The sequence below is a fragment of the Arvicola amphibius genome, chromosome 12 (genome assembly GCF_903992535.2).
Source record: "Arvicola amphibius chromosome 12, mArvAmp1.2, whole genome shotgun sequence".
NCBI lineage: Eukaryota > Metazoa > Chordata > Mammalia > Rodentia > Cricetidae > Arvicola > Arvicola amphibius.
Window position 1 is genome coordinate 60,471,708 of NC_052058.2, and position 1,117,543 is coordinate 61,589,250.

General features: G+C 39.6%; 7 protein-coding genes, 1 long non-coding RNA gene, 1 other non-coding gene and 2 pseudogenes across 17 annotated transcripts; 6 read left to right on the forward strand and 5 right to left on the reverse strand.

The window, feature by feature from the left end:
* Nucleotides 1–469: 469 nt before the first annotated feature.
* On the reverse strand, nucleotides 470–81,236 carry Rc3h1 (ring finger and CCCH-type domains 1). Its single transcript, XM_038348963.2, has 20 exons — nucleotides 80,979–81,236; nucleotides 58,329–58,738; nucleotides 49,963–50,083; nucleotides 48,310–48,549; nucleotides 47,552–47,727; nucleotides 42,165–42,365; nucleotides 38,630–38,762; nucleotides 32,657–32,775; nucleotides 29,234–29,346; nucleotides 28,647–28,928; nucleotides 27,952–28,166; nucleotides 24,726–25,093; nucleotides 22,920–23,084; nucleotides 18,600–18,752; nucleotides 14,708–14,921; nucleotides 13,655–13,745; nucleotides 12,885–13,017; nucleotides 11,044–11,214; nucleotides 10,027–10,142; nucleotides 470–7,778 (listed from the first exon to the last, which is right to left on the reverse strand). Exons 2-20 carry the CDS (start codon nucleotides 58,557–58,559, stop codon nucleotides 7,628–7,630), a joined length of 3,393 nt encoding a protein of 1,130 aa, XP_038204891.1. The 5' UTR covers nucleotides 58,560–58,738; nucleotides 80,979–81,236; the 3' UTR covers nucleotides 470–7,627.
* Nucleotides 81,237–90,731: 9,495 nt separating this feature from the next.
* Nucleotides 90,732–114,165, reverse strand: LOC121676945 (annotated as a pseudogene).
* Nucleotides 114,166–117,992: 3,827 nt separating this feature from the next.
* Nucleotides 117,993–119,292, reverse strand: LOC119827195. The gene is made up of 3 exons (XR_005287562.1): nucleotides 119,237–119,292; nucleotides 118,771–118,918; nucleotides 117,993–118,161 (listed from the first exon to the last, which is right to left on the reverse strand). It is a non-coding gene; the product is annotated as an uncharacterized LOC119827195 (long non-coding RNA).
* A 63,705-nt stretch (nucleotides 119,293–182,997) lies between these two features.
* On the forward strand, nucleotides 182,998–822,607 carry Rabgap1l (RAB GTPase activating protein 1 like). Of its 6 annotated transcripts, XM_038349609.1 has the most exons (27): nucleotides 182,998–183,207; nucleotides 239,555–239,734; nucleotides 241,142–241,334; nucleotides 242,679–242,889; nucleotides 244,862–245,036; nucleotides 253,377–253,534; nucleotides 255,497–255,607; nucleotide 257,733; nucleotides 278,365–278,430; nucleotides 297,157–297,259; nucleotides 301,564–301,730; nucleotides 312,677–312,818; nucleotides 346,002–346,095; nucleotides 362,810–362,960; nucleotides 541,594–541,707; nucleotides 576,908–576,982; nucleotides 591,654–591,779; nucleotides 593,049–593,192; nucleotides 650,049–650,090; nucleotides 690,674–690,802; nucleotides 787,901–787,993; nucleotides 799,567–799,677; nucleotides 805,513–805,617; nucleotides 807,606–807,689; nucleotides 810,432–810,503; nucleotides 814,508–814,705; nucleotides 817,341–822,607. In XM_038349609.1, the coding sequence occupies exons 2-27, from the start codon at nucleotides 239,597–239,599 to the stop codon at nucleotides 817,491–817,493; spliced, it is 3,156 nt and encodes a 1,051-aa protein (XP_038205537.1). In that variant the 5' UTR covers nucleotides 182,998–183,207; nucleotides 239,555–239,596; the 3' UTR covers nucleotides 817,494–822,607. The 6 variants fall into 6 exon arrangements, with proteins under 6 accessions (XP_038205537.1, XP_038205531.1, XP_038205532.1 ...); XM_038349603.1 differs by lacking the exons at nucleotides 182,998–183,207; nucleotides 239,555–239,734; nucleotides 241,142–241,334; ... (1 more) ...; nucleotides 244,862–245,036; nucleotide 257,733 and having other exon boundaries at nucleotides 253,515–253,534; XM_038349604.1 differs by lacking the exons at nucleotides 182,998–183,207; nucleotides 239,555–239,734; nucleotides 241,142–241,334; ... (7 more) ...; nucleotides 814,508–814,705; nucleotides 817,341–822,607 and adding an exon at nucleotides 788,170–788,453 and having other exon boundaries at nucleotides 253,515–253,534.
* Nucleotides 413,400–417,797, forward strand: Gpr52 (G protein-coupled receptor 52). Its single transcript, XM_038349611.1, has 2 exons — nucleotides 413,400–414,354; nucleotides 415,432–417,797. Exon 2 carries the CDS (start codon nucleotides 415,643–415,645, stop codon nucleotides 416,726–416,728), a length of 1,086 nt encoding a protein of 361 aa, XP_038205539.1. The 5' UTR covers nucleotides 413,400–414,354; nucleotides 415,432–415,642; the 3' UTR covers nucleotides 416,729–417,797.
* On the forward strand, nucleotides 477,717–478,095 carry LOC119827753 (annotated as a pseudogene).
* Nucleotides 603,619–603,780, forward strand: LOC119799623. The gene has a single exon (XR_005282903.1). It is a non-coding gene; the product is annotated as a U1 spliceosomal RNA (small nuclear RNA).
* Nucleotides 822,608–830,647: 8,040 nt separating the features above from the next.
* On the forward strand, nucleotides 830,648–841,415 carry LOC119828125 (calcyclin binding protein). Its single transcript, XM_038350198.2, has 6 exons — nucleotides 830,648–830,828; nucleotides 835,147–835,363; nucleotides 837,169–837,265; nucleotides 837,670–837,769; nucleotides 839,663–839,760; nucleotides 841,083–841,415. Exons 1-6 carry the CDS (start codon nucleotides 830,808–830,810, stop codon nucleotides 841,237–841,239), a joined length of 690 nt encoding a protein of 229 aa, XP_038206126.1. The 5' UTR covers nucleotides 830,648–830,807; the 3' UTR covers nucleotides 841,240–841,415.
* A 2,825-nt stretch (nucleotides 841,416–844,240) lies between these two features.
* Nucleotides 844,241–849,671, reverse strand: Mrps14 (mitochondrial ribosomal protein S14). The gene is made up of 3 exons (XM_038349421.1): nucleotides 849,564–849,671; nucleotides 847,722–847,880; nucleotides 844,241–844,678 (listed from the first exon to the last, which is right to left on the reverse strand). Exons 1-3 carry the CDS (start codon nucleotides 849,606–849,608, stop codon nucleotides 844,496–844,498), a joined length of 387 nt encoding a protein of 128 aa, XP_038205349.1. The 5' UTR covers nucleotides 849,609–849,671; the 3' UTR covers nucleotides 844,241–844,495.
* A 57,133-nt stretch (nucleotides 849,672–906,804) lies between these two features.
* Nucleotides 906,805–968,301, forward strand: Tnn (tenascin N). 2 transcript variants are annotated; one of them, XM_038349967.1, is made up of 21 exons: nucleotides 906,805–907,210; nucleotides 908,681–909,055; nucleotides 909,812–910,075; nucleotides 914,169–914,354; nucleotides 915,765–915,854; nucleotides 924,567–924,830; nucleotides 928,097–928,360; nucleotides 929,105–929,368; nucleotides 932,397–932,660; nucleotides 934,354–934,617; nucleotides 938,947–939,210; nucleotides 942,006–942,269; nucleotides 943,353–943,616; nucleotides 945,580–945,843; nucleotides 949,563–949,693; nucleotides 951,293–951,425; nucleotides 951,832–951,983; nucleotides 958,047–958,143; nucleotides 959,231–959,398; nucleotides 965,246–965,409; nucleotides 968,161–968,301. In XM_038349967.1, exons 1-21 carry the CDS (start codon nucleotides 906,805–906,807, stop codon nucleotides 968,299–968,301), a joined length of 4,683 nt encoding a protein of 1,560 aa, XP_038205895.1. The 2 variants fall into 2 exon arrangements, with proteins under 2 accessions (XP_038205895.1, XP_038205896.1); XM_038349968.1 differs by lacking the exons at nucleotides 932,397–932,660; nucleotides 942,006–942,269 and having other exon boundaries at nucleotides 934,354–934,444; nucleotides 939,038–939,210.
* Nucleotides 968,302–977,279: 8,978 nt separating this feature from the next.
* On the reverse strand, nucleotides 977,280–1,010,492 carry Kiaa0040 (KIAA0040 ortholog). 3 transcript variants are annotated; one of them, XM_038350164.2, is made up of 4 exons: nucleotides 1,010,179–1,010,492; nucleotides 997,712–997,783; nucleotides 982,609–982,796; nucleotides 977,280–980,760 (listed from the first exon to the last, which is right to left on the reverse strand). In XM_038350164.2, exon 4 carries the CDS (start codon nucleotides 980,635–980,637, stop codon nucleotides 980,338–980,340), a length of 300 nt encoding a protein of 99 aa, XP_038206092.1. In that variant the 5' UTR covers nucleotides 980,638–980,760; nucleotides 982,609–982,796; nucleotides 997,712–997,783; nucleotides 1,010,179–1,010,492; the 3' UTR covers nucleotides 977,280–980,337. The 3 variants fall into 3 exon arrangements, with proteins under 3 accessions (XP_038206092.1, XP_038206091.1, XP_038206093.1); XM_038350163.2 differs by lacking the exon at nucleotides 982,609–982,796; XM_038350165.2 differs by lacking the exons at nucleotides 982,609–982,796; nucleotides 997,712–997,783.
* Nucleotides 1,010,493–1,117,543: the final 107,051 nt, after the last annotated feature.

Below are 1,117,543 nucleotides of genomic sequence, written 5' to 3' on the forward strand. Positions count from 1 at the left end.
AAATTCTGGTCCTCTGGAAGAGCAGGCAGCACATTCAACTCCTGAGCCATCTCCCTTCATGCCACCCAACTGTTAACTAGTGCACGGTCTGTAACAGACCATATAAACTTATATCTGTCAGGAGTGACCAACAACACTTCAGCATGACTGGGAGTCAGTAAGTAAAGAGACAAATATTTTGTCTGAGAAAGACCATTTTGCTTGGGCAGAAAGCTGTTCTTGGTTTGATGAGAAGCCATAAAATCAAGCTGTGACGACTTGCTGAATACTGGCCCTAGCAATCTCAGAATCAACCCTCTCCGAACCACCGCATACTGAAGTGTGCACTGATTCCCACGCTAGAGAAAGCTAGTGATCCCCAGTTCGTATACTTGCACGAATTAGTTCTTTAAATCTTTCATCAGCAATCCCCAAGATGAGAGTTAGATGACAGAGACCCCTTTACAAGAAAAAGACTACACATTGTTCCTCCTCATTAATTTATCATTTAATATAAATGCTGACAGAAAGCAGATAAAGACCTTGTAGACACTTTCATATATTTACAATCCAAAAGGTGAATCACCTCCTTCTGTTTGTTAAAATGAATCCTTTTATCTGCAACTCACAAGAGCCTTAAACCCTAATTAGGAGCAACAAGAGGCTGAGTCAGTTCCCAAGGTAATAAAGGAAATAGCATTTTAACAAAATGTGGCATCTTTAATATAAACAACATGCACACAAATAATGCGAGATTGAGAAAGAAGGCCTACAGCTTCTCAAAAATGTGCAGCAGTGGAACATGTACTTATTCAGATCAGTTTTGTAGCTCTGAACACATTCCTATTTCTTTTCTTTCACCTCATTTGTTTTGAAGGCTGTTTTAAAAATGGAAATAACAAACAGATTAAGTAAGAAAGGGAATGTTCCATTTCAGGCAAGGTCCTTTTTACTTATTTAAAAAGAACTTGCAGAAAATAATGCCTCCAGATAAAATCTCAGCGTTGGCCAGATGCTAAGTAGTCAGTCACGGGTTAGTGAATTTCAACCCATCCTTTGTTCTCAATTGGAAACATATGGAAAACGTAAAATTTCCCAAAATTCATTAATTTAAAAGTCAATTGTTATTTTAATGCTCAATTGAAAAAAATCTGAGCAGGTGGGCATAGAATGACATAAAAATAGGGAGCTGAGGCCATGGGAAAATATAGGAATGTAAAAATCTTTAAAAATAGGTATTTATGTAGCACTGATTCTGAGAAGGGAATTCACATTATCCAAAACTGCAATTTCATAAAGTCACTTCTATTCTGACTCAAATCTCATGGGCTCCTTTATTAACTTAGATTACTTTTGTTAAGTATACCTCTGCAGGGCACAATCACATACAATCAATACGATTGGTAAATTACACAAGCTCTATCCCAAGCAAATATGAATCAATGTTAAAGTTATTTTTTTTAAAAAAAATAAAAGAACAAAGTAAATAAAATGCACCCAAAAAGGTGATAACGACTGCAGAATGTCTCAGGAGACTGGTATGAGCCAAGAGACCAATTGACCATAGTCAGGGAAGGTTGGCAGGGGGCAGAAAGGAAGGACCACACACGAAGAGGAACCTCACAACTGGAAAATGTTTAGGTGGGTGAAAGGTCTGTTCACAGCCTCAGCTCACGTTCTGCATTTCTCCTGGAAAGTCACAGATGCATTGCAAAGGAAGACACTGAGGCCCATGACCAGGAAAGGCAATTTTTTCTTTCAGTTCTTTTACATCCAGAAGGTGGGAAAACAAAGGATAAGTGGAAAGTTAGGCAAAATACATAAGGGGGAAATCTCTCAGGGAATGCAGAGCTGAAAAGCAAAAGCTTTAAAGGCCTTTTAAGTAGAGAAATAAAAATTTATGGGGTGGTTTAGATATTACTATGAAATGCCAGCCAACCAGAGACAGGCTACACTAATAAATTACAGAAATAACTTTTTAAAGGAGACCAAAAACAAATAAAAAATCCAGACCATCAACCACCCAGGAATTGTTTGCATTCATTTTTGACCTTTCATGCCCTTATTAGAGTGGGACCACCTGACAGTTTCCAGTTCTAAGATGACTCTGCACAATCTAACATGGGAGCCAAAGACTTGTGATCTGTCTACTCAGCATTAAAAGACAAAACACAGTCACCAGAAAGTGAGTCTTCTATACAAAATAAAGTCATCTTTTCTACTAAATAACATACATCAGGATAACAAACTCCACAGGGTTTCATTTTTCTAAATACACATTTTTTTTCTGACACAGTACTGTCTTCAGGTTTAAGTTTTCCACCTTGAGTTAATGTGAAAAGAAAAGCTATTTTGCTAAAGGATAAGTTCAGGGAGATTCAGTGTCTGAGACCCAGAGGCTCTGAGAGCAATCCTAGTGCTAAGGGACAAAGGGGTTTCAAGGGCTCTTCCCCCAGTTTATTCAGTGTGGTACCTACCAACAGAGAACATACCCATTAGAAGGCGTTACTTACTCCTGGGGGTGCCAGCTTCCTCTTTATTAATGTAACTAGTATTACTAATTAATTAGAATAGGTTACCTATGAAAACACCTTTAACAGTTACAGAAATAGAATCTTAAAATTTCAAGTAACAAAAAGGTTTTATTTGAAATTATACCTTTTGAAAAAAGCAAAACAAAACCAGCTCTTTTTCTTAAGTGGCTCAGAAAAGGTGACTGAGAGCTAAAAATTTACCAAAACTCCCAGCAAGTCATTTCAGCAACTAATTTTCAAAAGCTGAGCTGAAAAAATAAATATAAAAGCTGTAGCTGTCCAAGATAGACGTGGACGTGTTTCTGCAAAACAAGCGTGCAGATAAACAGTAGTAGACTACTTGTGTTCAACTCTATGGAGAGTAAACTGTCTCAGTGAAGTCACTTAATCTGAGCTCTATTTTCAGATGAGATCCCTTTGCAACACTATAAACATGTATTAACAAGATTTTAACACACTTGAACGTTTTATAGGGTAAGGGTGTAATAGTGTAAATAAACTGTAGTTATTATGCAAGGTCATTAATTCCTCCTTAAAACTAATTAGGCCATATCTTTTAATAAAATATACATCATTACAGATGATTTTTACACAAGATTTTACATACTGAACTCTTTACTTGATTTTTAAAAGCCCAAATGGAGAATATGGTGAAATTTCATTTTATCACCATTTGTACATATAAATAATAGCACATGAATCCCATTTAGTAAAAGTAAGATGACCCTGAACATAGCTGAACAGGTATTAACTACAGTTAACTATTTCTCACAAGCCTCAAGCTCAGGAAAAATTCCTAGCCCCATGACTTGACCATAGTGAAATACATTGTCCTGTAGGCACAGGTGAGAGTACAGAAAAACACAGAAGATACTATTCCATCAAGATAATCCCCAGAAGGGAGAGTGAGTTGCTTAAACAAATATTGTCAAGGATGATATTTACTGGTTTAGAGAAACTGATGAATTTTCATTACTTTTACATTTGATAAGGCCAGCTAACCTTACAGTTAACTTTAGACATCTACACAGTACAATCAACTTACAAATACTACCAGGTTTCATAATCAAAATGGCTACTATTTCCCCTAAAACCAAAACAGAGTAAAGCACAAGTCTTTGGCGCTCCTTAAAGAAATAGCAGGTTATCATTTTTTACCAGACCTTTGCTTGCCTGCCAGTAGGGCAAATACCACATCTGTGCATCACTGAGTAATAACGCCATTAGAAAAGGCAACTTCACAGAAGTCATTGGCTAAGCGAATTCATTTGAATGCTCTGTTTAGAGGCAGCAAACTGTCACTGTTACAGATTGGGTAAGTCAAGGGGAAACTGCAGAATGGCAAGGGGTCAGGAAGAAAAGAAAAAAAAATCATGGGAAACTTAGAAACTAAATTTCAAGCTCCCACAATGAAGCTCATGGGAGTCCGATGGGACCATGTATCCGAGTAGCAAGTGAAAATCACATCAATCTCTTGCTTTTAGGCAAAAGAATAAATAAATGGGAAAAAAAAAAAAAACAGAAGGGAAGGAAAATGAGAGAAGGGAATAACACACATTAATCCCGTACCAAATGAGTTCTTACACATTCGGAGTAGTTGAATATTTCTAATTAACATTAATAATAGTGTCTTGTCACTTGAACATTACTATTAGAAACTTAGGTGACAAGTTCTGTTTAATTAGATTAAGTAGGAAAGAATGGCTCTTTGGTCACATCAGACTGTATAAGTTATCCTTCAGAAGAGGGTAGCTATTAGACTTGTGGCTATAAATTAGGAAAGTGAGTCTAGATATTTCATTCTCATTTTTATCATTTTCCAAAGACTCACTGAAAACAGAATGAGCCCAAATACTTTTATATATTCACTATGATAATACACTGGCTTTTTGTTTCTGAACAAGTATGAATGTAAGGCTCCTAACCCTTCCAGAATTGTCTATGTTTATCTTAGATGATTCTTGGTCTTAAGTACAGTAAAAAGCAAATAGTCATCCTCAGAAGAAACCATTTAAGTGAAAAAACCATACATATTGCTGAGCACAGTGGCAAATGCCTGAAATCACAGCGCTCAGAGGCTGAAGGATCCTGAGTTCAGAACCAGCCGGGGCTGCATGGTAAACTCTGTCTCACAAAGGGCTGCTGCTGTAAAAGTTTACTTTCTATTTGATGAGGGTTGTTTCTTAATGTCTCTAAAGACAAAAATAAAAATCAATGCTTTTCAGATTCTGACAAAAACAGCAGTTAAGAGTCATGAAGTTATGCTTCAGTTTATTGTTGCCTCATAACACAAAATCTGTTAAAGGGAAAAAACATCCTCGAGGTTGTGGGGTTTATTGAATCGCCACATCTGCCAGTGGGCACAAACAAACAACCACTCCCCCAGCACATAAAACACACCTAAGAATTTGTAAGGGAAGATAACCAATTTCTAAAACAGAGAAATTGTAGGTACACCATCTTCTACTTTCCACCCCAGCCAGACGGGCTAGAGGCTGGGCTTGGGGAACTCAACCCACCATCTAAGAGGCTAATTTTCTCCCTAAGTGAGAATAACAGCTGGAGGGATGCTAGTGCACCTCAGCAGAGTGCATTCCGGGGGTTTCATACTAGTGCACTGCAGCAGAGTGCATTCCGGGGGTTTCATATGCACCACAAGGAAAATTTACTTTTATTCTTAACTCCAATAAAACCAATATGCAGATTTCCCCCCTAGTCATTGCAATTTCTAAAACAAACCTCCTGCTTCTCAGACTTAGGAATTATCGGACATGTCCAAAGGAAATAAGTCCTGCCCAAATCTGTTTACTAAAGGCAAGAGGCCAATAATGTGGCATTTTACAGATGTGCATAAAAACAAAAATCTTGTCAGACATAACATTTCTTTCCTTCTCTCAATAAATAATGAGTATTTAAAGTATAAATGTAAAAGATGTTTTATCTTTAAAAAAAGGCCAAGAAAGCAGATGTATAAACGTATATTTCAAATGAAAAGAAAAATGTATGTATCAACTGAAAATGCCTCACTGTCATTCAGTGCTTCTACCTCCCAATCGGTCATTTTATTGCAACAGCTGCGCTCATGCGAAGAAATCTTTAAAACATACCCAATATATATACAGATATAGCAATGTATATATGTATATATATAATATATATAAATTTTTATTTAAATAAAAAAGAAAGCTCGAATCCCAAGCCAATATGTGTATATCAAATCCTTGACCAGCCAGGTCTGTAGGGCATAATCAAATTCAATGTGAAATAGTATATAAACACGGTGCCTTGACTGGGCAAATTAAATAATCGCTACTCAAATGAGTGTTCTGTTTGGATTTCCTACTGGTAGGCAATGGCAGGACTATTTTACCCTTCCCACCCCACCCCCACCCAATTGTTTCCATTAACAACATGACAGACACAGAGCAGACTGAGGTGGTTCTGACCTCAGCAGGAGTTAACGGGTAGGAATATAAGAAATAAGAAAAATATAAACTTTTGCTTTTACCCAACCAAAGCAATGCAGTAACTTATTACATAACCAGTGCTTTCTTGTTTAGTAGTAGTATCTAGAAAGGGAAACTGAATGTCAGGCAGTCAGAGGGATGGAGTGACTGTGGAATAGTCCCCCAATGAACTCATTTTACAGGGGCTTAGTGAATTAAGCATACAGTGGTAGCATTAGAATATGTGCAGCAGAACTAAGTAAAAATCCTTCCTTACTCTTTAATAATGTTTTCATAAACATTTTTAATGTCAGAAAGAAAGTCTAAAAATCCACTTCAAGTTATTTAGTTAAGCTAGTAATTTCTGAGCAGCACAAGTAATCAATACATAAACTATCTTCAAGACTCAGTTTTTATCTGCCAAATCTTTTATACTTTTGAAAGAAAAATAAAAATTCCATTGAAATGTGTCCTCGTTTATTTAAGTTCACATCAAATGTAAAACTTATGTATTTTATGTGTGTGTATGTACACGCACCCATGTGTGTCTGGTGCCCACAAAGTCAGAAGAGGGTGTGAGATCCTTTGGAACTACTGGCAGTTGTGAGCCATCTTGTGGGTGCTAGGAAGAACCTGGGTCCTCTGGAAGAGCAACCAGTACTGGTGAGCCATCTCTCCAAGTTTTAGAACATGGTTATTGTTGTGATTTTTTTTGAGCATTTGAGCACAGCTCCAATTTACATTATGAGCTCAACATAGGAGGACAGGAACTGTGTTTCCACCATTAACAAGTTGAAGCTCATTTATTTTCTTCTTTTTTCTCCTGCCTCAGCATCTTGAGTCCTGGGATTACCAAAATGAGCCACCATGTCCTGTTATGAGTTCAAAGATAATCTTCATTTAAATCTAATTAAGTAATGTAAACACCAAACAGGCTTTCAGATTTTATGGAGAGAATGCAAGGAATCCTTAGCATGGGAAAGTGCAGCTCTAACAATCAACAGCCTGTTGAAATCTCTAAAAAGATGAAACTAAAAGCCTACCCTACCCAAATGAAGTTTTAATGTTGTAAGAAAAGTCAGGAAGCTAGTGATCTTGAAACAGGGTGGGTGTGGGTGCACTGTAGGGCGCTGAAGAATAGCTCTAAAAACCTTAGTTTGCTGCACAGCTTCTAATAAGCCAATCTAATTATCACAGAATTCTTGGAAACAGTGCTTTTAGTTTACACGGTTGTGGAGTTGCAAAGGACTGGGAGAAAGGAATTTTACACTGGGTATGTAATAATACCAAAATACAAGAAAAACCTACTTCATTAAGATCATACAATTAATCAAACAGAGTATATATATAATATCTTCTTTTTTTTAAAGCCCTGGATCCAAGGCGTCCAAAGTTATTAAAATAAAGTTCATTCACAGAACAAAAACAAATTTAATCTGAATTGCTTGCAGATACTGCTAATTTTCTTTTTCTTTAAATTAAAAAAAATGCATTAATGTGAACTATGTGCAGGGTTTGTTTAGTAGTGGTGTTGGTGCACATTGCCTCCGGTGCTTTTCCTGGATTTCGCTGACCACTCAGAGAAAAAGTTTAGAAGTTATCCATTCTTCTATCCTTATGTCCTATGAATTGATTAGGAGCAGAAGGTAGAAGCAGGGCACCCGTATTCTAGGGAGCAGAACTGGAAGTAACTCCTGATCTCTGGGAATCTTTGTTATCTCCTCCTCCCTCAGAGTCTTCTGACAGGTTCAAAGAGCTGGTCTTGTTTGATAGGAGGCTGAGATTCTCCTGTGTCAAAGCTGATCCATTCGGCACATCACTGTTAATTACATGAAAAAGGTTGGAATTTTTAAAAAGAGAAAAGCAAATACTCTGAATAAAATCCAGTCAACAGGGCTTATCATTTAGTATTGTACAAAAAATGTGAGTAAGGAAACTTTAGGCTAGCTTGGTTCCAGGTCAACTCAGGCTACACATTGAGACTCTGTTTCAACCCCAAAGAAAAAAAAAAACTATAAATAACTTCCAAAATTTGATTATAACTCCTCATCCACATTGTAGCAAACAAACTTACCGTTTTAGAAATACAGCTTTTATCAGAATACAACCTGCCTAATTGTTTATTTATCTATTGTCACTTATACATCACAAGACTGAGCTACAAGTTACAACAGACAAGTTGTAGTGGTACCCAGCACTTGGTAGGCAGGGGTAGGTGGCGAGAGATGCCCCTCCACACTGCCTCCAGCCCCCAACATCAGGACCCATACTTTAAAATAGTTGCTGCCTGGCATTTAAAAATAAAACAACAAAAAATAAAAAACAGCTAACCTTTGATTTACCAAGTTTATTTGCATGGTAATTTATTTTTAAACTAGGACAGCATATAGATTTAAAATGGTTAAAAGTCAAGAAGAGAGCAACAAGGCAATTAGAAATTCTTGGTGTTTATTTGTTTTTTTGGTTTGTTTTTGAGACAAGGTCTTTCTACATAGCCCTGGCTATCTTGGAACTTACTACGTAGAACAGACGGGCCTCAAACTCATAGTGAGTACCAGGATTAAAGGTATGCACTACCTTAATTCATGGATAGGTCACGAGGAAGGTGACGAAGGACTATGCATTCAAATGCCTCAAAGATGCCAAAGAAAGTAAATGAGGATAAAAAATAAATTACGTACCATGTTATGAGAGATCAATTTAAAGATGTGGCTGAGAATGGCCTAGAGATGGTAGTGCATGCCTTTGATCCTACCTTTTCTCAAAAGACCAACAAAAAAACCCCCCAAACTACCTAGAACACTAAGCAAGGCTTAATGCTAAATGCCATTAAAAGACAGGCAAGATAACAATGGGATGTAGAATTATGGGTGCTTTAAAATTTGTATCTTTTTGTTGGGCTATGGTGGTGCATGCCTTTAATCCCAGCACTTGGGAGGCAGAGATAGGTAGATCTGTTAGTTCAAGGCCAGCTTGGTCTATAGAGTGAGTTCTAGGACTGGCTCCAAAGCTATAGAGAAACAATGTCTTGAAAAAGAAAAATCGTATTTTAAAAAAATTCTATCACCCATGGCTTATTTTTTTATAATACAACTGAAATGGGGGAGGAATCATGGAATACAGTTTAGTGGTAGAATGTGCTTAGAATTTGTGAGGCTCTGAGTTCAACACCCAGCATGAAAACAAAATAAAGTGGGAGACAGGTGGGCTTTTAATCATTTTTTAAATTTCAGTTTCTACAGTAGCCTTGTTTTTTAATTAAAAAGCTATACTTAGCCGGGCGGTGGTGGCGCACGCCTTTAATCCCAGCACTCGGGAGGCAGAGGCAGGCGGATCTCTGAGTTCGAGGCCAGCCTGGTCTACAAGAGCTAGTTCCAGGACAGGCTCTAGAAACTATAGGGAAACCCTGTCTCGAAAAACCAAAAAGCTATACTTAAACAATGAGAAGAAAATGTAACAAGAAAATATATTTGTTAGGGGTTAACAGATAATTCAATCCTGTTTAAATCCTAAATTCTCTATGTGCATATGTTGAGACAGTCTCACTTTGTAGCCCAGACTGGCCTCAAATTCCTGTATTCCTATCTCAGCCTCTCTAGTGTCCATAGTTATATTCCACCCCAATTCCTGAGTATTATAATTTCTAGATTTAGCGAAAACATATTCTTTTCTCCTGCTGGGCAGTAGTGGTGCACACCTTTAATCCCAGTACTCATGAGGTGGATCTCTGTGAGTTGGAGGTCAGGCTTGTCTACAGAATGAGTTCTAAGATAGTCAGGGCCTCACAGAGAAACCAATATATTCATATTCTTTTCTCACTATACAAAAAAAATAGTTCTTTTAAAAATCATAGGGTATGGCAGGTGGTGGTGATGCACATCTTTAATCCCAGCACTTGGAAAGCAGAGGCAGGTGGAGCTCTGTGAGTTTGAGGCCAGCTTGGTCTACATAATGAGTTTCCTGTCTTGGAGAAAAAAAAAATCATACAGTACTTTGGGTATGGCTAGATAATACAATTATTTCTCTTTTGTACATGGTTAAATACAACTATAGAAGTATCCCTTTACCTGAATGTCAATGCAAGGTCTTCAGCTGGGACTTTGTTTTGTGGCTCTGGCTGTCCATTTTCTGCTTGCTTACTTGTACCCAGTTTGTTTTTCATGTCCATAGGACACTGGTTCTCCTTTAAAAGAGGAAATAAAGTCAGTAACCTGTGCTGTAATGGAATAGAGCAAATGCAAACAACACAATGATGAAAAGAGAATCATTCCAGGTTTATTAAGAATTAACAAAAACAAATAGGCAGATGACAGAGAGTATACACAAAAGCATAACAGTACAACTGCCTACTATGTTAGAAAAATGAAAAACACTGAAAAAAACAACACAGAGAACAGTGTATAAGCTATATAACTCCTTTATAAAATCTCTCTCTCTCTCTTTGGTTTTTCCAGACAAGGTTTTTCTATATAGCCCTATATGCCTTGGAACTTGCTCTATAGTAGATGAAACTAGCCTCGAAATCAGAGATACACTTCCCTGTGCCTCCCAAGTGCTGGGATTAAAGGCCTGCACCACCACCGCCCAGCTGTATCTTATTAATATCTTAATATTACACAAAAGTGCAAAAGATTAAACATCACCCCATCTGTTTCTCTAATGTGTATGTGAAACAGAAACTTTAGGATTTTCAATTAATTGCCTTCTTCTCCCCAAATGTGACTAAATCAAGTCTATGACAAAGGACAAACTCAAAACAACAGGAACTAAGAGAAGACTGATACAACCAGGTGACAACTAATCTTTATACAAATCACTCTAAATATTAGTCTGATGTGGGATGTCCTGTATATGTGTTGCATTTATTGGTTGATGAATAAAGCTGTTTTGGCCAATGGCCTAGCACAGTAAAGTTAGGTAGGAAATCCAAACAGAGATATATAGAGAGAGTAGTTGGAGTCAGGCAGACGCCAGCCAGCCAGTTACCAAGGAAACAAGACATGTAGAAAATGAGGTAACGCCACAAGTACGTGGCAATATATAAACTAAAAGAAACTAGTCCCTTTTCCAACATCAGCACTTACCATACTCAATTCCCGCGTTCTCTTGCCAATTTCCCTTTCAACCTGATGTAGTTCCAAGCTTAGTTGCTCACTTGAGATCATTCCAGGCCATTTTGGAGGCAGTGGAGGGGGCTGTGGCTGGCCTGCCAGGGTGTTCACCTCCCTCTGTACCACCAGTCGGTTATTAACAGCCTAGTGCACAAAGTCAAGCACACACAAGTCAGCACACTTCACACTATATAGAGAGCACCCCATCCCAAGTATCCACACTAAATAGCCATGTTTGCAATGAAAATGATCCAATAATAAACACAATATCTTTTTAGTAGCATGAGTAAAAATGCTTTTATTTTTAAGAGATGTATTTTATTTTTAGAAAATGTTTGTGTTTGTGTGTGTGTGCACGTGTGCACATTCCTAAGTGTAGGTACCTATGGATACCCAAAGAGGAACTGGAGTTATAGGCAGTTGTGAAACAGGAACCAAACTTGCAAAAATAGCAGCCATTGCTGGGTGCTTTAGTGGACACCTTTAATCCCAGCATTTGGGAGGCAGAGGCAAGTGAATTTCTTTGAGTTTGAGGTCAGTCTGGTCTACAAAGCAAGTTCCAAGGGAGCCTGGGCTGTTACACAGAGGAACCCTGTCTCAAAAACCTCAAAATAACAGTAGCCATCTCTCAAGGACCAAAAATGCAGTTTTTTTTCTTATTTCAAAGAGAAATCAATTATAAATGTTTATCTTTTTGTTATTTTCCCTGACATAAATCTTATAATTTTTTTATTAAAACTCAATGATGGAGGCTGGAGAGATAACTCAAAGGTTAAGAGCACTAGCTGATGTTCTAGAGGACCCAGATTCAATTTCCAGCACCCACATGGCAGCTCAAACTGTAACTTGCCAGGTGGTGCTGGTGTACATCTTTAACCCCAGCACTTGGGAGGAAGAGACAAGTGGATCTCTGTGAGGTCAAGACCAGCCTAGTCTACAGAGTGAGTTCCAGGATAGGCTCCAAAGCTACAAAGAGATCCTGTCTTTAAAAACCAAAACAACAACAACAACAAAGAGAGAGAGAGAGAGAGAGAGAGAGAGAGAATGAATGAAAGCACCCGTCCTAGGGGAATCTGACAACCTCACACAGACATACATACAGGCAAAACACCAATGCACATAAAATAAACAGACAAACAAACAAAAACCCTCCATGATGGCAAGGATTGTTTTTTCTTTTCCCCCTAGTACTAGTCTCAGATACTTAGTCTGTTTCTTTAGCTATGGAGCTATTCCTGGAGCGTTCTCTGCAGATCAGGCTGGCCTTGAACTTACAGAGCTCTGCCTGCCTCTGTCTCCCGAGTGCTTGGATTAAAGGTATGTGCTACCACCACCCAGCTAATTATTCTTTTTTCTATTAGTCAAGAATTAAATCTAGTTTGAAATCTCTGTTAATGGTTATTTATACTAACTCTCAGACAATGGCTTTAAAATTCTATCCTTACTGTACCTCAAAAACTACCATTTAAGGGGACTGGAGAAGTGATTTGGTGGTTAAGATCACATACTGCTCTTGTTGAGGATCTGAGTTTTTTTCCTTGTACCCATGTGGATGCCCACACTTGCCTATAGCTCTAATCTTCATCCAGCACATGCACTCATATGCACATACCACCCCACCAAACACATATAAATCCAATTTAAAATCCTTGGAAACCCTTTGAAACTGAAGCAGAAAGAGTTGCAGTGCTGAACACCTGTAGTTTCACCTTAAGTACTAAGGGTGGACAACACAGGAAGATCAAGGTCAGTTGGGCTGCAGAGTGATACTTGACATCAAAACTCCCAACACAAAAGTATCTGTAGGCCTGTACCTCTAGTCCACGTAGCTGGGTCTGCTGGCTAATCTGATGGTTCAGTTGCTGCAATTCTAACCGTAGTTGTTCTCTTTCAGCAGACAGAAGGGTTTTTCCATGACTGGTCACTTCTGCCATGGATATTTTCTCCCTTTGGTAAAAAAGAAATCAGTAAAATTTAAGTTATTTTGTGAAATCATTACTGATTAAAAAAACAAAATAAGGGCCAGGTAGTAGTGGTGCACGCCTTTAATCCTAGCACTCTGGAGGCAGAGGTGATGTGGGGTAATTAAATTTTTCATTCGTATTGGTTTAATAAAACACCGATTGGCCAGTAGCCAGGCAGGAAGTATAGGTGGGGCAACCAGACCAGGAGAATTCTGGGAAGAGGAAAGACAGTCACCAGCGAGACACAGAGGAAGCAAGATGAGAAAAGGTACCAAGCCATGTGGTTAAGCACAGACAAGAATTATGGATGAATTTAAGTTGTAAGATCTACTTAGTAATAAATCCAATAGGCCAGTTTATAATTAATATAAGCCTCTGTGCATTTATTTGGGACTGAATGGCTATGGAACTGGGCAGAACAGAAACTTCAAGCGGATCTCTTTGAGTTTGAGGCCAGCCTGGTCTATATAGCTAGTTCTAAGACAGCCAAGGCTATTACACAAAGAAACCCTGTCTTGAAAAACAACAAGAATAAAACAAAACAAACAAACAAAAAGGTAAAGAAAAGCTGCATGCTTTTAAGTGTTTAAACAGGGTAAAAAAAAAAAAAATGATTGTACCTCTCAATGAAGTGTCCCTGAGGAGGTATGTTTGGATGAGGTGAATATGGAGAATCTCCCCAGCCACCATGAGCTCCATATGAACTGTAATCTGTAAGGGAACAATATATTGTGGTAGGATGTAATTCATAGATTTGAATCATTTTCTATGGTACTATAACCAAAAAAGCAAAAGCACATATATCTGTCTAGAAAATTATATTCCAAAATGATCATGTCGTTTCTTCCCCCACGGAACCTAGTTTTTATATATTTTCTTCTTAGTGTGTACACGAGTGCTTGAATGTAGAAGTGATGCTTGATGTCAGGTTACCTTCCCAAAGCATTGGAATTATAGACATGTGCCCACATAAATCTGAATTTTATGTGGGTACTAGGGATACAAACTTAGATCTTTATCCAATCAGTCACCTCCTCGTACTCCAAGAATCTATTTTAGTAAAGCAATGAAGTCATTTAAAGATAAAAACCATAGGCAATTTGTTTTTTTGAAACAGGGCTTCTAGCTCAGAATAGCCTCAAAATCATTATATACCCAAGGATAAACTTGAACCTTCTGATTCTCTGCCTCCATTTTCCCAGTGCTGGGATTATTGGCATGTGCCATAACACCTGGTTTATGTGATTCTGGTTTCATTTATATTAGACAGACTCTTATCAACTGTGCTACATTTCAGCTCCTCGGGTAATCTTAATATATAGACAGTTAACTTTAGTTTACCCTCCTAAAATTTCCTGAGGTGTGATTGCTTTCTTAATAGGAAGTTAAAAAAATCATTGCCTTGAAGATTCTTTTTTTTAAAATATTTATTTATTTATTATGTATACAATATTCTGTTGTGTGTCTGCCTGCAGGCCAGAAGAGGGCACCAGACCCCATTACAAATGGTTGTGAGCCACCATGTGGTTGCTGGGAATTGAACTCAGGACCTTTGGAAGAGCAGGCAATGCTCTTAACCTCTGAGCCATCTCTCCAGCCCGCCTTGAAGGTTCTTAAAAGCGCTGGTAGAATTATACTGAGAGCCATGACTACTAACTACTCTGGGTTCTTACCTGAAATGCTGATAGGTTTTGTGGGTGCTCCCTGAGGTGCTATAGCCTGCATTGGGCCAGCACCCTGATACAGTGTTTTGGATGTTCGAGAGATGGCACCGAACCGAGATACTGTTGGTCGGTCTCCAAACGGGATGAGGTCATCATCACTAGTTTCCACTGCTCTCCTCTGGAGTTCCAATCTCTGGTCTCTCATTCCTTTACTTTCTACATTCTGACGAAAAGCAAAAAATGAGATGCTGTTTGGCTTAATTTCCACTAGCTCTGTAGAGAGGTTAATAGAAGTATGATGTTGTTATATAAGCCTTTAGTTGTCTTTGGTTGTCATAAAGCACTGCTTTTAGATTACAGTAGGAAATACATGACAGATGGTAGGAAAAGATAGATTCACCTATTCCTAAGTACTATATACAAACATTAACTTGTCAGGCAAGCACTTTACCACTGAGCTAAGCATGAGACGTACTGTTATGACTTTTTTCGTGTATTTGGGAAAACTTTTAACGGCATCTATACTAAGTTAGTAATTTTATTACTGTCTACTGATGAAGTAGTACTACTGTTACTTCAGTGTGATAGTCCCCTGGAAACACCTTACATAACTATTCTGCTTAAGTTCATTCCAGTAAAGTCTTCTGTGGTGCAGAAGCATATGCTTAGCTAATCGTAGCCCACACTGAAAAAAGTCTTGCTTAAATTTAACTCCATCCTATTTGGGGCTGGGGACTGAGCGCAGGGCCTAGCTGTGCCACTCTCCCAGTCCCCTTGCAGCTTGTTTTTAATTATTATTATTATTTCTCTCTCTGGTCTGTCATCAATTGGTAAATATTATCTATGAAAATCTACACAAATCATTAGGGAACCATTTTAGAATTAACAAGGAATACTTTTTTTTTTTTAATAGACTGGGTCTTACTATGTTACCCTGGATAGACTTGAACTCACTTATGGAGACCAAGTTAGCCTTTGGCTCAGAGATTGACCCATCTCTGCCTGCCCCAGTTCTGGGATAAAAGGTATGCAACACTATCTAGCCTTTTTTTTTTTTTTTTTTTTAAAAGAAAATATAGTTCATGTTGGCTCTGACCTTGCCTGCCTCAGTCTCAGTGTTGGAATTATAGACATGAGTTATCTGTCCAGGAATACCATGTCTAAGCGTAAGTTTCATAGGTGTGCACAAGGGAATTCTAGAAAGTGTCTATTAACATTATACACAAGGGGCTGGAGAGACAGCTCAGCAGTTAAGAGCACTTGCTCTTGCAGAGGACCCTAGTTTGGATCCTAGTAACCACAAGGCAGCTCACATCCACCCCTAACTCTAGTTTTAGCGTATCTAATGTCCTTTGACCTCTGAGGATACCAGGCACACTAGTGAAACACTGATATACATGTGAGCAAAACACATATGCATAAATATTAACAAATCTAAAAAACTTTTTAAAATATGAAAAGCTAAAAATTATCTACAATAGTAAAAGATCAGGTAACAAAGAGCTATAATTGTAGCTATTAGGAAGGAAAGAGTCTGAAATTAGCTTGTGCACAAATGAGTTCCAAGCTAACCTGAAAACTCAGATTCTGACTCAAAAAGAAAGAAGTAGTAGCTGAGCATAGTGACTCAGAAGACAGACACAAGAGGATACTTTAGGTAAGGTCATCCTGAGCAATACAGGAAAACCAGGGATTTGTTTTGTTTTATTTTAATTAAAAAAGGGCCAGGCAGTGGTGGCGCATGCCTTTAATCCCAGCACTCAGGAGGCAGGCAGATTTCTATGAGTTTGAGGCCAGCCTGGTCTACAAAGTGAGTTCCAGGACAGTCAGGGCTGTTACACAGAGAAATCCTGTCCAAAAAAAAAAAAAAAAAAACCACCAAACCAAAAACAAAACAAACAAATGGTGTGTATATAAAAAAACTAAGCATTAAAGTCAGAGTAATAGGTTATTTACTGTTAGGGAACAATAAAAGAGAAATGAGATCACTGCAAAGTTTTATTTCTGCTAAGGGGAAGGGGCAATTAATATGTAAAATACTAATATATAAAGAACAGCTACATTAAACCTTGGCTTACTAGCTACACAGCTATATGTTTCTTATTTTTTTAAAAAAATACAAAAACCTAAATACTGAGAATTTCAGGGTTTTATAAACTCATAGCAACTATTATAAGCCAAGCAACCATTCTGATTCAATTGCAATTTTCTTTTTAACCACAAAAATGTTTTCACACATAAATCAAGGAATTCCTGACTATGTATAGTCCTAAAAAGGAAAAATTAAAATCTGTTTAAAAACCATTTATTTGGAAAAAAAACATTTGTTGGCTTATATATTTATTTTATTTATTGTGCGGATGCATATACCCTCCCGCCATAGTAGATATGCACTGTGCATGCCAAAAGACAATTTGCATGTGTTTGTTCTCTCCTTCCACAGTGTGGGTTCTGAGGACAGCACTGAGACAGCTCTCTAGCCCTCAATGTGCTTCTTAGATTTTATTTTAGAAACAGGGAGAGATTTGTATTCAGGTCAATATTTCTGCTATTCCTCTTCAACTGATTTTTGAAGGGAGTGTCTTTCACTGAACCTAAGGTTACTGACTATCAAGCAAGTCCCTGGGATCTTCTTGTCTCTGTTCCCCAGTGCCAGGATGCAAGACACCCACCATCACCCCCAGCTTTTTATTTGGGTTCTGAAGGCTCTCATGTTTGCATGGCAGGCACTTTAACCACCAGACCTTTCGAAGTACATTCTGCTAAGTGACACCGTAAATCAAGATTTTTTATTTTTTATTTTTATTCATTCATTCATTCATTCATTCATTCATTTATTTTGGTGAGAATAGTATTTACTGAAACAAGAAACTAGGGACACACCAGCTCAAGCTGGTAATCTCAATGACTAAGGAAGATTGAAAGTCCAAGGCCTGCCTGGGTTACAGAGAAGTGAGAACCCCAAATAATTGTATTTTCAAGAAATTTAAAACAATCACTCTTAGAAACTGACACTACTACAGGCAATCTCTCAGTGTTAAAAAGTTCAGCGTACCTTACCACATTGTCATTCACATTTATGGGGTCTTTGAAAGAAATGCTCCAGACATTTCAAGTATACTAGTCCCTTACTCCCACAATCTTTAAACCTGACACAATTTTTTTGTTTAAAGACATAATGACGGTGACAGTAATATATGTCATGGTCATGTGTGAGCTCCAAGGCTTTTGTAGTACCCCATATAGGAAGAAAATAAGTTTTTAAACGGTAAAAGAGTTTAACCTTACTTTCTAACCCAATCAACACTTGTTTTCTTGATTCAAGTTAGTTGTTTAAATTATAGACTTGTAAAAAGAAAGTTTTAACTTATTTGGTAAATAAACCTAAAATCTTGAAAAAATTTCCTATTATTGTTTGTTCATTTTTGAGATAGAATCTCTTTATACAACCCTGTCAGCCTCTGGCGCCCAGGTGCTGAGAATAAATTCTTGCAATACCATGGCTGGCAAATTTTTAATTGTCTTTGCACATCTGTGTGTGGGTTTGTACGCCAAGAGGCCAGAGTTACAGGTGGTTGTGAACGGCCCAGCAAGGGAGCTGGGAACAAAGCTCAGGTCCTCTACAACAACAATATGATCTCTTAACCACTGAATCATCTCTCCACCCGAAATCTAGGATCTTGATTAAATGCCTAAAATTATTTAACATGGGTTTTGAACAATTACTGGGAAATTGATACCTAAAATGATATACAATAGATACTTCTTTGTCAAGATAATAAAATACTTAATTTATACTTAGATGAAACAAAGCAAAACTAAATTATTTGTCCCTGGCCTTGATAGATAAACATTTCTACATCTCGATTTGTATCAATTATGGCCTAGTCATTACACATACCATCATTTCCACACTCCCTGCTGCCACAACATCTTTGGGTTTTGCATCTTTGGTTCCAATGTAGGAGCCGATGGTATCACATGACCAAGGAGAATATTGGCTATAATCATTTGCTTTATATTTCCCAGCTATCTTGAATTCTTCATCCAAAAACTATAAATGAAAAAAGGGGAAAAAGAAAATAGGAAATGATCTATAAGTTAACAAAACAGGGAAAATAGGGAACTTCTTAGAACACCAAATTGAAGCAATATAATGTATAGTTATTTGACTAAATGTCAGAATAGATTTATATAGACTGAAAAATGTGAAGATTATTTTAGCCTTTATATTTGTTATTAGCAGTTAAATATCCTTCAGTGAATCCAGCTAGAATCTTAAGAAGTTTATTCAGGACTTTATCCACCATCTTAGATGAAGTCACAGTAAATATATACCATGCCACACATTTACTAGATTGTTCCCAATGAGCCTTAGTAACACTTCGGGTAAATGAGAAATTCTAAGCCCCGTGGTTGATTAAGTAAAAGGGTAAGATGCCTCATTTTTACCTTTTTTGACTCAAGGGTTGTGGTTATCCAATAACAATACCCATTCCAAGCCCAATGTATTTTTTTTATTGAATTGTGCAGAATTTACACTTCTATAATGCTGAAGCTTTTTGAAGTCCTTTCATATACTATCTCATAACTCATATAGAAAAGATAATTTTAAAACATATCACCACCTAACAAGTATGCTCTTCTACCTGAATGTTATAAATCATGCGGCTACAAAAAAATGAGATAAATGCACATCAATATGGACATCCAAGTTAAACAAAAGGGGGAAAAAACCCACATAAACAAATACTAAATGTGTTTATGTGCATAAAAAAGTTGAAATGCATAACAAAACTGTCAGGAAATGAGATCTAAAAGTATTCTTTCTATATCATGTAGTTCTATAATGTATGAATTTAGTACAACAATATATAGGCGGCTTATAATCTGAATGGAAGTTTAAATATAGAGCTGGCCAGGCATAGTAATGCACGCCTTAATTAACCCCAGCACTCTGGAGAGACAGTGTTACTATGAACTTCTACTTAGATTACCTTCATACATTAAAGAAATTACTATTGGTTGTGTACAAAAACCTTCACTTTATGGTTTTATAAAGAATGGAATCCAGTGTTCTTGAACTCATGGTGATTCTTCTGCTCCAACTTCCTGAGTAGAAAGATTACAGGCATGTACCACCATGCCCAGCTTTTACTTTCTAATTTCCATTATTTGTTATGCATAGTTTGTCGGCTGGCAATATTGTTTAGACTCATAACTCTGCATATAAAGAACATAAAATATATTCTTTATTTGTTTGTTTTTCGAGACAGGGTTTCTCTTTTAGCAACCCTCACTGCCCTGAAATCCCTTTGTAGGGCAGGCTGCCCTTAAAGTCGCTGCCTCTGCCTTCTGAGCACTGGGATTAAAGGTGTGTGTTACCACATCTGGTGTAAAACATATCTTTACACATATTATTTGACATGAAAAAGAAATCTGTACTCCATTAGATTCATTATGTGTAACATAACATATTCATTATAATTATGCTATGAAACAAGGTTTCATGTATCCCAGGCTGGCTTCAAACTTGTTATGTAGACAAGAATAACCTAGAATTTTTGATCCTCTTGCTTCCTTGTCCAATTTACAAGGTGTTATAGATCGAAGCCAGAGATCTGGGTATGCTGGGCAAATACTCAATTTAGATACATTCTCAGTTCAAGTTACCTAATTAAAAGACATAAAATTGACAAATTCCTAGCAAGACTAACCAATGGAAAAATATTAATATCAGAAATGAAAAAATGAAGACAACACACATTCATGACAGCTATAAGCAATGTTTTGCTGGGCAGAACTAAGCCTAGCACTTAGATGGTTGAGGCTGTAGACCCATTAAGGCCAGCTTGAGCTACAACATAAGTTTAAGGTGAACCCAGGCTATACAGTATGAGATTCTGTTTGAAAAAAATCGCCAAACTAAACAAATCTATTAGCACTATTTTATAGAAACATAAATGTAATGGTTAAAATTATGACATTATGGTACATAAACCAAGCATCCCCTCAAGTTTTGCAGTGTATTCTCATCTGCACATCTTTCCTGTTTTTGTTTTTAAGACCACACTGCTGGTTTATTACCAAATTAAAATACATCTTAATTTATGTCTAAATTATTTTAACCTTATGAAAATAAAACAGAGACTTTCTCAGACTTGCTGTGTAGACTAGGCTGGCCTTGAATTCACAGAGATCCACCTGTCTCTGCCTCCCAAGTGCTGGGATTAAAGGTGTGTACCACTACCGCCCTGCCTGGTGTTATTTTTAAATCAAAAACACAAATGTAAAACCATAGTGATGAATCATCAGAAGCTTTCTTTACACAAAGACCAAAGCTGAGTCAAAAATACCTAGCACCACTCTTATTCAACATCATACTATAGAGCAACAAGGTAAGAAAATGTGTAATTCTGAAAAGAAAAAAAAAGATATAACAAATACTAGAATTAGGAAGGAAATTTAGCAAACCTGTTGAAAAGTCAATCAATAAAAATCTAATTCTTTAAAAAATGTAATTACATTCTTTGTGTATGATTCCTAACAATTGTTCTCTGACCTCTAGACACACCCCTGGCCCCCCAAAATAAATACAGAGAATTTTTAAAAATAACTACATTTAAAGTAGTTTTTAAAAGTATATGGCCAGAAGGTGGTGGTGCAGGTCTTTAGTCTGAGCACTTGGGAGACAGAGGCAGGAGAGCTCTGTGAATCTGAGGCCAGCTTGGTCTACAGAGTGAGTTACAGGACAGGCTCCAACACTACAAAGAAATACCGTCTTGAAAAAGCAAACAAAAAATAAGTTAGTTATGCAAATATACATCATGCTGATGGAAAGGTGTCATTTCTCTGAATACTTATGTAGAGCAACACTGTCCAACAGAAGTTGAATGTGGTCCATATATGTAATCATGAATTTTAATCTATCACATCCAAAATATTAAAAACATAAACAAAGGCCAGGTTTGGTCATGCTGTTAATCCAAGCACTCAGGAGACAGAGGTAGGTGGATCTCTGTAAATTCTGGCCAGTGTGGTCTATATAAGTGAGTTCCGGGCCAGCCAGGGACTGTGTAGTGAGACCCTATCTCAGAAAGCAAAATAAAACAAAAAAAATTAACGCAAGATTTTAGTTTTGGGTACCGAATCTTTAGCTCTAGTGTATACTTTATGTTTATAGAGAGTGTATAATTTATGTCTACAGCATGTCACATCTGAATTTAAACCAGCCACTAAAGCAGGTGTTTTTTATGGAATCAACATGCTGATTCTTTTGTGGGTTTCTGTTTTGCTTTAGAGGTGCTGGGAACTGAACCCAAGGCCTCATACATGCTGGTCAAATGACATTAATATTGAACTTACTCCCCAACTACCAACATGTTTACTTACTTTTGAATTTAATACTGAAAATCCTATACCAATAAGTCAAGACTTAAGTAAAAGTACATCATTAGACTGAGAGGTCAGCCAGATGAAGTGTGTATTGTGCACATCTGATGACCCAAGTTTGGATCTTTTGAACCATCTTCTCACCTTCACACATTACTGTGCCAGCCCCCCAACACACACAAATGAATGAATAAATAAATGCAGTACTGGCCTAAGGACAGAAATAGATCAATGAAACAGGGCCTCTCTCTATGTAAACCAGGCTAGCCTCAAACAAATAACCCTTCTGCTTCAGTAGCCTACTGTGCCTGAATGACAGATATTTGCCATCATGCTCACCCTAAAGTAATCATGACAAAGCTGACTGCAGGACACTGAAAAAAACAACACTCAACTCATTAAATGGTATAGGGCCAATGAACTATCTCTATAGAAGAAAAATGAACTTTGATTCAAATATTTCACATAATAATTCAATTCCAAATAGGTTATGGATCTAAATGTAAAATAAAACAATAAATCTCTGAAAGAAAAAAGAAAATTAGGCTTATGATTTTGAAACTTGATAAACATCTCCTCGGGAACATAATCTATTTCTTCCTTTTTCTTTTAAAGACAGGATTTCTCTGTGTAGTCCTGGCGTCCTGGAATTCACTCTGTAGCTCAGGTTGGCCTCAAAGGCAGAGATATGCCTGCCTCTACCTCCTGGTATTAAAGGTGTGTACCACCACCAATCACCCTGCTCTCATAATTTCTTAAACAGGTTATATTACCATCAAAAATGATAACGGTTAAGATTAATAGGAAGGATTAAAAATGACATGCTTACTTCTTCTTGATGGAATGCAGGAGGCAATGTTGGTGAAGGTGCAAAAGGAGGTGGAGAGATAACCTTTCTTTCCTCGAGCTGGGCCATTATTTCCTTCCGTCTGCGATGTAGCTCATCCAGGCTAGGATGGGGTTGCGGGGGAGGAAGTCGATTATAAGAAGGATCCTGAAATTAAAAGATTATTTTAAATTGACAAAAAAATTCCAGCACATATTAATTAAGCATATATATATATACTTAAATGAGAAGCAGAATATATACCCATCTTAACATTCAGAAATATCAATACTAAAGAGAAGAAAGAAAAAAAGGAAGGAAGGAAGGAAAGAAGGAAGGAAGAAAGGAAGGAAAAAAGAAAAAAAAAAGCTAGCCCAAACTCTCAAGATCTTCCAAATTTCCTAGCTGATGTAGACTTAGTACACAAACTAACTATATTGGTGAAGCTTCCATTTATGTTTTAGGACCAGGGAGATGGCCCAAAAGCACTAGTTGTTCAAGCCTAACAATCCATGTCTGAGCTCTAGAACCCCTGAGTCAGATGTATCAGGGCACACATGTAATCCCAGTCTAAATGGTCATACGGGAGGAATAGACAGAAGAATCAGTTGGAAGCTATCAGACAAGCTTACCTAGAGTATGCTGAGCAGCAGCAAGAACAAGAAAAACCTTACCAAACAAGAACTACTTTCAAGCCTTGTTCTCTGACCCAAATGTGTGGTGACACACACGCATCTGTGTTCTCATATACACACCAATTATATATACATACACAAAAAACAAAAAGTTTTTTAAAAGGTCCCAGATTTCAATTACTAGCAATACAAGATGGCTCATATAACCATCTGTAAAATCTGGTGCCCTCTTCTGGCCTGCAGGATGAATACTTGATGGAGGAGGGTCATCTGTCTATGTGTTACTTTCATTGGTTAATAAAGAAACTGCTTTGGCCCTTTAATAGGACAGAAAATTAGGTAGGCAGAGTAGACAAAAGAGAATTGTGGGAGAAAGAAAGCAGTCAGGCAGATGCCTCAGGCAGATGCCATAGCTCTCCTCTCCGAGATGGACGCAGGCTAAGATCCTTCCTGGTAAGATACCACCTCATGGTGCTACACAGATTACTAAATATGGGTTAAAGCAAGATATGAGAATTAGCCAATAAGAGGCTGAAACTAATGGGCCAGGCAGTGTTTAAATGAATACAGTTTCCGTGTAATTATTTCGGGTGTAAAGCTAACTGGGTGGCGGGAAGCAGGCCTGCCCACAACTCCTTCCACAAAAACTAAACACAGTGCTGTGGGACAATGGTCTGTGCCCTATCACTTGTATTTTAAATAAATGCTGATTGGCCAGTAGCCAGTCAGGAAGTAGAGGTGGGGCAATGAGAACAGGAGAATTCTGGGAGAAAAAAGAGTCAGTATGCAGTCATCACCCAGAGACAGAAGAAGCCAGACACAGAGCAAACAAGAAGTGACTGCCTTGCTGAAAAAGGTACCAAGCTATGTGGTTAACATGGACAAGAATTATGGGCTAATATAAGTTAGAAGAGTTAATAAGAAGCCTGAGCTAATAGGCCAATCAGTTTATAATTAATGTAGACCTCTGTTTGTTTTTTTGGGGTAAACTACTGTGAGACCAGGCAGGACAGAAACCTTAGTCAACATACATAATAAATAAATCTTTTTTAAAAAAAAAGAAATAATGTTTTCGTGCAAAAAGAATCAATTGAGAGGGTTATTACCATAGCAAATAAAAATACTCATAAATATAAATTAAGTTTAAGTAATAAGTTAAAAAAAAATAGCATACCCTGGGGTATGAAGGTCTGATCTGAGCTGGATGAGGGGCCACTGGATAGTAACCCTCTACCTGTTGGTATCGTTCTCTGGACTCGGGCACATAGGATGGTACTGCTGCAGATGGAATCTCAATGGGTATTGGGCTTTCCCGGAAAATCTCCTCTCTTGCGTAAGACTGAGCAGGGTACACACGGCGACCATCATAGTGAGATGGGTACATAGGAGGGTACTGTTGTGGTTGTGTGCCATACTGAGAGTTTATGACACGATCTTGGAGGTAGGGTGGATAATGATCCAAGTATGGAGGACCAGGTTCAGGAGCAGATGGTGGAGGTCGGACAAAGCGGGACACACATGGTGGTGGAGTATAGTACATACCTGTATAATACAAAAGAGGAACACAAAACAATAATAAGCATGCCTGCTTTTTTATATAAGCTTTGTTTCTCCTTTTAAAACATTCAAACAATTAAATGTTATAATCTATTCATTTCTTTATAAGCTTTCACAACACTTGTATAGTTAGGTTAGCTTTATGAAAATTAGCGAGCAAATACTATCCTTAGGGCCAGGAACGTAGCTTAGTGGTAGTGTTTGCTTGGAACTGGTAAATTCAATCCCAGAGAAACCTCCCCTTCCAAATAACAAGTAATTATTGAAATAAATAGAAAAGGTCAGTCTACATATAGTCTAAAATAGTAAGTTTATCCTTTCTTCTGGTTTGTCCTAATGGAACAGAGTCACTGGGAATCTTTCACCAGCATCTGTGATACTTGGGATCTACTTTAGTTTCTCCTCTGTGCCTTTTCTATTCAAGAATGCATTCATACTGATCAAGTATTTCATTATCGAGCAATCTTCTTAGTCCTTTTTAAATATTTCATTTTGAGGCAGGATCTTCTGGTTGCCCAGATTAGCACTGAACTCACTTTGTAGCCCAGGCACACCTAGAACTTGAGATCCTCCTGCCTCAGACTCCTCAGTAGCTGCTCTACCAGGCCCTGCTACTGTAGAGTTTCAACTTTAAAACTATTAGTGCTAGATGTAACATGCCATAGTCCACTTTTCATAAAACAGCATGCATAAGACCTGAACAGGCTCCAGCCAGTCCAAGGATAGAGGGGAGGTGAATATGTAAGCCACCACTAGATGAGGAACTATTAGCATTTGACAGTTGAGAGGGAAACATTTTTTCTGGTAGGCTGACTACTACCGAGCAGGTCCCACTCCCAAGATTATCTGAACTTGATGGAGAAAGAAAAGAAACAACAACACAGAGGCAACCTCAATGTTGGGTAGGAAATGGGATACAGATGTGAGAGGGTAAAAGGGTGGATTACTGAATCTACTCTGAAAAGAAAAAAGGGAGGATATAGATATAATATAAAAGGGTAATTATTGAATCTACTTTTAAAAAGTAGTTTTAAATGTTTTACATTGGACTGGACTTTTGTATATTGTATACAAATTTTGGATATTGATATAAATTTGAGACTAATTTTGTTAGAACATACTGTACATACATTTCCACTCTTGTTCAAGATATTGTACCATACAGTTCAATTAACAATGTAATAATACAAATCTAGTCCTTGAAAGTTATTATCAACAACTATTTTGGGTAATAAGAAAATGCAGGTTAGTAATTAGTCACCTATTACAACTTATAGTCATATTAGGTATGATTTCAAGGTCAAATAAAAATACATTTTAGATAAACAGGTCATTTTAAAACACTTCAGAGATCTACAGACTATCACATTTAAGATGTTTTAATACCATAGGTGGTGGTTCTTCTTCTTCTTTTTTTTTTTAATGACAGTGAGACATGTCTGCTACTGGCAGCATCAATCTACTTCAGAAGATGATGGACATCAAAGAAACTCCACACAGAATTTACTTTTTTTGTGGCAAAAGTAAGACACTGGGCAAGAAAGTGCCCTTGCTTTGACTGCTGACAGTATGCTGTCCTAACTGGATAAGCAGAATGCAAAAAAAAAAAAAATAAAAAATAAAAAGTGACTGCCAAACCTTATCAAGACGAGGCAGGACAGTCTTTCAAAATTCTTGCTTCGGGCTGGAGAGATGGCTCAGCGGTTAAGAGCATTGCCTGCTCTTCCAAAGGTCCTGAGTTCAATTCCCAGCAACCACATGGTGGCTCACAACCATCTGTAATGGGGACTGGTGCCTTCTTCTGGCCCTCAGGCATACACACAGACAGAATATTGTATATGTAATAAATAAATAAATATAAAAAAATTCTTGCTTCATAGAAAAGTCTGTCAAATATTCTATGTCTTTAGGCTAGAGACAGATGCTAAATGCTGCAGATGAACTTTGGGTGACTGTCAAGGCAGCCAGCTGTTTCTGTCATTTCTCACATTTTTTGCTTGCACTTCCTGCTTACTCAGTTAATGTTATTTCCTTCTCAGGTACTGAGAGACTTAAAGATTAGATAGTTACAGTTTTCCTTGTTTACCTGATGCAGAGAAGAAACTCATTAAAGAAGTGTAAAGTGTATAAGGTTGAGAGACATCAAAAGATAGTTTTGGATGGTAAAACAAGTTACAATAGAGAATAAATTAGGTACAAGACTTTGGACTCACCAAGATAGGATATGGAATATTTTCTCTGAATTTGTCAAATGCAAATGGACTAGACGTTGTATATAGTTGTTGTACTTACTGTATATAGTTTTTATTAAATTAGTTATAGCCTTTTTTATTTTAGACAAAAAAAGGAAACACAGTGATATTTTGTTTGTAATCTAACAAATAGAGCTTGCCTGAAGATCAGAATGTGGAGCTAAGTCAATACGTAGTTAGCCTTAGAAGCCAGGCAGTGGTGGTACACACATTTAATCCCAGCAGACTAGGAAGCCACTGAGAGCAAGCCAGAGTAAGAAGCAGCTCTCCATGGCTTCTGCATTAGCTCCTGCTTCCAAGGTCCTGCCCCATTTGAGTTCCTGCCTGACTTCCTTCAATGATGAACAGCAATGCTGAAGTTTAAGTCAAACAAATCCTTTCCTCCCCACCTTGTTTTTAGGTCATTGTGTTTGGTTGTAGCAATAGTAACCCTAACTAGGACAGAAATCATACTGTAAATTTAGTTTGTAGCCACTACACACTTTTTTTTCCAGTCTTGGTCAGCTAAATGTTAATCCAGTCTATAAATTTGATAGATTTTATCCTTTTTGCCTATATGATAAATCTGGGTGACTAAAGGAAATATATTACCCTGCTGATAAGGAGGTGGCTCAAATGCTGGGGCAGTTCCTCGAGGATCCTGGTAATAAACATCCGCTTGTTGTGCTGGATATAACTGAGAACCTCGAGGTACCATCTGAATTGGTTTGGTGACAGACATGGGAGGCAGATCTGCTGGCCCCCTTGGAGGTACAGGATGTGGATTCACAGGTAAGGCAGAAATACTCTTAGGAGCAGATTCCAGCCTAAGAAAGCAAAATTATACAAGACAAATGTAAAGTCTCTAAAATATACTTTTAATGCACATTAAATGTTTCAAATAAAAAACTGCTAGTATTTAGAAAACTGATATATTCGAATGTTGATCTCTTCAAGTTTAAAAAAAAATTAACTGTCCTTAAAAAAAATTATTAGTGCAGAAAAAAGAAGTAAAAGGCAACAACACAAAGGCATAAAATTTATTTTGGGGGGTCAGGTTGCAGCTCAGTTGTTGGGTTCAGACCCCAGCACAACATACATAGCTGGGCATGCCTGCAATCCCAGTACCTGGGAGCTGAGGTAAGAGAACCAGATTTTCATGGTTATCTTTGGCCACAAAGTGAGTTTAAGGGCAGACTTTGACTTAAAGCATAAGAAAAACAGCAACACCTAGTAAACACTGGCTTTAAAATCAAACATTTCTTTTCCCTCTACTTAGTTTACAAGGAAGAAATGTGAAGACGTACAGGTCAGGAGGGGACCCAGGAGCACTGCTGCTCAGGTGGTCTAGCTTTCCTGGCTTCAGACTAGAATCAAAGCTGGGGTCTGTCCCACGTGGAATCAGCTGTGTCACTGTGCTCCCTGCCGATACAATTCCATTTGGAAGTGCAGGAGGTTTCCTGCTCGACAAATCCACTGCACTTTCATCAGGAAGCATAGGTGCTGAAGGCAGGCCCACCTCATTAAGTTGACCCAAAGAGGCACTCAGGGGTCTTCTGGGAACCAGACGTTTGTTCATTTTACGAAATCTATATGAAAAGCAAATATTTCAACTAAAAATATACTACGCAATAAGTAAATATCAGTTAAAATTGTTAAAAAGTACTAGAACTTTGTGTAAAAATGACTCATTTTGTTAACTAGTTAATGATAAAATATAGTTTCATATTTATAGAAACAATGCAATAAAAATGAAAAATACTTTTAAGAAATGTACTTAATTCATAAAGATTTCTTATGTATTGAAGAGAATTCAATGATTCTTTTTGTATTTTTTAAAGGCAACAAATTATTTCTTATCCAAAAGTCCGTGTCTCATGGTTTTCATACTTACTTTTCCAGTTCTTCTTGTGAGTGTGCAAAGGTACAGCTGGCCCCACGAGGGCATCCTCCCCTCTGCTTCATATCTCGACACATGTATGTTTTGTATTTGCTATGCTGTGGAGGCTAAGACCAAGACCAAACATTAGACATAAAACAAAACACACAATAACAAATGTAATTTTTATGTTAACAGTTTAGGATTCTGATAGATATCTGATATCTGATAGATAAATTTAAGCTAATTCCCATATATTTAAACTATCCAGAACAAAAGTATTATAGGGGGTGGAAATCCCAGAGTTCAAAATCAAATTCTTTTAAAGGTTTATTTATTAATTTATACAGCATCTGCCTACATGTATCCCTGAAGGCCAGAGGAGGGCACCAGATCTTATTATAGATGGCTGTGAGCCACCATGTGGTTGCTGGGAATTGAACTCAGGACCTCTGGAAGAACAGTAAGTGTTCTTCACCCCTGAGCCATCTCTCAGCCCCCAAAATTACATTTTTAAATTTTATTATGTGTGTGTGTGTGTGTGTGTGTGTGTGTGTGTGTGTATAGAGGTAGACAATGGAGGACCAAGAACAATTTTGTGGAGTTGGTTCCTTCTTTATACTTTTTTTTTGATTTTTAGAGACAGGGTTTCTCTGTGGCTTTGGAGCTTGTCCTGGAACTAGCTCTTGTAGACCAGGCTGGCCTCGAACTCACAGAGATGCACCTGCCTCTGCCTCCCGAGTGCTGGGATTAAAGGCGTGCGCCACCACCGCCCGGCTTTCTTTATACTTTTACCTGGGTTCCAGGTATTGAACTTAGTTGCATAAAAGCCTATGTTTGCTTTTTTAGTTGCATAAAAGCCTTTGCCTGCTGAGAGATCTTTTCAAGTCCAAAATTAAAATTTAATAGTAGTACAGGAGGCTCAGAGTTAGGGCTGTTCTTCCGGAGGACCTGAGTTCAATTACCCACATGGCAGCTCACAATCATGTAGAACTCCAGTTCCAGGAAATTAGGCACCCTCTTCTGGCCTCCATTTGCACTAAGCACATATATGTACATGCAGACAAAACACTCATTCATAAATATTGAAAATAAAAGTGCTTCTACTAAAACAACACAGCCTGAGTGTTGGAGCAATCATGAAGTGGGGTTAGTGCAGCTCTCAGACTGTGTCAGAGATGTTTCTCTGTGCAGTGGATGAGGTTAACAAACTCACAATTACTCATAGTGCAAAGAATAGGTGACTACGGAGGGCTCAACTAAAAATGAGACATGTTTATGTCGCTTGTTCTTATATGTACACACATACACACACACACACCCCCCAAGGCTTAAGAGTTCAACATGAATGAGGAGTCTGGCAGAAAGACTGCCACACCAGTGCACTCACAAACGTCAGCAATTGTGATCACCCGCATAAAGTAGAGTCAATCAAGATTCTAGCATGGAATGGGAAGAGGCTCATGAGCCCCTGAACTAACTGAGAAGCTTTGAACAGTGATAACTCATGAAGGAGGACGATTCGAAGTATGTTGACCATGCTCTAGGGCTGCTCTTACATTCAGAAGTATATAGATAGTATAAATTGCAGTTGGTAGGCTATGAAATTTAAATTTTAAAAAAGAGGACATTAAGTTGGAGGTACAGGTGAGTCTGAGCTCAGGAGTTAATGGGAGGAGCTGGGGAATGAGCATAATCATCACTATATAAACTTCTCAAAGAAAATGAAAAAAAAAAGTTCTAACATGCTGATATTCTCAAATACATGTGGTACCAAAACTATTAATTTAATTATTAATAATCTAGATATGATTCATTGGTTAAGAGCATTTTTGTAGAGTACTGGGGGGGTTCAGTTTAGTTCCCTGCACCCAAGTGGAGACTTACAGGCATCTGTAACTTGAGTTCAAGGGGATCCAATGCCCTCTTCTGACTTATGAGGGCACCAGGCCAAACATGTTGCAAATATATACACAGAAAAAAACCATACATATACATAAAATATTGAACTTTTTTTCTTTCAATAAATTTCAAGGTTCTCTTTCCATATTTTAAAGAGTTTAAGACTTTAACAGCAGTCTCAGCATCTAGAGGTTGAGGAAGGAAGATCAAGCAGTTCAAAGTCTTTCTTAACTATACAGTGAGCTTATGGTAGGGGAACAATGGACCAGCCTGACTCTATCTTGTTATAAGGTCAAAATAAGTTCATTCCTGTTTCCTGTAAAACTTGGGTTCGACCATGTCTTGACCCAATTTTCGGAATTTGGTATGTTCCACAACCTATAGCCTAATCTTCACCCTGATAAGTAAGATGTTCTAACAAATAATTTTTGAGATGTTGGGCCAAGTTCCTATGTAACCAAAAACCCAACCCTCTAGTCTTGTAGGGGCTAATATAAACCCCATTTTAGGGAGATAGCTCTGCCTAACAAAGCTTGCATAATTTGGCCAAAGAATTTAGTCTTTATACTTGTTCAGTGGGATTAAGAGTGGGCTATGTGAGACACTGTCTCACAAAAAATAAAACAAAAAGACTTTCAAAATTTAACCTCTTTTAACATTTGTGTAGTTATCATATAACACATAACTGTGCATTAAAAAAAAGCCCCACAAAATCTGGGCCAGCAAGATGGTTCAGTGGGTGATGCTGCCAAGCCTATCAACCCAAGTTTGATCTTTAGAACCCACAAGGTCTTCTCACCAAAACGTGTATGCCCACACATAAACAGAAATAAGTGTAAAAAATATTTTTTAAAATTATAAGATGACTCTGCACACTAGTGAACATAAACATTATTAATGAAATTCCTGAAAATACCAACAGATTAAAAAAAATCTACAAATATGATAGGTACTAGTGATACAGCATTGGTGACATTATTATACTGAAATGTAATACAAAGTGTAGAGAGTAATCATTTTAAAATGGAATAAGCTTTACCACAGAATCAAATTTTATCCATCAAATGTTGCCATAACTGATGTAAAATGACCCCAAAACAATGAGCAATAAGAATTACTGTCAAATAAAATTACTTAAGCAACACAAACACACTAACTGCTAACCATGTTAACTTATAATTTCTACAGTTTTTTCTTTGAAAAACAACTTTAAAAATTATTTTATATGTATGGGTGTTTTGCCTACATTTTGTCTGTGCACCAGTGCATGCCTGGTACCCACAGAGGCTAGAACAGGGAATCTGATTCCCTTGAAACTGGAGTTACAGGAGGTTGTGAACCACCATGTGGGTGCTGAAACTTGAACCTGGGTTCTTTGGAAAAGCAGCCAGTACTCTTAACCACAGAAACTTTCTTCAGCCCCTATAGTCAGAAACTTAAAATATATCATAAATTTCTGTTTTGTATCTCTACCTATACTGGCCAGTTTCTAGGTATACCTAGAATGACTTATCATTTCAAACAGCAACCTCTTACCTGCTGTTGGTCTGCTCCTTTTTTGCTGTGGTTCTGAATATAATCGACCAGTCCATGTACTACTGTACGTACAGCAACCAGGCCATTTTCTAACTGTTCCCATGTTGGAGGAGGAGCATCTATAAAATTAAAAATTAAACAAAATCTATAATCTTATGCAATATTTTATCTAATATTAAACCAATCAAAGAATTATATCAGCACTTTGATGCAATCAAGTTGATCATTACAGACAGAGCTTTCAGACTCTTACTCATCTGTGATGATTAGTGGTATCAAATGAAAAGGACCTAGGATCACCTGAGATGGGTCTCTGCGTTTGCCTGTGAGGGATTCTCTTGATAATGTTAACATATACAAAAGACTATCCCCTAGGCAGAAGATTATGGATTGTATAAAATGGAGAAAGCAAGCTAAGCAATAGTTACATTCATCCCTCTCTGTTTCCTGACAGTGGATATGATGTGAGCACCTGCCTCAAGCTCACGTTGCCTTGACTTCTCTGCCATGATAGACAATACCTTGAGCTGAGAGCTAAAATAAACCCTCTCTTAAACTGCCTCCACAACACACACATTAACACATAGTTACATAGAATAAAGTGAGAAGACATTTTCTCTCTCTCTCTCTCTCTCTCTCTCTCTCTCTCTCTCTCTCTCTCTCTCTCTCTCTCTCTCTCTCTCTACCTACGTACCTACCTACCTACCTACCTATCTATTTTTGTTTTTTTTCGAGACAGGGTTTCTCTATAGATTTGGAGCTTGTCCTGGAACTAGCTCTGTAGACCAGGCTGGCCTCAAACTCAGAGATCTGCCTGCATCTGCCTCCCAAGTGCTAGGATTAAAGGCGTGCGCCACCACTGCCCAGCCGAGAAGACATTTTCATAGATTAATTCTATATAAGACTACTGTTGAACTGGGTTTTAAAACACAAATGGCATTTTAACACTGGGAGGGAGAATCAGGTTTGAAAATACAGGAAAAACACACAAAAGACCACTAGCCCTTCCTGAGATACATACACACTATATATATATATTCATTCTTTCTTTCAAGTCCATTCAAAATCCAGTGGCCTTCCCTTCTATAAGCCTGATCTCTCCATGTAGATTATGAACTAACTGCCTCTTTCTAATGGGATTTGAGTTCTTCATGCTGCTACTTCTGTGCTCAGAAATTCTACTGTGTATTTCCATACTCAGAATAAAGGTTAAAGTTTTTTCTGCAATGTAAGGTGATCTAAGATGATCTCTTATCATGGTCTTCTCTTCCATTACCTCTGTCTAAGCTTGCCGCCACTATGGAAAACGTCAGTCATACTTCTATACCAAGGTCTTTACACTTGCTCTTCTCTCTGAATAATGTTTCTCCCTTAATACTTTACTGACCATGGTTAAACCTTTCTTTTGGGTCTTTAACCATATTTAACTTTGTTTCTCTCTTTTTGTTTTATTTTTAAGCCTCCAGGTGTAGAAACCAAGACCTTGGAGCATGTTAGGCAACACTGTATTACATCCCCCCACCCTCATTATCAAGGAGACCATCTCTGTCTAAAGTTTACAAATACTTGTTCCACTTTCTTTGCTCTGTTTTTTCAATTCTTCATTATCTAAGTACTCTTACATTTTTATCATTTGTCTTATTGTCTAGATCTTTACCTTGAATATAGTGGGGGAATTTATTTTGATTATTAATTACTTCTGCAGCAACTAGAATAATAATAATGTCTGTTGCTTGCATTGTTTCTGTTGAAGCATTGCACTGCCATGCTTTTCACCATAAAGATAAATAATGGATGAAACTTCTCAAACTATAAACCAGCCCCAATTAAATGTCATACACACGCACACACACATACACACCAATGAATCATATATACATTATGAGAAAAAGAAGAGTGGGGGTTCTCTAAAGATTCTGGACCAACAAATGGAAGAATTGAGCAGTCAATAGGAGGACAGGGATTAAGGTCCCACATTTGGACAGATGAACTCTGAAATGTTTACAAGACATTCAAAAGGACTGTTAGATGGATACACACATAACAACACAGTGCTAGGGGAAAGGGTCTGAACCTAAAGGACCATTAATTAACACATGCCATTATATTTTCTGCCACCAAAAGGTGAGGGGGGAGATTAATTTATACCACTGAATGAAGTACAAATTTACTTAAGTTTTAGAAAAATGAACTTAAAAAAACAAACAAACTGGCAAACAAAAAAATCCAACAACATGATAGTCCACAACCATTTTTAACTCCAATTGCATGGAGTTAAAATCTGACATCCTCTTTTGATCTCCAAATATACCAGGCATGAAGACAGTCACACACATGCAAGCAAAACCTTGATACACAGAAAATAAATCTAAAAACAACTTTTTTTTTCTCTTTCTTTCTTCCTTCCTTCTATTCTTTTTTAGTTTTTTTGAGACAGGGTTTCTCTGCAGCTTTGGGGACTGTCCTAGAACTAGCTCTTGTAGACCAGGTTGGCTTCAAACTCTCAGAGATCTGCCTGCCTCTGCCTCCCGAGTGCTGGGATTAAAGATGTGTGCAACCACCCATCCTAAAAACAACTATTAAAAAGATTTAAAAAGTAATTAAAATGTGGGCAAATCTATTCAAAAATGATAAAGATATTATCTTTCTTGGGAATGAGTATAAATTGACATTCAAAAAGTAAAGTCAGAGATTATGGAAATGTAAAATAAGCAGATGGCAATGACAAATGAAACTGACAGAACAGGGTGATTTAGAATTCAAGAAAATTGATTCAATGACAATGACAAGCCATGCTGAGGGTTGGGGGACTAGAGAGACAGTCAGCAATCAAAAATGAGTCTGTTCTTACAGAAGACCCAGGTTCAGTTGCCACCATGCACACATGGTAGTTCACAAACAACAGCAACTCTAGCTCCAGGGGATCCAGTGCTTTCTACTGGCCTCAAGGGACTTACCAAAGAAGAACAGATAAACTATGTCTCAAAGGGTATGTAGAACAAGTGAAAGAACATTCGGACGAAAAAAATAAACACAACTAGAAGAGTAGGCATCAAAGATGAACTCACTTTGAAACAAATCATGGTGCACATCAGGAAGCATTTGGGAAATGTGTCTGGAGTGATGATACTAGCATTGACAGAGCTCTTTGGAAATCTATTTTATACAGAGGTAACTCTTGATACTAAGAATGCTGAGGAAATAGCTCCAAGGGCACAGACACTACTTCTGTGGATGGGGGTAGAGTGGGGTGGGTGATGTGATGTGGGAGTCTCCTCGGTGTACTGTGATTACCTTTAATGAATAAAGAAACTGTTTGGGATCTATAGCAAGGCAGAACTTAGGTAGGCAAGGAAAGCTAGGCTGAAGCTGGGAGGAAGAAGGGCAGAGTCAGAGAAACACTATGGAGACGCTGCCAGAGTCAGACATGCCGAAACTTTTGCCAGTAAGCCACTGTCACGTGGGATAAATTAAGATATAAGATTTAGCCAATAAGAAGCTAGAGCTAACGGGCCAAGCAGTGTTTTAAATAAGCTAAATCAGCATGTATATTGTAAGGCATCATGACTTCCAAATTTGGGTCTAAGGATATGTTGCTTTGGAAAAGATGTTCTTCTCCTATTTCCACAGAGGATAAGAACCTGTGGATTACTTCCAGACTGGTGTGGTTGGATGGACCAAGGCTACCCTGAAAGGTCGCTGTGAACACCCTAAAAATACCCTCAAAAACTTACTTTACCCAATAAGCAGCAGGAAGCAGTTTGGAGAGAAATAACTATGCCCATATTCCCAAATATTGTTTATAAATGTTTATATTTAAAGGGGGATATGATATAGATAATTTGCACTGGTATGGACCTTGGTTTATTGATACAAATTTAAGGTCAACTTTGTTATAAGTATAATTGTGCTCTTGATTAAGGTATTGTGTTTGTACAGCTCATTTAAAAATATAATGTATAATTAAGAAATATAGCTTAATAGAGTCATCTATAATAGACAAAATTGTAGTTATGTTAGTTAGATTTTTCTACATGTAGAGATGTATTTTAGATGGATAGGTATTCTTCAAATCTTTCAGAGAACTATGGAATATGGCATTTAAAATATTTTAATAACTTAGAACTTTTCATGACAATGAGACAAAACTGCTTCTGGCAGTACCAATTACTTTAAGAGGAAGATAGGCGTCTAAGAGGCTCCTTATGGAGTTTGCTAGCCATTTGGGCAAGAAACTGCTCTTGCCTGGACTGCTTAACTGGAAATGCAGGACCCACAGAGAAATAACTGCTGAACTTGCCTAAAGGTGAGATTGTCCTTCAGGGTTCCTGCTTCAGGAAAGAGTCTGCCAGATATTCTGTAGAAGAAAGTGACTAACAAACTGCCAATAAAGGCAGACCTGTCTTTGAAATTTCCTGCTTCATGGAAGTCTGCTGGATGCTATGGGCTCTGAAGATGGATACCCCAAAGGTACAGAAGAATTTTGGTTGACTGTCCAGGCAGCAAGAAGTCTATGTCAATTCTAGGGTTTTGGAAGTTGCTTACAATGCATTTCCAGTTTACTTAGGTCTTTGATGGAGTTGTAGAATTTATAGTAATAGCTTTCCTTAGTTGTGATAAAAGATAAAGTAGAGGGGCTGGAGAGATGGCTCAGAGGTTAAGAGCATTGCTTGCTCTTCCAAAGGTCCTGAGTTCAATTCCCAGCAACTACATGGTGGCTCACAGCCATCTGTAATGGGGTCTGGTGCCCTCTTCTGGTGTGCAGGCATACACACAGACAGAATATTGTATACATAATAATAATAAATAAATAAATAAATAAATAAATAAATAAATTTTTTTTAAAGAAAGATAAAGTACAGGACAGGCTCTAAAGCCACAGGGAAACCCTGTCTCGAAAAACCAAAAAAAAAAAAAAAGATAAAGTAGATGTAAATATTTTAACTATTTCTTGCTTGATACCTGTTTTATATGTAATTTTGCTACATTAAAGTTTTCCTTTATGTTTAAACAGAAAAGGGGAAATGGTCCTTCTGTCTATGTGTTGTATTTATTGGTTAATGAATAAAGAAACTGCCTTGGCCTGTTAATAGGGCAGAACTTAGGTAGGCAAGAAAAACTAAATGGCATGTTGGGAGAAAGGAGGCAGAGTCAGTGAGAAGCCATGGAGCCGCCGGAGACAGATGCTGGGAACTTTAGCTAGTAGGCCATGACCTCGTTATGATGCACAGATTAATAGAAATGGATTAAATTAAGATATAAGAGTTAGCCAATAAGAAGCTAGAGCTAATGGGCCAAGCAGTGATTTAATTAATAGTTTCTGTGTGGTTATTTAGGTTCTAGGCTGCTGGGACGAACAAGTGGGCCCTCCTCAAACAGTGATGCATATTAAAAATAAAGCAGCAGAAGCTTTTCTGTACAAAGAGGCAGCCAATATTAATAAGTGCTGAAAATATAGGAAGTAGCTTAAGAGTTCGACATCATCTCCAGAAGTAGTAACTAGGAAACTGTAGTAGCTGTATGGAGCGCTACCTCTGCTTAGAAGGAAACCTTGAGAAGACAGCAGCTAAAATATTGTTCAGCTAACAAGTCACTGGGTATATTTTCAGGTCAAGGAGGGGTGAGAAAGAAATGCCCAAGTACTATTAATGGAACAATATATGTGAAGATGGGGTAACAAGAAGGCACTAAAGGAAACCTGAGAAAACAAGTAGTGGCACATATGTGAAAAGAGTAAAATGCAGGTGTTTTCTTAGTGAGCAAGGCAGTACAATATAAAGTACTGAATGAATTTTAGTTGAGGTGAACTAATGAGATAAAGAGGACATTATCTCTGGCAAAACCTAAAATACTGCTGAAAATATCTGGGGAACTACTTTGGAAAACTTTAGAGGAATGTACAAAACGTAATTGAAGAATCACCAAGCAGTACTGAGGTACATATAATAGTTCATTAATTTCTCTTGGCTTTACCTGGACTAGGGTCAATGTTTGCTAGTAGCTCCAAGTGGGGTCTTAGTCGGTTCAAGTTTGCTGGGTCTCCAGTTCGCTGGAGAGCAATTGTTAGCTCCTGAACACTTTGTGCAAAGGAGGCAGGGGTCTGCAACTTAAAAAGAAAAGGTCAGCATTAATTTGTCATTTAAAACATTAAAACCCTTTTTAAAAACACAGTTTATTTACACCTTCATTTTTGCAATTTATTAATTTTAGTTTGTATCTATCAACCTAACCTATACTTTGGCCAGACTGAATGAATTTCTTGCTGGCTAAACAAGATCTCTCTAACCACAGCTTGGTACATTATGTACAATGCTAAGCTTCCTCGGCTATAATAGACTTGAAATGCAAGGCCTTTCTTCTGATACCATCTTTTAGTTGGGCTATTGGTAGTCTTGTTATGGTTTTGGCCCCTGGTCCCTTTAAGAGACAAGCCACGCCCACTCCCTCCCCCATCGGCTGAGGCAGGCTGATCTTCAGCTTCCTTCCGGCCTGAGCTCGCTCTCTTTCCCATCTTCCTCTCAGGGAGGCAATTCGCTTCTGCCTCTTCCCCACCCACCCCATCTCTCTCCTTTTCTCCTCCCCCCCCTCTCTCTCTCTCTCTCTCTCTCTCTCTCTCTCTCTCTCCCCCCCCCTTCTCCCTTCATAACCCCCTGAATAAATATTCAACCTCACTCTGTATGTCGTGTCTATCCATGTCTCAGTCTCCTACCCGCCCGTCATGTGTCTTCCTGCCTGGGACCAGTCAGTGATGGGGGCCAGCAGCCGTCTCTGCCTGGGACTGGCTGCTCCCAGGGCCCGCTGCCACCATTTGAGACCTACAGCATTTCTACTGCCGCGGGGATCTTGCAGCATTTTTTTTAAAAAAATTATAAAAAGTCTTTCCAAATATAACAAATTTGAAGGTATAAAACCTAGAAAATGAGATGATTGAATAATGCCACTGAGTATATATTGAATGAGTTCAAGTTCTTAAGACCAAAGATCATGACACTAAATAAACTGCACAAATAAATTTCACTTATTAAATAGTCTAAATAATTTTTGAAAGTCTAGGACACTGATGGCTGCTGGAGAAGAAACAGTTACTCTTCTTTAAGGTGTGGACCCTGGTAGGGTGTCCCTGTTCCTGTGGATGACCCTGTATTCATGTGCATGCAGGTATCACTAACTAGACTCAGTGGGATAGTGTGAGGGGAAAAAAAGGAGAATATGAAAGTAGGAAGACATCATCTTGAGTAAGATGGGGTACTGAAAATGAGAATGGGCAGCTGGAGTAGATATGATCAAGATGAAATTGTCAAAAAAATAGTGTAAAAATATTCTTAAAGGTTTGTTTCTTAAAGGTTTGATTCTTAAAGGTATGTTTCTGTAAGACTTCTGATACATGTTCTCACACAAACTCCCCTCTGCTGACAATGCATTTAATTCTTTTGGCCCTTTAAGGGGCAAGCCACGCCCACTCCCGGTGACCCCTGACCTCTCGCTACCATCTTAAATCTCTCTCTTCCTGTCCCTTCTTGGTGTGCACGCATGCCCGTCTCTCTCTCTCCCCTCTAAGTAATAAATGTCCAGTTCTATGCCTGCCTACTGTATCTATGTGCCTTTTACCCGCCTCATGTCCACACCCGCCCGCTTGGGTGGCTCACCCAAACCCGCTACGAGCTGTCTCTCCCCGCTTGCCACAAGGCGGGACCAGCTCACCCAGGATGACTCACAGCTCATGACCCACCCATGGCCCCTGGGGATCTTGCAGCGACCCACAGTCGTCTCTGCCTTGGGACTGACTGCTCCCAGAGTCCACTGCCTGCCTACAGCTGCAGCCTGGGACTTTATAGCATTTTTTAAAGAACAACAATGCATTCATGATTTCCAGCTGGGAAAATGCTGATTTTTCTCGTAACAGTAACTACGAGTTCTCACTCGAAAACATTTAGCTCTTTTGGCAGCTAGTTGCTCTCTCAAAAGTTCATTCTTGGGGTTGGGGATTTAGCTCAGTGGTACAGCGCTTGCTTTTTTCTAGCAAGCACAAGGCCCTGGGTTCGGTCCTCAGCTTCAGGAAAAAAAAAAAAAGAAAAAAAAAGTTCATTCTTTAAAAGGTTATTTCAAAAACATACATTAAAAAAAAATTAACACACATACCGTTAGAATCCTGGGATGTCTTTATGTTTTAAAATACACATAATTTTTTTGTTTTTTTTTTTTTTTTTTTTTTTTTTGAGACAAGGTTTCTCTGTAGCTTTGGAGCCCTGTCATGGAACTAGCTCTTGTAGACCAGGCTGGCCTCAAACCCACAGAGATCTGCTTGCTTCTGCCTCCTGAGAGCTGGAATTAAAGGCGTGCAACACCACCGCCGAGCTATACATATAATTAAAAAATAAAACTCAATCAGTAACACTTGGTGGCACATGCCTTTAACCCCAACACTCAGGAGTCAGAGGCAGCAGATCTCTTTGAGTTCCAGGCTAGCCAACCATAAACAAACTCAGTTTATGTATCTTAAATCACTGTTTAGATGTGAAATCTTGATCTTCCTACAAACAAGTCATGTATCACCATGCCCAAATATTTAGATGTATACTCTAGGGTCAAATTTTTTCCAAGATCTTGATATGCTAAACGCATCTTCTTTGTGAATTGCTAGCTCACGTTTCTTTCTCCAAGTACCCATGATTAATACTTTTGTTTGGTTTTTGAGACAAGGTTTCTCCACATTACTTTAGAGTGTGGAGGTCCAAAGAGGCCAAAGGTCAGAGTTTGGGACTTGCTTTTAGTTCATTCAAGGTTATTGTGTTTCTACTCAAACAAAGGTCCCACTCTCTCAAGAATATCTTCAACAGGTGTGGTAGTTGCCAGACATTGTGCTCCTGAAATAGGGAAGTAGTTGGTTCCTACCTAAAGTCTAAGGATCCAACTAAGTTCTAGTTCCCTTTATGGAAATAACTAGGGAATCCACCTAGGGAGTGGTTTGCCTACAGAGTGTTTGATATAGGGCGTGAGCAATGAATGTACCCCATGACTTTCAATTTGTATGTAAATAACAGTCCTTTTGTTCTACTCCTAACTTCTGAAGTCAGGGGTATATTAAGCTGTTGGAAAATAAAACATGGGTGAATTTTCAGTACTGATTGAAATTCCCTCCCGATACCATCCTGTTTCTGCGTTTTATTATTTTCATTCGTATCTTTGTATTCTTTACTGTATGTAAACAGTAATACACATAAAATAAATAAATAAACCTAGAAATATGCTGTAACTATCATGGTAATACAAATTCAAAGAGAATAATAAAGGAAGAGCAGCGATGACAAGGAATGTGGACGAAGACCAGCTGAACCACTGCAACACTAACTAAATGTCATTCTGATGGACTACTGTGATCTAATTCTCAGCCACATTTACAGAAATCTGACATATACTATCATATTAATATTCATTGGTTAAAATAATTACAAAATAATATATCAAGACTCCAAAATTATTCATGAGGTAAGGAACAAAAAGAACCTACCTTGTCAATAATGGACTGCATATGAGATTTGTGAGACTGGTCTCCATAAAGCAAAGAGGACCACTGGTCTGGTGCAATTCTTAAGCCTGCTTCCATAGCAATCTGCACTATCTGGGAGTCATGTTCTCGTCGCAGAGCTTCGTAAGTCCTAAATTCTTCTTTCAGCTGCATCAAAGAAGAGTCTTCATCACGTTTGGTGACCTAAGAAACACACACACACACAAAAAAAAAATCTAATAACACAAGTCTCATATTTTATATAAACACATGTAGACAAAAAGATGTAACTTTTGCATGTCTTAGTTTGATGTGTGTGAGCACTGCATGTGGCAGGCATATAGGAACAACTCCCAGGAATCAGTTCTCTTCTTTATGTGGGTTCCAAGACTATCATTGTGCCATTGTCCCAACAAAAAATTTCAAAATAGTAACTTCCTTTTAGCAGCAATAGCAAGATACACCATTCTGCCTTCAATACATCTCCTGTTATAGATGTCAAAATCTTACACTTTTTTTTTTTTTGACACAGGTTTTCACTATGTAGTTCTGGCTGACCTGGAACTCAAAGATCTGCCTGCTTCTGCACCCCCAAGTGATGGGATTAAAGACTTCCAACACCATACCCAGCCACAGATGTCAAAATCTTCTCATAGAAACAATACAGTTTACTATACTTGTACACAGGCATTTAAAAAAATATGTAATGAGTGTAAAAAAAAAAACCTTCTTCATAATGTAGATTACAAATCTAGGGCTTACCTAATATTAAGTTATCTGATACTAATAACAGAACTTCCAATGTGTGTAATTTTAAATGTGACTAATTTGAACTATCTTAATATTTCCATTGAGTTTTGTGAAATGGGCCATAGCCAAAAAGTATAGAGCATGAGATGCTGGAAGAGATTAATTTTTAGTAATAAAACTTGTAGCTGGATGTGGTAGTACTCACTTGCAATCTTAATACTTGGGGTTGAGGCAGGACCATCAGGAGTTCAAGGTCAGCCTTATCTATTTAACAAGTTCAAGATCAGGAAGGGCTACAGAACACTGTTGCAAAAACAAACAAAAAACAACCTATTTTATGCGGGTCCCAAGACTATCATTGTGCCATTGTCCCAACAAAAAATTTCAAAATAGTAACTTCCTTTTAGCAGCAATAGCAAGATATTTTAAAACCTATTTGAAAAAATGAAAAGGCAGGAAGGGAGCTGGAGAGATGGCTCAGATGGTAAAGTGTTTACTTGCTTCAGATCTCCAGTACTAACAATTGGGGGAGGGGAGACCCACGTCTATAAAGAGCACTGAAGAGACACAGACCTCCTTAGGCTTGTACCCAGCTATTTCAATCAATAAGCCAGGTTCAATGAGACCACCCACATAAAAATTAAAGTAGAGAGCAACTGGGGAAGATATCTGATGCTGGCCTCCAGCCTCTGCATACATCTGCACTCCACATATTTACATAAATATGGTTTTCCTATGCAGGATTTCTCTGTGTAGCCCCGGAACTCACTCTGTAGACCAGGTTAGGCCCAAACTTGGAGGTCTACCTGCCTCTGTCTCCTGAGCACTGAGATTAAAGGCATGTGCCATCACTGCTTGGCTCAAAAATATTCTTTAAAAAAGCTACCTTGGTATGTGCTAGTCGGTATGTTAAATTACCTAATGAAACCATTATAATGCTGTATTAACTCACTTGTAGCATGTCTTATCCCAGTAACTTATACTTACAAGTCAGGGGGATTTAGGCCAAAGGCTTAAAAACTTAAAATAATTCTAACCTAGACTCACCAATTCCTTAACACATTTTAAAAGGTATTTGAGGGTTGGAGCTGTAGCTTGTGGCAGAGTGGTTTTCCCCATATTGCCAAAAGTAAAAATCTTATTGTATTAACCTTTTATTCCCATAAGGACCCATGCTATTAATGTAGAAAATTTCCATTTTTTTAAACTTTTTACCTAAAAACACTATAGACTACAATAGTCAGAAATTATAAATCACACTTAAAAGATTTTAAAATGTACTCATATTTTTTTTCTAAATCAATACTGGGTTTTATGAAGTAAAAAGTACAGTCTCAGAGAAAGATTCAAGTATGGGTGTTAAAAGAAACAACACAACTTCATCCTTATAACAAAGTAAGGTCTAACTAAAGTTTTCATTAGGAAGTCAAGTGAAGAAACATAAAAGTACTGTAGTCAGAAAAACTTAACTACACTTTGCCATTTTCCAAAGACAAAAGCCCCCCAAAACATATACATGTATGAAAATAATTCCTCAACATAGGCTAACCCTCTTTAAAAGGTAGAATAAGCTTTCTACATGACACAGTGGTTCCCTGAGCATTTTATTTGGGTTGTGAGTGCGGAGGATTGAACCCAGAGCCTTGGATATTCCATAAACACTATCACTGAACTATATTCCCAACACCTTCATCATTCTAAAAATAATCAAGAACTGGTCATGCAGGACAGCAAGATGCTCTATACTTGGCATAAGCCTAACAACCTGAGCTCAATCCCTAGAAACCACACAAAAGTGGAAGGAGAAAACTAAGTCACAAAACTGTCCCATGCCATGGCATGGGAGCGCCTGCACACGCACACACACTTATGCGTGCGCACATGCACAAACACAAACACTTTATTTTACTTTTTATTTTTTGGTTTTGAGACAGAGCTTCTTTGTAGCTTTGTAGACCAGGACAGCCTCAAACTCAAAGAGATCCCCCTGCTTCTTCCTCCCAAGTGCTGGAACTAAAGGTATGCACCACCATGCCCAACTCTCAATAATTTTTTTATATTTTAATTATTTTTTAAAGGTCAGGAACTGGAGAAATGGTTCAGAGGTTAAGAGCAGTTGCTAGTTTTTTTTTTAAAGAATCCAAGTTTGGTTCCCAGCATCATTTTCTTGTCAAGTGGCTCACAAACACCTGCAACTTCCAGCTTCAGGAAATCTGATTCATGTATGGCACACACTCACACATATACATACACATTAAAATAATAACTAAGCCGGACGGTGGTGGCGCACGCCATTAATCCCAGCACTCGGGAGGAAGAGGCAGGCGGATCTCTGAGTTTGAGGCCAGCCTGGTCTACAAAGCAAGTTCCAGGACAGCCATTGTTGTTACACAGAGAAACCCTGTCTCGAACTGCACCCCACCCCCAAAGTAATAACTAAATAACCTAAATAACATTAGAATTTAAAATTTCCTAGAGCCAACAATATGGCAAAGTGGGTAAAGATACCTGCTGCCAAATCTGATGACTTGTTGATTTACTGACCTGATGATAGATAGACCTGACGACAATTCCTGAAATCCATATGGTGAAAAGAGAACCAACATTCACACGCTATCCTCTATCTCTATATGCACACAGTTATACATGCACACCTAACCACTCCCGATCCCCCACATTATACAAAATAATTTAGTATACATATAATTTTTAAAATTTTGTATCTACATACAGTGGCATACACCTATAATTCTGAGGTAGAAAGATCACTGAGTTATCTAAGCCAACCAAACTACACAATGATTTTGTCCCAAAAAACAATAGGAACAACAAAATACTATTTAAATACTTGCTAATGCTTCATTAATTGATTATGATACTAGCTCATCCAGGGTATCATACATACTAGGAAAGGACTTCACCTAAGAAACTTCTTATAATTTGTTTCTGTCTGTTAGTATTCAGGCATCTGTACTGGTCTGCCCTTGAGGTCCTGACAAGATACATTCTCAGCTGCAGCCAGCCACTAAGAGGATCTCTGTGTGTGTTTGCTATGTTTCCTTTTAAAAGGTGGGCCTTGTCCACCTCCTGTCTCTTCCTTTTTCTATTTCTGGTTCTCTGTCTCTCTGCCTTTGCCTCTCTTCTACCACACCTGTCCTCAAGGCTGGTCTTTCCTCCTCCCCTCGTCCACCTCCCACTTTCCCATTCACATCCCCCCCAAAAACCTTCTCCATCTGAGCTCTGTTGCAAGCAGTCTTTTCTCTCACGTGCCGCTTTTTTAAAAATTATAACAGAATAATAACATGGAAAGCATAGACATTCTCAAATATATTCTAAATTATATTCACTGAAGCATTACATTATTCTTTTTAACCATTACAATAAATGTAAAATACTGTATTTAGAAACAATCTGGACTGAAGAGGGTAATTGTGGTTATAAGTCCATACAAAAAACTGAGACCCCATTCAGTGGAGTATCAGTTAAAGAATTATGGTGATTTCAGAAATTTTCTTATAGTTAGCAAGCTAATAAAGTATTAGTTGTAGGTTTTAGCAGAAGAAAGCTTTTAAGAAGATAGGAAAATGAAACAGTATGAACAATAAGAGACACATGATGGCTATCAATGTTTGAGATAGTGAAGATTTAACCTGGAATACAAGAAAATATGTCCAGCATTATCTTTTATACTAAAGCCAAATGGTAACTGGATGTCTGGAACTGTACAAGCACAATTACATAAGGAACAGCCCCTCCCCCACTTGTTTTTGTTTTTGAGACAGGGTTTCACTCTGTAGCCCTGAAACTCATTTTGTGGACCAGGATGGCCTTGAATTCACAGAGATCACCCTGCCTCTCCCTCCTGAGTGCTGAGATTAAAGGTGTGTGCTACCACAGCCTGGGTAGGAACAATCTTACAGTCTTGGTAGGTATGCTGGTCAGTTTTTATGTCAACTAGACAGTCGTTTGGGAAGATAGAACTTCAACTGAAAAAAAAAATGCTCCCACTAGACTGGTGTGTAGGCAGGTCTGTGGTGTATTCTTTTCATCAATGATTGCTGTGAGCAGGCCCAACTCACTGTGAGCAATGTCTCTCCTGGGCTGGTTGGTGGTCTTGGGTGCTATAAGGTAGCAGGCTGAGTAAGCAGCACTCCTTCACAGACTCTGCTTAATTCCTGTCTTGAATTCCTTCACTGATGGACTATAGTGTCGAAGTATATGAAAAATAAACTCTTTCCTTCCTAAGTCTGGTCATGGTGTTTTCTCACTGCAATAGAAACCCTAACTAAGTAGAAATCAATCCTAAGACAGTGGGAAATAACAGGTGATTAGTCTCTTCATTTAAGTCTAAGAATTTGAGGCTATACTTCAGCAATAGAGTACTTGACTAACATATGGAAGGCTCTGGATTCAATTCCCACCAGTGCAGACAAACCAAAAACAAAACCAAACAAATGAAACACAACAATACAATAGGACTTAACTAGAATATAATACAATCTGCCTTCTTTAAAAAAGAAAAAAAATGCTGATTATTTTTAGAAAAGCACTGAAAATTGTATTAAAGTACAAGGTCAATATTTAAAGTCTGGAGAGAAAGCAATGTTCCAGCCTGAACTCGAGTTTAGTTAGATCCATACCTTGAAGCAGGAGGCTCTGTAAAGGAGCTGAACAACATGCCCAATGCTGGTTTTAGAGGCTTGAGGAAAACGTGGTTCCAGTCTTTGCACCACAAAGAGAACCAACACTTTCCGTGACAAAGCAGAACCATCTTCCAAGGCCAGCAAGACAAGCTTCAGTGCTTCCTCCTGCATTGCTAGAAAAAAATAGTACAAATCAAAGTGTATCATGAACAAAGATGACATAAATCCATTATCTGAAGAGCAACATAATACCATGCAATTAACAAGCAATACAATGAGCTGGCATAGTTGTGCACATCTTCCATCCCAGCACTCTCTGGGCTCCTGGTGAGCCAAATCTACAGACTGAATTCTAGGACAGTCAGGACTATACAGCAAAACCTTGGCTCAAACAAAAATAAAAACAAAACAAAACAAAAAAAGCCCCAAGCAATACAATGTATTTAAAATTACATTTTAAAGCCATGCTTGTGGGCAATTCTGTCCTTTTATGTATTTTATTAAGTAGATAAGTCATTGATATAGAAAAAAATTTCAAAATGTATAAACTTTTGTTAAGAGAAAAATCAGTGAATTCTCTGAAAAATTAACATCAAATCAAAATTATCAATGGGATAGTACTTGATAAGAGAATTTAACAAAAAATGAGGAATTTGTACATTACTTAAGGGGTTTGTTTTATCCTATACTTTTAGAATACCTTGTAAGAGTGGGACTGGGCAGTCAACAGTAACAACCAAACTTTAATTACATACCTGGTCCAAGGAACTGGCAGCCCCTAGCTCTGACTGCTGCCCAGAGATTAGAGGAGAGCTGCTGAGGATTTTGGTGCTGGAGAATGAGCTCTGTAACTGTGCGTTCACCTAAAGATCGAGCAGCCCTCATAGCACGGATCCTTCCTTCTTCTTCCACTAGCTGGCAGTGGACTAGAGTCACAAGCTTCCTCTGCATTGGGCGACTCAGAACACTCTGAGTAGTGCTATTCAGACCCACTCCTGCAGACGAGAACAAAGAAGCTATTTCTAGGCTTACTGGGCAATTTTGTGATCCAAGAGGACTTCCTCTAAAGTGGCTGATTTGTGGATATGTGACTAGTTCTCGGTCCTCTTAGAGTATTTAAAGTAAACAATAAGTCAACAGTTTGGTTTCCCACGTCTTTAATTCCAGCACTTGAGAAACAGAGACAGGCAGATCTCTCTAAATTCGAGGCCAGGACAGACAGAGCTACCTACACAGAGAAACCCTGTCTTGAAAAAAGTAAAAAATAAATGAATAACTATACAAGACTATCACTTAAAAGTAAAACAAATGAATGTATGTAGGCATCATTCATTATGACTTTCAAAATACTATTTATCACTCATTTATTTATTAATCTCAGCACTGGGAGGTATAAACAGGAGGATCAGATGTAGTTCAAAGTCATCCTTGGCTACAAGGCAACTTTAAAGCCAACCTGGGCTAGACCTTGTCTCCAAGGGAAAAGAAGGGGCTGTCAACTGATGCAAAGCCCTTCTAAATCACTATTATATGCAGTCATTTCTACAGCCATTCATATTTCCAACATCACTTAAACTCTGGATTTAGTACTACTTTATTTGCTGTGATTTATATTATTATTTAGCATGAAGTAGTATAGCATGATTAATAAAAATCCAGAGACAGATATTGGGGTTCAACCTGAAGGTCAGAAAAGCATAACAGCTAGCCACTGGCTCGTACCTCTACCTCAGTCTGAAATGACAATCCTTGCCTCCTCTCAGAATGAGACTGTGTCTGACAACTGTCACTTCCCATCTTATAATTCTCTCTAGGGCTGGGATTAAAGGAGTGCACTATTACCACTCAGTTTCTATGGCAAACTAGTGTGGCTGATGGGATTAAAGGTGTGGGTCACCACTGCCTGGTCTGTAAGGCTGACCAATGGGGCCGTTTTACTCTGATCTTCAGGTAAGCTTTATTTATTAAAATACAAATGAAATATCACTACAAAGTAGGTTTGGTTTACAAAGAATAAACGAATTCATTAGCATTCACTAGGGCTGGCAGTAGAGATAGCTCAGTGGTAGAATGCTTGTCTAACACTGAAAACTAAGTAGGGAAAAGAGTGCAAGATGAAGAGAAGAGTGAATGAGAAAGGGAAGAGAGACAAAGTTTTCATACATTAGTATTCATTTATAGCATGCAATTTTTATGGTAATAGAAGTATCCTTAACACATATTTGGCCAAGTGTGGTGGGGCGCAACTTTAATCCCAACACTTGAGAAGTAGAGGCGGGTGGAGCTCCATCAATGTGGCTAGCCTGATCTACATAGAATGTTCCAGGCCAACCAGGGCTATACATTGAAACCCAGTCTCAAAAAACAAACTACTGTTTGTTTAGCATGGGTTTTATAATTGCACTTACCTCTAGCACTGCTGAGTGGTTTCAGGTATAAGGCTAATTCTTCTACACATTTCTTGGCTTCCTCATAATGCTTTGTATCTTCAACCCCACTACACAAAGTAATGGGCTGTTGCTCAGGGATCTGGAGGCCAAAAGAAAAGTTTTGATTATTTCATTAATTTACTAAATGTTTTATTGAGTACAATTTACCTGTTAATAGTCCCGATGCTTGCAACATTAAAACTACTAAATTTGTAAATTACTTACAAAAATTTTCTTATACATATACCATCTATTATTTTTCTATAGCAGCTTTACTGAAAGAGAATTCAAATACTATGTAATTAATAGGCTTAACATACACAATTCAATGATTTGTAGTATTAACAGCTAGTACCACCAACTGAAAATTTTCCTCACTCACAAAGGAAACCCTTTTGCCCCTACTCTCATCCCCACCCCGAGACAAGGTCTCAATTGCAGCCCTGGTTGATCTTGAATTTGTTATGTAGACCATGCTGGTAGTCTGCCTTTGAAGTACTGGGATTAAAGGTGTGTACCACCACATATAACCACATCATGTTTTCAATCAACCTGGTTGACTTTCTTCTTTTGATGGATATGTACAGAGAAAAGAGGAAAACCTCAATGGTTGTTTCTCATATACCTAGAGACAGGGTTTCTCACTGGCCTAGAACTTTTCAAGTAGGCTAGGTTGACTTCCAAATAAATTTCCAGCCTTGAGATAAGTATGTGCTACCAACTCGCTTCTTTTTGTAATGTTTATTTATTTAATGTGTACTGGCGTTTTGCCTGCAAATATGTTCATGTACCACACATATTACATTAGTTGGATTGTAACCTACCATATGGGTGCTGGGAATCAAACCTTGGTCCTCTAAAAGACCAGTCAGTGATTTAACCCCTGGGCCATCTCTCTAGCCTCCATACCCACTTCTTCCATCTGGATTCTTGGAAGTAAATTCAAGATTCCATGCTTGCAAGAAAAGTGCTTTACCAATTAAGCTATTTCCTCAGTCCTCAATACTTCACTTATTTTTAATATTATTTAATTATATCTCATTGTATTTATATGGTCTCCAATAGGTAAAATAATCTGCCTATAAACCCTTTAATATACTTACCACATACTTTTTTCTCTTTGTTTTTGAGGTGGGGTTTAAATAACCCAGGCTGGCCTTGAGCTTCAGCCTCTCAAGTGCTTAGACTACAAGTGTGTCTCAATATACCCTATTTAGCTTTCTTAAAGAGCCATTGCATTGGGTACAAAGTAGTGCCTCAATGTTTGATTTTTAAATCAATTAAATGTCTTAGTGTTGAGCATAAATGTTTATGAAGTATAACATGATTCCCAGCCTGGTTTACATACAGACTGAGTTTCAGGACAGCCAAGGCTATACAGAGAAACCTTGTTTAGAAAACCATTTAAAACAAAAAAAGGAGGAGGAAGAAGAAGAAAAAAAAGAAAAAGATGATTATCATCATTTCAGATACCTTGTGGCAAAAGTATTTAAAAATCTCTTTCAGTCAGTGTGATGGTGCACGGCTTTAATCCCAAAACACTCAGAAGGCAGAGGAAGGCAAGATCTTTGAGTTCAAGGCCAGCATAGTCTATATAGCAAATTCCAAGGCAGCCAAGGCTACATAGACCCTATCTCAAAAGTAAAAAAAAAAAAGTTCAAAATATACATTATTTAGATTAATATATTTATTCATTTATTTTATCTGTATGGATGTAAGTACACCATGAATATGTCTGGTGTCCAAAGAGGCCAGATGCAGGTATTGGATCCGAAGGAACTTCGATGGTTGTGAGTGACTTTCGTAAGGACTTAGAACTGAACTTGGGTCCTCTGCTAGAGCAGCAAATTCTCTTAACTATCAAGTCAGATCTCTCCAGCCTTGCTTTAATAATAATAATAATAATAATAAGAAGAAGAAGAAGAAGAAGAAGCATTAATAATACTAAAGTATGTATATATGTATGAAACATCGAGACTCGCTAAATGTTTATATATTTAATCCTTTGACATCCTGACATGATTTTACAGATAATATACAGGATGAAGAGGTTAGAATCAGCGATGAAATAGAACACAAAATGCTTAAGCTGAGACATACAGGTGGCAAAACCATAGCTGAAAACGCTTGACATTGTAAACAATACCAAAGCTAAGTAACGGGATTAAACTGTGTATAATTTAAACATTTATTAAAGCTTTATTATAAAGAACTTGCAAATAAGCATCACACACCAAAATGAACAAGCTAATTTTTTTTTAAAGACTTAAACTTTGTTTCTCCTTATGTGTACCTGTCTGCATTTGAGTATGCACGCTGCTGCCTGATGTGGGAGCTGGGAACAATTAACTACTGAACTATCTCTATATTCCCTAATCTGTAAAATTTGATGAACTGCTGCAAGCCTTTGTTTTTCATGAAGCTCAGATATGTGCTGTGTATGATACTTTCTCCTAAAAGGAATTTAGTAATTTAAGGATTGGATATACTTTTGTGTCACCAGAGGGAGCTTCAACAAAGAAGTAGAACAGCCAACTGGTAGCAGTGCAGGAGTGGCTTATGCCTCAAACTGTCATTCAAATTTTCTAAGAAAAACGTGTTTTCAGGGCCAAATGTATCACACAGATATAAAGTTAATTTAAGGTTTAGTATTTGGAGTCACAACATTTACACCTGGAAGATTTTTCTGATAACTCTGAGGCCTAGGAAATTTTCTACTCAACTACAATGCCCTTTGTTCTGATGAAAACACAAGGATTGGCATAAACTTATTTAAAATATTTTGGTACAAAAGATTTAGACTCTAAAATTCAATGTTTTTTTTTGTAGGAAGAACGTCTTTTTTGCCTATGTAAATGCCTTCTTGAGGTGATACTGTGAGTTCCCCTTAACTCTTCTCATTCCCTGTATTTGATATGCATAGTAATATATCCTTGAATATCTAATCATGTGTATACTAATTTACAGAACTTACTGGTATGCTAAACTTTGTCACTGGATTTGGTCTGTTTGCTTTGTTTTTGAGACAGAGTCTCAACTATATAGTTCTGGCTGTCCTGGAACTCACTATGAGACCTCAATCAAACTCACAGAAATTAGCTTGATTGTCAATGGCTTTTAAAATTGATCTGATGTGGCTCAACTGGTAGTGCTTTCCTCACATGCATAAAAGTCCTGGAGTCAATCCTTAGCACCTCATAAACCAGGTATGATGGAATGTGCCTGCGCAGGAGGGAAAAGGGTAAGAGGATCAGGAGTTTAAGGTCATCCTTGGTTATATAGTGAATCTGAGACAGCTTGAGATACACAAGATTCTGTTGTTTTTTTTTTTTTTTTAAATAATTTTAGTTTTGATTTCCACCATAATTGTGGGGATTTAGGAAACTTCTGTAAATGTGTAGTATTTCTGTAGTACAGACTACACAGTGAATCACTGTGATATTTAGGCTATTTCTAAGTTGCTTTTATAGACATGATGACATCCCTCTACTGGTCTGCCCTGTAAGCAAGTGTTAAATATCTGGAAGTGCAACTGCTATAGTTACAGGGCTGTATGCACGTCAGTTTTATTTTCCAGAGCTTCCCAGAAAACACTCTTCCTAGCAACACACAAAAGTCTGCATTTCCAAGTCCATGACCACCACTAGTCAGATACTGTTTGTGGCAAGCTGAGGAGGTTAAAAATAAACCTGCATTTTCCTAACTGTTAGTAAGATTAAACATTTTTTTTTCTGGTTAAAAAAAAGAGATTTTATAGAAGCACTTTAAGTTTACAGGAAAATGGCAAAGACAGTTCAGAGAATTCTTATCACATTCTTATCAAACCACACTTTGTCCTCTTTATAATGTTGTGTTGGTAGGATTACTGACATTAATATGCCAAAGTTAAGACTCATCATCATTATTACAGTTAAAAATCCTGATTTTACTCAGAATACTTCACTTTCACCTAACAGCCTTCCTGTGTTCCAAAATTTCATCCAGGATACCTAATATATTACTTTTTATAAGATTCCAGAAGTTTTGACTATTTTCCAGTACTGCCTATGTTTTGATGATTTTCAGTTTTATATATCTCTGGAATGCATGTTATATACTGACTTTTTTGACAGGATCTTGTTTTTCTCATAAAGAGATGGGGTTAGATATTTTTGGTATTAGGTCCATTAGAGGAAAAAAATGCCATTTTCATCACATCATGCCAAAGATCTACTATCAATATGATTTATATCTGTTCATATTAATCTAGTTCACCTGGTTAAGACAGCATTTGCTAGGTTCCTCCAACATTAATATTTGTATAAGACAGGGGCTGGAGAGATGGCTCAGTGGTTAAGAGCACTGACTCTTCCAGAGGACCTAGGGTTCCATTCCCAGCACCCACCTTGCAGCTAACAACTGTCTCTATCTCCAAGATATGACACCCTCACACAGAGATACACGCAGGCAAAACACCAATGCAAATAAAATAAAAATAAATTTAAAAATATTTGTATTCGACTTAAGTTATCCATCAAAACCACTCTTTAATCATAGCAATGAACACATGTGCTACTTATACTTAAATGGACAACTGCAAAAGTCAGAGATTAGACATATATTTTCAGAACTGTAATAAAGTTCAAAGATGTAATCTGAGAAGGACCATCAAGATGGCTTAAAGGATGAAGGTGCTTGCCACTGAACCTGAAGACCTGAGCTCAATTTCCCAGACCCACATGGTGGAAGGAGGAAGCCAATCCTTTGTTTGTGACTGTAGCTACAAATATTCTCTATTCTGCTGGTCTCCCTGGACTGGTTTCTCTTCACTCACCTGGTCCCACTCATTGGCTCCTACAGCTGTTTATGAAATAACCACTCTGAGGCTTAATATTAATTACATACGCTTTGGCCTAATAGCTCAAGCTTCTTTTAATTAAGTCTTGTATCTTAAATTAACCAATTTTTACTATTTTTTATTTTACCACGAAGGTCATGGTTTGTTACTTCTTGCTTCTTGCGTGGCAACATGGTAGCTCCCTGACTCTGCCTTCTTTCTCCCTGTATTCACTTTCAGTTTAGTTTTTCTGCCTAGGTATATTCTGCTTTGTCACAGGCCAAAGCAGCTTCTTTATTAACCAATGATAATAAAAGATAGTCACAGGATGGAGGGGAATCCCACATCATCTGATCTTCATATACAAAAAAACAGCAATGAACAAAAATACAATTAAAAAGGGTGTAATCAAAAAAAAAAAAAAAAACCACCACTGTCTGTTTCCATCAGTTGCTGATCAAGGTTCTATGGTGATATTTAAGATAATCATCAGTCTGACTACCAGGGCAAGGCCAGTTTGGGCACCCTCTGCTCTACTAAAGGTCTTACAACCGGGGTAATCCTTGTGGATTTCTGGGAATTTCTCTAGTGCCAGGTTTTAGCTCCCAAATGGCCCCCTCAATCAAACTATCTCTTTCCTTGCTCTCATCTCTGTCCTTCCTCCACCTCGACTATCCCGTTCCCTCAAGTTCTCTTTCCTATTCCCCTTCTTCCCTCATCTTCCTCTTCCGCCCTCCCTATTCCCCCCACACCCATGCTCCCAATTTGTCAGGCAATCTTGTCTCTTTCCCCTTTCTAGGTGGATCTATGTATGTTTTTCTTAGGGTTCACCTTGTTACTTGGACCCACAGCAGAGCACTGGGTTGAGCTCCAAAAGTACAGTTGAAGAGTGGGGAGAATGAAAATATGAGCAAAGAGGTCAAGACCATGATGGGTATACCCACTGAAAACAGTTTTCCTGAGCTATGGGAGCTTACCAACTCTAGCCGGACAGGGAAAGAACAAGCAACTAGATCCTCTGACTGTGGCTGACAGTTGTATGGCTGGGACAGACTGTGGGACCATTGGCAGTGGCACCAGGATTTATCCATACTGCTTATACTGGCTTTTTGGGAACCTATTCTCTTTGGATGGATACCTTGCTCAGCCTAGATATAGTAGGCACTAAGCCTTACCCTCTCTGAGGAGTGGATGGGGGCTGGGGTGGGGAGGGGGAGTGGGTGAAGGGAATGGGAGGAAGAGAGAGTAGGAACTGGGATTGGTATGTAAAAGATAAGTTTGTTTGTTTTTTTAAAAAAAACAAAACCAAAGGGCTGGAGAGATGGCTCTGTGCTTAAGAGCATTGGCTGCTCTTCCAGAGGTCCTGAGTTCAATTCCCAGCAACCACATGGTGGCTCACAACCATCTGTAATGAGATCTGGGGCCCTCCTCTGGTGTGGAAGCACACATAGAGGCAGAATGTTGTATACATAATAAAAACAAAAACAAAACGTAACAAAAAAAAAAAAAAACCACAAGATCATTTACCATAATATCACATAGGTAAAAAAACAGATTTTCAGAGGACTGATCAAACTGTAGTTAGCTAAAAATCAAAATGAATTCTGGCCTCGCTAAGCATTTTAAAATTATTTGGGGATAATTTTACACTTACAGAAAACTTGAAAAGAGTCTCTGAATGTTTTCCTTCCTTTTCAAAAATATCTAATTAAAATTTTTACTTTAAAATGCTATTGGTATGTTTGTACTTAGAGGGTCTGTATATATATCTTTATCATGACTTGAATCTTATGTATAATGCAGCTGAGAGAAAGATCTTTCTGTTTCCTCCCCTTTCTCAAACATCACAGTACTTACATGAATATGCTACATAAATAGTTAAGGAAGGCCTATACAGTCCTTATCGCTTAGATAAGAGCTACTGTAAGTTACAGCAAAATGGTGGTTACGTGGACAATCCACTTCCCAATAGGGAATATATAGTAACTTTTTAAAGGGCTGGAGAGATGGTTTAGCATCCAAGAATACTTGTTGCTCTTCCAGGACACAAATTCGATTCCCAGCACCCACATTAGGTGGGTCACAACTACCTATAACTTCAAAATCAGGGGGATCTAATACCCTCTTCTGACTTCCGAGGGTACCTGGACATATGGAGCACACACACAGCTACATCAATTACAATAAAATACTTGTTTTATTATTTATTTATTTAACCTGATGTCCTGAAACTGATCTAGAGATTAACCTACCTGTCCCTCCAGTGTTAAGAATAAAAGCATGCACCACAACTTTGGCCCAGTGAAAATGAGCTTTATAAAAAATAATCCTTTGAGCCGGGTGGTGGTGACACACACCTTTAATCCTAGCACTCGACAAGCAGAGGCAGACAGATCTCTGTAAATTTGAGGCCTGTCTGGTCTACAGAGAGAGTTCCAGGGCAGGCCCTAAAGCTACACAGAGGAACCTGTCTTGAAAAACCAAAAATGAATAAATAAATAAGACAGATAGATAAATAAGTAGTAAATAAGTCTTTGAAAATAGGCTTTAAAAAAAAATAAAAATCAGGTTTGAGACAATGACTTTAAATTCCCTAAATGAAATTAAATCACAGGCAGAAGAAAAGTAAAATTATGAACACCTAAGCAAAGCTATCTTTGTGTTATTTTTCTGTTTCAATTTTATCTGCATAGAGTCCTTGATTTTTTTTTAAATTATTTATTATGTATATAATATGCTGTCTGCACGTATGCCTGAAGGCCAGAAGAGGGCACCAGACCCATTACAGATGGTTGTGAGCCACCATGTGGTTGCTGGGAATTGAACTCAGGACCTTTGGAAGAGCAGGCAATGCTCTTAACCGCTGAGCCATCTCTCCAGCCCTTTGATTCTTTTTTATATGCTGTTACAGTTCAGTACATGACTATTTATTTTGCTCAAACCCTTCCAGCTTTTGCCCTTTTTGGGAGCTCTTTCAACTAGCTCTGATATGCCCTTGACATGGTCCTAACATTTTGTTTGAATACTTGCATAAGATACTCCAGAACTGTTTTGAGTACATGCTGTCCTAGCCCTAGAACTGACCATTTCTCCCAAGAGTTCTGGTTCCTTTTATTGGAGAGTTGTTTAGAAACCAATATCTAAACATGAAATATGTACATTGCTATTGGAACTGTGGTGCCCTTAAGATTATCTTGGCTGACAGGCAGTGATGGCACATGCCTTTGGGAGGCAGAGGTAGGTGGATCTCTCAAAATTCGAGGACAGCCTGGTCTACAGAAAGAGTTCCAAGACAGGCTCCAGACCTACACAAAAAAAAATATTGTCTCAAAAAACCTAAAAAAAGAAAAAAAATTTGGCTAATAGGGCAAGGAAATACTCAAATAATCAATGTATATACATATCTATGAATATTTCTGTATGCAACATCTGTATCTACATTGAAGTAAACACACCCAAACATAGACACATATAATTAATTAAAAATAGTCAATTAAAGACAATAATCAGTACTAAGCTACTATCTTACCTGAGCACCCACTAGCTGTAGTAATGCTGAGTTCACAGGAAGGAGCTCAATGTCTGTATTGATAGTAGTCTGGTCAAACGGGCAAGCCTTACGGTGGAGTTTATTCAGGCACATTTTGCAGACAGTATGGCCACAGCCCAAACTGATGGGCTTTCGAATTGTTTCGTCGAAAGTCTGAGTGCAAATTGGGCAGGAAAGGAAATCCGTCCATTGTGGAGCTTGTACAGGCATTGCTTCTGGAGTTACAATTCACTAATACACACACACACACACACACACACACACACACACACACACACAAAATCTAAAGCAAAGATTCCACTGGAATCAAATTCTTGGAAAAAAGTTTATCTTTTTTTTTTTTTAAATATCTTCTGTAGATACAGTCAGCACATAGTGTGAAATATAACCTGGAAAACAGAGAAAGGAAAAAAATTAGAATGATCTGCCATTTATTTTTTTTTAATTTCAATTTTAAACTATTGAAAAGAAATCATTAAGTCCAACTTTGACTCTACCACCTTCATATGACTTTAATATCACAATAATCTCTTTTCACATTTTTATAAAAACAAAGCTATGGTAAATAATCAATTCCATCTTCCATTTTAGAGAGGAGCATATTTCCAAAAAGGATGAATTAGCTTGACCAAAGGTTGAAATTAGGATCTCATTCTCTTAAAGACACATACATGACGAAAACGGTCACAGCACAAAACAAATTTCTTTATATCAGAGTAGTCTTGCTATGTGGAAGAGAATGTCCTGCCTTTGTCTCCCAAGTGCCGAGATTAAAGAATCTCACAACACCTGGTCATCACATTCCTTTTTAAGGAAACTCATAATACTCCATTTCTTGACCTCCAAGTGTCTGTTGTGAGAACTTATTGAACGCTCTGTTTGTGATTTTATGTAAGTTATGCATCAACAGAGAAAGTCTTGTTTTGTTTTTGCTGGCTTACCTAGGATGCACAAAGCTCTTAAATCCTGAGCACTGGAGAAATTCAAGATCATCCTCAGCTTATAACAAATTTGAGGTAAGTCTCACACAAAACTTACTTTAACCAAAACCCACACTATTTTTAATTACTTTATTAAATCTGGTGGGAGTAATAAGAAAAAGGAGACTGTACGTATTTTTATAAGTTTTAGACATTGCTAAGAGTTTTATATCCTGGCAGAAAAAAATTTGTCATTGTATGACCTACATTTCTTTGCTACATAGTGTATTCTGTAAACAAGATGGTTAAAACATCTACTTCAAAGATTTTTTTTAAAACCTCAAATTTAAAGACTAGAAAATTACAATTAACTAGATCCCATACATAGCTAAATTTCCTCAATATTCCTTTTTTTGGTTAGAGATAAAAACTAAATATCAGAAATATTTTCATTTTTAAAATTACATCTCATTTATTCATGGAAGAAGGACACATACACTATGGCACATATGTGGAAGTTAGCACACAACGTGTAGGAGTCAGTTCTTTCCTAATGCCTGGCTTCCAAGGATTAAACTACAATCGTCAGTCTTGGCAATCAGCCTCTCTGCCCTCTGAGCTACCTCACCTGCCCTATTAGAAAATTTCAGAACTATAAAACCCAACCTAAAACCTTTAATACATTCTTTGTTGTAAAGAGGTTAAGCCAGGATCTTGCACATTCTAGGCAAGTATCCCAACCAATGGGCTCCAACTCCAGGCTTCCAAACATCTCAACTATTACTTAATTTTACCAATAGTTTTAGGTTTTTATTTTTGGGGAGGGAGGGTAAATGGATGGTGGTGGTCAAGGTATTGCTATGTGTCCAGTATGGCCTGGAATTCACTACATGGTTCACACTGGCCTCAGACTTTCAGGATAGCCCTTGCCTCTGTCTACTCAGTGCAGGGATTAAAGGTGTGTGTTGCCACATCCAGTATGCCAGGTGTTTTTATGGCAATGAGAAAAGTAGCTAGTAATATAATATTAAACACTTTTTTTGTTTCAAGACAAGGTTTCTCTGTGTAACAGCCCTAACAAAACAAAATATAGCAGACAACAAGAAAGGTTAACAGAGGACACAAGGGCTAGTGAGATGGTTCAAGTACAGGTACTTGCCACAAAGATTTGATATCCTGAGTTCAATCCCTGGAACCCATGTGGTGGAAGGAGAGAATTTCTACAAGTTATTCGCTTGCCTCCACATGTGCGTCATGGCACACACTCTACACGTAAAAAAAAGATGGGGTTGCAGAGACCACTGAGAGCACTTGGGTTCTTCCAGACAATCTGCACCCACATAGTGGCTCACAACCGGTTGTAATTCTAGATCCAGGGAATGTAACATCCTCTTCTGGTCCCCACCAGCAACCCCAACCCCATTAAATAATCATAAATGAAGGCAAAACACCCATACACATAAAAATAATTTTTCCTAATTTAAAAAGAGAGTGGTCACAAAAGAATTAGCAGAGCTCAATGCAAGACCTTCTAAGTCATTATGGTATGTGCTCATTTGAAGGAGTGGAATCTCATGCATTTTCATTTTCAAGCCAAATGATTGGTTTGACAAAGGTGCTAAAAATATAATTGGAGAAAGGACAGCCTTTTCAATAAATGGAGCTGATAAAATTAGACATCCATATGAAGAATGAAAATAGAATCCTCTTTCTCATCAGTTACAAGAACCAAATAAAAACATATTATGGACTTATATGAGATCTAACACTGCTACAAGAAAGCATAAAGGAAACATCAGGACGTTGCAACGAGTTGGGGTTTTGTTGTTATTATTGTTTAAGGTTACCCTTAAAAGCTCAGGAAATGAAAATAAGAATAGAATTTGAGCCGGGCGGTGGCGGCGCACGCCTTTAATCCCAGCACTCGGGAGGAAGAGGCAGGCGGATCTCTGAGTTCGAGGCCAGCCTGGTCTACAAGAGCTAGCTCCAGGACAGGCTCTAGAAACTACAGGGAAACCCTGTCTCGAAAAACCAAAAAAAAAAAAAAAAAAAAAAAAAGAATAGAATTTGGATTACATCAATTAAATAGCTTTGAGGGTATGCCTGGAGAGATGGCTCAGTAGTTAAGAGAACTAGCTCAACCAGAGGACCTGAGTTTGATTCTCAGTACACAAGCAGACCAGCTTACAGCAACCTGTAACTCCAATTTCAGAGACTTGAGACCTCTTTTGGCCTCTGTGGGCAGCTCCACACACATGCTCATACACATACACATAAACAGAGACAGAGGGTAGATGGTGCTTGTTGATCATCAGCCTAGCTTCATGTTCAACAAGAAACCCTATCTCAAAGGAATTAGGCAGCAAGTGATAGATAGAGCAGGCTACCTTAAGTCCTCCTGTGGTCTCAAAGCTCAAATGCACATGTACCTGTACTCATAAATCATATTCATTCATATTTTTCTCTCTCCCTAATTAACTCAAAAATCAATTTTTAAAAACCTATAAGTCGCCGTGCAGTGGTGGCGCCATGCCTTTAATCCCAGCACTCGGGAGGCAGAGGCAGGTGATTCTCTGTGAGTTCGAGGCCAGCCTGGTCTACAAGAGCTAGTTCCAGGACAGGCTCCAAAGCCACAGAGAAACCCTGTCTCGAAAAACCAAAAGAAAAAAAAAAAGAAAAGAAAAAAACCTATAAGTCACTCTTAGACAATCTATTGCAAGAACGATAAACTACAAAGCAAAGATTCTCAAAGTTTGAATTAACTGTAGAAAATGATCTAAGAATTCCTTTTTCATTCTTTAAGTTTCTTTTTCCAACTTCAATTTTTATATATTCAAAGTTTATCAAATATGGTTATTCACATCATCTCTAACATATATACAGCACATATATGCACATATATGTGCACACATACACATACATACACCATACAGGATATATGGTTTGGTTTAATGAATGCAATAAACATTCTTCTACTTGGGCTGAGAGCAAACACATGAAATAAAATTATTGAAATACTAACATCCAGATTCTTGGACAAAGAGGTGAATCATCTCCCAAACAGTACAATTCCATCATGTTACTCAGAAGAGAGTATAATTTAAAATTTAGGACTTATTTCAGGAGTTCTTGTTTAATATATTTTGAGTCATTGTTGATTTATACTATATATGCTATCTAATTTTTACTTAATAGCCATCTTGGCTGTCAGATCCCTGATTCAGAGAAAGATTAAATTTAAAATTTATCAAATACCTCTTTTAAACTAGTTTTTCTTCTTAGGAACCATTATAGCTATTTATAGATGATAACCTCCTGGTGTTAGGCAAGGGGCTGACATGGGACCTGACAATGTAGCCCTTGCTGGCTTGGAACACATTAAGTACCCATTTGTGTTGAATAACCTCTCAAAAAAAAGGGGGGGGGTGCTCAAAGTACAAAATCAATGATGCAAAGGAGGTATCAGGGTATGAACCACACAAGAGAACCTATGTACTATGTTCTATCCCTAGAGTAGCACTACCCCAGCATCTGCTGGGGGTCTTGAAAATTACAGTTACTACCCAATTTAAAATTTTAAAAGGTTACATACAGAGAGGTGCTCAAAGTAAATGGCAGGGCTATGATTCAGGAAGCCAAACTCCTAAGTTGCTACCATTAAACCTATAATTTGTGTTACCTTACAGATGGAAGTTAATAGTGGTTAACATTAACAATCTTTTGTAAGTCACGGGAAATCTAAAGCCAGGTTAACTGTGATAGTTGCACAGCTCTATAAACTAAAGTCACTGAATTCTACACTTATGTGAACTTTATTTTCTGTAAATTATATATCAATAAACCTACTAAAAATCATTAAAAGTCTCAGAGAAACCCTGTCTCGAAAAACCAAAAAAAAAAAAAATCATTAAAAGTCTTTTTTTATAGCTTTGTTTCTCAAAAGTTTATTTTAATTTTCAAATGTCCACTGGTTAGATTTTTCTGTGAGCACAGCAATAGCCTTACGAAATAGCTAAATTACATCATATTACCATCTCTTGCCATAAAACTACAGGTTAATTTTATACTTCCCTAATTTAGAGAAAATTAGAAACTAAAATTCATCATTACCTGCTGTGAGTTCTCCTGATATAAGTATACCTGTTTATAGATGCTAACACTTGATGATAGTGGGCAGTATTTTCAGCCCAGGGCTAATTAAGTCTTGAGTTAGCACTTAAACACAGGTTTTAGTTTACTTTAGGTTTAGGGTGCCTTAGAAAAACTATTAAAAACAAAACCTTACTTAAGTAAAGAAAAAATTCTTGGAGCTGGGCGGTGGTGGTACATGCCTTCAATTACAGCAGGTGGATCTCTGTGAGTCAGAGGACAGCCTGGTCTACAAGGCTACAGCAAAACTCTGTCTCGCAAAGAAAGAAAGGAAGGAAGAAAGGGAGGGAGGGAGGGAGGAAGGAAGGATTCTTAGATCACTTCTAATTCTACTCCGCATGGCAACTGTGGTGATTTGAAAGAAAACTCTCAAAGAGAGTGGCAGTATTAGGAGGTGTAGCCTTATTGGAGTAGGTATGGTCTTGTTGGAGGAAATGTGTCTGTGGAGACAGGCTTTGAGGTCTCATATATGCTCAAGATAACACCCGGAGTCTCAAACCACTTCCTGTTGCCTACAATATATAGGACTCTCAACTACTTCTCCAGCACCATGTCTGCCTGCACACCACCATGTCCCACTATGATGATAAAGGACTGAACTCTGAACTGTGAACAAGCCACACCAATTAAATGTTTTCCTTTATAAGAGTTGCCATGTTTTGGGAACCTGTTACCCATGCTGGATTAAATTGCCCAGCCTTAATGCAGGGGTTAGATCTCAGGCCTACCTTACCTTGATGTGCTATGCATTGTTCAAGCCATGAAAAAACCACTTCAGAAATCAGTATGGCTGTTTCTCAGAAAACCGGGAATCAACCTACCTCAGGATCCAGCAATACCACTCTTGGGCATATACCCAAAAGATGCTCAATCATACTACAAAGGCATTTGTTCAACTATGCTCATAGCAGCATTACTTGTGATAGCCAGAACCTGGAAACAACCTAAATGCCCCTCAACCAAAGAATAGATAAGGAAAATATGGCACTTTTACACATTAGAGTACTACTCATCAGTAAAAATACAGTGACAACTTGAATTTTGCATGCAAATGGATGGAATTAGAAAACACTATCCTGAGTGAGGAAACCCAGACCCAAAAAGATGAATATGGTATGTACTCACTTAAAAGTGGATACTAGCTATAAACAAAGGATACTGAGCCTATAGTTCATGATCCTAGAATAACTAATAAGGTGAACCCTAAGAAAAACACAGATCCACCTGGAAAGTAGAAACAGACAAGATCACCTGACAAAACTGAGAGTACGAGGGTGGGGGGAGAAGGAAGGGATGAAGGGGAAGTGGAGGGGAAAAGGGGAAGGGTGAGAACTCGAGGGAACACGATAGTCAAGAATGAGGAAGGACATAGATGAGAGCAAGGAAAAGAGATATCTTGATTCAGGGAGCCATTATAGGGTTAGCAAGAAACCTGGCTCTAGAGAAATTCCCAGGAATCTACAAGGATGACCCCAGCTAAGGCCCTAAGCAACAGAGGAGAGAGGGCCCAATCTGGTCTTGCTCTGTAGTCAGACTGATGAATATCTTAAATGTCACCAAAGAACTTTCATCCAGGCACTGATGGAAACTGAGGCAGAGACCCACATCGGAACACTGGACTGAGCTCCCAATGTCCAGTTGAAGAGTGGAAGGAATGAGAATATGAGCGAAGAGGTCAAGACCATGATGGGGTCACCCACTAAAACAGTCTACCTGAGCTAATGGGAGCTTACCAACATGAGCCGGACTGGGAAGGAAAAAGCATAGTACCAAACTAGTACCTCTGAAAGGGTTTGACAGTTGCATGGCTGGGGCAGACTGAGGGGCCACTGGCGGTAGCACCAGGATTTATCCCTACTGCATATTCTGGCTTTTTGGGAACCTACTCTCTTTGAATGATAGCTTACTCAGCCTACATATAGTAAGGAGGGCCTTGGACCTTCCCCAAAGCAATGTGCCTTACCCTCTTCTGAGGATTCGATGGGGGTGGGGTGGAAAGATAGGTGAAGGGAATGGGAGTGGAGGGAGTGGGAACTCGGATTGGTATATATAATGGAAAAAAGATAGTTTGTTTTCTTTTTTAAAAATATATATTCTCCAAACAATAAATAAACGAAAAAATGTTAGTAAAATAAAAAATGGGATATGAGCTTTTAATATTTCTTATTTAAGTATATATATTACTGAATCCCAGAGCTAAAAGATGCTTTTAATGCTTCCAAATAAAAAATAATAATAAAGAGTTGTCATGGTCATAGTGTCTCTTCACAGCAATAAAAACCTATAGCAATAGAAAGACAACAACTTTTTAAGAACCATTATTCTTGACCTTAACCTAATTTGTCACTTCTCTGGAACATTTCTATAGTAACCAGCATGAAGGGACATCAGGGAAGAGAAAATTTGTAACTGTGCTAAAAACTTAGGTAAGAAATAACACAAAGAAAATTAAAGGCTTATTATTACACTTAAGTGATAATTCCCAGTGGAGCATCAGTAACGTACAGAGGAAATTATACTCTAAGCCTTGAAGATTAGAAGTTTCTAGTAATGACACCCTTTTTGAGGAAAGACACAATTCTGACTGTAAAAATATCTCTCCATAAAATATATGGGTTGAATATAGCACACAATACACTAGATATAATTTCATATTCTAATGTTTCTATAAATGTACAATTACCCAAGACATACATTAAGTAAAAAGGTATTGAGTTAAGAGGGTAAAAAGCCTGACAAATAAAACTTGATATAATAAAATTCCTTTTTCGATGTGGGTCTCTGCCTCTGTTTCCATCAGTTGCTGGATGAAGGGTTTATGGTGACATTTAAAATATTCATCAGTCTGACTACAGGGCAAATGAAGATTGGGTCCCTTCTCCCTATTGCTTAGGGTCTTAGCTGGAGTCAGCCTTATGGATTCCTAGGAATTTCTCTAGAGCCAGGTTTCTGCTAACCCTATAAGGGCTCCCTCAACCAAGATATCTCTTTCCTTGCTCTCACCTCTGTCCTTCCTCCATCTCGACTATCCCATTCCCTCAAGGTCTCAACACTCCCTTTTTCCCTCCTCTTCCCCTTTCACCCTCCTTTCTCCCCTCACCCCCATGTTCCCAATTTTGTCAGGCTCTACCCTGTCCCCCAGAGCTTTCCTATTGTGGTTCTACCCCTCCAGAGCTTTCCTATTGCGGCTCTAAGTATATCCTGGCTTCCCGGTAAGTCAGGCTATCCCAATACCACTACTGTACCATATTCCCCTACAGGGTTAGCCTGAAAATTGCTAAATTGGTGATTCTCAACCTGTGGGTTGTAATCCCTTTGGGATGGAGAGACCCTTTCACAGGGGTCAAATATATATTTTTACATTATGACTTCATTAACAGTAGCAAAATTACAGTTACGAAGTAGCAACGAAAAGGATTTTATAGCTAGGAGTTACTACAATGTGGAGAACTATACTGAAGAGTCTCGGGATTAGCAATATTGGGTACCACTGTCCTAAGTAAACTAAGCTGGCCTTAAACTCACAGGGATCTCCTTGCCTCTGTCTCCAGTTGGCTAACTGGCTTACTTTTAAGGAGGAACCTAGGCACACAATTATGCCAGTGAATTACCCCAGTGAGACACCAATGAGACATGGAGGGAATTGAACATAATGAAAGAAAGGTAAAAAGCCACATGGTAAATGTAGATTTATAGAGGCAGGTTAATTTAAGTTATAAGAGTTAGGTCAAACTTTCATAATTAATAATAAGTCTCTGTTATTTGCGAGCAGGCAACCCAAAGAAAAAGCCAACTACAGAAGGTAAAGATCATAGCCATAAGAATGCCTTTCGTAGCTGCACTTAAAATTTGAATTCTATAAGCCTTTGAATGAAGGGCAAAACTCCTTACTCTGTTGGTAATGAAGAACCCGTCATGTGTGGGTCTTTCATCAAAGAAGGATCCACTTTGGGAGAATGGAATGCCATGAAAAGGTTTAAGTAGTAAATTCCCACAGAAAAGGTCACAATGTACCAACCCTGTAAAATGTAAACTCTAATCATGAAGACAATAGACAGGCCTCATATCCTAACACTTAGTTATGAAAGGGTAGGCCAGGATTGATAAATCTGTCTAGCTATGTGAAAAACCAGTAAACCACTGAGGGTTTCCCATGGACACAGTCTCCTACAGTGTCCCATTCAGACATTCTGTAACTCTGCTGCAGAGCTGCAGTCTCTCACATGGTTCAGGAGGATGGCCGGTAGGGCAGCTGCCAGAGCTCGGCTCAGAATCCAGGAACCTGTACAGGCACTTCCATTTTGCCCTGCAGCGCCACCTCCAGCTGCCAAGATCAATTGATTTATTTTTTATGTGTAAGAGTGTTTTGCCCGTACGTACCTACGTGCACCATGTGTATACCTGGCACACATAGAGGCCAACTACAGTTACAGATGTTTGTTGAGTCTCCCTGTGAATGCTGGAAGTTGAACCCGGGTATTCTAGAAGTTTTCTTAACTGCCAATAATGCTCTATCCTCAACCCTGTTTTCTGAGAGAGTCTCACTCTGTAGTACATAATGAGTTCCAGAGCCAGTGCAATGGCTCACTGAGTTAAAAGCACCTACCCTCTCAAGTTTGACAACCTGAGTTCAGTCCCTGAAACCCACATGAAAGGAGAGAACCAACTACTCCAAGTTGTCCTATGACCTCCACATATGCACCATGATATTCATGCAAACACACATGCCAAATGGAAAAAAATATAATGGGGAAAATAGGTGTGTGAGGGAGGTGGGAAGAACAATGAGTTACTCCTCATGGCACACACCTGTAATAAAAGTACTCAGGAGGCTGAGACGAGAGAATTGTGTATTCTAAGCCAGCCTGGGTTACATGCTGACAACTGATCACAAAACAAAACAAAAAAGTATTACAGAGGAACTGAGAACATTTTCTCTAAAATAAAGAAAAAGACAGGATTGTCCACTCTCCCTTTTATTATGTGATATACTGCACCAAGTCTTAGCTATAGCAATTAGACAACAGCAAGACATAAAATGGATAACAAGAAAAAGAAGAAGTCAAACTGGGTCTACTAGAAAACTGTCAGACTAACAAACACAGTAAAGTTGCAATATACAAAGTCAATGCAAAAAAGAAAAGTAGGCTTCTCTAATAAGCAGTATACTCTTAGGGAAAGAAGTCAGGAAAAATATCGCATTCAAAAGAACTCCAATAAAAAGAAAAAAAGTATTTGAAAATACATCTAACTAACCAAAAAGTAAAAGACCCTGTAACAAACTTCAAGATACTAAGAAAGGAAATCACAGAAGATACTAGACAACAAAGCCATTCCACACTGGCAGAATTAATATTGTAGAAACGGCTATACTACCCAAATCAATTTACATTTAATGCAACACCCATCAAAATTCTGATATATTTCACAAGCTTAGCAAAAAAAAAAAAAAAAAAAAAAAAGCATACATATGGAACCACAAAAAGACCATGTGTCTTAGTTAGGGTTTCACTGATGTGAAGAGACACCATGACCACAGCAACTCTTATAAAGAAAAACATTTAATTAGGGCTGGCTTACAGGTTCAAAAGTTTAGTCCATTATTGCCATGGCAGGAAGCATGGCAATGTGCAAGCAGCCATGGTGCTGGAGAAGGAACTAAGAGTTTAAAATCTTGATCTGTAGGCAACAGGAAAAAGAATGAGTAAGCCTAGTTTGAACATCTGAGACCTCCAAGCTCACCCCCACAGTGACACACTTTCTTAAACCAGACGACACCTACTGCAACATTACCACACCTCCTAATAGTGCCACTCCCGATAGGTCAAGCATTCAAACACATGAGTCTAAGGAGGCCATTCCTATTCAAACCACCACACCAAGAATAGCCAAAGAAAGAACAAGAACACTACTAGAGGCATTACAACACTCAACCTCAATTATACTACAGGAATGTAGTCATAAAGACAGTCTGGTAACTGGTGCAAAAACAGGAAGATAAATAGAATACAACAACAACAAAGCTATGCCCACTCAATTTTTGACAAAGGAAGCAAAAATGTACACTAGAAGATAGCTTATTCAACGAATGGTGTTAGCAAAACTGGATTTTCTACCTGCAGAAGAATGAAATTAGATTCTCATCTTTGATCATGTACAGAAAAAAAATGTGGCTGGAGAGATGGCTCAGAGGTTAAGAACACTGACTTCTCTTCCAGAGGTCCTGAGCTCAATTCCCAGCAACCACAAGGTGGCTCAAAACCATCTGTAATGAGGTCAGGTGCCCTCTTCAGGCCTGCAAGCATACACACAGAAAGAATATTATATACATTATATACAATATATATTTGGTTTTTCGAGACAGGGTTTCTCTGTGGCTTTGGAGCCTGTCCTGGAACTAGCTCTTGTAGACCAGGCTGGCCTTGAACTCACAGAAATCTGCCTGCCTCTGCTGGGATTAAAGGCGTATGCCACCACCACCCAGCATAAATAAATATTTTTTAAAAAAAGAATTAAAATCAACCTAGTTATCTATCAACAGATAAATTGATAATAAAAATTTGGCATAACTATCCAATGGGATACTATTTGGCTCTAAAGAAAATATCACAAAATTTGCAGGAAAATGGATGGACTTAGGATATATAATACTAAACAAGACCACATAATCTCAGAAAGAAAGTAACTCATGTTCTCCCTCATATGGAATCTAACCAGTAGTATATATATATTAATATACTATATATGGAAAATGTACATGTGAGTACAGTATAACACATAGAAGAGAGAAAAAGGCTAAATATTAGGTAATGAGGAAGGATTAATACAGCCAAAGAACATGCACTATCAAAGAAGATACAAAGCTAATTGTTTTTCTAGTTGTCATGGGTTTTTTTTTTCTGATGGAAAAGCACATAAAATATAGTCACTAATTAAAAGTATAAGATCCAATACGAAGCTCCACAGTTTCCTTTCCAAATGGCTACTCTGTGTAGAAATTCGTTGAGCTGTACAGTCGTTAGACCTAATTTTGATTTATGATTTTTATTTGCTACCATTTATTATAATAGGTTTTTTAAAATGTGTATGTGTGTATACACATTTTTAAAAACCTATTATAATAAATGAGAGCAATATATATTATATATATATAATACATATATGTATGTATGCATGTATACACACACATATACACACAAAGTAGTATCTGTTTCAGGCTCTATGACGTTGAAAAAAATTTTTCCCAAGACAGCCCTAGCTGTCCTGGAACTCACTTTTGTAGACCAGGCTAGCCTTGAACTCACAGAGATCTGACTGCTTCTACTACCCTTGTGCTGGGATTAAAGGCGTGTACCACCACGTCTGGCTAAAAGTTATTTTTGCATGTATTTTAAAGGATTTAAACACTACATTATTTTTGTTATATGACTTTCATATAACAAAAACTATCAAATTTTATTTATACTGGTAGGAAGTGATTTGGAAAGGTTTTTTCTTTCTTTCTTCCTTTTTTTTTGCTCTAAGGAGCAAGTCTGTTGTTTCTTTTTTTTTAAAGGTTCATTTTTATTTTTTAAAACTGTGTGTATCAGCCGGGCGGTGGTGGCGCACGCCTTTAATCCCAGCACTCGGGAGGCAGAGGCAGGCGGATCTCTGTGAGTTCGAGACCAGCCTGGTCTACAAGAGCTAGCTCCAGGACAGGCTCTAAAGCTGCAGAGAAACCCTGTCTCGAAAAACCAAAAAAACGAAAAAAATAAAACTGTGTATCACATGTATATACATGTCCAAGGAGGTCAAAAGATCAAACCCCCTGGAACTAAAATTACAAGCAGTTATGAGCACCAACCTGAATCCTGGGATCCAAACTGGGGCCTCTGAGAAAGCAATATACATTTTAACCACTGAGCCATCTCTCCAGCCCCATAAGCAGACTTTTATCAACAGGAGACCTATATAATAAAACGGCATTTCCTAAAATACCCAAAGAACTCATAACTTTTTCTATTTTTGGATATAGGGTCTCACTGTGTAACCCTGGTTGACCTGAACTCTCCATGCAGACAAGATTAGCCTTGAACTCTCATGTATGCCTCTGCTTCTGGAGTAATAGGACTAAAGGCATGTTCCACTATGACTGGATCAAAGCAGCTATGTATGGCTATTAATCCTCTGAAATATGCTGGTGCAACTGAGGAACTAAATTTTACATTTTATTTAACTGACACTTAAATTGATGCAAGCAAAAATATTATTCAGTAGTAAATGGATGAGCTATCCAGCTGTGAAAAGACATGAAGGAACCTTACATACCATGTAAAGGGAAAAGGCAGTCTAAAATGCTTCATACCACCTGGCATTCAGGGAAAGGAAAACTATGAAGCCAGTAAAAGGAACAATCGTTGCCTGGGGCTTAAGAGGAATGGGAAGGAAATAAATAAGTGCAACATGTACATAGATACATGTTAAACAGAGGTTACATAGCATTATGCGTTGGGCAAAAGTCAGAAGATAAGGGGAAAATAAATCTTTTTGCACAATTTTCTATAAATCCAATCTTCTCTAATAGAAATTTATATAAGGACCTAGTGAGATGGGGTTATTGGGTAAAAACCTTTGCTGCCAAGCCCCAATGACCCACAAGCACTGTGACACACACACACACACACACACACACACACCAATTAAATAAATATAATAAAATGTTTCTTAAAAATAAAATCTATTGCTGGGTGGTGGTGTCACACGCCTTTAATCCCAGCACTCGGGAGGCAGAGGCAGGTGGATCTCTGTGAGTTTGAGGCCAGCCTGCTCTATGAGAGCTAGTTCCAGGACAGGATCCAAAGCTACACAGAGAAACCCTGTCTCGAAAAAAAAAAAGAAAAGAAAAAGCCAAAAGAAAAAAAAAGGAGCTTGTTTGAAGAAAAGAGTACTTAGTTTTCACTTGAAAGTCTATGCTCTAACAGCTTTCTCTTATGTTGGGGATGTGGCTCAACTGGCGGCATGTCTGAGATTCCAGACCTAGCATAAAACTAGGTGTGGTAGAATACACCTGGAATCCCAGCACTTGGGAGGTTAAGGCAAAAGAATCAGATGGAGGTAAGGAGGATGAGAAGTTGGCTACACAGCAGATTTTTTTTTCATTTTTCGAGCAGGGTTTCTATATGAAACAGTCCTTCCTGTCCTGGAATTTACTCTGTAGACCAGGTTGGCCTAGAACTTAGAAATCCACCTGCCTCTGCCTTCCTAGTGCCTAGATAAAAGGCGTGCACCACCACCGCCTGGCTAATTTTGAGGCCAGCCTAGATTACATGAGACTATCTCATACAAAGCAAAACAAAATAACACAAAACCCACTACTATTTTCTACTCTACTATATACTTCTATAACTTTTTATTATTCTTATTACAAAAATACTTTTAAAATTTCCACAGTGAATTTACTGTCAGGAATATACAGCATAATATTTAATGACACTCTCAAAAGTCTACAGGTATTAAGCAGGTAGATGCTGCTCTAGGATAACATAGGTGGTGGGATTTTTTTTTTTTTGTTATTGTTGGGGCAATTTTTTTAAATAATTAGTTTATTTTATGTCCATTGAAGTTTTGCCTGCATGTATGTCTGTATGAGGGTGTCAGATTCCCTGGAACTGGAGATACAGACAGTTGTGAGCTGACATGTGGGTGCTGGGAAATTAAACCCGGGTCCTCTCAAAGAGTAGGGGGGGGGCAATTTCTTTTACTAGTCTCCTTGTTAAATATCTTACCTATAGCTCTTCTACTCTCACACTTAATTTACAACTACACAAAAGGTAGTCAAGCTTTGCATAATTATGAGTAAGGCATTAAGTCTTTTGGTCTGAACTGGCCTGGAACTCTCTATATACCTTAGACAGACTGCAAACTTCTCATCCTTCTGACTCAGCCCCTCCAGTGCTGAGATTATAAGAATATACAACCAGGTCTAGCTCCTTTGTTCAGATTTCAAGATTCCTGTATTCATTAAGAAACACTGAAGAGAGGGCTAGCAGGATGGATCCGCACTTAAGAGCCTTGTTGGTCTTTCCAGATAACCTGAGTTTGATTCCCAGCTCCAAAATTGGGTGGTTCACATCAATTCACAACTCCAACTCTAGGGGACCTGACACCTTCTTCTGAACTCTGTGGGCACCTGCATTTTACAGGTGTACACACACACACACACACACACACACACACACACACACACACACACACTCCACACACACAAAGGGGAGGGACAGAGAGACAGAGACAGATGATTCTGGATCTCTGTGAATTTGAGTTCAGCCTGGTCTACAAGAGCTAGTTCCAGGACAGGCTCCAAAACTACAGAGAAACCCTGCCTAAATAAACAAACAAACAAACAAACAAATCTATCTTTAGGGGACTGGAGAGATGGCTCAGAAGAGCATTGGCTGCTCTTCCAGAGGTCCTGAGTTCAAGTCCCAGGAACCACATGGTGGCTCACAACCATCTGTAATGGGGTCTGGTGCCCTCTTCCAGCATGCAGGCAGAACATTATACATAATATTTAAAACAATAAATCTTTAAAAAAGACAGACAGACAAGGAACTTAAGGAAATGACTCAAGCCAGTAGGTGCTAGCCATGCAAGCATGAGAACCTGAATTCAGATCCCTAGAACCTGAGAGCACAGGTTAATGTGCCTACAGCCAGTGTTGGTGGCACTAATCTCATTGGCCAGACAGTCCAGCTATTAGATGAGCTTCAAATTCACTAACAGACCCCGTCTCAAAAATTAAAGGTGGACATGCCTCAGAGATGATTGCTCAGTGGGTAAAGGCACATGCCATCAAGTCTGACAACTTGAATTCAAACCCTGGGAACAAAAAAGTAGAAGAGAACCAACTTCTTCAAGGTGTCCTCTGACCTCCACATGCATGCTGTGGTATGCACCCTCCTTCCCCCACCCCCCACACAAAGGTCATAGTGATACGAGGAAGATTTTCAACACCTTCCTCTGGCTTTCACTTGCAAACACATACATTAATACGCGTATGCACACACACAAACATACACAAAAGAAAATACTAAAGGGCTAAACGACAAACAGGGTCTGTAGACTGAGAAATCTCATGCCTGAAAATATAAGAAATATCTTAAACTCTAAAGTAAAACAATTTTTTTTTATATAAATGTCTGATGAAACATTCTAACCTCCAAAGGTAATTCAAATCCAGCCTTGCCCAGGAGATACTGAACTAAATAAATCCTAGGAAGCACACTGATTTTCAAATTTATAAGAGTTCTGGTACAGACAAATCTGAGAAGTCTTTCTGAACCCAATCCTGAAGAATACCTGACCCCTGAGCATAAATATAGTCAGTACCAAAGCTAAACCAGGTCAGAAAACCCTGCCAAGGAACATCCTGACCCGAGATAGTCACCAAACAGAGATCACTTAACAGTTTATTCACTGTGTGACAGACTGACCACTGATAGATACATGAAAAACAGACTAATCGGGCCCCACCAAATCCATACTAAGCCCCTAAGGTCTTGAAGACTTTGCAAAATTCTAAATGCGCTATGGCATAATAAAGGAAAGAAAAACATCAGTGAAGAAGCTCAATTATTATTTTAATAATAATTAAAAAATTATTTTTAATTTTTCATAAAGTAATTCAAAGGTACAATTTAGTAATTATGTGACAAACTATAGCAATGCCAAAAATCTGTCTTGCTAAAAATGTGAATTTCTAGGTACTGGAGAGATGACTTAGAGATTAAGGACACCTGTTGTTCTTGCAGAGAACCTGAGTTTGGTTCCCATCACCCATATGGTTGCTCTCGGCCATTTAGGAGATCTATCCTTTTCTGACTTCTGCCAGAACCAAAATGGTGTACACACATACACTCATACACATAAAATAAAAAATGAGATATAAAAAATATGAATGTCCGTATTTTATAGTATTTGGACCTGCTTTAAAAAGATGATTTTTTAAAGAATTTAAATGTATACCTTTTTGATCATATAAGTGTTTGGCAGTATACAAATAACAGAAAGTTAGGGATCAAGTACACTATTATATAACATAATTCATAGCAGGAAAAAGATATTTGTCAATATAAAAGATGCTTTTAGGTTTAATAAAAGGATATATGTCAATATAAAAGATGCTTTTAGGTTTACTAATGATACATATGGTGGCTGTTGTAAAACAGCAAATTTGACTTAGATTTGAGGTCATTCTTACCTATTAATTATGTGACCTTTTCGCTATTTACTTAGCTGCTTCTAACCCCAGATTCTGTGTGTGTGAAATAAGGATAACAATGCAACATAACTGGAAGGAGTAAATAAATGGTTTAAATGAACATGCTCACAAAAACCACACACACACACACACACACACACACACAGAGTTTTGTTTGTTTTCTTGAAGGAGGCCTCATTCTACTCCAGATTTATCTGGAATTTACTCTGTAGCCCAGATTAGCCTCAAGTTTGCAGTGATCCTACTATCTCTCTCTCTACAATGCTAAGAGCAATGACCCACAGCTTTGGGGGTCTTTTTTGAGTTTCAATGTTTTGTGTTGGGGCTAGAACCTAAGCCCCCATGAATGCTAGGCAAGCACAGAGTCATACACGCCCAACCCTATAATATTTTAAATGATATACAACAATATTCCCCTTTCCAATCTCTTCATAGGAGTCAACAAATTTTTTAACTCTGTTACTAAGAAATTGTAAACTTAAAGGCTGGACATGGTGATACAAGCCTTTAATTCCAGTACTCAAGAGGCAGAAAAGCAACAATCGCTAAGAGTTTGAAGCCAGCCTGGTCTACAAAGTCAACACTTACTAACATAATAAGACCCTGCCCCAAAATAAATTAATGAATTAATTCATTAATTTAGCCAGGCATGGTGGTGCACACCTATAATCACAGCACTCGGGAAGCAGAGGGAGGCAGATCTCTGTGACTCAAGACCAGCCTATACAGCATTGTCTATGAAACAATTTCCAGGAGAGTCAGGACTGTTACACAGAGAAACCCTGTCTCAAAAAAAAATAAATAAATAAATAAATAAAAAATAAAGAAAAACCTAAAACTATTCTTTTCTTTTATGAGACAAGATCTCACCTTGTAGCCCAAAATAGTTTCAAAGTTGAGACAACACTCATCACTCATGCATTTGTGTCTTAAGGTATGAGCCACCACACATAACTGTAATTTAATACTTAAACTACAGTTTCAAAGATTTATACAGGAAATGTTTAAATATTTGAGAAAATCTGAACTAAAGTAGTAAGACTATACTGATACTGAAAATATAAAAACTAAGGAATCATATCTTAAAACAGTTTTGACAAAAAAAAAATCAAAACAGTGACCTAGAAAACATTTTAATGTTTAATAAGGATGCTGACTCTTAAAAAAAAAAAAAACCAAAAAACAAAATAAAACAAAAGGATACTGAGTCTATCCACAAATGGTCAATATCCAATTTCAGATTTAATTTTTTTTCCCCCCGAGACAGAGTTTCTTAGTAGCTACGGTGCTAGTCCTGAAACTCCCTCTGTAGTCCAGGCTGCCCTCAAATTCACAGAGATCCGCTTGCCTCTGCCTCCCAAGTGCTGGAATTAGAGGTGCACTACCACCATCTGGCTCCATGTAGTGATTTTTAAAAAGATTTTAGGCAGGTAGTTTTGGTCGTATACTGCACCTTTAATCCCAGCACTTGAGAGGCAAAGGCAGGAAGAGCTGTGAGAGTTCAAGGCCAGCCTGATCTAAAAAACAAGTTCTAGAACAGCCAGGGCTACACAGAGAAACTATCTTTAAAAACAAAGCATGTTTATATGCACATAAACACACAGGGAAGGGCTCACCTGCTGCTCTCTAGCATTCTGCCTTATTCCTTTGAGACAGGATTTCTCACCAAACCTGGAGCTAGGCTGGGGACCAATAAACCCCACTCACTGATCCTCCTGTCCTGCCCCCACCACATGAGAGGTTAGAGGCATGCATCACATACCATTTTTTACATGAGTGCTGAGGATTTGAACTTATGTCCTCACAACCACACAGCAAGCACTCTTACCCACTGAGCCATCTCTCCATGATTCCCTAATTGAAGACTTTCGTCTTTAAAAAAACTGTAGCAGCCGGGCGGTGGTGGCGCACGCCTTTAATCCCAGCACTCGGGAGGCAGAGGCAGGCGGATCTCTGTGAGTTCGAGACCAGCCTGGTCTACAAGAGCTAGTTCCAGGACAGGCTCCAAAGCCACAGAGAAACCCTGTCTCGAAAAAACCAAAAAAAAGAAAAACTGTAGCAAATGAGATTAGTAAATCCTTGATGAAACAATGTATTTTTTTTCTAACTTAAAACCTACAAACTTGGGCTGGAGAAGTGGTTAAGAGCACTGGCTGCTCTTCCAGAAGTCCTGAGTTCAATTCCCAGCAACCACATGGTGGCTCACAGCCACCTGTTATGAGATCTGTTGCCCTCTTCTGGAATGTAGGCATATATGCAGAGCACTCACATATAAAAACATAAATAAATAAAGCAAACTTAACCAAAGAAGGAAATAAAATTTAAAAAAACCTACAAACTCATAAATTAGTATTATGTATTTCTTGTAATATGTTTAGGGCCACAAATTAATATAAGTATCATAATACAAATGATACTCCATCTGTTTCTCACAAAATTCAGTATGAAGAGCCAGGCGGTGGTGGCGCACGCCTTTAATCCCAGCACTCGGGAGGCAGAGGCAGGCGGATCTCTGTGAGTTCGAGACCAGCCTGGTCTACAAGAGCTAGTTCCAGGACAGGCTCCAAAGCTACAGAGAAACCCTGTCTTGAAAAACCAAAAAAAAAAAAAAATTTTCAGTATGAAAAGAAAAACCAATTTGAGTTCTTCAACAACAAAAAGAAAGTGTTCTGAAATTCTAAGTCACCCCCTCCAAAAGTCACAAGTAACATTAGCAGGAACCATGTAAAAGTTGTTTCTCCATGACTCCAAAGATCAATTCATTCATGACAATGCTATGCTAAGGCATAAAATAAGATTGATGATATGAATCTGCTATACTATACTTCAAATCATAAACAAGATGGCTCAGTTTACATTTTACAATTATTCACCACCAATCCTTGCAGCATTACTAGAAACTAGTACTGCTAATTAAATTTCATATTACTGAACAATGACAGAGATAAATTCTAATTAGAAATTTACCCTAGAAATTTTGGCAAAAGCTATCATCAATCAGTCTCTCCCTCTCTCTCTCTCTCCCCCTCTCCCCCCCCCCCTCTCATTTTTCGAGACAGTGTTTCTCTGTAGCTTTGGAACTTGTCCTGGAACTAGCTCTTGTAGACCTGGCTGATCTCAAACTCACAGAGATCTGCCTGCCTCTGCCTCCCGAATACTGGGAATAAAGGTATGCACCCCCACTGTCTGGCCAGTATTTTGTTTGTACAGGTCAACTTTCCTTTTAAGAATGTTAACTCACCAGGCAGTGATGGCACATGCCTTTAATCATAGCACTCGGGAGGCAGAGGTAGGCAGATCTCTGAGTCTGAGGCCAGCCTGGTCTACAAAAGCTAGTTCCAGGACAGGCACCAAAGCTACAGAGAAACCTTGTCTTGAAAAAAACAAAAACAAACAAGCAAACAAACAAACAAAAAAAGAATGCTAACTCAGTTGCACAGTGGTGGCAAACACCTTTAATACCAGCACTCAGGAGGAAGAGGCAGGTGGATCTCTGCATTTGAGGCCAGCTTGGTCTACAGATTGTGATCCAGAACAGCTAGGGATGCAGAGAAACCCTGTCTCAAACAGGAAAAAAAAAAAAAAAATTAACATTCAGGATGCTGAGACAGGAAAACTGTTAATTCCTGACCAGCCTGTGTTACAACAAAAACCCTGTCTCTTAAACAATAAAAGGAAGAAATACAAAGTCCCTAATAGATCCTACAAGTGAATATTACGCAGGTTCCTTGAATGCATTCAAGCTTTTTAATATAATTTTCTGCATATGCACTAGAAACTGGAATAGAATTCTCCTCTTCCCCCTTTACTTGAAAATACATGTGGTAAACGACTTTAAAAGTTAACATTTAGGAGAAATAGTTAACTTTTAAGTTTTAAGATATTACTGAAGTATAATAAACTAATATAAAAGAAGGGTTGTCTCACCGAAGCCTAGGCTCTTAAAGCACAACTCTTCCTTGTTTTTGAAAATTATCAGTAAACGTTTCCACTATTTAGTGTTTGGTTGGTTGATTTGTTTTTTTAAATTATTTATTTTTATATGCATTGGTGTTTTGCCTGCATATATATCCATGTAAGATGTCATATCTTGGAGTTATAGACAGTTGTTTGGTGCCATGTGGGTGCTGGGAATTGAACCCGCGTCCTCTGGAAGTACTGCTTTTAATCGTTGAGCAATCTCTCCAGCCCTAATTTGGTTTTTTTGAGACTGGTCTCCGTCAGTCTTGAACTCAGAATCTTTCTGTCTCAGCCTCGGGAGTGCTAGGATTATAGGCATGCATCATAATGTCAGGCTAAAAGTTTCTGAAATCTTAGATTCCATTCCAATTACTTTTGAGGGCAAACTGGCGAAAATATCAAGAACACGGGACAGACACAAGAAATCCTAAGGGGACAGATGAACCAGTCTTCTCCTGAGTGTTTCAGAGAAGATCGTCACTGTACCAGAATGGTTAACGTTATTTCCTCTGCCGTACACAATTCAAAACGGCTAGCTGGAAAAGTTCTGCTCAAACCTTAATCTGTCTCCGAGTTGCCAGTAAGTGGCTTTGTTTCCAGTTTCACAGACTATTCTGGGATGTCAAGAGTTATATATATTATTGCTGCTTCAAAAGAGCCCTTGTTTCAGTTCATTCTCACAGGGATGTGAGTCCAGTGATGTTTAGAGACCTGATGTTTAGAATGGTGTTAGGAAAGGTCCACCCCTTAGAACTCCATCCTTTACCGACAACCATATTTTGTGTATTTTTGTTGTTGTGGCACTTACGCCTTTTTGAAAAAGGCACCTGCACATACTTTCGCCTTGGCCAATAGGGTGTATCTACAGGAACTCCAGGGAAACCGACACCCTAAAACCCACTTGGCCGAGGAAGGGGGCTGGGGAGGGAGCAGCCACGCCTGGCAGCCGGGCAGAAGCGGCGGCTGTTTACAGGCGCCTTCTCCCTCCCCCACCGAACAGACAGGGGTCCAAACAACATTTCCTGCGAACGAGCAACTCTCCGCCCGCCGGCTGTCCTCCAAGGGACCGCAGACCGGGCAGCCTCGGACCCCTTACCCCTCCCGCCTTCCCAGCCTTCTTTTGGTCCAGGGCGGTGTCTGCACCGCTCCTCGGCCTACCTACCCCGGCAGGCCCTCCGGGCGGCACGCGGAGGCCTGAGGCCTAAAGGACGCCGGCCACTGACAAGCCCCGGGGCCGGTCCCGAGCGCAGGGCGGGTGAGGACAGCACCATCCCCGCCGCCGCCTATTGTTCTCGGCCGCGGCCGCCCCGCTCCGCACGCTGCCGCCCGCCACTTGCTCACCGCGCTGGTCCGAGCAGCAGCTCCTCTCAGCTCCGAGTCCCTGCGGCCGTCGCCACCGTCGCGGCAGCCGCCGCCGCCGCCGCCACCATCGACTCTGACTCTGTCCCAGGCCGCGGGACCACGGCCGTAGCCGCCACCGCCAGCGCCGCCTCCAGCCCCCCACCTGCTGCTGCTGAGGCTGCTCCTGCAGCAGGGGCCATCTTGTTGGTCGGCCTCCCCTTCCTCCTCCGCGTCCTCCGCCGCCCGTCGCTCGTTGTCCTCGTCCCCTTCCTCTTCCTCAGACTCCGGCCCGCCCCGAGACTGGGGCGGAGATGAGGGCGAGGCTCCTCCTCACGGGGTGGGGCCAACGGAGTGGAGGGCGTGGTCAACTAGGCGGGGCGGGGCCGGCAAAGGGCGTGGCCCGAAGAAAGCTCTGAGTCACCAGCCCCAACGCCCTGCCCTGAGCGGGCGACGCGCCCCGCCCGTGTCTCGAGCGCAATCGCGCCCTGAGTGGGGAAACTGGTCCCACCTCCTCCCCCGCCGCCCGTCGGGTCCGTGGTCTTAGTGCCTTTGATCCCGGCAGGCAACTAGCCAGGCGGTGCCCGTAGGCTCGCTCCTACGGAGTCTCCCGCTTCCTCTGAGCTTGTCACTTTCTCAACTCTGGACCCTTCTTCTACTCTTGCATCTTTGTACGTCCCACCTTTTCCCAACCGTGTGTGTATGTGTGTGTGTCCGTCTGTGTATGTCGTATATGTGTGTGTTTGTGTGTGTGTGTGTGTGTGTGTTTGTGTGTGTGTGTGTGTGTGTGTGTGTGTGTTTGTGTGTGTTAGATGGTTTCTTTTATCTCGGCCTCTGTCCCGCCAGTTTTGCCTTTGTCAACATTCTTATTGAGTCCTCAGAGTCCAGCCTCTGCCCCCAAGGCCTGTATGGGACTGCTCCAACGCTTCTTAAGCTGTCTTGGTACTCCATACCAAAAGGAGAGATAAAGATTTGGAGGAAAGAACTTCTAAACTTTGGAACTTTCTGCAGACAGCTTTGACTCCTACTGGAATAAAGATGCTGGTTTAGTTTGGGAAAATGGGCATAATTTTTTTTTGACAGAATTCAGTTTAGCCAAACACTTGTTATAGAGAACAGAAATGGAATCCTAATACAATGAAGTACTAATTTCTCATTAATAATCCTCAAATCAACACCTGTTTTAATACTCCCCACGCTGCACTCTTTTTGCTTCAGCTTTGGTTGTGAAAGCAGAGAATTTGTGATTCTGTCCTTTCTTTTGTTTTGTTTGTTTGTTTTGTTTCTGTTTCTGTTTTTTGAGAGATCCTATCTATTATGTAGCCTTGGCTGTTCTGAAACTCACTCTATAGACCAGGCTGATCTCCAATTCACAGAGATCCTCCTGCCTCTCCCTCCTGAGTGCTGGGATTAAATATGTGTGCCCCCTGACCAGTCTGTCCTTTCTCCGGTGTAAAATCACCAACGTTAATTAAAAAACAAATAGCTGGTGGGCGGGCGGTGGTGCAAATTCCTTTAATCCTAGCATTCAGGAGGCAGAGGCAGGCGGACCTCTGTGAGTTCGAGGTCAGCCTGGTCTACAAGAACTAGTTCCAGGACAGGCTCCAAAGCCACAGAGAAATCCTGCTTCGAAAAAAACAAACAAACAAAAAACCCAACCAACCAAACAAACAAAAACAATAACAAAAAACCCACAAATAGTCAGACTGTGGTGGTGCACGCTTTTAATCCCAGCACTTGGGAGGCCAGGTAGAGACAGGTGGATCTCTGTGGGTTCAAGACCAGCCTGGTCTACAGAGCGAGTTTCTGAATAGGCTTCAAAGCTACAGAGAAACCCTATCTCAAAAAATCAAAATCAAAATCAAAACAAAACAACAACTTCAACTTCTACCTCTCCCTCAATAAACAATAACTTGGTGATTATTGGTTTGTTTTGATGGTTGATTAGTTGGTTGATTTGGTTTTAGTTTGCCTGGGTTTGGTTTGTTTTTGTAACAAGTTATCCTATAGCACAGACTGGCCTAGAAATCCCTATCCCCAGCCACCTGAGAGCGAGATTACAGGTGTATGTCCCCATGCCTGGCTAGGCTTTGGTTCTTCTTCTTCTTCTTCTTCTTCTTCTTCTTCTTCTTCTTCTTCTTCTTCTTCTTCTTCTTCTTCTTCTTCTTCTTCTTCTTCTTCTTCTTCTTCTTCTTCTTCTTCTTCTTCTTCTTCTTCTTCTTCTTCTTCTTCTTTTTCTTCTTCTTCTTCTTCTTCTCCTCCTCCTCCTCCTCCTCCTCCTCTTCCTCCTCCTCCTTCTTTTTTTTCTTTTTTGAGACAGGGTTTTTCTGTAGCTTTGGAGCCTGTCCTGGAACTAGCTCTTATAAACCAGGCTGGCCTAGAACACATAATGAAACTCATGGGGCTAGCCTCTCTTCCTCTTAACTTTGGGGGACTAAAGGTGTGAGCCACCACATCAGCTCAAGTAGTTTTTATAATTATCTCCAAAATACCACACCCTTTCCTAAACATCTAGGAAAAGTTCTTTGTTGTTAATTGTAACTTCATGGTAGTAAAAATTTCAGCTTATTTATATTCATATTTATTTACATTAATTATATTTTATTTATATTTATTTCTTGGCATCTTTATTGAATATGTTTGCTGCTTTTGATGTGACCTAAATCTATAATCTTTTTACTGAATCTGGTAGTCCGCACTTATCTGAAGGTTCTGTGATTTCAGTCACCTCTGGACAACTACAAACCAAAAATGCTGTGAAAAAATCCAGAAATAATTCATGAGTTCTGGATTTCTCTAATACATTGTTATAATTGTTCTATTTATCATCAGTTGCTAATTGTGCCTAACTTGTAAGTTAAAATGAATCAGTCTTATGCATAGGTAAACACAGAGAGTTCTGTACTATTTTTCTTCAGTCTAGTCGTCTGCTGAACACCCAGGAACACAGATAAGAGCCTGGTTCTCGCAGTAAACTCAGACCTAATTTCTAGCAGTCCTAAGGTTAGTCCAGCCATGTACTAACCTAAAAGCTATCTCTTGGAAAACCTGTCCCTCCTCAAACAGCCAGGCCTCTGTCCCCTACTAGGAAAATCAGATTAATCTGTTCATCCTGTTCCTCCTCCTCCCTTCTCACTCCTAGGGAACCTTCCACAACAGAAGGTTTGGGCTGCTGTTGCTAGGCAGACATGCCAACTTCTCTGTTTAAGTGAAAGCAAGTAACTCAGCTTCCATTGCAAACAGCCTCGATCAGGAAAGTCCCTTAAAATAGGAATAGGGATACCTCAGTTGGCAAGAGTCCTTCAAAGTACCCTCTGAAATATGATTTTGTTAAAAAGTTAAACTTGTTTCAATATTTCAACTAAAAGTAAGTTAAAAACAGAGGTTGCTCAAAGTTCATTTTAACTACAAAATTAAGCAAATACTTGACAGGAGAACAACATCCCTGAAGAAACAACTGTTTATAATAAAACTAACCTGCAAGCAGTCGTTTGTCTTGAATCCCACAATTAGACTAGAAGTGAGATATGGAAGATAATGTGCCCCTTGAGACCACGTTTATTTAAAAGAGATGTGGTAATTCTCCAAGGGTAAAAAAAGAGATAGTGTAAATTTTACTCCCAAATTAATATCTATTTATAATTTTTAGCTAGTAAATTAATCTCTCACCAGGGGTGGTGGCACATGCCTTTAATCCCAACACTCAGGAGGCAGAGGCCTGTAGATCTCTGAGTTCGAGGGCAACCTGGTCCAAAGAGTGAGTTCCAGGATAGCCAGGATAATCCCTGTCTAGAAAAACAAACAAACAAAAAAAATGAATATCTCGCCTCTTAATTTTGCTATTTAAGTTAAAACAAAACAAAAAACATTACTAAAATCTTGAAATTAACTAGAAACTAATTAAAAGATTGAATTAAATAGGATGTTGAAGTTTATATGTGTATATAATTTAACCCAACACTCAGGAGGCAGAGATAGGCAAATCTCTGTGAGTTCGAGGTCAGCCTGTTCTATAATGCGAGTTCCAAGACAGCCAAGATATCACACAGAGAAACCCTGTCTTGAAAAACAAACAAAAACCTTTAGAAATTGAAGCCAGACTTGGTCACCTTCAATTCAACACTCAGGAGGCAGAGGCAAGCATACCTCTGTGAGCCTCCACCCACTCCCCCTCGCCCCTTCCTCTCCCCACCGCCAGATACAGACTCCTGGATGGCACTTTACCCAGTAAGCCACAGCCACGTGCCACGTGGCAATACACAAATTAATAGAAATGGGTAAATTGGAAGCCTGGTGGTGGTGGTGCATGCCTTTAATCCCAGCACTCGGGAGGCAGAGGCAGGCGGATCTCAGTGAGTTCGAGGCCAGCCTGGTCTACAAGAGCTAGTTCCAGGACAGGCTTTAAAACTGTAGAGAAACCCTGTCTCGAAAACCAAAAAAAAGGGTTAATTGAATATGTAAGAGCTTGCTATACACTAGAGTCATTGGACAGTCAGTGATTTAAATAATATAGTTTCTGTGTGATTATCTCGGGAATCTGGGCGGCTGGGAAACAAACAAGCAGCCTCCTACAACGGAGGGGGTGTTCGAGACAAGGTTTCTCTGTGCAGCTCGAGCTGTCCTGGATCTCACTCTGTAGACAGCCTTGTCTACACTTCTGCCTCTGTCTCCCAAGTGCTGGGATTAAAGGCATGTGCCACCACCACCTGGCTTACTAGTTTATTTAACTTTAATGTGGAATGGTTAGAAATTTAAATTCTGCCCATTTTTCCACCACTAATATACTACTAAAATGAACCACTTTGTGTAAAACCACTGATTTGCAGCATACAGTAAATAGTCAGTGACTCCCCCTATCTCTATTTCCCTATGTAAATTTTGTGTAGTGAGATTGGGTTTCACTGCGCATTCATCACTGGCCTGGAACTCACTTTGTACACCCACCAAGTCTCTAACTTACTACAGTCCTCCTGCCTCTACTTCCTAAATGCTCAGATTGCAGGTGTGTACCATTGTCTTAGGGTTTCTATTGCTATGAAGAGACACCATGACCACAGCGACTCTTACAAGGAAAACATTTAATTGAGGGGACTCACAGCTTTTGGAGGTTCAGTCCATTATCGTTATGGCTGGGAACATGACAGACAGGGTGTTAGAGGAGTAGCTGAGAGTCCTTTATCTTGCAGGCAACAGGAAGTCAGCTGAGACACTGGGTGGTATCCTGAGGATAGGAAACCTCAAAGCCTGCGCCCACAGTGACACACTTGCTCCAGTGTGGCCTTACCCACTCCAACAAAGCTGCACTTCCTAATAGTGCCACTACTTGTGAGATTATGGGGGCCAATTACATTCAAACTATCACAATCACCATATTCAGCTCAATAAATAATTTATAAAATTTATTTTATGGGCATCATTAAAATCACTATTTTATTGATTATGCCAAACATAGTGGATAACACTTTTAGTACTTGGGAAACTGAGGCAGGATAATTGCCCCTAGTTTGAGGTCAGCCTGGGCTATAGAGTAAGATTCTGTCTCAAAAACAGAAAAAAAAATAAAGCAAGTAATGATGATGAACTGATTGGTGGCACATTCTTGTAATACAAAGACTCAGAAGACAGAGGCAGGAGGATCTCTAGCTAAAGACTAGCCCAGGCTATGTACACAACAAGATTCTGTCTAAAACAAATAGAAACCAACCAAATAACTGAGAGAAAAATAAAACAAAAATCAATTGCAAGACATTAACTACAGTTAGAACCTGTTGCTGTTCTTGATAGGGTCTTGTATAACCAAGGCTGGCCTGATCATACTGTGTTGAAAGAAGGAACCACCACGTGGCAGAGTATGAATAAGAAATATGAGTTAATTTAAAATGTAAAAGTTAGCTAGTAACAAGCCTGAACTATTGTCCCAGCAATATTTTTATATATTAATTAATTAATAATTTTTATATATTAATATTTTTAAATATTAATTATTTATAAATAATTCTAAATCTCCGTGCTGGTTATTTGGAAGCAGATGGTCTGGACAGGAAGACTCCGCCTATACTGGCCTAAAGTTCACCATGTAGCTGAGGGGACCTTAATACCTGAGTCCCCTGTCTTCACCTCTCAAGTACCAGATTATAGAACAGTTTTGTACCAGATTATAGAACAATATTTTTCTTACCTTGAACTTTAAAAGAGATCGGTGCTATTTTTAGATATACACAAATCTGCTGATGCTCTGTGAATTTTTCAATGTTTCCTAATATACCTGTGCTATACTGTGTTCTGTCTTTGGTTTAAAGACTGAAAATGAAAAAATTAATTTGGGACTGCTAGTGGGATTGTACAGCCACCATAAAAACCAGTCTAGAGGTGTGATGGTTTCGGTGGGAAATAGCCCCCACAGGCTGGAGTTTGAACTCTACATCCTCAGTTGGTGGTGCTCATTGGGGAAGTGTCAATCATGGGAGTGGGACTTTGAGAATAGGAAACCTCAGGCCAGTCCCTGCCCTCTCTTTCTCTCCCTCTCCTCTACACCCTTACCTTACCCCACATCTTGGCAATGTCTGCCCACCCTCCATGACAAACTCTTATTCCTCTGGAACCTTCAGCCAAAACCAGGTAACCAGGTCATGGTGTTTTAGCACAGCAACAGAAAGCATATATATATATATATATATATATATATATATATATATATATATATATTCTTTCAGCCTGACTATATTCTGTTAAGCCATTGGCTGAAAGCAGCTTCTTTATAAACCAATGGCAATAAAACATATTCATAGCATACAGAGGGGAATCCCACATCAAGAGCCTGTCTCAAAAAACAAAACAAAAAACTACAGGGAAACCCTGTCTCGAAAAACCAAAAAAAAAATCCAAAAAAGAAAAAATGCTAAGAAATTATAAAGCTTCACAAGAGTTAATTAAATCTTCTCTTTAATGTTTTGAATGTTCTGACATGTGAATGTAGGACCCAGTCATGACAAGCTCAATAGAGGCCTGAGTCTCAGTAGTTTATACTAAGGCAATACCTGGTTCCAAGAAAGACCACAAACTGAGACTACCCAGGCACCACTCAAGGAACAGACCCCCCAAAAAGAAATTCCTAACATTCTAACCGTTGTAGATAGGATCACCTGCCAGCACACATCCGTTGCTTTTCATCAGGACACCCCTAGACAGATATCAGCCAATCAGGGGTCCTGAACCTTAGAAATCTCTCACCCCGACCTTCACTACTATAAAACCCCAACCCTAACAGAGCTCAGGGCTCTCCAGTCACTCCAATACACTGGACATAGAGAGTCTGAGTTTGCAAACGTGTAAGAATAAAGGCTCTTTGCTTTTACATACAGGACTTGGTCTCTGGTTGGTTTGAGGGGGAACTCCGTGATTTGGGCATAACAGTGGCAATACTTTGACGTATCCTGAAGTTCTCAGTTTGAGACATAGGGGATAAAAGAGGACAAAAGAAGAGAAACTAGTATTCATTGAAATACTGCTTCAGGGAGACATCTTAAGCAATTACACTCAGAATATATGAAACCAACATTGTCTGTTACCCCTTCATCTTTTTTTTTTTTTTTTTTTTTTTTTTTTTTTTTTTTTGGTTTTTCGAGACAGGGTTTCTCTGCAGCTTTTTTAGAGCCTGTCCTGGAACTAGCTCTTGTAGACCAGGATGGCCTCGAACTCACAGAGATCCGCCTGACTCTGCCTCCCGAGTGCTGGGATTAAAGGCGTGCGCCACCACCGCCCAGCCACCCCCTCATCTTTGATTCCAGCCCATAGCCAGGCATAAATCAAATGTGTAAGTGAGCCCTAAATGGTTGCCCTAGGTTCAGCATAACGATCTTCAAAAGATGCAGCCCAAGTGGAATTTCTACAGTCATATTGTTGTAGACATGATTTCAAAAGATCTATTTAAAAAATGTATTTCTGAGCCATACATGAAACTGTTCCTAAACTGTTGTGCCTTTCTTGGAAATCTCCAGCCCCACACTGAGCAGTCTGAACTTCAACTGACCCCACAAGAGTTATCTCCTCGTGAGAGTAAACACAGGGCCTTAGTGAAAGAATCATTAGTCAAAGGCCAACATTCTAGGCACTTCCCTAAACAGTGCCAAAGAGAGGGCATTTCCACTTTTCTCCAGGCCAAATGCACTGGAAGCTCTTGGCCGTATTCTTGTGTTGGTTTGTTAGGGCAGCCTTATCAAACAGCTCTATGACTAGACAGCATAAACAATTTTCTTACCTGTTGCTGGAGGCTAGACTTCCAAAGTCAAGGTCAGCAGCTTAGACCCTCAGAGGCCACTCTCCTTGGCTTGCAGATAGGCAACTACTAGTATAATGCCTACAAGTCTGTGGGGTCTGTCCTAATCTCTTCTTTTGGATTAGGGCCTACCCACTTGACCTTATTTTACCTTAATTATTTATTGACTTTGATTTTTCGAGACTGGGTTTCTCTGTGTAGCCCTGGCTGTCCTGGAACTCATTCTGTAGACCAGGCTAGCCTTGAATTCAGAGATGTATCTGCCTCAGCATCTTGAGTACTGGGATTAAAGGCTTGTGTCACCACGCCTGACTACCTTAATTATTTTTTTTAAAAGGTCCTATCTCATCTCTAAGTACCTTGTCTGAGATACTAGGAGTTAGGGTGTCAACATATTTCTGGAGGATATATGTCATTAAATAATAATTGTAAATTTCCACCTTAAGGCCTTCTGTAATGATATGTGTCTACTGAGGGGACCCTTGGGAGATCTGAATAAATATTGATGTCATTTTTCCATATCTCCAAAACTGTGAACAAAATCTTTTTTTTCTTTTTTGTTTCTTTTGTGGCTTTGGAGCCTGTCGTGGAACTAGCTCTTGTAGACCAGGCTGGCCTCAAACTCACAAAGATCCACCTGCCTCTGCCTCCCAAGTGCTGGGATTAAAGGTGTGTGCCACCACCACCTGGCTGAAATCATTTTTCTTTTACTTACTCAAATCTTTTTTCTTTTCTTTTCCTTTCTTCCTTCCTTTCTTCCTTCCTTCCTTCCTTCCTTCCTTCCTTCATTCCTTCCTTCTTCTCTTCCTTCCTTTCTTCCTTTTTCCCTCCCTTCCTCTCTTTTTGTGTGTGTGTGCTTGTGTGTGTGTGTGTGTGTGTGTGGTTTTTTTGAGACAAGGTTTCTCTGTGTATCCCTGGCTGGCCTGCAACTCACTCTGTAGACCAGGCTGGCCTGGAACTCGGAAGATCCACCTTTCTCTGCCTCTCAAATGCTGGGATAAAGGTGTGTGGCACCACTTCGGAACCAAAACTTTTTCTCACTCAACTTCTGGTATTTTCCAGTAGAGGAAGGGAAGATAGGTTAACCTAAAAATGTGCTTTTCACAATGTAAAGAGGAAACTTTTCTCTGCTCAATGCCTTACTTGTAGGTTCTGAGTTTAGGGAGACCTGGAAGTTAGTTTGTTTGTTTTATGGTGTTTGTGTTTTTTTTCTATTTTTCAGATTTTCTTTTTATTTTATGTGTACATTTGTATCTGTGTGAATGTATATCTGTATGCCCAAGAGACCAAAAAATAAAAAATAAAAATAAAAAGCAGCTAGAATTATAGGCCACGGCTGGGAACCGTGCTCTTATGAACAGGAGCGCTTTTTACTGATAAGCCATCTCTCTAGCCCTTCGGCTTCTTTATTCTGATCTCTGTCTCTTCAAGGCATGTCATGAGCCAGATGGGAATACATTCCTATGGTAGAAGCTGATTGGTTATTCAGCTTCGTAATTGCTACTTCCATTTATTCCTATATTCCTTGGAGTTTGAATCAAGTCTTCTTTGAATGTTCCCATCTTCTCAAATGGTGCTATCTGTTCTGCAAACATACTAGGCCAGTCATTTTCCCACAGGCCAAAGTAGCAATGGTGATAGAAAATATCTTTGGCAGCCCCTGCAGGTGCAAATCTCACAAAAAGTGTCAGAGCTTTTTAATATATTTAATATATAAGAGTTAGTTAATAAGAAGCCTGAGCTAATAAGCCAAACAGTGCTGTAATTAATACAGTTTCTGTGTGTTTATTTGGGTCTGGGCAGCTGGGAAACCAATGGACAGGAGCCAATACAATGATTAGTCTTTTGGAGGGAAGTTTTCCATCACATTCTGAAAAGTTAATGCAGGGCTCAGTGGGCCGTTGGTGGGGCACCAACTTATAACGGGTTCCACAGCCTGGGCATCACTGAGTCTCACATTTGTGCAGCCAAAACCAGAAGACGGTACAGTTGTCCTCTTCACAGATGCGACCATTATCCTCTTGTTGGTGATGGACGGGACTAAATTAGGATCTTCCTTGTGCTTGAAGCTGCCTTCAGAGGTAGCATATTGTATGGATCCAGTCCCTTCTCTGTGGCTATCATGATCTTCCTCTCCAGCCCTGTAGCCTGCTCCTCATCAGTAGGAACACCACCTCCATGGCTTCCATGGAGCGCAACACCGCCATGGGGCCTGTGGGACCTCAGGGCCTGAGCCACCATAGTGCCCACTCCACGAAGTAACCTTGAAGATTTCGCGCCGGAGACAAGCACTCTGTTGTCTCTTTCAACAAACAAAAAGAGTGAATCCAAACCCTTGTCTCCTATCGACTAGCTATGTGGCTATATAATTTTACTCTTATTTAAACTTTTTCTTCTGTGTTAGTATGTGTGTAGTGAAGATACATGTACATGTGATGCATGTCCTTGGAAGCCAGAAGAGTGTCAGATCCATATAGTTCTGTTAAGGTGGTTCAAAGCTATCTTGTGTAGATGCGAGGATGGAACTCTGTTCCATCTTCAATAGCCGTCCACAGTCTTTACTGCTGAGCCATCTCCAGCCCTGCTATGTGATCTGGTTAATTAGCAATGTGATTAAAAGTTAGTTTTAGAAACGCTAAATTCAGGATGGGTGGTGGTGGCACATGCCTTTAATCCCAGTGCTTGGGAGGCAAAGGCAGACTGATCTCTGAGTTTATAGTCCAACATGGTCTTCAGAGTGAGTTCCAGGACAACCAACATTACACAGAGAACCCTGTCTCGATAAATAAAATAAACCCAAACATTTTCAATTTTTTTTTTTTTTTTGGTTTTTCGAGACAGGGTTTCTCTGTAGCTTTAGAGTCCGTCCTGGAACTAGCTCTTGTAGACCAGGCTGGCCTTAAATTCACAAGGGATCCACCTGCCTCTGCTTCCTGAGTGCTGGAATTAAAGGCATGCGCCACCACTGCCCGGCTGACTGGAAGTTATTAAAATAACAAAGTATCTTTTCATTTTTTATTTTCTGGGTGATTTCATCTGAGTTTCTTAGGTAAGAGCACTAATATAAGTGGTCAGCAATCCTTTGTGCTAAATGACCAGAAAGTAAATATTTTAGGCTTTCTAGGCCATATGGTCTCTATCAGAGCTACTCAGTTCATCACCGTACAATAGGAGCAGTATAGATAGTTGTGAATAAATCAGAATGATTGTTTTCCAATAAGATTTCATTGATTAAAAATAGTTGGGGGCTCTATTTGAACCCCAGATCACTGTTTGCTGAACTTAACTTATGTGAAGATAGATTTTATTTGCTATAGTTGGGTAAAGTATATTTTGTTATGTCTAATAACAATCAAAGTCTTACACATAATAACAAATGTTGGGTGCTATTTACAACTAGTTAAACAGACAGGGCTCTTTCCTTCCAAGGAGTCAATAATCTAAAACAATAACAACCCTACATAGATAATTATTATATGAATGGGTGACTATGTAAAACTAAAGGTAAAACTGAGTTCTGGCCGGGCGGGCGGTGGTGGCGCATGCCTTTAATCCCAGCACTCGGAAGGCAGAGGCAGGTGGATCTCTATGAGTTCGAGGCTAGCCTGGTCTACAAGAGCTAGTTCCAGGACAGGCTCCAAAACTACACAGAGAAACCCTGTCTCGAACCCCCCCCCCCAAAAAAAGTTCTGAGATGGATAGATTTCTTCTAATGCTCTTAGTTTACAAAGACTAGGTAAAATAAAAAGAGCTAAGAGATCATCCACGATTGTGTGTGAAGAACAGAATAAAGCCTTAGCTTAAAAAAAAAAACATTTAAGTGGCCTTAGAGAACCTCTCAGCAGCTAGGAACTGAAGTTCCCTCACATCTTGACTTACAAAGAGGAGGGTTGATTTGCCTTCCCTCAATCCTAATTTTTTCTCAAATGCATTAGTTTTACCCTCTTGAGTTCAGGGGATATGCCATGGTTGGCTCTAATGATGTCAGTAACACAGGCTTCTTTAGTCTGGAACAATGATGTGTCTCCTTTTCAACAGGAGTAGCAGAATTAGAGAAGTCAGCGGATGTTAGTGTAGCCGCATGTATCCATATGTATGGCAATGCCTGGACTTTCACAAACTAGCAACTTAGTGACCTATCACCTACTGTTGTAGGAATAAAGCAATATTTCTCTATTGGAGAGGGCAAGAGTCTCATAGACTCTTGGAAGATAGGAAAATGTGAACATTGGTAAGTTTGGGACTATCTAGATTCTGACCCCTTCCTCCTTCCACTAAGAACTTTCCCCTTGGGAAATGCAAGGGGTAGTAAGATGTCTTCTTCCATTACAGGGACCAGAAGTCCAGACGCTTGTCTGGCTTTCCCCAGTCCCCAATTTAACACCCAGTACACTCAGGCCAGCCCAAGAGAAGGTGATCCGAGCTTGGTTAACCGTATGCCCTTAGTTTGGACTTTGAATCTGCAGTGAGTTACAGGAAAGTAAGCAAGCTTCATCCCACAGCACAGAGGTACCCAGAGACTAGCAGGAAGGACATCATAGACCAAATGGCTACAATGCCTGGACTCTTGCCCAGTATCAGTGACATCAGACCATTTCAAGACTAGCTTAGGATCCCTCACTTCTTGACCCTCAGAACTACTCATTATCCAATCTTTTCCCAGTAAACTCCCCTTCTGCTTAAACACTGGGATGGTTTAACACATACAAGGAAAAGGGTGAAAATCAAGGGACTACAGATACAATGTATTTTTCCATTTCTTATATAGTTGCCCTTTTCTCAGCTTACTGAAAATGTCTGTATGTTCCTATCTGTGCTCTAATTTTTGCAACCAGAGTCATCAGCCTTAAAACTTAAAGGTCCAGCTGGATCCATTTCACTGTAACTAGAATGAAGGTATCCCAAACTACATGTTTCCCCTGTGAACTTAGCTGATTATCTCCAAATATAATAAGCACTCTTCTCACAATTTGATTTGAATTTTTAATTCATCACCCAAGACTATTTAGATTCTAATTTAAAAACCAATATTGCAGGTTTCTCAAAGGGAAAAGGAGCTGTCTGAATCTCTCTTTGCTGAAGATCATTACAAGCACATTGTGCTTCCTATTCCTTTTGCCAACAAGAAATTTCTTAATCAAGCACTTCATCCAGGGCAATCAAATGTTCCTCATTAAAATTACATGTAAAAAGATTAGTTTTTAAGTTTTTTCAAAAATATTTAAATTGCCAAATTGAAATGTTTGTCTATAGTTCTTTTGTGCAGAGAGTCTAAACCTTGTTTCTGTAGCATCTAATCAAAACCATAGTTGTTCTCTAGTGAGCACATTTAAAAAAAAAATCACAGGAATTGATTTTTGAGACATAGCCTTGCTATGTAGCCCAGACTGGTCCAGGATTCACTCCTATCTCAGACTCCAAAGTGCCGAGATTGCAGGCTTGTGTCACCACTTGCCTTAGACACTTTTCCACTGACCTGACAAAACACCATGGCCAAGGCCACTTATTAAAGAAAGCATTTAATTTGGGATCACAGTTCCAGAGGGCAAGACTCCGTGACCATCATATGCTCCTGGCAGCAGGCATGCAGGCATGGTGCGGGAGCAGCACTGAGATTTTTAAAAAAAATATTTATTTATGTATTTTATGTATATGAATGCCCTATTTGCATGTTTTCCTGTGTGAGAGTAGAGGGCATCAGATCCATTATAGATGGTTGTGAATCACCATGCAGTTGTTAGAAATTGAATTCAGGAACTCTAGAAGAGCAGCCAGTGCTCTGAACCACTGAACCATCTCTCCAGCCCCCAGCAGCTGAGGTCTTACATCTTGATAAACAAGGGCAAGGTAGAGAGACCTAACTGGGAATAGCTTTTGAAACCCCAAAACCCACCTCTAGTGACATATCTCTTCCAACATAAAGTCACACCTCCTAATCATTCCCAAACAGCCACATGAGATCTGAGAGACAGAAGAGGAACATGATAAGATTTGCTTGTTAAGGAAATAATTTTGTAATAAAAGAGTAGAAAATGCCGGGCGGTGGTGGCGCACGCCTTTAATCTCAGCACTCGGGAGGCAGAGGCAGGTGGATCTCTGTGAGTTCGAGACCAGCCTGGTCTACAAGAGCTAGTTCCAGGACAGGCTCCAAAGCCACAGAGAAACCCTGTCTCGAAAAACCAAAAAAAAAAAAAAAAAAAAAAAAAAAAAAAAAAAAAAAAAAAAAAAGAGTAGAAAATGTATTGGAGGAGAATGAGTAAGAAGATCTTTATCACTCCATTGCTTGAAACCCTCTCTTCCTTAGACTCAGGAAATTGCACCTGGTTTTTGTCCTACTCTTGGCCCACCCCCACTTTTTTTAAACTCTATGTGTGTGTGTGTGTGTGTGTTGTTGTTGTTGTTGTTGTTTCAAGACAGAGTTTCTTTGTGTAATGCTGGCTGTCCTGGAATTCACTCTGCATACCAAACTGGCCTCGAACTCATAGATATCTGTCTGCCTCTGCCTCCTCCCAAGTGGGAGATTAAAAGCGTGGCCACCACTGCTGGGCTTCCCACTACTTTTCTTTAAGAGATCTACCTCAATTGGACATTTAAATGGTGCTCTCCTAAGACTGGCCACACATGGAAGTTTTCAGGGATATGGGCTCTCTTAAGTATTATCAGTGGGGCGAGGGGGGGGGAGTAAAATGCTTTGAAAAAGTCTTGTATCAAAGCTTTGCTTTGTTTTGATTTTTGACTTTATTATTTTATGGTTGTTTGGCGGTAGGGTCTTGCTGTATAGTCAAGCCTGGCTTGGAATTCTTGATCCTCAGATTACAGGTGTGCACATCATACCCAGCTCAGCTATTTATTTATTTTGGTTTTTCAGAATCAGGGTCTTTCTGAGTAGCCTTGGCTGCCTGGAACTTGTTCTGTATACCACGCTGGCTTCAGACTCAGAGGTTTGCCTGCCTCTACTGCCTCCCTGGTGCTGAGATTAAAAATGTGCGCTGCCATGACGAGTTTATTTTTTATAAAAGTAAAACATCAGGTACTGGAGAGAGGGCTCAACAGTTAAGCAAGTGTATGCTTTTGCAGAGGAGCTGTTTGGTTTTGAGAACCTATTGAGGCAGCTGACAGCTACTTGTAACGCCAGCTCCACGGCATCTGACACCCTTTTCTGGCCTCCTTAGGCACCTGCACTCACGTCCATATACAGACACATGCACACATACATAATTCAAAAGAAAATAGATCTTTTGTTTTTAAGGCATCAAACTAGGCATGGTAGCACATGCCTACAATTCCAGCGGTGGAGGCACGAGGAACAGGAACTTGATTTTAACCTGGACTACAAGACGGCCTGTCTTAAAAGCTGAAAAGAGGCAGTCTATGGTGGTACATGCTTTTAGCAGAGACTGGCGGGTCTTAGTAAGACCAGCCTGGTCTATATGGTGAGTTCTAGCACAGCCATAACTAAGCAGAGAAACCCTGTATTGAAAGACAAACAATCGAATAAGATGAAAGTAAATAGAATAAAAAGCTGAAAAGATAAACAAAGACCAATAAAAAAAAATCCACGATCCAGCAACCCTACTTGTGAGTCTACATCTAAAAGCATGGAAACATAGTTGCCACATTAGTTCTGTTGTCATTGTGACTTAACCCCAGACAGGACCAGTTTCAAGGGGGAAAGTCTGTTGTGGCTCACAGTTCCAGAGGACTCATTCACAGATGCTTGGCTTAGGGTACTTGGGTAAAACACTTTGTTACAGGCAGGAAGAAAGGGCAGGAGAAAGCAAAGCCAGTGTCTATTAGGAATGAATCTTTAATGCATGGCTTAACTGCAAATGTGTGCATGTGCGCACACATATGGCTTTTATTCAATTTCTATATTTTTAGAAGGAAGAGAATTCTGTCACATCGGTCCGACTTGAAGATATAATAACTCAGTTCTTTCCCCACAGGTTCAATGAGTAAAGGCACCTACCAACTCCTACAAGCTGTCGCATGCAGTGTGTCACATGTACCCCCCCATACGCACATGCACAAGATAAACAAATAAATAGATGCAAAACAAAGTATCATGCTAAATGAAGTAAGTTTCAAAACATTAGCTACTGTATGATCCCTGTTATGTGAAGTATCTGAAGTAGTCAAACTCCTGGAGGTTGAAAGTGTTAAGTTGGGTGTGTAGCCCCCAGGCCTGGGAGTTGTATTGGTCTGGACTCCAAATCCCAGCATGCCAGGTCCTGACGGGGGGGGGGGGGGGGGGGGGGGAGGGGGGGAAGGAGTCAGGACCACTCCCACAGGGTATTTAAGTAAGCTCCCAAAGGAGAAACACGTGGTCTCTTTCCTCTCCTGGTTCCCCCTCGGGGCCACCTGAGAACACAGGAATCCCATTAAGCCTGGCTATTTTTAATTTGGCTTGTTGTGATTTGGCTTGATTGGGATTTTTGCGTAGACAGAGAGCTCGCGTTAGGAAAAATTCCTAACAAAAAACTGTGGTTATGGCAACTAGGGGCTTAGGGAAGTTGTTTAATGAGTGTGGAACTTATAAAATGAACAGATCTGAAGATTAGAGCACAAATACAGTTAAATGCCATTGTTGAATGATCCCCAAATGCTGTCTACACAAGGGACTTCCTTGATTTCCTTTACCCTTGATCGCCATGTCACACAGAGGATGTTCCTGTGTCAGGTGTCTTCCTGACATCTTTGACTGATGGAATGAGTTTGGAGCGCAAACTCCAGGTTCCTCCCTGCCAGATTGCCTCCCTCCCACTTGAGGTGTTATCAGGACACGTCTGTACCCTCCATGGCCTTAGGTGCTGCTGCAGGTAAGCACAGGTCTGGAGCTCTGTCCCTATAGCCTGGCATTGTTAGTGGCCAGCCTCTGGGTTATCTTTCCTAACTCCTATTTCTTGGGTGAAAACTGTTTGATTTAGATACCTAAGTACTCTTCTAAATCTGATGGAGATCTACCTGGCATAGACATTCCATCGGCCAGTGTCACAGATAGGATACTGCTAGTTTGAACTGAAGGTCCCGTTTTCTCATCCTGCTGATAAGATGATAAAATCATTATTATCATTGCTACTTGTGTGCATGTGTGTTGTGTATCTGTGTTTGAATGTACTTGAGTGTGGAGTATATGTGTGTGCACGTGCCTGTAGAGGAGAGAAACATTCCTCTCTCCTCACTAAACCTAAATAGCTCACCTTAGAAAACCTTACAGCTTCATTTACAAAAGCAAATCCTTAAGATAAAAAAAACTATACCAATCCTTCCACTGTTGGCATATTAAGTGTAATTGTAAAACATAAGTGTAATTTTTGTTGGTTTTTTTTCTTTTGGTTTTTCAAGACAGGGTTTCTCTGTAGCTTTGGAGCTTGTCCTGGTACTAGCTCTTGTAGACCAGGTTGGCCTCGACCTCACAGCGATCCACCCACTTCTACCTCCCAAAGGCATGCACCACCACCGCCTGTGTAATTTTTATTTATTTATTTTGTTTTTTTAAATATTTATTTATTTATTTATTATTTATACAGGCAGACCAGAAGAGGGCACCAGATCTCATTACAGATGGCTGTGAGCCACCATGTGGTTGCTGGGAATTGAACTCAGGACCTTTGGAAGAGCAGGCAATGCTCTTAACCACTGAGCCATCTCTCCAGCCCCCTTTATTTTGGGTTTTTGAGACAGGGTCTCTCCATGTAGCCCTGGAGGTCCTAGAATTCTTTAAGTAGATCGATCAAACAGGCCTTGAACTCATAGAGATCTGTCTACCTCTGCCTCCTGAGTGCTGGGAATAAAGGTGTGTGTCACCACCCCGGCTTTTTCATTTTTTTAACTAAATTTTTTTCTTACGTATATTTTGATCAGACTATTTCCCTGTCCCCAACTTCTTAATTTTTAATCTCTGTTGTATATGGCATTTTTTGAGCAATGTAGCATAAAAGTCACAGAAATGTTTGTGTGTATGTGTGTGTGTGTGTGTGTGTGTGTGTGTGTGTGAGCGTGCATGCATGTGGGGGGGGGTCTATGTGTCGACTGTGACGTGAAGATACCTAAGTGTGTATCTGTTGTTAAGTTACCTGGCCGCATGTCATTCTTTAAATGCCCAATTTATCGCTATTTGAAACATCTCTACTTAGTTAGCTATTAGCTTTGCTTCCCTCTGACTCATCCTGAATTTCTTTTCTTCAGGGCAGTCAAGAATCTGGCTTTTCCTGAATGGGGTCCCCTGAGCAGAGAACTCCTCAGGCTACTGGTGGCTACTAGGCTGCGTCTTCCCTGTTGCCTTTGACAGAACTACAGTCCAGATGTTTTGCTACAACAAATATGGTTTGCATAGTAAGAAGATAGATGTTCAGATATACTAAGTATCAGATGTTCACTGCTGAGTATTCAAAGTATCTTTTGAAACTATGGGAAATCTACATTTCTAGACATCTTTTTATGATAATGACTTTCTTGTTGAACAAAAGAAAGATCAAGTTGAGTTACTGGGCCACATGCATCTATTTAATCTATTTCAGAAACATTTATTGGGAAAATACTCTGTGGTAAGGACTTATTAAGAGTTGAGGATACAGCCAGGCAGTGGTGGTGCACACCTTTAATCCCAGCATTTGGGACACAGAGGCTGGTGGATCTCTTTAAATTCAAGGCCAGCCTGGTCTACAGAGTGAGTTCTAGGACAGCCAAGGCTGCTGTTACATGAAGAAACCCTGTGGGGGAAGGAGAAGTTGAGGATACAGAGATGATAAAACATCCTTGCCCACAGGAATTTTCATCCCAAAGCAGGAGACAGAGAGAGGTAGCAAATATGTATGAGGATATGCTAAAAAGGGACCAGAATCACAAACACAGACTAGATGAAGGTGTGTGAGCTCTGTGTGGGAAGAATTCAGGAAAGGCTTACTTGGGGAAATAATATTTGGCATAGACTCTGAATGGAATGTAGAATGTCCCCCAAAGGCTGTGTCAAGTGCCGGTCACCGTTTGTGGTGATATCTGGAATGCTGTGGCAGTTTGAGGAGGCAGGCCTGACTGGTGGAAGTAAATCACTGGGGTCAGGATTTTAGTACCACTTAGGAGTTTTTGCTTCCTGGTTCACAGTATGTGAACAGCTGCCTGAAGTCACTCTGTCAAACTTTCCCCACTATGGTGGTGTAGTGGCTTTCATGAGAATGGCTTCCATGGGTTCATATATTTGAATGTTTGGTCCCCAGTTGGTAGAACTATTTAGGAAGGATAAGGAGGTATGGCTTTGGAGAGGAATGTCACTGCATGTGGGCTTTGAGCTTCCAGAAGCCCACACTAGTTAGCTCTCTTTCTCCTTCTGCCTCATGCTTGTGGATAAGATAAATATAAGATCTCAGCTGCTGTTCCAGCTGCCTGCCTGCTGCCATGGTCCTGGTTTTGATGGCCATGGACTCTACCAACTCAAATTGTGAGCCCCAAATTAAATATCTTCTTTAATAAATTGCCTTGTCACGGTGCTTTGTCACAGCAATAGAAAAGTAAGACAAATGGGTTAAATTCCTGTGGAACCACCACCACCACCAACCCCCCTCAAATAAGCCAAACAAAAACCCAGAGAGATGATTTCTATGACCAGGGGGAGATGGTTTCTGGCAAAAATACATGATATGTAGATAGAAGATAGAAGTGTGTGTGTGTGTGTGTGTGTGTAATATATGTATACATTATATATACATAAAGCAGAAGCACCTATCAATAGTCATATTTATTAAGATAGGACTAATTGTTACAGCAAATAGGAGATCCTTAACAAATTCCAAGGTGTTTTCAAAACAAGGAAGGAGAACTAATTAAACCAGGATGCTATGGAATACCAAATAAAGAGTACAAATACGGCAGAGGTACTGTATGGAAATTGTGTTCCAGGAATCTCAGAGATGATGGAAATATGCCAGGGCCCCTTTCCAAAGTTGATAAATGGTCAGAGAATATATTTTAAAAAATGCTTAGGCGGTTAGTGGCGCACACCTTAAATTCGGCACTCAGGAGGCAGAGACAGGTGCAGGTGAATCTGTGAGTTTGAGGCCAACCTGGTCTTCAGAGCGAGTTCCAGGACAGGCTCCAAAGCTACAGAAACCCTGTCTCAATATATATAACACAGAGAATGAGTGACATTTGGGAGAGTGTCGAAGAAACTAATGTTCACTGGAGAACCTTTATTATTACATTTTCCCAATCTTTTTAGTAGACAGTACTACATTGGCCATTTGTTTTTTCTTTTTCCCTGCCTTCAGCTCAGTACACATTTGTTATGCAAGCCATGCCCTATCTTATTCTCAGTGTAAAGTATGGAGAGTGTATAAAAAATTAAAAAAATGTTTCATACAAATTAGAAAGGTCTAAGGAAGTGATGTGAGGTATAAAAATGTTTTAGTTTTCTTTCCCTCTTTATGCTATTGTTATGCTAAGACTTCTCAAAAGTTCAGAGTTTTAACACTAATCAATGGACTTCTGATAAGCTATTTAGCCCTGCCACTATCATCATAGTGACTGCGCCTAGTATATTTGGGGAGAAGGTTTATTGAAGATATGAGGGAGAAAACAGCCAGAGGCATCTGGAAGGGTCCAGACTGAGCATGGTCATGGGAGGAGAGGAGGTGGGAGAGAGCAAGAGAGGAAGAGAAGAGGGGGTGACCAAGGGAGTAACTGGGAATCCAGAGACCAAGAGATGAAGAGGCAAATAGAACCCTTAGCTAGTGGCTGAGGTTTTATAGGGATGAGAAGCTGGAGAAAGGAATTGGGTTTGGAAAGTTTAGGGTATGCCAACAAGGATGACTGGTAACAGATAGGGATTAAGGGAGACTGGCGCTAGGACCCGCTTTGATATGTTAATAGACACCTCAGTTAGCCATTTGTCCTGAGATTGAGACCTAAAAGAGTGTAATCTTCCAACATCTACGATCAATGAGCACTTGACAGAGGAAACAGACTTTGGGCTCTTGTTTCAAATCCTGTCTCCACCTGTGTGGTCCTTGTACAGATGACACAGTCTTGGTTTTTTCACTTCCTCATCCACAAAACAAGGATAATATCCTATTATCTACTGCTATGGTCAGTCTTCTCTCTTTCTTCCTTCCTTCCTTCCTTCCTTCCTTCCTTCCTTCCTTTCTTTCTTTCTTTCTTTCTTTCTTTTTCGTGACAGGGTTTTTTCTCTGGAGCTTTGAAGCCTGTCTTGGAACTAGCTGTGTAGATCAGGCTAACCTTGAACTCTAGAGCTCTGCCTGCTTCTGCCTCCTGAGTACTGGTATTAAAGGCATGCTTCACCACCGCCCAGCCAGTCTTCATTTTCAACCTGATTAGTTTTAGAATCACCATGGAAACACATCTTTGTGTGTGTCTATTGACATGCATCCAGAAAGATTTAACTAAATAAGGGAGACCCATTCTGAATGTTGGCAGCAACCATCCAATGGGCTGCTGTTCCAAAGTGAATAAAAATGACGAGCCTTGAACACCAGTGTTCATCTCTCATGTTCCAGCCGCCATGATGGACTGTATCCCTTCTCATTCTAAGCCAAAGCAAACCCTTCCTCCTTGTGTTATTTATATTGAATCTATCTATCTATCTATCTATCTATCTATCTATCTATCTATCTATCTATCTGTTTTGATTGTTTTTGAGACAGGGTTTCTCTGTAGCTTTGGAGCCTATCCTGGAACTTGCTCTGTACACAAGGTTGGCCTGGAACTCGCAGAGATCCACTTGTTTCTGAATTTTTTTTCTGAAATTTTTTTATTTATTACTAGATATTTGCTCACAGCAACGAAAAAAGGAAGTAATACACTTATATTTTAGTGTTGCTACAACTGAAGATGCTTAAAACAATTCCTGGCACATGATACACATGACGGTTGTTTAATGGTACTGATATCACCTGTAGAAACAGTAAAACAACATGTTTTAAATTGGAATCACGTTTGGAAGTCCAGAATGGGATTTCCTGTTTCCTTTTTGTTACTAACGGCATGTGCTGATTGGTGATGGATATTCTCTGAATTGTAGAATTATCTGCCAATCCTATTCTGATGGCAACATTTTCCTTGGTAATAAAATAGAGACCAATAATATGATTGGCAGTCCCAGTCTTAAATTATTATAGATTCTCATCCAAAGGCAAATGTGAATTAGGATCTCCCTCCCCAACCTCAACACAGCAAGCAAGAAAGGAAGGGACAGGCTCCATTCTGTCATGTGCCCATTCTGATAGCTACAAAAGTCAGAGCCTTATGAGTAATTGCACCAAGACCCCCGAAAGGCAAGTGGGCAAAGCATATAAATATGACTTTTGTCATATGAGACAGTCTCTTAAAACCATGGGCTCACTAGACTTTGCATTTTATGTAAACTGTATTAAAACTTATTTTTAGAAAGTTCTACAAAACAAGAATAGAAATGTCAATAGTAACTACTCTTTTTTATTGCTGTTGTTGGTATTGGGGATTGAATCTAGAGCCTAGTACAGGTTAGCAATTGCTTCAGTACTCAGCTATATCCCCACCCCCCACCCCTATTTTTCCATTTTTTTTTTTTTTTTGAGACAGGGTCTCACTAAATTGTCCATAGTGGCCTTGAATTTGATCTGTAGCCCAGATATCATTGAACTTTTAATCCTTCCATCTCAGCCTCCTAAGTAGGTGAGGTTACAGGCCCCCATCACTGTACCTTCTCATCTTTGAGTGTTTGCTATGTGTCACATATATGGTTTTCCTGTTTGTTTGATTGATTAGGTTTTTTTTTGTTTGCTTGTTTTTTTTTTTTTTTTTTTTTTTTTTGAGACAGAGTTTCTCTGTGCAGCTTTGGATGTCCTGGAACTTACTCTGTAGACTAGGCTAGACTCGAACTCAGAGATCTGCCTGCCTCTGTCTTCTGATTGCTGCCTTTATAGGAGTGCACCACCTGGCATCATATATAGTTCTTAGTGTACTTACTCACTTAAATTTTTTAAAATTATTTTTTACTTTTTAAATATTTGTTTATTTTATGTGTATGAGTGAGTGTTTACCTTCACGAGTGTATGTATACCATGTGCAAGACTCATGCTCACAGAGGTTAGACAGTTTCAGACTTCCCTCGGAGCTAGAGCTACAGACAGTTGTGAGCTGTCATGTGGGTGCTTGCTGGCTTCTGAGGAGCACCCAGTGCTCTTAACTTTGTAGCTACTTCTCTAGCTCCCAATAAAAATTTTACAACAGCATTATAAATGGGAAGTGCAATTGTTTTAGTTTGGTTTCTGTTGCTGTGATAACACTCTATGACTAAAAGCAACCTGGGGAGTAAAGAGTTTATTTAGCTTACAATTCTAGGTCACAGTTCATCATTGAGGGAAGTCACAGTAGGAACTTATGAAGAAACTAAAGCAGAATTTATGGAGGAATGCTGCTTATGGCTTCAATCTCTAGTTCACTCAACTTTTCTTTTAAAAATATGTTCATTAATTCTCTGATAATTTTGTATAATATATTTTGATTATATTTACGAGTTCTTCTCCTTAACTCTTCCCAGATCCACCCTACCTCCCTGCCCTAACTCCATCTTCATGTCTTATTTATTATTATTATTACTACTATTACTACTACTACTATTGTATAACCCATCTACTCAAATTTGTTCTGTCTATATACTTTTTGGTATTGGGTCATCCACTGGAGTGTGGTTGACTTACCAGAAGCCATAGTCATTAAAAAAAAAAACCCTGACTCGAGCTGGGCATTGTGATGGAAACGTTTAATTCCAGTACTCAAAAGGCAGAGAGGCAGGTGGATCTCTGTAAATTTTAAATTTGAGGCCAGCCTGGTATACAAAGTGAGTTCCAGGACAGCGAGGGCTATTATATGTAGAAACCCTGTCTCGAAAAACAGGAACCAAAAAAAAAAAAAAAAAAAAGCAAAACAAAACCCTGACTCTTCAAACCCCAGAATCCAGGAAGTGTTCATCGACCCATCCTTGGGGACAGAGGCTTAACCTCTTCCCCACCCACCCTGTGCTAGAATGTTGAGTGGTTTGATCCTGTGCAGGTCTTGAACAGGCAGCTACACCTGCTGTGTCTTCATGAGTGCAGAAGACACTGTTTTGCTCTGATCCTTTCTGAATTCTGGCTCTTCCAATCTTTCTGTTCTTTTTGAGATGGTACCTGGGTTTTGGGAAGGTGTTGTGATACACATGTCCCATTTGTTACTGGGCACTCTCCACTTGTTTATTCTCTTCGCTTTGACAAATTGTGAGTTTTTGCATTAACAACATCCACTGCACGAAGAAACTTCTCTGATGAAGTCTAAGAGCTGCATTAATCCTGGTTCAGAACTGTTCACTACCCGGGTGCACAGAAACTGCTGGAGCTGCTGGGGGCTGCGCAACTTCCTGAGTGCCTGTGGGTCTAAACAAGAGCCACAGCCACAGTCCTTACCCTCATCTGCAACATCTAACTTTCTTTTAAACTTAGGCCAGTTTGTCTAGGGATGGTGCCACCCACAGTGGACTGGGACTTCCCATGTCAAATCACCAATCAAAACCGCCTCTAGGTGTTAGATGGTTCTGAGGTTAACAGCACTGATTGTTCTTCCAGAAGATCTGGGTTTGGATGAGCAGATGCACAGCCACCCACAACCATTTGTAACTCCACGTGGAGAATATCCAATGCCCTCTCCTGGTTTCCATAGGCACCAAGAACTCATATGGATAAACATACATGCTGACAAAACACCCATACATATAAAATAACTCTTTTCAAATGTTCTTTAAAACAAACGAACAAGCAAAAGATCTCTCACAAACATTACCACAGGCCAATTTGATGAGGGCCATTCTTCAACTGAGGCTTCCTCTTGCCAGGTGACTCTAGGCTGTGTCAAGTTGATAAAAGCTAACAAACACCATTATTATCACCATATTAAAACAACAAGGAGGTTGAGGAAATAGCAAGGTTGTTAATTGCCCAGAGGTCATACATCAAAAAAGTGGCAGAGCTGGTAACTGAGTCTTTGTAATGGCATCAAAAATGGCATCGGTCGCAGTGTAGGAGCAAAAGCACCCAATGTTTCCGAATATGCAAAAATTATATATACTTAATGGAGGTTTTGAAACTAAACCAATAAATCAATTTGATTTTGAATGCTCAGAAAATGTTGAAAACTTAGAAATGTTTGTTGATGGTCTGGGTGCATTTGACGAAGATCCACCAGTGTTCTACATAACCCAGAGAATTCCTTAGACATGATGGATTTCAATACCTTAGGAAGTGTGCACAAAAAGCACATTCTTGCCTACTAAACAAGAACTCACTTGTATTATAAATAATTTTATCAGGCCGGGCGGTGGTGGCGCACGCCTTTAATCCCAGCACTTGGGAGGCAGAGGCAGGCGGATCTCTGAGTTCGAGACCAGCCTGGTCTACAAGAGCTAGTTCCAGGACAGGCTCTAGAAACTACAGGGAAACCCTGTCTCAAAAAAAAAAAAAAAAAAAAAAAAAAAAAAAAATAATTTTATCAGTTAAAGGTTCAGAAACTCTATTTAAGACATAGAGCTGAGCGTGAGAGCAAGCTTTGGGCCCATCTTTAGTTACAACATCAGTTCTTCTTCATAAGGATGTTGTGAAATATTTCTGAAAGTTCAGTGACCCCTCTGGACACCCGGACACTTCTCTTTTCTCTGGGGTTCGTGTCATTCACCCTGTATTCCCATGGTCTTTATAATTGCCACTACTCCTATCTGTGCACTCCCTTATGAGACTTTATGTTAGCCTCCTCCAGCTACCCTTACTACTTCAGAAGGAAAATATATAGACCCTTTTCTTTTGAAGAATTGCTTTTAATTCATGGGAAAACACATTTAAAGGAAAAAGAAATTGACAAAAACAAGGATGAAGTTACAAATCTTCACCAAATTTTAACAAGTTCACTAAGCTATCTATCCCTATGTTTTATCAAAATGAGTCAGTAGGCTGAGCCTAAATTAGCTTTATCATTATAATCTGTTTTGGAAGTTGCTTTTTTCCATGACCGGTATTTATTAGCTTTTAGATGCTGGGCACTGTATGAGTCAGTCACTGTACACACATCAACTCCTTAGAATCCTATTTCACATGACTAAACAGACATATTATGATTGGCTATTGGCCCAGTGTGGTTGTGGCAGTTTATGTCTTAAATATCTCCCCAAAGGCTCGTGCTTGGGAAGATGCTAGTGGGAGTTTGTACAAACTTGAGGGGCGAGAGGCCTACGGGTCACCTGTAGTGCGCCCTTGAAAGGAGCTGTTTGAGTGCAGCTCTCTTCCCTTTCTCTCCCTTTGCTCCCCGACATGTGAGGACACAGATGTGCTTTTTGTTTTGTATTCTAGCAGTATGCTACTGCCTTATAACAGGCCTACAAAACAATAGGACCAAGCAATCATGAACAGAATCAATCTTTTTTTTTTTCTAAGTTGCTTATCTCAGGCATTTGTTTTGGTGACGGAAACCTGACTAACACTGTGACTTAATAAATCACAGTGATGCATGAGTCACAGGTTGTGAGGCTGCCTGGCTCATAAAGCCTGTGGCCTATCTGGAGTAGCCCACGCCAGGACAGATGCTTTAACAAGCAGAACTGTGGGACAGGTTTGCTTGTTTGCCCTCTGTTTTGGTGGAGGTGTTTGCTGCTGTGTGAACACTGATCTGGCAGCCTCTCTTGGCCAGATGACTTGGCAAGGTCACCATTGCCTTGGTGACTGTTCCTCAGCTTTGGAGATTCATAAACTTGGTTCTCTTGATTAACCAGAGATGACGTATAACTTGAAGAAAATCCACACTGATAAAATGTACAGGGTGTTACTGTTACAACCTTACAAAGGCACATTTTTTTTTCCAGTCAGAAAATATTTTCTGCCTATCTGGAACTCAGTCTTTTGCTATCAGGGAACCTAGAAAGCCTGGGAGGAACTTTTTAATCTATCTATCTATCTATCTATCTATCTATCTATCTATCTATCTATCTATCTATCTATCATCTATTTTTCTATCTATCTATTTATTTGAAACAGGGTTTCTCTGTGTTGCCCTGGTTTTCTGGAACTCACTCCGTTGACCAGGCTGGCTTCAAACTCAGAGATCTGCCTGCCTCTACCTCCTAAGTGTTGGGATTAAAACTGTTTGCCACCATCACTAGGATGCCTAAGAGTTTATTAATGAGAGTGGAACAAGCAAGAGAAATAGAAAATTTGAGGGGTAATATTTCCCTTAGGTATTAGGCATGATAAATGCAATATTTAATATTCCTTCTATGCCAGAAAACCCAGCCGATGGTCTGTAGCCTCAGAACTAAAGTCTTTCTTCATGAGTCAGAAACTGAGGTGGACGTACATAGTAATTGTCAAAATATTTGTCCTGTTTCTGAAAATAAAGGCCTTACCCACACTGATAATGCTCTGTAAGTCGTTAAACTCCAGGGCAAGCTGCCGTGTGCATTAAGAGTGGTCCCTGCATCCAGGAAGTTACAGCTTCACCCCACAATTTTACGTAGGCAAAACTAACAGGGAAAACCTGTGGCCTAAACCCTAGGTGTCCAGAAGCCAAGTAGGACAGAACAGAAAGATCATGGGGAGCTGGAGTAATCACGGAACGCTTTTAAATGGACAGGAAACCACAGGAGCGAGTTAAGTCTAGAGCAGTGAGAGGAGAAATATGGGACACCCTGATGATGTCAGAATTCTGAACAAGGCCATTCTTCCCGGGAGAACGACGGCAGGGAATAGATGGTCACTGGGGATGGGTAAATTGGGCTGGATAACAGCAGGCCTTCTAAGGTAGAAAGGGATTTAGACATGATTAGTTGGGAATGCAGGCTTAAAATAAGTTCAGGTGTGTTGCGAGGGAACGGTTGTGGTAGTCCAGATCTGAGGTGTCGAGGGACCCAACTGAAGCAGATGGGACTGGATGAACAGAATAAACTGATCCTTAGAAGGTCTGATCATCAGGGGAATAAAGTAGAAGAATACTCAGGTTTGGGGCTGGAGAGATGACTCAGCAGTTAAGAGTATGTTGTTTGCTCTCTTGTGGAGAATGCAAGTTTGGTTTCCAAGCATTCGCATTGGGTGGCCTCACAGCTGCCTGTAACTCCAGTTTCAGAGAAGCTAACCTCCTCGCCCCCAATACATGGCAAACACACACACACACACACACACACGCACACACACATAAACGCACCCCATAGAGATACATACATATACACATAACTAATTAAATTAAAAATAAATCTTAAAAAAGGATAGGTTAAAAAATAAGTGGTTTCTCACCAGGCGGTGGTAGCTGGATCTTCGTGTTTAAGGCCAGCCTGGTCTACATAGTGAGTTCTAAGACAGCCAGGGCTATCCAGAAAAACTCTGTCTCAAAAAAACAAAACAAACAACCAAAACACTAAAAAGCAACTGGTTCCTCCTATGCCCACTGATACTTATATTTACATAGTTTTCCTTCCTCCTTTCTTTGTCCTATTTCTTTAAACCTTTCTTTCCTCCTACATGTAAAACTTTGAGGAATAAAAGATTTCTAATAAACTAGCAGGGCAGTGGTGGCACATGCCTTTAATCCCAACACTGGGGAGGCAGAGGCAGGTGGATCTCCATGAGTCTGAGACCAGCCTGGTCTACAAGAGCTAGTTCCAGGACAGGCTCCAAAGCTACAGAGAAACCCTGTCTCGAAAAACAAAAATAAATAAATAAATAAATAAATAAAACAGTGAGGAAAGTATCAAGAATCAGTTTTATTTGTTTGTGTGTTTGTTGGAGACAAGGTCTCACATAGTCCAGAGCTGTTGCTGAACTCACTTTGCAGTTGAGGAAGGACCTTGAGCTGTTTGTTGATCCTCCTAGTCGCTATCCCCCTAGGGCTGGGATTCCAGATATGTGCTGGGACCTCTGGGCAAGGGATCTTTATTATTGCTATAAGCTGTCTTATTCCATCTTTACTTATATGCCCCCCGCACCCTGCTTCATTCCTTCTTCCTTTTTCTTTTTGATATTTACTATTCAAAGCTAAAGTCTATAAGACCATCTTGATAATTTGTATACTCATCTGAACTATCTCTCAAGGTCCTTGGTGTTCCTTCAAATACTGTTTCATTCTATTTTAAACAATAAGAAAGACAATGTAGTTAATACTCAGTACAACCTTTAGTTCAGAAAGATTCCTCACATTCTTTACAATGTATCCCAGTGTTATTTTATGTAGACACACTGCTTTTCATCTTGTGCCTTTCATCTGAAGATCATAAAGCATGCAGAAAACACTAATTAATTCTTACAACAGCCTTCTGAAGTATAATTTGTATGCATACATAGTAGATGAATCACCCCAAAGACCAGCAAAACATAGCTTTTATGGGAAAGAATAGGCTTGGCACAACTTAGTGCATAAGCAACCTAGTCAAATACTTTAGGGCAGGGAAGGAGGCATCAATTTTTAATTTAAAATAAAAAGGAGTTTGGGTGTGGTGAGTACCTACACTTTCAGCACTCAAGAGGATGAAGGGAGAAGAGTTTGAGTTCTAAGCCAGCCTAGACTACATGATGTGATGAAGAGACAAGGGAAAAAAGGAAGGAAGGGATGGAGAGAGGGAGGGAGGGTGGGAGGATGGAAAAAAATAACAATGGGATTTAAGTAAGAAAATATCTAAGTAATGACCTCTGTAGGTTTCCACAAGCAACAATTGGACTTTTGCAACAAATATCATCAATAAAACAAAGATGTGTTAGAGGCTATTAATGGTATCCCTTCAATCTTGTCACTCCCTAGACAAGCTCCTTAGAAACAAAGAAAGCCTTGTCATTAACTGAAGCTTTGATTTAGGACCATGCAGAGAAAGTGTGCCATGGGCTGACTCATCAACCTAGCTTCTTTCTCAGATTGCCCTGGAGTGTCTGTCATTTGGGTGTGCAGCCACAGTCCAGGAGCCACTCAGCCCAAGAGAGAAAAATCTTCACTACTGGTTTTAGGCTACTCTCTTTAATAATCAAAACCAACCAATATTAGGAGGCCTGAGAGATGGGTCAGTGGTTAAAAAATGCTCACTGCTTTTTCTAACATCTTGAATTGTTTTCGGCACCCAAGTTAGGTGGCTTTCAGCTGTCTGGAGCTCCAGATCTGAGCTGATGCTCCCTTCTGGCATCTTCAGGCACAGACCCATGTGGTACAAACACATAAATAGAAAGAAATTTTTTTTAAAAGCAAACAAGTCCAGTGTGGTGGTGCATGTTTTTAATTCCAAAATTTGAGGGGAAGAAGGTAGATGTCTGTGAGTTTGAGTCCAGCCTGATCTATATAGCAAGTTTCAGGATAGCCAGGGCTATAATAGAAAGACCCCATCTCAAGGCCAGGTGGTGGTGGCGCACGCCTTTAATCCCAGGACTCCGGAGGCAGAGGCAGGCGGATCTCTGTGAGTTCGAGGCCAGCCTGATCTACAAGAGCTAGTTTCAGGACAGGCTCCAAAGCTACAGAGAAACCCTGTCTCGAAAAACCAAAAAAAGAAAGAAAGAAAATAGGCTCTCACTTCCTGACTCATTGAACAATCAAGACTATATACTGTTTTTCTAATACTGAAAAACTTAGATATATTAAAGTTGATTAACATAAAATTCGTAGAGGACTATTATAAGACTGACCTAGCCAGGCGGTGGTGGCGCACGCCTTTAATCCCAGCACTCGGGAGGCAGAGGCAGGCGGATCTCTGTGAGTTCGAGGTCAGCCTGGTCTGCAAGAGCTAATTCCAGGACAGGCTCCAAAGCTACAGGGAAACCCTGTCTCACAAAAAAAAAAAAAAAAAAAAAAAAAAAAAAAAGGAAAAAAGAAAAAAAAGACTGATGCGGCGGAGACTTGAAATAAACAACAAAAAAGCCTTTTAGAATAAATCAGTTTTAATAAAGGGAGAAAATGGGATAAACTTACAGAGCCAAGGTTCCAGGGAAGAGCAGCGAACCAAGAGGAAGAAGGGCGGGCCTATCCCATACCCGGTTCTTTTAAAGGTAAACTTCGCCCCTGGGGCGGCCACGCCCCTCATACAAGGGATTGGTCAGCCGCCCCAACATCAGACCCTCCGAATAGCATCATCAAATATAACTGCTATCTTCTTAGCCCCTTAGTCAAGCATAATGACTAAGAAATGAGCAATTTGCAGGAATTCCCAATTCCATTCTTTATCAGGAGCTTAGCCTCCTGAACGCTGGAATTAGAGGTATGTGCCACTATAAGCAGTCTCAAGTGGGAATCTTGAAAGCCAAAACATAATTTATTGAAATTGAGTTTATAAAACAAACATACATATACATTTCAATTTATTTGTTTGCTTATTTGTTTATTTATTTTGAGGTAGGACTTCTCTGTATAGCCCTTCCTGTCCTGGAACTTGCTCTATAGACCAGGCTGGCCTCGAACTCAGAGATCTGCCTCTGACTTCTGAGTACTGGGATTAAAGGTATGAGCCACCATCACCTAGCTCTCCATATTAATTTTTGTTTTTTTTTTTTTTTTTTTGAGACAGGGTTTCTCTGTAGCTTTGGAGACTGTCCTGGAACTAGCTCTTGTAGACTTGGCTGGTCTCGAACTCAGAGATCTGCCTGCCTCTGCCCCCAAGTGCTGGGATTAAAGACATGCGCCAACACTGCCCAGCCATAGTCAATTTATAAGACAAGAAATACATACACTGAGGCAAAATGCCCCAAACTCTATGTAGTAAGATTACTTTTTACTTGCCATTTATTAAATCAGGTGCCATTTACCAATATGCTTGCCTTTCATTTAACTTATTTTAAAAAATATTTATTTATTTATTTGTTTGTTTGTTTATTTATTATATATACAATATTCTGTCTGTGTGTATGCCTGCAGGCCAGAAAGGGCACCAGACCCCATTACAGATGGTTGTGAGCCACCATGTGGTTTCTGGAAATCGAACTCAGGACCTTTGGAAGATCAGGCAATGCTCTTAACCTCTGAGCCATCTCTCCAGCCCCCTTTTTAAAAATAATAGTATATAGTAAATATTAAATCCCACTGTAAAAGGACTCAGAAGCCTGGAGAAATTGAACTACTTAAAGTCATAAAGCTAATGGTAGTAAATTCACAGCTAAAGTACCTAGTTACTAAGTTCCTTCTTTGTTTTGCAAACTGAAGAAGATACTCTAGGGCATAGTAAAAAACAAAACAAAACAAAACAAACCTTCTGTTAAGAGGAGAAAGTGGTCACTTAACACTGGGGGAGGGGAGAGAACTCATAAAAGTGTCATAAAGTATTACTAAAGCTAAGTAAAGAAAGGAGTCAGCCAGGCAGTGGTGGCCCACGCCTTTAATCCCAGCACTTGGGAGGCAGAGGCAGGCAGATCTCTAGGAGTTCAAGGCCAGCCTGGTGTACAAAGTGAGCTCCAGGACAGGCTCCAAAGCCACAGAGAAACCCTGTCTTAAAAAAAACAAAACAAAACAACAAAATAAATAAAAAAATAAAGGAAGGAATCAAGTCTTCCTTACCCCATGAAAAACAAAACTACATAGCTTAACATGAATAACCTAATGAATGCTTAGATTGTTCGTTAATACAATTTAAAATGTCCATATTTGCATAATAAGTACAATTTAATCTTGGTCGCTGTTGCCGTGCTAAGTCAGTTGTGTATAATAAACCACCATTAAAGTTAGTTTTCTCTAAACCCCTTTGCTTATGCTATTCTAGTGTGGTGCTTTAGAACTTGAGTTTTATTGGCTTAGTCATCCTTATCTTTCCTAAAGATAAACTGTCAGAGTTCCAGTAAGTAGGATTTGTTTGCCACATTTTTCTTTTTTTCCGGTTTACTTTCTGAGAACTTCATAGATGAGCACTGCATTGCCATCACTTCTACCTGTCCTGCTGGCCTCGCTAACTCCACCCATGTCCCCTAATTCATTATCTTCTCTTTAATAAATACATATTTAATGAAATAAATCCTTTCTTCCCCAAGCTGCTTTTGATCATGGTGTCTATCATAGTGACAGAAAGCAAACTAAGCTAGTCACCCCACAGTCACATGTTTCTGCATTTGACCATTTATGGTTCTTGGCTCCACCTATTGCCGAAAGAAGTTCCTTAGATGAGGGTGAAAGCTTCACTTATTTGTGGGTATAGAGATAAGTATTTAGAATACAGTTAGAAAACTGGTAGTGGTAGACGCTCTTCTTGGGACCTTGCTCACATTTTTCTTAATAAAGGACCCAGTACCACCAGGGTACTGCAGCAGGAGGAGGGAGGAGGGACAAAAAGGGTTGAATTTTTTCTTCCTGATCAGGTGATGTCAGTGTGTGAATAGTGTACACAAACCTAGGCTATGTCAACATGTGTTTGGGGGACACGATCAGACTATAGCGCACAGTCCACTACTCAGCTACTGTCGTGAGCCCCATTTCCGTCTGATTTCGTTTCCCTGGAGACACTGTTTTATTTTTTTGTGCTGCTGGCTTTCCAGGGCTGATTTTTTTCAGTGCTACATCACACTCTTCCTTGACTCTGTGTCTTTTTGCTTGTCTCATCCCTTTCTTGTTGGAGTAAGTCCTTAGGAAAATCTAGAGAGGAAATGATGTTAAACAAATTTCCCCGAGTCCTTGAATACAAGATAATGTCTTTATCTATTGGATTTGAAAGCCCCTCAGATTTCCAAAAACATTGTTGCTTAACTACATTTTGGCATCTAATATTAGTAATATAATTCTGGCAACATTTTCTTTTACTCTTTTCCACAACGTAAGTTTCTAGAATCATCCATTATTTCTCACGTTTTTGAAGGTTTAAAATTTCATGATGACAACTGAAAGTGGCAACATTCACCTTTAACCCTAGAACTCTGGAGGCAAAAGCAGACAGACCTCTTTGAGTTCCTGTTCTATTTGTAGAGAGTTCCGGGACAGCCATAGCAACAATTGGAAACAAATTCTTCCCAAAGGGTGTTGGGGGGCAGCTCCAGAGATGTCTCCGAGGTCAAGCGTGCTGCCTGCTCTCGCAGAGCCCTCTGGTTCAATTCCTAGTATCCATATGGGACCTCACAATCTTTTGTCACTCCAGTTGCACGGCATGATTCCTTCTTCTGGCCTCCATGGGCACCAGATATGCAAGGAGTACACAGACATACATGCAAGCAAAGCACTCATACTGTGGGTCCAGGGCAGCCAAGCCATACCTGGGGCCCAGGACGCACAGCTGCCACAGCAGGCAGCACTGGGTTCCAGGAAAAGCCAGAAGCTGACACCACCCAGGAAGGGCCAGTAGCTAACATTCCAACCATTAGATAAGATTAGATAAGATCACCAGACATCCCTGAGCCCAGGACTCACCTATTCCCCTTTTGCCAAGAACTCTAAACCTAAACAAATGTCAGTCAATCAGGGTCCTGAATCCTGGAAATCCCCTCACTGCAACCTCCACTCTGATAAAAACCCTATCCCAACTGGGCTGGGCACTCTCTGCTCTCAACCGCTCAGCCGGACAGATGGAGAGAGTCTAGGCTTAAGCTTGAATAAAGGCTCTTTGGTTGTACATGTGAGTCCAGACTCAGTGGTGTTTTTTGGGGGACCCTGAGATCTGAGCATAACAATACAGATTTTGAAGAAATTCGTAAACTGAAACACTGGGTCTTTCTTTCATTTCTCTTAGATATCAGTGAGGAGAAAATGAGCGATTTAGTGGCAAAAGTGAAAACTGTTTCAAGTGGAGAGGAACAAAAGAACCAGGAAGTAACAAATGGAATAGCGGTTATAGGGGTAACTGTAGGTATTCTTAGTTTGGTTAGCTTTTTTCCCCTTCTTCTAAGACAAGGTCTTAGAAGGTCAAGGTCTGGGATAGTCTGGCTTTGTTTCACTTTGTAGATGAGGATGACTTTGAATTATTCCCAATCCACCTACCTCTACCTCCCAAGTATGGAGATTACAGTGAATGCTAGGACTTCTTAAAGGTGGTTAGGCCAATCCTATTTAAAAGTCAACAGTGAGCCAGGTGTGGTGGCACACCTTTAATCCCAGCACTCAGGAGGCAGAGGCAGGTGGATCTCTGAGTTGGAGCCCTGCATGGTCTACAGAGTGAGTTCCACGACAGCCAGGGCTACACAGAGAAACCCTGTCTAGAATAATCAATCAATCAAACAAACAAAACAAAAATAAAATCCCCAAAAAGTTAACTGTGCTATAATAATATAACATAATTGTTGCAATAAAATATAACGTGTTCAGAGTCCTTCTGTGGGGGATGAAGATTTGTTAGGCCATTTTAGGATTCTGCCTACTACAGAAGTGCAGATGTATAGATGTATTCTAATTTGTGATCCATAGTACACATTTTAACCTCTGGAAGCTCATGAAACTTTCCACTGTCCTCAGGTTTCTGAAATTTCATGACATGACTTTGTATGAGTCTATTTTTATCGCTTGCACTGCATACTATATGAGATATGAGCCATTCCAATATGGAAATTCACATCCTTCAATCTGAAAATTTCCATTCAGTATTTTCTCTCATTTTCTCTGTTGGTTTCTGGACCCATGATTATTTGGTCTGTTTGGATTAGTGCTCTAATTTTGATCACCTCATCTGTACATTTTTTGTCTGTTTTTTGTTTTACTTACTTTTCCCAACATCATCATCTATATATTGAGTTTCTTCATTTGGGTACTGAAGATGTTAGTTTATAAGACTTGATTTTCTTTTAACAATTATTCTATTATTTTTGTGTTTGTGTGTGCATTGCATAAATGCTTATCAAGTCTAGAAGAAGGTGTTAGATCCCATGGAACTGGACATAAGGGCTGGGAGCTGAATTTGGGACATCTGGAAGAGCAGCACAAACTCCTAACTGCTGAGCTCATGAAAATGGATTTTCTTGGTTCTATTTTATATTTACATCATGTTTTATGACATGAGGGTTTTTTTTGTTGTTGTTATTGTTGTTTTTCGAGACAGGATTTCTCTGTGTAGTTCTGGCTGTCCTGAAATTCACTCTGTAGAGCAGGGTGGCCTACAACTCAGAATTAGATAGAATTACATAGAATTATAAATCTATATAATTCAAGGCAGTCTGTGATTACAGTGCTATGAACCACATTTCAAGCAATTTCAAAGATGGAGAGGGTTAGTTCTAAGCAGGACCACTGGGCAATCTCCCCAGCCCCAGTTGTTTCCACACTAGGTGAAATACTTGGAGTGCATTCTTGTCTTCTCTGTCTACCGATCTTTTCATTATTACTGGGAGGGTGTTGGCCAAGTCTTGCTAAGCATTTCAGATGGGGCTCAAACTTAGAATCCTCCTCCCTTAGTCTCCTAAGTGCTGGCATTATAGGCCTGTGCCACCACGCCCAGAATAGTCTACTCAATTTTGACCTGCTTAGAACTAAACCTTCCCATTTTTGCAGTTGCATGAAATGTGAATCATAGCACTATAATCATAACCTGGCTTGAATTATAGATTTTCTTTTTACTAGAACAGACTGAGAGCCTCACTGTTTCAATAATGGGCTTTCCCAATGTTTTGTACTGTAACTTGGCCTGTAACCAATACCTGTTGCACGAATATCAGAGCAGATAGTGATTAGAAACATTACATCAATATTCTCTGAGATATATTTACTGATTCCTATTGTTCTTTCTGGAGACAATGGTGTAGGAGGTTTTTCTGCTTATGTCTTGTAACAAGACAGACTGCCAATCTTATCCAATGGTTTATAATGGTTTATTCTCAGAGTCCATTTGACAAAAGTGCATTATGTGATTAGAAATGCAGCAGGAGCCGGGCGGTGGTGGTGCATGCCTTTAGTCCCAGCACTGGGAAGCAAAGGCAGGTAGATCTCTGAGTTCGAGGCCAGCCTGGTCTACAAAGAGAGGTCTAGCTGGGGCTGTTATACCAGGAAACCCTGTATCGAAAAGAAAAGAAAAAAAAACCCAACAAAACCCAACAAAACAAAACAAACCATAAATAAACAAAAAGGAAACACAACAGAAAAAGACAAGGAACTGCCTACCATCTTCTTGGGCCAAGAGTCTCCCCCTGCCCAAACACCACAGTAAAGACTTCAAGTATGGCTTTCCTCTTTCCTTCTATGAACCACTAACGGATCACCAGTTTTTCATAGACGGCATTATCAATTTTAAAATCACTATCGTGAGCTTCCTTATGAATGGTTCTGAAGTTGCATATGAGAAAACATCTAGTTATTTTCTTCATTCTCTCTGCAATTCACTCTGAGCCACCGAGTACTTTTCCCCAACAAAGAATTCTCCAAAAGGCTGGGTGGTGGCACACGCCTTTAATCCCACTTGGGAGGCAGAGGCAGGTGGATCTCTGTGAGTTCGAGGCCAACCTGGTCTACAAGAGCTAGTTCCAGGACAGCCAGGGCTATACAGAGAAACCCTGTCTCAAAAAACCAAAAAAAAAAAAAAATCTTCAAAAAATTTTTTTAATTATAGAAATAGTTTTTCTCAATATTGACAGTATAACAAGTAGACAGTATCTGAGGAGTTACCTCTGTGTGTGCATGTGTGTAGGATGGCATGTGTGTGCCATGGCACACATGTGGAGATCAGGGGACAACTCTGGAAGTGGTTCCTTCCCTCTGCCGTGTGGAGCTGGTGTCTCTTTCGTCTGTCACTGTACACTCCAGGCTGTCTGGCCTGAAAGTGTAAGGGAAATTAAGGGAAGTATAAAAGTGTCTGTTCCAAACAGAGGAAGGAAGAGCTGTGGAAATTAAGAGAGTGCTGGGAGAGTGGATTAGTGTGGTGAGAAAAGCAGCTCACCCTAAACAGCAAACTACAGGCAGCTCTGGGAAAGAGCAAGAGGAACTCTCATTCTAAGGCTAGCTGTCCCAGACCTTCCCCCCTCCTTCCCCTGGCCCTCCCCTCTCGCCCAGACACCCCCCCCCCACTCCCTCCAATTCCCATCCCCACCTCCACCCCACCCCAACCACCCCCACCCAGGGGTAAAGCACTCACTTAGCTTTCGTGAGCTTTATAATTTTTTAAAAAATGCTGCAAGATCCCTGGCGGCAGTAGGCAGCAGAAATGCTGTAGGTCCCAAATGGTGATATCGGGCCATGTGGTGGCAGACAGCGGGCCCTGGGAGCAGCCAGTCCCAGGCAGAGATGGCTGCCGGTCCCGAGCAGTGGCTGGTCCCAGGCACGTGGATAGACACGGCATGCTGAGTGAGGTTGAATATTTATTCAGGGGGTTATGAAGGGGGAAGGAAGAAGAGGGGGAGAGAGAGACAGAGAGGAGAAGAGGAGAGAGGAGAGAGACGGGGTGTGTGTGGGGGGGAAGCAGAGAAGTGGGGAGAGGCAGAAGCGAAGCATCCTCTCTGAGGGGAAGATGGAAAAGGGAGCGAGCTCAGGCTGGAAGTAGAAGATCAGCCTGCCTCAGCGGATGGGGAGGGAGTGGGCGTGGCTTGTCTCTTAAAGGGACCAGGGACCAAAACCATAACAGTGAAGCCTTAGGTTCAGGCCTCAGCAACAGACCACCAATCGCAAACTGGAACCTGCTTTGGTACTTAGGAGTAGAGTCTTTGGGTGGTGATTAGATTAGATAGAGGCATTAGTGTGGAGACCCGTGACGACTTTATAAGAAGAGGGAAAGAGATCCGAAGGGACAGGGACACTCACGTGCTTGTCCTGTCTCTAAGTCGCTAATCTCATGATATCCTGTTCCTGTCTGTACATAAGGAAAGAGGATTTCAGCAAAATGTCAGCAAGGAGGATTTCCCAAAATGTGATCCTTATGACCTTACCCCTCCAGTACCAAGAACTAAAAATTAAAATGAACTATCCTACTGGCCTGAGAAGAGGGAATAGTCAGGCTAAAATTAGTGTGTACCAGCCCCAGGTGAGAGGCCATCAGGTAAGTCAAGGCGATCCAGACATAGAGAACCTTAAAAGTGCTGTGGCAGGAGGCTTGGCTCAGGCAGTGAAGTGTACAGAGACGAGGTATCTCTCCTCTTGGCTAGGAGAACTAATAATAATAATAATAATAATAATAATAATAATAATAATAATAATAATAATAATTTGGAGATGACAAATTTGCTAGCTCCAAGCCTTGAGTCTGCTAGTAGATCATTTCTATGGAGACCTATCTGCCAAGAGGCAGCTGCTCTAGAGACTGAAAATTCTGATGTTCTAATGGGCTCTTTGATATCTACAGATAGAGGCCTGCAGGAGACAGTAAATGCTTGCCAGGTTTCCTTTCTGCCTCCCCCCTCGCGCCCTCCCTCTCTCCCGCCCTCCCTCTCTCCCTCCCTCCCTCTCTCCCTCCCTCCCTCCTTCCCTCCCTCCCTCCCTCCTTCCCTCCCTCCCTTTTTTTCTTCCTTCCTTCTTTCTTTCCTTACTTTTTGTTTGTTTTTGCTTATTTTAAGACAGGATTTCTCTGTGTAGCCCAGTCTATCCTGGAACTCCCTCCCTCCCTTCCTCCCTTCCTCCATTCCTTCCTTCCTCCCTTCCTCCCTCCCTCCCTCCTTCCCTCCCTCCCTCCTTCCCTCCCTCCTTTCCTTCCTCCCTCCTTTTCTCCCTCCCTCTCCCTCCCTCCCTCCCTCCCTCCCTTCTTTCCTTTCTGTCTTTTTGTTTGTTTTTGCTTATTTTAAGACAGGATTTTTCTGTTTAGCCCAGTCTATCCTGGAACTTGCTCCGCTCTGTAGTCCAGGCTGGCCCTGAACTCAGAGATATGCCTGCCTCTGCCTCCTTAGTGTGGGGTTAAAGATGTGCACCTCCACTGCCTGGTTGCTTACCAGGTTTTCAAAGTAGAGGGAGAGCTCTGAGATTAAGGGTTCTGTTTACTTCTTCTCCCAATGCACTTTGCAGATTCCTCTCCCCGGATTGAAAACTAGCCATCTGTCTCTCTCTCTGTGTGTGTGTGTGTGTGTGTGTGTGTGTGTGTGTGTGTGTGTCTGAGGAGGTCAGAGAATCTGCCTGGCACAGGAACTGCAGACATAAGTGTTAACAGCAGAGGGAAGTAGAAACTAAAGTGAAAACTGCTCTGGCATCCTTTACTTGCCCAGTACAGGCTCGGCACCAGCATCAACCCGAGGAAAGACAGGAGCACACAGAGAGAACACATGCTCTGCCCCTCCACTTTTTTTTTTTGTTGTTGTTTTTTGGAGACAGGGTTTCTTTGGAGCTTGTCCTGAAACTAGATTTTGTAGACCAGACTGGCCTTGAACCCCGCCCCTCCAATTTTATAGAAAACTGTTTTAACACTGTTTTGTACTTCTTTTTCTTTCTTTCTTTTTTGGTTTTGTGGTTTGAGACAGGGTTCCTTGTGTAGCCCTGGCTTTCCTGGAACAGGATCTGTAGACCAGGCTGGCCTTGGCAATTCCTTTTCTTTTCATTTCATTATACTTTCAACAGCATTTTTATTTCACTAAAACTTTAATATTCTTATGGTTTTCATTGTTGTTGTTTTGGTTATTCCTCTCATTCATGTAATTTTGTTTTTTACTTTTCATTATTAGGTTATGTTTTTCAATTTTCTTTCTTTTTGGTCCCCTGTATTTTGTTTTTATTCCATCTTCTCTACATTTTGTAGTATTGGGGTTTGATTCTATTGATTTTCTTTTAAGAATAGTTTTTGAGCTGGGTGGTGGTGGTGCACACCCTTAATCCTAGCACTTGGGAAGCAGAGGCAGGCAATCTCTGTGAGTTTGAGGCCAGCCTGGTCTACAGAGTGAGTTCCAGGATTGGCTCCAAAGCTACTGAGAAACCCTGTCTCGAAAAACAAAACAAAACAAAAAGAGAAAGAAAACCTGTAAGAGAGACAGGTGCAATGGTGCATGCCTATAACCCAAACTGCAGGAAGGTGAGGCAGGAGGATTGCATGTGCAAGAGCTACATAGTGAGTTCAAGGTCAGCTTGGCCAGCCTCAAAATGAATGAATGAATGAATGATATAAGAGAAAAATGTCTATCCACTTTCAGGGCAGAAACACCAAACTAGCACACTATTACTTACCAGCAACCCTGAAAGATATAAAAAAAAATGCTTTTGCAACAACTTCAAAATCAAATACACAGAAATAAACTAAAGAGATGAAAAAGAACACTACAAATTAAAACTTTAAAACTCTAAGAAAGTTGGGGCTGGAGAGATGGCTCAGTGGTTAAGAGCACTGATTGTTCTTCCAGAGGTCCTGAGTTCAATTCCCAGCAACCACATGGTGGCTCACAACCACCTGTAATAAAATCTGGGGCCAACTTCTAGCCTGCAAGGACACATGCAGGCAGAACATTGTATACATAATAAATAAATCTAAAAAAAAAATACTCTAAGAAAGAGAAATTGAACAAGACACCAGAAAATAGAAAGAGCCCCCATGCACATAAAGCTGTAGAATTAATGTTTTGGAAATAGTTATAGTATCAGATGTGTTTGACTGTTTTGACTGTACACAAACATATATGGCACAAATATGAAAAGAATTATATACATGAAGAAGAAGACCAAGGAGAATAAAAGGGGAAGGTTGGGAGGTCATTGATATAGAGTAAGTTATTCTTCCTCACGTTTCATTTTTACATAATAAACCTACAAGTGCTGGGATTCCAGGCATGCACCACCATTCCTGGATTTTAAGGAATCTCTATGGTCCCAGAATTAAAGAATCTTCTTGAGCTTTAAATGGAGGAGGATCAGAAGCTCAATGCCATCTTCAGCTGTATAATGAGTTCAGTGCCAACCTGGGCTATGAGACAACCCCTGCCATAAATTTGTTGGGAGCCCAAATTTTTATCATATACTTTCTCTCTATCTTTAGCAAAAAATTATTTTCTGCTTTGTACAATTTATATCATATTAAAAAGTGGATTATTTTAAAATTGCTTTATTCCAAAATATTTTTGTTTCCAAACTGGTTTGCATTTTAAAGAAGAAAGATATTTTTCAAATTTTCTTTTTTATGATTCTATTTTTTATTTTTAATTATGTGTATGTCTGCGGAGGTGTCAGATTCCCTGAAGTGGGAGTTGTAGGTGATTGTAAGCTGTCAATGTGGGTGCTGGGAACTGAGCTCAGGTCCTCTGGAAGAGCCATGAGTGCTCTTAACCACTGAGCCATCTTTCCTGCCCTCTAGTTTCATTTCTATAGACTTAGAGGGTAAAATTCAGTTACTCTATAATAAATTGATTGAAATATGATTTTTACATGTGTCTGCTTATTTGTGTGTGTGTCAACAGGTATGTATAACTGCATATGTAGATATGCTATGGACAATGGAGCTCAGTTTATGAAATAAGACTTGGCGTCTTGAATGTGAATTTTCATTGGAGGAGGGGGACCCACAGAGCATTCGAGAAGCTCCAAGGATACAGATTAGGATCAAGTACATGCAAAGATACTGTACAGTCATTAAACCACATTTACAAGGAATAGAAGGCTTTGCTCAACAGATCACTGAGGGAGAACAAAGACAAGGAAGTACGGACAAGAAGTGGGTGGGGACAGAAGAAGCCTTCATGTCTTAACGGACTCGCACATTCCTGCTTCCTGAGCTGGAAAACAATTGTGCCCAGTTTCCTTCTGTGTCTGGTGTGCCAAAGGTCAAAATACTCTCAAACACAGAATGTACTTCTCTCTCAGACAAGGGTGTTGGCAACAGAGGTCAGGGGTCATCTTTCAGGAGTTGGTTCTCTCCTTTTGGACCACGTGAGTTCCAGGAACTGAATTTAAGTCACCAGGCTTGGTGAGGTAAACACCTCTGCCTGCTGAGCCGTCTTGCCAGACCCTTCACTTTAGCTTTTGAAAATGGATCTCTCACTGAGCCTGAACATTGACTGTCTAGACTGGGTGACCTGAGAACCCCAGGGATCTGAAGAACCCGCCTGTCTCCATCATAGGCTAAAAGACAAACTAGGTTTGTTCCTGTTTATGATTAAACTTGTTTCTCAAGGACTGGGCTATGCCCCACCTGTAACCCTAACTACAAATGGTTCTGTACTTTCTGTTTCAGAAATGACAATCATGTTTTTGTTTCAAAAAGTTAATAACCATCTTGCAACCCTACCTTTGTTTCAAAAGGGTTGTTATGGCTGTCCATTATGACTAGTTTGCTATCCCCACTTTGCAATTATGTCTTTGTTTCAGGAGGAACAGACTTGCTATGTTTATGTTCTGCTCCTGTAACCCTGCCTATTTTGCCTACGGAATCCCCCTTGTGGAAACCTTCTACTTCTGAGCTATAAAAACTTTGCCCTCCTCACATCCAATGCTAACCTCTTGAACCCTGCCTTAGGGGTGGTAACCCATTTACACAAATAAAAAAACTTGCGTTAATTAATTGATTACTTTAATTAACTTGGCCGTGATGATTTGGGTCAGTGGTCTTTCTCCTCTCATTTTAGGGATTTGCAGAACCTCCCGCTGCGTGCAGCTCCGCTGTTACCGATGTGCACTCCTGTGCCTGGCTTTTACGTGATCCAAACTTGGTCCTCAGGCTTATGCGTTAAGCACTTTACCCATGGATCCATATCTTTCCATTTTTACTCAGAATAAATTCTAAACTCCCAGTGTAGCCTACAAAATCCTCTTTGAAACCCAGGTGTGGTGCCATAGACCTGTAATCTCGGCACATAAGCAAGAGGATTACAAACTGAAGACCAGCTGTGGGTAAATAGTGATATGCTAATAACAGTAACAAACACATTAAGAACAACAATAAAAATCCACTCTGCTGTGATGTCAATTGTACTCTAATCCTCCTTTCAAGCCGTTCTTCTCTTCTGTGCCGTGTACGCTCTGCTTTTCTTTCAGCGCCCCAGCAACGTAAACCTTCATCTCCTGAAACAGAGGAAATGACAGCATCTCTTTCAGACTTGACTTCCTAAACACCCTAAGAAGGTTTTCCTCTGTTCCTATTATTTTATCACGTGCTTGTTTCCTTTCTAAACTTTTCACTGTCACAATCCTTTTACTTTACACACACACACACACACACACACACACACACACACACACAGACACCCTGTCTGTATCAAATCCTCATTCCTAAATATAAACTCCACGATGGGCAGGGACTGTTTTTCCTCCCTTCCCCTCCCCCATGCACAATGTATCTCTATCACCTCCCACAGGACCTATAGTAACTGTTCAGAATACACTTGACTTCACTAACAATAGAGTAGTAGAATAGGCAGAACCCTAATTTCCCAGCAGTTCTGTCGTTCCAGGGATTTCCAGTGGTTCTATGATTATTAAAAGGCAAATTTCCATGAGTGACATTATTTCATTTTAAAGTAATCATTTATTTTGGTGCATATAAAAAACAAAAACAATCATACCCTTTTGTTTCCAGAAACATCCCTCGCAAAGGCGATGTGCATGTGATGGCAAGCGTTCCTATGAATAATCAGGCTTGCAAATGATAATGGGTGTTGTTTAAGAAAATGAAAATATACCAACTAGATGCACTTCCTTCCCCCATACTGCGAAAGTTCTCTATGCAGACGGATGGGAGTGTGGGGGGAGCAGCAGATTGCACACGTGAGGAAAAGGCGCTTTGGTGTATGTTCGTGACACTGATTTGGATTTCAGTGTGGAAAGGAGGTATACAAAATATTACCAAGGATCTGTGTGTGGTGGCTCATGCCTGTTATCACAGCACTCGGGAAGCAGAGTCAAGAGGATTGCCCTCAGTTTCAGGCCAGCCTAGTTATATAATGAGTTCCAGACCAATCTGGGCTACAGAGTGACACCATTATCCCCAAACAATAAAAGCAGCAGCAGCAGCAGCAGCGGCGGCGGCGGCGGCGGCAACAACACAAATTAAGAAGAAACTGGAGAAGGAGTCCTGGAATTGACACCGTAGTTTTTTATGGATATTTGCCTCCACCAGCGTGATACATGTGACTGCCGGTGGAACCAGCCAGCTGTCTGGGTGTTCTTTTGCTCTCTCTATATTGGGACTGTGCATGGGTGAGAAGTGCTTCCAAAGGCCCTGCCTAGGCCCTTGAGTGTTCAAAGTCTAAGTGTCAGGCTGGTAGAACCAGAGATTTACAGTTTTAAGCTCTGAGAGCTAGTGGCTTATTACTCTAGCCTTTAGAAGCTAGAGACTTATGCTCCTAGATGCTTAGCTAGGAAGCTTATGGCCCTGACTTTTCATCACTAATCACATAGAACTTGGCAACTTTTGTAATCCTCAGTTTCCAAAACAGCGCACTAGCAGCAAAAAGCAGCAGATGAAGCAGTGGTGGTGGTGATTGTGCCTTCTGATATCACAGCGCTCATGAGCTCAGTGGTCAAGAGCTGGCTGTTCTGGAGGATCGGAGTTCAATTCCCAGCATCTACGTGGCAGCTCACAACTGTAAAGTAACTCCAGTTCGAGGGCCTCCAATACCCTCACACAGACATGTAGGCAGGCAAAACACCAATGCACATAGAATTAAAAATAAATAAATTAAGAATTTATTACAGTGCCCCTATGCGCCTTTTCTGTGGGAGCCCTCAACCCCACAGTTCTACATCCCAGTCTCCGATGGCCGCTCTTCTACTACCAGAGCCTGTAGTTCTTCATCCCACGGCCCAAATTGCCAGCTCTGCTCCAGCAGGCATGGCTGTCAGTTCTCAAGCGTATCTCAGCTGACACTGCCCCCCCCCCACCAGGTTCTCCCATCATCCCTCAGTCCCTACCTGTTACAGGGTCCTCCTGGCTAACATACCCTACCCCCTACCCTAAACTTCTACAGCCCATGGACTGGGCTGGGCCTTCCCTCTCCCTGCTTTTCTGATCCCTATATTAACACAACCATTTTGGTTACACAGTTCTTTCTGTCCTCTTGGCCAGTCTCTTGAGCCAAGCCACCCTTCTTGATTGGCAGTTCCTCTCTTGCTCTCCTTCCCCCTCTCTCTTCAGATGGCCAGGTTCAATCTAGATTCTCGCAGGTACCTCTACCTCTGCCTACTATGCCTCCGGCCATGCTCTCCCTCTTGTCTGCGATGACCCTCCTCCTCCACCACACCTAGGAGCAGTCATGTCCTCCTTTTAGTTCTTTCTGTCATTCAGTGACCTGTCGTCAAGCTGTGCTTTTTACTTATTTTTTTAAATGTAAAGATTATTTGTTATTGTTTTAAATTATGTGCTGGTATGTGTGTCCGCATGTGGGTATGTTTACATGAATTCAGGTGCCCAAAGAGGCCCAAAGTATCAGATCTTCTCGAGTTGAAGTTATAGACAGTTGTGGTGTTATAGACAGAGTTGCCTGGTGTAGATGCTGGGAGCCAAGCTCCAGTGCTACAGAAGAACAGCAAGTGCTCTTAACTGCCAAGCCCGCCGTCAAGACCCAGGTTAAGCATTTTATGGGCACTGTGCTGCCATACCAGGGGCTAGCATAGAAGAGTGTCCACTGGTTTGCTCACAAAATATACTGGGCAGCCTGCTTAGAGAGCCAGAGGGGTATGTGGCAAGGATATCTGCCCCAGTCACAAAGGAAGACTGCATTCACTTCAGCCACAGCATAATCCCTGAACTTTAACCAATCACAACGGTCCCTCGTGTAAACGAAGGACTTTGTTCCTAGCAATACAGGCCTGTCGCAAGGCCAACAAGCGAAGCCCTCCAGATCTAGTTTGGGTGAAAATGTCGTCACGGTGACCAGGGTCACCTAGAATTCATGCTGGCTTATGATTGCAAAAAGTCTGGTCTAAACAGTTTGAAACGGTCGTGACTAGCACAACCTCAGAGCCTTCTGAGGTTAGAGCTGGGCTTCAAGAGGAAGAAGCCGCTCTGATTGCAGTGAAGGAAAATGTCCTAAAGGTGTCTGTGGAGTGTTCAAAACAGCTGCTGTTGGCATGGTTACAGTCCAGCTGGCTGCTTGGCTAACACCGCTTTGTTCAAGGCGGCCAGGGAACAGGAGACCGGAGATGATCCTAACAGCTACCGTTTAGAAAGTCAGATCAGCCCACTGCCAACATCTTAGCTTATTTAAAATAAATAGTAAGAGGGTTGTTTACAATAAAAACTTATCATTAGCATTAAAAGTGCTTTGACAATAAGTAACTGAGCTTGATTCCTGCCCCCATGTCACCAGAAAAGGCGACAGATCCTTTGGCCTGTTTCGTTAGAAGATTCCAAAGACATCTCCAAGCCTGGAATTCAAAGATCATCTATGTAAGACTGCATTTTGTTTCTGGATTTCTTTTACTGTTCTTTTACATTTATTTAGTTATCGTGTGTGTATGTGCACATGTGCTCACACTCATGTGGAAGTCGTAAGAAAACTTGCAGAATTAGTTCTCTTTCTACCATGTGGGTTCTAGGGATCAAACCCAGCCTGTCAGGCTAAGTAGCAAGCACCCTTGCCCTCTGAGCCATCTTGCCAGCCCTGGGATTTCTTTTTCTAACAGCATGGTTTTTCATATTTTTAATAGTATCTTAGGGGAGCAGGTGTGGAAGAATATACCTATAATCTAAGTCTTTATGAGTGCTAGCCTTAACTAGATACTGAATCCAAGGTTAGCCACGTCCATATTGCTGTTCATCATTAGAGAAACTCAAATAAAGCTGGGCAGTGGTGGCGCACGCCTTTAATCCCAGCACTCGGGAGGCAGAGGCAGGCGGATCTCTGTGAGTTCGAGGCCTGGCCAGGCTCCACAAATCTACATAGAAACCCTGTCTCGACAAAAAAAAAAAAAGAAAAAGAAAAAAAAAGAAAAGTCAAACAAAAAACAAAACAACAAGAACAAAAAAACCAAACCAAACCAAAAAAAAAAAAAAAACCCAAACAAAAACAAAACCCAAAAGGTAAAACAAACCAAAATAATAAGAATAACAACAAAACACCCCAAAGGACACATGTGCGTGCATGCACACACACACACACACACACACACACACACACCTCAAAACTAACAACAAAACCATAGTACTGAGTGCATGTGTGCTATTATTCCATTTCTACACTAATAAGAAGGAGAGAGATTGGCATCAGTTTTTGTTTTTATTTTCTTGAGACAGGGTCTCACTGTGTAGCTCTTATTTTCCTGGAACTCACTCTGTAGACCAGGCTGGCCTCAAACTCACAGAGATGCCCCTGCCTCTGCCTCCCGAGTGCTGGGATTAAAGGCGTGCGTCAGCATACCCATCTCAGCATCACTTTTTAGACATAGAAAAGGAGATTAACTAGTTTTTCTGTCTTTTATCATTAGTAAATGGCAAAGACAAGAAGAGGGAAAATTACTCTCAAACTCTTGGATTTTGGGCCTCTAGTTCAGGTTTATTCCAGTAGACAAGCCATTGGTCTTTTCCACGCTAGATGCGATCTTGACATAGTCTGTTGATCTGAATAGAGGCTTGCAAGTAAATAATAGGAAGTATTTCATAAGCAGAGCAACTTATGAAACATCTAAAGCACTGCCAGTGTTCACATGTCGAATTTCCTCTCATTCATGGGTTATTTTAGTTTGGGGACATGTAATGCTTTGATCGTGGGAAGATAATTCTCTTAACTCTGTTGCCATCCGAAGTTCTAGATCACCTAGTGCCCTCTGCTGTAGCAAGCACAGTAGAGCAAATGACTAAGCACTCCAGGACCCAATTCCTACTAAGAAACTTAATGCTGTTACATCTCAGGGTAACAAAGGGATCCCATTTTTTTTTTTTTTTAGCAATTCTTCATTTATAGGCATATTATATTTTAAATGAAATTTTTATTGGTAATACTTAATCCAGTGGCCAGCTCAGAGGACATTTAAATATTTGGTAATTTATTTGTGCTTCTGTTTATGCTAGTAGACTCATGTGAAACCTATTGTGGCATTCTATGATGATTTTAATTGGCTCTCAGTGACAGTCTCTTCTTCTGGAGTAGTGACTCAACCTCCCTAATGCTGCTACCCTTTAATACAGTTCCTCATGCTGTGGTGTCACCCAACCATAAAATTACTACATTGCTACTTCATAACTGTAATTATGCTACTGTTGTGAGTCATAATGTAAATATCTGACGTGACCCCAAAGAGGTCACCACCCACAGGCTGAGAACCACTGTTCTAGAGGCTTCCCTCGGGATTTGACAGCACAGCAAATCTATCTACTCCCCCTTAGATTCTTATTTTTTGGTTTTACTCAAAATACGTTGGATGTTTATGAGAGCTTAGATGTTCCAGTAAGATATGAGTTTAAATCCAGGCCCTGCACTTCAAGTTACTTTCTTTTTCTTTAGAGACAGGGTTTCTCTATGTAGCGTGGCTGTCCTGAAACTCACAGAGATCCGACGGCCCCTGCCTTTCAACACTGGGCTGCTACTCATTCTTTTAAAGGTTTGTCTTGGTTAGGGTTTCTCTTGCTGTGATGAAATACTATGACCAAAGCAACCTGGGGGAGGAAAGGGTTTATTTGGCTTACACTGACATATTGCTGTTGATCATTAAAGAAAGTCAAACAGGGCAGGAACCTGGAGGCAGTAGCTGATGCAAAGGCTGTGGAGGAGTGCTGTTTTCTGGCTTGCTTCTCATGGTTTTGCTTTTTTTTTTTTTTTTTTTGCATCAAGAACCACCTGCCCAAGGGTGGCACCGCCCACAATGGTCTGGGCTCTCCCCATCAAGCACTAATTAAGAAAATGCCCTACAGCCTTGCCTACAGCCAATCTTGTGGAGGCATTTTCTTTTTTTTCTTTTTTTTAAATATTTATTTATTTATTTATTATGTATACAATATTCTGTCTGTGTGTATGCCTGCAGATGGTTGTGAGCCACCATGTGGTTGCTGGGAATTGAACTCAGGACCTCCGGAAGAGCAGGCAATGCTCTTAACCTCTGAGCCATCTCTCCAGCCCAGTGGAGGCATTTTCTTAATTGAGGCTTCCTCATTTCTGGTGACTCTAGACTGTGTTAAGTTGAGATAAAATTAGTCAGTACGTAGGGAATTCTGTGAAAGAGGAGAGAAAGGATTGTAGGAGTCAGAGGGGTAAAGAACACCACAAGAAACTCACAGAATTAATTAACCTGGGCTCATAGGGGCTCTCAGAGACTGAACCAACAACCAGGGAGTCTGCATGTGACTGACCTAGGCCTTCTGCATATATGTTATAGTTGTGTAGCTTGGTCTTCTTGTGGAACTTCTAGAAGTGGGTGCAGGGGCTGTCAGACTCTTTTTAACAGTTTTTGGAACCCTAATCCTCATACTGGGTCACCTTCTCCAGCCTTAATATGCCTAGTCTTTCTTCATAGTCCATGTTTGGTTGATATCCATGGAAGGCCTACCTTTCTCCTTCTTCTTCTTCTTCTTCTTCTTCTTCTTCTTCTTCTTCTTCTTCTTCTTCTTCTTCTTCTTCTTCTTCTTCTCCTTCTCCTTCTCCTCCTCCTCCTCCTCCTCCTCCTCCTCCTCCTCCTCCTCCTCCTCCTCCTCCTCCTCTTCCTCCTCCTCCTCCTTCTTCTTTTTTGGTTTTTTGAGACAGGGTTTCTCTGTAGCTTTGTAGACCAGGCTGCTCTTGAACTCACTGCTTCTGCCTCCTGAGTGCTGGGATTAAAAGCATGCACCACCACCTCCCAGAGGCCTACCTTTTTATGAATAGAAATAGCGGAGGAGTGGATAGGGGGACAGAGGGGAGATAGAAGAAGCAGCTGGGAGGATAGGAGGGAGGAGAAACTGTAGTTGGGATGTAATAATGATGATGATAGAAAATCATTTTTAAAAAACAACTAGTCAGTACAAGGTTTCTTTTCTATCTGTAAGATGTGGAAAGGAATGCAGCCCAGCTTGTAGAATCTGTGAACACAAAGGGCTCAGCACGGTCTAACTACCCACTGCTCAATTGTCATTAGCTTTATTGTTTTCAGTGTGTGTTGACCTAGGTAGTCTCTGTCTTGAGTAGTCTGTTTTCTGTCTGAGTGGATGCTTTAGAGGACCACTCTGGTTGTTGCCATACTTGGTAGAATTTGCAAATTGTATCTTTAAAATAAAACTACGTCTCCAAATGGCTGTGAAACTCTCTGTTCTGGGCACGGCTCAGCCAAACTAATCATGATTTTCAAGTTGCTATTGCTGCCTGCGAAGGCCTGCACGAAAATGGGCCTACAGGCAGTCAAGCCTTCTTGAGGGACAGTCCCACAGGGTGTTGCCTCTCATTGGATGCCTTGGCTAGTGATGGACTCTGGGGGAAGGATAGTCATTGTCTACAGTTGTGGACCTAAGAACAAACTCACCAGACTCCAGTGGATAGTCCCAAGCCGTGCTTACACAGAGTATCCTGGTTAAACTCAGTTGGTCTTAGAACAATAAGATGTGAATATGGCCAAGGGAAGACTTAATTGCAGTAGAAAGGAGATGAGCGTGGGTGTGTGGGGGGTTACAATAAACCAGAATGTCCTTTATATATGTATGGAATTTTAAAAGAACAAATTCAATAAAAGTTACTTTTAAGAAGATTTGTGGATGCAAAAAAATCTGTCTCCATGAAAGAAATTTCTGAATAAAACTCCTACAATTCTATAATTCATTTTTACACCTTATGTGCTAACAATTTTCAGCTAAAAGATGTGCCCTAGATTGCTCACCCTGTCAGGACTCTTTATACTTATCAATCATTTTTATTAGTTCTTCCTCCTTCCTTGTGAAGATTGCAAAATAATCTCCATTTAATTAAGTATGAGAGACCTGGAACACAGAAGAAAAGAACCCGCAAATCATAGATTTGGAACAAGACAGGAACAAACAAGTTTTATTGCTTTTTTCCCTGTGTTGGTGTGAAGGGGTTGCCTACATTTTAATTTAATAGTACTTTAAAAAAAAGAAAAGGCTTCAATTTTCTGCGGTATTTATTTAATTTTACAATGTCAGCTAGCTGTAGTGTTGCGTGCCTGAAATCCCAACACTTGGGAGGTAGGGCGGGAATATCAGGTGTTCAAGGTTATCTTGGGCTATGTAGAGAACTCAAAGTCATCCTGGACCCTATCCCAAAACACTCACCTTCCAAAATTTAACATTTATGATAGAATACAGTTTAAAAAGCTACATAGTGGTATAACATTTGCTGTGAAAAACGTGATCTTTACTTACATCTATGCTTCTCCCCCTGCAGTGGCTTCATCTCTAGGGGATCAGTGTTTCTTGTCTTTTAATTAGGCAAGAGATGTTTATATCACCATAATATATATCTACAAACACATATATGCCTATATACAAAGATTTAATGTAAAGTGTTAACTCATGTAACTGTGAAAATCAAGTCCCATAGCTAGCCATGCAAGCTGGAGTCCCAAGAGAGCTGATGAGATGCTGAGAAGGCCTAGTAGAATCATAGAATCCAGCGGGGTCTGAAGGCCTGAGCAACAGCAATGCCAAGGGCAGATTATCTATGCATACAAGTTTGGCAGGCAGTCAGTGCTAATTCAACTGCTTCCCACCTTTTGTTCTACTTAGGCCCTCAACAGATTAGATATTGCCCACACACGTGGGAGAGCTATATTTTATTATTTATGTTGTCCCCCAGTACAATTGCTTCTCTCTTACAGAGACACCAGCAAAGGCACACCCTGAAGTTAGCAAATAGCCGGGCACACTGAGGCCCAGTCAAGTCGATGCAAAATCAACCACCACAACATTTGAACTGAATTTCTAAGTAACATGTTCATACTGCTGTTTCTTGTTATTTTGGGGGGTTTTGTTGTTATTGCTTTGTTTTTCAAGACAGGGTTTCTCTGGGTAATAGCCCTAGATGTCCTTGCTGAACTTGCTTTGTAGACCAGGCTGGCCTCAAATTCACAGAGTTCCATCTGCCTCTGCCTCCCAAGTGCTGGGATTAAAGGCATGAGCCACCACTGCTCAGCAAAACACATCTTTTTCAAGTATGCAAATGCCAATAAAAATTTTAAACTTTAAATAAATAAAAATTAAATTAGTTGGGGCTGGAGAGATGGCTCAGTGGTTAAGAGCACGGGCTGCTCTTCCAGAGGTCCAGAGTTCAATTCCCAGCAGCCATATGGTGGCTCACAACAATCTGTAATGAGATCTGGTGCCACCTTCTGGCCTGTAGGCAGAATACTATATTTATATAAAAAACAAATCTTAAAAAGCAAGCAAGCAAGCAAGCAAGCAAATCAGCAACAACAAACCAAAACAAAGCCCCAAACCTGAGTGTGATAGAGAGACGCGGGCTTGCATGAGGATCAGGATGCCACTCTGTGGGTTTAGCAGCCTTGAGCTGGACCCCGGCATTTGTTGTATTTCTTTCTGGTCATGACTCTAAGCAACTAGTTTTTCTCTGCTAGATTTTAATTTTCTGTTTAAAGAAAAAACATTAAATTTGTTGTCTAAAATGTCTATTTATTTATGTGCACACAAATATCTGCAGGTGACCTCAGCTGTGTGATGCATGTATGGAGGCCAAAGGCTGATGTTCAGTGTCTTCTCCTATCACTCTGTGCATTATTTTTTGAGACAGGCTCTCTCCCTGAACTTGAAACTTGTCATTTTGGCTAGACTAGCTGAACAGCAAGTCTCAAGGATCTGTCTGTTCCTGTCCAGCTCTCCAGGCCTGGGTTACAGATGCATGCCTCAACCTGTGTCTTCAGAGAACATGTTCGATTAGAACGATAACAGCATGGAAGGCATTTTAGGCTAGAAGTAGTATTTTCTCATCTTTTTGTTTCTTCATTATTTTATAGCTTAATTATTGCTATTGAGAAGCCTGAAGATATTCTGGTTATTAACCCTTTGATGTAACTTTTTTTTCCTACACCAAAGCCCTTAGTATCAGGTCTGAAGTTAAATAATAATGAGTCATTTACTGTGCTATCTACTCAATAGATTTTATTTAGTCTGAAAAATGTCTTTCAGCAACCAGAAACTTATTTATATAAGTTTTTTAGTTTTTTTTCCTCTGTGTATTTTTCCCTCCAAATTTGGGCATTAGAGTTCTATTCATCCTTGAATTTTCCCTTTTCTTATTTTTCTTTTTCTTTTTGTTTGTTTCTTTCTTTCCATATAGGGACTCTCTATGTAGTCCTGGCTGTCCTGGAACTCTGTGTAGATCAGGCTGGCTTCTAACTCAGAGAGATCTGCCTGCCTCTGCTGCCCAAGTGCTGGGATTAAGGGTATGCACCACCATGTCCAGCCCTTTTCCATAGTTTTAATCTCTCATTTTTTATGGCGTGTGTGTGTGTGTGTGTGTGTGTGTGTTCCTTTCTGAGAGGTCTCTTCAACCCTATCTCCAAATGCTTCTACTTGATTAAAAATTTTTGCTGTATTTTCCATTTTCAAAATAACTTTCTTGTTCTCTAAATGTAATGACTTTTTATGTAACTTTTAAAGATTTATTTTTTTAATTTATTTATTTTATGTGTATGGGTGTTCCGTCTTCATGTCTGTGCACCACATTCACACGTCAAGGAGGCCGGAGGAGGGCGGGCATCAGATCTCCTGGAACTGGAGTTACAGATTGTTGTGAGCCACCATATGGATACTGGAAAAAAAAAAAAACAAATAGTCCTTTGGAAGACCAGCCCATGTTCTTAATTTCCAAGCCTTTTTTCCTGACCCAAGATTTATTTTATGTCTAAGAAATGTTTTGTGAGCTGGGGAGATGACTCAGCGGTTAAGAGAATTGGCTGCTCTTTCAGAGGACCCAGGTTCAAGTTCCAGCACCCACATGGCAGCTCACAGCTGTCTGTAACTTCAGTTCTTGTCAATCTGACACTTTCACACAGACATACATGCCAAATACCAATGCACATAATTTAATTTTTTTTAATTACAAAAAAGAAGTGTTTTGTCAGCATATATGTGTGTGCACCATATACACACATGGTACCAGTGGAGGTCTGAAGACGGTGTCAGGTTCTATAGGACTGGAGTTACAAATGATTGTAAGCTACCATGTAGGTGCTGGGAATCAAATCCAGGTCCTCTGCAAGAACAGCAAGTGCTTTTACTGGCGAAGGCATCTCTTCAGTCCTTGTCTTTTTATTTTTAAACATTACTTATTCTGTGCTGGGATAGAACCCAACCCAGGGCCTTGAAATCAGCGCTTCACACATCCCAGGCTCACCTCCACCTCAGTACACTAATAGTTTTTAAAAAACCAATGCTGTCTGGTGGCGCACGCCTTTAGTCCCAGCACTCTGGAGGCAGAGGCAGGAGGATCTCTGTGAGTTCGCGGTCAGCCTGGTCTACAAGAGCTAGTTCCAGGACAGGTTTCAAAGCTATAGAGAAACCCTGTTTCAAAAAACAACAATAACAACAACAAAAAAACCCAAAACAAAACAAAAAAACCCCAGTGATATCAAGCTGTACGAGACTATGTAGGCCTGGAGTTATTGCACTCAAGGGGCCAAATCAAAAGTTCAAGAGCCTGAGCTGTGTAGTGAGACCCTGTCTCCCTTCTCCCTCAACCAAAAACAAACCAACAAACCAGATTTGTTATTTTACTTCATCAATGCTATCTATTCTTTTATCTCTCAGATGATTTTGAGTTATTTGTAAAAATAAATTCTTTTTCCGCTGTTATCTCATTGCTGAGTTTTCTCAAGTTCATTTTTCTTGTTTCTTTTGGCCCTCATCACAGAGTTCCTTAACGTGCTTACAGTTTTTGTCCTTTCATTCATATTTAAATTTTAGAAATAAAAAATGTTCACCAGATCTTGCTATGTTTGGAGCTGGTCCAATCAGGAGGCTTCATTGAAAGGATATCAGGTGGCCAGTTAGTTTCCTCAGTGATAAGTCTTCTAATACAGTTTTAACCAAAAAATAGTCCACACTGAAATGAGATGCCCATTTTGGAATGTAAACCAATGTATCATTGTATCAATACTTGCTTCCTTCATTTAGAAAATCTTGCTATGGAAACCAAATAAAAAGAAAACAAAACCCAAAGATGAACTACCCAAGCAGTAGTTTCTACTTTGTGGTTTGCATGTGAAATGTCCCCACAGGCCCATGAGTTCCATGACTTGGTTCTTGGCGGGTGGTGCTGTTTGGGAAGACCGTAGGACCTTCGGATGGAAGGGCTTGAGGCTTTCCACTCCAACTTCACTTCATGTCCACTTTCTACTTCCTGAGTGTGAGCTAAACTTATGAAGTTGTTTTTGCTTTGTTTTGGTTTTTTTGAGACAGGCTTTCTCTCCATAACATTGCCTATCCTAGAACTCACTATGTAGACCAGGCTGGCCTCACACTTACAGAGATCATCTGCCTGCCTCTACCTCCTGAATGTTGGAATCAATGGCATGTGGCACCACACCTGGCAAGACGTTTTATTTCTGCTGCTAGTGAGCTAAGGTATTTTTAAATATGAATGGATATTAGATTCTTTTCTTTCCCTATTAAGGGGCACATTATGTTTTATCTATTTTGTGTTTATACCACATAAACCAGCACACACGTGCACCCACATAAACACACTCCACAATACACACACACATACAACAAAACAAATATGGTAGAGGGCTATAAATTTACAGAATGTTTCTTTATTCTGTTAATATAGTGAATTACATTGATTTTCAGATGTTGGAACAATCTGACATTTTTGGGGAAAAAAACTTCCTTAGGCATTGTCATTAGATAATATTATCACTCTCCTAATTTTTTGGTATAGATTTGTTAGAAATGTTTACACTTATGTCCTTGTTTTTAATATGTTTTTGTTAGCGTATTGCAATATTATTTTCAGGATGTGATGTCTGAGTAGTGTGAGCCTCAGAATAAGTCGGTGAGTAGTTCATTCTTTTAAGTCTTGGAAAATTTTCATAGTGATGATATTATTTATTTTATAAATGATATAATTTCCCAAAGACTTAACGTGGATTTGAGTAGTTTTATTTAAATAGAAAAACTTTTAACTACAAGTGAAATTTCCTTAATAGTCATATTGGAACACCTTATTTTTGGTATGCTCTTAGTCAGTTTATGTCTCTATCAGTGAACTTTGGTCAATTTTTAAAATTGTTTTGCTTAGTTTTCAAGTTGCTTTGTTATGGTAAATCAAGTATATTGTTCAGTTCTGGTTAAAACCAAAAATTACTTGCAATCTATATATTATGCTCTATTTATATAACATGATAATATACTAGTATTATAAACATGATATTTACAGTCCTGTTATATGTCATGATTTCCTCAACAATCTTTTATACTGATTATGTTCAAGTTGTATGTGCAGCTTTATTTCCTCTGTGTGTGTGTGTGTGTGTGTGTGCGTGTGTTTGTGTGATTGATCTAGAACTCACCAAATAGGCTAGGCTAGCTCGTGAGCCAGTCTCATGGATCCACCTAGATCTTCCTTCTCAGCATTGGGATTACAATGGATACAACCATGGGGATTTTTGGAATCACATTCAGATCCTCAAGCTTAGACAGTGTATTAGTATTTATTGGTGTTGTCTAAAAAAAAAATCCAATAAAAGCAATATAAAAAAGAAGAAAGTGTTCACTGCGCATTAGAGTCCAGAACCTAGATGTCTTAGGCGCAGGAGCTTGAGGTGCCAGGCACACAGATCCACAGTTTGAAAGCATAGGGCGATAAATGCTTGTATCAGCTCACCATGCTTTTTCTGTAGTTCCAGACCCCAGCCCATGGTATGGTACCGTCCATCTTGAGTTGACTCTCTTCATTTCAGTTAACCCAAGGTAGAAGAAATTCCCTCACAGATAGGCCGAGATTTGTTTTTTATGGGGATTTTAAATCTCTGCAAGTTGATAAGATTAATTATAATACAAGGCCACTACTTTCCCAGTGGAACTATCTCCCCAGCTCCCATCTTTGAGTATTCAAAATAATTTTACATTACAATTTTAAACTAAAAACTTAAAAATATTTAAAACTTGTAACACTGTACCTAATTAACACAAGTTTAGCAAAAAAATCTTACAAATGTGTATTTTAATGACTATGTAAATTGCATTCTTTTTTGTATAGACTTTATCTAAAGCAAAGTTTTGATACGCTGCCCATTAATCTATCTCATTGCCAGGGATCTTGTAATTGTTAATTACTGCCAGAAATCTCTTGAGTTAAGACACTTGATTAACATTCCTCAGTGAAGTTTAATGTGGTAATTGCTTCTCTCTTGTCTCTAATGATTAAAATGCTGCCACTTGGCTTCCTTCTCTTGGAGCCTATTATTCTGAAATCAAGGATGTCCAATTTCATGGCAAACTTTCCTACCATAATTGCTGACTATAAAAGAAAGCTAACAGTTTTTCAAATCCTTCCTCATAGACAAGGCAAACTATTAGCATTTTTTAATTTTTAAATTAGTAATGGCTTGATGAAGGGAGCCTCTCAGCCACCAGGAAGTATACTTTATATAGCTGAACACATCTGCTCTTCCAAGGCCATTTTCTTCTGTATATTTTATTCCTAGACCAAAGAAACTTCGGCATATCAGTTTCATTAACCATAGGTCCAGATTGTAGCCAGGCTCTCACACACACATACCCATTAAGCCTTCATATTTGTACTGATGAAGTTTGTCAGATCCAAATGCACACAATTTTCCTCCCTGGAGTGATGATACCTTTGAATATACTGTCAATGTGCTCTCTATACTTATATTTCCTGTGTGTATTGTATTTTCTCCCTTGGTGACCTTGCTACTTTTTTGCTGCTGTGATAAAATGCCACCATCAAAAGCAACTTATGGAAGGAAGTTTATTTTGGTTTACTGTTCCAGAGGGATAAGACTCTAGGTGGCGGGGAATGCATGACCGAGGCAGGAAGCTGAGATCACACCTTCAACCACAAACACAAAGCAGAGAGAGCAAACTGAGTGTGAGCTGAGGCTAGGAGCTCATAGCACCCCCACCTAGTGATATTCATGCCACCTCTCTGAACAGCAACACCAACTGGGACCAAATATTCAAATACCCGAGTCTATGGGGATCATTTTACCTACTCTAACGTTTTCTATTGCTGTGAGATTAAAGTTTTGATTAGGTTCTTTTGAAATTATTTATTTACCATGTGTATGTGTGTGTGTGCGTGCGTGCGTGCGTGCGTGCGTGTGTGTGTGTGTGTGTGTGTGTGTAGACCCAAGGACACTTTGCAAAAGTCAATTTTCTCTTCTTGCTGGTGTGTGTGTGTGTGTGTGTGTGTGTGTGTGTGTGTGTGTGTTTAAGACTGTGTCTTAATATGTAGCCTGGTTTTGCAGACCAGGCTGACCTTGACTTTATACTGCCTCCCAGTGCTAGGATTAAAGGCACAATCCACCACACCCTGCATTAGTGGGATTCTTAAGGTAGATCTTGAAGAGAAAGATATTTTTAGCTTTTTAGCATATAGATTATATTTAAGGTGGAGGTAATCACAGAGAGATTGAGATAAGAAAGAAAAGATCTAGGGCCAGACTCAACATTCTGAGATCAGATTGAGCAAGACGACCCAGGAAGGAAGAACAGCCAATGAGGTCAGGATAAATCACAGTGAGGGTGGTGTTTCAAGGAGAAAGGAATGATCAGTGGACTGAGAACTGCCACTGGGTATGGCCACATAGAAGTATTGCTGACCTTACTAGGTAGTTTGAGTTGAATTGAGTGACGGGGCGAAACCAAGCTTGAAGCATATTTTGTTGCTGTTGTTTTTTTGAGACAGGGTTTCTATGTATACCTTTGGAGCCTGTCCTGGAACTAGTTCTGTAGACCAGGCTGGCCTCGAACTCACAGAGATCTGCCGGCCTCTGCTTCCCAAGTGCTGGGATTAAAGGTGTGCACTACCACTGCCTTGTGCTTGGAGCATATTTAAGAGAACACATGTGTAGGGCTTGTAGAGAGAACATAAACAAAATTTATGAAGAATTCTGTCAAAAAAAGAAAAAAAGAAGAGAGAGCAGAAACTGGAGGAGGGGGACATAATGGTCTGCTCTGTCCTTTTAAGAGACAAGCCATGCCCACGCCCCACCCTCCACCAAGGCAGGCTGATCTTCAGCTTCCACCTTGAGTCCCTTCTTCCTCTCTAAGAAGCAGCTTCTATCTCTCCCTTCTCCTCACTTCTCCCCATTCCCCCTGTTTCTCTCTCTCTCTTTCTCTGTCCCTCTCTCTGCTCTTCTTCCCTTCTCCCCTTTCCCCTCCATAACCCACTAAATAAATATTCAACCTGCATGGCGTGCTTGTCTATGTCTCTGTCTCACCCGCCACGTGGCTCCCTGCCTGGGACCAGCCCTCCTTCGGATACCTGCCAGTGGTCTCGTGACATGCTCAACTGTCTGTATCTCCTCGTGGGACTGGCTGCCCCATCAAGGTCTCTCACCCACCACGAGGCTCCCTGCCTGGGGATCCCTGCCTGGGGACTCGTTGCTCCTCCTGGCCCACTGCAGCCACTTGGACTGTGCCATCCCTGCCTGGGACTGGCTGCTCTTGGGAGCCACAGCCTGCTGCTTATTGTCACCTTGGAGACCCGCTGCCCACTGCAGCCACTGGGGATCTGCAGCGTTTTACTTTTACCATAACAGGGGTTAGCTATTGAGAAAATACATGGCATTTAGGGGTAGAGATAGTTCGTTTTTATAAGTATAAGGACAATATCTGGCAGAAATATGGGGGGACAATAGATGTGACTCAAAGAAACACTGTCCTGACTGCTTTTATTTTGTTAGTTAATTAATAGTTTTTTTTAAATTTAGTTTGTTTTTGGTTTACTATTAGTCCTGTCCAATTTCTTTTGAATTGTTCTTTTTTTCTTTTCTTTTTTTTTTTAAATATTTATTTATTATGTATACATTATTCTGTGTGTATAACCGCAGGCCAGAAGAGGGCACTAGACCTCATTACAGATGGTTGTGAGCCACCATGTGGTTGCTGGGAATTGAACTCAGGACCTTTGGAAGAGCAGGCAATGCTCTTAACCTCTGAGCCATCTCTCCAGCCCTTCTGAATTGTTCTTGACGTAACCATAAGTCACAGTTTGAGTTTTATTTCATCTTCTTTTGTTCTTTTGCTTCATTTTACATCTGTTATAACTTTTCAGAAAAAATAATGTATTTCCTTGAAAAACCATTTTCAGAGAGAATTATAATTTTTTTTTTTGTTTTTCAAGACAGAGTTTCTCTGTGTAACAGTTCTAGCTGTTCTGGAACTAGCTCTTGTAGACCAGGCTGGCCTTGAACTCACAAAGATTTACATGCCTCTGATGGAGGAGTGTCTATGTGTTACTTTCATTATTAATAAAGATACTGCCTGGCCCCTGGCCCGTTATCTGTAGCTTCTTATTGGTTGATTCTCATATCTTGCTTTAACCCATATTTAGTAATCTATATAGCACCACGAGGTGGATCGTTTACCAGGAGAGATCTTAACCTGCATCCATGTCAGAGAGGAGAAGCATGGCGACTGCATATGGCGATTGCCTCAAGCATCTGCCCACTGCCTGCTACCCAGCATTTTGTTCTGTCTACTCCACCTACCTAATTTTCTGTTCTCTTAAAGAGCCAAGGCATTATCTTTATTAATAATGAAAGTAACACATAGACACTCCTCCATCATGCCTCGAGAAGTAAATCTTAATGTTCTGGATTATTTTCCTTTTTCTTTCTGATATGATTTTTTGTATCATTCTTGGGACAAGAAGGGGGCTTAGTATATGTCTGAGGATTCCTAGTACTGTGAAGAGACACCATGACCACAGCAACTTGGGTAAAGGAAAACATTCAATTGGGATGACTTACTTACAATTCAGAGATTTAGCCCATTATTGTCAAGGCAGTACACAGGCAGACAAGGTGCTAGAGAAAGAACTGAGAGTTCTTACATCTTGACTTACAAGCAGGAAGAAGTAGTCTGAGACACTAGGCAGAGACCTCAGATCCCAACCCTAGAGTGACATACTTCCTCCAACAAGGCCACCCTCCTAATAGTGCCACCCCCTATGACCTTTTGGGAGGGTCAAGTAGATTCAAACTGCAACAGTATGTGTGTGTGTGTGTGTGTGTGTGTGTGTGTATGTGTAATATATATATATATATATATATATATATATATATATATATATATATATAATGGTTCTAAGGAATTGTGGTAGGGTATATGCAAGTAAGCAGGATTGGACAGGACACAAAGGGAATTGAACTCTAATTCCCTTTTAATTGCCAAGAGGCCCTGAGAGAGAAGCAAACAGTAATCAAAGACATGGAGTCTGTGTGGGATTACTGAAGATTTACCAGGTCCCCTGGTGGGTGGGAGACTGCAGCTGATGGGAGACAGAAAGATACACCATGCAGAGAGAGCTTGGGATTAGAGGTTTTTTCATGGGTATTGGGAGAGGTATAAGTGTAAGAGGAGGGGAGAAAGAGAGAGGGAAGGGAGAGGCAGAGATTGCTTTTTCAGAAGGAGAGAAAGAGAGAGAGAGAGAGAGAGAGAGAGAGAGAGAGAGAGAGAGAGAGAGAGAGAGAGAGAGAGAGAGAGAGAAGAGAAGGGGAGACTCCAGATCAGTTTGCCTTGGCCTCCAAGGCAAGCTCCAAGGGAGAGATTGGGAATGGGTGGAACTTGTCTCTTAAAGGGACAGGGTACCTAGGTAACAGGAAAGACCAGCAGAATTATAACAATGGTCAATAAAGAAGTTTACCTTTTGCAAAGGTTGTCAGGCTAAACTGACCTTAGGTAGTTGGAGCTAGAGACAGCGTCAGGAATGTCAACCTCAGGAAATAAACCACGAGTGTGTGTGTAACTTTTTTTTTTAAGATTTATTTATTTATTATGTATACAACATTCCTTCCACCTTCCATGTGTGCCAGCAGGCAAGAAGAGGGGCACCAGATCTCATTATAGATGGCTGAGAGCCACCATGTGGTTGCTGGGAATTGAACTCAGAACCTCTGGAAGAGCAGCCAGTACTCTCAACTACTGAGCCATCTCTCCAGCCCCGTGTGAAACTTTTTCAGAGTAAATATGAAGGGGAATTATTAAGAACTAAGATAGTTTGGATCATCTTAAATGCCTCCTTATTTTTCTTATTTCTTCAATATAGCCTTCATATATCCAAATAGGAAATGTAGGCTTCCTTTGGCTCTACTTTTAGCTCTCTGATGACTGGCCAAATTAATATGCCCAAGTTAGAATACTTTCAGTGTCTTCTGTTTCCTAACTCAGATAGGAACACTGTATTTGGACACTACTGGTGTAATGTCACAGCCTGAGGAATGGGAACTAACAGACTCTCTGACAACAAAGCCAGTGGAATCCAAGAGCTGATGTCACCTTAGAAGGCATATGATCAGCACTCTGCCTGTGGAGAGTCACAGGACCAATTTTGCTAGAACAAATAGAAGATACGGTCTCCATCTATCCCATCCTTCTCCACTGAGGTTTAAAAGTTCCAGTCTCCAGGCGTATAGAAAGATGACAGCCACCGATTGACTGCACTGTCATCAGGTCTCAAAGAAGAATTTCAGGTTTTGGAGGCAAACGAATGCCAGAGGTGTGGTTTGTAGCTCTGGAAGGACCCTGTCGTCTTTGTTCAGTAAGCAGGACCATGGCAGGAGGATGCTCAGCTTTTTACTTTCTATTATATGGCCGGTTATGTTCTTTACCATTAAGTGGAGTATGGATAGCCCACCAATTCAGTTTCTATAAATCTGACTTCATTAGTCTGTCTGATAGTTTTTGGGTAATTCCTTCTAGCAATTAACAATGAGCAGCTTGTTCACTTTTGTGCTCTGCATTGGCATGGTTTTTCTCATATTTTTTTTTCATTCTTTTTATGTGCTTCAGGCAGCATTTGAGAGAGGCTTAGTCAGAGGTGTTAGCCAAGTGGCATTTACACCTAGAAATGCCTCATTGACTTTATTGTGATTCCATCAGTCAATTCTCATTTCTTTAGTCTCTGACTCTGGGGTTTCCCATGTGTAGTCTTTGGCTGGGTGTTCTGTCTGTACTCTTCTTCAGAGTAGTTACCAAAATCCCCCCAAATAAGCGAGGCGGTAGTGGCACACACCTTTAATCCTAGCACTTGGGAGTCAGAGGTAGGCAGAGCTCTGTGAGTTCGAGGTCAGCCTGGTTTACAGAGCAAGTTCCAAGACAGACTCGAAAGCTACATGTTAGGGTTAGAGAAACCCTAACATTAAACACACACACACACACACACACACACACACACACACACACACACACAAATTTCCCAGAAGAAAAAAAATAGGTCTCTTACAAAGAAGCAAGGATCAGAATGACTTTGGTCTTTATAATACCCATATCAGAACACAGAACACATTGGAGAAATGGCCTAAAAATGTTGAAGGAAAATTATCTCTAATTTTAATTATGTAGCATATATTTTCAGAACAGCAGATTTTTAGGAAAAAATTTCCTATGTATTCTTTTTGAGAAAGTGATTGAAAGTCACACAAAACATCCAAAGAGGAGATCCGCACCAGACAGAAGTGAAAGGGTGTTTGTCAGGGAGGATCCTAGGAAAACAGCTGTGCAACCGACTGAAGCTGGGATGGCAGGACAGAAACATTCAGAGAGATGGACCTCCTGGAAGGCTTAATGTTTCTGGTACAGAGCTGGAGTGAGTCGGGAATTATAAAATTAAACGCATTAGTTATACAGATTATAGACTCTAGGAGAAGCAAAAACACTTTGCAGGAAATGAAAATAACCATAATTGACATTGCCTTGTCCTGAAAGCACATGTGTAATGCCTCCAACAAAGAAATATGAAATAGCAATACAAGTATGCTGTTTAGAGTATGTAAATATGTATAATGGGAACCATGCAGAGTTGAAAGTAATTGCCTCTGAAGACAGGAAATAATTGATAAAATGACTGAACATTATTATTATTATTGTTATTATTATTATTACTATTATTATTGAGACAGGATTTCTCTGTAGCTTTGGAGCCTCTCCTGAAACTAGCTCTGTAGACCAGGCCAGCCTTGAACTCACAGAGATCCGCCTGCCTCTGCATCCTGAGTGCTAGGATTGAAGGCATGTGCCACCACTGTCGGCTCAAGTTTTTTTTAGTCTTAGTTAATATATAAATAATGCTGAGTGGAGTGATTATTTCATTTTATTAGTGAGATCTGCTCCTTTGGGTGCCAAAACCCTAAACTCTGCTGATCTCCTCAATCCCCAATCAAGAAACAAATTATACTAATTGGGCATGGTGGCTGGTGCCCACCTGTAATCCCTGCACTTGGGAGGCAGAGCAGATGATTAACAAAAATTCAAGGTTGGTTTTCTCTATGAAGCAAGTTCCTGGCCATCTTGGGCTACACAGCACACCTGTATCTCAACAAATAACAAACAAACTAACAAGCAAAGTTGAGCAGGCAACAGTTATTGAAAAAGAAAGAAAAAGGAAAGGGTGGAAGAAACAATCAAAATGCAGAGAAAGAAAGAAATGATTTTTTTCTACTAGAATTGTTACAATATTTTTATTGCTTTTATTGAGCTATACATCTTTCTCCACCCCTTCCTTCCTCCCCCTCCCCTTCTATCCTCTCCTGTGACTCCTATGCTCCCAATTTACTTAGGAGATCTTTTCTTTTTCACCTTCCTATGTACATCCATCTTAAGATCCTCTTTGTTGTCTAGTTTGTCTGGGGTTGTGTCCTGTAGGCTGGTTTTTTTGATTTATGTCTGAAAGCCATTTATGAGTGAATACATATTATATTTGTCTTTATGGGTCTGGGTTACCTCACTCAAAATGCTTTTTTCTAGGTCCATCCATTTGCATGCAAATTTCAAGAGGTCATTTTTTACCGCTGTGTAGTACTCCATTGTGTAAAAGTACCACTTTTTTTTTTTATCCATTCTTCGGTTGAGTGGCATCTAGGTTGTTTTCAGGTTCTGGCTATTACAAATAATGCTGCTATGAACATAGTTGAACACATGTCCTTGTGGTATGATTGAGCATCTTTTGGGTATCCAACAGTGGTATTGCTGGGTCTTGAGGTAGATTGATTCTTAATTTTCTGAGAAATATCCATACTGATTTCCAAAGTGGCTGTACCAGCTTGCACTCCCACCACCAATGGAGGAGCATTCCTCTTACTCCACATCCTCTCCAGCATAAGCTGTCGTCAGTGTTTTTGATCTTGGCCATTCTAATAGGTGTAAGATGGAATCTCAGAGTTGTTTTGACTTGCGTTTCTCTAATGGCTAAGGATGTTGAGCATTTCCTTAAGTGTCTTTCAGTCCTTTGAGATTTCTCTGTTGAGAGTTCTCTGTTTAGGTCTGTACCCCATTTTCTTTATTGGATTATTTGTTCTTTTGATGTCAAGTTTCTTGAGTTCTTTGTAGATTTTAGAGATCAGTCTTCTGTTTGAAGTGGGGTTGGTGAAGATCTTTTCCCAATATGTAGGCTGCTAAGAAACAAATAGATTATGCTACAGTTTAAATGCATCACCTTCCAAATTCAGATGTCCATGTAGTGTTGGGAGGTGATGCCTTCCTTTATACTATGATTGAGTCACAAGGACTTTTCTTTCTTGGAAGAGGCTGGATGTTCTTTCAAAAGGGTTTTGATGGAGGGAGGCATTTCTTTGGCCCTCCCACCTTTTACCATGTGAAGATACTATGTTCTTTCTTTCTTTTTTTTCCCTAACCCTAACCCTAACCTTTCTTATAAGACTTAGCAAAGCTACCACTTTGCAGGCAGAGACTGCATCCTAGCACATACTGAGCCTGTCAGTTCCTTGATTTGTACTTTTAGCTTTGAGTGAGAAACTTTTATTGTTCATAAATTATGTAGTCTGTACTCTATCATCACAGCATCTCAGACAGACTAAGGCAAAAATTATTTCTGAGAACTTAATTTGGACAAGACAGATCACAGAGTTCTTATTTACTATATTGCACATTATTCAGTAAGAGCCATATTATATATTTATTAGCTATATTACTTCCTGTAGGGAAAGAATGTGAGAGATTGTCAAGGTCATCCAGAGAATCAGGCATTACCATGACCTCAGATCATTTGCCCTTATCCAAACTTCTGTGATAAGCACATCCCAGAGAGGTGTGAGGAAGAAGTCAAGAGGCTTCATCCCACTTAAAATTAGCAGCAGTGCAGCCTGTCTGCAGCTAAAGTGTTGATGGAGAAAAGACAAAGGCTGGTGTGTAAATTCATATTTCACTTTGTTGAGAGAGGTTAAAAATAGAAAGGAGTTTTATTTGGGTTTAAACAGTTAAAGTTGAAAAACAGAATTTCTGTAGATGGGTAGGCTTGAGATTTTTTTTTTCTTCTGCTCAGGAGCTCATACTATGGAGCTACCAAAACAAACATCCAGGCTGTCTGCTCGTGTTTCTGGTATCACAATTCATCACAAGGCTGTCCTGCATCAGCAATTTTAAACCTATAAATTCACAACTCGGGAGAGTTATTAGGAGATTATCCAGACACTGAAGTGCTGGGGGGGGGGGTACAAAGGAGCCTCTTCATAGTGGGTATTTCAGTGCTCTTCTGGTTCTCAGGCACTTGGTAATTTCATAGTGTAGACATGGAGTATTTGCCAAGTAAATCTCTTTCAACACATTCTCTTCTCCATGCTTCTAACAGGGGAAAGAAGTTATTTTAAGTAGATGATTCTCCTACTCTCTATTTGGTTTTTGTTTCGTTGTCCCTTATATGGAATCTCATTTTCAATATCATAGCTTAGAGCAAACAAACAGAAAACCTTGAAAGTACATATCCAGGACTCAAAGAACATAAATGTTATTCAGAAAACTTTTGATAAAATAGAGTCAGAGTCCTGGAAATGGTCACTGTAAGAAAATACTAGTAATTGCTATTTAAATCTGTCAAAGGGGATGGAGAGATGGCTCTGTGGTAAAGAGTCCTTGTTGGTCTTATAGAGGACTGGCATTCAGTTCCCAGGACAAAGTAGGTGGCTAACAACCACCGTAACTCCGGTTTAGGAGATGACCTCCTCTTCTGGCCTCTGTGGGTACTTGCACTCTGTGCATGCACACACATAGATACACACATTTCCCCCTAGTCCCCTCCCCCACTCACACACAAAATAAAATAAGTATTTACTGTCCTGGAACTTGCTCTGTAGAGCAATCAGGCTGGCCTTGAACTCACAGAGATCCGCTTGCCTCTGCCTTCCAAGTGTTGGGATTAAAGGTGCGCGCCACCACTCCTACCTTGTTTCATAATTTTACAAATGTTTGCACATACATCATTGGAATTACTCAATGCAGGCATTAAATTATTTATAACTGAGGAAATTGAGTTGGGAGATTGTTCAGCAACATGACACTACACCATAAAAGGCAGAACCAGAATTCTTGTTTCAGCGTTTTGTTATTTTTTTCTCCCATTAGTAAAAACTATATCTTTGATTAGTTACCAGCATTCTCATTCTATAGTTCAATATATAAAGGCAAAATAAAAGAATCTTAACATGTTTGTCCAAAAAACATGGTGCAAGAGGAATAAGAGTAAGGAAAAATAAATGCAAACCCTGCCTCGAATGCTTTGCCTTCAAATTGCTTTACTACAATAATTGTGAGTGAAGGCTGAAGAGCGAGTTGTTTAGCACACACTGTCCATTACTGCTCTTAATAAGGTTTGCCCTACTTAAAAGATTTCCACTAAAATCCATTTCTTCTTGGCAAACACTGGAGTCTTTGTATAATTATTTTTTTCCTCAGGAAATATTACAAGCAACTGAAAAAATTCAAAGTAAATAACAAAAATTGAGCATATTTTAAAATAATGATAAAGCCAGAAAGCCTCAAATCATAATGCTTAAGTAGAGGATTATTTCCATCACAAACCTATGTAGTATATAACCATATGTGGCCAATCATTATGATGTGAGTATAGAGAATTTGGTTAGCATTACACAGTTTCACACAGTTTTTTTTCTGTTCCCTTTGCAGGGAGGGACTAGGCCTTTCAAACAGATATTTATTCAAGAATTTTGACTCACAGAGACAAACAATGTCTTTATGACTCTGAGTCTGCAATTTGGGTTTTTTCCTTCTCCCTGTCTCTCTCCCACCTTCTTCCCTTTCTCCTACTGGCAGACTTGTTGCAGCAAACTTGAGGCCCAGGTGGAGTAGTGGTTAAAGGCAGATTGCATTTTCTAGTATTTGATATTTGTGATGCCAGATGTAGGCCAACCCCTTTCCAAGACATTTTCTATGTTTTAGCAAGAAATTCTCAAATACTTGGAAACCCCTCAGACTTAAGAAAACCAGAACGGGGGCTGGAGAGATGGCTCAGAGGTTAAGAGCACTGACCGCTCTTCCAGAGGTCCTGAGTTCAATTCCCAGCAACCACATGGTGGCTCACAACCATCTGTAATGAGATCTGGTGCCCTCTTCTGGCCTGCAAGTATACATGCAACCAAAACACTGTATATGTAATAAATAAATAAATCTTAAAAAAAAAGAAAACCAGAACGGGGTTGGTCCTATTACTCAACTTTTTTTTTTTTTTCACCAGATGAACTCAGTAGTTCTGGGGATAGATTACTCTTACTACTGTATTCTATCCTCCCCACTGGCCCTTCAGCAATTCTCAATACCTTAGAAGAAGGATGTCTAACAATCTGCAGCAGTCTGAATGCCTGTGCATCTGTCCTTCCTCCACTCCTCAATTCCTAAGTTAAGTCACCAACGTGATGGTGTCAGGGGATGGGACTCAAGAGAGGGATTTTTGCCCTTATATGAGAGGCCTTAGAAAGTGCCCTTGCCTCTTCTGCCATGTGAGGACAAAGTGACTGGACACTCCCTATGAACAAGGACATGGCCCTTTACTAGATGCTAAACTGCTGGTCCTTTGATCTTGAAGTGAGAGCACTTTTTTTGGTAAGTTATCTAGTCTATGGTAATTTATTATTACAGCTCAAATAATATTTTCCTTTTTCTTTCCTTCTATCCCACCCTCCTTCCATCCTTTCATTCTTTTCTTTCTCCCTTCTTTCTTTCCCTTTCCTCCATTCTCCCCCATCCTCCCCCTCCTCTACTCATTTTCCTCTTTATGGTGGAGTCAGAGTTTCCTTTGGTAGCCTGTCCTGCCTTCAAATGTATGCTCACGCCCCTTTCCTGCCTTCCCTTCCAAAATGCTAGGATGGCAGCTGTATGCTCTCATGACTGCCCTGACAATATCCTTTAATCAGCTAATGGTCTACTTAAATCAGAAAGAGCTGATCTCTATTATTCCTGCCAATACCCTTGACCACAATAGACACCCTGTGCTTGGGAATCCATGCCTCCCCATGGTCCTATGAATCACAAGGACACAGCTCAGCATACACAGTTATTACAGACTGCCCTTGAAGACAGTGAACATTTTGGCATTTTGAAAGTTCTGTAAAAGGACGAATAATGGTTGTTCTTGTTATTATTTTGTTAATAATTGATTTAATTTTATTTCATGTGTGTTGGTGTGAAGGTGTCAGATCTCCTGGGACTGGAGTTACAGACAGTTGTGAGCTACCATGTGGATGCTGGAATTTGAACCCAGATCCTCTGGAAGAGGACCCAGTGCTCTTAACTTCTGAGCTATCTCTCCAGCCCCGTTCTTGTTATTTTTTTTAGGTTTTGAAAAACTGCTAATGGTTGAGACTATTATTTTTCTTGGTAATAAGATAAGTAAACATTACAGAATATAAAATCATTTAAAAGTAAAGTTGTTACATTTTCTCCCAATCTGTGTTACTTTGTGGTTACTCTGACCTTTTCCTATCCATTTCTAATGTAGACCATCTCCAAACTCACAATCCTCCTGCCTCAACCTCCTGAAGGTTGGGATTACAGATATGTGCTACTGTACTTGGCTCAACTTCACCTTCATAACATCTATACTTTGATTTTATATACTTTGAAGAGAAAAACCTTCAATTAAGATATAGTTACATCTATAGCTATATAATTTACAAATGTTAGGGGTCAAGCTGTATATGTCATTTCAGAATCTGCTTGATTAGGAGTACTGTGAATTTCTTTCCAGATATATCACTTTACACGATTGCACACTTTTTTGTTGTGAAGAAGTATCATGCTGTCAGCAATAGATTTTGCCAGATATTTTAGTTTTAATAGGTGTCTTAAGGGTTTCTATTGCTATGATGAAACACCATGACCAAAAAGCATGTTGGGGGAAGGAAGGGTTTATTTGGCTTCCACTTCCACATCACAGTCCATCACTGAAGGAAGCCAGGACAGAAACTCAAACCGGGCGGGAGCTGATGCAGAGGCCATGGAAGGAGGCTGCTTACTGGCTTGCTCAGCTGCTTTCTTACAGACCCAGGGGTGGTCCCACCCACAATGAACTGGGCCCTCCCCCATCAATCACTAGTTGTGAAAATGCCTTACAGCTGGATCTCATGGAGCCATCTTCTCAACTGAGCTTCCCTCCTTTTAGATAACTTGATTGTGTGTCAGCTTCACATAGACTAGCCAGCACAATAGACAATACTGTTTAAAACGGAATATTTAATCACTGACTACTTTTGATTATTTCTCAAAAGTAAATATTAGAGATGGAGGTTTTTTTTTAAAACAGAAGATATGTTTATTTTTAAGCCTTTCTTATATTTTTCCACATTGCTTCCCAACTGTTACCATGAGACTACATACCTTCAACAACTCCTTGTCAATCTTCTGATTGACAACTAGCAAGATAGCCCTTTTATCGGCTACTAATGAGGTTACACATTTTAATTTATCTTTGGCTTTGTGTTCTCCTTTTGTGAGTTTCTTGCTCCTAAAAGCGTTCATTTTTCTTCTATGTGGATGTGACATTGAACACTTGCATGTTGAAATGCACAGAAGCAAACTCAAATTCTGAAAGCAATTATCGCCTCCCGCCTCTCCCAGAATCATCATTTGGTTTGCTGTTCTCATCCAACTATTTGGATTTTTACAAATTACTTCCTTTCTTCGGTAGCTTTCTAAGTGATAATTATTCTTTTATTCCCCTCTCAAGGATATTTTAGATTTTCAAAATGTAGTTTGTTTTTGCCAAGAAACGCTCTACTCAGATTGAGTTATTTATTTTAAATTTGGAAGCCTGGAAATTTACACTTATTTAGGAAAAAATTAAGCAAGCAGTAACAAAACATAATCTATCTTACCAGCTTCCCCCTTAGGTTAAAGATATAACCTTTTAAAAATTATGTTGTAGGAGAGTTTCTAGTTAAAGAACATAAACACATTAAGTAAAATAGTGATGGCACTGCCGTTTATCACAAGCTAGAAACTCAGAGGAAGGAGAATCAGTATGGCGGCTGCAGTACTCACTGCCTGTTTTCTAAACACTTGGCTATTTTTGTTGTGCTGTTTTCTTATTAGATAGGGTCTCCTGTGCAGCAGTCCTACCTGGACTGGAGCTTGCTGTGTAGACCAGACTGGGTTCATACTTGCCTCAGGCTTCCTGCTTCTACCTCCAGGAAGCTGGGGTTACAGGGGTGTGTTACAGCATTTGGCTGGGCTTAGCTGTTTTGCTGCTGACCTTAAAGTCCGATATTACTGCAAAATCCATCATCACCCACTCCAACAGCTGACTCACTTGGTGCTGGAGGTTGTTGGTATCAGTCACACCAGAGGAGAAACTCTTAGGGGTTTTGATGGTGCTCATATCTCCACCTTATTTTTAGGACTCTTAAGCAATGTTCAGGACATTAGACATTCCTTTACTTTCAGTGTCCCCGTGCACACAGTCACCCTTTCCTTGACTCATGCCTCTCACATCTTAGGACCTTTCACCCAGATATTTCCTGTGCCTCCACTGACCATATGGTCTTTGCTTTTTTGAGAGTCCTAATTTCAGGTATCCTGTCCTGCTGCCAAATTAAATGCCAGACCATATGCTTCATATTTATTTAGGGGAAATGTATCAATTACCTAGACTTCAGTTCCCTAAACTCTGCTTATCAATATTTGTTAGACAGTTGATGAAATTTATTTCCTCAAAGTGCAGTTTACATGTCTTCTTCCTTGGGAAGCTTTCCTTCACAGCTTTCCTCTCTTAAATGCCGCTCTTACGTATGATGATGTATTTCCTAGTATATTTGGGAAAAGTGAAAATCGAAAGGGGTTGTACCACATGTATTCTGACTTTATCCACTTCTGACCTGCTGTTCAGGAAGGCATCCCCTGCCTAGGCAGAAGACACCTTCATTTTTCTGCTGCTAAGTGTTTGAATCAGTCCTTCTTCCTTCTAGTAGGTCTGTGGATCTGAATATTCTCAACAGTCCATTTCCTGTCTTGCCTGTTTCAGTCTAGAATACTACAGGGAAGTGACGGGGGTCCCATCCCAGGTAGTCTTTCCACTACACATGTGTAGTTTAGAGGCTTGATGGTGTGTGTTTGTGTGTGTGTGTGTGTGTGTGTGTGTGTGTGTGTGTGTGTGTGAGAGAGAGAGAGAGAGACAGAGACAGAGACAGAGACAGAGACAGAGAGAGACAGAGACAGAGACAGAGACAGAGACAGACACAGACACAGAGTTGCCGGGTCAATGCTAGGGATCCAATCTAGGTCCTCTGGAAGAGCAGCAGCAGCCAGTGCTCTTAATCACTGAGCCATCTTTCCAGGCCCCTGTCCTATAATGTTTTAATTTCATTTTGTGCCAGGGATTTGCTATATAAAATTGCCTAGAAAATATTTCTTTTCCTTCTAATTGATACCACTTTGGAAACTGATGTTTGTCCGTACAAGTGCCTAAATGTCTCTCAGATTCTTAGAATGCTGAAGTTACTCATCCTTAGTCTGCCCTTAAGTGCACACACACACACACACACACACACACACACGTGCGCACGGGGTTGGGGAAGATGTAAATGGTTTTTATTGGAGCCATCACTCCAACCCATTAATCTTCATTCCTCTCACCTCTCTTTCCCTTCCCTTCCCCTCCTTCTTCTATCCACCTCTACCTCCCCGCTTCTCACTCCTTGACCCATACAATCCCTCTGACTTTTTTTTTTCTTTTTGGCTGAAGAAATGGTTCAGTGTGCAAAGCTGTACAAGCATGAGCATCTGCGTTCAGCTCTCCAGAATTCATGTAAAGCTTGGTGTGGTCACCGGAGTCTGTAGCCCCAGAGCTCCTAGGATGAGATGGGAAGTGGAAGCCAGTGAATCATGGAAAACAGGCTAATGACAAAGAGACCCTGCTTCAAATAAGATGGAAGGTGAGGACCAGCACCTGATGTTGTCCTCTGACCAGTACACACAGACAGACAGACAGACAGACAGACAGACACACACACACACACACACTCACATGCATACCCCAAATTGGTTTTTTAAAAAGTTCTCTTTTTACTAGTACATTCTTTTTTTTTGAAAAATATTTTCTTTTTATTTTTTTTGAGTATGTCTGTGTGTGGGTATGTGCATATGTAAGCACAGGTGCCCATGCAATTCAGGAAAAGTTACTGGACAGGGTCTACACAGGGAAACTGTCTCTCAAAAAACCAACCAACCAGCCAGGCATGCCTTTAATCACCGCACTCGGGAGGCAGAGGCAGGTAGATCTCTGTGAGTTCGAGGTCAACCTGGTCTACAGAGAAAGTTCCAGGATAGGCTCCAAAGCAACATGGAGAAACCCTGTCTCAAAGGAAAAAGAAAGAAAGAAAAAAAAAACACTAAAAAACCAAATACACATGTGAAAATATCCATGTATGAACACAATACAAATATATTGTGCATATATGTAGAAATTAGCTCGATTCTGGAAATAACCAGGCTAGCTAAAGGATAAAACAATTATATTTTTATTTATTATAAGAGGAAAACTCATAAAAAGGGGGGAAACTCACGAAACAGGAACGAGAAGTCCAAGCTCAGCTGTGCCCGGTGGGAATCACACAGAGAGAGCACTTGGGCTGTACACCTGTTCTACTCCTAGTCCCAGAAAGCCACGCCCTAATTTGGATCCAAGATAATTAAAGATAATTGGCTAAAAAGGTTTCAACATCACCTCCCTTTTTTCTCTAAGCAAGAGCTATCCAAACCCAATATAAAACTATGTATAGCAGGAACAGATATCAAGTATAAAATTACAAACAACATAAGCAATATTAAGCAAGGAACACATAAAATTTTTAATAAACATTCTATTTTAAAGAGTCTAAATCTTGTATCGGAAATAAGCTTGACTAAATCATGAGAGAAAGGTAACTCCGACTATCTAATTTTTAACCCCATCAAAGGTCTTAGAAGGGAGATAATATCACTTGAGTAGGCAGGAAGTGCAATCAAGCAGCTTTCAAAGTGAGCAGTATATGATGGAGACAATTGGCTACCTGAGCAATCACCCACAGTCTCATTTTCAATGTTGAAGCAACCAACTTTGGCTAAGGCCTAGCATAATTAACAGACTATTTCTTTTTCTTTTTCTTTTTTCTTTTTGGTTTTTCGAGACAGGGTTTCCCTGTAGTTTCTAGAGCCTGTCCTGGAACTAGCTCTTGTAGACCAGGCTGGCCTCGAACTCAGAGATCCGCCTGCCTCTGCCTCCCGAGTGCTGGGATTAAAGGCGTGCGCCACCACCGCCTGGCTTTAACAGACCATTTTTAGAGGCAGGAAAAATTTCAGAACTGTCTTACCCTGTTTGGCAAGGTTTGGTAGTCCTTTTTTGATGTGTCCTGCTTATCCAGTCTGGATACCATGTACTTTGTCAGTGGTTGAAGCATGGGCAGTTCTTTGCCCAAAGGCCAATTATGTCAAGAAGAAAAAACCTCCGACTGAAGTGTCTTTGGTGCTCAACATTCTCTTGTGAATAGATTGGTGCTGTCAGGAGCAATCATATCTCATGTCAACAGAACCCTAAGTTATTTAAATGTCACATTCTACAGATCTTTGAAGTAGTTGAAGATTACTTATCTAGGCAGAATACAATCTCTATGTATCTAAAGAACCTAATTAATCTGACTATATGTATAACAAACATGAACAACTATTGACCCATATTATTTAATGTTTGTATAACTTAAAGACTAAGACTTTATGTCAGGATATTAAATAATCTGTAAACAAATGTGCAGCAAATGAGAACAATGGCCTCAAAATGTAAACAATGTATAAGTATCTTGATCAGAGGTAAGAATAATATATAATGCAATATGAAATATATCTTAAAAGTTGTTTCAATATACAAAATGTCAACAAGGAATTATATATCTTACTTAAGGGAGCCATTCTAGGGTTGGCAGAGACTTGACTCTAGAGGGGTTCCCAGGTGTCCAGGAAGACGCCCCCAGCTAGGTCCTTGGGCAGCTGAGGAGAGGGTGCCAGAAATGTACAGATCCTATTGCCATATCATGAATATCTTGCATATCACCATAGAACCTTCACCTGGCATTGGATGGAGAAAATGACAGAGCCCCACATAGGAGCACCGGACTGAGCTCCCAAGGTCCTGATGAGGAGCAAAAGGAGGGGGATCATGAGCAAGGAAGCCAGGACCGTGAGGAGTGCGTTTACCCATTGAGACGGTGGGACAGATCTAACGAGAGACCACCAAGTCCACTTGGAATGGGACTGATGGAACAGGGGACCAAACCGGACTCTCTGAATGTGGCTGACTGTGGAGGAGGACTGAGAAACTAAGGACAACGGCAATGAACATGATCTCTACAGCATGGACGGGCTCACTGTGAGCCTTGTCAGTTTGGTTGCTCACCTTCCTGGACTTAGGGGGAGCTGGGAGGACCTTGGACTTAACATAGTGAAGGGAACCCTGATGGCTCTTTGTCTTGGAGAGGGGTGGAGTGGGGGTATGGGTGGAAGGAAGGGGAGGGAAGGGAGAGGAGGAGGGAAGGAGATGGAAATCTTTAATAAAAAAAATGAGGAAAAAAAATATACAAAATGTCCTAAACAGAGAAACATGCATGTATACAATCTGACAGAATAACTTTGCATAGGTGTATAAATATTGTAAACAGAAATAACAAATATAATTTGAACTTGTATCAATACACAAAAACCATACCAATGTAAATTATCCATAAATAATAGCTCACAAGTATTCACTCTATTATCCACTATTATTTTCCCTTTTTTAAAAAAATAAAAGTTTGATTTATAAAACAAAGCAAAAAAAAAAGCAGCAAAACTTGAGCCTGGCTTACCAGATTTATACCATCTACTCCTCACTTTATAAGACCTTATCATTTTTAAATTTAAAATTTTTTATGTTGCTTAAATTTTTTTTCCAGATATAGTTATTCTGTCGGTATACTGTCCAGGTGAGGCTGCAAATGACAAACCTTTCTCTTTAGCTGGGAATATAGATGTGTGCCCGGCTCACATCGCTCAACTCTCACAGTGTCATGCCTGCAAAGGGCGAGCAAAGTCACCAGGAAAAACTTGAGTCTTTCTTTTGAGTATAGATGCTCTTCTTACACAGCCCGTTCATCTTCTTAGTGAAGAAGATAAACTTGCCACTTTCAGCTCTCCTGACACAATGGACCTAGTTTCCACAGGAATACTTATTATGCTAGCTAATAGTCCATTTGACTGAGTGTCAATATGTTAGCCCAGTTGTGCCAAACTCTCCCATTCAGCTATTTTGAAACAGATCAGAGAGATTCTGATGATTTGGTAAGACCTGAAGAATGATACCCAAGACTCCAAATGTAAATTTACTCATATGCACACGTGTAACATAAGGACTTGGGATGTCACTCATTGGTAGAATGCTTGCCTACTATGCTCTGGGTTTAATCCCCAGCACTCAAACAAACAAACAATGTTTTATCTACACTTGATTGAATGGATTTTTGCTATTGTCACCAAATGATTTTTAAAACATGTTAATCTTGTCACCCACTTTCCCCCCTTTTACCTCCATTATTTTTGCTCTTTTTCCTTCCGTCAAGTATATCTTATTCTAATCTTAGTCTTTCAAAATTCTGTCATTTCAAATCCCAATGCCTTCTCTGTATAACAGACTTCCACTTTGTATCAACAATGATTCTCACATAGATTTCATTATAGAGCAGTTTGAATGCATGCCTCTTCTGGCCAACTGTTCAGGAAACTTATGAGGCTAGAAAGCACAGCATACCAATTTTCATGTCTGTCCGCCAAGACAACACATGACATTTTATGGCATACTTCTGACAGAATGAATGATACATGAAAGCCTGGTCAGCCTAAGGAATAGACAGTGGCCTTAAGAACACCTACATGTCAAAGTGGAGTATATCATCTGTGATATACTATAGCTGCTCTCTCATACTCAGTATTTCTGTATTCCCCTATTGGCTTAGTTACACTGTCTTGCAGTGAGTTAATAAAACTGATGAACTAATGGCTTCTAAGAATGGAACAGGAGGCTGAGTAGAAAAATTTAAGTTAATGGACCCCAGATGCAGAGGGAAAAATTTCAGACTAGAAATTCCTAAGTTGTATTCAGTTCATGATAAGAAGTATATAGTTTATCAAAGAGCCCATGATTATATTGCATAATAAAAATATTGATGACAGTGATGAAGATGGCAATGGTGATACTGACGTCCAAACAACTCGTATTTGCTTAATACAAACAATAGTATTTCTGAATGTGACTGGAAATTGTAGTTAAGAAGGTATTAAGTATTTTCATGCTATCTATCTATCTATCTATCTATCTATCTATCTATCTATCTATCTATCTATCTATCATCTATCTATATATCATCTATCTATCTATCTATCTATCTTCAGACATATGCATTTCATAATGGTGAGTTGACAATTATTCTAAATTATTTTTTTGAAACAGAGTCTGAAGTCACTATTTAGCCCAGGCTGGCCTCAAAATTACAATGATCTCACTGCCTCTGCCATCCAAGGTGTGTTGAGATTAAAGGTGTGTGCTACCACACCTGGCTAAATTTTTGTTTAAATATATTAACCTTATATATGGTTAACACTTCCAAACTCTTCCATGAAATGCTTTGTCTTATGAGCAGTCAGGCCCTCAATACACTTGCCCTTTTCTCTTTTGGTATTTAATTGGCAAAATCCCTAGCTGGTGAAGCAGTTTCCCCTCTATTTAGTGCCTAAACATCCGGAGAAAACCAGTTCTCATGATGACTGAACTAAATTTTAAGTTATGACTTCAAGCCTCGACTAGATACTCAGTATTGCCCAGTGGTTCTTTGCATGCCCTTAAGTCATTTGATTCTGCCACTCTTCCAGATAACACTCTTAACCTTTAAACCTCTTTTTTTGATTTTCCACCTCAGCTGATGACCTTGCTTCTTATTTTTGTGAGAAAGAAGAGAAAAATTCCACCCTGTCACTGCTTCTGCTCTACCTACTGACGTCTTATCTGCCCTTATGTTACGAAAGCTGAACTGTTCCTGTTTTCTATGAGACACAGACGTAACTCTCTTCCTGTGCTCTGGGCCTTAATTCTCTTTGACTCTTAAAATTATCCCCTATCTTTCATTGACCAATTTGTTTCTTTCTTTAGGTTAATTAATTGATAAGTACAACAAACATCTCCTATTTAATAAAGAAGTCTTTTAAGCTCACGCCCCTCGTCAGCTGCCTCTCAGTTTTTCTTCCCTGCGTTTCACGTCCCTGTGCTAGCATTTCTAATGCCATCTTATGTTTACTCCAGGAAAGCTATTAGAATTCACTGTCGCACCAGTGATGGATGCAGCAAGCATACCATGCACCTTCATATCACCAAACTGCAGTTGGTCGCTTTACTCTGTTTACTCTTTGCCTCTTTTATGGGCCCGCCACCCAGGTCCCCAAATAATCACCAACAGAGACTTAGTTCTTACTTATGAATGCCCAGCCTTAGCTGGGCTTGTTTCTAGCCAGCTTTTCTTAACTTGAATTATCCTGTCTATCTTTTGACTCTGGGTTTTTATCTTTCCCTGTTCCTTTATGCCTTTCTCTCCTTATTCCATGGCTGGTTGTGTTGCTGAGTGGCTTGTCCCTTCTTTTCTTGCTCCTTGAACTCCCTTTTCTCTTTTTTCCTTCTATTTATTCTTTCTGCCTGCTAGCCCCGCCTATTCTTTCTTCTGCCTAGCTATTGGACATTCAGCTCTTTATTAGACCAGTCAAGTGTTCTAGATAGACAAAGTAACACAGTTTCACAGTTAAACAAATGCAACATAAAAGAATGCAATACATTTTTTGCATCATTAAACAAATATTCCACAGCATAAACAAATGTAACACATCTTTTTTTTTTTTTGTTTTTTTGTTTTTGTTTTTCGAGACAGGGTTTCTTTGTGGCTTTGGAGCCTGTCCTGGAACTAGCTCTTGTAGACCAGGCTGGTCTCGAACTCACAGAGATCCGCCTGCCTCTGCCTCCCCAGTGCTGGGATTAAAGGCGTGCGCCACCACTGCCCGGCAAAGAGCTGCACACACGCTTAACAGGCTGAGCTACCGCCCAACTTGCTGTAACACATCTTAAAAATAATATTCCACAACACCAAACCCAGTGCTGATCTCTGTCTTTATCATGCTTGACTTCATTGGAGTAGCTAATGCAAATGATCTTCCTGGAACACATTGTCTTCCAAGAAGCTTCTTTAGGTTTTCCCCACCATGTTTTTGGACACTTCATAATTTGTTGGTTCCTCCTTACAGACTTTGAGAAATGTCAAAGCTTAGAGTGTCCTGAGACTCAGTACTCAGTTCTCTTTTCTCTCTTTCTTTATCCCTCAGGAACTTTCAACCAGATTCACAACACACACACACACACACACACACACACACACAATTTTCTTTTTCTTTTTTATATATAACATAATTCTTTATTGATTCTTTGGGAATTTTACAACATGCACCCTAATCCCACACACCTTCCAGTCCCCTCCATATCTGCTTCTCACCCCTGCAGCATCCTTCTCCCCTCAAAAGAATCCCCCAAAATTAAAAACAACAACAAAAAACAACCAAAAAAAAGTCACCTCACTTCTCTGTCTTTCCCATCTCTCCAGCACCTCGTCATTAGTCCTAGTGGCATTGAGAACTGCAGCATGCCATGCATTATACCCTTTTGTCCAATCTGCCCCACCTGCACATTTCACGGCAATGAGTCATTGGTCTGGTTCAAGGCCCTTGGCCCCTGGCACACTATCATCACTGGACCCTCACTGGAACTTTTTTCAGATAGCCTGCTATTTCTTTGAGTCATGGAGGTCGTGTGGAGTGAGTCCCTTTGAGAGCTCCAGCAGGCTATAAATGAGTAGATGTTAGAGTGGGTCAACCTAAGGCCCATGATGTGGTTCTGGGTGGTAGCTGGGCTGGTCAGTCCGGGCGACTGGGACCGCCCCTTTCAATCAAGGGACAGAGCCATGTCCTAGGACCATGTCATGGGGCCAGCTCTCCTAGGTTCATGTCATAGGGGCCAGCTCTTGCATGCGGGTAGTAAGGGGTGGGGCCAGCTCTCTCCTGAATACTGGGGTATGTGTGCATGGGGTGTGGACACAGCTTTTTCCATGAGGGGTGGGACTACTTCTCCTGCTGCATTGTTCAGCGAGGGGCAAGGCCAGCTATCTCAAGGCTAGTGAAGGATGGGGCCAGCTTAGCATGACCCTCACATTTCAACAAACATTGTTCCTATGGTAGCACAGGCCAAGGCCATCAACAGAGACCCTAGCTTCACTGGAAACATGGGCTCAGACATGGCCTTCAGCAGCAGCTTGGCCCACATGTCACCATGGTCCCAGTGGCAGTGCCTAGAATATAAAAAAGAAAAGTGCACCAAGAATATGGAAATAAAAACTAACTAACCAACCAAACAAAACCCCCAAAAGTCAGCATGCATGAGTTTACAGTGGCTAAAATCTTTGGACAACTTGATCATTAAATAAAATAAGTATAAAAGCATATTAGGGCCAGGGTTGGCTCACATCCATGTCAGGAGGCTGAGGAATGAGGAACCTGAGTTTGAGGCCAACCCAGGCTACATAGTGAGATATTATTTCAAAATAAAAATGATGTGGAATTCCCCTCTGTATGCTATGAATAGCATTGGTTAATAAAGAAACTGTCTTGGGCCTGTGCAGAGCAGAATAGAGGTAGGTGGGGAAACTAAACTGAATGTTGGGAGAAAGAAGGTGGAGTCAAGGAGAAGCCATGTAACCCCGCTGGAGACAGACACCAGAACTTTACCTGGTAAACCATAGTCTCATGGCGATACACAGATTAATGGAGATGGGTTAATTTAAGATATGAGTTAGCCAGAAATACACTTAAGCTATTGGCCAAATAGTATTGCAAACAATATGGTATGATTATTTTGGGGTTGAGTAGCTGGGAACAAACAAGCGGCCTACCTACTACAAATTGGTGCTCCAATGTGTGCTAGCTAAATCCACATAAAACCTGAGAGGGCTTGGAAAGGAATTCTAGACACTAAAAAACAAAATTTAGCTGCATTTTTTTTGGATGGGCTTTGCTTGCTGGAGGCATGCTGTGGCTCCTTTAAGAGAGATCTTACAGATTCAGTGGTAACAGAAAAAACAGCTGTGTGGTTTTGAAACAGCAGCTTCCTGGGCTGTGCTGCCAGTATGAACTCTGACAAGGTCTGGTTATGGAGCATTTCAATGGAGTCTGTGAGCAGAGCGTTATAACTTGCTTAATGGAAACACAGACCTGCTGCAACCCAACCCTAGATCTGGGGCAGAGAGAATGGCTCTCAGAAACAATGAACAGACTTCTGCCATGTTGGACTGGGCAGAACAAGCAGTCAGGCCCTTGTTTGCCTTAGCAAACTGTCGCTTAGGATTTTAAGAAGCACTTAGGATTTTAAGAAGTGCTCTTGGACAGAAAATAATTACAGATACACAATAAAGGCAGATTCAGATAAAAAGACTTCTAAATGGGTCACAGTGTTGGATAAATGTATGTAGGCTTGGGAGAGAAAGAAAAAAAGAATATAGACAGTTATAAAAAGAAGTAAATGGTTAAAAAAAGATAAAGTCTTTAAAGAGACAGAGTAAAGACAGCCAGATTAAAGGAGTAAAAAAAATAAGCCACATAAATATGGAATATACATGGAGAGTCTGGTTTATGTATATTATTGTATTTTCTTTGAATTTTTTGACTGTGAAGAAGCTAAGTACAGAGAGACATTTCATTGTATGGGCTGCTAAGCTAAAACAGCATATATATATTTTAAAAGTATCTTGATTCCAAAATTTGGGTCTAAGGATTTGTTGCTTTGGAAAAGAGGTTCCTCTTTTGTTTCCACAGGAAATGAGAACCTGTGGAATCCTTCCATGTAGTGAGGAGCTGTGGGCCGGCTTCCCGCCGCCCTGCTCTTGGCCACCTGGCTAGCTTATGCCCCAAAATAACAACACACAAACTGTATTCTTTTAAATACTGCCTGGCCCATTATTTCTAGCCTCTTATTGTCTAATTCTCACATCTCTTGCTTTAACCCATATCTAATAATCTGTGTAACACCACGAATGGTGTCTTACCGGGAAAGATTCAGCATGTCTGACCTGGTGGCTGGCTTCATTGCATCTGTCTCCCTGAGGAGAGGCACGGCAGTCTGACTAACTTAGGAGAGGCGTGGCATCTGACTGAGCCATCTACCTCACTTCCTTCTTCCTGTTCTGTCTACTCCACCCACCTAAGGGCTGGCCAAGGCAGTTTGTTTATTAGCCAATGAGAATCCTCCATCACTTCCAGACTAATGTGGTTTGATTGACCAAAACCCCTAAAAGATTGCTGTGAACAACCCTCCCCCACCAAATTGCTTCGCAGGAAGCAGTTTGTAGAGAACAACACCCATATTCCCAAAAATTGTTTATGAATATTTATTTACATTTAAAGGGGGATATGATATAAAGATGAATACTTTGCATTATGGATCTTGGTTTATTGATACAAATTTAAGGTCAATTTTGTCATATATATTTTTGCTCTTGATTAAGGTATTGTGTTTGTGCAGTTCATTTAAAAATGTAATGTATAATTAAGAAATATAGGTTAATAGATAATCATCTATAATAAGCTTGTAATCGTGTTAGATTTTCTAGATGCACAGAGATGTATTTCAGATGGATAGTTAGTCTTCAAACTTCTCAAAGACTAACAGAATATGATATTTAAAATGTTTTAAGATCTTAGGACTTTTTTTTTGGTTTTTTCGAGACAGGGTTTCTCTGCAGCTTTAGAGCCTGTCCTGGAGCTAGCTCTTGTAGACCAGGCTGGTCTCGAACTCACAGAGATCCACCTGCCTCTGCCTCCCGAGTGCTGGGATTAAAGGCGTGCACCACCACCACCCGGCAATTTTAGGACTTTTCATGACAGTGAGACTCATCTGCTTCTGGCAGCACCAATCTACTTCAAAAGGATGATGGGCACCAAAGAGGCTACTTATGGAGTTTGCTAGACATTTGGGCAAGAAACTGATCTTGCCTGGACTGCTTGATGTTATACTGTATGAACTGGGCATGTAGGACCCACAAAGAAATGACTGTTGAACTTGCCTAAAGGTGAGATGGTCCTTTGGGGTTTCTGCTACATGAAAGAGTCTGCCAGACATTCTGCAGGGCACAGAAGAAAGCAACTGATAGACTTTGCCATTACAAAGCAAAACAGATATTCAAATTTCCTGCTTTGTGGACAAGTCTGCTGGATACTATGGACCTGTAGGCTGATGATGGATGTTCCAAGAATATAGAAGAATTTTGTGTGACTGTCTAGGCAGTGAGATGTCTCTGTCAATTCTATCTAGAGTTTTGGAAGTTGCTTGCAATGCATTTTTTTGTTTAGTTAGGTAATATTATATCCTTCTGGAGACTTTGATAGAGTTGAAGAATATAATAGTTATAGTTTTCCTTAGTTATGATAAAAGATAAAGTAGATACAAATATTGTAACTTTAATTCTTGCTTGATACCTGTTTTGTTATACGTAATTTTACTATGTTAAAGTTAAAACCTTCCTTTTCATTTAAACAGAAAAGGGGAGATGATGTGGGATTCTCCTCTGTATGCTATGAATAGCATTGGTTAATAAAGAAACTGTCTTGGGCCTGTGCAGAGCAGAATAGAGGTAGACGAGGAAATTAAACTGAATGCTGAGTGAAAGAAGGTGAAGTCAAGGAGAAGCCATGTAACCCCACTGGAGACAGACACTGGAACTTTACCTGGTAAGTCACAGCCTCATGGTGATACACAGATTAATGGAGATAGGTTAATTGAAGTTATGAGTTAGCCAGAAATACACTTAATCTATTGGCCAAACAGTATTGCAAATAATATGGTTTCTATGTGATTATTTCAGGGCTGAGCAGCCGTGAGCAAACAAGTGGCCTACCTACTACACAAGAAAAAACAAAAAAAGTAAAATAACAAATCATGAGTCAAAAGTTAATAAAAGATTATGATTTAAGTTTGTGTTGAAGAATAATACATAGAGTTTCAAAGGTTTTTTTTTCAGAAAATATGACAAAGAGGGAAAAGAAAAACTTCAAAGTGAAGGAGTTTATAAGATATCATTTTTATCAAAGGGTTCAAATAAATATCAACAAAACTGGAATTATTTTGAAGCTGTACACCACCCACCTGATAGGACAAGCATAAGGAGTGAGCACAGGATCTGCATATGCTATACCTAGCAGAAATTCTTGATCTGAATCTTAGTGAAACTTGCATAAGTACACATTGTAAGATGTACCTTAAGATAAAAGGTTTGTGAGTGTCCCAAGAGTCAAGGTAATGAAAATCAGAGACAGTGCAAGAAACTGTTCCTGGGTGAAGGAGACTAAAGAGATGTAATGGCTGAAAGCAATACACGATTCCTAACTGAATCATTTATATATAAAGGGCACTCTGACTTCAATAAAGTCCTAGGATTGCAGAATTGCATGGTGGTAATATACCAGTCTCTCTCTCTCTCTCTCTTTTCCCCTGTCTAGTTTTTTTTTTCTTTGTGTTAAAAAAATGATGCTGAAATGAGATCTCACTATATAGGGAGGGGCAAAACAGAGTGTAGAAAAAAAGTCAATAGGATAAACCTCAAAAGGAGGGGTGGGAAATATCATTTGAGGAGTAAAATATTCTCAGTAGAAAGTTGGAGAAATCTTCGTGGCTCCAGAGGAAGGGAGAGGTCTTGTTAGCAGGATGCTTGCCACTCAAGTGGGCAGAAGGTGTTAAGGGAACCACTCTACTGCTCCTTCCTGATCACAGGCTTCCTTGTATAGGTAAGAGCATTGCAGGTCTCTGAAGGCGATAAAAAGTCAGCATTTCTGTGCTCCAGACTCTTCTACCTCTGGTATCACCGACTGCACTGACTGAATTCCTCTGGGAGGAAAACAGCCCTTGGAGTAGCTGTCCATCTTCAGGCCAGTAGTTTTTGGTAGGCAGTCCAAGCAGATAGAAGGTTTTTCCCAAGCAGTCAGAACCGGACAGCTTTACTGCCCCACCTCTAATAACCAGAGTGTTCTCTGATATCGGGAGACAAGGAGCAATACGATGCACATGAAGGAAAACAGACTTCTTAGAAACTTGGGGGCATCAGATCCTTGATGGCCTTGGCTGCCTTGTCTAGAAATGTCTTTAGGTCCTGATATGTTAAATACTAGGATCACCTTGATCTTTCATCGGTTCAGGAGGAGGAACAAACAGCCTCTAGCTAGACAGCATTGGGATGCTCCAAAGCCTCCAGACTCCTCAGTAGGGCCACCTCGGGAGCTGGGCAGATGGAAGGCTCCCTCTAACTCTTCCACTGGGATGTCACACACCCTTGATGGTCACAAAATGGCTACTGCCTTGTATATCATCCCATGGGCACCTACACCAATTTCAGCCACTGGCTTTTTTTTTTTTTTTTTTTTTTTGAGGGGTGGCTCTTCTCTGATCGGGGGACACCCTTACCCAAAGCCAAGAGCTGAGAGGGCAGCTGGTTATCCCCACCCACAGCTGGTTCCTGGGGGTGTGGCCATACCTGAACTTGGTCCCAGGTAGTTGGACTTTACTGGCCAGACATAGATTCAGACTGGGCTAGAGAAGGCCCTTCAAACACACCCTCACCAGATGGCCTGCTGCCAAAGATGCAGCTTGGAATCACGTGGAGTAGGGTGGGTGCCCCTTGATATTTACTATCATTTCCACCCATGTGCAGAGGAGCAGTCCCCCCTTCTACCCCCATCCTGCCTTTAGAAATGCTGAGAATGGCCTTGCCTTTCAAGTGCTCGATTTAAAGGCAAGTATGCTAGGCAAGCACTTTACCAATTGAGGTAAATCTTCAGGTTCTAAAATTCTGGATTTTGATGTTGAGCTCGTGTGTGTGCGCACGTGGGTGTGTACGTGCATGCCTCTGTGGATGTGTGTATGTTTATAAAGGAAAATGCCTTTCATTGTTTGTCAAATGAATACCAAGACTCAACATTCTTATTATGTTATTGGTTTGACTTTGGTTACTGCTTGTTTTATTGTTTTTAAAATTGATTTATTTTTAATTTTGGTGTGTATGTTGGCACTACAAGCACTGATAATACTTACTGAGACATGAGAGGGCATCAAATTTCTGGAAGTGGAGTTACAGATGGTTGTGAGCAGCCATGTGGATGCTAGGAATTGAATCCAGGGCCTCTGGAAGAGCAGTCAGTGCTTTTAACTGCAGAGCCACCTCCCCAGCACTTGGTCATTACTCTTAAATATCTAAGGGAAAAATTGGTTTTTACAACTTTCCTGTAATCTTTAAGATTTATTTACTTATTTATTTTTAGGATTTCTTTGTGTAGCCCTGCCTATCCTGGAACTCTGTAGACTATGCTGTTGTTGAACTCAGAGATCTGCCTGTCTCTGCCTTCTGGGATTACAGGTGTGCACAACCACACCATTGCTGCTTTAAGTTACCATGCTGTTTTAGCCAGTCATTTAAACTAGCTTTCTAACTCAGGTCCTTGCTTCTAGCCTTGGTTCTGTACTATTAAACCTTAACACTTCTAGCCTTGGTTCTGTTAAACCTTAACACTGCAGAAACATTGGTCTTTTCAAAGGGTATAACTAATGTCATTACTTCTCTACTCAAAATGGCCTTCCATCAATTTAAAATAAAACCTCAGCTCTTTTCATGGTGTTCTAGGCTCCCTCTAGAAGGGCTTTCAACTATGTTTCCAAACTTTGTTTCCCATTGCTTTTCCTTTCATCTTGGTCTCCACCATGTGGGGCTTCCTCTGTGTTTCAAGAGCATCAAGGGCGTCATCTCAGGGCACTTGCTCTTCAGCAATCCTCAGCTCATTAGCATTTGCCCAGACTCTTTCCTGACTACCCTATCTACAACGATGCTTTCTATTCCTTTACATTGCCTTGCTTCTCTTCATTGCATTGACCATTGCCAGACATTATAAGGTCTAATTTTTATTATTGATTGATGGTGTTTCCACAAATATCTGATGGCCTAGGCTTTTTTCTATCAGATTTATTGCTGTATGCCTAATCTTTAAATGGTACCTCTTAACCAAGAAATACTTAGTAAATATGTTCAATTAAGCCACTGTGACCAAATAAAAATTATTTAGTAAGCTTTGGCCAGGAGGGGAGGGCAGGACTTTAATAAATATCATTCAAAAGGCAGAATTTTGATGTGCAAGAAAATATCAGTCAAGGTTGAAATACATACATACACACACACACACACACACACATAATACATAATAAAAAGCAATAACCAAGGTCATCCCAGTAACTATATATATGTATATCCTTTTAGTGTGTGCATATGTACGTGTGCAAGTCAAGTATGTATGTGTTCACATGAGTGTGTGCACTCATTTTAACAGATTATTTTTTAACAGATTATTGTTGATGGGAAAGACACAGGTACATCATGGCCACATTTATATGGGTTCCGGAATCAAACTTAGCTCATCATCGGGCTTGCACAGAAAATACTATCTGCTGAGCCATCTCGCCAGACCCTCCATCTTCTATTTTGAGAAAAGGCTTCTCACTGAACCTCAACTGTCTTGCTAGTTTGACTAGCCAACAACCTCAGGGATTTGCCTATCTCTGCCTCTAGCACTGGGGTTACAAATGAGCACTAGGGTGGTAGGTTTTGCATGTGGGTGCTGGGTATCTGAACTCATGTCTTTATGTAGCAAGCTCTTTAACCACTGAGACATCTTTTTAGGCCCAAGGTTGTTATGTTTATTCTAATAGGAGGGGGAGTCAGAAGGGCATTATGGCAGGGGTATGAGTGTACGATATACCTGTATTTCCCATTCCTTTTCTCTGTTTAGATATTTTGAAGGAAACCAAAGCCTTTGGAGAAAGACATAAAGCATTCAAAAGTTGAACTCAGTAGTAGTAAGCTGCATAAAATATTCAGTGGGATTATTCCACAAATTAAAAGAGGTAGCCAAGTATCTAGAGGGACATCTGATTTTTAACAAAGGAAAAATAGATTTTGTTTTGGGATGGAGACTTCAGAGTCTGTTAGAGGAAGGTTTCTTTAGCTGTAGGAATTTGAGGTTTAGTGGAAAAGAGCATGTAGGGATGAATTAAAGCAACATTTGATCACAGTACCAATGTTTGCTTTGTATATTAAACAATGCTGTTATCGTTTATAATAAGTTTGCCATACTCTTGTTTCAAGAATAGGGTCTAATACAGATAATTTTTTTTGAAATTGTGCTACTCTAGGTTAAACATGTCTCTGTTAAGTAAGCCTAGCTATTTGAACCTTAAAGCTTTAAGAAGTGTAAGAGAAGGCTACATAGGAAGTGTTGACCTAAGCAGGCTGCAGAAGGTGTGATATTCGGAGTGAAATGCTAGACCACCAAGCAGAAATTCAAAACAAGTTTCCATTGTCTAGGTGCTTCTTAAAAACCACAAAGGTCACTCAGTGGAAACAGAGAGCATGTGTGGCAGATGTTCTTTAGGAGGGTCTGACTGTGCATTCCTTGGCCCCTCTCTGCAGGATGAGGAGCAGGCCCTTGCCCTTTCAGTTTAGGTTTTCTTAGTGAATCTTAGAGAACTATAGTTGTAAGGTTTCTCAAGAGAATTTTGAGGGTCAGAAAGTGAATGCCTAGCAGCCTGATACTTGCTCTGTAGACCAGGCTGGCCTTAAACTCACAAAGATCCATCTGCCTCTGCCTTCCCAGTGTTGGGATTAAAGGTGTGTGCCACCATTGCCTGGTTACCTTTATCTTATAGGGGAGGATCTACCCAACAGCCCCTTCTGTTGGTCAAAAAAAAAAAGAATGCATAATGCATTTGATGGGCCAGATATAGGCTATACAGGAGGGAAAGCCAATATGAAGATCCTTTATATTTTTGCTCAGGAAAACTGCCTGGGATGTCAATTAGGCTGAAAACAAAAACAAAAACAAGCAACAACAATAACAACAGAAAAAAAACAATAAAAACCACCAACAACATAGCATAGATGGAAAGCAAGCAAGCAAGCAAACAAGCAAACAAACACTTCCTCCAGACAAAACAAAGAAAGCCATCATAGTAATGGAGAAGTGGCAGCAAGAGAAATAAAATATATAGTTCATATCACAGAAAACAAAGGAGTTGTTCTGTACTTTTTAGTGTTCAAGCACTGAGAAACTCACAGAAAAGAGCCAGCATTAAACACCTGTCAGTCCTAGAGAACACTGCCATGTCAGTGCAGTCCACCCAAGCAGGACCTATCTGTACCAGGCTTTTTCTTTTGGGCCACCACCCAGCTCCCAAATCTTGACACAGAGACTTATTACTAGTTTTGGATGCTTGGCTTAGTTTAGGCACGTTCCTGGCTAGCTCTTCTAACTTAAATCAATCTGTTTTTCTTTATCCACTGTTTGCCTTGGGGCTTATTACCTTTCTTACTTCTGTAGCTCCTACTTCCACTGCTTCTCTATGTCTGACTGGTGGCTGTCTGGCTTCTTACCCTGGCATGTCCCTCATTCTCTTCTCTTTCTCTAGTTCTTCTTCTCTCAAGCCTAGATTTCTCCTCCTAGTTATTCTCTCTCCTTGCCAGCCCTGCCTATCCTTTCTCTGCTTAGTTATTAGCTATTCAGCTCTTTATTAGACCAATCAGGCGCCTTAGGCAGACAAGGTGAAACAGATGCAACATATCTTTACATAATTAAACACACATCTTTACATATAAACAAAGGCAGAACAAACAAAAGTAACACATCTTTACACAGATAAAGTAATATTCCACAGCATAAACAAATGTAACACGTCTTTGCCTGGTTAAAGCAATATTCCATAACACCCATCTGCTCCCTTTTTCTTTTCTTTCCTGAACTCCAACCCTGAGTTTCTAACATCAGTCCCTGAGAAGGGAAGAACTTGAGGAGGAAAGAAAAAGTGATGTGGGATTTCCCTCTGAATGCTATGAATACGATTGGTTAATAAAGAAAGCTCTCTTGAGCCTATGGCAGGGCGGAGGCCGGAAGGTGGAACAGAATGCTGAGAGAAAGAAGCCATGCAGCTCCTGCCAGGTTGACAGATGGGTTAAATTAATATGTAAGAGTTAGTCAATAAGAAGCTAGAGCTGCTGGGCAGTGGTAGCGCACGCCTTTAATCCCAGCACTTGGGAGGCAGAGGCAGGTGGATCTGTGTGAGTTCCAGGCCAGCCTGGTCTACAAGAGCTAGTTCCAGGACAGGCTCCTAAGCTACAGAAAAACCCTGTCTCGAAAAAAAACCAAAAAACCAAAAAAAAAAAAAAAAAAAAAAAGCTAGAGCTAATAGGTTAAAGTGATTTAAATAATATGGTTTCTGTGTGATTATTTTGGGGCTCTGAGCAGCCAGGGACCAACAAGTGGCCCCTCCTACTACAAAAAAGGAAGAGGAAACTGCTTGCATTCTTTTCCTCTAAAGCTTTCATCCTAGTGTCAACTGAGGTTGAATTTTTGTGATTTAAAAGTGTAATACTTTCTATTTTCTACAAGAAAACAGAAAAGTCATGAGATTTGCTGGAATTTGCACCGGGGGCAGGGGGCAGGGAGCAGGGGGAAATCCTGACCCACTGAGATAGTTCAAGAATACAGTTATGTTTTGACTACTCTCCCAGTTCTCAGTGGCCTAACTGTAAGGTGGAGACCTTCCAGAACCTTGGAAGCATCCTAACTACACATTAATAAAACAGGAGCCTTACACCAGGCAGCGGTGGCACGGCCTTGTTTCATCCCAGCACTCGGCAGGTAGAGGCACTCAGATCTCTGAGTTCTGAGGCCTACAGACTGAATTCCAGGACTGCTAGGGATAAACAGAGAAATTTTGTCTTGAAAAAATCAAAAACCAACCAAACAAACAAAAACACCCAAAAGCCTTGCAATTCTTGTACTTGTTCTATTCACCAACAACTACAGTAGACTCCTGAATTAAATGAAATACAAAGCACTCAATTTTTATTGAATAAACAAACATTTGATCCCAAGCATTGTAAAAACAATCAAACAAAAGAACCTCTCAAGAAAAAAAAAATCTTACATTTTACATGAAAAAGCCATAATGGAAATCCATTAATCCTCACAATTAATATATATAGATACAAAGAGAAATAAAGATTGTGATGAAAAAGTTCAATCAAATGGCATGAAAAATGCCAGCACTTGCGAAGAACCAACCTGCCTCCTTCTTAGGCTTAAAAGTCATCTTATAGCAAAGACAAGCTAAGTTCATTCCTGTTTATGATTAAACCTCTGTTGCTCAAGGGTTGGGCTAAGCTCCACCTGTAACTCTTAACAACAAACGGTTCTATACTGCCTGTTCCAGGAATGGCAATCACGTTTTTGTTCTAAAAAGTTAATAACCATCTTGCAATCCTACCTTTGTTTCTCAAGGACTGTTATGACTGCATGCTGCTATGATCACCTTGCAAGCATGTCTTTGTTGCAGGAGGTGGTGAGGATAACGTGTCTTGCTTATGCTCTACTCCTGTCGCCCCGCTTATTCTGCCCACCACATCCCCCATTTGGACATCCCCTGCCCTGAACTAAAGCCTTGTCTTTTTCACAGCCAACGTTGACCACTCAAACCTTGCCTTAGGGGGAGGCATCTCTTGTACATGAATAAAGAAAGCTTGCTTTAATTAATCTGGCCATGATGATCCAGGTTAGTGGTCTTTCTCCTCCCATCTTTGGGATTAAAACTTGTAATAAAAGGAATATCTAACCGGTCATTTTTTTATTTACTAAAATTTATTTATTGTAAAAATATTATATTTATTTGTTTGTGTGTGTGTGTGCCATGACATGATGCTCAGAGAGCATCTTTGGCAGTCTCGTCTTCCACGGTCTGTTCCTGGGACTGAACGTAGGTCGGCAGGCTTGTGCAGCACTTTACTTGATGGGCAATCTCATTGGCCCAGTCGTGGTTATTGAGATTAAAAAAATTACTGAAATGCTCATGCAAACTTATTTTTTAAAGATTTATTTATATGTGTATGAGTATTTTGTTTATGTGCATTTGTGCACTGTGTACATGTTTGGTAGCCAAGGAGGCCAGGAGAAGGTATATACTACCATGTAGGTGCTGGGAACACTACCCAGGTCCCCCTGAAAGAGCAGCAAGCATTCTTAACCTCTTAGCCACCTTTGCAGCCCAAGCCTACTTTTTACTTATTTTTTGAAGAAAAGATTTATTTTTATTTTATGTATATATGAATTTGTATGCACCGTGTTTGTGTGTTTGTGTTTGTGTGTGTGTGTGTGTGTGTGTGCACGGCCCTGTGGAGGTCAGAAGACACTGTTGGAGACCCTGGAATTGGAGTTACAAATGAAGAAAGGTGTTCTGGGAGCTGAATCTAGTTCCATCTTGTAGTGAGGAGGGCTGTGGGCCGCATTCCCACTGTCCGGCTCTCGGCCGCCTGACTAGATTATGCCTTGAAATAACAACACACAAATTGTATTCTTTTAAACACTGCCTGGCCCATTATTTCTAGCTTCTTATTGTCTAATTCTCACATATTGCTTTAACCCATTTCTAATAATCTGTGTAGCACCACGAAGTGGTGTCTTACCGGGAAAGATTCAGCAAGTCTGACCTGGTGGCTGGCTTCATCGCATCTGTCTCCCTGAGGAGAGGCACAGAAGTCTGTCTCAGAGAGCAGAGGCATGGCTTATCTCACTTAGGAGAGGCGTGGTATCTGACTGAGCCATCTACCTCACTTCCTTCTTCCTGTTCTGTTTACTCCACCCACCTAAGGGCTGGCCCATTAAATGAGCCAGGCAGTTTCTGTATTAACCAATGAAATCAACTCAAACAGAAGACCCTCCCACATTATTTCCCCCTTTTCTGTTTAAACAAAAAAGGCTTTAACTTTAACATAGCAAAATTACATATAACAAAGCAGTTATCAAGTAAGAATTACAGTTACAATATTTATATCTACTTTATCTTTTATCATAACTAAGGAAAACTATAACTATCTATTCTTTAACTCCATCAAAGACTCCAGAAGAACACAATATTACCTAGGTGAACAAGAAGTAAGCTATTTTCAAAACTCTAGAAATGACTGCCTGGACAGTCACCCAAAGTTCCTCTGTACCATTGGGGCATCCATCTTCGGCCTACAGGCCCATAGTATCCAGCAGACTTTTCCATGAAGCAGGAAATTTCAAAGACAGTTCAGTCACTATCTGCTGTGTCCTGCAGAATGTCTCGCAGATTCTTTCATGAATCAGGAACCCCGAAAGATCATCTCACTTTTAGGCAAGTTCAGCAGTCCTCTCTCTGTGGGTTCTTTGTGTCCAGTTTCTGCAACAGTCCAAGCAAGAGCAGTTTCTTGTGCAAATTGCTATCAAACTCCATAAGGATCCTTTTTGATGCCCATCATCTTCTTGAAGTAGATTGGTGCTGCCAGGAGCAGACGTGTCTCATTGTCATGAAAAGTCCTAAGTTATTAAAACATTTAAAATGCCATATTCTGTAGTCTTTGGAAGATATGAACTATGCCTATCTAACTGAAATAAAACTCCCATATGACCCAGCTTTGCCCCTTCTGGGCAGTTACCCAAAGGATTCTAAGTCCTACCACAGAGATACTGCACATCCGTGTGTATGTGATATTCACATTAGCCAGGGACTATAACCAGGAATGGATAAAATGTATACACAAACACACACACACACACAAACACACACACATGCATACACACACAAACACACACACATGCACACACACACAAACACACACACAATGCACACACACACACAGACGCACACACACATGCACACCCTGGAATTTAATGGGGCTGTAAAGAAAAAGGAAATTATGACATTTGCAGCAAAGTGGGCAAAACTGGAAATCACTAAGTGAAGTAACCCAGATTGAAAAGACAAATACTGCATGTTTTTTCAAATATAAATTCTAGTTTTTAATTTTTTATGTGGGTATTTATGTGTGTGTTCTGGTCTAGGTCATGAATCTAGAAGGGGACTGTGTGAAGTAAATAAAGTCCTGAGCACTTGGGAGGCAGAGGCAGGCGGATCTCTGAGTTCGAGGCCAGCCTGGTCTACAAGAGCTAGTTCCAGGACAGGCTCTAGAAACTACAGGGAAACCCTGTCTCGAAAAACCAAAAAAAAAAAAAAAAAAAAAGAATAAAGTCCTGAGACTGTGTATACTGTTGACATAGTCTTGCTAAGGATCCCAATGCATTGGGCCCAATAGAAGTGGAAAAGCCTTCCCTAGGGGAGGCTCAGAGGAATGGCAAAGCCTTCTTTGAGTCCAAGTGTGAAGGTTAATAGTGTGTGCAGAAAATGTTCACTGTAGCTTTCTTCCCCTGGATGTTTATAACCTGGAGGCTGTTCCCATACAGAGACTGTTCCTAGTGATAATCTCTAACTTTTTGTCTAGCTGTATGTAATGCCCTTAAGTCCTTATTTAGCTGTATATAAGAATCCTGAGGTGGGGGCTGTGGGGAGGGCTGTGCTTCTCCATCAGAGAGCCCAGACCTCCTCATCCCAGCTTTTCTGAATCCATCTCTGTGTGTTTGTGCTTTTCTCATTCCTTTACTGCCCCAATTAGGTCAGTCACTGCAGCCATGCCGAACATGGAAAGGCAAAAGAGGTCTTAAGGAAGAGGGGAAGAGAGTAATCAAATTTAAGTGACAGGAAAGTAGATTAGGGTTTATTGTGGGGGAGGGACCTGAAGGAGGCTGATACAGAAAGGAGAGGAAGACCAACAAAGTGTGTATGCCATAAGGAAGCCCATTACTTAGTATTCTCATTAAGAAAAATACTTTAAAAGATTCCTTTTCTATGTAGGCATCAACTCAATTTCAACGAGTTATGTGGTTGTTGTCTACAGCAATGGAACCTTGCTGTCAGTCTCTGGAGCCACTAGAGTCTTGGGAACAGTCTGGGTTGTTTGGGGATTTCCTTGAAATCACTTTGGCCAACAACTCAACTGGATGTAACCAGTCCCAGTACTGGAAACTTCGTTTGGTGACAAGAGATGGTAAGTTGGATCTACATCTCCCTCATTATGTGGAAGCTTCATTTGGATCACCTTCATACATTTTAGGAAGTTTTCGCTGCACTAGGTTTCCATACTAGGTCTCAAATCTAACAGTCTTTCCCCACATTACCCCCTCAACCCTATCTCCCCTTCAGTCCTATATTCTAGTGTCTTTGGTATAGAAAGATACTCTGCAGGCAACCAAAAGAGAAACGTAAACGCCAATTCAGTCACAAACCCTTTGGATCTACAACGCTGTCCTACCTGTTAGTGCAATGGTGGCACAAAGCTTGTGGGAGTAACCAACCAATGTCTGATTTGATTTAATGTCTGATTTTTCCACATGATGGAACCCATATCTAAAACCGCTTGGATGACCAAGAACTTAAGACTAGATAGGCTAGGGACCTAGAATAAAAACCGAATAATATTGGCCTTAAAAAAAAGTACTGATAAAATGACCCCTAATGATATTCTGCTATACTCATAGATAAGTTCCTCTGCCACCATCAGAGAAGCTTCCTCCGGCAGCACATGGGAACAGATTACAGACAACCAAAGCCAGGCATTACCTTCGAACACAAGCTCTAAATGGGATGTCTCCATCAAATCCCTCCTTTCAGAGCTCAGGGAATCCTGCAGAAGAGGAGGCAGAAAGAGTGTGAGAGTTGGAGGGGATGGAGGACACCAGGAGAATAAGACGCTCTAACTCAACTAAGCAAAGCTATGTGAACTCATGAAGGCCGAAGCAGCGAGCACTGGACCATCGCGGGTCTGCACCAGTTCTTCTGTGTGTATATTATAGCTTTCAGTTTAGTAATTATGGGACTCCTGAGTGTGTGAGTCAATGAGTTTCTGATTCTTGTGCCTTCTCTTGGGCTCTTTCCCCTCTGTTGGTTTGCCTTGTCTAAATTGGATATAATGGTTTTTGTTTTATATTATTATATTTATTCTATTAAAATATTCCTTTTCAATAGAATTCCTTTACATTGTTAAAAATTAATCAAAGTCAGATACGTATGCTAAACTAGACTGACAAGAGAAGACTCTATACTTTCCCCAAATTATATAAATGCTGGATACTTTAAAAGTTGAAGAACCAAGCAGTGGAGGCACATGTTGCCACTTGGATGGCAGAGGGAGATGGATCTCTGAGCTTGAGGCCAGCCTAGTCTACAGAGTGAGTTCTAGGACAGCCAGGGCCACACAGAGAAACCATGTCTCGAGAAATCCAAAACCAAAAAGAAAAAAAAAAGGTGAAAAATATTTTACTAAACTCGAAAAAAATCTAGATAAGAGAAAACAGAAGCAGAGCATGACAGGGAACTTGAACGCATGTTAAAGCTCAATGGCTCACTTGAACAGAAGTTAAACACGTGCTGTGAGAGTGAGAGACTAAAAGGAACGTTTAACAGCAACACGAATAAAAGTTTAAATTACAGTAAGCACAACAATTATGAGTAGAAAAAGTAACATAAAGAAATAAGTTTTATAATTTCATTTATTGGAAATTTTCTTAGTTTTGAGATAGGGTTTCGTCCCAGGCGATTTCAAACTCTCTCTCTACTTGAGGATAGTCTGGAATTTCTTTCATCATCCCTTCCTCCAGCCTTGAACTCCATCCAGATGCTGGGTTTGTTGGTGTGAGCTACCATGCTTGGTTTATGTGGTGCTGGAGTTCACACACGGGCTTTGTGCATGCTTCACAATTGCTCTAACAACTGTGCTAGATCCCCAGCTCGAGAAAACATTAAATGTAAACTGATCTATAGTAACAGTAGACCAATGGCTGCCTGAGGATGTGGGAAATGAGGCTGAAGGGACCCGAATAATCTCTTTGGGTTATTCTATGCTTATTGTCTTGATGGTGGTGATGTTTTTAGATGTGTATATATGCCAAAATTTGTCAAGTTTTACATTTCAAAAATGTATAGCTAATTGTATGTCAGTTATACCTTATAAACCTGCTAAAAAGAAATGAAAAAATACATATTAAAAAAGCAAAATCAATATCCAAGTAAATCTAATATATCCTCCTTCCTACTTACTTTTATACAATCTATTTTTTGAAGGAACTTGTTTATCTATCCTGCAAATTATAAGTTTTATTGATGGCAATAAAAGATTCCTTAGCTTTTAGGGCTAGACATAGAAATGCTTGCTAGTGAAATTCCTGTGTGTGTGATGGAGGTGGGGAGATTAGGTAGGCATATTTTGGTAATTTGTTCAAGGTGAGTCATGGGCACAGGAGGACTTATCTGTAGTGTGCTTTCTCGTTAGGACCAGCAGCCTGCGAATGACACCACAGAGTCTTATTAATTATAAAAGCTTGGCCATTAGCTTAGGTTTGACCACTAGCTCTTATAACTTTAATTTTTTTTCAAGACAGGGTTTCTCTGTAACTTTGGAGCCTGTCCTGTAACTAGCTCTTGTAGACCAGGCTGGCCTCAAACTCACAGAGATCCTCCTGCCTCTGCCTCCAGAGTGCTGGGATTCAAGGCATGAGCTACTATCACCCAGTCTTTGAATGTGTTCTTATTCACTCTTTTTTATATTTATTTATTTATTATGTATACAATATTCTGCCTGTGTGTCTGCCTGCAGGCCAGAGGAGGGCATCAGATCTTATTACAGATGGTTGTGAGCCACCATGTGGTTTCTGGGAATTGAACTCAGGACCTTTGGAAGAGCAGGCAATGCTCTTAACTGCTGAGCCATCTCTCCAGCCCCTTCTTATTCACTCTTAAAGGATGACTTTACATAGACTTAGTAAGATTTGTCTAGATTTCTTTGAACTTCAGCTCTAAATAAAATGAAAGAAGGACAGTTTTCTTTTTATATTGTATCTTTTGCTACCTCTCCTTTCTTCAGGTAACCAGTGTCATATCTCTCTCAATATCTCTCTCTCTCTCTCTCTCTCTCTCTCTCTCTCTCTCTCTCTCTCACACACACACACACACACACACACACACACACATACGGTTTCTCTGTGTAGCCCTGGCTCTCCTGGAGCTCACTCTGTAGACCAGGCTAGACTTGAACTCAGAGATTCATCTGCCTCTGTCTCCCAAGTCCTGGGGTTAAAGGTGTGTGCCACCACTGCCTGGCTTACCAGTGCCATTTTTCTTATCTTTCCAGTATCAACAAAATGCAACAAAACAAAAAATATCCAGGTGTGGCAATGCAAGTCTTTAAGCCCAGTGCTGGTCGGAAATGGAGATGGGAAGTTTGCTGGAGCTTGCTGACTGCCAGCCTAGCTAAAAAAACAGAGAGCTGGAAGTTCAGTAAGAGATTGTCTCAAGGGAGTAAGGTAGAGATCAGGATACTCGATAGGAGAGGATTCTCAGCATCCTCCTTTGGTCTCTGAGTGTATACCTAAGCACGCCACAACACACACACACATACACACACACGGCAAAATAAAAATATTAAAAAAACTCATATATTAAAAACACATACATGGTTACTGATTAGAATCTTGAAGCTCTTTTATTAGGGGAAGTTGACTTAAATAGAGCACATAACTTAAATAAAAGTTTGTGTTTTTTGTTTTTATTTTTAAACTGCAGTGATGTTATATCTGAGTAATGCTACTCAGACATTACATAGACTAGTCTGGGAAGGGTTCGGGGAGTGGACAAGTTTCTTTGAGGGCCATCTAAAGTCTTATCAAATACAGCATATCAGTATATTCATTCCATTGGAACACTGTCCTTAGAAGACCCATATAATTTATGACTCTTCCTTCCATAGTATGTACTAAAAAACTTAGCCTTGACTGCAAACAGTAAGAAGCTAAACTCATTTTAAAAATTATAACTAGCTAAGAACACATCTTGACAGAGAAACGACTAAATCTAGAAGGCTTCGGGCTTAGTTGGAACTCTTTCATAATGCGTCAGTCTCACCTGCAGGCCAGCTTCCTTCATGGTAGCAGATTGGTCTCAGTAACCCTAACCACCCATCAGAGCAGCCAGAGTGAGAAAGACTTCTCATTCTCCTCCAAACCCTAGGTGGGCCTGGCCCTCGTCAGTGGCTAATATTGTCGGTTTGACAGGATACAGAATTATCTGGGAGACAAGACTCTGGGTGTGCCTGTGAGGATGATCTAGATTAGGTTAACTGAAGTGAGAAAACTGACTTTAACCGTGAAGTAGCACCCTTCTTTGACCTGGGGTCTGGGCTGATTGAAAAGGAGACAGTGAGCTAAGTGCTCCTTGTCCTTTTGTCAAATAGCTTGGCTCCATTTAGAAGACAGCAGGAGGTGAAACCTATGGCTTTCTCATATGTGGATTTTCTCATAGAGTCTGACTCTCACTATCTACTTCTCGCATATTTACAAAGAGATTCCAAAAGCTTGGAAATCAACAGGTGATTTGTATTATTTAAATCCTAACTTTATTAGGTATCAAAATTTAAAGCATTCGTTGGGTTAGGTTTAGGGTTAGGAAGGCTCTCAGGGTTCAGAGTTTAACAAAAATACTGCCTGGAAAGAACCCAACAGGGAGGGAAAACCCAGCTTAGTTGGAACATTCTTGCTGTGACCCAGCATCTGTAGGCATTAACATTAAGAAAAACGAGAAAAGAAACTCGGGTTTGAAAGCCCGTTGACAAATGTTACATTTCTCCAAGTAGCTTTTGGATCTGCGTGGGCAATAAGGCCAAGGCAATTGAAGTACTACAACAAAAGAGAATTTTCAACTCAAGGAGTCGTTCTAGAGTTCACATCGCTGGATACATTTAACTCAAACAGTAACATTTTCTGACTCCTTCCCTATAAACCAGGTAGGACACATCCTTGAAGACACAGAAAGGAAATGAAGTAGATCCTCTGGAATCTCTAAAATATTTCACAGATTAAGGTTACATATATAGGTGCCATAAACCTGGGGAAAAATATTTTAGGAGACTCAGGGAATGGACAGATCATTTCTGGCTGCTTGATCTAGAAAGGAAGATATTCAGAGTTCAAAGATCAGTACAACATTTGTGGTAGAAAACAGATACTTCTCAAGCTCATCCGTCCTCCAAAATCTCTTCTCCGAAAGGATAAAAGGTGAGACCCTGTTGCCTTCACAGTTGTGTTCAGCTCTTTCCTATGTGCTCATCTGAGTCTGGAGGAAATAATCAAGGGGGATGCTTAGCGGAGCAGAAACACTTTCAAAGGACGCAGAATAAATCCTGGGGAAAAGTTAGTCCTCCGAGGTGACTTTCTGGCTGCGCAGACTGGAAATATGTAACACCGGTTTGTAAGGAGAGAATCTCCTCAACAGGGAATTATCTTAGAACTCAGTCACTGCTGCGCGCCTGCAGGAGGGCCTCGTGCGCTCCTACTCTTCCTGCTCGCCTCGGGTCAGGTTTGTACTCGGCGCTCTCTGGGCCGGGCGGGGTCAGGCGGGGCTGTGTACGCGGGTGCGCCCGCCGCCACCTTGGGCAGAGAAGGCGCCTCCGCCCTCGGGAGCGCGCACGCCGCGCCGAGGGGGGGGGACGGGCGCGCGCGCTCCCGCCCGCCTCCTCCTCAGTCCGCCCCCTCCCTCGCCTCTTCCTGCCGGGCGGTCCTCTCCCCTCCTCAGCCCGCTCCCTCCGCCCCGCTCCCTCCGCCCTCCCTGGGCTTCGGCGGCAGCGGAGTGAACGGGACAGGCCCGGCCGCAGAGCTCGGGGCGGCGGGTGGGACTCGGACGACTGACAGAGTTGTTGTTCCGGCATCGGCCGCGGAGACGAGAGGTGAGGTGAAGGCGGCCTTCGAGGGGCCCGAGGGCGGCCTGACGGCTGGGAGGCGCGGGCTGGTGGGTTTGGGGCGTTCCGGGCTGGTGTAGAGAGGGTCCGGGTGCGAGGCCCGGCCCTGGACCGGGATGCTGGAGGACCAGGGCGGAAGGCATCCGGCGGGCTCAGCGCCGTCGGCCGTCTCCCGGACACCCGGGTTCTCCGGGTGGCTGCTCGTCGCGGCGGGGCCGCCGGGCGGGAGGCGGGGTTGGCGCCCCTCACCTGGGGCGGGGTGGTGGTTTGGGCGGCCGCCGCCTCCAACTGTGCCCTCCTGACATTGCCGCCGCCCCCGCCGCCCGCCGCCGGGTTCTCAGTCCCTGCCGCCCGAGTCCGGGGGGCGTGTGGACAGGGTTATTTTCTAACCCACTTGAAAGCGTCTGTTGGATCCCGTGTCCTTCCCTGGCTCTTCCCCTTCCTCCGCCCCGCGCACTTTGCTCCGTTCCTGCTGGCGATGCTTGTGGTTTTGCTGTCTGGAGTAGACTGTTTTTTAGGCAGATCTCTACCTGCAAGAAATGCCCTGCTTCAAAGTTGACCGCGTGGGCCGTGACAGACACCCATCCACACCCCCGCGCTTGTTGTGGGTGCTCCGTGTCTTGATAGCTGAGTCCAAGTTTCTGAGACTGGGCTAGTACTTTGCTCTGATCGCCAACGGTGCAAGGCTGGGCAGTGCGTCAGCATGTGGAAAGGGGCCACTGGCCATCGCGGGAGGTGGCCAAGAGAAAGGGGGATGAACTGACAAGAGTTCATTTCTGATCTCAAGACAGTTTCGGTCAGGCGCTGGTGTTTTCTCCTTTATACCAGAAAAAGACTCAAATTTAGGCGATTCTTTCCGAATTGATGGTATTATGCAAATAAAATGATCCGCTAACCTTTCATTGTTGGCAAGGGCTTGCTTTATTGCTGTTTGAAAACTGATTCCAAAGCCTGCATTATTATCACTTGAAGATTTAGGTAATTTTAATGCATTTAAGTTTTCTTGTGTATGAGAAGAGGTAGGTAGCTGATTGTTACAATCCAGGGAACACAATTCATGAACCTTAGGACTTTTCTAGTAGTAGTTACAGTTGACATGTGCTGCATTTCTGTAGAATATCCAGCAGTGGCCAGAAGGTCGAGACATAAAGTTTGTGGTTAAATTGGAAGTGAGTTTCGCTCGTATAAAATATTAGTTCACAAGCTCCCAGGAAAGGGAAATTGACCTGTGATTAATTATCTTGGTTGAGTGCTCTACATGAAACTGACACTGAGGTTGTAAAGAAGAAAGGCTAGATGAATTTAATGTATACATTATTACAAAATTGTACTGCTTGGGAAGCTAGCTAAGGCTTTGAGTTAGATTGATGCCCATACTAAGTTAGTTCAAGATGTACTCTAATACCACTAAATAATCTGGAGGAGAAATAGATGTGGTTGTGCATGGCTTATCTGTGAGAGATTATAAAGCTTAATTTGTGCTCTGGGAAGCTGCAAACATGAGGCAAATAGTAAACATACAAACCAAGTGCAAAAGATATGACTGGAGATCTAAGAAATTTCCTACTTTCATTCTCTTTTTAAACATTTAATGAAAAGTTTTGTATAGTATGTTTGTGCTGTTCTGAGAATATTTGGTTGTTTGATTATTGCCTCATGATTTATACCATTTTTTATTACTTGAGAGGTTATATTGTTTTGTTGAGGTATTTATTATTTTTTAAAAGATTTATTTAATTTTATGCCTGTGAGTGTTTTGTCTCCACATATGTCTATGCACCCCTTCTGTGCCTGGTGCCAGAGGAGGCCAGAAGAGGGCGTCAGATTCCCTGGAACTGGAGTTATAAACAACACCATGTGGGTCCTAGAATTGAAGCCAGGTACTCTGGAGGAACAGCTAGTGCTGTTAAACTGCTGAGTTGTCTCTACAGCCTTATTTACTTATTTTTTGAGACAGAGTCTTATATGGTGGCCTTGACTGGCCTGAAACTCACTATGTAGCCCACACTGACCTTAACCTAAGCCTCCTAAGTGTTGGGTTTATGGATATGGACTACCAAGCCCAACCGTATTTATCTTTGACTGGCAAAATATTATTAAGCATGAGAAACAAGAGTTTTCATTTCTATCAACTCATCAGTTCCAAATTTGTTACTTCTGAAAACTCTTCTTTGCCTTACCCAAAACTTGAAATGGTTTCATTGCTGTGTATTTATTTGAACTCTCAGATACTGCAGTGAAGCTGAAAGTCCGAGGTCTGGGGGAGTAGTGAAAAGAAGAAATTTTGTTGTCCTAAGTACAGTTACTATGTGGAGAGATTAACAGCCTTCTGGATACTGACTTTGAAGAGAGGAGCACTTAAATATCAAAAAATCTCTTGTACTGCAGGTGTATAACTGGGGCTTCAGCCTACCATTTTTTTTGAAAATTCTTTTGATATCTATCTACCTACATACCTACCCTCCTATCTCTGTATCTCTGTATCTATATATTTGTATGAGTGCTTTGCCTGCTAGTATGTACACCATCTCTCTGTGTGTGTACCTGGTGCCCCTGAAGGTAAGAAGAGGACATCACATCCCCTGTATCTGGAGTTAAAGATAGTTGTGAACTACCTTGTAAGTGGTGCTGGGACCTCTGCAAGAACAACATGTGCTTTAAACTGTTGAGCCAACTCTCTAGCCCTCAGTCACCAGTCTTTAAATGGTATGGAGATGAGGATGTTAGGAGACTGAAGCCAATAATGTAGTAAGTAGCCTTTGGAAGTCCCAAAACAGAGAGCTCCTCTCCTTATGTCTTACAAATTTCAGTCAGTTCTTGCATGTTTATAACATCTTTTAAACATTATTTTAAACTTTATTATAAAATGCATTGCCAAAACTGAAACAAAACAACAACAACAACAACAATAACAACAAAACATTATTGAGGTTAATCAGACCCAAAGTATAACTTCTCATCTCATATAAATGATTCAGCCCTGGTGTTTGAGGATGATTGTCAGCCAAAGACTGACAATCTTATTTTTTTCTTTTTTCTTTTTTCTTTTTCCTAGTTGTTTCTGAGACAGGCTCTTGCTGTGTAACCCATCCTGGGCTCCAGTTTCCTATGTAACCTAGTCTGCCTTTGAACTTGTGATCCTCTTTGATTCTTGAATCCTGGGATTTTCTGGCCAACCCAGGGATTTCTCCATAAATAGTTTTATGGTCATTTGCTATGAAAAATTGGAAACAAAAAACAGAGTTGAACCTGAGTAATGAAGACATGTGCATTAAAATTTTATTTTAAAAAATTTATTTATATGTATGAGTATTTTGCTCACTTGTCTGTCTGTGCACCACATGTGTGCCTGGTGCCCTTGAAATTCCGAAGAGGATGTTGGTTTCCTTGAAATTGGAGTTGTAGACCGTTGTGAGCTACCACGTGGGTCCTGGCAAGGCCAAGTGCTCTTAACCGCTAAGCCATCACTCCAGCCTGATATACTCATTTTTTTTTTACTTGCCTGCTGTCTTTTCCGAGTAGGCAGTAGTTTTGACTTTATAGTTAATATTTGAATTGGGTATAGGTATGTAGACATTATTGGATTCTAGGAAGTAACAGTTAATGGAGTTAAGCAGATTTACATCTCAACATTTTCTATTTTATATATATATATATATATATATATATATATATATATATATATAAAAACTTTCCATATTGTTCTTATTCAGCCAACAAAATGTCACAATTGTTTGAATATGGCAAGTTCATGCTCACGCTGATTCATTTTTGGTTATCTTGGACTTTTAAAAAATATATAATTTGAGGGATTTTCCTAGGAAACCTGTAGGCATATTTTTAGTTGATTTAGAGTTAGATTTGGGCTAAGATTATTAGTGTGCTTGAAATTTTGAGCTTTGTTTTATAAATAGTCTTAAAAATAGAAAACCCACTTTTATAAATACTCATGAAAAATCTGGCTACAGGCAGTGTTGTTGTGATAGACATAGTACAGCCAAAAATACATTTAGGAAACTTCTTTGCTTCTTATCCAGTTTAGTATGCCTAAGTAAAAAGTTAGAAAAGTATTTCAACAAAACTTGCTTTTTCAGAGTATAAAGTCTAAACAGTAGTTTGTGCATTTTATTTCACTTGCCTGTTATAAGCTCAGCAAGTTCTATATGTCTTTCAGAGTAAAGTAAAATCCTAATTTTAATAAAGGATTCTTACTTAGTAATAGAAGTCCTATTGGAAGATGCAAGCTTGTGTTGAGAATTTGGGGAAAATTAGTAATGGAAAGTTTGCTTTTTTTTTTCTGCACTGGTTTTTCTGTGTAGGCTTGTCAAGTGGATGGGGGCATTGACACCAATACCAGAATCCATGTGAGATTTTTGTTTTTCATAATATAGAATACTTGGGAGTCATTGGTATTAGTAGTACTGTGTAATGTATTATGTCCATCAGGCATATGGATCTGAACAAAGGTAGAGAATCTTGACCTTAGCTGATACTTTCTAAACCACATGCCTACTTCCTATAACTTATTTGACTTACAACGATATCAACAGGTGTCTGTTACTTTCCTTATTGAAGAGAACTACAAATTGTGATGAAGAGACCTTGTAACTAAGAATAAGATTTATTGATTTGTATACATGCAGGATACTGGAGATTGCTCTGCTGAGCATTTATTAAACTGTTTTCACTATACTCCACAGGATGAAATATTGAATATCTTGCTTGTGCGCTCACACATACACACATACACATACACACACACACTTGAAAGAACAGTGTGGTATAATTCTTTTTATCTTTCAGGGCTGTACTGATTGGCTACTGAACTTGGAACAGAAATTGTACAAACCTCTTTCTACCTTACGTTGTGGGCAGTGATATTATCATAGTCTTGACTGGTCGTAGTGGTATTATTTATATCAGGGACCACCACCAACTAGTATAATTTAGACTCCCTGCTGTAGCTAGTTGTTAAATGTAAAGCACATTACTGGCTTTAAGACACTTGAAATATTCTTTTCATGTCACTTATGAGAAGATGCTAGGATTTAACTTTCTAATTAATTTTACACTCTAGTAAGGATGACCAGCCTCATTTAATATAAGCACCGCTTCCATGAACATCCAAAAACAAATGAATAAATGGATGGACAGATGTACATACAAACTAGTTTAGCATACTTTTCTAACCTGCAGATGAACAAAAAAAAAAAAAAACTAACACCCAAGATCATATGGGTGTTTATTGGCAAAGTCAGGGTTCTGGATTGGATTTCAGTATCTATGTTTTTGCCTGCCTCAAAGAGACAGACTTTCACATAGCCTAAAATTACCCCAGATTCCCTTTGAGATGATCTTGAACTCCCTGTCTTCCTATTTCTACCTCTCAAGTGTGAAGATTGCAGACATGCATCAGCTAGTGGGCTTCTGTCCTTTCCTAACCCAAGCTATTCACTTAAATCAGCTCCAGGACTCTGTTAAGCAGTACGCAGTTTGAATAGAGATAAATAAGGCATGGTCCTTGACCTTGAAGTCTTCACGCTTATGTAGGGGATTAAATATGGGGATAGAGGTATAGTGTAAGTCAGAAAGTAATGGGTAGTAAAGAGATAAAGTACTACAAGAGTTTAGAGAGGAAAATTACCCTAGTTGTTGTAACAGGGGAAGAGGACATTTTAACTATGCTTAGAAGAATGGGTAGAATTTTGAACTTGTGGAAATAAGATGACTAGTTAGGAAGGAAAGCCTTCCTGGGCCATGAGCTTGGGTGATCAGAGGCTTAGAGACGTGGGTGGGGAAGAGTATTGAAAGAGCTAGGTGAGAATGCCGGTCAACCTCAGATGGTTAAGAGCCTAGAATGTGTTTTTCTTCTGCTTTAGGCTTATCTTTTGTTTTATATCTAGAGTCATCTTGTACTTCTTAGCATTAAACACGTTTTATATGCTGTGCTCTTGATTAAAACATGACCTTAAGATCGGTTAAATTTATTTATAGTAAAAGTTGAAGAAGAGAAAATCTGTGTTAGAGAAAAAAACCTGGTGTTCATTGGCTCTCAATGTGTTGGAATGACAAAATCTTTTAGAAGATATTAGTATTTTTCTTTCATTTTGCTTTGTTCAGTATAGAGCATCAAATTGGCTATACCAGAGCAGGAAATAATTGTTTTCAAAAGATCTGCTAGACTGTGGTTTCTAAATGACTGTGTTCTCACATTTTTGAGGCTGTGGCTGGTTCAGACAGAAAGTAGTTGAACTATTGGCTTTAGAATTTAAGGCAGCAACGTAAAATTTCATACCAAATCCGTATGGGAGAAATTGAGTAAGTAGATATATGCGTATGTATGGCTGTGTATCCATGTGTGTATATGTCTTTTCATGTGTTCATATGGGTAGGCATGTGTGTGTAGAGGCAGAGTTTGATGTCTGGTATCTTCCCTGATGACTTGTTTTCCACCTTGGGTATTGAGGTGGGGTCTCTTGAACTGAGAGTTTGTTGGTTGTGTTAGTCTAGCTATCCAGCTTGTTTCAAGGATTCCTTACCTCCATATATGACCTTAGGGGTTACAGATTGGCTTGACGTTTACTTGGGTTTTGGGGACCTCATGCTTTTGTAGCAAATATATTACCCACTGAACCATCTTCTAAGTCTAAGTCTTAGCTCCAAAAGATTTCTTGGATTTCAGTATTAATTGTTGACAGCCAGTATGATTGACCATGTTTTAAAGTCTTGTATGGAGTATACCTTTTTCTGCAGGGGCACTGGGTGGCTAGAAATGAAGATAAATGGCTGTACGTTCTCTACAGACTGAAACACTGGTAGCAGTTCTCCAGCTTTTCTGTCTGCTAGTTTCTAACTAAAACCATGCAGTTTGAAGGAGGGTTGCCTCTCTTTGACCCTTTAGTTCTGTAAAGGTAAAAGCCTTCTTTAGTGTTGCCCAGGTAACAGCATACACACAGGCTTTGATAGCTCATTACTGAAGTGTGTGGAAAATTTTGGAAATCTTGGTAATGAAGTTGCTATAGTAAATAACTACTTGGTTGGTAAAACACAGAGTTTTGGAGATGAGTCTTGGTTCCAAAATAAATATAAATTGTGTCATTGCTAAACTGTTTTTCTTATTTATTTAAGCTTCTGCTATGTTAACTGTTTTGTCATGTCTTTTTAGACAGTTGCAGCAATTTCATGAACTGTTCTACAAGACAGACAGCATGCTCTATATGCTGTCTAAACCGCACTCTATATATGTCTAAACTATGGTGAGAGTTTAGATGCATCATGTCTTTATGTAAATCAAGCAGCTACTTAAACCACTACAGTTTTTTTCTTTCTTTTTGAGACATAGTAGGTTTTACCAATTGAGATTCTTAAATTCCTTCTAATTTTCTATCAAAATTAAAAAAAAATAAAGTGTGATGTTGATCTCCTTAATTTAAGTGGTGCTATCAGTTCTAGGGTTATGCACATGATATTAGTTGTTGGAATATGTGGTGAAAATATGGGCTGCTTGGTAAATGACTGAAAATATGCTTGCATTTTGGCTTCTGGAAGACTTATGTAAAAATAAGATAAAACCCAAATGGAGTTTTTGTATGCCAAATTCCTGGGAAGAAACCCATTTTACAAGGCAAGTGTAGAATTCATTCATCTATCAGAGAAATATTTCTTATTTTTATTTTATGTGTACATGTATGTATATTATTATGCCCTCAATTCAGACTTATTTTTTGCACATTTTACAAACATACTTTTTTTGTTTTATTAATTCCCTCCCTCCCTCCCTCCCTCCCTCCCCCTCCCCCCCTTTCCCAAGATAGGGTTTCTCTGTGTAACAGTTCTGACTGTCCTGGAACTTACTCTGTAGACTAGACTGGCCTGGAACTCCCAGAACTCCTGCCTCTGCCTCCCTAGTGCTGGGATTAAAGGCATGCACCACCATTGCCTGGCTTTTATTGATTCTTTGTGGATTTCACATCATGTTCTGATCCTACTTATCTCCCTGTCCCCTCAAATCTGCCCTTAGCCCTTGCCAACCTCTCCCCCAAAACAAAACCAAATTTAGAAGAAAAAACAAAAAACAAACAAACCAAAAAAAGAAACGAAGCAAAACAAAAAAAAAAAAAAAAAGAAGAAGAAAAAGAAAAGAGAATAATTGTGTCTGGAAGCTATAGTATGACCATTGAGTCACACAGTTTACTTTTTAGTCCATTCATCTTTACTTGTACTCTTTGCCATGAGCCATTGGTTTGGCTCAAGGCCTCTGGCTTCTACTATATCACTGATAATGTGTCCTCACTGGGGCAAACAGACTTATATTTACACATTATGCAAACAGCAAACACAATTTTTTCTTTTTTTTCGAGATAGGATTTCTCTGTGTAACAGCTCTGATAGGAACTCACTCTGTAGTTCAGACTGGCCTTGAACTCAGAGATTCACCTTCTTCTGCCTCCTCAGTTCTGGGATTAATTTGTGTGCCACCATCACCTGGCTCACAAATTTTATAAAAAAATTCAGACCCATGATTTTCAGTTTTAAGGTTTAAGAGACATATACCCCCAACTTTTGATAAGCCTTGCTACAAAGTGTTTATTTTATACTTTACGATGCATTTGTTAAGAACTTTTAAAAAATGTAAATGGTTCTGAGAATGGCTACTAGGTTATTTTGTGTGTGTGTGTGTGTGTGTGTGTGTGTGTGTGTTACATTTAGAGACAGTGTCTTGTTTCAGATTCTTTAACCTTCCTTCTGCCTCAGCCTCTTTTGTATTGGGATTATAGGTAGATACTATGACTCTTAGCTCTATGTTATTTTAAATTGTTTTTTTGTCTCTTTAATTGAGTAGTTTATTTTTCATCGCATACTGTGATTAGAATATATTTGTAAATTAATGAAAAATAACTATTGCATGGAGCCTGTAGGTGTGTTGGCAAACAATATGATTTTTGAGGTTCATTTAGAACAGTTGTTCTCAACCTTCCAAATGCTGTAATCCTTTAATACAGTTCCTTATGTTGTGGTGACCCACAACCATAAAATTACTTTTATTTCTGTGTCATAACTGTAATTTTGCTTCTGTTATGAATCATAATGTTAATATTTCTGGCGATAGAGGTTTGACAAAGGGGTTACCACTCACTGGTTGAGAACTGCTGCTTTAGTGTAGAAGGAACAGTGGGGCTGTGTCCTGCCACCTGGCTAGCTTTACACCCAAAATAATTACACAGAAACTGTATTCATTTAAACACTGCCTGGCCCATTAGTTTTAGCCTCTTATTGGCTAATTCTCACATCTTGCTTTAACCCATATTTAGTAATCTGTATAGCACCACGAGGGGTGGCTTACCAGGAGAGATCTTAACCTGCGTCCGACTCAGAGAGGAGAGGCATGATGACTGCCTATGGCGACTGCCTGAAGCGTCTGCCTTCTCTCTCCCAGAATTCTGTTCTGCCTACCTAATTTTCTGTCCTATTAAAGGGCCAAGGCAGTTTCTTTATTAACCAATGAAAGTAACACATAGACAGATGACTCTCCTCCATCACTTTAGTGTTATTTAGTGACTTAGCAGCTCTTTGCCAATAAACTTCATCAATCTTTGCTCATAGAAAGATACATAGTCTATCGTTTTAAATCCTTGTCTTATAGTTGTCTATCACTAGTCACGCTTGGAATCATATTTTCCTTTGCTTTTGATCTATTATAAAGAAAAATTATCAAGTCACAGTCAAGATTTAGTCAAATGTCTTATTTTCTCCAACTTTTTACACTGTCGTCCCTCAATATATAACCCCAGTAGCACAGCAATAAGAGCAACATTGAATAAATGGGACCTCCTGAAACTGAGAAGCTTCTGTAAAGCAAAGGACACTGTCATTAAGACAGAAAGGCAGCCTACTGGATGGGAGAAGATCTTCACCAACCCCACATCAGACAAAGGTCTGATCTCTAAAATATATAAAGAACTCAAGAAACTGGACATGAAAATTCTAATTAACCCAATTAAAAAATGGGGTACTGAACTGAAAAGAGAATTCTCATCAGATGAAGTTCAAATGGCCAAAAGACACTTAAGGTCATGTTCAACCTCCTTCGTGATCAGGGAAATAAATGCAAACCAAAACAACTTTGAGATACCATCTTACACCTGTCAGAATGGCTAAAATCAAAAATACCAATGATAGCCTATGCTGGAGAGGATGTGGAGTAACGGGAACACTCATCCATTGCTGGTGGGAATGCAAACTTGTGCAACCACTTTGGAAATCAGTGTGGTGGTTTCTCAGGAAATTGGGAATCAATATACCTCAGGATCCAGCAATACCACTCTTGGGAATATACCCAAGAGATGCCCAATCATACTACAAAAGCATTTGTTCATAGCAGCATTATTTATAATTGCCAGAATCTGGAAACAACCTAGATGCCATATATATATATATATATATATATATATATATATATATATATATATATATGTACACACACACATTAGAGTACTACTCAGCGGTAAAAAATAATGACATCTTGAATTTTGCATGCAAATGGATGGAGATAGAAAACACTACCCTGAATGAGATAACCCAGACCCAAAAAGATGAATATGGTATGTACTCACTCATTAGTGGACTCTAGCCATAAACAAAGGACATTAAGCCTATAGTTCGCAAGCCTAGAGAAGCCAAATAACAAGGTGAACTCAAAGAAAAACATATATAAATCCTGGAAATTGGAAGCAAACAAGATCGCTGGGCAAAAGTTGTGAGCTTGGGGGTGGGGGTAAGAGTGGGGGTTAGGGATGGGGGAAGGGAAGAGGGGGAGAGAGAAGGGAGAAAGGAAAGACTGGAGAGAGCTTGGGGGAATGGGAGGGTGGAGATGTAGGAAGGGTGGATATAGGAGCAGGGAAGAAGATAGCTACATTAAGGGAGCCATTTTAGGGTTGGCAAGAGACTTGGCTCTAGAGGGGATCCCAGGTGTCCATGGGGATGTCCCTAACTAGGTCCTTGGGCAGCAGAGGAGAGGGTGCCTGAACTGGCCTTGCCCCACTATCACACTGATTGGTTTCTGATTTAGGATCTTCCCTTGATTTCCTGCCTGGGCTTCCCTCCATGATGAGCTGTAATTTCTAAAATGAAATACATTATTTTCTTTACTTAATATTTTTGGTCATAGAAGAGTAACTGGAACATTTGCTAAAAACTGGTGATTCTAAGGAGACTTTCTGCATGAGTTATACAACTTAGTTTTCGTTGACTTTAGGCATCCTAGTTTTCTTTTAAAAGTTCTGACATGTCCATTTCTTGTCAACATTCTCATTAATTTTGAGAGATGAAAAAGGTTTTGCCTTCTGTATTTGGCATTTTGAACAATAAATTTACCATCTTTACCATTTAAAGATAAAAGAGTAACAATCGATTATGGAAATGAGTTTGTTGTTCTATTTCTCTTTTTGGGTATGAATTTCATTATCATTTTGTGCTTTTTTTTTTTACTTTAGCAGATTTTCTGCTTTTTGGTATTTTGCTTTGACAAAGATAAAAATAGTACCTTTTACTGACAGTTGTCATAGCAGATGTTTTTAAACCTACCACTAGGGAGGCAGAGGTAAGAGAACCGCATCAAGATTGAGGGCAGCATGGTATCAAGTGAGTTCTATACTAGCAAGGGCCACATAGCAAGACCATGTTCCTAAAGAGAAAAGCAAAGCAAACGAAACAAAATAAAAGCTTCAGGAAAAAAGGAGAAATTAGTAGTTGTTCAGTGTGGAGGGAGAGGAATAGTCCTTAAGGTATAATGGCTCAGAACATTTTTGGCTTTGTGGAAGATAGTGTAAGTGGAATTCAGGACCTTAATTCTTGGTCTAGTGCTACTGTAAGATTCAGACAGAATTAGTTTTAGGTCAAAGTTTCTTTTCTGTTCTGTGTATAACAAGCCAGCATTATTTATATCAGGGTAGTTATTAATAAGATAATATACACTTTATACTTAATCTTTTTTCCTTAGATTTATTTATTTTCTGAGTATGAGTGTTTTTCCTGCATGTATATATACCATGTGTGTGACAACAGAGATCAGAAGAGGGTGCCAGATCCCCTGGATCTGCAATTACTGATGCTGGTGAGCCTCCATGTGGGTGCTGGGAACCAAACGCAGCTCCTCTGCAAAAGCAGTGAGTGCTTTTAACCTCTGAGCCATTCTATAAGTAAATGTTTGAAGTAGGAGCTATTATGTATTGCTAGTTTGCAAATGAGAAAGTGGTCTTATGAAATCTAACAGCTTGCCTAACAAAAAGCTTTATAGAGAGCTTTCCTCTTCCTAAATTTGTCCCATATTGACTCTGAACAACTTCTCTATTTATTATTTGTAAACAATCTTGATAACACTTGTTGTGGTAGTTTGATTGTAATTCACCCTTGTAAGCTCATAGGAAGGAAGTGGCATTATTAGGAGGTGTAACCTTGTTGGAGTAGGTTTCACTTTGTTGGAGGAAATGTGTCGTTTTTGGAGTGGGCTTTGAGGTCTCTTTTGATAAAGCTTGGCTCAGTGTGACACTCAGACCACTTCCTGTTGCGTGTGGGTCAAGATGTAGAACTTTTAGCTCTTTCTTCAGCACCATCTCTGCCTGCATGCCTCCGTATCACACCATAATAATAGACTAACCATCTGAAAATGTAAGCCACTCCAATGAAATGTTTTTCCTTTATCAGAGTTGCCGTGATCATGGTATCTCTTCACAGCAATTGAAACCCTAACTAAGACACATGTCATACCTATTTTATAAGGGATGGCTATATTTATTGTATTAGATCTTATTTGAAATCTTGCATTTTGTTAAGTTGTAATTAATAATCAGTAGTACCAAAGAATAACAAATGAAGATTTGAATGTCTTGAGAAGTAGAAGACATATTTTCTCTTTGTGTAGAGATCAGTGAATAAAATGCAGAGAAAGACAGAAATATAACTGTGTATTAGGCAAACACAATAATAAGATACGTTAATAAGATGAGTTGTGATATTTTGAGTTCCCTTTTTTATGATGAAGAGTATTATAGTTAGGTGATCTTAGATGACCTATAAGATTCTTTCATCATCAATAGTTTATGAATCAAAAAGGAAAAATAGTATAAATAAAAAAGAACAACATTTATTGTTGCAAATAGGAGTGTGGGCTGCTTTTTGTCCCAGCTAGCTTTACACCCGAAATAATTACATGGAAACTGTATTCATTTAAACACTGCCTGGCCCATTATATCTAGCTTCTTCTTGGCTAACTCTCACATCTTGATTAACCCATTTCCATTAAATCTGTGTGGCACCACGAGGGTGTGGCTTACTGGGAAATATCCTAACCTACGTCCATCTCGGGCTGGAGAGTCATGGCGTCTGCCTGACTCTGCTTTCTTCTTCCCAGAATTCTGTTCTGTCTTCCCCGCCTACCTATGTTCTGACCTATCAGGCCAAGCAGTTTTCTTTATTAATTAACCAATGAAAGTAACAGATAGATAGAAGACCCTCCTACATCAATTTATGAGTCTGTCTCCACCTTCCTCTTCTCTTTGTATGTGTGTCTGATTACATTTGTTATTGTTAGACAACTTTTTGACTTTTGTTTTTTTGAGACAGGGTTTCTCTGTAGCCCTGACATACTGTAAACCAGGCCAGCCTTAAACTCAGAGATTCATCTGTTTCTGCCTCCGGAGGGCTGGGATTAAAGGTGTGCACCACCACCACCTGGCAACTTTTTATTTTCTTAACAACATTCTCTCTGTTCCAGATAAAAAGTCTGAATAAATGAAGAGTCAAGATGTCAGTCTCATTAATCTTCAGTCCTGATATTGTGTGAATTGACAAGCAACAACAACCTTGTGATAAGTGATAGATTGAAAGTGATCATAAAATTTATTAATGTTTTTCTATTTTTAAGCCATCCTTAAAGAAAATCACATATAAGGATGCCTCCTGGTAGCCCAGCAGAACAGCTATATTATTGAAATGGATTTGTATTTTCACCAATAAAGAACTGGTAACTTTTGAGATTAGTAGACATGTACTTGATTTGTTCTACAATTCCTGGCAGAAAAGAGTTTGCTTTTTCTTTTATCTATTGCTCACTTGTCTTTGATTGCCTTCATGTAATCTTTGATAAATATCTCACGGCTTATTTTGTGAAACTGGTTTCATGCAAGTTCGCGATAATATCGATACCAGTGATTATTATACTTTGAACCCCAGGGCCTTCAGTGAAGGCATTTCTACAAATGACAGCTGTCAGTGGTGCCTTCTTCTACAGATCGTCTTCTCCATGTCCAGGCATATCCTGTTGGCCATCTCTGGACTCTCATTTCAGAGGTCACCTGACTGTGTTTGATGAGGCCTAGGTAGATATTCCTGATGGTGTCTGGAAAGAACACTAACTTGGCAGTACCTCAGAGCTCAAAGCTGCTTAGTGTACCCTGAGCATGGTTGGGGAATGGATTGGGAAGGTGAGGAGAAAAGGGCTTATTTTAATGTTTTGTGGTATATATAGATGTGTGTGTAAACAAAATTTTTCAAGCACCTTTTTAAAATTAATTTGGTTCTTTGGCAGTTTCATATATGTATATAATGCATTGTGATTATTTTCTTCACTACCCTTTCTTTCTCATATTTCTATTATCCACACTCTCTACTAGCCCCTTTTCAGATTTATGATTTTTGGTTTGGTTTTGACACATTTAATTTAGCCAAAACCATCTGTGTGACCATTGAGTTGTACCCATTGGAGTCTGGTGGGATCATTAGTAGGTATACAATAGAACACAATGATTCCCCTTCTCCCCAAATCTGTCAGTAGTAAATAGTTCAACAGTGAGTGGTAGGGTAGCCTGATCCTTTTCTCTATCCATGGCTGTCTGATGATAGGCCCATTCATGTGCAGGTGTAGTATAGCAACCCACAGTTGCTGTGAAGTGCTTAGAAAGTTGCATTTTGCTACAGCTTGTCCTTGTGTTCTTGATCTTACATTCTTTATATTCCCTTCTGCTGATTAGTTTTTGTAACCTTGACATAACCTAGAAGCAACCGAGAAGGAACCTTGATTGATGGATTTCCTCCATCAGATTGGCCTGTGTGCGCATCTGGGGCATTGGGAATATTCAGCCTAGTGATGGGTGGTGCCACCCTCTGGGCAGGTGTTTCTGGGTTAATATGAGAAAGCAGGCTAAGCAAGCATGAAAAACAAGCTAGTAAACAGTATTCTCCATTGTTCTGCTTCAGTTCTTGCCTCCAGGTTTCTGGCTTGAGTTCCTGCTCTGACTTATTCCAGTGATGGACTATAACCTGTAAGGTGAAATAAACTTTTTCCTTCAGAAGTTGTTTCTTTTTGTTCAGTGTTTTATCACAGCATTGAAAAGCAAACCAGAATACCCCTCTTTCAGAATGTTCTTCAGCCTTAGAGAGGAAGATGTAACTGTTATGTTTAGGGCTAAGTCCTCAACCTTCGCTTAATCTCAGCACCTTGTACAGCTGTCAGTCTCTGCATTCACCACTGTTCATTAGAAAGAGAGGCTTCTCTGATCAAGATATTTTTTAGTGTAAATATAAATATATGAAAGGTGGTTTGATGCTATGTCAAGATAGCTAAATGTGGTGGTTTGAATAAGCTCATATATTTGAATACTTAGTCACCAGGAAGTGGCACTATTTGAAAGGATTAGAAGGATTAAGAGATATGGCTTTGTTGGAGGAAGTATGACACTGGGGGTGGGCTTAGAGTTTTCAAAAACTCATGCCAAGCCTAGGATAGTATATCTCTGAGTTACTTCTCCAGTATCAAGCCTGCCTTGCCACCAAGCTCCCTGCTGCGTGTTTCCTGTCATGATGATAATGGATTAAGCCTCTGAAATTGTAAGCAAGTCTCCAGTTAAATGATTTTTTTTTAAAAAAAGACTTGGTGTGGTCATGGTGTCTCTTCTCAGCAGTAATGCTGTGGCTAAGACACTAAATAACAATATTAAGTTACATGCTAGGGTCTATTTATGACCTTCATTATTATTGGATTTTGACTATGATTTACAGTTTTGAGTTCCCTCCTTTGGACCAGTCCTCAAATCCAGTCAGAGGGTGGTTGGTTACCCCTATGACTTTCATGACACTATTGCAAAAGTGGGCATATCTTACCTGAGAGGTTGATATTGTAATTGATGGGGGTCACAGATGGTTAATACATTCATGGACTTTGTTCTCTGTCTGCCTGCATATGTAGGGGGAAGCTTTCCAGCTCAGTTGAATTTCTGTATGCCGTGCAACCAAAGTATGTGATGTGTTCAGCAATAGTTTTAGCATCTAGTTATTTTTTAAATTATAATTTCTCTTTATTGTTGAGAATTTCATACATGTAAACAATGAAATATAATACTTACCACCATTTCCCTTTTTCCGTTTTCTCCATATCCTTCCAACATGTTCCGTCCCAACTTTATATCTCTCCACTACTTTTTGATAACTCACTAAGTCCAGTTATTGTTGCCAATATGTGCATGGGTGTAATGTCATCCCTTGGATCAAGGGAGACCTACCAATGGTAATATACTCAGAAAAGAATGATTCTCTCTACTACAACAACTAATCAGTTGCTGGTAGCACTTCATTAAGGGTTGGGGCCTACAGAATACCTCTTAATAGGGGTGAGGTGATACCTCATTGTGGTTTTGATTTACATTTCTCAAATGATTAGTGATATTGAGCAACTTTATACATGCCTGTTGTCTATTTTTTAATGTGTTCTTTAGAAAATGTCTATTTAGAGTTTTCAACCAGTTCTTAAATTGGCTTTTTTCTTTTAAGTTACTTGTGTGTTATAAATATCTTGGATGGCAAATAATTCCTTCCATTCCATAGGCTGCCTTTTTATTTGTTGGGGTAGAAGTCTTTTAGTTTGATGTAGTCCCTTCTTTACTTTTTGGCTTTGTTTCCTGAGCTTTAACTGTGATATTCATCATCATTGTTTTCTTTGCCAGTAGAAGAATCCTTTTCCTTATGTTTTTTCTCCTGAGGAATTTTACAGTTTTAGTGCATAGTTCAGTTCTTTAATCCATTTTAACAGTTAGCATTCTTTAAGTGACAATTTTCTTGCACTCATACTGAATAAAAATATATAGTTGCCTAAGTAAAATGCAGTCCTTTCTCTTCACCCCACCTTTACTTAAAAAACATATTTTGAGCGATGTACAGGTGGTTCAGTGGTTAAGAGCACTGGTTACTTTCCTAGACATCAAGGTTTGACTCCTTGCACAGAAATGGTGGCTTATAACCATCTAGCTCCATCCACAGAAGAGCCAGTGCCCTTTCCTGGCCTCTACAGGCATCAGACACATGTGTGGTGCATAGACATACGTGTAGGCAAAACAAATGACACATGTAAAATAAACAAGGTAAGATAAAATATGTTTTTGTGTGCAGGTGGGTAAAATAGCTTAATAACATGTTGCTATATGTTTGGGACTCAGTACTTTTTTAATGAAGTACTTATGTCCTTTAAATTTGGATTTTCTGAGTGTGCATTTTCAGAAGATAGTTAATATCAATATGAATTTGAAAGGTTATTTTAATTTTATGGAGTCCTAGAGCTTTACGGATTTCTATGCAGTTGATTTCATTCTGTCATTGTTTTCTTCCATAAACATTTATTAATAAGGCACTGTATGGATTTTGTGGCAGGGAAGCAGAGATGAAAGATTGATGACAAATTGACAGTTGTGTTGGGGACACTGCAGTATAACAAGGGCGAAGTGTTCTTTCAATAAAATTTCAGAGGAACATGCATTCTTATCTGAGTGCTATTTAAGGCTCCTTGCAGTATTGGAGTTGAGTTTAGAGAAGGCAGGAGGAATTACTTTTTTAGTTATATGGAAATTCGAAGTAGTATATCTATTCATCTAGACCTGACAGCAGCTCTTCATCTTTTAGAAACAGTGCAAAAACTTCAAGAAGGTATCTAAAAAACAGATATAAATAAAATTTTTAGATCTTTTCCTGAGACTCTGCTTATTTTTATTTTATCTTTGATTCTTGATTTTTTTAAGGTAATAAGTAAGAAAGATGGATAATTTAGAAGCAGTGAGATGTTGCCTTAAAGAATGCACAAAATCCATCCTTGTGATGGGTACTAGTAGCACAGTCTCATTTCATTTCAGGAGCAACAGAAATAGTGATTTTAAGTCTTGCATCTAGACTGTTGATAATGTGGGTGGTGTAGACTATCGCATCTGTGTCAATACAGCCTCAATACAGCAGTTAGTGTTATAACTGGGCAGGTTGAAGCATGCTTTTGGGTATGTTCTTGTCTATATGGCCTTTATGATTCTGGTTCGTTACTTTTCTGATGATTTAAAAAATGCTTATTGCTTTTCTAAATAACAAAAAACTCTTGACTGAGGTACCCACTTTAGAGGGATTATTTAATTTTGTTATATTTTAATTTATTATTATTGTTTATCTTTCTGTGTATGCACTATGATGCACATGTGGAGGTCAAAGAACAACTTGCAGTAGTCAGCTCTCTTTCTACTATGTGGACCCTGAGATTTGAACTCATGTGTTAGGGTTGGTGGCAGATGCTTTTCCCCATTAAGCCATCTTACTGGCTTTTGACTTAGATTAGAAGTTGGACTTATTGACTTTTAAGGACCTCTTTAATTTTGCAGTCATACTGGTTTATTCATTCTTTTTTAAAAAAGATTAAAAATAAATTCCTTCTCATATAATATATTCTGATCATAGTTTCTCTTCTCACTATTCCTCCCAGTTCCTTCCTACCTCCCTTCCTCTCATTAGAAAAGAATAGGTTTCTAAGGGATAACAACCAAGCATGACAAAAATAAAACTTAATAAGATGAAGTAAAAACTATTATATCCCAGCAACCACATGGTAGCTCATAATCAATTTGAAAACAAAACAAAACAAAACAATTATATCAAAGTTGGACATGACAACTCAACAGGAAAAAAAAAAAAGGGTCCCAAGGGCAGGCATATGGCCTACTTGTTCTCACAGTAAGGAGTTCCATAAAAATATAAAGCTAAGGGGGCTGGAGAGATGGCTCGATGGTTAAGAGCACTGACTGTTCTTCCAGAGGACCCGGGTTCAATTCCCAGTACCACATGACAGCTCATAACTGTCTGTAGTTCTAGTTCCAGGGAATCTGACACCCTTACACAGACATACATACAGGCAAAATCTAATACTCTCGCACACATGTTTCTCTTTTTGTAGCCTGCAGTGTACTAGCACAGGAGACTAACACATAGGGTTGAGGGGTCCATGTATGCACTAGCTTGACTTCTCTATGTTCAATGAGTTGTGTGGGTTTTATTCTTGGTAATGGAGCCCTGCTGTCAGTTTGTGGAGAGCAGCCCTTTGTCTTGGCAACAGCCTGCATTGTTTGGGGATTTCTATAGGACCCCATTGACCAACAAGCTCAACTGAATGCAACCCAGTACAGCCATTGGAAGCCTCATGTGGCTACAAGAGATGGTCAGTTGATACTCCATATCTCCCATTACTAGGAGTCTTCATTAGGATCATCTTCATAGATTTTAGGAAGTTTCTACTGCAGTAGGTTTTCACCCTCCCTCCCCTCAAATGCCCTCTAATTACAGCTGTCTCTCCCCAGACTCTCACCCTCCACCCCACATCTACCCTTCTATTGTCCCCATGCACACCAGTACACCTGTAAAATCTATTCTGTTTCCCTTCCCAGGGAGATCCATATGTCTGCCCCACAGTCCCTTTATATATAACCTTTATGGGTCTACAGATTGTAGCTTGGTAATCATTTACTTTATGGTTAATATCTACTTACAAGTGAATATATACCATATTTGTCTTTCTGGGTCTGGGTTACCTCACTTAGGATTATTTTACCCCTAGTTCCATCCATTTGCCTGCAAGTATCATGATGTAATTTTTTTGAATTGCTGAATAATACTCCATTGTATAAATGTACCATATTTTCTTTATCCAGTCTTCAGTTGAGGGACATCTAGGTTGTTTCCAGTTTCTGGCTATTATCCATAAAGCTGCTATGTACATAGTTGAGCAAGTGTCCTTGTAGTATGATTGAGCATCCTTTGGGTGTGTGCCCAAGAGTGGTATCACTGGGTCTTGAGGTTGATTAAGTTATAACTTTCTGAGAAATCTCCATATTGATTTCCAAAGTGACTGTACAAATATGTACTCCTACTAGCAATGGAGGAGTGTTCCCCCTTTTCCACATCCTCTCCAGCATAAGCTTTCATTTGTGTTATTGATCTTAGCAATTCTGACAGGTGTAAGACGGAATCTTAGAGTTTTTTGATTTGCATTTCCCTGATGAATAAGGATGTTGAACATTTCTTGCAGTGTTTCTTGGCCATTTGAGTTTTCTCTATTAAGAATTCTCTATTTAAAATTCCACAGGAGTGGGATTGAACCAGCTACCTAGGACAGAGAGGGCCTGAGGAAGCAAGCTCCACTGGGAGCAAAAGCCAGGAGCAAATCCAGTTCTGGGAGCCAGCCTAGTCCTGGGACACTGGCGGATGAGGATTGAGCTAGTGACCAGATTCAGAGTCAGCGATCTCCACCGGAACAGGTACAGGGGAGTAACCACTGAGTGAGTGAGACAGAGCCAGAGACCGCTGAGCGTCTGGAAGTGAATCTGGGACCTTTAAGGGAGTAGATCTAAGCCAAGACTCCCGTGGGTCTGGGTGTGAGTCTAGGACCTCTCAGGAACTAGGCCTGAGCCAGGACCTCTGCCAGTCTGGGCATGAGTAAACTTGGGACCTCTGAGGGAATAAACAGGAACCAGAGATCTCTGCAGGGCCAGGCATGAGTCTGGGACCTTAGAGGGAGTAGGCCTGAGCCAGGACCTCTGTGGGTCCGGGCATTGGTCTGGGACACCAAAGGGAATAGACAGGAACCTGGAACCTCTGCAGGTCCGAGCATGAGTCTGGGACCTCTGAGGGAGTAAGCCTGAGCCAGGTCCTCTGCAGTTCTGGGCACACCTGAGCCTGGGAACTCCAAGTTAGTAAACCAGAGCCAGAAGCCTTTCCAGGTCCAACTCCAAGCCAGGTACTTCTGCAGGAGGGGATCCAGACCAGGATTTACAGAAACAGGGCAAAGCTAGCAACCTAGGCCAAAGTAGGCCTGAGACATCAAACTCCAAGGGAGCAGAACAAAGCACAGGAGCACTTAGCTATCTCCAGAAACACGGAGTAACCAATGGTATAACTAGAACTGTGACACTGACTGTACCACAAAGAACAACCATCTGAGCTTTGGATTCACTGGTACCTAGAAGATTATTCAACAGAATCTCAGACAGCCCCAGCCACACTGATTAGAGAAAAAGATGAATAGAAAAGGTAAGAACACATGCAACACCTCAAAGAGCAACATAACACCTATAAAACCTAAAGACCCTAAAACAGCAAGATCTGAACAATCAGATATGGATGAAGCAGAAGAAAATGATCTAAAAAATAGCTTCAAGAGAATGTTGGAAACTCTTAAAGAGGAAATGAGAAATTCCCTTAAAGAAATGCAGAAAAAGATAAACAAAAAATTGAAAGACATCAGCAAATCACTTAAAGAAAACCAAGAAAAAGAAATCAAACATATGAAAGAAACTATTTAGGACTTGAAAACTGAAATAGAGACAATAAAGAAAATACAAACTGAGGGAATTATAGAAGCAGAAATCATGAGAAAACGATCAGGAACCACAAACACAAGCATAAACAGCAGAATCCAAGAGATGGAAGAGAGAATCTCAAGCACTGAAGATACAATAGAGGAAATAGACTCATCAGTTAAAGTCAACATTAACTCCAACAAAAGCTTAACCCAAAATATCTAGGAAATATGGGACACCATGAAAAGGCCAAATCTAGAATAGGTATAGAATAATAGGTATAGAAGGAAGAGAAGAATTTCAACTCAAAAGCACAGAAAATAAAAATATACTTAACAAAATCATAGAAGAAAACTTTCCCAACCTAAAAAAAGATATGCCTATGAAGATACAAGAAGCCTACAGAACACCAAGTAGACTGGATCCAAAAAAAGTCCTCTTGCCACATAATAATCAAAACACTAAACATACAGAGTAAAGAAAGAATTTTAAGAGCTGCAAAGGAAAAAGGCCAAGTAACATATAAAGGTAGACCTATCAGAATTACACCTGATTTCTCATTGGAGACAATGAAAGCCAGAAAGTCATGGTCAAGTGTTATACAGACATTAGAGACCACGGATGCCAGCCCAGACTACTATACCCAGCAAAACTTTCAATCACCATAAAAGGACAAAACAAGATATTTTATGACAAAACTAGATTTCACCAATACCTAGCCACAAACCCAGCCCTACACAAAATACTAGAAGGAAAACTCCAACCCAAGGAAGTTGGCTACACCAACAGAAACACAGAAAATTGATGGACTCATAGCAGCAAATCCCAAAGAAGGAAAAAAATGCACAAATTAACATCACCAATTATGAAAACTAAATTAACAGGAGATAGCAATCACTGGTCATTAATATCCCTTAATGTAAATGGACTCAACTCACCTATAAAAAGGCACAGACTAACAGATTTGATACGAAAACAGAATCCATCCTTCTGCATACAGGAAACACATCTCAACCTAAAAGACAGACATTGTCTCAGAGTTAAGGGTTGGGAAAAAGATACCAATTAAAATGGACCTAAGAAACAAGCGGGTGTAGCTATCCTAATATCTAGCAAAATAGACTTGAAGCTAAAATTAGTCAAAAGAGAAAAAGAAGGTAATTTCATATTAGTCACAGGAAAAATCCATCCAGAGGAAATCTCAATACTGAACATCTATGCCCCAAATACAAGGGCACCCTTATATGTAAAAGAAACACTTTTAAAGCTTAAATCATACATTAGACCCCACACACTAATAGTGGGAGACTTCAACACTCTCCTCTTAACACTGGACAGGTCAGTCAGATAAAAAAATAAACAGAGAAATAAGAGAACTAACAGATGTTTTGACTCAAATAGACTTAACAGACATCTGTAGAATATTCCATCCAAACAGAAGAGAATATACCATCTTCTCAGCACCTCATGGAACTTTCTCAAAAATTGACCACATACTTGGTAACAAAACAAACCTCAACAAATACAAAAAAATTGGAATAACCCAGTGTATCTTATCAGATCACCATGGTTTAAAACTAGAAGTCAACAGCAATAATAATTCCAGAAAACCCACAAACACATGGAAATTAAAGTGTTCACCTGAATCATCAATGGATCAAGGAAGAAATAAAGGGAGAAATTAAAGACTTCCTAAAATTCAGTGAAGATGACCACACAACATACCCAAATTTATGGGACACAATGAAAGTAGTGTTAAGAGGAAAGTTCATAGCACTAAACACCTACATAAAAAAGCTGGAAAAATCCCACACTAGTGATTTAACAGAACATTTGAAAACTTTAGAACAAAAAGAAGCAAACTCACATAAGAGAACTAGACAGCAGGAAATAAATTGAGAGCTGAAATCAACAAAATAGAAACAAAGAATAGAAAGAATCAATGAGACAAAGAATTGGTTCTTTGAGAAAATCAACAAAATAAACAAACCTTTATCCAAACTAACCAAAAGGCAGAGAGAGAGAATATCCAAATTAACAAAATCAGAAATGAAAAGTGTGACATAACAACAGACACAGAGGAAATACAGAGAATCATCAGGTCATATTTTGAAAAACTGTACTCCACAAAATTGGAAAACTTAAAGGAAATGGCTAACTTTCTGGATAAATATCACTTACCAAAATTAAATCAAGACCAGATAAGCTAATTAAACAGACCTATAACTGCTAAAGAAATAGAAACAGTCATCAAAAATCTCCCAACTAAAAAAAGCCCAGGACCAGATGGTTTCAGAACAGAATTCTACAAGAATTTCAAAGAAGAACCAATACCAATACTCCTCAAATTATTCCACACAATAGGAATAGAAGGAACATTGCCAAACTCTTTTTATGAGGCTACAATTACCCTGATACCCAAACCACAGAAAGACATTATTAGGAAAGATAATTACAGACCAATGTCACTCATGAACACTGATGCAAAAATACTAAATAAAATACTGGTGAATCGAATCCAAGAACACATCAGAACTATCATCCACTACAATGGATCAAGTCGGCTTCATCCCAGAGATGCAGGGATGGTTCAACATACAAAAATCTGTCAACGTAATCCACCATATAAACAAACTGAAAAAATAAAAACCATATGATCATCTCATTAGATGCTGAAAAAGCTTTTGACAAAATACAACATCCCTTCATGATAAAGGTCTTGGAGAGAGCAGGGATACAAGGAAAATACCTAAACATAATAAAGGCAATATACAGCAAGTCAACAGCCAACATCAAACTAAATGGAGAGAAACTCCCAGCGATTCCACTGAAATCAGGAACAAGACAAGGTTGTCCACTCTTGCCATATCTATTCAATATAGTTCTTGAGGTCCTAGCTAGAGCAATAACACACCAAAAGGAGATCAAGGGGATACAAATTGGAAAAGAAGAAGTCAAACACTCACTGTTTGCTGATGATATGATAGTTTACATAACCAATCCTGTTTCCTATTTTCTCCATCAGATCACTTTTGTACTCTGCTATTCCTCTCTCTATTGTTCCTTCTTAAAACAACCACTCATGCAGTGGTCCCTTTTTCCTTCCCTGGTTTTTGCAGTAATCTGGGTTACATACTCAATCTGCAGATTGGGGGCCAGGAATTTAGATATGAGATGACATACAAAGTGTCTTTTGTTGTTCTGAGTTACCTCATTCAATACGATCTTTTGTAGTTCCATCCGTTTATCTGCAAGTTACATGATTACATTTTTTTTGTTAGAGCTGAATGGCATTCATAGCGTATATGTACCACATTTTTGTTGTCTATTGCTAGTTTAAGGAATTTTTGGTTGCTCTTTGGATAGAGCAACAATGAACATGACTGAGCAAGTATCTGGAATAGGATGTTTAACCCTTTGGGCATATTTTGAGGAGTAGTATAGATCAGTCATATGGTGGATTTATTTTAAGCTTTTCAAAGATTTTCTGCTTTTATTTTCAGAATAGTTGGATTAGTTTATTATCCCATGACAATCTGATGTTCTGTTCTGGCCTTCATAGGCACCCATATACACATGCATATACTAACAATACAACGTTAAAAAAAACCATAAGTTTATTAATGTTTATTAACTACATACAATGTATCAAGCACTAAGGGGGTATTAATTAAAGTTCAAGTAAAATTAGTCATGTTATTGGCAACTTATAGAATATTTTAAAATGGAAATGTGTATATTCAACTATTATATTTAATAAAATATGGGATATTAAGAATTTCATATCCTATATTGGAGTGTATACAAATTTTATACTGAAATTAACAAAAACTTAAATTGGGGTAAATGCTTATGCTCTAAAAATATTCATACATTTTAAAATTAGTACCATGTTGAGAGTTCTAATCATCTTATGGGATGTTTTAAAAATCTAGGAAGGTCAGAGGCAATTAATAATTATAGATCCCCCAAATGTAACTAAAGTTGTTTTTCTGACTATAAAATGTAATACTTTATTGTTCTCTGGAGAACCAGATAGTATAAAACTAGGTCCAGATAATCCAAATTACACTCATTCTGTAATTCTGTTTTGTTAAGTCTTAATATCTGTTGCTATTAGTGAGCTGTGTTGGAGGACAGAATCAAAGACATTATCAATAAAGGTTTTTCTTTTAATCAAGGTGTTGTTTTTGAATGGTCAAATATTGACTTGCCAGGGTATACTTTTTATAAAGAATTGTATGCAGTAAGAGTTTAATGTTTATCATTATGTTAAGTCTGCATAATGCTTCTCTACTATGGGTGAAGGAATTAGCCTTTCAAATCCCATTAGCTATAAAGTGGATTTGGGTTTGGTATTTATTTGAAGGGGTTATACAATATAGTTCAAATCTTTTTAATTGGAGTGATCTTACTAGACAACCTAATTTTGTCTTTGAAATGTCAGTGTTTAATCCATTCTTTAAACAAATCTCATCATGCTGTTTTATATTCCCTATACCTTTTAATGATACCTTTTAGAGGACTGAAAATGTTTGTTATCATAGGGGAAATAGTTGATTGAGATGGACATAAATATATGACATGTTCAGTATTTGAGTAGGAATAGAAATTAAACAAATGTTGTAAACATACTGTAAAGGAAATGATGATTGTTGGGAAAGTTGAAGGTTCCAGTGTAGCAGACTTTCTCTGGACCACCAACCAGCTTCCAAATAAAGACAGGGAGACTTAATATTAGTTAAGAATGCTTGGCCCTATCTTAAAACTTAAACATAGAACCTTCGTCCAATAACAGATGGGAACAGAAGCAATGACCCACATCAGAGCACTGGACTGAGCTCCTAAAATCCATTTGAAGAGTGGAAGGAGTGAGAGTATGAGCAAGGAATCCAAGACCATGAGGGGTTCATCCACTGAGACAGTTTGCTTGAAGTAATAGTAGCTCACCAACTCCAGCTGAACTGGGAGTCAACTCTGAAGGGAGTTGACAGTTGGGGCAGACTGAGGGGCCACTGATAGCGACACTGCGATTTGTCTCTACTGCATGTACTGGCTTCTTGGGATCCTATTTTCTTTGGATGTAAACCTTGCTCAGCCTAGTTGTAGTAGGGAGAGCTTTGGACTTTCCACAGGGCAGGGTGCAAGGCCCTCTCTTAGGATTGGAGGGGTTTGGGGTGGGAGGGTCTGTGGAGTGAGTGGGAGGGGAGTGGAAGGAGGAGAGGGAGTGGGAATTTGGATTGGTATTTTTTTTAAGTAGTAAAAAAAAAGAAAAAAAAAAGGAAAAAAAAACTTAAACTAACCTGTTTCTTTTCATCTATGTTTTGCCTTTGGGCTTTTTACCTTTCCTTCCTTTTGTATGTCCTTTTGTCGTACTCTGTGTCTGTCTGTCTGTCAGTTATCTGGCCCCGGGCGTCTCTTCTCTTCTCTCTGCTATATCAAGCCTAGATTCCTCCTTCTACTTATTCTGTCTGCTAGCACTGCCTGTCCATCTACTCCTAGATATTGGCCAGTCAGTTTTTTATTAGACTAATCAGGTGCCTTAGACAGGCAGAGCAATACATCTTTACATCGTTAAACAAATGCAGCATAAACAAATGTAACACATCTTTGCCTAGTTAAAGTAATATTCCACAACATTCCAGAGTTGTTTTTTTTTTTTTTTTCCCAAAACAAGGTTTCTCTGTGTAGCCCTAGCTGTCCTGGAACTCCCTTAGTAGACCAGACTGGCCCCAAACTTTACAGAGATCCATCTGCCTCTTCCTCCCAAGTGCTGGGATTAAAGGCATGCACCAACACCATCCAAACACATAATTACTACATTTTGCATCTTCTCTTTCAGTTTCTGCACAGTGCTTTTCTTAAACTGAGTAAAGAATGTGTAAGGCATGGGAAAGTAGTCATACATTTTGGGGTGTACCTTATAACAGTTTGAATATGTCAGAAAATTTTAAAGAATTTGTGTGAATTTTATATTTGTTTTGTATTGTTTATATAAATACAGAAATATTTCAGTTACTGAAAGAAAAAATACGTTGCTTGTCCATTAATTTTGGAAATAGAATGAATGCAGAGATCTGAAACTAAATGACAAGTTTAGCATCCACTTTCTCTTCCTTATTGTCTCCAGTGTGTTTCATTTTGTGCATGGGGATATATGTTGCTGGTTTGAGAAAAAAAACAAACTGGCCATTTATATCATAAAACTTTACATTCTTGGTCTCTGTAGTGTAACCATGTGCAAAATTAGTGTTTGCTGTTCTTATAAATCGAGCTAATACTGAGTATCTATAATTATTTGGGAGGAGATCATGTACTGGCTGCTCATTAAATATTGATTAACCACTTTCATCATTTTCTCCTATGTTCCCTTTGCTTCTTTTCTCCTTGGTGTTAACCCTGGTCTTATGTTTGATCTCACTGGTGCATCATGGCCAGCTTGCTTTCTGCCCTCTTTGCTTTTATTAGCCATGAGTGGAATAATGCTAGAAGATGTGTAGAGAATATAGAAGTTTGTGCAAAACTAGAGACAAGTCTGGAGTGGTCACTACCCAGACAAACAATCAGATTTAGCTCACCAAAGTAAGTAAAAGTTTAGAAAGGTTCCTTCGTGGATACAGGGAAAGAATTGACTATGGTAGCTAACATCTGTATTCTTAGAACTCTGGAGGCTGAGGCAAGAGAACAGTGAGTTTGAGGCGAGCCTGAAAGATAAACAAACAAAGGAAAGATGGGCCAGATTATAAATGTTAGGCTGTAGGACTGAATGCACTTGTAGACCATCTAGTTTTTGAGAGTAACAAAATCAGGTGATGTTGATTTAATCCTTTTTATTATATTCAAAATATTAAAACAAGTAGTTTGAAGATTTTATAATCAAGTAAATGCACGTTCAAGAATAGATTTATGAGGCTGGAGTGATGACTCTTCCAGAGGACCCAAGTTTGATTCCTAGTTACCCACAAAGTGGCTCCTGACCATCTCTACCTTCAATGTTAGAGGATCTGATACCCACTCACTATCTTATGGCTCCAACAGTATTGCATCCACGTGGTGCACAGACATACATTCAGGCAGAACACCCATACTTAGAAAAAATAATAAAAACATGTAAACAAGTTTTATTAAACATGTAAGTAAGTTTATTTTGAAGCCTTGCAAATAAACATAAAAATTGTGTTACTGGCTTAATTTTAAATGACATCTGTTCCTTGTTCCTTTGATGTTGGCAGTGTGTTTTATTAGGGACAACCACTTCATTTTAGATACCATCTATCTATAACCACACTGTCAGGTGGAGGTTGGAAAGGCCAATTAAGTTGTTTCTTCACCCTTGAAGCTCTTAACTAAGATCAGACATAGGAAGCTGCTATAGTGTATCAGACATTGATTAAATAAAGAGAAGAGATTTCTGCAATTTACAGTTTTAGTATCTTTAATGTCCAAAATGGAGTGACCTAATCTGGTGAGGGCTGCCTTCTTCTGTCATAAAATGGCAGAAGGTATCACATGAAGTGCAGGAGGATGGGGAAGAAAAGGACTCCAGTCTCTCCCACTTTATAACTCACCCACTCTTAAGTAACTAGTCCACTCCTGAGATAATGACATTTAACGTATTTGTGAAGGCTGAATCCTCATGACTTAATTAAGGTTTCATCTTTTAATATCATTAAAATGGCAATTAAAATTTGGCATAATTTGGTGTGGACATTCAAGTCACAGAAGAAGCCAGATGTGTGGGAGTAAAGGTGAGTTGAAAAATGTGGTGAGGATGCTAGTACTCCGTTCCTTCCAACAAGTGAGAATCCCACATAGAAACAGGGCAACAGGGAGTAGAGGTTCTCACTGCAGTGGATCATGATGTCTTTATTGTTGTTGTCATGTTGGCTGAAAATCTTGGGCAGGGAGTTGGGCAGGTGTGTTTAAAACCACTTGTGCAAATCTCTCCCCAGACAATAATTAGACCTGAGATATATACTTGTCCAGTGGGCAGGTCGCCATTGCAGGAGGCAGATGACTACAATTGAAAGCAATTTGTCTTACTTAAATCTGGATTTTTACTTAGATTTGGTAAACTAGAACAAATTATTTGCTGTTTTTGAATATAGTCTTCCACTTGTACACTCAGAATAAAATTGGTTAAGTGACTGTTGTAAATGTAAACTGAAAGATAATTAAAATTACCAGAATTTTTATATTATTAGAAATAAGTAAATAGTAGTAATAAAATAGTAATTAGTAAATGTGGTTTGGGGGACCTACTTTGAATCAATGGCTATTGAATGAGTCAATCTTTAAAAAATACTTAAAAAACCTTAAATATTAAATCTTTAAAAAATTATGTGTTGAGAGGTGCCATATCCCAACACATAGTTTTGATGATTGTTAAATTTCTAAATTATGCCATTAAAATGGAAAACATTTTTCCTCAAAATTGTTACTGTTTCTTTGAGCTACTCATTTAATGAAATTAAAAGGCTATAATTGCCTTTATGACATGCTGTTACATAAGCCCTTATGTCACACATTTGAAGAAGTTAACATAATGTGGAGTGCTGACTATAGGGTTTGATTTTGATGTGAGAATGAAATTATGGAACTATCCTTCATCGTTTGGAGAAAGGGAGTATATGAGACAACCATGCATTAGTTTACATGTTCTGTTTTGCCATTTGAAATACATGTTTTAAAGAAATGTGTGTATTTAAGATAAACAATATATTTTGATATATACAATGCAGTAAATAGTATGGCGTCATTTGAGCTTGTGGATAGTGTGAAAAATGGGTTGTTAATAATAGGATATAGCAAATTTACAAACATTGATCTGACTTAGATGTCTTGCAGATGTGTAGTGATGGGATCAGCGGGCTGCTTCCTGCCACCCGGCTAGCTTTACCCAAAATAATTACATGGAAGCTGTATTCTTTTAAACATTGCTTGGCCCATTAGCTTTAGCCTCTTATTGGCTAACTCTTACATCTTGCTTTAACCCATATTTAGTAATCTGTGTAGCACCATGAGGTGGTGTCTTACCAGGAGAGATCTTAACATGCATCTGTCTCGGAGAGGAGAGGCATGGCGACTGCCTGAGGCGTCTGCCTGACTCTGCTTTCTTTCTCCCACAATTCTGTTCTGTCTACTCCGCCTACCTAATTTTCTGTCCTATTAAAGGCCCAAGGCAGTTTCTTTATTAACCAATGAAAGTAACACATAGACAGATGACCCTCCTCCATCACAGATGCTTACTGTCTAGTATGTATTTGTTCACTGGCCACTTGCTGTGCATTCATTTACTCAGGTGCATTTGCAAAGATCCTGTAGTGCTCCACTAAGCATTTCATACGCGGTGGCACAGGCCTTTAATCCCAGCACTTGGGAGGCAGAGAGACAGGCATGTAATCTCTGTGAATTTCAGGCCAACTTGGTGTACAAGCGAGTTCCAGGACAGCTAGGACTGTTACTCAGAGAAACCCTCAGAGAAACCCTGTCTCGAAAAACCAAAAACCAAGACAAAACCCTAAAACCAACCAACCAACCAACCAACCAACCAACCAACCAACCAACAAAAAACCAATAGAGTTCCATATGCGGTGGCACACACCTTTAATATTAGCACGCTGGAAGCAGCAGCAGGCAGATCTCTGAGTTCAAAACCAACCTGGTGTGCATAGTGAGTTCCAGTCAGGGCTACACAGAGAAACCCTGACTTGGAACAACAACAACAACAACAACAACAACAAGAATTGTGTATGAATAGTAGACAGTCTCACTACTTTAGAAACAAAGACCATCTAAAATACACATTTAGTTGTATCTAGTTTGTTTGATGCTAGAAGTCATACGGGTTTGTGATTTCTGGTAGTAATGTGATGGAGGAGAGTTATCTGTCTATGTTTCTTTCATTGGTTAATTAATAAAGAAAACTGCCTTGGCCCTTTAAGAACAGAAAATTAGGTAGGTGGAGTAGACAGAACAGAATTGTGGGAACAAGGAAGTAGAGTTAGGGAGAGACGCTTCAGGCAGTCGCGTGGTGAGTCTCCATGCTGCTCCTCTCCGAGATGGACGCAGGTTAAGAGCTCTCCTGGTAAGCCACACCTCGTGGTGCTACCCAGATTACTAAATATGGGTTAAAGAAAGATGTGAGAATTAGCCAATAAGAGGCTGAAACTATGGGCCAGGCAGTGTTTTAAAAGAATACAGTTTCCGTGTAATTATTTCGGATAAAGTTAGCCGGTTGCTGGGAACTGGGCGGCGGGACGCAGCCCCGCAGCTTCACACTACAGATTGGCACCCAACGTGGTGACTAAATCCACTTAAAAACCTTGCCCGCTTGGGATCGGAAAGAAAGTACTCTGAGACCATGCCAATGGCTCACTGCTCCCTGCCTGCACCTGGGCAGATGGCGGAATCAGGCTTAGGCGAGCGGGACAGCATTTGCGGATTCCTGCCGCCATAGAGAGAGAGATGTTTTCAGACTGCACGGTGCTCTGCGCTTCAGATTCGGCTGTGACTTGGATTAAGAGAGTTTCTGTGCTGCACGCTCAGTATCAAAATTAAACTGCTGAGTGCAGCTCCAATGTGGACTGCTGTGCACCTGGAACTTTGTGCAGCTCAGGGGCACCAAATGACTGAGGCAGTAGCAGCTTTGGCTCTGCTCCGCCATGCTGAACTGTACTGAGCTCAGGCAGGATCTATCGTAATTACCATGATAACAGCGCAGTTAAGGTTTAGACTTGGCTGGAAACAGGCAGTACCGTATTACCTATAAGTGGCGCAACTTAAGTTTTTAAGAAGTGCTTAACATTTTAAGAAATGCTCCTGGATATTAAAAAATTACAGATTCACAATAGGACAGATTCAGACATATAAATGTACGTAGGCTTGAGAGAAGAAAAAAATATAAAAAATAAAGTTAATGCCTTAAAAAAAAAAGGTTAAAGTCTTTAAAGAGACAGAGTACAGATAGTTATAGATTAAAAGAAGTAAAGTGATAGAGTAAAAATAAGCCACGTAAAAATGGAAAATTCACAGAGAGTCTGGATTATGTATTTTGTTGTGTTTTCTTTCATTTTTTTGACTGTAAAGGAGCTAAGTACAGAGAGACATTTCATTATATGGGCTGCCAGGCTAGACCAGAATGGACATCTTAACGGTATGACTTCAGGATTTGGATCTAAGAACATGATGCTTTGGAAAAGAGTTTCTTCTTTTGTTTTCACAGAGGACGAGACTCTGTGGATTGCTTCTATCCCAATATGGTATGATAGACCACGCCCTCCTGAAAGGTTGCTGTGAACATCTTCAAAAAATTACTTCACTCAACTGCCAACTGAGAGGAACCTAGCACACAGGTTACACCATGAAAGACCTAAATAACAGTGCCCCCATTCAGCAGGAAGCAGTTTGGAGAGAAAAAACTGCGCCCATTTTCCCAAATATTGCTTATAAATGTTCTTTTACATTTAAAGGGGGAGATGATATAGATATGAATTTGCATTGGTATAGATTTTAAGGTCAATTTTGTTATATGTATATGTATTTCTGATCTTGATTAAGCTATTGTGATTGTAGTTCATTTTAAAAACTGTAATGTATAATTAGGAAATATAAGTTGTTAATGGATAATCATTGATAATAGTTAAGCTTGTAGTCATGTTATTAGATTTTCTAGATATGTAGAGATATATTTCAGTTAGATAGACATTCTTCATATCTTTCAAAGACTGCAGAATATGGCATTTAATGTTTTAATAACTTAGGGTTTCTCATGACAATGAGACACGTCTGCTCCTGGCAGCACCAATCTACTTCGAGAGGAAGATGGGCATCGAAGAGGCTACTTATGGAGTTTGTTAGCCATTTGGGCAAGAAACTGCTCTTGGCTGGACTGTTCCATAAACTGGACACAAAGAACCCGCAGAGAGAGGACTGCTGAACTTGCCTAAAGGTGAGAATGTCTTTCGGGGTTCCTGATTCGTGAAAGAGTCTGCGAGACGTTCTGCAGGACACAGCAGAAAGTGACTGAACTGTCTTTGGAATTTCCTGCTTCATGAAAAAGTCTGCTGGACACTATGGGCCTGAAGGCTGAAGATGGATGCCTCAACGGTACAGAGGAACTTTGGGTGACTGTCTAGGCAGCGAGTTGTCTCTGTCATTTCTAGAGTTTTATAAGTTACTTATTTCTTATTTACTTAGGTAGCATTATATCCTTCTGGAGTCTTTGATGGAGTTGAAGAATAAATAGATAGTTATAGCTTTCCTTAGTTATGATAAAAGATAAAATAGATTTAAATATTGTAACTGTAATACTTGCTTGATAACTGTTTTGTTATATGTAATTTTGCTATGTTAAAGTTGAAGCCTTTCTTTTTTGTTTAAACAGAAAAAGGGGAAATGATGGAGGAGAGTTATCTGTCTATGTTTCTTTCATTGGTTAATTAATAAAGAAAACTGCCTTGGCCCTTTAAGAACAGAAAATTAGGTAGGTGGAGTAGACAGAACAGAATTGTGGGAACAAGGAAGTAGAGTTAGGGAGAGACGCTTCAGGCAGTCGCGTGGTGAGTCTCCATGCTGCTCCTCTCCGAGATGGACGCAGGTTAAGAGCTCTCCTGGTAAGCCACACCTCGTGGTGCTACCCAGATTACTAAATATGGGTTAAAGAAAGATGTGAGAATTAGCCAATAAGAGGCTGAAACTATGGGCCAGGCAGTGTTTTAAAAGAATACAGTTTCCGTGTAATTATTTCGGGTGTAAAGCTAGCCGGTGGCCGGGTGGTGGGACGCAGCCCCGCCGCTTCACACTACAGTAATGTATTCTTTAGGGAAAAAATCCTGAATTTTCTTTTGGAATAGTTATAGTTTATGGATTTGGTTTTAAAAGTACGTGATAGAAATCATTTACTGTGTGCCTTCCCAGGTTTCCTTGTCTGCAGTAAACCTCCTGTTGTTATTTTCATCATTCTTTCAAAGGAGGAAATTGAAATGTGTTCTTGGCTTATTGAAGTTTGACATGTTTTGACAAGAGTATGAAAAGTTGAAAAAGCTTCATCTTTTGCTTTTCATAAAACCTTATTTTCTGTTACTGATTTACTACATTAGGCATTATCAAAGTGCTGTACTTGGGTTATAATGGAAGGTTGATACTACCTAGCATTTTAAGCAAAAATTGCTAATTACACATGTAAGTAAACTGTTTAAGGTGCTGAGAGAAGCATAGATTGGAGGGAGGCAAGTTACTTGCTGATACTTAAAAAGGGAGGTTTACTTGAAGAGTTTGCTGTGCTGGTTTCTGTGTTTTTATCTTGAGAACTGTTTCCTGTTGAAAAGATGGTGGTTTTATAATATGAAAATGTCACATCTATGTGTAATTTTTATGTGTTAAATAGGGAGAAAGCTACTTAACAAAAAGATAATTTTGATATAAAATACATAAAATTTTATTTCAGTTCCTTTGTTCAGGAGCAGGACATCTAACACATCCATTAGTGATGTATGTATGTATCGAGTGTTTGTGAGGCTCTAGGTCTCATCCCTAGCACTGTGGGTAAAGCTGATGAATCTGAAGCAGAAAGGAATTTCTGTCTTAGGATAATAAACAGTCTTTTTGCAGTCTGTTAGGAAGATAATTAGGGAATTTAGTGGGAAAGTGCCTTTTTACTTTGTGTTTGGGTTGGTTTATCATTGTAAAGTCCTCCGGTATATACTTGAAAAAATGTTTCTCATGCAGCATCATTGCTATGTGTCTATACACTTACTATCTGGGTCTGTTACCTATTATGAGAAATCATTTGTTTTATTTTGTACTTATAACCTGTTTTGTGTTTCTTATGGCAGAAATAAGTATTGACTGTGGGTGGTATTATCTCTCTGTAAGTAACTCTACTAAAAGAAGTGCCTTTAGTTAAACTGAATATCAGATCTTTTAAAAAATGGCTTGAAGAAAACAGCACTTATCTTTCTAACATAAATAAAAGTAGCATGAGATAATGTATAGTAACTTTAAATTTATCAAATCAAATTTGTATATTTGTGACAAAACTTTTAGACTTAAGTGCTTTTAATATTTCAAGTTTTAACTATTGCTTGCTTGCTTTTCTTCCTTCCTTCCTTCCTTCCTTCCTTCCTTCCTTCCTTCCTTCCTTCCTTCCTTCCTTCCTTCCTTCCTTCCTTCCTTTTCCTTCCTTCCTTTAATTTTGCCTGGTGCTAGGGATCAAGCCTGGATCTTATACAGGTGTGCTACCTCTGAGCTGGTTTCCAGCTGAGTGACCTTAAAGTATGATGTTAGCTACAGAGGGAACTAACTAGGTTACTTATTTTAAACATTTTATAATTTTTATAATGGGATTTGTTTTCAAGGTAAGAATAGAGCTTAGTATAACTCGATAATCTCTCTCTCTCTCGCTCTCTCTCTCTCTCTCTCTCTCTCTCTCTCTCTCTCTGTTTTTTGAGATAGGGTATCTCTGTGGCTTTGGAGCCTGTCCTGAAACTAGCTCTTGTAGCCTAGGCTAGCCTCTAACTCACAGAGATCCTCCTGCCTCTGCCTCCCGAGTGCTGGGATTAAAGGCATGCGCCACCACTGCCAGGCTTAACTCGATTCTCTTATGTCTTTCTTTATCTTATGTTTATAAAATCTACTTGAGTACAGAATAAAAATTGTTATTATGATGGTAGTTGTGAGAGCCTTGAGATAAGATAATCTCATCCGGTGTGAAATTCATCAGACTATAATGGTTCTTTCCCGAGAACTTGAAATTATTTTATTTTGTAAGAGACTGAGTCTCCTCTTTCCCTGGTTGGCCTTAAAACCCCTATGTTGTTGAGCATGACCCACCTCCTGATCCTACTGTCTCTGTCTCCAAAGTGCTAGAAGTATAGGTATGTGCTACCGTGCCTGCCCTGAAAGTGGTTATAGACTTAATGATGCCTACAAAATTATTCTTGCATCAATATAGCCTCATATAGAAGATGCATGATTTATAACCTGCAGTGCAAGTTAAGGAACTCAGGGAGTTCTATTCAACTTCTCACAGATGGATACTTTCTGTACTGTTTTTTATTTTTAGTTATGTTTTGGGAGAGAGTCTCATTTTATGATTCTTTATTTAATTTTGATACCTTCCCCTCTCCTGCCCCATGTGTGTATAGCTCTGGTTGTTTTGAATGCTGTGTAGATCAGGCTGACCTTGAACTGAGTTTTATATTCATGTTCAGTAAGAGACCAAACCAAAGGGTTTGCTCTGTATGGCTTAATGTTTGTGGAAATTTGGAGGAGAATGTTGTAGAAGTTCCATTTTTTTTTTGAGGCAGGGTTTCTCTACGTAACAGTCCCGGCTATCCTGGAACTCACTTTGTAGACCAGGCTGGCCTCATGCTCCCTGAGATCCTCCTGCCTCTGGCCCCAAGTGCTGGTATTAAAGGCATGGGCCACCACCGCCCAGCAGAATTGTTTTTTTGATTTTTTAATCACAAGGTATATATGATAATTTGTTGTAGGTACTATTACCTGAAGAGTCTATAAGAGAATTCCTGTTTATATTCCCAACTTATAGTATTAAGTAATATACATGTTGGACTTAATAGTAAATGTTTGAATGAATGAATTCATGGCATATACCTTAAAAATCTTTGGTGTCCTCTGCACCAGTATTTTTCTTCCATTTTTGAGATTACAATTAAGAACTATAATACATCATAGTTATTTGCTCTGTTATCTCATAGTTATTTATTCCATTACCTAAAAGTTGGACAGATGTAATTAGATACAATTTACAGAAATTTTTACCTTATCCAGTGCCCTATATTTTTGCACTTTTTCTTTTTAAATATTTAAGGGTTAATCAGATGTTTCAAAGATGAAGTGACTAGTTTCTCATTCCCAAATCATTCCTACTTTTAAACTCAATATAGGTATGTTCTGTCTCCATCATCACCTTCAGGCTATTAACATCTTCTAATTCTGTATATTTTAAAATAGAACATGGGCTCTCTTCCTGCTCTTCTTCTGAAGAGTCAAGCAGGTCTCTCTCTCTCTCTCTCTCTCTCTCTCTCTCTCTGTCTCTCTGTCTCTGACTCTGTCTCTCTGTCTCTCTCTCTCTCTCTCTCTCCCCCCCTTCCCTTGATCTCAACAAAACGCTTCACTTAAAAAAAAAGAAAATAGAACATGATACTAAATTGCCACTTTGTAATAGATCTAGAGTTTTGTTGTTCTTGGGTGATTCAGTCCTTCTTTTGGTCCTTCCTTCCTCTGCTTGTCTCTGTTCCTGTCTGTGTTGTACTGGGGAGTGAACTTGGGGCCTTATGTTTGTTAAGCCAGTGTTCTGTTAATGAGCATTATCTCTCGCCCTTAATTTAACACATAATCCAGTGATAAAATAGAAGCTCCTGGATTAGCAGCTGACATATAGTAAGATGGTAACTTGAATAATAAATAGCAACAACGGTTGACTGTGTTTACTAATGGAAAAGCAGAGTTAATCAAAAAGACTGATGATACATTTGCACTCAAAGATCAAGAAAGATTACATAATTGTTAAGAGTGTGGAACTAGTAATTTTCTGTTTTAAGATATTTCAGGGTGCTTGTTTTCTGGATGTAGACTACTTTTTCTCTAAAAAAGTCATTGAAATGGCAATCAAGAAATATGTGTTAATTGAAAAATGTTGATGAAAATTTTTGGAAAGAAGTTGTATCTATAAAGACTGATTAGAGCTGCAGTGATGTGGAATGATTGGGATTCTAAGTCCAGGGCTAATTACCTTATCTTGGGATAACTTTAGCCCCTCAAATCATTCCTTATCTTCCTCTGTGTTGGGCCTAATGTTCTGTTACTAATAGAATAAAAGATTTTGAAATCTATTAACTTAGCAGGTTTCTAGTGTCTATCAGCCCAGAAGCTAGGAATGTTTTCAGAGAGACTGAAGCCTATAGAAAAGCTCCCCCACATCTTACTGTGATCACCTTGCCAGTGTGTCCACTAATCTATTTTGAGCTTGCTGGAACACCCTGTGACTAAATAGCTAAAACCCTTTTGAAATCTTTAAAAACCACTAGCATCCCCCAACCTGAAGGCTAAAAATATCATCAGGCAGCATCAGGGGCCCTATAGAGAAGCTTTCCCATCTTGCTGTGACTGTCTCACTGATGTACACATCAGTGTATTTTGAATTTGCCTTGATTCATGACTTTCTTTGTTTTGTAAAACTATAAAACTTCATGAAACTGCTTCTACATTGGAACATTGATTTTGAGATAACCTAAATCTGTGTTCCCTGGCCTCGATCACTCAAAATGGCTCTAGAATAAACTCTTATTCCCTTTAAGGTGATAGCTGTGTTTTCTGTGTAAAAAGTAGACATGTAAAATTCTGCAGTTCATCTTGTAATTCTGAGGAATTTCCTGAAAAAGAAGTGTATATAATATAGTCTCTGCTATAAAATAAACTTCAACTCAGTAAATTGTAGTAGTAGTAGTAGTAGTAGTGTGTGTGTGTGTGTGTGTGTGTGTTTGTGTCTGTGTGTGTGTGTGTGTGATGTAGGTGGGTCTTCTGTCTATGTGGTAATTTCATTGGTTAATAAAGAAATCGCCTTGGCCCATTGATAGTACAGAAAATTAGGTAGGCGGAGTAGACTGAACAGAATGCTGGGAGGAAAAAGGCATATGCCTCAGGCAGACGCCATGGAGCCAGCCGCCAGGTCAGACATGCTGAATCTTTCTGGTAAGCCACCACCTGGTGGTGCTACACACATTATTAGAAGTGGGTTAATCAAGATGTGAGAATTAGCCAATAAGAGGCTAGAGCTAATGGACCAAACAGTGTTTAAATGAATACAATTTGTGTGTTGTTATTTCGGAGCATAAGCTAGCCAGGCGGCCGGGAGCTGGGCGGCAGGAACACAGCCCACCGCTCCTCATTATGTGTGTGTGTGTGTGTGAGAGAGAGAGAGAGAGAGAGAGAGAGAGAGAGAGAGAGAGAGAGAGAGAGAGAGAGAGAGAGCTTAAAATAAGCACAACCTCTATTGCTTCAGTCTGGCTATATCTCTTATGAAAATAAAGTATCACAGGTTATTTTATTTGGTCAGACTGATTGCCTTACTATAACCATGTAATTTTTGAGATGCCATTTAACATTTTCTTATTTATTTATTAAAGAAATGTATTAATATTAATTCTGGGTTGTATTAGAGTTTTATAAAATAGAATGTAAAGTTTTTAGTCCAAAATAAACACTCAATAAATATCAGCTGTTATTTCTGTGCTTTTTTGAGAACCATGATTCCATGAGGAAAGCAGGTTTTCTGGAATCGGGTAGATTGGCTTTAATTCTAATCTTGGCTATTTATTTACATGTGACATTGGACATTACTTAACTATCCTTTTCCTGTTTTCATTTCCATAAAATGAGGATAATAGCTCTCTTACAGAGTTTTCTAGAGTATTTTAAATACATAGGTATATTGTAAATGGTAATTATTATAGGTGTTGTGTCTACATTCCAAGTCAACAGTGTCTTCTTCGGTGGCAATATGAGCAAGCTGTGTGTGGAGGTTTTTCTCTTATTTGACAGCCAGTCAACTGAATTGAATGTTTATTCTCTAATCAAGTTTAATTTTTCCATATATGTGAAAGCTTATGCCAGGACTGGTGTTATATACCTGTAATGACTGTTACTCCAGACACTGAGGGTAGAGGATTACTTTTTTTTATTTTATTTTTTTTATTTTTTTGAGATAGGGTCTTCTGTGTATTCCTGGCTATCCTAGAATTTGCTTTGTAGATCACATTGGCCTCTTTGAGTGATGGTATTGAATGCTTGTGCCACCATACCCAGCAGGATTACATTTTTTTTTAGCTTAATTTGGGCAGTGTGGTAGTTTACATAAGAATGACCCTTATTTGTTGATATATTTGAATGCTTGGTTCCTAGTTGGTGGAACTGTTTGGGAAGGATTAGGAGGTGCAGCCTGTTGGAAGAGTTATGCCGAGAGGTAAGATTTTAGATTTCAAAAGTTCATATTACCATTAGCTCTCTCTGCCTCATGCTTGTAGATCAAACAAAAATTCTCAGCTACTATTCTAGTGCCATGTACCCCTGCCTGCTGCCATGTTCCCTGTCATGATGGTTATGGACTCTAACCTTCTGAAACTGTAAGCCTCTAATAAATTCTTTTGTAAGTTGTCTTGGTTGTGTTTTAGCACAGCAATAGAAAAATAAGTAAGTCAGGCATCTTAGGAAGACCCCTTTTCAAATAAAACAAAATAAACCAGGTCAGTCCAGATCTGAACAACTAAATAGAAAAAGACAAAGGTATAAGAGCACTTGCTATTTGTAAACAGAGACTGCACTTTCGTTTCCTTGCTGCCCAGACCTGAGTAATCACACATAAACTATATTAATTACAATACTGTTTGGCCAATGGCTCAGGCATATTTCTAGCTAGCTTTTATATCTTAAACCATTTCTAAAAGAGCACTTGCCTACCACACATGAGGCAAGTTTAATTGGGTTTAATTGCTAGTTCCTGAAAACTCACACACACAGAAACAAAAACAAAAACAAAGCAAAATAAAAAACAGAAAAGCTAAAACCAACCATGTAGCATTTACTATTTAAAATGTTTTGCTATGAAATAAAATATAAAATTGAATGAGTATGTGTATACAGTTAGACGTATAGCTTATGGAAATGAGAGACAATTCTGAGGAGTTCTCTCCTGCTACCTTGTGGGATCCAGGGATCAAACTCAGAGTGCTAGGTCTGTGAGGAAGTACCTCTAATAGCTGAGACATCTCACAGACTTAAAAATAAAACTTATAGTACAGTGTACTTTTTATGTTCTTTTATTTATTTCTGTAAAACCATGTAAAAGCAACATTGGCTTGTTTTTAGGATAACAAAATGCTATTTTAATTCCTCAGGCTGCCTTCTGTCCTGGTTTATGGGAGGTTATCTTTAGACCTTCACATATAATGGAACAGTGGTAGCTGTCTACTTTCTTGAAGTGAACTTGCCCCTATATCACAAAATCCCTATTCGAAATTGGCAAGTGACTTTAGAAAAATATTTTAAATTTTATTAGGCCAGGTCACATAAGACTTTTCATGTATACTCCCTCCCAGTCCCCAACCTTCTCCTTTAACCCTTCCCACTGTCTGCTACACCCCATACAGATTTACTTCCTTCATGCCCTCATACATATATGATTTTATGTATCTAGATATGTAAACTATCTAGAACCCATAAATTAGAGAATGTGGTATTTGTCAGTACCATCCACATTTCCTTAGAGGAAATGGTTAAAAAAGTTTGATATATATACACTACAGAAGTTACTTTGTGGGAAAATAGTTATAACTGGAAATCATCATATTAAATGAATTATTCTTCTCATAGTGTGCTGTGAGCAAGCTGTCAGTTGGGGATCATATTGTTCAACTCCCAGCATAGGTTTGTAAAACAATGAACAGTTTTCCCTCAAGAGGATTCTTTTTTAAGAATTTACTAAACAGTACTGGGTGCAACATTAAAAAAACAAAACAAGCAATAACAACAACAACAAAATGAACAATGAAAAAAGTCAGATCTCAAATATAGTCAGCTCCCACAAAGTTTTCTAATTTAGTAGAGATGTGTTTATGAAGAATGTTAGCAAAGGGTTTGTGTATCCATTTAGATATTCAACTGTCATGGTTTATCACAGAGACAAAATATGTACTTTTGTGTTTTTCATTATTTTTTTTTGAGAACACAAACTAGGTATACACTGAAACTTAGATTTGATAGCATATTCTTGCTAACCACAGCATTTCTGGTGAATAGTAGCCATTTAACCTATGTTTCTCTTTATCTTTTGGAAGATTGGCCATGTGTTAATTACTAATATTTATTTTTAATTTTAAAGAGTTATTTTGAGTGTATAAATGTTTTGCCTGAATGTACATATTTATTCCACGTGCTCATGAATGTCAGAAGAATTGGAGTTACAGATGGTTGTGAGCCTCTCTAACCACTGTAACTACTTATCTCTTAACTACTGAGCCATCTCCCTCATCCTAGTTACTAATATAATTCACATACCATAAAATTTATCTTTGTAAAGGTACAACTGGTTGTTTTCTAGTAGATTCAGAAAATTGTTTACCACTCTCTAACATTAGGTAGTGAAGCTTCCCCGCCCTTCCCAGGTCTTGTGTGTTGCCCAGGCTGGCTTCTTCAAACTTGTAACCTTCCTGCCTTAATCTTTCAAGTCCTGAGATTAAAGTCATGTGCTATATATCTGCTTTTAGAGTATGTGTTTTGTAGAAAAACTCATAATTTCCTGCTATCTACTTAAGAAAGGAAATAACAATAGTTAAAGACTGTTATTTTGGTAACAGGGTTCCATATAGCCCAGGCTGACCTTGAGTTTGTGATCCATGCTCCTGTCTATGCCTCTTAAGAGCTGAGATTATAGCCATTTAGGACCATACCTGGCCAAAGTTCTTTGGAAGTTTGTTTCAAATAGGATTTTGAGTAGGAAATAAATGATTTTACCTGTACAATTGATTTATTGAATAATCCCATTTTGTACTATGTTTTGAATAAACTAAGTACATAATGTCACTGTACCAAAACACCTGAAATTGGAGAATTTATAAACTAGGAAATTCTTTTTCTTATCGTTCTGGAACTGGGAAGTCTACAATCAATCTTTGGTGCCTCATGAGGCGATACCTGCTTCTATGAGTGGGTATTGACCTGCTTCTATGAGTGGGTATTGTTGGCATATTATCTGGAGGGGAAGAATGCAGTCTTGTTATATGGAAAAGGAATGAAAGTTGTGGAGAGTACTCCCCTATGGGTGCTAATCTAATCTCACTTTTTAGATCTCATAACCTTATAACTTTGTAACCTTTCAAAATCCACACTTTTATTAGAGAGAGAGAGAGAGAGAGAGAGAGAGAGAGAGAGAGAGAGAGAGAGAGAGAGAGAGAACTTTGTGGAGTTGGTTCTCTTCCATTTTTATGTGGGTTCTGGGATCTAACCTGGGTTGTCAAGCTTGCATGTCAGGTGCTTTATTCACTGTGCCTTTGCTTATCTAGATAAATATCTCCTCTTGTCTTATTATAGCTGCATGAAGGCCATCATTTCACATACTACTTTGGTTTGCCTTAGAAGGAAAGTACCTGTTTCAGTCTGTCTGTCTGCCTGCTCTCCCTCCCTCCCTCCCTCCCTCCCTCCCTCCCTCCCTCCCTCCCTCCCTCCCTCCCTCCTTCCCTCCTTCTCTTTCTTTCTTCCTTTTTTCTTTTTCTTCTTTTTTTTTTTTTTTGTTTCTCAAGTTTTGAGATAGGGTTTCTCTGTGTAACAGCTTTGGCTGTCCTGGAACTCGCTTTGTAGACCAGGCTGACCTCCAACTCACAGAGATTCGCCTGCCTCTGCCTCCTGAGTTCTGGGATTAAAGGTGTGTGCTACCACCGCCTGGCTCAGTCTTTGTTTCTTAATAGTTACCCATTATTCTGATAATTTCAGAAACTGTTCTTTAAGTTGTTTATTTACGTATTTTTTTAGGTATGTGTGCTCAGTCTGCATATATGTCTGCATACCAGAAGAGGGCACCAGATCTCATTACAGATGGTTGTGAACCACCATGTGGTTACTGGGAATTGAATTCAGGACCTCTGGAAGAGCAGCCAGTGCTCCTAACCATTGAGCTGTCTCTCCAGCCCTGAAACTATTCTTGAATTGTAAGATATTTTTGTCCTTTCATAGTTTATTTTATTTCATAGTTTATTATAGAGCCACAGAAGGGTACAGACAACTGTGATATCAGCCAGAGTCACTCGCTCACCCACCAAAAAAGTCCTTGTCTTCAAATGAGTGTCCAGCAGCCCCAGGATTCGCCTCACCTCTTCTTTTGCATTTTCAGTGGCCTGTTTGTTATGGTGCATGATGCCCAAGGTGGGGAACACCCAGGTGCTGGCTGGAGGAACGATATCACTGTCAGCAAAGCTCACCCACTGTACCACCTGAGCTGCTGCCTCTGGAGTACTTCCCTGCAGGTCCTCGTTGCTTACATAATAGGCGATGGCATTGCTCTCAAACACACAGAATCCATCATCCCCTCAAATGCTGGAACCTTGCCAGCAGGAAATTTTCTGAGAAATTCAGGGGTGCGGTTGGTTTGGCCAAAGTGGAAGTGGGGGGGGGGGTGCGGAGAGCACGCGGACCTGAGCCCCACTGTACTGAGCAGCAATGAGGGCCTTGAAGGCTCTCCAGTTTTCAGGATATGTGTACAGGGTCCCAGCCGCCATGGTGATTCCGCAGAGAAAGGGGGTGGGGCTGTCGGTGCTGCTGCAAAGTAAGCCGCCAGGGAGACAAGGGCAGAATCTTAGTTCTTAGTCTTACCAAGTTGACAAAATAATCATCAAACTTCCTTTGACAATGTAGTATACTATGAGAGAAAGGTAATAAGTAGTGAGCTCAATTATGTTAAGTATTAGAAGAAAGTATGCTGAAAAAGAAGAGTAAGTAGAGCAAGATAAAGGGAGGATTGGTAATGCTTGTGGGAAACCATGTTAGATGAGCTGATCAGAGCAGATCTCTCTAGAAGACAGTGTTTGAGCAGAGAAATTAATGGAGGGCTAAGAATGGTGGCCAAACAGATATCGGAGAGAAGAATTGTGATGGTACAGAGCAAGTCTGTCAGCTGTGTTTCAGTCTAAGGAAGGGGATTGTTATAGCTGGAATTGAGGAAACAAGGGGAGAATTGTAGAAGATGGGCTTTAGAAGTAAAGCCATGTGGTGTGGGGCAGTGATGAGGAAGGTTGGCTTTGTAGAATACCACGAATATAAAATACTTAAAGGATATTTGGCATTTGTTCTTGGTAAAATAGGAGAGCCATAAAGAGCTCTCTCTCTCTCTCTTTCTGTGTATGTGTGTGTATGAGTAGTACCTTGCATATCATCCTCAGAAACATTGCTCATCTACTTTGATGCCTGGTCTCATAGGTAGATTGGCTGGCCAGTGAGTTTCAGGAATCTGCCTTTCTCTGTCTCCCTAGCACTGGGATTGTTAGTGTAAACCATCATGCTTGGCATTTTTACAGGTTTTTGTAGATTAGACTCAGGTCTTCATGCTTATAAGTCAGTCACTTAATAACTGAGTACCTCTTCATCCATTGTTATATTTTTTTATTTTTGAGACAGGGGCACATGTAGCCTTGGCTGACCTTGGACTCCTTCTGAGTGCTGATATTACAGTGTATTTTTATAAAAAATATGTAGTTTGATTTGAGTGAAGGCTTGTCCTCAGAAAGGTTTGGTTATTACTGGACAAATAAAAATAGACATCCAGTAGAGTAAAATTAATAAAGTTCTTTTGATCCCCTGTCAGAGTCAGAGATATACTTGCATGAAAGTTGGTGTAACTCTTGCCTGGGAACTTTTAAAGCAGTGTATGGATTATTTAATAAATGGGTCATGGTAGTTTTTTTTTCTGGACTGGCTCAGTCTTCAAAACACAGAAGGACTTTGGTTGGCAAATGTCCCATATTATTCATGTTCACTTACTTATAAAAGAAGATTATCTCCTTTTCTACAATTGTAAAGGATATTCTATAGCCATTCTAGTTTTTATGCGTAATAGTTCTCCCAATGTATATGGTTTTGACTCACACTTATATTTTTATGTTTCTATTTTTGTTTAAGAGACAATTGGAAATGAATAGGTGCAGAAAACTGCACAATTTAATGACATAAGAGGGTTAACCACATTTGGCACAGAAGGAGATTATATTGTGTGCACTACTACTTTCATACTTTTGGCACTGTTATTTTGGGAAGAAAATACACTTTGTGGAATGTTGTTATACTGTTTCTAGTATGTATCTGAAAATTTTAGATCTAAGCATTCATGTGTGGTATGGATTTGGGAATCAACATTGCTCACTGAGCAAAAATAGTGTTGAATTAAAGTAAAATTTGAAAGCTGTTTGACCGAGCAGAGTTGGTAGAGTTGCTATTGGTTTGTGGGGAGTGGGGTTGTGTAGGTGTGTCTATACATGAGTCAGTGTAGACAAAATGTTCATTGAGTTCCTTTAAGATTACAATAGTGGAGGATGGGAGGGAAACACACTCACACATTCATGTATATAGTCACTCATACACCCACACACCAGACTTCTTGCAGCACTTTAGTTTTGTGTACCTTTAAGCTTTCTAGAAAATGAAAATGTTTATGTCTAGATTATAATACCTTGTTTTTTTAAAAACATATCCTAAAGAGACATGAAAATCCATTGGCAGAATTTATATTATGATTTAGTATTAGGAAATTCCTTTTAAAACAGGTTTGTTTTTAATGTGCTGCTTTCTTGGATATGAATGTTGACATGGGATGTATTTATCTTGAGTTTACAAAACCATGAACTCCATATTATTTAAAAGACCTTTAATAACTTCCCAACTGGTATTGGTACAAAATAGATTGCCATAAGTAAATTTTATTATTTTACATATTATTTTGGTTTAACAAACTGCTGTGTAATAGTAGACAGTAAATTATATTTGAGATGGTGTATTGGAATGTATGTCAGTAACTAACTGGATATTACATAGAATGAGAATGTTAAAAATAATTTACTTCAGAAATAATTTAATCCAACTTTCCATCTGATGCTGGATTTATCCTTGTATATTCAAAACAATTCATTTATTCAACAAAGAAATATTTATTAAACCCAGGCTGCTTTCAGTCATTGTGCTAAGGATGTGTTCATGAAAAAAGTAAAAGTAGGCAAGTCCGTGCCCTACTGATGATAGTTCAGTGGTCTCTCTTATAATTAAGTGCTCAGTGAGTATCAGCAAATTATTTATTTAGTTAGTTATAATTTGAAAATTTGTTTCCATGCCTGTGAGATGACTTAGCAAATAAAGGTGCTTACCACCAAGCCTGACAACCTGAGTTTGATCTCAGGACCCATATAGTGAGGAGAATCAACTTCTACAAGTTGTCCTCTGATTTCTACATGTGCATGGTGGCATGCATGCATACAGCTACATACACATAAGTATATACCATACATAAATAATGTAATAGTTAAAATTTTTTTCCTCAGTGATTTTTAAGTTTCCACATATAGATCCTGTACATTTTTTTTGATTATACCTGTGTTATTTTTAGAAAGCCGTATTCTGTGCTCTTTCTCTCACTCTCTCGTGTGTGTGTATGGGTATTTGTGTATTTGGGAAGCCTGAGGTCAGTATTGTATGTCTTTCTCAATCACTTTCTACCTAATTAAACATTTTTTTTTAATATTTGGCATTTTTGAGACAATGTTTCTCTGTGTAGCACTGACTGTTTTGGAACTCACTCTGTATATCAGACTGAACTTGAAGTCAGAGATCTGTCTGTCTCTGCCTCCTGAGTGTTGGAATTAAAGGCATGTGCCAGCATTATTAGCTTCCACCTAATTTTCTGAGACAGGTTCTTATTGAACCTGGAACTCATTGATTTGTTTACACTGGCTGGCCCTGTGAGCTCCAGAGATACCCCTCTCTGCCTCCACAGTGCTGGAAGTACAGATGCATGGCACGGTGTCTGGCCCTTTTTTTCTGTGTTGTGGAGATCACATTTAGATCCTGATGCTTGTGGGGCAAGCATTTTACTGGCTATGTCATTTCCCCAACCACAGTGTTGTCTTATGAATTTTATATTCTAATTGTTGTATAGAGGGAAGACATTTGCTTTTGTATGTGAACCTTGAATTTTGCAGCCTTTCTATATTTGCTCATTAGTTCTAGGTTTGTTTATTTATTTGTTCATTAATTAATTAATTAATTCATTCATTCACTCATTCATTCATGGTAGGTTCTTTGAGGATTTTTGCTTTGGCATTCAGGTGATATGTGAGTAAAGACAGTTTACTTTATTCATTTCCAGTCTGTCTGCCTTTTATTTCTTAGGGTGTTAAGTCAGAATGTCAGAGAGAGCAATTTTGTATTGTCCCAATATGTCTAAGTTTTTGCTAGTTGTAGGCTTTTTTTTAAATTTTCTTTTTCAAATAGAGAAAGTTCAGTAACTGTTTCAGTGAGAATTTTATTCATAAATGAATGTTGAATTTTGTCAATTATATTTTATTAGCTGATCTAGCCATGGTTTTCTTTAGTCTTTTGATACATTTGATTACTTAGGTAGTATTTTTGTGGATGTATGTGTATATGGTGTGGTGTTGGTATGTATGGGTGTGTACACTTTGGTGCACATGCATGTGGAAGCTGGAGGTTAATGCTGGAGGTTTTCCCTAATCACTTTCCATCTTAATTTTTTGACATAGACTCTCTAGATGATCCTGGAGCTTATCGATTTTGCTAGTCTGGCTGGCCATTGAAGTGCAGGGATCTACTTGTCTCTGAACCTCCAGTACCCCAATTATAGATGCACACTTCTGTCCCTGATTAGTGGATTAGGATCCAGACTCCATTCCTAATGCTTATGTGTCAACAGTTTATCCGCAGAGCTACTTTGCTGGCTCTCATTGATGGGTTTTGAATGGTGAACCAATCTTATATACCTTGTGTACAATTTGTGTACATTGTTAGGTATTGTTTTCCAGTATTGAGAATTTTTTAAAAATCTAGATATATTGGTCTATAGTTTTCTTGTAATCTAGTTTTAGTATAATGCCACGATACCAGGTCTCCACCAAACTTTTATGAGATAATATTAATTCTCTATGATCACTTTAATGGTGTTGTAGCTCTTATTTTTTCTTTATTGATGATTATGTAGGATTTCCTCAACCCTGTTTTCCATTCCTGGTGCTATTCTTTCTTTTGCCTGGTTGACTTCATTGGTGCTGCTTTCTGCTGTTGTCATTGTTGTTGTCTTCTTCTTCTACTACTGTTATTATTTTTACCTTCTTTCTTATTATTTCCTTGACCTGTGTCCATGTAGAAGTCAGAGGACAACATGCAGTAATTGGGCCTCCTGTTCCACTATGTGTGTTTTGGATCAAATTTTGGTTGCCAGGCTCTGCAGTAGTTGCCATTTCCTGCTGAATCATCTTGCTAGCCTCCACTCTGCTTTTTATTTGATTTCTTTAGCTTTCCACTTTTAACATTTCTTTACATGTATGCTTTAAAAATATTTATTTATTTATTTATTTATTTAATTATTTATTTATTTATTTATTTATTTTGCAATGTTCTGTCTGTGTGCATGCCTGAAGAGGGCACCAGACCTCATTATAGATAGTTGTGAGCCACCATGTGGTTGCTGGGAATTGAACTCAGGACCTTTGGAAGAGTAGGCAATGCTCTTAACCGCTGAGCCATCTCTTCAGCTCCTACATGTATGTTTTTATTTTTTTATTAAATTATATAATTTTACAGATTTTCACCTCCTCCCTTCCTCCCATTTCCCTTCCCCTCCCCCATCCACTCCTCCTCCCTCTCCACTCCAAGGAACAGTCAGGGTTCCCTGCCCTGTGGGAAGTCCAAGTTCATCCCCCATCCATCCAGGTCTAGGAAGGTGAGGATCCAAACAAACTAGGTTCCCACAAAGCCAGTACATACAGTAGAATCAAAACCCAGTGTCACTGTCCCTGGCTTCTCAGTCAGCCCTCCTTGTCAGCCATGTTCAGAGAGTCCAGTTTGATCACATGCTCCATCAGATCCAGTCCAGTTGGCCTTGGTGAGCTCTCATTAGATCAGTCCCACTGTCTTGGTGAATGGCTGCACCCTTCACGGTCCTGACTTCCTTGCTCATGTTCTCCCTCCTGCTTCTCATTTGGACCTTGGGAGCTCAGTCCAGTGTTCCAATGTGGGTCTCTGTCTCTATCTCCATCCAACGTCAGATGAAGGTTCTATGGTGATATGCAATATAATCATCAGTGTGGCTGTAGTAAAGGGCCAGTTCAGGCCCCCTCTCCTCAGCTGCTCAAAAGATGAATGTGGTATTTACTCATTAGTGGATTCTAGCCATAAATGAAGGACATTGAGTTTATAATTCATGATCCTAGAGAAGCTAAATAGGAAGGTGACCCCCCCCCCCCAAAAAAAAACCCCATGTAGTTATCCTCCTGGATATTGGAAGTAGAAAAGATTTATAGGCAAAAATGGAGAGCTTGGGGTGGGGGTAGGATGGGGGTAAGGGGAGATGGGTAGAGAGAAGTGAGAAGGGGAGGATGGGGAGAGCTTGGGGGAATGGGACAGTTAGGATGGAGGAAGATTGGATATGGAATCAGGGAAATATATATCTTAATAAGGGAGCCATTTGAAGGTAGGCAACAGATTGGACTCTAGAGGGGTTCCCAGGTGTTCAAAGAGATGTCCCCAGCTTGCTTCTTGAGCAGCTGAGGAGATGGGGCCTGTACAAGTATGTTTTTAAATCTCAATTTCATGGCAGATTTTTCCCCGTGTTGTTTACTGTTTCTTATTCTTTGACCTACATTGTTTGTATTTTCATCCATTTGGTTCGGTTCCCCCGCCCCTCCCCTCATGTTGCTTATCTTCCAGTGCCTGAAATATAGTCATTTGCTTGCTTATATCTTCTTTGAGGTCACTGATCATTTTTACTAGTAAATTTCTGACTTTTCACTTAGTCTTTTACCCAGTTTTAGTATCTTTGAATCCAGTAGCTCAATTCTTTTATTTAGAGGTTTTTTTTTGGTGTCTGTTGTGTGATTTGCATATGTGTAGGCTTCAGTATCTCTTCTGACTTTATTGCTCTTGAGCTTGAGACCTTGTTCTTTATTACCACTTAGGGAAAAGAAAACAATTATAATAACAATAGTGTCAAACTATGCAAGATACAGAAATACACTTAGTGTCCATTAAAGCCACTTATACATCATTAGTGACCACAACCCAAAGGAATATTAATGTAGAATAGTGTTCTAGCTCTCCCCCCCCCCCCCCCCCCCGGCCCCATTGCTGTGATTAAAAATATTCTGACAAACAGCAGCATAGGGGAGGAAAGAATTTATTTGGCATATATTTGTAGGTCATAGCCCATCATTGAGGGAAAGTCAGGGCTGGAACTCAAGTAAGAAATAGAAAGGGAATCCGTGGGGGAAAAAATCTACTTACCGGCTTACTTATACATAGGTTCATGGTTAGCTAGTTTTCTTATCAGCCCAGGATCATCTTAGCAGGTACAGTACAGCCAACAGTGGGCTGGACTCTCCTACATTAAGTAATAATGAAGATAGTCCTTCACAGACATGCCTTCAGGCCAGTCTAGTCTATTTAACTTCTCAGTCAAGGGTTCTCAGGTGATTCTATGTAGTGATATTTCATTTGTATTTTAATGAATAAAACTTGCGTGAAGAGAGTAAAACAGCCTCACTCTGATGCCTTACAGACCAGATAGTGGTGACACACCCCTTTAATTTCAGTAGCTACACTAGTTTGCCATACAAACCAGGTGGTAGTGGTACAACACCTTTATCTCAGCACTAGAGAGGACTGTAAGATGGGAGGAGACAGCTCTCACACACAGTCTCGTTCTGAGATTCCTGGAGGCAGGATGGCCAGTTTGGACTGAGGTAGAGGTAAGAGCCAGTGGCTGGCTGTTTTAGTTTTCTGACCTTCAGGTTGAACCCCAATTTCTGTCTTTGGGTTTTTATTAATTGTGGTACAATTCTAGGCTGTGTCAAGTTTACAATTAAAGTCAACTAGTAAAAATGTTTTCTGATGTTAAAGATTATTTAAGATTGTGTAAGAAGGAAATGAATAAGATGAAGAAAGGAAGGGAAAGAAAAAAATAAAAAATCAAAGTTAAACAAGGGTTGGAGAAGGATGTTTTAGAGTGAAAGAGAAAAGACCAAGAGTTTATAAAAGCTGAAAATAAAAAATTAAATAATAATGTTTAGAAAAAATTAGATAAATGTAAGAAGAAGAATAAAAATGAAAAGAGGTTTACTGTTTGTTTTTGAAAAACAGTAACAATTACTGAACGTGTAATAGAAAAATAAACATGGTGGGCAGGGGAAAGAAAAGCAAAAGGATGGCCCAATAATGAAAAATATGTAAATAAAACATTTTTAAAGCTATAATGAAGCAAAACTACTGTTTAAAATCTATTAAAAAGAAACGGGAAATACCAATGGGGGACAAGAAAGGGTAGATGAAGTGGTGGAGCAGCTTCCTGTGGGTTGGAGGCTGTGTGTACTTGGGCCACTGAGGAGCATCTGTTAAGTTTGTGGGCTCTTGTGTTTCCTTTGTTTAGGCTAGTGTTGAACTTTCTGGAGGATTTTCCTGTTTCCCATCTTCCTCCTAGGGAGCTGTGCTCATCTTGGCTTCTTTTCTGTGAGCACTTGCCTGTTTTTCCTGAACTTTTGGTGTGTCCTGTGGCTACATTTGTGAATTTCTGACACCCTTCCTTCTCTTTCTCTGTTTGGAATAGAGTATTTTTTCTTGCTATGATTCTTCTCTTTTATTTGGTCACATGGGGATAGCTTCTGGTCTGACATCTGGCACAAGGTTGGGAGATCACTTCTTATATATACCGTATGCAGTTCCTTGTGGAGACAAACTATTCACATGAAGATGATTAGTTCACATTCATAGAAGTCATTCTTATACCAATAGGAGGCTGTTGTGAAGTTATTCATGCTTATAGTGTGTGCTACAGTTCATTTTACACACTTATGATAATTGAATCTTTGTGTTTATACATTTCTCTTGAAATGGTATTGTGTATGGTCTGTTAATGTTTATGTGTCTGTGTTTTGATAAATTTTAACATTTTATAGGTTTATTTGTATTTTATAGTAGTAAATGATAAAAGCAGACTGTCATCCACTTATATGTTATGCATTTATGCAGGCCTTTTTAACTATTACTGCTTAAAATTGTGATAAAACAGCTTAAAATTCTGATCTATTGGGAGAAAGTTTATTTTCACAGAGTTAGAGGCTTCAGTATACAACTGCTATGAAAAACATGGGGCCACTGAAATAGAGCAATGTAAAAGAACCTACTTTTAAAATGAATTAATTTCTAATTAGCTTACAAAGTAATATGTTTCCTTTTAGCATTTTCACACACCTTTTGTAGTACAAGATATCAGGGTGTGATCTTGATTTGTTTTTTTCTAGATTCTTAAATGAGAATGTTAGCTTTATGAAGATAGAGACAATGCTGTTATTTTAATGAGTATATTTTCTGGTGCATAATAAGGACTCATGGAGTATGTGTTAAACGCATGAATGAAAGTGAATAGTAGAAGGTGTAGTTGTCCTGAGAGTCAAGTCTGTAACATGGGAAAGAATTTGCTTTGATTAAGGTGTTCTAATCAGAGAGTGTGCACCTAGTAAGGCTGGGTTCTGTTTGAATTATAGCAAAAGTGATTTTAGTCTTAAGTTTAAGTTAAATATAATTTTTATGTATGCTCTCACATGTCCTGTTTCTTCTGTTGGAAGTATCTTCCTGGAAGTAGATAGAGGAAGGGTTTGTTTTAGAAGGACTGACCATAACCTGCTGACATAGAGTGAAGTAGTAAGGATGAGATATAGTTTTCTTTGATTAAGTTCGTAGAAAAGTGGCTTAGTTACTAAAACGAGAAATATGGATGAGAAACAGTGATGGAAAGTTCACTGGAAATTCTGTTTGGTGGACTGGAAAGATGACTCAGTGGTTAAGAGCATTGGCTGCTCTTCCAGAGGTCCTGAGTTCAATTCCTAGCAATTACATGGAAGCCCACAACTGTCTGTAGCTCCAGTCCTAGAGGACCTGATACCCTCACACAAACATACAGGCAGGCAAAACACAAATGTACATGATAAAGGAAAAATAAAAATTCTCTTTGGTCACATTTGACTTAAAGACACTGATAAAACTTCTTTGGAAATGACAAGAATGGTTTTGGATTCCAAGTTAGGAAATGAGAGAAAATATTTGTGTTGGGATCGAAATCTGGGAGATTGTGAGCATCGAGACACATGGGAGCTTTGCATTCAGCCTAGTGAGATGGCAGTGAGTTGGCAAGGGAAACGAATTTCCAACATTTAGAGATCAGGTAGGAAAATATAACAAACAGTAGATTGACCACACATTTGATACTTGGGTTGTGTGATGCTTTGGCAAGTAAGGATTCAAAGTGCAACTTAAAAGAGGAAAAGACAAGACAAACCCATACTGGAGTTTCATAAACACAGAACATAATAAGTGAAGAGTCTTTACAAAGAGAAGTATATAACAGCAATACCTGACAGATGGCTGAGGCCTATAATCCTTTTTTTGTGGGTATTCATGGGAATTTTGATTTTTTAAAAAAGTTTAAAAGTAAATTTTAAATGTGCACTTTGAACTTCGATTCCCCCGTTTTTTGTGTCTAGCTTAGTGGTTTTAGTGCCACCTACTGTCAAAGTGGAATATTGCAGTTACATTTATATGAGCAGCGAAAAGTGATGTATTTGGAAGAACATTTCTTTTTTTTTTCTTTTTCTTTTTTTTTGGACTATCCATGGATTGCAGGGTTATGTGTTCATTAGGTCAGCCTGTTATCCTGCCCTCGTCATATTGTCATTTATTGACAGTGTATGTCATTTAAGTTTTTTTTTTTTTCTTTCAGGTTTTACCTCTAAGAGTTCCTTTTTCTACCAACTTACTTAAAGTTACTCTTACACTCTGTGCCATTTCCTCTGTTATTTGCTGTTGTACTTTCTTTATAACTTTTAGATTGGGAATGATCGCTCTTGTTCTCTTTCCCTCCCTCTTCCTCTTGCCTTCTTTCTCCCTCCCTCCTCTTTCCATCTCTTTTTCCCCTTTCTCTCCCCCTTTCCTGCTCTTTTTTCCTTCTCTAGTATTTAAACTTTGGGACAGTGACTACCTGTCCAGCTTTCTTTAGGCGTATAACCAAAGATTAGGTCCAATGTCTGTTATGTAGGCTATAATATCCTCAGTCAGAATTAGTTGTGTGAACGAATGTATGACTGTCTAGAAATTTTGAGTTTCTGTGAAACTGTAGATCTATCAAGAGAATGGAGTTTCATTGTATTTAATTATTGAGACTGAACTTGGTATATCAATACCATGTATGAAAAGTTTTTTGTTATTAAATATTAGAATCTCTGGAAAAGAAAGACATGTCGTAGGGTGTTGAATTTTTATTAATTTGTCAGTTTCAGTGACCACCCAAATATTTCAAAGTATGGTACTTGGCCTTTAAGAGTAATTTTTTAAAGCATTTGGATTTGATAAAATAATTGAATAACTATATATTTTATGAGACATGGTTTTGCTATGTTTTTCTTTCTTGCCGTGCTGAACTCTGCTTAAAGGCTTTTGCTGTCTCAGACCTGGGTATCTGAGATTATAGGCATGTACAGTTTGTGTGTGTGTGTGTGTGTGTGTGAGTGTGAATTTTTTAGATTTTTTTCTAGTCACTTGCTTACTTTTTCTGCTTGTTGAAACAAATGAATAAAACCTCCAGTATTTCTTAACAAAATAGTTAAGTAGAGGTAAATTTTTGGCTGAGATAAGGCTAGTTTGTGTTTTTCAGGTATCACTGTCCTTTTGGTCTGAAAGTTAAGAGTTGGGAGAATGCATTTCCACTGTGTGGCCTGGTCCAAGAAGACAGCCCTCTAATTTGTAGACAATCTGTGCCAGGATTCTTTTTTATGTGAACCGTTGTATAAAGTTTTCTTAGTTCATTTTTTAAACTAGTTTGTTTTTAATCAAGTTTTACTTTTTTTTGTACCCTTTAGTTTTGCCAGGTGGATGTGGGAAGAGACGATTGCAGAAGTGAAATGGAGGTCAGAGCTTCATTACAGAAGGTTAGTGGGTCATCTGATTCTGTGGCCACAGAGAACAGTGAAGAATTTGTTTTGGTTCCTCAGCATGCAGATGATACTTCTACAAAGGATGATGGAAAGCCACGGCTGAAGGTATTGTTTTTTCTTTTTCTAATATGGTACCATTTTTCATTAAATTGTTTTTTCTTTCAACTATTTGGAGCACACGTGAGGATGAAAACTGAAGAGGTTCTTAAAGTACTGATCTGAATAATAATAATAAAATTAATAATAATAAATAAAAATATTATTAAAATTAATAAAATTAAAAATAAAAATAATAAAATCAGTGTTTGATTGATTCTTTTAGATGATCTTGATAATAATAAAAATATTTAATGCTTTATCATCCAGAGGCTAATTATTTTTTATTAAGAGGCTAATTATTGATTTTTAACTTTTTTTTAAATTCCTTTTTGGTTATTTACCTTCTAATCAGAAATTCTAGTAGGAAAAAATAGAAGGAAAATTAGAGAAAAAGTAATATGTGAATTAAACTTACTGGTTAAATCTTACATAATTTTATTTGATTGTGTTTCTCTCCTGAGTTTTAATTGAAAGATTTTTCCGTTAGGTATTTTATGCTTTGAATCATGTGGCGAGAATCTGGCAGATGGTTTAGTAGTCGACTGATTAGTTTAGAAGTGTATAGCTTATATTTTTTGGCAGTTGAATTTTCATTTGGATATTTTTCTTTTCTCTCTCTTTTAAATTTTGGGTTGCCTTTTGTAAGTCAAAGAATAGAAAGCAAATGAACCTGGGTATATGTGCATAGGAATTGGTAACCATTCTTTGTAAGCAGAATTGGAACTAACCAAGTGCTAATTTATTAATGACTGTTCTTAATATTAAGTATGGTATCAGAATGTATCAGTGAGTCAGAAATATAACTTTAAGAAAGTTAGCATCACTCTGGTAGCTAATGAAGAATTTATAAAGAAATTAAAAATGTTTATAGGATGATACTAAGAAATATAATTGTTTAAATGTTATTTATAATATGCCATATTTAAACATTCATTTTCCTCTTAAAACATAAAATTAAGTTCTGGTGTGTGTGTGTGTGTGTGTGTGTGTGTGTGTGTGTTTGTGTGTGGCATGTTTGTGATACAGCATATTGTGTGGAGGTTCAAGGACAGCTTTAGTGAGTTGGTTCTCTACTTTGACTGGATTGTAGGTAGAAATTGCTTTTCTCACTGAGCCATCTCACTGGTCTTGTATCAATAGGATCTTGTATCAAATGTAATTTGAAAGTACCTGCAGTGTTTTATGAAGCATCCTTTTGTGGAACTAATAAGCCCCTCTTCATTCAGTCGATTTTATCATTCAGGATTTCAGTGTGTTATGAATATGTGAAATTAGGTATCACTGGGTAAATTTTCAGTATTTATTGACTATATATTTGAATTTTTAGATCTTAGTTTCTCAAAATGAATATTTTTAAGGAATTAAGCTTCATAATTAAGAGGATTGAAAAGAATTGTCTTGTTTTACCTATAGATAGCTTCCAATGGTGATGAACAGTTGGAAAAAGCCATGGCAGAGATTTTGAGAGATTCTGAGAAAGGACAAAGCAGCCTACTTGTTGATTGTCAGGGTTCCAGTGAGATTTCAGACTACTCCTTTGGAGATGTTCCAGCTGGTCAAACAAATAAGCCATCTCTTCAGTTAGTTTTGGATCCATCCAATACAGGTAATGAACCAGATACTTAAAGATGATATGAGGAAATGGGATAAAGAAACAAATAAACAGATAAAAAAGACAAAAACTAGAAAAATGTTAGTTTAATATTGCCTTTATATTGACAGAAAGATTTGTGTGTGTATGTATATGTGCCTGTGTCAACATAAGCACCTGCCACATGCCTGTGCACCCACACCACAAATGTCAGAGAGTGTTGGCAAGGACTTTTTTTTTTGGTGTGTGTGTGTGTGTGTTTGAAACAGCATTTCTCTGTGTAGCCCCAGCTGTCCTGGAACTTGCTCTGTAGACCAGGCTGGTGTTGAACTCACAGAGATCTGCCTGCCAAGTGCTGGGATTAAAGGCCTGAGCCACCACTGCTGGACTAATCATTGAGATTCTTCAATATAGACACATACACATTTAAACTCTTGCTCGTTAAATCTCTTTCTTCTCCACATTAATTCTCCTTTATTCCTGGAATTTACTTAACAAAGTGTTAGTCATTTGCATACTGTCTCCTGCTTGAGCAGAGTCTTTCCTGGGTACTTTCAGTTCCTTCTCAGGTCGGTTTTTTTCAGCTGAAGAAATTTACTGCAACAGTTTTTCTTTTATAGAAAAAAATCTCCTGCTTAATTGCCTTCCAGAGAATGTTTCATTTTTAGATCCCATTTTACTCAGATTTAGAATATTTTAGTTATCCTTTTATTTTTCTACTCACTTTGTTAAAAAAATTAAAATCCTTATTCATATTTGTAATAATTTAAGTCTTGCTTACTAATTTTATTGTCTATATTTTTTAGATCCATTTATCTATATTGTTTTGTGCTTAGAATCTAGAGTTATGAATATTTTGTTACACAGATAAAATTTTCTCTTCATTTTTAGAAATCCAGTTGCAGAAATGTCAGGAAGCTTCCCTGTGTATAATGTTTTTACTACAGGGCCTTGTTTATTGTTTCATATGTCTAAGTTGACAGAAATGCATTAACAACATACGTGCATATAATACTAATACTAAAATAATTAAATGTTGATGTTTATAGTTCAAATAAACAATGGCTTAAATGATTTACATCTTTTTAACACGCAGATAGATATTATCTAACAATAATGAGTTCTTTAAAAATGTGTGTAGAATTACAAATGTACTCACTCTGCTCCCTGCACCCGTCATTATATAGAGAGGAAAATTGGGTGACGCGATCATCAAAATCAATTGAAAGAAAAGCAGCTTCATTAGAAAACTTAATAGTTTACATAGGCTAGTGAGCCAATGATAAGGGAATCAAAGAAATGACTTGTTTTTGGAATGCGTACTAGTGACTTGATTGTTTTCATTTTTTTTTTTTCCAGAAATTTCCAAACCCAGACCGTCTTCTCTAAGTGGACTTCCTGAAGAAGACAGTGTCCTATTTAACAAATTGACCTACTTAGGATTTATGAAAGTTTCTTCCCCACGTAGCGAAGTAGAGGCTTTACGGGCAATGGCAACCATGAGAGCTTCCAGTCAGTACCCCTTTGCTGTTACACTGTATGTGCCCAATGTTCCAGAAGGTTCTGTGAGGTAAGCTTTCTTTTTCTTAGTGTATAATTAAGTATTCTGAGTGGTGGTGAGTATGTTATGAATAAAATTGGGACTGAAATGTGAGTTCACATATACTCTCTAGACTTACAATGCAAATCAAAAATTACATTTAGGCTTAGAACTTGTTCTTGCTTGCAGAGGGTATTTTCAAATTATTAATCTAGTAAATTAAGTACTAAGTATCTACTAATAGCATTGTCATTATACAATTTTTAAAAAAGATTTGTTTACTTTTATTTTATGTGCATTGGTGTCTTGTCTGTATGTTTGTCTGAGTGCAAGGGTGTCAAATCCCCTGGAACTGGAGTTACAGCCAGTTGTGAGCTACCATGTCAATGCTGGGAAATGAACTCAGGTTCTCTGGAAGAGCAGCCAGTGTTCTTGACCACTGAATCATTGCCCCAACCCCTAAATTTACAAAGTTTTGATAAAAATGCCTTTAGTGTCTTAGGAAAACATTGTGTTAATATATTCTTTGTGTGAAATATGTGTGGGGACATGTAGGTGTCTGTGGAAGCAGAGGACAGCTACTGGTGGTATTCTGTAGGTGCTATTTATCTTCTAAAAATTTAAATTAAAAATTTTTGAGCCAGAGCATCTTGCTGGCCTGGAATTTGCCAAGTTTGCTAGACTGGCTTGCTGGCTCGTCTGTGGGAGCTTCTGGAGCTACCTGTTGACCTCTCTTGCCCCCTGCATCGCAAGCACAGGGCACGCAGCACTCAGAGTCTCTTCTTTCCTGAGGCCCTAAATGTCTAACTCAGGTCCTCATACTTGTAGAGCAGTCACTTTCCTTTGTCTCCCAAGCCTTCAAAATGAGAGGCAGTGACAGGCAGATCTTTGGGTTGCTGTTGTTTAGCCACAGGTCCCAATGAGATATTCTGTTTCAGCAAACAAGGTGAGCAAGAACACTTACTGTACAAGACAGAGGACCTAAGTTTGAGGTATTACCATTAAAGTTAAAAGAAAAAAAATTCTGGTGTGGCTACATGCTTGTAACCCCAATGTTGAGGGACAGGATTGATGGGACTTGTTGACTGCCACTCTAGCTGGGAAAGATCTAAACAACAACAACAACATAGAAAATAAGATGGAATAGCTCTTAAGGATTGATAACTGAGGCCGACTTTTGACCTCTTCATGTATTGTACACACGCTTACACTTGCACACACAAACATCTACAAATGCAAACCCTCTTTGACAAACCCACACAAGCACATACAGAGAAAAGGAAAGGAATAAAAGAGAAACGGACTTTCTAGGAATGATCTGTGCTATTCTTTCTCTTTCTCTCCCCCTTTACATACCTTTATTTCTAGTGATCTGAAAAATACTTCTTTAAAAAAGTTCTTTAATGGGTGTGCTCATGGTGAACATCCCAGATAGAGGCAGGTGTATCTGAGTTTAAGGTTAGTCTGGTCTATATAGTGAGTTTTAGGACAGCCATAGCTTTGTAATAGAAAGACCTTATCTCGAAAACAAACAAACAAACAAAAATATAAAAAATAAAAAAACAAAAAAGCCCTCCCAAATTATTTGACAATATAATGCATGTATATGCTGAGTTTTGGGTATTTTCACACATCCTCTCTTATCCTTGTATATATTATCCTTGTATATATAAGGCTAGAGAAATGGCTCAGTGGTTAAGAGCATTGCTTGTTCTTCCAAAGGTCCTGAGTTTCTTTCCTGGCAACCACATGGTGGCTCACAACCATCTGTAATGAGGTCTGGTGCCCTCTTCTGGCCTGCAGACATACACACAGACAGAATGTTGTATACATATTAAATAAATTAAAAAAAATTAAAAAAAATATTTTGAGTAACATGAAGACAATTCATTTATTTGTATTAATAACTGTTTTGTGATTTTAAGATAGATATATTATGTCATATTGGTATGGTTTGTTTTTTGATAGTTGATATCCTTATCTCATTTTTTTGTTGTTTCAGAATCATAGACCAGTCAAGCAATGTGGAGATAGCATCTTTCCCAATTTATAAGGTGCTATTTTGTGCACGTGGGCATGATGGGACAATGGAGAGCAACTGCTTTGCATTTACAGAGAGTTCTCATGGTTCTGAGGACTTTCAGATACATGTTTTCTCCTGTGAAATTAAAGAGGCAGTAAGTATGATATAGTGTAGCAATTTTCTTGAGTTAAATTAGGATTTTTTTGAACTCTTGATTTCCCTGTCATAGAAAGACATATATAAACTAGACATTATATAAACTCAGAGTCTGTAGCGACTATGTTAATATTTGCATTGGCATGGCACTGAATATGGAAAGCTAAGTCTGACTGGGTGATAGTGGTACACACCTTTAATACCATCACCAGGGAGGCAGGTGGATGTCTGTGAGTTCAAGACAAGACCAGCGTGGTCTACAAGAGCGTGTTCCAGGGCAGACTCTGTACTAGGTACTAGGACAGGCTCTGTAAATGTTGTGCTTTGTGTATGAACATGATATTGTAGGTAGAGCATGCATAGTAGAAAATGCCACTTGGGAAATTGTCCTTCTACCTTACCATTGTAATATTTGCTTATGCTCAGAAAGGATGAGTATTTTTTTGACTCTTGTTATTTTGCTCAAGTTCATTTGTCCAAATGGCTCATAAAAAATGCATCTTCAGCCGGGCGGTGGTGGCGCACGCCTTTAATCCCAGCACTTGGGAGGCAGAGGCAGGCGGATCTCTGTGAGTTCGAGACCAGCCTGGTCTACAAGAGCTAGCTCCAGGACAGGCTCTAAAGCTGCAGAGAAACCCTGTCTCGAAAAACCAAAAAAAAAAAAAAAAAAAAAAAATGCATCTTCAGTACCCAATTTTCTGCTGGGCTTGATAGTTGTGTAATGCTTTCACTTACATAGTATACTGACATTATTTCTTAGATCTCTTTTGATTTCACTGGTGATTCCTGTTTATAACTTTAAGCCTTGAATTCATTCTTGAGTTGGCCCAGTAAAAAAAATACAGATGCTTTCATAGAGTTAGGGGAACTTCTCTTTTGAAGATGTCAGTATATTCTTAGCAATTATTATTAATTAGTGATTTATTTTTCAATGGAATAAAAGTTCAGAATCAAATAACTGCAAATGCATTCTTTTCTGAGTTTATCGACTTGTCTCTGCACTACAAATTGTATTGGTTTAGTACTTCAATCTATTTCAAAGGTTTTGAAAAGTAGGTTTGTGTGAACAATTTTTCAGGTATGCTCATTCTTTAAAATTTAAATTGTCAACAGAAACTGCTAAAAGCAGCACCATTTTAGTCTTTATTTATCATGCAGCATGTACATATAATTTTAATTATAGACACTTATGACCTCAACATAAGAATTCATAGAAACATAGATCTTTGTGAGTTTACTATGAAATATGATTGGTGTGCTATTTCTTACGCCATGGTAATTATTTTGCTTTACACTAAAATAAACATGTGGAAACATATAATTTATATTGTCACTATAGAAATTCTCTTTCAGAATTTATGACTTAATGAAACTTCAAGTTGCTAATATTGTTTTTTCAGGTAAAGCCTTAATCTTTTTCCTCCTAAAATTTAAGTCTGTAATATATACTCACTACTTTCTGCAAAACTGTGGTTGACAAGAGTGAGTTGGTTCAAATGTGATAATAGTTTATCTAGACACTAATGTAAGTATGTTGAAAGAATACATGGGTTTTTGTGAGTGAGAGGACCATTTGCGATTCTTACACACTTCACTGCAGAGTTGGGGAAACAAATTGTTAGAGTCCCGGCATCTCATGTTGACAGCTATCACTTAATATACCTGTATGGTTACTGGATCACTGTTGCTGAACAGCAAGGGGATGAACTCTGAAGAATTGAAGAACTTGCTGCTTGAGAGATGGAAATCTGCCCTAGGAGGAAACTGAGAGGGAAGCTTATTGCAAGCATTTCTGTAACTGATGGTATGTATGCAACTCTCTTTGGGGATTATAACCGCTATTTATTTATGAATGTAGGAGATATTCTTTGTTTAAGAGCTTTTAATAGTTGGGTGGTCAATGGGAAAACATATGAAATTCATAATAATTTTGGAGATACCACTGTCTATTATATTTCTAGACAGTGTATTGCTGGTTGTAAGAAAGGAATTTTCATGTATTAGTTTTTTAAAAAACACATTTTTGAAAGTGTTTTAAATTTCAATCATTGCTGATAAAAATATATTGTTTGAAAAAGGACGTACAGGACTCTGGTTATTAAAACTTATTGAGAGGGAAAATTTCTAAATGTTGAGTAATCCAGTGTATATAGAGAGCTTATGCCAGACATTGTATGAAGCATCTACTTGATTGATGCTCATAACATACCATGGTTTGTATGTGTAGGATTTTTTTTTAGACACCTGACTTTATATTTGCCTAGAAAAGCCTTAATTTATGCTTTTGTCCAGGCATATTACTAATACCTTTATATTTACTTCAAAAAATGTTCTGGTTGAGATGATAATTTGTGTGGTTACCTTTTGCTTGATCCAAGACAAAGAGAATGGATAAAAGAGCTGGGCTTAAAAGTCTTTAGCTCAGAAGCACTATATATTTTCAGCAACAATTTTCTGGTTTAAATATTGTAAAAAGTAGGGGCTAAAGAGATGGCTCAATGGAAAAGAGTGCTTGCTGCTAAGGCTGACTACTTCAGTTTGATCTCTCGCGCCTGTAAGATGGACCTATCCTCTGCCTTCTACTCGCATGTGCAACACACACACACACACACACACACACCCGGGGGGGGGTGGTGGAGAGAAATAATGTAACAAAAGATAAAATTAAAAAGGTAAAACATAAATGTAAGCTTTTGTTTCTCATTGTGTTTTGAAAGTAGATTTATTAGATGTGTAGCTTGCATTTCAGTTATACTGTGGTTTACTCAAGTCTTTACATAATCTGTCAACATCTTTTTTGCTTTATCCAAAAAATAAAAAAAATATAATGTAATTACACTTTAAGTTAATCTGAAATCTTTTAGTTATCTATTTCCCAGGGCTTCCCTGTTTTGCGGTAAAGGGACACATACTATTTGAGTCCTTTTTGCTAGGCAGAAAGAATTTGTGGACTAAAGGGCAGTTTTATCACTTATGCATGATGTATAGCAATGACATTAATTAATTTCTCTTCTCTTTCTTTCTCCCTAAGGTTCCTGGATGGTACCTGAAGGTTTTTCTATGACTGGGAAGCAGATACTTCTTTATGCAAGAACAGCATGTCTGCTACCAGCTGTCCCTGTTATGCTCTTATTTTACCATGGATGTTTTCAAGCAGCAGATATCAACAGTGGAGAAGGGTACCCAGCAAGAGTGATGACTCTCTTGGACACTATGATATCAGTATAAATTTGACTTATTGTCCTGGGTAGTCTTCTGTAGGACTGGATCTTTGTAACATCTGATGAAATAATTGGACAGTCCAACCAGATGTATCTTAATGTCTGTGATCTTTGTGCAGGGAGAATAATGCAAGGTTTCTGCTGAGGTATTACAGACAAATCAAAATGTCAGAAGTAGTGAAAGAAAGATAAGGAGATGCCATGCTTCTTGTATTTTTGTGGATATGGTAGAGAGCTTTAAAAGGGCATTGGTAATGCTGAGATACACCCCTTCCCATTTGTGTGTGATTATGGGATATGTCCTTGTAAGTATTCATTTGTATGTGTATATATGTATATGAGGATGTAATATACCTGTGGTCTCAATTTTCCTAGTTATAGGATTTATAAGTATCCATGCCCAGCTATATAGTATTTTTTTTTCTAAAATTCTTCATTTTGGCCATTTTCAATGATAATGCATTTGAGCAAGTTGTAAAATTACAAGTTGTTAAATAAAAATTGGTAAAAGGTTTTTTTTTGTTGTTGTTTTAGATAGGGTCTCAGTAGATAGCTCTTGCTGATCTGGAACTCACTATGTAGCCCATAGAAATCTTCCTGCCTCTACTTCCCAAGTACTGGGATTAAAACTATGTGCTAATATACCTGATCACTTGCTTGTCTCATTTTTTTATGTTCATTTCTTTCTTTTTCTTTTCTTTTTTTTTTTTGAGACAGGGTTTTCCTGTGTAGCTTTGATTGTCCTGGAACTCAACTCTGTAGGCAAAATTGCCCTGAACTCCTAGAGATCCTCCAAGTCTTGGGATTAAAGACATGTGTCACCACCACCCAACACTTTTTTTTTTTTGGAGACAGGGTTTCTTTGTGTATCCTTGGCTGTTCTGGACTACCTCTGTAGACCAGGCTGGCCTCAAACTCTCAGAGATCTGCTTGCCTCTGTTTCTTGAGTGCTGGAGTAAAAGGCATGTGCCACCACTGCCAGATTTGAACGAACATTTCTTGATAGTATTTTAAGGAATAGATCGTTTCATGAATATTAATGGAAAATTTTATATTTGAAAAAGAAAATATATTTAAGTATGTACCTCTGTCACTTAATAGCATCATTTGAACTTTAGCTGTATAATATTTACTAGTTGGAAAATATTGAAATAAAGAAGATAAAGTTACCCAAGCTCTATCATAGTTAAGACTGTAGGTTATCCATAGTATCAGATGTTTATGTACCACATCCCCACCTCTAGTAGCAACAGATACCTAATTTTATGTCTAATGTTTTCTGCAGATACTTTCTGTGGAAACAATCCTACTGTACTATTTGTCAATAAACCTTTGCCTTGCACGCAAAAGTGTCAATTTTAGATTGTTTTTGTGTGTATATGCTTTAATAATGTGCCATGTATTGAAGTGTTTGCTATGGTATGTGTTTTCAACTTACTTTATATAGTATACAGTGCTCTAAGAACTGATGTTGGTAATCACTGTTTCTGAACTTTATTAATCTTTGTGTCACTTTTGTTCTATTCTCTTACTCTAGAATTCATATATAATTTTAACCCTTTTGGTGGAAATACCAATTTGTGAGACAAGGCATTTAAATTAATGGGCTACATTATAGTGAAATTTGAAACTTAAGCTAACGTTTCTGATTTTGACTGACCTAATGATTCTTTCTTGGTCAATATAAACACATCTTATTTGTATTCATTTGAATATGTTTTATATTCTTCAGTGTATATTCATAGCACCTAGAGTGTTACTTTGTGTACAGAAAATGCTCAAAAATTTGTTTAATAAGTTATTGTTTTCATTGAAAAAGACTTGTCTCTACTTCTTATTAATACCAATTCTTTACTACTTTTATTACTTACTTGTTTATACCAGATCATAGGGGTTAGCTAAAATACTGTATAGTTATGAATATTGTGCTATAATAATATGGACCTACTGTTAATATTAACTATATATGTTTGCAGTGATATTTCTACAGCACTGTTAGTGTTAAAATATTAAGTAGATGATTTAAGAATTGATTTGATATTTGAAAAGTAGTTTAGGGTAAACAAAAAATAGTTTAGGGTAGTCAAAATGTGACTGTAAAAGTTTGAGGACAGCTTGTTTTAAAATGTAGGATATACACACACACATAAACATATATATGTACAATATATTGAGGAAGAAGTTAACTTCCAGAATATGTGAATTAAGCAAAACAGAAAAATGAAGTAGCATATTTTATTTGAAGTAACAAATGGCATTTTGAAGTGCTGAGGTCAGTTGTAGCACATTGCTTATGCTCAGGGCATCACTGAGCTACAATTGCAGCTCAACAATTTCTTCTATTTAAAGGAGTTATTTTTGCTTTAAGAAAATTTTAAAAACGGTTTCCAAGATTAATATGTTCATTGATAATTTGACTTTCAAATTGAGAAATTTGTTAATATTCAGTAAAATCTTACTTGTGTTTCCTAAGAAGAGGTATTGAAAATAGGATCCTTGTTTGACTCCTCTCATCTCAACCTATTTTTATTGTTCAAACTATGTGTTGATGGACTGCGAAATTGGAAGTCTTTGGTGTTTCTAGTGCATAGTTTGAGATGTTAGTTCTGACACTTCTTGTAAACCCAGGGATGAGAATAGCTTTTGGAAAGTGTTGTATTTATAGTTCCTTCCCACTGTGGGAAAATTCTGAGTAATAAATAAATATGAAAATACAAATATAATTTCACAGTCACTAGAGTGCCCTCATGCTAACAGAATAGCTTCAAACTTTTTCACTGTTTATCCTGGAAATCATTTTTATACTACAAAACACCAAATGAAATACTGAAAGCTTTTCAAATCATGTTACCATAAACTGCTGTATGCTGAAAGGGTGTAGCTTCATTGCTGTAGCTCAGTATTTAGCTTGTTGAAGCTGAGGGAGTTCCACAGAGAAACTGAGGACTTTAACTAAAACCTTGTTTGTGAATATTCATTAAAAGATGTAGATTCCACCTTCATTTTTGCTTTCATTGCAATATTTTATAGCCTAGAGACATTTACAAATGAATATAGTTTCTTTTGTGAACTTAACTTAGTTCAGTTTATCTTTTTTTGACACAGGTTTCTATAGCCAAGCCTAGTATTCAACTATTGACAGTTCTGTTTCAGCCCTTCTAATGCTTGGAGTAGAGCTGTGAGCCAATTGTACCTGACTTTAAAAAAATACTTATTTAAACTGGGCAGTGGTAGCACACACCTTTAATCCCTGTTCCCGGGAGGCAGAGGCAGGCAGAGCTCTGTGAGATTGAGGCCAGCCTGGTCTACAGAGCAATTTCCAGGACAGCCAGCCAGGGCTACACAGAGAAATCCTGTCTCAGAAATATTTATATTTATCCGATTTCCTGTGCATCTGTGCACCATATTATGCAGGAGTCTGCAGATTTCAGAAGAGGTTGTGGATTTCCTGGAACTAGGATTATAGACAGATGTGAGGACACGTGGGTGTTGAGAACCAAACCTGAGTCCTCTGCAAAAGAAACAAGTGCTCTTATCCACTGAACCATCCTGGATTTTTGTTTTAAAAGTTCATTTTTACTGTGTGGTAGTGGTGCATGCCTTTAATCCCAGCACTCAGGAGGCAGAGACAGGTGGAGCTCTGTGAGTTTGAGGCTAGCCTGGGCTACAAGAGCTAGTTCCAGGAAAGGCTACAAAGCTATAGAGAAACCCTGTCTCAAAAAACAAAAACAAAAGAAAAAAATTCATTTTTATTAACTTTTTAAACATTAGAGTTTAAAGAAACAAAGCAAGAATATTTGACAGAAAAAGAAAAGGAAAAAAAAAACTTAAAAAAATACCCAAACAACAAAAAAAGAATATTTGACAGACGGCTATTAAGTTAAACAGTTCTTTCTTAGTGAGGCTAGTCTTGTTCAATATGAGTACACTTGGGCATATTTATGTATTCTTGGTTCACACATAGGCATTAATTCATTGATCCTGAGTCTCTTCTTTACTACTCTGTGAGAACAAGTCTTTGATAATAGAGAATTGATGAAAACAATGCAGCTCCCTTTAAAAGTCATCAGAACTCTAGACTTTACCTAGTCACTCTTCTGGTTTACAGAAAGCATTGCAAATACCCATTGGCTTGTTTTGTTAGATTAGTCAAATTATCAAGTGGAGTGGTATGTCTGAACTGAGTTGGTCAATAAACTCACTGTATCTGAAGCTTTATATATAAGAGATTTGTACTGACTGATGATAGCAAATAATATCTATTTTCTACAATAGAACAATCTTTCATGTATCTGCCACCCAAAAGACCCCTGCTCTCCCCGTGACAAATGTGTTGTACAGTTAAGCAGTTTCTTGGAATGTTGCATTGTGTTCATTAGATAACATCATCTGGGAAAACCTTTCAAAGAAAATATTTCCTAATAATTAAATGCTCTCTGATTCACAAAGTTTTTTTTTTTGGTTATATGTTTTGTGCATTTTGTTAGTAAGAGAGGTTCTGAATCTCAGTTAACAGTGCTGACTCGCTGTCATTCCTGAGTGGACCTGAACCTGCTGCTGGTGTTCATTCTCACATTCCAGTTCCTAGCTTTAGCTCTTTAATACTAGTTCCCTTCAGGTCTCTAGGGTTTATATTGACAGTGTTTACTGTGAATCTTAACTGTGTAGGTGTAAAAATATCCATCATACTTTAACTTAGTTTGTGAAATGATGCATTACTGTTGACTTCATATACTTAAACCTTCTATGGAATTAGTGTGCTTTTTGAGGAATACTTTAGCAATATTTTTTTGGATTTCATGCTAATGATGGTATTCATGTATAATAATTTAGAATTAGGATGGTCTGCATTTACTACGTATGGTTATGTACCTATCACTTTTTAATGCATACTTAATAAAAATGTTATTATATAATATAATATATATAATATAATATATATATATATAATCCAAATAGTTGAGAGATTTTTATACTGTATTTACTTTCTGTACTAAAGAAAATTGTGAGTATGGAAAGTTATATTTCAGAATATATATATTTCAGAATGGGAGAGAAGACTATCATAGTTCATTTAGTGCTTTGGTCTAATTACATTTCTATTTTTACTTTTTTAGGTAAGCAGAATTTTATATAGTTTCTGTACTGCATTCAAACGTTCTTCCAGACAAGTGTCTGATGTTAAAGATTCAATCATCGTGACTCCGGACAGTGATGTATTTACCTTTAGTGTCTCCTTGGAGGTAAAAGAAGATGATGGAAAAGGAAACTTTAGGTGAGAATATCTGAAAAGAATACTCTGAAAAGAAAGCATCGTGTCTGTAATACAGTATTCACTAGCATACCTTCTAGAGGCCAGATTGTGTTTGTGTGAGGCTTTAGACAGGCCCAGAAATACTTTACTGGTGGATGGTTATAGTTCACTCTTCTCACACTTCTCTCATAGTCACACAGGTTTTTTTAATGATTAAAAGAATATGATATTATAGAACATTAAAATCATAAAAACAGGGCATAGTCTGTAATTTTATCAGCCATGGAGAATCACTTTTTGTTAAAAGTGCTAATTTATTCTCCATTTACTTATTTAATTTATTTTGAACCTTTTTTTTGAGATGAGGTATCATTGCAGCATGGGCTGGGCTTGACCTCTATATAGCTGAAGCTCGTCTTGAACTCCTGATTTTCCTGTGTCTAATCCCTGAGTGCTAGGATTATAAATGTGTCACTCCCTACTCCCAGCTAGTTAATTTTTCTCCTTTATTGTATTTTTAGGTAAAATTTTACAGCTATTTATATACATTTTTTCCTCCTTCAAATTTTTTAAAATTAGTTTTTAAAATCAAAGCTTTAAAAAGATGTATTTATTTTATATGTATGATTACTCTGCCTGTGAGTATGTTTGTAAAATGTACGTGTCTGGTGATCACAGAGATCAAAAGAGGGCATTGGATTCAGTGGGACTGACGTTACAGATGGTTGTGAGCTGCCAGGTCAGAACTGAACCTGGGTCCTCTGCAAGAGCAACAAGTGCTCTTAATTGCTTATCCAGACCTCTATCCCCTTATAGAAATATTTTTCACCAAAAATATTTTTAGTGGTTGCTGTTAGCATATTATACGGTTTGATGATCATTTAACTTTTTTCTGTTATATATTAAAATGTTTTTTTTCCAGTTAAAAAATGAGCAATTAATAGGAAATAGCCTATTTAACAATCACTTATATACCTTAACAATGTCGTAATTATTTTATTTTTTTTCTTTTGATTCAGGGTCTCACTGCATAGCTCTTGGCTGGCTTTGAACTCAAACTCTTGGAGGCTGGCCTGGCCCTGCCTTCCAAGTGCTGGAATTAAAATGTGCACTACCACAGTCAGCCTTTGGTTGTAACAATAATTGCCAGATACTTATGTGTATTTTTACCAATAAAAAAGTGAATGCCAGATTAAATAAGTTTCTGAAAGCATTTTTCTTTTCTGACAGGGCAACCTGTATTTTAAGTTTTATTTGTTAATTATGAAAATATTTACTTTATCCTTTTTTAGACTTTGATTAACTTTCTGTGTATTTGTATCTTTTTTGTCCATCTTTTATTTATATTTACTTGGATATGTTAAAGTAGTTTTAAATTCTTGATATTTAAAAGAGTAAAGTGTTCCTTACTGTTTTTTCTCTTGGTTTAATTATGGTACAGGCGCTCATGACCACCCAGCAGCTGAACCAGAATATGATAGTCTTTAAAAATTAAATAAGCAGTATTTGATAATTTGTTATAATTTAAAAGCTTAATGTGAAATTATATGTTTTCATAGTTTTAAATACTGCATTTATGTTGTTTGAGAGATAAAATTAGGATCTTTTTATTTATGTTCAAAATTTCTATGAGTTTTATTTTGCTGGTTGCCAAATTTACTGTTCTCTACTTGTAGTCATGTGAGATTCAGCATGACTTAGAATATAGTATTCTTGCCTGGTGATGGGGGCATACACCTGTAATCCCAGCATTTGTGAGGCAGAGATAGGCAGATCTCTGAGTTCCAGACCAGCCTGGTTTATACACTGAGTTCCAAGACAGCCAGGGCTGCACAGAGAAACCCTGTCTGGAGAAACAAACAAACCAACAAGAAATAATATAATGTTCTTGGCTTAATACTTTGTTGTTTTGTTTTCATTTTAGACTGTGTTATTTTATTCTACTATTATATTGCTAATTTTTGTTCTTTTTGAATATTTCAGTCCTGTGCCTAAGGATAGAGATAAATTTTATTTCAAAATAAAGCAAGGAGTAGAGAAGAAGGTTGTGATTACAGTTCAGCAACTTTCTAACAAAGAATTAGCTATTGAGAGGTAAGAAGCTTGTTCTTAAGTCATAGCTCAGACTGGGATTGCAATTGTTAACATGTATCAGATGCCTTGTATTGAATCTCAGCTGTACAGCTCACTGTGGTTTTCAGTGTATCTTGCTTCTGTCTGCCCTGCCCCTCCCACTTCTCCATCTCTCTTACCCTGTACTGCCCCTACAGAGCCCCTTTCACTCTTTAAATCCTTTTTGTTTATATTCTACTTTTTATTAACACTTATTTACATGGAGGAAAATTAGTTATTTTTATTTTGTATCTTTTAAAGCTTCTGCAATTCCAGTAACTAATGGGAAAATGTTGGATGAGGGGGCACTTGTTTGTCCCGGCCACCCAGAACTGAAATAATCACACAGAAACTATATTAATTAAAACACTGGTTGGCCCATTAGCTCTAGCTTCTTATTGGCTAAATCCTACATCTTAATTTAACCCATCTCCATTAATCTGTGTATCACCATGAGGTTGTGGCCTACCAGCAAAGTTTCATCATGTCTCCTGCAGCGGATTCATGGCATCTCTCTGACTCTGCATTCTTCATCCCAGCATTCCATTTAGTTTTCCCCACCTAGCTCTGTTCTCCCACAGCTCTGCTATAGGTCCAGAGCAGTTCCTTTATTAACCAGTGAAAGAAACACATAGACAGAAGGACCTCCTACACCAGGAAAATGTGAGTGTATTTATTCATAGGAATGCTTTTAAGTAAGTAAATGTTTTAGAGGGCCAAAAAATTTTATATAAAGTCACTAACAGCATAATTTCTCACAGAATTTGATTTTAGATGGCTGTTATTATTTATAATGTAATATATTTTTAGTGGTTGACAGAAAACAAAGGAGAAAAATGGACAAGAATATGAATAGAAAAATCGCTGGAAAGTTATTCAGTTCTAAAGTCAATTTGCAAATGAAGATTCAAATTAAAGGAACCATATGATATTCAATTACAATATGAAGTAAAGATGGGGATATGAGAAAAAGATATTCTTATATTATTAATGGAATTATCAATTGTTGCATACACTCAAAAACCAAACCAAGTTAGGCAGTAGTGGCAGTTACTCTGAAAGAGCAGTTAATTCTCTTAACCATTGAGTTATCGCGATAGCTCTCTATTTCCTCTTACTTTGAAAGAGAAAAATTGTAAATATTTGAGACTGTACAAATTTTGTCACAGAATGATTATATTATTTTATTCTACTATAGTAGTATTTCCTCAACTTCTAGATAGCTTTCATTGGTGTGTATTATATATAAACGTTTTATTCATTTATACATTTATAGCATATTCATTAACTCTCCATCTCCTTTCTCTGTGGCCCTCTCATCTTGTTTTTCTCCCATTCTTCCAAATGGTTCCCATTATATCTTTCCCGCCACTCCCACTGTAGATTACAGTTTCCTGTAGATGACATATATATTTTATGGTTGAATAAGACTCTATTATGTACATTTTCTTTATCTATTCATCCATTACAGGCACTTAGGCTTTTTCTATGATGTTATTAGGAGTAGTGCTGCAGTAAGCATGGGTATGCAGGTATCTTTATTGTGTGCTGACTTTGAGTGCTTCATTTCTTTCCAATTCTATACTAGAATGGTGCAATAGAAGCAGATGGTAGTTCTGTTTCTAGTTTTATGAGGCATTGCCATAGTTATTTCCATAATGGCTACACTAATTTGCATCCCCAAATGTGAATGATTAATTTACTCCTCAGCCCTCTCTCATCCTCACCAGCATTTGTTTGTTGTCTTTTTGATGCTAGCCATTCATTGTAGCTGGAGTGAGATGGAATCTCAGTGTATTTTTTATTTGTATTTACTTGATACCTAAAGAATGATGATCATTTCTTCATGGATTTATTGGTCATTTGTACTTCCTTTGAGGACTATTCAATTCATTTGCTCATTCATTGATTGGATTTTTTGTTCTGATTTTTTTTAAAGTTGGTTTTTATGTATTTTGAAAATTAATCACTTAACAGAGGATAACTGGTAAAACTTTGTCCCATTCTATGGGTGTCTCTTCATGCCAATGCTTGTCACTTTTGTAGAAGCTTTTTAATGTGTGCAGTATCATTTGTTGGTTCTTGCTATTATATTCTGGTGTATTAGAGTTCCAGGGAGAAAGTCATTGTCTATCCTTACATCTGAAAGTGTTTTCTGCATTTTTTTTCTAATAGCTCAAAATTGCAAGGTCTTTGATCCATGTTGAGTTGATTTTTCTAGCAGGCGAGATAGCTATCTTGATAATCTCATTCTTTCAATTATATGTTACATTTAGCAGTGGTTAATAAATTCATGCTAAATTCTTTGGTTCCTTTTTCATTCTTTTTGTTAGCTGATCTCTAAATAGGAATTGGCTTGGTATTGCTTTAGGTTTGCCAAAACAATGCTTTCTTTGACAGAATTAATTATCTGTGATATGGGAGATTTTGTAAATATTTAGTTTAATATGTTTCAAAGAGAAACAAACCTTGCCTTTTATTATGCCCAAAGTGTAAATGGTAGAATTTAATTATCCAGTAGGTGGCAATCTCATCAAGAGAATTCTTACACTAACAAAGTAATTTTTGTAGTAGAAAGACAGTTGGTATGAAAGAATATACTTTAGGTTACATATTCTGAGAGTGTCTTGTCATGGAGAAAATAAAATCTATTTAAAAATCAAATATATAAAAATCAAAATAAAAATATAAAATTTCAATCACACCTCAAAGTAGAAAGAATAATACACTAAACCCTAGGTGCTCTAGTTTTTTTGTTTGTTTGATAGACTTCAGTTTTTGTTAGGAAAGAAGTCACTTTCTCTCTTTGCACTCTTGGGCACCTCATATAGTGATATTTCATATGTTGATATTGATATACTGCAGTTGTCTTTCTCAACCCTTATTAGTAAGTACTATGCTTATCTTAACTCCTAGCACAGTGCTTGAAACACAGTTTTAGAGTTAGTTACCCTCATTTAACACTTTCTGCTCTGAGCACTGTTCTAGGCACTGTTACCTATGAGTGTAGATATTACTATGTTGTTTCACAGTTGAGGAAAGTGAGGCATGGAGGTTTAGTGCCTTAACTGTGATAAGACAGATAATTTTGAGTTGAGTCTGTCTTCTACTATAATTCATGTTTCTACTTTTCCATCGCCCGGCTAACTAAATTAACCATTTTAATGATGGTAATTTTAGGCTATGTGGAAGGGTATTTGGGAAGAGATTTTAATTCAGGATGTTACTGTACCATTCTGTTCCCAGTGTTATCTTCTTGTTTGGTGTGCTAGCTAGAATGAATTAATGCTTCAGCAGCCTGAGTACAATGATTAGCTTTGCGGCAAGCACACAATTCAGTTTGCACTATGATCTGACATTGCCAGAAAATAAGTATTTATTTGAGTTACTTTTTTAAAATTGATTTTTATTGAGCTCTACATTTTTCGCTGCTCCCTTCCCTGACTCTTCCATCCCCCTTCAGCCCTCCCCCAAGGTCCCCATGCTCCCAATTTACTCAGGAAATTTTGTCTTTTTCTACTTTCTACTTTCTATGTAGATTAGATCTATATAAGTCTCTCTTAGTGTCCTCATTGTTGTCTAAGTTCTCTGGGATTGTGGTTTGTAGATGGGTTTTCTTTGCTTTATGTTTAAAAACCGCCTGTCAGTGAGTACATGTGATAATTTTCTTTCTGTGTCTGGGTTACCTCACTCAAAATAATGTTTTCTAGCTCTGTCCATTTTCCTGCAAAATTCAAGATGTCATCATTTTTTCCACTGTGTAAATGTACCACATTTTCCTTATCCATTCATTGGTCGAGGGGCATTTAGGTTGTTTCCAGGTTCTGGCTATGACAAACAAAGCTGCTATGAACATAGTTGAGCACATGTCTTTGTGGCATGATTGAGCATCCTTTGGATATATACCCAAAAGTAGTATTACTGGGTCTTGAGGAAGGTTGTTTCCTAATTTTCTGAGAAATCGCCACACTGACATCCAAAGGGGCTGTACCAGCTTACATTCTCACCAAGCAGTGCAGAAGTGTTCCCTTTACCCCACAGCCTCTCCAGCATAAGTTGTCATCAGTGTTTTTGATGTTGGCCATTCTTACAGGTGTAAGATGGAATCTCAGAGTTGTTTTGATTTACATTTCTCTGATGACTAAGGATGTTGAACATTTCCTTAAGTGTCTTTAAGCCATTTTAGATTCCTCTGTTGAGAGTTCTCTGGTTAGGTCTATACTCCATTATTTTAAAAAATTGGATTATGTGTTCTTTTGGTGACCAATTTCTTGAGTTTTTTGTATATTTTGGAGATCAGATCTCTGTCTGATGTGGGGTTAGTGAAGATCTTTTCCCATTCTGTAGGCTGCCGTTTTGTCTTATTGACTGTTCCCTTTGCCTTACAAAAGCTTTTCAGTTTCAGGAGGTCCCATTTAATAATTGTTTCTCTCAGTGTCTGTGCTACTGGGGTTATATTTAGGAAGTGGTCTCCAGTGCCAATGCGTTCAAGTGTATTTCCCACTTTCTCTTCTATAAGATTCAGTGTGGCTGGCTTTGTGTTGAGGTCTTTGACTCATTTGGACTTGAGTTTTGTGCATGGTGATAGATATGGGTCTATTTTCATTCTTCTACATGTTGATATCAACTTATGCAAGCACCACTTGTTAAATATGCTTTCTTTTCTCCATTTGATATTTTTTGTTTCTTTGTCAAAAATCAGGTGTTCGAAGATGTGTGGATTGATATCTGTGTCTTCTATTCGGTTCCATTGGTCCTCCTGTCTGTTCTTATGCCAATACCAGGCTGTTTTCAGTACTGTAGCTTATATGAGATACTTTTAGAAATTAACATATAACTTACCATTTTGACAAAGTACATATAACGGGGGCATACTGGGATATTTCTGTACATGTATAAATTTGTATCACAATGTCCATCCACCTTTGTTCTACCTAGCACCTCACCTTACCCCCTTCTCTTCAGCATTTTTATCTTTTTATGTATGTCTCTCTGTCTATCTTTGTTTTTTTTTGAGACAGGGTTTCTCTGTGTAGCTTTCGATCCTGATCCTATCCTGGAACTTGCTCTGTAGATCAGGCTGGCCTTGAACTCATAGATACCTGCCTGTCTCTGCCTCCTGAGTGTTGGGATTAAAGATGTGCACCACCGCCACCTGGATTTGTCTTTTAAAAGGATCTTTTAAATGTTTTCTCGTTAGTCTCCCCTCTTACTCTTCCCATTTCTAATGTCTACGGTTTCAGATGGCTGTAGGCTATTTTTTTTTAATATATGAAAGGATGTGTAATATTTTGTTTTTTCTGTGTCTGGCTTGTCTCCTTGCCAAATTAATGCAAATGACTGCATCTTATTGTGTGTGTATTTCTATGTGTGCTTGTGTTCATCTTTGTATAGGTGTACATGTGTGAATGTGAAGTCCAGAGATTACCCTCAGGTGTTGTTCTTCAGTGCTGTCTACTTCTCTCCACTCCCCCACCCCACCCCCCACACACATGAGACAGGGTTTCTCTGTAGCTTTGGTGCCTATCTTGGAACTAGCTCTTGTAGACTAGGCTGGCCTTGAACTCACAGATTTGCCTGCCTTTGCCTTCCGAGTGCTGGGATTAAAGGGGTGTGCCACCACCACCCAGTGTAACTTGTATTTGTATCTTAAATAATTTTCTGAGACCCTCAGAATTTATTTAAGCTTTCATAACTTAAGCTTTCATATCCTCAGACCCTTATATATATATATCTCAGTCACAGATTCTCATATCCTCTGACCTTACATAAACTTTACATTTTAAATTTTTTCTCAGACCCATACATCACTTACGGAAACTTCCATGGCTTACTTAAACTTTCATATCTTAGAATAGTTTCTTAGATCCTCAAAACCTGTGTTATTTATATGTGTGTGATATCCATCTAATATATATGTATATGTATATAATACATATACATATACACATACATCTAATTATTTATCAGAGACATAAACAGCTACTATTGAGAACAGTAATTTAAAATCATGTCCCTTTAGTGGGAAGTTATAGCTGAAATCCTTTTATTTTTATCTCTTCTGGAATTTAGTAGCAAAGTAAGCTGTTTTGAGACCTAGTAGTATCTTTAAGGAAGTGAGGCCTGTGGCCTGATCTTTACTCAAAAAGAGAACTGACAAGGCAGCTGCAGTCTCTCAAAAGGAACTGGGGGCTTGTTTCTCAAAGCTACAGTCAGTCAGTGCCCTCAGAGATCTGAAAAGATCAACATATACGGGAGTGTGGACCAAACAGCTTCTGAATCTATTCAAAGTGACAGACTAGTCTATATTAGTCCAGACAGCAATCCCAGGCTCCCATGTCCTCTACAGCACTGGAGGCATTGGAGTCCTTAGGACAGGAGCATCAGTCTTTAGCTGCCAGGCCTATAATGTGAGAGTTTTTCCTGTGGAGGAGGAACACGGGTAAGACCAACTATACTTTGTCTAGGCAAAGAGGGTCAATCAATTCTCCAGTGTCCTGCTTTTCCACAGTCTGGGCTGGGTCCTGGTAGATGCTGTTGCATTTGTGCATCTCACCCAGTTGTCAGTGTTATCAACAATCCTGGTGGAGTTGTTGCGTCGTTCCATTTGTTTTCTTTGGAGACCTTAGGAGTCTTTGCTAGGATCTGGGAGTCCCCAGCTGTTATAATAAGTTCTTTATTAAACATAAAATAAATGCCATATTATGCAGATCTCCGAAGCATTTGAGGACTGTCTGTTATTTACATCTGAATAGATAAACTTTGTTTCTAGTTACTTCTTTTAACTTTGAAAACCTATACAGGGGACTAAGTAAGGCTTATCCCTGTAATTAATTATATTAGTTCTTAGCATGACTACAGTTGTCGGGGTCCAACCTTGATGGGTTTGTACGTTTCACAATAAGGGCATGTGGATTATAAATGTTAGGCATAAAAAAACAGATACAAAAGAAAAGACAGAAACATAGGATAGAGTTGGGGGGCAACACAGTAAATACTGAATCCACCCATGTTTATTTTTCATAGGCTTTATATACCCCAATCCAAAGAGGAGGGGAAAGACCTCTCTACCAAAATGTAAGGAACAAAGTGATTATCTTCTCAGATACACAAAGCATCAAGTAAACACACCTTAGGTCAAAATGTCCTGTTAGTAGCCACATCCTGGGTCAAACTTTCTGTCAATAACCTTGAAGGAACAAGAATAGGTCTGAACTCTATGACCTTTGTTCAAGGTGGAATGACTCCACATCTGTGGACTCTGACAAACAGTTAAAGAACTTGATCATCTATAAGATGACTCACCATTAACTTGTGTTCCTTACCAGCCTACAATAAATAGTAGCTTTCATTAGACTAGGACTTACATTCCATTCCTGTCAGGTTTAGCCTTAAAATTAATAACTTTGAATTGAAGCTCTTCTAGTATCAAAAATAAAACTTTTTAACATAGATAATGGGCTCAGTAAAGAAAGCAAAATAGCCATTTTGTGGGCGAACATGTAACAAGTTTGCTCCAACCTAAGGCTGTCTTACGAGAAGGCAAGGAATAGTAATAGTGACAGGGGAAAGATCCCCCAGGGCCAAATGGGGACAGGAGAAGGGGGCTTATGAATTGGGGTGTGGCACGTGAATAGGGAATGAGGGAGCCTGTAGGCTAGCACCGCCCTTGACAAGCCATGGGGGCACCTGCCTAAATGCCCAACCTTGGGAAAGGGACCCTCTCAGGTGACCAGAAACCCCATTGTATAATATATATCTTATTTATTAAATATCTCATTTATCAAACATACATTTTAATTTATCTAAATTCTTTAGAAGCATGGGTTGAACATTTGACAACGACATAAGTACTTAGGTGTAAATCTCTAAGTCAGCTTTTGTTAATATGAATAGACCTTTATAAGCTTAAGTTTTTAATCACCATATGGAGTATATATTAAAAAAGAGTTGAATCACATATACAGTATGTTGTAACAAATAAAACTTTGCATTTCTATCATCATAAACAGCCCATTCCAGTTCTTTAGTGCTGCTGTTCTAGGTCTCATGGCAACCATTCCCTATATCAAATATAAAGTTAGAGCCATATTTTTCTGAAATAACATCCTTAGAAGTATTGCTCTTTGTAGACCAGAGTTCTGCATTCGTTTTGCTTTCATCTTAGCAGCACTTTTCTTTTAAGAAACAGGTTTGGACTTTTCTATGAAACTGTGAATATCTAAGAGCTCTAGGCTTGTCATTTTATAGAAAGCCAATCATATATAGCCCTGCAACCTGGAGGGCTCTGGCATAATGATTAATTATTAACTTGCAATTTTAATTATACATTAAATATTTTTAAAAATAAGTCTGACATGGAACCTCAGTCCTCCTCTTTCCTATACAAACATTTTGTAGAAGAATCATCAGCTTTGTTTTTTTAACCAGACTTAACATAACGTGGTCAAATCTCATACCCCCTCTGGTTAAGCCAGAAATTTAGACAGCTCCTCTTTCCCTTCTCTTTGTTATTCTAATCTCCTGCCTTTTCTCTTGCTTTCCAGATAACATGGAAACTTGTGTCAAAGTCCTTGTGGTTTCCTTCAGTAGACTAGAATATTGTATGGCTATAGTACTTTAAATGAGAACAAAAGCATACATATGTCATAACAAAAATAACTCTAAATTTGCATCAGCACATAAAACCTCCTGCATCAACACAAAACATCTAAGACTAGCAGTAGTTTTTTTCTTATTCTAACCAATACTAATTTGTAACCAACCCCTGTAAATGTTAATATTTATAACCCACTGGATGTAAATGACCAAAACCATATAATTTTCTCTGTGTAAGCAAAAGCATCATTTTTCAGAAACATAATATTTTATAACCTGGTTCCAGCAGTTTCTTAGGCAGTGTCAGGACAGGAATGGCTAAGGGGAAGTAGTTGTGGCAAGGACCTTGGTCCACAGTCAAGAATTTGGCCCAGGAAGGAAGGGAAGGGGGCACAGCAGCTACACGTGCAGCTTGTGGGCAGAGTGACTGCCTGACAGTCAGTATCCTGCAAAAAAAGATGGTCAGCTTCCCTGGTTGCAGGCACTGGCTAAATTGTCACAGCAGGGTCATTGCAGTTTAGCAACCATAGGAGGTTTCTCCCCTCCACCTGCAATGCTCATATCAAGCATGCCCCCACCCCCTCTGGATAATTAGCCCCAAGTCACCAGCTTGGGCCTGAAAATCCTTGGAATGGTCCAAAATAAGACTCAAGGGAGGAAGTTGAGTTCGACTAACCCACTCCTAAGAGAAGCAGGGAGGTAACTTTACAAACAGACAGAAAGACATGAAAATAACACTGACAGAAATGTACCAGTATGGTGCACAGAAAAGAAATCAGGAGCAGGCTGATGGAATATCTTTCTGGGGGAGTTCTGTTTGCTGTAAACAGAGACTGCTTGTTTGTTCCTGGTTGCCCAGACCCAAATAATCACACAGAAACTGTATTAATTATAATACTGCTATTAATTATAATATCAGCTAAGGCTTCTTATTAACTAACTCTTACATATTAAATTAACCCATTTCTATTAATCAATGTATCACCACGAGGCTTTGGCCTACTAGTAAGGTTTTGGCATCTGTCACCTTTGGCAGCTTCATGGTGTCTCTCTGACTCCACCTACTCTCTCTTTCAGCCTCTGTATATTCTGCCCTGCTATAGACCAAAGTAGCTTCTTTATTAACCAATGGTAATAAAACATATTCATAGCATACAGAGAGGAATCCCACATTATTGCTCCTTTTCTGTCTAAATGAAAAGGAGGGTTTTAACTTTAACATAGTAAAATTACATATAGCAAAACAGTTATCAAGCAAGAATTATTGGTTACAATATTTCTTTGTGAGTCTGAATTTTCATATCTAATTTATTTCTTATCATAACTTAGGAAAATTATAACTATCTTCTTCAACTTTATCAAAGACTCCAGAAGGATATAATATTACCTAAGTAAACTGGAAGTGCATTGTAAGCAACTTCCAAAACTCTAGAATTGACAGAGACATCTTGCTGCCTGGACAGTTACTCAAAGTTCTTCTGCAATGTTGGAACATCTACCTTCAGCCTAAAACCCATAGTATCTGGTAGACATTTCCATGAAGCAGGAAATTTGAAGATCTATTCTGCCTTGTAAAGGCAAAGTTCATCAGTTGCTTTCTTCTGTATCCTGCAGAACATCTGGCAGTTTCTTCTGTGAAGCAGGAACCCTGAAGGACCATCCTGTCTTTTGGAAAGTTCAGCAGTCACTTTTTTTGTGGGTCCTGCATGCCCAATTTATACAGCATACCATCAGTCAGTCCATGCAAGAGCAGTTTCTTGCCCAAATGGCTAACAAACTCCATAAGGACACTCTTTGATGCTCATCTTCCTCTTGAAGTAATTGGTGCTACATGTCTTACTGTTGAAAAAAGCCTAAGTTTTTAAAACATTTTAAATGCCATATTCCATAGATATTTGAATTGTTGAAGATTATTTATCTAACTGAAAAATATCCCTGTATATCTTGAAAACCTAACTAACATAACTATCAGATAGACTATTATAAATGACTATTAATTTGTAATTTTTAATTATGCTTTACTTTTTAAAATGAAATTCATAAACATAATACCTTAAAGAAGACCAGAAATACATATAACAAAATTGACATTAAATTTGTATCAATAGACCAAGAGCCACACCAATGCAAAGTATTCATCTCTATATCATATCTTCCTTATTTTTTAAAAAAGATTGACTGGCTCTGGGCTCTGATTGTTCTTCATGGACGGGCTCTGTGGGAGCCTTCTCAGCTTGGTCGATCACCTTCCTGGACCTGGGGGGAGCTGGGAGGACCTTGGTCTTAGCATAGAGTGGGGAACCCTGATGGCTCCTTGGCCTTGAGAGGGAGGGAGGGGAGGTATGGGTGGAGGGGAGGGGAGGGAAGGGGGAGAAGGAGGGGAGAGAAAGGGGAGAAGGAGGGGAGGGAGGGGGAGGAGGAGGGAAGGAGATGGAAATTTTTAAATATAAAAAAAAAATAAACCATGAGGAAAAAAAAAATTAAAAAAAAAAATAAAAAAAAATATTGTATGAAAAAAAAAAAGATTGACTGTGACTATTAATGATTTATACCCAATTCCTTTTAAATGAAAACAAACATTTATAAACAATCATTTTGGGAATTTGGGCATAGTTTTCTCCAAACTGCTTCCTGCTTTTTGTTCGGTGAAGTATTTTTAGGGTTCATGAAGACCTTTGGGGGAGTCTTGTTCCATCAAACCACATTAGCCTTGAAGGAATCCACAGGTTCTCATCTTCTGTGGAAACAAAAGCTGAACTTCTTTTCCAAAGCAACATATCCTTAGACTCATATTTTGAAGTCAAATACCTTTAAATATATATATATTTTAAAGGTATATATATATTAAATATATATATTTTAAAGCTATCTATCTATCTATCTATCTATCTATCTATCTGTTTAGCTTAGCAGCTCATACAATGAAATGTCTCTCTGTACTTACCTTATTCACAATCAAAAAAATTAAAGAAAACACAAGAATATACATAATTCAGACTGTGTGTATTCCATCTTCATGTGGCTTTTTTTGTTTTTACTCTATTACTTTTTAATATTTATTTTATTGGTGGCATGCACCTTTAATTCCAGCATTCGGGAGGCAGAGGCAGGCAGATCTCTGTGAGTTGGAGGCCAGCTGGGTCTGCAAGAGCTAGTTCCAGGACAGGCTCTAAAGCTACAGTGAGACCCTGTCTCAGAAAACAACAACAAAAAATACTTATTTTATTATCTTTACTCTTGTCTATACTCTTTTTCCTCTCTCTCCCAAGCCTACGAACATTTTTGACTACACTGTGACCTGTTCAGAATCTGTCTTTTTTGGATATCTAGAATCATTTTCTGACCAGGAGCACCGCCCCCCTTTTTTTAATGCTAAGCAGGCATGGCTAGGACCTACTCTACACCTGTTGGCTTCGCCCCGTACTACATGGGATAGGTATTTTCACCACCTCTGCAAGTCATGCTCACTGCCCCAGCTTCAGTTATGCAACGGGTCTGTGTTGCCATTAAGCAGCTAGTAGTAGCACATTGCTCACAAACCCCACTTAAACCTTCTAAAATGGCCAGAGTTGTTCATGCAGGTAGCACAAATCAGGAAGCCTTCTCAAAGGAGCTGCACAGTTTTTGCTGCTACTGCTGAGTCAGGAAGCCTTCTTTGAAAGGAATTGTGGCTCTGCTTGCCTCTAGCAAACAGGGTCCACCTGAGAAAATGCTGTTACCAGTAAGCTGTGCTTAACTCTGTTCTTTTGTGTCTAGAATTTTGTTCCCAAACTTGCTTAGGTTTTATGTGGATGTAGTTGGCACACGTTGTGGTGCCATTTTATAAATGGAGATTACTCATTCATTCCTAGCCGCCCAGGCCCGAATAATCACACAGAAACTGTATTGATTACAACACTGCTTGGCTTTTAGCTCAGGCTTCTTGCTAACTAACTCTTACATCTTAAATTAACCCATTTCTATTAATCAGTGTATCACCATGAGACTGGGGCCTACCAATAAGGTTTTAGCATCTGTCTCCTTTGGCAGCTACATGGTGTCTCTACTCTGCCTACTATCTCTATCTATTCCAGCCTATTTATATTAATGCCCTGTTATAGACGAAAGTAGCTTCTTTTTTAACCAATGATAATAAAACATATTCATAGCATACAGAGAGGAATCCCACATCAGTTTGCTATGCAAGCGACCCGCTTCCCTGTTCAACCAAAGAGACTCTCTGTCCCAGTTCAATCAAAGGGACCCTCTGTTCCTCTCAGGTAAGCCCAGGATGTCTCCAAGCACACAGCAGTGGTTCCTCTAAGGCATCTATCAGGTAAAACTCCAGCCACCAGATTCAGTTAGCTTGAGCCTCTTGGGGGAAAAACAACAACAACAAGAAGAATAACAACAACAAAAATAGAACATGGATCAGAATAGTGATAGTCAGAACAATGACAGACCAAACCAAAGAGCGCTCATACCTTTACCAGCCAACCAGATTTTCTATGCTCAGGAGTCTTGAGGGGACTACTTGATAATGCACCATATGTTAGGGCCCATGGGATGTCTCATAAAAGACAACCAGTCACATATGAAATCAACAAGAATGCTTTATTCAAATTTCATCATGTTGGGGTGCCACATGGCGATGACAAGAGAAGCCTGTTGGCTTCTTTTAAACAAGATCAGGTGAATTCCAGGGAAGAGAGGTTAGTCTGGGGACTGCGTTTAAACAAAAAGTTTATGGGTTTTTATATGATTGGTTGGTGACTTAGAGGTTAGGGTCTTTTCAGCTGCAGGGTGGGAGAAGGTAAGCTTGTACAAGGCTCTGGGGCACCCTCTGATTGGTTCCCTGGGTTGCTGCTTTCCCAAGAACTGCTTGTTCAGTTCCAACAAGTTCCAATAAACTGGAACTAAGGCCTGTCTCTGGGAGGGCTACAAGTAGGGCCTGCCACGGCCCTTGATTAGCTCCCTGGCCTTCTCACACCCTATTTTTTAAATGGATTATTTGATTTTTTTGATATCTAGTTTAAGTTCTTTATATATTTTGGAACCTCTATTGGGTTTGGGGTTGGTGAACATCTTTTCCCATTCTGTAGACTGTCATTTTTGTTCTATTCATGATGTCCTTTTCTTAAGTAAAAATTCTTAGTCTATGAGTATTAAGAAAATTATCTGTGATTTTTTTATAGCATAGTAGTTTTCTATTGTGGTTTGATATTACTAAAGTCAGTGGATGATCAAATTTGTATTTTTGCTTTAGCTAATTTGATTTTAGGGTGTTAGGGATGTATCCCCATGGGGAGGACTTCACCACCAAATTTCTAGGTTTGATTTTTTAGCATCATAAAAAAAACAGTCTCCTGTCTTACTAAGTTGATGTTAGTTCTTTTACTGAATTTTCTGAGTACTTGTTTTTACTGTTGACATTGCAAGTTATTATACTTTTATTTAGAAAGAAGCTCAGGTCACTGACTCAACGTTGCCTAGAATTTAGTTTTTTAGCTTGTTTTATTCTCTTATGTAAATTTGTATATCATAAACAATTTTTAACAAATCAAGTATTTTAGATATCCTAATAAAGAAAAATTAAAGGGATAGTCCATATTCTGCATAATATTTTAAGGTGTAAACTTATTTGTACTCTGTGGTTTTTATTCAGGGAAGCATGATTTAAATCCTGATTTTTTTCTTCGTGTTTTTAAAAGATAAAATATTATTTGCACAAAAATAATTTCAATGTTCTTTCACAGTGATTTCAAGTGACAATTCGTAGAGAGCAGTTGGTATTATCAAGTGATTTGTGTGGTGGATTATTGGAAACTCCTATTTATTTCAGCCTTTGAACTAGAACTTTTATACGTTTGATACTTTATCTTGTAGAAGGAGTTGGCACCATGGAATAAGTGTTAACTATGTGAAAGTAATATAGTTACTTTTCACAATTTTTATTTTAAGGAATACTTTTTTATATATCGTAGTTAGGGTTTCTATTGCTGTTATAAAACACTGTGACCAGCTGGGCATGATGGCCCATGCCTTTGGGAGCCAGAGGCTGTGAGTTCAAGGCCAGCCTAGTCTACAAAGCAAATTTCAGGATAGCTAGGACTGTTACACAGAGAAACCCTGTCTTGAAAAGCCAAAAACCAAACCAAACTGAAACAACCCACCATGACCAAAAGCAGTTAGAGAGTTAGAGGGTTTTCCCAGAGAAGGCAGAACTGAAGCAGAAGCTACAGACGAAGTCTTGTTTGTCAGCTTGCTTCCTTAGCTTGCTCAATTACACAGAGTTGCTTATAGGGCAATCTGATGGAACCATTTTTTTTTTTCAGTTATCCTCCCCAGAAATGTCTAAGTTTGAGTCAAATTGACAAAAACCAACTTATACACCATATAAATAATAAAACATACATTTTTCTGTAGTTTATTCATATATCTGGTTGATATCTTAGAGTTCATTTTGTTATGTTGTTGATGATTTGTTTGTTTTTTTGGATTACTATTAAAAAAAAGATATACTATGTATCCCTGATTTACTAGGAGCTTATAGTGTAGACCAGGTTGGCCTTGAACTGACAGAGATACATCTTCCTCTGCTTTATGACTGCTGGAATGAAAGGTATGTGGTCCCCTCTCTGGCTGAGTTAATTAAAAATTTATAGTTTGAAAAACTGTAGTCTCAAAACGAATTGTATCACTATTGCAGATGGGTTTCATTCACACATACTTAGTTTTCTCCAATGGTAACCTTCTTAGACAGCTATAGTTCAGTATCACAAGAGGAAATTGATATTAAAAAAGTCTAAAGACCTCAGATTTCTTTGGTGCTCTTCTGGAAATTTTTTTTGTAAATGGTATACTTTTATGTTATAGTACACATTTCACAATTTATTGCTTAAAACATTTATAAACTGGAATATTTGTAATCTGTATGTCAGTTTATCTCTCATACTTGCTCCATGGAGCTTTAGACAGTTTTCCTTTTCCAGCAAACACAATATTCAACAGTGACAGTAGAGGGTGCTGAAGGGACACTTCAGGAAGAAGTTATTTTGCCTTCTGATGTGCTGTTCCCCACAGATCTGGGAGTGATGTAGTATGCTAACTGCATGTCAGTACAGTTTCTTCATGATCTTGTACCTTTAGTTTTGGCACAGCAAGGCACTCATGCGAACCTCTCAAGGTACACATAGTATGCTCCAGGCTCTGTACCACCTTGTTTAAGTGTTGATGTCAGTAATTTTGATTTTCTTTGCTCTTCTGCCTGCCACACTTAGCTGCCTGCTTTCTGACTTTGCCTGTAGAGTTCAGCAAACTTTGCTTTCCAAAGGGTTGCAATCACTTCTGCTTTTATAGGAAGATCTGAATGTCAGGGAAAAAAATACTACCCATTCTTTCCAAACTTGCTCTTACTTGGGATACTTTCCCTTTCTTTATAATTATCCTCCTATTACAGTAAATAATTCTTTTTAATTTTTAAATAATTTTAAATTATGTCTATATGCCTGTCTGTGTGTGGGTATATACATGTGAGTGTAGGTACCCACAGAGGCTAGAGGAGTTGGTTTTTTCAGGAACTGGCATTCCAGGTGGTCGTGGATGGTGGGACTCAAACTCTGGTGCTCTGGAGAAACAGTATGTGCTGTTAACTTCTGAGTCATCTCTCCAGCTCCCTAAGTATTTCATTATAGTAAACCTTCCTGTTCAAGTTTTTATGTGCTCTTTTTGCTAATTGAATCTCAATTGACAGTTTAATTGAATGAGTTTTTTCTTTTTCTTTTTTAAAATCTTTTTAAATTTATGTTTTAAATTTCATTTTACATTCCATCCACAGTTCTCCCTCCTCCTCCCGCCCCCACCTTCACCTCTCCTCTAGCATACTTCCCCCATCCATTCTTCCCAACAGGTAAGAGCTCCCATGGGGAGTCAACAAAGTCTGGCACATTAATTTTGGGCAGGTCCAAGCTCCTCCCCTGTGCATTAAGGCTGACTATGGCATTTTACCATAGGGAATGGCTCCAATAAGCTAGTTCATGTACCACGGATAGATCCTGGTACTACCGTCAGTTGCCTCACCAATAATCCAAGCTTTACCACTGTCTCCCACATATGGAGGTCCTAGTTCAGTCCCATGGCGGCTCCCTAGCTTTTGGTCTATAGTTCATGAGTTTCCATGAGCTTGGTTCATCTGTCTCTGTAGATTTCGCCATCCTTGATCATATATTCCTTCCTCCTTTTCTTCAATTGGATTCCCAGAGCTCGACCTGGTGCTTGGTTGTGTATCTCGTATTGCTTCCATCAGTTACTAGATGAAAGCTCTATAATGATAGTTGGGGCATTTACCAATCTGATTACAGGGGAAGGCCAATTTGGGCTCCCTCTCCACTATTGCTAGGAGTCCTAGCTGGGGTCAACCTTGTGGATTCTTGGAATTTCCCTAGGCCCCGGGTTTCACCCTAACCCCATAGTGACTCTATCAAGATCTCTCTTTCATTGCTCTCCCACTCTGTCCCTCTCCCCCAAGACTATCCCATTCCCTTATATGCTCATCTCCCATCCCCTCCCCTTTTCTGCCCCCAATTTGCCCTGGAGATCTCATCTAATTCCTTTTCCCATGTGTCCTTCTTAGGGTCTTTCTTGTTACCTAGCTTCTCTGGAGCTGTGGACTGTAGTCTGGTTATCCTTTGCTTTACATCTAATATCCACTTATGAGTGAGTATATACTGTGTTTGTCTTTCTGAGCCCGAGTTACTTCACTCAGGATAATTTTTTTCCTAATTCCATCCATTTGCCTGCAATTTCATAATGTCATTTTTTTCCTAGCTGACTAATACTCCATTTGTGAATGTTACCACATTTCCTTTGACCATTCTTCAGTTGAGGGGCATCTAGGTTGTTTTTAGGTTCTGGATATTATCAATAATGTTTAATGGTAATTAGAAAAGTAATTTATAATTTAATTTGAACTATGTTATAGTTTACAGTTCACTCTCTCTGTAAGTTTTTTTTTTTTTTTTTTTTGGTTTTTCGAGACAGGGTTTCTCTGCAGCTTTAGAACCTGTCCTGGAACTAGCTCTTGTAGACCAGGCTGGTCTCGAACTCACAGAGATCTGCCTGCCTCTGCCTCCCTCCACCACCGCCCGGCATCTGTAAGTGTTTTTCATGTCACCGTTTCATTAACATAAGGAGCACAGGTGATATTTGTATTTGAAAATATGGAAAGTTAGGCTTTTAATGTTTTGCTTTGATAAAGTTCAAGGTTGGGGCAATGGATTATGGGTTTGAGGGTAACTTGAGATATATAGTAAGGATCTGGACTTAATGAAAGAGGGGAGGGAGGAGACAACATGACACTATAATAGAAGAGGTAAGCATGTCTATATTAAATCTATATGTCAGTCATAATTTTTCAGGGTCATAAGACTACATCTAAATTTTTTATAAAAATCACAATCTGAATTTGGATGAAACTAAAGAGCCTAAAACAATAAGTAGCAAAACTATCCTATTTTCAGGGACCTATATAAGGTAATTTATAATTTCTTTCCAATAATCAACCTGCAGGTTGCCGACTGTCAATCAAAGACCATGGAGTTTTGTGTTGGGAGACACCCAGTCAACTCCTAATCTTATAACTCAGGGTTAAAGTTATCTAGCTTTGGACAAATCACTTCTTCCTGAAAATTAATTTTATTATTTAGGTATATGAGGTCAGATTGGAAGTATAAAAACATTATTATAGTATATCTGGCAATAAACAGCTGCTACTATAATGATTATAATTATTGTTAACAGTTTGACTTTTCATTCTCAGGATATTTGACATAAAATTTTGGTTTATTTAAATTATTAAAGGTAATACATAGGTGTCTGCTATTCACTTAATAGATATTTTGTAATGGGCTGGGAATGTAACTCCACTATTAGAATACTTGTCTAGCCTTTGTATGAAATATAAACTGGTCATGCTGGCACAGATCTGTCCTCCCAGCACCTGTGAGGTTGTGAGTCATCCTGGAATACAGGATACTGTCTCAAAAGCAAGCAAGGACGTAAATAACAAGCAAACATGGGAGAGCTAGCTGGCATTTAAGAGTGTACTTCTCTGTAGAAAACCTGAGTTTTGTTCTCAACACCCACATCAGCTTGCTCAACTCCAGCTTAAGGGGATCTCCCACCAACATGTACATATAGTCTAATAATAAAAATAAATCTTTAAAACCAACTAACCAGGCAGTCATTTTGTAATTACCGGCATCATAGAACTTATTATATCTGACAGTAATTTCCTATTTACTCACTTTTCTCTCGTATTGGACTGTATGCTCATTGAGAATACAGGTGGGACAGTAGTTTCCTTTTCTGTCTTGTTCATGGAGTTAAAGAAATGTGCATGCTCTGAAATTTGCAAAGAACCATTTAATATTGACATTAGGTCTTGTGTTACTAGTAATACCTATCCTAGTTCCTGACTTACTCCTAATAGATATTTTTGTGGTGTTTATAAGAAGTCTTATATGTTTAATGAAGTATATTTGAAATGACTATAGAGTTAGATAAAAAATGGTAATTTTATTGCTGGAGGAAATAAAGTTCCTATGTTGTACTTCTCCTGCATTTAGTCCAAGGCTGTTGGTTAGGTCCTTTCTCAAATGTCATACTGCTGACTGGTGGCAGTATTTATAAGCTGGGAAAAGAGGAGTGCATCAAAGATCACTAAACTAAGGTGATGAATGGGTATTACTATTTAAAGGAAACCTGAACTTTCAAAGCTCTTTTTTGTTTCTGTAGTAAATAATTATTATGTAAAATTATTATATGGGGTTATTACGCTAAGATATTGTAAAAATCATAGTTTTACCATTTATGTTGAAGTGATTGAGAAGTAATAGTATGATACTTTATATTTTCCAAAGTGATGAAAACTCTTAACATTGGTTTAGTCAGTATTCTTGAGAAATAAATTTTTTAAAAAATATATAGAACTTTCATGTTTGTAATTTAAAAGAGACTTAAAATCATGTAGCTCATCCTCAAAAAATCCAAGGAGATGCTAGAGAGAGCAGAGCAGGCAGGAGAGCATGAGATAAACCCACGTGATTGATCTTAGGACACACATTGTACATATGAACAACACTTGCATTATTAATTATTATTAGCAAGAGAGAAGGCAGCAGTAGAAGACCTAATACAGGAAATGAGATAATTAAATTTAAGGAGATAGTGTAGCCTAAAAATTTGAATATTAAAACAAATTTTTTTTACTTTGTTTCTAGTAGTACAAGAATGTGTTTGGAAAAAATATTTTCTGAGTTTATATGCTTTATGTTGACTATAAGCATATTCTTTGCTGGAGACCAAAAAGGTAGTCTTGAGTAAGGCATCCTCACACTTGCAGCAAGTATAGTCACAACTTACTGGAGTCCATACTTGTGTAGAAACATGTTGCTAGGAAAGCAAGCCTTTGCATAACAGGAAGGAGCAGATTCAGTGTTGACTGGCCAGCTGCCAGTATAAAAATAGACACGTTTATTTCTTTTTTCCCCCTTTATTTCTTTTTTAATTATTATTTTTATTGAGCTTCTACATTTTTCTCTACTCTCCTCCTTACCTCTCCCCTCCCTTCAACCCTCTCTCAAAGGTCCCCATGCTCCCAATTTACTCAGGAGATCTTAGCTTTTTCTACTTCCCTTGTAGATTAGATCTATGGGATAATTTAAGAAAAGCTGGATAGACTTCTCTCAGATCCCACTCCCTCCCACTGCAACTACTTTCTTAATTTCATGTCCTGTTGGGTTTTTTTTTTTTGTAACACAATAAGTTCAGTTAGTTTTGTCCTTAGTTTCATGACGCAACACTGGAGTATGGATATTAATCAGGGGTCCATATATCTGAAGAAAAGTGGACTCTCCCACCTCTAGAAATCATCACAATTAATAACACCTCACTTAAGGATATGGACTCATGAGCTTCTTCCATATATATCCTATAGTTTTAACTGGTTTAATTGTGTTCAGGCTTCTGCAGCTTTGGTAAGTTTATGATTGAAAGAGTTATGTCATATGCAGAAGACTTTGATTAACTATAGCCCTCCCTGACTTTTAGCTCTTATATCTCACATTATTCTCTTAAAAATAGCATAAAGATAGAAAAACGGTGAGATATCTTTTCTTAGTTGTTTTTTTTTTCTTTGAAGTAGAATGTGGGTGAGATCAAAGTATATTGCATACATGTATGGACTTTCCAAATTACTAACAAACTCTTATGGTGTATCTAGTTTTAACCTTTCTCCTATGATTAGTTTCTTAATTCTGTTATATAAGTTTTAATTATCTTATATTTTAAATTTAATCTTAATATTTAAAGAATTACATACATCAATAATGTATTTACTTAATTTCTCTATCACCATCATCCAACTATTCTCATGTCTTCTCTACTTGTTTTCAAGTTCTGACTTTTGTTGAGTGAGTCCATTGAGTGCTACTTTTGTGTATGTGTTTATGCGTGAAAACCTATGACTGGATAACTGATCAGGAGACTTATTTCCACTTTCTTATTCGTCATTAATTACCTGAGTTGTTTTGGGTAACTGGGGACTTTTGTGGTTCCATATGAATTTTAGAATTTTTTTTCCTGGGGGGGGGGGGAAAGAAAAGCTGGCTAGAAACAAATCAAGCTAAGGCCAGGCATTTGTAAGAAAAAAATAAGACTCCATGTGTGATTTATTTGGGAGCTGGATGGTGCCCCCCCCAAAAAAATCCAGAAGAGTAAAACAACAACATCATTTTGGCTTTTCATTGTGAGACTATATTAAAAGAAAATCCAAATACAGATTTCTTCATGATTTTATTTTTACTCTACTATCTCAAACTCTGCACATCCAAATCCTCACACAGTCTGTACTTTATATGATCCTTGTGTTATGTCTTGAATATTGCTTATTTTTGCTATGGCCTTAGGCATTAGTAATCTGGTAGCTCCATCAGGAGTAAAAATATGCCATAGCTATTTTTCATATAAAACTATGCTAGGATTTGATCATAACAAACAGTCAGCAACATTTTATTTCTTATATTTTGTTAGGGATAAAACTCAGGACCTTATGTATGCCAGATACTTCTATAACCCCTGAGCCTATATATCTAACTTCTGGCACTATTTGAAAAAATTTTTAAAAATTAATGTTTATTTAGTTATATTCTTTACTTTTTATATAAAATTCCGCATAGAATATTTTTATATTTTCAGATTGCTGTGGTTAAAATAGCTATTAAGTGTGAGTATGCATTGGAGCAGAAAGAAACGCCTGGACTGGTTACACTGTGTATTAGTGGTTGTAAGTCCTATTTAGTAGCAATATAAATTGAGTCATTGTGTGAACTGATCTGGGACATGGCTTTTCTTACCTAGCAGAACTATTAGATAGCCTAGAAATTATATAAAAAGCTTAATTTAGAGCTTATGAAACCTGTTCCAAATAAAGTAGTATTGCTAGGATTCCCGAATCTATGTATAGAACCAGGAGCATGTACAGTAGGTAATAATTATTAATCCTGTATTGGATAATATTGTCACCAGTATGATAGAAAAGTCAGTAGATAGGTTTATTGTAATGGTTTTTTTCTCTCACCTGAGTAATATAAAACTAACAAGCTATAACATGGTTGACATGAATCTTGAGGCCAGGGTACTGTGAAAATTTATTTGTTAATCTGACTTGATACAGAGAGAGAGCACAGTGTCTTTTTCTTATTTTTAGAAGTACATTTGAAACTTACCTGGGGTTAATTAATTATAAATTATAGTTTTGAATTAGCAATAAGGCAAGTAATTCTTGAGTTTTTCTAGGCACTGAATGATATCTTACTTCCATATTAAGAATTTATTATCAATATTAAGGTCATTTTCTGATCTTGGTTATTTTTATTTGTAAAATAAAGACCTGAGAATTTTGACAAGTTAATTTCTGATTTGTATATAATTTTGTGGTATATCGGCGGGTTTTTAATTTATTGTGTTCTGGGAAAAACAAGCAAGCTATTTGTAGTATAAAACTTAAATTGTATAATTATTATGAAAAGGCTCTTGCTCAGTGGGCTTCTGTGTTTTTCTTGATACCTTATTTTTTTTCTTTTCTTTTCCTCCAATATTTTCAGATGTTTTGGATGTTACTAAGTCCAGGTCGAAACGTGAAGAACAGTGACATGCATTTACTGGATATGGTAATAACAACCTAACATCCTAATTAGTCCAGAAGACAGTTATTTTGTATTTAATTTTTTTTTTCATTTTAAAAGTTTGTCATATTGTCAGGGTTGTTTTGTGATAGCAATAATTAAATTTTGACACTCTAAATTACTTCTGAAGGGAAGATTAGGAGAATTTCTACCTAACAATTTTCTGTAGGACAAAAGTACATAAAGGAACCTATTGTGACAGTGCCATCCCTTTGTTTGTTCAGCTTTTTAGGAAGATGTCTTTTTTTTGAGCCTAGAAGGACAACCACGGTTATAACAAACATCTGCAATGTTGCTTTGCACCTTTCACTTATTTAATGTACTGTCAATTCAGGGCTTTGACGATGCTCGTTTTCTTTGAAGCATCTCCCTTTCTGAGTTTGTATTCAGCAGTGAATATTTACAGTATTTCTTTCATAAATGCCAGTTAGAGAGTAATGATGCACGGTTAGGGGTTGGTGTTTGTTATGAAGGCACCACAAGGCATCTTAGTTTCTTAAGCCCAAGTACTTCTGTGTTGCCATATGAAAACATTCACTTTAGATTTAGAAGGTTACGAAATATAGTCAGAGTAAGCAGAGAATTTTTTACTTTGTGAGAATAGATTTTCATATATTTTATGTATTTTTATATATTTCCTTTGAAGTGTGTCTGTTTCATAAATTTAAGTATCATAGTCGGAACCTTTTCTTTTCATTATTTCATGGTAATTCCATCAGCATTAATTTCCTAGCAATACTGGAATGTTTTGTTAAAAATTTTGGGTACCTTTTTGTATGCCAAACATTGTATGGGTTTTAGATTTGTGTAAAATATATCTCTTACTAGCTGTGGTCTCTTAGTTTTGTGATGGGATCAGATCTTTTAAATGTGTAATTGCAGCAGTGGGTTAAGTGCTTTCTCAGGTGTATAGTATGCAGTCTTAGGGTTTCTATTGCTGTGAACATATACCATTGAAAGATTTAGGGCATGACCCTGGTAGGTCCCCTGGTGGGTGGGAGAGTTTATTTAGTGTGTATTGGGAAGGGTATAAGGGTAAGGGAACTATGGAGGAGGGAGGGAGGGAGAGAGGGAGAGAGAGAGAGAGAGAGAGAGAGAGAGAGAGAGAGAGAGAGAGAGAGAGAGAGAGAGACAGAGAGAGAGAAAGAGACAGAGAGAGAGAAAGAGACAGAGAGAGAGAAAGAGACAGAGAGAGACACAGAGAGAGAGACAGAGAGAGACACAGAGAGAGAGAGACAGAGAGGGAGGTATGAGATCAATGAGATCAGCTTGCTTTGGTGGGAAGGGGAAGACTTGGGGTGGGCAGGGCTTGTCTTTTAAAGGAACAGAGTACCCAGGTGCCAAGGAAGGCCAGCAGAATTATAACATTACCGCATTTCTCTTATAATAAAAAGAGGAGTTAGGCATGGTAGTTTAAGGAGATGAGGGTGTCAAGGTCTCAGGGCTGCTTCCTGCTGATTTGTGGAATCTTGGGGGACCTGAGAAAACTGGGATGCTGGTCATGGAGTAGCTGGTTGCTTCACTCCTGTCTAGGATTTGTCATGTGGAACTGTCTGGTGTCTCTCTGAACTTGCTTAGGAGAAAAAATTTTTCTTTAGGTCTTGGTAAATTGAGGAAGAGGGTTGTCAGGACAGGGAATTGAGAGAGGGGTGTTATCTGACCTGTTTAAGGTGAATCCTTCAATTGGTTCATGGACTCAAAAGACTACTTTGAGTTTGTTTAACTTAAGTTTAGACACTTACATTGCTGCAGCTATCGCTCCCCCGTGTCTGCGTTCGGTGCACTTGAACCGTTCTAGAGATTCGGGCAAGGGTCAGGAGGTTAAAATACACAGACACTACAGACACAGGGACAGAGACACGGGTCATCCTTGAATTCCCCCAAGAATGCTCCCCTTATGTGGTTCAGGGGCATTCAGATTATATTAGAGATAGCCACGCCCCAGCCAAAACCCACCGGAAAACCACTCTCCTGCCATCAGGAACTCCTGAAAGGTCGCTGCTCAGAACAGCTGTAGGCACTCAGATCAGGGGATTACAAGAAATTCAGGATCTGGGGTCTCACTGCTCCCAACAATACATTGTATAAAAACAGTATATTTATGCCAGAATAACTGTGACAGATTTTTAAAATTTTTTTTGTTTTTTATTTTTCCATCCAAAAATTTACACTTCCTCCCCTCCTCCCATTCCCTTCCTGCTCCCCAACTCACCCTCCTCCCTCCCCCTTCCTCCTTAAGAGAGGGCAGGGAATCCTGCCCTATGGGAAGTCCAAGGCCCTCCCCCCTCTATATAGGCCTAGGAAGTTGTGCATCTAAATAGACTAGGGTCCCAAAGAGCTAGCACATGTGGTAGAAACAGGTCCCAGTGCTATTATTGATGGCTTCTCATCCCCCCTCCCCTATTGGCAGCCACATTCAGAGAGTCCGGTTTGTTCACATGCTCGGTTCAGTCCCAGTCCAGCTGGATTTAGCTCCCATTAGATCAGGCACACTGTCTCACTGGGTGGACCAACCCCTCATGGTCCTGACTTCCTTGCTCATATTATCCCTCCTTTTGCTCTTCAACTGGACCTTAGGAGCTCAGTTTGTTGCTCTTATGAGGGACTTTGTATCTCCATCCGTTGCTGGACGAAAACTCTATGGTGATATTTGAGATAATCATCAGTGTGATAGTGGGGCAAGGCCAGTTCAGGTACCCTCTCCTCTGCTGCCTAAAACTAGCTGGGGACATCCCCGTGGACACCTGGAATCCCCTCTAGAGCCAAGTGTGACAGGTGTTTTTGAACAATGAAAAGTCTTTAGAAAATAACCAAAGAGAATTTAAAATCTTTCAGTATAGTACTCTGCCAAAGTTAGATTAATAACTTATCAGCATTTTACTGATAATGTTCAGACTATGAACAGCAGTGTAATGAGAGAGAAATTTGATAACTTGCATTAGTCCTCAGACCTTTATAACTTGCATGTATACATATTAATAACTTGCATTTATATATTTTAAAACACCTTTTATTTAAAATATGGTAAGAAGTTATACTGAAATTTGTTTGGTGAAGTTGTCCTTTTTAATCTGGCAAAACTTCTCAGCCATAAAATTGCATAGAGATCTTTGAGAAGGATAGACTTTTACTTGAGTTATTAAATTAAAAAATGACAGAAAACTTACTCGATTGACTACCTAGAGCCACTCCTCAGAGTCCTCCATGGTCATTGAGGGCAGGGCCATCAGGGCATTTGTCTTTTGTTGTTAATGCAGGGCCTGCCATGCTTTAGAAGATCCTGTGCGTTAAGAAATCTGTAGGAAGATTAGCCTACCTTGCCCTGAGCAGCTAGGCTGTCGATTCCAGTTCTTCTTCATCCATGTCTGGAGATCTTCAGGAGTTTAGATGTAAGTCAGTTCTCACCCAGTAGTTGAGCTTTCAGTTACTGAAGTGAATTGCAGATGGACATTGTTCTGTACCCATCTGTTTTCTAGTCTTGGAGGAAATGGGGTGCTGCTGCTAGGAGCCAACCAGTCCTCTCTATCGAAAAGCTTTAATAATTAAACATTTAAATGACATATTCCAGATCTCTGAGCACTTGAGGGCTAGTTATTGGGTATATATTTTAAAGTTATGACTACAGTATAGGATCTGTCTGGCAGAGCTGGGTCCAAGCTTGATTGTACTGTTTTTACCTTAATAGGTGAGATTTTTACTTGTGAAAGGCAAAGAAGAAAAAGATGTTTATGTTGGTCCAGGCAGGGTCGGCAAAGATGAGAACACCACAAGTCTTAATAAACCAAAGCAAACTTATTCCGAAAACCCAGATCCTAGGAAAACCAGAAGCAAGCTTAAAACAAACAAAACAAACAAAAACGCTGCGGGGACAAGAAGCTTATCAGCTAGCCGAGACCACAGCCAGAGATGGTGTTTGTTAGGCTGTGGCAAAAGGCTGGTTTCTGAACCCTCTTTTTATAGTAGGAGCACCAAGCATTAGCTTTGAACAAAGGAATTTTTACAATCTTGCCCTGACACGGGGTCAGTCAACATAGGAGGGGAGTGGGTTTTAACGTCAATGGGTAGGTAACTAGGCAGCTATCATGAAATATGTTTCAGAGTAGATTACAGTCGACAAGATCACTAATGCAAGAAAACAGATGTCTTTAGCAATTAGTCAGAAAAGGGATTGCTATTAATATTAGAAGGTTGATAAATTAGAATAATTGGTTCTTAGGCTGAGAACTTAGAAGATAGCAGAAAGTTCTTTACACTATCTCAAGGTAAAACTCAGATACAGACTGCCATACTTTACAACCTCCATTATCAGAGCTTATTAATTAAACCATTGCATTTGTCCATTGTCTCCTGGTACCTCCAGGTGTATACTGGAGCCCCATGCCTCTCCTTTGGTGGTGCTAGTTTCCCATAACAAAGACAGTGCCTAAACCAGAGGTTACATATCTCGGTTTCCTAAAGGTTAACTCAGTTCACATCTGTTGTTTATCAGGAATGGCCAGGATACTACTCAGTATGCAGAGAGAAGCTCCGGCTTTGTAAATAGAACAGCCAGTTGTAAAATGGAATGACCTAAGCTGATGGAGGCTTCCCAGGCATCTGAGAAAATAGCTCACTGTGAATGACTGATCCTTGATCTGCTGAGAAAGCTGCTGATAGTCTGTTCTCATTTTCCTAGACTTATAACTTCATATTTCTTTATTTCTACATTCTTATTTTTAGAATCTACATTTTTTTAATTTTCTTATTCTTGGACTCTTTAGTTTACAATAGAAGCTTAACAGTAAAACTGACAGTAGTAGAGAACAGCTTAATATATTTTAACACAGGGTTGGATCACATATATAGTATGTTGTAAGAGATTTAAAAGTGCATACCAATTTAAGATATTTCAGACTTACTACTTTCTTAGTCTGGAATGAAATACAATGAACAGAGCTACTGATAGATGCCTCAGTGGGCCCTGTGAAGGTGCCCATCAAGCAAACACACCAAATGTAACAACATAAAAGTAACTTTTAAACCCTTAAACAGGTCATGTGGGGAACCTGCTGTCAGTACCCTTTGGCTAGGGGTAGAACTTCATGAGGCTGTGACTGTTGTTCTTTCTGGCTGGTGTGTACCGCAGAGTCGGAGGAAGGAGTCCCGGGACGCACTACCACGTGCGTGGGAGGGTTGTTTATTAAGGAAAGGGAGTGTTCCACAGTGCAGGAGGGGTGGGCGGAGGGGGGAAGGAAAAAGGGAGAGAAAGAGAAAAGAGAGAAGAGAGAGCACGTGGCGGGTTTTTTAACTTTTAAAGGGGCGCGGTGTTCCTGGGAAATGTAGTTTTTTGGTCCGGTGGGGTGAAACTGCGATCTGCGCTTGTGCGCAGGGGCCTTCTGCTCACAGAGGCCACCTGGGAGGTGTAGTCCTTGTCTGCCATTTCCCATGAGAATCACATCTCCACCCTTTTTGGTTTACTATAAAAAGTTTGGGGGGGGGTCTTAGTGGGTAGGGAGTGGGGGCGTAGCCCAGTCTCTCATAACTGCTTCCTGCTGACTTTGTGGGCATTGAGGGATTTTTTGGGGGGTGTTCGATGTCCTGGTTCCATTCGCTGGCGTCCTGGGATGGCTCCGGTGTGTCCTGGTAATGATGTCCTGTTCACTGACGTCCTGGGATGTCCTGGTGGTCCGTGTCCTGGGGATGGCTGATTGAAACCGCATCCGTTGGTGTCTTGAGGAACTGGGTTGTCCGTTAGGTGTTGGAAAACAGAATCGCATTAAGGAAGGGAAAATTAAAGGGGGGAGATATGAGGTGGGGGCTTAAGGGTTCGAGGTAGTGGGGGGCCTTAGGGTTTTTTGAGGCCAAGAGTGATAAAAAATTAAATGATACTTATTCCGTTTGAATACTTATTTTGTTCGTGTCCAATCTGTTTAGGTGTGTCAATCTGGCTTCCTAGAACTTAAAGAAAATGCCTTAAAAGAGAAATAAATTTTTGACCGCATTTACCACCTGAATCCCTTGTCTCCATGGGTGATGATGATTCCTGTAACGACAACTAAGTAGTTATTTAGAATTTAGAGGTCATACATAGGAAAAGGAGAAGGGAGAGGGTGTGTTAGTGTAAGAAAGAGTTAAGTGTAGATGGAACCGTTATTTTCCTTGGAGTGAAGTTGGTGTCCTCTGGAACTTAAGAGAGCAAGGTCCTGTCTGAGTTACTGTGAATGAGGAATCTTCTTGAGCTGGAGGAGTAAACGGTTTAAGGTGTGACAGGTGAATCCAGTGAGGGAAGTCCTTTGAGCTTGGCAGCTGTGGGAGTTAGAAGAATTACTCTGAGGGGACCCTGCCATTTAGGGGAAAGGGGTGAGGGGCGTTGACCTGGTGGAGAAAATAATACCTGTTCTCCAATCTTAATTGGTGGTGGACATGGATTAGCACATGGTTGAGGTAATGAGTGATCAGTGAAATCCCACAGTAACGAGCGCAAGTGGGTTAGTAATGGCGTGAGCAGGTGATCAGGTAGAGGTGAGGTTTTAGGTGGAAGGCCAGGGGTTAGGACCGGCCGTCCATACATGAGTTCAAAGGGTGAAATAAACAGCGGGCTCTTTGGTAGGGCCCTGAGTCTAAGAAGGGCCAAAGGTAAGAGCTTTACCCAGTTGAGATGAAGTTCCTGTGACAACTTAAGAAGGGTGTCCGTTAAAGAGCGGTTGGCGCGCTCTACCTTACCTGAAGACTGAGGATGGTACGGGATATGAAAATGCCAAGGAATGTCGAGAGCCTTGGACAGGTTTTGAGAAATCTGGGAGGTGAATTTAGGACCGTTGTCTGATTGAAGAGAGGTTGGAATATCAAACCAGGGAATGATTTCTTGGAGAAGAATATCGGAGACTGTCTGGGCTCTCTTGTTAGTAGTGGGGAAGGCTTCAACCCACCCAGACATTGTATCCACCAAAACCAGAAGATATTTAACTCTTTTGACTGTAGGCATATGAGTAAAGTCCAGCTGCCAATCAGTTCCTGGAAGAGAGCCCCTAGCCTGATGGGTAGGAAAAGGGAAGCTACGGTATTTAGTCTTAGGATCTGACTTTTGACAGATCTGACAGGAGGTAGTAAGGGCCTTTAGAAACCTTATATCCTCAGGAGTAGGTTGGAGATGAGCCTTAACAAAATGGAGTAGGGCTTTATTATTAGGGTGAAAGAGCCGGTGTAGGTAGGACAGGATCTGTTGGGTGTTGGGTGTCTGTGGGAGTGTGGGCTGTACTGTAAGGACTCCCTGGGGAGACTGAGGTAAATCTGGGCTCTGGAGTGCTGCTGTCTTAGCTGCCCTGTCAGCCCAATTGTTTCCCTTGGAAACAGTAGAACTTTCGGACTGATGAGACCGGCAGTGAATAATTCCTATAGCTTTAGGGAGATGAGAGGCTTTTAATAAGTCCATGATATGGTCTGAATTAGTTATGGATCCACCTTTTGTTGTAAGAAGCCCACGCTCCTTCCAGATAGCTGCATGGGATAAGAGGATATGAAATGCATATTTAGAATCTGTGTAAACATTTAAAATTCATCCTTCTGCTAGCTGAAAGGCACGGGTGAGAGCTATTAGTTCAGCCTTTTGGTTGGTAGTATGAGCAGGGAGTGCCTTTGCCTCAATTATCTCTGTATCTGATACTATAGCATAACCTGCTTTTCGAATCCCATCACATAAAAAGGAGCTGCCATCTGTGTACCCGGTGTAAGTGGCCTGGGACAGTTTGCCCTCCTGTATATGTGAGGGGTGAGGTAGTAGATCCTCTAGGATTTCAGTGCAGGAGTGGGATGGGGAGTCATCAACCTTAGGTCGAGGTAGAAGGTTTGAAATATTAAGAGGTGGGCAGCATTGAAACGTGAGACTGGCATCTTCCACCAGCGCCACCTGTAGGGAAAGAACTCGAGAAGGGGGTAGGGTTTGTAAGCCTTTGTAAGTTAGGAGATTGGACAAGTTATGGTGAGAGAAGACTGTGGTAGGTGCTCCAAAGGTCAATTTTTTTGACTCATGAATCAGAAGTTCAGCGGCTGCCAGCGCACGTATGCAGGGTGCCCAGCCCCGAGTGGTGAGGTCCATCTTCTTTGACAGGTATGCTACAGGCGCAAAAGAAGGTCCCAGTTGTTGTCCTAAGACCCCGAGGGCGTATCCCTCCTTCTCTGCTACATAAAGAGAAAAGGGACGAGTTAAATCCGGAAGATGAAGTTCTGGGGCTTGAATGAGAGCCCGTTGGAGTCTCTGGAAGGGCTTTATGATTGAATGTAGTAAGAGCTCACGCAGGGAGCCCAGAGCTGCTTTGTACAGGGGACGATCTAAAAGGGAAAAGGAAGGGATCCAGGAACGCAGGAAACTGGCCACTCCCAGGAATGATAAAACCTCCTCTTTGGTCGAAGGAACTGTAAGAGATTGAATTAGTTTTTTTCTGTCTAAAGTAATAGCCTTTTGGGTTGGGGTTATGGTTAAACCCAGATACATTACCTCAGTAGTGGACAGCTGGGCCTTAGAGGATGAGACTCTATAGCCCCTTTCAGATAGGAAGTTTAATAGGGTGACGGTGTCCGTCTTGCTGATCTCCAAAGACAGGCTGCATAGGAGAATGTCATCTACATATTGGATTATTTTTGATTTATGGAGGGTCAGTGAAAGCAGATCAGAGGCCAAAGCCTGGCCAAAGAGGTGTGGGCTGTCCCGGAATCCCTGGGGAAGGACGGTCCAGGTGAGCTGGGTGGAGAAATTAGTGTTCGGGTCAGTCCAGGTGAAGGCAAAGATGTTTTGAGATAGAGGGCTAAGGGGAATGAAGAAAAAGGCATCCTTAAGGTCTAGAACTGAAAAGTGTGAGGTTCCTGGAGGAATATTGGATAAAAGTGTAAAGGGATTAGCAACCACTGGGTGAAGAGGAACAACAGCTGAGTTAATAAGCCGGAGATCCTGGACCAAGCAATAAGTCCCGTTAGGTTTCTTAACAGCCAGTATAGGGGTGTTGAAAGGGGAGGAAGTGGTGTGGAGCAGTCTTTTCCTCAAAAGGTCAGAGATAATAGGTTTAAGTCCTCTACGGCTCTGGGAAGAGAGAGGGTACTGAGCTTGAGTAATATATCTGGTGGGGTCCTGTAATTGAATGACCATAGGGGAATGGTGTTTTTCAACAGCAGGATTTTGAGTGTCCCATACCAGAGGATCCACCAGGGAGGCTGGAAGAGGAAGAGAGGCGTTAGTGTCAGAAGGCTGGGGAGCCAGGAGCAGCAGCAACTGTGTCGTCGATGAATCTGGAACAAAGAGACCTTAGGAGGAAGTTTAGGTGGAGTGTCGTCCGCCTGGGCAGAGCGGAGGGAGGCTGTTTTCTGGGCCCGGTAGGTGGAGGTTCATCGTCCGGGTCCATGGCGGGAGTAACTGGTTTTGAATTAGCAGCAGGTGGCATAGCCAGAAACATGTGGGCAGACAAACACCGAGAAAGGGCGGAAGGATCTGTCTTGAGAGCTAGGTAAAAGAAAGCACAGATGTATATTAGCTCCTTACATTTGCCTGTATGGTAGCAGTGGTTGGCTAATGCCCATAAAATATCAGGATCGCAGGTACCGTTAGGCGGTCATTTGTAATTTCCCTCTAAGGAATACGTGGGCCATTTCTTTGAGCATAGACGTATTAGCTTTGTTTGGCGAACGCTTGGCATTAGAACATGGGGCTTGAGTGTTTCTAAAATTTGCCCCGGTGGGGATGAGGGAGGAATCGGTTTGGACGACTTGGTTCCCATAGCTAGACCGTGAACACGCCCACATACAAAAAAAAAAAAAAAACGTGGCACTTCAGACCTTACAAGGACCGTACCTGTTAGGTAAAATGCATGCAGATGGAATGAACATTCAGGCTCGTGACCCAGCGTCCTGGCGCCACACGCAGAATGTTATGCTTGGCTGGCTGACCCCTCAAGCCTACTACGAGGACCGTTCCTCAGACAGGAGGGGTGCAGCAAGGCCAAGCTTCCGTCTTGGATGGGAGATCACACCGTAGTGATCACGCAGAGAGTCAGAAGCAGGGAAGGAAGAAAAGAGAGGAAAAAAAGCCGGGGATCCCAGGCCCTCAGGCGCAGGCGAAGTGAGAGGCTTTTGCCGTCTCAGGCATGGGCCAAGCCGGGAACGCAAGCCGGATTGAATGCTGGCGAAGGGGACCAGAGAAGTCCCCCCCCACCCTAGAAACAACCAACAGGCCGCTGAGCGCTCAGCAACGACTAGTGGGTAAGCCAGGGTCGTTTGGCCAGCTGGAAGGGGATAAACTCACGATTGAAGCCGATGTTGGTCGCAGAGCCCCATACAGGCAGATGTTGAGATGTTGAGCACGTGGCCTTAGTCCGTAGGGTCTCCGGTCCTCAGGTCTTAGATCTCTAGGTTCTCAGCCGGTCTGGGGGAACCAGGCTGGCGCCTAGCCCGGAGCCCCAGTCCCAAAATCCGGGGGATGCAGCCGTCTGGTTTCGGCACCAATGTTGTTCTTTCTGGCTGGTGTGTATGGCAGAGTCGGAGGAAGGAGGCCCGGGACACGCAACCACGTGCGTGGGAGGGTTGTTTATTAAGGAAAGGGAGTGTTCCACAGTGCGGGAGGGGTGGGCGGAGGGGGGAAGGAAAAAGGGAGAGAAAGAGAAAGAGAAAAGAGAGAAGAGAGAGCACGTGGCGGGGTTTTTAACTTTTAAAGGGGCGCGGTGTTCCTGGGAAATGTAGTTTTTTGGTCCGGTGGGGTGAAACTGCGATCTGCGCTTGTGCGCAGGGGCCTTCTGCTCACAGAGGCCACCTGGGAGGTGTAGTCCTTGTCTGCCATTTCCCATGAGAATCACAGTGACTCCTCCCTTTTTAAAGCTCAAACAAAATGGCGGCAGTTGTGGTTTCCCAAATGGTATAACTCTTTACAATTAACCATCTGCTGGTAGACATTAGATATGTATATAGTTTTGTCAGCCCGTTTTCCTTGGGTGAGGCAGAAAAATACACAACTGGCTCAGACTGTTACTCATTCAGGGGCCCCGAGAAAGGACAGTAGCCCAAGAAGAACTAGGCTGAGTGGGGAATCAGATTCTGAAAAGGATCCAAATATATGAGAAGCAAAGGCACCAACTGTTCAGGTGATGATAGGGTCTCTGGGCCTGAAAAATGAATGTACCACTCAATGAGTACAGAGTTAGAGCAAAGTCCAAGAGCCTTGCTTGTGCTAAGTGCCAAAGATGATTGCTAGCAAAAGATGACTGCGACCACAAGGGGATCTTACCAGTTGTTCCAGCAGACAGAGAGTTGGGAAGTAGGCTGGTAACAGGTCCAGGTCCAGGATTCTTACACGCCAGGAACCAAAGGCCGACAGACAAACTTAGAGAAAGGAGGCTGCATTTCCAACTGGCTATCACTGGCAGAATGTAAGCTGATGATAGGCAGTTTCTGTAGCTTGATACCTGAGGCTGGAGGCGCAGTCTCCATGAGTGAGGAAAGAAGGCCTAGAGACTGAATTCCAGCGTCCCAGAGGTTCAGCATGGATTGTTGCTCAGGCTGGCCTTGTAGTGTCTCTTACAAAGTCCAGAGGCCATGAGAACTGGTGGGCTCAAACTAAACCCCTCCGTCATCACGTGGAGTCAGGGCCTGAGTTAGCGGTTTAATCATGATGCATGATAGGCAAGTGGTTGACCAATACTGGGTCTTTTTACACGGGAGGAAGGGGAGGGGGGAAACCACTGCCAAGTGATTGCACACTCACAGAGGCATGGCCAGATGTGTGAGAGGAACCTCACACATCTCCTTGCTCTCTTTCTGTTGATGTGTAGATGTTGGGTGTAGAATTTCAGCGATTTTGAGTTGGAAAAGAGACCCTATAAGAAGCGTTAAAGGGTTCACCTTCTTATTTAGCTTCTCTAGGATCACGAATTATAAGCTCAGTGTCCTTTATTTTTGGCTAGAAACCAATTATGAGTGAGTACATCCCATATTCATCTTTTTGGTTCTGGGTTACCTCACTCAGGATAGTGTTTTCTATTTCCGTCCATTTGCATGCAAAATTCAAGATGTCATTGTTTTTTAAATAGGACTCCATGAACATGGCAGACAATGAGGGCTGCTGAGAAGCCAAGGACAATGGCATTGGGTTTTGATCCTACTGCATGTACTGGCTTTGGGGGGGGCCTAGCCTGTTTGGATGCTCACCTTCCTAGACCTGGATGGAGGGGGGAGGACCTTGGACTTCCCACAGGGCAGGGAACCCTTACTGCTCCTCGGACTGGAGAGGGAGAGGAAGGGGAGTGGGGGGAGGGAGAGGGAAATGGGAGGCAGGGAGGAGGCAGAAATTTTTAATAAAAAATAAATAAGAAAAGAAGCGTTAAAGGTTATAGGAACTCTGAGCAGTCCTCAGCTGGAAGGGAGAGCCTGTGGAGTTCATTATACCAGTGAGAGATTTATGACCCTGGTAGGTCCCTTGGTGGGTGGGAAATCCCAGCGGGTGGGAGACACCAAATATGCCATGGGGAGAGAGCTTGGGTATAGAGTTTATTTAGTGTGTATTGGGTGGGGTATAAGAGCAAGAGTATTATGGAGGAGAGAGAGAGGGAGGGAGAGAGGGAGGGAGGAAAGGAAGAAGAGGGTTGGAGAGGAGAGAAGGAGGAAGGGAGAGACAGAGGTTGCCTCTTCAGAAGAAGGATGGACAGAAAGAGAGCAAGGAGAGGTTAGGAGGTTCAAGACCAGCTTGTTTTGGCAGAAAGAGGGAGATTGGAGGTGGGCTAAGTTTGTCTCTTAAAGGGACAGGGTACCCAGGTGACAGGTAAGGCCAGCAGAAGTATAACAGGAAGGAAAACATTTAATTTGGGTGACTTATAATTCAGAGGTTTAGTCCATTATTGTCATTGGCAGGAAGCAAGGCAGCATGCAGGCAGACATGATGCTAAAGAAGGAGCTGAGGGTTCTTAATCTTGATCCCTACAAACAATAGCAAGTGATCTGTTTTCAATGGGTGTGACTTGAATAGATATGAGACCTCAAAACCTGCCTCCACAGTGACACACTTCCTCCTACAAGAACACACCTCCTAATTGTGTCACACCTCCTAATTGTACCACTCTCTTTGGGGTCTGTTTTCTTTCAAACCCCCTCATGTGCCATATACATAGAGAGGAAGTACTGTTTAGACACGTCAGGTGAGGACAACCAATTATATCAAATGTGTAAGCATAAATTAGATATTGATCCATCTCTCATTTACCCTTCTCTACAACACATCAGTAATGAATGTTGGTTTCCTAAAGTAAGTCATAGTATTTTGGTGCCATTAGAATTCTTTGGGGGGTCATTTTGAGAGTTCTAGGTATTAGAAAAAGTGTTAAGATACTAGGTTCTAGATATGGTCTTATAGAATGTAAAATGAATCATTATTAGAGAGTTTCCCCCAAAAACCTAAAATGAGATTATAGAGTTATAGAACTGGTGTGAACTTCTGAGACTCCTTAATCACATCTGTGTAATTTAATCCCACATTTGAGTTATCATTATCAATGGCCTTGACAGTGCCCATATTCCTTACCTGCACAACAAATAGTTGGGTAGTGCTAGACTTTGCATTTTTAATTATCAGTAGTTGTGGTTTACTGTTATCTGTTGTCTTCATATCTTAATAGTTAGTTACTGACCCTTGGCTAGATTTTTGTCTAGTAACAAGGAACTCAGTACCTCATATTGAAACTGATGAGGAGGTTTTGGTTATTGGCAAATTATTCTTTGTAATAAGTACCAGTTACACTTTTTGCAACTTTGACTAAATACTTTTGGTTTTGCTTTTCTGAGTAAGTTGTTAATACTTTTGCTCCTATGACATACCCAAATGTCATGTGAAACTGCAATCAAGTTTTCTGCCACTTCATTTACTTTAACAGATTTTGAGAGGCATGCAAATTACATTTAATACTTTTTATACATACATTTATACATTTACCAGTTTTATTCATAGTGAATAATATAATTAAAAATTTATTTTTAGATTTTTATACTTGAGTAAACTGAATTTACATCATACCTACCCCTTTGCTCCCCTTTCTCCACTTTTTCTTGGATTCATGATCTCTTCTGTAATTGTTATTGCTACTTACATACATACACACGTATATAGTCACAACTTTATGACTTGTTTAGTGTTCATTTAGTGTTATTGATATGTATATAAGTTTAGAGATGATCACTTTATATTTGATAATGAATCAGTTGATTCATCCATGGAAAATAGTGAATTTTCTCTCTCATAGCAAGCATTGACTGCCTATTGTTCTTCATCTAGGAATAGGGCCTTATGAATTTTCCTCCAACTCCAATGACATGTTCAGCGATATGGTCATTATTAAATTCTCTTTTTAGGCAACAATAGTGCTGAGTTTTCATGGATGTTGTTTATTTGTCCTGCCAATTGGTCCTCTGGCTCTTAGAATCTTTTCTCTTCATTTTTCTTGATATTCTATGAGCTTTGGCTGTAGGGGTTGTGTTGTAGATATTTCAGTTGGGGCTGACACTCCATGGTCATTTGTTCTCTGCATTTTGACCAGTCGTGGATATTTGTTGTAGTCTTTGTTGTAATAAGAAGCTTCTTTGGTATGGGATTCCTCTCTTTATGCTATGAATATGTTTTATTTCCATTAGTTAATATAGCAGGTTCTTTGGCCTATGGCAGGACAGAATATAAGTTGGTGGGAAAACTAAACTGAATGCAGGGAAAAAGAAGGCAGAGTCAGGCAGACGTCATGTAGCCACACAAGAAGCAAGAAGTAACAAACCATGAGCCTCATGGTAATATATAGAATACGAGAAATGGGTTAATTTAAGATGTAAGAGCTAGCTAGGGATATGCCTAAGACATTGGTCAAGCAGTGTTATAATTTTGTTTTGTTTTTTTTTGTTTTAAAAAGAAAACAAACTACCTTTTTCATTATATATACCAATCCAAGTTCCCACTCCCGCCCCTCCTTCCATTCCCTCTACCTACCCTCCCACCCCACCCATCCATTCCTCAGAGAGGGTAAGCACATTGCTTTGTGTAAGGTCCAAGGCCCTCCCTCCTATATCTATACTGAGCAAGGTATCATCCAAAGAGAATAGTTTTCCAAAAAAGCCAGTACATGTAGTAGGAATAAATCCTGGTGCCACTGCCAGTGCTCCCCAAGTCTGCCCCAGCTATGCAACTGTCAACCACATTCAGAGGGACTAGTTTGGTCCTATGCTTGTTCCTTCCCAGTCTGGCTGGAGTGAGCTCCCATTAACTCAGGTAGACTGTTTCAGTGGGTGTCCCTATCATGGACTTGATCCCTTGTTCATATTTTCATATCTTCCACATTTCAACTGGACTTTGGGAGCTCAGTCCAGTGTTTTGATGCGGGTCTCTGCTTCTGTTCCCATCAGTGGCTGGATGAAGGTTATATGGTAATGTTTAAGATATTCATCAGTCTGACTTCAGGGCAACTCCAGATTGGGCCTCCTCTCCCCCATTGCTTAGGGTTTCAGCTGGGGTCATTTTTGTGGATTCCTGGCAATTTTTCTAGAGCCAGGTTTCTTGCTAACTCTATAATGGCTCTTTCAATCAAGATATTTCTTTTTTTGCTCTCATCTCTGTCCTTCCTCCTTGTATGATTATTCATGTGTGGGTGTCTGGGAAGTGAAAAACAGTCTCTGAGCATACTTCTTTAATGAGGAATGAGAGTTACACTTATCTGTAGGTATAACAAGAAATGCTTAGAATACAGTTAGAAGTTATATTGATTTAGAAAAATGATAGTAATAATTTTTCCTTTAGGATCTGTGAATTTTCCACTCATGGGTGGATGGCTAGGTTTATGGTACCAGGCATGAATTCTCTTGCATTATATGGGCCTAAAGTTCAATTATGCAAGATGCCAGAAGAGAAAAGTAATCTGTAGTTCTACCCATTTGTTGAACTGACAAACTATAACAACAGTCCACCCAGCAAGATGTTCCCAGTGGTGCAATAGTGGTACTTATCTTTTGGGTGTGCTGAACTATTTTTAACTAATAATGACTTTTCTTCCATAGGCATATTTCAATTAGGTGAATTGAAACTTTATCAAACCTTTTATTGTAGTTTAAAAGCTTCACAAAAGGGAAAGTCATACTTAAAGATGATAGTGTTTTTGTTGTTTTCTCATTGCTATAACAGAATACAAGATGAAAAGCAATGTAAGGGAAGTAGGATTTCTTGATTCGTAGTTGAAGAGGGTACAGTCTTTGATAGCAGGGAAGTCATGATAGGTACGTTCAAAGTGGGAATATCATTCAGGTTGGATTCCTCATATCTGGGAAGACCAGGAAGCAAAAGGAGGATATGCCAGCACCCTTCTCCCTCTTCCACCAAACCCTGGTCTCTGGGCCATGGACTATGTCTCACACATTCAGGGTAGGTGTTCTCTCACTTCATTTTTCTTTGGACTTGCCCTTACAGATGCATCCAGAGACTTGTCTCCCAGGTCCTGTTAATGTAACAGACTAAGATCATAAACATATAGTTTCATTCATATTTGTATATACATATATATATGCATATATATGCACACACATACATATGTGCATAATAAAATAGTATGCAACAAAATTCTAGTGTTTTTGGAAGACTGAAGAGTACAAGTAACAGAGACTCAATTTTCCACTAATAATGAGAATTTTTTGATCAGGGAAATTGTAGGGTAGGAAGTAAGTGGTTTTAACCATATCTCTTGATACAGTTTTAACTCAGGAAAAGCCTAACAGCAAAATACTATGAAAGACAGAAAACTCAGTAATATATGTTTCTGTGGAGCTGCAGTACATATATATTACGTGAAGCTGGACCACAATTTATTAGAGTTACTCCATAGTATGTGGATCTTTATAATTAACCATATGTTGACATTAGATTAAAAGGCACATTTTATATTGTAATCAGTATATTTGGAATGTGTATGTATGTCCAAAACATGGAGGTAAAGTTTCGTGAAGCAGTTTGTCTGTATGTGTGTGATAAAGTGCTGCCCCTCTCCCCCATACCATCTTTGTCTCGTGGATCTCCTTTTTTTCCTTTCATCTACCTCTGTTTTTTGTCTGGACAGTATATAATTTTAAAGTTTTTTTTGAGAGCATATTGTTGTATAACCTAAGCTTGGCTGTAACTCAGAATCCCTCCTTTATTTATGAATTTGGGATTGTAGTTCTGCACAAGCAGACCTAGCAGCTTAAAAATGGGTTTTAGTGTCTCTTTCCTTCACTCTTTCTCATGTCTTTAACAGTTTCCTAGTACAACTAAATCTGTCCTTTATATTTTCACTTCATAATTTCTTTTGCTACGTTATATGTGGCTTGTCACAGCTTCAGTTCTTACTGAAATCCTTAAACTTCCGTGGCTGACTACCTAATTTCTGTACTTGTTCATTGAAAGAAAGATTATTACTCTAGTTCATTTTTCTGTACTCAAGCACAGGAAACATTGAAGCATACAGAAATAGCTGGCATCTTTTAGGTAAGAAACTCATTCCTGTACTAAATGGGGACTAGTTAGTGTGGATAGTGAAGAGCTAGAGGACTTTGCGTGCACGTGCATGTATCTGCGTATGCGTTGTGATGTATGAGGGAGAGAGTGAACTTACGGATATTTTTTAGGGTGGAGTTGCTTAGTGTGGTTCCTTTACAATTAAATGCAAAATTTAATTGTACTTCATCTCTGGAATGCAAGATTCTTGGTCTTATACAATTCAACTAAAATTGATAGATATATTAGAATATAATAATCTAGTGACTGATCCAGTTTTATAGGAATTTAGAGAAATGTCTGTGAGGAATGGAAAAAAGTTTTCTTTGTTTTGGTCTGGTTCCTTTTTTCACTGTTCATAGTACAAGGAAATTCAAAAATGGAAAGTTTTGTAGATAGCATTCGTGTGTCTTGGCACATGTTAATCATGCTTCTGTGGGTGTTTCCACAAGCCACCATTTTGGCCTGCTTTCTCTGCATCATATATGAAAACTCATTGATGGCCTTGTTTTCAATAGTCAAGAGCTGATTAAGTGAAAACATTAAAATAGAGGGGATTAGGAGAGAACAGAAAAACTGATTTGGAAGGAAGGTAGGAGGAAGGAAGAGGGTAAAGAGAGCCGGGTTGGGGAGGAGGAAGTAAGAGTGATGGAAGAAGAGGAAAGCAAGATAAAGCTACATTTGTTGATTAGAAATAAACTCTCCATTGTGATTTCTTATTGATTTATAAATACTAGAAAATTATTAAGTTTGAAGTTTGAAGATATTCCTGTAAAAAAGTAACATTACTACTTTTCCCTTCTATGGTTGAGTCTTTCTGTAGATAATTGTGAGTGGGTGTATTTTATTATTAATTGAACTTCAGGTAATTTTATATTGTGGTCTTTTATATATAGATATTTTGACCTCAAACAAAATATCATATTTAATATACCTTTACAACTTTATGTTTTTATGACTCAGCATGAATAGGTATGATTCTTTTCATGCAAGAAGTACATGTGTGTATGCTGAACCTGTGTTTGAAGATAGCTAGAATATAACAATACTCAAAGAAATGCTTTTGTATGGGAAAATTTACATTAAAATGTAAACTTCTATTTGAGTGTAGATATACATTTTAATATATTAAATTGATTAAGGGTATAATTTTAAAGTGTGATAATTTTCCTTGTGCATACTGCCTATGATTCCTGTCTGAACTTTTCTAGGAGTCCATGGGAAAGAGCTATGATGGGAGAGCTTATGTCATCACAGGGATGTGGAACCCCAATGCACCAATATTTCTAGCACTTAATGAAGAAACTCCAAAAGGTGACTTTCCTTTAATTTTTTTTTATTATTTCTAAATTTTATTGTGAGTAATATTGTTTTATTACACTTTTAGAAAGTACTTCTCAGAATCATGGTGAATATTTATGAAGTTCCTTTTCATATTTTTCATGTTTTTCTGGAGAAAAAATTCATAAGTTAAAAGAATAACTTTAAAAACCATGTTGATTAGTTTTATTAGATTATGTGGAAGACATTTGACTTCGTGATTTAAATATTGCTTTAAAGTTAGTTGTTTTATTTGGATGAGAGTGATGGAATATGTAAGCAAACAAATTTTAGAAATTTACATATCCTTGTTTACCATTTTAACTAAGCATTATAGATTACTTATATTTTTATTAATTACTTCATCTAGATCTTAGATCTTTGATCTGCTTAAACTAAATTTTAAAGTTTTACTTGATTTACAGTTTTACTGAAATGAGTTATTTTTAATTCAGTTAAATATGTATGTTCAGAATATAACAATCAACTTGTTTCATCTTTAATTTTATGTTATTTAGTTTATACCCATATTTGACTTTCGGCTAAAGACAAGAAGCATCAATGATTGCTCATAGGAAATATGCTGTTCTTGTGAAGAACATTAAAATTATAGCTATTCTTTGTTGTCTGTAAAGAGAGTGGGTGTTCACTAGTTCCACTAAGTACATGCATTTGATTACTATGTTTAAACAAAGTATGTTACAATTAAAACATAGCAAAAAATGTTTATATGAAACTGAACCTTGGGCTAGGAAGATATCTCAGCAGTTAAAGCATTTACTTCCTCAGCATGGAAGGGAACAGTAATTCGGATCCCCAGTATCCAAGTAAGTGCTTGGAATGGGAATCCACCCATAATTCCAGCCTTAGAAGGAGGAGACAGCATCTCTGGAGGAAGCTGGCCAGCTAGTTGACATGTTGAAGATCTAGATCTGATTGAGAGCCTGTGCCTCAAGAAAACAAAAGCAGCAGCAAAAAAAGGATTCTCAGATTCCCAGCATCAACTTTTGGTCTCCATGCTCATGACAAATGTGCATGCACACCTCCACACACTCATTGTCTCTCCTCATGTAAATATGCACACAGATGTACACACCGACTTCCTTTCCCCCACACATGTAAATATGCATATATATGTACTCATAAGCTCCTTCCTCCCATATGTAAATATGCATACATCTAAACACACATGCTGTCTTTCATACATGCATGTAAACATGCCTACAACCTCAGATACTCAATTTGCCTGTCCCCTCACTCATGCACACACCTGCTTCCCCTGTAAACACACACACACCCATACTGAACACACATGCTCTCCCCAAATCTAAACATGTACACACATACTGAACACATATGCTCTCACTTCATGTAAACATGTACATACATGAACATGCATGCTCCCTCTCCATATATATACATGCACACATGAACATTCATGTATCCTCTCATACATATAAACACACATGAAGACATATGCTCCATCCTCACAAACTTGTAAACACATGCACACACATGAACACTCATGTTTCTTCTTCCTAAATGTAGCACGATTAATAAAAACCCTGAGACAGAAATTGGGCTTCAACCTGAAGGTCAGAAAAGTAAAACAGCCAGTCACTGTCTCTTACCTCTACCTCAGTCTAAAAATGGTGATCCTGCCTTCAGGAATCTCAGAATGAGACTGTGTCTGGAGAGCTGTTTCCTCCCTTCTTAGATTCCTCTCTAGTGCTGGGATTAAAGGTGTGCACCACTACCTCTTGTTTTCTATGGCAAACTAGTGTGGTTATGGGATTGAAGATGTGTGTCACTACTACCTGGTATGTAAGGCTGATCAGTGTGGCTATTTTACTCTCTGAACTTCAGGCAAGCTTTATTTATTAAAATACATATTACTACACCTCTACTCATGTAAACACGCATATACATGAACATATACACGTATATAAGAAAGTAAGAAACAATTTTTAAAATTCAGCCTTATTCATTTTAGTATCAAATTATTGTTACAGAGTTTACTTTGGAGACAGGTTTGTAGTAGCACCATATAACCTTATTTCTTATAACCACTGAGAAAGAAAATATAAAGTTGAGAAAAATTTCTATTTTAGTACATTTTATTCTCAATTAAAAGATTATTTTATTAAAATAAGCTTTATTTTATTTTATATTTTATTTTATTTTTTGAGACAGGGTTTCTTTGTAGCTTTGGCGCCTATCCTGGAACTCCCTCTGTAGACCAGGCTGGCTGACCTCAAACTCAGAGTTCTGTGTAACTCTGCCTCCCAAGTGCTGGGATTAAAGGATGTGCTACCACCGCCTGCTAAAATAAGCTTTTTATGCTATTTATATCATACTGTTAGATTCCAAATGATGTTTCTGTTTGAAATTATCTAACATGCTACACAAACATGTTGCCTTGACTTTTTAAAAATTTCAAAGGACATTTTTAAAATCATATATTACTCAGAATTCACAAGCCAAAGAAGGCTTGATTTTTTTTTTTATGAAAAAATTTTAGGCACTAGAGACGAAATAGCTTTTAATTTAGTCTGAGATCCTTTTGAGTATTTAAATTTATATATTATGTACTCTTCTTCATCCTGTACATTTATGATACTCTAGTTGAAGTACAATGTCTAGAGAATCTTAAATTCTCTTGAATTGGTAGGGATACTTGTCCTTAGTAAATACTTTCACTTAGTAATATTTACACTTATCTCAGTGATGCCTTTGACTATTTGTATTTTTCTTTAATTTAGAATTAAAAACAGGACAAGTCAAATTTTAAAGATATTTATGAAGGCTGGGGCCATAAAGGAATATTACTTAAATTCTAGCATTTGGGAGGCAAAGTCAGGCAGATCTCTGTAAGTTCAGACCAGCTGAGACTCTGTCTAAAAAACCAAAACAAAACAGACTTAAGAGACAAAAGATTATTCATTTGTATGGTATGATTAGGCCATAAGTCCAAAATTCTCAGTAAGTATCAAGCAGGAAATAAAATAAAATGGAATTCGTATTTTAGTCTATCATGATGGAAAAAATAGGTACTGGCTTAGAATAGTCTACATTTAATAACAAGTTTTGCAACAAATTGAATATTTTAAATAGTAAGTAGAAATATGACTGATAACACTATCATCTCTTAAAACACTTTCCATACTTCTGCTTTTACATGTGTAAATAATGTGTGTACATGTATACATATATGCGTTTATACTCATATATGTGTGTGTATATATGTATATATATATATATATATATATATATGTGAAAACTGCATGTTGTATTTCACTGAAGTTTTAGTAATGGTATTTTTGCTGTGTGAGTATGTGTATAATGATTTATGTGGTGTAGGTGTGACTGGGGCGGTGCATATACCTGTGTGCCCATGTGAATGGAGACCAGTAAAAGATGTCGGGTGTTCTTCTGTCACTCTCTGTCTTATTCCCTTGAGACAGAGATTCTCACAGAATCTGGAGCTGGGCTGGCATTTAGAAAGCCCAGTGATCCTTCTGACTTGCGCTACCATAGTACTAGGACTTTAGGTATGTCTAACTTGCCTCGCTTTTTAATATACTTGCTGGGTATTTTCCTTTCACCCAAGTGTACAAGAGTTGTTACTGACATCTCCCCAGCTCAATTAGTTATTTTTATAAGAAAATATATGCATTATGAACAGTGAAAGTATTGAGAATTCTTCAGAGGATTTTTTCTTAGTTCACACCACATGGAGATATTTATATCAGCAGTGCTCTATTATACAGATTTAAAATGTGAGGCCTATGCAGCTCCTCTAGTTTGCAAACATACCTTTCACTTTCTGCCATTTCTGTTCTAGGTTGAAAGAATGCATCTTTGATTTTCTAAGAAATCCAATAATTTTAGAGTAAAAGTTACCTTCAACATTTTATCTGCTTTCCTGCCAATTAATTAATTAATAATTAATTATTTTATGTTGCTGGAAATGCAACCCAAGGCATTTTCAAATTTCTCCACAGTCTTTATTTGTTATATTAAGTATCCTGTTTAGAGAATGGAAAAAGACATCTGTCAGGAGATTTAGATACTTGATTATGGAATAATAATAATAATAATAATAAAATAATAGTCTGTGACTGAGAGACATTCTTGTAATACTTGATTACTTATTTAGTAAATAATTAGAAAATATTTAAAAATAAATATATAGAAGATAATTTGCTTTTCTAGCACTGTAATTCTTGTATAAGCCAGGAGATCTTGTTTTCTTTAATAATCAAGGAGTAATAAAACCCAGAAATTTTCTGTTGCAGATAAACGGGTGTACATGACTGTGGCAGTGGATATGGTAGTCACAGAGGTGGTTGAACCAGTTCGCTTTCTCCTGGAGACAGTAGTTCGTGTATATCCTGCAAATGAAAGATTTTGGTATTTTAGCAGAAAGACTTTTACAGAGACTTTCTTCATGAGGTTAAAGCAGGTAGGATGTTTTTGTTCTTTGTGTAGGAGCATTGTTATCTCTAAATTTTCCTTCCTTCTTCCCTGCCTCCCTCCCTGCTTCCCTTTCTCCCTCCCTTCCATCTGTCCATCTGTCCATCCTTTCTTTTTTCACAGGATTGCATGTATCTCAGGGTGGTTTCATACTGGTTAAGTAGTTAAGGATGACTTTTTTCCACTTCTCAAGTATTAGGATTATAGATGTATGCCACCACAACCTGTACATTGCTAGGGCTCCAACCTAGGGCCTTGGTAATGCCAGGCAAGTCCTCTATCTACCAACTGTTTTATATACTTAGTCCACCTGCTTTTTATTTTGAATGTAAATACACTCCCTTACACCATAGCAAAATCAGTGAAGTTCCTTTAAAAATTAAGTTGACTTTAAATAAAGTCAACCCAATGGAATGTTTGAAAAACTGTAACATTTATGTAATGCACAGTTATGTGTCTAAAGAAACCTGAAATCAAGTTCCTGTAAAGGATGATCATATTTACTAGAAATACTGATCAGTAAAACACTAAGTTTCTGCTTTTATCTACATTACTTGAAACATTTATCCCCCAAACAAAACAAAACAAACAAAGAATAACAAAAACCTAACATCATTTCCCCAAAATAAACAGATATGGAAATATTCTATGCTTATAAAGTTAAAATAATAAGTTCAAAGTATATCTAATGGTGATCTCTTTTTGCATTGAGTAATCTTATTTTAGTTAATTTTCTCACTTTGCTTATCAGTCCACTTTTCTTCTTATGGCTGGGATCCCATCTGGCTTAGACCCATGCAGGTTCTTTGTATGCTGCCACCTGTTTTGTCTGGAAGGCACTAAACATGTAATTTCTGTTTTAAAATAAAGTAAGAAGGTAACTGGAAAATAATGTAAATTCTAATAGTGTTAGTTTGTAAAATGTCTATTTTTAGTATGTAAAAATCCTTCATGTGTGTTTTATTAGTTCACCTACTCTCCTAATTTTATAATATGCCAGACAGTGGTGTCACTCACTTTTAATCCCAGTACTTGGGAGGCAGGGGCAGGCAGATCTGTGAGTTTGAGGTCAGCCTGGTCTACAGAATGAGTTCTAGGATAGCCAAGAGTGTTTCAAAATCATACTGTCTGCTTTATAACTGTTAATATTCAAAATGAAATGTGGTAAAATCAACAAGTAAATACAGAAGACATTTATTCAGTTTCATATTAAAAAATATGATATAGCTTAGTTAGGGCTCATTTGTTAGGTACTTTGAAATTACTGTGGTTTTTATCTTTCATTAAATTATTTTAGCTCGTAGTTTTCATCAGTTTTTAATTGCTGTGGAATAGTTTTGTAGTATATCGTAAAGAACATTATATGAGCAGTATTCAAAACTTCAGTCTTCCAAATGTCTTTTAGTATTTTATGGAATTTCCCACTTTTTCTCCATCTTCTTTTTTGCCTTCTTTTCTTTTATTCTTTTTGATAGCTTATTAGCACTGTCAAGGAATTCATTTTTTTTCAAAGGATTATTCAAAGTTGTATAAAGGAACTGTATAGAAAATGGGTTGTCATTCTTATAATGACAGTCAATAATTATGATATAAATTCTGACTCCTGGAGAACTAGGAAAAGTTAGCTTTTAGTGTTCACATAAAATTTCTGTTTCTCTGTCTCTGCCTGCCTGCCTGCCCTCTCTTCTCTCCCTCCCGTCTCTCCTTCCCTTTCTCTCTCTCTCTCTCTCTCTCTCTCTCTCTCTCTCTATATATATATATATATATATATATATATACACCTACATGCATACACACACAAATTAGAGTATTGCTAAATATTTTATCATTAAAAATTGCTAATGTTAATGTGGCTATTGTAAATTCTATCAGAGTTTTCTTAGTAATAGCACAAGACTGTTTCATGTGAAGTGAAAAGGTTAAATTAGGTTCCTTGTAACATTCAGCAATTCTAAATGTGAAACTGATTGAAATGCATCTTAAATCTGAAGAAAGTGGATTCTAACTTTAGTAGTATGATCTCTATTAAAGAAAACCTATGGAAACCTGTTAAAAATAGAATATTGATTAATCAACAGAAATACCTGTCTTGAACAGAAATAGTAAAAACATAGTATTGGAATACAGAAAGCTTGAATAATTAATAATATCTATATGACTATTCATAGTAAGAGCTGAGATTATTATCCTCACCTCTAGCCAGACTGCTCCAAAGAAGGCCAGAGTATCTTCTTGTAACTCCAGATACTGGGGCAATTGTGGCTGTGGGTCGTAGCTTGGAGATTTTAGTATAGATTGGACAGCATTGGTAGAAGAAAGGAATTAGGTGGACATTTGATATAGTTAAGATTGCCTTTGAAAATCTGAATGTAGGCATGAATACTTTATTCAAAGGAAAATGGTTTATTTTGAGTTTCAGAGAGATTTAGCACTCCATGTCCAGAACTCCTTTTATTCTAAGAACATTAGATTTATTGGATGGTCTCAGAAATAGTTCTGTCCTCAGATAGGTTTGCTTCAGATTCTTGGGAAGACACAAAATTACATGGGATGTCCTTTCCTCATATTCTCTCAAATTATAGATGAAAGTCAGATCTGGTATAGTTTGTATTCCAACACACACTACTGTGCACTTTCCATTTGTGTAACCATAGGTAAACTCTCTCTCATGTCTGAAATGAGGACTATAATTATACCACCTCAAAGAGATGTCAGAATTAGCAGAGGCTAATCATGCAAAGTCCTTAGAACAGGGATTATGACTTGATAACTGCTTAGTGGATGGTAACGATTATTCTCGTATCATTCATTCATTCATTCATTCATTTATTTATTTAATTTATTTTTCCATTCAAAAATTTACACTTCCTCCCCTCTTCCCATTCCCCTCCCGTTCTTACACTCTCCCTCCTCCCTACCCCTCCCTCCTTAAGAGAGGGCAAGGAACCCTGCCCTGTGGGAAGTCCAAGCGCCCCCCCCCCACATCCAGGTCTAGGAAACTTTGCATCCAAATAGACTAGGGTCCCAAAAATCTAGCACATGCAGTAGAAACAAATCCCAGTGCCTTTATCAATGGCTTCTCAGTCTGCCTCCATTGGCAGCCACATTCAGAGAGTCCTGTTTGATCATGCTTGTTCAGTCCTGGTCCAGCTGGATTTTGTGAGCTCCTTTTAGAACAGGCACACTGTCTCAGCGAGTGGACCAACCCCTCATGGTCCTGACTTCCTTGCTCATCTTCTCCCTCCTTCTGCTCTTCAACTGGACCTTGGGGGCTCAGTCCATTGCTCTGATGAGGGACTTTGTCTCTATCTCTATCCATCGCTGGATGAAGATTCTTTGGTGATATTTGAGATAATCATCAGTGTGATAGTGGGGCAAGGCCAGTTCAGGCACCCTCTACTCTGCTGCCCAAGGACCTAGCTGGGGACATCCCCGTGGACAACTGGGATCCCCTTTTGAGCCAAGTCTCTTGCCAACCCTAAAATGGCTCCCTTAATGTAGATATCTCCTTCCCTGCTCCTATATCTGTCCTTCCTCCATCTCCACCCTCCCACTCCCCCAAGCACTCTCCAGTCTTTCCCTTTACCCTTCTCTCTCCCCCTCTCCCCTTACCCCACTCTCACCCCCACACCCATGCTTCCAACTTTTGCCCAGCAATCTTGTTTGCTTCCAATTTCCAAGAGGATCTATCTATGTTTTTCTTTGGGTTCACCTTGTTATTTGTCTTCTCTAGGCTTGTGAACTATAGGCTTAATGTCCTTTATTTATGGCGAGAGTCCACTAATGACACCTTCAGTGATGTGTCAGGATACAAGATCAACTCAAAAAAATCAGTAGCCCTTCTATACACAAAGGATAGATAAGCAGAGAGGGAAATCACAGAAACTTCACCTTTCACTATAGCCACACATAGCATAAAGTATCTTGGGGTTACACTAACCAAGGAAGTGAAAGATCTATTTGACAAAAACTTTAAGGCTTTGAAGAAAGAAATTGAAGATGACACCAGAAAATGCAAGGATCTCCATTTTCTTGGATGGGTAGGATCAACATAGTAAAAATGGCAGTTCTACCAAAGGCAATCTATAAATTCAACACAATCCCTATCAAAATCCCAACAAAATTCTCCACAGACCTTGAGAGAACAATAATCAACTTTATATGGAAAAACAACCTAGGATAGCCAAAACAATCCTATACAATAAAGGAACTTCTGGAGGCATTACCATCCCTGATTTCAAACTCTATTACAGAGCTACAGTAATGAAAACAGCTTGGTACTGGCATAAAAACAGAGACATTGACCAATGGAATCGAATCAAAGACCTGGATATTAACCCACAAACCTATTTTTGTTTTTGGAATTCAGTTCAGTGCTTCAGACATACTAGGCAAGGTCCCTCCTATTGAACTGTGTTTATAACTTCACTGTTAATAATATTAATTGACTACCCAGTTTTTTGTTTTCTATATAGTCTGTTATAAATTAGTGGAGATTTTCCTTAATCTTTAATGTACTATATATGAATAGATGAAAAATTTATAACCAACTTTTAAAAAAGTCAATATTTTGAAATTTGGTAGTGCAGTGAAAGCTGTTTCAGTCAGAGGCAATATGGGTAAATTGATAATCCGTTTTTTTAAAAATCATGTTCTGGAACTTCTCAGGCGGAGAGAAGCCGCTGAAGTATCAATTCCAGGTGACTTGGTGACTATTGATCTCTTTTCCTTGACAGAGTTTCAGGAGAAAAAAATTGAGCTGATGAGCCCGGGCGGTGGTGGCGCACGCCTTTAATCCCAGCACTTGGGAGGCAGAGGCAGACGGATCTCTGTGAGTTCGAGGCCAGCCTGGTCTACAAGAGCTAGTTCCAGGACAGGCTCCAAAGCCACAGAGAAACTCTGTCTCGAAAAACCAAAAAAAAAAAAAAAAAAAAAAATTGAGCTGATGAAAATAGTAGAGGTTTGGAATTTATTGAATTTAATAGCCTGTGGGACCTCCAGGTGGAGATGTTTAGTAAGTGTTGTATTACTAGCAATAGAACAGAGGTGCAGATTAATTCTGTTCCTCTCTTCTCAACCATAACAGCCTGGAATTCCCTTTTCACTTAGAGCCTTCCACTGTGGCAAATTAGGATTTGTGGCTACACTGCAGAATAGAATTCCAGGATGAACTTCAGTATTTTCTGACTTGAACCTCTTAAGCATAAGGGATATAGGAGTAGGAGCTCAGGGAATGATTAAATCATTCTAAGTTGTAGGATGGCTTTTCCAGGGAGAGTTACAATTAGATTTTCTATAGTGACTATTTGTAAGACCTCAGTGGCTCTTGTTACATCTCTAACCTCCATTTTGCTTTCAATACACAGATATACAGACACATATACGCACAACACACAAACCACATCCTCAAACAAGTATGCAATTTTTATCTTTGCTTTTTTCTTCTCCTTCTGTTACCATTCTTTTTTTCTTTCTGTTGTTGAGTTTACTAAAACATTACCACGTGACCTACAACAGAGATAAAAAGTCCCTTCTGTCCGCTCTCTAACAAGTAGATTATTTCAGTATACTGAAAATTTAACAAATAAAACCAATAGGCTTATTACTTCTAAAAGACAGTATGACAGCAAGTTTGTTTGAATATAGTGAGCAATGGAGTAATATAAATGATGTGTAATGATGGAATTTTGCCTATCTTATTGCTTGTTCAATATTTTGAGAGCATGCATGCTTTTATGTGCATGTTCATGCATATAGGAAATAAGTGTGTGCATATTGAGGCTAGATGTCTAGTTCAGGTGTTGTCCTTAGGTACTTCTACCTTCATTTTTGAGACACGCTGATTTTGGAGCTTGCCAATTCAGTATGTTGGCCAGCTAGGATTCTCCAGGGAGCCTCCTGTCTCCATCTTCACAGCAGTGCGATTACACTTGTACAGTATCCTGCTCACCATTTTAATGTGGGTGCTGGAGATCAGATCAAGGTCCTAATGATTTCATGGTGGTTTACCAACTGAACTCTCTCCCCAGCTTCTAATACATTGCTCAACATTTGGAAATCTGTTCTTTTAAAAATAATTGCTGTCTATAAAAGTGATTTATGCTTTTTGTAGTGTCAAATGTATAGAATCAATTTTTTGTTTTTGTTTTTAATGCAAGATTTGGAAGCTCAGTCTGGCCTCAAACTCATTATGTAGATGAAGATGTTCTTAAGATTTTTTGATCTATCTTACATCTACTGGGGTTGCAGGTGTGTGATATCGTATCTGGTTTTATGTGATGATGGAGATTCATTCCAAGACTTTTGACATGGTAAACAAGCACTGTAAATGCTGTAAAATTGATGGAAGCAGACTTGTTTTTAGGTGTGAAAGAACAGGCACATAGAGATAGAAACTTGCAAAATGCAGTATTCACTTCAGTGAATTAATTGGTTTTGTTTCATAGTTAGGCACATTTGAGGATATAGTCTGCCAGAAAAAATAGGTGATTTGGGTAGTTTGGTGAGGTTTCTATTTTAATTCTTAAAAGGTAGCTGAGTCAGCAATTCTGAAAACATGGATGGCTTTTGAATTCTTTCTTTATCTGGAGATATATGATACATTACAAGGGACAGTCCAAGGCAGGTACACAAGAGAAAAGCAAACAAAAATAAACAAAAAGCAGAAAAACTAATGTTATAAAAGAGATGCTCTTGTGATATTAACTTTAAAGTAATAGCAATATACAGTCATTTATGAAATAACATTGATACCAGGATAACATGTATAAAATAAATGCAGATTTCTCCCCATCCCTACCTCTCTGTCTCTTCCTGTTTTGTGAGAGAGGATTTTACTCTATAGCTCCAACTGTCCTGGGACTCATTTTGTATCCCAGAGTGACTTCAAACTTGATGGCAGTCTGCCTGCCTCAGTTTCCAAAATGCTGAGATTACAGGCATTAGTGACTCTCTTCTCAGCTCTAAATTGACATTTCATAAATAAAATCAATAAGGTTTGAATAATTGAAATAATATCTGTTAGCATATCTGATGTCATATTGAACAAATGTTCTGAAAAACATACTGCTTTTTTATTATGTTTATTATGGAGAGTTTCAACTCTAATAATAAATGAATTACATTTATTTATTAGAACATTTGTTTTGAAGTGATATTCTAAATTTTATACTGACTGTGAAAAGAATCACCTCTCATTATATGTGTTGTTTTATGTCATATGTTTTTGGATTTAAACAGATGAAATAAACACTTAGAGCTTAAATATAAAGTATATATATAAATATAAATATTTAAAATACTTTAAATATAAAGTGTATATATAGTGGAGCAGATGGGCTTCTCCACAATAGACAGTAAAAACTAAGCCCTGACAGGGCTTCTTCTCTCTAACTATAAAATAAGGAAACTTTAGTAAGGAAAGTAAAGTTTCCTTACTTTAAAGTTAGAGTATGGGTTAATAATATTACTAAAGACTTTTATGACATTGGGATTAGTGAGCACCAGTGAATATAATTCAGTGACTGTCATAGAGTAACTGGAGGACAGATTACTTTTGATATATGTGGTATAGTGTCTACAATAATGGTATAGTGTTTAAACTAAACTCCAAACTCTACTGGATTTCCATGTTATTAATAAGGAAATATATAGATATTATATATAACTATGCATTGATACATGCAGATGAAAAGAATGTCTAGTATTGTGCTCTAGGGATGTAGAGACCCACAGCAGTAAAATGGCATAGGGTATAGGAGAAGCTCCTTTGAGGAAATATATGCCATTTTCTATGAGACTTGTAGAAACTTAGAGTAGAGCCTGTGTTCACATTTAAGATAATATGTATATTGGTGTTTTTGTAAAGTTTGTTTTAGTTTTTTATACTATTTATTTATTTATTTATTTATTTATTTATTTTGCATACAATATTCTGTCTGTGCGTATGTCCGCAGGCCTGAAGAGGGCACCAGACCTCATTACAGATGGTTTTGAGCCATCATGTGGTTGCCGGGAATTGAACTCAGGACCTTTGGAAGAGCAGGCAATGCTCTTAACCACTGAACCATCTCTCCAGCCCTAAGTTTTAGTTTTTTAAGATTTTGAATAGGTGACTCTTATTAAGATGATAGGCTAGCCTCAAACATTACAATTCTCCTACATTATAATGCTTCCTGAATAGCTGGAATTGCAGGTTTATTCTACCTCACTGAGCTCTGTTACTGTGACCAAGCAAAGACTCTCTTTTCAAAATTAATAGAAGGTATACTATGGTATTGGGCTTTTTTAAATTAAAAATTTTATCAGGCAATCAGGGATTGCTGCGAAAGGTGGATACATTTTTCTTCAGGAATGAGATCTTTGGTGTTTTATCCAGTCCCAAGTGGTCAGCCCTAAACACACACACACACACACACACACACACACACACGTAAGCAACACTGGATGCACTCAGTAGTGTGAATTGTGAATATGTATTTATGAACTTGTGTGAGTATATATTTATGAATTGGAGGGAGAAGAGAGATGTGGAAGTGTTGTCAATACATATCTATGATCTTCTAAAGAAAATAAAAAATTAAATTTGAAAATGTTAAAGTAAAAGCTTTATCACACATTTAGCCATCAATGAGAACAAGGCCTATAAGTTCAAGTTGGCTTGCCCTATCTGTGTCTGAGGAATTATGGCAAGGGAGAAAAGTTTTGTTGATTGGTAGGGTGCCCCTACACAGAAGACATGTTTCTTTTTATGTGTAGCACATGCTCTGGAGATTTTGAATTTGCAATATCATTGGCTGGAGAAACTGGCTTCATTTCCTCTTGTCTCATCTGAAAGCTAAGGATCATCAGCATAAGGTCTGGACTTTTCCTGACAGTCATCTTCATTAGTGAAGGAATTTATGTGTTAGTGATTTCAGGGTTTAGCTGATTTCATCATCACTTTTTAGACTATAACATGACAATAAGTGGAAATGATAATAATTTGATACTAGGTATGAAACTAGTTCCCTATTCTGTCATTTGGTTGTGTTTATGAACTGTTACTTCTTTATTTGTAAAGTCAAGATAGTATCTACCACATAGTGTTGTTTGGCTATTTTCTCATCATTCACCGAACAATAAGTGTCTCCTTGGTGAAATTAATTCATATGGGCTCTTTCCTAAGTGTAGATTTAATGTTAAAATAACTTGTATTTTCTTTATATCTCTGTCTAATTGCTGCTATATTGGCTGAGGATTCTTTGGCTCAATATAACTTAGATATCATGAGAAGGAAATGTAGTATTATAGCCCTGACCAAAGGTTCTCAGCAGCTGACAGGCACTAATTGTTTTCCTAGCTGCTCTTGGCAAGACCTCCAAGCAAACACTCAGTAGCTAAAGTCAGTGGCTACCAGAAACTTTTAGCAGCTCTCCATTGCTGGATTATAAACTTACGGCAGTTCTAGAGCTTCTCCAGCAGCTTTTCTTTAGCCATCCCACCCATCCCAGATTTTCGTAGCTTTAGCAGGTTTCCTGATAGTAGGCATTTCCTAGGCCTGTAACCCTTGGTAGTAATGTCAACAGATCAACTCACTCTACTTGAGGTACAAATGATGAATTCTGGATTGGATATTTCTGAATAGGTCTAACTCTTTAGAGCATGCTGGAAACCATGGGTTTGAACCATGCCATAACTTAAACCAAGCATGATGCCATATGCCCATAATCCCAGCACTCATGTGGTAGATGCAGGAGGGAGGATTAGGACTTCAACATCATTCTTGGGTACATAGCATGCTCTAGGTCTGCCTGGGCTATATGAGATACTGGTACAAGTAAGTAAGTAAGCAAGCAAGCAAGCAGACAAGCAGTTGGCAATAAAATCATTTCAGTAAGGCTTTACTAGGGCCTGTGCTATAGCACATGGCACAGAATAGAGCATAGGTTTTCTAGCTTAGCCTGAAAGAATGTGAAGAAATATGTATATGTAGTTGAAAAGGGCAGTCTAAAATACTTGTCATTTTCTGACTGGTAACTCAGACTTTCTGCATTGCTTGGCAGTCTTCACAGGCCATAATGAGGAGGAGTGGGCTTGCGTTTTCAGTCGCCTGGCTAGCTTAACCCCCGAAATAACCACACAGAAATTGTATTAATTAAATTACTTCCTGTCCCATTAGCTCTAGCCTCTTATTGGCTCTCACATCTTGATTAACCCATTTCTCCTATATACTATGTTTAGGTTTAGATGTTACTCACTAGCATGATTTGCCGTGTTTTCATTTTTAATTTAGTTTGAAATGTATTCTAATTTAAGCATTCCTTTTTGGATTTTTTTAAAGACAGGGTCCATAAAACTGAGCCTGGCTTTGAACTTGAACTCTTGATCTCCCTGTCTTCAGTTCCCAAGTGCTAGGATTACAGATACTCACAACCATGGTGCAATTGGTAGTATGCTTCTAAGCAAGCATGCAGACTTGAGTTTAGATCCCAAGCCTAGACTCAGAAAAGAAAATGGTTACATAGAGTTCAAGTCATTAGTTGGTGAGTCTAGCTGTTAATTTCTTTCTCAGGATGAGATAGACAATAATCAAACATCATTTGCTGTCTGCCCTAAAACTTGTGATATCTTGAAGAATAATTGAATTATATCAAAATGGTTAGTAAGTTGAGTTTAGTATATAATGCCAGAAGCTTACCAACATGTACACATCTCAGCACTGGAAAAAAAATCATAGGCAAATCATTCACTTAAATTATGCCAAGGACAATGTACTAAAAATCTTTCAAATTCTACATGGTTTAGATAAATGTGATATGTTGTTCTTCATTTTAGTTGTTTTTAATGGACCATTGTTATACTATTTTATTCCATATATATATCCCCTCCCCTAACTTCTCCCAGGTCTAGCTCACTTATTTCTAATATTCAGATATATGATTTTATCTTTATCAGTCTGAGGGAAAAGGCCATAGCAGTGCTGGAGATGCAATATATGAAGTGGTGAGTCTTCACAGAGAGTCTGACAAAGAAGAGCCAGTCACTCCTACTAGTGGAGGGGGGCCAATGTCACCCCAGGAGGATGAAGCAGAAGAGGGTAAGAACTTGAATGTGTTCAAAAGTGGAGTGTACGTGTGTGTGCATGCATGCATGTGTGTGTGTGTGTGTGTGCGTGCATATACACATCGTCACTCTGGCAGTTTGGTGATTGATAGTTATGCCTAGTTCCTGACACACTTATTTTAAATTCTTTGACATGCAGAAGGAGATTTGGTCTATTTGGATCTTTCTTTGGTTGCACAGTCCCCAGTGCCTAAGCATTATTAAGCCACTATCTAAACTTTGTAATATTGCTCTGCTAATTTGCTTCATATTTGATTTCAAATATTTGTGATTTAATGAGATTTTACAAATTCTCTGAAGTATTTTTAGAATTTCTGTAATATATTCTGCTTATTTTTGACACTTTTCAGTTTCAACCTGTTTGTGTTGTTTCTATATTCTTTACCACTTCTATAAGTAGCACAGTATTCGTTCTATTTACTATATGAATGCTGGTGAAAGATGCTTAAAAGACTCATGTCATCTGACTATGGGCGCAGTTCTCTTGATAACAAACTAGGACTAAAATGACAGGTCTTAGCTTTAAGCTGTTACATGATTACTCCTAGTATGGGATTTGTAAATAGTACATTTATATTTTCCTTTTTAAAAATGATTTTTATTTTGCATATATATATATATATATATATATGCAAAATTTTATATGTATTTTCTGAGACAGGGTTTCTCTGTAGCTTTGGAGCCTGTCCTGGATCTAGCTCTTGTAGACTAGGTTGGCTTCTAACTCACAGAGCTCCATCTGCCTCTGCTTCCAGTGCTGGGATTAAAGGCATGTGCCACCACTGCCTGGCTTTGCTTTTATATATTTTTGTGTGTACACAAATGTGTATGTCCATGGAAGCCAGAAGAGAGTGCTGGAGCTAGGGTCATAGGTGGTTGTAAAGCTACCTGAAGTGATTGGTGAGTTTTCTTCTGAAAGAGAATTTTAACTGCTGATCCATCTCCACAGCTTAAAAGATTTATATATTAATTCTTAAAATCCTGTTTCTTTTTATTATTGTATGTCATGTATGTCATTTTGACAACCTTAAGTTATTATTGATTAATAATTATTGTTTCTTTTTATACTTTATGAGGCATCATCTTGTTTCTAATGTATCAACTAATTTATTGTTTTTAAATTGTACACACGCTTTTATTAACTTGGCTCTAGGGATGGAACTAAGGCACAAAGAACAGAGGCCACTTTCTTTTTTTTTTCTTTTTTTTTTTTTTTTTTTTTTTGGTTTTTCGAGACAGAGTTTCTCTGTGGCTTTAGAGCCTGTCCTGGAACTAGCTCTTGTAGACCAGGCTGGCCTCGAACTCACAGAGATCCGTCTGCCTCTGCCTCCCGAGTGCTAGGATTAAAGGCGTGCACCACCACCGCCCGGCAGAGAGGCCACTTTCTTATGTCACTCAGCTGCATGGGGCAGTGCTGATATCTGAACCCAATCTGTTTGATTCTAGTAAACTAGTCTGTCAAATTAAATAAGTCACTAAATTTCTAAGCATCATTTTAGAACTAAGGCAGTTTTGTCCATAACAAAATTAATCATTTAAAATAATATAATATGTTAACATTGCTGACATAACATCTTTTTACTTTCAAAAATTTCCATCATTCAAGAAGTAAAAGTTCCTAGCAACCAATGATTTGCATTTTTTGTTTTTTCCCCTTATCTAGGAGATTAATGTGAATAGAGTTATAAAAATACTGTCTTTCTTATGTGTCTTCCTTTTCTTGGCCTAATAGTTTTGACAAAGTCCTCATTGATGCATATTATAGCATTAGTATTTTATACTTTTCTTGTCTGAATAATAGTGATATAGTTGTGCCATGTAGTAACCCATTACCAATTAAGGCACATTTGAGTTATTAGACCAGTTAGATATTATAAAGAATATAATGAACATTTATATGAAATTATTTTTGTTTATGTGAAATCATTGTGCATCAAAAGGCAAGCAGAGAAAGCATAACAGGAAGTGAATGATTTCTTGCACAGCAGCTTGAAGGAGCACCCTCTGGTACTATGAAAGTTAGCTAGCATGGAAGAAGCTTTCACTCAGATCAAGCTTGATCTCATAATGTTCTACAACTCAAGTGTGAATACTACTTCAATAACAATAGAAAACACTATTGTTTATTATGTATCATATATTACTGATATATTACACATTATTATAAATTTTAAATATACTTATTTAATACCTATATTACCTATAAATAATAAATATACCTGATGAACATATGCATTTTTGGGTAAAAAACCTACTAGTAGGCTGACTATATATTAAACATTATATTTCTACATAAGAAACCAGCCTTCCAATGTAGCTATACCAAGTTTTCATCAAGACCATCAAAATGAGTCCTTTGTTTTTATGTGATTGTTTGTTCTTTGTATCAAGTGTCTAGTTACATAAATTTAGAGTTTCTAACGAAAAATCTTGTATTGTTTGGACATGTCATATGAAAATTGGGCTACATGGAACTGACAATCTGCAGTGGCTCCAAGGACCATAGTTTTCAAAATGATACTGTTTGCTGGCAAAAACAATAGTCCTTCTCCACATTTTTTGTTCATGTAGTTGCTTACATGTCTTTTTGATAAGGACTGACCTACACCAAACAGTATGTTTGAAGAGATAAACTGTAGTGCCTTTAATTTTCTGACTGTGGGTTATACAATACTATGTCTATAGTGATCCAGCAATTACAGGGTTTACTTCTATAGTAAGTTCCACTATTCTGTTTAGAATACTTTCAAGAATTCAGTAACTTCTATCATTATAGACATGAATGGGAGAACAAAAATCATCAGCAGGAAGTTTTGGGAGCAGACTTAGAAGATATGTGTGTTTTTTCCCTGTTAATACATGCAAGGTGATTAGAGAAAGCTACTGAATTAAGTTTTCTTGAAGCAGAATAAATAGATGTGATAATATTTATGAGAAAGTTATTAGAACACCACATTTCAAGTAGTATCATAACAAAATGCTATTACCTTTAGAAATGTAAAAAGCAGTGATCAAATAAGAACAAAACAAAATTAATATTCATTAAGAACTCCTTATACCAAGTTAGTAATTCTGTTTATTTAGTAAAGAACTTTTCACTTCTAATTTTGAAGGCTGTGTAGCATGAATTATGTGGTAAGTTATTTGGTTGTAACCCAGGGAAGCCTGTGCCATCTTACCTTGAAGCCCATGGAACTCTATAAAGCATGTATTATGCATTCATCTTTAAAACACCACATAGCTAGAATGCCACTTTTCCTTTTTTTTTTTTTGGTTTTTTCGAGACAGGGTTTCTCCGTAGCTTTAGAGCCTGTCCTGGAGCTAGCTCTTGTAGACCAGGCTGGTCTCGAACTCACAGAGATCTGCCTGCCTCTGCCTCCCGAGTGCTGGGATTAAAGGCGTGCGCCACCACCGCCCGGCTCACTTTTCCTTTCTTGAAAGGTAATATTTTAAACATTTAAATATTATTCTAGATATATCATCTAGTATTTTCTAGATAGCAGTATTTAGATTATATAGGTTTGTCTAAAATTGTACACTTTAGACAGGAAAATATAACACAACCTAGTACGAAACACTACCTTGTAGAAGGAGTGGCGGGCCGCTTCCTGCCACCCGGCTCCCCGGCTAGTTTACACCTGAAATAATTACACGGAAACTGTATTCTTTTAAACACTGCCTGGCCCGTTAGCTCTAGCCTCTTACTGGCTTACTCTCACATCTTGATTAACCCATTTCTAATAATCTGTGTATCACCACGAGGTTGTGGCTTACCGAGAAAGATTCAGCACTTCTGACCTGGTGGCTGGCTCTATGGCATCTGACTGACTCTGCTTCTTTCTCCCAGCATCCTGTTCTGTCTACTCCACCTATCTAAGCTGCTGTCCTATCAAAAGCCAAGGCAGTTTCTTTATTAACCAATGAAAGTAACACATAAAGAGATGACCCTCCTCCGTCATTTCCCCTTTTTCTGTTTAAACAAAAAAGAAAGGCTTTAACTTTAACATAGTAAAATGACATATAACAAAACAGTTATAAAGCAAGAATTACAGTTATAATATCTATATCATTTTATCTTTTATCATAACTAAGTAAAACTATAACTATTTATTCTTCACCTTTATCAAAGACTCCAGAAGGATATAATATTACCTAAGTAAACAATAAATAAGCAATTTCCAAACTAGAAATGACAGAGACATCTCGCTGCCTATGCAGTCACCCAAAGTTCCTCTGTACCATTGGCGCATCCATCTTCAGCCTTCAGGCCCATAGTATCCAACAGACTTTTCCACGAAGCAGGGAATTTCAAAGGCAGTTCAGTCACTATCTGCTGTGTCCTGCAAAATGTCTCGCAGATTATTTCATGAATCAGGAACCCCGAAAGACCATCTCACCTTTAGGCAAGTTCAGCAGTCCTCTTTTTGTGGGTTCTTTATGCCCAGTTTATGCAACAGTCCAGGCAAGAGCAGTTTCTTGCCCAAATGGCTAACCAACTCCATAAGGAGCCTTTTCAGTGCCCATCTTTCTCTTGACGTAGATTGGTGCTGCCAGGAGCAGATGTGTCTCATTGTTACAAAAAGCCCTAAGTTATTAAAACATTTAAAATGCCATATTCTGTAGTCTTCGAAAGATATGAAGAATGCCTATCTGAAATATATCTGTGCATATCTAGAAAATCTAACTAACATGACTACAAGCTTGACTATTATTGATGATTATCCATTAACAACCTATATTTTCTAATTATACATTACATTTTAAAAGGAACTCTACAATCACAATACCTTAATCAAGATCAGAAATATATATACATATAAAATTAACCTTAAAATCCATACCAATGCAAATTATTCATATCTATATCATATCCTCCTTTGAATATAAAAGAACATTTATAAACAATATTTTGTAATATGGGCACAGTTTTTTTCTCTCCAAACTGCATCCTGCTGTATTGGGGCGCTGTTATTCAGGTCTTTCATGGTATATAACCTGTGTGCTAGGTATATCTCAGTTGGCAGTTGAGCAAAGTAATTTTTTGAGGGTGTTCACAGCAAACTTTCAGGAGGGTGTGGTCTATCATACCATATTGGAATAGAAGCAATCCACAGTGAAATCCTCTGTGAAAACAAAAGAAGAAACTCTTTTCCAAAGCATGATATTCTTAGATCCAAATTCTGAAGTCAAGATACCTTTAGAACATATATGCATGTTCAGCTTAGCAGCCCATATTAATGAAAAGTTTTTTTGTATTTAGCTCCTTCACAGTCAAAAGTTTTAAAGAAAACACAATAAAATACATAATCCAGACCCTCTGTGAATTTTCCATTTTTACGTGGCTTATTTTTACTCTATCACTTTACTTCATATTGTCTCTTTAAAGACTTTACCCTTTTTTTTAAGGCATTAACTTTATTCTCTATATTCTTTTTCTTTTCTCTCCCAAGCCTACGTACACTCATCCAACATTGTGACCCATTTAGAGGTCTTTTATGTCTGAATCTGTCCTATTGTGAATCTGTAAATTTTTTACTGTCCAGGAACATTTTTGATTTGTGCTTTTAAATTGCTAAGCGCTTAAGAATCTAAGCTGTGACCTTCCTAGGTCAAAAACAGGTCCTGTGGGCTTGCTCTGCCCAGTCCAACATGGTGGAGCTGCTTGTGACTGAATCAGTTGTGCCTCTGAGCTGCAGAGCTGTTGGCTGCTCTGGATATTGGCTCCACCTCTCTCCAATTTCAGAATGGTGGATGTACCATTTTTTGCTAGCTCTGGGGTCACCTGGTAGGAGCCACACTCAGCAGTTTAATTCTGAGACTGAGCGTGCAGCACAGAAACTCTTTTCACCTAAGTTACAGCTAAATCTGACACTCAGAGCACTGAGCAACCTGGAAACATCTCTCTGTATGGCATTAGAAATCCTCCATGCTCTCCCGTCTGCCTAAGCCTGATCCTACAGTCTGCCCAGGTGCAGGCGGGGAGTGCTGAGCCATTGGCATGGTCTCAGAATACTTTCTTTCCGATCCCGAGCAGGAACACAAACATCCAGCCCACAATGCTCCGTAGCCGGAGTTGCACACCGGCGACACAGCCCAGGAAGCTGCGTTTTAAAGTGGCTTATTCCTGCTGAGGCTGCTGAGTCAGGAAAATTTCTCTGCAGCACACCCTAGCAAACAGCAAAAAGCTGTGTTAAACTCTCTCTCCCTCTCCCTCTCCCTCTCCCTCTCCCTCTCCCTCTCCTCTCTCCCTCTCCCTCTCCCTCTCCTCCTCCCTCTCCCTCTCCTCCCTCTCCCTCTCCCTCTCCTCCCTCTCCCTCTCCCTCTCCCTCTCCTCTCCCTCTCCCTCTCCCTCTCCCTCTCCCTCTCCCTCTCCCTCTCCCTTTCCCTCTCCTTTTAAAGCCCTCTCAGGTTTTTAAGTGGATTTAGTCCATCACGATTATTTTTGGTCTTTCATCATAGTTGGAAACATCAACTACCATGATGTTAAAGTGATTGAAAGCATTGGAATCATTCATCTTTTCACTTGAGGGGTAAACTAAATTTTTCTTGAGGTTAATTTTTATGTACCTATTTGAAAGAACTCTCTTGACAGAGCTGCATAGAAGTAGCCACCTTGAAATGGAAGAAACAGGAACAAAATTTATTTAGGAGTAATTTAGAGATAAAATTAAGGAAGTTTGTAAATGAACCAATTGCAGCAGAAAAGGTAGGAGCAGCAATGAAAGGCTTCATATTTGTTTATAGTTTATGTAGTGATTGGATGATCTTGTAAAAGGGGAATGCAGGAGGAAGAGTAGGTTTGTAGGTGAGGGTCTTGAAGATTTATTTTGATATTATTGTAAAGTAGACTTTTTAAAATTGAGCTCTACATTTTTCTCTGCTCCCTTCCCTGCCTCTCCCCTCCCCTTCAACCCTCTCCCAGGTCCCCATGCTCCCAATTTACTCAGGAAATTTTGTCTTTTTCTAGTTCTCATGTAGATTAGATCTATGTATGTCTCTCTTATGGTCCTCTTTGTTGTCTAGGTTCTCTGGGATTGTTATTTATGGGCTGATTTTCATTGTTTTATGTTTTAAAACCGCTTATGATGAGTACATGTGATAATTGTCTTTCTGGATTTAGGTTACCTCACTCAAAATGATGTTTTCTAGCTCCACCCATTTGCCTGCAAAATTCAAAATGCCTTTATTTTTTTCTGTTGTGTAGTACTCCGTTGGGTAAATGTACTACATTTTCCTTATCCATTCTTCAGTTGAGGGGCATTTAGGTTGTTTCCAGGTTCAAGCTATGACAAACAATGCTGCTATGAACATTGTTGAGCACTATTAAGCATATATAGTCAAAAGTGGTATTGCTGGTTCTTGAGGAAGGTTGTTTCCTAATTTTCTGAGAAATCGCCACACTGATATCCAAAGGGGCTGTACCATCTTGCATTCCCACCAGCAATGGAGGAGTGTTCCCTTTTTCCCACAACCTCTCTAGCATAAGTTGTCATCAGTGTTTTTGATGTTGGCCATTCTTACAGGTGTAAGATGGAATCTCAGAGTTGTTTTGCTTTTCATTTCTCTGATGACTAAGGATGTTGAACATTTCCTTAAGTGTCTTTCAGCCATTTTAGATTCCTCTGTTGAGAGTTCTCTGTTTAGGTCTGTACACCATTTTTTCATTAGATTATTTGTTCTTTTGATGACCAATTTCTTGAGTTCTTTGTATATTTTGGAGATTAGACCTTTTTCTCTTGTGGGGTTTGTGAAGATCTTTTCCCATTCTGTAGGCTGTCATTTTGTCTTATTGACCATGTTCTTTGCCTTACAGAAGCTTTTAAGTTTCAGGAGGTCCCATTTATTAATTGTTTCTCTCAGTGTCTGTGCTACTGGGGTGATATTTACGAAGTGGTCTGTAAGGTAGACCTTTTTCAGTCATTAGAAGTAGTCTTGTACTGAGAGATCTTTTATAGTTAGAAACTTGTGAGAGTCATAACATGAAGTAATAAGAAGGCCTGAAATTATTTTAGTGGCAATGTGAATAGTTGGGATCAAATCAGACATTAGATCATTGATATTTTAGCAATAGGTCCAGACCCCAGCTAAAGGGTCTGCAGAAAAATAATCTGAAAATCCAAGGAGGAGAAGGCAGTGCAATGCAGGTGCATGAGTGGCGATTCTGATGCAGATAATACTCTGCCTTGTCATATGGAGCAGGAAGTTCTTTGGGGGAAGAATTCAAACCCGAGCATTGGATTTGTGTATTAGAAAAGTCCCCTGGTCTTCTTGATAGTGATTCTACTGTATTGAGAATGAGCCTTGTTTTTGATTGAATACTAGAGGTGAGGGAGGGGAAAACAGTGTTTGAGATACTCTTTCAAGAAATTTGATGAGTAGATTGAACTAGAAATACTACATTATTCTGGCCAACTGAAGGCATTTTTAGGATACAAAAGATTTAACTGTCTTTGTAGTTGAATAGGGAAAGTTAAAAATAGAAAGGAATTCACACACCTAATTCTTAAGCATAGGTTTCCTGACTTGCTTCTCTGTGTCTTTATAAATGCTGTTTGCTCTGCTTAGCAGGTTTCTTCCACTTAAGTCCACCTGAGTAAGTCTTTTCAACCATGGCATGTTAACAACTTAGAGAAAATGGTAATTATAGTAAAGCAGCAGATTCTATGACATTTTTTAGTATGTTTCTCAGGCAAATGATATTTAAATATACTTAGTGAAGAAGACTAAGGAAGAGCTTTGCAAACCCGTGTATCAAAGTATAATTTAGTCATAGCAGATAATGTTGTCAGAGAGAACTATTTCAGGACTTCGGAAAGTGACCAAAATCTGAAAGATTAAGACTGGTCTATTAGAAAAATTACTAAACCTTGCTTGTAGAGATTTGTTATAGTGAACTCTGATAATTAAGCTCCAAGGAATACTTCTGCTCATTACCAATACTAGTTTATTCTTTTTTTATTTTATTTTATTTTTTTTCTCATTTTTTTATTAAAGATTTCCATCTCATCTCCTCCTCCTCCCCCTTCCCTCCCCTCCCTTCCACCCATACCCCTACTCCACCCCTCTCCAAAGACAAAGAGCCATCAGGGTTCCCTTCACTATGTTAAGTGCAAGGTCCTCCCAGCTCCCCCTAAGTCCAGGAAGGTGAGCAACCAAACTGACAAGGCTCACAGTGAGCCCGTCCATGCTGTAGAGATCATGTTCATTGCCGTTGTCCTTAGTTTCTCAGTCCTCCTCCACCGTCAGCCACATTCAGAGAGTCCGGTTTGGTCCCCTGTTCCATCAGTCCCATTCCAAGTGGACTTGGTGGTCTCTCGTTAGATCTGTCCCACCGTCTCAATGGGTAAAAGCACTCCTCACGGCCCTGGCTTCCTTGCTCATGATCCCCCTCCTTTTGCTCCTCATCAGGACCTTGGGAGCTGAATCCCGTGCTCCTATGTGGGGCTCTGTCATTTTCTCCATCCAATGCCAGGTGAAGGTTCTATGGTGATATGCAAGATATTCATGATATGGCAATAGGATCTGGACATTTCTGGCACCCTCTCCTCAGCTGCCCAAGGAACTAGCTGGGGGCGTCTTCCTGGACACCTGGGAACCCCTCTAGAGTCAAGTCTCTGCCAACCCTAGAATGGCTCCCTTAACTAAGATATATAATTCCTTGTTCCCATATCCACCCTTCCTTTATCCCAACCATCCTATTCCCCAAGCTCTTCCCATCCTCCACTTCACACTTTTCTCTCCCCATCCTCCCATCCCCCATCCCACCCCACCCCCAAGTTCCCATTTTTTGTCCGGCAATCTTGTCTACTTCTAATATCAAGGAGGATAACTATATGTTTTTCTTTGGGTTCACCTTCTTATATAGCTTCTCTAGGATTTTTTTTTTTTACGAATTATAGGCTCGATGTCCTTTATTTATGGCTAGAAACCAATTATGAGTGAGTACATCCCATGTTCATCTTTTTGGGCCTGGGTTACTTCACTCAGGATGGTGTTTTCTATTTCCATCCATTTGCCTGCAAAATTCAAGATGTCATTGTTTTTTACCGCCGAGTAGTACTCTAATATGTATATATTCCACACTTTCTTCATCCATTCTTCCACTGAAGGGCATCTAGGTTGTTTCCAGGTTCTGGCTATTACAAATAATGCTGCTATGAACATAGTTGAACAAATGCTTTTGTAATATGATTGGGCATCTCTTGGGTAAATTCCCAACATTGGGATTGCTGGGTACTGGGGTAGGTTGATCCCAAATTTCCTGAGAAACCTCTACACTGCTTTCCAAAGTGGTTGCACAAGTTTGCATTCCCACCAGCAATGGATGAGTGTACCCCTTACTCCACATCCTCTCCAGCAAAGGCTATCATTGGTGTTTTTGATTTTAGCCATTCTGACAGGTGTAAGATGGTATCTCAGCGTTGTTTTGATTTGCATTTCCCTGATTGCTAAGGAGGTTGAACATGCCCTTAAGTGTCTTTTGGCCATTCAAACTTCTTCTGTTGAGAATTCTCTGTTCAATTCAGTGCCCCATTTTTTAATTGGGTCAATTAGCATTTTAAAGTCTAGTCTCTTGAGTTCCTTATATATTTTGGAGATCAGACCTTTGTCTGTTGCGGGGTTGGTGAAGATCTTTCCCAGTCAGTAGGCTGCCTTTTTGTCTTAGTGACAGTGTCCTTTGCTTTACAGAAGCTGCTCAGCTTCAGGAGGTCCCATTTATTCAATGTTGCCCTTAATGTCTGTGCTGCTGGGGCTATACGTAGGAAGCGGTCTCCTGTGCCCAAATGTTGTAGAGTACTTCCCACTTTCTCCTCTAACAGGTTCAGTGTGTTCAGATTGATATTGAGGTCTTTAATCCATTTGGACTTGAGTTTTGTGCATGGTGATAGACACGGATCTACTTTCATTCTTCTACAGGTTGACATCCAGTTATGCCAGCACCATTTGTTGAAGATGCTTTCTTTCTTCCATCGTGTGCTTTTAGCTCCTTTATCAAAAATCAGGTGTTCATAGGTTTGTGGGTTATGATCTGTGTCTTCTATTCGATTCCACTGGTCGACTTCTCTATTTTTATGCCAATACCAAGCTGTTTTCAATACTGTAGCTCTGTAATAGAGTTTGAAGTCAGGGATGGTAATGCCTCCAGAAGTTCCTTTATTGTATAAGATTGTTTTGGCTATCCTGGGTTTCTTGTTTATCCACATAAAGTTGATTATTGTCCTCTCAATATCTGTGAAGAATTTTGATGGTATCTTTAAGGGGATTGCATTAAATCTATAGATTGCCTTTGGTCGTATTGCCATTTTTACTATGTTGATCCTCCCAATCCAAGAGCAAGGGAGATCCTTCCATTTTCTGGTGTCCTCTTCAATTTCTTTTTTCAAAGACTTAAAGTTCTTGTCAAATAGGTCTTTCACTTCCTTGGTTAGAGTTACCCCAAGATATTTTATGCTATTTGTGGCTATCGTGAAAGGTGATGCTTCTCTGATTTCTTTCTCTGCTTCCTTATCCTTTGTATATAGGAGGGCGGTTGATTTTTTGGAGTTGATCTTGTATCCTGCCACGATACTAAAGGAGTTTATCAGCTGTAGGAGTTCTTTGGTGGAGTTTTTGAGGTCGCTTATGTACACTATCATATCATCTGCAAATAACAAAAGTTTAACTTCTTCCTTTCCAATTCGAATCCCCTGATCCCCTTGTGTTGTCTTATTGTCTAGCTATTGCTAGAACTTCAAGCACTATATTGAAGAGATAAGGAGAGAGTGGACAGCCTTGTCGCATTCCTGAATTTAGTGGGATGGCCTTGAGTTTCTCTCCATTTAATTTGATGTTAGCTGTCGGCTTGCTGTAAATAGCCTTTATTATATTTAGGAATGACCCCTGTATCTCTAATCTCTCCAAGACCTTTATCATAAAGGGGTGCTGAATTTTGTCCAAATGCTTTTTTCTGCATCTAATGAGATGATCATATGGTTTTTTATCCTTCAGTTTATTTATATGATGGATTACATTGATAGATTTTCGTATGTTGAACCAGCCTGCATCTCTGAGATTGAAGCCTACTTGATCATAGTGGATAATTTTTCTAATGTGTTCTTGGATTCTGTTTGCCAGTATTTTATGAGAATTTTTGCATCGATGTTCATAAGTGAGATTGGCCTGTAATTCTCTTTCTTGGTTGGAGTCTTTGTGTGGTTTAGGTATCAGGGTAATTGTAGCTTCATAAAAGGATTTGGCAATGACTGTCTGTTTCTATATTATGAAAACCTTAAGGAGTATAGGTATTAGGTCTTCTGGAAGTTTCTGGTAGAATTCTGCATTGAACCCATCAGGTCCTGGGCTCTTTTTGGTAGGGAGGTTTCTGATACAGTTTCTAATTCTTCGCGACTAACAGGACGATTTAGAGCATTTACCTGGTCCTGGTTTAACTTTGGTATATAGTATTTATCTAAAAAACTGTCCATTTCTTTTACATTTTCCAATTTTGTGGCATACAGGCTTTTGTAGTAAGATCTAATGATTCTCTGAATTTCCTCTGTGTCTGTGGTTATGTACCCTTTTTCATTTCTGATCTTATTAATTTGAGCGTTCTCTTTCTGCCGTTTGATTAGTTTGGCTAGGGGTTTGTCAATCTTGTTCATTTTCTCCAAGAACCAGCTTTTTGTTTCATTGATTCTTTGGATTATTTTCTGTGTTTCTATTTTGTTGATTTCTGCCCTCAGTTTGATAATTTCCAGTCTTCTACTCCTCCTAGGTGAGTCTGCTTCTTTCTTTTTAAAGCTTTCAGGTGTGCTGTTAAGTCTCCAATGTGTGCTTTCTCCGTTTTTTTAAAGTGGGCACTTAGTGCTATGAATTTTCCTCTTAGCACTGCTTTCATAGTGTCCCATAAGTTTGAGTATGTTGTGTCTTTATTTACATTACATTCAAGGAAGACTTTAATTTCTTTCTTTATTTCTTCCTTGACCCAGGTGTGGTTCAGTAGTTGACTGTTCAGTTTCCATGAGTTTGTAGGCTTTCTGGGGGTAGCATTGTTGTTGAATTCTAATTTTAATCCATGGTGATCCGATAAGATGCAGGTGGTTATTAGTATGTTTTTGTAACTGTGGAAGTTTGCCTTGTTACCCAGTCTGTGGTCAATTTTCAAAAAGGTTCCATGAGCCGCAGAGAAGAAGGTATATTCTTTCCTGTTTGGGTGGAATGTTCTATAGATATCTGTTAAGTCCATTTGGTTCATTACCTCTATTAAGTCTCTTAATTCTCTGTTAGGTTTCTGTCGAATTGACCTGTCCATTGGTGAACGAGGACTGTTGAAAACAAAACCCCAAACCAGTATTACTTTTGATTCTGGAAGGAATTTTCTTCATGGGAAGAGACTATGAAGAAACATTATCTCTGAAGCATTGTTGAGACTAGTAGTTGTAATTTTTATAGCAGCAGAATGGGAACAAATTCTCATTGAAATCCATACGTCTGCCAACATCTCAGGAGTTTTGGAACTTCACAAAATTCTGTTTAGAAAGTTTAGAAAGCTGTCTATACGTGCAAGACCACATACTCCCAGGAGATAGCAGAGAAGGCACACATCTCTGTGCTGAACATGAATCATAGAGAGTTGTTTCCAGAATCATGTCTTCTTAACTGTTTTTTTCATTCTTTTATGTTATGTCGAGTGAGCTTTTTCCAGGTCCTATAAATAACTGATTATCATACAGCCAAGTCTTCAGTATTTCCTTATCAACAGCTGGAACTCTCAGACCCGAGATTTGGGAATCAAGAATCTAAGCACTACTTAGCCCTATCTGATCTTTTATTCTTTTTCAGTCTGTGTTACTCGTATCAACTATCTTTTTGAAATTGGTTGTATTACTTCTCTTAGAAGTATTGGTGTTTCTAGGCCTGAAGTAGTGACATATTCCTTAAATCCTAACACTCGGGAGGCAGAGGCAATTGGATTTCTATAAGATCAAGAATTACATCCAGGGTTACACAGGGAGACCCTTTTTCAGGGTGAATTAGTAATGTTGGTATATCTCACTTTATTTAGCACAAATTCATTTACCATAGTTCTCAATCATATTTTACTTTTCTGATTTAATTTTTCATCCTGTATGCCTCTGAAATTCTACACTTGTAGAATATACTTTTGCTATTTTCCCGTATTATTTTTTTCAAATATTTATTTATTATGTATACAATATTCTGTATATGTGTGTATGCCCGCACGCCAGAAGAGGGCACCAGACCGCATTACAGATGGTTGTGAGCCACCATGTGGTTGCTGGGAATTGAACTTAGGACCTTTGGAAGAGCAGTCAATGCTCTTAACCTCTGAGCCATCTCTCCAGCCCCTTCCCATATTATTTTTCATTAATTCATTATATCTGTTTCTCTGTCTTTGTTTCTATCTGTCTCCCCTTTCCTCTCCTTCCCCGTCTCTGTTATATTTTCTGTCTGTTGGTCTTTTTCTCTTTTTGCATTTGTGTGTGGACTCACATGTTGTGGAGTGCATACAGAATCTGTAGAAGATAAGATGTAGAAGTTGGTTCTCTTTTTATCATGTGGTTTCCAGGTATCAAACATAGATTGTTAGTTTCAAGCACAGCTTGCCTGTGGTATGTGGAACTTGTCTTTGCTTGTCTTGGCTTTCTTTTTATCCCAGATAGCCACACTGTCCTCTCTCTGTTTCTTCTCTTGAATGCTACTTTTTCAGTGAGATCTTGCCTGCTCAGTACTGCAAGTAATAAAATTTAAAGAAAGAATGGAAATTAATAGTTACATTTTTACAGTGTCTTTGATTATTCAGTATTAGGATAAAAAAATAGAATTTGTCGAATTGAAAATTATGAAAAACATACATTGAAAATTCTAATTTCTCATGTTCATATGTTATTATAATCCAAATAAGACATCAAACTATGATTTTTCTTTAATTTTTTTCCTTTTCTGTTCTTGACAGTTTTGACTGAGATGTTACTTTTTGAAAAAATGATTTTTGAAAAATGATGATTTTTGAAAAAAAATCTTTCCGTTATCACCTCTGTAAAACTACAAAAACCATAGAGTAGGAAATAATAGTTTCTTTTCTTTTATAGATAGGCATTCATGCATTTTCAATAAACTATATTATTAGTTCAGTAATTGACATTCCTGTCAATGTGTCAACGCACACATCAAAAGTTAGAACTGGAGGTGGCATAGAAATGTCTGCCTGCTGGGGGGGAATTGGAGTATTCTCTTATTTAATTATTTTCAACAATTTGCCTGTCAAAACAAAATTGGAAGTTCAAGTCATTCTAAATTATCTTACTTTAGTCTGTAATTTAACTAAAAGGGGAATACAGATTCAGAATGACTGAAATTGCTTTTAATTTTCCGGGAAAGTTCTAAAGTTAAGCGAATTAGGTGTCTGCTTATTTTTCAGATGCTGTTCAGAAAGTATGTTAATTTGAAAGGGAATTAATTTGAGTGCAAGGAATCTTAGCAGAAAGTTAAGTCCATCACAGCAATATTATAAGCATCACTGTAAAATTACCTTGTCACTGTTACACATTCCCACATATTTGATTTGCTCTGTTCTCTTGCCGTTTCCTCATATGAATTTTGAACAGGCTGTTGATTAGCTTCATATTTGCTTTGAGTTACTTATTACATATAAGTGACAAGAAATTACTTAATGAGATTGATTGGCAGATATTAGTATGCTGTCCTTTAGTGCACATACCAAGACTGACAAGATGGTTCTGCCAATAAAGGCACTTGTTGCCAAGTTCGATGACCTGAGTTTGACTCCAGAACTCACATGGTAAAAAGAGAGGAACAATACAGGGATAGCAACCAAATTGTTGTCCAACCTCTACACATGTACTTTGGTGTGTGTGTGTGTGTGTGTGTGTGTGTGTGTGTGTGTGTGTGTACAAAATACTTAAGTGTAGTAGAACTCTAAAAATGACACATATATCAACTACTTTTAATTGACCTAGTTAACAGTAACATATGGCCTTTTATGTTTATCATGATCTTTATATTTTTGTTTTTGTATTTGACTGATTAAATTTATTTTCTGAAGAAAAAGTGCATCCCAGTTTGGTCTTGAACTTGTAGTTCTCTGTTTTTGCTTCCTAAGTGCTGGGATTCCATATCTGTGCCACCATCTCTAGATTAAAGTTAATATTTTTAAAAAGTTTTCCCATACTGTTTGGAAGATAGAAGGACTGGAAGTAAGGGCAAGGGCAGAAAAGAGAGGATAATGGGGTTAGGAGGGAATAAATGTGATACAACTACATGATAGATACATGTGATGGTGTCATATGATATCTAATATTTTGTACAATAAATATATGCGAGTGAAAATTAAAGATAAATTTCTCTTGACTTTACTGTTCATTAGCTGCTCAATTCTATTCCTGACTCACAGCAAGAGAGCAAAATAGTCTCAAACACTGATGCTTATTTTCTTGTAGCCTCTCAATTCTTAGTCTCTTTAGGCAGAAGGCAGTCACCAGCAGCAGTTACCATGCAAGCCATTTCACAAACAGAAATTGCTTCTGTTTGGCAGGTGCTTAGGGAGCCACAGCCACACAGCTGTTAAGTTGCTCTACTGTTTTGAGATATTCAGAAAAGTATAATTTTTTCTGTTTCTTTTTCCAGATCCTGGGCACGCATTCCCTGTCACTTTGGGCTTTCTCACTCTTTTTCTCTGAATTACCCCTACACCCCTTCTGCCATGTGGTTGCTTGTCTGCCATGTGGCTGCTTGCTGAACGTGCTGGACTCTAACTTAAAAGGCATGACTTTCTCTCTTCCTCTTCTTCATCGCCAAGAGTTACAGCTTGCCTGTTCTATTTTTCCTTCTTTCCCCCCTTTTTAAACTTCAATAAAATATCCTTGAGCTTCAAAAACAAAATTCTTTATATTCAAATGAAGAGCATATAGAAGACATTAAAAAGCAAGCTGTTTATAAATGTGACAGCCATATACTACTTAGCTATGCAGCTGGGCTTTTAAATGGTCTTTCTCTAAAAAGTAGGTGTGTGTGTGTGTGTGCGCGCGCGCGCGCACGCACACACACACACACACACACACACTTTTCCTGGAGTCTTGTATGTATGTATGTATGTATGTATGTATGTATGTATGTATTTATTATTTACTTACTTATTTATTTTAAAATGATGCCTCCCTCCCTCTTTAGGTCCCACCTGGAACCTGATAAACATAAACAGTCTCCTACCTGGTACCCACTACTCTTGTAATTTCAATCTTGTAGCAAGGGCTTAACTTGCTCATTTAAGTTGGTCCTTATCTTAATCACAGTAGGTAGAGTAGATACAGTTATATTCATTTTATAGTTGGGTCTTTGAAATTGGTAGAAAATTCTGTAGAATATTCTGTAGAATATTTAATTTAAGTGACACGATTTTTGAATTTGGTAGATTGAAATTTGTTTCAGATTCAAGCAGAATTTGAAAATGCATTTTGGAGGCATCGTGAGGTTGGGAGAGTCAAGTTGACAGCAGTTGGTGGAGAGACTTGAAGAAATATGGACTATGTGGGCTTCTGTCAAAACCTTCTCAAGGCTTTGAACTAGATCATCAGCAAAGAAAAGTTTGAGTTAGAGTGATCCAGCCAGAAGCAAGATATGTAAAGTACACTTATCAAAGAGCTTATGATACACACATCTGATTTGAGTATATAGAAGCCTAAATTAGTATAATGGCATTGGAAATAAACAAAGACTGATTTTAGGGCAATGATTGACAGGAAAAGGTGACTGAGTCATACCTGTCACTACTAACAATATTCGAAAGCTCAACTAGGTTAGATTGTCCTGAATTTATGTATTCAACATTAATTTCTTACATGTGCTTTTTACTTTTAAAAATTTTAAATAAAAGTAGCAATGATAGATTACAGAATACAATTTGTTAAGGTATAATCTTGCTCTATTCTAAGGCATACTAATCTTTATCACTTGAATAGAGTAATATTTTATATATTATTTCAGATAAATATAAAATAATGTGATTCCAGGACTGGAGAGATAGCTCAGCAATTAAGGGTCAGAGAGGAGGGTATTATTGCCTTCCCTCAGAAAGGTTTTCCTTCTGCCAGGTGTTTGAATGTTTGCTCTGTTGGTTCTGTGACCACTGATCACATAGGCCTGCTTCATGCTTTATCAGCTTCAGCCTTACTTGATGTGGTATAATAAGTTAAAATGTTTTTATGTTTGACAGACAAATCTTTTTTCATCATAATTTTTATGTGCATTGACTTTTTTGACCTGCATGCATGTCTCTACAAGGGTGCCACATTCTCTGTAACTGGAGTTACAGATAGTTGTGAGCTGCCATGTAGATGATGGGAAATTGAACCAGGGTCCTCTAGAAGAGCAGCTGGTACTCTTAACCTCTGAGCCATCTTTCCAGCATCCCAGGACCATAATTTAATTGCCACATTTCCTCCCTTCTCTTACTCTCAATTTCTCTCACATACTCCTCACCATCTTCCTTCAAATTCCTGATCACTTTTTTTTTGTTTCTTTTTTTTCCTCATGGTTTATTTTTTTTATATTTAAAAATTTCCATCTCCTTCCCTTCCTCCTCCCCCGTCCCTGTCCCTCCTCCTCCCCCTTTCCCTCCCCTCCTTCTCCCCCTTTCCCTCCCCTCCCCTCCACCCATACCTCCCCTCCCTCCCTCTCAAGGCCAAGGAGCCATCAGGGTTCCCCACTCTATGCTAAGACCAAGGTCCTCCCAACTCCCCCCAGGTCCAGGAAGGTGATCGACCAAGCTGAGAAGGCTCCCACAGAGCCCGTCCATGCAGAAGAATCAGAGCCCAGAGCCATTGTCCTTTGATTCTCAGTTAGCCCCCGCTGTTGGCCACATTCAGAGAGACGGGTTTGGTCGCATGATCCATCAGTCCCATTCCAACTGGAGTTGGTGATCTCCCATTAGTTCTGTCCCACCGTCTCCATGAGTGAACGCACCCCTCTCGTTCCTGACTTTCTCCCTCATGTTCTCGTTCCTTCTGCTCCTCATCAGGACCTTGGGAGCTCAGTCCAGTGCTCCAATGTGGGGCTCAGTCACCTTCCCCATCTGTCGCCAGATGGAGGTTCCCTCACAGTCCTGACTTTCTTTCTCATGTTCTCTCTCCTTCTGCTCCTCATCAGGACCTTGGGAGCTCAGTCCGGTGCTCCAATGTGGGGCTCTGTCATTTTCTTCATCTATCGTCAGGTGGAGGTTCTATGGTGATATGCAAGAAATTCATCAGTATGGCTATAGGAACTGGCCATTTCAGGCTTCCTCTCCTCAGCTGCCCAAGGAACTAACTGGGGGCGTCTCCCGGGAAACCTGGGAACCCCTCTAGGGTCAAGTCTCTTGACAACCCTCAGGTAGCTCCTTAAATTAAGATATATGCTTCCCTGCTCCCATATCCACCCTTCCTATATCCCAAGCACCCCATTCCTCCGAGCTCCCCCCGTTCTTCCCTTCACACTTTTCTCTCCCCATCTTCCCTTGGCCCAGTCTTGCCCAACCCTCAAGTTCCCAATTTTGCCTGGCGATCGTGTCTACTTCCAATATCCAGGAGGATTACTATATCTTTTTTTGGGAGTTCACCTTCTTATTATCTTCTCAAGGATCCCAAATTTATAGGCTCGATGTTCTTTAATTATGGCTAGAAACCGATTATGAGTGAGTACATCCCATGTTCATCTTTTTGGGTCTGGGTTACCTCACTCAGAATAGTGTTTTCTATTTCCATCCATTTGCCTGCAAAATTCAAGATGTCATTGTTTTTTACCGCTGAGTAGTATTCTAGCATGTATATATTCCACAGTTTCTTCATCTATTCTTCCACTGAAGGGCATCTAGGTTGTTTCCAGGATCTGGCTATTACAAATAATGCTGCTATGAACATAGATGAGCATATGCTTTTGTTGTATGATTGGGCATCTCTTGGGTAGATTCCCAATAGTGGAATTGCTGGGTCCTGGGGTAGGTTGATCCCGAATTTCCTGAGAAACCGCCACACTGCTTTCCAAAGTGGTTGCACAAGTTTGCATTCCCACCAGCAATGGATGACTGTACCCCTTACCCCACAACCTCTCCAGCAAAGGTTATTATTGGTGTTTTGGATTTTAACCAATCTGACAGGTGTAAGATGATATTTCAAAGTTGTTTTGATTTGCATTTCCCTGATAGCTAGGGAGGTTGAGCATGACCTTAAGTGTCTTTTGGCCATTCGAACTTCTTCTGTTGAGAATTCTCTGTTCAGTTCAGCGCCCCATTTTTTAATTGGGTTAATTGGCATTTTACCGTCTAGTCTCTTGAGTTCCTTATATATTTTAGAGATCAGACCTTTGTCAGTTGCAGGGTTGGTGAAGATCTTTTCCCAGTCAGTAGGCTGCCTTTGTGTTTTAGTGACAATGTCCTTTGCTTTACAGAAGCTGCTCAACTTCAGGAGGTCCCATTTATTCAATGTTGCCCTTAAAGTCTGTGCAGCTGGGGTTATGCATAGGAAACGGTTCCCTGTGCCCATTTGTTGTAGAGTACTTCCCACTTTCTCCTCTATCAATCTCAATGTGTTCAAATTAATATTGAGGTCTTTAATCCATTTGGACTTGAGTTTTGTGCATGGTGATAGATATGGATCTACTTTCATTCTCTACAGGTTTGACATCCAGTTATGCCAGCACCATTTGTTGAAGATGCCCTCTTTCTTCTTCCATTGTGTACTTTTGGCTCCTTTATCAAAAATCAGGTGTTCGTAGTTTTGTGGTTTAAGATCCGGGTCTTCTATACGATTCCATTGGTCAACTTCTCTGTTTTTTATGCCAATACCAAGCTGTTTTCAATACTGTAGCTTTGTAATAGAGTTTGAAGTCAGGGATGGTAATGCCTCCAGAAGAACCTTTATTGTATAAGATTTTTTTGGCTATCCTGGCTTTCTTGTTTTTCCATATATAGTTGATTATTGTCCTCTCAATCTCTGTGAAGAATTTTAATGGGACCTTGATTGGGATTGCATTAAATCTATAGATTGCTTTTGGTACAATTGCCATTTTTACTATGTTGATCCTCCCAATCCACGAGCAGGGGAGATCCTTCCATTTTCTGGTATCCTCTTCAATTTCTTTCTTCAAAGACAAAGTTCTTGTCAAATAAATCCTTCACTTCCTTGGTTAGAGATACTCCCAGATATCTTATGCTATTTGTGGCTATTGTGAAAGGTGATATTTCTCTGATTTCCCTCTCTGCTTCCTTATCCTTTGTGTATAAAAGGGCGACTGATTTTTTGGAGTTATCTTGTAACCTGCCACGTTACTGAAGGAGTTTATCAGCTGTAGGAGTTCTTTGGTGGAGTTTTTGGGGTCGCTTATGTATACTATCATATCATCTGCAAATAATGAAAGTTTAACTTCTTCCTTTCCAAATCGAATCCCCTTGATTCCCTTATGTTGTCTTATTGCTATTGCTAGAACTTCAAGCACTATATTGAAGAGATAAGGAGAGAGTGGACAGCCTTGTCGTGTCCTGAATTTAGTGGGATAGCCTTGAGTTTCTCTCCGTTTTAATTTGATGTTAGCTGTCGGCTTGCTGTAAATAGCTTTTATTATATTTAGGAATGACCCTGTATCCCTAATCTCCCCAAGACCTTATCATAAAAGGGTGCTGAATTTTGTCAAATGCTTCTTCAGCATCTAATGAGATGACCATATGGTTTTTTTCCTTCAGTTTATTTATATGATGGATTACGTTGATAGATTTTCGTATGTTGAACCAAGCCCTGCATCTCTGGGATGAAGCCTACTTGATCGTAATGGATAATTTTTCTAATGTGTTCTTGGATTCGGTTTGCCAGTATTTTATTGAGAATTTTTGCGTCAATGTTCATGAGTGAGATTGGCCTGTAATTCTCTTTCTTGGTTGAGTCTTTGTGTGGTTTAGGTATCAGGGTAACTGTAGCTTCATAGAAGGAATTTGGCAGTGACTCTTGTGTTTCTATATTATGAAATACCTTAAGGAGTATAGGTATTAGGTCTTCTGGAAGTTCTGGTAGAATTCCGCATTGAAACCATCTGGTCCTGGGCTCTTTTTGGTAGGGAGGGTTTCTGATAACAGTTCTAATTCTTCGCGACTAACAGGACGATTTAGAGCATTTACCTGGTCCTGGTTTAACTTGGTATATAGTATTTATCTACAAAAACCTGTCCATTTCTTTTACATTTTCCAATTTGTGGCATACAGGCTTTTGTAGTAAGATCTAATGATTCTCTGAATTTCCTCTGTGTCTGTGGTTATGTCCCCCTTTTCATTTCTGATCTTATTAATTTGCGTGTTCTCCCTCTGCCGTTTAATTAGTTTGGCTAAGGGTTTGTCAATCTTGTTGATTTTCTCCAAGAACCAGCTTCTTGTTTCATTGATTCTTTGGATTGTTTTCTGTGTTTCTATTTTATTGATTTCTGCCCTCAATTTGATTATTTCCAGTCTTCTACTTCTCCTAGGTGAGTCTGCTTCTTTTTTTTCCAGAGCTTTCAGGTGTGCTGTTAAGTCACCAATGAGCGCATTCTCTGTTTTCTTTAAGTGGGCACTTAGTGCTATGAACTTTCCTCTTAGCACTGCTTTCATTGTGTCCCATAGGTTTGAGTATGTTGTGTCTTTGTTTTCATTAAATTCAAGAAAGACTTTAATTTCTTTCTTTATTTCTTCCTTGACCCAGGTGTGGGTCAGTAGTTGACTGTTCAGTTTCCATGAGTTTGTGGGCTTCTGGGGGGTAACATTGTTGTTTGAATTCTAATTTTAATCCATGGTGATCCGATAAGACACAGGTGGTTACTAATATTTTTTTGTAACTGTGGAAGTTTGCTTTGTTACCAAGTATATCGTCAATTTTCGAAAAGGTTCCATGAGCTGCAGAGAAAGAAGGTATATTCTTTCCTGTTGGGTGGAATGTTCTATAGAAAGTCTGTTAAGTCATTTGGTTCATTACCTCCATTAAGGTCTTTCAATTCTCTGTTAGGTTTCTGTCTGATTGACCTGTCCATTGGTGAGAGAGGAGTGTTGAAGTCTCCAACTATTAGTGTGTATGGTTTGATGGCTGCCTTGAGTTCTAGAAGTGTTTCTTTTACATAAGTGGGAGCTTTTATATTAGGGGCATAGATATTCAGGATTGAGACTTCATTCTGATGGATTTTTCCTGTTATGAGTATAAAGTGTCCCTTTCCATCTCTTCTGATTGATTTTAGTTTGAAGTCAGCTTGTTAGAAATTAGTATGGCCACACGGCTTGTTTCGTAGGGCCATTTGCTTGATAAACCTTTTCCCAACCCTTTACTCTGAGTAGGTGTCTGTCTTGTGGTTGAGGTGTGTTTCTTGGTAAACAGCCAAAATGTTGGATCTCTGTTTTTGTATCCATTCTCTTAGCCTGTGCTTTTTATAGGTGAATTGAGTCATTGATATTAAGTGATATTAATGACCAGTGGTCGTTAACTTCGGTCATTTTTTGTAGTAGAGTTGTGTTGTTTCCCTTCTTCTAGTTGTTGCTGGTGAAGGGTCGCTAGATGCCTGAGTTTATTGTGGGCGTTGTTGGACTCCTTGGTTTTGTGATTTTCCTTCTATTACTTTCTGCAAGGCTGGATTTGTGCTACGTATTGTTTTAAATCTGTTTTTTGTCCTGGAATATCTTGTTTTCTCCATCAATGGTGAATGCAAGCTTTGCTGGGGCATAGTAGTCTAGGCTTGCATCCATGTTCCCTAGTGTCTGTAGCACATCTATCCAAGACCTTCTGGCTTTCATGGTTTCCATTGAGAAATCAGGTGTAATTCTGATAGGTTTCCCTTTGTATGTTACTTGGACCTTCTTCCTTTGCAGCTCTTAATATCTGTTCTTTATTCTGTATGTTTGTGTTTTGATTATTATATGGCGTGGGGATGCTTTCTTTTGATCCAGTCTATTTGGTGTTCTGTAGGCTTCTTGTACCTTCATAGGAACATCCTTCTTTAGGTTGGGAAGTTTTCTTCTATAATTTTTGTTGAATATGTTTTCTGGGCCTTTGAGTTGTAATTCTTCTCCTTCTTCTACCCCTATGATCTTTAGGTTTGGACTTTTCATGGTGTCCCAGATTTCATGCATGTTTTGTGTTAAGAATTTGTTAGATTTGTTTAGTTCTTAATCTGTGAAGTTTATTTCCTCTATAGTATCTTCAGAGTCCGAGATTCTTTCTTCCATCTCTTGTATTCGGTTGGAAATACTTGTCTCTGAAGTTTCTGTTCGTTTACTCAGAGTTTCCATTTCCAGTCGTCCCTCAGATTGTGTTTTCTTCAATACCTCCATTTCATTTATCAGGTCTTGTAATGTTTCCCTTACCTGTTTGATTGCTTTTTCTTGTTTTTCTTGGGTATCTTTGAGAGATTTATTTATTCGTCTACCTTTTTGTTTGTCATCTCCATTTCTTTATGGCAGTTTTTTACCTCCTGTTTAAGGTCCTCTATTTTTTCATAAAGTACTGTTTAAGGTCGGTTTCTTTCTCTATCTTCTGGGGTAGGGTGTTCAATTCTTGTGTTTCGGGATGTCTGGATGTGGTGGTGATGTCATGTTGCCTTTCATGTTGTTGGGAGGAGCTCCTGCATTGGCGCCTGCCCATCTCTTCCTTCAAATGGAGCAGGAGGCGCTTGGTGGTCCTAGACCAATCTTTGCTGTGAATGAAACTGGTTGGATCTCCCCAGTGCCAGAGGAGGACCTATCCTTGCGTCACAATCTGAAGAAGCCCGCACTCCCTTGCAGGAATCCTCAGACCTGCCTGGAGGCCAGAGACTGACCCCTTTGGGATGGATGGCCTTAGAACAGGAGCAGGACACCATGGCAACACTAGGGATAGCTTGGTAGAGACAGGGACGGGAGAAAACAGAGACAAGAAGCCTGCAGAGGGAGCTGGGGGGAGGGGGTCTGTGCTCTCTTCCAGGGCAGGTTGCCCCAGGGTCCGCATTCACTCACCAGTTCAGATGGAATGTCCAGTGCACAGGATCAGGGATTCCAAAGCAGCCAGGGTCGCAGCCCAGACAAAAGGGCCAAGGTAGGGGCAGGGCCGGATGGAATACCACACAGTGAACCTGGAAGCACAATCTGAAGGAAGCCCGGCACCCCCTCGCAGGAATCCTCAGACATGCCTGGAGGCCAGAGTCTGACCCCTTTGGGTGGATGGCCTTAGAACAGGAGCAGGACACCTGAGAACGCTAGGGAAGGCTTGGTAGAGTCAGTGACGGGAGAAACAGAGATAAGTCTGCAGAGGGAACTGGGGGATGGGGGTCTGTGCTCTCTTCCAGGGCAGGTTGCCCCAGGGTCCGCATTCACTCACCAGTTCAGATGGGATGCCAGTGCAGGATCAGGGATTCCAGGCAGCCCAGGGTCGCTGCCCAGACAAAAGGGCAAGGTGGGGCAGGGCTGGATGGAATATCACATAGCGAAACTGGCAGCACAATCTGAAGGAGCCTGCACCCCTCCGCAGGAATCCTCAGACCTGCCTGGAGGCCAGAGTCTGACCCCTTTGGGTGGATGGCATTAGAACAGGAGCAGGACACCTGAGAACACTAGGGAAAGCTTGGGAGAGACAGGGACGGGAGAAACAGAGACAAGCCTGCAGACGGAGCTGGGGGGAGGGGGTCTGTGTTCTCTTCCAGGGCAGGTTGCCCAGGGTCCGCATTCACTCACCAGTTCAGATGGAATGTCAGTGCACAGGATCAGGGATTCGATTACTAAATTTTTTTAAAGGTACATGTTTTTCTCTGTTTGTATTGACTTTTCCTCCATGTTTTTCTTATGGAGGAAAGTTTAAACCATTTATATAATTTACCATTGATGGCATTTTTATTCCACTTATCTTCAGTGCAATAAACCTAAAATGGGGAACAGTTAGCATAGTTTGGAAAGAGTAACCCCCAACCTGTGTTTCAAGAGAAAGCCAAAACTTTAGGACATACAGATGGGATAGGAAACCAATTTTTGTATTTGTGTTTTCTCTGTCATTCTACTTGCTGACATCTTGTCTGTATGTTTTGCTGTCCTTTGGTCTTCTATCTTTTCATTTTACTTTTTTTTCCCCTCTGCGTTTGTCTGCCATTAATCTAAGAATTTTGCTTTACTTTATACAGTACAAAATTTCACTTCTTTCTCCCTAGCATGTCAGTCAATAAGTATTTAGAAACTCATGATTATAAATTTTGCAGCAAAGAGATAAGGCTGGTGCACATTTTGGAGTTACTAAAATTTTAATATCACTGTTTTTAGACAAAAGGAAATTACACTTTTTGCATCCTGTGATATTGATCTCTGGCCCAGATTGTTAGTGTGTTTATGGTCATGCTGCCTTAAAGGCTTTGCTTTTTAGTTTTTTTTCTCTGGATCTTAGTGTTTAATAGAATTTGGCACTTGACATACATACTGGTATCTTCTAAATGCCAAGTATAGCCTCTTTTATAAAATGTATTATAGAGAACTATAAGAAAAAGAATATTTAACTCTGGATTCCAGCTAAGGTTAAACTCTATCTTTATGTCAGTCATTTATAGAGAAACCTTGAACAAATTACTAACCCTACTGTGCAGCAGTTTTGTTCTTTGCAGAGTGGGACGAACTCTTTGAGTGATACATATGATTAAATGAGGAAATGTCTATAAAACAATGAACCTACAGTAAGATTGCTTTTTGAAAGGAAAATATTCAGTATAAGCCTTTCTATATTGTGATGGCTAATCCTGGTTGTCATTTTCACAAAAATGGGATGAGAGAACTCAATTGAAGAAGGGTCGACATTAAATTTGCCTGTTGGCACTTACTGGGGGGGCATTTTTATTGTTAATTGATATTGGAGAGCCAAGGCCTCTGTGGGTTGTACCATACCTGTAGAGGTTGGCCTAACTGTAGAAGAGAAGTCACCGAATGTTAACCTGGAGAGAGCCTGCAAGCAGTGTTCCTGCATGGTCTCTGCTTCAGTTCCTACTTCCAGGTTTCTACATTGAGTTTTCTGCCTGGCTGTTACTTGAAAGATAAGATGAAATAAGCCCTTTTCTCCCCAACTTGCATTGAGTCATAGTATTTATCCCAGCAACAGAACAGCAAACTAGGAACCATGTCTTCTTTGATTAAATTCTTTTATTTCTTTCAAATATTTAACTTCCATTTACTGCTACTTAGTCTGTAATTAAATGTTTTTCTTTGGGTTCACCTTATGACTTAGCTTCTCTAGGATCATGAACTATAGGATCAAATGTCCCTTGTTTATAACTAGTATCCACTTATGAGTTGAGTGTATGCCATATTCATCTTTTTGGATCTGGGTTACCACACTCAGGTTAGTGTTTCTAATTCCATCTGTTTGCATACAAAATCAAGATGTCATTGATTTTTATCACTGAGTAGTACTCTAATGTGTAAATGTGCCACATTTCTTTATCCATTCTTCAGTTGAGGGACATCTAAGTGTTTCCAGGTTCTGGCTATTACAAATAATACGGCCATGAACATAGTTGAACAAATGGTTATGTAGAAAAATTGAACATCTTTTGGGTATATTCCCAAGAGTGGTATTCTAGATTCCTGAGTAGGGGATTTCCAATTTTCTGAGAAATCACCATACTGATTTTCAAAGTGGTTGTACAATGTTTGATTCCCACAGCAATGGATGAGTGTTCCCCCTTACTCCACATCCTCTCCAGCATGCGGTATCATTGATGTTTTGATTTTAGCCCATTCTGACAGGTGTGAGATGGTATCTCAGGGTGTTTTGATTTGCATTCTCTGATGGCTAAGGATGTGAACATTTCCTTAAGTATCTTTTGGCCATTTGTGATCTTCTGTTGAGAATTCTGTTCAGTTTGTGTACCACATTTTTTAATTTGGTTATTTAGCATTTTAATATCTATTTCTTGAATTCTTTATAGATTGTGGATTAGTCCTTGTCTTATGTGGGGTTGGTGAAGATCTTTCCCATTCAGTAGGCTGGCGTTTTGTCTTAATTGACTGTGTCCTTTGTTTTACAGAAGCTTCTAAGTTTTCAGGAGGTTCCCATTTATTTATTGTTGCTCTCAGTGGTCTGTGTTACTAGGGTTTATATTTAGGTAGTGGTCTTTGTGCCAATGCATGAAGACTACTTCTCACTTTCTGATCTCTGAGGTTCATTGTGGTTGTATTTATATTGAGATCTTTAATACATTTAGACTTGAGTTTTGTGCATGACAATAGATATGATTCTATTTGCATTCTTATACATGTCGACATCCAGTTATGCCAACACCATTTGTTGAGGATACTTTCTTTTTTCCATTGTATAATTTTAGCTTCTTTGTCAAAAATTGGGTGTTCTTAGGTGTGTATATTAATATCTGGGTCTTTGATTTGATTCTGTTGGTCAACCTCTCTATTTTTATGCCAATACCAAGCTGTTTTTATTACTGTAGATCTGTAATATAGCTTGATGTCAGGGATGGTGATGCCTCCAAAAGTTCCTTTATTGTATAGAATAGTTTTGGCTAGCCTGTCTTTTTTTCCATATGAATTTGATTATTGTTCTTTCAAGGTCTGTGAAGAATTATGTTGCGATTTTGATGGAGATTGCATTGAATTTATAGATTGCTTTTGGTAGAATTGCCATTTTTACTATGTTGATCCTACCTATCCAAGAGCATGAAAGATCTTTCCATTTTCAGGCATCTTCTTCAATTTCTTTCTTCAAGAACTTAAAGTTCTTGTCATATAGGGCTTTCACTTCTTTGGTTAGTGTTACCTAAAGATAATTTAAGTTATTTGTGGGTATTGTGAAAGACGATGTTTCTTGATTTCACTCTCAGCTTATCACTTATATATAATATGGCTATTGATTTTTTTTTAGTTGATGTTGTATCCTCATCACTATAGGCATTTATCAGCTGTAGGAGTTCTCTGGTAGAGTTTTTGGGGTCACTTATGTATACTATCATATCATCTGCAAATAATGAAAGTTTGACTTCTTTCCTTTCAATTTGAATCTCCTTGATCTCCTTTTGTTGTCTTATTGGTATTACTAAAACTTCAAGTACTATTTTGAAGAGATATTGAGAGAGTGGACAGCCTTGTCTTGTTCCTGATTTTAGTGGAATTGCTTTGGGTTTCTCTCCATTTAATTTTAACAAATATGCTATAGTTTATCTAATAGTACTTCTGTTAATAGATTTTCATTAGTTTTCAATTTCTTATTATTACAAGCATTGTCACAAAAAATTTTTTACAGTGGATCTTTTTCTGGTCTGTGTGTGTGTGTGTTTCTGGAAGGTATGATTCTCAAAGTGGAAGTTCCTGGATCAAATATAATATGGATTTAGATAAACACATGCTTTTTATTTAATGTTTATTAATTAAATTTATTCTTTTATAATTTCTTCCCAGTATATAATTCATTGTGCTTACTTTCCTCCACTTTTTCTAGGTCTTCTTTTTTCTTTTTTCTTTTCTTCTAAGACGGCGTTTGTCTGAAACCTTGACTATACTGGAGCTTGTTCTGAACACCAGGCTGGCCTCAGATTTCAGCGATCTTCTTGCCTCTGCCTTCTGAGTGCTGGTATTAAAGACGTGTATCATCACTGTCCAGCTTTTCTAGATTTTCTTTGTATTTCTAGCAACACCTTGCCTCCTTACAAGTTCATTCCTCACATCCATTGTAGTAAGAGGCTGCTAATGTGTTTCCAACTGCCCTTCATTTGTTCATTTCTTGGCTGCCCAGAGTCCCAAAATAACCACACAGAAACTGTATTAATTAAATCACTCCTTGGCCCATTAACTTTAGCTTCTTTTTAGTTAACTTTTGCATTTTAATTTATCCCATCTTCATTAATCTGTGTGTCACATGAGGCTGTGGCCTACCAGTAAAGTTTCAGTATGGTCTGTCTTCTGCAGTGGCTCTCTGGCTTCTACTTCTGACTCTGCCTTCTTTCTCCCAGCATTCAGTTTAGTTCTTCCCTGCCTACTTCTGTTCTCTACCACTGGCCAAAACAGGTTTTTTATTATTAGTCGTATTCACCAATACGAGGGGAATCTCATTTCAATCCATGTCTTTTGTTTTGCTTTGAGATCCAGTGGGTTTAACCTGGGCTGTGTAGTTAAGGGTGTAGTACTCATGGGATCCTGATGGGTTCAGTAGTGGATATACAACTGAAGACAACCACTTCTCTATCTCAGAATATATCTGTAGCCAGTAGTTCAGCTGGAAGGGGTAGGGACCCTTGAGCTCCTTCATCCATTCCTGGCTGTTAACAGGCTCATTTCTGTGCAAGCCCAGTGCAGGCAATTGCAAGCTGCTGTGAGTTCGTGGTTGTGATAGCTGTATCATACCCATGAAGTAGGATTTCCTGTTCCTTCTCCCTGACTTCTTGCATTTACATTCTTTTCTGTCCCTATTCTGTAATGTCCCCTGAGCCTTAGAGGGGGTGCTATAGATGTCTTGTTTATTGCCGAACACTCATTGTCTTCATCACTTAGAGCAGCCATGACTATATGCATTCACCCATAAAGGAATGCTATTGCTTAAATATGAGCCTCTTTCCCTCCTTTCCCCCATTCTTCACTTTTCCTCTTTCTCTTCCTCTCTCCTCCCATTCTTTCCCCCTTCTTCTCCTCTCCCTTTTCTTCTCGCTGTTGTTCTCCTCTCTTTCCCTCCACTCCCCACTAGTTTTCATAGGGCTGGAGATTAAACACAGGGCTTCACACTTGTTTGGCAAATGGTCTATCACTAAGCTACCTCCCATTTCCATTGACCTTCTGTTTGATTCCTCTATACTTTTGTCTGTATTCTTACAATTTAACTAGTCAATATGTTTGTTGTATTTTGCATTTAAAATTACAGTGAAGTTTTATTTATTATTTTCATTGAGTGCTTATATTTTATATATATGTATTGTACTATTTTCTTGTCTTGGCTCAATTTCTAGAGGGTTATACTTTATTTATTAGTAAAATTGTATTATGTTTGAAAAAATAACCACTTACAATATGTTGGAAACTTTTATGCATTAATTGAAGTTTTACACTTATAGGTAGATATATTCCTTATTTTTGTTGTATCTTATTTTGTTTCATGCTTAGGCATTCCTTTACCACCAAGACTAATAAGAATCCAAATAATTCTTTTATCACAGTACTTTTGATTTTTATTATACTCAAAATGTAAGATGTCCATGAATGTTTGTTTTTTCTCCCTTTTTATCTTCTGAATTTAGCATGTACAGTGTTATCAAATACTTTGGAATCTTCACATACTCTTATTTCCTGTGGATCAGAATAAGATGGTGTTGTCTTATGTACTTCCTAATTGAATACCAGGTTATGAGTACTTAGACTTACTACAAATCTGTTAAGTAGGACTTCTATTTCTTTACCTGATATAAGCTAAGTATAGTCTGTTTTTCACTGTAAATTTTAATAGCCTCTTTTCTCAAAAGTGCCTAATTTTCTGTGGTAATGTAGGATTATATGGGATAGTTGTTTATGTGGTTGGTTCTTTTGGATACTGTAGTACTGAATCTTCAGTGGTTTGTGCTAGCACTCACTGTTCCTCTGGATACCAGTGAACCTTTAATTTGCTTAGCTTTAGAATAAAACCTCATTCTATTTGTTGTGATGAATTTGTTATTAACTTCTAAGTTGTGTATGCGAGCTCTTACAGAGTGGGTCATACTCTTGTCTTCACCTCCATTACACAGAGCTGTGCTCAGATTTCGAAGAAAATAGCCCCCAGTTCTTATCTGTTATTACTTTAAAATAGTTAAGCATTTTTCTCTGTATGTACATATGTTTTGATTTTTCTGAATTTGAGTGGCTATGTCCAAGTCTTTTAGCCTGCCCAAATATACCTTTATTAATTAAATGAATGTTTTGTATATCCCAGCTATGAATTATTTTATGCTGGCTTATTGTCTTTTGTAGTATCTTCAGAAGTTCTGTTTTTCACATAGATTCCTTTTTTGGAGCTGCTTCCAATTTGGAGCAGCATGGTAAATCTTGGTACTTGTCTCAGTAGACAATTTTTTATTCAAACTATCCTTTTATTACTAGGACAATGCTTGGTAGCCTTCCTTAGTTCTATGCCAAATCCCTTTTATATTTAGATAGATCGTGTCCATTAATATTCCCTTTCTCTATCTCATGTACCCCTTTCCATCCATGGTGAAATGGTGGTTGGTTTAGTGTTCTTCAGAGCCTCTGTAGGTAGCTACCAGCTACTGTGAGATCATTTGCACATCAGCCTCATCACTTCCAGAAAAACAGCCGCTCTCAGCATTCTTTCACCTCTGGCAGCTCTTACATTCTTTCTTCCCCCCTTTTCTTCATCTATGTTCCTGAGCCAGGTTTATGGTGTCTGTGAAATCTTCTGGAGCTGAGCACTGACCAGTCCTTATTCTCAGCACTTTTCACCAGGGTGTAAATTTTTCCTGTTACAAAATCTTTGGCTTTTTCAAATGTTTATTTTGTTTTAATTTATACATAACATCTTTATGGGGCCAGTGTTGGCGTTGTCTCTGATAAGTGTTACAGGATGGTCAGGAAACATAAGAGTATCATCACTATCTACGTACTGTGTTTTCATTTCTTTCTATGTATCTGGTGGCCATGCTATGCATTTTATTCAGCTCTAGTCAGAGAGCCTCTGAGCATCTTGTGAAATTGGCTTCCTTCTTTCTTTCTTTTTTCTCTTTTTTTCCCCAGAAATTGTGGGCACCTGGGTAACCCTCTCCAACGCTGTGTGCCATGTGGAAAAGGGAGAAGGGAGTGGCGTTTGGGAGCTGAGACTGCCTTCATACCCTGTCCATTCGGGTTTTGTTTAGTTATTTGCTAATTGGGCATCTCAAGTGTTTTCTCAAGTTAATATGGTAGATGAACTATTTGAGGGAAGGAATGAGACCCAACACCTCTCACTCTGCCATCTTCTAATATAACAACTTGCTTTAAACTATTGTCTTTGGATAAGTCTACTTAATATAACTGTTTTTAGAGTCTTATATGCAGATGAGAATTTTCATAAAACTATTCGACAATTTATTTGGGCACTAGTGTTCCCTTTTGTAGATACATAGCCATGTCTTATGGGTTATGATTTGAAAGTTCTTACATTTTATATAATGTGTATTTTTTTTCCTATAGAGAGTGACAATGAGCTCTCAAGTGGAACAGGTGATGTGTCAAAAGACTGTCCTGAGAAGATCCTCTATTCTTGGGGAGAATTGTTAGGAAGATGGTAAGAATTTATTTTTCTTATTTAAAATTTATAATTACATATTTAGTGTTAATTTTTATACTAATTAAAAATTTGTCAGTAAATAAAATTTCAAACTAATATTAATGGCTATATTAATATCTTAATATATCTTAAATTATTTAATGTGTTTATATGTATGATAGTGTGTGTGAGGGTGTATGTGTGTATGTGTATGGTGCTCAGAAGACAACTTTGTGGATCCAGTTCTTTCTTTCCATCTTTGTATATGTTTTAGGTACCAAACTCAGGTCTTCAGGATTGCACAGCAAGGGCCTTTACTAGCTGAATACATAGACCCTTGATATATTTAATAACATAAAAATCAAAATGTGGTTTATTGGTGCCCTTCATGTTGGCCTTCTAGATCTTCCCCCAGTATGGGTTCTGTTTATTTCCTTTCAGAAGTTATTTCTCCCACACAAACTTTGAAAGCCAGGTGAAATGAACAAATGCTGGGAAAAGTCTAAAGTGCCAAAGTTCACTCGAAATGAAATAACCTGAATGGTTTGGTATCATCAAATTACTTTTTTTATTAATATAATTTTCTTTCCGTTCCTTTTTTTTTTTTTTTTGAGAAGGTGTTTCATAAGCTGATCTTAAATGTTGCCGAGGATAATATGAACTTCTCATTCCTCTTCCTCTATTTAGCATCACTGGTGTACCAGGTGGTATAGTTCATGCAGTGTGGGACTTAGTCTAACCAGCCATTCTCCCAACTAAGCTATATTGCCCAACACTGCTTAAATTTTTTTTTCTTACTTTATTTTATTTTTATTTTTTGGTTTTTCGAGACAAGGGTTTCTTCTCTGCAGCTTTAGAGCCTGTCCTGGAACTAGCTCTTGTAGACCAGGCTGGTCTCAAACTCACAGAGATCCGCCTGCCTCTGCCTCCCAAGTGCTGGGTTAAATTTTTTTTCTTAAAGAAAGCTTAAATCCTAATTATAAAATTCTATCAAATATTTATAAAAGGTGGACTGTTAAGCTTTATAAGCCTTTCTCAGAATATGGGGGTAATTATTTTCAATTAATGTAATTGAATTTAAGTAATTATTTTATTTTTACTTTGACACTAACATACATTGATCACAATACCAAGTTAAAATATTGTAACAAAATTGTAGTCAAATATGCCTTATGAACATGTGCCCAACAATAGTAAGAGCATATCGAATTCAGTGTTGTATAAGAAAAAGGAAGGTAAAGCAGAAAAGTGGTGTTTATTTTGGGTAATCAAGTGTGGGTCAGTATATGAAAATAAATTGTTAAGTTACCATATCATCACCAGAAGAAAAATAACAAGATAAATAAGACAAAAACTATCACATTGAAGTTGTACAAGACACACCAACAGACAGGAAAGAGACCAAGATAAGTCACACAAATCAGAGACCTACTTGTTTTCACATTCAGGAATTTTATAAAAACAGTAAGCTGGAAGTCATATATAAACAGTGGGACCTATTCAGGCCCTGCATATGTTGCTTCAGTCTCTGTGAATTCCTCTGAACTTTACTCATGTTAATTTTGAGAGGCTTTTTTTTTATGGTATCCTTTATCCCCTCTGGTTCTTCACATTCTTTTCTCCTCTTTTTCCATGGGGTTCCCTGATATCTGAGCAGAGGAATAGGAAGGATCCTACTTAAGGCTTTGTGTTCTAAGGTTTCTCACTCTGTGTAATGTCTTGTTGCGGGTCTGTATATTTTTTCCCCATCTGCTGTAGAGGAAGATTTTCTGGTGATGGCTAAGCAAAGCATTGATCTATGAGTATGCCATTAGGAGTGATTTTTATCACAACCAACCTTCTGTCCCTCCCTCCCTCCCTCCCTCCCTCCCTCCCTCCCTCCCTCCCTCCCTCCCTCCCTCCCTCCCTCTCTCCCTCCGTCCCTCCCTCCCTCCCTTTCTTATATATTTATTTTTTCATTCCAGTACTATTTAATTTTATCCTAGGTCCCTGAGCTAGTCTCAGATCCTTGGTCATCCAGGCAGCGTTGTATGGGTTACATCTTATGGAATGGGCCTTAAGTAAAATCAGTTATTGGTTAGTTACTCTCATTTTTTCTCATGTAATTTTCTTACAGAAGGAAAAGGCAATGAATATTTGAAAGAAAGATATAAAATAGTATCTAATTTTCAGAGACATAATTTTCATTTTTAAAAAATCAAAAGGTTTGTATAAAACAAGCAGAATAACAAAACCTAACTTTTCTTTTATATACTTCTTTTTTTTCTCTTTTTGAGATAGAACCTCACCATATAGCGTTGGCTTGTAGACAAGGATGACCTAGAACTCAAAGATTTCTGCCTGCCTTTGCTTCCTGAGTGCTGGGATTAATGCTATCCATGTGCCACTACTCTTGGCTTCATTTTACAATCTTACAGAATATAAAGTGAACACTAATTCTGCTTATACTATTTATTCTATTTATATTAGCAATGAAAAGTCAGAGATAGAAGACATAAAACATACAAAACATATAAAACAAAAAAGCCATGAAACACTTACGTTGAAATCTAGCCAACTGCTGTCTCTGCTTTGAAGCACTCAAAGAGCTCATGGAATAAAAGGATCAATATTAGTGATAATGAAGCTGTTTCCTAAGTAACCTATCTTGTCAGGAAAGCTTCAGTATTTTATAGCTACTAAGCTGATCCTAAAATTTATATGAAATACACATTGATTATAACATCCAAAACAATTTTACAAATAAAGCGTAAAGTTGGATGACACAGTATCTGATTTCAGGGTTTGCTGAATTAATTGTCAGCACTTGCAATGTAAAGGTAGACATATGGCTTTCTGGCACAGAATGAAGAAATAAGAAATAGGGGCAAAAATTTCTAAATATTTCCAGATGAATTTCTGAGTTTTAAAAGATACTCAACTTAGCCATCAGAGGAAAAATAAAATCTATTTATTGAATATTGATTGAAAGTATCCATGCATGAGTTATTCCTCTTACAAGTTTACATTGATTCAACTCCACGAATGCTTTATATATCTGTATTTTTTGTTTTTGTTTTGGCTCTTATTTTAGTTTTATAACATTAAACCAGTTAACTTAACCTTTAACCAACTAAAAACCATTTAATTTAAAACCATTAACCACTGACTCACTTACTCAGTGTCTTTTTTGTTTAATCATATTTGTTAGGACTCAGTGGACATTGATGATTTAGATGGCATGTGAGCTAGTTTATACTTTATCATGTTATAAAGGCAAACATACATTTAAAACAGTAATCGTATTATAATATATAAATGCTTTTTGCAAATATTATAGACCCAGTGGAAAGTTTGAATATATACAAAATAGAAAACTGACAATAAGTAATCATATTTCCACCCATCCAGCTTTAGTAGTCACTGAAATCAAGAAAATACCTACACATTCTTTTCAGATTTTCTTATTGATATTTTAAATATTTACTTTTGCATATAATTTTTTTGGCAGTTATGGTTAAATCCAGGCAAACATTCTACTCTTGAGTAATACCTTCATTTAAAAAGCAATTTTTAAAAGTTGAGACAGTGTTTATGTTTGTATGCCAGTTTTAGTGCTCCACGTGCTGAACTACAGGTAGGTATCACTATATATGGTGATGCTTTTACTGTTTTTGGTACAGTAACTTGGGTATAGGGACAAAATAAACATGTCGCTTGATTGTATGCATTGATCAGGTCCTTACCAACTGATGAACCTCATATATGGAGAACAATTATTTATTTATTTATTTATTTTGGTTTATTTTTTTATATTTAAAAATTTCCATCTCCTTCAATCTTCCTTCCCCTTCCCTCCCCTCCCCTCCCTCCATACCCCCCTTCCCTCCCTTTTCAGGCCAAGGAGCCATCGGGGCTCCCTACTCTATGTTAAGACCAAGGTCCAAAAACTCCCCCCAGGTCCAGGAAGGTGATCAACCAAGCTGAGAAGGCTCTCACAGAGCCTGTCCATGCAGAAGAGTCAAAGATCAGCGCCTTTGTCCTTGGCTTCTCTGTCAGCCTCCACCGTCGGCCACATTCAGAGAGTCTGGTTTGGTCTCATGTTCCATCAGTCCCAATCCAACTGGAGGTGGTGATCTCCCGTTAGTTCTGTCCCACCGTCTCCATGGGTGAACGCACCCCTCACAGTCCTGACTTTCTTTCTCATGTTCTCTCTCCTTCTGCTCCTCATCAGGACTTTGGGAGCTCAGTCCGGTGCTCCAATGTGGGGCTAAGTCATTTTCTTCATCTATTGCCAGGTGGAGGTTCTATGGTGATATGCAAGAAATTCATCAGTATGGCTATAGAAACTGGCCTTTTCAGGCTCCCTCTCCTCAGCTGCCCAAGGAACTAACTGGGGGCATCTCCCTGGGAACCGGGGAACCCCTCTAGGGTCAAGTCTCTTGACAACCCTCAGATGGCTCCCTAAATTAAGATATATGCTTCCCTGCTCCCATATCCACCCTTCCTGTATCCCAAGCATCCCATTCCTCCGAGCTCCCCCCATTCTCCCCTTCACGCTTTTCTCTCCCCATCTTCCCTTGGCCGCGTCCCGCCCCACCCTCAAGTTCCCAATTTTGCCTGGCGATCGTGTCTACTTCCGATATCCAAGAGGATTAATATATCTTTTTTTTTGGGTTCACCTTCTTATTATCTTCTCAACGATCCCGAATTATAGGCTCGATGTCCTTTAATTATGGCTAGAAACCAATTATGAGTGAGTACATTCCATGTTCATCTTTTTGGGCCTGGGTTACCTCACTCAGAATAGTGTTTTCTATTTCCATCCATTTGCATGCAAAATTCAAGATGTCATTGTTTTTTTACCGCTGAGTAGTATTCTAGCATGTATATATTACACAGTTTCTTCATCCATTCTTCCACTGAAGGGCATCTAGGTTGTTTTCAGGTTCTGGCTATTACAAGTAATGGTGCTATGAACATAGTTGAGCAAATACTTTTGTAGTATGATTGGGCATCTCTTGGGTAGATTCCCAATAGTGGAATTGCTGGGTCCTGGGGTAGGTTGATCCCGAATTTCCTGAGAAACCGCCACACTGCTTTCCAAAGTGGTTGCACAAGTGTGCATTCCCACCAGCAATGGATGAGTGTACCCCTTACCCCACAACCTCTCCAGCAAAGGTTGTTATTGGTGTTTTGGATTTTAACCAATCTGACAGGAGTAAGATGATATCTCAAAGTTGTTTGATTTGCATTTCCCTGATAGCTAAGGAGGTTGAACATGACCTTAAGTGTCTTTTGGCCATTTGAACTTCTTCTGTTGAGAATTGTCTGTTCAGTTCAGCGCCCCATTTTTTAATTGGGGTAATTAGCATTTTAAAGTCTAGTCTCTTGAGTTCCTTATATATTTTAGAGATTAGACCTTTGTCAGTTGCAGGGTTGGTGAAGATCTTTTCCCAGTCAGTAGGCTGCCTTTGTGTTTTAGTGACAATGTCCTTTGCTTTACAGAAGCTGCTCAGCTTCAGGAGGTCCCATTTATTCAATGTTGCCCTTAATGTCTATGCAGCTGGGGTTATGCATAGGAAACGGTCTCCTGTGCCCAAATGTTGTAGAGTACTTCCCACTTTCTCCTCTATCAAGCTCAGTGTGTTCAGATTAATATTGAGGTCATTAATCCATTTGGACTTGAGTTTTGTGCATGGTGATAGATATGGATCTACTTTCATTCTTCTACAGGTTGACATCAAATTATGCCAGCACCATTTGTTGAAGATGCCCTCTTTCTGCCATTGTGTACTTTTGGCTCCTTTATCAAAAATCAGGTGTTCGTACGTTTGTGGTTTAAGATCCGGGTCTTCTATACGATTCCATTGGTCAACTTCTCTGTTTTTATGCCAATACCAAGCTGTTTTCAATAATGTAGCTCTGTAATAGAGTTTGAAGTCAGGGATGGTAATGCCTCCAGAAGTACCTTTATTGTATAAGGTTGTTTTGGCTATCCTGGGTTTCTTGTTTATCCACATGAAGTTGATTATTGTCCTCTCAATCTCTGTGAAGAATTTTAATGGGACCTTGATTGGGATTGCATTGAATCTATAGATTGCTTTTGGTAGAATTGCCATTTTTACTATGTTGATCCTCCCAATCCACGAGCAGGGGAGATCCTTCCATTTTCTGGTATCATCTTCAATTTCTTTCTTCAAAGACTTAAAGTTCTTGTCAAATAAATCCTTCACTTCCTTGGTTAGAGATACTCCCAGATATCTTATGCTATTTGTGGCTATCGTGAAAGGTGATACTTCTCTGATTTCCCTCTCTGCTTCCTTATCCTTTGTGTATAGGAGGGCGACTGATTTTTTTGGAGTTGATCTTGAACCCTGCCACGTTACTGAAGGAGTTTATCAGCTGTAGGAGTTCTTTGGTGGAGTTTTTGGGGTCGCTTATGTACACTATCATATCATCTGCAAATAACGAAAGTTTAACTTCTTCCTTTCCAAATCGAATCCCCTTGATTCCCTTATGTTGTCTTATTGCTATTGCTAGAACTTCAAGCACTATATTGAAGAGATAAGGAGAGAGTGGACAGCCTTGTTGTGTTCCTGAATTTAGTGGGATAGCCTTGAGTTTCTCTCTGTTTAATTTGATGTTAGCTGTCGGCTTGCTGTAAATAGCTTGTATTATATTTAGGAATGACCCTTGTATCCCTAATCTCTCCAAGACCTTTATCATAAAAGGGTGCTGAATTTTGTCAAATGCTTTTTCAGCATCTAATGAGATGACCATATGGTTTTTTTCCTTCAGTTTATTTATATGATGGATTACATTGATAGATTTTCGTATGTTGAACCAGCCCTGCATCTCTGGGATGAAGCCTACTTGATCGTAATGGATAATTTTTCTAATGTGTTCTTGGATTCGGTTTGCCAGTATTTTGTTGAGAATTTTTACGTCAATGTTCATGAGTGAGATTGGCCTGTAATTTTCTTTCTTGGTTGAGTCTTTGTGTAGTTTAGGTATCAGGGTAACTGTAGCTTCATAGAATGAATTTGGCAGTGACTCTTGTGTTTCTATATTATGAAATACCTTAAGGAGTATAGGTATTCGATCTTCTTGGAAGTTCTGGTAGAATTCCTCATTGAAACCATCTGGTCCTGGGCTCTTTTTGGTAGGGAGGTTTCTGATACAGTTTCTAATTCTTCGCGACTAACAGGACTATTTAGAGCATTTACCTGGTCCTGGTTTAACTTTGGTATATAGTATTTATCTAAAAAACTGTCCATTTCTTTTACATTTTCCAATTTTGTGGCATACAGGCTTTCGTAGTAAGATCTAATGATTGTCTGAATTTCCTCTGTGTCTGTGGTTATGTCCCCCTTTTCATTTCTGATCTTATTAATTTGCGTGTTCTCCCTCTGCCGTTTGATTAGTTTGGCTAAGGGTTTGTCAATCTTGTTGATTTTCTCCAAGAACCAGCTTTTTGTTTCAATGATTCTTTGGATTACTTTCTGTGTTTCTATTTTGTTGATTTCTGCCCTCAGTTTGATTATTTCCAGTCTTCTACTTCTCCTAGGTGAGTCTGCTTCTTTTTTTTTCCAGAGCTTTCAGGTGTGCTGTTAAGTCACCAATGAGTGCTTTCTCTGTTTTCTTTAAGTGGGCACTTAGTGCTATGAACTTTCCTCTTAGCACTGCTTTCATAGTGTCCCATAGGTTTGAGTATGTTGTGTCTTTGTTTTCATTAAATTCAAGAAAGACTTTAATTTCTTTCTTTATTTCTTCCTTGACCCAGGTGTGGGTCAGTAGTTGACTGTTCAGTTTCTATGAGTTTGTGGGCTTTCTGGGGGTAGCATTGTTGTTGAATTCTAATTTTAATCCATGGTGATCCGATAAGACACAGGTGGTTACTAATTTTTTTTGTAACTGTGGAAGTTTGCTTTGTTACCCAGTATATGGTCAATTTTCTAAAAGGTTCCGTGAGCCGCAGAGAAGAAGGTATATTCTTTCCTGTTTGGGTGGAATGTTCTATAGACGTCTGTTAAATCCATTTGGTTCATTCCCTCCATTAAGTCTTTCAATTCTCTGTTAGGTTTCTGTCTGATTGACCTGTCCATTGGTGAGAGAGGAGTGTTGAAGTCTCCAACTATTAGTGTGTGTGGTTTGATGGCTGCCTTGAGTTCTAGAAGTGTTTCTTTTACATATGTGGGAGCTTTTATATTAGGGGCATAGATCTTCAGGATTGATACTTCATTCTGAAGGATTTTTCCTGTTATGAGTATAAAGTGTCCCTTTCCATCTCTTCTGATTGATTTTAGTTTGAAGTCAACTTTGTTAGAAATTAGTATGGCCACACCCACTTGTTTCTTAGTTCCATTTGCTTGATAAACCTTTTCCCAACCCTTTACTCTGAGTAGGTGTCTGTCTTTGTGGTTGTGGTGTTTCTTGTAAACAGCAAAATGTTGGATCCTGTTTTCGTATCCAATCTCTTAGCCTGTGCCTTTTTATAGGTGAATTGAGTCCATTGATATTAAGTGATATTAATGACCAGTGGTTGTTAACTCTGGTCATTTTTTTGTAGTAGTGTTTGTGTGTTTTCCTTCTTCTAGTTGTGCTGTTGAAGTGTCGCTAGATGCCTGAGATATTGTGGGCGTTGTTGGTCTCCTTGGTTTGTGATTTTCCTTCTATTACTTTCTGCAAGGCTGGATTTGTGGCTACGTATTGTTTAAATCTGTTTTTGTCCTGGAATATCTTGTTTTCTCCATCAATGGTGAATGCAAGCTTTGCTGGGCATAGTAGTCTAGGCTTGCATCCATGTTCCCTTAGTGTCTGTAGCACATCTATCCAAGCTCTTCTGGCTTTCATGATTTCCATTGAGAAATCAGGTGTAATTCTGATAGGTTTCCCTTTGTATGTTACTTGACCTTTTTCCTTTGCAGCTCTTAATATCTGTTCTTTATTCTGTATGTTTTGTGTTTTGATTATTATATGGCGTGGGGATGCTTTCTTTTGATCCAGTCTATTTGGTGTTCTGTAGGCTTCTTGTACCTTCATAGGAACATCCTTCTTTAGGTTGGGGAAGTTTTCTTCTATAATTTTGTTGAATATGTTTTCTGGGCCTTTGAGTTGTAATTCTTCTCCTTCTTCTACCCCAATTATTCTTAGGTTTGGTCTTTTCATGGTGTCCCAGATTTCCTGCATGTTTTGTGTTAAGAATTTGTTAGATTTGTTTAGTTCTTTAATCTGTGAATTTATTTCCTCTATAGTATCTTCAGAGTCCGAGATTCTTTCTTCCATCTCTTGTATTCGGTTGGAAATACTTGTCTCTGAAGTTTCTGTTCGTTTACTCAGAGTTTCCATTTTCAGTGTTCCCTCGGATTATGTTTTCTTCATTACCTCCATTTCATTTATCAGGTCTTGTACTGTTTCCCTTACCTGTTTGATTGCTTTTTCTTGTATTTCTTGTTTTTCTTGGGTATCTTTGAGAGATTTATTTATTTCGTCTACCTTTTTGTTTGTCATCTCCATTTCTTTATGGCAGTTTTTTACCTCCTGTTTAAGGTCCTCTATTATTTTCATAAAGTACTGTTTAAGGTCGGTTTCTTCTATATCTTCTGGGGTAGAGTGTTCATTTCTTGTTGTTTCGGGATGTCTGGATTGTGGTGATGACATGTTGCCTTTCATTTTGTTGGAGGAGTTCTTGCATTGGCGCCTGCCCATCTCTTCCTTCAAATGGAGCCAGGAGGCGCTTGGTGTCCTAGACCAATCTTTGCTGTGACTGAAACTGGTTGGATCTCCCCAGTGCCAGAGGAGGACCTATTCCTTGCGTCACAATCTGAAGAAGCCCGCACTCCCTTGCAGGCATCCTCAGACCTCCCTGGAGGCCAGAGTCTGACCCCTTTGGGTGGATGGCCTTAGTACAGGAGCAGGACACCTGAAAACACTAGGGAAGGCTTGGGAGAGGCAGGGACGTGAGAAACAAAGATAAGCCTGCAGAGGGAGCTGGGGGGGAGGGGGTCTGTGCTCTCTTCCAGGGCAGGTTGCCCCAGGGTCTGCACTCACTCACCAGTGCAGATGGAACTTCAGGGCACAGTGGAGAACAATTTTTAAACTAGACTTCTGTGATAGAATTGAGAAGACTTCTCAGCTAAAATTCAATATACATATATTTTTTAAAAAGTAAAACAATATATGTATTACTTATATTTAATTAATATTATTTTAGATATCGATAAACATTAATATTAATATTTTATTAATGACATCTTTTAGAATTAAAGAAATTCCTCAGAAGAACCCAAGAGAACTGTTGAGGAACTAAGACAACTAACTGATTTTATCCCCTTACAAAGCTTGCTACATTTTTAAAATTTCATATCTTTTATTTCATTTGAATTTATTATTGAAGCTCTGTCATAGTAGAGACATAAAAAGCATAGAATTTTCCTAGGAAATTGTAACTATTATAGAAGATTGGCAATCTAAAGATAATCATACTCAGAATTTCCGTGTTTAACATTCTTCTTTTTTAGGTTTAGAAATTTTTTTTTCTGAGACAAGGTTTGGTGCCTGTACTGGAACTATCTCTTGTAGACCACGATGGCCTTGAACTCACAGAGATCCTCTTGCCTCTGCCTCCAGAGTGCTGGGATTAAAGGCATGCACCACCACCCCCCGGCTAGGTTTAGAAATGTTTAAAGTCTTGGGATTAATAGATTTTTATGATTTTTAAAAAATTGACTAAGATAAATAATGTTTTGCATAGAGTTCTATAGTTTATGGTTTTGGAAAACCAATTTTTCTCCTTCCCTTTTTATTTTTAGAGTCTAGGTCTTAGGGTAGCCCATGCTATCCTTGAGCTTTTATTTCTCCTGCCCCAGCTTCCTAAATTCTAGATTCTAGTGTATATCACCATAATTGGTATAAAATGTGTTCTAAACCTAATTGAAGGCTTGCACATTGCCAGGAATATGAAATATAAGCTGAGTGGAAACTTGTAAGATTAAAAATCACTAAGTGTAAGCATACATAGCTTTCTCAGTTTTCATATTAATGTGTTCCTTTTTGGAAATTGTTGCAGCAAAATTTCAGCAAAACCACAAAAAAATCTAATAGAAATATATATATTTTTTATCTTATTAATGACTTCAATTTATCCATTTTCTTGATTTTTTTCCTCTTTTTCCCCCTGTTCCTCTTACCCCTTCTTTGTTCTTCTTCCTCTCTCCTCCCTCTTTTCTTTCTTTTCTCTTTTGAACTCTGTCTTGTAGTTTGTGTGTGTTAGGCTAACACTGTGCCAGTTTCTTATATTTTGTATGCAGCTTCTGTGTATTTAGGACCTGCTAGTGTGGGGAGTAGAAATTCCAAAATTTCCTTATTGATATCTGTCTTGATATTTCAGTTTTAATTTTTACATTTATGAGAATTTTAAAAACTGTGCCAAGGTACTGTTTTGGCATTCTCCTAAACTCTAAGTGTGTGTGTGTGTGTGTGTGTGTGTGTGTGTGTGTGTGTGTGTGTGTGTATACATATTTTGTTATAAGGATTAGGGTTTTGGATTAGTTGTAGAGTATTACTTAGTATGTGTAATCCCCAGTGCCACTAAAACAAAACAAAATAAAATTTGAAAATGATTATTGTGTAGCTAGTATATATTTGGTTTATATGCTAATTCTATGTTATTGTATTAGATATCTATCTTGATTATAGGGCAGACTCAGCACATGCTGTGGTTAGTTGTCTTTTCCTGATGGCCATTCTTAGTGTCCCATCCAAGCAATGGCTATATGTTGTCTTTTTTTTTTTTTTTTACTAGAAATATTGAAAGCATTGATTAGTTTAATAAGTTACTTTGTGTCAATGATGGCTCAGCAGGTATGGTGCTTGCCATCTAAGCCTGAGGACATGAATTTGGTCTGCTGAATCCATATGGTTCAGCAGAAGGAAAGAAAGAACCCACTCTACAAAATCGTTCTATTTCACTTGTGCGCACATCCTACTTGCACAATAGTTATAAAATGTTTTTTAAGAAGTTTTTTATCCAAAAGTTTCTTTTTATTCTCTGGTCATGTTTGTTTCTTTTTAAAAATATTTTATTATTATTACAAATTTTCACCTCCTCCCCTCCTCCCATATCCCTCCCCTTCCCTCATTGCCCCCCTCCTTCCAAAAGTTTTTGTCATCTTACATACCAACCACATTTCCCCCTTCCTCCTTTCTTCCCATTCTTTTCCTCCAGCTCCCCCCACCTAACCCCCATCCACTCCTCAGAAAGGGTAAGTCCTCCCATTAAAGGTTAGACTTACAACCAAAAGATAATTTTTTTAAAACTAATTTATTTAAACTTTCCATGGTCATACACACACACACACACACACACACACACACATCCATTTGTAATTAGTGGTAATATATCCATGGAAACCAGCAAAGATTGTTAATTTATATTATTATAAGTGACGCAGTTTTCTAGAAATATCAGCCTGTGAGATAAAGAGTGTCTAGAGTTTTAATGGCAGAGAATAAAGGTTTTTATTATACCTTACCAAACAAATGCCTGAGGATCAGGTAGCAGTAGAATGTTGATTGAATTGAATTATTTAATACAGCAGAAATGTTTTTGGGACTGTTGTCTAGTAACCTTAATAGATATGTGTATCCATCTGTATAAATGAGTATGTTTATATGTATGACCTCAAGTTTCAAAATTCTGGGTAAATCATTATACAGAGTCTGGTCTAACAGATTGTTTAATTAAGTTTATTGTTTTTTTCATTTGGCCTACAATGCTAGAAGTATTGTAAAGAATGAATATATATTAGGAGGCTGTTGCAGAAGTTTAGGGTAGAGAAAATTGGTGATGATAGTGAGTAAAGTTTAGGGGCTTGTTAGAGGGTAAGAAAATACAATTTCTTAGGTGTATTATTGGGATGAGCTGTGGGATGGAATGTTATCAACAGTACCAACTAGATTTTTAGTGTGGATAGAATATGGTGGTAATCACTGAAGTTGAGGTAATCTTGGAAAACAATCCGATTTTGAGAGAAGATTGAGGACATGACTGATTTTAGGGTGCCATTGAACCCCAGGTACCCCGAAGACATGGAGTAATAATGCATGTACACAAGACAGCAACAGAATTAGATTACTGGTGACAAGAGTAGAAAAGCAATCATTGGTGGATAAGATGGAAGGTTTTATCATTGATTTCTAGGGAAACAGTGAAAGGTCAAGAAAATGAATAGTCAACACTGGAGGGCTTGAAAATACCCATTGAGCTTAGTGACATGGGAAGATGTCGGGAAGGGACAGCGCAGCCCTGCTGAACCGAATTGGAAAATGAATGTGGGGAAGAAGTAGATAGTGAGTATGCAGGACTTCTGAAAAATCACACTGCGGAATCATCACTCAGAGACGTTAGAGGGCTTTCTTGAGAAACCAGTCAAGCATGAGTTTACTTGTAGGTCCTTTTTTGAATTGTTAGAATAATGGTTTGCTTATCTAATTACTTTGAATCCCTCTTCTGTAACTTTATATTCTATATGATTAGTAATTTACAGTATTTCCTTCAGCTTCAAGGAAATGTACTTAGACATTTTTGGATTCAAACTGTTGCTTTTAATTAGCTTAGTTTTTTACCTATAGAATCCATAAATTCAACTAACTATACCTTTTTTGATACAAAAGTACAATCAATGTCATACATTGAATTATGAAAGACATAATTTTATAAATAATCCTAGTTTTCTTATGGCATATTTTGAAGTAGTCTCAGATTCAGTTGGATAATGAAAAAAAGAGCTTCTAGGAAGTTCCAGGCACCAAATAGTTTATTCAGTTCTTCTTCACAAGCATAATTAGTACTTTTCTTCGTGTCATATTTTGTGGAATGCATTATACATGTTTGCCCCCGCTAATTAAAATTAATTTTATTTAAATATATAAAGGTACTTTAAATAATTAAAGCTAATTTTAATTATATATTTTATAATTATATAAATAATATGCATGAGTACAATATACAAAGGATTATTTATGTAATTAATATTTACACAAGAATTTCGCATCATTGCAATTAATTTAAAAGAATATGAAAATTAAAAATTAAAGTTTTTTTAATTTTATTACATACATAAATATATGTATTACATATGTTCTTCCAAATTTATTTCATATGTTTAAAAGTAGGTTAAAACAGTTTGTATAGAACATAATGCCTTTATACTATTTTGAATCCTGTCCCTTAGCAGGCATAAGTATCTGTTTTAATAATGTTAATTCTTTTTTTTCTTATTTTTTTATTAAAATTTTCCATCTCCTCCCCTTCTCCTCTCCCTTCCCTCCCCTCCCTTCCACCCATACTCTCATTCCCTCCCTCTCCAGGCCAAAGAGCCATCAGGGTTCCCTTCACTATGTTAAGTCCAAGGTCCTCCCAACTCCCCCTAAGTCCAGGAAGGTGAGCAACCAAATGGACAAGACTCACAGTGAGCCCGTCCATGCTGTAGAGATCATGTTCATTGCTGTTGTCCTTGGTTTCTCAGTCCTCCTCCACAGTCAGCCACATTCAGAGAGTCCGGTTTGGTCGCCTGTTCATCAGTCCCATTCCAACTGGTCTTGGTGATCTCCCGTTAGTTCTGTCCCACCGTCTCAATGGGTGAACGCACCCCTCATGGTCCTGGCTTCCTTGCTCATGATCTCCCTCCTTTTGCTCCTCATCAGGACCTTGGGAGCTCAGTCCGGTGCTCCAGTGTGGGGCTCTGTCATTTTATCCATCCATCGCCAGTGAAGGTTCTATGGTGATATGTAAGACATTCCTGAGTATGGCAATAGGATCTGGGCATTTCTGGCTCCCTCTCTTCAGCTGCCTAAGGAACTAGCTGGGGGCATCTTCCTGGACACCTGGGAACCCCTCTAGGGTCAAGTCTTTGCCAATCCTAGAATGGCTCCCTTAATTAAGATATATATTTCCCTGTTCCCACATCCACCCTCCCTATATCACAACCATCCTATTCCCCAAGCTCTCCCCATCCTCCACTTCACACTTTTCTCTCCCCATCCCCTATCCCCCATCCCACCCCACCCCCAAGTTCCCAATTTTTGCCCGGCAATCTTGTCTACTTCCAATATCCAGGAGAATAACTATAGGTTTTTCTTTGGATTCACCTTCTTATTTAGCTTCTCTATGATCACGAATTATATTCTCGATGTCCTTTATTTATGGCTAGAAACCAATTATGAGTGAGTACATCCCATGTTCATATTTTTGGGCCTGGGTTACCTCACTCAGGATGGTAATTCTTTTATGTTCTAACTCCTTTTACTTCATTTTTATTTGAGTCCACCAATTTTACCAGATTCTCTTCTCTAATAGTCCCAACCCTCTCCCCCAAAACATTTAGCTGAATGAAAGCATATTGGCCATAAATGTGATGATTTACACAAAATCCTGATGTAATAACTTTACTTTAACTTATTATGTAAGTTTGGAACATTATGATTTTCTCCAAAGTATGTAGATTATGACAATATGTAGGGGCAAAAACCTTTTGAACACATTTTCAGAAAAAGATGCCAAAATTTGGGTCTGGGTTGGTGATAGAGTGTGCATAATTTGGAGAAGTATGTGGGATATCAATTATGTAAACTAGACATATGGATTCCATGACTTTTCAGTTTTAAAACTTGAGATTAGAGCCTGGTGTGTTAGTTCAAATTGGGATACATTATCAAATTTTGGAATTGGGTGGTTGCATCGGGGTGAGCTTTTTGACATAGTGAGCAGCAAATGAGAAATGTCTGAGCACAAAAAGCCTGAACTATACCTCTTAGGTTAGGAAGGCAGTGAAGAATGGACTTGGGATTCATGAGACTGGAACTGTATTCAATTTTTTGACCAGCTGGCTGTTGAGCTTGATGGCTTAGCTACTATGTGATCATTGACTTTAGACAACAGATGCTTGACTTTGCTCTGATTCTAAACAGCCCTTGACAAAAGGATAAGACCGATAGCATATGAAGTCCATCTAGCAAGATGTACTTGTGTAGGTTTTGGTGTTTGTAGGAAAGGGAGTGCTTGTAGTTCAAAGACGCCAGCAAGACAAATCTAGAACTGACAGGAACTCTTCTTAGCATAAGGTTCACCTTGGGTATTTTGAATCTAGATGGTCCTTTGTGCATAGGTTAAACTGAAACAAAGTGTTCGAAATTAGGTGAACAAGACATGCAGCTTCCCTGGCCATCCTTGGGTTGAGATGTGGGGACTGTAAGAAACTGAATTTGCCTTTTCATTCCTGTAATGTAGGACCCACATTTTGCATTTGGCCAGGCTTAGTCTACCTATAAAGATGTGGATACTGTCAAGGTCTGAAAGGTTTCAGTATCTCAACTCATTCTCTGGCATTCTCTGCAACACTCTCAAGTTACTGTACAATGATGTCAGGGGATTTAAGTGGTTCTTTTTTATGTAGTATCTTAGATATAAACAAAAACCAAATACATATGTAGTTATCATAGAACCATTAAAAATAGAAATGTTATGGTGGAAAAAACCTTTGCCTAAAGATGGTATAACATGGCTTTTCAAAATATAGGATGGAATAAATAATGATTTCACTGAGGTTTAAGCACTGCTTTTGTTTAGTGCTCCCAGTTAATTTTCTTTTGATCCAGGATTATACTTTTAAATAAACTGATAAATATTCTTTCCATAACAGTAGCAGTTCAGGGCATGGATTGTGAAAGATTTATTTTCTTCTTTCCTCAGGCACAATAACCTTGGTACCCGGCCGAAAGGGCTCCACACTTTGGTAAAGAGTGGTGTTCCTGAGGCATTAAGGGCAGAAGTATGGCAGCTATTAGCAGAATGCCATGACAACCAGGCAATGCTGGAGAGTTACCGAATTCTTATCACAAAGGTAGGAAATTCTTTTAGTAATATTTTCCTGATCATTGACAAACATTGGATCATGTTTTTCAAAGCTCTAGTAACTGATCAGTACCTTGAATATCTTTAAAACTATGTCAGTGGTATCCTGTCAGTATTTTATTCTGTTCTCAACACTTGCAGGATAGTGATAAACAATGCTTATAATAGTTGTAAACACTTTGTATCTTGGTTTCATTTTAAAATTCTGACGAAGAAACTTGAAGTAATAAAATTGATGTTATAAACTTTGCTAATAAACTTGCTTACAAAATATTAAGCTATATTAAGTTGAATTTAGCTAAGGGAGCAGTGTCTCCAATATACTTATAAGATACATAGTGTGCTAACCAAGCTTGTGGAAACTGTAGGAATTAAAACTTCATATCATAATTTAAGTTTAGAATGTGGAGAAAGGTTTATTATTATTATTATTATTATTATTATTATTATTATTATTATTATTATTAAAAATTTCTGCCTCCTCCCTATCTCCCATTTCCCTCCCCCTCCCTCCACTCCCCTCCCCCCCTTCTCCAGTCCAAGGAGCAGTCAGGAGTCTCTGCCCTGCGGGAAGTCCAAGGTCCTCTCCTCTCCATCCAGGTCTAGGAAGGTGCGCATCTAAACAGACTAGGCTCCCCCAAAGCCGCCAGTACATGTAGTAGGATCAAAACTCAGTGCCATTGTCCTTGGCTTCACAGTCAGCCCTAGTTGTCTGCCATGCTCAGAGAGTCCAGTTTGATCCCATGCTTTTTCGGTCCCAGTTGAGCTGGCCTTGGTGACCAGCCCCACCGTCTCAGTGGGTGGGCGCACTCCTCGTGGTCCTGACTTCCTTGCTCATGTTCTCCCTCCTTCAGCTCCTCATTTGGGCCTTGGGAGTTCAGTCCTGCGCTCCAATGTGGGTCTCTGTCTCTATCTCCATCCATCGCCAGATGAAGCTTCTATGGTGATATGCAAGATATTCATCAGTATGGCTATAGGAAAGGGCCATTTCAGGCTCCCTCTCCTCAGCTGCCCAAGGAACAAGCTGGGGACATCTCCATGGATACCTGGGAACCCCTCTAGAGTGAAGTCTCTTGCTAACCCTAAAATGGCTCGCTTAATTAAGATATCTTCTTCCCTGCTCTCCTATCCACCCTTCCTCCATCCCAACCATCCCATTCCCCCAGGGTCTCCCCATCCTCCCCTCCTCACTTTTCTCTTCACATCTCCCCATTACCCCCTACCCCCCCCCCCCCCCCCCCCCCAAAATCCCAATTTTTGCCTGGCAATCTAGTCTACTGTGGAGAAAGTTTTTCTGATGGTTGTTCACCCAGGTTGACCTCCAGTTAGGCTGCATTCCTATGACAAAAGGAGACAGTCCTGACTTATTACCAGCCTTTAGGCCCATCCCCAATCAAACAACATGCTTCTATAGTACAGCTCAGGAAGGCAGTACAGGATCCCATACATCTTTAAGTTCTTGTCTTCCATTAAATCCCCTGTACATTTATCAGGAAAAGTGTAATTTTGTCAGGTGGGCAAGGTAAACCATGGTAGAAACTATTTGAAGAGAAGTACACTGGTGTATTTAAGAAATGATGATAATGTCTTTGCTGTATAAATCTCCTATCTGCCCAAGTGGCCAGACTTGTGGTCTCCTGCCTTGTTCAAAGTGTAACCTGGGGCCATGACCTGAAAGATAAGGATGGCAGCCTGTATAAAATGCATAAGTCTAAGGTGTATATACGTTAGTAAAATCTTCTACTTGTGGTCACATTTGATTAGTTGCTGGTGTCATAAGTTTTATACAATTTAGCAAAATGAAGTAGTGTGTCCTTTGTCTCAAGTTTAGTCACACTGGAGAAGGAACAATTTCATTGACCTCCCAGAGTCCATCTTCAGGGTCCTGTCATGAAATTTGGGTACAAACAGAGAAGCCACAGTTAAACTAAGCAGTCTGTCAAGGTATGGTTTTGCCCATTAGTGACCTATCATTCACTTGGTTCTCGTTCTTGTAAGGTGGTATGAAAAGTTGTTAGAAGTGTATGACATTTCTTCCTGGGAGATTTCACTCTCTCAGGAAGTTTTCTCTCTGGCTTGCATCAGTGCCCTTAGCCTTTTCCTTCTCCCAGATCCTGGAATAATTCTGATGTATATCTCTTTAGAATAACTTTATGGTAGCCAGGAAGACTGCAAGATCATTTTTATCATTCCTCAAATAAACACCATATCTGTTAAGAGTATCTGATATCTCCCTTTCTCTTTCTTTCTTAAAAATCATTTATCTATATTCTACACCTAAAGACTTCCTCATTCTCTTTTTCTATGCAGCTCTATATGGAGAATCATCAATATAGGTCATTATTTTAATATATTTAGCATATTATGATACACTAATTTGAAAATCTGTTTCTAAATAATTTTTAATGGTTTTCATTTTTATTGTATCTGAAAAAGATGGGCAGATCCAAGTAGAAGTATATTATTCTTTTCAACCCCTACCATCAAGTGTGTTGCTACATTTAGGCTAGCATATTACCTATTTTCCCTATGATAGTCAACTTTATTTTCTCTCTTTCCTCTCTTTTTTCTTTGTTCTTTCTTTTTCTTAGTGGTGTCTGCATAACAATGCAAGGCACCATGAATGAGTCTACAATTCAACTATATTTCTAGACTTTTTTTTTTTTTTTGGTTTTTCGAGACTGGGTTTCCCTGCAGTTTGTAGAGCCTGTACTGGAGCTAGCTCTTGTAGACCAGGCTGGTCTCGAACTCACATTTCTAGACTTTTTTGTATTCTTTTTAACAATTTATTATTTTTTCTGTACATTGTTGTTTCGCCTGTATATATGTCTGTGTGAGAGTGTTGAATCTCCTGGAAATGGAGTTTCAAACAGTTGTTTTCTGCCGTGTTAGTGCTGGGAATTGAACCTAGGTCCTCTAGAAGAACAGTTACTGCTCTTAACCAGTGACCCATCTCTCTAGCCCCATTAAGTATTTTAATTTATGAATCAGAAGTTGATGCATCTTTGTACTTTTACCATTTTATTCCACAATCTCTGTAGCTTTCTATACAGGTTTTAAATGTACAATTTCTCAGTTCAGGTTACTAAGTGTGGAGATGTAAGAAGTTTTGTGTGTTTGTTGGGGAGGGCTGTATATATATAAATTCAGGCGAGGACTCCCCTTTGTTATGTGCAGAGATCAGAAATTGACATTAGGAACCTATCTATTTCTCTCCACCTTATTTTTGTGCTGTGTCTCTCATTGTATTGACAAGTTTTATGCCAACTTGGCACAAACTAAGTCATTAGAGAGGAAGGATCCTTCGTTAAGATAATTCTTTCATAAAATCAAGCTGTAGATAAGCCTGTAGGACATTTTCTTGATTGGTGATTTATTGGAAGGTCCCAACCCATATGGGTGGTGCCATCCATGAACTAGTGGTCCTGAGTTCTATTAGAAAGTAGGCTGAGCAAGCTCTTAATCAGTGTTCCTCCATGGCTTCTGCATCAGCGCCTGCCTTAACATTCCTGCCTTGTTTAAGTTTCTGTTTTGACATACTTCAGTGTTGAGCAGTGATACCGAAATGTAAGCCAAATAAACCCTTTCCTCCTCATCTTGCATTTTGGTCATGTTATTTCATCATAGGAATGGTAACCCTAAGATAGCCAATTTGGCTAGACCTGCTTTCCTGTAAAGTCTCCAGACCCTTCTGATCTCTACCTCCCAGTCCTGGGATCTCAGGCACACATGGCTATGCCCAACCTTTTATATGGACACTGGGGATGCAAACTCAAGTAATTATGCTCATACAGTAAGCACTTTATTCAGTGATCTGCCTCCCTAGCCCATACACACATACACATAGTTTCTGGTGATCAAGTCATGTATTAATGTTTACAGTACCAAATGTTTCACAAATAGTCTCTTTTAGGATCTTCTTTCATCATTAATTGCTGTACAACTGTGGCACAAATTGTAGTTGGTCTTAAGTAATCCAAGCCCAGAGGCAGATATAGGGTTAAAGCAAGATCAGAGAAGCAGATCAGGAAGCCACTATAGAGACCTTTTACCTCTACCAATACTCAGACTGAAGAAGGCTCCAGCTTCAGACTGCCTAGACTGCACTGTGTCTCCACCGAACCTCAGATTCCACATTCCAGTGAGTTCCTGTCTTTTTTCCCTTTATATTCCTCTTTCTGCCCAACCATATCATTCCTGTCTCCACCTCACCAGTTCTAGGATTAAAGGTGTGTGACTCCCTAACACTGGGATTAAAGGCATGAGCAACTACCACCTGGATCTGTTTCTTGGTATTTCTTGTGTAGCCCAGGGTATCCTTGATCTCACAGATATCTGTCTGCCTCCATTTCCGGAGTCGTGGAATTAAAGATGTGTGCCACCACTCCCTGGTCTCTAGTTGCTTAGCTTTGTACTCTGATCTTCACTCAAGCTTTATTTATTAAAATACAAATAAAATATTACTACAAACAACTTTACTTTTTGAAGGAACAGAGAAAGTGTTTATTTCTTTTAAATATTTAGTGTCTTTCAACAACTACCTTCTTAAGCCAGTCAGCCATTTTACGAGGTTTAAATGAATAGGTAACATGTAAATACACTTACTCTACCACATGAAAACTGCAAACATATATTTTGCGAGTAAATACTTGAGCATTGCAGTTATTTCAGTCCCAAGTATGCAGATTCCACAAGGTCAGGTTACCACTGAACCACAGTGCAATATGTGACCTCAGTCCCAAATCACAACAAGCATTAATATAGCTGTGATCTTTTTGTCCTTGTTATTTTACAAATGGAACATTAGACATTTTTACATATATACCAATAGATCATATGGTATCACCTAGTAGAGACTACTAATCTTTTAAAAATAATTTACTATTTTTAAATAAAACAAGTTATTTTTTCATAAGATTTATTTTTATTTTCAATTATTTGTACATGTATATATTTGTATGTTGCTGTGTGCATATGAATGCAGGTGCCTGTACAGGCCAGATGTCATTGGATCCTCTTAAACTGGAGTTGTAGGTAGTTGTGAGCCACTTTGTGTGGCTCTCATCTTTTGGATGATTAGAATGCTGTTCTTAACCACTGAATGATTTTGCCTGTCCTCCATCTGTCTTTTGAAGAAGAAAGATAGATCAAATATTGGGTAGATTACTACCTTACTTAATACTGCTTGTTATTAGTGACAAAGTTTTAATGTTATTCCAATCATAAAAGTATACTTTGTAAAAAATATTTCTTTTGTACAAAGAATATAGAAATCTGTTGCTCTTAGTCAAAATTTCAAGTCATAACACTTTTGTGATAGCAAGTACAATAGTATATTTGATTTTATTGTCTTCTCTGCATCACTGCTAAGGATCATATAAAGATGGATAATAACATATTTCTAAAAATGTCTGTCTGTTTTTCTGTGTTAGAAGTAGATATGATCCTCCCAATCCAAGAGCAAGGGAGATCCTTCCATTTTCTGATATCCTCTTCAATTTCTTTCTTCAAAGACTTAAAGTTCTTATCAAATAGATCTTTCACTTCCTTGGTTAGAGTTACCCCAAGATATTTTATCCTATTTGTGGCTATCGTGAAAGGCGATACTTCTCTGATTTCCCTCTCTGCTTCCTTATCCTTTGTGTATAGGAGGGCGACTGATTTTTTGGAGTTGATCTTGAACCCTGCCACGTTACTGAAGGAGTTTATCAGCTGTAGGAGTTCTTTGGTGGAGTTTTTGGGGTCGCTTATGTACACTATCATATCATCTGCAAATAATGAAAGTTTAACTTCTTCCTTTCCAAATCGAATCCCCTTGATTCCCTTATGTTGTCTTATTGCTATTGTTAGAACTTCAAGCACTATATTGAAGAGATACGGAGAGAGTGGACAGCCTTGTTGTGTTCCTGAATTTAGTGGGATAGCCTTGAGTTTCTCTCCGTTTAATTTGATGTTAGCTGTCGGCTTGCTGTAAATAGCTTTTATTATATTTAGGAATGACCCTTGTATCCCTAATCTCCCCAAGACCTTTATCATAAAAGGGTGCTGAATTTTGTCAAATGCTTTTTCAGCATCTAATGAGATGACCATATGGTTTTTTTCCTTCAGTTTATTTATATGATGGATTACATTGATAGATTTTCGTATGTTGAACCAGCCCTACATCTCTGGGATGAAGCATACTTGATCGTAGTGGATAATTTTTCTAATGTGTTCTTGGATTCGGTTTGCCAGTATTTTGTTGAGAATTTTTGCGTCAATGTTCATGAGTGAGATTGGTCTGTAATTCTCTTTCTTGGTTGAGTCTTTGTGTGGTTTAGGTATCAGGGTAACTGTAGCTTCATAAAAGGAATTTGGCAATGACTCTTCTGTTTCTATATTGTGAAATACATTAAGAAGTATAGGTATTAGGTCTTCTTGGAAATGCTGGTTACAATATAGTCTAGTAATACCTATACCCTACACTTGTGGGGGAAACAGTCAAACTGAAAAATATCATGGTTAACTTCTATGGCTTGCTGTGAGCCAAGTGACAGGAACACACAGAGATTGAATTGGCCAACTCTATAGGATGCTGGACATAATGAGTTAATAGTTTGCTGTTGTTTCTAGTGCCTTTGTACGCCCTCTTCAGTGACTTTCACAGTTTCAGTGATTTGATTCTTCTTTTCTTGATATGAACTCACTATAGCCCTGGCTTGTCTGCAATTTGTTATGTAGGCCAGACTTGCCCTGAACTTAGAGAGATCTGCCTTCTTCTTTTCCTCCTCCACCTCCTTCTTGCCTGCCTGCCTGCCTGCCTGCCTGCCTGCCTGCCTGCCTGCCTGCCTGCCTGCCTTCCTTCCTTCCTTCCTTCCTTCCTTCCTTCCTTCCTTCCTTCCTTCCTTCCTTCCTTCCTTCATCTCCTCCTCCTCCTCCTCCTCCTCCTCCTCCACCACCTCCTCCTCCTCCTCCTCCTCCTCCTCCTCCTCCTCCTCCTCCTCCTCCTCCTCTTTTTTGCTTCCCAGTTGCTGCCTGGCTAGTGATGTGATTTGTATTTTTCCATTTTAAGAAATAGGAGTCATATTTGAACCCATTAGGTTGAAAAGTTTAAAAAGCTATAGACCATTAACCCTTTTTTATTTATAGTAAGCTTTGGAAATTATAATTACATCACTTGCCTCTTTTCTTTTTTCCTTCCAACCCTTCCCATGCATGACCTCTCTCATGGCCTCTTCCTTTAATTGCTATCACACACACTCCTAAATACATAAATAAACACAATCTGTTCAGTAATATAATCTCACTTGTGTGTATATGATCTTAGGTCTGACCGCTTGGTATTGGATAGCTAATTGGGGGGCTCTTCACTCTTCCCAGGGGAAGAGCATTTCTCACTCAGCATTCCCCAGCATGTCTATAATTGGGAACTCCACGAGTTTTCTCCTGTTGCTCTTAGTTTCCATCTCTTGGTGTCATTGTTATTCATGTCTTATTGGCAGCAGTGTTGATTAAACTTCATAGGTATAGCCTCATATAGTCTCACAGCAAACTTCCTGTTTCTCTGGCTCTTATAATCTTTTTGTTTTCCTCTTCCATAATGATTGAACATTAAGTGCAAGAATTGTGTTGAAGATATATCAGTTGCTACTGGGTACCACATGATCTCTTTTTCTCTTCTTTTTTATTGTTTGTGTTTTCTGTATAATGGTCTCCATCTGTTTCAAAGAGAAATTTTCTTTATGAGGCATGTGAATCAAACTCATTTGTGGATATAGGGATATGTATATAGAATGTAGTTATGAATTATGCTTATGTAGTAATGTGGTATTGTAGGTTCTCTTCCAAGATCCATGAGTTTGCTACCAAAGGTGGTTGTCTAGGCTTTAGGTAACAGACATCATTTAGTGTTGTTAAACAGGCTTTACTGCCTTTGGTCTGATATAAAGATTCTTTAAAAATAAGTAATTAATTGTTAAATGAGAAGTCAAGGAAAAAAAGCAGGCTCTCTCTTCTTCCTAATGTGCAAATGTTCGTGAAGATTTATAATTAATGAAGGCCTGTTCTGTACTTATGTGAAGTGTGCATGAGCTGTTTGTGTGAACCAGGAGAACAGAGCTGAAGCTCCTAACCCATGCTTCTTTCAAGATGGATTTGTCTATTGTCTGTGAGAATAAGCTTGGATTTTCACAATGGTCGAGTGTGGTTTGCCATTCCTGTCTGTGATTTCCAGCCTGGGCCAAGGGTAACACTGCCTGTGAGGAATTCCTTGAAAGTTATTAACCACTCTTGTCTGAAACCATTCTTCAGAAACTCATTATCACTGAGACTTTCATTATTGCTTGCTTAACTAGCATTCTTCATAACTTTTGAGGCGATCTCAGAAGATGTCTATCCTTTGCCCCTATATAAACAAGCAAATAGAATTCAAAGCTTCTGGAATGAGGATGCAGTCTTAATTGCTGGCATGAGGAGCCACTGAGTAGCAGTCACACTTTCACATAGTGTGAGCCATTTGTTGTGGGGGAGGCTTTGTATATTTTAGGGCAATTTGAATGTTACATCTTATTGCAGAATTGTATTGCAGTTCTGTAATTATATGATATATATGATAGTTGATAAAATCTACTAATTAGTTCTTATGAAAAATAAGAAATACTAGGTTGTGGGTTCCAGCTTTTGTAAAAGTGATCAAATCTATAACATTCGTACCATTAAAACCATAGCACAGCTAACAATAATCTTTCAGAAATGGCAATCATTAGCTTTTCTCTACCACTTGAATTTTTATCTTTTACTTCCAAATGAATATTTTGTTCTAAAAGTACATGTGCACAAACATACAGGTACCTTGTGTTTAAAGAATTTATATTTTATTGTTTGATAGAACTGAATCTGAGTCACACTTTTCATTGGAGCAAATTTTTGATCTTCTGAGCTTCTGGTATTTTTAGATTATGCGTGATGATAGCTGCTACTGGGATTGTGCAAAATAAAATGATGAACTGTTTGCCACATATTAAGTGCTTCTCTGGAAACATGCATAGCCACACCCAGAGATATGTTTCCATGGTAATTCTAAATGATAATTAACTATCTGTGTTGCAGCCTCCTTTTTTCTCTCCTTCTCTTCTGCTCTCTCACTCTTTCCTTTTCATGCTTCTTTCTACCATTTACCTTTTTTGTCATAGTAGGGCTTCTACCTATGGTACTAAGCATTCTAAATTAACATCTTCTCTCATTTTTGATTTCTTTATAAAATACGATCTCACTTTGTTTTCTGTGCTGGTCTCAAACTTGGCGTTTTCCTACTTTAGCCTCCAAAGTAGTTGAAATTGGAGGCATGCTTCAATATGCCTGGCTCCTTCTCATTTTTCTCTATGGTTAGAGTTTTGTCTGTGTGGATTGCCAAGGATGAAGTGAATTTACTACTTGAGTGGACCAGGGATAACAGAGGAGAGAAGGTCTGTGATAGGAACCTGGCCAGCTACATCTTTTATTCATAGATCAACTTGTTCTTTCTTAAGGAGGAAAAATTCAGTAGCAATTGGTTTGTATTAGAGTTAATAATACATATACTGAAGAACTCAGAAAGTGGATGTCATATCTAGGTAATGTCACAAAAATATTTAATTGGTCATTTGGGGCCAATTAAACTGGCAATAACTTTCAGTGTCTATAAAATATGCTTGGATACAATCATATTGTATGCCAGGTATTGTGAAGCATGGTGATATATTAATATTTTATGTCAACTAACCAAAAGATGTCATTTACTGGTGGAAATAAAAACATACAGAATTGTAAAGGATCAGCTCAGTTTTATAAATTCATCATTAAAACAACCAGTAACTCATATCACAGGGCAAAGTTGTAAGTAGTTGCAAAATATTATTTAGGTTGTTGATAACAAATATCTTTTTTAGGAAAATAAGTTAGAAAGTAAAAAGCAATCAGAATAGTGGCCTGCTTTATGATCCTCTTGTATGTATGCTTCTTTCTTTCTTTTTTTTGGCAGGGGGGGGGGCCTTCTAAATTATTGTTTAAAATTGGAACCAGTACAAATTCAAAGCAGAGTAAAATGTATGCTTCTTTCTTGAGGCATTGGATGGGCAGCTAAACCCTCACTGTTTATCATCATCAGATTATTGGTATACTCAGAGTAAAGCCTATTTTTACCCTGGTGTCTAGTGTACTAATTTTGTAAGTAGCTTTTCATAAAATGTCTAGCCAAAAAAATTAACAAAATGTGCTATAATTATAATCCTGTAAATTTTAATGAGAATATATTTAAATTGATGTTTTTCTTATGATTCAATACCCTTTACTAAATATTAGATTGAATAGTCAATTATGGTATTGATTATGAAGTTTTTTTTTGTTTGGCAAGTTTTTACTAAAGGAAAGCTCCATATGTCATTTCAGGTAAAAAAAAATTAAAACAGTTTACTTTCTAAGAATCTTATGCAGTTTGTTAGTCAAATAACAGTGAACATTGGAATACTTCGAGAGCCAGAGTGGTGCTAAACACTCACTGCTCTGCTCTCTGTTAACAGCTTGTCTTGTAGGATGTAACAGAGGTAGTTCCAGCTGGGTCTGTATATTGGTACTTACAAAATCACTGGCATTTATACCACTATGGTACTGACACAAACATAAATTTCATTAAAGTCACTTTAGTAAATTTTCAGCTCTTTAAAATCTTCTAATGAGTAACTGATTAAATACAGTAGGTTAGAGACTGAAGAATATTTATTGTGTTGTAGAATATTAATTGTGTTAATTCCTGGAACATACAAATGCTAGGAAGTATAAAAATGAATAAGAATTAGTGAAAGAGTTCTGTTAGAAAATTTGCCATTTATTTCCCCTTTTTTCTATATAAAAAAGATTAGGGTCTCCTGTCACATACATATATATTCATAGTATTTATTTTCCATTGCATAATTTTAAAGATATTCCCTTGGTCCTTATCTCCCTAGGTCTTTGCTTGCATCTCAACTGTAGTGGTGTCTATATATATATAAAAACTCTAAGTATAAGAAATATTAATTTCTGTGCCCACTCTTCAGCAGTGATTATTTTTAAATTAAAAAAGAACTTATGGTTTTGATGAATTTATTGTTTGTGTTCAATTACTAGAAATAAATATAGTTTTTTATCATTCATACTGTTTTTTTTTTAAAGACAACATCCCACTTTATTGTCAATGCTGTCCTGAAACTTAGAGCAGAACTCTCTCTTAGAGTTTCTGCTCCCAAGTGCTGGGACTATAGGCACGAACCACTATGCTAGGTTTTGCTCTCCATTAAACATTATTCTAGACAGATAAAGGAAACGTTCAGATTTTACAGTAGAGTATGTGTGTAGTCTTTTGAAGGAAGGCTTTGATGCTCTTCTTGTGCACCCTACAGTGTATATTGTTACACAGCATAGCTGTATTCATATACACACAATGGAAGATAAAAAGAAAGTGATGTTACTTTTCTTAAATTTCACAGATATTCAAAAGCCTGGGTTTTTTTCCATTCTTCTTTTGTGTATGTTTTCTTTTTTAAAATATTTTAATAATTTCCAACTCCTCCCTTCCTCCTCCCCCTTCCCTCCCCTACCTTCCACCCATACCCCCACTCCCTCCCTCTCCAGGCCAAAGAGCCATCGGGTTCCCTACACTATGTTAAGTCCAAGGTCCTCCCAACACCCCCCAGGTCCAGGAAGGTGAGCAACCAAACTGACAAGGCTCACACAGAGCCCGTCCATGCCATAGAGTCCAAGCTTATCGCTATTGTCCTTGGTTTCTCAGTCAGCCTCCACCCTCAACCTCATTCAGAGAGTCTGGTTTGGTCGCAAGTTCTATCAGTCCAATTCCAACTGGTCTTGGTGATCTCCCGTTAATTCTGTCCCACCGTCTCAGTGGGTGAACGCACCCCTCACGGTACTGACTTTCTTTCTCATGTTCTCCTTCTTTCTGCTCTTCATCAGGACCTTGGGAGCTCAGTCCAGTGCTCCAATGTGGAACTCTGTCTCTATCTCCATCCATTGCCAGGTGAAGGTTCTATGGTGATATGCAAGATATTCATGAGTATGGTTATAGGATCTGGCCTTTTCTGGCTCCCTCTCCTCAGCTGCCAAAGGAACTAGCTGGGGCATCTCCCTGGATACCTGGGAATCCCTCTAGAGTCAAGTCTCTTGACAACCCTAATATGGCTCCCTTAATTAAGATATATGCTTCCCTTCTCCCCATCCACCCTTCCTATATCCCAAGCATTCCATTCCCCCAAGCTCTCCCCATCCTCCCCTTCACGCTTTTTTTTTCCACATGGTTTATTTTTTTTTATATTTAAAAATTTCCATCTCCTTCCCTCCTCCTACCCCCTCCCTCCGCTCCTCCTCCCCCTTCCCTCCCCTTCCCTCCACCCATACCTCCCCGGGGAACCCTTCACGCTTTTTTCTCCCCATCTCCCCTTGCCCCCATCCCACTCCACCCCCAAGTTCCCAATTTTTGCCCGGCAATCTTGTCTACTTCCAATATCCAGGAGGATAACTATATGTTTTTCTTTGGGTTCACCTTCTTATTATCTTCTCAAGGATCACGAATTATATGCTCGATGTCCTTTAGTTATGGCTAGAAACCGATTATGAGTGAGTACATCCCATATTCATCTTTTTGGGTCTGGGATACCTCACTTAGAATAGTGTTTACTATTTCCATCCATTTGCATGCAAAATTCAAGATGTCATTGTTTTTATTGCTGAGTAGTACTCTAATATGTATATATTCCACAGTTTCTTCATCCATTCTTCCACTGAAGGGCATCTAGGTTGTTTCCAGGATCTGGCTATTACAAATAATGCTGCTATGAACATAGTTGAACAAATGCTTTTGTAGTATGATTGGGCATCTCTTGGGTAAATTCCCAAGAGTGGAATTGCTGGGTCCTGGGGTAGGTTGATCCTGAATTTCCTGAATGTGGCAAGTGACATGAAAATGGAAAGTGGGATGACATAAGACAGGTAAGAAGGGTGGGGAAGAATCAGGAGAGAGAAACAGTGAACAAAAGTTTTTAGAAAATTCGATAATAAAGCCTGTTACTTTGTAACCAGACACAGTTCTAAAAAAGAAAAATTATCCTTTCAATTTGTTCAGCGTTTCCCATTGTAATCATTTTTTCTAATTACATAATTGTTCATATATACACAAGTACTTTACAATATGACCCTCTTTTACAACTATTTATTTTGTTATTTCCTTTTTCCAATGAAGAGAAAAAATAAAATAAAAAAGACTAATAAATTTAGCAAGATTTGGAACTTTGAAAAATGTTCTGTGAAATTTTGTGAGCTCCTTCTAAAAGATGCTATATAAATGTTGTATTTGGTTATGATTTATTTTATATATTTTAAACTTTTAATTTTTGCTTCACAAACTGGCTTTTGAATTAACTGATATGTTTATCTAGTTTTGTGTGATTGCAGTCATATGTTATAGTAAATTCAATACGTAATTTTAAGTAACATTTAAACTGTAAGAATTTATTAGTATTTTTGGGTCAGTATGGTGGCTTATTGGGTAAAGGTCCTTGCTGTCAAGCCTAATAACCCGTTTGGTCCTTGGGTCATACATAATTCAAAGAGAGCTGATTCTTGCCAGTTACCTTTTGATCCAAAAATATGTGCTCCACTAAATAAAATATAATAACAGTTATTGAAAAAGATTGGCCATGAATTTGAAAGAAAGCAAGGAGGCTATAGGGGAGTTTGGAGTGAGCAAAGGGAAGTGGAAAATGAGATTATATTGTAATCTCAAAAATACACAAAATAAAAGAGGTAAAAACCCTTTAAAAGTGCTTATTAGTATTTTTGATTAGTTACTTTCTTTTTATATTTACTGCTTGTTATCTAGTTTTACAGCTCATTTATCAGTAAATGGTAGATTTCCATTTTTACATACAAGTGTGTTTATTTCTGAGTGATAAAAAGACAAGGTAGAAATTGTTCAGAACTTTTTATTATTGAGTTAGAATGTCATGGGTATGCATACTTCTTCCCTAAGAGAGAATATTAATTGTTACTGGTGTCAGAATTTCAGTCACTTTTACCCTTTAAGAAGCTGATCTTTCACATGTTTATGAAAACTGCCTAATCTTTTAATAGATGACCAATTTTTTGAAGACAGCATCGTGAAGCTTTTATCTTTGTATCAGCAAAACCGATGTTAAAAAAGGAACAGTTTTCATTTGACTCAAAAATTTTCTAGTCTAGTATGTAAAAGTAGAACTGAGATTGTAGATGATAAGCGTCTACTAATTATTCTGTGTAATTCACATTTAGGTTTCTACTAATTAACTTTTTATTTTATAGTGATTGCTTGTTGTCTTTCTAATTTTACAAGCCCTTCAGATTTTCTTTTTTATAAAGGGTTTGTTTCAACCTTCATTGTTTGCAGAGTCATAGGCGGAGAGTGCATATTCATTTCCTGGCCACTCAGACCCAAATAATCACACAGAAACTATATTAATTACAGCACTGTTTGGCCAATAGCTTAGGTGTGTTCCTAGCTAGCTCTTACATCTTAAATTAACTCATTTTCATTATTCTGTGTATCAGCATGAGGTTTTGGCTTACTGGAAATATTCCAGTGACATCTTTCTCCTTTGGCAGCTACATGGTGCCTCTTTGACTCCATGTACTATATATATATATATATATATATATATATATATATGTTTAGATTTCCTGCCTGGCTTTATTCTGCCCTGCCATTGGCCGAAGCAGCTTCTTTACTAACCAATGGTAATAAAACATATTCATAGCATACAGAGGGGAATCCCAAATCACAGAGTATTTCATTATGATTGTAAAAATGTGAGTTTTATTGAGTTCCTGTATCTGGGCCTGTGTTCAGAGGACTGATTTAGGGCTGAAGATGGGAGTAGTAGCAGTGCTTTTGTGGCATGTGCCTTGAAGACTCTGGGTTCAATAACTTAAGCCAACCTAAGAATCAGAAGACCAAATCTGAAAAGGGATGATCTTTTCCTATGTAGTTTTTAAAATTAAGATTTTATTTTTCTGAGTGAGTCATATTACAACCCAACATTAATTCTTGAAAGATTTTTTCCCGATAATGCATACATTCCCTTTTTGTGCTGCAGCTGAAGATGCATGTCTTGATGTTGGACTTTGGATGTCCAAGTCAATTCCATGAAAAGAGCTTTTTTTCATTTAAGGCAGAAATAAACTGACCTTAATCCTGATGAAGATGATTTTTATTATCAAGAGGAGAATCAATTCTGGGTCCCAGTGGCACAGAGGAGGCTTGTATTAAGTGTTCTGGGACTAATTAATCGGGAAATGATTCTAATTAAAAAGGAAGCTGCTCATCAGCTGTCTGCTTAGGGTATTTCACAAACTGGAACAGTAAGCCTGGGTATTTACACTTCTGTTTCCCTCACCATTCTTTTTTTAACTGTGTCTGTCTCCGTTGAAATAGAAAATAAAAGTATTCTCTTAGTAGGCTTCATTTTGTACTAATAAATTTGGATATCAAATTGACTTCTTTCAGTTGTAAATTTACATGAAAGAAGTAATTTTGCAGTTAGACAAGTGTGGTTGATCCAAAAGGCCTTTTAATTTTTATTTATTCTTTATTTCTTATCGCTTTCTTTCTTGCCTATCTGTCTGTCTGTCTGTCTGTCTGTCCGTCTGTCCGTCCGTCCACCCACCCACCCACCCACTCATCTATCCATCCATCCATCCATCCATCCATCCATCCATCCATCCATCCATCCATCCATCTAGGAAGTAGCTGTGTAGACCAGACTGGCCTTGAACATAGCCTGTAACTCTTTGTATTTTATCCCAGGTTTGCATTTCCACTCAATGGCTCTTAATATATTCTAAACATATTTTTATATGTCAGTTACTTTTAATAAGTAGATACAGGTCTGTTAAAATTATAGTCTGTTTAAACAAAGAAAAGTTACTAACTTGAAGCATCAATGTTTTATATACAACCCATCTGTTATGGGAGCTCACCGAGGCCAGCTGGACTGGGACTGATGGAGCATGTGATCAAACTGGACTCTCTGAACGTGGCAGACGATGAGGACTGACTGAGAAGCCAAGGACAATGGCACTGGGTTTTGATTCTACTGCTTTGTGGGAGCCTAGTCTGTTTGGATGTTCACCTTCCTAGACCTGGATGGAGCGGGGAGGACCTTGGACTTCCCACAGGGCAGGGAACCCTGACTGCTCTTAGGAGTGGCGAGGGAGGGGGAGGAAGAGTGGGTAGATGGGGAGGGAAATGGGAGGAGGTGAAAATTTTTAATAATAAATAAGTAAATAAATTAAAAAAGAAGATATTAAATTGAATAAGAGTTCTGTAACCACAATTCTTACTCAAGTTTGCATCTTTAGGTTTATCTTTATTTCCTCTGAACAGTAGTTTTGTGAAATTTTGCTAATTTGTGTAATTTAATTTCACATGTATTTGCTCTATTTGTAGAACATATTTAATTCATTAGTTATTTTATTTAGTCACTGCTGGGATTTATCTATGATGCATCAATTTCCATAATGTTGTGTGATTCAGTCTGTAACAAGTTTGTAACATGGTTTATGACTGCTGTGAAAAGATGGACAAATGAAATAATGCAGTTTAAAAGTTGTAAAAGGTCAAATAGAAGGTGCAGTATCAGAACTGAAAATAGAATCTAGAGCTATTGATAGTTTATCCGATTCTCAGCCTTCCTTTTAATGTTTTACATCAAATATCATTAAGGAAATAGTTCTTTGTGTTATAATTAAAGCATAGGCTAATCAGAATTTCCATCTATAAATAGTATTTTCAGAGACTAAACCCTAAGAGGTGACTCGCTGGATTTCTAGGCATGATCTTTCAAGTGCTGTGGACAGCTTGCACAGAGGCATCACCTCTTTGCCTGTTGTCTGGGTTGCTCTCAGATGGATATTTAGTGCCTCTTCTCCTTATGGCACATTAGGCATTGGGTTGGTGCTGGGTAATGTTCCTAAATGATGTTCACCTGATTCAAATTTGATACTAATTTTCAAGACAACATGCCATATTCAGAATCAGCAAGGTTATAAGAATTATTTATTTCCTGATACGTTAAATCACATAATTTTGGATATTCTGAGTCCTCTGATGGTATATTAATAGTTTTAGAGGGTCATTATGATTAAGGTACAACTATGTATTTGTATTATGGAGATAGAAACCTGTATAAATCCCTGTATTAGTTAAGTATCCTTGAAAAATTAGAGAAAATTCTTTCCGTGATCAGCTTAACATTATTTAAGGATTCCATAATGCTTTCGGAACACTGAAAGAATTCTTTTTTTTTTTTTTTTTTTTTTTTTTTTTTGGTTTTTCAAGATAGGGTTTCTCTGCAGCTTTTTTTTTTAGAGCCTGTCCTGGACCTAGCTCTTGTAGACCAGGCTGGCCTCGAACTCACAGAGATCCGCCTGCCTCTGCCTCCCGAGTGCTGGGATTAAGGCGTGCGCCACCACCGCCCGGCTGAAAGAATTCTTTAGTCCCCTGAAAATACAGTAGCATAATATGTGCCAATCATTATACTAATTTGATGTGGTGTATTATTTTGGCTTTGAACATAGACTAAGGTACCTTTCTTCACCAACTGATATCTGTCTTAGTTCTTGGTATTCTGCTAGTCTTGTTTTGCTTATATTGAGTTTTAATCATTACTGTGCTTTATTTGTTGCAAGCATGATCTAGACAGATCTTGGTGTTTAATGTTTGCTCATATTACTAGTAGAACTTGTTAAAAACTGAGATTTGTAATGTATGGGATAGAGTTTGAAACTGTAATTTTTAATGGTTTTGTCAACAATACTATTAGTTTATTGACCATTCTTTGAAACAAGGATCTTGATTCTTTCCTCTAAACTGTGAAATATTTCTCAGCTATTTTGCAAATAATTATTTAGTCAATGAATGCATATGATATGGTTGTTTCTATGTCACTTTGGTTTTAAGAAAAAATGTATATGTTAAAAGACATGAGATGTGCCAGCAAGATGGCTCACTGGGTTAAGGTATCTGCTGCCCAGCCTAATGACTTGAGTTTGGTCTCTCGGACCCACGTAGTGGAAGAAGAGAGCTGACTCCCTACAGTTGTTCTGTGTTTTTCACATGATGCCATACCAGACTCTCACAAATCAAACAGTAAGAATTAATTAAAAAGCTTAAAAAGTCATAATGTATCTTACCATAGATTATACACCATTTGGTTAATAATTTTTTTGTTATTGTAATAGGGAGTTTGAATTATAATTTGTGATTTTGTGAAAAGATAGACGAGATCATACATCTTACAAACTTAAACACAAAAAAATTTCTTAGACAAAGATTATTATGTAAACTGGGAACATAATGATATGTATGCAGTCTCAGAATTTAGGAGGCTAAGGTACTAGGGTAGGGTTATGAGTAGAAGGCCAACTTGAACCAATATGTATTATGTAAATTAATATAATCTGATAACCATAAAAATAGGTCAAAGACTGTTGTAAGGTTTAAGTTATGATTCTTAAATTTATGCTTTATGTAACATGTAAGTTACCTGATACTCTTTAGCTATGGAAAATAGGGAGGAAAGTCAGAGAATCAAAAGCGATGGGAAAGGTGGTTCTGTAGAATGCTTTTCTTTCCTGCGTTTTGGTGTCTACCTTGCTCAATTTTAGTTTTTGAAACAGGGTCTCCCTCTGACCCTGGAGCTTGTCAATTAGCTAGACAGGCAGGCCAGCAAGTCCTAGCCATCTACCTATTTCCTTTCTAATTGCTGGGATTATAGAAGAACACCATGCTTGGCTTTTCACACAGTTCCTGGAGATCTAAGGTTCACATGCTCTCATATCACCAACTGATCTCTCTTCAGCCCCTACCATATGCATTAAAAACTTTATTGTAGGCCACTTAGGCTATGTATACATTCACAATAATTATAGTTCAAGCTAGTTCTGGGTGGCAGATGGCTTTTTTTTCTTTTATAGAAAGTAAAAATATACATTAGAAAGGTGCTGAGTAATTTTAAGAATGTGCAATATAGTGATAATCTTGAAATCATATTATTATTATGAAATAAAACAATGAATTCTGATCTTTAACAAATTTATTGACTTATATGGCACATATTTATCTCCTAGTTGTGGTATCACTAACACTTTGTTGGCATTATTGTCATAAAATTATGTATTTGGAATTCAAATTTTCATAGAATTGAAATATCTAGGAATACTATTAAGCACTGGAAAATGGTAAAATTATCTTTGTTATAGAGAAGAAGATTTTTCATAGTTTTTGTTGGTATGGAACATTGTTATTTGCTTAGTATTATTTGAGATATGTAGGTTACAAATTGCTGCTTTGGGAATATTTTTATTATGATGAGTTTCTTCTTAAAATTTACACATTGTTTTTTTTTTTTTCCACTAGTCTGAAAATATTTATTACTTAATTTCAGAAACAGGCTATATATCTGTAATGCAATCTGCAAAATCAAAATGCCACTATGTTTACTTATAAAATAAGAGTACCATACATTTGTACAACAAATACATTTTTGCTCTTTATTATGTCACTAGTTTCATTTCTTAAAATGCTTTACCACGCCCTTCACCATACACCTAACCCTTCCTAATTTAATGCATCCCTTTTCTGAAATAGAATCAATAATTTAGATTCTTCTGTAAGAACTCAATTGTAATAGGTTGGGGTAAGCAACCAAGCCAACCCCTTCACTCCAGCATCAGAGATTTCAAATAATTTGACATGACTCTCCCTCTCATCAATAATTAACCCTTGATTTTTATCATTAGCCTCAAGTAAACAATACATTTAGCAGGGTTTGGATCCTGAAGTGTAAAGAGATGCTTTAATTTACACATTGTTTTACGTGAGATTTCGCTAGCCTATCAGGCAGATAATATATATTATTTTTCAAAATAATATTTTTATTGAAAATTTTGGAATTTTACCCAGTGTACCACAGTCGCACTCTCTTCCCAGTCTTCCCAGGTCCATGACCCCAACCTTGTGCCCTCCCCAATCAAAGGAAGAAAATAAAAATAAAAGACAGCAATTCCAAGTTATGTTACTCATATACCCATTGGAGCATGGTTAAACTCCCAGTGGCCTGCCCCTTAAAGAAAACTGACCCCCCATGCGCTCAGTTGAGAAGAGCTACACTTTAGCATCATCCTTATCACAATTTTAAGGCCTCTCTTTATTGACTTTCAGTCTATACTGTTTGTTATTTTTTTTAATTTTATTAAAAATTTCCATCTCCTCCCCTCCTCCTCCCCCTTCAATCACCTCCCTTCCACCCATACCCCCACTCCACCCCTCTCCAAGCTAAAGAGCCATCAGGGTTCCCTTCACTATGTTAAGTCCAAGGTCCTCCCAGCTCCCCCTAAGTCCAGGAAGGTGAGCAACCAAACTGACAAGGCTCACAGTGAGCCCGTCCATGCTGTAGAGATCATGTTCATTGCTGTTGTCCTTGGTTTCTCAGTCCTCCTCCACTGTCAGCCACATTCAGAGAGTCCGGTTTGGTCCCCTGTTCCATCAGTCCCATTCCGACTGGACTTGGTAGTCTCCCATTAGATCTGTTCCACCGTCTCAATGGGTAAAAGCACTCCTCGCGGTCCTGACTTCCTTGCTCATGATCTCCCTCCTTTTGCTCCTCATCAGGACCTTGGGAGCTGAATCCCGTGCTTCTATGTGGGGCTCTGTCATTTTCTCCATCCAATGCTAGGTGAAGGTTCTATGGTGATATGCAAGATATTCATGAGTATGGCAATAGGATCTGGACATTTCTGGCACCCTCTCCTCAGCTGCCCAAGGAACTAGCTGGGGGCGTCTTCCTGGACACCTGGGAACCCCTCTAGAATCAAGTCTCTGCCAACCTAGAATGGCTCCCTTAACTAAGATATATAATTCCTTGTTCCCATATCCACCCTTCCTATATCCCAACCATCCTATTCCCCCAAGCTCTTCCCATCCTCCACTTCACACTTTTCTCTCCCCATCCCCCCATTCCCCCATCCCACCCCACCCCCAAGTTCCCATTTTTTGTCCGGCAATCTTGTCTACTTCCAATATCCAGGGGGATAACTATATGTTTTTCTTTGGATTCACCTTCTTATATATCTTCTCTAGGATTTTTTTACGAATTATAGGCTTGATGTCATTTATTTATGGCTAGAAACCAATTATGAGTGAGTACATCCCATGTTCATATTTTTGGGCCTGGGTTACCTCACTCAGGATGGTGTTTTCTATTTCCATCCATTTGCATGCAAAATTCAAGATGTCATTGTTTTTACCGCCGAGTAGTACTCTAATATGTATATATTCCACACTTTCTTCATCCATTCTTCCACAGAAGGGCATCTAGGTTGTTTCCAGGTTCTGGCTATTACAAATAATGCTGCTATGAACATAGTTGAACAAATGCTTTTGTAATATGATTGGGCATCTCTTGGGTAAATTCCCAACATTGGGATTGCTGGGTCCTGGGGTAGGTTGATCCCAAATTTCCTGAGAAACCTCCACACTGCTTTCCAAAGTGGTTGCACAAGTTTGCATTCCCACCAGCAATGGATGAGTGTACCCCTTACTCCACATCCTCTCCAGCAAAGGCTATCATTGGTGTTTTTGATTTTAGCCATTCTGACAGGTGTAAGATGGTATCTCAGCGTTGTTTTGATTTGCATTTCCCTGATTGCTAAGGAGGTTGAGCATGCCCTTAAGTGTCTTTTGGCCATTCAAACTTCTGTTGAGAATTCTCTGTTCAGTTCAGTGCCCCATTTTTTAATTGGGTCAATTAGCATTTTAAAGTCTAGTCTCTTGAGTTCCTTATATATTTTGGAGATCAGACCTTTGTCTGTTGTGGGGTTGGTGAAGATCTTTTCCCAGTCAGTGGGCTGCCTTTTTGTCTTAGTGACAGTGTCCTTTGCTTTACAGAAGCTGCTCAGCTTCAGGAGGTCCCATTTATTCAATGTTGCCCTTAATGTCTGTGCTGCTGGGGCTATACGTAGGAAGCGGTCTCCTGTGCCCAAATGTTGTAGAGTACTTCCCACTTTCTCCTCTAACAGGTTCAGTGTGTTCAGATCGATATTGAGGTCTTTAATCCATTTGGACTTGAGTTTTGTGCATGGTGATAGACACGGATCTACTTTCATTCTTCTACAGGTTGACATCCAGTTATGCCAGCACCATTTGTTGAAGATGCTTTCTTTCTTTCATTGTGTGCTTTTAGCTCCTTTATCAAAAATCAGGTGTTCATATGTTTGTGGGTTAAGATCTGTGTCTTCTATTCGATTCCATTGGTCGACTTCTCTATTTTTATGCCAATACCAAGCTGTTTTCAATACTGTAGCTCTGTAATAGAGTTTGAAGTCAGGGATGGTAATGCCTCTAGAAGTTCCTTTATTGTATAAGATTGTTTTGGCTATCCTGGGTTTCTTGTTCTTCCATATAAAGTTGATTATTGTCCTCTCAAGATCTGTGAAGAATTTTGATGGTATCTTTAAGGGGATTGCATTAAATCTATAGATTGCCTTTGGTCGTATTGCCATTTTTACTATGTTGATCCTCCCAATCCAAGAGCAAGGGAGATCCTTCCATTTCCTGGTGTCCTCTTCAATTTCTTTCTTCAAAGACTTAAAGTTCTTTCTTTTTTTTTTTTTTTTTTTGCAGACAAATTTAATGAAGAACCAATTTCAGTGTTGCATTATAAGAATAGAGAACAGCCTAAGGTTTTCAAACAACCATCCTTAATATATCCAGTAACCATACAGGATTTGCCAAATTAGATAGAGTAGGAGCTGAATGGGCTCCTGTGCCAATGTTAGGTTTAAGGAGATTCAAGGAAGCAATGGTCTCATATGGCATGCATTCACCTTTTGTGAAGCAATTGTTAAACTGGTAGTCAGTTTGTAATCCATGATGACTGGAGAGAGTTGACTAAAACTGTTTTAGCTCCTCTTCCACAATTACAATGGAGTAGCTGGTTCATTGAAGAACCTAAGACTGTTGAACAATGGAGTAAAGCTAGAGGATGGAAATCTCTAATTGGATTAATGGAGATCTAATTCTTGGAAAAGAAAATTATGCTATTGTAGAAAGGTAATCTCTATACGATGGTCACATCCTGGCTTTATGCCATGCAGCAGCTTTGAATGCTTAGAACAGAACTGAAGAAGTAGGAAAGAAGATTAAATCATTTACTAAAGTCATATAAGGCCCAAAGGAAATGATGAATTTCTTACAAAGATTAACATCAGCAGTAAACAGAATGATACCAAATTCAGAAGCTAGACAAATAGTAGTTGTATCTTCGGCTTTTGAGAATGCCAATTCTCTATGCAAAGGATAATTAGGCTGTTAAAGACAAGGTCAGTACCTGTGGAGGAATGGATTCAAGATACAACTAATATAGAATCTTATGACCATAATAATACATGGATAGGGGAGGTCATTTTCAGAAGTTTGAAGAAAAATCAAAATGTCAAATATTATAATTGTGGCAAACAAGGTCACCTTAAAAGAGATTGTAAACAGAATGTTCCTAGTAACAATGTTTTTTGTAAGCATAATTGATGCAGAATGTCCCTTCTGGATTTTACAGAAGGTATGGCAAAGGAAGGCATTGGACTATTCAATGTAGGTCAACAAGGTAATCCATAGACATTGGAAAACTCCTTGAGAGGCCTCTCACAGGCCTCTGTGCCAAATCCAGCTTTGTCCTTTCCTGCCATTGTAAAGGAAACTCCTTTACAGAGCAATTAAAAAAAGCTAATGCCTATTTTAAGAAACCATACTACTCTGGCTAATAGAACAGCAATAGAAGAGAGAACAATAAATTCAGGAGAAACAATAAAGCGAGTATTTTGGCAAACTTCTATAAATGAACAAAAACCAAAATTAAAAATATGAATAAATTTCCTTGTCATTGAAGGTCTAGTAGACACAGGTATGGATGTAAAAATAATTTCACAAGAATCTTGGCATCCAAATTGACCTTTTCAGGACATAAATATTCAGTTTTGGGGGATTTGAACTTTATCTCAGGTAAAACAGAGTGAGAGATGGTCAAATGTATAGGGACAGAAGGACAGAGAAGAATATTAAGACTATATGTGGCTAATATAGCAAGGAATTGTGGGGATGTGATTTGTTACAGCAATGGAATACTCAGATTAACATTCCCCCAATCTTAGAAACAAACCATAAATTAACATACATTTCTGGAGAAACTATTACAAGATCTTATAAAGAACAGTCATGACCATTCAGGTTGTACAAGAACAGGGCACAACAGCTGCTGATCTTCCAAGGGCACCAATAGCCCTACCTTTAAAATGTTTGACAGGCAAACCTGTATTGGCTGTGCAATGAATGGCCTTTAACAGTAGAGAAACTGCAGTCTTTAGAGGATCTATTATAGAAGCAACTAAAGGCTCAGCATATTAAAGACTCTACCAGCCATTGGGATTCTCCTGTATTTGTTATAAAAAGAAATCTGGAAAATGGAGAATGGTAACAGATTTAAGAGCTGTTAATAAGGTGATTCAGTCAATGGGCTTTCTACTGTCTGGAATTCCTTTACATTCTCTCTCTTTTTTTTTGGATTATTTGTTTGTTTTTTTTTCCTCATGGTTTATTTTTTTTTATATTTAAAAATTTCCATCTCCTTCCCTCCTCCTCTCCCTCCCTCCCCTCCTCCTCCCCCTTCCCTCCCCTCCTCCTCCCCCTTCCCTCCCCTTCTTCTCCCCCTTCCCACCCCTCCCCTCCATCCATACCTCCCCTCCCTCCCTCTCAAGGCCAAGGAGCCATCAGGGTTCCCCACTCTATGCTAAGACCAGGGTCCTTCCAACTCCCCCCTGGTCCAGGAAGGTGATCGACCAAGCTGAGAAGGCTCCCACAGAGCCCGTCCATGCAGAAGAATCAGAGCCCAGAGCCATTGTCCTTTGCTTCTCAGTCAGCCCCCGCTGTTGGCCACATTCAGAGAGACGGGTTTGGTCGCATGATCCATCAGTCCCATTCCAACTGGAGTTGGTGATCTCCCATTAGTTCTGTCCCACCGTCTCCATGAGTGAACGCACCCCTCTCGTTCCTGACTTTCTCCCTCATGTTCTCGCTCCTTCTGCTCCTCATCAGGACCTTGGGAGCTCAGTCCAGTGCTCCAATGTGGGGCTCAGTCACCTTCCCCATCTGTCGCCAGCTGGAGGTTCCCTCACGGTCCTGACTTTCTTTCTCATGTTCTCTCTCCTTCTGCTCCTCATCAGGACCTTGGGAGCTCAGTCCGGTGCTCCAATGTGGGGCTCTGTCATTTTCTTCATCTATCGTCAGGTGGAGATTCTATGGTGATATGCAAGAAATTCATCAGTATGGCTATAGGAACTGGCCTTTTCAGGCTCCCTCTCCTCAGCTGCCCAAGGAACTAACTGGGGGCATCTCCCTGGAAACCTGGGAACCCCTCTAGGGTCAAGTCTCTTGACAACCCTCAGGTAGCTCTTTAAATTAGGATATATGCTTCCCTGCTCCCATATCCACCCTTCCTATATCCCAAGCACCCCATTCCTCCGAGCTCCCCCCGTTCTTCCCTTCACACTTTTCTCTCCCCATCTTCCCTTGGCCCAGTCTTGCCCAACCCTCAAGTTCCCAATTTTGCCTGGCGATCGTGTCTACTTCCAATATCCAGGAGGATTACTATATCTTTTTTGGGAGTTCACCTTCTTATTATCTTCTCAAGGATCCCAAATTTATAGGCTCGATGTCCTTTAATTATGGCTAGAAACCGATTATGAGTGAGTACATCCCATGTTCATCTTTTTGGGTCTGGGTTACCTCACTCAGAATAGTGTTTTCTATTTCCATCCATTTGCCTGCAAAATTCAAGATGTCATTGTTTTTTACCGCTGAGTAGTATTCTAGCATGTATATATTCCACAGTTTCTTCATCCATTCTTCCACTGAAGGGCATCTAGGTTGTTTCCAGGATCTGGCTATTACAAATAATGCTGCTATGAACAGTATGATTGGGCATCTCTTGGGTAGATTCCCAATAGTGGAATTGCTGGGTCCTGGGGTAGGTTGATCCCGAATTTCCTGAGAAACCGCCACACTGCTTTCCAAAGTGGTTGCACAAGTGTGCATTCCCACCAGCAATGGATGAGTGTACCCTTTACCCCACAACCTCTCCAGCAAAGGTTATTATTGGTGTTTTGGATTTTAGTCAATCTGACAGGTGTAAGATGATATCTCAAAGTTGTTTTGATTTGCATTTCCCTGATAGCTAGGGAGGTTGAGCATGACCTTAAGTGTCTTTTGGCCATTCGAACTTCTTCTGTTGCGAATTCTCTGTTCAGTTCAGTGCCCCATTTTTTAATTGGGTTAATTGGCATTTTACCGTCTAGTCTCTTGAGTTCCTTATATATTTTAGAGATCAGACCTTTGTCAGTTGCAGGGTTGGTGAAGATCTTTTCCCAGTCAGTAGGCTGCCTTTGTGTCTTAGTGACAATGTCCTTTGCTTTACAGAAGCTGCTCAACTTCAGGAGGTCCCATTTATTCAATGTTGCCCTTAAAGTCTGTGCAGCTGGGGTTATGCGTAGGAAATGGTTCCCTGTGCCCATTTGTTGTAGAGTACTTCCCACTTTCTCCTCTATCAAGCTCAATGTGTTCAAATTAATATTGAGGTCTTTAATCCATTTGGACTTGAGTTTTGTGCATGGTGATAGATATGGATCTACTTTCATTGTTCTACAGGTTGACATCCAGTTATGCCAGCACCATTTGTTGAAGATGCCCTCTTTCTTCCATTGTGTACTTTTGGCTCCTTTATCAAAAATCAGGTGTTCATAGGTTTGTGGTTTAAGATCCGGGTCTTCTATACGATTCCATTGGTCAACTTCTCTGTTTTTATGCCAATACCAAGCTGTTTTCAATACTGTAGCTTTGTAATAGAGTTTGAAGTCAGGGATGGTAATGCCTCCAGAAGAACCTTTATTGTATAAGATTTTTTTGGCTATCCTGGGTTTCTTGTTTTTCCATATAAAGTTGATTATTGTCCTCTCAATCTCTGTGAAGAATTTTAATGGGACCATGATTGGGATTGCATTGAATCTATAGATTGCTTTTGGTAGAATTGCCATTTTTACTATGTTGATCCTCCCAATCCACGAGCAGGGGAGATCCTTCCATTTTCTGGTATCATCTTCAATTTCTTTCTTCAAAGACTTAAAGTTCTTGTCAAATAAATCCTTCACTTCCTTGGTTAGAGATACTCCCAGATATCTTATGCTATTTGTGGCTATTGTGAAAGGTGATACTTCTTTGATTTCCCTCTCTGCTTCCTTATCCTTTGTGTATAGGAGGGCGACTGATTTTTTGGAGTTGATCTTGAACCCTGCCACGTTACTGAAGGAGTTAATCAGCTGTAAGAGTTCTTTGGTGGAGTTTTTGGGGTCGCTTATGTATACTATCATATCATCTGCAAATAACGAAAGTTTAACTTCTTCCTTTCCAAATTGAATCCCCTTGATTCCCTTATGTTGTCTTATTGCTATTGCTAGAACTTCAAGCACTATATTGAAGAGATAAGGAGAGAGTGGACAGCCTTGTCGTGTTCCTGAATTTAGTGGGATAGCCTTGAGTTTCTCTCCGTTTAGTTTGATGTTAGCTGTCTGCTTGCTGTAAATAGCTTTTATTATATTTAGGAATGACCCTTGTATCCCTAATCTCTCCAAGACCTTTATCATAAAAGGGTGCTGAATTTTGTCAAATGCTTTTTCAGCATCTAATGAGATGACCATATGGTTTTTTTCCTTCAGTTTATTTATATGATGGATTACATTGATAGATTTTCATATGTTGAACCAGCCCTGCATCTCTGGGATGAAGCCTACTTGATCGTAATGGATAATTTTTCTAATGTGTTCTTGGATTCGGTTTGCCAGTATTTTATTGAGAATTTTTGCTTCAATGTTCATGCGTGAGATTGGCCTGTAATTCTCTTTCTTGGTTGAGTCTTTGTGTGGTTTAGGTATCAGGGTAACTGTAGCTTCATAGAAGGAATTTGGCAGTGACTCTTGTGTTTCTATATTATGAAATACCTTAAGGAGTATAGGTATTAGGTCTTCTTGGAAGTTCTGGTAGAATTCCGCATTGAAACCATCTGGTCCTGGGCTCTTTTTGGTAGGGAGGTTTCTGATAACAGTTTCTAATTCTTCGCGACTAACAGGACTATTTAGAGCATTTATCTGGTCCTGGTTTAACTTTGGTATATGGTATTTATCTAAAAAACTGTCCATTTCTTTTACATTTTCCAATTTTGTGGCATACAGGCTTTTGTAGTAAGATCTAATGATTCTCTGAATTTCCTCTGTGTCTGTGGTTATGTCCCCCTTTTCATTTCTGATCTTATTAATTTGCGTGTTCTCCCTCTGCCGTTTGATTAGTTTGGCTAAGGGTTTGTCAATCTTGTTGATTCTCTCCAAGAACCAGCTTCTTGTTTCATTGATTCTTTGGATTGTTTTCTGTGTTTCTATTTTGCTGATTTCTGCCCTCAGTTTGATTATTTCCAGTCTTCTACTTCTCCTAGGTGAGTCTGCTTCTTTTTTTTTTCCAGAGCTTTCAGGTGTGCTGTTAAGTCACCAATGAGTGCTTTCTCCGTTTTCTTTAAGTGGGCACTTAGTGCTATGAACTTTCCTCTTAGCACTGCTTTCATTGTGTCCCATAGGTTTGAGTATGTTGTGTCTTTGTTTTCATTAAATTCAAGAAAGACTTTAATTTCTTTCTTTATTTCTTCCTTGACCCAGGTGTGGGTCAGTAGTTGACTGTTCAGTTTCCATGAGTTTGTGGGCTTTCTGGGGGTAGCATTGTTGTTGAATTCTAATTTTAATCCATGGTGATCCGATAAGACACAGGTGGTTACTAATATTTTTTTTGTAACTGTGGAAGTTTGCTTTGTTACCAAGTATATGGTCAATTTTCGAAAAGGTTCCATGAGCCGCAGAGAAGAAGGTATATTCTTTCCTATTTGGGTGGAATGTTCTATAGACGTCTGTTAAGTCCATTTGGTTCATTACCTCCATTAAGTCTTTCAATTCTCTGTTAGGTTTCTGTCTGATTGACCTGTCCATTGGTGAGAGAGGAGTGTTGAAGTCTCCAACTATTAGTGTGTGTGGTTTGATGGCTGCCTTGAGTTCTAGAAGTGTTTCTTTTACATAAGTGGGAGCTTTTATATTAGGGGCATAGATCTTCAGGATTGAGACTTCATTCTGATGGATTTTTCCTGTTATGAGTATAAAGTGTCCCTTTCCATCTCTTCTGATTGATTTTAGTTTAAAGTCAACTTTGTTGGAAATTAGTATGGCCACACCCGCTTGTTTCTTAGAGCCATTTGCTTGATAAACCTTTTCCCAACCCTTTACTCTGAGTAGGTGTCTGTCTTTGTGGTTGAGGTGTGTTTCTTGTAAACAGCAAAATGTTGGATTCTGTTTTCGTATCCAGTCTCTTAGCCTGTGCCTTTTTATAGGTGAATTGAGTCCATTGATATTAAGTGATATTAATGACCAGTGGTTTTTAACTTCAGTCATTTTTAGTAGTAGAGTTTGTGTGTTTCCCTTCTTCTAGTTGTGCTGGTGAAGGGTCGCTAGAAGTCTGAGTTATTGTGGGCGTTGTTGGACTCCTTGGTTTGTGATTTTCCTTCTATTACTTTCTGTAAGGCTGGATTTGTGGCTGCGTATTGTTTAAATCTGTTTTTGTCCTGGAATATCTTGTTTTCTCCATCAATGGTGAATGCAAGCTTTGCTGGGTATAATAGTCTAGGCTTGCATCCATGTTCCCTTAGTGTCTGTAGCACATCTATCCAAGCTCTTCTGGCTTTCATGGTTTCCATTGAGAAATCAGGTGTAATTCTGATAGGTTTCCCTTTATATGTTACTTGGCCTTTTTCCTTTGCAGCTCTTAATATCTGTTCTTTATTCTGTATGTTTTGTGTTTTGATTATTATATGGTGTGGGGATGCTTTCTTTTGATCCAGTCTATTTGGTGTTCTGTAGGCTTCTTGTACCTTCATAGGAACATCCTTCTTTAGGTTGGGGAAGTTTTCTTCTATAATTTTGTTGAATATGTTTTCTGGGCCTTTGAGTTGTAATTCTTCTCCTTCTTCTACCCCAATTATTCTTAGGTTTGGTCTTTTCATGGTGTCCCAGATTTCCTGAATGTTTTGTGTTAAGAATTTGTTAGATTTGTTTAGTTCTTTAATCTGTGAGTTTATTTCCTCTATTGTATCTTCAGAGTCCGAGATTCTTTCTTCCATCTCTTGTATTCGGTTGGAAATACTTGTCTCTGAAGTTTCTGTTCGTTTACTCAGAGTTTCCATTTCCAGTCGTCCCTCAGATTGTGTTTTCTTCAATACCTCCATTTCATTTATCAGGTCTTGTACTGTTTCTCTTACCTGCTTGATTGCTTTTTCTTGTTTTTCTTGGGTATCTTTGAGAGATTTATTTATTTCCTCTACCTTTTTGTTTGTCATCTCCATTTCTTTATGGCAGTTTTTTACCTCCTGTTTAAGGTCCTCTATTATTTTCATAAAGTACTGTTTAAGGTCGGTTTCTTCTATATCTTCTGGGGTAGGGTGTTCAATTCTTGTTGTTTCGGGATGTCTGGCTTGTGGTGATGTCATGTTGCCTTTCATGTTGTTGGAGGAGCTCCTGCATTGGCGCCTGCCCATCTCTTCCTTCAAAAGGAGCCCGGAGGCGTTTGGTGTCCTAGACCAATCTTTGCTGTGACTGAAACTGGTTGGATCTCCCCAGTGCCAGAGGAGGACCTATTCCTTGCGTCACAATCTGAAGAAGCCCGCACTCCCTTGCAGGAATCCTCAGACCTGCCTGGAGGCCAGTGTCTGACTCCTCTGGGTGGATGGCCTTAGAACAGGAGCAGGACACCTGAGAACACTAGGGAAAGCTTGGGAGACACAAGCCTGCAGAGGGAGCTGGGGGTAGGGGGTCTGTGCTCTCTTCCAGGGCAGGTTGCCCCAGGGTCCGCATTCACTCACCAGTTCAGATGGAATGTCAGGGCACAGGATCAGGGATTCCAGGCAGCCCAGGGTCGCAGCCCAGACAAAAGGGCCAAGGTGGGGGCAGGGCTGGTTGGAATACCACACAGGGAACCTGGCAGCACAATCTGAAGAAGCCTGCACTCCCTTGCAGGAATCCTCAGACCTGCCTGGAGGCCAGAGTCTGACTCCTCTGGGTGGATGGCCTTAGAACAGGAGCAGGACACCTGAGAACACTAGGGAAATCTTGGGAGACACAGGGACGGGAGAAACCGACACAAGCCTGCAGAGGGAAGTGGGGGTAGGGGGTCTGTGCTCTCTTCCAGGGCAGGTTGCCCCAGGGTCCGCATTCACTCACCAGTTCAGATGGAATGTCAGGGCACAGGATCAGGGATTCCAGGCAGCCCAGGGTCGCAGCCCAGACAAAAGGGCCAAGGTGGGGGCAGGGCGGGATGGAATACCACACAGGGAACCTGGCAGCACAATCTGAAGGAGCCGGCACCCCTCCGCAGGAATCCTCAGACCTGCCTGGAGGCCAGAGTCTCAAGACTTAAAGTTCTTGTCAAATAGGTCTTTCACTTCCTTGGTTAGAGTTACCCCAAGATATTTTATGCTATTTGTGGCTATCGTGAAAGGTGACGCTTCTCTGATTTCTTTCTCTGCTTCCTTATCCTTTGTATATAGGAGGGCGATTGATTTTTTGGAGTTGATCTTGTATCCTGCCACGATACTAAAGGAGTTTATCAGCTGTAGGAGTTCTTTGGTGGAGTTTTTGGGGTCGCTTATGTACACTATCATATCATCTGCAAATAACGAAAGTTTAACTTCTTCCTTTCCAATTCGAATCTCCTTGTCAGGTTAATGAAGCAGGGGACCTCCCACCGGCCTGGGTGTACTCAATTCCGGGTCCAGGCTCCCAAACAGGCTGGGCTGTGGGATTTTGTGGCCCCAAAGACGGGAGGATGAAGCTGGGGGGGGGGGGCTGGGTGCAAGCTGGGAAGGGAGCAGAAGATTGAGGCAGTACCTGGGGAGAATAACCCCTGCAGGAAGAGCAGGGAGTGTGTGTGTGTGGGGGGGAGGGTTGGGGAATGTTGGTGTCCCTCTCCGGGCAGCTGCTGCGGTTCAGGCACTCACCCCAATGAATGATGGATCTTCTGGTAGACAATCAGGTTTCCTTGCTGGCCAAGCAGCTCGCTGACAAAGGGTCTACCTTGCTGTATGCAGGCTATTGGAGCAGGGGACCTCCCACTGACCTGGGTGCACTCAATTCCAGGTCCAGGTGCCCAAACAGGCTGGGCTGTGGGATTTTGTGGCCCCAAAGACGGGAGGACGAAGGGGAGTGGGCTTTTTTTTTTTGGTGTTTCGAGACAGGGTTTTTTGCAGCTTTAGAGCCTGTCCTAGAGCTAGCTCTTGTAGACCAGTTTGGTCTCGAACTCACAGAGATCCGCCTGCCTCTGCCTTCCAAGTGCTGGGATTAAAGGCGTGCGCCACCTGTTTGTTATTCTTAATTAATAATTTTTTGTAACTGCTCTGTCTATAGTCTTCGTTTCCATAACCCCATAGGTTACAATCACACTTCCTACTTTAAAAAAAAAAACAAACTTCCATGGCCTTCAGAAATTTTTGTTTTTAAGCTATTCATTCAAGTTTTATTAAAACAAAAAAGGCTCAGTACCCCAGATGGCTGGCATGATACTTGTTGTGTAGTGGTCTCTAGATTATTGCTAATTCCAGGCTGGCGTTAAATTTTCAATCCTCCTTTTGAGAATTTCATACATGAATACTGTAGTTTCATCATTTCCACTTTTCATCCCCACCAACTTCCGTCACCCATCAATTTAATAATTTATTCTTTAATTATTATATAGATACATAGACACACAACATACATGCACGTGTGCATGCACACACAGTCACTGCCTACTGAGTCCATTTAGTGCCTCTAATGTGTATCTGTCTTTAGGGATGATCACTTGCATTAGATGTCCTATCAGGTGTGTTCTCATTCCTGGAGAAGATTGACTGTGTCTCTCTCAGAAGCCATTCATTGTTTACACTTAATTTTCTGTGTGTCTAAAGCCAAGTATTTCAAATACAGTTAGAAATTGTGCTCGTTTAGCAAGGTGGCAGTGGTAGGTTCTCCTCTAAAGGTGATGATCTTACCTAAGCCATGGGTGGTTGGCTAAAGTTATAACACCCGGCATGATTTTCTAGGAAGAAATATTGAATAGCTATTAAGTCCAATTAGACAGATATTGGTCACCCCCAAGATATAATTGCCACTATTGTGCCTTTGGCGATGCCTTGCTATGCAGTCATTGTTGTGGTTCATAGGTTTTACAGCTGGACAGCCCATTGATAACCTTTCTCCCTTACCTTGCACTTTCCATATGTATCTTCCACATGCTTCTCATAGCACCTTCTAATGCCGCAAGAACCAGTTTTCAGAGAGTGAATTTGCACTCCTCTTGCTTTACTCTCCCATGCGTGAAGTATGTCATGTACAGTTATGTTGCTGTAACTTGCTTCAGCTGGTTAGCATCTCCTCCGTGAAACTTATAGGGTTGGGAGAAGCTGTGACTTCCTCTTTTTCATCCATTAATAAGTGAACTGGAACTTTCCTCTTGCAATTCTAGTGAGATTTGACTGAGGTGTGAAAAATACTTGCTACAGACATATTTAGAATTCTATGCCAATTTATACTCTCATGAAAATCTCCCAGAATATTAGGAACAAGTTGGGTAGACGCAGTAGTTTTCTTCTAATAGATTTTTGTAATCTTAAGCACAACAAAAGAACAAGCTCCTGCCTACTTTTTTTAAACAGTGAGATTTAGATAAGTATTTTTTGCAAACACAGCAATGCATCCATTACCTAATAACTTACTATGTCTCTAGGCTTTTTTTCATGTTATTTAAACCTGTCTTGTATGAAGTAAATGTTTTAATGTATAAAGATATCCCAGGGTTACTGGGTAAATGACCTCTCCAAATATTTCTAAAAACCCTTTAAGTCCCTATTTTGCTTACAAGTAAAATTTTAATTGCTACGCTATATATTTCTAATAAACGAATTTATTAAACTAAATTAATTTGTTAAACTAAATTAGTTTATTAAGAAGTTCTAAAGATTAGAATTATTTCATAATTAAGTTTCATTTACCTGGAGGAAACTACTAATTGAGTGTTTATTGTAATTGTTTTTGCTTCAATGGCATAATTTTACTGCGTGTTACAATCAATTAGCCAATATATCCTCATGAAGCTCTCTTAAGAAATACAGCTTGTGGTTAATACCTTTGCTCTTGAACAACACAGTAATTTCCCTTTCCTTTGGGGCATACAGCTGTTCCCAGCCTACTCAGTGCCATGTCGGGGCATAAAATCATCTTGACAGAAAGCTCTAAATTATAAATAGTCACACAATGACATTCAGCTTGGGTGGTGCATTTTCAAAAGGAGTTATTAAGCAAAATGTCATTTCAACCCATCACTAGAACTAGAATATCTTTCATTTTTGCAGCCATTTTTTGGTACCAAGATAGTATTTCTAAACTTGAACATTTAAACAATTAGGACTGTGATATGTATATATATAAAATCATACAAAGCTATTATATAAATGGTTTATAGAGTTTTCTACCATTGCTAACATTTTAATTAATAACTTTTTCCTAAGAAGACCACTGAAAATTTAGGATTAAAGAAGGCAAAATTAGAATAAATTTGTTTCTGATGTCTTAATTAACTTTTGTTTGTGGTTATAGCTTTGGGCATCTCCTCACAGTTTAAATACAGTGTACATTCTATTTTCTGAGCCAAGGAGGTTGGCTGAAGAGTATAGAAACAGAGAGCAGAGAGTGATTTATTTTTTTTGAACACACTTTCCTAATAAAAAATAAAGCAGACTTCTTTATTGTGTCAGTAAAACTGTCCCATTAGGAATTTGTCTTTTGCTTGCTTTCTTCCAGTTTCTTAGAAGGTTGCCTAACAACTTAGTTTTAGCTTTGTTAGCTCTGAGCTTTAGCACGAGTTACCCAAGTTTAGTTAGTTCTGCTGTGCCCAGTGCAGAAACTTAAACTAAGACCCTGTTACAAATTCTTCATATAGGGCTGGAGAGATGGCTCACAGGTTAAGAGCATTGCCTGCTCTTCCAAAGGTCCTGAGTTCAATTCCCAGCAACCACATGGTGGCTCACAACCATCTGTAATGGGTTCTGGTGCCCTCTTCTGGCCTGCAGCCATACACACAGACAGAATATTGCATACATAATAAATAAATAAATATTTTTAAAAAACAAAACAAATTCTTCATATATGATCAAAAAAGAAGAAAAAGTTGATTTTTATCATTATTTTAGTATAAGGAACTTTAGGATATTGGGTATTAAATAGATTTTTGGGTATTTTTTCTTGTTGTAAATATGTTAGTTATATGTTACCTAATATTAGTATTTGATCTTTGAATACACAATTCTCTCTTATTACATAACTATTTTATAAGTCGTATAAGAATCATGAAAAATCTGCTTTTAACCCATTACTTTTTTGGAACAAAATTATGTGCCATTTAAAAAATTTAACATTTTAGTAGTTTGTTGCCATAAATCTTATATTTTATAATGCTTGTGTCCTGGTTAGTACACAATTGCAGATGACTGAAGATAAAGCAATGTAAACAAGGAAATCCGAGGATGGTAACATCTTGTTCATAGTCATTATGTGAGAAAATTTAGAGCATTGCAGGATTGAAATTGCATTGTGAAAGTTTAGATACTAGGATCATCTAACCCTGTTGCTATGCATGCGTTTATACATGTGTTTGAAGATTAATTTCATTTAAATTAATATAAACTAGTTACTCTGTTTGCTTACAATGTTTCGTTTAGCGAGTCAAAAGGTACACGAATGTTGATCCGTTTCATCTGAGTCTGCTTTTGATCACATTGTCTCCTTTGATCACATAACTTTCAGAATAGAGGTACAAATTTTACTGGGCTTTTTCCAGTTTAGTAACATTTGTTCCTCTTTCATACATGTCTTGAAACAGCATCATAAGTTTATTCTTTCTTTTCTCATTTTCTGTCTATTCAGAGTGATTTCTGTGAAAGGTTCAATGTTCTGAGTTTTTCCCTGTGCTACCTAATCACTTTAGCCACTTAGCTTTGAAAGTGCCTGGTGAGAAAGAAGAAAGTTGTACTGGCAGATGTAGGTCATTTCAGCTGATTTGCTACTTTCTCATCCCTCATAACATGGCTCAAAAGTGGTAGAAATAATACAGTATTTTTAGCTTTTTCTGAAAAAGCTTTAAATTCAGGGTAATTTTAAGCTACGGTTGCTTCTGATACTCATTTAGGCCCACTTTTTTTTTTTAAATCAATGTGTGTGTGTGTGTGTTTAAAAAACCAGAAATGAACACAAATTCTCTTAATCTTTTATATGTTCTAGGCAGAGTGCTTGCCATTGACGACATTAGTTAAAAGTCATTAGAAAACTCATAAGTTTAATGTAAAAAGATCATAAACTATGCTTAAATCTTTTGTTTTATATATTTAGTTATCTAATTAGTTATTTTATGCCTGGTACTTAGAACATCTCTAGTTTTTTATGGTCAGAAGTGGCCATGTAATTGTTTCTGTTTCATCCCATCATATGTTAATATGAACAGGAGTAGACCAAGTACACTGCTTATAAAGTCAGTAGATTATTATGAACAGTTTTGCAGAAATCTAAGCCAGGGTTTCTCTGTAGCTTTGGAGCCTGTCCTGGAGCTAGTTCTTGTAGACCAGGCTGGCCTCTCACTCATAGAGATCCGCCTACCTCTGCCTCCCGAGTGCTGGTACTAATGGTGTGCGCCACCACCACCTGGCTCATTCTTGTGATTTTTTAAACTGTGGTTTTCCTTATCTTTATTTTCTATCTTTTCATTATGATATAATTGAATATATTATGATGTAATTGAATATTTCTAGAAGATGAATGGGATAGGATAGACTCAAAATTATATTAGTTTCTTTAGTTACATTGTTCTCTTCAATGGTACTTTCACCTTCAGCTTGTACTGATTGCTGGAGTACTTAATCATCACTGTCAGAAATCATCTTGTGAATATCAATTATACATGACAGAATTTCCAACTTTGAATAATAAGCAAACCATTGTTGACTATTTCAGCATTGTAGAAATTTATCAAGACAGAATTTAAGTATAAAACTCCCTACATTTTTCTCTCAATGACCACAGTGAAGCTAATAGGCACACATTATAAAAAATTAATTTCATGTTATGAATAGCTTCCAGAAACTAAATTGTTGAACATGATTTTTATAACTACCTTGTATGGTTAATTTATTTTGTTCATTTGCTTGCATGTGTTTTCCTTTGAATATTTATGAGTCCTTAAGTTTTTAGATGGCTCAGTTTCTCAACATACTTTTCCATAACAATCTAAAAACTTGATATATAGGATGATGTTAGACAATATAACCTCTTATTTATTCAATATTTTTATACTTGATCTCTGTGTTCTTTTTTCAAATTAAGAAATACTTGGTTCTAAACATAATGGTAAATATTTCAACCACTGGTGACACCATCATTGCATTACAATAATCTGTTATGAGAGATCATCTAGATCACCTGAACCTGCTGATAATAAAGACTCTAGATTATTGTAGAAAATTAGAAAAAGACAAGATCTCCTGAGTAAATTGGAACATGGGGACCTTGGAAGAGGGTTGAACGGAGGGAAGAGGCGGGGAGGAGAGCAGAGAAAAATGTAGAGCTCAATAAAAATGAATAAAATTTTAAAAAAAGAAAATTCTGAAAATAAATAACTTAGGGTAATATTCACTAAGAATACTTCTGCTGTAGTTTGAGAAAACTATAAAAATTTAATATTTGCATATAAAGAGGCAGTTTATATATGGCATTGACAAATAAAATAATCCATCAACTTTTATAGTATTAATCTCTCAAGCACTTCATAAATATAGATGAATATGGTTAAAAATCATGATCAAATTAATTACTGAATAATTCATTCTTATTTTGTGCACTACTTTAAGCACTTAATACAATTGTAATAAAATTAGATTATATTCTCTCTAGTAATTTTGAATGATCTTAGTTCTTTGTAAAAGTTAGGAAAGGTTAGCTGGGCGGCGGTGGCGCACCCCTCTAATCCCAGCACTCGGGAGGCAGAGGCAGGCGGATCTCTGAGTTTGAGGCCAGCCTGGTCTACAAGAGCTAGCTCCAGGACAGGCTCTAGAAACTACAGGGAAACCCTGTCTCGAAAAACCAAAAAAAAAAAAAAAAAAAGTTAGGAAAGGTTATATTTTGTTGCGTAATACTAATAAACAGGGATTAATAGTATACAAAGATGGACAGTAATTAAAACAGAGACTCACAATTGGTCAATTGCTAAGAATGTGTAACTTAGCCTTAAATGGAAAGTTAACATGCTTTTACCAATCCAAGATTTAAGGAATATTGTGGAGGAGGGAGTAGAAAGAGTCTAAGAGTAGCTGGATGAAAAAGAATTGTATGAAATCCTATTTTCAAGAAATGACATGTCAATTCATTCATGAATTTAAAGCAGTTATGGTTACCTGCTCAAGGGTCTGCAAAAGACAAATTGTAGCACTGACTGTGGAGGTGCTTAGGTGGTTCTACATGTAGTTGAACTGTTGGTAGTTGGTGGCTGCTAGGGAAGCTTCACTTTTTCTTTTTTTGGTATGGATACTGCTCAATTTCTCATGCTGCAGTGGATGGCTCCACACTCACGTGAGATCCGGCAGTAGAACTACCTTGACACATTTGGTTGTTAAAAAGTAAAAGAAAAGGTTGCTGGAGAGATTGGTTAATGGGTTAAGGGTTTTTACTGCTTTTTCAGAAGACCTGGACATGGTTTATCTCACCCATATGGCAGTTTCCAACTATTGTACCTCTAATTTCAGAGGATTCAGTGTCTTCTTCTGGTCTCTGCAGGCCCTGAATGCACATGGTGCACATAAATTAGCTAGCAGAGTAACTAACTAAATAAGTAACTAACTGACTAACTGACTCTCACACACTCACATACATAAAAATAATGAGTTTAAAGGAATGGTACATGAAGTTGGAAGGAAGAGGAATGTGTTAGGTAGGTAGTTGGAGTGGATATTATCAAAATACATTGTATACATGAATGAAGTTCTCAAAGAGTAAGTACAAATATGCTTTTTTATGTTGCTCTCACACTTTTATATATATATATATATATATATATATATATATATATATATATTCATTAAAAATTTCCAGTTCCTCCCCTCCTCCCATTCCCCTCCCATTTCCTTCCCGCTCCCCTACTCACCGTCCTCCCTCCCCCTCCTGTCTTAAGAGGTGGCAGGGTACCCTGCCCTGTGGGAAGTCCAAGGCCCTTCCCCCTTCATCAAGACTTAAATTACAAAAGAGTATACTGCAGTGTTTTGAAATCATTGCTCTGAAGGACTGTATATACTCATATTTTTATGAAGATAGTAGGATTTTATTAGACTCAGGATTAGAAAGATAATGATTATGGATAGTGCTGTTAATTACTGGGTAAGATATTGAGGGAAGTGCATTAGTGTTTTTGAAGGAATTTTCACTTTACAAAATTACCAAGATTTAAGGTATATGCAGCAGTAGGCTGTCACCAAGTATTGCAGCCTTCCATACCTAGGTGTGAGGAAGAAAGTGTGTTTCTCAAGTTTCTTTACTGACTTATAAAATAATACAATTATTTGAATAGGAGGATACCCAAAACAAACAAACCAACAAACAAAACTCCAAAAGTGTTAGGGATACAAAAAAGCAGGAGGATGTGAAATGATATTGATAGAAGTCTGCTCTAGAGAGCTGGCGTCAGTTCCTGAGTGCTGAGGAAATATGATATGGTAATAACATGCATCTCTACATTTGTTGATAAATCTTGAGGATTAGGAAGGAACAAATGAAACTAAAGGCTTTTGATTTTGTAACAGAAACATTTAAATCTGTTTTTATTTCCCAGTTTGGCCATCTGTAGGAAAAGACATTAATTCCTGTTACTTCCCAGTTTAAATCCTTTAGAGGCCTTACTAGTGCTTATGAAACTGTCATGAATGTTCCCCTTGTGAGGCAAACAGGATGCCAGAACATTGAACAATGCCTAGTATTTGACAGACCTTCAGTAATTTTCTAATCTAGCAGACCTCTAATGTGATGAATCTGGGCATGGCTTTGCAGTAAGTAGTATCTTTATCCTTTGGTGTTTTCAACTGCAGCAGGAGGACTCTGGATAAGAAACAAATCAGGTCAGAAAACTCAGATTCCATACAAACAATTGTGTTCAGTTATTGTACCTTGACTCCACGATCATCCATCTGCTGCTCATGGGTTTGATAGTATGTAGGATTGTTAAGCCATATTGATGGATGCCTGTACGGTATCTCTGATTTATATAATGTAGAACTGATACTTCAACTCTTACGTGAATATTTTGTTTTTTAAAATTGGATTCCAGAAACAGTTACAAAGACAAGATCATGAATATTTCAAGTTTGCTTTTCAAACCTGAGTCATAGATGTCACATTTCAAGTTAAGGTTTGATTATTCTACACTTCATGGCTCTTTAAAATTCTAGTTGCTATAACAACTTTGATATTTCTTTATTATTTTTAGCACATCAGTTGCCATAACAATAAGATATCTCAAAAATAGCATTTTTCTTTTATAATGGAAAACTTCCTTTCAATTAAAAATGAGTTTAAATTAGTCTTTATTTAATGTAAACCTGTTATTTAAAATGTGATGTTTTCACTACTGTTTCCATATTATTTTGTGTGACATTTTTCAAGATACCTTTTACAGTTAAATTTTACCATTATGATTTTAGTGTACAAATTTGAAGGAAAATTAGAAGGTTTTATGTCCTTTCTGTGTGCTAATACTTAAGATTTCATTGATACTAAATTGTTTTAAATAATTTAATTTCCATATGAACTTCCATTAAATAAGAAAAACTCATACATGAGATTTAAGAAAGCTTGGCATTTTTCGCCTATGTTATTTTGAAATGTACTTCCAATGTTTTAGTCATACTAAAAGTGATGCCATTTCACTTATCCAGAAATAACTGGCAGTCTAGGACTAAACTATGACACTTTACTGGTAGAGAGGTCTTTTATGTAATCTTTGAGAAGAATTTATCATAAGCTTTGTTTCAGGTGTTAAGCCTCTAGGAAATTTCAAATAATAAATTGAAGGAGGATATAGAAGATACTATTTTGTATTATGCATAGAGAGACAGAATGGTGGGAACTGTGTATTACTTTTAGTCCCTGATCACCTGTAGAATGAAACAGATCTGTTGCTAACTCCCCTGTTGCTCTTACTGTCTCTAACCATATACACTCATGGTCCACAGTTGCAAAGGTAAGTTATGTTATGAGACCATGTTCCAATTGATGTTAACAGTGATGATCACAAACTGTTTGGCAAATGTTAAATGAACATTCCTTGTAGACAAGTGAATTCACAAGTTCATGGTTATCTTTGGTAATAGTTTACACAAAGCTTAAATGTACTATTTCATCATTTTTCCATGTATATATACATATGATCATACATTTAACATACAGAATGTTTCCCTCTTTTATAAAATTCTTGACAGTTATTGAATTTTTCTGTGTGCTCATGTGTGCATACACTTGTATATACATGTTCATATGTGTGCACACAAGCACAGTATTGTTCCAACTACTGCTCTGTTATAATTCAACAAAAATCCATTTATTTTATATTTTAGAAATTCATGTAAAGTGTGCTGTTTGAGGCATGAGTTTTCCCCTTAGTGTTAGGTTAATCTGTGTTTTTTTTTTGTGCTATTTTCATTCCTTTTTGTTGCTAATCAAAGTTTCTTCATGTATATACTTGTTGGTGAATGTGTGTATTGTTTATAGTTTGGGCTGTTTAGTTTTGTATATACTACCAAGAACATTTTGTGTGCAATACTTGATATCTAATGATTATTTTGTGGATGTGTTTGCAGATCTTTTGGAATGAGCTGGTAGGCCATAGTATAGATTTGTTTACTACAATAAGGATTTCCAAAAATGTTTGTTAAAATTTGGGCCATTTTATACTACTACCAACAGTTAGTAGAAATTTTAGTTCTTTACAATCTTACTGAAAATTTTATTGCCATTCTGTTAATTTTTTCAACTGTAGTAAATTCATAGGTATCTTATTATTGCTTAATTTTAGCCTTGAACTAATTAATGACTTGATACTAAGCATGTTTCATTCCTGTTCCCTAAAAGTTGTACATACTGATGGTACTATATGGTATTTTGAGTCATATATGATTATGTTGTAGTCTAACTCAACCTGAACATATAAATCTCTTGAAAAGTTTGACTTTCTTGGTGGTACATGAATTATATATTACTTTTTTCTAATTTAAAATAAAGTAGTAAGGTACATTTCAGTAATCTGTAGTCAGTTTGCTGGGCAATATCACATCAAATCTTAGTTCTCTCAAGCTACCACTTAGTATTCCTTCACTAACATCTTCCCATCTCCTCATTACTGTTACCAGTCTATGGTAACCACAATTTTACTATCAGTCTCTATTATTGTAATTTTTGATTTTTTGTATTTTTATTAATTTATAGTGTCAGTAACAGTAATGTAGCCACACTTTAATATTCCTTTGTTAGGTGTGTGTTTTGTTAGTAACTTTATTCAGTCTTTTGACTTGCTGATTTTCTTTTGGTAAGAAATTTAGATATTAAAATTTAGCTTATTATTATTATTGTTCAAACTTTGCTCTTGTGCCATGAATAGATTACTGTAATGTATTTTCTTTTAGAAATTTTATGTTTTTAGATATCATTCAAGTAATTTTATTTTGAGATAAAGGTTTCTCTGTAGCATTGAAGCCTGTCCTGGAACTAGCTCTTATAGACCAAGCTGACTTAAAATTTACAGAGAATCACATGCCTCTGCCTCCCGAGTGCTGGTATTAAAGGCGTGCGCCACCATCACCCAACACAAATAAATTTTATAAAATTAATAAATTTATTAGATAAACTAGTGAGAATCTTGTCTACTTAATGATAGCAAGTCTTCAAAAGCATAAGAATGATATATCCTTCCATATCCTTAACCCTTTAGCTTTGTCTTTGTGGCGTTCTGCAATTCTCAGAATAGAGACATCCAGGTTTTATTAGATGTATGAGGTGACCTTAGTTCATATTTTCTCAATGGGTTTCCAAATTTTTCAACTACTATTTACTGAAAAGATCTCCTTAAGCCCAGGCTTGTTTTAGAGATCTTACTGATATTCAACTGACCAATAACTCGGTCTCAGTTTTTTAGCTTTTACTGTTTTACAGTATGAGACCAGGCTCTTGTACCATGGTTGTAAAGTAGGTCTTGAAATCAGGTTGTGTCAGTCTTCCAATTTTGTTTTTATTTTCTTTTAGAAGATTATTTTACAATAACTATTCAAAATCCTTTGTGTTTATATATAGATTTTGTAATCAGAATTTGGTTAGTTTTACCAAAAAATCTGCCTAGATTTTAATGTGAGTATACAGTAGATAAACTAGTGAGAATCTGGTCTACTTAATGATAGCAAGTCTTCAAAAGCATAAGGATGGTATAATTCTTCCATATCCTTAACCCTTTAGCTTTGTCTTTGTGGCATTCTGCAATTCTCAGAATAGAGACATCTAGGTTTTATTAGATGTATACTTGTGTTCTGTATGAGTCTATTGTAAATCGTTTTTTGTTTAGTATTTTACTTCCATTTTTGTTGCATTTCTATAGTAATGATATGCCTCATATTCTGACAAAGTGTATTCATTTCCTTTTAGGTGTAGGAGTAATTATTTTAATATTTCTCACACATATAATTATGGCTTTCTTGAATGGCTTTTCATTTTCTTGTTTATTATATTGACTGAAACTTTCAGTACAGGGTGCATGGAAGTACATGCTTGTATATTCCTTTTTTTTTTCCTAGACAGAGTTTTTCTGTAGCTTTGGAGCCTGTCCTGGAACTAGCTCTTGTAGACCAGGCTGGCCTCGTACTCACACAGATCCGCCTGCCTCTTCCTTCTGAGTGCTGGAATTAAAGGCGTGCGCCACCAATGCCCAGCTAGGTCCTTCTTTCTATATCTATAATATTTCCAACTATCATACAAAAAGCCCAAGTGGTAAAAATACATAAATGATGACTGGTCTAGAGGTTCTTTGCTAGGCATGATAACATATGGTATGTGTATTAAGATTAGAGAACTGGGAAAGACAGTTTCATCTCTTTTTTATTTTTAAATTAAAATAATGTTTGTTGTCTTATTTGTATGCTTGTTTTCCTTTCATGTATGTGTGTGTGTGTGTGTGTGTGTGTGTGTGTGTGTACATACACATACACATATACCTGGTGTTTTGGAGCACAGAGGAGGTTGTCTGATCCCTTGGAACTGGGGTTACATATGGTTCTAACTGGCCATTTGGTGCTGAGTGTGGAACCCCATTCTTCTGCAAAAGTCATAAGTGCTCTTAACCACTGAATAATGTCTCTAGCTCTTAGAATTTAAACTCTTTAAATGCAAGCTTTTTATTGTATTTTTAACTTTTTGCAAATTGTACTTTTATTTGGTGTTTTTTGTGGATTGTGATGTATATATCATTAACAACAGGTAGGCTTACAAGCATTTTTTCCTCTATTTCCCTGATGATAGCATGTCACAGAACTGTAGTACAATATCACACCCACAATGGTACCAGATGCACCAGTCAAAGAACAGAATGGTTCTGTCATTCCAATATCACTAGTGTTTGTCCTTAAAGGCCACCTCAGTCTCCCTTATTTTCCAGGTCTATAGGTCAAGCTTTAATGATTTTTTTCAAACATTGGTATAGAGTTGGATTTAAATAGATGTATAAATTACTAACACTTATCTAGTATTTGAATATATGAATAGATCAACTTTCTCTGTTGTAATTTGGTCATATTTCTTACTTCTTCCTAGATGTCTTTCTTATACAAGGGATTGTAATGAAATTGATTTATTTTCATCTTACAGAAACTGTATTTTTCTCTTGTACTAATTGTCTCACATAAAAGTTAATGATGTTAGACATATGTTTGTTAAACTGCTATCCAATGCCCAGCAGTCTAATACCAGCACTTTAGATATGATGAACAAGGCAAATATTTGTTCCCCCTATGCGGCTTCAGCTTGGTCAAGAAAAAAAATGAATAAAATAAATAATTACAGATGGTAAGTATAGAATCTGGTACTCTGTGGGAACTCAGAGAAGGTTTCCTTGGGGAAGAAGTTCTCGGAATAAGGTGGAAAGATTGAATGAGGGAAGTGGTCGGACATTGAGTGACTGGTGTGAGTACTCTGAGGCAGAAGGGAACACAGTGAGTTTGGGGCGTATAGTGGCAAGGTGTGGGGAGTTTGTGTAACCTGGATAATTTACAAGGAAAATGAGATTAGACAGTTAAATGGAGACCAGATTTTATAGGATCTTTTATAAAATGCAGATTAAACTAAAGTATTTTAAGGAAGGAAGTGCCATGTTTTGTTTGAATTTTGGAAAAGATACTCATTTTTGTGCATAACAGATTGAAGAGAAGCCACGATCAACACAGACCAGATTGGAAGCCAATGCAATCGTCTAATTTAAAAGTGATGCTGGCTTTCCTAAGGTCGTGACAGTGGAGACAGAGAAATGGAATAGTTGAGGAAATGAAGTCTGAATCCACACACTATTTGCTTCCTTTATAATATCTTAAGAGATGACATTTAATTTATCTTCTTCAGTTCTTTGTAATGTTACTGTACTGCTCATGTGGTTCTTTGGAAGTCCGTTTGTTAATTATCCTACTTGGCATTAATAGCTAATTTCTGCCTTTACTGTTATATTTCTCTTGCTGTGATAAGACACTATGACCAAAGCAAGTATAAAAGAAATAATGGGGTGGGGGTAGTTTCAGAGAATGAGTCAATGACCATCATGGTGAGTAGCATGGAAGCAGGTAGGCAGACATGGTAATATATCAGTAACTGAGAGCTTGCATCTTGATCTACAGTTACAAGACAAAGGGAGCTAACTGGGAGCATGGTGGGCTTTTGAAACATCAAAGCCTGGCCCCAGTGACACACCTCTTCCAACAAGACCACACCTCCTAATTATCCCTAAACAGTTCCACCAACTGTTGACCAAATATTCAAATACATGAGCTTATTGGGACTATTCTCATTCAAACTATCACAGTTACTTTGCTGTCTAGGACATTGTTTGGATTTTTAATAATGAAACAACATATATAAAATAACATAAAAGATATGCTAAATAATATGTAAATACTAAATGGGGTTTCTTCTAATAAATTAGTTTTGGCTTTAGGAAGTAATTATAAAGTAAGCTTAACTAAAGATATTTCTGAGATGTTTCCTGGTTAGCACTTGTCAATTGAAAGGAGAGGGAAGTAGTTGGTAGTGATGATGAAGAATAGCAGTGACACCAGACCTCTAAAATGAGAAGACTGGCTCTTGAATTAAAAAGAAAAAATGGCATATGTGATGTGCTATGTAATTATATGTAACTGCTCTTTTATTATTGAAGGTCCACATTCTAAATTATTTCTTGTGATTACCACACCAGAAAAACTGATACAAAAAATTCAGGGGCCAGTGAATCAGTTATTATAAAGGAGAGTATGCCTTACTAGAACTTCTAACACTTTTTTTTAAAGTTAGTTGAAGGAAGGATGGAGGCTTAGTGGGTGAAAGGCACTGCTTTCTGAACTCTCTTTCCCACCGTGACCTTTTATCTTGGAAGCCTATGCAACCGTGGATTGCTTACCATACTTTTAGAATAAAATCCTTCCTAGTGTTATGTTTTGGAAATATAACTATTTCTTTCTTTCTTTCTTTCTTTCTTTCTTTCTTTCTTTCTTTCTTTCTTTCTTTCTTTCTTCCTTTCCTTTCTTTTTTTGATACAGGATCTCTCTGTTTAACAGCCCTAGCTGTCTTGGAACTAGCTCTTCTACGTAGACCAGGCTGGCCTCAAAATCATGGAGATCCGCCTGCCTCTGCCTCCAGAGTGCTGGGATTAAAGCTTGCACCTTTGCTCACCATTTCTGTAATTTTAGGGATACTATAATTCAAAACTATTTTGAAATGTGTCTTTTTAAAAAAGATTTAAATTTTGTTGAGTATTAATAATAATAAGTAAGAGCACTTATTTTTTAAAAACATCTTTTAGATTTAAGTTTTTTTTTCCTCTGTCAGTAATTTTTTTTCCTCATTTTTTTATTAAAGATTTCCATCTCCTCCCCCTTCCCTCCCCTCCCTTCCACCCATACCCCCACTCCACCCCTCTCCAAAGACAAAGAGCCATCAGGGTTCCCTTCACTATGTTAAGTGCAAGGTCCTCCCAGCTCCCCCTAAGTCCAGGAAGGTGAGCAACCAAACTGACAAGGCTCACAGTGAGCCCGTCCATGCTGTAGAGATCATGTTCATTGCTGTTGTCCTTGGTTTCTCAGTCCTCCTCCACCGTCAGCCACATTCAGAGAGTCCGGTTTGGTCCCCTGTTCCATTAGTCCCATTCCGACTGGACTTGGTAGTCTCCCGTTAGATCTGTTCCACCGTCTCAATGGGTAAAAGCACTCCTCGCGGTCCTGGCTTCCTTGCTCATGATCTCCCTCCTTTTGCTCCTCATCAGGACCTTGAGAGCTCAGTCTGGTGCTCCTATGTGGGGCTCTGTCATTTTCTCCATCCAATGCCAGGTGAAGGTTCTATGGTGATATGCAAGATATTCATGAGTATGACAATAGGATCTGGACATTTCTGGCACCCTCTCCTCAGCTGCCCTAGGAACTAGCTGGGGTCGTCTTCCTGGACACCTGGGAACCCCTCTAGAGTCAAGTCTCTGCCAACCCTAGAATGGCTCCCTCAACTAAGATATATAATTCCTTATTCCCCTATCCACCCTTCCTATACCCCAACCATCTGTGTGCAGTTTGCACTTGTGTATTCAGGAGTCTGTACAGATCAAAAGATGCTACCTAATCTCCCAGACCTGGAGTTTGAGTTTGTGGTGGTTGCAAACTGCCACGTGAGTGCTGGGAGCCAAAGCCAGGTCTTCTACAAGAGCCATTAGCTCTCTTAATTGCTGAGGTATCTCTCTAGCCCCTAGCACTTGGCCTTTTAAATTGTTTTATAAAACAATTTTTATTTTACTATAGTAAAGCTTAATATTTTACTTTTCTTAGTGTGGGATGGATAACATGTCTACATTCATAAATATTTATCAAATATAATTTTATTTTGAATATTTATTGTTATAATTAAGAGTATTCTCGCCTTCTAAGCATGGCGGCACATGCTTTAAATTCCATCAGGGAAGCAGATGCAGCTGGCTCTCTGGGTTCCAGGCCAGCCTGGTCTACAGCAAGAATTCCAGGACAGCCAGGGTTACACAGGGAAAATCTGTCTCATTCTTGTGCTACCTTGTTTAAATGGTTTTAGGTACTTGTGTAAATCCAATAATTCTCTGTAAAAAAAAAATACATTGTAACTTGCAATATACTTCAATATTAACGTTATAAAACTGAGTGTATTTATTCTAAGATTTACTTTTCTAATTTGTCTCATAAATATTTCTGTTGAGAGGTGTACTCATCTTTCTGTATTTGACCACCCATGAAAATTTTAAAAATAACACGGTCTTCTAAAAAAAAAAAAAACCCAAAACAAACAAAAACTAAAAACAGTTTAAAATGGGGGACAGAATAGGCTTTCTATACTTTTTAAACCATTTTTATAAAACATGAAGAGATTTTTCTTAATGACAGACATTAGAAAAAAGAAGAGAATGGGATTTAGTGATTCGATGTTAGGAATGACAGTTTTGACAATTTTTTGTCCCAATTTCTTACCTCTGTAGTTGTAGTCAAACCATGTTTTCCTTCAGTAGTCCCCACTTTGTTTATTTGGGAAGTAGTTACTATACTGATCACATAGAGATCTGAGTTTTAAAAATATTTTGTTATATATTTATTTATTGAAAGAGGGAGAATGAGGGAGAGAAAGAAAGAAGGGATCGAGTCAAAGGGGGGAGGAGTGTAGTAGTATCAAAGAGTCCCACAATCGTCCAGGATGGAGTATAACAAAAGTGTATTTATTTGAAGATGAACTCACAGTAAGAGTATCCATCTGCAGTCCTCTGTATGCACTGGGATCTGGAACCAAATCCAGCAGGAAAAAGTGGCCTCACACACTTTTCATCTGAACTTATATAGTACATGAGACCATGCCCAAAGTGGGCCAGTATCTTAAAAGCTACTGGCTGAAGGAGTTCCCACAACAAAGGAGAGAAAGGGGAGGGAAGGCAGGAGAGGGGAGGAGATCAAGTTAGAGTGTATGTGGGCATATTTGTGCTCATTTGAGAATCAGAGGAAAACTTGTGAATTTCTCTTCTCTCCTTCCTCATTGTCATGGGTGTTGATTATACTTGGGTTGTCAGGGTTGTTGGTGACAAATGTCTTTTATCTGCTGAGCCATTTCAGGTCTGAGATTTAAGAATTTTATGAAGAAAAAAGTATAAAAGCACATAGCACATTTTCTGGCATATAGGGCATGTTTTCAATATGTATTACTTTCCATTGCATCTTTTCCTGATATGCTTTAATCCTGTGACAATTGTAAATTTTGTTCTGGTAGGGTTTTTTTGATGTAATAAAGCATGAGAAAATAAGTTTAAAATAAGTAAACCTAGATACAAATGCTTTAATATACACCAAATACTTGAGCAATTTTTTGCTTCTGCTAACTTATATATGTAATATATGTAGCTCAGGCACTGTAGGATATTAATTTCTTTAGCTCTTGACATATTTGATATAGACAGATAACCATGGATTAAGTGCTTCTATTTATTCTGATGTCCCTTGTCCTCTTAGATCATATTGACTCAGGTATTTCTCCAGACAGATTTCACTGTCATGGTTCTTTCCTGGTGTTTTGTTGTGCAGGTCAGTGCCAAATTCAGCATATTCATGTGTGTGTGGGGCATGTATTGGAGAGATGAGTAAATGACTTTTAATTTTTATTTAAAATATGATCATTTACCTTATAGTAAAAAGAAGTAGTTGTATTTATTTAGTTCTTGAGGACTTAAATGATTTTTAATAATTCATAAGTTTTTTTTTTCAGCCAAAGAGTATTAGATTACTGCTGACTTTTTAGTGTCATAGTACCTTGTGGTACTTTCACTACAAGGTTTAAAAGTATATTTCAGTGTTTCCCTAGCACTATACATAAGAAATTATTTCTACAAATGCTGTAAAAAGAATGCCTTCAGAAGCCATTAAATGCAGTTTACATCTTAAAAGGATCGGTCAGTTTCATTGTCTTCTTTGTCAATCTTGATCGGAGCTCACAGACTAAGTCTATAAGCCTGCATGTGCCTGGCAACTGTTACCTAGTGACAGTTTCAGCTGCAGTAGCCATTGGCTGTGCTGATTGGGGCAGGAGGACCGAGTCACCTTTCTGATGGTGAGTTCTTCTGCATCAGCTCTGGATGAGGAGGAGGAGCAGACTCTGGCTCAGGTGGAAGCAGCGAGACTGAGAAACTGTAAAGACTCCCGGCAGCATCTTGATAACTGCATCACAGTAAATTGGACTTCTGAATCAAGCAGCCCCGATTCACAGCTGATATGAGTGAATTCGCATGAGAAGCATTACCTTATTCATGTAACAAGAAAACTATTTTGTGATAAGTGAAACTCAGCATGTCCAAGGAGGAGTATTCTGTGGCTGACATAAAAGAAGGACTTCCCTGAATGATGTGCTGCTGCACGAGAAAATAACTTTGAAAAGAATGCTTTCTTTTAAGCTGCTACATTGTTCCTGAAGGAAATGTTTTCATTTCTAGTGCATGCTATTTCTTGAAAAACTATGCCAACAAAGAGTGACAAGAGACTTTCTGAATTGCTTTTTGGGGGAAAGACTTTGGCAAATGTTAACCTGGTGCCAGAATGACCTTGGAAGCCTTTTGGATGGATTCTGCCCTGCCAGAATCACAGTATGTCAAAGCCCAGGATTTAAACACATCTTGATGTGTTGAAATATTTTAAAAACAAAGACTATTTCCTAGCCTACCTGATGGCCCTTCTTTAATTGAGTTTTTGCTTAAAATAGAATACAGAAACAGAAGAGGCATTTTCTTAACATATGGCTGCTAATAACTGCAAATATAATAAAACAAGGTAAATTTCTACTTTCAAATATTTAGTTGAAGTAATGATTTAATGTGTTAATTATCTAATGGAAATATGAAAGCTGTAACAAATTGGAATATGCGACCTACTAGAAAGACTTAATTAACAGATACTAGCAGCATCTTTAGTGAAATGTGCTCAATGTACAGGGACATTTCTATTACTATCTAAATTTCATCTACATTTATGATATATGTGTATTGTTGAATATGTGAGGAATTACTTCGAGCTATGTGTTTTATTATGCTTTTTTACGAGGACGTATTCTACCAAATAATGAAAATTATTTTTAGTTATAGAAGCTGAAGTTAATGACAAAGATTTTATTTTGAATTGGAAGAGATATAAATTGCATTGCTGTCAGCATATCAGCAACTGAGGTGGTCTAAAACTAATTTCATATAAATGTTCAAAGAATGAATAGAGAATTAGGACTTTAGACATTTATTCTGCTTTTAGTTTTAGGTGTTGTTATACTAACTCATTGTGTAATATCTTCTCTACTGGAAATTATCTTTTTTCATAAGCATTATATAGCGATATGGAACCTGAATTTTACCCCTGTGTACCTCATTGTGTCCATACAAATGATTCTTTTGTAATTAGCCTTTATAGAATTATTGTTCTTACCTTTTAAAAAATGAAAGAAAAATGGTTCCTAAAGTCTTTCCATCAATATCAGATGTGAGCTGAGGCCAAGAACACTTTTTGTCATGTGAACTTTTTCTTGGCTTTTCATCTAAAACTAAGATCTTAATTATTTAAATTCTAAAATATGAATACATTTTTTCGTAGTTCATCAAAGTTGAAGCAGGAGACCTTAGGTAGTTCAAGATTGTTTCTTTTTTCTCTCTAGCTGATCTCTAAAAAACAGTATCTTGAGAGAAACATTTCTTCCCTTGACAATGTGTTTTTTGTTTTTTTTTAAATTTTTTTTGTTTTTTACAGATTTATTTTTCATAGCACTAGCTAATAAATCCAGTTTCTCTAGAATTGCCTGTATGTGCAAAAGTTGCTTGAAAGCACTGGAAGGAGCTAACCAGAGACCTCTTTTCACCTTTCTAGCTCATCCTCCTCCTTTATCCCCCAAAGCTGAGATGTGTCACTGGTGAACTAAGGCTGAGGAAGAGCCCTGAGCACACTGTGAGATGCTCAGCTGTAGTACAGGCATTGGCACTTTCTACTGAAGCAGGTTCTCAGACACTGATTTGCCGAGTGTCTGGCACAGGCACCTGCTTGCTGCAGCCAAAGCTACAAATTTTCCTAATTCCAAGCCATGAATGAATCCAAGTGGACTGAATGGAGGATCCTGAACATGAGCAATAGCATTGTGAATATGTCCGAGCATCATTCCTGCCCACTTGGATTTGGTCACTACAGTGTGGAGGATGTTTGCATCTTTGAGACAGTTGTTATTGTCTTGCTGACATTTCTAATCATCGCTGGGAATTTAACAGTCATCTTTGTCTTTCATTGTGCTCCACTGTTACATCATTATACTACCAGCTATTTCATACAGACAATGGCATATGCTGACCTCTTCGTTGGAGTTACCTGCTTGGTTCCTACTCTGTCTCTTCTACATTACTCTACAGGTGTCCACGAGTCATTGACTTGCCAGGTGTTTGGATATATTATCTCAGTTCTAAAAAGTGTTTCTATGGCCTGTCTTGCTTGCATCAGTGTGGATCGCTATCTTGCAATAACCAAGCCTCTTTCCTACAATCAACTGGTCACCCCTTGTCGCCTGAGAATTTGCATTATTATGATTTGGATTTACTCCTGCCTAATTTTTTTGCCTTCTTTTTTTGGCTGGGGCAAACCTGGTTACCACGGTGACATTTTTGAATGGTGTGCCACATCTTGGCTCACCAGTGCCTATTTTACATGCTTTATTGTTTGTTTACTTTATGCTCCTGCTGCCTTGGTTGTCTGCTTCACTTACTTTCACATTTTCAAAATTTGCCGGCAGCACACCAAAGAGATAAATGATCGGAGGGCCCGATTCCCTAGCCACGAGGTAGATGCCTCTAGAGAGGCAGGACACAGCCCCGACCGTCGCTATGCCATGGTTTTATTTAGGATAACCAGTGTATTTTACATGCTATGGCTTCCGTATATTATTTACTTTCTTCTAGAAAGTTCTCGTGTCTTGGACAATCCAACACTGTCCTTTTTAACCACTTGGCTTGCTATAAGCAATAGTTTTTGTAACTGTGTAATATACAGCCTCTCCAACAGTGTTTTCCGCCTTGGGCTCCGGAGACTTTCTGAAACAATGTGCACATCTTGTGTGTGTGTGAAGGATCAGGAAGCACAGGATCCCAAACCCAGGAGACGGGCAAATTCCTGTTCCATTTGAAGAGAACTGCATAGTAAATCAAATGTAATGTGACAGTGGTTTTGGATTGTATTCTTGATTTATTTGGAAATTTTCCCTAGAGAAATGTTTATGTGAATAGTTGACTATGAAGTGACATTAAAGGTCTCTTTTATTTCCTTTTGTGCAAGAAAAAAAGCAAAAGGGAAGGATGTATGGAGAATAATCTCGTAAGAGAATTACAGCTTGTGAATACGTGTTCAGTGTTTGATCCTCATTACTGAGGATCAAAGAGGTACTTCAGATCCACAAAATATGAGCGCTTCTTAGCATCTCTTTTTCTACATTCTCTCTGCCTATGTCTTTGTTTTCTTTAGTCTTATTCTGTATTTTTACTCTTTGTACTTGTAGGAGTTCATTATTTACTAACCTGTCCTTTATGAAAAGTGCACGTACTACATATATGAGGCCAAGTATAACCTTTCCATCATAGCACTGAGACATGCAGTCTACATCAGTTGTGTTTTATTTAGGGAGAGTACACAGTAAGTGTTACATTTTATTATTTTTCATACTGCACGTGTTTATGTTCTTGTCATCTTCACAGCAAAGATTCTCCACTACAAACAGAAAGGAACAATATCTTTTTTTTTCTTTTGTAAAAGGACTTTTGGTTTCTTTTCCCTTTCTCCAACACCTGCAATTGCCAAATCAGTATTTGATTCCTGTGGAACAAACTCTGTAAGTGTCTTAGCTGATGAACAAATATTCTATATAAGGGAGTCAAGGTGTTAAATAAGGTATTTTTTCTAATAAAGAAATCTAGTAGCTAAAAGATTGTGTTTAATACTTTGATGGATTTTGGAAACATTTTAGCTGCTTTCTTTGAAGATTGTTCATGTGCCTAAAGTCTTTTTTGCTATAGTAAGGTTTTTATCTTTTCTCTTTAAAGTCCAGAATATTCCTCACGCAGATGCAGAATACTCACCTCTGATAAATATCACTCTTTGTGCTACTTATAATGCCCTTTAGAAAAAGTCAAACACCGAGATTGCGTTTTAGGTCTGCAACAACTTATTTCACGTCCACTACTTATTTTTATGTATGGACTTATTTTGAAAGAAAAATACTTTTGTGTAGTTGTTTATATATTTAGAGTAGAGGAAGCTACGTTCTTAGTGCTGCTGGTGATGCAGTATACTTATGAAAAGCAGTTTAGAGATGTTAATATTTTGTTTTATAACAAAACATTTCCAAACGTCTGTTTTCAAACGTGGAGATTAACTAATTTTGTAATGGGCTACCTGAGAGTAAATAATAAGTTGTTGGGAGTTTAGGTTCTGCCATAATAAAGCAGATGTGAACAGAACAGTTATATTTTTACCCTAAGTTCTTGCTAGAAAGGTTTTAAAATTTCTATTACACTGCTGAGAATTTTTCTTCTTAGCATTTAAGATGTTTTTTATTTGTCTTATGAAAAACATTTAATAAAGCGTGCCTATGACTCTAACATAGAAGCCAACCATGTCTGTACACTGGTGTTTTGACTTTAAAAGTCCGTTAAAGAAATGTTGTCACTTTATTGAGGTTGTTCTTAACCCCTGTATATTTTTAAATATGTAATAGATGTTTAAAATAAAAAATAAAATAGTATTCTATATATTAAAACCAGACTTTGTATCAGTTTACTAAAGCACAAGGAACAAGAGTTACTTGTTGGGAGATTAGAATCGGATTGTCCTATACTTCCATTTCTGGGATTTGTGTGGATTCTTGTTTCCTGTTTACCAGTAGTATCTTAGATGAATTGAACTGTACCTTTTAAAATAGTATTTCTAACTCTTCAAATATGATAAATAAATTCTCCAATATTATGCATATTTTACAGGGATCCATTTTTGGTTTGTTTAATTTAGCATAGTTTAGAGGGGTTGGAAAGATGGCTCAGTGATTGAGAGCACTTACCATTCTTACAGAGACTTGACTTCCATTCCCAGCACCAATGGGGCAGCGTACAACAACTCTGGTGGGTCCAGTACCCTCTTCAGTCCTCTGCAGACAACCACACTCATCTGTACAAACCCCTTCAGATATACATACACAATAAGAAATCAACGCTTATAGAAATTTAGAGGTCTGGAGAGAAATCGTGGAGATATTCCCTCTCCTGAAATTTCCTTGTAACGTTAAGCTAGGCTCAGTGTTAAGTTTTATGTGTATTATAATATTTAATCCTCTTTATAGCCCTTGCTCAAATCACAGTTAATTTCAGTCAAGAGCTGAGGAAAAATGACTCACTCACGATCGCTCATCCAATTATGGAGCCTTCTTAACTTCTCTGGCCTGATATCAAAGCCTGTGTCCTCTGCCAGCATACTACACAGTTGTCTACACCTGGCTTAGTAAAAAGGGTGAATTATAATCTGCACTGCTGTTTAGACAAGCGTTCAGACCTCTGCATCTCTCACTGTGCCCTTTACTTCATTTTTTTCTGGGCATCATTTATTTTTCAGTGCTGTCTTTTGCCTCAGTTTTTTCCCCTGTGGACTGTCATTTTCCTTGATATCATATACTTCTTTTATTAAAACCTCAGTTTTTTGTATTTACTGTGAGTGATTTTCTTCTCTGTGTAAAGCTATTTTATAGCTAGGGATGTAGTTCATCTTACCATGCACAGAACGCTGGATTCAAATCCACAGGACAGCATAAACCAGAGTAATTGGTATTAAATACTTAGAAACTCCTGTTCCAGGGGATTTTTCACCCTCTTCTGGACTCCAAGGGCATTGCACGCATGTTAATGCACAGATATACATGCGGGCAGAACAGCATACCCATTAAATAAAAATAAATCTTTCATAAAACAGCCTCTTTATTTTAGGATTAAGAAAAATAAGTAACTACTGAGGAAATGAGACAATTATAATTGAAAAATTGATTTCTTTTCAATATTTTTGAAGATGAATGTTTTCTCTAATGCTAGTTTTGCTTCATAATTTTAAAATATTAACAATTTTATTTTAAGTAGTATAAAATATTAAGAATATTAAGATAGTATGACTTTTTGTTCTTTGATAGTCTTCTGTTGTTTCTTTTGTATAATGAAGAATTATTTTATGATTAGGGAAAGAATATTTTTGTTTCGCTAAATGTTAAAAATATAAATATTTTTGGAGAGGCCCAGTGTAAAAATTTGCTTAGTGTGTTGTCACCAAGTCTAATGGAACTTGAGTTAAATTCCCTAGATGAACATGGTTGTGAAGAGAGGAATGGACTTTCTAAAAGCTGTTATTGACACCCACATTTACAGACCGTTGTTAAAATTATTTGAATTTCATAACGTTTTTCGTTATAGTACAAGTAAACTAATAATGTCAAAATATCTCCCTAGAATGAAGACCTTTAAATAGCATTATGATTTTGAAATATTATTTTGGTATGTGTATCCCGTAAGCAAAAAAGACAAGAAAGAAAGGAACACCGGGACACTCAACTCCTCTGTCCATCCTCCTCACTTCTCTCTCCCTTCCTCTCTCACTACCTCCCTCTTTCCCTCCTCCTGTTCCTCTCTCCCTTCCTCCCTTTCTCCTTCCTTGTCTCTTGAAAACTTGTAATACTAGGTGTTTTTGATATATTTTTGCTTTAACCTGAACAGTTTGGGGTCGTCACTGAATTTGAAATTATTTCAGTCTCTGCTTTTAGTGAACTATTGAATGCATCTTTCTGTATTTTTTTCATATCTTTAGAAACAAATGATTCTGCACTGGAGAAATAGAATCTCTTGGCTTTATTAACTGTGTTTTCTAGATAATAGAATTCTATTTTTACATTTCTACAATTGCAATTCTATTTTTTACATTTTTAAAAACCTATTTATATTTTAATAACGATGCATTTTTATATATGATTCTGTCAGCCAAGGTAAAGCAAGTCACAATAGAAGATTCACTCAGACTGTAGCTCAGACTAAGCTAGAATTCACTCTAGAATTCAGCTGGCCTTGCACTCTTTGTGACCCTGTCTGTGTTTAAAGAGCTTGAGTATTTTGGGCTCAAAGACATAAACCACAATTCCTTGATTTTAGGACTGAGAAAAATAAGTATACACTGAAGAGTTTGCTATTCTGAGAATTTTTTCATTTTTTGTAAATCATCAAATATATTTTAATAAATTACCCATGCTTCCAAAACCAAGGCATGCATATTTACATAGTAGATATTTATTGAATAGAGATAGCAAACTTGTTAAGATAAATAATCATAGTATTTAGATTATCTAAAAAGGGAATCAATTTTAAAGGATCAACTGAAGAAATGATGACTGGAAGGAATGAAGACACCTTTACCTATCAGAGCTACAGATATTCAAGGCAAACATGACTTTTGACAGAGCATAGGGGGAGTATTATGTGCTAACAATTGCTTGCTCTGGAGTTAGGCTGCCTGGGTTGCATTATCACTCTGCAGTTACCAGTTGAGTTGGTAAATTTGAGCCTTCATATCATTATCTCTGAAGGGTAATGAAAACACTTCTTTTTTTTGTAAAAAAAATTGTATTTTTTTCTTTATTTTTTGTTTTGTTTTTATTAAAAGAAAACACTTCTTAAAAGGCTGTAAATTGAAATGTCTAGGCATAACAGAGAAGTTACAACTGTGAAAGTCCAGTCCAGCAAGATGGTCACCTAAACAAAACCTGTGTAAGACAGCACTAGTTTACAATGAACATGGAAAATTTTGCATGGCATCTTGGTAAAAAAAAAAAAAAACAAAAAACCTATTGATTCCTCTTCTCTGATCCCAGCATCTTATCCATAGGCAAATGGCTCACTGTAAATGAAGCTTAGAAGCTTTTCTAACTAGGTTTCAGTTTATCTGTACACACTGTGTGTGTGTGTGTGTGTGTGTGTGTGTGTGTGTGTGTGTGTATGTATGTAGATTTGTATTGGAGTAATTCTTTTGCTTATGAAAAATTTCTGTTTAACTATTGATATAATAATATTTTAAATATAAAATAATTGCAACATTGTTATAAGTTTTAAACATCAGAAATGTTAAGCTTCTCATCAGGAAATGAAACTATTATAGCCTTAAGCAGCTGACTTGCTTATAGACAAGCCTCTTTTGCAGTACCTCATTAAGTAGTAAAACAGAAAATTGAGCACTATAAGTATTAAACTTGTATGCAGTTCTAAAATGTGTATGACCTAATAGAATTTATTATTCTACATAGATTTAGTAGGTTCTTGACAGATTGTAAGTTAGAAAATAAATAAATGTATTCCTATTTATGAATAAAATTTTTATAAAACCATCAACCAAATTAATTCTAATGTTATTAATGAATGAGAATAGAAAGCAATTTCAAGTGATCAGTAGTATATTTTTACTCAAAATTATACAGTCTTAATATCTTGGTAATTTTGTTAATCAATGCTATTTGGCACATATATTCTCTCTCTCTCTCTCTCTCTCTCTCTCTCTCTCTCTCTCTCTCTCTCTCTCTCTCTCCTCTCTCTCTAGTTAGTAATATAGTTTAAAGCTGACCCATCAAAAACTTTGATTTTCTTCAAGTGTAGTAAATGATTGAGAAAATAAATGATGTGGATAATTATTTTGCTATCTTGGTGCACTGTAATGAAAGCAAACATCTGTATGTGGTTTTATGCACTAAATATTATTTGAAGTCACTCAGTAGGATCATTATTTGAACCATGTAAATCTTGTTGGATATGTTAATGCCTATACTGGATAGTTTTATATCCACTTGACACAAGTTAGAGTCCTTTTAGAAGAGGGAACTCCAATTGAGAAAATGCTTCCACCCTACTGTCCTGTGAGGAAGCCTGAGGCACATTTTTTTGATTGATGATTGATTTGAGAGGGTCCAGGGTCTGGCTCACTCTGAGCAGTGCCACCTTTGAACTGGTGGTTTTGGGTGCTACAAGAAAGCAGGCTGTCCAAGTCATTAGGAACAAGATAGTAAGCAGCACTCTTTCATGGCATCTGCATCAATTTCTGCCCTGACTTCCCTAGATTATTACAAACTGCAAAGTGGAATAAACCTTTCCCTTCACAAGTTGCTTTTCGTCATGCTTTTTATCACAACAATAGAAAAATAACTAAGACAATGCCTTTGTTATGTGTTTTCTTAAAAAAAAGATTAGGAGCCTGGGCATGGTGGTGCATGCCTGTAGTCCTAGCCACTAAGGTAGACTGGTGGGAGCAAGGGTAAGGAGTTAGCCTTCTTACAGTCCATGACTCAAGATCATCTTGGGTAGTATAGAAATAGCTCACCTTAAAAGAAAGTTTCATTTATTGCTTTGTATTAAAATATTATTGAAAGATAGAAAATAGTTATTTTATTTTATGTGTGCATTTGTCTGTATGAATGCTTATGCACTCTGTGCATAGTTCTCAGAAGAGGTTATCTAATAATCCTGAAACTGAATCCGATGCTACCCCTTATTAGTTTATCTTTAAGTTAAAGAGTTCAGAGGGAATTATTGAGTCCTCCTACCTTTTCCTTCACAAGCAAGCTATAGTTGTTTAAGAGAAAACCAGCAATTGCTTGTAGAGATGAATTGATTAAAATTACATTTTCTTTTTCCCCCTATATATACCTGCCAGTTTGCCTTTTTATGAGATGCACATTCTGGTTCTTAACAACTCCGTAACAGTTTGTGTTGTTGATCCCTGTGAATTGATCCTTAGATTCTAACTCCTGTTCCTTTATATAACTATCTTCTTTTTTCTCTTTAACTGAGATTCTTTGTCATTTTTGTTTCTGATCTCCAAGGATATGTTGCTTCAGAAAAAAAATCTGGGGTATTTTAAATAGAATGAGAGAGAGTAGATCATATAGTGTTCCCTCACCTGATATAATTAGGTAGAAAAATAACCACTGATTCTGGTTTTCTTTTGTTCCACCACCTATGAAGTAGGAGTTTTGAAATGCAGGGATTTTAGGATGTAGTTATTTATATCTTAAACATTTATTCATCTTATGGCATATTCTTCATGAAAATCTTTATAAATAAAACTTTATCCATATGTAGTATTTTTGTAGTTTTAAAAGAGGAGTACTAAGTAAAATTGTGATTATTTTCAATTTTCCTAAATTTTTTTCCAAAAGGAGCTGAATTTGTTTATATTCAGACCAATAATGCACGAAGCTCAGAGTTTCTGAAGAAGCTTTACCCTCAGCATTCCCATAGAACAAATGCCATTAGGCTCCTGAGTTTTCAGTATATCCCTTTCCGAATCCTACAAGAAACTCTCGTATTGTACCTTCTTTTCCAAACTTAAAATAAAAAAAAACAAATATGTTGATACAAATAAGTTTTTGAAAAATTTTTGAACTGAGGTCATCTTGCCACTTTAATTTCCATTTACTCAGTGCTGCTTGTTTGGTGATTAAAGCCCTGTATTCTTTGAGACATTGAAGTTGGCTAATGCTGTTCTTCCAGTATTAATTTAGTCTTCATTGTTGGCTAGTTTATTGCATCTGGTGTGACCATACTTTGAGAAAGGCTACTATTTTCCCTTCGGTAATGCTGCCTCTGTTGTAGCAGTGATAACATCTAAAGTTGTGTGTGTGTGGTTGGGGGGAAGGAGGTGGGGATGCTCACTTAGGCAAAAATCTACTGAACAAAACCATCAGGAGCTTTGAGGCTTGTTCGTGGATATGAAGACTTCAGCTGTTGAGAATGTGGACCCCAGGGTTAGTGTGGGACTTAGGATTCCCTAACATGAAGACCATATGTGAAGATCTTACAGTGTCTATAGTAATATTCCATTAGTTTTGAGCTTGTACAAGGCGATTTCTGCATTGTAAGGAGTTTATTTGTTGAGCTGAAGTAGATTTATTTAGAGGTGTTAATCATAATTCTTGAGTTTCTTCTACAGTTTGTTCTGCCAACTTATCTAAGAGTGGAGTTTGACTTGACTATCCTTTTCTTCTCTGCTTTCCGGTTATAGTGTATAAATAGAAAAGCTTTTGCAAGGAGTATTTTCGGAGATTTGAAAGATTGCTTAATATAGCTGTCCATCTTAATTGAATTTTTCCTTCCAGAGTTCATATTTAGTGGACTTGTAAGCTGTTCTTCAATATGCATCTTAAAGGAAGTGAAGTAATTATTGGACTGGTTGTGGCTTTTAGGTAATTTTTCTTATATTCAGCTAAAATGAACATCTGAGTTCTGAATGTTATTATATAAGGAATTTTTATATTTTTATTTTACCCATGGGCTTTTTTTGTACTTTAATAAAACCATATTTTTTATCGAGTATCTGCTAAACCTTGAGTCATTCTTAAAACATTTGACTTAGAAGATTCTCACCAGCTTTTCTCTGAATAAACTCCTAATACATTCTTATTTAAATGGGATCAGAGGCCGGGCGGTGGTGGTGCAACGCCTTTAATCCCAGCACTCGGGAGGCAGAGGCAGGCGGATCTCTGTGAGTTCCATACCAGCCTGGTCTACAAGAGCTAGCTTCAGGACAGGCTCTAAAGCTGAAGAGAAACCCTGTCTCGAAAAACCAAAAACAAATTAAAAATAATACATGGTATCAGAGCAGACTATAATGTTTTTTGCATGTGATATGCCCAATAATAGATGACTATTAATCTATTATTTTTCTTGGTTTATGTATTTTACTATGGTTTATTCATCCAAGAAAGTAAATCTGATTTAAAGTTATAACTAACTATATTATATATCCATTTTAACATGCTAAATTTATTTTCAATGACTACATTTTTAAAAATGCTTAATTTCATTTTTTCTATCTGTATGACCTTTATGCTTTTTACAAATGCAGTTTTACTTTGGGACATAGAGGCAGGAGAGCTATAAATTTGAGACCAGGCTACCCTACATAGTGAGACTCTTTTCTAATAAACAAAAGAACAAAATAAAAATATTTAAGCATGCAGTTTTACATCATTCTATAGTTTGGATCATAATATTCCCAGAGGCCCTTTTTGTCAAGGTTTGTTTCCAGCATGATAGCTTGAGAAGTGGTGGGAACTTTGAGAATTTGGCTCTAGTAGTAGGTCTTAGGTCTATGGGAACATTCCTCTTGAAAGGAATTATAGGATCCTGTCCCCTTTCCCTTGATTCCTGACCATAGTGAGATGAGCAACTTCCTTCAACCATGTATGCTTTCTGTGACATCTTGACTTGTCTCAGGCTCAAAACAGTAAGGTTGATAGCCTATGTACCCAAACTGTACTACAAAATAAAACTTTCACCTGCCCCATCTGCTATAGCCATGTAATACTGACTAACACAGATCTTACATTTATTTTCTTTGTACTTTACCTTATTTGTCTCAGCCTTTATCATTTTTTTTGTTTTTCTTAGTATAGTAATATTTTTATTTGCAAATGTGATAAATATACCTTTAGTGGATGAACCTTGATTGTTTGAAAAGTTATTGCCAAACCCTGCCAGGAATTCCTTTTACCTTTCTCATACATATGTTAGAATACTTGATAATTAATATTCAGCATGTAATTACTCTCATGTGTGAGATTCATTGCAGAAAAACAACATGAAAAGAAGTTAGTCAAGAGAACAGGTACAAGTATTATTGAGTCCTCTGAATGAAGTCACACAGGGGCCACTTTATTCTTCTCGCACTGAGTTGTGGCGGCAAATGTGAAGTGTTGTGTATCAGTGGAACTCATTTACTTAGCATCCCCAGTCCTAACTACATGCTCGTCACATAGGAATCCTTTTCTCTGGCATTTACCAAAGTTCTAGATTCCAAGAAATAAGTAGATATTTAATATTAACCATGTATCTGCACTGCCAAGGCATAGTCAGCCATCCTTTTCTTTTAGGGGAAATTTTGTTTAAGTTTAGAGAACATTTGTTGGCCAAGTTTTCAAAGCCAGTTAGGGGCCAAGTTTGCAAGTGAGCTGTTCTAAGGACAAGTAGACTCTAGAAGAATAGATTGGATGTAATCTAGTGTTACATTGACTTTCACTAAAATACGTATGTTAGCACTTTTAGATATTGGTGGAAGACAATTTCTTACAGTATATGTCAACAAGAGTCATTTAGTAGGCTTTATGTTTATCGAAATTATTTTGAATGAAGACTTTTTTATCAAAACATTATATTTCTTATTTTTATAGCAATAAACTTTTCATTTGTGATATACCTTAATCTCATCTTGCCTTCTTTGTTGTTTTCCTCTAACAATAGTTTCAGTTATTGCCATTCTCTTTCTCATTATGAGTAATTGCCAATGTTTTTAGATAGGCAATTGGCAAAGATGTTATACAACTTACAAAGCCTAGTTTTCTCCTAATGTTTGATTGTTACTTTTAACTATAATTTTTTTTACTATTAAGGGGAAATTTTACTTGGGAAAAATACAATTTAAAAAGTGAAACCAGCTAAATCTTCAAAATTTGACTTTCATGAATTATGTTTTAATTAGTTTATAGAAAGATGCTACTTATAACATCTTGTTTAATGTAATCCAGAAGGTGTTTTGAAGTTGTTTAAAGATAGCATACTCTTCCAAACTTATAATATTGAAATACAGATTTTTAAAAAGATGAAACCAAGCCCCTTTGTTTATTCATTCAGCAAATCAAAGTATAATTTATCATATGATTATTTGTACTCATGACTACCTTTTAAATATAGAAAGTCTTTTTAATATTGGTATCTTTAGCACTTGAAATGTAGTTTGCAAGAAGATTTTCAAGAATGCGTTTCAGTAGAGATTTTGAAGATGAAAGATAATGACTGTTGGGGCTTTTATTTAAGTGCAGTACCATACAAGCACAGATGAGTGAGTGACTGACTTTGTAGAATGACTTTTACAAAGGTATTAGTTTGTGAGTCCTTTCCCATTGCTGATTTTCTTGTTTTCTTTACATATTTCCACAGAAAGCTCATCCATGGTCAGAGATTATCATTCTTTTGCCCAGTATTCCAAAGTAGGCCTCACCAGATCTGGCCTTCAGCCTTTCCTCTGGTCACATTAAGACCTTATCAAATCTGGCATTCAGCTTTTTTCCTGGCCATATATAGACCTTGCCAAATCTGGTTTTTAGCCTTTTCCTCTGGTCACATGATCTTGCTACTTTAGTCCTTATGCTGTAGATTTCTGATAAAAATTGACTATAACAGTTACAAAGAGAATTTATCAATGCGAACTTTTATTTTTTAAAAATATAATAACTTTTGGTTTTGTTTTCTTGTTATTGTTTTTAGTGTCAGGATTTAACTAGACTTCCAGTTTATAGTTTTGCGTGTTAATGGATGATCACTGAAAAAAAAAAAACTGTGGGGACCTTGAATCTCCTTTATTCCTAATTCTGTACAGTTTTTTTCTTAGCAGCCTAGACTCCTCTGAATAGCCACTTAGTTAGCTTTTTTTTCTATAAGAATAATTGCTTTCATTTTATTCAGTCCTCGTATCGCTTCTTTTTGTGCCTTACCCTCCTTCTACCAAGGTGAGGGGAAACTGAGAGCCTGGTTGGGTTGGTATTCATGGTCAGTCCCAGGCAGTTCTAGAACTCATGGAGGCTCTCCAGACTCATTTTTCAGAGTCTGGGAGGTATACACCTCCATTCCTGGCTCATTATATCCTCCCCCAACCCTCCCTACCTCCCCACTCTTGACGTGTGTGTGTGTGTGTGTGTGTGTGTGTGTGTGTGAGAGAGAGAGAGAGAGAGAGAGAGAGAGAGAGAGAGAGAGAGAGAGAGAGAGAGAGAGAGAGAGAGAGAGAAATTGAAAGAGAATGCTTGTAGGACTCACGTATGCTAACAGAATAATCTAGTGGTGGTCTATATTCCTACCAACTGGTTTATTACATTCTTTATGCGATTTTTATCACTGCTTTAGACTAACAAATAATTTTTTTATTGATTTTTGTTGAGCTCTACTTTTTTCTCTGCTCCCCTCCCTGTCTCTTCCCTCCCCTTCAACCCTCTCTCAAGGTCCCCATGCTCCCAATTTACTCAGGAGATCTTGTCTTTTTCTACTACCCATATATATTAGATCTATGTATGTCTCTCTTAGAGTCCTCATTGTTGTCTAGGTTCTCTGGGATTGTGATTTGTAGGCTTGTTTTCTTTGATTTATGTTTAAAAACCACCTATGAGTGACTACATGTGATAATTGTCTTTCTGGGTCTGGGTTACCTCACTCAATATGATGTTTTTTAGCTCCATCCATTTGCCTGCAAAATTCAAGATGTTATTTTTTCTGCAGTGCAGTACTCCATTGTGTAAATGTACCACATTTTCCTTATCCATTCTTTGTCTGAAGGGCATTTAGGTTGTTTCCAGGTTCTGCCTATGACAAACAATGCTGCTATGAACATCATTGAGCACATGTCCTTGTGGCACGATTGAGCATCCTTTGGATATATACCCAAAAGTGGTATTGCTGGGTCTTGAGGAAGATTGTTTTATAATTTTCTCAGAAATTGACACACTGATATCCACAGGGGCTGTACTAATTTGCACTCCCACCAGCAATGCAGGAATGTTGCCTTTTCCCTACAACCTTTACAGCATAAGTTGTCTTCAGTGTTTTTAATCTTGGCCATTCTTACAGGTGTAGGATGGAATTTCACAGTTGTTTTGATTTGCATTTCTCTGATGACTAAGAATGTTGAAGATTTCCTTAAGTGTCTTTCAGCCATTTTCGATTCCTCTGTTGAGAGTTTCCTGATTAGGTCTGTACTTCATTTTTTTATTGGCTTATTTGTTCTTTTGAGGACCAATTTCTTGAGTTCTTTGTATATTTTGGGGATCAGACCTATGTCTCATATGGAATTAGTGAAGATCTTTTCCCATTCTGTAGGTTGTTATTTTGTCTTGTTGATTGTGTCCTTTATTGTCAGAAGCTTTTCAGTTTTAGGATGTCCCATTTATTAATTGTTTCTCTCAGTGTCTGTGCTACTGGGGTTATATTTAGGAAGTGGTTTCCTTTGCCATTGTGTTCAACTGTACTTCCCACTTTCTCTTTTATGAGTTTCAGTGTGGCTAACTTTATGTTGAGATCTTTGATCCACTTGGAATTTAGTTTTGTGCATGGTGATAGATATAGTTCTATTTTCATTCTTCTACATGTTGATATCCAGTTTTTCCAGCAATATTTGTTAAATATGCTTTTTTTCCTATTTGTTTCTTTGTCAAAATCAGGTGTTTGAAGGTGTGTGGATTAATATCCAGGTCTTTGATGTGGTTCCATTCGTCCTCCTGTCTGTTTTTATGCCAATACCAGGCTGTTTTCAGTACTGTAGCTCTGTAGTAGAGTTTGAAGTCAGGGATTGTGATGCCCCCAGAGTTCTTTTATTGTACAGGATTGTTTTGGCTATCCTAGGTTTTTTTGCTTTGCCATATGAAGTTGAATATCGTTCTTTAGAGGTCTGTGAAGAATTTTGCTGGGCACTGCATTGAATCTGTGGATTCAATGTTCAATCTATGTTAATTCTGCCTACCCAAGAGCATGGGAGATCTTTCCACGTTCTGGTGTCTTATTCAGTTTCTTTCTTTAAAGATTTTATCTTCTTGATATACAAGTCCTCCACTTGATTGGTTAGATTTACTCTGAGATATCTTATGCTATTTGTGGCTATTGTGAAGGGTGTTGTTTCTTTGATTTCTTTTCCGGCCCTTTTATCATCTGTGTACAGAAGGGCTACTGATTTTTTTTTAGTTAATCTTGTATCCTGCTACATTACTCAAAGTGTTTATAGGTTGTAGAAGTCCCTTGGTAGAATTGTTGGTGTCGCTTGTGTAAACTATCATATCATAGCAAATAGTGAGAGTTTGACCTCTTTTCTGATTTGTATCCCCTTGATCTCCTTTTGTTGTCTTATTGCTCTAGCCAGGACCTCAAGAACTATATTGAATAGATATGGAAAAAGTGGACAACCTTGTCTTATTCCTGATTTCAGTATGATTGCTGGGAGTTTCTCTCCATTTAGTTTGGTGTTGGCTGTGGCTTGCTGTATATTACCTTTATTACGTTTAGGTATGTTCCTTGTATCCCTGCTCTCTCCAAGACCTTCATCATGAAGAGATGTTGTATTTTTCAAAAGCTTTTTCGGCATTTAATGAGATGATCGTGTGGTTTTTATTTTTCGGTTTGTTTATATGGTGGATTACGTTGACAGATTTTTGTATGTTGAACCATCGCTGCATCTCTGGGATGAAGCCAACTTGATCATGGTGGATGATGGTTCTTATGTGTTCTTAGATTCGATTTCCCAGTATTTTATTTAGTATTTTTTATTTACTTATATCTTTTTTTAATTTAATATGGTTTATTTTTTATCTTTATAAATTTCCATCTCCTCCCCTTCTCCTCCCCTTTCCCTCCCCTCCCCTCCTGCCATACTCCCCCCTTCCTCCCTCTCCAGGCCAAGGAGCCATCGGGGTTCCCTACTCTATGATAAGACCAAGGTTCTCCCAACTCCCCCCAGGTCCAGGAACGTGATCAACCAAGCTGAGAAGGCTCCCACAGAGCCCGTCCATGCAGAAGAATCAAATCCCAGCGCCTTTGTCCTTGGCTTCTCAGTCAGCCTTCACTGTCGGCCACATTCAGAGAGTATTTAGTATTTTTGCATCAATGTTTATGAGTGAGATTGGTCTGTAATTCTCTTTCTTAGTAATGTCTTTCTGTGGTTTGGATATCAGGGTAATTATAGCCTCATAAAAAGAGTTTGGTAATGTTTCTTCTGTGTGGAACAATTTGAGGAGTATTGATATTAGTTCTTTGAAAATCTTGTAGAATTCTGAGCTGAAACCATGTGGTCCTGGGCATTTTTTTTTGGTTAGGAGACTTTTGATGACTGTTTCTATTTCTTCAGCAGTTGTAGGTCTGTTTAATTTGCTTATCTGGTCTTTATTTAATTTTGGTAAGTGATATTTATCCAGGAAGTTGTCCATTTTCTTTAAGTTTTCCAATTTTGTGGAGTACAGGTTTCTAACTGATAATTTAAATGTTGCCTCCCATCCTAAAATATACTTACATACATACTAAGGTATTTTCATCAATTATTAGTCCGCTCTGTGACCTATAAAATATTTCCTAATTGTTTACTCAGCTCTTAATCCTTAACATGTCTATCATGTGATTGCATGTCAAATATAAGTAGAAACAGAAATATATCTTTTTATTATAATTCTGACATATGAAGATTACTGTTACCCTGTACTTCTATGAGGAGTTTTCAACACTTTTTTCATTCATCCTTTCAGCAAACATTTACTGACAATTTGTAGGAGAAATTTACTAAGGTAGTTAGATTGTGGTAAATCAAGAACGATAAGATCTATTTCATAGAAATTACATAAAAATAATGATCAGCAAAACGTTTTCCAGGTTAAGGTAATAGTATAATTTAAGATGAGTTTGGATTGTGGCAAGTACAGCAAAGAAAATAACCAATTATAAAATTGAAAAGGCATGGTGTAGGAAGCTACCTCATGTCATTTATTGTACAAATGTCTCATTGTAGTGACATTTCATACAATATTAAAGGCTCTCTCATCTTAGAATCCTTGTAATCAATGAAGTTTTGAACTGCTAATAATCTCTTGTGTATGGAGGGAGATGAAAGCTTCTTATTTATTTAGGAGATGAAGCTATTTGGCCACTATTTTACCAAAAGAAGACACAACATTGAACCCATTTAGGTGTGGTTGTTCTTAGACACAGTCTTCTTCAGGGAGCTTTCATAGTGGGTGACTGGCAGCCAAAGCTGGATGTGATTTTTCTACTGCAGCCGGGTCACCCTTGCTTTGTAATGAACTTTCCCTGTCTGCCATACCTTCAGCTAGATCTTTGAATTTGGAAAACCTATGCATCAGTCTTTGTTTCAGGCTTTACAGATCTTCTCTTGCTTGTCTACCCAGTCTTTCTACTTTTGTGCGCTATCCTGAATCTGTTTCATCTTATTTGACTTAGCTGTTGTTTTCTACTTTGTCCTCAAGATCTGAAATCCTGTCTTCCGTGTTTTGTAATCTGTTGGTGAAGCTTACTTCAGAGATTTTGGTTGATATCTTGAGTTTTTCATTTCTAGTTTTATTTCATTTTTGTTTTTCTTTAGTGATTCTATTTCTTTGTTGTGTATTGAAATGTTTTCGATATTCCACTCAACTGTGTTTTCACTGTCTTTATTAAGAGGATTTATAATCTGTTTAATATCCTTGCTATTTTGAAGTCCTTGTCTTGTATTTTGGCTAAATTTCATTATTTGGGGCCTATTACAATAGGATTATTGGCTTCTGGAGGAAGTATATTATCTTGCCTGTTCATGTGTGCATTTTTTCATTGTGATCTAGGCTTCTCTAGTTATGTTTAATTTGTTTGTTGGTGTACTTATGTCTTCATTATATGAATATTGTATTCTTTGTTTGCTATTGTGCACTCTAGATCCTAGACCTGTACTGTATCTTTGGGGTCCATAGTAGAGTCTCTTTTTGTGTGTTGGTGGGTGACACAAAGAAAGGGAGATAGGCTTGGAGGGAAGACTGAGAGGGGCAGCGGGGAACAGGAGAACTCTGTTTACATACCCTGGAGTTTCTTGGGAAAGAGGGGGTCCTGCCGGCATGCTGTATCAGGATTAGGAATAATTCTAGAGAGACTAGAATGGAGAGATGGGAAGATAGTAGAAGTCGAGTACCTATGTCTTAGCCAGTGTGGACACTGAGGGGTCCCTGGTAGAAGGTGTATTGGTGGGTTTGTGGGTAACACAAAGGAATGGAGATTGGCTAAAAGGGAACAGACACTGAATGAGCCAGTGTGAAAGAGCTTTGGTGACCCTGGGTTATTACCAATAATTAGTCCTATGAAAATTTTATCGTAAATGTGTGTGGGATGTGGGAGAGACAGAGATAGAGACAGGGAGATGGGGAGGAGAGATTGATTATATTTTTATGCATTTTGGCTACATAACCAAGTTCACTTCAGAGCCATGACCCATCTTGACACGGGATTCCTACTTCATTTGTCAGGTACTTAAGTGCCCTGCTTTAGCATTTTCTATGTCACGGAGTAATTAGCTTTTCGTTCATTGCTCTCCCTTTGCACTTCTTTCTCTCATCAACCAGGAACTGATTTCAGAGCTTAATCAGGCATTCATAGTTTCCTCATATTTTAGAATGGAAAATCTATATGCATATTTATTTTAAATTTGTTCATACCAGAGGAGCAAATGATAGTTTTCTTTCATGTTCAAAGATGATTATCCTACATTATTTTCATTAGTATTCAGAAGGAATTGTGTGTGTGTCTGGTGGGTGTTTTCTTGTTTTTGTGGATGTATGTGTAAGCCAGAGGTCAAGATCTGAGGCCTTTTTCAGTTGCTCTCCACCTGTGCTTGCATCTGTAGTTTCTGTTCGTTTAGCAAGATTTTCCTTTTCCAGAATTCCTTTGGTTTGTGTTTTCTTTATTGCCTCTTATTTATTATCAAGTCTTGTACTGTTGCTTCACCTATTTGATTGTTTTTTTTCTTGGTTTTCTTTATTAAATTTATTGATTTCTTCCAATTTTTTAATCTTTTCCTCAATTTCTTTAAAGGAATTTTTCAGTTCCTCTTTAAGGGTCTCTATCATCTTTATAAAGTTACATTTAAAGTTGTTTTCTTCTGCTTCTTCTGGGGTAGGATGTTCAAGTCTTCATGTTTTACGGCCACTAGATTCTGATGTTGCCATGTTGCCTTTTAGTTTATTAAATGTTATTCTTTCATTGGTTGCTACCCATCTCTTTCTGCAATTGGTGGAGGCAGTGTCTTTGTGTCTTGGTCAAATCCTTTCAGTAGGTATCTGTGTCTTAGGTAGCCACCCTTGGTCTGCTCTGTGCAGTTGCTCTCTGTGTCTCAGGGAGCTGCTGAGGTCTCTGGGGATGGGTGGGTTTGGAGGTAAAGTGGGACTTGTAGATTAGAGGGTCTGATTTATGTGGGGGGAGTGTTGGAGCAGCCTGCCTCATATGGCTTGCCTGCTGGCCAGCTAGTAAAGCTGAGTCAGGTGGGAGAGGGACCAGGGATTTTGCCCTGGGGCTGTTCAGCTGGGAATCTGGTCACTTACTTCTTGCTCTACTCTCTGCAGTAGTCTATGCATCAGAGATCTTCTGAAGTCTCAGGTGTGGGGGGTCAGTTTAGAGGCAGAGTGGGACTTGTAGATTACTGGGTCCAATCAATGGGGAGGGGATGGAACAGTCTACCTGCAGGAGGCTTGCCTGCTGGCTGGCTAGTAAAGCTGAGGATGGTGGGAGCGTGGCCTGGGGGTTTTTTCCCCAGGGACTTAGGGCTAGAGACTGGGCTGTCCAGCTGGGGAGCTGGTCACTCACCTCTTGGTCCACTCTCTCAGCTGGATTCTAATAAATGTATTATTTTGATACTGGTTAAAATGTTTAAAGGTAGTACTATGAATTCTAGTTTTTGTTAGAGAAATTATCAGAGTGATGCAGGAAATATGATACTGAATTTAAAATTTTTATGCCTTCATTATATTTTATAAAAGAAGTTTTCAACAGAATCCTCATTTTTCTTCCATGTAAAACTATTTTAATTTGTTCTAAAGGTGTAGATTTTGTAACCTCCCAAATTTTATATTTATCCTCTGTTTAAAACTATCATATTGGGTTTGGAGAATTTGCCAAGTTGTTAAGAGTGCATGCAGCCTTTGCATAGGACCCAAACCCAAGACCTACTGTAACCCTGATGCCCTCTTCTGGCCCCTTGGGCACCTGCACACATGTACAGACACATCCTACACTCACATACAGAAAATTAAGAATAAAACAAAAATTTAAAAACTATCAAATAATTATATTCTAATGTTATTTAATATGTAAGTTGTATTTCTTTCATGTAACAATGTGTTTTAAAGATTGCACTAATAATTTCCTAATCTTTAGCATTTGCTCAGACAAACCTTTGTAATTAATCTATATCTTGAATAGCAGCCACATTATTATAGTATATGAACAAAATAGCATTGCAACTTAAAATCATACATTTCAAAAGCGGGAATTGTTCCTCTGTCTGTTGGAATTGCTGTTTTCTTGGTTATAGCCATTGTTACAGTGATGATACATAGGACTCAGGATAGAGGGAAAAGGGAATGTTTATTCATTGTTGATCAGGATGTAAACTGGTAATATCATTGTGGAAATCAGTGTGGAGTTTCCTTAAAAAGATATAAATATATGTACCACAATATCCATCTTTACTATCCTTAGCTATATACTCAAAGGACTCTATAACTTTCTACAGAAATACTTGCTCATCTGTATTCATTGATGCTCTATTTGCAATAGCCAGAAATTGGAAACAGCCTAGATGTCCACCATTTGACAAATGGATAACAAAACTGTGTTAAATTTATACAATATTATTCAGATGTTAATAAAAACGAATTATGAAATTTTGAACAAATAGAAACAATCATTCTGAATTAGGTAAGCCAGAAATACTGAATGTTTTATCTTATATGCGAATGTTAACTTTTAAGCTTAAGATATATTGTTTTCGATTTGAATAGCAGCAGAGGTTAAATAGCTTGTATGGGACCATGGGAGAGGAGCAGATCTTCCATGAAAGGGTAAATAGAATATAGTGTTATAAAGGAATAAAAGGAAAACTAGAATAGGAAAATTAAATAAGGAGGAGGATGGAAGGGTAGGGTAAATTAAGTGATATGAGAAAGGACAACGAACATTAAAGGCTTTAGAAAAGCCATATGGAAACCTACTACTTTAGAAACTTCCTAAAATATATGTGAAAATAATACATTCTTGACAAGAATTTAAATGGAATCACCATATAATGAGGACACAATGCCCTAGCTAGACATCTTATACTGCCAACTAAAATTTTAAGCACAAGGTATAGGTTACATTTTGTTGAATTTTTGGACAAAGGGGTCCAAGAGACCCCTCTAACCATCACAAGTTGCCAAAGCTATTGGTTTCTCACCACAACCTTATAGTAAGGGTCTATTGCTAAAGAGTACTTAGTTATGTCATCAAATATGGAGAAATTTGAGCTGCCTCCCAACCAGAAGTTTCCTCCATACAGATTAACATTTATAATGCTTGGCAAATATTCTTCAGTATCATTCTGCTACAAACCCTGCTTCCCACAACAGTGACTTTCCTGAAAGATATACAGATGTTTTGGGAGCAACCAACCACTTTGATTGGGTTTAAGGCCTGCTTCATGAGATGGAATCCATACCTGACGCTACTAAAGTGGCCAAGGACTTGAGACGAGGTAGGTCATTGGCATTAGTAGAAAAACCTACTGCTAAACCTTCTAGTAAAGGAACATGGCAATAAAATGACTCCTAATGTCATATTGCTATACCCATGAAAAACCCTAATGAGACAAGATACTTCTTGTAGTAAATAATTAACACAGAAATTCACAACTGCACCAGGTGCTAGCTGTGAGAGACTCCAAAGCATTCAGCCCTAAATGAGATCTGTATCAAACACTGACCTTTAAGGCTCAGAAATCTGTGTGAAGAGGTGGAAAGAACATAAGAATGAGAGGTGATGGGTGACTCCATGGAAACAGTGTCTTCCAGACACTGTATTACTGATACACAGTGTTCTCACATAGACTGACTGCATATACAAGACCTTCAGAAATTTAAACCAGACAAATTACCAGCACAAAGAAGGGAAAGTAGCAACAAAGTCGCACCTATAACCAAGAAACGAGTTGTAGTTGATATGCACTGGGAAAGGGAAAATCAGTTTTTTCCAGTGTAGTAACACTGGGTGTATCAACTACACTGAAAAAAAAAATAAATAAAAACTTCCTATGGGCTGTCACTTCACTTTTTTTTTCAACCTTTATTCAAACTAGTTATTTTTTCAGCAAATATTTTATGAAATGTCGTAATATATGCTTACCTCAAGTATGTGGATACATGGGATGGTATCACTTTTATATTATGCTGAATTAACAAGTAAAATCTTGGTTTTTATTTATATCTTAAGTAAATTTAAATTAAAAACTAAATTAACTCAGAAACTATTACTGTTTGTGAAACTTCTCTATATAACTTTGCTCATTCTTGGTTGGTCCATTTTGAAAAGCTTCTGTACTTTATTATTAATGTAATACTTGTTAGAATAAAACAAATGATAATTACCATGACTGTTTTTAGATGAACCAAATATACTCAGAACCCTCATTCCCTTTTTCAACAGATATTTGACTTTTCTTGTCTTGTTACAATGCATATGCCAGTTATTGGCCACAACATTAAGCCACAACATTAATACTGATTTTTGGGTACCCTAGGAAAATCTGAACCTAAGACTAGTAGATCTCAAGCTTTAATGAAAATACAGATCTTCTGAGGCACTTGTTGAAACAGAAATTTTGGTTCAGCAGGGTAATATAGAGTCCAAAGCCCTTCATTTCTGAGAAGTTTCCTTGTGATACCACTGTCTTGGGTCTTGGTGCCATGTCTTGGATAGAAGCTTGGATTACATATATATCTAGTGCTTATCAAATTTACTGAGATTTTTAGATTAGTAGCTTGCTCTCTCACTGACTGAGGCTCAGCTAACTTTTGCATACACTAGACTCACATGAGATAAACTTCGCTAAAACTGGACATTCCTAGCCTCTGATCCAAGGAATATGTTTTTGTGGTACTTAGGAACACAGGAATCTGCACTTCAATGTTTTAAATTTCTATGCAGGTAAACTAACACTATAGGTTACAAAGGAATATTTTATTTACATTTTGAAGTTGCTATATGAATTCATGGATTCTTTGTACAAAAATTTTATTTAAAGTCAAAGATACAGTGGAGTTTCTGAAAGGTAATTACTTTTGTTATTAGTATTAGGTTAATAAAGAAGCAGTGGGCTGTTTCTCCATGCTTTGCTTCTCTGTACCATTGCCGCAGGCAGACTGCATAATTTATTGTAATATATCAGTGGTAAAGACCATGGCTTTCTTTGCTACCTAATTAACCTCACAGGGTCTTAACTGCTTGACTGCTTAGAAGTAATAGATGTGTAGATATTTGAAACTCTGCTGAAGATTGATTCTTCTCTTGGTGATGACCAAATTATTTATTCTGTCTCTGGAAAACATTTATATCCCTAATATTACTTGAAGTTATATTCATCAAAGTGTCCCATATAAGTGTGTTCCTCATGTAAAACATAGAATTGGCTCTTGCCTTTTTAAATATTTAAAAATTCAAATAATAGAACTATTTGCCATTTTAGTTTTAACCTAATTTCTGCAACTATGTCATTCCAAAGTAATTTTTAAAATTTATATTTCTTAACTTTCTAATTTATTCTTCAATTGGTAATTTCTTCTTATTTATGGATGTGAGTGGTATTTACATAATACCTAATTGATCTTATGTAAATTATTTAAAACAGAGGGGTTATACAGAGGTTCCATTTATTAGATAATCTTCCCAGAAACATCATGTGCTCTTTCGGCTGCATGGCTCAGCAAACTATAATGCCAGCTAAAGTGATTTAAAAAGCTTTATTCAGGATTAATCAATCATTTTCTTAAATTTATTACATTATTTATTCGCCAATTTGCATATGATTTTGAAATTCAGAAATATTAAGCAAACAGTAATGGATTACAGAATAATTTGAAATAAAGCAGTGTCCTAGTTTGCTTTTATGTTGCTATAATAATCACCATGATCAAAAGTAACTTAGGGGAGAAAAGGGTTTATTTGGCTTACACTTGCAGCGTCAAAAATTCATCAGCAAGTCAAGTTAAGACAGGCCTGAAGCATGAGCCTGTAATTGAGTACATAGTGAAATGATGCTTAGTGGCTTGCTCTGCCACTGACTCAGACTCAGAAAGTTCATATATAGCCCAGATCCACTGGCCTAGTGATATACAACCCCCAATGATTGTGTCCTCCTAAATCAGTACTCACAAAACCGCCCCACAGTTATGGCTGCAGGCCAATCTGATTGTTACAGATCTTCAGTCAAGTTTCCATCATCTAGATTATGACAGGTTGACAATAAAAGCTAACCCAGGCAAATCTATGTAGTCAAGCCAGCTCTGGACAGAATCACGAAGTTAGTGATCTGGTGTGACGTTGCTCTACTGCTCTACCCTGAAGAACAGTTTGATTCTGCTGTCTCTGCATGCTTTTATTCCTTGCTACAGTACTGTCTATAGCAAAGACCATTATAACCAAAGAACAGCATAACCAAGTGTAGTAAATTCTGTGTGAGAATCATCTCTGTTGCACAAAAGGCTTTGTGCTCAGAAAGAGGAGTTTTGGTAAGGGAAAGGGAAGTCCAACAGACACATCAGAGACAACAAAAAATTACTATGATCTTTTTTTTGAGTAGGACTCTTGGGCCAGATGACCTTTATAGGTGACTGTTCAGAATAGTTTATTAATAACGTAAGAACCATGCTTTATAATGCATGGTGCTCATAGCACAGGTCATCAGTATTGGAGAAAGTTTCTCCTAATCTTAAAAAAAAACAAACTTAAATGATTTGCAATTCACGTTAAGTAGTTATTTTATTAAAATACGAATAGCCATTTTACTTTGACATTCTTTAGCATAATATGCCAGTTCTTAACAAAATAGAATTTTATCCCATTTTTCTAGGTATTTCTTTTTAGTATTTCAGCTGCTTTAAGAGACTATCAGATATCTCCAATGGATAGAAAAAAATAAATTAGTTTTTTCCAAAGGGGTTTCACTGGGGAAACAAACCATTCTTTTTTAAAGTTTTTTTTTATTAAATTATATAATTTTACAAATTTTCACCTCCTCCCCTCCTCCCATTTCCCTTCCCCTCTCACCATTCCCCCTCCCCCTCCCTCTCCAGTCCAAGGAGCAGTCAGGGTTCTCTGTCCTATGGGAAGTGCAAGTTCCTCCCCCATCCATCCAGGTCTAGGAAGGTGAGGATACAAACAGACTAGGTTCCCACAAAGCCAGTACATGCAGTAGAATCAAAACCCAGTGCCATTGTCCTTGGCTTCTTAGTCAGCCCTCCTTGTCAGCCACGTTCAGAGAGTCCGGTTTGATCACATGCTCCATCAGTCCCATTCCAGTTGGCCTTGGTAAGCTCTTATTAAATCAGTCCCATTGTCTCGGTGAATGGACGCACCCCTCGTGGTCCTGACTCGCAACCCTCTTTTCAAAAAGTGTTTTGAAATATTTTATTCCATTTAGTTAGACATAAAATTTATTTTTTGGCTCATTTTTTTGTGGACATTTATAACCCTATCTGGTATTAAAGTTATTAATAGTCTAAAGACAGATTATAACCTTAAATAAAAAAATCTGTTTTTGCTTTGAAATAAATTGTTGGAAATTTATCCAGAATTCAAAGTTGACATTTAATATCTAGACTTAGAGTCATACATTTATGTTTGAACATACATCCTCTTTGGCAGTTTCCATTTCATAGTGAGATATTATTTTTCAAGGAAAGTAATTTTTCTTTGCTTTTCCTTCATTTTTTAGAGCATATATTTAGAACATTGACGTGTATAATTTCTTAAGAGAGAAAGTGGCATTGATCTGTTTCTTCCCTTTTAAAAATAACACTCTGTTGGTGGCTTGCATGGGTTTATGTAGAATTAAGTGGGCTTATGTCTGTAGATGGACTCCTGCAGATAAAGCCACAGCCATCTTCAGCCAGGCAGCTTTTGTGTTGATGTACTGTTTTTCCCTTGGGCCAATAGATGCTGTTTCTTATAAGATAAAAGCATGGCAGGGAAGGAAATTTGTTCTTTTTTGCTGCTATTTTAAGCACTACAGAAGTTGTTGGTAGACCTAGACACTCTTCATCCCATCCTCAAGTAAGTGCCATTTATCCAAGATAATGTTTTGTAAAACAGCTACAATTTCCAAGTGATTTCATGCTTTCCATGTAGAATGAAGTCGTTCTCTGAGGATTCTGCACTATTTATATCTGGTGTTAAAATCTCAATTATTGAATTGCTTCCTCCTCCCATTTAGATGATGAAAATTTAATAAAGCTAATTTATTTCCTTTGTTTTCATAACTAAAGTTAGTTTATTGAAAGAATTCTTAACAGCCCAACTGTTTGTGTTTTGGAATTTTAAACTACTTTCCCCTGTTTTTCTATCCCTCTTTTTGCTGTTTTCCTTTACCCTAGGAGCTAGGTTTCTATGAGTTGGATGATATACCTGGTGCCCAACCCACCCCTAAATGCCGAGTAAGGCTGCACAGAGTTTATTGTATATACAGATATGTCAGCTGTGGAGTCCCACCTATGAAGAGATACACAAATTCTGCAGGGAAAACATCTCTTGTTAGGAAGTAGCACTTGCAGCAGTTTCCATCCTTGTTTTCCTGACGAGAAGAGTTGACTCTCACCACTATGAAATATGTGCCCAGCAGCCTGAGTTTTAAAGACTTTTAATGAATGTTTGCTGCAACCCAAGGATTCTATACATCTTGTGAATTATGGAAACTCCCTCCCTCTGAGAGATGCGGTTCTTGGTATCCTCTGTTCACTTTCTTCATGTCCCCCAAATTTGTGGGATTTCTGAAATTAGTCAGAGGGTAAAGCTTTGCTTATTTTTTTGTGTGTGATTAAAGTGCCATAAATTTAAAAACTGTAAAACTTTTGTCTTGTTGTTAATGGGTGTCCTCTTCCTCACCCATGGGATTTTGGTCTTCATTATTTTAAAACTAAGATTCGCTATAGCATCTGGATTATTGATAAACTTTGGGCTATTTATTCTGGTGTTTGTGTGTGTGTGTGTGTTTGTGTGTGTGTGTGTGTGTTGATGGAGGACTCTCATTGGTTAATAAAGAAACTGCCTTGGCTTTTTGATAGGACAGGATTTAGATAGGTGGAGTAGACAGAACAGAATGCTGGGTGTGAGGCAGACGCTTCAGGCAGACACCATGCCTCTCCTCTCTGAGATGGATGCCGTTGAGCCAGTAGCCAGGTCATACATCCTGAATCTTTCCCGGTAAGACACCACCTTGTGGTGCTACACACATTACTAAATATGGGTTAAAGCAAGATGTGAGAATTAGTTAATAAGCGGTTGAAACTAATGGGACAGGCAGTGTTTAAATGAATGCAGTTTGTGTGTTGTTATTTTGGGGCATAAGCTAGCCAGGCGGCCCGGAGCCTGGTGAAAAGCAGGCCTGCTCACCTCATCACCACATATGTGTAATGTTTTAATTGATTCTTTGGTAATTTCCCACCATGCACCCCATTCCCATGTATTTTCCAATCCCTCCCTATCTACCATTCACCCTTTAAGCATTTCCTCCAAAATCAATCAAAACAAAACAACAATTAACTCTTCCAATGTTCCTGCCTCTCCATCACCTCTTCATTTTTCTTATTGGCATTGGGAGCTGGGATGTGTAACACAGTAAACTCTTTTGTCTACACAGCTTACTTGCAAATGTTCATTGTGATGAGTTGTTTGTTTGGCTCAAGAAACTCCTCTCAGATGTCCTACTGTTGCCCCAAGGCAGGAAGATCCTGCAGCTATGGTTCCACAGGACCAGTTGTTTCATGTGCTCTGGCAGGTCATAGATTGGGTAAATATTAGGGTGGTCCAAATCAAAACCCTAGATGTGGACCTGGGTAGTAACTGAGTCAGTCCTTCTGCTGGGACCACCCCCTCAGACGAGGGGTGAAGCCAGCTCTCCTGATTTAGGGTCCAGCTCTCCCCAGGCCTTCTATTTTATTTTCTGTAATGAATTATCTTAAAATAAAATGCAAGTAAATAAGCAAAAGATATGAAAGAATATAAATGTATATATGCTTCTTCCTCTTTTTCTCCCCCTCTTCTCACCCTCCACAGTAGTTTTTTCCAGCTCTGTTTATGGAGAAGATAAATAATTTACACACTTGTACAGATTCCTTTTATATGGCTTAACTGTAGTTTTCTATCTATAGAGTCAAAACTGCTTCATTCTTTTATCATCTTTCCATAACCATATTCTTTTGGTGGATATATCAGTTCCTAATCTTGTCATTTAACAAATAATAATGATAGGAATAACACCAGCCACACATTATTTTCCAGACATTCTGAGTTTGTTAGAACACATTCTTAGAAGTAGAATTTCTGGATCAAAGACTAGTGTTTTTTTAATTTATTTTTATTTATTTTTTTATTTTTCCATTCAATTATTTATATTTCCTTCCCTCCTCCCAATCCCCTCCCACTCCCCCACACCCTCTCCTTCCTCTCCCATCCTGCTTGAGTAAGGGCAGGGAACCCTGCCCTGTTGGAAGTCCAAGGCCCTCCCCCCACATCCAGGCCTAGGGAGCTGTGCATCCATATAGACTAGGGTCCCAAAAATCCAGAAAATGCTGTAAAAACAAGTCCCAGTGCCTTTATCAATGGCTTCTCAGTCAGCCCCCATTGTCAGCCACAATCAGAGAGTCCGGTTTGATCACATGCTCATTCAGACCCAGTCCAGCTGGATTTGTTGAGCTCCATTAGAACAGGTACACTGCCTCAGTTGGTGGACCAACCCCTCGCAGGATGGAGGAAGGGCGGATATAGGAGCAGGGAAGAAGATGCCTACATTAAGGGAGCCATTTTAGGGTTGGCAAGAGTCTTGGCTCTAGAGGGGATCTCAGCTGTCCACAGGGATGTCGCTAGCTAGGTCCTTGGACAGCAGAGGAGAGGGTACCTGAACGGTCCTTGCCCCACTATCATGCTGATGATTATCTTAAATATCACCATAGAATCTTCGTCCGGTGACAGATGGAGATATGGACAGAAACCCTCATCAGAGGAGCAGACTGAGCTCCCAAAGTCCAGTTGAAAGGCAGAAGGAGGGAGAAGACGAGCAAAGACTAGTGTTTTTTTACTTTACGTTTTAAGTTAGACCATTGATTAATGTCTTGCCTTCCCTACACATATGTTCAGGGGTTGACTCTCAAAAATAAGTGACAGGTAGGTGTTGGTATGTATAGTGATGGAATGAAATACAGCAGAAGTTTATGGATTGGATGGCATATATCATAACACGGACTTTTTGGGAGAACTGGAATCCTAAGAGTGTTAGTGGTCTGGTCAAAGGCCATAACTAGGACCAGTTTTAGATTTTTGTACCAGGCTGTATAAATCTCAGAAGCAGAGGCTACAGTCAGAGTCAACTCAGGACACTAGTGTCCAGATTGAATAACAAATTTCTTTGGTGAGGCTAACTAACTGCCTTGTCTTCAGTGAATTAACTATTACAATGTCTCTCTCTAACCACAAAACAATGACCTTATAATTGCCTATAAACCTCTTCCTTATGCCTGGTTGCCATCCTGTGAGAAGGAGTAGAAAGATTCCTTAATCCTTAAAAACATTGAATTTGCAATTGAACTGTTTACATACAGAAGCTACTTTAAACTGAAACAGGGTTGTCTCCACTTAATAAATTGGTGACAACTTCCAACTCTACTCATGACTATTAGAGTAAATGGACACCTAAACTTTACAGTGTACATTTGCTGTGTTTTTTGTTGTGTTTAAATTGTATCATTCTTCTCCAGCATAACAGATACATACATGGAATAGATAAAAAGTATCTCTCCTGTTACATCTGTACACATGTAAAACATACCCAAAACTGATCCGTGGAGTATAACTCAGACTTCAGTTTCTATATTACTTCTGTAATATAATTTAATAAAATTGTTTGAGTGTGACTATAGAAACTTTTAAATTCACTGTTTTTATAAATATATGACTTCTCCTTTTATAAGGTATATGGATAGGTAGCATGAAGTGTGTATGGTGTGCTTGACACTGTGGCCCTGAATTGTACTCTGTAATGATAGCCTCGTTGTTTATGTGAAAATTTGTGCCAGGAAGTTTAAGAACTTACTTGTGGGCATAGGCATGGCGGTGTACACCTGTTTTCCCAGCAGACAAATCTTTATGAGCGCGAGACTAGGCTGATCTTCATAATGAGTTTCAGACCAGCAACGGCTACATAGTGAGACCCTGTCTCAATAAACAAAACAAAACAACAATAAAAATCTCCCATGTGAAATTGAAGTTGATACTCATTTTTTTGATATTTTATTTAAAACTTTTTATATGTGACATGATCTCAGATAGCCTAGGCTTACTTTGTGACTGAGGCCTTGATCCTTGATCCTCTGCCTGTACTTAGTGCTTAGGGGTTACAGGTGTGCTCTACTCTGCTTGGCTTTGGAATTCATATTCTTTTTTTAAAAACAGAGTTTTTTGTTTAAATTAGGTGTGTGTGTGTGTGTGTGTCTGTCTGTCTGTCTGTCTGTCTGTGTCTGTTTGGAGATACATGTACATGGCCACAGATGCCTGGGCAGGCCATAAGAGGGCATCAGATCTCTCATAGCTGGAACTATAAGTAACTGCAAACCATCCTGTATAAGTGCTGGGGACTGAGCTAGAATAGGGTCCTCTGTAAGAATAGTAAGTGACTGTAACTGCTGAGCCGTCTCTACAGCACCTGGAATCCATATTCTTCACAAGAAAGCTAATGTATTTCATCGCGTCTTTTTTTTTGCTTCTAATAATTCATAAGCTCTGAGTCCTTGTAAATCTCTGTCTTCTCTGCTCTCCTATTCCTTCCCCTTTTCCCGTTTGGTGTTCTGCTATTGCTGTGTTGTATGGGTCCTATTTGCTCCCTTTTATATCTCCAGCTCTTCCTGGCATTGATTCCTGATTCTCTGCTCCTGTTCCTTATGCTTCTCTCTCCTCCCACTCCTTGCCCTTTTGTCATTGGCAGCTACAGATTTTCTTGCTCTTTCTTTTCTTTCTGTTAGTTCAACAAAGACTGCTTAGAAAGAGCAGTAGCCTTGTCATTTGAACAAAAGATTTTCTAGGTGTGCTATTGCTTTGCTTAGCTAAAATATGATTAGCCTCTTAATTTCTTCTTGAATATTTCTATTAATGTCAGGGAGTTATAGACTGCAGTATCAGATTAATTTTTCATACTGATTTCTATCGTAGAGGTCTTAACTGTACAGTGATTACTGTAACACTACCCAGTTTAGTATTTATTGATTAATCTTACATACAGTAATTAGGAAAGTAGGAATATTTGTTCAGCTAAGGAGTAAAGTAACATATGAGTGCATATTTATATCTAACTATTGATATATGCATGTGCTTCTCTGAATTTCAGTTATGTGATGATTATGCATGTACTACTGTGTATATTAAAATATGATTTTTGTTAAAATGTTTTATTTTCCTTGTAATGATTTTCCATTATTACTTGGCAGACATTGGCAGTTCTAATCAGTAAAATTCATTGAATGCCATAGGAATGAGATATGGAGGGTACATATTTTAGCTCAGATGAAACTTAATTGTTTATTTATCATGTTTTTGTAATAAAATGAAGCCTAAAACCTCTTTTCTATGTGTTAATTTTTTAAAATCTCACCCAAGAGAGAGCACCTTTACAATGTTGTTTTATAAAACAGGATTTTGTTACAGCTCAGATTATGTATTTAGTAAATTTATTATGTGTTTCTGTTTCACTGTCTTATGCTTTTTTTCTAGACCAATGCAATTATGGTGTTTATTTTTCTATTGAATCACAGAGTTACTTCCTCATTTATTAATACTGTTTTTCATAATGTCTGCCGTGTTTGCTTTGGAAAAATCTTGATTACTTTGTAACTGAATGATACCATAGCCTGAGAAAAGTGGTTAAGCTCTGATGACATTTGATGAATTGGCATGTCACTTGTAATAGTGTATTCTACCCAGTTCTCTATTTGAGAATATTTTCAACTGGGAGTGCTGGAAAATTGTTACAGCATCATTCCTCAGAAAAATTATTAACAATAATATGTCCATGGGACATATCTAAACAAGGGTGACAGGATGGTAATAATTGGCCTTTCTTAACAATTACTACACATTTTTGTTGGAAAATAGTTTTTTCCCATCTTGGAAATAATTATATGAACAAATTCTGTGGCTTTGATGAACTACAACTCTCACGTAAAAACAATAATTGTTTATTTCTATAGAATATTCAAGTCTTCTTTAGTTCTATTCATTTTGTTGGGAGTGAAAAAAACAGCACATTTACACTTCATAATTAGTTAAATTTGGGTACTATATTATTATACCATATTTCATATGTCGCGAGCATTGTGTAAACAGAGATGAACACAGAATTCAGGCTAAGGTAGTTAGGATGTCTTTAGCTAAAAGGTCTCTGGTAAAAATAGCTGTTCTTCACAGTGTTGGACTAAGGTAATTAAAGCTTGAAGAAGAATGATGACAACCTTTTGTTTGGATACCCTTTGTTTAATTTTGGTTTAATGCCTTAAGTTCAAAATAGTGAATCCTAGCTTAGGAATCTCTAGTTAACCAGCACTGGTCCAGGAAATACTGTGAGCTAGATAAACTTTAGTCCCTCCGTATTTTCCTTGCTGAAGAAAGGCAATATGTGTTGTCTAGTAATATGACTGCTTACAAATTAAAAACAGTGATTTTGCCTTTCTTTTAACTCATTTCAGCTTTTCATTTATATACATAATGCCCTAACACTCTCCTCTTCTTTTCTCTTTCCCAGGTAGTATGTGGGAATGCATTTTGGTAACCTAAATTGAGATTGCTGAGTTTTTAAATTTTTCCTCTTAACTCTTGACAAATAACTAGCCATTTTTAAAAAGGATGATAATATAGGTGTTCTTCAATTAGCTGTATTTACTCCTTTCCTCTCACCCTCTCTTCTTTCTCTCTTATTTCTTTTCCTTCCCATTCCTTAAGAATTTTGCATTTTTCCCACCATACTATGCAATAATACTTGAAAGGATAGTTCTGTTCTTTACATTTCCTAGACCCTCAAACTGCATTTCTAGTTACTATCTGGGTTTTTATACTTGACATATAATGGAATCTTCAAATTAATGACTTCAAAGTCAAAAACCCTTTCTAGTATCTCTAACTTCCTGCTCCTGTTCCCCTAAGGTCTTTGATATTTCAATTCATAGCAACTTGCATAAAGAGGCTTACTTTGGGGCACCTGAGTCATTTGCTAAAAAAGCCCAGTGACTTCTTTCATCTTTGCTTTATCATTTATAAAGCACAAACAGTCACCCCAAGTTCATGTCTTGTGTCCAGTTATTTGGTGAATGAAGAAAAATCCTGATCTCAATGGAAGTACTCACTAAGTAGATACAAGGTCTCTCCATGACTATAATACCATACTTTTGGCTCTGTGTAATAAAGAAGTTTAATGAGAGCTCTGTATTAGCCAAACATGTTTTTACTCAAAGATCCTAATTTAGTTCACTAGTTAATGAATTTTCAAGGTTCTATATGGCATCTATTTTCTCAATAAATTACCAAAAATTTGGGCAAGAAGAAAAGGAGTTGTGATCTAAATTTTATATCAAAACTCAGAGTTTTTGCTAATAGATATGTTTAATAAAGAATCAAGACCCAAGATGGGAGATTCCAAGTTCCTCTCCTGATAAGGAATTTATTATATATGTATATGAAATACTGCTAGATGGTAACCAACCATTTGAGTTCAGGGATAAAGGATAGCTTTTCAAGCAAAGTGAGCTTATAAGATACTCAAGGCCACACATTAAAGAACATGAGATAGTTCGTTTTTTTTTTTCCCTAACAAAACACTTAGGTATAGATGTATGTTTTCATTGAATATTAGCAGCTGGTAAAGTACACAAATTCCCTGATTATAGAAGAATCTTGGAAGGTTCATGTATAATACTAGAGTTGGAATTAATTAAGTTTTTGCACTAAACATATCCTTTTAGAACAGTGGCAGTAAAATAAATTGAGGTATAATTTACATCAAAGAGGAAGTAAACTTCCATGCTGATTATGCATAACTACTAGAATACTTGTATGGACTTTGATGATGCTTCTTCCATTTGATTAAATTTCCTGACTTTTCATCAAGTTATTTTGTTATTTTTTTTCCTCGTAGGCTTTTCAATAGTTTTAACTTCATACAACTTATATTGTGAATATTTTAGATGCTTTTTAATGAAGAAAACAATCTAATTATTTTGGAGAAAACAAAGTGTCTTCATTATATTTTCTCAGAGTAAAAACATGCTCACCAGGAGACACAAGGCAAACCATTTCCATTATAGTATTTTGTTTATAGTGAAGGCTAATGGCTGCCATATTCTCAGGGACAGTGGTAGTGATACCACGCTTAAGAAATGAAAAATAGAATTTATGCCCTGGCGATGCAGAAGCATGCATGGGCAGCCCATGTATGATGGCTTTGTTGAACTTGTCCATATTGAGTTTCATGGTCTAAGTTGATGAGGATGACTGGCCAGGTCTCTTCCTCAAGAGGGCACCAGATCTCATTACAGATGGCTATGAGCCACCATGTGGTTGCTGGGAATTGAACTCAGGACCTTTGGAAGGGCAGGCAGTGCTCTTAATTATTGAGCCATCTCTCCAGCCCACCATTCTTATGGCTTCTGCTCTAATCACTGCCTTCCATTGAACTTTTCATTATCATTTTTCCTAGTAACACTTCACATAATTTCTGAATTGTTTTGCAGCAAATATTTCATCCACTTTTATTGTAAGATAGAGACTAAGAAAAACATATAAAACCTCTACTGAGGATAGCACTAGAAATTACATGTCATTTTCTGGCACACGATATCCTTAGAAGTGCCGAAAACAAAGAGGAATGCATAATCTCTCAAAGCATTAAAAAACATTGGTTTTAAATTTCAAGGTAGAACAGAGATCAAGAATCCAGAATGGCTTAGGTGAGAAAATCATCTTTAAATATTTAGATTTGTGTGTCTTACATGTGAATTAAAGGGCTCCATTGACAGGAGTGTCAGCTGTACTGTGTGAATCCCCAAAGTCTAAAGACATTGTTTTCAACTATGTTGTTCTGCTTAAAGAAGTGCACACACTTAAACAAATATATGTGAAACAGTATTGAAATTAGGAAACCTTTAAATGGAAATATGTTCTAGCTCTTACTCACTGTGCTGTTCTAGTGCTGTAATGCCATGGCCTATCATGCTACAGGGTCATAGGTACACATTAAGAAAAGCCTCCATGAGAGTTGCTACTTTGGAGCATTGCATTTAATTCTATTTAGTTATTATACAAAACCAGTGTTAATACCCATGAAACACACTGATTTTTAATTTTTCCTCATGAAATGCATTTAAAATGCTGGTTTTATAGCATTTCTGAGTTAATAGTTTTCAGTAAAATTTTAATATCATTTTTATTTAATTTGAAATAAAATGAAATGTGGTATTCAATAGATTGTTTGTGGTATTCAATAGATTGTTTTCTAGGTAAAGAAAGAATTGAGCCTAGGAGGTTTTGGTTATCAGTTACTGCTTTTTTAATACACTTTTTTTTATTATAGCCTAAAACATTATTTGCATCATTTTTTTGATTAATGCAGCAAATAGTTTTAAACTTATATTTATTCATAGGATATCTATTTTGTATGGAATATATGCTAATGGAATCTTGAGGTTATTGGATATTAATTTTATTCTGATGAAATTCTGTATATAAATATAAAAGACAGGTAATAGATTTTTGTTAGCTCTGTAACAAATACATATTACATTCGAAGAATCATCTTTTGCATGAAAAATAATGAAACAATACTAACAAATGAAATTTTCACATTTCACATTTGGGGATGATATCTAGTAACAATGAAATCAAAAGAGACAAGGATATTGAGAAATAAAATGTGATAAAGTGAATGTGGTTATTCATATAAATGTGAAACTTGGGTCATCAGAGCTGGAGTACTTCTGATAAATGTAAAAAGAATGAATCAAGGAATAGCAGTATAAACAAATGGATATCGAGATGTAGTGTTAAATATTACTAGAAAATGATTACTTTGTCATAGAGAGATTGTGACTAAAAAATGGGTAACGGGCTGTTTTATACTATCTGTTGTTTTTTTTATTTTTAAAGATTTATTTATTTCCATGTATGCCCGCACACCAGAGGAGGGCACCAGATCTCAGTACAGATGGTTGTGAGCCACCATGTGGTTGCTGGGAATTGAACTCAGGACCTCTGGAAGAGCAGCTTAACCTCTGTACCATCTCTCCAGTCCCCATACCATCTGTTTTTAAACACTGAATTGTCTTCTATTTTAAACCAAATAAGCAGTGTAGAGAATCTTTAATAGGTGGGACTCATATGATTTCTTTTAAAGGCTTAAGTGAAGAGGATGAAGTAGTAGCCATACCTCAAGTCTAAGAGATGGAGACCAAATAGAAAAATAACCATAAGCCATGAAGAAGCTTCATCTTAAAGAGCTACAAAGCAATGAAAGACCCTGGGATAGGGAGAGTACTTTGCTATAGATTAAAATTAATGAATTGGATATATATATATATATGTACTATATGATTTATTATTGATTTTCTTCTTTGACAATTTAATGTATGAACATAATATATTCTGGTTACTTTTAACCCCACTCTCTCCCTTTCAACCCTGTCAATCCCCTCTTTTCTTTACAGGTAAGTCCCTTTCTCAGATTCCTGTCTTTGTTTTTTATCTTGTGAACCACTGAGTTTAACTAGGGCCATCTGTGTAACAATGCATTTCAAACTGTCTCTTGAGCCTAGTAAACTCACCATTGGTAAACAATGACTGCGTTTGCCCCAGAATCCACCTTTTGCTAATAGTTCTGCGGGATGAGTTATGATCAAGTCCCTGATCCAGACTTGACTGATAAGGGGCCTTGTCTTGTCCAGGCACAATACAGGCAACAGTAACTACTGTGAGATTATTATTTTAATAATTATGTGTCTTATTCACTGTTCTATTGCTGTGAAGAGACACCATGATCATGACAACTCTTATAAAAGAAAGTATTTAACTGGAGTCTTGCTTACAGTTTTAGAGGCTTAGTCCATGGTGACAGGCAGGTGTGGTATTGGAGAAGTTGCTGAGAGCTACATCCTGATCTGTAGGCAGAGAGAAGAACCTGGGCCTGGTTTAGGTGTTTGAAACCTCAAAGCATTTCCCCAGCAATATATTTCCTCCAAGGCTACACCTCCTAATTCTTCTATTCCTAATATTTCCACGCTTTGGTGACTAAGCAGTCAAATATCTGATCCTATAAGGGTCATTTTTTTTTATTCAAACCACCACACTATGCCTCTAGCATTTCATAGACCTCCTTCATATCTTCCAGCTCTTACGTTCTTTGATCCCCTTTTCCATGATGTTTTCTGAGTTTTAAAGGGGGTGGTACAGGTGTTTTGTGTAGAGCTGACCACTCAACTATCACTTATTTTCAGTGCCTTTACTTGTGTTCTGCACCTTTTTGCATAATGAAACGTAGGAATAAGGTTTGCAACTCAGTGCCAGCTTTAGTTCTCTATATCTTGAATTGAAGGTGTGTGGTATCTTCAGCAATAGGATCTTACCAAATAATTCTGGTGGTAACCCACCAGAGGAATTGTGAGAGACTATATTTTGGGGCTTCTGGAGCCTCCATAATGCACAATTCATAAGGAAGTGCCCACACCTGTGCGGGATCTTTTAAAATTACCTGTTGTTTTTAGAAGCAGCATCACCCAGCCATGCATGACATGTTCTTTCTAAATATTTTTACCTTATTTTTTTAATTAGTTTATTCTCACTTGTTTAAATGTTACACTGGCATTCAGCATTAGTTAACTTGGAATCTAGAAAATTCTGTGCTTGAGTGTACAGAGAGCCAGAAGCAGAAACTATAACCCCAGGAGTCTGAGATTCGGAGTAATGTCGAATTTCTTTCTTTCTTCTCTCCATGACTTTTACTCTTCCCCATCTTTTTATATTAGCTAACCTTGGTTTCTAGATCAAGATGATTTCCTTCTTTGTTTTCACAAAGTATTTCCAATCATACCACATTCTTTAATCACAATTCTTCTTGACAGGTTTTTGATTGAATCCAAATTTGCAGTCTGGGCCCTCAGAATCTGATTTATGTGTCTGTTATAGCAGTTTTTGAACATTTTCACCTCAGAATTGCCTTATATTCTGGAATTTTATTGGATATCCTTTTAACTTTTTGATTTTATGGGTTTATTTATTCATAGTTTCCAAACTAGAAACCCAACGTGGGAAAACTTTAAGAATCTTTCAATTCACTTAAAGCAATATTTTTAAATCCATGCTATTTCAACATTATGTTTAAAAATTAGCTTCTGTACAAAAATCAATGTGGAGAGAGGTGTTATGTATTTTCTTCAGCAATTTTTAAAGCAATTTTTGGAGTACACTGCTTTGCTACCATTGTCCCCTTGTTATTCAGCAGATATACAGCTAGTGAATTATTCTAAAAAGAAACCTAATGGGAAGTCTCTGAAGTTCTGCTAATGGGAGGATCTTGATCCAGATATGGATAATGTATCACCAAGGTGTAACGTTTTTATCATTAGTGAGATAATGTGAGGATGGATTTAGCATATACTATTTAAAATATTAAATGACATCACCAAGTTAAACATGTTCTAAGCATGTTCCATAGAAAAAAGTTGAGATGCATTGTTTTATTGGTTTTGAGGACACAATTTGAGAGACACACTAAGATATTATGTGATCTTTTTATCCTTGAAATTCCATGCAATAGACTCTACCTTTATTCCAAGACAGCCAGTTGTGATCTTAGCAATTTGACTAGACAGGAGCTACAATATTATATACTTGGAGTGCCTAAGTCACAGCACTTCAATTCTAGGTGCTCCCGATATAGCTGTTGTGTCCATATGAATAGATGCTATGGAGATAAGCCATACAAGTCACATCTATGTTCGTTAACCTCTCTTTTTTAAATGCTGTGAGAAATTAGCTACCTCTGTTGGGTGTATTATTTGGCTATAGTTTTTTCTTCCATAGGTTACTGCACTGGGTTAGCAAATCTCTTTTTCTAGAAAAGTGGTGACATTTACTCCCAGAGTATATTTCACAGTCATCATTTGATGTATATGGTTATCAATATATTATTACCAAAGTCTGTATTTTGCATTGCTTCATAATCTTACAAAGGTGGCATTATTTTAGATATCATTTTATATTAGCCTAAATCTGTATATTGATTCCTGGTGACATTTATCAGTTGAAAATTACCTATATTCTTTAAAACTGTCACATAAAATATTTTAGTTCTCAGTGGATGCAGAAGTTTAATTTGTCTTTGTCTTGGAAGAATGTATCCTAAAAATTATTAGATTTGTGGTGGTTTCAGCTCTGGTTGTCCACTAGCATTTCACAGAGAAGTTAAAAATAAACAATAACAAAACCCACATTACACAATCAAAACACAAAATAATACCAGGACTTGAGATTCTGATTTAACAGTTAAATAACTTGGCAGGTGTTTTTGATATGTGGCAAGGGTTGGCAGTCTCAGCATAGAACTTTCTATATAGTCTGTTTTCCTCTTTTCGTGGCCAATAAGTACACATTCAGCTAAAACAGCGCTGAAGGAGAAGCCATTTATATTGTGCCCTGTGTGCAAGGCATTCCTCCAGGAGTGAACAGAGCCACCCGCAGCTGGTGATCTGTTATGTAAATAAGCAGCTTCAGTAGTCACTGATACAGAAATAGACTACCATGGTAGTAGCCTTCTATGCATTCCTCCCCAGCTCCAAAATATGACTAACAGCACTGATAGTCACTCTTCCTTAAATAAATGAGATGTATGTAATAGAACAACTGGGGGTAGGGGAAAGGTCTGAACATTACAGTAGCCTAAGGAATAATGTGAACTGTATGTGAATTAAATTTTCCTTGGAGTTTTAGAACTAAAAGAATGTGAGGTCAGGTGTAGCAGAAGGGCATTTTTACCATTGCTGATTATAGAAGTGTTACAGCAAGTATATATTTTTAAAACAGAACAGAAAAATAAAAATACTCATGATTATATAAAGAAATGCTTTGCCAAATAGCACAGAATAATGAATACATGCTGTATCTATTGCATCCTTTTCTAACATGACCAATATATTTCTCTAATTGTGCTTAGGTTTATTACATCTTAATTAATCTTCACTGATGTAAAATCAGTGAGCTTTAACACTTTGATTTCATATCTGTGTATGAGACTAAGAGGAAATATGGCTGTAGATTCTCAGTACCATTGTGTATGCTTTTATTGTGGTGAATATCAAGGCAGCAGTTAATTATAGTCCTACCATTTCTGCTCTTCACCTCATTATCTCTGTCTTGCACTATTATTTTCTGTTGCTTCTGGCTATACAGCATCAGGCCTGGCACCAGTGAAGTGTGAACACAATGTCAGCACTGCATTCAGCACAAGAATAGAAAGGCAGATGGCAGATTTTACTATTTATAGCTGGAGCCAATCTGCCTTAGGTGAGCCCTGTTGAAATGGTTTTTATCGAGATGTTTTCATTTATTAAAGGGATGAGGAAATGAAAGCCAAGGAAAATACTAGTCCTCTGAACTCTGAGAGTAAAAATATTGCTATAGATTGCCAAGCAACTACAAGTATTGGTTAAAAATTTGTAAACTGGAAAATTATATATTTACCCCCATATTCCCTAAACAAAGACTTCAAGCCTTCAGCATCCTTTATGGCAGAACTTAAAGGGTTTATTGTTTAGTGATGTTGAGCTGCCATAACAACTGTTACAGTGAGAATGTTAATTATTGGGAGCAAAATGAGAATATGATAACTAATTATTTAAGACCATTAACTATATCACATAAACTCAGACTAGTCTTTACTTTCTTGGTAGTCATCTCTTGACTCCACGGGAAGAACAAAAAAGGACTCTATTTCAAATTTTATTTTTCATATTTTTAAGGAATATAATGCTCAAAATTGAGAAATATTTAATGGTATCAATTAGTATACTGATGTAGACTTTGCATTCAAATTTAAATATGTAGTTATCTAATCTTTGTTATTCTTCAGATATCTTTTTTTAAAAACTGATTAATCTCTTCAATTGCAGTGAACTGGTAATTTAAATGCTCTAGTGGAGAACCTAGGTCATACAGATAATATGAGATACAGTCATGAATAAGGAATGACAGTTAAGAAACTTTACATTCCATTCATAATAAATGACCATAATATAGGCTGAAGAAATTAATTGGATCCAATTATAGTAATAACATATTTTAATTGGATTTATTAGAATTTAGCAGATTACTTAGACATATCCTAAAATATGCCACATCTTCTGTTCATTTGAAGTCATGATTAAATATGTGTCATATCAACTTACTGGTTTTATTTAGAGGGTGGACTGATTTGAATTTTTACTTCTGATACTTTGATAGGTTAGAGAAAGTTTATGGAAAGCTAGATTTAGAACAGGACAGTTGCAGCCTAGTCTTCTCGCTTTGATAACTTTATGTTCATGGTTAAATACAGCCAATGGTAACAATCGCTTTTGTTTAGGGACAGCTGATCATTCCCAAAGCATCTCCAAATGGAAAGCCCAGGGTTTAACATGTACTAATTTGTAAAACTGAAAAAAATGCAGGGTGGTCAATTAAAAAAACTGAAGCTAAAAGGCAGATGGAGAAAACTCAGCTCTGTTTTCTAAAGAAAATGGAAAAAGCTATGTGAATTCAAGAAACTGACAGCTCATATTTTAACTAACTGCTCTCCTTATTTTTTGTTTAAATTTTTTTATTAATTTTACATAACCACAGTTTTCCCCCTCCCTCTCCTCCTACTTCTCCCTCCAATCCCCCGTCCGCTCAATTATATGACTTTTTGGTGTCCACCTTGTTTTTTGACAGAAAATCTTCCACTGAATGTAGACCTTACTGACTGAACTAGACTGGCTGATCCACCTATCTCCATCTCCCCAGTTCTGGAATTATAGGTGTTCAGCCATATGATTGTATGCTAGTTTGTGCTCAGTTCCTCATACTTACATGGCAAGCAGCTTACTAACTGAGCCATCATTGTTGTCATTACCAGTAATGGCAATAACTAGCAACTTCTTTAAGGAAAAGTTGACGTGACTTCACTAAGAGAAGAGCATTTTTTCCTTTTGTTTCTGGTTATGTTTTATAAGCCTCATTGCATAGATATTTTATTTTCTGTTCCACATAGTTTTTCTTCAGTTAGGACTTAATGATATTCCTAATCTTTAGGGGAAAAGATTTGTTCAAACTTTGAGTATTATGCTCTAATTGTGTTTATTGCTTTGTATTTCATAACAGACACTTAAGAGAGAGAGAAAGTGAATTACCTGAGGTGATTTAGGGAAAAAATAGTTCATTCTTCTTCTATATAGATGGGCAATGGAGAAATACATTATTTTCCTTTGAATTTCAATAATATAAAAGTAAAACTGAAATGAAAGAGATTAAGGGAAAATGTTAAATTATCTCTATAACTTTTAAGTAATTATCAGAATTATATTAGAGATTTTTACAGGAATTCAACAACACACAATTCTCTTAAAAATAAATATGCATATAGTCCGGAGGGCAAAGTTGAAATACTTATTCCTATGCCAGTGTGGAGACTGTGAGATGGGTGCAGGTCTCTAGTGAGCTGTGTGGTCCTGACATCATCTGAGGGAGAGAAGGAATTCTTTCCATTCTTGTCCACATTTCTAGTTGAAGTATGGTTTTTACTTGTAATATAATTGGAAATGTTTCCCATTCATACTTCTCATTTTCCTTTTTACATAGATTTAAACATGGATTAATTGTGGTACTTATAAGTGTATTTCATTAAATATTAAATCATTTAAAACATACAAAGAAGCATATACATATAGTTTGGTTTCATTGTGTTTTTAAAACTCACTTGCATTCAACACTATTGTCAACCTTGGATGTTGTGTGTTACATACAACCTGTATGTTTGTATAAAAGAAATTATATTTGATGGTTTTACATTGTACTTAGATTAAAGGTGGCGCACGCCTTTAATCCCAGCAGTTGGGAGGCAGAATCAGGAGGATCTCTGTGAGTTTGAGGCCAGCCTGGTCTACAAGAGCTAGTTCCAGGACAGGCTCCAAAGCTAAACAGAGAAACCCTGTCTTGAAAAACCAAAAAAAAAATTGATCCTATGGCCTCATACATGCTAGGCAAGATTACTATCACTGAAGTAAAATGTCTTCATGGAAAACATTCAAACTTTTATACATTTCATCATTTCATTTGGAGATTTAAATGGTGTTTTTATTGAAGCTTTACTTTTTATACATTATGGCTTTAAAGTTTTACCTTCCTGACAGGAATGCATAGTGCATGCATACGGTAAACCAGCAAAAACAAAGCCCACAAACTGTTGTTAAGCCTATTCTGTTAGACATCGAATTTTTTAAATTAACATTAATATTTCTCTTCATGGAATATGATATTTTCCACCCCTTTCTTTCACTATACATGGCTGAATCAATTATAAATTTACTTAGAACCTCATTTAATATAAACTTACATGCATTTGGTAGCATAGCCCATCATTATTTTCTTAAATTCCTCTGTGTCTCAGGAGACCAGGGCAGTCCAAGAACTGTGCAAGGCTAGATTATTATAGCTTGCCTACTCTGTAATAATAGGTCTGAGTCAGCAGTGATTGATTATGGTCTAGAGTATAGATGCTACATGATATCCAGCCTGTAAAAATGCCCAGTTAGCTGGAGATTGGTTTGCCAGAGAGAGTTTGTCTGCAGTCTTTCCGAGAACAAGAGGAAAGGCAGTTGGTGTGCATTAAGTGTTCAGAACCCTTTTTGAAGGACTAAGTGTTCAATGGGAACAACTTGGTTCTTTCATATCAATGAATACAGATTTCCATTTCCCAATGTCTTCAGTCGTTCTTTTTCCTGAAAGTCATGTTTTCCTTATTTTGGGAAAGAAAATAATTACTTTTGTAATGTAATCAGTTCCTAAAAGGTTAAGGATTAATTCCAGAAGAGGAAAAATGGTTATGAATGGAGGCTTTCCATCACCTTTTAGAATTGCTTCACAGGGAAAAAAAAGCAACTTTATTCCTGTGCGTATCTGGTATGTGTATACGTGTGTCCATGTGTGTGTGTAAGACAACTGGTAGATTAGTTCCATGTAGCTGTCAACATTGATTTTTGATGCAAGATCACTGGTATTTTGTATGCAATGCTAGGTTGGCTGACCAGTATGCCCATGTGTCCTCCTCTCTCTTCCTCCCCCCAAAAATACATGTGTGGGGGCTGGAGAGATGGCTCAGAGGTTAAGAGCACTGGCTGCTCTTCCAGAGGTCTTGAGTTCAATTCCAAGCAATCACATGATAGCTCACAGCTATCTGTAATGAGATCTGGTGCCCTTTTCTGGCCTGCAGGCATACATGCAGGCAGAGCACTGTATACATAATAAATAAATAAATCTTAAAAAAATACATGTATGGATGTAACACCATTGTAGGTATATTAATATCAAAGAACAACTTCAGGTATCATGCTTTATCACTTATCTGTCTTACTCTTTTGAGAAAGGGTCTCTTACTAATTCTGGAGCTAGACTAGTAGCCAGGAAACCACAGTGAGTTTCTGCCTCTACTTTCCAAGGATGCAAGGGATATAGGTGTATGTATGCCAGTGACTGTCCTTTTGCTTGAGTTCTGGGGATTTGAATTCAGGGCCTTATGCTTGTACAGCAAGCCTCTTACCACCAAGTCATGTCCTTAGCTCAATGACTTAGATTAATTTTATATGGATTCTGGAGATCAAACTCAATTCATGTGATTATACAGCAAGTATAGAGTTATTATCTTAGCCACCCTAAACTCCTATATCATCTCCTCTAGAACACTTCCTTCATGTAATAGGTACTTTGCAAATATTTATTAAACAAAGAATACAGAATCATATTGATAGAATTTACAAAATAATATCAGTGTTTATATTCCATAGGAAATCTTACTCTTGTATTACCTCATATTTTTACCATAATAACTTTCCTCTGTCATCAACTGTCTTTTTAATATTATTAATAAAATCTACTATTGGGGGAATGTATTCATAATGAAAGAGTCCAGTATTGGGCTAAAGGGGGTTACTTGAGAAGTTTAATGTTTGGTCCTTTTTCAGGTTGAGGTTTAAAAAAATCCAGAGAAAATAATTTTATTAACAATCTTTTGTGCTTTTCTAAATGGCTTAGTAAATAAAGATGTTTGCTACTGAACCTGAGAACCCAAGATTGGTTCTTAGAACCTACATAGTGGAAGGTGGTTAGGACTTCAGTAAAGTGTCCTCTGACCCTCATGTGTGTGTGATGTGTCAAAAGTGCACAGAGACCCATGGATTAAATAAATAAATAAATAAATAAATAAATAAATAAATAAGAGTCTGGAGACTGGTACAGTGGTGAAGAGTGCTTTCTGCTGTTGTAGCGGACCTGGGGTGTGTTCCCAGCACCCATGTCAGGCTGCTCAAAACCTCCTTTTTTCCCTCTTTTATTGTATTTTTATTAAAAATTTCCATCTCCTCCCCTCCTCCCACTTTCCTCCCCTCCCCTCCACCCATACCCCTACTCCCTCCCTCTCCAGGCCAAAGAGTAGTCAGGATTCCCTACACTATGGGAAGTCCAAGATCCTCCCAACTCCCCCCAGGTCCAGGAAGATGAGCATCCAAACTGACAAGGCTCACACAGAGCCCGTCCATGCCGTAGCATCAAAGCCCATTGCCATTGTCCTTGGCTTCTCAGTCAGCCTCCACCATCAGCCACATTCAAAGAGTCCGGTTTGATCACATGCTTCATCAGTCCCATTCCAACTGGTCTTGGTGATCTCCCGTTAGATCTGTCCCACCGTCTCAGTGGGTGAATGCACCCCTCATGGTCCTGACTTTCATGCTCATGTTCTCCCTCCTTCTACTCCTCATCAGGACCTTGGGAGCTCAGTCCAGTGCTCCAATGTGGGTCTCTGTCTCTATCTCCATCTACCACCAGATGAAGGTTCTATGGCAATATGGAAGATAATCATCATTGTGGCTATAGGACAAGGCCAGTTCAGGCACCCTTTCCTCTACTGCCCAATAAACAAGCTGGGGACATCTACTTGGACACCTGGGAACCAGTCTAGAGTCCAGACTCTTGCCAACCCTAAAATGGCTCCCATTATTAAGATATATACTTCCCTGCTCCCCCAACCACCCCTCCTCCATCCCAACCATTCCGTTCTCTCAAGCTCTCCCCATACTCTCCTCCCTTCTCTCCCCGCATCTCCCCTTATCCCCACCTCATCCCCACCCCCATGCTCCCAACCCCTGCCCAGCAATTTTGTCCATTTCCAATATGCAGGATGATAGCAATATGTTTTTCTTTGGGTTCACCTTCTTATTTAGCTTCTCTAGGCTCACAAATTATAGGCTCTATGTCCTGTATTTATGGCTAGAATCCACTTATGAGTGAGTACATACCATATTCTTTTTGGGTCTGGGTTACCTCACTCAGTAAAGTGTTTTCTATTTCCATCCATTTGCATGCAAAATTCAAGATGTCATTGTTTTTTTTTTTTTTTACCGCCGAGTAGCACTCTATAGTGTATATGTGCCACACCTTCTTTATCCATTCTTCTATTGAGGGGCACCTAGGTTGTTTCCAGGTTCTGGCTATTACAAATAGTGATGCTATGAAGATAGTTGAACAAATGCTTTTGTAGTATGATTGGGCATCTCTTGGGTATATTCCCAAGAGTGGAATTGCTGGGTCCTGAGGTAAGTTGACTCCCAGTTTCCTGAGAAACCACTACGCTGATTTCCAAACTGGTTGCACAAGTTTGCATTCCCACCAACACTCAATGGATGAGTGTTCCCCTTACTCCACATCCTCTCCAGCATAGGCTATCATTGGTGTTTTTGAATTTAGCCATTCTGACAGGTGTAAGATGGTGTCTTAGAGTTGTTTTGATTTGCATTTCCCTAATCGCTAAGGAGGTTGAGCATGACCGTAACTGTCTTTTGGCCATTCGAACTTCTTCAGTTGAGAATTCTCTGTTCAGTTCAATGCGCCATTTTTTAAATTGGGTTAATTAGCATTTTAAAGTCTAGTTTTTTTAGTTCTTTATATATTTTGGAGATCAGACCTTTGTCTGATGTGGGGTTGGTGAAGAACTTCTCCCAGTCAGTAGGTTGTCTTTTTATCTTAATGACAGTGTCCTTTGCTTTACAGAAGCTTCTCAGTTTCAGAAGGTCCCATTTATTCATTGTTGCTCTTATTGTCTGTGCTACTGGGGTTCTACGTAGGAAGTGGTCTCCTGTGCCCATGTGTTGTAGACTACTTCCCACTTTCTCTTCTATCAGATTCAGTGTGGTCAGATTAATATTGATGTCTTTAATCCTTGAGTTTTGTGCATGGTGATAGAAATGGATCTACTTTCATTCTTCTACAGGTTGACATCTAGTTATGCCAGCACCATTTGTTAAAGATGCTTTCTTTTTTCCATTGTATACTTTTAGCTCCTTTGTCGAATATCAGGTGTTCATAGGTTTGTGGATTACTATCTGGGTCTTCGATTCAATTCCATTGGTCAACATCCCTGTTTTTTTGTCAATAACAAGCTGTTTTCATTACTGTAGCTTGTGGTAGACTTTAAAGTCAGGGATAGTAATGCCACCGGAAGTACTTTTATTGTATAGGATTGTTTTGGCTATCCTGTTTTTTTTTTTTGTTTTTCCATATAAAGTTGATTACTGTTCTCTCAAGTTCTGTGAAGAATTTTGTTGGGATTTTGATGGGGATTGCATTGAATCTATAGATTGCTTTTAGTAGAATTGCCATTTTTACTATATTGATCCTCCCAATACAAGAGCAAGGGAGATCCTTCCATTTTCTGGTATCCTCTTCAATTTCTTTCTTCAAAGACTTAAAGTTGTTGTTAAATAGATCTTTCACTTCCTTGGTTAGAGTTACCCCAAGATACTTTGTACTATTTGTTGCTATTGTGAAAGGTGATGTTTCTCTGATTTCTCTCTCAGCTTCTTTATCCTTTGTGTATAGGAGGGCAACTGATTTTTGGAGTTGATCTTATATCCTGCCACATTGCTAAAGGAGTTTATCAGCTGTAAGAGTTCTTTGGTAGAGTTTTTGGGGTCGCTTATGTATACTATCATGTCATCTGCAAATAACGAAAGCTTGATTTCTTCCTTTCCAATTCTAATCCCCTTGATCTCCTTATGCTGTTTTATTGCTATTGCTAGAACTTCAAGCACTATATTGAAGAGGTATGGAGAGAGTGGACAGCCTTGTCTTGTTCCTTATTTTAGTGGGATGGCCTTGAGTTTTTCTACATTTAATTTCATGTTAGCTGTCGGCTTGCTGTAAATAGCCTTTATTTTATTTAGGTATGACCCTTGTATCCCTTATATCTCCAAAATTTTTATCATAAAGGGGTGTTGAATTTTGTCAAATTCTTTTTTCAGCATCTAATGAAATGATCATATGATTTTTTTCCTTCGGTTTATTTATATGATGGATTACATTGATAGATTTTCGTATGTTGAACCAGCCCTGCCTCTCTGGAATGAAGCCTACTTGATCATAATGTATGATTTTTTGGATGTGTTCTTGGATTCGGTTTGCCAGTATTTTATTCAGAATTTTTGCATTGATGTTCATGAGTGAGATTGATCTGTAATTCGCTTTCTTGGTTAAGTCTTTGTGCGGTTTTGGTATCAAGGTGACTATAGCTTCATAGAAGGAGTTTGGCAATGACTCATCTGTTTCTATTTTGTGAAATTCGTTAAGGAGTATAGGTATTAGCTCCCCCTGGAAGTTCTGGTAGAATTCTGCATTGAAACCATCTGGTCCAGGGTTTTTTTTTTGGTAGGGATGTTTCTGATGACAGCTTCTAATTCCTCGCGGCTTACAGGTCTATTTAAACTGTTCACCTGATCTTGATTTAATTTTGTTATATTGTTTTTATCTAAAAAAGTGTCCATTTCTTCCACATTTTCCAATTTTGTGGCATACAGGCTTTTGTAGTTAGATCTAATGATTTTCTGAATTTCCTCTGTGTCTGTGGTTATGTCCCCCTTTTCATTTCTGATCTTGTTAATTTGTGTGTTCTCTCTCTGTCGTTTGATTAGTTTGGCTAGGGGTTTGTCAATCTTGTTGATTTTCTCCAGGAACCAGCTTCTTGTTTCATTGATTCTTTGGCTTATTTTCTGTGTTTCTGTTTTGTTGATTTCAGCCCTCAGTTTGATTATTTCCAGTCTTCTACTCCTCCTGGGTGCATCTGCTTCTTTTTTTCTAGAGCTTTCACCTGTGCTGTTAAGTCTCTAATGTGTGCTTTCTCATTTTCTTTATGTGAGCACTTGGTGCTATGACCTTTCCTCTTAGCACTGCTTTCATAGTGTCCCATAGGTTTGGATATGATGTGTCTTTGTTTTCAGTGAATTCAAGGAAAACATTAATTTCTTTCTTTATTTCTTCTTTGACCCAGGGGTGGTTCAGTAGTTGACTGTTCAGTTTCCATGAGTTTGTAGGCTTTCTGGGGTTAGAATTGTTGTTGAATTCAAGCTTTATTCCATGGTGATCTGATAGTACACAGGTGGTTACTACAATTTCTTTGTAAATATGGATGTTTGCTTTGTTGCCAATTATGTTATAAATTTTTGAGAAGGTTCCATGCGATTCTGAGAAGAAGGTATATTCTTTTCTGTTTGAATGGAATGTTCTATAGATGTCTGTTAGGTCCATTTGGTTAATTACATCTGATAGTTCTCTTATTTCTCTGCTGAGTTTCTGTCTGGTTGACGTATCCATTGGTGAGAGTGGAGTGCTGAAATCTCCTACTATTAGAGTGTGGGGTTTGATGTATGCTTTGAGTTCTACTAATGAGTTACATAAGTGGGTGCTATTATATTAGGGGCATAAATATTCAGGATAGAGACTTCCTCCTGATGAATTGTTCCTGTTATGAGTATAAAGTGTCCATCTCCATCTCTTCTGATTGATTTTAGTTTGAAATCAATTTTGTTAGATATTAGTATCGCCACACCCGCTTGTTTCTTTGGTCCATTTGATTGGAAAACCTTTTCCCAACCCTTTACTCTGAGGTAGTGTCTGTCTTTAAGTTTGAGGTGTGTTTCTTGTAAACAGCAGAATGTTGGGTCCTGATTTCGTATCCATTCTCTTAGCCTGTGCCTTTTTATAGGTGAATTGAGCCCATTGATATTAAGTGATATTAAAGATCAGTGGTTGTTAACTCTGGTTATTTTTCTATGGTAGAGCTTGTATGTTTCCCTTTTTAGAGTTGTGCTGTTGGAGAGTTGTCAGATGTTTGTGTCATTATGGGTGTTGTTGGCTTTCTTAGTTTTTGATTTTCCTTCTAGTATTTTCTGTAAGGCTGGGTTTGTGGCAACATATTTTTTTTAATTTGTTTTTGTCCTGGAATATCTTATTTTCTCCATCAATGGTGAATGCAAGCTTTGCTGGATATAGTAGTCTGGGCTTGCATCCATGGTTTCTTAGTGTCTGCAGTACATCTATCCAAGATCTTCTGACTTTCATGGTTTCCATTGAGAAGTCAGGTGTAATTCTGATAGGTTTCCCTTTATATGTTACTTGACCTTTTTCCCTTGCAGCTCTTAATATTTGTTCTTTATTCTGTATGTTTTGTGTTTTGATTATTATATGGCGAGGGGATGCTTTTTTTTTTTGATCCAGTCTATTTGGTGTTCTGTATGCTTCTTGTACCTTCATAGGATTATCCTTCTTTATGTTGGGAAAGTTTTCTTCTATAATTTTGTTGAATATATTTTCTGGGCCTTTGAGTTGTAACTCTTCTCCTTCTTCTACTCCTATTATTCTTAGGTTTGGTCTTTTCACAGTATCCCAGATTTCCTGGATGTTTTGTTTTAAGAATTTGTTGGATTTGTTTTGTTCTTTAATCGGTGAGTTTATTTCCTCTGTAGTATATTGAGTGTCTGAGATTCTTTCTTCTACCTCTTGTATTCTGTTGGTAATACTTGTCTCTGCAGTTCCTGTTCGTTTACCCAGATTTTCCATATCCAGCCTTCCCTCGGATTGTGTTTTCTTCATTATCTCCTTTTCATTTTTCAAGTCTTGAACTGTTTCCCTAACCTGTTTGATTGCTTTTTCTTGTTTTTCTTTTTTTTTTTTTTTTGGTATCATTGAGAGATTTATCCATTTCCTCAATCTTTTTGTTTGTCAACTCTATTTCTTTATGGCAGTTTTTCACCTCCTGTTTAAGGTCCTCTAATATTTTCATAATGTTCCGTTTAAAGTCGATTTCTTCTGTTTCTTCTGGAGTAGGGTGTTCAATTCTTGTTTCGTGATCCCTTGTTTCTGGTGATGTCATGTTGCCTTTCAGGTTGTTGCAGGAATTCTTGCATTAGCGCCTGGCTATCTCCTCCTTCAAATGGAGCCAGGAGAGTCTTGGTGTCTTGGTCCAGTCTGCTGTGACTGACTCTCTGGGTGGATCTCCTCAGTGCAGGAGCAGGAACTGTTCCTGACCCTCTGGATGAAACTCCTCAGCACTGAAACAGGGATACCTGGTTTTCCAAGGCCACATCAGACACAAGTGCGGACGTGGGGGGCAGGGCAGGGCAGGGTCAAGTAGAAGAGAGAAATCCTTCAGCAGGAGCTGGGGTGGGGCACTGTGCTCTCTTCTGGGACATTCTGCCCTGGGATAACACACACTCACCTGCCTGGATTAAACTCCTCAGCACTGAAACAGGGATACCTGGTATTTGAAGGCCACCTCAGACACAAGCTCAAAACCTCCTTTCACTTTATCTCCAAGTACTCTAATTGCCTCCGAGCTACTGCAGACACACACACACACACACACACACACACACACACACACACAGCCATAAGATATACATAATTATATAGTAGCAATAATACAATTTAAAAATAAATGTCAATTTTTTTGTTTCCAGTTTATTTATTTTTTATTAAAAATTGCCATATCCTCCCCTCCTCCTCTCCCTTCCCTCCCCTCCCCTCCACCCATACCCCCACTCCCTCCCTCTCCAGGCCAAACAGCCATCAGGGTTCTCTACACTATGTTGAGTCCAAGGTCCTCCCAACTCCCTCCAGGTCCAGGAAGGTGAGCAACCAAACTGACAAGGCTCACACAGAGCCCGTCCATGTCGTAGAGACCAAGCCCATCGCCATTGTTCTTGGCTCCTCGGTCAGCCTCCACCATCAGCCACTTTCAGAGAGTCCGATTTGGTCGCATATTCCATCAGTCCCATTCCAAGTGGACTTGGTGGTCTCCCATTAGTTCTGTCCTGCCGTCTCAGTGGGTGAACGCATCCCTCATGGTTCTGACTTTCTTTCTCATGATCTCTCTCCTTCTGCTCCTCATCAGAACTTTGGGAGCTCAGTCCGGTGCTCCAATGTGGGGCTCTGTCTCTATCTCCATCCATCGCCAGGTGAAGGTTAAGGCTCACAGTGAGCCCGTCCATGCTGTAGAGTTCACATTCATTGCCGTTGACAGAACTAAAAATAAGTCAGTGACTACAGTCATCTTGATAAAGATGCCAAAAAGAAGATGATGATGAAGAAACAGCCTCTTTTAGACGTGAAGGTGAGGAAAACTCAATGTCCACATATAGAAGAATGAAATGAGATTCCTGTCTCTCACCCTGTACAAACTGAACTGATATGGGTCAAAGATCTTAATTTAAGAGCTGAAACCTTGAAACCACTAGAGCAGCAGTTCTCCACCTGTGGATCATGACTGCTTTGGGGTTACATATCACTTATCCTGCATATCAGATATTTAAATTACAGTACATGACAGTAGCCAAGTTAAAGTTATGAAATATCAACAAAATAATTTCATGATTTGAGATCACCAGAATGTGAGAAACTATATTAAAGGGTCATGGCATTAGGAATGTTGAGAACCACTATACTAGAAGAAAATACATAAGTATATCAGCACAGATGATTTACTGCATAGAACTTGAATAGAACAGGAAAGAAAAGCAAGAATTGACAAAAAGGGTTATATTAAATTAGAAGGTTTCTTGCATTTGGAGAGATGATATAGTGGATAAGAATACTTACTGCATAATCTAATTCTATATTTCATTTTCTACCAATATATTGTACTCAATCCTTTACACTGGATTATAAAACACTTTCTCTTATACATAGGAAAACAATTGAAGACAAAAAAATAAAGCTCATTTGAGCTATCCCTTTCACTGTTAAAAACATTCACTACTTGGCTACTTTGGCATAGGGTTTTTTGCTGTGTCTTGCTTATTTTTTTGAGCCAAAGTTTCACATGTAGTCAAGGCTAGCCTTAAAATCACAGCTTCTGCCTTAGCCTTCCATGTGTTGTGATTACAGGCCTGAACCATTGGCCCTGGCTTCTACCACTCCAATCTAACAGCATAGCAGGAAAGGGACCTGTCTATCACTCTACCCCTCTAGCTTACAAACTCTGCTTCCAACTGCAGAGGAACCCATTCTCATCACCTGTTTGGTCAGCCTTTATCCTGTACTTTTTTCCAATGAGAAAACTCATTCATTAAAGGAGAAATTAAATGTTAAAAAAATAAATGTCAAAATGTATTTTATTGGCATGTATTCTTATGCTTGATATTAGACTTCATAAGGATATTTTCATGGAAGAATATAACTTACTTTGAGCATGCTCCTCCCATCCCTCTCTCCCCACAATTTTTCAGTCTTCTTATATCCTAGAAGTTCATATCTGGTTAGTTATGTATAGATACTCACAAAGCAGACTTCTGCCTGTCTTCATGTGTGTTTATGTGTGTAAAATATTGAAGAGAGTGGGGGCAGGGAGATTATGTATGTGTTTGTGTGTGTGTGCATATGAGAGAGAGATGATTTCTATGAAATTATAAGTGATTGAGTGATTAAGTAGAAAAGCATTTTAATTTTATATGTGTATAGTATCCTGTTTTTATGTCTAAAATATATTTTCATTAAAATAGTAATAGTATTAGCAGTAAGTATAACTTGAATTGCACTAATAGTTGTTTTTCAATAATAGCCTCAGTCAGAATTTTATGGATAAAAATCTATCTTTTGGAAAAGGATGTGTACTATGTTGTAGTAAAAATATTTTATAGTCAGTTTAATTTCTGAACACTTTACAAGATAAATATTTTTGGGAAAAGGCAAAGTATTTGCATTATTGCTTGATTTGTTTTCATCACAGACCTCTTAATATTTTTTTCTTGAATTTTTTTTCTTGAATTACAGTAAACAATATATTGAGATGGTTAATTTTACATTCTAAAGAGGTTTTCTTTGGAAATGTATAAAGCTAATTTTAAATCCAAGAGATTTTAAAGTTACACAATATGTATGTAGATATTATAACTTTCTATTGTTTCTTCCAGATCTGTTCTTTGACTTAATGGCTGACAGGCTCATTTATTGCTCCTTAGTGCTTTTTTGCTCTTCCTCACTAACTATAATTTAATAAATGTCTTTCCATCTGAACTTTCGTATTTTGTCAGGTTTTCAACAACTTAGAAGAGGGTTCAATTAAAAATAGATTATAAACTTACAAGTGGGTGGTGATTGAGTGAGTTGCTATGACAGTTCATATTAAGAGGTTGAATCAAGTGCAAAGTAGTTTAACAAAATTTGAGAACTATAGATCTATGTTAGTCGTAATGACTGCTGTCTTTTAGCATGGGCTGGATGCTAAAGAGCTCACCTTCCTCTTGAAGAAGAAGTTCTACATGGGGAAAATGGTGAAAATTGGAGCCATTAAGTCACTGGTACTAAGAACCCACCTTCCTAAGAAATACTTTCTTTGCTGTATGTGGTTATGGGTAAAAGATATTAACGATACCAAGGTTTGCTTGTATCTCCCCACCATGCCAGTTCTTGGGGAAAAAAAAGCTTAATAAACACTACAGACTAACATCCCTTTCTTAAACTTCCTGATTTTTGAAGAAAATTAAGAATTCCCCCTTTAGCCAGGTAGTGGTGGCACATACCTTTAATCCCTGCTCTTGGGAGGTAGAGACACGTAGATCTCTGAGTTCGAGGCTAGTCTGATCTACAGAGTGAGTTTCGGGATAGCCAGGGCTATACAGAGAAACCCTGTCCTGGAGGAGAAAAAAGAATCTCCCCCTTTATAGAATTTGTAAATCTCTATCATTTTCTATACTCTTCATTTTAATGGAGTTATAGATTATTATGAACCAAATATGTATGTAAATCATTTTGGCATTTTATTATTAATAGGCTGTTAACTATTAAATGTGAAGTAAAACATTACTTTAACTGGTTTCAGCTTTTATTTTGTTTTGAGAGGACTCCTTCCTTCCTTCCTTCCTTCCTTCCTTCCTTCCTTCCTTCCTTCCTTCATTTTTTTCTTTCTTTCTTATTTTGTTCAGGTTGGACCTAAATGCTTAGACTCCAGCAATCATCCTGTATCGGCCTTTTAAAGACTGAGACTTTAAGTGTGTACTACTGTTCTTAGCTTAAGAAGTCTCAATTTTCAAAAAACTTTCCATGGGAGGAAATTCAGATTATCCTATGATGTTTTGATAAATATGTACATTGGATAATGCTCAAACAAGAGTCAGCATATTTACTTACCCTAGTAATTATCACTTCTTCATGGTGAAAATGTTCAAAATCATTTCTTCTGATTTTCAAAACTAGTAGTATATTGCCATCATCTACAGTTTGTCTATTGTGCAAAAGAATACTAAAATTCTGTCTCCCATCTATTTGTAACTTGGTGTTTGTCTGTCCCTCTACCTGCTCTCCACAGCCCTTGATAATCAGTTATTTTTGGTTGTTTTTTTTTTTTCTTCAACTTCAGTGAAATCAAATACTTTTAGATCCCACACAAATGAGGCAGTACAGGACTAGGTCTTTTGGTGCTTGAGTTATTTTTCTTCACTACACAAAGTTAGTGTTTTAAATCTACAAGACCTACTGTAAAATTACTTTCAATAACGTTCTTCCACAATTTCTCATGCCTCATATGTAGTATTATTAATAATTACTCATCCGCCTAATTGTTCCTTTCTACAGTCAGTCTGCTAAAAATGTTCCCAGAACAGTCTCTTTGAAGTGCATATTGTGTTGTGTAATTTTCTTGATTTCTTTGGTTTAAAGAAAACTCCATATTTCTTAAATTGTCCAGAAACACTCTGCCTTCTACACTGAGCCAGACTCTCCAGTTTTTCCCTTAGTGCCCTCTCCTCATGTATGCATAATGGAGTGATTTCTGTATTATTCTTTAAGAAAACCAGTTATTTGTTTGTGTTGGCTCTTCTATTTGGAATTCACACTTTTTTGGGGGGTGGAGAATCGAGGCAGGGTTTGTGAAACAGTCCTGGCTCTCCTGGAACTCACTCTGTAGGCCAGACTGTCTTCAAACTCAACAGAGCTCCATCTGCCGCCTCCGGAGTACTGAGGATTAAAAGCCTGCGGCACCACTGCCCAGTTGGAATTCACACTTCTTTTATGAACATTATATTTGATCTTAATGCCAGTCAAATGTGAGTTTTTAAACCGTTGGATTTTCAACCTGAAGTAATTTTTCTGTGCAAAGTTCTTTGTAACTTTTCCACAATACTAGCTAACCTCATTCTTTCTTATGATTCCTTATGCTCTATCCTTTCTCATTCTGCCACATTAAGAACTAGTTAAACACAGGAGCCTAGAGAGATGACAGAGAAGCTAAAATGACTTACTGCCCTTGCAGAAAACACAGATTGATTTCCCACCACCTACATGGGACTCTCAACAATCTGGAACTCTAGTTCCAGGGAATCTGGCGCTAACTTTTACTTCCTGAAGACCTCAGTCATAGATGTGGTACATGCAGACAAATATACACATAAATTGAACATAAATGAGTCCTGAAAAAATAAATATGTAACTATGAGATTTTAATTTAACACCTGCCCTATATCCTATATAGTTTTTTCCCATAAATGTGTACTGAATTGAACTTAAACTTTAAGTATAGCCTCATGAACACACCACTTATCTAGAGACATTTGTATTCTATTCCTAGTGCTACCATTTACTCTTTGAATTTCATCTTGACATTTAATTTTTCAGTGACTTAGTTGGTGTTTTTACTTACAAAGTGGGTGTAATGATATTTCACTCTACATTATAAAATTATTATGTTATTTACTGAAGAACTTCTTAGAATTCTTGAGAGGAAAATGGTCATATTTATAGGAAAATAATAATATTTTGACCATGACACATGAAAAATTAAGGTACAATTTAAAAATAATTTTGTTCAATTGCCAAATAGCCAGAAATTATATTATGGTACACATATATATTAATACACAGGTGTTGATAATGGTTGACGTTTGTAAACTCATTTTATAATGTTGGACTATGTCAAGGTTCATATTTTTGGTAAATTTCAAGAGACTAAAATTGTTATATAAAAGCTGATTACATTGGTGCAGTCATTGAGAGACTGGGCTTTGGAGATAGGTTGAATCTTGGTCCATTTTGTGATCATGAATAATCATTTAAGTTTTTAATATTTTGTCTACATGTATAAATCAGAATAATAGAATTTCTTCTCACAATATAGTTTTTTCTTTTTTTTCTTTTTCTCATTTTTTATTCAAGATTTCCATCTCCTCCCCTCCTCCTCCCTTTTCCTCCCCTCCCTTCCACCCCTACCCCCACTTCACCCCTCTCCAAAGACAAAGAGCCATCAGGGTTCCCTTCACTATGTTAAGTCCAAGGTCCTCCCAGCTCCCCCTAAGTCCAGGAAGGTGAGCAACCAAACTGACAAGGCTTTCAGTGAGCCTGTCCATGCTGTAGTGTTTCAAATGAGATAATTATATATGAATTCTACTATCCCAACTTTTCTTTGGAAAAATTCTGTATAGTTGGGCTTAATCAAGAGTCAAATCTAGCCGGGCGGTGGTGGCGCACGCCTTTAATCCCAGCACTCGGGAGGCAGAGGCAGGCGGATCTCTGTGAGTTCGAGACCAGCCTGGTCTACAAGAGCTAGTTCCAGGACAGGCTCCAAAGCCACAGAGAAACCCTGTCTCGAAAAACCAAAAAAACAAAAAAGAGTCAAATCTAGTGATTAATAATTCAGCTGTAACTGTTGACATCTTATATTCCTTGGTGCATTTTGAGAAGCAAGGTATTGTCACAATCCTTTGCCTATGAGCAATGGTATGTGTGTTTTATATCAAATACTCTCTTGGTAGCTTTGTCCCAGAATTCCTGCTTAATCTCATAAGACTGTGTATTTAACTAAGGCATCAATTGTTAAGATTATCTTTCCATGCGCATCTTTATTGTGGTGACCCACCCAAAGTGTCTCTTTGTGGATTTCATTATTGAAAGTAATCTGGAAAATCTCATAAGCTAGAACTTGTTAGAAACATCTGTACTTGATCTGCTTATAATCTCCCACACAGAGTGCCAGTTCAGATGCTCCACTCTTCCACAGCCTTTCTGAAAATAGTCCAGTGGTATTTGCTGACCGAAGGATACGTGCTCGTCGGTTCCCATGTTGTCTTATATATATTCTCTTAGCCATTTTTCCTTTGTCAAGAAAGGCAAAGTTATTCCAAGGTGGATTACACTTTCTTTAGGCACTAGTATGTTTTTAATTTGTGAAGCACTGGATGGAGATTTTAAATACCACAAGAAACAAAACCTTCATGTTCACTCATTGGTTTTGATTTTCTTCTTCAACAATGGTCTTGTTAAACACAATGGTTCTGTGTAGCTGTTCTCAACAGTGTGGTCCAATGGAAAGTATCTTGAATGTTTCCCTTGTATTTCTAAGGGAAATGAATGCATAGGGAGAAGATAGTACATTAAATCTAGTAGATGGTGTTTTAGGTCATTAGGGCTTAATATCCTGGAATTCTAATTAAGGGGGTTTTATGGAAAGAAGTCACTGTCAAACCCTTTGCATTACAGGGTTTGTAGTCTTCCTTCATTTACCTAGACAATATAATTAGCTTACACATTCATTGTAACCCTGTGCCATTCCCTTTATTAACTGTAAAAAGACTGCCGTGGGATAATGCTCTTGTACCCTGGAAAGATTTGTTACTTGTATTGGTTTAATAAAATGCTGATTGGCCAGTATCCAGGCAGGAAGTATAGGTGGGGCTACCAGACTAGGAGAATTCTGGGAAGAGGAAAGACTCAATCTGCAGTCACCAGCCAGATGCAGAGGAAGGCAGATGAGAATGCTGCACTGAGTGAAGTACCAAGCCACATGGCTAAACATATATGAGAATTATAGGCGAATTTAAGGTGTAAGAGCTAGTTAATAATAAGCCTGAGCTAATAGACCAGTTTATAATCAGTATAAGCCTCTGTGGGTTTTTTGTTGTTGTTGTTGTTGAACTGAATGGCTATAGGACTGGGCATGACAGAAACTTCTGTCTACAGAAGACTAAGGTTCTTTTGTGTATTTTTTGATAAAATAAATGCAAATACAGATTTTAAAAAATAATAATTCAGCTGTAGGTAAACCTGAGTTTTTAAATAGTTCTTTTTGCTTTTATTTAAAGTGAATTTATTCATACAATGTATTCTGATCACTGTTTTTTTCTCCCCCAACTACTCCTAGATTCTTTCCATCTTCAAACTCACCAAATCCATGATTTCTCTCTCTCTTTAGGAAACAAACAAAAATAACCAGATTAAATAAATTTAGAAAGCACAAGAAACACATATAAGCATGTGCACACTCACACTCCAGGAAAACACAAAATTGGAAACTATAATATACAAACAAAGGGCCAGTAAGACAAAAATTGTCCAAACCAAGCGATATGAGACAAAAAAAATCTACAAAAGTATTACTGAGTTCATTTTGTGTTGGCCATCTACTGCTTTGCCTGGAGCCTACCCTTAAGAGTCGTTAGTATATCCAGTGAAACATCATGGGAGAAAACTAATTTTTCATTTGCAAGTGAGTGTCAATTGGAGATAATTTTTTTGGTTAGGGTTGGGAACTTGTGTCTGCTCTCACTGCTAGTGCTGGGACCCCATCTGGCTTGAACCCATGAAGGTTCTGTGTATTCTGTCACAGTCTCTTTTGAGTTCATATGTGCTTCAGGCCCTTTGTGTTAGCAAATGACTGTTTCTTTGGTGTCATTTATCTCCTCTGGCTCTTATAATCTTTCTGCTTCCTCTTGTGAAAAGCACCCTGGACATTAAGAGGAGAAATTTGATGAAGACATCCATTTAGGACTGAATGTTCCAAAGTCTTGCTCTGTCTAAAAATTGTCCAGTTGTGGGTCTCTGTGTTTGTCCCCACATACTGAAAGAGGAAGCTTCTCTGATGATGACTGAGTGAAGGACTTATGTGGGTTATATAGAATGTCATTGAGTCATTTTATTGCTATATTCCTTTTACAGAACAGTAGTATTTAGTTTCCCCAAGGTTCATGGCCTTTCCAGTCTCAGGTTCTTGGGTACTACAGCAGAGTCAGGCAAAAGTACTATATAGTGGAGTGGGTCTTAAATCCAATCAGATAGCGGTTGGTTACTGCTACAACATTTGTGCCATTATTCTATCAGCAAACCGTATAGCAAGTCACCATTGCAGACAACAGGGTTGGTAGCTCTTAACCTTGAGTTTTAATTCTCACTATTTATGATGCTGCATATAGAATTTTGTAGAAGTTACTTAATTGCTTTCTAGACTTTATTGGATTTCAAAAATTTTTTTGAAATCTGTGTCATAGTACATATAAAATGACTAACCTTGGTGATGTTAATGTTTAATGCATATTAGTGATTTTATTATACTTGGAATGTTGTGTCTTTTCTACACACAGGCTGATTCAATTTCGTGTAACATTTTAGCACCAAAGTGGAATGTTTTAATTAAAAGAAATTTTATTTTTGCTTGTTTATTAGATTTTTTAAAAAATACCAATCCAAGTTCCGTCCCTTCCCTGCTACCATTCCCTTCACACACCCTCCCACCCCACCCCTCTCCAGTCCTCAGAGAGGGTAAGGCACATTGCTTTGTGGAAGGTCCAAGACTCTCCCTACTACATCTAGGCTGAACAAGGTATATATCCAAAGAGAATAGGTTCCCCAAAAAACAGTACATTCAGTAAGCGTAAATCCTGGTGCCACTGTCAGTGGCCCCTCAGTCTGTCCCAGCCATGCAACTGCCCCCCACATTCAGGGGGACTAATTTGGTCCTATGCTTGTTCCTTCCCAGTCCGGCTGGTGTCGGTGAGCTCCCATTAGCTCAGGTAGACTGTTTCAGTGAGTGAACTCATCATGCTCTTAACCTCTTTGCTCATATTCTCATTCCTCCCACTCTTCAACTGGACTTTGGCAGCTCATGAAACTGAGATGCTTCTGTAAAGCAAAGGACACAATCAATAAGACAAAACAACAACCTACTGAATGGGAAAAGATCTTCACCAGTCACATATCAGACAACAGACTGATTTCCAAAATATATAAAGAACTCAAAAAAGTAGATATTAAAATTCTAAATAACCCAACTAAAAATGGGGTACAGAACTAAATAGAGGATTCTCAACAGAAGAATCTCAAATGGCCAAAACATACTAAAGGAAATGTTCAATATCTTTAGCCATCAGGGATATGCAAATAAAAACAACTTTGAGATATCATCTTACACCTGTCAAATTGACTAAGATCAAAAACACTAATGATAGCTTATAGTGGAGAAGATGTGGAACAAGGGGAATACTCACACATTGCTGGTGGGAATGCAAACTCGTGCAAACATTTTGGAAGTCAATGTGGTGGTTTCTCAGAAAACTGGGAATCAATCTACCTCAGGATCCAGCAATACCACTCTTGGGAATATATACAAAAGATGCTCAATCATTCTACAAAAGCATTTGTTCAACTATGTTTATAGCAGCATTATTTGTAATAGCCAGAACCTGGAAACAACCTAGATGCTGCTCAACTGAAGAATGGATAAAACAATTGTGGCACATATACACATTAGAGTACTACTCAGCGGTAAAAAACAATGGCATCTTGAATTTTGCATGAAAATGTATGGAATTAGAAAACACTATCCTGGATCTTCGGGGCAGGAGCCTCGGCATCCGCGAGTTAGTCGCCAACATGCAGCTCTTCGTATGTGCCCAGGAACTACACACCCTTGGTGTGACCGGCCAAGAAGTGGTCCATGTGACCTCACTGGAAGACATTACCCCAGATGACCAAGTTGTGCTTCTGGCTTGCTGCTGTAAGATGAGGCCACCCTAGGCCAGTGTAGCGTGGAGCTCTGACCCCTTTGGAAGTAGTTTGCCACATGCTGGGAGGTAAATTTCATGGTTCCCTGGCCTGTGCTGGAAAAGTAAGAGGTCAAACTCCCAAGGTGGCCAAACAGGAGAAGAAGAAGACAGGCTGGGCCAAGCAGTGGATGCAGTACAAACATCTCTTTGTCAACGTTGTGCCCACCTTTGGCAAGAAGAAGGGCCCCAAGGCTAATTCCTAAGTCCTATTGTAATTCTGGCAGTCTAATAAAGCCCCTTTGTCCAGAAGGAAAAAAACGAAAGAAAGAAAACACTATTCTGAGTGAGGCAACCGAGACCCAGAAAAACAAAGATGGTATGGTATATACTCACTCATAATTGGATACTAGCCATAAACAATGGACATCAAGCCTAAAGTACATGATCTTAGAGAAGCTAAATAATAAGGTGAACCCAAAGAAAAACATATATAGCCCCACCTGGAAATTGGAAACAGACAAAAATTTAGGAGCATGGGAGCAGAGGGTAGAAGGAAGGGAAGAATAGAGGTTGTTGAGGAGAACTTGAGGGAAAGAGATAGTCGAGATGGAGGAGGGACGGATATGAGAGCAAGGAAAGAGATCTCTTGATTGAGGTAGCCATTATGGGTTTAGCAAGAAACCTGCCTCTAGAAAAATTCCCAGCAATCCACAAGGATGACCCCAGCTAATGATGTGGAAGGGTCTTCTGTTTGAGTTGATTTCAGTGGTTGATAAATAAACTGCCTGGCTCATTTGATAGGCCGGCCCTTAGGTGGGTGGAGTAGGCAGAACAGAATGCTGGGAAGGGAAGTTAATAAATTGTCATCCCTCTCCTCTCTGAGCCAGATGCGATGAAGCTCTGGCCCAAGATGGACTTACTCTAGAATCTTCCTGGTAAGGCACCACTTCGTGGTGCTACACAGATTATTAGTTATGGGTTAATCAAGATGTGAGTAAGAGGCTGGAACTAATGGGCCAGGCAATGTTTAAATGAATGCAGTTTGTGTGTTGTTATTTCAGGGCATAAACTAGCCAGGAGGCTGGGAGCTGGGCGGGAATGCAGCCCGCAACTCCACACTACTACTAATGCCCTAAACAATAGAGGAGAGGGTTTCTGAACTGGCTTTACCCTGTTGTCAGACTGATGCTTATCTTAAATATCACCATAGAACCTTCGTCCAACAACAGATGGAAACAGAGGCAATGACCCACATTGGAACACTGGACTGAGCTCCCAAGATCCAGTTGAAGAGTGGAAGGAGTGAGAGTATGAGCAAGGAATCCAAGACCATGAGGGGTTCATCCACTGAAACAGTTTGCCTGAGCTAATGGTAGCTCACCAACTCCAACTGGACTGGGAGTGAATGAGCATGGGAACAATCAAATCCCTCTGAATGTGGTTGACAGTTGGGGCAGAGTGAGGGGCCACTGATAGTGACACTGTAATTTGTCTCTACTGCATGTACTGGCTTCTTGGGATCCTGTTCTCTTTGGATGTATACCTTGCTCAACGTAGATGTAGCATGGAGGGCCTTGGACTTTCCACAGGGTGCGGTACATTGCCCTCTCTTAGGATTGGAGGTGTTGGGATGGAAGGATGTGGGAGGGGAGTAAGAGAAGGAGAGGGAGTGGGAATTTGGATTGTTATTTTTTAAGTAATAAAATAATAATAAAAAGAAGTAACTAAAAAAGATGAATATGGTATGTACTTACCCATAAGTGGATATTAGGTATAAACAAAGGACATTGAGCCTATAGTTCATGATCCTGGAGAAGCTAAGTAATAAAGTAGACCCTGAGAAAAACATATATAGATCCACCTGGAAATTGGAAACAGACAAGATTGCCTGACAATATTTGGAACATGGGGGTAAGGGAAGAAAGGAGGGTGGAAGTGGAAGAGAAGTGGAGAAGGGGAGGGTTGAGGAGACTTTGAGGAAATGAGAGAGTCAAGATGGAGGAAGGACTAAGATGAGAACAAGGAAAGAGATATCTTGATCAAGGGAGCCATTAGAGGGTTAGCAGAAACCTGGCTCTAGAGAAATTCCCAGGAATCCACAAGGCTGACTCCAGCTAAGACCCTAAGCAATAGAGGAGAGGGGCCCGATCTTCATTTGCCCTGTAGTCTGACTGATGAATATCTTAAATATCACCATAGAACCTTCATCCAGCAACCGATGGAAAGAGAGACAGAGTCCTACATCGAAAAAGGAATTTTATTATATAGATTTATCCATTGGCAAGTGGTCCCCACAACTCTGCATTTTAATTAGTTGTGGTCTTCTGCAGTGATCTTTGTCTGTTTCAAAGAGAAGTTCCTTGATGAGGGGTGAGAACTGCACTTTTCTATGGATATGACATGTTTAAATCAGTTATTCTCTTATATCACCTTCCTAATGCTGTGACCTTTTATTATAGTTCCTCATGTGGTGACCCTCATAAAACCATAAAAATCTTTATTGCTACTTTATAACTGTAATTTTGTTACTGTTATGAATTATAATGTAAATATCTCATATGTGACCCCTGTAAAAATGTTGTTTGTCCCCAAAGGGGTCAGGACCCATAGCTTGAGAACCATTGAAACTGTTTGGGATTATGCTGGTTTTGTAAAGTAGTAATTGTAGGTTTTCTTCCAAGATCCACAACTTTGCTAGCACTGAGTAATTGGCTAGGTTTTTAGTACCAGCTAAGTATTTATTCTCGTTGATCAGGCCTTAAGTCCAATTAGAGAGTTGTTAGTATCACTGAATTATGCATGCCCCAACTATGCCCTTAGAGGTATCATGTCATGCTAGTTTTTGTTGTGCTTCCCAGGTGACATAGTTGTGTAGGATTATTGATTGACTCCCTCCTTTGGATTCTTGCAGGTAGTGCCTTCTGGTATTATGAAAACTGATCCTCAGGGAAGAGGCTTTCAGATCAGATCTAGCTCAGGTCCTCTGGAACCCTTCTCTGAAGTTTAGACAGTCTTTTTTCCAGGTGCTGGATGTTCTAACCCAACTCAGGTCCTTATGTTAGCCCAATAAGCACTTTATTCGGTGAGTCCTTTGGCTTTGTTGCTAGTTTAAAACTCCAAGTGTTGACTGAGTTTTCTGTCCTGCCCATTTTCCACAGTCGTTAAGTCCCAAAGAAATCACACAGAGGTCTACATTAACTAAAAACTGATTGGCCCATTATCTTAGGCTTCTTATTAACTCTTATAACTTATATTGGCCCATTATTCTTGTCTATGTTAGTTATGTGGCTTGGTACCTTTTTTGATGAGGCAGTTACATCTTGCTTGCTCTGTGCCTGGGTCAGGACTGCAGACAAAGCTTTCCTCTTCCCAGAATTCTCTTGTTCTCATTTCCTGCCTCTACTTCCTGTCTGTTTGTCCCACCTGTACTTCCAGCCTGGCTACTGGCCAATCAGCGTTTTATTAATTGACAGGCTTCAAACCATTGTCTCACAGCATCCAAGCTGTGATTTCACTTCTTAAAAAAACAAAAAAAAAAGGCATTCTGAGAGGATTGCTTTTCTTACCCAGTGATGAAATATCTGACAGAAAGTAGCCTAAGGGAGGAGTGACTTTTTTAGTGTGTGCCTCATAGTTCAAAAGGTGCGTTGCATCAAGGAGGACATAATTGTGTTTTAGTGTGAGACTGGTTGCTTACATCAGGTAGATTAGGAGTCCAAGTGAATGCTGGGTCTCGGCTGCCTTTCTTTTTTCTAGTCATTCTATATTCCCAGTCCATGGGATGCTGCTGTCCACTTCATGGTAGATTTCCTTCTTCAGTTTATCCTCTCTGGAAACATCTTCACATGCACATCTAAAGGATCTCACCAGAGAGCCTCAATAAAGCCTAAGGCATTCTTGCTTCTAATTCAACCAAGTTCATAATAAAAGTGTACCACCATAGGGTTTTCTTTTTTTTCCCAGTTTATTTATTTTTATTAAAAATTGCCATCTCCTCCCCTCCTCCTTCCCCTTCCCTCCCCTCCCCTCCACCCATATCCCCACTCCCTCCCTCTACAGGCCAAAGAGCCATCAGGGTTCTCTACACTATGTTGAGTCCAAGGTCCTCCCAACTCCCTCCAGGTCCAGGAAGGTGAGCAACCAAACTGACAAGGCTCACACAGAGCCCGTACATGTCGTAGAGACCAAGCCCATTGCCATTGTCCTGGGAGACTACCAAGTCCAGTTGGAATGGAACTGATGGAACAGGGGACCAAACCGGGCTCTCTGAATGTGGCTGACGGTGGAGGAGGACTGAGAAACCAAGGACAATGGCAATGAATGTGAACTCTACACCATAGGGTTTTCTTAAGTGCCTATTTTAAAATTGAGTTTTGGTATAGTGATTTAAAACCAGATCCAAACCCTCATGACTCATCTTGTTAGAAGTGATATTGCTTTGTGTCTGAAAAGTAGGAGACAATAGTTGCTATCTCTTTTCCCTGTTATTTAGCAAGCAGGCACTCAGTAAATACCAACATTTATTATTATTAGGCTAGCCAATGGAGTGAAAAAACCCAAGTATTTCTTTTTTATAAAGATTTATTTACTGTGTATACAGTATTCTGCTTGCACACCAAGAGAGGGAACCTGATCTCTATAGATGGTTGTGAGCCACCATGTGGTTCCTGGGAATTGAACTGAGGACCCTGGAAGAACAACCAGTAGTACTCTTAACCTCTGAGCCATCTTTGTAGTCCTCAAGTATTTCTTACAGCAAATAGCTTGACTAACTTTGTGAGAATGTCAATTAAACCTAATTTCAAGAAATTTTTAGGGATGAGGAATATTTTCATGAAGTTTTTATATGTATTAGTATTAATATGTAAGCTGACCTCATATGTTAGTGTATGGATTTTATATTTGGGAAGTAATACAGTTATTTTGATTGTTTCTTGGTCATGGGTGATTGTAAGATATAGCTAGGTGTATAATGATCTCTATATCGTCTTGTTAACAGCTAAGATTTGGCACTGGATTCTGTGTTCTGATCTCTTACACATCTTGTTCTTATTCTTTTCATGAGCCGTAAATGTACAAGTATGCCTCCCATTCCCCAACTTAACAGGAAGCTAAATGCCTGTTAAATACATCACTGTGCTTGCTGGTTTGGTGTGCACTCCTCTGGGTGGGAGGTTATTGTTTAGAAACAATTTCTGTGGATCTGTTTTTAGGTAAATATCTCATAAGTTAACAGTTGAAATTTTATGTAAAACTTTTAGATTGAAAGTATTTAAGTTAAAGAATGATCTACAGATTGAAATGAAATAATTTAAGATATTTTCTGAATTCTTTATATCATTAGTTTACCTTGATTAATTCTTTTAAAAATGCAATTATATAGACAGTACTTTAACAGAAAGTACACTGTTGCCCTTCTTTAAAAGTCCTTACCCCTGATTATAGAAAATCAAGAAAATTCTTTGTTTGTAAATGGCTTTCTCATATTTACTTCTTAGTCTGGAGATAAATAAAATAATCAGTGTGATTTCCCTGTGGAAGTTTGTAAAGGAAATTATTCTGTGCTTTCTAGAACAGTAAAACATCCATTTCTAATGTGATTCTGAAATCTACTTTTTATTTCTATCTTAATTTGCTGAGGGCTTATATATGCCAGCTACTTTCCAGTGTCCCAGCCCTTGGCTAGGTCCTGTATATTTTGCTTAACTGATTCATTTGGTTGGAAGTTGTTATGATGCAGAAACTTGAGATCCTGTTTCCTTGCCACTTTTCAGATTTTTACATTTTACTTTCAGTGTTCACTTGATGCTATTTTAGTTGTGTAAATTCTAGTGACCCTGAAGCTCTATCTGAATCTTTATCCATAAATTCCAGTCTTAGGTAGAGGTGCCATGAAGTATTTTTCAAATAGTTTAAGACTATGATTATTACTTAAGTTGAAAAGAAAATCTCACAACTCCAAATTTCTTACTACTATGCTTAACCCATGAAGATTTAATAATCAACCATATGATACCTGTATAGGTAGGCATACAGGTATATGCTGTCATCTTCCATAGAGCTGAAGCTCTGTCCTTGAGTGTGAACATGTAACCAGAATCCTGAGGACAAGATTATTTGTCTCTAATCTGTTGTTGTAGTCAACTCCAGCACAATAGTAAAACTGAAGACTGCTCTGTGGAGAGCTTATGCTGATAGCTTTCAAATTCTGTATCTTGCTTCTTATGGAGGAAAGACAGCTTTAGTGTACTAAGTAATTATTAAAATGAAATAAAGAAGCAAGCTTACCTCTGCAATGTGGACTATTATTTTGACTGCTCCTATTTTCTTAATAATAAAAATTATAGAAAAGAAAATCCCACAATTTCCTTAGCTCATGAAGGATAAGAAGTGTGGTTTCTGTGAGAACTGGAAAGATAGAATATAAAAACATTGAAGAAGGCAGCTGGATTTTCAATATTGAGATGTGGTTCTGCATAAGTGTATAAACAATTCCGATTAATAAAGGCTACTTTGAATCTGTAAGAGGTTGATTTCCACCCCAGGCTACAGTGTAGAGGTGTGCCGAGATGAACTGAGAGCTGTTGGTAATAACTCTTGAAATCTCAAGGACTGAAACAAATTGAAGAACTAAAACTTGAAAAGCCAGGCCAACGTGTTTCTGAATCCTTCAAACTAAGAATAATTCCAGAAGCTTAGGTTTTCCCTATAAATAGTATAGGTGGTTTAGCTTTACCTTTAAATAGTTGAGAGTTATTCTAGTCTGAAACCCTGAAGATTATAAGTATCTGGAAATCAGGCTTGATTTTAGTTTATAATCCTTTCTTTAGTTTTTCCCCTTAGTTTAATTATAATTTGAAATTACATTTTTAATTTAAATGTAATTATTGGAGAGACTTTTGTCAATACTATCATAAATTTATTTATTTTTTTACACCCTGGCTGCAGTTTTCCCTCCATACTTCTCTCCTAGTCTCTGTCCCAACTGTACCCCTCTCCTTTCGTTCCCATCCACCCAATCCACTCCTTCATTTCTCTTCAAGAAAAGACAAGTCTGCCAGGAGTATTAGTAAAACATAGCATATCAACTGTAGTAATATTTAGCACCCTCCCCCCATTTATTAAGGCTGGGTAAGTTGACTTAGTATGAGGAATAGACTCCCAAAAGCCAGTAAAAGAGTCAAAGACAGCCCCTGTTCCCACTGTTTGGAGTCCCACCAGAAAACTAAGCTACATGACTGTAACATACATGCAGAGGGCTTAGGTCAGTCCCATTGCAGGTACCATGGTTGTCTGTTCAGTCTCTGTTTGCCCCTGTGAACTCAGATTAGTTGGTTTTGTGAATTTTCTTTTGTTGTTCTTAACCCCCTGGCACATACAGTCCTTTCTTCCTCTCTTCTTCAGGATTTCCTGAGCTCTGCCTAATGTTTACTATGAATCCTCATCTGTTTCTATTAGTTGCTGAATGATACCTCTATGATAACAATTGAGCTATGCACCAATTTGGTCACAGGAGATGTACAGTTCAGGCTATGTGTCCACTATTGCTAGGTACCTTAGCTGGAGTCATCCTTGTTGATTACTGGGAGATTCCCTTGCTCCAGGTTTTTACCTGACCCCCAAATGCCTTCCCTTTCTAATAGTTTTTTTTTCAGTACTCCGCTGCCCCCCCCCACACTATTTTTTCTGTAGTTTATAATCTTTCAGTCCACTACTCTCTTCATTTCTAAGATATTAATCTACTTATGTCTATCTCTACATAGCTCTACATCTGAAGTCCAAAGTCAGAACTGTGAAATACCTATTTCTTGACAATTTTGATTTTTATTTGTTCTTTATTCAGTGATTTCATTATGCATCTTATATTGGCACTTTTAGACTGTATTGACTACCTGGTAGTTAAAATTTTCATCAAATTACAAAATTTCAACTTTTAGAACTATCTTAGTGTACATTTATTCATGTGGACACACACATATACATCTGGAGATTAGTAGTCAATACTGGGTGATAACTTTAATTGTTCTACTCATTTTTTGAGTCTTGGTCTAACTCTGAACCTAGAATTCACTGACTGAACAAAGCTAGTTGACTTGGAGTTTCATGGGTCATACTTTCATTACTCAGTGCAAGGATTATATGCATGTGGTACAATTCCTAACTTTTATGGGGGGGTAAGTGATACAAATTTAAGTCCTCCTGCTTGCACAGCAAATACTTTATGGCTAGGGTTGCCTTTCTAATCTTAGAGCTAAATTTCTACTAGGATAATTGACATTTAAATGATTGTAATGGTAACACTACTTAAAACCTGTTCCTTTAGTCAGGAGAAACAGTTCAGCTATTGATGACTAGACTCACAACCGAAAATATAAAAACTCTTCATCTGCTCCTATACATCTGGACAGTGTTGTATGGTCTCTCCTACAGATTTTTCTAAGGAAAAGTCAAAGGGAGAACTGAGAACTAAAACATTAATTTTAAAGAAAGGAAAAAACGTTCTTTTCCCAACGTCCCAATTCATGAATGAGTACCTGTCAATAACTTCAGACCAATATACATACTATGAAAATCAACCTGTCAGTACTATAATATCCCCCCATTCCAGTGGTCATGCTTTTAAAGAATGAATAATGACAGTACCAGGTCTGAACGCCACTCAGCCAGTAATTGCTATTCTATGCACAGAATCCAGGCTCTTAATTTAGTACTGAATGTTCAGAGAACAAAAGAACAAAGTAAATCTAATGTGACCATGATAGAGGCTATGTCAAAATGAAAAGACGTTGTTGATTCCCATCTTAGCAACTAATAGAACTTTGTAGGCAAGAAATCAGTAAAGACATGAAAGACCTAAATAGCACAATCAGCCTGTATGTGTTAGTTAACACATACAAAGCATTCTGTATAAGATTACACAAAGAACAATTATCATAGTAGGGCCTATCCATGAAACAAATTCTAAAGATTTTAAAGACTTGGAGCCATCCAGAGTCATGTTCTCTGACCACATTAATGTTGAAATGGAAATTAACAGAAGTACTGCAGAGGGGGTCTTCTGGGTTTTGTTCTTGTTTTTTTTTATTTTTTAGCAAAAGGAAAATTGAACAAATTATATACAGTGGAATGAAAATAAAAGCATCCAAAGTTTGAGAGAGAATTTGTGATAGAAAATATTACATTAGCAGTGAGGTATTAATGCCAGAAAAGAGGAGAGATTGCTTCCCAACCCCCTTTTTGAAGCTGATATTATTACCCTGAAACCTGAAATGGTTCAGAAAAATAATTTTTCGCACCATATTTCTTGTGAGTTTTCATGCAGAGCTCAACAGTGTAGGATGCAAAGGAATTAACAGCTGTGTTCATCTTTTGTATGATCAGTAGTAGCCTGCCACTCACAACATAGCATCAATGCTCTTTCTGTCGCTCCTGCTCCAGCCTCCAAGGGGAATGGCTCAGTCATAGTCAGTAGATTTTAGAGTTTCATTTGTATCACCGTAGTTTCAAAACTAGTTTGCCAAAAAGTTTATATGTAAATTTGTACTTTCTATCATTTTCTGTTTCTTTTCTTTTCCTTTTTATAATTTATATAATTTTTTCAAGTTTTCACCTCCTCCCCTCCTCCCATTTCCTTTCCCCTCCCCCCAATTCTCCTCCACCTCCCTCTCCAGTCCAAGGAACAGTCAGGGTTCATTGCCCTGTGGGAAGTCCAAGGTCCTCCCCCCTCCATCCAGGTCTAGGGAGGTGAGCATCCAAACAGACTAGGTTCCCACAAAGCCAGTACATGCAGTAGAATTAAAACCCAGAGCCATTGTCCTTGGCTTCTCAGTCAGCCTTCCTTGTCAGCCACGGTCAGAGAGTCCGGTTTGATCACATGCTCCATCGTCCCAGTCCAGTTGGCCTTTGTGAGCTCCCTTTAGATCAGTCCCATTGTCTCAATGAGTGGACGCACCCCTCATGGTCCTGACTTCCTTGCTCATGTTCTCCTTCCTTCTGCTCCTCATTTGGACCTTGGGAGCTCAGTTCAGTGCTCCAATGTGGGTCTCTGTCTCTATCTTCATCCACCGCCAGATGAAGGTTCTATCCAAAAAGATGAATATGGTATGTACTCACTCATTAGTGGATTCTAGCCATAAATAAAGGACATTGAGCCTATAATTCATGATCCTAGAAAAACTAGTTAGGAAGGTGAACCCAAAGAAAAACATGTAGTTATCCTCCTGGATATTGGAAGTAGACAAGATTGCCAGGGAAAAATTGAGAGCTTGGGGGAGATGGGTAGAGAGAAGTGAGAAGGGGAGGATGGGGAGAGCTAGAGGGAATGGGATGGCTAGGATGGAGGAAGGGTGGATATGGGAGCAGGGAAGTATATATCTTAATAAGGGAGCCATTTGAGGGTTGGCAAGAGACTGGACTCTAGAGTGGTTCCCAGGTGTCCAAGGAGATGTCCCCAGCTTGCTCCTTGAGCAGCTGAGGAGAGGGTGCCTGAACTAGTCCTTTTTTTTTTTTAAAGAAATACCATTCAGTTTTCTTCTCATTTTCTTATTTTCTTAAGTATTGCACATACCTAACCTGAAGTTCACGTCTTTTAAAGGAGCTATTTAAAAACATCTCTTACAATGTGTTAAGATTTGATTAAATATCCTTTCTTATGATCAGGTGGCTATAAGGCTAGAGTCAATTCAATGTAGTCAGCTCTGCCTGGGTCACTTAGTGTGTAGCGGGCCTCTTGAAAGCTTACTCTGCTGAACCTTCACAAAACGGCTTTCTTTTCACAGTGAAATATGTCATAATTTGTTTCTTTAGAAGAAATATTTCTTTGTTACACTGTGCTCCCATGTCATGTTCCCTTCTTTAAAACGAAGTTTTGTATTTTTTCAAAATAATTTAGTTTCAGGCAAAGTACATTCCTAGAAGTTTGAAGTTAATATTTCATCCTCTAAATTAAAGAGACAATCTTTTGTGAAAATTAAATATCTACAGGACTGTAGAGTAAGAAGTGTCACACATTTTTTAAAAGGAGAAAATAAAAATCTTCTTATTTGTTGGTAGTATTTCATGTTTATTTTTTGGTATTAATTACTAGAGGTAATAATAAACTGTAATAGCATTTTTTGGACATAGCTTAGTGAAGTTTCCAGGGCCAAAATTCAGGAGATTAGCTTTGTTTCATAATAAGGTTTCCAGCAGTTAGAATCAATAGGAAGTTGCCTGGTACATGACATGGTATATCCTGATGGGCTTCTCTGGGTCATTGATAAAGCAAATAAATAAAAAGCATTCATAAATTCAGAGCTGCAATGTTGCTCATATATACTCCAGCAATGTTATTAATAACTATCAGATAATTTCAAAGTCAGTCTCAACAAACATTAAATATGTATACATGCATATTTTTCTCTTGTATATTTGTTTTAACCTAAACTTTATAAATTGAAGTTGAATATACATTCAGACAAGTGCCCAAGCATGGATATGTAATTCAGTAACTTTAATAGTGAATCCTCTGTATAAATAGCATCCAGACAAATAAAGGAAACCTTGCTAGACCCTAAAAAAAGAAAAACATTCATTCACAAGTACATTTTCTATATGAATGAGATTTCTTCATTTAGAGCTAAACATTACATTTTATAATATTACGTGAACTAAATGCAGCATGTACACATTTTTTGTGTTTCTTTGGCCTTGAACTTATAGAGCTCAGTCTGCCTCTTGTGTGCTGGATTTAAAGGTTTGTGCTACCACACCCGGCTTGCATGTATACTTTCTAACCTTTTAAAAAAATGTAGTGGCATTTCATTTGTATTTTAATAAATAAAGTTTTCCTGAAGATCAGAGAGAAAAGCAGTCTTACTGGTCAGTCTTATAGACCAAGCAGTGGTAACATACACCTTTAATCCCAGTAGCCAGAACACTAGTTTGCCATAGAAACTGGGCGGTGCATCCCTTTAATTCCAGTGGTGTAAACCTTTAATCCTAGCCCTAGGGAGGACTATAAAATGGGAGGAAACAGCTCTCAGTCTCAGTCTTATCTTGAGGTTCTTGGAGGCAAGATCACCATTTCAGACTGAGGTTGAGGTAAGAACCAGTGGCTGGCTTCTTTGCTTTTCAGACCTTCAGGTTGAACCCCAATTTCTCTCTCTGAGCTTTTATTAATTGTGCTTTTAAAAAAGACTAGTCAGAGTTAGTAGGTTATTTATGACTGGTTTGCAGATGTGGTGATTGAGATTGAGTTGCATGGTGTGTCATCATCAACTAGAAATAAGTCTCACTTCTTTCAGGTTGATAGGCATATTTGTCTCTTAAGTATGTTCTGTCCTCAACTAGTGGCATGATATCAAATACTAAACCATCAGTCCTCCTTCCTCCTGTGATCCCACTTCTTGCACTTTTTTCTCTTTTACTTTAGAGACCTGAGCCCTTATCATGGTTTTTTTTTTTTTTGAACAGCTACTAGCTAAGGAGTTTCTATCCATCAAACTATACTTGAGTCTCTATAGCTACCCAACCAGCCTGATGTGAAGAGAGTCAATACAGGAGCGAGTCCTAGTGTTTCATTATGCTTTCTGACAAACTTGTGATGCCCATGACAAGCTAGTCTTAGCTAAAGGTGTTTCCTGAGAATTCAAAGCATGTGGAGGGTGTGCTTCCTGTCTAACTCCATAAAACAGTATGGAACCATTTCTAGGGGACAGAGTTTCACATCCTTTGAGACATAACACTGCAAAAGGGTGATTAGTGAATAGGAGGGGCCATTATTTCCAGAGTGAGGAAGGTGATGCTTGCCACAGAACTTGAGATCCTAAAGATCAGAAAGCAGGCTTCTAGTGCTGTCAACTTAGTCCTTTCATACCGACTGTCCCACGTTCCAAGAACTATAATGAAGCCTTTTAGAGCCATTTCTAAACATTCTTCTCTTCCTGTAGTTCCCTCAAAAGTTGAAGGGAGAGATCTTTTTTTGTTGTTGTTGTTTGTTCCTCTGTTAAAGGCAAGAATACTTCATCGCATATATTCTTTGAGACACCAAAATGTCTAAATAAAAAAGTGTGTTAATCTTTCCACAATTCAGTTGTATTGACCTCCTTCTTCACATAAAAGGTCTGCCCTGGAGCTGCTTGCCAGCCCCCTTGTAACATTCTATAAAGTCCATGATGTGTTGTCTCAGCCTGAGGGAACTCATGCTGTTTTAGTTTCACTGCCAGAGTGAATTGACATTTCCACTTCATGCACACATGCACATGTACATATGTATGTGTGTATCTTAATACATTTTCTGCTTTACCCAATTTAACCTTGCCTCGCTTTCAGAATTTTCCCAGTGTTAACCTAGAGAAATTTTTCCTGTGACATCTGTCATTCTCTTGATCCCTATGTTGATTTAACTCATCTTTACAAGCAAAACAGGATTAGTTATTAAAGATAGAAATATCAGGATTCTTCTCTTAAAAAAACACTTAAAGTTATAAAGTTATATTTAGAGGTTGTGTGAGCATGTGTTTGGTGTGTGTGTGTGTGTGTGTGTGTGTGTGTGTGTGTGTGTGTTATGGGTGATAGTATCTCTGTGTACATGGAGAGGCTACAATAGGACCCTGATATCTGGTGTCCTGTCCTATATAACTCTATACCTTATTCCTTTGAGACAGTTTATTACTGAGTTTAGAGCTGTGCTTGCAACCTGAAAGTTTCAGCAATCCTTTTATATTCATCCTCCTACAGTGCAGGCATTACAGCTGTGCACATGAGTTTGTTGTGGTTTTACATGGATACTGGGGATTAAAATGCAGGTGTTCATGATTGTGTAGCAAGCTCTCTCACCCACTGAGCCATCCTCCTGGAGGTGCTACCACTGATTATTGTTTTCAGCTCCAGGATGGTGATGCCTTCCCACAATTTTAAGTGACCTGTGATACTTTTCTTTCCCAATCAATGAGACATTCCTAGTATGGTGGCATTACAGGGCAAACTCTTGTGAGTATTGGATGAGGTTGTAAGAAAATAAGGAAATGACAAATGTGTTGGCATTTTCTTTGGTTTTCTCTCATTATGGGTCTTGGGTTCAGCACAAATGGATGTGTACTTACTTGAGAGAAAATGATGGAAGGAGGATGTTAATAGTAACTGAGCTACTGACGGAGAAAGAAGGAGTAACAGAAATAGAAGGAGTAACAGAAATGCGCCACTTAGTAGTCATTTTTCTAAACTATGCTCATAGAATACCATGTGGTTTATCATATTCTTCATACTTTGAAGGTATTTTATTGATTTTTATATTATATGAGATACTGTATTTTTATTTTTCCCATTAACATTATAAGTTGCAGAACTTTGTATACTTCAATTTTTTTAAAAAAAATTAGATATGTTTCAATCTGTCCATCAAAAATCAAGAACTGACACTCCCACGGAAGCATACATTGAACAACGACATCATTAAATGAGAATGCCAAGAATTACAATTTTAACTCAATACTTGTTTTAGAGATAAGGACCTTAAACCATTGTATTGCCAAGGCACTAATCTGCATTGTATTTACAGTTTTGATAAGTAGCCTTCCTGAGTGCTGGGGGCCAAACTGTACTAGACTGTTAGTGTGTTAGGAATATGCTTCAAGTATCCTGAATTGAAACATCATTTTTTAGTTTAGATACCTCTACGTTCATGATGAGATAAATAATTTTCCTTACACTATTGAAGCTGAAACCAGGCTAGAAGATTAAATGGATAAAATTGTACTTGAGCTACTCTATTTCACGACTTTCCTAAATGGTCAGTTTTTCGAGTTTAGGTTCCTTTTGAAGTCTTGATATTAAATAGGGTTCATTGAGCCCACTGTATGTTCTGAACTCTAATGGATTCTTGAATTTTTCAAGTCCACACATGCCAGAAGCCTTGGCACTATGAAAATAGATCTTGCTTGTGTTCTCTAATAGCTTACTGTTTATGCAAACTGTATTTCTGGATTATCAGTCATTGTCCCATTTGGATTGTCCCATGAAAGAAGTACTAAGGGTTTCAGGAATGTTTTTTTTCCATGTTCCCTGTTCCTGCAGACTGTGAACTATAGCTTATCCTCTTCCATTAACAAATGTAACCATGTATATTACTCAAAATATGGTTATATATTAGTTTTTTATTAATTGACAGATTGTATAGTGTTATGTATTCCATAATGTGAGTTAATAAAATATTTTAAAATTGTTGTGTAAAACAGAACATAGGTACTGGTGGATTATTGTGAGTAAGCAGAGAGTACAGGCAGAGTTATTTCATAAGTCATTTGTTAATTTGTGATTATTCTTGTCCATGATATTTTTCAAACAGTGAATTAACATTTCTACATTTCATTTTTCCCTGCTATGGTTGAATTGTATGATAATCCAAGGTCTAAAAGATGGAATTTATTATTTTAGATTCATGTTTTTTTAATTCTCTGATGGTTTCATGCATGTATATGATGAATTATATATAATGAATTATACTTGTTTTGTGCACCACATTGTCTCCTTTGCAATACATCTCCCTCCTACTATTGTGTCTTTTTGTGACTCACATGCTTTAACTAGAATTGCTTTCATGAGCATGGATGGGAGATGATTTACTGGAACATGGGCAGCATGTCAGGGGCTCTTTCGCCAAAGAAAATGACCCCCACCCAGTAAATATAAACTGCCAGTAGACCTTCAGGGATGGGTGGAGCTTCATGAATCTCTCCTTTGTTCATGATGAAGTGCAGAGGGGTCCAGGCTTGTGGAGATAACTAAAGCTGCTGTTTTACCCATCCTTTGGCGCTTTACATTCTTTTCGCCCCCTTTCCCATGATGTTTCCCAAGTCTCGGAGGAGACAGTATAATTGTCCTACTAGGACTGATCATTCCACTATCACTTATTCTCACAATTTTGACCAATTTGGGTTCTGCATTAACTACTGCCTGCTGCAATAAAATTTTCTTTTATTGATTTTATTGAACCATACATTTTTCTCTGCTCCCCTCTCTGCCACTCCCCTGCCCTTCAACACACTCCCATGGTCCCCATGCTCTCAATTTACTGAGGAGATACTGTCTTTTACTACTTGCAATAAAATTTTCTGATGAAGACTGGATGCAGCACTCAAAGGTAGAAAGAAATGTGAGTCTTTAGAATGCAATTTGGTGTTGGGGGAGGGGGCCACTTGTTCTTCCCTGCTGCCTGGCTAGCTTAGATCAAAATAATCACACACAAACTATATTAATGCTACAAGAGCTAGTTCTAGGATAGGCTCCATAGCTACTGATAAACCCTGTCTGGAAAAACAAAAAACAAAAAAGAAACTATATTAATTAAAACATTGCTTGCCCAATTAACTCTAGCTTCTAATTGGCTAACTCTTTCATCTTAATTTAACCCATCTTCATTAATCTGCGTATGGCCACGTGGTTGTTGCTTACCAGGTAAAATTCCCAGTGTCTGTCTCTGATTCCTTTTTATCTCTCTGACTTTGCCCCCTCTTTTTCCCAGCATTAAGTCCATCTTCTCTGCCTACCTGAGTTCTGCCCTATCAACAGGCCAAGGCAGTTTCTTTATTCATTAATAGTAATCACAGCACAAAGAGGGGACTCCCACATCAGTTTGCTATCATGAGCATTTAAAAAAAAAAAACCATAGGAGAGTCCCCCTTAAAGCCTATTAACTCCTCAACCACAGGCTTTTGACTTTATTTATAAATCAGGCATGAGTTCCATCTTGTGAAGCTGGCCTCACATCCAATTAGAAAGTAGTGAAAATAAAAATTTAAAGTATAAATATTACAAGGATTAGGTAAAATTCTTTGAAGGTAACATAGGCATTAAAGTGTCAGGACCAGATATATGTTTTAGCTGCTTCATGGTTTACTTTCTGAGCTCACGTACATCTCAGCATATTCTTTTGTTTTCTATAGGAAAAGAGATAACCTTGCCTACTTCCTACTCTTTATAGATGGTAAACAAATAAGCAGAGATTATGGGGTTATTCTTCTGGATTGCAAGAGAAAGCTCTTTTAAGACGCATAGTAAGGACACTTAGGATAATTTTGAGTTTGGTACCATTCTGTCGTGTAGAGGTAGATCTTGTCTCAAGTGCCTCCCCACAAAAGGCATAAGTTAAAGGAGCCACTAAATACCTGGCCACTTTTGAAACCAATTTTTTTTCAATGTTGGCATACTTGGTAATTTGTGACTATTGTGCTTTTTGTGGAGGATTGTTCTGTATATTTAGTATATGTATAGGAGTATACTTGAATTGTATGTACTTGATACTATTATCATCTCTTTGTCAAGACAATAAAAATGTTTCTAGGATGGGTGAGATGGTTTAGTATGGTTTCTTTTGTCAAGGGCCAACATGGTTGAAGAAGAAAACGAACTCTTGCAAGTTGTCCTTTGATTTCTACATATATATACTTTGGCATATGAGTGCTAACTCTCTCTCTCTCTTTCTCTCTCTCTCTCTCTCTCTCTCTCTCTCTCACACACACACACACACACACAGACACACACACACACACAATAAAATAAGTAAAAATGTCTAAAATTAAACTTGCCTTCAAAAACGTCTCTAGACATTTTTGGATGGCAAAATTGCTGGTTGTTGAGAACCTGTGCTTTAGACCACATAATACATGTACAACAATTTTAAAAGATGCACTTAGTCTTATCTCACAACACTGGAGTTTTTATTATGTGAATCTCATCTTCACTTAGAGCATGATTGAACAAACCAAGCCCTTGGGTAAATGTCATTTGACTTTATTTAGTGATTGATAACATTTGCACATTATTTATGGCTCCTAGGTCTAAAATTAATTTTTAGAAATTTATCAAGGGGCTGGAGAAATGGCTCAGCATTTAAGAGCTGCTTCTGTTAAATCACAGGGATCCTAGCACCTATGTTGGGTGGCTGGAAAATGCCTTTACCTCCAGTTCCAAGGGATCGAAGCTCTCTTCTTGCCTCATAAATGCCCCTCAAACATGCATGAATACATATACATAGAAACTTGTATGCATGTATGAACACAGACATTTCACACTGATAAACAATAAAAAACATCTTGAAGAGAAAAAGGTTTTAGAATAGTTTTCAGATATATGTGTGCTGACTGTCATATGGAATAATATAAATCATCAATTCTAAAAGCATAAACTTAAGAACCAGATTTCTGTGGTTCAAATCCCATCTCTATGCTTGAGTTTCATCATCTTTAAGATGAGGATAAGATTCTGACTTCTGAGGATGAAGCCCATTAGTATATAGGACAGTGACATCAAATAAACACTATGATTATTAGTATGTTGACTATTAGTATGTTAACTAATGCTAAAAATCAACTCAGCTCTACCTACAATTTATTATGTAGCAGGGTTGTGCAAATATGTGAGTCTATAAAAGCTGTTTTTACAGTAAAAGAAGGGCAAATCATTTCACTTAATTTGTTTCTTCCCTTAATGTCAGCAGCCTTTGCGATGCCGCACACCGTGGCCCAGGTCAGCGCTCTATGCGCTAGACCCCAGTTCACGAGCTTCGAGCAAGGGGCTGGATGTTGAGAATACACACACAGAGACAGACCGACACGCAGACCTTCAAACAATGATACCAAAGCCCTCTTTAATAGCACCATGGAGGCTTAAATACCCTTCAGTCAATGGCCAACAAATGAAAATCCCATCCTCTGATCCTCTAAGCTAGGCACAGCTTCTAGTAACTTCAATTAGAAGGTTCTAGCAGGGAAGAGCAGCTGAAGGCCAGGACTCATTAGTCCCAACATTGTGACATTTTCTGTTTTGTTATGATTGTGCAGAAACGGATGATTAATTAGAAATTTGTTCAGTTGGCTTCTAACCAAGCTGCTTGCTTAATTACACAGATTAGTTTTAAGACACACACACACACACACACACACACACACACACACACACACCAAAAAAAGTACATTACCTTAGATCTTAGCAGAAAACTCATTACTGAGAAAATCAGTAAAATAAAACAAACTGAAATAATCTTTGGCTTTTTCAAAATATATGCTACCTCCTTTGTCCTCTGGCTGGAGATTCCAGCTTGAGGGAAGCTCTTCCGTGCAGTAGTAAGGGGTTTAAGCTCCTATGGAACTCGCCTCTCCTTGCTTTAGTGATTTCTCTGTTTAGGAAAGAGGAACCAGAGAGCAAAAAGAAGTGTTTTGATTTTTTCTACTTGTGTATACTTGGAGAGGGCAAGAGAAGGGTTGGGAGAGAGGAGAATATGACTGGTGACAAGCAGAGGTTTGATGACATCTTCATTAGCCAAGGCTTGTGGGACGGCTGATCCTTTGTTCAGTAACCTCACCATTGATGGTGATCATGGGTTGTTTCATCAATGCAATTATTTATGTTAGCTTATAGCGTATCCCTGGGAAGGTATTATTAGCAGAATAAGGAAAGGGAGCTGCAGTGATTATGATATACTTCTAAAATTGGAACTTGCTCGTGAATTTAGACAGTGGAATGCTGTAAGTTTTCTTTGTGAGAGGGGGAATAAAATTAAGTTTGTGTGTCTGTATATATATTTTATAAATGTTTATGTGTGTTCTTTGTGATTATATATGTATATGTCTCTATGTTTTTGTGTAGGTGTGCATGTGCTTGTGTGTGTGTAGATTTGTTGTATGTGCGTGTGTATATTTGACAATGTGTATGTGTGTGTCTTCTTTTTGGTTTGTATGTGCTGTGTATGTGTGTGCTTTGTGTGTGTATTATAAGGGGATGAGAAGAAGATGGTCCTTGCTGAAAGTAGTGGTTTGAGATTATAGATCTATTTTTATTGTGCAGATAATACGGAGTTGGTGAAGAATATATTAAATATAGATATTAATAGCTCCCATTATTTTAACAGCTGATAAAAATAATGCAAAATATATGTAAAGAAAATGTTTACATTAGTTATCTACTTATTGTTTATCGGGGACTTTTGTTAAATTCTCTATTTTGGTTTTTATCAGGTCAAGTTCACAAAAGCCTCATTATAAAATTTCTAGTTGAGAAGTCATGAGCATGAAATGATTAAGATCATGTAGATAGTATGGTGGAGACATAGAAAACCATAACGAGCTTGTGATCAAACCAGACTCTCTGAATGTAGCTGACAATGAGAGCAGACTGAGAAGCCAATTATGATAACACCGGATTTTGATTCTATTGCATGTACTGGCTTTTTGGGAGCCTAGTCTGTTTGGATGCACACCTTCCTAGACCTGGATGGGGGGGGGGGGGCTTGAACTTCCCACACAGCACTGCACTCTGACTTCTCTTAGGACTGGAGGGGGAGGGAGAGTGGGAGAAGTGGGAGGGAAATGGGAGGATGGGAGGAGGTGGAAATTTTTAATAAAATAAATAAATAAATAAATAACATAAATCCTTTTTTGCCTTTCTCCATGGTAATCACATTTTTAGCAGGAAAGACTTAATTTCTGAAAGTTAATAATATACTTCCTAACCTTCCTTGTGCCTAAATTGTGACCAAATAAAAATGAATTATGAATAAATTTGGGGAACTGTCTTCAAAGAGAGTTGATTATGTATGCTCTACCTTACCCCATCGTCTTTACTTTTCATGTTGTGGACATGTGGCTTGTGGAGACAAGGGCTTGTTAGGCCTTGAAGATCAGCAATGCACACTGTTAGGTAGGAAGGAGCTGAGTCTGTGTGGCTAAAGGGACAGAGGCCCCATAGCAGCCCTGGATTGCTAACTATTAAACCTTTGTACTAGGAGGAAGAAGAACTTCACTCTGGATTTCTAAATTTTAGAGCATGCTGAATATTCACACACCAAAGCAGTGGGGCACTAAATTCTGCAACCTCTTGTTGCCTTGGTGCTTACACTATTGCTGAATTCCACCATGATAAGTGATTTTTTTAATTTAAATTTTTGTGAAAATTGTTTTCATGAAGTCAAATTTGTTGAGTTCAAGCATGTGTACAAGAAATATTTCTGTTCAAAACAAGAAAAATATGGTGTGTTTTCTTATTTTTCTTAAGCTAAAATCAGTCACTTAGAAAAATCTTGAAAACTCTGTGCCTTCTTTCTCCTGCTAAAATAAGGTTCCTTACATTTATTTTTCCTTTGTACAAATGTCCCTTATTCTGAGGAAGTATCACTCTGTAACATAAAAGGAGAAGTTGAAAGATGATTTGTTTCATTCAAGAGCAGTAACATATGAAAAAGGTACCTGTATCATTATTATGGGAACAAAGTCACTTCCAGAAACATGTTATTCTATTAGTCATTTTGACCAGAAACTAAAAGGTGTTTGAATTATATGAACTAATCAGTTATTGACAGGCAATATTAAAGCGTTACCTATAAAGGATAAGAAATTACTTCTGGCACATATGCACAGACAATCTCAACTGGAAATACCTTCTAAAGCAGTTTTATTATCATTGCCTCTGATGAGGGTAGCACAGACACAAAGTGTGCATACCTTTGGTCTGCTCATTATGTAAACAAAGATTTTTTTATTGATACAAAATTTTTTTTATTAAAAATTTCCATCTCCTCCCCTCTTCCTCCCCTTTCCCTCCCCTCCCTTCCACCCATACCCCCACTCCCTCCCTCTCCAAGCCAAAGAGCCCATCAGGGTTCCCTTCGCTATGTTAAGTCCAAGGTCCTCCCAACTCCCCCTAAGTCCAGGAAGGTGAGCAACCAAACTGACAAGGCTCACAGTGAGCCCGTCCATGCTGTAGAGTTCAAGCTCATCGCCATTGTCCTTGGTTTCTCAGTCCTCCTCCACCAAGTCCAGTTGGAAATGGACTGATGGAACAGGCGACCAAACCGGACTCTCTGAATGTGGCTGACGGTGGAGGAGGACTGAGAAACCAAAGATTTTTTTTTTTTGCTTTTCTATTAGACAGGCTGAACAACCTGAGCTTTATAGTTCAGTGACTAGTGGGCAACACATTGTGTTTAAAAATCAATGGTATATGCATTTGAAACAAATTCTAGAGTATTTCAAGTCTTATAACCTTTCTAAATTGTACTCTGTACCAGAGCTGTTTAGACAATAAATTCTTGTGCAGCCATAATTTTATTTTATTTTTTTAAAGATAGAAAACTATATTTTTAATTGTTATAAGAGGAAACTCATGCCACAAGAATGGGAACTCGGAGTTTGGCTGTGTCCAGTGGGAATCACCCAGAGAGTGCGTACCTGGTCTGTCAGTCCAATACAATTTTGAAACAATTAAATCCAAATTTATTTAGAATTTTATAATCTCTGTGCTAGAGACTAAATGAATTAGACATTACTTTGAGTTCATTGTTCTCATTTTAGCTACAAACAGGAATCCTTACCTCTTTTTACAAAAAGGGGTCTTGATTATTTATGTTGACATGGACGGGCTCTGTGTGAGCCTTGTCAGTTTGGTTGCTCACCTTCCTGGACCTGGGGGGAGTTGGGAGGACCTTGGACTCAACATAGTGTAGAGAACCCTGATGGCTGTTTGGCCTCAAGAGGGAGGGAGTGGGGGTGTGGGTGGATGGGAGGGGAGGGAAGGGGGAGGAGGAGGGAAGGAGATGGCAATTTTAATAAAAAATAAATAAACTGAAAAAAAAAAACCTCCCTACCAAAAAAAAGTACCAATCCAAATTCCAAGTCCCTCCCCTGCTCCCATTCCCTCCACACACCCTCCAACCCCTTTAATCCTAAGAGAGGGTAAGACTTTGCTTTGTGAAGGTTCCAAGGCCCTCCCTACTACATCTAGGCTGAGCAAGGTATACATCCAAAGAGAATAGGATCCCAAAAAGCCAGTACATGCAGTAGAGACAAATCCCAGTGCCATTGTCAGTAGCCCCTCAGTCTGTTCCAACTGTCAACCACATTCAGAGGAACTACTTTGGTCCTATGCTTGCTTCTTCCCAGTCCAGCTGGAGTTGGTGAGCTCCCGTTAGCTCAGGTAAACTGTTTCAGTGGATGAACACTTCATGGTCTTGACCTCTTTGCTCATCTTCTCACTCCTTCTACTCTTCAACTAGACCTTGGGAGCCCAGTTCAGTGCTCTAATGTGAGTCTCTGCCTTTGTTTCCATCTGTTGTTGGACAAAGGTTCTGTAGTGATATTTAAGATAATCATCAGCCTGACTACCGGGAAAGGTAAACAAAGACTCAACCAAGGAAGAGAATTACAGACGAATCTCACTCATGAACATCAATGCAAAAATTCTCAATAAAATACTGGCAAACTGAATCCAAGAACACATAAAAAAATCATCCATCATGATTAAGTAGTCTTCATCTCAGAGATAGAGGGCTGGCTCAATATATGAAAATTTATTAATGTAATCCACCATACAAATAAACTGAAAGAAAAAAAACCATATGGTCATCTCATTAGATGCTGAAAAAGCATTTGACAAAATTCAACATCCCTACATGATAAAGGTCTTGGAGAGATTAGGGATAAAAGGATCATGTCTAAATATAATAAAAGCAATATACAGCAAGCCGATAGCTCACATCAAATTAAATGGAGAGAAACTCAAAGTGATTTCACTAAATTCAGGAACCAGACAAGGCTCTCCACTCTCTCCATATCTCTTCAACATAGTTCTTGAAGTTTTAGCAATAGCAATAAGACAAAGTAAGGCGATCAAGGGGATTTGAATTGGAAAGGAAGAAGTCAAACTTTCGTTATTTGCAGATGATATGATAGTGTACATAAGTGACCCCAAAAACTCTACTGAAGAACTCCTACAGCTGATAAATACCTTCAGTGATGTGGCAGGATACAAGATCAACTCCAAAAAAATGAGTAGCCCTCCTATACACAAATGATAAAGAAGCTAAGAGGGAAATCAGAGAAACATCACCTTTCACAATAGCCACAAATAACATAATATATCTTGGGGTAACACTAACCAAAGAAGTGAAAGACCTATTTGACAAGAACTTTAAGTCTTTGAAGAAAGAAATTGAAGAAGATACCAGAAAAATGGAAAGATCCCCCAAGCTCTTGGACAGGAAGGATCAATATAGTAAAAGTGGCATCCTACTAAAAGCTATCAATAGATTCAATGCAATTCCTTATTGTGAATTTTTTTTCTTTTTTTTTAATTTTTTTCCAGTTTATTTATTTTTTATTAAAAATTGCCATCTCCTCCCCTCCTCCTCCTCCTTCCCTCCCCTCCCCTCCACCCACACCCCCACTCCCTCCCTCTCCAGGCCAAACAGCCATCAGGGTTCTCCACACTATGTTGAGTCCAAGGTCCTCCCAACTCCCCCCAGGTCCAGGAAGGTGAGCAACCAAACTGACAAGGCTCACACAGAGCCCGTCCATGTCGTAGAGACCAAGCCCATCGCCATTGTCCTTGGCTCCTCGGTCAGCCTCCACCATCAGCCACCCTCAGAGAGTCCGATTTGGTCGCATGTTCCATCAGTCCCACTCCAAGTGGACTTGGTGGTCTCCCATTAGTTCTGTCCTGCCGTCTCAGAAGGAACTACATACAAAAATTTAAAAGATACCTTGATGTAGTACTCTGAGCAAAGTTTTGTTTTCTTTTCATAACTGGTGTAACTGTGACAGTTTATAATTAGCGTTCTCAAAAAACCTTTCCTGCTTGACAAAGTGAGACCCTCAGAGTTCTGTGTATGCATTTGAGTCAGTGTAATGTAATGGGTGGAGCACAGGCTTTCAAGTAAGATTTAAATAGACTGTCTTGGCACTTGACCTTTGTAAAGTGAGAAACAGACAGAACCTGGTCATTTGTGTGTGTGTAAGAAGGGAATTCATGGGTGTGCAGGTGGGGCAGAGGACAGCTTTGTATGTAATTTCTTAGGTGTCATCCACATGCCCTGCCCCACCAATGTCATGTCTCTCCACTGGCTTGCAGCTTGCTAAATAGGTGATTGTGGTCAGCAGATCCATGAATGCATTTTTGTTCCTGTTTTCTAAGCATTGCAATTATAAACATTCTCCATTACATGTGGCCTCTATCATTTGGGCATGAAATCAGATCCACCTGCTATCAAGTCAAGCTTTTTGAGAAGATTAAATGGAAGAACATGTAAAAGTTCCCCCAGGAGCATGTGTTAGATACTATTTTTGGCTGCTTTTCATGTGATATCTTAGACTTTTCTTTAAAGTCTCTGAACATTGTTTCTTAATGTGTTAAAGCCATTGCATATGCATGTAAATGGGATTATTTAGTTGTGAGTCTGGCCTTTACTGCTGAGCCATCTTTCTAGCCCAATGTATTCCATGAAGAGGATATCAAACTTAGGGTTGGGTGGGAGGGATTTGAACTAGGGTAACAGGGAGGGACTGGAAGAACAAAAAAGAGGGGAAGTAATATAATTGTATTTCTATTAAACACATTTTGAAAAGATAAAGTAGATAAATACAGTGCTTTATTTTTCAGTCAGAAATTGGCAATTCCAGCACATGAGCAAAACTGTCTGAAACTTTATTATTTGGACAACAAAATTTACAGCAGAAAAATGACTTGAAGTACTTGATGTCTGGGCTGGAGAGATGGCTGAGCTCACAACCAAAATATAAGATCTTGATGTCTGTGAACAGAAAAAAAAATAATTGTTTTTCTGTCAGAATCAGCAGGCAGAAATGGGAAGATAATAATGATTGGTTTAGCCAGTTCCATTATTTTGGTGTTAAGTTACTGAGTTAGAGTTAACTTTGGCCTCACAGTAATTAAGTCATAGTTTTCTTCTTAATCATATTTTTACTTGGTTTTGAAATTTACAGTATATGGGTGGAAATTGAAATAAGCATCTACTTTTAAAATCAAGATTTAGCTTCTGTTTCATAATATACTAATATACAAAAAGTTGCTGAGAGTAGTAAGTGATTAATAAAGTTCAGCAGAAGATTGAACTGAATCCAGTAAAGATCATATTAAAACTTTTATTAAGTGTTATGAATACTACATAAACTAAAATTTAGTTTAGCATGTAGAATTCTACTTTACATTGCCTCTGAAAAATATCATGAGCAAGATTACAAAGGGAATTGTTTTTAAATCTTCCTTTTTATATTGATTTTTATTGAGCTCTACATTTTTCTTTGCTTCCCTCCCTGCCTCTCCGCTCAAGGTCCCCATGCTCCCAATTTACTCAGGAGATCTTGTCTTTTTCTACTTCCCATGTAGATTAGATCCATGTATATCTCTCTTAGTGTCCTCATTGTTGTCTAAGTTCTCTGGGATTGTGATTTGTAGACTGGTTTTCTTTGCTTTATATTTAAAAACCACTTATGAGTGAGTACATGTGTCTTTTGGGGTCTGGGTTACCTCTCTCAAAATAATGTTTTCTAGCTCCATCCATTTGCCTGCAAAATTCAAGGTGTCATTATTTTTTCCTGCTGTTTAGCACTCCATTGTGTAAATCCATCATACACTTGTAAGAATTGCAAAGATCAAAAACACTGATGACAATTTATGCTGGAGAGTTTGTGAGGAAAAGGGAACACTTTTGCATTGCTGGTGGGAATGCAAGCTGGTACAGCTCCTTTGGATGTCAGTGTGACGTTTTCTTAAAAAAATTAGGAAACAACCTTCCTCAAGATCCAATAATACCACTTTGGCGTATATAGCCAAAGGATGCTCAATCATGCCACTAGGACATGTGCTCAACGATGTTCATAGCAGCATTGTTTGTCATAGGCAGAACCTGGGAAACAACTTAAGTCCCCTTGACCAAAGACTGTATAAAAGAAATGCGGTACAAGGGAATGTTTAAATGGTTAAGAGAACAAAACGTCTAAGTGATTAATTTTTCCAGAGTTGAAAATACTGATTAAAATATATAAGACAGTCCTTATCTAGTTCACTACAGCAGGTTCCCTGGGACCTTTCTGTTGCTGTGTAGAACTTGAATGTAATAACTTTTATTGTCTATAGTTATTTTGTCATCAGAAATGTAAACAGATTTGAGTCCTTTTCTCAATGGTTTTGCCGGTGTAAGCCATTGACTTTATGTGGTAACTGTGTATTTCCTTGCATATAAATTGAAAGGTGATTACTACTGTATTAATACAGTTATTTCTGGGTTTCCACACTGTCATTTTAGACCATTTAAAGTCTGCTTTATAGGTCTGAAGCTCAGATTGATCTTGTCATTAATTTAATTGAAGTTAGCAGCGGTCTTAGATGTCAGGACTGATCTTTTCATTCTTTGGCAAAATAAGTTATAAAGAAATCTGTTTCTTATATTGATATGAAGATTGAAGTCTTAGAAGATATCAATACTGTCTTTGAAGTAACATTAATATAGTAGTATAGTCTATATTTAACTACTGTAATTTCTTTTTTCCCTGCTTAGGTTAACTATATCATGGCAATTTTATTGCTAGAGAAGCAATATTATATAATTTTATAAATATTGATGAGGCATCTTTTCTTAACCAATTATTGAACTATACTTATATGTAATACACATTGAGTTGAGTATATAACTCAGTGATAGACTACTTGCCTAGCATGTGTACCCTGGTTCCATACCAGTATAACAAAAGAAAAAATGTAAGGAGGAGAAAAGGATAGGAGGGAGAAGGGAGGAGATAGAATATAACAGCACAAAAGACATTAAAACAGCTATGGTTCAGACCTCATTGTTGGTACCTAATAAACCAATCAAACATTTTATTACATGTAAGAAAGATTAGCATGGATTTTTCTCTTGGGGTTTTCTACAAAGTGTTTCTGTTTAAATTAGGTCACCGTCATAGTTTCTGTTCTGTTATGTAAAGAGACCACCATGATCATGACAACTCCTTTTAAAAAGGTATTTAATTGGGGCTGGCTTATAGTTCAGATGTTTAGTCCATTATCCTCGTGATAAAGAACGGCAGCACACAAGGAGACGTGGTAGCTGAGAGTTCTATATATGAATCTGCAGACAGCAGGAAGAGGGGGGGGGCTTGGCTTGAGCTTTTGTAACCCAAAAGCCCACCCCCATTGATACACTTCCTCCAACTAGGCCATACCTCCTAATCCTTTTAAATTATGCCACTCCCTAGTGACCAAGCCTTTGAATCTATGAGCCAATGGGACCATCCTTATTCAAGCCACCACAGTAACTTAATATATGTAGTAATTGGCTTGTTCTGTTTTATCCTCATCTTTTGAAGATAATAAAGTAATATAATTTAAGGGCTCTTTTCAAAATATTTGTGTATGTGTATATGCCAAAGCACATGTGGAGGTTAGAGGACAACTTGTAGGAGCACATTTTCTCTTTCCACTATATGGGTTCCCAAAGTGAACTCAGTTTGTCAGGCTTGATATTAAGCACTTTTACACACTGAGGCATCTCCTCGGCCCTTCAGGACTCAGTTTTGCCTAGAGAATAATTCTTTACTCTGTAGAACTCATTGGTTATTAATGATGAAGAGCTAAACATTTAATTGTGGAACTTGATTCCCCTGCTTCTTTACTCCATCACCCCCAAGAGAAGTGACAGTTCCCTCCTGACAAGACTCAATCACTATAGAGTATATTTTAGTTCTTACTTAGAATGACAGTCATATATTAAACTTTTTGATTTATTTTATGGGTTTTATCTGCACATGTACAGAAGGTGAGGTCAGAACATACCAGATCTACTGGACTCAAGTCCAGTTGGTGTGAATCACCTTGTGAGTGCTTACAGTAGAATTTGGGTTCTCTGGAAGAGCAACCAGTGTTCTAACCTTTGAGCCTTCTCTCCAGCCCCTACTTTTCTTTCTTGACATTATCTTCTACTTTATGTTCTGATCACCATTCTTTACACTTTTTATTTTCTTTCATTATTTATTTACCAAATATTTATGGTGCTATATTATAGATCTCAGAGGTTTATATGGTGAACAGAAGACAGATTCCTTGTTCTCAGAGAGTATTGTCTAAGGAAAGCTACATTTCATACTTTCATGGCCACCTTCATCTCAATCTTTTTGAATAGAATTTTCACTGTAATCACTAATTCTTACTGTCTTACATTGCCACTCATTTTTTACTCCTGGACTTTTTGAGGACTTAAGACAATTAAGAAATTATATTAGTCTTCTAACTCTTCCTTTCATCACTAGTGTTGAATACTAATTTTGCTCAGCAATTTTCTATCCATGTGACCAATTTGTAATTTAACACTGTTAGAAGTCTAGATTTTTCTTCTTTCTTGTGGATTTAAACCTAATTCTGGGCTATTACTGTTTTAAAATAAAGTAGCCATCTAGGCAAGGAATATTATATCTGCCTTGAAAAACTTAAATGTTAATTATGCTGAGATTCTTGCCTCTCAGCTGGTGGAAGTCCAGAGTCCAGGGTAATGGGCCTGCTCTCCCTTCCCAGAACACTAGCATTCTCCTGTACTTTCTATCCTGCCTTGTGCTGTCATCAAATGCTGACAAGGTAGTTACTTTCCTTCAATTTGCTCTGTTCTTTCCCCTATTTCTCTTGATTTTTGATGCCTTCATTTTCTCTTTCTTTACTTCATCCTCTTTTTCTCCTCTCCTCCACTCCATTTTTACTCCCACCAAAAAACCTCGCAACCATTGTTAGCACTCTCACTGTTGTGATTCTATCAGTGTAGATTGGCCCTGCCTGATATACAGCTTTTTGTAAATGGAAATATACAATATGAACTCTTTTATGCTTCTTTCATCTAATAGAATGTTTCTCTGGATGGGTGAATTTTTGTTGTTTGTTGAACAGGGCACTGTTCTGTTCTTTGTATCATGATTGCCATTATCTCTGATCTCTATTTCAAATTGCCAGTGACAATTCCTTCCCTCAGCTTGTGATTGTCAACAATCTTTAAATATTTCCAGTTGTCTTCTCAGGCACAGGTCACCCTGGTTAAGAATAAAGGTAGTTTTATATTTCTAGGATTAGTTTGTATCATTTTATGATTGAGTGATATTCTTTCATATAGAGATACATCTGTTTCTAACATGGTCACAGTTACTATGTATATTCTCATACAGACTTTTGTGGGTGCATTTATATTTATTTTGCTTAACTATCAATGAGTAGAATATGTTACGTTTAGTGCTCATGACCCAATATTTTTCTGAAGAATTTTCAAGCATATAAAAAGTTGAAATGGTATTTAGTGACTATGAATATAGTCAACATCTACATAAGTTCTCAACCTATGGGTCATGGCCCCCTTGGGCCAAACAACCTTTTACAGGGGCTGTATATCAAATATCCTACATATCAGATATTTGTATTACAGTTTATTAATACAGTAGCACAATTAAGCTCATGAAATAGCAAGGAAATAATTTTATTTGGAAGTCACCACAACATAAGGAAGTGTATTAAAGGGTTACAGCATTAGGAAGATTGAGAACCACTGATCCAGATTCTTCTGTTAATATTTTTACTGTATTTGCTTTATTGCATCTGTTTCTTCCTCTATAGCATGTCAATCCATGCTATATTTTGACATATTTCAGAATAGGTTAAAGTTTCTATGGGGATGCTTGCTTATTCTTAAAAGGGGCTATCAGTTTTCTAAAATTATTTTTATTATTTTAGCATTTGCTCTTACCTTCTTAGTTATCATTTCTATTTATGAGAAAGTTATGGGAAATCTAGAACTTTGTCTACTCCACAGAAGATAGACAATAAGAGCATCTACTAGCAGGAAATATCCTTCCACCCAAGACTTGTGTTCTAAAAAGAGATCCAAAAGTAATAGAACATAATGTTAAGCAAAGTCACATATATCAACTTTCTGAGAAAACTTCGGCCATTAGGGTGGTTCAGTAGATGAAAGTAACTCTCTCCAAGCGTGATGACATGATGAGTTTAATTCTGGATCCATATGACGCAAGGGGAAACTTGACTGCCAAAAAGTGTCCTTTGACCTCCACATGCATGCTGTGAAGGTCAAGAAAGATGGGGATGGGGAGACATACCCACAGAGAGATACACAGAGGTAATAAAAATAGAATAAATCTAAAAAAATTTAAAAAGCTTTATTGAAGAACAAAATTGCAACAAATGTCTGATTTTTATTGTTGTCAACAAAGGAACAATTGGAATATTCACTTTGTGGTCTGTAAACATGAACATATTATATAGTTAAAAGACATTTATTTGACTACCTAAGTACTTATAAATGGTTTGTTGAACTAACACATTTCTGAAGTTTGTAAGTGCTTTTGTATTTAGGTTTGGCTCTTTAGCTCACCTGGCATATACCTCAGTGTTGAGTTTAACTAGATCTCTAAAACTTTTTCTGGAATTAACATCCTAGGACTCATGGCCCATGAGAATTTAGTTTAATTTTTTCAGTATGGAAATCAAATCCAAGGCTTTATGTGTACTAGAAAAGTGCTCTACCTCTGAGAATACAACCCCAGCCCATGTGAATTAACCCCAACCATTCATATTGAAGACATGTAACCATTTTGTGGATCAATGGATTTGTGTAGGAAAGTCTGGTCAGACTCTAGTCTGTCTCCCACAGTAAAATCTGACTAAAAATATTGTTATGTAAGAACTTATATACAGGTCGTGGAGAGATGACTCAGTTATCAAAGAAGAGTTGATGCTTTTGCATAGGTCCTGGGTTTTGATTATAAGCACTCCAAATGGCAACTATCAAGCATCCGTAAATCCTGTTTCAGCTGATCAGATTTCTGACCTCCACAGGCTTGCCAAGTGGCACATAGACTTAGATGTAAGCGCACAACTTTACAGAATCATTAAAATTATCTTTTAATGTATCATCATATATAAAGCTCCAAAGCAGTGTCACCAACATCATTATGGATTCAGGTGAAGACCCTGTGGTCAATTGGCTTATCTTAAGAACATATCCTCCTATAGTGATTGTAGGGAATATAGTGGAGAGTCGATCAGAAATGTAGTTGCTTAGTCTTTGTGAACTGTTTTGAAGTCTTCTAAACCACCTATTGCAACTGGAGTTCAGTCTACTTAAAACACAGTGCAAGCTGCTTCTTAAGACTCAGAAACTGATTTATAAAATGAAAATGCCATGGCATCAAATATTAATATTTTGCTAGCAGCAGGCAGTCCAAATGTTAATGGCTGGTGTGCATTTGAAAGCCTACTTAACTGTGAATTTTATTAGGAACCATTTCTCAGTGCTGGAGTTATAAATGGCCTTATAAATGAGAAATTAGCCACCCCTCTAGGGAGCAGCAGTTTCTTTGAAATCTTAATTAACTGATCATACTTATCTTCTCTTTCTTCATTTGCTATCACTTTGTTTAATGCTGAGGAAAACACCATCCAGCTGGAAACAGCTTAAGTAATGGTAGCACCATTCTGCTATCAATTTGTTTTTTTATATGCTTCTTTATTTATTTTTTATTTTTTATATTTAAAATTTCCATCTCCTCCCCTCCTCCTCCCCCCTTCCCTCCCCTTCTCCTCCGCCTTCCCTCCCCTCCCCTCCACCCATACCCTCCCCTCCCTCCCTCTCCAGGCCAAGGAGCCATCAGGGTTCCCTACTCTATGTTGAGACCAAGGTCCTCCCAACTCCCCCCAGGTCCAGGGAGGTGATCGACCAAGCTGAGAAGGCTCCCACAGAGCCCGTCCATGCAGAAGAATCAGAGCCCGGCGCCATTGTCCTTTGCTTCTCAGTCAGCCCCCACTGTTGGCCACATTCAGAGAAGACGGGTTTGGTCGCATGATCCATCAGTCCCATTCCAACTGGAGTGGTGATCTCCCATTAGTTCTGTCCCACTGTCTCCATGAGTGAACGCACCCCTCACGTTCCTGACTTTCTTTCTCATGTTCTCTCTCCTTCTGCTCCTCATCAGGACCTTGGGAGCTCAGTCCGGTGCTTCAATGTGGGGCTCAGTCATTTTCTTCATCTATCGCCTGATGGAGGTTCTATGGTGATATGCAAGAAATTCATCAGTATGGCTATAGGAACTGGCCTTTTCAGGCTCCCTCTCCTCAGCTGCCCAAGGAACTAACTGGGGGCGTCTCCCTGGAAACCTGGGAACCCCTCTAGGGTCAAGTCTCTTGACAACCCTCAGGTGGCTTCCTAAATTAAGATATATGCTTCCCTGCTCCCATATCCACCCTTCCTATATCCCAAGCATCCCATTCCTCCGAGCTCCCCCCATTTCTCCCCTTCACGCTTTTCTCTCCCCATCTTCCCTTGGCCCGCGTCTCGCCCAAACCCTCAAGTTCCCAATTTTTGCCTGGCGATCGTGTCTACTTCCAATATCCAGGAGGATTACTATATCTTTTTTGGGGGGTTCACCTTATTATCTTCTCAAGGATCCCAAATTATAGGCTCGATGTCCTTTAATTATGGCTAGAAACCGATTATGAGTGAGTACATCCCATGTTCATCTTTTTGGGTCTGGGTTACCTCACTCAGAATAGTGTTTTCTATTTCCATCCATTTGCATGCAAAATTCAAGATGTCATTGTTTTTTACCGCTGAGTAGTATTCTAACATGGATGTTTTTTAAAAGATGTTATGTTAAATAAAATAACAATTCAACATGAATGGATTTTAGAAGCGATATGCTAAAAGAAAGTAACCAGTCACCGAAAACCATATGTTATAATCATTCCGTATATATAATTCTGGGAATAGTTCAGTTTTAAAGAAACAGCAAGTAGAGGCCTGCCAAGGGCTGGAGGAGATAAGAATCTTAGGGTGAATGACGACAAGATAGTATAAAGATAATATGGGGTTATGAGAGTGCTGTAACCTGAATTTGTGACAGATGCATAATTCTGGCTGCTCAAAGCCCAACAGTGGGAAGGAGGACATGTATGTGAAGAGAGTTAACCATAATGGGGCATGAAAATGAAAGGAAAGAATGCTTCAAGGAGATCATGGGCTTAACTTTTAGGATACTCAGTTTGATGAACCTGTGAAGCAACTGTGTGTAGAGCACCAGTAGGCAATTTAAAATATAAGTCAGGTGGGCGGTGGTGGCGCATGCCTTTAATCTCAGCACTTGGGAGGCAGAGGCAGGTGGATCTCTGTGAGTTCGAGGCCAGCCTGGTCTACAAGAGCTAGCTCCAGGACTGGCTTCAAAGCTACAGAGAACCCTGTCTTGAAAAAACCAAAAAAAAAAAAAAAAAACCAGTAGGTCAGAAACCTGGAGAAATAATTTGAGAATCATTAATGAATGACTTAAAAGTAAGTGATTGTGCATCTAAAAAAGAAGGAGACAAGAACTCATGAGAATTTTATAGAAAATGGTCTGCTAGCAAAAGAGACAAGCTATAGAGAAAAGAGAGGAAATCAAGCAAGATATGCTCAGGAACCCATAGAGGACATGGTTAACTTTTACAGCTATCTGTTTCACATCATATGAACATGGGAAAATGTCCTCTGTGCTGGATAATTTGGTGGTAACTGCAATCAGGAGCTACAGTGTTATTTTGAGAGTAGATTTTTTTATGGAATTTTCATTTATTATATGAAATATAAAGGTATAATTTCATTGGTATTCGAAAAAGACTGAAGCATCATTATTAATACATTTTCAGGCACTCCTCTACAAAGTCGTCAGGCTACATTCTGAGCAAAATCGCAAAGTACAAGTTTTATTATAACATATCCTGCATATAGAGTTCAGTTTCTACTTTAAAAGTTCAAGTACTACTGCGATTCAAGTGACATTTAAAAATACCAGTGTGAAATCTGTATTAGCAGTCAAAACATTGTCTTCAAAAACACTGAATTGTTCTTGGAGTGTGTTTTTATGCCCCTCCATGGTGTAGTTGATAAGAGTGAGTGTGATTTATGTTATTAATTACAATTAGCTGTTGTTATTTATATGTTTCTATGGTGAAACATGTTTTGCCACTTGTGGCTTGTTCTTATAATTATATACAACTTGAACTCATGAAAACCTTACTCATGTGATCTTTCCTAACCCTCAGTGTATAAATTGTCTGATGCTCTGAATAAAGTTGGTTTTTATATCAGACTTTTGTCCACCTCCTTAGGCTCCAGTCTCCCAGGTTCACACCCCCTTTAGAGTGTAAACCCATGCTGCATCAGATTGATTGCAATGGGCTTCCAAAGACCAAACTTAGGTGAGTCCATCTTTGAAGAGTGAGATGTCAAGTTAACAAGAGCCCTGGGAGGAAAGCAGTTGGCTAGTTTAAAACAAAAATATCGAAGTTACTGATGGAAATTATTTTATTGAAAGTGTCCTAGTGTATGTGTAGAACACAACCACATAAGGTAATGAAGTGTCTGATGAAATTATTTTTATTTTAAAATTTTGAACTTTAAAACACACAATTTGAGAAAAAAGTAATTTTCAGTTAAATAATTTTATCCTTTAAAGAGACTATTTGTTTAGATGTTTATCATTATAGTCAGAGTGTGTACCATAAATTTTAATACATGAGTTAAAACCACCAGGCATTGTGGTACATGACTTTGACTCCAGCATGGTGGAGGCAGAGGCAGAAGGATCTTGTGAGTTCAAAGCCTGGTCTACATAGCAAGCTCCAGGCTAGCCTAGGCTATACAGAGAGACCCTGTCTCAGAGAGAGAGAGAGAGGGAGGAAGGGGAAGGGGGAGGGGGGGAGAGGGGGAGAGCTGGGAGATAGGGAGGAGAGGAGAGAGGAGAAGAGAGGACGAGAGGGAGAGGGAGAGGAGGAGAGAGGAGGAGAAAGATAGGAGGAGAAAGAAGAGGAGGGAAAGAAGAAAAAATAGAAAGAGGTTTTTTTTAACCTCCTCAGAAAAATAATTAAGTATATTTAAGTGTTGTAACACAGCATTGGAAAAAACTTGAAGCATAATGCTAACATTATTTAATTAAGTATAATCATTGAAAGTATATAGCCTATGAATTATTTGCCTTTAAAGAGGCAATTGCTTCTTTTCCCCCCAATCCATGATTTCACTGTCTTTCAGATTGTTTCCTATTAATTCTTTACATAAATATTTGCAATTGAATACCAGAGAAACAACTTGCCATCTGCCACGGTACTAAAATCTCAAGTGTAGTTTATGTCTTGTGCTAATTTCAAAGCATCTTTTCTTAGGTGACTAGAGAAATTTTCAAATGTCAATCTCCTTAATTTGGCTTTTGATTAGAGGACAGTGTTGATGAAATGAGCATTCTCAGTTTCTTTGTTATCCATTCAGTGGAGGAATCATTGTCTGCTCCCTGCCTGGGACTTCAGAAGAGTCCTCTTTATCTTAATGTGATCTTGCTTTCCGGGTCATCAGTTCAGTTTTTCTGGTCCTCTCAGACTCAGTGTTCTCATTAATGATGGTGTCTGTCCATTGTTATCTAGATGTCCTCATTTTCCTCCCAGTCTTTCTGAGTTTAGATCACATCTTTGTGATTCTATTCTTAGTGGTTTCTGTAACTTTACCAAGTCTCTCCCCAGTTTCACCAAGTAAATTAATACAGCTTGCTTAATATCCAGTGCAGTTATTTTAATACCAAACAGGTACCTTTCAGACCTTTAATTTAAACAAAGTTAAAATAGCAACTGAATTTGCTTCTCTGACACTGCAATGTAAGCATGACTGCAGGATTTAGTGAATAAAAATATAGACTGCAACTTAAATGTCAGTTAATGGTAACTAACAACTAAACTTTAAATGTATTTCCCATATTAAATTTCTCAAAACATAGGATTTTTTTGTAGCAACCGTAAAGCTGGGACAAAGACAGAGGCTTTTAATTCTATAGATTAGGAAGACGAAGTCTGTTTATTTCAGCATTTTGACTGAACGGGTTTTTGTCATAGGGCACTGGTCCTTGAAATAATTGCACTATTGAACTCGTACCTCAGCAGCCACAAACAGAAAGCTAGTAAGTAAAAGTCCTTTTGCTCTGCAGTATTGCCAGGCTACTCATGGGCAGTGGTCCAGTGGCACCCCTTAGGTCTGCTTTTCTACCAGGGTTCTCTGCCTGTCCCTAGCTTTCTATGAGAATTTCTTTAAGAGGGGAGACAGAAGTATCTTCTTGGTAATACTCAAAATTACAATCCTACATCTTTGTGAGGAGCAGAAGGAGAGAGAACATGAGCAAGAAAGTCAGGGCCATGAGGGGTGCGCCCACCCACTGTGACGGTGGGGCCGATCTAATCGGAACTCAACAAGGCCAGCTGGACTGGGTCTGATGGAACATGTGATCAAACCAGACTCTCTGAACATGGCTTACATGGAGGGCTGACTCAGAAGCCAAGGACAATGGCACTGGGTTTTGATTCTACTTCATGTACTGGCTTTGTGGGAACCTAGTCTGTTTGGATGCTCACCTTCCTAGACCTGGATGGATGGGGGGAGGACCTTGAACTTCCCACAGGGCAGGGAACCCTGACTGCTCTTTGGACTGAAGAGGGAGGGGAAGGAGGAATGGGGAGAGGAGGAGGAAAATGGGAGGAGGTGAAAATTTGTAGTAATAATAATAATAATAATAATAATAATAATAATAATAGTGAAGAAAAAAGAGAAAAAAAGAAAGCTAGCCACCATTATTCTCCTATCCCTGTATTTCTTGGATTTGCTGCATTCAAAAACAAACAAACAAACAAACAAACAATAAATAATTCTGTGTTCCACACTACCTCAGTTGCTTTCAAGGGCTTTATTTACATTACAATCTTGATACAGTATCATATCCATTATTGGCATCTGGAAATATTCCCTTGAAAGAATGTTGCTTTAGTTTGGTACTTAGGTAAGGTGCTATACTTAAACCATCTTTATAAGCAGTTTAGTCTAATCTAAGTTCATTTGAGCAAAAGTGTGCTTCATAAATCTGTGTAAAAGGTTCTTTGATTCTTTGTCCCTACATTCGGGAAGTTGAGATTGTAAACAAGTTATGGTGACTTGTTCCAAAGTGACTTCCAAATCAGTCCCGATCAAGTAGAACTTTGAACAGTGAGATCATTTGTTTCCTGCGAATGAAAATGTTAATGGTGGCATTGGCTGTTGCTAGGTTCCCATTACATAAATTCTGCTTTTGATAGTTTTCATGAACTCTCTTCTCTAGGAACTAGCTTAAAGCATTAACGGGTACATGTAAGTGTGCAACAAAGGAAATTGTTCCTCACCTTAGCTTTCATTTATGGCTCAGTATGGAGCAATGCCCACCTTCTACTTTTTGTAAACTCTTTCTGGACTCCCTACCTTTTTGGTTTGCTTCACCATTTTTATTTCACAGAATTATTTGTTCAACAAACACTTCTTCCATTGTCTATGTAGGGCACTGTATTGTACCATAAATTAGGTGTGGTTCTTTCACTAAAGAGAGATCAAATACGGCTTACAGCAATATATTGGAAGTTTTATATAAGCATATGGAACTGGACATTGTATTAATATAGAGGAAGGATATATTTCACCTGAGATCATTAGGAAAGTGCTGTGAAAGACATATAATGAGCCTTTGCAAATGAATAGTATTTCAGTTGGTGGACAGTGGGACTGTTTAGACAGAGGAAATTGTACAAAAGCATTGAAGCTAAAAGAACAATGCAGCTTTGCAGATGGAATGTTATCCAGATAGAAATGAGAGTTTTTCACCTTGAGCCAACAGCTGGTACCATGTTGTAAATTGATTTGAATGCTACTAAAGGGCAGCCTAGTGCATTAGGTAGATTAACCTAAAAGGACTTTATGGGCTGATTGAGGGAGGGAAAATTTAAAAATGTGATGATATATTAGCTGTTGAAATTCTCTAGGTATAAAGCGTAAATAATATTCTGAGCTGCGCAATAGTTCAATCAAGGGATACATCCCCGGTGACCTGAATGATGGTCTAATGAAAATACAAATTGTGTTTATATTGTGAACTTCTTAACATTTATCTAATTAACATGCAAAAATGTTTTGATATCAACAACTGAAACCTTTAAACACATTATTTAGGTTTTACTTGTAGTAATAAACTCAGTAAAACCACAGAACCAGACAAGTTCATAGGATGAACCCTTCTTGTAGTTTCCCAATTCACTGAATTAAGTCAGATAGCACATAACACACTTAACATAGGAAGAATAAGTGAAATTTCTTTATTTTTTCCAGTTTTCATAGCAATTGTATATTCTTAACCTTTTAAAAAAATTCAGACCTTTAATCCCAGCACTTGGGAGGCAGAGGCAGGTTGATCTCTGTGAGTTCGAGGCCAACCTGGTCTACAAGAACTACAGCTAGTTCCAGGACAGGCCACAAAGCTACAACAAAATCTTCTAAAAAAAAATCAGACTTTTAAAGTCCCTTTTTGTTTTTTTGCGTCTGTTAAGGCGAAATTAACTAAAAATGGCTCGAGTGGAATGAAAATCCAAAGCAAATGTGTATCATAGTTAAAGGCATATGGATGTGTTTTAAATGTGGCAAAGAATTTGCCATATAGTTTCTTGCCCCCAAATTTCAAAGGACTTTTATATACCACAATGCAGAGGTACATTAAATAGGAATTTTCTGATTCTTAACTAAGCCTGTCAGCTTCAAGCTGTTTTAATAAGAAAAAACTAACATGTCAATAATACACTTAAGGTGTACATGAGTGTGTTTGCACACACACATGAACTATGGGTATTGTGTATAGTGGAGATTAAGTCTAGGGCCTTGTATATGTTAATTACATGTTCTCCCACTGAGTTATACTTCTGGACTAAAACTTGATGTGTTGTTGTTGTTGTTGTTGTTGTTGTTTTTGAGACGATGTTTCTCTGTAGCTTTGGAGCCTGTCCTGGAACTAGCTCTTGTAGACCAGGCTGTAGTAATAAGAAGCAGGCAGGCCTGCTTTTCGTCCCGCCAGGTTCCCGCATGGCTAGCTTTACACACGAAATAGCAACACACAAACTGTATTCATTTAAACACTGCTTGGCCCATTAGTTTCAGCCTCCTATTAGCTAATTCTCATATCTTGCTTTAACGCATATTTAGTAATGTGTGTAGCACCACAAGGTGGTGGCTTACCAGGAAAGATTCAGCATGTATGACCTGACGGCTGGCTCCATGGCGTTTGTCTCAGAGAGGAGAGGCATGGCGATTGACTAACTTCCCAGCATTCTGTTCTGTCTACTCCACCTATCTAAATCCTGCCCTATCAAGAAGCCAAGGCAGTTTCTCTATTAACCAATGAAAGTCCTCCATCACCAGGCTGGCCTCGAACTCACAGAGATCTGCCTGCCTCTGCCACCCAAGTTCTGGGATTAAAGGTGTGCGCCACAACTGCCTGGCAAACCTGATATTTTTAAGAACATATTTAATATAATTTACTTTTGTCAGATGTCAGATTTTGAACCTATTAATAATTATGTGACTTGTTTCTTATTAAAATAATGACTTATTTTTTAAAAGGTACGTTAGGGCTGGTTAGATGGCTCAATAGCTAAAATAATTATTACCTAAGTATGAGGGCCTGAATTTGAATCCCCAGAACCCATGTAAAGCCATGTGCCATAGTGTATATCTGTAATATAGTAATCCTATGATGAAATGGGAAGCAGGGATAGAAGAGAGCCCTGATGCTTATGGGCCAGCCGTCCCTGTTTGAACAATGGTGAGGAACCAAGAGACCCTCTTGCAAAAGGGGGGAAAGTGAAGCACAACATCCTAGGTTGCCTCTGACGTTTACACCATTGTCATAGTTCCTGTGTATCTGCCTTCATATGAATGTGCATGTAGATACCATACGCATGCATCATATGTATACATATGTACACATCCACATATAGATAGCTTTAAAAAGTGGATGGAACACTTGAATAATCAATCTTTTTATCTTTACACATATAAAATTAACTATTTTCTGGGTCTAGGGATTGAACCACTGCCTCATGCATGCTGTGCAGCTGCTTTGCCATTAATTTATATCAGAGACCTCCCTCTCCTGCGCCTCTCTCTTTTTAAAATTACTTCTAGCTTAAAATAGAAGTCATAATAAGAAAACGCCAAACAACATTTTCACTATTGAAGGAAACACAAAAGGGTAGGTAAGAGACCTCATTTCTCTTTTAAGATAGAAATATCTTTTTTTATAACCATTCTCATGTGTCTTTTGTAGTTTTCGAATTGCAGATTCTTTGGTATGTATTTTGCTGTGAAATTTTTTAAGTCATTGCTTTTTCACATAAAAAATAAGCAATACATGGTGTCTGCTTTTTTTACTCTAACTTCTTCAGTCCTCATTTACCAACTGCCTATTAAAGTCTGAGGCACCAGGAAAACAAAAGCAGGAATTGACCATGGATTACTTGAAGGTGGCAAACAAAAGGGGCATCCAAGCATGAATTCCAGTTAATTAACTGGCACAGTGAAGTTCAGAGAACAAAATGGTTAGCAGGATAAAGGGGAGAAGAAACAGTCATACTGTGTCTCCTCAGAAATGGAAATGAAAACCTATGGGGAAACTTTGAATTGAGGTTTGGACTCAAGTTTTAAATGTAGAATGACAGCTCTGTCGGGCATATAGTTCCTAGATAACATTTTTTGCACATTTTCTGGTGGGTTACATAGATACTTGTTAAAACTACAGATTGCTTGCAAGTGCTGTAGAGATTTTGGGAGTATAAATCTAAGTAGGATCTGTGAAGCAGCTTCTCACATAATACTGATAGTCAAAACCATTTGCCATCTGCTTTAGTAAAGATCCAGATGAGGAGAGTTAGTTGTTGATATCTTAGACATTCATGTCACTTTCTCAGGAGAGCTTTAAGAGGGTTGAAACCTGAACTGAGGATGGAAACACCCTGTGAGATGAGGAGTGAGAAAAGAACAAAGAACTACAAAGTGATAGCATTTTTCCTGGAGGTAGAATGTATACTTATCTAAGCCTTTGAGTGATAGCCTGAATTTCTGGATCCACACAGAAAAAAAATGTTAAATTAAAAAGTGTAGGGCAGGAACAATAGTTCAGTTTATGCGAGTGCTGGATGTTCCTCTGGAGGATCTGGGTTCGGTTCTTAGACCTCCATGATGACACTAACAGCCACCTATAACTTCAGTTCCAGATATCCACAGGTACTTTGGATCTCTGATGCACAGACATACATGCAGGATACACATAAAATATATAGATAACTCCTTTTATGTATATTTCTCTTGTGATTTGGCTTTATCACAAAAGAGTTTCTCCTCTTTTTCTGTCTCTTTTCTTTCCAAAAGTGGGAGAGTTAAAGCTCCGAAGACCTTGGAATTGACTGTCTTGAATGGGAAGAATGAAAAAGTACATTATACAGAAAGAAATGTGAAACATTAACTAGAATTTAGGACAGCAAAAAGGGATCCTTACTGTATGTGATTAGGATATTTAGCTAGCTGAAGTGGGCTTTATAATTGATGAGAATTTATATAGTCTCTTAGGAACAAAATTGTTCATTCTTACATAGTTTTATTTCATTTAGTATTATCATAATTTGTACATTTTCTAGTCTTAAATAGGTAACATTTTATGTCGATGGAAATTACTGTCATAAAAAGAAACCCTGTCTCGAAAAATCCAAAAAAAAGAAAAAAGGGGATAAAATAAGAATTATATAAGTTGATAATTGCCTGTTTTAAAACCCATATTCTAGGATACAGGACTGGTTGACTCTAATGTAGTTTTCACATCTATACAGTGTGTCGTTTAGCTATTTTGGCATGCAGAAACTGAACTGTTCCGGTTTTTTTTCTTTAGATAAGGAAGTCTAGAATACATTGACTTTGTTTTGATATTCTAGGTGATCCGTTATACAAGTAAAGTAGCAAGATCATTTCAATAATTACAAGGTCTCCTTTTCAATTTGTGTATTTCAGTTCATTAATAAGGTGTAGGTGTTTCCTTAAACAAATAATCAAATAGTTCACAGTAGTTGCATTATATATAATCTCTGAAGATCTATGTTAAAAGCTCGCTCTCTCTCTCTCTCTCTCTCTCTCTCTCTTTACCTGTGTGTGTATGTCTTTGTGTATGCGCGCGTGCGTGTGTGTGTGTGTGTGTGTGCATACACTTGTGCTACAATGATGTCCAAAACCAATGCCCATGACCCCAGTGGGCCCATCTAATTGTTTCAATGTATCAGTGTGTGGTATACATATGTACAATGATGTCTGAAAGAAATGTCCATGACCCTAGTGAGCCCATCTAGGTTTGGAAATGTGTCAGTATATCACGTTTGTGTTTGCATTTGCAGTTATGTATGGAGACCAGGGATGTTGGTTTATTCAATTGCTATAAACTTATTTTTTTGTTCCATGGTCTCTCACTGAACCTGGAGCTGACAAGTTGGTTACCTGTCTGATCAATGAGTCTCTGAGACCTGCCTTTCTATAGAGTAACTGGTATAATGGGTACTGGGGGTCCAAATTCAAGTCCTCATGTTACACAGCTGCCATTTACCCAGTACCCAGATTTTTTAAAAGTTAATTGAAATAAAATCAAACGAAACTTTTATTTTGAATAATACCTTGTTGTAGACAGGAAAAGGTTGTAGTGATATCTTTGGACTTAGCAGATTTGTCTGTGAGAATACCACAACGAGCTCTCCAGATCTGTTGATTTTGCTGGGCATGGTGGAACACAGTGGTCATCTAAGCACTTGGGAAGCCGAGGAAGGATTGTGTGAGAGAGAGATCAACCCAAGCTATGTAACAACTTTGACTTTAAGAAGAAAAATATTGGGTGATTTATGAGTCTAACCAACTGCAGAGTTAAAGTCTACACCAAATTACCTTAACCTAACATCAGAGGTAAATGCAAGAGGTTACAAAAACCCCCATCTGGTTTATAATTCATTAGAGGCAACCATGTCTCAGAGAAAGCAGAAATGGTCACAGTTAAAAGTTTTCACTTGTAAATGATACAGAATAAATCTAGTCAAGGGAAGCATATAAAGGCAGCATCCAGGAAAATCCTTACCCAAGTCTTCTTCCACTGGAACTATGGATATTTATTTCCTGACATAAATGTATGACAATATACATGAACTATTGTTAACTAAGGAAGCCAACCCAATATGCTGAGCTGAGTTTTTATTGGGTTTAAATCACATGCAGCCAATGTGACCTTCCTTAGTCTCTACCTCTCACTATAACTACATGACTCAAAGCCTTCATTCATCCTTGGTCACATTATGACCAAGGCCTTCTATGATATTGTATGAGCTTAGTGATCACTTTTAAATATCCAATGACAAAAGCCTGTTCTTGTTGGGGATAATATTCTTTATTCACCACCCACCTACAGTTCTCAAATAGTGAAAGTACACAAGACCAAATTGAAAGAGTGGTTCCTAAAATGTAATTCAGATGAAATAACTTTTTATTACCTACTAGATTAAATTAAAATGTTTTTATTCCAGATCACCTTTGTATGCTGTCTATCCACTCAATATCTTCTTTTATGTATTCCCTTCTTAGCTGATTAGAATCTTATCTCCTGAGGTTACCAACTACTCTCCTGCTTTAGAGCCTCTGTGACACCACTGTTGCTGTTAGCGTCACAGACTTTCTGTTTTGAACCCATCTATCTATCTGCAGTGCCTATGACAACCTTCCTGTATCTCATGTAAAGGCCACTATGCCACCTGAATACTTTGGAGCCAGATTTTCCATTGAACTCCTACAGTTATCATCGCCTATATGAATTATTTATCTGTTAGCATATCTTTCCTTGTGTCATGATTATTCCCCACTCATCTTTATGAGTAGATCTTAAACCTCCTGTTATTCAGAAACCATAGGTCTCTTATACCTTTTTATTAATAATTAATAATTAATAAGGTACTATTGTAGTACCTTATTGCACAGTAGCACATGTTAAATAAAATTTTAAATGGTAAATTTTATAGGTACATGTGTAACTAGGAGTATATTATTCAAACATATAAATTGAAGCATTTGTAAAATCATCTAAATTATATTTTAGAAGTTTTTGAGATAGTATTAATCAATAAGAGTGTAATAAATTTTGTTTTAAGATATTTTGCAAACAAAATGGCCACAGAATGTTTTACAGCATTGAAGTATGCCATCAGTATTAGTATTTGGGCATCTGTTCTGGCCTGCCCTTGGTGTTCTGACAGGATATGACCTATACCATAGTCACTAAGAGCACTTTCTGTGCACATTCATTATGTTCCTTTTTGAAATGGTCTTGCCCATCTCCCATCTTTTTCTCTTTCTCTGTTTTCTCTCTGTCTGTCTATCCATCCCTCTGCTTCCTTGCCTGTCTCCCTTTCTCTCTTTCCACATACTTGGCTGGCCTCCAATTCATAGTGATCCATCTGCATTTCCCTCTCTGAGTGCTGGGATTAAAAGTGTGTTTCACTTCACCTAGCTGCCTTTAGTTCTTATAGTTGCCAATTCCCCTGAGAAATTTCTTTATTTTCTGGCAGAATATGTATATATTGCCTTTATGTCAGGCTTTTAGACATTAAGAAGCATGTGTGTTTTTTTATAGCAGGAAACTTATTTATTTAATTTAAATATATTTACTTATGTATATGAGTGTCCTGTATTCACACACAGCAGAAGTGGTAATCTCATTACAAATGGTTGTGATTCACCATGTGGTTGCTGGCAATTGAACTCAGGAACTCTGGAACAGAAGCCAGTGCTCTTAACCATTGAGCCATCTCTCTAACCCCAGCTTTTTATAATATAATGGTTTAATTTTAACTTTTGCCTTTATATACCTGACTTTAGTCAAGACTCTTCTCCATAGTCAAGAGATAAAATTGGCAGTGATTCAACATTTCACTACTGTTTGTTGCTCATGGTTTTTTTTGCAGCACATTTAAAACTAGAAACACTTTAAACGTCCATGTTTCATCTTTGACTGATTTTGGCTGGCATCAAGGCAGATAAATGAGACCCACCACTATAAAAATAAGTTTGTGATGTTTTACCATCCAACTTAGAACTGAAGGAAGATCCCTGTGGGGTAAGAATAGAAGACACATCCTAAGGTCAAAACATTTTTAGCTGTGAATCATTTATCTTCCTGCTGTTTGTGGCTAGCAGTAGTTCACCCTGACATTTTTAATATCACTGGAGGATTGGAAAGATGCTCATTAAGTTGGATTGATTTGGTGGTAGAAAAGAAGTGACACCACAGCTTATACTTTAGGGGCTGACAATAGGGACTGATAGGAAAAGGTTCTGTCCCTTCATCTAGTAACTGATGGAAGCAGATGCAGAGATCACAGCTAAGCACTGGGCTGAATTCCTGGTGTCCCATCATAGAGAGGGAAGGGCCATATTATGAGCAAATGGACCAAGACCATAATGGGGGAAAGCCACAAAAACAGCTGACCTGAGTAGGTAGGAGCTCACTGGCTTCCAACTGACAGCTGGGGAACCTGCATAAGACCGAACTAGGCCCTTTGAATGTGGGTGACGGTTGTGTGGCTTGGGCAGTTTTGGGGGCCACTAGAAGTGGGACTAGTATTCATCTGTAATGCATGAACTGGCTCTTTGGAGCCCATTTCCTGTGGAGAGTTACCTTGTTCAGCCTAGATCCAGAGGCCTGGGACTTAATCCTGCCTCAAGTAATGTGATAGACTTTGTTGACTCCCCATGGGAAGCAAGCCTCACCCTCTCTAAGGAGTGGATCAGGATATGGGAGTATGATAGGGAGAAAGTAGGGATAGCAGGAGGATGGGAAGGAAAGGAATCTGGGATTGATCTGTAAAATAAAATAGTTTTAAAAATAAAAAAATATAAGAAAGGAAAAGGTTCTGTCATAGTGCTAAGAATATGAAAAATCAAGGTGTAGTCAGGTGTTTCATGTATGGAAATAGTCACCCTCACTGTAATGCTGTTTTAGTTCTTAGCATCTCAAAAATTGTTTCATAAAAAATAATAGACTGACTCGTGAGGCAGAGGCAGGCGGATCTCTGTGAGTTCGAGGCCAGCCTGGTCTACAAGAGCTAGTTCCAGGACAGGCTCAAAAAAAAAAAAAAAAAAAAAAAAAAAAAAAGCTGCAGAGAAACCCTGTCTCAAAAAGAAAAAAAAAAAATAGACTGTGCTTCTTTAACGCTTTCTAATGTTTCTTGACACTTGAGTGCTGTATTCACTTTTTTTTTTCTACAAGAAACAAATGAGTGATGATTCTTATCTGGTAGGGACTGTGACAATTACAAGAGTGCCAGGTATATAGGTGGCACTGGATGAATATCTCATTCAATGTTTTTGGTAGGAGACTTCAATTTGATTGTGCTTTCCAATAAAACAATCTCTTTATCATGTCTGGTTGCTGTTAAACTAGTATTCAACAAATTGTGTAGTACTTCTGTTGGATTGTAAATTTTATTTACTAGACATTGTTGCATTTTTTGAGAAGAAAATCAATCTAAGGACTAAAAAATTTGGAAAAGACTAAAAATTGAAAGGTAGGTTTCCATTTCTATATGGTGATAGAGTTAGACATGCAGAATAAAAATGAACCTTTCAGACTTGGTTACCAATTTTTCTTGCCTTGTTGGCCCAAGAAAACTTGGGGTATAAGATAACCTAGCAAGGCAGTAGAAAGGATCCCTTTTAGGATTTTGACTGTGAGTAAAGTTCTTGGTGATGATCCACAGGAAAGAATGCAGTAATTGCAGTGGCATTTGTCATCTTCATAACAGTGACTTCATCTCTCCTGCTCTTTTGAATCTGATTTCTTTTTATTTTATTTTATATTATTATTTTTTAATTAAAAATTTCCACCTCCTCCCCTCCTCCCATTTCCCTCCCCATTCCCCTACTCTCCCTCTCCCTCCCTCTCCAGTCCAAAGAGCAGTCAGGGTTCCCTGCCCTGTGGGAAGTCCAAGGTCCTCCTTCCTCCATCCAGGTCTAGGAAGAGGAGCATCCAAACAGACTAGGCTCCCCCAAAGTCAGTACATGCAGTAGAATCAAAACCCAGTGTCCTTGGCTTTTCAGTCAGCCCTTATTGTCAGCCACGTTCAGAGAGTCCAGTTTGATCACATGCTCCATCAGTCCCAGTCCAGCTGGCCTTGGTGAGGTCCCTTTATGTCAGCCCTGCCGTCTCAGTGGGTGGGTGCACCCCTCGTGGTGCTGACTTCCTTGTTCATGTTCTCCTTCCTTCTGCTCCTCATTTGGACCTTGGGAGCTCAGTTCAGTGCTCCAATGTGGGTCGCTGTCTCTATCTCTTGCCAACCCTCAAATGGCTCCCTTAATTAAGATATATACTTCCCTGCTCCCATATCCACCCCTTCCTCCATCCTATCCATCCCATTCCCTCTAGGTCTCCCCAACCTCCCCTTCTCACTTCTCTCTCCCCATCTCCCCTTCCTCCCACCCCACCTCCACCCCCAAGCTCCCAATTTTTGCCTGGCAATCTTGTCTACTTCCAATATCCAGGAGGATAACTATATGTTTTTCTTTGGGTTCACCTTCTTATTTAGCTTTTCTAGGATCACGAATTATAGGCTCAATGTCCTTTATTTGTAGCTAGAATCCACTTAAGAGTGACTCCATACCATATTCATCTTTTTGGGTCTGGGTTACCTCACTCGGGATAGTGTTTTCTATTTCCATCCATTTGCATGCAAAATTCAAGATGTCATTGTTTTTTACCGCTGAGTAGTACTCTAACATGTATATATTCCACAGTTTCTTTATCCATTCTTCCATTGACAAAAAGGCAACATACTGATTTGAAGATCTTCACCAACTCCGCAACAGACAAAGGTCTGATCTCCAAAATATATAAAGAACTCAAGAAACTAGACTTTAAAATACTAATTAACCCAATTAAAAAATGGGGCACTGAACTGAACAGAGAATTCTCAACAGAAGTTCAAATGGCCAAAAGACACTTAAGGTCATGCTCAACCTCCTTAGTAATCAGGGAAATGCAAATCAAAACAACTTTGAGATACCATCTTACACCTGTCAGAATGGCTAAAATCAAAAGCAACAATGATAGCCTTTGCTGAAGAGGATGTGGAGTAAGGGGTACACTCATCCATTGCTGCTGGGAATGCAAACTTATACAACCTCTTTGGAAATCAGTGTGGAGGTTTCTCGGGAAATTCAGGATCAACCTACCCCAGGATCTAGCAGTACCACTCTTGGGAATATACCCAAGAGATGCCCTATCATGCTACAAAAGCATTTGTTCAACTATGTTCGTAGCAGCATTATTTGTAATAACCAGAACCTGGGAACAACCTAGATGCCCCTCAATGGAAGAATTGAATCTGATTTCTAAAGTAATGGTAGAAATGGTGACTGCCTTGGAAAATTTTGCCACAGCTTTACCATCTTTCTCATCCTCCTTCTTAGTATATTTGCCCATAGTTTTCTTTGTTGGGCAGTTATATAAAACCTGAAGTCAATAATTTCCCACTCTGATTTTGTCAGAAGGTTAATAGAAACAGTGATAATTTAGGACTTGAATGTGCGAAAAGTAGTTAATAGTAGAGTATGTGTAGATTAATATATCGTATATAAATTTCAGAGAATTGGCTTCATAATCATGGTGTTTATGTTACTCAAAGATAGTCATTTACTTTATTTAAGTATGGAACGTCTGTAGAATGTCTGAAGTATATACTCATCAAAAAATGTAAATAGTTAAATATAGCATGCTCAATTTATAATAGCAAAGTATTACTTGCATTACTTCACTCTAAACAGTACTATGTATTTGATGTTAGCCTATTTCGCAGATAGAGAAACTGATATTCCATAAGAGTAAATAATTCATTTCAAATTCTACTGCTATTGTGAGAAAAACAGAAAGATTATTAGAGTCTGACTGCTGAACTACCACAGTGAATTCTGAAGAGTAGAATGGGCACATAATTAACTCCTGAGAAGTTAATTATGGATCAGGTTGGGAGTCTGGACAGTGGTGAAGCAGAAGCCCATGGAAGGATGATTTTTATCACAGTGGAAATGATTGCTGTGTCTTAGACAAGTTCTGCTCTGAGGACTTTCAAGAAAATAACTCATATCAGTTTCTGTTGTGCCAAGAGAGGTTTTAGAAATATATAAATAGCTGCTTTTAACCTGAGCTCCTTTGCACACGTTTATATGGTAAGTTATTTGATCCTCCTACAGATGGGTGATTCCTCAAAAGAGAGAAGTAGCAGTATGATGTTATAAGATGGGTAAAGTAACTATACTTGGCAGCAATAAATTGAGCATTTTAAAATAACCGGTAGAGAAGGTGTTTGTTTGTTTGTTTATTCTGTGTATTTTTCACATCATGTATCTTGATCCCGTTTACTTAAACACACACACACACACACACACACACACACACACACACACACACGATTGTAATGGGCTTGCTAAGTACCTTTATTTTGAACATTGCACATTACCTTAGCCTGTCTATTCTTATAACAAAATACCCAACTCTGGGTAATGTTTAGCACTGCAGATGGGCCTTCATGGTGGTAAAAGCATGTGTGAAGAGGGAAAGATGACTTAGAACAGGAAAGTAGAGTCAGGATGATCTATTACTTCCTTTTTCAAACAATTTTCTCACAACACTTAACCTGACATCCACAAGAACTACAGTAATTCTTTTCAAGGACAGTGCTCCACCCACTGAAGTAACCATCATACACTAGGGCCCAGGTTTAAATGTTTCACCATCTCCTATTATCCCCCAATTAGAACGAAACTTTCAGTGTGATGTACTAAAACCCCATCTAAATTATAGCACATTATACTTATGTCTGTATTTATATATCATTTCAAATTAGATGCAGATAAAATAGTGGTCACGGAAGAGTAGTTGTCCATTCAAAGCCCTATATTGGATGAACCTTAAAAAAAAAAACGGAAAAGGAAAAGTGTTGATTTTACTTTTCCTTATTTTTGACTATTGGTTTGTAAATAAGGCAGATCAAGAATGCATAGACAAAATTATGCTAGGTGTTATGCAGATATACTTTTTTAGAAATTTTTAACCAATTTCACTCCTCTGAACCAGACTTTTTGGTACCATGTAAATTTAAAATGATGGTGCATGTATAAGCAGTTTCTAGGGAAGATGGATCTACTGATTTTCCCCATAAATATCCTGTAAAACCCAAAGAGTTGTCCTGTGGGCCACTGGGTACCTGTTTGTGCCTGAAGTTGTTCACCCATGGTGGTGTCGTTCTGTTCATCTTGTTTCCTGTAGGTTACAAGTGCAATGGAAAGAGAAGCCTCCATCAGTAAAATTGGAAAGTGACCATTTCTGTCTCCATGCTTATCAGGTTTTCTTTTTTTTTTTTTTTTTCCTCATGGTTTATTTTTTTTTTATATTTAAAAATTTCCATCTCCTTCCCTCCTCCTCCCCCCTCCCTCCCCTCCTTCTCCCCCTTCTCTCCCCTCCTTCTCCCCCTTCCCTCCCCTCCCCTCCACCCATACCTCCCCTCCCTCCCTCTCAAGGCCAAGGAGCCATCAGGGTTCCCCACTCTATGCTAAGACCAAGGTCCTCCCAACTCCCCCCAGGTCCAGGAAGGTGATCGACCAAGCTGAGAAGGCTCCCACAGAGCCCGTCCATGAAGAACAATCAGAGCCCAGAGCCATTGTCCTTTGCTTCTCAGTCAGCCCCCGCTGTTGGCCACACTCAGAGAGACGGGTTTGGTCGCATGATCCATCAGTCCCATTCCAACTGGAGTTGGTGATCTCCCATTAGTTCTGTCCCACCGTCTCCATGAGTGAACGCACCCCTCTCGTTCCTGACTTTCTCCCTCATGTTCTCGCTCCTTCTGCTCCTCATCGGGACCTTGGGAGCTCAGTCCAGTGCTCCAATGTGGGGCTCAGTCACCTTCCCCATCTGTCGCCAGCTGGAGGTTCCCTCACGGTCCTGACTTTCTTTCTCATGTTCTCTCTCCTTCTGCTCCTCATCAGGACCTTGGGAGCTCAGTCCGGTGCTCCAAGGTGGGGCTCTGTCATTTTCTTCATCTATCGTCAGGTGGAGGTTCTATGGTGATATGCAAGAAATTCATCAGTATGGCTATAGGAACTGGCCTTTTCAGGCTCCCTCTCCTCAGCTGCCCAAGGAACTAACTGGGGGCGTCTCCCTGGAAACCTGGGAACCCCTCTAGGGTCAAGTCTCTTGACAACCCTCAGGTAGCTCCTTAAATTAAGATATATGCTTCCCTGCTCTCATATCCACCCTTCCTCTATCCCAAGCACCCCATTCCTCCGAGCTCCCCCCGCTCTCCCCTTCACACTTTTCTCTCCCCATCTTCCCTTGGCCCAGTCTTGCCCAACCCTCAAGTTCCCAATTTTGCCTGGCGATCGTGTCTACTTCCAATATCCAGGAGGATTACTATATCTTTTTTGGGAGTTCACCTTCTTATTATCTTCTCAAGGATCCCAAACTTATAGGCTCGATGTCCTTTAATCATGGCTAGAAACCGAATATGAGTGAGTACATCCCATGTTCATCTTTATGGGTCTGGGTTACCTCACTCAGAATAGTGTTTTCTATTTCCATCCATTTGCCTGCAAAATTCAAGATGTCATTGTTTTTTACCGCTGAGTAGTATTCTAGCATGTATATATTCCACAGTTTCTTCATCCATTCTTCCACTGAAGGGCATCTAGGCTGTCTCCAGGATTGGCTATTACAAATAATGCTGCTATGAACATAGATGAGCATATGCTTTTGTTGTATGATTGGGCATCTCTTGGGTAGATTCCCAATAGTGGAATTGCTGGGTCCTGGGGTAGGTTGATCCCGAATTTCCTGAGAAACCGCCACACTGCTTTCCAAAGTGGTTGCACAAGTTTGCATTCCCACCAGCAATGGATGAGTGTGCCCCTTACCCCACAACCTCTCCAGCAAAGGTTATTATTGGTGTTTTGGATTTTAGCCAATCTGACAGGTGTAAGATGATATCTCAAAGTTGTTTTGATTTGCATTTCCCTGATAGCTAGGGAGGTTGAGCATGACCTTAAGTGTCTTTTGGCCATTCGAACTTCTTCTGTTGCGAATTCTCTGTTCAGTTCAGCGCCCCATTTTTTAATTGGGTTAATTGGCATTTTACCGTCTAGTCTCTTGAGTTCCTTATATATTTTAGAGATCAGACCTTTGTCAGTTGCAGGGTTGGTGAAGATCTTTTCCCAGTCAGTAGGCTGCCTTTGTGTCTTAGTGACAATGTCCTTTGCTTTACAGAAGCTGCTCAACTTCAGGAGGTCCCATTTATTCAATGTTGCCCTTAAAGTCTGTGCAGCTGGGGTTATGCATAGGAAACGGTTCCCTGTGCCCATTTGTTGTAGAGTACTTCCCACTTTCTCCTCTATCAAGCTCAATGTGTTCAAATTAATATTGAGGTCTTTAATCCATTTGGACTTGAGTTTTGTGCATGGTGATAGATATGGATCTACTTTCATTCTTCTACAGGTTGACATCCAGTTATGCCAGCACCATTTGTTGAAGATGCCCTCTTTCTTCCATTGTGTACTTTTGGCTCCTTTATCAAAAATCAGGTGTTCATAGGTTTGTGGTTTAAGATCCAGGTCTTCTATACGATTCCATTGGTCAACTTCTCTGTTTTTATGCCAATACCGAGATGTTTTCAATACTGTAGCTCTGTAATACAGGTTGAAGTCAGGGATGGTAATGCCTCCAGAAGTTCCTTTATTGTATAAGATTGTTTTGGCTATCCTGGGTTTCTTGTTTTTCCATATAAAGTTGATTATTGTCCTCTCAATCTCTGTGAAGAATTTTAATGGGACCTTGATTGGGATTGCATTGAATCTATAGATTGCTTTTGGTAGAATTGCCATTTTTACTATGTTGATCCTCCCAATCCACGAGCAGGGGAGATCCTTCCATTTTCTGGTATCCTCTTCAATTTCTTTCTTCAAAGACTTAAAGTTCTTGTCAAATAAATCCTTCACTTCCTTGGTTAGCGATACTCCCAGATATCTTATGCTATTTGTGGCTATTGTGAAAGGTGATACTTCTCTGATTTCCCTCTCTGCTTCCTTATCCTTTGTGTATAGGAGGGCGACTGATTTTTTGGAGTTGATCTTGTATCCTGCCACGTTACTGAAGGAGTTTATCAGCTGTAGGAGTTCTTTGGTGGAGTTTTTGGGGTCGCTTATGTATACTATCATATCATCTGCAAATAATGAAAGTTTAACTTCTTCCTTTCCAAATTGAATCCCCTTGATTCCCTTATGTTGTCTTATTGCTATTGCTAGAACTTCAAGCACTATATTGAAGAGATACGGAGAGAGTGGACAGCCTTGTCGTGTTCCTGAATTTAGTGGGATAGCCTTGAGTTTCTCTCCGTTTAATTTGATGTTAGCTGTCGGCTTGCTGTAAATAGCTTTTATTATATTTAGGAATGACCCTTGTATCCCTAATCTCTCCAAGACCTTTATCATAAAAGGGTGCTGAATTTTGTCAAATGCTTTTTCAGCATCTAATGAGATGACCATATGGTTTTTTTCCTTCAGTTTGTTTATATGATGGATTACATTAATAGATTTTCGTATGTTGAACCAGCCCTGCATCTCTGGGATGAAGCCTACTTGATCGTAATGGATAATTTTTCTAATGTGTTCTTGGATTCGGTTTGCCAATATTTTATTGAGAATTTTTGCGTCAATGTTCATGAGTGAGATTGGCCTGTAATTCTCTTTCTTGGTTGAGTCTTTGTGTGGTTTAGGTATCAGGGTAACTGTAGCTTCATAGAAGGAATTTGGCAGTGACTCTTGTGTTTCTATATTATGAAATACCTTAAGGAGTATAGGTATTAGGTCTTCTTGGAAGTTCTGGTAGAATTCCGCATTGAAACCATCTGGTCCTGGGCTCTTTTTGGTAGGGAGGTTTCTGATAACAGCTTCTAATTCTTCGCGACTAACAGGACAATTTAGAGCATTTACCTGGTCCTGGTTTAACTTTGGTATATGGTATTTATCTAAAAAACTGTCCATTTCTTTTACATTTTCCAATTTTGTGGCATACAGGCTTTTGTAGTAAGATCTAATGATTTTCTGAATTTCCTCTGTGTCTGTGGTTATGTCCCCCTTTTCATTTCTGATCTTGTTAATTTGCGTGTTCTCCCTCTGCCGTTTGATTAGTTTGGCTAAGGGTTTGTCAATCTTGTTGATTTTCTCCAAAAACCAGCTTCTTGTTTCATTGATTCTTTGGATTGTTTTCTGTGTTTCTATTTTGTTGATTTCTGCCCTCAGTTTGATTATTTCCAGTCTTCTACTTCTCCTAGGTGAGTCTGCTTCTTTTTTTTCCAGAGCTTTCAGGTGTGCTGTTAAGTCACCAATGAGTGCTTTCTCCGTTTTCTTTAAGTGGGCACTTAGTGCTATGAACTTTCCTCTTAGCACTGCTTTCATTGTGTCCCATAGGTTTGAGTATGTTGTGTCTTTGTTTTCATTAAATTCAAGAAAGACTTTAATTTCTTTCTTTATTTCTTCCTTGACCCAGGTGTGGGTCAGTAGTTGACTGTTCAGTTTCCATGAGTTTGTGGGCCTTCTGGGGGTAGCATTGTTGTTGAATTCTAATTTTAATCCATGGTGATCCGATAAGACACAGGTGGTTACTAATATTTTTTTGTAACTGTGGAAGTTTGCTTTGTTACCAAGTATATGGTCAATTTTCGAAAAGGTTCCATGAGCCGCAGAGAAGAAGGTATATTCTTTCCTATTTGGGTGGAATGTTCTATAGATGTCTGTTAAGTCCATTTGGTTCATTACCTCCATTAAGTCTTTCAATTCTCTGTTAGGTTTCTGTCTGATTGACCTGTCCATTGGTGAGAGAGGAGTGTTGAAGTCTCCAACTATTAGTGTGTGTGGTTTGATGGCTGCCTTGAGTTCTAGAAGTGTTTCTTTTACATAAGTGGGAGCTTTTATATTAGGGGCATAGATATTCAGGATTGAGACTTCATTCTGAAGGATTTTTCCTGTTATGAGTATAAAGTGTCCCTTTCCATCTCTTCTGATTGATTTTAGTTTGAAGTCAACTTTGTTGGAAATTAGTATGGCCACACCCGCTTGTTTCTTAGGGCCATTTGCTTGATAAACCTTTTCCCAACCCTTTACTCTGAGTAGGTGCCTGTCTTTGTGGTTGAGGTGTGTTTCTTGTAAACAGCAAAATGTTGGATTCTGTTTTTGTATCCAGTCTCTTAGCCTGTGCCTTTTTATAGGTGAATTGAGTCCATTGATATTAAGTGATATTAATGACCAGTGGTTGTTAACTTCAGTCATTTTTAGTAGTAGAGTTTGTGTGTTTCCCTTCTTCTAGTTGTGCTGGTGAAGGGTCGCTAGATGCCTGAGTTATTGTCGGCGTTGTTGGACTCCTTGGTTTGTGATTTTCCTTCTATTACTTTCTGCAAGGCTGGATTTGTGGCTGCGTATTGTTTAAATCTGTTTTTGTCCTGGAATATCTTGTTTTCTCCATCAATGGTGAATGCAAGCTTTGCTGGGTATAATAGTCTAGGCTTGCATCCATGTTCCCTAAGTGTCTGTAGCACATCTATCCAAGCTCTTCTGGCTTTCATGGTTTCCATTGAGAAATCAGGTGTAATTCTGATAGGTTTCCCTTTATATGTTACTTGACCTTTTTCCTTTGCAGCTCTTAATATCTGTTCTTTATTCTGTATGTTTTGTGTTTTGATTATTATATGGCGTGGGGATGCTTTCTTTTGATCCAGTCTATTTGGTGTTCTGTAGGCTTCTTGTACCTTCATAGGAACATCCTTCTTTAGGTTGGGGAAGTTTTCTTCTATAATTTTGTTGAATATGTTTTCTGGGCCTTTGAGTTGTAATTCTTCTCCTTCTTCTACCCCAATTATTCTTAGGTTTGGTCTTTTCATGGTGTCCCAGATTTCCTGAATGTTTTGTGTTAAGAATTTGTTAGATTTGTTTAGTTCTTTAATCTGTGAGTTTATTTCCTCTATAGTATCTTCAGAGTCCGAGATTCTTTCTTCCATCTCTTGTATTCAGTTGGAAATACTTGTCTCTGAAGTTTCTGTTCGTTTACTCAGAGTTTCCATTTCCAGTCGTCCCTCAGATTGTGTTTTCTTCAATACCTCCATTTCATTTATCAGGTCTTGTACTGTTTCCCTTACCTGTTTGATTGCTTTTTCTTGTTTTTCTTGTTTTTCTTGGGTATCTTTGAGAGATTTATTTATTTCGTCTACCTTTTTGTTTGTCATCTCCATTTCTTTATGGCAGTTTTTTACCTCCTGTTTAAGGTCCTCTATTATTTTCATAAAGTACTGTTTAATGTCGGTTTCTTCTATATCTTCTGGGGTAGAGTGTTCAATTCTTGTTGTTTCGGGATGTCTGGCTTGTGGTGATGTCATGTTGCCTTTCATGTTGTTGGAGGAGCTCCTGCATTGGCGCCTGCCCATCTCTTCCTTCAAAAGGAGCGCGGAGGTGTTTGGTGTCCCCAACGAATGATGGATCCTCCTGCAGACTGTGAGGTCCCCTTGCAGGCCAAGCAGCTCTCAGACAAAGGCCTACCTTGCTCCGGGCAGTCAAATGAAGGAGGGGACCTCCCACCGGCCTGGGTGCACTCAATTCCAGGTCCCCAGAGCCCAAACAGGCTGAGCTGTGGGATTTTGTGGCCCCAAAGACGGGAGGATGAGGCAGGGGGAGGGGGGGAGGATTCTGGGTGCAAGCTGGGAAGGGACAGGAAGAGAGAGGCAGTATCCGGGGAGAATAACCCCTGCAGGAAGAGCAGGAAGTGTGCTGGTGGCAGGGGGAGTTGTGGAGAGTCGGTGGTCCCTCTCCGGGCAGCTGCCGCGGTTCGGGCACTCACTCCTCACTCACCCCAAAGAATGATGGATCCTCCTGCAGACTGTGAGGTCCCCTTGCAGGCCAAGCAGCTCTCAGACAAAGGCCTACCTTGCCCCAGGCAGTCAAATGAAGGAGGGGACCTCCCACCGGCCTGGGTGCACTCAATTCCGGGTCCCCAGAGCCCAAACAGGCTGAGCTGTGGGATTTTGTGGCCCCAAAGACGGGAGGATGAGGAAGGGGGAGGGGGGAGGGTTCTGGGTGCAAGCTGGGAAGGGACAGGGAGAGAGAGGCGGTATCCGGGGAGAATAACCCCTGCAGGAAGAGCAGGAAGTGTGCTGGTGGCAGGGGGAGTTGTGGAGAGTCGGTGGTCCCTCTCCGGGCAGCTGCCGCGGTTCGGGCACTCACTCCTCACTCACCCCAAAGAACGATGGATCCTCCTGCAGACTGTCAGGTCCCCTTGCAGGCCAAGCAGCTCTCAGACAAAGGCCTACCTTGCTCCGGGCAGTCAAATGAAGGAGGGGACCTCCCACCGGCCTGGGTGCACTCAATTCCAGGTCCCCAGAGCCCAAAGAGGCTGAGCTGTGGGATTTTGTGGCCCCAAAGACAGGAGGATGAGGCAGGGGGAGGGGGGGAGGATTCTGGGTGCAAGCTGGGAAGGGACAGGAAGAGAGAGGCAGTATCCGGGGAGAATAACCCCTGCAGGAAGAGCAGGAAGTGTGCTGGTGGCAGGGGGAGTTGTGGAGAGTCGGTGGTCCCTCTCCGGGCAGCTGCCGCGGTTCGGGCACTCACTCCTCACTCACCCCAAAGAACGATGGATCCTCCTGCAGACTGTGAGGTCCCCTTGCAGGCCAAGCAGCTCTCAGACAAAGGCCTACCTTGCTCCGGGCAGTCAAATGAAGGAGGGGACCTCCCACCGGCCTGGGTGCACTCAATTCCAGGTCCCCAGAGCCCAAACAGGCTGAGCTGTGGGATTTTGTGGCCCCAAAGACAGGAGGATGAGGCAGGGGGAGGGGGGGAGGATTCTGGGTGCAAGCTGGGAAGGGACAGGAAGAGAGAGGCAGTATCCGGGGAGAATAACCCCTGCAGGAAGAGCAGGAAGTGTGCTGGTGGCAGGGGGAGTTGTGGAGAGTCGGTTGTCCCTCTCAGGCAGCTGCCGCGGTTCGGGCACTCACTCCTCACTCACCCCAAAGAATGATGGATCCTCCTGCAGACTGTGAGGTCCCCTTGCAGGCCAAGCAGCTCTCAGACAAAGGCCTACCTTGCCCCAGGCAGTCAAATGAAGGAGGGGACCTCCCACCGGCCTGGGTGCACTCAATTCTGGGTCCCCAGAGCCCAAACAGGCTGAGCTGTGGGATTTTGTGGCCCCAAAGACGGGAGGATGAGGAAGGGGGAGGGGGGAGGGTTCTGGGTGCAAGCTGGGAAGGGACAGGGAGAGAGAGGCGGTATCCGGGGAGAATAACCCCTGCAGGAAGAGCAGGAAGTGTGCTGGTGGCAGGGGGAGTTGTGGAGAGTCGGTGGTCCCTCTCCGGGCAGCTGCCGCGGTTCGGGCACTCACTCCTCACTCACCCCAAAGAATGATGGATCCTCCTGCAGACTGTGAGGTCCCCTTGCAGGCCAAGCAGCTCTCAGACAAAGGCCTACCTTGCTCCGGGCAGTCAAATGAAGGAGGGGACCTCCCACCGGCCTGGGTGCACTCAATTCCAGGTCCCCAGAGCCCAAAGAGGCTGAGCTGTGGGATTTTGTGGCCCCAAAGACAGGAGGATGAGGCAGGGGGAGGGGGGGAGGATTCTGGGTGCAAGCTGGGAAGGGACAGGAAGAGAGAGGCAGTATCCGGGGAGAATAACCCCTGCAGGAAGAGCAGGAAGTGTGCTGGTGGCAGGGGGAGTTGTGGAGAGTCGGTGGTCCCTCTCCGGGCAGCTGCCGCGGTTCGGGCACTCACTCCTCGCTCACCCCAAAGAATGATGGATCCTTCTGCAGACTGTGAGGTCCCCTTGCAGGCCAAGCAGCTCTCAGACAAAGGCCTACCTTGCTCAGGGCAGTCAAATGAAGGAGGGGACCTCCCACCGGCCTGGGTGCCGCTTATCAGGTTTTCATATTCAGAACCCAACATTCTAAACAAGTGCTCCACCACTGAGATACAAATCCTTAGCTCTGTAATATAATTTTTTTATTAAAAATTTCCACTTCCTCCCTGCCTCCCATTTACCTCTCTCTCCACCCCTCCACTCGCTCTCCCTCTCCTGTCTGAAGAGCAGTAAGGGTTCCCTGCCCTGTGGGAAGTCCAAGGTCCTCCCCCCTCCATCCAGGTCTAGGAAGGTGAGCATCCAAACAGGCTAGGCCCCCCCAAAACAAGTATATATAGTAGGATCAAAATCCAGTGCCATTATCCTTGGCTTCTCAGCAGCCCTCATTGTCCGCCATGTTCAGGGAGTCCGGTTTTATCCCGTGCTTTTTCAGTCCCAGTCCAGCTGGCCTTGGTGAGCTCCAATTCGATCAGCCCCTCCATCTCGGTGGTTGTGTGCATCCCTCACAGTCCTGACTTCCTTGCTCATGTTCTCCCTCCTTCTGCTCCTCATTTGGACCTTGGAAGCTCAGTTCAATGCTCCAATGTGGGTCTCTGTCTCTATCTCCATCCATCGCCAGATGAAGGTTCTATGGTGATATGCAAGGTAATCATCCGTATGGCTATAGGATCTGGCCATTTCTGGCTCCCTCTCCTCAGCTCCCCAAGGAACTAGCTGGGGGGCATCTCCCTGGATGCCTGGGAAGCCCTCTAGAATGAAGTCTCTTGCTAACCCTAAAATAGCTCCCTTAATTAAGATATATACTTCCCTGCTCCCATATCCACCCTTCCTATATCCCAACCATCCCCTTCCCCCAAGCTCTCCCCTTCCCCCCTTCACACTTTTCTCTCCCCATCTGCCCTTACTCCCACCCCACCCCACCCCCAAGTTCCATATATTAAAATTCGTCTTACCCTTTTCCAGACCTCTCCCAAGACTTCACTGTTTGAAAATTGATTGCCTTGTCAACTGTCAATTTTTTATGAATCTATTCTTTTTACTTACATTATTTAAAACATTGAAGTTCCATGTTTATTCAGTTTCAGTGTTCCATTCCTGTAAGCCATAAGAATGTCCTCTGGACTGCCTTATCAAATGTGCGCTAACAGATTTGGAACTTGTCATTTTGCTTCTTTTCTTTCTCTACATGACATATGATCTAATTACCACCCAGCATGAAGTAGCAGCTGAAGTGAGAATGGCAGCAAGAGAAGGGCCTGGCTTAACTGGACTGTTCAGCTGCCTGCTCCTTGTATCCTTCTCAGCTATAAGGAGATGGAACCAGCATCATTAAAGCAACTCACATTTTAAACCTCCTTTCCTTTTATGATATGAGGCAGAAAGAGGATTGTTCAATCTTTGAGGAAGCAAGACATTAAATAATACATTTATTTAATTTGCAATTATCAGTCTTTGATGTTTTCTGAATTTTCATCATTAAAGTTATTCAAAGTATATATCTTGTTTTCTTGACATTTAAATAGAGATAAAACAAACATTTCCAGGATTAAAATAAAATCAAGGTAATAATCAGTCTTTTTTAAACTAAGTTCAGAATTTTATACAATTTTGAGCTTTCATTTTCCAAATCTGTATAAAAACACTTCTTAAATTCATGTTTTAAAACATAAGCTTCTATATAGTAGGTTGTAGGATTCTTATTTGTAGAATGAATGAGTTTTATAGTTAGCCTAGTATATGTCTTTGTGTGGGGGGGGGATTGGGGTTAGTTTATAGTCTTTAAAGGACTGTGGTTCAAGTTTCATTTACCATATTGTCCATGATTAAAAAGATAAAACACATTATTTAGCAAATGTAAAGAAATATGTGCTCTATTATTATTTGAAGTACATATCTCTATGGCAGCTCTAGAGGGAGAATATCTGTATCAAATCTGAAAGTACAAGTAGGCATGGTAATCCATACTTAATTTTTTTACATTATGTAGTTATTTTAACTTTTAAAGTGGAATATATAAAAAACATGGTAAGTTGGCAAATTTAGAGCAATGAAATTAATTCTGAAGGAAATTGCTTTGTACTTGAGAGAGGAAGGAAAACTCAAAAAAATAGGAGATTTTAAGGTCAGGCAAATGGAACACTAACAAGTAATCTTTCAAAACTCACATCAGATGCAGTACTTCTGAGGCCTGACTACGACCTGATGCCAGTAGGAGAAGGAACATACTATTATAATGCTAGAATAAATAATTCCAAAGACTTCATTTTCCCTCAGTATACATACCTTAAAACATACTTTGTTTGCAATAGAATTTTCCTCTCTACTTATTTCACTGAAATTGCTTCTATTGGCTTAAATGGATAACCATACACAATATACTTCTAAAAAATAAATCTTAAAAGTCCATTCATTTCCACAGTTTTTTGGGATGGTGTTTGATATATTCTCATCAATATGACACAAATCTTAATGAAAAGACACAGGTGAAACAAAAATAACCATACATTCAGTTCAAAGCATAGTTTGTAATGACTACTGTGTAGCAATCTTTTTATTGATTTTTATTGAGCTCTACAATTTTCTCTACTCCCCTACCTGCCTCCCCCTCCCCCAGTCAGTCCTCCCCCTAGATTCCCCATGCTCCCAATTTACTTGGAAGATCTTGACTTTTCATACTTCCCATGTAGATTAGATCTATGTAAATCTCTCTTAGTGTGCTCATAGTTGTCTAAGTTCTCTGGGATTGTGGTTTTTAGGCTGGTTTTCTTTGCTTTATGTTTAAAAACCACCTATGAGTGAGTACATGTGATAATTGTCTTTCTGTGTCTGGGTTACCTCACTTAATATGATGTTTTTTAGCTCCATCAATTTTCCTGCAAAATTCAAGATGTCATTATTTTTTCTGCTGTGTAGAATTCCACATACTTATAATTTCAGTACTCTGCAGATGGAGGCAGGAGAATCCAGTTCAGTTAGCCTTGACATCATGAATACCTGTCTTAAACACAACCCAAAAGGCAAACCAAAGTTAAAAATATATGCATGACCTAGCTGTTGAACTTTTGGTAATTTATCCTTGAAAGCACACACACACACACACACACACACACACACACACACACACACACGCACACGCTTGCGAGAGAGAGAGAGAAAGAGGGAGAGACAGAGGGAGGCGCACAGGTACACACGTGTAGGGGGCTGAAGAGATTACTTATAGTTAAAAGAGTTGCATTCTGGAGGACCTGACTGAGTTCAGTTCCCAACTCTCATGTCTTATGGTTCACTACCAACTGTAACTCCAGTTTCAGGGGTTCTACTGCTTTCTTTTGCCCTCTGTGGACACCTTCACACATGTGACATAATTTCATAGAAACACACACACACAAACATGAAAGACAATAAATTAGAAATCCTTAAACCAAAGCACACACATACAAAAGTGTTCTTTATGAAATCAAAAAATAGAGAATGTTAATGGGCTAATAGAGTATACCTGAGAACAGATGTATTTCTTTCCTTTTAAAAATTTATTCTGTCTTGATAAAGAACAGTCTGTAATTCATATCAGTAAGTGAAAGAAACATACGGTTTGTCTCTGGAAATATGTGTATACGAATTTCTTCTTTCAGTCTTTATATAAATATACACAAACACCTATACATACACAGACCTCTATAAACATACATGTGAAAGTACAAAACTGGTGTGCCACTTACTCTCAAGTAAAGGAATGAAACTGTGTTAGAAGAAAAGAGGGTTTTGTTCTGTTTTGTTTTCATTTTATTTTATGTGGACACATATGTATGTACACGTGTGTGGGTATTGCATGCCATGGCATGTGTGTAGAGTTTAGAGTTTAATTCCCTCCTACCACCATATAGGTCCTGGAGACCAAGTTCAGGTCATCAGATTTGGACAATAGCCTTTACTTCCTGTCTCTTCCTGATGACTTTTTTATTTTAGTTTTTTGTTCTTTTGAAAAACTAGTTTTTTAGGTATGCTTTTTATATACTTTAAATTTTTATGTATATGTTATTTTACATAATTGAAAAGAAATTTTTACATGAATAGTTAACTCTGGTTTTTGTTTTTCTGTTTAGGACTCTGCACAGGAGAGTGTAATTACTCGAGATATCCATCGTACATTTCCTGCTCATGATTACTTCAAAGACACTGGAGGAGACGGACAGGAATCTCTCTATAAGATCTGCAAGGTAGGGCTCTGCACTCATGTTTTCTTATTTGTTGTTCAGGGCTTTTTTTTTAAAGGGACCACTCATAGAGACAGTTAGATTTTGTAACTCTCCTGGTGCTTTCTTTGCACTGGGTTCTCTTCTTACCCATATACCACCACATCCTTTATATTGAGCCCGGAAGGTGACCTTCTTGCTTTCTGTTCTGAAAGAGGCACAGCACAATCCTAGTTTGGCTCACCCACTAGCAGGAAAAGAACAGAAAGTTCTTTCAGATGAGATAATGTGAGAATTGTCTCCACTTTTTGATGATAGACAAGCAAGAGAAATGGTGTGGGCCGCTTGTTGAGTACTGGCAAGTTCCAAAATCTTTTGTGTGTTTTTTACATTTCATTTTGAAATCTTTCATCTTCCTTGTCATTAGTAGATCTAGAAAAAAGCTGCTTCATTGTTTGTAGTTGAAGATTTTTTTTTTTTTTTTTTTGGTTTTTCGAGACAGGGTTTCTCTGTGGCTTTGGAGCCTGTCCTGGAACTAGCTCTTGTAGACCAGGCTGGCCTCGAACTCACAGAGATCCATCTGCCTCTGCCTCCCGAGTGCTGGGATTAAAGGCGTGCGCCACCACCGCCCGGCTGTAGTTGAAGATTTTGTCAGAGGAGAAGATCCAATAACTTACTGATTTTGTAGGTTAAATCAGAAATACAGAGTGAAGCATGGTAGGCCTAAGTTCTGTTTTTACTTGCCGTTCCCATAGAGACTGTCAATGAACAGTGAGAGACACACACGCATCTGATGATGCAGAGAAAAAAATACCAAGTTTGATGACCAGTTTAGTCTTTCTAAAGGGTAGCAAAGAGCCAGTAGCTACTCTGAAGTATTTACAAATCCATTTCATTTGGTAGTTGCTGTTGTTTTTTGTTAGCACTCACAGAAATGTCTGCCTGCATTGCTAACCAAGCATAGTTGTTAAAGTTTGGATATTGAAGTAGCAATAAAGTATCTCTCAACAAAATGCTTCTTGCATGTGATGCTTTCCTTTTTTCATATTCTTTTCTTTCCTTCCTTCTCTCTTCCTCCTCCTCCTATTCCTACTTCTTTCTCTTCCCTCTTTCCTTCCTTTTATCCCTTATCCTTTCCTTCCCTTGTTCCCTCCCTCCCTCCTTGACTTCTCTTTCCCATTTTTCTCCTCTTCTCCATTCCATTCTCTCTTCTCTAGCTCTCTACCTCTCCTGGTCTAGCTATTTTAGAATAGTATATACAGATCAGAAAGAGGGCTGTGGATATGCTTCAGTAGTAGAGTGCCTGTCTAGCGCAAACAGGGCTCTGGCATTGACCTCGAGCACCAAATTAAAATGATAAAATTAAGTAAATAAATTAATTTATTTTTACATAAGTCTTTTTGAACCAGAACTATGTAAATAATTCAATTTTTGTGTAAACTAAGCTCTGCAAAATCTAGTTTAAAAGTCAAAATTTTAAAATTTAAAAATCATCTAGTTTAATAATCATCAAAATGTGATATATTCATTCTATACTAATAAAAAAGTAAAAGTAATTATGACAGTTTTTCTTTACGCTTGAAAATTCTGTAAGCAAATTAGCTTCTGGTTCATATAAAAAGTGTAGGAAATTATATAAAGTTTTTAAGCTGATTTAGAAGAATCTAGCTTGTGGCATATGGAGTGGCATTTCCCACTCGCACTTAGTATATTTTCAGCCAGTCATTGGCTTTTCCCTTACTTTTTCTCTGCTTATGTTACTTTTTTCATTTGAATAAAACATATGGATCTATATTCTTTCAGTTCTATCATACTATTTGGATCCATTGTAGTAAAAATAGTATTTTCTTCATTATATAATATTTAAAAGAGAAATTTCTGAAAAATATCTGAACACAAATACATAGGTTCACTGATGAGCACTTGTAATTTCTTGATATCCTTTGCTGTGTTGTTATGACAAATACTCCTGATCCTCTGTAGAATAGTTGTAAGTGCATTTACATACACATTACCTGGTCATCTTAGGCTCTCCGTGTATTTTGCCACATAAATCTAAAATGGTAAAGCTCTTATGAATGAAAAATGTTACAAAATGTGAATCTAAGATACTTACTGAGGAGTAGCATAAGCTATATTAAATTTTTGATATTTGGAAGATAAAATTCAAGGGATCAAAAAAGTAATTCATGAATTTAATCTTATTATATACATAAATTAATTTTTCAGTATGTTTTTGGTATAGGTTGACAGAGGTACATCTATGAGAAAATATTGTAGAATCTAAACCTTCTTAGAGTTCTACTGGATGAACCACTTAACTTGTGACTACCCTGTGTTTACTTTGATTTGCTGTTGTTTAGTAGTCTGGGCTTATCAGAAAGCCTTAGTTGGTAGTATAGTGTAAAATAGTTTTGCATAATCATAAATATAGTATTTGCTTAACTGGTGTTGAACTAAATAATTATTTTAAGCTTCTTTCTCCATTTTTCTTGCTTGTTAAAAAGTCATTTATTTACTCTGTGTGTGTGGATATGCTGGAGGGTATGTGTGTACATGTGAAGTTCAGGGGATTACTCACAGGACTCAAATCTCTTTTTCTACCATGTGAGTCCCAGGGATCAAAGATAGGATGTCAGGCTGCTTGGTACACTTACCTGCCAAACCTGCTTGCTCGCCTTGATTTGCATATTGAATCCAATGGAAGTTACACTCCTTTCATTTTGTAACTCTCATTCTTATCTGTATAAGCCATTTGTGTAAACTAAAGGCTACTGGGTGAAATTTTTCTCCTTTTTTTTTTCCTAGGATAATATTCAGCAATATGCCTTTGAGTCTTCTTTGTGCATATCTTTCTTAGAACTGAGTAAACATTAATGATTCTTTGTTCTTAATAAGTTACTTTTTTACTAATCTAAAATAGAGTAATTCCACTACATCTTTGTAAGTCCTTCTTTTTCTTGTCTTATTCAACTTTTCACCACCTCTAGTTTAGTGAAAAATTAAATAGCCATGGTTCAAATCCTTGTATTGTTTCTGACTTTAAAAGAAAGAATGATTTTACATACAAGAATCAGAGTTATAGGCCTTTTACAAAACAGCAGTGTTCCCTATATAGTTACATGATAGTACTTTCACATTTGCATGGTGTTTGCCCACATGTTACCTCATTTCTTTGTGATAATTTCTTTTCAGTGGATATTTTCCTCATGTGTAATATGCTTGGCCTTAAAATTGAGCAGACATTACTTTTAGTTTTTATAAACTTAGGAACCAACTCCAAGTTCAAGAACGTCATAGTCTGACTTTGTAGTTGAGAAGTTCTGTGGCCTAATGAACCAAGAACTGGTCTGATCTTTCAGATTGAAGGACACTACTGAAAACTTGTTGTCGGTTTTAATGAATTTGTCAATTCCAGTTTTAACTCTTAAATCTTTTTTCAGAGTAGGAAGAAACTGAAATGGTTCAAAGCTTCATCTGTTGTCATAAATTTGCTTGGAGAGAGTTTGATGAGAGTTTATTCAAACTCAGAGATTTCTGAAAATGAAAATGCCCCTCCACTGCCAACTTTCTTTTCCATTCAGTATCATATTTCCAGAATATCCTTGAAGGTATACTGACTGTGCTGTTGGTCCAGTAGCTATTTTCCAATTATATATGATGTACATGTGCTTTAAACTGTGACACACTTGGTATCATTTAAGCACCAGGCTTTAAGAATCCTGCGTCTGGTTTTGAGCCTCCCATAAAGCAATGACAGGTCTCAGACTGGAAAAGAACAGGTTAAAATTTTCAGAAAAAAACTCTGAGGTTTTTCCTCAGTAGAGACTCTTCTACTTCTGTGATTCTAAATGCTGTTTATATTTTACTCTTTTCAAATATGACTGATAAATACAGAACTTAACAATTAAGTCCTGTGTCAGTCATCTCTCAGTATGAATGCTATTAAGCTTAGTGTCAGGAATTTGCCTTGCTTTCTATGTGGTGTTTGTGTTTGTACCACTACATGGAATTTGTAAAGATTGACTTTTAGACATACATCTCTTTGTAAGACCTAAGATCAGTCAGTCATAATAATTAGTTAAAATATTACGTATTCACAACAGTATATATTGAAATGACTTTAATTTGTGTATACTGCTTTTTCTAATGTTTTGATGAACGCTAGTGTTTTCTGAAAAAGAGACTACTGCTGTGAATTTAATGAGAAAATTTGATGTATTACAAAGGGTCAATACTCTTGCTCATGTGGGTTATAATTTGGTAATAAAATGTTTTGCAGAAAAACAAATAAATACAACTTTTATTATGTTAACTACTTTAGATATCAGAACACTATTGGATTTATTTTAAAAGCTAGAGTACTTAAAGTTTTATTTTTTTATATTAGTAATGAAACATGCAGATTTGAGAAGACAAACAATACCCATTTATGAATGAATAATAATACTATTAGCATTGTCTTCTAGACTTAGAGAATATATTTATGGTTAAGAATTCATTACTTTTCATTGAGTTAATGATATTTTTAATAGAATTTTTGGCTACCTTATTTCTTTTAATTAAATTCTCTTCTTTTCAGTGCCGGAATAAACTTTAATTCAAATGAAAGGATTTATCAAACAGATGATAGTCTACTTGTTGTAGCTTCATGACTTAAAGTTTTCATTTTGTGACAGACTTCCTAACAGAAGCAAAGGGAGTGAAGCATGATTAATAAAAACTCAGAGAGAGAAATTGGGGTTCAACATTAAGATTCAAAAAGCAAAACAGCCACTGGTTCTTACCTCGACCTCAGTCCAAAATGGCGATCCTGTCTCCAGGAATCTCAGAATGAGACTGTGTGAGAGTTAGAGCTGCCTCCTCCCATTTTATAATCCTTTCTAGGACTGAGATTAAAGGCGTGCAGCGCCATGATTAAAGACATGCACCATTCCATTTCTATGGCAACTAGTATGGTTACTGGGATTAAAGGTGTATGTTACCGTTACCTGGTCTGTAAGGCTAACCAGTGGGGCTGTTTTACTCTATAATCTTCAGGAAAGCTTTATTTATCAAAATACAATGGAAATGCCACTACAAGGGAGAGAAGATTCATTTTGGATCAGAGGTTTCAATCCTGAATCTATTTCTATGGGCCTGAGGTGAGGCAGCACATCATGGCCAAACATGCTGGTAGAGCACAACAGCTTGCTTTGTTGCAGATTGGATGGCAAGAAGACAGGTAGCAAGTGGTCAGAACAAAATTTATTAAATGTGGCTATGTTGGAAAGAAGTACAAAGAGATCCAGTGACCCTCCCAAGTCTGTCTTGATGTGAAACTCCAGTGAAATTTAAATAGAGGATCAAGGATGTGAAGGGTATGGACATCTAATTAGTTCTGGCTGAGGTGTTGTCTAACCACTGACCAAAATATCCTTGTTTAGTCTTTAGTTTCATCATATACATATATCTGACGAGTAGTTAGGACTATGTGAAGTCTCTTTCCAGGACACTAGTTCCTCTTCCAAAAGACTGAAACCTTTTCCTTCTCCTAATATGAAATGCTTGAGGAAATTTCTGTGTGGGGGGTGGAAGGCATTGTTTCTGTAGTCTGATTGAGAAACATGTCTCCTTAGAATATCTGTGTTTCTGCCAGGTGGGTTATAAGTAGGACTTTGGAGGATTCACGAACCCCTTGAAGAATTAAGCAGATGTTTAAATTCTGTGCAGATCACCTCTCTTCCTCTTGAGTCCTGGTGAATATCTTTGAGTTAGGACATTATTATTATTATTATTAAAAATTTCTGCCTCCTCCCATTTCCCTCCCTCTCCCTCATCTGCCCTCCCCCAAGTCCAAGGAGCAGTTAGGGTTCCCTGCCCTGCGGGAAGTCCTAGGTCCTCCCCCCTCCATCCAGGTCCAGGAAGGTGTGCATCTAAACAGACTAGGCTCCCCCAAAGCCACTACATGCGGTAGGATCAAAACCCAGTGCCATTGTCCTTGGCTTCTCAGTCAGCCCTCATTGTCCGCCACGTTCAGAGAGTCCAGTTTGATCCCATGTTTTTTCAGTCCCAGTCAAGCTGGCCTTGGTGAGCTCCCATTAGACCAGCCCCACCATCTCAGTGGGTGGGCGCACTCCTCCAGGTCCTGACTTCCTTGCTCATGTTCTCCCTCCTTCAGCTCCTCATTTTGGCCTTGGGAGCTCAGTCCTGTGCTCCAATGTAAGTCTCTGTCTCTATCTCCATCCATTGCTAGATGAAGGTTCTATGGTGATATACAAGATATTCATCAGTATGGCTATAAGAAAGCGCCATTTCCGGCTCCCTCTCCTCAGCTGCCCAAGGAACTAGCTGGGGACATCTCCATGGATACCTGGGAACCCCTCTAGAATGAAGTCTCTTGCTAACCCTAAAATGGCTCCCTTAATTAAGATATCTTCTTCCCTGCTCCCCTATCCACCCGTCCTCCCTCCCAACCATCCCATTCCCCCAGTGTCTCCCCATCCTCCCCTCTTCATTTTTCTTTCCACATCTCCCCATCACCCCTTACCGCCACGTCACCACCACCCCCAATATCCCAATTTTTGCCTGGCAATCTAGTCTACTTCCAATATCCAGGAGGATAACTTTATGTGTTTCTTTGGGTTCACCTTATTTAGCTTCTCTAGGATCACGAATTATAGGCTCACTGACCTTTATTTATGTCTAGGATCCACTTATGAGTGAGTACATACCAAATTCATCTTTTTGGGTCTGAGTTACCTCGCTCAGAAAAGTGTTTTCTATTTCCAACCAATTGCATGCAAAGTTCAAGATGTCATTGTTTTTAACCACTGAGTAGTACTCTAATGTGTATATCTTCTACACTTTCTTTATCCATTCTTCCATTGAAGGGCATCTAGGTTGTTTCCAGGTTCTGGCTATTACAAATAATGCTGCTATGAACATAGTTGAACAAATGCTTTTGTAGTATGATAAGGGCAACATTGAATAAATGGAACCTCCTGAAACTGAGAAGCTTCTGTAAAGCAAAGGACACTGTCATTAAGACAAAAAGGCTACCTACTGACTGGGAGAAGATCTTCACCAACCCTGCAACAGACAAAGGTCTGATCTCCAAAATATATAAAGAACTCAAGAAACTAGACTTTAAAATACTAATTAACCCAATTAGAAAATGGGGCACTGAACTGAACAGAGAATTCTCAACAGAAGTTCAAATGGCCAAAAGACACTTAAGGTCATGCTCAACCTCCTTAGTGATCAGGAAAATGCAAATCAAAACAACTTTGAGATACCATCTTACACCTGTCAGAATGGCTAAAATCAAAACAACAATGATAGCCTTTGCTGAAGAGGATGTGGAGTAAGGGGTACACTCATCCATTGCTGCTGGGAATGCAAACTTATACAACCTCTTTGGAAATCAGTGTGGAGGTTTCTCAGGAAATTCGGGATCAACCTACCCTAGGATCCAGCAATACCACTCTTGGAAATATACCCAAGAGATGCCCTATTGTACTAGGACCTAATTTCTAAGATAGATCTAAATATTGGCTGCTGAGGAGTCCTTTGAATCCCTGGGTCTGCTTGCTTTGTTGGCACATCTTTAAAGCACTTTATTACGTGTTTTCAGTAAACCTTAAGGAAGATACTAAATTCTCAAATAAAATTAATTTGAAAATGAATTATTTCACATCTCTAATGTTGAGCAACACAAACACACTAGAAATTCGTGAAACCTTGTGGTTTAGAAAGCACTTCTGAACTCTTCTTATTTGACATCTGTTGTTATTATAGGGAAAACAGAATTTCCTACATTTCACAAATGATATTCAGAGAAGTTAAATGAGTCCAAAAATTATATAGTCACTACATGGCCAAGAGTGACGTTAACTGCCGCATACCGCGCCCCCGTGTCTGCGTTCTGCACGCTTGAACCTAGTTACCGAGCTTTGGGCAAGGGGCTGGAGGTTAAAATACACAGACACACACAGACAGAGAGACAGTGACACGGGTCATCCTTGAATTCCCAAGAATGCCCCCTTTATTGTGTTCAGGGGCAGATTATATAGAGATAGTCATGCCCCAGCCAAACCCACCAGAAACCACTCTCCTGTCATCAGGAACTCCTGAAGGTCTTGTGCTCAGAGCAGCTGTAGGCACTCAGATAAGGAGATAACAAGAAATTCAGGATCTGGGGGTCTCACTGCTCCCAACAGTTTACTAAGTTTAAAATTCTGTAGTATTATTTTGATTATATATGCTTTATGAAAAATACTTATGAAATAACTCCCACATATTAGGGATTATGCCAGGCACATTTATAAGCACCATGTTATGCCTGTCATCCTGATATTAGGTTAACTAATCCTCAGGAAGTCTGTGTCTTGGCTCTTGTCACCCAGACAGGACATATCTAGTCTGTTCTAGCTGACTCTAGAACCCATGTTGTTTATAATCCTGAGTGTTTTCTTAGTTTTGTAAGAAACTTTTAAACAAGTGAATCTTAGCATCATCATCATCATAAATAAAAGTTGGAAGACTGTAAAATAATACTAAAGAACAAAGAAAAAGTAACCTAGTTGTCTCTGTACATGCAGATGTGTTACTGGAAGACAGTACAGACAAGATTTTTGCATATTGTGTTCACCACTGTACTTGAAGTTACTCTGTCTTCTACACAAGATAATGTTTTAGTTATTTTTTGTTGTTGTATGACAGCCAAAACATCATTACACCCAGGACTTGTGTAGAAACATCACACAGAAGAGTGTGTTTACCTTCAATGATTTCAAGCAGAATTTTATAATCCAAACTTGTATAAAAAATACTTTAGTATTGCGTACAAGTTTCACCCCTTTTACAAATGATCATTGGAAGTACTCATGGGGGATTGGCACCATATCATCTTTGGTGCTTAGAGCCTTTAAAGGTTTTAGGAAGACCAGTGATATCTAATTATGATAAAATGAAATATGTAGTGCTCACACTCTTTGTTCTATATTATAGCCAATTTTAAGAATGTGGAACCTTTATTTTTAAGTGAAACTTTCAGGTTTATAAATCATAATTTCTCTGTGATTATTCTATGTTTAACCATCAACATTAGAGAAACATTTATTAAACTATAATAAGATGTATAACATAATAAAATTATATTATAAAATGCATATATAATAAAATGCACAAATATTTAGGTTACATAACTCAGCAAACGTTTATTAAGTCTGAACACCTTGAGATAAAGATAGGGAACTTCACCAGCCGGCACCCCAGAAACCTCCTGTCTAACTCCTTTGATCAATGTCTCCCTGAAAGGTAACCAATATTCTGGACTTTAAAGAATTTCTCAAACAACATGAACTTAGATAGTAGTATTTGTTATGCTCATCATTGTTTAATGTGTTAATTGTATGACTGTACCATACTATATTATCTATTTTAATATTGGTAGACATTTGAGTTGCTTTCAGTTTCTAGATATTATTAATAATGTTACTGCATAACTGTATGAATGTACCATACTATATTATTTATTTTATTATTGGTAGACATTTGAGTTGCTTTTAGTTTCTAGATATTATTAATAATGTTACTGAATACACGTGTATCACAGATGCTTTGATGTGCACACATGCACACATTTTTGTTAACTATATATCAGGGAGGAAATGTCTGAGTCAAAGAGTTTTCATCTTTTTAAGTTAGCTTCATACTCCTGAACATATTTTCAAAGGATTTCTATTTAACTTCAAATTGGAGCTATATTTATGCCTAGCATCTATCTCTACTATATCTATATCTAGCACCTATCTATCTATACTTTCTAATCACTGTATAGTTTTAACAACAGTTGACAAATTTCCAAACTTAAAGCATTTTTGTGGGTAGTGTTGTAGTATCTCATTTGGTTTCTATAACTAACTGAAGATAAGAATCTTTACACATGCTGCTGTCCAGTAGGATATCTTTTATCACAACAAAAAACATTCTGTCTTTTATTTGTTCAACAGTTGAGTTTTCTTTTATAATTTTGTGTTTCATATGCTCTGGTTTTGGATTTTTTTATAATATGTATGTTATTAAGTTTTTTGTATAACTTATTGTCTTGCTATTTTAATGGAATTTTTTGTTATCAGATATCATATTTAAGGTGGTCTAATTTATTATCTTTTATGTTTAGTAATTTTGTCTTTCGTTTTTAAGAAATTATAGATATATGTGTGTATATTACACACATTATATAATATAACGATTTGAAATCCCAGGTTATAGACTCTCAATAAAGAGAAATCAAGCCAGGAATTCAAGCAGCTAGTGATAGCACAACCATAATCAAAAGCAGAGGGCAATACATGCATACAGGCCTACTTACTTGATTCCCTTCTCTCAGCTAGAGTTTTCATCTTATACTGCTCATGAACCCTCTTGTTGTTTTCAAGGCAGGCTGTCACTATGAAACCCTGATTGCCCTGGAACTCATTTTATAGATCAGGCTGCTTTCAAACTCACAGGCTTGTCTCTGCCTCCTAAGTTTTGGAATGAAAGGTGTAAGTCAATACACCTGGCTGTAAAATACATAATGTATAAACAATATGTAAAAACAAAAAAAATTGACTTAGAGTCTGAAAAGATACTGTAGAAATCTTATGCATTTGCTTCTTACATTAAAGAGTGTGATCACCTACAGTTTATTTGTAAAGTAGGTGCAGGTTAATTACTCTCCATTCATATTTCTAGGGGATGCAGCATTCTCATTAAGGAGCCATATTTTCCTGACTGACCTACTGCATCAAGTTTGGGTTCTGTGTATGTGTACATGCCTCTGGATCATGTGGGCCATTGATCTCTGAATATGTCTTTGTAACCAGTGCTTCATAATTACTGTGGTTTTAGTTACTCTACCTGATCGTATTAAATCTCCCATTTTACTCTGATTCACAGTTGTTTCTGCTACCTTGCCCCTTTGTAGTTCCATGTATTATAATCAATTTATCAGTTTTGAAAACAAAAAAAATCATCCAAGATTTTAACTGGGTTCTTGGGACCATGTTGATTCAATAATATATCTTTTAAATATGTGTATGCTTTACAAAGAACCAACCATGACTTGGTAGGTTCTACACATTATGTATGTTACTTGTTTTTAACTTTATCAATATATGAACACTATTTTTTATTTATTTTTTAAGTCCAATTTGTATTATTAAAAACATTTTTCAGAATGATATTTATACCAATAATATTTGTGCATTTTTTACATCTTGTTAAAAATCTCAAAGCCTACAGATTATTCCTAAATACTTTGGTTTAATTAGGGTTTTTATTGCTGCAATGAAATACCATGACCAAAGCAATTTGAGGAGGAAATGGTTGAGTTGCCTTATGCTTCCACAGTTCACCGTCAAAGGAACTCAAGCAGGGCAGGAATCTGGAGGCAGGAGCTGATGTAGAGGCCACAGGGAAGTGCTGCTTCCTGGCATGCTCATCATTGCCTTTTCAGGCTGCCCTCTTCAGATTGCTTTCTTTTGGATACCAGGACTGCCAGCTCAGGGGTCGTCCCCACCCACAATGGACTGAGCCCTCCCTTTTCATAAGAAAATGTCTTACAGCCAGATCTTATGGAGTCATTTTCCCAATTGAGGCTTCCTCCTTTCGTTGATTTTTAGCTGTGTCAAGTTGACATAAAGCTAGCTAGCACACTTGTTAAATGCATCTTTACAAAGCATATTCTATTTTCCTGAGTAAATCTGTAATTTTTTAAAGCCATCTCTGTTCATTTTAAGTATATAATTTGTTGACAAATATCTACATCTACACAATCACAATATACTACCATGTCCACATACCAAGCGTTCATGTCATACCAAAGAACAATGGCCTTTAGCTGAGGAAAAGTTGCAGGCTTTAGAACAGCTGATTTGGATTGTAAACTTCAGTCCTTGTCTGTAGGAACTGAAACATTATCAGAGAGAATTAAAACTGCTGAATGTGACAATCGGACTTTGTCTAAAGGATATGACAGATTGACTGACAGATTGTCAATACAAGAAGGCACAGTTCATGCCATGAAAATTCTATCCAAGGATGAGATATTAACTCTACTGGACAAACTTCATATTTTGGAATCCTCCATGAAGGCCTTGGAGCATAATTCTGGACAGGAGATCCAGGCCTTACAGAAGGCAATGTTAAGCAGATTAGAAAAGATTGAGGAAATTATAGACTGTGATGAACAGGAGCAAATGGTAGAAAGGTGAAATTTAACTCTGTCAATGAGTAAAACTCTCTGGGATAATTTCCATAAAGTTCCACCTGCCTTTCCAATAATAACATCAGAAAAGGTGACTGGTTCCAAAAACCCTAGGGTCATCAAGGAATATACATGGGAACCCGTCCGTATGAATGATTTCAAAGAAATAAAATAAGCCCTGGTACCTCCTCTATTCTACCACAGACAAGGGGATCTGTTTATTTTGTTTTTATTTATTTTATATATCTGTTATATATGCACAAATATGAGTGGATATGCTTAGAGGCCAGATGAGGGCATTGGATCTTCTTGGAGCTGGAGTTATAGGCATTTGTGAGTTTCCTGACTCACAAAATAAATATTAAAAAATGACTTGGGTCTTCTAGAAAAGTAGCAAGCAATAATAACCATTGAGATATCTCTTTAGCAACAATTTTAAATAACTGTCGTTACTTACAGTCTCTGTCTTTCTCTCCCCTACCCCTGTCCCCACTTTTTGATATGTCCTTGTTAGTTTTTTGTCAATACAAGGTAGAAGCAAATGGAAAGAGGAACCTCAAATAAGAAAATGTCTCCATCAGCATCCTGCTGACAAATCTTTGGGGTCATTTTCTTGATTGCTAATTGATAGAGAAGGGCCAAGTCTTGCAAGGGCAATGCTGTCCCTGGAATGTTGGTCTTATATGGTGTAAGGAAACAAGCCAAGCAAGCCATGAGAAGCCAGTCTATAAGAAGCTTTCCTTAGTGGCCTCTGCTTTGGATCCTGCCTTGAGGTTCCTGTTCTGACTTCCCCTGATGAAGGACTGTAAGCTGTAAGGTGATCTAAACCCTTTTCTCTCCAAGTTGCTTCTGGTCATGGTGTTTATCAAAGCTATAGAAGCCAAACTAGGACAGCATATAAATAATATAAGAACCATAAATTGGGAATATCTCTGTGTGTGTTCACTTATGCATGAAAGAGAGAGAGAGAGAATGTATTTTTATATATATGTGTGATTTTGAGGGTTAACTTCTTAGACAAAAACTATTTGTTGTATCTATTATTATCACTGTAGAGCTACTACACTGTTAATAGCACTGTACACTTACTGTGAGTAGAAATTCAACTTAGAAGATGTGATTTTACTTTAAATACAAATTTTGTTTTGAGATCTAACAAGGAAAAGGTCAGCTTAGTGAAGCTGGAGTCCTAGAAAGAAAATGAGTGATTTGTAATGCTCTTGAGAGTGCCTGAAGACATTTGAGATGTTTTTTTTCATGTGCTTGGTATCAGAACAGCTTTCCTTGAGATAGCGTTGTCATTTCTGTGCGCCCAAACTCTTTTATCCGAATAGCCTGTTGTACCATCACCTTACTATTTTATGTTAATATTTGTGTGTGTAGTTGTGTGTACACATTGTGCACATGGACTTCTGGTGTCATCCTCAGGAATGCTATCCTCCTTCTTCAAGACAGAGTCTCTCATTGGAGATCATCTGTTAAGCTAGATTGGTTGCCAGCAGACCCCAGGGATTCCTGTGTCTGCCTCTCCTAGGATTACAAGCAAGCACTACCATGCCTGAGATTTTTGAATGGACTCTAGGGAGCTCAATTCAAGTTCTTGTGTTACAAAGGCAAGTACTTTAATAACTGAGCCATCCTCTCAGGTCCAAAATAAAGTTAATTTAAATATTTTCAGTGAAGCCAGGTATAGTAGTATATGCCTGTAATCCTTTCCTTTGGAAGGCTGAGGTAGGAAGATTGAGTTAAATCACAGTCTGTTCTACATAATAAATTCTACTTTAGGCTTGTTAAATGCCATGGCACTCTCTCAAAATACAAAAAGTAAAACAAAGCAAAGCATTACTCTTTGGATTTATTGTAGATGATAATTTGAATAGTCTTTCTCCATTGTTGCCTATTTTTGCACCAAAATGTTATCTACGATGTTCTATTTTGTGTTTAGTCACTGAGTAAAAATCACCTCTATCAATAAAGTTAACTTTACATATTTGAGGTTATAAAACATATTGTACATTTCATATCCTGTGAGAAACCTGTCAAGTAAGACAGGATTCAGTGTTTAAGAAATATATTAGGGAATGGGGTGAGGCATACTAGAAGAGACATTAGGCAAACAAGAGACAATGTAATACTACGGTATAGAAGAGAGGTTAGATGAAATCTCTGTTTATGTATACTTAAAGAAGAGACGATCAAACAGAGACCTTGGCTGAAGTTAACCTCCATTATATTTCCTCCAGCAACTTTCTAGCATGTGACCTTGCAATGAACACAAACTCCTAAAAGGGGTCCTTGTTTCTACCAATTCATTCCTCTGCAAAGTACTTCATATTCCCAAAGTCTTGTAGGCTATAGCTTTCCTACATTTATAGAGCTCCTGAATGGTATTCTCCTGCAGTATATACTTTACAAAGTCTCGAGTTTGAGAACAGAAACTGAATGCAGTGAATGATTTCACATAATCGTGTAACAGTTTACTCTTGTGGGGACATTTAAAAGGATGTGATAACCAAGCTTTTTGTTTGTTTGTTTTTATATTTACTGTTTATAAAGGAATCAGCATAGTTCTAAATTATTGCCAAGGGTTTCCTATGAAATCTATATAAAAAGAAGTCTCCATCTAGAAATTATGCCAACTATGTTAGATAAGAAAGTGGCTTTGTGAGTGAACATCTGTGAGTACATCTAGCCTTGTTCAGAGTATTTCATGTCAGTGAGTCTATTTTTAGAGTTCATGTTCATACTCTTCTTGTTACCAGCATATAGAACAAATGACATTTGGTAAATAAAATACTGTGGGATTTGTGTATACATGTACATATAGTTATTTATACATGTACATATATTACATAGTCTCAAACTTACAGGACAGTTGCATGGTTAGAATTTTTTAACTGAAGTATTTTTACTGTAATTTGCTGGCACGATACCTCATTGTAAGATGCTTTTCTTACAAGCATGGACATTGTCCCACGTGATCATAACTCAGCTCCGAATCAGTCATACAGCACTGAGGCACTGAAGCTACAGAGCAGTAGACATCACCCATGTTTCACTGATGGTCAGGTTAGTGGATGTCCTGTTTAAAAAAGGGGTCAGCTTCAAATCCTGTTTTATTTAATTATCACTGACTTCTGGATTTCATCAGTTCTGGAATATTTTCTTACTGTTTCCTTCATTTTCTTGGTCTTAAAGTTTTTAAGGATTATTGGCCAGCCATTTTTTTTTAGATTTCTGAGTTCAGTCTTATCTAATGTACTCTCATGGTTAGATTTGAATTATGCATCTTTTACAAGAATCATACAGAAGAGATAGACTGTACCTATTTCTTCCTCTTAGTTCCTATACAGTTTCACTTTTCTCATTCTTGGTTACCTTCACTTTGATTATATAAGTTTTTTTTCTACTAGAAATATCATTATATTTATTCATATTCCTTTTAGTTATTCCTTATAGCTAGTAGGAGGAAGAGACCTGGTCAATCGTCCTCATCAACTTAGACCATGAAAACCCAATATGGACAAGTTCAACAGAACCACCATATAGAGGCTGCCCATGCATGCTTCAGCATTGCCAGGGTATAAATTCAAAATTCATTATAGCTAGTAGATAGTTTGTGGAGATATTTTGTAACTAAATAAGTTTGCCATTTTGAATCATTTTGATATATTTATTCATTTATTCATTGTCATATCCATGTTTGCTCAAGGATTGCTTCTTTCAAGATAATATTTTTGTTAATTATTTGATAATTTCATACATGCATGCAATGTATTTTATCTGTATCCACTCTCTTCTCCTCTTCCTAATTTCTAAGATCCATCTCTAATTCCACCCTTCGTAACTTTGTGACTCCCCCTTTAAATAACTCTCTAGGTTCAATTTACTGGGATCCTTCTTTTATTCCTCCTATCATATATTATTTTCTTTTATTACTGTTACTAATTTTGTGCTCAAATTGTCCCCAAATTGGCAGTGGGATACCTTCAAACTGATTTTTATAACCTTCTGGCAAATTCTCTAACTTTGTGCACATGGCGTTTTGTTTTGGCTCAAATATATGTCCCAGGCTTATTTCTTATTTCTTTGCTTAGCTTAAGCTTATCCATTTCTACAGAAGACTGTTATTTTACTCAAAATGGTAAGAAACCAAAATCTGGATGTGAAGAGTGATGGCTGTTTTGGGTGTTATTGCTGGAAAAAATGATAGAATATATGTATGTACACTTCTATGTACATGTGTATTTGTAAGCGTGCCTTTTCACAGATATTTTTATTGTTGATAAAGCTCATAGAGCATACAATTCACTACAATTCAGTGGATTTTAGTATTATTTTCACTCTTCAATTTGGAGCAATTTAATCAGTTCAAAACAAAAGCCTGTGCTCATTAGAAACCACTTCCCATTGCCTCTGGCAGTCTTTATACTGTGTCTCTGCTCATGCACCTCATGTTGTTGCTTGTAATAGTTTGGTAGCTTTGGTGAAATAATCCTGTCAGTCACTGAAATCTCTCCTTGGTACTTGATTGATGATTGAATTAAAAGTTTCTCCGATTCTTGGACCTAGTAATTCTGCCATTCTTTGCCAAGGGGCAGATCAGGTGTGTTTCAGATTATTTTTCCTTTACTCGACTCACCAGTGGTGAACACTGTCATTCCTCATTTCCTGTTTATGTAGAGCTTCATGATATTCCATAAACGAGCATTTTGGAGCTTTCTCTGGTCTTCCCTGGGCAGGCAGAAAAACTTCAGTCTATGTGGTGCACTAAAGGAGTTAGTGCTCTGAGGTTTCCTAGGCTTTGTGGATCTCTCATTCCCCAGACTTCCCTTTAATAAGGGCTTTGGGATTAGTATACACTCTGTCTTGTTTTATCCTTTACCCTCAATAGGCTCAATACTAAATAACAGCCTAGAAGTGTTTTCAACAAATGCTTAATGGAAAAGGCCGTAGGCGGAGTAGACAGAACAGAATTCTGGGAAAGAGTGAGGCAGACACGTCAGGCAGTCACCATAGGCAGTCGCCATGCTTCTCCTCTCCGAGATGGAGACAGGTTAAGATCTCTCCTGGTAAGCTACCCCTCGTGGTGCTATATAAATTACTAAATATGGGTTAAAGCAAGATATGAGAATCAATCAATAAGAAGCTGCAGATAACGGGCCAGGGGCCAGGCAGTATTTAGATGAATACAGTTTCCATGTAATTATTTTGGGCAAAGTTAGCCGGGTGTCAGGACACAGCCCGCCTTTGCTTCTACATTTTACACTAGGTATCCTTGTAGGTAGAGTGTTGTTGGGAATCAGCAAAGGAATCTGATTCTCTCTAATGAGGCTCTGCAGAGTCTCTAACCTGACTTTGTCCCCTGGACTGCAGCCAGGCTAGTTGTCCCTGCACATGTAGGCTGTTGATTTCAGGTTTATTGAAGGGCTGAGGGATGAGACTATCCAGGCAACTCAAAATCCAATTGTTTTGCTGGAATAAATATTTCCCTTTGCTTACATTTTAGAGTTCTGAAAATGATGATTAGACAATTTTTTCCTGCTTAGGAAGAGCAAATGTTTGAAGCTCCTTGTTTTGCCTTTTTAGAAACTTCTATGGCTTTCTTTCTTTCTGTATCTACTTGTGTGAGCTGCAAAGTTACAGATTTATAACAGTATTTTAGATTCTATCTTCAAGAACAGAATCTTGATTATAGTGTTCTTTCTTTCCACACAACAGGCTACACACAACTACCTTTCCCAGTAGCACATTTTTAATCCATCTAGAAATCTTAATCTCTTACCCACTAATTTCTCACCAGCTCCACTGTTGTTATCCTGGTTTAAATTAACATTATTTATTCCCTGATCTTCCTGCTTGCAGTAGCTTTATATTTTATTCAGCATAAAATCAAAAGACTTTACAGAGGTTTACCAGCCAGTAAAGGGCTTATCTGAATATTCTCTCTACCATTTTGGCTTGACCACATGTACAGACAAGCTCATAGTCAGAACCCTTGTGTTAAACTAAATTTTCTTTTACCAAGAAATCTCCCCAGCAGATTTACACAGCTTACTTTTCAGCCTCCCTTCAAGGGTTTTTTTTCCCCCTTAGGAAGTATGGCCTGTATTAACCACTATTAAAAATTAAGTCTCTTGTGTGTCTCCTTAGTAATGTCAGAAGCTACACCCATGAAGTCTCATCAACACAACTGCCTAAACATTAGCTGGGCAAGAACAATAGCAATAAACATGCCAGAGTGGACAGGGGAAATACCATGAGCTCTCAACCCTACACAAAGAACTAAGGAAGCTGAGAGTGACAAATTACTATTCCAGGAAATAGCCTACAACTTGGTTATCTAATACCAGATGGTCAGCCTTGAAAACATGTAGCTACAAATAGTATTCTATAGACTGATTAGGTTATAGTGAGGAATATGTATGTATATACATATGCATATATTCATGTAACAATAATTAGCGAAAATAGACCATTTATTTAAAGAGATAAAGGAGAAATGTGGGAGGATTTGAAGGAGGAAAAGGAAGAACAAATGTTGTAGTTATAATCTCTAAAACAAAAGAAAAACGGTTTAAAAAATAAAACTCCTTTTAGTCCATTTCTCTTTCATTTTTCACTATTGTTCCTACTGTTTCAAACATACTATATAAATTATTTAGTACAACTATTGTCATCTTTTCATGTTAAGAAAATAGCTTCATTAGAGCAATTGATCTGTCCATTTTATTTATTTTCTCTACTGGTCTTCTACATTTTATGTCAATGAAAGACAATAGCTTAGGGGAAGTTTAGTAATTTTGGTAAGAGGCAGAGCTAAAACCTGAGATGCTTAACATCCAGAGACATTAATAGAAAACTTCGAAGTAGAATTTGGATCCAAAGTCTTAGAATATTATACTAGTAAACTGTTGTTCCAGGTACTAGGGCGATGGAGGCTACTTTGAGGTTGTCATAACTGTATTTTTATGGGAAAACACATGGTGATTTTCAAAGAAAATAGTGATAAGTGAACTTCAATAAAATTATTCATAATTGTGGACTAATTATTCTAAATATTGAATGGATATGGAAACATAATTGTTAATGAGTCTAAAAGCTTGGGTGGGGGAAACAGTATGAGGGATATTAGGTACTAAAAATTTTTAATTAGAATATTTATCTAGAAGCAAATTCCAAGTGTAACACTATGGGAATAGACCTATGCTGATGTTGTACATGAGTTTTCCAGTGTTTACCAATTTTTTTTTTTTTTTTTGGTTTTTCGAGACAGGGTTTCTCTGTGGCTTTGGAGCCTGTTATAAAACTAATAATTAATGATTATAATCATTAACAATTTTGCTTTTATGCCTCTGGTCTACAAGAGCTAGTTCCAAGATAGGCACCAAAAACTACAGAGAAACCCTGTTGTGAAAATTTAAAAACAAACAAACAAAAAAAAACATTTTATATGAATGTCCCTTTATCCCACAACCTCCCCAGTATAAGTTGTCATCACTGTTTTTGATCTTGGTCATTCTTACAGGTGTAATATGGAATCTCAGAGTTGTTTTGATTTGCATTTCTCTGATGACTAAGGATGTTGAACATTTCCTTAAGTGTCTTTCAGCCATTTTAGATTCTTCTGTTGAGAGTTCTCTGTTTAGGTCTATACTCCATTTTTATTGGGTTATTTGTTCTTTTTATGACCAAATTCTTGAGTTCTTTGTATATTTTTGAGATCAGCCCTCTGTCTGATGTGGGGTTGGTGAAGATCTTTTCCCATTCTGTAGGCCGTCGTTTTGTCTTGTTGACCATGTCCGTTGATTTACAGAAGGTTTTCAGTTTTAGGAGGTCCCATTTATTAATTGTTTCTCTCATTGTCTGTGCTACTGGGGTTATATTTAAGAAGTGGTCCCCTGTGCCAATGCATTCAAGTGTACTTCCCACTTTCTCATCTATAAGGTTCAGTGTGGCTGGCTTTATGTTGAGGTCTTTGATCCATCTGGACTTTAATTTTGTGGAAGTACAGCCCCTTTTTATATCTGTATGGTGATTTCTCAGAAAATCAGAAAAAAACTTCCTCAATACCCAGAAATTCCACTTTTGGGTATATATCCAAAGGATGCTTAATCGTGCCACAAGGATATGTGCTCAATGATGTTCATAGCAGCATTGTTTGTCTTAGCCAGAACCTGGAAACAACCTAAATGCCCCTTGACCAAAGAATGCATAAGGAAAATGTGTTACATTTACACAGTGAAGTACTACACAGCAGAGAAAAATAATGGCATCTTGAAATTTGCAGGCAAATGGATGGAGCTAGAAAATATCATATTAAGTGAGGTAACACAGACCCAGAAAGACAATTATCACATGTACTCACTCATAAGTGGTTTTAAACATAAAGCAAAGAAAACCAGCCTAGAAATCACAATCCCAGAGAACTTCGACAACAGTGAGGACCCTAAAAGAGACATACATGTGTAACATGAGGGCCTGCTCATTGGGGTTTCTATCCTGCCCAGTTCCCACAGTCGTTAGGTCCCAAATAAAATCACACAGAGGTCTCCATAAAGTGATTGTCCCATTATCTCAGGCTTCTTGTTAACTCTTATAATTTATCCTAACCCATTATTCTTATCTATATTAGCTACATGGCTTGGTACCCTTTTCAGTGGGGTAGTTCCCATCTTCTTTCTTTCTTATCTGGGCAGGACTGTGGAGGAAAGGGCTTCCTCCTTCCTGTTCTCTTTGACCTGCCTCTACACCCCTGTTTGGTTGTCCTGTATATACTTCCTGCCTGGCTACTGGCCAATCAGCGTTTATTTAAAACATAATTGACAGAATACAGAATTGTCCTCCACCATTTCCCCCGCTTTTTTTTTCTTTAAAAAAAAGAACATCCATAGTCCATTTTTTGGGAATATGGGCATAGTTTTCCAGGCTATTACTTGCTGGTTGGGGGCACTTATAATCTTATAGGGAACTAAAGAAAATTTTGAATTATGATCAAGTCCTGACTGGAATATCCTGTGACTCTTGATCATCTAAGGCAGCAGTCTTGAGCTTGTTCTGGATGTAGAACTCTGACATCTGAGCCATCTGTTCCTTCTGGAGATTTCTCAGGTGGTCTTCCTTGATCAAATCTGATTTTTCTTAACTCAGAATGAATCCACAGCCTCTCATTTTCTGTGGAAACAAAAGCAAAATCTCTTCTCCAACGTAACATATCTTTTGATTTCAATTTTGAAGTAAAGGTATTTTCAAAATAACTATCTTAGATTAATTTAGCAGCATTTATAAGCAAAAATCTTTTAGCAGCTGTTGGCTCTTTCCTCAGCATTCAAACAATTCAAAGAGATCATAATAACATACAGTATCAAGATTCTCTGTGTAATTTTTCATCTTTATGTGGCTTTATTTTAACCTCTATTTCTTTTATTTTTACTTTTTGGCTTTTTGAGACGGGGTTTCTCTATGTCTTTGTTTTGGAATAACTTTGTAGACCAGGCTGTCCTTGAATTTACAGAGATCCGCCTGCCTCTGACTCCAAAGTACTGGGATTAAAGGTGTGTGCTACCACACCTTGAACTCACAGAGATCTGTCTACCTCTGCCTCCCACACATTAAGATTAAGACGTGTGCCACCAAACCCAACTACTCTCTTTTTTATTTTAAGGACTTTAACCTCTTTCTTTACTTTCCCAAACTTGCATATATTATTAACACACTGTAAACCATTTAGAGATTTTCTTCGTATTTGAATCTCTCTTTACTGTCTCTCTCTCTCTCTCTCTCTCTCTCTCTCTCTCTCTCTCTCTCTCTCTTTGACTACATGAGTCTTTAATTTGCTAAGCAATATGAGTAGGATTAAAGTCATGGCTTTGTCAGCTGGATCTATCTCATTTCTTAGCTTTCTGTTATTTCAGCCTCATGGCAGAGGTATCGGCTATAGCCACGTTTATTGTCACAACTCTTCAGCGTTTCAAGGTCCCTGCCAATAAGCAAGCTGCAGCAGTGTGCTTACAAACCACACTCAAATGCCCCATAGTTGGACCACCTGCCTGAAAGAGTCAGAGTTTGCCCTGGCAGGATGGCCCAGAAAGCCAGCATATTAAAATGGCACAGCTTTTTTTCTGCTATGGCTGAAAACAGAAAAGTATGTGTTCAGCTTTTTATCAACACTATTTAAGTGTTTCTTGATAGGACCTCTTAAAAAAAGCTGCAAGGTTTTGCAGCTAAAGCTGAGTCAGGAAGCCTAACTTAATGAGAGCACTTGATTGTCTCTAGCAAGCAGAGCAGACCCGAGAAATTTCTGCTACCAAGAAACAATGCATAATGCTGTGATTTTGTTCTAGAATTACTTTCCAAGATGTCTGAGGCTTTATGTGGATACAGTTGTCCACACATTGGCACCATTTGTAACATGAGGGCCTGCTAGTTGGAGTTTCTGTCCTGCCCAGTTCCCACAGCCAGTAAATCCCAAGGAAATCATACAGGTCTAAATAAGCTATAAACTGATTGGCCCATTAGCTCAGACTTCTTATTAACTCATATAACTTATATTGCCAATTATTAGCCCATTATCATTATCTATGTTAGCCACATGGCTCACTAGCTTTTTCAGTGGGGCAGGTTACATCCTGCTTCTTCGATGTCTGGACAGGACTGCGGAGGAAGCTTCCTTCTTCCCAGAATACTCGTGTTCTCCTTGACCCACGTCTGCTTCCTGTCTGTCTGGCCTATACTTCATGCCTGGCTACTGGCCAATCAGTGTTTTTTAAAACATAATTGACATAATACAGAATTGTCCCATACCACTTCCTCCTCTTTTTTTTTTTAACAAAGGAAAATATCCATATAGTCCATTTTTTGGGAATGTGGGCATATTATTCCAGGCTACTTCTTGCTGGTTGGGGGTGCTGATAATTTTATAGGGGCCTAAAGAATATTTTGAATTATAATCAAGTCCTGGCTGGAGTATTACCTAGGGCTGCTAGCTACTAAGAGGCTATGATGTGCCTGTGTTATGCAAACACCCTACTGAGGCATGAATTCATTCAATAATAAACCAACAGCCTGTGTTAAATATGTTGCTTTAAAGTAGAATTACAGTTACAACCAAGTTATGCTGTGGTTGATTGCTGAAAACGTAATGGCCAAAGCTGAATAGGAGCCTAACTATTTCAAATGAAGGGTCGTGTTCGATCGGCAATTATGATTAACCAGACTAGCTTTAATATATATTATTCAGCTTTAATAAAGGAAAGAAAAGGGAAATTACAAAAGCCAAGGTTCCAGCGAGGAGCCCAGGGAAACAAAGAGACAAAGCAAACAAAACAAGGATCTTTTAAAGATATTTTGTGCCCAGGAGGGGTCATGCCTCTCAGACAAGGGATTGGTCAGCTTCCCCAACACAGTTACAGCCAACTTATGCTGTGGTTGATTGCTGAAAATGTCATGGCCAAAGCTGAATAGGAGCCTAACTATTTCGTCCCTGGGCAAAATTGTTCAGAATTTTAGAGTCTAATGTCCTGACAACTTCATAGAATATAACTACTATGAATATAGTAAGAAGTGACTGTGCATATGTAGTTGTTCATTGAATGCCAGTGAAGCCTACTTTTGTGTCTTTTGTATATTTGTTTTCTGGAGGTGATACCCAAGTTCACTTCTAAATACAAACTATCGAATGAATGGTTACTGATGAGTACTTTTTAAGTATTTAATTTATAAAAAATTATTAACTGTATTAAATTTAATTTGCATTTGTGATTTTAAATATAAGTAATATTCTTTGGTTTTTATTTTGTTTTGTTTTTAGAGACAGGATGTCTATATGTAGCTTTGGAGCTTATCCTGGAACTCGTTTTATAGACTAGACTGGCCTCAAACTTACAGAGATCTGCCTGCCTCTGCCTCCTGAGTGCTGGGATTAAAGCTGTGTGCCACCACCACCTGGCCCAAAAATAATACTCTTATACTTACAAATGAAGAGATATATTGCCAGTACTTTTTATTAACCCCTTACCTCCTTTTGATCAAGTCTTCCAATACAAATCAACCAGTCTTTGGAATTTTGTAATTATTATTCCTCTGCATTTCCTAGCTACAGTAATATTTATGAACAGCTTTTTGAATATTCTCTGAGTATATATCAAAGAGAAAAATTGTGCTTGATAGTTAAGTTTTATGATCATATTTTGACTTGATCATGGAGATCAACAAATCTTTAGCTCTAGAGATCCACAAATCTAGATATACAGCTTTAGAGATCCACAAATCTAGATAACAGCAGAGAGCTTGTACTCTGGAGCTAGAACACTTCAGTTTGACTGTGGCTTTCACACTTCCATTTTAAAAGCATACAAAGAAATAGTTTTATTTTATATTCATATAAACCAAGAAAGCAACACTTTAATTTTGAATTTCTCAATTGTTTAAAAATCAGATAGTATCTTCTTGAGAATTCCTTATCTCATGTGGAAAAAAAGTTTTTTTACTAAAATGACATATCATAGGCTTGTTTTTATTGCCTCTAAATTCATGAAGAGGAAAAATATCTATATTTTAACATTAAAATGTTGTTTGAAACACATGCACACCCACGAAACACATATATGTTTAGCTATAGAGCATCCTCCAAATAGTTTTGTTGTAGACTAGTGCTTACCCTGGTAACTGCCATTTATTAAACACATTATGGACCATACCAAGCAGTAGATTTGTTGTATTAGTTATTCCTCAAATGAGTCATACAGAACACTGCCTTTAATTTTTTGGTTTTGAAAACTCATGTTTTTCTTTCATTGTCAGGACATGGAAAAAGACACTAAGAAACCAACCCCAACAGTACATACTGTTGGAGGGAGGGCTCTTGTTGGTTCCCAGCTGCCTAGCTAGCTTAGACCTGAAATAATCATACAGAAACTGTATTAATTAAATCACTGCTTGGCCCATTAGTTCTAGCTGCTTATTGGTTAACTCTTATATTAATCTAACCCCTTTCTATTAATCTGTATATCGCCATGTAGATGTGGCTTACCAGGTAAAGTTCCCAGCATCTGTTTCTGGCGGCTCCACGGCTTCTCTCTAACTCCGCCCTTCTTTTCTCCCAGCATTCAGTTTAGTTTTCCCTGCCTACCTAAGTTCTGCCCTGTTATAAGTCAAAAGCAGTTTCTTTATTCATTGTAGTGGGGAGCTGCGGGCAGGCCTGCCTTTCATCCTGCCCTGCTCCCAGCCACCGGCTAGCATAAGCTCCCAAATAACAACACACAAACTGTATTCTTTTAAAGACTGCTTGGACCATTATTTCCAGCCTCTTACTCACATCTTGACTAACCCATATCTAATAATCTTTTTAACACCACAAAGTGGTTTCTTACCAGGAAAGATTCAGCATGTCTGAACGGCTGGCTCCATCGCATCTCTCTCTCTCTAAGGAGAGGCATGGCGGTCTGTCTAACTTAGGAGAGGCATAGCATCTGACTGAGCCATCTACCTCACTTCCTTCTTCCTGTTCTGTCTACTCCGCCCACCTAAGGGCTGGCCAATCAAATGGGCCAGGCAGTTTCTTTATTAGCCAATGAGAGTCCTCCATCAATTCATTAATGGTAATCACAGAATACAAAGGGAAATCCCACATCAACATACATATTTACATGTGTGCATTCGCGTGTGTGACGATTATAAGATTATTAGTATGTATGGTTTTTTTCTTTTCAACTTGAACATACCTGTTTACATAGCATTAATCTACAGTTCAGCTACATGTAGAGGGTCTTTCATAATGGCTCCCAGTGTGTTGAGGTTTACAGTGTACTTTGGTAATGAAGATTTGGCATCAGAGTACTAGAATGTGGCTCTCACCTTTGTTGAGTACCTGTGTGAAATTAGAAGCAGAGTTAAATCATTGTACCACAGTTTCCTTATTTGTGGTAAAGGAGGCAAGTAAAGTGATATTAGTGTTACCAAGTGGGTATGAGGAATTAATTGCTCAAATATGAATAATTTGTGTGATCTGTGGTGAAGAATGTATAAGTTATGGCAATTTGTTGTCTTCAGGACATTGTTTTTGGTTTTTTATTTTAAAACTTTCATTTTGTTTTATAATTGTAAGTATTAAAATAAGTAAAATAAGAATTTGTGGCTGACTTAGTATTTACACATCTCTGTTAATGGGCAGAGTACCTTCCTGTACCAAAGAAGGTAGAACATAGGAGTGACAGCTCTATGTTATCACTAGCTCAACTTTTCCATGGCCAGTGAGTTATGTAAGTGCTGTCTTCAGCAGTGTGGCCTTGCTGTCAGTTTGTGAAGAGAACTCTATAGTTTTGGCAACAGCCTGGGTTGTTCAGGGCTTTCCATGGGACCTCTTTGACCAAAAACTTAATTTTATGTACTCCAATTCTGGGTCTTGAAGCTTTATTTTGTAACAAGAGATGGCCAGCTAAGACTCTATCTCCCCATCATTTTGCAATTTCATTTAGATTGCCTTTATATATGTATATACTTTAGGAAGCGTCTACTCTTAAGTTTCCATATTACCCCTCAAATAGCCCTTAATTTTAGCTATCTTTCTGCATCTTCCTTCCCTCATCCAATTCTTCTCCTCCCAACTTGTTTCTCCTGTTCCAGCCCCCAATTGAGCCATAACTACGCAATTTTCCTTCTCTAACAAGATCTATCTGTATCCCCTAATCCCTTACTCTCTACGTACCCTCTGTGGTCCTTTGAATTGTAGCTTATCATTGATTTAACAGCTAATATCCACTAAAGTTTAGACAGTCTTTTTTCCGAGGTGCTGGATGTCCTATCCTAACTCTGTAGAAGGAAGCGGCGGCCTGTTCACCCGGCCGCCGGCTGGCTTTACCCAAAATAATTACATGGAAACTGTATTCTTTTAAACACTGCCTGGCCCATTAGATTCAGCCTCTTATTGGTTAATTCTCACATCTTCCTTTAACCCATATTTAGTAATCCGTGTAGCACCACGAGGTGTGGCTTACCAGGAGAGATCTTAACCTGTGTCCATCTCAGAAAGGAGAATCATGGCGACTCACTATGGCGACTGCCTGAAGCGTCTCCCCAACTCTTTCCCAGAATTCTGTTCTGTCTATTCCGCCTACCTAATTTTCTGTTCTCTTAAAGGGCCAAGGCAGTTTTCTTTATTAATTAACCAATGAAAGTAACATAGACAGATAACTCTCCTCCATCATTTCCCCTTTTTCTGTTTAAACAAAAAAGAAAGGCTTCAACTTTAACATAGCAAAATTACATATAACAAAACAGTTATCAAGCAAGTATTACAGTTACAATATTTAAATCTATTTTATCTTTTATCATAACTAAGGAAAGCTATAACTATCTATTTATTCTTCAACTCCATCAAAGACTCCAGAAGGATATAATATTACCTAAGTAAACAAGTCATATGCAACTTTCAAAATCTAGAATTGACAGAGACAACTCGCTGCCTGGACAGTCACCCAAAGTTCCTCTGTACCGTTGGGGCATCCATCTTCAGCCTACAGGCCCATAAGTATCCAGCAGACACTTCCATGAAGCAGGAAATTCCAAAGACAGTTTAGTCACTTTCTGCTGTGTCCTGCAGAACGTCTCGCAGACTCTTTAATGAATCAGGAACCCCAAAAGGCCATCTCACCTTTAGGCAAGTTCAGCAGTCCTCTTTCTGTGGGTTCCTTGTGTCCAGTTTATGCAACAGTCCAGGCAAGAGCAGTTTCTTGCCCAATGGCTTACAAACTCCATAAGTAGCCTCTTCGATGCCCATCTTCCTCTCGAAGTAGATTGGTGCTGCCAGGAGCAGACGTGTCTCATTGTCATGAAAAACCCTAAGTTATTAAAACATTAAATGCCATATTCTGCAGTCTTTGAAAGATATGAAGAATGCCTATCTGAAATATATCTATGCACATCTAGAAAATCTAACTAACATGACTACAAGTTTGACTATTGAAAGATATGAAGAATGCTTATTTAACTAAAGTATATCTCTATATATCTAGAAAATCTAACATGACTACAAGCTTGACTGTTATCAATGATTATCCATTAACAACCTATATTTCCTAATTATACATTACAGTTTTTAAAATGAACTACACAATCAAAATAGCTTAATCAAGATCAGAAATACTACATATAACAAATTGACCTTAAAATCCATACCAATGCAAATTATTCATATCTATATCATCTCCCCCTTTAAATGTAAAAGAACATCCATAAACAATATTTGGGAAAATGGGCGCAGTTTTTTCTCTTCAGAATGCTTCCTGCTGAATGGGGGCTCTGTAATTTAGGTCTTTCATGGTATAACCTGTGTGCCAGGGTCATCTTAGTCAGCAGTTGAGCAAAGTAATTTTCTGAAGGTATTCACAGCAACTTTTCAGGAGGGCATGGTCTATCATACCATATTGGGATAGAAGCAATCCACAGGGTGTCATCCTCTGTGAAAACAAAAGAAGAAACTCTTTTCCAAAGCATCATGTTCTTAGATCCAAATCCTGAAGTCATACCATTAAGATGTCCATTCTGTTCTAGACTGGCAGCCCATATAATGAAATGTCTCTCTGTACTTAGCTCCTTTACAGTCAAAAATTTCAAAGAAAACACAATAAAATACATAATCCAGACTCTCTGTGAATTTTCCATTTTTACGTGGCTTATATTTACTCTATCACTTTACTTCTTTTAATCTATAACTATCTGTACTCTGTCTCTTTAAAGACTTTACCCTTTTTTAAGGCATTAACTTTATTTTTTATACTTTTTCTTCTCTCTCTCAAGCATACGTACATTCATCCAACATTGTGACTCATTTAAAAGTCTTTTCTGTCTGAATCTGTCCTATTGTGAATCTGTTTTTTTACTATCCAGGAGCACTTCTTAAAAGGTTAAGCACTTCTTAAAAACTTAAGTTGCGCCACATAGAGGTAATACGGTACCGCCTGTTTCCAGCCAAGTCTAAACCTTAACTGCGCTGTTATCATGGTAATTACGATAGATCCTGCCTGAGATCAGCACAGTTCAGCATGGTGGAGCAGAGCCAAAGCCGCTCCTGCCTCAGTCATTTGGTGCCCCTGAGTCGCACACAGTTCCAGGTACACAGCAGTCCACATTGGAGCTGCACTCAGCAGTTTAATTCTGAGACTGAGCATGCAGCACAGAAACTCTTTTCATCCAAGTTACAGCCAAATCTGACACGCAGAGCACTGCGCAGTCTGAAAACATTCTCTGTATGGCGGCAGGAATCCGCCATTCTCTCCCGATCGCCTAAGCCCGATTCTGCCATCTGCCCAGGTGCAGGCAGGGAGCAGGGAGCCATTGGCACGGTCTCAGCACACTTTCTTTCCGATCCCAAGCCGGAACACAAATATCCAGGCCCATAAAAGCCACTGAAATGCTTTATAGCCAGAGTTTGCACTGGCGGCACAGCACCAGGAAGCCACGTTGTAAAATGACTCAGCTTTTTCTCTGCCTCTCTACGGCACGTCCTAGCAAACAGCAAAAAGCTGTGTTAAACTCTCTCTCTCCTTTATTTAAAGCCAACTCAGGTTTTTAAGTGGATTTAATCAACATGTTGGAGCGCCAATCTGTAGAAGGAAGCGGCGGGGCTGCGTCCTGCCGCCCGGCCTCCGGCTAGCTTTACACCCAAAATAATTACACGGAAACTGTATTCTTTTAAACACTGCCTGGCCCATTAGATTCAGCCTCTTATTGGTTAATTCTCACATCTTCCTTTAACCCATATTTAGTAATCCGTGTAGCACCACGAGGTGTGGCTTACCAGGAGAGATCTTAACCTGTGTCCATCTCAGAAAGGAGAATCATGGCGACTCACTATGGCGACTGCCTGAAGCGTCTCCCCAACTCTTTCCCAGAATTCTGTTCTGTCTATTCCGCCTACCTAATTTTCTGTTCTCTTAAAGGGCCAAGGCAGTTTTCTTTATTAATTAACCAATGAAAGTAACATAGACAGATAACTCTCCTCCATCATAACTCAGGTCCTTATGTTTGCCCAATAAGCACTTTACACCATGAGCCTCTAGCTTTGTTGCTAGTTTAAAACTCCAAGTGTTGACTGAGTTTTCTGTCCTGCCCAGTTCCCACAGTCATTAAGTCCAAAGAAATTACACAGAGGTCTACATTAACTATAAACTGATTGGCCCATTAGCTTCGGCTTCTTATTAACTCTTTTTTTTTGGTTTTTTCGAGACAGGGTTTCTTCTTATTAACTCTTATAACTTATATTAGCCCATTATTCTTGTCTGTGTTAGCCACGTGGCTTGGTACCTTTTTCAGTGAGGCAGTTACATCTTGCCTGCTCTGTGGCAGCATCAGGACTGCCAAACCAAGCTTTCCTCTTCCCAGAATTCTCCTGCTCTCATTGATCCGCCTCTACCTCCTACTTGGTCGTCCCATCTATACTTCTTGCCTAGCTACTGGCCAATCAGCGTTTATTTAAAATATAATTGACAGAATATAGACCATTGTCCCACACCAATGTGATACTAGAGAAATTGCTGAAAGTCCTATACTTGCCGGCAACAGAAAGTTGAGTGAGACATTGGGTGGTATCCTGAGCATAGCAAATCTTGAAGCCTATACCCACAGTGATACACTTCCTCCATCAAGGCCATCCCCACTCCAACAAAGGAATACCTGCTAATAGTGTCACTCTCTATGAGATTATGGGGGCCAATTGCATTCAGACTACTACAATACCCAAGAGTGATATAGCTGGGTCTTATGGTAGATCAATTCCCAACTCCCTGAGGAACCATTGTCCTGATTCCCATAGTGGTTTTATAAATTTGCACTCTCACCGGCAACGAATGAGTATTCTCCTTGCTCCGTATCTTTACCAGCATAAAATGTCATTTGTGCTATTGATCTTAGCCATTCTGTTGCATGTATGATGAAATCTGAAAGATGTTTTGTTTGCATTTTCCAAATGTTAAATGTTCATTTGTTATTTAGCCATTTGAATTTCTTCTTTTGAGAATTATCTGCTTATATCTGTACCCCATTTTTAATTGAGTTATTTGTTTTTTGATATCTAGGGTTGTTTTTAGTTCTTTATATATTTTAGATATTATTCCTCTATCAAATGTGTAGTTGGTAAGACACTTTGTCCAAATGATAGTGTCCTTTGTCATGTAGAATCTTCTTGGGGTTTATTTGATTATTATCCCTTAAAACCGTGCTTGTTTTCTTTTTGTTGTTGTTTATTTATTGCTTTTTGAGACAGGGTTTTATCGTATAACAGCTTTGCCTGTCCTGGAACTAGTTCTGTAGATCATGCTGGCCTCAGCTCAGAGATCCTCCTTCCTCTCCCTCCAGAGTGCAGGGACTAAGGGTGTGCACTACCACACCCAAGCACCACAAAGAGAATGGATCAGATGTTAGGGGAGGTGGAAAGGATCTGGGAGGATGAGTACAGGGAGGGAATACCATAACCAAGATATATTAGGGGAAAATGGCAAAAAAAGGTTAAGATAAAACAAAATACTTAATAAATTAGAATTGGACAAAACAAAAGAAAGAACAAGAAACAGAGACCCCCTCATTTGCACTCATGATTTCCATAAAAAAACACTAGACAGGAAGCCATACACAGAGGACCTGATGTAGACCTTTCCATGCTGCTTCAGTCTCTGTGAGTTCAATGTGCTTCCATCATATTGATTTAGAGGTCTTTGTTTTCTCGGTGTCCTCTAACTCTTCTGGCTCTTACACTCTTTCCACCACCTCTCCAGCAGGATTTTCTGAGCCAGGATTCCCTGAGCCCTAAGGGGGAGGGATTGGATGGAGACATCCACTTAGAGCTGAGTATTACAAAGATTCTCACTCTCTGCATAATAATGCCTGCCTGTGGGTCTCTGATGTGCTCCCACTGCTGCTGGAGGGAACTTCTCTGATGACAGTTAAGCATAACAGAATGTCATTAGAATTTTCAAATTCTTTTTTCTTTGTTAGGCCAATATTGTTTGTTTCCCCTTAGATCCCTTGGCTATCTAGACTCAGGTTTTTCGTTATGCAAGCAATGTCAGTTAAGAGTTGGATGGCTCCACTATCTATTTTTTGATAATTAGGAATCTTTTGATGGTAGAGATGATATTATTTATACAGTATAACATTATCATTCTTTATGACCTTTGTCAGAAGTCATGCTTCAAAGATTCCAAACTGGATTGCCCAGAATATCAAAATGCTGCTATGATCTTACAGTCTTAAAGAACCAGAGAACAAACTGGAAACTATAGCAGCCAAAAAGTACTAGTGAGAATTTTAGATACAGTTTAATACAGTTTAGTAACAGAATATGAAGTGTATATACAAAAGTCCCCTAGCAAGTTAAATTGCTGCAAGTTAAAATGGCAAATAATAATAATAATAATAGTAACAAAAATAGTAAAAAAAAAAAAAAACCCACATTTGGCAGCTGCCACCAGGTCAAAATTGTCAGGGAAAACATGGGGTAATTTCTGTATCTCAGACCACACAGCTATATATTTGTCAAAATAATGAAACAGATTTTTCTTTACATTTTTGCATCTCATTAACAGGAAATCTTACCTAGTGCAAAGACCTGTTACCATTTCTGAAGTCTAGATAGATGTTTGTAAGGTACTTTGAAATAGCTTAAGATAATAAGATTTGTTGAATAAAGAAGCAGATCAGTAGATAAAGATACGATAATATGTAAACTGTTGTCTCTTGGTGGGAAGTTTATGGATCTTCACTGTTCTTTTAGTTTTTCTCTATATATAAATCTTCCTATGTTTCTCTCTATAAGAACTTTCTAATATATAAAATGATTGGAAAAAAATCTGTGGGCATATCAAGTCCCTTTCTGATTTAGAACTTTTCTGCCCAGTTTATGCGTTCATCTAACCATCGGTATTTCTTTATTATTTAAAAATATATGCTAATAAGATTATATTTTATAACTTATGATCTTCTTTTACCTTAACTGTAAGTAATTAGAAACAAATGCTAACAAACACTAATAAGTAAGGCAGTGCTAGAGATAAAGACAGTCCATGGAAGTAATCAGTAGGTACAGTGAAAGGAAACTGTAGTGCTGGCAAATATATGGAAGTTCAGAGGAAATGAATGGGCAAGCAGCTTGGGGTTCAGAACAGAGTTAAAGTCAAGGAAGAAATTGAAGACAAGGTATTGCTCTCTTATTTTGGGGTGGAGGATCCCTATATTCCAGACTGCTCTTTAGTTAAAGATGATCCTCTTGTCTTGGCCTGTGAGTGCTGTGATTACAGGCATGTGAAGCTGAAGAGAGCACAGACGCAAAATAAGAATGAAAAGGAAATCAAAAGATGTCTCTTTTATTTCAGAAACATGTATGTGCACCATGACCCATGGAACCTGTTTTTGTACTTCCCTTGATTAGGAATGTCACTTAAGCTTTGACAGATACCATGATTGTCCCTCAAAACCTAAAATGTTAGCCATCTCAAGTTTCACAGAAAGTCTTTCTAACTTCTTTCTTATCTTTGTTTTTAATCAGCACACTCTCCTAGCTGACTCAGGTCCTAAAACCAGGTGTACAGTGTTTGAAGTACTAGTTAGCAAATACTAAGCAAACAACTTTATTTCCTTTCCTCTGAAGACAAAGAGGCAAGTATCAAGCTGAATGGTGTATTCATTACTTCTCAAGGAGTACTATGTTTTCTATGAATGGGCTTCTTTCATCATCTTCCAGCTGGCATAAAGTGATGGGAATTGTATAGAATAGCCAGAGTATTTGCAATAGTGAGTGTATGTTCTTAGCATGATGTACCTTTGGACATTCTGCAAAACATGCAGTCAATGTTAAATGATGCTGCCTTGCTCAGCAATATACATAAGAAGATCCATTTATACTCTTCAGCATTTAGAAAATAGACAGTAGTTTGAAATCCACTAAGAACTTAGAGCAGATATATACAACCTTTTGAGTTTGCAATGTGTTTTTTTTAATCTAAATCTCAATCATTCAATTTTATAAATAAAGAGTTGGGAGCCAGTTCTGGGGCAAAAACCTGCTAGTTCAGAGAGGCGGAGAAAGCACCCAGCTGCTTCCTCAGCTGTCCAAGAAAGAGAGTTTTTTTCAGAAACAAAAGCTCATCCGACAGAATGCCCCTCTCTTTTACTTCCTGTGTCTGCCCTCCCTCTCCTCTCCCCACTCCTTATCCTCAGCCTCCTGACTTTCTCTTACTCTCTGTGGCTTTTTTCTGTCAACTGATTGCTTGCTCTGCCTCTCTGCCTATGGTTGATTTTATTTAATCCTGTTTCAAGCAGAAAGCTCTTGGATTAAAGATATGTGCTAGGGCTGAGTCACACCACAGCTAGAAACATGTTCCTCCAGTAAACAACACAATTTCAGAGTTCACAGTGTGATCAAATATTCCACAACATTGCAAGACAATATTATCTGTGAGCTTGCATTCTATAACCTCACGCATACAAAATAATTCTGAGTTGTTTGCAATTTTGTGTTGGGTCATATTGATAGTGGTTGTCTGCATTGGCCACAAGTTGTACAACTTTTTGAAGGCATTAGGGGTTAATTTTTGTTGATTTTCAGAATGGTCGATGTATACTATGGTTTTGAGAAACTTTTAGACATTTCTGTTGTAGTACAATTGGACTCTCATATCAGCCTTAGAGCCTTGTACCTCCCCTTCGTTTGCCCAGACTTTCAATAGGCTTGTGTACTTTGGCTTAACATTAATAATGTTGGTGATCCGAATATCTATTTATTTTCATGTCTTGATGGTGAACCTGTAATAATGGAACGTGTAGGACTACATTAGAAATGGTGTCTTAGAGAAACCTTACTGCTTTATTGGCATATGACCTTAAACTGAGAAATTAGTGAAAATGTGACAGAAAGGTCAAAGACAAGATAAGCCGGCACCTTATGTGAGTCAACACTAAAGTTATGGATCTTACTATGACTTTTTCATTGTCTTTCTCTAGGCTTACTCTGTGTTTGATGAAGACATTGGATATTGTCAAGGACAGTCTTTTCTTGCTGCTGTATTGCTGTTGCATGTAAGTAATTTTCCATGTGCTAAATAGCATATTGTTACTAAGTTCATTTTCTACGTGATTTTGATATTCCTTCTGATTTCCTAATTGAGGAAGATTATACATGGCATATATCTTTAAATTATACCTTGGGTAATAATTAAAAGATCTGATGTCCAAGACAGGATAGTTTGCAATTAGTTTTGCTGACTAAAAGCAAATAATTGCTTATTTGGAGTTAATTTTAGCTCAACTATCTTGAATAAAGAAATCAGCTTAAGCCTAAATATCAGAACTTAGATCACTATGAACTATGATACTATAACAAGAAAATCTAGATTTTCTGTGACTTATTTTAATATACTCATTCTTCTAGTCAGTCACTTTCATTTAGCATCAATTGACAGGTTCTGGGCTTCGAAGTACAATAGAGATGAATAATTTGTAATTTTTGTTCAGGATGGGACACAAATAATACACATACCAACTTATTTTTATTCTTCTTTCTGTGATTTTATTGATTTTTATGATGAGAGAAGCAATACATGCTTACTGAGAATTTAGTGTGCTTATCTAAGTGAAGTACTGGGAGAGATAGTAGAGAGGAGATTTGCCCGGCTCACTTCTGCCAGAACTATTAAAAATTTTCTGAAGCAGGTGGCTATTATGGCAAGAAATGATAATTAAAGTTGATAAACTGTAGACAAAGGAACAAACGTAGGTATATGAAATGTTACTAAATTTAGAGAGAAACTACTTTACTACATGTAGTGTGAGGCAAATAGTAAGATAGGCAGAAGCCACATGATAAATACTATAGAATCAGTTTATTAAGGTGACTTTCTTCTAACACAAATGAGCAGTCATTGAGCAAGGGTAGACATTCATATTCTTGTTTTTTTTGTTGTTGTTTTTTGTTTAGAGGGCAAAGCTAAAGAGAACAAACAGCTGTAGAGAGCCTCGCTAAAAAACATTAGTCTTCACATTGTGAAAAAGAAGAAAGTGAGAGGGATTTAAAAGGAAAAAAATAGCAGATTCTTGATTAGTAAAGAAAAGTCAAAGGTGGAATTGAATGAAAGAAGTTTGGGGTTAATGATTAATTTACTTTTCAATTCCTTTTTTTTATTTTTTTTTATTTTTTTTTTCTTTTTTTCTTTTTTTTTTCAATTCCTTTTTTATTAAAAATTTCTGCCTCCTCCCCGCCTCCCATTTACCCCCCTCCCCACTCCACTTCCCCTCCTTCTCCTGTCCAGAGAGCAGTAAGGGTTCCCTGTCCTGTGGGAAGTCCAAGTTCTTCCCCCCTCCATCAAGGTCTAGGAAGGTGAGCATCCAAACAGACCAGGCCCCACCAAAGCCAGTATGCGTAGTAGGATCCAAATCCAGTGTCATTGTCCTTGGCTTCTCAGCAGCCCTCATTGTCTGCCATTTTCAGGGAGTCCAGTTTTATCTCATGCTTTTTCAGTCCCAGTCCAGCTGGGCTTTGTAAGCTCCCAATGGATCAGCCCCACCATCTCAGTGGGTGGGAGCACTCCTCGCAGTCCTGACTTCCTTGCTCATGTTTTCCCTCCTTCTGCTCCTCATTTGGACCTTGGAAGCTCAGTTCAGTGCTCCAATGTGGGTCTCTGTCTCTATCTCCATCCATCGCCAGATGAAGGTTCTATGGTGATATGCAAGGTAGTCATCCATATGGCTATAGGATCTGGCCATTTCTGGCTCCCTCTCCTCCCCAAAGAACTAGCTGGGGGGCATCTCCCTGGACGCCTGGGAACCCTTCTAGAATGAAGTCTCTTGCTAACCCTAAAATAGCTCCCTTAATTAAGATATATACTTCCCTGCTCCCATATCCACCCTTCCTATATCCCAACCATCCCATTCCTCCAAGCTCTCCCCTTCCCCCCTTCACACTTTTCTCTCCCCATCTGCCCTTACCCCCACCCCACCCCACCCCCAAGTTCCATATATTAAAATTCGTCTTACCCTTTTCCAGACCTCAATATTAATCGGAACACACTGAACCTGATAGAGGAGAAAGTGGGAAGTACTCTACAACATATGGGCACACGAGACTGTTTCCTATGTATAACCCCAGCAGCACAGACATTAAGGGCAACACTGAATAAATGGGACCTCCTGAAGCTGAGTAGCTTCTGTAAAGCAAAGGATACTTTTCAATTCTTTGAATTTAGATATTTCTGAGACACTGTTAGAGATGTCAAGCAACTTACTGAAACTAGAGACTGATAACCTGGGAGATATCAAAGCTGACATGATGAGAGTAGATGAGATCACCTCAGTAGAGTAAACAAGACTAGGAAATGAGAGTGAAATCTGAAAACACCAGACATTGAAATTACTGACTTAGTAAGAAGGAATAATACATAGTGCCAGGTGCAGCAAAGAGGCCCCAAAAGTGTAAACTAAAGCATTGCTTTAAGATTTGCACTCTGAAAATGAGCGTTTATAGTAGAGTTGCTGTCTTAATGTGGATTACCTCGTTCTAGTTAAGTGCTGCTCATGGTTCTGTTGTCATGATTGTCTTTACTTCCCTTTAGTTTAATCCCCCTCTGGGTGCATCATCCTTTATTTATGAGCCTATCTGTGTTTTTGCTTTCCTTTTCTTTTTGATATCTTTACATACTGTCTTCTTGGGATGCCCTGTGATACCAAACACTTTATAATCACAATTCTTTGGGGCCCTTCATCCAGCACTGAATGCAAGTAGTATATAAAATAATTAGGTGCCTCCGGAGACTGGACAGTGTGAGCAATGGTATATGTTGTTCATGGCTCAGAGCCAACTTTCTTCTAAAGGAACCTTTGTATTCATTGAGATGAAAAACCGAGATTCAAGTCAAGAGTGATATTGCTTTGTTTTGTACAAAATAATCTTTGAATATTCATATAGTAACCATTTTTTACCTCTCTCCATTGTGTGTCACATTTTGGGAGGAGATGTGAACAAGTATCTACTTATCTTAGATAGGCAGCAGTGGCAGACTAGAGCCCAACTACAAGAGCAGATAAGTTTATTGGGATATGATGCAGTTGCATCACCAAAAAGTCTGCTCCTGCCTAAATGACAACTCACAAAAGCTGAATCCATGAAGATACCAATGCAATTTTTAGCTGGAGAGTCTTCTTTTCTAGCAGTTACCACTGTTTAATAACCTGGAAGAAGAGACTTGTGACTTCTAAGTTTCTTTCTTTCCTGAGTCTTGTAAGACTTTTAAGTTTTATTTACTTCCTGGATCTTAAATTGCCTCCCTCCAGAGGACCTTAGATTTCCCATTGTGTAGGGAACCCTGACTGCTCTTTGGCCTAGAGAGGGAGGGAGTGGGAGTGTGGGGGGAGGGGAGGGGAGGGAAGTGGGAGGAGGAGAGGAGATGGAAATTTTTAATAAAAAATAAAGAAAGAATATTGACCAACCTAGAAAAAAAACAGTTAATAAATACTTTAAATCTAAAAAAATAGAGCCTCCCTCCAAGATAGACTGCTGGATTTAAAAGAAATCCCTACCCAACATAGCCCTTTCTATAAACACATGATAATACATTGATTAAAGTTGAGTGAAAATATAGCACTAACAAATCTGTCTGTCATGACGTTTTTGGGAGGCTTAGCTAATTCCCAGATTTGTAACTATTTGGAAATCTACCCAAATAACAGTTCTTACCACCTAAGGAGAGCCAGAATGAGTCAAATAACTAGAAAAGTCGAATACTCTGAACTTTTATGTTTTACCTATTTACAGTAATGAAGATCATATAACTAGTCAGTCTTTGTGAACTTGGTCACTAAAGTAGTTCCCAAGACAGACATTGTTTTTGTGAGAATCGGGTGGATTCATGAATGTGTCTAATAATGGCAGCTGCTATTTCTAAAACTAACAATTATATGCACTGACAATTTTCTTTTGTCCACTTATCCTGCTCATTTAATTGGTAACACATAGGAAGCTAATGAGCAAACATTTGACTTAATTGGGTTTTGCATCTATTTTATTTAAAGAGAAAAGTAAACAAATAACTAGCAGTTGACATTCTATTTGCATTTCAACACATAAACAGAAAGTAAGACTCACGAACTTATGACTTTCTAAATACTCAGCATCTATCTTTATTGAAAAAGAAGTCAGGAAATCAATAGAGTATTCACCAGCATCAGAGAAGAAGGTAGATAATTCTAAAAGACGCAAAACCTAGTGAGGAGGAATAAGAAACAATTTTATAGTTGATGTCCTTGCCTCCTGTTACCACTGAAGGCTGTGCAGATGCCCAAGGTCTGGTCAGCCACCTGAGACCATGTTGGTGTCCAACGGCCATGCAGCAGAGGCAGGGGAGAAATATCACACATAGACACACACAGACACACACAAATACACACACACACACACACACACACACACACACACACCATTTCCATCTACTCCTGAGGGAGGTGGAAGAGCTGACCCTGAGGTTATAAGAGCAGGAGAGCTGTCCCTTCCCCCAACCCCTAATACCAGCTGCAGCACCCTGGAGAGTGATCCCTACACCTCACCTGGGCAACACAGTAACTGGTCCTGAAGGTGTAGGTGTGGGAGAACAGACCCTGAGGGTGTGCAAACCAGAGAACTGACCCACCTCTTGCTCATTGCTGTGAGGGGTGAACTAGTCAGGGAATGCTGGAGAGCTCACCCTAGTGCTGAATCTCCCCCAAGTTGCTTTTGGTCATATGTTTTATCGCAGGAACAGAAATTCTAGCTAGGATACTATTATAAAATACAATAAAATAAAATACCTAGGAATAAAGTTAACCAAAGGAGTGAAAGAGCTCTATAATGAAAACTCTAATAAAACATTGATGCAAAAAATTGAAGATATCTCAAAACACCCATAGACATAAAAAAATAAAATAAAAATTTTAAAATAGAAATGATAAATATTTACAGAGGTCATATATTTAACCTGATTTAGAAATTATACAAATGTAGCTGGCTATAGTGGCACGCACCTTTAATCCCAGCACTCAGGGAGCATAAGCAAGTAGATGTATCTCTATGAGTTCAAGATCATCCTGGTCTATGCAGTGAATTTTAAGCCAGCTGGATCTGGAACCAAAGCCAGATCAGCCATAGTGAGACTAAAATTTCAAAACAAAACAACATTAAATTTATATATGTATCAAAACATCACATTTTATCCATTATTATAATTAATATAACTTATATATATTCATTTTAAAATTAAACAAAGTAAAACATCCAGGAAACAAAAAGGTATGCACCTCACCTAGGCATCACAAGAATCAAGCCTGTTGGTGAAGTGTGGTGAATCAGCCCTTAAGGTGTGAACCTGGGACAGTTGTCTCCATTATGCCTCTGTCTTGTGGCTGCAAGGTGGGGGAGAGATGCCTCCCCCATCAATACCTGAAGCAAGTGTAAGAGATGGCTTTGAGGTCCTAAGTGAGAGCAGGAGAGTTGTTCCTGCCCCTCATCAGCTGCAACACTTGGGAGAGTGCCTCCTACACCTTGCATGGACAACAGGGCAGAGCTGCCTGTGAAGGTGTAGGTGTGGAGAACTGACCCTGAGCGTGTGAAAGTGGGAGAACTGCCCCTGCCCTTTGCTTATTGCTGCAAGGAGTGAACTAGCAGGACAGTGCAAGAGAGCTCACCCTGGTGTTGAAGACGGGATCGCTGTTGAACTGACCATCCCTGCAACTACCCAGGCCCAGAACCAATGTTATATGTTTGTCCACCCCAATATTCACCCCATTTCTGATCTGCTGGAGCATGGGGGTAGGAATGAGAATTAGTCCTGTGGACACAGGGCAGCAGAATATCCACGACACAGAGCAGAAACGGAATGTCTATAACAAGTCCCAGTGAGGGCCTCGAACCAGACCTATGAGTCTTCGTGATTAACACTTGCATGTAAAGATGTATGGATAAAGGTATTGTGTGACTGTGTCACACTGCAGCTTCCACAAATGAGATTTTCCCTTTCTTTCTTTTTTTTCTCTTAAATTTTATTTTGTTTTATGGGGTGAAGTTTGCAAGGGCAGAGGGGACAAGAGATGAGTGGAATAGAATTCATGATATCAAAGACACAAAGAATAAATAAAAAGAAAGTTTAAAAATGCTTTTAAAATATATATTCCAAAGCCGGGCGGTGGTGGCGCTCGCCTTTAATCCCAGCACTCGGGAGGCAGAGGCAGGCGGATTCTCTGAGTTCGAGGCCAGCCTGGTCTACAAGAGCTAGTTCCAGGACAGGCTCTAGAAACTACAGGGAAACCCTGTCTCGAAAAAACAAAAAAAAAAAAAAAAAAAAGAAGAAGAATATATATTCCAGGCCGGGCGTTGGTGACTCACGCCTTTAATCCCAGCACTCGGGAGGCAGAGGCAGGCGGATCTCTGTGAGTTTGAGACCAGCCTGGTCTATAAGGGCTAGTTCCAGGACAGGCTCCAAAGCTACAGAGAAACCCTGTCTCGAAAACCAAAACAAAAAAAAGAATATATTCCAAAAAGTTATTTTAATAGTATAAAAGTACTAAAAACCAAGTTACTTTGTAATTTTCAAAAAGGTAAAATTTTACTCATGTAACTCCTTTATCTTTCTGGGTAGTTTTATGTAAAGCACTGTTGTAGGTGTTGATGTATAAGGGCGTTCCTGTTTCCAAGGAGAGAAGAGGAGAGAAATGTATATTGCCTATCACATAATTTCATTTAATCCTTATGGCATTTCTTTGTATGTTATTAATTTCTATTATTTAAAACTAAAATATTAGGCCCTCAGAGCTTAGCTGTTTCAAAATCATCAGGTCATAACTAACAACATATCTGGGAATTTGTATATGTTTGTATGACTTCACAGTCATGTTTCTTCCGCTGCAGTATCTTTCTTTTAAAGAAAAAAAACTATTGAATTATTTATATTAAGTGATTGTGTTGGGGTATATATGCATGTGAGTATAGGTTGCATTTAGAAGCCAGAAAAGGGGAATTATATCCCCTGGATCTAGAGTTAGCAACTGTTAATGAGTAACAATATGAGTGCTAATAATTTGACTCAGGTCCTCTGCAAAGCAGTGTATTAATTTACTTTACAATTGCTATGATAAACACCGTACCGAAAACCAATTTTTGGAGGAAAAGGTTTATTTCATCTTACAGAAAAGTAAGGATAGGGAACTGGAGACAGGGACTGGAGCAGGAGAGATGAAGGAACAGTGCTTACTGGTTTTGCACCTCTGACTCACATTTAACTATCTTTCTTTCCCTTTTTTCTTTTGTCCCCTTTGAATTTTCAGACGGGGTTTCTCATGAAGGCAATGGCTCTCCTGGAGCTTGATTTATAAACCACCCTGACCTCAAACTCACGAGATCCATCAGCCTCTATCTCCTGAGTGCTAGGATTAAAGGTGTGCACAAAATATCACCCTGCTTTAGCTACCTTTCTTATGCATCGAGAACCACCTGCCTAAGGATGGCACCTCTCAATCAGTCATTGGATCAAGAAAATGCTCCCACATTCTTGCCCACAGACCAAGATGTTGGGCTTTTTGTCTATTACTGTTCCTCTTCATCACCAACTATAGCTTTTGTCAATCAAAAACGGAAAACTAACAAGGGCAAGCCCAAGAGCACTGCTGAGGCAGTGCAGCTATGCAGCTCTGTGCATCTCGGCAGCTCTGTTGCATTCTTCCTATAATCACAGGCATTTCTGGAAATCATGAGGAGCATGACTGACTATAGTTTATTATAGATTAATGTGTCATATAAAATAACCGGTGCATTTCTACCTTTCTTTTCCTGTAAACTTACTTCTCAAAGAGCAGTGAAATTGCTTAGTGAGTAAAGTCAGTATCTCTGCTTTAAAAAACTCGTGGTGTTTTCCCACTGAACTTAGAGTAGGGCTCTAAACTTTGTTTATTGATTTTTATTGAGCTATACATTTTTTTCTGCTCCCTCCCTGTCTCTATCCTCCCCTTCACCCTCCCCCAAAGTTCCCATGCTCCCAATTTACTCAGGAGATCTTGTCTTGTTTCTACTTCCCATGTAGATTAGATAAAATGTATATCTCTCTTAGTGTCCTCATTATTGTCGAAGTTCTCTGGGATTGTGATTTGTGGACTGGTTTTTCTTTGCTTTATGTTTAAAAACCACTTATGAGTGAGCACATGTGATATTGTCTTTCTGGGTCTGGGTTACCTCAGCTCAAAATTTATCTTTCTAACTCTACCCATTTGCCTTGCAAAATTCAAGATGTTATTTTTTTCTGCTGTGTAGTACTCCATTATGTAATGTAACATTTTCCTTATCCATTCTTTGGTGGAGGGGCATTTAGGTTGTTTCCAGGTTCTGCCTATAACAAACAATGCTGCTGTAAACATCATTGAGCACATGTCCTTGTGGCACGATTGAACATCCTTTGGATATATACCCAAAATTGGTATTGCTGGGTCTTGAGGAAGGTTGTTTCCTAATTTTCTGAGAAATCGCCACATTGACATCCAAAGGGGCTGTACCAGCTTACATTCTCACAAGCAATGCAGGAATGTTCCCTTTACCCCACAACCTCTCCAGCATAAGTTGTCATCAGTGTTTTTGATCTTGGACATTCTTCCATTCTTAGAGGTGTAAGATGGCATCTCAGAGTTGTTTTGATTTGCATTTCTCTGATGACTAAGGATGTTGAACATTTCCTTAAGTGTCTTTCAGCCATTTTAGATTTCCTCTGTTGAGAGTTCTCTGCTTAGGTTTATACTTTTTTTTTTTTTTGTTTTGTTTTTTTCAAGACAGGGTTTCTCTGTAGCCTTCGAGCCTGTCCTGGAACTAGCTCTTTGTAGACCAGGCTGGCTTTAAACTCACAGAGATCTGCCTGCCTCTGCCTCCTGAGTGCTGGTATTAAAGGCATGCACACACCACTGCCCAGCTGGATATTTGTTCTTTTGATGACTAATTTCTTGAGTTCTTTGTATATTTTGGAGATTAGACCTCTGTCTGATATGGGGGTTAGTAAAGATCTTTCCATCCTTTAGACTGTTGTTTTGCCTTGTTGGCCATGTCCTTTGCTTACAGAAACTTTTCAGTTTCAGGAGGTCCCATTTATTGTCTGTATCTGAGTTTTGCCAGAGCTAGTTCCATCAGCTCCTGAGAGCCAATTGCTAATTTCAGAATTTCTGAAATTATCAGTTGTTTTAAAATTAGATTGTAGGTCTTATCTTGATTCTCCATGCCTTTCTCGTTTTTTTTCAAAAACCATCCAAAGAACCAAACGAAGACTCCAAACCACATAAAAGCTATCAAACTTGGAAGAAAAGCCCGACATTTGACATCTGTGCTAGCCCCTGTGAACCCGGTTTTATTTTTGGTGAGAATGACTGTTGCACCTTCATTCCCAGGATAGCTTAGTGTCTATCAAATCCTTTAAGCTCTCAGAGTCTTTTGGTATATGTTTGGTATTTTTATATTGTCCTTGACAATCAAGGAATAAGAGTTGTAATATATGAAGGCTTAACAGCTCATTGGCCCCAGTATTGTTCATTTTTCTCTAAATATGGTTCTGGACAGTAAAAAATATAAACAATTTATGGGCAATGTTGATCAAGGGAATTCTGAAATCATGTTGCTTGAAACCTCATGTGTTATAAAATGTGTATGGGTATCTGTTTAATATCTTTGGGCATTTTTTGTTTTGGTTTCATTTCTTTTCTTTTTTTCTTTTTTTAAAAGGTTTATTTATTTATTGTATATATACAGTATTCTTCTCTGCCAGAAGAGGACACGAGATCTCGTTATAGATTGGTTGTAAGCCACCATGTGGTTGCTGGGAACTGAACTCAGAACTCTGGAAGAAAGTAGTGAGGAGACGAGCAGGCCTGCTTTTCATTCCGCCCGGATCCCACATGAGTAGCTTTACACTCGAAATAACAACACACAAATTGTATTCATTTAAACACTGCCTGGCCCATTAGTTTCAGCCTCTTATTAGCTAATTCTCACATCTTTGCGGCTTAACCCATATTTAGTAATGTGTGTAGCACCACAAGGTGGTGGCTTACCAGGAAAGATTCAGCATGTATGACCTGGCGGCTGGCTTCATAGCGACTGACCCAGAGAGGAGAGGCATGGCGATTGACCCACTTCCCTTCTTCCCAGCATTCTGTTCTGTCTTCCCCGCCTACCTATGTTCTGACCTCTCTAAGGGCCAAGGCAGTTTCTTTATTAACCAATGAAATCAACAAAACAGAAGACCATCCCACATCAAGTCAGTGCTCTTAACCTCTGAACTATCTCTCTAGCCTCAGGTTTCATTTCTTAAAGATTTAAACATCGCACATTAACAGATAAAAATAATATGCCAGTTAAAAATTAACACACTATGAACATAACTGAATTGATTGTTAAAAGTGATTAGTCAAAACTAATCACTTCCTAATCATTTTACAAGTTTTTACAAGCTGCATAAGGCCATCTCTTGTCTGTTCTATCTGTTTGGCAGATGACCTGTGTTAATAGTGTGCTGTACATCACTGCTATGTCTCTTCTTACGCCAGCCCACTTGTTTCTCCTTGTAAGCTATGGATAGTGAAAACATTTTTTGGGTTACAGTGGAATGCTTCTAGCCCCATAATATTGGAATTATTAACACAATATTCTATTTATTATGACATAGTCACTACATTGTCAATAAAATTTTTTGCCATTGTTAAAGTCATTGATAGCCACTTGAAAGTGAATATTGTTTAACTTTCAAAATGTTTTCATATCATAATCTGTGTTGCATAATATTATGTCTAGGTTTATCTTTCACTTTCTTAGTATTGCTACTATATTGAGTTATATCCTTTCTAATACACAATTGTCATAACTTCAAAAGCAAAGTAAAACTCAGTATATGAGTTTCCTTTCTTATTTGCTGTAAAAATGTCAATCAGTATTAACTACTTGTGTGTAATTTGTCTTTTCTAAGATACTTCTTTTCATTTTTTAAGCCTTTTATATTTCTGCAATATTTTATGCTTGCTCCATTAATACTGATAATGTATACATTTACTTATTTATGTGTATGCATATGTATGTATATATGTTCACACATATCTGTGCTTGTGAGTTCAAACGCAGGTCACCTACTTGTTGAGCTGCCTCAACAAGTCCTGAGAATAAATATATTGATTAAAGAGAAGTATCAAGAGAAAATGAAGTAGACATGTTAAGTAGAGCCCATTACTCTTTAAAAAGAAATAGTTATGTTTCCATTTTCAAAGGGCCATATATTTCTAATCAATTATTATGTTGTTATCTAATCTCTTATTTAATTATCAGCCTTTTAAAATTCATAGGAATAATTGTAATCTTTTATCATCAAAAAATGTCTGGGACTCCATATTCCTTTCTATATAGTCTTTACAGATAGTATTTTTCTCCCATAAATGGATGACTACTTTATAGATTTTTTTCTTTGTTGCTTATTAACTAAGAGCTGAAAGTATGTGTCTATACTGCAGAAATTAGGCAAGGAGGATACTCACTCTAAGACTACCTCTCTTCCTATATATAACCATATTAGGCTTTTAATAAAGATTATGGACTAGAATTATTAGTAACTGTCACAGTTTTCCTTTTTTGCATCAAACCCAAACTATTAAACAGTGTTGTTTTTCAAGTGTATTAATTAGATGTGTTGTATTCTTTGTGTGATGAAGAGAGACATGGAGAAGATATACAAGTTAAGGTAAATATATTTGTGTCACCTTGTTATTGTCCTATGGCCCATTGAAAATGGAAACATAACTATTTCTTTTTAAAGATTAATGGGCTCTACTTAACATTTCTCCTATCTTGTCTTGGAAAATTTTGGCAGTTGCCTTCTTTTGTGTCTTGCTTGTCCAGTTTGTACAGCATACTGTCAGCAGTTGAGGCAAGGACAGTTTCTTGCCCAGTGATTAACTTTGCCACAATGAAAACAAACTCCATAGAGAGGATCTTTGATATCAATTATCCTTTTTCAAAGTAAGTTTGTACTGTCAGGAGCAAACATGTCTCACTGTAATGAAAAGCCTTACATTATTAAAAGATCTTAAATGGGGGCTGGAGAGATGGCTCAGAGGTTAAGAGCACTGGCTGCTCTTCCAGAGGTCCTGAGTTCAATTCCCAGCAACCACATGGTGGCTCACAACCATCTGTACTGAGATCTGGCACCCTCCTCTGGTGTGCGGGCATACATCGAGGCAGAATGTTGTATACATAATAAATAAAATCTTTTAAAAAGATCTTAAATGGCATATTCTATAGATCTCTGAGGTATTTGAAGACCATATATCTAACTAAACTTTATCTGTGCATGACATGGAAAACATACCTAACACGACTATAAATTTGATCGTTGTACATGAGTAACTGCTTTTAATCTGCATTTCTTAATTATCCTAAATAGTTTCTAATCATGGATTTTAAGGACTAGAACTTTATATTTTTTAATGAGCTACATAGGTACAATACTTTAAACAAAAGTGGAAACATATATACAGTGTGTTTTAACAAAAATAACCGTAAATTTATATCAATATAAAAAATCCCTACCACTGAAAAGTATTTGAGACTAGTAGTTGCTTTCTCTTTAGTTTACAAGGAGATTCAATTATCTACCCTTTTATATCCTATCATTCCTATATGCCACCTTTTTTCTTTTTAAAACAAAATTGTGAATCTGATCTCCTTTGCTTAGTTTCCTCCCTGACCATGACTAATAACAACTTACAGTCAACCTTCCTAAATGATGATAAACATCTATAGCCCACTGACCAACTAAAACCACCCACTCCACTTCTTGGGAATGTTGGTGTAATGTTTTTAATTACTTCCTGTTGTCTGTATTGGTGGCATCTTTAGGAGACCCTGAAAAAATTTAGATGATGGTAAAATCCTGGGAGAGCTAGCTGTTGTCCAGTCTCTTAGTGTGATAGGAAAGTGCAGGACCTATTTGAGGTCCTCCTTGGAGTAGTCTATGAGGCTGGACCATCTGGGCTAACTGCCTTGAAGTTGTCCTGTTCTGACTGTTCAAGAGCCTATATTTTTCTGATGTCAAAGGCCATTGTTCCACCCAGACAGTTTGTCACTTAACTGTTTTAAGGGTAGGGTTGTTAGTACCTCCTAAAGATCAACAGCTACTGTTGCATATGTAGAATCTGAATGGTCAGTGAGTGTTCTTGATAATATCTTTCAATATTTCTCTCAGAAGCATTCTTTAGGGTTTGTTTCTGAGATTGGAAAAGTGTTAATCTATTTTTTCAATTACTATAACAGATCATGTTCTCATGAATTTATTGCTATGTTAGCCACCTTTGGCTTTAACTTTCCAATCTGTCTTTCTGACCCTATACTTTCTATTCCTCTTGTACTTTGTTTTTCCTGAGATAAAGTTCCAATCCCTAGAACTGGATATTTGTCTCCTGAAGAAGCCAAACTGGATGCCAAGATTTGGGTGAAATTATTGTTACATCCATGCTTATGTCAACCAAACCTTCAATTGCAATGTCACTTATTCATATTTGTAGCTTTGTTCTTTGATAATTTATAGAAGTTTGCCAAAATGCTTGTTTTATGGTCTTTCCTAAAAATTTTGTTTCATCTACCAAAACTGTTCTGTCGCCCAGAGAAGTATGGTTTTACAATAGGCATTAGGTTTTTAATTTCTCTGTAGATGAATTTCTGATAGGGAATTGTTGAACCAAATTTGATATCAGGGCCTAGGAAAGGCCCCCTATGTCATTTGCTGATGTCAAAGGGTTACCTTGCATGTCCATTGTTGATCTGCATTCATCAGTTCTATACCAGCTTTTGCCACATCTTCTACATACTCCAGAAGGCTGGAGCATTGTTTGGATTACCTCTAGATAAAACCTTATTTCTGGGAATGTCTTGCCTACAATCCCTTTTCAGATGACCTTGTTTACCATAAGGACTGAAAGAAGTATAGCAGCATCAATAAGATTCTGAAAGGATAGCATTACACTATCGAAATTTAAAACATGACCAAAGATTGGTGGTCTAACAACTATAACTCTAGAACTTAGGAGAATTAGGCAGTACATAATGAGTCCTTGCTTAATCAATCAATCAATCAATCAATCAACAAATAAATAAATAATCCATTTATTCTTTGTCAGTCTAATCCTTCTTTTGTGGCTATACCTTACCACAGCCCATCCCTGTGTCAAAGGTGATGTGTAGACAAAGTTGCTTGTTGAAATTATTCGTGTTAAAAATAATAATAACTCAATTATCCATTGATAGGAAGCTGATTAGATGAACTCTGGCATGTTCAGACAATCAAATACTCTGTAGCTATTATAAAAATAAAGATGCAACTGTTTATATAACAAGAGGGAAATAATTTTAATTTCTTAATGGGAGAAAAACAAGCTATGTTATACATGTATGTAATATATATATACCTTTTGTGTAGGACAGGGGAAAGTAAATAGAATGTAATTATTTTATAGAAAAAATATGTGAAGTATTTTTTTGCAGAAACAGTGGCAGAACCCAGAATTATTGAGTAGTTAGGAGAATTTTTTCCAGAGAACGGGGGCAGATATGTAAAACTAATGACATAGTACACTTTCAGTCATTCCTGTGAAGGACTTGAAAGACCTTTTCATATATTCTGAACAAATGGCATTCATTCATATTTCATATGTGTGTTTCCTGTAGATGCCAGAAGAGCAAGCATTCTGTGTCTTAGTGAAAATCATGGATAAGTATGGATTACGAGATCTATATAAAAACAATTTTGAAGATCTCCATTGCAAATTTTATCAACTTGAGAAACTAATGCAGGTAAGGAAAAGCGGGAAATTCTATTACCCACAGGTTTGTTGTTATCAAAAATCCCTAATATGAGCAATAATTAATTGTGAAGCTTTAATGAATACAATTGAAAATGTAAATAGATTTATTTTATTAATGCTTTTGACTTTTCAGACATAAAAGTTACTTTTTCTGAAAAGTCAGTGTTTCTTGTAGGATTTAAGAGTCAAATCGCTATATTTAATAAATGAAAAATTAGTTGGGCCTAATGATCATTTAGATACTTTATTTAAACCATCATGTAGATGTGTTTGGGTCCTTTTCAAGGTAATCATTTTGTATAATAGTTTAGTGTATGTGTGTGTGTGTGTCTGCATGTGCATGTATGTGTGTGTGTGAATGTGTGAGCTATTTAAGAAGAAAATGAAAATGATCTTTTCTGTGTCTTTGCTTCTGTTTTTCAGTTATGGAAATGCTTTGTGCTTGGCCTCTCAGGCCTTTGAAAAGCATTTGCATGTTTAATTATTGAAAGAGTAAAGGTAGCCTAAAGGGCTTGTTAGGAGCTAGTTATCTTTATTATACTCATGCATAATTTTACTTTTTCATTTTTCATACAATCAAGATTGGATTGTTAAAGATGTATTTTTTATTTACATGAATACATACGTACATACATACATACATACATACGCAAATGTATTTGGGTGTCCAGAGAGGGCAGCATATCTCCTGGAGCTAAAGCTGTAGGTAGATGGTAGCTACCTGACTTGAGTGTAGGGAACCAAACTCAGGTCTTCTGGAGCATCAGCAAGCGCTCTGAACTGCTGAACCATCTCTCCAACCCATAGATAGGTTTTAATATCTGGTTATGCTTTGTAGTTTTCCAAGTGTTCGAGAATATTTTAAAATCATGCTATATAACCTCAGATAATGTTGTTTGATGATTTATAAAGTAAATATACATTTTGTTTCTAGGTAAGTCAAAGGTGAATTCTGTGACTTACCTTGGAGTCACAATTTTCATTAGAATGCAGGTGTTCTGAGAGAACAAGATTTCCCAAGGTAGCAAGAACACTTGTGTTAGCAAGGATAATCTTTGTTATAAGTCTTTGCTGTCTGCACTCATCTGTCATGTGTTTAATTCCCATCTCCTGTCGTCACTTCTGTACACTGACAAATACCAAATCACTGCTGGAATACAATTCAAATACAACAGAGAACTTGATAGAAATTGCAGTTGTTGAAGAAATAATGCTTCTTCAGCAATCGTCCTCCTAACTCTTTTATTTTGACTTTTAGGAACAACTGCCAGACCTGTACAACCATTTTTGTGATCTGAACCTAGAAGCTCATATGTACGCATCCCAGTGGTTCCTCACACTTTTTACTGCCAAGTTTCCTCTCTGCATGGTGTTCCACATCATTGACCTACTGCTGTGTGAGGTACAGTGGCCAACTTTCATACTTGTAGCAAACTAGCAAAGTCTACTTAAAACAAGTTACTTATTTTTTCTCATACTTTTCTTCTTAACCCATACTTACAGACCAAAATTTCATTTGAATTTTTAATAGAGATTATGTAATTTTATTATTTGTTAGTAATAAAAACATTAAGGCTTATGTAATTCCCACAAAATAAAATTAGATGCTTAAATTTGTGTTATTATATTCCTAATAAGCCTATATCTGTGAATAATATATCAGCAGTATAACTTTTAGAAAGGCTAAATAAATGAATTTAGAGCCAGGGGTTTTTACTGTTGATGCCCTATTATTACATTAGGGAATATGATTGAGACACACACACACACCTCCAGAAATTAATTCCTTCATTTGTTAGCTCCCTCTGTGTGTATGGTATTTTTGGTTCCTCCAAGAGAGAAAACTAATAAAAATTTTGGACCTTGTAATCTTCCTTTTTTTTCCTTTTCTTCTTCACTTTTTCTTTCCTTCTTGAAATAGTAGGATTCAAACTTTTGGCTTTGTGCATTCCAAACAAGTGTTCTGACACTGAATTACAGTAGAAAGCATCAGGAATTCATTTTCAAATATTCCTTTGGTGTTTGTCTTTGTTTACTCTATTCTTTTTCGTTCCCTTAGTTCACTATATTTATTTTCTCTGTCTTCTTTCAGAGTGGTGGTGTGAAGGTTGAACCCTGCCTTATCCATGCACATATTCTATCACTGAAGTTCAACCCCATACCCACTTTTTCCTTTTAAATAATTTATTACAATACGCATCTAATATTGTATTGTCTGTCAAAGTGCCTGACAATTATCTTGAAAGGTAGTTTGATGGGCCAGGCATATGGTGCACACCTTTAATCCCAGTACTCAGGAGGCAGAGGCAGTAGAATCTCCACGAGTTACAGGCCAGCCGGAGCTACATAGTGAGATTCTGTCTTTAAAAAGAGGGAAGGGTAGCTTGCTTGATGAAAAGAAAAGTATATATTTAAATGTAAGTATAAATGTATATAAAGGTAAGACTACCCATTTTAATCATTTTAGACATTTAAATATACATAAATGTAAGACTACCCATTTTAATCATTCTAGACATTAGTAATTTGACTCTAAAAATAGTATTTGTATAATCTAAATGTTATTTCTCAGCCTAATGAGAAACATTTTATATGCAAACATTGCTGGACTTTTGTTCTCAAAGGTTCTTGTTATTAGTTGCATAGCATCTGAAATTGGAAAGCATTTTGTAGGCAAGGAAGGTTTTTAATAATTTATGAGGTATTTTTGATAAGGAAAATCTCAGTGCTTTGCTAAATTCACAGAAAAAGATTTTTAGTCTTGATTATGTAACAACTATTAATGCTAATTGATAATATATTCATTGTCCTTTTCATTTTACTTATAAATTGGTCTATAAAATGCCATTTTAAATCCAGGCAGTGGTGGCACATGCCTGTAATCCCAGCATTTGGGAGGCAGAGGCAGACAAATCTCGTGAGTTTGAGGCCAGACTGGTCAACAAAGCTTTCCAGGATAGCCAGGACTGTTATACAGAGAAAACTTGTCTTGAAAAACAAAACAATAACAACAAAAATGCCATTTTAAATGTAACCAGTGAGAGAACACAAAGAAGCTAAAACCTTCTTCAGCATATTATTATCAGTCACAATATACACAAAGAAAACTTGGGCATTTATGGCCTTTGCCTGATTATCCTGAATGGTTTTGACCCCATTTTAAACATAGTACTCTTTTAGAAGAAACCAAATTCAGATATTTGAGTTCTATAATCCTAAAACCAGCTAATATTCAGAATTAATTCTGCTAAGTCTTCATAGGCTTTCCAGGTTATACACTGAGTTAAGGATAGTACTTCATGAAATGAGGAAAGTGACTATGATATGTTAATGGTTTTCGTATTTTATACAGTATGAACTTGAAATTACCATCATCACTTTATACTGTTCGTAAAAAGGTTACCTGTGTTCATACTAGATTAGTTTGTGATTTTCATTACAGAGGTTAGTGTGCTTAACTGTTTTTCTAATTGGATTTCTCTATTGCTTCTGGTAGATAGTATTGCTGTAGTGTCATTTGCTGGATAGATGATGTTCTGAAATTGTCTCCTGAACTATGACACCTGGCACTGTTTGTGGGTCTTCTGGAATCTGCATTCACATTTTTTTTTGCAAAATTTAATCATAAAGACACTTAAATTTCTAATGTTGAATACTAAGAAAATCACTTTATAGTAAAGAAATGCAAACAAAATTTAAAAGCCTTCCTGTCCTTTGTCATCTGTGATCACAGTGGATGATTGCAATTAATAAAACCACCAGATGTTTCATTCTTCTTTTAAATTTATTTATTTGCTGTGTTTGGGGTTTTTGCCTGCACCATATAAACATGTACATGCCTGGTACTTGTGGAGGCCAGAAGAGGGCATCAGATCCCCAAGGACTGGAGTTACAGGTGATTTTAAACCATCATGAGAGTGCTGGGAATTGAACCTGGGTCCTCTGGAAGAGCATTCAGTGCTCTTAACCACTGAGCTGTCTCTCCAGCCAGATGTTTCATTCTTTCACCTTCAACTTATACTCTATGATAATATTTCTTATTATCATAGAAAGTAATTTTTCATTATTATATTTTAATACATTGTTTATTTAAAATTCTCTTTTGTTTTTCTGTAAAAATTCTTTTCTCCCCTCTCATGGACCCTTTCTTTGTGAGACTGGGTTACCTCACTAAATGTAATAATTTCCAGATTCATTAATATTACCAAAAGTTTCATTTTTCCTTATGGCTGAATAAAAGTTCATTGTGTGTACACACACACACACACACACACACACACACACACACACATATGGGGTTTTCGTTTTCCATTCATCTGTTGGTGGACATCTAGGTGGGATACACTTCATGGTTATTGCGAATAGTGCCTCAGTGAACATGGATATGCACGAATCCGTGCTACTTATTCAGAGTTTTTAGGATGTACCTCATAGTAGTAGAACTGAGTCATAGGAAAGTTTTAGGTTTAGGTGAGTAGGAAGCCTCCTGTCCAAATTTGCTTCTCTGTTGCTATGATAAACACCTTGACCAAAAGCACCTTTTTACATGGCTTACACTTCCTGATCACAGTCCATCACTGAGAAAAGTCAGGTCAGGACCTCAAGCAGGAGCAGAGGCAGGAACAAAGGAATACTGACTTGCTCCCCGGGTTTTGCTCAGCTTCCTTTGGTATACAGCCCAGCCCTACTCCCTCAGGGATGGCACTGCCTGCATGAAAATGCGCCAATTGCTGACATTCCCATGACATTTTCATGGAGGCAATTCCTCAATTGAGATTTCCATTTGCCAGGGGGCTCTATCAGTATCAGACTGACCCAGCCAGCACACTTCCAGTGATTTTCATACTGTCCGCACTAGTTTACATTTCCAGCTGTGAATAAGTGTTTTGTTTCTTGTCTCCAGATTCTTGCCAGCATTTATTTTGTTAATGATGGCCATTCTGACTGTAGTGAGGTAGACTCTTAAAGGAGTTTAAATTTGCATTTCTCTGGTAGGTAAGGATATTGGATATGCTTTATAACTTTATTGGCCATTTGTTTTTTTCCTCTTTTAAGAAGGGTCTCTTCAGTTTATTTGTCCATTTATTGATTATTCATTGATCAGCATTTTGTTTTATGCATGTTTAATTCTTGCAGTTGTTTATATATTTTAGGTACCATTACCATATCCAAATCTGACAGAAATTTTCCCCCATTCTGTGGGCTGTGTTTTCACTGTTTTGATATTTCCCTTCCCTATGCAGAAAATTTCGATTTAATATAATCCCATATATAGCATTTCTTATACTGTTGGAATCCTTTTTAGAATGTTCTTGCTTTAGTTGTTTTAGAATGTTTTAGAATGTTACTTTTATCCTAACTTATTTTCTCATAGCAGGTTTTAAACTAAGGCTTTTGATCCATCTTGGTTTGTTTTTGTGTGTGATATGTAGGTGATACGGATCTAATTTCATTCTTTTGTATATGGCTATCCAAATTACCAGCGCTATTTGTCGAATGGGGTACTTTTTCTCTATTGTATTTTTTAACTCCTTTGTAGATAACATTAGATGGTCAAAAATGTCCATTTATTTATGGATCTTCTCTTCTACTGGCCCACATGTTTTCATGCCATTACTTTGCTTTCTTTGTCACAGTATTTCTGTGGTACAAATTTGAGGTCAGTGCCGGGCGGTGGTGGCGCATGCCTTTAATCCCAGCACTCGGGAGGCAGAGGCAGGCTCTGTGAGTTCGAGACCAGCCTGGTCTACAAGAGCTAGTTCCAGGACAGGCTCTAAAGCTGCAGAGAAACCCTGTCTCGAAAAACCAAAAAAACAAAACAAAACAAAAAAAAATTTGAGGTCAGGTGTTGTCATAGCTCCAACAGTATTGTTTTTGTTTAGGATTGTATTCGATATCTGTGTCTTTTGTATTTACATATGAATTTTAGAATTATCTTTACTAGTTCTGTGAAGAGTGTATTTGTGGGATTGCATTTGAATCTGTAGATTAATTACTTTTGATAACACAGCCATATTTACACATTCTGCTAGTCGTGGAGCATGGATATTCTTTCTGTTTTGTAGTTTCTTTCTCTGGTGTCTTAAAGTTTTCACTTCAGAGATCTTTTACCTCACTGGTTAAGCTTATTTCTGTACCTACACATAGCTTTTCAAAATGTAGGGTGGGTTATAGTCGTAGCATCATTATTTCCAAGGAAGTAACAGAGTAAAGTAGCTTTTCAAAATAAACTCTGTAAGAAACAGCATTGTAGTGTGCTCAGGATGTTCATTCTTTCCACTAACTCATCTTTGTCATCTCTGTCAAGGATTATTTTGCAAAGAAGCTTTTGAATAAACTTTGACTTCCTGCCTGTCTGCTTTTTCTCTTTGCCACTTTCCTTCTTCTAGTTAATAAAATATTTATATCAAAAGCTATTTTCTATGTATTAAATATTCTAGTTGAAGAACTGGTCTTAAATAAACTACATACTAGATCTTTTTCACATCTTTTTATAAGAAAACAGTACAGATCTTGATATTTGTCAATTAATATTTGATTGTAAATGAAAGGCTAGGAAATTCTTACAAAAACATTGGTTTAGCTAGTCATTCTAGCTAAAAAATATTTGTGAGTAAAGAATTTTACTCAAAAATCGTAGTATAAAGTAAAAAAGAAAGATATTGAGTTTGTTTTTATACTTAAGGGTCTGATCATCATGTCATGTGTTCCTCTTTTATTCTGAAGTTAGGACTACAAACCTAATTTAGCAGAAGGAATCATTTTGTCAGTACAACTTGAGTTTTTAAAACATCCTAGTTATTAATAATTGTTATTTACAATACTTAAACCTGACTTGTGGTGGCCTGTGTAGATTCTCTAATTTAGTTGAAGATGTGTGGCAACAGGGTTTAAATATTAAGAGTTCTGAAACATACTTCTTATACTAAAATGAATACCTCATCTCTAAGCTTTTAGCCAGCAATTGAAAGGAAAATCATTATAACTCCCTATATTAATGTCTGTTTTTGAGATAGGAAACCTACACATATTATAGTGCAAATATTGTGCTGTTAACCCACCAAGAATATAATGCTGCATGTTTTTAAATAGCTTTTTGTTAGAATGATGAAATGAATGTTAATTAGGAATACTTGATGCTTTTTCACATAAGGAACATGTCTAATGTAGTCAACACAAAACAGCATCTCATCTGCATTTCAGACTTGCTTTAGAACCTCGTTTAAGTATGTCCTGATATCCAGCATACATTTGTTTTACTTGTTTCTGTACTTCCTGTAGTCACACAATAAGCTTCCTATATTATTTCTCTTATTCCTGTCATGTTATAAGATTCATTTACATTTTTCCATCTAGATATGGTTTATCTTTCTCATTGTAACTATACTGCAACTTATTCATTCTTCCATTCCATTGTTAATAGCCTTAGAATTGTTTCCACATTAAGGGTGTAAAGATTCGCTGTTGATGATCCTGAATCTGCCATTTGGTGAATAGGCACACACTTTTGTGGATATACTCCTAGAAATGAAATTGCTTGGTTTGAGTGTATGTACGCTAAATATGAGTAGATACTGCCAAATGCATTCTAAACCACTATAGCCATTGCCTCTTGAGTTGTTTAATTCAGTTTAAGTACTCCTTATAACCAAGGGAAAGAGATTTGTTGAGCTTTTTGTTAGCTAATCCTAGGCCAGATTATAATTCACAAAAACGCAGCTAAATGAAACTTATTTGGAGATCAAAGAATTAACTTGAACTTATGAAATTCCATAGAGATAGGGGTCAGGGCTAGATCTAAAAGCTGAAGCACCTTTCCCCATTGTCTTGAAAACAGATTTTTTTAAAAATACATACATAATATATCCTGATTATAGTTTACCCTAACTCCTTTACTTCCTCTTCCATTTCCCTCTCATCTTGATTGACTCCCTATTTCTTCTTAAAAAACAAATGGGCTTCTAAGTGATAATAATCAATAAAGGTAAGATAAGATAAAACAAAAACTGACACATCAGAATTCAATAAAATAAACAGAAGGAATATAGCCCAAGAGAGGGCACAAGAAACAGAGGCCCTTGTATTCCCACTCTCAGGAATAACATAAAAACACTAAATTGGAAGCCGTATACACATTGGACCTGGTGCTAACCTATGCAGGCCCTGTGCATATTGCTTCAATCTCTCTGAGTTCATTCTTGCTTTGATCATGTTAATTTAGAAAGCTTTGTTTCTTGATGTGCTCCTTCCTCTCTGGCTCTTATGTTCCTTCCACCTCCTTTTCCTTAGGATTCCCTGATAGAGACTCCCATTTAGGGCTGAGTTTTCCAGGTATTCTCACTTCCTGCTGTGGGTCTTTATTTTTGTTTCGATCTGCTGCAGGAAGAAATTCTCTGATGAAAACTGAATAATTCACTGATCAGTGAGTATAACAGAATGTCTTTAGGAAGTATTTTATTGCTTTTTTTTTTTAGAATAGTAGTATTTGTTGCAGTCTACTTCCCACTTTCTCTTCTATCAGGTTGAGTGTGGCCAGATTTATATTGAGGTCTTTAATCCATTGGACTTGAGTTTTGTGCATGGTGATAGATATGGATCTATTTTCATTCTTCTACAGGTTGACATCCAGTTATGCCAGCACCATTTGTTGAAGATACTTTCTTTCTTCCATTGTATACTTTTAGCTCCTTTGTCGAAAATCAGGTGTTCATAGGTTTGTGAGTTAATATCCGGGTCTTCGATTCGATTCCATTGGTCAACATCTCTGTTTTTATGCCAATACCAAGCTGTTTTCATTACTGTGGCTCTGTAATAGAGTTTGAAGTCAGGGATGGTAATGCCTCCGGAAGTTCCTTTATTGTATAGGATTGTTTTGGCTATCCTGGGTTTTTTGTTTTTGCATAAAAGTTGATTATAGTAGTATTTGGTTTTACCCAAGGTTCCTAGGCTATTCTAGTTTCAGATTATTGGTCACCCAAGCAGTAGTGGTTATGGGTTCCATCTTAAGGAGTGGGCCTTAAGTTAAATCAGATATTGATTGGTTGCTCCCACAAGTGTAGTGCCACAGTTGCCTTATCATATCTTGCAGGCAGGACAGTATTGTAGATCAAAGCGTTTGTGACTGGGTTGGTTCTTACATTGTTTTTTTTTTATTTTTTTATAAAGCAGCGTAACTTCCTGTACCAAAGACATTAGAACATAGGGGTGAAGGGTCTATGTAGGCATCGGCTCAACTTCTACATGTTCAATGAGTTATATAAGTGTTGTCTTCAGCAATGTGGAGAGCACCCTATAGTCTTGGTAACAGCCTGGGTTATTTGGGGATTCCCATAGGACCCCTTTGGCCAACAGCGATATTAAATGTAAACCAATCCCAGGACTGAATCACTTTTGTGCCTGTATGGCAGAAGTTACACTGACTGGGAAAATTCTGAAAGAATTCACAGGTAGAAGAAGGAACATAGAGACAGTATAAAATTAGCTAATAGTTAAGATATTAGACTTAAGATATTGATCCTTTCTGGATCGCTTGCTCATGTTAGTTAACCCATATAAACCTCTACAGCTTTAGGTATAAAATAAGACTATCTCTCAAGTCAAGTAAGATTGTAACAGAGTACTTAACTTTAAATATCCCATTTATTATAAACTTCTCTTATACTATGCTCTGCTCATCTATATAGCCCTTTTAGTTATTTCTCATTTTAAAATAAGCCAGTCATATTAATCTTACCCCCAAATATACCTACTTGAGATACTTTTTGGTAAAAGCAAAATTTTAGTCAGTGGCCTTAATAGAAGTTTCCTTTTACTTTTTTTTTCCTATTAATGATTTAAGTAGTTCTACAAAGTTTTCTTTCCTTCCCTTTCCCTTCACTTTTCCAAAAGAAGTAAGGAAAACTGCAACATTTTTCTTAGTCTGACAAGATAACTGACAGCCGGTGTTTGAAGTTGACTCTTACTAGACAGTTCAATTTTAAAGTATGAAGTATATTCAGCTTTATATAGTAACTTGATATTTCAAGAAATTTAAGGAAATCATTGACCGTTTGAATTAGAGTATGTCTCTAGTGCCTCCTTTATTATAAGAATGATGAGAAAATGACAGTTCTATATTATCGGATTAAATACCACCAAGGGCAATTTCCCTTTCAAGGAAGTTTTCTAACAAGAATTGAATGGATTCCTTATATAACATTGTCCTCTTTTAGCCCCCAACACTCCTACCCCTAAAAAACCTTTTCAGAATAAGATGATCTAAGGACAGTTAAGACTTCTGGAAAGAATACATGTTACTGAAAACTCTCAAGAGTTGTTAGTATTAGACCGGGTGGTGGTGGCATACACCTTTAACCCTAAAACTCAGGAGTCAGAGGCAGGTGGAGCTCCATGAGTTCGAGGCAAGCCTGGTCTGCAAGAACTAGTTCCAGAACAGTTAGGACTGTTACACAGAGAAACCCTGTCTTGAAAAACAGAGACCCACATTGGAGCACTGGACTGAGCTCCCAAGGTCCAAATGAGGAGCAGAAGGAGAGAGAACATGAGCAAGGAAGTCAAGTCTGCGAGGGATGCGCCCACCCACTGTGACGGTGGGGCCTATCTAATGGGAATTCATCAAGGCCAGCTGGACTGGGACTGATGGAGCATGTGATCAAACTGGACTCTCTGAATGTGGCTTACATGGAGGGCTGACTGAGAAGCCAAGGACAATGGCACTGGGTTTTGATTCTACTCCATGTACTGGCTTTGTGGGAACCTAGTCTGTTTGGATGCTCACCTTCCTAGACCTGGATAGAGGGGGGGAGGACCTTGGACTTCCCACAGGGCAGGGAACTCTGACTGCTCTTTGAACTGGAGAAGTAGGGGAAGGGGGAATGGTGGGAGGGGGAGGGAAATGGGAGGAGGTGAAAATTTGTAATAATAATAACAACAATAATAATAATAGTAATAATGAAAAACAAATAATAAAAACAAAGCAAAACAAAAAGAGTTGTTGGTATATATGCATAAGGATACAGAAAATAAGTGCTTTGTATAAATCAACAACAACAGTAAAACCTGTATAGGCTTCTTATAGTTTATTTACCAATGGAAGTTTTGAGAGTCAGAAAAATTTAAATACAAAACTAACATAATTTTAAAATGAAAATTATAAAGCAAAAACTGCAAAGACCTTCCATGTTCAAGTATTAGACAATTAATTAATTAATTAATTAATTAATTATTAAACTCTCAGACGCAATTCAGCCTTCATCAAAGTATCAAGGTTTTCTTACCAAAACTAGAAAAGTAATCTCAAAAGGAAAAAAAAGTAAAAAGAACAAAGCTGTAGGTACCACAATACCTGATTTCAAGCTGCTGTAGGAACCATAAGAACAGAAACATAGAACCAGATATGTAAATCTATACAATACAGTATGAAACCCAGAATCCAAGAATTTGCCTTACAACTGCAGCCCGTTAACAAAGGTGCCAAAAACACATTTGAAAAAAGACAGCCTCTTCAGTAAATGGTTCTGAAACCATAGTGTCTTTCCCTGTACAAAACTCAAGATCAAAATAGATAAGCAGTCATAATATAAGACCTGAAATTATAAGAAGAAAATGTGAGTAAAACATTGAAGATACTGATTTAGTTAGCAATCTTCTGGATAAGCCCAAGAAACCAAAATTGATATTATATATCAATCTAAAAAATTTTTGTACAGAAAACAGAAGATCCAACCTACGGAGAAGAAAATAGGATATAGGGATAGGAAGAATACTGAATTCATACAGTTCATCTGGAAGTAGATTAATATCCCACAGCTATAAAGAACCCCAAAACTGTATTTACATGGCAGGATTTACCATGATGGCAAAAAATGGTTTTCCCTAGGTAAGGCTTAACTGTTGCACTCTGCATGTGCTGACTTCTGTGATTTCCCCAAATGTGGGAGATGCTGACTGTGTAATTTACAATAGTGGATACTGCGTTTGCATTCTACCCTGAAGTATATGAACTGAAAATCTTAACAATTTACCAAAAACAAGTTTTCCAATTAAAAGGGACACATGAATTGATAGATCATAAAGGAAGAAATGCAATTGCAGATAAGTATATGGGAAAATGCCTGTGTCTTTATCCCTTAGAGTAATGCCAAAAGTGATACTCTCACTGTATTTAGAGGGACTGTTATAAGAAGCAATGTTAGAGTGTGCAGGAAAGGAACTTGTATACATCATTGGTTAGGAGGTAATTGTGGTGGTTTGAACAAGAATACCTCTCATAAGCTTATATATATTTGCATGCTTAGTCCCCAGTTGATGAATTGTTTGTAATAATTAGGAGGTATGGCCTTGGTGGAGGAGGTGTGCTTTGAAGTTCTAGTCCCATTCTGGGTCCAGTTTGTATCTCTTGCTGCCTGCTGCCTATGGATCAGGATATAAAGCTCTCATATACTTGCCTAGTGCCATGTATGTTTGTTTCCCACCATGATGATAGCGGACTAGCTCTTTAAAACTGTAAGCAAGTCCCCCCAAAATGCTTTCTTTTATGAGTTAGTCAGCAATGGAACAGTCACTAAGACACTATAAAGAAGAGTTTGAAGCTTTTCTAAGAATCTAAAAGTAGAGCTTCCACATGACTCAGCTATTCTCCTTGATATGTATTCAGTGGAATGAAATAAGTACACTACAAAGACACTTATTTGTGCATTTTTATTACAGGCATATTTATAGTAGGTAAGATATGAGATCACCTTCACAACCAAGCACTGGGCTCAGCTCCTGGAGCTTAGTTGAAGAGAGGTAGAGGTAGGAGGGATCATATGAACAAGGTGGGGTCAAGATCATGATTGGGAAAATGACAGAGACAACTGACCTGAGTTAGTGGGAGCTCATGGACTCTGAACTGACAACTGAGGATCCTTCTTGGGACCTCTGAATCCTGAATGTGGATGACAGTTCTATGACTTGATCTGTTGGAGTGGTCCCTGCAGTGGGACTAGGATTTATCCTGAATGCATGAGCTTTATTTTTGGAGCCCATTCCCTATGGTGGGATACCTTGCTCAGCCTTGATACAGGGGGTAGGGGATTGATGCTGTCTCAACTTAGTATACCAGATTTTGATGACTCCCTAAGGGAGGCCTTACCTCCTCTGAGGAGTGGATGGGGCAGGGAGGGGTTGGTGGTGGAAGGATGGGACAAGGGAAGGGAGGGGAACTGAGGCTAGTATGTGAAACTAAAAAAATTTTAAATAAATAAAAGAAAGATGGGAAGCCCAACATGCTCATAAAATAAATTGGAAAATGAAATAGAGTGTACATACAACAAGGTATTGTTCTGCCTTAAAAAGTAAAGAAATCCTGCCATTTGCAGCAAAATGGGTCAAACTGGAAGTCATCATGTTAACTAAATAGGCCAGACATAGACAAGTACTGTGTGTTCTTTCACATGTGGAAACTTAAAAAAAAGAAGAAGAAGAAGAAGACCTACACATAAAATAGTAGTTACTAGTGACTGGGAAAGGTACCAGAGTATGTGGGAGGCAGGGTTAAAGAAGGGTGATTAGATATACACTGTGTACATACGTGGAAATATCATACTGACTCCCATTAATGTGTACAATTGATGGGCATTATAAAAATAATTATAATCCTGTTACTGTACACCACACAACTCCTCCCCATATTTAAGGCTCTCGATGGTTCTCAAATCAGATAACTTTATTCCTTTTTTCTGCTTTCATTACTTTTGACATTAGAGAAGGGGTCAAGAATTGCAAGTCAAAATGGAAGAATGGGTTCCTTAAAGAACATTTATTTAACTAAATTAATAGAAATAAATTTAAATCTAAATGTTTGGCACTGTTCCATTTGGATGTATAATAGTAAATGATGTTATTCCATTGGCACAGCAGCTGCACCTAAATCTACTGCTGTTTCATCCAATAATTGCTATTCCTCAGTTACTAGCCCTGATTCTCAGACAGTGGCTTGACTTTTGTGTCCCACTGTATTGCCTCCTGCCACTGCCACCAAATGTAGTTTTTAACTATCTCTATCATTCTATTTATCAATGAGACTCAGGAGCCAGAAGCTGGGGTAAAAATCTCCTAGCTCAGAGAAATTGAGGAGCAACTAGTAGTTGTAAATCATAGATATGGGTTACCGTAGGCCATTTGCCCATCTGTGGTTCAGTCTTATGTGTAGGTAATTGAACTGGGCAAGTCACATGGCCTCCAATCCTCCTAACCAGGATCTGTATATAAATGCAAAGTTCCTGAGAAGATACATCTTGGATTTGACAGAGGAAACCATTTCTATAGCTCATAAAGTAGAATTCCTAGTGTTGAGTACATTAGAAAGTAGCATTTGATAAACTTATTTATTTAATAAAATTCTCTTGTATCCCAAAGACAAATTATATTTTATATAGGGAGTAGAACAATTGCAAAGCAGGATTTAATCTCTACAGTTGAAGTTCAAACCTTAAACTGTTTACTTTGTTCTAAATCATTCCATACTTTTTTTTACGTTTATGGTTATTTACTTATTTGTTTAAAATTTCCACATCCTCCCATCCTCCCATTTCCCTCCTACTCTTCCCACTCCCCCTCTCCCTCGCTCTCCAGTTCTAAGAGAAGTCAAGGTGCCCTGTCCTGTGGGAAGTCCAAAGCCCCCCCTTCCATCCTAGGAAGGTGAGCATCCAAACAGACTAAGCTCCCAAAAAGCCAGTATATGCAGTAGAATCAAAACCCAGTGCTATTATCATTGGCTTCTCAGTCCGCCCTCATTGTCAGCCACATTCAGAGAGTCCGGTTTGATCATTTGCTCATTCAGACCCAGTTCAGCTGGCCTTGGTGAGCTCCCATTAGATCAGTCCCACCATCTTATCCAGGAGGATAACTATATGTATTTCTTTGGGTTCACCTTCTTATTTAGCTTCTCTAGGATCACGAACTATAGGCTCAGTGTCCTTTGTTTAAGGCTAGAATCCACTTATGAATGAGTACATACCATATTCCTCTTTGAGTCTGGGTTATCTCACTCAGTAAAGTGTTTTCTATTTCCATCCATTTGCATGCAAAATTCAAGATGTCATTTTTTTTATCGCTGAGTAGAAATCTAAAGTGTATATGTGCCACAGTTTCTTTATGCATTCCTCTATTGAGGGGCACCTAGGTTGTTTCCAGGTTCTGGTTATTACAAATAGTGCTGCTATGAACATAGTTGAACAAATGCTTTTATAGTATGATTGGGCATCTCTTGGGTATATTCCCAAGAGTGGAATTGCTGGATTGTGAGGTATGTTGACTCCCAGCTTCCTGAGAAACCACCACCCTGATTTCCAAAGTGGTTGCAAAAGTTTGCATTCCCACCAACAATGGATGAGTGTTCCCCTTACTCCACAACCTCTCTAGCATAGGCTATCATTGATGTTTTTGATTTTAGCTATTCTGACAGGTGTACGATGGTATCTCAAAGTTGTTTTGATTTGCATTTCCCTGATCGCTAAGGAGGTTGAACATGACCTTAAGTGTCTTTTGGCCATTTGAACGTCTTCTATTGAGAATTCTCTGTTCAGTTCAGTACCCCATTTTTAATTGAGTTAATTAGAGTTTTAATGTCTAGTTTCTTGAGTTCTTTATATATTTTGGAGATCAGACCTTTGTCTGATGCGGGATTGGTGAAGATCTTCTCCCATTCAGTAGGTTGCCTTTTTGTCTTAATGACAGTGTCCTTTGCATTACAGAAGCTTCTCAGTTTCAGGAGGTCCCATTTATTCACTGTTGCTCCTATTGTCTGTGCTACTGGGGTTATACAAAGGAAGTGGTCTCCTGTGCCCATGTGTTACAGATTACTTCCCATTTTCTCTTCTATCAGGTTCAGTGTGGTTGGATTTAAATTGAGGTCTTTAACCCATTTGGACTTGAGTTTTGTGCATGGTGATAGATATGGATCTATTTTCATTCTTCTACATGTTGATATCCAGTTATGCCAGCACCATTTGTTAAAGATACTTTTAACACTTTTCATAAAGACAACATGCCTGTTTGACTTATATTGCTTATTTTAATGACTACCTGCAAAGCTGTGTGGAGTATTTGAGTGCTTCCCATTCTCAGGAAGTTGGGTTCTAAAGATACTTTTTAACTAGTTCTTTCTGGACTTCCACTCAGTTATTTTAGTACAATATTCCCTTATTTATAGATTAATTGTATAGTCTCATGTAGTAGTAATTGAAGGTATATTCCTAAATGAGGCTGTGTGTGAGAGAAGCTACTTGCATTTATTGTTCTGTCTCATACATAGCCAAGTTTAGCTGATAAATTTCTGGACTCTACGTTTTAAAGAACAACAGTATGTTAGCAGGAGGGTTTTATTGGAGTGTTTGTGGATGAAACACTGTACTAAAAACTACATACCTTGTTCTAATCCACCCATAGTATTACTTTATACATCTCTCATATATTTGGCCAGTTTAGTAATAGATTTTTGCACTTATAAATTTTTTAAAGAAATTCTGATTATTCTTGTCCTTCAGGCCCACAGAAAATAAATATGTTCTTTTTCTTTCTTAAGACAAAAATAAATGTTATTAAAATAAATCATTATTTACTCTCCTGTTAATGTTGAGATCTTTTCAATTCACTGTTCAATGCTGTCTCACTGCAGTGCTATTAATCTCATATCACAGGTGTGTCTCACTGCTCTGACAGTACTTCACCATGATAAATCACTTTTGGGGCTGCATTGTTTGACATTTTAACCAAATGAAGGTTTGTTCTTTTCTGTTGTCCAGGGCCTCTTAATTATACCTGTGTGTACATACCATTACTAACATGCTGTCAGTTAGTTATCCAGTTGCCTTATACTAAGGTTGCCATTGTACTGGACAGAAGAGGCATAATAAGACCTTCTGGCCTCCTATTTTTTAGGTTGTCTCACCAGAGCATTCAAAAGCTCTGATGGTTTAGATGTCCACCTGACATTTTACTCTTGTTCATGTTCTAGTAGTGTAACCCATTTTACTCTTCATTTCTGAAGACTAATGCAGTAAAATTCTTACATAATTGAATAAAACAACGTTTTGTTTTTACATTTCTTCCTTGACCTAAGAACTGGAGTTTGGGATATACCATAGTCTGGTTGTTGATTCTTAAGATACCTAATTGTTTCTTATGTAAGACACTTAAAGCATTTGGAAGTGCAATTACTTAAAATGTGTCTAGTTGTTCTTCTCTTATCCCAGTGAAGTAGGTACATATTACTTTAGACAGGGATTTTGATTTGCTTATTAACAAACACACGTTTCTGTTTTGTTCATAAGATTTCTTAATACAAAGAAAATTAGTGTCTTTTAATGTACAAATCATTTTTGAGTGGAGAGGCTAGGGATTTAGCCTCACCTTGAACATGTTCAACAAGCATGCTACCACTGAGCTAAGTTAGGGTGTTGCTAACTGACCCAGGCTAGCCTTTGCTCACTTTTTAGCTCAGGTCAGCCTTGAAACAGACTTCTGAGTAATGGGGATTATAGGACTGTGCCACAAGGCCCATCTTCCTAATCTCTTTTACCCTTCACATCTTAAGACATTGTTTATTAGTCATAACAAAACCCTCTAAGATGAACAGGAGAGCCCTGATAGTATTTAAAGCTGTAGTTTTTTAACCCCCCCCTTTTTTTTTACAAAATAGAACCAAAAATTTTATTTTATCCAACATTTTATCCAACAGTTTTCAACTTGAAAGTTCGATAAATTATGATGAGCTGAAACTATTATTTATTGAACATATATAAGTGAACACATTTAACTTTTCAGGACTCTGAAAAACAACCCTTAGTACCTCATGCTACTCTGCCTTCTTACCTATCCAGGGATGTGCGTTATAACCCTTCTTCCATATCTTTCTCCACCCCCTCTTAATCGTTGTTTCTTTGTGTTTATGTCTGGTAGTGAATTGCACAGAAAGTTTAGAAATGCTGTTTTCAAGCCTAAAAGTTACAGCACAGTCCCTACTCTTAGTTGATTTGTCATATAATTAAGTCTTTAAAATGGAGAGAATCACTCTGTTCTCTGAGCTTCACTTACACATTAGGGTCTGCAGGGAACCTCTCTGGGATGGGACTTCTCTACATGTTGCTCTTGGGCAACTTTAGACTCTACTCAACAAGTCCTTTCTTGGTACTTGAGGTGCTTCTATGTAGAATCTTCTTCCTCTTGTCCTCCCACCCTATCTTTTTCCTTTTTAGTCCTTTCTTCTTTGGTCTTCTATTTCTGAAGCTTTCTGCCTGTTTTTCAGTTATTTAGTTTGACCTAATATACTAAAAAGTGTTTCAACACTGACTGGAATGAAGAAGATGAAAGGAAATCTTTTGCATTGGCCTTAGGATATGCCCTGTGCATGTCAAAAAGACATTCTTAGTTTCCAAGGTAACAGCTCTGTTTCAAGGATTTCTGCTTGAAGCTATTTTGTAAAGACTTCTTTTATTCTGGTTAGGGAGAGTCTAGTCCTAAAAGGAGAAGGAGGAACTTGAATTCTCCAGTAACAGATTGATAAGGGGGAGGGGGGGTGAGAACCTGTCCTGATTTATCTGATGTTATAGTTGGTATCTCTCTGCTTTTAACATCTGATTACCTCATTCATTTTTGAGACCCTTGGTAACGTATATCTGTATACACTCTTCTACTGAGAATCAAACATTCCTTCAGGTAGATCAGGTTTAGTGTGAGGACAGTGGAGATGCAGAGCAGTCTCCTGAAACACTCTGCGGGGTGTAGGAACAGCAAAAGAAAGAGCCATACTGAGACTAACCACAACCAAAACAGTGGACTGCCGACAGATCCCTCAGGCAGGGGCCCCCACCTTCTTCATAGTGACATTGAATCTCTGAAGCTTTCTTCACGCCAAGTGTTTAAAGTAACTATTAATGTCATGTTTAGCAGCATTTTATCTATGTATTTTTCTCTAAGATATGCAAACCACTTTTAAATATCTTTGATAAAGACAATTCAGAATTTTATCTGAAGTTTACCAATAAACTTGAATTATATTTTACCTACTTTATTATCTTTAACTTTGAAATTTCCAGTAGATTTAATACCAGATAATACTTTGAACCAACTGGAATGTCACCCATTTTCTCTAATCTTGTAAGCTGTGGAATTCACCACATCAGTACACATTCATTAAATATTCTTTTTTTTTTTTTTTTTTTTTGTTTTTCGAGACAGGGTTTCTCTGTGGCTTTGGAGCCTGTCCTGGAACTAGCTCTTGTAGACCAGGCTGGTCTCGAACTCACAGAGATCCGCCTGCCTCTGCCTCCCGAGTGCTGGGATTAAAGGCGTGCGCCACCACCACCACCCGGCTCATTAAATATTCTTAAGTTCAGGGAGGGTCTTTGAACTTCATCATTTTATAACATCATTGGAATAATTGGTACTTGCTTACAACAAAACAAGAAATCAGCACTTTTTTTCCATTTTTCTTTAATAGTACTACGCTGATCAGACATGACCAATTCAAATACACAAAAGAGAATAAAATGGGCTAGGTACAGAATAATGCAGAACACCTGGTACTATAGCTCAAGCTCACATTATTTGGCCAAAGAGAATACCTCATCAGTCCAAATTTGGCTAAAGCCTGCAGAGTGTGGCCTTTGACTTAGAGAGAACAAGGCCATATAATTTGTGGAGGGAGATTTGGAAATGATGAGAGTGACTTAATCATGATAAATTGCCATGTTTGTGTTTGGAAATATTGCAAAAGCCACATTTCTGATTACAGAAACAAGACTCTGCTGGAAGAGCTTAATTACACTTGAAAGCATCAGATGGCATTTCTCCGAGCATAGTCCATAGACAATTTTCATCAGAATAATTTGGGGGCAGGGAGCAATCTCAAAACTTATTAGAAAGCTACAAAAATAGAAACTATGAGATAGTCAGATGTGGCAGCACATGCCTATAATCCAATACTGGGAACTGAGGCAAGATGACCCACCACTAGTTTGAGACTAACCTGGGCTATATAGAAAGATCCTATCTCAGGAACAACAACAAAAAAAGATAAGGAAAACAATAAGCAACAACATGTGAGCTAATAGCATAGATATATAACTATATATTACTGAATTGAGGAACTAAGAGATTATAAATGAACTCATGTAGTTGAGGGCAGTTGATTTTAAACCAAGGTGCCATGGCAATAAAATAAGGAAATATTAGTCCCAAAGAAAGATTACTGGATAACTGGATACTGGCATGTAACAGAGTAAAATTACACCTGTACCTCACAGTATATATATATGAATTAATTCAAAATAGAGTGAGCAGAGATGTAAATGTAAAGGATAAATCTATTGTAAATTTTAATAGCTATGGGTGAGCTAAAGAATTCATTTATAAGATATCCATGGTGGCTGGAAAGATGGCCTAGCAGCTAAGAGCACTTGTTGCTCTTCCAGAGGACCTGGGTTCAATCCCAGCACCAGCATGACAATTCACAACTGTCTATAACTCCAGTTCCTAGCCATCTGACACCCTCTTCTGGCCTCTGTGGGCACAAGACAAGCACATGGTGCACAGATATTCATGCAGGCAAAACACCCACACACATTTTTTTTTTAAAAAAAAAATAAAAGACATCCATAGTGATAGCAAAGGAAAGAAGGAGCAAGAAAGCTGGAAATATTTAGGGTAGTGGATAGAGAACCTGCCTAGTATGTGTGAGTTCCCTGGGCTCTGAGATTGCTTCCTAGTTTCTCAAGAAACTTGTTTGATGTGAAAGATTCTTTCAAAATGCAGTCCCAGAGTACCTGTTTCATAAACCCCTATTTGTCCTGTTTATCATATTTGAAGAAATATGAATTGGCATATACTGAAACATTGAACTGAATTTGAACTAATGCATCTGTGCTTTGGTATCATTTCTGTCAAATGCAACCACTGCCAAGGATAATTGGGGTAAAATGTTCTGTTCCACATGGGAGTTACTGAGTTATATGGGTATGGTCTTCTCTGTGGAGGAAAGTGAAGAGAAAGATGGAGAAGCAGGGTAATGGCTAAGCTATGCAGGTGTCGTCCTCTTCATGGAGGAGAGGCAAGAAACTGTACTCCTTTCAATTCTTTGAATTCATTAGTATGTCAGGTTCTAAGAATTAAGATAATAGTCGAAGGTAATGAATTCAGAGAAATAGAAATTTTATAGGAATATCTATCAGTGTTTCTTTGGTCACAGCATTTTTAGTGTTGATTCTAGGGTAAAAATCGTGCTGTGCTGACTTTTTTGCAAGGCTTCTTGTTACCATGAGCATATCAACAAAGCCAAGTTGACAGAGAACAGGCACACATTTTAACAGCAGAACTTCCTCAGCAATTGTATCTGGATCTGATTTGTTTCACACCATTGCAGAACCAATTGTGATTAAAAACAGGCATGAGGATTTAGACAAGTGGAAACCTTTTAGAGTTAGCAGTTTCTAACCCCAATGAAGGTGGGTCTGCTTTTTCGCATTACAAAATATTTGGGGGCTTATTCAAATGTTTACTTCCATTGAGTTAAAAATAGTTTATAATTTTTAATTGTGTCCTATCAATATTAATTAAAACATCTCCTTTTAAAGTCTTTAACTGTTCTTTTTTCAAATTAACACAATTTTTTTTTTTTTTTTAGAGCCTGTCCTGGAACTAGCTCTTGTAGACCACAATTTTTAAAAAATCCCTAACTTCAGATATCTTTCTTTGGGGTAGTTTCCCCTGACCTGACTGGACTTGAACTTGCAGTGGTACTCAAGTTTCTATGTACCCATTTGCTAAGATTACAGGAATGAGCTGCCATACCTTGCTTCACAAATGCCATTTTACAAAGAAGTAGGGCCAGTGATGAGATAGCTAAGTTGGTAAAGGCGTTTGCTGCCAAGCCTGATGACCTGAGGTTGATCCTCAGGGTCCACGTGGTAGGAGACAATCTATCTACTTAATGCAAGTTGTCCTTTGACCTTCTCACATAGCTTGTGCTATCCCTCCCTTCCAAAAACAAATGAATTAATGAATGTCAATTTTTTAAAGAGTAATACAGTTTGATACTTAGTAAGTTCTGCATGATTGATACCATTCCCTTTTATTTTGTATGACTTTCATTCCCTTTTACTTTATTTTCTTTGTTGACAACAAAATAGATAACCAAGCTTAAAAGATTTTACAGTTAGGTATTTTAGAATAGTTCTGTTAAATATAAACGCACTCATATAATATAGGACAGGTGTTTTGTTCAGTTTGGGTCTGGGATTAGATTACCACTTCTCCCTTTCTTAAAATATATATTTTTAATTAAAATATAACTGTCATTTTCCCTTTTATTTCCCCCTCGAGCCCTCTCAAATTAATGACCTTTCTTTCTTTGATTATTATTACATATATATTTTTGTATTTGCACAAATATATAAATACAACTTGTTAATTTTTGTTTCTTTGTGTGTGTGTGTGTGTGTGTGTGTGTGTGTGTGTGTTCGTGAGTACATAATTTCAGGGTTGACTACTTTGTGAGGGATAACTAATCAGGGGTTCATCCCTAGGAGAGGCTTCCTCTCTCAGCAGCCTATAGTTCTTTGTCTAGCATGTCTTTTGATGTTGTCATTGTTCGGGTCACTTCTTCATTTGATATGAGCTTCTGTCCATGCTACTTTTATGTCTAGCGGGATCCACTGTGCCTCACTCCAAAGCACGGGAGTCTGTTTCAATGTTCTTTCTGTAAAATTTTGGGGCTTTGGATGGTCTTTCATCTTTTGGGTACAATGGACAAAGCTCAACCCTCAGACAACATTTTTGTGCTCTGTTTTAGGCCAGTAACATTACTTAGTGGTGGAGACACGGAATTGATAAACGTTTTTAGGAGTCAACTCAGAGTGACCAGCTACAAATAAATAGATACTATGCTGGACCATAGGAATTTGCATATAGATTCTTGGTTGATTTGGATGTTTTGAGGAAAGATGTCATGATGTAGCTTAGGCTGGCCTGGGACTTGATATCTAACCCAGCCTGTCCTCAAACTTATGGTTCTCCTCTCCCATTCCTGAATGCTGGATTATGGTTGTATATCATCATGCCTGCCTACAAATTTGCAGTTTTATAAGTCTAAAATAATCAAACACTGGCAATTCCCTGTGTTTCAGTATTTGAAAACAGTGATGTGTTGGGAAACTAACACATCAGTAAGAACTAGCAACCTCTGATCCTTACTGTGGACTGTATGCTATTGAGTCCCAGTGTTTCTGAATGAGACAGTCACTACATGACACATGAATGAACTCTTCTCTGTTGTCAATACAATTACTGAGTGTATATAATGTATCTTAAAAAAACCATCCCAAACTCAGAACTGTTCTGAATTGCAAGCCAGACTGTTTTTGAAAACCTTCATACTTACATTTGGCTGGCCAGTAGAACCATAGCTGTCTTTGTGTTGTTTTATCACATGTTCATGTGTTCCAGTAAAAGAAGTCTATCCAAAGAGATGTAGCATGTTAGCCTTGGCTTCCTCTCTTCACACCTAGCATTCTCTACCTGAGGAGTTTGAAACCCCAGTTTGGTAACTACAGTTACATAAATGGTAAGCCATTGAAAATTTAAATCGTGGCAATCACATGGTAACACTGATGGTTTTATAACGGTATCTGAGACAGCCAAGGTCACAGTAGTATAGTATCAAATGACCCTGTGTACCTTAAGAACAAATGCTGAAGTGAGCATGTTAGTGCATGCCCATAATCTCAGCACTCAGGCTGAAGCAGGAAAATGGTGAATTTAAGGCTTACTTGAGTTACACAGCTAGTTCAAGACTGGTCTGAGCTACATAGTGAGATCCTGTCAAAAACAAAACAATGAAATGCTGAAATGATTTATTCATTGTTTTTATGAATCTATCCTTTATCTTTTGTGTCTTTTAAAAATATACATTTATGTGGACAGAGATTTCTGTCCCACCTGGTCTCACAGTTGTTCAATCCCAAAGAAACACACAGAGGTCTACAGTAATTATAAATTGGTTGGCCTATTAGCTTAGGCTTCTTGTTAACTCTTGTATCCTACATTAACCCATAATTCTTGTCTGTGTTAGCCACATGGCTTGGTACCTTTTATCAGTGAGACATTCTTATCTTGTCTCCTCTGTGTCTGGGTGATGACTGCAGACTGAGCCTTTCCTCTTTCCAGAATTCTCCTGTTCTGGTCGCCCCACCTATACTTCCTGCCTAGCTACTGACCAATCAGCACTTTATTAAACCAGTACAAATGACAAATATTTACAGGGTACAAGACCATTGTTCCACAGCACATTTACTTTTGAGGAGGGCACATGGGCCAGTGTATATGTGAGAAGGTCAGAGGACTACTTTTGGTAGTCATTTCTCTCCTTCCACTATGTGGGTCTGAATGCTTGAACTCAGGTCATCAGGCAAGTGCCTTTACCTGTGGAGCCATCTCTCCATCAATAGCAGTTATTTCCTTTATCTTCTGTATTAAGTATACATTCAAAGGTATGTTATATAATACTGAATTGTCTAGCAGTAGTTTATTTCTGCAGAATTGTGGGGGAAGAAACATGTTATGTAATATATGCAGAATTTGCGGGCTAGATTTTCTGGCCAGTTCTCTGAAGTGGTTTCTTAAACTTGGTGAAAATAACTCATAGAAAACATTTTTGTGTATTATATTCATCATGATAACCTGACTTTTGAAGGTTAGGTTGCCAAATCTTTGTATTAGAATCCTTGAAGGTTTAAGGTCATTGAAAGGAGTGAAAACTGATATCTATTCAATTTGGGACACCAATATGAGATAGACTAAATAAGACACACAGTATGGAGGAGAACACCAGGATAGCCCAGAATAACTTGAAATAAGACATTGTCTCCTGAAATATCCAATAGTTCATCAATTCAACATATAGGGTACCAGAAATGCTAATTTAAGAAAATTTCACCTCATTTATTTATTGAATAATTAAATTAATATTGGATATAATATATGCTGATATTGAGATAATCCTAAGAAATACTGTGGCTCATAGAATAGACAATATTCTTATATCCATGGTACAAGCTGACTAATAAATATAGACAATAAATGCAAAAACATGTATTATGATATTAAAGAAAGTGCTATGAAGGAAAAGTTCAAATTGCCTAAGATTTTTATAATAATGAAACTTATTTTAGCTTAGAAGTACAAGAATATTATTATTACTTAATAATTATACATATTTATGGAGTACAGTGTGCCATTTCAATACATGTATACAATGTATAGTGATCTGGTCGGATAATTGATCTTTCACTTCAAACACTTGTCCCTTCCTTCCTTCCTTCCTTCCTTCCTTCCTTCCTTCCTTCCTTCCTTCTTTCCTTCCTTCCTTCCTTTCTTCCTTCCTTTTTCCCTTTAGTCCTTACATCTTTCCTTGCAAATGTTCATGGCAATGAGTTATTAATTTGGTTCAAGGCCTCTGGCTTCTGTTACACTATCAATACTAGATCCTCATTGGGAATCCTCTTGGATCTACTGGTTTTGCCCTATGTTGTGGAGATCCTGTAGCTTTGCATCTGCACGAACAGCCCCTCCATGAGTTCCAACAGTTTATAGATGAATTGGATATTGGGATCTGGACCTGGGTGGTAGCAAAGTTGGTTAGCCTGTCAGTTCTCCCTCATCCTCATTACCAGCAATTGGAACTGAGATCTCTGAGTTGAGTAGGAGAAATTCCACTCATGGGTGGTGGAGGTGCACATTGAAATTCTTGGGTAAAAGTCTCTTAAAGTAGGAACATTAGAACACAGAGATCAGTAGGCCAGAGGTAAGTTGGAACCAAACTGCAATACTTTGATGGCTTCCCTGAATCTATGGGGTTCATTTCAACTTCATTGAAAATCTTTCAAAATTTCTGTCTCTGTCTCTGTCTCTGTCTTTCTCTGTCTCTCTATCTCTCTGTCTCTCTCTCCCTCTGTGTTATGCATGTGTGAAGGTATAGGCACATGTAAGGGACATGTGTGGTGGTCAGAACAATTTACAGGAGTCTGTTTTTCCTTCCACCTTTATGTGGGTTCTAAGTATCAAATTCAGATTATGAAGCTTGCATACCAAGCACTTTTACACACTAAGCCATCTCATTGCCCACCCCTCCCTCCTCCATGAAAGATCTTAAATGTCCAAATACTTGCAAGGTGTGGTTTTTAATGGTTCTGAGATGAATGTGGCTATAGTGAATGCAATTAATGGGATAATGAGCCCAGAGAGACACTACTGCTTGGGAAGAGCTGATGGTAGTGGTTAGCTGGATTTGGGTAATTGCAGATGAAAACTTAAAGCTTAAAAAATAGATTTGTAGTTGTGCTTAATGAAAGAAGTTAACTGAGTCTTTAATTGAAAATGAACATGGAGGATAATAAAATGAACATGGTAGCTATATAAATGACAAGCTGTATAGGAATTAGAGTAGTGACTGAATGCCTAAAAAAATAGGAGTTATGAAACGTCATAAACTTGTGAGAGATTGTGGAGCATAGGAGGAGTTGAATGTGAGAAGGGGTAGAAATGATGGAAATACAGTACTCATATCAACTTCTCAGAATTTTAGATGTTGAAAGAAGAAGAAAAGGCTTTCTGTCTAGGTCCTTGCATGGGTGGATGGATAATCTAGTGTTGCTTGGAAACAGCTTGACAAAGACTTTTCAGACTTGGGGGACTTTACATTATATATAATGGGGTTTAGCACTAGGGTAAATGTGAAATAGAGATTGACATCAGTGTATGAACATGAGGAAGAGCTAGTATATTGCCACCTGGTCAAGGTGGTGCACACCTCTAATTCCAGCACCTGGAAGGCAGAGGCAAGATCAGTACTCCAAGTCCAACTTTAGCTACATAACAAGTTTCAGACCAGCCTGGGTTACATGACACCCTTCCTTTGCTGAGTTTACCTAGAAAAGCATACTTGTATAGAACAGTGGTAAATGATATGTGCCAAAACTCTCCATGTATAACAGCTTGAAATATTGCAGAGAAAATTTTAGTGAGACCTGCTTATTGTTGTTACTTGCTTTCTGAAACACTGTTTCTGTTTTTTTTTTATTTCCAACAAGTTTTTCATTTGGGAAGAAGGGTTTAGTAGAGTTTAGAGCTAAAATTCAATAAAGTCAAAATGTATAATCTCCCCATTACTTTTGATTTTCATTTTAACTCCTGATGTTTTAATTTATAACTTTTCTAAAAGTTGAATTTATGATGTCCCTTTGTGTTTTGGAAGGAAGACGGTGCAGCACTTCATGGTCTCAGGAATGAAATAGGCTCTGACAGCGTCTACTGAGTTGCTGGGCCAAGCAGAGCAGTTCACACTCTGCAGGGTTTGATTTAGCCTGATTTAGGTTCCTTGATAGTTTAAGGGAGCTTCTGGATCAAGGCGTTAACAGTGAGGTGACAATAAAAACGTAATTCCTCATGAACTGTAGTGAACAGTACCATGAATTATCTTTGGTGATTGGCATCTTTGTTTGATTGTTGATTTTTTATCACATTCCAAATGTTTTATGATTAATTTGTATTTTTGCAATGATTAAGTTGTTTGAGATTTCTGCTTAAATATTTATTCTCCTAGTAATTTTTGCCAGGCTGTGTTTTGTTAGGACTTTTTAATACCTCTATTGAAAAGTTTTACTTATAAATGGGTTTTCACTAGGATTTTCCAGTTAAGGGGAAATTATTCGCTGTCTCTTGTCTCCTTATGTAATCTGCTCATTAATACTGAATCAAAAGTAACTTATTATTTCATTTTTAGAGAATTACCAAGAAGAGATCTTTTTAATTATTTGTTGTTATTATAAAGCTATCTCTTTTTGCTCAAGATAAACAAATGAATTTTAATATGACAGTATGTTCATATTACAGTTTCTAATTGTGTATAAAGATGTGTCTTTTATGAAACCTGAGTGATCTTCTAAAAAATACGTACTCTGACTGTTTGGCTTTCATCATATTTCCTCATTTCTCCACTGAGGAGTAGTGCCATCTGCTGTTTGTAGAAAGTAGATTTTGAACTACCAAAAAGGATAGATATGTGATATCTATGAAAAATGCAAAAATAGATTAAATAGAACAGGCAGAAGTATAACTGGCAAAATGGCTCAATAAGTAAAGGTGTCTGCTGTCAAACCTGATGATCTGAGGGAAAACCCAGGGACCCAAATGGTAGAAGAAAGAGAGAACTGACTCCCACTGCCTGTCCTGACTACTTCTATGGCCACATGAGCATCTACACAAATATACCCAAAATAAGTAACTTTTTTTGTTTTGTTTTGTTTTGTTTTTTGAGACAGTGTTTCTCTGTGTAGTTCTGGGTGTCCTGGAATTTGCTCTGTAGACCAGATTGATTTTGAACTCTTGAAGATCTATTTGCCTCTGCCTCCAGAGTGCTGGGATTAAGGATGTGTGCCACGCCACCCAGCTTAATAAATTCTTAAAAATTAATATCAAAGGAAAACCAATTTGAAACATTGTGGGCTGTGTCTTATTTACATCTCTATTATATAAAATCATTTTTAAAATTGATAATATCTTTTATTCATATTCTGTTATAGTTTTGTTTACTTGCTCATCCTAACTTACTTTTTGGAGTAGCAGTCCTCAGCACAGAGTAAGTAATCAACCAACACATGTCTGCTGGTGTTTGGTTAACTTATCCTTGGTTTGTTTTTGTGACGTTCTTAATCCTGAGGAAAACTTTGTTGGGAGAGGGGACTTCATCTTCTAGAATTACTTCCAGCTGTCATGGGAGCAGTGTTCTTTTTATGGGATCCTGTGAAAGTAAAATGATGGTTAAGTTCCAAGATTACTGTCTGGTATAATTGCAAATAGTCTCTAAGTATTTGGTAAGGTTTTTCGGAGGTTCCTACTTAGAGTTCTAGCCAGAATGATGTAAAAAAGTGCACCATTCCAGCTAACCAAGTTAGAACCATCTTGAGCAGCTGGTACCCAAAACAGGTCTTATCTGGTCTTATCATGCACTGTCATCATCATGACATCATATCAACCAAGTGAAAGTGTTGTGGGCCCCATCTTCTTCCTGGAAACTTCAAAGATAACTGCAGGAAAATTTATTGTTCATTGTGGAAAACTTAAACATTATTTATATAGACATATACAATCATATATATTCAATGAAAGGTATGATAGAGACAAAAAAGGTATGAAGAGAAGTGAATTTTTTTCTAAATTCTTTCTTCTTCCTGTCACATACCAGATGGCTCATGACATGAGACAGAAACTCTGAATTTTTCTTTTAACAACATGCTTGGATTTAGAGAAGGACAGAGCCATTGTCCAACTCCAAAGCCAGCTCTACATATTCATATATTTAAATGTATATGCTTTTTTTCTTTTTTTCTTTTAATTTTTTTTCTCATTTTTTTTTATTAAAAATTTCCATCTCCTCCCCTCCTCCTCCCCCTTCCCTCCCCTCCCTTCCACCCATGTTGAAGGAGCGGCAGGCTGTGTCCCGCCACCCGGCTAGCTTTGCCCAAAATAATTACACGGAAACTGTATTCTTTTAAAACACTGCCTGGCCCATAGTTTCAGCCTCTTATTGGCTAATTCTCACATCTTCCTTTAATCCATATTTAGTAATCTGTGTAGCACCACGAGTTGTGGCTTACCAGGAGAGATCTTAACCTGCGTCCATCTCGGAGAGGAGAAGCATGGAGACTCACTATGGCGACTGCCTGAAGCGTCTCCCCAACTCTTTCCCAGAATTCTGTTCTGTCTACTTCGCCTATCTAATTTTCTGTTCTCTTAAAGGGCCATGGCAGTATCTTTATTAATAATGAAATTAACACATAGACACTCCTCCATCACACCCATACCCCCACTCCCTCCCTCTCCAAGCCAAAGAGCCATCAGGGTTCCCTTCACTATGTTAAGTCCAAGGTCCTCCCAACTCCCCCTAAGTCCAGGAAGGTGAGCAACCAAACTGACAAGGCTCACAGTGAGCCCGTCCATGCTGTAGAGTTCAAGCTCATCGCCATTGTCCTTGGTTTCTCAGTCCTCCACCGTCAGCCACATTCAGAGAGTCCGGTTTGGTCCCCTGTTCCATCGGTCCCATTCCAACTGGACTTGGTTGTCTCCCGTTAGATCTGTCCCACCGTCTCAATGGGTGAACGCACCCCTCATGGTCCTACTTCCTTGCTCATGATCTCTCTCCTTTTGCTCCTCATCAGGACCTTGGAAGCTCAGTCCGGTGCTCCTATGTGGGGCTCTGTCATTTTATCCATCCAACACCAGGTGAAGGTTCTCTGGTGATATGCAAGATATTCATGAGTATGGCAATAGGATCTGGACATTTCTGGCACCCTCTCCTCAGCTGCCCAAGGAACTAGCTGGGGGCGTCTTCCTGGACACCTGGTAACCCCTCTAGAGTCAAGTCTCTGCCAACCCTAGAATGGCTCCCTTAATTGAGATATATAATTCCTTGTTCACATATCCACCCTTCCTATATCCCAACCATCCTATTCCCCCAAGCTCTTCCCATCCTCCACTTCACACTTTTCTCGCCCCATCCCCCCATTCCCCCATTCCACCCCACCCCCAAGTTCCCATTTTTTGTCCGGCAATCTTGTCTACTTCCAATATCCAGGAGGATAGCTATATGTTTTTCTTTGGATTCACCTTCTTATTTAGCTTCTCTAGGATTTTTTACGAATTATAGGCTCGATGTCCTTTATTTATGGCTAGAAACCAATTATGAGTGAGTACATCCCATGTTCATCTTTTTGGGCCTGGGTTACCTCACTCAGGATGGTGTTTTCTATTTCCATCCATTTGCATGCAAAATACAAAATGTCATTGTTTTTTACCGCCGAGTAGTACTCTAATATGTATGTATTCCACACTTTCTTCATCCATTCTTCCACTGAAGGGCATCTAGGTTGTTTCCAGGTTCTGGCTATTACAAATAATGCTGCTATAAACATAGTTGAACAAATTCTTTGGTAATATGATTGGGCATCTTTTGGGTAAATACCCAAGAGTGGGATTGCTGGGTCCTGGGGTAGGTTGATCCCAAATTTCCTGAGAAACCGCCACACTGCTTTCCAAAGTGGTTGCACAAGTTTGCATTCCCACCAGCAATGGATGAGTGTACCCCTTACTCCACAACCTCTCCAGCAAAGGCTATCATTGGTATTTTTGATTTTAGCCAATCTGACAGGTGTAAGATGGTATCTCAACGTTGTTTTTATTTGCATTTCCCTGATTGCTAAGGAGGATGAGCATGCCCTTAAGTGTCTTTTGGCCATTTGAACTTCTTCTGTTGAGAATTCTCTGTTCAGTTCAGTGCCCCATTTTTTAATTGGGTTCATTAGCATTTTCAAGTCTAGTCTCTTGAGTTCCTTATATATTTTGGAGATCAGACCTTTGTCTGTTGCGGGGTTGGTGAAGATCTTTTCCCAGTCAGTAGGCTGCCTTTTTGTCTTAATGACAGTGTCCTTTGCTTTACAGAAGCTGCTCAGCTTCAGGAGGTCCCATTTATTCAATGTTGCCCTTAATGTCTGTGCTGCTGGGGCTATACGTGGGAAGCGGTCTCCTGTGCCCAAATGTTGTAGAGTACTTCCCACTTTCTCCTCTAACAGGTTCAGTGTGTTCAGATTGATATTGAGGTCTTTAATCCATTTGGACTTGAGTTTTGTGCTTAGTGATAGATACGGATCTACTTTCATTCTTCTACAGGTTGACATCCAGTTATGCCAGCACCATTTGTTGAAGATGCTTTCTTTCTTCCATTGTGTACTTATAGCTCTTTTATCGAAAATCAGGTGTTCATAGGTTTATGGTTTAAGATCCGGGTCTTCTATTCGATTCCATTGGTCGACTTCTCTATTTTTATGCCAGTACCAAGCTGTTTTCAATACTGTAGCTCTGTAATAGAGTTTGAAGTCAGGGATGGTAATGCCTCCAGAAGTTCCTTTATTGTATAAGATTGTTTTGGCTATCCTGGGTTTCTTGTTCTTCCATATAAAGTTGATTATTGTCCTCTCAAGATCTGTGAAGAATTTTGATGGGATCTTTAAGGGGATTGCATTAAATCTATAGATTGCCTTTGGTCGTATTGTCATTTTTACTATGTTGATCCTCCCAATCCAAGAGCAAGGGAGATCCTTCCATTTTCTTGTATCCTCTTCAATTTCTTTCTTCAAAGACTTAAAGTTCTTGTCAAATAGGTCTTTCACTTCCTTGGTTAGAGTTACCCCAAGATATTTTATGCTATTTGTGGCTATCGTGAAAGGTGACGCTTCTCTGATTTCTTTCTCTGCTTCCTTATCTTTTGTATATAGGAGGGCAACTAATTTTTTGGAGTTGATCTTGTATCCTGCCACGATACTAAAGGAGTTTATCAGCTGTAGGAGTTCTTTGGTGGAGTTTTTCAGGTCGCTGATGTACACTATCATATCATCTGCAAATAACGAAAGTTTAACTTCTTCCTTTCCAATTCGAGTCCCCTTGATCCCCTTGTGTTGTCTTATTGCTATTGCTAGAACTTCAAGCACTATATTGAAGAGATAAGGAGAGAGTGGACAGCCTTGTCGTGTTCCTGAATTTAGTGGGATAGCCTTGAGTTTCTCTCTGTTTAATTTGATGTTAGCTGTCAGCTTGCTGTAGATAGCCTTTAGTATATTTAGGAATGACCCTTGTATCCCTAATCTCTCCAAGACCTTTATCATAAAGGGGTGTTGAATTTTGTCAAATGCTTTTTCTGCATCTAATGAGATGATCATATGGTTTTTATCCTTCAGTTTATTTATATGATGGATTACATTGATAGATTTTCGTATGTTGAACCAGCCCTGCATCTCTGGGATGAAGCCTACTTACTTGATCATAGTGGATAATTTTTCTAATGTGTTCTTGGATTCTGTTTGCCAGTATTTTATTGAGAATTTTTGCATCGATGTTCATGAGTGAGATTGGCCTGTAATTCTCTTTCTTGGTTGAGTCTTTGTGTGGTTTAGGTATCAGGGTAATTGTAGCTTCATAAAAGGAATTTGGCAATGACTGTTCTGTTTCTATATTATGAAATACCTTAAGGAGTATAGGTATTAGGTCTTCTTGGAAGTTCTGGTAGAATTCTGCATTGAAACCATCTGGTCCTGGGCTTTTTTTTTGGTAGGGAGGTTTCTGATGAGTTTCTAATTCTTCGCGACTAACAGGACTATTTAGATTGTTCACATGGTCCTGGTTTAACTTTGGTATATGGTACTTATCTAAAAAAGTGTCCATTTCTTTTACATTTTCCAATTTTGTGGCATACAGGCTTTTGTAGTAAGATCTAATGATTCTCTGAATTTCCTCTGTGTCTGTGGTTATGTCCCCCTTTTCATTTCTAATCTTATTAATTTGTGTGTTCTCTCTCTGCCGTTTGATTAGTTTGGCTAGGGATTTGTCAATCTTGTTGATTTTGTCCAAGAACCAGCTTTTTGTTTCTTTGATTCTTTGGATTGTTTTCTGTGTTTCTATTTTGTTGATTTCAGCCCTCAGTTTGATAATTTCCAGTCTTCTACTCCTCCTAGATGAGTCTGCTTTTTTCTTTTCTAGAGCTTTCAGATGTGCTGTTAAGTCTCCAATGTGTGCTTTCTCCGTTTTTTTAAGTGGGCACTTAGTGCTATGAATTTTCCTCTTAGCACTGCTTTCATAGTGTCCCATAGGTTTGAGTATGTTGTGTCTTTATTTTCATTAAATTCAAGGAAGACTTTAATTTCTTTCTTTATTTATTCCTTGACCCAGCGGTGGTTCAGTAGTTGACTGTTTAGTTTCCATGAGTTTGTAGGCTTTCTGGGGGTAGCATTGTTGTTAAATTCTAATTTTAATCCATGGTGATCCGATAAGATGCAGGTGGTTACTAATATGTTTTTGTAACTGTGGAAGTTTGCTTTGTTACCGAGTATGTGGTCAATTTTCGAAAAGGTTCCATGAGCCGCAGAGAAGAAGTTATATTCTTTCCTGTTTGGATGGAATGTTCTATAGATGTCTGTTAAGTCCATTTGGTTCATTACCTCTATTAAGTCTCTTAATTCTCTGTTAGGTTTCTGTCAGATTGACCTGTCCATTGGTGAGAGAGGAGTGTTGAAGTCTCCCACTATCAGTGTGTTTGGTTTGATGGCTGCCTTGAGTTCTAGTAATGTTTCTTTTACATAAGTGGGTGCTTTTGTATTAGGGGCATAGATATTCAGGATTGAGACTTCATTCTGATAGATTTTTCCTGTAATGAGTATAAAATGTCCCTTTTCGTCTCTTCTGATTGATTTTAGTTTGAAGTCAACTTTGTTAGAGATTAGTATGGCCACACCCGCTTGTTTCTTAGGTCCATTTGCTTGATAAACCTTTTCCCAACCCTTTACTCTGAGTAGATGTCTGTCTTAGTGGTTGAGGTATGTTTCTTGTAAACAGCAGAATCTTGCATCCTGTTTTCGTATCCAATCTCTTAGCCTGTGCTTTTTTATAGGTGAATTGAGTCCATTGATATTAAGTGATATTAATGACCAGTGGATGTTAACTCCGGTTGTCATTTTTTATTTGGTAGTAGAGTTTGTTTTTCCTTTCTTTGAGATGTGCTGGTGAAGGGTCGCTAGATGTCTGAGTTATTTTGGGCAATGCTGGACTCCTTTGTTTGTGAATTTCCTTCTATTACTTTCTGTAAGGCTGGATTTGTGGCTACATATTGTTTAAATTTGTTTTTATCTTGGAATATTTTGTTTTCTCCATTTATAGTGAACGAAAGCTTGGCTGGGTATAGTAATCTGGGCTTGTATCCATGGTCTCTTAGTTTCTGCAAAACATCTATCCGGGACCTTCTGGCTTTCATGGTTTCCATAGAGAAGTCAGGTGTTAGTCTGATAGGTTTATCTTTATATGTTACTTGACCTTTTTCCTTTGCAGCTCTTAATATTCTTTCTTTATTCTGTATGTTTTGTGTTTTGATTATAATATGGCGAGGGGATGATTTTTTTTTTTTTGATCCAGTCTATTTGGTGATCTGTAAGCTTCTTGAACCTTAATAGGAATATCTTTCTTTAGGTTTGGGAAGTTTTCTTCTTTAATTTTATTAAATATATTTTCTGGACCATTGAGCTGTAATTCTTCTCCTTCTCCTACACTTTTATTCTTAGGTTTGGTCTTTTTATTGTGTCCCAGATTTCCTGAATGTTTTGTGATGAGAATTTGTTGGATTTGCTGTTTTCTTTGATCAGTGCGTTTCTTTTCTCTATGGTATCTTCAGAATCTGAGATTCTTTCTTCTATCTCTTGTATTCTGTTGGTTATGCTTGTTTCTGTAGTTTCTGTTCGTTTACATAGATTTTCCATATCCAGCTGGCCCTCGGGTTGTGTTTTCTTCCTTGCCTCCATTTCAGTTTTCAAGTCTTGCACTGTTTCCATTATCTGTTTGATTGTTTTTTCTTGTTTTCCTAGGATATCATTTACGGATTTACTCAATTCTTCAAACTTTTTGTTATTCTTCTCGTCCATTTCCTTAAGGGAGTTTTTCACCTCCTGTTTAAGGGACTCTATTACTTTCATAAAGTCAATTTTTTCTACTTCTTCTTGATTAGTGTGTTCAAGTCCTCCTGTTATAAGTTCGCTGCGTTCTGGTGCTTTCATGTTGTTTTTCAAATTGTTGGAGGAATTCTTGCATTGGCGCCTGCCCATTTCTTCCTCTGAATAATCCCCTTTGGGTCTTCTTTTAGAAGTGCAATTCACCCCAATGAATTCAACTCACTCACCCCAATGAATGATGGATCTTCTGGTAGACAGTCAGGTCTCCTTGCTGGCCAAGTGGCTCACTGACAAAGGGCCTAACTTGCTGCAGGCAGGCTATTGAAACAGGGGACTTCCCACCGGCCTGGGTGCACTCAATTCCCAGTCCAGGCGCCCAAACAGGCTGAGCTGTGGGATTTTGTGGCCCCAAAGACGAGAGGATGAAGGGGGGTCTGGGTGCAAGCTGGGAAGGGACAGGAAGAGAGAGGCAGTATCCGGGGAGAATAACCCCTGCAGCAAGAGCAGGAAGTGTGTGTGTGTGGGGGGGGGTGAGGAATGTTGGTGGTCCCTCTCCGGGCAGCTGCCACGGTTCAGGCACTCACTCACCCCAATGAATGATGGATCTTCTGGCAGAGAGTCCAGTCTCCTTGCAGGCAAAGCGCTCACTGACAAAGGGCCTACCTTGCTGCAGGCAGGCTAATGAAACAGGGGACCTCCCACCGGCCTGGGTGCACTCAATTCCCGGTCCTGGCACCCAAACAGGTTGCGCTGTGGGATTTTGTGGCCCCAAAGATGGGAGGATGAAGCGGGGGGGGGGGGGGTTGGTGCAAGCTGGGAAGGGACAGGAAGAGAGAGACAGTATCCGGGGAGAATCTAAATGTATATGTTTTTTATCACCTGCCCTTACAAGTCATACTTTTTTTCTTGATGTTCCTTATTGGATAGTTATTTTTCCTTCTTTCAGCATCCAAACATTCATAGTGTCTTGAATATTTGAAGATGTGTATTTTCCTGTAAAGACAAGAGCAGAAACCTTCCCCAATCCTAAATGGTTTCCACATGTATGATTGTTGCCATTGTGGATGAGCTGTCAATTTCTCAAGAGATTGCTCTTTTTCAAAGTGAATCTTTATCAATTTTTATGGTATCCATATTTTTTCTTCTCTTGTGGAAACAAGAGCAAAACCTTTTCCCCAATGTAGCACATCTCCTGACTTCCATTGTGCGGTCAACCCATCCTTGAAATACACCAACTGATTTAATTTAGAAGACTTCTATTATTTAATGTCTCTGCTGCTGTTGCCCTTTTCTCATTAATGTTAAGAAAATTCAAGGTTAATAAAGCATTATGTAGTCTATTTCTGGGGATATTTTCCATCCCTTTCTGTTTTTTTTAACATATCCTTTATAGTTTGATTTGATCTTTCTACAACTGCCTGACCTGTATGAGTGTGTGGTATACCTGTAATATGCTTTATATTATAGTAAGCAAAAAACTGTTTCATTTTCTTAGAGACAGATGCTGGACCATTATCTGTCTTTATTTGTGCAGGTATACCCATGATGGCCAAAACTTCTTATAAATGTGTGATTACTAAATCATCCTTTCTGAGGTTAAAGCAGCTGCCCACTCAAAACCTGAATAGCCTTTCCTGATTTATTTGTGTCAGTATAAAATGTATGGTTCCAGTTATTGGTGTGTTCCGTATGTGGGGAAGGATCCAAAAAGTTCTCTTTATAAGGTTAATTTTATCACTTTTGGGATAATTGCTATTAATCTCTCCTAAAAAATTATCACAAGCTCTTTGCCAAGGTTCATTGTCTTCCCGTAACTTTTTTATTTCATCAGAAGCAAAAGGCACTATAATCTCTTCTGGGCCTATACCTGATAGTTGGTAAAGTCTCAATTTTGTTTTATAATTAATTCAGAGACTTACTCCACAAAAGTTTTTATTTTTTTACTTGGTTTATGTTGAAAAATATCCATTCTAAGATAATACCTTCCCTTTGCATTAAAATTCCTATTGGGGAAATTTTGGAAGGGAATATGACTAGAACGCAATTAAAATTTGGCACACATATGTGCCTTCTGTAATTTTTCTTCAACAATAATCAATTCCTTTTCTGCTTCAGCTGTTAATTCTCTGGGACTATTTAAGTCTTTGTCACCATCTAAGGTTTTGTTTAAATGAACTATTAGATCAGGTGTTATCCCAAAAACTGGTTGTAGACTGGAAATGTTTCCTAATAGTCTTTGAAAGTCATTTAGAGTTCGCAATCATTCTCTCCTAATTTGTGCCTTTTGTGTTCTAATTTTCTGTAAATCTATTTTATAACCTAGGTGATTGACAGGGTCTCCTCTCTGTATTTTTTTCAGGAGCAATTTGTTATCCCCATTTGATAAAACTTTCTTTACTTCTTCAAATATTCTTTCTAAAGTATCTGCATTTGAATCAGATAATAAAATGTCATCCATGTAATGGTAAATTATAGACTTAGGAAATTGCTTACGTATTATTTCCAATGGCTGACTTACAAAGTATTGGCACAGAGTGGTGCTATTGAGCATTCCCTGTGGGTGGATGATTTATTGGTATCTCCTCGTAGGCTGAGAATTATTATAAGTAGGCACTGTGAAGGCATATTTTTCTCTGTTTTTTTCTTATAAAGATATAGTGAAGAAACAATCTTTCTAATCAATAACTATAAGAGGCCATCCTTTTGGTAATAGAGAAGGTAAAGGAATTCCAGATTGTAGAGGGCTTGAATTACCTTACTGACAGCTCTTAGATCTGTCACCATTCTCCATTTACCAGATTTCTTTTTTAACAACAAATACAGGAGAATTCCAGGGGCTGGTTAAGTCTTCAATATGGTGAGTATCTAGTTGCTCCTGTACCAGCTGTTCTAAAACCTGCTGTTTATCTTCTGTTAATGGCCACTGTTTAACCCATATTGGTTTCTCAGTTAAGCATTTTAAAGGTAGGGCCATTGATACCTCTAAATGTTTGTTAGTTGCTTTGTGTTCTTGTACAGCCTGAATGGCTGGTGACCTTTGTGTATAGTACCTTATAATATCCTTTAAAGAATTATGAGTTTCTGGGAGTGCAGGAATGTTAATCTGGGTATTCAGAAATTACTGCAGCAGATCACAACCATAAATTCACTGCAATATTAGCCACATATGACCTCAGCTTTCCTCTCTGACCCTATGCAGTCAACCCATCTCATACTTTGTTTCACTGGATATAGAGTTTCAATTCCTAGTAATTGAACATCTGCCTCTTGAAGAGACCAATTCTGGAATAATGACTCTCACGTCCACACCTGTGTCAATCAAACCCACAATTACAATGCCATTTATATACTCCCTTAGCTTTGCTCTTTGATCATTTATAGAAGGTTACCAGAATATACATTTCCTATTTCCTATTGGATTTTTTAATTTATCTTCCACGTTTATTCCATCATCTAGAACAGTATGATTTTTTTACAGGAGGCTCTAGATTTTTTAATTTTCCTGGTGATACATGTCCTTCACAGTGACTGGGGATGACTGTACTACTTTTGACTTGGGGGCCTGCGAGAGGCCCACCCAAGGAGTTTCCCAATGGTATTGGGTGCTTTGTCTGTCTTTGTTGATCTGCATTCATTGGTCCAATGTCGGCCTTTGCCACACCTCCTACATATACCTGAAGGCTAAGTCCTCCTATTCTTTTCTCCTCTCCTAGAGGAGACATTATTCCTAGGAACTCCTTGTCTGCAATCCCTTCTCAGATGCCCTGTTCTACCACAATTAAAACATTTTATATTTTGATGTCTCCTCATTCCTTTGGGAATTGCTTCTCCTACCCAAGATTCAGTATTATAGTCAAATGTCTTGGTGTTCATTGTATGCAGGATCCATTCATGCATTGGTGCAAGTATCTTTTTGAATTCTAATTCTTTTTGAACAGCTAGCTAACAGGATTAATACCATTGAAAATCAAAAGTTACCTGAAAAAATTAATACTATTGAAAAGGGTAACAATAATTGACAGACAAAATTGAATCCATGTTAAAGGATATTGGTAAATTAAATGAAAGAATTTATATTGTTTAATTTGACAATCAAAATCTGTTAAAAGTTATGATAGGTTAGCAGATAGAATATCTCTCCAGAAAGGCAATCTCCATGTTATCCAAATAATGTCCAAAGATGAGATGTTATCTTTAAAGAAAAAACTTCAGACCTTGGAATCACACATGCAGAATAAGGATCAGAAGCAAGGTGCCTCAATGAAATCACTAGAAATATATACAGGCCAGGAGATTCAGGCTTTACAAAAGACAGTAGTAAAAAGATTTGAAATGATTGAGGAAATTACTGGAGCCGATGAGCAGGGAAAGAAGGTACAAGGACAGGATTCAGCATCACCAGGAGCTGTCAGAGATGACTTACCCAGGGTTTTAGCTTCCTACCCTGTAATCTACTCTGACAAAGCATTAAGTTCTAAAGGCCCCAAAGGATTCAAAGATGGTAGATGGATACCTATAGGAATGAATGATGTAAAAGAAATTAAGCAAGCTGTCATAACTTATGACTTGTATACTGCATTTGTTTGTTAGGGAGGTGATAAAGACATGGGCTTCTAGCATTAAGGTGATGCCACATGACTGGCTTCAGTTAGTTTCAGCAGTCCTGGATGACAGGCCTCAACTGATGTTTAAATGTTATTTCCGGGAAGAGGTAAAAGTTTTAGAACAGCAGGGAAAAGTAAAAGGACTTGAGACTTCCCAAGATCAAATTCTTGGTGAGAGCACTTCTGATGAGCCACAGACTCAAGCTCTTTATGATGAACAAATTGTCTCTATGCCACACAGCAGCTTTAAATACTTGGGAAAGAATACAAGAATAGGAAAAAGAACTGAATCATATACCAGGGTTAAAGAGGGTCAGAGAGAACCCTTTAGTGACTTTTTACAAAGATTAACTAAGACAGTACAAATAGGAGTAACAGACCCAGTTGCTAGACGAGTACTTATTGAATCTCTGGCTTTGAAAAATGCCAATATAATATGAAAAAAATGAGTCCCAATATCTAATAAATGGATGTATCACAATAACCATATAAGCCTTGCAGAATACAATCCATAGTATTAGCAAAAAAGTTACTAAACGTTTCAATGGTAATGTTGTCTGTCATTATATAACTTTCAAGTTTATTGATTTATTAATTAATAAGATATTTACTTGGTATGAGGTCCAGTAAATTGTATTAAGTGTAATAATCTTTATTGTCAAGCAGCTGTTGTGGTTGCAGAGTCGCAACTAGAGGTGCAACCTGGTGCCACTAACAGTCCTGAGCCTCTTTGGCTTTCTTGCCTTGGTTCTGGTTAAATACTGAGAAGTATGTTTTGCTTGACAAATTAAAAGCAATTAAATCAATTTTGTACACAGAGCAAAAAGCCCAGAACTCAAGGGTAGGGAACACAAACTGGAAGCTGTGCAAGTCGCCATGCGGCAGGGAACCATGACAGGGAATGCAGCAGTGGGGGCAGGGGAGGTGCTTGGTGGGAGGGCATGCACACACTTGAGAAATTTCAAAGCCACCACACTCAGTTAGCTCCACTGTGGTGGTGGTTCTCCAAAAAACTACTTAGGTAAAAGCAAACCAAGCATGTAGGGGTGGAAATCTTTCTGGACTGTGGACCTAAGCCTTTAAGCCCATTCCACCTGGTAGGTATGGCGTCCGGATCCACATGGGCGCCAGATGAAGAAGGACACTAGCTCAGAACTGAGTATAATAGATGATTATTTATTTAGGGGTAGCCTCACAGATCACAATCCTCTGCCCGAACGGGAAACAGCAACCAAATACAGCAGCCAGAAAAGAGGCTGAACTTGTGCTTTTCATTGGCATATATAGTATAAGAGGCCCCGCCCAAGTGGGCAGGTAAGTTAAAGGCTAATGGTGGTAGGAATTCCTACAACATATTATTTCTATCCATTTTTAAAAATGTTTTATTCTTTGACCTGTTTCTTCTAAGGTGATAGCTACCTCCAGTTGTCTAGTGACCCAAGTTTGTTTGTTTTTGGAAACAGGGTCTGTAGCCCAGACTGGCACCAAAACCACTACATAGCTGAAAATGGCTGATATTTTGCCCCTCCTGCTCCACGTCCTAAGTGTCAGGAATACATGTCTCACCGTGCCTGGTGAGTGATTATGGAGATTGAACCCAGGCCTTATGCATGCTAGGCAAACACTTTACAAACTAACGGAGCTACTGCCTCAGGTGTTCTTTTAAGGCTAAGTTACCGAGTGTCAAGATTGTATTGACTAGTTTGGAAAAGGGAGTAAGTGTCTCAAAAAGTTAAAGAAGAAATGTACAGATCAACTTTCATTAAAATGCATTCCATAGATTCCTGGGGTCCTTGGATAGCTGGAATTCCAAATGAAAATTCTGAGTTCACCTTTAGGAACTTTGATACAAGGATTCCTAAGATGTGTGGTACTTACCTGTGTGTCAGACAGTGTTCTACAGACTTCGCATGTAGTTAACTATGTAGTCCTCACAATGGCCATATTAGGTAGGTGCAGCTTGTGAGGAACCTGAAGTGTATAGAGTTTAAGTCCTATAATTAGAAGGAGATGAAAAATTGATTCAGAAGTAGGAAGCCAAGTTCCTAAGCCTACCTCATAACTACCTCTTCTTTTCCAAAAGAGATAAAGACAAGAAGTAAACAAAATTTAATTCTGAAGGAAAGGTCTGTGACATTGCCCAATTAGCTCTAGATCAAATATAAATTGGTACCAAGATAAGGAACATTGTAAAGACACAGGAAGCCAGTGAGCAGTGGGGTATCTTCCTCCACAGCCTGGTCCCTTTTGTGCAGTGTGTGTTACAGCTTCCCTGACGGCAAGAGTATGTAGGCTGCCCCTTCCCTGTTCTTACCAATGCTGCTCTCTCTTTACACTACTTCCTCCTTGCACTGTATATCTTTGTGTTTAGTCTTTAAACTTTGTTCAAGCTGCTACTGATTTGTAAGTACCAGACTCCCCACCCCATGTGTGTGTGAAACTTTTGTAAGTCTCCCTAAGGACTGACTGATATCTCTAACTTGAGCTTTCCCTGCAACACTTTCCTTTACCTCTGTCACCATCTTTCTTACGTTTTCATTCATTCTTTTGAATGTAAACTGTACATACACAGTGAAATCAGTCAACCTTAGCTTCTGATGTAATGAAACTTATAAAATATAAGTTAAAAGCAAAAACAATAAAGGACTTCGAGTAGAGAAATTTATCTGATCTTCCCTCCCCTACTCTTTTTCTCTTGTCCCTGTCTTTCTCCTTTATTCTCATCTTTATTTTCTCCTTTATTCTCATTAACCCAGAACTTTGCAGTTCAAGCAACCTTTCTTTCTCAACCAGGCCACCTTAGTAGCTGGGACTACAGGTGCATGCCACTGCGTAATGAAGGGCGTGGTCGACCGGTAGTCAGAATTAACTAGACCAGCTCAAAAACAAAGAATATAATTTTAATAATTGGGAGCAAGAGAAACTCACACGACCAGGATCCAGCAAGAATCACGCGCATCTGAATGAATACGAAACAAAGGGCAGGCACCTGGAAGCCCAGGTCCTTCTTCCCTCTCCCCAAGCGGCCACACCCTAGCCAAATGTGATTGGCTGAGCTTCCCCATCAGCATAAAGATTTGTTTTAACCCTACCCAGACTTTAGTGTAGGATTTCAAGAACAGAAACAAGGAAACTAGGGGGTCTTTTGTATAAACCAAGCTCAAGAAGTGATGGTGGGAGCTGGAGAGATGGATCAGTAGGTGTGAGTACTTCCTGCTCAAGTGGAAGCACCTGATTTTTGATCCCAGAATTCATGTTAAAAGCTGTCCATCTAAACAGAACTCTCAACAGAGGACTCTAACATGGCTTAAAGACACTTAAGGAAGTATTCAACATCCTTAGCCATCAGAGAAATGCAAATCAAAACAACTCTGAGATTTTTTTTCTTACACCTATCAAAATGGCTAAGATCAAAAACACTGATGACAACTTATTCTGGAGAGGATGTGGGATAAAGGGAACACTCCTGCATTGCTGGTGAGAGTGCAAAGTGGTACAGCCCCTTTGGATATCAGGATGGTGATTTCTCAGAAAATTATGAAACAACCTTCCTCAAGAACCAGCAATACCACTTTTGGGTACATATCCAAAGAATGCTCAATCATACCACAAGGACATTTGCTCAACTATGTTCAAAGCAGCATTATTTGTCATAGCCAGAACCTGAAAACAATCTAGATGTCCCTAGACCGAAGAATGGATAAGGAAAATGTGGTATATTTACACAATGAAGTACTACACCGCAGAAAAAAAATAACTACATCTTGAAATTTGTGGGCAAGTGGATGGATCTAGAAAACATCATATTGAGTGAAGTAACCAAGACCCAGAAAGATAAATATAATATTTACTCACTCATTAGTGGCTTTTAGACATAAAACAAAGAAAAAACAGCCTACAGTTCACATTCTCAGAGAACCCAGACAACAATGAGGACCTTAAGAGAGAAATACATGGATCTAATCTACATGGGAAGTAGAAAAAGACAAGATCTCCTGAGTAAATTGGGATCGTGGGGACCTTGGGAGAGGGTAGATTGTGAGGGGAGAGGCAGGGAGAGGAGCAGAGAAAAATACATAGCTCAATAAAGACAGTAAAAAAAAAAAAAGCTGCCCATGACTGTTTGACTGTTTGCATCTGTAACTCTGGCACTGTGGGGAGCTGAGATAGGAGGATTACTAGGCTTGCTGGCCACCAGCCCAGGTATGGGTTCAATAAGAAACCAGTCTCAAAGGAATAAATGCAGGATACTACAGAGCAGGACACCCAGTATCCCTCTCTGACTAATGCACATTCATGCATAGCCATAGGAACCTATGCACACATATACAGTCACCTCAAACAAGGACAAACATGATTATGTCTGGCATATATTGGGAAATTAGAGATGATAAGTAGTTGAATATGTAATATATTCATTCAGTTAAATAGAGCTCCCAAGATTTATTGATGAATGAGTATGGATTGTGAATGACAATCTTTTTGGTAGAACATCTAGAATAATATACATGTATGTTATAGGAATGTGGGAAATATTGTAGAAAAAAGATTTATGCTAGAAATAAAGAATGTAGAATTATAAATGTCTCAGATTCCTATTAAAATTACAGAAAGGGATATTCAGTTTGATCATTACTAATTTTAACTTTTTTCTTTAAGTTTTCTTAATTCAAAAATGCAGAAATGAGGCTTATCAAATGGGGTATATCTCAATGCTAGAGTGGCTATCTGGCATGCAAAAGGCCCTGAATTCAATCTTCGGTGGTGCATGTGTGCATGCACATGTGCGCACATGCACACACACATATACACACACACACATGAAACAAATGGGTCCTGAAGCTCATTTTACATTGTTAGAATCTACAGAGTAGGGTAGATGAACTAAAATATATGATAGGTGGTCACACTCATATTGGACTTCCTTAATCAGAATATTTCGGAATGGGATCCAAGAATGGAACATTTAACAAATCCTCTCACCATTCTTCACCAATATTCCTCATTTATTTACTTAGCAATCATATGCACAGAGAAGATGAGACATTTACTACCAAGCTAATTAGAAGCAGAATTGGAACCATAGCAGGTGCTTTCTAAAGCTTTTGGCTTAAAATGTCCTATTAATGAGCTGCTACATTTAACTGCCAGACTGCTTAATATTAGGCCTAATTTACTATATTTAGATGGGGTGGATTTAACAGGCCTTCTAGTGCCTTTCTCTGAATTACTGATATTTTTCCAGCAACTAGGACATTCCTGCTTCAATGGTATCCTTTACTAATTAGATCTTTGCTTTGTTATATAGCGTTCTTCACACACACACACACACACACACACACACACACACACACACACACACCAATTGTTTTGTTGATCTCAGACTAATTAACTGAACTTAAATCTTTCATCTTTTCTTTAAAAGGAACATCTCAGGCTCTAGAAACTACAGGGAAACCCTGTCTCGAAAAACAAAAAATAAAAAAATAAAAAAAATAAAAATAAAAATAAAAAATAAAAGGAACATCTCCTTGCTCTTTGGAAGGTAGACCTGTGATTTCCAATGTAATTTCTTGATGTGAGAACAGCATTTCTTAGAAATAAACTATTATTAGTAGTTTAATTACCCTTCCATTTTCCATAGATGCCTTCCTCCTGTTGGTTCTTATAAAAGGAATAATCTCTGTCTTCTGTCTTATGGTATCAGCGTAGTTGTACTATATCCAGAAGCTATCAAATAACTACCCCATGTTTCATGGAACTATAAGTTATGTTTGCCCCTTAAATTATATTGCATAATTGAAAACATACACAAGGTCATTTTTGCTTTGCCATCTGAAAGAGGAGTAGGTAATTATTATGCTTTAATAGCCAGAGGTTACAGATTTCAGATATCCACGATATGGGGATAAATGGACAGAACTTAGGGAAGTGTGGTCGTACATCACTGTGTTTACTATGATTTGTCTGACTAGAGCATATAAACCTGTAGCAATAAGAACTTTGCCAATTTAGATAGACTTTCCTCCAGGAAAGCCAGCCTCTAGTCAGATGTGCACTGTGTTACATTGCTTTTGTCATTGGTTCTTATATACATAAGTAACTTTTGTTTCCTTATAACTTCACATTGAAGTATATGTTATTAGTTTGAAAGCATGTATGTGTTTAGCTCTCCTGGTCAGGAATGGTATTTCCCAGGAATCAAGTAATATGTATTTGCTTTAAAATTTTGTAACACATAATGATCAAATATTTATTTTCAACAGAATTTTAAAGATAATAATATTAATGGTTCATTTTCTCTAAAATTTCTATTAGTTTCATCGAATTTAACTGCTTGTTTGAAGTTCTGCCACATTGTTTTCCTTGTTTGCTCATTTAGTCTCACTGTTAGTCTGTCAATATTTTATCACATTCAAGCTGTTACAGTTTATTAATATTATAAATCACTTGCCTAATGTGTGAAGGCTTGTGTTCCATCTATAGCACTAGAAAAAGATATGTACATACTCCAGTCTCCTATTTATGTTTGTATTTTACTAAGCTTGTCTTAGTCTCATGTAGATTTATTTATTTAAAAACAGGATCTTGTTTTGTAGCCTTGCTATGTAGAAATTTCTATGTTGCTCATTCTATCCTCAAACTCATAAGAGCTGTCTGCCTATGCCTCCTCTGGAATGCTGGGGATAAAAGGTGTGTACCATCATGCCAGACCCATTCCTGTAGATTTTAAAGTAGTTAATATACTTTAGTATATTAAGTAGTTAAAGTAGCTTCCTGATAAAGTAGAAGACTACTTCAGTACCTTAGTACCAGAATGTACTCAAGTACAAATCACTGAACAAACATGTTTGTGAGATTTAATAGGCATTACATGTGCTCAAAACCTTTCTAAATGATTGTCACATTTTTTTTTACTGCTGGCAGAGCATATAAAGGAAAAAATGGCAAAAACTGTATTTTTATATTTCAATTAACATTTTTGATAGAATAACATGTTCATTTAAAAATGTTTTTATTTATTATTTTATTTTATGTGTCTCAGTGTTTTACCTGCACATATGCCTACATGTATACCTGGTGCACTTAGAGGCCAGAGAGAGTGTCAGATTCCCTTGGATTTGAGTTACAGATTGTTATGAACCACTGTATGGGTTTGGGGAATTGTACTCTGTTCCTCTGGGTATAGCACCAGTGCTTTTGACTGCTGGACTATATTTCGAGCTTCACATGTGGTGAGTTTAAATGCATGAATCTAATGTTACCTCGATATTGTAAATACTTTGAGATCTTTGCATAATAGAAAAACACTCATGGACTGGAGAGAATGCTCAGAGGTTAAGGGTGTCTGCTCTTCCAGAGGTCCTGATTTCAATTTTCAACAACCACATGGTGGCTCACAACCATCTGTAATGAGATCTGGCACACACTTCTGACCTGCAGACATACATGTAGACAGAACAGTGCATATATAACAAATAAATAAATCTTAAAAATACACTCATTTGTTTGCTGTGAGACACATCAACTCCCTTTCCTTCATAAATTTTTTATGAATATGAATGTGCATGAAAGGAATACTCATTAGGGAATTGAATAGGTTATATTTTGATAATACTATATATTCAGAATTTGCATGTTCCAGAGATTATTTGACATTTTCATTAAGTCATTTTTCAGTTTCTGAAACAATGTCCACCGTCCTGTGCAGATGAATGAATTTCTAGTTTAGTTTAAATATATATTACTTCCATTATTTTCACCTTGATTCCATATATCTTAATAATTTCAGTCGACTTTGTTTTAGTATCTTTTAATTTTGATGTTGAACCTCAAGAACTTTCATAAGTGATTTTTTTGTTTTTTTTTTTGTTTTTTTTTTTTTTTTGGTTTTTCGAGACAGGGTTTCTCTGTGGCTTTGGAGCCTGTCCTGGAACTAGCTCTTGTAGACCAGGCTGGTCTCGAACTCACAGAGATCCGCCTGCCTCTGCCTCCCAAGTGCTGGGATTAAAGGCGTGCGCCACCACCGCCCGGCCATAAGTGATTTTTGAAAACATTTCAAATATTAAGAAATGTTAAGTTAAAGAATTTTAAGATTTGCTTGTTAAAAGACTAATTCTCTTTGTTGCATATCAAAACGCCTGAAAATTTAAGGCCCCACCTTGATCAACTAAATTAGACTCTACAGTGTTACTCAGACTTTTTAGGTAGTTCTGACAAGCAGGTGGCTTGCTATTTCTTGTTAGTGTGCAGTTCTCATCCTGGATTCATGATAGCATTGTCTGGGAAGTTCTTATAAAACATTAAGTATAGAGAACAAAGAAAGTATAAAGCTACGAGAGAGCACACACAAGCCACATATAAAGGAAAACTCATAAGACTAACAGCTGGTTTCTCAATGGAAGCTTGGTTTCCTAATGGAAGCTGTCTGATAGATCATTGGCAGAGAAACAGCAGGATTAAATGACATCATACATCAAATGGATATAAATTCAGCAGTTTCAATATGCAAAATAACTCTTACTGCATATTGCAGGTTCCATGAAGATCCATTAATACCATATATAGCGTATAATTCTGACTTTTAGACAAAGTCATACAGACTTTGAGGCATTTTACTTAAATTTTCTGATTTGTAAATTAAATTGTAAAATTAAAATTTCTGCTTTTCCTGATTTATTTGCACCAGTATAGAATGTAGGGCACCAGATATTGGTGTTTACCATACAATATGCGAATAGATCCAGTTAGTTTTCTCTATAAATTTAATTCTCTTGCTTTGGGGATATTTGTTGTTGGCTTGTATTCTGTTTGCATTATGCTTAGAAAAAGATATTGTTTCTAGAAAAAATGCAAGTTGCTGCATGCTGCTTCTGAGAAATGTTTTTGTTGTTATATGGCTGTTCTTTGGTGGAGCTTCTGCCTCTGTGTGCTATAAAAGTTCTCCAAGTAGTTTTTATTAAGTAGCCATGGCTAAGAACCACTGGTCTAATGCACAGAGAACTGAGTTGGAACCAGAAAACTGGACAGTCCACTCCTGATTTCTGTGAACTCAGGTAAACGGTCTGGCATATATGAGTCTTCTTTGTAAAATAGAACTGTGAGTAATAGCTTCTAAGCCTGACAGATAAAAGGTTAGTATAATTTTTTATTTTTTAAAAATCACTGTATGTGAGAATGCAGTCATGCATGTGGAAGTAAGATGACAATATTCGGGAGCCTGGGGTACTCGCTTGTTTATGCTGTGCAGCATACTCCAGGCCAGCTAGCCTACAAGCTTCCAGGAGATTCTTCTGTCTCCACCTCCCATCTCTCTTGCTGAAAGAAAACCAGAATTGCAAATGCATGCCACTGCATCCTTATTTTTACGTCGGCTCCTTGGCTAGCACTGCAAGTGCTAAGCCACCTCATGAGCCCAGTTATTACAGCCAAATGAAGCAATATTCTTACAGTGCTTCACAATCAAGTGCTGTAAATTGGTAGCAGTGAAGTCTTACAGTGGGAAGAAGGATCTCCTCAGGTCTCTTATACTTTGGGGAGGAAGATTTTAGATCTCCAAAGTACAAGTGGTTGGAAATCAACAGGGGATAGAAGAAAAACTGTAGTTGCTCTAAGATGGAAATTTGAAAAGAAAAGAAAAAGAATGTGGGCTAGGAGTGTAGCTCAGTAGTAGAGCTGTTGCTTAGCATATGAGAAATCCTGGGTTCAGGAGAGAAGCAGGGAAGGGTGGCAAGTCATATAACTAGAGTCACTTTTCTCTGATTTACCCATTTCCTTACACTCATTCAGTTAACACTGAACATCTTTATCCCAGTGTCCTGGCAACTGGAATGTACAACTAAAGACACAGGTTCCATAACTTAGACCACTTTTGGTAGGTGAGTGCGTAGTTAAGCAATGAGATCCTGTGTGCAGCGGGGAAAGGTGCTAGTCCAGACATCTTTCTTCTTATTCACTACTTGTGGAAAGGGAGAGTAAGACTCACCTGTTGTTTGTATATTTTACATTGTATTAGTCATCAGTATAACCTAGAGAAGATTTAGCCATGAGGGTTTTTCTGAGGGTCTGTAAAATCTGTTACATGAACCAGTTGCTTGATTTTCGTGCTCCAATCCTGACCTCTAGTGGCTGCCCATGAAAATTCCCCAGACCCACATCACTTCTTTTTGCTGATTACCTATCAAATTCCAATTTAGCTATCCTAAAAGATTAGACCTTTAAAGAATATAAAGAGAGGCAGCGCAAACAGTTTTAAGAGAGGCAGAGTAAAACAATGGACTTTTTGCCTAACATGCTGCAGTATTTTTGCTGAAGGTCTTATATTTAAAAGCAGCCAGTACCTCTTTACTTTTGCTTGCTAATTATCTATCACTTTCTCCATTCTTTGAGGAAGCGAAGGGTATTACTATACAGACTATAAAAGAGAGAAATTTCAAAGAAAGGCAAACTGGATTCTGTGCTGATTCTATGTTGCTTGTTGCATGGCACAAGCTGCACCAGAACTGACTGATTGAAAGCCACAGTTTTGTGATGGAGCATTGCTGTCATGTAGCCTCCTGGCGGCATGTGCAGAGAGCACATTGTTACTTCTGTGATATTTGTCATGTAGCCTCCTGGCGGCATGTGCAGAGAGCACATTGTTACTTCTGTGATATTTGTCATGTAGCCTCCTGGTGGCATGTGCAGAGAGCACATTGTTACTTCTGTGATATTTGTCATGTAGCCTCCTGGCGGCATGTGCAGAGAGCACATTGTTACTTCTGTGATATTTGTCATGTAGCCTCCTGGCGGCATGTGCAGAGAGCACATTGTTACTTCTGTGATATTTGTCATGTAGCCTCCTGGCGGCATGTGCAGAGAGCACATTGTTACTTCTGTGATATTTGTCATGTAGCCTCCTGGCGGCATGTGCAGAGAGCACATTGTTACTTCTGTGATATTTGTCATGTAGCCTCCTGGCGGCATGTGCAGAGAGCACATTGTTACTTCTGTGATATTTGTCATGTAGCTCCTGGCGGCATGTGCAGAGAGCACATTGTTACTTCTGTGATATTTGTCATGTAGCCTCCTGGCGGCATGTGCAGAGAGCACATTGTTACTTCTGTGATATTTGTCATGTAGCCTCCTGGTGGCATGTGCAGAGAGCACATTGTTACTTCTGTGATATTTGTCATGTAGCCTCCTGGTGGCATGTGCAGAGAGCACATTGTTACTTCTGTGATATTTGTCATGTAGCCTCCTGGTGGCATGTGCAGATAGCACATTGTTACTTCTGTGATATTTGTTATGTAGTCTCCTGGTGGTGTATGCAGAGAGTACATTGTTACTTCTGTGATATTTGTCATGTAGCCTCCTGGTGGTGTATGCAGAGAGCACATTGTTACTTCTGTGATATTTGTCATGTAGCCTCCTGGTGGCATATGCAGAGAGCACATTGTTACTTCTGTGATATTTGTCATGTAGCCTCCTGGTGGCATATGCAGAGAGCACATTGTTACTTCTGTGATATTTGTCATGTAGCCTCCTGGTGGCATGTGCAGAGAGCACATTGTTACTTCTGTGATATTTGTCATGTAGCCTCCTGGTGGCATGTGCAGAGAGCACATTGTTACTTCTGTGATATTTGTGCAAAAATATAACCTAAATTTCATTTTAATGGAAATCCAATTGAGGAACATCGTACAGACCAGTATTCTTCAGAAGTGCCAGGACTATGGAAATGAGGGTGAACTCTATCCTAGATGAAAGACGAGGTAGATCAGACATCAAATTCCTACGTAAGGCCCAGAGTTTTATCCTGGATCAGACAAAAAGACATTTGTGGTACGTTTGACATAGATTTCCTCCTTATTTCTTGGTTTGGTTTATTGTATATTATTTGATTATGTAGCATACTGTCATTTGGTGAAACTCAGTAAAAGGAATGCAGAGATTCTTGGAGCTTTTCTTTGGATATTTTCTCAGTTAGATTATTTCAATGAATGTTTTAAAAATTAAAAATACTTATTAATTTTGCTCATGGTCTCATGAGTTACCTATTTGAGAAGGGCTCAGATGTATGACCATTTATTAATCCACGTGATATTAACTAGATCAGTCCAATTGACTTCCAGGATCACTTCTCTCATGTAATTCCTGGTCTTTACCAGTGACATTGTCCGGTCCACTATACCCCCTTATTGTTCATCTTCTTAGAACAATGAGAATGAAGGTCTAAGTGCTCTTGTGCTTCTTATATGATAATTTAATTCCGGGAGCAACCAGTCTAGGAGATCGCAGTCTAGGAGTTGGTCCCTAAAACCCTCCCACCACAGTCTTATCATCAGAGTTGTAGCATACTTTCTCAGATTTAGAGGAGAGTTCAGATGCCCTGCCGCTCAATGGAAGAAGCCTTCATTAAGCCACCGCGGATACCTAACTAAAGTTTTACTAAATAAGCACCTGAGGTAAAATTAAAACACCAAGGGCCTGTGTCATTCTGACACTCCTAAGCTCTGTTCCTGGCTTTAAGAGTGTGTTGTCTCTGAGATTCAGTTTTCTTGTCTCAAAAATGATAACAATAACAAATATGCCATAGATTTGTTGAGGAAATATCATCAAGAAAAAAAGCCATAAAGTGCTGAAGATGGCAAATAAATACATGACCTAATAATAATTGCTAGCATTTATCAGATACCAAATAACCCCTCACTTGATAGACTTTTTGCATGCTGTTGCTGTTTCCTTTGGTCAGAACAACTTCCTAGGGTGATGTATCCTCTTTTGGATTTAACAGATAACCATCACCCATTCCTCTTACTGCCTGTGGTATCCTTGTATTTTGGCTCCTACAAATCTATTGACTTTGCACTCCCTTCTTAACTTTTCCATTCCTACATGCTGCTTACATACATTAATTCTGACTAATGACCGAGGTGATGATGCATATGTAGTCCTTTCTTGACATTATTTGTTCAGCAATGCTGTCAGCATAGTTTTTGATAGTGTCTCTCCCAAGCTGCGAGCCTTCTCTGAACCCATGGATGCCTGCTCATCACAGCCATATATTCAGAGTCTTTCTTGCAGTAAGTGTTCAACTGCCGCCTTTATTTATGCATGATTGTGCAGCTCATTCATTAACCTAATCAGAAACACCGTGATCTGTACTTCACAGCAATTACTCACTTTGGGACAATTAGTTATAGGTGTTCTTGAAGGCAAAGCTATTGTCAGACTGTGACTGAATTATGAAACAGCAGTGTCCAGATCAGTTGAGGAGCACCTCTTCTTGTACACAAGGCTGATGTCAATCTTCTGTCACCAGAGGAAAGTGGTGACCCTTTCTTTCTGCAGTAGTCTGGGTTTTTTAGTGTCTCATAACCTGAGAGCAGTCAACCACTTTTTGTTTGTGGATGTTTTCAATGTAGAAACAAATAATAGAATCTTGTTTAGACAGAACGCACCTATTTCTACTTTCTGCTCTGTAATTTTACTTGTATTTAAATGGGAGGAATTAATTTAATTCTTTGAATTTAGAGGCTATATTAAATAATACTGAAACAAGGCACAGGTTCATCTGAACTTTAGACTATTGTAACGCATATCCAAGAAAATCAGCTTGCAAGAAGAAAGGGGTTATTTTGACTGAAAGTTTATAAGTTTCACCGTGTGATTAAATGACCTCATTTCTTTGGAGTTATGCTGCGTTCATGACTTTATGGCAAGAGTTCAGAACAAAACCTCTTCCTTCGTAGTCAGAAAATATAAAATCAGGGAGAAGCCAGAGTTCCACAATCCTGTTAAAAAGCATTCTCCCAGGGACCTAAAGACACCTACTTAGCCCCACCTTTAAAGGCTCTGTCACATGTGTGGACACACACACACACACACACACACACACACACACACACACAAAGCAATGCCACCCAGGGAAGCAAGCCTTTATCACATAGGGCATGGGTCTTTTGATATGGAAGCTGTAATATCCACATGTCAGTTTCTTCTCTAACTTAGTGGTTTAGAGATTGACTTTTATAATTATGCTGCTTAAGTTAACATACTTGGTCTGTTTTTTTAACTGTGAAGCCCTAGAAAAATCAGTGATTTCTATAAAATATTTTTTTTTAATTTTTAAGTAAGGCTTCATTATATAGCCTATGGTGACTTCGACCTTATCACCCTGCTGACTCTCCTGATTTCTGGTAGATACACTACCACTCCTAGCTCATTCTGTAAATCATAATTTATTTTTTGAAAGTTTAGGATTGATGTGTAAGGAATAAGAGTATGCTTTTATGTAATTAACTCAGATATTGGCACATTTAAATACTAATCTGACTATCCTGAAACTCACTGTATAGACCGTGCTGGCCTTGAACTCATAGATATCTCTATGACTCCCAAATTCTGGGATAAAAGCTGTTTATCATTATGCTTGGCTTATATATTCTTGTTTATTATTTTGCTCTTACACTAAAATATAGTAGTTAGACTTACTGTTGAAATTAACAGGCTGCCATAGCAACCTGCCATATTTATTTGATTTTACTCTTTCAAAAAAGATTTATTTATTATATATAGTGTTCTGCCTGCATGTAGGCCTGCAGACCAGAAAAAGGCACCAAATCTCATTACAGATGGTTGTGAGTCATGATGTGGTTGTTGAGAATTGAACTCAAGACCTGGAAGAGCAGCCAGTGCTCCTAACTTCTGAGTCATCTCTTCAGCCCCTTGATTTTACTCTTAATAATCCTCTCTTCTTGTTTATTGAATAGCACATAAACAGTGGACATTTGCTTCCTATCTACTGCTTCCAGTGAATGAAGCATTCTTAACAGGCATGCTTCATTTTGGGTCAGGGGATTGGATTACAGGTTGTATCTAAGGCACAGTACAACTGGTTACCTTATAAAGTCAGGTTAAATGAAAGCAGGCTGAGCAGCAGGAGGGAAACAGATTGAGCACAAAGTTTTTATTGCTGCAAGGCATAATATTAACTTTGTTGTAAGATTGGGCAAAAGTTGAGTTCCTGAAGGTGAGAGGTATTTCCAGAAAGTTATTACCATACCTACTAATAAATTACTAGACATAACTTCTGCCTGAACAGTGGAAACATTTTTGGGAATGCCCCCTCCCTTGTTTGTTTTTTAGAGCTATTTTGGCTAATTAAAGTTTTAAGGTTTTTTTTTACATTTCTCTGTTATTATTTTTCATAGCTTTGTTGCTTCAACATTCAGTTTTAATAAAATTCAAGAAAAGAGGTTTTTACCATAATATGAAGGTGATTCTGTGAATCAGCCTAGTTGAATATGAAGGGGAAAGAATCAGCTATAATGAATTAGGATGGCTAGTGTAGATCACTAAATAAGCATGTACCGTGTGTATGCCTGCATTGTTCTGTGAAAGGTTATTGGATTATACACCACAAAACTTGGGCTGGAAGTGATCTAACTCTGCTACTAAACATGTATATAAGCTGAGCTAGTCACATTCATACCCTGAAACCTGAGAATTATAGCCCACATTATTATGAGAATCAGTGAGGTTTTCATATTGTGTAAAAACAGGGAAGTATGGCCAGTGTTTGAAGTGACGCTGTGACTGACAGGCATGATGGTTGAATATGCAGTGGAGTTTTCAATAAAGCCATGAAACAATTTCAGAAGGAAAAGAGGAGTGTGGGCTGCTGTAAGAGAAAGTGTTTAAGTGTTATGCATTTGAGAGAACTAGAGAAATGGAAGAGACACTTAAATTTTAAGTGTGGACTGGGCATGCTGGATTTAGTTTAATGGCAAATCCTCAATGGAAAGCTCTCAATTGTGAGAGTTCATTGTACCTCACTGCTATGACGGGGTACATAGTGTTAAGACTGTTTTTTGTTTGTTTGTTTAATTCTGGCGTACAAACTTTGGTAGATAAGTCAGTAGCTACTTGAGTTGGTAAAAATATAAGTTTAGATTGTGAAAACAATTGTAATTTTAGCCCACATTTTAAAAAACATCTAAAATAGCCTTCTTACCTTTTCCTCTGGCTGGTAAGTTAGAATCACAGTCAGTCTGGAATCATCTCTCGCAGTGGTAATGTCAATGTTTTCACCTCTCATCCTAGCTGCACTTTCCTTCTCATTTTGGGATTAATCAAGTAAGCCAAAACCAAAATAATAGGTTCATAGCTTTTAGTTTAGTCTGCCAAATAGTTTGTGTTTATCATTCATTTTTTCTGTTATTCTTTTGTAATTTTGTTATCTGGCTATAGAAGGTTGCTTAGTACTCCATTACAGAAACCCTAAATATCTAGTCCTACTCATTACAGGACACTAGGTGTGTGGTCCTAATCACTGCAGGACACTAGGCGTGTGGTCCTAATCACTGCAGGACACTAGGCGTGTGGTCCTAATCACTGCAGGACACTAGGCGTGTGGTCCTAATCACTGCAGGACACTAGGCGTGTGGTTCTAATCACTGCAGGACACTAAGCGTGTGGTCCTAGTTACTACAGGACACTAGGTGTGTGGTTCTAGTCATTACAGGACACTAGGTGTGTGGTCCTAAGGACAGTTTCTGGTTTGGAGAGAGAAATCAGAAATCCTTTGTAGAACACACTTCTCATGGGACAGTTCACACTAGAAGGCAGATCGATTCTTTGAAGTGAGAACATTAGCAGAGCCTTAGCTTATGAGAGATGTCAACTGAAAGATCTTTCTTCTCACATAGGAAAACTTGCATGAAAAGAAACTAGAACATTCTTTGGAGACATTGTTTCTGATTCTGTTATTTTGAGCACATAAGATTCTATATCTCTTGGATTTAATTGCTCAATAATTCTTCAGTCACTGGGCTGAGCCCAGAGTTCAGTTTAAGCTCCAGTATGGCTTCCACAGAAATAGCTTATCTCTAATGAAAATTTACATGGTTTTCATGAAAATGGGGAAAGGTTCCTCAGAGACACTACAGGTTATCACCTTCATCTACACAAATAATACACCACACCCACACACACACACACAGACACACACACACACATGAGCACTAAGCATGCAAACACTAAGCAGACAATAGGAGTCCCATGTGATGAAGTCAGGTTTTTTATGTGATCTTCCCACTCAGCAGGAGTTTCTTGTTTTTTCTGCCCCTGACAGGATATCGACATAACCTAGAAGTCCAGAGTAGAATTAGAGAATTCAGTCAATAATTTTAAAAATCAACATCTTTTTTCCATCTTTAACAAGGAACTTGGTTTTTGCAAGCCTTAGATATAGGGAAATAAGCCACAAATGGATAGAATAAACAGGCCTTATATATGGAGAAATATTCGAAAAATGGATAGAAGAAAATAAGTCTTTATAAAAAAACTAATTTTATGTATTAAATAGAACATTGAATTTTCATAAATATTTTAGAAAAGCAAAATACCTTTTGAGAAGTTTTGATTAGTATTTGTATTGGCACCACTACTACAGAATATCCGATAGAAGCAAGTTAAGGGAAGAAGGACTTACTTTAGCTCACCAATGGAAGGGATTGTGTCATCGTGGCAGAGATGGCATAACCACATCTGGGGTAGCAGGAGTATGAGACTGCTTGCTCACTTTGAGCAGATGAAGAAACAGTTCTCTGGCTTGAAATGGAGATGACCTATGATTTTTAAAAAAGATTTAATTGTTCGTTTTTATTATGTATACAGTGTTCTGTCTGCATGTACATCTGCAGGCCAGAGAGAGCACCAGATCTCATTACAGATGGTTTGAGCCACCATGTGGTTGCTGGGAACTGAACTCAGGACCTCTGGAAGAACAGCCGGTGCTCTTAACCACTGGGCCATCTCTTCAGCCCCTGACCTATAATTTTTGTGTTCTTTCCTACACCTACAGACTAGGCCCTGCGTACAGCAGGTCCTATTATCTATGAAAACAACACTACCAGATAGGCCTGTAGCTAATATTTTACATCCAACCACAATACTATTGTAAGTAAAAGTAAGAGAAATTTGGAGTTTTGTTAATAATGTATGAAGTTTTGGGAAAATACCCAGTAAAATAGTGGTAAGTAGGAAATGTGATTCTGTTGATGTTCACATTTATTTATTTATTTTCTGTTTCAGGGATTGAACATAATCTTTCATGTAGCCTTGGCTCTCCTAAAGGTATGTCTCTTTTCATCTTAAGTTATCAAAATATGTTACCTCTTTTGCTTGGTACCGGAATCATCCCGTTTAGAGCCTGTGACTCACTTTAGACTCTAAAATTTTTATTATTTATGTGTTTGTATATATGTATGTGTTTGGTGTGTGTGTTTGTGCATCTCTCTTCTCTCTCTGTGTGTGTACATATGTATTTGTGTGTGTCTCTGTATGACATAACATGAGTGTAGAGGTCAGAGGACATCCCTCGAGTCAATTCTCTCCTGCTGGCATAGAAGATGACTCTAAGAAAGTCTGATCCTCTCCCTGTCATCCCTCTAAGTTATCATTTATTTGGTATTTGTTTTTCCTAAAATCCATTTAATCTTGCTAACACTTACTCCAAACATAAAGATGTTTTCATTCATAAGAACTGTATAATAGGAGACAAAGCTAAAACCTATTTCATGTAAAAATGAAACCATCTTTTTTTTTTCTAAAAATACTTCCTATAACATCCCTGGAGGTACCTAAACATATAATTGAATTATTTAAAAGCTTCTATAATATACTAAAAAAGAAACTACATTTCAATTTGTTGTTCTTTTCCTGATGGCTGAAAATATATGACACTTTAGGATTCAATTATAATTACATTGCTGAATTTTATATTAATATATCAATATAGTTCTAACCATATAGTAACAATAGGACATTTGTCACAGAGTTGGTTTTTTAAAAAAAAAGTAGCCCAAAGAAGACATTCTGTTATTGAAGATGAAAATTACCTTTCTTTCCCCAATAAGTTTGTGGTAAAACCACAGACATTGGACCTGGACAGAATCAGTTCTGTTTTCAGCCTTTTAGACCTTGCTAAGTTAAGTGCTTAGAACTTCAGTTTTGAGATAATAATAAAATTAATCTATGGCATTATAGTTAAATAAGATGGTATATTAAACTTCTTAGTAAGTGTCTAGATATTTACTGCCCAATTACCATCAGCTGTGGTTATTACGGTCACGTCCTCTGAGCCTGTGACTGTGGAGCAGGTGCTCTTAATCTTGGAGTCAGCCCTCCAGCCCCCAAGCTAAACTCTTTTCATGGCATAGATATATTTCTTAGTCCTTTCATAGTGGATCTTAACTTTGACTTTTTTCCTGATATTAAAATAAATCAACTTTATCACATGCCCTCTCAGCAATAAATAAAGCTTAATAATGACTAGGCAGGGAAAATATTATGTGTTTAAAACTAGAAATACCATTAAATCATAAGTAAGTACAAAGAAGTCTAACAAGGTTCTATTTTTTGCTATAATTTCTAATTTTCTTTTTCACTATCAGCCATTTTATGTTTTCCAGAAATCTTTTCCTATATATTGGTAGCTCATTTCCTAATGTTTAGTCTGTCTTTATGTAACGCAGTGCTATCCCTCTAGATATAAGACCTGTACTGTGCACCAACTTAATACTATAGCTATTGACTAATTGCTTTCTTGAGTGATACATTGATTAAAATATTTGTAATGTTTTAATTTTTTAGCATTTTAAACCTAGATGTATCCTTGTCAGAGGACATTTTTTTGGCCTCTGAGTAGAAAGGCATTTTTTTACCTTCTATAGTAATGCTTGAACACCCTTCAGACATCATGCTGCAGAGTTAAAGCAGTTAGAAAAGTTAAAGGAGAAACCACTGGTAAAGTAGGGATCTATGCTTGTAACTGCCTTGTATGAACCCTGAAACTGACTCCACACTGAGATGTAAGATGTGGGACTACACTGAAGTGAATGCCATCAATCTGATTGCCCTACCTGGTAGAATAAATATTCAAACATAAACAATACTGACTGACTTCTCATTTTTCATATGCCAGAAAAAAGAATATGCATCTGTTTATATAAAAGTTACAACTTGGATAACTTTATAGAAGTTATGAACCTGACTGATTTTTTAGTAGATCCTGTGTCTGTATTAGAAGTGATTTCTTGTGCATCTTCTGAGCAGAATATTAGCAGAAGCACAGCCTGGGTCATAACTGAAGAGGCTGCCCAAGGTTGCCTAAAATGTTATATCTCAGTAATGACAAAGCTTGAGTTAGTTATTTTCTTTTTTACCTACTACTAGTACATATTAATTGAGCTCAATTGTAGTATTCTTTTCAGTATTTTCATACTTGCGCATAATATACTTTGATCAGGTTACCCAGTTATGCTTGCCTGCTGTTCCCTTCCTCTACTCTAATAGTCCTCTTTCTTTCCTGTCCTTTTTTTTTTCTTTTAACAACTACATTCATCATGTGGAAGAAAATATGCAATATTTTTGTCTTCCTGGGTCTGGCACATTTTGCTTAGCACAGTGACCTTCTGTTCCATTTATTTTCTGGAAAATGATATAAATCCATTCTTTATAGCCAATTAGTCCATCATGGGTGTTTACTACATTTTCTTTATTGTCTGTTGGTGAGTACCCAGACTGATTGTTTATTTTGCCTACTGTGAATAGTGTTGCCGTAAACAAAGTTGTGCAAGTGTCTGTAATATGCTGACTTGGATTTCTTCAAGTATATACCCCTTAAGAATGGTACAGCTGGAAGTTCTATTTTTAGTTTGTTAAAATTTCTATATAGATGTTCAGCGTGCCTGCATTAGCTGATCTACCTAACCAGCGGTATATTGAGGGTCCTTTACCCCTTGACCTTACCAGTGGTTTGTTTTGTGTTATTTTGCTTCCGTTTGTGTTTGTGTTAGATGGGGTCTCACATATGCACACAATAGTTAAGATTATGTTGACACTGGAGCCAGACTACTTACCTTCAAGTTTCATCTCCAGAAACGCAGCCAGTCTGCAAAGTCTTTACTGCCCCAATGCTGTTTGAAAGTCCAATTAAAGTATTCTTAGACTGCAGCAACCTGAACTCGCAGCTCCTTAAAAAGAAAAAGTCACAACAAAAGTTACATGCTTCCAAGATGCAGTGAGACAGGCACATGCAAACATTTATATTCCAAAGGCAGGAATAGAAAAATGTAAGAAATCATCCCAAAGTAAGACGAAAACCAAACAAAGCCTTCATTAAAGCTTAAGTCTCTGTGTCAGTTATCTACACTGTGGTCTGTAAGCACTGTGAGCATGGGGAGCACCACTCCTGCAGCTGGACCTGTGGGGCCCACAAGATGGCTCTCCAGGCTGGCTCTGCTCTCTACCTACAACTTTCCTGAACAAGTTCTGCTCACTGCTGCTCACTCTGCCTTCCTGGAGTCTCTGCTGCTGCTTCCCATCCATCCTCACAGGTACTACCTACAGGGATTCTCTCCCTGCTGCACTGCCTGTACTCCCAGGCTCTCCTTTGACATCTCAGTGAAAGCCTCCATGACCCCACAGGTTTTACATTCTTCATGACTGCAGAACCAGCATTACTTGGATGTTGCCATGGTCTTCTGTCTGCGTAAGCTATTCCTGGGCCCACTTAAACCATGACTAGCCTTTCAGCTAGGTATGGGAAGTGAGTCTTCAGGATCTTCGGTTGTACAGGGCACCCCAGATCTTACTTATCTCAAGTGTTGAAATCAAATTTTTATTTCTACATCCATGAGCCCTAGACAGATGGGATAGTCTTGCAGAATACTAGGATTTTGTTGAGGCAGCCACCTTCTTGTCCAGGCATATAGCACTTGGCTTTTTTATGTTATAACAACTTCATATTCCTTGGTCCACATTTTATACATGTTCTGTTTCGGACTTAACTGCAAATTAAAAAGACAAAAGGTCTGCTCTTTTCCTTTCCATCCTAATTAGCACTATAAATCTGGTTAAATTAGCAGTCTGAATGTTTTACTGCCTTGAATCTCCCTCAAGGACACTATATACTGCTTTGGTGATAACTTTTTGTGATAAATATTTGAGAGAAATGTTATTAAAAGCAGAATTTAGGCAGACATGATAGCTCTGTAGCTGATTGCCACCAATTGTGATGACCTGGGTTCCATCCCTATAGACCTTGGTAGGAGAGAACCAGCTCCGGCAAGTTGTTCTATTCATATCAGTTGTGTGTGTGTGCACGACACACACTCAGTAGTTAAAAAAAAGCTTTTTGAAGAGGAGCAATTTATTTTGGTTTCAAGTTTAGATTCAAGTTCCTTCAAGGTTTATTGGATAGTTTGCTTTGAGATTGTGGTGATGTAAAGATTCCTTCTGGTGGTCTAAACACATGGCAAAGACTCCTCACTCAAGAATGGTCAGGAAGCAGAGAGAGATGAGGAGGCTTCTTTCAGGAGATAGCGCCACAACAAATATTCTTTTCCAAGTAGGCCTACTGCTGAGAGTTTCCACCTCCCTCTGAGACAGGATAAAAAGGAAAACTTTGGTGACATGAGAATGGAACAGGGCTTCTCATCCAGAGTCCAGTTGAAGCCTGCAGCCATCAAAAGCAATAAGGATCCAGCACAGTGATCAACCGCTTAAGGCCTGCCTCCATTCCCAGCTACAAACTTGCCATAACTCCTTCAAGGCATCTCCCAAACAACCCTAAAATCACACTATCAAAAGAGGATAAAGAAGATTTCTTAGCAGCCTTTTGAGATGTAACTTGACAGTCACTAAAATGGTGTATATGGCTAATTCTAAACCAATTAATTGTGACTTTCTTGCAGAGCCTGTACCCACATTTGGGTATCTTTTACCTTGTGAAATTCTCTCCAAGAAACCCACACCCATGCAAATCAGCATATTTTTCTTTCTTTCCCTGAGAGCCTCTTTTCCTCTTAACCCTCATGCCTAAGACTCTAATATAAACTCTTCAATTTCACTTAGTTTTAAAGTGGCTAATCCTACAGTTCTCAATGTTAATCCTGCAGTTCTCAGTGTTCATACTATAAATCCTAGTTTGGCTTGAGTTCAGGTCCCCAAAAGCTTAGGGAGACTCTAAGCTAGAGTGTCAGGGTAGACCTATGTTTCTGCAACTTCACGGCTGATAATCCCAGTAGTGCCATCAAGTTACATATAAATCTATTAGTGGGTTGATTCATTAACTAGGTCAGAGTCATCATGTTCTAATCTCTTCTCAATGATTAGATGTACACATGGAAACAAAGGCTTCTACATGAACCTTTTATGGAGGATACTTCATATGCAGACCATGCTAACCTTTATTGTCTACCTCCCACAAAGTATCAGGCCATCGACAAAATGAAGCTAAGTGTGACCTCTGTCTGATTTGGAAGAAAATTTCCATTTCTATTTGATAAAACTAAAGCTTTTACTTCCCACATTTCTATTAGTTTTCTGATCTTGAGTCACTTTCTGAGCTCTGCTTACATCATTCTAGACTCTCTCTAGCTCACTTCTCCAAAGTTTTCCAGATTTCTCCTGCAAACTAGTTCCAAAGGCTTCTCACATTGTCTATCATATAGTAATGACAGTGACCCTACTTCTTCGAAACTATTTTCTACCAGCCAGCCTCCAGGCACTATAATAAATGCTTGAGATGACCACACCTTATTAAGAGAAAGAATTTATTTTTGTTCATGATGTCAAATGTTCTAGTCCAGGACTGATTGGCCATGTTGCTTTTGAGTCTGTGGTGAGGCATCATATCACAGCCATAACATATAACAGCAAAACTGCTCCCCTCAGAGCCAGGGAGGAAAAGGAGAGTAAAGGGAGCAGGACTCACAGTCTACTTCAACAGCAAATCCTTGGTGTCCTGAGTACTCTAGTGGATACTATAACCTTCCAGTAGTGTTCTCTGAGGACCAAACCTTTAGCATATGCTAAATGAGGATTTTCTGGGCACAAACTATAGCAATAAGGCACAATCCATTTGCTGTTAGTGTCTTCATTTGACAAAGGAAAAGTGAAGAAAACAGGCTTAATAGAGAACCAGGAGTTCCATAATTAGGAGCTGTTTATGAGAGGTATAGGAATATACACCCAGTTATTTAGCACTAGGCTGATGATTTGAGTATTCCTTTGACCTTCCAAAAGAAGAGTCCCACTTTGCTCTCCGCTGCTCTCCAGAAGAAGGACTGCCATGCTCCAGCGGCTCTGCCTGTGCTGGGTAGGGCCTTGCTTGAATATGTGCTAGGGGAGGAAAACATGCTCAATCCAGACAGTGAGTTTTGTCTCCTTGGCATTTAACACAGCACCTTTGAGTTCACAGTTCTTGTTTCTGTGCTAAAAGATGGTGGAATAAGAAAAACTGAAGGTTGAATTGTGATTTCTTCAATCTGTTTTCAAGTTAGAAGTGGAAGGGCTGGGGGTTGTAGAGGAAATTGGTGACCATTCTCTCAGGTTGGCAGTGGTTCTTTGCCAAAGGATGCTGCTCTCCTGCGGGTGGCAGTAAAGCTCTACTCATAGATGTGCAAGTGATTTAGCAACACAGCACTGAGTTCTGTGGCCTTGGTCTTTCCTCTGTTGTGTCTCTCCCAAAATCATACCAACACCTCCCTTTATTTGATTTGTTTTCTATTTTAGTCTAATGTATTCTCTTGTCTTATGATAGATTAATGTGGAAACAAACCAATAAATACATATACAGGACTTCTACTTACTGTAGAATGCTCTCAGGTAATTTTGTTGCAGAAATAATGCATTTTATGAAATAGGGATCTATATTGGGCAGAAAGTCCATTATCACAGTGCATTGCACATATAAAATCTTATTTTAAGTCTGTTGAGGCAATGCTTCATTGTTTATCTCTCATAAGGCAGTCTAAAGTGCCAAGAATCAGGGGTAGTTTAGTAAGCATGTCTTTGTCCCAAGCAGCCAGTAATTAATTTGATCTCATTGTACCCTCAGAAATATGAGACCATTTGGCAGAGACAGAATAAAACCTCCCTGCCCCATTTTTGTGAGCAAAGTATGTTCTCAGCATAAATTTACTCAAGCTTTCAACTCCCTTGCTTAAAAATCTTTCTTCTCTTTTATCCTCCACTGCTTTGCTTCCTTCTGCCTGTTAGCACGGATATGTTCAACACTCCATTCCATGACCAGCTTCCCAGCCATGTTCTTAATCTCATCTTCCTGCCTCACTTTTGAGAAGCCATTACAGTAGTTCTCCTATTTTGTTCAGGTCCTGGGTTATGTGTGCATAATGAGGAGAAATAGAGATAATATTTGTTGTCCTAAAGTTGTCATGGTTGTAGTGGGAGAGGCTAATGAGCATATGATTAAAATCATCCTGTCTTTTAAGGAACTTTGAGGCCAGGCATAATGGCATACTCCTTTAACTCTAGAATTCAAGAGGCAAAGGCAGGGCAGTGTTTCACTCCAGCCTAATCTATACAGTGAATTACAGGTAGTGTTAGAGTTAGGGCTAGAGTTGGGTTAGGAATACATATCAAGACTCTGCCTCTAAAAAGTAAAAGTAGGGGGAGGTTTGGCAACCTAAATATGGGGTACCAGCTTTATACTGGAAAAAACAGGAAAGATTTTTAAAAGATCATAACTAAACTGATAACAGAATATTTTAGGCAGGGCTAGCAGCATGCAAATGTTCACAAAAGGAGAAATTCAAATGGCAAGTAAATATTCAGCATCTCTAACCATCAGGGAAATTAAATTAAAACTAAAGATGGCCCAGCAGTTAGAGCACTGGCTGCTCTTCCAGAAGATCTAGGTTCAACTCTCAGTACTTATATGGTTAAGCCATCCTTAACTCCAGTTCCAGGGTATCCAACTTCCTCCTTTGATTTCCATGATCATTAGGCATATATTTACTGCACACACATGCATGCAAACATTCATAAAATAAGTATTAAATATTTTTAAAAAACAAGTAATAACAAATGCTGGGAGGATATGGGAAAAGAGTAACCTATATCCACTGTTGTATCCATAATTAAAATCTGTATAAAGTCTACTCAGAAAAACTAAAGATATAGCTACTATATGACCCAGCCTTCTCACTCCTGGACGTTTACCCAGAGGACTCTTCATCCTAGATAAGTGCACATCCTTGTTTATCATTGCTGTCTTCACAGTAGCAAAGAAGTGAAATCAGGTTAGATGTCCATCAACAAAATGGACTATGAAAATGTGATACATAAATACAATGGTATTTTATTCAGTCTTAAAGGAAATTGAAGTTATGAAAGTTTGAGAAAAATGAATGGAACTGGAAAACGCTGTATTCACTCAGATGACCCAGATGCAGAAAGACAAGTATGATATGTTCTCCCCTTGTTTTCTTTTGTTTTTATTTTTCAAGACAGGGTTTCTGTGAATAGCCCAGGCTGTCCTGGATCTCACTCTGTAGACCAGGCTGGACTTGAACTCATAGAGATCTGCCTCCCTCTCCCAAGTACTGGAATTAAAGGTGTGCACCACTACTGTTCGGCACTATGTTCGCTCTTATATGAAGAACCCAGCCTTTATCTGTAAGATATGTGTGTCCAGGGAATGTAAATATGAGTAGAGGCCAAGAATAGAAAGGGGCCCATTAGAGTGGGAAAAGTAACCGTGAGGACTTCAGGGAGAACATGAAGAAGACAATAGGACAAATGATGGGGCAGGAGGCTGGGACAGTAGTGTAGCAGGGAAGGTGGGGGCAGAGAGTGAAAAGAATCAGCTGAGTGAAATATGAAAATCACATGTGGAAATGTGCTACTTTTTAAGCTAATTTAAGTGAAATATATAAAAATAAGATAAGTTGTTAGTGAAACTGTCCAACTTGAGTCCTTTAGTATGAGGTTCAGAATGTCTTTATATTGCTGTTTGTCTATTTGTTCATTTTCATCTAAAACTAGATTTTTTAACAATCTATTTTTATTTTATGTATATGAGTGTTTTGGATACACATGTTTCTATGTACTGCATATATGCAGTGCATATAGAAGGCAGGAAATGGCATTGAATCCCCTGGAATAGGGGTTGCAAATGTCTTTAAGCCACCATTTGGATGCTGGGACTCGAACCCAGGCCCTCTGTAAGAGCAGCAAGTGCTCTTAACTGTTGAGCCATTGCTCTAGTCCCTGAAACTAGATTTTAACCAAACTAGTTAACATTCTGAAATTTACTCCTTTATAAAATGAAGGGACAAGAAAATACAATTTGTAAGGCTCTACTTCTCTTTCATGCAGACAATATGTCAATCTATGCTATACACATATATGTATGTTTATCTTTATGTATATGTATATATACACCTCTATGCATTTTAGATTTAAATACATACATGTATTTGTATTTGTATATGTCTCATATAACTTAATCATTTAATGAATAGATGGCAAAAAATTATAATTATGACATTTTTTAAGGTGCTTGACTAAATTTATATGTGGTTATATTACTTAAAAAGAAATTGGCAGAGGGCCCGGAGAGAGTGTGTACTGTTTTAACAGAGGACTTGAATTTAGTTCCCATCATCCATATCAGGTAGTTTACAATCACCTGTAACTCCAGCTCCAGGGGAATCTGATACCTCGATACCTGTGCTCATATACACACACCCATACACACACACACACACACACACACACACACACAATTAAAGTGAAATAGATCTTTTTGCACGACAGGATAATATAAAATTAAGAGAATATTCTACTTAGTGTATTTATTTATAAGTGAATACCAGAAGTTTCTAGTCTACCTAGGAGTCTGTTTTAGAAGCATGTTTGAATGTTACTAGTGTGCTGTTGTGATCCTAGTGCACACTACTGTACTATGCTCATCCTATCATATTTATACATACTTAAGTAATATGTTGAAGCTATGCAGAAGCTGACTTCTGTTAATTATTTGACTGGTTTTACTATTGTGATATCAATGGATTCTCAAAGTCAATCATCAGATAATCAACACTTTAGTGAGCAAAATTAGTCTATTTCCTACTAAAAAGCAATACTAGCAGCCCACAGAGATAAAGAGTCATGAAAATGTATTGATCACTGATAGCCTCTAACCAAAGCCCTAACTGTGTAATCCCAATGTCACTGTACAGCATCTACAGGTTGTGGGGTGCACCTAAATGTCCTTTTAAGAAATTTTTAGGGGCTGGAGAGATGGCTCAGAGGTTAAGAGCACTGACTGCTCTTCCAGAGGTCCTGAGTTCAATTCCCAGCAACCACATGGTGGCTCACAACCATCTACAATGAGATCTGGTGCCCTCTTCTGGCCTGCAGTCATACATGGAGGTAGAACACTTTATTGTAAACATAATAAATTTAAAAAATCTTTAACAAAAATAAAACAATAATATCAATCATCTCCATACTTCTTCATCATCCCCAGCAGAAACTGTGTATTTCTCATTGTCTTCCCAATTTCCATTCTATTTTCAGTTTTATGAATTTGACTATTCTAGGAACCTGAAATAAGTGTAATGACAGTATTTGTCCCCTTCACTTAGCATAATGTGTAGCCCTTAATTTTGGCAATCTTATTACTGTTATAATGCACCGACTCACTGCTTAGGGCCTTTGGCTCAAGTGTCCATTAGACAAGTGGTGCAGCAGAATCACAGTTCGCTCTCCCTACTGTGGAGCCAGTGTTTGCCCCCTTAACTCTAGTGTGTGTGCATGTGTTACACCTTACAGATATCTGTAAAGAAGAAACTTAACTCTAGTGTGTATGCATGTGTTACACCTTACAGATATCTGTAAAGAAGAAACTTCTTATATCCCACATGCTGGTCACACTTACTAACTTTCAAGTTCCCTGCTTTTTCATCTTGTGCAGCAGGGGATTCTTAGATTGTAGTAAAATCAGGCTCTATTTCACAAGTATTGCTTTTGTAGGATGAGTTAAAAAGAAAGCTTTTTAGTGAAATTATTTAAAGACTGGGTGTTTAAGATAGTTGTTCCAATTTGTAAAAATGTTACTGGTTGAATAGGACAGAGGTAGAAAAACCCAGAGCCATTATATGAACAAATGATTGAATTTAGACTGCTGAACTCACTGTCATAAATGACCATAAAATTAAAATATTCACTGCTCTTGACAGGCTAGAATAATACTTGATTCCTAAGTTCTGCTAATTCAGTGTTCTTTCATCGTCTCTCAGATGTATGAAGTCATTCCTGAATGGCATGTAATGCTGTAGTCAAACACCATTTTACTGGAACCAGTCACTGTGTGTGAGCTCATCATAGGGAGATATTATCAGAAGCCTTTTGTCAGAGGCTGTCATTGCTCAGTAAGTTCTTATGACACTTTTTATCTGTGCGAGTTGCTAGTATTGCTTTTCAATATGAAATAGACGAATTTTGTTCATTAAGGTGTTGACAATTTGATGACTCACTTTGAGAATCAATTGCTGTCATCACAATGGTATAAACCAGTCAGAGAAATTGCAACTGAAACAAATTTATTTGATACTCAGTTTTTGCATGTTGAAAGAGGCTTAAATATTCTTCTTTTACTAGAAATATAGCAACTAATACTCTGGCTTTCTGTGTCTCTCATCTTGCTTTTCTTTGATGGTAACAATTTAGTTTGAGGAAAGTTAAATTAATTTGAAGCAAAATCATTCATTTGTAGCATTTATAACATTGAGAGGTATATTTTTAATTTCTATTTTTAAAAATAAAGACATACATGAAAAAGGAGCTATAAAAAGGTAGTTTTAATAGATAGAATATTCCTCTCCCAGTGCAGAGGATTTTCCTAAAAGGTATGTATCCCAACTCCCTGCCATCATTCAGACTCTAGCCGTGTGTGTGTGTGTGTGTGTGTGTGTGTGTGTGTGTGTGTGTGTGTGTGTGTGTGTGTAAACGTTTCCACAGGCCCCTAGGGTATTGTCTTCATGTGCAGGTTAAAGCTAGGTCATTCCTATATCTACATCTCACTAAAAGGGAGAGGAACAGAGAGTAGTAGAGAATGGGAAGTTTCCTTTTATGCAAATAAATAAATCACTTTTATTTACATTCATTGAGTGAAAGTTTTGTTGATGGCCACGCTACTCTGGAAGAACTAGGGAAATATAGTTTGTTCCTCAGTAGTCATGTGTCTTGCTACAGTTTTAATCTGTACAGCAGGAGGAACACATTTTCCTAGAGAATGATTGCAACCTGTCAATCTGCTGCACTAATCATTCAGTATTTGTGACCAGCTTCGTTCACACACAGACACTTCCTCCAATGGAGACACACCAAGGCGTCATTTAATTACTTCAAAATCATAGGGTTTGGGTAACCTGTATGTCTGTGTTGTAAACAATGGGGTGCTCTAAAGGGCTTAGAGTCCTAGGAACAAGGAGCCACAGAATTACACCAAAATTCGAGCTAAGAACAACCACCTGGGACTTGGAGCTATGCTTTTACCAACAATGAAAACAACTGGATTACTCATCAGAGTGTCTTTACACATCTTCTGATAAATTGAATATTTAACATGAGTAGGAAGTAGCAGACACGACAGACAAGGATGAGAGATGATAATTGAACATTGAAGAAAAGTTCAAAATGTACTGTGTGATGGCGCACGCCTTTAATCCCTGCACTTGGGAAGCAGAGGCAAGTGAATCTCTGTGAGTTTGAGGACAGACTGGTCAGCAACAGAAGCAGCAGCAACAACAAAAATAACAACACCAACAACAAAAATTTTACAGAAAGTTAGATTCTTTTCATGAAATTCACTAAAGGGCAATTTCAGCCTGTTTACTACAGATGAAAGCAAGACCTTCACTACTGCAGCTAGACTTTTCACCATCCAGAACTATCTTACCAAGTGAATGATGCAGCTAAAAAACAACCATATACCCCAGCCCCAGGCCTGGCCTTTTAGAGACTTTAGTGAGTGGATCATAATAAAACTGGACATGGTGGCACAAGCTTTTAATCTGCACTTGAAGACAGAGGCAGATGGTTCTCTGTGAGTTTGAGGGCAGTTTCTCCATATAGTGAGTTCTAGGCCAACCAGAGCTACCTAGTTATATCCTGTTTTAAAAAATGATAGGTTGATAGGTAGGTAGGTAGATAGATAGATAGATAGATAGATAGATAGATAGATAGATAGGATACATACATATAAGTAATAGAAAAGAAACAAAATGAAAACTACATAAAAGAAACAAAAATTAAAATATGTGGAGAATTGTCCTCAACTCAAATGCCAAGTGGCTTCAAAAGAAAAAATATGAGGAAGAAGAGAGCTAACAGTGTATGGCCAAGAGAAACCAAAGAGGAGGGACACCTCAGAGACTCATGTAAAGATAAGTGTTCTGTGCAGCAACCTGACCATAGTAGTGATAGTAGATGCTGTGCAGGATGAAAAACCTAGGTGACAAAAGAAAAGAAAAGCGATGAATTCTTTCTGGGGCCTGCTGACCACTTACTTGGCTGTGAGAGCACTGGGAGCAAACTGTGGCTGGAAGTCAGAACAGATTGAGGCCAGGATGTTTGGCCAGTGTGCTTTATTGTTGTTGTTATTGAGACAAGTTCTTATTTGCCCTAGGCTAGCCTCCTACTTCAAATATAGATGAAGATGACCTTGAATTTCTGACTCATCACCAAGCCTACTATAAGTGATATAGGGGATTAACTCGGAACTTCGTACATGCTAGACACATACTACACCATTTGAGCTATATTCTCAATCTGGACACATCTCTTAACATGTCTTTGGATTGTCGAATCTTGCCTACTCATAGCATCTTTCCCAAATTACCTTCCTTGGAGAACTAATTTGAATATTAAAGATCATAGAACTCAGAAACAGCTAAATTTCTTTTTAAACTCGGCCTTGCTGCCTGGGAAGTCTATGAATTTTTTACTGATTGTGCTGGCTGTATTTTAAAGGATCAGCAATGGAAAGCAAGCCACGGACGATTTCTTCTTAATCTTTAAATTATAAGTGATTCTCCATTAATCATGAAATGGTGGACGGTAATATATTTCAAATATGACCCATTGTGTTTTCATTGACTACATGAGTTCTTCAGACATTCCTATCTTTTCTTGTATTTTGGAAGTTGAGAATATGTATGTCATAGTATTTCTAAGTACAGTATTGTCATCTCAGTGATTTCAGCGTAGAGAATTAAGTTTTGTCCTTAGGTTAAAACTAGTTTATCATTCAAATACCAAAATAAAATTAACAATTTCAATTAAAGGAATTGCAAGTATAATTATAGTAATCTTGACTTGGTATTTTATTTTATATAGGCAACTACAAGTTAAAGAGAAGAAACCAGAGTTCTTTCTCTGCGCACTTGTTGCTTAGACAATATTTCTTTTTTTCATTTCAGAGCAAAGACAATAAAGCTGTCTCTAGTCTTTGAAGAACTAAGAAAAAGCAATGCCCAGGGCGAGTTGAGTTCTGTAGGAGCTACTGAGCTCTTATACTCCCTGTCATGCTGTCATGTATGTGCACCTACACCACTTCCCTTTCGTACAGACCACGAGCTGTGCAATGGCAACAGATGCTGAGGCCCCACTGCCTTTCCCACAGAATGCTCTGTAGATCGTAGCAGGACTGTGTGGCATAGTGGTAAAGCTAGAGGCCAGAGTGCAAAAGAGAACAAGAGAAGGGACTTCGGTCTCCTTACCTCTTTCAAGGTTATATGCCCAGTGACTGAAAGAGACCTTTCACTGGACTCCACTTCTCAAAGGTCTTACCAGCAGTAGCAGCAGGGACACTGCTGATGCAGACTACAACTCTTGAGTTTGTTTTTTCCTCTTGCGGTCTTAGTCTGTTTTGTGTGGTTGCTTTCCTTCTCTTTTCTAAACTAGTTGACAGTAACATGTATTATCCAAAGCTCACAGAACACTTTAAATGGCAACATTATGGTAACTTTATTGTTAAATTTAGATACATTTCTGTTTTGTACTAAACTCACAGTGACTTGGCTATTTCCAGGTCTGAAATGGTCTTTTCATTTTTCAGTGGCTAGTCCTTATGATGGTTATAGGTTAATAAAATAGCCTTTTGGGGAGTGAACATTTTGGTATCAGTTTTTACATTCTCAAGGAATCACTGCACTTAACTGGGTTAAATCAACTAAGTCATTTAGTGTGTGTAAACATGGATACCAGGGAGAAATAAACAACATTCAAGAAGGATACATTTCAAAATGCTTCAAAGTTTTCTGTTTCTTTATATTACTATGACTTTTTAAACTCAGTTTCTTTGTGAAATTAAAAAAAAGTAATTGTCTTGCTATAAGAACATTTAGTATTGTAGAGGGAAGAAACTATAACTGAAGCGTACTTGGCATCTGCTACACAGAAGTAACTCAGTCATTCCCAAGTAAACCCACAGCTTACTGTGTCATTTCCCTGTGGAGTATCTGAGGAAGAGAAAAGTGAATACTAATTTATAAATGTCAAGGGGTCATTATAGTTGATTCTTGCTTGCTAAAAGAAAGTTCAAAAGCCATGTAAAATTATAATACTTTAAAAGTAAAAATAAATCAATGACTAGAATCTGCTATGGCAAGAATCTTTTTTATTTAATATTTTAAAAATTTCCATCTCCTCCCCTCTTCTTCCCCCTTCCCTCCCCTCCCTTCCACCCATACCCCCACTCCCTCCCTCTCCAGGCCAAAGAGCCATCAGGGTTCCCTACACTATATGTTAAGTCCAAGGTCCTCCCAACTCCCCCCAGGTCCAGGAAGGTGCTCAACCAAACTGACAAGGCTCACACAGAGCCCATCCATGCCATAGAGTCCAAGCCCATCGCCATTGTCCTTGGTTTCTCAGTCATCCTCCACCGTCAGCCTCATTCAGAGAGTTCAGTTTGGTCGGATGTTCCATCAGTCCCATTCCAACTGGACTTGGTGATCTCCCGTTAATTCTGTCCCACTGTCTCAGTAGGTGAACGCACCCCTCACAGTACTGACTTTCTTTCTCATGTTCTCCCTCTTTCTGCTCCTCATTAGGACCTTGGGAGCTCAGTCCGGTGCTCCAATGTGGGGCTCTGTCTCTATCTCCATCCATCGCCAGGTGAAGGTTCTATGGTGATATGCAAGATATTCATGAGTATGGTTATAGGATCTGGCCTTTTCCGGCTCCCTCTCCTCAGCTGCCCAAGGAACTAGCTGGGGGCATCTCCCTGGATACCTGGGAACCCCTCTAGAGTCAAGTCTCTTGACAACCCTAAAATGGCTCCCTTAATTAAGATATATGCTTCCCTGCTTCCATATCCACCCTTCCTATATCCCAAGCATCCCATTCCCCCAAGCTCTCCCCATCTCCCCTTACCCCCATCCCACCCCACCCAGGAATCTCAGAAAGAGACTGTGTGTGAGAGCTGTTCCTCTCATTTTATATTCCTTTCTAGTACTGGGATTAAAGACAAGCACCACTACCACCCGGTTTCTATGGCAAACCAGTTTGACCACTTGGATTAAAGATGTGTGTCACCACTGCCTGGTCTGTAAGATTGATCAGTGCAGCTGTTTTACTCTATGAACTTCAGTCAAGCTTTTTTATTAAAATACAAATGAAGTATCACTACAGTGTCTTGAGCATTTATGAGACCTCAAAGCCTGCCTCCACAGGGACACAGTTCCTCCAAGACCACATATACTTCAACAAGGCCACACCTCCTAATAGTGCCACTCTCTTTGGGGACTATTTTCTCTCAAACCACTGCAGTAGTTAAGATGTTATTTCAGCACACAAAACTGGAAATAATACTATCTTGAGCTAAGGAAATAAATGTGAATATGTAAAAAGAGATCAAATTCAAGATACTGTTTGAAATAGGGATGGAAAGACTTATAGATGAATTGGAAGGTGGAGATAAAGTGAGGAATGAAAGGTATCCTAGTCCATCTGTGTCACAGTAACACAATATCTAAGGCTGAATGATTTGAATATTGAATGAATTCATAATTATGATAGCTTTAGGGTTCAAAGAGCATAGTGCAATCATTCTGGCAAGGGTGTATTGTGGGGTCACAGAATAGCAGAAAAGTAGAAAGGGAACTGGCCATGTGAGACAGAACATAGAAGAAAGTGAGACAACTGAGTACACTTCATGACAACACATTCCAGCAGGAACTAATGCTCTACTGCAGTCACAGTTCACCCCACAAGACCAGCTTCATTCTTCCTGAGACTAGGAACCCAGGACCCAATTATGTCCTAGCTCTTAAATGCTCTACAATTTTAGTGCTGGCTTTAGACCAAGCTTTAGCACATGAATCTTCACGAGACAAGCCATAACAGAACCACAGTAAAGGATGCTATGGAGATAACACTGGTTAATTTATGCAAGTATAGGGAAATCCACAGAGTCTTTTGAAATAAATGGACAGTTGACATTAATAGGATAAAAACATGAATTTATTAATATTTTCATGCCTATGAGAACCTTAAACTAAAAGGAATTTTAGATGGCTAAAGCTTAAATACTTTCTTAGAACAGATTTATATTATTTGCTCATGTGTGTGTTTATGAAGCCCAGACTTCTTCTGGTATTAAATTCTTAATCCACCTATCTTTACCTCCTAAGTTCTGGAGTTACAGGCATTCATATGCCACCAGGCTTCACTTTGGTACCACTGTTCTATTTCCAGTTTCTTTGTGAATAATATTTTGGCTTCTATATTTACATGAAGACGTGTGTTATTTGTCTTTCTGTGCTTGACTTACTTCATAACCTCTAGCACATTACTGTAGATGATAGAATTTTATTTTTAGGGCCAAATATTATGTTGGAGGTGTGTGTGTGTGTGTGACATTTTCTGTAGACACTCATTATTTGATACCTGCCTAGGTTGATGTCATCTCTTGGCTAATGTGAAGAGTTCTGCAAAAACATTGTAGTGCAGATGTCCCTTCAGCATGCAGATTTCTGTCCTTTGACTGTATACCAACCATGGATCATGTGGTAGTTCTAGTTTTAGTTAGTTGAGGTTTGTTTTTTTTTTAGACCCTGCATAGTATTTTCTATAATGGACACACAAATTTACATTTCTGCCAACAGCTCCACTTTTTACCAGCATTTGGTATATTTTTAAATGATTTATTTTAGTTTTAAATTCTATGTCAGGAGGTGTGTTTACATAGATACAGGTGCATTTGGATACTAGAAAAGGGCTTCAGATCACCTAGAACTGGAGTTACAGGCAGCAGTGAGATACCCAGCTTGAGTGTTGAGATGGAAACTCCAGTTCTCTAAAAGAACAGCAAGTAATCTAACCACTGTTTATTTTTGTCTGTTTCATAGTTGCCATTTTAACTGATAAGGTGACATCTTACTATGTCCTGATTTATATTTCCCCAGTGACTAGTGATGTTGTACTTTGCCATATACCTTTGGCTATTTGTATGTGTTCTTATAATGAACATCTACTTATGTCATTTGCCCATCTTTAATTGAATTATTTGGTTTTATTGATGTTGAATTGTATGTGTTCTTTATGTATCCTGGAGATTAATCCCTGTGAGATAAATACTTTTGCAGTTTTTTTACAATTCTGCAGGATTCCTTTCTCTCTTGATTGTTTCTTTAGTTTTCAGAAATATTTTAACTCGCTAGAACATCCTTTTGTCAGTTTTTGGTCTTGTTGCCTATATATGAGTCCATATACAAAGAGAAAAGTTTTGTCCAGACCAGTGTCCTAAAGCGTATCTCGTTTGTTCCCCTCCAGTGATTTCAGAGTTTCTGTTGTGATATAGTTTGAGTTGATTTTTTTTGTTTTTTTGTTTTTTTCATGGTTTATTTTTTTTATTTAAAAATTTCCATCTCCTCCCTTCCTCCTTCCCCTTCCCTCCCCTCCCCTCCACCCATACCCCCCTCCCTCTCCAGGCCAAGGAGCCATCAGGGTTACCTACTCTATGTTAAGTTGATTTTTTTCACATGTTGAGACATAAGAAAGTCCATTTTCTTTCTTCTTTATATAGATATTCAGGTTTTCATAGCACTGAGTGTGTTTGTGTGTACAAGTGTATATGTGTATTTCCATACATGTGTTTAGGCACATGTAGAGTTCAGAGGTTAACTTCAGGAGTCATTTGTCATTTCTCAGGTGTCACTTAACTTGGTCTGTCACTGCTCTGGAGCTCACCAATTAGGTTGTAAGACCTAAGGATTGCCTGTCTCCTCCCGACACCGTGTCACATTCTCAGGTCTTGTGTGTGTGCTCTAGGAGACTGAACTCAAATACTCACATTCACATGGCAAGCACTTAATTAACTCTCTTGTTAGGGTTTCTATTTTTGTGAGGAGACACCATGACAATGGCAACTGTTATAAAGGAAAACATTTCATTGAGACTGGCTTTCAGTTAAGCGTTTAGTCCATAGTTATCATGTCAAGAAACATGGTTGCAAACAGGTAGAGAGAAACAGGTGGAGAAATAACTGAGAATTCTACATCCTGATCTACAGGCAGCAGGAAGAGAAAGTCACAGCCTGGCTTAGGCATTGAAACCCCTAGCCCACCCCAAGTGACACTCTTCCTCCAACAAAGCCACACCTACTCCGACAAGTCCACATCTCCCAGTGCCTCCTAAGCATTCAATATCAGTCTTCAGGGGCTATTCTTAACTGCTGCAGTAATTGAAGTATCTCCTCAGCACTATAGCATTATTTATTGAAAAGACTCTTTTCTCAAAGTTTTTTTTTTTTTTTTGTCTTTTTAAAAATCAGTTGGCTTAGATGTGAATTTATTTCTTGATATTTGGGTTCTTTTTATTGGTTATTTTTTCTGCTCTTATATCAGAATTCCATTGTTTTGGTTCTTAGTGCTAAAGTTAGGTGTGATAAATGTTCCCAGCTTTGTTCTTGCTGATGATGTTTTGGTTATTTCAGGTCTTTTGTGCTCCCATATTATTGTTTGTTTGTTTGTTTATTTTCTAAAACTATGAAGAATGTCATTGGCATTTGATAAGACTTTCCTTGGCTAGTATGGACATTTTGGACAGTATTATTTCAGTCCATGGACAACTTACCATTTTTGCATGTGTGTTCTTATTTTATTTCATCAGTGATTTGTAGTTTGTACTGTCGACACCATCTAGTTCTTGAATTAAATTTATGGGTTTGTGTTTTTGTTAACTATTGTGAATGAGATTGTTTTCTTTATTTCTCAATAGTTCTGTTACTGGTATATCAAAAGTATTGATCTTTGTACAGTGAATGTTGAACTCCGTGACCTCTCTGAATTTGTTATATATTTAAAAGCTTTTTTTAGAGTCCTTAGGTGTGTGTGTATATATATATATATATATATATACATATATATATGTATATATATATACATATATATATGTGTATATATATATATATATATATTCATGTCATCTGTAAGCAAGGACCATTTGAGTTCCTCCGTTACTGTTGGAATGCTCTGTTTCTTTCACTTGTCTTTTTGCTATGACTAATGCTTTTAACATTTTATTTAATGAGTGGTAGAGTGTCTTGTTCTTGATCTTAGAGGGTCAATATCCTCTTCCCATTTGAATGATGTAAGTTATGAGTTTATCATAAATGACTGTTATTGTATTAGGTACATTCTTTCTATATTGAATTTTTGGAGAGTTTTCTTTATGAATCATTATTAAATTCTGTCAAATGGTTTTCCTGTGTTCTCTGAGATCATGATATGACTTTCTTCCTTCATTATATTGCTACAATATATTGCATTTCTCCACTTGTGTATATTGAAACATATTTACATCTTTGGGATAAATCATCTTCATGATTATGTATAATGTCTTTTAGCTACTATTAAATTTATTGATTTTGATTTGATAATATTTTCTTGAGAATTTTTGCACCTGTTTTCAGCAAAAATGATTTGTCTGCATTTTTCTTTTCTGTAATACTTTTACTTGACTTGTGTATAGAGTATGCTGACCTTATAGAATGGATTGGAAGGATTTCTTTCCTTTTTATTCTTTCTGTCACCTCAGAACCCTTTCATAGAAAATTTGTTTACTTATTCTACTGTATATTTTTTCTTGACAAATTGAAATCAAATGATTATAAAGCTTCTAGGTGAATATTGTATGAGATTCTGTTATTCATCAGCTTAGTAAATGTTTGCTGGATATGAAGAACCCCTATTAAAAGGCACCTGTGACTGGTAATGTCTGCCTTTTTTGGGACTGCATATTTATATTTCCATCATCATTTAATGTATGATGGGAGAGATGACATCAAGGCAGGAAAAATGGGTATTTAATGCCCTGTCAAGCACATCAGTGGTCCTAGATTAACTTGTAGACCATTATGGTGTTTCTGTGTGATGGTTTAGATGAGGCAGGAGGTTCAAGAGGACACTAAAATGGATTTCTTGGAAACAGGGATGTTATTAGAAGAGTTATTGACACTGTATACAGATAGACTAAGGGTCAGTAGCATGGTTGTAGCTCAGAGGATAGTTCAGGCCCATGCACCAGAGATAGATACAGCATGATGGGGCTTCCAAAGAGAAATAGAGCACTCAAGGCAAGGGAGGTCTCTTACCTTTTTGAAGGGGGGAGCTTCACAAGACATGGATGCTCACTTTACCACTATATCCAGGAGCTCTGATTCCCAATTGGAGGTAGGGAAAGGGATGGGAATCAGTGTGGCATTTCCAGGTGAGATGTCCCGGCACCAGCAAATTGGTGAGCTTGGGATCTACAAACAGAGTTTCAGTAGGGTCCCTGTCAGTATGTGAGAAGAGGCCTGATCATTCTTACAACATTGTACTTCCTTAACTTTAAAAAAACATTTTAATATATTCTTAGCTGGATATGGTAGAACATGCCTTTAATCCTAGCACTCAGGAGGCAGAGACAGATTTTTGTGAGTCTGAGGTCAGCCTGGTCTATAGAGCGAGTTCCAGGGTGGCTAGGGCTACACAAAGAAACTCTGTCTCAAAAAAAAGCAAAAAATAAAAATTATTTTAATATATTTTTTATATCTGAGTGGAACCCCGTGAGGTCACATATTGATTTTTTTCTTTAAACCAGTGGTTTTCAAGTCTAGTTGAATCTAATAACTTAGAAAATCAAAGCAAGATAATTGGAAGTTCTAAACCAACAGTGGACTATGCTCACTAGAGCTAGTTCAGACAAGTCTGCACTGTATAGCAAGACTGCCTCAAAACAAACAAATAAACAAACAAAAAACAAGTAGAAATTTACCTGGGAGCATTTAAAGAAAAATAAGACCTATACTCCATTCTCAGAGAGTCCATTCAGTAGATCTTATGTGGCCCTAGAGTTTAAAAAAAATCTAGTAGTCCTAGATCCAAATATTGAAAACCTCTAAAAGTTATGGATTAGGGAAATTTTTCCTAAAGAAATCCTATTATTTAACATTTTAAGTTAAGTCTTCTTAGTAGCAAATGAGGCTGGGGAAAGAATGTGAGGCTAAGATCACTGTGATGCAGACAAGGCTCCTTAACATAGTCTTAGCTTTGCTCTTCTGAATTTGTCATTTCCTTCTGAATCAAGATACCATAGTCCCTCAGTATTTTTATAACTATTATGTCCATCAGACGACTTTCTTGGATCCAACCTGTTTAACTCTACTTCCTTCATTATTTAAACAATTCAAAATAAATTTCAAAATTTCAAGTATTTAACTGTTTGCTTTAATTGCAGCTACCATTTGTTTACATAGGAGTAGAAGCAACTTTGCGCTCATCATTCTAAATTCTTGGGTCAGGAATACGTAAGAAAAGATCAAAGAGAGAAAGTACTGTTTCTCCACCGTGCATCAGTTGTAGCAACATGAGAAAAACATAAATGTGTGTTATATAAGAATTCTATCACGCAGGATTCTTTATAGGGAAATGAGTACCCAAAGGAATACTTAAATTCAAGAATTCTTATACTGAATTTGGTGAAGAATGGAGTTCTAAAGAAAAATTTACCAGGAAAACTAAGAGTGGTGAATTCGAGGAAAATTTAGCAAGGCCCATTCAGTAGGCTTTCTCCACTTCCCCAACTGAAAAGAAAGTGATGCGATGTTTCATTCTTAGAAGAGATTCTTCTGGCGCACACCTTTAATCTCAGCACTCAGGAGGCAGAGGCAGGCAAATCTGTGTATTTGAGGCCAACCTGGTCTATGTAGTGAGTTCCAGGACAGCTAGAGCTGTTACACAGGGAAGCCCTGTCCTGAAAAACCACACACACAAATGGGAACCCTCTGATGGCAGTGTTAGCTTGCTCCAAGACAGCTCCCAGATGTCTTTTAACACTTCAGTCTAAAACGTCATTTCTGAATAACATAACCTGAACCCCATCACTACCCACCTGACCTCAATCAAATAATTTATTGTTTCCTAGCTCAGATACTCCCTGAGTGAAATGGGCACAGTTAATTATTCAGATTAAATGTATTCATACATATTAAGTCCTTAGCATAGTCCATGACCATTAATAATCCCTCCATAGGGAAAAAAAAGTTGTCCATACTTTTAATTACTTGATGTGCAAGTTGCTGTATTAAGCCCGACTTTGCGGGGAGAAGAGCCTGCCATAATTAAAAGAGCCTATCAGATAGGGAAGGCCCACATGTTTTTTATACTTATGTGTTACTATCCTCATGCAGCATAGGCTATGTCAATATTGAGGGTGGACAGCCACTATTAATATTCACAAGGGAGGAGGAGGGAATAATCACCACCACAAAAATAAAGGAAAATTTACCTCTACTCTTACTTTTTTTCTTTTTGCTAGCTCTGAATTCTAATGATTCCATTTGAAGCTGTGAGTGAATGTGTATGTGTTAGTAGGGTGGAGTATAACAAGGCTGTACACCCTATTACAACTTGGACTTGTCCACTTTAAAAAATGAAGGTCTCCATCTTGACATGTTCATTTGCAGAAACAAATACACTTGTAATACAGGAGTTGACCCATATAACTCCCTTACAGAAAATATTATTTTTTATTGTGACAGCTGTTAAACTAGCTCTAGTATTCTATGCAGCATAAAAGATGTCAGAGATTGCCAGTTTAATGGAATTGGAGATGAACCAGAGAAGGTTGAGGCGATTAACAATTTGCAAAATTAATGAAATACTCATTATTTTTCACAGTTGCAAAACACATACATAAATGTAAGAATGAAATACTAGTCAATCTTAGAGGATCACAGATTAGCTTAGATTCTATGTAATTATTTTATCTGATCAACTTTAATTTTTAAAAGCCTCTTATAACATATGTTTGTACCTTCTGCTCAAGCATGAAAATAAATATGAGCTTTATATACACTTCCAGGAAAGATGATGAAAAAAAAAACCCCTGTGATAGTGTTGTATTTTAAAATTATGTCAGAAGCATGGCTTCAAGAAAGAAACTTTGTGTGAATGGACTTTGGCAGAGCTTCCAAAACTATAGACTATAGGGACCATCACTTAAAGCATAGATATGCTGTATTATCAAAATACATATTTAAGAGTGACTATTCTGAGGCAGTGGATCTCCTCCACCCAGGCTCCTCCTACACCCAACCATTATGAAAGTTAGATTCTTTCTGAGCAGATGGCAGGTACAAGTCCTGGACCAATTCTATGCAGATACAGATTAAAGTATAATTGTGATAAAATGATTTTTAAATAGGCTAATTGAAAGATAGCAAACGCAGGAAATGCTGAATTTCCTGCTGCATGTATGTACTCTTGGATCTTGGCTTCCCGCAGGTTTCAAGGCTGTGACCTGTCACTCATCTGTTGTCTTGGTCTTTTCATCAATAAGATATGTAAGTTATTAGGTCTTGATATCTTCTAGAGCCTGAGAACTCATATTTTACAATGCTGTTGTAAGATCTAGAATATTTTTTCAATGTGGTCATTTCAATGTGTATTGAAAGACATTATTTAGAACCTGGAAACAACCTAAATGTCCCTCAACCAAAGAATGGATAAGGAAAATGTAGTACATTTACACAATGGAGTACTACACAGCAGAAAAAAAACATCTTGAAATTTGCAGACAAATGCATGGAGCTAGAAAACATCATTTTGAGTGAGTAACCCAGACACAGAAAGACAATTATCACATGTACTTACTAATAAGTGATTTTAAAACATAAAGCAAAGAAAACAAGCCTACAAATCACAATCCCAGAGAACCTAGACAACAATGAAGACTCAAAGAGAGACATACATGGATCTAATCTACATGGGAAGTAGAAAAAGACAAGATCTCCTGAGTAAATTGGGAGCATGGGGATCTGGGGATGGGAGAGACAGGGAGGGGAGCAAAGAAAATGTAGAGCTCAATAAAAATCAATAAAAAATAAACACAAAAAAGGAATAAACACCTATACCTGAGGCAGCAGGAAGGATTGTCAATAATGCTCACAAAATCAGCCCACAGGAGACCCAGTGAGAATCAGGGAAGATTAACCTAGAGAAAAGAAATTAAGTCTGTCTTCAAATAGTTTAATTAATGTCACATGGTGTGTAGGGTAGACGTGCCCTCTCTTATTATAAAATACTTTAATTGTGATAGATGTCATATTAAAGGCTCTAACAAAAAGAGAAGTAGTACAAAAAGAATTTTTGAGAAATGGATAAGTGTATGACATTGATAGTGATAATTGTTTCATGGATACATATTTATCCCTAGATACATTATATCCCTTCAGGTTCCCAAAGATGTGGTAAGACACCATGACCAAAAGCATGGGGAGGAAGGGATTTGTTTTGCTTACACTTGCATTTCACAGTCCATTATTTAAGAAAGTCAAGGCAGGAACTCAAACAGCAAAACCCCGAAGGCAGGAGCTGATACAGAGGCCATGGAAGAGTGCTTACTGGCTAGCTCCTTGTGGCTTGATTATTCTGCTTTCTTATAGCACCCATGGCCACTTACATCAGGGTGGCAGCACTGGCCGGGCCCTTTCCACATCAATTGTCAATCAAGAGAATGCACCACCTCTTATCCACAAGCCAATCTTGTGTAGGCATTTGTTCAGTTGAGGTTCCCTCTTCCAAATTGACTCTAGCTGTGTCAAGTTGACATAAAACTATCACATACATTAAAGTCATATACATTATCTCTCTACAGTTTTATGTTTGCCATTCATATCTTAGTGTGTGTGTAACATATCCAGGACTTACTACAGGTTTCAGGTTTCTGAATACAGTGCTCTTCTAATAAATGAGATGTGCAGTAATAGAATGGCTGCCTCCTGAGCTCCTGTCAGTGCAGATGTTTGGAGCAGAGACAAACCAAATGTCTTAGGGGAAAAAGCTGTAGGGCAGTTCTTCCATTAGTTAGACCATCACACTGAAGATGGATGTGCCAAGTTAATCCAGAGTATTCTCAAGCTGCTTTGCGGAGGGGATCATTATCTTCTGCTTGAAACAAGCAAGAACAGTCACAATATAATAGCGTTCTTCATCAGTTTGCCCTGTCTCACAAGAGGCCAGAGATTCCTTAAAAAGAAAACAAAAGCAAACACACACACATACACACATATGCATGCGTGCACAGACATAAAACCACATAGACAAGTCTACAAAATTTCTCAGGGACCTTTTTTTCCTTCAAATTCCTATGAATTTGTAACTTCAGTCACCTACCACAGTGTCAGTTAATTATGTTGTATCATTTATTTTATACTCTATTTCTTTGATATATGAGTTACAAGTGTAAAGTAATGAGACTCATTTCCCTGTGAGATGACTTGTAAGCTCAATCTCATTACATTTAATTTTTGCCTTTTGTCAAGTGCCTGAATAATCCATACCATTGGAAGCAGCATCTGATTTTTTTTCTTAAAACAGAAGCATGTAGTGCAATGTTGGGTGGAATTAAGACTTGAATGAAAGAACAGTGTTGATTGTGTGTGGTTTTTTTTTCAGTGTTGAGACACCAGTACTACAAAGGGTGTCATCTTTGACCTTTGACCCGATTTTGGGTCTTAGGAAATTGTCAAATTTTAAATAATTCGTCTTTTAAAGAGCAGTCAGATAAAAGAGAACTAGCTAGAGAATACTTTGGCACCTTTACTTCCCTAGTGCAGGAAAAGCACTGGTGCTCAATCTGTGCCGTCAGAGGGAGCCAAAGGCTCCAGTTTCCTGGCAGTATTTTATCAGTCTTTTGCCAGTTTTTTTCTACTGTTAATATGTCCAGTTCTCTTTACCTTTCTTAATCCTAATCCAGATAAACATAGCACTTAGAACATTTTCTCCTCTTCCCAGGTAACAATGAAGAAAACTACTAGCTGTTGAGTATTCACTATGTCCTAGACTCTATAAAAGTTTTTTTTTATATGTGCAACATAAGTTTTCATAGCATTTTGGCCAGGTAGGTGATGTTGCCTTTTTATTGAGACTAAGAGAGTGTTAAATAACTTTCATATATATATATCCAGTAAATACAACTAAGGGTTGGAAATATGGCTGTGTTGGTTGATAGAGGCTTGACTAGCTCTCCGTTTCATGCCCTGTACTATAATAAAGTGGTGGTGGTGATGGTGGTGATACAAATGTAACTAAAAGATGATGTAATAATCAATACCTTATTGTGTTCTTAGAGATGTATTTAATTCTCAATACTCACATCTGAAGGATTAGACCAGTCTCACTAGCCTACTTCTGTCTCCCTCCATTGTAGACAACAAAGGTATGCCTATATCATAGCCTACAGTATTTTTTGTTTGTTTGTTTGTTTGTTTTGGTGTTTGATAAACTCTGTTGTAGCTTCCCCTTTGGATACCTGAAAGTTGGGGAGTATTTGCTTTTTCATTTTTATAGCTAAAAAACTCACCTTTCCTTTTTTTTATAACCTAACAATTTTTAAATTTTCATATTCACAATTTAGACCTGTGAATTCAGTAAAATATGCTTTTCATTTTACAGTGTAAATCTTTTTATGTCCTGAGCATGTCTGGCAATCATGGCACAGAAGAGTGGCTCATATGAGCACTCTCAAGTATGATACTCTCAAGTATCTCAGAGTTTTATTGCTGTGGAGAGACATTTAATCAGGGCTGGTTTGCATTTCAGAGGTTTAGTTCATTATCATCATGGCAGGAAGCATGATGACATGCAGGCAGGTATTAGAGAAGTAGCTAAGAGTCCTTGCAGGCAAGAGGAAAGAGTGAGCTACTGGGCCTGGCTTGAGCTTCTGAAACCTCAAAGCCCACCCCCAGTGACACACTTCCTCAAACAAGGCCACACCTCCAATAATGCCACTTCTGTGAGCCTATGGGTACCATTTTCATTCAAACCACCATACTACTGACCACTTGCTTCCCAAGAGACCAGAAAATAACACCTCTAGTCATTCCACTATTGTTTTGGGACCATTGCTGGCCCTTTTCCTTAATCCCCTCTCAATGCAAAGGAGTTAGAGAGCACCACACTCAAGCATATGATTCTGACATAAACATTCTTTTGAGGTAGATATGAAAAGCAGACATAAGACAAACTCTTTGCCTAAAAGTAGAGCATAAATGCCCCTTGTGAAACTGTTCCTGCCATTCCCCATACCAGGAAGGAACTAGCAGCCTTAGGGACAGAGATAATATGACATGGACTATCTACAATATGGAGTGTATTTGAAAGTCTTCTAAGTAACACTTATCTACATAATTTTCTCCATATATACGCCATCCTGCAGTTTGTCACCCTAGAAGCTCAATGTGCTTTTTCTTTGCCTTGTTATTTCTCTGAAAAAATATTGCTCTTTATTAAGATGTTATGCAAGCCCAGGATCTGCCACTCCTCCAAGTGCCTTATTCCTCGGTGCCTCCATGTGTCTGTATCCTGCAGGTATTGAACTCAGTTGTTGTCCCACCTGTGGTCAGATTTATTTGCAGAACTCCAACTGAGAAGCAAGGTAGATAAAGATTTTTCTCTTCTATGGATGATTTATCCAAACTCCCTTGTTATCATGTGGATATTTCTTAGAATAACAAAAAAAGAAAAAGAAAAACCCCTCTATTATGGTAATGTAAGAAAATTTGAGGTGGGCATTGGTGGTGACTCATGCCTTTAATCCCAGCACTGGGAGGGTAGGGGAGTTCCGGAGGGGAGGACAGAGGTAGGAGAATCTCTGTAAATTCGAGGCCAGACTGGTTTATAGAGTGAACTCCAGGACAGGCTTCAAAGCTTCACAGAGAAACCCTGTCTCAAAAAAACAAAACAAATAAACAAAAAACCTAAACAAACAAAAAAAGAGGCATGTTCAGGCACCCTCTCCTCTGCTGCCCAAGGACCTAGCTGGGAACATCTTCTTGGACACCTGGGAACCCCTCTAGAGCCAAGTCTCTTGCCAACCCTAAAATGGCTCCCTTAGTTAAGATATCTTCTTCCCTGCTCCCATATCCACCCTTTCTCCATCTCAACCATCCATTCCCCCAAGCTCTCCCCAGTTCTCCCCTTCTCCCTTCTCTCTCCCCATCTCCTCTTCTCCCCACCCCCACCACACCACACACACACACATACACACACACACACACACACACACACACACAAATCACATACACTAGATCCAAAGTTTTCATGGTAAAAAATGTACTTTATAAAAGCTTTTTATTAATCCATATTTTTATTGTTTAATTTTGAGATTATAGTTTAATTATATAATTTCCACTTCCTTTTCCTCCCTTCAAACACTCACATATGTCCCTTCTTTCTCTCTTTCAAAATCATGGTCTCTTTTTTATTCATTGTTATTACATATGTATATGATTATGTAAAAAACAAAGCCTTGCCAGCCAAGTGTTCTACCATAGAACTACATCCTCAGCCCTTTGTTTCCGAGTCAGGGTTTTGCTACATAACCCAGGCTGTCCTTGAATTTATGATCCTCCTGCTTTCTCAAATGCTAGTATTATAAATGTGTATCACCATTTCTGGTGGAATCTTAAGGTTTGTTTTTGTTTTTAGTTTTTAGTTTTCTTGAGATTTTGGGAACAAATCAAACAACATTTTGTTGAAGGAGGCAATAAATCTCTTCTTGTTTCTTTTCCCTGTAATCCCATTACCATAGTTATTCTCTCTCTTTTATTTAGATTATAAGGACATGTCAGTAAATTTGCATTTGATAACTTCCAGATTCGCAGCTCCTGTGTGATAGGCTGTCCTCAAACTCAGAGATCTTCCTGCCTTGCCTCCTGAGTTCTAGGATTAAGATCTGACTTAGAGATTTACAAATTTTAAAACATAGTTGATTCATAATGTTAGCAGCCTCTCTAGGGAAGAATTTATTTGATCAGAAATGGCCAAAACTATATTTTGTCTAATAAAACATCAGAATTAAATTGCTGTTTATCAAGGTCTGTGGCATATGAAAATTATTTTGTTTTAAGAATTTCAAGTTTAATAGTTTCTAAATAGTACTTGTAGTGTTGCACAGTAGGCTTTTTATTTAACATATTACATGTATATAAATGTGTCCAGCCTTCCCAATGTGTTGTATTGCTCTGTATACACTGCAACTACATGTAATTACAAAAGGACACAATATTTTCATAAACTCTTTAGCTTGAGGGTGTGTCAGTTACTGAATGCTGGTGCATGCTCCTCTGTTCACAGTCTGTCATTTTACCCTAACACTGATCTTGTCTGAAGATTTGGGTAATGTGACAAGGATCAGAGCTTCCCACTTTAAACACACAGAATAAGATCAGATTTCTATCTGTTTTTACTAGAAAGCAAGAATGAATAGGGTCAGCCTTTTAGCTGTCTGTCTGTCTGTCTGATTTTACTGTGAGCACCACATGTAAGGAGAAGCTAGTTCATCTGTCTGTGTGATTGGGATTCAACAGCATAAACTGTCAGACTAACACTGATTGAAGGTGGTCTGGGAAGGGAAAGCCTATCTGTCCAATGGCTCGCCATTGGCTTCTTATTACAGCATTCTCCCCTGAGACTCACTCTGCATGCTCATTCACCTACCTCCCCCTTCTGCTCGCTCCCCTTCCTTTCTTACCCCTTCATTACTGATTCACAGCTAGAGGCAGCACGGTGGCGGCAGCAGCAGTAACAGGGCAGCAGCAGCGACAGCCACAGCAGCAGGGCTGCTTGTCAGGAATCACGGATTGCAATGAGCTCATCCTTTTCTCCTTGCAGCTTCACAACTGCCCTGGCTTCCTGGCTACTGCCGCCTGCTCATACAGAGATATATTCTCTCTCTCTCTCTCTCTCTCTCTCTCTCTCTCTCTCTCTCTCTCTCTCTCTCTCTCACACACACACACACACACACACACACACACACACACACACACACAATCACAGTCACACATGCTAGAGCCCTCTGAGCAGCTTGTCCATCTTTACACATGCATCTGAACTCTTCCTGCTACGCTCCTAGCCATTTTTTCGGGATTCAATTGCTTTTGCCATTTCTTATTTACATCAGCCTTTGATTTCATTCAAACCAATCTACTCCAGGGCTTATGCATAGTTGATAATTTAGCCAAAATGTTTTTCTTGTGGCGACATTAGCTGACAGTTCCCATCATAGACCATCTTGTGCATCCTCCTGGGGAGACGTAGCCTGGCTCCCCTCTCTCTGCAGTTCTTAGGATTGTGGATAAGAGATCCAGCTTTCTCATTCTGGATACCTATTTACTGCTCATGGAAGAAGGGGTACCCTGCCCAGCCCCAGCTGCTAAGCTCACACCTCCTGTCAGAAAGTCCCAGGACATGCACGACGAGAGGAGCAAGCTGGTGAATGAGTATGCATGTCGGGTGCTGGAACTTCTGGGGATGGGGCATCGGCTGTTTGTTCCCCGGCTTCTGGCGGTGAGACTGTTTTTCATTGAACTTAATTTGTAGAGAATTTGTGTCGTCCTGTGAGAATGTTGCTGTAGAGGCTTGTGGGTTCCTGGTTTCTTCCCTTTTCAGCCTTTCCTACTGAGAAGGAAGACTGAGTGCTGTGTAGCTTCCTTGAGCCTGGACCATGCCACTCCTTAATTGGCTATAAGAAATTACAGCTGTTTTCTCAAAGTCCAGGGTCATATCAGTGGCATTATCTCTGAGGCAAGGAAGAAAAACAGATTTTCGGGCTGCTAGACTCAGCAATGAAGCAGAAAATCCCTAAACTTGATGTGGGTGTTATATTATCAGTGTCCCCAAAGGGTTAAATTTTACAACAGAAATAACCATCTATCTAGACTATGCGTGGCTGGCTTTTCAAGCCCTGCAACATGATTCCCAATTAGATTTTGGCAATAGGGATTTATTACCTAAAAATCCTTGGGTAGGAAATTGCAGATTTCTCTCCTGGGGTGATTGAACTGTGTGTCTATAAAACAGCATACAGCTACTGGGTCTGTTCTGTGAGTCTGAGGAGTCAGGTTTGTTTGTTACTTGATTTCCTGAACAAGAGAAAAATCATCCTTCCTTATTTCCTACCAAGGGTTAAAATTAAATACCCACAATCACTGTGGCAGGGTTTCTCTTCAGTGGTTCCAGAGCTGTGCCTAGCAACTGTTGGGTGATATAATTGGTCCACAGTAGTCCTATACCATCATTTGATAATTGAAAACAATAACCCAGCTTTGTCTGTTTTGTAGGATGGAGTTTTAATGCTATTACAGATTCATTTGTTTCTCTCAGATGCGTATCTTTTTGGTACAATGTTTATTAGACTGTATTTAATTCTCACTTCTCTTCCTCCATTTCTTCTGTCTGATCGTAACAGACATTCTATAGTCATGTGTATGAGAAATTTTCCACTATGAAAAAGTCTGTTCATCATAGCATGATGAAGTTAGGTGTGATGAGCAGTATACAATTATAGGGAGGTCATTTTAAAAATATAACAATTCCTTTTCCATGTAGGGAAGAATTTTTACAAAGCTCAGTACATATGTTTTAATGCCTAGTTGAAACAATTGTTTTCCTGATTCACAGTTTACAAGGGAGAAAACTGAAAGATCCTAATTATATTAGAAATGAATGTTGTTTTATTTTTAATTTCAGGAATTTGGCACCAGGAATCGCTGATATACATTTAAACAAATTTCTTGTATCTCTGAGTCTTGGTGTGACAAATTTCCCTATCTTAAAGACCAATTAGCCAACACTTGAGGGCTTCTATCAGTGACTTCACAGTCAATCTGGTATAGCCTGCTTAACATTTACATTTTCAGTTTTTTGAAGTAAAACAAAAATTGATAGCTAAGATGTCTCACACTCATCTATACTAGAGATAAATTTAAACTTTTAATTTAAAACATTTAATTAGCAATAATATCCACAGGGAGTTGGGCTCCCAAACTTGAGATCTTAGTGAAGTTACATATTTCCCTATGTTGCAATGGGACAAATCTGGTTGCTAAATGAGGTATTTGAAGTAAATGCTTTCCTCGGGATTTTTTATACTGTATATTTTAGAGCCTAGACCATGGTGCTAACTGTATGGCATGTGACCAGCATATACTGACCTGTGTATGTGGCTATTTAGAAATCTCTGGCCTTATTTTACACTGTTATCCTTGAAAGCTTGTTGATAGAATCCGGGTTATATGTGGTTTATATTTGGGGTGTCCTTTAATTAACATGGTGGCTGTAAATTGGGATCTGCTATCCAAAGAGTTACCACTCAAATTTTCACATATATACTAGGAAATGGGTGGGTGAGTTCAGGTGCTCAGCATATGTTTTTGGACTGACTGACTGATGGTTCAGGATTGAGGATTGGTTAGTATAGGGTGGTCCTAAAAGACATGCAGTATTATTATCATTTTATTTCTACTTAAGAGGACAAGACTGAAGTTTAAGACATGACTGCCATTTTAATCATGTTTTATATGTGAAGACATACAAACACTACAGATCCCCATTTTTTCAAAAAAGTCAAAACCAGGCATAGCTGTGCTTGCCTGTGATCCAGGCACTCAGGAGGCAGAGGCCAAAGGTCAATTTGTGCTACATAGTGAGTTCCAGGCCAGGCTATGCCGCAAACAACTGTAAACATTTTATATGTCAGCTAAACAACATTTTCCTCTTCTAAAGACTCTTAGGCCTTCAGCAATTGGGGGGATGGTAAATAGAAATCCTACTGGACATCATAACTGAAAGAAAAAAAGACTTTAGAGTAAAAACAGTACAGATGGGGAAAGGACAATGCAAATTCCCCTTAAATACTCTCTAGAGTTTATTACTGAGGAAAGACCTTGAGGAAGAATTTCTGATCCAAGAGTACTTAGAAGTTTAGAATAGAAACATCTGGAACTCAGATGTTAGATCTATTTCACCCAACTTGCTTCTTTAGAAGAAAGAAAGAAAGAAAGAAAGAAAGAAAGAAAGAAAGAAAGAAAGAAAGAAAGACCCTGTCTCAAAAAAACAAAAAAAAGAAAAGAAAAAAAAGAGAGAAAGAAAAGTCACTTGAAAAATGTGTTATTCTTACACTGAATTTTTCAGTGGGAAAACACATTCAAAGTGGTGTCAGCACTGGATCATGGCCAGAAGTTGTGTGTTGCAGGGACTCTGGTGGGAGAGGAAACGCCTTTACTCTCTTCACAGTCAGAATGCTTCTTTTCCTCTAGGGTTTCTCTTTTTGCAATCATGTGACATGAGAAGTTATTATCATGTCATTATATATTAAAATTAGTGTTCGCTATAGCTTCAATACTGATATCCTGGATACTTCTACAGTGAGTTCAGAGGACTTCAAGCAAGATTGAGAGGGATGTGTGTGTGTGTTTTTGTGTGTGTGCTTGTTTGCATGTATGTGTACATGTGTCTTCAAGGAACTATTCTAGCTGCCCATTTAGCAACCATTGCAATATGTTACTTTGATGAAATTTCTTAGGCTTTCAAAATATACCCTAATATGTTCTTTGTTTGTGGACTTTTCTGAAATATTTGTTTAAAGCAAAGGTAAGAGACTGCTGGAGACAGAATGGCTCCTGTTTTTAACTCTGTCTCTAAAGTCCATAAAGATTGCTCCCTGAAAAGAGATTACAACTTTTTAAAAAGTTAAAGACCCCAATATAGAAGGTGTCACATATATGCCCCTCAGAAATCCCAAATCATCTTTATATCAGAGTAAATCCAATGTCAGTTCCCTAGTATTTACTGTGTAAATTTTGGCTCTTACCCTGGGTCTGTTATACCTAGAACCTTTAGGAATTTATAGACCGCAATTATGTTAATATCTCTTGTGTGCCTGATGATTTCATTCTTCTCACTGAGGCAACTGCCAAGAACATTACAGTAAAACCACCTCTTTCTTCTGGATATTTCTTTATAACTACTTGAAAAGAAACTGAAGTAGAACTTGTATAAATGTCTTAATCATGCCCGTAATCTTTATATATAATTCTGTTCAAATGAAGGAATGGGTGATGTCTCCTCTGCATATGTAATTGACAAATATGGTTCACATTATTTGAAAAGATTTGTCAGAATGATTGGGAATCAGAAGAGACATGTATTGGTGGATTGGTAAAGCATTGACTTTTAGATGTTATCTTTAAATAGTTCTGGTTTTAAAAGTGGTTGAGTTTTTAATTTAAAAGTGAAGAAAAGACATTTGCTTAAACATTCCTATGTTACCTTTTGACCACTGTTACTTAACAATGTTGGAGAAGTTTATTTTTTGAGAGTTCATTTTTTCCTTGCAATTATTCAAAAGCATTATAGAAAAACTCTTAAGAATTTGCCAATAAGATGCAAAAAGTTGGCTCATCTTCTATGGGCTAGGCTTATAACCAAAAATATGAGAATTTTCCAGTAGAAGAATAACCACCTTTCCAGTTTAAATCAAGTCTAGCTTCATGGAATTCTGGGGTCAGAAGCCAGGACATCTTTTGGGGGTACTTGGTTTGATTAGGGAAGTGTCGGTCTTCCTGTTAGGGGTACATATTTAAAGCTTAAAAGTTATCATGAAATCACATGCTAAGCTTCTTTGCATTGTCAGGGATTAATATTCATACAACTATAAGCCTAATTATATCCATCATTATCATCATTATAGCTAGGTAATTATTAATTTGTGTGTATTAGAACTAGTAATCCTAGCTGAGACACCACTTCTTGTGTTTTAAATTAACAATAATATAAATGTTTGACATCTGTGAAACATATGTCTTTAATAAAACAAGTTCAGTGCTACTCAAAATCTGAATGTATAAAGTATTTCATATATGTAATATGTATTTAAGGGATATGGGGAGGGAGAACAAGCAAAGTAGCAAAATGCTAGGATGTTTGTTTCTGAGTTGTGAGGCTTTGTGTTAAACTTAAAAACCTTGTCTTTCTTGGGCAGAGGAGTTGCATCAGTGGGTAAAGTGCTTAAGAGTAAGGAAAATGTCATTTCTAATGAGCAGCATCCACACGAAAGCCAGGTGTGTGATGGTGTGTGCCTGTAACCTTAGTACCAGGGAAGAAAGTCAGGATCCGTGATTCCACGGGCCACCAGCCTAGTTGAAATGACAGTGAGGTTCAATGACAGACCCTGTCTGGAAAGCGTAAGGTGGAGAGGATATTGAGGAAGGCGTCTTGTTGTCAATGTTGGGCTTATAAACATGCACACATGGGCACGTTTACCAGTCCTCCATTTTGCTTTAATGTGAAGAGCCATGACTATGTGTTCTGAAACCAAAAACAAACATACAGTGAATCTTCCAGGTACACATACACACACATAGATAAATTACTATGTTTTACTATTTTTTAAAAAGCAAACTAAGGATATGTAGGTTGGGGGTGGAACTAATGGTTATTATGGTTGAGGTCCTGATTCTGTTCCCAGCACCAAGAACAATAACAGAAAACCTGTTTTCTGTTAAATTCTTAGTGAAGCATCCAAATCTTTGCAAACTATAAAGTGTCTGTGCCTCAGTTATAGAGGGAAAACCTCTTAGATACAGTTGTCAGAAAGTGGAGAGGTAGCCCTATAAGCTTATAATCTACTTATGGCATTTCAAAGGCATTTGAGGTGACAATGTTTATAGAGGTCTCTTAAAGATAGAAAATTGGAAGGAAATGCCTTTAGAATCAAAGTAGGACTGCAAGTTGTCTTTAGGACACACAGGAACAAGGTTTTTTGTTTAATTTTTAATTTTGTTACTTTTTTATGTGTGTGGGTGTTCTGTGTACATAAATATCTGTATGCCCTGTGCATGCAGTGCTGACAGAGGCTAGCTACCAGAAGCCTTCAGATCATCTGGAACTTGAATTACAGGCAGTTGTGAGTGGCTATGTTGGTGCTTGGAACAAAACCCAAGTCATCTTCAAGAGCAACAAGTACTCAACCACTGATCCATCTCTTTGGCCTCCAATGGAGGTTTTTAAGTACCCTTTGCCTAGATGATATCCTTTTATCATCAAAGTGAAATAGCTTTATTGAAATTCACAAAAATATAAATTACTAGAACTAGGACTATAGAATGTTTTATTTTTTTATTATGAATGAATGAACGGGAGAGGTACAGATGGGCTCGCTTGTACAAGTGCACAGATACTGGAGAACACCTGGGTGTCCCCTCTATCATTCTCTGCCTTTTCTCACCTTGCTGACCCTGGAGCTAGGCTGGCCAGCCACAAGCCCTAGCAGTCCTTCCGCCTCCCCTCGTAGCGCTGTAGCTGCAGGTGTGTGCGCCATCAAGGCTTCATGCTTGCACTCTCAGTGCTCTGACACCGAGTAGCCTTCTCTAGCCCTGGACAGCTCCTTTTGTGGAATTAAGAGTATCAGTGAGTGTAGGCACTGTTTTTAAACACAAAGTTTTATTTTCTAACAATATTTGAGCAAAGCAAAGGTAACTTACCAAATTGTCATCCCTCATATTTGTTTTGGACTTAACAAAGTGTATTTATATACCTTAGCTTACTCCATTTTCAAGATGGAAAAATGTGTGCAACATCACAAGTTAGCAAGATTTGAAATTAGAATGAGTTTATTTCAATGTTTGTAATTATATTTTACTACCTTTATGTACCATCCAGAGATTTAGGTGCCAATTTCTATATTTCCAATCTTGGGCCTTCTTGATTTTTTGGTTTTTGTTTTTTAAAAGATGTATTCATTTATTATGTATACAGTGTTCTCCCTGCATGTATGCCTTCAGGCCAGAAGAGGACGCTAGATCTCATTACTGATGGTTGTGAGTCACAATGTGTTTGCTGCGAACTGAACTCAGGACCTCTGGAAGAGCAGCCAGTGCTCTTAACCTCTGAGCCACCTCTCCAGCCCTGGGCCTCCTTGTAATATGGTTGTCATAGTTCTTTTATTTCTTGAGTTCAACTGACTTAGAGAAGCCAATGCTAAAAGTCTTTTCTTATTATTACCATTATCTTCATCACACTGTGTGTGTGGGGGCGGATGAGTATGTGTGTGGCGGGAACATACACAGGCACAGATTGACATCAGAGAATAATTTTGTAAAGTTCGTTCTCTCCTTACACCTTTACATGGATGCTAAAGATTAAAGCCAGGTTGTCAGGCCTACATAGTGCCCTAGTTAGGATTACTATTGCTATGATGAAACACTGTAACCAAAAAAAAAAAAAAAAAAAAAGTTGTGGAGGAAAGGGTTTATTTGGCTTACATTTCTACATTGCTGCTCGTCATCATCCAAGAAAGTCAGGACAAGAACTCAAAACAGAGCAGGAACCTGGAGGCAGGAGCTGTTGCAGAGACCATGGAGGGGTGCCTTACTGGCTTTCTCATCATGACTTGTTCAGCCTGCTCTTTTTTTTTAAAAAAAAAAAAAAAAACCTGAACTACCAGCCTAGGCATGGCACCACCCGCTCTCCCCCATTAGTCACTAACTAAGAAATGCCCTATAGCCATATCTTATGAAGATATGTTTTCCAATTCAAGTTTCCACCTATCAAATAACTCTATCTTGTGTCAGGTTAACATAAAATTAGCCAGTACATCTAGCAAGTGGTTTAACCACAGGGCCATCTTGCCAGCCTGCCCAAGTAGACAGCCACCAGGTGATTTGATTTTTGCTCTACAAAGACTCAACCTTAGGTAGTTTCAGCACAACCCTCATGGGGAGACCTACAAAGCACTGCCTTTGAAACTGTGGTTTCCTCCAAGAACCACAGTCTACAATGCTATTCCCACCTGACTAAGTGTCTAATGTGTGAAGAGAAAGTTTTCTTCATTCTTGATCCCTTTGTCCATTTATGTGAGCTCAGTGACCTGGCTTGATTTGGGTCTTGTAGACTATGAAAATGAGGTAGCCAAACTACCAGATCAGAACCTACTTGATTTTTCCAGCTTTTATAATTCAATTATATGTTGTCTTCAGCAATAGGATCTTACTCTCAAGTTCCAGAGGGTAACCAAGGGCAATGACAATACCCTGTAATATTTGTGTATCTATGGGACCACACTGGACAACTCCAAAAGAGTTAACTCATTCCTGATACTGGGAGTTTTGTTCACAAGCATGTAGTACCTACTTGGGTCTTGTCCCTTCATTCTAGGTGACTTCATTTAAATTCTTTAAATATGTATTTGGTATTCATTTTAGGATGTGTCTGCAGTACTAAGTTTCCATACGGGTTTTTCAAAGGGCCTGTAATACTAACTATCCCTCCTCTACCCTGCCCTCCCACCCCTTCCCATTTGACCCTTCCTGTTACATTATTTCCCTTTCTCCCTTTTATATTACTGTGTTCTTTCTCCCTTCCCTTAAAAGATCCCTGCTTTCCCCATGGGCCCTTAGTAGTTTTCCAACCTCTGTGGGTATTCCAGTTAAAACACACATATCTAAAGGTAAAAAGTTAACATTCATATATTAGAGAAAACATGTCAATTACATAACATCTATAAAACATCTCTCTCTCTCTCTCAGTGTGTGTGTGGGGGGGGGGGGGTTTTGAGGTAAGTGCACTGGAACTCACTACACAGACCCAGCTGGCCTCATACTCATGGTGATCTACCTACCTCAGCCTCCTTAGTATTGGAATTTCAGGCCTGTGACATTCTTCCTGGCTAAAATACTTAATTTTCAGTTTTACTTATTTCTTTGTACCCTTCTACTTAAATCCTTAGTGTGTATAAGGTATTTTGCCATAGTTGTTTTCGATTTTTTAGTAGAAAAAATACTGCAAAATCTAGAGCAAAAAGCCACCCATGATCCTTTTATGTAGGCAAACGTTTTGTTTTGTTTCCTTTCAGTTTTTTTTTTGCCAATGTGCAGATGTTCTTACTGACTTCCACATGGTGGCTTTTTAAAAAGTGAATTTGGCAAACAGGTTTTTAGTAAGAAGTCAGTAGTTAAGTGGTTTGCTTCGTTTACTTGTTCATGGCATTCTCTAGTTGCTGGATCGATTTCTTGTTTTCTTCATTTGAGCTGCTGTTGTCATTAGTTGAAAAGGAGTAGTCTTCCCATTAGGTGTTTGTTATGTAACTCTGATGGGCTTTGATTGCTTTGTTTGTGTCTTCAATGAGGTTTCTAATAATCTTTAAAATCCTCATCAAGGTAAAGTCACAGATTAATGCAGAGTTTACTCATTTTCTTTTTCTTTTCTTTATTTTTTAGCTTCTTTTTATTATTATTTGTTCTTTTCTTCTTAATTGGTAAACTTTGCTGGGATTCACTAATATAATCTCCATATAATATGAATTACAAGTTAATGTGTTAATAATTGTCTCTTACATTGCTTTAGGTTTTATAATTTCAACATGTAACAGCAATATTTTCTGATATTTAGAAGCTACTGAAAGTAGCTTCTAAAAGTATATTCATGAAAATCAACAATGTTTTTTTTGTCGTGCATTTATTCATATAATGTGCACAGGCTGAAGTGTGGTGATGTGTCTTGGTGATTGTTTTTCAGACCTCAAAGGAAGACCTCCTGCAGGCTGATTTCGAAGGCGCTTTGAAGTTCTTCAGAGTTCAGCTTCCAAAGAGGTACCGGGCAGAAGAGAATGCAAGAAGATTGATGGAGCAGGCTTGCAATATTAAAGTAAGATCCATAAACTTACATATGATAGCGGTATAATTTGCATGTAGAATAACAAACATAGCAAATTGTGTTAAACTCCTTGTGTGTGTGTGTTGCTGTTTTCTGAGTGTGTTTTAGGGATTTTGTATACAAACTAGTCTCTCCTAGACTTTTCTGTCATCTAAGATGTTGACAGTTGTTCTATCTTATCAGGACTTAAAGTGAAAGGTTGATGGCTCAGATTGTAATAAAAGGGAAGCAAACATTTATCTTCTAGGTGGGGCTCTGGTATCGGCTGCTATAATAGTGGTTTCCATGGCAGCCGACTGGTATTTTAGCTTTTGCCATCTGTTTTAAGATTATTTAGGACAGAGCAGGAAAAACATGCCAAGCAGGTCTTTCCCTTTTTTTAAGGTACTTAGGCAGTTTGAGTCTTGATCTGGCCAGAAACCACCTCACATCTACCAGATGTCTGTAGTTATGTTGGTCCATGTCATGTGTCTGATTAAGCAAATCTTATAAATTAGCTTGAAATTGAAAACTGTATACAGACAATTAAAAATTAAATTGAGAAAATGTATTTCTCTAAAAGATTTGGAACCATTTTGTTAATTACTTATGCCTCCAAAATATATACACCTAACCATGACATAAATATAAATCTGTTTTTTAGGCAGACAGACAAGCATTATGGACCTTATATTATTACAGAAAAAACAGACCATAAATAATTAACATGATAATTTATTTATGTTGGAAGGTGAATAAATAGATATAGAAAAAAAAGAAAGTAAAAAGGAAATAGGTGAGTTGTGATGATTTACTAGTGTGTGTAGACCCCAGTGGGAAATGAATGAGACAATGGATAACTCATGGACAAGTCCTGGGAAATAACATTCCAGGCACGAAATAGTTCAAAGGTCCTGAGACCAGTTCAGGCCTTGTGAGTTTAAAGAATGCCACGTAGGCCATTAGAGCTATAGAGGAGTTTATGGAATCAGAATTGAAGTGAGAGTGCCCACAAGGAGCCAAGAGTTGTCAGCTGTTATATTTAGGTTTACTTTGCAGTGGGGGCCCTGGCAGGGAAGAATATTTGTTCTGGGTTCTAAGAAGATCACATCTGCTATATTGATGGGCAAGAATGAGTAAAAGAGGAAGAGAGAGCACACAGAACCTGATGTAATCCCATGGACAGATAGTGACCAGCTGAACCAGTATAGCAGCAGTAGAGAAGAAACATATTGAAAGTGGGAAAACCTTGATTTTCATTTTGTGTAAGTATAGCTTTGAGAGGTCAAGGCAAACTCGTTCTAGATTTTGATCTAAGCAAATAAAACAAGTTTCCATTAATTTAATAGGCTTATTACTTAAGATATAATTATATGCACCTAATAAATAATTGATTTGAAGTTCTTCTAGGTACTATTCCCTCTGTAATACTTAAACAAAACAAAACAAAGTAGGGTCTCACTATTTAACCTTAGCTGGCTACTATTTAAACGAGGCAAACCTCACACTCACAGAGATCTGCCTGCCTCTTCCTCTTGAGTTCTGGGATTAAAGGTGTGTGACACCATGTTCTACTTGTAGGCCTGTAAAACTTTTCTCAATAACAATTTTGATTTTTAGTTCTAACTTATTTTAAAATAGATTACAAATGCCCAAAGCATAAATCAATGCTGAAAGTAAGTAACTGAATAGGGAATTATTTTGTCTTTCAAATGAGCACCATATTTTAAAAGATCATTTTCTAAGTACACCCCTACCAAAGCAAAAGGCCTCTCAAATCACTATCCTGAATGCTAAGTTCCTAAAGCCTTCAAGACCAATTTTTTGAGCAGAGCATAGTAGCATATGCATATTATCTCAATACTTAGAAGGTTGAGGCAGTGGGGCTGATTCAATTTGTTTGAAGTCCAGGCTAGACACTGTTGGAATACACTTTATCTCAAAGCACAAACCAGAAAGACAGATAGACAGATGGATAGACAAATGCACAGAAACTGATTGACTGAACTAAATGTCTTAGACAAAATTATGTTTACACATAGACTTTGAAGATGTATTCCAAAGGGCTGTGAACTGTGAACTGAATTTTGTAGGAAGTAAATTTGAAATAGGTTTTAGCTGCTGGTTATTCAGAGATGCCAAGAAAATTACAGTTACCCAGGTTAGGTTTAGACTACAATTGCTTTAGAAGTCTATTAAAGTAAAATATTCAGTTCCAAGATACAAATATACACCAGGCCTGGTGACACATGCTTTTAATCTTAGTATTTGGGAGGCAGAAGTAGGTGAATCTCAGTGAGTTCAAGGACAGCCTGATCTACATACCAAGTTTGGGCCAGCCAGGGCAGTATAGTGAGACTCTATTTCAAAAAATAATAAAAGTAACATACAAAAGGCAACACTGACCTGAAAGAAGGAAGTTAGGGAAGGAAAGTGAGGTATTGGGTGCCTATTTTGCACCAGGAACTATGAAAGAGAACTCAGGATATAAGGGTTAAAATGAGGCCTGGGAGATTAAAAGAGGTAAGCAGGCTTGGAGAGAAGGCAGAAATCCATAGGTGAGGAGAATGCAGACTTAAATGTAGGTACTTATCAGAGGTTAGGGTGAGAGAGGGCTTGGCTGAGCACTGGGGAGAGGGGATTCTGAGACTGCAGAGATAAGTGGAAGCCATGGGAAGCAATCTGGGCTTCAGCCTGAGGACTCTGGTAAGTACTGAGAGGTTTTTAATAAAAGACAGAAATGACAAGATTTATGTTTTAGAAATGTTGTTCTAGCTGTTGTATGAAAAAATCCATTGACAGATGTCTGATTAAATGGTGGTGACAGCACTTTTCAGGCACTGTTGCAGAAATCAAGTGAGGAATGACTAGGTTAATTGTTATGGTTTGAAGTGAGAGGGACAGGAGATATTAAAGAGATAGAATTGTCAGACAGGTTTAATGACAGGGGAAGAAAGCTAATAAAGGTACTCAGCATTCCTAGGTTGGCAACTTGGTAGTGATCACACTCAGAAAGAAACCAAGAGAATGAATTGTACAAGTGGGTGATAATGAGTTAAGATGTGTTATGTTGCTGGTATATAGTCCTACACTCATATCCAGTGGTCAGGTGGACATTGAAGTAAGAGCCGAGCTAAAAGTAGGTATTTAGAAGTCATAACATTAAAACCATTCTCATAAAGAGGAATATGAAGTGTTCAGAGAGAAGGATTGATGATCAATGCATAAACATAATATATGACTGTGGATAGAAGTGGGCAAAATGGTAAGAGAATCTCATAAGAGTATGACATGTGAATGTTAAGGGAAAGGGCATTGTTGTGAAGAAAATATATTTGAGGGCCTGGGTTCTATCCTCAGCACAAGAGGAGGAAAATCATGAGGACAAGATAAACAAGTATCAGTGATTCCTTGAAGCCATGTAAGGTACTGAGGACTGGACAATGGACTTTGTACAATACTTAATGACCTTAGAGGAAGCAGTTTCTGTGGAGTGAAGTATAAGTCCTAATCATTAAAAGGATAAATAAGAAGTGAGTAAATGGAGAAATGAAGATTAGGTGTTTTTTCTAAATAGTTATGGAGGACAGGAAATGGAATAGCCAGCAAGTAAGTTAGAGGATAAATACAAGAGCAAGATGGAAGATATGCATAAGATGAATTTGTAGAGAGTGGGAATGTTGAGTCTTTAAATGCTTAAAACCTTAACAAAACTTAAGTTTTTACATTGAGCATCTGCAATATGCCAGGTACTATGCTTAATCCAAAGAATATGAGGCCGAGCAAAAACAAGTATTCTTTCAAAACTCATGGAGCTTTCAGTGTTGTAAAGAAAATGTTAATAAGATAACCTTGTTAGTATTAAAGTTATGGGGATGGGAATGTAATTGTTGAGTGCTTGCCATTGTCTTAGTTACTTACTCATATTTATATACCCACGAAAAAGCATCTTAAAGAAGGGACTCAGAGAGATATAGTCTACCTAACCCTAACCTATATTGGGAGCATGGAGGGTGGGATGGGGGTGGGAGGGGAGAGGGGAAGAAAGAAGGGGAGTGGGCGAAAGATGTATAGCTCACTCCTACTCAAACAATTGAAATTAGAAGGATTAAGAGAAATGAGAGAGAGAGAGAGAGAGAGAGAGAGAGAGAGAGAGAGAGAGAACTAAGAGGGGGCCAATATGACTTTAGTTTAGAGAGTTATGAGGATATAAGAGACCAAAACTTTCTAGAGAGAGACCTGCCAATAGAAAGAGACCCACAGAAAGAAAAAAGTTGAAGATTCAATAAGGAAAAATAAATACATCAACAGTGAAGGACCTCCAAGGAAGTAGAGATTCATCTCAGAAGAATGTGTCTTTCTTCCATTACAATAGAAGAAAATAAGCAAGGGATGATGAGTAAAGGCCACTGTACAATTTAGTGAGGAGGAAAGAGGGGCTGTTTCATCAGAAGCTCTGTGTTATTTTTGTTAAGCAAGACCTAGAATGAAGGAACTGTAGTAGTAGCACATGGGAAAACAAAACTTTAGGCATTGTAGAAAAACAAAATGATTGCCAAATTGGATTATTAAAGAGCACAAATCTGTATTAGCAAAAAACTAAATGTTTTCTGGTGGTTCTAGAAACCTTCTATAATATAAATGTATATTTAGGGGAAGGAGAAAGTTATTTCAACCTTAGTTAAGGTTTGTCAGCATAAGGCAAAGAAATGGCAATGATATGTTAGTAAGATATATCTCAGGTAAGGGGACAAAAGTAAAGAGAAAAGAAAGCATCCTAAATTTGCAGTTCCTGCCGATTTTCATGGTGTAAATACAACTGCTGCAGTCTGTTTTAATCTACCAGTGACTTAATAGCCATGTCATTTAATTTCCAAATATTGACAGTCATTCTTCTATGCTGGCGGCTGCTGCCTCGAGTTCATTTGAGGCTCAAGAAGATGAGGCTAGTGGCAGGAGAGTGGTTAACAATATGAATACTGAAATCTCATTAAAAAGAAAGTAAAGGCAGATTGGGACTAAGTGACTAAAAATGGAAGAATACAACAAAGAACTGCTGAACTCCATGATAGGAAGAACAGTAACAGAGGGGATTACATGACTTATTTGTAGTTACTCAAGGAATAAAATGTTTTTCAAAAATTCTTAAAGGTAGTTTTCTGATATCATTATCAAAATCATTTGGTTTTTCAGCTCAAATTACTTAGTTGCAGTAAAACCATGCTAGTTACTATTGGCATTCCTAGTCAGCTGGTATTATATGCTCTCTTCATCCTAACAATGGCCTTTATTGCTTTTGGTTTGTACTGATCATACATCCAAAACTTTGAAATGTGTAAGGAAGAATAAGCAAAAGTGACAGAGGCAAATGAGTGTACTGGAGTGAATGAGGAGGCCCCTCTTGGCTAACTGGAAAATCCTAACCTGGCCTGTTGCTTATACACCAGAATTATCATCCTATTCTGTTCTGGAAAAGTAACTACCAATGGCAAGATGTTACCATAGTAACTGATTGCCTCAGATAATTCTAAACTATGTTCTATCTTAATTACCTATATACTGGGCTAGTCAATTTCCAGTCTTCCAGAATAGATGAATACAATTTAATCTTACCTTTCATAAACCATTATTTTAATGATAGTGGTGAATTCCTTTACCTTTTCTTCCCCTGAGAACTCCATCCATAGTTATAACCATGGATTTTAGTTCATTTGAGAATTAAATAACTTCACTCTAGAGCAAAACTATAAAGAACATTAATATTGAAATCAATTTGCTTCTAATTTCTTCATGCTGTTTGCTGTTTATTACTGCCCCTGTTGTTGCATGTGAATAAAAGCGTACTCTCCCAAGTAGAGGTTTCTTTGAGTTATCAGAAGCCACATAAAAGCTTTGGTTAATTTCATGGGTCCACATTCTCTGCCTTTATGTACAATATTGAAGAGGTTCTTTTATTTTTACTTTTTATTTCATGAAACTGTGTCTTGTATTCTTCTCCTATAAAGACTTCTCTATAACATGGGAAAACACCCTTGGGACATTTTGTTTAAAATGCCATAATCCCTTGCTGGAGAATGTTCATTACATTTTAGGATACAGCAATGTGATAATTAGTAACTGATAATGAAGCAATTTATCAACACACTTCCTTTATTTATTTATTTTTGAGACTTCCACTAGTATTCCTAATCCTCAGTGTACCTCAGAACTGGGACATTATTTTGTTTTCTCCCGAGAAGCTAGGAGCATGTCAATGTTGGATGCTGTCTGAAACAGTTGACTGCAGGTATAGAAGATAAGTGCCCCTCCACTCCCATCGCCACATAGGCACCAGGACCTTGTATACTTAGGAAGCTCAGGCTTTATGTTGCTCTTGAGTGATTGCCACGCATGGGTTTCTTTGTTTGATTCTGTATTTCAGCTTTACCCTCTATCTACTTCTGCAGTTTGGTGCGGGAGAATTGTCTGTAATCTGTCAATCATGTTTTAAATAAACGCTGATTGGCCAGGCAGGAGGTAAAGGTGGGAAAACCAGACAGGAAATAGAAATGATGTAATGAGAACAGGAGAACTCTGGGAAGGAGGAAGTTGATTCCTCCCACTCCTGCCCAGACCACTGAAGCAGCAGGATGTGATCTGCCCCACTGAAAAAGGTACTGAGCCACATGGCTAACATAGATCAGAAAAATGGGTTAATTAAGATGTGAAAGTTGCCAGTGAGAGGTTAGAGCTAATGGGCCAATCAGCTTTATAACTTAAAAAGATCTCTGTGTTATTTCTTTGGGGCTTGCCAGGTGTGGGGTACCGGGCGGGACAGAAACCAACAAACAAGCAGGCCTGGCTCTCCTTCATGTTACACAGTTCATTAAAAACAAAGCCATGTAGACATTTAAAATTTAAGTTGATGGGTGAATTGTGCATTCTATATACATGTTTAAATGCTCTTTTCTCACATAAAATAAGATAGACACAAAATTGATTTTTATATAGATGTTTCTTTTTTAGAAGAAAAAATAGTAAACCACAGGAATACTGTTTTGTAGCCTTATGTACAAATCCAAATTAGTACTGTTTTCTGCCCGCATGTAATTAACAAGAAAAAGAAACATCAGAATTGCTTTCTCATCTAGTAGTCTCTCTGTCTTTAGAAACTTTATCGCCATACACACACACACACACACACACACACACACACACACACACACACACATTCTCTCCTAACAATCTTTGAAAGCTTCAGTAAGATTAATGGTTTTGCTTTAAAAGGGAGTTTTCATATTTCTTAATATAACATTCTGAAGTGTTAAACCAGTTGTTATGATTTATATTTAACAATGTCGAAGAATAGACTTAGGTCTTTTCTCTAACAGCAGATAACTTCCCTATAACTATTTGTGATAAAATCTACATATATTTGAGTTATATATTTATTCTCATATCTTATTTCATGTTTAAGATTATATTTTAATTGTACTTAATAATTTGGTTTGGAAATCTGATTTTTACAGGAAAATGAATATAGTATTCTTCTGTCTCCTGTAGCCTGCTCATTGTAAATAATTTGATTTTGTTCTTTTAGTTAGAAATAAAAATAAAATTAAATGTCGTATGCATTTAGACTAAGTTAGTTTAAGAAGACAGTGATCTTCCTGAGAGCTCAGTAGGATGTTCTTAACTTGAGATATATGCATGCATATGAGTCCATCACAAAGTTGCAAATATCACTAATAAAATAAGATAAATCTAGAGTACCTAACCTACTGAAACAAACATAGCTTAACAACACACTACACTGTAGAATACTGCTTGTTTGACCTTTGATTTTGTGACTAGCTGGCAAGTGCATCATGACAATTTATGCCAATCATGGTAGTAAAGGTCAAATTTAAGATTCGAAATTGTAAAAATGGTTTCTACTGAATGTGTATCGCTTATATGCCACAGTGCAATTGAAAAGTACTTTTGCTGGGTGGTGGTGGTGGTACATGCCTTTAATCACAGCACTCAAGAGGCAGAGGTAAGTGGATCTTTGTGAGTTCAAGGCAGCCTGGTGTACAGAGAGAGTTCCAGGACAGCCAGAGCTAAGCAGTGAACCCCTGTCTCGAAAAAAAAAAAAAAAAAGTACTTTCAGTTTAATCAATCTAAATTGGAGGAAGTTTGTAGTCCAAGCACTTAGCCACAGCAGTTTCAGATACCATTGCTTCTACTTAGAAACAAAATATAATCACATTGTGTTTACTGTTCTATTATTTATATTTTATTTCTCTAAGTCTTCAATCCATTTGGCATTTCACTGGCAAGCAATCTGAATCTAGTACCCTGGATAGCTACTTATTTTACTACTTTGCCTTCTTCTCTTCCTCCTATTTACATCTCTCCATAAACATTTGGTTTCATACTTCAAATGGTAGAAAGAATATATAAAGAAGCACAGCACCCTAAAAAGGAAATGTGTGTTATTCACATATCTCATAAATCAAATTTTATAAAGTTCCACTCAAAGACAAACTTCTAAGAGAAAAAGGTCTGTCCCTCAAACAACATGATCAAGTGGAGAATCGTTTTTCACTGATAAGTTCTCTGGCTTGCAGATTTTCTATTACTACCATCTATGGGATCAGAGCCATCTCTTTCATCTAGAATGTCTGTCCTTGGTGTTTTCTTTCCTCCACCTGTGGTAGTTATCCTTAATTGTGAACATACTCAATAAGGTGCACCTCTGAGCATGTCTGTGTCTGGGTTTTCTGATATGATTAAATCTTAGAGTCCTGACTTAATCAATGGACCAATTCCCTGATGGCTTCATTTAAGATGGCATTATTGGGAGATGGTAGAAAGTAAGTGGCTGAAGAGATGACTCGGTGGTTTAAAGCACTTGTTGCTCTTGGAGAGGACAGAAGTTCTTGTGGTCAGAGATAAGCACTAGGGAAACTAGAAATGTTAAACATGCAGGTTTGTCTCTTCAAAAAGAGAGAGGTATAACCTGTTTTCTGCTCAGAAGACTGAGAGTGGGGATGTTTAATGGCCTAGTGACATTTGCACTGTGTGGCCCACACCATACCAGAACTTCCCCTAGAGTCTAGGGGGAAGGCCTAGACTCTTATAGTGAGCTTGTTTTTCTCAGTCAATCTGTAGACTCTATCTTTATGGAAGATGTCACATGTAATCAGTCTGTAGAATCCATCTTTGTGTGAACCTTACAAAGAGTTTTAATGTAGTTATGTCTTAAGCTTTATTGTATACATGGGATTAAATTAATTATCACCAGGAAATTTTTTCACCTAATTGTGCTTTTCTTAAATATGCATAAAATACAATACTTTGAGTCAGACATTTTGGTTTTTTGAGACATGGTTTCTCTGTGTAACAGTCCTGGCTGTCCTGGAACTCGCCTCATAGACCAGGCTGGCCTCAAACTCACAGAGATCCACCTGCCTCTGTATGTAATGGGATTAAAGACATGCACTACCACTACCCAGTCCTGGAATGGCTTTCATCTCATAGTATCTTCAAGTGTTTGGAGTTAGACTTTTGAAGTTTGAAACTTCAGCTAACCAGCTACACCAGCTACTAAATCATGTTGAACCAAACTTCTTTCTTATCTAACATGTATGGTTACTCTGCTGGCCTTGCTGACCACAGGGACACCCCCCTTCACCACACACACCCTCAATGATCCAGTTTCAATTCCCAGCTCCTACATGGTGGCTCCCAAACATCTGTAACTTCAGTTTCAGGGGGTCTGATGCCCTCTTCTGACCTGCACATGTGTTGCATAGACATATATTCAGGTAAAACATTCATACACATAAAAAATATGTAGTGGTAAAATATTCATACACATAAAATATTTGTAGTGGCATTTCAGTTGTATTTTAATAAATAAAGCTTGCCTGAAGATCAGCGAATAAAACAGCCCCACTGGTCAGCCTTACTATCAGGCAGTAGTAACACACATCTTTAATCCTAGCCACACTAGTTGCCATAGAATCTGGGTGGTACGCCTTTAATCCCAGCCATAGAAAGGATTATGAAACTGGAGGAGACAGTTCGCAGTTGCATTCTGAGATTCCTGAAGGCAGGATCACCATTTTGGACTGAGATTGAGATAAGACCAAGGATCTTCAGGTTGAACCTCAATTTCTCTCTCTGAGTTTTTATTAATCGTGGTTCAAAAACCAAAAGAAAAAATTAAATAGAAAATAGGAGATGGCACATGACTGGGGAAAGTATGTAACCAGGGGCAGACCCTGGGAAGATTCCCCTTTTCTCTGGCTGCTGTGAGGTAGGAAGTTCTGTTCCACCATAATCTTCTGCTGAAGAACTAGTCTAGGATCAACAGAACCAAGGTTTGCTGACGAGCATCTTCAAAACTACAAACTGAAATAGTTATCTTCAGTGTTTTGTCATAGCAAGATAAAACTAAAATATTGCTTAAGGAATTGCCTACCCTGATCATAGTATGTAGCTCATTCAGTCTCTTTCAGATACTTACTGGGGAGTTAAAGCATTGATTATTTTGCTGTAAAGGAGTCTTATAATGCAAATCACACAAAGAGGTATCACAGTCAACTAATGGAATTTTCTGTTACTCCGTTTGGCACAAGTTCAACACATGTCTCAGTGTTGTCTGTGTGTATTTTATGCTCTGTCCAGGTACAAGATTTTCCCCTGTTACTCCTTACATGATCATTATACTCCCTATTACCTCTTAATACTTTTGTCCTAAAAAGTTTAGTCTAAAATTTCTTACATGTATTTGTCAAGTTTTATAAAGTTTCACTTATAAGCAAATAAACCACTAAGGAGAAAAGTTCTCCCCTCCCTTTTTCTCTCCTTCCCTTCTCTGCTTTTCTTTCTCTCTTTTCACTTCCACCATATTTCCATTTCCCCCTCATTTTCTGATATCTGAAGGTACATTTTTTTGTGTCTGTATGCATTTGCTTTTGCTATGATGGCCATAGCAAGAATCTTACACAGCCTGTGAGTCTCAAACAACAGAAATTTTTTTTCCTAAAGTCCTGGAGACTAGATGCCTAAGATCAAGAGATCATCAGAATTGGTTTTTGAGAGGACTCTCTCAGTGGCACACAGTGGTCACCTTTTTGTACTTCCACGTGATCGCCTCTTGTCTGTGTATTCTGTGTCCTAGCCTCTTTTTACCAGAACCCAAGTCACTTTAAAGTAGGAAGCACCTTCTTTGAATTTGTTTCTTGTGTAAAGGCTTTATGTTCAAATACATTCAGACACACTGGAGATTTTTGGTTTTAACACATAAATTTTCCCATAGCTGCCTTCTTTTCATAGTCCGTTGAATATAAATGCTTTCTTGGGTTCTCTGAACGTATTCTTTTTATCTGAGCATGAGTCTTACTTAGCAGCACTGAGCTGCACCTCCAGTATCTGCTAACACATGGTAGTTTCCTATTTTTGTCAGCATGCTCAAGCTCTCCAATTTTTTCTCATACCCTCAGATTATCTGAAGGATCCTACATTTTTTAACAACTCCACCCCATTTCTATCAGCCCACTTGCTTGGCAAAGAATTTCAGCTGGCATACATGTTAGCAGAAAGTTCTAATTTACCTCAGTGCCTGCACTAGTGTGATTTTTCTGCATAAACTGGATACTTCATAAAAACTCACCCCCATCCCATTCTTTGCCTAAAAGAGAGGCAATGAATTTTACAAGTAAATGTCTTAGCACAATGTCCAGTGGAAGAAGAAAGCCTATGCTGTATTTTAACACAATGAATATTTTAAGCAAGAACATGGTTTGAATAAAATGTTTTGCTCAATTTTAGGAAAGCCATTGCTTTAAAAGTTTGTGGCAGATGTTATCCATCCACAAAAAGGGAGGTTTTGAAAAAGGATGTCTGTTGGAGTAGAATCATCTGGGAACATTCAGAATTTACAATTTCAGGCTGCTGGCATTGTTGTGTGGACTCTGGTACTCATCTCTGCCTTACTTCCTGTCCCCTCCAGTTTTCTTTACATACTGCCTCCTATATGCACCTTAGACAGGTTCTCTCCCACTAAGGGTCATCCCCAGTCCAGGAGGATAGCTCATCTCATCACTCCAAAGAGCAGAGAAAACTTCAGTCTCCTTGTCTGAAGGATATCTCCTCACACCATTCAGTGTAGCACATTTACTCTCAGTCCACATCAGAATGCCATGTCTTCTGTAGAGTTCCTGGAGAAGACAGGGATTTTAGAGGCAGACCCATCAAGGTTTGATGCCGTCTATAGTTCTTTCTAACTAAGGGATCCTGAGAAAGTTACTGAATTTTCTTTAACATGATGAGTTCCTAATCTGTCATGAGCCACCTTTTGGGGGTGATTCCAGTCATGATCCTGGTCACAGTGGGTTCCTACGTTCCAGGGTAGGGGCATGAGGATTAGAAACGTTAGGTAGGAGAAACAGAGATAAGAAAGAAACACAGAGACACAGGATAGTACTAGGAGGGCAACTCAGCAGATCCTGGATGCTGAATTTTTGTTCTGAGTTCACCTGCATTTATTTTCCATACAGTCTTATACCCCCCCCCCCAAAAAAAGGGTGGAAGAAGGCAAAAGACGGCTTTAACATAATACAAAAGACAACCAGAACAGTTACTTGCTCCAATACTTGAAACATTAATTCCAGAGTAAAAGTATTTGATGTTTGGGGCAGTGAGAACAGCCTAGACCAAGTATCCTGCAGGCAATCACTATGTAAGTCAAAACCTCCTTTTCAAAAGAAGGAGCAGTAGTACATTTGAATTCACTGACCTTTGGTCAGAATGGAGTGGATCTGTCTCTGTAGTCTATCTTAATGTCCAAAACACCAAGTAACCACACCCTAGGTCAGAATATCTTGTTTTGTAGCCACGCCTGTTATCAACAGCTTTGAAAGAGAAAAAATAAGCTCAAACTCTCTGACCTTCAGACAAGATAGAATAGCTCACATTTTTGGGTTCCCACACTAATTGTGAAATAAGGCCAATGCCAACCGCACTGGAGATCATTAGAAATAATTAAGCTAAGCAGATATGCGAAGCACTGACTCAATTATTTTCCTACTTACCATGACCATGTGATCAAGCAAACCCATGCATTTTTTTAAGACCAGATCATATGCTGTTCCCTCTGATAACCTAGACTTTTGTTCTAACTCTGCAGTTCCTCCATGAGACCTCATGAGAGGATAAGAATGTATTTTTCTGAAGTAGTGTTAGTGGAATTCAAGTCTTAGTTTTCTACTTACCAGCTCTGGCAGGTCTCTTCTGCTCACCATTTCAGTGTTCTTTTCTTTAAAAATGGTGATAATAAAGAAGATTGCTGTGCTGATTGCATGAGTGTTCTTTAGGCAAGAAGCATAGCAGAAAGAAGTGTATAGAATTTAGCATTTAATATTTCTATAATGCTTTTGAGTCAGTCTGTCTCATTGCAAGGGATTGCAGTTTTATCTTGCCTCTCAGATTGTGTGGCTGATCTAACATCTACCATAGTATATGTGTAAAGGAAATACACCTACTAATTGTTTAAACTTATTTACTTAACAAATTCCTTTTGTAAGATATGAAAAATCTTGAGCTTCAGATTTTCCCTGAAAAGATTGATTGTTTGTCTTTTGGTAAGATCAGGGGTAATTTTTCCTGAAAATCCTGATACAGATAATCAGGAAAACCCTGCTGTGTAATACTGAATGCCATTCTAGCTTTATTTGCTGTAGAAAAGAGAAATAAAAATAAAATTAGAATCTGGAAATGTAACTCATTTGGCACATGAGTTAGCCATTAATATACATGAGTCCCTGGGCTAGATCTCTGCCACTGAATAAACCAGGAGTGGTGGTGCATGCCTGTGATCCCAGCATGTGGGAGTAGGGGCAGAAGAAGTTTCATGATGAGCTTGAAAATAGCCTAGGCTACATGATCCAAATTTAGTGACTTTTGTTTCTTGAGTATGTATGTATGTACATGGGTATATATGTGTGTGTGCTCGCACGCGCATGTGTAAGCTAAAAGACAACCTTGGGTATCATTTCTCAGGATCTAGCCACCATATGTTTTGAAATAGAGTCTTTCATTGGCCTGGAACTCAACAATTATGCTAGTTTGGTTAGCCAACAAACCCACTTGCCTCTACCCCCCAGAACTCGGATTGCAAGCATGCACCACTTAACCAGCTTTTTTACACGAACTCTGGATAGCAAACCCAGGTCCTGATGTTTGCATATCAAGCATTTTACCAACTGAGCTGTCTCTCTAGTTCCTAATGATTTTTACCTTAAACTAATCCAGGACCTGGTGTAGGAAAATGAAGAGTTAGAATGGACATATGAGATTATGTAATGTAGTCTCAGTTTAGAGAAGAATACAGTTGGAAATAGGAAACAACAGTTGTTTTTGTTGAAGGTACTGCATTATTTAGCACTAACTTTGTAATGACAACATATCTGTTATATCCTGCTTTTTCGAAAGCCTAGTTAGTATATTGATCATTGTCACCAAAATAATGTCATAAAATGGGTAGTCTTACTGACACAGTTTTATAGATTGGCATGGTATGTTAATTACCTAGCTAAAGCTACTTGGCTAATAAATAACAGAGCCAAATTTTAGATCTAGGCCATGTAGTTCCAGCATCTGATTTGCTACCTCTCTCGGGTTTTTGCTTGTATTTATCTAAGGCTGCAGTTCATAACTGTAGAAAAAAAGTCAGTTTTTCAAATTGATTTCATATTACCAATGTTTATCAATCACTTAATGTATTTTAAAGTATTCTAATGCAGCAAGATTATGTTGTTATATAATTTATTCTTCATTGGTTTATTATTATTATCATTAGTAGTAGTAGTAGTAGTAGTAGTAGTATTTAATGTTTATTCTTCCAACTACTGCAGTTGACTTTCTGCTTGGCAGTGATCATAACAGAAAACATTTGTTTTTCTGACATTTGTAGGGTAATAGAAAAGACATATAACACAAAAACAATGTATACTACCATAAATCATGATAAAAGGAAGAAAAAGAGGAGGTTGTTAACAGACAAAAAATAATAATGTGGTCTAATTTAGATTAGGGAATGAAGGAAAAAAAAAACTTTTCTGAAAAGGTAGCATTTTAAAGTTAAGTCCCAAAAGGTTAACTGGACCTCAGCAGCTGAGCATGAGTTAACATACTAGAGGGTCAGGTGGATGACTCAGTGGGTGAAGGCCTTGCCTTACCACCAAGCATAATGGCTGAGCTCCTTGCCAGGAACCCACATGATTACAGGAGAGAAGTGACTTCTGTAAGCAGTCCTCTGACATCTACACATACACTGTGGCAGCATGGATGTGCCTACCTCACCACCACCACCATACACACAAAATAAATGGAGAAAAATTAGACTCAGTAGAGTAATTTTTTCCTTGTAAGTAAAACTTTTTTGAGTCAGCTGGGTTCTTTTGTCTGCTTTTAGGCAGACCAAGCTATAAAAGGAGAGAAATATATCACAGAGAAGAATGGAATGTCCAGAATTTTCTAGGAGAGCATGAAATAGGTATAAACAACCCAGGAACCATGAAATAATTTTAAAGAAACAGTTTAGAAACTGCCTTCCTTAGCTGCTGGGCTGGCATATGCCTACTGTACTAGCACTTGGGAGGCTGAAGCAGGAGTATCATAACTTCCAGGCCAACCTGGACTGTAAAAAAAAAAAAATTTAAAAAGCTGTTGGGCTGGTGAGATGGGTCAGCAGGTTAAGGCACTTGCTACCTGACAACCCTAGTTTGAATCACCAGGACTCACATAATTGAAGAAGAGAACCAACTCCTAAAAGTTGATCTTTGATTGCTATACTCACAACCTGATGCTAACATAGATGCACACATACACAATGAATAAATTAAACGTGCTTTTAAAAAATTTTTAAAAGTACCCACCTTCTTTATTTTGGATACTAAGGACTAGAATATGCTGTTATCAAGCATGTCAGCAGGACACAGAAGAGTTCATTCTTTGGCCAAAGAAGGTAAGGTAAGATTGTGAGGAGACTGGCCAGAAATAAATTCCAGATTCTTATTTCTAAGTGGCAAAAATCAGAACATCATTCTTCTCCCTTCAGAATCATACACATGTACTAGGAGAACAAAACAGAAAGAATGTAGTTTTTATCTTCAAAGAGAGTAGGAGATATATGCAGACCCAAACTCTATAATGTGCCAAAGGGCATATAAGTGCAGTTGATAAAGATGCCCTCAGCTCCTTATCTCAGGCAAAGATGACAGAATTCTCAGAGAAGCAAAACCAACACTGTCTGTGGCTGGAGCTATGGCTCAGAGGTTAAAAGCACTTCCTGCTCTTCCAAATGTCCTGAGTTCAATTCCCAGCAACCACATGGTGGCTCACAACCATCTGTAATGGGGTCTGGTGCCCTCTTCTGGCATGCAGGCATACACACAGACAGAATATTGTATATGTAATAAATAAACAAATAAAAAAAACCAACACTGTCCACAGTAGCATCCTGGGTTTTGAGTATACTTAAAGAAGTCTGGCATGCGGCTTAATGGAGACTCATCCAAATAGCATTACAAATAAGACCAAAAAAAGTACAGATTGTATCTTTAATATTAAACAAGAATAAATCTGGGAAATAAAACTTAAAGATGAAGATTGCTTCAAAGTAATAATAAAAAGCGAAGACTACACAAAACAGAAATAGTAACATAATAGTGACAGAAGTGTTAATTCACTAACCTTATCATTACTAATTCTGTTGTAGAGTGAGACATTTACAGCAGCAAAAGTTATCTTAATGTTGTATGGTAACATAAAATGTCCTTATCACTGATTGAGACTGCAATATGGAAGGGTAATAATTTATATCATATGATAAGAATGCTACTTGAAAGAAAGCTGACTGTTGTTTACATACCAGTAATCATTTTATCTTTCACACCTTACCTTGCACTGAGCTGTGTCTTTTGTGTAGGACATGCTTTGTAGATAATGGCTTAAAAGAAGTTAAACCCAGTGGATTCAGTTTCAGAAACAGGGGTGTCTCCTAGAATAGCTGCATGACGTGAGCTTCTGAGAGCCATGTTCCTAAGACTGGTCAAAGGCCCGCTTTGCTCCAGTGACCCAGCCCTGACTCTGGCAGATAGTTTCCGTTGTGGCAGCTGGCCCAATCCCTGCGTTCAGGGGCGTGGCTGCCCCAGCGGAGTAGCATTCCCCTTAAATAGGATCGGGGCGCCGGAAGGAGCCCCATTTGGTTCTCCCTTGTGTACCTTTTGCTCTGCTGGACCCTTGGTTCTGTAAGTTTCCTTATTTTCCCTTGTATTAAAACTGATTTATTATAAAGGACTATCGTGGTTATTTCCCTAACCCCTATAACCGCTGGTACCTTTGCCGGTACATCTGGCGCCCAACGTGGTGACTAAATCCACTTGATATATTAAACATTGTATGAGAGTATGATACTACCTCTGTTTAAAACAATTGTTATATTGGCATTGCTTACTATATTGCAATGTACATCTCTACCTCTGATACTATTTATGTAATGACATTGTTTACTATATTGCAATGTACATCTCTACCTCTGATATTATTTATGTAATGACATTGTTTACCATATTGCACTGTACATTTCTACCTCAGATATTATTTATGTAAGGACCCTGTTTACATTTGGAAATCATTGTCTTCATTTATTGCACAGTTGTCTATTCTATTAGTCATACAGTTACATAAGTGTTGAGAATTATATGTTGGTCATATTTATATTTAGGACAATCAGGTTTTTTAGACACATAGAGGTTGTATTTAGTATAGATAACATAATCTTCAACCTCTTTAAAGAGCTGTAGAACATGGCCTTTAATCTAACCTAGAGTTTTGTATTTATGAGACACAATCACTCCTGGCAACAATGCTCTACTCCCGAGAGAACGTTGAGCACCAAAGACACTCCACTGGGAGTTTGTCTTCTACTTGGCAGAACTGGCCTTGGGGCAAAGAAAAGCCCATACCTCCATTACTGACTAAACTACAAAATATCCATAAGTGGATAAAACAAAATTGTCTTATCTTGCCAAGACAGGATAGGATTGTTCTACTAAAGGTTCCTTGCCGTTGTATAATGGTATGTCAGGTTTTTTCAGGCCTCAGCCAAAGTTGGTTGCCTCAACATTGCTATCAAGACTTCGTGTGGTTGCCCAGGTAATCAATTGTCTCTGTCTTCTGTTGAACATTTTGGAAGTTTCTTGTTTGTACTTCCTGGTTGCTTTGGTAATTTTACTCTCCTTCTCAGATCTTTGATGGGGTTAAAGATTAGATAATGGTAGCTACCTTCTAGATTATTTAGACTTCCCAAAGTAGAGTGATTAGAAAAATTTTTCGTTATATACTCCTCGCCTAATATTGTTTACTTCTTGTAATTTTATATGATCTGTTCCCATTGTATATAGTTGTATTTGGTTTCTAAATCTGTCTTATTTAGACAAAAGGGGGAGATGTTGGGGCAGCTGGCCCAATCCCTGCGTTCAGGGGCGTGGCTGCCCCAGCGGAGTAGCATTCCCCTTAAATAGGATCGGGGCGCCGGAAGGAGCCCCATTTGGTTCTCCCCTGCGTACCTTCTGCTCCGCTGGACCCTTGGTTCTGTAAGTTTCCTTATTTTCCCTTGTATTAAAACTGATTTATTATAAAGGACTATCGTGGTTATTTCCCTAACCCCTATAACCGCTGGTACCTTTGCCGGTACAAGTTTCCAGAGGCGTTAGTTGAACTTTGCTGAGCAGAGGGAGGGGTGATATCGATGACTCCCTGTGATACTTAGTACTTAGCCACATTTTGGATTTCTTCTTGCATGTTTGTCTTTTGAATGGTGTTTTTTTCTAAGTCAGATACAAAACCAGCTGCACTCTGAACCCTCCACCCTATCACAAATGGTTTGCTACTCAATGACATGAAAGTCTTGGGTATAAGACCCTAGGAAGTACAGTGATTGTCATGTGGTAGTTGAGTTTTTCACAGAATCCTGTGCTTTGGGGGCAGTATTATAAAAAAGGAGGCACATTATACATTCTATCTCTTATGTGTGTCATATATGTGCACATGGATATGCATGAAGCCAGAAGTGGATGTCATGTGTCCTTATCTATATATGATTCTGTATAGAGAATCTTGCTGGCAGTGGTGGCAGGATCACACACCTTTAATCCCAGCACTCAGGAGGCAGAAGTAGGTAGATCTCTGAATTTGAGGCTAACCTAGTCTACAGAATGAATTCTGTGATATCCATGGATACACAGAGAAATACTGTCTCAACAAAAGGGGGGGAATCTCAAAGCTCTTTCAGCACAACTGGATGACCAGTAAGTCTCCTGAATTACTGCCTTCCTGCCACACACACTCTACACTCACTCAATGATACTGCCTATGACATGCTTTTTACATGGATACTGTGGACCAAACTCAGATCCTCACGTTTACTTAGCAAGCATTTCTATCCCACATACATCTCAGGTTTTGCCATGATTCGTGATTCGAACAGGGACCAATTGTTGTTGGCTTTTTTCCCCCTCCTCATTGACTCTCATGAATGAATTGCTTGTTGTGAAAGAAACAATACACTTTTAGGTCCCATATTACGTATGTATTGAAGCTAAACAACTTCACCTAAGAGTATTTTTATCACTAAAACACTAGGAGAAGGGAGCTACCATGTTTTATTAAGCAGGGACTTTTCATTGTTAAAAGTGAGATGATTCCTTGAGAAGCCATATACACTGCCAAAGGGAATTATGACTGAGACATGTTTTGGGGGAATAGATGCCAATGCCCATCTCACCTGATGATTATCGTTCTAATGTTTTCCATTAGCTACTTTCAGCTCAGGAAATAGATTAGACCCTTAATGGCCTATGCAACCAGGAAATGAGCAATATATTCATAGATTCTACTAGTGAATTTGAAATAAAACTTCCTGCCTTTTAAAAATGAAGGCTCCTGTCTGGAGAGATGGCTCATTGGTTAAACGCACTTGCTGCTTTTTCAGAAAACCCTAATTCAGTTTCCAGCACCCACAAAAGGCAGCTCACAGCCATTTGTAACTCCAGCTCCAGGGGATCCAACACCTATGGTCTCCACATGTGGGAGTATGCACACCTACACATAACTAAAAATAAAAAAATAAGGCTTCTAAAAATTGAAATACTCAGTATAAGGGCATCCCTCACCCCAACATGTTATAAAAGAATTTATTTTCCTTTCTTAGTCCAGCCCTTTTGTTCTAGAATACTTTTCCCACAATATTTACAATAAAAGAATATAAATATAAAATCACATTTTTAAAGAAAGCCTGATTTTATGTATTAAGTATAAGGTGTCAATTTACCATTGAGCCTAGACCTTACGTTCTGTGGTAGTAGAGAACAGCCCATATTGCTTCATTCTGAAGTGTAAAGGAAGTATGACCCAGAAGAGCTATGTGGAGACTCTGATGGCCCCAATTATTTTGCACCAAGTGTTTAGCTGTGCTCTGTGGAGTAACTGTAGGAACAACATTAAGAATAACTGTCTTATACACAATCCAAAAGTAAGTCATACTTTTAGCTTTCCTTGGGGCCTTAAGTGCCTAAAAGACTTAAGTTCCCATCTGAAGTTTGCCATAGCAGCTCTGTGACTTGGAAACGGATATAAGCAGTTGAATTAGAAGATGTCAGAGGGATTTTCCAGCTCTTCTATCACACTAGTCTAAATTTCATCAATCGTTTCTTCAGTTCCCAGATTCTGCTTCCCCAGCCTTGTTTTCTATATCTAATACAAAACTCTTGAGAAAGAAAAGATTTAAATGATAATAAGGTTTTAAAAAGAAAGGTTCAAGTCAAAGTCCTTGGAAAACACAGGACTCAAAAGGAATTTTTTTTTGAAAAAGTGTTTGGGGTCTGGTCTCCCTCACCCCACCCTCACCCCCACTCTGTGTGTGTGTGTGTGTGTGTGTGTGTGTGTGTGTGTGTGTGTGTGTGCGTGCGTGCGTGCGTGCGTGTAGACAGGTACATATATTTTCATTATATGTAAAATTTTTATATTGTTATAGCCCATTGATAAAAATTATGATACGTTGTGAAAATAAGGGTCACTAAAGCCATGTGCCTGCATGTATATCATTATTACTGCTTGTCAATTCTGGCTTTCACTCTTGCCAAGACAGTTAGACTTTCACAACAAAATTTGGTTTGGTTAGAGGCATTATTATTACTATGGGTAAACAAAGTGGAAAAGTACTCAAAACATCCCACCATCTAGTAACAAGTGCCCCATCTAAATAGTTGAGTTTGAATAATTTGAGTGTGGCTGGTGACTTAGCTCTGCAGACAAACAGTTGTCCAGCAAGTGTGAAGCGCCAAGTTTGATTCCCTGTACCATATACACAGATTGAATAATTCTTTCATAAATAGCAATTCTTAATAGCAGTGTGTTTTAAAGTAGTGTCAAAGTAAGTTTAAGTAGACTTGGCTTCTCTCCCATACTGCTGTCTTAAAGTAAAACACTCATGTAGTGTATTATTACAGAACACAAGCCCAGTTATATCCCAGAAACAAAGCACGTCTTTCTTTCCCGTGATGATGCTCTTCATGTAAGACACTTCCCTGCGATCATTTGTAAAAGCTGGCTTCAGCTAATTTCTTCATTACATTTTATTCAGTGTAGACTTTAAAAATACTTAAGTACTGCTGACCTTGGTTTCCGATACCTATAACTCTAACTGTTCTGGAGGCTGAGGCAGAAAGATGGTATAACCTCAAGGCCAGCCTGGGAAACTTAGTGATACCATGTCTTAAAATCTTAAAAAGAAAAAAAGAAATAAAGAAAATTAAAGAAAAATGGTTTGAAGATGTAACTCAATACCTGTCTATTATGCTTAGTACCCTGGGTTCAATCCCCACTATTTGCATAGGGGTAGGAGAACATGAGAAAGAATTCATTTAGTGAATTGGGGGGTTGGTAATTGTTCCCTGGTACCGTTTATATGATTTACAGTATAATAATAAAAAGTGAAATAGCTAGGCATATTGGCACATGCCTGTAATTCCAGCAATTGGAGACTGAGGCAGGAGGATTGTGAGGTCAAGGCCAACAACCTGGCATATGGAGTTTCATACCAACTTGAGGGCAGTCAATCGCATGACCATGTTTCATTCAAAAAGGGGAAGAGGAGGGCTGGGAAGGTAGCTCATTGGGTAAGCACTTGTCATGCAAGCACAAGGACTCGCGTTTGAATTCTAGGAATTCACATACAGCTGGACAGTAGCACTGTAATCTCATTGCTCCTTTGGTGAGATCAGAGGCAGAAACAGGAGAAGCCCAGCTCTCAGGCAGCTCGCCTGGTGCACTCAGCACTGATCAAGAGACCTTGTTCAGTAGAAGATGAAGACTGGCACCCGGTGTTGTTTTGTGATCTTCATACATGTGTTGTGGCATGCCTGTATTTATTCACACATATAAATACAGACATGCATGCATGGCCAAAACAGTATCTATTGTATCTATTTTCTGACAATTTTAACATACAGTGTAGTTTCAATGATAATCACCGTACTGTACCTTACCCCTCAGAATTGAACCATTCTGTTTTGCATGATGGCATGTGCCTACAATGGGATGTAGAAGGAGGATACGTTATAACTGAGAATTTGTGCCCTTTGGTCAATATCTCCCTATTGCCTCCTACCCTCAAAATCTGGCAACCAGACTTCTATGAATTTGATATTCTCACATTTACACAATTCTCACAATTACATTTGTACATGTAATTGATATCAGAAAGCATTTCTTTCATTGTGGTAGCTTATTTCATTTGGTATAATTTCCTCCAGGGTCATCTAGTTTCATTTCAAGTGGCAAAATTTTCTTTTTTATGAATTAGTATCCCATTTACATATATAAACATATACACCACATGTCTTGTATGTAGCCACCCATTAACTGACACTTAAGTTAATTCTTGGCTATTATGAATAATGCTTCAATGAATTTAAAAGTATGGATATCCATTCAAAATAATGAGATCACAGGGTATGAGTGGGAGGAGCTTGTCTTTAATCCTAGCACTGGGGAAGCAGATCTCTGAGAGAGTTCAAGTCCAGCCTAGTGTACATAGTAAGGTCCAGGCTAGCCAATGCTAAATAGTGAGAACCCCATCTCAAAATAATAAAGAAAGGAAGGAAGGAAGGAAAGAAGGAGGGAGGGAGGGAGGGAGGGAGAGAGGGAGGAAGGAAGGAAGGAAGGAAGGAAGGAAGGAAGGAAGGAAGGAAGGAAGGAAGGAAGGAAGAAAGGAAGGAAGGAAAATAAAACAACAAAAACAAAACTTCACTAAGTAAAGGATGCTGGCTTCCTCGGGAATGGGATTGTAAGACCAAAGAACATTTCTCTCTCTTTCTTTTTTTAAGATTTATTTATTTATTGTGTATACAGTATTCTGCCTACATATATCCTATAGGCCAGTAGAGGGCATCAGATCTCATCAAAGATGGTTGTGAGTCATCATGTTGGTTCCTGGGAATTAAACTCAGACCTCTGGAAGAGCAGTCAGTGATCTTAACTTCTGAGCCACCTCTCCAGCCCAGAACATTTCTCTTAATAACTTTTTTGAGGAATCTTCATGCTGTTTTCTGTAATGATTGTGAAGATTTACAAACCAACAATGTATAAGGTTCTATTATCCCCACACCGTCACCAATGCTTGTCCTTTTTTGCTGGTTTTTGAGACTCACTATGTAGCTTTGACTATCCTAGAACTCAGAAATTCTCCTGTCTCTGTCTCTGAGAGTTGGGAGACATGCTGGCTCTCCTCGGCTTTTTTTTTTTTTTTTTTTTTTTTTTTTTTTTTTTTTTTTTTTTTTTTTTTTAACAGTAACTGTTCTAACAACAGTAGTTGTTGATTTTGACTTCCATTTCTCTGGTGATTCCCTGTTCTTTGGGAAAGTGTCTGTGTATATTCTTTGCCATTTTTCCAGTAGAGTCATTCTGTTTGTGTGCTTGTTTGCTATTGAATTGTACACATTTCTGATGTATTTTGATTAATAACCTCTCATTAGATACATGATTTGAAAATATTTTTCCCATTCCCTTACTTCTTTTCATCTTGTTAATTATTTCTCCTGCTGTGTAGAAGCTTTCTAGTTGGGTGTTGTCCAATTTTTTTTTATTTTTACTTTGTGTTGTCCAAGAAAAGAGGGGTGTTGGGAGGTGGGGATAGAACCAGTGTGAAGAACTTCATCCCAGTATTTTCTGTCACAAGCTTTGTGATTCAAAAGTTTAACTAATAATCTTTAATCCATTTCAAACTAATTTTTATGAATTATTTTATTTTATGTGGGTGAGCATTTTTCCTGAGTGTATTTATGTGTCTGGTGCCCTGAGAGATCAGAAGAAGGTATCAGATTCCCTGGAACTGGAGTTACAGACAGTTGTTAGGTACCATGTGCTTAGTGGGAACTGAACCTGTTCCTCTGCAAAAGCAGCAAGTGGTATTCCTGACCAGAGAGCCATCTCTCCATCACCTCAAGTTAATTTTTATGATGGTGTAAAAGTCTACATTTACTTCCTTACACATGAATGTCTAGTTTTCCTAGCACTTATTGGAAGGGACTGTCCTTCCCTATTGTGTATTGAAGATACGGTAGTTTCTGTGCTACATTATGGAGCTATAGCTGTGTCTTCATTTACAGTAGTATTTCCAGTTAATTTATTCATTTTGCATGCGGGGTTTTTATTTGTTTTGTTTTTTGCCTGCATGTATTTCTGTACACCACATGAATATCTGGTGCCCAAAGAGGCTAGACGAGGATGTTGCATATCCTGAACTATTGACAGTTATGAGTCACCATGCAGATGCTGGGAATCAAACCTGGGTGCCCTGGAAGAGCAACCAGTGTTCTTAACTGCGAGCCAGTTAAGTACAAACCAAGGCTGTAGCACACACTGAAATTGATATGGTTGAGGACTCTTTGAGAAGGGTATCCGTGGAGATCATGGTCAGTAGTAGTTAGTAGAGTGTCTTGATCTAAGTTAGTTTGAGGTATTCAGTGTAACCAAGTTTTGAGAATAAGGTGTTATGATCACTATTTCAATAAAATTACAATCTTGATTTGCTGAGGAAGCATCCCATTTGCTACCAGTTGAAAACCTCATGCTTAGTGATTTTAGCTAAAGCCACTAAACTCAGAGCCCAGTTTCTAAGTTAATGCTTTGTTTTTTTCTGCTATCCCTTACTTTTTCATTAAATTTGTCTTTTCTGGGAAGCCTGATAATTCCATGCACTTTAGCCCTATAAAAGGGAATTTTGCTTACTGACTAATAGATCTATACCATTGATAAAGTCTTAGAAAACTTCTTTATTTGATATTTATTTCTTTATCATGTATTAATCATCAGAACCAAGAAGAAATTGTTTCACTTTTCATTTCTTCTAATTTCTGATTTTTCTTGGTAACTAATTTATAAGTAGATTATTTGTATCAAACCAAACAATCCGAAAGGAAGCATATAAAATGTGATCATCTCCCTTCTCCTTTCAGCTTTGCTTTCCTTCTTTCCTAGTACAGCCTCAGTGGAATATGTGGATTAAGGAAACACTGACTCATTGTGAATAGGATTGTGTAGTTTTGCTGTCAAGTGCTAAGCTACTTTGTTGATAAAAGACATATGTTAAGAGAGAATTAGTGATTAAATTGAAGTAATGGCTCTTTGCAGGTATTTGATTCAGCAGAAGTATCTTAGTGTTTAGTCTTTGGCAGAGGTGGGGCTATTGCTGTGTATTCTTTCAGGCTCCAGGAGCCAAAGCTTGTTTACCTGTCTGAGGGTCAGGTCATCCCACTGTTTACTACAAAGCAAAGCATTATCTAAATCTTAATTCTGTTTTCTCATTCTGCTTCTATTCAATAGCCCAACAGTAAAAACAAGATCTCATCAAGTTTGCTCACTACTCCCTCTGTCTTCTTCGATTTTTGAGAAGTTGAAGATGGCTAGTATGAGTTTTTTTGTTGTTTTTTATTTGTTTGTTTGTTTGTTATTTATTTATTTGTCTTCGAGAAGGGTTTCTCTATGTAACAGCCCTGGCTGTCCTGGAACTCACTTTGTAGACTAGACTGACCTCAAACTCATGGAGAGTCACATGCTTCTGTCACCTGAGTGCTGGGTTTAAAGGCATGCACTACCACTGCCCGGTTTAGTATGCAAATATTAAATAGAACTATTAAATATTAAATAGATCTAGTATAGAAATATTAAATAGAGCACAAGCCATTTTATTCATAGTGCTAAGGGGTCTCCTTTGAACTTTTGATTCAGAATGAAGCTCCTTCACAAAATGGCTGTGTCACAATTGTATTTTACAATTCAGCTGATTGTATTAGGGGATCCAGGTATTTATAGCTTATTTTCTTTAATAGGAGAAGCTCCTGGATATCCTGGATTAGCAGTCAGTTACCCTCCACATATATCAGAAGTAGGTTTTTCTTTTTAATGGAATGTACTCAGTAAGACATTATCCTAACAAACACACAAAAAGTGTGTGTGTTTTTAAAGCAATATTAAATTATTAAATTATTGGTAGCTTCAGTAATTTTACATAATAGAATAGTTTATATACAATTAGCTAATATAGGACTAATTTATAAACTGCAATCTTTAAGGCCATAAAACTATGTGCACATCTCATTTATATTGTCAACCCTGTGTAAAAGAACCATGGTTGGAGTTAAGTTTAAAGGCATGCTTTTAAAATGTTATCTGATAGAAATGCAATATATGAGCTAGGTGTGTAGTTCAGTGAGTGACAAAATGTTTGCCTAGTGTGCATGAAGTCTTCGGCTTGATACCTAGCCCTGAAAAAAAGAAAGAAATGCAAAAAAAAAAAATGTATATGTGCTTAAGAGTTTACAACAAAAATAATCTTTTAGGATATATTTATGCTTAAAAGAGATGAACAGAGTTTTTTATTAAAGAGTAAGTAGATGTCTTAACCTACTAATGTTCAAACAGTTCAAATTTCCTTTTTCTCATCTCTATATCATACGCTTATCCATCTGTATAAATTTCAGCATTGGGCATCATGGCACATGCCTATAATTCCAGTTCTTGGGAAATGAAGGTAGGAGAACCAGAAATTCAAAACCAGCCTTAGATACTTTGGGTACATGCATGCATGTAGTACACATGAACTCAGACACACACACACACACACACACACACACACATACACACACACAAATAAAAGCTAAAAAATAAATATTTAAATAATACATATTATTTTTCTTAGCTCATTAGGCAATTGACTGACTCCTTCTGTTGTTCGGTTAGGTTTGGTTTGGTTGTTGGTTTTAGTTTTCCAAGGCAGGGTTCCTCTGTGTAGCCCTGTCTGTCCTAGAACTAGCTCGGTAGACCAGGCTGGCCTTAACTCAGAGATCCACTTGCCCATTTTTGTTTGTTTGTTTCATTTTGTTTTTGTTTTGTTCTGTTTTAACACTACCAACAGACCATTCAGAGTATCTACCTCAATCATAATGCTTTCTACTACAACACAGACTGATGGCTTGTGTTCATCAGTAATTTGAGAGGAAATGGATAGCTTGTCTGCAGTCTTCTCTTTGTACTTGACAATGTTGTATAAATAATACTGTTAATAAATAAATAATAACACATGTGTTTTCAGTTCACATTTTAAGTATAGAATGATATAGTAAGAGCAAAATAGTAAGAGAAGAGAAATACATAATGCAGTTTTGGAAATGCAAACATTTGTTTCAAAAAGTGGACTATTGAAAAGTAAATCAAGGGATGGAAAGATGGCTCAGTAAAAAGTTATGTACTCTTGTTGCTCTTGCAGAGAGCCCAGATTCAGTTACCAGCACCCACATGGTGGTTCCATGGCCATCCATAATTCCAGTTCCAGGGGATTCAGTGCCATCTTCTGACCTACGCAGGTACCAAGCACACATGTAGTGCACATGTATATATGCAGGCAAAATACTTACATATAAAATAAAAGTAACACATATTAATTTTTTTCTGAGACTTGATTTTTTTTTAATTTTTTTTTTTTTTTTTTTTTTTTTTTTTTTTTTTTTTTTTTTTTTGGTTTTTCGAGACAGGGTTTCCCTGTAGTTTCTAGAGCCTGTCCTGGAACTAGCTCTTGTAGACCAGGCTGGCCTCGAACTCAGAGATCCTCCTGCCTCTGCCTCCCGAGTGCTGGGATTAAAGGCGTGCGCCACCACGCAACAGCTTTGGCTGTCTTGGAAATCAACTTTATAGACCAGGCTGACAGAGATCTACCTGCCTCTGCCTCCTGCTGGAATTAAACACATGTGCCACCATGCCCAGCTCAACTAATTACTTTTAAGTGAATTGAAACAAACAGTAGGGACTAGAGAGATGGCTTGATGGTTAACAACACTAACTGCTCTTCCAGTGGATCTGGGTTTTATTCCCAATAGCCACATGTGGCTCACAACCACCTGAAGCTCCAATTCTAGGGGACCTGTCACCTCTTCTGACCTCGGTGGCTACTAGGTGTGCATGTGATGCCCAGATATACATGCAAGCAACCCCCCCCCCCACACACACACAAATCACATTCAAAAACTGTTTGATTTTTAAAGAGAGATTTAATAATGATAATAACAATAAAAAAGACAAAAAAAACCATACTAACAAAAACCCCTAGTATGACTGTGCATGCCTTTAATACCAGTACTCTGGAGGCAGTGGCAGGAAGCCAGCCAGCTGATCCCTATAGCAGGTTCTAGGCCAGGACTACATAGTGAAACTATGTCTCAAAAACAAGACAACCCCCCCACCCCACAAAAAATGAACAAACAAAAAACAAGTACAAACTAAATGTATCTATCTTCTTCAGTCTTGCACTTGTGATGAAATTGATACAGACAGGAAAAACCCTGAACTTTTCTAGTCATTCTTCAGTTTTCATCCAGACTCTGACTTGCTGATGATATGACTCAAACTACTTGAACTCTTAAGGCAGGTAACCTCTTAAAGTGAGGATAATGTATACTGCGTCATGTATTGTGTGACGGTGAGCAGAGTTCGTGTCACTCACTGAAGTGCGCCAGGCCCGTAGTTAAATGTTTTACTTCTCCCTTCCCTCCAGGTACCCCTAACCCCAACTCCTTGTTTTGTTGTTCAATGCCAAGCTTCAGGATAATCTGCAACTCTAAACTGTCTCACAGGATGTTTCTTCTGACTCTAAGATACAAATGAACAGTGGAAAGCCTTATTACAATACAATTATAAAGAAGGATGATTTATTTCCACATGATAGCTCATAGTAATAGTGTTTTGTTGATCAGGTTATAACAGATGAATATCATTATGCAGCAGATGCTCTCTTTGTTCCTTGTTCTTGTCACAATTGCTCAATTTAATAAAAGGTAATTGATTAAATTTCTGTTTGTCTTGTAATCAGGAAACTAGAGAAGATGAGGAACAATGGGAGACTGATTCTCACTGCACTGTTACCTTCCACCACCTCTTATGTGTGTCAGTCATTGCTAACAGGGTTCATGTCACTTGTCAAAATGCTCTCAGACACTACAGTGACTACAAAGAGTATGTTTCTCAAGGTGAGCTGGTGTAGGATTGCTATTCACCTTTTTTAATTATTGTGTCTTTCACATCATGCCTCCTGATTCCACCTATCTCCCCACACACACACTCCAAAAAAAAAATAATAAAACAACATAAAATTTAAGAGAAAAAGGAGGGAAAGGAAGAAGGGGAAAATCTCAGTATGGAAGCTACAGTGTGACACAGTGAGTTACACAGTAAACCCCTGATGTGGGATTCCCCTCTGTATGCTGTGAATACTATTGGTTAATAAAGAAACTGGCTTGGCCTGATAGGGTAGAACATAGCTAGGCAGGGAAAACTAAACTGAATGCTGGTAGAAAGAAGGGCAGAGTCCAGAGAAGCCATGTAGCCCCATCAAAGACAGACACTGAAACTTTTCCTGGTAAGCCACAGCCTCGTGGCAAAATATAGATTAATGAAGATGGGTTAAATTAATATATAAGAGTTAGCCAATAAGAAGCTAGAGCTAATGGGCCGAGCAGTGATTAATTAATACAGTTTCTGTGTGGTTATTTCGGGAGTCTGGGAATCCGGGAAAAGAACAACTGGCCTCCTCACAACAAACCCCTTTATCTGTACATTTTTACATGCATGTGTTCATGGCAAAGAATCATTGGGACCTAGGTAGTTGCAGGGTTGGTCAACCCATCAGCTCTCCCCTGTCTTTGTCACCAGGGTGAGCTCTTCAGCATTTCCCTGACTAGTTCATCCCTTGCAGCAAGGGAGGAGCAGCTCTCCCACCTTCACATTCTCAGGGTGGGTTCTCCACACCTACAACTACCTTCAGGGCCAGGTCTACTGTGTTGCTCTGTGAAGTATAGGAGCCACTCTCCCAAGTGCTGCAGCCAATGAGGGGCAGGAACAACTTTCCTGCTCTTATAACCTCAGGGTCAGCTCTTCCACCTGTTGATGGGGGTGGGGCATCTCTCCCCTACCCATGCTGGCCACAGACAAATGTATAATGAGGGCAACTCTCCCATGCTCACAACTTCAGAGCTGGCTTACCCACACCTCCACCAACAGGGTTGACTCTTGTGATGCCCAGGCAAGCTGCATACAGCACCTTTTATTTGTCATCTAGGATCTTTTTCTTTGTTTAATTTTTAAAATGAATATCTATAAATTACATTAATTATATTAATGGATAAAATGTAATGTTGTTTTGTTTTGAAATTCTGGTCTCACTACGACTAGTCTGGCTTTGATTCCAGATCCAGCTGGCCTAGAACTCATTATGTAGACCAGCATTGTCTTGAACTCATGGAGATATATCCACCTGCTTCTGCTCCCTGAGTGTTGGAACTAAAGGTGTGCACCACTATAGCCAGCTACATTGTATAATTTCTAAATCAAGTTAAATATATGATCTCCTTAGATATTTATTATTTCTATTTAAAAATTCTTTTATATATATATATATATATATATATATATATATATATATATATATATATATATATATATGGCTGTTTTGCCTGCATGTATCTGTATGCGACCTACACAGAAGTCAAAATAGGGCATTGGATCCCCAGTAACTAGAGTTACAGATACCTGTGAACCTCCATGTGGATTCTGAGAATTAAAGCCAGGTTCTCTGGAGGAGTAACCAGTGATAACTGCTGATCCATCTCCCCACTGCCCCATTTATCACTGTTTTTTATGGTGACAATATTTGAAATCTTTACTTTTTGAAATACACAGTAAATAATTATCTATTGTCCCTCAATAATATAGTAGCCAGTATCTCTGACTTTTACCTTACTGTGATTTAGTGTCCTTTGAGCAATCTTTCCTAAACCCTCTTCACTCACTGTCCCCAGGCTCTGATAACCACCATTTTCCTCTCAGCTTTCATGAAAACAGATTTTGTGGATTCAGCATACAAGTAAGATCACATAGGTACTTTGTCTTTCTGTACTCCCTGCTTTGTGATCACAAACAACAGATTTATCTCTTTTTATGACTGATTACTATTTCATTGTGCCTGTGGTCTACATTTTCTTTACTCCCTCATCTGTTGATGGACACTTAGGTTGATTCCATTATTGGCTGTTGTGAGTAATGCTGTCTTAAGTATCCTGGTTTGCTCTTTTCATTCAAAATTGCTTTTGCTATTCAAAAGTGTGTGTATGTGTATATGTGTTTGCATATACATCTAGAATTGTTTTTTATCTAGTTTTTTATAGAATGCCATTTGTGTCTTCATAGGAATTATGGACATTGAATCTGGAAATCTCTCAGTAGTATGAACATTTAAACATTTTTATTCTTGTAACCTAAGAAAGCTAGAGGTCTTTAATTTTTTCATCAATGTTTTAGAGTTTTCATTATAGAGCTTTTTCGCTTCTTTGATTAACTTTACTTCTAGGTATGGTATGGTATTTTATTGTATTACATTGCATTGTATTGTTTAATAGTATCCTAGCTAGAATTTTTCTTCCTATGATAAAAACACATGACCAAAATCAACTTGGGGAGGAAAGGGTTTTTTTAGCTTACACTGCCAGGTCACACTCCATTACATAGGGAAGTCAGGGAAGGTACTCAAGGCAGGAACCCAGAAGCAGATTTTGAAGCTGAGGCCATGGGGGAGACTGCTTACTGATTTGTTCCCTCATGGCATACTTAGCCTTCTTTCTCATACAACTCAGGACTACCTGCCTGGGGTGGCGTCTTCCACAATGGGCTGGACCATCCCACATTAATCATTAATCAAGAAATGGCCAACAGGCTTTGCCTTCAGGCCAATCTTGTGGAGAACCTTCTCTAAAATGAGGTTCATTCCTTCTTCTCAGATATCTCTAACTTGTATCCAGTTGACCAGAAAAGCTAGCCAGTATACATAATCACCATAAATGAGATAGCTTTCTTGATCTCCATTGAGCATAACTCACTATTGGTATCTATAGCAATATTAATTTATATATGTTGTTTGTCTTAGGGGTTTGTTTTTGGTTTTGGTTTAGGAAGCAAGCCATCCAGGCTGCAAGAGAGCCAGAGACTGGTGAGCACCCAATGAAGCCCCATGTTCCCTAGACCAACTCCTTCCAGTCTTGTGGGGGGAAAAAGCTGATGCAGTATATGACATCACTTAAAGTGGTTTGTTTTGGTTACTAGTAAAGCGTATTAAATCATTGACTGCTTTAGAAATTAAGATAAAATCATTTGTAGGTAGAATTTAGTTGTACTCTGCTCAAAGAGCCATGATGGGTCTGAAATAACCTTCATTTGGAAAAATAGCAAATATTAATGAATGCCTGGGGTCACTTAACATAGTCAGTGTGGGTTAGGTCAAGTTTAATTTGAATGCATTTGCTGTGGATTTTAGTGTTTTAATTGAGGCAGAAAGCTGAGTTATTAGGGACATTCTTTCCTCCCTTGGATTCTTTCCTGTGGTGAGATGCAAATGAACAGTAGGGTAGCCAGGGAGCCTGTCAGGCAGGTGTTTATATCCATCTGGTTTTCTTTTCCTTCTAATGCCATGGGCTTGGTTTTTTTATGTTTGCTGGGGTTTTAGATTTGCTTAGCAGTGGTTTTAGATTTGCTTAGCAGTTGCTAGCAAAGATAGAAAAGATAATGAGCTGAATGGCTGGAATTCAACACAAGAATAATGGGTTTCTTTATTTTCGCATAATTTTAAAGAGAACTAAGGTTTTTCTTCCCTTTGTCCTTGTACTTTTCACTCAGTGTCAGTGAACTAATTGAAATTACTAGTTCTCTAGGAAGCTCTCTTGTTTCTTCCTAGTGTTTCCTCATTCACATTGTTTTGTAGCTTTTGTTCTGGACTTGCAGCATTTGAGATTTTTGATGTTCACTAAGTATAGATAGATATAGTGGGTTTTGATGTTTAGCAAGAATTCATCATTTTACTTCTGTCTTTCTATATCAGCCCAGTGGAGTTTTGTGGTTTGGGAGATTCCTTATTATTAAGTCCCGAAAACCTAATGCGTGTTTATAGGCCATTGAAACCAGGTGTGAGGGTCACTAAGCAGGAGCAGCAGTTTTCTTCAGGGCTTTGCATGTGCACATGAACACTCAAACCTCTGCTATCTGGGCTATATTTCTGCCTGGGTTATTTTGTTCTCCTTTCCATTTGACCTGATTTAATGGCCGTCATGGTGATCATGTGCAGCAGGTAGACCCTGAGACAGGGAAGAGGCTTTGCAGCCACTCTCATGAGGTGAGAGAACTTTCTTCTGAGTTGGAATCATTTTTAATATATTTGCTTCTTGGTGAATAACGAAGTGCTGTTTTCACAATACAACTCTTGCTGCGCTATGTTTGGAGAGAACACAGACAATAAAAAGGTCATCAGAGTCAGATTTTTCCTACTTTTCATTTTGGCTGTTCCTGTTTCTGAATGTGTCTTTTCAGAATATGTGCTCTTGGAAGGCCAGGCTATGTTATTCAACTCAAACTTATTTAGTGGGAAACAAGTGTGGTTTTGTTTAAAAAGTATAGTTTTAGAACTATGACTTGGGGGGGGGGATAACAGTCTTAGAACAAATGATCCTCCTCAGTGTACCATCTTCAAACCATTCCAGATTCAAATCTGTGCTATGTATATATGCATGGAGAAATATCTGCACATACATGTAGGGGAGTGATTATGAAAGTAGAAAGGACTATGAGAAAGAGGGAGATTTTAAGGGATAGAGAAGGAAAGAGAAAAAGGGTGATAATGAAATATGAAAGCAAACAGTGGGAAAAAAGAGACCGGCAGAAGCCTGGCAGGGGCGGTGTGGTTAGTAGTGGGGGAGGGGCATAATTAAAAACAAAACACAATGGCATATGTATTGAAAACCATAATGAAAATCCTTGTTTTTTGTATTAATTAAAAAAAGTTTTGTGATTAAATTTTAGTGTTTTAAAATATTAAAACATTTGGAAAAAATTTCAGATTATCTTTTAGTGAGTTTGGCTCTAAGCAGAAAGGCTCTGAGCGCATCAAAATTGCTTTTTCATTGAATCCCTTTTCATGGTACAAAGACTTGATATTAGAAAACCTCAAGTTAGCTACAAAGTAGACTGCATTAATTGAAACGCATAGCAACTCTGGGGACTTTCTTAAAACCTAGATTTCATGTTACCCCTAGCTTTTTACTCTGTAGAGATTAAAGGGGCATTTGCTCTTTGAAATCCCCCTCTTAGCCCATTAAGTGCAAGAAAACAAGACACATTTCTTTTGCTTTTCCTTACTGGGGATACTACTGATCTAGTCTGTCCCTCTCAATTTACATGATCAAGAGGAAACTGAAACCTAGCTAAGTTTAAATCACTTGCCCTGGGATAGACAGCTAGCTGGTTCCTGTTTGAACTGGGGACTTCTGTTTGCCCGAAGTGCCTGGGTTTCTGCTGCCTGTGGATACACAGTGTCTCTAAGCTGTGGTGTCTTCAGCACTTGCCGTAGTCTTTGGTCACAGGTAATTCTCCACCCACTCGGCCATTTCTCCTAGTCAGTGGCATGCTTTGAGGTTCAGATTTTCAGAAACTCAGGGAGATGGTCTAGTGAATTTCAGTCCCCCAGTGGGCAGGTGGATGGTGACAAGACGGATGTTTGTGAAAGTAGAAGGCTAGATTTAAACATGACCGTGAACCAAAGCTGCTGAGGGTTGGGAGGGTGTTAGCAGAACTCTCTAGAGACAGTAGAGAATGAATTGGAAAAGAGGAAAAAAATCAATATAGGAACAAGTTTTTTCTAACAGTTCTTGAAGAGCATGCTTTTTGTTTATGTAAAGAAAAAAGTAGTTTTCTCCCAAGACCCAGAATGTCTATTTTAAGAAATATTTAAAATGACAATAATAAATAAATAAATAAATAAATAAATAAATAAATAAATAAGAGGATGGAGGGGAAGAGGTTAGAAATTCTAGTTAGTTGTTGCTCAAGAAAATCTAAGCACTAGGTTAGTGACATTTTTGATTTAGAAAGGAAATGTGGCTGTTAGATTCTTAAAGGAAATTAAGTCAAGAACTTACAGAATTGTTTATCTGAGCAAACCACTTTGGTTGTTTTTCTAAATCTATTTTTGCATGCATTTTGATACCTTAGATCTTATTAATTTAATACATAGCCCCTTTAAGGTGCGGTGTTCTGTTGTTTTCCCATGTGCTTTTTTTTTCTTGGGATTGAAGTGTTCTTAACCAAGATAACCTATTGTTTCTCTAAATGCGCTCTCCCTAAACACAGAAGGGACCGCTTAAATGAGGTTAGAATTGCTGTTTGCCCCTGGGCGGTTGCCAGCAGGAAGAAAGGCATGATGGGAAGTAGTTTGGTTACCTTTCACAACAGGTGTCTTTGTCAGCGCTCCTATTCAGATGTCTGAGTGTGGAAGCACTGAGTCACCGCTGAAAGGAAAGTACGAAAGCGATTGCTCGGGGCTTTCACATCTAGAGAGCCACGCTGCAAGGTAAAGCTCAAGTCTTCTGGCGCTCATGAATATGTGAAGAGGTTCACAGTATCTTTAAAAATACTACTGAACAGATAAAAAGGAATTTAAAAGGTATGAACAGCCCAGATAATTTATGATGCCTCGAGTCCTGATTATCATTTAATTTTTACTTGGCTAGTTATCTTTAAGGTAAATCTACTGGGAAATTCCTAATGAAAATAATCCTCTGACTACAAAGCTGCATTATGGGGACAGGGGGGAGGAAATGAAGTAAAAATGTTTTACTGGCTCCCGTAAGGGTCAAACACAGTTTGAAGCTGTTTTAATCATGAGCGTTTATTTAAGATAGTGCATTTTCTGTTTAAGTAAGCCTATTATTAGACTTGGTCATTTCCTAGCCAGGGAAGTTTGCCTTTCTGTGAGCAAGTGCTTTTAATAATGAATGCTTAACAGAAGTTGCAGAACTTCCATAGTCATATTTAAATGACACAAAATAACAGTAATCACGCTAATCTATGGAAGATGAAAATTCTTTAGGGAAAATACACTACATCTTGTTCTGAGTTATGTTTACCCAATTTTCATAAGCCAGTGAGTTTAAATAACATAATCGTGGTATTGGTAGTGAAGGGCTAAAGACTCCAACACAGCAGTATTTCTTTTTGTTTTAAATAGACATCACCAAATTGATGTCTGATACTAACAGAAAGCACTTCTCAGTGCTGCAGTACAGTTAACACTCGGCAGATACAGGAATCAGGTAACAGGCTTTGGGAGGAACTGCACTGTCTTCTGTCTTCATTGCTCAGTGCTGTGCTGGGTTATATAACCTGAGGCCTGTTTGCCATCTCCAGCTGTTCTCCAAAAACCACTTGTGGTAACTAAGGAATGGATAGTTTGTGACTATTAGCTGGTTTGAGTAATTAAAAGAAACCTGTAAACTTAAAAGGAAAAATATTTATTAAGGGAGGGAAAAGTTTATACATGAGACTCTTGTGTTTCTTCCAGAATCACATCAGATATTTGTATTATTTTAGTGGGAGAAAGGAAAATTATTATCAACTATTATTGCTGTTCCAAATATATTGTTTCCTTTTTTTATATTTTGATACTTTTTTTTTAAACAGAAATCCTCTGGGGAAAGAATTCTTTATTCCCCTCTCAGACTTCAGGAGATAAATTTAACAGCACTAAGAGTTCTATAAATTCTGAGAAATAATAATAGATTGTCATCTTTTTATTTTCTAAGAATAAGAAAAAATAAACAGTGATTGCTTTAAGAAAAATCTACTTTTCTCCCATAAGGAATCTTCATATAAATAACAATGAAGTAAGAAGATGAACTATTTGAAAATATTTTAATTACTAAGGACATAACATAAATTAACTTTTGTTTGGGGTGTTTCATATAGGATATTTCTAGTCAGGAAACTTCCCTTTATTTCTGTTTTTTGAAGTTTAAAGATTTCCCAAACCTGGATTTCTCCATGTGCTGTGCTGAGAATGCAGAAGGCGTTTATGGCGTGCACTTCCTGCGTAGATAAGAGACCACCGCCAGTTTTTCACTAAGGGTGAATTTCTAGGCAAGCCTTCAAGAGCAGCAGCTGGCTTTTCTTTTTTTTCCTCCTCTCTTTTTCTCTCTGGATTTTGACACTCAGTCCCTGGATCCCAGGTGGGCGTGTATACTGTCTGAGCTGCCCTAGGAGTTTTCCCCTGGATAGTCTGATCTGGAGCTGGGGAAGGAAGAGCAGCTGGCAAGATGATGGAAGAAATCTCCATTATGGTAGCCTATGACGCCCATGTTTTCAGCCAGCTGCATGATGAAGACTTCCTCACTAGCCTGGTGGCCATCAGCAAGCCCAGGTCCATGGTAGGTGTCTCCTTGCATACTACTCTGTGGCTCCTCTTTTTCGAACACTATGGAGAGAGACTTAGGTTCCTGTGAAGTAAAGAGAAGCGCTGCTGTTGACTTTCTGTTACAGGCTACAGCAAGGTCTGCCGGTTTTCAGTGGTTTTGTTGTATTATTCTATGTCTATGGTATGTTTTAAATACCACTGTAGTGAGGTTGAGAAGAAATTTTTAATTTCAAATACCATTTTTCTTTGTGTCTTGTGTGACTGTTAGATGAAACCAGCTACAGTTTCATATATTCCATTCAGTCACTCTAAAGTAGAACATTTCTTTTAATGAGCCATAACATCTCTGTAAATTGAGCTATCTAGAAATTAAATAGCTTTCAGGTCTTAAATTATCCCCAAGAAAACTATGTTCTTATGTTTGCTGTCCCATCTTTTTGCTGGCCAGTGAGGCTCACACAGTCATCTGTGTCTCTTAAACAAACTCTCTTAACTGTGCCTGTGCCTGTGCCCCTATGTGATGTTTAGCAATGCATTGCAGCAACAGAATGAAAAGTTGATTATGACAGTTCGATCTTACCAGTATGAAAACCCACTTCTCTATTTTAAGGCACAGGAATACTAAAAGTACAGTGTGGCAGGTTTTTTGTTTGTTTGTTTTCCAAGTCTTAAATTACCATGGAAAAGATAAAGGTCAAATTCTGGGTTGATTCAAAGAGACTTAAAGCTTTTATCGACCAGATGTGATGTTTCTACATTGTTTAGCTGCTGATCTGAGTAAGGAATTCAAAAAAGAAAAGTAAAATAATGAAAGAGGAGGGAGGAACTGGTCACTGATTAGTTATTTAATGATATTAATAAATTTATTTAATATTTGTAAGGCAATTTGATTATTTAAGAATAGTAACTCAGATATACTTTGAAGAATAATGAAAAAATTCTAGAGGATCCAGCAGACCCAGCAGAGGGACTAGTGCTGAAGAAGGAAGTGGTGTTGTTGATAATGGCATCTCAGTGAGAGCACATAGAGCTTCATTAGACTGCATTTCCACCATGATTTCTAGATGCACTTAAAAGTAGGTGGATGCAGTAACAGCAGAAGCTTAATATGCTTCTGGAAGTGTCCATTAAGAGAATCACCTGTCCAACTACATGTTTTATTAAAAATATATGCAATTTTTATTTTTTAATTTTTTTAGATTATTTTATGTGTGTGTCTGCATGTCTGTCTGTATGAATACCATGTATGTGCCTGGTGCTCAGGGAGGTCAGAAGAAGGCACAGGATCCCCCGGAGTTATGGATGGCTGTTAGTGAACATGTGGTTGCTGGGGATCAAGCCTGGGTCCTCTGAAACAACAAATGTTTTTAACCGATGTGCCATCTCTCCAGCCCCACAATTTCTATTTTTATAATTATATACATTTCATGAAGTTTATTGCCTACTGCAATACATATGCTCAGTCAGGATGAGAAAGTCCTAGATACTTAAATTCCATTATACCCATTGATTTTTGTAATAGTCCAAAAGAAATTTTTTTCTTTTTTCTTTTTTTTTTTTTTTTTTTTTTTTTTTTTTTTTTTTTTTTTGTGTGTGTGTGTGTGTGTTTGAGACAGGGTTTTTCTGTAGCTATGGAGCATCTCCTAGAACTAGCTGTTGTAGACCAGGATGGCCTTGAACTCACAGAGATCCACCTGCCTCTGCCTCCCAAGTGCTGGGATTAAAGGCATGCGCCATCACCGCCCGGCATTTCATTTCTTTATAATGGTTTTGCTAAGATCCTCTTAAGAAGCCGAACTGGCTCTTCAGAAACTTAAAGATGTTTTTCAGACCAAAGGGACAAAACCAGATTTGGGTAGTGGGTGTAGTTCAGCCACAGACTACTTGCTGGTCATGTTAACCACCTTGACTTTGATCCTTAGTACCACAAAGGCAAACAAGCAAACAGTTCCACAGAGTATAAGTAGAGAGGACAGAGGAGCTAAAGAAATAAACAGCTTCTGAGTCATTGAGAGCATCTCACTGCTTAACAAAAATGGGCATTGTATTCATGTGTGTGGAGGGAGGAGAGGACGTGCAGAGAGAGGGACATGGAGATGTGAATGGCTGCATGACTGGATCTCAATGCGCTTTTCATAAATTACTTCCATGTGTAGGTAATTTATGTATATTTGATGTAGATTTGGTTACTGACACAGAAAGTTTGATATAAGATGAATAAGATACTGCTTTTTATATCAATTTTTTAAGTAAAAATTACATTTTAGTCAGATGTGTTAGTACATGATTTTAATTCCGGTACTCAAGAAGCAGAGACAGGCTTCAGTGTAAGTTCAAGGGTAGCCTTATATACACAGTGAGACCCTGCCTCAAAAATAAAACAAATAAAAATTACACTTATTTATTTTGTGTGTGGGATGGTATGCATGTAAAGATCAGAGGACCACTTTTGAGAGCCACTTCTCTCCCTCCTCCCTGTAGACCCTGGGGATCTAACTTAGGTCATTAGATTTGAAGGCTTTACCTACTGAGCCATTTTGCCAGCCCTATACTAAATTTTTAAATAGTTTAGATATTGAGGTGCTTGTTATATAACTTCCTAAAGACATTTAAATTCCTTTATCAGATGTGATGTTTAAGGTAATCTTTTGTAGGAGGTAATAGCTGATTTTGGTTTGTCTGGAAAAACCTATAATAAATAGGACACACTGTTCACCATTTGATCTGGTTTACATTCCATATCGACTTTTTTTTGCTGCTTTGTTTGAGATGGACCCTCAAAACAATATAAAAGAAGTTGTTAGGCTTTCTATAGTATAAAGCAAAATGCCTCCAATTTGAGTCACTACTGTGCTTCAAGGAGGTGACACCCTTATTAACTTACTGGAGACTCTTCCAGCTGGGTTGACCTTTGAAAGAGATTTAAATGCTTAATATAGGATCAGGTCTTTCTCTGTAATTGGATTTTATTTCATAAGAGTAAATATGTTGATTCCTTAAATAGCAAAGATGTATGATTCTAAGGTGTGGACACTGAACCTTTTATTTAGAAGTGTGCCCACACATGTGGAGGTCAGGAGGTAACCTGCAGAAGTTTGCTCTCCTTTCATTATGTGGATCCCAAGAATCGAATACAGACTGTCAGGAGTTGGCGGCAGGTACCTTCACCCACTGAGCCATCTGAAGGGTTTTTTTTTTTCTAAATATAAATAAATTGACATGTGTAATGAAAATTTGGAAGTTAACTGGTGTGTACTTAAAGACAAAACCATACCACCACTTCCTCTCATGCATATACAAGTCTTTTAACCTAGCTGGGATGCTCACAGAAACAATCGAGGAACTCCTTGTGAATGGAGTGGCCAGCCTCTTCCACCTCTGCCTTTTCTAGTTCTTTTGCAGGTTTTTTCTTTGTCCATGCAGTCTTGCTGTATTGCCAGGTTTTCCTTGAACTCTTAGCTCTAGTTAGTTAGGTAGCCTTTCAGTAGCTAGAACTGCCTGTATGTGTAGTGAGGAGGAGCTGCGGGCAGGTCTGCTTTTCATCCTGCCCGGCTCCCGGCCACCGGCTAGCTTATGCCCCAAAATAACAACACACAAACTGTATTCATTTAAACACTGCCTGACACATCAGTTTCAGCCTCCTAATACCTAATTCTCACATCTCTTGCTTTAACCCATATCTAATAATCTGTGTAACACCACGAGTGGTGTCTTACCAGGAAAGATTCAGCATGTCTGTCCTGGTGGCTTGCTTCATGGCATCTGTCTCCCTGAGGAGAGGCACGGAGGTCTGGCTCAGAGAGCAGAGGCATGGCGATTTATTAACTTCCCTTCCCAGCATTCTGTTCTGTCTACTCCGCCCACCTAAGGGCTGGCCAATCAAATGGGCCAGGCAGTTTCTTCATTAACCGATGAACACAACTCAAACAGAAGACCCTCCTACATCATGTATGTACCACTACTATGTCCAGCCTCAGCTGTTTTTTATTGCCTAGTGTAAATGAAGGGGAAAGCCACACCTGGTACACTTATTGTATTACAGGGAAAGCTTTGAATATGTATTTAAATTCAAAATGCATGAGCTCATGTTTAAATAGTGAATAAGCCTAATCACTAATGCATACCCCAGCAGGCACAAATATTTCGAGTTAAGTGTTACTTTATATTCTGCTCAATTATTTCAACTTTCTAATTTATTGAGTAGTCATGAAAGAAATATTGCTTTCGGGTGTATGTTAATCATAGTTAATATGTAGAGTGGTTTAATGTTTGTTTTAATACAGTGTTCTAGGCACAAGTAAACGCTCTACCCTTCAGATTCTTCTTCCCCCCAGTCCTATAAGAGAAGGGACCAAAGTCAATATTTATGAGACTACTATTAGATATTATAGGTAGAGCCAATGGTTCTCAATATATCAGATATCCTGCATATCATGTATTTACATTACAATTAATAACAGTAGCAAAATTATAGTTATGAAATAGCAACAAAATAATTTTCTGTTTGAAGTCACTATAACATGTGGACCTGTATTAAAGGTCACAGCATTAGATTGAGGACCACAGACTAGAGAGTAATTGCTACCCTTGAACAGTGAGGAAGATGACTCCAAAGGAAGGCTGGAACAGTGGGTTTGTCTTTGGAGGCTGACCAGGTGTTTGCTAGGCAAGGAAGCAGGTAACGCCTTCATGAACAAGGAACAGCTTGTACAGAGTCTGAAAGACTGACGACTGTTTAAGGCACTTTATTTTCAGGGAGAAAGATGAGGTGAAGAAAGGGTTTTACCATTATAGCTCAAAATGACATGGAACTCACTGTGGAATCTAGACTGACCTTGAATTTGCAGCAGTCCTCCCACCTCAGCTTCCTGAGTGCTGGGATTATAGGTAAGAGCCACCATACCTAGCTTTTTTAAGTAAAGTACTTTAAGTTTACTTTGACATTACATGATCTTTTGGGCTGAGGAGTTAGCTTAGCCAGTAAAGAATCTGCTGTATAAGCAAAAGGATCTGAGTTCAGTCCCCAATAATTATATGAAAAGGTAGGCATGATGGTATTCACTTACAATCTCAACACTGGGATAATAAGAGCCTTACTTGCAGACCCCAGGTCCTAGTGAGAGACCTTGTCTCAGAAAACAAGTGGACAGTGCCTGAGGAACAACACCTGTGATTGACATTGACCTCTGTACTCCATGTGAACCCTCATACAGGAGCACACACACTAGTTAAAAAATTGTTTTAGTTACTTGGGAGCCAGGCAGTGGTGGCACATGCCTTAATCCCAGCACTAGGGAGTCAAAGGCAGAGATCTCTGAGTTCAAGGCCAGCCTGGTCTACAGAGCAAGTTCCAGGTTAGCCAGGGCCACACAGAGAAACCCTGTCTCGGTGAAAAGAGAAGAAAAGGAGGAGGAGGAGGGGGGGGCAGAGAAGAAGGAGGAGAAAAGAGGAGGAGGAGGTGGAAGAGGAAGAGGGGAGGGGGAAGAGGAGGAGGAAGAGGAGGAGGAGGAGGAAGAGGAAGAGGAGGAGGAGAAGGAGGAGGAGGAGGAGAAGGAGGAGGAGGAGAAGGAGGAGGAAGAGGAGGAGGAAGAGGAGGAGGAGGAGAGAGTAAAGTTAGTTACTGGCTGTCAGTTCAAGACTTTCCAGGAATTTATTGAATTTCTCTAAGCCTCAGTTTCCTTATGGGAGAAAAGAGGACCATCCTCGCTGGATTGCACTTGTAAAGAGCTCACCACAATGAGAGCTCTTACCAGTTAGCTCCCTTCTGAGAAAGGGTGTCTTTTCTGAATTTCTGAAGGAAGTCTAAAGTAGGAGTGAACCGAGTAGATAAAGTGTGGTCGGGATGTAGAAGGAGAGGACACATATGATAGGAGAAAGGACTGTTAGTTTGCACTGCTTGATTGAGGCATTAGTTCTGCAGGAAAATTGAAGCTTTCTACCCAGAAGATTGCATAAAAGATATGCTCCTTGAACTCAGAATGGCTGGAAGGCAATGTGGAACCAATAGTGAGGAGTGCGTATGAGTCCTTGTCTGCTGAGCAGACAGGCTCAATTATATAAGCAATAATGTGGCAAAAATGAGCAGGCAAGAACCAGATGGCCCCGGGGGGGGGGGGGGGGGGGGGGGGGAGAATGAAAAGGGCAACAGGATAATACAGCTGAAAATTGTTGACAAGTGTCTGAACAATTGATAGTGGCAACATGAGTCAGGAGTTAGTCTTCACTTGTTCACTAGTTCTTGCAGTGGATAGATACAATCTTACTACTTAGGAAGCTATAATGAAAAGAGTAACTGATTGGGATAGGTTGAAGTTACTACAGGATTGTTATGATGTTAGAATAGGAAAGTTAGATATTGTCTGAGTTCACTTTCTATCATAGTGATAAATACCATGATCAGAAGCAGTTTGCGAAGAAAAGGATTTATTTCATCTGACAGTAATATTCCATCATTGAGGGAAGTCAGGTAAGAGCTCAAGGCAGAAACCTGCAGGCAAGAACTGAAGCAGAAGCCATGGAAGAATTTTACTTACTGGCTTCTTTTCAATGCCTTGCTCAGCCTGTTTTCTTATACCACCCAGGACCACCTGCCCAGAAGTGGCACTGTCCACAGTGGTCTCAGCCCTCCCACATCAGTCATTAATCAAGTGTAAGATACATACTTACCTACCAACCATTTTCAATTGAGGCATTTTCTCAGTTGAGGTTCCCTCTTCCTGGGTGACCTAGCTTGTATCAATGCGAAAAAACAGAACCATAACCAACACAGATATCAAGAATATAAAAAGGAAAAGATGATCCATTTTGACTTTACCATGTCCTACACCTTGAAATTTAATATCATTCTATCTCTGAAGGAGACTTGATTGACCAGTGGTTAACTCTGACCTTTAACAAAAGCCACTTAACCATATAACACAGGCTTTTCTATCTTGGCACTGGATAGATATTCTTAACTGACAGTTACCAAAATAGTACAGGACCAGCAACAGAAGGGGCCTCTTTCAGGGAACTAAAGTTTTCTGTTCTATAGATGGAAATTGAGGGTAAGCATTCTGCAGTTTCTTTCCCCTTAGTGGTTTGGCACATTACATCAAGCAAGTCAAATTTAAAAAAAAATCATAGCAATTCCATATGCCAGAGATGAGGAAAATAATAAAATCATTGCAGTTACTTCTAAATCATCACTGAATAAACATTTCAAATATTGACTAGAATCAAACATTATAAAGCCAATTAAGGTCCTTCCATACTTCAAATTGTTTATTGAACATGTTTTATTCTCATTGTCATTTAGCATATTCTTGACTTGGCACCTTATATCAATTTCAAATTAGTCCAGGGAACCAAATCTTTCCTCATTTGATTTATCAGTTTTGATGAGTTAAGGTTCTTAGGTAGAATCCTGTATTAATTGAAACAAGTAAGGGAGTTTATTGCATGGACACCAAGGTGTGTCCTTGAAATACAAGGGCAAACTTTAAGCTAGGCAGCAATACTAGGCCTGGTCTCATGCTGGCAGGCATCCTGCATCTCTTGCCATCTAATTAACTTCTTCCCTTGCATCCACTTTATTTATTTCTCCATCCCTGGGTTTTCTAGCTTCTTCATTCCTGGGGCACAATACCACTGCCATGCAGCACCTAGATTTATAGATCCATTGTATACCGTGAGTAATGTTGCTGCCTTTGACTCACAGATCTATGTGCCTTTGGAGAGAAACTGATTCAGTAGCTTTAGGTAAATTGCGATGATACTGAATAGAACCCATGAGTGCATGACTGGATATAGCAGTGTTATTCTCAGTAGCTCCAATCGAGACACTATCCAAAGATCCATTATGTGGTGGTATATCCATACAGTCCACTACAAATACCAATTATAAAGAATGAAATACTGATACCTGCTACAATATCAATGAAACTGACAAACATGAAACTAATAAAAGGATCTAGTCACAAAAGACTAAATATTGGATGATTGCTGACACTGGACATGAGATTTTGAAAGTTGCTAGTGAAGATACGTAGTGGACTATTCTATATATTTTGAAATTCTTTGTCACAATTTTTAAAAAGTTCCTAGTTACTTTTGTTGATATTTCCAAAACACGGGCTCTCAGTTTTCGACTGCTACTAGTCATTTTGCTGCCTACCACTTTCTTGGCTGTTTTCTTTCTTTTTCCCTGATCTGGCCTGTAACATCCCCACAACATATACACATATGGAGTGTGTTGTGCGTCCGTCTCAGTGGAGGGGACATTCCTGCCCTGCCAGCTCACTTTCTTCCTCTCAACTTCCTCTTTCACTGATCATCTACTCCCCCTTAGTCCAGACAAGGCTAGCTTATAGTTCAGTTGTCTGTTTATATCTTATTAGAAACTCTGCGGTTTTTCACATAGCTTCTTACACACTTCAGAGGTACTAACTACATCTTAGCTTCCAGACAAGCTTCCTTCCTGGGCACACCTATGAGACCAGGCTTTCTTTTTATATGTTTATTATCCTTGGGAGGAGTGACTGTTTAATAGGACATTTATATATTTACTTATTTATTATTTTATTTTAATTTGAGATAGAGTCTAACTACATAGTCCTGGCTGGACAGAAACTCACTATGTAGATAAGACTGGACTGGAACTCACAGAGATATTTCCAGTTCTGCCTCCCAAATGCTAGGATTAAAGACACACACCATCACACCTTGCTCTAATAAGATTTTGTAGGCATTTATTTTACTGTGCACATGCAAACAAACCTCATAGTTCTGATTCCTTAGCTCCCTGTACTCAATAATCCTAACAATCTGTGGTAGGTGCTTAAGATGAAAATTTTTATTTATGTTCGATAGCCAGAGTTGTTATCACTGTCTAATGGATAATAAGATGGAGACTTCAGGAAGTTAAATAATGTTTCCCAAAGATCATGTAGGAAGGAGGAAGTAGCTGAGACTGGAGGGAAGTCTGCTTTGTTACACTCCTGAGCCTCTGTAGACAGCCCTCTTGACAGTGGGGGTTGAAGCAGGGAGGAAACAGAAACACTAGCGGTGTCATCTCCACTGTTATCTTCTTGACTGGCTGTGACTGACATACTTGGGGAAGGTTTCTAGGGAGTGGACTGCCAGCAACACTGGGATTGGCATTGGAAAGAAGATTGCATAACTTTAAAACTAGCTGTCTCTCTGATATGGAGTGAATTAAAATAGGAATGGTAGACTCAAAACGTTTAGTGGGAAGACATTGTTGGCAGTTACTGTGTAAAGACTGCTTGCTTGCAGGACAAGATGAATACCGTTAGGGTGTTTTCATTGGAAATTTCTTAGTCTGCTCAATTTGCAGCCATAATGCCATAGACTGGGTAAGGGTTACTTCCCTCCGTTTTAGAATCTGAAAGCTTAGGTCAGGGTGGGATTCTCAATGTGGGCCCTCCTTCTGTTCACAGATGATTTTTTTTTTGTAGTTTAGCATGCCAGAGGGCACAGAAAGAGCAAGCCTTCTTATGATTCTTCCTGTGAAAGAAAACCACCCACCCAGGATTTAATTGCTTCCTAAAGGCCCCATGACCAAATACTGTTAAGAATGAAATATAAAAGGGGCTGAAGAGATGGCTCAAGTGCTCTTCCAGAGGACCCATGTTCAAGTCCCAGCACCCACATGACAACTCACAACTGTCTGGGACTCTAGCTCCAGTTCTCTTGCACAGACATACATCAGGCAATACACCAATGTACATAAAATAAAAATAAATTTTAAAAAATGAATTGAATATCAACATGTGAATTGGTGTGCGTGGGGGGGGGGGGAGAGACACACATTATTATGACGTTCCAGAGCAGTAAGGGATAGATTGTTCTGAAGACTTAGGAACATGGATGAAGGGTTACTTACAAGAATATGGGTGACCACAAAACAGTTACACCACAAAGTCTCACCCCATTATAGATGCTGACTTCATGAAAGTTACTTTATACAAACCCTACACTATTTCCTAATTCAATGGCACTGTTATTTACTGCTGTCTCAGATACTGAGAACTAGTCTTTATGTACTTACAAAAGGGATGAGGTTAATTTGTAAGTTAATTATAAATATTTTTTCATAGAAGGATATGCAGGAATAGTTCATGTTAAATGTACAATGCACTAATTTTTATTAATCTGTTTTATAAGTTCTTCCAATGGGTAAAAATACTCTAGGATTTTTATTCTTCATTGGCCACTGACATTTTTATTTAGTTTGATCACCAACCAAACATTCATTGATCTGTTACTGTATGCTACCTACATTATATTCTTGGCACAAAAGATCTAGATATGCAAAATTGCATGGTAACTATTGTGAATCTTATATTGGGAAAGGCAGGACACAAACATGAGCTAGTGATACTGTTTACCAGGCTTCACATTGAGTAGTATGTCAGTAAGTGAGGGTCCTACTCATGCCATCTGAGACCTGAACAACATCTATGAGAATGTTAGGAAAATGTATCTTAAGTAAAGAGAATCTGGAGATAGTTCTCTAAGTGGAAGAACCAGAGAGTCGGTGTGGTTAGAACATCTGTCAGGGACAGCCTGGTAAGAGATGAAGTTGGAGAGGAAGTTAGAAGTCATGCTGTAATATAGGGCTGTGCAAACTAAATAGAGTAGTCAGGTTTTGTTTCTTATACAACACGTTATAATTTAAAATCGAATGAATGAGATTTTAGTTGTGGTTAACAGAAATTTAAAATTATGGTTAAATTATTAGAGAAGCCAGTATTGTGTCAAAAACTCATTTCAGAACTGAAGCTCAATATCAAATTGTAGTATTAAAAGTCAATGCAAGGACTGTATGCTGCCTTAGAATAGGAGTCTCAGCACAACAAACAACAGAAATAACTCTGAAGACTTGATTGTAATGCCTACATTCACATTTCTTGCAGACTGAAAATATAGTAGAAGCCCACTTTTATTTTTTAATTCTTCATTTTGTTTTGAAAAGTTAAATTATTTGGGGCCTTAAATGCTAAGTGCTAATGCTCAGCAGCTAAGAACACTTCCCTTTCTTCCAGAGAACCCAAGTTCTCTTCCCAGTACTCATGTAGGGAGGCCCCCCAACTATTCTAGCTCCTGGGCACCTCACCCCTTCTTTTGATCTGTAAGTGTAGCTGTTCACACATAGCATACTCTCACACAAACATGCAGGGGTGGTTTGGATGAGAATGGCTCCCATAAGCTCAAATATTTGAATACTTAGCCCAAATTGGAGGATCAGTTTAGGAAGGATTAGAAAGTGTGATCTTGGAGGAGGTGTATTGCTGAGGTCTCACACCTCCTTTTGATGTTTCAAAAGCTCTTGTTATTGCCAGTTAGCTCTCTCTGCCTCCTGCTTACTGATGAGGATGTCAGCTGTAAGCTCCTGCTCAATACGGGCTGGCCTGCCTGCTGCCATTTTCTCTGCCATGGTAGCCATGGATCTTTACCCTCTAAACTGTAAGCAATAAACTATTGCTTCTATAAGTTGCCTTGGTTATGGGTATCTCTTCATAGCAAAAGAAAATTAGCTAAGATATACACATATATACATATAAAAAAACAAGCAAATATTTAAAATTAAATTATTTTAAGTGGTGCATGAAAACAAAAATGTACATTTTTGGGGTATCACACAATATTTTGATACATGTAAAAGTTGTGGAATGCCTAAATTGATTAAATATATCTATTTAATTAAGAACTGATCATTTCTTTGTGGAAAAAAACATTCCAAGTCCTTTATTTTAGCTCTGAAGATAAAACAAACAAACAAATATAGAAACTTAAGTAGTCCAGGTTAATTCTGAACTCTCCATAGCAGAGTATGAACTTGAACTCCTGATCCTCCTACGTGTATATCCCAAGTATTAGGATTAGGTCTGATCAACTTTTCTACCTTAAAAATATGTATGCTTCCACTGCAAAATTTTGCTGTAAATAGAATCCTTCCCTTCTCTGTCGATCGATTAAACAACAACAACAAAAGGACAGGAAGGGAGAAATTCTTTCATAGGAATGCTCATTATAGAAAGGCTGCTGGGGTAGTTTTACACTCTAAAAGGAAAGGGACTGGAGAGATAGCTCAGCAGTTAAGAGCACTGGCTATTCTTCCAGAGAACTCAAGTTCAATTCCCAGCACCCACATGGCAGCTATCAACCATTTGTAGTCTGGTTCCAAGAGATTCAATGTCTTCTTCAGGTGTACATGGTGCACAGACATACATGCGGAGAAAACACCCATACATATAAAATTAAAAAAAAATAAAAGAAGAAAGCAAAAGAAGCCCATTTAATCTAAAAACAATGCATCCTGAGATCACCACCATTGGCTGTAATATTGATTCACTTACTTTCCTAGCTAAGTCAGTTTACTTCTGTGTCTGAGTTTCTTCTGTTACATAGGCAGGACTGGCAATAACTACACTACATATCACAGGCATGGGAAAACAAAAACACCCTTTTTTCTTAGTAAACAAAAGCTTTCTAAAAGCAGCAAGTGCCAGGATTAGAAAATACAAATCATTACTCTAAAGGTTCTAAGGAAGCTTATGCTGTATCTTTTTCATTCTCAATAGTTGTTAACTTTTGGTTAATAAAGGAGAAAAAAATGGTGAAAAAAAAATATGTATAATACATTACTATTTTTTGTATTCACCAAACTATACAGTGATGCCTAGAATTTGTTTTCCTAACTATAAAGCAGTTGCCATTGATCAACTATTCCCCATTCTTCTTTACCCTGCTAGTCTCCTTAGTCTGTGGTAGCTAGTTCTAGCTGAACTGGAACTCACTATATAGGCCAGGCTAGCCTTGACCTCACAGAGATCCATCTGTCTCTGCCTCCCAAAGGCATGCACTACCATGCCCTGTAGGAAATGGTAACTACTTTCATTTTGACATAATCACTTCCAGTCCTATCTCTATTTCCATAAATTACAAAATTTGTTTCCTCTTCCTTTTTTTGTTTTTGTTTTGTTAATGGGTAACTACATTCCCTTGGCATATAATCTATGCTTTCTTTATCCACTTAGCTGTTGGTGGACACTTAGGTTGTTTCCACTTCTTAGCTGTCAGAACAGATATCTCTATAGATAGATTTATAGTCCCTTGCGTATATAACCAGTAATGGGATTGCTAGATTATATAGGAGTTTGTTTTTATCTTTTGAAGAAATTTTATATTGTTTTCTACAGAGTCTGTGCCTGCCTACATTCTACCATCAGTAAAGGTTCTGTTTACACAACATCTTCCTCAGCATTTGTTCCTGTAATTTTTTTGTAATAGCCATTCTTCCTGAAGCAAGGTTAATAACTTATTGTAGCTTTAATTTCAACTTCCCTGATAATTTAACAATATTTAGTATATTTTCATGTAACTGTTGTCATCGTATAGTCAAGACTGCAATTGTTTGGTATAAAGAAGTGGTTCTCAACCTTCCTAATTCTGCCATCTTTTAATACAGTTCCTCATGTGGTAACCCCCCCCCAGCATAAAATTATTTCCATTGCTACTTCATAACTGTAATTTTGCTACTGTTAGGAGTTGTAAATATTTTTGGCTATAGAGGTTGATCAGAGGGTCGCAATCAACAAGTTGAGAACCTATAGACTAAAGAAAATGTTAGTTAAATATAAAGTATATATAATGGGAGGGGGTTCTCAATAGGGAACTGGATCTCACTCTGTAGAACAGGGTGGCCTTGAACTCAGAGAGTTGTGTCTTCCTCTGGCTTCTGAGTGCTCAGACGAAAGGCTTGTGCCATCACTGCCTGGCCATACTATCATTTTAATTAAAAAAAATATGGAGCCGGGCGGTGGTGGCGCACGCCTGTAGTCCCAGCACTCGGGAGGCAGAGGCAGGCGGATCTCTGCGAATTCAAGGCCAGCCTGGTCTACAAGAGCTAGTTCCAGGACAGGCTCTAGAAACTACAGGGAAACCCTGTCTCGAAAAACCAAAAAAAAAATATATATATATATATATATATATATGGTAAGTTTTGTCATAGGATCTCATAACTTTCCTTCTATAGAAATTCTGTGCTTTTTATTTCTAGGTGCTTTGAGAGGGTCAATTACTGTTTTGTATATTTCCGTTCATATTGTTTGTTTGTTCGTTTGTTTGCTTGAAGTAGCATCTCATGAAGCCCAGGATAGCCTCAAGCTTGCTTAGCCTGCCTTAGAACTCCTGGTCCTTTTATTCTACCTCCCAAGTGCTGGGATTGCAGACACATACCACTATCACTTGGCAACAAAGTTAATAAATTTGTGAAGCAATCTAATGGCCAAAGGTTAAAGATTTTTTAAAACCTTTTTATTTTACCTTTTTATGGTAGCATTTCTACTATCTACTGTGATCGTACATTTCTTTTACCCTTGACTTTATTGAGTCTTTACAAACTACTCAGCAGACTTGTATAGAAGTTATAGTTCATTTTCTGCTTGTGTCTTTTTATGTATAAACATTAATAGGCTTGGGAATAAATGCAGTTACCTCTTATGAGAATAGCTTAATACCCTCAAGAGTTTAGTACTTTCAGAGCACTAGATTTCCTTATATGAGGAATGGAGAACACTAAACAAGCAAGAATATAGGGATCATATTTTTTTATTGCATGTGGCTTCAGAGCAGGCGACCATCAAGTACATTAGTACATAACAATATAAGTGTGTCACTCCTTTGTGGGTGGCTAGAGTTTGAATAGCTGACCGTGGCTGAGAACTGATGGGCATTGCTGAATTTTATTAGCTCTTCTGTCATTGTATGATTATGGACAAACTGGAAAGTTCGTGGTTACCTCAATGGAAAACATTTGATCTCTTAAATGGTTGGACTTTCTGGTGAGGTAGCTCAGAAGCCCCAGTACCAGTCACTCATCAGTTGCTCAAACCCAGACCTTAATCTAGCACACTGATTTTGTTTGTGCATGCTCCATTGACCAAAGCAAGGCAAAGGTCTACTTCCATCATGATGTGCTCTGCCATAGAAGTTAGAGGAAGGATGATAGTTTTGCAGATGCATATATTTGTGTATTGTATACACACATGCATCAACGTGTGGGGGAGTGGGGTGTGATTATTGACCCTTAATGCATTCACCATAGTTTGGTTAATGGCATGTTTTTCATCATTACACAGTTTGTATTCATAAAATGTGTGTTTCCATGTCATCAGAAAATTATACACAATCATACACATAGTCATGGGAAAATGTAATAAATTCTAATTGGTATTCAGATTTACCAGCACATTACTTTTGGGGGGATTTTTTATATTACTGTCATGACTAGATCTAATCATGGGTTTACCTATACTGTTTCACAATAATCACCATCACTTCAAATACATATTTTAAAAAATACTTATTTGTTTATTTTGCGTATATGTGCCTGAGTATATGTATGTGTGCTATGTGCATGGAGGTCCTTATGAAGAGGGCATCAAATCCCTAGGACTAAAGTTACAAGTGGTTGTTAGCTGACCTCTGTGGGGGTTAGGAACGTAATCTGTGTCCTCTACAAGAACAGCAAGTGCTCTTAATTGCTGAACCATCTCTCCAGTCTTCATCTAGATCTTTATATACCACCAGTTTGTATCCATGTGGAATGTTATTAGATAATTTTGTTCTGAGCCACATGTATGATTTGCATAATAGTAGGAATGTTCCTTTTGATTCATCTTCTTAGTGGGTTCTGGGGCTCTTTTTTGGTTTTTGGAGACAGGGTCTCTCTGTAGCTTTGGAGCCTGTCCTGCAACTCACTCTGTAGACCAGGCTGGCCTTGAACTCACAGAGATCTGCCTGCCTCTGCGTTGAGATTAAAGGCCTGGGGATCTTACTTTTAAAAAAAAATTGGAGATAGGGTCTCCTGTTGCCTGGGACCTTGAACTCTGATCCTCTTGCCTTTACTTTCAGCCAATCCTGCTTGTGGTTATCAAGACGGAGCACCACAGCAGGTTTGTAAGATGCTAGGGAAGAAGTTTAGAGATTTGTGCACATGGGACTCGTATTCTACCAATGTGTGACGTCCCCAGTGCTTGCACTGCAGATCTTTTCTATGCAATAACTTGTACATTGTTTTGGAATCAGTTAAAAAAGCTTTTTACAATGACAGTCAATATGTGTTTGTGAAAACATAGCTCTAATAATCGTACTGGTATCTGTGCTAAATGTTTCTGCTAACTTCTATTTTATATTTATATGTTTATTGTCTGTTTCATTCCCCACTCCTCCTAGAATATGAATCTTTTTGTTTTGAGATATTTCATACATACATTTCATTGTACTTTGACTTACACTCCCATTCCCTTTTCTTTTCTGACCCTCTGAGTATCTTCTTTTACTCTTATTTAAAAAAAAATCTAGATTCTGGCCTGACAGTGATGGTGCATGCCTTTAATCCCAGCACTTGGGAGGCAGAGGCAGGAGGATCTCTGTGTGTTTGAGGCCAGCCTGGTCTACAGAGTTCCCAGACAGGCTCCAAAGCTACACAGAAAAACGCTGTCTTGAAAAACAAAAGACAAACAAACAAATCTAGATTCTGCATTGGGGTGGAATGTTTGTCTTCCCAAGTTTATTTCATTTAGCATGCTGATATCCAGTTCCATCCATTTTCCTGTCATTTTTCCTGAAACTTTTAAGTGAATTGGCACTTTTCTTTCCTGTTCCTTCCAAAAGTAATTATGAACAGAAATCTTGCCAATGCAGCTCTAGGGTAACAACACTGTTATTCCAACCTGGTCCATCTCTGTAGTCCAGGGATTCTCAATAGTTCTGGAGTCATGGAGTTCTTTGGCTGTCTGGTTGATTCTACCAGACTAGAGCAGGAAAATATTTTTATTTTTTTCTCTTTTTTCTTTGCAGGAAAATATTTTTCAAGTGTAGAAAGTACACAAGGCTACATAAGAAACTAATGATACTGGAATACACTGGTCAAGGCAAATAAAAATCAAGTTTCTGTTATTGTAGTATATGCTTCTTTATTAATACAGTAGACCACAAGGTAGTCCTAGTAAGTCTGCTAACTATTGCAATTCAAAAAATGAAAAATATAAACAGTATTTTGAGATGGAAACACTGCTTGTAGAATGGCTTAAAATATTTGTAGTATTTTCTTGGTACACTTACAAATAATGCAGTTTATTCTTATCTACATTTATAACTGAAAGCTGATAAATTCAATTAGAGGTTCAGAGAAATAGGGTTTTTTTTCTGTCTTAGCACAAGAGTACTGAATTTTCTCCATGTCTTAACCACACCTTCCTGGTGTGGTCTCTCTGAGTTTCTTTGGCAAATAAAATATTTCGTGTGTGTGTGTGTGTGTGTGTGTGTGTGTGTGTGTGTGTGTGTGTGATGTGGGAGAGTCTTCTGTTTGTGTTGATTTCATTCATTGATAAAGAAACTGCCTGACCCATTTAATAGGCCCGCCCTTAGGTGGTTGGAGTAGACAGAACAGGAAGAAGGAAGTGAGGTAGATGGCTCAGTCAGATGCCATGCCTCTCCTAAGTGAGGCAGATGCCATACCTCTCCTCTCTGAGCTAGACGTGATAAAGCTCCAGCCCAAGATGGACGTATGCTAGAATCTTCCCGGTAAGGCACCACTTCGTGGTGCTACACAGATTACTAGATATGGGTTAGTCAATATGTGAATAAGAGGATGAAACTAATGGGCCAGGCAGTGTTTAAATGAATACAGTTTGTGTGTTGTTATTTTGGGGCATAAGCTAGCCGGTGGCCGGGAGCAGGGCGGCAGGAACACAGCCCGCAGCTCCTCACTACATGTGTGTGTGTGCGTGTGTGTTATTGTTAATCTCTTACTAAGTCTTAACCTCTATAAGAGCAAGAGTTATATTTGGTTTTATTTACCATTTTCCTTCCAGCCCAACATTCTGTTCACTGTACATCATGCATACACAGTGAATAGTACTAGAAACCAGTAATGAACCATACAAGTCTAATTATTGGTCTGCTGTGTGCTTGTGACGAATACATCTGTCAGTATTTATGCACATAAGAAGGGGAAATATTAATTTCGTTGTGTTGAGGATTGAACTCTAGGCCTTATACTTTCTGTGCAAGCACTCTAGTATTATATCTACAAAGTTATTTTTAAATAATTTTTTCTATTTTTATATTCTTAGATATATGTACCAAATTCTTATAAACCAGCTGTGGGTTTATATTAGAGTGTAGCTGTGTGCTTAGCTATTACCTGTTTAAAAGGTAATACTGCTCTTATTTGTGTTACACATTTTTTTTCAGTGAAAAAGTACTTTATCTGTAATAGCATTACACAGAGTGTCAAAGAGTACCAGTTTTGTATGGTTTTACTGGGTGTGCAAGTAATTTCTTTTTTTTTCCAGTTTATTTATTTTTTATTAAAAATTGCCATCTCCTCCCCTCCTCCTTCCCCTCCCCTCCCCTCCCCTCCACCCATACCCCCACTCCCTCCCTCTCCAGGCCAAAGAGCCATCAGGGTTCTCTACACTATGTTGAGTCCAAGGTCCTCCCAACTCCCTCCAGGTCCAGGAAGGTGAGCAACCAAACTGACAAGGCTCACACAGAGCCAATCCATGTCGTAGAGACCAAGCCCATCGCCATTGTCCTTGGCTCCTCGGTCAGCCTCCACCATCAGCCACTTTCAGAGAGTCCGATTTGGTCGCATGTTCCATCAGTCCCATTCCAAGTGGACTTAGTGGTCTCCCATTAGTTCTGTCCTGCCGTCTCAGTGGGTGAACGCATCCCTCATGGTTCTGACTTTCTTTCTCATGATCTCTCTCCTTCTGCTCCTCATCAGAACTTTGGGAGCTCAGTCCGGTGCTCCAATGTGGGGCTCTGTCTCTATCTCCATCCATCACCAGGTGAAGGTTAAGGCTCACAGTGAGCCCGTCCATGCTGTAGAGTTCACATTCATTGCCGTTGTCCTTGGTTTCTCAGTCCTCCTCCACCGTCAGCCACATTCAGAGAGCCCGGTTTGGTCCCCTGTTCCATCAGTTCCATTCCAACTGGACTTGGTGGTCTCCCATTAGATCTGTCCCACCGTCTCAATGGGTAAACGCACTCCTCACGGTCCTGACTTCCTTGCTCATGATCTCCCTCCTTTTGCTCCTCATCGGGACCTTGGGAGCTCAGTCCGGTGCTCCTATGTGGGGCTCTGTCATTTTCTCCATCCAATGCCAGGTGAAGGTTCTATGGTGATATGCAAGATATTCATGAGTATGGCAATAGGATCTGGACATTTCTGGCACCCTCTCCTCAGCTGCCCAAGGACAGATCTTGAGAGGACAATAATCAACTTTATATGGAAGAACAAGAAACTCAGGATAGCCAAAACAATCTTATACAATAAAGGAACTTCTGGAGGCATTACCATCCCTGACTTCAAATTCTATTACAGAGCTACAGTATTGAAAACAGCTTGGTATTGGCATAAAAATAGAGAAGTCGACCAATGGAATCGAATAGAAGACCCAGATCTTAACTCACAAACCTATGAACACCTGATTTTTGATAAAGGAGCTAAAAGCACACAATGGAAGAAAGAAAGCATCTTCAACAAATGGTGCTGGCATAACTGGATGTCAACCTGTAGAAGAATGAAAGTAGATCCATATCTATCACCATGCACAAAACTCAAGTCCAAATGGATTAAAGACCTCAATATCAATCTGAGCACACTGAACCTGTTAGAGGAGAAAGTGGGAAGTACTCTACAACATTTGGGCACAGGAGACCGCTTCCTACATATAGCCCCAGCAGCACAGACATTAAGGGCAACATTGAATAAATGTGTTACACATTTGTTCGTGGTTTACATACCCTCCTCCTGTGTAACATGTAGCACTGTATTGAGTATTCAAAGACCTTCAAGCGAGTAACAATCTGGTTAGGGAGGCAGCAGAACAACTTGGCTGATGATGTGAACAGCATTAGATATGTAGATGACATTGCCCCTTTGTTCCTGTCATACTCTGTACCTTCAGGCCCTCCCTGAAATGGGATATCCTTCCTGCCTTTCTAAGTTATGTGCTGAAATTCATTTTCCATGTGGGTTGTTTTTTATTTCACCCCTCTGTCTAGAGTATTTCCTGGCACTGTCAACTGTAGGAGGAGGGCGCTTGTTGGTTCCCGGCCGCTTAGTTCTGAAATAGTCACACAGAAACTATATTATTTAAAACACTGCTTGGGCAATTACTTAAGCATATTGCTAGCTAGCTCTTATATCTAGAATTAACCCATCTCCATTATTTTATATTTTACCACGAGGTTTGTGGCCTACCAGCAAGGTTCCAACATCTCTTTCTGGCAAGGCTACATGGCTTCTCTTCCCACCTTCCTTCTCCCAGCATTCAGCCTAGCTTTCAGCGCCTAAGTTCTACCTTGCTATAGGCCAAGCCAGTTGCTTTATTAACCAGTGGTTTTCACTGCATACAGAGGGGAATCCCACATCAGTCAACAGGCAGTGTTTCTAGTGAATAAATAAAGGGATGTGGGCTGTATAGTAAAACTCTGTGCCAAATAAACAACATTTAACAAAATTCATTAGGCTAAATTGTTCTTCAAAGTTGCATTAATGTTTATTCATGCCTAATTCAGTTCTGAGCATTATTTATTTTTTATTTTTTTTTTTTTTTTTTTTTTTTTTTTTTTTTTTTTTTGGTTTTTCAACAGGGCTTCTCTGTATAGCCCTACCTGTCCTTGAACTTAATCTGTAGACCAGGCTGTTGTCAAACTCAGAGAGCATCCTGCCTTTGTTTCCTGAGTGCTGAAATTGAAGGCGTGCACCACAAGCTAGGCTTGTTTTTTTTTTAAAGAAAACTTTTAAAAGAGCTTTATTTTAAAGAAAAAAAATCAGAATTTATCAGGATGTAGGGAAGAAAAGTATTCTAGACAGAAAGAATAGCACTTCCAGGAGCATGTGTGGGAATTTTAACTTCTTCCAACTGCAGAAAGAAGTGAGAAAGTGGGAATTAGTTGTGAGAATTTGTGAGTCTAACACTGAATTAAGTTCACTTGAGACTGGCTTCAAAATCATGGCAGACCTCTTACCTCAGCCTCTGAGTGATGGGATTATAGGTGTGAAAGCAATTATTTGCAAAGAGATAGTTATAATTCTTTCTAAAAAGAAGAGCTTTAAAATCCATTTGCCTCTATAAACCTCATTGTAGCTAGTTATGGAGGTCTATACAATGAGGGACTTCCCTTACATATGCGGATGTCTTTCAGAGACATACAGTTTTTCCATTTCAGTTGTCTTTAAGAACCTATTGCATACCTTTTGCAGGTTTCTTTGTGTTTGGATTTTGTTTTGGAAACAGTTCCCTAGCAAAGCACTTCCTGATCTGGACAACAACACCGGATGCAGGGAAGGATGTGAAGTTTCGTGGAGTTAGAGACTCAAAAGTCCTTTTCTGGAATAACCCTAATATTGTTAACAGCCAAGGGCTCCACTTGCAGTCTGTTGGAACAGTTGGTGGCACATCCTTCACAAGGTTGTTCTTAGAATGTAGGAGTTAAAAATATGTCCACAGCAGTAATGTCCTGTCTGAACATATGCATGCTACTGTTAGAGAAGTGCATTGAGGCACCTGCCAATCACTCCCTCTCCCATTTTTATCCTAAGAGTCGCAAGGGGCTTTGGTGCACATTCTCAGCTAGCTATTATTGTACTACTCCAGGCTAATAGATGGTGATAATTTTAATGACTGGAAATTCCATAATCCATGGCAGTGTCAGAACTATACAATATATAATAAATGCAAAGAATCAGGATAGCTCTTCTAAATAGCCAAAGAGTAAACTCTCTTTAGAGTGCTCCAGCCCAATACTCACAATTACATTAATTCAATTCCTTCATGTAAAAGGATCATTTTTATCACTACTGCCTGAAAGGTGCAAATTGCTTTCGGTTTTGAATGTAGGCTGCTCAGCTTCCTTCTTTTAAATACATGTCCCACTTAAAGCATTCATGTCACCAGTAAATGTGTAGTACAAATTGTCATTGACTTGAACTCTTCAGAGATCTGAACAACATCATGTAACCTTGAGAAATAAGGTGTAACTTGTCATTGAAGGTTGGTACATGAGTACTAACTGCCTTAATGAGCAGCTTTCACAGTGACGAGACAGAGCAGAGAAGAGAATACGAGAGTGGGCTAGGAAGGATCCAAATCTATTTTATTGATGACTGAGTTAGCTGAACTCTCTGAAGATCATTTTTCTCCTGAGACTTACCTCACAGTGTATTCACCTTCTTCCGGATTATTGTTAAGATTGAAGCCTGGGAGCTGGAGAGATGATTCAGTGGGTAAAGTTGCTTGCTACCAAGCCTAATGGCTTGAATTTTCAGTCCCATAGCGGAAGTAGAGGACCAAATGACACAGACTTTCCTCCTACCTCAGTGAAGAGAGCATGTACTCTCACATGTGTGCATGAGTGTGAGCACACACATACAATAAATATGTAGTGATACTTTTTGTCAAGAAGGATTGAGACTTGGAGTACTACATTTGGTGCAAATGAGGGCTGTTGAGACTATACCAGGTTGTCTAACAGACTTCCTGGCAAAAGACAAGGGCCTTTTCTCCATCCTTATCAAGCTAAAATATGACAGACATTCCACTAAAACTGGGCAAATAAGTATTTATTTTGTTGTTTCTGCTAATTTTTTCTGCCAACTCTCAGTGGGACTTACAAAGTATTGAAAATATTTGGTTTTCATTATTTCTTTTGGCCAGTAGTATTACATTATGTAAACATATATATCATTTATCCATTCATCCCCTGAAAAGCATCTAGATTAATTTAATATTTTGACTATTTTGATTAGTGCTGAAATAAGTATGGGGGTACAAGTGTCTTTTTGTTATTACTATAAATATTTCCCCTCTTTTGGGTATATACTCAGTGGTAGAATTGCTGGATCAGATATGGTAGTTCCATCTTTAGTTTTGGGGAAATCTTGATACTGTTTTCTATAATGACTGCTCCAACACCCATGCCTAGCAGTCTTGTGTGAGGGTTCCTATTCCTCTTAGTCCTTGCCTGCATTTGCTATTTCTGGACTGCCTGATAATAGCTGTTCTCACTGGGGTGAATGATGTTTCACTGAGGTTTTCATCTGCATTTCTCTGATTATGGGTGAGATTGGGCATCTTGTCAGCACTGCATGGACACAGAATGAAAAGAGGAGCACATTCTGTGTATTCAGTCCTCATATTAACTTCATGATGGAGAGCCTTTATTTTCTTAAGGTTTATTAAGTAACTTCAAGGTCACAGTGCTAGAAAGTAGTGAGAGCAGGGTTTGGGCTCAGGCTTTCAGCTGTGTCTGTGCTGTTTATTCTTATTCTCAGTGCATAGCAGTTGTGCTTTCAACTCACATAGTATATATTATATTGAATATTCCTTTGATTATATATCACTTTGATATTCAGAATCTGGACTTTTTTTTTTTTTTACCATTCAGCAGTTTCTCAAAAAGGTGGTAAGTTAGATATCAAACCTATAATTATAATTTCCTGGATTATTGAAGCATGGCTCTTGAAGTTGAATATTGCTTTAACATGATTGGCATTGTTTTCAAAATTTTATTCACTTTCTTTAGGGTATTTAAGTAGCAAAATAACTAAGCTTGTCTAAACTCCAAAAGCTTTGTATGTGAGAAAGAAGCTTCATTCCATAGCAAGCTTAACTGGCGTGTCTGGTATAGCCTGTTTCTTTTTCAGTCTTTTAAGCTAATTTAAACTCTTTAATCATAAAATATTTATTATTTACTTTGCTCAGTGATGTGTTAATACTAAGAGTAAAGAAAATGGGTACATTGGTTTCTGCCTTCCTGAGATTTATGGTTTTAGATGTTGAGAAACTCATGTTTTATTGTGAGGTTTTATTATGACACAACCTTCCATAATTTTGCTGTGTATTTGATTAGTCACTGATGAAATTTAGATGTACAGCTAGAAAAGGAAATGTTTATCTAAGAAATTGAGGAAGAGATTTCTGAGCAACTGATTAACATTTCAGGATGAGTATCCCTAAACCAAAAATCTAAAGTCCGAATGCTCCAAAATTCAATCTTTTTCAAATATTGATAGTTCCATTCCTGGCCTACCATGAAAGCAGTAGGGAAAAACCAGTTATAGTTTTAAAATATTTTAAATTTATTTTCAATATATATATATAAATTATATGTAAAGTATAAGTGAATATTATGTTTAGACTTGGGTCCTATTCCTAAGACACCTTATTTTATGCACCTAGCTATTCCAAAAAATCCCAAATCTGAAATACTTCTGATCCCAAGCATTTTTTGGATAAAGGATATTCAGTTTGTATTACTATGTAAAACCATTAATAGTGGATGTAGGTAGATTAAAATACAGGACTTAGCTTATAGCCAAGGTCTTTGGGCTAATGTCATACTGATAGTAAAGTTTAGTATTATAGGGTTAGTATCTGTATATAGACTGCCATTTCAGAGAAAGTGGTCATGAGTTCATTTGGGGGGTTACTCTAAATTCTTTGCATAATGGGGGTAGTTTAAAGGTTGTTATTATAGATTTGAGGTGATAAAAAGCAAAGCAGTTTTGATCAGGTATAAAGCATACAGTTTCAGACTCTGATAGGATGTTGCAGTACATAAAATATTTGATGTTTCCACACAGTCACAGTTTGGATGGATAAGGGGAAAGTTATAATATCAACTAAAGATTCACTTACATTGGAGAAAATGTGGGATTAAAATTCTATATTAAATTAAAAACATTAATGAATCACTTAATCTGTTATTAAGTGATATTGCTGTGGTGGCTTATGTTGGAGATTGTGGATTTTAATTTTTCTGTAATATGGTAGAAAACCAAAGCATTGTTCATGTTAAGTGAGCTACACCCCCAGCTTTTTTATTTTAAATTTGACATTCTAGTGGGTGCGGCAGTACCTAATTGTGTTTTTCTTTTATTTTTTAAATTGTGATAAAATGTATTTAACAAACTTTGCCTTTTAGCTTTTTTAATTTATACCCTTCAGTGGCATTAATTATATTCACATCAGGTGCCTCAGCAGTGCAGTAGGTATCTCATCAGTCTCATATATTCAAATGTTATAGAAGTATCATCAAACTTTTTCTCAGAGCCATTTCACACTCTCAAGACAGAGTCTGTGTACTTACTTCTTCCACAAGCCCTAGAACCTCTAATTTATGGACTGTCTCTATAAAGCTTTTTAAATAGTTCATATAAATGAGTTTTATATAAATGTTTGTGTTCACCCAGTAATTAAGGATATTGAGATCTTTCCTTGAAACATAAAACCTGAAAACATGCTCACAACAGCAACAATGTATTTTGTGAATGAGTATATTATCTATTTAGTAGTAGTATCTGTCTTTTATATTTCAAGGTGTTGAAATTGCCTGTTCAGATACTTTTATTATGGAATTGAATCATCATTTATTACTATTAAAGCCAAAGTCTCTTCATTTTTCATGATCTGCTTAGGTGCTGTGTATAGAAACACAAAACTGAGCCGTGTGAGATGCTTTGTGTGCCCAGGTATGGGCTGTGCTTATCTTGACTGTGTAGAGCGAGATGAAGGTGACTGTTTCCAAACACCTCCCAGACTAGTACTGATTTTATTCCAGATACTCCAGTTGTCACCACCTCCACCCCCAGGAACATCTATGATGTGCTGACAAGGCTCAAACAAATTCACTCTTCTTCTGTTTCTGGTGCTGCTATTTACATTGGCTCCTACTCTCTGCAGCCTGTTTTCCTTTGTAGGTCAAGACAGGCAATAATAAGATTTGGGTTATTTTTTTTTTCACCTTTGAAAGTGCAAAGTATAAACTGAGTTGGGTGAACTCATTGTTTAGATAAAAATCAAAGCCATGAAAGATTGGTCAAAGACATTTTGTGTGGCAGGCAGGTGTTAATGAGATACACCATATGCTCTGTATCCAAATGAGACAGATGATTGTGTTCTGTTCTGTGGATTTTACTACTTTCTGTGCCAACTGCCGCTCAAATTTGTCTCACAAAAGGTACCAGGCAGGAGCTACAGACAGACCATTCCACATCCATAGTCCTGGAAAAATCATTCAAAGATATGTCCAAGATGTGTGTGTCATCCTACATAAGCTAATCTTGCACTCAGAAGTGGCCAGAGCACATGTCTTAATAGAAGAGAGAGCAGCAAAATCAAGTTCATGCTCCATAATCTCAAGAAGCTTCAGTATTCTTGGAAGAGAGCCCTCAGATCTGGAATGCCTGTGACTTCAAAGCAGGTTATAAGCAAGAACAGATTGGAGGGCACAGACGGAAACTGTTTGGAACAGTGCCAGCTGTATCTAATTAGTTAAGTTTAGTTAATATGGAAAATGTGTATCATCTAAGAAAGAAGGTGTGCCAGTTAGTTGAAATTAGCTGAATTCTTATTCCTTTAGATGGTCAGAAAAGGATCCATAATAAAATTTATTTTGGTTACCTATAGTCTATGTCTTAGGAGTTTTTGAACTCAGAAGCTAGTGACAATCATTGAAATATGTACCAGTTTTAGAAGGCCTTATTTTATTTTATGTATACAAGTGATTCGCTTGAATATATGTATGCAATTTACCATATGTGTGCCTGGTACCTGTGGAAGTCAGAAGAGGGCATTGGACTCTCTGGACCTGGAATTAAGGATGGTTTTGAGCCATCATGTGAGTGCTGGAAATTGAACCCAGATCCTGTGCAAGGGCAACAAGTTCTTAACTGCTAAGCCATCTCTCCAGCCCCCCCCCCCCCCAACTTTTTGTCCCTTTCTATGTTTTGTTTTTTGAGACAGGGGCTCAATCTATAATCCTAGGTAGCCTGAAACTCTCTACATAGACCAGGCTGGGCTTGAACTCACAAATACCTGCCTGTAATATATATATATATCATTTTAGTGGTGTCAGCTGCTGATTGCTTTCTTTTCTGCTCCCATTAAGCAGCATCAGTCTTCAAATTTTAATTATTGCCTAGCACTGTGGGAAAACATGCCCTTTTATAACACACAGACAGTCTCATTGGGTCTCAGTGGAATTATCCAACATAGGCTGTTCTCTCCAGATCTTTTTAGAAGAGCTATGTAATAAAACCATCCAGCTCAAAGGAATTTGATGGTTTCCCTGAAGGTTTGACTTGCACATAGTTGTGATCAAGATATCAGGAGTGTTTTCAGAGACACTCTTTTCGCACCCGTGGGCTATCACATAGGACATGCTGTTTCTCATGCTGAAGAACAGCATACCTCCCCCAACCCTTGATTGACTCCTCTTGATAAGGCAAACATGTCTAGCAAAACCTTTTATCCTGCAGATTTGATGAAACTTAACTCTGTGTCACCTGAGATAAAGAGCCCTTTGACTTCTAACCATGTCTCCTGGTATGCCTGCCTGTTCTAGTATATTTATATTTTAAATTTTATTTTTTAAATTTAAAATTTTTTTGTCTCATTTTGTTTGTGTGGGAGTGGGCACATGTGAAGATTAGAGAACAGCTTGTGTGGTTTAGTCTCTTTTCTACCATGCAGGTCCCAGAGATTGACAGCAGCAGGCACCTTTAGATGCCTGCTGAGTCATCTCAGCCAGTTCTGTTCTGTTTTAAGTGGTTACTATAAGTGGGTTGTCTAAAATAAAGGTTTTATAAAGGCTCATTGGAGTAACCACAGCAGAAAGGGGCAAGTTTTCACTTACTGCTATGTTAAAGTCAGTGTTTATATAGCATGAAAATGGTTGGCAATTCTTTGCTTCAGAAAAGAAGTCTCAATACCCAAAAGATAGAAGCAAATTGTAAAGCTTTGGTAACTTTCTAAAGCACTCTTTAAATGCATACATTTTAGACACATTCTAGTGTCCAGGATAGATTTCCTAGCATATTTATCTACAACAGATCTTAAATATTGAAACTCAACAGAAGTTGATGCATACATTTTTCTGTAATTAGATAAGGACACACTTATTGCTAGTCTGAAAATGGTTTATAAAGACTGCCTAAGACCCTGTGCAGATGACAAATGTTGAGGGATGTTACATTTTTTTCATGTTTTAAAATGCTATATCATCCTAAATTCTAGTGATTTTTTTTCTCAGAGACACTCCACATTTGTAAGGACCAAGGCCAGTTGGTATCTTAGTAGTTCTTATAAACTAATCCCATCTAAGGGTCCTGGGTTAAATTGTAGCTCTTGCCATCTTCTTGCCTAAATGGAAGAAAATGAGGACACAGCCTTTCTTTGTAGGACTGTAATTATGAAACTGCACATAGTAGCTTTGGCTCACAGCCACACCCAGTCATACAGTCTCCCCAAGACTTAGACATGACTAACCCAGAATGCAGTGAAACTCAGCCCAGAGAAAACAATGAAGACAGAGCAGTGACTGGATGTTGAGTGACTGCTTTCTTAGTCATCTCTTCCACTGCCATACCCCGCAGTTCACACAGGAGTCTTTGATAGGCCCAGACTCAAACTGGGACAGGAAAGAACTGGTAAAGCTTTGGGCCAACAGTAAGGTGGTCTTACTTACTTGACTTTTGCAGAAAGATTGTTCACTTTTTAAATTGTTCACTTTTTAGAACAACTTTATAAAGAGATAATTTATATATCTTATATTCACCTGCTTGCACCATACAGTGACATAGAGAGCTGTGTTCATTGTCTTACCCAAAACACCCCCTCAAGTTCATTTGCAGCCACTGGTTTTCCTATCACTCGATCTACTTTCTGCCTATACTTTTACCTCCTTTGAAAATATACAATTGCAGTATTATGGTGGGTAGTATTTTTGTACTGGCTTCTCTCATTTAACAAACTGATTTTTGAGACTCATCTGCTATGGTGTATATGAGTAGTTTCTTCCTTTTAGTGCATATTAGTATTTCAAAGTGTGAGGGCCTCAGTTTTGTTTATCTGTTGGTTAACTGATGAGCCTTTTGTTTTGTTCTTAAAAAAAAATTTTGAGATAATAATATAATTACAGGGGCTGGAGAAATGGCTCAGTGGTTAAGAGCATTGCCTGTTCTTCCAAAGGTCCTGAGTTCAATTCCCAGCAACCACATGATGGCTCACAACCATCTGAAATGAGATCTGATGCCCTTTTCTGGCCTGCAGGCAGACACACAGACAGAATATTGTATACATAATAAATAAATAAATATTTAAAAAAATAATAATAATATAAGTACAACATTTCTCCCTTACTTTTTCCTCCCTCCAAACCTTCCCATACACGCTTTCTTGTTTTTTAAATTCATGGCCTCTCTTTTCATTAATTTTTATTGCATACATATATGTATATACATATATATTCCTAAATATAACCTGCTCACTCTGTGTAATGTCACATGTATGTATGTTTTCGGGACTAACTATTTGGTATGGATAACCAATTGGTGTGCTCTTCCCTGGAGAAAGCTTTCTCTCACTGTCAACATTGCTTAGTTGCCTTTATGAACTTTTTTTTTTTTTTTTTTTTTTTTTTTTTAGTTTTTCGAGGCAGGATTTCTCTGTAGCTTTGGCGCCTGTCCTGGAACTAGCTCTTGTAGATCAGGCTGGTCTCGAACTCACAGAGATCCGCCTGCCTCTGCCTCCCGAGTGCTGGGATTAAAGGCGTGTGCCACCACCGCCCGGCCTGAACTTCTTGTTTCTACTTTTTGACTACTACAAATAATGCTGCCATGGACATCCACTCCCAGATTTTTTTTTCCCTCTTGTACCTACAGTCTCTTAGTCATTATAAATTTAACTTCTAAGAAATTCACATTTTTTTAATCACATTATGTGTTCCCAGCAGCCTTGTAAGGGCATTTTATGTTATCTATATCCTCTTCTATACTTGGTGTTAGTCTCTTTCTTTATGACCTAGATAATTAAGCAAACATATAGTAAGTAGTTTCTCTTTTGAAATTTTAAGTTTATTTACTTTTACTTATGTGTCAGAGGCATGTGAGTACAGGCCGAAGCATCATATGATTTTGGAGTTGGAGACACAGGCAGTTGTGAGATGCCCAGCTTGGGTGCTGGAACCAAACTCAGGTTCTCAGCAAGAGCAATATGCACTTGTGGTCTCTGAGACATTTTTCCAGCTCCAGCTTTCTTTGGAAATTTGAATTTGTATTTTTTTTGTTTTTGTTTTTGAGTGTGGAGTTTATTTGAGATAAAGGGAATGGGAATGGAAAAGAGAATGGGAGAGAGAGAGAAAGAGACAAAAAGAAAAGAGAAGAGACAGGAAAATCCTACTCCTTCAGAAGTGAATTTGTATTTTTAAATAATGTTGAACATTATTTTTTGTTTGTTTGTTTATTTTTCAAAACAGGATTTTTCTTTGTAGTCCTAATTGTCCTGGAAGTCACTCTGTAGATCACCCTGGCCCCAAACTCAGAGATTCATCTGCTTTTGCCTCCTGAATGCTGGGATTAAAGGTGTGAGCCACCACTGCCCAACTATTGTTGAACATCTTTTAATGTACTTGAAGAAGGATGCTTAAAAAAATATCTCACACTAGCTCAGAATTGAGAAATATATGTTTATTTATTTAGGGGTAAACTTACAAATCAGAATCCTCTGCTTGAATGGAGAACAGAAACTGAAACCTGCAACCCGAACAGAGAGGCCAGGAAAGAGGCCGAATGCAGGCTCTACATCAGCATATATAGTATAAGAGGCTACGCCTCAGTGGGTGGGTAACCACTGGCTGTAAGACTTCCTACAGCATGTACTTTATTGGCAACCTTATATTTTCTGTAGAATAATCTCTCTTCAAAGTATTTGCTTATTTTAAATTGAATTGCCTTGCTAGTGCATTGTAAGAGTTCCTTATAAGATACATGCATGTGTGCGAGCTCGCGCGTGCGCACGCACACACACACACAGTATTCTGGACACAAGCCCTTGTCAAATTTATAAATATTTTTCTTAGTCTACGGCTTTTCTTGTATTAATGATGTCTTTTAAAGAAAAAAAGTGTTGGTTGGTTTTGTTTTTTCAAGAAAGTTTTCCTGTGTGGCCCCGGCTTTCCTGTGTGTGAGTGAAAGAGAGGCAAACAGACAGACACACATGTTGGGTGAGGGGACATGGGCATTCACACACAGCTACCCATGAAAACCAGAAGTATCAGATCCTCCTGGAGCTGGAGTTAGTGGACTTGTGTCCTCTATAAGAACAGTGCATGCTTTTGACTGCTGAGCCATCTCTCCAGCCACCTATTTCTTTCTTACTATAATTTATTTTTGATAATTTCATACATGTGTACAACAAAATATCATCATATCCACCCCCATTTTCTTCCTTCAAATCCCTTGTATACCCCCCAAACAATGTCTTCTTCCCAACTCCATATTTTCAGCTACTGCCCTTTCTGCCCTTTTCTTGGTTTATTTTTGTTTGTTTGACTTTGTTTTTTATAACCTACTAAGTCTAATAGTGTTGTCCATATGTGCAAGAGTATACAGCCGTCCACTGGAAAATGGGAAACAAAACACCCTTGAGGAAAAAGGATTTTTCTTTCCCCGTATCTAGCAGCTGCTGGTAGCTCCTCAACAAGGTGTGAAGCCTGCTATGCTGTCTTCAGTGATGTTGCCTTAACCTTTGGGATCAAATATGCCTATTACACAGGCTCTAGGTCTGTAAGAAAGAATAGACAGAATGGGGAAGGGGGCGCATATCTCTTTCTTTGAAGGAAGTTTCACATCCCACTCTATCTTAATTAGGTTTCTATTGCTATGAAAAGTGCTATGACCAAAAACAATCAGTGGGAAAAGAGTTCACTTTATCTTATGCTTCAATGTAACCATCTATTATTGTGAGGAAGCCAGGGCAGGAGCTGCAGCAGAAACCACAGAGGAACAATGTTCCTTGTGACTTACTTAGTTTTCTTTTATCATTCAGTACCAGCTGCCCAATAGTAGCACCACCCCCAATATGTTGGGTCCTCCCCTATCAATTAGCAATCAAGCAATCAAGAAAATGCCCCCAAATTTGCCTACAGGAAATCTTAGGCATTATCTTAATTGTGGTTCCTCTTTCCAGATAACTCCAGCTCGTGTTGAGAAAACAAAACAAGACATAGTTCTATTCTTTCCATTGATGACAACATGTCACTGATGATTATAGATTGAAAGAAAACTTGGTTGTGTACTTTGTAGCTGAAGGCTCCATCAATTAGAGTATTTTAGTCAGCCCAGAGTGCCATAGCAAAATATCAAAGACCAAATGGACAGTTACTTCTCACTGTTCTGAAGTCTAACACATTCAAGACCAAAGTGCCAGTAGATTTGGTTCTGGTAAAGACCTCATTTTGTATAGGAAGCTGCCTCACACGGAGGAGATGAAGAACCATTTCTATATCAGAATGTTAAACATATTATGGGTACTCTACCTTCATGAACTCTTCTGGACCCAATTAGCTCCCAGGGGCATTCCTAAAAATACTCCACTGCTGGTTAGTGCTTCATCAACTCACTGTGGTTGGGGAGGGGAGGATGCACATGAACACTCAGTCCATGCCAAGGGACATACATTTGCAGACAATTCTCAGGTTATGCCTCTAGCTATATTAAGATTGTATCTACTGTACTATCAATGCTCTGCTTGGTGACATTTAAGTTGGTGATGGACTATATGGACTGTATGGGTCCATACAGAATATAATGGCAATGATATTGTAACAGTCTTACTTTGTATAAGTTAAGTATATACAGATATTTGTGTAATGTCAAAATCACCTAAGGTAACACTTATCAGAATATATCCCTATGGCTAAAACACATGGCTATACTTATGAGATAAAAAATCATAGATAAAAAATATAATTCATCTAAAAATAAACATTGGCAGCTGTCACGGTGTTACACACGTAATTCTGGCACTTAAGAGGTAAGGCAAAAGGATCAGGAATTCAAGTCCAGTCTTAGCTACACAGCCTGGGCTGTATGAGACCTTGTCTCAGACAAGGTAAACATAGAGCATTTACTATATAGAGAGGCTCTGTTGTGAAAAAAGCAGAGACTGCTATCAGCGAGATTGTCACAGTTTAATAACTGGTGAGTTGTAGTGGAAGTAATCACAGTGTTATAATAGATTTTATTTCAAAACTGAAATAGCTGTTTTTATTTGTTGACTAAAATCAGTATAGATATAAAACATCACCATTTACAGGTTTTTAAGCTGCCTTTATGTAGTAATTGTTCAAAACCATGGGCTTTTCATGTGGCGGGGTACTAGGGTATTTTTTCTATATCCAGAAAAGAAGTTATTTGGCTTTGGTTACAAAGTAGTCTTGTCGTCCTAAAGTATTGTAGTTTAAATGAATACTACTAAGAGGACTCTGCAATTTAGGATTGTATTTTGGAAATAACTCAGAACTGGAAGTGAAAGAAACTTAACACATATCCCAGATCTGTGTCTGATTTGGCTGACCTTAGTTTCCTTAACTTTAAAATGGGGGCTGAAAAGCTGAGAAAAACGTGTTTTCTTTTTTTCTGTGTGCCCTTTACAGGTCACCAGCAGGGCATAGTGCTGTTCACATTAGAGCAAGCCTTCACCCTTAGTTCATTTCTCTGCAAAGGAAGTAGACTAATCTCCCAGATCCTTCCCAACCCAATCAAGTTGGCAAACAAGATTGTCCCAAAGAAGTAGCATTTAAAAATCATTCCATTGTTGTCCTCCTTTAAGACAGACTGGAAGAGTAAGTGACATGGATGATCTTAGTGAATAATTCTATTGGTTCCTAGAGGACTCCACATCATTCTTGTACCTTCTTCAGGTTAGCACTTGGTGGTGGTGGTGGTGGAAATGAATATGTGTTCAACTAAACTTAGTTTTTTATATAATGAATATTCCCATTTGTTTTATAAGAAAAGACAAATGGATGTCTTTTGTGTTATATTCTGAAATAAAATTCACAACCCTTGCTGCTAATGGTGAGATTGATATTCTAGTACTCTATTTCTAGCCTAGCCTTAAGTGTTTGAATAAGGGAAGTCATTCCTTATCCTTCCAACAGATGGTTCTTTTCCATTGATCTTCTTCCGGTACTTTCTTTGTGAGACCTTTGAAGCTGAATAGAAGCCATTACTCCTTAACCAAAACAAAACTTGCATTGGCTCTGTAAGACTTTGATGCTTTTATACAAAGAGAATAGAGACACAGCAGATATTGCTGTTACTGGGAGAGGGCTGCTTGTTTGTCCCAGCTGCCCTGCTAGCTTACACCCAAAATAACCACACAGAAACTGTATTAATTAAAACACTGCTTGGCCATTAGCTCTAATTTCTTATTGGCTAATTCTTACATCTTGATTTAGCCCATTTCTATTAATCTATGTGTTGTCACATGGCAGTGGCTCACCAGAGATTCTAACTGGCGTCCATCTCCAGCGGAGGATCCATGGCTTCTCTGGCTCTGCCCTTATTCCTCCCAGCATTCAGTTCTGTTTTCTCCGCCTACCTAAGTTCTGCCCTATCAGGCCCAAAACAGTTTCTTTATTCATTAACCAATGAAAGCAACACATGAACAGAAGAGCCTCCTACACCATATTGCCACGTGTTACACTAGTCTACACCCAGTCTAAAGTAGTCACTTTCACCACTTGAAATACATGAGAGGAAGGCAGAAGGCAGGGAGCTTTAGTTTCTATATAATATAGACTACTCGGTAGAACTGGTAAACAAGGATGGGCTTAGGAGCATCTAGTTCTTTTCCTTCTTCCAATATGATTTGTTTCATTTGTAATCTGTGAATCTACACATTTGTGCTTGCCTGTTTTATCAGTGTTAAATTGTTCCTATTATTGAACCCAATGCTGGAATTTTCCCTAATTTGCTTTCTTTATTGGATGATAATTTACTTTTGGACTAGCAAGCTACTGTAGCTGCTTTGTTTTTTGTCTAGAGATTTTTCAAGGATTTTAATTGATAATCTGTAGATTTCTAAAGGTAAAATAAATGGATTATCCTTTAGAGCAGATAATGAAGTGTTCTTTAGTCAGCCAATTTCCAGTTATAACCAAAACCATGGAAACGGTGATGCTGTATGGTATACCTTTCTTCATCAGTCTGTTGGTAGCTATAGAGAATTTTTAAAAAGAAGGCTTAATTGATATTTAACTTTTAAAATGCCCATGTATTGCTTTTTATTACTTCCTGAAATCACATGGCAGAACTAGTGTGAAAGACTGTATATATTGGCCTCTTGATTGAATATGTTTTAGATACAGGCATGGCTTTCTTACCATTAAAATAAGAATTTAATTATAAAACAACTTTTCTTAGATTAATTGTGTATTGTGATTATGTATAGTCCAATAGCTCTGGACTATTGGTAGGCTTGCAGTAACCATGGTAGAGTGACTAAAGTGGGAAGGACTTTGAGGTAACATTGGAAAATGTCCTTCCCTATGTAGGATTATATCAAAACCACGCCAAAGAGTTGGTCCTTTTAAGTTTTCAAAGAAAGATATTTATTAATTAATTGAAAGAATTTGTTAAAGAGCTGTGTGGCTGCACCTATGTTCAACTCTCTTTAACTATAACCATTCTGAAGTAATTTCCTATTTATTTATTTGTTTATTTATTTATGGTTTTTTTTTTTGAGACAAGGTTTCTCTATAGCCTATTGTGAAACTCACTCTGTAGAGCAGACTGGCCTTGAACTCACAGAGAGCCATCTGCCTCTGCCTCCCAAGTGCTGGGATTAAAGACCTGTGGTATCACTGCCTAGCTACTTTTGATTATTTTTTTTAGATGTGTATATCTATGTGGTATGTGTACACTCATGGAGGCCAAAGGAAAACACTGTCTTATTCCCTTGAGACAGAGTTTTGTATTGAACCTCATCTATGCTGGCAGCCCTCAAGCCCCCTCAGTCCTGTCATTCCCACAAAGCACTGAAATCTTCTGCAGGGCTGTACCTGGCTTTTTATATAGCTGCTGGGGATCCAAACTCAGATCCTCGTGCTTGGATGTAATACTCTTCTTATCCATGGAACTGTCCTCCAGCCTGTTATTGTCTGGAATACATTCAAGATCTTTTTGCACTTTCCAAGTAGCCCTGCCTCTTTGTAATAAGACAGCAGTAGTTAGAACCCAAGATATATGCAATGTATGTTTATTGCTTCTAAGCTCCATATTGTTGTTTCTGGGTGAGCTCAGCAGACAATGCTAGATGTCAAAGACACACACATACTCACACACTCACACATTCTATCTCTCAAACACATACACACACACTCTCTCTCATACACACAGACTCACATACTCACACATGCATACACACTCACATACACACATTTGCACTTGTACTTTTCTAATCTTATGCTTGAAAACTGACTTTGCACTATTACTTTCTTTACAACTCAGTACTGTGTCGAGCTCATTCCAGTGTTTTTCTCTGTTTTAATTCCTCTGATGGTGATAAGAAGTCTGGATCTGGAACTTATTTGTTAAGTCTTCCTAGATGTGCCAAATTGCCATTCCTGCTGTCACCCCTGAATTGTGCATCTGTCTTCCCCACACTGCCAGATTGTGCACTCCCATGGATCCTTTCCTCATTCTGCCTGGGCTCCTGTACACTCCTGCCAGACTGCCATGCTAAGTAAATGCTTTTGTCCTCCTTGCTGTGCTCCAGCACAGCACTGGACCATCTGTCTGCATGTTCACTTTCTCATCGTGGACCCAGTTCCCTTCCTCTGGGTGACTCCAGATCGGATATGTTGTTCAGTCATCTAATTCTTTTAACCACACCCATGAAACAGTGTTTATTTAATTAATTTAGATATTTTGTACTCTTTAGTCATCTAGATTTTTTAAAAACACACCCATGAAAGCAGAGTTTAATTAATCAGGTGTTTTGACATAGCCTCTCTCAATACACAGTTCACTCTGTAGTTCATTCTGGCCTCTAACTCTCTAGCCTTCTATCTCAGCCTTCCAAGTACTAGGATTGAAGCCACATGCTACCTCTCTTAGCTCCTTATTTCTTTTTCTTAAGATGAAATTAATGAAAAAATTGGTTTTTTGTTAGTTTTGTATTTTGAGGTAGGGTTTCTCTATGTAGCCTTGGCTGACCAGGATGTCCTCGAACTCAGAGATCCTCCTGCCAATGCCTCCTGAGTGCTGGGATTAAAGATGTGCGCCACCTCTGCCTGGCTTGTGTTCTTAATAGAATCAAATTCTATATCAGATGTTTACCTCATCTGGATGAACTAGAGAACATATAGGTCACGTATGTTCTGTGTTTTTTAGCTTTTCTGTCAGCAAAGTACCCAAATGACAGACGACTTTGCATTCAGGTTCAGGTTCCCTTGAATGGAAGCTGATAGATTTCTCCTTTCCAAAGGCAGTTGATGGGCAAGAGAGATGACTCAGTGGTAAAGTACTTGCAATGAAAGTGTGAGAAAGAACCTCAGTTTGATTCCTAGCACCTGGGTTTAAAAAAAATCCAAGCACAGGTTGGTGTGTAGCTATAATTCTAGTCCTGGGGAGGCAGAGCTAGAAGGGTCCCATTGTCTTTCTGTCTATTCGTTCTGTCTGAATCAGCAAGCTCAAAGTTCAGATAGAGACCATGTCGCAAAAATTAAGGTAGAACATGACTGAGAAACACAGGCAACATTCACTTGTGGTCTCCATATTCAGCTACACACACATGCACACGTATATGTATTTACACATATTCACAAAGATAACTGATTATTTCTGGGTTTTCATAGAAGTTCCTTATTATAGTTTTCTCCATAAGATTTTGTAAATATTTTTTGATTCTCAGTTTCTGTGTTATATGAACAAATTGTTTAGAGATTATGGAGGCCTAGTCTTTGGCTTTCCAAATTACTAAAAATATACAAACTCATGTGTGCACATACATTTGAAGTCAATGTTAGGAAATGAATTATTTAATGTGGACTTTGGCATAACTTTTTCTGATCCCTATACATTTGTATTTATAAAAAAACTTTTAAACCATGCCTCAGAAAATTACCAACATAGAAAAAAGAAATATGGAAAAATGTAGGACTCTGAAAATTTTTAATACATTTTTAAATGGATGAATTTATCTTTTGAGATAATCAGTGTTTTGTTAGATTCCTGTAAGTCATGACACTAACATTTTGTAATTGTATAAAAATCTTGAGTATTGGTTGGGATAAGTCTTGATGAGTTCGGTTAACTGTCTTTTCGGACTTTAGATTTAAATTTAACTTTTCTCTTAGTGAAAAATACCTCCAAAAATTAAGCCAACCAATAGTTCTGGAAGTAAAATTGATGGAGTCCAAGGAAATGATGGCTTTTAATATGAAAAGATTAAATTTAAGCTTTCTTTAACTTGGCAAATTTTGTAGTGGTTTCCATTTATGTTAATGAACCTAAATTACTGTGTACTTTATAGAGACAACAAAGTGATTCTAAAGCTAACTTAATTATTATGTTAGCCAGTAACAATTTGCTCTTAGGAAGAGAAATTAAATTTTTGCTAAGAGTTAGGAAGTACCAGAACTTATCAGTTACTTATATCCTGTGTTTATAGAGTCACCCTTAGGAACAAGAAGTTACTTGCACTTTTTTCATGCACGAACTTGCATTTTATTTTTTATTTATTTATTTTTTTTGATTTTTCGAGACAGGGTTTCCCTGTAGTTTCTAGAGCCTGTCCTGGACCTAGCTCTTGTAGACCAGGCTGGTCTCGAACTCACAGAGATCCGCCTGCCTCTGCCTCCCGAGTGCTGGGATTAAAGGCGTGCGCCACCACCGCCCGGCACGAACTTGCATTTTATATCTTGAAGTTATATATTATATTATAAGTGACATTTCCCCCAAATTATCTCAGAACAGCTTTCATATATATCAAGGCTTCTGGTAGTGAGGGATGAAGAAGAAAGAAATGCCATATTTCTTATATAAGATTAATTTTAAAACAGTGTCTTTTTTATTTATTAAAAATTTCTGCCTCCTCCCGTCCCCTGCTTTCCTCCCTCCCCCTCCTTCTCCAGTCCTAAGTGAAGTCAGGGAGCCCTGCCCTGTGGGAAGTCTAAGGTCCTCTCCCCTTCATCCAGGTCTAGGAAGGTGAGCATCCAAACCGACTAGGCTCCCAAAAAGCCAGTACATGCAGTAGAATCAAAACCCAGTGTCATTATCATTGGCTTCTCAGTCAGCCCTCATTGTCAGCCACATTCAGAGAGTCTAGTCTGATCACATGCTCATTCAGTCCCAGTCCAGCTGGCCTTGGTGAGCTCCCATTAAATCAGTCCCACTGTCTCCGTGGGTGGACACACCCCTCGCGGTCCTGACTTCCTTGCTCATGTTCTCCCTCCTTCTGTTCTCCATCTGGGCCTTAGGAGCTCAGTCCAGTGCTCCAATGTGGGTCTCTGTCTCTATCTCCATCCATCGCCAGATGAAGGTTCTATGGTGATATGCAAGATATTCATCAGTGTGGCTATGGGAGAAGGCCAGTTCAGGCCCCCTCTCCTCTGCTGTCCACAGACCTAGCTGGGGAAATCCCCTTGGTCACCTGGGAACCCCTCTAGAGCCAAGTCTTTTACCAACCCTAAAATGGCTCCCTTAGTTAAGATATCTTCTTCCCTGCTCCCATATCCACCCTTCCTCCATCTCAACCATCCCATTCCCCCAAGCTCTCCCCAATCCTCCCCTTCTCCCTTTCTCTCCCCATCTCCCCTCCCCCCCATCCCCGTGCTTCCAACTTTTGCCCGGCGATCTTGTCTATTTCCAATATCCAGGAGGATAAATATATGCTTTTCTTTGGGTTCACCTTCTTATTTAGCTTCTCTAGGATCACGAACTATAGGCTCAATGTCCTTTGTTTATGGCTAGAATCTACTTATGAGTGAGTATATACCAACCTCTTTTTGGGTCTGAGTTATCTCACTCAGTAAAGTGTTAAAACAGTGTCTTAATTAGGGTTTCTAACTGCTGTAAAGAGTCACCATGATCATGGCAACTCTATAAAAGAAAACATTTAATTGGAGCTGGCTTTCAATTCAGAGGTTTAGTCAATTATCATCATGACTAGGAGCATGGTGGCATGCAGACAGACATGGTGCTGGAGAAATAGCTGAGTTCTACATCAGGATCTGCAGGTATTAGGAAGAGAGAATGAGCCACTAGGCCTGGCTTGAGCTTCTGAAGCCTCAAAGACCACTGCCTGTGACACACTTCCTCGAATAACGCCACACCTAATTCCAACAAGGCCACACCTCCAATAATGCCATTCCCTATGAGTCTATGGAGTCCTTTTCATTCAAACCACCACAAACAGCAACACTATATTTAAATATACATATGCTTCTATTTGTATATGTATGTCATGTATATATACACGCACACTTTCATACACACACACATGCACAAAACCAATCAGTTGTAAACTCTGTAATGAATGTTGGTATTAACCAGTACCTAACTGTAAGTGTTGGTCTTGAATATATGCTCCTTGAAATAAACAGAATTATACCTTACTGACAGCAACAGCAAAAACCAGACTTCTGAGTGCTCCTCCATGTATTATTTTTGTATTCTTGTCTATTGTGAAGTTTACCATAGTTGTGGTACATGTAGGAAGCCCATTCAGACTGTGTACTGAATACTTTAGTTAGTGCTTTTGACATCCATTCTATTGATTTGTATTAGGAAGTCAAAAGACTTTGTTTTCCAGAGTCTTCCCTAAGAAGAGCCTGAGTTACTGGGATCAGTTTGTGACAGCAGCCTCTCCAAAAAGTGAAAAAATATCTTAAAGAGAAAATTGAATTGTAGAACTGTAAAACAAAACGAATTATGTTGTTTTTCTTTTCAATTTTCCTATATATTTCAAATGATGGCATTTATTTCAGGTCATCAATGAGATATTTAACCTTGAACTAAAGTCTTGTGCAAATTTCCCTCAGAAATCATTTTACATATATATTCTAAAGTCCTTGGATGTACAGAGGAAATAATCATTAGTGATATCTGCCTTGTGCTTTTCAATGACAGTAGGCAAGGAAATACAGGTATACCTCACTGCCCAAGGAGTTTGGGTAGCAATACCATATGTTTATAGAATTTGCTCCAAAGCTGAACTGGAGCTCTTTTGCCAAGTTCAGTGGACTCAGTGTTCTAATTTTAGGCATAGTTGACAATTTCCACATAGTTTCTTGTAATAAGTATGATTAAATAACATTTAAATGTTAAATCATTTCTCTCTCTCCCTTCTATCCCCTCTTCTCAATCAACATTAGAACCCATTGAGTTTAATGCGTTCTTCTGTGCTTTCCACACCCTCTGCTCGGAGGACGGTTGTGACATTGGAAGACGTGATGCGGGTCTCATCATTTCACTGTTGCTCACTGCACGAGCATCCCTTGAGAGTGATGTGATGGGACTATGAAAGACACCAGCAGACTAAACCTCATAAACCTTAGCTTCATGTAGCTACACATAGGAATTTAGTAGGGAAAACATGATTTAAGAATTGTAATAATAGTTACAGACTGTCAATTGTGGCTCTCACCTGACATTCAAGCAGCTGCATTCTTAGTGAGCTTTTAGCCCCAGCTGCTGGGTAGCTCCTTCTACTTTGGTTCCCATGGAAATGTGGGAAGGCTGGACAAGTTAAAGGGACTTGAGGGTTGAAATACACATTTCTCGTACTTTGTTTTTTTTTTTTTTTTTTTTTTTTTTTTTTTTTGTTTTTTTTTTGGTTTTTCGAGACAGGGTTTCTCTGTGGCTTTGGAGCCTGTCCTGGAACTAGCTCTTGTAGACCAGGCTGGTCTCGAACTCACAGAGATCCGCCTGCCTCTGCCTCCCGAGTGCTGGGATTAAAGGCTCGTACTTTGTTTTTCATGTGTATACTACAGTGTACATACCTCAAAGAAACACTCAGAACCAGTTGAGCTTAGGCCTCTTTTACTTGGGTATAGAAGAAAGCATGATTTCAAATATGTTTTTATTTTATCTTGTCTACACATGAAAAGTATTCAGTACTATTTCCAGTCAATATTTAGAATTACTTAGATAGTGCCTTTTTTTTTTTCAAAATGAGATTTTGGGGCTGGGGAAATAGAGAATCTCATTCTGTTAGGTGTTTATTCTTCACATATGTTTTCACTTCATTCTCAGTTTGCTTCCTCCATGACTAAAGCAATGAATTCTGATAGAAAGAATGTTTCCACAGCACAGCATACAAAAATCTCAATAGTCTCATTCTTATGTATTATTTTAGAAATTACTCCACAGAGTAGACATAATTATTGGCTCTCTCAAACATATTGGGGAAAACTGCCATTTTAATTGGTTATCACAACTTTCTCATCTAGGGAACAAAAGTATCCTCTGTCGAGTAGGCTTCCAGGACTCTCCATCCATCAGCCCTGTGTCATCACACGTCTCATGATACCCAGGCTCAAGGAAATACGGATGGGCACAGCCTTCATCTGTTACTCTAGTGCTCTTATTAACAGATTTCATTTGCTCCACCAGATATTTAGAATACACTTTCTGAATAAATCTGCCCTAGAATTTAAGGGATCCCAGTAAGTATAGGAAAATTTTATACCCTAGGAAAAGCTTACTATAATTGAAAGTGCTATTTTTAATAATTTATTTTTATTGTATGTGCTTTGGTACTTTGCCTGCATGTCTGTATGTGTGAGGATGTCAGGTTTTGAAATTAGAGACAGTTATTACCTGCCATGTGGGTCCTGGGAATTGAACCTGAAGCCCCTGGAAGAGTAATGAGGACTCTTAACTGCCAATCCATCTCTCCAATCCCCAGAAGTACTTATTAAATGAGTGGCTCCGACTCATGTTAGAGAAATTAAAGGGATAGTTTGGCCTGAACCTCTCTTATTGGTTCCTTCCTTTCAGTTTTCTCCTGTCACTTCACAGAGGCCTTTGTTCCTGACTTAGTTTTGTAACTTTCTAGATTGTCTTTCAGATGCTGCCTTTTCTTTTTCTTTATTCTTCTAGTTTAACATGCCAGCCGACAGAAGGCACGCTCAGAGAAAGCACTGGAGGACCTAGAATTGTTAAACATGAAGGCCTGTTTTCTTTAAGGGCAGGAAAGAATGCCTTTTCACCTAGAAGGCTGGACTGGAGGTTGTCTAACAACCTGGTGATCTTTTTGCTATGCTATGGAGCCAGCCTGTACCTGAATCCCCCAAAATTCGTAGCACTGTGTAGGCTATCAGGCTGAACTTTGTCTCTCGGTGAATAGAACCTTTCCTTAGGGAAAAAAAGTCCCATGTACTCTATCCCCCAGAAATAGAATTTATCCTACTCATTACAAATCCTTCTTTCCTAGGCCGTTACCCTGGGCACTATTTATCAGTCACTAGCACTTGTTCTTATTGTAAAGGTCACAGGTGCTTTGCTATAGAGGTATACCTTGCAAGGAAGTTATGCTGTAGCCACTCTTAAAGCATTGTTGTGATAACTGTCATGCAAAGTTTCTTTTTTTTTTTTTTTTACTGCACTTAAATGTGTAAGAGAAATAAACAGCAAGGTCAAACTGGAGGTTTGGACCCAGCCTGCCAAAGTGGTGCCAACCCGAGCATCATTCTTCACATGGGTCATTTCACTGCTGGCTGTGACGCTTGGAGAGACCCCAACACACACCCTTTCCAGGTTAACATCATTTCTAAATATGTTGTGTATGTGTCTATGTGCACATGCATATGTGACTGTGTGAGTATATGTACATATATACAAAGAGGCCAGAGAGGGAGTTGGACCCTTGGAGCTGAAGTTACAGGCATTTTCAGGACACCAGACTTATTATGTATATACTAGAGTCAGAACTCTGGTCCTCATGTTTGACAAACCATATCTCCAGCCTCTAAATTAACAGTCTCAAAAAACTTGATTTCATTCTTTTATTTCTTTACTTGTATTAACATTTTTTTCCAGTCTGGGAATCAAAAGACTCTAAGGTCTCTTGCATGCTAGTGTTCCTCCTCAGCCCTACTATTGCGTTTTAAAACCTCAATGACTTCCTAAAAAAATATTTATTTATTTCTTCTCAGTAACTTTTTTTTTACTGCTGTTACCCAAGTATCTAACAAGAAGCAACTTATTGCCAGAAGATTTACTTAGGCTCACAGTTAGAGGAACAGTCCATCAAGACAGAGAAGGCCAGCAGCAGGAGTGTGAGATCCCTGGTCACATTATATCCACACTCCACAGCCCAGGAGAGAGGGGGGGAGGAGGGGAGAGAGAGAGAGAGAGGGGGGGGGGGGAGAGAGAGAGAGATTATTACTGTTGTTCAGTGCCCTCTTCCTTTCCATGTCTCTTATTCGATCTGGGATCTCAGTCCAGTTCATTATGCAGCCCACATTCAGCATTAGTATTCTTTCTTCAATTGGGGGTCATCACAACATGCATTAGGGAGATTGAGAACCACTGCTCTAGATCATAAAAATGGATAAAGTTTGAGGACTATTATTTTTTCTTAAAAATGTTTATTTTATTATTTATGTGTGCTTTTTGCCTCTGTGTGGGTGTGTATGTGGGTTCCTGTGGAATCTTATTGGATCGCCTGAAACTGGAGTTACAGGTTACTGTGAGTCACCCAAAATAGGTACTGGGAACTACTCTTATTCTTTGCGACAGCAATAGGCTCTCCTAACCACTGAGATAGCTCTCCAGTTCCATGCACTAATTTGTTGTTGTTGTTGTTGCATATTTTCTACATAACTTGAGGTAATACATATGATTTAATATCAAGTACATGGTAAGGTTAAGCCACAGAAGCCTGGGAAGAAAAATAAGTGGCACAATTATAGCATTTAGATTTTATTTGTTTAAGATTTATTTATTGTTTGCAGGTATGTGTCTTTGTGAGTTTATGTTCACCTTTGTACAGTTCTCAGGGAGGCTAGAAGAGGGTGTCAGGACCCCAAGAACTAGAGTTACTAATGGCTGTAAGCCAACATATGGGTGCTGAGAATTAATTCTTGAGTCCTCTGCAAGAGTAGTAAACCCTCAGGGACTGGAGAGATGGCTCAGAGGTTAATAGCACTGGTTGCTCTTCCAGAGGTCCCAAGTTCAATTCCCAGCAACCACATGGTGACTAGCAACCACCTATAATGAGATCCGGTTTCCTTTTTGGTGTACAGGCAGAACACTGTATATATAATAAATAAATCTTTAAAAAGAAAAAGAGTAGTAAGCCCTCTTAACCACTGACCCATATCTCTAGTCCCAGCCTAAAGACTTGAAATAAACAAAACAGAATCAAATATACAATGATATTGAAATGATAGGTAGCAGTGTAGGGCCAGAACTTTAGACCTTGACTGTGCAAATTGAAATGAACCCCAGCCTGCTAGCTGTGTAACCTTGGGTGAAGCACTCAGTCACTCTGTGCCTGTTTTGTCATGTGTACAGTCAAGGTAATAATAAAGCTTACCTCATTAATGGCAGGCTCGAATGAATTAATCATACAAGGCATATAGCAGTTCATGCCTGACACATAGAAGTACTAGCTATGCTTGTTGGTCCTGGAGGAATGTGGTGGAACCACTGCTATCAAGGAAGACAGATGCCAGTTTCTGTCTATATTTGCAGTTTTCCTACATGTTTGTTTTGCAGTTTCCTACTCCAAGCAAGTAATCTTTATGTCTTGACTTCTTTATAAATGGTGCTTATACTTTCCTTGTAGAACCAAGTACACTGGGCCCTAAATTAAAGAATTATCTGTAAGCTCTTTAAAAGCAGACACCACCTTTGTCTTTCTCAGCACAGACAGCCTGATTGTATAAGCCTGGCTTGCACAATAGCTTTTAGTAACTGTTGTGGGAATGTGAGGTAGACAGTAGCAGGCACTCTGTGGTTCCTAAAACTCCCCTCCTTGCCAGAGTGGTGCTTGTGTATTTCAGACCTCTATGGCCTTGGGCTAGCAATTCCTCTATTTTCTTTGATCCAGACTGACATGCAGCCCCTCAGACAGCTGAATATGTGACCTGTGCAGCTATATGGGTGTCCATACGTGGTTTCCTGCTCTATCTTGAATCCTTAGTTTTTGAACAAGGGACCTAGATCTTCATCCTACATTATGTTGGTAACTATGTAGTTCCTCCCATCTGTGTTCATTGTCCCTATACCTGGACATTTTTTTCTGCCCAGTTGTCACTGACTGACTTAGTCTGAGTTCACCTTCATTTCCATTCCCCAGAGAAGGAGTCAAAAGTAGAATCATACACTACTCCTCCTCCTTTACTCCTTCTTCAGAGCACTGAGCTAACTTTATAAATAAATATAATATATGTTTTATTGTATGATTATTGGGAAGACTAGGCCTACAGTATAATTGAAAGGAAGTAAATGCTGATGCAATGAGTGAGTGGATACATGATTAGAGGTTATATGCATTGTTTCTGCTATTTCTTTGTTTTTTAAAACAGTGTCCAGTTGCCCTGACACTTATTCTGGAGTCTATGCTGGCCTAGAACTCTCAGGGATCTGCCCACCCCAGCCTCAGGTTCTGGGATTACTGTTGTGTAACTCCTTAACTAGCATGGATAATTTTTAATAGTGCTATTGGGATAAATTTTTCTTTCCATGTTAAAAAGCTCATATGTTTGTGTGTGTGTGTGTGTGTGTGTGTGTGTGTGTTTATAGTTTTGTTTTTGAAAGACAAAGACAGAAAATTGATAGACGTTCAATGCCAGCATGATCCATATAGCAAGTTTCAGGCCAGCCAAGATCATATAGACTCTGTCTCAATCAATCAATCAATCAATCAATCAATCAATCAATCAATAACAAAAACAATGGCTTCAGTAGCAGCAAAAACAACAACAACAACCACAAAAACCCATCCCAAACCTTAAAAAGTTGTTGTATAAAAACAGCAGTACTGGGCTGGAGAGATGGCTCAGAGGTTAAGAGCACTGGCTGCTCTTCCAGAGGTCCTGAGTTCAACTCCCAGCAACCACATGGTGGCTCACAACCATCTGTACTGAGATCTGGCACCCTCCTCTGGTGTGCGAGCATACATCGAGGCAGAATGTTGTATACATAATAAATAAATAAATTTAAAAAAAAAAAACAGCAGTACTGTCTTGGTGCAGTTTACCACTACTGCTGGTAGTAACTTTGCGAGGTCTACGTTCTTCAAAGTAGATGGAACTGGTAAAGATTACTTATTTTTCTTTCCAGCTGTTTATCTTTGTCAGCCAGGTATAGTAAAATTATATATATATATATATATATATATATATATATATATATATATATAGTCTTATACATTATCCTCAGTTAAATTTCTCATAGCATAAATGTCTGTAGCCTTCAGCCTAAATGTAGATATTTTGAACAAGAGATGGATCTCTTTTTGATCCAATTGCCAATAATGACTGACATAGATGTACTTATGAAACTCAGGTTTCTTAGCATCTTTTATTTATTTACAAAGTTAAATACTATGCTGTTACAGTGTTTGTACTGTTGGATTCAAATATAGAACAGTATTCCTTTGACTTTCTTTGTTTCTCTGTTCTCATGCTCCATTTTCAAATACACTTGATTATCTCACTTGTGATGCTCAGCCATACTGGATTCCTCTATCCGAGTTTTGGGGATGTATCTGATCAATCTAATTCCTACAATCAAGCCAGCACCATCCCACATATATTCAAAATTAATGCAATATAAAATATCTTGTAATCTTAATTTCTAGGACTTGTTAGTCATTCTGTTACTCTCCAAACAATAAACTGAAATTTGTAAGTGATAAATTTCTAACCCAAAAGTCTTTTAGAGATGGGATTTTACTTCAAAGCTTATAGTAGATTTTAAGTTCTTCTAAAAAAAAGTTAAATAAATAAAAACATTCAATGTGATATACCAATTTAAGCTATTCCTGCTTCTTAATTTTTGCAAAGTGAAAAAGAATTAGAATTTTAATAATTTAGCTACAGATTGAGGATAGCAATATAGTCATGGAATTTTTATTGCTTAATTTAAAAACAGGCTAAATGTTTTCTTCCTCCTTTGTAAGTGCAAAGAATCCAAAAAAGATTTAAAAAACAATAAAAATTCCACAGCAACTATTGTCTCCTGGGAGTAAAGAAAAGAGCCCAGAATTATTTGTATAAATCAGCACAGGATGCAGTAGGAACAGAAAGAAATGAGTATAGGAACTAATGCACAAAGAAAAGCATTCTCAAGGAACATGCCGGCTTCAAAAGCTGTTCCATCTCAGAGCTGATGGATCCCAGTACCTTAAGGTGATTTGCTTCAAGCTATAAATCTCCTGAGTCATTTATATTCCCAATGCTTTTATTTTTCTTCGGAAAGTCGTGAAAGGAAGAAAATATATTGTTTCAGCTTGCCTCTTCTTAAGACTTTATGGAATTTTAAACAAGTTTCTCCCAGAATTAAATTCCTGGCTTACCCACTCCAGAACTTTGTGACCTTCTTTTTCCTAGTTTGCTTAGAAAAATCTGGGTGAAGGTGTTAATATGTTTTTATGCCATATATTGACAAAGATCTGAGCTTTGTTACCTTCTGGCCAGGAGTTAAAATAATTGTATGTCCATCCTTGAGTGGCTCAGTTAGTTGTACATAGACACACACACACACACACACACACATTAAATGTTTTTAAAAATAGCAAAATATCTGGTGGGGCTAGAGCGGAAAGTGTTTATCTCTAAACCCTTTGACTAAATATCTTTGTCAGTAAAAAAAATTAATTTTACTCCATACTCATACATATTCATTTTATAATAAATTATTTTATAATAAATTATGTAAAATAAGCACTAATATAGATATGTGTTGTAATGAACATGGGGCCCCTTTGTTCTGTCCTGCCTGGCTAGCTTATACCCAAGATAACCACACAGAAATTGTATTAATTAAATTACTGCCCAGCCCATTATATCTAGCCTCTTCTTGGCCAACTCTAACATCTTGATCTAACCCATTTCTGCTAATCTGTATCGCCACTTGACTGTGGCTTACCAGCCTAAGTCTAACCAGCTTCCGTCTCAGGCAGGAGAACCATGGTGTCTGCCTGTCTCTGCTTTCTTCCTCCCAGAATTCTGTTCTGTCTACCCCGCCTATCTAAGATCCACCCTATTAACTAGGCCAAGGCAGTTTCTTTAAATGAAAGCAACACAAATACAAAAGGGCCTCCTACACCAGAAATGTTTAAACATGGTTTAGAAAATGCACAAGACAAAATGTCATGATCACCTTCTTCATCTTTTTTTTTTCTTTTGCAAAATATGACATGAAGAAAATACAGATTCAGTAGATCAGCATACCCTTGCCAAGTATTTTTCCTAAGTGTATTGGGAAACAGTTGAATATCTTAGGAAGCATAATGACTTATTTTCTTCTGAAACAAATTACAGTGAAATACAGGATACCAAGACTAGTTTAGAAGTTATGCTGTAGTTCTGATAGAAGGAACAAGGAGTTGAACCAGGCAGGGTCTTGTCAGTGAGGCTCAAAGGGGGAAGCAAGCATAAACTATCACATATTTGAGTACTACTGAGGGAAGAAGTCAAGGATCACTCTGGGCAACTGACATGAGCTTTCAGATGGAAGATGAGCAATGGAAGAAAAGCATGCTGAGAATAGGGGTAGGGAGTGAGTACAGGTCTCAAATTTCTCAAATGGGAGCCACCCAAATGATGGTATAGACTTTCAGCTTTTGGATATATGGTTGAGTGCAGTGGAAATTCTAGACTAATGTCTTGATTGGGACTACTATTGCTGTGATGAAACACTATGATCAAAGCAACTTGAAGAGGAAAGTTTTTCTTTGCCTTACACTTCTATATAACTGTTCATCATTGAAGGAAGTCAAGAACGGGAAAGGGCAGGAACCTAGAGGCAGGAGCTGATACAAAGGCCATGAAAGGCTTCTGCTCACTGGTTTTCCCATCATGACTTGTTCAACATTATAGAACCCAGGAGTACCAGCCCAAGGATGGCACCACCAACAATGGACTGGGCCCTCCCCCATTAATCACTAATGAGAAAAATACCCTGTACTTTTATAGAGGCATTTTATCAATTTAAGTTCCCTCATTTCAGATGACTCTAGCTTGTGTCAAGTTGACATAAAACTAGCCAGCACAACCATAAACTCTAAATCTGGACATTTTCAACATATAAATAATATAAAAATTCCTTTACTTTCAGACATTATTTATTGATAAGAAAGTTTTATAATAGAAGTGCCAAGAAGTTCCACAAAAACAGTTTGCTAAATCTAAATGACAGGAAAAAAAGAATAGGAATGGACAGGTAAGCAGATCTTATAAAATGTACATTTCCTAAAGCTGCTGTAGCCTCAGGACTAGACAACTTATATTTAAACAGGTCAAAGAAAGTTGAAATCATTATTTCAGGAGCTTTCATAGATGATGAGTATGCTGCATTCTAGAAAAAGCAATGGACACCCCAAAATGGTTCACATACAATTAATCATTAATGAATCCAGGAGCTTGTCACAGGTATATATCATTAAGCATGAATAATTAGGAAAACAGACGTGTCGAAAGAGATAGAAGCAAGTTCAGTGCCATAGGTTGTTACTGTGAATGGAAGAGGGGGACACTTAGCAAGTTGATTGCTGTTGCCTTGTGAGTTAGAGTTATAGTAAGAAATGAGTGCATTCCTTTTCTCCACCCTCTTACATGATTGTAATCCTTAAGTTTTAGAGTCTAACAGTCTTTTATAGGCTCTGATGTTTTGTTGATTTTTTTCTTAATTGTATGGATAAAATATCATTGACTAGTACCCCCTTTCTCTTACTGTTAAATGCTCACAGTCAAAGTAGTTTGTGTTACTATCTAGTATGAAGGGCCAGAGTGAAACCCCAAGGACAAGATCTCTTCCTGGACATCTCTCGGCTCCTTCCATTTCCTCTCCAGTCCTTTAATTTACCAGCTACTGCAAAATGACTGTGGAAACCACTGACCCACTTGATATCCAGGTGAATAAATTCTTCAGAAGAGACTGAGATCCTATCTTAGAAACCCTCTTGGGTCACTTACAATTTCCAAAGACTGTGACTATGTGACTGTGTCCAGGGATTAATATACAAAATGGAATGGTTCTATTCATCCTAAGAAATGATTTGGTATGTACAAAGCAACAGATAATGGTTAGTGGCTTTACTCTTTAATATGAATTTCTTTTAGCGCTTGGGCTTATGACCTCTAAGAACATTTGATTTGAAGAATATTAACCTGGGGCTGTGGCTCATATGTCTCTGTACTTACTCACAAGGGAGTGGAACTCTTTAAAAGGATTAGAAGAATTAGAAAGTGTAGCTTTGTTAGAGGAAGTTTATCACTAGGAGTGGGCTTTGCAGTTTCAAAAGCTCAGGCCAGTCCCTATGAGTCACCCTCTATTTCTGCCTGGGTTAGGATGCAGCTCTCATGGTGTGCCACCATGCTCCTGCTATGATCCTACCATGTTCTCCACCATGATGATAATAAGCTCATCCTCTGAAACTGTAAGCAAGCCACTAATTAAATGTTTTTTTTTTTCATATGTGTTGCCTTGGTCATGGTCTCTCTTTACAGTAATAGGATGGTGACTAAGACAGGCTCATATTAACTTTTAAATTTAACTTATTAAGCAGGGATTTATCTCACCATCTTTTATATACATGTTGCTTTTAAGTACAGGAGAAATGGCATCTTCTTATTGAAGAAAAAAGAGTTCCAAAGCAAGCACAGTGAAACTCCTCCTCACTGGGTACTCTTCCCTTGCTGCCTCTCAAACCACAAATTCCATCTTGCTCTGCCTTGTACCTTTTGATCATCTGTTGACATGTTGTAATTAGATGTATGTGGCCTTCTGTCTAGTCCTTCAACCTCCTAAGTAGCCCTGTCTTATGTTAGAGGAAAGTTAGAGAGCGCAGGCTGTTGAGAACTACTGTGTGCCCACTTCTAGCTGTTCCAGCTGCATAACCCCATGCTGCCTCTCTTCATTTTTCTCACATGTAAATTCTGAATGACTTGCCTCAGAGTCCTTAAGAGGATTAAGTGCTGGCATTTCTAAGTTATCACTCTAAAGCTGTTAGGAAAATTTTTGACCTGAAATAATTCCATACATTTTAATGCCACTTACTACTAATCAAAAACAAAAGAGCAGGCAGCTAGCATGGTAGTTCAGCATTTAAAGGCACTTGCCACCAAGTCTAATGACTTTTGATGACTAAGACACACACGATGGAAGGAAGGAAAGACCCAGTTCCTGCAAGTTTTCCTTTGACCTCATATGTGCACCTTCCCACCCTCCTCCATTTCTCTCTCAAAATAAATAAAAATAATAGAAATAATTTTCAAAGGCAGAAGAAAAAAAAGCAGGATGTGGCAGCATTCCTGTGTAATTTCAGCACCCTGGAGTATCAGGGATCAAAACCATTCTTGATCACATAATGAGTTTGAATACAACCTGAGTTACATGGTGAGTCTCTCTCTCTCTCTCTCTCTCTCTCTCTCTCTCTCTCTCTCTCTCTCTCTCTCTCTCTCTCACACACACACACACACACACACACACACACACACCCCCAACACCAACAGAAAGAAGCAGACACCAGAATATACCAATACTGTATTGAAAACCTTGTAGGCATCCTTTATTTATTGGCAGATCCCATGTTGGTCATAGACCCCTCAAACCTGTCAGCCTCTGTTTGAAAATAACCTGATTGTTAGAGCGATTAGTAAGTGAGATTAGTGGAGTCAGGGGTGACAGAGTAGGGCGGAATATGCACAAACCTCCTCCTACAGCTCGGGCATGTAGCACAGTTAGTTCCAGCCTCCTATTGTCTAATTCTCACATCTTGATTAACCCATTTCTAATAATCTGTGTAGCACCACGAAGTGGTGTCTTACTGGGAAAGATTCAACATGTCTGATCTGGTGGCTGGCTTCATGGTGACTGTCCCAAAGAGGAGAGGCAGGGCAATTGCCTGAGGCATCTGCCTCCCTTCCCTTTTTCCCAGCATTCTGTTCTGTCTACTCCACCCACCTATGTTCTAACCCATCAGGCCAAGCAGTTTCTTTATTAATTAACCAATGATATCATCAGATAGATAGAAGACACACCTACATCACTTGGTGAGTAAAGGTGTTTGCCACCAAGCCTGACAACTTGAGCTTGATACCTGGGACCCACACATGGTGGAAGGAGAGAACCAGCTCCCACATTTTATCCTCTGACAACATGTATATTTTGGCACACATGTGCATGCACACACACACAATAAATCAACGGTAATATAATTTATAAGAGCCATAGTGCATATGAAATTCAAGGATTACTAAGTATTCAAAATAGACAATAAAGCAAAATAAAGCAATAATTGATATTGGATTAGTAAGAAAAAGACTATTACAACAAGTTCATTTGAAATTAATGTAGAACAATTTAAGACTGTCAAACTATTTAACTACACATAAAAATGAGAAATATTCTTTTTTTGTACCCCAGTATTTATACCCACATCTACGCATGTGTCTATAGAGAGTACAGGTTGACCTCGGATGCCTCATCTGTTGCTCTCCACTTATTTTTTGAGATAGTGTCTCTCACTGAACCTGGAGCTCACTGATTGGCTGGACTGGCTATCTTGGCAGGTCCCTGGGACCCTCCTATCTCCACCTCCCAGTTCTGGGATGCTGGCTTATTTTCTTAAGTAAGTGTTGGTCATACAGGCTCAAGTGCCATGCTTATGCAACAAGCCCTTTATCCACTGAATCTTTTGTCCAGCCCCAAGAAATACATTCTTTAAATGACAAGAGAGAGATTGTAGGGAATGAAGAAAGTTGAGTGGGCATATTAAACATTCCTAATCTGAAATGCTCCAAAATCTGAAGCATTTTGAGTACTGTCTACTAGAAGTAGAAAATCCCATACCTGTTTTCATACAGCAGGTCTTATTTAAAATGCAAGCATGGGGTTTATGCAGAGGGAGTTTCGTGTGTAAGAGCACTCACTGTGAAAACACTAGGACCTGAATTAGGATCTTTTAATTTTGTTGTTTTGTTTTGTTTTTTTTCAGGACAGGGTTTGATATGGCATTCCCCTCTGTATACTATGACTATGTTTTATTACCATTGGTTATTAAAGAAGCTGTTTCGACCAATGGCTTAGTAGAGTAAAGCCAGGCAGGAAATCCGAAGAAAGATATGTAGAGAGAGTAGACAGAATCAAGGAGATGCTATGGAGCTGCGGAAGGAGAAAGACGCCAGCCAGAACCTTACCTGTAGGCCACATCTTCATGACGATAAACAGATTAATAGAAATGGGTTAATTTAAGATTTAAGAGTTAGCTAAAAATATGCATAAGCTATTGGTCAGACAGTGTTGTAATTAATATAGCTTCTGTGTTATTATTTGGGTCTGGGTGGCCAGGAAATGAAAAAGCAGTCTCTGCCTACAAGGCTTTCTCTGTGTAACAATCATGGCTGTCCTGGAACTCACTGTGTGGTGTGGGAGGTCTTTTTGTCTATGTGTTGCTTGTATTGGTTAATGAATAAAGAAACTGCTTTGGCCTATAGCAAGGCAGAACTTAGCTAGGCAGGGAAAACTAAACTGAAAGCTGGAAGAAAGAAGCAGAGTGAGGAGAAGCCATGTAGCCCCACCTGAGACAGATGCCCGAATGTTACCAGATAAACCACGGTCTCGTGACAATACACAGATTAATGGAAATGGGTTAATTTAAGATATGAGTTAGCCAGAAATACGCTTAAGCTATTGGCCAAACAGTATTGCAAATAATATGGTTTCTGTGTGATTATTTCGGGACTGAGCAGATGGGAACAAAACAAGCAGCCTCCTAAAACAACTGTGTAGACCAGGTTAGCTTTGAACTAATAGAGATCTGCCTGCCTCTGCCTCCTAAATGCTGGGATTAAAGGTGTGTGCTATCAATGCCCCCTGGGTTAGGATTTTAGCACCCGCTTAAAACCTGGTCATGGTTGTGTACCACCACTAATCCTAACACCATGGGGAATGGGAGAGGAGGATGCCCCGGTCTTCTGTTCACCAGCCTAACTCCAGGTTCAATAAAAGACCCTTTCTCAAAGGAATAAGGCTGAAGTGAAAGAACAAGACACCTGATAACCTCCACTGGCCTTCATGTACGCACAAGTGTGCACACTTTCATGCACACACACATGCTCACAAAACACTACACATGCAATAAAATGTTTAAATCACCTTCTAGTTATTATATCAGGTCTATAAATGAGTTTAGTTGTTACATTTGCGTCCCGTCTCCAATGTAAAGGTACTTCATTATATATTTTCAAATATTCCAGATTACAAAATCCAAAGCATTTCTCAGCCTATGCATTTCCTTTAAGAACACTCAAACTGCTTTTTGTTGTTGTTGTTGTTGTTCTCTTTCTCTCCAGTATCTCTACTAGGTGAAGGTAATTGGTATGAAGAAAAAGCAAGACAAATGGGTAATAACTGCCTCTCCTTTCCTGTTATGAGAGGTCACCATTCTGTCACCCCCTCTGCCTTCACTTATTAGACTCTTTTCTTTATTATTTCTTGATAACAGTGGAATATGACTTATTCTCATCAGTACGTGGCAGATGAAAGCATTATGCCAGCAGTAGAGTTAATAAAGTTTCGTCAGTGATTTTGAATTGATACCTACTAGGTTTTATTACTTGAGAAATAAATGAAAAGGCCCATTTGACGTAGTGCGGTGTCCTTCAAAATACTGGTCATCATTATCAGTTTAGAGGGATGAAAGGTCATCTAAAAGTACAATGCAATGAAGCCATAATGAAAATACCTGTGAGTAGTGCTTAGTTCCTTAGCAACGCCTGGATGCAACTTCAGAAATACCACAGCCAGTGAGATAGTGATAAGAGAGAATAATCCCAAAGGGACCACATGAGTTTGGACTTCATATGGAGCCACATGTCCTTTACTTATCACTTACTGTATCTAGTTTTGTGTCCTGGTTTTTGTAACATAAGACATAACCATTTATAGTTTATTTTATAATGGTATTCTTACAGTCACATGAAGAGGAAGGGGTGGTTTTCACTTTTCAATTTTTAAGTTAGCACGGACAGTAATAGATTAAATTCTGGCATTTTCATATATATAAATATGTATATGTCATTCTTGCTTTTAGCAAATGTATAAAGACTTTTTGACTGACTTCTGTTTGCAACCATTTAGCAGCACAACTAATAGCGATTACTATTTGTAATATATTGTTTTAATTCCCTTTTAGTACCATAGTAAATCCCTGTAAGTTAAGTGATTGTAAGGACATGCGTAGTACTGTATAGATTTGTAGGTTGGAAGAAGACATGGATCTCACGAACAAAAATGGAAGTGTCGTCAGGACCATGATCCTTTGTGGAGATCAATTTCCTTGCTTTTCCTAGCATGAAAAGTCTGTTCACGTTCCTTTACTGAGGGAATTCTGTTTTCCACAGCAACAGCAACAACAGTGGATTGGCCCTCTGGCAGTAGTCACACTGCATCCATTCAGCACGTAAAAGGAGTGCTAGATAATTCTTAACACATTCTTCAAGTGCATACCATCATTAAATTGATTTTTCTTAAGGAACAAGCATCTATACTTGAGATAATAAATTCTTTCAATTTTAATAATTTTAGTTGACCTTGTTCATTTAATGAAAACTACCTACTGAACAGGTTTTCTTTAATTCCATTCTTCAGTAAGAAAACTTGAAATTTTTCATATTTCCTAAAATAACATATAATTTGTATTTGTGTCTGGACTGTAATGTCGGATTGTAAAGGTTCCATTTTCCTGATTACCTCATACATACCAAGAGTCTAATATCCACCCCACTGTCTCTCTCCCCCATCTTTTCCCCTTTTGCATTGCTACAATTAAATGTGGATGCTTGGTTTCGCCCAACAGCACAAGATAAATAAGCTTGGAAGGTTTCCTAGCAACACATTGCTCTGGGAACCTGTTCTGTTTTCCTGAAGAAGATAAGGCCAAGCACCATAGAATCTCAGCCAGATGGAAAGGATTCACTTACTGATGGTGTTTAGTGCGTTTAAAATAAGAATAATTATTTTATGTATATATTTTAAAAGTGTTAAATAAACCTTTTAATTTTTTTTCAAATTGAAATAAACCTCTTCACATAAACAGTAAGTTGAGTTTTACTGCTTACAGCCCGGAGATGCTCTCCTGTTTTCCCTTTGCTCAGGGCAGTCTCAGCACCAGGGACCGAGGCTTGATCTTGAGAGTCATTTCAGTTTCTGAATGAATGATTAACACATAGAAAACTCAAAGAAAAGGAGAACACCATCAAAACAAAGAAAAGATGTTTTGCTTGTTCAGATATTGTATCTTTCTCCTATTTAGCTAAGGATCTGTAAAGTCACTCAGTTGGCAGGTGGTATTTTCCTTTCTGTTCAATCTAGTTGGTCACAGTGTGCTTGGAAAAGTCTCTGGACTTGGAATAATCAAGAATTAGTGTTTCTCATGACAATATTTAATCAACAATGACTTGCAATTCAGTCACACTTTGGAGAATGTTCTCACTTCTTAATTGGCTGAAAGATATTTCCCCATTAACCAGGTGAAAATTCACATAATGGGGTTATTGAGTGGATTACTCTGTGTACCAGATTTGGACCCTGTTTTGTAAAAATTTCCAGTCATGGTCAGCAGCAGAACACTGCAGTTCATCACAGTGCTTTTGATGGTGAATCCCAGGGTAATCAGAACAAAAGAACAATCCTGGTCTCTGTATTGAACAAATTCTCTGGCCAGATTGCAGGGATTTGATGTTATCCTCACCCTAGAAAAGTCTGAAGTATCTTCATGCAAGTAATTCTGTATTCTTTGGCTCTTCTATTTTCTAAACATCATATAGTGAACTCAACAGGAAGCATCTTTGGAGGCTTAGGATAAATCATATCTTTTAATAAGTGTGTCATGTGTTAAGGGTATAGACACATCTTCCTTGCCTCCACTGATTCCTCGAGAAGGCATACATAACATGTTTATAGACTCTAAAACTACCTAAAATAAAACTTCCTTCATTTCAAGTTCTTTATTTTGGGATCTAGAATTAAGAGAATTTCGATGTTTGAAAGAATTATATAGGACTTTGGTGTAGGATGCAGAAACCACTAGGAAAAAAAGAAGTTATATAGTTTTTTAATACAACAATGAAAATGGACTTGATCAACCACATAGAACAGAATAGATTCTAATACATTTTTACTGCATATTTTTATTAAAAACTTCTACAAACCAGGAAGTATTTTAGATACATTATATGTTTCATTAGTTAAATCTCCTAGCAACCTTTACTTTACAAGGTAGAAGTTATTTGCAATTTTTAAGTGAAGAAACTGTACTGGGCAACTAAGTGTCTAGTTGTTGAAATATTACAATTTCTAAATAGTTGTCATTCAAATACTGGTTTCTTTACTGATAGTTCTGTGGTCTATATACTGTATTTATTTCTTAGAATTGTAATATTGAATTATCATAACCTTTAGAGAAAAATGAACAACTATCTTTTTATTTTGTTTTATAACAGGCTCTTACTCTGTAGCCTGCCTAGCCTGGAACGTGCTGTGTAGACCAAGCTGTCCTCAGAGTTCCACCTACCTCTGCCTCCTGAGCGTGCTGCCATGCCCATATTAACAGCTGTCTTTTGAAGATGGCATTATCTTAGGAAGAAATAGATGATTTTTTAAAATTTTTATTGTTTTATTCAGCATAATCATCTCACATCTTCAGGTTTCATTGTCAAACTTTACCACCTTTTTGTTTATGCTATTTTACACAATTTTTTTCTTTTATAAAGAAGAACTTTTCACTTTTCAATATGATAGAGTAAATTACACCTAACAGTAGCTAAAATTAATAATATTAAATATATTCACAAAATAGGTTGTGACATCAACAGTATAGTAAAACAAAGGCAACCTAGTTATTTTTGTAACGTTGGAACAGAACCACACACGTTTGTTTGTCTACTGCCCACGGAACCATTGGTCCCCGAAGATTTGAATGGTTATAACGTCAGTGATATGGCTTACAAAGCCTGCAATGTATTCTGTCTTCACCTTCACAGGAAAAGTCTACTAGAACCTGGTTTATACTCCATTTCTGAGCTAGAAATACTGTTTTAGAATACCAGACACACAAGACATTTTAAAAGTGGGTTTTTTTTAACAATATAAGGTCTTTATCTAATATGTTGTTCTTCAAACACTGCAGGTACCAACCAAAAAGCTGAAGAAATATGAAAAAGAGTATCAGGCAATGCGGGAGAATCAGCTGCAACAGGAAGACCCAATGGATAGATACAAGGTATGGAGACACTTGGCACTTCCCAGGGCAAAAAGACCTTATTTTCCCTAATTGAGCAGCTGTGGTGAGTTCAGTTCCCTCTGCTCCACTCTGAACTATTCAGACAGTGGCATGCTGACTATTCCCATTTTCCACTGACTTTTGAGTATTCCACCATAATATTTTTTTTCTCTCAGTTTGTATATTTTTAGGTAACTCCAGCTATTACATGTATACTGGGAATCTTCATGAGAAGCTGAAAGGGAAAAAGAAAGTGGCTTTCTTCTTTCAAAAATGAGGAAAATAAAACAGAAAATGCCAAAAAGTACTGTCTTAGCTGTGCATGATCACTTCCACAGAGACTCTTAGATGTGACCGTTCCAAGAATGATGGAAGGATACTGCAAACTTGTCCTTGTCTGTAGCAGATGTTAAAAATAAAAAACTCAGAAGGAAAAATAAAAACCACAAAGATGTATCAATCACAGCAATGTATTTGTTGCAATGTTTCATTTCCACAAATAAATCATAGGTGGCAATGACATTTGCATGCAGTTTTAGAATCAAAATTATTTCATTTGTATCTTCATTGGTTTGGGTATCTTTTTTCTCATTTTTTTTTATTAAAAATTTCCATCTCCTCCCCTCCTCCTCCCCCTTCCCCTCCTCCCTTCCACCCATACCTCCACTCCCTCCCTCTCCAAGCCAAAGAGCCATCAGGGTTCCCTTCACTATGTTAAGTCCAAGGTCCTCCCAGCTCCCCGTAAGTCCAGGAAGGTGAGCAACCAAAATGACAAGGCTCACAGTGAGCCCGTCCATGCTGTAGAGTTCATGCTCATCGCCGTTGTCCTTGGTTTCTCAGTCCTCCTCCACCGTCAGTCACATTCAGAGAGTCCGGTTTGGTCCCCTGTTCCATCAGTCCCATTCCAACTGGACTTGATGGTCTCCCGTTAGATCTGTCCCACCATCTCGATGGGTAAACGTACTCCTCACGGTCCTGACTTCCTTGCTCATGATCTCCCTCCTTTTGCTCCTCATCAGGACCTTGGGAGCTCAATTCGGTGCTTCTATGTGGAGCTCTGTCATTTTCTCCATCCAATGCCAGGTGAAGGTTCTATGGTGATATGCAAGATATTCATGAGTATGGCAATAGGATCTGGACATTTCTGGCACGGTTCCTATGTTACTGGTCAGCATTTTGAGTCAGTCATTGAACCTCTCCTTGTCTGTAAAATGCTTGGGCATATGTAATTTTGTGGTGAATTTCTTTGAGATTGAAGGCTGCTGTATGTTAAGTACTCAGAACATAAATGGTGTTTAATAAATGGTTATTGGTTTTTAAACTCCAATACCACAGGCATGACTAGAATAATATAACCTTGCTTGGACCTGCCTCTTCAGTCATTCACTGATTATCTTCATATTTTGTATAACTATTACTACTCTATAGTCTTATCATCAGCCAGTATATTATTTTCATTCCTCAAGAACTAGCTTGAGAAATGAAAATAATTCCACATATGGTTATGATAGATAACTATTACCAGATTATATGCTTATAGAGAAGGTTTGATGACTATCCACTATTATCTTCTCAGTAAATTTCAGTTTTAATGCCAGACCTATGATACAGAAAGGCATAAATGGACTCTTGATGAACTGTTAAAGATCAAATCATTCTAGTTTTCAGAATACTACCGCCATTATGAATAAAGTACTTTCAGATAAAAGAGAAGAAAATGATAGCCCAAACTTACATAATTACACAGGCAAAAACTGAGCACAGTTGCATGCACCTATGTAGCTCTCTGTGATGGGACAGAGAATCATTTAGGTCCAGGAGTTTGAAATTAGCAGCATAATGAGATCCCATCTAAAAACACAAAATAAAACCACAACAAATGCCTCACAGAGCCCAAAGAGACTGTAAAACAACTGAACTGTAACTATCTTACATCCTTTTTTGTGTCAGAGCTGGCATGTATAAATATATCACTTATAAACTGTAAGATTATTTGTACAGTTTTATTGATATTAAATCAAACTTTTAAAAATAGGTATTTTAGGTTCAAATATTGTGGGGTTTGATTTTTGTTTGTTTGTTTGTTTGGTTTTATTTTGACAGAGTCTTGTTCTATATTCCAGGCTGATCTTCATTTGGGCCTGTGCCATCACTCCCATCCCATTGTAGTATTTAATTGTACATGTCAGACACCCTCTATCACTATTTCTTTTTTTATGATTATAATGACTTTCTAGTATGTTATGTAATAAATGTTTCTATACCTTTTTAAAAAATGTATAGGTATCAGTCCCAACGATCTACTTAACAAAACTATAATCAAGTTATAATTACATTTCAAGCTAGTAATTGCCAGTGTAGCTCTAGCTATCAACAGATTTGATCTGTCAGGTACAGAAAAATCTGGTTTAAGACATAAATTAATATTAACTGGAGAGATGGATTCTTCAGGTAAAGGAACCTGTTTCCAAACCTGATGGCCTGAATTCAATTTCCTGACCCACAAGTGGAGGAGAAAACTGACTCCCAAAAGTTTTCCGCTGGCCATTACGCTCATACTGTAGCATATGTGTGCCTACACATATAACACACAAATAAGTAACAGCTGGGTGTGCTGGTACATGCCTTTGATCTCAGTGCTTCCATGACAGAGGCAAGTGGATCTCTGAACTAAAAACCAGTCTTGCCTACAGAGCAAGTTCCAGGACAGCCAGGGCTACACAGAGAAACCCTGTCTCCAAAAAACCAAAAAAAAAAAGAAAAAAAGAACAGAAAATGAAAAGTAAAGAAAAATAAGTAAATACATTTAAGGATGTAAATTATAATTATCTTAATATAACAAAATACTTTCAAAAATACATTTGGCATCTTCTGGTCTCTTTGGGGAACAGGCACTTTTCGTTTATTAGGGAAAATCTTGAAGACATTGAAAACTCACACCTGTTCAGGAGTGATTCCTTCTTTACCATTGGAACCCATACTACATAAATTGCCATGTCAACCTCCAGCTTGCCATATGGCAAGAGAGTTGCTAAGACTGTGGATATTTCAAAACAAAAACAAAACCCAGAAATGTCATACCATAACTGTTCCAGTTTAGTGCTATTATTTTTCTCATACTTGATGAGATTAAAAAAGGGCTTTTGCATAAAAGTGAGAGCTGACATTAATGATCCAGGAATGCATAGGTTACTCTCAATAGCCACATGTTTTGCTGTACCAATCTAAGCATGTGGCCTAGGGGTATACTTCAGGGCAAAGCACATTAGCATTTCCTTTCATGCCCTCCCATCTAGGCATGTTCTTTGTGCCTATTACAAAATCAGTTTATATTACTGGACTTGCTTATGTGCAACACTTCAGTCCCTACCATGAATAAAGAGAAAGAATGGTGTTAGTATAGTTTTAAAATTCTAAGCACGATAAAATGTTCAGCATTTAGGTAGTGGTGATGGCTGTACAGTTTCATGTAACTGAATGTATACCAAAGCATGGTTTTGTTAGACGTGGTGGTGTACAAGCTGCAATACCAGCACATAAAAGGCTGAAGCAGAGGGTCAAGAGTTTTAAGTAAGGGGCTGGAGAGATGGCTCAGAGGTTAAGAGCATTGCCTGCTCTTCCAAAGGTCCTGAGTTCGATTCCCAGCAACTACATGGTGGCTCACAACCATCTCTAATGGGGTATGGTGCCCTCTTCTGGCGTGCAGGCATACACACAGACAGAATATTGTATACATAATAAATAAATAAATAAATATTTTTAAAAAAAAGAGTTTGAAGTAAGCTTGGGCTACATAGTGAGACCAGGGCTCAATGATCCCTCTTCAAAAAGCACATGATTTTATGGTATGCAAATTAAATCTATACCCTAACCCAAGACAAATGTTCCAGAATACTTAGTTTTAGACCACCCTCTTTCTTTTCTATTTTTTCTTTATTTTTGGTGTGTGTGTGTGTGTGTGTGTGTGTGTGTGTGTGTGTGTACACATGCATATGCAGGCGCATGCATAAGTATGTGCAAATGGGCATGGAGGCTAAATGTCAGTGTCTGGTATCTTCCTCAGTTACTCTGTACCTCATTTTTTTGAGTTGGATTTGTCACATAGCCTGAAGATCACTAATTTGGCCACTCAATGGGCTCATACACAGCTATACTGTTTTGTTTACTGTTTGTTTGCTTGATTGATTTTAATGTAGGTGCTGAACACCTAAACTCAAGTCTTAATGCTCCCATGTCAAGCACTTTACCAACTGAGCCATTTCCCCAGCTACTGTATTTTCTGTGAGGCAGTGTCTAGGCTGGGCTTGAACTCAGTGTGTAGCTGAAGATTACTATGTCAAACTTGCCAGCCCCTTGTGTCTACTTCCTGAGTTTTGAGATTACAGGTAAAGCCACCATGCCCTTTTTATGTGATGCTGAGAACTGAACTTAGAACCCAGGACTTATTGCACAGTAGACAAGCATTCTACCAACTGAGTTACATCCCCAGTATACCCACCATTTCTTCTGTCACTTGTGTCAAAATATAGTACTTATTTAGAAGTCATACTTGTGCAAAGGAGATCTTTTGTCAAACTTGCGCTAATTTGTTGAACAATAGAAATGGTGCATTCCTTTTTAGTGTTGCTCATTAATTTCTAGGTAGAGTATGTGGTGTTTCTATCCATATATACACACACATAGAGTAATAAGCACAAACATACATACTGTCTAATATGGCATCAAATTTGTATTGAGACACAGGGAACCCTCAAACAACTGCTTACAGTGGTGTCTTTCTGTTTAACTCCATAAGACTTCAAAAGAGAAAGATTTTTCTGGAGGATAAAAATACAGTATTAATTCTGAACCTCTTTTTTCCCCCTCCTTCTTAACCTGGTCAAATATATATGATATTGTTTTATTTATCTATTCTGGCCTTTTAAGTTATAAATTTGATTGAATTCAAATGTGAGCTATAGATGTGGCTAATGATGTCCCCAGAAAATATATTTTTATGTATAGGTATATCTGTTTTAGAATATTTTAAAAATTAATAAACAAACCCACCAAAGCAGATAAGAATGTTAGAAATCAAAATTCTTTTTCCTACACATAGGACATAGTTGCTTTCATGGTGGGGAAAGAATTTCAGTAATATAGTCACTTGGTGAAGCTTCTGGAGAATTGCAGCTATCCTCTAATTTAAAGAAAGATACACTCTTTTTCTCATTTAATTAAGACCTGCTGATAGTAATGTGGGTCAGGTCTTTAAAAACACAAGTAATTATTTAAATTCAGTGAACTTCCCAAATCGTAAAAACTGCCTGTTCTGTAGGGGAAGGTCCTGGGAAGAATGTGTACTGTTTAAACTGTTGGGCTTAAGACATACACAGTATCATAAATATACAATTAAGAGTTTAAATATATAGTCATGTTCAGTATAGTTAAATGTATAATGTTTAACTACCTTCATGAGCTTAGTTAGGTGTAGTAAATTTTTTTAAAGTTAAAATGTAATTCAAGCAGCATAGATAATAGAGAAGGGCTTACCTAACATGTGAATGCCCCTGGATATGATCCCCAGCACAACCAAACCAACACAAAGCTGAATAAAATATAATCCAAATAGAGATGATTCTTCTCCTTTTTTTTAACTTTTTGATGATTCTATTGCTTGTTATTTCTTATTACTCAATGGTTTCTTACATATTTATCTTTGCAGTAACATCCATCGTTACTCTCAAAAACAGCACAGGTTTTTAGCTATTTTTTATATTCTTTTTTATTTATTCTTTATGTCTTTCCTATCATGTATTATAGGTTGTGGGTTTTGGGGGGATTTTTTGTTTGTTTTGCGAGACAGGGTTTATTTTTCTTTAAATTTTTTTATTTATATTATATGTATGAGTGCTTTGCATATACACCTGCATGCTAGAAGAGGGCATCAGATGCTATTATAGATCGTTTTGAGCCACCACCTGGTTGCTGGGAATTGAACTCAGGACCTTTGAAGGAGCAACTAATGCTCATAACCACTCTAGCCCCAGAAATGTTTCTTCTAATGAGTGCTGTAAATCATACTAAATTTTTCTATCCTACTTGCAAAAGAAAATGTGGTGGTTTTATTTTATTTTTATTTCTTTATTTTACATTCATATGTTGGGCCTTTCCTTACTTAATAAATGCCAAGAAAAGTAAATTTATCCTCAAAACTATTGTTCTACCAATGAAAGTAAGTATATGTGTTATTGCTTTCATGTCATAGAAGCTGTTATAGGCTTTTAGGAATACCTATCCTATAAAGTAAGGTGATTTGAATGAGCAACAATGGACATGAGGATGGCTTCTGTTTGCCTCTGTTAAAGAGAATTGTTTTATCATTGTGTTAAACTTCAGAGGGTTCCACATTGTTCTGAGTCTGGATAAGGTTGTTACATGTTGTTGCAGTTCTGAGGATTTAGCTAAGGAGGAACAGATGGCTTCTGATGGTGCTGCCCATGACTCAGTCAATCTTTACACGTGGAGCTCTAAAAATGCTAAGCTTAAGAGAATTTTGTAGTGAGCCTGTCATTGATCTCTAGCATCCTCCAGTGTTTCTCTTGTATTTTCAGAACCCTTTTATTCCTATTATTGTTGAGAAAACTATATGCCAATAGTATGTTTCTATATCATGTGTAACTGTTTACTTTTTCTTTGTTATGTTTAAGGACAGGGTCTCAAACTAACACAGATTGGCCTGGGAACTCACTATGTAGCCCAATTTATCTATGTGCTAGCATAGAAAGCTATAGTGGCTGTGGGCCAAATCTGGATGACTGGTGTATTGTTTGGTTCTGCACAGTGACCATCATTTCGTGGGAATGTGGTCTGAAGTGCCGAGATGTTTACTCTCCTTTGCTAACATATCACCCAAGTTTGCAGGGGTTCTTGTTTGTTTGGTTTAATACATAAAGAAATACAGTGCGTTTTACCACTTGTAGTTATTTCTGACAAAATTTTGTTTTTAGTTTAACAGTTTAAATGTTTAAATTTCCATGAGAATGATGAAATTGAATGTGATAAGAAAAGTAAGAAAGCATTAGGTAGTTCCAAAGCTCAGAGGTTTCTCTCAAATTTTCATTTATAGGTGAAATAGATATCTAAGCACTTCCTCTGTAGCCATTTATCTTTGTATATCAGAACAACTGTCTTTTGAAAATCTCCAAGAGCTAGAGAGGTGGCTCAGTGGTTAAGAGCATTGGTTGCCCTTCCAGAGGACCTGGGTTCAATTCCCAACACCTACATGGCAGCTTACAACTGCCTATAACTTCAGTTCCAGATGCTCTGACACTTACACACAGACATACATGCAGGCAAAACACCAATGCCATAAAAAATAAAAATTAAAAAAAAACACTTAAAAAAAGTTTCCAAAAGAAAAGTTTCAAGAGTTAATGGTTTATCTGCTAATAAAATTGTGCTGGGTCTATGAGAGAAACATTTTCTCCTGACCATTAAGTATTTTTAAACATGTTCCAAGAATTCATCATAGCAGCAGACAACACACCCAAAATATTGTGTGGTTTACATAGCCACTGCCTTCTGCATCATTTTTTCCCTGAAAGCTGACTTCATTTTCTTTTCCTTGCCAGTTAGCATTTCTCTGGTTTCTCCTCGCCATTCCTTAGATGGCTTCACAAAAACTTCAGCCCCCAGAAATAAACAGGAATCAGGCACAATTTTCCATTTGCTGTCCCCTGCTTTTTCAAATTTCAAAGAGGAACTATTCTGCAAGGCTTCTGATATTGTCCTGTGAGGAAGTTCCTCCCACCCAGCATTAACCCAAAATCAACAAGTCATCTGTAGTTGCTAATACTTCCACACACGGCATTTTCATTTTTATAAGTCATGCAAACTGCAAATAGCCGTGTGGAGAGGGAGGAGTTTGCAAGCCCGAGTCTTCCTGAGTTGAGACTTGCCCAGTGGCTGCCTCGAGCATACTTTTCCATTCAATGTTTGCAGTCACAGAGAGCACTTCACTGTGTGACATTCTGAACAAACAGTGAGAATATTAGCACGTCTGTTTCTGTTACCGCCGTTTCCTACATGTATTAGTAGGTGTGCAATTTCACTGGATATTCCTCTTTTTTTTTCAATTGTCTTTGTACCTATGGTTGAAAACGGTAGTTGGTCTATGACTTTTGAGGAGGTAAGTTGGTTTTTTTTTCAATTTGTGTATGTCTGTATTAGTGTCTGTCTCTGAAAAAAAATGCAGTATCATCCTCCTAAAAGTTACTAACCAAACTCTCCCAGCTGTATAAGTCCTGTGCCAGAAGGGAGGGAGGGATTGAGGAAAGTTGTATAATTTTTGTTCTCATGATATCAAATGTTTGAGATGGAGCATGTTTCAGAAGTGTGATGCAAGTTTCATAAACTGTGCTTCCTCTAATCTTTTCTGAAAGGCAAGAGGAGCCATCTCGCCAATTTGTTTCCAGGTTCTGAGATGTTGTCAAATCTGCCTTTACTAACATCCACTGTGTGGATATCTGCATTGGCTGAGGTTACCCAGCTGACTTCATGGTCTCTCCCTTGGGCAGACCCTTAGTTTAAAATGAACCAAGACTGTCAAACCTACTTTGTCCCCAGTGTAACATTAGGGAAGTTTTTTCCAAAGTGATCAGTTCTGAAAATAGTTTTGGCTCCTTAGGAAAGGCTAGAAAGGACACCTAAGCATTATACTGTTTTAATCCTTGGTGTGTTTTGGCATGTTCATCACAGGAAATCCCTGTCTCAGCAGCAGGATCTCACAGTTGCTCTCAGCCACACTCTGTGCCTCCAGCATGAGGACACCTCAGTACCCAGGATTGCCCTCTGGAGGATGATACTGCATTTTTGGCCCCATAGCTTGCTTTCCCTTGTCTGTGAGTGCAGAGCAGGCATCTGACACTTCCCACTGTGCTGCTTGCTTTGCAGACACCAAAGTGAAGCTGCTTGCTAAAGCAAAAGCCAGTAGGCATGCCTTGTGGGCCAATCTGCTTTACAGGGACTCTCAGAGACCTGCTTACTCAGAGTGCCCCATGTTCTTACCCCTTTGGTTGTGTGTCTGTGATGAAGGGTTCAGCTTTCATGAGTAATAAGGAGTTTCCAGTCAGAATCTCAGCTGTGCTCGTCACAGCTGCTTCTGTAATATATAATCCATCAGACCTACATTCTAATTGAGAGTGAAGTTGCTACCCGGTACTACTTTCAAATACTTGAGCAAGTAACTTTCCCATGGACACCATATGACTACCTGGAGCTTAACACATTCTAAACACAGTAGCAGCAACCTGAAAAATTGCTAGCATATCAATATGATGTAAACAATAGTTGAGAAAGCATTTTGTATCTTTGCATTCCGGGAGCACAGTCTCAGTAGGAGCAGGACATGTAACTCAGGAACAGGTGGTGAAGTCTTATCTTGGCCTCTTGAAGAGATTTATCAAGAAATGAGAAAAATCTTTTCCCCACCCAAGAATTCTGCCTTGTGAAACGTGATGCTGAAATCATGCTGGGTTGCTGTTGTTTCCTGGCAAGGAGATATTTGTTGAAAAAGTTTTTAAAATGTGTTTTTAAAAATCTGACTTTCTGCATGCACATGAGTCGTTTCCACAAAGAAGTAATAGACTCAGCCTCCAGCCCTGGTAGAAAGGTGCCATCAGCAAAGGTTAAGCCTCAGAAGCCTTTTTTCTATCTATTACCTGTGTACTTCTGTGGGAGAGTGGAGCTGTGGGAACATAGACTTTTAACAAATACGAGTTGCTCTACCTGTCCAGGGAACACTGTCTTTTCAGGAACATATAAGGCAAAGAAGAACTTCTCAGGTGTTCCATTGCATCTTGCTCACTAGAAAAGGTCCAGTGTGGTTTGTGTAGAAAGTGACTTTGTTTAGCAGTAAACTTAAATCTTTCCTCTTCTCCCTCTCCTCCTTTCCTCTTCTTCTCCTTTTCCTCCTTCTCCTACTTCTTCTTTTCTTCTTCACATGTTAGTGCTTTATCCCCTCTAGTAGAATTGAAATTTTGAATTGAAGGGGTTCAGCAAAAGTTTTTTAAATTCCTATTGTAACTGTATTATTTATATTTGTTATAGAAAACCTGGGGACGTTTCAAGAAGAGAAAGATAATGCAAAAACTAACCCACTGCCTACAACTAATAATCTGTTGTTCATATTGTTATAAAATATGGTTTTCTAACTATTTTTAGAAAATTTTATCTAATATGTATTACTATATGAAATTCTATCACGACTATCCTTAAAAGATTTGAATAATTTAGAATTTCTCTTTTGCTTCTTGGTAGTAGATCTGTTTTTGCAAGAGGCTTTTTATATCCCCCCCCCCAACAGTCTCTGTCCATTTTTTCCAAAAGAAAAGATGTCATCAAAGTACAGGTCTAACCTTCAGCTTCTCTGCCGACCTTGCTCTTCCCATCTGTTTTATAGACCTGATTCAGAAATGGAGAGGGCAGTGAGTTGTTAGGAATTAGGTTCTCTGTATAACAAACACCAGGTTCTGAAACAGGTGAAATCAAGCTGCAGTTCCAGGAGGCCATGCCACACCACCTTCCAGAACCTTTCAGTGCTTTGTCTGGTTTGTCACCCTTTAGAAAACACTGACAGAAGTGTACATCTAAACCCAGAAAGAGCTTGTTACACTGAAGCTCTTCCTGCCCACCCCCTTTGAAGTCTCCTGCAATCAACGTTAGTAAAGAAAACATTTTTGATAGGATAGAAGACACTAAGCTGCTATTCTGAAGTAGACATACATCCTCAGGTTGCAGCAGCTAGGAAAGAGTTGCCTTGCTTCCTAGGAGCTAGTCACTTGTTTCATTCATTATAACTTAAACTTTCTCTGAGAGTTCAAAATGGGAGAAAAGTAACTCAGTATTGTATTACCCAGAATCTTTTAATCTGCAGTTTGAAGAGAACAGAATAAACATTTTTAAAAAATACATTTCAGGACCCACACTCTCAGTAACACAAAAACAGATATGTACAGAAATAAATATATCTTAAAGAATAAAACAATCAGCTGGTAGAGAATCACAAACTCATGTCTTCCTTTTGCTTTTTGAACCCATATAACTTGATTTTTGGTTTGCTGTTTTTAAAGTTTCCATTAATTTGGTTCCTCATCTTAGAGAAACAATTTGAAAAAACAAAAAGCATTATCCCTGTTGTCTTGTAGACTATTTCTCTAGAGGTCAAACTGTGCGTGTTTTAAACAAGAATTGTTTATGTCTGTGTTCTAGATCTATGTGAAAACCTCCCATAATTGGGAGCACATTTGGAAATTATGCTCTTTGTGGAGCATCCTACCTAATGAAGTTCTGTCTGGAGGGTTTAGGGGATGGTTGTTAAACTTCACTGGTAGAGAATCGCATCCGCACTGCTGGCTAAACTCACTGTTGTTTCCCAGACAGCAGCCTGCCTTCCTGTGCCACTGTGCCTTCTCTTTTACACCTTTGAGAGTTCACTTTGTTGCTGTTGCTTGCCCCACCCCCACCCCCGGCCAGTTTCTGATCCTATGTACGGGCACTGATGTGTACCTCTGGCTGTTGCTCTTTTTCTTCAGAGGGAGAACCGAAGATTACAGGAAGCCAGCATGAGGTTGGAACAAGAGAATGATGACCTTGCCCATGAACTAGTGACAAGCAAAATTGCTCTGCGGAATGATTTGGATCAGGTAAGTTTGTCCTTCACTGTATAGAGCTGTTACTACAACAGCTTCTTTGAGGGTGAAGACCAAGGTGCTCCCAAAGTATTCCCTTGGACTTTCTCTGTTCCTTTGCTTTGGTTTGGTTTGTTTTGTTTTGTTTTGTTTTGTTGTGAGACAGGGTCTTATTATGCTCTGGCTGTCCTGGAACTCACTGTGTAGACCATGCTGACCTGGAAGTCACAGAGATCCACCAGCTTCTGCCTTCCAAATGCTGGGGGAGTTAAAGGTGTGCACCACCTCCCCTGGGTTTGCTCTGTTCTTGATCTGAGTGAGCTGCTGGATAACTGACTGGGTGGGTGGCAGGTGGGAAGGGACGCCTGTGATAATTACAGAGTGGAAAATGTAAGTCTTAGAGAAAGGTTTGGATTACTTCCAAACAACTTCTGTGACATCCTTTTTTAAGTCCTATAAACAACGCTTTCCTTCGTCAGTACTTTTCCTAAACCAAGAGCTGCCAGTGTAATTACCCAAAAATACTAGTCAGCAAGAGCATACTAATGCCACTTTGACACCTTTCTGTTATGGTAATAGTTCTCACCTGTGACATGTAGAGTTGTGTGTGAAGTTAGGCCCGGTGTGGCAATACCTGTCTTTAATCCTAGTAATAAAGAGGTGGAAGCAGGAGGATAGGGAGTGAAGCTTCAAGGTTAGCCTGAGCTACAGAAGAGCCTGTCTCATAAAACAAAGCAAGAAGGAAAAACAAAAGGCACTGTTCAAGAAGAGCTGGACTGTTGAGTTGACAGGCATCTTAGTGGCTAAAGCCAGACTGCCTCTGTGTGAATATTACTAACTGTATACCCTGGGCAGACTATAGGTATAAAATGTATCTACCTCATAGGAATGATGTAAGAATTCAGAAAGCCCTTCAGTGTGTGCTGTTATGTCAGCTTGACGCAAGCCAGAGAGTGGTTTAGGAAGAGGGGACCTCAGTTACAAAAAAAAAAAAAAAAAAAAAAGCCTGTTACTTTTTTTTTAATGGGTGTGGGAGGGCCCAGTTCACTGTGGGTGGTACCACCCTTGGGCAGGTGGTCCTGAATTGTATAAAAAGGTAAGCTGAGCAAGCCAGTATGTAGTAGCTCTTTTCTATGGCCTTTGCATCAGCTCCTACTTCTAGGTCCTGCCCTGCTTGAGTTCCTGCCCTGACTTTCCTCAGTGATAGACTGTTATCTGAAAGTGTAAGATGAAAAAACTTTTTCTTCCCTAAGTTGCTTTTGGTTACTGTGTTTTATTACAACAATAGAAACCTAAGACAAGTAGTGTATGTTCATTACCTGGTAGCTGTTGCCAGGAAACGCTTTGATTGCATGGCTCTCCTTGTTCCTCATATCACTGACAGTCTTTGGACTTCCTGTTTTCTTTTGCAGACATTTTCAGAGATAATTGCTAAGATGGAGCCAGTCGTGTACAGTTTTAAATTTCTGTTTTCTGCCTACTAAAGTGAAAATATTCATAGTAGACCAATGTAGAAAAATTGAGACTTTCGATTCTGAAAGGGTAAATCACTGTTGCTTGTATGGTGATTGGATATTTATAGGATTTACATACAAATTCACTAATAATAGAGTATTCTTAAAATCAGAGGATGACAAAGTGGTCTCTGCCACAATTCTTTTTAATCCCTCACCTTAAACAGCTAATTTTTAATTTTTTAAATGTTTTGTAAAATGTGTGCCTGGTACTTAAGGAGGCCAAAAGAGGGAGTTTGATCCCCTGGAACTGTAGTTAGGGACCTTTGTAAGCTGCATATGGGTGCTGGGAACCAAACTTGGGTCCTCAGCAAAGGCAGTATGTGTTCTCGATACAGAGCCATCTCTCCAGCCCCCTCAAAAGTTTTTAAATGGAATATAAAACCTAAATATTAAGAAAAATAATAATAGGACAAGACTCCATACATACACATGTGTACACACACACACACACACACACACACACGTAGATCATACCTTTATTTCTTCCCTTCCTGTTTTGCTATTCCCATGGCTCTCTCTTTTCAAAAAGTGATACCCTAGAACCTTGGTTTTGTAGTTAATTTTCTAGAAGAAAGAATAAAAAACTGCTATTTCATACATATCATCTAACTTCTGACTTTGCAGTTTCTGCCTCTGTAAGAGATCTTTTCCTGTCTTTCCTGTCATACATCCTTCTGGCCTGCTGCTCTTCAAGGAAGGGCAAAAGACTGGCTTTACCGGCTCTTCCTGTTTGCCCAGGACCTTTGCTTTCACATATCAGAATCCAGTCTTTTAATCAAAATAGCAAACATTAACAGACATGAAAGTGGGTTGTATGTGTAAAGACCATATGTAAAGTAAATAAATGCTGACTAGGTACTTTCTAAAAATAAATAATTCCTTGTGCTTGTCACTGTAGTGCTGGGTCAGATGTCCTGGACGCCCTGGGCAGCAGTGATACCTTAGCTTTTCTCAGGCACAAAGGACTTTTTTTTTCCTGACAACTTACTCTTTTCTAGTTAAGGATTTCTCATGGATCAGAAACAACCAAAGAAACACCTTCATTTCAGTGATTTCAGGGCCTTTCTGCCCTCCCCTACTCTCAAGGAATCAAAAATACGAGATAAAATTAGTGCCTTCCCATGGATATATTTGAGTTCCTTCGACCATGGGCCAAAAGCTCAGGGCTTAAGAGGTACATTCTTTTGTTTTGTTGTAAATTGAACAATTGGCTTGGTGATTTCCATCAAAAATGATTTGTCTAAGATCTTCATCCCGGTTTACTCAAGCCTTTGATTGGGTCTCTGGTCAATTTGTAATTAAGCAGGCATTGCAGTCACTATTTCTGTCCTATATTTATGTCACAGAAGCCATGAACTTCAAATATCAATAAGAATTATAACTAAAGACTTGATAATGTTCTGTTCAGATATCAAATTATGATGGTTTTATGATTTGGGTTTACAATAGTAGTAATTCTGTTTAGTATTGTATTATTTAAGTATTGTAAACAATTCCTGCTTGAACAAGGTATAGAATTGTTGGCTATAAAGGAAACCAGACACCTATTTTTATAGGTGAAGTCAGGTCATTCGAGATCTGGTCCTATTTTGGTGAGCAGGAGAATAACTTCTTCTTTACTATTCAACATAAAGGAGACTCTTGAAGTAAAGTTTCCTAGAAGACTGTGGAACTGCACACACACAGGACTCACGCATGCTGTGTACATTGGACACTTTGTTAATAAATTATATGAAGCCACCTATCATGATCTAACAATAACGATTTAGTAGAAGAATGTACATAAAAAATGTCTTCAACATAAATATTTAGGTGTTTTTTTTTTTATTATTTCGCATGGAAGGGCTTCTGTTACCTATAGTTTCCAAAACTAGAAAATGGCTGGATATGCTACAAGACTCAAAAACCTTCCCACAAAGTCTGCATAGCACTGGTTGTTGAAGTTCACAGGTATCGCTAAGAAGGCTAAGGTATCACTCTTGAAGACACCAGATTTTTAGAGCATTATTTCGGAGTTTATACTGTGCATATTAGGATTGTTCTCTTTGCAAAATAAAATTTACTGGGTTATGGCAAAAAGCAGTTGTTGCCATCTCTTTATTGGCAGAACTCAGATATTCTCAGGTAGAGCTGTACCCAGTGGGAGGCATATTTGGTTAGTTTTTAGGGACTTTGACATAGTTGGTTTCTTCTGATAGAGCATGCTGTGACCATCCATCAGGGCTTTGAGGAGAGTCTCCTGGGTGAGTCACCTGAGACATCTGAATAGCAGTTCTAAAAATTTACCTTTGAGAGCCTATAATCTCTGAGAGTCTCATAATTCATGAATACTTGACTTACAGTTTTTGCAAGTTGCATTTTTGGAACTAACAGTAATGTTAATATGCCTACCTTCTCTTCTGATTTTTCTGCTAAAGTTTAAAATGGTCTTATGTTTATTCATTGATTCATGGTGCATATGGGGATGTACATGTGTCCCTGCATGTATGTGGAGAGCAGAGGACTGCTTGCGGTGGGGGTGAATTCTCTCCTTTTGTCATGTGGGTTCCAAGAATAGAACTCAGGTTGTCAGGATTGGTGGCCAGTGCCTTTACCTACTGAACCAATCACTGCTTCCCTCCCCACCTAAAATTTAATGCATCAGAATAAATTTTAGAGTCTTTAAGTGAGGGAGGGGCAGGGGAATAGTGGCGGTGGTGGGTGGTGGTAGAGGTGGTGGAGGAGGAGATGGTGGTGGTATGTGTATCTCATGTAGTCATCTTTGCCTCTGGTTCACTGTGCAGTCAAGGATGACCTTTAACTTCTTATCCTCTTACTTTCACATGCTGAGTGTTGAGATTACTGGCATGCACCCCAAGTCCCATTCTGTGCTGATGGAGCTTGAACTCAGAGTCTTGTACATGCTTGATAGGTGCACTGTCTACTGAGCCCCATCATCCACTCCACCCCTGCTGCCCTGAGTCTTTAAGATGCCTAAGGAACTTTTTTACCTTAAATACCCAATTGCCCTGAATGCTCTGAAGACAGTTCTGACCACTAGAACATAGGGCAGCAGAGGCTGGAAGGCAGTGAGAACTGAGGAGCTGGGTTGCAGTTCTCTGCCAGTTTGCAACAGACTGTGCTGGCCTAACCATCTAGACATGTGGAAAAGATGGTGAAACACAAACAAAAGCCCCCTTGCCAATGTACATGGCTATGTGGATAATGTGTGGCTGCCGTCAGCTAGGACAGTTTCTTCAGTTGCCTCTCTTCTGCTTCAGGGTGTTCTCCGCTAAACTCATCCTGTGACCCTCTGCTACCTCCTGTGTAAGCAGTCTTCTCCAGTGCCTTAGAAAGCCATGTGTTCATTCACTAACCACTTAAGAGTTTGCTCCTGTTCCCAGGGTGGCTGTAGTGCCAGGGATACAGTGAAAAGCAAAAGATATATAATTTTTCCTGGTGTTTAAAGCATAGGGAGCAAGACATGTAAGTCCCACATATATTTGTTACAGTGCCATGGAGTGTAGTAGGAGGAATAACACAGTAGAGGCGGTTAGATGGGAGCAAGTGGGGCAGAGTTGGGTCTATTCACTGTGATGTGCATGTGTGACTACAACCACAGAGTCAGGCTAGAACCTCAGAGTAGAAAAACAGACAAGGCTAGCTATATTAAATATATACGGGGAATAGTAGTTAATTTTGGTTCTGTATCCAAGTTAACAAAACAATACTCTCTAAGTTCCTCCTGTGTATTCTAGAAGTGCAGTCTTGTCTGCCAGAATTTCTGGTACAAACTACAGCTTTTCATAACCTCTCACATAGGTTCTCTATCTTAATTTCATCTTACTTTGCTCACAGACCTATATAAATGACTCTATGGGCCAGTTTACCCCAGATAGTCTTTAAATTTTTCTACCAAAATATGTGCATGGGTCAGTCAGTCTGCTTGTCCTCTCTGAGTGTCCTCTCTGTGTCTTCCCCATGTGCTTCCAACTAGAAGCTTCTGTGTAAGGCTCTTCCTCTTCATCAGGTCCATCTCTTCAGAGTATGTGCTCTTGGGACATGTAAAAATATACAAGAAGGGTTTAGAAAGAACACAGACTTCAACATCATTCAAATTCAAGTCATACTTGTTGTATTAGGTGTTTAACTCACGATTGAGCTCTCCAAACCTTAGTGCTATTAGCTATACATTATTGTAAAAGTTGGGAATAATCTGAGCCACGTGGCCACATAAAATTGGCTGGAGAAAAAAACCCTGCCCCAAGGTAAGCTGGAAGAGAGGAGAATGGCCTGAAGTGATGAACAGCATGCTCATCCCCTTCTTTACGGCTGTCTGTTTTCTGATTTGCAGGCAGAGGACAAGGCAGACGTGCTGAATAAGGAGCTCCTCTTGACCAAGCAGAGGTTGGTGGAGACTGAGGAAGAGAAGAGGAAGCAGGAGGAGGAGACTGCCCAGGTAAAATGCACAGGCAGGTTTTTCTGTGTGTGGATACACTTACAGGAAGTTGCCTAATATTGTATGTATAAATAAATAAATAAATAAATAAATGTAAAATTGATTTTTGTTTTTCCTCCTAAATAAAGGGAAATGATAAACAGTAATTCTCCCTTTGAACATCTTTTAGGAGTTTGCCTTCACTGAGATGTCTAGCAGGAATGTTGAGTTTTTTCTAGATTTAGTGACTTTGACTTATGATCCAAGAGCTTTGATGAATCTGGAGATTTTCTATCATATTTCTAAGATCATTGTCACTACTGAAGAGTTGTGAACGCTGCTGAACTGGGAGCCTGTAGTGGTTTCTGCCTGGCTCTGACAGGGGTCTTGGTCTCCATCAGTAGCTTCAGTTTCCTGAGTCACAGTGCAGTGCTAGAGATGACATCGTAGAATTACTCACAGCCAACATCTCCTGCCCAGGACATAACTAACTTCCAGAGGGAGAAGTCTTCTGAAATCATGAGTTTCTTCCTGAGGAAAATTCAGTAATACTAAATATAAACTGAGTTTATTCTCAAGATTTTCAAAGGCCTTCATCCAAGCCGCCAGAGAAAAGTGTCAGTGAAGACACATATGGAGAGAGATGTCATCAGCACCTTTCAAGGTCTATAAAAAAGTTCTGTGCTTTTTCCATTGAAATATGTTAAAAAGATGAATTCATGTCAGCAACTCAAATTATGAATCAGAAGAATTCATCCTTTTGGGTTAAGATTTGTTTTATCTTCATTTATGTATGTGTGTATATATATGTATATATACACACAAACATATATATGTATCATTATGTATGTGTAACTCTGTATGTCATCTATGTGTGGGTAGCCACAGAGGTCAAAAAGAGGGTGTTGGATTCCCCGGAACCAGAGTTACAGACAGGCGTGAGCATCCTGACAAGAGTGCTAGGAACTGAACTCCATTCTCTACACGAGCTCTATGTCTTCTTTTCTGCTGAGCCATCTCTCCAGCCCTAGTAAATCATCTTTTTTATTCTGTGTGTGTATTGAAGACTAACCAGAGCTGTTTTTTGTTTGCATTCCTATTTGATCAGCAACTTGGCAGAATCCTGGTACCTGAACATTTTTATCACTTAACCTTTCTCTATCCTAGAATTCTATAGCTGCTGGTAAAAATAATAATAATAATAATAATAATAATAATAATAATAATAATAATAATAACTGTGGCTGCTGGTACAATATTTATAAGTTAGCACGACACTGACTAAAACAAATACCCCAGTGCTGTGTCACGTTTTTCCTTCTATCTGGCTTCCTGAACCTTCTTCCTTCTTAAGAGCTTTTATCTTCCATCCCTTCCTGACTCCAAACCTCTTACCCCTGCAATGTCAGTGGCAGTGGGGACAATAGACAGGAAGAATAGACAGGAAGACCAAAACAGAGCATAGCATCAAGAGTAACATACTTAGAAAATGGTGTTGACCTGGCAGTTTGTTGTAGACTCACAATAAAGACAGCTTCTGAACTGATACTTAATTTAGCAATACATTTATCAAGTTCCTAAAAAGCAGAAGCAGTTTTATCATAGGATCACTTGTATGTCTTCCAATTTATAGAAAAAAAAGCCTTCTCCATCTCTATATTTGGTAGGTTTTGAATTATGGAAATTAGGAAGATTTATATGTAGATGTTTAGGGAAATTGATTAACATTTTAACTGAAGGACTAGAGATATGGCTCAGTAGCTAAGAGCACTTGCTGCTCATGCAGAGTACCAGAGCTCTCAGCATCCAAGTTGAGCAGCCCATAACCAGCTGTTACTCCAAGCCTAGGGAACTCAGCATCCTCTTCTGATATTCACTGGCACCAGCATACATATGCATACTCACATACACAAAATCAAAAAGAAAATATTTAAAAAGAAAACCAAATTTGTCTGTCTTAATGTTTCTCTCTCTGTGTGTCTCTCTCTCTCCCTCTCTCTCTCTCCTAGCTAAAAGAAGTCTTCAGGAAGCAGCTAGAAAAGGCAGAATACGAAATAAAGAAGACTACAGCTATCATTGCTGAGTATAAACAGGTAATATGCCATGTGGGTTTTCAGTTATTTTTTATAAAAGCAATTGCTTTTACTTATGGTTTTTGTTTGTTTGTTTGTTGTTTCCAGAAACAATTTCTAGATTTACTGAGAACAGTGTCTTACTCCCTACTCTACAGTAGGCAATGATTGGATTTGCTTGTTGGTAACTTGAGAAACTTAGTACGCCAATACTACTTGTTGGGTTTTTGTTGTTACTGTTGTTATTAGTGTTGGATAGCTCCTATGGGAAAGGAAACAGTCCCATCAGGACTCTTTTCTAGTAGGTCTCACTGGTAACATTTGCCTTATTGCAAAGCTTAGTAACTATATTAAATGGCAGTATCTAGGGGAATATGTTATCATCTGCTCTCATGGTTCAAAATGGTGCTTACAGTTTCAGAGGTTTAGTCCTTTATGGCAGGAAGCATGGTAGCACGCAGGCAGACATGGTGCTGGAAAAGGAACCGAGAGTTCTACATCTGGAACACTGGCCAACAGGAAGAAAATGCCACACTGGGCTTAGCTTGAGCATCTGAGATCTCAAAGCTCACCCACACTGACACACTTCCTCCAAAAGGCCTCAGTAGTAGCCCAATAAGGCCACACCTCCTAATAGTGTCACTCCTTGGTGCCAGGCATTCAAATTCGGGTCTGTGGAAGCCATTCCTATTCATACCACCACAGTGAGTAAGAGTTAAAACAGAGGAGACACAAGGGTTTATTTGGTTAATATTTGTTTTGCTAGAAAGGACAAAGGTAATTTTGAGATTTTTGTGGGACGATTAGATGCAAATCAGCACAGGCAGCATTAAGACTGTGAACCCTGGAACCTGTCGTCACATGCAAATGAATTTTAATTGCCACGTCATACTTCTGTATTCCAGATGCTACTATATTCCTGATGCATAGCCATACGAGGCTTTTAACATGGGTCCTGAATTTAGAGCCTCATGCTCATTTAGCAGTCCCTCTTAGTCACTGACCATCTTTCCAGCCCTTTATTTTTTTTTTAAATATTAACTAGGAGTTTTTTTTTTTTTTGAGGGGCTAGAGAGATGACTCAGCAGTTAAGAACACTTGTTGCTCTTACAGAAGGCCTGGGTTTATTTCCCAGCACCCACATGATGACTCACAACCATCTATAACTCCAATCCTAGGGGATCCAGTGCTTTCTTGTGACTTCTGTGGACACTGGGCACACATGGGGTACACACACATACACTCAGGCAAAACACTTATATACAGAAAATAAGTAAATCTAGATAGGTCATATATGTTAATAGTCCAGTGTTCTCTTTAAAATTTTATTTTCCTTGCTTTTCATTCATGTTTCTATTTTGTTTCATTATTTTTAAGATTTATATCCATTCATTTTTGTAAAAGAAAAGATTATTTTAGTCAATAGATTTGAACATCCTACCTTTTAAATATTTTCACCCTGGAAAGCATTTTTTTCTACTTGTTCCCAGTACTTACTAACACCTTATTTCAGAACCAACCATTACGTAGATTTTTATTAAATGTGTTCTTCCTGCTGGTTGGGTACTAAGTAGTTATACACACCCATTGTTTGTGTTTGATTATTGTAGCATAGCACTGTTCAGTCATGAAGGAACTAAGTGATACTTAATGAAAGCTGTGATTGAAAAGAGATATTCTGGGGCTGGAGAGATGGCTCAGAGGTTAAGAGCACTGATTGTTCTTCCAAAGGTTCCAATTTCAATTTCCAGCAGCCACATGGTGGCTCACAACCATTTGTAATGAGATTTGGTGCCTTCTTCTGGCCTGCAGGCATACATGCAGACAGAACATTGTATACATAATAAATATAACTTTAAAAAGAAGAGAGAGAGAGAGAGAGAGAGAGAGAGAGAGAGAGAGAGAGAGAGAGAGAGAGAGAGAGAGAGAGAGAATTCTGAAACCTTTGGGAATTGTTGCTGGTTCAGAATTTTTTTCATTGAATTCCCAGTATAACATTTTATGCAGAGTAGATTCTCAATAGAAATTCTATAGGTGATTCCACAAGGAGTCTATGAATTCATTATTGCTAGCCATAGAAAACCAGTGACAGCAATAACCCCATCTACCCTATAATATGTGTCATGTTATACCCTCGTTATGTGTCATGTTATACCGAGATCCACAGAGTTCCCCAAAAATCAATAAGGAGACTGAGTCCCATGTAAAAAAGCAAAGAGCCTTTATTCTTACACAAGTTTGCAAGCTCGAACTCTGTTGTATCCAATATATTGGAGTGATTAGAGAGCCCCAAGCTCACTTGGGATTGGGTTTTTATAGTAGCAAAGGTGGGGTGTCCTGGTAAAAAGCAATGGGTGTGTGCTGGCAGGTGATCCTATCTACAATGGTCGGAATGTTAAGAATTTCCTTTGGACGGTCTGGATGGTACCAGCTTACGGCTTTTGGTTGAAATGTCAGGTACTTTCCCATAGATGCTGGATCTCGGAGTGATGTCAGCTTATGGCTTTTCCTAGAACTTGGTGCTGCTTGCTATGGCAGCTGTGTGTTCTGGGCCTCGTGTGGCCAGGTTGCCCTGGGCTCCACACTTCACACGTGGAGCTCACAGTCCTTCTGCTCATTTCACAGATGACTAGGTTCGCAGTGCTGCTTATTTGCAAAATGTCCCCCAGGATCAGGCATGTTAGCTTGCTTTGTGAGTTGATAAACAGTCATGTCACCAGTCATTCTGTTTTCTAGTAAAGAAATTCTCTTCTCTGCCTTTAGATATGTTCTCAGTTAAGTACCAGGCTGGAAAAACAGCAAACAGCCAGCAAGGAGGAGCTAGAAGCAGTAAAGGTAAGATGTGGGCTACTTCTGTGATATAATTCCTTCCAAACCCATCCTCAGAGACCCCTCTCCACTTCTTGTTTAATACACTTTTACACTATGGAGAGTCTCCGTCCTCTTCCCTGCCATAGGGATGTCTTTCCTGATGTTTATGTTCCTATAAATCGCATGGGACTTCAGAGGCAGGTAGCAGGAAAGGAGAGAATAGATGAGCCCAGAATCTTGTGTCTTTCTTGGATGGTAAGAACCTGAGATGTTCAGTATCTCACACCTGACTGTTGCCTGAATTATAATCATCCTAACATTCTCTGGAACAGCAAATACTACTGGCTGGAAAAACACTTGTTACTAACCAATTGATTTACCAAACAAAATGTTTTAATAATAAAATATAGCATAGTAAAATATAATAAGATAAAACAAAAACAAGCAGAAGGAAAAGAGCCCAAAAGAAGGCACAAGAATCAGAGATCCACTAGTTCTCACACTCAGGAATCCCACAAAAATGTTCTTCTAGAGACTATATACCATTTATTTTTATGCTGCCCCCTGGTGGGTAAAACTCCTTATGTCATTTCTGTACTTGAGAAAAGTGCTTGCTCTTGTTTTTGTTTGTTCGCTTACTTGCTTACTTGCTTTGTTTTGGTTTGACCTTTTTAAAATTTTCTTTTGGGGAGGCGCTACAGAGGTGAGGGGAGGATATGGAGGGACTGAGAGATTAGCAGAACTAGGGTGCATGATGTGAAATTCCAAAAGAATCAATAAAGAAATTATGTTTACATCTTTTAAAAAAGGAATAAAAGTAATGGGAACACTGAATTTGATCAAAACAATTTGTACAAAACTCTCAAAGAACTAATAAAAATAACAGCATAACTAATGGATTGTTATTCTTAATAATATCATATTTTATATATTCTTAAGAATACCAGTACTAATACAGTGTTAGTTTACCAGATGTCTTTCTATTTGAATATATTCAGGTTTCATAAGTGTGTCCTAGGCAATTTGGCATTTAATGGGGTTGAAAAGTTAACTTATCTAATCTTGTTTTTCTTCAAAATAAAACATTGCCAATGTCATAATTTTAGAGGTTAAATAAAACAGTGTATATAAAGTACTTAGATTAATTTGGGGGACAATGTATTTCATATGTTTTACTAGGCAAGTGCACACACAAACAACATTTAGGAAATGGGGGACAGTTCTGCATTAGCTTATACCGACAATCAGCTGTAGAGAAGACAAAACCTAACAACTACATGCCAGAGGGCATTGGGAATACAGGACTTTTAGGATTCAGTTAGAGAGAAGGATTTAAAAGACTGTTCTGGAAAAACAATATGAATGAAGATGTAGAATCAGCATTTTAGTTTTTCCTTAGAGGAGACAGATGTGACTAGGATAAATAGTAACTAGGAATGCAGAAAAACAAGAAGGTAAGATTAGCTAAAGAAAAGTGATGGTACCCTAAAAGAGAAAGGTGAACTTGTATCAGCCACAGAAGAGTGACTAGCATTTATTAGCATCTGCTGTGAACACCTATTGGCACTGCCCTATGACTTTACATGCATCTTCCCTTTAGCCTTACATCTATCCTAGGAAACATATATGACTATCTTCTGGTAGTTAACAGGAGGCCCCAAACAGATGGTTCATTGAATTACAGTGCTAGTAATCAGTAGAAGTAGGATTTGAACCCAGAGTCAGACTCTAATCCATATTCTTGGTCATTAGCCACCAGTGCTGCTTCTGCATCTCATTCGGTATGGTGTGGCAGTTTTTCTCCAGTGTCCTGGAACACTGTGGCATCACCAGTTTATCCTCTACACCTAATCACAATGATCATGTACAGATTTTACTGCATCACTCTGTGTGTATTTATACTTAATTACATATAACCAACTCAAAACAGCACTGGCTTAAACACAAAAGGTATTGTTTTGTTTTGTTTTGTTTTTTAAAGCAATCTAGTACTAGAGAAGTGGATCATTCGTCATTTGTGAACCATGTCCACATTATCCAAGTAAACAACAACACCTGTACTTTGAAAGGAGCTCCTCTTGTTCACTGTACCCCCAGGGCTTCCATCCTCAAGGTCACATAAAAACTAAATTATTGACTGAAGCTTACACCAACATTCCTACACTCCAAAGCAGAACATGAGGCCAGTGGAGATGCAAAGATGTAACAGCCTTATTCCAGTGGACTGAGATATTTCTAAGTAACCTTAGAAGCCTTTTGAACTACATTTCTACTTTTAGATGAGAACTTAATTCATGGTTAAATGTAAATGTAAAGGCATCTAAGAAATATCACCATTTCTCTGGACATGCTACCAGAGCAAATAAAATCAGGGTCCTATTACTAAGAAAGGAAAGAAGGATATTGGGTAGGAGTCGGCATTGTCTGCCACACTTATCCACCAGATTGCAGCTCATAGAGTGGTGAATCTATCTCTAGCATATGCTGGTGGAATGGATTCATCATGGTATGTGAGAACCTTTACACCAAGTCAGAGAACTCTGATTGCTCGCTTCTAGCTGCTGTGTCCCCTATATTCTGCCTTCCCACTTCAGAGTCCTTGAATTCTGTGATGCTGATCTCTATGTTACTTTCTCTGACAAAATGTGGCATCAATCTATTCTTTCATTTTGTTCAATCTAATGAAATTGTTTATCTAAGATTAGATACTCTTCACTGTAGACCAGTTGCCTAGTATGCATAAGGCCCCTTGTTCAATATTAAGTAACACTCCCCCACACCCACATCGCAAGGCAGATGAAAGAGGCTGGGTAGGTTGCTTGCCTACCTTAGCAATTTTTTATTATTTGTAATGAAATCTAATAAACGTCAGTATACATCTTCGGTAACAAGTGTTTAGTTAACAATAAAAGTATGGCAGATGTAGCGTCTGCACTACAGGACGTTTCGCGAGCTGGAAAAGGGGCTGGAGATTTAAACACATAGAGACACAGGGACACATGTCATCCTTGGAACAAGAATTTTTGTGCTCTAGGGAAGCTTATATAGGGATCCTTAACTGATAGCCACGCCCCAGCTCTTGGGATTTCCAGCTGTAAAACCCACCAGAACTCACTCCTCTGCTATCAGGAACTCATGAGGGTCTGGTGCTCAGAGCAGCTGCAGGCACAGGAAAACAAGTTGTTTACTCCGTTCACTCCAGTGGGCAAAGGGTCTGAGGCAAGCAAAAAAGTCACGGAGCCAGGGGTCTGCAGCCCCCAACAGGCAGATATTTAGTGTATTTTGTTTTGTGCCAGATCTGGGCTAATTATTGCCATAGGTTAAGAAAGAGGTTGAAGATGCTGTTTTTTCCATGTGTCCAGTGAATATTACTCAACAATAGTGAGAGGCAAACTGGTGAGGGTGAGAGAGGTTGAGACTTGAGGACTTGGGGACTGAATGAGAAGTGCTAGAGCTAATGCTGGAGCTACAGGAATAGCTAATGAAGAGATAGCACCACAGGCCTAACTGGTGCAGCTACACAGACATGTAGTGAAGTTACTTTATGTACATGTGAAAGGACTATGGTTAACATTATGGACACATTGAACTTCTTGTAACAGTAGGGCATCAAAATAAAGTATAATATACTTTATGTGTGACTCATTTTTTAATACTTTAGTGAAGCACCTACAGTGCTGTCTTGAAAAGAATTGCTTGTTTGGTGCGGTGTGCATGACTAGCAATGGGAGCTTATGGCACCTTTATTCCCTTAAGCGATAATGTTTGTCTTTGCTTAAAACCAAACCAAAGGACACACACATGGAGTACCTGTTCTGGGCCAGGTGGATTTTGTGCTGACTGTGACCATCTGGTGACAGCACAAGTCAAACAGTGTCTTCAGAAACAAGGCCGTGTTTAAAAGTCTTTAAAAGTCATGTATTTTTCAATGTTTGAAGACTGTGTGCCATTTTTAAAATCATATATTTTGGGAAGTTGTTTAGCCTATAAACTACAGTTTGATGTTGGGTGTCTCTTGTGTATTTCAGGGTAAGATGATGGCATGCAAACACTGCAGTGACATTTTCAGCAAGGAAGGAGCCTTAAAACCAGCCTCTGTAAGTGGAGAGGACCAGGGAATTGAAGCCGATGATGAGAAGGACTCGCTGAAGAAGCAGCTGAGGGAGATGGAGCTGGAACTGGCGCAGACTAAGCTGCAACTGGTGGAAGCCAAATGCAAAATTCAGGTTGGTGATTTGATGAAAGGTCAAAGTAGCACAACACAAACAACCCTGCTTCACTCGAGAGCATTTACACACCCATGTAGAACAACTACAACTTCAACATGTACTGGCAACAAATCAGGAAAAGTTCTATTTTTAAATAATTCTAATGTACATATTGTTTTACCTTTGATTGAAGATGAAAGTAAATTTGGTTCATAAGATGGCATACTTACTTTTTTTAAGATTTATTTATTGTGTATACAGTGTTCTGTCTGCATGGCATACTTATTTTGATAAAATAAATTTTGGCTGAATATTTCATACTATGGGACAAAGAAATATTCTCAGTGTTTTAGAGTTGATTCATAGTTTAATTTTGTAATTGTCAATTCTGAGAATGCCACTTCAAATAAATACATAATACCAGGATGTCAGAAATATGTTCTAGGCCATTTCAGAAACTATAAATTCTGTTCCAATCTCAAGACAAAACTCATTTCATGGCTTATTTTTAATGAAATTTGCCAGCAACTCAAAGAGCTGTGTGTGTATATATATACTTTTTTTAAATTTGTGTGTATTTGTCTGTTAATGTATGTATGGGTGTTTTGCCTACATGCATGTCTGTGCACCACATGTGTGCAGTGCCTGTGGAGGATAGAAAAGCTCACTGGATCTCCTGGAAATGGAATTTTACAGATGTTATGAACTACCATGTGTGTGCTAGGAATTGAACCTGGGTCCTCCAGAAGAGTAGCGAGTGCTCTTTACTAGCCCTCAGACAACATGTCTAACACAATACAATCCAAAGATATATCAATTTGATATTTACGTGCTGAGGAATGGTGGAAAATAGTAAAAATAGTTTCTATGTTTCTTTTTCTATTTTTTGGTTTTTCTAGACAGGGTCTTTGTGTAGCCCTGGCTGTCTTAGAACTAGCTCTGTACACCAGACTGACCGCAAACTCACAGAGATCCGCCTGCCTCTGCCTTCCAAGTGCTAGGATTAAAGTCGTGCGCCACCACTATCCAGCAGATTACAATGTTTCTATAAGAACAGAAAGTTTTGTATGTACAATAAAAAGCACTGCAACACATAACATACAGTTGTCTAAAATCTGAGCCAAAGTGTTTGAAGTAGCATTTGTTGGTGCTGATTGCCATGACGGCCTGCCCAGTGCAACATGCACATGTTGTGTTCAGAACTAAGGCGGAAGTGAAGTCACATGATGGAATATGTACAAGTGTAGACAGAAACACCTCAGATTCATTATGCATTCGGTTTTGAATTTTTTAACATTGCCAAATTTTTGCCATGGTTTTCCCCGCTCCTACATTCACTTACATGACCCCACATGATAGAGGGTCTCAACACATACTTTAAGAAGCTAGACTGAGCCGGGCGGTGGTGGCACACGCCTTTAATCCCAGCACTCGGGAGGCAGAGGCAGGCGGATCTCTGTGAGTTCGAGACCAGCCTGGTCTACAAGAGCTAGTTCCAGGACAGGCTCCAAAGCCACAGAGAAACCCTGTCTCGAAAAACCAAAAAAAAAAAAAAAAAAAAAAAAAAAAAAAAAAAAAAAAAAAAAAAAAAAAAGAAGCTAGACTGAATCAAACATCGAGGCACCCACCCTTAATCCCAGCACTCAGGTGGTGGAGGCAGGAGTATCTCTGAGAATTTGAGGCCAGCCTGGGTTATGTAGTGAAACCCTATTCTTTAAAAAGAAGCTGGACTTTAGAAATACTATCTTTCGTTAAAGTTATGATGATCCTGCATGTGGTTGGTACATTTTGTATCCCTAATGTATCCTGAACCATCACATCTTATAGCATGTATTCATAGACACAAACATAATTTAAATAAATTTTTAATAATTAAAGTCATATTTTACAGATGGTTGTGAGCCACCATGTGGTTGCTGGGAATTGAACTCAGGACCTTTGGAAGAGCAAGCAGTGCTCTTAACCACTAAGCCATCTCTCCAGCCCCTGAAAGTCATATTTTATAGTGTGCTTCCCCTCCCCCTAGTTTACCCTGAAATTTTTGTCTCGGGTCCTTCACTTGGTCGTTTTTGTTGACTGATTTGAAAATGACAGGCCAAACACCTCTGTGGTTCTTGCCTTCCTTCTCTCCACATGGGATAATAGCAATCAGAAAAACAGGCCTGGCTTCCTTGTGGACTGATCTCTCCACATGGGATAATAGCAATCAGGAAACAGGCCTGGCTTCCGTGTGGACTGATCTCTTTGCTTTTTACCAGTAACCCCATCCCACGGCTGCATTAGAGATCCTCAGCAGTGTGTCTAGTCTGGAACCTGAATGTTCTCAAGGGCAGTTTTTAAATTGAAACTCATTTTACTCACATTTATTTGTGGTTTTAAACATGTAATCTTCAATTGCAACCTAAACCTAAATTTGGACCTAAATGGCAGGGAGGTAGGGAAAATAAAATGTGGTTAATTTTACTGTTCATAGAAAGCATGGATTCTCGTTTTCATTGGTAACTGTTTTAACTCTCAACTTTTCCATTAAGAAGCCAACTGAATATCCCCCGGGCTTTGAGGGAGGGTGGGTTTCAGAGGCCTGGTGAATCTAAACAGTAGCTCTTAATTTCTTCTGGCATTTATGTAACCTGTGATCTTCTTCTTCCATTAGGAACTAGAGCATCAGAGAGGAGCGCTTATGAATGAAATACAAGCTGCAAAAAACTCTTGGTTTAGCAAAACCCTGAACTCTATCAAAACAGCCACAGGAACCCAGCCCCTACAGCCACCACAGGCTCCTCAGCCACCCAAGGAGAGCACATAGCTCTAGCCTCAGCCAAGCACAGAGCACAATGATCAAAACAACAGAAACCAAGAGTTCTTCCTGTTGTCCCTTTGAAAGAAAGTAAAGGAGACCAGAAAGCAAGTTAGAATCTGTAGTAGCTCTGTCTTTCGTGTATGACATTTTTCAAAGGGATGATATTTAAACTGACCTGATTTATGTTGAATATCTATTTCCCAGCTTCTTCATGGAAAGCCACATTCACATCTGTCATAGTATTACACATTGTTTTATATGCCTGGAATTTAGTTGGAAATAAGTAATCTAGAACTAAATGCTTTTGTTTAGAATTAATTATTCATTTTTTTAATCTCACATAAAAATGGAGACATGTTATTCCAAGGTTAAAATGGTAAGATCTTTGTCACAGAATTCTGTTTTTCAAGGGATACCTAACTTCTCTAATGTTCCAGGATTATTCAGATAAAGCACACTGTGGGACTGTACATGACCACTGATAGTGACTTCCAGAGTAGTGCTACTCTGAAAAGAACAGACCAGGGGTTGGCTTGAAAGTTCCCCCATATTATTTTGAGTTGGTTACCTTTGGAAATGGAGTGCCAAGCTGGAGTAGATGGGCTACTGCACTCTAGGTAAATAGAGACTCAGTAAATGTGCAATACAGTCATTTGGCTCTAGCATTCTAGCAGGCCCTTTTAAGGACTCTACATGGGGCTCATTCTCCTGATGTGCCTTTGTATGAACATAGAGGTGACTTGTGGCAAATATAACCTCAAAGATGGATACTGTAAGTTGCAGACTTAGGGACCCTTCATTGGAGAAGTCTAAAAAAGGTCCATGTTAGTCATTGTACTTTAGTGGAATAGTACTGAGCCATTGGATGCTGACAAACTCGTTAAGGCAAACACTGATATTCTGTACTTTACTAAAGGCTGGGATATTGCCAAGAAGTTAAAGGAAGCTTCCTAGCACGTTAGTGTTAGGCAACTTTTCTAACTTCTCCCTAATAACCCTAAAATAGTGTGCCCTGCACACCTGGGAATAAAGAAAAATAAGTGCATTTTTCACATTTTTGATTGACTAAATCTTTATAGAAATACTTAACTCATGCAAAGATAAGGTTACTGTTAAAAAATTGGTGCAAATATTTTTTCAATTATATATGACATGCCTGTATAAATAGCCCTTACAAGAAATTCTTTGGTAAGAACAAAACTAATTTTTCTGTTTTCTAAGCTATTATGGAGGTCTCTGGTCCCTTTACAACAAGCAAAATACTGCAGGTCATGTACAGTAACATTTATTCATATTAATCTTTGGCTTCATTGTTAAGCATACTGTTTTCAAAGTATCTTAAACTGTGTAGTACCAGAGCAGTTCTCCTCTGTGCCATATGTTGTAACTGTAATACACACTCGAGAGGTAAGCCTCAGATGGAGCCCCACCACCACCACCACCACCACCTTCAGGTTGCTCGTGATAGACCCTTTCTTCTAAAATCATTTTTGAGTTCTAGTAAGTAAAATTTCTTTAATATCTAAATGTCTCTATCACCAACAGGCCATGAAACTGATATGGTTGATATGTTACACTTATTAAACAATAACTTCCTTATAGAAATTTCTGTTTTAGTTCTGGTGTCTTTCATCAGAAGATTGTTTTGTTTTTACCAAAAGGCAATAACTCAGCACTCCAGATATGTCTGTTGACATAAAATTCCCTGCATAGTGGTTTAAATAAGCTATTTTTTCTATAAAATATAATGGCTAGAACATTACATCATTTCTATCAATCATTTAGTGCAGTCAGTTAGCTTTATTGGTACTGTGCACTTTGACTCCAGAAAGCCCTGGAACAGTTGCTTTTTCAAATGGCCAGCTAAATTCAGATGAACTTTTGTGAACCTCTTATTCCATCCACAGCTCTTCTAACCTCTGAAAATAAATACATTCCACACAATACCTAAGTTGCATAATTTTCATAAATGGTAAATAAGGGAAACAGAATGGGTCTATATCAGGAATCTTTTCAGGTTCATGGCTCCTTTCCTTTTTCTGTTTAAACAAAATTACCAGGAGCATATATTTTAAGAGTTAAATATATCTTTGAGTTTTCATCTAGCTCTTATAAAAGACATAATGGCAATACATAATCTTTTTTGTTCTCCAGTACCATATGATACTTGGGCAGGCATATTGGTATTTTGGTATTATGTTTAAACTGCCCTGCATTATAGCATCTTTGCGTTAGTAGCAGCAGTAAAGATTGGAAAGAAAAATGAAGAAGTAATATGTGATTTCTTGTTCACTATTTCACCATAGCAGCACCCAAAACTATACATTCCTTACTATTGCTTGAGAACTCCAGAACACCAACATAAAGCAAATGTTCATCATAATTTCACTTACTATTTTATATATTTGACAATTGCATTTTTTTTCTTGAGACAGGTTCCATTTACGTAGTCTAAGCTAGCCTTGAACTTAAAACCTTCCTACTTCAGCCTTCCAAATGCTGAGATTATAGGCAGGTACCATAACAGCCAAAATTAGTCTCTTGAATTCCTTATAGAAAAAAATAAATCAGCCAGTTACCCAAGAAATTTTCAAACATGGTACTTTCTTTCATCCTTTCCTAACATTTACATTATCATAAGCACTCCTAAAGTGCTAATATTTGCAGCATCTGGGAATGATCATTTCTCTTCTCATTGCATTCTACAGAATACAGTGAAGATTCAACTCATTCATTGCCTTTTATCACTTGATAGTTGCAGTATATTCTCAAAGCTAAAGACACCACACTGAATTTTGGAGTGCCTATGTTTAGTACACACCCTGAGCCAAGTCACATTTTGGTTATTTTTAGTACATGTAATTTAATGTAAAGAAATTCTTGGTTCACTACACTTCAGTATATGAGATCCTATCAGAACCAGTAATGGAAATGCCACATAGGCCTATAGCCTATTTTTTCATACATATCTGTCATCCCCTCACCATCTATTAAATTAGTAATTTCTTTTTCTTTGGCTTTCTTGAATTACCTAATAATGTTGAAAAGACCCCTTTTGTACTGCTGATGAGATTTCAATTTTTATTTCATTTGTTTTTTTAAAATGTTCACTTTTCCTACAGTATATACTTATTTTTCTCCAACCCCTACTCCATTTCAACTATTTTCCGGTTTGTAACTAGTGGTTTCATCTCTTATCTAAAGTAAGAACACTGAAACAATATACAGGTGAGAGGGAGCAGCAGATAAAACTTTAGACCTTTAGTCTGTTAGATCAAGAATCAGTTTTGGTTGTGGTGATACACACGCACAATCCCTACACTCAGGAGGCTGAGGTACAGGCATGCCTGTGAGATCAAGGCAAGCGTGGGCTACACAGTGAATTCCAAGCTAACCAAGCCCTGTTTCAAACAACAAAAAAGAAATCAAATGTGTAGCTAATATCAGGACTTAGCTTTCCTGTGCTTTCAATGAAATCAAGTCTGCTAATGAATTCACCAAACCAGTGCATCCAACATTACGGTGGTTATCTGTATTTTAGGACTTCTTTAAGTGGACAGAAAGAACATTTTAAAAAGACTTAGTTTTATCTTCTAAGAAAAACTTAGAAAATGATTGTATTACATAACTTATTCTTTATAATACTCTACAATAGATGATTCTCTTGCTTTAATATCTCGCAAATGAGATAATGAACAATTCTGTTGTATGGTTTGAATAGTTAGGGATGCGTCTGCATGTGTGCACTGTGTGTGTGTGTGTGTGTGTGTGTGTGTGTGTGTGTGTGTGTGTTGAAATTTTATAGGGTATCCCTGTTTCTTTTGTTTACCTAGATACCATGCAACCAAATACACATTAGATTTCAAGAAATAGTGATCAAATCTGGAAGCCCAGACAGCAGCTCTGTGGCCTGCTTCCAATGGCCAAGCATAAAATTCTGTCTAGTCTTTGTGCTGAGGGCCACATTGAGCATTCTTTCTTTCTTATGGTGGCTTATATGTAATACATGCAAGGCACTTTATGTTACCTATTTCCTTAACTTTCAAATTCTGCAAACATGAGGATCCCCATATGGACTATACCTCAACAAGTGATCCTGATCTCAAATTGTAAGAAAAGTAGATGTTTATAGAATTTAAGTGACTAGCCAGCTGTCCTGTATATTATTCTCAATTTCCTCTTAAAACAAACAAAAACTTACATCTTGAGCTTACCTCCAATAAAACATGCTACCTGCTATAAAACTGTCTCCATCAATGTATTTCCCTCATTCTGCCCTCATCTCTGGTTTGTCATTAACTGTATTTGAAAGGTTTAAGAAAAATGAATCATTGAGAAGAAAATGAATTACTTTTTATTGGCAACTGATTAACATAAGATTCTTTTCACTAAACTACAACTTTGAATAACTCTATTACATACAGAAAAGATATTAAAAACTGATTTTTGAGAATATAAATGCATCAAAAGACTAATGTCATGAAATCACAAGAATAAAGCTGGAGATGATCCTAGAATCCAAGATGTCCCAATGGCCTTCTATATTAATTTTGCTGTTCTTGACATTTTGCATAATGCATGGATTCTTAGTTCAAATTAGGGGGAAGATTTTTGTTAACCGCATTCTTTTCATTCCAACTCCTGCTTATGCCTTACTGAGGATATAGTACAAACCTTATGCTGTCTGTTTTTATGAGACATGGTTTTCCCTAGCATCTACAATGAAAACAGGTTAGAATAAAGGAGTTGATTAGTCTGGAAGTGCTAATTGACTATAAAAGCAACATTAGCCATCAATCTCTTCCTCTATAAACATTGACCAATTAGTTGTTTCCATAATGCCATGTATTATGTATAGTACACTCTATTAATGTAAATGTGATGCTTGTTAAGAAAGTGCAATTTATTGTACATTGTCTCAATAAATGTTTACTTTTATAATTGTTATGAACTTGAATTGGATTGGTATCTTGTGTAGATGTGTGAATGAAACATTGTGAAAAGACAAATGTGACCAAGAAGGTAACAAGGTGGCTGTTTTTGTGAGCCAGTGATGTTTTCAATGCTTCGTGTTGCCCCTTTGGTCCCATTAAACAGTAATAAACATCTGTTTTAAAGTCCCTGTGTCTGATTTTTTTCAAGTTGACTTTATTTTGAATCATTGGGCCATAGTGTTTATATAACATTTACTGATGTTAGTAGGCTTAGAAAGAAGACATGCTGTGGGATAATGCCCTTGTACAGTGTAAAGATTTGTCACTCGTAATGGTTTAATAAAATGTTTATTTGGGACTGAATGGCTATGGGACAGGGCAGGACAGAAACTTCTGACTACAAAAACATATAGAAGTTTGCTCCAGGATCCAGCATGGCAGAATGACAGTATAGTACTAGTGCCAATGGCCTATTGAGGACAAGTAAAGAAGATCATCTTGAGCTACTTTAATAACCTTTAAAGGCAATGATTTCAAATGAAATAAGGCCAAAGAGACCTGAAGAGGCGCTAAAACCCAGGCAACTGGCTCCAAAAATCACTTTTGCTTGGCTTTCCAGGTGTTAATTATCTGATGCTTTTTTCTCCAAAAACATGCTTTCTAGCTTCTAAAAGCATATCCACTAGGTTTTCACTTTTGACTGTTGCTGATTTGGACTAGGCATCTGATGACTATGCCTATGGAGTTTGGCTTCTAAATGGCGTACAGGCACTTCTGTCAACAACTAAAGGGGCCAAATTGAGTTTGTTTTATTGACTCCCTTAAGATGTGAGACTTGAAGTGTATTTAAAATGCTTGCTAAAAGAAAATGAAGTGCTGGCTCAAGAAATGACTCAGTGGTTAAATTTACTCCTCTTGTAGAGGACCATGGATTGTTTCCCAGTGTTGGGCCTCATGAGGCCCAGTGTAACTTCCTAAGCCTAACTTGAGTTTGGTGAGGCCCAGTGAACTTCCTGAGCCTAATTTGAGTTTGGAGAGGAGTGACTCAGCACAGCCTGACCTAGGCCCACCTCTTCCCACCAACCACTGATGTGGTCCTTATTCCTCACTCCACCTCACCCCAATCCCAAGACTTCTCCCCACTACCTCAGCCCTATATAAGTTCCTTCCCTGATGCAATAAAGTGACTCCCAGCTTAATCTGGGTCATTCAACACTCACTATCCCTCTCAGCCCCAGGGAGAGATGATTAGCAGAATTGGCTCTGCCTCAGCCCTATCTGCTGGAGAACCCGGCATCCCAGAACCCATCTGATAGCTCCCAACCATCTGTAACTCCAGTTCTAGGACATCTGATGCCCCCTCTTCTGGCCTGCACAGGCACTGCATTCACATAGCACACATACATAAGTGTAAATGGGACACTCACACATTAAAAATAAATCTTAAGAAAGAAAATGCAACCCTGTTGTCAAGAGACTTGACTCTAGAGGGGTTCCCGGGTTTCCTGGGAGAGGCCCCCAGCTAGTTCCTTGGGCAGCTGAGGAGAGGGAGCCTGAAAAGGCCAGTTCCTATAGCCATACTGATGAATTTCTTGCATATCACCATAGAACCTCCACCTGGCGATAGATGAAGAAAATGACTGAGCCCCACATTGGAGCACCGGACTGAGCTCCCAAGGTCCTGATGGGGAGCAGAGGGAGAGAGAGCATGAGGAGGGCCAGGACTGTGAGGTGTGCGTTCACCCATGGAGACGGTGGGACAGAACTAACGGGAGATCATCAACTCCAGTTGGAATGGGACTGATGGAACATGAGACCAAACCGGACTCTGAATGTGGTCGACGGTGGAGGCTGACTGAGAAGCCAAGGACAAAGGTGCTGGGCTTTGATTCTTCTGCATCGACGGGCTCTGTGGGAGCCTTCTCAGCTTGGTTGATCACCTTCCTGGACCTGGGGGGAGTTGGGAGGACCTTGGTCTTAACATGGAGTGGGGAACCCCGATGGCTCCCTGACCTGGAGAAGGAGGGAGGGGGTTATGGGTGGAGGGGAGGGGAGGGAGGGGGGAGGAGAAGGGGAGGAGATGGAAATTTTTAAATATAAAAAAACCCATATTTTTAAAAAAAGCTAAAAAAAATGTAGGTGAACTGACATAAGATTATTGAATTTTTAAAAAAAGAAAGAAAATGCAATAGAAGAGAATGGTAATAATCAGTATTATGTGGAGAAATTTAGGTTCATATCTTGCTACGTAGGTGAAGTAAATAATCAACAGCCTAGAAACTAGCCTAGTCTTTAAGAGAATGGTAAAACTGAAGATCATAAATCTATACCTACAGGCCAGTACAAAGAGAAAAGATGTCTTATGACTGCAGTATTGATATAGTAATAATTAGGGAGTTGAGGGTGCTAAGAAAACAGAACTGTTTTCAGAATATGAGTTTTTAGAATGTTAGAATTTAGAAATAGGTTATTTCTGTAATATGAGGTCTAAGGTACCGTTATTTGATATTTGATAAGGTACAGATATTTGAATAAAAATCAGAACTACTATTTATGGCATATATGCAGATAAATGCATACATTTATAGGAAATGTGCCCTTTTTTGTATCTTTAGTTTCTAAGCACTGCTATTAGTTAGACATCCCAGTCCCTGATTAGACATGAGAACTCTAAGAACCCAAAACCTAAAAGCCAGTAAGACCTTGAAACTGAATCTGAAACAAAGAATGTAAAAACCTTTCTTCAACATCTAGGATTTGACTTCCAAACGTCCTGGAAAAGACCATTTTTGGTTTTCTTCCCTGTTGCTGTGAGAATATATATATTAAATATAAAAAGAGAACGAGAGTTTATTTGGCCCACAATTCCAGGTTACAATCCATAGCTGCAGGGAAGTCAGGGTGGCTTCCTTGTATGAGATGAACAAACTATCTACAACTGCTCCCCAAGTCGGGTCTGATCACATGCTCGTTCAGTCCCAGTCCAGCTGGCCTTGCTGAGCTCCCATTAGATCAGTCCCACCATCTCTGTGGGTGGGCACACCCCTCGCGGACCTGACTTCCTTGCTCATGTTCTCCCTCATTCGGCTCCTCATTTGGACCTTGGGAGCTCAGTCCGGTGCTCCAATGTGGGGCTCTGTCTCTAACTCCATCCATCGCCAGATGAAGCTTCTATGGTGATATGCAAGATATTCATCAGTATGGCTATAGGATCCGGCCATTTCCGGCTCCCTCTCTTCAGCTGCCCAAGGAACTAGCTGGGGGCATCTCCCTGGACACCTGGGAACCCCTCTAGAGTCAAGTCTCTTGCCAACCCTAAAATGGCTCCCTTAATTAAGATATATACTTCCCTGCTCCCATATCCACCCTTCCTATATCCCAACCATCCCATTCCCCCAAGCTCTCCCCATCCTCCACTTCACACTTTTCTCTCCCCATCTCCCCTTGCCCCCATCACACCCCACCCCCAAGTTCCCAAATTTGCCCTGCAATCTTGTCTACTTCCAATATCCAGGAGGATAACTATATGATTTTCTTTGGGTTCACCTTCTTATTTAGCTTCTCTAGAATCCCAAATTATAGGCTTGATGTCCTTTATTTATGGCTAGAAACCAATTATGAGTGAGTACATCCCATGTTCATCTTTTTGGATCTGGGTTACCTCACTCAGAATAGTGTTTTCTATTTCCATCCATTTGCATGCAAAATTCAAGATGTCATTGTTTTTTACCGCTGAGTAGTACTCTAATATGTATATAGTCCACATTTTCTTCATCCATTCTTCCATTGAAGGACATCTAGGTTGTTTCCAGGTTCTGGCTATTAATGTTGTTCATAGCAAATAATGTTGCTATGAACATAGTTGAACAAATGCTTTTGTAATATGATAGGGCATCTCTTGGGTATATTCCCAAGAGTGGAATTGCTGGGTCCTGGGGTAGGTTGATCCCAAATTTCCTGAGAAACTGCCACACTGCTTTCCAAAGTGGTTGCACAAGTTTGCATTCCCACCAGCAATGGATGAGTGTACCCCTTACTCCACAACCTCTCTAGCAAAGGCTATCATTGGTGTTTTTGATTTTTAGCCAATCTGACAGGTGTAAGATGATATCTCAAAGTTGTTTTGATTTGCATTTTCCTGATCACTAAGGAGGTTGAGCATGACCTTAAGTGTCTTTTGGCCATTTGAACTTCTTCTGTTGAGAATTCTCTGTTCAGTTCAGTGCCCCATTTTTTAATTGGGTTCATTAGCATTTTCAAGTCTAGTCTCTTGAGTTCCTTATATATTTTAGAGATCAGACCTTTGTCTGTTGCGGGGTTGGTGAAGATCTTTTCCCAGTCAGTAGGCTGCCTTTTTGTCTTAGTGACAGTGTCCTTTGCTTTACAGAAGCTGCTCAGCTTCAGGAGGTCCCATTTATTCAATGTTGCCCTTAATGTCTGTGCAGCTGGGGTTATACATAGGAAACAGTCTCCTGTGCCCATTTGTTGTAGAGTACTTCCCACTTTCTCCTCTATCAGGTTCAGTGTGTTCAGATTGATTTTTGAGGTCTTTAATCCATTTGGACTTGAGTTTTGTGCTTAGTGACAGATATGGATCTACTTTCATTCTTCTACGGGTTGATATCCAGTTATGCCAGCACCATTTGTTGAAGACACTTTCTTTCTTCCATTGTGTACTTTTAGCTCCTTTATCAAAAATCAGGTGTTCATAGGTTTGTGGGTTAAGATCCGGGCCTTCTATTCGATTCCATTGGTCGACTTCTCTGTTTTTATGCCAGTACCAAGGTGTTTTCAATACTGTAGCTCTGTAATAGAGTTTGAAGTCAGGGATGGTAATGCCTCCAGAAGTTCCTTGATTGTATAAGATTGTTTTGGCTATCCTGGGTTTCTTGTTCTTCCATATAAAGTTGATTATTGTCCTGTCAAGATCTGTGAAGAATTTTGATGGGACCTTGATGGGGATTGCATTGAATCTATAGATTGCCTTTGGTAGAATTGCCATTTTTACTATGCTGATCCTCCCAATCCAAGAGCAAGGGAGATCCTTCCATTTTCTGGTATCCTCTTCAATTTCTTTCTTCAAAGACTTAAAGTTGTTGTCAAATAGATCTTTCACTTCCTTGGTTAGAGTTACCCCAAGATATTTCATGCTTAGCCAATTTATAATGTGTACATCAACTCCTTAACAATGAGAGCAGATAACAGTAAAGCGTGGGAGAAGTGTTTGAGTTTCCACCCATTTTAAAGATTAAGTTGACAGAACTTGCTTCAGAACATGAAGTAAGGCTTTAGATGGAAGATTCAATATGACTCTTGAGCCTAAGCAAGTAAGATGACAGGTGACACTTCTATGTAGTGCAACAGAGTATTTGTTCCTACTTCCGTCCTCACTTCTAGTTAATGTTTGAACACTTTAAAAATGAAATATAATAAAACATACATATGTTAGTTTCACTTCTTATAGGATCTTGCTAATTTGTGCAGGCTGGACTAGGACTAGAGTTCAGGTGATCCTTATACATCTCCCAGAGTCAATTAGTAATTTGACATGGTAACACAGTACAGAGGTTCCTTCATCTTTTTTTAAAAAATATTTATTATGTATACAGTATTCTGCCTACCTATATGCCTGCATGCCAGAAGTGGGCACCAGATCTCATTACAGATGATTGTAAGCCACCATGTGGTTGCTGGGAATTGAACTCAGGACTTCTGAAAAAGCAGCCAGTGCTCTTATCCTCTGAGCCATCTCTCCAGTTCCATCCATCTTGTATTCTTGTTAAAACCATTTTATGTTTAACTAGAATTTGATCGTTGTGGTAGTTTAAATAGGAATGGTTGCCATAGTGAGTGGAGGAAGTATGTCACTGTGGATGTGGGCTTTCAGATCTTATCTTCTCAAGCTATACCCAGCATGGCTCACAGCCTCCTTCTGCTGTCTGTGAATCAAGGTGGAGGACTCTGCTCCTCTCCAGCACCATGTCTGCCTGCTGGCCACCATGCTTCCCACCATGATGATAATGAACTGTAAGTGAGCCCTAATTAAATGTTTTCCTTTATAAGTGTTGCCATGGTCATGGTATCTCTTCACAGAAACAGAAACCCTAACTAAGACAATCTTATTCTAGGAACTCAAGGTCAAGATGCCCCAGCTAAATTAGCTTCTGGTAAGATTGCCTATTTGTGTAAATCTCTACTTCCAGCTAACCACTTAGCTTCTGTTAAACTGTTTGCTTGCACAAAACCTCCCCCTGCATCTGCTGAGATATGAGGATGTGGTTTTGCATTTAAAAAGTACTTACCCTAAGCATCCAAGTCTACACTAGGGTCGCAAATACCTGAGTGTAGTCCTATCCGCCTGGAAACAAGACTTTGAATTAGCTACTAACTATGTCAGAGTGGTATTCTCCGGTGGGCTCCCTGTTACACTAACACTTTGTCACCTTGAAAATTTCTCTTCTAGACCATAGGTTACCAAACCAACCTTGCAACATTTATGTTACAACTCATAGTACTATAACCTGTACCCAAATCAAGAAACAATAGTTAGGTCTCAAAGAAACCTGGGACAAGTCTCAATCAGTACCTGTGGCTCCTACCAGCACTCCTCACCCTACCCCCTACCCTAAACCTCTCCCTCACTGTGGCTGGGTTTCTGGATCCCTTACCCCTAATCTCTATACAATTCAGTAATTTTTGCTATACAGGTCTTTTGGCCCAAGCCGACTGATGGTAGTTCCTCTGGTGGTCTGGTTCAGTCTGCTGGCCATGTTCAGCCTGGACTCTTCCCTCTGCCTGCTTTCTCCTTATATCTATAATAAAAATCTCTCTGTACTTTAGTAGTCATGTCCTCCTTTTCTTTCTTTCTTTTTTAATTATTCAAATACTCAAACCTCAAAAGGTTTTCTCATTGTCTTTGTAATGGAAAAATTAAAAATGCTGCAGGATCCCCGGCAGCAGTAGGCAGCAGAAATACTTTTGGTCCCCAAGCTGCCTCTCAGAGAGGAATACGGAAAAGAGAGAGCTCAGGCCAAAAGCTGAAGATGAGCATGCGTCAGCGGGTGGGAGAGGGAGTGGGCGTGGCTTGTCTCTTAAAGAGACAACACAGTCATTGCAGTCTTCTCTTCAGAAAAAGATGGGTTTCATTTTTAATGCTACAGGCCATGGAAATGGTGGTTTGAAACTTTTATTTAAAAGCAACTAAGTACCATGTGCTTTCCCACCTGATAAGTGATTTTGTACAAGTTTGTGCGATATATTCACGAATATTGCAATGTAGTGTAATTGCACTAGTGTACTGTATAGTATAGCAGCATTTTCCTTCAGAGTTGTTTATTCTAATCGCTTTCCTGGCATATATAAAGCTGACAGCAGTTGCTTGACCTCTCAATGGGTACTGTTTATGTTTTCAACTGTTATAGATGTCTCTATACTGTCAGATATTAAGATAATTTGAAACTAAATAGTAAAAGCTGGGGCTTTATTATTCGGGTTGCTATAACCAAAATATACTTCTAAGAATTCCTCTACGATTCTTACATAGTATAATTTACTCCAAACCCTGAAAACTACAAAATAACTGAGGCGAAGGCACTGGAAATCTTGTCTCAACCGCTTATAAAGGAAAGGCAAAATCAAAATTTTGGCCACTGAAGACCTTTCCACCAAGGCGCCTAAGAGTCTGTCACATGGCCCGTGCAACCCTTCCTAAAGTGCTACAAGATGGCGCCACGTCAAAGGTGCTAGACACAGGACGTTTCCAGAATTCCCATGCCCAGCTAAAAACCAGAGTTCTCTTCAAGAGCCTTCCTCCCTTAACATATCCGTCCTTTCTGGACCTAACTGTGCTGCTCTGAGTTCGCTGCTTTGTTCTTTCCGCCCAGCATCTCACAGTAGTTAAAGACAAGATGGCGGCCAGCGAGCCCAGAGTCCTAGCGGCGGAAGCAGCGCAACTCTAAACACTTCCCCCGGGGTCCCCAAACCGCTGGCCGTTAGTTCCACGGCTACGTCAGGCGGTGGATCGCAGCTGCGACTGCGCAGCCAGGCTACGCCGTAGCGGAATGACGTCTACGTTGCCGGGGCGGAGAGGAAAAGGCGTGACGCTTCTTGAGCATTCGATATCTCGCGAGAATTGAGCGTTGCTAGGAGACCTGGTTGGAGGGCGGGACCAGACTTGGCGGGGCGGAGCTGGGCGGGGCTTCAAGAACTGGCGGCGGAGCCTCGCGAAGGTTCCAGAGGCGTCGCGTGCGGAGGGCGGGCCGCCTAGTTGCGCCGGGTCGGTGTAGTTCGCTGCTGGCGCTGCGTCGCTCTCGGGTGCCGTGTTCTGCGTTTCCTGTCAGCTCCGGTGCACCGGTGCAACTCCGGCCTCGGGCCCGAACGCCACACCATGGCTTCCGTTTTGGAGGAGGTAGGGGTCGGCCTCGACCCTCCGGCCCGCGCCGCCCGGCGGCCGCGCCTTTCCCCGGGCTCGTGTCCTCAGCGCTGCCTCTGTCGCGGGCCCGCGGCCTCCACGCCGCCACCTGCCTGGGCCCCGTTCGCCCGGCCGCGGTTGGAAGGTCGGGGGTGTGTCAGGAGCCCCGCTGCTGGCGCGAGTCGTGCTAGGCTCCCGGGTGGGGTCCCCTCTCGTGTGCCTGAGGTCCTCTCGGCTCCCGGTGACCGGCTAGGGAACAGGAGTCTCCGTTAAATCAAAGCTCGCTGCAGAAGCTGGTAGCTCCGAGCAGAGGGCAATTGGGAGGAATTCCTGAGCTTCCACGACTAGCCGTGATATTTGGGGCCGCATTCATTCCACCGGGCAGTTATTCATTCTGTGTTATTTCTAAACGTCCAGGGCAGTGCTTACGACTCACTTTAGTCATTTATTTAGCAGCGCCGGTGGAGGACCTGCAGGCCTTGCACATGCTAGGCAAGCGCTCTACCAATCTTTATGTAATAAACGCATTAAAAAAATAATTGGAAATTTAATTGTAGGTAATGGTAGGAAATTGCGTGGGGTCTGTATTTTTAGGTCTGTAAACTATGAGCGTGGGAGACTTGACTTTTTTGGATCCTCAAGCTTTACTCAGCTACAAAATAGGAATGATTGAATTGCTCGTTTTCTGGTCTATATGAGTTTTAGGTATATTGTGTTCACAGAAGCGTTGGCTATCAGTTAATATTTGCTTTTCGGAAATTTCCCTCCTCACTTTGAAAAGCAAGACATGGACTTTAAAGGCAGAAAAGTGAAGTTATGTTAAAGTATTAACGTGGGTATCTTCCCACAAGTAAGTAGCCTCGAGCACCATGTGCTCACTTGGCGCCTAGAGCAGCTTAACAGTTGCTCACACAGGTAGTTTAGGAGTAACCCTCTCCAAAGCAAGGAACTCCACTTTAGATTTGGGGATATGCATATAAGGGCCCATTTTCCTTTCGGGACAAAATTCACCTTATTAAGTCACAGTCAGGTGCACAGTTCTATTGTGCAACCGTGTTATTTAGTTGCAGAATATGTTCATTCCTCAAAAAAATATATGAAGTGTTGGATAAGGCGCTAGCTGTACTGGTGCCTTGCATGTTCCAGTTCATGTGTGATCTATCAGTACACCTGTGAGTGATATATCAGTACAGCATTCCTTTTATGTTGAAAATACCCATTGTACAGATAGAGCGCACTCAGCTGTTGGCACACACATCTTTCTCCACTTTGACTACTCTGGATCTTTGTAAACAAGTTTTATGGGCATGTTTTTAGTCTATGCAGTTGCCAGATATTAACACAAGTCTTGGGACACTACCATTTCCACAAGAATTGCATAAAAGATAGTATTTCTCCATATACTCAATAGCATTTGTTATTTTCTTGGGTGTTTTGTTGTTCATACAATGCCACTGAGTGTGTGGTAAATCCATACCACCTTATGTATTTGTTGTGTGCCTCCCTAGATGTGATACGTCTTTGTGTGTGTACCTGGTGTCCAGTTGCATGTCTTTGGGGGGAAAGTTGGGTTCTTTCCCCATTTTGAGCATTTTGTTTGCGGAGGTGGACTCAATAAATAGTCCTGACTTGGACTTGGCATGGTCATCAGACTCAGAGATCCGCCAGCCGTTCCCTCCAAAGTGGTAGGACTAAAGGTGTGCTGCCAGGCCAAGCACGTTGGTTTTTGTTTTTTTTTTTCTTTTTCTTTTTTCTTTTTTTGTTTTTTCGAGACAGGGTTTCTCTGCAGCTGTTTTAGAGCCTGTCCTGGAACTAGCTCTTGTAGACCAGGCTGGCCTCGAACACAGAGATTCGCCTGCCTCTGCCTCCCAAGTGCTGGGATTAAAGGCGTGCGCCACCACCACCCGGCTAAGCACGTTGGTTTTAAGGCCCCTAGTGAACAACTAGGAAATAGATTCAAACGAAAATACATGTTCACAGATAGAAAAGAAATAAGTGTCAAGAAAGCAAGAAAAAGTGGGATAAAGTAGATAGAAAACTGCTTTATCATTTTCGGTCACCTTAAAGTTTGGATGCAGAACCTGCACTATTGTTGGTTTCAGGGCTGCAAATAGAAAAGCCAAACAATGATTCTTCTGGAAGACACTTCAGTTGATACCTTACTAAAGAGTACTTTAGAGCTAAAACTGGCCATGAAGAGGGCCTGGAAATTCTGCTATGCATCAGCTAGAAATAGGATTCCCATTACAGTCAAAAGCAAAACCTAGATTTGATGTCTCCTTTCTCTTAAGTAAATCCATATTCTGGGAGTATGTTCTTGCTTTACTTTTGATATTTAGAATCCACATGAATTTTGAAGCCACTGACATATTATTTTGAATGAAATGCCTTGAGTCTATATTCAAAAGATGAGTGCAGTGTTGGGTCTTGAGATTGTAGGCAGGAGCGTCACTGCTGTGCTTTTTAGAAACTGTTAGAAGTACAACAAGTAGATCATAAAGGCCGTAGAGTAATTGCCATTATAAAAAGAAGGCTAGCTAACTTTTTACTAATACCTAGCATTTAAAAGATTTAAATAGGATCATAATAAATTACATAATTTCCCCTTTCCTCCCTCCAATCTCCCATTTGCTCTCTTTCATTTTCATGGCTTCTTTTTTTCATTGTATGTACATGCTCAAGTCTGTCCTCTTCCTTGGGGAAGACTTTCTCATGCTCGCAGCCTCTCTTGTTTGCCCCTAGTTCTTTGTGTAGAGTTGAGACATCATGGTTTCCTTGTTCTTTTTGACATGCCTATTGTCCTTGTTCAGTTCATGTGTAGGCAGTCCTGCTGGTGAGACTTTTTGGGGGTGGGTGTAACTTCGGATATTTATAGGAGACAATCTCACAACAAACTCCCTGATTCTTTGGCTTGTCCAGTCTTGACCTCTTCCACACTTGCCTTAGGTCAGGGAGTTAGTTATGTTGTAGATATATCCATTGAGTCTTCAGACTCCACACCTCTGCATTTTGACTGTGGTTTTCTGTTATTCACTTTCAGTTGTAAATGGGTCATTTAAAGACTTTTAACATTAAGCCTTTTATTTAGTATGAAAGGTATTAAGTAAGGTTGTTTTTATGGTCAGGTTTCCTAGTACCAAGGCAGAAAATCTTAAGCATTTACTCACAGATACCAGATGATGTTTGGGGAAAATATTTAGCCCAATATTTGTGTGTGTGCATGCCTGCCTGTATATGCCACATGTGTGCAGGTGGCCATGGAGGGCATCAGATACCCTAGATGTGGAGTCTATGAGCTGTTGATGTTGGTGGTGGGAACTAAACAGCAACATGTGCTCTTAATTACTGAGCCATCTCTCCAGCCCCTGCCCATTGATTTTTCTAGCATTATCTTATGAAGTTCCACAGCATCATAAATGTCTGTCTAGAAACTAGAAGACTTATCTGATGTATTGGCAGACAAGGAAAGAACAGATTTGCAAAAACAATTTCCAAGAGTTATAAATAAGGGCCTAGATAGCCAAGGTTTTCTTTCTTGGTCTCAGATTCTAACCAAAATATCAACCCAACTGCTGAACAAGAGTTTTCTTAGAAGCAGAATAATTTTTTTACATTACATTATTTATTACAAGATCAGGAGGTCTTGACTGGTTGTTATGGATTCTCCTTTTCCCTGGATCCTGGATATTGATCTCGGTGTATCAGGCTTAGCAGTGCCCTGAGCCATCTTGCTGGTTCTATTTTATTTTTTATCTTTTGTCTTAAAAAATTCAAATCTGAGATAGGAAAATCATTGAAAACCAATCACTGAAAGTGTAGCCTTTGGTACCTCAGCGAAGTTGCCTTCACTTTTCCCAGTTAGATGGATTCTCCTATCTTTTACTATACTGTCAAATTCTCTAATATTTGATGCCTAGACTTGGTGTTACAAAGGATACCTATGAACGGGTTTTTTTTTTCTATTCTTGTATTTTTCTAAAACAGGCAGGTATTAGCCTACCAAACTGGAAAGTAAAGACAATCACTGATTAATGTTGTAGAAGGAGAATTGTCCTACACCAGATAAGATTTTTTCCCTGAATAAAAAGAAAGTCTGAGTTATTTTCAATTCATTGAACAAGAAGAAATAATTAAGTTTGCAACTCTGGTTTTTCGAGACAGGGTTTCCCTGTAGTTTCTAGAGCTTGTCCTGGAACTAGCTCTTGTAGACCAGGAAGTTTGCAACTCTTAAAAAATGAACTTATTTTGTTCTTCAGTCAGTTGGATTGGGTGGTAGGCCTTATTTGTCCTAACTTACTTCTACACCTTAACACAGTTGCAGAAGGACCTGGAAGAGGTCAAAGTGTTGCTGGAAAAGTGCACTAGGAAAAGAGTACATGACGCTCTTACAAGTGAAAAGTCCAAGATTGAGACAGAAATAAAGAACAAGATGCAGCAGAAATCACAGAAGAAACCAGAACTTGACAGTGAAAAGCCAGCTGCTGTGGTTGCTCCACTTACAACAGGATACACTGTGAAAATCAGTAATTATGGTAAGGCCCATTCCACTGCAACCTAGTGCTCTGCCCAGCAGAAGTAACTACCCCATAATATATTTGTGTTACATATACTTTTTGTATGTGGTTTTTGCTTTTTTTTAATGTTGACATTTGGTGTGGGTTAGATACTATTATATATATATATATATATAAATGGTGTTAGATACTATACTTATTGGGAGACCAAATTAACAGATTTATGGTGAAGAATTAGGATTTTTTTTAATCTATTTATTTATTTGGGCTTTTCCTTTTTATGTGTGAGACAGTTGCTTATAGCCCATGCTGGCCTTGAACTGTGTAACAGATTTATGGTGAAGAATTAGGATTTTTTTAAATATATTTATTTATTTGGGCTTTTCCTTTTTATGTGTGAGACAGTTGCTTATAGCCCATGCTGGCCTTGAACTGTGTAACAGATTTATGGTGAAGAATTAGGATTTTTTTAAATCTATTTATTTGGGCTTTTCCTTTTTGGTGTGAGACAGTTGCTTATATATAGCCCATGCTGGCCTTGAACTGTGGAGATCTTAATGCCTTTCCTCCTGAGTGCTGGGTCACAGTTGGGTGCTACCAGGCTACTTCTACTTTTATCTTGAGGCCAGGCATCTTGGTATGTCATCTAGACCGTTTTCCAGAGATCTTCCCACGTATGCCTCGCAAGTAGCTGGGAGCCTAGCTGTGCGCAATCATGGTGCTATGCTTAGGAACTGGAATCTTAAACTTACATTCTATGGCTTGAAAGGACTGGGATTGCATTTTTTTAGACTGGTAAGGGAAGTAGAAATAGTTATTGAATTAAACTATTGATGTTTAGCTTAGTGTATAATTGTTAATTTCCCAGAGACAGGATCTGAATATGTGGGCTAGGCTGCCGTGAACTCATTTTCATTGATGATGACTTTGAACTCCTGGTTCTCCTGCTTCTGTGTTGGGATTATAAGTGTGTGCCACCATGGCAAGATCTATCAGGTTTTAGATTGAGGACAAAATTATTTAACAAAACAGGTAAATAAGCTAATCTTTGTGTATTTGCTGGGCATAATGGCCCATGGTAGGAAGATTGTAAATTTGAGACCAGCTTTGGCAGTTTAGATCTTTCTCAAAACAGAAAAGAAATCTTAGTGGTAGAGGCCTGCCCAAGGTTAAGGGTTAAGACTCTGGTGAGGAATTTTTAATTTTTTTTTAAAGAAAGATTTTAGTTTTGCTCTGATGAAGAAAAGGATCATGGGCTTTGCATTGAGAAACTGATTTTACTTTGATCCACTTGTTGGGTGCCTATCTTCAGGAATAGTACTGTTTTGAGACATAGCTTCTCTGTACTGGGATTTTTTTTAATGATTGCTTTTTAGTTTTTATGTGCATTGGTGTTTTGTCTGCATGTATGTCTATATGAGGGTGTCATATCCCCTGGAACAGGAGTTACAGACAGTTGCCATCTATCTATCCACTCATCTTAAGAATTTTTTTTCATGTCTCTGTTAGTGGAGTAACAGGAAAACTCCGTTACTGAGTTTTATTTTCTAAATTTCATTTATGTGTACGGGTGTTTTGTTTGAATGCATGTCTGCATCACCTGCATGCCACAGAGTCTAGAAGAGAGTGTGATGCCCTGGGACTAGAGTTGCCAATGCTTTGAGCTGCCATGCTGGTGCTGGGCTTTGAACTCAGGCTCTCTGGGGAGAACAGCCAGTGCTTTTATCTGCTGAGCCATCTTTCAGCTCCTACAACTGAGTTTTGTGATACGCCATGTTGTATAGATAGCTTCAGACATGCCTGTTCCATCTTTGTTTTGCTAGGATGGGATCAATCAGATAAGTTTGTGAAAATCTACATTACCTTAACTGGAGTTCATCAGGTTCCCACTGAGAATGTGCAGGTACACTTCACAGAAAGGTGAGTTCTTGTTACTTGGAAGTACAGCAGTCATTGCCTTATCATAGTAATCTTGTCTTCTGTATGGCTCCAAATTTCTGCTACAACTTAAGAGTTATCTATACTCTAAAGAAGTAGAACAACCAAGTCTATGTACTAATCCAGCGGTTCTCAACCTGTGGGTCACTCTTTGGAAGGTCAAATGATCCTTTCACAGGTTGCATACCAAATATTCCACATATATTTTTATTGTGATTCCTAATATTAGCAAAATTACAGTAATGAGGTAGCAACAAAAATAATTTTGTGGTTTGGGGTAACCACATCATGAGGTATTAAAGGGTTACAGTGTTAAGAAGGTTGAGAACCGCAGAGTGCCTGTCATAGAACCAGAAAGATAATGCATTTCCTGTTGTATTGTATAGGTCATTTGATCTTTTGGTAAAAAATCTCAATGGCAAGAATTACTCTATGATTGTGAATAATCTTTTGAAACCCATCTCCGTGGAAAGCAGTTCCAAAAAAGTAAGTATGGGGGGGGGGGGGTAGAAGGGAGTGTTAAAGCATTATAAAAATTTCATTAAATTGAATCTCACTGGCTTAGGAAAGAGATGAACTAAAACTTTTCTGCTGTATGTGGTACCAGTAAAGTGCAGTCCTTTTGAAGAAAGTTTACCAGTTCATTGTAGAATATATTATTCTAAGAAAATTATTAAAATTAAGTAGAAATGTTTTAGGTTAGTAGTTGTGACCCCCTGGCAGTTCTTTGTCTTATTTTGCCCATTTGTACAGCAGGTAATTTCAAGTAGGAATGGTATACTGATAAATAAGTAGGAAGTACTAACACAAATAGTATAGTATTAGGTACATTATATGTAAATTTGTGGTGCATATAAGGATCTCTGAGTACTTAATTTAATTGTTGAGGTAATAAAAAACAGGGAAGTTTTCATTAAAAACAAAACCTGTGCTTATAGTTTTTAGACTCATACAATCCCTCTTTTCTTACCAATTCAAAAAGTGATGTTTAATATATCAGATATGTATAGACATGTAATTCTTCCATGTTATGTATTTGCTTAAAGGCAGTAATAAAAGCAATGTGTTAAGTAGCCAGTTCTCACCGCTGTAGCTCATTTGTTAGCATCAAAGAGTTAACTGACCATTGAGTTCAAAGTTGTTTCCCTTCGGACACTTTACCCTCTATTTTTCCTTAAATCACCAAGATTCACCCAGTCCGTTCATCACAGCACAACTGTTTAATTTAGGAACTGTTGTTTCTGCTGTGCTGCTGTCTATGGTGTCCTCCTTTTAGTTCTTACATTTCTCTTACTTCACATTTTGTCCCAGAGAAGCCCCTCTAAGATGTTCTTTCCATACTTCCATTAACATTTAACATTCTCGTTTGTGAGCGTGTATGTGTACATACACGTACACATGTGTGTGTGTATGTATATATATATGTACACACACCATGATGCATATATGGAGATGAGAAGATCAGTCCTTACTTTCTATTTTGTTTGGGACAGTCTCGTGTTGGTTCAACACTATATGCACCAGGCTACCTGGCCCACAAGCTTCTTGGATTTCCTGTCTCCATCTCACCAAGGAGTGCTGGGACTACACTTATATGTGACCATTCCTGGCTTTTTTACCTCGGTTCTGGATATCTAAATTCTGGTCCTCACGTTTGCATGACATGCTGTCATGAAACACCAAGACCAAAAGTAACATGTCCATATCATAGTCAGTCATGAAGGGAACTCAAGGCAGGAGTAGAAGCTGAGGCCAGGGAGTAAGCAACCTGGCTTGTTCTTTGAGGCTTGCTCAGCCTTCTTTTTTATGCAACCCAAGACTACCTGCACAGGTGTTACACTCTCTGTCAATCAAGAAAATGCCCTACAAACTTGCCAATGGGCCATTTGATGGAGGCATTTTCTCAATTGAGGTTCCTCTTTCTAGATACCTCAGCTTGTCAAGTTGACACACTAAATATGCACATATGCACGTAAGTTTTACCTACTGAACATAGGTAGGCTCAGCCTGAGAGACTTTCCAAATAGGGTCTCAGGTAGCCCAGACCCATTCCACAAAGAAGGTAAACATGACCTGGAACTGATAATTCTGTCTCTGACCCTGCTGGAGTTACAAGTGAGACAATGCCCTGTTTTATGTGATAGTAGGAATCAGACCTAGGGCTTCATGAATTCTGAGCAAGCCTCTACCTGAACCATATCCTCAACCCTGTCTTCGGGTCTTGATGGCATTAGCATTGAAGGTATTTGGGTTTCCACTTGTTTGTATTCCAGCCTATAATAGCATCAAGAATGAGTGTTAACATACTAAGCATTTAATTGGGTAAATTAGCATTTTGTAAATATGTATGCTTACAAGCTCCCACTCCTTTTCTTCCAGGTCAAGACTGATACAGTTATCATCTTATGTAGAAAGAAAGCAGAAAACACACGATGGGACTACTTAACTCAGGTGGAAAAAGAATGCAAAGAGAAAGAGTAAGTTTAATAATTATACTACTTTTATCTGGGGTTATGGTTTCACTTTATGGATCATAGTTGTACAAGCAAATTGTTTATCTACTGATGACTTCTGGTCAGCCTGTTTATATCTGCTTTCAACTATCGGAACCTTTCTATTTTGAGACGGGGTCTCTATAGTATGTAGTTTGGGTCTCCTAGAACTTACCAGGCTAGCCTTGAACTAACAAGAGACCCACCTGCCTCTGCCTTCTGAGTGTTGGGATTAAAGCTGTGCACTACTATGCCCAGCCTGTTAAGAGTCTATTTGAGGGGGCAAGGGCCAGTTTAAGACAATTATTGTATCGTTTGTTCTTTAGCATTATTTTATTCCTGGGCATATTGGTGTGTCTGTAGATACTTTGGCCTTGATCGTAAATAATTCTGCTCTAGGAATTTCAAGAAGAGTTCAGCTACCCAAATCTTGATTCTTCAGGTGTCTCTTAGGAGTAGTGTAGTTGGTTTCACTATCATTGGTTTTATGTGACAAGGATACTTTTTCTTTTTTTTTTTTTAAAGTTCTGTTGTGTGGCTCAAAACTCTTTTGTCTCCCAAGTAATGAGAGTATATGCATTTACTATCACATCCAGATTTACTTTTATACTCCTATTTTATCAGATGACTTCCACTTGGATCCGTTTTAAGTTTGTTCCTATAATTGGCAGTGCCTGTACCAACTCAGTTACTCATCTTTGTCATTCCTCCTTTGGTAGCCAGAATGCATTTGGGAAGTGGTAGGCTAGAGTTAGGAATATTTGACTACTTGTGTGGGTTGATTTAAGCCTGAGCTTAAATAATGAGACCTATTTCAAAAAGTAAATGTAAACCTCATTGGCTCTGTTTGGACATTCATTGAACTAGAATTGTTTACTACATTAATAAAGGCTATAGCCTCAACACAAGGCCCAAATCCATGGATTTCAAGTTTAGTGGTTTTTCTAATTAAAATGCATTAGTTTTCCTTCTGTATCCATACCGTAATGTTGTAGTGTTTTCCTCAGTGGTTTTTTTTTTTTTAATGTGAAGAAACATGCTTGTAAAAAATCAACAAATTAGAAGACCTATTATTCACACTTACATATTTTCTTCTGAAATTTCACTGCCACATGGTTAGTCCTTGCCATTTGGTGCTCTCTCCTTTGTGTGCTATGCATATGTGGGTATGCACTTTGACCAGGACAAACCTAGGTATGCTGTTGTTGTATACTCCAGCATCCCTTCTCTACTCTTCTACTTCCTACCAGTTAAAATCGAAGAATGTCTTTCCATGCTTCAATTTTTCAATGTTTTCTTTTTCACAGAAAGCCTTCCTACGATGCTGAAACAGATCCTAGTGAGGGATTAATGAACGTTCTAAAGAAAATTTATGAAGATGGAGATGATGACATGAAGCGAACCATTAATAAAGCATGGGTGGAATCTAGAGAGAAGCAGGCCAGAGAAGACACAGAATTTTGAGACTTAAGTCCTTTGGGAACTGTGTTGTGGAATGCTCATGTTTCCAGTAAGGGAATATTGTTGAACTGCACATAAAATTTGACAGATAACTATTTACACAGCCTTCTAAGTAAAAACAGCAAATTCTCCATTTCTTACTGGAGGATTTGATTTAAATAAAATACTTATTAAACGTTCTCCATTAGCATCCTAGTCATTTTGTTTAAGAAAAGGTTATATGGTATTCCTTACTGTAATGTAAGAAGGAAATCTTACATAATGAAAATGTTACTTTTGTTCTGGCTGAGACAAAAAAATATTTGCCTATCTGAAACTGACATCATCTCCCACTAAAGTAAAAATAAAACCAAAATTCTTGCATAAGATGCAAATTTGTACACAAACTTGCAAGTTACTATAGGCCTGTTCCCGCTATTACCAGCTTAAGCAGTGTGTGTGCCACGCGTTACCATGTACTACTAATTAAGTATATTTATGCATATAAAATCAAAAAAACACAAATGACAAAAAATAGACAAACATGTTGGTAAGTACTGTCGTGGACCAGATGGCTTATAAAAATATAACCACGATGCAAAAGTTTAAAAATTAATCTATTCCTTTGTTCAATAAAGTTGAAGCTTTACGTAAAAGATGAGTTTTGCTATCTATTTTGTAGTATATTTGAAAAGTTAGGCTGTCACTGCGTCTACTGTATGACATTCTGACAGCAAAAGGGACTGGATTGGTGACTATGCTGTGTAAACGTTAAGCTCCACCACCAAAAAGAAAGCAATTAGATGCCTAGAAGGAAAGACAAGTAGAACCACTACAACTATAAATAAGAATTAAGCAAAAGTCAGAACTTACATAGAAATAAGAAAAGAGGAGTTGGGGGCTGGTGAGATAGCTCAGAGCACTGAATGCTCTTCCAGAGGTCCTGAGTTCAATTCCCAGCAACTACATGGTGGTTCACAACCATCTATAAGATCTGGTACCCTCTTCTTGCCTGTAGGCATACATGCAGACAGAACACTGTGTGCATAATAAATTTTTTTTTTTTTTAAGAAAATAGGAGTTGGGAGAAATATTTTCTTTTGACTGGGATAACCACTGGTAAGTGCTCTAATAAGCAACCCTAATGAAAGTCATTGGGTCACCAAAACCAAAGGGAAGAAGAGGATCAGTGGATCTGGACAAGAGAAGATAGTGAGAGGTATGACTAGCTCAAACCATTATGTTTGCTATGCATGCTACTTTTTTGTTTACCCTGTTCCAAAAAGGTACTAAGAAAAACTATACTACCCTTAACTTACATTGGGGAAACCAATAGTTTCTATTTAAGAACATACTAGAAAATGCATAGATGGGAAAAGAATGAAAAGGTTAGCTCAAATTGTTAGTATCTGTTGTAATTAAATATTTTGGTTTTTCAGGACAGGATTTCTCTGTTTAGCCCTGGCAGGCCTAGAATTTACATAGACCTGCCTGCCTCCTGCGAGCTCGTATTGGGATTAAAGGTGTGTGCTGCCACCACCTGGCTAGAGTCTATCTTAATTTGAAAAGCTAGGGATTGTGGAGCTGGAGCTACCTGGGGTTGGAAACTGAACTGTGGTTCTCGGTGAGTGCTGTTCATGCTGAGCCCTCTCCCATCTCTAGAAATGTGGGGGGCTGGAGGGATGGCTCAGTAGAGAATACTTACTGTTCTCCAGGGGGCCAGAGTTCAGTTCCTAGCACCCTACCCACATTGGACAGCTCATAACCACTTGTAATTCACCTCCCAGGGGAATCCAGCACCTCTGGCAGCCTCAGACAACTACACTGACATGTAAATACCCACACATGTACACATAATTGAAAAATAATAAAAATAACCTTTAAAAACCGACTCAATGTCACCAGCTTGTTTACTTTTATCACAATATATAAAAATTCCAGTATATTACTAGTACCACTAATTGTGGCATGATACTTAGAAACCATCTCAGTGATGGACAAATGAAAATATTCTAAAGATGATTAAGAATAACTAATACTAATTTCAATGTGCATACTACTGTTTAAATAGTTGTCTCCAAATGCATACTGAAATTTAACACCCAGTCCATGGTATTAAAGAGTTGGGGCCTTCAGGAAGTAAGGCTGGCCATAGCTTCATGAAGGAGGTCAGTGCCCTAGGAGCTCCTGGAGGACTGCGTTCATCCCTTTTGCATCCTCTGATGTCAAGCTCTTATTAACCACCAAATAGATTGGCCCTTTGATCAGGACTTGCTACTCTCCAGAATGGTGAGAAATGTTTCTATGAATTACATAGCAGAAATGGACCGAAGTTAAGTCCTGTTAATATTTGTTCCCAATTCTTTGTACACATAATTCCAAATTTTTTTCTGTTCCATAATTGTTAATAGGAATTGTTAATAGGGATAGTTCTCTACAAGGAAAGAAGCTGCTAGAGTAGACAGAATTAGAAAATAACTACAATCCTTAACAAGATCAGGGTAACAGTCATCAGTAAAATATGTAAGCCACTGGCAAAGGTGAGCTTTAACTGCAAAGATCAGGCTATCCCTATCTGAACTCACTGATTAAGCATTAAAAGTTGGACAATTAGGAGCTAGAGATGGCTCAATGGTTAAGAACACAGGCTACTCTTCCAGGGGATTGGAGTTTAATTCCCAACTGTTTATAATTTGGGATCCAATTCCCTCATCTGGCCTCTGAGTACCAGGCACACATGGAGCACAGAATTACATGCAGATGAAACAAAAAACTACTTGGCAGTTCTCTTATTCACTGTCACACAAAGGTGACACTAAATATAATCTAAAATATCCTCTTTAGTTCTCCATCTATTATTCCAAAAGTGATAGTAACTGTAGGCCAAGGAAACTAGCCTAGGCTACAATGCCACAGAAAAGCAACTTGTCAATTAGAAGGAATGTCTATAACAGTGTTTTGTCAAATCACTATTAAACTACATTATTTTGTTAGTAAACGTCAAACTTGAAGGAAAACAACATACTTGCGCAGAAAATATTTTTATTCCAGTCTTATGCCTTGTATGGGAGTAATATGCCTATTGTAAAGTCAAGAGGAAAGATGTTTCAATGACAGAAATCATACTTCTTCATTTAAAAATCTAAAAGTAATTTAACTGCAGACAGTATCAGGTAGGTTAAACATATCAGACCCTATAAAAACTAGGGTTTAGTCTATTAGTAAAGTCTCTTTTGCCAGGATTGGCTTCCTGGGCAGCTGAGTAGGCTCTGAAACTGATTTACCATATTGCTCGCTGAATTCCAGAAAGTAGCCCATGGTCAGCTAAGTGGCGGAAGACAATGCGACTAAGTCTCCAGCGACGCTTTACACCACGTGGACGAGACGTCATAACACACCGATTTCTGATTCTCACAGGACAGCTATCCCGTGGAAGGGCAGCAATCTCTTCACTAGCTATTTCCTAGGGAAAAATCATAATAGATCACAACTCAGTGCCTAAAGCAAATGAAGGATGGGCTAGAATCTTAGGCAAACACTGGATGTGATAGTAAGCCTTAACTTGAGTAAGAACAAACCAGAAATGCTTGATGTTTTTCCAAGATGATTTTAAAGATTAAAACAAGAACCCAGAGATCATAATGACAAAGTTCAGTGTATGTTTATAAACAACATACACTGAGTAGCCAGCACTGATTTATAAAATGACACTATCAGCACCTAAAGGCTTTATCTGTGTGTCTCCCTTCTTGGGGCACTGGCTAAAGCTAGCAGGTTCACTAACACAGTAAGGTCACATTTCCCTGTTGTAGACTGTATGTAATATGCTCATATGACCTCTTTCTATTCATTTTTTGGCTTTTTTATTCAACAATATGCTTGGGAGATCACCCACACTGTTCCATGTGTCATTAATATGCTTAGTCTCCTTGGTGTTAGTTTTGTTGAGTATGCTGGAATTCCATTATCTTTTTGTTTTGTTTTGGGTTTTTGAGACAGGGTTTCTCTGTGTTGCTTTGGAACCTGTCCTGGAACTAGCTCTTGTAGACCAGGCTGGCCTCAAACTCACAGAGATCCGCCTGCTTCTGCCTCCCGAATGCTGGGATTAAAGGTGTGCACTACCACTGCCCGGCTCCATTATCTAATCTATAGCAGGTGGAAACCTGAGTAGCATGCAGTGTTGAGCTATTGTGAATAGTGCTGCTCCATACATCCATGTTCAAGTCATTTAGAAGGAAATATGTGATGCATTTATTGTCCCCAAAGAGACACATAATAATTTTTTGAAGTACAAAAGTTTGAAACCTCTGAGCTGATGAAACAGTAGGAAAGACCATGGTTTGAAACTAGTAAAAAGTTGAATCACCAAGAGCCTCAAAGTCTTAAGATTCTGACTATTACAGAAATAAATGTGATAAAGATTTACATGAAAAAAATATTTGCAATGTCCATAAACCTTGTACAAGTAATGTCTATAAAATCAGTAAGTGATTGAGAGGATAAAGTATGGCAGATTAAGCTCAGGATGTCAGTAAAAATCTTACATAAAAGAGTATTGCTGGGTAGTGATGGTGCACTCAGGAGGCAGAGGCAGACAGATTTCTGTGAGCTCAAAGTCAGCCTGGTCTACAGAGCAAGTTCCAAGGCAGCTAGGGCTGTTACACAGAGAAACCCTGTTTGACAAAAACAAAAACAAGAAAAAGAAAAAAAGAAAGAAAAGAAAATAATATGTATATTCATACCACTTTGTCAGATGTATTAGCACATACCACTGACCCTGTGATACATTGTGGGAGACATGAAAAAGTACACTAACATTTAAAAAAAAAAAAAACAAAAATTGCAATGATACCTGGGAAAACCATTAAATAACTGAGCATTCAAAAGTCCTGATGTCCAAAAGCTTATACTCATTGACATTATAAAATATGTGGACACTTACATAAAACAACACAAGGTCAACACAGTAAGTGCTATAGAAGAACGTGCACTTATCTACGCATACCATTCTCTGTCCTCAAAAAATGTAAGGTAGTTTACAAATGGTACTGGGACAAGGATAATGAAAGCAGAAAAGAAAGCTGGGAAAGCCTGCTGGAAATGGAATATACATTTAACAGATCAGATGGCCCTGATCAGTTTGGATGGCTCAGTTTCTATACTGCTACTGCTAGTACTAATACTAGAGGCATTTCTTCTGGTGTGTGTGGGGGGAAGGGAAGTATTCTTCATAAATAGCGTACTCATTAACCCTGTGGCTTAATAAACAATTTGTATATATTTAATTATTATAAACTGGCACATGTATATTATGAGATGATTACCACAATCAAGCTAATCAATGTCATTTGGCTCACATATTTTGTGTGTGTATATCTGTCTACTATTAGCAAATTTCAAGCGAAGAATATAGTATTTACTGACTACTATGCTATATTTTAGATAGCATTTATTCACCTTAATACCCCAAGTGTATACCCGTTTACCAACTGAGCTTGAACCCTGCTGACCCCCAGTTCTTGGTAGTCACCATTCTACTCTCTGCTTCCATGATCAACGCTGTCTTGCGCTGAGCTGCCCAAGGCCCTCTTCTTTACTGCCTTAAGTGGATATTCCACTGTAGTAAAAGCTCCAACAGAATGGCCATGGGAATTCAGTTTTCTGGTCTTTAACTTAAACCAGATGAGATTTAAAGACAATAAACAGCCACGTTTAATCCCAGAGATCAGGAAGCAGAGGCAGGCAGAGCTCTAAGTTTGAGGTCAGCCTGGCCTACAGATCAAGTTCCAGGACAGCCAGAAATACAGAGAATTCCTGCTTCTAAGAACTGAAGTAGGGGAGAGGGGGGAGAATACATAACAAAGACTAAATCATTTTGTCAGTTTATATAAATGTTTTATTTTGTTTCCATGAACTTTCAATAAGGTAAGTAGCCTTGAGTTTCTAATTTCCTACAAGCCTCTTCAGTACATGTACTCTGTCACCACTTAAGCGTAAAACCGTATGATGCAGGAGACCAAACAGGGTTGATGCCTTTTATTTAGCCAGACGTATATGACAAGAAAGGAAGGCTAAATGGGAGACCACCTAACCATGGACATGGAAGGGGCATGAATTCAGGAGGGTAAGTCCTGAGGAAGAACCACATGCCATGTGTTTAGCACACAGCCCATGCATTAGAAATGCCTCCAAATGCCTTGATGTTTCAAAGACAGGGATGAAGCTGGGAGACCTTTTGTCAGAACTTTCAGTTTCTATGTGGTCACCACTCACTAGTACTCTCTAGGGACTGTATAATGAAATAGCTGAAGAACCAAGAAGGAGTAAACAGCTGTTCTTTATCCTAAACTTACCAAAGTTGGTTTTAAGGCTGTTCATGTTGACTTGAGTATTTGATCTTATTTTCCAGAAATTACATTAATCCTAAGTTGCAGTAAAATAGCATCGAAAAGAATCTGAAATGTCAATTAATGATTTTTTGAAAGAAAGGGACTCAACTGGCTAACCTGAAGGTCTTTAGGCAAAATGGTGTTCTTTCTGAGCGAATTGATCCGAAGCCTCTCATCTGCATATTCATAAGCCATTTTCCGTCTCTTCACATCACGCACCATTTTCCAATCTACATAGTAACTTCGAACTTGACTTGACACTGATGGAGGAATCACCTGAAAGACAGAGACAAGGACCATGGGTACTGCAAGTGTTTTTCCATGTAAATTTCCTTCAGTTACTGCTTATGACTTTTAGCGATGAAAGAAATTACATGTGTTTGACACATATGCAGGCACATGTGTGATTATGCATGGATGGGCATGTGTGTGGAGGTCAGAGGACAAATTTGTGCATCAGTTCTGTAGATGTGTGCGTGTGTATGGGCATATACATGGAGGTCAGAGGACAACTTTCATGAGTCAGTTCTCTCCACCACATGGGCCTTTGGATTGACCTAGATAGGCTCGGTAGCAAGAATTTTGCCCACTGAGCCAGCTCATCAGACCAAGATTTAATATTAAAAAAAACCCAAAAACCTGACTTATTACATTTATTTGTGTGTGCACGTGCATACAGCACATGGAAATCCGAGGGCAATTTGGAGGAGTGTTCTTCTTTCTTAAATCACTGTCCCCTACACCCACACCCTCAAGTTCTGATGATGTCAAAGTTCCTTAGTTATATATAAAATCAGAGGCAATCTGAAGAGAATTTCCAAACTTCCACTACCATACCTGTCCATTCAGCAGCATTTGTACTACACTCTACACCCTTCTCCTGTGTCAACTCTCTGCTTACAGCGGCCACTAACCATGGATATGGCTGTTAGCAGCACAACTGGTGACCTAACTCTGGATAGTATTTCACTTAAAATTTCAAATATCAAGCGACTTTGTTTTTGAAACAACTGCATTTCCACTATGGTGCAAAATTTAGCATCCCAACTGCAATGTGCTTTAAGTTTAAGATGCAAATAAGATTTTGAAAACCTACTTCCAACAGAGAAATGTAAATGTCTCATAATGGCTTGTTAAAATATGAGATACCTGACCAAAACTAGCTACCAAAATTAACTCCACCTACTTTTAACTTCAATGTAAATAGTAGAAAAACTGTAAATCACCCTGGGGTTGGCATTACATTTCTATTGAACAAAACTTTTCTGTACATGACCTGTCTTCGTTCCTGAGATCAAATTTCATTCACAAGACCCTATGACACCTCCTGCTTGCAAAAAGGCAGAACTCCAGCGAGTCTTCCCTGTCCTATCATCAATGTTTCCCACTCTAGAGGATCTCCCTCTACAACATTGTTGCTTATATTTAATGGTATCTTTCTAATACGATGCTGCTTCTTTTATGGTAAACAACAACTCAGGTCTCCCGCTGGTTGATAGCTCTGTCTAGTAAAACTGTCTCCAAGACTTCTCCAATTTCCTTTGCCATTTTCCCCCAGTTTCTATCCGCATCACAACACTGCCACTCCTCAAACCTACAGCTAATTCCAGCCCTTTCTTTAATTAACTTTTCAGTTTTAGCGGAATGGCTTGCTCTCTACTCGAAATTCTGTCACCACCTGCTTCCAAGCCACCACACTCTCTGGTTGTCCTCCCTGAGAGCCAACTCCCTTCCATTTACACGCAGTTCTTTACACCCGGAGTCAAGCTCTTAGCTTTCCAATCACGGCCCCCGTTTACCCCTTAGGCCTCTCCTAACCAAGCCGGAAGGAGAAAGCGGATGGAAGGAGCCCTGGGATTGGTTTTTCCGGGCGCATTACTGCTGACAGGTACAAGGGAACCCACGGGACACGGCGCTCAGGGGTGAGAAGGGAGCTGGCGAGAAAGGCAAACGCCTGACCTGCCGGAAAGTGCGCAGCAGCGAGCCCAGCACGGACGCAGCCATGTTGCCCGACTCAGCAGCCAACCAACCGCCGCGTTACGACGCCGGAAACAGATTGGGCGAGGGGTGGGGCCTGTGTCTCAAAGGGCGGCCCCGGGGCGGGATTTAGCCTATAAGGAGGGCGGGACTAGGTACGGGATTTGCGCTCTCGCGGTATTTCACGGAACCTGGGCAAATCACCCACTCGGCCCGCCCACTCTGGCAGTGGTGGTGCAGTGAGGCTGCGCGTCCTCGGTCTCTCCTTCAAGGGTTCGGGCCGTTGCGGCTCCGCCCAACCTGCTCGTGTAAGCGGAAAGCACAAGTGGCACGTGTTATATCTCTGCTGTAATGGTGATGGAGATGATGATGGCAGTGGCGCTGGTAGAGTTTCTGTGTGAGTGTCTAGGGCTTTAATACACATTGTATCTGTATTAAGGCCATTAACGTATTTGTTCTTGTGAAAGCCCCACCTCAAGCCCCGTCACCCCATCTCTCTCTCCCCAAACCGTGCCTCATCTCAGAAAGCTGGTCAAACACTGCTCTTCCCCCGGAGATGCCCAAGACCACGCCCACAGGGTATTTAAAGTGTCCACCCGGAACCAGACACCAGATCCAGATGCGTGGGTTTCAGGTCTCTTTTCCGCTCCTACTCTCGGGGGAGGGCTGGATAACCATCCAGGTGCATCTTATCCATTAAACCTGGGCTTTTCCTAATTCAGTCTGGTTCGGTCTGATTTGGAATGCTGCATCCATGGCTGGGCTGCAGAAATTTCGGTTTTAGCTTTTATTGTCGCTGAATGTGTGTGCCTTTGAAAATCTCCTGTCTTCAGTCTAGTACAGGGTACTTTCTGCCATCCTCCTTGTTAGGAATGTTTCCTCTCTGCCTACACAAAATCCCAATCAAGCCAAATCAAAACAAGTCAAATTAAAAAATATCCACGTTTAATGGTATTCCAAAGGGGCAAACGGGGGTGTGGGTGGGGCACACCCTGTGGGAGTGGTCCTGACCCTTCCCGGGGAGGGGTCAGGAGTCAGGACCTGGCATGCTGGGATTTGGAGTCCAGACAAAAGCAACTCCCAGGTCATGGAGTCTGGGATGGATGCTAGGGGCTGGGGACCACGCCCCCTACTTCAGTGTTAATTGGGTGAGGAACCGCTTATCGAGCTGTTTACACAGGAACATCCCGATGAAGGAGAGCCTTTTCTTTAGGCGTTCCAATTTATTGAACGTTTCTAATGGACTAGGAAGAGTGGTTGAAACCGTCGGACAGGAAGACACAACAGGAACCCCTGCCTGTCACACTAAGATCTAAAACTTCTAGACCAGCAGCAGCAGGCAGACATCTGTCTCAAACCCTTGCTAAGACCCTTCCCTCCCTACAGGGCGTCATCTACAGTCATCTCTAGATATGGGTATACTGCAACCTCTTTATTACCTTGTTTCTTGTTTTAAGATGCCTGTTTTGCAAAGGGAGACAGAAAGAAGGAGTTTGGGGTTAGATGGGTGGGGAGGTAGGAAGATCTGGGAGGACTTGAGGGAGGGGAAATCATGATCAGAATATATTGTATGAAAAAATATTTTCAATTAAGAAAAAAGGAATAGTTTAAATGATGTGTTACTATTTCAGCAAAGTTTTTTTTGGAAGGGGCATAAAAGTCAGACAGACACACTTAAAGACTATGGAGTAAAAAAATGAGTTTTATAAAATTATATTATTGCACAGACCTGTGGGATTATTGAATTCCTGAAAGGCCGAAAAACAAATCTGAAAGATCAAATCCAATATTCATACTTAACAATATCTCTGAAAGTTAAGCTTTTAAATGCTACATTTTTAACATAGTATATATATTTTTAATTTTCTCCCAAGTATAGTGCTTTTAATCCCCTGAGAATGAAGGACATCAGAAGTCCCATAATAAGAACACAGAGATAAAGGAAGAGTTGGAAATATTGGCCGGACCTTGCAAGTTTAACCCAGAAGCCACAACTTTACAAACCAATCCTAAGGTGCTGTGTGCTGAATATGCTGTGCATATTCAAGCTATGTTGTCTGTGCATCATAGTTTGTCTGTATAGTTAAAGGTTGACAACATACAAGATTATTCCTATCAGAATTTTCTCTTATATTTATAGCAAAACTATAGTTAAAATGAGTATGGCACCTGCCTATTACACATCAGGCGTAGTAAGACTATGCATGTCTTTGATGGCTGAGCACCCAACTACTGGGTTCACTTACTTGTCCAATGAATACATACCATATTTTCCCAATAATTAATTCAAGGTAATTCATGATAAAAGAAAAATCTCCAAAGAAAATAACTGGAAATTGAATTAGATACTACTTTAATTGAGAATACATTTAATAACAGTATACATTATTTTTTAGTGAGTTTTCAGTTTTAGAAACTAAATAGCAGAGCTAAATCTTAAGATTTTTTAATGATAAAATTGGCAATTTATTGAAAAGTGGGAGATTCCTCAGCAAAACCACAGGCAATAAATCCTTCACCCAGAGAAAAGCCTTTTGGTAATTTGGGGGAGTAGCTGAGATACCATATGACTTGAAGGCTAAAGCCACCTAGGAAACTGGCCCAATGAATGAAGAGAACCAATGAAGGGTGATGGATGTGAAATAAACATTGTCTCAGACTAACCAAATGCTTATTTTTTAAATGGCTTTGAATTTTTTAAAAGATAAATGCATCATCGTGCTCTCATAGAAATGAGTCAGAAGACTCCAGAGTCCTGCTAAAGCTGGGAACACAAAGTAAATGCCGAGTGACGAGAAGTCACTCCAGAGGTAGACTTGCAGTAAGGTGATCCTGGGTATAAATGGCACTGTGCCTTTGGCACCAGATACAAGGGCCTGCTGCTCTGGAAAGGAAGTGGGAACACTTTGCCCTCAGCCAGTGGGGAGACAAAGATCCCGAGTGGAAGTGAGATTTTTAATTCTTTAGTTTGCCTTCTGCTGCTCACATCTCTGCCTCCTCTGCGGCAACTCCAACAGCTCAAAAGTCTGTTAGTGGGGTCTGCCAGGAGAAGGCCTGGGGAGAATGCATCTTCTCCCTCTCTTCTTGAATGTATTTGGAGGCTTTCTTGAGAATCTTCTCATAATTTCCATGCATGGATGATCGTGTATGCTGCTAAACAAGTCAAAAGCCTTCAAGATAGTACTGGCCCTCAAGCTTTCATGCTTCCATATTAAAGGTTTTTTAGAGATCAAGCTTTCTTCAAACAGCTGCCTGTCAATCTTGTTCTCAGGCAGTCACCCCCACATCTCTGCAGGAACTTGGTCTGGAGCTGGCTGTTGATACCACCGCTATAGTCTTACTGAGTGAATACCTTTCTGGACAGCAGTGCATGCTGAAACGTTTTGGAGAGGACTTGCTGGGCTACCCCTCTGCCATCCAACTGCGATCTTCCTACCTTTATCAGCATTATTTGTGTAAAACTAGTCGTGAAAACATCTCCCCCCCCACCTTGTAGGCTATGTTTTTATCCTGCATTATGTTATGACAAGGAACATTGCCAAGAAGTCATCTCTACAGTGTCCAAAGAACAGTCAGGAGAATTATATCTGTCTAGAGATAGGCACAGGACCTTGGTCAGATCTTCCCAGGAAGTGACCAGAAAGACTTCAAGTCCCAGGAGCCAGGTAGATCTGATGGGTTTCCTTGTTGAAAATGGCAAACTAAACTAAGGATGCTAGTGCATAGCTGGAATCCCAGCTCTTGGGAGACAGAGGCAGAAGGATCAGGGGTTCAAGGCTAGCCCATGAGCCACAATGAGAGTTTGAAGTCATTGTAGGCTACAATGAGACCCCATCCAAAAAGAACAAAAGCATAAGCAAAGAAACACAACAACAAGAAAGGACAATGACTAATTGGTGGTACATAGAAAAGTCTCTCCGGCCTGATAGGGTAAGTATTCATGACGTACAAACTTTTGGTACTGTTTATCAGTTTATTATTAAGGTATACAGATACACAGACAGATGGAAGAATGTATAAGGCTCTTAAGACATAAGAAAGGGACACAGAACTTCGTGCCCTTTCTGCTCTCTGGGAAACTCCACTCCTTCACTCCAAACTCCAGAGAGTTCCTTTAAACATCATTGGTAACTATAATAGTATAATAAAACATACATGATGCTTTAGTCTATTTTGCACTTCTATAATAGGATACCTAAGACTGGATAATTCATAAAGAACAGAGATTTGGGAGAGGGATATAGCTCGTTGGTAGAGAGCTTCCTGTATGAGGATATATGAGGGATCCCTGGTTAGAGCCTCAACACTTTATAAACTGTGCTGGTGGCTCATGCCTGTCACCCCAGCACTCAGGAGATGAAGGGAGGAGGGTCAAAAGTTCAGTTACACAAATCTGAGACCAGCTTGGACTATATGAGACTGTGTCTCAGAAACAGCAAACACAAGTGCCCACTACAGAGGCCAGAAGAAGGCATCAGATCACCTGCAACTAGAGGTGGATGCTGGGATTTGCACTCAGGTTCTTTGGAAGAACAGTCATCTTAACCACTGAGCATTCTCCAGCCCCATTGGGGCCTTGTTGCACCATCACCACAGTGAAGCACGATTTAATAAAACTCAGAGATAGAAATTGGGTTTCAACGTAAAGATCTGAAAAGCAGAACAGCCAGCCACTGGCTTTTATCTCGCTCTCAGTCCGAAATGGCGATCCTGCCTCTAGGAATCTCAGAACAAGAAGGTGTGCATCACTGGGATTAAAGGCATGCATTGCCCGGTTTCTATGGCAACTAGTGTGGCTTCTGGGATTAAAGGTGTGTGTTATCACTGCCTGGTCTATAAGGCTGGCTAGTGTTGCTGTTTTACTTTCCCAATCCCCAGGCTAGCTTTATTTATTAACATACAGTTCAAATGCCACCACACCACAGCAAGAGAATGAGTGATAGAGGAAGCAGATTCACTTGATTAACAAACCCACTTTGAAGGCAATAAGCCACCTCCATCATGTGATAGTAATCTATTATAACATGATCTAATCACCTCTTAAGGTCCAGCCTCTTTGTTGCATTGGGGTTAAACTGCAACACATAACATAAAATTATCCATTTAGCCATTCCATGTACATAGGTCAGTAGTGCTAGCTACCTACTACATATTATTTTGCAACTGTTCCTACCGTTTACTTCCCCACCATTTACTTACGCCCTCTCCTGGCCTCTGTGGGCATTTCATGCATGTGGTGAACACACATACATGCAGGCAAAACAACCATACACATAAAATAAGAAACAATAAAATAAAATAAAAAAGAAGATTCTTGTCAGATCTGGGACCCTTCATGTTATACTTTTGGGCTTCCAGAACCTCAGGATATAAATCTCTGGAATTTGAGTTTGTTTTCATTTTTTGAGACAGTGTCTTGTGTAGCCTGGGCTGGCTTCAGACTTACTGGAACTTTAAAGTTTTAAGCCACCTATTTCTATCTTCCATAAAGAAAACTATTCCAAACAGCGACCTCGCCATTTCCCCTAACCCCAACCACTACCACTTTCTTTTTAATTTTGAGTACTTTAAGAACCTGATATAAGTGGACTCACCCAACGTTTGTCTCTTTATTTTTGAGACAGGTTTCACTGTGTAACCCAAGTGCACATGGTTTCTTTCATAATGTCTTCACGTTTTCTTTTTGTTTTTTTCTTTTCTTTCTTTTTTCCTTCTTTCTTTTCTTTCTTTCTTTCTTTCTTTCTTTCTTTCTTTCTTTCTTTCTTTTCTCTCTTTTTTTTTTTGGTTTTTCGAGACAGAATGTCTCTGTGTAGCCTTAGCTGTCCTAGAACTCACTCTGTAGAGATCTGCCCTCCTTTGCTTCCCAAGTGCTGGAATTAAAGGTGTGCACCACCACCACCTAGCAATGTGTAGTGTGAAGCGGCGGGGCTGTGTCCCGCCACCCGGCCGCCGGCTAGCTTTACACCCGAAATAATTACACGGAAACTGTATTCTTTTACACACTGCCTGGCCCATTATCTGTAGCCTCTTATTGGTTAATTCTCACATCTTCCTTTAACCCATATTTAGTAATCTGGGTAGCACCACGAGGTGTGGCTTACCAGGAGAGATCTTAACCTGCGTCCATTTCGGAGAGGAGAAGCATGGAGACTCACTATGGCGACTGCCTGAAGCGTCTCCCCAACTCTACTTCCTTGTTCCCACAATTCTGTTCTGTCTACTCCACCTACCTAATTTTCTGTCTCTTAAAGGGCCAAGGCAGTTTTCTTTATTAATTAACCAATGAAAGAAACATAGATAACTCTCCTCCATCAGCAATGTCTTCAAGTTTTACAGTTTTATCTAGACTGCAGCATGTCTCAGTACTTCATTGATTTTCCAGGGCTGGATGTCATTCGGTTGTGTAGTTAGTAATACCACACGTTGCTCCTCTCAATTGAAGTGTAATTGGCTTCTACCCTTTGACAATCATGAATAATCACGCTGTGAACAATGTGAGCCAATATCTTAAACAGTATTAGTTTAAGCACCTTATGGGGTGTTTATCATTTTGAGAGTCTACTAAAGCAATGTTCCTTTTGAGACAGAAGTCTGAGGTAATGTGATCAGACTTCAGTCAAGATTGCTTTGTAAAACACCCTAAGACCTCTACCCTCACCCCTGTGCACTCCCCTCTCTGCTTAGTGTTTGGGAAGCTTAGGAAGGTCTCAGTAAGGGTCATTTAAATTTCCTGATGAGTTATTTTTCTTGACCATTCAAGAGAATACAGAGAAATCTGTTGTCCTTACTATCCTGACATATTAGAACCAGGAGAACTGTCATTGGTCATTCATTTAGTGAGTCAATATTAATGGTTATTAATATTTATTAAATGCTTATTGTGTATCAATATGTCAATTAAATATTTGTGTGAAGGAGACTGGAAATCTCCACCCTTCTGCTGAGGCTGGAGATTACCTTTCAGATGGGTGTGAAGAGAGCCACCTCTGTCAATTATATTACTTCTGCTTTTCCTCATAGTCTTTTTATAAAGTACCATTTGGATGAACAGTAAAATCTGTGAGTTAAATATATTGAAATCTAATTGCAAGAGTATAGTACAGTACCATATTGGTTTGGGATTGAATAAAACTATAAGGATGACAGCATAGAGGATGAAATTGAGATGCAGAAATATTTCGCTCCCTAAGTCCACAGAGATGCTCCTGGTCCACAGGCTATTTCTTATCTTTATTTGTCCTCTGGAGATGTGGTGGTTCAAGGATAAAGGCCTGGCTGTTGTAATGGAATACTATGCCTATGCAATGCATTAATTGGCTAGTATATGTAACTTCTACCATTTTAGTCAATCAACAAGCCAATGAGATTTTCTCCAAAAATAATTTTAATACACACACACACACACACACACACACACGCACACGCGCGCGCGCGCGCCCAATATAAAGGAAATGGGTAGCATTGTTGTTTTGAAGAAAAATAATGAGTACTCTTGCCTCATCAGGCATTGATGTGATATATATTATACAACCATAAAGTGGAACAACTACTGCTGTGAATAATGTACCCTGTAAAGATTTGTCACTCATACTGGTTTAATAAAACACTGATTGGCCAGTAGCCTGTCAGGAGGTATAGGCAGGATGTCCAGACTAGGAAAATTCTGGGAAGAGGAAAAGCAGAGATGTAATCGCCAGCCAGATGCAGAGGAAGCAAGATGAGAATGCCTTACTGAGAAAAGGAACCAAGCCACATGGCTAAACAGAGATAAGAATTATGGGTTAATTTAAGTTGTAAGAGCTAGTTAATAATAAGCCTGAGCTAATAGGCCAAACAGTTTATAATTAATATAAACCTCTGTGTGTTGTTTCTTTGGGACTGAACAGTTGCAGGACCAGGCAAGACAGAAACTTCTGTCAGCAAACTATGGTGCTCTTAATAAAAATCAGCAGGTGACAAATGGATTAGAATAAATATGGAAGAAGTTAAAGCTTGATAATGGATTAATGAAAAAAAAGTGGAAGATCAATGAAAACAAAAAGTACCTGGAAAAACAGAGGAAACTTGTCTTCATTTCTTACCAGATAGTAAAGTACATTTCAGGTAAAAAGATTAAAAGTGGAGTGGAGTGGCTGAAGCCATGGGCCAATGCTTAAGAACATTGTACTGGTCTTGTAGAGGACCCAAGTTTGGTTCCCAACACCCATGTCACGTGACTCCCAACTACCTGTCACTCCAACTCCAGGGGGATCTGGCTTCCACAGAACTTCACTCATGTGTGCATACTCCATACAGACGCACATGCATACACATAATCTGAAACTGATACTAAAAATAAATCTGTTTTTAAAAAAGAAAATACAAACGGATACACTTTTTAAACAGTTAAAACAGTTTAAACAGTTACTTCAAGTAGCTAGAAGTACAGGCCTACGCCACTAGGCCCAGTGAATTTTACTTCCAAATAAATATAGAATTAAAATGAATTTGAATATTCTTGATGGTTGTGGTTGTGTTGGCCTGTAATCCCAGCATTTAGAAGGTGGAGAAAGGAGGATGACCCATGTCGCTGTCTTTCTATGTGTGTCTGTGTATTTTAACCTCCTGCCCCTTGCCCGAATCTCGCGAACTGGATGCCAGCGCATCGAACGCAGACACAGGGGCATGGTGAGCGGCAGTTGGAGGTCTCCACCGAGATTTCGGCAATTGGAGGTTCCAGCTGAGATATCAGGAACTAGAGAACGCTGAGAGGTCGCCCTCAGAAGGTGAGGGTGGATTGGGGTATATGTGTTAATCCTGGCGTCCTTCGCTTGGTTTTGGTTCCAGGAAGTTCAACCGAGAAAGAGGGGTAAACAAACAGGGTTGTCCCCAGCCGGAGTAGACTGATGTATTGGGAAAAGATAGAATGTATATAGCTTAAAAAGATAAATGTGTACAGATGTATGATATGTTGATTGTGTTGTCTTTTGTGTTCTGGACTGGAGAAAGACATTTGATTCTAGGAACTGCTAAGAAAGGTATCTTGACTTTAAAATATGGGCTTAAGAATTTGATGCTTTGGAAAGGAGGTTCTGTTTTTGTCTCCACAGACGATGAGAGCCTAAGGATTTATTCGATATTCATGTGGTTTGAATCCCCGAGACCTCCTGAAATGTTGCAGTGGAGTGTGAACAGCTGTGGCTCCAAGGCCAAGTGGCTCCAGGAGGCAGGTGCTGAGGGGCTGCGATGCATGCAAACCCCGGGACCTGCCTCAAGGACCCACGAGGCAAGAACCACTAGGCCTGCCTCCAGCGTGGGCCTCAGGGCGCAGAAGCGCAGCATGACCGTGACTCGCATCCGAGAGTCACTGGAAAATGGCAGTAAATTGCAGTAAATACCCCTAAGAATGCAGTGTCCCCGCTCAGCAGGAAGTAGCCAGACAGACTGACATCGCCCAAATTCCCTAGGTTGCAGAGCAGCAAGCCTGCTTCTCTGAATTCTGCTCCATTCCATGCACCAGTTTGGACCCAGAACGAATGCAGCTGGGGCTAGAAGGCAGCTGGAGCAGAGCTTTGCTAGGTGGCTGTGGTGGAAGGCACATTGCCTCAGCCCAGTCGGTGCCTAGCCTGGCGGATGCCACAGTAGTGCCCGAAGTACATGTTACCTGGAGATACTGACCCCTCATCCCCCCGAATACTTAAGATCAGACACTGTTTTATAAAAAAATTTAGGGGAGAGATGTTGGGAGCAGTGAGACCCCAGATCCTGAATTTCTTGTAATCCCCTGATCTGAGTGCCTACAGCTGCTCTGAGCAGGAGACCTTCAGGAGTTCCTGATGGCAGGAGAGTGGTTTCTGGTGGGTTTGGCCGGGACGTGGCTATCTCTATATAATCTGCCCCTGAACACAATAAAGGGGGCATTCTTGGGGAATTCCAGCAGACAATTCTCAGGATGTCCTACAACATTAACAGTATTCAGCCTCACTAATTTCCAAGGGAAGGCAAATTAAAATAGATTGATATAAGCTAGCAAATCAAGCTTTTTCCTTTTAATTAATGTTCTCATAGGTGTGGGAAAATGACTAACTTTATACACCGTTGTGGGACTCCAAATACTGTAGCCTCCCTACAGAGCAGCTCAGTTAGAGATTTTCCAAAATGTACAACTGTTGACCCAATTATGTTACTTTTCTTGTGGGGTGTTCACCAGAGAAGACTGCTCGGACAGGGGAGTAAGCCAAGAGAAAGTCTTGATTAGCCAGCCAGCAACCACACTGGATATTTGCAATCCCACTGTAGTCCCTGGTCTTCACAGGGCAAACTTTAAAGCATAAAACCATGTTCTGGGTTGACATACTTCAGTTACCAAGAAGAGTTAGCCAGAAGCAGAACTACAGAAGCCAGAAAACAAGGTTAGTACATTGAGACTTTCCCAGAACTATATGGAATCTGACGGATTAGCCCTTTGTTTTAGTTTCGGCAGGTGGCGCTGTGCCTGGTGAGTTTTACATCCTGAATGGTACTTCCGCCATGGAGTCAGTGTGTGAAGACCTGGGGCCTCTTAAGTCTGGGGCTCTGTTACGCTTTGAGGAATGGATTCTGAGGAAAAACTGAAACAGTGTAGTTATACATACTTACACTTATATGCGATTATTTATCATTAGAGAAAATTACTATGTCCACAGTGGGGAATAAGTTAAATGGATTAAAACATAACTTATCATAATTCTAACTGTAAAAAATGTAATGGGAAGGGACTAGAGGGATGGCTCAGTGGTTAATCCTATCCTCTGCCAAAGGATCAGCTTTGATTCCCAGAACCCACATGACAGCTCACAACTATCTAACTCCAGTCCCAGGGGTCCAACTCTCTCTCTGGCCTTTATGAGCACTAGACACACATGTGACACACAGACATTCATGAAGGCAAAAAACCTACATACATAAAATAAAATAAAAATAATATGAAGAGGGCTGCTAAAAGGACTTAACTCCCAAGTCTGATGAGCTGAGTGTGATCCTCAGGACCCACATGGTGGAAGGAGAAGACCCACTGCTACAAACAGTGCTCTGCTTTCCGTAAGGACACTGTAGAATATGTAGAACCCCCCCCCCCAATAAATAAGCATAATAAAAATGTTTAAACATCTGCTGCTTGCTGAATGTAATAATTCACACTTGTGTCGCAGCCCTTAAGGAGCTGAGTTTCAGGTCAGTCTGAGCTACTTAGAAAGACGAACTTCACAAAAACAGTTTAATGTGTTTCAAATATACACACATATATATGCATATTACTGGCAACTTTATGATCTAAATTTTTTCCAGATTCTTTATAATTTACATATATTTCCTTACTACTTACATATATACAGAGGTTAATTTATAAACACTAGCTAGTTATTATCTTCCAAATCCATCATTTCCATATATATTTTTTAAATAATTTTATTATTATAGTTTATGTGTTTGAGTGTTTTGCCTGCATTTATGTGTGCCTGGTACCCACGGAGGCCAGAAGACCCCTCCAGTCTCCCAAATATCTCTAAAGTGTGTTTTTCAGTGGTGAAGGAAAGGTCACTTCTGGTGCCTTTGTTTATCCTCAAGGACCAGGCTGTCAGAGTCATGACCAAAGCAGCAAGATGTTAGACGTCAGGGATGTTTGCTTCACTCGCGTTTATCATTAGTGCAGATCCACTCACTCTTCATTCTTTGGCCCCTCTTTGTCTGCCATCAAACACTGCCATCAAAGGGTTGGTTTGGAATCCACTCCTAATACAAGAACCATGGTTTCCTTACTGTCTCTGGCTAGGGAAAATTAAATAATTGTTCCTTTCTTACTTTGTAACCAGGAAGTAACAGAATGAACTTGGCACCAGCCTCTGGGTTCCACAGTAAGAGCGATCCTATGGCCTGTTCTTACCCCATGTCTGTGGCTGTGAGAAGTCTCCAGTCCTTGGCTCTGACCCATTCCCATCCACCCTTGCCGTGCTTCACGGTGATGACGTTTGCAGAGGGGTCTGACTAGGCCTTTCGCTCAAGAGCTGGGTATGCTTGGACTCAGAAGAACTAGACTTGGACAAACAGAGGGACATCAAAGAGGAAGCTAGTGGGAATGAGAACACGTGGAGGGAAACGGAAAGGCACAGCACACGCGTGAATGTGCACACACACACACTGATACACACACACACACACACACACACACTGATCCCAGCTCTAAAATGGTGTATACAGGTAGACCATGGATGAAACCACTATTCTCATTCCATATCTGCCTTCATTTAAATTCCACCAAATAATCTGTTGGGGCTATCGAGATGGCTCAGCCGTTAAAGGCTAGACTCAGAAGAACAAAAACGGTTCTATTGGTTTACTAGCTTGGCTGCAGAGGGAGGGTAGGTTTAGAATGGTCTGAAGGGCCCTCTCTTGCTTTCTTGCCTGTGAGCCGCCTCCTGTCGTTGAGTGCTGTGAGCCATTTTGGACACAGGATGGCAGTAATACTACATCTGAGGTTGAACAGCAGGCTCTCCTGGCAGATTCCACAGGTCTCTGCTGTGTACATACCCTCAACCTCAACTGCACTTCAAATAAGATTATAACGCCTTGTTTATCATTAGATGGGGCTCATGTCTGAGATTAATTTGCCACCTTTGCAAGCAAAAGAAGCCATACCGTGTGTAGGGGCCTGCGCACAGTAAAAACTGCAAGGGAGGTGCTGTCAAAGGAAGTTAAACATGAAGCATTTCCCTTTCTTTCTCAGACTCCCTACTTGTCACAGATTTTTATTTGCTGTTTAATAAAGAAAAATGAAATCATTAAATTCAATTTTAAGCCATTAACAGGAATTGAACCACTCATTTCTAGATTATGCGATGCCAATTCACAATGCAAAGCATGAGCATTTTAATTGCCCGCAGAATCACTGAGATTACACAATTCATATTTTATAATGTGTGATTGCCTATGCATCTCATTTTTTACCAGAACAGTGGGAATAGTGCATAAAACTAACTCAGTAGCTCTTTTTTCTTTTCTTGATAGGTGTATGCCCCACTTCTATTGAAGGAGAGGGAGGAGCCAATTCACAAGGAAATATATGTCAAGTGGAGGTGCTGCGGAGGGAGAAGCATGAGAGAAGGAGAATTATGGGGGGGGAGTCTGCTAGATGATCTGATGAGAGAAGGACTTTGGATGACATTTGAATGGAGAGCTGAAGGGTGTGAGGGTTGGAGCCCGGAGATTTCTAGAGAAGACCATTCCGGGCCTCAGAAAGAATAACATATAAAAATACAAAGGCTGTGAAGTGGGAGAGGCCTTAACTTGTTAAGTAAAGATAGAGAAGCAGAAGAGGTCAGAAGAGTGGGGCTCCTGTCATCTCACAGAGGACTTTGGGCTCCCGACATGAACGTCAGTGGAGATCAACACCTCCAAATCGCTCCATGACTGACAAAGAGAATCACCAGGAACAGCAGTGACTTTGGCTTTTTTTCTTTCCCATGACACTAGCCACCACTGTGAACTCTCTCCGTCTCGCTGCTTAGTCTAGCTACTGCCTGGTTGGCCAGTTTTAAGCAAGCGATTACTGGTTTAGTTCACTTGTATTAAAAGGCTTTTAGAGTTTAGCTCAGGCACCTCTCAGTTCTTGTCCATGGATTTTTCTGATGCTGGTTTGGACATCCAATGTACCAGGGGCCTGTCTGGCCCTCTCTTTCTCTCAGCTGACATTGCAGCTTCCCTAAACCAATGGTTTGGGCTCCTCAGAAGGTTCCCAAGAGACGCTGAGCAATGGGAACCTGCCGAGGCCAAGTTGATATGACGACATCTTTGTATTGCTTCTCCATGCTTCTCTTCCCACTGACCTAATCCCTTAATTTTGTACCAGGTTGATTGCCATTAATTACTTGCTCAAAAAACTTTATTTTGGATTCCACTTTGGGAAATGAATTCGGAAACGAAGGTGAAAATTAGATACCCCACCCAAGGGACCATCCCCATCTTGTTGGTTATACTGCAGGTCTTTAATATCCTTTATTCCTGTTCTTGGTCCTGAGTCCAGAAAGTCTTCACCTCTCATCTGTACTACAAGTAACTGGATTTTAAACTTCTCTTTTAGTCTTTCGTCCACTTTTTTTGTTTTGTTTTTGAGACAAGCTCTCAATTTGTATTGGCTTCAAACTCTCCATGTAGATCAGACAGGTCTCAAACTTGTAACTTCCTCCGCCTGCCTCCCAAACTTTACAGATGTATGCCACCATGCCAGACCCTCCTCCATTTTTCCTTGACCCGTTATTTCCCCAATACTAGCACCTACCTTTTTCTACTGTCAGAGTGACCATCTCAAAACAATGCTTGCTTTGGGTAGGTAACTGCTCAAAATAAAATCCAAAGCCCTTGGTGTAATATTCATGATCATAGTAGAACCCTGATTTCCCAGCATTCTCCCAAATACCTCTGACCACAGTGGGGTTGTCATTTTTCAACTCTTCCCTCAAACTATTCTTTCAACCAACCTTTCCGTTCAGACCAGTTTAGTCCACACTAGTTTCTGTCCTCCAAGAGGGTAAGGAGCAGATGGCAAGTTTGAGATAAGAGTACTTTGTTCAGGATATGTCCTGTATGAACATAGTTCCATGTATGCGTTTTTAGCCAGCCTGCTACAGTATAAGGTTCTGAAGCATTTCCTCCAGGATGAAACTATTGCTTTGAGTCTGATGAAGAGAAAAGAAAATTTGCTTTTGCAGAACTTGAGGTTGTCTTGTAAAATCAAGTTCTGAGTGGAGCAAACGTGTGAGAAGCCTTTTAATTGTTATATTATTCATAAGGGCTGGTGTCTGGACGGAGACAAAGCAGTGTACACTGGCACATTTTAAATCAACAGTAGTGGAGAAAATAGTCACTTTTCATTCAGCATCCCCATGCAACATGGAACAATGTTCAGTTTTCTTCCCAGTAGCTCCAAGGAGAAGCCGGCATGTTTGTTTTGATTGGTTACAGATAATATGCATGTAAAGAGGTTTTTCTTTCTGAGTCTCATTTTCCAGCCACGTATTCAATGTCTTCTTGACTTGAGGCCTCGGAATTCTTTCCACTTGTCTGGTTGGGCCTGCAGGGCCACTGGACACAGCATGCAAGTTGGCCATGTAGGACAGGCCCAGACACATGGGCACATGGGACTGACATACTGTCCATGGTGTTTGGCAGCCTGGCCTCCCTGGTTCCCAGTCTCAGGACTTTATCTTACTTATTTCTTTTTGTGGCGGGCTTCAAGCACATGCTAGCAAGCTTTCTACCATTTGGTAGAGCTGAGCCACGCCCTCAGTCCACATAACATGTTTTTTTGTTGTTGCTGTTATAACTCTGCCTTGATTCAGATGTGCCAAGTAAGTGGTTTCTTGAGGTAGAAATGGTTTTAGGATGATCTTGTTTAACTAATGAGGCATAGCTAAGCATTATGCTAATTCTAAACCCTTCTGTCCAGCTCCCAGAGTCTGCAATGCAGTCGCCCTGGTATCTCATGTCATCTGTACTCGGTGTGAGTGACTAATTCCCTCCTCTAAGGCTTTCCTTTATTATATCTCCGCATTAAATCACTTTCTTAGATAAAATGTTGCCACAGCCTCAGCAGGTTAACACAATAGAAATGCATCCTCTCACAGTCCTGGAGACCAGGTACCCCAAATTGAGACACCAGCAGGGCTTGTGCCCCCGTCGAAGGCTCCAGGGTGAGCATCCCCTTGCATCTTCACCTCCACCTTCCAGAGCTTCCTGCTAATTCCACTCCTCCTCTGGCCATTTTCTCTGTGTGCCATTCTCCGTTTTTGTTTGTTTCTCCCTTCGATCAGAACACTCTTTTTTGGATTAAGGGCCCATCCTGGTCGAAACAACCTCATTTCAAACTTTACTTTTATTATAACCTCAGAGACTGTTTTCAAACAAGCTCATCTTCTGCGATCGCGGAAGGAAAACTAAACAACTCGCCACACTCGCTGAGACTTCAATGCAAACACCTTAACTTCTCTTATCAGCTGTCTGACCTCTTTACAACACCCCCACTCCTTTCCTTAATTAACTCCCATAGGGCTGATTCATAATTTATGTGCACAAGACCTGGCAATTTTGAAAGCATATGAAAAGTAAGCACATAAAAATTAGAATTTCTCACAGAGGTAATACAAAGTCAGGGAAGGAGGACAGAGGAACTGACACCGTCACGTACAAATCTGGTAGTGTGTTTGGATTATTTCCTCCCAGTTCATTGCAAAGTTTCTAAAGAACACATTGCTTTCAAGTGCCTAGCAAAGGGTCTGGAATACCAGAGATGTTCAGAAATAGTTCTGGACTGATGATTTAAATTCTCACCTACCATTATGTCCTAACCACACCATGAACCTTAGTAAGAATTGACCAGATTAATATCAAAGTCTATCTTGATTGCTCTTGGACTTTCTCCTCAATCCCAGTCTATATGGATACAATCTGCTAGCCTAATATTTTAGAAGTGTCCTTCTGTCTCTTTGTTCAATGGCAAAAATTCACAAAATGATAATGGGGCAACCTAGATGTTTTGTCTCTTTCAGAGAAAGACCAGAACAAAAGTATCCTTGGGAGGATAGCAGGGAGGGTGAGGCTTGCATGACCACCTCCCCCTATAAAACAGAGTCTTAACATACATATCTGTTCCTCTGATAGGAACACAAAGTCCAGAAATCAGAGAAGACTCAACTTGGTGTTTCAAAGATCAAGTGCTCTGTCCTGCCCAGAGTTGGCACCAAGTCTTATGAGATGGTGACCTCAGTGATGTTCACAAGACATAGTCAACACCTGGCTGAAAAGCCAAGTAGATGTGCTCACCTTTAAATCTTCTAGAGTACTGGTTCTCAACCTTCCTAATGCTGTGACCCTTTAATACAGCTCCTCATGTTGTAGTGATTCCCAACCGTAAAATTATATTTATTGCTATTTCATAATTGTAACTTTGCTATTTTTATGAATCGTAATGTAAATATCTGTGTTTTCTGATGGTCTTAGGCAACCCCTGTGCCTTTAACCCCCAGTGCTGTCATGACCCCCAACTTGAGAACTGCTGCTCTAGAATGTGAAAGAACTTTGCTTGCTCCCTAGAGAACCAGGGACACCAGGGCTTCTTGGTCTTTGTGAGTTTCAGATCAGCATCAGTGGAGGACTGCGGTGTTCCCTCTGCTGCCCCTGTTCCTGAGCCTGACCTGACTGGCTAGCTGGTTCCAGCACTCACATCTGCCTCTTCTTACCAGAAGAACGTTGACATTTGGAGGTTTTGAATCTGACTCAGTGTCCTTTCAGGCGCTCTCTTCCAGCTGCTTGTGGCTCAGTCTGAACAGAATGTTTTGTGTGGTTTCAGAGAAAGGCCACACCCATTTCCTTTTGCAATGCCCATAATGGGTTTTCACTTGATAGGAAAGCAGCGTTTTTTTCTTCCCCATTGTCTCTCCCCCGCCTCCTCTTCTCTTTCCACTTTCCAGTTCTTCTGATTCCAAACCCAACCAATGAAAAGGCAAATTACTAGGATTTAAAGTAAACTTTTGGTAACCACAAGAACAAAACTACCAAAGAGCCATAAGTTAATGAGATCTGAAGGTAGAAGACATTAGCAAGCCACCGGGAGATGTCCCCATTACCGCACTTAAAGGCACATCACCCATGTGATCCTTCAGCCCCAGAACAGTAGAACAGTGTATCATGTCATGTCCAAGGGCCACACCGGGGCCTGGAAAAGAGCGAGGGGACAGATGGTCATCAAACATACTCTCTGCACAGTTTTCTCTCAGGCCTCTCTAAAAACATCCAAAGAAATTCTTGAGTTCTACCCTCCCTCTCTCCAGGCTGGTTTCTGTTGGGTACTAGAAATGGCCCGGGGCTGCCAGGTCTCTTGATGCATCTACCAATTGTCAACAAAATCAGGTAACTCTGCATTACTTTAGAAAAGGAAACTAAATTTTACACGGAGACATTGTCCTTGTCTGCTCTGTGGTGCTGTGAAGATCTAACATCTCTTCTGGTGGCCCTCGCTGGCTGCTTTCTGTCTCATCTCCAAGAACAGACCTATTCCGGCACTGTTTCAGGTCTCTGCACACACCTGAGGCACATGGGAGTCATCCAGCCTTCCATGGAGCCCTTGGGACCAAATGAGCTACCAGACTGAGCTCTACTCGCTGGAGACCTGCTTTGAGGCTTCCATTTAGGAGCTTGCCTTTTCTTCTTTGTACATGATCTATCATGAGCGGGTACTCTCAGCATCTCTGGTGTACGGAAGGAGGGGAAGGGGAGGGGAGGAGAAACAAACAACAGTGACGACCTAATGGTTCGGGCTCAACAGAATACAAGTTATAGGATCCTGTCTTCTCAGTGTTCATTAATATCCCATACACTACTAAGAAATGTACAGCATGTTCCTTAAAAGACACATGGAGGTGACAAGCAATCATTATTCCTTTCATAGAAGTACTGGGTCATGCTTCATTAATTTTCACTTCTTACTACAAGAGTGCTTGTTGCTCTTTCTCTTTAGAATGTGAAGTCTATAAGAGCTGGGATGGTCGTGATAATGGGTTTACCTTGTTCGATCCTATACCCCACCTGATAAAACAAGTTCTACCTCATAGTATGCACTACATAAATCTTTGGACATAAAGTTCAGACTATATTTGCTATATATTACGCTAGTCGGTGAAGCAGGAATAAAGCCATCTTTTTATACCTTGGGAGTCTGCCTTTGAGGTTTGACATCAGACGCTCTCCCACTCTGGTTTGATTTTGGATTGTGTAAAAAGCCTCACTCTCGTGTCTGAGGGAACCAAGGGGTCTGCTTCTGGCAGAAGAACATTTGCCATATGAAGCAGAATGGGGGCCCAGCTGGAAAAGCTGGTGCTCTGAAAATGAGAGCCCAGGCCTGCGCGTGCATGGGTTCTTCCCTGCTGAGCCCATCTGCCTGTGTGGCCGTCCGTGGCTCCTATGCAGGGATAAACTTTATCCCTCTATAGTAATAGATTGGGTGCTGATTAAGGCTGCTCTGAGTACTGGGAATATTCGAAGAAGGTTGGCATCAGTCCTTACTAATGATCTTATTCGGATAAATACATGGTTGTAATCTTTGTTTCCTCTATGAAAATCGAGACTGCTCAGATTATAGAGATTGGTTTATTAATCTTGCTGTGACCTCAATAAGGCCTAATTTTTAATCAGCTCCATTTTCCAGATGGTAAGGCCAAAGCAAACATGTTAACTTCATGCCAAGAAAGCTAACCCTGACATTTCTTCTTATGCCGTAGGCTTGTCGACTTGGCCTTATTATCTGATGGGGAAATCGATCAGTTCTGAGAGTCTAACGAGCTGGTAAAATTATGGAGCTTGAGATGGTGTTTAATTTTTAATACTTGCTGATCTCTGACCCACACACTGGGGCAAAGTTCAAGATATCTTTGTCCTCAGTTTTCAGCCTTAAGTGTGGGACGCAGGGTGAGTGGCAGACTCTGAAGCTGGACTACCTTAGATCTACTGTTTACTTAGCTTGCACATTGAGTCCTCATTGAAACTCCCCACAGTGCTGGCTATTGCAGGGTTGACCGCATTTCATGCTTAGAGCACCTGGTGTTCAGCAAGCGCCCAGTAAATGATCCAGGATGATCACAAGGACACCGATTTCCCTCTAGCTGTAGGCCACAGGGATTCTTTCTTAAAATGTTGTCTCATGCCATAAAATGGCAATTTCTATGTCTAATTGATGTCTCATTTACCAAATATTATTTTAAAATGAAACTCTCCGGGCATTTCCAGAGAAGAGCAAGATTTAGGAGGAATGGTCAAGAGAGAGAAACAGTAACCAGTTCTTGTACTAACTCAAAAGCTTTATTATACATCTGTCAGATGCAAACCCTGTTCAGGGAACACATGCTATGCACCTGTGCATATACACATGCAAACATTACTGTTTTTTGGACCTCAGCACACTTACTTATTGCTGTCTTAGCCAGGAGGCTTTCCCTGGACCCCCAGGCAGAGTTAGTGTTCTCTTAAAATACTTCTGGCACTAATCATGCTCACAGACTTTGTAAGAATTTTCTTTTCTTTAAGGTAGGGGTGTGTGTGTGTGTGTGTATGTGTGTGTGTGTGTACATCTGTATACATCTGTGTACATGTATGCTGAGGCTGGAAGACAACATCTGGTTATCCTCAGAAATGCTGTTCACCTCCTAAGAAACAAGATTGCTTCCTAGCCTAGAACTTGCCAATTCGATTGGCCCGTTAGAGTACAGAGCTCCTCATGCCTCCCCTCCCAGAGATGGACTACAAGCCTGCACCACCACACTTAGTATTTTTACTTGGTTGGGTTTAGGGCATTGGACCCGGGTCCTTAGACTTGTGTGGCAGTTCTTTATCAACTGTGCCTTCCCTCCAGTCCGTAGACTGTACAGGAGCTTGGGGTCAGTTCTTTCCTTTCCCATCAGAGCACCCGCTAGCTTTTGTAGCCAAGACAGAGCTTACCTGTTGTGCACTTTCCTTTCTCCATGGTACTGGTACCCTTAGCCTGAGATCATTTTTGGATTCATTCGTTAGAGTTGACTCCTTTATGAGTCCTGTCTCCAGTGACCATCCAATGGTTAGTTTTGCCTCTTTCGTGCCATTGAACATATTACGCTTCACCCGTGAGCTAAGAGAAAGAAGCCTTTCTTCTTTAATGTGGGGCACCTTAGGAAGCCTAAAAGACTAAGTTCAGGCTTCGTGTACTTTCAAAGTCTACAAGTGGTCTCTCTCCACTCCAAAAGACTCCCCTGCCTACTAAGGCAGAAGAATGATTCAGAACAAAGTGAAACCGGGACCTAGAGGAATATGTTATAGTCTTGATCAAAGAACTTTTGTTTGTTGTTTTGATTTTCAAGACAGGATTTCTCTTTGTTTCCCTGGCTCTCCTGGAACTCTTTCTGCAGATCAGGCCAGCTTTGAACTCAGAGATCTGCCTGCCTCTGTCTCCAGACTGCTGGGGTGAAAGGCGTGTGCCACTACCAACTGATCAAAAAACTTCTTGACCAACTACACTTATCTTCCCCTTTCTTCCCTTCACGTTCCCAGAACCAGTCACTTCCCAATGGTGGCAGTTCTGCCCATCACATCTATCAGTTCAGTCTCTGTCGCCTCTGACTTGAAGATTTTCTGAAAGTAACCATACACTACACACCAGCACAGTGTTTGAGCCAGGGCAATCTCCTGTGGATGTTCACAGGCACCCTGCCGGTTGCCAGCCACCTGTCTGTCAGCAGAATCACTGTCCGTCTCCTAGACTACACAGAGCAGACCACCTTGCCGTGACGTGCACGCTCCCAAACACATGCCGTCTACCCAGACGTCGCCTCACGCTTTAGTCAGGCTCACATACTCGCCATAACCCCCAAGCCTCCCGCAAAGATGCAGCTCATCTCTCCCCCCTGCTGTGGCTGTGCTTAGCCAGAGCCTTCGTTTCTAATTACTTTTGAAGCATAGCTTTCAACTTCTCCCAAAACCACAGTGGCGTGGTAGAAGGTAGGGTTGCCAAAATTTAAAAAGAGTCAGGATGTCTGCTCTCCCCATGCCTTGGGCCATCTTCTTTGTTTGTGGGGCTTTGTAATGGAAAGGTGAACAGACGCGTTTCTGCTCTTGTCTGACGGCTCCTCTGGTGTATAAACCCAAAGTCCCAGGGTTCACGTGGCGCCAAGACTCCATGACAGAGGCTCCTCGTCGAGGCTGTCGGATAAGCTGAATTTGGTTTTGGACTTGGCTAGAGCAGCAGGATTCTTGGGGAGTTTGTCATTGTCACTGCCGACAGGCTGCTTGTAAGAACTAAGCAAAAATAATGACAGCCCTTGAAATTCTGGGGTTTTCTCTCCAGTTCCTTCAAGTCAGTGCTGACTTGGTTTAGATGACACATGTCAAAGAGAAATATATTTATTTTTTAAAAAGATTTTTATTCATTTATTTGTATATGTGTAAGTGTTTTGCCTGACTGTGTGTCTGTGCACCACATGTGTGCATGGGGCCCACAGAAGCTAGAAGAGGGTGTTGAGTCCCCTGAAACTGGAATTACAGATTCTGACCTGCCTGTGGGTGCTGGGAATTGAACCCAGGTCTTCTGGAAGAGCATCAAGTGCTCTTAACTGCTGAGCCATCGCTCCAGCTCCAGGTTCTAGACTCTTAAATGACCTGTTTTGCTTCTAACTTCTATAGGGTTAGGAAGCTCAGCTCACAAAATCCAGTGCATGTATAATTTCTTTTTGCTATTGATCACAGAGGGGTTGGATACAGTTGGCCTCCAAAGTCCGGCTCCTATTTACCATTTCAACATACTGCTTCCTTCTTTCAACTCTTGCTTTGATCAAAATGCCTTTTCCCCAACATTGCCGTCCTTCTAACGGTCTCCCTTTAGGGCCCCTCTTCTCTCACAAGTGTCAGTCTCCCAGAGACTTGCGGGAGCTGCTTGGCCTTGCACATCTCCTTTTCCACTCTTCTCGCGCCTTCTGACAGCCTCAGCCGCCGCCACTGTGTTCTCCTGTGTTTCTCTCTGCAATCTCATATCTCTTTTGAATATCACATCCTGATCATCTCATTGGGTATTTTGAATGTCTCAGTGGACACCTCAAACTGAATTCCCAAACTGAATTGACCTTTTTCCTGGAGCCTCATCCAGCCCAAGCGAGTGAGCCCTAAGGTAGAGCATAGGACCCACCACGCCTTTCTCCTGGCACCTTCTCACCCCACAGTGGAGTTCTTGATTCCTTCCTCACACATGTCTGCATATCTCAGAGATGCTGTTTTGTGCCTGACCATCCAAAAGAGAACTCTCTACCATGCCTGCTTTAGTCTATTAGCAATCCCTACCAGGCCTCCCTCGAGAATGTTCCCCCACCTCTGCTTCCTGTTAAAAGAGTGCGGGTAGTTATTAGGTTGAACGGATTCTATACCATATCATCTCCATGCTCTTTTCTCACCTCCATTTCTCTTCCCTTTTTTTGATTTGGCCACTTTCCCTCCCCCGTCCATATTACTGTCACCACCTCCTTATTGATGTGTGTATCTCCAGACTTAATGTCCTTTCAAGTCATTATTAATTTATTCCAACAGTGTTGTTGTGATGACAACTGTGAACTGCCTGTCCTCACGGGGCTTATATTCTGATAATTAGATTGTGTCAGAAGATTGGAGACTGGGAGGAGAGCCTCAGGTGAGGAATAGGATAAGGACTCAAGATTGAGGGGAAGGCCACATCATCAATCGGAGCATGAACGTCCTCCCCGCAGCTATGAGTTTGATCGTTCTGACTTCATTCTTGAGACTTTCTCCCCACTGAGGAATGTAATGGACACTCTCTGTGGGATATCTGAAAACAAAAGAAACATGCGTTTAGAGCCTCACCCTCTCCTGACACTGAAGCACCAGCCCTTCAGCTCTGTCGACACATTTTCAAAATGATTTGCCCCATCATGTACATGAAATAAGCCAGATGGAGAAAGACAAATATTTCATACTTTCCTTCATATGTGGAAAATTTATATGCGTGCATGTACATGTGTGCCTGTCTATGTGTATGTGTGTAAGTGTGTGAGCATCTGTGTGTATGTGTGTGTATGTGTGTAAGTGTGTGAGCATCTGTGTGTATGTGTGTGAGCATCTGTGTGTATGTGTGTAAGTGTGTGAGCATCTGTGTGTATGTGTGTGTATGTGTGTAAGTGTGTGAGCATCTGTGTATGTGTGTGTATGTGTGTAAGTGTGTGAGCATCTGTGTGTATGTGTGTGTATGTGTGTGTATGTGTAAGTGTGTGAGCATCTGTGTGTATGTGTGTGTATGTGTAAGTGTGTGAGCATCTGTGTGTATGTGTGTGTGTAAGTGTGTGAGCATCTGTGTGTATGTGTGTGTATGTGTCTGTGTGTGTGTTTGATGAAAGTAGAAGGGATCCTGTAAGAGGAGAAGAAGAGGCCTAAAAGGAGGGGAGAGGAGAGAAGAAAAGATAAAATATTACATATTTACTCTTATTAAACAGAGTCTACATTTTATATGTGACAAAATAAAAGCATAAGGGGATTTTAGAGGGGGAGGGAGACTATTGAGAAGGGAGAGGAAGGATAGGGCAGGGTGAATATAATCAAAGTGCAATGATATATTATGTGTATGGAATGTAATGAAAACTAATATTTTGTGTGCTGATTAAAAAATAATTTAAAAATCTTTCTACAGTAAAATCCAATATGATTTTCCTTGTAAAGAATCTTCAGTGGCTTCCTACTATCTAAAATTCCAACTGCCCAGCCCAGTGCTTAGTAGTAGATATTAAATGGGACACTAAAGATTCCAACCCATATGACCACAGCTGTATTTAAGCACAGATTATATGGCTTAATAAATTAAAGATTTATTATTAAAGACTAGCTGCTTTGGGATGTTGTCTTCCTATGTTTACACTTAAACATCTGTGCTGCTAAATCATCTACTGACAACATCGTGTCATCATCTCTATGCCATCTTTTATTTATTTATTTTAATTACATTATTTATTATCTCTCTCTCTCTCTCTGTGTGTGTGTGTGTGTGTGTGTGTGTCTGTCTGTGTGTATGTGAATGTATGTGGAGGTCAAAGGACAACCCGCAGGAATATTTCTCTTTTGATCATGAGGGTCCTGGGTTTGAATTTAGAATTCATGTGCTCAGCGTTGGCAGCCTTTACCTACTGAGCCGTCCCATCCACAAGCCTTCCACTCTTCCTTGGGTGGCTGAGAGCGGAGGACTACCTTTCCTAAGCCCTCTGCCGCAGTGCTCCGTTTCTGAAACTGGCTAGCAAAAGCTGCTCTTGCTGGGAAGCCTCAGCTCCACACTTGGACCCCTCCCTTTGGCTCTTGGCCTATCACCTTTTCTTCACTTGCAACAGGAATGTGGAGTCTGCGTCTTGAAGCCGGCCTTGAAAGAAAGAAACGAAAGGCTTGTACAGTTCGCCTTTATGGAGAATGGAATGGCATTTTGGCCAGTTATGGCTTCCTGTAATGGTGTCTGTCTGCTGAAAAAGAAACTTCTTCGATATGGGGTGAGAGCTACTTGTGGATATAGAGGTAAGCACTTAGAATGCGGTTAAAAACTGCACTGATTTAGCTAAGTGGCAGTAGTTGGTTCTCCTCAAGAGTCCTTGGTCTCACCAGCCACACGTAGTGACTATGTTTCCCATGCCTGTAATGAATTCCCACCTATTGAGAGGGTCTTAAGTATATCCAGGATGGCTGTTGGTTATCCCTAGGATTTGAGTGCCATTAAAGCACACCATTGTGCGCTTTAGGACACCTTGCTATCCTGGCCATTGTTGATGTTCACTGGGGCTCCAGCTGGGTCAGACCCTGGCTGTTCTTCTCCCTTGGCAGCTTCCATAGCTCTGTGTGGTCCTGAGAGCTTATCCTCAGGGGTAAGACTTCCAGGTCAGTTCCAGCTCCATTCCTTCCAAGTCCTCTATCCAAAGTATGTGGTGTCTTCAGTAACAGGGTTTTCCCTTCAATGTCTAGGTGGCAGCCAAGTACCACGACAATAGCCTATATTGTTTTGGGGGTGTCTTGTACTCCCCTGACTGACAACTTGAGAGGAGGTTGTGCCCAATCCCAACTGATCCATCTGCAGCACAACCTCTATGCCTAAAACTGAAGGAACATTGAAGGGACAGAAAGGCTAGAGGAGCCAGAAGACCAGGGCAGGACATCTGCTGAGAGATAATGTCTTCTGTGGATGACCAGGAAGCTCAGGCAGGAAGCCTCAACACTATGGTTGCCTAAACAAGCTTAAAAAGCAGCAATGCCTGCTGGCATGCTAATGTTGGTGGGGGAAAAGCAGCAATGCCTGCTGACATGCTAATGTTGGTGGGGGAAGTCTCACAAGGCTCCAGCCATTCCACAAGAGATACAGGCATTTAGTGGTTTCTAAGTGAGAAGAATCAGTCTTCTCTATGGATGAATGCTCTAATGGCTTAGCCAAGGTCAGCCTTAAATACATACGAACAACCCTAAATGATTACAGCCGTCTGAGATCATTTAGGGTTGTTCATGTGTGTGTGTGTGTGTGTGTGTGTGTGTGTGTGTATAGTAACAGCTATAATTAAAAGATAAGAGATCACAAATTTGAGGAGTGGGAGGGACCCAGGAGGAAGTAAAGGAAGGAGGAGATAAGGATGTAAATATAGTACTCAATAGAGAATCCTCAAAAATAAAGAAAAAGATTTGAATTATGGACAAAGAATTTTTCCAGGCCCAGAACGGATGGGAATCCTGCATCACCAATTCACCTACATCAGTTATTTTCTTTTAGAATGAAAGATGTTTTTCCAGACAATGTTTCTCTGTGTAACAGCCCTGGCTGTCCTGGAACTAGCTCTGTAGACCAGGCTGCCCTTGAACTCACAGAGATCTGCCTGCCTCTGCCTCCCACGCCTTCACCACTCTTTAGAATAGGAGAATTTTTAAACAGTGTTTCTCCCTTCCCAGACTTAAATTTAAAAACAAACCAACCAACCAAACAAACAAAAAACCAGTTGGGGGGGGGGGGAACATTGGAGATCACCTGATGCCCAGGTCTTAATCCTACCCCTACTCTCTCTCCATCCCAAAAACACGAATTAGCTCATCTTACTGTTGATGGGTAAATTTACATATGTTCTGGTCTAGGTAAGATGACCATGGATTCAGTGGAGCAGGAAACTAGATAATCTCTCCTTTGGCTAAATTGTATATAAATCCAATTTTCTTTTTATTAGTGTCTGCTTCTTAGTATTTTTAAAAATACAAATCCATGCGGTGGGCTTAATGAATCTAAAGATCCAGTAACACTTCTACCAAAGAGAAACCTTCAACTGAGCTTTGGACTGAGGTGGGAGGCAGGAGTGTCATTGGTCCACTGGCTTGGTAGGGACACGTGAGGATGGCATATCCCTCTGAAAAGCTGGCTGCTTTGATGGCCCCACCCGCGGCCACTGGGATCAGCACTTGCCTGGAACCTCAGAAAGCTCAGGATTTTCTCAGAGGTAGAGGCAGGTCTGAGTGCTGACCTTTGGACCTTGTCGTCTTTGATCTTAGAGCTACTGTTTGCCTGAGCCGTTCTCTACATCCCTTCTGAGGTAGGGATGCAGCTTCCCCTTCGCACACCTTCATTCCTGACTTAGCTCCTAGATCTACAGCTGCCAAGACAGACAGCAGCAGGTAGTGCTTTGTGACTTCAGGCCAGATGTCTTATTCAGGAACAGAGAGTAATTTCGAGAGATTGAACTTTCTCTTATAGAGCGGATTGCTGAGGGAGTGTTCATCGATACAAATCTGAGAGAGGAGTACAAGGCAGGAGAGTATCTGGCAGTGATTCAGCATCCTCTCCGTGAGAGGAATTCCCAGAGTCTCTGGTGTCCTTTAACCATCTAACCATCTATTGTGTGTGGAGCTGCATTAAAGCCTTTATGGAGCCATGCTCAGATGAGGCTCCCCTCACACCCTGCTCCATATTCCATAAAATGATGATTTTTCAGGCTGCATCTTGTCCTGGGAGACTTCTTTTAACATGCAGGTTTTAAAAATTATTTTGTTTCTGTGTTTGAATGATTTGTCTGTCTGTATGTCTGGGGTACCACATGCATGCCTAGTGCCCACAGAAATCAGAAAGGGATGTCAGATACTCTGGAACTAGAGTTAGAGATGGTTGTGGGCCATTATGTGGGTGATGGGGAATTGAGCTCAGGTCCTCTGCAAGAGTAACAAGTGTGCTTCACTACTGAGCCGACTCTCTGGCCATACACACAGCTTTTGACTCCAGATGGAGTACAAATGCAGAGACAAGATGACTCTGCATGTTGGTGGGCACACAAACAGCACAGGCACCACCTGCATGGCACAGAAAAAGTTTATTCCTAAAATAAGGAGAGTCACAGGACACATTTATCAAGGTAAACTGGAACCGTGTGAGCTTATGGGTGCATTAAAATACTTTGAGGAAAAGGGTACCCAAGAGCTCCCAAATATACCAGACTATACAGAGAGTGTGCAAGTCCCTCACTAGAGCCCATGAAGAGGAGGACGTCTAACACTGTCAAAGCAGCGCCACTGGTGCATACAGCAAGGGTCTGCCTGGCAGTCCTGATTGTCCCAAGCCCTGCCATGGACATCGCCTAATCGAATGACCACCTCCCCATGCACCTGCTCATCCGCCTGGACCTACTGTGTGTTCATTTGACCATTCATCTATAGTCTTAGTCCTGCACACATTTCTGCTGCTTGACTCAACCTGGGATCCAAAACACTGTGTTTGTAGATTTAAAAAAAAAAAGAAAAACAACATTAATATCATTGCCACATCAGCATTTCCTGATTTCAGTGTCAGATTTTGGAATATTTCATATCTGAGACTTTCAGATTGGGATGCTAGCCCAGTGATAGCTTTGGCAACATTCCAAATTTAAAGAAAATTCTGAAGCGCTTTGAGTTTTTCAGTAAGGGATAGTCAGTCTACTCCTCAGGCCAAGTAGCTTACACAACAGGAGTTTGTTTTCTCACAGATATAGAGGGCTGAGCATCCAGATCTAGGTCTTAGCATAGTTAATTTCTTCTGAGGCTCTGTAGTTTACCGAAGGCCAGTTGCCTTCTTGCGATGTTTTTGCATGGCTTTCCCTATGTCTTTACCTGCACTTTCCTTTTCTTATAAGGACACCAGCTATGTTTGACCAGACCCTACCCCAATGACCTATTTAAAATTTAATTATTTCTCTGAAGACTGCTTCTCCAAATATAGTGACATTCTGGGGTATTTAGAATTAGGACTTCAACATATAGATCTGGGGAGCACTCTGCAGCCCATGGCATTTTCTGAATTGATCTACAAATTGAGAGCTACCCCCGTCAATCCCAGAAAGGCTTGTCATAGAATTTGGCAACCTGAAGATTAAAACGGTGTGTTGTGGAGTGTTATTTTAACTAGGTAAAGGTGTGTTACATTTGTTTATGCTGTGGAATATTTAACTGTGTAAAGGTGTGTTACATTTGTTTATGCTGTGGAATATTTAACTGTGTAAAGGTGTGTTACATTTGTTTATGCTGAGGAATATTTAACTGTGTAAAGGTGTGTTACATTTGTTTATGCTGCATTTGTTTAACTGTGTAAGGATGTGTGTTTAATTATGTCAAAATGTGTTGCATTTGTTTCACCTTGCCTGCCTAAGGTACCTGATTGGTCTACTAAAGAGATAAACAGTCAATATCTGGGCAGAGAAAAGATAGGCAGGGCTGGCAGGCAGAGAGAATGAGTAGGAGGAGAAATCTAGGCTCCAGAGAAAAAGAAGAGAATGAGAAGAAAAAGGAGAAAGAGGGGGACATGCCCAGGTCCAGAAGCCAGCCAGCTGCCAGCCAGCCATAGAGACAGCAGAAAAAGTAGGACATACAGAGAGAAAAGGTAAAAAGTCCCACAGGCAAAAAGTAGGTAAAGAAAAACAAGATAATTTAAAGAAAAAAAAGCTAATCAGAAATGAGCCTGAGCTAGGCCGAGCATTCATAACTAATAAAAAGGCTCTGTGTTATGATTTGGGAGCTGGTTGGTGGCCCAAAAGTAAAGGCCTAATTCAATGGTGGGACATACCTAATAGAATATAGGACTTATTATAGAACAGAATAATGTAGGCATTGTTGGAAGCTAACACATAGATCGTTAGTCCGGAGTAGAGGATGGAGAGGCACAGCTATGTGTGATGGACCTTGGAAAAGGAAAGGGGGACATGGAAACCAGAGGAGCGAATAACATGTTTCTCTTCACTGACATCCAGCTGTTTTAACATCATTTATGGCCTCTAGATATCCACTGAAGAAAAAGTATTGACTACTTTCTTTATCTTGGACAAAAATACAATTCAGATGTATAGTAAACCTACATGTGTTAAAATACAGTTTATAAACCTCTGTAGAACAATATGGCTGACTATCTTCATGACCTAAGGATAAGAAAATGCTTCTTAAATAAGCCACAAACAGAACAAACCATAAAGGGAAAGGATGGTAAAGTTAAGCAAATTAAAATGAAAAACATCTGCATAGTAAAATACCAGAGAAGTACAAATAAGGAGAAAACGCCAGTAATGTGGGAAGATACTGTGCTCCGTGCAGACAAATCAGCGCAAAATGACACAGTAACCATCTCAACAGTCATTCGTTTGTTAGCGCTGGCTGTATGGGTTTAAATGCCGGCTCAGTATGCTGAGGAAAAGCATTCAAACTTGTTATTTTCAAAATGTCAGAGTATGTGGAATAAAATGCACATCAGAAAAGAGGTCGTATTTACGCTCTATATAGGCATAGAGGCTCATGTCTGTAATCCTAGCATGCTTGAGGCTAAGGCTGGAGAATTGCCTTGAGTTCAAGTCCAGCCTGCGACCGACAGTGAATCATCTTGGGCTACAAAGTGAGACCCCGTCGGGACAGAGAGAGAGAGAGAGAGGGAGAGAGAGAGGCATTGGAATAATAATCTCACTTAAAAATGTTTCTGCATCTGAGTGTTCCAAAGGGCATTTGTCCGTGTGTGTGAAGGCAAAGGGCATTTGTCCGTGTGTGTGAAGGCAAAGGGCATTTGTCCGTGTGTGTGAAGGCCTGAGGTCATTTCTTAGGCGCTGTTCACCTCGTTTCATTTTTTTTGTTTTTAAACCAATCTTGTCACAGATTATTTTTTTATTATTTATTTATTTATTTATTTATTTATTTATTTATTTATATTTTATGTGCCTTGGTGTTTTGCCTGTATGTATATCTGTGTGAGGGCATTAAATTCTCTGGAACTGGAGTTACAGACAGTTGTGAGCTGCCACGTGGGTGCTGGGAATTGAACTTGGGTTCTTTGGAAAAGCAACCAGTACTCTTAACTACTGAGCCATCTCTCCAGCACCTCATTTTTTTTTTTTTAAACTCAGGATCTTAGCTGGGCAGTGGTGGGGGCATGCACTCCTTTAATCCCAGCACTTGGGAGGCAGAAGCAGGCAAATCTCTGTGAGTTCGAGGCCAGCCTGGTCTACAAGAGCTAGCTGCAGGACAGGCTCTAAAGCTGCAGAGAAACCCTGTCTCGAAAAACCAATAAAACCAAAACCAAAACCAAAACCAAAACCCAAACCACAGGACCTTCCACAGGTCTAGGTTGCCCTGAGTTCATTTGGTGGCTGCCCGGTAAATCTCTCCCTGACTCTGCCTCTCCAGCATTGGCATTAGAAGCAGGTGGCACCAAATCTGAGGTGTTTTTTTTTTTTTCACGTGAGTTGTGAGGATTGAACCCAAGTCCTTGTGCTTGCATGGCAAGAACAGCATGGGAGGAGCTGCCTTCTAGCCCAAAGTGCTTCTCTCTTGGAGGGAGAGAAGGAAGTATGATGGGCCAGACAGCACAAGTAGAAACTTTAATAGTGTTTGTATTTTACTTCTGAAGCTAGGCAGGGACCCTAGTGCCTTTCGTGTCCACCTTTTCATATGTTTGAGAGATCCCATATTCTTTAAAGAGACTATCTTTAACTTTAGGCTCTAAAGGGAATAACAAAATCCATTGACAATGAAGTGTGCCTACTTTTCAACTCTCCACAAATTTATGTTTAGTAGAAGTTTTGGTACCTGAAGGCAAGGATGAATGTGGGACAAACTGGAGCCAGAGGCAGATGAGAAGAGGCAGGACCGGAGGGGGGTCAGTCTGCAGAGGGACCTGTGGGGCTTCTTTCCTTCAGTGACACGGGGAACTGCCCCTGGGACCACAGATGGCCCCAGATGGTGACCTCAGAAGTTCCACAGGAAAACCATGTCATTGCCATGGCTTTGCCCTTATGTGCAATGGAACGATTGCTACAGTGTGGCCTAGCTGTATGAAACAAAACGATAAACACTGACTATTAGCGAGAATTAAGCTGTCTTTTTCAAAAGCAGAAACAGCATGGCTTTGGGAGAGACGTTTGAGCTTGGGGGTGGGACTCAGTGGATAAGGAAAACGATGGAATTTTCCTATTGTCCCAGCTGTTAGTTATCTTCACAGCAGGATATTGGATTCCCTCATCTTTTTAGTTTACATCTGTGAAGTTTTACAGCTATTGCCATACTTTGGTATAAAGGATCTTTTTAACCATAGAACCTACTTTGAGGGAATGTTCAGTGATATTCAAATAATGATAAACAGCCAGCACTGCAGAGGAAAAAGGCTCTTTGCTGAATTCCACATTGTAAATATTCCCACAACAGCCTGATTTTTATGTGACATCTCTGAATGTGGAATTGGAGAGGGTTGGGCACAGTTGGCTTTTGAAAACCCTATCAGGCAGGCTTTGACATACTACTTCAAAGGTCCTTTCTAACAGAATGGTGAGCAAGTGTCTCACAGAGAGGAAGATTTGTTGTGAGATATTTGATTACACTGTGTAAAGAGTCACTGGGATTGGTTTAATAAAAAGCCACAGGGCCAATCGCTAGGCAGGAGGTGTAACTGGGACTTGTGGATAGAGAGAGCTCTGGAAAAAAGAAAGGCGGAGTCAGCTGGATGTGGAGGGAGCAAGACATGCAAGAGGAGAGGTAAGAGCCTGAGTCACATGACAACACGTAGATGCATAGAAATGGGTAAATTTAAGTTATAAGAGCTAGGGGGATAAGCCTAAGATATAGGCCAATCTTTTATAGTTATTAACAAGTCTCCATGCTGGTGTGTGTGTGTGTGTGTGTTTGTGTGTGTGTGTGTGTGTGAGAGAGAGAGAGAGAGAGAGAGAGAGAGAGAGAGAGAGAGAGAGAGAGAGAGGGAGGGAGGGAGGGCGCCTCGAAGAAAAATTAAACTACAAAGATTACCAGGGTAGAGGGGACTCCCACTCTCTCTCAGCTTGAAATGCCGAGATTTCATCATTTCACTTAGGATGTCAAAGCACTTCTTTCCTAGTCAAACATTTTTATAGGATACCTAAACTCTATGCCCTATTCAGAAAAGAAATAGAAATTTATTGTCCTTGAAGATGTCAAAGACCAGAACTGATACCTAAGTTTGATTTATGTACAGCTCTTTGCAAATCATCACCAGCCCAGAGGAGAAGTTTCTAAGGGTCTGTTTTGGTTAGAATGATCTGATGACAGCTAACACCCTGGCTCAGGTTTCTTGTTAAGCAAAGACATAGTGATGGTAGGTAATGAGACCTCAAGGTAGGAAAGCATCAAGACTGATTAATTTAGAAGATCAAGAATACCATAAAGAATTCAGTTTCTCCCACATTTCTGCCAGTTCGTTACCCTTTGTCCTGTTTAGGATTTCCCATAGCTGAAGATGGCAGCCATATTTCAGGTAACCATGACAACTCTGATCTAATGAAAGAGCTAAAGTCATTTTAAAAAGAAAGAAGAAATTAGACCTCATAAAATGAAATTTTAAAAAACCTTTATGCTCAAAAGAATGCTATCAAGAAAGTAAAATGATAATCCAATAAAAGAGAAAGAAAAGGGAAACTTGCAAATTAATTTCTATTAAGAGTTTAGTAGCCTGGCATGGCAGCACCAAGGACTTGAAAGGGTGAGGCAGTAATATATTGAGTTCAAGGTCAGTCTGGACTATGTAGCAAAACCATGAAAACAAAAGGCCAAAACAAAACCCTAGAACATCTAAAGAAGTTTTGTAATTCAACAGTGAAAATACAAACAACAGTTTAGAAATGGGCAAAGGATTTAAAACATTTCTGTAAAGAAAATACATGAATGTCTAATAATTACATAAACAATGTTCAGTATCATTAATCATTACACAATGAAAATGAAAACTACAAGAATCCTCTTTAGTGTCATAATAAATAATGACAGACAGCAGTGAGCGCTGATGGGTCTTTGGAAAAATTGGAATGTGGGCATGTTGCTGGTTGAATTGTAAGATGGTACACATACTTTGGGAGACAGAACTAACATACAGCCCAGTGTGGTATAATCCAAGGTAAATAGCCAAATAGACAAAAACACATGTCCTCACAAAGCTTTATACACAAATATTCACATTTACCTTATTTATATTAGCTCCAAATTGAAACTAGGACGAGTATGCATTGACTAGTTAATGGACAAAATATGGTGACATACATATAATATAACATACAGTATATAATCAATAACATAATATTATTCTAACATAAAAAGATATGAAATTCTGATGTATGCTACAACAAGGCTGAAGCTTAACAACTCTGCTAAATGAAAGAAGCCAGTCATAAAAGAACATGTATTTCATGATTCCATTCTTATAAAGTTTCCAGAATAGGTGAATCCACCGAGAGAGAACAGACTAGTAACTGCCACAGGCAACTTGGAGAAGAATAAGACACAATTGCTAACATGTGTGAGATTTCTTCTGGTTCCTGACATGTTCTCAAATTAGTTAATGGTAGTGGCTGTACAGTCCTATGAATGCACAATTGCTTCAAGCCACTTACAGGACACTTTCAAAGATTAAGATAAAAGTATGTGAATTGAACCTCAGTTAAGAAAAAATATTTATATGATTATTGCTTTGCTTTAAGGAAAACAAGACAGAAATGCCAATGGGATAATAAATATTTTGTTTTATAAAATTTGTAAAACTAATTTGTGATTGTACAACTTACTTATTTCATTTTATCCCCCCGTGACCCTTTGTCTTATGACTAAACTCTGTCTGGTGACTGTCAACCCAAACGGTACATTCTAGAACACCAGGGGAACTTTTACAGACCAGAGTGCTTGAGTTCCATCCAAGCCCAACTAGATCAGAGTCTCTGCTTTGCTACCCACAATGTTGCTGTCTAACTTGGTTAAAATCTCCCAGGGAGAGGGCTGGGGATATAGCTCATCAGTAAAGTTTGTCATGTACATGTTTGTAATACTAGTGCAAGGGAAGGGGAGACAGATGGATCCCTGGAGCTAACTGGGCAACCAGCCTGACCAAATCGGTGAGCCCTGGGTCTTAGTGAAAGATCTTGTTTCAAAAAACAAGGTGGTTCACTCTTGAGGAATGAAGACCTCTGGCTTCTACACACATACATACATGGACACACACACACACACACACACACACAGACACATGTACTCACTCTTCCAGCAATTTCTGTATGTTGGCAAGACTGAGAAAATTAAAGAGTAGTGCAGGGTGAAGGCAACCCTGGGCAAATTGCACGGCAATCCTTTAATGAACTCTTCTGTTCTTAAGTCTAATGTTGTGATGTAGTTGGAGGCCGCTTGTTTGTTTCCGACTGCTCAGCCCCAAAGTAACCACACAGAAACTATATTATTTGCAATACTGTTTGGCCAATAGCTTAAGCATATTTCTGGCTAGCTCGTACATCTTAATTTAACCCATCTCCATGAATCTGTGCATCACCACAAGGTTGTAGCCTACCAGCAAAGTTTCAGTGCATCTGTCTCTGGTAGTGGATCCATGGATTCTCCCAGCATTCAGTTTAGTTTTCCCAGCCTAGCTCTACTCTACCACATCATAGGCCTAAGACAGTTTTTTTATTAACCAATGGTATTCACAGTATATAGAGGGTAATCCCAAATCACCTCTCCTTTTCTGTTTAAATGAAAAAGGTTTTAACTTTAACACAGTAGAACTACATACAACAAACAGATATCAAGCAAGAATTGCAATTATAATATTTATATATACTTTTTATCATAACTAAGGAAAATTATAATTATAAATATCTATTCTTCAACTCCATAAAAGACTCCAAAAGGATATAATATTACCTAAGTTAACAGAAAGTGCACTGTAAGCAACTTCAAAAACTCTAGAAATGACAGAGACATCTCGCTGCCTGGACAATCACCCAAAGTTCTGTAACATTGGGGCATCCATCTTTAGCCTACAGGCCCATAGTATCTGGCAGAATTTTTCACAAAGCAGGAAATTTCTGACAGTTCTGCCTCTATTGGCAGTTTGTTAGCCACTTTCTTCTGTGTCCTACAGAATGTCTGACAGACTCTTTCATGATGCAGAAACCCCGAAGGACTGTTTGACCTTCTTTAGGCAACTTCAGCAGTCATTTTTCTGTAGGTCCTGCATGTCCAGTTCACACAGCATATCATCAAGCAGTCTAGGAAAAAGCAGTTGCTTGCCCAAATGACTAGCTAACTCCACAATGAGCCTCTTCAATGCTTGTAATCCTCTTGAAGTAGATTGGTGCTGCCAGGAGCAGATGTGTCTCATTGTCATGAAAGGTACTAAGTCCTTCTAACATTTAAAATGCCTTATTCTGAAGGTCTTTGAAAGATTTGAAGAATTCCTATCCATCTGAAATTTATCTGTTCATCTAGAAAACCTAACTCACCTGACTACAAGCTTGACTATTATAGATGACTATTAACCTGTATTTCTTAAACATACATTACATTTTTAAATGAGCTGCAGAAACACAATACCTTAATCAAGAGCAGAAATATACATATAACAAAATTGACCTTAAATTTGTATCAATAAACCAAGATCTATACCATTGCAAATCTCTATAGCATATCCCTCTTTAAATAAACATTTATAAATAATATTTGGGGATTTGGGCATAGTTATTTCTAAAATGCTTACTGCTTTTTGTTGGGTAAAGTATTTTTGGGGTTGTTCACGGTGACATTTCAGGGGATCTTGGTCCATCAAGCTGCATTAGTCTGGAATTAATCCACAGGTTCTCATCTTCCATGGAAACAAAAGAAGGACCTCTTTTCCAAATCAGTTTATCCTTAGACCCATATTTTGAAATCAAGATATTTTTAAAGTATATATGTTGGCTTAGCTTAGCAGTCACCAGAATCAAATGTCTCTCTGCAGTCAAAAAAATACAAAGAAAATCCAATAGTATACATAATCCAGACTCTCTGTGTATATTCCATCTTTAGGTGGTGTATTTTTCTTTACTACTTTTAATCAATGACTGTTTGTACTCTGTCTCTTTAAAGACTTTACCTTTCTTTTTTAAACTATTTACTTCTTTTTATAACTGTCTATATTCTCTTTCTTCTCTCCCCCAAGCCGACGTGTACAACACTATGACCCATTTAGAGGTCTTTTCCATTTTAATTAGTTTTTATGTGTATCTCTAATCCTTTTCTGACCAGAACTGCTTCTTAAAATGCTAACTGCTCCTTAAAAACCTAAATGGTGGCATTGCTAGGGCAAACAAGGCCCTGCCTACTTGTTCCACCCAGTTCATCATGGTGGAGCTGCAGGCTGTCTCTGAGAGCCATGTACATTGCCTTATTTTTAGGCACACAGTGGATCTATGTTGCCATTAAACAAGTTGTAGCACTCTGTTCTGGTACGGGAGAATTGTCTGTATTCTGTTAATCATGTTTTAAATAAACGTTGGTTGGCCAGGCAGGAAGTATAGGCGGGAAAACCAGACAGGAAGTAGAAATGATGCAAGGAGAACAGGAGAATTCTGGTAAGGAGAAATTTGATTCCTCCCACTCCTGCCCAGACCACCGAGGAAGCAACATGTGAGCTGCCCCTCTGAGAAAGGTACTGAGCCATGTGGTTAATATAAGCTACAAGAGCTAATAAGTATCCTGAGCTAATGGGCCAATCAACTTTATAACTTATAGAGATCTCTGTGTGATTTTCTTCGGGGTTTGCTGGCTGTGGGGTACGGGGCGGGACAGAAAACCCCAACAAGCAAGCCCTGTTCATGTTACACTGTTCACAGAACCCATTTAAAGGCTTGGTCTCCTGAAATCCAGAGTTTGTGCTGGCTGCACATCCCAGGAAGCTGCCATTTCAAAACCATGTGCCTTTTTTCTGCTACTGCTGAATCAGTAATACCTCTCCTAAAGGAGCCACAGCATGCCACCAGCAAGCAAAGCCCGTCCAGGAAAAAAATGCAGCTAAACTTTGTTTTTTAGTGTCTATAATTCCTTTCCAAGCCCTCTCAGGTTTTATGTGGATTTAGCTAGCACACATTGGAGCACCAATTTGTAGTGGGAGGCTTCTTGTTTGTTCCCAGCTGCTCAGCTCCAAAATAACCACACAGAAACTATATTATTTGCAATACTGTTTCATCAATAGCTTAAATGTATTTCTGGCTAACTCTTACATCTTAATTTAACCCATCTCCATTAATCTGTGCAGTACCATGAGGTCGTGGCCTACCAACAAAGTTTCAGTGTGTCTGTCTCCAGGGGTGGCTCCTTGGCTTCTCCTGACTTTGCTTCCTTTATCCCAGCATTCAGTTTAGTTTTCCCAGCCTAGCTCTACTCTACCACATCACAGGCCTAACACAGTTTCTTTATTAACCAATGGTATTCACAGTATACAGAGGGGAATCCCATATCATTGTGAGATAAGATTTATATATGATATGATTTATTTAAGTGTAACCTCTTTAAAGTATTCACTTAAAAATACTTACTTTCATGTTTGTGTGTGTGTGTCCACAGATACCAGATGCCAGAAGAGGGTTTGGATGCCCTGGAGCTGGTGTTACAGGTGATTGTGAACCACCCAGTGTTGGTGCTAGCATCAAAGTTGTGGTTCTCTGGGAAGATCAGCAACTCTACTTGTCCATAGAGCTATCTTTCTAGCCCTTCAAGGATGCATTTTGATGAGTCTTGACAGATGAATAGTTTTATAACAACTTCTATGGTCAATACACAGAGCATTTCCATAGCTCCCTCATTTTTGTACTCATTTCTTTCCCCTATGTATTATATATATGCATTTGAAAATGTTAGGCAACACTAGAAAGCAAGTCTTAAAAATATAGGTAAGAAAATAGAGGACAAAATTACTATATAAAGAGTAAAAAGAAGCAAAAATTTCCATATAATACAATTTTAATTTGCCCAGTCTTTTTGAGCATGTGCACAGATAGGTATATTTTTCTATGCATGTATTCATATGTAGAAAAAACAGTGATTATCTCCAACATTGAGAATTATAGGAAATATTAATTTTTAAATTATTTTTCTGCATTTCCTATTTAGACTATAACTGTAAATTGCTTTCATAATGAAAGTAATATTTAGAAAATAGCAACTACTGTGTAAGTGATACATAAAGAGCTTCCTAAAGAAAACTGCCATCCCCACTAGGGTCCAGAGTCCTAGCTGTAAATCCAACTCTCTGGCCCCATTTATCTCAGGCAGCTGGCTTTTAGCAAGTGTTATTGCCCAAAGAGAATAATAGGAAGATATTGACTTCCAGTGAGATGGATATCAAAAAATATTGACCCAAGAGGAGAAAATATCGATGGAAAAAGAATCAAGGTCTCTCATAGCCTTGAAAAAAAAAAACCTCCCACTTTGCTGAATTCCACATTCTGTTCATTTTTACAGGCAATTGCACGTTTCAAGTCGAAGATGGCACATCCTGATAAGCACTGTTGGAAGCTTGAATTTGGAGTTTACTAGAAAAGAAATAGGGAGAAAAAGACAATTTTGTAGGTATAGGATAAGCATACTTTTCAGGATAGGAGACAGTATGTGTGCCAAGATAGCTGACAATAAAGTCTGTTCAGGTTTGGTTTCAGCTCCATTAGACTCAGTAGCATCTTAGCTAACAACATTATAGGAGAACATAGAAACCACCTCAAATAGACCAGCTTTAGCTCTCCAAGTGAGACATCACTGATGTAGTCTCCTTCAGAGCCAGTACGTTGGTCTATTGTGTTTCTGGGGATTTCTTAGGACAAATACAATGGGAGATGACTATAACTGGAATGCTTTCTTCTACATTTTTTCTCAAATAAAAGAAGATGACATAATAGCATGTTGGTCGAGCCATTGAACCAGACACTTTTTTCCAGGTTGTTCTAGAATGGGTTGTTTTTCAGTACCGCTAGACAAAATGATGAGTTGGAATTTTTTTCATGTTAAATTTGTTCACGGGTTGTGTGTGTTGTAGTTGTAAAAATCTTGTGTTGTTGTTGTATTGTGTTGTTGTTTGAGACAGGGACTCATTAAGTAGTCCATAATGACTTTAAATGTGCAATCCTCTTGCTTAAGCCTTCTAAATGCTGGGATCACAAGTATGTGTCCCCAAGCCCTTTTCTGGGTATAGGTTCTGATGTCATTTTTCTATTATTACATTAAAAGCATCTCTGAAATATAGTATCTTCAAATGATCATTTATTTCTCACTGTTCTGTGTTTGGCAGTTTCATCAGGGATTGTCCAACAGATACTGGCTGAGCTTCCTCAAATGTCTGGTGTCTCAAGATGGTCAGTGGCCATCTCTCTCTCTTCTCTTTTATTCTCCAGAGGCACTGTGGTCTGACAGGGGATACCTAAACCTGCAGGGCACAGGAGGGCAAATCTTAGAGTCATAGTATATCCTCTAGCTTCATCCTACTGGGAAAGAGAAGGCAACAGGGCTAGTTCTGGTTCAAGCAGTGGGTAAATGACTCATTCTGTGTGAGACGAGGAGCATCAGAGAATACGTTTTTAGCCTTTCTGGTCTTAACTTACAGACAACAGAGTGGTACCTAAAAGAACAATAAAATTTGGAATTGGACTTTTCTGTATCCAAGTTATGACCTGCTACTAGATGAGATGTGATTCCACATAAGTCTCTGCTCTTTGCAGCACATCAGTAAATCCAGTTGCTACTAAGAAATGCGTTAGTTTTCTGTAATTCTTAGAATAATTGTAACTCTAAGGAACAAAATCCCGAATTCAGAAAATTCTGATATAGGAAAACATTCAGTAGTTTGGTAATGTCATCAAACCCAGATTTTCTCCATTTATTTCCTTCCTTATTTCCTTCCTTTCTTTCTTCTGCCCCCTCCCTCCTTCTTTATTCCTTCCTCACTCCCTCTCTTCCTTCCTTCCACTGTGTCTCATGTGCTTGAACTCCTAATTCTCCTTCATTGCTTCCCAACTGCTGGTGTGATTTCTAAGAGTTCCTTTCCATTCTGTTAAATCATCCTTGATACTTTTCCTTTGTCTTTGACCAGTGCTCTTTCTGGGGAGTTGTAAGGTGTCATATATGTCATTATTTTAGGCATTTTATATCATCTTCTCTTTGGTGTGTGTGTGTGTGTGTGTGTGTGTGTGTGTGTGTGTAGTTTTCACTGAGTCATTGCAAATATATTATCCTTTATGTCTCATTCACTCTGAATGAATCTCATGTTCTTGACGGAATTGACTTCTAGAAACCGCTATGAAATTATCTTGGTTGGCTTAGAAGAGCCTCTGCCTACATCAAGATATGAAGTATTCCAGCCACATGTACCCACTGTCATGAATCTGCTGTTCTCCTTCCCCACAGTGCTGGGCCATACCTTCTGAAACCATTAGCCAAAATAACCTTCTTATCCCAAGTTCATCCTGGTAGGTAGTTAGCCACAGCAAAGAGAACTAATACTGGTATAGAAATTTGTTATTGAGAAACAAAGACATTTATGTGACAAACTTTTACCATGTGATTTGTAGCTATTCTGAACTCTTTTTATCAAAAGAATGTTGAAGAGTGTGGGATGTGGGCTTGAGAAATTCTGGGATGCAATAAGCTGAACTCAACAGGCCAACCGTGGAAGTTTGGAAGACCAGAATGCCAGCAGAAATGCAGACCCTAAAGACTGTGTTCATTTCATTTCAGGGGATAGAAAGGACTTTACTGTCAACTGGGCTATAGAACATTCATGTTATATTTGGCAAAGGATTTGGCCATGCTTTGTGTCCCGAAAACATGAATGAGGCTAAATTAAAAACTAACGAACTAAGTCATTTGGTGAAAGGAATTTTAAGACAATAGAATACCCGGGCTGTGGAGCAGTGGTTGCTTGCTTTATTTACCAAGATACAGAGGGAGAGGGAGAAAGAGCAGAAAACGGGACAGAAAATATGCAAATGTGCATCTTAGCAAGGCAAAAAGCACAAAGCCAGTTTAAGGAATGAACAGCATTTGTTTGACTAGTGTCTGTAATTGTTGAAGATGTTCATGCCAGGTAGAAGAAAGTTTAGACTTTGCCTGGAAAAATAAGAAAGGTGTTTTTGAAGGCCAGACTCTATCCAATGAGAAGTTCAGAGGTATAATAATGCAAATTCATTTGAAAGAAGGGTATCTGAAACCACAGAGCCCTCAAGATACCACCTGGAAAATAGTTGTCTAGGAGAATATTTTCCCAGGCTCAGTCTCAAAGGCACACAAAGCACCATGGTCCAAGTTGGCTGCAGAACCTGGAATCATTCATGCAGTATTGGTTTTATAGCATGCAAAATGTAGGTGCTATGGGGTCATGGAGGCTTGCACCAAGGTTCCAAAAAGCTGCTTAGCCCAGGCAATATGACACAGGGATAGTGTCTTTGAATGGAACTCCTGAGTAGAACTGTGTGGAAAACCTCAGAATATTGATGATGCTACAAACATGAATTCTCTTCTAAGGAAAGCAGGAAGCACCAAGTGAAGAAACAGAATTGGAGGGATGATATCTCACGAGTACTGGATGCTAGACATGGAGTTGTTGGGTTTAGTGGTGTTTGGCCTCCTGTGTTTTGGCCTGATCTTCCTGTTACTATCTTTTGGAATGGCAATATTTACTCTGTATCACTGTATGTTGGAAGTATGGAAATATCATTCTTCCGTTTTATTATGTTTTACAGAGACTTGTAGTAAAGATGCTGCCTTTAATCTTACAAGAAACTTTGGACTTTTGAACAATGTTGAAAATGTCAAGACTACGTGAACTTTTGTAGTCAGACTGACTGCATGCGGCATTGTGAGATGGTCCTGAGCCTCTGCAGGCCAGAGATGGATGTTACAGTTTGAGTGCAAATGCCTCTCATAGGCTCATGTGCTCAAATACTTGGTCACAGCTGGTGGTACTGTTCTGGGACAACATGGAACCTTTAAGAGATGGAGTCTCACTTGAAGAAATGAATCTTCAGGTGAGGGCCTTGGAGTTTTATAGCACAGACCAGCTTCCTCTTCTGTACCTGCTTTTGGTCTGCCAGTGTGTGAGGGTCCCAGCCAAATGCTCCCAACACTACAAACTGCCATACCTCACCACTGCCAAAATAAATGTCTCAAGAAAAAGGAGAAAGAAGGAGAGGAGGAACAGAAGGAGAATGAGGAACAGGAGGAAGAAGAGGAAGGAGAGGACTATGGGGACGGGAAGCAGAAGGAGGAGGAGGAGGAGCAGCAGCAGCAAAAGCTGTAACCCATTTCCTGGGAAATGGGTCTAGACTTCCCTGGAGCATATTAAGAGAACACGGGTAGATCCTGAAATAAAATTGGGATTTTTGAGTAGGAATGGTAGCTCACTCACGTCTATAATCCCAACATTTGAGGACTGCCACAAGTTCAAGGCTATCCTGAGCTACATAGTAAATATTCCAGACCCTTTCTTTTATTTTATTTTCATGTATTTATTTATTTTTTGAGTATATTTGAGTAAAGTCTTTTAAAAAATTTTAATTGATTTTTTTAAAAAAAAAACTATCTTTTCTCTTTTACATACCAATCTGAGTTCCCACTCTCTCCCCTCCTCCCATTCCCTCCACCTTTCCTACCCACCCCACCTTTATTCAATCCTCAGAGAAGGTAAGCACATTGCTTTGAGGAAGGACCAAGGCCCTCTTCACTATACCTAGGCTGAGTAAGGTATCCATCCAAAGAGAATGGGTTCCAAAAAGCCAGTACATACAGTAGGGATAAATTCTGGTCCCACTGCCAGTGGCCCCACAGTCTGTCCCAGTCATATAATGTCACCCACATCCAGAGGGCCTAGTTTGGTCCTATGCTGGTTCCTTCCCTGTCAGACCAGAGCTTGTGGACTACCATTAGCTCAGGTAAGCTCTTTCAGTGGATGTCCCCATGATGATCTTGACCTCTTTGCTCATTTTCTCATTCTTCCCACTCTTCAACTGGCCTTAGGGAACTCAGACCAGTGCTTCACTGTGGATCTTTGTATATGCTTCCCTCTGCTGCTGAATGAAGATTCTTTGGTGACATTTAAGATAGTCATCAATCTGACTACAAGGCAAGGCCAGTTCAGGCACCCTCTTTTCTATTGCTTAGGGTCTTAGTTGGGGTCATCCCTTGTGTATTCCTGGGAATTTCTCTAGTTCCAGGTTTCTTGCTAGCCCCACAATGGCTCCCTCAATCAAGATATCCCTTTCCTTGCTCTCTGTGTCTGTCCTTCCACTATCTCGACTATCCCGTTCCCTTAAGTTCTCCTCCCCTCTATCCTTCTCCCCTCCTCCTCCCCTTCCCCTTTCCCTTCTATCCTCACCCCCATGCTTCCAATTTTCTCAGGAGACCCTGTCTATTTCTCCTTCCCAGGGGGATCTATTATATATGTTTCTCTTAGGGTTCTCCTTATTACTTAGCTTCTCTGGGGTCATGGACTATATAAGCTTGTTATCTTTTGCTTTGTAGCTAGTATCCACTTATGAGTGAGTATGTACCATGCTCATATTCTGGGTCTGGGTTACCTCACTCAGGATGGTTTTTTTCTAGTTCCATTCATTTGCATGCAAATTTCAGGATGTCATCATTTTTTCCCCCTGAGTAGTATTCCATTGTGTAAATGTACCACTTTTCTTTACCCATTCTTTGGATGAAGGGCATCTAGGTTGTTTCCAGGTTCTGGTTATTGCAAATAATGCTGCTATGAATATGTCAAAAAATTATCCACCATGATCAAGTCAACTTCATCCCAGAGATGCAGGAATGGTTCAATATATGAAAACCTATCAATATAATCCACCATATAAATAAACTGAAAGAAAATAAACCATATGATCATCTCATTAGATAATGAAAAATCATTCAGCAAAATCCAGCACCCCTTCATGATAAAGGTCTTGGAGAGACCTGGGATACAAGGAACATATCTAAACAATAATAAAAGCATAATACAGCAAGCTGACAGTCAACATCAAATTAAATAGAGAGAAACTTAAAGTGATTCCACTAAAATCAGGAACAAAACAAAGCTGTCCACTCTTTCCATATCTATTCAACACAGTTCTTGAAGTTCTGGCTAGAGCAATAAGACAACAAAAGGAGATCAAGGGGATATAAATTGGGAAGGAAGAAGTCAAACTTTTGCTATTTGCAGATGATAAGATAGTATATATAAGTGACCCCAAAAACTCCACCAGGGAACTTCTACAGCTGATAAATACCTTCAATAATGTGGCAGGATACAAGATCAACTAAAAAACACTCAGTAGCCCTCCTGTATACAAATTATAAAGAAGCTGAGAAAGAAATCAGAGGAACATCACCAATCACAATAGCCTCAAACAACATAAAATATCTTAGGATAACACTGACCAAAGAAGTGATAAACCTATTCAACAAGAATTTTAAGTCTTTGAAGAAAGAAATGGAAGAAGATACCAGAAAATGGAAAGATCTCCCATGCTCTTGGATAGGTAGGATCAAGATAATAAAAATGGCAATCTTACTGAAAGCAATCTATAGATTCATTGCTATCCCCATCAAAACCCCAAAACAATTCTTCACAGACCTTGAAAGAACAATGTTCAACTTTTATTTTAAAAATAAGATTCTCTCAGGTAATAGGAAAGGAAGGGCTGTTGGGGGAGTTGGCTAACAGTGCCCACTGCCGTGGCTCTGGCTTAGTTTACTTGGTGTAGGAGTAGTTTGCTTTGTCCTGGAGCATCTTGAGGAATAGATCTGACAAAATGTGATTAGAAATAGTTTACTACATGCTTTGGATCAGTGTTAAAGCAGCAAAGGAAAATGGTTACCTCTTTCTCCATGACTCACAACGAAGTGAAGAACGCTACATGGGCAGATTTATCGAAGAGCCCATGAGCACAGAACGTGTCTAAATGGGATTCTGAGAAGAAATCCTACAATGCAGAGGCCAATCAAGATTAAATGGAATCATCCCCAATCTCAGTCTTACAGCCTATGAGAAGTCAAAGAATCCACTGCTCCTCCCTCCATCGCCAGCTTCTGTGACTTCTGTCCTGGGCAGGCAAAGGGCCTGAATTCTGTCACAGTGTGCCCTACATCCTTTAGTCACCTCCTGCTCTTCGGCACTGCCGACCACAATGTGACCCAGTTCCTGTCTTTGGTTTATTTCTGTTCATAGGAGCAGCCTAAAAGTGTTGGTGTGTGTAGAAAACAACCGAAGTTTGGGGTGATGGAAAGTGACTCACACAAACGTAAGCAATCTAACACTGGATAGTCATTCTTGTTCTTAAAAGTGATTTGACTTGTTTTTTGGTTGTGGGTTTGTTTGTTTGTATTTTGAGACAGGATTTCTCTGGGTAGTCCTGGTGTTTTTTGGTTGTGGGTTTGTTTGTTTGTATTTTGAGACAGGATTTCTCTGGGTAGTCCTGCCTGTCCTGGAACCGGCTCTGTAGACCAGGCTGGCCTCGAACTCTGGAGTGCTGGAATTAAAGACGTGTGCCGCCACCACCCAGCAAGTAATTTGATTTTTTTTTTTTGTTTCGTTTTGTTTTAGTCCAGGCTGGGTTTGAACTCACAGAGATCCACCTGCCTCTGCCTCCTAAGTGCTGGGATTAAAGATGTGTTTTTTAAGGACTCTGATTTTATTCCTTCTCAGGCTCTGGCCTCGCTGTCTCAACCCATTATAACCTTGCTTGTTTTACCATTTCCAACCTTACTCTTTCACCTAGGGCGTTTAGCTTTGTGGGAAGGTATTGCTTGTTTCTTTGCAAGCTCATCCTTAGATCCCTAAATAATTTCTTAAACTTCTCTGAGGGAAATTTTGGGGCGAGTTACTTAAAAAGTAAAACTGGGGGTCAGGCTCAGTGGTTACGAGTACTTGTTGCTCTTACAGAGGTGGTGGGTTCAATTCCCAGTACCCACATGGTAGTTCACAACCCCCTATAACTCCAGTTCTGGGGGATCCAATGCCTTCTGGCCTCCATAGATAGCAGGTACACACACATGAAATAAAATATAAAAATCTAAAACTAAAGCAGGGCTTGCCCCTAAATTCAGGTGATCTAGCAGGAAAAATCAGAAAAGGTGTCATAGAGTAGGGCACTGAGAAGTGAGGGCCACATGGCTAGTGATGGGGGGAGAGAGGGATGCCATGTCTACTCAGGTGGGGAGGAGCTGAGCAACACTAACATTTGCATTTGTAAGCGGAGGGGGAAGAATCTAGGTACGGGCTGTGATGGCCTGACCCCAGAGAACTTGAGAAGTCCAATCCCGTAGTAAGAGTTTTCTGGGAAATTTTAGCATCAAGTCTAATATGATGAGAGAGATCATGATCTGAGAAGGTCCAATTTTTTTTAACCATTTTTTTTCTTTTCTCTTTTCTTGCCTTTCTTTTTTTTGAGACAGGATTTCATTGCATAGTCCATGTTCACCTTACACTCACAAGGCTCTTGTCTCAACCATCTGGACTTAAAGGGATAAACCATGACCAGTCATCTTAAAGGTTTTCCTTGATGGCATCATCCCAGCTAATAAACACAGGTGGAGTTAGAGGGATCTCCATCAACTGCCACCATAGCCAGCAGCTGCTCCAGGTAAGAATCCGCAATAGCTACTAAAAGTTACATCTGAAAGAAGGAGGGGATTTAAAGATTTCAAAATAAAGACTTACAGAGGGCCACACATCCACATTGAAGACACTTAGTACAGATCACCTTAAATAAGTGACCCAAGGTAGCACTGCCAACTGTAGGATAGCTTGATTTCAATGCCCTCTGATACGGCAGGATGAGGACCCCCAGCATCCTGCCAAAGCTACAAGCTAACTCTAGTCATGAAGGAACATAAGATAACAGTAAACTGCGGTGTTCTGTAGGGTGACTGACCTCACTCTCCAAGGCTGCCAAGGCCGTGATCCATAAAGGGAGGACAACCCACTCTAGGCTGCAGACAGATGAATGCCATGAATTATCCTGGATTGGGTCCTGGGACAAAAACCACATTTTTTTTTTTTTGATATAAGGAACATTAGAGAGACAATTGATCTGGTTTGAATGCAGTCTGTAAGCCAGGCAAGCAACAGTCTTATGTCAGTATCAATTCTGCTTTCTACCATGATGTGAAAGTTGTAGAAGAGCTTAGTTCTGCTTTGGGGGGCTACTATGCACTAAAGTCATTTAGGATGAAGACGCAAACCATATCCCAAGCATAGTCTCAAAGTTTTAGGAGAATGTTGGGTCGAGGGGAATTCCTTATAATATTTTTGCAATTTTTCTCTAAGTCTGAAATGACTGTAAGATAAAGTAGTTTCATTTGCACAAGCAATGACTTGCAGTTCCTTCTGTTGTTATGCACTCCCCTGTCTCCTTGGCTGAGCGATGGTTCTGGAGAGCCTTGTGATGGCAGCTCCCTGGCTAAGCTGCCTTTTGTGCTGTCGTGAGAGAGAAATCCTCCATCTTGTTTAGCTGTTGCAATGGGGGCACCAAGGAGCTTCTGTCACTGATGTAGTTACATCTACTGAAGGCATAGAAAGTAGAGCAGCGCAGAGCATAGGCAAAGACCGCTCACGTGGGGAGCACTACCAAAAGGAAATTAAGGCTGGGAACACAATGAGGGGTCGCTGGCTTCAGGAGCAGCTCCCGAGGGCAGCTTGTGAAGTTAAGAAGCAGAAAAGGAGCTCCAAGGGGGAAGGAAGATATTTGGGGTTGGGGAGTTTCACCACACTGGTCATTTTGATGATTGCCTTCTCCTAATTCCTGGGGCAGAGTGCAGAGCCGTCTGTGGTTGTAAGTGAAGAAGATAGGCAACTAGGAAACATCTGGACTGAGATGGAGATTATCAGAGTATTTAGTGGGATATACAAGAATCAAAAGGGATAATAATCATAGTAACAGCAGCAGCGGATACTGGTTCCTTGTCTTGTCCTTGGGGCTAGTCTATGATCTAATGTGTTTCAACTTAACTTACACGATATGTGTAATGTTCCTGTTTCAGGGAGGAGTAAACTGAGGCATGGCAAGGTTAAGCCAAAGGTCACTTGCCAGTTAGAGACACAAGCTTCAGACTCGAGCACCCTGACCCTGGGCTCGTCTCTAAAATGAATCCTTAGTGACCCCTTTAGACTGAACACACTCCACTCCCTTTCAGTCACTAGCTTTTATGACCAGTTTTCAAGACCTGTAACTAAGGGGTATATCAGTATCCACCAGCTTTGCTATAGATGACCTCCGTTATGTGAGTCATAAGAGAAAAACCTGCCTAAGTTTTATATTTTAGAATTTGGAGGTCACTTTTGCTATCTCAAATCAGTTGGAACTGACCTGTCCTCCTGGACCTGTGCAAAGTGTAAGATTCTTTGACATCTGCTTTTTGATCCTGCTAGCACCAGCGTTTTCTGAACACGTGTCCTGTGAAGAGCCGGATATCTGGTCATGCATACTCTAGCCTCTGACTACCTCACCTTTCCTCGCCTCTAATACCCTTCCCCATGCCTCTTGACGGCCCTGCTTCTTTATCCCCTGGGCATCACTGAATCCCAGTTTCAGGGAGATAGGTTCGAGGTTTCCTTTCACACCTTCAACCTTGGCCACTGTTTTTGTTATCTTCTCATTTCTGCGACAAAATACCTGACAGAGAAAACCTGATGGCAGATGAGTTTACTTTGGCTCACGGCTTATGTAAAGTCCACCATGGTGAGAAAGGCATGGCAGCAAGAGGGTATGGAGCCTGGTCGTGTTGAACCTGTCATCAGGAAACAGAGAAAGACAAATCCTCCTGTTTCTCGCTCCTTGTTCATTCAACCTGGGACCCAAGTCCACGGGAGGTGCCACCGGCATTCAGGGTGGGCCTTCCCACCTTGGTTAAACCTCCGGAAACACCCTCACAGCCACACTCAGAAGCCCATCTCCAAGGTGATTCTAAATCCCATCAAGATTAAGTATCACAATAGACTTAAACCCTTTCTCTTTTGAAAAACATTGTTTCAGTATAGAGTCTGATGAGCAGAATGGGCCTGGTTCAACACCAAACCTGGAGAACTCTTTCCCTCTGTCCCCATCCATCTCCTTTCCCCTTAACAGTCTTTGACAACGGTGGAGATGAAGTGGAAAGCCTTGGACTCTATCTGTTTATCTTTGGGCAGAGCCGGAGAGGGGTGGTAGGGGAGAGAGGTGCAGGTTGGCCTGTAACCCGCAGGAACGCCACAGGAGGATGAAGGTCTGTACAAGGCAAGAGAAAAGCAGTGGCTGGGAAGGGTGCTCATCTTCCTTGGCTAGAGTTCCCATGCAGGAGGGTGTGGGAGGCATCTGGGAAGGTGTGTGGTACAGTGGGCCCCAAAGCCCCAGCTCTGTTCTTGTTCTCAGCCTTCTTTGGAGCCCCGCCTCTCACAGGTGTGAGGTGGTGGAGGAGTGGGGTCAAAGCCGGGTCTGCCGTTGGAAGTTTCTGCTAACTTCTTTCTACTCTAAAGGATTTTTTTTTCTTATTTTAAGAGTAGTAAGCAGTAAGTTCTGGAATGTCTGGAACATGGAAAAGAGACTGAATAAATATACTTTCAAACCCGAGACTCAGCTCCTGGCCAGGAGACACGCAAACTTTTTAATATCCTTCTTCTGCATCTGCTTAAACGGAAACAGCCCCTGGTATTTTTAGCTGCTGTGTAATCAAAGGGGGAATGTATACTTTTTTCCTGTCCTCGTTAGAACAGGAGAATGAATTGCTCAATCCTTAGCAGAGTCCGGGAAGGGAGGAAAATCCCAGAGTCCCCACTGATTGGCCCCTCCTCTGTCCTGGCCAGGATTTAAACCCAGGGAGGGAAGAAGAGAGAGGAGAAGTCAAGGGATAGACCAGCTCTGAGGTCTGCAGTACCCGGACCAGCTCACGGAGGCAGGAGGGTTGGAAGTGGTGTCCAGCAACCTCTCAGGTAAGAACGCCAGCTCCTGACAGGAGGCTTTATCTGTGATGGGGAGGAGAATGACCACTGTGGAATGGCTGCAGGCTGAAGCACACTGCTGAAAACCCAGGTAAGGCAATACAGACCAAGTTCAAAACCAACTCCCAGGACCTGTGAGCCATGTCTGCAGCAGCTATTAGACTCTGTCCTCTCCACGTCAGGAGGTAATGTCCCCTTACCTGCCGAGTGCAGTGTGTAGGGTGCTAGATTCTATCGGGAGCAGTGCATTTGAGATGAAATGTTTCCTAAGTCTCTTCTTGTTTCTTCTTGCAAAGGCCTCTTCTCTCCATGTAATTTCTTATGTGTTATAGCTCGCTGTTCTCTTAAAACAGAATTTTCATTCCAGTTGTGATTAGGAAACTATTATAACTTTTCTATCTTTGAGATTTTGTGTGAACCAGTGAAGATGATGTTTGTGAACTCCCACGAAGGGGCTCATTTAGTTGTATGTGTTTTAATTATTATTTGTGAACAGGAGAATTTCTTTCCCTTCAATTCTCATATAGTTACCCTTTTATAGTGCCCCCAAAGCAGGCATTTTGAAATACTTCAAGAGTGATGTGGTGGACTAATTTTTGGAGATCTGACTTCTTATTTGTAATTTTTGAGGGTGGGAGAAGGTTGGGATAAGAAGGATGGAGGAAGACCAAGTGGGCCCAAAACAGCACATCACTCCTAAGGACAAGGATTGCTTAGGCATGCATTTATAGAAGAATATGCTCAAGATAAAGATAGCCAGTTATCCACATCGGTCAGTCATGGCTCTGCAGCCCTTGCAGACTCAGACTGAAAGGTGACAGTGTCAAGAGAAGAGACAGGAGGAAGTAGAGAGTATCAATATTGGGGTCATTTCCCCCAGAGACAAAGGGGAAATCACACCTGGTTTTCTTTCATGCCCCTTTGAATTCTTCTAATGTTTCCAAGTGTGTTGATGCCCAAAGCATGGAAACTAGGGCACATGATTTCCAGCCCATCTTGTGGCTGTTGGCTTCCATGCCAGTGCTGTGCCGTGGTTTGACACGTAGGGTGGGCTGGCACTTTTCTGAGATGATGCCTGAGGAAATTATGCCCAGGCCCATGGAAACTCTACCTCCCCATCACTCACTCCAGAGCCGTGGCTCCCATAGGATCTGGCTGCAGATATGAGATCATGGTATAGGTTCTGCTGGAGCATTTGGAACCACCAGTCTGGGAGTGGATGGTGCGGTGCCATCGGGTCTGATTCCTGATGGCAGTGACTTGGCCTGTTCCACCACAGAGGGCTCAAGCAGATGCCAACCAGCTGCTACCTAAATATGTGCATAGCCAATGAGGGTATGTAAATTCTTGGAAGTTAGCGTTGCCCCTTCAGCTGGATGGGTGGCTGGAACTTTAAAGTTGTTTCAGTATGTGAAAAACACATTACACTAAAGAGAGACATTGTAACTTTGCACGATGCATGATTAGCATTCACCTGCAGCCCAAGCGTCATCAGGAGTCCATCATCCACCATGGAGAATTGGGATAATTGTAGAACAACTAACACTTTATCATTCTGGAGACTGGGTTGGTAAAAGCAGGCTCCTGAATTTAGATCTCATATCTATTTTATCTTCCCATTGTGAAGGAGATTGGTCCATGGGGACTAACAGAAAGCCTTCCTGTGAGAAATTAATTCATTCCCACAGGAATAAATGACCGTCTTTGCCCATTGTTCACAAATGGTTTTAAAGCTCTTAGCATAGAGACTGATATATAAGAAGTGTTTAGAAAATGGTAGCTACCATTATCATCATTCATTGGACCCTTTGCAAAAGGCAGGTTAAGATTTAGTTGATGAAAGAAAATGAGCCTGTTGAAACTCCTGAAAAAGTAGTTGAGCTCCAAGGATGGGCTGGGTGCATCATCCACTGTCTCTTCCATCCTGGATGGTTGGAAACAAATATAGATCTAGGGCTGTTGCCTAGGGTTGCAGAGCCCTTACAAACTCTTCCTGGGGACCCATTAGCGAGGCCTACTGGACTAGGAACACAGGAGCACACAGTCTGGGATGTGATATCATATAAAGCCACATCTTCACTCTTGACTGGTCTCTCATCCTGTAAGGAATGCCTGTTCAGAGAGTTCAGTCACAGATAAGAATGTTTGTATGAGTTTGGCTCAACTGGAGGCTGGCCTAGCAGAAAGAGTACTGCCTCGTATGCTAGATTTTCTTACATACCGAAGAATGGGAAATGGGGACGTTGGTTATCTGAGGTCTCATGTCCAGGATGGGTCACACCACCGTAGGTTGTTCAGCTCTCTGAGAACTTGGTTTCCTAGACCAAGAACTCTTGTCACAAGATTCAGAACAGCCCAGGGCCCAGGCTGTCACACACCGGCAAACTAGGCTCAAGAAGAGTAGAGTGAGGAGTGAAGTTTGCCATGACATTTGTGACTTCAGGACATCCGCAGCCACCCGTTCCTTCATTTCTCCTTCGTAGTTCAATGGGTTAAACCCTATTATTTGGGGAGAGCATATCTTCTTAGTGACTATATTGGAAATCCACCATAATACAGCTTTTCTAAGACCCAAAGCGGTACACTCATTTGCTTGTGGTTAACTCTTAGGCAGGATGAGGTCATGCAGGAGCAGAGAAAGCCTTGAATTTAAGTACGAAGCATTTTGCCAGTGGCTAGAAGTTGGCAAGTGTTTATTTGATGTAAGTAGTATTTTTTTTCCTGACTCAGAGTATGTGTCTTTCTTTGGAGAGAATGAGGTGACCCAGGGGCCAGTCAGCCCCAGAAGACCTTGATAGCTGAGAGACCATTCTCTCCTGCTAAGAGTTAGTTGACATGAGCCCAGTGGATAGAGGATAGAGGTCCTGGTACCCTCTGCTGTTTCCTACCTCCTTGTGGGAAGTGTTGGGACCTAAGCTGCCCAGGAGAGAAGAACAATTCATCATTCCAAGCATTGGCTTGCACTGGTCACAGGCCAGGCAGGCTCAGGCTTCCCACAATTTATCATTCCAAGCATCGGCTTGCACTGGTCACAGGCCAGGCAGGCTCAGGCTTCCATTGCTGATTTATTGATTTTTTTGCTGAGTACCTGATGTGCCTTGGCTTTTCCTTTCCTTTCAGAGCCCTCTCTCGAAGGAAATATGGCAGGAAAGAGGATATTTGGTGTTTTTCTTTCCACATCTACAGTATATATTGCAGAAAGATGGAGAATCCAGACATTAACAGTGGATAGACCTAGTGTGTGATCCGAGCTCTGTTGCTTGACTAGTTGACTGTCCTGACAATTATTTAACATTTTGAGTGCGGATGACAAAGAATATTGTTGATTGATTCTCGTCATTTTGAGCATTAATCAAAGCCAGTGTTTTAAAATTGTTTGGCCCAGTACCCACTATCTAATAAACACACACAAATCTAATGGCCCTTATTATTTAATTTACAAAATAGTTGGTCAAAGCTGTGCTATATGGCTAGGAAAACAGGAGGGACCTGTATCGTCCTAGCAATTGCCAATCCCTGAACTGACAGGCAATCTGGGCTGGGGACAGACTTTCAGATTTGGACAGGGACCATTTGGGTTAGAAATGAAAGCTACAAGAATACCTGCGGCCACCAAGAAGAAAGAGCACACAAACGTAGAACCTTGTGACATCAGTGTGTCTCAAGGCTGATCCAGGGGACCATTCATCTAGGTCATGGCGAGCAGTAAACCCTGTGAAAGACTTTCTCAGAATGGTCACAGAGGCAGCATTTACTCCGGCCACTGTCCCTTACCTTCTCACACCACTCAATGCCCCTCCCACGATGATGAGACAGTAGTTCCTGGGGGACCCTTGGTTTTCATGGTTTCCTGTGTATAATTCCCTTTGCCTTATGAATTCCTCCAGCGTCTTCCCCACTTTCCACCAGAAACTATCTCCCCATAGAATCATCTTTACTCAGAAATGTATCATCTGCCATTTTTCTTGGTGAAATTTGGTGTCCCCTCCCCTACACTGAGAACTGTCTGCGGTGTGCTCTGCATATTAATACAGAGGATGAAGTCATGCCTTCCTCATGCTGTTCAGCTAGACAGGGCTCTCTGCCCCCACTCGCTGGAGCCCGAGCCAGCATCTTCCCTTCTTGCTCACACTTGACAGTGTGAGATTGAGGATTTCCCCTGCCCATCTTCTTTCGAGCAATCACTCTGCCCAGGAAAATCTGAGCTCAGCATGTGCAACCTGAGAGGCTGTGATTAGCGAGGACATCTTGTTACAATTCAGGACAGGCGACACAGAAGGCTCCTGCAAGAGCTTCTAGGGCTTCTCATATTCCAGGCTTCAAAAACAAACACTGGGAGACGGGGTTTTGGACAGCCTTGCTGTGGTTTATGGCAGGAGTTCCCCCTTTTTTTTTTTTGTTAGGAACTTCTTCAGAAAAAAAATAACCATCTGCATTCCATTTAGGGCTCAGGAATAGTGAGCAGTAGGCTGGAGGGGGCGCTGGAGGGTAGGAGCGAACAGAGAAGTTGGTGTTGTTGACTCTATCATTGCCCAGAGGGGGAGAGTATAGTTTATGTCTTGCTACACCCACAGTAGGAGCTTTATTGGGCACAGGAGCACACGGAAGTGAATGCTCCATTGCTCACCTGGGTCCAAACCTGTGGCGTTGCATTTAGTGGTCATATGCTCAGCAGCAAGTTGTTATGGTCGCTGCTCCTCAGCTTCCAGCTTGAGACTTGAGTGGACAGTTTGTGTTTGGTTGCTTTGTCACAGAGACGAACTTTTGAATGAATCTCTAGTTCATATTTCTGTTGGGTTCCTACCCTCCAACTCATTTTTATGGCTCTCCCAATTCTGCCTTCTCATAGAGGTCTCAAGCAGATTCCCAAACTTTTCTATGCTTTGGGATTAAATGGCTTTCATGAAGTCAAATCGTTTTCCGTGTAGAACCTCAGTGCCCTCCAGTGCAAGGCTTTTCCTTTGTCCTCGCTCAGGTTGCTGGTATCCATACAGTGTGTGTGTGTGTGTGTGTGTGTGTGTGTGTGTGTGTGTGCCTAGATGTTATTTGTCCTCTTCTCACAACTTGTACAACTGTTCTGGCTTTTCCAAGTTGCTCTCTGAGGTGTGGTGTGAGGAGGGGAATGGATACCTCTATTAGTTAGCTCTCTCAGCTACTGTGATGGTAAGTGTCTATAGTACTGAATGCACACCCCTTTGTAGGAACTGTTCATGAGTGCCAGAGACTCCCCAATTTCCCTGCTGGCACCTCCTACCTTGCCTGCTAGGACAGAGAACCCCTGCTGAGCCATGTCAGTTGCCCTGTTGGAGGCTTTAGTGAGCCTCACTCTATGGCATCAGCCTGACCTCATCAAACTCCAGGATGGAGTTTTTGTGGCGATCCACCCACATCTCTGCCAAGGGCCAATCCCTAAATTGCTCCTGGCTAGTCAGGCATCCATCTCTTTTCCTTCCATTCATCTTGGATTCACCAGCCCTCCTAACTTTCGGTAGATGCCTAGATGCTTCTCACCTATTTATTAATAAAACCCTGATAGTAAGAGATGCCCCCTGACCATTCCATCTGGAGAGTGTCACTTATTATCGCTGGGTTCATGTGCAGAGTCTTGGAGACAGTGGACTTGGGTCTGAGTGCTCTCTGCCCTTCCTGGCTGTGGTATCCAGGACAACTTGCTCAACCTCTCCAGCATCTACCTCCTTGTTGGTGCAGAAAAGCATGGTATGGTGGTGAGCATGGACTTGAGAATTAGATTGAGCAGTTTCCAATCCTCCTCCTGGGCTGGAGTATATGTAACTTAGTGATAGAAACTTGCATGGTAAGCAGAAGATCCTCCCTTCAGCATTGAAAGAAAAAAATCCCATGACTTCTTAGCTGTGTACTTGCAATGTGCTTCAGTTCCTGTCTGTAAATATGTATATATTTACATATATACACATATATGTATGTACATATGTATATATTTATAAATATATATGTGTGTACATATGTATGTATGCATGCATGCATGTATGTATGTATTATGTATCAGTGTAGTTCAGTATGAGAGCACTTGCATAGTGCAAGCAAGGTTAAGCTCAATTCTAAGACACATGAAAAAAGTAACGGGGTTAACAGCAGGGTTGTTGTGATAAATGAACGAGTTAGTAAATGTGAAAACTCAGAATAGTCCCTGTCACATAGAAAGTGTTCTATGTGCAGCTATTGCTGTTGATAAAAGAAGTGGTCAATATTCAGGCTGCTTTAGACACTAGGGATTAGGGTGATGGAAGGCTGGCTTAGGTGAATGTGACTAGAAGTCCTTCCTGGCACTGTAAACAGTGTATGGACTCAGAATCTGCTGAAAAGGACACTTTCCTCCCTGGAAGCCTCATGGCTTTCCTTGTGTTCTTTTCCTGGATCTAGGCCTCCTGGAGTGTCTGAACCCTTTCTCCAAGAATGGGTCTCTGGGGGATCTTTGCCTTCCCCCTGGGGCTCCTGCTTGCTTCTGTGCTCCTGGTGGCTTCAGCCCCAGCCACTCCAGAGTCTCCTGGCTGCAGTGACAAGGAGCAACAGGTCACCGTCAGCCACACCTACAAGATCGATGTGCCCAAGTCAGCTCTGGTTCAAGTAGAGACTGACCCACAGTCCCTCAGTGATGAAGGGACATCACTCTTGGCAGCCGGGGAGGCTGGGGAGGAGCAGAACTTCATCTTCAGGCACAACATCCGTCTTCAGACACCGCAGAACTGTGACTGGGCAGACAGTGTCCAGGACCTGCTGGCCCGGGTGAAGAAGCTGGAGGAAGAGATGGCAGAGATGAAGGAGCAGTGTAGTGCCAACCGCTGCTGCCAGGGAGCTACTGGTGAGCTTACCCTCTGGTATTCACTCTACAAACATTTAGTGAGTGTTTGCTATGTGTCAGGTTCTCCGCTAGCCTCACGGGTACTGTGAGGTCCTGGTGCAGGCCCCTCGCACTGTCAGCTTTTCTCGGGGTGCAGGACACACCCGTGCTGTTTATTTGCTGATACAGCTCAAGGGGCATCTGGAAGTACAGGCAGGGAGGGTTTTGATAGGCTGGCCTCCTGGGCTAATGACACCAGAAGGGAAAGATCCCAGGGCAGTCTTACTGACAGGCCTGATTGCTAGTCAAGGGGAAGTATAGAAAGGGGAGGAGAAAGCTGAGCGTGTTGGGAAATTTCTCCAACTGTCCGACGAGGCTAATTTTATCAGCTATCACAGTTCTGAGACTAGAAGGTGTGTATTTCTGTCCTGGCCCATAGCAAGAATTCAGAAAACTAAACATTTTTATTAGTAATAAAGTACACTGTGGTTTTTTACAAAGAATGATGTTTTCTTGGCTTCATGTTTTGTTTCTTTTTTAATTTACTTAATTTTATGTACATTGTTGTGAGGGTGTCGGATTCCCTGGAACTGGAGTTACAGACAGTTGTGAGCTGCCATGTGGGTGCTGGGAATTGAACCTGGGTCCTCTGGAAGAGCAGTCCGTGCTCTTAACCACTGAGCCATCTCTCCAGCCCCTTCAGCCTCATGGTTTTTTTTTTGTTTGTTTTTGTTTTTGTTTTTCTTTTCTTTTTCTTTCAAGACAGGGTTTCTCTGTAGCTTTGGAGCCTGTCCTGGAACTAGCTCTTGTAGACCAGGCTAGCCTCGAACTCACAGAGCAGCCTCATGTTTTAAGAACATAAGCTACCCATGTGATAGTGAGTGGTGCTGTTTATTGTTCTAGTTAAGGGAACTCCTAAATGCCAGGTACAAAACTAGAGACCAGGGACACACTACTGTGAAAAAAGCATCATGTTACCCCCCCCCCCCCGCCCCCGTGCCTCCCACACTAGTAGCCCCACTTTGGAGATTTCCTTAAGAAAAAAAGATGATATTCCGAGAGGCAGAAGGTACTGGACTGATTGGCCTGACCTCCAGCTTCCCCTAGCTGTGTAGGAGGGCCCTGGCCAAGTGCCTTGATTCACCCATCATTGAGTCAGAGCTATTTTCTGTAGACTTGGTTCACAACCAGCCTTGCTTGGTCCCGCTCCATCCACCGGCATATGGAGCCATTGGAGTCCGGCCATTTGAGGCTAGAGTCCGACCATCAATGTGGACCACTTAAAGTCCCTTTATAGAAAAACACTAGTCACCACCATTCAGAGAGGAAAGGACCCAGTGATTTCACCCAAGAAGCAGCTTTTTAGACAAACAAAGAGAAACTGAGATTTGACTCCAGCATTTTCCTCACAGAGTCCCCACAAGATCCAGAAAATGTCAGTCATCTCTAACCAGTGACCTCTACTCATCACCTGTTTCTCCCCTCTGGCAGATCTGAGCCGCCACTGCAGTGGTCATGGGACCTTCTTCCCGGAGACCTGCAGCTGCCACTGTGAGCAGGGCTGGGAAGGCGTGGACTGTGAACTGCCCACCTGTCCCGGGGCTTGCAGCGGCCACGGGAGCTGCGTGGACGGGCGCTGCGTGTGCGACCAGCCCTACGTGGGGGTCGACTGCGCCTATGCTGCCTGCCCCCAGGACTGCAGCGGGCATGGCGTGTGCGTGCATGGCGTCTGTCAGTGCTATGAGGACTTCACCGCGGAGGACTGCAGCGAGCAGCGCTGTCCGGGTGACTGCAGCGGGCATGGCTTCTGTGACACCGGCGAGTGTTACTGCGAGATGGGCTTTACTGGTCCTGACTGTTCCCAGGGTGAGAGCCGTAAGAAGCGCTTTGAGGGCCACCCTTCCCACAATCCGTGGTCTCACTTGCCCTAAGTCTATTACATGTCTTACTTGAGAATCTCTCCCTTTAACTTAAATAATGCTCCTTTTGGAGGTCTCAACAATAGAGTTGGCTGGTGGCGGAGGGGCTCCTCAAGTTCTACCTCTCCTCTAGGAGTTCATACAATTGACAGCTGCTGGGTGTGGCTTGTAGTAGGTTGGTGAGCACCACATAGAAGTGCATACAGAAATGACTAACTGTACTCAGCCAATTATATACAAAAAGAAACATGGTGGGGGCGGGAGGGAGAAGAGTGGGAGATGAGAAGCAGGAAGGGAAGGAGGGAAGGACCTCCCGGTGGGTGGGAAGGAATGTGTTTAGTGGGTGGAAGCTGTAGATATACCCAAGATACATTGTACCTTTATATAAAATTTTCAATGAATTAAACAAAAAAGAACAAAGTGCTGGGCCTATGGTGAGCCCTAGACACTTTTTGGTAACACATAAAAGTTCCTGGTAGGGATCGAGAATATGCTTTTGCAGGAATTCCCCTGGGCCTGCTCCTGGTGGTGGTGGTGGTGGTCAGCAACCAGGCAAGAACTTCCTGGGGAGCGGTGTCCAGAATGGTGCCACACTTGATCTGCATCTCGCTGGCCTCCTTATAGCCTTAAATAAGTGCTAGTTCACTTGGCCACCAAGCATCACCCTCTCCACCTTCACCTCTTGTTCCTTTTCTGTTTGCAGTGGTGGCTCCTCAGGGCCTACAGCTGCTCAAGAGCACGGAGAATTCCCTGCTGGTGAGCTGGGAGCCCTCCAGTGAGGTGGACCACTACCTGCTCAGCTACTATCCCCTGGGGAAGGAGCAGGATACAAAGCAGGTCCAGGTGCCCAAGGAACAGCATACCTATGACATCACTGGTCTGCTGCCTGGCACCAAATACATAGTCACCCTGCGCAATGTGAAGAAGGACATTTCCAGCAGTCCTCAGCATCTCCTTGCCACCACAGGTGAGACACAGCCAGCCACCCCAGGTTTCTCCTGCTTTCCCCACAAATGCTCTGCTGTTGATCACCCTAACTTGGAGTCTGAAAACAGCAGCTGAGGTCCTGGGTGCTAGAGAAGCCGCCTACTTCTCTGTGGCCCTCTTCCGGATTCCTGGTTACTGGATCCTTCAAGCCAGCAATGGAAACCTGATGGATTGAGTCTCAAGAGGTCTCCTGTTTCCGGGAGACCAGGGGGGTCTAGTTGCCCCCACACTCCCATACAAGTAGCCAAAGAGTGAATTGTTGGCTCCTTACTGAGCTTCCGAGGTCATTCAGCAAGTTCAAACAGGGCTGGGTGAGAAGTGGTTGAAGACCCCTGGAGCAGCTAGATTCAGGTCCCGAGGGAAGAGAGAACATGGGGCAGCTGAAGGTTTACAGAGTTGTTTGCAAAGCTATGGGCAGTATTTGGGTAGCTGAACACTCAAGGTCTAGCAGCAATCATTCTAGCCTGAAGGATAGGATGGGCGTTGGTACACTGGCCCAGGGGAAGCTGTAGGAAAGGCCGCCAAATAGGGGATGCTGATAGAGGGATACAGACAGTCTACGGCACCCCTGCCGGGAGAGTAGAGGAATCAATGGCCTGAGCTCTTTCCCGTTCTCCAATCTATTGCTGATTTCTTCTGGCTGAACCCAAACTGGAAGACTTAATTCACAGAAACAAAAACCTGGGACACAGAACCCGGTGGAGTCCTGGACACAGAGCAAGGAGAGTGCAGGAGACTGGCTTGAAGGGCATAGTCTCTACTGTGTCACCAAGTAACACGGACATGACAGGAGAAGAGAACATTGCTGCTATGTCACTAAATGCAATAGCTCATCTCTTGGTGAATTAAGAGTAGAGAGGGACTTATTACTTGCAGCAAGTAAGGGAAGCCCTGGGACTAACTCTCAAAGCAGTCTTCTTTCCCAAACAAAGAAAGTAGAGGTAGGGTGGTATCTTCTATTCAGGAACATATTGATAAAGGAATAATTACCATCACATGTAAAGATGAGCATATTCCTGAGCAGGCTAAAACAAGAAAACAAGCAAAAAAGCAAACAAGCAAAAAGGCCAGGAACTTGAGTTTAGTTCCTAGAAGACGTGTTACAAAATGGGCACAGTAGCTATTTGTAATCCTAACGCTGGGGATGGAGAGTAGGTGGATCTCCAGTCAGTCAGTCCTAGCCTGCTCAGTGAGCTCCAGACCAATGAGAGAGCCTGTCTCAGAAAAACAAGGTGGACAGATCCTGAGGAACAACCCCCTGAGGTTGTCCTCTGACCTCCACACACATGTATAAGTGCACCCATGTATGTATACACACACACCATGAACATACACAGTGGCTAATATTAGCCATTCCGTGCAAAGAATTTAGTATTATTTTGACTGGTTCCTCATTAGTTGCTTTAATGGTTTCTAATTGCAAAACCACCACCTGCACCATCATCACCACCACCAATAAAGTGACTTTGAGCCAACTATAGTGGCACATGTCTGTCATCCTAGCCCCCAGGAGCCAGATGCAGAAGAATCACCAGCTCTAGGCCAGCTTGAGCTACACAGTGAGACCCGTTTCAAAACAAAAGAATTTTGAAAGTATGTTAAGTCATTTAAAAGGGTGGATGTTTTCTTCTAAGTGTGGGTAGGAACTACATTATGTGGCTGCCTGGCAGCCAACACGCTCTAGAAATCTAGTTTTTCATGAATATTCTTAAAGTGGCATTGACTTTCCGAAGTCTGCATCAATCTAGTTGTCCCAGTGACTCTGATTCGTTCCTTTACTCAACACTTGTTCACCAAGGAGCCACCATGTGCCAGGTGCTGTTCTAGGTGCTGATCAAATGTACGGCCATCACCCCACTCCTAATCCTTGGGGGGAAAGATCCAGATGGGTAGGATGTTGGCATGCAGTCGTCTTTGTGGAAACAGAAGGCTGCCTGTCATGTTTCGGTGGCAGGAATAAGGTTAGTTTGAGTAGATCAGTGTGGAAAATGGCTTGGAGAGATGTGGCAGTTTTAGGGCAGGCCTTTGTCGGGGATCACGAGAAACATCCCTGCAGCTGGACAGGTTGGATCTGTTCATTTTATCCTAGGAAAATATCCATCCTGGAGCGCTCCAGCCGTGTCTCAGCAAGAGTGCAAAGAAGGATTGGCTTGAGACTAGGGGTTGAATTAGATAACAGGGAGCGCAGGGATTTGCTTTGGTGGGGATGCTATCAAGAAGTGGGGGCAATTCTGTGATTGAGCGTCTTAGGGGATTTCCTCCAGAGTGAGGGCTCACTAGAGACAACGAGAGCCGTGACTGGAAAGAGGTAGTTACATTGCCTGTTAGTCAGGAGGGGAAACATTTTGTCATTTCTGTGGACAATAGTCTTGCTTTTGTCTGTGTTCAGACACGGTCATAGGATGGCTTTGTTTTTGTCTCAATCTTGCATGCTTACCGAGTGTCCTTGGCTAATGCTAATGTGCTGTGAAATGGTTTGTGAGCATGGGAGAGTACAGAGCACATCTGCTAGAGCCAGGTCAGTGTCTGACGGTAGGGGTTGCTTTTGTTTGTAGCTGCCTTGTCTGCAGCTGCATCTGCCACATGCAGGACAGCGTTGAGACTCCCAGGAGAGGGCGGGACCATCTGGCAGAAAGCCTTAGCATCCCTTCTTAGAGTCTTCCTCTGAAGACTTGTAAAATCTCGCTACTGTGAAGTTTGTCTTTCTATCTAAACTATTCAAGTTCAAACCCATCTTTCCTGCCCCTCGGGGGAGCTTTAGACATTCTAACACTTACTCCCATCTTGAGCAGTCTCCTTAAGTCCTTGCCGACTTTTTTTTTTTTTAAATTTGTGAATCCCCCAATTCTCTTAAGCCATGTAGGATATCTTCCACAATCCTTCAGTCACCTTGGTCACTTTCCTGTTGCCTTTTCACTAGGGGATTCCCTCTTTGAAAGAAGTATCAGAACAGAACCTGGGGCCAGGAGGTAGGAGCTGCAGGTGAGAAAAAGGCTCTGAAGAGTTCCTTGCCTATAGAAGAGAGAATCACAGATAGTCAGAGCTGAGGAATCTTGAGATAACTGAGTTCATACTCTGCCTAATACGAAAGTTCCTTGTCTTATATCCTTGACAGGAGGTCAGTCAGAATGGATGAAAGTGCCTCCAAGCTTAGGCAACGTGACCTTGGAAGGGGGCAAGGCTGGGAGTCTTGGAAGTTGTTTATCCCTGCCTCAGACTAAGAGCGATCTCTATCAAACTGTGATACAGCTGTTGCAGTTCTAAGTCTTCACAGAAGTCCTGAGTTGCCCCTCTCAAAAGGTCTTCGCTTAGTGTGCCATTCCTTTGTATTATAATTTTATGCTTTTCTTCCTAAGTGGCAGGGCAAATGTTTAACCCCATGCGTTTCACTGTGAACAAAGTCATATGATGAATGAATGTACTTTATAGGACAGGGCCGTGTGGCATCATAGCACACTGGGGACCTTGTGGAAGTAGTAGAATTTGATAGACAGTTTGGGAAGGATACAGAGACAGACCTAATTAAAAATCACCTGCTTTGTAGTTTTGCCTTGGGTTAATCTGTAATGCATCTGAGCACCGTGGGCTCTAACTTAGTTAGAGGAAGAATCTGGCTCTATTAGAAATGTAATATATTGAAAATTTGAAATGAATCGCTCCAGCTTTACATGCATCTATTCCCATGGCTATTGCTAAGGACAGGGGCTCAGTAGCCACAGGGAGAACACCAGTTCAGAGCGGCTGAGCCCCGGGCTGGGTACTGTGGGTGCTGACCTGAGGGGAGAAGCTCCGGCTTGGTCAGAGTCTGTGTGGGAAGGTGGGATGTGTGGAGCATAGTGGATGAAGTGTGGGATCTTCCTAGGAAGACTCTGCCTTCTGTGGAAAATCTCGAGACTAACATCCAGCTGCTACCTGGGGAGCTCTAAGACCCCTGTTAAAGACTGTCCTGGGGCTGAAGCCAGCTCTCAGTGTGTCAAGGAAGGGAGCTGACTTAGTGGCCAATGGCCTATTTCAGACCTTTGTGGACTCTGTGCTCAACCCTTTTCGCTTGTCTTCTCTGATCTTTGTCCTAGATCTTGCTGTGGTAGGCACTGCCTGGGTTAATGAAGAGACAGAGACATCCCTTGATGTGGAGTGGGAGAACCCGCTGACGGAGGTGGACTATTACAAGCTTCGGTATGGCCCCTTAACAGGGCAGGAAGTTGCTGAGGTCACTGTGCCTAGGAGCCATGATCCCAAGAGTAGATATGACATCACTGGTAAGAGTCTACACTGGGAGATTCTAGATGCTGGCTGCAGAAGCTATGGTGAAGGGAGGCAGTATACACTGGGTCTTAGGGATCTAGATTCTAGATACCTAGGTGCAAGCCTGCTCCCAGAGCATGATGTCTCTGTGCCAGCATTTCAGGACTGGAACCCCAGGACACTTCTTTAACAGTCACTTCTAAAGTGTCATTCCTATCAGCAGAGTTTTTGAGGCCCTATGTGTATTTGGGGCCGGAGAGATGGCTCAGTGGTTAAGAGCACTGTTCTTCCAAAGGTCCTGAGTTCAATTCCTAGCAACCACATGGTGGCTCACACAATATGTAATGTGATCTGGTGCCCTCTTGAGGAAGAGAACTGGTCAGTCATCCTCATCAACTTAGATCATGAAACCCAATATGGACAAGTTCAACAGAACTGCATGCTGAAAAAAAAAGTATATATTTTAGGAAGTATTTGATGTTGTACACGTATTTCTTTTGGAGGAATATTGCAGGGGAGTAGGGTGGGGAGGGAGATATCTATCTATCTATCTATCTATCATCTATCTATAATCTGTATATATAAATATACATATATTATTTAATTATGTATATATGCCATATATATATATATATATATATATATTGCTGAGTACCATGCTGAGAAGGGTTTTGTTAGGCAAAGGATAGGAATCCCTTCTTAGATGATTGAACTAATGTTACAAAGACCTGGCTCTCAGGAAAGTCTGGGATGTGCCAAACTTTGTAATACTCGGAGTTTCTATACTTTTCAAGTCCCTTTTAGGAAAGTGATATTATGTTATACACAGTCATGAGTATCGAGATAGACACAGGTCATTAGAAGAAGCCCATTCAAGTGAAGGATCCCAGCTTCGTGGTCCATCCTCTGGGTCCTCACTCTACTGCCTACTCCCTCAGTTCCTTTCTGAGAGAAGAGCTTGCAGTTCTCCCTGTTTGTGGGGAGGAGAGTGAGCATGTGGGCTTCATATAAGCAACTGTTTGTTTCCATGTCGCCAGTGGAGTCTGAGTGGCTGTATCACGAGGAACAACCACTCCAGTTGTTTCCACAGGGAGATAACTTAGGCCAGATTTCTCCTTTTTCTTCTATTATAAGAACGAGTTTGGAGGGAATCTGGTTGTTAGGAGCTGGAAAACATTTGGACTATAAATAAAATCGAGAAGTAAGTACTCAATAGTCCACAAAGAACAGGAGACCCAAGGACTTTGTGCCACGTGTTTCCCATCCCTTCACGTTCTACTGCCCCAGGGCTGCTTATCTGCCTCTACTGGCAAGTTTGGGGGTCAGCATAAATCTTACCTCCTCAAGAGAGCTCAGGTCGAAGCTGTGTGGGCATGGGGTCCGGAGCCTGTCTTCACATACACACCTTGGCTTCTTTTCTCTAGGTCTGCAGCCTGGAACAGAATATAAGATCACAGTTGTTCCCATGAAAGGTGGCCTGGAGGGGAAGCCGATTCTCCTGAATGGCAGGACAGGTATGGAAGTTTAACCAATTTCACATTCTTGATTTTTTTCTGGTCTCTAAGTGACAATTCCAGGATTTCCATGGAGAGATTCTCTGACTTTCTGGATGGGTAGAAGAACAGAGGCAAATTTCTCCTGTTTCCCCTTTTTTTTCTTGCCATGGGAAACTCTTCCTGGGATCTTGGAGTCCAGGGGAGATAGTATTCATGACACTTGTCTTCTGATTTCAATTGTTTCAATCACTGAGTTATTGTCTCAAGACACTTAGTATGTGTGCAGAAGTGCATTCCCCAAGGACAGCTGGTCTAGATTATTTTTCATGTTGTATTTGTAGTTTTTCATGATGTCCACATCCAAGCAGTCTGCTTTGAAATGGGAAATGATGGTTAAGGCCGTCTCACGGAATCATGATATAGTTAGCATTTCTCTATGCGAATATTTATAAGAGGTTATGCAGCATTTACCAGCCAGAATGGAACTTGAAACCGTTGTAGGCTTAAGTACATCTTGAACTGTGCGCTTCCTGCAGTGATTGCGCTCCTGCCCACGCAGATTGGGCTCTGGAAAAGGCTGATACTTGGAGCCTGCAAAGAAAGAATCCTTCAGTTTTGAGTTTTAGTTTAAAAAGTGGCTTAATTCTTTCCAGTTCAGTCTTAGAAGTATGTAGGTGGGGTAATGTAATAATGAGGACGAGGCAGTGTGAGGGTTGAATGAACTAGTTCTGTTTCCTATGAGACAGTTGGAGTATGGAAGCGTTAGAGACCTTTGTAATTATAAAGGAAGAGATGTAATTTAATTTATGACCCAGACAAGATGGACTGGCTTAGTCTGCCTAAATGGTTGATGAGATATTTGAGTGAGTCAGAAAGTGGTCAACACTTCCCTTGCTTCTGAGAGCTTTCTCTGTGGCTTGAGAAGTTACAGATCAATCGAAAGTTTGCTATGTGCCAGGCAGCAAATTCCCTGGACATTTTTCATGGGTTTTGTCATTTGGTTCTCAAGCCAGTCTATGGATGAGCTACTACTATTATTTCTAGGTCCTATGCATAAGAAAACTGAGCCTCAAAGGAGTGAAGACCAGGATCACCCAGACAGGAAATGGTAGAGTTGGATTTGAAAGAAGGATGTTCCCATTTAAAAATTGGAGCTTAGCTACGGAGGCAAAGTGCTTCCTACTTGACCCTTCTGTGAGAGATTATTAAGTTTTCTCCTCTTATACAATCAACACAACATTCAACACTTGGTCATTAAAGTGTGTGTGTGTGTGTGTGTGTGTGTGTGTGTATGTGTGTGTGTGTGTGTGTGTATGTGTGTGTGTGTATTCCACATGCACTAAGCTTCTCCATCAGATACCAACTGGGTATTGTACAAATCAATTCACTTCTGATAGTACCTACTAGAAGTAGTGTTAGATCCCAAGGCTGGAGAGATGGCTGAGAGGTCACTTGTTGCTCTTGTAGATAACCTGGGTTTAATTCCCCAAACCCACATGGTGGTTTACAACCATCCAGAACACCACTTCTAGATCCAACACCCTCTTCTGACTTTCTTGAACACCAAGCACACATGTGGTGCACATAGGGATGTAAGCAAAACACTCATACACACAAAAAATAAAGTGAATAAATGGTTAAAAATAATAAAAGATCCCAAGGCTGATGGGTCAGAATTTAAAAATGGGTTCAGAAGGGAACTGGAGAACTGTCTTATTAGAATTGGAAACAAAAACCTCAGCAGCCATGGAAGGAGATGGGTGGGGAAGAGGTGGAGATGTGAGTTAGGGTCTAAAAGAGCTGGTTTGCTCAGTAGTGTGGTAGTGTAGGCTGGCAAGGAGCTGCATGGTAGGGGGTGGGGTGATACTTCAGAGTGAGAAAGCCCAGAATGTTGGGAAAAGCACACTTCAGATTTTGGTTAGTATCAAAAAAAAAAAAAAAAAAAAAGAAAGAAGAAGAAGAAGAAGAAGAAGAAGAAGAAGAAGAAGAAGAAGAAGAAGAAGAAGAAGAAGAAGAAGGAAAAGTATTTCTTTTTTAAGTCTGAACTCAAAACAGCAAGCATGCTTGGTAGAGCTGATAAGTACATTATTGCATTAATAATTATTCCTTTCATTGCCCTATCATGTGTTCATGTGGCTTGCCTGTGGCTAAACGTTTGGTCTCCAGTGGATTAACTTTTGGGAGAGAAACAATAGCATGTCCTAATCTTTCCAGCAGATCAGAATGGCAGTGTCTCCACCCAGAATACCCAAGAAGAGAGGTGAAACTTAGCTTCCCTTCCTTGACCAGTGGTAGCTTGCTTTCCCTTAATGGGTGTAAGGAGCCCTGATACCTCCATCTTTTCATGTGTTCTTTTAAACCTCAAGGAAGTCAATTGTGAAGCTTCCCTTCCTAATGTTCCTGGGGTGGGAGTAGGGATGGGGGAATGGAGACACAGGATATAGAGTCTGAAGGAGGATCAGGAGGGAAGACCCACCCTTACTGGCCTGCAAGTCAACCACAAGTCAGCCAATCCTGGTAGCACAACTTCTACTTCTTGACTACAGCCTTTCATAGTCACATTAAATGTCACAGTCTCTGAGTTCTTACAGCAATTAATTGCATGTGCTATTGAATTGGTAGTTAACCTTTCAAGTATATTATCCCAACTAGACTATTAGCGTCTGAGAAGTGTTTTTATTGTCAATTATGTCCTAAAATCAGGATGAGATGCTTTATTGGATTGCAAATAAATCTATGGTATGTGCCCTACTAAAATAAAAAAAGAAAAAGATTCTATGGTTTCTGAGGCCAGGAAATAATCTCATGCCTGGTTAAGGCTATTAGTTAATTTAGGAGATGAAAAGATTTGTGTTCTCCAAATGTTTTGCATCTCAAAAGATGAGAAAGAGTACCTGAGTCTAAGAACAGCACATGCACAGGCGGGGAGGGAAGAATGTAGTTCAGTTATTTTCCACTTAGCAAGTCAGCCAGCGGAACTTGTTAAACCCAAACTCATAAAGCCGAAGGGTCTCCAAATAAGAGCTTATTGAGCTGTTACAGCTGCTTGACAGAAGCAAAGAAAAAAAAAGCCTGACCAGGTTCTTGGACAAGTTCCTTTGACTATTGGCAACAAAGCTAAATAGCAATTGAAAATATGTACATGGGATATGAAGTCAAGAATATATTTACAAAATTCTGGGAAGGAAAATGTACGTACTAAACACTGAGTCTGCACTGACAATAGGTGAGAGACTGAATTATTATTGGCAGCAGGAGATACTCCACACTGTAACTCCACATCGACAGCTATGCCTCTTGAGGAGTTCTCCCAGGGACCTCTGCTGTGCTACAGTCAGGACCTTGAATTATGCTGGAGAAAAGAATTTGAGGACAAAGCAATGAAGCACAATTAGGGTTTAGGAAGGATCAGTGGTATATACTTAAGGGATAGGTACAGGCTTCTCAAGGGACAGAGAATAACAAGCATTTGACAACATCTATGAAGGATTCTGAAGTCAGATTGGTCAAAGGACAAGATCTGTATCTAAATTTAAAAATCTTAAATTAAAAAGGTGAATTAAAGTGTTCTAATATATTTATTTTTAGAGCAAGACTTGTGTTTGTCAATGAGATTATAGGGTAGTTTATGAGTGTATTCTTCAGGTTCATGAATGAGCAAAGGGAGTGCTGGGAAGGAAAGTTTTGGTCAAAAAAGTCAAAGAAGTTCTTACTATTTCTAGATCAGAAGAAAATCAAGACCTTTTTATCAAGACCTCTTTTTGACTGTCAGCTCTATTCACAACATTTTTTAGGTCCCTCCCCCACCAGAAAAGTACAGGTTTATGATAAAAATCTTGATGTGGCTAACTCAAAGGCCACTAACATTTTGTTCTTAAACATGGATAATTGGTTGTTTTAAGTGTTCTGCTTCATATATCTCCCAGGAAAAGTGACAGTGTTTCTATACAGTCTTTACAATGGGGGTATGTGGTGATGGAATTTTTCTCTTCCCACCTCCCCTTAAAAAATTATCTTCCTAACCTGCTTCAGGGTTCTGCAGAGTGGAGAATATTTGGGGGGTAAGAGAGCAGCATCTATTGCTCTGGATGAGTTGGTATTAGTACTTCTGACAGCTTACAAGTTGACAGGGGTGGCCCTGGGCAGTGACTAGAGTTAAGTCAAGGTTTCTATGCAGCACGAAGAAGGGGGAAAGGCCTTATGGTTAGTTTCTGTCAAATGTGCTAACAGATTCACTTCCTTTACTTCTTCTTCCCTCCTCCTCTTCAGCCATTCTTTTTATCAAACTACTATTATGAAAAAGACAAGGCTGACAGAGCCGATGAGGACTCCCCCCCCCACCCCCCCCAGTGTCCAGCACATGGGAAGTTGTAGCTGCGCCTCCTAGTTGGGGCCAGGTTGGAGACTCCTGATCTGCAGCCGGGGCTATAGCTGTAACTTGTCTAGGAGTTGGCCCACCACTGCGGCTACTGGAAGATTTTGCTGTGTGGAAAAACCGGTTTAATGATCCCCACATCCCCTCTTGGCAGACAGGGAGGTTTCGGTCTTGCGGTGCTGGCTTCATGCAATGTGGCATTTTGTGAGTGTGTGGGGTCCATCCATGAGGTCTGCCTTGCCTTCTCGGATGTCAGCATCTGATTGCCACCCTCGTCTGTCCTGTGAATAGTTAGGGATCACAGCTTTGGGAGGATTTCCCTGCAAGCTTACATTGTTGAAGAGTTGCAAGAAAGGGGAGGGGATGGAGGCAGAAGTCACTGAGTTTTAATCTCTAGCTGGACTTCTGTGGTTAAACTTACAAATTTAAAGCTGTTTTAGATATAGAACTAGACTGATTTTTCTTTTCTGGTATCCATAACAAAAACCTATGAATTAATTATTTTCTATGTGTGTATACATTTATGTATGTATGTATTTATTTAGGCTTTTGGCTCAATTGTTACCTAAGCCAGGTCTGGAATCTTATCCTAAAGCAGGAAAAAAACCCCGCCATATTGGGAAGACAAGTACTACAGAGAAAGAAATGCTTTCTTCAGTGACTGAAGAATGAAGAAATTGGGGTTTTTCCTTGTAAATCACGCTGGAATCTAGAGGGTTGAGGAGTAACAGACATAGGATAAGTCTGATGAGGGAGAGAGAGTCCCTAATGAAGTGTGCTCCTGTCTCTCAGATACCCTGGTTCCTCCTCTTCATGGTCTGTTGTGTCCGTGTAACATCTGCTATATATTTTTTTAAGCTTGGAGGAAGAAGAGAGACTTAGCAAGGTCTAAGTCAAGTTATCATCCTGCAGCATAAGCTTGAACAAAGCATTTCTCAAATGGTCAGCATGTCTACATGCAGTGCAGAGTAGAATCTGACCCAAGGGGTAAAGCCACAAAGAGGACAGACCCAGCATGAAGACAAAGGTACCAAGCTTTCCCATCCCAGTTAAGTCTCCCATCAGACACATGTAGATAAAAGCTGTGAGTCCGTCTTCCTAGCAAAGTGTTCTTCAAGTCCTCGAAAAACCATTTAGGCAACCATTAACATTATATCCACACACTAAATGTTTCCCATGGCAGAACTAGTGGAAAACGACAGTGTGTTTAGCCTGCTTGTGTGACTTACAAGGTTAGTGATCTTTAAGTAAAGGGCATATGAGTCTAGAGGGTTTGTTTAGGGTTTTTCTTGGCAGCCACTTGATCTCTTCAGTGCCCTGAGGCTGCTGAAGAAGAATGAGCTCCAGGTTTGGCCATGTTGGATCTCTCAGTCCATGTAGACAGCTTTGGTCCTACCTACCCACTGGCCTGTGCAGAGTGCCCAAAAGCTATGGGCTGAGTACTGACTGGGCAAGCTGAAGAAGTGAGAGACACTGGGCGTTATAGATGTGCGTGGGTCACTTGGGTCAGGGACTTCAGAGGCAGGACTCACTCCTGTCTCTATGTCCCTTACCCTCCTACTTGCATCTTATCACTATGGCCCAGGCCGAGCTAGGGTCTTGGTAGGCTGTCACCATCCCTTCCTAGCAAGCACGGAATCATTTTGGATACAGAAAGGGGAAGGGGGCAGGGAGGGAATCATTTCTGTTGTGTGCATGCTTCCTTCTGAACAACCTCTTAGTGCTTCCTGAAGTTGGGGTTGGGATTCTGTAGGTTCCTACACCCAGATTTCCTCCTCTCTCATTCTACGGGGCTCTCTTTGCTAGTGAGGTAGATACATCTAGCACTCCAACAGCCCAGGGCCATTCTCTCTCTAGAATACTTCCCAAGTTCTAATCTACTACTACTATGCTATTTCAGCTTGCAGTAGCCTCTCAGAGCATATTTTATTTTCCCTACAACTTGTTATTAAGGGCTACTCCACATAGGTTGATGCTATGTCATTCATATTGGATTGGGTTCACCCAGATGACCCCATTTTGACTTTATTATCTCCAAAAGGATTGTTTTAAAACAAAGGTTCCAAACTGAGGTACAAGGCACAGAAGGTTGGCATGCTGTATTGGAGCAGGAGGACTGGACACAATTTAACTCATGCCACCACTGATTCTCAGCTGCATGTGGTCATTCAAAGATTGTTAGGGAGCCGGGCGGCGGTGGTGCACGCCTTTAATCCCAGCACTCGGGAGGCAGAGGCAGGCAGATCTCTGTGAGTTCGAGACCAGCCTGGTCTACAAGAGCTAGTTCCAGGACAGGCTCCAAAGCTACAGAGAAACCCTGTCTCGAAAAAAAAACAAAAAAACAAAAAAACAAAACAAAACATAAAAAACCCAAAGATTGTTAGGGGAGTGATGGCCACTAATATTTACTACTATTGATCTTAGACAATTTATATAACCTAAGCCTAGCATATACTTACTGTTCTAAGCATGGAAAACTTTATTGGTTTTCCAAACTAGTGGGGCATCTAGTAAATGCCTTCTGTTTTTACCATGAGATTGATAAGTAATGTATGAAAAGCACATGACCCCTGGTGTGTGCTTAGAAAACGGCAGTTGACATACTAAATGAAATATGAACGGCCTCTGGTAATGGAACACATTTCATCTTTTCATGCAAGTAAAACACTGTCCTTATGTTTGATGAAGGTGCACCGCAGCTGAGGTCACAATAAGGGACTGTGTGAAGTTGTCCCTTCTCTCTGGAGGGTCCTTTAATAAGACACCAAGAGTGGATTGGGGAAAGGAGTTTCGCTGCCGTAGACTAGGAAGTTGTTCAGTGGCTTTTTAGCTAAACAGATGTAGATCCTATCCAGAGGAACTGTAGTGTCTTGTCTTAGTTTTGTTCTGCTCAATAGCTCTATCATTGCCTTGATAGATGTGTATGGATGACTTACTTGTAAAATTCTCCAGTGGCAGGAAACTGGACAGAAAGGTGAGTATATCAGATAAAAGACTAAATTATGACTGGAACTTAGGAGGTAAAAGTAATAAGTAGGAATGTTGGGTCAGGACATTATTACACATTGTGTAGATGAGGCTGATAGGCTTCACACGGAAGCCTTCATTCTGTGATGTGCATCAGAAGCACTAAAATTTTATAGTGTTTACTAACTTATTATGTATTTTTTGAGATAAAGTTTTGCTCTGTGGTTCAGTCTGGTGTTGAACTTCATATATAACCCAGGTTCACCCTGAACTCGTGATTCTTCTGCTTCAGGCTCCCAAGCTCAGGGATTACAGACGTGTACCGCCACAACCAGGGATATATGTGGGGGTACTTGTCTCTAATCCCAGCATTCAGAGGGCTGAGGCAGAAGATTGTGAGCTCAAGGCGCAGATGAGATAAATAGTAAGAATCTGTTTTTAAAGAACTATCCCACTCGCCCCCTCCCCTACCAAAACCCAAAAGCAAGCAAGCAAAACACCCAAAAAGAAACACAAGAAACAGAGATGCTAGGGCTCATTCTAAACTTTCTTAAATAGAATCTCTGCTGGTGGCACTTGGCAGGAACCTAGTGCTGACAAAATTTGAGTACCCCAAAGCTTGATAAAGGTTAGTAAGTGTTGGTATGAAAAAGCTTGGAGACTTCCTAAAGACATAGGTACAGGTGCCCTATTGAGACGCATGTGTGTATCCAGAATACAGCTGACAAATTGTTCTGAGTATAAACGTCCTCAGCATAGACTTCCGGCTGGGTTATTTACCCATGACTGCTGAGTGCCATCACGTTCTCTGTCACGCTCATTGTGGTGAGGTAAATGAACTAATTTTTTGGCACTTTTATTTGGGAAAGAAAGAAGAAAAAAACATTGTATAGATAGATGATAAATGCCTGGTCTAGAAACATTCATTGGAAGAAGTAGATAGAAGAGATCAGTTGTTTTGATTTCAGGAGACGAGGTGAGGAAGGCTACCTGTTGTTGAAAACTTGCTGAGCGGTCTCCTGGAAAGGGACCTAGAGGCGTCCCATCTGTGCCTGTGGTATCATACACTTTAAAGGAGTTATACTTCATAGAAACTACTACGTCAGTGAGAACATCGACTACTTCTTAGGTGTTTATCTGCTGTGCCTGATGGTGTTAACTCAATGTGTTCAGTGATCTGAAACTAGAACAGCTTTTTATCCCTCAGTCTACCACAGACCTATTCACAGTTTAAGATTAAAGCAGATGCTAGGTGTCTGCCTGTCACAGTTGAAGGAGAGACCCCCTTGCATTATGGAGATCCCTGACCTGGACCCTAACTAAAGTGACTGTGGATTTCAACAAGCAAGTGGTTTCTCTAATTTTTCTTTCTCATGTATTTTATGAAGAAATTGATGGACCAACCAATGTGGTCACTAATCAGGTGACGGAAGACACCGCATCTGTGTCCTGGGATCCAGTGAGAGCTGACATAGACAAGTACGTGGTGCGCTATATCTCCCCCGATGGGGAGAGCAAGGAGAAAGCGGTCCCCAAGGACCAGAGCAGCACTGTTCTGACGGGCCTGAAGCCAGGAGAGGCCTACAAAGTCTTCGTGTGGGCTGAGAGAGGCAACCAGGGCAGCAAGAAAGCAGACACCAAGGCCCTTACAGGTAACAGGAGAATGGGATTGAGAAAGCTTCTTCAGGGTAAGGAGGAGGTTGATTTTGAAGGTGGAGATGGTTGCCACTTGGCATCAACTCTTTTGTTTGTGGGGTTGAGGATATTTACAAAAGCAATTTAAAAATATTCTTTTTTATACAATATATTGTGATTATATTCTTTTCTGTATCCCAACCTGTCCCAGATCCCCCATCTCACCTCCCTATTCACCCAACTTCAAGTTATTTCCTCGCTCAAAAAAAGACCCCAAGAAAAAAGTAAAACAAAACAAAACCTATAACACCCAAATCAAAACAAACACCCCTGCAAAACCATAACAGAAAAACTTATGAAAAACCATGGAGTTTGCTTTGTGTTGACTTCCTGGGACTAGAGCCTGCTAGGAATATGACTGATCTACCCAGTGATACTCCGTTGGAGAAAATGAATTTCTCTTTTCCCAGCGTGTATCAACTGTAGATAGATTCTTGGTTAGAGGTGGGACTTTGTGTTCACTTCCCCTGCTCAGTGCAGAGATTTTTGTCCCAAAACAAATTTCAATGTCATATTTATGATTTTTTCCTTTTAACTTCAGACTGAGAAATGAGACTCTTTAATAAAAATAGTCATACATATTTGGGATGGAATTCTATATACATCTCTCTTGGAATAGGCTAAAATTTTGTAATATTTATTTATTTGTTTGTTTGTTTGTTTATTTATTTATTTACTTAATTTTTTCTTTCCTCCCATTCTCTTCCCTCAGCTCCTCCACAATCTACTCCTCTGTTTCTGTTCAGAAAGAGGCAGGTCTCCCATTGGTATAAACAAAGCATGGCATATCAAGTTGCTGCAGGACCAAGCTTGTATTAAGGCTGGGCAAGGCAATCCAGTATGAGGAATAGGTTCTTAAGAGCCAGTCAAAGTGTTAGGGATGTCCCCTGCTCCCATTGTTAGGAGTTCCACAAGCAGACCAAGCTACACAACTGTCATTTATATGTAGGCTGGTCCCAAGCAGGCTCTCTGGTTGTTGGTTCAGACTGTGAGTTTCTATGAGCCAGGGTAGTTGTTTCTGTGGGTTTTCTTGTGATGCCTAACCCCTCTGACTCCTATTTTATTTTTTAATAAAATCTAAAAACATTGACTCAACTATGAATTTGAATGCTTCATGCTTATTTTGGTCTGCAGTGGAGAAGAGGCACTTTGTATGTAGGAGATTTCTTTCAGACTATGGAAACGGTTTGCATCCTGCATTAACATTTGCCAAATCCACGGATTCTTCTTTTAAGCATTCAGAAACACAAGGACCTCCAATTCTGCTCAGCTCAGGCCTTCGGGTGTTTTGAGACATACTGGGACATAGCATGGCTGCTCTTCATGTTTAAACACTCCTTTGGTGGTCCCTGAATTCACAAGAGCCTAATCGGTATCCACCTGCTCTTCCAAAACACTTAATAGGAAGTCACAGGAAAAGGATTCACTGATTGTGCCTGGACAGTCACTGAATACAAAGAAAGAACTTTAGAGAAGTCTGCATAACAATTAGGATTATGGCTTCAGATCCTTGGCTGTTCAAATTTTAACCCTGGTGCTCCATTAACTAGCTGAGTGACAGCGAGTCTTTTCTGGTTCATAAAGTGGCTCGGGAGTGTCTATGTCGTAGGGATCTGGGGATGAGCAACCATCGAGTGTCGTTCTTAGGCTTCCTATTGCTGGGGTGAAACACTGACCGAAAGCAAGCGGGGAGGAAAAGGTGTATCCAGCTCATGCTTCTGTGTCACAGTTCATCATCAAAGACAGTCAGGACAGGAACCTGGAGGCAGGAGCTAATGCAGAGGCCACAGAGCTGCTTACTGGCTTTCTCTCGTGGCTTGTTCAGTCTGCTTTCTTATAGAATCCAGAACCACCAGCCCAGGATTGATCACTGAATAAGAAAATGCCCTACTGGCTTGCCTACAGGCTGATCTTGTGGAAGTCTTTTCTTAGTTGAGGTTCCCTCTTTTCAGATGACCTTAGCTTGTTTCAAGTTGACACACAACCAGCCAAGCACAATGAGCTAATTCATAGAAAACAACCGACACACAACAAGAGTCCTAGTTTGCTTGCTGCTGTTGTGAGAAATCACTGCCCAAAGCCAGTGTGGCGAGGAGAGGGTTTGAAGAGAGCCTGGAAGGACAGACTGGAGCTAACAAAGAAGTAGCATGTATAAAGGCCTCAAGTATGAGATTGGACCATTAGGTAATCTCAAGTGTCCTCTGTGGTAGACATGTCTGTGAGGTGGTAGGTACAATAGCAAGGGATGAGGCTGGGACATCAAAGGCAGCTCAGTGCCCTAGGAGTTAGAGCCTTTATCCTTCCATGACAGATGTCAGTGGTATGGCCCCGTCTCTGTGCTTCTTATAGTCAGTTGTCTTAGGACTACACATTTTACTGAGGTGACTGCCAGGCCTGGCAAGCTGCGATGTTCAGGGTGAAATGCTCTTTCCTTCTGGGGACACTCTTGAGGAGCTGGTTTTTAGAGAAGGGTAATCAAGACATTGCTGTTTAGCAAGGTACAATGTTGTTACCTTACATTTTGAGGAGGAGGTGAGATCCCATACCTGAAATGCCATTATTAATAGCAGGCCATGGAATCACTGACCACGCAGTTCATCTGTGAGGAAGGACTGCTCCTTCCTTCTCTGCAGAGGTGCAGAGACAGAAACTTATATTGCATAATTTCTCCTAAGTTAGGAACCCGGAAAATCAGAGCCGAGGCTCTAATCCAGCTTTGTCACATAGACACTCAGGCAGTTCTGCTAGGGTCATTTTCACTAGCCCACCCCTCAGTACCGTCAGTTTAAAGCTTTCCCCAGGCCCTGGCCACAGACACAATGTTTATGTACAAAACATGGACAGCTCCTACTTCCAGAGCATTTGTCTTCCCAAAGACCATATCAGAATAGGTGGAGAGGATTATTGAAATATGCTTGCTTTCAGGTAGTCTATGGCAAAGGAAAACTCAGTATGTAAAAGTCATTTCTTTAAATGCCAGAGCAACTTGTGGAAAAAAAACTTTACAGAATTGATCTATATATTTGCAGGGTCTGAAGACCCTTTCTTCTGTTTATGCTAGTAATTTTTTCTGACCACTTGCCCACTTAAAGCTTTAAATTCTCTCAATCCCTGGCATATGGGTGACTCGAATTAATTGACATCGTTATTTTGGCTATGTCTTTGGCTGTTTAAAAATTAGAGAGTAATCAGGCCTACCCTCTTTTTTGTATCTTCCTTGAAGAAATTGACAGCCCTGAAAACCTGGTGACTGACCGGGTGACAGAGAACACTCTTTCTGTCTCATGGGACCCAGTGGAAGCTGACATTGACAGGTATGTGGTAAGCTACACTTCCGTGGATGGTGAGACGAAGCAGGTCCCAGTGAGGAAGGATCAGAGAAGCACAGTCCTGACTGGCCTGAAGCCAGGTGTGGAGTACAAAGTTTCCGTGTGGGCCGAGAAGGGCGATCGAGAGAGCAAGAAGGCTAACACCAAGGCTCCCACAGGTGAGCAGAGAGAGATGAACCATTGGAACGAATTGTGAGCTTACGGATTTGAGTGTGTGTGGTCCCACAGGTTGGGGTCTAAGATATGTTAAGACGTGTGACACTGGGGGGTGAGGTGGGATGGGGTAGGGTAGAGAGAGCACTCAAACAGCAGAGGGCTTGCTGCCCATACCGAGTCTGATCCTCAGCACCCGTGTAAAAAGCTGGATGTGGGGGCACACGCTTGCAATCCCAGCACTGGGGAGGCAGACTGGGATCCCTGGAACTCACGGGGCTGCCAGCCAAACCCAGTCAGCACACCTCAGGTCTCAGCGAGGGAAGTACAACTGCATAGAAGTGGTACTGTTAACGGACCCACTGGATATGTGTAGAGGGTCTGGTTATGATTAGATTTGGGATAATACTTCCAGGGTTCTCACCGGTGAAGCGGCTTTTGATAAAATGATAAATTAGGTACCCCGACAGTGTAGCAGGTGTTTAATTGGCTGTCTTGATGCACCATATGTTACTAGGAAGCTATTGTTCCTTCTACATTTTAAGGAGCCGAAAGTCAAGAAAAGATGCTAAGTATATAGCTAGCCTGACTTTGCAATTGAGATTCAGAAACTGCGTTCTCCCTTGACTCCCAGCAGAGACTTAGTGTGCTTACCCACTACCTGCCGAATGTTCTGGGACATAAAAAGCAGGATAATGGAGTATGCCTTCCACTGCTACAGCTTAAACTTTCAAACATTTTCCTTTCAGACCTTGACAGCCCCAAAAACTTGGTGACTGACCAAGTCACAGAGAACACTCTCAGTGTCTCCTGGGACCCTGTTCAGGCCAACATTGACAGGTACATAGTGAGCTACACCTCTGCTGATGGCGAGACCAGGGAGGTGCCCGTGTCTAAGGAGAAGAGCAGCACCGTCCTGACGGGCCTGAGGCCGGGTGTAGAGTACAAGGTCCACGTGTGGGCCCAGAAGGGGGCTCAGGAGAGCAGGAAGGCCAATACCAAGGCCCCTACAGGTGATGGAACATGCCTTACCTCTATGCCATGGCTAAGCTTGTAAGATGTTAGGTTGATTTCTCTTCCTCTAACCTTGGCAGGCAGGAAGATTTCGTTGATTAGAGGTAATTGTGCTCCCTAGCAAATTGTCTACCTCCTTCTCTCAGAATGGATGTCTCATATTGTATTCTCCAAACTGTGGCCATCAAAGACGGCTGCTTACTGCTCACAGCCTCTACCTTTCTTCTACCTCATCTGTTATTAGGGATAAATGTTTCCCTTTGGCAAGAAGCAGCTACAAAGAAAGCACAAGTAACTGTCATGCTGAGAGAGCCAGACTCGCAGGTTGTGAGCCACAATTTTTGCTTTTTAAGAATTCCTCCCTTGTTTAAACCCTTCCAATGAAGTTTGTTCCTGTTTCTGCCCTTTGGATGAATGTTTTAGGCAGAAATAATTGCAGTGTTTTGTTCTCTAAAAGTAAGCCAGTGTCTAGTCCCTCCCTCCAGTGTTGATTTTTTTTTTTTTTAGTAATGAAAATGTCCATTTCCATGCAAGAGTCCATCCTTCATTTGCAGTGAGCTGTTTGCATGCTAACTGCCTGCCATGGGAAGGGGCATTGCTCGGTGTCTCTTCTGTGTTCCTCCTTGTACTTAAGTCCTGTTCTTTCAGTTGGCTAAGTACATTTTTTTCCATCCTGATCCATTACCTCTCCTTCCTCCTAAACCCCAGCACACTTCCTCTAATGGTTGGTGGACCAAGGTTGGTCAGCTGAGGATCCTAAAACTGCTCTGATGGCATCCTCTCATTCCTCTAGGTGGTCCTCCAGAACAGCTCTTGATACAACCCCAGGCATACTCCACTGATGGAGGACTCTCGTTGGTTAATAAAGAAACTGCCTTGGTTTTTGATAGGGCAGGATTTAGGTGGGTGGAGTAGAAAGAACAGGAAGAAGGAAGTGAGGCAGATGCCTCGGGCAATCGCCATGCCTCTCCTCTCTGAGACAGATGCGATGGAACCAACCGCCAGGTCAGACATGCTGAATCTTTCCCTGTAAGACACCACTCATGGTGTTACAGAGATTATTAGATATGGGTTAGTCAAGATGTGAGTAAGAGGCTGAAACTAATGGGCCAGGCAGTGTTTAAATGAATACAATTTCCATGTAATTATTTCGGGGCATAAGCTAGCAGGCGGCCGGGATCCGGGTGGCAGGAACATGGCCTACCCGCAGCTCATCACTACACCCCACTTCGCTCAACTGATATCTAGTCCATAGGAAACACGTGTGCATCCTATGTCCACTCAAATAACACATAGTCTGTGTGAAATGCTGACGCCCCTCTTGTTCTGTGTGAGAGCAACCGGGCTTTTTCTCATAGATGCGGTATTTTAGCTACATGCCATATATCAGCTCACTGATTCTCATGCCTTAGAAAGGGTTTCTCAACCTCATCACTTGACATTTGAGCAGGGCAATCTTTTGTTTCAGGTGTGTGTGTGCGTGCACGTGCGTGGGAGTGTTTCAGAGGATGTTTAGCACACCCCGTGTCCCCCTCCCCTACACTGAGTTGTGGCAATCATAATGTCTTAGGCATTGCTAATCACCCTTGCTGAGATCTTTTGTTCCATAGCAAACACAATAAGCCCTATCAGGGATCCTGGTGAAACAAATTAAATTCAAACCTCACCTAAGGTAAACCCTGTCTTTTCAAACAATTCCATTTTCTAAGTCCTAACGTACTGGCCTCTCCAACTTCCTTAATAGTCTGGACATGGTTGGTCAGTCAAGGATCCTAAAACTGTTGATGCTGCCTTACTTGTAGGAAGTAGGAATTTAGATACCAGTTTCTTGTGGTCATAGCCTAAGGCAACATATGAAGTAGAATCTTTGTGCAAATGGCCTTAGGAAAATGGCTTTTGCAATGAATTATTTAGAAGAAGGAAATATTACTAGCTTATTGATAAAATATGTTTTTGATTGCCTCTGCTATGTAGTATGGAGGAAGGTAATCTTTTGGATTTATAAAGTGTCAATGAATTGATTTCATCATTAGTGACGGTAATTGAAGGTCTTGGCATCTACTCAGTGCTAAGAACAGTCATAACATGTTATTAGCTTATGTGATGTAACTATGACATAAAAATTCACAAGCTAAGCCGGGCGGTGGTGGCACACGCCTTTAATCCCAGCACTCGGGAGGCAGAGGCAGGTGGATCTCTGTGAGTTCGAGGCCAGCCTGGTCTACAAGAGCTAGTTCCAGGACAGGCTCTAAAAAAAAGCTGCAGAGAAACCCTGTCTCGAAAAACAAAAAAAATTCACAAGCTATAAATAAACATCTCCCATCTCCTGTTTTTGTTTCCTCTGTGGAAGAAGCTGAGGGACAAGGGCTGGAATGCCATTTATTACATTTTGAACCTCAGAATGAATATACTGAGGTCCAGAAACTGTAAATATTGTTTTTATTTTAGTCGACAGAGCTAACCACACACACACACACACACACACACACACACACACACACACACACACACACCTAAAAACTTTCACTTTACAAATGCAGAAGACAGTGAGGCAACTTGTCCAAGTAATGAAACGAAGTTAATAATTGATGAAGGCAGGTGCACTCATTGAAGATGAGTCTCTGAAGGAACCCGAAGTCTATATAACAGTCTGTACATAATTTAGAGGTGAAAAAGTAGAGCTTATAAGCATCTGAGTGGCCCGAGGCTACCAACAGCTGACTGATGGCAGAGCCGGGACGAGGTCCTCAGTCTGCTGACTGGAACCCAAGGTGCCTTCTTCCCCTCAGCTCTGCCTCTTCAGGTAGAAGCCAGTCCCTTTGGATGCAGCGCTCATTCTGCTCTCCTGCGCTGCCTCCTTGAGGCTCTGAGCTCACTCTGGAGACCAGGTCTCCAGCCATGAAACACTGAAAATGCACATAGGATATGGGGAAACTGTAGGAACTGGAAAGTCTCCCTGCCCAGGACAAATGGTCTCATTCTTGGTGCCTGCTTCCAGTCTTTAGTGATCAGTTCTTTTCCTTTTAGATATTGATGGCCCCAAAAACCTGGTGACTGACCAGGTGACAGAGACCACTCTCAGTGTCTCCTGGGAACCAGTGGAGGCTGACATCGATAGGTACATAGTGCGCTACACCTCTGCTGATGGCGAGACCAGGGAGGTCCCTGTGTCTAAGGAGAAGAGCAGCACCGTCCTGACGGGCCTGAGGCCAGGTGTGGAGTACAAGGTTGATGTGTGGGCCCAGAAGGGGGCCCAGGACAGCAGGAAGGCCAACACCAAGGCCCCCACAGGTATGAACATATATGTTTCATGGTAAGTCTTTGGTAGGGGGACACTTGCTATTCCTTCTCTGGCCTTGGAAGAAACTAATGTTCGTAGAAGACTAGAGCGACAGGCTTCTGTCATATCTCCCACACCACCCCTCATGCCCTTTACATTTCATCTGGAAATACAGACCTCATGTTTTGGTCTTACAAAGACTAATGACTGCTCACATCTCCACGCTGTTCTTCTAATTGTGCATTTCCCTCACTGTCAATCACTGAATTGTTCCATCCTGAAGATGAAATGGCATAGAGAAAGCATATGGTTCAGCTTCTAGGAGCTAAGTGCTTCAGGGAGATAGCTTTTGCTGGGATTTTCTTGGCATGGGAGGATTTATTGTTCTGTTAGGGAGTAGATTCTCTTTTGAGTACTATGTGTTCCATTTTGACAAGCCCAGGCTTGCAGTCATACATAACAGCAGTTTTAATTTTAAGGCTTTTCTGTTCTTTCATTTGCAAGAATAGCCTTACTAAGATGTCTTTACATACAAAATTCAATTTTTAGCGTATACAGCTCAGCATTCACTATTACATAGTCACACAATCACCCAACTCTTAGATTGTATGTTTAGAAAATTTTCATCACAATAAGGAACATGATGTGCATTACCAGATGTTGTTCATTCCCTCCCCATAGGTAGCAACTGCTATCTGTTCTAGATTTCTCTGTTCTGGACAGTTCTAATACGTGGATTAACACAGTATGTGGCATTGTATTATTTACTTCTTACATAAAACAGTTTTCAGGTTCATCTGTATTATAACATATATTGACACTTATTTTTATTAAAATTAATATTTGCTTGTATGGATACATACATTTATTTGCTAGTTTGTCTTGGTGGCTGTTTGGTTTGTTTTCATGTTTTGAATATCATGAATAATGATACTGGGGCATTCATTTTTCTTAGGTAGCTGTATTAGAACTGAACTGTTAATTCTGTATATTTAATTTTTGAGTTCCTGCCAAACTAATCTCCAAAGTGGTTGTGCCCTTTTACAAATACACAAGCAAAAGTAAGAGTAATTTTCTTCATTTAGTTGGTCGTGAGAAGAATCTGTTTTGTTGGTAGAGCAGGAATCTGTGTTTCCATTCACAGCTGAGAATTTTCAATTTAGGAGAGTACATTATTTCTGCAATTCTGCAGTATCTTACCCTGCATGTTTCTAAGAAGCAGTTTTACGGGTGAGGAGACTGAGCTTTAGTTAGCTGCTGAGGTCTCTAAGGCCACTGGACTGGGACTGCAATCCAGCTTCTCTAATTCTGAGTACATTACTGTTTTTACTATCTTGGGCTACTGCCTTAAGGGTTCAAGAATAGTTGTGGGGACAAGATCTGTGTCCACGAATCAATTGAAAACCAGTACAGGAGATGGGAAAACTGCAAGAACAGGAATGCTCAGCCCAGTCTTAATGGTGGCTGGTGTGTGTATGCATGTGCGTGTGTGTGTATGCATGTGTGTGTGTGTATGCATGTGTGTGTGTATGCATATGTGTGTATGTGTGTGTTTCAACAAAGTCTTGTTGAACAGCCTATGTTGATCTCAAATTCATCATCTCATGCTTCACTGCCTTGGCCTTCTGCATAATGGGACTACAGATTTGAGATATTACACTCAGTTTACTTACTAGGGGTTAATGATCAAGTTTTTCCTTTTAGATATTGATAGCCCTAAAAACCTGGTGACTGAGCAGGTGACAGAGAACACTGCCACTGTGTCCTGGGACCCAGTAGAGGCTGACATTGACAGGTATGTGGTGCGCTACACATCTGCTGATGGAGAGACCAGGGAAATCCTTGTTGGGAAGGAGGAGAGAAGCACCATCCTGACGGGCATGCGACCAGGTGTGGAGTATCAGGTCGACGTGTGGGCCCAGAAGGGGACACGGGAGAGCAGGAAGACCAGCACCAAAGCCCCCACAGGTAATGGACATTACTCCTTGAGAACGTGAGTGTTATCATCCTATGCATTTGGGAGGTTATGTGTGGTTTCCTTCATGACTATTGACCCAAATCAGTGATTTGGAGAGAATCAGGATGGCAGAATATTGTCATACAGTTTCCAGCATCTCTCAGTGCCTTTGATAGCTCTCTTTTTAATCAAATAATAAGTATTTAATTAAACAATATTCAATAAGTGTTACTTCTCTATTTTTTATTATCATCATTTTTATTAATTAAAACTTCCATTTATTTTATATTCCAACCATAGTTTCCTCTCTCTCCTCTCCTCCCACTCCCCCCTCTCCATCCCCCATCTCCTCTCTGCCACTCTCCCATCCACTCCCTCCTATGGGTGTCAGCAAAGCATTGCATATCAAGTTGAGGTAGGACTAAGATCCTCCCTTTGTACCAAGTGAAGCTAGGCTAGGCAACCCAGTGTAGGGTCCCCAAAGTCAGCTCAAGCCTTAGAGACAGGCCCTGGTCCCACTGCTAGGAGTCCTACACAACTGTCACACATATGTAGAGGGCCTAGGTTGGTCTCATGAAGGCTCCAGAGTTTATGAGCTCCTATGAGCCCAGGTTAGTTGTTTCTGTGGGTTCCCTTGGGATGAGCTTAACCCTCTTGGCTTGTACAATCCTTCCTCCTTCTTTTCAACAGGATTCCCCTAGTGCTTGGCTGTGGATCTCTCCATTTTTTTCTATCAGTTACTGGATGAGGGTTCTATGATGACAACTAGGGTAGTCACCAATCTTATTACAGGAGACAGCCAGTTCAGGCATCCTATCCACTATTGATAGGGGTCTTAGCTGGGGCCATCCTGTGTTTTCTCCCTGACCCTGAAATGTACTCCTGCCATCAAGACAAGTCTTTCACCACTCTCCACTCCATCCTGCCCCCAACCCGCCCAACCTGATTCCTCATGATCCCATTACCAACCCCCCACCCCTGCCCTCAGTTTACCCAGGAGAGCTCTTCTATTTCCCTTTCCCAGGGAAATCCACACATCCCTCTTTGGGCCCTCCTTGTTACCTAGCCTTTCTGGGGCTGTGGATTGTAGCATGGTTATCCTTTACAGCTAATAACCATTTATGAGGGAGTACATACCATGTTTGTCTTTCTTAGTCTGGGTTATGTCACTCAGGATGATTTTTTTTTCTACTTCTATTCATTTGTCTGCAAATTTCATGATGTCATTATTTTTTTTACAGTTGATTACCACATTCTTTAAAATCCATTCTTTAGGTTAAGGAAGATCTAGGTTGTTTCCAGGTTCTGGATATTACAAATAATGCTGCTATGAACATAATTTTGAACAAGTGTCCTTGCGGTATTATTGAGCATCCTTTGGGTATGTGCCCCAAATGGTATAACTGGGTTCTGAGATAGATTGATTCCCAGTTTTCTGAGAAACTGTCATATCAACTCCAGAGTGGCTGTACAAGTTTGTACTCACATCAGCAGGGGAGGAGTGTTCCCCTTACTCCCATCATCTCCAACATAAGCTGTCCTTAGTGTTTTTGATCTTAGCCACTCTAACAGGTATAAGATGGTATCTCAGAGTCATTTTGATTTGTATTTCCCTGATGGCTAAGGATGTTGAACAATTCTTTAAGTGTACCCTAGCCATTTGAGATTCTTCTGCTGAGAATTCTGTTTAGATCAGTATGTAGACAGAGGCTGCTTGTTTGTTTCCCGGCCACCCAGACCCGAAATAATCGCACAGAAACTGTATTAATTAAAACATTGCTTAACCAATAGTTTAAGCGTATTTCTAGCTAACTCTTATATCTTAAATTAATACACCCCTGTTAATATGTGCATCACCATGAGGTCGTGGCCTACTGGCAAGGTTCTGGCAGGCTCCTGCAGGCATCTTTCTCCTTTGGCAGCTACATGGCATCTCCCTGACTCTGCCTTCTCTCTCTCTCTCTCTCTCTCTCTCCTCTCTCTCTCTCTCTCTTTCTCCCTCCCTCCCTCCCTCCCTCCCTCCCTCCCTTCCTCCCTCCTTCCCTCTCTCCCTCCCTCTCTCCCTCCCTCTCTATATTCTGTTAAGTCATTGGCTGAAAGTAGCTTCTTTATTAACCAATGGCAATAAAATATATAGCATACAGAGGGGAATCCCACATCATCAGTCCTCATTTGTTAATTGGATTATTTGATATTTTGATGTCTAGTTTCTTGAATTCTTTATATATTTTGGAGATCAGCCCAAATGATGTGGTGTTGGTGAAGATCTTTTCCCATTCTGTAGATTGCTGTTTTGTCTTATTGACAGTGTCCTTTGCCTTACAGAAGTGTCACAGTATCAGGAGGCCCCATTGGTTAATTGCTGCTCTCAGTGTCTGTGCTACTGGTGTTATATTTAGGAAGTGGTCTCCTTTGTCAATGTGTTCAAGGCTCCTTCCCACTTTCTCTTCTATCACTGTCAGTATATCTGGATTTATGATGAGGTCTGTGATCCACTTGGACTTGAGTTTTGTGCATGGTGATAGAGATGGATCTGTTTACATTCTTCTACATATTGACATCCAGTTATGCCAGCACCATTTCTTGAGGATGCTTTCATTTTCCATTGTGTAATTTTGGCTTCTTCGTCAAAAACCAGGTATTCATAGGGACACATTATCTCTTAATGAGGACCTCATGTTCAGGCTTATACTTCAGCCTCATAGAGATTGGTGGTGAGCTGTGGATATCGCTCAGGAATATAGTCCTGCATAGCATGAACAAGGTCCTGGGTTTGCTCTCCTGAATGAAAGTGAAAGGACCAATGGTGGTGACTCCTCCGCAGGGTTCTTCCAGCTAAGTATTCCCGGTGTGCTCAATCTCAAAATATTTCTTATTGAAGAGAGAGAAAGGGTGTGTGTGTGTGTGTGTGTGTGTGTGTGTGTGTGTGTGTGTGTGTTTGTGTGTATGCTAGGTTAAGTACTCCAGGAAAAGGGTTTTCCCTGTGATCACTTTGGAGTAAGGAGAGGATGTGGTTTTCTTAGTGGTAAACCCTCTTCTGAGTACTGTGTTCTATTCTGAGGACTGTGCCATTGGTATTTCACATAGCATTTGGTAATTGTAAGGCCTTTTCATCTCTGCTCACACATTTGCTAAGAACAGCCATATTAAGAGATATTTCCGTATTAAAACTCGCCCTTTAAAATGTACAATTCAGTGAATTTAGTGTGCTCACAGTTCTGTAACTATTACTGGAGTCTATTACTATAGTCTATTCTCACTACCAAAAAGTACTGAGCTTGAGCTCATGTCCTTTGCCAGTCACTTTCCAAGCCTGCTAACAATTGCTGTCTGTCTGTGCTATAGAGTTCTCTGTTTCTATGTCTCTGTGGGTTTATGATCTGTATGGACTCTGGTGAGATGCCTTTCATTTTCCAGCTTTATTTTTGTTGTAACATGTATCAGTATGCCAATTAGTATTTCATAGTACATGCCATCACATTTGCTTTTCGGTTTGTTAGCTGTTTGACATTTGGATTATTTTAAGTTGTCAAAGTCTATTATGAAGAATGTGACCAGGACATCTGTAATATAAATATTTGTGTGTGAGCAATGCTGAGGATCAAACCTAGGGCCTGGTGCATGCTAGGCCAGCGCTTCACTGTATTCCCACCTTTCTGAGTACAAGCTTTATGCATATATATGCTATCACTTTTCTTAGTTATGCAACTAAGAGTGGAATTATAGGATCCTTTGGTAATTCTGACAATAATTTACTAGGAAAAAGTTGTGATAGGATTCTACTTGTTCACTAGCAACAGATGAGGATTATGTTGTCCTCAGAGTGTTTGCTGAATTGACAGAGCAGGAGTCAATGTCTCTGTTTTACATTTGAGAGCCCCCTACCCCTTATAGGTAGTTTCCATAAGTCACATAGCTGATCTCTCATGGGTTTGATTTCAGAAATACTCATGCAATACTGAGCTATCTTATAATTTATTAACCTAGGCTCATATTTACAAATGAGGAAAGTGGTTAGGTACCAGTTGCCCAGGCTGATGGCAGAGCCCGGACAAGATCCTCAGTCTGCTGACTGGAACCCAAGGTGCCTTCTGCCCCTCAGCTCTGCCTCTTCAGGTAGAAGCCAGTCCCTTTGGATGCAGCACTCATTCTGCTCTCCTGCGCTGCCTCCTTGAGGCTCTGAGCTCACTGTGGAGACCAGGTCTCCAGCCATGAAACACTGAAAATGCACATAGGATAGGGGGAAACTGTAGGAACTGGAAAGTCTCCCTGCCCAGGACAAATGGTCTCATTCTTGGTGCCTGCTTCCAGTCTTTAGTGATCAGTTCTTTTCCTTTTAGATATTGATGGCCCCAAAAACCTGGTGACTGACCAAGTCACAGAGACCACTCTCAGTGTCTCCTGGGAACCAGTGGAGGCTGACATCGATAGGTACATAGTGCGCTACACCTCTGCTGATGGCGAGACCAGGGAGGTCCCTGTGTCTAAGGAGAAGAGCAGCACCGTCCTGACGGGCCTGAGGCCAGGTGTGGAGTACAAGGTTGATGTGTGGGCCCAGAAGGGGGCCCAGGACAGCAGGAAGGCCAACACCAAGGCCCCCACAGGTATGAACATATATGTTTCATGCTAAGCCTTTGGTAGGGGGACACTTGCTATTCCTTCTCTGGCCTTGGAAGTAACAATGATTGTTAAAGATCAGAGGGGCAGGCTTTTGTCATATCTCCCACACCATCTCTTCATGATATTTAACACATTGGTTCAAAATAAGGACCCCATATTCTCCTCTTCACTTGGCTCCCAAAGCTCAGTGGTGATTGGCACATCCACCCACTGTTTATAAAAATGTCTATTTCCTTTGTGGTCAATTTCTTTCTTGGAAAGAAAACGTATTGCTAGGATCTGTGAATTATATATTTCATTGAAATCCAGTGGCTTTTGCTGTGCTCACTTTGGGATAGGGGAGGATACTTGTTCCTTAGAAAAGAAACCCTCTTGGGTACTGTGTTTTCTACTCTGAAAATCCTGTGACTAATTATCTACAAGAACAGTTGATGATTCTAATTTTCATCCATGTTTCCTCTTCAAGAGGAACAGCCTTTTCACACTAAAATCACCCTCTTGAAGAGTCCAGTTCAAGGGACTTAGCATATTCTTGATATATTGACAGAACTGCACAACTACTACCACTATTTCAGTGACATCATCAGCTGAGGGGCCTCATACCCATCACCAGCAACTTCCCATCCTCCTTCCCTGCAGCCGTACATAACAATTGCTGTCTGTCTCTATAGGTTTCTCTGCTCAGGTCATTTCTTTTTAAATAAAAGTATATTTTTGTTAATTTTTAAGAAGCTCATAATGCACACAATGCATTTTGATTATTCCCCGCTCTTCCCCTAACTCATCCCAGATGCAGCCCCCACTCCTCACCTTCCTCCTTCTTTATAATCCACTATGTCCAATCTGTACTACCCACATACTCACAGGTATGGGGCCATCCATGGTGGACCTACCAGAGGCCACACACTTAAAGACCCTTTCCTACAACCCATCAATAACTCCTCAATTGGGCATCAGGTTCCATGAGTCCATTTCCCATTCATGCTAGAATGTTGACTGGCTTCATGTTGTGCCTATCTTGTGCAGGCACTCACAGCTGCTGAGCTCATGACTGTAGTGGTCTTGTCACATTCAGAAGACACTGTTTTTGTTCAGGTCCTCTCCAACTTCTGGCTCTTACAGTCTTTCTGTTCCTTCTTCCTCAATGGTCCCTAAGCCAGGGTGTGTATGATATAGATGCCGCATTTGTGGCTGAGCATTGCACAGGCATTTCTCCTCTGTACTGCGACCAATTGTGAGTTTCTGTATTAACTTATATCCATTATACAAAGAAACTTCTCAGATGAGACTGAACATTTGTTATACATGGGTTCATATATCATGTGGCCTTTGGTGATTTACTTTTTTCATTAAACTGTATTCCTCAGGATCTTCCACACTCAAGCAGGAATCCATTCTTAATTTGTTAGTGAATATTTCATTGTATGACTGGCTATATGACATTTTGTTTATTGATTTGTCATTTGTGAATATATGAATTGTTTCTTTTCTACTCTCATGAATAATGATGCCATAGCATTTGTGTGCAAGTTTGTTTTCAAAGACATATATGCCTAGGAGCAGAACTTCTGTATCATCCTCTTGATTAGTCCTTTATTATGCTAGTACAATCACATAGTGTTTATACTACTTTATATACCCACTAGGAATAAATAAGGGCTTCTTCCTTTCTTCAAAGTAATTTGTTGAGTTGATAGTAGCCCCCCCCCCAGTTTTATAATAAAAAACCAAAACCCTCAAATCCAGTGAAATCTTTGATTTCTCCAAGACAGATAGTTGATGAAGGTGGGATTTGATTCATGCAATATTCCTGGAATATTGACCTACCTTGTAACCTAGGTTAAGGTCCCCATTTATGAAAAAGGAAACTGAGGCATACTCAGAGAAGCTGAGCTGTTCAAGTTCACAGCTGGCCAATGACAGACTGGGATGAGAGTCTTTGTCTACTAACTATAAAAAATGTATTTTCTACCAGCTGTTCTTCTGTGGTTGGGATTAGAACACAACCCTACTAACTCTAGATATGGTAGCCATTCCATTGTCCCATGTAGCAAGGTTTCTTGTTAGATTATCTTTTTTGTTTGTTTTGTTTTTTGAGGCAGCGTTTCTCTGTGTAACAGTCTTGGCTGCCCTGAAACTAGTTCTTGTAGACCAGGCTGGCCTTGAACTCACAGAGATCTGCCTGCCTCTGCCTCCTGAGTGCTGGGATTAAAGGCATACACCACCACTGCCTGGATCCTATCAGATTATTTTTGAACCATCAGTTCACAAATAATAACCCAGAGACTTATTATTAATTATGAAAGTTTGGCCTTAGCTTAGGCCTTCCCCCAACTAGCTCTCATAACTTAATTAACTATTATTTTTTTGATCTATAGTCTGCCCCATGGCTCGTTACCTCTCCTTAGAATGGCACATCTGACTTGCTCTGAGTCTGACAGTGAAATTGTATGCCTAGATTTCTCCTTCTCTTCCCTTCCTCTCTTTCCCCAGAAGTCCCACCTATCTCTCCTGCCTAACCACTGGCCATTTAGCTCTTTATTAAACCAACCATAACACATTTTAGGCAGACACACACCCTTATAGTGTAAACAAATATTCCACAATAGCCCTGTTCTTCCTTTTTGAGGACCCCAAAGTCCAATTCTGGTCTCAATCTGTGAAAACTGAAAATACGCATATGAGATGGGATATAAGAACAGGAAACTCAGCCCAAACAAAATGGCCTCAATTTTCGGTGTCTATTCTAGTGTTTATTGACTAGTACTTTTCTTTTTAGATATTGATAGTCCCAAAAACCTAGTGACCGACCAGGTGACAGAGACCACTCTCAGTGTCTCCTGGGACCCGGTAAAGGCCGACATCGACAGGTATGTGGTACGCTATACCTCTGCTAATGGAGAATCCAAGGAATTTCTTATTGGGAAGGACCAGAGGAGCACCATCCTGACAGGCCTGAGGCCCGGTGTGGAGTACAAGGTTGAAGTGTGGGCCCAGAAGGGAGCCCGGGAGAGTAAGAAGGCCAACACCAAAGCTTACACAGGTAATGAACAGCATAGTTTAAAGGTACCATGGCTGTCACGTCGAGTTTTAATTTCTTCCCCTGACACAGATGGTTCTTGGCGATTTTTGGAAGAGCAGGGTTATTTCTTCCACAACCAGCTTCACACACCACCCTTACTTCCTTGCAAGTGGTTTCCTTAGGTGTTGGACTCGCCAAACAGACTCCAAACTGTCTGGCTGGCTGTGTGTACAGTTCCTCTTCTAGGTGCTCGGATCTTTTTCTAGAGATACTGTTTTTTGGTTTCTTTGAGAAGGATACTAGAAAATATTTTTTTAAAAATACATTTTGCCTTAAGATTCTAGATTTTTTCCATCTTCTGTTGCAAGCAAAGGTTTGCTTTTTAACATCCAAGTCTTATTTTAATTATAAAACAAATTTGTCACTGTAGATGATAAGTCTTTACTGTCTTGCTAATGGACAGAAGCCTGTTTCTCCTTTTTGTTTTCAAAACCAAGGTCTTCAACTTGAATCCTCTGTATATTGCCTGTAGCAGGCCTTGTATATAGAGCAGTCTTGATATTCCTTACTAAATGAATAAGAAATTAGTTTTGTTAAACTTCTAGTAGAAGTCATACCCTAGATTCTCAGATTGTGGTTGGCTGGGTGTCTTGGTTGGGAAGCTTTCCTGGGAAGAGAGGTGATGCATGGAGCAGAAATAAAAGACAAATATCAGACAGCAAATGAACAAACCCCCACCAAAATGGGAGTGGATGAGATGGAAAACCACAGAAAATGAAAACTCATCAGCCAACGAGACCATCAGTGTCTGCACCTGCACCCTGGCTCCCTGAATGGTGCATATTGATTTGTTGTTGTTGCTATCATCATCACCATTGTTTTGTGTGTGTGTGTGTGTGTGTGTGTGTGTGTAGGCACACAGGCCATGGCACATGTGGCACATGTGTGGAGGTCAGAGGATAACTTTCTAGATTTAATTCTCTCCTCCATTTCCATCAGTTTGGGGATCACACTCAGGGTGACCCACTTCTGTGCAATCGCCTTTACTGACTGAGCCATCTTGCTGAACCAATAGCACATACTGACTAAGACTTTTCCTCGTAGACATTGACAGTCCCAAAAACCTGGTGACCAATCAGGTAACAGAAAATACAGCCACCATCTCCTGGGACCCGGTGCAGGCTGATATTGACAGGTACATGGTGCGCTACACCTCCGCTGATGGCGAGACCAGGGAGGTTCCAGTGAGGAAGGAGAAGAGCAGTACTGTCCTCACAGGCTTGAGACCTGGTGTGGAGTACACTGTTCAAGTGTGGGCTCAGAAGGGGGCCCGGGAGAGCAAGAAGGCCAAAACCAAGGCCCCCACAGGTAAGGAATGTTGTTCACTGGAACCTGCAGGGGAAGATAAAGTGTTCTTTTCCTGTTCTTACACTGATGTGAAATAAATGGTAAGGGATGAGCAAACCAAGTTAATAGAGGTTCATCCGCTACTGCTGAATAGTGACATGCATGTTTTGGGGTCTGTGATGCCAGAGACTGGATTGTTTTAGGAGGGCACCTTCCTCTATTTCTTCTGACATACAGAGTGCCTGTCAGAGACGAGGAAAGTTGTAAATGACAGAAAGTTTTTGGGTTTATGGGTATATAATCTGAAAGGCCCAAAACAAGAGTCCTAGTGTCTTGTGGCCTTTGTCCTGTATCATATCACTCATAGACAAATAAATGAGCAGAAGTAAGACAAAGGGAGGGCAAGAGGTCTTGAACTTAAGCCTGGACCCGAGCTGACTTTCCCGCTCCTGTGGAATGATGTTAGTCCCTTTGTGAGAGCAGACCTAATCATGACCTAATCACCTTTAAAACATTCCACTTCTTAAAACCTCACTGAGGGCTTTGATGTAAAAAACAAAACTTCTATGTACTTTTAAAGAGAACAAAGTACTGTAATAGATCCGCTGCTGAGCGGTCCCATAATGCCTTGAAACTTTTTCCACAGCATATGTCCTTAATTGTTAATGTTTCCCAGCTACTGAAAATTACAAGAACTAATGTAAAGTGAATATAAAAGTTCTAAAGTTATTGTAATAAGGAACTGTTTTGAGACAAGCTGTTCCATTAGAATTAACCTAATAGAAACTGTTACAAACAAACTTCACCCTGGGAAGCGGGGACCCAGTGTCCAATAAGCAGCTAACTTCTCATTGCCATCATTTAAGTGCCAGGTCTAAGGATAGAGTGACAGGCAAAAAAATTATGTCCACTGCTCTCCTGACAGCCAGTGGGAGAGACAGGCAATAAACAAAAGGAAAATTTGTCACTGTAAATCTTGGTAAGCCCTATGAAGGACATGACAGTGGTGCAGGTCTAGAGATCAGTGGGTCGGAAGGCACGGGGCTTAGATGGTGTGAGTGCATAGTCGTAGGATACATTGTCAGATACACCACAGGGAAGGCTAAGCAAGACTGCAGTTTATATAGAACAGCAGAGTGTACATGCTTAGGGCTGACATGCTCATGTAGCTCGCTCTGTGCTGGGGGCCCAGGCTCCTTGGCTGTTGTGGATCAGTCACCCTTAGGGAATTGTGTTCATTTAGTTGGTTAACATATGCCTGCATTCCAGCCAATGGGAAGGCCAGGGTATGACTTGAATGTTACATACATCAGTTTTCAGAATTCTCTCTCAGATCCAAGATGTAGTTATAAATCAAGGGGCTGGAGGATAGTTGGGGATACAGAGTAGGTGCCATGGGGAAGAGTCTATAGGATTGTTCCAACCATGATTTCAGTGGTTTAGCTAGTTCAGATTTTCATTGTTGTGCTGGTGAAACTGGGCAGGACAGAATGTTTCCAGATTGATAAATATAGAGAAGACCTGGTTCCTTCCATTGTAAGATCTAGTGTCTTGTTTCCGTGGAAAATGGAAACTTGGAAACCTGGGGACTCTTAAAGGTATTTCCTTTCTTCCTTCCTTCCTTCCTTCCTTCCTTCCTTCCTTCCTTCCTTCCTTCCGTCCTTCCTTCCTTCCTTCCTTTCTTCCTCTCTCCTTCCCTCCTTCCCTCCTCCCCCCTTTTATTTATTTATTTTTTTGAAATAGGGCATCACTATATAGCCCTGGCTGTGCTTGAATCTGTGCTCTTCTTGTCTCTGAACTGGAGTGGGCACCATATCAGCTTTACTCCTGTATTCATGAGAATTATACCACTATTAATGATAAAATTATACCAGTAATAATTATACTGTTATTAGCTCTTTTGAATGGAAGAACTCTTGTGGAAGGGGTGGTGAGATGCCTTTCCATGGTTCTAAAGCCAGCCTTTTCTAAATCTTAAACAAAGAAATTGACAGCCCCAAGAACTTGGTGACCAACCGGGTAACAGAGAATACAGCCACCATCTCCTGGGATCCAGTGCGAGCCACCATTGACAAGTACATGGTACGCTACACCTCTGCGGATGGAGAGACCAAAGAGATTCCAGTGTCAAAGGATCAGAGTAGTACCATCCTGACGGGTCTGAAGCCAGGCATGGAATATACCATCCATGTATGGGCCCAGAAGGGGGCCAGGGAGAGCAAGAAGGCTGACACGAAGGCCCTAACAGGTACTGTGATACTTCACTCTTACCTAGAGTGAATCTCCCCCTATGGATAGGGTGAGGAGGGGAAGAGTGGGGCTGATGACTTTATCTAAAGATGTTTTCCTAAGTGGTTCCCTATTGACCTTGTTTAGGTGTTTATGTGTTCACACATTCATGTACATGTATGCATGTGTGCATGTGCATGGAGAGGTAGACATGGGGGGAGGGTCAGTTGCTCTTCACGTTATTTTTTGAGATGGTCTCTGTAGCTGGTGACTGCTTATTTGTTTCCCGGCTGTCCAGACCCAAATAATCACACAAAAACTATATTAATTGCAATACTGTTTGACCAATAGCCTAGGAGTCTTTCTAGTTAGCTCTTACATCTTAAATTAACCCAATTTCCTTTATTCTGTCTATTACCATGAGACTGTGGCCTACCGGTAAGGCTCGGTGTCTTCCTCCTTTGATAGCTACATGGCATCTCCTTGACTCCGCCTGCTCTGTCTCTATATCTCTTCCAGCATGGCCATATTCTGCCCTGCCATAGGCCAAAGCAGCTTTATTCATCAACCAATTAAAGCAACACATATACAGAAGGACATCCCACATAAGGTCTCTCTTTGATTTGGCGAGTCTGTCTGGTCAGTAAAGCTCAAGGGATCTGCCTGTCTCTACCTCCTCTGCCCCAAGATTACAGACATGTGCTATATTGTCCCTGGTTTTTTCTATAGGTAGTAGGGATCTGAACTTAGAGGCTCATGCGTCTATGTAAAGCATTTTGCCCACTGAGCCTTTCCTTCAGCCTCATAGTTATCTTTTAGAGGTAGTTCTTTGACAAGTTAGGTAGGATGGAGGGCACATGGTGCCATGGTTGTGTAAGTTATTCTTCCCCAAGGCTTATCTGCTTAGCCCAGATGCCAGGACCTCTGCCCCGGCTTTGAATAAAAAACTGGGTTGGGTCTCAGTTCCTACTGGGAAAAGAAAGAAGCAGGAAGTTCTAGTTTCAGTCTTTCAAGGTGGAGATGGAGATGATGGTGGAGCATCCTCCTCTGTGTCATCATCTGTGGATGACCGTCAGTGCCTGGGTTGCAAGTGAATGTGTGTGATGGGGCCTTTGGGCATAGATGAGCATTATGCAACTGGGCCTCCATGGGACCCAATGTCTGTGATCCCTTCAGGCATTCTGAACAAGGTCCATTTATCTCCTCTGTGGTCAGTAGAGGTGCCATACATCTCTTGATGGTTTTTATTAGTTAAAATTAGCTAGCATTAAAAAAACGACAGGCTCCAAAGCTACAGAGAAACCCTGTCTCGAAAAAACCAATATATATATATATATGACCAAAAAATTCACTTTAGAAACTATGTGTAAAACGAAACCCAAAACAAAACCCAAATTACTTTTCCCCTCGTCCCAGACTCCCCGGACTCCTGTGTGGCTCTCCAAAAGCAATGGATGACTCTTGTCCTCCTTCCTTATCTCATTACTCTCTTCCTCTCTCCTACTCATCCCCTCTTCCTCCTTTATCTTCTCTTCCTTTCCCCAATTTAAAATAATTAAACATATTTCTCTCTCCTTCCCTCTTCCCTCCTTCCTTCCTGCTCCCTTTCACCCTCTGTCCTTCTCTTCCTCTTTCCCCTCCTCCCTCCCTCCCTCCCTCCCTCCCTCCCTCCCTCCCCACCTCTCTCTGTCTCTTTCTCTCTCTATCTTTCTGTGTATGTGTGTGTGGGCGTGAGCACAGCACACATGCGGAGGTCAGAGAACAACTTATAGGAGTTGGTTCTCCCTTCCTTCGTGTAGGATCTGGGAGTGAACTCAGGCTGTCAAGCCTGGTGGCAAGCACCTGTCGGCAGAGCCATTTTGCCAGTCTCACTTTTCCCAACTGTAAGAACAGTAATGAAACTTTTATCTTCCTGCTTCATTGAGATACGAACATAACCAAGTCAGACATCCCAAGTCCACAGTTGTTAATCAAAGAGGAGGATGCCGAAACTACCTTAAACTATTTAAATTCTGAAGGAAATCCAGTCTCTCTATGTGATGGATAAAGTATGATCCATGCCAGATGCTGTGCTTTAGAAAATCAAACCAAGCTGATATTACAGAGACTCAAAATTTGTCAAAACAACCTAATTCAAAACAACAGCTGTCTGATTTCTATTAAAATACTGCAATTCAGTTCTCAGCTGAAATGCTACTGGGGAGAAAATAGCCTGGAGATGGCTTTTTGGGAAGTTCTAAATTAAAATCGCCTTTTATGATATTTTTTTCAAAATGGAAATTTCCATTCATATCTTGTTTGCTTAAAAAATATGAAGATTCTAACCAGAGTTGGTGGAAATTAGCATTTTTGCTGAGCTTTTGTTTCCCTTGTCTACACGTACATGCTCACAGACCTGTGCATTCCCTCTGGTACACACTCACAGACCCATATATGCCCTCTGGTATATGATCCCATGCATGCCCTCTGGTGTATGCTCACATACCCGTGCATGCCCTCTGGTACATGTTCACATAACCATGTATGCCCTCTGTTACATACATACTTGTGTGTGCCCTCTGGTACATGCTCACATACCCATGTATGCCCTCTGGTGTATGCTCACATACCCATGGATGCCCTCTGTTACATACTCCCTTCTGGTACATACTCACAGACCCATGTATGCCCTCTGGTAAATACTCACATACCTGTGTGTGCCCTCTGGTACATACTCACATACCCATGTATGCCCTCTGGTACAAGTCCACATGCCTGTGTGATCTTCTGGTGTATGCTCACATACCCGTCTATGTCCTCTGGTATATGTTCACATACCCATGCATGCCTCTGGTATACACTCACAGACCCATGTATACCCTTTAGTACACACTCACATACCCATGTATGCCCTCTGGTACAAGTCTACATGCCTGTGTGATCCTCTGGTATCTGAGTGGCCAAGTCTATACATGAAAAAGAAAAGCTTTTCTTTGTCTGCACCCTTCCTAACTAACAGCTCTCCCACCTCTCATTCTGAAACAGAGTCTGTCTGACTCTACAGGCCAGGAAGGCCTCCAGCCTTACTCTCTGAAATCCTCCTGGCTCAGCCTTTTGAGTGCTGGGATGAGAGATATGCATGACCACACCCAATTTCTTTCTGCTTTAACATAAACACTATATCTCTTATTTCTGTACTGGGTATATACAAAGGTCACACACTTAGATGTTTAAGAAATAGAATTTTGTATTTTTATATTAAGTTAATATTATTCTCAGTCCCCTTACATATTAAGGCTCCTAATCTCAGCAGGTAAGTTTTGGGGTTTCTCAGTGCTGGACATTGACAGCACATCATCTTTTCATCTCTCCAGACAGTGTCCTCTGAACGGTCCCTAGGTTCTGTGTGCAGGGTCCTTTCCAACTTGTGGCTCTCATCCTTCCAAATCACACAAGAAGCTCCACCACCAATGAGAACCAAAGTGCCAAATTACACTGTTCATATTTACCACTCTGGGCATCTCCTGGGGAAACGAGGTCCAGGGTCCCTTCCTCTCTAGACTACTCAAAGCCATATTTTTAAATCCTCCACTTCTACAGGTCTGCACTTTTAAAAACAAAGGCTAGGGAGGCTCTGAGCAAGACCAGGACTACTGACTGCTTAAAGGCAGGGAGAGAAATGGGTAAATACATAGAAAGAAGATCACTTAAAATTATGTATATTTTAAGAACAATTGTTACCTGGCTACTCATTTACAGAAATTGACCCTCCGAAAAATCTCCGTCCTTTTGGCGTCACACATTCTGGTGGAGTATTGACCTGGATGCCCCCCTCTGCTCAAATTGATGGCTACATTTTGACCTACCAGCTCCCCAACGGCACAGTGAAGGTATGAGGAGTTCCTGTATTTCTCTTGGTGCCTTCTCTTCACAGGTTCCCTGTACAACAAGCCAGCTTGACTGGTTGATCCCTCACTGCTAAGCCACGCTATTTGTGAATACTACGTTCTCATTGTAAGGACTAACCTCCGTGCCTGCTGCTAGTGACTGTGACACATCTGCTGCCTGGGCATAGACCCCATTTTAGCGTTCACTTGTTCATCGCTTATCTTGCAGTTCTAGGGACTCAAACTCAGGGAGGTGTGCGTACTAGGCATGCTCTGTTTTCCTCCTCTTCCTCCTGCTCCTTCAGAACTACCTCTTGCTTCCCCTCCTCCTAATCTTCCTGCCCCTCCTCCTGCATCTCCTCTTCCTGTATCATCTCTAGCTCCTCCTTCACCTCCTCTGGCTCCTTCCACATCTCCTCCTTTTGTACCACCTCTTGCTCTTCCTTCTGCCCCTCATGCCCCTCTTTCTGTTCCTCTCCAGTAGCACCTTTTGTTCCTCCTCCTGCCTCTTCTCTTCCTGCCCCTCCTCCTCTTTCACCCCTCTTCTTGCTGCTGCTCCTTTTGCTCCTCTTCTTTCTCCCCCTGCCCCTCCTTCCCGTCTATAAATTGTTGGATCTGCTTAACACTTTTAAGTTCCAGGAGGAGTGAGAATTTTTTTCTGTTTTGCTTATTTTTGTATCTAAAGCATTTAAGATAGTGCTTAGCATGCAGTTGCTGTGATTTTTTTGTTTTATTTTATTTTTGGTGCTAGTTAGTCTTGAACTCAGGGCCCTGTATGTGTCATGCAAATGCGCTGCCCCTGAACTATGTGTCTAGCTCTTTTCAATATTTTTATTTTGGGACTAGGTCTCACTAACTTGCTGAGGCTGACTTCAAACTTGAACTCTTTCTGCTTCAGTCTTGAAAGCAGCTAAGGTCAGAGGTGTGTGTCAGCATTCATGGCCACCAATAAATATTCACTGACTAAATGGATGGCCATTATTTCAAGGGCTAACCTTCCCTAAGGATCTCTGAAGTCCAGCAAAGTTTTCAAACTTGGCCAATAGAAAATTGTCATTATTTCTCTTTGGCAATACATAAAGACAAATAAGAAATAAGAAAGAAAAAATAAGGATACTGATTTATTTTTTATTACAATGAGTGAATCTGACTGTCCAGCTTGGAGAGTTAGTCCAATGTTTATAGAGTGAGTAAGACATGTTCAGAAGGATTTATTCAAATACCAACTACTCTGTCTCACAGATATGATGATGACCAGGTTTGCCTTTTTTTAAAATGTTCTTAGTCTAGCATTGTCAGCTTGCTGCTAATAGCACTGCTCTAGTCATCGTCTCTCCATATCTGAAGGCACAGGTCCCTAGGCAGCCTGGCTGGTGCTCCAGTGGTGGCCATGCATGGACTTGGCTCTCAGCTGGCCCTTCTAGCAGGGCCAACTCTCCGTGGCATGGCCCTCCAGGAAAGTGACTGAGACTCACTGGGATTCTGGGCTGCCACTGAACTCTTGGAGAGCTTCTGACATCATGTTAGTCAATGCTGTTGATGCCCAGGGTGCTGGAAAGAGAAACTGAATCGCCTACTGTCTGTTACCTCCTTTGTTTGTAGGAAGTGCAGCTCCAAAGAGGTCAGCAGAGGTTTGAATTGCAAGACCTGGAACAGGGTGTCACCTACCCTATTTCCTTGGTTGCCTTTAAGGGTGATCGCCGGAGTCGAAGTGTATCTACCACCCTTTCTACAGGTAATGTGGAATCAAGCCCTTTAAATGACAATATATAGAGGCAGGTATTGGAGAGGTCTTCGGGGGGCATGGAGTTATGGAGAAATAAAGATGGGATTATGGATTCCAAACAAATCCACCCCACAGTGAAGGGACTAACGAGGGCAAAACTGAGTGTTGCACCCGGGAGAGCTAGCCTAGGACATCGAGCGACACAAACCTCACTTAAAGGTGCATTTGCAGAATTGATAGGAGCAGAGGGAGTGAGAACACTAACATGTGAGCCAAGAATTGGAAGAAACAAAATAGTGCAGGAGGCTATGAAATGATTTCTGAACAAAGTAAATTGCCTTATAACAGGGAAAGCTGTGTTGTTTCCTCTTCCTTCCTTCCCTTCTAACGACTTTGTCCTTCTGCTTGCTCTCAGTGGATGCCCGTTATCCACACCCCTCAGACTGCAGTCAGGTTCAGCAGAACACCAATGCTGCCAGTGGCCTCTACACAATCTACCTAAATGGTGACGCCAGTCGGCCCATGCAGGTGTACTGTGACATGGACACGGATGGAGGCGGCTGGATTGTGAGTCCTAACGGTGCCCAGAGGCGCTCAATGGAATTTCTTTCTTAATCTAGGGAGATGGTCACAGCTGCCCCAGGGAGGCTCTCTTTCTTCTCTGCCAGTGGGGGAAGGAGCTTTAATAGCTTGCAGTTGTTTGCAGAGAGATCTTATCCCATTGTAGGAAAACAATCTAGGGCTTAATTTGGACCTGTGACAGGCATGGTTCTTCAAAGCACTTTAAAAAACTAGACTTTCACATGATACTTTAATGTGAGAGGATTATTATTCTTGTCTTACAAAGAGGGACGCTGAAGCTTACATGGTTGAGTTGGTCATACATGTCAGTGACATTGCTAGAGCCACATTCCAGGAGTCACGCCTGCTAGATCCTTGGATATTCTGATGGCTTATTTTAGGTCGACCAAAATGTAAATTCATGGCCTTTTTGATGGATCAATCCTCTGAACTGGGACCTGGTCTGGGGTCTAGACTTTGACTCTGCAGGACAGAAATATGATTCTAAGACCTTTGCTTACACTACACCACTTCTGTCATGGCTTGCTGATTCAGTCCTATGAGGCACCTTTGAAGATTGCAGGCGGATTGTTCTTTCTCCCTCACTTGGCTTCTTCCTGTGTCTGAACTGATGCAGGCTCTTATTTTCCTAAACTACAGGCAGTCTTCACCCGCTGGACATTGCCATCCATTGTGGGAAAGAGAAAGCCTGGTCTCCTAGTGCCCAACTCTGCTCATTTACACATTTGCTCAGGGCTCTTAGAGCAGCCACAGGTGAAATGATATCATCTGATGAGCAGCGATGAAGAAAACTTAATATCTGCACAGTGGCAAAGAATACTTGAAAGTCCGTTTCATCCACCAATTGGTTGGATGGCAGAAAGGCTTGATTTATAAAATAACACAGCAGATTGTAACATGGGAGGTGTCCCACCTGAGCAGACCTGTAGGGCTGTGCCTGCTGCTTTTCATCAACACCATTGTAACTCTACGCATCAGCCCACTCCGGCCTACAGCCCAATTTTCTGCCATTGTGCTTATAATTGACCTTTGGCAGGTTGTCTGTACTGTTTAGTGTGGTCTTTTTGAAAACCAAGCTTATACAGGGAGGGAGTCATTTATCTACAGCAGCCAAGGGAGGGAGGGAGGGAGGGAGAGAGAGAGAGAGAGAGAGAGAGAGAGAGAGAGAGAGAGAGGGGAGAGAGAGAGTCGTCTCTCTGCTTGTACAGCCCATGAAATAGTGCACAGATATCTAGTGAGAAGCTACTGTTTCAGACACTGTTTCATTGTCTGACAACACAGCAATGAACACCCAGATAGATGGCCGACTTCACGGACCTTGCCTTCTGTACACCCATGCAAATGAGCCTGACTCAACACAGTCAGTTATAGGACCACAGAATTCAGTCAGCCTGTGCTTTATTTGGTCTCTAAGGGTCAGCTATCTCTGAAAGATGACCCAGGTTTCCTCTGAGCTTTTAAAATCCTTTTATGGAAGTTGTTCTCTGTCCCAGGCAGCAGGAACCTAATTCGATGAACAGGCAGAAGGCCTTTGCCCTGAGGTAATGCAGGCTGCCAGGAGGAGACTGGAAAGAACATCAGGGAACACTTAGAAGTCTCCAATCTTTCCATCTTGGAAGTCTAAGGGCTGCAGCAGAGGCTCTTTCCACAGGCATTTAAATGCAACCTTGACTTTTCTCTCCTGATTTAGTCATCAAGACAATGAGTAATGTCTCCAGCACAATGACAGTGCTGGATTGTAGAACCCTCTTAAGATACTTTACCACCTCTTAAGACATTTCCCTATTCTTACATAGCTCATTACAGAGTGTTTTAATCTCTCAAATGCCTCAACCAAACTAAAATGTATAAATTATCTGTGTGGTCGGTACACTTAAAGATGATAGAATAAAATATAAACTAACAATTATTGAGATATAATAACAGCTTATTGTTATCCATGCCTAACTTCATGGTTTGCTGACCTTTCTGAAGCCTCCTTTGAAGTTCTTGGGTGATGGGGTCCAGCTGTACCTCGACCTTACGGTTTAGAGAGGTGAAGCATGGGCTGTGCTTGTGGCTCAGTTGGTAAAGTGCTTGCCTAGCATGTGTGATGCTCAGGGACTATTCTCTGACATCATAGAGAACTGGATGTGATGTCCATGACTGTAATGCTAGCCCATGGGAGGCTGAGGTAAAGGGAGTGGGATTAGAAGTCCAAGATCATCTTGGCTACACGTGAGTTTGAGACCAACCTGGGCTACACTGAGACCTTGAAGGGGGGGGGGTGAAACTAGCTAACTTAAAAATGAAATTAGCCAATTTAGTCAAGGGTACATCTAATAAGTGTGGAGATTCCAGAATTGGCTTCCCTAGACACACTGGGGCATTATTTAAAACAAAACAAAAAACCCAAACCCAAAACCTGCTCATTGATTGGAGATAGAGACATTGGTAATGCATCCTTAGAAGGGCAGGCTCAGAATCAGTCCCAGCCTTGGAGTGGGAATGCTAGCGGCATAATGGATACACAAATAAGGAAATGTCAGTACCATATCCAGCTAGGATTCAATTGTCAGTGATACAAGAAGAATCCAGGAGCAGGCTTGACACAGGCTCCTGACCAGGAAACAGGTCTTTCAAGTATTCAGAAATGCTACCTGGGAAATAGACCCGGGAGGGTTAGATCTTCTAACATTCCGACTGAATGATGGGGTTGTGTTATCCTTTTTTGGGTCACTAAATGGTTGTGTGAACATGGCTAATTTTCTGAGCTTTGCCATCTGTGAAATGGCATTGTTACTTTTCCCTCAGATTCAACACTCAGTTGATGTCCAGTAAATGGTTGTTATAAAGTAAGTGAGTGAAGAATGAAGGGGAAAAGAGAATGGGGAAGTTTAATGAGTGGGCAGGGGAGAAGAGGAGAGTGAGAAGAGCTGTGCTGATGGACAGTGTTAATACTGCGTGCAGTGGCTTTTCCTAAATTCTGCTCATCAGCGCGTTGCCATTCCTAGGACATTTTTGTAAGACACGTGCCATCTCATCTAGTTTTCCCAGAAATGGTGTGGTAGACTTCTCTTTCCCACTTGGGTCTCTGCTTTACGGTGAGCTGGCTGAGATCAGAAACCAAAAAGACTGACTCATTCTCCCCTCTCCAGGCCGCGTCTGTGGCTGCCTTGGAGCTTGGAATGTTCTCTTCCCATGGGTGTCTCTGTTTGGCACCTCCTAGGCCACAAGACTTACTGGGGCTGCGAAGGGAGTTAATGTGGGCGCCCGTGTGAGGCTTGAGCAGGGTCAGGATTCTCACCTCCCTCCCCCACTCCTCCTAGAATGTAAAGATCACACAGCTATCAGGTTGACTTTACCAGATTTAACACCATGGATAGGATTTTGTGTTGGGACTTCTTCATTTAGATGAATACAAGAAAAAATAGAGTTATAATTCTAGTCTTTGGTAAGTGGTTGCTAATCATTACTGAGTGGGCTAGGATGGCTTTTAGCTTGGCTCTCAAGTTCAAGTGGAATAATATGCATTGCCATTTTCAATACTGTGCACAGGTGTGTTTGGGTTTAGAGACGTTTCAAGTTTATTTCACATAAAGGAGTCTGATTTTTCTCCAAGGGGAACTGACATTTCTTTTCGGACTAGAGATCTTTTTGTAAAGAAAGAAAGCAACCCATTTGTCTGAAGTAGAACCTGCATCAGTCTCCATTTTCTCATTTCCCATTTACTCCTCAGCTCATCCCAGCCTGGCTTTCTGTCTCCCTAACAGAGCTCCTGCTGAAGAAGTGGGCGATTTCCATGTCATAACTCCCAGGGAGCTGGGCTCTTATGTGCCTTCACCTCTCATCAGTATTGGAAACGACTGACCATTATTTCTCTCTGTGGCTTTTGTGATTACCCATTTTTCTAGTTTTCCTTCTGTGTTCTTAGTTGCTTCTTTGCTCCTTAATGAAATCATCAATGCCCATGAGCATCCTGGAGATCTAAGTTCTGACGTTCTTCCTAGATGGCAGTATCCTCCCCTGTTGCCCTCATTTCCCACCGAGTCTCGGTGGATCTTTATATTCGTTAGGGCAAAATGGTTCTGCAGAGGTGACAAACCACTCTCCCGTTCTCATGCTCAAATCCGGGAGCTATTTTGCTCATGTGTGCATTGCTCTGTAGGTTTGGCAATCACCACTCAGAGTGGTGACTCAGTGGTTCAGGCTGCTTCCATTCTGTGGTTGGGCTGTTTCGGTTTGTGGCTTCTACCATGGCACATGGCAGTGGAAGACGACATGCTGAACTCCATCTACTCTTGTCCTTTTAACTCTTGTCCTTTTGGCTAGAAACACTCACACAGCTTTTACTTAACTACAGAGAAAGGTGGAAAAGGTCCTGTGTTCTTGGGACAAGAAAAGTCCAATGACTCGGTGAATTCCTACCATTTCCCCCACATGCTCCCTCCTTAGAAATCAAGCATAGGTCTCTCTTTATACCCGAATCTCCAGCTGTTTACATGAGACCTCTCTTCACCAGGAAACCTCAGAAAGAATTCATGCTGGACCAGGGATGCAGCTTAATGGTAGAACTCTTGCTTAGCACTCATGATACCCTAGGTTCGATTCCAAGTACAGCTAAGAAGAAAGGAAAACAAACACACCCCAACTCCCACAGTGTTCCTAAATGAACTTATGATATACGCTCAAAAAGCTGCCCCTCTCAGAATCCCCCTTTTGTAAGAACAGCTGAGGAATACTTACTCAGTTCTGCAATCCAAACTCCTATAGAACAGGAGAAGTGTCTGTGGTGGGGTTGTATAGTTTGTCAAGACCCCCAAAATATGGACTGGAATTCCAAACCCAATCAAGCTGTGTATGTGAGCTCTCACTATTGGCTCTCTTCTTTCAGGTCCACATTCTGTGCGTCACCACGCCTGCCAAGCTTACGTTCTGTTGACTTCTGTCTGTTCTCAGGGTGGCTTCTGGTCTAAGTTATCATCCGCTGTTAACAGCACACTGCAGTGGTCTCCAGACTGGTAACCTTCCCACCACACTTGCCTCTGGCCAGACTTTTCTCTACACTGCAGCCAGAAGGACCTGGGGAAGATCCCGTTTCCTGCTTAGATTCCTCCAAAATTACCATTGCTTTTTTACAGTGGGCCAACATCTTCAACCAAATTGAATCCCACCAGGGCTGACCTTTGCTCACATCCCAGCCTCCTCTCCTATTCCTTCCTAATGAACACCCAGAACCATGGACAATCCATCCTTCCTTTCTCTTCCTGATGTTCTTGCTTGCCCTGCAGCCCTCGGCTATTTCCCAGGGGAGCTTTTGTGTAGGTGCAGTTCTCCTGTGCCTTTCCTTCAAAACTCTCATCACTGATTTAATTGAATTCTTATTCATTTGATTATTTAATTAATATCTTTCTTATTTACTGGACTGTTTGATCTGTTTGGTCAGAAACCAGTTCTGCTGTATCCATTTTGCCCATCACCTTGCATGGTCTCTACTACCCAGTAGATGCTCGATAAATATTTGTTGAGTGAACTTGTGTTGTTCTATAAATACTAAATACTTGCTATGTTAGGATTTTTGTGAATTAAAATAATTCCCACTTTCAAACTATTTAAGTGGAAGACAAAAGACAGCATACAAATATATCATGCTCCAATTGAGTCAAAGGCTTTAAGGTTATATGTCAGAGACAGCAAAGATCTGGAATGTTCTATCCCACACACCCAACTACTAGTAATATATTACTGGTTCTCCCAAGTTTTTCTGTGCTCTATGATTGAAATTTCTTGAAAGTAGGAATGTTCCTGTTAGGTACTACACCTTTTCAAATGTGCATAAAATGCACATTTTGCCTTAAATTCTTATGAATGTAATAGACAGTAATGTCAATATACTGAGACATAAATAAAATTTGCTTCTGAAAAATGAAGATGTACCATTTTAGGAAATGTGCGGGTTCATAGTTTCTTCTTGCCTCCCAGAACCACATGGAAAATACAACTAGCATTTCCTGGCCCTGCAGTTGTGTCTGTTCAATAGCAGAGCAAGGCATTCTTTTCCTTTTACAGGTCTTCCAGAGACGGAACACTGGGCAGCTGGATTTCTTCAAGCGTTGGCGGAGTTATGTAGATGGTTTTGGGGACCCCATGAAGGAGTTCTGGCTTGGTATGATCTCTGAGAATCAGGAAGGTGGGGTTGTGGGAAGATAACATCCCGTTTGATGATCTGGTCAGGCTGTTTACCCATTTTCAAGGAGAGATCCAAAGGATAGGGATTCTGTGTGGTGTGGCCATGCCAATTGGAAGGCTCTTGTGTACTAGGTTCAGGTGAAGAGATAGGATATCCAGAAGTGACTTTTTAGCTGTAGCCAAGTTCTACAGAGTCTTTGTAGAGCCTGCATTTCATGTAACCACAGTAGAAAGACAGCTGATTGATTGGATTCTGGGCTCTTGCTAAGACGATGTGCTAGCAGGTCCTGTAATTCTGCTAGTGCAGCCAGATATTATGGGCATTAGTTTTACCCATTTGCCCTCTGCTCTCTTCTGGAGCAGATGTTCACGGAGAGTAAAATATCCAATAAAACATCTACTGGGGGGGCTGGAGAGATGGCTCAGTGGTTAAGAGCATTGCCTGCTCTTCCAAAGGTCCTGAGTTCAATTCCCAGCAACCACATGGTGGCTCACAACCATCTGTAATGAGGTCTGGTGCCCTCTTCTGGCCTTCAGGCACACATGCAGTCAGAATATTGTATACATAATAAATAAATAAATAAATAAATAAATAAATAAATAAATAAATAAACATTTTAAAAAATCTACTGGGAAGTATGAAATTAAAAAGATTGAATCTGAGTATTCAATGTCTAATAGAGTAGATGATGTTTGTGGTTTTCTTGGTACAGCTTCTCCTTTGAGTTCTGAGCTCAAAGCTGATCTCTGTTCTACTTGTGAGATGTGTCAGCAGAAAGAAGGTCTGCTTCTGCTTCAGTGAGGTGGCACCAAGGGGCAGGTCACCCCAATACTACACCCCCTCTCCTACATAATAGCATTCCATGAAGTCACCAGCATTGCCATGCCAAAGAAATAACAGAATGGGACTATTAGCACCCCAGGAGAAAGTGTTGGGAAAGCCCTTTATTAACAGAGAAGATAAATGCAAAGAAGACCTTTAGCTCTGAATGTCTCAGATGCAGATAGTGAGAGCTCACCCACCTGAGCCGACCGGTCTTTAGAATTCCTCTCCATGTTTTCAGGACTTGATAAACTACACAATCTCACCTCTGGCACTCCTACGCGGTATGAGGTGAGGGCAGACTTACAGACTTTCAACGAATCCGCCTACGCTGTGTATGATTTCTTCCAAGTGGCGTCCAGTAAAGAGCGGTACAAGCTGTCAGTTGGGAAGTACAGAGGCACAGCAGGTAAGGGGTCTTTCTCTCTCCAGGAGTCTCTCGCTTCTGTCATTTGAGATTTGATTTGCTGTGTGCTATGGATGTGGGTTGTGGAATACTGGCATGTAGCAGTTGGTTGTCCTCACTAACAATGGAAGTCATGCTCTCTGAAAGCGCTTGAGGGTAAAGGAAGTCAAAGCAACTTTAACCACAAATCTGAAAGGAAGGTTTGTATGTTCCCTCCCCCCAGACCCCTCCTTGATGCCCCTCTGGTTTAGGCTGTTGTACATTAGCCTTTTTGAACAATTTCATTCTGCCTTTCAGTGGGCTTCCACACAGTGTGACTGTTACATTTGCTGTGTAACAGTGTGTGTGTGTGTGTGTGTGAGAGAGAGAGAGATAGAGAGAGAGAGAGTAATTTCAACATTTTGTAGTATTTTGCTGTAAATTAAAACAGAAAAATGGAAGTGCTGAGTCAAGGAGTGAGAGCTTTAGGTCTCATTAGCTTACACAACAGGGACAACACAAAAATGAGTGGTTTAGCCAAGAGCAGGGGCTCTTAGCCTCTATTAGCTGCTCACTGGATTCTGGCCAATGGGTGTGGTGTGTTCAGTTCTGTAGGGAAAGGAACAGAATTAAACAGCATGACTGAAATGCTGGGATTATACTGACAAATATTTTAAGAGATGGTGTGGTTGTGGTTGCTCCTTTAATACAGATTTTTTTAAAAAAAAAAAAAAAGAAAAGAAAAAGAAAAAAACCGATGTTCATGCCTTCTAAGCAAAGTCTGCCTTCTGCCTTTTGCCTGATTCCCACTTTGGTATAACAATGTAGGAATGTGTTACCAACCAAATTGGCTGACTGCATAGGTCACAGTCTCTCCTCTCCAAAATACATGAGAAAAGGAGAATAAAAGCACAAAGTAACTTTTGCAGACCAAGTGGTAGGGGAATAAGGAGCTCGGGAGCGGAGATGGTGGTACAGCAAGGACCTGAGTGGTGGGTGGAAGCTTCCTGTAGGACGGGGGAGTGCAGTTGGCTCAGAAAGAAGGCTAAACACAGAGGGAGGAGAGGAAGGGGCTCACCACACCTGGGGGAGTCTTGGGGGAATCAAGGACTAAGCCAGGGCAAGGAGATTGCTAGTACTCCAGAAGACTTGGAAGGGATCTCAAAATTGTGTCCTCAAGGCTTTCTGAGGTCCCGGGCCATGATTTGAAGTGGTCAACTATGAACAGGAAATTTCTTTGAGCTCTATGATTTCATTTCTTAAAACAATAATATGAATTTCGCTCTTGTTTCTTAGTATCTAGCATCAAGTCTGCTGCAGAGTTGATGAAATTTTTAAAAATGAAATTTCTAGCAGGATTCCCTGTCTAATCTCATGAATATTTACTATATTTAATAGGAATAGACCCTCAGTTTGGTGTGGGAGCAGGTGGGTACCCATTACCCAGGAGTTTGCCCTTGGTCACGTTTGAATTGTCCAAGGAGTCGAAGCAGGGATTGAATGGGAAAGAGTGTGCAAAGATGTGTTTCTGGGAGAAATAAGTTCAGAAAAGGCTCTACAGCTACCAAGGCCCACTCTGCTTGGACTCGCCCCTTCCTTCCTCAGGCGATCTGCATCTTTCTGGGCTAGAGATGGGCTGTGCTGTATGCGCTCTAAGTGGAATATAAAATGTGGGGGTCAGCCCTGGAAGTCAGACTAGTAGGAAAGTAAGTCGAAGGAGTCAACATGTTCTAAACTAATTGCCGTCCCCCCAGGTACTTTATTTGCGTTTTAGCCCTGACAAAGTGATAACTCCTGTTCTAAACTCACTCAGGCCAATAAGGCCAGTCAGTAAGGATTTTTTCCCTTTCAATTCAAGGAGGAAAAGGCAGCTTGGATACAACTGGGAAACACGCATGACCTTTGTTCATGTAATTATCAGGCTTGTTACAGAATGATTTAAATGATCATAATTATTATTTTTTTAAAGACAGGCTCTTATTATGTATCCAAGGCTAGCATACAACTTGTAATCTTTCTGCCTTTGCCTCTTGAGTGCTGGGATTAACACATATACTACCATACACGGTGATCATAATAATTTAATACTAAAATAATTGAAATTCATTGTCTCAGAGGACTGAGCCAGTTACATAACTCATGCCTCATCTCTAAGGTCAGACTGAATTCCTGATGGCTTCTTCCAGTCTCTCCCATCATTTGGAATAAGAGAGGACTTGCAGGCCAACCTTCAGTTGCCCACATTGGCCTCCTCATGCTCTGGTCTGTCTCCTGTAGGCTATCTGGCTGTCCTTCACACTTCAGCTAGACTTAGCCTTTCCTTCTCAGGCTAGAGTCTCAGTTCTTATGCACCTCATTCCTGAGATCTTCCTGGACAAGGTCTGGAGTCAGGTGCTTCTCTTTGGCTCGCCTGCCTTCCCATCTCCCCCAAGCTTGGCACCCTTCCTGGCCTCTTGGTTGAGACTTTATTCAGATCTATCTTTTCAGTTTGTCCCTTTCTTTCCCTTTTCTTTCTTAGACCATTAAAGTTTGCCTTTTCTGAGCCTAGTTACCATAATCCAGCAAATGAGCTGATGCTAATGGGTAAGGGAGTCAACATATTCTTAAATTAATGTGGTTCTCCTCCCAGGTACCTTATTTGCATTTTAACTGTAACTAGGGGATAATTCCCATTCTAAGGTTGTTCAGGCCAACAGGACCCGTCAGTGGAGGATGTCTTTTTAAATAGGAAGCCTTGGGAGCCTCTCAAATCACATAGCATTTAGGCAGCCGTCTAGTCTACCTGTGAGTACCATCACTCCTACCTATATGTTCTGTCTTACAGTGGTGGGGTCAGTGGCATTTTAGCTTTCCTCAAATATGCTTCTAGGTTCAGATGAGGGTTTTAAATCCTAGGAAGCTTCTGGCTACTTATGCCCTAAATGATGAGGTACAGTGTAGAGGACAGATGGTCAAGTGGAAGGTGAAGGTCTTGCTATCTCTGTGTGCACAACCTGTCTCTGTGTCTAGACTCTCCAGTGCTTTTATTTTAGCAGAGATGCACAGCCTTGGTGGAAAGGTAGGCTTCAAGCTTGTCCCCAGCTCAGACTATCCAGCTGGGCTCATGGCTTCTGACTGCCATTGAAGTCATGTCTTATTATTTTGTTATTAATACAAAGGAAGCTTCAGCAAGGCCACAGAATGCTACCTTAGTTTCTGATTCTGCGTCTTAGAGGCTTTCTTAGGTCCTTCATCGAACACTGTTTATTTATGTAGAGATAACAATGTGAACATAAATAGAATCTGTCTCAGCATTTCCACTGGGCTAGCCAAATTACTTACCGCTTATTCCATATCCCTCTTACCTGAGGTTCAGTCATGCTGGGGTGCTCAAGGAATGGGTCCATGTCCTGGGAACACTGGGGAATGTGACTGGGGATCTCTAACAGCATGAGTGGTCCAGGAATGACAATGTCCATACAGAGCTGTTTCAACCCAAAGCCAGTGGGTTAAATGTATTTTTAAAGGCTGGCATTTGAGAAGAAAAATAAGTAATATATTCATGGAGAAAAGGAAAAGCTAGACATTCATCATCACTCTATTTGCTACCCTCAATTTCAGGGACAACATTCAAGGTCTAGACTCTCTGCCCTGTGTCTGAATGTGACTTACAGGGAATATGATGCTTATGGCTTCTCCTAGTGTTAGGTCTTAGGTGGTGGCTGCAGAGTCATCCTGCACCACAAAGTACTGGGGGAGGAGGGGGGGTCAAAGTGACGTTTGGATGAGATGGACAGTGGCCACTTCTTGAGTGTGGTTCAGCCCTCCTTTGAGCCTGCTATAACTGGAAGAACCGGAATCCCTCTGAGCCAGTAGAATAGAGCTCAGCAGCGGTTTCTCCTAATGCTAATATGAGGGTCTCTAAACATCACCGGATTAACTACTTTTAAAATTCATTATTTTTGAAATGGTATGTAGTTTAGGCTAGCCTCAAACTTGCAATCCTCTGCCTTTGCTTCCAGAGTTCTGAGGTTAAGGCATGCCCATCACATCCGGATTAACTCCATTTGCCTTAGGAAGATAAACTTGTTGAATCGTAACACCCCCTCAGCGGGGGCCAGTTATTTTCTGATTCACGAACATACTCATTTTCTACACTCTGAACAAGAGGGTGGCTTCAGTTTCTTGAAGGTAGAAAAATCCATATGCAGAAATGAAATAAAAATCCCATACAGACAGAAACACACTTCTTTTTTTCTAGTCCGGGGTCCATAGTTAAATAACTGGAGTTATCTGTGAGAAATCACTTGTGTGGATTTGTGGAAAATAAGCTCTGGGAACTCATATTCCAGCCAGGAAAGCTGTGCTTATTAAAAGACTGTTACTAGGGGAGCCATTGTGTGTTATTTCAAGCTGTAGTTAACTGTCTGCAGGAATCTGGAGGGAGGAGGGAATGTGCACAGATAAAGTTACAGCCTGTCTTTCTTTGACTGGAAGAAACCCATGCAGGCCTGGCCGTCTTGGTGTCAGAGGAGTGGACTCCCTAGTTCCATTCTTACTGCTCTTGCCTTTGCTGGGTGAGGCATGAAGGGACCACTGCTAAGTTTACAGACTTGGAGGGACAAATTGAACCTTAATTTCACACAGGGGCTATTCACTTTTTAAGGGACAGAGGATGCTGGGGATTGCGCCAAGACCCTTGAACTTCCTAAGTGGACATTACCTCTGTGCCCAAGTCCCCTGCCCTTATGAGCTCTTTTTCTGCCTGCCCTAACTCACCCCAGCTGCGTTTTCAAGAACAAGAAACTCCTCTGGTTTGTGTCCCTAGAACCTGGCCTGAGGCTCACCCACCGCAGGTGACACATGTCACCCACCGCAGGTGACATGTATGTTCTCTGAATAAGTATGTGGACGGAGCTGCAGCTGTGCCGGGGCCATAGGAAGGGCTGTGGAGGCACAGATGCATGCTCTCACCTTAAGTGTGAGCCTGAGAAGCTGCGTTTTTAGTAGGTTCTCAGAAGACGTCTGTGATTTAGGTCTTGCGAACTCCCCCCAGGACCATTGTTGAAGGCTGCACTTAATAGTAGGGATGAAGCCCTCTGTGCGAGTGAGGGGGGCCCCGGGTGAATCTGCGTTTCTTAGAATCTGAGGGCCAGCAGTTGAATCTTGGTGCTCTCTTTTACGGACTCGGGAATAAGGCCACAGACTAATAATCCCCAGGTGTTCATTTCCTTGTGGGATCCAGAAGGGTCCTGCCCATCTTGTAGGCCTGTGAGAGTCACAGTAATCAGATGTAAATGTGACTGTCATTGTTGCAGGAGGGGAACTTGATTAAGCCGATGATTGATATGGGCTCTTATTGCCTTTTATGAGCTGAAAAAGAAAGTAAACTTATAAATGGAAGACAAATGCGGTAGGCAAATAGGTGCAGTCGAGTGAAGTAATTAAAGCAGATGCCAGACAGGATGTAATGAAGCATTAAATTGTACATACATGCCCAGAAGGGCTCGAGAAGTTCAGGTGTGTGTGCGTGTGTATCGGAGGAGGATCAGTGAGGAGAATCTTATTCAGTGGTGGAGTTGAGCTAGGCTTTAAGGGAGGTTAGAGTTTGACTAACGAAGGGCAGAGGGCACATGGGCCTGTTTACCTCATCAGTAGAGACAGCAGGATTGGAGGCTCCATAGGAGACAGCTCAGTGGCAAACCTGCCCACAGCCATGCTAGCCCCACAGCACACGTGCTGGCTTTGGGGATCCAGTTCTTGGCCAGTTCCCAGTAGCACAGACCCAGAAACCTGCTCAACATCCCTGCAGGGTCTTAATACTCAGGGTCATCCTGTTCGGCGGCACTGTCCTGGAGTACCACCTCGACTCCCTTCTTATCTCTCTTTCAGGGGATGCTCTCACTTACCACAATGGATGGAAGTTCACGACTTTTGACCGAGACAATGATATTGCCCTCAGCAACTGTGCGCTGACTCATCATGGTGGCTGGTGGTATAAGAACTGTCATTTGGCCAACCCTAATGGCAAATATGGGGAGACCAAGCATAGTGAGGTAAGTGACAGGTGCACATCTTTTCAATCACAAGCTTTGTCTGTCTATACTCCCAAGGCGCACCATCCAGGTCAGTGTGGTAGCCCTGCCCCCCTCTCTAAAGCTTTCAGTGAGGCAGGAGAACATGATCCAGGCTTCGAGATGTCCCCAGACGGCAGACACTATAGGGTCTGCATTGGACTACCACACCCTATAGGGTCTGCACTGCACCACCACACCCTATAGGGTCTGCATTGCACCACCACACCGTATAGGGTCTGCATTCACTACCACACCCTATAGGGTCTGCACTGCACTACCACACCCTATAGGGTCTGCATTCACTACCACACCCTATAGGGTCTGCACTGCACTACCACACCCTATAGGGTCTGCATTCACTACCACACCCTATAGGGTCTGCATTCACTACCACATCCTATAGGGTCTGCATTCACTACCACATCCTATAGGGTCTGCATTCACTACCACATCCTATAGGGTCTGCATTCACTACCACACACATTCTCAGCTGCAGGTGGGTGACTGACTGTCACCCATTTACGAAGACCATTGATGTGAATCATGTGCCATATCACTCCATTTTTAAGTTTCTTTTGTAATCTTTATGAGATAGGGTGAGTCTCATCTAGCCCAGGATGACCTTACATTCATTGCCCTGTAGCTGAGGCTAATCGTAAACCCATGATCTTCCTGCCTCTACCTTGTAAATTCTGGGATTATAGGCATTTGTCACCACATCTGGCTAAATTTTTGTTGTTCATTTGTCTACACAAACAAATAGTATTTGTTTGCTATTTAGCCTAGGCTGGCCCTGGACTCTGAATCCTCCTGCCTTAGCCTCCTGAGAGCTGGGATCACAGGTGTTTGCCACCACACCTAGCTCTCAGTGTACCTTACTAATTCACAAACAGACCCTGCTATAGATTGGGTTACTTTAACGAGGTTAGGTGATTTAGAAACAGGACATGCACCTGGTGGTGGTGGTGGTGGTGGCGGTGGTGCATGACTCTGATCTGAGCACTCAGGAGGCGGAGGCAAGTAGATCTCTATGAATTTGAGGCCAACCTGGTCTACAAACTGAGTTCCAGGACAGCCAGAACTGTTACACAGAGAAACTCTGTCTCAAAGAAAACAAAAACAAATGAACAAAAAGGGGGGGGGGAGAAAGAAAGAAAAAGATATGCATGTATGTCTCATAGTTCTAGAGGCTGCCCAATCCACGATCAGTGCCCACGTATTCATTCTTGATGGAGCCTTGCTTCTTGGAAATAGACACCTTCCAGAGAGGCTTTCTGACCTCTTTCTCTTCTGTTGTGGGTGCATCTAAAATTGACCTCCCAGAGAACTGCCTCTGAATATCACCAAATCGGGGCAATAAAACTTCAACATGCAGACTTTGGGGAGAGCACAGACATTCTCTTCAAAAGCGGACACTTCATTGTCTTTCCCATTGTCTCCAGCAGAGCTGTTCCTTTCAGTCCCTTGATCACTAGGTGAGCAGATTCTACTTTAGGTCAGACCCATCCTTGGCTCCACTTTAACCCCAGTCACCAAGAGTCTGCTGCAAACACCCTGTCCGCTCCCCTCTGTCACGACTGTATTCAAGGCTGAGTGTATGTGAGTGCTCCTCCCTTGCGGACTTTCCTGTCAGTACTTTCTGGGACATCCATGATCCTTGCTTATCAGTGTGGCTCCTTACCAGCTGTAGGACATCTGTCGACCCCCTTGGCTGCTTGAAAATTGTACTTTCCTATACTCACCATCAATCTCCTGTCCTTCATAAGCCTGTCCCGGGTCTCTAATTTCCAACCAGGTCCTGATCCTGGCCTTTATGAAGCCACCTCTCCCCAGAACTCAGACATACTAATATTACCATAAATATTAGCACCTCTCAAATCCAGGTACATTTTTATTACTTTGGTCCTTACTAGGTAGCCAGCATTCCCAATCCTTATATAATTTTCTTTTTCAAAGGGAAGAAGAAATTTGCCCCCAGGGCAATGAGGAGGGTTGGCCTCTGAATCATGGTGGCAGCATGTGGGCTGACCAGGGGAAGCCTATGATCAGAAATCAAATATTTGAAATGAGCAGCCAGCATGCCCTAAACCATTCCTGCATTTGCTAATAAAAGACATTCATCTGGTTAATGTGCTTTTCTTGGTCTGCAAGGCATTTAGCTTCTTGTTTATTATTTACTTCACAAATTAAAATACATAAAATTGGTCACTTGGGCTCTTTATTGGCCAGGTTGCAAGGTTATTAAGTGAATTAAATATTATTGGGCCCACCAGTCAAAAGACATAAAATGAAATTTTGTTTTCAGCAGGCCATTTGTTACCCCAACACTAATATCTGAACAGTCTAAATTGAAAATGATTTTACACAATTGGCTAATTAATATGTTTATTTTTGCCTTTTAGCTTTTGGAAAAGACAGAGTAAAGCAATAACTGGTTTTCTGATCTCTGCCTAGATTGACCTTCTTGTCATCCTTGTACTCTGGCCTCTCCCACATCTGTTTTCCTGCCATGGAGGCTTGTCCACCCAGTTTGTCAAATTCCAGGAGAGGGTGCATGATCTGGCCCTCCTGTCTTGGCTCATAACCCATTCCTACCCGAACTTCCTCTTCCTTTTCCTCCTCTTTCAGAGAGGGAATGACTTCTCTCTTTAGGATTCCCTCTACCATAAACCACCTTATTTTTTGCCCAAATACCTTTTCTTCATGTAGATTTGTTTGTTTGTTTTGTAGGGAGTGAACTGGGAGCCGTGGAAAGGTCATGAGTTCTCCATTCCTTATGTGGAGCTGAAAATCCGCCCCTTTGGTTACAGCAGAGACCGTTTCTCCGGCAGAAGGAAGCGGTCCATAGGAGGAAAAGCGAGAATGTTCTGAAGGCTGGTTTGAGCCTGTCTTCACAGGAGACCAGACAAGCTTAGGGTGGGCGGGTGGCCGTGACTGGGAAGCTGAAGTCTGAGGGATGTTCATAGCCTCTAACTTCTTAGATTGCTGGATACCTACAGGGCTAATGATATCATCACACTTCAAGTTTTAGAGGTTCCTACCATGTCACCTGCATGTTTGCCAGTCTCTACGGAGGGCCCAGAAAGTCAGCAAAGTAATTAGACAGTTTGAACAGATAGGACACAGTATTGGAACCGTATGGTTTTTTTAAGTCCATCCTTAATGACAGCTGTATTGAATTAGGGTGAAGAAATGAACCAGCCAGTAGATCACCAACTGGAAATCTTTAGAAATTGGAGATCTATGTATATATCCAATGATATAGATCTTTCTAGAAGAAAAACGGAAAGTGAGGTTCTGATCCCTCAGAGGTCTGAGCTGAGGCAACCTACTACTTGTTGTCTCTGTCTCCCCCCGAGTTTTGAAGGAAAAGTATAAATCTTCCTCCTTTTAAATTTCGTGTGTGATGAAGAAGGGGCAGAGAGAGCACCGTGGGGCCTTGATGCCTTGCTATTTAGCTAAGTTCTGACTGATCTCTAGCCTGCTGGAGACCAAAGCTCCCATTTCATTGCTATTTTTAACCGTCCCTTTCCAGATATTTGCATAATCTCTTTCCTAGATCTGCATATGTTGTAAATAAATTTGCAGTCATTTCAACTTTAAATAATCTGTCTCTCTAAATAACTGGTACCCCCCCCCCCAAGTCTTTCCTGGCTGGCTCGGGCCCATCAGCCCTCAGCCTCCCTCCTTCCCTGCTCCCCACACTGGAATCTCCCTCATCTTGTCCTTTTTGTGTGTCTGGTATCATTTTGGAAGATTTTCTGTAGCCAAGTCAGTGACCATTGAAGTAACTTAAATTCCTATTCAAGAAAAAAAAAATAAACAAACTGTTTGATTTTTCAAAATTGCCGTGTGTTATTTTCTTCACTTAAGTGCACTTGAATTCTAAATCTAACGTAAATACAAGTGAAGGGACAATTTGAGCATTATACAGGAATGCGGTTGGCTGTAGTCTTACTTGTGTGATAAGACAGCATGCTTTTTGGAATGTAGCCCAAGTATGAGTGGAGAGGAAGGCAAATGTTCTAGAAGCTGCACTTCCCCTTCTGGTCCAGGCTATACTTTGTTGCTTAGCTTTCCCAGGTTTAACCTCTGGGTCAATGCCAAGCTACACACCGGAAATCACTTCTGTCAAGCTTTCAAATTTTCAGTCTCAGCACCTCCTAGTAAGGCCACAGCAACAGCTAGATCTGCCTGCTAATGAGCGTGCTAAATGATGCTCACTAGGGGTTGGGGCTGATCATTAAAAAGGTGCGTGCACTTTGGTCATTGATTCAAGAATGTAGTAAGTGGTGGCCTGCTAGAGAAACAGATGAACGAGTCATGCTTGGTCCTGGAGCTGAGGGAGCTCGGAGGCTGTCATGTATTCAACACATACTATTTAAATACACTTATCCCGTACCAGGCTCTGTCCCGAGTGTCAAACCTATCCAAACAAAGCATTCACGAACATACTTTGTTCTATGTAGTCTAGCCAAAGGTTGCCAATAAACAAATGATGCTTCCACTCCAGTGGTGGCGAGTGACAGCAAATGACCAATCATCTCCCGTGTTCGAGCCTGACAGCAAAAACCAAGTCAGTTTTTATGACTTCAAGTGATCACCTCAGGAGAGTCACGGAGGTGGACAGTGACGGAGGTGAGGACTTTGAAGACTTTCTGGAGAGGAGATATTTTCAGGACAGGTTCTTGGAGTCTTGGTACACTTTTATTGGGGCTTAAGCCTGAGGTAACTTCCTCTTCTGTCTTGGGTCCCTCTGTAGAGCCTCCACGCTCCATCCAGGTCCTCTCCTCAGATTCTTAGGCCGCATACTGTGCTTGTTTGCGCAAACAGGTCTCCTCTCTGCAGATCAGAGTCCTTGGGCTCATCCTGGTGGGTTCAAACCTTTTGCTGCTTTGGCAAAGTGGATTCAGTTCCAGGTACACCTACTTAAACAAGATCACACCTTCTAATCTCTCTCAAGTAGTTCCACTCCTTGATGACCAAGCATTCAAATATATGAGCCTATGGGGCCATTGTGATTCACACCACCACAGATATAGATTGGTAGACTCCCTCCTGAGATGTTACGACCCATTGAAACTACTGCTAGGACTGGGGACTTCTCTAAGTAGTTCTGCTATGAAAGCCACCCATAGCCTTTGTTCTGGACGAGGCTTTGGTGGTACCAGATGATACCATGTACATCCCAGGTTCATTGACCCGCAGGGTTGCTCCACTGCTGGCAACTGGCGTGTGGGAGATTGGGGCTTCATTACCATCTTTTACATCTATAACAAAGTCCTATGTTGCTCTGGAGAAAGCTTTAGCTGACTATGATGGTTTGAAAGAAAATGGCCCCAAAGGGCGTTGCATTATTAGGAGGTGTGGCCTTGTTGGAGTAGGTGTGGTCTTGTAGGAGGAAGTATGTCACTGTAGGGGTGGGCTTTGAGGTCTCCTTTGCTCAAGCTACACTCAGTGTGTCTCCCAGTTGTTTCCTGCTGCCTGTGTAACAGGACATAGAACTCTCAGCTTCGCCAGCACCATGGCTGCCTGCCTGCTGCCATGTCCCATCATGACGATAATGGACTAAATCTCTGAAACTGTAAGCCAGCCCCAGTGAAATGTTTCCTGTATAAGAGTTGCTGTGCTCATGGTGTCTCTTCACAGCACTAGAAACCCTAAGACAATGACCTTCAAAGATTCTACTGTGAGCAGGGAAGGGATTAATTTTCAAGGAGTGTTTAGAGAGCGGGCCACAGCCCAGCCCCCAATCTTCCTTCATGAGGCCCCTTGCTTTAACATGGCCAGCCCAGCAGTTCATTCCGGTAACTGAATACCGGCCTAGGAAATGGGTTTCCGATAGATCTGCTTTTCAGGGAGGGTGAAGCGCTTTTCTTAGAGTCAGGTGGGTCCTCAAAGTTTTAAAGCTTATAGGAAGTCATCCCATGCTTCAGGATGACCCAAAGTGAACGGAGGTTTGAGGAGTGGGGATACACTAGAAGCCAGGAGCAGAGCACGGGCCGGGACGTCTGTACCACAAACTTTGGTAGTTTCCCGAGGTTATCTATTCTGCGCACGCGCAAGGTAGAGCTGCGCAGGCAAACTGATCAACTCTCAGAAACGTGTGGGAAGACAGCTCGGAAACTAATCCGGATGGTGGAGGCTTAAGGAGAAAGTGAGTCACTAGGGTGTGGTTGGCACTGTGATGTGTGTGTGTGTGTGTGTGTGTGTGTAATTCCACCAAAATTATCAGAGCATCAGGCCTAGAAAGACAGACTGAATGGCAAGGGGAGCAGCCAGACACCTGGGAGAGTAAGGCTGTGCCTGAGACAGGCAACATGGCTTCTCAGCGGGTGAGAAGACCAGGGAACCCGTGGAAAGGACAAGTAGGGATTCTTTGCTGCAAAGCTGTACTGACTGTCCGTTCACATTGCCAGTCAGCGCCTGTGTGAGCTTTGATGTATGTCCTTTTGCTCACTCCAGAGTCCCCTTCAGTGGGTCTCGGGTGAGTTCTGTGCATCTGAGCTTTTCAGAGTTCCCCAGGGGACTCCAACAAGGACCCAGGTGGGAGAGCCACTGTCCCCATGAAAAGCATTTGGACAGTGAGGAGTGACCAGTGCTTTTGAAACCTTGAAGTGATGTGGCAGACTTGTAGTTAGGAAACATTAGTTTGGTGACAGGATGGTAAAGGTAACATAGTGGGTTTTTTTTGGAAAACTATTTAAAATTGTGTGTGTGTGTGTGAACATGAGTGGGTGTGCATGTGTGGAGGCCAGAGGTTTACCCTGCATTTCCCTTGCTTAGTTTCTACTTCATTTACTGATGCAGGGTCCCTTTCTGAACCCACGGCTCACAGATTTCAGTCAGTCAGTGTGTTCTGCCTCCTCTGTGTAAAGATTGACGTCAGGTGGGCTGCCACACCGGACGAGCATTTACCTCCAGACCTCACACCTGAGCAGCAGCTGCTTTCTCCGCTGAGCTACTTCCCTAGTCTTCATGCTGTTTTTAATCGTCACACAAGGATGGGAAAAGTGTGACATTTCAATATGCTTATACGATGTGACAGGATCAGATCAGGGTGACTGACATATGCATCGCCTCAGACGTTTATCCTATCTCAGTGTTGCGAACATGCAAAAATCTTCTCTATTAGTTATTTTGAAATATACATTTAATCCTCATCAGCCAGTTACTCCACTGTGATACACAACACCGGAATTTATTCCTCCTGTCTGAGAGCACCCTGTACCCCTTAACCACCTGCAAGGGCTGGGGTGGGGTGCGTAGGGAAAGGATGAAGGTTCTCAGACCAGCTCACAGCTGCTGTAATAGTTCAGGCAAGAGGTAATTATTCCCTTGCTCTGTGTCAGGGAGAGATCTGTAGAACCAGCAGGATTTAAGGTGGATCGCTTTCAAAGACTAGCTGGTAAACCTCAGAGCTTGGTAGACTCTAGGTAAACCTCAGAGCTTGGTAGACTTAGTTGCGTATCATGGCTGCTTTCTCGGGAAATGCGCGGCATTCATGTTCGTCATGTGAGTTCAAGCACTCTGTTTTATATCTTAGAATTATCAGGCATTCAAGGGTTACAAAAGCTAGAAAATACTGCAGGGGAGGGAGAAAAAGGAGAGGGGAGGGAGAGGGAGGAAAGGAGGGAGAGAGAAAAGAGTCACACACACAGATTTTTCAAAGAATTGTGATCAAGGAAAGAAAAAAGAAAGCGGTTGTAGGTTGTGCAAAGCAAGGACATGCAGACAAGAAAACATGCAAAGAAAAGATGGTGAAAAGCTGCTGGTGGAACTTAGTTACTAGAAAATGTCCCCAGCTTCACTTTAAAAAAAATTACAGGTCATTCACTAAGCCTTTCACCAGGGTCATGGAGAGGATCGACAGTTCATGTCAATGGGAGCCAAGCAATACGGTAGGAGCCTGCAGCCAGGGGCAAGAGGCCTGCTATACCCAGTCTGGCCAGGAGATGGCAATGTTGCCTTACCAGGTGCCTCTCGGTTCAAGGGAACCTTTACTCCACGAAGGGAAAGTTCTAGAGGGGTTCCCCACTTTTCTTTCTTCTTGAGTATCATCCTCTGGAGAATTGGTCAGTGGGGTCCAGTCAGCATCCAGTATGAGCTTAGTGGTTGCTTAGGCAGTGTTTTTCCTGGTCTAACACAACAGGTGAGCAGGTGTTCCCTGGAAGGGAATTCTTGATTCTGCCTCCCCACAACATGTCTACCATCATGTACTGGGCTGGGCAGTGGATAGACAGTTCCAGAGGTATTTCCAAACACTGCCCAAAGTACCTCTGTGAGTGGATTGCTTCTGTGGATCCCTTGGGTTCAAGTCCCAGTGTTATGTAAATAAGATTCCCAGATTAACTCACAACCCCCTGCTCATTACAGAAATAGATGAACTTCTATATAAATAAGGGCAAAGATAGAATAGTTCTAAAGTTGTACTGTAAATTTTAGTTATTTTACATTTGGTTTGTCAGCTTTTTAACTTGCACAAAGATTTGTTTTAGACTTAATTGTAGGCCCATATTTCTACATGGTATGGCGACCAGAATCTCTGGCCACGGTTTGCATCTGCCGCGCAGGAGATGGTCACCTAACCTGTTGCCATCCCTAACGAAGGGTCAGGATGTTTTTCTGCTCCTTCTTTGTAATTTGGAGGATACCTGAAAAGATGTTAATCTGGCCTACGTGACAGAGCTGGCACACAGAGCAGGAAGATAGGGAGACGTGATAAAATGGGTATAGAAAGGTGTGGTTAAAGGTGTGGACATTACCACAGCCATTTACCTGGTTACCTAGGAAGCAGAAGGCAAATGAATTTCCCCCTTAGTTTATGTTTTGGTATATAAGGCTGTTTGGAGAATAAATGCAGAGGAATTCTCAGGATGTGAACTCAGGATTTCGTGAGGGATCACTGAGAATCTCCCTCCTGATAAAGCCAAATGAGTTGTGTCTTTAATTCCATGCCTCCCCTCTAGTCCAGAGGAATAATTTAGGGCCCCAGGCTGGCACCGGACCCCGATACTTAATTATTTTATTTTGCATGCAAAAGTATTTAGTCTTCATATATGTATATGCACCAGTACATGCCTGGTGCCTATAGAGACCAGAAGAGAACATTGGATGTCCCGAAACTGGACTGACAGATGGCTGTGAGCAGCCATGTGTAGCTGGGAACCAAACCTGGGTCCTCTGCAAGAACAGCAAGTGTGCTTGACCATTGAGCCATCTCTCCAGTCCAGCATTGTAAGTTTAAAGAAAAATAAAGGAATGTGGTTCTTTGTTTTGGCTAGTAAAGAGCATTAGGTTTATTAGTTCAGAGAGGCCAAGGAGGTGGAACACATGAAAGGGACATTTGGAGGCTTATGACCAGACCCATGAAATTCCTGGAAGAAAACTGTGCTCTCCATTTCATGTCTTGGTATGCTGGCTTCTTTTCTTGGGGTCTTATTTTCTTTATTTGTGAAACAGGAACCAAATGTGATCATGAATGCACCCTACATGCTACCAAGCCCTCTGGAATGGTAGGTGGAGTGTTCGGAGCTTAAGACTTTATATTGTCATTCCAAACTTTTGACTCTTCCTTTTCCTCAACAGGAGTATAGAACTAGCCAGTTCCAAAGGCTGCTTTTCTATGAATGGTCAACGGGATGATGAACAGAAGAAAGAGGAAGGTGAGTGAAATCCAAGGGGATGATTTGATTCTCTCCTCTGGAAGTTTTGCCTTTGATTTCTAGAACACCAACCATGCTTTTCCTTCTAGTCAAGTTAACAACACTTGTGCACTCTCCATAAACCAGGCCCTGTGCTAAATGTTTTATGTGCATTCTTCCTGTTTAACTTTTGGAGAACATCTTAATAGGGAGGTTACATCACACAGTGAGTGCTTGTCTGGCCTTCAGGACCTGGACCATCCTAGTCTTGAGTCCTAACCCACAATGCCCGGGGACTCTCATCCATTCTGCCAATGGGGGCCTCCCTTCTCAGTTCACCCCAGCACAAGTCTTTGTTAGCCTGACTTCATGCCAGCCTTGGTGTGTGTGTCCCTCTGAGATGCAATGAGCACACTGTTGATATGGGGATTCCTCTCTGTATGCTATGAATACCATCGGTTAATAAAGAAACTGTCTTGGGCCTGCACAGGGAATAGAGGTAGGCAGGGAAAGGCTGGGAGGAAGAAGGCAGAGTAAGGGAAAAGCCATGTAGCCCGGCTGGAGACAGATGCCAGAACTTTGCTGGTAACCCACCGCTACATGGCGTTACACAGATTAATAGAAATGGATTAAATTAAGATGTAAGAGTTAGCCAGTAAGAAGCTAGAGCTAAGGGGCCAAGCAGTGATTTAATTAATACAGTTTCTATGTGATTATTTTGGGGCTGAGCGGCCGGGAACCAACAAGCAGCCCCCTCCTCCTACACACTGTACTGCAGAGGTCTGTTCCTTTAGGCAGGTTGTGACCCCTCAGGACAGAGTCTCATAACTGGGACTCAGTGGACTCGACACAGTAAAAGCTAAAATATTTTCATGTGTATGCACTGCCATTACTAAATAAAGTGTGACACTTGTCCCCATGGGAATCTGAAAACATCTCAATAAGTTGAACTTATGACAGATACAGTAAATTGTTCAAAGGGATTTATTTGTTCAGTCTTGTTTGCCTGTGACTTTGAATTCAATAACAATCTTAAGACCAAAGGGCAAACAGCCAGTAGAGTACTCCAGTGAGTTGAGAATACCAATGGATGATCATTGTGCAACTCCATTTCTCAGAGTATGGGCCGGCCTGGGCAGGTGGAGCTGAGGGGCCCTTGGGGAGTGGTGAGCCTGGGAGGAGCCTGGGAGGAGCCTGGGAGGTATGCTTACAGCCCTCTGGGCAGCCCCTCCTCTGCACTGGAAAGTTTTGCAATGTCCTGGAGGAATGAATAGCAGGCTGACTCAAGACTCTGCTCCCTGGTTGCCGTGAATGTGTGGTGATAGGGAAGGAGCTCAAGAATCAACTGGAACCCCATGAAACAGCCGGCCTTGGGCAAGACAGCAAAATGTACCACTGTGCTAGCTTCTGTCTTAAGCCCCTTTAAAACATCACAGCCATTCACAAACATTTGCCTACTCTTTCCACAAGATGCCAGCCCCATGCTATGTGGGGTGGTGCTCCTAGCCATGGGGTGGCTATTGAACACTTGAAATAGGGCTGGCATAATTGAGCTCTGGACTTTGACTTGATTTAATTTTAGTGAACTAAGCCACATGTGGCTAAGAGTGGCAGACTGAGCCGTGTTGGTCGGGACCATTTCCACCATCTTGTTTGGTTGGTCAGCACTCTAGGTGGCTTCTACTTTAAAGACAAGCTAAGCATGGTTGAGAGAGGAATCAGGAGCATCTAACTCACTTCATGTCCTGACTAGTGCCAAGTTGTGGTTGACTTAGAAAGAGGGCGCATGTGCTTATATAAATACATGCATATGGACACATGTGTCTGTCCCTCATGGCTACCGCGGGGCTCCTTGCTGCTGTGTCTCACAGCCACAGATTAACCCAGAGGTCCTGGTTGTTGTTTTAAAGATCTTTACTATTACTTCCTTTTCCTGTAAGAAGACACTGGTTGACTTCACTGGAGAACTGTTTTCTAAATGTCTTCAGGGAGTATCAGCACTCTGTTCTGCACCCATGGTTGCCCAGTTCAGTCTCCATGGTTGCCTGCTTTACAAAGAGGGGGGAGGAGTCACATTCCTGGTCCTTGGCCCTGAGGCTCTAGGAGGGCAGTGACCAATCAGGGAGAATCCCTCCATTGTCGTTTCTGAGTGAGAATATCTCAATGATAGGACAACAAGCAGCTTATTCCAATGTGCAAGGAGGATTTCAGTTTCAAAATATTTATTTAAATAAACTTTATGTGATTTTAATTTTACAAGAAAGACACTGGAAAATACTGTACAACTTTGATCATTTATATATTCTTTTATAAAAGTGACTGTTCTTTCTTTACATTTTCCCGTTCTTTTTTCCTCCTCCCAAAAAATCAAAAGAATCCACTGAACAATAGATAAACACCCCTCTGACTGCATCTGAGTGTAGACCAGAAGACCAGCACGGGAGACCCCCTCCCCAAGCCCGTGCCAGTTTAGAAGGCTTCTTCTTTATGAATCCTCTTCAGAAAAAAGTTTTAAGAGATTTATTTTATGTGTACAAGTGTTTTGCCTGCATGTGTACATAAGTACCATTTGTGTGCCTGGCACCTGGGTCTTCGACAAGAGCAACAGGTGCTCTTGACTGCTGAGCCATCAGCCCCACTGAAGCCTCTTATGTTCTCCACTGATTCCCCCTCCCCAGAGGGGTCAGGCAGACACAGGTCCTGAGCCACCCCCCCTTGACTATTTGTGGCAGCTCTGGGATAGACCACAAGGCGGGAGAGGTGGAGAGTCATGAGGAATGAACTGGTGTGCGTAGGGAGAGGAAGCCCTAAGAGAAGGATGGAAAAGAGTGAAGCAGGGAGATAGGACACCAGGCTCTGTTCTGGGTCTCTGCTCCCCAGCAGCAATGGGAGGGGCTTATCACATCACTACCTGCACCATCCTAGGTGTTCTACAAAGGCTGTCAGAGAGGTTGTGAGGGGAAGGGGTCAGGAAGTGGTGATCCAATCAGGGTTGGGACTCCTGGATTCTAGCGTATGAAAGCAACTGAGAATCGACTTTCTGGTGCTGCATGACAGGAACTGGCTCAAGTCCATTTGATCTGAAAGCAGTAGGTACACTGTGCCTGGAGACAGAGACCTTGTTATGGCATCAGTGACAACTGACTGCTATCTAAATTCAGACAGGCAGGCAGTAGTCACGGAAACCATGGTTTTGTGTGGTCCTTGATGCTGGTGATCCATTCTTGCAGACTGTTCATTACCTGACATCCCATCTTTGCTGTCTGGCTCCACCTCTACCGAATTCTTCTGCCTTAGGGTGACTGAGAGTTAGAGGTGGAAAGGGCACCTAATGGGTAGTAACTGACAGAGAGGGGCATGCGGTATGTGGAGAAGCCTGGCCATTGTGTGACATGTGGCAGACAGCCAGGCAAACTATGACAAGGTACCCATGTGACAAAGGGGCAGAGAATCAGGAAGTGCTGCTCTGGTCAAGAGTCCTGTGACATTGGGGTTTTGAAGGAGAGAATAAGACTTCCCTGTCTGGTAGAAGACCCGGATGTGAGAGCCACCACTAGCCAGCCATGTTCCAATGGCCTGAAGTAGTATCATGAGTATCAGGTAACCCACGTGAGCAAACAGAATTCAGCTTTCCATTCCCAGTCTCATCACATTCAGGGGCTTTTCTTGCTACTGAAATGTCATAATTTGAATATGCCATTAATTAGACAGTGATTTGTCACTTTTCTATAATGGTCTCCATGGGGGGAAATATTTAAAGAGCTCCCCAGTAGATGTGCAAATGAGCTGTTAAGAGTCCAATCCATTTCCAAGTTCAGGATTTCTCTGCCTTCATAGCATGGCCACAGTATAATCAAAACACTGAACAGTTCATTCTCTTAGCTGTAGCCTGGGGGAGGAAAGGCTCTCCTCCACTCAGAACAGAGCTTGTGGGCATGTCCTCGGGTCCCACAGGGCACATATGTTAACACAACCCTGCTCTCAATACGTAGTCTCATCTTTAGTAGCAGTTAGTGGGGTATCTTAAAAGAGCAGGTCACTTGGGGGGGACCATGAGGTATTACAAGTATAACATCATTGTATAACCATCCAGTTACGAGTACCTACTGTGTACAAGATATTTGCCTGAGCATCAACATAAATAGCAATGAATGACTTTACCGTTTAATCTTCCATTTAAACTATGGCTTCTGTATCCCACCTCCAATACACCATGCACTGCTACAAGTGCAGGGGATTGCTTCCGATGTGTGCACTGCTTTTGAGACTGGACTTGGGATGACCTTAGGTCTTTCCTTTAACCTTCATCCACACAGAACATAGCTAGCTCATGTAGGGCATCTCCTTACCCGTTCTATCTGTGTATACATTGCACGGGCACATAACAGCAATGCCCGTTGAAGAGAATAAATGCGTTTCCATGGCTTTCTAGCAGTCACTGCCAAGAGCTGCTCATCGCTGCTTAGGAAAGGGCACCTTGCTGAGTAGTTATGGGGTGATGTCCCCGAGTGGTCTCGGGGGACCACATTAAACACCTGCCGGTGATAATGAGAACCTTGTTGTGAGTTGCAAGCAAAGAGCTTCAAATGGATTTGGAACCATACTTTAAATGTTTAGGCACAGGTGAAAGGTCAGAAGCATCTAGGAACCACTATCTATGTCTATATCAATACACACTGGGGTGGGGCACTATACCAGGTTCCTGGAATGTTCAAATGTATCTCCAGTAAAATACTATGTCGGTAGAGGAATAGGAAAGCACCCATCTCCAACCTGAATGGCATATAGACAGCACATAGGTGCATACGTGCCTAAATCTGGACTTGTCTTCCCACAAGACATTTCTGCAAGTATGTATATTTTAGCAAAGTACATAGTAAATGGCCACGTGATAAACAGAATATACTATTCCATGTACCTGCTGTCCAAATATACATACATACAATGGCTGTGTGTATATACTCAAGACTCCATCTAAAGTGCATGTATACATGCTTTCTGTGCTTTTGTGATAGAGTATACCAGAGGCAGTGTAATACATGCTTGGGACTAGAACACAGGTCACTGTTATTGGACGCATAGCTGCCAAGACAGTGGAAGAATTGTCCATATGCTCCCATCCATTGGGATGCTCAGTCTGACATTTGCTCCTTGGTTGAAGTAATCTGTAGGCATGAGTGCATCACTGTTAAGGAGCCTCCTGAGTCTCTGTGGTGAGAAGGAGGCTGGGCTTGAAGGAGAGGACACTCTGCTTTCTTGTTCACTAGATAGGCAATGATGGCCTCTTCTCCATCTGGAGAAGTTTGGGCTGAGCAGAGATCCAGAGGTCTTCATCCTTCTTTTTCTTCTTCTTTTTCTTCTTCTTCTTATTTGGATCTGGCTGTTGGCTGCTCTTGGGTGGCCGGCTGCAGCAGCAATGGCAGCAGATGAAGAGGAGTGTAAGAACCACCACCAGGGGCAACCCTAGGAGGACAGCTAGGCAGACGGTGTTGAAGATGCCCCTTTCATGTCTGGTCCGGATGGTTTCCCAGATAGAGTTGAAGAAGGAACTATTTCTCTCCATGGTGCTGGGCTAGTGTGGGGCCAGAGGATCTCAATTACCTGGCAAGCCCTGGGCTCCACAGTGCTGGCCACTTGTAACTGATTCCTCTTTTGGTTTCGGGGTTGAGCATGCCACCAGGAGCACCTGGAGAGAGTAAAGCAGACAGTTCAAGAGAAAGGCAGAGGGGACGGTCCTTCATTTTTAGTGTCGGTGGTTCTATGCTTAGAAAGAAGAAGAAATCAACTATTTGTGGAGCTTTTTGGAATCATATTGAGGCTCAATAAACAAAGTCCATATAATGTAACGAGTCAATAACTATTAGCCCATTCTCATAAAATACACACATAACATTGGGCTTAGTACAAAAAATTAATATTGTATCAGACCTGGAACACACTAGGTGCTCAGCAGTTTTTGGACAGATTAATCAGTGTGCACCATGTGTTTCCTGGTTAATTCTCCCCCTATGTCCTCTAAAGTGAGAATCCTCAATCTTTTCTCAACTGTAGTTCACCTGGCAGGTAATGAACGTGTGTTTCCCATATGATAACTTTCATGTATGACTCCATAGGAACATAGCTTATTGTTTTTGATGCTTCCTAGGTCTTATACACAAGAAGACATTTCCTCTTCCCGGCTAAGAGTCCTCAGTCCTCATCTCACCACATCCCTGCCATTGGGTGCTTGCTCTTTTCCCCACTCCCTACTTCCCCCCTTTACCCCACTCCTGTGTCTGGTCCTCTCTGCTCTCTACCTTCTCCGTCTTCATCATCCCACTTGCTACTTCCAAACAAACCTTCCCTGTCTCTTCCCTACTTGATCCTTTTTTTCCTTGGGGAGAGAAGCCTAATATTCCCTGGGAACTGAAGCTTGGGAACAGGCATGGGGCCCTATTCCAAGCTCAGGAGACAGGGGTCGTCCTCCTATTCTTTTACAAGTAGATTTTCTTTGTGCCGCCTCCTCTCCATACATATCTTAGGGAGCAGCTCTCGGGTGTAAAAGTCTCAGTGGGCCCCATGGATTTTGGAATTCACAGGTTCTCGTATTCAGAGATAACTTTGGGAACAGGCATGATTCAGAGAAATGGAGGAAACCCCTTGCTGTGTAGCACATTACCCTGGACTCAAATACCAAGAATAACTGGTTTCCAGGCTGGAGGCTTCCGGCCAGTGCTTTCCCTTGAGGATGCCAGATGCCAGGTCTAGAGTGGCAAAGCTGGATGTCCGAAGCTACATGGCGCTGTAGGGGGCACCCAGAGTTTTGGAAAATAAACCCAGCATCCTCTCAAGGTTGCTGATAAGCAGAGGATGATAATGACGTGAATTATATTGCATTTCCCTTGGCACTTTGCTGACCAACAGGGTTTCCATAGGTCAGCCATCTAGGCTTGAACTTACTGTCACCCAGCCATAGACTCCTGAGCTGTTGGGGCATCTTTTTAAGTGAGCTATAGGGTGGTACTGTGACTATTGATGGGCACGCCAGGAGGCCTGTGTGTATCCCGGGCTCCAAATTCTAGATTCGTTCAGGTTTGGTTCTGTTTCCCGGAGGCTAAAGTTGTGCTCTACATACAGTAGTAGATTACACGGTGCCCCAGAGGCTGTCCTAGAGGAGGTATAATTCCTGGATAACATGATCTATAATTGTCCTATATACTCAGTGGCCATGTGCCCATCCCACTTCACCTGGCCTGTTCTGCTGAAATTTGGCCTCAATCCAAGTGGTATTATTTGCACAGATTGGCATCTATTAGAGTACCCCATGGCCCACACTAACCAAAGTAATGCTATGAAAGTACAGCAATGATTTTAGCCCATTTTTAAAAGCACTTATCATGTGCCAGGCATTGTTCTAGGCACGCTCTGTCTATTAATTCACTTCACACCCACCGACTCATTATTACTGTGTGCAGCAAATGCTGTCATTCTCCATCCTTCAGCTAGAGGTGGAAGCATGAGTCACAAGACACACGAGTGGCAGAGCTGGACTTACTCATTCTGGGAAGTGTGGCTCCAGATCTCCAGTGAGTGAACTGTTCACAGGCATTGCTGCAGGCCTCCTAGTCCTTTGTATGGAATTAACCCATTTTTGGCAAGCAGCCCAGGATTTGCAGAACCTTACAATCCTTGGCTGTTCCTCAGACTGACTTAAACATTTATCCCACTCTACTGTAGAGCAGTCTGCAAAGAGATTGATTTCCCAGTGTGAGACACTTCCCAAATGTATAAAGAGACCCAGAAGAAAACCCAATTCCGTCCTAAGTGCAGGTTTACTGAAAGCGTAAGTCAAAACTAAAATCAACATGCAACAAAGTAAAAAGGACTCTGGAAAGCCTTGTCCTCTCACTGGGGCATTGCCTAAGTCCCTGGGAGGGCTGGAGGCACTCATGATGTGGATCTGCCTATACTCCATTTTGATTCCAAGACTCTAGGCTCCCTGGAGAGAAAACTAATCATTGGTACAAGCCATAATTCCACCTCCCAGGCACACAACACACACACACACACACACACACACACACACATCATAACTCCACAGCTCCCCTCCCCCAGCCACACACACATATGTCACAACTCTTCAGGCACCCTCTGAGCCACACACATATAAGCCATAACTTTACAGGATCCTTCCCACACTGAACCTTCCCCCCACCGGACTTCTCTTCTGAATTGCCCTTGTATTTTTTTCCCATAGTCCTTTGCATTGCCTCAGTCTTGTGTACCCAGCACGTTTTGCATGTTTTGGTTCATTTAGAGCAGTGGTTCTCGAACTTTCTAATGCTGCAACCCTTTAACACAGTTCCTCATGTTGTGGCGACCCCCTGCAACCTAAAAGTATTTTGTTGCTACTTCATAACTATAATTTATTATGGTTATAAATGATAATGTAAATATCTGACATGCAGGATATCTGATACGAGACTCCCAAGGTCTCAACCCACAAGTTGAGAAACATTGACTTAGAGCAAGTTTTGTGTTCTGTTGTGGGAGGATTTGGGTGATCTCTTCTCAGTTGGTCCCAAACATAGCCATCCTGGGACCAAGGGCTCCTTGCACAGTATCTGTGATTCACAGTCTGTGACACCAAGACCACAGTTACTCATAGACTGTTGTACACCAGGTGGTGCCGGGCGCTGCAAGGAGGAGAAGGGCGTCTGTGAGAGGAAGGACACTGAGCCACGGAGAATGTTAGGGCCGTTTCCAGCCACTTAGAAATTATCTTAAAGAGAATAGAATTTTGATTGAAAACTGGGCAAAAAGGATATTTAAGCATCTCAGGCAGCGCAATGTCTAGAACATGAATGGAAGAGCAGGCTGCTTTCCAATAGCCCAAAGCCCAGAGTGGGAGAGGCCGAGACAGGAGAGCAGTGAGAAGGGCAAATGGCGGTTAGGGTAGAGAATGGGCCTTATGTGGAGCGCTGCAGCAGTCACCGAGATCCGAGCTGACATTTAGGAAAAGATCACAGATCTGAGAAGCTCTGTAAAATACTGAAAGAGAGCCCTTTATCCATTTAACAAACATTTATTGGACATTTGATTTGTGCCAGAGTCTGTGCCGGGCATAGTAGATTCAGCAATGAATGACAAAGTTATAGTTTCTGACACCAGCTTTTAGAGCCCAGGGCAGTTATTATTATTGAAGGATTGTGTCATCAAAGACAAATGTAATAAGCAAATTCTCACTTTAGATTGCTTAGTTGGCTGAAATAGAAGCATGCATTTGAATTATGTGTTTATCTCAACGTCCCAGGCTCTCCTACCCTCCTTCCTTTGTCTTAAATGCGTCCATCCTATGGCACCTAAATTAGCCTTTGAATAAATACATTTCTTTTCAACTAAAGCTAAGTCAATAATTCACTTCTGCATTCTTCAAGGTACTTGTTCAAGTCAGCTCTCCACACAGTCAGAGAAAGTACTCATTAGCATTTGGGAGCCTAGTCTAGGGAAAATTCGATTAAAAGGTATTCTTTATATTTTTTAATCTAAGAATTCTTGTCTAGGCTCCCAAGGTTCCTTGCTGAGCTCTGCTAATCTATAGCATTTCATTAGTATTTATGAGCTTTGTGTTATTAGTGTTTTCAGGAAACAATCTAACATCTCCTCAGTGGTATGAATGAAAAGTCAGGGCTTCCATGGGACAGTATGCAAAGGAAGTCACACACTGGGCTGAATGTACTTGGAAGAGCCTATCCTTTTGTTGCTCTCAAGTATCATGACATAGAAACGTCATTCATCTATTCTTGTAAAGTGAACAATAGGTGCCAGTCAATCTTCGCGTTTGTGCTTGTGGGGCTGGGTTTGAAAGGGAGAATGGAGGAAAGTTACCTTCAGTTCCCTAGAAACAAAATATTCTCAATCTCGCCGATCCTCCATAGTATCTAGCTAGGGAAAAGAGATCTTCATTCATGGTTGTTTCTCCCCCAGCTTCTTTCTGCCTAAGTATGAGGTGATGTTGGGAAACACAGTACTAGAGCCAGAGGATCTGGGTTTGAGCCTCAGATTAACCTGCATGACCACAGCAAGTTATTGAACCTCAACTACAAAATGAAGCTAATAAGCATCTGTACGATGCTGTGAGGTCAAAACAGTCAAGCCTATTTCATGCATTTTGTAAACTGTAAACTATGCAAACATGATCCATAAAACAGCAGGTTCTCTTCAGTAACAACAGGTTAATTCTGGCTCTGAGCTTTTGCTTCCCATTCCGAACCTCCAAGCCCCACCCTCGTTGTTAAAGAAGTATTACCTCAAAAGCTGGTCCTCAGGGAGGAGGCTTTCAGTTCAGTTCCAGCTCAGGGACCTCTGGACCCTGTGTCTGAAGTTATGATGTCTTCAGCAATAGGGACCTACCTTCCACCTCTGGGAGGTAACCAAGGGCAACAACAATAGGTCGTATGTTTTGTAAATCTCTTGGACAGCCTTGGCCAACAGCTCAAAAGAGGGCTTCTAATACCTGGTACTGGGGTTTTGTTGGGTGATCTTTGGTTCTTGAAGGGAGCATTGTCAACCCAGATGGGAAATTTTCATTTAAACTATATACACATATTTATGTACAGATGTGTGTGTGTATTGAAGGCTTTTTGTTTTAGTTTTTTGGTAGATTGTTACTAGTATGTTTCCTTATGACTTTTCAGACATTGTTACTGTTACGTTACCCTCCTATATTTATGTCTGTCCTCATTCCTAATTGGTGCCCCTCCATTGTTCTCATCTTTACCATAAGATTCTTTGTACCTCACTATTCCCATCTTTATTGTTCTCACACTTCCACCCCAGACATGGTCCCTTTTTAGTTTCCTGGTTTCTGCAGTTACTTTAGGCTATGTACTCATACCTGAAGATTTGGAGGTAGGAGCCTCAGATGAGAGAGAACATGTGACATTTGTCTTTCTGTGTCTGGCTTACCTCACTCAGTATGATCTTTTCTGGTTTAACATACAGGTATGTAAAGTTCATGATTTAACTTTTCTTAACTGCTAAGTAGTTTGAGGACGCTTCCAAAGGAGGGAGGCAATCCAACCAGCAACCTTACCCAGCAATGACACTATGAACCACGCAATGGTCAGCACGACGCAATAAGCATTTGGGTGCAGTAGTGGCACACATACCTTGGTGGTAACCAACAGTTTCCTATATTGGACTTAAGACACACTCAACAAGAGAGAAACCATGCTTGGTACTGGAAACCTAGCTAACTACCTGGGGCTACTGAAGTCATGTATTTTGGAGGAGAACCCCACCTGCTGCTTTACTAAACCAGCATAAATCCTAACAGAAAAGTTATGGACCTAATAACCTCCTGTGGGCTGGTAAACAAACACTGGACAGGAAAGTTGACCTGATTGATAACACCTATGGGCTATCAGGATCTGGAAGGGAGTCCAAAGAATAGTGTATCCTCCTAAACAAAGGAATTTGGCTTTCTCTAGAAAACATTCCCTCCTGACAAGGTGACCATCCCAGCCTCCTTTGGTAACTGTCACTTTGAAATTGCAGGGGGACTGATTTGAAGACGGAATCTTTCATTCCCAAAGTCCTCTTTTCTAAAATCCCAACCCCCTGCACCATGTGCCCAAAGTCTCTACTTCCAAGGATAGACTGGTATCCTTCATCCTTCTGGCTGAAGAACAGCCTCTTCCTGGAGAAGACTTATTCTGTCTTTTCTTTCCACATCCTCTCAATCAATCTGGTTCAACATTTACTGCATTAGAATTATTCATCCTTATATCCACAGATAGTAGTCCTCACCCTTCATAAAAACAAACAAAATCCTGCTCTTTGTAACAGGTGGGGAGACCATGACTGAAAACCACTACCAATCAAAATGCAAAGCATTCCAACAAATGTATCCACAATACAACTCCTGCGCCTAAGGCTCAGGACCATTGTGGAAGAGGGGATAAAAAGGTTGTAAGAGTTTGTCGTGAGATTATGTCTTTATGAATGCTAGAAGCTACACACATAAAATCTCACCAACATGACCACCTAAAAGTGAGCTGAAGGACAGCTAAAGTGGACAGAGAAAGCCCACGGGGGGCTCAACCCTACATAAAGAGCTACAGACAGCTAAGAAATTCCAAGATTGGGAACAATAGTCTTCTCCAGGGAAGAGCATGCTGATTGGTTATCCAGAACCAAATGATTAGCCCCAAGACATGCATACAGAACTGCAGAGAGCAGCAGTTCTCAACCTGTGGGTCGTGACCCTTTGGGGTCAAACAACCCTTTCACAGGAGTTGCTTAAGACCATTGGAAAACACAAATAGTTACATTAGGATTTGTAACAATAGCAAAATTACAGTTATGGAGCAGCAAAAAAAATAATGTTATGGTTGAGGGTCACCACAACATGAGGAACTGTATTAAAGGGTTGCAGCATTAGGAAGGTGGAAAAACACTGTTTTTTTAAAAAAAGTATTTTTATCTGGCCTACAGGCCAGAAGAGGACATCAGATCACATAGTAAATGGTTGTGAAGTACCATGTTGTTGCTGGAAATTGAACTCAGGACCTCCGGAAGAGCAGCCAGTGCTCTTAACCGCTGAGCCATCTCCCCAGCCCAGGGAGCACCACTGCTGTACAGACTGAGCAAGCTGTGTTTACATATTACATATTTATGTGTTATGTAACAATTAATAAAAAAATGAGGTCATGGATTTGAAAGGGAGCAAGGAGAGGTTTATGGGAGAGTTTGGAGGGAAGAAAGGGAAGGGGGAAATGATTAATTATAATTTCAGAAGCAACAAAAAATTTACAAAAAGAAGCCCCTAACCCCACCTAATGAAAGAGGCCTCACAAGGGGTTTCAATGCTTGCCACCACTCTGAAGGTCTGTGACTTTAATTCTAGACTCAGGCATCCAGAGACCAGGAAGAGGAAGGTCATCTGAGGGGAATCTGCTGGTGTTTAGAGTCTGTTAAGTTCATAGGCTCACTTCAGGACAGTGACTGGCATTTGCTGGCCGGAGCCTTGCGACCAGGCTTTGGGACCTGTGGGAGGTAGTACAGAGGTGTGATTCATTCCTCAGAGGGTGAATTGAATCTCTGAGAGCCAAAGGTGGCTACGTCCAGGGCTGGGCTCAGGCTGGGGTGTGCTGTGAGAGCAAGTGGGACTAAAATGAATGTGGACTCCGTAAAAAAAGATGCCATGCAGGCATGAGAACACAGATTGGAGAGGTTGAGGTGGGGAGGCCATTCCAGTTGTTTGGAGAGAATGGCATCAGGACAGAGGGTGATAGTATTGGAGAGGGTGGGATAAAGGCCTGGCTCAGATGTTCTCCAATGTGAGGAGAACTTACAAGACATGAGGACGTGTTCCTTGGCTCTACTTTTCTTCTTCTAGTTCTGGTCTCCTATGAGGAGTCTGAATGTTGAAAGAAAAAGATAGTGTTTCCCTCTAGAATCAATGTTGTAATTATGGTTACAATTTTGAACAAAAATACAAATAGGTCATCAATATTGAAATGATTATATTACCTAGGGTTCTTAAAAATGATCAAAGGTTACTTTATTAGAATGTGCTTCCTGGATTAGAAGAGCCTTGAGATGGGCCAGCGGGTGAGACTCCTTTAGTTCGTTAGTGAGAAGTCTGGAGTCCATTGCTGAAGCCAGCCATGAACAATTGTGCAGTCAGAACCAGAACCTGTATCTCCCTCTTTTCAGTTCACCTTGCCAGACTTTCTTCAAAGAAATCCTTAAAAATGGGCACCTAAGAGGTGTCTTGTAAAAGCACACCTACGTGTTGCCTTTCTGGATGTAGGCCATAAGACCTTGCAGCCCCTTTATATTTCTAGGGGCTGTGGGAATGGCGCTGGTCAAGGTCCTCTCCTTGCTCTGCTTACTTGTATGGCCAGGGACAGACATCATGGACCCGGGGACAGTGGGAATGAAGATGTCTCTGAATGAGTATGGGGCAGAACTTAACTGTTATGGGAAGCCACTGACTTTGGCCCCCACCAGCAGTTAGCCCATTTGATTACTGCTGACAAGACACGTATGAGTTAGGTCCACAGTGCTCCTGGAGAACAACTTCGGCCCAAGACTGGGCCACCTCAGTGCCTTAGAGAGACCAGATGTCCTGGCTTAAATTCTGGCTCTTCTGCTCAGTAAGTGTGCCACATGGCAGGCCAACCTCTCTCCCTGGGCTCAATTTTCTCACCTGTAAAATGGAGCTGACAGCAGAGTGTTCTTAGAAATGACTGCGCCAGTTGGTAGAGTGTCTGTCTCCATGTAGCATGATTAATAAAAACCCAGAGACAGATGTTGGGGTTCAACCTGAAGACCAGAAAAGCAAAACAGCCAGACACTGGCTCTTAACTCTACCTCAGTCTGAAATGGTGATTCTGCCTCCAGGAATCTCAAAATGAGACTGTGTCTGAGAGTTGCCTCCTGTTTTATATTCCTCTCTGGTGCTGGGTGGGGTTAAAGGCAGACACCACTACTGCTCGGTTTCTATGGCAAACTAGTGTGGCTACTGGGATTAGAGGTGTGTGTCACCTCCCTAGTCTGTAAGGCTGACCAGTACATCTGTTTTACTCTTTGAATTTCAGGCAAGCTTTATTGATTAAAACACCAATGAAATATCACTACATCATTGAGTCTGCCTAGGCAATAAATATGATGATTTGACCTCAAGCAAAAAGACTTGCTGGCTAAAATAAACAGCCTTTAGCTTCCCAGCTAATGATGATTTTGCTTGTCCTTTAAAATTTCAGCATGTTTCTGATATAGTAATTTTGATATGCAAGCCTCTAAAAGAGACCATCTTCTCCTCTCTCTAGTTTTCCTGGAACATGGAGGCTCTTTCTAAATTTCTCACTCCCTGTTGTTTCTCTGTCCAGTGATTCAATGCCCAGGAATGTGAATGGGCATCACTTGGAGGCAGAGATACATCTCTTCATCATCTTCTCATAGCCTTCACCTGACAATGCAGAACGGTACCCAAGTCTGCTTTGCCACCTCCACGTGACACTATCCTTTGCCACCTCTTCTCCCTTTTTCCTCCTGCCAGAGTACTTAGTGACTTGCGTATCTGTGCTGATTTGCATCCTATCCACTGCTCTCGACTCATGGGCAGGAGATATGTGACTGAGCAACTTATTCTCTACAGGGATAAGACAATAGACAAGTGAGCCGAGAAATAAACCAAAGCGTGTCCTCTTTATACAAAGGAAATGATTACAGTGGCCTCTGCAGAGGTGCCTTTGGGGGTGACAAAGATCCACATATGCACAGAGATATGGACAAAGTTCCCCAGAAGGCAGGAACAGCAAGGGCGGGGCTCTTCTGGGAGAAAGAATGGGGATGATGTCCAGGAGTGAGGGAGGTAGCACACTTGCCAAAGGCGAGCATTTTCTAAGTAGGCTTTAGTGAATGAACTCAAGCCCTGTGTGTGGAAAGAGGAGGTGTTAGGGAGAGGGTCCTGAGATGAAGTCACGGTGAGCCCTCTTCACACCCACTGCTGTTGGATTTGTCCAAGTGCTCAAATGAGTCTCTAGGTTTTTCCCTCCTTTAATCTGTCTAAACTCTAAGTGTGACTTGTATCCACTGTTCAACCCTCGGTGATGAAAACCATGCTTAGCACAGAGGACCTACTCCTCCTTTCAGCCCAGCCTCATCATCTACTCCACTGTCATCTCCATTCATAGCTAAGTTCATTCCCGGCTTTTCCCCACTGCCATGCTCATCTGTCCCGTGTCTTCCCACCTCCCTCCCTCCATCTACTCCTCAGGTGGACTCCTGGCCATTCAGGTGTGACTCTAGATCTCCCGTTCCCCACAAAATGATTGCTTTTTCTTCTGAGTTTCCACAGAGGCAATTACCTACCAGAGCCCTGATCTCAATGCATTATAAATGTGTTTGCTTTGAAAAATTACAAGGATTCAAAGAAAATGCAGAGGGTTATATAAGACTCAAACACTCCTGTGTGTGTTGACTTGTTTTTCATACTCACCTTGTCAGCTCCTGAAAACAGTGATTCTCACTCCTCTGTTTGGCCTGGAGATCTAGCTTTGTTCTTATCATATAATAGGTGATAATGAATATTTGACATGTAAAGGTTTTCTGTGGACACTTAAACCGAGCAGAAGAATGACCTCATCATCTGGATTCTAATTCCAAAATATCTTCCACACTTATCCACTTCTCTGCACTAGATCAGTGCTCCCCGTTAATTGGGTTACTGCAGTAGCCCCTCCCCCCTTTTGCTAGTCTTTCTGGCTCTACTTTTCTCTTGCTCTAATTTGTTCTCATCACATGAACAGGCCAGAGTGCACTCATCCCTAACTTAGGCTCCATGACACCCCATCACATGAAGTATGAAAGAGAAATGCTATATCATACCCCACAGATTACCCCATCACCTGACTCCTGCCTCCATCATCTGGTCCCTGTTTTCCACCTTCTGGCCCCTGCCTTCATCATATGTGCTCTGTCTACATCATCTGGTCCCTGTCTCCATCATCCAGCCCTGTTTCTCTCTGACATTGTATTGCATTCCTTTCTGTTTCATTCCCCGTGTCCTGTCCTGGGATTCTCTACCCGCTCAAAACTTATTATCTCTTTGCTTGGCCCATGTAATCTCAGAACTTGATATAAATACTTCATAACATTCAGGTCTTACTGTAAATGAATTTCAAATTTCCTGCAAAGATACCACAATAAGGGCCTTCTCCTGGCATCTTGTCTCATTGCCTTTGCAGGATAATTCACTTTGAAATACCTCATTCACTCTGATTCTTTCCTCTGTCCTCCTCCTCTTCTTCATCATCTTCATCGTCTTCCTCCTCCTTCCCCTCTCTCCTTCTCTCATCCTTTCTTTCCCTTTCTCATTTCATCCCTAACTACATGATTTCCCGTTCATGGAGATATACATGTTTAAAGGCTGCCTTTCTCCTCTGGAATACGAGCCACAGGAGAACAGGGCCTTTCGCCTGGCTTTTCTGTTTGAATGCCCAGACTTTGGCAGTAGCCATCTGAATGAATGAACTTCACCCAGGGGTTCTGAAAATAAAGGGGAACCTGACTGGACATGATTCAGTCATTCAGGTCAGTGGGGAGAAGGAACAGAGCGGAGTGTGTAAAAGGTGAGCTCTGATGATAGCTGAACTTGGATGATAGCTGCCCAGCCACTTAGCACTGTCCAGTCAGATCCTCCAGCCATAGAGTTCCTTTGAGAGGGAAATAACGACCACGAAAATCCCATTATCAGGAGAGCAGTTGGGAGTGCTGTATGTTTTATCAGCTTCTCAATAATCGCCTGCCTTCCAGGTGCTCAGTTACAAAGGGCCCATTGTAGCCGGGACTTCCAGATAACAAGGGACCCTTCCTAATTACTGTCCGCTCTATTTCAGGTTCAGCAGAAAAGAAAATTAAAAAGCTCTATTTCACTTTGGGTTCAAAAAGTCAATCTCTCAATCAATCAAGTATTAATTAAGCCATGGTAGGACATACCGGGAGAGTCAGAGATAGCCTCTTCTCCTTAAAGATGATACCAGGGAAATAATTAGCGAATGATTTAAGAACAAAGAAAAGAGTTTAAAATGGGCTTTATTTGGACTTTCTTTAATTTTTCTATTGTGAAAAAAAAAAAAACAGAAAGTCTGGAGTCTCCAATTCCTCAATTCTTTATTTCTGTCCTTTTTCCTCCCCTTCCTTTGCTCCCCTTTTCATTATTTCCAAAGGGTTTGTGCCAGAGGCCCTGAGAACAGCTCGTCTCACTTGGTCCACTCCCAGGCACAGTCCCTGGCATGCGTGGCTCTCTGATTCCTTGAGACAACCAGCTGTGCTCATGTGGTAAGCACAGGATCTCCAGCCCATAGCAAGTCGGCACGGTGCTCAGATTTACACCCCCGAGATCATAAGGAAGATGTCTCCTAACCTTCCTTCTTGTAAGCCAGAAAATGTGTAGCCACGGACTTTGTGTCTTTGGCCAGCATGGTGGAGGGTCTGGGAGCAGTCACACCCGTGCCTGTGGTCAGCTTTTCCCGCTGGCTCACAGGGTGGGGTGTTTATCCACGGTGCAGCAGCATTTGGCCCAGAGTCTGACACGGTGCCTGGTGGAATGTGGACGGACAGCATCATCTGAGTGACTAACCAGAGAACGTTTCTAGGTGAAAGGCATCTGGCGGGTGCTGTGCAAAGCACGCACTACAATGGGTGCCTTAAAATGACCTCGAGGAGTGAAAGCAGCGTAGTATTCTAGAACATCCTTTTATTAACAGACCATTTGTTCTGATCCCTGTTTGATCAGTTTTTCACTGAATTGCTTTCAAGGGTGCGTTAACCAGCTCCCAGGAAAGCAGGGCAGCTACAGTTGGCTCCTCTCTCTGCTATCTCGCTGCCCTTATTTTCATCCGTTCCTGATCCTGTCCCTCCCATCAGCCCCCCTGACCTCCAGGATCGAATTTCTTGTGGGGGGGGGTCTGCTTTGTCCATCACTATCAGTCTTTCTCTTCTTAGTTTTAGCTCCAACACTCACTTGTTTTCATTTGAGCTGGCTTCTGACTTAGATGCTTCAGAGGGTCAAAGCCTCCAGAGCATTGGCAAACATCCTGGCACCTTTTACAAGAACAGGCGATCTGATGACTCAAATGCTACCATTTGCTGAAGTCTTACTAAGTGCACGCCTCTTCTCCCCCACCCCCATGTGTGATCAGGCCTTTATATTAAGACGGAGTTAAACAACTCAAGGTAATTCTTTCTATCTCCATTGAGGAAACTGAGGCCATCAGAGATTAAGAAACCTGTCCAAGGCCATGGAGCTACCAAAGGGCAAGATGAGGTTTCAATCTAATCCCAGTGGAGCACATAGGTTCTGCTGCAGCCGCTCTGGTATGTGATCTCCATTCTCAGGAGACCAAGTGCTTCAGTTTCTGGACCTTTTCTGTCAAGATGATGGTTTCTGACCCAGTATTCCCCTACAGCATGGTAGAGCTTCCACTTGTGCCACAGCCTATGGAAATATCCTGACGGCACTTAGGTTGTGATTTTAAAGGGGCTCATATTTTCAAATTTTAGTTTTATCCATGTATGTGTCTGATTGCTTGTGTGCCATCTGCTTACAGTGCCCGTAGAAGCCAGAAGAGGGCATCAGATCCCTTGGAGTAGGAGTCACAAGTGGTGCTAGGAATTGAATTTAGGTTCTCTGCAAGAGAAGTGAGTGCTCCTAACCATGGCACCAACGCTCCAACCCTAACTATACATCAGCAGGGGGAGCCTGGATTTGAGCCAGGGACCTCTGGAGCTGCTATCTAGTGCTCTATCTCCTGATGAGGCTTGGATTTTTAACAAGACCACACAGAGCAGGAGGGGAGTGCAAGCCAACGCCACATATGTCAGAAGGCGATGGGCTTCTCTAAGGCATGGGCCTTCATGATGGGCACAATGCCCAATTGTATTCCAAGAGTTATAGCCAACACACCTATGCTTCTTTATGATGATGATCGGTTACTTTCCCTCTTCGCTTACATAAAATCCTCAGTTTTTAGCTAGCCCTGCTACTGAGCTGCACTTACATCCCATGAATGCATCGTCTGTGGAGCTTTGAAGGGCCAGAGCTCTCTCTGATCCCCGTTTCATCTAGCCGTGTTCACTACCTGGTCCCTGGAGGCATTTAAAGCTTGCAGCCTGAATTATAAAATTCCTGTTGTAGGGACCACAGTGCCTATTCTCTGTGCTGCCATCTCTGTAGAGAGGGCCACACAGTAGCTGGAAGAATGGAAACGAGGACAAAGGGCCAGGCTGTCTGAGCAGCACTCGCCTCCTGGATGACAGGGCTTTGTCTCTGGTGGATGTGAGGAATGATAAAGATGAGGAACCGTGTCGAAGGAGGTGGTCCACACACAGATATCCCTGGGCTCAAACGCTGGTAGAGGGGGAAGAGAAACGACTATGAAGCCAGGGGTCACAGGAACCAGGTCTAGTTCCGGTTCAGTTGCCTTCCATGTCTTTGACCTCAGACAGTATCAGTGAAGTTTTCTAAATCCTTGCTTTGTCTGAGAAACAAGGTATTACCTGCTGTGGATAGCCCTCAAGATTCTTGTAAAGAACAGACAAGACATTTGAAAAAACACTGGAGGTGGGGGTATCACAGTTGAAATGCCAGGTAGTGGCATTTTAAGGATAACGCAAAAAAGATGGATTAAACCTAGAATTGGAACCCTGAGCTTTTCTCTGGGGCAGCACACTACCCTTCCCCACCACTCCTTCCCCCAGGTCCCTTAGGAGACTCAGCCATCAGGAGCTAGGTTTCCAAGGCCGAGGATCCACGAATGCACACAGGTAACACTCGCACGTCTGTACGTCCAATCAGGTCACTTCCTGGTCTTAGTCCTCACAAATCTGTAGCCACGGTCATGGTGAAAGACCTCCATTACCTGGCCCTCACTTCATTCTTCACAAGTGTTTGGTGAAAGTTTGGAGCCAATTTTTGTGGGTGTAGTAAAGTAGCTAGGTGAGGTTTTACTTTTGGAAGGCTCAAGCCTCTGAGGTCATCCGTGAGTCAGGAGTGGTTAGGGTGGGGTGGCACCACTTCTGTTCCATAAATAAAGGGAGCCTTCAGCTCCTGGGGCGACTCCAGCTACTGCTGCTTAAGTCTTCCAACTTATATCCTTTAGGAGGGGAAAGTATGCTTTTTCCTTTTTCTTTCTCTAAAGCAAGAGGTCAGCTAAACACTTATGTGATTCAAGGGCTCCTACATAGGTGGCAATTAAAAAAATAAACCCTAAATTAAAAGTTACATTTTTTTATATACCAGAGAAGGGCATTTAGAGTTCCGCGAACTGCAGCACTAACAGAAAGGCAGACTGATTTCTTCTTGGTGGTGACGGAGGGAGGCTTTACAGGCTGGAAACTAATGGTGTGGCATAAATATACAATTATGCGAGTTGAAAGCTGTACAGATAGGGTTCTATTTTCCTTCCCATTTCCCCCCTTCATTTAATGTTAACAGAAGTTCAAGGCAATTAAAAGTCAAATGCCACCTTATTACAGTGTCGAGGCTTAAAACGCCCATGCCAGATCGGGGGGAATGAGCAGAAATATTGTCATTTCAATAATAACTCAGCCCCATGGAATGTATAGCATGGTGTGATGACTCTGTCACCAGGCTTTGGGTCACAGCCTCCTTTGTCCCGGGGAACTGTGGAGAGGATGAGCCCTCACCTGTCCTCTGCATGGGTGTAAACCCATGTCTCTAAGAGAGCCTGGAGGCCTTTTCCTTGTGATCATTTTGATAACAGTTGATCAATGCAAAGGGCATATATTATTGAGCTAAGATACTAAGTACAACCAAGTGCCAGGCAAATAGCATCTCTTTGCCCTACCATGCTAGTACTCTTTATCCCAAAGATAGGACATTTCCTTAGTCTCAGATGCAGCTGCCTCCTTGTTAACTCTACCAGCTTCACCCCTTCCCTTCACCCCTTCCCAGATCTACCCTGTGTAACAAACAAGTGCTTTTTCCAAAGGAAACCACAATCATAGGAGTCCCTCTTCACCCAAGGCTCCACTTTCTGCCATCAAAAATCATTACTGAGAAAATTCCAGAAATACACAATTTACCAGTCTGAGGCTTGTCATGACATCCTGGCCAGTGTGCACAGCTAAGGATATGAATCATTCTTTTGCGCTGTCTCCACAATGTCTATACTATCGACCTGTTACTCCCTTAGTAGCTGCCTGGGTTATGAGACTGTCCGCTAAAGCATGGCAGTGCTATGCTCAAATAATTTTCACCTAATAAGGACTCATATAACAAGGGTACTGACATTGGCTATATATAGTATATGTTTATATATATATATATAATATGCTAAAATAGGTATATATCTTAATAGAATCAAATTCAAAATTAGATATTTACCTCATCTGGATTAGCTAGGTAACATGTACATTATATATAATATATATGCATGTGCATCTTTTCAATAAATTACATATAATAGTAAAATTGCAATATATATTGCTAATAATATATAAACTTATTTCAGTATATTATGATTACTCTATTATTTTTTACTGTTAGTGTTTTACCATGACTAATTAATAAATTAAAATTAACTGCAGGTATAGATAATATAGACAGAAGATAGATCAAAACATGTGCACCCACTTATTGTCCTCTCCTACCACTTGCTCCAGATGTCTAAATGACAGGAGAGGCTAGGGACCTCAGGTCTCATCATCCCAGGCCTTCAATGGTGTGGCCACAAGGGTACCAGCCTTTAGATTTTCTCTCCAGCACTCAGACAGCCTTATGATAGCAACTGTCATGCTGTTGAATCTTGAAGGAACAGGGGTGAGGTGGGAATGCTTACTAGAGAATGGTCTGAAGAGTGGGTCTGGTCCCACCTGTTAGAAGGCAGCAATGGCTCCTGGGGATGAGGGTTGGCCGAGCAGCCAGGGAGGGGAACATGTCGTAATGCTCCGTGATGGGAAGTCTGTAGGTCCCAGGCCTCCAGCTTGGGTTTTGACTTTTCCTTGGTTTTATTAGCTTATACTCTTGTGAATTCCCCATGAGTCAAGATCAGAATCCAGCTAATGGACAGTCAAAGAGCTACAGACCCGCAGACGGAGACATGATGAGGGGTATGACTTACTCGGTATGTGTCTTGGGAGAGTCACTCAGTTGCTCTGGGCTGCAGTTCCTCTATCTCCAACATGCGGATAATCTAGAACACCCAAAACGCTTGTATGAATATATTGTTCATACTGTTTCTCTAGAAGACAACTGGAGACATGGACTGGCTTTCCTCTCGATCTTTTGATGCAGTTCTAATGAGAAACATGCACACTCCCTAAAGTCAGACACCCTTTGTGGTTGTGATTGTGATGCCCTTTGCATGGGGTCCTTCAGGTGAAGCAGGTGGTGCTGTGACCTGCAGCCAGGCTTCTAGCAACTGTATATGCAGTCACACTTGGTATTGTTCTGGCAGGTGAAGACATGTGACAAACAACAACAGTCAGTCCTTGGCTCTGCCCAAGGCCAGAGCAGCCTAGAGTTCTAGGGAGAATTATTTCAGTGATGGGGGGTGGAGGGAAGAGGATTCCTTCTTGCATTCTTCTAGAATGGAAGGGTAGTCGATCATCACTCTGCCTAATTCCAGAGAAGTTCTTTCTGCCAGGGTAGTGGAGCAGAGGCCTACTTGATGTCTGGGTGCTGGAAATTTGAGTCCTTGTATGCACTCTGAACTAACAACATGTCCACCCTGTTGAGCAGGTTCTCATATGCGCATTCCATCCATCACCAAGAGGCAGCAGGGCTGCCCATGAGAGCAGAGGGAGTGACCCTCATGGTGCCCTCTGGTTGTTCCGTGATGTCTTTGGGTTAGAGACTACTTCTGAGTCTCCCTTGCCTGTTTACTGAGTCCCTCTCATAAAAATAACACTACAAGCTCCGTTCTTTACACTCAGAGAGGCTCATGGTGCCTCTCATATCTGTGCCAATGCAATATGGCATTTGAATTGTTTCCTTGTAGAGGCATATGGATTTTACGTCAAGAAGTGTTAGTTAAGTATTTACTGTGTGATCAGCATATGCTAAAGGGCTGGAGGGGTAAGAGCTGTGACATGGTGTTTGTCTTAAGAGAGCTTCTTCGGGACATTAGAACACAGCAAGTTCCTGTTTTGCCTCGCCAGAGGGTGGATCAAGAAGTGCAGCACTGAAAGTCTCAGGTTTCCCAACAGCATTGGCTCCACTCATCTTCTAGTATTAATCCCAAGCCCACAGTAATATACGTGTGAATTCTTTGTAATTTGAAAATGCCCTGCAGAGTAGCTTTTATGGTTTTGAGACAGAGTTCTTTTGCATCCCAGGCTGGCCTCCAACTTGTTACTTTGCTGAGGATGACCTTGAACTTCTGGCCTCTACTACCACCACTCTTCCCAAACCTAGGTTTTTTATTTTTGGCTATTCATCTTTAAGCCTCATTTAAAACCTTATTCCTCTTGGGAAACCCCAGGCATATGAAAGGTCAGAGTCCTGGCTCTGGGCCCTTTACTGTCCCTATACTCTTGCCACAGCCCATGCCAACATTAGGGTAATTTCTTATCCCAGCACCCTTTCCTTTCCACATGAAATCTACTCCCATCGTGGGATCCCCATACTTGACCCCTCGCGTCCTGGAATTACAGGTGTGTGCCAGCATGCCAGGTTTTATCCTTCAAGGGAATCGAACCTAAGGCTTTGTGGATGCTAGGCAGACCTTTGACTCGCTGAGCTACATCCTCAGTTCCTCCAAGGTAGTATCCAAATGCTAAACCAAGAGCCAGCAAGTGCCCAGGTGTGAGTTCTGTCAGACTAGAGAGATAGATGTGGGCTGGAAAGTGGGATGGCAAGAGGAGTCAAGGCTCTGGTAGCCCGTGTTTGAATTTAGGCTTTATGCGAGAGTTGGACATGCTAATGGGGAATTAAGGCTACGTGGGAAAGTTGCTGCAGAGGAATGGGGCGGCAGCATGCACAGAGCTTAAGTGTGAACTGGCAGGGAGGACATTTGAGAAGTGACATCAGGGAGACTCTGAGTGCTTGATATGGGCTCAGTGCAATGAAGCTCACAGAGGTTCCAGAAGCCCTGGGCAAAGACCTGATAACACCAGCACTTCAGTGGCAGTACCTAATCTCCCTCACAAACGAAAGGACACCTTGGCAGAATTCAGGGTTACCTAGCTTTAAGCAACCATCCTGTGGCCAATGGTGGTGTGTAGGCATAGTATTCATATACATCACAATTAAAAACTTTTATTAATAGTGTATGTTCTCCCTTAGACAAAAATCTGATTATGATCTGAAATGAAATATCACCAAACAAATAAGAAAGAAGCTGTTATTTATTGATTTCCTGATCCCTTGGGAAAGGGGGTGGGAGCTAAGGATACCTGCACACTCATGTCTCACCTTTGAACTGACACCAACCGGGCTTGGCTTTATTTATGATTGAATGAGTACTATTACGGCCTCACACTTACAACTCTGGATTTGGGGGTGGTAGGGAGAGGGCCTCATCATGTAGCCCAGGCTGGCCTCAAACTGGAGATCCTCTGGCCTCGGCCTCCCTAGTGCTAGAATTATAGGCCTGCACCATCACACCCAGCTCAGGGATTCGTTAATGGATCCTGTGAACAATTTTTCCTTCGTCATACTGTAAAGTAGAGAAGGGAGGGATTGCATGCCCCATTTCACAGGTGAACAAAGCATAAGGATTGGTTCAAGGCTGTTGTGTCGTCACAGAAGACAGGTCGCAGTTTTTGTGTCCCTGTGTGATGCACTCCTCACTACACTGGCTCCCGAGGAACAACACCAAGGGCACCAAGTAGCAACCACCAATCCCTTTGGAAGTTTATGAAGCCTTCTCTTTCTCAAACTCTGGGACCTGCAGTTCCCCTCCTGCTTTGGAGTCTCAAACATGCTTCTCTCTCTACCCCACCACTGTTCCCAGCACCATCGAGTTTTCTTGTCTACTCATCTTCTAGACCTAAGATAAGACCTTGTTTCTCCTGGGAAAACTTCCTGGGTTGTGTTAAAGGTCAGAGCCCCGACTATGTGCTCTTCATTCTTTATACTCTTGCCACAGCCCTTGTCAGCATCAGAGTAATTTCATATCCAACCATTCCCCCTCCTTTTCACATGGAATCTACTCTCATCACGGAATCCACAGTGTCTGGGACCTATTTTGTTCCTGAGAAATACTTGCCAAGTTAATGAATGGACATCTTTTCTAGATAAGAAAACTGCAAGGTTTATGGACATTAAATGACTCATCCAAGGTCTCAGAGCTATCAAAGATGCCTTGACAAAAATTTCTACCTGTGAATACCTACCACTTGTGCCAGGCTGATGTCTAGGTTCACATATAGCACTGTAGTCATAGAAAAGATACTTAGAAAAGTACACGCATTGGAGTTTCAGTATTCCCCATCTGGAGAACCCTTTTAGCCTGACCACTGCTCAGATACCACGTGTTTCTGGGATTCCCAGAGTAGCACACTCTGCAGGCAAAGATGATTGGCCTCTATGTACATTGGCCCTTTCATGGGACACCATATAGAACTTTAAGATGACATTACTTGAAAGTGACTGCTCCCAATTTGTTGGAAAGCCCTGCCGCTCATGTTTTTGACATGTCTGTGTTCTTGACGGAAGATATTTCACATAGTGACACTTGCAGTCACACAGAGTCCAGGATGTGTGTGTGTGTGTGTGTGTGTGTGTGTGTGTATGTTGTAGTAGTAGTAGTAGCATCTCACTATCCCATTGTTATTACTACAAAAATTGTTCGTCTGTGTCCCCTATTTCCAGAGGGACTTCCTTTACTGTCTTCTGTTCTCCATTGTTGAGCCTGGGTTGCTGACATCACTAAGGCAGAGGAAACCACGAGCTGCCATTTCTGCTCCCTGCAGTTTGTTTCAGTTTCATCTGGCTACCCACTATATACACGAAGGACATCTCTCTTCTCTAAGACTTCTTAGAAAAGGCTGCACAATGGAAAATAAACACTCTGCCAGCTCTCTGGGTAAAAGATTCAAAATTGAACTGAAGACAGACTATGTTTAGAAATTTGTTTCTTACTAGGGAACTGGGTGAGCACAGGGGAAGCACCATGAGGCGGGGTTAGTTATGTGTCCCAAAGGGAATTCAAACAAACGGTTATGGGAGCCACAAGGCAGGATGAGCTAATCTCCGTGAGGAATGTGTGGAAGGATCCAGACAGGTGAGCATTGAGTGGGCATCTGTCAGACGACGGGGCAGCAAGGATGGGAAAGAAAGTGACTACAGCTTGGTAAGGAAGAGAGGTGGCCCCAGGAAGAATCCAATTAAGGTGGCTCAGGCTCCAGCTCAGGTCTGGAGGTTTCCAATCTCCCTGTTACTATGACAATCCTCAACCAGCTTCCTCCTCTAACCCTCTCTCTTCCTGGGTCTTTCTCTAGCTGCTTTAAATGCCAAAGCATTCCAGGGAGCAGCCTGGCACATGGCAGGCATTCCCCAGGGCCACAGCCTATGGAGGAAACTATTGGGAAACTGGCTTTCCCTACATACATATTTCACGAGGTATTATGACTTGACAGTCCAAGGATGGGGAGCCACTGCTGACGTACCAGGCCTGAAAACCTTCAATATTTTTCATGTTTTATCAAGGAAGTAGACTGTTGAATGAATGCTTGAGTGAACAGTGGTGGTTTTTCCGACTCCTCCCCACCCCCGACTCCAACCATGCCTTTTCTCTTTGCACATCTTTAAATTAGATGTAATCCTGATTTCAGATCTGTCACAGGCCTTGGGCAAATAAAGTTCATTGGGTTCAAGGGGATTCTCATTCTCTTACTCTATACATATACCTACAACCCACCACACTCCCATATCCCACACACACTGCTGGGGGGGGGGAGACAGACAGACAGACAAACACACACAGAGACAGACAGACAGAGACAAAAAGACAGAGAGGGAGAGGGAGAGGGAGAGGGAGAGAGAGAGAGAGAGAGAGATTACATAGCAACACTGTCAATATTTAGCCTAAGTTCACGGAAACCAAATGAGGTTTGGGAAATATCTGGACCGGTCTGGGGATGAGAGCTGAGGGATGGGAAGTGTGTAAGATGGGTGTGCCAAGTGAAGGGGATTTCTGTGGTCTCACTTCCAGCTCTCCAGTTAGCAGAGTACCTGTCATGATTGTGATCCTGATCCAACATGGCCTGAGTTTCTCTTTCAGAGAGGACAGCCTGGGTTAGTCCTGCCTACCCCAACTCTGGTTATCTGAACATGGAAATCATTGACACCCATCCCTGCCCCTGGCCATGTTTGTTCAGCTATAAAAAGAGACTACGGACAGATCCTGTGTCCTAGGATTGTTGCAACAATCAGATAAGTTAAATACATACACTGTAGTTAAAACAGTGGGGCAAATGGACAGTGAATGTTAGCTTTGTCCCTCTGTTTCCCTGTAGGATTTTTGCTGTGGTCCAGTGGCAGGGAACTGGAGTGTACAGAAGGAAGGGATCACAGTGATGATGCCTGTGTGTATCAATGGAAAGATGGCTTTTCATATTTCAGACCCACGGAGGAATGTAAAACTGTAGCAAAGATTGACCCTTGTACAGCTCCCAGCAGGTAGGGGTGAGATAAGGAAGATGTGGTAGCTTGAGTCCTCCTCACCACCGCATGGCCTCCATAACAAGGCATGGAAGATGGTTACCCGCGTGGGTGCGGCTGGTCTCTTCCCTGCTCCATGCTGGCCTATTTCTGTGCCTTTTCCTCTGGGCATCTCCTGTCCAGTTTGGTAGTAGCACATGAAGATGTTTGTAAATGTACTGTTGTTGATGAATGTATTGACTAATACCTTATAGTTTGGGGAGATGAAAAAATGGAGTCTAGCGTGTCTCTGTGAGGATGTTGTTGGCCAACACTGGGACTAGGACACTCACATTTGACACCGACACCCTATCTAGATATACATCTGTTCAGGCCTCTGCAAGCTAGGGTCATGGGGTGAAAGAAAAGAGACGGGGATCCAGGAGGAACAGGAAAGCCTTGGAGAAAGTGGAGCTATATGTTGCAGCCCCAAATAGCAAGTGTGGATCAAACAAACTGGTTAGCCGTCTGGGGAGCTAGCCTAGCGGCAATGAAGAAACTGGTACCAGAAACTGCAGAAAGGCAGCACCCTGACCTAGCCAGTGAGTGAAGACCTGGTAGCAGGAGCAGAGACACCCTTCCCTGGGGAAGATGCCTCTGTCAGCCCTAGATAAAGAGGGGCAGGTGATTGCAGGCTCCGGGGTGGCAGGTCCCCGCAGGTGCAGTCTGAGGCTGTTTTGTTTTGTTTTGAAGATTGCCCACAGCCTCTAGCAGTGTCACACACACACAGGTATCAAAGGAATGCTTGTGCATTAAAAAAATGCTGCCCGAGTCATGTTGAGACGGCCTTTGCCATCAGAGGCAAGACCACCAGGCTCCTAAGGGTTTTCACCATTTTCCTTTCTCTGAGAGGAGCTGAGAACAAGTGGTCAAGAGAAAGTGACACACCCAGCTCTCACTGATCCTAGGAAAGATGGGTGAGACTTAAGTGTTTATTATTATTATTATTTAAAGATAGACTCGCAGGGTATGATGGCATATGCCTTTAAGCTCATCCCTCCAGAGGCAGGTAGATCTAGGTGAGTTTGAGTATAGCATGGTCTACAGAGTGAGTTCCAGGAGAGCCAGGGCTACACAGAGGGACCTTGTCCCAACCATCATGTCCCCACCCCGTCCACGAGGTAAGTAGGGGAGACAGGCTTTCATTATATAGCTCTGGCTGGTTTGGAACTCACTAGGTAGATTAGGCTGGCTTCAAACTTATAGAGAGGGAACCACCAGGCTTTGATTTCTAAATTCTAGAATTAAAGGTGTGCCACATGCCTGGAGAGACTTATTTTTGTGGGACACTCTAGACCGGCCATAAAGCTATTGCCTCCTATACCTGTTAGGTGAGGTGCTTATGCCCATGTAGCCATAAAGTAGGAGTCTAAACAACTCAGAAATTTCTAAAGCAATGGGGTTTAATATCTGTGGTTAAAATTTAAGTTCCAAGGCATCAAATAAGAGACCAGGCATTGAAAGTTATGCCACATACTATGGCATACTTTGGAGCACAGTGAATTCTGTAAATATGTAGATAAAAATGTGAAGAAAAGGAAACTAGCTTGACAATTCCTGAAAAAGTTAAACATAGAATTATCATAGGCTCCAACAATTCTACTCCCTGGCATACACCCAAAGAGCTACAAACAGACGTTCAAGGGAATCCTCATATGTACCTATTGCCAGCAGTGTTACCCATGGTAGCTGAAAGGCAGAAACTCACATGCTCATAAACTGATGGTGTGTATATATAATGAAATAAGATTGCAATATAAATGAAATAAAGTGTTAATAGAAGCCACAACACAGCTGAATCTTAAGAACATGCAAAGTGAAAAATGCCAGTCACTAAATGTCATATGCTTCACAGTTCCGTTGATGTGAAATTCTTGGAACAGGCAAGTCCATAGAGGTAGAATATAGGTCAGTGATTGTCAGAGACAAAAGCATGAATGGACAAGAATAACTGCCTAATGGTTTCATTTGGGAGAAGTGCAAATATTTTGGATGTAGATAGGCATGGTGGTTGTTTGGTACTAATTATCACTGAACTGTTTATCACAGGTAATTTTACATAATTCTCATTTCATGTCAATAGAAGATACAGGCGATGATACAAAATTTCTTGAAAACAAATGATGGCACAGCTATCATTTCAACCATTTGAAAAGTACAAAGTGTTAAAGATCTCTGAATTTTCACCCCATACCAATATCAGATGTTAAATGGCCACACACATCAACAATGATTTCTCTTCACTCTTGAGCCCCACCTTGAAAAAAAAAAAAAACCAGTATTTTTCAAAACACTAAACTCTTGTTCCTGGAAAATGTCAGTCAGGAACATCTGACCTTCCGTGTGGCGCGTGTCCCATGACTGTCTCCTCCCTTGGCCCAGCCAGACAGTCTGAAAGAGAGAGATTCTTTCCATGGGGAAGTGGTGCCATCCATCCATGTAAATTAAAATCCTGACTCTTTCCTCCAAGAGGCGAGTGAAATAATCCTTATGTCGAGAAGAATGCAGCCATTGCAAGTCAGCTTGTGTGTGGTACCACCTGGCAGGGCATTGCTTTCTTCCTGACCCAGAGAAGGCTTTGGTCCAAATATCTATCCCACAGGGCAGAGTTGAACTTTTTAGTTTGGAAGCCAGGAGATCTCTGAGCAGGCTGTGTCTAGGTGGAGGTGGCAGGCTAATATTTCTCCTTTCCCAGCGAAGGTTTCACTTCTCAATGGTGGGGGTTGCCCTCGTGACCAGCCTGGCTTTCATCTAGGCCATGCTGTGCTAACTGGCAACCACTACTCAGCAGACTGCAGGCCTCAGGCAGCAGGTAGTGTTTTAGGTTAGGAGTGGAAACTGGAGAGAGCAAAAGGCCAGGTAGGGGCTGAGGGGTTGGGGGTGGGGGGTGGAAACCAAGGTGTCAGTCTGCAGGGCTAGATTTAAGAGTGATGCGCTCTCCGTTCACTTAGAAATTTCTCCCTAATGTAATATGGAAGAACCAAAATATATTGGGATGTGTGCACTAGGCAATCGGGAGGGTAGAAGGCAGTGATGACTGTCATCTTTGAGTGCCTCAAATTCTTAACAGGACCCCTGAAGAAACTATGGAGAGTCTGGTATGCACACAGAAGCTTGGGGGAGCCGGGAAAGAGTGGATAAACAGTTTACTCTGGTTTCCATGGGAAGGTCACACCAACTACAACTACTTCCTGTGTGGTTTGAGGCTGGTGTGTATGAGTGGCTGGCTGAAGCTTACAGGTTACCCCAAGGCTCTGGGTGTCTGAGGACCACCGGTGGAAAGGATATTGAAAGCCTGTACTTTGTCCTGCTCATGGATCAGTCAATGATGAGGAACCATAGGAAGACAGAAACAGACTCCGCGTCTTATTTCGATTGGGGAGAAAATAAGGATGCTCTGACTCGAACTCCCTTACTCACAGTTGCCACCGTCACATGTCATTTAGACATGTCCTTCCTGTCATTCTGCTCCATTGGACTAACACTGGTGGAACTCCTCAGTTCCCACTGCCTCTCTCCCTGCCTTCAGTCTCGCCTCTATCCCATCTCTGTATCCATGAGCCCAGACCTCTTCCCTGCTAGAATAATCTGAAGAACAAAGGTTCTCTAAGATGCAGCCATCCTATCAGAGTTGTTCAAATGTTTGTCTGTCTTCTGACAACTTTCTTTTATTAGTAGCAAAAACAAAACCCCAAACAAAAAACCCTAAAAGGAATTGCTTGTGGGCTTTCCTTAGACCTCTTTATCTTGAAATGAGAATCTTGTTGAAGAGAAAATAAACTCAGCTGAAAAATACTGTGTGTAGGGGAAGTTGCAGAGTTAAGAGTGAGGGCAAGCCTTGAGTGGGTTTTAAGCACTCTCTTCTTCAAGGTTAAGCCAAGAAATTTTGGGAAGGTTCTGGTTTATTTTTTTATTAGAGAAAAAAATTCCAGGAGTAGCTTACTTACAATAGTGGGAGCAAGTGCCTGGTCAGACATGAGGACTGGGACCTCAGCACTGCCATGGTCCCTTGAGAACTTTCCCTAATGAAGAAATCCCAGGTTTGTGTTCCTTTTAGAACTCAACTCCCTTTTCTGTCCTCCACTGAATGTCTACTCCACAGCCCCAGACGACGATCTGTTCAGATAGCCCTGGACAATGTTGGGGAAAGAACAGACACCTAAGCTGACCTGTGGCCCTACAGAGAGTCTGCTGTCCATTGTCCCTTGCTGCTTAGAGAGGGAAGAGGTCTCTTGTCACTGTCTTTATTTCTCACTGTAACCATGACCAGCGTCATGTGCTCTGGTTGTTCACCTGAAGCCTTTCTCATCAAACAAATGCATTGTGCGTTGGTGTCTGGTGAGGAAGGGGAACTTCTTGCTGGGCTCTTAGACTAGTTTTCACGGTTATTTGAGCAAGCACTGAAAAGGCTTTAGTTACTTAAGGCACCCAGTATGTGGTCTCCCTGCTTAAACAGTATTTCTGAACTCCCGAGGACAGTTACAGATTGAAGTTTCAGAAAAGGAAGAGCCAGGGATTGTCAGAAAAGATGAGGTCTAACTGAGTCACTTCAAGACCTGGAGTTTGTCCCAGAAGTCACTCAGAGAGGACTCAGCCTTTTTGTGTGATCATCTCATTTTCTCTCTGCCATCACTTGAGACTTGAGCACTGCATTTGTCCTTGTGGACACATGTCCAGGGGATACCAGCCTTTGATGAGACTTCGCATAACCAAAAGAAAGCAATGGTGCTTGGGTTGTGGTCCCTCCACAAACTGGCCATATGACTATGGCACTCACTTCCCCTCTCTGAACCCCAGTTTGTTCATCTCTGAAGTGAAAGGGCAGGGTTGGTTTATCTCTAGAGGTTTTTTTTTTTTTTTCCATTTGAAGTCTCTGAATCTACTTCCTTTTCTTCATCAACAAACAGCCCCTGTTCACTTAAAAGTCTTGATGCTGGCATAATATTCAAACTCTACTACGTTGGAGAATGAGATACACATGATTCTTTTCAGGATACAGGCTTCACTGGTTGGGATGAGAGAAAGCCACAAATATACCTTAGTTAAAACTGATGTCCAGATTTAGAACTACCACCTACTAGACTGGTACCTTTATGAGGATTAGAAAGAAAGAGTCACCTGTGGGTTGACGCAGCTGCAAGGTGGGTGGGCCAATGGCTACTGTTAGCCCCTCAAGGGCTCAGACGTTCTTGTGAAGTGAACAACCTGCTTGCCCACATATTCCAGAATATTTCTACTTTGACCTCTGGCCCTTTTAGTTGAGCCATAGAAAAGGAGAAGGATGAGGAGAAGTTACACTAACGCACATCCCTGATAAGACAGAGACTTCTGTCATTCCTACCTTAAAATATGTCATGTGATTAAAAGAACACCAAGTCTAGCCCATGCCGCTGCTGTGTCCTGCACCAGCACACCCCATCTGGTTTAGGCAGCTTCGAGAGATCATAATAATAAGCCCTTACATTTAATAGAGCCTTAAAATTTATGTAGCACGTTAAATGTACTTACTTTTTCAATTGGATTCTGAGTCTAACCATTGCCCTGGTGAGTAATAATTATCCCAGTTTTAAATACAAAGGAAATGAAGCAGAGTGAGTCAAAGACTTGTTCAAGGGCAGTTGATAAGTGGTTAAGCCAGGCACTGCACACACATCTGTCTCAGCTCCACCAAGGATGATCTTTCTTTCTTTCTTTCTTTCTTTCTTTCTTTCTTTCTTTCTTTCTTTCTTTCCTTCCTCCCTCCCTCCCTCCCTCCCTCCCTCCTTTCCTAAGTAGTTGATAGATCTGGATTAGTTCAAAGGTAGGAAAGGGAACCTTGCGGAATTTTCCCACTCATACATAACTCTATGGAATAAGAAGGTTTACTTAAAATATTACATTAAAAACCCCCACAATAATCAAAAAGCAGTACACACAGCTGTGCTTAAGGTAGCAGTGACTTTCAGTTGCAGGATTCTGCAACTCAGGTGGCATTGGTAAACTTTGTAAAAGGTTAAGGACACGATGCACCCATGTATCTTGTAAGACTTGTTCTTGGTCCCCAACAAGACTTCACAATGAAGGTTCCTTAGATGACCTTCAGGCTCTTAAGGATGCAGCACAAGTAGTTTGGAACGCAGGCACTCTGGAGACCCTTAGGTGCTGAGTAGATAGCCGAGTAGGCCTGCAGGTCCCATGGCAGACTGGCTGGTGTTCTCTGTTAAATTAGGGCAAGCACTGGTCCCTGTTTCAGGTTCCCTTTAGTTAGGCAGGGCTGGTATTCAAAACCTCGGCTATCTCTCAGGCTATCATTTACTTAACTATTATTACACAAATCATTCCTACAAAGCCCTTTCAAAGGCAGGCAGGGAGTCAGGGCCCACTGTGAGCTCTGCTCCACCTTCACGGGTCTACCTTCCCAGGTGGGAAGAAGATCAAGGACCGTTCAGAGAGTCAGAAAAGTTCAGGAAAAAAATCTGTGTCACACAAATTCTCTGGAAACTCAGAATAGCACACAGGTCTCACTCCACCCCTTGGCTCCAGGCCGCATTTTCAGTCTGGTCAGTTTCTTGGCCTGGCTGAAATTAGTTTCTCTTAGAGTGATTAAGAAAAATCCAAACCGGTGTGATTTTAGGAGCATCTCAGATACTGACTTTGTCCGTGGAGACTTTTCAAGTGACTCCTACCCACAGCTGGTGTCAACTGGAGCTAAGAACTCCACCACAGACTCCAGGGGAGCCCAAGTGGCAGGCCGGGACGGAAAGGAGGAAAGTAAGCTAGAACGAAAGCAACCAGGCCAGAGGCTTCTTTGAGATAACCACTTTATCTCACTTCTTTTCTGGGGCGGATTTCACCCTTCTACAAACAGAAGTGACTGGGAAGTCCCCTTCCACACGAGGGGTGGCTCCCAAATGTATTCTGAAAACAACAGCACAAAGCACTATAGAAAGTTTTGAAACTCACCTTTGGGACCTGCTGGAGGACTTCCTGCATGTGGGACCCCTGGACCTGCTCGGGTGCTGTCTGGGTCACTTAGGCACAAGGGCGAGGTCTCAGTCCCTCCTCCAGCTCTTCCCTCCCCCTGCCAGGTCCCGGGAGGGAGGCGGTGCTGCGGATCAGTGGGTGCCACCCCTGAGGCGTGGAGGAAAAGCACCCCCTGTGTTCCCTGCTGAGGTTTCGCGGCTCCCACCTCAGCTCCCGAGGTCAGGAGCTTGACTTCCTGAATCTGACTGGCTGACTCCTGCCGCTCCCCAGCCCAGCCCACGCCTTAAACTAGGGCGCACACGCCACAGTCCCAGCCCAGTCCCCTTCCTCTGGGGCTCCCCGCCAGTGCCCCCACCCCGCCCCGCTGTGACGTACTTTTGCCCCTCCGCCCCGCCCGTGCTCTCCTTGAGCTGACAGATGTCCCAGTGTTCGCAGGGAGGTGGGGTGTAAACTCCCAATCCGGAAAACAACAGCCTGGTGTAGCCCGGACGTGGCCACCTTCTAGGAAAGGGGATGGAGCGTCTTAAGGGAGAGCAGGCTGCAACGCCTCATCCCCTCTAGGTAATCCTTGTGTGTGTACTTCAAGGCATCGTCGCCTGGAAAATCTTAGGCTGCTGACTGGAGACACTGAGGAAAAGTGTTAGGAGCATAGAAGGCGGAGACAACAGACTTCAAAAAGTTCTCAGGACTTCTCCCCTTTTACTTCATTTGTTCTTCGCGTGCTTATATTCAGATCTCTTCCCGCAAATGTAAAGGCTCTGATGATAAAGTGCCCCCAGGGAAGATGGAAGGTGTGATGGCAGAAGCGGCTGTGGGCTGCTAGGAATGTCCCCAGAATCACCTTGGAAGATCTCGCCCGTGATAAGGACATGGATTCTGCCCATTGGATTGTAGGTGGCAGGGGCAGAGTTGGTGCTTGATTCCCAGCGACTGTGCCTGGGCTATTGGTTCCCTTTGGCCTTTGCGTGCCTGAATGAAAATGACTGAAGCTGGTCAGAACTGAGAAACAAGAGTGTTCTTCCTGTTTACTTAAGAGAAGTCAGCTGGCCCTGGGTTGACAGGCTGAAGAGAAGGCCCAGCATTCGTCCAGAAAGGCCAAGAATAGTTAGGTGGTAGTGGGTTTCTTGTTTTTTTTTTTTTTTTTTCTCTCAAGACAGGGTTTCTCTGTAGCTTTGGAGCCTGTCCTGAAACTAGCTCTTGTAGACCAGGCTGACCTCGAACTCATAGAGATCCACTTGCCTCTGCCTCCCTAGTGCTGGGATTAAATTTCTTTGCTACCACTGCCCGGCCTGGGGTCTTCTTTCAAAGGCAGATTAATTAAAGTTCTTCCCAGAAATCCCAGCACAGAGAACTTGATCTAGATTGTTGTGTGTTTGAAATCAAGTTTCACAATATAGCCCTGGCTGGCCTGGAACTCACACTGCAGACCAGGCTGGCCTCACAAAGATCTGCCTTTCAAGTGTTGGAATTAAGGGTGTGTTCCATCATGCCGTGCACCCATCCAGATTTGAATAAGAACAAAAGAGTGGTCCCGGAGGTCTTTCGTGGTCTCAGGGGAGTTAGTATGGTTGAGTGGGTGGGGATGGGAAGGTCAGGCTGTGAAAGAAGACCGAGTTCTTAGCAGGACTCCATCAACAAGGGGGGTGGGGAGGGAGATACCAAGATGGAGGGCTTCTCCTGGTGTGTCAGATCTGAAGCCCCGGTCTGGAGTCTAATGGAGCAAGGTGCTGGAGGAAGACAGACTTGGGGAATGACAAGAAACCTTAAGTGAAAACCTGGTGTTTGGAGGCTGAGACTCCCCCACGACCTACAACTTTAAACGGTATATCATTTTGTCTGACACCCTACATGTTTGAGGTATAATTTGACCCTCCCTTTGAGGATTGTCAGTAACCTTCCCCAAGGTCATAGCTAGCACCCCCAACCCCAGAAGAGAGAATGGCTTCTGTGAACTGGGCTGATGTGCAAGTCTGAACAACTTTATTGACAGGTTCAGGCTGAGTTTACAGTCACATTGCATTTCAGGAAAACAAAAACAATAACTCAGATAAATGAAACGAAAAAAAAAAAAAACGAGGAAGCCAGCACAAGCTTTGTGAATACGACAGTAAGATATGGAAGAAAAGCCAGATGCTAGTCTATAGGGCAGCATCTCACTGCTGTCTTAGATAGCAGGGAGGCAAGTCTCGTAAAGAGACAAATTGGGGACCTGATCTATGGCAAGACGGCAGGTGTGCTGTCACTGAGTTCCAAGGCTCCAGGGTCTGCTGTGGTGCTGACACCATGAGGAAGACACATCCATGGCATGAGCAAAGGAGTAAACATCTGGCCGGGAGGTTTTCCTTCTGGATGGATGACATATCCGTTACGAAAAAGTAAGGCAGAGCGTCCACCTACTGCTTCACCCCTTTGGCAGTGAAATCTCAACTCTTACATGAACTCACAAGTGGCCCCAAGCAACCACAGTGGTGTTCCAGGTTTTAAAAATGCTCATTAGTTTTCTTGGTTATTTTATTTTGGTATTAGATCTTTGAAGGTGGTCAGGAAGTTAGTGGGCTCCAAGTCGGAGCAGTAACGCATCTAATTAAGAAACAAAAGGCCGAAACAGCAGACTTGTGAACCAAGACTGGAGATTTAACACCCCCCCCCCCCCCCCCCCCCCCCCGTTGTGGGTGACTACCCCTCACTGACTTTAGCACCTGATGAGCTCTGGTTCCATATCATGACGTTGTAGACAAAAACTGTTGGCTCCATCCCAGATGTCGTAGGAACCAAGAGGACATTAAACATTGAATTTCAGCCTGCTTTGAAGGTGAAGACTGACTCCGCTTGTTCTCTCTTGGCAATGTCCTATGTCAGACAGGTCAATGGCAGCGTTGGCCAGCCCTGATTCATCTGTGCAAGCCACCTGTGGGAGACGGTTTTCTATCAGGTCACCCGCCCATAACAGTGCTGTACAACGATAACAGGAAGAGAGGTGTCTCCATCCGAGTGAGAAATATTAAATGGGGACTATTGCATTATTATCACCTAACACTGGTGCATTCTTGCCTGCGACAATGTATGATGCTCAGGCATGTCCAGGCTTTGACACTGCAACACAATAGTGTCATCTACAAAAAGCCACGGGAACAGGAGACAAAAAAGAGTGAAATAAAGCACCCACACTTCACAGTGGTTTAGGGGTAGTCTATGATTTTATGCTGGTCTGCATATAGAGCTACCCTTGGTTGGTTCCGTGTGGCTCTGGGGCAGACCATGAGTTGGATGGGTTCCGTAGAGGTGAGAGCATGCTATTAAAAGAAGGCAGAAGGGTTGCTGGCCAGACAGAGGGTGTTAGGGAGAAGTGATGAAACTGTCAGCAGTGTGGGCAAGATGAGCGCAGACTTGTTCCTCGGATCTTAAGATGCAGCTGCATCTGAGAAGCCTGAGAAAGGCAAGTTCAGGACAAGTCGTTGGAAATACTGCTTCATGCAGTGGGTAATGAGTTTGCAGAATGGATTATCTCCCAGAGGTGGCCCACACTGGCAGTGTACGTGGATTCCAGAAAGCTATGGACAGGCGTGTGAATGGCAGAGCTGAAATGGACAGGTTAGGAAAGCTGAGACGTCCACCAAGTGGCTGGGAGCTCAGGGTGCCCCACAGTATGGACCTTTGGTCTTTGCAGACAAAGGAGTCCTGGCCTCTCCGTGTGCTCAGATTTGAGCCAATGGACGACCCATACACTCCCTCCCCATTTTACAGTGTCAGTAGCCTTGGCTTCATACAGACAATAGACTGCCCTTTTTGCCTGTCTTACTTGTTAAAGCACGTTACTCTTTCATTTTAGCTCTCAGCTTCTGAAAAGAGTTTGAATATGCCTTCAGACTGATTATTGTGTATATACGCCTCCTGCAATTAGATTCCTGTCAGACTTTCCTCCTAAATTATCAGATTCGAACATAAATGTCTCTAATTTTTGAAAGCTCATCTGCAGAAAAGCACTAACAATACACTTTTCTCAGGAATACGTCTTAGCAGGTCATCCAAAGTGGATGCTGGGCAAGAATGTTGCTTTCACGGCCATTGTGCCAAATCTTGGCATTGGCGTTGGAGGGGGAGTTAAGGAAACTCTTGGTTTTCTCTTTAAATAATCCACCTGTCCCCCAAGCCCTTGCTCCATGTACCCTATGCTTTCTTTAGTGTTCATGTATGTTATAGGAAACAGCTCTCTGCCCCACCTCCCCGAGTACAGGCATGACTCCAGCAGGGTGGTTTTTGTATTTCTGGGCACTAAGGGGCTCAGTTTTCACTTTCAGTCTCTAGTTCAGAGTAGCCTCTGTGCTGTTTTCAAAGCCGTTTCATGGTGATAGGGCCTGCCTTTGTGAACTGACAGCCTGCTGCCTAGAGCCCTTTGCTGGATTCCACCTTGGCTTTGTTAATGTAAACTGAGGGCATCTGGGTTCCATTCTTGTGGCGGGCACATCAGAGCAGGAGAGCCCACAGAGTTCTCATTTGGCCTCTTTTTGTGGTTTCCTTTGTCACCTGCTCTTCTTGCGGGGATGGGTTTAATTATTGATTTATTGAGTGAGCCCACTGTAACGGGGTCCCAAAACCTCCACAGAGCAGGTAGAACATTTCTTGTGACTTTGTTGAAAAGATCCCTGGGAAACCCTTGCTTACTCTGCCCAGCTCATTCATTCTGGCAGAAAGTTCCGTGAAGGCAGAAACTGTTGGAGCCTCTTGCCCGAGGCCCCATGAAATAACCGTGGCTTTGAAATTTGCTTCCTTGACTACTTTGGTGACTCAGAGCATCAGTGTTGCCACAAACCAACTTCCTGTCCCCTGGGGGTGACTCTTTCATAACAGGCAAAAGGAAGGGCTTGAGAGAGAGAGAGAGAGAGAGAGAGAGAGAGAGAGAGAGAGAGAGAGAGAGAGAGAGAGAGAGACAGACGACAGAGAGACAGAAAGCAAGGATGAGAGAGCCCTCATTTACCAGGTTAAAGGAGTGAGTTCTTCCTGTTTCAATGACTGTTGATGTGCTGCTTTCTTTGTGCCAAGTTCTGTACTTTGTGTCAATAGAAAGCTTTAAAATGAAAGGCTACACTCTGTAATTTGGATTTAATGGCAGTAAGACTGGAACACTCAAAGAAATTTTCTTAATGAAGGTGGATTGACCAACATGTGGAGGTAGAAAAGAATTCGAGAGTGCGGTGAGTGAGTGACTCTGGCTGGCTAGAACATGAACAAAGGTGCTGTGACAGAGCAAACATGGCAGGACTGCTCTGTGCCTCTCTGAAAGATTCCAGACTGTGAAGGAAAGCATTATCCGGAATCTCGCCACCCCAAATAACCACCGTAGCATTTTAGTATGTGTTATTATAGTCTCTCAAGGAGATTGGGAGTTAGAATTTCTTTGTACATAATTGATATCACTCCAGATTTTGGATAATGAACTGACTACTAAAAAAAAAATGGAGGTAAATCTAGTGGCTTTTTGTAGCCTTTATTTGAGTGCAGAGAGACTGAATTCTGAAACTTCACTGGATGGAAAGAAAATTATATAGTCTAGCTTCTGTGTTCATTGTGTATTTGTGTGTATGCATGTTTGTATTTGGTGTGTCATGCCACAGCCTGGGTGGAGCTCAAAGGACAAAGGTGGGAGTCAGTTCTCTCTTTTCACCACGTGGTCCTGGGGACACTGGCTGAGCTATGCTTTCTGTGCCAGTTTCTGCCTTTAAGACCAAGTAATGACCACTTACAAGTTCCGTGATCATTGAGGAGTCCCTGCTGCTGAGCCCCTCATCCAGAAACTAAATGAGCCCCTGGAGGATGCTGTAGAGGGACTGTTGCACTTCAAGGGAGGATTCAGTGTGATTTTTCCCAAGCCCCTAGTCCTAGGACTTGCATTGTTAGTTGCGGAAACACATTTACATAAATTATGGCACCCTTTTCTCTTAAGGTTTGACCACAATTGACTTATTTAATATGTGTTATTGGGCAATATGATAAATGTTACTGGGCAGTAGATGTCAACTTTGAAACACCAAGGCTAAGTCCCTCCCTCCCTCCCTCCCTCCCTCCCTCCCTCCCTCCCTCCCTCCCTCCCTCCCTCCCTCCCTTCTCTCTGTTTTCTTCTCCCTTCCTTTCTTCCTTTTGTTTTTGAGACAGTGCTTCACCCAGTAGCTCAGGCTGACCTGAGCTGGAAGCTATCCTCCTACCCCAGTCTGTAAGTGTTGGGATTACAGACACAACTCACCATGCCCAGCTTGCTAAATTCTTATATAGTAACACTACATGTTAACACCGGAAGCCTACCATATATCCCTTATGGGGAATATTTCAGGAAAAATTCTAACTTCTATCATGCCTCTGTCCTCCTAGCTCCATGATCTTGGTGGTTCCTCAAGACTGAGGTGGAAGCAAGTCCTTTGTTTTCCCACAGGCTCTGTGCTGGTCTACCATATAACTGCCCCGCACTAATGAGATTGGCCATTTATATGTCCCCTACCTGGACTGTAAGTTCTGTAGGCAGACAGTGCCTGGCAAATGGTAAGTTGCTTGGTAAATAGTTGCCATTAGATAAAGACCCTTGGCCACAGGGTGGAATCTAGGAAGCTTTTGTTTCCTTCTGTGCACAAGAACAAGTATGATAACCCTATCCATGCACTTGGTGCTGTAAGCGTTCCCAAAGCATGCATTTCTTTTCTTCCTCAGTATTCCTTTGGATCTGCATCTTTGTCTTTAGAAACCTCTGAAAGCATAACTGGGACCAAGTAAGGAAAGGATATAAGTAGGAAAAGCAAATAGCTGAAGGTGGTTCAGGGATAGGGAGAGAGGACAAGATGAAAAGTCTCTTCTGAAACCAGACATGGTGCCCACATTTCCTCAGACGGATGGACCATTAATAAGGGAGGACTCCTTCCCCCTGGGAGTACTGGAATGCCTGTCTCCAGCATCCAGCTGCTTCCAGGCAAACAGAAAGAGGAAGCTGCTTCTCCAGCTAGCCTCCATCTCCGTTCAACATCACCCTTTCTCGAATTCTTCATGTCTCAGTGAGGACTGGATCTGAAGTGTCTGCATCTTACTGTCCAGATGTGAAGACCCTGGATCCAGGTACCTGTGGGATTCACACAGGTTCCACCTAGAGCTCGAAGAGGGAAAACATCTATGAACATATTGTCCACTTCACTAATGGAACTATTAAGTAACCCACTTTTTAGCAGCTCTTAAAAACGTGGGTGAAAGATTACTTCTATAAATGGCCAGAGAATATCGCAGGGTTAGCTTCCTGGTGGACATGCTCCAGTTTTTTCCAGACCTGCAGACTCCAGAGACTCCCCAGCTGGACGCTGGTTTCTATGGTGTGCATATAATGAGATTCAGCAATGGAAAATTTGGCTCTCGGCATGATTGCCTCTAGTTTCCTCAGACCCCCTCACTGCCGCACAGGCACGCTCTTGCCTCTGCTCCCTTGGAATGCTGCAGCTAAAAGCAAAGAATGACGTTCCCGCAGCTGTGGCCCTGACAAAAATAGAAAGTTTGTTTATTTTTATGTTCATAAAACCTTTTTCCTGCTGCTGCTGCCGCCACCACTGTTGTTGTTATGAGTGGGACTCCCAGGCCGGAAGAGGACAGACCGACAGCACTGGTCCCTTGCCAAATGGATTCTAGCTCCCCCCCACTCTGTCCCTCCCCCCACCTCTCTCACTGTGTGTGTGTGTGTGTGTGTGTCTATCAAATCTAGCCTAGTATGGACCAAAGTACTAAGTGATCTATTTTCCTCTTTGAACCTCTTTGTTAGTGGGCATCTGGTCTCCAGAACTTGGAGGGGGGTTCCTTGGTTTGAGGGCAATCTTCCTGAATGTGCTTCTCTTTTAGGCACGGCTGTCTCTTTTGTCATGGCCGGCCTAGAGCAGAGGTGTGACTAGAGGAAAGAGCTCTGAATTAAAAGGCAAGAGCCTTGTTCTTCTTGGGATTCTGTTACTTTGCTCCTAACAAAACCTCAGTTTCATCATCTGTGCAATAGATATAACTGTCGCTGCCTAAGACCCAAATGAAATAAATGCAAAGGAGACAGCTCCGAGAGGTTCAAGGTGTCTGCATATGAATTTTCAGTTCAGGTTCCCCAAACATGTCCAGGAAATAAAGATTTCCTATATTTATAGGGTCCTGAGTATCCTCCCCCAAAGCATGATGGATGGAGTCTATGTGGGATGTATGTATCTTCTCATCACATTTACTTCAAGATGAGCAAAACACAAGTCTGTATTGAAAAACCTAGGAGATGGTGTTTTAGGTTACTATTGCTATGATGAAATATGATGATGATGATGATGATGATGATGATGATAACTTTGGAAGCAAAGGGCTTTTGTATTTGGCTTTTGTATCCTAAATCACAGTCCTCTGATGGGAGACAAGTAGCAACTCAAACTGGACAGGAACCTGGAGGAAGGAGCTAATGCAGAGGCCATGGAGGGGTGCTGCTAACTGGTTTGCTCCTCTTGGCTTGCTCAGCCTGCTTTCTTATAGAACCAGGACCACCAGCCTAGGGATGGAACAACTCACAATGGGCTGGGCCTGGGCCCTCCCTCATTAATAACTAAGAAAATGTCCTACAGGCTTGCCTACATTCTGGTCTCATGAAGCCATTTTCTCTGCTGAGGCTTCCTCCTCTCAGATGACTGTAGCTTGTGTCAAATTGACTTAGAAACTAGCCCTAGAGAGATGGTTGAAGTGAAAGGATTAGGATGTCGGGGCATGAAAGGCGACAACACTTGCCTTTCTGTTGGTTTGATGTAGACTCTGGAGGAAGTGTGCCTTAGCACTTTTCTCAGCCTATGGAGCCATTGTTAATAACTGCTTGCTCCAGCTGGAAGGGTTCTCCACTTGCTTAGCCATCTAGAACACTGAGCACATACCACACACGTGTTTTCCAGAGAGGGTTCTGGACGGTTACCAGTGATTCTTCCTCCTCTAAGGTCCTGGCTGAGAATGGGCTTTGGTTGTTGTCTTTGTCTTACTTCAAGCCGCTGTAACTGGTTTTTTTTTTTCTCATTTTATGTTTCTTTAATTTTATTTATTGTGAAGAACTGTCGTATATGTGGGACTGGTTCTGACTCATTGCTCACATTAGACTCTAGTATTGCTAATGTTTTAATCTGAGAATTTATTTAAAGGAAGACAATTCACTTGTTTCCCTTATTTAAAATGTATGGGATTTGGTTTTAAGATGCATTCTCTCTTCCCACTTAGTTGTCCCATATCCTTTCCCAGCTTGGTATTTTCTTAAGCTGTAAATGTACTCAATAAACTAGGTAACTGTGATCTTATTGTACTAGGAAAACACATATACTTCTGGTACAGAGCAGAAAGGGCCCCAACTCCACCACCAAAGCTTCCCGCTCTGGCATACACCATTTTTATAGGACCTGTCTGCAGAAAACCAGGTCCGGAAAGTACAGGATTTCCACAAAGAAGCCAAAGGGACTTTTCTGTAACTCTTGTATGTGCAGAAAACTCAGGCTTTCTCTGACCATTATATGACCTTCCTGGGGTGTTGGAAATGAGACCTCTGTCACCTCTTGGCAAGTCAAGTGCAAACAGACTCAATGTTCATGAGCAAATCTTTTTTTTAGACTTATTTATTTATTATATATACTGTATTCTGCACCATGTCTCATTACAGATGGTAGTGATTCACCATGTGGCTGCTGGGAATTGAACTCAGGACCTTTGGAAGAACAGGCAGTGCTCCTAACCTCTGAGCCATCTCTCCAGCCCCTCATGAGCAAATCTTTATACCAAATCCAGGCCTGCATGCAGAGATTATCAGATGGAATGGCACAGTTCAGGATCACAGGGTATATCCCACATGAATCTGAATAAGAGAACCTGTATCCATGCCTTTGCCATGTCTTCCTGTGTTCAAATTTACATGCATCAAAACCTGCTTTGTTTGGAATTGCTTGCTTCTTCATGAATTCTGTCTTAGATTAAGCAAAATTAATCCTGGGATGATTGACAACGTTATTGGTGACCCACATGAGATCCCCAGTTTAGAAGGTCCCACAGGGCTGACAGCAGTGGTGATTGGCAGACTTGCTTTCTTATCACAAAGTGGCTATTTGAATCTCTGCTTCAGTGTTAGGTTCTGATCCGCCCACTTCCTGCTGTGCAGGTCTTCCCACAGTGCTCTCTTCTGTTTCCCTAACATTTTATTCTGTACTCAGTTTTTATCCCTTTGATTTCCATTTAACATTGCTCACCATTTAAAACTCTTTTTATTTAAGGTGTATGAGTGTTTTGCCGGTGTGTATGTATGTATAGCATGTATCTGCCTGGTGCACAGGGAGGTTGGAAGAGGGAGCTGGATCCCCTGGCACTGGAGTTACAGCTGGTTGCGAGCCTCCATGTCAGTGCTGAAGGCTGAACATGGCCTGTCTGCCAGAGCAACACATGCTTTAAACTGCTGAGCTATCTCTCTAGCCCCTTGCTCACCATTCTGATTCTGGTGGTAATCTGTTGTACCTTAGACATTTGTAGCAGGGACAGATTGCGGCCATGACAGGCCTGGCTTGAAGGGCCCTATGGTCTAGACTGCCAATCAGCTTGCAGCCTCTCTGCCAGTCTCTGCTTTGGTTTTGAAAGTTTTATATTTGGTGTATTCTTTTTCTGTGATTGTCTTCCTTCTCTTCTCCTGGCCAGTTACAGCATTCTTTGAGCACCTCAGTGTTGTCTCTGAGTAGACTGTATCCAACACTGTGGGAGGTATTCCTTAATGACCGTAGGATTTCTACCTGTCATAGTTTTAATTGCACTATAAAGCACATTCTCTTGCTTTTCAGCTATGATGAATCATGATCTTGAATTTAGTAGAATATGAACTTGGTATAAATTTGAGATTATTAAAAATTCCTTAAAAGTTTGAGGACACCACAAATATCCTGATGAGAAATATCTCCCCTTTCCTTCTTAGCCCTTGATTGCTAATCCTCACCAACAGCTCCACTCCTGGGCTTTATGAGAGCAGGACTGGTTATATACCCAAGCGGAAGCCTTTCTCGTAGACTTTATACCTATTACCCAGATCAGTTAATTGTTAGTTACCACATCTCTAGACATGAAGATTACTCTTAGCAGACCAAAAGACCCTCCAGTGTGATTTCTGATTCCTAGTTGGTACCAATTTAAGTTTCATGTCTCAAGAAAAAAAAATGCTGATTTTTGAAGCGTGGCGGTTGGCAGAGATTGGAAATAACCAAAAATAGCCTTTTTCGAATGAATCAGTTTTAATAAAGGGAGCAAGTGGGGTACACTTACAGAGCCTAGGTTCCAGTGAAGCAGAGAACCAAGCGGAAGAAGAAGGGGCGGGCCTACCCCAAACCCGGTTCTTTTAAAGGTATGTTTTGCTCCTGGGGTGACCACGCCCCTCAGACAAGGGATTGGTCAGCCGCCCCAACAGATTTTCCTTTTACAATATTGACTTGCCTAAATACAAGCTGGAAAACAAAGAGCATCAGCCAGAAAACTAGTCCCTAAAATCTGTTTGTTGTCATCTTCAAACCCAAACTGATCTGGAAGAAGAATCAAGGTGAAACCCTCCATTTCCATGAATTTATACAGGACCCTGGGCTGATGGACTTCTGCTGCATTGGTGTGTCTATAGTTTCTAAGCCCTCTAGGCCTATTGACCCTAACCTAGACATTCTAACTGATTTATGTCTTCAACTTGTGCCTCACTAGAAGCTTCAACATCAGAATCTTGGACCTTCTCCATTTCTGGCACAAACCCCTACTGTATTCTCTTCAGCGGTACCTCCTATGAATCTTACATCAGGTGATAGCTTCATCTGTCCTGGCTCCTTTTCTGCCATGTCTGAAGTAGAAGGCCGCTGTTCTCTGACTATGGGACTACCTACCCAATGATCCTGTTTTTAATGGGACCATGAAACAAATTGGTGCTCCCTGTTCCCTCTTCATCAAGGGGAAGCATGTAGCCATAAAGGGTGTCAGCTGGAAGTGAAAGAATTATTAGAGCATGTGTTCTCTTCTTAGTAATGGGCACGGTCCAGTGTAAGGGAAGACTTGGCAACTTCCCATAAATTCTTTTATGGATCCAACAATGAGATCCTTGAGTTTTACCTTTGTCTTGACTTGGAAGGATATCACTGTGCTACTGGCTCACTGTGGATGATAAAAGACGTAAAGAAAGTGTTCTTTAAAAGAAGTAAAAGAAGCTCGTGGGCTAGCAGCTGGCACCCAAGGCCACAGTATTCTTGACCCAAGGAAGATGTGATCACTAACGCAGATTCTTGTAAGATTCACAAAGAGGAATTTTCTTTGGTCTCAGGAAAGGCCAACTGCACAACAACCAGCTCTGAACCCAAGCACAAGCATGGTCCTTGGAGAGAGAAAGATCATCAATGTCACATAACAGAGCTTCAGGAGACTTTGGTGTGGCCATTGGAAAGCAGGATTTTTAGTGGATACCGGGGATGCCTTTTTGTCTTCACCAGACTTGTTGGCCCTTTCTCCAGTGTTGACTGCAGAGGTGGATATGGGCAACCTAGGGTCAGAAAATTTGCCCGTCCCCTTCATTTTGAAAAGGTCCCCCAGTTCTCCTAAAAGGAGAACGCACAGAGGTCTTCATACAGCCAGAGCCAGAGAGTCATTTGTTAGGTGTTTGTGGATACTTTCACTGGGTGTGCTAAAGCGCGTGACTAAGTTCTATAAGTAGCTTTTACAAGAGATGGTTCCTAAATTTGGACTTCTTGGGTCTCTCCAGAGTAACAATGACCACTCTTTTATAGCTAAAGTTAACCAGGAGTTGGCATTTAGCTTAGGAATTGAGTATTTACTATAGGCTAAGAGAAAGAATAATAAGAAGGGAAGAGAGAGGCAGATAGTGCAGTTCTTTTATATGTGCAATCTAGATTCTAATATTTATTTTAATGCAGAAGACAAGACTATTTAAGAGGAAGAGTTGGGAGTGAGAGGAGAGATGGGGCCAGCTAGGTAGTAGAGCGAGTGAACATGAGCAAAGCCCAAGGTTGTGCATGTATGAAAACGTCACAAGCCCATTGTTTTGTGTGATTACTAAAAGTTGATTTTAAAAAGTGGAACAAAAAGAATTTTTGGCACTCGGAGTCCTTAAGAGAAGTTCAAAGAACAAGTGAAAATATCAAAGATGTTTAACTAAACTGTCAGGATATTCAGGGTGCTTGGTTCAAATATTTCTCAGACTTTTCCATATTACAGCAGCACCTACAGTGGGATTAAAATTAACCCCCTTTGAGATAATGGATGGCAGGTCATTTGTCAGTCATGACCTCTTAATAGATGATGTCAGCTGGGTCCTAAGATGCATAATTAGTCTGAACCAAATCCAAAGAGCAATATAAAAATATGGGAGCAAGCTACTCCTAGGAAGTACATGTCAATACCCTATTGCCATATGCCTAGATCAGCTCTTAGAGCTCTGTGCATGGAAATGCCTCCCCAGGTTTGCCCCCAGGCTTTGTCTTCATCTAAGGGTGTCAGCCCAATAACACCACTTGGTTTCCAGCCTCCTTCTTACTCACTGGGTTAAAACCCAGCAGCCCAAACCAGTGTTCACTGTGGATGAGGGAGGAGGTAGGTGGAGGCTCAGCTGCCTCTTATGCCCTGCAGATTCCAGGGTGAACATAGCATCTCAAGATTCATTGCAAGAGGAAGGCCCTGTATCTCCACTGTCTGCCTAGCTTTTGGCTTGGGTAAAGTCTCTAACTAAAGGGTTCAATTCTTCAGCTATTCATTGGCTTGTGCACTCCTGGGATGTCTGTTTCTTTGTGGCCATTCATTAACCTTCTTCTCTACAAGAATTCCAGTTTTGTGTTTTTTACTCCCTAGCAAGTATTAGCTTACTGCTACATAAATAACACAATTTCAGAAAAATGTATTACTAAAATGCTGGGATCTACGGAATAGGTGTCACTTGTCTTGTGACAGGATCCAAGAGGGTAACTGGGTTAGTTCTAGCAGGAGTTGGGTACATTTGCTGAAGTACATTGCTGGAGTAGCTTCATGTACTATTCAGCCACTCTAAGAATCTTAGTCTATAAACTATCTGGTCCAGAAACTGCAAAAACCATCACTGATCACTTTGAATTACTAGCAGTGCTTGCCATGTGCTTGATAACCCTTTGTCCTTATTAATATGGCTTACTAACGTTAAATAGCCACATGGGATTAATGAAAGTAAGCAGATGGCTCTGTACTTTTGGACAAGACAATGCTATAGACACTTCCATGCGGGATACAGTCAGGTTTGTATAGACACTTCTATGTGGGATATAGTCAGGTTTGTATAGACACTTCCATGTGGGATACAGTCAGGTTTTCTCTACCCTCTTTATCATGATTCCTTACTATCTTGATTCCATTTGTAAATATACTGTTGATAATGCTTTGTGGTTGAAGTTTTAGCATTTTGTTTATGTCTATGTTTTCTAGGCTATACTAGTTCCAAGCAGCCAAATGAATGGTTACACAATGCTTCTAACTTGTATCTTCAGGGGGAGAAAGTGGGCCCTATAAGTCCCCAGAGAAGCTAATGAGATTTTTTTCAACTGTCTCCAAGAAACTACAAAGTCAATGTTCCTGATCATCAGGACACAGTTTCCAAACACATAGACTCTTATGCACGATCTCTGGAGATTAAGGGCCTTCAAATACTGAATGGGGTAAGAGACATAGTAGAGAGGGACCTGCACCCCTGCCAAAGTTAGCTTCCCTGATAGAAGTTGTTTTTACGGGGTGTGTCCACAGGTAACTCAGGAACTAGTAACTTCTTCCAGTGCTTACAAAGAGATTATCCCATAAGATTCATATGCATATAATGCCTGATTCAACCATTCGATGACTTCCCAGGGGCATTGCTAATGAGCCTCTGTCATCTTTCTGTGATCCAAATATTAACAGGCTCAGCGCAATGAGAAACTTGGTGCTGAGAGCAAAGATCAGATGACGTGTGTGCAAGTAATCCTGGACTGTGTGTGGCAGCCATTCCTGTGCCTGTGTAGGAATGACATCCAGACTATTAAACACCATGTCTGACACCTCGGAGTGCCAATCAAAGAACCAGTATCCCTGCATGCCCTTCTTGTGTTCAAGCATAAGTTCCAGGAAACCCTTGCTTAGTCTGTGCTGCTTGTGCCTTTCCTGATTTCTCTCTTGCATTGAACAAAAAGCCACAGGTTGGTTGATAATACTCTGAGTCACATTTCAGTTGCTGAAGACATTCTGAAGATTGCTTGTCTTCCTCATTATTTCTGAACAACAGAATTTACTAGTTTTGACGCTAGGTTTACTTAATTCAAGATAACTCAAATGTCGTGCTACCACATTATTTGTTGTTTAAAAAAATCGGTCGTATTTCAGTATAATTTCCCCCTATCTTTTATTTTATACAATAAAAAATTCTTTTATGCCATTGCTAGCTCACTGAAGGGCTTATCTGTTTGAAGGCTAGGGCCTCGGTCTGAGGAATAGTAACTAGGTTGCAGTGGAATTGGCTACATAATTTTCAGAGGTCAAATGAAATGAAAGTGCAAGCTCTCCTAATTCAAGAGTCTGAAGAGTTGCAAAATGGCAGCAGCAGAGCATTAAAACAAGTACAGAGCCTGGCTGAACCTGGGGCCTTGTGTGGCTGGACAGAGCACGGACTGCGAAGCTGGTCCTGCTTCATAGAATTTCCCGAAGGTCAAAGGGCCCGGCACAGTGGCTGTCTGATATTCAGATTGTTCTGAAGAACTGACCTGGAGAATGCCCATGCTGCCCCGCTGGGCACAGATTCCTCAGCATGTCCCTATGCCATGCTGACCGCAAATGCTGGGCACCTCCCTTGAAGCTGCTTCCACAGACCAGTTCTGTAGACTTCACAGAGCTATCCCCAGTGTCAGAATGAGTTCTGTGCAACTCCTGATCTTTTGAACCACTAGTTTCCAATCTAAACTCATGGGTCGTGTGCTTTTGATTGATGAAGCTGGTTCACAGCCAACCTGCCAACCACTTCTGTTGTTGCTAGCTTATATTGATGGAAATCAGCCCTGCCTCACCGGGAGAGGGAGTTCACACGGGCATGAAAGAGGCTCAGCTGCTAAGTAGCCTGAGTGTATGAGAAACATTCTTGATGGATACCACCATCTGAGGCATCCTTGGGCCACTTTTGAAGAATATGTGGCTCCCTTTGGGTAGACAGGGACATTTGACAGAGTACACTTTCTTTATGAGTGGAAATATTTTAATTTCTAGGACATTTGGATGATTTCTAAGAACACTGAGAATATTTTAAAAAGAGATTAAGAAAATTTACAGCCCCTAGAAGCAGGACATTGAAACTTTTTTTTTCCTCGCTCAAATCTCTATTCACAAGACCAGGCAGAGACAGGAAGAGCGAATGAGCTCTACATTGTCACAAAATGACAGGTCTAATTACTACAACTGTTTTCTCGAAGCAAAGGATGTCAAGTTAATGTTCGTGTTGGCCGTGTTGGCCAGCCAGAGGGAGCCAGGCTTGCTCTAGAAATGAGCAGCTCTGATCTGTAGGGCTCCTTGGAGCAGAGGCTGGGCCTCTGCTGGTGGCTTCTGGTTCCCTTGCAGGTGGAACTGGAAAGAAAAGCAGCTGGCATGACATATGCCTCTCTCTCCCACAGTGGAGGGTAGGCAGTCCTTTGGAATGGGTCTTTTAGCAAGGGCTGAGCTACCAGCAGGAGGCGGGGCAGAGAGCAAACTCTCTTCTAAAAGTGGCTTGGAGAGGCTAGTGTTCACTGTCCAGGGGCTCAGTCACCCAACAGCTCCTGGAAAGCTGGAGACACAAGGGAGCTACCTGCAGAAGGTTTAGGACACATGCTGTCCTTTCTAAAACCTCCCAGTGGCATCTTCTTACTGGGCTGCCTGAGCCACCTGTGGGGAGGTCCTGGGGAGAAGGAACACCATATCAGAGGTCCACTCTTTGTCTCACTGTCTCTTTTTCTCCACAGGAATGTTGGTCAAGAGAGGCATCTTAATTCTAGTCTTCTAGTCTAGAGAGTGCAATTCCCAATTCTCACTTTCTCAGCATATAATGTGATGGGAGAGGAGCTGGCCACCACCTTTTGCTTGACCTCTTTCTCTCTTGTGGAAGGCTGGGAGTGGTTGTTTCATCATGTTCCTTTTCTTGTGGAAAGAAAAATGGCAGTCACCCTCACCTGCCAAATAAAACACCCTTCACCAACAGAAAAGCCCCAAAAGAACTGTAACATTATTTTGGTTTTTTTTTTCTAAGTCTTGGAGATAATTTTAGATTTACAGAACACAGCAAAAGTCAGTACAGAGATTCAGTGTACCCTTAGTTCAGCTTCCCCAAACATTCACAGCCAAGATAATCAATGTCACATCTGTCAAAGCTAACAACATTGGTGTATACTACTAATGGAGCTAGGCTTTTTATTCTTGGACTGGCAAGGTGGCTCAGCAGGTAGCTGACAACTTAAGTTGGATCCTTGGGACTCACATGGTGGGGAGAAAAACTGACCTCCTCAAGCTGTCTTCTGACCCCACATGCACTGTCCTGTAGCATGCGCGTGCCTCCCACCTGCTGGCCCCAGAGACACAAAATGCAGAAACAAAATCGTAACTGAAAAACCCTATGGATTTTTCTTGGATTTCACCAGTTTACCTGCTAATGTCCCTTTCCCCTTGTTTGTTTTAGATCCGGTTGAGGATGCCACATTGCTCTGGGGGAAACACTGAATCTTAGGAGAGTTTCCAGAGAGTCAGTGGAGGATTTAAGGCAGGGTTAAATCCTTTTTTGTTTGTTTGTTTGTGTGGTTTTTTAAAAAAGATTTCCTTACAATTTTCCTTGCCTTCTTAGCAAGATGCATTCAACCTTAAGTGCTCTGTGAATTCTTGTGGCCTCGATGAACTCTTAGCCAGTTTGAATAATGCTAATGCCAGGCAAGGAGAAATGCTTTGAAGATTTATGAGTAAAGATATTGCAAAAACAAAGAGGATTAGGGTTTTGGATTGTAACATGTACTATTCAGGTTCAAATTCCACATTCATAAAACAGAATACTTTCCACAGAGAGAACCGTACACACTTTGGTGGAACCACTTATATTTGGGCATAGAGATTTGCTCTGAGGTGAGTGTGGTGGTTTGAATGAGAATGGCCCCTAGAAGCTCATGTATTCAAATATTTGGTCCCCAGTGGAACTGTTTGGGGTGGATTAGGAAATGTGGTGGATTAGGAAGTATGGCCATGTTGGAAGAGGTATGTCACTGTGGGTGGGCTTCAAATTTTCATGCCATTGATAGTTCTCTTTCTCCTTTGTGGTGGTTATCTCAGCTACATACAGCTCTAGGGCCATGTCTGCCTACTTGCTGCCAACCTCCTGGCCATGATAGGCATGGACTGACCCAGTAGATTCTTTCTTCTCTGAGTTGCCTTAGTCATGGTGCCTCTTACAGCAATAGAAAGGCAACTAGAACTTGACGACAAACGATGACGGACAGTGAGGCGTTAGGTGAAGTCAGTCAGGAAGTTTGGTTTCCCTGGGTTACTGCGTCCAGTGCACACAACATGGGCTTCTTTGGACCATGTTCCAAGGCCTGGGGCATTTAGCTGTAGTTGCCTGAGATTCTGTCTTTCTGTTAGGTGTCTTTGCTAATATAGTTTGTTTTCTCTTCAAATGGAATTAGAAATGGATTTATTACTAAGGAGTCTTGTGTCTATGACAGTTCCCTTTGACAGTCTACTGACCTGGGCTCCTGTGGGGAATCTGACCTTTCAGGAGCTGGGAATCGAGGATTCCCTCTGGTGGTTCTATACAATGAAGATCTCCCAGGGTAATTCTAGCAAGCTTTCTTTAAGAGGATGTTTGAGTAAAGTCCAGCATATTTAACAGTCCAATCAGCTAGGTCTCCATGCCCAGTCTTCGTCTACTTTAGTACAAAATTATAGGACTATTACAGAAGCAAACACACAGCTCTATTCCCCAAACTTTATAGCCCACTTATTAGTGCTTACTTTTAAAATTGCTAATCTTTATTGATCATTTACTATGTGTGAGGCAGTCTGTTCTCTTGTTTGTATGTTTTTGTTTTATGTAATGCCTAGTAATTTTAGATACCTCTATGTACTGGCTGGTTTTGTGTGTCAACTTGACACAAGCTAGAGTCATCAGAGAGGAAAGAGCCTCAGTTGAGGAGATGCCTCCATAAGATCCAGCTGTAAGGCATGTGATCATGTCCTGCCTTCCTTCAGTGATGAACAGCAATGTGGAAATGTAAGTCAAAGAAACCCGTTTCTCCCACAACCTGCCTTTTGGTCATGATGTTTTGTTGCAGCAATAGAAGCCCCATATAAGACACTCTACTACATTCATAATTTCAATGAAGCAAATTACATTACAACTCGATCTCATTCACAGTCACATAGCTAGGAAATAGTGAAGCCAGAAATCAAAATCAAAGTTGTCTGTCTTCAAATCCAGTAGTATTCTTTTTGGTTACTGAGTCATAATGTACAGGTGGTTAGTAAATACACATATATTTTTCTAGGTAAGAACTCCCTACATCCCCTTAGGAAAATATAACACTAGTTTCAGAAACAGATGATCTGTATCATTTATTGAAAAAATTTTCCATGTAAAACTCTGTGCTTGATACAGAGGGGAGGGAAAGACATGAAAGAAAATCAGAGTGTTGGAATGGAAAGAGTTCACGAGACCTGGAGGAACATTCTAGACACATCTTCTCAATTTGGCCACAGTGTATGACCTCTTTGGGCATCAGATGACTTATTTGTAAAATGAGCAGGTGTGATTAGCTGACCTCAAAGGCTTCTACCGGTTCTTTGATTCGTGACCCAAAGCTTTGTATCAGAGATGGCACAGAATAAATGCCAGATGTCATCTTTACCCTCTAGGATTGTGGAACAAACGTTCAAACATGTGAAGCAGTGGGGGATGGTGGAGTGGAAAATTGCCTACTGTGGGCTCCGGGCAATCTGCAGGCAAGAACCTACTTGAACTTCTACATACTTGCCAGTTTTAAAGACAAAGACATATGTCATAATGTCTTTCATTAATGATTGTACAAATTAGTTGGAGAAACAGGACCCAGGAACTTGGAACAGTGACTAACATAAGATACTAGATAATTAAGGACTAGAATGTATGATGGCCTTTCTGTGGGTATGGTGAAAATGTTAGCAGCTGCTGGGCATGGTGGGGCATGTCTATAATTCCAGCACTCTAGAGGTGGAGGCAGGGGGATCAGGCACTTAAGACCAGTCTATTGTATAAGACTTCCAAAAAAAAAAAAAAAAAAAAAAGAACAACAAAAAAATTAGCAGGGATTGAATTCAGGGGTCTTGTTTATACCAGATGATTTTTTTTTTCTAAGATTGAGCTATATCCCCAGACTATGTGTAATATATTTAAAGATCAGAATTAATGGGACCGAATAGATGGCTCAGAGAACACAGGCTGCTCTTCCAGAGGACTCATGTTCAATTCACAGAGACGACAGGGTGATTCATAGCCCTGCAGCCCCAGAAGTTGCTGACACCCTCTTCTGGACCCTTCCAGCACTACATGCACAGGACACACAGGTATACCTGCAGACAAGCATCCACCCACGTAAAAATTAATAAAAATGTAAAAGATCAGAACTAGTGTAAAAAAATCCACAGAGAACCAATAATTAAATATACAGTTATTTTATATATATATATATATATATATATATATATATATATATATATATATATATACACACACATACACTGGATCACTATAGTTACAGATTTTCTCTTTGGTTTCAAGCTCTAGTAAGGCTCAGTGCTGGAGGTGTGCCAGGTGCTTTACCTTAGTGTTTTATATTATCTAAGAGCCCTCTTGCTCATCTTTGTGACATGAATCTATTGTTAGTGTGGTTTTTGTGGATGAGGAAGCTGAGGCTTGCCAAGCCCAAGCCATAGGAGGGGCCAATGGCTCACACCCGTTTCCCACCCTCTGATGGATGCTTTTAAACTCTGCCCTGTAAGCCCTTTACAAACAGGCACAGAAGGTCCCTGCTGGGAGAAGGTGGTCCCCAGGTGCTGCTGCCTTACTCAGTGAAGCTGTGTTCCTTGCACCTGCGGCCAACTGACTCAGTCCCCACCCTGTGGATTCCACTGATGCTTAAACCGCAGCTGGGGTCCCACCCAAACCGCAGCTCTAGGATGCTCATCACTTTCTTGAGTGAGCACTACATTGATTTCATCTACAGCTAGGGCTTTTCAGCGGAGAACATACCAGCTATGCTTTTTGCCTGACACCACACACACACACACACACACACACACACACACACACACACACACACACACACACACCAAAGCAAAACAAAACCCAAAACAACTAAAAACCCCCAGAGCTTTGTGGTGTTTGCTGACATCTCCCAGCAAAAAAGTAACTGTACTGAACTCAGTACAGGTGTTTGCTGTCCTGGGCCCCATTTTCAGCCCCAAACTCTATTTCCGGCAGGAAGCAAAACCACAGAGAGCAAAAGAGATCTTGATTTTCAAGTCACTTCTCCGAGGGCAGCCACTGTCCTGGCAGCAGCGCATCTAGCAAAATTAGTACGAAGACATAGTATTTGGATCGGCAACCCACTTGACTGCTTTGGGAGAGTGGAAGTTAGATTTTTGAACCCCAAGACACTGATTATTAGTCAGAATAGGGGCTTGAGATAGCTAGATTTTTTTTTTTAAAGAAATCAAGACAAAATAAACAGTCAGAATGAGAACTGATTTGGGAGCTTACCAAGTCATTTCTTCATTGTATAGAAGAAACATTAGACGCCTAGAGAAATTGTTTGATCCTGGGAAAGGACATGTAACCACTTTGTGGCAAACACGAGACATGAAACTAAGACAATGACATTGTGAAGTGGTAGTTTTAACTCAGCCACCGGCAATTTTAATAATGCCGCAAACACATACTTATCCCATTATTATTATTGTATAGTTATTGTATAGAAGAGTGAGTTTCATCATGCCACTTCATATATGTTGTACTGGCTCGTTTTTATGCTAGCCTGACACAGGTTGGAGTCATTGGGAAGGAATTACCTTCAGTTGAAAAAGTGCCTTCACCAAACTGGTGGTTAGGAAAAGCCTGGAGTTCATTTTTTTTTTTTTTGATTGATGATTGAAGTAGGGAGGGGGAAGCTCACCTTGGGTGGTGCTACCCCTGAGTCAATGGTTGTGGCTGCTGTAATCAGGCTGAGCAAGCCATGGGGAGCAATCAGTAAGCAGCATTCCTCCATGGCCTCTGTATCAGCCCCTACCTCTGGATTCCAGCCTTGTTTGAGTTCCTGCCCTCGCTTCCCTCAGTAGTGGAATGTGACCTGAGAGTTGTGAGCTGAAACAAACTCTTCCATCCACAAATGCTTATGGTCACGTGTTTTATCACAGCGCTAGGAACCTTAACTAAGGTATGTCTATAGCATATTTTGATCATATTCATCCCTCAGTTCTCCCCTTCCCTACTCCTGATGGCCCCTTTCCCAATAGTCTCCTGCTTCCTTGCTTGTTTGCTTTTTAAGCTGAGGTTTTATATTAGAGAAAACATGCAATACTTGTCTCTTTGATTCTAACTTCTTTCACCTGAAATGATGAACTCCAGTTCTGTCTATTTTCTTGCAAGTAACAAGACTTAATTCCTCACAGTGCAATAGTACTCCATTGTGCACATAAACACCATTTTCTTTATCTATGCCTCTGCTGATATGTACCTAGGCTGACTTGTCCACTTGGTCACAGTAACTTAGTTATTGTGAACAGTGTTGCAATAAATATGGTCATTCAGGTATCTCCATGAAATTAAAAAAAAAAATTTTTTAGAGGACAATGAGTTTCTTTTCTTTGGTTTTTCTCATTTTCTCCTTGATTCATTGGGAAAATATTGTGATCCCCTAGTAATACCTTCTGGGGAAGCCTGTATGTGATGAGATGACTATTTCCATGACATAAGATAGTCTATGGCATAAGATAGTGTTGTAGATCTCTGCCTGAGTTGGCAATACTGCCATTTTGCTATATCTTCATGAGAAAATTTTCTTTCTCACGCTGTGGAAAAGGGAAGCTATTTCTTAGGTTTCATAACATGCATAACTGATTCACATACCATTTGCAGATTACATGCTTTCTGAAACTTTCAAAGGCTCTATTCTCAGTATGTTGGCACTTTTTTTTTCTGGGCCATCAAGATGTTCATGCTCATGATGGGCAGTTGAGCTCCTTAGTCTCTTAGCCCCTCTTCCATCCCATTCATCTCCAAGATCTCTGTAATCTGGATGTTCTGTTTCATAGGAATTGAAGAACTGATATGGAACAAGGAATTAACGAGATAGGCCTATAACTAATTAATAATATTAATAATAATATTAGTGACCTATAACTAATATTGAAAAAATATTAGGTGAATTTGATGAACTCTCAGAATAGGGGTAAAAGGTTATCAACCCTATCATAATAATTGCCATCAAGAGCACAGGGAGTGCTCGGTATATTTATGTTACCTAGTATATACATTATACATCCGTTGAAAACTTTCCAGTTCCTTATGGATTGCTCTAATTTCATCCCATTATTTGAGCCTGTGGCAAAGCTGTTCTCCCGTATTAACTGCTGTTACTATTGTTAGCTTCATTAGCTTCTTAAGGTACAGCTTGATCGTTACTATTTTTGAGAAGTCTTTTCTTGGTGCTTTAGGAAACCAGACTTCTCTTTGCCACCATGTATCTATGTGCATAACTCCGATGCAGCCAGACACTCCTTGTTTGTGTCTTGTTACATGAGGACATCACACTGCATTTGTCTGGCTGTCCTAGAGCCTCATGCAGGACCTAGAAGTTGAACAAACATTCATCAGGTGTAGGCGGAAATTTCTGTCCTGCCTGGAGCCACAGCAATTCAGTCCCAAAGAAACACATAGAAGCTTATATTAATTATAAACAGTTTGGTCTATTAGCTCAGGCTCATTCTTAACCAGCTCTTATAAGCTCTTATAACTGAAATTAACCCATAATTCTTCTCTATGTTTAGCTATATGGCTTGCTACCTTTTCTCAGTGAGGCAATCTCATCTTGCTTCCTCAGTGTTTGGCTGGTGGCTGTATCTCTTTGCCTTTCCTCTTCCCAGAATTCTTAGTCTTGTCACCCCACCTATACTTCCTCCCTGGCTTCTGGCCAATCAGTGTTTTATTAAACTAATATGAGTAACAAATCTTTATAGTGCACAAGAACATTATCCACAGCAATTAGGTAAACTCTGTTTTCAGGATCCTGGTGCTCACCAAAGTACGTCATTGAGGTCTTCAATTTTGGGCTCATAGGTCATAGGTTATGGACTAAAACCTCTTTCTCCCTGTCATTTGGAAGGAGGTAGTTGCAGACACCACAAGCAGATTGCAGACACACACACACACACACACACACACACACACCTACCTCTTGATATGTATAATACCTTTACTTATTATTTAGAAAAATTGCCACAAGACACCAGCACTTTGGACACTGCACTTCTGTGCCTATAGGCATTCATATCAACCTGCAATCGCAAAAGAAAACTTGATTAAAAAAAAGATTTCCAGTTTCCTTTAATATTGCTTCAAAAAAGTAAAATACTTATTGAAGTGTAATCATTATCCTGTGTGGATTCCAAATTACCTTTTTATGCAGTTATCCCTTTCTATCTATATGACTTTATGTTCTGACAACACATTTGTCAGTCCACAAGTATTTATTGAGAGCCCTGCAGGGTGTTTAACACAACATTTTTCATGCGTATCATACTTTTCCTTAAGTACTCTCCTGGTGTTATAACTCTGCTTTTAACACAGTTTCAGAAAGAAGAGTATTTCACATGAAAGTGTTTATGACCCAGAGATTGGTGACTTTGATGAGGAAAGGGACAGCTATAATTTATTTGCCTACTGCATGCCAGGCATTATACCCTGAAATTGACATTCATTGATCTCATTTCTTTCCTACATACTCTACAGACACATGCTCTTCTAAACACTTTGAAGATTTATTTTTCTATTATTTTTCTAAAGCTGTGTATATGTGCTTACCTGTGTGTGGGTATGTGCATGTGTGTGCAGGGGCCTATGGAGACCAGAGGCATTGGCTCCCCAGAAACTGGAGTTAAGGTGCTTGTGAGCCTCCTAATGTGGGTGCTGGGAATTGAACTAGGGTCATCTTCAAGAGCAGTATGTACTGTTAACTGTTGGGCTATCTCTCCAGTCCCTGCTATTATACTTTACAGCCAAGGAAGGAGATTCCAAGCTTACAGTATCCTATAATCTCAGAGGGTCAGGCTAGGGCTTGAACTCAGGCCCATACACTAAAGCTGACATTATTCATTGTGTATTAGCATCTCATTAGTTAAACTACTTATAAAGGCAAACATCTGGGTTGATTACAATTGAAGGTATGCTATATTTTCTCAAGGGTGGGATTTCATAAAACTACAATGTACCATTTGATGATTTTGACATGTCTTTGTGTCTCTGCTTTTCTATATTTGTGAGAAATAGGACTCACACTGAGATCCTCCCCAGGGCAGCTGGAAATGATGTGAAGATTTCTCACCCTTCCTCTTTCCATCAGTCACAAAGAACAATTTGCAGGACTGAATCCAGACTTAAAAGCTGCACAAGGACCTTCATGATTTCAGCCACATAGTCTTTCTGCTCTTGTTTTGTTGAGTTCTTTGTGTCTCATTTGAGTTTTGTGTGGCTCTTTGTCTCTCTGTCTCAGCATCTGTCTTTATTTCTCATAGGTCCCAGAGAAAAGTAAGCAATGGCTTTTATTTAATATCTGGGGTAAGTTGTGGTCATTCACTCATTTGTTCATTCACTCATCAATCAGTTCTGACTTCTTCATGTGTCTAAAGGATGTGTGAAAATGTACACTGCCCGCCCCTAGGGGCCTAGAAGACAACCATGCACGCAGCTGACTGCAACGAGATAGTCATTCTACCTTAGTTCTGTGAAGGAATCCAAGAGACTTTAGGAAAGTTAGAAATGGATTAAATAGGAGGGTTGACAAGATAGGAAACAAAGAAACCAACAGACTAAGGAATCTTAAGCTGGAACCCAGCCATATCAGAAGTATTTGTTGATCTGTTCATATATATCATCTGAAATGTTGGGAGTGTAAAGATGGGAACCACATTCATACAGCTCAGAGCGCTGTGGATATGAAGATGGGGGAAAGACACAAAAGTAACTGAGGAGTGGGTACCAAGAGCAAAAGTTAACTCCACAGTTACAGAATCAAGGCAAAGGCTCTTTGAGTTAGACCTTTGGGATGAAACAGACGATGAACTCCCAGAGGAGGCGTGCTTAGAATGATAAGATGTTTCTTACAGGGTCTTTGTGAGGCAGTGTCAACTGATAGAGAAGCTTGAACCAGCAAGGTATATTAAGGGAGTTCAGGGGTCATCGGATGGAGAAAGGGATGTGTGCCTGTGGGCACTGGTGAAGGGTGAACTGGGCTGGTGTGCAAGGCTATGGAACAATATTAACATTTGAGTATATTTTCATCAAGGACAAATAAAAGTAAAGGTTAAAAATTGAAAATTTAACATTATATTCATGCTGGGATTTTGACAGGAGTTGTACAGAATCTATATATTTGGGGGAAATTGACTTTTTTTGAGTGCTCTAAACCATGAGTATGGTGTATCACTTTATTTTTATTTTCATTGATTACTTTAATCAGTATTGTTTAAGATTTAGGACACAAATCATATACATGTTTTATTTCATTGACATCCGGTTACAGCTAAATAATTTGGGGGCTAGTGTAAATAGTGTGTGGTTTTAAATGTAGGTATCCAATTGTTCATTTCCAGGAAATGTAATGAAGTTTATCACGAGTCCTGTGGCATTTATAAGCACTTGCTAGTTCTAGGATGCTTCTGTTCATTTGTTTTTATAGTTCTCATGGAATAGCTATGTAGACAATGATATAATTAACAAATGGAGACAGTTTTATATCATGTTTCATCATTTTCCTCTGGAATCCTTTTATTTCCTTTGCCTTATTACTCTAGTACTTTCAGCAGTTTATTGAATAAGCACTGTGAGCAGACATCTAGTCTTGCTTGATATCTTAAAGGGAGAGCATCTGTTTTTTTTTTTATTTATTTTTCTTTTTTTATATTTAAAAATTTCCATCTCCTCCCCTCTTCCTCCCTCTTCCCTCCCCTCCCCTTCCCTCATACCCCCCTCCCTCCCTTTTCAGACCAAGGAGCCATCGGGGTTCCCTACTCTATGTTAAGACCAAGGTCCTCCCAACTCCCCCCAGGTCCAGGAAGGTGATCAACCAAGCTGAGAAGGCTCCCACAGAGCCTGTCTGTGCAGAAGAGTCAAAGATCAGCGCCTTTGTCCTTGGCTTCTCTGTCAGCCTCCACCATCGGCCACATTCAGAGAGTCTGGTTTGGTCTCATGTTCCATCAGTCCCAATCCAACTGGAGTTGGTGATCTCCCGTTAGTTCTGTCCCACCGTCTCCATGGGTGAACGCACCCCTCATGGTCCTGACTTTCTTTCTCATGTTCTCTCTCCTTCTGCTCCTCATCAGGACCTTGGGAGCTCAGTCCGGTGCTCCAATGCGGGGCTCAGTCATTTTCTTCATCTATCGCCAGGTGGAGGTTCTATGGTGATATACAAGAAATTCATCAGTATGGCTATAGGAACTGGCCTTTTCAGGCTCCCTCTCCTCAGCTGCCCAAGGAACTAACTGGGGGCGTCTCCCTGGAAACCTGGGAACCCCTCTAGGGTCAAGTCTCTTGACAACCCTCAGATGGCTCCCTAAATTAAGATATATGCTTCCCTGCTCCCATATCCACCCTTCCTGTATCCCAAGCATCCCATTCCTCCGAGCTCCCCCCCATTCTCCCCTTCACACTTTTCTCTCCCCATCTTCCCTTGGCCCCGTCTCACCCCACCCTCAAGTTCCCAATTTTTGCCTGGTGATCGTGTCTACTTCCAATATCCAGGAGGATTACTATATCTTTTTTGGGGGGTTCACCTTCTTATTATCTTCTCAAGGATCCCGAATTATAGGCTCAATGTCCTTTAATTATGGCTAGAAACCGATTATGAGTGAGTACATCCCATGTTCATCTTTTTGGGTCTGGGTTACCTCACTCAGAATAATGTTTTCTATTTCCATCCATTTGCATGCAAAATTCAAGATGTCATTGTTTTTTACTGCTGAGTAGTAGTCTAGCATGTATATATTCCACAGTTTCTTCATCCATTCTTCCACTGAAGGGCATCTAGGTTGTTTCCAGGTTCTGGCTATTACAAATAATGCTGCTATGAACACAGTTGAGCAAATGCTTTTGTAGTATGATTGGGCATCTCTTGGGTAGATTCGCAATAGTGGAATTGCTGGGTCCTGGGGTAGATTGATCCCGAATTTCCTGAGAAACCGCCACACTGTTTTCCAAAGTGGTTGCCCAAGTGTGCATTCCCACCAGCAATGGATGAGTGTACCCCTTACCCCACAACCTCTCCAGCAAAGGTTATTATTGGTGTTTTGGATTTTAGCCAATCTGACAGGTGTAAGATGATATCTCAAAGTTGTTTTGATTTGCATTTCCCTGATAGCTAAGGAGGTTGAGCATGACCTTAAGTGTCTTTTGGCCATTTGAACTTCTTCTGTTGAGAATTCTCTGTTCAGTTAAGCGCCCCATTTTTTAATTGGGTTAATTAGCATTTTAAAGTCTAGTCTCTTGAGTTCCTTATATATTTTGGAGATCAGACCTTTGTCAGTTGCAGGGTTGGTGAAGATCTTTTCCCAGTCAGTAGGCTACCTTTGCGTCTTAGTGACAATGTCCTTTGCTTTACAGAAGCTGCTCAGCTTCAGGAGGTCCCATTTATTCAATGTTGCCCTTAATGTCTGTGCAGCTGGGGTTATGAGTAGGAAACGGTTTCCTGTGCCCATTTGTTGTAGAGTACTTCCCACTTTCTCCTCTATCAAGCTCAGTGTGTTCAGATTAATATTGAGGTCTTTAATCCATTTGGACTTGAGTTTTGTGCATGGTGATAGATATGGATCTACTTTCATTCTTCTACAGGTTGACATCCAGTTATGCCAGCACCATTTGTTGAAGATGCCCTCTTTCTTCCATTGTGTACTTTTGGCTCCTTTATCAAAAATCAGGTGTTCGTAGGTTTGTGGTTTAAGATCCGGGTCTTCTATACAATTCCACTGGTCAACTTCTCTGTTTTTATGCCAATACCAAGCTGTTTTCAATACTGTAGCTCTGTAATAGAGTTTGAAGTCAGGGATGGTAATGCCTCCAGAAGTACCTTTATTGCATAAGATTGTTTTGGCTATCCTGGGTTTCTTGTTTTTCCATATAAAGTTGATTATTGTCCTCTCAAGACCTGTGAAGAATTTTGATGGGACCTTGATGGGGATTGCATTGAATCTATAGATTGCTTTTGGTAGAAATTGCCATTTTTACTATGTTGATCCTCCCAATCCACGAGCAGGGGAGATCCTTCCATTTTCTGGTATCCTCTTCAATTTCTTTCTTCAAAGACTTAAAGTTCTTGTCAAATAAATCCTTCACTTCCTTGGTTAGAGTTACTCCCAGATATCTTATGCTATTTGTGGCTATTGTGAAAGGTGATACTTCTCTGATTTCCCTCTCTGCTTCCTTATCCTTTGTGTATAGGAGGGCGACTGATTTTTTGGAGTTGATCTTGTAGCCTGCCACGTTACTGAAGGAGTTTATCAGCTGTAGGAGTTCTTTGGTGGAGTTTTTGGGGTGACTTATGTACACTATCATATCATCTGCAAATAACAAAAGTTTGACTTCTTCCTTTCCAATTCGAATCCCCTTGATTCCCTTATGTTGTCTTATTGCTATTGCTAGAACTTCAAGCACTATATTGAAGAGATAAGGAGAGTGGACAGCCTTGTCATGTTCCTGAATTTAGTGGGATAGCCTTGAGTTTCTCTCCATTTAATTTGATGTTAGCTGTCGGCTTGCTGTAAATAGCTTTTATTATATTTAGGAATGACCCTTGTATCCCTAATCTCCCCAAGACCTTTATCATAAAAGGGTGCTGAATTTTGTCAAATGCTTTTTCAGCATCTAATGAGATGACCATATGGTTTTTTTCCTTCAGTTTATTTATATGATGGATTACATTGATAGATTTTCGTATGTTGAACCAGCCCTGCATCTCTGGGATGAAGCCTACTTGATCGTAGTGGATAATTTTTCTAATGTGTTCTTGGATTCGGTTTGCCAGTCTTTTATTGAGAATTTTTGCGTCAATGTTCATGAGTGAGATTGGCCTGTAATTCTCTTTCTTGGTTGAGTCTTTGTGTGGTTTAGGTATCAGGGTAACTGTAGCTTCATAGAAGGAATTTGGCAGTGACTCTTGTGTTTCTATATTATGAAATACCTTAAGGAGTATAGGTATTAGGTCTTCTTGGAAGTTCTGGTAGAATTCTGCATTGAAACCATCTGGTCCTGGGCTCTTTTTGGTAGGGAGGTTTCTGATAACAGTTTCTAATTCTTCGCGACTAACAGGGCTATTTAGAGCATTTACCTGCTCCTGGTTTAACTTTGGTATATGGTATTTATCTAAAAAACTGTCCATTTCTTTTACATTTTCCAATTTTGTGGCATACAGGCTTTTGTAGTAAGATGTAATGATTCTCTGAATTTCCTCTGTGTCTGTGGTTATGTCCCCCTTTTCATTTCTGATCTTATTAATTTGTGTGTTCTCCCTCTGCCGTTTGATTAGTTTGGCTAAGGGTTTGTCAATCTTGTTGATTTTCTCCAAGAACCAGCTTTTTGTTTCATTGATTCTTTGGATTGTTTTCTGTGTTTCTATTTTGTTGATTTCTGCCCTCAGTTTGATTATTTCCAGTCTTCTACTTCTCCTAGGTGAGTCTGCTTCTTTTTTTTCCAGAGCTTTCAGGTGTGCTGTTAAGTCACCAATGAGTGCTTTTTCCTTTTTCTTTAAGTGGGCACTTAGTGCTATGAACTTTCCTCTTAGCACTGCTTTCATTGTGTCCCATAGGTTTGAGTATGTTATGTCTTTGTTTTCATTAAATTCAAGAAAGACTTTAATTTGTTTCTTTATTTCTTCCTTGACACAGGTGTGGTTCAGTAGTTGACTGTTCAGTTTCCATGAGTTTGTGGGCTTTCTGGGGGTAGCATTGTTATTGATTTCTAATTTTAATCCATGGTGATCCGATAAGACACAGGTGGTTACTAATATTTTTTTGTAACTGTGGAAATTTGCTTTGTTACCAAGTATATGGTCAATTTTCGAAAAGGTTCCATGAGCCGTAGAGAAGAAGATATATTCTTTCCTATTTGGGTGGAATGTTCTATAGATGTCTGTTAAGTCCATTTGGTTCATTACCTCCATTAAGTCTTTCAATTCTCTGTTAGGTTTCTGTCTGATTGACCTGTCCATTGGTGATAGAGGAGTGTTGAAGTCTCCAACTATTAGCGTGTGTGGTTTGATGGCTGCCTTGAGTTCTAGAAGTGTTTCTTTTACATAAGTGGGACCTTTTATATTAGGGGCATAGATATTCAGGATTGAGACTTCATTCTGAAGGATTTTTCCTGTTATGAGTATAAAGTGTCCCTTTCCATCTCTTCTGATTGATTTTAGTTTGAAGTCAACTTTGTTAGAAATTAGTATGGCCACACCGGCTTGTTTCTTAGGTCCATTTGCTTGATAAACCTTTTCCCAACCCTTTACTCTGAGTAGGTGTCTGTCTTTGTGGTTGAGGTGTGTTTCTTGTAAACAGCAGAATGTTGGATCCTGTTTTCATATCCAATCTCTTAGCCTGTGCCTTTTTATAGGTGAATTGAGTCCATTGATATTAAGTGATATTAATGACCAGTGGTTGTTAACTCCGGTCATTTTTTTGTAGTAGAGTTTGTGTGTTTCCCTTCTTCTAGTTGTGCTGGTGAAGGGTCTCTAGATGCCTGAGTTATTGTGGGCGTTGTTGGACTCCTTGGTTTGTGATTTTTCCTTCTATTACTTTCTGCAGGGCTGGATTTGTGGCTATGTATTGTTTAAATCTGTTTTTGTCCTGGAATATCTTGTTTTCTCCATCAATGGTGAATGCAAGCTTTGCTGGGTATAGTAGTCTAGGCTTGCATCCATGTTCCCTTAGTGTCTGTAGCACATCTATCCAAGCTCTTCTGGCTTTCATGGTTTCCATTGAGAAATCAGGTTAATTCTGATAGGTTTCCCTTTATATGTTACTTAACCTTTTTCCTTTGTAGCTCTTAATATCTGTTCTTTATTCTGTATGTTTTGTGTTTTGATTATTATATGTCGTGGGGATGCTTTCTTTTGATCCAGTCTATTTGGTGTTCTGTAGGCTTCTTGTACCTTCATAGGAACATCCTTCTTTAGGTTGGGGAAGTTTTCTTCTATAATTTTGTTGAATATGTTTTCGGGGCCTTTGAGTTGTAATTCTTCTCCTTCTTCTACCCCAATTTTTCTTAGGTTTGGTCTTTTCATGGTGTCCCAGATTTCCTGGATGTTTTGTGTTAAGAATTTGTTAGATTTGTTTAGTTCTTTAATCTGTGAATTTATTTCCTCTATAGTATCTTCAGAGTCCGAGATTCTTTCTTCCATCTCTTGTATTCGGTTGGAAATACTTGTCTCTGAAGTTTCTGTTCGTTTACTCAGAGTTTCCATTTCCAGTCTTCCCTCAGATTGTGTTTTCTTCATTACCTCCATTTCATTTATCAGGTCTTGTTTCCCTTAACTGTTTGATTGCTTTTTCTTGTTTTTCTTGGGTATCTTTGAGAGATTTATTTATTTTGTCTACCTTTTTGTTTGTCATCTCCATTTCTTTATGGCAGTTTTTTACCTCCTGTTTAAGATCCTCTATTATTTTCATAAAGTACTGTTTAAGGTCGGTTTCTTCTATATCTTCTGGGGTAGGATGTTCAATTCTTGTTGTTTCGGGATGTCTGGATTCTGGTGATGTCATGTTGCCTTTCATGTTGTTGGAGGATTTCTTGCATTGGCGCCTGCCCATCTCTTCCTTCAAAAGGAGCCGGGAGGCGCTTGGTGTCCTAGACCAATCTTAGCTGTGACTGAATCTGGTTGGATCTCCCCAGTGCCAGAGGAGGATCTATTCCTTGTGTCACAATCTGAAGGAGCCCGCACCCCTCCGCAGGAATCCTCAGACCTGCCTGGAGGCCAGAGTCTGACCCCTTTGGGTGGATGGCCTTAGTACAGGAGCAGGACACCTGAAAACACTAGGGAAGGCTTGGGAGAGGCAGGGATGTGAGAAACAAAGACAAGCCTGCAGAGAGAGCTGGGGGGAGGGGGGTCTGTGCTCTCTTCCAGGGCAGGTTGCCCCAGGGTCCACACTCACTCACCAGTCCAGATGGAACTCCAGGGCACAGGATCAGGGATTCCAGGCAGCCCAGGGATGAGGGCCAAGGTGGGGGCAGGGCGGGATGGAATATCACACAGCTAACCTGGCAGCACAATCTCCATCTGTTTTTTCATCATTGAGTAGCATTAGCTGTAGGTAATTTGTTCTTACTGAGAACCAATTGTTAAGTATTCTTAACAATTGGATAATTGGATAATTCTCTTCCTATGTTCCTGAGAATTTTTATCATTTTATGTGATTTTCTGTGGTCAACAGATTGGTGAATTTCATTGGTTATTTTTGCTTTATTTAAAAGTAAAACATAATTTTGTAATTTTAGTTTATTCCCTTTCTTCCTCTAACTCCCCACCACAAATTGTTCCTAGCCACACACACACACACACACACACACACACACACACGCGCGCGCACACACGTGTGTGTGCACGCCATATATACATATACACATACACACATGTATATATACATTAACACCATATATGCCTACATACAATGCACACATACATACATACATACCACTTATACATACATATACACATTAATATATAAATACATCCCACTGAGTTAGTTCATTGTTGCTTGCATGCATATAATTTCAGGGATGCCCACTTGGTATTGGATAACCAATTTAGGGAACTCCTTCCTGGGGGAAGCTACTTATGTTCCCAGTATTCTTCAGTTGCTGTGGTTCTTTAGTTGCTGTAGTGGGAGCAGGTGAGATTTCCTCCTAATATTATGGCATGTCTTGTATTGTCCTCATTCAGGTCTTGTTTAGGCAACCACACTGCTGAAGTATCATGGGTATAGCATCCCTGTCATTGCCAGGCAACACAAACTCCCAGCAGATTTCCTGGTGCTCTTGCTCTTAAAATCTTTCTGCCCCATCTTCCAAGATCTTTTCTGTTCCTTAGGTGCAGTTGTGTTGTAGGCATATCCACTGGAGTCCTGCATCCCACGATCAGTTGTTATTCACATTTTAACCAGTTGTGTTTTTTCTGCAGTGGTCTCTGTTGCAAAGAGAAGCATCTTCGGTGAGGATTGGGAGCTACACTTATCTGTGGGTATGAAGATAAATGTTTAGAAAATAGTTAGGATTTATGCTGGCTAAATAAAATGGTAGTTGTAGTACTTTTAAAATATGGATGAAGGCTTGCTTCCTTGGAATAAACTCTACATTTTATTATAGTCTTTAATGGGTTGTTATCTATTCATGAATTCTATATTTTTTTCCCAAGGGTTGTGTGTTTGTATCCATGAGGGACAGTGGTTTGCCGTTTCCCTTTGCTCAGTTTTTGTGCTATCTTTATCTGGTGTTGGAATCGGGCTGCACTAGCTTCAGGGAATGAGTTGGGAAAGGCTTGCTTTTCTTCTATTTTCTGTGTAGAATTGGTATTGATCCGCTATCATACACCTGGCACAGTTCTCCTGTGAATGATACGGGCTTGGAAATCCTTCTTTTGGAAATTTTAAAATTACAGATTCAACTTGTTGCAGTCCACAGATATGCAATGATCTGCTCATATGGGGTGGGTTATGGCAGGCTGGGTTTTCTTCTCTTTATTTATATTTAAGCATATCAGAATCATTTATGGGATGTGCTTATGATTTTTAATGTCTTCTGTGTCTATAACAATATTCTATATCATCCAGACTGGTAGCTTATGTCTCTTCTCATTTTTACTTCTGGTGGTGGTGGTATTGGTTTTACTAGAGGTTCATCAGTTTCAAAGAACTTGAATTCTCAATGACTTTTCTATTTTGGTTTCATTTGTTTCTGTTCTTAGTCTGATACTTTCTCCCTCCTGCTTTCTTTAGGCTATTTTACTCTTTCTTTTTTTTAAGTCAGTTAAAGTTAGGCATGAGGTTATAGCTTTGTGAGCTCTTCTCCTTTCTAATGTGCTGTCTGTGGTATACGTGCACGCCTCAACACCCCTCTTTATACTTTTCAATCATGTATATGTGTTAAAAATCTCCCTTCAAGTTTCATTGACACACCAATTATGTAAAAGTATCTGGTTTAATATCCGAGTGTTCAGAAAAGTATTCCCATCACTTTGTTCTGTTGCTAATGTCCATTTAGAGTCCAGTGTGCTCAGGATTTCTGGGTGATTTTAATTCTTTGCTGAGGTTCCCCCCCCCCCCAGGACAGAATCTATTTTGTATATCCTGTTCACATGGTGGGGGTGGGGGGAGGTTATAGCCTGCTTTTTTTTAAAGGAAGTATTTGATCATTGTCAATTAAATTCCATTGGTTGATGGTCTAGATAAGCCTATATATGCTTTTGATTTTCTGTGAGTTATTTGAACACTGCTGGGAGGAAAGGAAGGACTATATAGCTATAGTTAAAGGGTTGTCTGCTTTTCCTGAGTTCTGCCAGTTTTTGTTTCACATATTTTGCAGTTCTTTTGTTTAGTGAAAATACGCTTGGGATTGTTCAGCCTTCTTAGAGAAATCATCTTCTTTATAATTACATAGTGACCTCTTCTGGGTCTGAAATTGCATTTATACTTTGAGGGCTACATTTTGTTTACTAACACAGCCACCCCAACTTTCGTTTGCTTAATATTTGCATAGCAGAACTTTCCCTACACTTTTGCGTTTCTGCCTGTATTGTGAAATTTGAAGTTTTATGTACTCAGCAATCCTTGGGTCTCTCTTAGTTCTTTCCCAATATTTGTCTTTTTACTTATGTATTTTGGCTGTTTACACTCAATATAATAGTTGGTAATATTTTTCTTTCTTTTTTATTACTTTATAAATAATACCAATCAAAATTTCCACTTCCTTCCCTCCTCCCACTTCCCTCCTGCTCCCCCTTCCCCTCTCCCTCCCCATCCAGTCCTAAGAGATGGCAGAGTACCCTGTCCTGTGTGAAGTCCAAGCCCCCCCCCCCCCCCCCCCCCCCGCTCCATCCAGGCTTGGGAAGGTATGCATCCAAATAGAATAGGATCATAAAAAGCCTGTACATGCAGTAGAGACAAATCCCAGTGCCATTATCATTGGCTTCTCAGTCTGCCCCACTTGTCAGCCACATTCAGAGGGTCCAGTTTGATCCCATGCTCATTCAGTTCCAGTCCAGCTGGATTTGGTGAGCTCCCATTAGCTCAGGCACACTGTCTCAGTGGGTGAACCAACCACTCGTGGTCCTGACTTCCTTGTTCATATTCTCCCTCCTTCTGCTTTTCAACTGGACCTTGGGAGCTCAGTCCAGTGCTCCCATGTGGGTCTTTGTCTCTGTCTCCATCCGACGCCAGACAAAGATTCTATGGTGATATTCAAGATAGTGATCAGTCTGACTATGGAACAAGGCCAGTTCAGGCACCCTCTCCTCCACTGCCTAGTGTCCTAGCTGGGGACATCCCCATGGACTCCTGGGAACCCCTCCAGAGGCAAGCCTCTTGCTAACCCCAAAATGGCTCCCTCAATTAAGATATCTCCTTCCCTGCTCCCATATCCATCCTTCCTCCATCTCAACCATCTCACTCCCCCAAGTTCTCCCCAACCCTCCCCTCTCCGTTCTCTCTCCCCCTCTCACTTTCCCCCACCCCATCCCCACCCCCATGCTCCTAACTTTTGCCTGGCGATCTTGTCTGCTTCCAATTTCCAGGAGGATCTATGTATGTTTTTCTTTGGGTTCACCTTATTACTTAGCTTCTCTAGGATTGTGAACTATAGGCTCAATGTCCTTTGTTTATGGCTAGAATCCACTAATGAGTGAGTACATACCATATTCATATTTTTGGGTCTGGGTTATCTCACTCAGGATAGTGTTTTCTGTTACCATCCACTTGCATGCAAAATTCAAGATGTCATTTTTTTAACTGCTGAGTAGTACTCTAATGTGTAGATTTGCCACACTTTCTTTATCCATTTTTCCATTAAGGGGCATCTAGGTTGTAATAGTTGGTAATACTGAAGTATGATGTTACATTCCTATTTCTTTCTGTTGTACTTTAAAGATTTTTCTGTTTTCTTTTCCTTATCTTCCTGTGAGCTAATTCAACAATTTTAAATGCCATTTTATTTGTATATTGTTTATTGAGTATATAACTTTGTGTAGCTTTGAAAACAGTTGTTCCAGGAATCACATTATATACATTATATAAGTTATACACATTATATATGCCGGAAGCAAAGACCTGTATTTTGAGACCTGTATTTTGTTTATAGCCATTTTAAATTCTCAAGTTAAGTAAAATATTCACCTCTGTCACCTCTGCAGGGCTAGTTCCGGACCTAAGAAATTAACCTAGTATCTTATCTCCCTATGAGACCTGCAGGCCTCAGGCTTTAGAAACAATTAGCATTTCCTTTGTTAGTTATTATCTTTTTCTCTCAGCCAGAGGTGCTTCCAGACCTGAATTCCAGCAGACCGGACTTTCTACTTTCCAGAATCCTACCCTCCCCCCTGCCCTTTTGCTATATAATGCTCCTGAGAAAAAATAAAGTTTGCAGCTTGATCCGAAAGCCAGACTTGCTGTCCAGTTCTCATGTATCTTGACCCCTTTATTTTTCTCTCTTCAGGTTTATCAGGGATCTCCATTCATGTCCTGCTGGTCGGGACACACACACACACACACACACACACACACACACACAATTATATACATATTATATAAGTCTTCTTATCCATGCTTTTGTTTTTTGAAATTTCAATTATTTGCAATCAACCACATCTGAAAATACCACATCGAAAAATTCCAGAAATAAACACTTGCTAGGTTTTAAGTTGCTTGCCATTCTCAATATTACGATGAGATCTTGTGTGTCTTTCTTTGTCACATTCAGGTTATGGGTCCCTTCATCCAGTGTATTTATGCTGTGTTGCATGAATACATGTAGTGTGTTTATAGTTAGGGCTCCCTATTAGTTACCTAGTAGGCTATCAGATTGTTGGTTGCTGTATTTTAATGTTTGTACTCAAGAAATCTTTATTTTGCTCAACAGTGACCCACACAACACAAGAATAATGATGCTGGCAGTGGCAATGTGCCCCTTTTAAGTGAAAATTATTGACTTAATAAAGGTACAAAAAAGGTGTTAAGATGTGCCATAAGAACAAATGTCCTGTGAAATATTAAAGAGGGAAGAGAAATGTGCTAGCTTTGCTGTTGTACCTCAGACTGCAAGTGTTATGGCTGAAACACCTCAGAAGTTAGTTAGGATGGAAAAGTCATTGAAGTATGATCCAATAGACAGCAATATATTTTACTCAAAAAAAAACTATAAAAAAACCTTCAGAAATGGATCCCCTGAAATGAGTGGTACCAAAGCACTTAATACATAAATGGGATAGTTACACAGATTAGAAATAAGTTGGAATGGAAAATGAAAATTAGTGGAAAGTCTATATCTCCCAATGAAGAAGCTGCCACCACATTTCTGGCAGTGTTGAAATTAATTAAGGAAGACAACATCATACAATGCCAGTCTTTAATTATGATGAAACTGCATTTCTCCAGAAGAAGATAGTCAATAGATCCACTTTCATTAAATTGCAAAAGAGGCACCAGGGAACTAAAGTTGAAGGGACAGACTGACAGTAGATGTGACAACATTTCAGGACACAGCAAACCAGACATAAAATGTAGAGGAGATAACACACACACCCTCTCTCTAAAACAAAACCCACACAAATTATTTTCCTATGTTCCGGAGTCATAAACAGACAAGGTGAGTGATAGACATTTTCCTTATAGAATGATTTCTAACAGTGCATCATTCTAGATGTGGAAAAATACCTAGAAGTTCTAGTAGTTGGAATTTAAATTATTTGTAATGGATATACTTAGCCATCTGAATCTGTTGCTATGAAATGTAGAGGTTGCATTTTTGTATCTCCAAGCAGAACCTCGTGGATTCATTTCCTTAACCAGTTCATCATTTGGTTTGTCAAGGTTATATATATATATCTTCCAGGTAACTGAGAAAATTTGATAATTTCTCACCCAATCACATTCATCAAACAGGTGATTTTAAAACCAGAAATGGTAAATGCCTTTTTGGGAGGTCCTATGAAATAGAGTCAAGAATGTTTTAAAAGCTTCCTCGGGATCAATGGAAAAGTGAGAGAAATCATTCATGCAACAAGACAAGTTGGTAGGGGAGGATTTGCTGACATGCTTGATGAAGTGGAAGGACATATTGGAGGCCATCAAGACTGTTAAGAAGCGAGAAACTGGAGAACTTGCAGAGCCATCTGCAGAGAGAGGGGAAATGATGATGAAGAGAAGCTGAAGTAGAGCTGGTAGTTTAACCATCACTGAACATGAAAGAACACTGAAGAACAGAATGATGAACGCGGTTCGAAATGTGCTTCTTGGGTAGATGGTAGATTTGAGGTCACCTGTATGGTCTCTGAAGGGTTACACCCTCTGCAGCAGCACTTCAGTGAGCACCAAGAGACAGCTTCTCATTATCATGTTAGTAGATTTTAGGAACAAGCAAGCAAGTGAGCCAAACAAAAACAAACAACCTTCAGCTAACAATTATTCCAAACTATTGCATCATCTTTCTTGACTTCTAACCTTTGGCATCATCATGGCTCAGTGATCAATAGAAGCAGATGACTTTCCTTCTAACACTTCATCAGGAGCTCAACATAGCCTAACACGGAATCACAACACACGCAGCTCTCTTCCAGCTTTCTCTCATCGTGCAGTCATTGTATCATCTCGCATCATCATCAGAAGGATGAATACACTACAATAAGGTATTTGGAGAGACCACGTTTACGCAGTTTCCCACTGTATTGTGATAATTGTTCTATTTCATTATGATTGTTGTTACTCTCTTACTGTATCTAATTCATAAGCGAAAGTAGATATGTACATATAGAGAAAATATATGTACATAGGGCTTAGTCCTAGTCACAATTTCAGAAATTTCTCAGAATGCTGTCTCTGCAGGTCAGAATGCACAGCTTACTAAAGTCAGTTAACTCACTAGTTTGACTGAAAAGTGCATGCACCGCCTTCTCCTTACTCCACTGGGGTCTTAGGCACCCCAGTCCCTATGTGCACATTTAAAGTCATAGAGGGTAATAATGTTTGCTGTGACAAACAAAACTAATTTAGAAATGCAGTAATAGGAAGAAGCTCCAACAGTTCTGTCTCCAGTTATCAGAGCTTAATTACAATGACCTGAAACTGAGTCCTTTGGATGTATCCTGTTTGAAGCTACTTAGCTTCTTGAATCTGTAGATTTATGTCTCTTTCCAAACTTAGGAAGTTGCCAACCAGTTTTTTGTTTGTTTGCTTGTTTTGGAGGGGGAACACTTCCTTAGGCTCACCATCTTTCTCCTTTCTAATACCATTGGTAAAAATATTAGACCTTAGCCGGGCGGTGGTGGCGCACACCTTTAATCCCAGCACTCGGGAGGCAGAGGCAGGCGGATCTCTGTGAGTTCGAGACTAGCCTGGTCTACAAGAGCTAGCTCCAGGACAGGCTCTAAAGCTGCAGAGAAACCCTGTCTCGAAACCCCCCCCCCAAAAAAAAATTAGACCTTAGCTGAGTGTATGTCATACTTTTAAGGCTGAGGTAGGCAGATCTCTGAGTTTAAGGCTAGCCTGGTCTGCATATACTAGGCCATTCAGAGCTACAAAGCAAGACCCCCCTCTTTCAGTCTTTTATTTATTTACAGATGCTTTCTGTATTTTTGTTTGTTCCATGTGTGCTTGTAGTTGCCCATGAGCGTCTATCATAACTGCCTTAAAATCCCTGTCAGGCTCTTATAATATCTCTTTCACCTCAGTGCAAGGTGCTATTGATTGTCATTTTTCATTCGGTAGGCGGTCTTGGTTGTATGATGTGTGATTTTTTTAATCAAAACCTGAACAGTTTTGTGGTTTGTTCACTTTTGTTTATTTTGTTTGAACTTCTGTTTGATGTTCTGGTACCAGCATGGTAGCAGTGATGGAGTGACATTTCATCCCTTCAAGGCAGAGGTGAGGAATGGATGCTTCTCTTGTCCTTTGCTGATAATGGACATCCGAGAGGACTGCTCCTCATTACTGACATGTTGCAGTGGAGCACCAGTTTCCATATGGTTTCCATTGACTTTGCAGAAGAGTGGCCTTGTTATAGCTAGGTGATCGTCAAGGGTCAGACTTCCAGTGGCCTCTACTGTTACCATCCCAGAACATACAGAGAGAGGCCTCTAGTTTCTGATGGATGGAGGTGGAAATCTAGGCTCCTAGTCTAGTGCCCACCATGATCAGGAGGCATAGGAGATTTAGTACTGGCCAGCTAGGTTGAAAGTCCAGGCTCCTACTTTGATTTTCTCTGACACTACTCCATGAATGTGCATGGATGTGTGTTACAGTCTCCCAAGTATGGAGAGCCAGGGTCTCACTTGACCTTTGCTGCCCTGAGTGGAAATGAGTCCACACCTTTGTTTTCCTAGTGTTTGACAGGGGTAGAGTGATTGCTATCTAAGTTCCTGACTTGTTAAGTGGCTTCCCTGCTGGTTCTTTGGTGAGAGAGAGAGAGAGAGAGAGAGAGAGAGAGAGAGAGAGAGAGAGAGAGAGAGAGAGAGAGACACACAGAGAGAGACACACAGAGAGAGACACAGAGAGACACACAGAGAGAGACACAGAGAGAGAGACAGGCAGAGAGAGAGACAGGCAGAGAGACAGAGAGAGACAGAGACAGAGACAGAGAGACAGACGAGGAAAGCTTTTGTTGACATTAGTTTGATCAGAGACTATCAGTGTTCCTGGTTGCTGGTGTCTTCAGTTCCAAGTGCAAGACCCCATGAATCTCAAACCCCAGGAGATACCTTGCTCTGTCATTGAATTTGGGTTCGCCAACAGCTCTGCTTTCTTCTCTTTATTTTTTAGTGTTTCATCTTTATTTATGTATAATTCCCAAGGTCTGTAATTTGCACTGGAGGGGTAGATAAGTCTAAGCACATCTTCTCCATCACCCCAAAATGAGAAGTATTGAATGTGAGTATTTTATTCCTTATGTGGTATTGGGGATCAAATCAAGGGCCCTGCACATACCAGGCAAACACTACTCTTAAGTTAGATCCTAGCCCTTACCTGCAAGTATTGAAAATAAAGTTCTTGTATCTAGTTGAATTTCATCTTAATTTTTGGAAACTTAATTACATATTTGAACATCTTGATAAAAGTAAAATGATCTTTAGTTTCAGTCTTCAGTATTCAAGTTACCAATAAAAATGGGCATCTCGCTTTACTCAGATATATAAATGTAAGGGTAAAAGGAGCTGTTCAATATTGCAAAATCTTCTTCCGTTGTTGTCTGCATCTGTTGCAAATATTAAGATAACTTGTGACTCTTTCTGGGACCTTATGTTAGAACAGAGGAGAAAATAGACACCGGGCACTTCCTGGAAAACAGTAATTTAGCATGGAAAAACTACCACATTTATAAGGGAAGGAAGGATTCAACAAGATAATTTGTCTTTTCTCTGACAGCCAAGTGTTTCCACTGCTCAGCTTCTCCCCAGGGCTTAATGTCAGCGGGTCAGAACCTTCAAACCTTCATGGCATTCACAAGTAGCTGCCTTCTTTTTCAAAGATGTGGACAAAAGATGTAAAATGGTTCTGAGGGGGTGTGTGGGAGGGGATTAGAAACAGGAGTGGCAAAGGGGGTCACACTATCTTCAAAAAAGAAGCGGTGTCTGTAGAAATATATGAGACTTGCTAATGAATCGGTCCAGGGCAGGATCCCTCTTGCCGGGAGCCTCAAGGTTGAGTTCCTTCCTGCTTTGTGAGCTACTCAGCATATTTTTAAAGACCTTCTTTCTCATTTGTTTTCTTGTAATCTTGCACAAAACCATTAACAATGTAAATGAGGCAAAACTAAATATTTCCACATTTAATTGAGAATTAATATGAGGTAAACACAGCTCAGGAGACAGTGAGAGTTCTTTCTGTACAATTTATTGATATGCTTTTAAGGCCTGCACACCACTGGGTCTTTGTGTAGAGACACCGTGTGGGCAGAAGGATATTTTTTTCCCTCTAAATTATTGGGGGAAATAGACTTTTTTCTTTTCACGGTCAATTTCATTTTTCTAACTAGAGTCAAATGCTTGATATGATAATTAAAAATACATCAAGTCACCCAAAGCGGTGCAGTTTTGTGTTTGGTTAGATGACAGGATAATTGCCAACCCTTATCTTCAATTTTCAGACTTAAATCTCTTTCCCATTTAGTTTTAATTGGCTCTGGGCTTCCATCCATCCTTAACTTCGGGTTCATTTGTCGCAATTGTTTTATATGAACGAAGTCCTTTTTCAATGGATTCAATAAATCTAGGTATCTGATTCATCTTTGCTTTTATGGTTAATATTTTAAAATTATAAAGCCAGACTCTTCAGAACGTGAAGCCTAGGCATAAATGTGTGTTTCAGAATGCCTTTGCCAGTGACTATGCATTAGCTCCAAGGCATTGACTTATCGAATCACATTTAAAAATCTCTCCTTCTCTGAAAAGATTCTATAGTTTTATTTTCTCTGCTCTTAAAATTTCTGTTGAGTTTCACAGCTCTCATAGCAGGTATTTTCGAGCATTTAAGCCTTTGCACAATGATTTCTTCTGTTTCCCAAACTGCCAATTACTTGATCTGGCTTAAGGCTACCTTGCCACCTTAGGCCATGGTGTTGAGACAGAGCTCAGCATGGCTCTGTTCATCGGCCACCAGGCAGTGATTAAAATATTTTCAGGGGTGGGGGTGGGGGAGCTGGGAGGAACTTAGAAATGTCTATAAGAGTTGTGTATGAGCCATAGGCCTTTTCAGGAGAATGCACCAAGATGCAGGGAGTTGAGGAGATTGACAGCTAGCTTGCAGTGGCCAATAGCTTCTTTAGGTTAAAACTCCCTGGTTTAGAGCACTCGCTGGCAGAGGCATTGGTAGCAGCTCTTAGGTGGGCATAGGCGGGATTACATACAATATGGTGGTGTTGCCACTGCTGCTTTGCAGCGAAGGTCCAGATGAGGCCATTTGTGTGTTAATACAGGAATACAAATGGAGGCTTACAGCCCAAGGGACAGCAAGGCAGAGCACAGGACAATGAGTGAATGACCTTACGACGATAAATAAAAGTCTCTTCCTCTGATTTCTGATGAGTAAGAGCTCCAGTTATAATAGCAGGGCTGAGACTAAGCACGAAAAACAGCCGCATAAAGCATCTGCTGTTGAAATCCGATGCCAAAGGATTCTGGTCCCTCTGCACACCTAGATATGCAAGGCAGGGGAGAGAGAGAAATGCTGTGAGGGAGAAGTGGAAAGAATTCCTGGGGGAGAGTGGGAGAGAGAAGCCTTGCTGTTGCACGTTAAAGCATGGCCAGTGAGAAATCCCCAGAGAACGTTCCAGAAATGGGACAGCCAGTATCAGATGTTAGCTTGTCTGCTGTGGGTGAGAAAATGTAACCCATCCTTCATGACCTAAAAACCACCAATAAAAATTCTGCTAACATGCAATGCTTGTAAAAGTGATTGCTTTTAGGGGAAGAGGATAGGGCCGGGTGAAGAAGGTACAAAATTATGGAGAGTAGAGAACAGGAATTCAACGAGGGCAGGAAATTGGAGCCAGAGGTGAGAAGAGAATTCAGGTTTCCTAGCAATTTGAAGAAATCTCAAGGCAGACATTTGACTTTTTTCTTAGGACACAAAAATGGGGGTTTGTGCCAAACAGATGTATATTTCAAGGAGCAGAGTGACCATGGCTGATCTCTGAGCAGCTTCCCTCTGAAGCGTTTACCTTTCCAGAGCACTGTTATTCTGTCTTTGTTGCTTGTTCTCCTTTGGCTCTGGGCATAGAGGCCCTGTGCCCTTCAGAGCTGGAGAGTGCTGGCCTCCCCTTAGTCTTTTGAGACCATAAAGGGGGGGGTGTGGGGGGAGTTGGGGGGCATATTTTAAATAGAGGTGGGGAAGGAAGGTATTAATGCAACAGTAAGAGTAACATGAAGTCAAATAAAAAAACTTGGTCATTTGGAAAGTGTTTATTGTAAGTCTTCTGCTTGATCACATCTACTTCCTAGCTGTAACAATTTTGCTAGTCTCTGGCAGAGAAGGTCCTATTATAGGCTGTGGGGGTGGGGAGTGGGGGTGGGGCAGGGAGAGACAGGGAGAAAGGGTTGCTCAGTGGGTACCAAGTTATAGTCGGATAGGAATGGAGAGTCCTTGTGTGCTGTTGAGGACTAGGTGGCTACCGTGGCAGGAATGCACCCTACATTGCAAAGAGCTAGACGGGAGCGCTGGAGATGGGTATGTGTAAGCTGTTTTAATATCACACACACACATAGACATGGTGTGCATGCGCCAATACCACATATGGTAACTCACTGATACATACAATTTTTGTTTGTATGAATCAGGTAAAGATAATTATAAAAATATCATATAATCTCAGTACTCAGGAGACTCAGATGGGAGAATCATGAGTTTAAGACCAGTCTGGGATATGTTGTCAGACCATCTTGAAAGTTAATTAATTAAAATTTTAATTTTTAAAAAAATTTTAAAAATTCTTGAGTCGAGCTGAACTGAGCCTTTGCCTCTCCCAGGAACGTGGGGCTCTGGCTTTCAGAGACAGTGAAGCATGCTCTTGCCCAGCATTGCAGGGGTGGGGTCCGGATGGCATGCTGTTAGTCCTTTTCTTTCACTTGTTGGCTAACTGGTTTTGGTCCTGGGATTTAGTGTGTGAACTTTAACTGTTTTAATTGAGGACAGGCCGAGTACACCCCAGCTCCCCTGCCTCACTAAGTTTTCCTTATGTGTGCTTGGACTCAGCACAGAAATTCCCTCCTGAGGAAGTCTTTGGTGTTTGTTGAAGGGACTCTGGGAGGATGGGGAGGGAAAGCTGATGCAGGACCACAAAGGGAGAGTCCTGGAGGTAGGGTCTGTTAGAAATATTTTCTAACTGGGGCTCTCTGCCGACGCAAAAATCCCAATCAAGCCAAATCAAAACAAACCAGATCAAAAGATGTCCAGGTTTAATAGGAATCCCGCACTCTCGGGTGGCCCTGAGGGGAACCGAGAAGCTGCCAATGCAACCACCGAGGGAAAGAGGGAAAACCACGAAGGGACTTTCTGGAGAATGGTTTTAAATAGATTGGGGGGTGGTCCTGACCTCCTCTGGGGAGGAGTCAAGGTTTGGCAGGTGATGGAGGCAAGTCTTCTATCAATCTGTTGATTTCATTGGTTAATTAATAAAGAAAACTGCTTGGCCTAATAGGTTAGAAAATAGGTGAGTGGAGTAGACAGAACAGGAAGAAGGAAGTGAGGTAGATGGCTCAGTCAGATGCCACACCTCTCCTAAGTTAGGCAGACCGCCTTGCCCCTCTTCAGAGAGAGATGCGATGAAGCCAGCCACCAGGTCAGACATGCTGAATCTTTCCTGGTAAGACAACACTTTGTGGTGCTACACAGATTATTCGATATGGGTTAGTCAAGATGTGAGTAAGAGGCTGAAAATAATGGGCCAGGCAGTGTTTAAAAGAATACAATTTGTGTGATGTTATTTCGGGTGTAAAGCTAGCCGTGTGGGAGCCGGGCGGCAGGAATGCAGCCCACTGCTCCCATCACTACAGGCAGGCTTCCTTGACCCTCCATAGGGAGGGGTCAAGGTGCAAGGGGCACAGGGGCAAGGCCTCCAAAGATGGAGGCCAGAGACTGGGATTTACAGGGTCTGTAGATGAACAGACTCACTACTAGTTACATTTGGTCATGGACCTATATTCTCAGACATTTTTCTCTAAGAATTTGGCCTGAAGTGGACTCTGGAGGTATATGATGTCTCCTTGAAAGGTGGGAAAAGATGCCTTTGAGAGATGACCACACCACGTCTGATATTTTACTGGCATTCCTCTAGGGCTGGAGGGATCTGGGGGAGTGTAAGAGAGGGGAAGCAGTGCCTGAAGGTGATGACTGTGTGTTGGGGCATCCTAATGAGAGCCTTTTACCCTTAGTGATTCACCTACCAGGCATTTATAGAGTACAGGTAATATGTTAGGTATTGTGAAGACAGAGATGAAGTATGCACACCCTGCAGGGACAGTGATTGCCAGAACTTCTGTTCTCAGTGCCAGCAGATTGCAAGTTCTGGCAATGGCTTCTGGAGCTCACATGACTTGACTCCGTTATCTCTTCAACTCACCTCCTACTTGGTCCTGTGTTCCTCTGATAGCCTCAGACACACTGGCCTCTTTGCTCTCATCAGAACACACCATCACATGCTCCCTTTGGGGATTTTGTCAAGAGTGGTCTTCCTCAAGACTTTCGTTTACTCAAACGTCATTTTATTCTGTTCTCTTTATTAAAGGTGCAACGGGCCCTCTCCCAGTATACCTGATCTTTACCTGATGCTATGTTTTCTATGCTACCTTTGTTGTCACCTGGTAGAACTTGTGCTCCAAGAGCACAAGGCTTCTAGTGCATTGCCATCTCTCATCCCACCAAAGCATCGGTGACAATGACAATGAATAATTGACCAAAGTTGGGGTTAGCAAAATCATCCCATAGAGTCCCACAGTTCTCTGATAGGCCTTGATCAGGCTTTCCTCAAGCTGGACGATCCTACACCAGCCTTGAATCAGGAAGACTTGTCAGGTCCTCTAAGTGACCCTGCTACATGAGGTCCTTCCTTCCTGTGCTGTTGCAGGAAGAGCAGAGCAGCCAAGTAGGAGAAGGGACACATGGTCTTGGTAGCAGATGTTTCGGGAACGTGATTGTCCCAGCTTTATCACGAATAGCAAAGGGAAGTTCTTAAGTGGAGCCTTTGTGTTTTGTTTGGGATCCTGTTTGTAGTCTTCCAAATATGAGCTGAATGCCACCCATCCGTTTATTTCTCCTCCTTCTTAGTTCCTAGACACATGTGGCCACCATCTGGGCTAGCCAGCCCTCTGGTCTCCCTGTCTTAAAGACTCAGGAATTCTGCCTCTTCCTGAATATCTCTGAGAGCCCCTGTGAATACCTTTGATTTAGATTGCTCTGCTGACCCTCTTTGGCCTTGTTCCACCATCTCTCTAGATTTCTCTTCAGCTGCCTGGGGAAACCACATTCTGTATTTCCCTAACAGCTAATTCAGGACTACATGCATGTGACAAATTTTACTAAGAACCTGTGCTTTCAGGAAAACGACAACCTAAAAAAGAGGAGCTTAATATTTCAGGTCCATTACCAGGGTCCCTATGCTCTGCTTCATGGTGGGTGCTATCTCTAGTTGGTTACCTCTCTTCTGAGTCCCAGCCTGCTCCATTAATCCAGGACTGGCTTATCTGATGTACTTTTCTCTTATATCTCATTACTATCTAAAAGGATCCTGTTTTTATTACTTTGTATCATTAATTTTTATTAGTTACACATCTCCCACACCACCAACATGCTTGCTTCAATCTCTCCAACATAGCAAAGGTTGTAACCTTGTCAGTCTGTTGAACATATGGTTCTTGAGCCTTTAATATTATTGCTCACACATAACAGTTTACTAGTAGACACTGAAGAATGAGTGGATAGTCCATATACCATCTAAAGGACCCATTTTTCTGTATTTTATGAGCTTTAAGACTCTAAATCATATATGATGGTACATATCTTTAATCCTAGCACCAGGGAAACAGAAGCAGATGGTTCTATGTGAGTTTAGGGCTACCCCAATCTACTTAGCAAATGCCAGGACTACATAGCAAGACTCTGTCTGAAGAAAAGAAAAAGCAAAACAAAAGAAACCAAACAACAAAAAAACCCACGGAAAAACAACAAAACAGAGACCAAACCAAAACAATTTTTATTTTCAAAAACATTTCTCAATGTGGCAACTAATTTAGAAAGTTTAAGATGTTGTGTTAGTTATATAAAACATACCTGCGGGATTATTTGTGCTATCAGTTCCCAGCCAGGTAGGTTCATTTCAGATGCTGTGTATCTGGGGAGAAAGAAAGAAGCTAAGACCTCGGAGGGAAAGTGGTGCAATGGGAGAGAGGGGAGATGCCTTTTGTTCAATCCCCCAAAGAACTCCTCTGCTTGATGATGTCTTGGGAGACTTGCCAAAATTTTAGGAGGGGATAAGACATCTGGGAAGACAGAACCCTAAGCTCAAGAGACTGAGGCTACCATCACCCGGTAACATAAGAAGTTATTTCAGAAAGGTTAGAACCAAGAGAACCTGTGGAGGGCATAGCGCAGTGAGCAGGTATAGGCTGGAGTGGCCCCAACAGATACTTGGGGGAGCACAAGCATCTCCAGGGCCTAAGGGTAGGGTGTGCAGTGATGATGGGAGGGGAGGGACTGAGGATCGGGATTATAAAGGTGCGTTGTATTGCTCTTCAGGAGTTTGTGACCATGGCACTTGGCACATATATTCCAACATCACATGTCAGTGGCCTCCATGGATCCCACAAGGGATTATCAGTGCCAACTGGACAGTCCTTTCAGCTGGGTCCTCAATACTACCAATGTTTGAAGGGAGATTCCCAAGATGTAGGCACAGCGCTCTTTTGAGAAGAAGACAAACTCCAACTTGAGCCCTTTGTGCTCTGTGCACCTTTGGCCTAGGCTTCCTCCTCTCCTTCTCCTGGGGGAGAAGGAAACCGTTTGTTCAAGCTGGCAGACAAGTTGGGCCTTCTGTAAAGAGAATGTCCCACAGATGGGAGGCACCAGCTACGTGCAGATCCCTGCTGCTGTCTAGGAGCAGTTTCTGGAGGATCAGAGGGGCAGTGGCACATGCACCAGCCTTGTCCCTTGCTTTGCAGCCTCACCGTAGGAATTCTGACTACATATGCATGGGGTTGCTCCACAGTGGAATATTGTCCTTTCCCCCAAGGGAGGTGAGTTCATACAAAAACAGGATAAAAACCAAAAGTTCCCACCATTGTCTCAGAACTAGCAAAGTGTAAGATACATTGTCTGCTTGAGCTATGGAGGGAAAATAGCCCCATTCTAGCTTTTGCTGGTCTCTTCTTCCACATTTTACCCTCCTCATTATGCTTCATCTTCTTGGAAAGACAGAATGAGAAGGAGATAGGAAGGCAGGAGACCAAGGTCCATTTGGGTTGACATGGAGACAGGCATGTGACTGTGAGGCCATTTTGATTGAGAATGTCTGTATTCTCGAGGACTTGAGACCCGATCATGTCAATCATTGTTTTGAATGTAAGGTGTACTATAACTCACACATTTCTGGGCATCCCTGGCATGTTGGTCCCATGAACGAGACAGGGACTCAGGAGCCCTAGAAGGCTCCTCCTAAGGGAGCATGAAGCAAGCACTAACATCTTGGGCTAGAAACCAGGCTAAGACTTTGGAGTGGAAGAGTGATCGTGTGAGCCCAGTGTCTGTAATACAGGACTGCCCCTGGCCTGGCCTGGTGCCCAGGAGGAGAGGAGGAGCTGAAAAAAAATGTCATGTGTTAACTCCACATGACATCAGGGACATGGCTTTCTGCCTTGGCAGTCTGGAAACCCTTCATAATGCCACATGGGAAAGGAGGCCTTCTCGATGCTTTGTCATGGCTACCTAAGTGCTTGGTGGTGTGGGCGTGGATGGCACTGGGAAGAGCATCTGGTACTGAGTCTGGTGTTGGTGAACATATATATAAGACAATTCTCGAGGACTCCCAGTCCTCCACTTGGTGGATCTTGTTCAGGTGGGCTTCTGGGACCCTTCATCGCATGCTCATAACAGCTACAGTGGTGATCTCATTTCTCCTTTGGATGCGGGGATGGACTTCACAGAAAATTTGCTTTACCTGTTCTTATTTGCTCTTCATAACCTCCCACAAAGTAGAAGCAAGCACAGTGATGCTTTTCAGAGCCGAGAGGGATTAGACTTGCCAACTTCAAGGCCACTTCAGCTCCGTCTTCCCAGGTTTGGGGGCTTAAAAGTCCACTGTGGGCCATTAGTTAGATGTGCTCCTGAAATTGGGAAGCCTAGCTGCATACATAGCCGGAGGCCCTCTTCCTTACCCACTGTTCTGAATAGTAAACAAGACAGTAAATATGGAGAAGAAATCACCTATATTATTTGGAGGTACAAAGACAAGCATACAGCTTGTAGTGGGAGACAAATCGCCCTATTTTATGAGCATGCCTAACTCAAGACAGCACAGCTGGAAAAATTTCCAGATAAAACTTAGAATATAAAAATGCAAAAGAAAAAACAAAGGAAAGAAGAAAAGCCTGGGTGACCGTTGCCAGCCAGAGGAGGTTTCATTGGGCAGTTTTTAATTTCTGTAACAAAATACTTGAGACGGGTTAATTTTCTTTTTTTAAAGAAAGAAGATTTAGTTGGCTCATAACTTGTGGGGTTGGAATTCCAAATGGTATCAAAGAGCAAGGGTTCCCCCTTAGTCACATGGCCAACTGCAGTTGTGGGAATATGTATGCAAGTGAGAAGGGATTACAGTGTGGAAGTCAGAGACAGACTCGCGACTCTCTCGCTTAATTTTCTATTGCTGTGGTGGGACAGCATGGCCAAGGTAAATTATAAAAGAAATAATTTGAGGGCTCACAGTTCTAAGGGGTTGGAGTCCATGACCATCATGGCTGGGAGTGTAGCAGTAGTCAGGCAGGCAGTAATGGTGCTGGAGTGGTAGCTGAGAGTGTAGGTCTGATCAAGGTGGGCAGAGACGTGGGGGGGGGGGGGGAGAAAAGGTTGAGAGGGAAGAGAGAGGAGAAAGGTGGGAGAAGGGAGAGGGAGAGAGCCATAATAGGGAATGACTTGGGCTTTTGAAACTTTAAAGCCCATCCCAAGTGACTCCTCTAATAAGATCATATCACCTAATCCTTCCTAAGCCATTCTACCAACTGCAGAACAAGCATTAGAATATGTGAGCCTAAGGGGGCCATTCTCTTTCAAACACCACAGTCCCATAAGTTCTTTTGAAGGCTTGCACTCAGTGGCCCTAAGACCTAACTTACCAGGTACACTTCTTAGGGACCCACTACCTCAGCATCGCTATTCATACTCTTGGGCATCCAATGAACTGTGTAAGTGTGCAGGGGTCCCCCTCAGCCACAGTTCTACCTTCCATGGTTTCAGTTATCCATAGTTAACTGATGTATGAAAATGTTAGATGGGAAATTCCCCAAATAAATGACACATCAGTTGTAAATAACTTATCTTACAGCACTGACAGTATTGTGGGTGTTTGTGTGTATGAAAAACATAGTGTGTGTTGGCCTCAGTGCTATTCTCTTTCAGGTATCACTTGGGGTCTACGAATTCCCTGCAGATAACAGGGACTGCTTTACAACAATGTGCCTGTGCGGAGGGAAAGGAGGGAGGGAGGGAGGGGAAGTCAGACAGACAGAGACACAGAGAGAGGCACACAGAGAGAAATTACCAGTGTAGATAAGTAACCCGAACAAAATTGCATTGGAAATTTCCATCAGGATGCCAATCTTTGGAGCAGATAGCACTTCACAGTTGTATGGAAGCATCTGTGAACCATTCTCTGAGCTCTGATGCTCTCTAAATGTGTGTGTGTGTGTGTATGTGTGTGTGTGTGTTGAAACCGAGTCAAAGCTGGCACAGACAAGTATCCGCCATGTACAACGCCCCATGTTGTGGGGCGCACACAGGAAATAAAATGCAGCGCTTGTTTTCAGGGAGCCGAGGTTTATCCAGAGGACTGTGAAGTGTGATGTGATGAGTGCATCCAGGAAGATACAAGCAGAGTGCTTCCGATCTGGGGTTTGCAGAAGGCTTTATCCCGGCTGCTCCGGGAGGTTTGGTTTAAATATATCGAGTGAATAGAATTTCGACAAGCAGAGATTATGAAAAAGATATTCTAGGCTGCATTATATTTGAGATGTTGATAAGTCTAGCTTTTCTAATGTCCTTTCTGTCTCTTCCTTCCCCCACCCTCTCCCCTATTCTCATTCTCTCTCTCTCTCTCTCTCTCTCTCTCTCTCTCTCTCTCTCTCTCTCTCTCTCTCTCTCTCTCTCTCTCTCTCTCTCTCTCTCTCTCTGTGTGTGTGTGTGTGTGTGTGTTCTGAGTAGCAGATGCCTGTAGGCCTTTCTGAGGACTGAAGGAAAGAAAGATAAAAGAGACAGCTCAATTGAGCAAGATTGATTAGGGTTACCTTGGGGGAAGCATCTAGTGCCAGGCTGTGGAGTTAGGACTTCACACAGAAGACAATGGCGGATGACTAACTGGTTTTAAGGAAGGGATAAGGAAGACTGCATTTTGAGAACTCCTTCTGGCAATGCATGGATAATGAGTTGAAATGTAGTCAGACACTTGTGGCAGAGTCTCTGTTACTGTTGGATGAAGACTGGACCATTGCAAAGGAATTGTGAGAGGGTTCACTTAGGAGAGGCAGAACCTGATTCCAGGTAGCAGATGTCATTTTGGTTAGGGAGGGAAGAAGTGACCTCCTGCTACCATGGACAAGATCTGGTTTCACTTAAATACCTTACCTGGTTTTAAATAAGGGAACGAGAGCTTGGATTTTAAGAAATCCTCATGGATTGTATGCTATCAGCTGTTAGACAAAATTAACCATTCTTTCCTTTAATTATTCTTTGGAAAGTTACTTCCTCCTCAGGAAATTCTGGTGTCTTTCCATGAATTAGTTCTATTCTTCATCCTTAGAAACTGGATCTTCATAGTAAGTACTATGTGCCAGATTAGAGAAAGCTTGATCATGCTGCTTCTCAAGGAGCAGGGTAGAAAACCAGGATCTTCTCAAGATGCTGAGATGGACAAACCCTGCTGAGAACTGTATGGATGACTATAAAGTTATTCAGTCTGTTCACCTAGGTGGAGAAATGAGAGGCAGATTTGAAATGTCAAACATTGCCTCGCAGGGCATTGGTGAAGCCCTCAGTTTAGCTCTTTCAATTGTTCACTTAAAAGTGGGATGCTTCCAAATCTCAGAGCTGAGGACTGGACCCGAAGAATGATTTCATGTATGCAGTTGAGATGTTTTCCTTTCCAAAGACCTTCCAGTTGCTCCTTTCTTGCCACCCAGGCCCAGGTCACTAGCATCACTTGTCAGGACAATTGCTGTCATCTCTCATCTCTTGTCTCTGCTTCCACACTTTCTCCTCTAGAGAGCGTCATCCTCCAACAGTGTTCAGAGTCAGCCACTCACAGTATTACAGTGCCTGCTGACAGCACACAAGGCCCACGCTCCCTTCTGTGGCCATGCGGCCTCTGTCCTGACCCTGGCATGTCTCCACTCTCACCCTCCTCCTCTCCGTCTTCCTCAAAGGGCCTGCTTCTTCCTCAGGATCTTCACAGATCCTTCCTTCCCTGTGTTGGGAATGTCTCTCCCCCATTGCTTCACAAATTCCTCTGAGTCTTTTCAAAAGGCACGGCTTCAGAAAGAACTCAAGAAATAGACACTGTTTTATGCCCTCCCCTCCCATCATGCTTTAGCTCTTAATCTTACGAAATTCTTCTACCACACTAAACATTTTATATATTATTTTTGGAGACATTATCCCACTGTCTAGAGAGGCTGGCTTTGAACCCTGAATCTTCTTGCCTTAACTTTCCAGGAATTATAGACATGTGTCATCACTCCTGATCCCAAATTTTACACTGTTGAACTGTTTCTTTGCATGCTGTTTCTCCTTATAGCATCCCCGCATAAGCAGGGATGTGCCTTCCTTGTCTGCGGCAGTGTCTACTAGGCCCATAATGGTGTTTTTAAGTTCAACAAAAGCATTTTGTGTGCATGCATGAATGAACAAATGAATGAACAAATTAATGGATGAATATGTGGTTGTTTCCCACATTTCTGGAGATGGAACACAATAAGTAAAACTGCTTTTTGTGTTATAGAGTTGGATCTTTCCAGGATATTTCTTGGATACCTCCTGAAGTTTCTAGCATTGTCTGTAGAGAAGACATTAGGCATATGTACACACACTCACATATACACATATATACACATACATAAACATACACATGCACCATGTCATATATACACCCACACATACCCACACACATACATACATACAAAATAAACACACATATACATATACGCATGCATGAGTAAAGAGAGACATAGTAGATTATTATTATTATTATTATTATTATTATTATTATTATTATTTTGCTCTTGAAATCATGGTCTGTAACATTCAAGGCAAGAATCTTCTGTACTTTTAAATGTTCCTTCTGCCCTCCTCCAAGGGCTAGGTCATTTGTTGCCACAGTTAAGGTAAAATTTTCAGGAGTAGCTTGTTGGTGAGAAAGTCATCTGGTGTTCAAATGATCCATTTCCTTAGGGGAGTTCCATCAGGGTCTCTAACTTTTTAGATTGAAAAGTAGGAACAGTTAGCAATCCTGATAGAGTTTGGCCAGATGGTTCTCTTCCCTGTGTTATGTGCTGGGTTCATTCATTCTTCCGTCCACATTCAGTGGGTACCGACAAGAGGCTCAGGTATCCAAGGATTCACTCACAGGCTTGGTTCCTTGATTACTTCTGTGGAGCATTCTGGTCTCCATTGAGGTGACCTCACATCATGGTGGCCTCCAGGTAGCTAGACTTTCTGTGTGGAAGCTGGCTTCTGAGAGAGTCCATTAGCCCAAGCCCTGAGTTCTGACCTTGATACTACAACTTATTATCTTTGTGACACCGGGCAAATGACTTCAGTTCCTAAGGCTAGCCTTCACCACCTGTGAAGTGCTGACAAGAGAATACAATCCACTATGTTGCCGTGAGGTTCTAAAGAGACTCCTGTTTGAGCAGACTCTGAATTCCAGCTCATATGACCTGGGAGTGTGCATGGGCCAGGGGAGAGTGACTTTTTATCCCCTCCCCCTCCCACTTAGAGTGGAGAGGTAGACCTGAAGAAAAGTTTGATCCGGGAAAGGTGCTAGGAAAAAACTCACCATTTCAATGCTCAAACACATTTTGTATTCTTTAGGGTAGAATCCACACTGGAAACTCAAGGTAGAGGGCCATTCATGGTTGTTGAAGGTAAAACCCAGGAGAGACAATGTGAGACAAAGGAATCTGAAAATGTCCTGTAAAACGAAACAAAGGAAAGGCATGTTCCTTAGCCTGGAGCTTAGAGAAGACAGAGACCGAGAGAAATGGTCCAGCGAGAAGGTGTAGTACTCGGGGCAGAGCAGTCGTGGGCTCGGATCTGTAAGAGGAGGGTCAGATAGTCTTCATGACAGTAAATGTCAGTCTGTTTCCTTTTCTGTAGTCACCAAACTTTTAGGAAGTTAGTGCTACATGGAGACCTAATTAAAATGGGCCAGATTTAGCCGTCAGTGCAAGAGGGAAGATGGCATCTCGGGGGGAAGATGGAGAGAGGAACGAAGATGTGAGGACCATAGGAACTTGAAGAACATTTGTTAAAGACACAACTTGTTGGGGGCTGGAGAGGTAGCCCATGATTAAAAGCACTTGTTTCTCTTGCAGAGGACCTGAGTACAATTCCCAGTACTCAGAGTGGGTCAGAAGCATCTGGAACTCAGTTCCAGGAGACCTAACACCCTCTCAGATGTCTGCAGGCACCAGGCACACACACAGCACACATACATCCATTCAGGCAGCACATTCATACACATAAAATAAAAATCTAAAACAAAGTCCCGCTTTAATTTAGTATGTTAGGTAGGGGGTCCAGTTATTTCACTGAGGGAAGCTGATCCCAGGAGGTTGTTGGTAGAATGGGGCTTTTCTGGAGATGTGACTAAAAAATATTCAACTCATTTACAGCTTCCTGTAAATGTTGGTGTCTCCCGCTATTATTTAGAGTACAGGTAACTTGTCAAGGGGAATTAAGCTTAGCATGGCAACTGATTTTTGAGCTCAGATTTGCCACAATAAGACTTAAGGTCTTTACTTTCCCACTATACCACATTTCCTTCAAGGATGGCGTATTTGGTACAAAGAGTTTGTTTAGAGTGTTAAAGTCAACCTGGTGGCAGTTTGCAGCCCAATTACATGACGACACACCTTAGGTTAGTCAAAGCAAAGCCCGAGTAATTCTAAGACTGGCTAGGAATTGCCCAAATGTCCTTTTCCTTGATTATGTTGGGGTCAAGTCTCTAGGCATTAGCGGGCTGTGAAATCTTTTTCTGTCTCAGTTCTTTTAAAAACCTGTTTATATGCTAATTGTACTCCACCCTCAGCTGAGGGTCTATCATCTCTCAAGTAAATAGTGACCATAATGAGAAAAGAAAGCAGAAATGCAAATGAGAGGCAGCCAGGTACGGGTGAGCAGGAGCCAGCTGAGCAGAAACGTAAATTCCTGCTCAGAGCCACATTGCCTCCTATCTGAACTCACACCTTTATTTTTATTTGCTCTGGCATAAGAAGCTTTCCTTGCATTAGTAATGACATTGTTAATGTTTTATCAAGTATGGAAGTCATGGTCACTTTGAAACCCCTCCCTTGGTAGGTGGGAGACTTGTAAGTATAGAAGCAAGCTCTGAGTTTGAGACAGGCTATCATCTGTCCTTGTCAAGCGTATCGAGAATCCCTTGGGGGGTGTTGGTGAGTGAGTTGGTGACACCCAGTCACCTGTGCCCCCCAGGGAGCATAAAGTTCTCAATTCCCTTTTCTTAACTAAGTTCTGAAAGTTTCCCCCTCCTCTGCTGTCCTCACCAACATCGTTGACCATTCTTCCAGGCTCCATGTGACTCCTGCCCATGTGACACCACTTCCAGACCCTCAACAACCCTCATGGCAAAGCTCTTTGTCCCTCCAAGTCACACGGCCCACTTATACCATGTGTTTTCCTTCTGGTCACTGACCTCTGCCCATTTCTTGCTTGTTTCCCTCCCCTCCTGGTTGATTCTGAGATGACCAATAGCAATCGTCTTCTTTTAGTTCAGATTCAGTCCTAGGATTTCTTAGCATTTGCCAGATACACAGTCCAATAACCTGGTCTTCAAATCGCTGGGCAGTGTCCTTCACGTCTGTCCTCTTCATTCAGGTTCCGATTGGACATTGCTCCAGCGTCCTAGTGTCTGATCAGAGTTGTCTGTCCTTATGTCACAGCACCTGGCCTCATTTACATTTCTGACTTCGGATCACTCCTTCTTCCCATGCTTTCTCAGCACCTCCATGACTCTTCCATCTAGAGCCCAGGGGTTGTGCAGAGATCTGACACTCATAGTTTACAAGTGTCTCTGAGTCTCTTAGGCACCTGTCTCCTCTCCTAGAGCAATGCCACTGTTCTTCAGCATCTTCTTTGTCCTTTTACCTGAATTCAGGATTGTCCTAGGAAAACAGAATCTACAGACTGGCATGTGAAGAAGTTTATGGTTCTCCATCTTAGTTGGTTTCTTATGCTAACCAACAGTTTTTGAAGCATATTTCTGGTTCCAAACTTATGATCATTTTGCTTCTGTGCCACCATGCCCATCTCTGATAGTTCTTTGATTTCTTTCAGTGACTCTCAAGTCTCGTCTGTTTCTCCAGCTCCACACTCAACCCGTTCTCCTTTCATTTCCAGATGGAATGAAGAAAATCAAGCGTATTTTCTTCTGCTGCTTATAATTTATGAATAACTGGGGTTATCACTTTTATTGCTCACCTGACAGCCATATCTACCACTCTTCTACTCATCTATGCAGAATAACTCTGTTTATGCAGCTTACAGACTCTTGCCTACTCCAGCAGATATATAATAATTTTTATAGCTGCTTGTGTTAGGCTTCCGAAGAAATCTTGGCCACTGAATTAAGGTCCTCTTAAAGAACTTGGGGAAAGTGCTTTTCCTCAACAAAGCAGAGCCCCCCAAATGGCTCTTCACTCTGCCTTCCAATATTGTCCTGCGTAGATGGGAGCTTCATATCATGATGGGAGTAGATGATTTGTTGAGATACCAGACAAGGAATGAACCTGAATCATAGGCCTGTGATTAAGCCATTGGATCACCCAGTCCCTACCTATAATCATTCCACTCTTTGACTTCTTGATACATTAGATGACATAGTCTCCTTGTTTAACTCTTGTACTACATTTTAGTTGCTATGACAAAAAGCATCATAAATGTTGCAGTAAGCTTTCCCGTAGACCCCCCGGGGAGTCCCTCTTCTTTCAGCTGTGCTCTAGATCTTGTTGCTTCCTACCTCTCCTCCTCTGAGTCTGTGAACTTACTCAACTTGCCTCCGGTGTCGAAAGCTTCCCATGAGCTTAATTTTTCTAGTTTTCAATAAGTCTCCATTCCTTGAGTAAACGGTTTGAGCAGGCCTACTTTCTGATTGTCCTTCTTCATTTCCTTTTTCTTTTTAAGTCACTTGTTTATTTGCCCAGGCCAGTGATTGCTTAACCACTATGTCAACTGGGATATTTAAATCTTACATTACTGTACCCCTGCTGCATGTGATGAGGATCATGTAACATCTTCAGTATTCAGCTTCCATGTGCCAAATACATTCTCCACCATCTTCATCTTTGTAATTCTTCCTTAGGTCTTTTGTGGGTAGATATCCTCTCTGCTCTTCTCATCTCGTAAAGTTTGGCTTGTCCAAGGTTACACCATTGACTCAGTTTGCTTCTCATTCCGAATATTCTCTTCACTGGTTGAAATTGCCCCTGCCTTGCTGATTATGACCTCTGAATCCCAGGCCTTTGGTCTGACTTTTAGACTCTGTGTGGAGAGACAAGCTGAAACTTTACATCACAAAGCCACTTTGTTTCCTCCAACAAAGCATGGCTTCCTCATCTTTTCCCCAAATTTTCTTTCTGATAATTCTTCTGTTAGATTTATGGCCCCATCATCTACTAACCACTTAAGAAAGACCCTTAAGTGATGGAGGACCATCCTGAACATTAACTTTTCTTCCTATCTCCTTCTTCAATTCACTACCACATGCGATTAGTTTTTCCTCATATGTGGTTCTCAATTCTACCCCCATCTTTTTATTTCAAAGGCTGCCTGTCCAGTGTTAGCCCTCTTGCTTGTCTCATAACCATGCGATAACTTCTTGCTTTTTCTATCTCATTTTCAAATGTCTCTGGTGCATGCTCCACAGTGGAGTAAACAGTGGAGTGCTTCTTCTTCATAACCAGGTTCGATAATGATATTTCCTTGAGTGAATTATGTCAGTGGCTTCCCAGGTTTCTTTACAGAGTGAGTAAATGTATGTTAATATGACATAAGAGTTTTTCACCATCAACAACCCCTTTCTTCTGGTTTGAATCTTTGTTTCACAGAATTCATGTGTTGGAAGCTTACTCCTCATATTCACAATGCTAGTATTTGGAGGTGGAACCGTTGGGAATTAGTTGAGCCAAAAGGCATTTGTCTTCCTGAATTGATTAATTAGTGGATTGATGAATTATTGTGGGAATGGCTCTCCCATAAAAATGAGTACTCTGTGGCTTACTTTCTTTATGTGTTATAATATAGCAAGAAATTCCTAGCCAGATACTAAACAAATTCTAGCACCATGCAAGAGAGATTCTTAGCCTTCAGAATATTATTGGCCATTTAGCTGAGATCAAGTGGATGAACCATGAGATAAATAAACCTCTATTCTTTATAAGTGACTGACTTTGTGGCATTCAGTACAACATACAGTGAAAGAAAAAAATCTGTTTGCTTGTCTCTGTTTATCTGCTGTAACCTTGTCTCACAGTTTATTCTTCAGCAAGATTTCAGTAATTTCTTTTGCTTCCTATGCATACCATATAATTCATTTATCAACATAAAACCACACATACACACTCTATTTGGTCTGTCTAATTTTCCAAGTTGAATGCTATTTCTTCATTCTATTACATTTCTCTGCTTTTGAGAAATATCTTATTATTATCTGGCTGCCAGTTACTACTAGGCCATAGGAGGGATGTATTTTTTAAGTGTGTGTGTATGTCCTTGAATGCTTGCACCTCAGGAGGCCAGCAGAGGTCATGGGTTCTTCTGGAGCTGAAGATAGAGAGGGTTCTGAGCTGTCTGATGTGGGAACAGATTTCAGGTCTTCTGTAAGAGCAACAAGTAAACTCTTAACCACAGAGCCTTCTCTAGTCTAGAATGGATAGCTAAACACTTTCTCGAGGGAATTCAGGATTCTAGATTCATCCTAGATTGGGTCTCCTTCAAGTTTGAAGGGGTTCCTGTGACTCACACCTACAAAGCTCTGATAATCGGATACTGTATTTCCCATCCTGTCATCATTCACAATGGTTTTTTTTTTGTCTCTTTTCTGGTGTGAATGAAAGTTCCCGGTAAGAGCCTACCTCATACTGAACCCTTCGCAAGGCCGGTTACCTGACTAGAACTCTGATGATGGTGGCGAGTTTAGAATGTTGCATGTTAAGGGCCAAATTACCGTGGGTTACCTTTGGTTCCCTTAACAGCTGTTTATTGTCCTCCTCTGTATGTAAGCTAACATTTTCATGACTATTGGGAAAATCCTTTGAAATGCATGAACATAGCTCCCGCTAACCAAAAGGCTAAGACTGCAGGCAGATAGCATGCAAGGCTTATAGCTGACATTTCCCTGGTCGTCATGAACCTGGTTATCTGCTGTTTCCCTGAATGTATTTGAAAGGTATCTTGATTTTGTTCTTTTTCTGTTATATTGGAAACTTGATGAAACTATTAATAAGTTGGAACATGAAATTTAAGATAATGTGACTCTGTATTCTTGGCCATGGGCATATATCTGGCTTAAGAATAGGCTACCTTTTATCCTTTTTTGAGACGAAAGTTGTGGTACTGTGTTGACGTTGCCTTGGGAGCCTAGACAGGTTTCTTCACATATCCATACAGAGGAGTTTATACGCATTTTGTGATTTTGAGGTTATTTTTAGAAAACCAAATGTGTATAAACAAACTGTTCTCTTTAGTTACAAGCCACCATGAATGTTGTTCTGGTTGTCTTTTGTCTCCCTCTCTTATCGCCTATGGCTGCTGGTGAGAAGTAATCACTTATCAAGAAAAAGAATTTTTTGGATCTGCAGGAGTCTGTGAGGCAAAGGAGTCACTGTAAACTTTGATTTTTCTTGGCATTCAAGGGCCCTGCATGAGGATAGAGTCTTGGCTAGTCTGGAGATGTTCCTCCCTCTGCCTTACTTCCCTTTACCGCATACAGCCCTAGACATTGAAACACCCAGCTAGGGCCTTCTCTGTCCTTCTAAACACATGAAAAATCTAGAGTAAGTTTAGTTCTTGGCAAAGTGGGATACATGGATTCATGTGCATTGTCTCCTCCCCTTCCCATCCTCCCGGAACAAGAAAGAAGGAAGCTTCTACCTGCAAATTAGTGGCAGAATTTCCAATAGAGAAGTGGGAAATAAATGGGAACAGGGTGGGAATGTCTTTTGTTTGTTAATGGCTGCAGGCTACATTAGAAAGCAGTTTTCTATTGTCTGTTTATTAGAGCAGGGAGAAAATTGTCTCTGAAAACTAAGTTTTAAGAGTTTCCTGACTTCTTGAATATTTCTTCTCTCTTTCTGATCATGAAAATTTCTCAAATCAAACAGAGATGGAGGGAGTAGTAATGGAAAAAACTATTAGAGGTTTTGCTTATTTGTTTCAGAAACTTTCAACTGTAGGCTGCTTGTGAAGTTAAGGACCAATTTTAAACCAGAAATGACACAGCGCCAGGACAGAGAAAGCAGGGATACTTGCTAACCAGGGGCAGAAGTTTCTTCCCCTCATGTGCTGCAGACACGTGACGCACAACCATGTCTTTTCAGATCTGGGAGGGCTTCGGAGTCACCCATTGATGTTCCCATGTGTACTTTGTCAGGTGGTCTGACAGTGTCTCTGTGAGCTGTCTGTCTCCTTTCTCCCTACTTTTGGGACATTGAAATGGAAATGCCCAAGAATATACTGTTGTAGATCTTGGGATGCCTAGGTCAGGTTCTCTTAGCTATAGGTTAAAAGAATTAGAAAAATGCTAACGGAGACTTCCTAGGTAGAGGCAATGGGTAGAAGAACAGCATCCAAGATCTAAAGGGCTGTAGACTTCAGAATGGAGCGATAGGGTAGAGACTGGGTTGGTAATGGTCTGAAAGAGCAGTTTATCTCTTCCTATACTCTCCCTGCCTCATTCCTCTCAAGAAACGCTGGAAATTTCAAAGGTGAAAACTTGATGTATTTTGCCTAAGAAATTATTTGGTCTTTGATTGAAGGAAGTTATGATCATATAAAAGTATTCAAAAATCAGTCTAAAGATGAATAATAGGCAATAATCTCCTATATCCCTCATTTATGAGGTCCATGGATTCTAAATTTGATTATCAAACTCTCCAACTCATGAAGCAGTTATAATTTAAATCTCAATATTTTAGCCAAGAACTAAAATAAGTTTAGACTACTTTCATTTCATCCATTTATTCTAAATAAAATGCTAATCCAAAGAAAGACTTATTAATAATTAGCCAAGGGCATCTTAAAAAAGAAATGGGAGAGGAAAATGAGACACTAAAGACAAGCTCTACTGAATTCATTACTTGTAGGTCCTAGTGAGAAAATTTAATCAAGGCATGAAAGGGAATAAGGCTGCAGAAAAAAATGAAGCTATGTTAATAGTTTGAGTTGAGCACAGTGGCGTACACCTCTAAATCCTAGTGCTTGGGAAACCAAGACAGGAGAATCACAGGTATGAGACCAGTCTGGGTGATGCAATGAGACCAGAGGGTTTTTTGTTTTTTTTTTTTTATAAAAGTCACAGTAGATGAGACAAGTAAACTTGAAAAGCAAATACTGGCATTCTTGGTGTTGGTGTATACCACACATGGAAGTGAAAACTTGACAAATTAGTTAAGCATAAAAACCAATGAAGAATATTTAAGAGCTAAACTTACACAGAATTAAGCAGTCATGTGACCTGGGGTCTAGACCTCTCAATTACTCACTATAGAGAAGTTGCTTCTTATGTCTCTGTGAAGTGAGGTGGTATTTCTACAATATCTACTTGCAAATTTGAAAATGTGCCTATATCACCCTAGGGCTTGGCTGAAATATGGACTTTCATTTAGTGGATCTGGGGCTGACTTGAGAGGCATATTTCTTTCTGTTTTTTGTTTTGCTTTGTTTTCTTGGGTTATTTTTGAAGCTTGCTTATTTCTTCTTTATTGGTATTTTGTCTGTCTGTATGTCTGTGTGAGGGTTTTGCATCCTGGAGTTACAGAGCTGCCACGTGGGTGATGAGAATCAAACCCAGGTCCTCTTAACCACTGAACCATCTCTCCAGCCCCAAGGGGCACATTTTTAATAAGCCTTTATGGATGTGTCAGTGTTACTAATCTGCCAATTATATTGTATTAGTTACTTTTTTTTGCTGTGACTTAATGCCCCAAAAAAGGCAATTTAGAAGTAGAGATTTATTTTGTCTCATAGTTCACAGGTTTTAGCTTATGGTCAGGTGGCTACATGGCCTCTGAGCCAATGAGGAGGCTGAACCTCACGGCAGGAGTGTGTGATGGAACAGAGCAGCTCAGCCCCTGGTGGACAGAAAGCAGAGAGATAAGAAAGCACAGGAGACAAGATAAAGCCTTCCAGGACATGGCCCCTGGGACCTCCTCCCTCTAGGTGCCACTTCCTAATGACCTCTTCAGCTATGCACTTCTCAATGTGTTAACTCATGAAGTCAGCATCCTCCTGTCCCAATCACCTTTCAATAGCACCACCATCAGGGGACAAGGCCTCTAACACATGAACATTTTTTGAGGACACTTCATATCGAAACCAAGTTACACAACTTTGAGTAGTAATATCTAGATGATTTCTGTGTCTCTTCCATTTCAATTGCATTTTGTTTTGTAGATAAGCAGCTAAAATATTGTGCTGTAAGAACAAAGGAAGAATAATTCCAAGAGCTTTATAGTAATTTAAGAGGAAAAAAAACCCTAGACATTGGGTGTTCAGTAAAACAAACCTAGCAGTGACACTCTGGGTAAGAAATGTATAGTCAAGTTGAAGTCAGAAAGCAAATGTATCCAGAGAGAGGGAGGCTCAGGGGTGGGAGAAAGATGACCAGGAACCCAGTGAGAGTAGCAGCACTTAATGAAGCGTTCCATATACTAGAAAGGAACAGGAGTCCTGTTACTGTATTTAAGTCCTGCTAGATCTATTTAAGTTTCGTTAGCTATTCCTGGCTTCATTTGGAGGACACACTGTCACTGTGACCCACAGCACCCTTCACCATTTCCATTTAAAATGCTAATACAGGCAGTGGGTTCATGTATCTCAATTACAACTATCCCTGAAGAGATCGGCTGATAGACAACCTAGTGCTAAGTTTAGGGTTAGGCAGCAGAGCGCAGACAATGTACAATACAGGTAGCAGGCGTATTTGAACACTGGGGAAAGGAAGGCAATGATGAGGGGGCAGCCAAATGTGCACTCAGATAACATTGAAAACCAGTAGTGGTCCTATTTATTCAATGAAACACTGATTTCAGTTTCATGCCAATAACTACTTATAAAAAAAACCGTGACTGGCATCACTGTCCTGATGTGGGATTCCCCTCTGTATGCTGTGAATGTGCTTTATTACCATTGGTAGTAAAGAAACTGCTTTGGGCCTATGATAATGCAGAATAGAGCAAGGCAGGAATTCCAAGAAGAGATAGAGGAAAAAAGAAGGTAGAGTCAGGGAGATGCCACGTAGCTGCCAAAGGAGACAGATGATGGAGAACCTTACCTGTAAACCACGGACCTTGTGGTGATACATAGATTAATATAAATGGGTTAATTTAAGATTTAAGAGTTACTTAATAAGACTCCTGAGATAATAGGCCAAGCAGTATTGTAATTAATGTAGTTTTGTGTGATTATTTGAGTCTGAGTGGCTGAGAAATGAACAAGCAGTCTCTATCAACACTATCCAGTGTGATATGGGAGAAAACCAAAGTCAAGCAGGCTGAGGTCGCCTAATGAGTTAGTGCTGGAAGTGAGAGAAGGACTCTATTCTCTCCATTCTTAATCACTGGAGTCCCTGTTCTAGTGCTGTGTTCCTAACACCACATATACAATCATATTGACCCACAACCTTTCCTCACACTTTTCATATCTGGTTGTCTAATTATAAGATGCTAAGCTTCATTATTTCATAGTGAGATGCTTAGAAAATAAATGGCCTGCTGCATTGGCTGTAGTGACAGTCACCGCAAGCTACTTCTAGCAATTCATCCTTTCTTTTGTGATGGGTTTAATTTTTCTTCTTTTTAGAATCCATGTTATTTTAAAGCAGGGGCTGTGTCCTTTTGCAGACTTTATTTTGCACACTGAATCTTGACTGAACTAAACAAATCAAGACCTGCCAGTAGTTGCTGAGATGAGAGTATATGGTTGCCTGTGGCTCACAGGACAGAAGGTAAAGCTGCCTTGACATGCACGACACAAATAATACCATTTCTCCCACTAGTCTTTGTCAACTACGGTTGAACCGAGGCTTGAAACAGCAGTAACACTTTGGAATCATGAACAGATTATATTTGACACTTTGAGAGTAGTCGAGAGGAAAAGGAGAAAGAACCCTAACTCTTGATGATGTCATTGGGGATCAGTAGAACTCTTTCTCTGAACCTGTATCTAGGGTTCCATTTAGAAATATTCAGTGATGGGCTGGAGAGATGGCTCAGAGGTTAAGAGCATTGCCTGCTTTTCCAAAGGTCCTGAGTTCAATTTCCAGCAACCACATGGTGGCTCACAACCATCTGTAATGAATGTAATATAATGGGGTCTGGTGCCCTCTTCTGGCCTACAGGTATACACACAGACAGAATACTGTATACATAATAAATAAATAAATAAATAAATATTTAAAAAAAAAAGAAATATTCAGTGATGCCGAGTGACTGGGACTCCTTCTGTCATACCAGCATCAAACAACCAGGGTCGGAGTCAATCTCAGCTGGAGTACCAGCTAGCCCTGTGACCTCAGGGATATCTCTAAGAACCCACATTCTTATAAAAGTGGAGATAATAAAATATCCATTTCACAAGGTGATGTTCTAACACAAATCATGACATTCCTGATAATGTCAGCATCCCTGTTATACTTGATACTATTATAGGCTATGTCAGTAGCAATGCCATCATCAGGCTCCATAAGCAGTGAGAATACTTTGAAATCATCCTGTGCTTCCAGGAAAATCAAGACATCCTGAGACATTTGTGTTTCCCTTGGTTACAATTTGGGGTGCAGAGTTCCTTGATGGAGTACAAAGGTAACATCTTTTGATAAGCAAAAGGGAGTTTGTCAAGTTGCTTCCAGGGCTAACATGAGCGTATTTCAAGCATTCTAGAACCTATGTGGCTGTAACATGTACCAGGTAACCCCACTCTCTTTGTACTGAGCTGTGGAACACTCTATGGATTTCAGGTGAAAAGTTGTGGTTCTGATGTATGAAAGAGAAGTAAATCAAAGAAGTAGGCTTGTACTGGATCACCCACAGCCTTAGCTCCTCGAGCAGAGCTTCGCATGGAGCCTTCATCCATCCCACATTGCTCATCTTCCCTGGGGCCTTGCAAAAGTCACTGTCTTGGTTTGAGTTTCTGTGAGAAGTATTATGGACTGAATGACTTCTACTCAATGGGAAGTTTTATTGCTTTTCAAGGTATAATCAATGAGGGAAGAGTGGTTGAGAGATTATTTTTTAATTGTTCCTCATGCAAACCCAAATGTAAGTTCTTCTTTGGAATAACACAGGCAATATTCTCTCTTCATTTTCTCCTGTACTCTCTTATCCAATCTTGGCAGCTACAGTCAGAAAGAAGTCAGTAAGACACTTACCCCCAGTCTTTGTCACACCTATAGCAGCAACCTTAGCATCAGACAGTAATGGTTCCAGGTGTCAGACATGTCAGACATTTACTTGTTACCCTGGAGTCTTCTGCACAGAGATACTCCTTCCATTTATTAGGGCTGCAGCTCTTTTCTTCCTGAAAGATGCACTTCATGATATCATCACATTGAGGGTTAGCGTTTCAGTGTTTGTCTATGGAGACACACAAACATTAAGTCCTTTGCAATCACATCGTAAGTCTCCTCTAAACACTGTGACGCTTGCTTGATTTACAGCCACAGCCAATGTATACCCCCACCCTATAGTTACAAGAGCAAGAGGCAGTGAGTTCTATATTTTGTATGCATTTGTGGTAGAGATGTAGAATATAAAGATGTCATAAGGAATATGACACCTCAGAGGAGTCTCTCCTGGCTATTTGCTGTGGAAGCTCTAGAAAGAACAGCATTGGGCTGAGACTACATAAGAAGGAGGAGAAACCCAGGGGACTCTTGCTTGGCCCATTTCCATCCCAGAGCTCACTAATTTTATGGAAGGTCAAGAAAGGAGGAGCTGAGCCCATGGACATCTGCCTGGAGTAATATTTTCAAATTGGTCTTTCTCCTCTAGAGGTTCATTTTCAAATTTAATTAGCTAACTAATGATGGTAAATTATCAAAATTAATTGATGGATGCTAAAGTGCTTTTACTATAAAAAAACTATACATAATTTCTAGGGTAGTTAGTGTCTTATCTAACTTTAAAGACTAATCTAGGAAAAGATTTTTACAGTCGTAATAATGATACTTTTTAAAAAATGGTTTGAACTGAAGTCTTCTATGGGCCAGGAACATTGCCTTAGGGGAGACTCTCACACAGTCTCTGGATTCCCACTTAGTGAAAAACTTCTGCTTTTGCCAGAGGCATCCCTGGAGGAAGAAGTCCAGTGAGAAATCTGGAAGTGTGTCTTTATAGTCCAGAAATCAAGACAGAAAAATAAATAAGCATTTATAGTTATCTTGGGAGGTGGGTGCCATGGTGGGAGGTGCTGAGGGAGCTGGATCTGGACACATCCTCGCAGAGAAAGTGCTGGTGAAGGAAGAGCGAGAGTTCATCAGGCAGAGATGGGGATGGGGAGATGAGAAGGAGCATCTGGACAGATGGGGAGCAATAAACACGCTATATGTGAGCTTCAGCAGTAAACGAGATGGAGAATCTAATGCATTTTGGGAGAACAAATTTGTGAACATTGTTGGGTCACAAGAGATGCAATTAAAACACTAGGGTGCTGTTTTTTTAAAGAAGAAAAAATATTTGTCTATTTATATATTTCATTCCTATCCAAAGGATTATAATAGAAATTTGAAGAAGGTGAAAGCCATAAGAACAAGCAAACAGAATATACAGCAATAGTTAAGTTTTTAGGAGCTATATAATAGATAAAAGAATGGAAATTGGTTAAGCAGACTAAACAAAGTATGAGTCTAGTCTTTTTGTTCTTTGGCAACTTCATACATGCATGTAATGTACTTTCTTTCTATACCATGTCTTTCTCCCATCCCTACCCATATCCCCCTGCACATCCTGAGAATCTTTCCCCCAAATTCATAACTTTTGGTTTTATTTGTGACCAATTTAGTTTCACCAGGGACATCTGAGGAATATGGAGTTGAAACCATTCGATGGAGCCGGATGCAGTCACCAGAGGGCATACAATCAAAGAAAACGATTCCTCTCTTTGAACCAATCAGTAACAAAGAGTTAAACAGTGTGTGTGTGTGTGTGTGTGTGTGTGTGTGTGTGTAGAGCTCCCCGAGTCCCTCCCCCATCTATCCCTGATAGCTGAGTAGGTCTAGAGCAGGTATCTGGGGCTGGTGGGAGTTCATCATTTCGATGGCTGTGTCTTGTTCAGAAGATGGTCTCTCACAGCCATTCTCCCTATCCTCTGATTCTTATGTCCTTTCTTCTGTAGCTTTCCTTGAGCTGTAGAGGGGGTAGTACAAATGTCTTGGTTAGGTCTAGATGCTACTATTTTTCAACACCTTAACCACTCATGAGTCTCTCCATTTACCGCTCACTATTCAGTAGAATGAAAGGCTTCTCGAACTGAGGCTGAGAGTGACATTTGTCTATGAATATAGACACAAAATATGAGAAGGCAGTTTAATATTATGTCAGCTTAGTTAAAGAGCAGTATTCACCCTTGCCCCAGGCTTATGATTTCCTGCAGGGTGGCCTTTTGACCAGGTTTGTAGTACCAGGTATGGAGTCCTTTCTGTGGAGTGGTTACATATTTCCTGGCAGGTGAGTCTAACAGTTTGAAGGGGGACGAAGTCATAGCTCGGAGTCGCAGGCTATCTCATTAAGGATATGTTTACTACCAGTGAGGGTGGAAGTTTTAGGAACTCTGATGTCCAAAGACCAAATATATATTTTTATAATAGCTCACTCCTGACAAGAGAATTGAGTTGAGGGTGCACGGGTGTGGTGATTTGAGAGGAAGTGGCACTATTAGGAGGTATAGCCTTGTTGAAGGAAGGGTGTCACTGTGTGGGGGCAGGCTTTGAGGTCTCTTCTGCTCAAACTCCCCCCAGTGTGACTTTGAGATCATTTCCTGTTGCCTGCAAGGTGTAGGACTCTCAGTTACTTTGCCAGCACTATGTCTGCCTGCACGCTGCCATGCTCCCTGCCATGATGATAATAGATTGACCCTCTGAACTGTAAGCTACCCCCAATTAAATGTTTTCCTTTATAAGTGTTGCTATGGTCATGGTGCCTCTCCACAGCAATAGAAACCCTAACTAAGACCATGGGTGAGGTGATACTTTTCTTGGCTGCATGCTCCAATAGTGCATCAATTTGAGGAAGACTCTGCCACCTCAGTGATGTAAATGTCTGTATCTACTCACTTGCAGACATTAAGATGAATCAGATTTATAGTAATACTCCGGACATCAATGCTTAGACCTTATTCATCTTTGACAGACAAGAGTCCCTTTGCTTCTAGGAGCTTCTCTCCTCAAATGTTTCTAGGCTTTGTTTCGCAGATTTTGTTTGTGCACTTCAAATGTTCCCTTGGTCTTTGGGGATGACGCTAGGGGGGCAGCAGTTTCTCACAGTTGTAATCAGGGCCTCTGTCAACAGTTCTGACAGGCAGGGTCATTAGCCAATGTGCAGTGCTGTGAATTCCTCTGGCTGGCCTGTGGCCTCTGGCAGGCTGCTCCCTGAGAATGCCTTTCTCTTCCGACCAGATCCCTTTGGAACTGTTTCACATGACTGAGCTACTGAGCTACTCTCCTTTGCCCTATTCCCCATGCCTTCCAGCGTGGATAGCATATTTCAGATGGGTTGCTGGGTGATGTTACAAGCTGCATTCCACTCCTCCGAAACCTTTGCTTCTCTGAATCCTGGGCTTTTTCCACTGCCAAGCTCTGTTAAAGTTTAGCTTTACTGATGAGCTCTAAACATGCCAATATTTCAGTAGGCAGTGACAGGAGCTTTTCTGAGGCAAATCCCCAGCACCTGAATCCTCTCCTGATTGGATAGAAGACCTTCCACACCAGTGTTCCCTAACCCTTTAATAGTTAACTAAGATGTTTCCTGAGCTAACTCAGAGAATACCAAGAACTTTTGATTGAAAATGTGGCCTAATATCACAAGTGTAGGCATCTGTGTGTTCATGTTGGTTAGAGGTTAGGATAGGGGATAGATACATTTAATTAATGATTAATATAAATAGAATATTTTTTAAAAGATTTTTTTATCCTCATCCACTCTGTGAGATAGAATCCATAGCGGACACTGCTAAAATGGCCAAGAATTTGACACTGGATAGGTCAAAGGGAAAGCCTACTACTGTTATTCTGCTAAGGAATATAGCAATAAAGTGACTCCTAATGGCATATTTCTATGCCCATAGATGAATGCCCCACTCAGCCCTCATCAGAGAAGTGTCTTCTTTTAGTGGGTGGTAATTAACACAGAGTCCCACAGCTGGACAGTGTGAGAGACCTGGAGATCTAGTTCTATATGGAATGTCCTCATCAAACCCCTCCCTTCAAGGCTCTATGCAGGGGACTATGCAGAAGAGAAGGCAGGACAATTACAAGAGCTAAAAGTGGTGGTGGGTGGCTCCAAGGAAACGATGCTAACAGAGACAACAGGATTGACACACATATAAACTCATGGAGACCGTCACACCATGCACGAGACCTGCATGGGTTCAAAGCAGACCAAGTCTCAGCTCTGAGAAGGAGAGGTGCACACAAAGTCCTTCCCCTAACCAAGAAGCTATTTGCAATTAATGTCTACTGGGAAAGGGAAAATCATTTTTATCCAATTAAGTGATACTGGGTATATCAACCAAACTCCAGGGCAGGCCCCATGCTCAGGAGTAGTTGACCAACACAAAACAGACTCTCCCTCCCCCCTCCCTCCCTCCCCCTCCCTCCCCCTCTCTCCCTCCCTCCCTTCCTCCCTCCCTCCCTCCCTTCCTCTCTCCCTCCCTCCCTCCCCCCATGTGTGTGTGTATGTTGGGAAGGGATTTGTAGGGTTTTTTTGTCTTACTGTTTTTTCAGTTCGTTTTGATTTACACTTGTTCTTGTTTTTAGAGACAGAACCTGAAGTTTGATGGGTAGAAGGTGGGGAGGATCTGGGAAGAACTGGGAGAGAGGAAAGAATATGATCAAAATATATTATATGGAAAATGTTTTGAAAAAACTTTAAAAATGACATTTATATTTGGCTATATGTTTATGTGTCTTTGGGACATATCGGCACACTAGTTTAGTGGATATACATGCTTGTGTGTGGTACAGACAGACCAGGGTGAGTGTTGGTGCCCTCCTCCATCTCTCTTCTCTTATTCCCTCGAGGCAGGATCTTATCCCTGAACCCAGGGCTTGTATTTTCTTGGCTAGGTTAGAAACTAGCACGCTCCAGTGATCATCTTGTCTCTGTCCTCTTTGGAGATGGGGTTACTTACAGACATATGCAGGGACATTCAGCTTGTTATACAGGCACTGGGATCTGAATCGTGGTCCTCACAATTGTGAAGCAAGCACTCTCAATCTCTGAGCTATCTCTCCAACCCAGATAATTTTTGTTTAGAATGCAAATGTGTACAGTGTTGCCCAGAAGGGCAACTTGGGAAGGGGGGGGGAGATGATAGGAAAGAGATACAAACATTGGAAATTTATGTCAGAACTTTTTTTTTTAATTTTTTAAGAAAGGAAACAAACTCTTTTTTTTTCCACTTTACATACCAATCCCAGTTCCCACTCCCTCCCCTCCTCCCATTCCTTCCACCTTCCTCCCCACCCCCATCCATTCCCCAGAGAGGGCAAAGAACCTTGCTCTCAAGAAGGACCAAGGCCTTCCCCACTGTATCCAAGCTGAGCCAGGTATCCATCCAAAAAGAATGGGTTCCAAACTTGAGCCATCATCAAGCAGTGGCAGCAGAACAGATTTGCACGAGTTTGGATTACTAAATAGCATGCTACTGGAGAGCCTTAGCTGTGTGTGGATTTATGTCTGAAATGTTTCATACTGCTGCAAGGTATGCACTAGACAGAAGAGAGATCTATGCTACAGGGAATGAAGGAAAAAAGTATAATTTAGTATGAAGAAAGGAAGTTGGGAGACGTAAAACTAGTTGAGAGAAGAGGAAATATGACATTATTTTTGACTTTCTACACAATTCCCTGCTTGGGACTTGGGGACTTTCTTGTTCTGGCACAGAGCAGTCTTCTCTCTGTAGAAGCTAGATACTCAACATTCCGGCCTTTCTCACAGTTGGCCCACAGACACATGATTCATGATGAGTACTAGTCTGCCAGGGTGGATTTTAACTTGGAAAACAGGAGTAAAACACAGCTAAGGCTATGCAGAATTCATCTTGGTGAGGCTAAAGGTATCAATGGTAGCTAAATTCATTTCAGCTTGATTCTGACCCTTAAGAGACTCCATGAACAGCTATACAATGCAGTCACTCATATTACATCTCAGAACCCAGACACAAAGCAAGCAAGCAAGCAAGCAAGCAAGCAAGCAAGCAAGCAAGCAAGCAAGCAAACAATTTAGAATACAGATGCTTGGAAAAGGGAGGACATTCGTAATATTCTTGTTTCTACAACAACAAAGCAGTGACCCTAAGTGTCCTTGATGGCACAGTCCTGAAGTATTTCCACTGAACTCTAGATGTCATCGATACAGAAGAAAAACAAAACAAAACCCTTTATCAAGAATTTTGAAAATTTGGGAAATATTCTGGGAAAAAATTAAAGTGGCTACATAACTTCTGAAATATCTTTTGAATGTTAATGTATTCAAAAAACTTCAAGAGAGATAAACAAATACATTTTCTTCTCTCTGGGAGCCTTTTAAAGGGTCTGGAGGCACACATACTGATGCAAAGTGTTGCTTTCTGCACTCTCTCTGTCTATCCAAGGCAACTACATAATGGTAAAGACAGAGCACGTGCAGGCATTGTCCCTGTATAGACGTTGCACAGAAGAATCTCCTCTCTTTGGGGTCTCTGTGTTAACCTGTGTCATTCTGGCAAGGTAGTAGTCCTTACCCTGGGCCACCAGACCCCCTCGAGTGGGTACTTGGTCTTTGCTCATGTATATTCTGATAGAAGCTGAGTGTAAAAGCTTAAAATTAAGGTCAAGACCTCCAAATCCTGAAGCGAACTTAATTTATTTGGACATTTGCAACTTCAAACTATATTCAACTTCCTACCCACCCCTAGCTTAAGGGTGAGACCGATCAGCATGATTTGACATAGAACTATAAAGAAAGGAAGGAAAACCCAATTTTTCTTCAAATGAAAAAACTCAGACATGACCAAGTGCATCAGGGCTCGTCATGCAAACAGAGACCAAATAGCCTTGTTGCTCCCAATTATGCCGAGTGTGGAAGGCTGGAGATTTAGAGAGACTTAACTCGGGAGACAGAAAAATAATGGGTCATCCATGGAATACTGACTGTTAAAGGAGAAATAAAACCTTTCCACTCTATTATTTTTTCCACCTGCTGAGCTGGCCCCAGGAAATATGACACTTACTGATAGCTGAGTCCCAGTTGTGCTACAGGCCTGTGTGCTGTTTGGAACATGGTATTGAAAAGGCTTTGATGGGACTCTTCACACAGTATTTACATCAATAGAATCAGTTTATGATGTCCATATTCAGTGAGGACAGGGGCTTTTGTTCACCTCGGTATCTGCAGGATGTGCAATAGTTACACTATAAATGTTTGCTGAATTAATGACATCTGTCTGTAGAGAGGAACTAGTGTGGCTGGGCTCCACACAGAGGCTGGGCCCCTCTAATCTCTGCCAGCCTGAAGCCCGCTTTTGTGTGTGCAGGCATATAAAGGCAATTACTGTCATATTTTTTTAAGTTCCTTGGGAGAAGTCAAGCATTGATTCCTGCCTTCTTCTATTGAGTAAGAATTCACTTTGACTTCTCTGCAAATTCAGGAAACAAACAGCTCTGTTCCTTGCACTCTGATGGCTGAGCATCGAGAACAATTTTCCTAACAAAACAACCAAAAAGCTAGTGAATGCAAATTCTTTCAAGTCTTAAGACATGGATGAATTGGTACGATATAGCAACAAATGTTTACCTATTTTTATCTAAAATTGGACAGGAGCCAGGGACGGTAAGTTTGAAAATTTACCCTGACTTCATCTTTGATTTCTTTTCCTTCCTTCCTTCCCTCCTTCCCTCCTTCCCTCCTTCCTTCCTTCCTTCCTTCCTTCCTTCCTTCCTTCCTTCCTTCCTTCCTTCCTCTCTCTCTTTCTCTCTCTCTCTCTTTCTTCCTTTCTTTCTTCTTCTCCCTCCTTCCCTCCCCCTCTCCTCTCTCCCCTTCCTCCTTTCTTCCTTCTCTTTCCAGGTTAACAACTCTGTGTGGGAGAAAGAACACACACACAAACACACACAGATGATACTTCACACATACATGACACTACACACAATAAATGATACCATGTGCATGATAACACACATATACACACATACATACATATATACATGATACTACACATACATACACACATATAACACATATATACATGATTACACACATATACACACATGACAATACAAAAACATGATACTACACATACAGGACACTATATACACTTGTTTGTGATAACACACACACATACCACATCAGGCACATATACATGATAATACACACACACACACACACACACTATACCCCCCTCAGAGCACCCAATGCTTGTTCTAAGTAAAATTTGACCCAGAACTAATGCTGCTCTTTATTCCTTCCACACACAAATTCTAGGGCAATGTGTTTAAGCTCAAGGCAAATCAGGGGTTAAAAATAGGAAAACCACTCTGCTGATAATTAAAAACTGACTCTGTCCTTCATGAGCAGATTTAAGTCAACTTCATGTGGCCTGGACAGTCCAAAAGACTTCAAGTCAAGTTTTAAAGTATTCCCAGAATAGCACTTTCCTAAACATCTGGTGAAAATAAACTGGAATCCCCCTTCAAAACCAAACCAAAGCAAACAAAACCAAAACACTCATGTTCATCCAAGGCCTGGGAGAGTTCTCCTAAGCCCGGCAGCGTTAGCAGATGCACTAGACCTACAGACAGAAGAAACAGTTCTGCACAGACTTTAGGTACTATCATGACCAAGTTCATAATCCAAAATAAATATGATTACCATGTTTAAAAAGGAGCTTAAAATGTCTGTAGGGAACATAAAATTATAATGAGGGACTAAGCAGATTTGAAGAAGAACCAAATGCAATTTCTAGAAATGAAACTATAATAAAAATTAAAAGCCCAGAGTGTGAATAGACTTAATGTCAGTTAGAGAGAGGTGAAGAGAGAATGGATGAGCTATAAGATTCAGACAAGTTATCCAGAGGGCAGCAAAGACGCGCAAAGCAGTCCAAACTGAGAGTGACATGGGGACACATCTCCCTGGAGTTCCGGATAGGTGAGAATGCTGCAGACAGCAGGTGTGAAGAAGTAAGAAATGAGAAATCATTTTGATAACCATTGAGGAACAGAACCTGCAGGTTCAAACTTCCCACCAATCTCTGGAGACATCAGTAGAAATGCACGCACACCCAGGCTCTGGAGACGTCAGTAGAAATGCATGCACACCCAGGCTCACTGCAATGGAGTTTTAGGACATGGACAATAAAGAAAACATGAAAGTAACAGCACGTGGGCGGTGGTGTAAGACAGATCACCTTAAAGAAAAAGCATCCATATAGAAAGTAAACTTTAAAATTTTTCAATTAGAAACTATTTTATTTAGTTTTCTGAGAACTTCATATATGAGTATTGTATTCAAATCATCTCCCTTCCCTCGCCTCCTCCTAACTTCTCCCTTCTCCCACTTCACTCCTCCTCAAGCTCATGACCTCTTAATCTTTTACTATGATTGTCAAACATAAGTACATAAAATTCATAAATGAGACCCGTTGACTTCATTTAGTTTTGCTCATATGTATATTTGTTTAAGGTTGCTCTCTTGGCATTGGATCGCTTGCTGGGGGCTTTGTCCCTGCAGAAGACTGATCCCTCTCTCAGCTGTCATTCATGATCTGTCATCCTTCATCTAGGAGGAGGGTCTTGTGCAACTTTCCCCATCTGTTTGAGAGTCAGACAGTATTGTCATGGTTCATGTCTTGTGTCAGCCTCTTACCTCTTGCCCCAGGTAAGTCTCACCCATGTCTTTTCAGGTTCCCTCTTCATAGTGCCTGTGTCTGCTCTTCCCTCAGGAGAACTGCTTCTCTCTCCACCACCACTGTCCCTTTTTTACGTTCCTCATCTCTTCATTTACTCCAGGTTACACACTCACAGCTAAGGATTCAGAGTTGGGATACACAAATAAGAAGGAACATTATGTGTTTGTCTTTCTGGGTCTGTGCTACCTCATTCAGTATAGTATTTTCTAGTTCTATCAATTTGCCTGCAAATCTCATGATTTTATTTTTCTTAGGGGTGAGTAACATTCCATTCTGTATGTGGATCACATTTGTAGTATCCATTCATCAGTCGAAGGACTTTTGGGTTGTTTCTTTTTCCCAGCTCTTGTGAATAGAGTGGCAATGAACAGGAGGTGTGGCCTTGCTGGAGGAAGTACATCACTGGAAGTGGGCCTTAAGAGTCTAAAGCCTTAAACTGGTTCTAGTTCATTGTTTCTGATTTGTGCTTCTAGCTTCCTATTGCAGCCACCATGGCTACCACTTGATGCTCTGCCCCCACTCCCCATAATGAGGGACCCTTATCCCTCTGGACCCATAAGCCAAAATAAACTCTTCTACAAGTTTCCTTGGTCATGGTGTTTTTATCAGAAAATAGTTTTAACAAAAAAGTAACTAATACAATAAATTAGTGGTCAGCCTGTGCTTCATAGTCAGGCCCTGTCTTAAAAAAAAAGAAAAAGAAGAAAAGAGAGAGAGAGAATTGTACTTTGATAATTAGTAGCATGCAACTAAAAGAAGAAATAGGAAATAGTTATAATTCCTCAAGGAATGGAAGAGGAAAGGTTAGGACTAACAAAAAAAATCCTCATTCAATTACAACAAGATAAAAAAAAGTGGACAAAAAGAAACAGAACAAGTAGAACAAAAATAAAAAGTGCAAAATAATTGGGTCTGGATGGCTCAGTGGTTAAGAAATTGTGCTGTTCATGCTGAGGACCTGAGTGTGTTGCTGGCACCCATCCTGGGAAGCTCACAGTCGCCTATAACTACTTCCTGGGATCTGATGTCCTCTTCTGGCCTCTCTGGGTGCCTGCAGTCACAAGCACACCCCCATACACAGGCGTACACATATGCACATCATTAAAAAATTAATGGATGAATAAATGTAGATCCATGTTGGTCATTTCATTTAATTAAAAAGATTGAAGTTATTTAGAAGACTCAAAAATTTGACAATAATATTTCAAATGAAGAATGCAAAGTGTGACAACAGGATCTCAGATAAATACACTTATATTTCATTTCATTTGTATCTCAGGTCGATTTCAAACCGATTATGAAGCTGAGGATAGCTTTCAACTTCTGGTTCTCTACCCCATCTCCAGATGCTGAGATTACAGGGATGCACCATCATACCTGGGTTTATGTGGTGCTAGGAGTTTACGTATTTTAAAAATTGCTTGACACTTTCATACATTTATAAAATGAAGTCTTGTTATTTTCAATCTATTCCATTTCTTTCTCTCCCTTTAGAATCCTTCATCACACCGTGTTCCTCCTATTTTTGTATATTCTTTTAGAGTGTGTGATCCCCTGAGTTTGATTAGCGTTCCTTGCCAGATATGGGTGGAAGGTTTTTTCTGGAGCAAGGGAAATTTCTCAGTTGCTAGGCCACAGAAGAAGGTGACACTTCCTCTCCTAACAACCATTAACTGCCAATATTCCTCAGGGAGAATGGGACCTCATGGGTCTCTCCTCCATCCATAATGAAGTATTGATGGAGCCCAGACTTTGTGTACTAAGTTCATGAGTGCACTGGCTGTGTCATGTTAAGATGATGGCTTTTTGGCTCTTGCTTGGTGTTGGGAATTAAACCCAGTGCTTTCTCCACAGCAGACCAGTACTTTACTGAGTGATATTCCAAGACCTCACAAATGTAGTCTAAGAGTCTTCACTGAAGAAGGTGGGAGAAGAGGTGCAGGCGTAGTTGCTTTGGAAATGATAATGGCTGTTAAGACTGAAGGCAAAAATAATTGAATGTAGGCAACACATTCTAGTTAAAAATGCTTTCACACAAGTATAAAGTATCCATTCTGGTGCTACTATGCCCATACAGTAGAGCAGAGCTAGTGAATGAACGGTAGATGGTGTAGATAGGTTTCTCAGTATTAGAGTTGGAACTTACACCTAAGCAAGGAGAGGAAGATGTGGTGATTGGCTAGGAAAAGACTGGAGCTGGAAGCATGTACTGCTCTTCCACGGGCCCTAAGTTCAGTTCCAAGCACCAGTGTTAGGTGGTTCACAATTGTCTACAACTTCAGATCTAGGGGATCCAATGTCTCTGTTCTCTGGGCACCTGCACTCACGTACATATATCCCTCTACACACACACGAGGGGGGTGCACATACATGTACACATAAAAAATTAAAAGGAAATCTTAAAAATATTTGCTGACTAGTTACTACAAATACATTTATTTCTTTGTTAGCTGAAAGAACCTAGAAGTGACACCCCAGTAGCAACGAGCAAATCTTATCTTGTACTACCATTATCCCAGAGTAGCCATCAAATGCTACGGACAAATGGCTGATTCTGACGTTGGGGTAGAAAATAAGTAGGATGAGAATGGAATATCTCCTGGTCCCAGAAAGGATTCAGAATATACAAAACAGATGTCAAGTGCTCAAAAGAAAACACACACAAATGAAAACTCCTCAGGCATGTACGCAGACCAGACTGGTGTAGAGGCGAGGAAGAACTCCCAACACCCAAAAACAGCGATTTGAGAATGACAGTTAAAAATAATATTGGTTTATAACCCAAAGTATAAAATAAATGCCCACAAGCCTGTAAACATATAAATAAATTATTGGATGAATAAATAGATGAGAGATAAAGACAATTTTCTCATGCAGAAACATTTCAAATAATTTATATGGTATTTTTCCTTCAGGGAGGTGAGTCATAAATCTCTATTGCCTGCATTAGTCTGCACACAGTGGCTCCCTTTCAAAATGTGTGGTATGGATAGAGAGAAAAAGAGTAACCAAGTAGTGGAAAAACCTGATACACAACATTCCAACCAAGTCAGGTCAGCATCAATGAATGAAAATAACATCTTGCCTCTGTGGATTTCTGTTCCCAGACAATGGATCCAATAATTATGAGAAAAGCAGCTGGTAAATCCTGGCTCTGAGATAATCTTGAAAAATACATGACTCTCAATCCTCAAAATTGTAAAGGTAATCAAAACCAAAGAAAACCAAGGAATCACCACAGACAACAGGAACCAGAGAAGACATTATGGTTTAGTAGATGAAGCAAGGCTCTGAAGCATGGCTCTGAAACACAAGGACCCAAATTCACTCCCCTGAACCCTTGTTAAAAGCCAGGCAGGAACCAGGCAGGCTGGGGTGCCAGTGCCGAGGACAGAGAGACAGCAGATCCTTCAGTTCACTGGCCAGACAGCCTAGTCTGCTTTGGGAGTTCCAGGCAAGGGACAAACCCTGTCTCAAAATACAAGGTGACTCAGTTCCGAAAAAACAACACTCAAGGTTATTCTCTGGCCCATATGCAAGCACACATGTATGCACATGAACGCACATATGCAACTCGTGTGCACACAAATGCACATGTATGCACGCACACACGCACACATGCAGGAATGCATGCATGCACACACACATCCATCCCTCTCATGTAGAAATATGCACATGAATATACACTAACAGGATATTTTTGTTGAAAGATATAGACATTGTTATTAAATGTAATATGGTATCCCAGCTAGTATCTTCTTTAGAAAACTATAAAAATATGACTTTAATAAGTAACAAAATGGATCCACATTGCTTTAATAATTATAGTAAATACAGAAAATTCATGTAAGATGTTAATAATAAGGGAAACTGGGTATAGAACTTGTGAGGATTCTACTGTATTTGAAACTTTTCTCTAAACCCGACACTTTTAAAATGAAGTCTATTAACGTAATTTCCAAAAGAAGAAATGCTATATATGTTATATATAAGAGAAAAATGTAGTCCACTTGAACAAAGTAAAAATCCAAATATATTTTAGTTGTAAAAGAAAGATCTAAAATCTAAGAGCATTACAAGGATGAAATAAAAAGTGGAAAATGATATGTCAGGCAAAATCTCCCCAAAGTGAAACTGATACAGTTATGTTAAGATTAGAAAAGCTAAAATCCTGACTGGAGACAAAGGGGTTCACTTCATAAAAATGATAAGTTCAGGAGAGAGAGGAAGAGAGAGAGAAAGAGACAGAGACACAGAGAGATTAAAATTATACCTACTTTAATAGAAGGATTTCCAAATGGTCAAGAAAATGGAATTTCAAGGGGAAATAGACACAACCATAAATCATAGTTGGTATCTAACAACCTTCCCCATAATTTATTAACAAACTGATAAGACCAGCATTGGAATATAGAATATTTGAACAACATGATGGAAAGTTTTGACTTAATAAATATATATTATCTTGACCAGCATAGTGTATGAAGTCTTTCGAAATATATAGAATATTAACTAACGGTGGTTAGGTTATGAGCCATAAAGTAAGCCTTAACAAAATTAGAGAGAACGCTTCTATTTTTTATTATTATTATTTTTTAGTCAAGTTCTCACAGTGTAGTCCAGGCTAACCTTGACTTACAGAGATCCACCTGCCTACCCCTCCAGAATTCTGGGATTAAAGATGCACCATAATGCCTGATAAACAAAATTTTAAAAGTTGAAAATTATATAGTGAGTCTTCAGAGTGCTAGTCAAATAAGCTAGACATCAACCAAAAAAGGGGATAACTAAAGAACTATCATCTAACTAGAATCAGAAAATACTTCTGCATAGTCCAGGTTTTATAGAAATTAGAAAACATTTAACTGAATTATAATAAAAATACTACAACCCAAAATGTGTGAAGATTGTGTAGCTAAACTATTTACATAATTAAAAAGAAAGGTGAATTAGAGAGATGCAATCAAAACAACTCTGAGATTCCATCTTACACCTGTAAGAATGGCCAAGATCAAAAACACTGATGACAACTTATGCTGGAGAGGATGTGGGATAAAGGGAACACTCCTCCCTTACTGGTGGGAGTGCAAACTGGTACAGCCACTTTGGATAGCAGTATGATGATTTCTCAGAAAATTAGAAAAGAAAAACCTAACTCAAGACCCAGCAATACCACTTTTGGGTATATATCCAAAGGATGCTCAATGATACCACAAGGACATGTACTCAACTATGTTCAAAGCAGCATTATTTGTCATAGTCAGAACCTAGAAACAACCTAAATGCCCCTCGACTGAAGAATGGATAAGGAAAATGTGGTACATTTATACAATAGAGTACTACACAGTGGAAAAAAATAACGACATCTTGAAATTTGTGGGCAAATGGATGGATCTAGAAAACATATTGAGAGAGATAACTCAGACCCAGAAAGACAAATATCACATGTACTCACTCATAAGTGGCTTTTAGACATAAATCAAGGAAAAGCCAGCCTACAACTAACAATCCCAGAGAACCTAGACAACAATAAAGAACCTAAGAGAGACATACATGGATCTAATTTACATGGGAAGTAGAAAAAGACAAGATCTCCAGAGGAAATTGGGAGCATGGGGGCTATGGAGGGGGTAGAAGGGGAGTGGGGAGGGAAGAAGGGGTGTAGAGAAAAATATATAGCTCAATAAAAAACAATAAAAAGACCCTAAAAAGAAAAGAAGAGTGAATCAAACTTAGAAGTATAAAAGTGCTGGTACACCATGGTGGTTTTGCCTCAAGAATACAGTATTTTAGTGCAGGAAATGTAATATATTTTTGCATTACTAGATATGTAGAGGGAAATTATGTAGTAATCTCAATGGGATAAAAAAAACTATTTACTTTCTGTAAACTTTTAGCAACTAACTAGTAAGGAACCCTTTTAATCTAATATGGAGACTCTTCAATAAGAAAAAGGAGTAGAAAAAATATCACTCATAATGGTCAAGCATAAAGAACTTTCCCTTCAAAGTAAACAATTAGATAAGAAAATATGATGGGAAAGGACAGTGGGAATGAATAAGAATAAAGTATAATTATGCATATTTATTGACATGTCATAATTAAACCAATTTCTGTATGTGCTTATACCCCAAATTAGTGAAAAATAAAATAACCTATAAAAGATAAGAATGTTATCTCTTAGCACTTTCTAAACTTTACCCTAAAGCCTAACGAGTTCAGTCAATGAAATGAAGCCAAATATATATAGATACGGTAAAACCAAAGCCCTAACTAACACTGCGTTATTCAAAAATATAAATAATACAGAGAGTTCTATAGAATCTCAGGATAAATTATTAGAATTAATGGGCTGAATAACATTGCTAAAGAGAGAATTAATATAAAACATTCTATTATATTTTTGTGTGCCAGCAACAGTTAGGAAATAAAAAATTTACACACAAGATTATGTGAAGTATTGTTTTAATAATTTACAATATTATGAAGCACTGTGTAAAAGGGAGTAATTTACAAGACTGTGGGAAATACTGAGTCTGTTGTCCAGTGGATGTATCAAGAATTTGAGACCCTGAGAATTCTTCCCATGGGCCACATCTTAGGGTTGCATTTTTGCAGTGAAGCCTTAGGTGAGATGCCTTCCTCTTGGAAAGGCTTCAAGTGTGTTTATTTCTTGCAATAGAACAGTTGGTTTCCCAAGATTGTTCCTCGGCTGTATAGTAGACCCACTCTGTGGATAGCATCCACTGGCCAGACCTGGGAAAGCCAACGTGCAGACTGCTTGCTATTGCTGAGTGATAGCGCTTTCATCTCCGCAGGAGCCTTGTGTTTCCTGCCAGCATCACAGAGCAAAAATAGCCAAACGTATTCACTTGTAGGTAGTGTAAAATCAAATCTCAATCCCCAAAAGGACCCAGCAGTTAATTTAATAAAAGATGTGTAAAATCTCTTAGAAGAAAACTATAATACTTCATTGGGAGATGTAAAAGAAGACAGAAAAAGCTGAGAGATCCTCGTTGATTGGAGGATTCACTATAGTGAGGAGGCCTGTGCTTGAGGTGATGTATAGCTTCATTACAATTCCTTAAAAAAATTCTTATGGATCTTTGGTAGATTAGATAACTAATTTGGAAATGCAAGTCATGTACAGTCAAACTTACATAAAGGAAAAGAACAAGGTAAGAGATCCTGTCATGCAGATATCAGTAATTATGTTAAAACCACAATAGTTACGATGGTGTGGTGTTGAGACAAGATTGGCAGGAAGGCTACATGAGAAATGTAACATTGAAAATCATGGGGTAAGGATAGATTTTCAAGTAAATCTTAATGGGATAATGGCTCAGAATGAAGCTGGGCATCATGTATTCTATTGCACCATATAGAATTATATACTTCGGTGGGTAAAGACAGACAAATAGAAGTGATATCACATAAGCTTCTCAATAAAAAACAAAAAATAAAAGCAAAAACACCCAGATAAATTAAAATCCCCAAATGTGACAGACAAGCCCACAAAGCTGCTGAAAGTGGAGAAGAGATTCATGTTTTAAAGCAAGACCAGCGGACAATTACTATTTGACTGCTCTGAAACCAAGGACGTGCTTCCATTAAAGATGCTGTAAAAAAGGGAGAGAGGCAGACACAAACCACAGTGAGATCTTGGGCAACGTGCATGGCTGACAAGCACTTCCTATGCAGATGTATAAAAATAACTCACGTCAACAAAGAAGCCACAGCAACCCAGTAGCAAATGCCTTAATGAGCTACCCAGATCTTCCAGATTTGACATGTTTTATTATACAATATCAAGAAACCATATTCCCAACACGCCGATCTCCTCAGAAGGTTCTTAAGTATTAGGAAACTGTCAAGGCTACGGTGGCAGATCGACGTCTTTCAACATTCTAATTTTCTCCAGAGAGCTCAGATTTCTATCATTGGCAACAAAATCAAATACTGTTGATTATTCCCCTTGAAGTGACAGGCACAGTTGGCTTGTCTTTGAAGAAGTGCCTGCCAAATACCCAGTCTGAAACACCATAGTTTGCCTGTCACGCGTCCTTTCAAGTGAAAATAGTGTTTCTTTCAAAAGCCATAGCTAGCACAGCTGGTGACTCAGACAGTGGCCCAGGTTCTTTGCCTTGAGATGGTCATTCTGCTTGGGTGGGCTCTAGAAGAGCTTTAATGTTCTCTCCATTTGCTCATACCATAGGTAAGAGGTGCCCTGTGGGTTACCGTGTAATGATTTTGCTTCTTCATTAAGGTCTTTGTTGGTTTGTTGTCTCTATTACAAAGCTCTGACTGTCCTGGAACTCACTGTGTAGCTGATACTGGCCTCGAACTTGCATAGATCTGCCTGCCCCTGCCTTCTGAGTGCTAGGATCAAAGGCATGTACCCCTATGTCAGGCTCAAGGTCATTCTTAAATAAAACTAACTTTGTATTTCCTCCAAGTAAAGAATATAATCATTTTAAATTTGTTATTATTGCCTTTATCTGTCCTAAGAGCCCCGCTGTTTGTCCTGCTATACTACAAATGTTAAAACAGTGAAATAATATCTTAAATTACTGCAAACATAGTTTGTGAGTTTCCTGAAAATGTGGATCTGCAGCCATGCCTAGGTGGGTGACTCCCCCTGCCCCCATCCACAACATAGTGGCAAAAGTCTCTGAAATCCAGGTGTTCTGTGGCTCAACTTTCTGCAGGGTAATGACCCAGAATTATTCTGGCTGATCTGGTAATGTGGGCACTTTTTTATTTTTTGAGACAGGATCTTTTACCAGACTTGTCAGGTTTAGAGCTTGCTTTAGTTTAGACCAGGTTGACCTGGAACTCACAGAGATCCACTTGCCTCAGACTCTTATACAGAGATTCTCAATCTGTGGGTTGTGACCTTTTGGGGGTAGTGTGATTGGGCATCTCTTGGGTATATTCCCAAGAGTGGTATTGCTGGTTGATTCCCAATTTCCTGAGCAAAGACTCTTTTACGAAGATCACCCAAGACCATCAGAAAACATAGATATTTATGTTACAATTTACAACAGTATCAAAATTATGAAGTAGCAATGAAAATAATTTTATGCTTGGGGTCACCACAATGTGAGGAACTGTATTAAAGGGTTGCAACATTAGGAAGGTTAAAAACCACTGGTTTTAAGTGCTGGGATTAAAGGTATGCACCACAATGCCTGAGTAATGGGTGCCTTTTAATGGAGTTTTCTTAACATATCCTATTTGAATATATGATAAATAGGATTTTAGGGATGAATATAGTGAGGTCAAAATGGGGGGGGGAACTCAGCCAGGTTTCAACTTTTCCTTACCCCCACCTTAAAATTTCCTGGCCAAAAATATGATTAACCTACATTTTGTATTATATAATATATCTTATAGATTAAAAATGCTTTTAGTGTTTTAAGCTAAATTTAGCCTGAGGATATTTCAGAACTTTAAGTCCTTGTATAACAAATTATATTTTAATCTAGAACATGAATGAATTGATCCTTTATTGAGAAAAATTCTTCAGGAAAATGGCTCAGCATCTGTCAATCCAGGCAGTGGTGGTGTGGGATTCCCCTCTGTATGCTATGAATATCATTGGTGAATAAAGAAACTGCCTTGGCCTGTTGATAGGGCAGAACTTAGGTAGGTGGGAAAAACTAAATTGAATGCTGGGAGAAAGGAGGCAGGGTCAGACAGAAGCCGTGTAGCCCTGCTGGAACTTTAGCTGGTAAACCACAGCCATGTGATGATACACAGATTAATAGAAATGGGTTAAATTAAGATGTAAGAGTTAGCCAATAAGAAGCTAGAGCTAAGGGGCCAAGCTGTGATTTAGTTAATACAGTTTCTGTGTGATTATTTCAGGTCTGAGCTGCTGAGCAGCCGGGAACCAACAAGCGGCTCCTTACTACATGGTGGAGATTTAGTTCATCACTGGTGGCTGACTATCAGACCATGTTCAAATACAGCAGAGTCTGAGCACTGTGCAGCTCTTTCTGACACTGGCTTCCGGTCTTTGTCCATAAATCCTGCTGCCTGTGTTTGCAGCAAAGTTATCTGAGCCTCATCTGGTTCTGAGAGCTGCCTACTTTGTGAATTGTCCTTTATTCAAACTCCATTAATGTATTTGAACCTCTCTCTAAAATTCCCGGGAACAGAAAACTCCACAGAAACTGGCTTTAACAAGCAAAGGACAAAAAAGGTGGGAATGCATTCAAAATCCAGGTGAGACCTGATCTAGCCACTTAACGATGTAATCAAAGCCCAGCTTCTTTGCTGTCTCCTTTTGAGCCTCACGCAGTGCAGTGTCAGCTTCCTTCTGAGCCTATTTTGTTTTTGTTTTTCACTGAGAGAAAATGTATGTCCTTGGTTCTATACACCACAAAATTTATAGGTAGTTAGAATTTCATTTCTTGAGGCCAACCAAAAACATTTGGTGTAATAAATATTCTTGGACTGAATAGGGGTATGTGATCACTGCTAAATTGGTAACTGTGGTCCAAAATGGGATACTGCTGATTGACTTAAGACTGTGCCCCTAGGCTATGCTTGTAAAGGAGGTATGGTCTTTTCTCAAGGGGATTTCTTGTTTTTTTAAATTGTTTTTATTGAGCTACACATTTTTTCCTATTCCTCTTTCTTCCTCCCCTCTCCCCCTCTTCCTCTCCCCACCCCATCCCCCACACTTCCAATTTAGGAGATCTTGTCTTTTTCTCCTTCCTGAGTAGATCCATGTATGTCTCTCTTAGGGTTCTCTTTGTTGTCTAGGTTCTCTGGGGTTGTGAACTGTAGGCTGGTTATCCTTTAGGTTATATCTAAAAGCCACTTATGAGTGAGTACATGTTCTTTTTGTCTTTTTTAGGTCTGGGTTACCTCACTCAATATGTTTTCTTTTCTATATCCATCGATTTGCCTGCAATTTTCAAGATGTCATTATTTTTTTTGGCGCTGAGTAGTACTCCGTTGTATAAATGTACCACAATTTCTTTTTCCATTCTTTAGTCGAGGGGCATCTAGGTTGTTTCCATGTTCTGACTATTACAAATAATGCTTCCATGAACATAGTTGAGTACTTGTCCTTGTGGATTGAGCATTCTTTGGGTGTATACCCAAAAGTGGTATTACTGGGTCTTGAGGTAGTTTTTTTTCCCTAATTTTCTGAGAAATCTCTGTACTGATATCCAAAGTGGCTGTACCTGTTTGCACTCCCACCAGCAAGGGAAGAGTGTTCCCTTTATCCCACATCCTCTCCAGCATAAGTTGTCATCAGTGTTTTTGATCTTGGCCATTCTTACAGGTGTAAGATGAAATCTCAGAGTTCCATCTCTTGTTTTTTGTTGTTTATGCTTGCTTCTATAGTTCTTATTTACCCAGATTTTCCATTTCCAGATTTTCCTCAGTTTGTGTTTTCTTTATTGCCTCTATTTCAGTTTTGAAATATTGAACCATTTATTTCACCTGTTTGATTTTTTGTTTGTTGTTTGTTTGTTTTGTTTTCTTTAAGGGATTTGTTGATTTCTTCCAATTTTTTGTTTGTCTTTTCCTCCACTTCTTTAAGGGAATTTTTTATTTTGTCTTTAAGGGACTCAATCATCTTTATAAAGTTATTTTTGAGGTTGTTTTCTTCTGCTTCATCTGCTTTTGGATATTTGGGTCTTGCTGTTGAAAACCCACAAGTTTCTGGTGCTTCTGTATTGCATTTAATGTTACTGAATGTATTCTTACCCTGTTGTCTACCCATCTTTTCCTCCAATCAGGTGGAGCCTGTTTTTCAGGTGGGGTCTCTTGTCCTCCAGTTTGGTGTAGTTGGGGGGCTACGGCTCCCCTGGAAGCTCCTTCAGATGTAAGGAGGGCAGAGCCTTTGGTGATCGGTCCTCCATGTACCCCTACTGGCCCAAGGCTCAGATGATGGCTGTTCCAGGTGAAGGCATGGCTATGGCTCTGATGGTCACTCCTCCAGGTGCAGGCAGGGCTGAGGCTGAGGCTCTGGTGGGCAGATAATTTCTGGAGGTCACTGTTGTCACCATGGCCCACTGTACTGCTGAGGCTTCTTCCACCAGCCTGGCCTGCCCACCTTGCTGCTGAAGCTTTTCCTGGTGGCCTCGGATTTCTTGGTTTAAACTGGAGGGGGTCCATGCTACTGGCATCTAGTTGGTAGAATCCAGAGGTAATAATGAAATATCCCATAGTTCACAGTACCACCTGTCCTGTTGTTCATAACGCCGTGTAGTAACTAGTATATGATCGCAGAGAGCTGTCTTGTTCAGAATGTCAATAATGCCAGGAATGAGAAATGCTGCCCCAGAGGAAGATGTGGAATTCAGAACAAAAGTGGAGAATCTAGAAAAAAAAGAAAGGAAATGGACATGGGGAGACAAGCGTAAGTCTGTCCATTTCCCCAGTTCTGAGCCACTGGAAAGTTCTCTGGAAACCTAACTACCATTTATCTGGTCTCAAATCCCACTTGGGAAAGCAGAAAGTATTTTTTCCTTTTCATGGAAATAGGGTATTGAAATGTTGATTGCCTCTGAATAGTATATTACCTGAAGTAGAAGTTTATACAAATTTATCTTGCATAGACACCAAAGAATGATGATTTCCCGGAATTAGTAGGTAGTCTCTGGTCGTCTTGCCTCCCAGTTCCCCAGCTAACTATGCAGCAAGCCAACTTCATACTCAGTCCTCATTTTTTTATATTACTAGGTTCTGTGGGATGAAATGCCCGAAATATTTAGAGAGGTCAGCACGATGCTATCTAGACAAGTGAGAGAAGACCCAGACTGCTGGAAATATCCTTTCAATCCTTCCCATTCTCTAGGCAAAGGAATATTTTCCATTTTGATCTCAATTCTTTGGGGAAAAGAGGCAAGGACATTAAAATGCCCTTTCTTTATGATATAGATTCTCCCCTCACCCCATAAGTATTTGAGTTTCACCCATTTTATTTAGATCCCCACATCAGGGTCTCATATGTAGTCCAGGCTAGCCTTGGACTCAGATCCACCTCCCTCTGCCCCATTGGTGGGATTAGAGACCCAAGATTGGCCTTTCCCTAGCCCACAGTGAGCACCTCGCCTCCTCTCTTTCAGTACCATTCAACACAGCTGATCTCTTCCTCTTCCTTGGTTCTTCCTTTGGTTGGTTTTGAGGACATCTCCCTCTCCTGGAGTTCTTTTCTCTTCCCTGCCTCCTCCTCTTCATCTTCTTTTCCCCTCAATGTCTTAAAGTTGGAGTTCTCAGGCACTAATTCTAGTCCCCAGGGTTTCCAGGAAGAAAATAATCCAAAATTCAATAATAGAAACAATAAGTCAATAAAAATGGTACATTAGAAAATAATTGGCACAAAAGAAATCCGTAATGGTAGAATCAAGAAATGTAAAAGAAATCAGGTGTGGTGGTGCACAACTTTAATCTCAGTGCTTGGGAGGCAGAGGCAGGTGGATCTCTGTGAGCTCAAGGCCAGCCTGTTCCACATAGTGAGTTTCAGGCCAGTCAAGGCTATGTAGAGCTACCCTGTCTCAAAAAAAAAAAAAAAAACAAAACAAAACAAAACAAAAAAAAAACCAAAAAAAACCAAAAACAACAACAACAACCGAACAAAGAGAAATGTGAAAGATAAGATGTATAGTAATGCTCATAGGTGATTCTTACCTCATCAGTAGTTTCGTTAAATATAAAGAGATAAAATACTCAAAATGAAGAAATATTACACAACTTTGCTGTTTAAAAAATATGTTTTAGACTCAGACAAATAATAGGTTGAAATTTAAAAGATGATCAAAGCTGGACTGTAAAAAGAATAATGAAGACAGCTGGCATCAATATTTGACTTTAGGATGAGAATTGATATTTCATATCAAAATTCAGGAAAAGAAAAATGTTTTATGAGATCAAAAGGTTAATCTACCAAACAAGTAGAATAGTTGTAAATATATATGCTTTTAATAATGAATATCAAAATATATGGAAACAAGCAAACAAAAAAATCATAATGAGAAATAAATATTTCAACAATAGCAATTGTAGAACTCAATGCTCTATTTTCCATAATGGATAGAGCAATCAGTTAGAAGTCAAAATGGAAGAGAAAACTTTCATGCCTCACAGGTGATATGTCTCTAACAGACATCTATAGAGCAGTCTACTTCAAATTAGAAAAATGCTCATTTATCTCACATGTACATGTGGCATTCTCCAATAGAGAGCACACAACAGCCCCAAACAAATCTTAATGACTTGAAACATTATTTGAGTCATAAAACACACTCTCTGTCTTTAGTGTAAATCAGTAACTATAGGAACCTGGGAAACTTGCAAACTCATGAGGATTAAAACACCCCTAAATAACAGATACTTTAAAGAAATAAGTGCAAAGGAAAATAGAGAACACTTTGAATTCTGTGAAAATAAAGGCTCACCATGTCAAAACACACGGGGTACAGCTAAATCTGTGCTTAGAGGGAAATTTATAGCTACAAGAAGCAAAGAACTGCGATGTCCCCTATTCAAACTTGAGCCCATCCCAAGTGTTACTGAAGCATGTGGCCCTTCTGTGATGATAAAGGTCTCAAGCCCATGCAGCTGTCCCTGCATGTGGTACCCTGTCATATCCAGCCCAGGCCTCTCTTTTGGACTCCAATCCTACACATGCAGCTGTCACTCTGTCTCTTTCTGGCAGTGCTGAGTATGGACCCCTGGGCCTTATACATGCCAGGCAAGCCCTCTACCAGCGAATTATGTTCCCAGGCCCTGCCATAATGTCGCTTGCTTATGTATCTAAAGGTGTCTACAGCTGATAGTCAAAATGAGTTCTTCCTCACCTTATTCCTCCTTCTTGGCCAGGTGATCAAAGTCTACCCAAGAATGCAGTTCAAAGGTCATATTCATTCTTGCTATTTCATTGCCTCTCAAATTCTGTCTACTTATCTTTGAAACATCTCTTGAAAAATCTACCTTACAACTATATATATATATCTCACTTGAATCACTCCTGAACCACACGAGACTTCCCTCCAGAATCTTGTTTATCCCCCCCCCCACTATTTTTATATATGAAGAGAGTATTTCCATGTGTAACACGCTCATCTCACTCTCTTGCTCAGAACCCCATGTGGCCTTCCACTCACTTGAAAAATGATCAGAACTCATGTGTGGATAAGCACGGTTCTGTCTGAACCATCTTTGGCCTCTTTTTCAGCTGCATCTCTGTACCCATCCCCATCCATCAGTGTTCATGCTTCACCGGCTTGTTTCCCACACGGTAACAACAGACAGGGAGTGTTTCTGATGAGTGAGCAAATGACCACATGGGCTACATGGGAGGAATGAACTTTCTGGGTTGGGAGAATTTAGCTCAGGCAAGGTGCTGCATTTGGAGGACATGGTTTTTTCTTTCTTGCCCTGCCAGAACTCTCTTTGGCAGATGTGCTGCATGGGGTAAGGCTCTCTCATTTTCAGTCTGTAAATCTCAGTAGGGAGAACTGTAGTGGAGAGCCTCAGTGCTTTTGTCTCTGCTACAGTGGCTGGGAGACCAGCAGAGTGAAAACAAGAGACACAGTCGGCCTCAAAGGCATCAGTGCCATCTGCGGCATGCAGGAGTGAGGATAGGTTCTGCTGCTTTTCTTTTGTCAGCTAGCACTTAGCATGGATGAGTATCTATAGATGATGGCCAAAGATACAGATATGAAGATTCTTAAACATCTGGTTCACATTCATGCAGAAGTGGGACTAAGACTATAAGCTCCACGGGGGAGGGGGCGGTGGAGCTGGGCAGGATGGTACTCTCTGCCATTTGAGCAATACAGTGCTAACGCTAGACACCCCACCCAACACATCGGAAATCCTTACTCCTCAGAAGTCAGCTGGAACCCCTTCCCTAGAAGTTCTCTGTTGTCTTTAACCAGGCAAAGATGTATTACATTTGTCTATGCTGCAGAGTATTTCTTTAACTGTGTAAAGGTGTGTTACAATTGCTTCTGCTGCCTTTGTTTAATTATGTAAAGACGTGCTTCATTTGTTTCTTCTTGCCTGCCTAAGGTACTTGATTGATCTAATAAAAGTTGAACAGCCAATAGTTAGGCAGAGAAAGGATGGGGGGTGCTGGCAGGCAAAAAGAATAGATAGGAAGAGAAATGTAGACTCAAAAAGAAAGATAGGAACGAGAGAAGAAGGAACACACCTGGGGCCAGAAGCCAGGCAGCCATCAGCCAGCCAGACACTAGAAGCAGAGAAAGTAAGGTAATAATCCCCAAGGAAAAAGGTAGATAAAGAGACACAGGTTAATTTAAGCTAAAAGAGCTAGCCAGAAATGAGCCTAAGAGAGACTGAGCATTCGAAACTAATAATCTCCATGTCATGATTTGGGAGCTGGTTGGTGGCCTAAAAGAAAGAGCCTGGTACTATTCTCAGCCGTGCTGTAGCACATACTTTAATAGGTTCCTAATATTGGATACTTGGACCTTTTCACCGGCGTAGCCTCCTGTGAATTTTCATAAATGCACAGTCTCTGGCTGGCTCCCTTCTCATCTCCATCACTTCCTCCACTCTCACCCCTCTTGTTCTCAAGGAACTATCAGCTAACTGACAGCAAACACTTTCTTTATGCAGTTAGGCTGCTTACGGAACTCTGTTAGTGCGGATTCGGGCTATCACACCGCAGTGACAATGTGAAGGTGTTTGTGATTTAAGGCTGAGTTTTCTCTGTTCGTGATCATAGCATGCTCCTCCCCCTCCTCCTCCTTCTCCTCTTTCCTCTCTCCCTCTCCCTTCCCCCCTCATGTGTGTACACATGTGTAGAGGTCAGAGGGGCAACTTTTAGGCATTGTCCCTTGATCTCTCTCCTTTTACCTCGTGGAGGCAGGCTCTCTTGTCACTTCTGACTGCCCCACTGCTTTTGGGAAATTCTGTTTCCTTTGTCCCCATCTCTAGGAATGCTGGCATTACAGTGCACATCACTATATTTGACTTTTATTTTTTAGTGTAAATAAGTTGTCAGGTTGGCATGGCAAGCTCTTTTATGCATCAAGCCATCTCTCTGGTCCTCATTTGGCTTTTTGTTATCGTTGTTTGTTTCTTTTGTTGTTTCTGATACGGGTTCTCATGTATCCCATGCTGGCTTTGCACTCACAATTTAGCTGAGGATGACTTGGAATTTCTGGTCATATTGCCTCAAGTGGTGGCTCAGTGCTGGCATTGCAGGCCTATGCCATCATGGCTGGCTTTATGTGATATTGGGCCTTGGGCATGCTAAGCAAGTACTTTACCAATTGTCTACAGCCCTAGGCCATGAGGCTGGTTTCTGATTTTTTTTATTTCTACCAAATCATCACATCCTCAGTTATAACAAATGCCCCTTGCAAAGTGCTTCCTATACATTACAATGCTTGCCACCCTGGAGTCTGTGGGTGGCCATCTTTACTCATTTTACAGAGAAGAATACTGCATTTCAGGGGGTCAGTGGAGGAACCCACCCTGGACATACTACCAGCAGTAGTGGTTTAGCCAAATGCCCTTTGACCTTGAGTTCAAAATGCTATCAAATGTCTTATTTTGAAGGTAAACAATAGATTCAATTCAGTTCAAGTAGATTTTTCTGCAACTGGCAGAGTTCTAGGCTAACTATTGAGATTAGAAGTGGGCAAGTTCAAGCTCTTCCTTCATAGAGCTCATACATGAGGGAAGTTTTCTTCTCAATGATGTCTTTCCAGCTTTTTCCCAATGACTGTCAGCCCTTTAGAAAGAAAAGAAACCATTTCTTTTGCCAAACTGGAGGTCTTGCCTTTTCAGACTAACTTGATCTGGGGTGAGAAAAAAAAATATACTTCTGGAAATGTTGTAAATGTGCTTCAGCCAGACCCTGACAGGAGTGAGCTGTCTTGGTGGCTATCCATAAGATCGTATGGCAGCAAAGAGTATGATGAGAGACAGCATATGTAACAAAATGTGGACCCCCAATTTTCCATGCCTTTAGCTCTGTAGCTATTTACCCCCCAGCAGGAAGAGACACCATCATATTCTCTTGGGAGCTAGACCTGCCATTGGAACTAAGAGAAACAAATGGCCATTGCCTCTAGTCCCACTGACATATGGACTGTCTCCACTGTCTCCTATTTATATAACACCTTCACAGCTAGTTCAGCATCATGGAAAACTGCCACAGCTAGGCATAATAGAACAATAGAGCAACCCAGGCTGTGGTAGAGGCAGGAAGATCATGAGTTCAAGTCAACCTTAGCTTTGTGTGCTTAGTAAATTCAAGGCTAGACTGAGTCTTGTGGGACCTTGTATAAAAACCTAAATAAATAAATAAATAAATAGTAGAAGGGGGAAAGAAGAAAGGCCCGAGAGCTGCTGTGGTGATGGCTGTTTTCCAGAACACAGCACTGGACCCAAGCAGCCCTGAAGGCATGGCTGAGTCAATAGGAAAGAAAATATCTCAAATTCCTACAAAATCTTCAAGTGAGAATTGTGCCTCCCCTTACTCCCCGTGCCCACAGTACTTGCTGGAAGACTGAGCTGGGGAAGAGGTTCAGAGAGGGGAAAGTCTCTCTCTAAGGGCAGTGGGCTTTTTTGCACGGTCAATGACTTTATTACCGTTTTTGATCCATCTCCACTCTTGGGACACAATGAACAGTTTTTGTGGGCTGGGCAATCCTTCTCTTTCCCCTCTCATTCTGGATCATTTCTAGGAATGTTACTGAATGTGGCCCCCTCCCTAGGCATGTTCCTGGGATGTATACTATCTGGAGATCAGAGGTAGGGGACACATTGTCCTTCCTGGCTCAACTGAGCAGAATCTTGGGTACAGGTCCCAATCATAGGCAAGATTTTGAAAATTTAAAATGGAAAATCAATCTTTTCTTCTAACTTTAGAGCTGAACTTTCATTTCCTTCTTTTAAAGAAACAGTGCATAAGGGATTGTGAGGTATTTGGGGCCCTCAAACAACCTCTACCATTTATTGTTTGTCAGGTAAAGCAACCGAGCCAAAGGTCTAATCTACAAGGAACTCTTGGTTTGAAACCCAATTGACTCCAGGAGAACCATGGTAAATTGAAAGAGTCTAAGTCAAACACATTCTGTAAGCACATTCTTCCAAGTTCTACCCCAACCCCAGAATTTAATCTTGAACCATAAAAATACCCAGAGTAATTCCCAAAAAGGGGAGTAAAAATAAATAAAACAAAACACAGCTATATATTTTTCAAACATTTATAAACTATATAAAAAATTTAATAGAGAAACTGTAACAATATTCCACTGGTATGCCTTTTGTGTTCTGAGCTGAAGTAGACTGACTGGCGCTTCCCAACATGTTGCTTCTATAGAGTCTGGAATGAAGTTATTTTCTTTCCTCCATGAATGCTGTAAAATAGTGTCTCTCGGTAGAGGGGGTAATCTGGGGACATTTGGCCATGGCAGATTTTGTTGTTACTACTTAGTTGGATGGTGATGGTCTTACCAAAACTTGGTGATTAGTTGCCTGGGATGCTGATAAATACCTTTTGATACAGGACAATTCCCTACAACAAAGAAATATATGACCAAACATCAACATCCCGTCTCAGTGAACGTCAACTCTTTGATAAGCCTGGGCATTTAAAACTGAGTATTTCAATATTTTTTTTTTTTAGGGGTGCATGAGTTGCAGATACATCTACTCAAATATTTCATATTGTAAATGGGCTGTAATGGGGTCTGGGAATGGGTCAGGGGGCAGTAACAGCTCTCTGTGGGTGTCTTTAATGACTCCTCCTGACAATAGGTCCACCAAGCTGCCTTTATGAGCATGGATTGGCATTGTTGCCAAGACTTTCAGGGTAGCTACTCTGAATTTTAGTTGAGCCATAAAAAGTGAGCATGTGGGTCTCAAATCAAGCAAGGTGTTGACTGAATCTATATGTAGTATCCACATTGCCTCTCCCAGCTCTCACTTTCTTTTTTTAAAATCTTAATATCTCCTGTACAGCTAACAAATTGAAAATTCATAATTGCTACAACGGTACTGGTAATGGCTATTTGTTTCCCATAAGCCTCTAAAGAGCCGATTGTCACAAAAAGCAGACCCAAAGACTTCATGCAGCTATACAGCTATGAAGGGACACTCAGCAGTAATCTCTGGTGACAGCATTTTTAATTTAAAGCTTTAAAAGCCATCAACATTAACAGTGTCATCACCTTTCAGGACACCTCTTTCCCCTCAAGAGGATGTGGGAATAATCAGTCCTTTGAGAAGGTTCAGTTGGCTCTCAGAGACAAGGAGCTCCTTAATTGCCACTTTTCTTAGTGTTTGAAATGTTTGAAATGTGTCTGAGTTTAAAAAAGAAGTTTCAATATTGAAATGACGCTTATCCTAATTAGTTGAGATCTTTTGCTGCACGTCTCTTTCCAGTTTCTCATGAACACATAAACATAAGTTTGAAAATTTTGCTCTATTTTATTTGACAAGCTTTGAATGAGGGGGACTTACATACATGTGGAATATCTGGGTTGGAAAGAATGGATTTCAGGAAAAATGAGCAGAAAAGGGAAGAGGCAAAAAGAGAGAAAGTGTACGACCTGCAAACCAGCCTGCTAAAACTTCAGTTTGCACTATGATGTCCCCATGAGAGGGACATCTATGGGAAAGGAGCCATTCCTATGTGGTTTACTACCAGTCAAGAGTGTGATGGTTAATTTTGTGTGTCAGCTTGATCATGCCATGCAGTACCCAGATTAAAGGTTATTTCCATGTGTGTCTGTGAGGGTGCTTCTGCAGGAGACAGGCATGGACTGGCAGGTTGGGCAGGTTGCTAGGTAAATTTCCAGTGTGGGTGAGTATCATTTCATCAGTTGAACATAGGACTAGGACAGAAAAGCAGAGGAAGGAGGACATTGCCTCCTGTTTCTTTCTGTTTGCTGATGTGAGACCGAGGCTGGTTCTTGTCTGTGTCTGTAGTCATCATCACATTAGTTCTGTTTCTTAGGAGAACTTCAAGATGCCGGTACCAAAGTGCCAGCAATTATTATGGACTTAATCAATCAGTATATAGTGAGGGGACAAATGAAAGAATTTTTTTTCACTGAGAAAGGAGAGAGAGAGAGAGAGAGAGAGAGAGAGAGAGAGAGAGAGAGAGAGAGAGAGAGAGAGAGAATGTATGCATAAATCTCTTCAAGGAGGTAGGGAGGCCTTTTGAAGTTACTAGGAAGTCTCTATCATTAAAAACATGATTTATTTTTAATTGTGTACGTGTGTGTGTGTGTGTAAATATGTATGTGTGCGCACACGCTCAAGAGTGCAGAGACCAGAAAAGGGCATTGAGTTTCCTGAGTCTGGAGTTATATAGGTGGCTGTGAGCTGCCTGATGTGGATGCTGGATAACTTAGGAAACACGCAAGCGCTCTTTACTATGGAGGTGCCTCTCCAGCCCATGGTCTCCATCTGTGTAACTGAAGTCAGCGTCGGCTTTGCTATGTAACAGGAATTCACTGCATGACAGAGATGAGATGAGTGAAGAAGAATGAGATACACATTGATGTGTTTAAGAGTGTACTGCACATTCATTTTCTAATTCCCTGCAGACCGAGGCAGTAGGGTAATTCTACTGCAGTGCTTTTCCTAATGTTGCAGTCCTTAAATCAGTTCCTCATGTGTGGTGACCCCTAAACCATCAAATCAGAAAACTACTTCAGTGTTACTTTATAACTGCAATTTTTATATTGCCATGAATCCCAGTGTAAATATCTGATATGTGATCCTCCAAAGGGGTCACCCCCAGAGGATGAGAACTGCTATTCTCCTTGTTACAGGAAAGGAGAGATGCAGGCCTGGAGGCCTCTCATTCTGGGATGCTGTCTTATTGCTGACTGGCAGAAGGACCACTGCTGAAACACAGGTCCCCAGGGCCACTCAGGGCATTATGGGAGAGAAGATGATGCAGGGTAATTGCGCTGATTGCTAATGCTGTGAACATTTCTCTTGCTTTAATAATCTACTTTTAATTTTACCCGTGGCAGTTTGTAGTTCCCACAACACAGCAATAATTAAATCTGTGTTCAGATGGTTGTAAATGTACCCAGAGGTCTTAAGCAATGGGTGAATTATACCCATTTAAGTTAGAACATAATGCTAGCATTCAGCCTTCTCAGAGTAAATACTAATTACTGAAGTTCCCTTAAGTTCCACTAAGATCCCTTTAGTTTCTACTTCTGTTTCCAGAGAGCAAGAGAGATGAGATTCAAATGGCAGGTTTTTATCTCAATATTATAGTCATCACTCCTCTGGTACAAAAGTCTGAGGCGGTTTGTTCAAAGCAGGGCCGGGAAATGTGGCTGCTTTTAAAGGCCTTCCTTCCAGAAGCTGCGGGGAGGGTGAAGGAGTAGCGTTTAGGAAATGGCACACAGGGAAAGGGCTGAGAAAGTGCCCCCCACACCCCTTTCTTCTGTTCATGAAAGGCTCCTGCTTCATGGCTCAGTCTGGCCCAGATGTGTGAAGAAACCTGTTGGCACGGAGGGTGGGGAGCAGGGGGAAGGGAAGCAGTGAATCCTTCCTTGTGGCTTCTTCTCAGGAATGTAATTTAGTCCCTTCTTTCAAACACTCACTATTTCTCCATTTTAACATTTTAACAAGGGACACCGAAGAAAGTTTGTTCTTCCTTAGGGGTTTGGGGATTTCATAAGGTTTGGCCTGTGGTGGTTGCCTGTGGGGAGCTAAGGCTTTATGCTGGCTCTCTTTTGTGGTCCCAGGGAGTCAACAAACGTTCATATTGAATCCCTTCTGGCTTTGATAATTTGATAATTCTCCCACTTTGATAATTTGCATTATCATGGGACCTGGCCACTTTGCCCTCCCCTAGCCTGGCTCCTCCAAAAACCCCCTTCCTCTCAGTGGGGCAGAGCTCTTCTGTTTTACTGCGCTTGGCACCATCTACTGCTCAGTTACCCTGAGACTTTCCAACCTTGTGACTTTATGCTATTGAACAGGATGATCATTTCTCTTGTCATCCTCTTCTTGGGACTATTCCCCAGCTAGGGTCTTGCCTTGTATAACCTGGGGCTTAGAGTACATTAGCAGAAAGATAAAGGGAGGAGGCCTTCATGGTTGACCAAGTTGAGGAAGAGTTGACCGCCAGAGCCAAAGGGCTGGTGGCAAGTTGACTGAACTAGTTCCAAGCTGGAGTGATCAGGCCTGGCCAGGGCAGGGAGGCTTAGAAAGTTGGGTGTCTGTTAAATAGTCTTAGCCAACACCCATAGGTGGCACTAGAGATTTGAAGATGTGGCTGTCACAGGGCACGCCAGGGTTGATGGTACCAGGAGAGAAGCAGGAGGAAGGCAGATTGGACCACTATCACAGAGTGGATCTGGGACACAGAAAAGGGAGCAAGGACAGCTCACTTAGGGTGATGCAGAGGAGGCATGTGGGTAGAAGTGGGTTGGTAACTGCTGGGAAAAACCCAGAAAAACCAGGGTTAAAAAGGCACCCCTCCCCCACCCCATAATTCCCCCAAAGAATGGAGAAGACACATACCTTTCCTTCAGGATCTTTTATTAACGTATAGAAAATGTGTTTAAAAAAGGAACTATACAGAGGCTAAAAGCAACCGGGACTAAAAATACTAGTTAACAATGGTTAACAAGCAGATTCCAGTCTTTGAGCTACAGTGCCATGAAAGGATGGGACCAGCTGGCTTTCCCTCTTTCTTCCTCTCTAGCTGTTTATTTTGTTCATCAGGATATGTCACCTGACAAGCATAGTTATACACCCCTTTTCTTCGTCTTTTTCTTCCTTTTGGCCTTTCTTTTAAGTAAGAGCCTTTTCAAGTACAGTGTAGCTACAAAGTCAGTAAATTGGTCTTGGTTATTTTTTTACCTGAAAAGGCTATTAAAGGTTAAAACCACAAATTCAAATTCGGAGGGATTGGGGGATTTGGTGCTTAGGATTTCTCAGGATGACAAATGAGAGACCACCGGGTTGAGTTTAATCCGCTTGGAGCCCCAGGTAGTAATCCCTCAGGGTCACAGTGACTTGTTTAGGGCACCTGGGAATTCCGGTAGGCTTGAGGGTACTTGGGGTTGGAATAGTGTGTGTGTGTATGTGTGTGTGTGTGTGTGTGTGTGTGTGTGTGTGTGTAACTATAGGGAAGAGCATGTATGTTGAGGAGCGGCAGACTCTTACAGATTTGTTTGTGAGCCCCCGTAGTGGCACTAGGCCTTGAAGGGTGGTAGCGAAGAAAGGAGCTGGCATAGGATTACTCCCCTGGAGGATGTTTTTTGCAGGAACTACAGTGTTTGCTGTAGCTAATGTATGTCTGAGGTGCTGCCAAGGAGCCACCACACTGAGGGGACTTGAATTCCCTCTTGGGAGATCTAGTTCTTTTAACATAAACTTTCAAGGAGAGGAAAAAGGGGTTCAGTGCTGGAGGTTTTTCCTGATGGTTGAAACCAGCAAGTTTCTGGTATCTTCTAAAGTGGCAAAGTTAGTCAGGGTTGAAGCACATTGTTCTCCTAGGCTTCTGGTTCACTGGGTGAGGAGTGGGAGAAAGACCTGAGGGAATAAATACATAGAGCTCCTCTCAGCCTTCTTATAGCTCCAGTTTTCACAGATGTCTTCCAATGTGTTCCTTCAGGGAGGCTTGGGAGTCTGGGAGGGGGTTATGAGAATTTGGCCTGTACCCTGCTGATCTTAGCCTAGAAATTTATAGGATGTTTGCATTTGCTGCTATTTGTAGCTTGTTTGAACACACTTTATAACTCTTTGCAAATTCTGGGGTCTGATACTCTAGGAACTTAATCCTGTGGTCTCTCCCTCCTTGATTCTGTTTCTGTTTGGAGGTTTCTGTGCTGACCCAGGACTGGGGTGGGAAACCACATTTGTGTCTTGACCTTATCTTCAAATTTTTAAACAAAGAATTGCTGCAAGGCTGTTTCTTACTACTTCTGACTGCTGGGTTTGAGGCTCCCCTGAAGTATGTAGAAGGAGGCAGGGTGGGGGGGGGGTGGAGCAAGAATTTCCATTTGTTAAGAGGAAATAGAGAGAAGGATGGAATTAGAAAGGCCTACATGAGAATGTTACTGAGATCCAAGATGGCGGCTGCATGGCTCACTGTGCCAGCTGCTTTACACACAGAAAAAGGACATTTTTTTATTAGAGATGATGGCTCGCCTCAGAAACTGTGTGACTTCAGGCATGTTACTTAAGAATCCTGTGCTTCCATTTCCCTCATTTATAAAATTGACTCTGGATTGTGGTAAGAATTCAATAAAGTAATGGATGTGAAGCCCCTTGCACAGAACTGATCAATAGGTGTACAATAAGTACGATTTTTCTCAGTCTCTACTAAAGGAAAAACAAAATATAAATAAAAAATATTGTACCAGGCCTGCCCCTAGCTCTATGCCTCATTGGCTGTGCAAACTAGGAAAGCTGCTTGTCTATTTTGGCCTTGCTTTACTTGAGCTTGAAGTGAGAGGGTCATGTTAGGTGATCTCAAGGATTTTCTTTGGCTCCGAAGGAGTGTTTTTTAAAATTTGCTTAGGAGACAGGGTTGAGCATGTTAGATCACAATGATGGATTGTTTAAAGGCAATAGGTTTCTCTGGGGGCTGTGAAGCCACTGACTAGAAGAAACCAGCTTTCATCCATGTATCTGGCCCCCAACGCTACCCTTCCCAGGCTTTCTCAGTATGGTATGCCTGCATCTCAAGGTTTCTTGTACTTTTTCCACCAGAGCAAGTAGCCATTGACAACGCTCAGGAAAGGATCCATGAGGAGACTTTGAAAGGGTTAAATATTTCTAAATTAGAAACTGAACATCAGCCCAGCCTCACAGCTCGGATAATAGGGTGCTGTTCTGTTAATAGAGGCCCTCTTAGGAACAAGGATACTCTGCAGTAGCCTTCTTAAGCTGTGGAAGGAGGGAGGGTTTCCTGTTTGGGAAAAAAAAATGTAACACTGTCCAAAGACTGTGAGGTTTGCCAAGGACATTTGGACAATGAAGCACTGCAGGTGCAATGAAGTCATGTTTTAAGAGCAGAGTGACCTTGAAAAATAAATCAGAAATGCTTCCGATGACAAACCAGGCAAACTGGCTTGGAAAGGAAAAAGCGAGGTTGAGGCAAGATTGGTGTAGCAGCAAAGAAAACCCTACTGCTTCTTGCTTCTGCGCAGTATGGCTTCCAGTGACCTCCTGACGCAGGCAATGGATTGAATCCATGGGAACTTTGTCTAAAGGCCAGAAGTAGAGAAGCCAATGCTGCTGTCTTGACCATGGCCACTCACCCGGTTTCTGTGTTTTCGTTGTAGGAACATCTCTAAGATTTGTTTAGTTTTATGAGTCTCCATCGGCTTCTTTTATTTAACTTACATATTCCCCCTTCTTCCTAGCTATTTTCTCAGAGCTTGAAGAATACAAAACTGGCTTTTATCTAAATCCAGCGTGGATTTAGTTAGGCTGAACCAAAGCCACTCTTTCCAAAGGGACCAAGGTCTGCATCAACTCATCCCTGAAAACAGGAATGTTTCTTGATTCTCATGGCATCTCTTACTAATGGAGTTTGTTTCCCTGCTTAATTGGAGCAGTTTTCATTTGTTCTGTGAGTCCCCATTTTGCCTGGCAGGGCCAAAATACTGCAATATTATCAGAAAAGATGCTATCACATATGGGAGAGTTGGGCTATGGAAGAAACAAAGGCTAAGGGAAGCAGTCAAAGAACTTTAGAAATTTGTCCTGAGGACTCAGTGGAACAATAAAGAGAAGCCACAAGCCGTGGGCCAGGAGGTAACTAACTCTGCCCCCCTTCTCCCCAGAGTAGGGAACCTTGACTCCTTTACTATCAGAATGAAAGCTGGCCACCCAGGGAGGATGGATGAGAGACTGAACCCCAGACCTTAAAGGTCCACCCCATCTCTGGGGCTCCCAAGCCCCTTCTTGTAGCCTGGGCAAGTTTGAGGTAAACTAAGCATTATCCCATTTCCTCTAGGATTGAAATTGCATTATTTGAGTCTTCCAGAGTCTTGTTAGGGACATTTCAGAGTAGATGATAAGATGTAAATAAAGGTGGGAAATGATCTTCACTCCTCCATATAATCCTGGGGAAGTGCCTCCGCTTCTGGAAATCCTGGGTGGAGGAAAACGCAAATGCTAAGCCTCGGGAGCATTTTCAAATGTGGTCACTGACTGCTCTCTCAGCCTGGTGCGCCTGCTGTTCTCACGGGTCCCATTTTTCTTTCTCCGGAGAAAAGGATGAAGGGGAACTCATCAGACCTCTCTCAACCAATGCTTTGGAAAGCTCTTTGAAAAGATTCTCTAATGACCTCTTGTCCCGTAATCTATAGCTCTGCCCTGACGCTGGACTTTTGAAGGTAAAATGTGTTTAGGGTAGTTTGTTTAGGCATCCAGCTCGCTGGCAAGGCAACCTTGGTACTTCACATTCGCCTTTGAAAATGAGAGTTCTATCTGTGAGGAACTGATTGGCTCCCCAGTGGAAGGCAACGAGATATTAGGGGTGAACCTCACCTCTTTAGAGATAGGGTGTTGGTAGCTAGGAGAGGGGAAATCTAAATATCCATAGACATTTGCTTCACTTTCCTCTGTTGCCATGTTGCTATTCTTTTACAAACCAGTCTCCTGTTTAATGAGCTCTGGGTTCTTCTTTGGCCTGAGGTCACCTGGGACCAGAGGAGCCATGGTCCGTCATTCCCCATTTGTCAAAAGCAGTGAAGTAGGTGTCTGGGTGCTGCGAACATCATGATGTTGTCCCCTCATCAAGCCCCCTTTACCCAAGGTATGTTCTGAAGGCTAGTACATTCTTCAGGCTTGTCATCCCAGACGAAGAGTCTTCACAGTCAATCTCTTCCAGAGGCAGCCCTTGGAAAATGCGAATTCAATATGCTGGAAACAATCAGCAACAGGGCATGCAAAGAAGAAGAGCAGGGCCGCCTGGCTCTCGATTCTCGGCTGTGAATCCATGGCGGTCACTAGTGACTGGTTGTTATTGTTTGGATTTTCCTGTAAGTCTGTATTCTAAAGTGTCTGCAAAATTACACTATCTTCTTAACAGGGTCCACTTCAAGTCAATCCTAGTCCTTTATGGCTAAGTTGGGTGCTAAGTATTGTTGCCTGCCTTATCAGGAACAAAACCAGGTATGGGAAGGAGCAGATAAAATAGGAATCTTTAAGAAGTCCAGTGCAGAGGTTAAGTCAGTCAAGTTCAGACGTTTTGCGTCAAGCTGGCCACGGATCTTGGGAAGACAGTGGACTGCACAGTCTCTTCAAAACATAGTTTGGTGTGGGTCTCTCTCTCTCCTTAACAAAAGGAATCTAGAAACCCTTTAACAAACTGTCCGATGAGCTGATCTTTGAAGTCCCTTACTTTACAATTCCTTTAAATGCTTCTAGGTGATGCTGCCAATACTATTTATAAAAAATGTTCCACAGGATAAAATAGTTCCCATGAAAGGCAGGTTTAGATTTCCATTGATGTTTCTTGATTTTTTTTCCCTGGAACTGATGACATGCAATCTTGTTCCATTTCAGCTTCCTTGATGAGGTGGGCTGTACGGGCACACCTAGGTCCTTGGCTCTCTTGCACAGACATAATGCATAGCACAGACATAATACATAATGACTTCAGCTTCTTTTGGCATTGTTCTCTCTCTCTCTCTCTCTCTCTCTCTCTCTCTCTCTCTCTCTCTCTCTCTCTCTCTGTGTGTGTGTGTGTGTGTGTGAGAGAGAGAGAGTTCTGAAACTGTCTCCTTCCTTCCTTTTTTTCCTTCCCTTTCTCCATCTCCTCTGTGGGAATTCTGACTTTTCCTTAATTGTGATGGTGAACCAAGGCCAACTTTGAACCTGCGTTTCCTATCACAGATTCCCAAAGATGTGACTAAACCCATCAAGGTCTTAGAGGTGGTCCTATATCATAGCCCTCAAGTCCCTAACTGAGTGTGTTTACCTCCAATGCTGCATGGTTGGGCTATATATAGTTAAATCTCATAGAACTTATAGGCTCCTCTTTATTCTTCTTTCTCTTAGCTGTTTGAAGTACATGTTGGATTAAGAAATAAAAACTCTACTTGTATTGTTTGGCTGTGAGTGTGGCAATGAGTCTCCATCACAAAGATGGAGAAGGCTACAGAAAATGGCAAGCTGACTCCAACTTCACAATGCTAGGTGTGTGATTGTCCTCCAAGAGGCCTGTTGCTTCTGGTTCTAAGCTTGGTTAGATGGTGCCTGTTAGATCCTGTAATTTGGTTGGATCCTGTAACTGTGGTTGGCAAAGGTACAAGATGCCCCAGATGGCAGCCATGGGCCCTGTAGCAGACACGCTGGGGCCTTGGGGAGGAGTGAGGACAGGGAAAGACCAGCTGAGAACCATGGTGCAGTTTGGGCAGATGCTGCAGGGAAGACTGGCTGGGTTTTGATTTGAGGAGAAGCGGAGAGGTCATAGCTTCTATAGCCTCCAGTTCCTCGGGGATAAAAAAATCAAATCCTGTGGGGGCGAAGT

What these genes read in the sequence shown, in the direction of transcription:
- Rc3h1 (XM_038348963.2), bottom strand. Translation starts at nt 58,559, where the DNA reads ATGCCTGTACAAGCTCCACAATGGACGGATTTCCTTTCCTGCCCAATT. An exon ending in CTGCCAGTTCCTTGGACCAG is followed by an intron (nt 47,728 to 48,309) that starts GTATGTAATTAA and finishes ATTTTTTTCTAG; the next exon opens with CAATGCAGGAGGAAGCACTG. An exon ending in TGCAGTCCATTATTGACAAG is followed by an intron (nt 38,763 to 42,164) that starts GTAGGTTCTTTT and finishes TTTCTTTTTAAG; the next exon opens with TTGCAGACCCCTGCCTCCTT.
- Rabgap1l (XM_038349609.1), top strand. Translation starts at nt 239,597, where the DNA reads ATGGAGGTCAGAGCTTCATTACAGAAGGTTAGTGGGTCATCTGATTCT. An exon ending in CCTGTGAAATTAAAGAGGCA is followed by an intron (nt 245,037 to 253,376) that starts GTAAGTATGATA and finishes TTACTTTTTTAG; the next exon opens with GTAAGCAGAATTTTATATAG. An exon ending in AGCAGGCTTGCAATATTAAA is followed by an intron (nt 690,803 to 787,900) that starts GTAAGATCCATA and finishes CAAACACTGCAG; the next exon opens with GTACCAACCAAAAAGCTGAA.
- Gpr52 (XM_038349611.1), top strand. Translation starts at nt 415,643, where the DNA reads ATGAATGAATCCAAGTGGACTGAATGGAGGATCCTGAACATGAGCAAT.
- LOC119828125 (XM_038350198.2), top strand. Translation starts at nt 830,808, where the DNA reads ATGGCTTCCGTTTTGGAGGAG. An exon ending in TGTGAAAATCAGTAATTATG is followed by an intron (nt 835,364 to 837,168) that starts GTAAGGCCCATT and finishes TTGTTTTGCTAG; the next exon opens with GATGGGATCAATCAGATAAG. An exon ending in CAGGTACACTTCACAGAAAG is followed by an intron (nt 837,266 to 837,669) that starts GTGAGTTCTTGT and finishes TGTATTGTATAG; the next exon opens with GTCATTTGATCTTTTGGTAA.
- Mrps14 (XM_038349421.1), bottom strand. Translation starts at nt 849,608, where the DNA reads ATGGCTGCGTCCGTGCTGGGCTCGCTGCTGCGCACTTTCCGGCAG. An exon ending in TGCTGCGCACTTTCCGGCAG is followed by an intron (nt 847,881 to 849,563) that starts GTCAGGCGTTTG and finishes TCTGTCTTTCAG; the next exon opens with GTGATTCCTCCATCAGTGTC. An exon ending in TTTTGCCTAAAGACCTTCAG is followed by an intron (nt 844,679 to 847,721) that starts GTTAGCCAGTTG and finishes ATTTTTCCCTAG; the next exon opens with GAAATAGCTAGTGAAGAGAT.
- Tnn (XM_038349967.1), top strand. Translation starts at nt 906,805, where the DNA reads ATGGGTCTCTGGGGGATCTTTGCCTTCCCCCTGGGGCTCCTGCTTGCT. An exon ending in TGGTCCTGACTGTTCCCAGG is followed by an intron (nt 909,056 to 909,811) that starts GTGAGAGCCGTA and finishes TTCTGTTTGCAG; the next exon opens with TGGTGGCTCCTCAGGGCCTA. An exon ending in TCTCCTGAATGGCAGGACAG is followed by an intron (nt 915,855 to 924,566) that starts GTATGGAAGTTT and finishes TATTTTATGAAG; the next exon opens with AAATTGATGGACCAACCAAT.
- Kiaa0040 (XM_038350165.2), bottom strand. Translation starts at nt 980,637, where the DNA reads ATGGAGAGAAATAGTTCCTTCTTCAACTCTATCTGGGAAACCATCCGG.